We start from the raw sequence: 1117841 nt of genomic DNA on the forward strand, positions 1-1117841 counted from the left end.
AGAGTTCAGGGTGATGATGGTTTCTCGCTGGCTAAGTTGCATGGGTAGTCAGTTTCTTTCTTTTTTTTTTTTTTTTTTTTAAGATTTTTATTTATTCATGAGAGACACACAGAGAGAGGGGGGCAGAGACACAGGCAGAGGGAGAAGCAGGCTCCATGCAGGAAGTCTGATGTGGGACTCGATCCCGGGTCTCCAGGATCATGCCCTGGGCTGAAAGCCCCACTAAACCGCTGAGCCACTGGGGCTGCCCAGTCAGTTTCTAGTAGGAGGTGTAATGTACCTCTTTCCCTGTTGGTGTCTATAACTGAGGATTCTTTCCTCTTGTCTATTCACCTATTGGACTCTATAATTGCCTATTTCTTCCCCTAATTGCTATGGAATAGTAGGCTCCCCCTTCTCACCTCCTAACTCCACTTTAGTGAGGTTTCCCTTTTTTGATTTTCACAGAATTTATAGGGGCCTAATTTCTGACAGTGGACCTGAGAATGGGAAAAGGAGAAGATTAATGATGGGCACTTGGATGTATTTCACGTAGAACTGACTTTTAAACCAAGCAGGGATTAGATCAAAAGTCAACAAACCTTTTCTATAAAGGGCCAAGCAATAAATATTTTAGGCTTTGCAGGCCAAGTGGTCTATTTCACAGCTACTCAACTCTGCTATTGTAGTGCCAAGGCAGCCATAAACAAAAAGTAAACTAATGTGTGTGGCCGTGTTCCAAAAAGCTTTTTTTCACAGACATTGCAGTTAAATTTCACATAATTTTCATGTGACAAAGTATATTTTTCTTCATTTAATTCTTTTCAACCATTTAAAAATATAAAAGCCATTCTTAGCTCTTGGGCTATAAAAAAGCAGGCAGTAACCAGATTTGGCCTGCAGGCCACAGTTTGCAGACTCCTAGATTAGACTGTCATGGAACAGAAAGCAGAGAATCCTTGACAGCCCGTTAGGTTGCCTGAGCAACCTGGGCTTACCTGCCTGGAACATTTATCCCACTAAACCATGACTGCCTACTCACCTGCCTTTCTCCTCGAGTCGTATGCTATTTGGAACCAGCGAATGACTGCATGCAATTGTTCATTTGTTCACTCAACAACTTTTGCACCAGTTGTATATCAGGTATTGTGAGAGATACAAAGAGGAAGCATGGCAGATGTAATCCTTGCTCTCATAGAGTCTACAGTCTAGAAATTGGAATAAATATTAAGTAATCACATAAAGAAATGTAAATTTTTCAGAGTGATCATGCTGTAAAGGAAAATTAAAGGCTATTACAATAAAATATAACAGGGGAGCCTGATTTAGGTTGAAGGCACTAGAAGCCCTTAATAAGGAAGTATTACTTAAGCTGATTCTTTAAAGATGAGTAGGTTTTAACCAGGATGTGGCAAAAACTGGCCTGGGGCTCACCAATCTCATTTCCTCTTCCTGGACACACAGGAAAACTACTCCCCCCCCCCCCCCCGCCTTTGCTGTTAGGCTAGGGTCATGTGACGGTGATCGGGCCAGCGGGGTATGAGCAGACATGATATGGGCCATTTCCAGGCCTGGCCAGAGAAGCCCCCTGTGTCATCACGCCCACTTTCTTCTCTTTCCACAGCAGCTACAAAGGCCACATTGTGAATATGGGGGTGCCACCTGAAGAAGTGCCACCCTGACCTACATCAGACTGTGATGTGAACAATAAATAAACCTCAGGTATAGGCTCCAAGATGTTGGGGTTATTTGCTACCAAAGCAAAATCTTGCCTACCCTACTATTTCACAAGAGAATTGTTGGAGGGAGAGGGGTAGGGAAGAAAATTTTAGGAAGATGGAGATGCCAAGTCCTGAGGCAGGCAGAGTCTATGTACAGTACGGGTTGAGAGAAAGCCAGTGGGGCCATAATGCAGTGAGCAAGAGATGAGGTCAAGGAGGGAGGCAGAGACACAATCATGAAGTATGTATAGGCCTTATTCATATTTTTGAAGTTTTTCCTGTGTGAAGTCTGAAGCAATATAAACAGGAGAATGATATAACAGAATATTATTTTCAACAGTTAGTGTTTGGAGCCTAGGCTGGGGGAGCAAGAAGGGATACAGGAAGACCAGTTGGGAGGTTATCACTGTAGCATGGGCAAAAGATGACAGTGGGTGCAGTACATATGGTAAGAAATGGAATGTTTCTAGAGATGCATTTTGGACTTCATAAAGGATTGGATTTGCTGGGGGAAGAAAAAGGGGTTCCTGAAATGACACTAAGGTTTTTTGACATGAGCAACTAGATGGATAGAAGAGGATGGTGTTACCATTTAAAGAGAGAGGTGAGTTAAAGAAAGAGCACATATCAGAGTGAAGATCAAAAGTTTTATTTTGAGACATCCAATGCCAATATTAAGTAGCTATGTGTATATATGAGTCTAGAGCTCTGAAGAGAGGTCTAGGATAGAGACAAATTTAGGAATTGCTGGCAGATAGATGGTATTTGAGGCTAGAGATGTAAATAAGAATACCTGGGGCAAAAATGTATAGAAGGAAGAAAAGAAGAACCAAGGACTGAAGTCTAAGGAATTTCAACACTAAGATGTTGGAATAAGAAGGTAGAGCTGGAGTATAGGAGGAAAACATGCAGACTTTTGTGTCTTGGAAGCCAAAGTGTTTCAAGGAGGAGGGAGTGGTCAGCTGAATCACATGCTCCTAGAGGTCACATAAGATGAGGTCTGGAAAGATCCTATGAATTTGCCAACTTGGGGGCCATTCGTGACAATATCCAAAGTGGTTTGGTAGAGAAAATGGGAAGTGAAGGAGTATAAATAGTGTGAGTGGACATAATTTTCAAGGAGTTTTCCCCTAAAGAAAAATAGAGAAGAAAGGCCCTTGCTGGAGGAACCCAGGGAGGCTGTTTGTTGTTTTTTTTTTCCTATTTATTTTCAAAAAATGTTTAAATTGCCGAAGAGTTGGAAAAACAGTACCGTTTCCACATACCCTACATTTAGCTTCCTCTAATGTTAATGTTCCATACCACAGTTCAATCATTAACACTGAGAAATTAATGTTGATACAGTATTACTAAATATACTGTACAATTTTCACCACTTTTTCCATAAACAATGATTTAATTTTTTAATGATTGAAAAAGAATCAAAAGAAGAATATACTGTGACACATAAAAATTATGTGAAATTGTAATTTAAGTGTCCATAAATAAAGTTTTATTGGAACACAACCATGTCTTTCTCTGTGCCAGTATCTAATTTAGGATCCTACAGTAAGTACATGTAGTAGTCATGGCTCCTTAGTTTCCTTAAGTCCTTGGCAGTGCCTTAGTCTTTCCTTGTCTTTCATGACCTTAACTCTTTTGAAAAGCACTGGCCAAGCGTTTCAAAGAAAGCCCTCCAGTTTGGGTTTGTCTGATGTTTTGTTATGATTAAATTTGAAATTATGCATTTTTGGCAACAGAGGTGATGTGCTTGTTGCCCATTCATGATATCAGGGATACAAGAAGTTTATATTCTTATTACTTGTGATACTAAACCTTGAACACTTGGTTTCTCCTTAAACTTTCACCCACTAATTTTAGCCCCCATTGGCGGATCTCACCTATGGCAGTTATATGACTGGGATAGTCTATATCTGGTTAACTTTCTATTTGAGTGTCTTTTAAGATGAGAAATACTGGAACGTGTTTGGGTGCTTATGAGACAGGTGGACGGGGAGAGGTAGGAGAACCAAGGAATCTCTTCCTGAAAATTTCTCTGAAAATCTGGGTAGGGCTGGGGACCTGAACTTGCTGAAAGGTTTGCCTTTGAGCCTATGAGCAAAGGAGTTTCTTCATTGTAGCCAGAGAGAGGGAGGAGGGGCCAGAGTGGGCAGGGATTACTTTGTAGAGTTGATTTGGTCATCTCATCTCAGGATCCCCAGCTTCTAGAATAGGGCCAGAACTTTGAGATGTTTTTAAAAGATACTCAAGTGATTGTTAGGTAGAACCAATTTTGTAATGTACAACTCTAACACACAACCATTAGAGCAGAGGAAGATGAGAGCACGCTGGAGTTTTGAAACAACAGCACCTGTTCATAGTTGGTGATGATGACAGATAGGGTAGGAGGAAAAATGATAAGTCAGTGGTTGAACATACCAAATAAAATGGGTGGGAGGGGCTTAGCTGAGAGTGATAGAGAGGATGGCTTGGAATCCAAGGAGAAAAAGTTGTTGAAGGCACATGAAACAATGGATGATGGTCTGGATGTAGACGCTGGAATTAAGGAAAATAGCACTGTTCCTTCTAGTCCTGAGAGATGGACAAGCAACTGGGGGCAGACCTTTCTGTGAAGAGACTGGGAAAGGGAAGGTGCCAGGAGAACTTCAGTTTCAGCTAAGGCAAAGTGTAATAGAGAACAAAAAGCTTGAAAATATGTTTGTTCCTCTTACAAACTGCCTTTCACTGGGCTTGCTGGTTCCTGGTGCCAGAATGGGGCCCCCTGCTCACCCAGTTATCTTGTGAGCCTATGTCTATGGCACCATGCCGTGCCCTCCCTCATCCTTAGTGTGGGCAAAGGGTCGAAGCAAAGTCAGGGAAGACCTTACATGGTGTGAGCCTTTGGGGCTCAATCATCTCATTATTCATGCAGTGTAAGCAGGAAACTCCTCCCCTTTGGATTTATAAAATTTAGGAAATACCAGAGGCTTACCACATCTTGCCGCCCTCCAACTGACTCTATCAAAACACTCAGATATACACTCAGAGAAGAAAGAACTTCTTTCAAATAGTCAAAAGTGATATTATCAACACCTTGATTCTGTTTTGACCTGGTTGGACCCCTCTCTGTGTGGTAGAGATCCAGTAGATTTAAGGGGCTCACGGCAGGATACAGAGACCAACAGTTAGGAGGGTGTCAGGTTCATACTCTTGGAAGACACCCATCCACTGCTGAAGTTGACATATGGCCACTGTTCTCAAAAAGAATGTTGGGAAGGCACACATACCTTCAGTCCACAAAGAAGAAAATTCTATGAGGGGGCAGCAGCATTAAGGCAGTTTCGCACCCTACCTTCTGGTATCCCAGATACAAGCTTAGAAATCCTTGAATGTGGCAGACGTGGCGTGCTGGGTTGAGTTGGAAGATCTGGTCTGAGCTCTGGCTGTGTGGACCTGTGCCAAATGGTGCACAGTGGGAGAAACTTCAGAGGCGTGCACGTCACATACGTGTCCAGTGAAAAACAGTAAAGATATTTTCACTCCCTCTCTCCCTTCCTAGCCCCCCCCCTTGCTACTCTCAAAATCTGCTGGAAGCAACGAGAAAACAATGCAAAAACACAGAAAAAGCCCCATTTTTAATGAAACAAGGAAACTCTCAAAACCTCAAACCACAAACTATGAAGTTTGCCTGCCAAGTACTGTAAAATCTGTACTGAAATTGGTGAAATGCTGAGAGCCAACATACACTGCCTCCAGCCTTGAGCAGGAAACACCTTTTCTTAGATGCTAGTGTCACAGTCCCAAGGGACCAAATTACTGATCCTTGAATTAGAATGGGGTTTCTCAAAAGCAAGGGGCCTTGTATTACTTGGGGAACCGGAAATAAGTTTAGGTGGTACACGAATAGTCATTTAATTATATCAAATAACATAATGAAAAAGTAATTCATTTAGAGTTCTCCTTTACTTGTGATTACATCAAGAAGAAAGTCTTGGTTTGGTGCCAATAGTCTTTAATTTATTTCCAGTGTGTAGTAATTTCGCTTTCTAACCAGGAATATGTAGCCCTCAGACTCAGCTTCGAGCAGACAACTGTCTCTCGCTAAAACATACCATCATTATTTTGTGTTCATTGCATTTAATAGTTACTTCCTATTTATCACAAACACTACTGCTTTTCGTTTCTGATCGTTATATGCCTCCTTTTTAAATAAGTAAAAACTGGAATTGATTCAAAGAAGAACACTGATTATAATAGAGGTGATGTGCAGATGAAGCAAAAATTGTAGCAGTAGTACCCCAATAACTGAAATTTAAATCTGAGTAACAAGGTCTGAGGAGAAAGAGGCAGTGTTCTTGCAAAGGACCAGGATGTGGGGGATCCCTGGGTGTCTCAGCGGTTTGGTGCCTGCCTTCGGCCTGGGGCATGATCCTGGAGTCACAAGATTGGGTCTCACATCAGGCTCCCTGCATGGAGCCTGCTTCTCCCTCTGCCTGTGTCTCTGCCTCTCTCTCTGTGTGTCTCTCATGAGTAAATAAATAAAATCTTAAAAAAAAAAAAAAACAAACAAAGGACCGGGATGATAGCAAGGAGGGTCCATGCTAAGGAGAAACCAGGTGGATGCTCATTTTTTTCTATTGTCTGTGACCTGGCCTCTATGCCAAAGGAGTCTTCTGGAGATGATAATGTAAGGGATAGAGAGGTAATTGCTAGATTACAACCCAGAGAGCTTTAGACTGAGAGGTCCTTACTGAGGGCCTCAGTAACCTCTTCAGTGTCCAAACCTGAGAATCTAAGAGACATTCTTTCATGGAGAAGAAATTAACAGATTTGGAAACACACCAAAGAAAGCTGCCAAATGCCTCAAAATGCTTCTTTGATCCTTTCCATGTTATTCTTTAACAGAGAAGGCCCTGGGGTGCCTGGGTGACAGTCAGGTAAGCATCCAGCTCTTGGTTTCAGCTCAGGTCATGATCTCAGGGTCATGAGATGGATCACCACATCAGGCTCCTCACTTAGTGTAGAATCTCCTTCAAATTCTCTCTTTCTCCCTCTGCCCCTCCCCACAACATAAATTTTAAAATCTTAAAAAAAAAAAAAAAGAAAAGAATGCTCCATCGAGGTGGGGAAATTACAAAATTACAGGAAAAAATCACAAAGAGGAGACTCAGGGGTGCAAATAAAAAATTATATGGCAACAAAAGATGATGAAACTGAGTGTCAGAGATGCCTGGGTGGCTCAGTCAATTAAACGTCTGCCTTGGGCTCAGGTTTGTGATCACAGGGTCTTGGGATCGAGCCCCATGTCAGGCTCTGTGCTCAGCGAGGAGTCTACTCCTCTCTACTCCTTACCCCCTTGCACTCTCCCTCTAAATAAGTAAATAAATAAAATCTTTAAAAAAAAAAAAAAGAGGATCAACCAAAAATAGGATGAACATAAGTTTAAAAACCATAATGGAACAATATGGAAAATAATAAAGAAATATTAAAATTTGTAAAAATGCAATAGTTATGGAAAATAAACAATGGAGGCCCACTACATGAGTAGTTGGCATGCCTGAAGAAACACCCAGAACACAAAGAATATTAACTGAAATGAAGATTGAGTCAGCAGGTAGAAAGCATGCACTGTGTCAAGGTAAAATTTGTTCAGAGTGATCAATAATAAAATATTCCAGATTAAAAAAAATCAAAAGCCACGTCTAATATTAAATGACAATAAAGCAAGCTCTACATTAGAAGCATGACGATGTGATTCATGAATTTTATTTCTGCCAAGTTGTCCATTAAATATAAAGGTTATTGGCAGCCATTCTCGAACATGGAGGAACTCGGGGTTTCCACATTCTTGAAAAATGTCCTTTATTCTGATATCCAGTCAACCTAGGGATGAACCAAAAGAAATCAAGACGAGGATTGAGGATTCTTTTTTAAAATAATGAAGTTGAGTTTTGAACCATTTTAAATATGGAATTAAGACTAAACAGCTGTGGAATTCTTGGTTAAAGAACAAAATATAAATAAGTGCTTACACTTTAAATACAATTATATACCCAGCAAAAATTGGGAAGTGAGGGAAAAGTTGTGGTGGGAGGACCTGGAAAGATGTACATTTACTCATCTTTAACGGCAGGGAACTAATCACTGCAGCTTTTTTAAGCAAGCATGATTCCAACTGTTGGATGATTTTATGTTAGTTTTTCTTATCTTTAAAGGGGATATTGTAAGATTTTTTGTGGTGTGGAAACACTTAGCTCAAGTTCAGCAACTTTTGTTTTACTTCTGTTTCTTTTCCTACAAGATTAATTTTAATCTAAATTTTACTTGAGAGTAATTTGCAGGGGAATCTGGCTCCCTCAGTTGGTAGAGCGTGTGACTCTTAATCTCAGGGTTGTGAGTTGGAGATTATGCATATTGAGTGTAGAGATTACTTAAAAAATAAAATCTTTAAAAAAAAAAGTTATTTGCAAAGTCAAATCCCAGTGTTGCCTATTGATCTTTTTGTTCTGGTTCTATGCACAAGGACCTGTTGAAATGATGCATTCCAAATGTTGATGGCTGTTTCTGGTGAGATTTGGAGCATGTTTCTTAAAACTTCCCCTTTGTACTATTCTATGTTATTTTTATCAGAAAACACATCATATATAAAAATAACAGTCATTTTCTGAGTAGTGTGGTAGAACGATAAAATGGCCCCCATGACCTTTGTCCTGGGGTGTTGCTTCTGTGATTATGTCATACAGCAAAAGGACTTTACAGATGTCATTAAAGTTACTAATTAGTTGACTTTAAGACTAGGATGATCTGGGTGGGCCCAACCTAATCATATGAGCCCTTGAAAAGCTGAGACTTTTCTCTAGCTGGTAGCAAAAGTCACAGAGATTTGAAGGGTTTTAAAAAGGCTTCCGTGCAAGGGAGATATCCTGGTGCTGGCTTTAAAATGGAAAGTACCACATGGAAAAGCCCTGAGAGCAGCCTCTAGGAGCAAAGAGCAGCCCTTCTGTCAAAAAACAACAAGAAAACAAGGCCATCGGCCCTACTACAAGGACCTAAATTAAACCAATACCCTAAATGAACTAGGAAATAGGTTCTTTGCTGAAGCCCCCAGATGGGAGCCCCACCTGGCCTAGACCTCAATTTCAACTCTGTGAGATCCTAAGCAGGGACCCCATTTGATCTGGCAAGTTCTCACCTACACAATTGTGAGATACTAAGTGGATGTTGTTTTAAGCTGCTTAAGTTTGCAGCCATTGGTTACACAGCAATAGAAAACTTAAAAAGGTGGTGAACATTTTATTTCTCCACGCCAAACATACAGAATCAGAATCATCATCATCACTATCATCACTCTGCCTTTGCCATCCTCACCCTGTTGTGAGTCCTTACTACTTTATCTGCAGAGCACAGAACATCTCCAGAAGCTCCACATACTCTGTGAGAAAACGGACTATTTTGTGTAAAAGCTGGAAGACTCTAGTTTGGGGTCAGATGTTCATGGAGACTTTGAGTCAGATTATGCCTTTTGTACTAGTTGACTTTTTAAACCAACCAACCAACAAACCAACCAACCAACCAACCAACCAACCAACCAAACAAACAAACAAAAGGTTCTAAATGAATAAATAGGCAAGATAGAGCCAGAAAGCTAGGGATGAAGGGGAAAGGATGGGAATGTGTGAGAAGTGGATAGGACAGCAACATTATGGGGGGGGCTGAACAGATGTGGTGAGTGAAAATATTTTTTGCTCCATCTCCTCTTTCTCTCAAATCCTCATAAACAGTCATTTCATCTCTCTTAGATATTTCTTCTGGTGTCACCTCTATATCTTTAAGTAATTTGCTTTTATTACTATTGATTGATTTGTTTTATACCTTATCTGCTTTCCTCCTTACATGATAAATGAGGGTTTAATGCATTTTCACAAACACCCACTCTCCTCTTTATAAAGTTACATGACTTTATTTTTCTATAGGTTTCCTACGTTATTTTAATATACCTTTATCCCTTATTCCATCAACTAAGGGCAGTCATCTCCTGACTTCTCACAAAAAAAAAGGTGAAGGTAACAGCATCCCTATACTTCTCTTTTGTGTCTACCTCTCAATCTCTGCCATATGCAATTTTAAGGAAGAAAAGAATATTTACATTCTCTTCTTGATAACTAGCTCTCCCATTGATCATAAAAAATGAAAATCATTTATACAGCATTTACATTGTTGTGATTTTTTAAATATTATTTTCTGAAGAGGCAAAAATGTTTATGAAGATTGCTATTCCTGTCATGGTACAACTTTTTGTTCCTTTGGGTTTTCCATCTGTCTTTCCTTTAACATGCTGCATTTTTCTTTATTATTGCTCGTGTCCCCCTAGCTTCTTCATCCAATCAGGTATTCTGCTGAGTTTTTAAATATTCCCCTCTGAGGCCCACCGTCCTCCTGCTGTATAGCTGACTTGATGGGATTTCCCTTTTCCTGGGTCAGTTCCAAGATTTTCCAAGACTTATATCTTCCTACTTCTTAGATTATGTTTTTGTTTTGCTGTAGCACATTTTCACATATCTTCCTAAGAAATAGTATGTGAGAAGTCAGTTTCCTGAGCCCTATTTGTCCCAAAAGATCTTTATTCTGCACTCATACTTGGATGATAGTTTGGCTAAGTATGACATTATAGATTGAAAATCATTTTCCTATGGAATACTGAAGGCATTACACATTGCCTTCTAGTATCTGGGGCTGCCCATGAGATACCTGTTTGATTTTCATTCCTTTATAGATTAACTTTTTAGGGGGAAGTTTTCTGATTGTTGTCTTTAACTTTGATGTTTAAAATCAGACTATGTGACTAAGTGAATATTTTTTTCCAACTCTGTGTTTACCACTCAATGGGCCCTTTCTGTCTAAAGATGTATCGGCTTCAGTGCTGGAAAATTCTCCTGTTTTATTCCTTTACTGCTTCCTCTTCCTTGGTTTTCTCTGCTCTCTCTTTTGGAATCTGCTATTAAATGGGTATTGAACCTCCTGTATTTATTTTCTATGTCTTTTTTCTTATCTTTTAAAAAAAATCTCTTTTGGTTCTACTTTCAGAGAGAATATCATAATCTAACATTCACACTTTTTTACTGATTCTTTTATAACTGTAACAGGCATATTTTTAATTTATAAGAACTCATCTTGTTTGTCATAGCATTCTGTTCATCTCTTATGGATGATATAGCTTCCTGAGTCTTTCTGAATATATCAATTAGAGCTTTTTAGTTCGGTTTGCTTTGGTTTCGGTTCTCTTCCTCAAATAAATGTTCCTTCCAAGGTTGTTGTGTTTTCCCTGTTTACTTTCACTTTTTTCCCGTTTTATTGAGAAACAATTGACATACATCACTGCATAAGTTCAAGGCATACAGTGTGATGGTTTGATTTACATATCTTGTGAAATGATTATCATAGTAGGTTTGGCTAACATCCATTTTTTTCTGATTATTTTTGTTTCTCTCTTTTATTATAGGAATCTTTTCCTGAAGTATCTGGAGATTCTTCATTGTCCATTCTTAAATAAGAGTGAAGTCCAGGGGATCCCTGGATGGCTCAGCAGTTTAGTGCCTGCCTTCGGCCCAGAGCGTGATCTTGGGGTCCTGGGATCAAGTCCCACATTGGGCTCCCTGTGTGGAGCCTGCTTCTCTCTCTGCCTGTGTCTCTGCCTCTCTCTCTCTGGCTTGCATGAATAAATAAATAAAATCTTAAAAAAAAAAAAAAAGAGTGAAGTCCAGGGCACCTGAGTGGTATAGTCAGTTGAGCATTAGGTTCTTGGTTTCAGGTCATGATCTCGGGGTATTAAAATCAAGCCCCATGTCAGGCTCTGCACTCAGCATGGAGCTGGCTGGAGTTTCTCTCTGCTTCTTCCCTCTGCCCCTTCCCACTGTACATGTATGCTCTCTCTCTCTCTCTCTCTCTCTCTCTCAAATAAATAACTCTTAAAAAAAAAAAAAGTACTCCAAGAAGTTGATTAGTTCTGTGTGCTTGGATTTGTTGACTAGAAGGCTTCAAATGCCAGCAGTCCTCCTACTAGAATGTGCTGATCTTTTTTTTAGGAGTGGAATCTGACAGTACCATTCCTGGGTGATCGAGACCTTGTTTCAGGATAGGGGTGAGATGGGAAGGCCCAATTGTTCCATATTCAGACTTTCAATTAATTCCTCTGTTTTCAGCCCTGTATCTCGAATCCTCTGCCTTGTTTGATGTTGTTACATCCTGAGCTTCTCTGAGATTCAGTTAGGAAGCTCAGCCTCCTCCCACCTTATGTCCCTCCATATGTACCCTATGGGTGGTCCCTTGCTATTCCTTGGATTGTTGCACACCACTTGGGGAACCACAAATGTAGACCATGACTTTGGTTTTTCCCTGGCATCTCAAAGCTCCTGAATGCCAGAGCCAGGGCTTAAAACCACTTCTGATTGCAAAGCTGGGGTCCCTGTTGCTAACCATAGCATTCTAGAAACTGCATGCTTAAGGACTGATAAAGAGGGATGAGAAATTTGGGCTGATTTGCTGACAGACGTCATAGATTTGTGCACTATTCAGTGCTTATAGTGCGTGAGAATCATAGTCTTTCCCTCAAAGATTCAGACTCAAAATACTTACATTGGCTGGAGAGATTTAGTGGAGTAGCCCCTGAGAGGAGGTGGTGGGGGGCGGGGGTACACAACCTCATTCAAAGTGGCAGTCACTCATTCGCTGCTACCAGTTGCCACCACATAGGAACGCTGGCCAACCATAACCCAGTCTTCCAGTTTTCCAAGAAACATCAAAATGCATATTACTAAATAATATTAAGTAATGATTTTAAAGGTTGCCAAATAATTCAACTGTGACTGGAGGCCAGCTACAGCAACTAGTTTGCTGCCTCTAGACGTTGCTTGTGGGAGAGAAAACCTGACATGAGATTATAGAGGGAACGAGAGTAAAAGCCATCACAGAACCCCGCCAGCTGACCACAGAAGCCCATTTAAAACAAACCCAGGCAGTGTGTCTTCTTTGAGCCCAGACAGACACTCCAGAAGGTGGGTTTGGTGATCCTTTTCCGATTTTGTAACATTTGCAACCCTACTGCCTCTCTTAGATCCTAAACCAGCTCTTCTCTCTCCTTCTCTTAAGTAATTTTGCTCAAAGAAATCCTCTTTCTTTTGGATGACAGAGCCAATAGCACATCTAGAGGGCTCATGACTACTATGTACAGGTGTCAAAGAGAGCTGCGAAGGGCAGCCCCAGTGGCCCAGTGGTTTAACGCCACCTGCAGCCTGGGGTGTGATCCTGGAGACCTGGGATCGAGTCCCATGTCGGGCTTCCTGCATGGAGCCTGCTTTCTCCCTCTGCCCCCCCCTCTCTCTCTCTCTCTCTCTCTCTGAATTAATAAACAAAATCTTTAGAAAAAAAAAAAAGAGGGTTGCGAGGGAGGCTGAGACCAGAAACCTCAGGAATGGGGGTGCCTGGGTGGCTCAGGAAGCTGAGCATCTGACTGTTGATTTCATCTCAGGTCATGATCTCAGGATCTCGAGATTGAGCCCCGAGACTGAGCCCCATGTTGGGCTTCTCACTCAGCACATGAGGAGTCTACTTGAGATTCTCTCTCCCTCTGCCCCTCCCACTGCTTGCACTCTCTCTCTCTAAACAAACAAATAAAATATTTTAAAAGAAGAAAGAAAGAAAGAAAGAAAGAAAGAAAGAAAGAAAGAAAGAAAGATAGAAAGAAAGAAAGAAACCAACCCCAGGAGTGATTGTGTGGATGCTCTGCTTGGTTTGTATACTCTAGTGACAAGCGGTGGTTTTTAGCCAGAGGCCTGCCTGGAAACTGGGAAATGGACCAGAAACCATTTAACATCATTGAGCCTCAGCTTCTGCCTCTATTAAACTGAGATAATAAAAATAGCTGTTTGTACTTCAGAGTACTGTTCCGAGAATCAAATGAGATAATGTGCAAAGTGGTGGTATTGTGATTGTGAATCTTGCCTCTGTTGGAGAAATTAAACATGCATCCCAGGTGGGGGCAGGAAAGGAACCTCAGAAACATCCCAAGGTTACTCTGTGATGAAATTTCCAGTCATTTCAGAGTTGATGTCATCCCGTCTGATGCAATGGACTGCAGTTTATTTTATTTGACTAAACTTCTTTAAATAACAAGACACCTGAAATAACAACATACATTAGAAAAGAAAGTGAGCCTGTCATCGGATGTCCTTGGAATGCGCTGACTCCCATATCCAAATGATGATGTGCGAAGAGCATTTCTAGAACATGTGCGTCCTCCTTAGGTTTTTAAGAACTCTATGTGGTGGTCTCCTCCCAAAGAATCTCTTGTACCACTTAATAGTCTTTTGGGAAACTGACGGAAAATTGTGGTATTGTGACCACCCTGAGTTCTAAGCCAACCCAGCGATTAGGAGGCAGGGACTACTGAATTTCTTTTGGTTAGGAGATCATGACCAAGACTCAGTGTCTGCTCTGTCATTCAGTTTCATCATTGTTGTGGACATTTCATATTGAATGACACAAAAATTCGGGTACCAGCATGTTCACTGAAGCAATTTTCACAAGAGCAAACCATTTGAAAATGACTTACTTGCTTAACAGTAAGAGAATGGTTAAATAAAACTTGTGTTTATGATGAGGGGTTAGGCAGCTATTAAGAGGATGTTTGCCCAGTGGTTCCGACAGGGGGTGGGGGGGTGGGGGGGAGCGGTAACAGTGCAGATGTGGTTCTGCTGGACTGGTCCGGGGCGGGCTGAGAACATCCACTTCTGTCCAGTACAAGCCAGCTGAGGCCACACGGAAGTAAAGCAACACAGCTGTGCAGTGCCAGCAAGTATCTGCAGCCTCCAGAGAGGTGAGGTCTGCAGCTGTCAGGGAGGGTGCTTTTCACACCAGGCTGACACATCTGGAGCCTGCAAGGGGACATGGATGCCACAGAACCTATGTAATCTGCACACTGGCACCTGGGAACTCCCCCCAGAAGCCAGGCCTATACATTTTCTGAGAAGGCCGCATGCGGGGACACTGCTGCCAACAGTGATGTCATCTAGAGTAAAAGGAGCCAGGTCATCAGGATATGGAACGAAAAATCTAAGAGGCACTCAGCGGTGTGTATCGGTGGAAGTAGAGTTCTGTATGCTTATTCTAAGCTGTTATCTAACGCAAAGGAAAGTTGCAGTCACATCATTGCTGTTATTCTTGACCCTGGGACATGAAATTGGTTGGGGGGGCGGCATGTTATCACAAGTCCAAGTGAGTGAGTTGGATAAGCTCAACAGAAGACTGTTACCAGAGGAGCTAGAAAGCCTTTGAGAGGGAACATCCCAGGAGAAAAAGCATCTCATCCAGGCACAGAGAGATTTCTCTGATAAGAATGTTAGGATGTTGGAGAAATAGGGCTGTTCTGACATTAGTCTCCAGGCTGGGCCTCTGAGGCTTCTCCTGGCTCAGGCTCCAGTGATCTTCTCTTTGAATTCTGCAAAGTAGGGGATGATATGGAAGGACGGTTTTGCCAGAAACTTGAATATTGGGCTCTACGTAGACTGCTCTGGTGCCTCTCTAACAGTGAACTATCCATGGGAGGAGATCCCTGGGTGGCTCAGCAGTTTGGCGCCTGCCTTCAGCCCAGGGCATGATCCTGAAGTCCTGAGATCTAGTTCCGCATCAGGCTCCCTGCATGGAGCCTGCTTCTCCCTCTGCCTGTGTCTCTGCTTCTCTCTCTCTCTCTCTCTCTCTCTCTCTGTCTAATGAATAAATAAATAAAATCTTTTAAAAAATTTCTTAAAAAAAAAAAAGGACTATCCATGGGAGAAGGTAACCTCCCTCCCAAGTCATCCCAGACCACCAAACAAACTGGTCTGATATCATGGGTGGGGTCCAGGCCCAGGGCATCAGCAGAGCCCATGGTGCTTGGCTGGATAATTGTGGTGCTCAGCAGGCATGGGCTTTTAGGGGCGGGACCCCTAGAAGTCATGAGGGAAGGCGTCAACAGACCAAGGTCCCTAAATGAGAAGGTGGGGATGAAGAGCAGGAAAAGTGGTGACTCCCTCTTTGCCCACAATATATTGAGGCTTAAAAACTAAGGTTACATACAGATGGAGAAACTGAGGCATGGAGAGGTTAAATCACCTGCTCAAGGCATAGAGCTATAAAGTGACAGATTCCAGATTTGAACTTAAATCTTCTTGACTTCTACTTGGTTCTACTGGACCATGGGAGGATATTCCAGGGAATGTCTGAGGAACATCAGTAATCCAGTTGGATGGGGAAAAAAAAAACATCAGGGGAACAGCAATGGACAAAGCTGGAAAAACCTCTGGGACTGTATTGTGGAGGAGTTTGCACTAATTTGAGCAATAGTGGCACAGGGATGGGCCAAGTGTGGCCTACAGGCAGAAATCTGCTCACTGTCCATTTCTGGGCCACGAGTTAAGAACGATTCACAATTGATCTGATGAACCTTGAACCCCACTTAGGTGAAATGTTACCCTAGAGAAAATAATTCCATTCTTCTCATTGGTAGACTGATAACGATGAAATATTATTATTATTATTATTATTATATTTTGACCTCAATACAAATTATATTATTATTATATTTGACTTCAATTATTATTATTGAATTATTATATTATTATATTTTGACTTCAATACAAATTTGTGAAAATTTGTTATATGACTCTCTATATGATATTCTTGATTTTGCCTCTTGGCCTACAAAGCCTACAGTGTTTACTATCTGGCCCCTTACAGAAAAATGCTGCCAACCTCTGGCATAACCATTGCCTTAAAAAAGTCATGGAGTATAATTATTTTAGTACATACTCTATCACCAATAAAAGTTTGGGCATGCATGTCCTGTATGCATATATTATTTAATATTTATTGTGTCCTACATTACTAATGTATGCAAGCAGCCTGGTCAGGGCTATAACTATAGTTAGAGCTAGCAAGTAACTGCGTGAGTTTGAATCCCAGACCTGCCACTCACTAACTTTATGACGTTAGACAAATTTCCTACCCCTTGTGCCTCATTTCCTCCTCTGAAAGATGGGGACAAAAATAATACCTGTTTTATTGGATTGTTTCAAGAATCAAATCAGTGAATATATGTAAAGTGCTTGGAATAATCCCTGAAAATATCGTTAAAGGCTAACTAGGAGTTATTAACGACGGTACAAATATTGAGTTATAATTTGTGCACAGCAGATAAGAATTTAAAATAAGGGAATGGTAATAGAAATCCTAAACTTTTCCTCTGGCATGCTCATGCAATCGCTCCCATCACCCGTGGGGTGTGCACAGAACAGACCACGGGCGATTAGGGGCACGTGTGGCAGAGAGACTAATAATTAGGAGACAATTCATGGAGTCTCAGAGACAGCATGGCCTGACTTTGCAGCTGGCTGACATGGGAGCAGAGATACAGAGTGAGAGTGGCCCCGATCAAATGCATCTTGCAATATCCCCTTTATTTTTTATTTTTTACAGTTCTATTTCCAATTGTTGCTTTTCTTTATTTTCCCTTTGGCCCTGCTCATTTCTTTAAGACCTTGACTTTTATCACTTGACTAAATTCTCTCTTTTCTAGACTTAAGACTCTAAATCCCCTTTTAAGTCCGGTCTTGCCACCACCTAGGAAGCAATCCACACTAGCTTGGTGGGAAGTTTTCCCCTCCATTCAGCAGTTGTTCTTGCCAGGCAGCTTTCCTTGGCCAGGGTTACTTTACGGGGGTCATAAACTCGAATCTCACGCAGGCCTCCCCTCAGGAAGCTCATGGCAAGAGGAGACAGACGGGGGAACAAGCGTGTGCAGTGGTGACCTGGAGGTTCTGATAGGAGCCTAGTGGAGGTGAGGAGGGGTGAGCGGAGGTGTGTGGGTGCAGGCGAGGCCTGGAGAGGGCATGCCAGGCGACAGAGCCGCAAGAGCAAAACCCAAAGGGCACGACACAGCCCAGGAGGCACCAGGAACTGCCAGCGACCAGAGTCAGGAGGCCACAGGCCCGAGAGAGAGTCACACGCCAGGCCATGAGGATGCAGCAACCCCGCAGGAGCTGGGAAAGCCCAATGGCAGAGTAAAATAAGCTGCTTTTTAATAACATCCTGCAAAACAGACCCCACTTGTCAGGTCTTTCTGGTGCAGTCAACGTTGGTGGGCTTTAGAAAACAAAGCTGTTTTGTCTTAATTGTTCTTAAAGGCAGTATCAATGCCAACAAAGGCTACTTTGGATCATGAGCTAGTGAGCAATTAAATTGTGCTCCCCCTCAAAAGCTGAACCTAATAACCTTGACCTTACACTTACTTTCAAGGGATTTGGTCATCTGCTTTTTTTTTTTTTTTTCTTTTTTAAGATTTTATTTATTTATTCATGGGAGACAGAGAGGCAGAGACACAAGCAGAGGGAGAAGCAGGCTCCATGCAGGGAGCCCGATGTGGGACTCGATCCCCAGACCCCAGGTGACACCCTGAGCTAAAGGCAGACTGTCAACCCCTGAGCCACCCAGGTGCCCCAGTCATTTGCTTTTATCCTGGAAATGGAAATTTGTGGTTTCAGAACCTAATTTTTCACGGAGAGGTCACAGTGGGGGAGAAGGATACACTGCCCTTCCAGCGGGTCTCCTCCTTAGAGCCCTGCCCTCCCCTTCCCTGCCCTGCCCTCCCCTCCTCTCTCCGCTCCCCTCCCCTTCCTTCCCCTCTCCTCCCCTTTCTTCCCTTCTTCTCCCCTCCCCTCCCCTCTCCCCTCCCCTTCCCTCTTTCCTTTCCAGTCACTCATTTGTTCAAGGACTGGTCCGTCTGTGTTTCTGTGGACAAGCCTCTTTTTGAAAATGCTAGGTTGACCTCAACAACTAGGATTAAAGTGGCACTTGTCAGAAAAGAAGATAGTCTTGTACCCGGGAGAATGCAGCAGCCCCAAATGAGCCACGGCTCTGCCACACTGCAGATTTGGGGTTTGGGACATTTTTGGGTTTTGGTTTTTGGTCTTTAGAGTATTGCATGTTTCCTGAGGAAAACTGGAAAGTACAGAGAAGTAATAAAGAAATGGGGGAAAGCAACCTTCTCTCCAAATACGTGGGGGAAACCTCTGCTGTTTTGGGACACTTTTCTCCTAATATTTTTATCCTAGGTTTTTAATTCTTTTAAAAAAATTTTTTAAGATTTTTTTTTTTAAGTGATCTCTACACCCAGCATGGGACTCCAGCTCACAACCCTAAGATCAAGAGTCACACGCTCTATCGACTGAGTCCACCAGATGCCCCTCGGTTTTTTATTTTTAACATCCCTGGGAATCATACTAAGCACAAAAGTATATCCTGCCTTTTTTTTTTTAAGATTTTATTTATTTATTCATGAGAGACACAGAAAGAGAGAGAGAGAGAGAGAGAGAGGCAGAGACATAGGCAGGCTCCATGCAGGGAGCCTGATGTGGGACTCAATCCCAGGTCTCCAGGATCAGGCCCTGGGCTGAAGGCAGCGCTAAACTGCTGAGCCACCAGGCTGCCCTGTCCTGCCTTTTTTTATTGTAACGTTGTTATAAGCGTCCCCTCCATGTCAGTAAGATCTCTCGGTGAAGGGGACTCCTAATGGCTGTCCACAGTGTGGATACATATTAGCACCCTAATGAATCACCAGCTAATAAACTTTTGAGTTCTTTAGAATATTTTACAATTAGAAACAACATTGTGGTGAAGAGCCTTCTGCAAAAAAAGGGGGGGGGGATGTTCGTGCTTTATATGATTGCACTGGAATGGATTCAAAGATGTTTGAATTTTTTTTTTTTACCACTTTTAAAAGTCGTAAAACTATATAAAACATAATACATATTATTTAACCATTTGTCAGTGTGCTATTCAATGGCTTAATCTTTTTTAAAATATTTTATTTATTTATTAATGAGAGACACAGAGAGAGAGAGAGAGGCAGAGACATAGGCAGAGGGAGAAGTAGGCTCCATGCAAGAAGCCGGATGCGGAACTCGATCCCAGGACTCTGGGATCATGCCCAGAGTCAAAGGCAGGCACTCAACCACTGAGCCACCCAGGTGTCCCACAGTGGCTTAAATCTTTTCTATATCTGTACCCAAAACACTTCATCATCCTGGACACAAACTGTACCCATTCTATGGTACCCCCCTCGGCCCTCCCCCACCACTCGGACCCTCTATTCCATTTTCTATCTTTGTGAGTTTGTCTTCTGGGGGCTTCATATAAGTGGAATCATATGATAATCTCCCTTCTGTGACTGGCTTACTTCACTTAGGGTGAAGTTTTCAAGGGCCATCCCGTACATTTTCATTCTGTTCCTATTGGGGAGGGATGTTCCATTGCCCATAAATACCACACATTTCATTTATCCATTTATCTGTTGATAAGCATGTAGGCTGTTTCCCCCTTTGACAGTTGTGAGTAATACTCTTGTGCGTGTTAGTGTCTGGGCATCTGAGTGCCTGCTTTCAATTCTTTTATATACCTGGAAATAGATGATTCTATGTTTAACTTTTTGAGGAACCTCATACCATTTTATAGGGACCCAACTGGAAATTACTGATGAGGGACACCTGGGTGGCTCAATGGTTGAGCGTCTGCCTTGGTGTGATCCCGGGGTCCCGGGATCGAGTCCCGCATCGGGCTCCCTGCATGGAGCCTGCTTCTTCCTCTGCCTGTGTCTCTGCCTCTCTCTCTCTCTCTCTGTGTCTCCCATGAATAAATAAATAAAATCTTAAAAAAAAAAAAGTGAAACCAGTGCAAAAGGAGGGTCATGGTGAAATATAGACATGCTTTTAAACTTTAGGAAAATGATCAACAGATATATGAGTACCTTTTGTGCGCTTCATGCAGTATTCATCCTTCTGAGAAATACAAAGAAGTCTAGAGAAATTGTGATTTATTTTTTCACTCACTAATTCAAAAGCATTTACTTAGAAAGCACCATGCTAGGTAAAGCCCTGCTCTATGTTCTTTAAGTGCCATGTCAACTAAGCCAAGGGAATTGTTCAAGAAAAAAAAACAGGAGGCACATTCCACAGCTACAGAATATTAACTTTCAAATGACTAAACAGCAAGTAATAGGCATTTATAAACTAGAACAGTCCTTGATGGCCTCAGGTCTGGGCCTACAGAACTCCTCCAAAGGATGGAAGATTTTAGCTGGTGTGGTAGTTTCCTTTTGCTGTTGTAATCCGTTGCCATGTATTTTGTGGCTTAAAATGACACACATTTCTTATCTTACAGTTCCAGAAGTCAGAAGTCTGAGATCAGTCTTATGGGCTCAAATCAAGATGTTGGCAAAGCTCTGTTCCTTCCGGAGCCAATTAGGGCAAGTCTGTTTCCTTGTCCTTTCCAGATGCTAAACGCCATCTGCATTCCTTGGCCCACGGCCTCTTCCTCCAGCCTTCTAAAGACTGTCCCTCCAAGCTTTAATCCCATTGTTACATCTCATCTCTTCCCTCTGACCCTCCTGCCTCCCTCTTTAGAAGGACCTTGTGATTTACATTGGGCCTGCCTGGAAAAATCTGGGATAATCTCCCTATCTCAAGATTCCTTTTTTTTTTTTTTTTTTTTTTTTTTTACATAGAGAGAGAAGGAGAGAGAGGGAAAGAGAGGGGGACTGAGCAAGGAGAGGGGCAGAGGGAGAAGCAGACTCCCAGTGAGCGGGGAACCTGGTGCAGGACAGGTGGGACTCAATCCCAGGACCCCAGTGTCATGACCTGAGCTGAAAGCAGATGCCTAACTAGCTGAGCCACTCAGGCACCCGCCCCATCTCAAGATTCTTAATCTCATCTTCAAAGTCCCAGTCATGTTTGGGAATAACCTATTCACAGGTGACAGCAATTAGATCATGGACATCTTTGGGGGCCATTATTCAGCCTACCACAGCTGGGTAGGATTTGGAAAAGCAGGAAAGAGGGAAATTGTGCTAGAAAGAGCATATAAAGGGTATTTGTTAGTTTGACTACCAGCATGCAAACACCTTTTCATATTTGAGAAGAATTCCAAGATAAAATGTGAGACAAGCAACCCTCTTCCCATGAAAGAGGTACATAACCTAGGTGTGGCCCTTGTGATGCTCCCACTCACCAAAATTGCTTTGCTTTTACTAATTGTTCTTGGCCTTGCATGTAGGGACTTTCTAAGAAACAGCCACATGGAGCTTGTTACTGTGGTCACTTCGGGGACACTTAGGAACCAAATGCCCCTCATCACATCCTTATGAGGGGAAAATTTTCTTAGTCTCAATACCAGGGAAACCTGCAATCTTTTTGAGCATATGACCTACATTTGACTTATTGAGGTTGTGATTCCTATAATTCAACATCTCCCAGTTCTCAACATGGAACCCTGGTATTCTGTAAGATTGAGGCCAGATCTTACAGGTTTGACAGTGCCAATTAATCACCCCCTCTTCTCCTCAGTGTTGGAAACTGGGTTAAGGCAGACTTAAGTATCCCAGTGAAGTTCATGTTTGGTGTAGACCCATCATCCCCAACACAGGCTTTTGATTAACTTGGTTGGAGATACAGGTACATGTCTTTCATTCTTACAACCCTAAATCTTATGTGGGAACAACATAGGGGAGTCTTGATTGTGGGCCTGCTCTGAGCCCATTTACACCTCCACCACATTGGGGGTTGTGGCCTGCCTCGCTCTTACAGAATGAAGAGAGAAAGACCCAGAAAAGAGCAAGTCTCCAGATGTCCAGCTGTGAGCAAGCAAGAACAGAAGGAGAAGGAGAATATGGAGATGTCTCTTTGCCTCTTTGCCTCTATGTCTACTTAAGAACAGGATATCAGCAATGTGCATTTTTAAAAGAACAAAGTTTGTTTTAATATGGAAGAAATACGTGTTCCTGCCCTGGAGCCCTAGATGGTCTGCCTCCGGATCTTCCCACAGGTCACCATGAAAGCATTGCCTCACCCCCATCTCTTCACCCGGCTGTATCGCCTTCCCAGTACCAACCGCTCACCAGATGGTCTTGTTCATGTATCTATTTGCTTGTTTGCTGCTCATTTCCCCCCTTCTTGAATGAAAGTTCTGTGGGAACTGGGGTATTCCTTGTGATGGTCTTTGCTGAATGCCCAGTGCTTAGCACCGTCCCTGGCACACAATAGGGTTCATAGTGCATATTGTCGAGCAAGTGAGTGGTACTGTCTGGGTCAAGGCTCTAAACTGCTGCTTGCACCACAACTACTCAATTCCATGCTTCTCTCCTCCATCACCCATTCTGAGTCCCTCTCGTCCTCTCTATCACCCCAAACACCAACACTAACGTTCAGCCCTTAAGACAGGTCCTAACTGCTCTGTCTGCCTCAGTCTCTATCCCACTCTGCCACCAAGGGTTACTTCTGCTTCCGTATTCACAAGCCTTACCTCCACTGCCACCCCATGCAAATCAGCGTGCTGTAGAGCAGCGGAGAGGGGCATCCTCAGGCAGCTATGTTGGAACTGGAGGTGGGAGTAGGGAGGATGGGTGTGCAGATTGAAAGCAAAGCTCTGCTTTCTTACCCTAGCTTTGCTTTGTTCTATACTCACAATGTTTTGTTTTTTTTTTTTATAATCAAATGTTGGGAGGGGGTAGGCCTGAGATTTTGTGTTTATCAAGGAGGCTAGGGTGTGGTTTTCAAAGTTATGGGAGCTGTTGATTGCTCTGCCTCCTAAAGAGGTTGTGAAATCTCAGCCCTCTGCCCTGCCTTCACCCATGTGGGTCCTCCCTCTGGATCTGTGCTTAGGAAACTTGCTTCTCTTCATGGACCAGTTCAAAGGGCACTTCTGTGATGCCTGCCCACATATTTTTCTTCTACCTCAGCAGAGCTAACTGCCCACTCCCTAAGCTCCAGAGCACTCTGTCCACAGCTCTGACAGGTAATTATTTTGCACTTGTTCAAATTCCCTATCAGATTAGGTCGTCCTTGAGGGCAAGGCAGTTAGTATCTTACTTAGTCAGCTCCGGCCGCCATAACAAAATCCATGGACTTAGTGGCTTTAGCAACAGAATTTTATTTTCCCATAGTTCTGGAGGCTGGAGGTGGAGATCAGGGTGCCAACCTGTTCAGCTTTGGGTAGGAACTCTCTTCCTGGCTTGTGGTGTCCACCTTCTTGCTGTGTCTTTACATGGTAGAGAAAGAGAGAGAGAGAGCATGCTCTCTGGTATCTCTAAGGACACGAATCCCATCAGACCAGGGTTCTACCCCATGAGATCATCTAAACCTAATTTACTTTCCCAAATCCCCACCTTCAGTGTATGAATGGGGAGCGGGGGGAAGAGGCAAGGGAGTCTGTGCAAACATTTGGTCCATAATACTCAGGAAACATTTTAAAATAAAGAAAGAACCTATGCTTCCTTAGATTCCCCCTAAGGACAGAACTCATCCCAGAGCCCCGAGCAGGTGCAGTTCACAGGACCCACCTTTGAAAGTCAGGGACACAGATGGAGTCCAGCAATGGGCTATAATGTTGATATAAAGAGACCTTGCCACCTGGCCTCCCTGTCATAGGTTGAGAAAGTCAATCCCCAAAGAAATTCAGGGGCCTCGGCCAACATCTTACTCATCTGATTTGTGCCCAAAATCAAACTTTTTTTTTAAAGATTTTATTTATTTATTCATAGACACAGAGTGAGAGAGGCAGAGACACAGGCAGAGGGAGAAGTAGGCTCCGTGCAGGGAGCCCAATGTGGGACTCGATCCTGAGTCTCCAGGATCACACCCCAGTCTGCAGGCGGCGCCAAACCGCTGCGCTACCAGGGCTGCCCCCAGAATCAAACATTGCTTACAAAATCATCTTTGTCCATTCAAAAAAGATTTACTGTCACCTACTGTGGGCTTGCCCTCCAGAAGCCCCCAGCCAGTGGGGGAGACAGAGCCACAACCAGCCGCAGTCGTGCAGTATGGTCTGTGCTGTGAGACAGCCCATGGGGGAAGCCTCTAGCCCAGCCTGGGAATTGGAGGAGGTGTCTCACAGAGGGGACATCGGAATCGAGTCTCCAAGGACGAAGTGGGGTTAGGCAAGCAAAGGGCCAGAAGAAGATGTTCTAGGCAGAAGGCAAGCCGGAAGCCAGGCAGAGCAGGGGCCCTTTGGGAACAGCAAGTAATTACTGAGAATTCAGGGTATGTGCCAAGTCATGCTGTTCCCAGCTCTAGGGTGACACAAAGTGGAAAACAGAGACCCTGCCTTCAAGGAATTCACAGTGAAAGATACATGAAGGGGCGCCTGGGTGGCTCAGTTAAGCACCTGTCTTCGCCGGGGGTCATGATCCTGGGGTCCTGGGATCCAACCCGAGTCGGGCTCCCTGCTCAGCGGAGAGCCTGCCTCTCCTCTGCCCCTTCTCCTGCTCTTTCAGTCTCTCAAACAAATAAATAAAATCCTTTTTTAAAGAAAGATACATTAAAAGTGAAATAAATAACAACTCAGAGCATTACTCTCAGCCTCACCTCTTACCCGGGGGTAATTTTTTTTTTATTATTAATTTTTATTTATTTGTGATAGTCACAGAGAGAGAGAGAGAATGAGGCAGAGACACAGGCAGAGGGAGAAGCAGGCTCCATGCACCGGGAGCCCGACGTGGGATTCGATCCCGGGTCTCCAGGATCGCGCCCTGGGCCAAAGGCAGGCGCCAAACCGCTGCCCCACCCAGGGATCCCCAGGGGTAATTTTTTTTAAAGTAGGTGCCCCACCCGACATGGGGCTTGAACTCCCAACCCCAAGGTTAAGAGTCACAGGCTGTCCAGCCTGAGCCAGCCAGACGCCCCAGGAGAAAGATGGTCTGAATGTGCTTCTGAGCCCCCATGCCATTGCTCTGAGAATGCGCTTCCTCCCTTCTTGGGAGGCCTCTGGAAGTCCCGCAACCCCAGGGCCCTCCTCAGTCCATGAGGGCGTCCCGGAGGCTGTGTCTCCTGGGGACAAAGCCAGAGAGGCTGAGGAGCGGCTGTGTCCCCTCCTCACCGGGGCCGCAGGCAGGGACAGGGAAGGGGGGCCACCTTCCCCGGGAAGCCTCAGCGGGGGGTGCTTTGGCCACAGTGGGCGTCAGGCCCTGTGAAGGCAGGCAGGCAGACAGACAGACAGACCAGACAGACACAGGCATGTACACCCTCACACAGGGCCCCCAACCTAAGGCCGCCCGCGATCTGGGAACCAGCATCTTTCCGGGGGGATCGGCCCTGGAGCAAGGGCGCCCCTGTCGCCAGCTCCAGGATGACTGACCTCTGTCCGCGGGGCCCGAGAAGGAAAGGCCTCCTCTCCGGCGCATAAACGGCGGCCAGGTGGTCAGATACTCGGGGTCACCCGGTGACGGCCTGGTGTTGCCTGTGTTGGACATTGAGGGGACGGTCCATGTTCTCCGCCCCTCTCACCTCTCAAAACTGCTTCCCCCTCCGTGTGTCTGGTCCCCGGAGAGCCCTGAGGTTCCCCCCTACCCCATGCGGCCCAGTCCCTTCCTTGGGGCAGTGGCCCAGTCCCTTCCTTGGGGAGGTGGCCCAGTCCCTTCCTTGGGGAGGTGGCCCAGTCCCTTCCTTGGGGCAGTGGCTCAGTCCCTTCCTTGGGGCGGTGGCCCAGTCCCTTCCTTGGGGCGGTGGCCCAGTCCCTTCCTTGGGGCGGTGGCCCAGTCCCTTCCTTGGGGCGGTGGCCCAGTCCCTTCCTTGGGGCGGTGGCCCAGTCCCTTCCTTGGGGCTGTGGCCCAGTCCCTTCCTTGGGGAGGTGGCCCAGTCCCTTCCTTGGGGAGGTGGCCCAGTCCCTTCCTTGGGGCAGTGGCCCAGTCCCTTCCTTGGGGTGGTAGTGCACTTGGGCTGAGAAAGTCAGCGTCTCTGCGGTGAGGGAAGCCGTGCAACGTAGGAGCCAGGGACTGGGTGGGGGATGGGGGTGCAGAGAGAAGGGGCAACGAGGCCCCAGAGTGAAGAAAAGCAGAAAGGGTGCACAGCGAGGGGTCGTGAGGGCTGGGAGTCCCTGCTCCCCCTGCACCCCGCCGGCCTGTGGACGTGAGCACAACCTCCCTCTGCTTACGCGACTCTGGGCATAAGGCAAGCCTGTCCCTCTTCACTAGGAGGACCGAGCTATTTCTTGTCCGCACCAGGACATTTTAAGAACAATCGAGGTCACTAGTAATGATAATTGCTGTGGGACAATAGCCGTGACCTGAGATGGTGCCAGCAGACCCTCCCCGCAGCCCAGGACTACGGTGGTGGCGGACGTCAGTCCGTCCGGAGGAGCGGGCGGGCCGCCAGGAGGGTGCGTGGTCGGGGAGGTGTGGGGCCGGGAGCTGCGGACCCCACCAGGCCAGCTCCTCCTCCTGGCTCCCTGCCCATGAAAGCCCCTTGTTCCAGGCTTGTTCCAACCCGTATGGGGTTCCGGTGGAGAGAACCCCGAAGACTAGGACTTAGACTGGTCCCCACCCCAGCCGTGGATCTCAGTGAAGACCACTTACTCTGTGGGGCCCCCTGTTCTCAACCCAGGAAAGGCCAGGGGAAGGGAACCCGCTGAGCGGCAGCGATGCCGTCCCCTTGAGCTCTGCTCTTCCGTTGCAGGTGCCACCGCCTTCTGGGCTACCACCTGCCTGTGGCTGCTTTAAGGCCTCCCCTCCCCGGCTGCTTCGGCCACGAGCCTCCTCGCCTGAGCTGAGGACCACGGGGAGTCTCCGAGGGCTGGGCAGTGTCTCCTGTGCAGGCTCTGGGGGAGGCCAGTCCCAATTAGGAAACTAGGAGCCCCCAGCAGGAGCTTGTTGAAGGTAGGAAAGAGAGCCCATTGACGGCCATGGGGTGTGTGACCCAGCCCCCCGCCCCGGCCCCCCAGACTCCTCTAGTGCCATTTGAGGAATCACGCAGGTCAGCCCCCAGGACAAGTAGGAAGAGGCAGATGCCCAGGGCTCCTCGTAGAGCCAGGCTGCTTCTTCCATGCCGTTCTGGTCAGAACCCCAGGAAATGTGCAACCTGAGGGTGGTGACAGCCCTGTCACCCGGGGTCGCTTAGGTTGAGCTGTCAGGGGCTACCAAGAGTCAGATCCAGAGGCTGCCTCCTTAGGTGGAAATCCACCTGTACTCTGGCTTCTCGAAACACCCCTCCCCATCAGTCTTCCTCCACCCTTTGCCCTCCACAGGAGTGGGAGAGAGGTGTGGCCAATGCGGACTTTGCCACGGGAAGGGCGATTGCTTTAAGGAGTGTCGAGATGGGAAGATATATATAAAACACCAGCTTGGCAAGTTTCCAGTCCAACTGTCCATTCCCAGGGGACGCAGGCCTTTCCCCGAACCTTGAAATAACACAAAAAGCTCTGGCGACTAGGCAAACATCCTATAGCCTATCTGAGCAATTCGAAGGTTCACGTCCAGAGCAGAAGAGAGTGGGCATAGAGGGCAAACACACCCCGCTCCTGTCGTAAGAGCCCACTGTGAGTACAGACTCCTATTTCGCCCCGGAGGAGTGTCTGCAATAGCCACAGGGTGGAATGAAGGTCCCTGAGTGCCCTGAACCCATCCCTGGCTCCAGGCTCTTCTGCTTCAGCCAGGCTAAGTTGCCTAGGACACGCCATTCATTCAACCATCTCCTGCACTAGCACTTCAGGGCTTTTGGATGCCCATCAGTCACCCCTGCACCTCTGGTGCTCCATCCTCTGACCTCCTCATCCTAGGGACTGGCCATGTCCCCCAAATCAGACCCTAGACTCCAGGCAAACCAATACCTTACTCATTCCTGTCGCCACCTGCCTAGAGTCCCCTGCCCTTTCAAACTTCGCCTGTCCTTTAAGCCAGACTCTTCCTTGAGCCTTTCCTGAGCATTTCAGCCCCTTCTGATTTCGTTTGTCATCCATATGGCTAATCTAACAGTTGATCTTGATGAGGTTCGGGGCAGGCAGCCCCAAGGCGTGCCACTTTCTAATTTTTTTTTTAATTAAAAGTTCCTTAGGAAGCAACCAGTGTCAATAAGGCATTCTGACCTTCCTCTGTCCCCCTGAAAGCAGAAAATAAATTCTGCAGGTGAAGTGTACCCTCTGCATCTGAAGGGTAGAAGGCAGCCTTTCTCCCAGACACAGGGACTCCAGGGCCGAAAAGCCGTATCAACAAACCTAGTACTTCTGCAGTAATTTGCTGCACCAAACCCACACCCTTCACAATGTATCATTTGTGGTAAAGGTATAAAAGCTCCCTTGCTTTGGTCACTTATTTGGGTCTCATATCTTTGGGGCCCCAAGACATACACATGAAATTAAATTTGTTGGGTTGGTCTTTTTGCTGTTAATTCCTCTCTCATTGCAGGAGGTATCCCAGCCAAGAACCGGGAAGGGTAGAGAAAAATGTGTTTTTCCTTCCCTACCCCCCTGTGCAGAGGCATCGTCCGCTCTTGCACTAGCCTGTGGGTCTGATCTTCTCAGCCCTGGAGCACATAGGACAGAAACAGTCTTCTGCTTGTTCATATTCCGATGCCCCCTCCGTGGTTGCTCAGGCTAGTGCCAAACTCATGGTCAATGTTCAATCAATTCTTGTTAATGGTTTGGTATCCAGACTGAGCGAGTGGGAATGCTTTGGTTTCTTTTGGTTTTGCTGTGTGCTGGGCTCCTAACCTTTGCAAAATCGAGGACCTCCGCCTGCAACGAGTGGCAGCCTGAGTATTGCTGGACCGAAGAAGCACAAGGCAACAAGGGCTTTGGATGACTTGGCTTTTGTTCATCCTGACAAAGGCTACACACACGTGAGAAACAGTCATGCCTGTGTGTGCAGGAGAGGAAGAGAGGCCACGAGGCACTGGAGAATGTTTGCTACAGACCTGGTTCAGGAACCCTTTGCCATGACCTGGTAGCCAAGGACCCTGTGGCTTTGTGGTCCCCCAACTGGGAACCATGGGGGGATGCATTCAACACAATGCTTGCGAGTACCTAATCCAGGCGTCTTCTCTGTCTGCTGTCCAACCCTGATGTCGTTTAAGATAGTTTGTAAAATAAATGGATGAATACAACAGAAGAAGGGGTCAAGAGGAATTCATGTACTCATCATGATAGAATTAATGATATGTTAATAGTTGCTGGACGCATGGGGCGCTTTATTTGTTATGTATAATTTAACCCTCTTAGGATGCTATGAAGCATCATTATTCCCAGGCGGAAACTGTGAGCAGGGGTCATTGCAGAAATGGAGGAAGGAGCCAAGCTTTGCATCTGGGTTGATGAGGTGTGGAACAGCAACAACAGATGCACAAAGTGTGGTCTATCCATGCGATAGAATATTATTTAGTCATAAAAAGGAACAAATGGGCTGACCCACACAACAGTGTGGACAACTTCTGAAGTATTATGCTAAATGAAGGAAGGCAGACATAGAAGACCACATATTGTAAGACTCTATTTATGTATTTGTTTTATTTATTTATTTGAGAGAGAGCAGATGTGAGAAAGCACAAGCAAGAGGAGTGGAAAATGGAGAGGGAGAAGCAGGCTCCTCGCTAAGCAGGGAACCCGATGCCAGGTTCCATCCCAGGACCCTGGGATCATGACCTGAGCCAAAGGCAGACACCTAACCGACTAAGCCCCCCAGGCTCCTGAAGTATGACTGCTTATATGCAATGTCCAGAATAGGTAAATCCATAGAGAGAGAAAGCAGATTAGTGGTTGCCAGGAGCTGTAAGGAGCAGGGGACGCGAGGAGGAACTGCTTCATAGGTATGAGGTTTCCGCGTGGAGTGATGAAACATTCTGGAAGTAGAGCTAGTGGCCGCACACAACACCGTGTACACTGAATGCCCCCAAAGTGTACACTTTACAAGTGGCAAATTTTCTGTCATGTGCATTTTATCACAATTTACAGCAACAAGAGCAAAACCCACACAAAATAGCAAAAACAGCCCACATGAAGACCAGATCCCAGAGACAGGCTGGCCCTCCAAGAAGAGTACCTAGGAGCCATGGCCACACCTCACCTGTCACAGTCATCACCACTAAGAAATTAATCCACCTCTGGGAGTTGTGGCTGGGAAAAATGTTTCCTGCAGAGCATGGAGAGCCTGCCTGCTGGCTCTCAGGATCCTCATGGGACCCCAGTTTCTCATCTGGGTCCACCTTTCCCCAAAATACACCCTCTTATCTTTAGAATCTGGAATGATCACTACTTCTCACCACCTTGGTCCAAACCTCACATCTCAGTGTCCCCTTGCACGCAGGACACCATCCCTGCTCCCCAAGGTGACATCTTGCTGGCCTGAACCACCTGACCCAAGCCCACATCATGGGAATCTTACCCGATGCCTCTGGGAATAATGGGACAACTCAGAAGAATGACAGGGACTTCAGGTATTATTGTTGGCTGGAGGTGGGCATTTAGTTTGAGATAGGTGAGGTCTTCATCATGCCCTCAAGTGATACCGCACAAGGGACCTCCTGAACCCGTGGAGCCATATACACCCTTGAATATGAGGGAGTGAGACCCTCTTTCTGCTCCTCCTGCAGTCACCAAAGTCAGTGGTGGAGGAGTTTGTACAGCTGTCTGGGCTTTGGGCTTTCTCAGAAATGCCTAGAGACTGACCACACCGCAGTTCTCCAGAGAAGCTTGTCTGAACTTGGAATGCTCTACAGTCACGTCAGGCCACTGCTGAGGTGCGCAGGCCCCTGGTTTGCTTGAGGAATTGCTCCGAACTCCTCAACTGTCACAATTGCAGTTTACACCTTCAGCTTGGGGCTAGCTTGAATGACAGCTCGGCTCCCTTGTATCAACTCTCCTCCTTGCTCCATCCTGGGGAAGCCAGTCAGCCCCCTGGGAGGGGGTAGGTCAGCGACAGTCGAGAGGCCATTTGGTCAGGCTCGCACTGGGAAAACTGGGTAGATGACTGACTGACCCAGGGCACGCAACCCATGACGCACTCTCCAAGATTAACTCATACAATTTCTGGTTTCTGTGTCAGCTTTAAAATAAAAAAACAAAACACCTTAAATCTATAAAGGCAGAAAGTAGATTAGTGGTTGCCTAAGACTGTGGGTGGGGAGAAGAGCTGGGGCGAAATGGGGAGATGGGGAGTGTCTCCTAAATAGGTACGAGGGTGAGGAAAACGTCCTCAAGTTAATTGTGGTGATGGTTGCACAACTCTGTGACTATGCTAAAAAAAAAATCATTGAGTTGTGCACTTCAAATAGGCAACTTATATAAGTATATGAATTACATCTCAATAAAACTGCTTGAGACAAATAGCCTCATCTTTCCCAATTCCCAAAGACAATTCAACATTGACAATCCCCTCAAGACAGGTGTGTAGACGGATTTGCACACCATTACACGCATCTCTCTCTACTTAGCATTCAAGGACCAGTTAGAGCCACTCCTACCAAACGTTCTTAGTTATTCATCTGGTTCTTCTACCTTATACTGTGTCACTTGTACGCAGCAGCATTGTGCTACTACATGGTTAACAACCAGCTCTGTTGGGGGACAGAAAAAAAACCTCGGCCTTGGTCAAACTGCCGGATGGCTGAAGCAGAGTTGGGAAGTGCGTGGCAGGGCACTGGTAGGTAGCATTTCTACCAGATGGATGCTAATAACCAGAAACACATAAAGCAGCGTAAGATGGTTGGGAAGGGATGACTTTTGAGTGCGTATCACCTTTGAGTGTGTTTCCATCACCTTTGTGATGAATATTGTGTGTATACATTCATCTTTCATTTACTTCGTTGTGTCTATGACTTAATTTTAAATAATGGCTGTGTTTAACCACTAGCTCACAAAGTCCCTAAAAGTTTAATGATCAGCTCCTATCTCATCCTGGCCATGCCTGCCTTTTTACTGGAAAGACATCATTTCCTAGAAAGCAGCCTGGACACCCTCAAGAGCAGGGGCAGTGCCCATCTTGTTGATCATCGAATCATCCGCGGGGCTCGGTGGCTAGCACATATGAGGCTCACTTAGCACATGTTTGCTTGCTGACGGCAAGGCGCTGTCTTTGAACCACCGAGGCAGTTAAAGAGTGCTTGGCAAATCATAGGCTTCTGAACAGTGGGAAATAATGGAATAAGCAGAAAAATTAACGCTAAAAATTAATGCAAATAGGTCTTTGAGCTATTCATTTTAATAAGTTAAATAAAAGGGAAAGATGTCCGTTCTGTACCAGGCACTGAGCAAGGTCTCTGTGCATTGGCGAGGGTGACTAGGGGAAGATGAGACGAAAAAGGGCAGAAGGAATCTGCTTGCAGGAAGTAGTTTTAAAAGAATTAAGGCAAAGAAACCGGCCTACTTTTCTGGCCTACTAAAGAGAATAAAAAATTAAACGGGGAAGTGACATGGTGTTGGGTCAGTGTGTCCAAACTCTTTTTAACACATGGCCCTCACTGATAAGCATAAACATGTCCCCTTCTGCCCAGAGGTTGTGATCTGTCCCCCCCCACCCCCCCAGGAAATATAACCATTGCTTTTGGATGACAACCTCTCATATTCAGTCAGAACTCCTGGGTCTCCCCACCACCCCCCGGGGGATTTGCAATTATACTGATAAAAGAATAACATTTTGGGTCTGCTTGGGCTGTTTTTGCAATGACCCCTCTCCATGCTCACCCCCCCCCACACACAGGCTGAGAATCATGGGGTGACAGACAGCCCAGGGCTGGCAGGCAGCACACCTGGCTTCCAGGGCTGCAGCTGCCACCTGACCTGCTGTGCCGTCTTCACAGGTCACAGACCTGCCCTCCCCCCCAACCCTGCCCCCCCCCCCCCCCCCGGCCCCAGGTCTCTGTTTCCTCACCTCCAGCTCTCCCATCTTTAGCAAGAAAATTAGATGGTTCTAAAGTTTCTTCTCAGCTCTAACATTTCATGAGCCCAAGTTCACTTTTCATCCTGACCTAGATTTTAAAGATAATGCACTTAAAATATTACAAAATGTGAAAGTGATCAGTTATCTCCTCCGCTTGGCAGTGTCATCGCTGGAAGTGCACTGGTGGGCGTGGGGGGGGGTGGCTATTTTGGTGCCTGGATGCTCAGAAGAGGAGGAAGAGAGGGTGGAGAGATTACCAATTCGGTAACCTCCCCTCGACTTCTGAGGCCAAGTCGATGCTTGTCTTGAATGCCTGATCCAAATAGCTAAGAGTGTTAGAGAAGTGATAAAAATAGTTGCCACTTTCCTTTACTGACTGCCTACTAAGGGTGTGGACCTGACTCTGACTCGCAAAACAAGCTCTCAAAGTGTGCAGTATGATCCCCATTTTATAAGTGAGCAATGAAGTAATTTGCCCAGGCTTCCACAGCTTGACAGAACCAGATTCAAACTCGAATCCGATGCCAACCAACACTTGTCTTCCACTAGGCCAGTGGTTATAAAGTATGGTCCCCAGAGCAGCGGCAGCAGCAGCCCCTGGAAGTTTAGGAATGCAAAATCCCTGGTCTACTGGAATCAAGAAGTCTGGGGGTGCCCCCGCCCCAGAAAGCCCTCCAGGGGATTCTGATGTTCATTCACATTTGAGAATCCCTGTATGATGTTAGGCTGTCCCTTGCCAGTAGCTTGGGCAGGGTCACACCTGGTGATCCTCAGAAGGCCGACATTCCTGATGCCCTTACGATGATATGCCGGAGACATTTGAAACCATCCACTCCCTGCATAGGGGGTAATATCTTAACACTCGAGGGGTGTTCCAAATGCCACAGAAGTCATACAGTTGGCTTATTGAAGCATTCTTGAGTCAAGTCAAAGTAAGCTGCCAGAGATAGTTTTTCTAATTTAGTTTCCTGGCTCCAAAAAATTGATCAGCACTCCAGAATTCTGGGTGCTCTCTCAGAGAAGATGGATGGATTCCAGAAGGAGGTGTTGGGGTGAATTGAAATTTCCCTCACTAGAACCTCCATTTGTCTCATGTCTAGTAGAGGACTTGCCTCATTTATGTGCAGATCATAGGCTTAGAATTTTGCATGTCGATTCCTACGTGGAAGCCTTGCTCATATTTGCTGTCCCTCTCTCTGGGCCTGGGAACAGGAGACAAAAGGAAGGTGTCCTTGGGATTGGGAGTGTCCATGACTTACAGAGGGGCAGGGGCATCGCTGGGGGAATGTGGGGGGTCAGTGGCCTTTGGGCACAGCTTAGCGGAGTAGAGATGGACTCACAGGTGCATATGCAAGGAGTGTGGACCTGCGGAATGGGGGACGGGCTGGAAAATTTGTGCACCTGCTCCTGGGGAGGAGAAGGTGCTGTGGCCCCTGGTTCTTGATCTGGAGGATCTTGATCTTAAAGGATCTTGATCTTCAAGGAAGAACAACCAAACGTTCTGGTTTGGCTCCTGAAGACTGCCCGTGGGGAGTTGCTGCCAGGTACTAGAGGCTTTATCCATCGGCTCCAAGCCGACCCCAGCACAGGTGAAGTTACTGGAGAAAATCCTCACACCACAGAGGCTGGCTTCATTCCAAACTCCTGGTCTCAGACTGCAAATGGGCCATCAACACTACCTCTTCTCCTCTTGGCTTGCTTCACTCCACTACAAGTATTGTGCCTTTTCCTCCCACCTCCTCCCCGCTCTCCATCCCAGCTTCTGCTGCTGACCGAGCCCGCATGTTTGGTTGGGAAAATAGAAGCCAACAGATGGGAACTCCCTCCTTTTGCCACCATCAGATGTACACACCTTCCTACACCTACTTCTGCAACACGCTTCTCTTTCTTCTCTTACACTGGAACAAGTGTCTCTACTCCCTTCAAAGGCAAATCCCTCAACTCGTGGTCTGGATCCTACTCCTTCTTGCTTAACCCAGAAAATCACCACTATCTCTCTCTCTCTCTCTATCTCTATCTCTCTCTCCTTCCTCAGCAAATTTTCACTCTCCCCTGGATCATTGCTATCAACCTATAGATCTTCTCTGCTGTCTTTCATATGTATATAGAGAGTTGTAAAACTTTCATGTATAATAATAATATATACATGTTAAAATGAAACTCATCTGTAAACATGTATGTATACACACACCACACACATGTATGTTTATACGTGCACATCTATATAAAACTCATGACTATATATGAATGTTAAAGATAACAACAGGTACTCCCTTGACACTGCCTCCCACCCCATTTCTGTCTCTCTCCTCTCCTCCCTCCAATCTAGCTTCTGTTCCCACCACGCCACAGAGCTGTCGTTCTCAGCCTGGTGCATTTCTGTCCCCTGCAAGACATTCGGCAATGTCTAGAAACATTTTTGGTCATCACGACTCTGGGGAGGGGTCTGCTGACACCTGGCAGGTGGAGTCCAGGGATGTTGCTTAACAATCTACAGTGCAGGGATCCCTGGGTGGTGCAGTGGTTTAGCGCCTGTCTTTGGCCCAGGGCGCGATCCTGGAGACCCAGGATCGAATCCCACATCGGGCTCCCGGTGCATGGAGCCTGCATCTCCCTCTGCCTGTGTCTTTGCCTCTCTCTCTCTCTCTCTCTCTCTCTCTCTCTCTGTGACTATCATAAATAAATGAAAATTAAAAAAAAAAAAAAACAATCTACAGTGCACAGGACAGCCACCCACAAGCACAGAAGTATCTGACCACAAATGTCAGTAGGGCAGTCATTGGGACCCCTGCTATAGAGAGTGTTCTTGCCAAGGTTCCCAAAGCTCCCATGGTGCCAAGTCTGAGAACTTATTTTCCATGCTCAACACACCCAGCCTTTCTCTCTTGGATTCTGAGATGCTTCTCTCTCTTGGTTTTCCACCTATATTTTGGGGCATCCCTTTGCATGTTCTTCCTCTACCTGACTCAGTCCTGGGCTTTCTTCTTGTATTTCTCTTTTCTCTCTCTTCCTAATTGGCCCACCCAGTGGCTTCCTATCATTTGCACGCTGGCTTTGGAGCCACTCTGTCTGGTTTGGGTGCCAGCTCTCAGTTTTCCAGCTGTGTGACCATAGTAATGATTTCTTCTCAGTTACTTGGCAGCCTTAGTTTCTTCTTCAGTAAAATGGGAATAATTATAGCACTTAATGGAAATGTAATTACTCAATGAGGAAAACCAAGTAAATCTCATGACAAAGAGTTTAAATGCACATTAATTGTTATTATTGGTGTTTCTGACTCCATGACATAAAAATTGTGTGCCTTTTTACTTTTTACAAGAGAGCTCAAACACAGATAGTTAGTGAGAACTCAGCAGATCAAATCAAGACAGGGGTCAAGTCCAATCTAATTCCAAAGAAAACAAAAAAAAGAAACACAGTTTGAGCACGAGCTGTGTGCTTGGCACAGTATTCAGGCTAGGAATTCCTACTCCAGAGAGCTTATTTGCTGTGAGTACACAGGAAAGGAACTCAGAAGAGTACAAGGAAATGATAGCCAGCTTAAGATGGGTGCCCAATTACCAGAAGACAACGGTTTTCAAACAGGATTCCATGAAATCCATTCATCAAAGACGCTTCAGGTAGGAAGGTCCTCAAACTCTGGAATTCAAACCTCTGTATTTTTTTTATTGAAATATCATGGACACATAATGTATTCATTTTAGGCGTACAGCATAATGATTCAATATTCAAATTTCTATTTTGAGATATATATTTTTAAAAGATTTTATTTATTTATTCATGAGACACACAGAGAGAGAGGGGCAGAGACATAGGGAGAAGGAGAAGCAGGCTCCCTGCAGGGAGCCTGATGCAGGACTCGATCCCAGGATTCCAGGATCATGCCCTGAGCCGAAGGCAGACACTCAACCACTGAGCCACCCAGGCGTCCCTTGAGATATATTTTAAATTATTTTTTAATTATGATATTTTAGGGGATTTATTTATTTATTTTAAGTAATCTGTACCCTCAACGTGGGGCTTGAACTCATGACCCTGAGATCAAGAGTCACAAGCTCCACTGACTGAGTCAGCCAGGCACCCCTATTTCAAACTATTTTAAAATTGCAGTAAGAAGAATGCACTTACGAACAGGTTATGGGCTCAGTTTCAAGGCAGTACGTTAAGCTTCATTTCAGGTTGACAGATTTTCGTCCAGACTGTGAGGAAGTAAGTGTCTCCTTCCATCTCTATTTCATAGCAGAAAATCTTCATTCACCCAGCGAAGAGTTGCAAGAGGAGCTATTTTGTTTTGTTTAAACAGATTTTTTTGGAGATATAGTTCAGATACCATACAATTCACCCATTTAAAGTTTGAGTTGTTTTTTTTTTTTTTTTCAATAGTTACAATTTGCAACTGCTTATCTTAGCTTGGTCAGTCATATTCTCTCCAGATTGTACAAAGAAAATGCAATAGGGGTGCCTGATGCAATCGATAAAGTATCTGATTCTTGGTTTAGGCTCAGGTTGTTATCTAGGGTTGTGAGCACTGAGCATGGAGTCTGCATGTGATTCTCTCTCCCTCTCCCTCTGCCCTTCCCAATCGTGTTTTCTCTCTTGCTAAAATAAGTAAATCTTTAAAAGATATATAAAATGCAATAATAAAGTAAAATGAAGATGCTGTGAGGCGATGCCCATAAGTGTCCATAATATCAACTTTCAAATTTTTATGTTCAAACAACCAAAATATTTTCCTTTGGCTAACTTTCTAAGTGATTATATAAATTTGAATGAAGAAGGTTATTTCATACTAACTAAAACTCTTCATTTATCTGCTTTATATGTTGAGGATGTACATAGGAGTTCAATTGAAGAGATTCAATTTGACAAATATTGAAATGTGCCACGCAGCAGGCCCCATTCCAGGCTCTGGGATTCAGCCATGAACAAACAGACATCAGGCCCTGCTCTCACCAGGCTTAGATTCTAGAGCAGTAACTGGAGAGAAATAAACAGGAGGTTGCATCAGATGGTGAGTTGTGCTGGGAAAAACTAAAGCAGGCCACGAGAGGTCGGAGCTAAGCAAGCAAACAGGCCAGTGTGGTGCACGGTCTGACCATGTTTTTACATGAAATTTTGGTATTTTGCTCATCATGGATTTTTTTTTGCATTAATTTCTTTTGGTTACTGAGTTCTTTGGTGCCCTCTTAAATTTCACACCCTGGTTTCAGCACTGGAACAGGGTCTGGGTAAATGTGGTCACAGTCACAAGAGGGGCTAAGATGCCTCACTAAGTCTTCAGACTTCACTCTGTGGTCTTTGGAAAGGCCACTGGATGGTATTGAACAAATAGGTGATGCGACCAAAAAATACCACCTAGGGGCTATTGGTCTGGAAGCGGTGTGAAGAATGAGTGGAAATGACCAGAACGCGGATCTGCGGGTAAATTTATTGTGAATTATCTGGGGTGCTAGAGCAGTAGGCTGTGGCAGGAAGGCTGGTGGCCCCATGCCCTTCACGTGTCTTTGCCTGCCCCTAAACTGGCCCCAGAAGTCAAGCAACGGAACAGACACGATGAACGCCAGCTTCTTGCCTCTTTCTGTTTTTAATATGGTCGATTTGTGCAAAACAGGAAGTTCTGCTGTGACAATGGCATTATTCATTGCTGAGAAACGTACTTTTGAGAACACTAAAAACCAGGGGTCCCCTCTGAGGCGGTTCTGCCAAGCTTAGGAATCTGCCATTGGGTGGGCCCCTTCCTAACGGGGCCGAGATCCCTCCCTGCTGTGCCAGCAGCATGAGCTCAAGAGCTGCTCTGTTCCTAAGGCTGGGGACAAGGCTGCTTAGCCTTTCGGGAACTCCCAGCTGCATGGGGCCCAGGCCCTGCGGGGGAGAGGACCTGGCTGTGGGCCCACCAGGGCCTGTGGAGGCTGGGACATGTACAGGGAGGTCACAGGAAACCCTCCCCGCCCCAGGCTTTGGTCCTAGAGAAATGGTTCCATCCGAGGTAGCTGGCAGCTGCTGGCTGGGGGACTGAGAGGCCAGGTCATTCCTGGAGACCGAGGCAGACAGGAATGTGTGGTGGTTACCAAGCTGGAGACCCTTCAGCAGGAACCTCTCATCTCTGTTCAGTGGAATTGGAATTTCTGGCACGGATCCATCCTGGTGGAGTCACTGACTCCGACTTCTCTAGTCATTTCCCCAAAATGACATTTTTTACTGGGCCCTGACAATATTTCTTTTGGAGAGTAGTCTTTTGGCATCAGAGTCCAGTCTGAAAGCTGACTCTGTAGCTTCCCAGTGGAGTAACCTTGTGCAGGTTACCTGACCTCTCTGAGCCTCGCTTCCTTCATGGAGTTTATGTGATAAAACCCGGCAATCGAATCCCTGGTCTGCCACTTGATGTCTATTACCCGTGGCTTGGAACTTCAGTGTTTTCATCTCTGATATGGGAAAAACAGTAGTGCCTACTCCAGAGCATACTTGTCAGGATCAAATGCGATAGAACATGAGCACGGCATACAGGAAGAACTCAATAAATGGTTACAATGATTACTGGTATGGTTGGACATGGTAGCTATTATAACATAACTTTGGAATAAAGTGCAGTAAACATGGGAGCAAGATTCAACTTGCACTGGGCAGGGGAGGCAGTGAAGGGACGCCCGAGGAGCCGCTTGCGGAGGCTCCCGGGGCTCAGCCGCGCCGTGTGCACCTGTGCCTGCAGGAGTGTGTGGCCCAACTAGCGGAGAAACGCTTGACTAAGAGTTACCTGCCCGTTGCCTTTTGCCCTATAAACTGGTGTCCCCCTGAGCGTGAGGACCCGGGTGCAGGCTCCGTGCACCGTGGCGGACACCCGCCTGACCAAGGGAGAAGAACAATCACTAACTCTAAGTGATCATAAAGGCCCAGAACTTGACAGCCATTCTAGAAGACTTCTAAATGGTCTACATCCCATTGTCCCAGAAGGGAAGTTACCTGGATTTCCCCTGAGATAAACCGAAGTCCGTTGGGCTGGGCGCAGCTTGCTGACTTCTGTTCTCCTCCAGAACTAAAGATCACAGATATGACCAATACTTGTGGGAGGATTGATTACCGTTATCTATTGCTGACATTTCTCATTCTGGGATAGTATTTCAGGTCTCCATCCTTTCTAAATATTTTTCAACTTTTAATACTTCTTAGTTATCCCTTCTTATTTTTAGTCTTCTTTTTTCTCAATCAGTTGCTCTTTAAAAAAAAGTTGTTACACTTATTTCTGAGATTTTATTGGAATTGTTTATCCTAGTTTTCTACAAATCATTACTTCAATTGAGAGGCATCTAATTTCTAAAACATTGTTAACCTATTAAATATATTATGGGCAGGGTGGGGCCCTGTGCTGCACCCTAATGTCTAGTGGAGAATCAGGTAATCAAATAACTGTATGAACTTAGAGTTCCCTAAAGTGATTTGAAGGAAAAATCTGGCGGTTATGAGAACTTACAATAGAAGGTGGCCACTTGGGGTGGGGGCGGGGGTGGGGGCAGGGACACTTCTGGAGGAAGTGAAGGTTGCTGTGCCATCTGCCAATCTGCCGGTAAGGGAAGAGATTCAGTGTGCCCCTAGGTCACTCCCTGGACCTACAGGGGCTCTGACGCCTGGAGGTCTGCACACCTCGGCTCCCCTATTTTCTAGGGGGGGGCCACCTGGGCCACTCGGCCACCAGGCAGAAGACGCAGATTGCAATGCTCAGGCATCTCCCTCCCTGCATTCCCCCTCCCCCCCAAGAGGTCAAGCAACTGAGGTCAGAGTCGAAAGAGCACTTTGCAGGAAGGAGAAGCAGTAGGAGGCCCGAAAAGGCAGAAACCTGGCTGAAGACCAGGCCTGCAGGCCTGCACCGGAGGATGGGAATCCAAGTCCTTCCCCGCTGGCTGCCTCCGCGGACTCAGCAGACAGGGGCTTGCATTTTTCCTGCCTAACTGATATTTCCTGGGCTGATGGAAAAAGGAGCAAAGCGACGCTGAGGGGTGCTGGCCGCAGGCCCATGGCTGTAGGCCGATGGCTCGAGGTTTCTCCCCGAGGTCTCCGTGGAGCCAGAACAAAACATTGGTCTTTGTTCAGCTGCTGGAAGAAACCTCAATTCTAACCAGGCCCGGGTCGACTTTTGAGGACCCATCCCTCAGCCCCACCACTGACAGGGGCAGCCACTTCCGGAAGCTTCCTATCTAATTCAGGCTGGGAAAAGCATCTCAAATTTCTATTCCTATCACCCACTAGGTCCGTTCAATTGCCCTCCCTCAACATTGGAATAGTTGCAATGACCTGACATACAATAGTCACCTAGGTTTAATTTTTTTTTTTCAAGAGGGACTCATTTTTAGCTAAGCAATTACCAACAATAGCTCATTATACATCTAAATTCTTTCAACACAAGCAACCACTTCTCTTCCAAAGCATGCTCTGACGCTATCAGAATATTGTGCTGTTTCCCTCTCCTAGCAGTTTTGCTGGATTTCACCCACTGAAGAAACCAACTGTAAATATTTGACATTCCTTGTACCTCTGGAAGTCCCCACAGTCCAACCTTCTGGGGCTCTCCATTTCAGCTTTAAGCCTCAAGGAAAAATGGGAAGAAAAGGCCAGGGCGTGTTTCGGAACCCGAAACTGCTCCATAATAAGTGGTCACCCCTTGAGGGGTGAGGGGTAGGGGGTTGCCATAGTTTAGGTTTCTAATAAAGCTTTCTTAAAAAAAGAGTTTATTTATTTATTCATGAGAGACACAGAGAGAGGGACAGAGACACAGGCAGAGGGAGAAGCAGGCTCCCTGCGGAGAGCCCGTTGCAGGACTCGATCCCAGAACCCCGGGATCACAACCTGAGCCGAAGGCAGATGCTCAACCACTAGAACCACCCAGGAGCTGTCCCTCTAATAAAGCTTTTTGTACGTGTTTCATCAAATATAGACACATAAAATTTACAATTTTAGCCATTTATAAGTATGCAATTCGGTGGCATCGGGTTACCTGCACAGTGTCATGCGATCTTTAGCACTAACCATTTCCAGACTATTGTCATCATCCGAAACAAAAGCTCGGTGCCCATTAAGCAGTAGCTCCACATTCTCTCCTCCAGCCCCGGACACCACTCATCTATTCTCTGAATCTATGAACTTGACCCTTCTAAATATCTTACATAAGTGGAATCAAATAATATTTGTCCTTTGGTATCTGACTTCTCTCACTCGGCACAAGGTCTTCATGGTTCTTCCATGTTGTGGCTTGCATGGGCTTTCATCCTTGTTTACAGATCCCGCTGTGTGTATATATGCCACGTACTGTTTTATCCCTTCGTCTGTTGATGGACACTTGGGTTATTTGCATCTTTGGGCTAGTGTCTGATGAAGTTTTAACATGATACATGGGATCTGGCTCCTCTGTGACTTAGGACCCATGTAACAACTACTTTTTACTTCATTTCATTCTCTTGAAACAGGAGGTCAGTCAGAGCAACTTCAACATCCGGGCTCTGCAGGCAAAGCTGAGGCTAAGTATGGGGAAGGATGAGTGACTATGGTCACTATGGATCTTTGCAGAGCTACACTTGAGGGTCTGGCTGGCCAGAGATGGCATCCTTAGGTGGGTGAGATCACACAACGCCAGTCTCCTGATTCTACAATAAAAGAGAACTTTCATTTGTTCATTCGTTCAATTAACTAAATCCATTTGTTCTATTGTTCTCTCACTCATTCATTCATCCTGAGCTTCCAACCATAAGAGACACAGAGACCAGCAAATGGACACTGACAAAGCTCAAGGGTAAGGGCTTCGAGAGAAGTATGGCGTGCTGTGGGAGCCCGGAGGAGGCACCTCTCCTGTGCTTGGGAGCCAGGAAAGGCTGTTTGGAGGAAGTCACAACTGTGCCAAGTCACTAGGAAAGGGAAGAAGTTAGCCGGTGGAGCAGAGGATGGATGGAGTGAACCAGGCCTGGGAGGGGCACACAAGGGCCCAGAGATGAAAGGGAGGACCAGCAGCTGGCTTACGTGTGTGTGACTTGTGTTTTGAGGTGGAAGTACAGAGATTCGTGAGAGGCAGAGGTGGTGAAGCCACAGGTGCGGGCAGGGACTGTTTGATGAGGGAACTCGTGGTGTTTGGGCTTAATCTTGGGGCAAAAGAGAAGTCCTGATGGCTCTGAAGCAGGGGAAGAAAGCAGATCCTGTTCTACCTTTGAGGGAGCCAACATCTACTGAGCACTCTCCGAGGGCTGGGCTGGGAATCCTTGAGACAATGGATGCAGATGGGTGATGAGGTCAAGGGAGACTTGCCAAGTCCTCCAAGTGCCAGCGGCAGGAGGCAGACACAGACATCACTCTGTGACTTGGTGTGATCTGCGACACCCCCACCACCCCAGGTGCAGAAATGCAGAACCTAGGCCCTATTCCTTCTGGATCATAAATCTGCATCTGAACAGGATCCCCAGGTGGTTCCCAAGGGCACTGAGGTTCTGAGAAGCCCTAAAGTGATTCCCAAGGCTAAGTGCAGATTAGAACCTCCTGAGCTAACCTCCTGGATGAATTCCAGCAGAATTCCCGGGGCTGCCACTCAGGCAGCAGGATTTTTCCAAGGTGCCCCAAACCCCTTACACTATGCATCCCCCTTTCCAGGGAGGGCAGGCTAACTCTGCCGGAAGCCCCAGGCACCTCACCACCCCACCGGAGGCTCTGCAGCTTTAAGAACTGTTGCTGGCTGCCGCCCAGGAGGCTACAGGAGGCCACCCCACCATTGCACCATTGCAGGGCCTCGTGAGCACAGGCTGCAGGCTGCCGCAGTGCACGCCAGGCTGGCCCGGGCTTGCAGACCTGAACCCTGCTGATCGGCCAGTTGAGCTGGAGAAAGGGGATCTTTATGCCTCTTTGAGGGAAGTACACATTCTGCGAGGCCATGGAAACAAAGAGAGGAACTGTTTGTAGCCCTAGGACAGACAAACAGTAAGTCGGGAGGGCACAGGACACTGCACAGCCCCTCCCATGTCCCAGGACATCACACACACACACACACACACACACACACACACCCCTGCAGGCTCTGCAGAAGGGGGGCTGCCCAGGGGCTGTTCCCTGGGCTTCTTTCTCCAGGCAGCTGGGGGGAGGTGGTCCTGAAAGTCAGGGCTCAGCTCTCATCAGGTAGCATCCGATGACCCACCATCCCTCAGGTGTGGGTGGCCGTCCTCTTGAAGTCCACCTCACGGCCCTGAGTATACCAAGGTAGTGTGAAAACAGAGAAAGGAAAACCGAAACCCGTCTGCTGAACCGGCAGGCTTTGGGCCATGTGCTTGCCGGGGATGAGGCGAGGACGCCAATGGCCAGAATGACCGGGGATGGCCACAGGCCGTATGGCAGACACGGGGCGGTCGGCCTGCAAGCTTTCCCGGGTACCTGCAGGACCCAGGCCTGTGTGAGGAGGGAAATGTGGAGGGGAGGCAGCAGCTGGATCATCACCCCTACCCGGGGTGCGGGGGGGGGTGGGGGCAGGACCCACTTGGCACAGGTGGCTACAGTGGCGTGCTTCTGACCCGTGTGCCACCAAATGCTAAAGGCAAAGCCTTGCGACTTCTGGGCGTCTCTTCCCTCACGTTAGTTGGGCCTACCTGCCCCCTTCCTTCCTCCTGGACAGTCTAGAACTAGCTAGGACCCACCTTGCTTCCTGAGAACGTGTGCCAAAATTACCATGCGCTGGGGCGGGAAGCATGTTTGAGATTACATTGGCAGAAAGAAGAGGGTTGGCCTTGCTTGGCACGCAGAGGAGGGAAGCTACGTTGTGTCTTCAAGACAACTGGGCACAAACTAGAAGGAAGGGAAGGGGAGGTCCAAGAGTAGGGAGCAAAGAGAAAGATGAGGTGAAGATGAGGAAGAAGGAAGGGGAAGGGCCTGGGGTGAGTGGGGCAGGGTGGGGTGGGGTGGGGTGAGACAAAGCCTCCCTGTGACTTATCCATAGTGATGATGGAGCATTCAAAGGAGCAGATGTGACATCCGGCTGGCTGCGGGGCTAGATCCCAGAGATCAGTTGCTCGCCCCTGGGATGTTTTATATATTTATTAATTTGAGCATCCTGGGAAAATGGGGAGACTTCACCTGTACCTCCGAAAGATCTGAACACCAGGCTCACCTGGCAGTCCTCACTCCCACAAACGCATTTTGCCTTCCCCAGTCCCCCCACCACCCACCCACCCACCTGCCTGGCTCCCATGGGCTCTGCAAATTGCTGCTGCTCCTGGTCTTGATAATGATTCTCTTCTATTGAGCCTTCTATTGAGTGTGTGTGCGTGAGCCTATGTGTGTGTATGTGTGTGCGTGTGTGTGTGCATGCCAGGCACGCGGGTATGCTCTCTTTCAATGAATTTCAATTAATCTCTCCCCTTTTCCGTTGAGGATGACAGATGCACAAAACCAAACATACCCCTCTCCTTAGCAGATTCCACAGCCTTCCCAGGCGATCCGCCAAATTGCTAGATGGCATTTGCATTTAAGAAATGGAGTGCATTTTCTTATTTTGGTGTTCAGTATTTCCCGGCCTGCATGGAGGCGATATTTCACGTATGCCCCCATTTGAGAGCTTCTAAAGCATTTCTTAAACGTAAGTGAATTCATTTCCTCCTTCCAGCAGTTCCATGAGGTCCATAGTTTGGGTCCCTTTCCATGGGTTCCCTCGGAGAAAACCAACAGCAGAGAAACTAAATGACTTGCCTTGGTCCTGCAGTAATTTTGAAGAAACGTTGATTAGAGTAAGCCAAGTCCCTGATGCCACATGGAAGTGTAAAACGTTCTGCTTTGAAAAGCAGAGTGACTAAGGGCAGGGTCACCATCCGGGTGTGCCCCTGGTTAGGCCGCTCCATCGCTGGGCATCTACTGGATCTCGCTGTGCCTCCTTCTGTGAAATGGGGAGAGCAGCCCTTATCTAAGGAGCGTTGTGTGGATCAAGTGAGATAACATACGCCAAGTGTCTAGCACAATACCTGGTAGGCCGTCAGTCTTTAATAAATACTACTGTCAGTGCTATTATTTTCTGTACCTTTGGAAAACACTCCGTATATGAATTAGGGCAAACGTCGTAACAAGAAGACCCCAAAATACAGTGGCTCCCAAAGGAGAGAAGTGCATTTCTCTCTCACCTACTGGCCAGGAGGCAGATGGTCAGCGCAGGGCAGGTGAACGACTCTGCCCCACAGGGTCCCTCGAGAACCCGGTTTCTTGCACTGTGTTCCTTCCTCCCCATCCCCTAGGGTGTCTGCCTCTTGTGCCCAGTCGTAGCTGTTCGGCATTGCGTCTGCCTCCCGTTCCTGCCTGCAGGCAACCAGTCCCCTTCTTGATGACATAACTCAGGAGGGGTTCAGGCCCCTTCACCTGTATCCCTCATGGACCAGAACTCGGGCACACTTGGCTGCGAGTGGGTCTGGGAAGTGTAGCCTATAGCCAGGCCCACTTAGTACGCCCAACGAGAATGTAAGAATTCTCTTCCTGAACGGAAGGAAGGGAGGGTGGAAATTGCGAATAGTTCCCGGCCACAGGGCCATAGCACCACAGACGAGCACTTCGGACCTGTGCCTAAAGTGACTAGTGCCCGCTCAGGCTGCCAGTTTCTCAGTCCGGTGAGCTCTCCTTCCGACTGGATGCCTGACCTTCTCTTGCATTTCTTCTGTAGCAAAATCCAGGGCAGCCCTTGGCAGCAGCATGGGTATCTCCTGTCAGCTGGTCCTACTGACTGTCCATTGGGTTGGGCAGCCTGTCCCCTCACTGTCCAAACCTCCTAGCAAGGGTGGCATTGGCTCTGTTTATTTTTTTGTTTCTTCTGGATCTTTTGACAACTTCCCCAACATGCAATGTCAATCCCATGCTCCAGGGGTTGTCTCCAGAGAGTCACTACCCCTTGTGATCTTGAGTCCAGAGTGGCTGAGGAAGGAAAGCCACAGCTCTCCTTCCACTCCCTGGAGGCCATGCTCACATGTGTTGAAGAGGGAATCTTCTCCCCCCCCCCCCCCCATCGAAGATTACTTAGGAGCCCACAGGGACGTAATAAAGAAATAAGCCACATGTTTGGTGGGCGAATGGGCAGCCACATGGTCCTGCAGCTCTGTGGTCTTAGAGTTCAACATCCATGGTGTATACGTTCCTGAAAGCATTAAGTTAAATAACAAGCTGGCTCGAGGAAAGGAAGTGTAGCTCAATGTTCCATTCTTACCACTGCAAGTAGCTGAGCCTCGATGGGCCAAAAAAGGGAATACCCACGGTCTAGGGGGGAGCCTACTCCAGGGACAGGGAAGGTTCTTTGATGTATATTGCATAACAGATGAAGAAGGAAATTTGTATTTGTTGAGGGCCCACCACGCGCCAAGCACCTGTTCAAGGCGGAAGCCAGAGAGCTCTAAATAACAAAACAGGCACCTGATGGCGTTTACACTTTAGCAGGAGTGCTCTGCATTAACCATCTCATTTAAGCCTTATACATTCTGCAAAGCGTGCATTTTTCGTATTCTAAGCATGAGCTCAGAGAAGGAAATGGTAGGGATGGTTTTAACGCTGCACCTCCCTGATTCTAAAACTGCTCCTCTTTCCATTTTTGTTTCATCTGCCCCCAGACACTGGAGAAGTGACCTGACCCCCTGTACTAACACCTGAACCAGTGGCTGCTATTAACTCAGGGCTTGGCTTCACTTGACCATGGTGGTTGGGCTTTCGCTCTAGCCCACATCTCTCTCTCTTCCCTCTTGCCCACTTACCCTTCTGTGTGCACTCCTCCCACTCAACCATCCTGCTCCTTCCTGGGGCTCTGGCTACTGCTGGAGGAGTTGCCCACCACGTCATCTGGACCATTACAGTCCTGGGCTCCTAAGGCTGCCGGGAAGGCCCTCCCAGGTGTCCCTATACCCTCCCCTGTCCCACGGGAATTGGAATCCCAAAATTGTCCCACCAATTTTGTCATTGGTGTCTCCTCCTGGCTGTTCCTGTTCCATCAACCCCCATATGAACCTCCATTTCGTTTTCTGTCATTGTCATGACGGAGGACCCATTCTGTCCATGGGGAAAACTGAACCCAAGCAACCCTCTAGGTCCTCCCTGGTCGTCAGGCCCCCAGCATGTCCCCTACTCTGCTTCTCTGCTCCTCTCGCTGCAGGAAGGGGTATGCTCCTGCCCTCAGCCAACCTTCTCCGTGTGCAACAGGTGCCGTCCCATCTCCCCTGGAAGCTCCCTTCAGTCACTGTGCTCTCCTGTCTACCCACATTCTCATCTGTCTCTCCAGTCCAGATAGTCCTCTGTACTGGATCCCTTATTTCTGTCTAACTTCTCCCTTAGTTTCCCTTTCTCTCTCGCTTCACAGCCAGGCTTCTTCAAAGAGTCATCTACACTGGCTGTGGACACCGCCCACCTGCCCATTCAGTCCTCATTCAGTCCTCCATCCCCCACCGCAACCTGGTGTACGTCCCCGGGAGCACATGCTCAAGCTAATGTGACAGGCGGCCATTCCCCAGGTCCAGCTGGGGGTTCCCTTCCTGAGGTGACTCTTTCTTTCTAGAGCCTAGCTACTCTTGTACACACCCCCCTTAAAAATTTTTACTTATTTATTCATGAGACACAGAGAGAGAGACAGAGACATAGGCAGAGGGAGAAGCAGGCTCCATGCAGGAGCCCGATATAGGACTCGATCCCGAGACTCTGAGGGTCACGGCCTGAGCGGCAGATGCTCAACCACTGAGCCCCCAGGTGCCCCTGTGTCTGATTTGTTCATGGAAGCATGGTGTGGCCTCGACAACCAGCCCAGCCGCACGGGGTGGAGCAGACAGCCTGGCTGATTTCCCCCGAAGGAGCTAGGCAGAGGGGAGCACCACTGTCCCTCCTCCCTGCTGCCTCTTTCTCTGGGCTGTAAGAATACATGGTATTTTTGCATTTGCCCGGGGTTCTGTATTCTCCAGGGTTTCTGAATTTATTTAGTTACTGCATTCGGCCTGGGGGTGGTGGTTGGGTGGTTGGCAGTTCAGCAGGATTTAGGGCCTCGGGTGGGAAACAGGGTCTCCCCGGGGATAGCTGCTCCTTAACTCATGGTGGAGTGGACTTTCTGTGAACAGCGCCTTGGAGGAAGTGCTGGGAAGGTGCTGTTCCCCCTCCCCCCACAAGGTGCTGCCCCCAGGGCAGAGAGAGCTCAGGCCCCAGGATGGCTGTTTGCATCTTGCTGGGATTCCGCGCTTCACAGCAGCACATCGCCCCATTTTACAGCAGCCTTTGTTGTCTGCTGTGATGCGATTTTACCCACCGACCTTGAGCTTTCCTTGGTGCCCAGCCGGCTGGGAACAGCGGGAGTCTGCCTCTGGTCTTCGGTGATCACCACAGCTGGCTGTCCGGCTGTGTAGACCGAGACCGGTCCACTGGCCCAGACCCTGAGCCAAGGATGTCAGGAGCCTCGTCCCTGTCACCCGACGAGGGACCAGATGAGAAGGGAGAAGGGCTGAGATCAGATGCTTCACTGAACGAACAGAGCAGAGCAGGACCCGGGGTGATGGTGACACTCCCGACTGGTGACTTAGGCCAGAAAGATGTCTTAGGCCAGAAAGATGAACTTACTGGCCGCAAAGTCCCAGAAGGAGCTCTGTATTTAGCTTCCTTCCCAGGCCAGCCCCCTCCCCAGAAAGGGTCCCTGCATCTAGCCATTTCAGGCCGGAAAGATTGTTCTTTCCTAACAGTCATTCTAATTCCACACGAAGCTCTGATGGCCTCTCCGGGGTCAGGCGACTATGTGAGTCTGTTTGGGCTGCTGAAACAAAAACACCACAGTCCGGGTCGGGGGTGGTAGGGTAGGGGTAGTGGTGGTGGTGGTGGTTAAACAACCCCCATGTATTCCTCACAGTCCTGGAGGCTGGGAAACTCCAGGTCGAGGTGGGGGCAGATTTGGTGTCTGGATAGAGCCCACTCCCAGGCTTACGGGTGTATTCTCACCCCGTCCTCACAAGGCAGAAGGGGGAGGGAGCTCTGTGGGGTCTCTTCTGTGGAAAGCACGAAATCCGTTCCTGAGGGCTCCACCCTCATGACGTGATCACTTCCTAGAGACCCATCGCCTAAGACCATCACTCTGGGGGTTAGGATTCCAATATATGAATTTTGGAGCTAGGATTCCAATATTTGAGTTTGGGGGACAGATAAATAGTCCATTGCATTGACCACGCCCAAACCAACCAATGTGATCTCTCCATCCCCTGGTGGGGATAGAGTCTTTTGATTGGTCACCTGGGTGGGGGTGACTGACGGCCCCATCAGGGGAAGGACAGTCTTAAAAACGTCCAGACATATCTGAGTTTCTCGGGGCTGCCGCAATAAATCACTACGATTTGGTGGCTAAAAACAACAGAAATGTGTTATCTCACAGTCCTGCAGGGCAGAAGTTTGAAAGCAAGGTGTCAGCAGGGCCACATTCCCTGAGAAGGCTCTAGGGAATAATCCTTCCCAGCCTCCTCCAGTTTCTTTGGCCCCAGGCAGTCCTTGGTGTTGCTTGGTTTACAGCTTCTTCATCCCAGTCTCTGGCTCCACCATCCTGTGGCTTCTCCTTCTGTGTTCCTCTTATTCTGTGTCTTGTCCTCCTATGAAGATACTTGTCATTGAATTTAGGGCCCACTTGATTAACCCATACTGAACTCATCTTGAGATCCTTCACTTAATTACATCTGCAAAGACCCTTTTCCCAAATCAGTTCGCAGTCACAGGAGCTGGTAGTTAGGATTTAGATGTTATCTTTTGCCAGGGGGTATAATTCAGCTTCATCGTAGGGCAGAAAGAAAGTAATAGGTAGCCACTACTGTACCCCTTGATTGCTTAGCATATAAACAATTTGAATGCACCACCATACAAACATATTTTTCCCATACAAACAATTTCAGAAATGCACTAGCCCAACATGGTGCACGCTGCCCCCATGTAAGCAAGGCTGGCGAATGTGTATTCTTCTTGGTTGGACCTGGATGTTACTCTTAAGCGTCAGTCAGCTGACAGCCAAATGATTGAGTTCAACACCCCAGCATTTAAGATACTTGGAATAAAAAAATAAAAACCGCTTGGCATTTTTAGTAAAGGGAATCAGGGAAACAGCCCTCTGCGGTCACTTGTCCAATGTACTACAGAAGAGGATTGGCCAGAAGCCACGTCTTGGGAGATGGGAGTTCCTCAGTCATCTGGGGTGCCTGGGCTTCTGCCGTCTGGAAGACTCTCCCTTGCTCATTATCCTCCTTGAGTGGCATCAGAGAGAACGAGCCTTCTGGAAACTGTATACTCTCACAGGCCACTGTGTGCAGATCTGAGTCCAGAAGTCTGGGGCTGGCCCCAGCAGTTGAGCGATCTCATGCTGTGGTTTGCTAGACAGGGGTGTCTGGCACCAGTCATTTTGGCAGAATGGCTCTATAAACTTTGAGACAGTTGCTGGGCAGTTGGTTTTCTGATAACTCGGTGAGCAGGCAACCAGAGCTGGAGCCCAGTCAAGTCATGCTCTGGAATCTGGACCCTGTCCTCACCATGTCTGTCTGCTAATATCTCTGTGCTCTCCCCTCCCCTAACTTTCATTTAAACTGAAGCCATTTGGCCTCTGTCCTGGACAACACTGGGTAGTGGGGGAGAGGCAGGGCTCATCTGGCCACTTGCCCTCAGGCTCTTTCCCAGTGGATGGCGGTCTCCAGGGGAGTTGGGGAATGGCCACTTTGGCCAGTCTGGGAGGGCCCAGCAAGAGCTGCTGGAGGGGAACAAGCCCTCTCCAGGCTTCCTCTCTTATCTCCCACTGTGTTTTCCTTCTCCTGGTCTGTGCTGGCACCGACATTAGTCCCGGGCAAGGATCTGACTTCTGCAATCCTGAAAGATGATTTTCTGGTTCTCAGCTCAGTTGAATTACTGGCCACAGGCAGAAGGAGGATCTTGTGGCTCTATTTTCCCATTTCCCTGCTTTCTGAAAGGCCAGCTGAGATTATAGAACTAAAGACAGAAGAAGTAGCCATTGCACGCCATAACCTGACTGGTTTTTGTTTTAACAGATTCTTTGAATTTCCAAACTCATTGGGGATGTGGTTTGAATCCCCAGTCTCAACAGGAGAGAGTTTAGTGGCTTTGCTGCACTTAACAGATATTGCTAACTTCCTGGTCGGAGAGGGAGACTTCACGCTGCCCTGCTCCACCCCAACAGAGCCAATGCCACATATTAGAGCTTGTCACTTGCAAACCCCTGCTCCTGATACAAAATCCTATGCCACACAACACACTTTTGATCGCAACTGGATGTGTAGCTGTCTACGTAATGGGAATCAGGAATGGTTAGACCAAGACACTCAAATGATGGGATGAGAACTTTGTCTCTCTCTCTCTCTCTCTCTCTATCTCTCTCACCCTTCTCTCTGCCCCTCTGTGACTCCTCAGTCCTCTTTTCTGCTTTTCTCTCCCGTGGCTTCATTTTTAGTCTGATTTCATGGAGCTCTAGACTTGCCACACATTTACACGTGGCAATATTGCCCCTTGCTTGCTTGCTCCTACAGGACGTGGACAGCTCTGATGGGGCTAGCTTGGGACCTCTATTCATCCCCGTATTAACCACTGAGGCCAGACAAGTAGAGGTACCCTGATTAACTGTCCTGAGTCACATGCCCACTGGACAGCCCCTCTGGGTTCCTGGGAAAGGCAGTTTCTGAAAGGGAAAAAAAAATGCTTGAGAGGCAAAAGCAAATGTTCAGAAGTTAGGCCTCTGAGCAGTTTCTTGATCTGCATTTTCCCATTGGTCTGGAATATGATGACCTGCCCAGCTTTTGCCTGCACCCTCAGGGGATTTGACCTGTCTCCCGCATCCTCAACCATCACGGAGAGGCTTTTTATCCTTTATGGTAGTTTTTTGAAATTGCAAAATATATCATACATACATATAAGCCATATGTTCAGCTTAAAGAATAGTAAAACAAACACCTGCATCCCCACCTCCCAAGTTAAGAAATAGAACAGTGTGAGTTTCTTAGAAGCCGCTGAATGCTCCTCCCCAGTAAATACTCCCCTCTCCATCAGAGAGAACCTATACAGAATTCATCAGCCATGCTTTTGTTTATAGTTTTACACTACACACACACACACACACACGCACACACACACACATATCTCTAAGCAGATTTGGTCCTGCAGAGCATGCATGCCTATTTTAATGCTATATTTAAGAATATATTTTGTGACTTCTTTTATTCAACATCACATTTCTGAGATTCATTTATGTTGATGCAAATCACTGTAGTTCTTTTTTACTGCTCTGTGAAAGCAGTGGAAGTTTCCCACAGTGCATGTGTCTCTTCTATCCTTTCCAGTGTATACCTATGCCTGGGATTGCCAGTTTGAAGGGTACTCACACCCTCACATCTATGGGATGACGCTAATTTCCCCCCCTCGAAGTGATTGTAAGAATATATGCCTCTGCTAATTGTTAATGATAGTGTTTTGGTTGATCTCATTCTTGTCAACTCTGATTTTTGTCAGGCAAATGGGCATGGCCTGTGTCTCATTATGGTTGTGATTCGTGTGTATTTGCTTACCACTGATGTGGAGATTCTTTCTACGAACCATCTGCTTTTCCTCTTCTGTGAAATACCTGTGTGTTTCTCTTCCCTATTTTGTAATGGGCTGTTGGTATTTTAAAAATTTTTTTCTCATAAGAGCTCTTAATGGATTTATAGGATTATAATCCAATATCAGTTCTGTACGTTGAGACATCCACTTACGGTTTGGGATTGCCTTTGCGTTTTATTTACCGTGATGTGAACAGAAGCTATTCATTTTCATGAGAAATTTTCTTGCCCAAGATACCTTTACCAGGCTGAGGTCATAAAGATATTTTCCAATATTATCTTCTAAGAATTTCTTATTTTGTCTTTCATATTTGAAGAGTTAAATCTTTCATGTTTGAAGTATTTAATCTATCTAGATTTGATTTTCATGATTGCTCTAAGATGATGGGCTCCCAGTTTTACTTTTCCCCCCACTTATTTGCAATGTCTTCTCCATCAAAAATCAAGTTTCCATGTGTGAGTGGTTGGTTTTTTTACCTCCGAGCTCCAAAACTTTCCGTGTTGAATGCTAATTTTTCCCATAATCCATTTCAGATCAATAGTTTTACAAATATAATAAAAATCACTTACTAGAAAAATGAAATTTAAAAAGACACACAAAATCAAGGGCCCAAGTCTTTATTATTAGATTCAACAAACTTAAACTTACTCTTTCAGGTTGCTATCCAAGTTTCCAAATGCTTGCTGTTCATGTCTGTACAGATTATGGGCACGTGACAAATAGTTCAGAGACGACAAGCAATGTACTGACCACACTTTGAGTAGTGCTACTTTTCGACTCTACTGATACGTTTGTTATAACTGCTCTAATGTCACCTCAATCTCTTTTTTAATAAATTTTATTTATTTATTTACCAGAGAGAGAGAGTGTGAGTGGAGTGGTGGTGGTGGTGGGGAGCAGAGAGAGAGAGAGATTGAGAGAGAGAATGTGAGAGGAGTGGTGGGAGGCAGAAGGTGAGAGAGAGAGAGAGAGAGAATTTCAAGCAGCCTCTGCACTGAGTGGAGCCCAATGCAGGGTTCTATCCCACAATCCCAAGCCATGACCTGAGCCAAAACCAAGAGCTGGATGCCCAATCGACTGAGTACCCAGGTGCCTTTCACCCAATCAATCTTTTTTAAAAATGTGGAAAAATATACATAACTTAAAATTTATTGTCTTAACCATTTTTAAGTGTACAGTTCAGTGGCATTAAGCACATTCACTTACTATACAACCGTCAACACCACTCATCAGAACTTTTTCAAAATCCCGAACTGAACCTCTGTCCCCATTAAACAGTAACTCCCCAATCTCTCCCTCTTCCCACAGAGGAGATCACCACGCTACTTTTGTCTTTATTGATTCACTATCTCACGTCCCTCAGATAAGTGGAAGCATATGGTATTTGTGTCTGGCTTCCTTCATCAGCATACTGTTATCAAGGTTCATCCATGTAGCATGTGTCAGGATGTCCTTCCTTTTTGGAGTATTCCATGGAATGTGTATACCCCGTATTTTGTTTATCCATTCATCCATCAGTGAACATTAGGATTGCTTCCATCTGTTGTAGAATATTGTGAATATTCCACCTATTGTGGTGTTGTGAATAACGGTGTTTTGAATATGGGTGAACAAATGTCTGAGTTCTTGCTTTCCACTCTTTTGGGTACATACCCAGAAGTGGGATAGTAGTTTGATGTTTAATGATTTTAAGTAAATGTTATCCACCATTTTACATCTCCACCAGCAATACACAAGTGTTCTAGTTTCTCCACATCCTCGCCAACACTTGTTATTTTCTGTTTTTGTGTTTTGTTTTTAATAATAGTCATCCAAATGGGTGTGGTGTGAAGTGATATATTTTTTAAATGATGTATTTATTTATTTTAGAGAGAGAGAGTGGGGGTGGGGAGCAAAGGGACAGAGAGAATCTTAAGCAGACTTCACATCAAGCATGGAGCCCTACTCAGGGCCTGGTCCCATAACCTTGAGATCTTGGTTTTAACCTGAGCCAAAACCAAGAGTCGGACACTCAATTGACTGCACCACTTAGGTGCCCCTGAAGCGGTATTTTATTGTGGTTTTGCTTTGCATTTCTGTAATGATTAAGTGATTTGAACATATTTTCATGGACCTACTTGCCTCTTTGGAGAAATGTCTAATCAAGTCCTTTCTCATTATTTCATTGGGTTGAGGGTTTTTCTTTGTTTTGTTTTGTTTTTTTAGTTACTCTGTTTTTGCTGTTGAGTTATGGGAGTTCTTTCATTTAATCTTAATTGCTAAGGTTTTATAAGAAGTCTTGATATCTGTTTGAGGAAATGTACCCTGCCACCAAGCAGACATGTACTTGTCTGTTCTTTTTTTTTTTTTTTAAAGATTTTTATTTATTTATTCATGATAGTCACACAGAGAGAGACAGAGAGGCAGAGACACAGGCAGAGGGAGAAGCAGGCTCCATGCACCGGGAGCCCGACGTGGGATTCGATCCCGGGTCTCCAGGATCGCGCCCTGGGCCAAAGGCAGGCGCCAAACCGCTGCGCCACCCGGGGATCCCCTACTTGTCTGTTCTTTAAAAATGATTTGGCATGTCTTGGCCCTTTGCTCTTTCAAATAAACTTGGGAATCAGTTTGTTGGGTTTCTTTCTAAAAACCTTGTTTGGATTTTAACTGGGATTGCCTAGAATATAAACATCAATTTGGGGATAACTGATATATTTCCAATATTGAATCCTTCAGTCATGAGATCTGTCACTCCACTTATGTAGGCCTTTTAAAGTGTTTCTCAGTAAAGTTTTATGATTTTCTCCATAAGGGCTTTCACATGTTTTGTTAGATTTACTCCTGAGTGTTGGTATTTGCTCATCCTATTATATGTGGTATCTTTTTAAATTACATTTTCTAACAGCTACTTGATAAATAGAAATGCAATCAACTTTTTACATATTGCTTTTGTATCCAGAAAACTTCCTGAATTCTCATACCAATTTTAATAGTTTATTTGTAGATAATGTTAGGTTTTCCATCCAGACAATCATAAGACCTGCAAGGTTTTTTCCCCCCTTCCTTTCCAATCCTTATGCATTTCGATTTGCTTTTTTTTTTTTCCTTGTTCTACTATACTGGCCAGTATAATGTGGTGATAATGGGACTTCCTAGGCCTTGTAGTGCTTTCAACATTTCATCAGTAAGTATGGTATAGGTTTTTTTTAATTCTTTTTTCTTTTCTTGAGAAACAGAACCAATAGGAGATATATCTATATTATCTATTATGTCTTATATATAATATAGAAGAAATTGCTTAAAGGATCATGGAAGCAGAGAAGTCCCATAATCTGTTATCTGCAAAGCCAGAGACCCGAGAAAGCCAGTGGTGTACTTTCAGCCTCAGCTAGTCCAGCGGCCTGAGAACCAGGAGCACCAGTTGTGTAGGTCCTCATTAGAAGGCAGGAGAAGACCGATGTCTCAGCTCAAACTATCAGACAGAAGGCAAATGTCCCTTCCTCTGCCTTCTTGCTCTGTTCAGGCTCTCAAAGGATTGAGTGATGCCCACTCAAGGTGGGGAGGGCCATCTGCTTTACTCAGTCCACTGATTCAAATGCTAATCTCATCCCAAAACACCCTCATATACACACCAGAAATAATGTTTAGCCGGCTATCTGGGCACCCCATGACCCAGTCAAGTTGACAAAAAAAGTTAACTATCACAATATTGTTCTTGTTTTTGTTATTTATTATTTTTATTTTGCTGTTTGCTATTTGATACTATTCCCCTCCTCCTCCTCTTTTTAAACAATGCTTTAAAAATATAAAAACCGTTCTTAGTTCCCAGACTGTACAAAAGAATTTGCCAATCCCTGGTTTAGATTATCCCCCATCTCAATGAAGTTTTGCTGCTTCCTACAATAGAGTGATGCTCGTGTAATTTCTTAAAGTAAATATCTTTGGAAGCCCTGAGTCAGAGAGACAGCCACCACCCACCACGCTAATGTACACCACCCAGCGTGAAAACCACACTACCGTATCTCCACCCACCAGATCCAGTGTCTTCTCAAACTAGCACCAACCTGGACCACACCAAGTGCCTCTGACACTCAGGCATTGTGATTCAAAAGGTGTCGGTTAGACTCTGGCTCTCTCTTGCTGCCCTCTCCTGGCTGGCTCGTTGTTGAGAATTAGATGTGAGTCCTGGTGGAGTTCTTGTGGCTCATGATACCTCCAAGTCTGGTTGCTGGTGGTCCGTAGACTTGTCAAAACCTGTAGCCGTAAGTACTAGCAGGACTCTTAACACTGGTCGTGATGGCCAAGTGTATTATTTCTTGTAAATAGCAAGGTCCTAAGGCTTTTTGAGTGCAGGTATTATATAAAAGGAGGAGTTAGCATGTAGGGAATGTTTACAACAGGCCAAGCATGGTTAAACAAGAATTATTTCCCTTCATCCTTGTAACAGCCACATGAGCTCCATCTCTCTTGGCTGTTCAGCATTCCCTTTTACAGGTGATGAAATTGAGACCCAGAGAGATTACATAACCTGGCCAAGGTCCACAGGTAGTAGATAGTGGAGCTGGAGCTTGGGGTTCAGTCCGTACTGATCTAACTCTAAAAACCATATTCTTCACCTTCCGGACAAGGTTTTCAATCTTTGGTAGAGTCTCATCAGCAGGAATCCTATGGGGCCAGAAATTTGCCATTTCATCAAGCACTTGGGGATTCTGATGCAAGGGTCCTGAAGATCTATACTTTGAGAACACTGTCTCCCATAAATAGAAACTGAGCTTCTTCCAGCAGAAACATAGGACTATTTAACACCAGAAGCCTCATCCTAGGGTGGAAGACTATGCTGGGCCTACCTGCCTTCTTTGAATAGAGGAGGAGATTAGAAGAAGTGATAAAATATAAGGCATCTTATCTCTTCCTGTCCCTCTGGCTTCCCTACCCTACTCTCTGCCTAAGCCACAGAGAAGTGCTGCTCAGTCTCATTTACTAAAAGAGGTAGAACATTCCCCTTGGCTGACAAAGAGCCCTGAGCAAGTGTAAACTGGTTATACGATAATGCTCAAAATCTGAGGGGAAGCCTGGCTGCTCGGAGGAACAATTTCCCATCGTAATTGAAAAATACATACTGCACCACCCAGCAAAATCCCCTTTCCTTTCTTGAATAAGTCAGAGCCGGTGCTCAGGCTGTCAGATCTGGAACAGTTCATGGTTTGCAGGGCAGAGACAAAAGGAAAAACGCTTTGTTATAATCCAAACACAATGAATTTGCAATGAAACAAAGCAGCCTGGGCCACAACCATTCCTTGGCGCGCTTGGGCTTTCCAGCAGCAAATCTATGTTTGGCAAGGAATGGGATGGAAACTTCTCCCACCTGGTGGCCAGTGTTTCCTTGAACTTGTCTCTCTTGGCCCCTGGGTAGGGTTGGCTCTCATCCATGAAGCTGGGGTGTGGGGCACACGCCTGTGAGGGCCAGCCACTGGTTAGTGCCCAGCAAAGAAGAAACATAGCAGGAACAGAGCAAAATGATGCCAGGCAGTGTGCTGGGTGTTTGATATGATGGACTCTTCCCACAGCCCACAGAGGTGTTGGGGTTATATCTTCATTTGACAAATGAGTAAACTAAGGCACAAATACACAGGGTAACTTGCCCAAGACCACCCAGATAATAAGAAGTAGTGTCAGGAATCAAACCCCAGAGTCCTCGGCCCTTCCACACAGCCATGTGCACAGTAAAGGACCACTGTGTTCCATGTTTGTTCTTTAGGAAAGATCCTACACTTTCAGTCCAAACAGGCTCTGCTCGAGCCTTGATGAAAAGCCACTTGCCCTCAGGCCCAAGAGTAATGTAAATACAACAAGCCATCTCTTAAAAAAATGAGAATACATGTGTTAAGCCTTTCGCCCAGTGCCTGGTACTTCTTAAAATACGAGGCAGACCTCCAGGCATTGTGTTCCTGGCTGCAGGAGGTTCCCTTGGTCACCGGGTAACAAACATGTCTCAAGTGACTACAATGGATGGTGGAAATAGGAAGGAAAAAATAGCTTTGGCCTCAAGAAAATTAGAATCCAACTGGGGAATTAAAATCATTTCACATTTAGAAAAAGAAATAAGAATTTAGTAATGGCCTACTCATTTCTAGTCTGGATCTTACCAGCTCCTCAATAGGTAACCTTGGAGAAAATGCTTTTGCTGGGGCCTCATTGTCCTCAGTGGGGAATTAGAGACACTACCGGTTTTATTGTGAGGCTGGCACGCGTGGTTGAGTTTTAAATAAGCAGCACACAGGAGCCAAGGGGGAAGGAGGTAATAGCATTAGGTGAGCTTTCTTCAAGACCTAACGTTGGAACAGAGGTCTGAACGTGACGGGGGCTTTGGAACTCTAAAGAGGAAATCATGTTCCTGGTGCATTTTTCTCGCATGGTGGGAAACCCAACTCAAATCAGTTTAAACGGGAGTGGAATGCATTGACTCCCAGGCCCAAGAAAGTCCGAGGGGCAAAGAATCAGTTTGATCTAGGTGTTCTAAAGCCATCATGGCACCAGCTCCAGGTCCTGGCGGTGCTTTGGCTGTCCCCCTTCATGCATCAGCTTTGCTCATAGGCTGGCCTTGCTTATGACCATCGAATGGCTAGAGTCATCCAGGCCTCACATCTACAGCCCTTGCTGGACCTTCTGTTCCTCATTCAGAGGACCTCCCAAGGGACGTTCTGATTGGACCCACTGAGGCCACATGAACCCGTCCTGGCACGCAGGGGATAGAATTATGTGATTGGCTTGGTTCAGACCACAGCTCAGTCCCCAGCACCTTGGAGTAGAGCACTTTCTTAGAAGCCCATGAACCCTCAAGTGGAAAGTGGGTCCTCTTGGGGGTGGGGATGGGATTTGGCAGGGAGATGGCCACAATGCTTACAACAGGGGAAATACTTTTATAAAATAAAAAGGAATGAGTAGAGGCACCTGGGGGGGCTCAGTCTGTTAAATGTCTAACTCTTTTTTTGGGCTCAGGTCATGATCTTGGGGTCATGAGATGGAGCCCTGCATGGGGCTCTGTGCTCCGTGGGGAGTAGGCTTGAAGATTTTCTCCATCCGCTCCTCCTCTCTCTCTCTCTCAAGTGAATAAATAAATCTTAAAAGAAAACACAAAAAAAGGAACTAGTAAGCAGTGTGTGAGCACAAGCCCACTGTCTAGTTTGGAAGAGCGTTCTTGAGAGGGGGTGGTGAGAAAGGGCCGTGGAGGCCCCAGGAGGGGGGCATGCCAACCCCAGCCCCCTCCCCCGCCTGGTGTGAATCTGGGAGTTTCAGCATTTACCAGCATTTACCAGCATCTCAGCAAATTCAGGAAACACGCCTGTTTCCTTCTATTATAAAGGCCAACCCTTAATTCACTAAAAAGAGTATTTACTCCACTTTAAGACATTCAGTGGGGGGATTAGAGCCCACTAAGTGCTGGCTCTGGGCTGGAGGCTCTTCCTGCATGCCCCCCCCCCCAAATGCCCCAACCACCTTCTGTGACAGGAGGCATGACCCCATTTCACGAATGGGGAAGGAAAGGGAGGTGAAGTTGAGTCACTTGGTCAATAGGTAGGCAGAGGGAAGGTTGAGTCCCCAGGGCTGCTTGACTCCAAGAGCCCACAGCAGGGAACGGAGTTGGGATTTCCTTCAGTTCATGAGAACCTCACCATCCTGTGTGTCCCAGCAAGTGCCAGCTGATGACCCTGCTGCGCAGTGACTCCTGTTGTGGAGTGTGAGCTTGTTTGTCATGCCCGGGCACACTGATGACTGTGGGCGTCTGGAGGTGGGGACCCTGCTCATACCTGCCCCATCAGGACCAAGGCAGGAGGTCAGGCCCGGGAGAACCAGGGCTGGCTGAGCCTCCTGTCCCGGTCCTTGTCACCACCCACATCCTCATGGCTTCTTCTCCAGCAGCTCCAAGCGCTCTGCTCAGTGCTTGATGCTTGATATGTATTGTCTCCTCCACGGTCTCAAAGTTCTTTTGAGGCCGGTTACTGCCCCCATTTTATAGCTGGGCAAAGCAAGAAACGAGCAGGAGGGCTGAGGTCACAGGGAGTGGCCTGGCCCTGAGGGCTGTGTCTTCTCATGCCCATTTCCCAGATGGCACATTAACCCACCGCTCACACGCGGCTCTCGGATCTCACCTGAGTCAGGATTCACACTCATGCTCTACCTGTCTCCAGAGTCTGGGTTAAGGGCAGTGCTGTAAAGGGTGGCCTTGTATTTAGGGAAAACCTTCAGGGAAGCTATTTGGCTTCACGGATCTGCCTCTGAAGAGAGGGTCCCATGGGGGCCCAGAGAAGCTCGTGATCCACTTGGTTGGAATAAATACGAGTTCTTTCTTGGGTCCTCTGTGTCCCTGATGTCACCTTCCCTTTCCTCTACTCCCCACTTGTCCCGCCTTCCCTGGACATGTCATGGGAGACCCTGAACCAGCCCCGGGGGGAACCTTTTCCAAGGGGCTCCTTGTGCCTGGGGATTCACCTCTGCGGTGAGTGGGGCGCAAACTCCCTAGAGCCTCAGGCCCCGCCACCCCGAGAGGATGCAGGATGTGGTGCAGGGAGCCAGCCTGTTGTCCTTTAAGGCCACCTACAACAAACACACAGAAACTGGGAACGCCGAGGTCGGCATGAGCAGCCCTAGGTCTAACAGCAGCTGCGGAAGGTGACTGCAGAGAAGTGGATTTTGCCCCCCTCTCCTGATGTTCTGTTTTTAGCCTGTGTTTTTCAGAGCAAGTAGGTGCCATGGTGATAGGTGCCATAGAAATAGATGGAACACACCGCCTAGCGCAGGGCTGCCGAGCTGTTCCCATGGAAATGCACTGGGTGCTAGGGAGAGCCCGCGATTCTGCTGGGTGGCTGCTGAGCAGGACAGGACCCCCGGGGGGGGGGGGCGTCGCACCTGTCGTACCTGTCGCACCTGCCCCCTGCTCTGTCGGAGGGAAGGTGCCACGGTGGGTTGGCCCCAGGAAGCTCCTAACTTGCTCATTGTGACTGTCAAGATCTCTCCGAGGGCACCCGTGGGGCCTTCCTCCTGTGGAACTGTCGTTGGGGACTTCGGGGGCTCTGACCCTACACGGCCAGTGCTCCCCACCCTGCCACCAGGAGAGCGCTGTCCCCTGCACCGTCGCCAGTCTGCGAGATGTGCCACAGACCCTGGGTCCAAATACTCCTAAAGGAAATCTCAGAGAATCTCAACCAGAACTCAGACCAGAGAAGGGCACAGTCGAGTCTGAGAGTGTAGTTTCCAGCCCGTGAAAGCTCCGGCCCTATAGGCTGGGGCCCAGTCTCAGCTATTTCTGGATCCAGCCTTAATGGGGCTGGAAGACCCTTGGAAACAACTGCCCCAGCCACCCCCGAGCATTCGCACAACCGTCTCTGTACAGCTGTCGATAGCTACGTCTAAAAGAAATGGGTCCAAGCTTAGCTCATGTTTATTTGGGTTTAGATCCATTATGGGGTCTTCTGAAACGTGACCCATAGAGACATATGCCCTTTAAACCTGAATTATATTAGGCTTGGCATAAAAGGATTGTCTAAAGGGCATGTGTTGTTCTATCTGGCCCATAATCTCCACTTCTGGAATGGGGCTCTAGTCCTATATATATTCATTGTCATACAATTATGCTGGCAGGTGGCAGACTTTCTTCGGGGTAGGGCAAGTGTAATTCTGGACTAATGTACAGTCCTGAGACCAATAATTCCAAGAACTGACCAACTAAGAGTTGATGTTACTCTCAAAGAAACACACCCCCGCACATGCACTAACAAAGGAATTAAAAAAAAAAAAAAACGTTTAATAATCAATATGAACCACCATCAACTCACAAATTATTGGCTAAGTAGTTACAGATCATGAAAGCCATAGAATTGGAAGGCACTAAAGGAATGTCTTTCCCGGGGCACCTGGTGGCTCAGTTGGTTAAGCATCTGCCTTCAGCTCAGGTCATGGTCCCTGGGGCCTGGGATCGAGCTTTGCCTTGGGCTCCCCACTCAGCAGAGAGTCTGCTTCTCTCTCTGCCTCTGCCCCTACTTGGACTTGAGTGCTCTCGCTCTCTCTCAAATCAGTGAATAAAATCTTAAAAAAAAAAAAAAAAGTCTATCCTGGCAGGTCTGACATTTGACACAAAGGGACTGTGGCCCAAAGAGTCAAAGTGCTTTTCAGTTTGGTTCATTGTGTCTTATGTGTTGTGCCAGTGTAGGGCCGCTAGGCAAAGCCTTTCCCAGTGGTGGGAGTGCATGGAGCCCCCAGCACCCCTGCCCAGACCTGAAATGGGCTTGTGGGTCATGCCATCGGTTGGGCTGTGCAGGGGAAGGGTAGCTGGACATGAAAGTCACGATTTGCTTTATCCCGAGGCCTCACCTGTGGAACCACATGATAGCATTTTTACGGTTAACATCGTATGCTTAACCTCTATCTGGATTCATGTGTCCCATTTTGTGGCTACGGGAATCTGCTCCCGCAGGGCCTCGCGGCACCTCTGTAATAAATAAGCAGACACATGTGCCCCGGTTCTACAGCCCGAGCAAACTACACAATGGAAGGGCTTGCCTTGTTTGCCTGCAGCAATGTCAGACCTTGGAGTTTTGCCACCAGGTTGGATTGCTTTATTTAGCGAAGTAACTAAAAAGCAGATTGACTTTGAAGACGGAGGCTCTCAACCATTCTAGAACTCTCGAAGAATGGACATTCACAGCCACGTTTGGCAGAAGGAATTTTTTCTCTAAATTTCCACAGAGCTGTAAACTTAATGTTTGGCCCTGGGAAGCCAAACCTTTCCTCTTCCAAGATAAGCTCCTTTTCATGGAGCTGCAACAGGAAACCCTGAGTTAGGGCATACTTGATATTCAAGACACACACCGATGCTGGTGTCGCTTTTCACAGCAACGATTTAAAACTAAACATTGGATGTGAATGCATGTTAACAATCACGGTTTCTTTTGTTTAATTTAAATTTTGTGTTGTGGTACAAGAGACATAACATTTTACTGTTTTAACCAGCTTTTGGTGTACAGTTCAGTGGCGTTGAACACGTCTGTGTTGGTGTACAACTGTCACCACCCTCCATCTCCAGAGCTTTTCAACATCTCAAACTTACGATCTGTTCCTGCTACACACATGGCGCCCCTCCAAGAGCTGTTTGAGGTACAGCTTATAAGTGGAACCATACAGTATTTGGTCCCTGTGATAGGCTTATTTTACTTATCATAATGCCTTTTTTCCTTTAAGATGATTAATTGATTGATTGATTTGGGAGAGAAAGAGAGAGAGCATAAATGGGAGGGGAGAGGTAAGGAGAGAGGAGGGAGAGGGAGAGAGAATCCCAATAGATCCTGCACTGAGCATGGAGCCTGATGTAGGGCTGGCTCCCACACCCCCCGAGAACACGACCTGAGCTGAAACCAAGTTGGATGCTCCGTCGACTATGCCACCCAGGTGTCCCACTTATCATAATGTCTTTAAGCTTCCTCCATGTCACGGCATCTGTTAGAATTTCCTTCCTTTTGAAGGCTAAATAATATTCCATTGTGTGTATATGCCGCATTTGGTTTATTTACAAGTTAATTTTTCTACATTTGTTCCTTATCGGTTTAAAATTTTGAAACGATCCCGAAGTAACAGAAAAATTGCAAGGGTGGCACCAAAGGAAAAAAAAAATCCTCTTTTCCTTGGACTCTTTGGGAATAAATTATCCTGATATCCCATCATCTTCCAATATGTTCCTGTGTTTTTCCTACAAAGTCACTTCCCCGCCTCACCACAACACAACCGTCAAAACCGGGAAGCAGGTTTTGCCGATTATTGCAGTAGTGTCTTTTATCACAAAAAGATCCAGTTCAGAATCACTCTTGGATTTAGGTATGTCTGTTTAGTCTCCCTTCAGTCTGGGAGGACAGCTCCTCTGTCTCTCCTTGACTTTCATAACCTTGACACTTTTAAAGATCAGACCTTGTACAATGTCCCTCGGTTAAGGTCTAACATTTCCTCCTGATTGGGTTCAAGTCATGCATTATGGCAGGAATATCATAGTAGTGACACTGCATTCTTCTCCTTGCACCCACCCCCAGGGTCCTCCATTCTGATTTCTTCCTCTACTTTGATCATGTCATTAAGGCGGCATCTACTACGTGTCTTCACTATAAAACTAGTCTTTTCCTCTTTGTAATGGACAGCTATTTTATGGGGAGTTACTTTGCAACTGTGTAAATATCCCTCATCAACATTAATTACTTTTTATCTCCACGTGAACTTATGGGTTCCCATATAAGTTAGTGGGTTATATCCATTTCCATCGTTATTTAATTTAAAGCTCACATTGTCCCCAGTTTGACCACTGAGAGCTCTTTGATTCTGTGTTCTTCTTCCCATATGGCCCCCTCATTCTCTGAGCCACGCCCTCACTTTCCAACACAACAAGATGTTCTAGGCTCACCTTCTGATTTCCTGGCCCCAGTTGTGGAATCAACCATTTTTTCCAAGGAGTCTTGACTCATTTTAATGGAAGATGGTATTTAGAATCCAAGGTTTGGGCACCAGACGTGCACGTTCCTGTTGGAATGTTGCTGGTCCCAAGCAGAGCTCAGGAATATATGCTTCCCTGCATGTGCATGTGCACGCACGTGCACACGTGCACACACATACATGGATACATGCACACGTGGCACATGCCCGGCTGGCATTCTCCATCCTTATGAAGCATCCCTCCTTGCCCTGGTCAGGCGGTGACACCATAACCCCGGCCACCCTCCCTGAGGGTGTCCTCCTCCTCACTTGAGCTCTGATCCCTTGCTTTGGGCCACCATGGCCCCTGCCCTCCATCCCCCAACATAGACTCCTAGCTCACTCAGCTCTACCTACTGACATTAGGACTGAATTGTTTAGGAAGGGGAAGTAAAAGGGACCACCATTTGGTTGAAAATACTTGTTTTGTTAACAATCTTTTGCTTGTTGGGGGCCCTCATATCTGACTTATTAGATAAACAATACTAACCATGACTGCCAGCGTTTCCCCTAATCTTTTGCCTCTGTTATTGTAATAAAAAAAACTTTATGAAATATTTATTCAGTTAGGATGGCTTCTCCCTTGTGGCAACATCTATTTTGCAAATGTGCAGTTGTATTTAGGCTGTCACCAGCCACTCTCTTGGCAAATGTTGAGCAACTCCCACCACAAAAATTAATGAGTGAAGACGAGGTCTGTACACCTACTTATTCTGTTCTTCCATTATCAAGTTGTAGGACTGCGAGCAAGTGATCCAGGGGACATCTACAGAAACCAGAAATAGAGTTTTATTGTGAATTTGCCTATGCTTGCGAATAATTGAGATCTTCCTGGCTGGACTGTGAACATCAAGGGAATGGACTGGGTCTCCTCCTATTTTTGTGTACCCTTCAAGGTCAGGTGCTAAGCACAATCCTGCCGTGGCATGGGGCCCCCCCGTGCTTGTTAACCCACAGAACCATGAAGACTTGGCCATAAGGGCTGCCTGTTGGGTTTTATTCTCCTTGACCTCCACGACCACAAATGCTTCCTTGCAGTATTTGCTTCCCTTGGCTTCTGAGCCACATGGTTGCTCTCCTACCTCCCTGGCTCTCATTGCAGTCAGCTTTGTGCATGTCGTTCGCTCTGCCTACCTCCTCCAACAGTGCACGTGTACTGGGCCTTGTCCACGTGCCAGGCACTGTTGTAGGTACTAGATGTGCAAGAAGGAGTAAAGCAGGTCCGAAGTCCTTCCCAAGCAGAACTGAAGGGACACAGAAAGCCTTCCCCCTTGTGTGTGTGTGTGTGTGTGTGTGTGTGTGTGTGTGTGTGAGCTCAGATCCCTGTTTCGGAGGAGCAAGCAGTGCCAGTGCCCAGAAGGCTGTTGAGTACTGGCAGGTCCAAATCGGGCAAAGGAGTGGTTAAAACATCGTCTCTCTTTCAGGTTTCTTGTCTGGGAGGGAGACTTCCCTGAGGGACCCTCACCTGGCCTCCCCTGTCTTCTGCCCGCCTTCTACTTCACCTGCCCTGCAGTCCGGTACCCCACCTGCAGCCAGAACCTTCTTCATGAAAGGAGAGTCTTACAGGTCACTCCAGTGTGGACCACTCTCTCTGCTTGCTCTTGGATGGCCCAGCAGCTGGCTTCTCCAGGTCTGGCTCCCCCCCCCCACCCCTTATTCCAGCAGCGTCCCTTCCTGTGCCTCCCTGCGGCTGCTCAGCCGTCCCCAGGCCCGGAGCGCACGGCCCCACCGGCCCGGCCCCTATTCCCCGCGGCCAGGAGCGCTCAGCACACGGTGCTGGTGTCCGAGCTGCTGCAGACGGGCCCCCCCGCAGGGATGCTCCGTTGGGGCCCGGGGGGTGGGGGTAGGCACCTGTGCGCATGGCCCGGCTGCCTTGCCCCGCAGCAGGTGCAGAGTGGCCAGCAGGCACCGTTTCCGGGGTGCTGACCGCGCCCGGCCAGGAATTGTCCTGAAGTTGTCCCGGGTGTTAGCTCACCCCAGGCTCCCCGCAACGCAGGGAGGTGCGTATTGTTACCACAGCCCGTCTCTGGATGAGAAAGCAGCCACTGGGACGCCAGGGAGCCTCTGTTCATCATAGAGGCAGGTTAAGGACCCGGGCAGCCTGGCCCGGGCTCTGCACTGCAATGCCCGTTGAATGACAGGTGGAGGATGGTCTGCGTCTGGACGCCAGGCACCCCAGGCACCCAGGAAGCCACCCTGTTGCTATCCCCACGGTGTCCACACTCGTAGGCCTGCCGGACTTTTAAATGGGGCTGCGTCCTGCTTCAGTCACCTCGGTGTGCTAGCCTACCCCGGACAGCAGGGGCTAAGTAAATATTTCCCAAATGGAGGGAAAACTTGTGAAAGAAGTATAAGGAATGACTTTTTATTTATTATTATTATTTATTTTTTAGAGGGAGAGAAGGGGTGGGGGAGAGGGGCAGAAGGACAGGGAGAAGGAGAGAGAGGATCGTCGGCAGGCTTCAGGTCTGGCATGGAGTCTGATGCGGGGCTTGATCTCCTGACCCTGAGACTGTGACCTGAGATGACATCAAGAGTCAGACACTTGAGCACCTGGGTGGCTCCGTTGGTTCAGCGTCTGCCTTCGGCTCCAGTCATGATCTCGGGGTCCTGAGATCGAGCCCAGTGCGGGGCTCCCTGCTCAGATGGGAGTCTGCTCCTCCTCCTATCCTTCCCCTTGCTTGTGCTCTCTTTGTCTTCTCTTTCTCTTTCTCAAATAAATAAATTAAAAATAATCTTTGGGGATCCCTGGGTGACTCAGTGGTTCAGCGCCTGCCTTTGGCCCAGGATGCGATCCTGGAGTCCCGGGATCAAGTCCCATGTCGGGGTCCTGGCATGGAGCCTGCTTCTCCCTCCTCCTGTGTCTCTGCCTCTCTCTCTCTCTCTCTCTCTCTCTCTCTCTATGTCTATCATAACTAACTAACTAAATAAATAAATCTTTAAAAAATATTTAAAAATATAAATAATCTTTTTTAAAAAAGGAGTCAGGGGATCCCTGGGTGGCACAGCAGTTTAGCACCTGCCTTTGGCCCAGGGCGCGATCCTGGAGACCCGGGATCGAATCCCACATCGGGCTCCCGGTGCATGGAGCCTGCTTCTCCCTCTGCCTATGTCTCTGCCTCTCTCTCTCTCTCAATCTCTCTCTCTGTGTGTGACTATCATAAATAAATAAAAATTTAAAAAAATAAAAAATAAAAAAAGGAGTCAGATGCTTAACCTTCTGAGCCACCCAAGCACCCGAGGAATGACTTATTGTATCATAATGTTTTATTTCTTTTAAAAAAGGACCTGATCCTGGGGTTCCTGGGCAGCACAGTTGGTAGACTGTGCAACCCCGGGTCTCAAGGTTGTGAGTTCAAGCCCCACACAGGGTGTAGAGATTACTTAAAAAGGATCGGATTCTAACTTCCTTCTATACGTTTAAATTAAATGCTACTTCTACATCACATAATACTGGGCGCCTGGGTGGCTCAGTTAGCAGTTAAGCATCAGCTTTCAGCTCAGGTCATGACCCCAGGGTCCTGGAATCGAGTCCTGCTTGGGGCTCCCTGCTCGGCAAGGAGTCTGCTCCTCCCTCTCCCTCTGCCTGCCCTTCCCCCTACTTGTGCTCTTTTTCTGTCAAATAAATAAATAAATAACATCTTTTAAAAATAAATAAATAAATGATGGATTAATTATGTGATACATGTTGTCCCACTCGGAGGTGAAGAAAGGATAAATGAACAAGGGGTAGTAGAATGGGAGGTGGGCAGGGGGTTGGGGTGACTGGGTGATGGGCACTGAGGGGGGCACTTGACGGGATGAGCACTGGGTGATAGGCTATATGTTGCCAAATTGAACTCCAATAAAAAAGTAAAATAAATAAATAAAATAAAATAAAAAATAAAGGAAAGGATAAACAGCAGAAACTCCCTCTTCCACCAGGGCCCCCCATGGTATAACCCCAGAGGGCGCCATTCACATGAAATACATGCTGCTGCTCAGGGCCCCGTCCACCTAATTTCTCTCTCTACAGACACAACCGATACCATGCTCTTCTCCAACCTTCCAGAGACTGTCTGCACACATTTGCATGGATCATGGGTGTGTTATTCAACATAGACTATCTTTACCTTGCATCGTTCGTTTTACTCATTTTCCATTGCTCTTTTTAGGTCTTTGGGAGATTATCTAATATGACGTGTGTAGAGTAGCCTCATTCTTTTTAATAATTATGCAGTCTTTAGTTGTATGGTGTGGAGGTACCATAGTTTAGCGACTCTCCCGTTTAACCAGTCCTCTTCGTATGTAATCAACCTCTATTAGGTTGTTTCTAAATGGTTTCTATTACAAATGGTGCCGTGTGTGCTCCCATGATTCCGCCCCACTGTTTGAGAACATCTGGAGCTTTGCCTTCCTAGAACTGGATTACTTGGGTAAGGCTGAGAAATTACTTTCTAATGGTGGAATTTCAGTCATCTGTGACAGGCATAGCTGAGCTATTTTGACACTGAGCTTTGGGGTGTGTCAGATGCTTCTAAAGAGTTGATGGTCTGTCTATGGGCCCCTCTCTGGTAGATTCGAGGCTAGCAATGATATTTGTGGGCTTTGAGTTTGTTACTCTCTAAATTGAAAAGAGAATTCACAGTGGAAAGGTAGCTTCTTATAGGGCAACCAGTGCTCATTGATTAGATCCCTTACTTAGGGTAAGACCTCACTGGACATTGAGGCTCTTGGCCACTCACAGCCACTCAATGTTGAATTCACTGGAGGCCCTGGTGGAAAGCTTGAGAAACTTCAGTTTGTTTGGTCTACGTGTTTTGAACCCATGCTCTAGCATTGGGTTCAGTCTCCACAGAAACATATGGACTCAAGAACTCTGGCTCTGGAATCACCTTGTGGGGAAAAGGGGAAGGTCCCCTACTCTTCCTACTGAGGATATGATTCCCCGTTTTATTTTAAGATTTATTATTTATATTTTAGAGAGAGAGAGCCTGAGCAGGGTGCACAGAGGGAGAGGGAGAGGGAGAGAGAATCTGAAGCAGACTCTGCACTGAGCCTGGGGCTGATGTGAGGCTCAATCTCACGACCTGAGCCAAAATCAAGAGTTGGATGTTTAACTGACTACACCTCCCAGGTGCCCGAAGATGTGATTCCTATTAATACCAGAGGATGGAGGGATGGAGGGATGGATGGAGGGAGGGATGAAAGGATGGAGGGATGGAGGAATGGAGGGAGGGTCTGAGGGACAGAGGGATGAATGAACAGAGGGATGGATGGATGGAGGGATAGATGGATGGAGGATGGATGGATGGAGGGAGGGATGGATGGAGGGAGGGATGGTGGGAGGGATGAATACACAGATACATAGACATAGAGAGGTATATATCAGTCAAACAAGCATAAACTTAGACCTTGTTTGGGGGGTTGTGCTCTACCACTTACGAGGTATGGGATTTTAGGGAGTTTCTTGGATCTCCCCAAGACCCATTCCCTGCCCCTAATGGGGTTAACAATGTCTTCTTTTGGAGCAGTGGTGAGGAACCAATGATTGTAAACCAATGAGGGTAAAGGGTCTGGTGCAGTGCCCGGCACATAGTGGGTTCTCATATATGGTAACTGCTATTGGGTATGGTATGACTGGGCATTCTCTGGTTGGTGTATTGAGGGCACATCTGTGGCAATGAGCCAATGGGAATGTACTTCATGTTTGACTCCTGCTTTGAGGGGATGACTCTGTGAGGTAAGGGTTCTCAGCCTTCTTTCCCTCCCGACATGCACAGCGGGTGATATTCACATGCCCGGCACAATCCCAGTGTACATTTCACAGAGCAGGATTTCAAGCCACACTCATCTATCTCCAGGCCAGAAAAACAACATTGTTACAGGAATGACCTAGATCCCCTTGAATTTATATTTTTTAAAAAATAAATAAATAATAAAAGAAAGGAATAGCAATCACTCTCTGATTTTGGTGTTTTGGCTACAATTTATTTGCAAAACAGCACCCGACTTCCACCTGCTGCCTTATAGAGTAATAGTAATGAGGGGCAAGGGCTACCAGGTACCCTTTGGGGAGTAGGTTTGGGGTAAAATCCATTCCCTCCTACAAATAGGAAGTGAAGGCCATTATCAGAGGGGTCTGGCCACCGTCCCTGCATTATTCTGGAATGCTTCCCTCTTGGACCTTTGCTGAGGGCCTGGCTTGAGGCATTAGGCCTTCTGCTGGGACCTTGGGGGAGCCACCAATCGCCACTTCAGCTGGTGCCTCAGATGCTTGACCCAGAGTTCAGGCCCACCAGGTCCGGGAGGGCCCTCTCAGTCCAGCAGGAAAGCTCAGGCTTGACCTGCCAAAGCAGCTGCTTTAATACTCAGTATCTTCAACCGGGGGATGGACTCCAACCTCACCTGACCCTCCCGGCACACAACCACCTCAACCCTCTGGGACCAACTGTCCTCTCCTCTGTGTCCCCAAAGCACTTTCTTCTGTGGCTATCAAAGCACTCACAGTTGGTTTAAAATGCATCTCTGCCCCATCCAGGGGAGTATTTCTTCTGTTTGGTTTGTGAGAGTTTTTGTACAAGCTCAAATCCTTCATCAAAATGACTCTGGGGTTTGCATGGTTTTCTATCTATGAAGCTGGAGTTGAAGACATACATTGGTGGTTTGGAATTTCCTGGGGTTCTTCTCCAGATAGCAAGGGTTGTGGGAAATCCTGCTTATCCAGAACCTCTGCTGTGGACACTGCCTTTGAATCCTGCTTTCATCCCTTTCGCAGTCAGCTAGTCATTCGACAAACACTGAACTCCCACTTTTGTGCCAGGCACTGCGTTAGGCATCTGGTATACTGAGATGAAGAAGACGTGGGCTGTGCCTTGGAGGCCAACACAGTTTGACTGTCTAGCCCTAGATCCTTTTGTAGTTGGAGTATAGGTGGCATCCAGCGTTATATTCATTTCAGGTGTACAAATACCGATCTGACAATTCTATAGGTTCTTTTATCCCCCCCATTTCTTCATCTTCCGAGCCCTAGGTTCTGCTGACACATTGAGACCTCTTTCCAGAGCATGTTAACCTTCCAGATGAAGCTGCCAGCTATTTTACCAGCAGAAATGGGCTTATTTGGAAATAGCAGGGAATTGCAATTCAAGATAAGCAAGTTGTGGCAAAACCACAGACAAGTCCAGAGGCAGGTCCAAGGAACCAAGGAGAGATAAGAGCTCCCCTCCAGAAGGAAGGTGGGGACACTGGGAGGGCTGTTACAGAAACCAGAAAGTCCTTTGGGGTAAACCGGGAGTTAGAAGGACAGTGGCTCTTCATTGGCAGAGCCGTGACTGTCATTGACTGGGCTGTCTTGGGAGAGGACGAAACCTTCCTTCCTCCTGCAGGGGCAGCGAAATAGCTACAGGAGTGTGGCACTTGCAGGGTGTGGGGCTCCTATTGAGTCCGCCCAGCGGTGGGGTGTGAGAGCTCCTCCTGCTGGTCTCCCGACTCCATTTTAAACTACTCCATTTAAACTATACACTGAAAAAAACTCAAGGTTTCCTTTTATTTAATTTCCACGAGACATCAACAAACCGGATTCCTTTCTGAGTGTAATTTCCCGGACGCCACCTCTGTATTTAAAAATCTACGTCATTTGCGAATACCTTCTCCCATTCTGTAGGTTGTCTTTTAGTTTTGTTGACTGTATCCTTTGCTGTGCAAAAGCTTCTTATCTTGATGAAGTCCCAATAGTTCATTTTTGCTTTTGTTTCTCTTGCCTTCATGGATGGATCTTGCAAGAAGTTACTGTGGCCAAGTTCAAAAAGGGTGTCGCCTGGGTTCTCCTCTAGGATTTTGATGGAATCTTGTCTCACATTTAGATCTTTCATCCATTTTAAGTTTATCTTTGTGTCTGGTGTAAGAGAAGGGTCTAGTTTCATTCTTCTGCATGTGGATGTCCAATTTTCCCAGCACCATTTATTGAAGAGACTGTCCTTTTTCCAGTGGATAGTCTTTCCTGCTTTGTCGAATATTAGTTGACCATAGAGTTGAGGGTCCACTTCTGGATTCTCTATTCTGTTCCATTGATCTATGTGCCTGTTTTTGTGCCAGGACCACACTGTCTTGATGACCACAGCTTTGTAGTACAACCTGAAATCCGACAACCTACAGAATGGGAGAAGGTATTTGTAAATGACATATCAGATAAAGGACTAGTATCAAGATCTATAAAGAACTTATTAAACTCAACAGCAAAGCAACAAACAATCCAATCATGAAATGGGCAAAAGACATGAACAGAAATCTCACAGAGGAAGACATAGACATGGCCAACACGCACATGAGAAAATGCTCTGCATCACTTGCCATCAGGGAAATACAAATCAAAACCACAATGAGATACCACCTCACACCAGTGAGAATGGGGAAAATTAACAAGGCAGGAAACCACAAATGTTGGAGAGGATGCAGGGAAAGGGGAACCCTCCTGCACTGTTGGTGGGAATGTGAACTGATGCAGCCACTCTGGAAAACTGTGTGGAGGTTCCTCAAAGAGTTAAAAATAGACCTGGGGATCCCTGGGTGGCGCAGCGGTTTGGCGCCTGCCTTTGGCCCAGGGCGCGATCCTGGAGACCCGGGATCGAATCCCACGTCGGGCTCCCGGTGCATGGAGCCTGCTTCTCCCTCTGTCTGTGTCTCTGCGCCTCTCTCTCTCTCTGTGACTATCATAAATAAATAAAAATTTAAAAAAAATAATAAAAATAAAAAAAAATAAAATAAAAATAGACCTGCCCTACGACCCAGCTATTGCACTGTTGGGGATTTACCCCAAAGATTCAGATGCAATGAAACACCGGGACACCTGCACCCCAATGTTTATAGCAGCAATGTCCACCATAGCCAAACTGTGGAAGGACCCTCGGTGTCCATTGAAAGATGAGTGGATAAAGAAGATGTGGTCTAGGTATACAATGGAAGATTACTCAGCAAGAAACAACAAATACCCACCATTTGCTTTGACGTGGATGGAACTGGAGGGTATTATGCTGAGTGAAATAAGTCAATCAGAGAAGGACAAACATTATATGGTCTCATTCATTTGGGGAATATAAAAAATAGTGAAAGGGAATAAAGGGGAAAGGAGAGAAAAATGAGAGAAAATATGTGAGGGAGACAGAACATGAGAGACTCCTAACTCTGGGAAACGAACAAGGTTCTCGAGAACCGTCGAGAGCCCCCAAGGATGTGATAGGTTTTTCCTCTGGGGGAAAAGTGTCCCCAGATGGAAGGGGAGGAGGGTGGGGGGTGGGGGTGACTGAGTGATGGGCACTGAGGGGGGCACTTGATGGGATGAGCACTGGATGTTATGCTATATGTTGGCAAATTGAACTCCAATAAAAAGAAAACCATAAACAAAATAAAAATAAATAAAAATAAAAATCTACAGCATTTTTTCTTTTTTTTTTTTTTCCAGCATTTTTTTCATTTGCCGAAAATCTCTGTAAGGTGGTGTATTTGGAGTGGCAGCAGGTGGTGGTGGAGGTGATGGTGGTGGGATATAAAGAGGAAAACGTAAAATCCTGTTCCTTCTGGGCACTAAGTCTAAATAAAGACTTTGTCTTTATTAAAAGACTAAGTCTAAATAAAGAAGTCACACGTAGACAGAAAATCTGGCCTATTCCATTTGTGACGGCATGTGGCCTGCCATCATTGTTCATGGCCAGCCCAAGTCCTGTGCTCCGTGGTAAGCACTGGGATAGGCCCGAGACGAGGCCCTGATCTCCAGGTACTTGGGATCTCCCTGGGAAAGAGAGAGGAGAGTTCAGAGCTAATTAACATCAGGCCCAAGTCAGGGGCTCAGAGAACATTCTGGGGGCAAGGAGGCCCAGCCCCAGCTGGTGTGAGCCTACTGGCTGCTTCATGGAGGCAGAAGATCCCAGAAGTTCTGAGAAATGGAAGGTCTTCAGGAGGGAGGGAGGGAGGACATGCCAGGCCAGGGGAAGGGCATGAGCAAAGTTCTTGACGTGTTAGGAATTTCTCATGAGAAACTGAGTCATGAGGGGCGCCTGGGTGGCTCAGTCCGTTGAGCATCCAGCTCAAGTCATAATCTCAGGGTCATGGGATCGAGCCCTGCGTTGACGACATGCTTGGTGGTGAGTCCGCTTGAGATTCTCTCTCCCTCTGTCCCCCCCACCCCAAAATGAATTAAAAAAATATTTAAAGAGGAAGAAAGAAAGAAACTGAGACACAAAGGGAGAGGGAATGTGGTGTGGGGGCCAGAATGTGCTCCAAACAATGCCCCCTGGGGGCAGGACCGGGAAGGGCAGGAGGGGAGGAGGTAGGCACCTGGCACTGAATCTGCCACCTTTCGGGGAAGCCAGCTTCTCATCTGGTTCCCCTTCTTTCCTTCACCCTGGCCCATTGCAAGATGGCATGATGGCCTTCACATTCCACCTGCAGTCCTGCCTCCCCGTTGCCATGAGGACCTTGATTCTACACACAAAACCAAACATCAGAAATGTGTCCAACATGGCTGGGGTAAGTGGGGCCAAGATGTTTTTTAAAATTAAAAAAAAAAAAGTCCTTGGACATACCAGCTGTGTGGGGCCTGGGAACCCCTGGGATTTCTAGCTTCTGCTTGGGAAGCAAGAAGTAAGAGCGGGATGATTTTACTTCTGGTGGCTGCCTCATTTCCCGGGAGGAGGTCTGGCACTTGGGCCGGACTCAGGTGTGCAAACCCCATCAGACGGCTCCGGCACCCCCAGTTCCACGTGGTCACCGCAGCCCCACGGCGAGAACCGCCGAGAGCCCCCAAGGATGTGATAGGTTTTTCCTCTGGGGGAAAAGTGTCCCCAGATGACATTGCATTTGAATCTGGCTTTGATTCAGACCAGGTCCCCCCGGGTGCACCATCGCCTTGGTCTCTTCCCACGACGACACGAGACACTCAAGGCTCTGAAAGGTCCTGTGAGAGAAAACAGCCAGCAAAGTTGTCCCTGACCCGAGGCCCAGCATGATTTCACGACCAGAGAGACTGTTCTGGTAACTGGAACGGCCAAAGAGAAAGCCGGTAGCGGTTCAGAGAGCTGAGCGGGACAGCTTTCATCGTTGATCGGCCCGTGTGACTCTGGTGCCGTTTCTGGGCCATCGGGATCGTCTACTGTCGCAGAACAAAGCAGCCCCAGGCTCAGCAGCGTAAACCTTATTGTGCCATGAGGCTGGGCCTCGCGGGTGCTTCTTCTGCTTCGGGGGTGTCGTGTCTGCTGGGGCTGCAGCGTCGCGGGGGTCCTTCCTCGCCTGCGTGGCGCGGCCGGGCTGCACCAGCTTCCCTGTCGCCAGGGGCCTCTCCGGCTCTGGTGGCCGGAAGCCTTCACCCGCTCGGGACTCCAGGAGGTCAGGATGAGCCCGAAGGTGCGAGCACGTGTCGAACACCTGCCGGCGTCCTGCGGGCACAGCGACGCGTGGGGCCAAAGAGGAGTCGATGGGGAGCGGCCACGCGGGGCTGGGAACGCGCGTGGGGGGGACCCACCGGGGTGAGAGGCCGGCACCCCTCTGTCCCCGCAGCGCCCCGCAAACACCGGCTGAACCCCACTGCTCGCTGGAACTTGGTGTCGCTGGGAGAGCATTGCCCGGGGAGCCAGGGGTCCCCTCTCGGCTCCTTACAGGCCAGAGCCCCCGGTGAGCGGGGTGACTCCTTCGGCTCCTGTGAACTGGACAAAACAGGAGCCATCGGGGGGAGTGACGGCCCACCCGAGTTAGCCGCCGTCGTGGAATGTTCCACGGGGAAAGAAGCTCATTCTGCAGAGTGGCGGGAACACCCCAGTTTGGGACTATGTCTTCCAGGGCTTTGCATCAGATCAGGAACATTAAAGGGGCTTTTCTCCCCTCTCTCGGCATGAAGTCAAACAAGCAAACAAAATAAATAAATAAGTAAGTAAGTAAATAAATAAATAAATAAATAAATAAATAAATAAATAAGGAAAATGTTTCCGTGAGGTAAAAGGACTCAGGAGACTCACTTCATTTCTCTTCACAAAGAAAAAGCCTCCGTGACCTTAGCTGGAGCCGGAGAGGAATCTCCTCTCTGCACCCCCTCGCACACGCACCACCCCGTCCCAAAGCCACCTGCCGCAGAGGCCTCCCTGGGCGTGCTGCTCCTAATGGGGACAGCTCGGGGACTCTCCACCATCACAGTGGAGATGAACAAAACCAAAACACAGCGCCCTCTGAAGTACATTTAATTAAAAAAGAAACAAAGATGGTTTGTGCACATACCTCTCTGATTTGTGGTATTAAAAAATCCAATTTGCTCTCACAACAGGCTTTGGAGGAAAGAAAGGGGTGGCTAAGGAAAGCCAGGCGTCTGGGCCCCTGAATTCCCTTCCCCCTCCGTCCACATTATTTTGGGACACACGCTGGGCTTGCTCAAGATGTGCAGTCAGCCTGCTTGGGCTGTCCGGGACTGGCGGGTCCTCCAGTCTGTCCTCACTTTGGAAGTCTGTGACCTTGGCAGAGACACCGGGGTTTGGATGTCACGAGTCCCAGGCCGTGAGCTCAGAAGTGGGTCCTAGAATGTTCCCCGCAGGTGGTCGCTCTATTTATATCCTACCATCCCCGAGGAGGAAGGTGCCAGAGGGGGTGGAGGACCCACGCCAGGGAGGCCTGGTGCCCGCAGCCCCACAGTGACCCAAGAGGGACTCAGGGGTGCCCCCATCAGAAACTGAAATCCTGGCTGTGCCACACACCAGCTGTGCGAAGTCACTTCGTCCCTTTGAGCCTTGCTCGCCTCGTATAAAATACAACTGATTGACATCTACAGAGTACTCAGCGCGGACAGCCTGGCATGTAGCAAGCCCTCGAAATATTAGCGGACAGTGTCATCGTAGGAAAGGTACGTCCACATGTCGATACAGCAAATCGAGCATCTGGGAGAATTGTCACCAGGGCTATTTCTCCAAAACGGCATAATTACGTTTCTCTTTGGGAATGTCTTTTTAAAGCAAATAATCCTTTTAAAAAATGATGTTTCTTGTTTGTGTTTTTCCTCTGGTTACAGAATGATACCTATTTATTACATGAATTTTAGAGTGTTGAGAAAAACCCAAAAGAGAACATAAAAAACAACAACAAAACAGTCTTGTCACCAGGGATAACCATGATTCATATTTAGATGTATTTCCTCCTAGTTCTTTCTCTCACCAATTTTACAAAAAGGAGACCATGCCAAACACAGTGTTCTGTTACCTGGTGGTGTTCCTTTAACTGTATGTTAAAAACATCTTCCAACATCATTAGCTATTCCTTCCGTACCAAAATTTTAATTATCTATGCAGGATTCCACTGGATGAAGGTAACTCCAATCCCTAAGTCTGGTTTGCCTGTGTGTTTGGTGATTGACACATGGGGAGACACTTGGGGGTTCTCTTTGAGGTGGGTGTCATCACCACCGTCGCATCCAAGGGAGCACTAAGGCTGAGGGCCACACTGCTGGTCGGGGCAGGATCGGGATTCAAGCACAGGTTGGTTTACCTCTAAAGCCCAAGGGCGTCACCAAGAACCTCTCGCGCTGGCTGCAGAAGTACAGTCACGTCATGGCCCAGGCCAGGGACCTGTCTGCACAGCTTGCAGAAGAAAATAAAAACACTGGTATTAGCAACACCCACAGACAGCCACCACTGACACCACGCCTGTGTCCTCCCGGACTCACATCCCATAAAGGGCCCTACAGATGCTGCTCCTGCGGTAGCTCCCCAGTGAGCCCACCTTTCTCCCAGCTCAGCTCATGCCTTCTCTGCCTCTCCTCACCCACAGACTGACTGTTCCTAATGCCTCAGTGTCTCTCCATGGCTGCCCCTTAGCCTGGTACCAAGATCTTATGGGGCACCCAGTGGCTCAGCGGTTGAGCATCTGCCTTTGGCTCAGGGCGTGACCCCGGGGTCCTGGGATGGAGTCTCGCATCGGGCTCCCTGCAAGGAGCCTGCTTCTCCCCCTGCCTATGTCTCTGCCTCTCTCTGTGTCTCTCATGAATAAATAAAGTCTTTAAAAAAAAAAAATCTCAGGGTCGTGAGATCAAGCCCTGGGCAGGGAAGGGCCTTGTTCCAAAGGTTGGCTCGAACGGATTTCCAGTGTATTAACTTGGTCAGAGCCTGAGTGAGCAGCTCCAAGCATGGCAGCCGTCTAGGTAGTTCTCAGAGGGCCTCATGAAGGCTCAGGTTTGGGTCTTGGCTGAGAGTCAGGGCTCAGTGTGCCTGAATTGCTCAGTTTGTGACAAGTAGCTCAGATGGACCTGTGTTCTGTGACGACGCAGTCAGCACCAGCCGCCTTCCTCATAGAAAGGTGACCTCAGGACCACCCAAGGCAAAGTTGAACTGTCTTCTCGTGAATGGGTTGGGCCCAACACATCCATCTCTGCTGTCCTCCGAGCCTTCAGATGCCGGCCCAGGGGTAGGGATGCTGTTGGTGGTCAAGCGATAGAGGTTAGGTCTGTGCTCGGTGACCCAGCCTGTATCACAATGAACGCTAGCTCACAAATGCTGGCTTGCTTAGCCATCGGCACTGGGCGTTGGGCTAAGCATGTCCCACGGCCCAACTGGCAACCATGCCAGGTGTTCAAGATGCTGTGTTCTGAAGCTGTGCGACTCAGAATGGACTAGAAGTTAGAGGGTGTCCTGGGTTGTTCAGGTCTCGATTCCTTTTCTCCAGTACCATTGACAGCAAGCCCATGACTAAGAGTTTCTCTGGGAGAAAGAGACATAAACCACTCGACGTGTTCAACTTGGATGGGACCTACCAGGGCAAGACCCAAAGGAATTCATTTTCCTTTTCCATTTGCAGGATGGTTGGGAATCAAAGATCTTTCCAAACCTGACTAGGGGGATCCTGTGGTGTGTCAGCCAGGGGATGTCCCAGGGTTCTGGCGTTCTCTGATGACCAGTCTCGAGGCCGTCAGCAGCTGCAGTACATCCGGGCTTCCAGAGGGCTTCCAGGGGGGCTGTTCCATCCTGAGACCCAGGATGGGAACGGGTGGATTTCTCATTCTTGGAAGCATAGGCTTTCAGTGCAGTGACTTAGCAAACAGAGTCCCAACAAGCACAGAACATGCAGAGCCCATGGGGCTTCCTTCTCTTCTGCCCAGGGCTGGGCCTCCCCAGCAGCTTATATGTTTTGATTAAATATATTTCCATCTGCAGAAGGCTCCCAGTCCATCCTACCAGAAAGACAGATATTTAACGTGACTCTCTGAGACATTTTGAAGGCTGGTGGGACTTTGAAAACAGGAGCAAAGGCAAATGACACAACTAAACACCCCATGTGACGTCGTATTTGCAAGGTGCAGGTCCCCTGCTCCTCACAGCTCTGTCCCCGGAGGCCGGTTACCTGCAGCCAGCTGCAGTCAAGAAGCCGATGACCGTCCCCTGAGGTCTGCTGTGGCCTCACGCCACGTCATACGCCTGTGTCATTGCCCTCTCCTCCTCTCATCACGTGGGCATGTTACTGTCTCCCATGGTCACAAGAAGGAGGGTGAGGACAGGACAGTAAGATCGTTATTAGAAAGGGAGACCCCAGTCACAACGCTTTCATTCTAGTATATTGTTCTAATCGTTCTGTTTTTTAATTAGTTATTGCCATGAATCTCTTACTGTGCCTAATTTAGAAATTAAACTTTATCGTAGGAAAAAAAAAACTATATCGTAGGGAGGTACAGATAGGAGAAAACCTCATCTATAGAGGGTTTGGGGCTAGACGTGGTTTCACGTCCACCGGGGGTCTTGGAATGTATCTTGGTTAAAGCAATACTGTCTATTTTTTTCAAAGACGTGGGGTGATATTACAATGGAGAGACACACGAGGGTGCCCTAACTCGCTCACAGTGAGGCAGGGGTGTGTTAGGAACATTTAGAAGCATATTATCTGTTGTGTACTCTATTACTTTATGCCTTGATTTTAATTGAGCATTAAGGGAATGCAGTATTTTAATTATAACTCTGCCAATATCTTTGTCTAGAGGCCCATTGCCATTTTTGTCGCCTTTCAAGGAAAGCAGGATTACATTTTTCTCTCTTTCAGATGGAGTTGATGTAGTGTATTCTTGGTTACCAAAATACTCACAGTCTGGGGACTTTGACATGGTTAAATATTCGTGGTGTGTAAAAAAAAAAAAGCTTGATACATAACTGTACGATCTCAATTACATTAAAATGTTTATTTGTATTAGATACACACATGGGACCTAGAAGTCAAACTGTAAACTGCTTGTGATTATGGATGACTTTGTTCTTTGCTTCTTGTGTTTTTCAGTTTCCTTTTAGGCACATGTTAACTTTTAAAAAATAAATTAAAAAAAAAAAAACAAAAGAAAAGAAGAAAAGAAAAGAAACAAAAGAAAGAAGAAAGGAAGAAAGAAGAAAGAAAGGAAGAAAGGAAGAAGAAAAAGAAAGAAAGAGAGAAAGAAAGAAAGAAGAAAGAAAGAAAGAAAGAAAGAAAGAAAGAAAGAAAGAAAGAAAGAAAAAGAAAGAAAGAAAGAAAGAAGAAAGAAAGAAAGAAAGAAAGAAAGAAAGAAAGAAAGAAAGAAAGAAAGAAAGAAAGAAAGGAAGGAAGGAAGGAAGAAAGAAAGATCCTAAGAATAACTATTGCAGCCTGTTTGGTAGACACCAGAAAATTCTAGCCAGGCCAGCCACCCTTGAGCTACAAATCATAGAATTGAGTATTGCTTCAGTTTTTTTTTTTTTTTTTGAAAGCACTCGTATACGTTTAGCTATCAGAATGGCCTCATGATAGAGGAAGATTATTTCTAATATAGCAGTGAGGCATAAATGCCAAGGTCCATGGAATTCTATTCATTTGTTTCTTTGACATTAAATGTATTGGGCACCTACTACATGCCAGGCACGGACCCAGACCTTGGGAATAAAACGCTGCATGAGACCAGGTGCTGTTCTCAGAAGTTTGTGGTCATTCCTGAATGTGTATGTGCTCCTATGTGTTCACACACCCACACACGTGTGGTACATGTTGTCCAGCACGGTGGCATCCCCGTCCTGCCGCCAACTGCGGGGTGGGGAGGTGCTGCCGAAGAGGGCCCACTGCCTTGGGCAGCCCAGCAAACTCGAGCCCATTAGCTCTGGCTCAAAAAGCCCACCTGATTATAAATGAGGCCAAATGACATCATTGTTCAGGGACGACCTTGAATATTTTTAATTTTATAAAAATCACACTCAGGCGTCTGGGTGGCTGTCACTGGGGTGTCATCCAACTCTTGATTTCAGCTCAGGCCGTGATCTCAGGGTCCTGAGGTCGTGCCCCACATCTGGGCTCTGCGCACAGCAGGGAGTCTGCTTCTCTCTCTCCCTCTCCCTCTGCCCTTCCCCAAGCTAGCACTCTCTCTCTCTTTTTTCTCTCTCTCATTCTCTCTCTCTAAAAATAAATAAATCTTTTTTAAAAATCATGCTCAGACTTCAATAATTAAACTTCTGTTAGTGTTAGATTAGCTGCCACGCACCTCACAGCTGATGGAGCAGAGCCCTGGGTCACGCTCTGAGCTGACTGTCCTGGTGTGCTCCTGACATGAGAGGGCCCGGTCTTAGGTCGTGTCCAAAACACAGAAAAATCATGATTGCATTCATCGAAATCCTTAGTTCTTGCCTCTCTAAAAATTAAGTGGGAATGCTTTGTGCAATTACCAGTGCTAATTTTTTTTTAAGTGCATGTAGAGCTCATCAATTCCCACGAACTGGTCGTTCGATTTTGAATACTTTTTGGGGTTTTTAATTTATTTACCACCCCCCCCACACACACACACACTAATTTCAACACTGAACATAAGAGAGGGTTTGGAAGGTAAGCTTATTAACTGGGCACATTGCCATCACCACTAAATCGGGACTGGAAAGGTAAAAAAAAAAAAAAGGAGTGTGGTTGTTCCCCGAGGTTGGGTGTAGAATAGATTCTTGTGTGTGTGTGTGTTGGGCAGCAGAGGTGGGTGCAGGGTCTGGCCCCCACTCCCTTGAGGATGCTGCTGGGGCAGAGCCCTGCAAGTGACGGCCTCACAAGGGCTTACAACCAACACATATATTGCATATTGCATCTCAGAGAAAGGACAGTCCTTCTGTGGCTTGCGACCAGATCTAGACATGGGATCCATGAGGGTCTTTTGGTTCCAGTGAGGAGGAGGTCAGCTGCAAGCTAGTTGAGGGGCTCTTCTCTTTGCCCTGCACCGTCGTTGAGGAGCAGCATGTCTAATCCCACGCTGACGTGCACAGAAATTCAATCCATTTACTGGCAAAGGCTCCCAAAAGAGTGAAGGTGCAGCCTTCCCTGGGGCTCTCCACCTCTGTTTCTCCTCAGCAGAACAGGAGAAATAAGCACTAGACCTCCCTCTCGGGGCTGTGGTCGGTAATAAGAATAACAGCTATCATCCACTGAGTTTTACCCTGGGCCAGACATGTGCTAAAAGCTTTGGCACATTTCCTCTTATTAAATCCTTCCACTGACCCTACGAGGCAGCTATTATAACTTCCTTTAACATATGAGGAGACTGAGGCATGTAGGGTTAAGAAACTTGCCCAAGTCCACATAACCTAGCATGGGCAGATGTTGACTCCAAGGTCCACGATCAATAAAGGGTTGGATAAATCAGCATCTGAGTTTAAATGGTAGATCACAGTCCCGTCGGGCCAGTTAAAACAGCTCCTGCCTCCCCTGGCTCACACCTTCTCACAAGCCATGAGTCTTGATCTCGGTGGGGTTTTTTTTGTACTTTGAAGGAGGCATATGTGGTCTCGCTGCTGGCCCATCTGTCCCATGTTTGCCAAGCAGATCTCTCAATAGATGGTGGTGGGGTCCCCGTGGAAGACAGCGGGGTGAGGTCAGCCTGGAGAGGTCGCACCTCGTGGTCAGAGGCCCAAGACCCAGACAGAGCAGATTACAGTGACAGTGGTACAGAGAACAGCACTTGGGCAGAGCTACCGAGCCATCAAGCTGGGTCCCATTTTGGGCTGACTAATCCTTCGGCCAAGAATCTAACAGTACAGAACAACCTTAAAAATGAGCTCTCCTATGGGCTTGGATCAAAGTTCTTCAGTAGCAAAACTACCTTCAAAACTATAAGGCGTTGCTTTTTCACGTTTTTGTCTGTCAGGTTGCTCATTCGTTTGTTCCTTCTGCAGAGAGTATGGTTTATTTGGCATAGAAACCCACAGTGGTTCTGGGACCCATGCCTACGCACCTATGCACCTTTTAGGACACATGCATGTGTAGAGATGAAAGCTCCTGGCTCTATACACAGAGGGCCTCTTCCATAGTTGATCTCCTGGGTGGATATTTTTTTAAAATTTCTGTGATATTGTCTCCCCCACGAACATTCTAACCCAGGCTGACAGCTCTTCTATTCAGCACAAGGGTCACAAGGGAAGATGATAGATTAATTCCGCCAATTGCCCAAATTAAAAAAAAAAAAAGTGGCAAGTAAATTTACTGCAGACCCAGTGCATCCTAGCTTCATGAGAATGACCTGGGAGGGCATCCACAAAACCCCCCTAGGGTGCCTGTGCAAACTGTGTCTAGGTTTGAAGAGTGAGGCGTGGGGAAAGGTGGATTTATGACTGTCCGGGCAAGTCAATCCTGTCTATTAAGGAGTATCTTAATGGCATCTTTAATCCTCAAGAACAACAGACGTTTCGATGCTTACTAAATTAGGTAAGCAGATATAAGATTAATGCCAGTAAAAAAAAAAAAAAAGATTAATGCCAGTAAATGAGCATCACTCCATGCGCATAGTAATAGAGCCACTCAGTCATTTTTGAGAGGATGCTGGCTTGCCTTTGAGGTGCCTGGGGAATACGAGGAACACAAAGTTTATTTATAGTGACATCGTTGCTCTCATAATAAAATCATCACAAATGACGAGATCATCGTCTGCTCTGAATTCGACAAAGTTCTCTCTCCTCTCCTCTCTCTTTGGATGTTTATCACATCCTGTGAAATAGGTTACATTCCAGTCGTTTTTCTTGAAAAAATATTCTTCTTCTCTCCCCAACTGCCAACAACAATTCATGTCCGCTGTAGAAACATTAGAAAATATATGAATGTAAAGAGGCAGTGACGGGGATCCCTGGGTGGCGCAGCGGTTTGGCGCCTGCCTTTGGCCCAGGGCGCGATCCTGGAGAACCAGGATCGAGTCCCACGTCGGGCTCCCGGTGCATGGAGCCTGCTTCTCCCTCTGCCTGTGTCTCTGCCTCTCTCTCTCTCTGTGTGGCTATCATAAATAAATAAAAATTAAAAAAAAAAAAAAAAAAAGAGGCAGTGAAAACGACCAGAAGCCCATCACAGTGAACCATTATTGACAAACAGTTGGATATTTGCCCTTAAAACTCTTTTTCTTCAGTCTTAAACCTGTAAGACTGAAAAAATAATTTATATATTCTTTATATATATATATATCTTCCTTTTTAATATATTGTGAACATCCTTTCATGTCATTAATCTTCTACAGCATTCTTTTTAATCCTTGCATAGAATTCCATTCTACAAATGTCGCACTATTTTTATTAACACCCATTATTTGACACCATAAACAAGGCTTCGATGAACACCTTCTTACCACGTGGGAGTACGTCCCCACCATCCCTTTATTGGGGTAAAGCTCCTAGACGTGATTAGCTCATGCGGTAGAACATACAAATCTGAGGACAAATCCCCCTCCAGACAAATGTCCCAGTTTCCACTCCCACTGCAGGCACATGGAGGGCCCCTTCCTGCAGCCTTCCCCCCTCCACCTGGACGCCCCCATGCTCCACGCAGGTAAACTGAGGTCCAGAGCAATCAAGGGATGAGGCCAAGGTCACACAGCTACTTTGGGCTTTACCATAAGTGTCCAGATTCTAAGTCTGGAACCGTCCACCCATGACAGGAACCCCAACCCTGTCCCTTCACAGTGTCCCCAAGTACCTCAGGGACAAGCCGACGTCCTCTGGCCACATTCCTCGGCCTCCCTGTCATTTCGACCACGGCTGGGGGGAAGTTCCCAGTCACAGCCTGCCTTCACGGGGCACAGACATGCTCAGAGGTGACCTGGGTATGGACAGGGGCACGATGACATGTGACGGGCCCTGGGAAGCTGTGCTGCCCGGCTGGCACCAGATGGGCAACTACTGGGCCTGTCTCCCCCGTCCCCTGGGCTTCACCTGGCCCGGCCTCCGGGGTTCCCACAGGACAGCTGTCCCCCTGTCCCTCCACCGGAGGCCGCTCTTGTACTTACAGATGCCCTCCACCGCAGCGGGTGCATAAGTGCCCGGTCCCCCTGTCCTCTGGCCGGAGGAGGGACCCCTGGTTTCCTAGAGGGTCTCGGGCAAGACCAAGCTCCAGTTGCTTTGCGGTTGATTTGCTCACTCACGCATTCATTCTTCAGCGGCCTTTCTCCCTTTTTTCACACTTCCTCCACCTTCTGACTTCGTGTTCCTTGGCTCACTTCCCATGGAAACACCGGCCCCCAAGTCCTTGTCCCGGGGCCTTCTTCTGGGGAATCCCCCACCAGGGCAGTCCCACTGCCTCCCCTACATGGACATCCCTGTGTTAGTCCTCTGGCTCGCTACAACCCAGTAACCCCAGGGTGCTCTCCGAGAATACCATGCGAGTGCGGGCCTCTCGCACAACTGTCCAGGACGGGCCTTCCCCACGGAGTGCTGGGCTTCAGCAGGAAGGGGACCTGCTCCACCCAGAAGCCCTGCCGTGACACCCTGTGACCCCCAGGAGGTGACCCCCCGGACACCAAGGAAGGGAGGTGTGCAGCAGGTGCAGAGGGAGGGCAGAGGGGGCACGCAGGACCCCGCTCTCCCTTGGCCGGCTCTCCCCGTGTGGCAGAGACAACCTGGGCCCGTTCCGGGGAACGAACCGCAGTCTCTGCCTCGTCCCTCGGTCCCACTTCAGAAACAAAAGTAAATTAAAAACCAAACTGCTGTTTACATAAGCTTCTACTTAAAACACACGCTATTCTGCGACTTTTCAAGAAAAATAATGGGGCGCCTGGATGGCCCAGTCGGTTCAGCCTCCGACTATTGGTTTCAGCTCAGGTTGTGATCTCAGAGTCATGAGATCGAGCCCCGTGTTGGGCTCCCTGCTTAGTGCAGAGTCTGCTTCTCTCTCTCTCTCTCTCCCTCCTCTCCCTCTGCCCCTCCCCTTGCTCACTCTCTTTCTCTAAGAGAAAATGAATAATCTTCAAATCATTTGAGGCCACCGGCAAATCAGACACCTGGTCTGCAGAGACAAGCTGCTGAGAGCCGCCCTGTCACTGTCCCATGCCTGCTCAGTGCTGGTCGCCACCAGCTTGGCATCCCCATGCATGCAGCCACGAGCCCCCCGAAGAGATGGACAGCCCCCCAGGAGCCATGGCTCTGGCTGCCTTCCTGCAGGCCTCGGAGAAGGAGGTCTCCATGATTGTCAACCTGAGAGCCCTGAGTTTGTTTGAGAAGCTTGTCAAGGTGAGGCATGAGATGAGGATGGGCCGTCTCCCCAAAAGAGCAGAGAGTGGGGGATCCAGCGAGTGGGGAACTCCCGAAGCACCCGGCGCAGGGCTTCTCCTGCCTGTCCGGAACCTCTCTGGCATGAGCAGCATTATCCCCGTTTTATGGCTGAAGAGCTGAGTCTCTGCCAGGGCCAGGTGATTTCCCCGGGGGGGACGGGGAGCTCGGGTTTGAACCTGGGTCCTCCAGGCTCCAGAGCCCAGGGTCCTCCTGTGCACCCGCTCCCCTCCACGTGTGGCCTGCAGAGGACTCGGCAACCCAGGCCAGTTCTGGACGTCCCAGGTTGGAGGTGTGGTAGTCAGGAACGGAGACCGCAGTGTCCCCCTCCCCCTCCCCCCTGCCCCCCTTCCTGTACCCCGGGTCACATGGGCAGGAATGACCTACACTGCACAGGTCCCTGGAGCACACAGGGGGTGCGAGGGCCACGATGCCGCTGTCTGTGCACCAGAGTCAGTCCGGGGTCCACTGGGAGCCTCTGCTCGTCACCTCTCCTCCTTTCTGCAACTGTTGCTCAGGCATCAGCTGGGCGCTGGTGCTCTAACCTGCCCCCCGCTGCCGCTCTCTATGTCCTTGAAAATACATTCTTTAGAGACATATTTTTCCCTTTTAGCCCCGAAACAGGTTTGAACCCCCTATAAGGCATGCTCTGTAGCACCGTGACACTGTAAGGTCCCAGAAGGCTGTGTCTGAACAAACAGGCCGTTTCACACGGCACATGTGTACGGGGCACCTACCGTGTGCCAGGCACTGTCGGGGGCTGTGGCGATCCGCCGATGGATAAGACTGCCCGTCACACGGGCCCGAGCAGAGCCGTGAGGTGGAGCAGAGACCCTGGCAGGCTTGCGGAGAAGAGAACCCAGAAGGGAGCACAGAGAGGTCACAGAGGCCAGCCTGGAAGGGTCTCAAGGGACACGTGAGCAGCTGGGCTTTTGTTCCTGGGGTGGGGAGCCCTAGGAGGTCACTGAGCAGAGGAGGGCCACGTTCTAACTTCAGTTTTTAAGGCTCACCCAGGAACTGTAGGGACAAGGGTGGAAACTGGCCGGGTCACTGCAAGCAGGGTACAGAGTGGCCTGGTACCCCTGTGGCCCCCAGAGTTTTCAGCCACAGCTGGAGTAGAAGTTCTGGTTCACACTGACTGACGGAGCCCCATCACCAGCCAGTGTCTTTGGGGTATCTTCAAAGCTCTGCAAAACCACTCAGCCCAAAGTAAGGGGGAGAATGCCTCTGTGAGCCCCTCGACCAGGGGGGCACTGCCCTGCTGCCTCTTGTCCTTTGGAGACAGTTGCCCTGGGCCCCCGCTGCCCAGAGTGGTGACCTTGAAAGTGCCCAAAGCCTCCTCGTGGTTTTTCCTCACTTTGCACTCCTCCCACCTGCCCCCTGGGCCCATCTCCCAAGTACACCGCCTGATGCCCGAGTCTGGGTGTCAGACTCTGGCCTCGGGGGTCCCCAGATAGATGAATGGTACAGGTGGAGGCTTCGAGGCGGAGACAGGTCTGTCTATAGTTTGACGGTAGAGTCATGGGTCCGGGTGGACTGGAGGCAGGTGTGCGACCGGAGGTGAGGACGGCCCGGCCCGCAGTTGGGCAGGTGGCTGAGGGCGCAGCTGCCAGGGACCACTCGGGGAGATGCTGCGGGGAGCACTGTGGTGCCGTGGCCGCCAGTAAGGCAGCTCCCCAGGGTGTAATATGGAAAATCCACGTGCCTCGGCAACCTCACTTTTGGGTGTCTGCCCCCCAGAGGAATGGAAAGCAGGGGTCACAAAGGAGCTGGTCACAAAGGAGCAGATGCTGTAGGACCCCACTTACACAAGGGACCTAGAGCGACTAATATCATAGGGATGGAGAGAAGGAGGGCGGTTGCTGGGGGTCCTGGGCGGCTGGGGAGCTCGTGTTTGACGGGGACAGCAATTCAGTTCAGGAAGACGAGAAAGTTCTGGACATGGTCCCACAGCAAGGCTAGACCCTGTACACTTAGAAGGCCAAGAAAGTAAAATGTGCATTATGTGTTTTACCACGATTATAATTTTTTTAAAGATTTTATTTATTTATTCATGAGAGACACAGAGAGGCAGAGACACAGGCAGAGGGAGAAGTAGGCTCCTCACAGGGAGCCGGACAGGGGACTCGATCCCGGCTCCCCAAGGTCACACTCTGGGCCAAAGGTGGCACTAAACCCCTAGCCACCCAAGCTGCCCTCACGGTTATAATTTTTTAACAAGATTTTATTTATGTATTGGTGAGAGAGAGAGAACGAGCAAGAGGAGCGGCAGGGGGAGACGGGGAGGCAGACTGAGCAGGGAGCCCAATGCAGGCCTGACCCCAGGACCCTGAGACCGTGACCTAAGCCGAAGGCAGACGCTTCACCAACAGAGCTCCCCAGGAGCCCCTACAATTGTAATTTTTTTTAAAGATTTTATTTATTTATTTATTCATGAGAGACACACAGAGAGAGAGAGAGGCAGAGACACAGGCAGAGGGAGAAGCAGGCTCCATGCAGGGAGCCCGATGCGGGACTTGATCCCAGGACTCCAGGATCACGCTGTGGGCCGAAGGCAGGTGCTTAACTGCTGAGCCACCCAGGTGCCCCTACAATTGTAATTTTTGAAGATTTTTACAAAGGCGCGGGTCCGAGCCTCAGAGTGAGGCGTCTACCAGCCACCCAAGTGCAGACGTCAATAGACGGATGTGCACGTCCCGCTCAGGGGGGCCGTCTGGGCTGCAGGGGGGCGCGGAGAGCGGCTGGCATCCTGACGGCCTGTGGAGTCCAGGCACAGGCTGAGATCACCCAGGGGACAAGAGGCGGGAAAGGCCCCAGGCTGGCACCCAGGGGCGGGGGCGGAGGGGGCGAGCCAGCCAGGGAGGCCGAAAAGGAGCCGCTCGGAGGACGATGGCCAAGTCGTCATCGAGGAGGAGGGACAGGCCCCGTGCCAGCCGGGGCCAACAGGCCGGCAGTGTCTGGGGTGTTTTTAGCCGCGCCCCCGCTCGCCTGCCGGCCGGCCCAGGGGCTCCCACCGCACCCCCATGCCCCCGACTGGGGCTCACCCGGCGCCCGCCTCACCAGGTGGCATCTGCTCTGTTGGGTTTTGCAGAACTTCTGTTCCCTGTGGACAAAGAACGTGAAAGAGATTTGGCCTTTTAATGAAAATTATTTCAGTTCCTTTTATAACCAAAGGCTGCACAGGTTTAAAGAAGGAAGAGGGGATCCCTGGGTGGCGCAGCGGTTTGGCGCCTGCCTTTGGCCCAGGGCGCGATCCTGGAGACCCGGGATCGAATCCCACATCGGGCTCCCAGTGCATGGATCCTGCTTCTCCCTCTGCCTGTGTCTCTGCCTCTCCCTCTCTCTGTGTGACTATCATAAATTAAAAAAAAAAAAATTAAAAAAAAAAAAAAAAAGAAGGAAGAGCCTTAGTCACTTCTCCCCCATAGTCTCAGGCGTTAATGGACCAACTGCAGAAAGTGGTTGTAGCTCGGGGGCGGGGGCGGGCTCTCACCTCGCCCTGAGGGTCCTTAGCTGTGCCTCTTTCTCTCCGTGTGCCCCTGGGGGGGCGTGTTATGCTCCCATCCTGTCTGGCACCCCGGGGGCCCCTCTTAGGAGAATCCTCTACCCTCCAGCCAATGCCAAGGAAGCAAGAAAGCACCAGCCTTAACTGAGCACCTAGTACTTGCCCGGTCCCCGGCTCTGCTCAGCCCGTATCTCATCATTGCATCCACAGTAACCCTGGGACCAGGGTGGGGTTGGGGGGAGGTGAGCCCCACCTTGCAGAAGAGCACAGCTGAGGGAGTTTGGGCAGGCTTGTCCAAGGTCCACACAGCTGAGAATGTTGCTTCCCACCCAGGGTTGTTTGGCTGCACTCAGTCCGCTCGCAGGGTCACCTCTTCACATCATAGAAGGGGTCTGGGTCTTCCAGCTTCTTGGGACCACTCCACCTCCACTCCCACCCCTCGTCCCCCCTTGTCCCGTGGAAAATGTGCTCGGTGAGTATCCCTTGATGGACGGCCTGTCCTCTACCTGTCTTTCTCCCCTAGACATGGGGTGGGACTGGACAGGGAGGTTGGAAGGAGCCACCTTGGGGGCCCCTTAGGGTGTCTGACAATGACTCCGGCTACTGTACCCCCTGGGGGTTTGGGGGTAGCCCCCAAAGGGCTTGGGGCAACCATACGGTGAAGATGTGGGGAGAAGCAGGCATCATGAAACCACATTTATAGGACAAGCGGGTGGTTCTCACATAGACGGGGGGCTGACTGGGGCTGGGTTCACGTGAGGGGTGTGAGGGGCTGATGATGGACGTGCGACACCCCCTCTGGTCCACAGAGAGGCCTGGGGGGTCCTGCAGACCAGTGAGGCCATAGGTCCTGGGCTTGCCCTGTGGCCGGCCCTGTCAGCCACCGCAGGCTCTGCGTGGAGACCTCACAAGCATTCTACCCCCAAGTGCTACAAGGTGGATCCGTTCATGGACACCAAGTCACTTTTATTTTACTGGGGGATTTGTGAGCTTCCCACGCAGTCTACACTAACATGTACTATCATTGTCGTTGGAAAAGGTGCTATTTTTGAGAGTCCTGTCACTTTGGCCACCCCTCCAATACCGATTGCTGACTCAAAGTCCAGACTCTGGGGCCTCTCCACTGTTGTTTCTGGGACCTCCCTGAAGGTACGCGGGGCGGGGAGAGCAGATGAGAACTTGGGGTGGAAACTGGGGTCGTGGCACTGACCTCCATCCTTGGCTTTACCCAACACCCCTGGGCCTCAGTCTTCTTCTGTAAAGTGGGGTTAATGATGGTTCTTATCACGTAGAATTGTTGTGACAATGAAGTGAGAGCATGCATGTCCCGTGCTCAGCGGAGGGCCAGCTCCCCATCACCCTGGGTGCCACATGTCCCCCACACTCGTGATGGCAATCACCCAGAAGAGGCCTCTTTTCACGGGGTGTCATGGGCATGTACAAGCAGCATATCTGCTAGCCCCCCGATAGCGGTGACACTGACCCAGCTCCACCGCCACTCAGGGTCACCCACTATGCCAACTGCAGGGTGTACTCAGGACGGAGAGTAACCCAGTGTTCTGGCGTCAAGGGCTCGGCTTTCCCTGCCAAGTGTATTCTACGGGCAGGCGCTCCCCAGGAATGACCGTGATACTTTGCACAGAAGCTTTTGAAAAGCCAACATGAATTTCCAAAATGATGTGTCTAACCCTTTGCCTTCATTTTCAAGGTGCTCTGAAGACCCAGATCCCCGTATTGACCTTCCAAGGTGGGAGTCGTTCCGGCATTCCTCTGCAAAGATGGGGACCCCAAGCCCCCCAGTTGTGTGCATCCCATCCCAGCCTACCTGGGGAAGCATAGGGTACTGTTAACTTAGACGGCTCCAGAGACAGCAGAGCCGTGAGCCCAGGGGTCCTGATGGGCCGGGCCGCCGGGGTTCAAGTTGCACTGGGCACTTGGCAGAGGCTCTCCAGGCCTGGCACACCCAAGAGATGACAAGCCTTCCCGATAGATGGAGAAGATGGGAAAATCATAAAACCCCAAAACCAGCAGTTTCTCAAACTGGGTCAGGACCCTGAGAGAGCGGTGTGTCCTTTCAGCGGGAACAACCAGCCCATTTGCAAGGGAAGAGAGACAAACGCCGCGTCATACAGCCTCTGTCGTAATGGTGAGCACTCTCTCGGGAAACTTGTGCAAGGGTGTGTATTTTTTCACTGTGTGTTGTGATCAGATATTTTGAAAAATACGTCTTTATGGTATGTAGGGATGTACTGCAGGTCGTATCATTTTTAATACAGTGTTTTCAAACCGGTTTGACAACGTAATACCTTTTGCGTTGGAAACCAGTATGTGTGCACACACAAGCACATGCACACACAACCAAAACAGAAGATGTTAAAAACAATATTCACTCTTGCTATGTGCAATATATTCTGACATTTTCCATTCCAGTCCGTTGTATTCTAATTCTAGAGTGTTCTATTTTACTTTTCTGGAGATGCCAACCTGGCCTAGTAAATTTATTTCACAACCCACTAATGAGTGTCCAGTTAGAACTTAAAAACACTGCTTTAAGAGATTTGGAGGACATAGCTGTGCTGCAGCTCACAGCAGAATTTGATGAGCATAATGAGGACCTGAGTCACCAAGAAAAGTTCAATTGTGGATCCCATATGCTATTTAAAGCTGCAAAAACATGTGCGGTTCTTATTAGAGATGTTTATAGTCTCCAAATGGTTGACATATAAACAAAGCCCTGGATCTTCAGGGAGAAGCTAGAAAGTACTCTTGGGTGGGAGCCCCAGTGCCAGTTAACGCAGGTGCTGCTCTGTTCTCAGAGTGGAGGGAGGTGGGGCAGATCTGATCGTGGGGAGAGAGGCTCGTGCTGTCTTTGGAGATGATGCATTAACTCTTCCCAGGGAGCAGGCTTCCCAGGAGTCAATTACTTCCCACTGTAACTAAATGGAGCCTGCTGGCCTAAAAAAAAAAAAATCAATCCACCTTTATGAGGCATATAACTGAATTCTCCTGGGGGAAAGGTCCAGAGGTGATATTGTCCCTGAAGAACAGAGAACATATTGATCTCAATTGGAGGTCTTGTTCTAAACAGACTTTTCATCACCACTGATGTCGATCCAGGGGAGATTCAGGGTCAAGTCTCCTTCCTCCTGTTGACTCTGCTTCTTAGTGGTGGCCTTTTTCTGCCCTGGGCATGTAGCCTCAGGATTACATCCCAAAACCTACTCAGTGGCCTGATTCCAAGCATATATGAGGCCACCACATTCTGTGCAACCAGGGGGCAAAGCTAAGCATTCAGAGTTTAGATTTTTTTAAGACTTTTTTATTGTAGTAAAATATGCATAACATCAATTTTATCATTTCAGCCATTTTAAGTGTGCAGTTTGGTGGCATTAAGGCATTGCATTAATTAATTGCATGGTTGTGCAACCATCCCCACCATCCATCTCCAGAACTTTTTCATCTTCCCAAGTGGAAATTCTGTACCCATTAAACACTGACTCCCATTCCCCCTGACCTCAACCCCTGACACTCACCATTCTACTTCCTGTCCCTATGAACTGACTGCTCTAATACCTCATGTAAGTGAAATCATAGAGTATTTGTCCTACTGTGACTGGCTTATTTCAGTTAGCAAATTATCCTCAGGATCCACCCATATTGTGGCATATGTCAGCATTTCCGTCCTTTTTTAGGCTGAATAATATTCCCTTGTATGTGCATACCACATTTGGCCTCTTTGTTCACTGTCAGTGGACGCCAGGTTGCTTTTACCATTTGCCTATTATGAATAATGCTGCTATGAACAAGAGTGTACCAGTGTCTCTTTGAGACCTTGCTTTTGATTGTTTTGGGTGCATAGTTAGAGGTGGACTGCTGGATCAGGTGATAATTCTATTTCACATTTTTTGAGGAGCCTCCACACAGTTTTCCACAGCAAAGATTTTAAGGAATTCCATCATGGGGCATCTGGGTGGCTCAGTCAGTGAAGCCTCTGACTCTTGATTTTGGCTCAGGTCATGATCTCAGGGTCGTAAGATTGAGCCCTATTTTGGGCTCCGAGCTCAAGTATCCATGCTCAAGATTCTCTCTCTCCTCTCCCTCTGTCCCTTCTCCACCCCTCCTCTAAAATAAATACATCTTAAAAAAAAATAAGGAACTCCATTTTGGGGGGATTTAGAAGATAAGAAACTGCAATTTTCACTTTTTAAAACTGGATTATCAAGACAATATTCCTCCTAATAATGATAGCAGCCACAAATACTACCACTTACCAAGCACTGGGTAGGTACAAGTTTCTCTACAAAGCACCTCTTGTGAATTTTCTCCACTATATTATTAAACCCTCTTTAAAACCCTGTAAAGTAGTTAATGCAGGTATCATGTCCAAAGATGAGGTGCAGGGAGGTTCAACACTGTATGAGACAGGTCCTATTGTAGCAAATGGCAGTCCGAGAGGTTAAGCACTTGGCTAAGGCCAGGAGTGTGAGGGTCTGGACTCAAGCCTACACCATTTGATTCCTGATTCTGCAAGCTTACTGCCACCAGTCTATGCCTCTTGTCTAATCTCTCTCTTGCATTAGTTTCCTTTGTCTTCCAACTCTTTCTAAGTCTGTTTGTGCACATAAATGGAACAAGATCCTGGAAGAAGCCATCAGTGTACCAATAGCAACCACCGAGTAGACCTCTGGGTGCTGGCACCCACTGGCTAGTGGAGATCGGGGCCAGGATGCTGGCCGCATCCAGCATGTGACCCTAACCATCAGCCTTCCTAATCTCACAACTTCTGACTAATGAACTGCTAAAGATTCTGATGATACTTTTATTTTTATTTTCTTGAAAGGTTTTATTTATTTATTTTAGAGAGAGAGAGCACGAGGTGGGGGAGGGCAAAGGGAGAGGAAGAAAGAATCTCAAGCAGACTCTGTGCTGAGTGTGGTACCAGACATGGGGCTTGGATCTCATGACCCTGAGATCAGACCTGAGCTGAAATCAAGAGTTGGATGCTCAACCAAGCCACCCGGACACCCTAAGATTCTGATGGTATTTTTAAAAAGGATATGATAGACCAACCCCCAGCATAGGTCCTTGTCACTTATTCATAAATTCTGTAAGAACGAAGGGATCAAATACAGAATACAAGGATCTTCACACAAACACACAACTGACCCAACAAGGCAGCCGTCCTCTTCATGAGTCCCCTATGCCCTTGCTTTCTGGCAGATTCGACCATCTGGTGGCAATAGACCGCTCAGGAAGGGCTGCCGATGGCAATTACTACAACACCAGGAAAACGAACATCAAACACTTGGTTGACCCCATTGATGACCTTTTCCTTGCAACACAGAAAATTCCTGGAATCTCGTCAACTGGTAAGCAGGGAGCTGAGAATTCAATAAGAATGTGTCAACACTAACTGCCTTTTTATTGATAGGGGGATGTATGACAAGAAGGAGTTATATGGGGACCACGGTTTCTACTCCAGAGATGTTGTTTGTTTATTACGGCCGGTATAGACGATAAAGACACCGTCACGTAGAAATCTGACATTCCCACAAGCAAGGAAGGGAAATGACACGTAATAGAGTGTATTGTACTCGTCCAGCTCTAAACTATTAAAACTAAGAATAAGAGTGATAATAAAATTGGGGCATGGTATATTCTTTTGGCCGTACAGGACGAATGTACCGTGTCTACTGTGTTTCATCTTATGAGCGCATTAATTTTTAAGTATGACTTAAATACATGATTAGTGCAATATTTTGATTGTTGGGAACGTAATAATGTGACCATTTGCGTTTGTACAGAACTTCATTGTTTTCAAAGAGGTTTCACATCCATATATTGTTGAAGCCTCTTTACAGCCCTGGCAAGTAGAGAAGCAGATAGTGTCCAAAAATGAGGCCCAGGGAAGCTCCTTGAGGTCGCCTAGCCCATTAGTGTGGCTGGTCTAGAATTAGGAAGTCCGGACTCCCGGAACCCCTTCCGACATGCTTTTCGTGGAGTCATGTTGCCTTAATGAATTTCTAAAAGGCTTAAAGCAGCTCCCAGAACAGTGTTGCTCCCCTGAGGGTAGGCAAAGTCCTAGGTAATGAAGGCAAGTTTCTTGTTCTGTGTTTAATTGTTCTCTTCATTCAAACACTTCAGAGTGTTTCCCAGACTCATTAGTCACCTTTGGCTTTTGAGGCTTTGATGAGACAATAAAAGTCTTCCTGGCTGAGTAGAAAGTTTCTACAAAGTGCCTGGTCTTTCCCAGAAGAGGCCTTGGGTGTGGTACCCACGGCACACTTGGCTCCTACTTCCTGTCTCTGTGGGCTGGGCAGGCTGGGGACCTGGGGGCTGGAGGGAGGAATGGCCCTGGTGCAGGAGGAAGGGGTCTCCAAGCCCAAAGGGGCAGTCACGATTCAAAGGAGCTGCTCTCCTCCTGCTGAAGGTCCTCCTCATCTTTGCTGGTCCCCCTAAGGCTGCTCCCAAGAGCCTAAAGGAGTGGGTGGAGCTGGCTGTTTATGCCTTCAAACTGCCCTTTTGGTGGACCCCTAGAGACTTCTGGTACCCTCAGGCTGTGGTTCCCCACACCCACTGCCCAGCAGGGCCACCCCTGGTCTTTTCTCTCCTCTGCTCCATCCACACCCCATGCCTCGGTTTCCACAGGCAGCTGCCTTGTGGACACAGCACTGGCCTTCCACTCGGCACCCAGGGGCCCTCCCCTCTCGGAAGCCCCAGGAGTGCCACCAGGTGAGGACGACAAGGCCACAGGCAGGACTGAGGAGCAAACAAGACGAAATTCAGACAATTCGAAAGAGCGGAGACAGAGGTAGACAAGCAGCAGCTCTAGGCTTGTGGTCATTTCCCTCCATTCAGTCGGCTACTGTGGGCCTAGAAAATTATTCTGAGAGACATGCTCAGGATGGGGACCTGAGGTCCCTTGGCCGGTCAAACAGTCGGATTCTTTTGGCCACAGGCAGGTGTCCAGTGCTCAAGGTGGAGTAGCTCCAGCCCCCTCCCCACCCACAGCCACCTCGTGATGAATGCTGGCCTCATCGGGTGGGCTCCCTCCACACGTTCCAGGCCTTCGTAGAGACAGACACAGAAATAGCCGTGCAACCGTGCAGCAGGCTCGCCAGGCCTGGCCCTCAGGCCTTGAGGCACTCGGACCAGTACCTTGGTGAGTGGTTATCCTGGGGCAGCTGCCACGGTCCTGGAGGCAGGTTCAGGTGACATCTGACCTACAGACTCTTCCAGAAATACCTGGACACAGGACCAACAGCTGTTCTCTAGCACCACCTCAGACAGCAGCAGGCTGCAGGCTGGGTTAGATTTTTGTCACCTTGTTCCTGTGGACAAAAAAGTAAATTACAGAGTTGAGCTTAATGATCCGTACCAGTTCCCCGTCACACAGAAGAGGGTTCAGGGTCTTGCAGCCCTGGTCTGAGCAGGAGCCACTCAAGAGTTAAGACCACCACCCCACATCTCCCACAGGGATGGTCACAGCAGGATAGGGGGTGCTCCATCTGTGACTAGAGAGTGTGACTCAGTTGGGGACATGGCCCCACACTGCTGAGTTCCAAACTAAATTCTCTCGACGATCTGAAGGAGATGTACATCTCCTGGTTGTCTGAAAATGTAGCCAGAGTCAACCCTTTCCCCTCCCCGAGGCAACAAATTCCATGTTGAGGGGCTGCCCTGCCCCACAACCACTCCCATATTGGTCAGTCCTCAACACTGCCTGACGTGGTTCCGCTTCCCTTCAGGGGTCAGTGACGGGCAACGAGCTCAGGATGGGCAAAGTCAAGGGGGCTGTGAAGAGACACATGAAATGGAGATGTGATCACTTGCGACGTGGAGGCCGACTTTGCAGTCATCACCAGGTCCATCGGGCCTGGCTACCCAGGAGGAGGGCCCTGGAGGCCTGGAATCCATCCAGCCGGAGTCTCCTCTCCTCTGGGAGTGGGGGCTTCAGGGCACAAGAGCAAGAGGGGGACCTGGTTCTCAGCCTTTGGCCTCTCACTCAGTCATCCAACAAACATTGACTGTGTGCCAGGCATTGTTCTAGAATCCTGGTGTTAACATGGCAAGGGTCCTGCTCCACAAGGCTCTTGCGGGTTGTGGACAGACAAGGAGCTCTAAGAAAGAAGTACCCAGCTCATGCTAAATAGTGCTGAGAGCTATGGGTAGATGAGAGACAGGGAGAAGCAGGCCATTTTAGATTATGGTCAGGGAAGGCCTCTCTGAGGAGGGGTCATCCATGCTTTCCTCGGTTCCTCCCGCATGGTGGAAAGGAAGAGAACAATCTGGTAGATGTTTGGAGGAAGCAAAGACTTCCCACCTCTCCTCAAATTTACCTCTGCCCCAGGCTGCCCTCTCTCACCCCTCCCTAATAGGACTGATCTTTCTGTATCCGGGTCCTTCTAGGCCTTACCTCTCCTCCCTTGACAGCACCAAAAGTTTCAGTACTTTTGACAAATACTTAAAAAAGGCTTTCCCATTTCATCCTCAAAACGGAGCCTGGAGCTAAGCAGAAATCCCTGAGGGAATGAGTGTCAAAGTAGGAAAACCTGCAACTGATGAATTGAGTTCAAAACTCCGGGTGGTCCAGGTCACAGGGGGTTGCCACATGTTTGTGACCTTTACCCCCCATGAGTTCTATCCAGTCCACATCATGGATATCAGAGAAAAATCCCCTTGTGATTTAGGGGGTAGAGGGAAGAAACCATTTGAAAATACATCAGAACACTCTGTTCTTTTTATTTATGTATTCATGAGACACACAGAAGCAGAGACACAGGCAGAGGGAGAAGCAGGCTCCCCACGGGGAACCCGATGGTGGGACTCGATCCCAGGACCCCGGGATCATGCCCTGAGCTGAAGGCAGATGCTCAACCACTGAGCCACCCAGGCGTCCCCAGAACACTTCACTCTTGACAAGACCTGCCCTCAAGAGAAACCATTTTACCAGAGCCAAGCCTGCTGGGATTTTATCAGAGCCTAACCTGCCTGGGGGAAGGGAAATATCCAAACATATCCAAACATGGCAAACATGCCATGAACAGATGATAATATAAGAAGAGAAATGGAAATTCTAAGAAAAAAAGAAATGCCAGAAATCACCAGAAACAAAGAAACAGAAACATAGAATTCCTTTGACCGGTAGCCTGGACGCAGCTGAGAAAATCACCTCTGACCTTGCAGAGGGGATAATAGGATCATCTAAAACTAAAAAGCTAAGAGACAAAGACTGGATGAAACAGAATAGAATATCCAAGAATTGTGGAACAATTGCTAACATACATGTAGTGGGAATAACAGCAGGAGAAGAAAGGAAGAGAAGCAATATTTAAAGCAATAATGACTGAGGTTTTCCCCCCAGATCAATGTCAGACACCAGACCATAGATCCAGGAAGCTCAGAGAACACCCAGCCAGATAAATGAGTAGCAAAAGTAGGAATTACACCCAACTTCTCCTCAGAAACCACACAAGCAAGAAGAGTGGCATGACGTATATGAAGTGTTGACAGAAAAAACCCACCAACCTAGAATTCTGTGCCCTGTGAGATTATCCTTCAAAAGTGAAAGAGAAACAAAGAACTTCTCAGACAGACAGAAACGGAGGGTAATTTGTTGCTAGGAGACCTGCCTTGCAAGAAATGTTGAAAGAAATTCTTCAGGGAGAAGGAAAATTGCATAGGTCGGAAACTCAGATCTATACCAAGAACGGAGAATAAGTAAATGAAGGTAAAATAACTTTTGTTTTTCTTATTCTGAATTGATCTAACAGATAACATTTTGTTCTGAATAATAATAGCAACGACACATTGAGTCATGTTCATAAAAGAGGTGGTTCTTTAAAGATTTTATTTATTCATGAGAGACACAGAAAGAGAGAGCAGAGACACAGGTAGAGGGAAAAGCAGGCTCCCTGTGGGGAGCCCGATGTGGGACTTGATCCCAGGACCCCTGGGTCATGCCCGGAGCTGAAGGCAGATGCTCAATCACTGAGCCACCCAGGTGCCCCAAAAGAAGGTATTATTGATATGCTAAGAAAGAAGAGAAAATACAATCATATAAAGTGCTCAGTGAAAACCACAACAGGCAGAAAAAGAGTGGAAGACAAAAACAGAAAAAAAAAAAAAAAACTCCATCAACAAACAGAAAATAGTAACAAATGTGGCAGATATTGATCCACCATAATTGATCACTTAAATGTCAATGGCCTAAATACTCCAACTAAAAGGCAGAGGTTGTCAGGGTGGATCAGAAAACAAGATCCAGCTATAGTTGCCTGTAAGAAACCCACGTTAAAAATAAATATAGATTAAAAGTGAATGGATGGAGAAAAAATATACCAGGCTAACAAGAACTGAAAGAGAGCATCAGCAGCTATACTAATCTCAGAGCAGATTCTAGAGCAAGGAAAGTTTCCAGGGTCAAAGTTCCATAATGTAAAGGGGTCAAGTCTCCAAGAAGATGGAACAATTCTTTTTGTGTTTGTTTTTGAAGACACACAATTCTTTATTTTTTTTTAAGTTTTATTATTTAAGTAAGTAATCTCTACACCCAATGTGGTGCTTGAATTCACAACCCCAAGGTCAAGAGTCTCATTGCTTTTCTGACTGGGCCAGTCAGGCACCCCAAAGACATATCAATTTTGTTAAAAGATTTTATTTGTTCATTTATTTTTGAGAGAGGGAGTGTATGAGTGAGTGTGAGCAAGGGGAGGGAGGGGAAATCCCAAGCAGACTCTGCACCCAGCACGAAGCTCAATCCTGTGACGCTGGGACCACCACCCAAGTGGAAACCAAGAATTGGATATCCAACCAACTGGGGAGCCACCCAGGCGCCCCAAGATGTAAAATTCTTAATGTGTGGGTGCTCCTAAAACAGAGTGTCAAATATGTGAGACAAATAGAACTACAAGGAGAAATGGATGGATCCACTCTCATATCCATGGAGACTTTAATCACCATCTGTCAGACAGGGACAGATCCAGCAGGCAGAAAAATAGTAAGGGCTCAGGTCATGATCTCAGGGTGGTGAGATCGAGCCCCATGTCGGGCTCCTTGCTGGGCTCCCTCTCCCTCTCCCTCTATCCCTCCCCCTTGACCTCCCCACCCCCAGCCTGCATGGTCCTCACGTCCCACGTTTTGATATGTGCCTGTACTTGTGTGCCACACGCCTTTGTACACACAGCATGTTGGGATTTTTTTCTACCTGAAGTGCCCCACTCTCTACCTTTTCTCTGCTAAATCCTGCAAGGCTGTATTAAATGACCCCTTTTCTGTGAATTTTTCCCAAGCCAGGCCTCTCCTGAGTGCTCCCATCATCCTGTGAGCACCTCACTCTCTCCCCTGGTTGGGGGCTCTTTATTTTTTTTTCTTTTCTTTTCTTCTCTCTTTTTTTTTTTTTTTTTTTTGGCTCTGACACCTACAGTCCACCAGGTCCTTAATCAGTCCTCCTTCAGCCGAATGGAGCACTTGGGCAGGTTTCAGAGAAGAGCCAGTGACGTGGTGCCCAGCCTGGGGAATAGGCCCGTTGGGGCTAGCTGACAGAGAAGGCAGGAGGCCAGAGGCTGGCTTGGGGGCGCCCTCCACGCAGAGGCGATGCCACACAGCCAGTGAGCCCCTCGGAGGACCAGCTCCCAGGCAGCATGAGGGACCCAGGTCGGCCACGTGGGAGGGCCAGGCCTTAAGGTCAGAAGTCCTGAAACAGCTCCCCAGGGTTAGAGCCAATCTCCCTGATGGTGGGTCACTAACAGGACGTAACCCAGCCCGTGTGGAGCAGGGGTTCTCAAACCTTAACTTGAATCAGCATCACCCGGAGGCTTATGAACCCTCAATGTGGCCCCTGCCTTCCCCGCCGAGTTCCCCGCCGAGTTTCTGATGAGTCTGCACTGGAGCCCATCAATCTGTTTTTCTCACCAATTCCCAGGGGCCGCTGGTGCCACTGAGTGTGGGGCCCTTCTTGGAGACGAGTCCTGCTGCTTAGAGGCAGGGTGACGGACCCCATCACCTCTCCACTTCTATGATAGAATCTTTTTTTGTTGTAGGTGTTTCTAACTGGGGAGGCTATGCCTTGGCCTGTGCACGCTGTACATCCTAAACTCCTGTGAGGTCCACAGACCTTACCTAGCAAAGGCAGTTGGGTCCAGGAGCGCCTGGGGAAGGGGACTGGGATCAGGCCCTTCTGTCGTTGCTAAGGTAACATACCCAGCAGGCCACGCCCACGGGAGGAAGGTTCAAGGCTAGGGGCGCAGGCCCAGCATCACTGCTGCCCTTCCGCAGCCTCACCCTAGGGGAGCAGACTCTGCCACCAGAAGATGTTGGCCCTTTGGTGTGTGGATTATTTTAGGCTGATTATTTTTTTTTAAAAATCAAATAAACAAAAAACAGAAGGACTCCATGACTCTGCCATTCCCTTGGCCGCACCCACTGACGCGGGTTCCAGGCTCAAACCCTCTCTCCGGCCCTGGCTCCTCCCAGAGCCTAGAGCACCTTCTGGGGGAATTTCCCAGAGTCATTTGGATCCATTTGGATCGTGAGAAATTGGCATCAAAAGCCCTGACTTTATGTCTAAACCCCAGGCCCCAAATGACTTCCCCTGTGAGCTGCAGCTTTACCTGAGCTTCCCCTTCACCTGAGAGCAGGCAGGAGGTGACAGGGCTGCAAAGTCTGAGAAGAAACAGTGGAGGGAGCTGGGGTGTGTTGGCTGGAGCCCAGAAGAGTAGCCCCACTCCAGGCCTCACACCTGAAGGGGGGGAGGGAGAGGGACCACTGCCCTAGGCCACCTGACAGACCAAAGCTGCCTGAGGGGCAGGGGTCACAAGAGCAGACTGAGGTTCAGTGAAAAGAAGAGTTTGCCTTCTTCAAGGAGGAGGAGGAGGAGGATGTGGGCCCAGTCAGGCCCGGGGAGGGGTTCCCGTGCTGAGTCAGCCTGGGCCCCCCCACCCCTCAGCCACTCCTAACCAGTCCAAAAAATCAGCTTTCCTGCAACCTATGGCCTCACTTTCACAGTCTGGTCCCCCAAAGGTCTCGATTACTACTTGCAACACCAGGAACCAGGTCTTCCGTGTCTGCTTTTCCAACAACCAGCAGAGGGAAACACAGCGCTTGGTAAATTCTCGTGGAATGAATGAATAAGCGAACAAATGCATACATGAGTGGGTGGCTGGACGCAGGGCAGCAGTTTCCCAACTTCAAAGGCATGTGAATCACCTCTGGGGCATCTTAAATCACAGAGCGCAAAGCCCACCCAGGAGTCCTGACTCAGTAGGCTGGAGGTGAGCTGGACAAGAGCATCCCCGACGTGTTCTGGGTGACCACATTCTGAGACCCTGCATTAGAGGCTTGGTCTGGGGAGAAGGGAATGCAATCTAAGGGCGGGAAGGTTCCTGAGCACTGAGCCTGGACACAGCAGCTCAGATGGGCCGAGTGGTTGGGATGAATCCCCAGGCAGCCAGTCGCTGAGGCCCAGAGCCCATCCAGAGCCCTGTCTCTCCCTCGGCTTCTCTGTCTCTTTCTCCCTCCTGAAACCATGTTTCTCTCCAACACCTCTCTGGATTGATGTTATAGCCACTTTACAGATGAGGGAGCTGGGATTCCAGCAGGTGGTGGGGGCAGGGATGGTTTGCCCAACACACCCAGACCAGGGGGGCACTGGGACCTCTGACTCCATTCTCTGGGCTCTTTCCATGGCTCAGAGGTTTCCTGGTCCCTGGTGAATGCTAGAGTGCCACGGGGAGTGGGGGGGACTAGAGCGGCTCAAGTGACATTTTCAGAGGAAATGGTCTGCCCCCGTGGGGCCCAGAGGGCCTTCTGTGCTTTCTTTGCATTTCCTGGATCTGAATTGGAAACATTCACTCAGGGGGCTGCCTCACACATGATTCCTGATTCACGGACACAAAGGAATGAACCCGCCCAAACAAATGCACACAACCCAAGCGCTTACCCGCCAGGGATGGAAAATTCTCCTTTCAGGTTTCTACACAGTCCATCATAAATACATTAATAATGCATCACCCTTGTGAGGAAAAGAGAAGGGAACATTTTCAAAGCAAAAGTGTGTTGAGCCCCTGAGCCCCTCCTCTGGGCCAAGCTAGGTTTGCTGTGGGAGACGATGGGGGATCAGATCCAGGCCCTGGGTGGGGAGCTCAGGATCCACTGGGGTTGGGGCAGGACACAGGAAAGGATGGAAGTGTGCAGAGCAAGCTGCTGTAGGGACAGCGAACAGGCATTTAGCTCACCTCAAGGAAGGCTGCCTGGAGGAGGTGACTCTAAGCTGGGTCCTGGAGGGCAAGTAGGATGTAAGTAACCAGGTAACAAAGGGTGGGAAGGATCTTCCAGGCAGCAAGACTCACATAAGCAAAGGTGCAGGCATATGAAGCCATGCAGCATGCAGGAGGAAGAACTGCAATCGTCGTACTAGAATTCCACACGTCACTCACTGGGCATCCCTGAGCCCCGGAGCAATTCTGGGCAGAGTTGTGGCCTGGGCAGCCAGTGCGCCCTGATTGCTGAAGGGGTGAGGGATGTCCCTCATCTCTGCTCTGTAAGTTGCTTACAAGCAGGGCCTCCCATGTTGAGGGACAATTCTTAGGCATCTGATCTGATCATGACTGTGGAAGGTGTGGGTACCATGCTGAGGAGCCCGGGGAGGTGGCCACCAACATCTAGGGCACACTCTGCCCACTGTGGCTCTTTGCTGTGCCCAGGATGTTTGTCTGAGGGCAGAGCAAATGGCTGGAGAGCACTCCCCAGACTTTGTCAGGGGCTAAGAGCTGATTGATGACACTTTACAGGAGGGACTAAGGGTGGATGGATGGATGGATGGATGGATGGATGGATGGATGTATAGGTGGATGCATGGATGGATGGGTGGATGGATGGGTGGGTGGATGGATAGATGGATGGGTGGAGGGATGGGTGGATGGATGGATGGATGGATATGTGGATGGATAATGCAGAGAGACAGGAACATGGCTTTATCCTGGGTTCCCATTCTCTTCTAGCACTTCCATTCCACTCCACTTTCTTTCCTAGCCTTTTAAAATTGAGCTACATAGAATAAAGAGGTGCATACACCGTACGTGGACAATAGATGAGTTTTTACATATGTGCACATCCATGCAGCTACTGCCAAGATCATGCTGCAGTTCTAACTTCCGAGAAGGCCTCGTTCTCCAGTCCCACTTTGAAGAGCACCAGCACCTGCCCGTGATTATCAGCCTGCCATGCTCCCGCGTCAACCACGGAGACCACCCACACTCTCAGCCTCTAAGCCCAGAAGTCATCCGGGGCCTCTGTCCCTACTCACAACACACTGGACCCCAAGCCCTGGCCGCTCTGTCTCACTTCAGGCCTCTGTCCCTCCTCTCATGTCACACTGTCTCAGCCTGGGCTGGTGTCACAGCCTCCAGGTCCATTCTCTCCCTCTGCCGCCACCTCCACTTGCTGGGGTCTCCTTGAAGACCATGTGGTCATTCCGTGACTCCTGGAAATTTGCAGGTGGGCACCATTGGCCAGATTGCTCCCTGGGGCTCTTCGTAGAGGCTGAGTGCCAGCTCCCTGGGGCTCTTCCTACACTGCTGACTGGTCACTTGCAGCCTGACACCCCCAAGGCCCTCCCCAGGACCCCGAAGGATGGGAATGGTGCCAGCAGGCAGTGTGCTGGGAGGAAATGCTCCCGCACTAACTCCCGAGTCCCAGAAACATTCCCCTATAAAGGGAGGATATGACCCAAGAGAGGAAGAAATGGAAAATAAAACCCAGACAAAGGGCAGGAAATGGCATTGTGGGCAGGTGGGCAAAGAGATGCCAGGAAATGCCCTAGGGTGGCCCTCGAACCATGGCCCCCAGGGCATTATGGAAATGCAGGCTCTTGGGCCAGCTGGGGGTAGACAGTTCCCATGTGACCTTTGCCAGTACTTTCTGTGCTGTTCAGACAAGTTTTCAGCGAGTGCTCCTCACCGCCCCTGGCTTGGGGCTCATTCCTGCTCTTTTGTCACCTGTAGTCCTAGCTGCTCCTCCTCCGGAAAGTCTTACTTGAGCCATTCTGATAAACGAGGTTGGAGCCCCTGCTCTGCACTGTGATCCCCACGGACTGTGTCTGCCTCATCAGCCACCTAGACTGTGACCACCCCCCCCCCCCGCCCGGGGCAGGGACTGCGTCACATTCCCACCGCATCCCTGGTTCGGGGCCTGGCACACAGCAGGTGCTCAAGAAAACTTTGATGGGCAATGGAATGAATGAGCAAGGACCCGGGGAGGAAGGTGAGAGCCCTTCTCAGACCCGTCCTAACCTTCCTGTTGTAGAGTCCTTCGTCTCGGCACCGTCCCCCTCCTCTGCTGGTGGAGGAGGAGGGAGAGGATGCGCTTCACCTTGGCCCCTTGGACTCCATCCCCTCTCCTCGTGTCTTCACCTAAGACCCACCTTCCTCAGGGGGACCAGAACTTTTCAGCCAGAGAGACATGCATGGTGGATGAGTGGACAAGTGGTTCTTTGGGACCTTTCAGTGGGAGAGAGGAGGAGAATCAAATCACTTAAAAAAAACATAATAATAATAATCAGCAAGTATGTCAAATGAAACAAGCTTTGGGCTAAAGGCCAGGGGAGGGCACCCAGCCCTGCTAGTAACAACTCACCTCATTTCATGAGCACCTGCTGTGCGCCAAGGACCACACTGGGTGCTTTCCTTGCATTCTCTCATGTAATCCTTACAACAAGCCGCTCAGGGGGCATTATTACTATTATTATCATGGACATCCCCATTATACAGATGAGGATGCTGAGGCGTGAAGAGGCTGCCAGGAAAGACCCAAGTCAGATCTGTGTGATCCCAAACCCAGCCTCCTGGGCCCCGGGTCGGGCTGCATCTTCCCCCTGGCTCTGCTCCCTACAGATGCTCCCGTGTCCACACCGGGTGATGTCGAGAGGACGGCTGCAGCAGGCGTGTGGACAGGCCCATGGAGGCTGGGGGCTCAGGGGAGTGGGAGCCCTTCTGGCAGTCAGGCCACTGGCACATGATGGGAGCTGAGCAGGGACCAGGGTGCAGGGAGTAGCTCACGCTGGACCCGCAGAAGTGAATCTTCAGTGTTTTTAACAAACGCTAAATGTGGTTTTCTAAGAACCATATGTAGTTACAGGAGGGTGACTCCCAAAAGAAGCACCCCAAACTGTTCCAAGTTGCTGCTTCTGAGCAGTGGGTTTGGGGCAGATGAGGCCCGACGTGATGCAGGACTTTTGTGATGAGTCTCTCAGGGGCATTCGCATGGCTAAAGCAAAATTTTATTTTGCTCTAAAAAGAGAGAGAGAGAGATTGCGCCCAAACATGCCTCCCGCGCTCATAATCGTGTGTCTGTCTCTCTTTTTCCTCCCCCTCCACTACTTCTGACTCTGTCCTCAACTTTTTTCCAGGAAGAAAAAATGCTGGGCATCCTGGTGCACCACAGAGTTTGGAGCGGGGTCCCCAGCAACGTGGGCATGGAGGTGGACAGGCTGCCCTTCCACACCACCCACGCCCAGGTCATCCAGAGGCTGGTGGATGTCACCCAGTGCGTGTGACTGTGCACACAGTGGCCATGCCTGGACCCCGGGGCGGGGAGTTCCCTGAGGACCCCCGGTTTTCCCCCACGGCCTTGTGAAGAAGCACTGGCTCTGGGTGAGCCACGGCCGGGCCCCCGCAAGGCCCCTTCCTGGGACAGGTTAGTGCAGCTGATACGGACCAAGGTGAACATTTCTTTGGGGTTTCTGGTTTTTTCTTTTCTTCCTAAATTCCAAGAGGCCTTGATCTCCACCCTCCTCACCCTGGCGCCTTCAGGGCGCCCACATGGTTCTGCTCCGAGGGTTCTCTGACCAACCATTTGTGGGCACACCCGCAAAAAATATTGCTGGCCAGACAGACACAAGAGTAGGCATGACCAGGGCCGAGAATAATCCCCCAGGCTAATTAAGAAATGATAGAATGTTCAAATATGTAGTGTACATTTACAAAGCTCAGGACTTGACCACCACCATCAAAATATTTATACCTCTGAAATGCTCTTTTTCAAACAATGTTTTGTTTACTTGGGCCTTCAAACCTTACATTTATCACCATCACCTCCTGTCTGCCGCTCACCTCTGGTCACCCCCGTGGGTCCAGACACCCCTCCACCACAGAGCCAGACCCTACTCCTTGCTTCCTCCCCATGTGCTCAGACCCAGCCTGGAGCCGGCGGTTCTGGCCTCCCTGCCTGGGAGGGCAGCCAGGCTCCTGGAGCTGGGGGGTGGGTCGGGACCCTGTAGGGGCTCAGGTGGCTCCCAGGATCCTCTGGGACAGCTGTAGTCAGCTCACCCTTATCTCCTTTACCATCTTCCGCTGCACATTTCCCAAAAAATTAACAGCAGAGTCACTGACCACATCCCATTACACTCCCATGCTGCACCAGGACAGTGTCTTGTGCTAGTTCCCTGCTGAGTGATGGCTGACTCATCCAGATGGGGTAGTCCAGCTTCCCAGCTACAGCCCCAGACGCTTATTAGGCCTGCTTCATTTTATTTCCTCAAACACGTCTACTCCAGGGGCACCCCGGTGGCTCAGTCAGTAAAGTGTCTGCCTTCAGCTCAGGTCATGATCCGGGGTCCTGGAATCGAGTCCCACATGGGGCTCCCTGCTCAGCGAGGGTCCCGCTTCTCCCTCTCCCTCTGCTGCTCCCCCTGCTTGTGCTCTCTTGCTGTCTCTCGAATCAATAAATAAAATCTTAAAAAAACAAAAACAAAAACAAACATGTCTACTTCAGTTCTTGAAGGGGAATTAGTTGTAAAGCACGGAACACATGCTACTTTAAGTTGCCTACTCCACTGCAGAAGTTAAAGTTAAGTATCAGTAAGCAATCTGGGATTAATTTCCAGTGCTCCCTACACAGGGGCACAGCCTAGCCCCTGGCCGGAAATAGCTGGGGTGGGGACTGTCCAGACTTTCTCTTGTCATTCGGGCGAGGAGCCCCCACCTACAGGTCTGTGCTTCAGCTGGCGTGGGCTCAGGGCTGACATGCTCATGGCAAGATAAGCTCCCAGTCCGTCCATCTGCAACTTCTCACAGCTCCCCGAGCCCCTCCCGGCTCTCAGCTTCACGGGCCAGTCATCCTCCAAGGATATATTCGTCCCTGATTGGCGACTGCAGAGCTCCATGGAACGGGGGCCCTCTGAGAACGTCCCTGGCATTTCTGAAGTCTCCATGGCTAGGAGAGAGAAAACCTCACCTTGGTAAAGCTGCCATCACACTTCTGATTCATATTTTGGGGAAAGACGCTAATGGGCCTTTGGTTTTGCAATAGTAATAACAGAGCTCCGCTCTGGCCTGGAGCAGTTGAAGGCATGACTGTGTCATAGGTTATCTGCACTGTGGCTAGGAGGTTATGGGGAGATGATGAAGTTGTTTGGGAAAGAGCCTGAGACCCGGGGGGAGCCCAGAGAAGGCTGAGAATGAGGGTCCTAGCTCTGGAGTGAGGCATCTACACCCCCTGGCCCTGCAGGGAGGAAGGGGCAAGGATGCAAGAAAGCCAAGAGTAGACTCCTTAGCAGGGTCCAGCCCAGGGACCACTGGAGCGCTGGGTTCCACAATCTAGTTTTCATGTGTTTCTGTTCCACAGGATGATTCCGGGTCAAGCCTTTAGTAAAGTTCTGCTCACATTCGTCCCAGTCTCGGCAGTGTTTTGATGAAGAGCCTGTGTCGTCTGGGGCGGCATGGACAGCAGGGATAGCAGCCACTTCCAGAGTTGGCCGTAAATGCCCCAAGAGATTTTCTTTGTGCCGCTTCCCCTACCTGTGTGGATGGAAGGAGAAGACCTCAAGATGCTGGAATCTCTTGATGGAATGATCCTAAATCACTGCCATTACTTGGATGAAGACTTGGCAAAATGAGCAGCCTCTCATTGGACTTTGCATGAACAGGAGACAAATTGTTCTTGTTCGAAGGCACTGTGATCTGAGGGGGGTATATTCATGACTACGGTATAATGCAGCGTTGTCCAATACAAGCTTGGAAGGGTTAATACTGAGAAGGAGTCTAAGAAAACCGTCTTTAGATGCCAGTACCTGAAGGACCATGTGCCCCAGAGACACAGTTCATGTGCTCTAAAGGCCGGTGGGGAAACTGGTTCTGCTTTGTTGTTAGGAGTTAGGATTTTCTCCCCGATCCTGGAATGACTTCTCTTGGGTAGGAGCAAACTGGTGTCATTGGTGGTATTTGTTTGGAAACTGGACCATCATTTGGGGGTGGGGGTGGGGATATACCTGGGATAAGTTAGCGGAGAGAAAATTGGATCTCATGACCTCTATGGTACACTCCAGCACTGATGTCTAATGTCTGATCTAGCAGTGTCCTGAGAGTTGTTGAGTTAAAGCTGATGGAATTGAAATCCTACCATTTCTCCAGGTTATTAGGTACCATTGTGACCTCGGGGTGGGTGCCAGCCAACGCTGTTGTCTTGCTAGGTGAATTCCAGGAATGGAGGTGGCAGGGTCACCAGCTTCAAGAAGTAGGTTTTTCAGAAAAGCACTGAACCAAGTGGACTACCTTCTGGCTCGCTTGGTCATATCAGTCAGAGGAAAGCAGCAGATGGGGATGTATTCTGTGCTGAAAATTTCTCCCACTCTTGTCTGGCCAACCCACAGACCAGTGTATATAAACAGGAAGATGAGCCCTCCTCTTGCTAAGCAACACTGGTGAATAAGAAAGGAATCTAATGACTCTGTCACCTTCCTTCCAAACCAGATGGGCCGTTTCGTCCATCCATTCTCTCGGGGGAGAAAGGAGGTTTAATCCCCAGTGATGTCCTCATTTAGTCTGTTTGGAAGAAGGATCAATTCTTGCAGAATACTTCAGGACTCCGGAATCTGACCCAGGGAAGGATTAAGTAACCCAAACCAAATTTACGTTTTAACATGATGCAGTTGATCTTGAGCAATAAACATGTAGCCTGTCCCTGTCAAGAAGATGCTAAAACCTAAAAGGGCTGGTCAACGAATGTGACTCTCCCCAGACAAAGCCCAAGCAGAGAGGACAGCCCCAAGAGATGACTCCAACACGTCTTTCTAGTTTGGCAATCTTCCCTAACGAGGAAGGTGGAGGGTCTGATCAAGCCTTTTCTCATCGTGTGGAACAGGGACCTGGGAGGAGATAGGGCTCAGAGGGTGTGATAGTCTCCTGATCACAGGGCTGGGCTCTGTCCTCAAAAGGAAGGGGGCTGAATTAAGTCCCAGAGTGGATCTGCAACAATGAGCTAAAGAGCTAAAGATACTTGATTGAGTCTCAAGAGGAGGGAGAGAAAACCCAACTTCACTGGAGGGCTTCATTCTTTTTGGTTACTGCTGGGTAACCAAGGCCAAATACCCTAATTTCTCTGTTTGAGTTTTCCCTAAGAAAGCCAATCCCTGGAACTTCCTGACTCTGTTGGGTATTTCACAGAGCCCTCTAGATCCCCCTGGTGTTGAAAGACCCCCCTTCCCCATAAGGACTGCAGCACACTCCAGCTGTGGCTGGTTACTTTACTTTATTTGCAGACTCAAGTTTGCTACATAAATCCATTGCACAGTCCAACACACACATACTTGGCATAAAAGAGAGGACAATACAAAAATACAACTCTTGATAGGAAAAGAAACCACCCTCAGCTCATCCCAGTCCATCCCAATGGGGACACCCACGTTTAAGGTCAAAATAGGGGGAAATTTGGGATGAGGAGGCATGGAGGCCTCAACCAGTACCATTGCCCCACTCGGATTCTGAGCTGGGGCTGGGTAGACTTTCCTTGGCAGTGTGGCCATTTCGGCCACCTTCAGATCCGGTCACTTCCTTCTCCAGGAAGGGGAAGAGAAGCTCCTCGGGTTATGGTTGGCTCTCCATAAGGAGCTAGAGTAGGGCTACCCACTCAAAGCCAAAGCCGCTTCCCTGGGCACATCCAGCCTCTCGGTACTTCTCATTGGAGGGTAAGAGACTCTGGATAACTCTACCTTTTAGAGAAGGATGGGGGTAGAGGGGAAGAGAGATTCAAGAAGATGTTCCCCTTGGCCTTCCTTTCAGGAGATTCCAGAAATGTTCTGTGGACACCAGCTGGTATCTCCTGATCCCTGGCCCCTCCCAAGGCTCGAGTCCACCTAGCCCCTTGGGCATGGGTGGCTTGAATCCCAGAACTCGGAGGGAAGTCAGAGCTGGCCCCAGCCCGCCCACCAGGAAATCTGAAGGGCTAGCACTTTCCACAAAGGTGGACAGATCCTTGGAGCAACAGGAAGTTCTTCTGGTTGTTGGTATGTTCACCAGGGTGGAGGCTCAACGCCGTCAGGCACAAAGTTGTGGGAGAGATGAGCCCGCGCTGAGCCTTCCAGGACAGAACAAAAGATGGCAGTCAGTCCCCTGGGCTACAGGTGGCCCCACGGGCCCACTCTCACTCTCCAGGTGGTGAGGAGGGCCCCTGGCAGAGGGGCAGCGCTGGAGGACCAAGGAGGGAGGGCAAGCCCAGAGCCACCTCCTCTCCTTGTCCCAGGGGCTATTAAACCACTGGGGAGCTTAACCCCAGGCCTCTGAGCTGAGAGATGCTGGAGAACGTGTCTCTGTTCTGTTTTGCTGTATGTGAGAACACGGAGAGAATGCCACGCGCCCCTCTGAACCGGCTCGACACTCCACAGGGTGTGTGGCAGGGGACAGAGGCAGGAACTGGAGGGGGGGGGCAATGCTGCCAGCAGGCACATAACCCTCGCCTCAGTGTCATGGCACACAGCTGTCACGGAGACCCTGGCATTTTAACCATGAACACACTCACGTGCACACACGCATGTGCACACACACAGCGGCTTCCGTGTCCAGTGCTTCTGGGCAGATGGAAACGGAAAACTCATTAGACTGTGTGTTGGGAACTCCGTGAGACACGCTGGCTTTAGGCCTCTACCCTGAGCTTTCAGTACTGGCTGTTTAAAAGGCCCACAGGCATGGCCCCAGGGAGCCCCAGGGCGCCCCGGGATCTGTCTTCCATTAGTTCCCGGGCCTGGGGGATCCGCTCAACTCTCTCCTGGAGCTGGGCACGTCCTCTCCCGTCACTCCCTGCACTGTCCCCCCCACGCAGTGCCAGGGCCCGAACGCCTCCCCACCTCCCTTCCCATGCCACCCCCGCCGGTCAGCTTTCCGCAGAGGACTGGGGCCCACATGTTAACGACCGTACAGCCACATGTGTCACGTCCTCGGGAAGCTCCAGGGCGTCTGCACAGGCGTCATCCATGACGATGGCACTGGCAGGTCCCGGCAGGTGCGCACCCGGGTACCCGCTCCCATCTCCCGGTCCCCACCCTTCACGTCCTCACTCTGCACACGCACCCCTTCCCCAGCTTCTCCTGGAGAACCTCCCGGAGGTGACAGTTCACTGTCTTCGCCTCCCCAGAGGCCCAGCAACACCCGGGAGCCCACGGGGCCCACCCCGCGCCCCCGGGCTCAGCAAGCCGCAGCAGGCTCCCTGGGACCAGAGGGGTCTCGCCGCGGCCCAGGCCCACCATCCCCCGCAGCGGAAAGAGGCTCTGGCTCCCGGCCGAGCGGCGCGGGCGGTGCCAGCACAGGCCCCACGGGGCCCCCGACGGTGGGCCACCCCCCGGCTAGGCCAAGCCGCCCACGGGGGACCCCCCGACTCCGGGCGAGTTCGGGGTCTGGAAGGTCGAGTGGAGCCTGGCCAGCAGCTCGGGCTCATCGCTCTTCCCGGAGGCGTCGGGGGCGCCCAGCGGGTAGGCCTCCCCGGCCCGGCCGGGCCCGGCGCAGCTGAGGAAGGCCAGGCAGGCCCCGCGGAGGCGGCCCAGGTCCCGGTGCGTGGACTCGCTGACGAAGCAGTAGAGCACGGGGTCGGCCACGCAGTTGAAGCTGGTGAGAAGCAGGGAGAAGTGGTAGGCGTTGAAGACGGCCCTGGCGAACTGGCAGCTGGCCTCCCAGAGGCTGCGCACGAGCAGCAGCGCGTGGTAGGGCAGGAAGCAGGCCAGGAAGATGACCACGGTGCTGAGCACCAGCCGCTGGATCTGGTCCTTGCGGCTCTTCTGGGTGCCGTGGCTGCGGCGCACGGCGCGCAGGATGCCGCGGTAGGCGGCCAGCAGCAGGCCCAGCGGGAACAGGAAGCCCACCAGGAAGCGGTAGTAGTTGATGCCGCGCTGCCAGGGCTCCAGCGGGTAGTGCTCGAAGCAGACGCGGTGCCGGTCCTCGTCCTCCACCACCTCCTTGTGCATCAGGAAGTACACGCTGGTCAGCAGCTCCTTGGCCCAGATGAGCGCGCTCACGCCCGCGGCCGCCTTGAGGGTGCGGAACTGGTGGAAGCGGAACGGGTGGGCCACGGCCAGGTAGCGGTCGATGGAGATGCAGCAGAGGAAGCCCACGCTGATGTAGATGTTCTCGTAGAGGAGGATGCCGCACACCTGGCAGGACAGGTCCCCGTGCGACCAGTGGTCGTGCTGCAGCACGTACTGCAGCCAGAAGGGGAGCGAGCAGATGTAGAAGAGGTCGGCCAGCGTCAGGTTGCACAGGTACACGCCCAGCTCGTTCCGGGCCTTGATCTGCAGGTAGCCGAAGTAGAGCGACAGGCAGTTGGCCGGGAAGCCCACCACCAGCACCGCCACGTAGACCACCGGGGCCAGCGTCTGGTGGATGGTGTGGTCGATGGTGCACAGGGAGTTGTTCTCGGCGGTGGAGTTCCCCATCTTCGGGCCTCGGGGGCCTCCCCGCTCAGGGGCTCAGGGACCGGCCCGGGGCTCGACTGCCATCGTGTTCAGAGGCTGCGGCTGGAGCTGGGCAAAGGCTGGGCCTCCTCGGCGGTGGGTGACCAGCCCCTGAAAGGTAAAGGCAGGGGAGGCTCAGGATACGTAAGGGCAGCTACCATTATGTAGCACCTGCTGTGGGTCAGGTGCTGTTCTCAGGGTCTCCCTTAATTGAGAAGATGGACCAACGCCAACCCAGCTAGACTGTCCGGTTCACGGTCTTGGTCACACACTAAGACACTCAACCATGGTTTTTGCCTCCCTAACCCTCTTCCCCAGCTCCCCATCCCTTATTCATTTCCCCCGGTCTCTCAGGGCAGCGAGCAAGGCTGGGAGCTCTTGGGAGCACAGACTCCTCCCGGGCCCCCTCTCTCCACGCGACGCTCCAGGTAAGATCAATCTCAAGCCACACACACAGTGAGGGCCCCAGCCACTCTCCCTGCCACCACACTAGGCATCATTCACATTTTTCCTACTTGCTCCCAGGAACACTGAGGCCACAGTCCCTTCTGGGGGCCTTTCCAGACAGCCCCAAAGAGGCCCAACCTTGCCTTGTCCTGTGGTGCTCTGGCAAGACACAAAGACCGTGCTTCCCATGGGGCATTGCCTCGATTCCGGGGCGCTCCTCAGGAGGTGCCGCCTCACAACCTGTCCGTCGAATTGAGGACCCAAGGCGAGGTCCTCAGACACGAGCACCCGGCCGGGGTGAGCCCTGTCCAGGCTGTGCACATGGTTCCCCCTCTCTGAGTGCCACATCCTCGTCTGTGATGTGGGCGTGGAAACACCTGCCCTTGGGTCAGTGTCAGGGCCCCATAAAAGGATGGATGCCAAAGTCACAGCATTGTCTTGCTAGAGGCAAAGAGGCAGGGGAAGAGACGGTGGTCTTACACTCGTGAGAAGTTCACGTTGTCAAGAATTTAACAAAGAGAAGGCGCCTGCTATGTATACAGGTACGTCTGAACAAGACAAAATAAAGATTTCTGTTGTAAGTCCTCATTAGAAATTAGTCTATCAAAATGAAAGCCCTAAGCTACTTTTTTTTAAAGAGTTTTATTTATTTATGAGAGCGAGCAGGAGAGACAGAGAGAGAGAGAGAGAGTGCATGAGCAGGGGCAAGGGCAGAGGGAGAAGCAGACTCCCTGCTGAGCAGGGAGCCTGACCCGGGGCTCGACTCCAGGACCCCGGGATCACGACCTTAGCTCAAGGCAGCCGCCTAACCGCCTGAGCCACCCAGGCACCCCCTAAGCTACTCTATTGATTGAACCTTCTGGCTCCACTGAAAAATCTCACTGCATCTAAATCAGGACTTTTCAATTTTTCTATTTAAGAATCATCCTCCCAGCAGGCCTCATTAAACACTTTGCTCCCCCTGACCGCCTCCTTTCCATGAAATTTTAATGCCCTAGACACACGACACACCTGTTTACGTGCTGTGGCCCTTTGAAGGGTGACACATCATTGTAATAGCTAAGATTCTCCTCACCCCACCCACGAACCAACGTCACCCCCCTGCCTTCAGAATGTACAGTCTCCACGGTCGCAAATTCTGAATTCCAAGAGGCCGAGGCCACATGTGCCTCCAACAGTGTCTGGCTCTTCACGGGCACCCTCAAACACTTCTGGAATGAATGAGTGATTGCCACTTCCCCATTTGACAGGTGAGGAAACCAAGGTTGCCCAGAGCCAGACTGAGGGAGGAAGCATATGCATTAGAAATCAGGCCCGGGGCTCCCAGGTGGCTCAGCAGTTGAGCGTTTGCCTCTGGCTCAGGGAGTGATCCTGGGGTCCTGGGATCGAGTCCCACATCGGGTTCCCCACAAGAAGCCTGCTTCTCCCTCTGCCTGTGTCTCTGCCTCTTTCTCTGTGTGTCTCATGAATAAATAAAATCTTTAAGAGAAAAAATAAAGAAACCAGGTTTCCTTGCTCCAGGTCCAATCTCCCCCTGCCCCTGCCAGCCAGTTCCCCCACCTGAGACTCACTCCCAACCTCTCAGCCTCAAGAAGTAGAGGCCTCCCAGTGGGGCTCAGCTCTCCTCCTCCCCAGGACACAGCCTGGGGTCTCAGTGATGGTGGTGGGGGGGAGTGCTTCTTCTTGTTCTTAATTGTGGTTAAATCTATATAACAAAAAAAAAATCTATATAACATAAAATTCACCACATTAATCATTTTTAGGTGCCCAGGTCAGCGATGCAAAGGACCTTCAGACTTGTGCAACGAGCACCACTAGCCGCCTCCAGGACACTCCCTTCTTCCCAAACTGAAACTCCGTCCCATTTAAACACTAAGTCCCCATCCTCCTCTGCTCCCCAGTTCCTGGCACCCACCTCTCAACTCTCCATTTCTGGGAATCTGACTATTCTAGGGACCTTGTATAAGGGAAACAGTTCCAGGCTCGTCTTTTTGTGACAGGCTTATTCCACTTAGCGAAGAAATGTCCTCGAGATTCATTCATGTTGCAACATATCACAGAAGTTCCTTCCTTTCTAAGGCTCAATAAGATTCTATTGCAAGTATTTACCATATTTTGTTTTTCCATTCATTAGTCGATGGACACTTGAGTTGTTTCTACCCTACTTATTGACTATTGTGAATAATGCTGCTATGGACATGGAAGGTTGGTATCTATTTGCGTCCCTGCTTTCAGTTCTTTTGGGTAGATACCCAGAAGTGGAATAACTGGATCATATGGTAGTTCTATTTTTAATTTTTTGAGGAACTGCTATTCTGTTTTCCACAGCAGCTGCACCATTTTACATTCCCATCAACAGCGCACAAGGGCATTTTCTTGTTTTTTGGTTTTTTGCTTTTTGGGTTTGCTTATATGTTTTCATGGTGAGAGGAAGGGGAAAGGGGTGGCTGAGCCCCACAACCCCAAAACTCTGCAAGCAGCCCAGCGCATCAAACTTCGGCTGCACTCACCTTCCACTCACCACCCCTCCTATCCCTGCATCCCAAGCCCAACCCTGTGGGGCCAAACGGCTGGCTGGCTTCCATACGAGGAAGTAGAAGCCCACACAGGTCCCCGACAGTCCCCAGGAGCACCTGCCCAGGACAGCGCCTGTCTCTGCATTTATTTCAGGTGCTCTGCAGTCCAGATAAAGTCCACCCGCAAGATGATAAGATTCAGGGGATCGATCCCTGGGTGGCTCAGCGGTTTAGTGCCTGACTTCCGCCCAAGGTGTGATCCTGGAGACCTGGGATCGAGTCCCACATCGGGCTCCCTGCATGGAGCCTGCTTCTCCCTCTGCCTGTGTCTCTGCCTCTGTGTGTGTGTGTGTGTGTGTGTCTCATGAATAAATAAATAAAATCTTAAAAAAAGAAGAAGATAAGATCATTCATCAGCACAGACCCCCAGGTGCCAACAAAACAGGGCGAAGGGAGCCATCGCGGAAAAAAAAAAAACAGGTGCTCTCAGGTCTTAGGAATTCACTGAAAGTCACCAGGCTGAAGCCTATTGTTTACTAGCGGTGAGTGTACGTGGGGGGGGTGGGTGTTGCACCGTGGAACGTGGGGGTTGGGTGCCAGGGCAACAGCTTGTCCCTCTTTCCTAGGCCAGCAATAATCAAATTTGGGCAACCAAAGTCAAAAATAGTCAAGCCTGCAGGGCCAAGAAGAAACATTTACTATGTTTAGATTAAAGCACCTCCTACGTTTGCTTGTAGCAAGAAAAGAGGATTTGGGTGTTCCACAGCAGTGGTTTTCGAACTTGGGTGCTTCTGAGTCACCTGGAAGATTTGTTTAAAACAGATTATTGAGCCTCACCTTTAGAGTTTCCAAGTCAGTGGGTCTGGGGTGGGGCTGGGGAGTTTGCCTCACGCTCCTAGTGGCGTCGGGGCAGCTGGCCCACGGAGCCTGCGATTTGGCTCCTGGTAAGGGGCAGGGTAAGTGTCCAGATAACATGCATTCCCAAGCTGGGGAGCAGAGGTGCCTGAGAGGGAAACTGAAAACCTAGCAGAACCTTGTGGGCAGAGCCAGGATACAGCCCATGGAAGGTCAGTAACCTGCTTCAGTCTCTCGAGAAATAGTGACCAGAACTGTCAGGGTACTTATGCCTCATATTTGCCAAATCTTTTATGGTTTACAGAGCATTTCATGTCTGCCCTCCCCTGTCTTCCCAACAGCCCTGTTCTTTCCCCCATTTTAGGGATGAGGAAACCAAGGCCCAGAGAGATGGGGTGGCTTGCCCAAGAGTCCAGTTTCTCTGTTTCTCCCACCCTCAGGTAGCCTCCAATCTCATAGAACAGGAGCTATCACCTGAGACAGGGTACGGTGGTGCCGTGAGCATCCCTCACACTCACATTTAATGTTGGCTTGTACTTTTCACTCCACGCACATCCTCTGTGGGACAGCATGCCCCTGTGGTTTCAACCCCATCTGTACTCTGATGACTCCCAGCAGGTGGATAGTGGACATAACTAGCATCCTGCTGCCTCACTGGACCTGCTCAGTGAGCCCCGCCCCCATCTCTACCTGCCCACAGGTATGGCTTTTTTGAATGGCTTTTGGCTTCTTTCCTCATCTTCATCCAAAGCATCTAATTAATTACTCAGTTCTAGCATTCTCAATTCCTAAATTTTTCCCCAACAGTCTCTTCCTCTTCTGTTCCCTCACCAATGCTCTAGATTGGCTTGGTCAGGAATTCATCCTCAGAATCAGTACAATGGCCTCCTATGGGACTTTCTGGCTCCCTCTTACCGCCCTTTAAGCCATCCTCTAAAATGCAAATCTAATGTAATCATTCCTACTTCAAATCCTTCAAAGGCTCTCCAACCTTCCATCCACCCATCCACGCATCCACCCAACCATCCATCCATCCATCCATCCATCCATCCATCCACCCATTTATTCATTCACTTATCCATTCACACAACAGATACTTATTGAGTATCTGTTGCATGGAAGCCATTGATTGCGCTAGACAGTCACTTAGTGTAACTCAAGTTGCTTTTCCTCTCCTGGGACAGTGGTGAAGACAGGTGAAACCAGCTCCCGAGGAGAGCATGGGATTTTAAGGGAGTTCATAGGAGGTACCCTGACCCAGCCAGAAAAGCCTTCCTGAGCAGCCAGTTAGGCTAAGACAGAAGAAGGGGGAAGGGCTGCTCAAGCAGAGGGGGGTTTTTGTCTGTGGAAACAATGTGTGCAACAGGCTGAATATGAGAGAGGTAATTGGCACTTTTGGAGAACCGAGAGTAGCTTGGCATGACAGGGTCTAGGTAGAGTAGCTTGGCATGACAGGGTCTAGGTAGGAGGAAGCAGGGCCAGAGAGGAGACAAGAACCTGGAGAAACTGACTACTATTTAGAAGGGAGGTAGGGTCGGGGAGCCCAGTCAGGGACAAATCTGAGATGTTCCTCAGCACTTGATCCTGAGATCTCAAAAATTATTTATAGGTGGATGGAGAGGTGGAGAGGTAGGCAGGTGGGTGGGTGGGCAGACGGAGGGGCAGGTGGATGAGGGGGTAGATGGATAGATGAGTGAGTGAATGGACAGACAGATGGATGAATGGGTGAGTAGCTAGATGGGTGGCTTTGAGGTTGGGTGCTGGGACAGCAGGCATATCATTAATAGAAAAGTAAGAAAGAAGATTCATTGTGGCCTCCCCTCCAGCAGCCTGGCACCTGCTCTGGCCTCCGGAGCTGGTCAGAGACTCCAGCTTGATCACCCAGGTCTTTTTTTTTTTTTTTTTTAAGATTTTATTTATTCATTCATGAGAAACACAGAGAGAGAGAGAGAGGCAGAGGGAGAAGCAGGCTCCATGTGGGACTCGATCCTGGGTCTCCAGGATCATACCCTGGGCCAAAGGCAGACGCTAAACCGCTGAGCCACCCAGGGATCCCCAGATCACCCAGGTCTTATCATCACAGTCAGCCTCCCCTTCTACTGCTTCCCAAGGTACCCCCGGGTGGAAACTACGCCTTGCCAGGGGTGTCCTTTCTCAACCTGGTCCCCATAGGAAACCTGCTCCTCATAAATCAGGGGACACAGTGGGTGCAGAAGTGATATGTAAATGGAAAAACCCAGACAGAATGGCAGAGCCAAGCCACATCAGCAGAGAGCCTTCCGCTGGCCGGAGGCACTTGTGTGCACACGTTCTTTCCACACCACTCTCACCGGGGCTCATTTTACAGACAAAGAAACTGAGGCTCAGACAGGTGAACTGACCTGCATAGGACTCGAGTCATGATGGAGCAGGCCAGGTTTTGAACTCAGATGGGCCCAGGCTCTCTTCCGCGTCACGTTCTCGTTCCGTCTGTCACGATTACCACTGAGCGCGAGTGTCACCGTCCACCTCGGGGCTTCTCCGAGCCCCAGTCCTCAGATGCCCCACGAACGCCCCGGGCTGAGGCCTGCGCTGGCCCCTCCGCCAGCAGAACCCCGTGTGCACCTGGTCCTGCAGATGCCCAAGCAGTGGGGGTCGGGGCAGAGAACCGACACAAGGGCCCCCGCATCCCCCCACCACCCCGAGCCTCATCATCAGGCTGAGAAGCCAGAGGCTGTATATGCAAGACAGCCCAACACCTGAAAGTGAATCTGGATACAGACGCGCCTCAGCACCATCTCCTGGGACTCTAACCACCAGGAGAGATCAGTCCCGGAAGGAAGGAAGCGCCCCCTGGACACCAGGCCAGTGTCGTGCGTTCCTGCCAGAGGGCGGAGGCGCCTGCCGCTGGCACTGAGCGGCCGTGTAGACGGTGATCTCATCCCCGCGTCTGTTCCGAGGGCCGCTCGCACGCACTTACCCACGAGCCCGGGTTTCCTGCAGGCCCAGCTTCCCTGCCCCTCGGCGCCCTTCCCGACGCACGTGGTCAGAGCCTCACACTTACCTCCCTCTGGGACAGCCCTCCTTCCCCCACCTTGCTCCCAAATAAATATCCTCCCTCCAGCAACAATGGCAGGGAGACAGTGTCACCTTTACAACCCTCGTAACTGCCTCCAAGGTGGGTGGCCCCGAAGCCAGTGGGGCTGGCACTGCCGTTCCTTGCGCAGAACCCGGTGGCTCAGGTTCCCACAGTAAGCTGGGTGGATCCAAATCCCGAACCTGGCACCACAGCACGAGTTGGTTCCCTTTTCAGCTCTTGTGACCACAAGCCACCGTCAGAACCCACCTGACGTTGTAACCGAGCACGCACAGGCAGGGTGCACACGCAAGCACGCGGCCGGAGCAGCCGGAGAAACCAACTTCCCCGGAGCAGTACTCACCCTGCTACTTGCCGGGCACCCGGATCATCACTATTAGGTTTTCTAAAACGCGGATCGTTAGCTACTAAATGGGTTTGTCGACCCATTCATGAGTCATGCGCCTCCGTCTGAACACAGCTGGCACGATGCCCCGCCTGCTTAGCCTGCAGACCCCGGGAGGGCGGCCGGGAGGAGCAGGCAGGGAGCTGCAGCCCAGCGGACCTGGGGCTTCTCTGTCCACCCGGCTCTGCCCTCAAACCTCCAACAGCCGGGCTCCCCGCAGCCGCTCCGGGAGGCCTGGGGGAGGAGACTGGACCCACCTTGCGGGGACTGGCGGACGCCCTGCAGCCGGCCTGGGCTTCCCCTCGGAGATTTTCCATAGACCACACCTCCCAGCCCGGGCTTAGAAAACCCCAGCTGGAGGCTGCCCGTTGGAGCCGAGGGAGAATCATGTGAACTCCGATCTGTATCAGGCTGGGCGGTTGCCGAGGAACACTCCCCAGCCAGGGATGGGAGCGGGGGAGTGCTCCCTCCACGTATCCTCCTCCCACGGGGGGCAGGGCGACCCCTCGCCGGATGGGGAAGCCTGAGTCAGAGGCAGGAGGCCCGGGGAGTGGGGGGGGATGCTGGAGGAGCCCACCCACCAGACCACCTTGAACACCCACAGGACACCAGCAGAGGGGCTGCGGGATGTTGAACCCCTGCCCCTGGGGTCCCTGCTTGAGCCGTTCAGGCAGCTGGAATCTACTGTGGACACTGGCAGCAACGCCGGGCCACGGGCAAGGGCAGGGGAAGATGATTTACACTCGCGTCCCCAGACTGGTTCCGCCGCGGAGAACCAACATGTGGGTCAGTGGGTCACACCTCACCTAAGAAAATACCTGGGGAGCTTACACAAACGAATCCCGCTGCCCCGGCCCTACCTCACAGGAATTAAATCACACTTTCTGGAGGCCAGGTGCGAGCACCAATGTTTTTAAAAGGTCTCGGGACAACTCCAGCAGGCAGCCAGGTGGAGGAGCACTCGATGTGGTGGGAAGGCAAGCTGGATCCTGTTCTGCAGGCCAGCAGAGCCAGGGCCCCAGAGGAAGGTTCTGGGCTAGGAATCAGGCAAGCGTCAGTGTTTGGAAGCAGCGTGGCCCAGAGCAGGGAGCCAGCAGGGCTCAGGCCTCGTGGGGTCCTCCATCTCTCAGGACCACATATAGAACTTTCTCAGTGCAGCTGAATTGAAAGGACCCTGGAGGTTACCCAGCTCAGCTCCCTCGTTTTACGAGCGGGGAAAGTCAGACACACACACAGACACACGAGGGGGCAAAGGCCCTAGGCCGGGGCCTTAAGCTAAAGGATAGAGCTGCCGTTCTCGAAACGTGCTGCTGACTTCCGGCACTGGGCTAGGTTGGTAGAGCTTCCTCCCTTGGACATCATCTTCTCGGAAGCTGCTCAGGGGAGGACTGCCGGAGCCAGAGAGCAAACATCCGCCAGTCATGGGGGTCCCCAAGCAAGTGCAGGTGCTCGCCCCAATGGGTGATCTGTGGGACTCACCCTCTCCGGAGGGTGGATCACTCTAGTCTTTCGGGGCGACTATATCGGTAGGGGTCTCAGGAAAAAAAATCCCCTTCTGTGGGGCCTGGGCCCTCCAAGCAAATGCTTCTATGTCAGCTGCTACAAGGCTGCACCTCATGATGGCGTGCTAGTGCGTGTGTAGACGCACATGCTCCCCAGCCGTGGAAGGTGGCTGGCATTCCCTCCTGTCGCAGGAAGGAACGGGTGGGTGACGAGTTCCCGGTCAACTTACTAGTGAGTGTCTGGCGACTGGCGGATGCCTCTAGCTGTCTCGATGGGGTGGTCCAGCCTAACAGGGCACACAGGCACAGACTGGCCACACCCGCAGGAACCACTGACCACACTGCACACCCTCCACCCCCCAGGACCCCTGCCCCAGGAGCTGCTCCCCTCTGCAAGCCATATGGACTGCATCTCACCTGGAGTGGGGAGCCTTCCTCTCTGCAGGGCCGGAGAGCCCCTCTTCCTCCCTGGAGGAGTTTGCGACTGCAGGTGGAGGGCTGGTGCTTACTCTAGATCAACTCAAATCAGCTGAGCCCACATCCTCTAAGACACCCACTCAGTAAGAGAAAAAAGGAGCCCATGCTGTGCTCTACTTTGGTGCCAAAATTTTCTCTTTAACCTAAAACAAGAAAGAAGGACTAGGAACTGTAATGACACCATGCATGGAGCAGCGGCCTGAGGGGTCCTCGGGATCCCATGACTTCGACTCCCCCAAACCTCACGAAATAGACCTACAACTAAGTACAAAGTAATGAGTTTGTAATAAAAACATGGCCTCAAGAGAGGCCTCTCCACCCCCCGTCCCCGTTCACACTTCCTGTTCTCAAGCCCAGAGTGGCAGTATCTTGTAGCAGCCACTGAGCAGAGCAGGGAATTAAGTGAAAGGCAAGGTTGCCTGAGCTCTGGGGGCACGGTGACCTCACAGGGGCTGCCAGAGTCCACCTTGGTGGCCCCTTCCGTCCGGAAAAGACATAGGGCCAAAGCGGTGCCAGGCCTGCCACCTGTCCCTCTCTCAGCCCTCCAAAACAACAGCCAGGAAGCACTGTGGGGCCCCTAGTAGAATGGAAACCTCCAGAACGTCAGTCTGAGCCCTGGGGATCCCTGTCTGCCCCCAGCATAGACCTCTACTCCGAGGACCTTGGCTCTGAAGGGCTGGTGGACTTTTCTGAGCCACAGGACCATAGGCCACAAGGCTCTTGGGCACCCACTTGCTCCTACAAGTCCAGGCAACCTGAAAATCAGATGGAGGACTGTGGAGTCCACCCTGGGCTGGTGGCCCCATGCAAGACCTCCAGTACATGGCAGCAAACCCAAGGGCACGGGATGAAGGATAAGAGCACAGGCTCTGGGCCAGACTGCACAGGTCCAATGGCACTGTCTGGCTATGGCTACGTGACCTTGAGAGATGGCACAGCTGCTGACCAATGGCCTTCTATGAGAACCAAAGGAGATGAGGTCCCACAAGTGTCCAGCACCTAGTAGGTTCTTGGCATTAGTCAGGATACAGTGATTTACCCTAGAAAGAGTAAAGGGAGGGCAGGCCCTGGTGAGGTGTTTACTATGGTACGCTACCTCGTTCCCATGGCTACTCTACCAGTTTGGGGCTAGTTGGGGTAAAGACCTCGGAGGCTGCCCAAGGGCTCTAACAAGTACAAGAAGTATCTTATCATGAGCCATCTTTGACGGCAGGGACCTTCCTGACTTGTGTCTTGAAGGCCAGCCTTGGCCTTCCCCAGGCCTTCTTCGTTGGCATAGGCTTACGTCAGAGGAGCCCATGCAAGGTGCCATGTTGCTGCAGGTTCAAAGATGGCCACGTGTGAAGTCAAGGCGGCTTCAAGGACCAAGAAAAGAACCAGCAGAGAACCTCCCAGAGCGCCTGGCACCACAGCCCTGGTGGAGTCAGGGAAGAGGTGGGAACCACTTAGGATCAAGGAATGTAGTCATTGCCATTTGGGGAGCATGAGCTTAGCACTGGTATGAGCACCTTTCAGATGTTTCCTGTTTTAACTTTTGCACCCACCGTGTGAGGCACGGTTATGCCCGTCTTCTAGGTATAGGGAAATGGAGACTCAAGAGTGCTAGGAACCTGCCCGGGGTCCCCTCACTGGGAAAGAGCAGAGCTGTTTGACTCCAAAGACTCTCGACCATGGTATGAGTTTCGTGTTGCTGCTGGAGCAAGTTGCCACCAACCTAGTGTTGTAAGGACAACACAGATTCCTTGTCTTGTAGTCTAGTGGTCAGAAGTCTGACATTGGTGTCCCTGGGCTCAAATCAAAGTGTTGGCAGGTCTGCGTTCCTTCTGGAAGTTCTAGGGGAAAATCCGTTTCCTTCTTTTCTCCAGCTTCTAGAGGCTTCCAACATTCCTTGGCTTTCAGCCCCTTTCAACTCCCAAGACAGCAGTGATGGGTTGAGTCCCTGTCACGCTGTGACTCTGGCCTCTGCTTCCAGCCTCACATCTCCTCTGACTCTGATCCTGCTGCCCAACTCCACCACTTCTAAAGACCTCTGTGATCGTACCGGGTCCACCCAGATAACCCAGGACAGTCTCCTTATTTAAAGGTCAGCTGATTGGCAAGCTTGATTCTATCTGCTACTTAATTTCCCTTTGCCACATAAGGTGACATATTCACAGGCTCCGGGGAATATGACGTAGATGTCATTGGGGAGCATTACTCTGCCGACCATGCTGCCATGTGGCACTTATTAAAAACCCTATAGAGCAACCGCTTCCCAAATGTTGGTGTGAATTTCCCAGGAATCTTGTTTACGTGCAGATTGTGGCTCAGTAGGTCTGGGTGAGGCCTGAGCTTCTGCACTTCTAACAGGCCCCCAGGCCCCTGAGCCAGGCCTGTCTCTGTCTCTCCTGTAGGCCCATGTGCCCAGTACCTTGCTCCCTGAGGGTCTGGCATTAATAAGTGCTTGATAACTGGAAGTGGGGGCAGCTGGAGTGAGGGGCTGCGGGGTGGAGGAGGTAAGGAAGGAAGCAAATACCTGGGCATGGTCTCCCACCCCCACCCTGAATCCAGGACAAGGACTAACAGGAAGCAAGAAGGGAGTGCCATGGAACCAAAGCCATGTGGCCCAATCAGTAGAGCCACCTGTGAGGGGTGGTGAGTTTTGACAGAGCTTGTGGGCAGGGGTGGGCTTGGAGCTGGGCCCCGAGAGGGGAGGACAGGCAGGATGGGCAGCAGGTGGTGGAAGTGGGAAGAAGGAGAGAAGGCCCCAGCGGCCCTTGCTCTGAGGCCCAACATGGCCCACCCATTTGCTTGCCTCTTCTCCTTAATCTTTGAGGCCAAATCCCCCCTCCGTTCAGTGCTGCCCGCAAGTCTCCCAGATGAGCTTCAGGAAACCTGCATCCAGGCCCTGCCCTGGATTTGCTGAATCAGAGTCACTCAGGGATGAGGTCCAAGAGCCTGCACTTTGAGCGACTCCTTTGGGTTTTTCTGACCCACACCAAAGTCGAAGAACCACAGCCCAAATGCCACCTCCACCACCTATCCCTCCCTGGGTTCTTTTTGTCCTTCCTTGGCCAACTTGAGACTCTGAAAGATGAGGTCTGGGCGTTTCACCGCCGTGACTGCCAGGGAGCTGGGGCCAGGGCTCCTCCTACAGACACAGGTGCCCAGTGAGCTCCAAACAATAAGCAGGTGTGGACAAGAGGAGGCGGGGGGGGGGGGTGCGGGGGGGGGGGGTGCGGGGGGGCTTCCATACTTTGAGTTACCACTATGTGTGAGGTGCTGTGCCTCCCAGAGCCTTGATGTTGCCTCACAGCAACCCTCAAAGGTAAATATTATTATCCTGGCTTCACCACCAAAGAGACCAAGGGTCACAGGGCTGGCTCGTGGCAGCACTGCTATTCGAGTCAAGTCTAAATTAAGTATATTTTCATAATTACCAATCCAATGCATGGGAATCTGTATGATTATCTGATCGTGTCCATCCCCCCTTCTAGACAGTAAGCCCCATGAGGAAGGAGGAGCTCAGTCTGTTTTCAGGGAGGATGTGGTATGGCCCAAAATAAATGCACAACAAAAATGTGTTGAATGTTCGATTGAATAAATGAACCTAAAATCCATTCCTTTTCAGTAGCCCAGTGTGGCTGAAAGTGAAGTCAGGAGCTAATAGACTGGGGCAGACAGTCAGGCTCTGGGATAAGGCAACAGGAAGAGGGTTGGTTTTAACTCTGAGAATGTGGGTGGGTGACCATGTACGAAAACAGTACAGTGGAAACCTACGGCTGAAGAGAGAGACTTTGGTCTCTCTGAGAAGGTCTCCACTGTCTGGGACAGCCTTCCTGCTGGAGCCAAAGCATAAACTACAGACCTGAAGGTTGCCATAGTGACTCGCCGGGGCCTGCAGCCCTCTCTGGCCTCCTGCCTCCCCACCCACGGTACTCCAACCCATCAGCTAATAACCTAATAATGTAGGACAACAGTCACTCCAAACACCCAGGCAGCAACCCTCTTGAAAAACAGATTTCTCTAGAGAACTGAGAGCTGCATAGATGCTCGTTACACTCAGCCTGGGCCACCTGCTAAATCTACTTCTCTGAATCCAAATTACCCTCCTCCTGGCTTCTCCCTCCTGTTTTAAAGACAAGAGGTTGGCAGAACTGGTGATCGAAACCTCAGAGGTTCCGGGGAAACAGACACTAGAGAAGCCACAATACAGCAAGCCTGCCCTGTCAGCCTGGAATCAGGCCCAGGGAAGGGGATACTCACCAAAACAGGCTCTGTGATAAGGCCCAAGTGAGGGATATGTCCGGATCTCTGCTGGTCTTCTCTGCAAAGTTAAATTAATTTGTCACTGCGTCACCGAGAAAAAAAAAAAAGGCAAAAGCACAAGGGAAGGCTTTCAAGTTGTGGTAGAGTCAAGATAGTTGGAAATTATTTGATAGTTTTCTCATTAAAAGAAGGGGCCCAAGTCCCCTCCTCCTGAACCATGGTGGCCTCTGTTATTACTTTATCAATAGAATAAAGTGGAAGCCACATTATGCCAGTTTCTGAGTCCAAGTCTGAAGAGACTGGAAGCTCCCACTTCCCATCACTGGGGAGAGTTGCTCTTGAAACCTGGGTGCCATGCTGTGAGGAGGCCCAAGCAGCCTCATGGAGTGGCCCCATTGAGAGGAACAAAGAACCTGGCCAACAGTTGCAGCTGATGGCTAGGATCCGGGGCTTGTCACATGAGTGTGGGATCTGGGAAGAAGATCCTCTTGCCCTAGCTGGGCCCTACTGGCAGGTGGTGCAAAGGGCAGAGACATGCCGTCCCCACCAAACCCTGCCCAGATCGCACATTCCTGAGCAAAATAGATGAGTGCTGTTTTTTTTAAGTAACTGTCTTCAAAGTGGTTGGTTAAACAGCAGTAGATAACTGGAATGCAAGTATTCTTTTGCTTCAAAATCAGGAAAGGGCTTATCACGTGCTGGATTCATTCATACTGTTATTTTAATTTCTGTAACAACTTCGTGAGATGGGTATAAATAATTTGCATTTTTTTCCATGAGCTACTAAGGCTCAGAGAGGAAAGGTGGCTTGTTTGAGACGAGTCAGCTAGGAGGGATAAAATGTGTTTTCTGCTGATTGCTATTGGACAAGTCTTCTCTCCCTACAGTGTGCACTGTACCCCAAATGGGTACGACACAAGGGTAACAACGATATTTACAGCTTATAGCTAACGTTTAGGGGGAACCGCAAGGCTCTCAAGGCAAGATCTTCACTTGCATGATCTCACAAGCCTAGGAAGCAAGCTCCAGTATCATGCCCATTTCACAGAAAGTGACACCGAGGCTCAAAAAACAGAGTAACTGATTTGCTTACAGTGATAGGTGTAATAAGAGAAAAGGCTGAGCCTTTCCTGGACCGCCCTCATCTGGCTCTGGAATGGCTCTCAGCGGCAGAGGCCCGGATCTACTGCGCCCACACTGCTCCAGCGTGGCATCTTGCTAAGCACAAGAAGCTCACCTGTGTGCAAGGCGGGGTGGGGGTGGGGGCAAAACCAATCACAGCATCTCAGATTCGGACCATTGTTGCATCTCTTTTGTCCTCACACCGCTTCAGGTGGTGGCCGCAGCCAGTAGGTATTTCTGCACAGAGCCCTGGCCACAGGAAGCGACCTGCCTGCCCTGGGTCACACAGTCTCTGGTTCCGAGTCAGGGCTCCGTCCTCTAGCCCTCCTCCTAAACCCCAACCTCCTCCCTGTGCCATTTGGCCGCCGCATCGCTGTTCCCCAGCTCCTTCCCCCCATCCATCGCCGGCAGCCCTGCAGCGTCCCGACACCTGCCCTTCACGGAAGGCACGCGGCGCGGCTCTGGGAAAGGCAGGCCTGGCCACGCGAGTCTCTGGGCCACCTGTGCTGGCCCAGCTCCGGGAAACGAGGTGTTAGCTTCTGTGCGAGTGCGTGCACGCGCATGTGTGCTGGTGTGTAATTACCGGGTGGCCACGGAGGCAGCGACCGCGGGCAGACACACGCTAGCCCGGAGGGGCCGGGCCCGCGGGCGCTCGGCACAGACAGCGGGCGGGCCTGGCCGCAGCCCCTAGGCCCCGCGTCCGCTGGGCGCCCCCACCCCGCGCTCGCCGGGCCCGACCCCGCGCCCGCACCAGCCCCGCCCCGCGGTCCCTCCCGCACTAGCCCCGTCCCTACCCCGCCCCCGCGCTGGCCCCGCCCCCACCCCACGCGGTCCCCGCACTAGCCCCGCCCCCGCGCTAGCCCCGCCCTCCTCCCCGCCCCGCGGTCCCTCCCGCGCTGGCCCCGCCCCCACGGTCCCTCCCGCGCTAGCCCCGCCCCTACCCGCCCCCGCGCTGGCCCCGCCCCACCCACTTGGTCCCCCTCACTAGCCCCGCCCCCTCATTAGCCCCCCCTCCTCCCGGCCCACGCGGTCCCCTCCCGCACCAGCCCCGCCCCCACGGTCCCTCCCCGCGCTAGCCCCGCCCCCGTGTTAGCCCCGCCCTCCTCCCCGCCCCGCGGACCCTCCCGCGCTGGCCCCGCCCCCCCGTGTTAGCCCCGCCCTCGTCACCGCCCCCACGGTCCCTCCCGCGCTGGCCCCGCCCCCGCGTTAGCCCCGCCCTCCTCCCCGCCCCGCGGTCCCTCCCGCGCCGGCCCCGCCCCCACGGTCCCTCCCGCGCTAGCCCCGCCCCCGTGTTAGCCCCGCCCCCGTCACCGCCCCCGCGGTCCCTCCCGCATTGGCCCCGCCTCCCCCACCCCCGCGGTCCCCCCGCCCCCTCCCCGCCCCCGCGGTCCCCTCCCACCTTAGCCCCGCCCCGCGCACCTACACCTGGTTGGACCCACGGCCCGCGGCGCCGCCAGGAAGGCGCAGAAGTGGCCGCCGGTGCCGAGGCCCCAGGCCGCCGTCCGCCAGCGGAGCCCTGTGCTCTGGGGACCCCCACGGCCGTGGGGACAGGAAGAAGCCCGGCTGGGGGGGCACGTACCTGCGCGGTGGAGGGCCGGCAGCCGGTCGCAGTCACCCCACGCTTGGCCCGCGCCCCCGCCTGGGGCCGGCGCGCAGCAGGCAGGGTGGGCGCTGCGTCCTCCGGTTGCTGGCAGGGGCGGGGCGGGAGCGCCGGCGGGGCCGTTTCCTCCTCCTTGTGCCGCGATTTCCCCCATCTCCCCCACCCCCGGCCGGCACACCCAGCCCTGCCAGTCCCTGCCCTGCCCTGCCCTTCACTGACCGCAAGCCACAGGCCAGGCGCCTGCCAGGAAGAACCGCAGTCGCTCAGACCTGCCCCAGAGGCACAGCACCCCCACCCCCACCCCCACCCCCACCCCACCCCACCCCCGCCGCCACCGCGTCCCCAGCACAAGCTCCGGAGCCGCCACGTGTGGGCTCAGACTGGCCTTGGCCGCAAGAGGACGAGGGTCCCCCTCAGCCACACCCCTGGGTAGGCTGACAGGAGAGTCGGCGGAGCACCTGTCTCTGCTCCTCACCACAACCTGGGCGCCCGCGCATCTGCGGCTCGGGTGGACGCCCTGGGGGCTGCTGCCCTGGGCCTCCCTCCTCCCTGACCTCCACCTCCCCTGACCTCCGCTCCCGCCGCCCAGGAGTCTGCATTTAGGCTCCTGCGCCCAGGCTCCCTGCCCCGGTGCCTCCCAGCCTGGGTGCCCCGGGTCCCGGGTGGTGCGCACAACAGCAGGACGTCCTGCCCGGTTTGCTGAGAATTCAGGGAGGCCTGATGGCCCTCTGCGTGCCCTGCACCCCACACGCCCAGAGCAGTGACAGTAGCCAGGCTTGCCACTTGAGCACTTACTGTGTGCCAGGCACTGTGTGAAGCACTTAGTGGCACAAGGCTCATTTGATCCTCACCAATGGGTTGGGTACGTGCCGCCCATGGGGGGATGAGGCACAGAGAGGCCAAGGAACAAGCCCAAGGTCACACAGGTGATAGGTGGAGGCACAGAGACTCAAACCCAGGCAGGGGAGCCCAGAGCCAGCATCCGCCCCAGGCTACCCTTAGCTGCTCCTTGTGTGCTCTGCTCTTCCGCAGCTGCCTACCTGAATTCTAGCCCCCCCCCTGCCCCCATTCAAAAGCACTCCTGTCCCTGTCCCCTGCACTCCAGCCCCAGTCTTTAGAGCCTGCTCACGCTTTCTTGGCTCCCCCCAGTCTGTACCCTGCCAGCTAGGCCCCTTCCCAGCATCTCTGCACTGTGCACTGGGGTCACTGGCACACAGCATCCCTCTGCGGGACACTCAGTCCTGGCCCAGCGCCTAGTTCGGGGGAGGGGGGGAGGAGCACCCAGCTCCTGCTTGTGCAATGAGTGTCTGGGGAGGGTTGCTGCGGGCATGTGCAGAATCTTGTGCCATGGTCACCAAGACCACTGGGCCCAGGTTAGGATGGAGGGCAGCCAGAGAGCGGGCAGCGGAGGCAGAGAGAAATGGACGTCTCACCTTCTCCTAAGCCCTCTGGGTGACTCCAGGTCACCCATGTTGTGACTCAGCCCCTCAGTGAGTCTCTGGAGGGACATGGACAGTGGGCAAGATGCCCTGGCTGGGGAGGCCGGGGAGGCGGGGGAGCAAGCACCTCCCTGCCAGCTCTTCTCAGAGGCTGCATCAGCCCCTTGCGAGGGTCCTCATTTTGAAACCCCCCCTTCTTGCAAAATCTTCACAGATGGGAGTTTTCTGGATTGACTATTCATGCCATAAAAACGCACATCTGCTTCTTAAAGATCGCTACCCTGAGACTAGTTGTTAAGAGTTTGCCTTCAAAGGCCAGGGTGCCTAGTTTGAGTCCCAGCTCTGCTACCTGCAGCAGGGAGGGTGATCTTGGGTAAGTCCCTCCACCCCTCTGTACCGAGTTCTTCATGTGCGAAATGGGGGCACGGCTTCAAAAGGTGGTTGATTTCATGACTAAATCATGCAAAGCCTTCAGCTTGACACCTAGCAGGTGCTGGGTTCAAGGGAGGCTCGCTGTTACTGTCCCCTCTACAGACCCTCTTTATGAGTCTCTTACCGTGTCCCTAGCGCTTATGCCCGGTGTCTCTCTGAATTCGAACAAGGCGTTTTATCCTTTCCACTTTACAGATCAGGAAACTGAGGTTCGGCGAATTACCCGAGGCCACTCAATCCTGAGTGTCTGAACCAGGACCTGAATAGACTCCTAACTGAAGCTGCTTCTGACAACAATGATCCTCCTAGCTCCCCAGGAGAGAGGTGGGGTGTTGTAAAGCCTATCACCAATTGCCAAATCCAGGACCCCAGCTCCCGAGGGTACATACAGCGTATGCCGTTTAGACAGTTTATTACAAAGTGAATCCTGTCTGGGCTGCCGTGATGCACGATTCTTGGGGGGGGGGGCATACACACCGTAACTTATCAGATGGCGGCCCCCTCTCCCTGCCTTTTCTTAGCATTCGGGCTCCTTGCAGACCTCCAAACACAGATCCTTTTACAAGTGTCAATACTCTCCAATTAACATGAGCTCCGTTTGGATTCAGGCTCCACTTTTTAGAGATGAGAACAGCATGGCACCTCCCACTTGTTACTTAAAGATCCCAACTTGGCCTGTAGAATATAGGGTCGGCATCTCTGGCCGTGCTCCCCTCAAAAACATGCTCAAGGGCAGCCCGGGTGGCTCAGCGGTTTAGCACCACCTTCAGCCCAGGGCGTGATCCTAGAGACCTGGGATGGAGTCCCACGTCGGGCTCTCTGCATGGAGCCTGCTTCTCCCTCTGCCTGTGTCTCTGCCTCTCTCTCTCTCTCTCTCTCTCTCTGTGTGTGTGTGTCTGTCATGAATAAATAAATAAAATCTTAAAAAAAAGATGCTCGATTTAGAGAAGCAAAGAGAGGCATCGCATTGCCTACAATGTCACCTTTGGGCTAGACTTTGCTGTGTCTCTTGGTGTTACCCCATCGAGTCCTCGGCAGGGGCGGCAGGGTTCATTCTTTTGTAAATAAAAGCGGGCATTGGCCTTGCAAACAACAAACAGCTCACTAAGTTAAAATGAAGCATGTATTGTTTTCCAGAACGTTCCTGGTCCTAGGGAATGGCAAATTATGGCCCATGCTCATGAAATGCTGATTTGAGACATGGCACTAATAACCGGCTTTCTTGCCCATAGCAATCATCTCCCACAACGGGCTGGACTCCAGAGATGCGGGCAGAATGTCTCCATACCTGGCCCAGGTGACGTTTACGTCCACTGCTGCTTTTCTAGTCTCTCATGGGTTTTTGGTCTCAGCATCTGGATTCCCCTGTGTCTGGTTAGGGAAGCACCTGCAGGTGCTCAGAAATGGCAAAAGGATGAATGAAAGAGGTGATCGCACCCGGGCCGGAAGTGTGCTGAGGACTTGTTTTTATTTTATTTTATTTATTTATTCATGAGAGACAGAGAGAGAGAGAGGCAGAAACACAGGCAGAGGGAGAAGCAGGCTCTGTGCAGGGAGCCTGACATGGGACTCGATCCCGGGTCTCCAGGATCACATCCTGGGCTGAAGGTGGCGTCAAACCACAAAGCCACCCGGGCTGCCCCAGCTGAGGACTTTTTATCCATCCATCCCGATCCACCCTCCACCTGCCTCCATCCTGCTGCTTGGGTGGGATCCCCGCCTCCCTCGCCCCCAGGCTGGGCCAGTGGGAAGCACCCACTGAGGTCAGAGGAGGGCAAGAGAGGGGAGGGGAAGGGGTATTTATCCCCTGCCAGAGTCCCGTCAGGTTGGCTGCCTCCCATTAGCTCCTGCGGGAGTCCTGCCCTGCCCTTCGCTCTCCTTCCTCCCGCGTGGGCAGTGCGGCTGCCCTGAGACCCCGTCCTGCACCGGTTCCCTGAACCCTGCCCACCCCTCTGCAAAGCGTCCCTGTGTTCCCTGGGCTCGGCCACCGGGCTGGGCCTCTGCTTCCCGCCAGACCCTGACCGACCCCAGTGGGCGACCGGGGGCATCTCCACTGCACATGCTAAGGGAAGACTATGCACATGGTTTAGAATGTGCACAGACGATTGACTTTAAGAAATGACTGTTTTCCCAGTTTGTTCTAATTAGCACAGCTGGCCAGCCTCAGAGGAACTCTGCCTGGATCCCCTGAATAACAAGGTCCCTGCTTCTCACTCTGCTCTGGCGCCAGCCCCTCGTGGCCCCTGCTCAGTCCCTCTGCCTCTTGCAGATTTTCCTCGGTCCCGAGCTTCCTGTCACGGTGAGCCTCCTGGTTGCTCATTTTGGAGCATACGTCTCTCCTTTTGAGAAGCGCTTGCCACTGTGGAGTCAAGCGCCTCCCTGGACAGTTTCAAGCAGCAAGAAGTTGGTTGTTCTGAGAATTATCATTTCCTGGCATCAGCTACACTCTAGCAGGCTTGGGCCTGAACTGATTAATCAGACTGACCTGAGTAACACAGGGTTGTTTCCTCTCCCACTCATACCTCGGCTCTCAGACAGAGTGTGACTAATGTGGCCACCTGAAGGCAGGAAACTCTGAGACTGGTGGGGAGGGACCACAAGCCCAGATGAAGTGTGAGCACACACATCTGGCGAGCCGGGGAAACCCTGTTGTGTGCCTGGCCAGACCGCAGACTTCTGGAGCACCCCTTCAGGCTGAGCTTGCTCAGGCTCAGGCAGTCGGGAGTTGGGGGGAACATCTGAACGTCTGGGTTCAAATCCCAAACCCGTAGCTTTCTGGTTGGGAGAGCTCCGGCAAAGTTTTGCAGTCTCCCTGTGCCTGTTTTTCCTCATTTAAAAATGAGGGTACTAGTGAAGGTCTGTGTAAGAATGAAATATAAAAGTGCTCTCAAGAAACCAGAGGCCCAACCTAGCAGGTACAAAGAGAGCAGACTCTGCTGGGAAGGTACAAAAGGGGCTTGGCCGACCAAAATAGGGTGGGCCAGGCTGGGGCCGGCCTCTGCTTTGGGCCTCCTGCTTATGGATTGAATCTTGGCTGGGCCTTGGAACGTGACTTCTCGACTTGGCCTCTCCCAGGCTCTGTATCCTGGCAGGTAGACTGGAGGTGAGAGTGGTGTCAGGCCGTGTGGCCCCAAGGTTAGGAGGATGCACACGGTGGAGCCAGACTGCCCAGTGCAAATCTCAGCTCTGCTATTCTGCCGAACTATTTCATCTGTCAGTGTCTCACCTGCGCGGTGAGGCTGGTGACAGTGGCTCCCACCTACCTCAGAGTGGTGTGGAAGGTGCTCAGCACAGTGCCTGGCCCACAGTGAGTGTTCAGTAAATCTCAGTGGCCATTAATACACCTCCAGCCACAACACGCTCTGACCACCAGGACGGAACAACGGCAGCCAGAACGATGCCCATGTCCCAATCCCTGGGACCTGTGACTATGTTGCCTTTCATGGCAAAAGGGACTTGGCAGGGGCATCTGGTGGTTCAGTCCATTGAGCCTCTGGCTCTTGGTTTGGGCTCAGGTCATGGTCTCATGGGTCATGAGATCAAATCGTGTGTCTGGCTTTGCACTCAGCTTAAGGGGGGGTGGTCTGCTTGCGAGTCTCTCCCTCTGCCCCTCCCCATACTCTCAGCAGAGTATGCTTGCTCTCTCTCTCTCTCAAATAAATCAATCTTTAAAAAAATAAAAGAAAAAAGGAATGGGCCACCGGTATGGCTCCGTGGATTGGACTCCGGGTTTCGGCTCAGGTTGTGGTCTCGGGGTCCTGGGATTGAGCCCCTCGTCTGGCTCACTTCTCAGGGGGAGCCTGCTTATCCCACCCCCTGCTCTCTTTCTCTCTCTCAAATGAATAAATGGATCTTTAAAGAAAAACAACTACCAACAACAGGGATGATTCATTTAAGGATCTTGAGATGGGGAGAGAGTTCTGGATATTCCATGGGGGGAAAGACACAACCAGCAACAGTCGGCTTTGAAGATGGGAGCCAGCCACCAACCAGGAAAGGCAGCAGCCCCTAGACGCACAGAGGAAGTGAGGTGGGGTCTCCCCTGAGGCCTCCAAAGAAGCTCCACTGTGGCCGCGGCCCGAGGCCCATCCTGACCTCCAAAACCGTAAGACTAAGTTGCGTTGTTCTAAGCCCCTAAGCTCATAATTGGTGCAGCTGCACCGGGGCCTCACACAGCCGCCCAGCCCCCAGCCCACACCCCACACCTGCACCCTGGAAGGAGGGCCACGCCCATCAGTCCACAGGAGCTATTAAGCATCCATGGAGTCACCATACTGCTTGGGGTGGTGACCACATAGGACCATGGCACGGACCGTCCCGGGGGCACGGGGAGCACCAGGGATTGACTATCCCAGAGCAGGAGAGCTCGGCCTGGGCTCAGTGGGTTGAAAAACTCCTCCTGGAAAAGCCAGACCCTCGAGCAGGACCGGTGGAAGGTGTAGGGTTTGCGCAGATAGGAGGAGGAGGAAGGAAAGGCATCGCCGGAGGGGGCCCAGCAGGACCAATGTCAAGGAGGTCACCCCGTTATTCACATATCTGTTCAACACTGGGGCTCCAGGCCCCGTGGCCAGGGGTGGACACCTGGATAGAGAAGTGAGTGCCCCAGACCTGGTAGCGCTTCTTAGGAACTTATGGTTGGGATGGAAGCCAATACCCATGAGGTAAAGCACGACAACCCTTAGAGCAGAAGTACAGCTGGCTGAGGAGGCACATGGTGGGGGGCTTCCTAGAGGAAGTGGCCCTTCAGGGGCTGATAAGCAGAAGGCTTGTTCTGTATCACTTAGGCTCTGTATTCAGTAGGTGCTCGCTGGCAGGAGTGCAGCCATGTATTTCTTGTTTCCCATCCAACTCTCTCTTAACCTGTTTTACTGCACTGAGGAGAAGGTCTTAGCTGGGGGTTAGTGTGTCTCTACTTCCTAATTCTCGCTAATCTCCCTAAACTAGGGAGCTGCCTCAGGTGTGCCCTGCAGGCGACAGGTGCTTATGACCTGAGTTGAAAACCAACACTGCTTGGTTTTTCTTGATTTTATTTAACTGCCTTCAGTGGCAGAGGGTGCTAATGTGCCAGCTCAGCGAGTGGGACACAATTTCCTTTTAAAAATAAGTGTAGTTAAGTGTAACAGAACTATGAGTGGGTCGGGGGCTGGGAGGTGGGGGGCTCTCCTTCCTGCCCTGGAGCTGAGCACTGGGGTCCAGCTGAAGACAAACACGGCCACACTGAGTGCCCCCCTCCGCCCCCCGTGACTTCCACATCCTCATCTGCACCCGGACACACATCTGCAAACCCGGGTGGGCGAGCCCTGGGAGGCTGAGACTTCCCAAGAGCGTTCTCGGAGCGGGGGGTGGTGGGTGGGGGGTCGGGGGTGCTACAGAGACAGCGCCCAGGGGTCCATCTGCATGGGCAGGAGCATGTCGCACCCCCCCCCCCCCCCCGCTCCCTGCGCCTCTCAGGTGGGAAGGACAGAAGCCTGGAGAGGGGCAGAGACCACCAGGCAGAGGGAGCGGCCCGCACAGCCTCCACCTGTGCTGCGGGCCTGAGAGGGCGGGGGGGGGGGGGCATGCGGGGCAGGAGGCTCCCTGGGGGCTGTCGGAGGGTGGGGGCCAGGGGGGAGCTGGGCTCCCAGGGGGCTGTCAGGGGCAGGAGCCAAGGGAGCAGTGGGGGGAGCCGTTGTGAAGCCTCGGTGCCCATGTCGGGGTCTGGACAGCAGGGACACCCCAGGGCACCCTGCGCATTGCGCCCCCGAGGGGCCACCCAGGTGCCATCAGGGCCAGAGAGGAGAGATGACAGCAGTGAGAGGACACGACTGGGGGAGGCTGCACCATGGGGCATGGATGGTGGCCTCTCCCTGCTGCCCCCACGTAGTGGACGGGGAGGGGGCCCTGGTCCCCATCCCCTCTTCAGAATAGAAGTTCTCTTTGCCCTCAGGTAGGAGCCCCAGGGGTCACTCTGGGGTATCAGGGCTTGTACCCAAGGGACCAAAAATTTGATGGACTCTGCCCGGGAGCTGTGGGGCAGTCCAGGGGGAGATCTGACCATAGTGGTCCCAAGACATTAAGTTTCAAGTTTCTGTTCCCTGACTAGAGGTTCCCCAATAATCCAAAGTAAAAATAGTCAAGAGAAACGTTATGTATGTAATAAAATGGAACTTGGATGGCTGAGTTTTTGAAAGTGACCTAGGAGGGAAAGCCATGAGCATACCCTGATAAGAGCCATGAGTGGAGGAGGATGGGTGGGGAGGGCCACCCTGCAGGAGCCGAGCTGCCAGAGAACCTGATCAAGAGGAGGCAGTCAGGGCAGCCTTCCTGGAAGAGGTGACTTCTAAACTGAAACCTGCAGGGAACCGAGGAGGCCTGCTGGGGATCCTCCGGGGGACTGGTGTATGTGGCGCTGTGGATACAGACCGGGTCCTGCGCGTCCATGGTGGAGGCTGAAGAATTTCCCGGCAGTGCCGGGACATGTTGCTGGGGGGGGGGGCGCCCCGGGGGTGGGGCGCCCCCTGGATTCTGATGATTTAGGGCAGAAGGAGAGGCAGCTACTCCTGCTGGGGTGTGATGCAAGAGCGGGGCCAGCGCCCCCATGTGGGGCTCCAGCCCGGAGGGGCCGCGCGCTGAGTGGTAGGGATGGGGGGGCGGAGCCGGGGGCGCCCCCCCCACCCCCAGGAAGGTCTCCAGCCCGGACCTGGTCCTTGGACTCCGGTCCCCAGGGCTCTTCTCCGGGCCTCAGCGGCGGTGCCGCAGGGTCGGGCACGTCCCCCGGGGACCTGGATGCTGTAGGATCTCGGCGATCGCGGCCACCGCGGGGCCCCGGGCGGGGCAGCCCCCTGGCCTGCTGCGCCCCCCAACGGCACCCTGGTGCCCCACGCTCCGGGGGGGTCCCTGGGGCCCCGGGCACCATCCCTGTGACCGCGGAACGACAGGGACCTACTTGCCCGCGCTTCTCCGCCTGCGCTCCCCCGAGGCCTTAATCCCGGACTGGATTTTGAATTTTCCGCCGCAGGAGAGGTCGGGGGGCCGGCCCGGCTGAAGGTCAGGGGTCCCCTGGGCCGCCCGCCGCCGTGTCCCCGCCCGCAAGGCCCCGCTGCCCCCGCGCACTCACCTCTCCCGGGCCGGGGCGCAGGAGGCCGGGCGGCGGCCGAGCCGAGCGGGAGCGCGGGGGCGGCGGCGGGGGCGAGCCGGAGGCCGGGATCCCGGGGGTGGGAACCGCGCAGGGGCGGGACCCGGAGCGCAGGGGTGAGGGGCGGGGGGCGTGGCGCGGGCCCTGCGCACCTGCTCCAGCTGGGCGTCTGGGAGGGGGTAGGGGTGGAGGGTGGAGGGTGGAGGGTGGAGGGGGTGATGGTGGGGGCTCCAGGGGCGCGGGGAGGGGCGGCTTCCAGAAGCTGTGCCCCAGAGCCATTGTGCTCCTGGGGGGAGCACCGCGCGGCCCAGAGGTTCCTCTCTGCCCTTGGTTGGGGGTCCCCTGGGAGAGGGGATTGGGTGGGGGGCAGGTGGCTGGCGTTTTGCGTCTGCCCGGGCCCTGTGACCTCCCCCCTAAACTTCACCTCAGGAGGCTGGGCCAAAAAGCCAGAGCTTGGAAAGGGGAGGGCGGCTCTGAGTCCCGTCACATCCCCCGGCCCCCCACCTGCCTGACCTCCTGTTGCTCAGCGCCCCACCTTCCAGGGGCGGAGGTGATGGGCTGTCCTGGCCACTCTTGCCCTCTGCCTCCTGCAGTGGCACGAGGAGGGATGGGCCGGCGGAGAGCGGGCCCCAGGGGCAGTTTCCAGCCTCCTCCCTCACCTAGGAGCACAGTCACAGGCACCCACACTGGGGCAGGTGATCAGCGCTTCCCAGGTTCCCCCTCCTCCTTTGGTCACTTCTCAGTTGTTCTGTCTCTGCTTTGTAAACCCATCCCTGAAACGGGGTGCTTCCGGGGCTGCGCAGGGATGTGGCAAGCCAGGCGTTCTGCAGTCATCATTAAAACCTGACTTACGGGGGATCCCTGGGTGGCACAGCGGCTTAGCGCCTGCCTTTGGCCCAGGGCGCGATCCTGGAGACCCGGGATCGAGTCCCACGTCGGGCTCCCTGCATGGAGCCTGCTTCTCTCTCTGCCTGTGTCTCTGCCTCTCTCTCTCTCTCTCTGTGTGTGACTATCATAAATAAATAAAAATTTAAAAAAAAAACCTGACTTATGGGGGGATCCCTGGGTGGCTCAGCGGTTTAGCGCCTGCCTTTGGCCCAGGGCACTATCCTGGAGTCCGGGGATCGAGTCCTACGTCGGGCTCCCAGCATGGAGCCTGCTTCTCCCTCTGCCTGCGTCTCTGCCTCTCTATCATGAATAAATAAATAAATAAATAAATAAATCCTAAAAAAAAAGCCTGACTTATGTAAACCTGTGACTGATTACTGGACATTAAAAGCAAAGGCAATCAATACATAAAACTTGCCACTTCTTAATTATTTCACTGTTTCCTATACCCTTGAGGCTATTTACACCCACTCTATGGGGTGTGTGTGTGTGTGTGCGTGTGACAGGTGCTACTGCACATCCCTTCCCACCTCCCTGCTTCCTGACACCGTCGGCAGCTTGGAATCCACCCGGCAAGAGCATTTACGCCACAGAAATTGGCAAACATCATCAATCAAGGCTTGGTGTATGTTTTCTTTTTTTAAGATTTTATTTCTTTATGTGAGAGACGGAGAGAGACCACACAGCAGGCAGAGGGAGAAGCAGGCTCCCCGCTGAGCAGGGAGCCTGACCCCAGGATCATGACCTGAGCCGAAGGCAGGCTCTTAGCTGATGAGCCACCTGGGCGCCTCTGCTGTGTTTTCTTCAGTGTCTTGTATCTGGACATAAGAAAAGACGGAGAAAGCATTAAGAGTGGATTAAGGGATCCCTGGGTGGCTCGGCGTTTTGGCACCCGCCTTTGGCCCAGGGCACGATCCTGGAGTCCCGGGATCGAGTCCTGCGTCGGGCTCCCGGCATGGAGCCTGCTTCTCCCTCTGCCTGCGTCTCTGCCTCTCTCTCTCTCTCTCTCTCTCTCTATCATGAATAAATAAATAAATTTTTTTAAAAAAAGAGTATGGATTAAACTTAAACGTGTGCATTGCGCGCGTATTATGGCAGGTGTGAGGGTCTTTAGCGGTCACGACATGTGTGGCTGGAACTGAGGAAGTTTGCTCGTCCTGCCTTCAGAACTACGTGACCCAGCAGTCACCCGGTCATGCACAAAGGAGTGACGTTGTGACATGCATCTTTAGCCTGTCTCACTTTCATCTTACGGGTTAACGTAAATGGAGATATGAACCAGCATTCCCGCCGGAGCCACACTCACCCACGGCTTGCAAGCATATGTGGGCTATCAGTACGCAAGTTTGGCAAAAATCACCGAGAGCTTTCTAAGAGAAGCAATTGGCTGTATGGATTTTGCAGCAAAACGTATTACATATTTTATTATTTGTAAATTTTGTTACATATCTTGTATCAGCCAAATTTTTCATTTTTTAAAAAAAGTATTTTATTTATTCATGAGAGACACAGAGTGAGAGAGGCAGAGACACGGGCAGGGGGAAAAGCAGGCTCCATGCAGGGAGCCCGATGTGGGACTCGATCCTGGGGCCCCAGGATCACACCCTGGGCTGAAGGCAGCGCTAAACCTCTGAGCCACCAGGGCTGCCCACCAAACTTTTCATATATGTATACGTGTGTGTGTGTGTGTGTGTGTGTGTCTATATATACATGCGTGCTCTCCCCTTCTCCAGTTGACGGATAAACATTTGGCTGGATATTTAACCCTGGCTGGATGCTTCACAGGATTTGTCCTATGCTTTCTCATTTTCCCACTTCAGTGCTCTACCCGGGGTGAGCCCCTCTTGACCCAGAGATGATCCCAGGTCTCTTTCCAGGCCAGGCAGACCTCACCCCTGAGCTACGGGCAAGAATACCAGCTATCGGTTGCTTCCTCCCAGACACCAGGTCACACATCTCCCAGGCCAGTGCAGAGCAGGCCTGGAGCTCAGGAGGGGCATGATCTGGGATGCCCTGCTCAGCAGCAGGACCCTGTGGTACTGCCCAGGGGGGGACCAGAGCCTGGGGTTGGCTGTGAATGTCAGTGAGGTGTCCAAACTGGAACCAGCTGGCGAAGTCATGGATAAGATACAGGAAAGCAACATCGAATATTGTCTAGATATAAGGGGACAGGTAGGACAAGATGGGGGATACAGAGAGGCTTTGGTGGAGGGAGGATGGTGAGTGTTCAGAGTTGGAGGTGTTATTGGGACATCCAAGCTGGAAACACAGGTCAGCTCTGGAGGTTCCAAGGAGAGTCTGGGGCTGGAGATTTCTGGAGCCTTCTGGGAACAGATTGTAATTAAAATCGTGGATGTGGAGGATGTGTATGAGCTTGTCCAGGGTGAGAGGAGGGAGTGATCAGAGGGCTGGGTGCACCTCAAAGTGAGCCATGTAGAGAGGACAGAGTGCAAAAGGATGGGTGCCGCGAGTGTGGAGGTAGGCAGATGGGGGAATGGTTCAAAGTGAAAGGTCATCCGGGGTGAATGCCCGGAGAGGTGCCATGAAGGTGACGTTGTCTGAGGCAGGCAGCCAATTTGGCAAGCTGTGGCCAACCCCAGGGCCAGGTGTGTGTGAGACCTGGGATGAGAACAGCTGGCTGAGAATGGCTGACTAGGATAATGGGCGGCATGTGTGTGTGTGTGTGTGTGTGTGTGTGTGTGTGTGTGTGTATGCGCGCAAGTGCACGCACGTAAATTCCAGACACATTCTCAGTCCAGGATGTGACTTATAACGTGTAGGGTGCAGGGAGAGGAAGAGCCAAACCTGCATCACAGGCTTCCGGTTTTTGTGATTGTAGGACTGCTTATGGTTGGATGAGCTAGGGGAGCTAGAGGGGTGGGGGTGGGGATGGGGGAGGGTGGCCAGGCAGAGGAGTTGAGGCCTACAGGCCCAGGCGGGGGCATCAGGCAGCAAGTGCAACCTCAGGCCTCAACCTTGGGAGTGGTCAGTACTCAGCTAACCCTAGGGGGTGCGTGGAAGGGGAAGCCTCTAGGACCTAGCACCTCAGCTTTCTTTACACTCAAGTAATTAATATAGTGTATTAATTTCAGAGGTGATTCAGTGATTCAGAGGTGATTCAGTGATTCATCGGTTGTATAGAACACCCAGTGCTCATCCCATCATGTGCCCTGCTTCATGCCCATCCCCCCACTCTCCTCCACCCCCCCCTCCCCTCCAGTGACCCTCAGTGTTTCCTAGAGTTAGGAGTCTCATGGTTTGTCTCCCCCTTTGATCCATCTTGCTTTATTTCCCCTCCCTTATTTTCTTAAATTCCACCTGAGTGAAATCATGTCTTTCTCTTATTTCACTTAGCATCACACCTAGTTCTATCCATGTTGTTGCAAATGGTAAGATTTCATTTTTTTTGATGACTGAATCGTAATCCACACCTTAGCTTTCAATGAGTCTACAGAAAGCCTGAAGAGCTGGCAAGTGTGAGCTGCAGAGATGTTCCAGAGGGCAGAGAATCCTAGACAAAGTTCAAGGTGTAACTGGGCAGGTGTCAAATCCTGCCAAGGCCGCACAGGAGGAAGGCACGAGGTGGCCACTGCTCAGTTTGGCCCAGGTGTTGTGGGTGGTTTCTCCCGCTGAGCGGTCATGTGCCACAGACCGCAGAGCTTTGGAAAGGGCCAGTGAAGGGCCAGGAGTGGGGCTCTTACAGGTTGGTGAGGGAGGAAGGAGACACTGAGGGAGCAAGTAGAAAAAAAACCACTTGAAGGAAAATCTTGTCCCGTGTGGGTATGTACAGCCGGCCTCCCTCCGTCTGACTCAAGCCTCTGAGCTGAGGTCTTAAAGATCTAAATTCCAGATTTGGCCCTTCCTAGCTGAGCAGCCTTGGGAAAACCCAGAGGACTGGCGGGAGCTGAGATTCCGTCATGAGATGAATCCCACATCAAAATGGGACCCAACTCTTACTAATCGAAAATAAACCAAGTCTGGGAAAAAGCTGTTGTCTGGTAAGCACAGAAACCTTGCTTTGTCTCCTCTGACCTGGTAGCAAAGGGCGCTGTGGCTTTCGATGGCCGGGAGGGCGCCTGGAGAGCCCCTGACAGCCAGTCCAATGCCGCCAGCACCGGCCAGTGAGAAAAACCAGGACTCGATTCTATGCCTTTTCATTTTATTACAATCCTGTCCTTGTGTTCCAGAGTGAATGGCTATTAATACACAACCCAAAGCACACCTACCACCGATCTTGTTAATAGTCCCATTTCTTTCTCAGTATATGAAACCAAAAGAAAAAATAATCTTAAAAAAAAATCACCAGGTTTAGTACATCCCAGAAAGAGCACCTTTACTAAACAGAAAGACAAAACGTGTCAGGAACCCAACCAAATACACAAAGCAGCAGGTGAGATTCCTGATCGAAAAGACTCCCAATGGAACATAAATAGATTCCCCCTCGACGTACACGTATTTCACAGGAGCGTGTACATATATATGTAATATATTAAAAGAAATTTGGTTTCTACCACAAGAAGTTATTCAGAAATAATAAATCAACATCTGAGATCAGGGAAGGTGCACATTACGAACCAGGCGTGCACCCCCTCCTGCACACCTCCCCTCTGTACACTATGTACACTTGCTGGGAGAGGGCTGGGGCAGGCGCCTCTCTCTGCCCCGGCCCCTAGACCCAGCACATCCAGTGTTTGTAGAAAAGTGTGCCAGGGAGGGCAGGTGTCCATGTGGCCAAAGACCGAGGCCACCAGCCACCTGCCTGGAAGGCGTCCTTGGCCTTGGGGTGAAAGGGAATTGCTTGGGACCCCAGGAACGGCGTGGCAACGCTCCTGGTTTTCAGCAGCAACCCTAATTCTGGGTCGACCTGAGGTCCTTGAGCTATTTGTAGTTTGGCCAGTCTGGACTTCTCTTAGGATCAAATGGCTTTTAGGAAAAGGGTATGGAGTTTCCAGAGCCACTAGGGCTTGGCTATGTGAATGTGTGTTTGCACAAAAGCGTGCGCGCACACATGCACGTGCGTGCTTTAAGAGAGGTTGACAAGTTGCAAATGAGTGTTCTACAGGGACGTGCTCAATAGTGTCTACTTTGTAGTCGGTTTGGTCACTGTGTTCTGAGTGTCCCGAAGCTGAAGTGGATTGTTCAAAAGATAGCAGTTGCTGGAGGCTACAGATAGAGCACGCGCGCACACACCCGGGGGCGACATCCTCTTAGGGCTTGGCACAGTGTTTCCATCAACAAAACGAGCAGGAGAGGGGCCCAGGAGCCCGTCCTCATCCTCAAACCCTTTCCCGACACCACAGGCAGACAGAAGAAAAGGCCATCGTCATTGCAAGGTGAGTCAGTAGTTTTAAGGTTCGGGCGCCACGGGCCCAGACGAGTCACGAGTCACACGCAGCCGTACTCGTACCACACCGTCTGCTGGTCCCCTCCAGGCTCGGGGGACGCCGGCGTGCTCTTCAGGCTGCTCCCGCGACTCGAGTCCTCCGGGGCCCGGCCGGCGCGGGGAGCAGGGTCAGGAGACCTCCCCGGGCTCTTCGCGGGGAGCCCCGCGCCGTGGCCTTGCCTTGGGGCCCCGTCCCCCTCTGAGAGGCCGAGCACGCCCCGGACCGCGGTGATGGCGGCCACCTCCGCCGGGTTGGGGGGCGTCGGGGGTTTGGTCCTGGCGGCCGGGGCCGCGGCACCACTGCCACAGGAACTGCCCCCCACGGCGGCGATGGCCGGGGCCGTGGCGGACGGCGGCAGCGGGGCCAGCCTCTCCTCCTTCGGGGGAGCCAGGGAGAAGCGCCTCACGTCCGGGGCCCGGCTGCGGGGGGCCGAGCCCTGACCGGGGCTTCCGGTCTTTCCCACAAGTGGGGTCCGCTCCCGGGCCAGGCAGTGGGAGCTGGGGGCGGTGGGGCCTTGCAGGGCGTGGCTGCCGGGTTCTCTGCCCCCTGAGGGGTCGGGACTCCCCGGCTTCTGAGGGGCCTCCTGTTTGCAAGCCTCTGGCCCGCTGGCCCGGAGAAGGTCGGCGGAGGCCAGGCTGAAGGCCCGGCTCAGGGACCGGCTGGCGGGCGTGTGGGACGGCGGGGGCACGGTGGCCTGCCGGGGTCGGCCCAGGGACAGGCTCTGGGGGGGCTGGGCCTGTCTCGGGGGGACACCGGGCAGGACCTCGGCCTCGGCAGGTCTGAAGTTTGGCTTCACATACTGCCCGGGCTTCAGCAGCTTCCCCTCGGAGGTGCTGCTGGCCATCTTGACGGTAGGGCTCACAAAGCTGGTGGGCATCTTGGCCCCTTCTTTCCTGGCAGGGGGTCCTGGCTGGCCTCCAATGGCCGGGAGGTCGCTGGCCTTTCGGAAGTAGTCACTTAGCAGGTCATCCCGGCAACTGGGAGTGTCCTACAGGGAAGGGAGAAGGGGCGAGAGGTGGTGTGAGAGCCAGGCGGTGCTGGGGCAGCCTGCACCCCCCTGGACGGCCGCTGGGCTGTGCAGCTGGCCGAACTGCGGTTTCCTGCTCCTGCTTGGCCTCGTCCATGTATAATGCTACCCCACCATGCACCCCTGGTCAGGTATGTGGGTCACCGGTGGGGGACCCCAGGTGCCATGTGGCAGCCGCCTAACTCTGCAGACCTGGATACAGCAGACAGGGAGAGGACGTCCCTCAGAGCTCCCCCAGTCTATGGAGAGGTCGGGGCGGAAGGCCTGCCTCCCCGGCCCCCATCTGTTCTCACCCTCTCACCTGGCAGGGCGGGAGGAGGAAGCTACTGGTGGCACCAGACCTTCTCCCCCCAGTCAGCCCAGTGCACTCGTGCACACTCAAGGCTCTGTCCAGGCCACAGGGGAGGGGGAACAACAGAAGCTGGCCCAGAGAAGGTCGGTGGAGGCCAGGCTGAAGGCCCGGCTCAGGGACCGGCTGGCGGGCATGTGGGACTGCGGGGGCACAGTGGCCTGCCAGGGCCCTCACTGCCACTTGGACCATTCTCTGTCTGCGAGAGGCAGGCGGGGTGGGGGTGGGGGTCAGGGAGTGAGGTCCACAAAGGCCGACTCCCGAGGTGGGAAGTGGAGGGCAGAGGGGAGGAAAGAAGTGCATGGGACAGTCCAGCTGCCAGGCTGCTCCCCTCAAGTCACCACCCTGCTGGGCTTCCCCTGACCAGTGAGGCTGAGTCCTCCATCACCACCCTGCAGGCAAACAGCTGCCGAGGCCAAGGCAGGGGACGCCGCTTGGTCACCTTGGCCTCTGTCAGGACCTCAGCCTGGAGGAGCCAAGTGGTGGTTCCTCCTTAGGCTCATGGATGCTGCAAAACCAGGAAGGGAAATATGTTCCCATGGCAGGTGATGTGACCTGTCGTGGGGGCAGCAGAGCTCAGAAACCACCTGCACCTGCCCACAACTCCTGGTCCACGGAAGCATCTGGATGTTCAACCTGACAGAGACACAGTCTGCCATTTTAGGCTATTTGAAGCCACAGATTCCGGTTGAGGGAGCAGCGAGGCTGTGGTCATCAACACGGACAGCTTCCTGCATGCCAGGCACTGCATAACCACCAAAAAGCTAACACCTCCCTTAGTTTTCAAAGCAGGCCTCGCGAGGTTGAGGTTGGCCTAGAACAACCTTTAACAGGTAAGGAAGCTGAAGCCTCGGGGCTTCCACAGCTCACCCACGGCTGTCTGACTGGAGCTGCGGCCTGTACCACCCAGCTCCCTGATGGACATTCTTAATTCTTTGATATGCAGCCCCATGTGGCCACCCAGCAAGCCCATCCTGAGACACCCTGTTCCCTCAGGGAGTGCAGGCACAGGTGGGGCATGCTGTACCTTCCCTGGGGCTGCTCAGGGGAGGGGTCAGGTGCCTGGGGATGGCAGGCTGAGAGGTGCAGGTGGTGCTCCAGGGCCACACACACATCAGCTCCTAGCATGAACAGCCATAGATCCTTCTGGGCTTGTTTAGGCTGAGAAGGGATGGTTGCTGATATGGGGCATAAGTAAGGAAGGGTGACTACCAGGGACATGTCTGAGCTGAGCAGGGTCCCCTGAGAGCTGCAAAGGGAAAGGAAACTCACTGTGACAGGTACACAGAAAAGGGTCAAGAAGGAAAGCCTTCCAATCTCAGGTTTCCCTGCTTTCTGGGCCATCCTCATTTTTTCCACCACATCAGGGCTACCTGTGGGATGCCTAGACGCACGCCAACAGCCAGAGCATCATCTGGAAACCCTGTATGGATGCAGGCCCTCAGGGAGCCCCCCCCCATCATACCCAGCAAGTGCCACCGGCTAAGCCTGCGTGCAAATCACTGAGTGGCAAACCTCCCGAGAGCAGCAGGGCTTCTGCTGGGTTTCTCCAACTCCTGGTGCATAGAGTAAGTGCTTGCCAGACAGGAACAGAATGGGGGGGGGGGGGCGAGCAGGGACCATGTTCTTCAATTTCCTTTCAGGGCCGACCATAAGACTCAGCACTAGCAAGTATGTGGCAAAAATTTGCCAGTTAAGTGGTTTGCTTTGCTTTTGGAGAGCTGACCCTGTGCATGCTGCAGAGCACAGAGTAGGTGCTCAGTAAATACCCACCGAGCAAGACTGTGGGTTCCACCCTGGCCTACTACAGAGGAGCTAAAGAAAGTTCCACTGTTTATTTAAGCGGAATACCATGGAGGCATGGGAAGCATTAAAAATCCTTGAAAGATCTCCATTGCGAGATAGCCCAGTTATCTGTCCGGCCGCCCAACTGCTCACAAGACTGAAGCCAGGTGGAGTGTGTAAAAGATACACACAGCTCAGGAAGAGCTGCCCTGAGCCCTGGGAGGGGTTAGAGGAGGAAATCTGAATGTCCGTGACATCTGGGCTGCAGCTGCAGAGCACAGATCAGCCAACCATAGCTGGGGCTCAGTCTCGGGTTGCCATATCCTCTGTATGGCCTAGGAACTCAGAAAAGTCTTTACATTTTTAAATAGCTGGAATTTTTTTTTTAAAGAGCATTACGGGCCACACGAAAATTATATAAAATTCACAGGTCAACGTCCGTTAGCGAAGTTTTGTCAGCACGCAGCCATGCCCGTTCATTGCCAGGTGGGCTCAGGCTGTTCTTCCTGAAACGGCAGCGCTGAGCAGCTGTAGGAGAACATGGGGCCCGGAAGCCCTAAAACATACTGCCCCTTTACAGAGTTTGCCGAGCCTGCAGGTGAAGGCTTAGGGTAAGCAGTACTCAGGGCTCCACCCCAAGGGCCACCGTGAGACCCTGATGCTGCCAAGTGGGATGCCGGCTGGACCTTGAGAAGCTCCCCAGGGTGGCCACACACCATCCCCCCCTCCATGCTGGCGGCAACCTCCTACCTGCTCACCTCACAGACGGCGCCCACTGGCCCTGGGGTCGGGGGCTGGCTGCCAGCAGGCTAGTGGGGATCCTCCCCTACCCCCAGGCCAGGCCACTGCTGCCCCGTCCCTTTCTGTGACTTTGCTGCCAGGGTCTCTGCCCCCAGCCCCAAAGCGGGGAGGCGGCGGGGGAAGAGAGGGATGCTGTGTCCGAGCTCTGGGCCACTCACAGGGGTCGGGGAGCTCCGGTTGCTCTCCTCCAGGAACTCTTCCAGGGTGACCATCTCACTGCTCGGGGAGGCGGAGCAGTGCCGGGCCCCCGCGTGAAGCTGGGCTGTGCCTCTCTTCTGGACACTGTCCTGGGGGAGAGGCCCGTTCCGGGGTGGAGGGTACTCGTGGCGGCCGGGGGCACTGCGCCCCTGGGTGCTGGCATCCCGTGGCAGAGTGGCCGTGTCCCTGCTGGGGATCAGGTCTTCGCTGCTGAAGCTCTCGGACCTGCCGTGGAGCTGGTCGGAGGAACCTGGGGGGCACAGGGGTGGGGGTGGGGGAGAAACAGAGGAGCACACCTGAGTCTCCCTCCTCGGCTCATCTGCCTCCAGGGGGCTCTGTGCTCCTTGGGTTCAGCAAGAAGAGAGAGAACCCTGCCCGAGAACCTGGTGGGGATTCTGGTGTGAAGAACACTTTGGAAAGGGGCGCTCAGGGGGTCTAGTCAGTTAGGCACCTGACTCTTGATCTTGGGCTCAGCTCAGGTCTTGATCTCAGGGCCATGAGGTCAAGCTCTGCACTGGGCTCCACATTGAGTGTGGAGCCTACTTTAAAAAGCACTTTTTTGGGGGAGAGCTTTAGGATTTCAGTTTTGCAAGCATACATGCTTTCGTTCATTCGTTTATTTTTATTTAAATTCAATGAGCATATCGTATATTTCTAGTTTCAGGGGTACAGCCTAGTGATGCATCGGCTGCACACAACACCCAGGGCTCATCCCATCACGTGCCATCCTTCATGCCTGTCACCCAGTGACCCCATCCCCCACCTCCCCCACCTCCCAGCGACCCTCAGCTTGTTTCCTAGAGTTAAGAGTCTCTCATGGTTTGTTTCCCTCTAGTTTCATCTGTTTTATTTTTTTCCCTCCCTGCCTCTCTGCTCCTCTGTTTTGTTTCTTAAAGTCCACAAGAGAAATCATATGGTATTTGTCTTTCTCTTACTTTGCGGGCATAATACCCTCTAGTTCCATCCACATGGTTGCAAATAGCAAGACTCCATTTTTTGAAGGCTAAGTAATATTCCACTGTATATATAGACCACGTCCTTACTCCATCATCTGTCGATGGACATCTGGGCTTCTTCCATATTTTTGACTATTGTGGACATTGCTACTTAAACATTGGGGTATAGGTGCCCCTTTGGGTCACTACATCAGTATCTTTGGGGTAAATACCCAGTAGTGCAATTGCTGGGTCACAGGGTAGCTCTATTTTTAACTTTTCAAGGACGCTCCACACTGTTTTCCAGAGTGGCTGCACCACTTTGCATTCCCACCAGCAGTGTAAGAGGCTTCCTTCCCCACTCCATCCCTTTCTCAGTCTGGCATTTAAAAACAGAACAACTTCAGAAAGAAGTGTAAGCTTCTGGTGAAATTTAAATTGTTATCCAATATTAATTGCTATAAGGCCCTGCACACATTAGGTATCATCTATTCATTTATTAAAGATTTACTAAAAAAAAAAAAGATTTACTCAGCGCCTGTTACATGCTAGGGTTCTTCTAGGGGCTGGTCATGTGCATGTTAGCAGAAAAAAAAATCTGCGAAGTTTCTAGTCTTGGGACCACATATACATTCTTTTCAAATGCACAGAAATGTCTGCTAAGACAGAAGACACTATGCGCTATTAAAATATGGTCAAAACATGTAAAAGAATCAAAGTTATCTGACGGTGCTCTCTGACCAACATGGATGGAACTATGGTTACTACTCCCACTCTGAAGATCAAGTAGCTCAGATCTGGAGCAAGGGTGCCATGCCTAGAGGCCCTGGCTGGGCTCTGGGGGTAAAGGGATTCACTCAATCGCCTGGGTCTGCACCTGATACTGCATGATGCAGGCTGGAACTGCAAATGCGTGATGCGGTGGTGGAGCCCGTGACGATTACCGCTTTAACCACAAAAGTGACATGAGCCTAGAACCAAAGACCCTACTACAACGACAACTGCACGGAGGCCAAGGCTGACCCACCTTTGAGGTTAAGAGGTGAGCTGTCGCTGGACGCGTTCCGACTGGTCTCCAAGCTGTCTGGCCGGGACACTGAAAGGAAGCGACACTCAGCCTCAACGGCCAGGGGGTGGAGGGAGGGGGAATGCCTCGGACCACACCATCTGAGAAAAGCTGCGTAACAAAGCTGCTCTGTGCCAACAATGTTAAGGCAAATGTCCTCAGAAAGGATGGATTTCGGGGTTCTCCTTGTTCTCCCATCAGGAGCTCAAGCTCTGTCAACTTGAATGCGAGGCACAGCATCCAGTAGGCGACTCTATTGTTTTTACTGGGTCCAGGGCTAGGACTTAGAAGAAGCCTCACACTGAACCCTAGTACAGTAAGCAGACCAAAACCAAGGACGGCTCAAAGTAAGCCAACTGAGGCTGAGGTGGGAATGTCCATTCCTATTACTGCACAGAGCTTTCTAGAACACATGCAACCTGGTGAGGGTGGGAGCCAGGAAACAGCCATATCTACATGTGTATGTGTGCACGAGGGGGAGTGTGCCTGCACACTTCAGTGATGCACAGGCACGAGAGCTGGGACCCTCAGAGGAGACGGAGGGCTCGCTCTTCCCGGTCGCTCGTGGTCTGCCAGCCCCTTGCATCACCTGTCTCAAACCTACATCCACCCCCAAGCGAAAAATTGGCCAGTATAGTGACAAGGGCTGGAGAAACCAGCCCTGCCTGAGTCTGCGTGGGGCAGCTCTCAGGTTTTAGGGGGAACCCGGCTGCAGGAGGGGTGCTCCACCCCTTGCAGGCTGCCCCTTCAAGTCTGCAGGCTTGCTTCTCCTGGTCCACTCTCCCAGGAGCCCTGCCAGCCTGCTGCTCCGCACCAGCATCTGTCCTGCTGGACCATGAACCCCTGGGGGACGGGAACTGCATTTCTGTTATCCTTGCATCCCTCTCAGCCTGCAGCTGGTGTTGAGGGGAACCGTGTGGGGAACTGGAGATGTGCTAGGAGGTGCGCTGCTTACCCTCCCCCGGGGAGAGTTTTCTTCTGATTGGGTCTAGAGGGCGCCTGGTTCCCAAGTGCTGGTGTGCTCCGCAAATAGCAGGCATCTGGAAAACTCTTAATAGCAAAAGGGGTTTGGGGAGGAGCCAAATAAACACTTGGTGTTTGAGAAAAGTGTAAAAGAAGAGTCAGTCCTCTCTTTGAGAAGGGAAAAAATGACATAAAGAACGCACATCTCCCTTTAAAAAGGAATTAAGTTTCATTAAAAGAAAACTAACACAAATCAGTAAGACCTAAAATGCTTTTTTAAAATAATTTTGAGAGAGAGAGAGAGAGAGAGAGAGGGGAGAACACGAGCCAGGGGCAGAGGGAAAGGGAGAAGCAGACTCCCCAATGATCAGGGAGCTCAATGTGGGGCTCCATCCCAGGACCCCGAGGTCATGACCTGAACTGAAGGAGGACGCTCCACCGACCGAGCCACCCAGGGGTCCCCACCCCTCAATGCACTTTTGTTTATTTAGCTACTGCTTTTCCTTCTTTTTCCTGATAAGAGAAGCTCAAGGAGGGCACCTGGGATCCAGCCCCGTGCTGGGCTCCCTGCTCTGTGAGGAGAGCCCGCTTCTCCCTCTGCCTCTTGCTCCCCCGTGCTTATGCTCTTTTGCTTTCTCTGTCCAATAAATAAATAAAATCTTAAAAAAAAATCTCAAGGAATCAGAGTACTTAGGAAGAAAACCCCTCAGTGGTGAGCTGCTGGAGCGTCGCTCTGGCTCTCAAGGCGCCTTCACAAAGCACGGCAGCCAGCACCTTGGTGTGTTAACCCTCCACTCCCTGTGCACACACAAGGGCCCTGTGCATTAAACTCTTCTGTATTTTCTCAGAAGCGGCATGCCGGTTTCTGCATCACAAGATGCTTAAAACAATGACTAGGGTAGGGCGGGCACCTGGGAGGCTCAGCTGGTTAAACATCCGACTCTTGATTTCAGCTCAAGTCGTGATCTCAGGGCCATGAATTCAAGCCCTGAGTTGGGCTCTGTGCTCCGTAGGGAGCATGCTTGGGATTCTCTCCTGTCCCCTCTGCCCCTCCACCCCCACCACTTGTACTCTCACTAAAAGAAATCTTAAAAAAAAAAAAAAAAGACAGTGACTAGGGTAGGAGATAATGCTGGCACCTATGTTTCTCGTTGATTAGAAGTAAACAGAGCTCACTGTGAACTTTCTGAGTTTTAAGAATTATTCCCCCCCCTTTTAGGATTTTTGATTTTCAAAAATTATAAAAATCCAAAGCAGCTTTTAATGTTTGGGAAGGCTGGTGTAATGCAGTTTTCTTTCTGCAGAAACTCACAATATATCTAAGTCAGAGGACCAACTGCTTCTAAGCATTTCTAAGACCACATACAATTCTGAACAACTCTGGACCACCAAAATTCACGTAAGAACCGTGAGACACCTCCCCACACTCACTGCTCCCCGTGTGGGTCACCAGAATGTCCTGACAAACCTGAGGGGCACTTAAAAGCAGGGGAAGCTGTCGCCAATAGAAGTGGAACACTTCAGAGGTGGTGACTTCCCCGTCAGTGGAGGTATGCAAGCAGAAGTCACATGCCCAGGCCCCAGGGGAAGGCAGAAGGGAGCCTGGAGGGACTGTGGGCCCTCCCTCCCCACTCCAACACAACCACCACACTTTTGCCTGTTTCATATGTTGGACTTCCATACAGGACTGAGATCAGAAGAAAAGTCCTGTTGATGAAAACCAGGCACAAGGGCATTGAAGCCTGAGCACTCACCGTACTGCCTGTGGTTGAACTCAAACTCCAGGGATGGGTCACAGAGGCTGTCATCTGAATTATAGCCTATGGAGGAAGGAAGGTCACTGGTTATTTTTATTTTCTTTTTTAAAGATTTTATTTAAAAAAAAATAAAGATTTTATTTATTTATTCATGAGGGACACACACAGAGAGAGGCAGAGACATAGGCAGAGGGAGAAGCAGGCTCCCTGTCGGAAGCTTGATGTGGGACTCGATCCCAGGACCCTGGGATCATGCCCTGAGCCGCAGGCAGACGCTCTACCGCAGAGCCCCTCGGGTGCCCCTAGGTCACTGGTAATTAAGACGGGGCGCCTAGAACACTGTAACCAACTACAGACTCTTATGTAGGAAAAGCGTATGTTTATTTGTCCTCTGACATGGCAATCCTACTAGCAATCAACTCCAGGGATGCAGTGGCCGAAAAAGTCACCATGTGGCCATTTTCATTACCATGCAGCCATAAACGTAAAAAGACTGAGAAAAGTCTCCACGAGGCACAGCTAGGTGGGGAAAAAAACAAGGTGTGTATATTTTGTTTATTTACTTATGTTTTTGGTTTAAGGAGGCTCCATGGCTGGGGTGGAGCCCGATGTGGGGCTTGAACTCACGACCCTGAGGATCAAGACCTGAGCTAAGATCAAGAGATGAAATGCATAACCAGCTGAGCCACCGAGGCACCCCTATTTTGCTTATTTTTGCAGGAAGAAACAATGGGAGCAGAAGCAAGGAACGAAGAATAAAGGTCATGTACAGGGTGGTTTTGGAATGGTTTTGGAAGGGATCCAGGGAAAGATATCTACACCACATGGAGTACATACACATTTTCACCACAATTCCGATTTTTGAAATCTGTTTTGCATGTTAAAAAACATGGGGGTGGGATGCCTGGGTGGCTCAGCAGTTGAGTGTCTGCCTTCAGCCCAGGGCATGATCCTGGAGACCCAGGATCGAGTCCCGCATCATGTTCCCTACATGGAGCCTGCTTCTCCCTCTGCCTGTGTCCCTGCCCCTCTCTCTCTCTCTCTCTCTGTATCTCTCATAAATAAATAAAATCTTAAAAAAAAAAAAACACGGGGGTGATTTAAGAAGAAAAAGGTCTGAAAACGGAAACAAACCCTACTGTGTTCAACTGTCACCAGGATCGCACAGAGAGACACATTTATCTGCAGTGAATTTTGAATGTAAACCTGTCAGAGTGTCCTTAGTGAAATGTAATCTAAGGACTGAAAGAGCCGCAAAGAGAACATTGCTTGCTGAACTTACCGTTACTGGCAGCTCGGGCACACCTGCGTTTTAAACCCTGATGCACAGTTTCAAGAAAAAAATGTTTCGGGAGACAAGAGTTCCGTGTAAGGAAAGGACACCCAAAGAGGACATCGAAGAAGAAAAAAACATTTCTGTAACATTAAATCTGAATTGGAACTATTGACACAAACCAGGGACACAGAGGTGTCCTTATCTTCCTTTACTGGAAGGGTCTAAATGCAATGGCGACTCTGAGGGCCCAGATCTCATTTATTAAATTCAGCTCTAAAAGGAACTAGATTTGGGGCGCCTGGGTGGCTCAGTTGGTTACGCATCTGCCTTAAGCTCAGGTCGTGGTCCCGGGGTCCCACGTTGGGCTCCCTGCTCAGTGGAGACGGCGTCTCCCTCTCCCTCTCTCTGCTGTTCCCTCTGCTTGTGTGTTACCCATTAAATAAGTAAAATCTTAAAAAAAAAAAAAAAAGCATGTAAAATAAAAGGAACTAGATTTGCTTAAAGAAATGGCTGATTCTAAGGGGGTTTCCTTCTGCTTGAAGCTGGCTATGTGCCCCCCGAAGCTGAGAACAGGCTGGCAGGGAATCGCATGGCCGGGGGCTCCTGTGGTGACTGACCTTCCCGGGGGCTCCGCAGGTATAGGAACAGCCATGGTGTTCCTGGGCTTGGGCTCTGGTTTAGGGATAGGGTCTCGGCTGACACGGACCGTGGGTCTGTCTGAAGGATGGGACCCGGAGCCATGCAGTCCGCTGCAAGTCCAAGGGGAGGTGGAGGCTTCTGTGCCCGCAGCCCGGGAGGTGGGTGGGAAGGGGGACTGCCGACAATGGGGGCCCAGGGTGTGCCTGTCCCGGCCAGCACGTGGCACCCCCCCTCCCCCACTGCCCACCCCCCCAGCTGACCTCTAGCAGCAAGTGACTGCCGCTTCCAGGGCCTGGCCAGACATGGAGAAGCACCGCCAGGCAGCCCTGTGCTCATCACCCCACTTGTCCCCAGGGGTCACACGGCTAACCCAGTGTACTTCAGGGCAGGGCCCAGTACCCTCCGCCCTACACAGCCAGGTTCCAGGAGTCAAGTGGCTGGTGGCATGATGAAAACCATCACCCCTCCTGGTTCTCTCCAATTCCCAACACCCCCAAGGCCCCACTTCCCACGCAGTTGCTTCAGATATTTTCATGTTTCTAAATTATTATTATTCGGATATTTTCATGTTCTTAAGTTATTAACAGAACATCTTAATTTTTTAGCATTAAGCCTCATCTTCCCTTCTGTCTGTGTATTTTAGACACCTAAGTGCCTTTCTCTCAACCGTTCTCTTCTACGGCACCCTGGTCTTGCCTCACGGGGACGACCTCCTCACGGCTCCTGGGCTCCATCAACCACAGGCACAGAAAGTTCCCACCCCTGCGGAGCGCCCATCGACTCTGCGGCCCCACGCTGGGTTGGGTCCTTGCTGTTACAGGCTCCCCTCGGGGGTCCAGGGATCCCTGAACATCCCCCGGCTTCACTTGACAGGATCCACCTGAGCCATTCGGAGGGGAATTTCCTAGGCTTTCATACAGCTTGAAGGATGTTGAAATCTCCCATCTAACAGTGTGAGCACCCATGGCCACTGGCACCCTGGGAGGTGTTCGGTTTGTAAACCTTCCTCGAATCACTTGTTCTCAGCTACCCAGAGCCCTGCCTCCCACTCCATGGGGCAGCCCTCAGTTCCAACACTGTCACGCTTCCTCCCTAGAGAAAACGCCTCCACACTCCTGCTTCTAGTCCAGACTGCGGCTCACCTCCCTTCCGGAGCTACTTAGCGCCAGCAGCTCCTGAGTAGGGTGGTGAGGGCTGCCGGGCATTGGGCCTCCAGAGGGGGCAGCTGTCTGCCCTGCATCACCCAGCTGACAGGCAGGGGCTATGCCCACATGATGACAAAGCTAGTCTGCCTACAGCCTAAGTGCTCTGTGAGCCTGGGGTCTTCCCAGGCAGGACGCTGGGTGTGTAGCCCTCTAATTCCGCAGGCACCCACAACTCACCTTTGGTGCGGCCTGGGTGCCGGGAGAGGGGGGTGGAGCTGGAAGGGGTCGTAGTGATGGCTGAGGTCGAACAGGTCCGGGAGCTCAGCTCCAAGGGCCAGGGCTTCATGGCTGGGTCAGCGGAGGCATCCGTGCGGTCAAGGCTGCCTCTGTGCGGGGACCCTTGCTTTGGTTTTAGGTCCCCAGGACCTGGGGCAGAGAAGGACATTGAGAAATGGGGCTGGGCTACTGCACCGAAGCCTTGAAGCAAGGGCACTGGGGTGCAGGGACTGGAGGCATGGAAGCTGGGACGCTGTTTCAACAGGAGGGCCCTGGCTGCAGGCCAGTGAGCGAGGCCTCAAGAGGCCAGGTCAGAGGGCGAGCCCCAAAAGCCTCGGAAAAGATCAAGAGCTCCAGAGGACAAACCCACGGTTGCCAGGAGGCCAACGCACGAGCTTGGGGCACGCCTGTGGTGTAAGAGTGCCGAATGTAACTCAGATGCCCAATTTTATTTTTTTTTTTTATTTTTTATTTTTTTATTTATTTATTTTTTTTCAGATGCCCAATTTTAGAAGACCCTGGTGGCATCTGCCCTGGGTCACTCCAGGCCTGCAGCCACAGCCCCAAAGGTCCAGGACATCCGTGCATCCTGCCAACGGCCCTCTTAGGCTTTGAGAGAGGAGTTTATTGAGGCACCAACAATCATTTGTTTAAGAAGTCTTAGTCTCTGTAAGAGTGACTTTTACCTTGTATCTGGTGCTCTTCTGAAATCACTACACTTTCTACCAGGAACATACACCCTTGTTTAACAAAATCTATATAAAAATGTTTAAAAAACAAACAAAAAACCCTCCAACTACCTAGTGGCAGGACAAGGGATGGGCTCTGTGGATGGAAGACAAACATGAGAGCAGCTGGAGCTCCCGAGGGCACAAGGACAGTGCTGTTTTGCAGCACATCCCCCTCCAGGCACCCCTCACCAGGGACCGGAGCGTGCCCTCCCGCCACACCGACCCCGCCGGCAGCCTTAGCCATGCCACGTCTGGACTCACTGGGGAAGTTTTCAGTGCCCAAATCTTACAACCTGAAACACCAAGGCAAAATTTGGATTCTGAAAGATACCCTTGATGAGAAGCAAGACTCAAGTCTGGGGGGATGAGCAGGGAGAAGCATCCAACAGGTGTGGTTAAAACGGCGGGGGGCGGAGGTGGAGGGGAGCGACAGTTAGCACGGATGGCAGAGAATGGGGCGATTCTGATGGCATGCTGGCGACACAGGGACCCAGAGGACTGGGGTCCCTCAGGTGAAGCGCGTGACATCGACTCCGTGCCACATCGACCAACTTTAACAGCTTAACAGATATTTGTTCATATGGTTACCTTGCTTTTATGGTGGTAACTGGTTTTCCAGCGACAGCATGAGTAATAATCTTTCCCTTTAATTTAAGATAAATTTAAGTGGCAACGGTGAGTCACTTGAAGGGAGAAAACATAAGCGATCACACAGGTGATGGAAAGATGTGGCAAGACTCAGGAAGATGGCACAAGAAGGACAGCAGACAGGAGACAGCGCAGTAGCTAAAGGCCTCTATCGACCAGCACTCCACTCCCCCCGTTCTGGACGTGACGATGGTCTTTCTGTCCGCTATCGCATTCACCTCTGTGTCCAAGAGGTCAGAGAGCTACCGCACAGTCATAAAACTTCGTCTGGGCTGACCTCTGGCTCGGCAACATCGATCCAATTATACAAAATGCTTGAATGGAGCAATACATCCTTCTGGACACAGAGCATGTCTGAAAAATAGCCTTGTCAGCAAAAGCCAACAACTTGGTGCTCTGACAGAGGAGGAGGAAAGGGCAGCGGTTTTAAATTTAGCTGCTTAAAAATAAGTCTTAAAAAAAAAAACCAAACAGAAAGCAAAACAAAACAAAAAAAAAAACACCTCACTTGACAGAGGCCGTATATTTTAGGAAGCAAAGCGACAACCGACCAGTTCTGCTTTACACACGGGCACAACATAAGCCTGCAGGTGCGAGCGAGGGGAGGCAGCACATGGCCACTGCACTTACTGATTGGCACGGACATCCTGGCCCGAGGACCTGTGCATGGATGTCCCGAGGCTCCCCTACAACTGTGCTGTGCTGGAGAAATGGTCCAGGGGTGTGACAACTCATCTTCTCTTTTGAAATCAGAATCCACGCAGGCTACTTTAAACTTGGCTTGAAATTAGGATCAGGAGGTCCTAGGAGGGGTCCACTATAGGTCATCAGGCCTTTAGGTACTTTTTTTGTTTTTGTTTTTGTTTTTTTGGTTTGTTTGAATTTCAGAAATGAAGGAGGAGACATGATGAAAATGGTATGATAAAGGGAAAGGATTAGAAATCTCCAATTTCTGAAAAAGGGACAGGCTCGTTAGGAGAGGATGGGATGTCAGAGGAGGACCAGAACCGCAGGCGTTTAGAGAGAGTCGGGTGGGCCGTTGGAGACTTGTCTTTGTCCTTGCTTTTGCTTCTCAAAAAGGGACTCTTTTTGCGCTGAGCTGCTAAATTGTTATTCCCCGGATAACCCAAGAGAGGAAGGAAAAAAAACAAAACAACAAATAAATGAAATGAATAATAACAAACGATTCTAAATTAGCTAAATGTAGACAGGAGATCAGAGTCCCGTCCAACCCAGGAAAGATGGGAGCAATACCCTTGACAAGCCCAGAACCGGGACTCAGTGAATCATTTATGCTCTGACTCAACGTGATTAAGTCAGGGGCGTCTTAGTGTCAATGTGTTACTGGGCACGTGAGGAGAATTATGTGTCGCTCAGGGAGCCGATGGCTGAAATTTTTTCAATTTTGGTGTGTGTTAAATTATTAAGTAAGGATGTTTATTAATTTAGGACTTGGCTTCCCTTACTCATCCATTTTAATGACAGGCCCCGCCGGACGACCTGGTGCACACTCTGCTCCCGGTTCCTGTTCAAAGGCCCTGGAAACCCCTAATGGTATGTTTTTCTGGCCCAATGTCACAAGACGACGGTCTACTGAAGTACTCGTTGGTAATTCTCATCTAAAATGACCTCTGAAAATCATGAAAATACCTGTTTCTATACCTTCAAACCCCACGACACCAAGAGCCATTCCCTTCAAGATCTACGCAACCTGTACTCCAATCTTACCCATCGTGGCCTTGAAAATCAAGTCTCATCTGCTCTGACAACTTTCTGAACTCGACCTATAATACCAGAGCTGGGTTAACCATTTTTCTGATTTAGGATTAGAGCGGACACAGCAGTAATTGCTTATTTCTGCCTCCACAGCACCACCTGGCGGCCAGCGCTCAAGCCGCCGACTCAGGGACCCCAGGCTCTGCGGGTGGCGGGCAGGGGCGGTTTGCAGCTCTACCATTGATTACTCTGGCAAGTGTTTCACTTGGGCAAGCCTCCCCTTCTCTGCTCTGAGAAGGGGTGATTAATTGTGCCCACCTTGGGCGGTCATTAGGACCCCATGAGACAGGCACAGCAGGTCAATGAGCTAGAAGGGTGCCCAGCCCAGAAGCAGCACCGGGACATACACAGCTGCTGCGGCTGCAACAAAGAATTTTCCCCGACCCACTAGTTTGTCAAGTCTTTATTTCTTCTCCAAGTCTTCCTAGCTCATAGAGAGCAAGGGTAGGTAGTTAAGTCAATTTAAAGGATAATACAAATTGAGGGCATAACGGTCAACTTTAAATAGCTACTGTGAGCACCTGAGGGGAGCGAGCCCCCCTACATAGAAGCAAAGGCTCAGCTTCACCATCACCCAGCTGCACTTGAGCCTCTTACCTACTCTATCTCTGAAGAATGGGAATGCAAGCATTAGGCCCCAGTATGCGTGCACGCGCACGTTTTCTCCTCGGCATTTCAAAGTGATGCAACAGGACCTACTGAATGGCACCCCCAAAAGGCTCGTGCACATGTCACAGTCACCGGGCAGCTTGTCACCACTGGCCCTCAGCACCATAACATCAGCCCCCGGGGGCACAGGACTCTCAGGCATAACAGGCCTGGTCTTCAGAAAGTTCTAGTGTCCTTCACGACAATTTAAATTACTCAGGGTGCACGCTGGGCAGGTTGTGAGTAAATAACCCATTAAGAGATATTTAAAAAGTAAATCGGAAAATTTAACAATGTTTCTGGCAATTGCTGTGCCTAGCTGACTCTAAGGTACACATCCCTGCCCCCCACCCCCCCATTCCTTCACGTTTCTGAAATCAAGATGCAGCTTCGATGGTGTCTGACAGTCTTCGCTGGCCAGGTGGCATGGCCACAGCCAATCTACGGTGCTCCTATATTTCTTTTATGCCCCAACCTACGTCTTTATAAGAGCCGTCCAACCAGAGTATAAAGAAATCCCGAAGTGGTAAAGCCCTGCCTTCTTTAACTGCAGTGTCTTTCCTGCCAGTATAGAAATTATGCAGCATATCATGATAACCTCTCAGATTAGATGAAACACAGCATAAAAAAAACAGGAATCCATGTCAGAACCTCTGCAGCGCTTGCGTGCATGTAGGTCTGGACGCCAAGGCCCTACCACAGCCTATGTGATGAGTGACACTTTCATTCTAAAATAACAAAGCCGTCAAGGGACACAGCTGCGGCTGTGAATTCGTGTTTTCTCCTGGGTTAAGGTTGCTGACATGTGCAAGGAGGCACATGTGTGTATGCAGCGCACCCTCTTCAAGCTCCTACATGCTCCCGTGCACCTGTACACGTTATCTCTCATCCTCCCCTATCCAGGCACAGCCCTCCAGAGCAGCCCCTCTGTAGCCCAACTGCAGCCTGGCCGGCCGCTCCTACCTTTACCCATAGGCCCATTGAGGGCATCCCGATCTTCTGCACCGCTGCAGCTGGATGGGGTGGCCTCGGGGTTCTCTGGCTGCGATCTGAGGGCCTGAGGAGATGGCAGGGTCGGCTCTGGGGACTCCACCTGCCAGGGAGGGCTGTCTGCCGTTGACTTCAATCGTTCTCTGGAACCCTCTTTCTTTGGTTTGATGAGCTTGACTAAGGCTTTGGCGCCAATCCAGTGGTTTTTCCTAGTGAGAAGCAGATTGTTAGGACACAACCAATCCTTGTCACCCCTCCACCAGGCCACAGGGTGCCCTGACTGACATGAGCCGGGCTTTCCATCACAAGCCTGGCAGCCATTCATTCGGGGTTCAGAATGGTGCTCCTCACCATCACCAGGATCCCTGGACTTGGGGCCTAGTGATGGTGGAAGTGTGTACCGTGCAGAAATTCACCCTAGCCTCTGGGGGAGACAGGATGTCAAACATGGTGCAAACCTCAAACTCTTGATTATCCGTGCAAAACAAAGCTGCACTGTGCTAACCTCAGCTCTGTCTGTTGGCAATTTTTCTGTCAAAAATGCCATTTAAAAAAAAATTTTTTTAAAAGCCATTTTAGAACTGAGTCACAGACCTCCTCATCTTCTGCTCAAGTTATTAGTAAGTAGAATAAGTGGACATTCTTCAACCAGCCCTTGGTGTGGAGGAGTCTGGGAGAGTAGGCAAGAATGACTCATTTAAAGTAAAACCAGAGAGTTTTAAGAGTAAGCAACAGAGTTGCTGCTGACAGGAAATGGGAATTCTGATTTAACAAACAAACAAACATGGCTCAAACTAGCTGGTACCATGTTTACACAAATCACCGTCTCATCTGAGTCTTCATCTCTCTGCCAGAGCAAGGACTGAGGTTCAGGAGTTCCGTGGTTCCCCAGAGAACCTCAAAGGGTTTACAGGGACTCGACTTTGAGGCTGGGCTGGGGCGGCTGCTGGGGGCTCGGGGCTGGATGGGGGGTGTGGGGGGAAGCCCAGCGGCACATGGCCGGCAGTCCCCGGGGACCAAGCTGGGACCACCACCGAGGGCCTGGAGAAAGGAATGCATGTGGGAACCTGCCCTGGGGTCAGGGAGTCCAAAGGAATCCACGTGAGGCCCAGGGGTTCCCGTGTTGGAAGGACACGGGCGCACCAGCTTTCCCCGGAACAGGAATGTGATTTCCCACGTCCAGTTAAATCATGAGGCGGGGGCGCCTGGGTGGCTCCAGGGGTCGGGCATCTGCCTTTGACTCACGTCGTGATCCCGGGTTCCTGGGATCGAGTCCCACATCAGGCTCCCCACAGGAAGCCTGCTTCTCCCTCTGCCTGTGTCTCGCCTCTGTCTCTCATAAATAAATAAAATCTTAAAAAAAAAAAAAAATCTTGAGACAGACTCAGACACGACAACCCTGCTGTCTGGCTCCCAGGCTACAGACTCTCTGCCTCCTTGAAAGAGCCGTGCTAAAGTGAGCCCGTCTCCTCAGGGTCGCCCCTGTGTCCTCAGGGTCCCCCCGGTGTCCTCAGGGTCGCCCCTGTGTCCTCAGGGTCGGCTGGCATTTGCTGACCCTCACAGGACAGGCCACAGCACAGAGGCCAGGGCTGACAGTCATAGGACAGCCTCCACGGAGCAGGGCGCTGCTCTGGCCGGGAGCAGTTTCCACTCTGCTCACGACCACGGAAGCTCTCTGCTCTGGACTTAAACCACAGACACGTAAATGAACTCACTTCTTTGGAGCAGGATCATAGAACTTGTACTGATCCATGATTTTTTCTTCCAGTTTTTCCTTATGCCTCCGTAAGGCATTTAATTTGTCTCTGTGAAGAGAGCGGAAAGGAGGATGATCAATTGAGTTTTAAATTAGACCCGTACATTTACTCAGCAGCCCAGCCCTGGCGGGACCTTCTCTGGGATTCAGACGTCATCGTGCCCATGACCACCACTGTCGTGAAATGGGGTATGTGGACGGGAGCATCTGGCATGGGTCCGGGAAGCCCCAGTGCCTCAAGGGGTTCGTGTTAGAGCACTCAGGGTCCGGGTTCAAGTCAACTCAAGGGAGCAAGCCCCTAAACCACCGGAACACACTTCTGGAAGGACTTGCCAGCCAGGTCATGCAGTACATGGGGCATTTGGGGTTGGACACCGGGCTCATGTATTAACACCTTTGGTGAGGGGCAGATGTGCTCTCAGGGAGCGGGTCCCTTGAGGGGCAGCAAGGCTGAAAGAGTGACCTCTGACCTGAACCCACTCCGATGCTGGTTTCCGGTAACGCTTCCACAGGGGCAAACTCAAAAGCTTTTAGGGACCAGACAGAGAAGGTAAGGAGCACAGCGGGCCTGGAAAGAGCCAGGAGAGCGGTGGGGACTGAAGTGGTGGCAGCCTGCTGCCAGGCGGCCGCGTGAGGCCTGCAGGGCAAGTCTGCCAATTTGCCAGAGAAGCCAAACCCCTGGGCTATGCAGCAAAGCCTCCGGGAACCAGTTTACATTTTCAGAAATGCAGGAAGGGTCAAGATGCCCCCAGGCCTCTGCATTGCCCACAGGCCTCCACCCGCTGGGCTCTTCCTTTGAAGATGAGGCCTCTGAACCAGAGGCGAGGGCGGGGCTCCCCTACGCTGCGGCCGGAGAGCTCTCTGCACAACAGCACCTCCACGGAGACCAAGAGCCTGGTGAACCTCCAGGCCTGATCACAGAAGCCCACTCTGCTCCCAGCACCCCCGGCTTGATGTCTATGCTGCTCTCCTGTCCTCACCACCACGCCATGTGGCCTTTTTCTCCACGTGCTTCCATGGCTGTGTGGCCCCACGGATGCACACAAACTCACAGACAGCAGGCCTTGCAGCCGCTCAGGGGACCCAGAAGGGTGCTCTGCTCAGAGCAGGCCCTGGGACGCTTGCCAACTTCTGGCACCCGACAGACACTCTCGAATGCAAAACTGCCATCAAATCATCCCCCATGGGCACCAGGCCCCCACTCTCCCAGTGAGCACCTGCCCAACCCCTGCTGGCAGTTTTTACCAGCTGGTTACAGAGGGCCAACTTCAGCCAAGGGTCGGTTGTAAGCACCCCAAATTTACAGCGTGGTTTTCAATGTGAACCATCCTCCAGCAGGTGGTGAGCCAGCTCTACAGGAGCAGACAAAGCTCCTGACAATCACTATGTTGGAGAGGACGGCCAGTGGGCTGGCATCCACCGTGACCACATGCCCCTGCCGCATGTCTCCTCTTGCCCTCCCAATGCTGGCCAGCCACTCCCACTCGTGAGGCAGGACAGTCCCACCACCACAGCACAGGGTGGTAAAAATTACCCAGATCCAGGAGACGTATCTTGGACTATTGGACTTCTAAATCACGAGGCTTCCAGTACCCAGGGCTCTTCCTTCTGACCTCTGTTTCTAGCAGCCCTGGTGAATCCAAACCCACGAGCTGGGCACAGTTGAGCACCTGCCTCCCTCTCCAGCCACTTTCTCTTTGGACATTCCCTGCCGCTAGACCACTTCCGTCTCCCTTGGGTCCCTCCCCCACCCGCCTACCTTCTCCACATCCCATGTCAGCAACCAGAACTCCAACTCCTGCCACCTGTAGCTCAACAGCTGCCCAGCAGGGACACGCTCCCCACACATCCCACCACCCCTACACCAGTGCCTGGCTCCCAGGGAACGGGTTCTGTGCACCTCATGGGGCCCACACCAGAGCCGGTACTTCATCAGCACCAGCTGAGGTAGGTCAGCCACAGCATGCCAGTAACCCACTGTCCCGTGATCCAAGGGAACACAGACGGAGGCGAGAGCAAGACACCAGTTATAGCACCTGTTCTCAGCCTTCCATTGGAATTCTTCCCTGAGATACTTCTCATTGGCACGGTCCTATTTTTAAAAGTAAGCTTAATCCCAAAATCAGATTCCAAAGCTCCTGTTGGCGGGCACTGCCGGTGGAAAGCGAACAAAGACCAACCACCACACTCACACAAACCCAGAACTGTTCCAGAAGTCAAGAGAAGGATGTGCTGGTAAGATGGTCTATCCCCTTGCCCTTGGGACACCACCAGGCCCAGGGGCCAACCTCTGTCCAGAATGCCGCAGGTCCCAGCACGGGGCCCCTATGTCTACAGCCATCACCCCCACACACATCCTTACATGTACTGCTTCTGCTCCTCATGGTACTGCTCCTTATTCTCCATATTCTGCTCTAGAAGCATCTGGTTCTGCTGGCTCAGCAGCTGGATCTGGCTCAACAGGTGGTGGTTTTCTTCCTCCAAGTTGCCCTTGAGACGGGACAGCAGCTAAAACACAAATCAATGTTTCAAGCACCACGCGATCCCAAGATACCCCTGCTAAGAACCCAGCCACCAGGGGAAGGGCCACGCGCACACAGAGCACCTCTCCTCCACTGGTGAAAACCACCTGCAAGGACCCAGAGAGCCAATGGCCTCGGGGTTAGGGGACGAGTTCCCTCTGCGCCTACCCTGTCCATTCAGGCAGCCGCCAGCAATGCGTGGCCACCAAGCACATAAAAAGTGCCAAAATATCCAAGAGATTCTGAAGACTTCGTGATAACAAAGAAGAGACCGTGAACTATCTCAGTAAGGTTTTTTTTTTTTTTTTTTTGGGGGGGGGGGTACAGGTCAAAACGGTATTTTAGATAGGCTAGCTAAATAAAATAGATTAAAATGAAGCCCCCGTTTTTTCTTTTTTGACGTGGTTATTAGAAAACATCAACTTGTGTACATGGCCTGAGTTACATTTGTTGGGTAGCTCTGTTCTTGAACAGGGTTGGCACAGCTTTTCTGTGAAGGGCCCGACACTATGTATCTCGGGCTCCCCAGGCTGGATTGGGGGGGGGGGCTCTGTAGCAGGGAGGAGCCAAGATGACACATAAAAGACACACAGGCACGGGGGCACGGCTACATCCCAATAAAGCGCTCACGGACACGGACATTTAAATTCCCAATCATTTCCACTTGCCACAAACTATTCTTCTTTGGGTTTTTCCCAAGCATGAACACTGTAAAAGGCAGTCTTAGCTCATTGCTGTAGACACACAGGCAGCAGGCTGGGTCTGACTCGAGGGCCTGAGGACATCATCAGGCTGATGCAGCAGGAAGGCCCCAAGCCTAGGCTTCAGACAGCCTGAGTTCCCACCATGCGCCGAGGCTCCAGACTGAGGTCTCCTCGGAAATCCTACAGCACCTCACTGTGACACCAAAGCCTATGGTGGCTGAGGCTTCCTCTGCCCCAGTGTGCAGTCCCCACCTCCTCCAGACACCCTCTGTCCCAGCCCAGGGGGCTCCCCAAGCCTTGGATTCCTCTGCTGTGATGTCCCACAGGACCACCAGGAGTCCAAAGGAAAAGGCCTCTGAGAGGGTTTCTGAACAAACAGGAGGCAAGAGGGGCTGAGTCGGGGGGATGCTGCTATCCTTGGGACATCTTAGAGTGGGGAGGCACCATGCTGCTCTTCCCCACTCGATCTCATCAGTCCTGGGATCCACTCGTGATCTCATCTGAGATGGTTATACTTCGCAAAAAGGCAATTTCCAATAGCTCGGCCTCTCTGGAGACCGGGGGGCACTCACGGGTAAGCACCACCCGAGCTGCCCTGGGACCAGAGCCAGACCAGCCACTCGCGTGCGCCATTTCTCATGGATACTGAATCGCAAAGATGAAAGACAAGCGCAGACACGGACGAGAGGATGGAAATTCCCATGCACCTCCCGACCCTGCGGGAAGCAACAGCAGATGGAAAGGTGTCTTCTGGTACATCCCTGCCAGTCACGTGGCCTCTGCCGCCCTTTCAAACGCCTTGTCCCCTCTTGGCCCCTGTACTGCCCTCTACGTGGTCTTCGAGCACCAGCACCCACCACAAGCACCCCCTCCAACCCCCCAGGCCCAGGGGACTCGTCCATGTCCCGAGGCCTTACCTCGCAGTGATTGTCCAGCTTGGTCAGGGAGATATCCATGCTCTGGTGCTGCTCCTTCAGCTCATCAAACCGTGCCTGCCAGCGGTTCAGTTCCAGCTGTGAGTTGTTCAGAGAGGTCTTCAGCTCCTTGGTGTGCGCATGCAGCTCCTCGTACTCTCCCTTCAGCTGGTGGTGCAGGAAATTGACCCTGGGGGCAGAGGGCCACAGGTCAAGGGCTGAAGGGCACGCCAGGTTCCATCCCCACTGTGCAAACTTGCAGAAGACGGCAGCCTCTCTGCGCATCAGTGTTTTCATGTGTAAAATGAGAGAGTTGAACAGAATGAGCAGTTTCCAAACTGTGTTCTTCAGGGTTTTTTTTTTTTTTTTTAAGATTTTATCTATTCATGGGAGACCCAGAAAGAGAGGCAGACACACAGGCAGAGAGAGAAGCAGGCTCCCTGCAGGGAGCCCGATGCAACTCGATCCCAGGACCCCAGGGTGATGCCCTGAGCTGAAGCCAAAGGCAGACACTCAACCCCAGAGCCACCCAGGCCCCCGTGTTCTTTGGGGTTCTATGAGGCCCATGGGTGCCCCCACATTGGGCTGGGGGAGACAGAGTGGGTGGGCTCAGACACCTGCTCCAATAGACCATCACTGTTAAGCTCTCTTTTACACTTCAAAGCTTTGGCGTATGGTCATATGTATTTGGAAGAAAGAGTTCAGCTGCTATTTCTTTAAAAAAAAACAAAAACAAAAACAAAAAAACAAACAAAAAAACACTGAGCCAGAACATTTTTTTCTCTAAAATGCTGGATCTACGTCCAGCTCTTCTTCCCAATTCCAAGCTCCTTTCTAATTTCAGCTCATGAGATGAATAATGTACGAGACACCAGGGTATTATGGAAATCCGCTAAAATGATCATTGTAACCGTCATCCAATGGGGGCTTCTAAGGGGAAGATTTGTATCTGGAAGCTCCAATTCCTGGAGGCTCACAGACTTCATATGGACACAGATGTGTCTTGTTTGGCCCACACGCTTCTTTTCAGCGGGTCAGTGTGCCAACATTGAAAAACGTGAAGGTCTCACGCCAACATCCACATGTCCAGTTTCCCTTAAGAAAAAAGGCGTAAAATCAAAGAATGACCTGGAAAGCTCTGGGCCTGCCTCCTGGCCAACAACCCTCAGCTGCTGTGTCTTCTCTGTCTGGCCTTCCCGGTCACTGGAGGCCCCCCGAGGGTGTGCAAGGGTGCAGAGAGGAGGCAGCTTTGTATGGTTGTGCCTTTGTGAGGAGACCAGACCCAACTCACATCCTGACTCTGCCGTTAACTAGACGCACTGACTTTGAACACATTAGTTCCTCCCTAAGCCTATCGCCTTGTCTGTTTTTTTTTTTTTAAAAAAAGAAGTTGTGGGATGATAGTAGTACAACGGATTCTTGTATTCGAGGCAGTGAGGCTCTAAAGTCTCCGTGATCCCCAGATTGGCGGATACTGAACCAACCACGGCCTCTTGAGAAAACACAGGGTATAGGATCCTACAAGCTCTGGTTACATTTTAGTCAATGGCATCAAGATGTTCCTTATTTCATCAGGGCTTCTGTCTGAAGATATCTCTTGTACTGAGCTCAAGGCCCTAGCACCATAGCTGCAGCCTGAATGGAGCTTCCCTAACGTGTACTTCCTCCACAAAGCTGTTATTACACCAGAAGCTCCAGACCACATTACTGCGTTCCACATGGGGGCTATTTTAAATAGTGAAATTGTTAGGGCGCCTGGTGGGGGGGCCTCAGGTCATGATCCTGGGGTTCTGAGATGGAGCCCCATGTCCGGCTCCCTGCTCAGTGGGGAGTCTGCTTCTCTCCCTGCTCAGGTGCTCGTGCTCACTCTCTAATAAATAAAATCTGAAAAAAAAAAAAAAAAGTTAAAATAGTCACCAAAAAGCACAAAAATCTGTGTCATGCTTATTCGCAGTTCGAGAGCTGTAAGAAGGATGAGTGTCCTTGTCTGACCTCAGCTGGAGACTTGTGCTTTGTGTGAGTCAGGCATCAGGACACCCTGGGCACATGCATGAAAGCACCAGGACCATGGATTCGGGGGTGACAAGTCTCAGCAAGCAGGTGAAGTCACAAAAAGGGAATGCGTGAATGATGAGGGTGGACGGCATGTCCTTCCTGAGATGGCTGCATGGCCTACGTCAGAGGAAGCCCCTCACCAGATACAAGGCACCATCCTCGGTGTCACTTGGGTCCTTCCCAAGTGCCCGCCACCAGCTTGGGTCCCCTCTTTACTTGTGCCACACAGCTGTGAACGTGACAGGGTTTGTAAAACACACGACTGAGGAGACCCCGCTGACCTCCTCTGGGTGGGGCAGGTCAGTCTACAGGACATCCCGGTTGGCAGCTGCCACGCACTAGGTTGCGTGAGATCCCTGGTGCTCACCTGTCCAGTTCGCCCCGCAGTCGCTGGTTCTCACCCACAGCCATGGCGCCCGTCCTCTGCTCCTGCTGCAGAGCCTCCCGCTCAGTGTTCAAGACCTTCTCCAGCTCGTCTAGCTCCGCCTTACGTTTCAGCACCTCATCGTGCCTGTTGGAGAGAACACACCTGCTAGGAGCCTGTCTGGGGCCTCCTTTTCCTCCAGGTAACAAACCCCCCCCGAAGACTGTGAAGCCTCCTGTGCAAAATGGGGTTCCTCTGATGGCTTCTCTCTGCAGAACTGAGGGGGATGGGGCAGGGAACACGTGGGGCAAGAAGCAGGGCAGTGGGGAAACGGGAGGATGGTGGATGGGAGAGCTGTCTGGGCCAGGGGTCTCCCCGAGCCCAAGGTGTGGCCCTCTTCTTCCCACCCGATGGGTCTCCAAGGTCCCTTTGCTTCCCATGAAAGCAGCCCTTCCTCCCTGGGCCACCCGAGGGCACAGACTATGTTTTCTGCACCCAGAGCCCTTTGCCTCGGGAAGTATAAATCCGTCACTAGGTGGTTCACTAAGCACAGACGGATCTAAAAGAAACCACAAAATAAACAGCTGAATTCCTCTGCACAAAACAGCTAATCCCTCTTCACTGGGGCCGGGTAAGCCCTTGACCCTCCTGGCCCTGGGAACCAGGTCTTCTGCCCTTGCTGCAGGGACAGGGGTTTGCCTGGTGGTGGCCAGAGGCCAGGTCGCAGGTACACACGCCCCCTTCTCCGCACCCCCAACCACAGCCCCCCAGCCCCATTGGTCTCTCCCCCTCCCCCTGCAGCCCTGTCCCCGTGGTCACCACACAGCTGGCTCTAGAGGGCAGCAGAACACAGGAGGATGGACCCCTGACATGCCATGCGTGGCTGGGTCCTCCTGCCTGCTGGAATCATCCTCTCACAGGGGATGCAGGAGCTCCCTCGGGCCCAAGGCTGCAACTCAGGTATCGCCTTTCAATGGTCCCCACACAGGGAAATCCCTCTTCTCAGATCTCCTTCCCTGTTGGACTTGTTCACACTTAGGGGCAGGGTGTTCCCAAGTGCCCCACTTGCCCTCAGACCTCCACTCCTGCAGCCCCTCGTGCCATCTGACCAGAGCCAGGCCCTATCAGGGGGCCGAACTCGGGAACATGGTCAGGCAGGTGTCCATTGACACACTTTGGGGCAACCTTTTTTGTTTTTTTTTTTTTTTTTGCCACAGGACAAAGGTGGCCCCAGTGTGGACAAGTGTAAAGCTGGAGGGGGACGCCCTGTCTGGCTTCTCTGGTGGCAACAAGTCACCCAGGTTTGACAAATTAGAGCTCATGGGCAAATGCTTAGGGTTCCCCAAATCCTGCTTCCCTACTGTAACATCTTAGAAAAGCCCACTGATCCAGGATGAGTCACTACCCACCCAACTGCAGAACAGACCCAGTGCCTCTTGCTCACCAGTCAGTCCTGGCGACAAGGTGGGCACACCTTGAGAAACGAGCATCCCATTTAGGTGACAAATGAAAGGAATACGGAGCCATCACCCCTGTGTTTCAGGCACCTATACTCCCAAACCTACAGCCCTGCTGCAGATGGACCAAAGGGGCCCCTGGCCATCCAGCCGCCTGCCCAGGCAGTGAAAACTCCAGTACTACAGTAGTTCGGCCTGCTGTGCTGATGAGGAACCAGGCAAAGAGTGACCCCCCACCCCCAAGGCTCATCCCAATCCCACCTGCAGAAACCTTCCCTGGAAGGTCTATACAGATGCTGAGAATACCCAGAGATGCTTTCATGACCTGTAACAGGGCGTTAACGATAGGACCCAGAGGTGCCCGCTGAGTGGGGGGCATGGAGCCCGTTTCAGGGCTCAGTGAATGCTTTTTGCTACACCTCACTAGGGAACCAGGAGCACCCCTACCATGTGCAGACACAGCAGCACGCACACAGGACACGCTGACTCCGTGTCGCGTGAACCTAGGATGGGCTCTGGTGGGGAGGGGGGTGGGGGCGGGGAGGTAGAGACGGATACCCCAAGGCAGAGGATGCTGGTTTTGGGCCTCCGCAGCGCTGGAAGGAAGAGATCCGGGTGGATAAAGCAGGTCAAGGAGCCCAGACAGAGGCAAAAAGGAAGTCCTGGGTGAGCGAATAAATGAACTACTCTACCTCTGTGCCCTCAGCATCATCAGATGCCCTTACAAGGCTCTGCTGGCCCAGTGATCAAGACGAGTCGAGGGGATGCCAGAAGCAGGGAACCCGACAAGCACAGGACGTGGGGTTATCACCCCCTCGGATGCGGCATCTGCACCGTGTACTTGAGAGCCGCTCTGTAGGGACAGGGCTGCCCCGGGTCAGGATCAGAGGCACAGCGCCCCTCCCACCAGACTCCAGGTCCTGCCACAGGGGCAATTAGGGGCCCGTGGCAATCGGGAGCCTGCCAGGGCGGGAGCTCAGGTGACACGAGCTGACCCAACTCACACGACGCCCAGGAGCCTGGTTGGTTGAGAGCACAAACTTAGGACCTGTCCATTTCCATGCAGATGAATTAAAAAAAGAAAGGAAGGACTCCTGGGTGGCTCAGTGGTTGAGCATCTCCCTTTGGCTGAGGTTGTGATCCCTGAGTCCCAGGACTGAGTCCTACATCGGGCTCCCTGCGTGGAGCCGGCTTCTCCCTCTGCCTCTTTCTCTGTGTCTCTTATGAATAAATAAAATCTTTAAAAAAAAAAATTTTAATAAAAAAAGAAAGGCAGACAGGTACAGAGAGAGCATGGCTGAACCAGACATGGGGCTTCCACTACACCCTTCTGTGTGTCTCCTGTATGTTCAAAAGCTGCCCTAACTGAAGGCTGGGAAGCAGGCATCCCACACCCGCATGGGGAAAGAGGGCCCAGGAAGCCCACGCAGGTGTGTCACTGTCAACTGCAGGTGGGGTGGACAACCTCCATGTGCCTGGTCTAGAGAGGAGGGGCCAGCGGGGGGGATCTTAGGGAAGCAAGGACCCCCAAGGCCAGGCTTCCCTGAGCTGGGCCCAGCCGTGGCACCCCCTTCTCCACTTGAGGACCCGCCTTGCCTCTCAGTCCCCAGCACACACCTGTCGCGGAGCTCTCTGTGCTCCAGCTCCAGGTTGCGATGTAGCGTCTTCAGGCAGCTGTGCTGGCGGATAAGGGCCTCGTACTCCGTGGACTGGCGCTCGTGCAGCGCAGCCAGGTGCTCGTGGTCCTGCAGCAGGGCCTCGTAGGCAGCCGTCAGCTGCTCCTGCTGCCTCTGCAGGTTCTCGTGCTCACTCTCCTTGGCCGTCTGCTGGTTCTGGAGCAGCGTGTACTGTGCTGTGAGCGCAGCGCTCTGGGAGCTCAGAGTGGAGTTTTCCACCTGCCAAGAGGGAGGAGGTGCGGCCTTGCCACGGGCACGACCCTAGGGGGCCACAGGCCCCGTATCCCCACTCATGGTGACCACACCACAACCGGAGGCAGTCGCAACATTCCCAATGCTGGGACAGATCTCTCTGGACTTGAGGAACTGCTCTGAGGCCAGACTGGCACGACACCATCACCGGGGGCTCTGGTCCAGTGCCCTTGGGCGCCCTCTTTGACCACTTTTAAAACATCTGTTTTCTGGGATAAGTAGAAAATCCAGAACCACCTAGGAGGCCTGAAAGCTGCCACCAGCCAACCTCACCTAACTGATGTTTATACAACTGCCACCCAACGACACTCAGAATTGCCAGAAGATTCAACAGGGAGCACTGCCTAACTCAGTCTGGCACCAGGATGACCTATCCCCAAACCAGACAAGACACAACCACCGCCACCACCAAAACCCTGACCCAATATCCTATTCTGCTGTTTTAATAGAACATATCCCGACCTCTTTGCCAAACAGTTTCCTATTTATTGTCCTGACCCATGCTGCAGATCCTCAAACACTTGTCTCACCAACAGCACTAATGATGGATTAATTTATTTCCCCACCATCTGTGTCAACCACAAATAAAAACCGACATGTCCAAACAGGTGGCACAGAATACGAGTTTTGCTAGAAGTTCTCAACAGCCTGGCAGCCACATGGCACCCGACTCCCCTCGTGGAGATGAAAAATTCACATCAGTTTAAAAAAAAGGCTCAGCCAGGTGTTACGGTAAAGAAACCTGCTTAACTCTGTGGAGCTCAACTCACTTGAGCCTTGGATCTCCTTCCAAGGCATCCCCAGTAAAATCTCAATGGACTCTGCGAAACAGAGAATCCTGCAAGTCAAAGCAGAGACGCCAAGTGGCCAGCCCTGCAGCTGCACGCATGCTCAGTCATGCAAATGGCTATAAACCTTCACTACCTTCAAAGACCCGAGGCAGGGCTTCCGTGTTTATGAAACCACATATTACTGCACGCCCGGCGTCACGACGAAGAGCCAGCATCAGGTGCTGGTCCCTGGGAGACGCACCTGCAGCTTGGCCGTCTGGGTCTGCAGCGTGGTATTGTGCTCCTGCAGGAAGGCGCTCTGCTTCTGCAGCGTCAGGATCTGAGTGCTGAAGGCCACGTTCTGGGTCTCCAAATGCTGGAGCTGTTCCTTGAGCAGCTGCTTCTCAGCCTGCAGTGCCGCGTTCTAGGGGAAGCGGAAGCATGAGGGCCCCTCGCACACCTGCCTGGCCAAAGCTACCTGGCCCCAGGCCCGGGGCGTATCCAGAACCCTCAGGAGTTTGACGCCTTAGGAACTGAAGCCAGAGTCCACAGGGCAAGAGAAGTAACATGGTTCCCCTCTTGGAAAAGACACAACTGGGTGGGGCAGGAGAAGAGAACTAGTTTTTTCTGTTGTGTGCTTTCCAGACAGAAATGCATGTACGTGATGGGGACGCTGCTTCCAACCCGGAGCATCTGGGCGCAATGCCCAGGCAAGTTGGGGTTAACGCCGAGGCATCTCTTCTCTCTTTGATGCTTGCTTCTGCCCAACACCCCGAGGGTGCCTTTCTGTGAGGCTTCTCCCACGGCACAGGGAGTCCAAGCCCACGACCACCTCATCCTACAAGGTAGTGACAGCAGGTAGTCTCATGTCACATGAGACTGGGAGAGATTGTGTGAAATATGCCACCAACTCGGCCAGGGGCCAGGACACGTGGGGTGTAGCCCCGGGGCTGCCCCTCGCTAGCATGGGATGTGGGGTCAAATCTCCACTTTCTCATCTGTCAGATGGTGAAAACCATGACCATGTGTTCCACGAGGTTGTAGCCAGAGCCCAACAGTATCGAGGAGACTAGACGTGTGGTGAACTTCCTCTGTAAAGGGGCAGACAGGGTTTTGGGTTTGCCAGGCAGGTGGTCACCACTCCCACCATGTACCTCTGCCACCACCACCGCGTCGGAAGCCAGCCGCACACAGTATGCAAATAAAGGGGTATCTCTGGTCCAATAAAACTTCATTTACACAAAATCAGGTGGTGGACCACAGAGTACACAGCACTGTGGAACCAGAGGACTGGTGTACAAGCTATAGACCATGTCCAACAGGTGGGCAGACAGGGACTGGCCGTGGGGACCGGGGAGCACACCTCTACCCTCTGGGAAGGCTAACGGGATTGCAAACGAAAAGCAGCTCGTAGGACCTTGCCAGGACAACTCAAGAAGTATTCAACTAGAGAAGGAGCACCTGGGGGCTCCACTGGTTCAGCGTCTGCCTTGGGCTCGGGTCAGGATCCCAGGGTCCTGGGATGGATCCCCAGGTCAGGCTCCCTGCTCAGTGAGGAGCCTGCTTCTCCCTCACCCTCTCTCCCTCTCCGCCTACTTGTGCTCTCTTGCGCTCTGTCTCCCCGCCCTTCTCTCAAATAAAAGCTTAAAAAAAGAAAAGTATTCTACTAGATCTGGATCAATTTGAACAGATTCTGACGTCCTGCATCCTTCACAGTAAAAAGCCCATGAATGGGACCATCAACAGGGCGCACTCGCCCTCTCATTCTCTCTCTCTCTCAGCGACCGCAGCGGGGCAGCCCACTCACATTCCGCTCCAGCTCGATGGCCCGGTCCTTCACGCGGAGCAGCTCCATGGTGGCTTCTTTGTGGCTGGGCCCCCAGGGCTCCCTGCCCTGGTGAGCGGTGGTGACCGGAGTCTCCACAGGGTGTTTGAAGGAATTGTGTACGTGCTTCCCTTCCTCCTGGTTCTGCCTCAGCAGCTCACACTCAGTCTTCAGCTGCGGGTGTGGGAGCAGGACAGCACACTTGGGGCAGGGAGAGGCCAGCCCAGCGTGCTGTGTTCACGGCCAGTGGGCAGCCCTATCCTCCGTGCACCCCACGGCTCCCCGGCACTAGGTGAGCCACACACCTGGCCTTTGCTCTACAAGGAACATGCACAACTCATCCCGTGCTGCCCCTCTTTCCAGAAATCTGCCTCAGCCCCAGCTTCAGCCTCACAACCCTAGCAAGTCCTCACACCTCTGAGCCTCAGCTGCCCAATCCACAACATGGAGGTGAGCCTGGGGACCATGGACCAGGGGACGTCACAAAGGCCCATCTAGCTCTGGAGCTGCCTTGCTCAGATCTCTCATTCAATCCCACAGCCAGGAACTGCACCAAGGCCCCACCGCAGATGCCCGCAGGTGCCTGCAGGGGACATCCTTATGGGGGCCCATGCCTGTCCCACCCGAGCCCACGAGGCCCTAGGACTCTGCTTGGTCCTGCTGCTCACACTTTCACATGGGTTCTCATTCTCATGAGGGTCCCAGATCCTAACAGACTCAGCGCTGCTCTGATGTGGCCTCCTCTACCCCGGGGCCTCTGGTTCACTCAGATTCCATCCACCCTCGCTCGTAGGGTTCTGACGCCAGCACCGCCTCTCCACCCCGCACCCCACCCCACCCCAGAGCCCTGTGGATCAGCACATCTGCTCCAGGAATGGGCTTCCAGGCTGCTCCCCAGGCAAGAGGGAACCCCACTGCTGGGACTCGCAGCTTGCAGCTATAGGGGCCCGACCTTACCACCTGCAGTTCACTCTGGAGCTGGTGGTTCAGGCTGGCTTTCTCTTCCATCTGGGCTTCTAAGAACACAATCTTTTCTTCTTTCATGGCTAACGTTGTTTTTAATGCAGACTCATTTCTACCCTCCAAAATACTGAATTTCCTGAAAAAATAACAAATACACAACAGTGCTTACCTGTCTCTTCTGCCAACGAGCTCCCCACCTCCCAGCTGCCAACACCCGTCTCCTCCATTAAGCTGTTTTCCCCTTGTAATCCTGCAGCATTTGGCCCAGAAGAGCGATAGGGGCCGCAGCCCATCGCCCAGAGCCCTTTCCGGTGCTTCTCGTGTAGACACACCCTGCAAAGTAACCTCACGGCTGCAGTTTTACAGGCAGAGCCTCAGGGAGGGATGCTCACGGCCATTTTACAGGTGGGGAAACTGAGTCTCACAGAAAGGTTAAGCAATTGGCCCGAGATCTCAGTGCCAGCTAGGTAAGCGGTCAGGTCGGTGTGGCCTTTCAGGGAGTCGTGTGGATCTTGTCAGTTACAAGTCCAGTGGAAGTCCACGGTATTAGATTTCCTTGAGAAATGAGATCATTTTGGAAAGAACTGCAGGCAAAAGATCAACTTTAAGACCTAAAGGGCTGGGGTGGGGGTGAGAGGAAGGAAGAAGCGGGCAGAGCTCAGAGGGTTTGTGTGGCACAGAACCCAGCCTGTACAGATGGTGCCATAAGCAGATACAGGTCATCACAGCCGTTGTCACAACCCACCGGGTGTGCGGCATCAAGCATGAACCGAAAGTCGACTGTGGGCGTTGGTGGTGAGGTGTCAATGGAGGCATGTGGGGGCTAACACGTGCACTGCTCTAGTAGGGGACACGGATACTGATAATGGGGAGGCCATGCCTGGGGTGGGGGGCAGAGGGCATTCAGGAGCTCTCTCTACCTCACCCTTCATTTTGCCTTGAACTTAAACGTGCTCTAAAAAAATCTGTTTAAAAACAAATTAAGAAGCCTTTCCACTGGACACGAGAGAATCCTTTCACTCCTCTCTGGGAATCTCCAGGAAGAAGCCCGGTAACGTAAAGGACACCAGCCCCTGACAAGGACCGCGTGACAATGAGCCCCGAGTTGTGCAGAGTGAACCAAGCTCCGGAGCTGGGGGGTGGGGCTGGCAAGCAGCACAGGGCCTCAGGTCACAGCAGGGAGGTCCTCACGTGTCACCGTGGCTGCTCTCGTCCTGCAGCAGCAAATCCTTGTGGAGGCCGACCTTCTCCAGTCCCTGGCTCAATTTGTCCAGCTCGCTGCTCAGCTGTTGGCTCTTCAGCTTCTCCAGCACCAGGTCCTGCCAGGACAGGGAGTAGGACGGAGAGAGGACTTGTGAGGGACAGGAGCCCAGCAGGGAGGGGCCTGGCACAGGCCCTTATGGAGGCTGAGCAGCTGTCTTCCCAAGTCCCAGCTGACTCAGGTGTCCTGAGGGCAACACAGACTGTTCAACAGGGCCAGGGAGGGCCAGGGATGTCTTCCACAGGGAAGAGCGCAGACGTGCTTTCCCAGCCTCCCCGCACTGAGGCTGACCCCACTACAGGGCAACGCAGCCAGGACGGGGGTCTGAAACACCATTTATGTTAACCTTGATGTAGGGGGTTTGGACACTAATGTAGCTGCCTCTTCCGTGGATTGATGCAATTAAATACTACTTGCAAAGAATTTGGAACAGAAAAAAGTACAAAGAGAACAAAGATTTTTTTTTTTTTTTTTTGAGGACAAAGATTAAACCCTGGTTTTGGGGCCCCTGGGTGGCTCAGCGGTGGAGCGTTTGCCTTCGGCTCAGGTCGCGACCCCGGAGTCCTGGGATTGAGTTCTGCACTGGGCTCCCTGCAGGGAGCCTGCTTCTCCCTCTGCCTGGGCCACCTTCCTCTTATGTGTCTTGGTCACTCTCCAGGTAGGTACTGCTTACTGCCCAATGCCGCAGCTACTGGTACGTAAGCTGACCCCCCCACCCCCCACCCCCGCTGCCAAATCCTAAGGCCTCCGATGGCAGTGTGACACAGTGGGACTTGCCAAACATTCCACTGCTCCTCCTCCCAAATTTCCCAGCCACCCGGGGACGTGCCGCAGGTCACTTCCTGGCCGCCGTATGTAAGGGCCTGCGTGTGACCCCCCAGCTGTCTCTCTCCTGCCAGAGCAAACTGCCCAAACCCTGCGCTGAGGCGGGGAGCCGTTCATCAAAGCTGCTGAGTCACAGCACAGAGGGCAGGGCCCCCAGGAGTCACCTGGACTCTCGCGAGCGAGGGTGGGAGGGAGAAGCCACAGGGGAGAGGAGCCACTAGGATTCTGGGGTTGTCTGTGACTGCAGTGTAACCAATGTGACGCTTACAGGGGCTAGGATGAGGGGTCGCCCTGTGTTTTCTGTCCCTTCCCACAAGCATACTGACCGGCCTGCACAGAGTCTGCACAGACTTTTTGAACATGGATGCGACTCTGTGCTCACCAAATCTATTTCCTTTTCTTCCCTGACACACAACGAAACACATTTCCCCACCTCACCTGCAGCAGATGTAATTGTTGAGTGGGCTATGCACAGGGGAGCGGGGCCTCTCTCACTCTCGCTCATCTACCTGCGGAAGCCGGAGGGGCCAGCCGAAGACTCCGCCCTGGGGGGAGCCAAGCCACAGAAACCAGGTGCCCCCCTCGCTGCACAGAAGGCTGCCCTCAACAGCTCATTGGACTCCTACATGCGTGAGACCCGGCCTCTGTGCTGCGCCATTCAGATGTTCAAGTCATTTCTTTTTTTTTTTTTTAATTTTTTTTCTTTTTTTTTTTTTTTTTTTTCAAATCATTTCTGAAAGCAGTTTATTCACCTTAAAGTAGTGATCGAAGGCCCAGGTGACCCCATGTGATAAACACCGGAGAAGGAGCAGGACATGGACTCAGCAAGAGACTTTAAAATATTTATACCCTTGGATCCTGTAGTTTCACTTTGAGGAGTACAGCCTGAGAAAAGAGCTATGTGTGCGAGATGCCCCGTGTTATTTAAAACAATGGAAAAAGGGGGGGATACCTGGGTGGCTCAGTGGTTTAGCGCCACCTTTGGCCCAGGGCATGATCCTGGAGACCCGGGATCAAGCCCCACATCAGGCTCCCTGCATGGAGCCTGCTTCTCCCTCTGCCTGTCTCTGCCTCTCTGTCTCTCATGAATAAATAAAAAATCATGGAAAAAGGGGACACTCAGGTGGCTCAGAGGTTGAGCATCTGCCTTTGGCTCAGGGCATGACCTAGAGGTCTGGGATCAAGTCCCACATCAGGCTCCCCGCAGAGAGCCTACTTCTTCCTCTGCCTGTGTCTCCGCCTGTGTCTCTCATGAATAAATACATAAAATCTTATAAAAAACAACAAACTGGAAAACCGCCTCCAAAAAGGAATGGCAGTAAACCTATAGGATTAAATACCTCGCAGCCATTAGCAAGCCGAGGCTTAGAGCTTACTGACTGTAATGAGAAAAGGTATAAAAAGCAACACAGAGGAGGTCAGACTGCGGGAAGCAGGATGCTACATGTGGGCTCGATTTACAAACACACATCGGAAGGGATGGAATAAAACGAGCCGGACTACGAGTAGCACTAATCTTGGGGCGGCGAGACCATAAGAGGCAATCTCCCTTTGTTCCTTACACCTGCAGACACTGTCCCGTTTGGCACTGGGGAGGACATACTCAGGGTCACGTCTGTCACGCTCGTGCCACCTGGGGCAGATGCCCGCCTACCCCGCTGCCCTGGCCACCGCAGCTCACCTCTCTCAGGGCGGTCAGCGTTCTTGTGTGCACGGTGACCTGCTTGGTGAGGTCCCTGTTGTCCCTCTCCAGCTCCTTCAGCTTGCTGGCCGCGTCCCTGCAGCGGGCCAGCTCCTTGTCCAGCGCGCGGCTCTCCTTCTCTGCGGCAGACAGCCGGGCGGTGCTGTCGTCCAGGACCGCGTCCTTGAGCTCCACCTGCTGCCACAGCCGCTTCGCCTCCTTCTCCAGCAGCTTCTTGTCCTTCTCCAGCTGGGCTACCTCCTGCTCCAGGGCCTTCCGGTCCTCCTCCGACCTCACTAGCTGCTTGTTGGAGAGCCGCAGGGCCTCCAGGTCGCGCTGCAGGGCCTGGTGTTCGGCCTCCAGCTCCCGGAGCTCCTGCTCCAGGGCCCGGGCCTTCTGGCCACTGCTCTCCACCGTCTGCTGCAGTCGCACGTTCTCGGCACTCACGCCCTGGTAGCTGAGCTCCAGGCGCTCGGACTTCTTGCTTAGGGCTTTCAGCAGCTCCACGTTCTCCCTCAGCTCCTCCTTCTCCCGCTCGAGCTCCTGGTTCTCCCGCTCAATCTGAGCCATCTTGGCGCTGGTGAAGCGCATGGTCTCCACCATCCGGCGCAGTTCCAGGTTCTCCTCGTCCAGCTGCTTGTTGTCCCGCTCCAGACCCTCGAGCCGCACAGACACGTTCTGCAGAGTGTCCAGCGACTTCCTCAGCTTCCGGTTCTCCAGTGCCAGGCCCCGGCTCTCACGCTCCAGGGTGTCGACCTTCTCGGTGGCCGTCTTCAGGGAGGCCACCTTCTGGGCCAGCTTCTCGTTCTCCTTCTCCAGCCGGTGCAGCTCCTTCTCCAGCTCTTCCACCCGCTCCACCTTCTCCTTCACCTGCTCAAAGTCCTTCTGCAGCTGATGCTTCTCAAATTCCAGCTTGCTGAGCCTGCTGCTGGTCTCTGTCACTGTCTGGTGCAGCGCCTTGTTCTCTTTCTCGATGTCCTTTGCACGGGCCTCGCCGCTGACCTGTGCCCTCTCCCGTAATGACCACACCGTCTGGTTGAGGTGATCCTTTTCTTGCTCAAGATCCTTGATCTGCAGAGAAAGGCAAACGGGCATGACATGGCTATTGCACGGATGCAGTTCAGTGATCAGGGTCCAGGCTGGGAGGCTGAAGCACAGACCCCCTGGAAGAGCCCCACCCCCACCCTGGCACAGTCCCATTTCCCAGGGGCCCAGTATGGACATGAGATAAAGGGCCACTCACTGCGTGATTCAGAAACGTGACCCACAGCTCTCCCAGTGATTGAGAACAATGAAGGAGATTTCCCTGGTGCTTTTCACCCGATGACCTGGGCTCGCCCCCATGGCCTCCCCTTACACCTCTCTCCCCCAGCAGATGCTGCAGGTGATCTTCTCTCTGCCTGGAGCACTCCTCTTCCCCGCCCTACAGACCAGCTCTGCATGATGGTCCCTGCACTGAAGGTCAGCATCCCTGGCTCCTCCCGGTCCTGCAGGACTCAGGGTGACTGTCAGCTCTGTGACTCCAATATGCCCGGCACCCAGCAGGACGCTTTCCCTGGGCATCACCACCTTCTTCCCGCCCATAGCTTGGGGACAGCAGAGCAGGACAAGAGTGGTCTGGCTTCTGGCTGGCATTGCTGAGCCACTGGGACCACCCACTCTGGACTCCTTGTGGTGGTCAGCCACACAAAGCCCGGAGGCCGGCCAGGGCTCTCTGCTGAGACACCGTGGACACATGCGACTGGGCCAGCACCTGGTCATGCAGGGCTGTGCTGGATGCTGCAGGACATGGCAGCCTGCTGACCTCCGCCCACCTGCCATGAGTACTTTCTCCCTCCTCTTCCAAATCCTGACAGTCACACCAGGACTGCCGACATCCCTGAGAGGCCAAATCCGACCTCCGCTCCTCCATGGCCGGTTGAGAACTGCTGGTCTGAGGAGCAGCTCAGCCAGGTAAGTGGTAACCCGCGTATCAGCCCACAATTCCTGGGTAACGGCCCTAACTTGGGGCAGGAGCATCCGTCCTGGAGGCGCACCCACCTGCCTGGCTCTGTCAGCCTTCAGCGTCTCCATGTCACTCTGCAGCTGCTCCTTCTCCTTGATCAGCTCCTCGCTGAGGGTCTCTAAGTCCTGGTTGCTCTGCTTCTCTCTCTCCAGCTGGGTCTGTAACTTTTCAATCTGCAGAACCAAGAGGCCCAGCCCGGGCAGAGGTCAGTGTCACAAGGTGAACAACATTTTACAAAAACCCCCGAAAACCCTGTCAGCTTCACAGAATACGTGGGCAGGTCTCTTCTCGAGGAAACACCCAGGGGTGTTCCATAGCAACCTCAGCTCTTAGCCCACACTTGGCACCTCTGGCTCCAGGAGGAAGGGAAAGGCCTGGCACCAACCCTGCTCCTGATCCTCACCGCTGTACTCTCAAGCCCCACCTCGTCCCCCAGCCCCCAAGGTCTGGCGCCTCTAACTCAGGCCTTGTCTACCTGCCCAAAGGTCAGACCCCACACTCCAGGGGCTACCAGCCACCACCTGTGGCTGCCCTGCAGGGGCGTCACACTCACCCCTCTCCCACCCTGCCCTCTCCCTTCACGACAGCCGCCTCGGTTGGTGACGCTCCTATCCACCCAGCTGCTCATGGTGGTCCTCGGACACACCCCTCCTTCCTCTCTCCTCCTCCAGGTCCTGTCCTCTCTATGGCAGCTCTCTTTCATGGCTCAATGCCTGCCCCAGGCCAGACTACGTTGCTTCTTGCCTGGACACCTCCCAGGCTCCAAACACTCCTGCTGGGACCCACCAGCACCCATCCTTCCCAGACATGAACCGCCTAGTTCATTGTGCCTGACACCCTGAGAGCATGGGGACGTGGATTCCGACGATGCAGGCTGAGGGTAGGGCCTACCACTCGGCTCCCGGGCAATGGCTGTGTTGCTGTTTGCAGTGTGAGGGCTTCAGGGGAGCTGCTGTCCCTTCCTGCCAACGCCAAGCTCCTTATCACTGGGGATGGGAGTTGGGAGAGAGGCACGGGCTGGCATAAGAGGGATGAGGCTCCAGAGTCTGGTCCCTTGCTGCCAACGACAGGACCGCAAGCAAGTTTCTTTAATCCATGTGGGGCTCCATCAGCACGAAGTGCTCAGCACACACCTGGCAGGTGACCCTCCCTGAGGGTGTGTTGGCAGTTATTACCAACCATCACCAGGACGACTCTGGGCCAGAGGAGCTAAGTGATTTGCCCAGGGCCTTACAGTGACAAGTGGAGCCGGGGGCTCAGGAGGGGTGCCAGGCAGTGGACACACAGTGGGTAACCTCAGCCTGTTCTCGTGCACAGTCGGGGGGCCTGCGGTGTGTGCCCTGGGCCCCCCTGGCTTGCTCCCTGACCTGTTAATCTGTGACCCCCACTGCCCCTTCCCTCCCAGAGAAGCACATCTTATTCCAACCTTTGCGTTTCTCGCTGTTGCTGTTTCTAGTTTGAAGACACAATCTCCCCACCTCCCACCTCCCGCTGCTGGATGTCCATCGTCATCATTCCCCCGTTCTAGTTCTTTCGGCCCTGGAACTGGAGCCCTGACTGTTATCCATCCCTGAGGGTCTGCAGTTACCCTGGGGGAGCTCACTGGGCTCAGGAGTGAGCCAGCCGCAGCCCTGAGAGGGCTTTCCATCCTCCCTCAAGTACCTGGCTCAGAATGTGGGTGCCAGGGACCTTCCTCTCAGTCCTGGGGATGTATGCACCCCCAAAGGGTTGTCCTCCTCCCTCTGAAAATAAGGATTATTTACCTCTTGGCTCAGGATGTGAACCCTCATGACATCAACACAAAGTTATTGCATGAGAATGAGGCCGTTTCTCTAAGGTCTGTGGCAGTTTCATGAGTTAGGGGGCGGATATTCGCTTTGGGGGATGACCGTTCCCACAGACTCACAAACCCAAGCAAGCTTACAGCCTGGGCTATACCAGGGATGGTGAGAGAGCCAGGCTGGCCCAGCAGTCGGAGCCTCCAGGGCCCTGTGTCCTGGCTGGCCCCTGTCCTTGCCTTGCAGACACCTTCCTGAGTGGCAACCCCAGGCAGAACCTGCCCCTGTTCCGGGAACGTCAGTGTCAAAGCTGCGTCCCCTGTGGGGCTCAGCCAAGCTGCTGGGTCACCTATAGACTAAGAAATGCCAGCTGGTGGCCAAGACACAGCCCGCAGAGAGGAGAAGAGCAGAGTGAAGCAACCAAGGTCAGGGAAGGTAAATTCAAGGTGAGTCGAGGGGCTCCTGCCTCCAGCGTTGTGTGCCACGTGGTGTATGGAGCACACACAAGCACCCGCACGAGTCAGAGCAGAGGCAGCCAGACCTGGGCAGGCCGAATGGGACAGGCCGAAAGGCGTTCCAGCCGGCACCAGACACAGGATGGCTCTGGTCTGAGGAGACTACACATCCCCTCTACCAGGAATGCAGTGCCAAGACCTGCCTCCCATGGGCTGGGGCCGGGGAAGGCTGGCGTCCCCTCGGGGAGCCAATGCATGGAAGCAGGAGGGGCGGTGCTGAGCCACGGGGGCTCAGGAGGGGTGCCAGGCAGGGCGGTGCTCACTGCCAGGCCTGCCTGTGCAGAGGAGCAGCTGGGGTGGCCGCAGGGATGGGCAGGGGAAGTCCCAGTCATCCCCTCTGAGGCTGGCTGGGAGCCGGGCCAGCGAGGTCACACTGCAGCTTTGGATGGCAGACCATGGGGACCTGCAGAGTTGAAGGTTCTCATCTCTCTAAAGGTCAACGTGTTTTATCTTGGCTGAGGTCAGGCTGCCATTTATAGAGACATTTCCTGTGCTTCGACCGTGTGAATCTAAGGTCTCAAACCATCTAGACGCCTTCCATCTGCCATTCTGCATTTGGAGCTGGGGCTCCAGACGGGGTGTTTTCCACTCTCCTCTGGGAGACGACATGCTTCCTGGCACCTACCACACTGGCTGCAGGGCCCACAGTGCTTCAAAGGGACAAAAAGGGAGGGCCACAGAGCCTGGGAGCCCCAGGAGGGGACTGCGGAGAGCCTTTCACGGGGTCCATACCAAGCCCTGGCTCTTCCCCCTGCCAGCACAGCCTCAGTCGACGATGCCGGAAGGGCCTGTGGGCAGGACACACACCCAGACACCTGCAAGCGTCAGTCCTGCGTGGTTGCCGGCCAGCCCCAGCACTCCTGCGCTCTCCCCTCATTGGAATCCGGCAGCTGGCGTGTTCAGAGCCCACCACACAGCTGCGCTATACCAAAGCCCTGTGACCTACACGTGGAGGCCACCCCCAGATCTCCACAGCCCCTTCGAGCCCCTGAGACCGCACCCCCGGGATGTACAGGGGTCCTCATACCTACGGGACGATAACAGCAAGCCTCCGTGCGTCCTGCCAGAGGTCACAACCCACAGCCGTTCTGAAGGGCAAGTCCTTGCTCTCATCCCACTAACCAAGTGCAAGAAGTGAGTTCTGGCCTTGTTTTACCACCAGCAATGCCCTGAGCTGGTCTGCCAGCATCCCCTACACGCACACACACTTCCATCACTGCTTCCTCTCCCTGTGCCCCGTCCTGTGCTTTTTACCAGTCCTGTGTGTTTCTATGGAGCCTTTCCTGGGTGCCAGACCCTCTGCCTATGCTGAGTCCTATAACCCTCACCACCCCGTTAACCCCATTCTACAGATGAAGACAAGACACATGAGGTCAAGTCCCACTGGGGCCACACCCTCAAAGCACTGGTACAGGGACAAGCCAGGCTGTGCTCTCGTCTGTCTGTTACAACGGACCACGGCTGCGCCCGGCTGAACCTGCCGATGAGGGCCGGGGTTACCTTCTTGCTGAGCTGCTGATTCTCCTTCTCCAGCTCCCCGCTCTTCAGGCTGCTCTCCTCCAATGCCAGGGATGCGTCCCGCAGCCCCTGGATGGTGCTCTGGAGGCTCTGGTTCTCCTTCTCCAGCTTCAGGATGCGGCTGGAGGCACATTCGTTCAGCTCGAACACAAATGACTTCCTGGAGGCTAAAGCGCAAGATTGGGTCAGAGGCCGGTTTCCAGGAGCCTCTGCTTCCACTCTCCACCCCCAGCCTGGAAATGAGGCCACTGGCCCCCACACCCCACATCTGAGGGGCCCAATAGGGGCTCCCAGGGGCATCACCCCCTATTCATATGACGCTGCTGTGGTCAGCACCCCAGTGTCCCTCAGGCAGGTACGGTCCTGCTGGCTCTGCTGGGGTTGGTCAGGGGACCAAGTGCAACTAGAGAAGAAAGCAGGTCATGGCGAAGGAGCCAGTGCAGAAGGTACAGACTGCGGAGAACCATTCCTGCAAGCTGCTAACCAGACTGGGCAGCTCGAGGACCGCAGAGACCAACAGAGATGGCAAACAGGTGACCTGTGTTGCACCAGCTCTGGGAGGCTCAGCGGGAGGCGTGGGGTGATCGACTAGCTATGTCTGCCACGAGCAGCAGGTGGCCAGGGGGGTCTGTAGGCCCAGGACTGGCCATCCTTCAGGTGGACGTTCTGCAATCTCACAACCGTACTGCAGGAAAAAAAAAAACTGAAATGTATGTGTAAAATATGGTTTAAAATTCTAAGTGAGATGAAAATGTGAGCTAAAGATGGAGAAAGGCAGACGATCTCTGCTTCTAAACAGCTCAAACACAGGTGAAGAAGGGGGCAGGAGTCAGGAACGGGGGTTCTTGGCCCCTTCCTGCCTCAGCAGGTGAATGGCATTGGGTAACTCAAGGGGCTTTTTGGGAAAGAAAAAAGGAATGTATGTGAAAGCCCTTGGAAGGAGGAATCAGACTGGAGTGGGGGTGTGTGGGTGCCTGGGTGGCTCCATTGGTGAAGCGTCAGCCTTCAGCTCAGGGCATGATCCTGGGGTCCTGGGATCCAGCCCCTTGTCAGGCTCCCTGCTCAGCGGGGAGTCTGCTCCTCCCTCTGCCCCTCCCCTGTTTGTACACTGTCTCTCAAATAAATAAATAAAATCTTAAAAAAATAAAAAGAAAGGGATCAGAGTTGTCCTGTCCTCTGTCCCATCAGGAGCATACATGCTCAGCTCTGGGAGCCTGACCACACCATGTGGCCAAGGCAGCCTTCCCTGCCTGGTTCCTATTCGTTACACCAGGGGCTGGGTGGATGCACGGGCTGGCTCTCATAGCAAAGCACACGAAGCTAGAAACACAACATGCTGGGTTTCAATCCTCTGCATGACCCTAAGAACTAGAAGGCATCTGCATCCCACCGAGTTCTCCTCATCCACCAAGACGGCAGAACAGACCCAACAAACTCATGTCCAAACGACCCCAGGCAACAGCAGGCAGGCAGCAGTGGAGGTGGACAGGGCGTCCGTGGGGCTGACCACCCCGGCGCCAGCGTGCACACATGCTCGCAACATAGAAAAATGCATGGAGGGCTGTGTCTTGAAACTAGCCTGACCTCACACCCTGCTGACTCAGAGAGAACCTGTGGTCCCTCGGACAGGACCCTCTGCAGCATCCAGGGGAAAAAATAACATTTTTAAATTGTGGTGAAACACACAGAATATAAAATGCACCATTTCAATTAATTCCTGGTGTATAGCACTGTGGCATCAGATACATTCTCACTGTCCTACAGCTGCGCCTGCCCACCCACCTCCAGACTTTGTCATCACTCCAACTGAAGTTCTACATTCAGAAGCAGTGTGAAGGGGCCACGAGTCAAACAATGGAATTGATTCTAAGCCTTATTTCCTCTTCCGTGAAAGACGGTGCCTCAGAGACCATGATGAGGACACAACAGTGTATCACGAAAACCACTGATGGCTCCTTACCAAGTGCTATGCTCATTAGCACTCCCAGCTATCAGTCGTGGGATGGGTGCGTGTGTGCACATGTGTATGTGTGTGTGGGGGGGGAGGTTTTAATACAAGAAGAGGAAAGGTACCCTTTCGAGAGTGCCTGCGCCAGACACAGCATAATGCTTCACTAGCTCCTGTCACTGTATACCCACGGCAATTCTGTGAGGGGGGGCTTCGTCACCCCCGTTTTGCAGATAAGGAAACCGAGGCTTAAAGGAGGTCACCTGGCCAACTAGTTCTGACTCAAGAAGCTACCACCCCGGTACGCGCACAAGTACGGGTGGGCTCTGCTCCTGTTACACCACCGCTCAAACCAATGCCCCTTAGGTCCCGGCTGCGCACCAGGGGTTGGAAACACCGAGAGGAATCATATCCTTTGACCTGAAGGGCTCACATACGTCCTGAGGAGCGTGAACAGGCAGGCTCCAGGTGCCCACAGCCCTGCTCTCTCACTGGAACATGCACGGCCCGAACTGGCCCCGGGAAGCCCGCACCACCTCTCTGCTCCGCCAGGGGGCAGAGGTCCACCCCCGTGGGCCTGGACTCCCAGAGCAGGGAATCCGGATGACCCCTCCCAGACCCCAGCAGACCCCACCCAGACCCCACTGCAGACCCCAGCAGAGACCCCAGACCCCACCGCAGACCCCAGACCTCAACCACAGACCCCAGACCCCACCGCAGCACGACGCCTGGAACATGCACACAACTAACTTTTCACCCAGATTAACAGTTTACTGAACTGATCGTAGGTTCAGAGCCTGAGGAACCCTCCAGCTGCTTCCGGCAATCTTTCCCATTGAGCTCAGGGACATTTACTAGAATTGACCAGGCCACCCCAACCAGCTGAGGCCCTACCGACACCCTGTAAAGTTCTGAGCACACGTTCCCTGGCGCTATCAGGTGCATATGTACTATTTCTGAACAAAGGAACTGGCTTATTGTTTGCGCAGGGCTGGGGCTTCCTGCTGCAGCGCTAACTGCTGCCCCACCCACCCGCCCCGGCCAACACGTTTCTGGGTGCTGGGCAGTGGGGCCGCACAAGCATGGAGCACCAGGCGGGGGAGGAAGAGGCCCGGGGCCTGGGAGGAGCAGCCACTCAGCCATCCCCACCCAGAGAGGCAGAAAACACACTGCATCCATCTTGCCCAATTATGCAAATGAGCAGAGCAAATAATGCCCAGGGCACATTTATAGTGGAGATTAATGACCACTGGGGATGTCACCTGCCACACAGGGCTTTCAACCATCCACAGATAAGCCTAACACGTCCTCTGGGTGTCAGCAGGCTGTAATCTGGAAGCTCCGGGGACTGTCCATATGGGAAATGAGAAAGCTGGCAACACTTAATTTGCATTTTATGTCCTGACACCAAGGCAGCCAGACCCCTCGTGTCCTCCTTGGGCAGAACTGCAATGAAACCGTTCCAAACAGCACTTGAAGGAAATCCTATTTACTTGGGGCGAATGGAGAGGCTGACAGGGAGGATTCTGGGCCAAGCATTCAGCTCCCTGGATGAGGAAGAAGCTGCAGCCAGGCGGGCTCGAGACGCCCCGCACTACCCACCATCGGACAGGTCTGCGTTCTTGGACAGCTGCTCCAGCTCCCAGCCGAGATGGGCGGACTCGTTCATGCTCTGCTTCTGGGCGATCTCCAGGACCATATTTTCTTCCAGCAGCTCCTCAATCCGCTTCTTGTCTGTGTCCCGGTCCTGGTGCAGGGAGAGGGGAGGCATGAAATACCAGCCCTCACGTCCCACCCTCATTCTCCCCAGGATGAAGGGACGCCATGCATCTGCTCACTTCCAAAAAAAACAAAACAAAACAAACAAACAAACAAAAACAAAACAAAATTTAAAACACCCCATAGCTTCAAGGAAATGTCTCCAATGCAGGGCCAGCTGTGGGCATTACAGCCACACAAAGGTCACCTGCCCCGGTGACCTAGGTGACGGATGGAGCCCTGAGGTCTCTAACAGAAGGCCGTCAGGACAAAGTGCCGTACCGTGCAGAGCTTTAATGCAGGTACCATGAGGAAGGGCAGTTCTGTGGTCCCAGAGCAGGCCCAACACGTGCTGAGGCTCCCGGATCCCAGCTCACCCCGCACCGAGGCGGCCACCCTTCTTGGAACACACACACCCATACACTCGCCCTTACAGAGAAGCATGAGCACTCAAGTCCTGTCTCGTGGGCGCCAGGGGCTGCCCCCTCAGGCCCACTGGGCTCAGAAAATGCTCTCTCCTCAGCCCCCTGGGAGTGGCAGGGCAGACTCAGGGAGGCGGGGATGGCGGTGAAAGCCTGGAGAGGGGCCAGCGTACACCCCCAACCTGCGCCCACCCGCGTGTGACATGGTGACGAGGGCTGGCAATACCAGTTCCAGGTCGTGAAGCTTGGACTTCAGCTGCAGGTTCTCTTTCTCCAGCTCGTGAACTTTATCTCCCCGCGCCCGGGCCGCCGTCAGCTGTTCCTCCAGCATAGCCTTGGTCTCAATTAAGATGATGTTATCTTCTCTCAGCTCCTACTCGGCAAAGACACACACGAGAGCCGTCAGACTAAGGTACTGGGTTCATGCCTGGGGCTCGAGACCTAAAACATGCACTGTAGGGGTGAGGCCGCTAGGCTGGGGGGTGGGCAGGGTCTCCCCCTCACAACACCTTCCCCTTTCTTCTGCACCAGGCCACACGGACACTCTCTACTGAAATAAAAAAAATGCACACATCACGACATCTGAGTTCAGGTCTTCTGCAGGGAACACCTGCTCAGGTGCCACGTCCTAGCAAACTTCGTGGGAGAGGGGCCACTGGACTTACTTCTGCCCTGGGCAACAACAAGTTCAGCCCACTGACTTCACCTCTCCTTGACCTCCCCCACCCAGTTACGGGGGGCTCCTTGGTTTCTCCTCTCCCCGGGGCCCTTCCAGCACCACTGGGTACGTGGCGGGGGGACTGAGTTTCCCTGAACGCCTTCATGCGCACAAGCACGCACACAGGGGAATGTGTCTGCTTTTGTCCATAGCACAGTTCTTAAACACGATGGGGTAGTCCCTGCTTATCCACGACATTGCGTTTGCCCAGCATCAAAGCTCCCTGGTAGAGGGGAAGCCATGTGCTGCGTGGTCAGCGGTCACGGTTCTGATCAAAGGCTGGCGGCTGTCAAGGGCTGGGGACTCAGGATTACCCAGGTGCCCTCTCTCTGTGGAAACCCGCACACTGTCCAGCTGGCCCTGCTCTGGGTGCTCCCCACCCCTCCAGCAACCCCCGCCCCCACTTGTCCCTTAAGAGGGAGGCAGCAACGCTCCCTTCAGATGAAGAGACTCTCGTGGATAAATTAAGGAATAAGCCCAAAGTCACAAAGCTGGCCAGGGGTGAAGCTAGGGCTTGAATTCTGGCCGGAGAGCTGCAGATCTGCATTCTCTCCAATAGCCTAGGCTGCCTGCAACCCATCCCCGAGGGGCTCGAGTGGGGAAAGCACGGGAGTCAGAGCACAGGATGGGCTCTGAACCAGAAGGCGGCCTCCCTCTCCAGCCACTGCCCACACTCACATCCTGAGCTCCAGCAGGCCCACTGCCAGCACCCACCCCCCGTCCTGTCACTCCAGGCTACCCCCTTAGCCTCACAGCCAACTCCCATGCAGCCTTCAAAACCCAGCCTAAGTTGCTCTCTCTGAGAAATGCTTGCAAATCCCCTGTATCCTGCCCGTCGGGCCTGGACGCACCGAGGCAATGCAGCCTGCCTCCCCCAGACCGTGAGTTCACTTCCGCCTTTGTGGGCCTCAGACATGTGTTCAGTAACACCTGCCGGCTGAATCACGCCGTGGGGAGCAGGGAGCGGTCAGAGGGCACGTGACATGGGCTACAAAGGGCCCCGTGACTTCCAACAGGCAGGGACAGACAAGGTGTCCAGGGGTGAAGTACCGAGGGAACACGATGATTTCCAGCCACTACTGGGATCAGTCTTGATCTTGCGCCTACTAAGTACCAGGGAACAGAGGTACCCCGGGCTTGCCTCGTGTGTCCCATGGCCTCAGGACCAGGAAGCTGGGTCTGCAGGAAGCCAAGCCCAAGCTCCCATGGCAAAAGTCAAGGGCTCAGCTTGCGGCTCTGGGGAGCTGCCCCGCCAGCCACCCCCCTGCACACCCGACCTCAGCTGAACTGGGAAGCTATTTAAAGGCCTGACCCGGCCATGCAAACAGCTGAGGAGCCACATGTAGGCGGTCACAGGCCCGACGGCTGGTCCCCAGGGGCTCAGGGGCTGCCGCCACTACCCTGGCACAGACACCGGGAATGTGGGCCCATGGCTCCAGATCCCAGGCCTGCCAGTGCACTGTGAGCTGTGGGACGTGGAGCCAGTGTCCCTCGACAAAGGAGTCCTCCCTCCATATGACTGACACACCAAGGGGGCTGAACCAAGGTCCGATGTGCTGACCTGCGTGTGTACCCTGTGCACGGTGCCCAGGCCCGGAAGGCGGGCTGGCTGCCCCATCCCCACACTCTATACACACTGCTTGGTCCAGCACCTGCCAAGCATCTGTCTACCAAGCAGTGGGCAAGTCCTTGTCTCCACGGGGCCTCAGGACCCCAGCAAGCCCCTGACACCAGGGTGGGGGGCGGCAGGGTGAGGCAGGGGTGGGGGAGCAGGATGGAAAACACAACAGGCTCCTCCCCACTGTGCTCACACCATAGCACCCACCACATCAGGGTCAGGCATCTGCAGCACCAGGGAGCCAGCCCAGGAGTGTGCTCGGGATGGACACTGGGCCCTGCACCCCGAGCAGGCGACCTCCTGCTCCCTCGGTAAACACATCCCTTGGCTGACGTCCCCCACTGCTCGGCCAGCTCCACTACAGACCGCCAGGCTCCACATGATGCCTGCCAGTTTAAACCTCACCTGGCTCCAGGAGTGCAGGGGACTGACCTGCAGACCCCACTTCGGGTCGGCATGCTTGAACATCAGTCTGCACCCAGTTTCATCAGAGCTCAGAAACCATCAGGAAGGATGCCCAGGGGCTCAGGGGCTGGGCGTCTCTGCCTTCAGATCGGGTTGTGATCCCAGGGTTCCTGGGGTCGAGCCCCATGTCAGGCTCCCTGTTCAGGGGGGAGCCTGCTTCTCCCTCTGCTCCTCCCCCTGCTTGTGACTTCCCCTCCTCTTTCTCTCTCTCAAATAAATAAAAGCTTAAAAAAAAAAAAAGCCATTAAGAAATACAGAGAAACCCAAAGTGCCAGGTGGAAACAGAAGATGGAGGACCTTACTTGGTTCCCTGAGTCTGAACGCTCCCTGCTTAGGGCATGACGTCCAAACTCCCACACAAACTGGAGGCCCCCTGCCCTTCCACCATCAACCCTTCCTCCAATGCCCCTGTTCACCTCACCTGTACCTCCTCTGTGTCTGCAAGCCCCCCACCCCACCACCACCCTGATTTCCTTCCTCGTCACAGCTGAGGCCCTGCAGGCAGGCAGACAGGTTTCAAGGCCTGGTCTGCATGCATCCTGGCTGATGGGGTGCAGGGCCCGGTGTCCATCCCGAGCACACTCCTGGGCTGGCTACACAAGCTATGGATCAATCCTCTGCTTTCTCCTCTGAAAGAGATGAAAGGAACTGGCAGCAGCCCCTAAGGCTCAGGGGGCTACCAGGAGGTTCACATGGGGCCATGTGGTCGGACCCCCACCATTCCTGGCAGGTGAGGAAAGCTCCATAAATACGGTTATCACCACGCCTTTGGAAACCCTGCTGCGCAGCTCCCCTGGGCCAGGCCATGGCTTCACACATTTGGCCACCAGCTTCCTCAGATGCCTCGGCTCTGCAGGTGCCCCCGCAGCAGCCACGAAAACCGGGAACAGATGCAGGGAGCAACACGGATGCACGGAGCAACACGGATGCACAGAGCGACGTTCCAATAAACCTTCATATTCCCAAGAGTGGGAGGGGCCCGGGCTTCACCCCAGCGGCCTGCAGTCAGGCCATCCCCACACCACACAACGCACTCCAGGACTCAAGTCAGAGGCCAGTAGGGCAGCGACCTGACTTCCAGGGTGGGAAACAGGAGCACATGGCACCCCATGAGGAGCACTGCCAGGGGTGGGCAGGGGGCCTAGGGAATGGGAAGCAGGAGGGCCCGGGCCTACCCTCTCCTCATCTGGCCCCGTGGGACCAGAAGGGGGCTCAGGTGGGGCCAGAACAAAGCGTCTCTTGGGGAACCAGAGATGGCTGAGTACCAGACGAGGGGCCGAATGTGGACTGTATCCCAAGAATAATGCACAGGTGCCTGAGGGAGTCTGACAAGGGTCACTGTGACACCCGGACAGGGGATGTGGACAAGGACAGGTGGAGGCAGAATGGCCAGTTCAGAGCTCGTGGAAGGCAGCCCGTGCTAAGGCCCTGGGGTCAATGAGCGACAACGGCAACCCTCGGGCAGCGGCAAGGACAGGCTGGCTGTGGGGAAACCCCTGGGACTGGGCTGGGGGTGAGTTAGACTGATCACCAACCTAGCTCCTAACTAACTTGCCAACTGCCCACCCCACCCCTCACTGCACCACTGGTTCCCAAATCTCAGTAGAAGCAGCTCACTGGGAGCGAGCTCTAATGCACCCGAGGCCAGGGCACCCCTTCTACAGGTGGGGACAGGCCTCATGCAGCACCCACACCCACCACCCACCACCCAACACCCAGCCAGGGGTGTGGCAGCCAGCACTGTGCGCTGCTCCATCTCCACCTCTCAGATGATGTTTACTCCAGAGGCAGCACAGACCCGCCAGACCCTGCAGGTGCCTCAAGCATGCAGGGGCTCACCTCCATGCGGGCTTTGTAGAAATCCACATCATGCAGCCTCTCCCTGCAGCGCACCAGCTCCATCTCTAGCCTCTCCACACGGTTTGCCTTCTCCCTCAGCGAGTCCAGCTCGTCGCGATAGGCGCGAGCAGAGCGGGCGTCAGCAGCCAGCTGGGTGTTCTAGACAGCAGGAAAAGGCAGGGGGACCCAGCTTAGGGCACCTCTCCAGGGAGGGAAGAAGGGGCCAGGCCCTGCAGTGCATCTCCAGGACCTCCCAGGAGAAGCAGGTCTGGGGAGGGGTCCCACACAGCATCACCAAGTCACAGTGTCGCTCTGCACAGTCCCCAGGCCACCAGCTCTTGGGCAGTGTTGCTGCGAGCTTGACAGAGACAGGCCATTGCTGGAAGCTTCTGATGCTGCCTTCCCGAGGCTCTGGGCCACAGCTACTGGGGAGTCCCAGCCACCCCCACCACTGCCATCACAACCCCCTACCCTGGGCATATGCTCAGGTCTCCCGCTCACCTCCTGCTTAACTTTCTGCAGCTCCAGCACCAGCTGGTCCACCTCATGCCTGGTGTCCACAAGCTGCTCCGTCTTCTCCTCCCTGGGGGTGATTTGGAGGAACTATGGTGAGGGCTCCTCAGCCAGCAGCCCCAGCAGCCCCCCATACCTCGTGAGACCAAGCAGGGACAGGGGGAGGGGACTTCGGCGAGTGAGGAGGGCCGTCGGCACGTGGAGCCTGCAAAAATGTTCCTGACTCGAATTCTTTCCCATTTTTAACTTTGTAAAGCCCCCTCTTAAACCCCACCCACCAGACACCTTCCCCCTGAGGGTGCGGGGCAGGGAAGGAGGCCCTGCCACAGGTGCTTTCCCCACAGCTGGGCAGGCACCAAGGGGGAGGCAGGGAGGTGATGTTCACCTGCTGCAGGGAATGGGGGGGGCAGAGGTTCCCCTGATGGGGTGAGCCGCATCCCCCCTCCAGCATGTGGTCATTCCCGCCCCACATGGGACAAATGTGGACAGGAGGCCCCTTGTGGAGACCATCTGTGACCTGCACTGGCAGGAGCCTGGACCGTGACCCAGCTTGGGGCAGACCCTGCCGTCCGGCTGGCTGCACTGCCCAGAGGTACACGCCGCATGACCCAATCGTGTAGACACAGCATACGGAAGCAGACAGACAGCGGGGGCACGGAAGGACTCACAGCTCCTGCCTGACACGGCGCAGCCTGGCCTTGGTGTCGGCCAGCTCCACGGCCAGGTGCTGCTTGTCCTCGCTGGAGAGGCTGCTGGTGGGGCTGGGGGAGGACTCGGCGCTGCACGACCTGAGTGGGCTGGGAGGCTGCTGTGCCTGCAGGTAGTCCCGCTCCTGTGTCAGGTCCACGATGAGCTATGGTGGGCGGACAGGGGAGGAGAGGGGAGGCCGTGTCAGCACCCGGGCCCTGCAGGGACTGCGGCAACACCCTAGGGTACGGCAGGGCAGGGGACGGGATGAGAGAGGGGAGGGAAACTGCCAGGGAGGAGGACAAGGCACTGCAAGTGGTCAAGAGGACAGAAGTCATTCGGGGCAGGAGGGGCAGGGGGCAGCCAGGGGCACGGGCATGAGGGAGGGCCCCCTGGCTGGCGTTTCCAGGGCCTTCTCCACCCGTGCTGTCTGAGGCCACGCACCTCCGTGCACTCGTCCCGCTCATCCAGGAGTCTCCGGAGATGAAACACCATGTTCCTAGACAGGGCCTCTAGCTCCTCTGGGGCTACGTCCGGGAGCTCTAGCCACTGCAGGTCGAACACGTTCTCCTGGTTGTGGGTCACCTGCAGGCATGCGGCAAGAGCTGCAGAGGCCAGGGACCTCCCTTCTCCCTTCGCTACCCATTCCATGGATGGATGCCCCTGACCTTTCACCCCAGGCTCCCTGCCACGGGAGGGGGCACCCCAGGACTGCGAGCACTCCTGCTTCCAGCTCCCACCTGGAGGGGGCCGAGGTTTCTCCTTGGAGCCAGCAAGCACTCCTGACACACAGCAACTCCCCTAGCAGCCCTCGGATCCACTTCCACCACGAGGGAAGCAACCTCAAGGGCTCTGAGGGGCAGGGGTCGGACCACATGCTACCACTGCAAACTCGACCGTGAATATAGCACGTGTTCAGTCGGTCTTGTGTCACAGTGTTGGGCCATTTATTCTGGGGAGAAGTATTTCATAATCTAAAGCAGCCTTTAGGTAGTAAGCCCCTATGTCATCCCCACGGGCCACCAGAGATCATCGGTTTCCCATTTCCATCAAGTGGGAGCCGAGGCCCACAGCTAGGCTGGGCATGGGGCAGCCTCTCCGTGGATTCTTCCCACGTGACCTTCTCACCACTGCCCCATCCAGACCTTCCAAGGGGGCAGAGGGCCTACGGTGAGTGCCTGCTGCCTGCGTCTGGGAAGAGACGTGTTGGTGCACTCAGGGCCTCGACAGGGGACTGAATAAAAAAGAAACCGGAGTTACCCAGCCCAGTGAGGCACATCTGAAAAAAGTTCCTAGATTTTTCAGAGCAGTACAGGGATACAGAAAATAGTGAAACAGACACAAAAGACAGGGGCTCCAGCGTCTCCAAAGGCATCCACTTCCTTACCCCTGCCCGCCTCACAGAAGAAAAACAGATCCCTCGGATCAGGAAGGGTCAGGAGAAAGCTCATCCCGCCAACAGGGCGCCGCTTGGCCTGCCCCAGACTGAGGCCGGCAGAAGGCAGGCCTCTGCGGAGGGAGGGGGCACAGGGGCCCCATCATGCGCGCCTCAGTTGCCCAAGGAGCTTCTCATTACAGGCTTGTGCCCCCTCCTCCCCTGGGTCTGACCCAGAAGGCCTCTCCATGCACGTCTAGACCCATGCGTGTCCAAGCAGTAGCCACCTATTTCCCCCACTGCCAGCCACCAGAGGAGAGCCATGCAGGACTCCTTTTTGGCTACACATCTTCTTTCTCTGTTTCTCTCTTTTTTTTTTTTTTTTTTAATTTTTATTTATTTATTTATGATAGGCACACAGTGAGAGAGAGAGAGAGAGAGGCAGAGACACAGGCAGAGGGAGAAGCAGGCTCCATGCACCGGGAGCCCGACGTGGGATTCGATCCCGGATCTCCAGGATCGCGCCCTGGGCCAAAGGCAGGCGCTAAACCGCTGCGCCACCCAGGGATCCCTGTTTCTCTCCTTAGTATCTTACTCTCTGCACAGGAAAGACAGCGAGTAGAAAGAACAGACCCGTCTCAAGCACCCCCATCCCTGGAATAAACAGTTTTCAGAATACACAGACGTGCAAAGAAAATTATGAAGCGGGGTCATTCTGAGGCTCACAGCCCAGCCAGCCCCTGATATGGGATGTTGAGAATCTCTGCTGCGTGACTGACGTCCCTTGGCGGACGCCCTCAGACCCGCCGCGAGCTGTACCTATTTCCCGCTTCAAACCCTGGCTCAGAGCTCCTCAGTCAGCAGCTGCTGCCAGCATGGGGTGCTCAGCCTTCACCTGCCTTGGCCAGTTATACACCTGTTTGGGGGGCTCCTGCTCCTGTCTTTCCGTGTGTCTACCTCACCTGTCCAATTACCCTGAAGGCTGAACCGTGTCTCCTGAGGGTCCGGGAGAGGTCAGGGAATTTTCAGGTGGGCACTTGCCTCTACAGGCTCATTTTCCAGGGAAACCGCATCTGCCAAGGTCGACTGATGGCAGAGGGGCTGCTTGCCCTCCATGCAGGGCCCTCCTGACTGCACCCCGCAAGCAGGGTCTCTGGACACACCCCCCTGGGACTCGCTGGATTTTTAGCTTCCCCAGCGGTGGCTGCCTGTTTCTCTGGTGTCACTGACGGAAGTGGAGAACTCTCTATAAAGATCAACCATTCCCAGCAGGGTGACATTTGCCAGGATACGTTTTCAGGGTCTATAAATTGAATTCTGAGCCTAACCACGCTGACAGCTCTTAAAAATAGTCTGAGTCCATATTAGGCAAGAAGAGGAGACAAAAGACGACTTGATTGAGGGTTTAAAAAAAAAAAAAAAAAAAACCTTCCTTATTTTTACCCCGTTTTAGTTCGCTGATGGTTACCTTTCCAAATGGAATCAATCTGTCTGTGGTGTCTGAAGCCTAATGTTAGCAAGACCCTTAATGGGTGACACGTTTTTCTTAAGCTTTTCACTGGTGGAGAGCGCTCCCGTCCAGGTGGCCACGGGAGCCAGCAGCAGTCCACAGCCACACCCCCCAAAAGCCTCACACCTACCTCCTGTATATGGGCCACGATCCCAGCTTGGGTTTCAATGTCCAGTTGTTTGATCCTTTCGATAAATTCCTCTTTCCTCTCACACTGTGGAAGGTTGCGGGCATTAACAGAAGCACCACAAGAGGGCAACCCATGGCCCCCTCACTGAAGTACAGTCTCAAAATGAACTGTCCCTCCCACCCCCTCACTTGGCTTTACTTCCTTTCATAACCCAGCATGCTCCTGTCCTATCTGCCCTCACATGGAGGTTTCTCTAGACGTTGCTCGGACTACCTGAATCACTTGTGGCAGGGACTGGGTGATGTTTAAAAAGCTCATGCCAGACTGAACAGTGAGCAGGGTGGGGAGGGGTGAGTGGTATGGGAAGCCAAAATCTGCTCTGCAAATAAGTTCTCCTGGAGATTCCTAAGCAGGTAAAGCACAAGGCCACCTGGTCTAGGCCAGGGGCTGGCAAACTTCATCTGTAAAGGGACAGATGTATGTGTGGAGGGGGGAGTCTTAGAACTGGGCGGTCAAGTGGGCTCAGCTCTGCCACTGTGGCATGAACGTAGCCACTGTGCGTATGCAACGGAGTCAGCACAGCTGTGTGCACACAAAACGCCACTTAAAAAACCTGGTGGCAGGTCCATCTGGCCCACAGGCCACAGCTGACTGACGCATGCCCTAGATGCCCCTGTGCTGGGGACAGCGTGCTAACCACAGGGTTCCCACCCGCCCTCTGGCCCAAGGTGCCCAGTGCCAAAGTCTGTGGCCACCAGTGTCTCAGGAGCCCTGTGGCAGCTTCACTCCTCCCTCAGGATGGCTGAGAGCCGGCCCTCCCCCACCCTGGCCTGGCCTGGCCCCTACCTGGACGGCACAGCCCAGCACCAGCAGCAGCAGCTTCTTTATTTCCTCCATGCTCTTCCCTAAACCAAAAGAGCAACGTATGTAATGAAGCTCAACTGTTCATGAAATTTCACCAGCGATCTGTGTTTGCTGCAGGGCGAGGGGGCGAGTGGGGTGGGGGGGGGGAAACCTAGCCAGAAATAAAGTACTCTTTCCACCCAGCCACATCCGCCTAGGTGTACGCACTCCATCTGTTTTCTTTGGATGGGTTTATTCTTGAAACCAAATGGGAATTCTGTCCATAGCTATTTGTGGCACTTTTCCATGCCGAGAGCAGACATATCCTGTTGTGATAATGAATGAACCTCAGTACCAGCAGCCCTTTCTGGTGCATGGGAAGCACAAGGGGAGAGGATAATCCCCACGGGGAATACTGAGCCCTCCAAGAGGAGTCTGTACACAACTCTACCTTTCCACTGTGCAGAGCCCCACACAAACCCCCACCCCATCAGCCAGCTCCCCGTTGTCAACAGTTTGCATGTGAGCCCGCTGCCTCCCCCGTGTTCTCTGGCTCAGTTCTTGGCTGCAGTATTCTAAAGCAAATCCCAAACACGCACGTGTCATTTTTTTTAAAAAAAGATTTTATTCATTTGAGAAAAACCGAGAGCGAGAGAATGAGAGAGAGCGTGTGCCTGTGAGAGATCATGAGCAGGGGGAGGGGCAGAGAGAGAAGCAGACGCCCCGCTGAGCATGGAGCCCGATGCGGACCTCGATCCCAGGACTCCAAGACATGACCCATGCTGAAGGCCGATGCTGAACCGACTGACTGAGCCTCCCCGACACCCCTATGTATACCTCATTTTTGAAAGAATCATGTTGACTTTGGGCAAAGCCCACAAACGTATTCATCCAATCCCCTTCAAGAGGTTCTAGTTTTCGCTATTTTAATCTAAACAATGCTACACAGAACACCTCCGTGGCTAGTGATGCACATCCTTACTTTCTTCTTTAATGGCTCTCCAGAAAGGCTTTACCACTGGACTTTCTCACAACTGAAAAACAGCAGGTCCTAGTCCCCAATCTCCCACGCCTCCATCCTACTGCTCTCTCTCCGTTGTGCCAGGGAGGCCAGAAAATCTCATTTCACCGTTTTGCACCACATCTTTCCGATGATGCTGGAGGTTGAATGCATCTTCCAAGTGCCTGCCTCTTCAGTTTTAATCACGTAAACAGAGTCAGGTACTGGGTTCAGGACTGGCCTGGTCACCAGAAGCAGCGTGACCCTGACAGGCCAGACTGCCTCGCAGGCTTGGTTTCCATATCTACGGAATGGTTTCCGTGTCTTATGATGTGATGAACCGGGTGATGTGCAAGGTCACTTGCAGTTGACAATTCCACAGGAGGTCCTGTTCTATGTGGGGGAGAAGGGACGTGCCACAAACAGCGTGGTTTTCTTGACAGACTTACCAGCACCCACTCACCCTGCAAAAACGGCCCTATGTATCCCCAACAACTGCTGGGACGAACAAACTTGAGTCCCAAGAATTAGCATTGGGTTTCATTTCTAGTCTCTTGGGTGTAACGTCTATGGAGAGACACGCGATCCTGTTCTAGGATTTCTCAACTGACAAACAGCTCAAAACAGCTTTTCCCCAAGATCACAGTTGAGTCTCAGAAATGGGGGCTAAGCATCTGCTCAATCAAAACTGTAACCACCCCACCACCACTGAAGGTGGGCAGGAAGGGTTAAGGGGTGGGGCTGGCCTCAGGGACCCTCCAGAGCACAGATTCCACAGTCCTAGGATGAAGCTTTGGCACTGCCCGTCAGCACGCTATGGTCAAGCCCTTCTCCTTGCTGATAAGGTGCAGAACTAGATCAATGTGTGAAATGGAAAGCTTCTCAGACTTTTATGCATTTTTTTTTTTAACCAGAGGCCTTTTATTTGGCCTCAGAGGTTCTAACCCGGACATAAGTAAATCCATGACCACAATGACTAACTTCTGTATTAAAGTGGAACTGACAATCAATCCCGATTTTAGTTTTGATAACAAGGAAATGCCCACCTGCATATTGGAAGCCTGCAATCTGTCTCATGAAAATCTTTCCCTGGCCACAGAGCTGCATCCAGACCCTGAGAGCCCTCTCTCTGCTGTCCCCTAGGTCAGTCCCCAGACACCCAGCGACTGTCCTGTAAGCAGGGTGCACATAACAGGTGCAGATCCCCTGCCCCCAGCCATTGCCTGTGATGATTCACCTTCCTCAGGCCACGCTCCTGGTGGATACCCAGCAGGGAGCAGACACGCAGGAGGAACGCATCTGGAAGGTCTCAGGTGAGCCCAGACAGAAGCCAGAGTTCACCCGGTGAATCTTTACCGATTCACAGCCAAGGCCCCAAAGGTCCTAATTATATCATACTCTAGAATACTTTAAACTACTCCGATGATCCATGTTCCCAGCTCACGGCAGATTTAAAAAAAAAAAAAAAAAAAAAGCATCAAACTACCCATGAGAACAAGCACTGAACAGGCCCACCGCCAGTGGCAGGAGCACCAGCCAGTTACCTGACTGCAGGGAAGAGACCAGAAACCCCATGTAACCGCACACAAAGGGCTCCCAACGACATTCTGTGGCTGCTCGGTGAAAGAACAAAGGGTTCTGTTCCCTCAGCACCCAGCAGCCACACACAATGCCAACCGTGAGTCACTCTCCCGCTCACTCACTCACACCCATTAGAAAAGTATGGAATTCCTGTTTGCTACGTTTTAGAACAGAGTTGGGGCAAAGGTTTTAAAGGGAGAGAGTCTTAGAAAAATTTTCATGGGGAAAAGATTTTTTGAAACAACTTTTCGGTGGTGAACAGGGTACTAGGATGTTCACCTCTGCCCTCATTTTTTTTTTTTTTAAGATTTCACGTATTTGAGTGGGAGAAAGAGAGAGAGGGAGAGAAGCAGACTCCCCGCTGAGCAGGGAGCCTGACACGGGGCTCAATCTCAGGGCCGTGGTCATAACCTGAGCTGAACGCAGACGCTAAACCTATGGAGCTACCCAGGCGCCCGCCTCTGCCCCCCATTCAAATGAAGCGATGCTGTCTGCTCAGTCTCACCAGGCGAAGTGAATACAAACATTGGCTTACAACAACTGCATCCCGATGGTTTTATCACTACACAGATTCCTATGCTACTTTAAAAAATAAATAAAAACTAAAAAAAAAAAAAAAAAAAAAAGAAAAGAAAAAGAGCACAAATTCCCCAAGTTTCTCCTGGGAAGTGGATGCCCAGTTTGTCTCAAGATTTCATGAGCAAGGCAAAGAACGACTGCTATTTTCATACATCTGCCAGATTGTGGGTTTGGGATAGTATCAAAACAGACGAGAAGAGTCTGTCCTGGGTGCCTACCAGTAAGACTGGCTCAGTGACACCGTTAAGGAAGGCAAAGAAGAAAATAACCCTGGGACGCCTGGGTGGCTCAATGGTTGGACATCTGCCTTCGGCTCAGGTCGTGAGCCCAGAGATCGGGATCGAGACCTGCATCAGGCTACCGCAGTAAGCCTGCTTCTCCCTCTGCCTGTGTCTCTCTCTCATGAAAAAGAGAGAAGAAGAAGAAATAAACCATACAGATGGCTCCCTCCCAACTGCCTACTACATGCCAGGGGCTAGCAGAGGATGGAACCAGAGTCAACACCATCCGCTGGGCTCGGACCAAGACCACCAGCAGTTCTTAAAGAGCTGACATGCCCTGAAAACCCAGAGGAGGGACATGTAGTTCACAGTCAGGCCCATGCAAGGCTTCCTAAGGGAAGTAACCTCTGCCCTGAGACCCAAGGTTGAGGAGCTATGAGGGAGGAAGGTGAACCAGAGCTTTTCAGGCCCAGGGGTGACGGGGAGAGGAAGGAATGAGGAGCACGCACAAGGCCCAGGGGTAAGGGCACACACAGGGTGTCTATCAAATTCTAAATGTCTTGTGGTTAAGCTCACTAGGATGGGTTCCCAGGGTGAGGGATGGGGGCGGGTTCCCCAGCAGTGTGGATCTCTGTACTGAGTCACATGCAACCGAGGGGTGGGGGAGGGCTGAACACATCCAACACCCTCTGCACCTACCCACAAGCCGGGGGGATCCCAAGAGAGCCCAAGCTGATGGTCGAGCCTAACAAAAACCTTACTACCTGCTTCCTGAGGCCCTGACACAAAGAAAGTCACCCCAGTCTTTCCTTGCAGAGCCAGGGTGCACCTGCTGGTCGGAGCTACGTATAAGGCTTCCAGATGTTCCAAGCAATCAGATTCCAAGACAGAAGGACGAGTATCTGCTAACACGAGCGGTGGGGGTGCACAGACAGAAGCATAGCTTAACGGTCAGAGCACGCGAGCCTCTAACAGGGAGGCTGGACGTGGAGATCAGGGCTGGAGAATCCCCTTTCTAATCTTGTGTCTGGGGGACACATGGCTCATCAATCAGAACAGCTGCTCCCTGAGCCTGGAAGGAGGCCTTGGAACCCTTCTGAACATGGCAAATGACAGCCACTGCCCATCAACAGAAGTTGACCCATGAAACTGAACCCATCCTCCATGCCCCGAATGTCATCTCTGGGGTCCTTTCTGGCTCTACCCTGACTCTCTAAGATGCAGCCATCTGAATGTTCACACTTCCTGGTGTCTGGATACAGAAAATAAAGCTTGTCGTGAATAACCAGCCACCTAGGGATGAGGTGGGCATTCAGGCAAGGACGTGCCCACGGTTCCTTCTGAGACAGAGCTCCTCCTGCCCCCGCTGCACATCCTCTGCCTGGCGGAGGTCGGGAGGGAGGCACAGTGATTCCTTGTAAGACCAAAGTCGTGACGCACCCCCTTCCCTGTCTCGCCGACTCAGCTCTCCACAACCACAAGCCCAGGCCCTGCAAACCGCCTGCAAGGCTGAGGGTTTAACCCTCACGACCTGGAAAACGGGCCTATTCGAGCAGACACTGCCCTCCCCACAGGCCCCTCACAGAACATGCCACCGTTTGATTTAATCCCCAGGACAGTATCCTCTCCATGTTACAAACAAGAACAGGTCTGGACGGGCGCAGCTACAGAACTCGGAGCTGGTCCCTGCCTGCTTCACCCTGACTCCCTACCAATCCCTTCCCCCCAAAACTGCCATTATGAACAGGTACAGTTTTGCCCAGAGCAAGGCTCTCCCTCGTCTAGTGTCTGATCCCAGGGCGCCCAGCATGCAGGAGGTTAACTGGTCACGTTAACAGCTCACACTGGATCCGTGGGGGCGCCTGGGGGACTCTGAGGGTGAGCGTCTGCCTTCAGCTCAGGGCGTGATCCTCGGGTCCTGAGATCAAGTCCTGCTTTGGGCTCCCTGTTCATTGAGGAGCCCGCTTTTCCCTCTCCCCCTGCTTGTGCGCTCACGCACACTTTCTCTCTAAGAAACAAAATCTAAAACAAAACAAAAACAGCACATTGAATCCATGGTAGAAGAACACAGAGAACTTCCTTCCCTGCTGGAACGGAGACCACGTGTACGTGCGCACATATTTTCCCCTAACAATTCTCCGTGCTGCTCTCCCCTGCGTCTGTGCCAGAGTCAGTCTCCCAGCTATGCTCATCCCGGTTTCTTACATAAAACACACCCATTTCCTTGGAATGATCATGGGGCCGTCTCGTGAATATGAAAACAGCACTGCCCTGAGCACGACCGTGGGCACGTCTCCTCGATGTCAAATGACACCCGAGACTCACGCATGCGGGCCCAGCTCTGTGGGCCCCCTTCGCGGGCGCTGCTGAGGAACGGCATGGAGGGTGAGCTCCCGGTGGGGGGGCCCATGCGGACCCTCTACGTACCTGTCCCAGTCTGTGCGGTCTGAAGCACCTCCATGCCCCACCTCACCGTCGGAAGGGCGACCCTGTGAAAGCCTCATGTAGCTCTCTGATGCCCGGGATGCAGCCCCCACCGGGCATTAGCATAACCAGGCACCCCCTCCCCGATTTATCTAATTATTAAATAAATGTTTATCACGGGTGGACTCTGGTAGGCACGGAGTCACGTGTCCATGCGAAATGGGGCAGGGGCCTCCCAAGGGCACCCTGACCGGCAGCCCCCCGTCTCAGGGTCTGTCCACCATGCACATCAAGCCCGTCCCCACCGTGGATCCCCCAGCACCACCGAGTGCCCGGTGACGGAAGGCGGCTGCTCCCAGACGACGGACAACACTCTGAAGGCGCCCCACCGTGCCCCTGGACGGCATCGCCAACACAAAGGACTCCCGGCCCCCGGGCTGCCGGGGCCACAGCAGGTGGCCGCTGCCTGAGCTCCACACACAGACGACCAGAAAGGCAGCACCGGCCGCCCGAGTTCAGCCTGAGAGCCTGAGAGCCGGCGGCCAGGGCTGCAGAGGAGAGGCCGGCACAGGCGGGAGCCGGCGGGAGGGAGGGCCCCTGCCCCCCCCCCCGCCCCAGGCAGAAAACCCGGAGCCCCGGTCCCAGCGGTGACCACAGAGACCTCTCACAAACAACGTCTGGTCCGGCGTCCGCGGGTGGCCCCGGCCCCGGCCCCGGCCCCGGGGAGCAGTCCCGCAGGTGGCCATGGCGCGGGCAGAGCCGGGCAGCAGCGTGTGTACACAGCGTCGCTCACGGTCCACCGGACAAAGGCTGGTATCCAGGCACGGCCCTCGGGCTGCCCAGGAGGCCGGCGAGCGGCCGCGCCCGCCTGTGCCCGCCTCTGCCCGCCTGTGCCCGCCGCAGCAGAGAGCCGGCCTGCGGCTCCAGGGACCCCCAGCCGAGGCCCCGCAGCAGGGGCCGGACGGCGGCTTCCCTGAGCCCGGCCCCTCCAGGAGGGAACGCGGAGCATAAACGGGAGCAGAGGGCTGCGAGGGTGGCTTCCCTTCGTTCGCTTACCCCTCCCCTCTTCGTTTAAAGGACCTGAGATTTTCATAAACCCCCCAAAATAAACATACACGCGTACGAGACCAGACCAGACCAGAGTTGGGGAGAAATGAAACAATAAATAAGGTTTGGAGAAAGAAGGCAAGAATGTGCCATTAACTTAACCCCGGACGGCGGATGCTCGCCACCCGTTCGCTTGGTGAGCAGGGCAGCACCGCGGGGACGGCAGGGGAGGGAAGCCAGTCCCCGCGGTCTTTAGGAGAACGGTCTAGGGGCGACAAGACTGTTCCTAGTAAGCCGGACCCTGGGCTCTGTCCCCTGGCTGCCACAGCGGAGGTGAGCCAGCCATGGGCCCAGCAGCCTGGCACCAGCTCCCTGTCAGCAGAAGGCAGAGCTGTGCGGGGAGGACTACGAGGGTGGTTTCTGTGGGATCTGGAAAGCACTTCCACGGCGCCCCTGGCAGGATAGCCACCTAACGCTGAGAGGGTTAAGTGTCAAATCCCAAGGGTCTTGGGGAGGTAGCTTCACCTGCGACACAGCCTTACTTCCTCCCAGTGTACAGAGCATGAAGCCCGTCATGGGATTCCCAGGGCCGTCCCACCCCTCAGAGCCCCCACATCCCAGGACACCCTCCCTTCTGATGCACGGCCATGCACCTCCTCCAGGAAGTCTTCCCAGCCTGCCCACGCAGAGCTCATGGCACTCCATCAAGTGTGCTTACACCACTTCTCACCCTGGAACAGGTCTACCCGTCACCAACGCTGCCTCCCATGCACCCCTGCCCTGACTAGGACTTGGGGGGCTCCTTCCACATAGACAACCTATTTGTTTCCAGGGCCCTTGGGCCCAGCAGGTGGCAGGAGAAACACAAGCTGGAGAGGATTAGCAAGAGGCCATTGGGTCTCTTCCGCCGCGAGCTGGGAGGAAGGGTACGCACAGCACCCATGGACACAGACCCGCCAATGCCCCTAGGAGCCTGCTCTGTGCTAGAGGCCCTCCTGGAACCAGCAGGACAGAGGGGACATGGAAGACCTGGGGCCAGCGCGCTGGAACCACCCAGGCTATCCTCAGATGTCCAGCCGTGCTGAGACAGCCCTGTGCAGGGCACGGGCTCAGCCCCTCCCAGGGCCTGGGATCCCGCCGGGGCACCCAGATGCCCAACAGATGTGCTTCTCTCCTGTACGGCCACAGGCTGCGAGCCTCTGCATGAGCACCTTCTCTAAGGCTGGGTTTCCGCACCCGTGAGATGCCTTCCCTCCATTCTCACCATCTCACGTGGATCAGCCACGTACAAGTCAGAAAACCACCACTGCCCGTGGATACAATGCTCTCTTCCCGAGCGCCTGCTGAATGATTCACCGGAGAAATTAATCTGCTAACACCCTTGGCTTCCTGTCAGATGAATCTAGTCTTCTTTGTGTGGCACGGTGACAGGGCCCGGCAGCGCAGAGGCCGGGGAGCTGGTCTGGATCTGGTCCAAAACCATCCCCCGTTTTACGGATAAAGCCGACGTCATCTTGTCGTGGTTCTCATGACTTCTTCCAGAACAGACTCTGATAAACCATGGAAACGTGCTGAACGTGGATGTGCAGCTGGCAAGATGGCAGGGTGAGGGCAGCTTCCGAGCCACACACATAGCACTGGGTGGAGATCAACAGGTGGCACTGGGTGGAGATCGACTCTGGCTCGGCCCTGACCGCTGACCTTTGACCTTGGCATCTGCAGGAGCATGTGTTTAACACCTGTCGCGAGCGCCCACTTGAAGGACTGGGGAAGTGGGGACAGGAGAGCAAAGGGGACAAAGGTGGGTCTGCAGCATGTGTGCTTTATTTACTGAGCACCTACTACGTGCCAGGCACTGCTCTAGACACCCGGAAGACACTGGCAACAAAAAAGAGAAAAAACCCGAAGATTCTTGCCCTTGTGGAAGACTCCATCGTGTGTGGGCTGGGGGATAAGCCCTGCGACAGACATGAGAAAATAAACGATCAAAGATCTGGAGAGTGATACACACTGTGAACAAGGGGAAGGCGAAGCAGGACAGGACTGGGATCCTGAAGGGTGAGGGGCACACAGGTGGACACCCGGCAATGCCTACTAAGGGCAAGCCCAGCTGCGGGAGGCCAGTGCACGCAGGCCCCAGTGCCAGGGGACGGGGCAGTACAGCAGTTAAGAGGAACAGGGCCTGTACTGAGGACATGGGGACGGGAAAGGCCAGGGCAGATGGGGAAGAGGCCACTGTGGCAGGAAGAGGGAAGCCTGATGAACACATGTGGGTGACAGCAGATGACAAGACTCAGCCAAGGCGACACAAAGCGAAGAGCACCCTACAATACCCAGTCCTGAGGGCCACCAGCGTGAGGCTCTCCTGCCAATGGCCATCATACGAACATGATCAAGGGGCTCAGGGCTGGGTCCTAGGAGACCCCAGGCCAGGCTCCAAGATGTGGGGTCCACCCGATGAGGTCCCGGACAGACGCCCCTGACAACCCATGAGGACAGCTGCAAAACCGCAGGTGTACCACGAGACAGACACTGCGGAGAGGTGACTTCAGGTGCAAAAGAGGAGAGACAGGATGAAGAGTTGGGGCCAGGAGAGCCAGACACCAAGAAGAGGTTTTAACAATGACTTGAAGTCTCTGAAAGTTCTTCTTCACATTCATTGAGCATCCCTGAATCCCACCCAAGGCAGAAGAAAAGAGAACATCCTTTCGTCCCACGGGGTGGCGTGGGGTGGGGGGCAGGTTGGTTAGACACACAGAGAAGCTCTCGTAAGGGTAGGAGTTGTGACATCTCCCTTCCTTAGGTCGGAGGCAGGGGACAGCCCCCACATCCCAGGACACCCTCCTGGGGACAAACACTCAGTGTCTCAGGATCAGTGTCCCTGTGTGTGTGTGTGTCTGACGAGATGCCCTGCTGGGCTCTGTCCTGCCCCTGGCACATGGCTCCGTTGAGGTACATTTGCCAAAAAAAAATTTTTTTAATAAAAAAACCCCAAAACTGAAATGTTATAAATAACAGTACAATATCAATATCAGCCAAAGAGAGCACAGGCATGCTCCTAAGATGATATGTGGGGCAGAATTAGTTTAAAAAAAAAAAAAGAAGAAGAAGAAGAAGAAAGCAGCACCCCTCCCACCTCCCAAACCCACTTCTAGGCAACCACACAAAAAAGAAATCAACTTTGGTCTTTATTTAAAAAGAAACCGAAAGTGCTTCACTCATCTATGTTTTACAATTTAAAGCAGGAAACACTATCCCATAAATACATTTCTGCACCTTCTTGCCAGTGGGCCTGCTGACCTCCCCCCTGCTCAGGGGGTCCCGGGACCCCAGTCAGAGCCTACGCAAGCACGCACCCAGCTCCCACATCCAGGGCCGTGACCATGCAGGCCCTGCCCGGAGACCACCCCCCGCCCCCCGCATGCCCCTGGAGACCCCCGCCTGCCGACCCCCCGAGTCTCTTCCCAGCCTGTCCTTCAGAGCAGGAGATACCACCTTTCTGACTGATGTATACTGATCCTATCTGATGCCAGGACACCCCATGCACCTGTCAGAGCCTCAAAAACAGCTTCCCTGTGGTGTCCTAAGCCTGAATTGTGGTGAAGAGTGCATAGTTGTAGACACTTATGACAAAAAAAAAAAAAAAAAGCCACTACATCATATACCCAGGACAGGTGAATTTTAAGGTATGCACACTATACCTCAATAAAGCAATTTCAAAAAAAAAAAAAAGCAAAAGCAAAATCCAGTGTCCACATCTCTGCAGAGGCTTCTGCTCAGCACCAGACCCTGAGAGGAGACCTGTGTGCTCTGCGTATGGACAACCCCTCAGGCTCCATGTGGTTCAGAGGCTGGAACAGAGACTGCTGAGCAGGGAGGCAGGAGCCAGGGTTCCAGGGTGCAGCGGTAGCTGGCAAAGGGGCCTCCAGAGTATGGGCTTCCAGATGGCAGGGGGACATCATCAGGGAAGACCACAGGTACCCTCAGGAGGAGGGTGGGAAGTTATCCAGCACGACGGGGCAACAGGGTGGCTGGATGGGGCAGTGGGATGTGTGTAACGCCAGACTGGACCACATGCCACTGCCATTTCCATAGGTCAGAGGGTCGATGACTGGCCCAACCTGATTCGTCTGTGTGTGATACGGCCAGGGAGCTCGGGCTGCAGGGTCTACTTGCGGGCCATGTGACCGAGGGCTTGCCACCGAAGCCCTACGAGCCTCTGTGTTCTCACCTATCAATGGGCTGGCACGGTCACAGCCCAGGAGCATGCTCCCCTTTGTATGTGTTAACCATACATGACGCCCAGTGCAGGGCGGGCTCACCAGGGGCTCACACAGGAAGGCTCCACTGTTCCTGCTCCTCTGCAGGGGGGTGTCTCCGGGGCAGGCAGCACCTAGAACCATGCTTGAACCACCAACCTTCCACAGGCATCTCTCCCCCCATAAAACCAGCCCCCAGAATAAACCGGGTCAGGCAGCGTAACTCTGCTCAGCAAAGCAGATCCCCACCTTCCTGACGTTACCACAGAAATGGGAGAGGAGCCACTGCCCCCGGGGCCGGGGCCTGGGCTGGGGCCTGCGTGAGCGGCATCTGGGCATCCGCTACCTGGGGAACCATAAAATAAAGCCAGAGCCAGGGGAAGGCGAACATCAGGTTCCCCCTTACTAATGCACAGAGAGGGGAGCAGTGTTTGCTGCCAGGAGCCTCTAGGTGGGCCTGGGCAGCCTCTGCTAAGGCCATGAGTGACCACAGCCAGCTGCACTGGGGACCACGGGGAGACCCATGAAACCTAACGTCCTCTGGGCCCACAGAGAGAAAAGTAGATATGCCAGGCACCCAGCACCCAGCAGCATAGCCACCAGGAGTAAAGTGACCCAACGCTTGGCTACCCCGACCTCCAGCAGCTCCCAGGGCCATGGCACTAAAACACAGCTTCTCTGGAGAAACTTTCTAGGCCGGCCCCTCAGGGTACTCTCCCCAAAGCCTTGAGGCAGCTCTAGCTACTCTCATATGGACAGAAACAGGGGTGGCCAGATGCCCACGGGAACAGGGTATGAGATGCCACAGAGGAAGGCTTCAGTTCTTTCTGTAGAAGCCACTCCTGCATGGCGTCCCTCCTGCCTTCCTGGATCCTCACCGATCCTAGGCGGTCAGAGACCTGCACTCACCAGGTCTCCACTGGAACAAGGCCCAGCTGGCAAGCACACTGTGCCTGGGGCCTGTAGGCTGATGTCCATGAGTCACGGGCAGGGGTCAAGGCATACACATATGGCATCCCCCTCCTTAATCCACCCAGCAGGTGAGCTGGCAGGTAGGCATTAAGCTCTGATTTTCTGGAAGGTGCCCAGAAGGACATTTCTTTCAGTCTTTTCAAAGTCACACCGAGTGTGCAAGCCTAGGACTTGGAAGCCTTGCCCATCCGGGCTCCAGAGACCAGGAGAAGGCATAGAAACAGATCCAGGACGAGACATGGGGAAGAGATGGAGCACCGGGTGAATAAATGTGTAGCAGGATCCTCACAGAAGGGACAGGACTTCCCTCGGAAGAGTCTCACTTTCTTGCCAACAGGAACCACGTCCCACGGGGGTGTGGATTCAATGTTTACGAAGGAAAGACCCCGGAGCAAGTCCACCATACGACCGCCTCAGGCTCCTAAGCCAAAGGAGGCAGCAGCCAGGCCTGGCCTGCACTTGTATGCGGTGGCGGGGGAGGGGGGCTCTCTCCCGACTTTGCACCTCAGCGTGATAAACCACCCTTCAAGAATCTCACCCCAACAAGCCCGTGTTTTCACCGCACGGGCTCTGTGCTGGCGGCCAGAGCTGTGTGTCCAGCAGCTGCTCAGAGGCGCCGGCACTGCCCAGGCACGACAGGGGGCAGCTTCTACTCACCAGACAGTGGGTCTCTGCCAATCATCAAAACATTGGGCAAATTCATTACGATCAGCTGCTGGAGAACTTCCTACAGAAACAAAGGGGAAAAGGTACAGTTAAGAACAGGAAACAAAATGACAGGACAACTAAGAAAATTAGTTTATCAAGTCACTCGATGAACACATGGCCACTCAATGGTTACGTATGAAGATCCTATATAATAGAAAGGAATATTTAGGATACAAATACACATGAAAAGTCCAAGTTGATTATACTTCTGCCTCAATCACTAACAAGTGTAAATCACACCAGCCTCTGTACGGAGACCCTGGGGAAAAATGAGGATCTACTGCAAGCCAAGGCTAGAGGATTAGGGGTAAGGTTCTTTTTAAGAGACGTCTTTATTTTCATCATATGGTTTGCTGGTGCAGTTAAAAAAAAAAAAAAAAAAAAACTACAGAATAAAGATGAGAGAGATGCTACTGAGTCTTTGTAACCTGATGCTTCAGGATCCTGGCATTCAGCAGGTCTCAGATACGGAGCTGCAGAGGAGGAGCCTTCTCTCCTTTACAGCAGTGGCTCCCTAGGAGAGGGGATAAATCAAAGCTAATCCGCACCCGTGGGGGGAGGGGGCTGCGCGGAAATGAGCCGCCTTCTGGCCCTCACACCAAGGAGCTTTGAGAGAAGGCCCAGGCACCAGCCATCAGTCATGCCCCCGTGTCTGGGGCCTTTAACAAGCTTCCCCCCCCCCCGCACCCCCACCGCCCCGAGTGTGGGGGCTCCCAGGCGCCCACCCACCACTCCCGTTGCCCAGCACGCTTCTCAGGACCAGTCTGTTTTCTGCGCCCAGATGTGCCCTGTTATTCACAAACCAGAAGGTGTAAAAGTCTCATCTTACGGAAGACAAGGAAGGGGGCAGGTTTTCCTAAGTATTCTTGGTCTTACAAAAGTGGTCACTATAGAAGTTCTTCACCAACAAAGCTCCTCCTACATCTTTTTTTTTTTTTTTTAAAGATTGAGAGAGCGCACACGTGTGTGCACGTGAGCAGGACAGAGGAGCAAAGGGAGCAGACTCCTTGCTGAATGAGCCTGATGCGGGGCTGGATCCCAGGACCCTGAGACCATGACCTGAGCCACAGTCAGACACTTAACTGAGTCACCCAGGGGACCCTTCCTTACTCTTTTTTAAAAATTATTATTTTTTAAATATTTTATTTATTCATGAGACACACACACACACAGAGGCAGAGACACAGGCAGAGGGAGAAGCAGGCTCCCTGCAGGGAGCCCAATGCAGGACTTGATCCCAGGACCCTGGATGAGGCCCTGAGCCAAAGGCAGATGCTTAACCACTGAGCCACCCAGGCGTCTCTTTTACTCTTTTTATAAATGTTCCCAGTGAGACAGCTTTTTCCCAGCACAACATAAATATGAAGATCTCTGTATTCCATATCCTGCTAACCAGTGCTGATGAAGGGGACAATCAAACCATCCTCCAACCCCACAGGGCCCAGCTGAACAGCCCAGAGCAAAGTCCAAATCATCACATCAGACTGGCAGCCTTGGCAAGCATGCCTGGAGAGGCCAACCACCTTCAAAAAAATAATAATAATAAAATACATAAAATGATTTTAGTCCCCTCCTCAGTGTCTTTCTATGGCTCCTGTCCACCCCAGAAGGTGGAGGGGAGCGGATGCGGCCCCACACTCACTGGACTGTCTCCCCTCAATGCTGGCACATGTTTTTATTATCTGGGGTCACGGGTCACCACAACATTGAAGCTCAAGTTTTCTCAAACGCATCTTTGTCAGCGAATACCTGCGCTGGACAGAAGTGTGAGCCGCAGAGCAGCGTCAACCCTCCTTCAGGGCCTGAAAGAAGTCAGCACACAGACAACACAGTCTGTCACCTGCATGCTCCTGCCCAAGGAGTCCATGGTCCCACCCTGTGGCAAAAATACCCGTAAAGAGTAAAATCAGCAAAATCCACTTTCCAGCTGGCTCATCTGGCAAAAGGAAGGACTCCAGAGGAGCCCCATCCATCACGCAGTCCCTTCCCTGCCTCGACACTAAACTCGTGTGCTCAGCCTGGCTTCTGGGAGATTCCTGGTTATCATTGTCTAACGGGTTCCAGTCCCTTCTGAAGTCTTAGCTGGTTTCCCTCTGCCACCGTCTAGGCGCCTGGAGCACCAGCCCCATTATCAGGGTGCCTACAGTGTCTAGAAAGGAGACAGAATGTGGAATCATCCCCATGAGCTCTGCTGTCATACAAGGTGGTATTTTTATGTTTATGATTATCTCAGCAAAAGACCAGCTGGAATCACTGCTAGCAAATATTGCTAGAAAACCCACGTATTCTCCTCCCCAAACAGGATGTTTTACCCTAATCAGTACTTTTAATGTTCCCCCCCACAAGAAATATGTCACCTGTGTAATCAAGAAGTAATATTTTAGGAACAGACGATTTTTTAAAAAATGTGTTCCTTTCCAAAACATACTGTGGGCCTCCTAAGATCTAATCCTGTGGCCCAACGCGCTCCTGAGACATAAGCCATCTCCCTAAAGGACCACCAACTGCATTTCTAGCAAAAGCAGGCTCCGGGTATAAGCCGTGAGGACAGGGCTGTCCAGCAGAAAGACAATGAGAGACACATACTAATTTTCAGCATTCTAGCGGCCACCCTAAAAAGGCAAGAAAAAAAGGTGTGTGTGTGTGAAAATATTCGAATACATTAAGCCAACACACCCAAAATATTATCACTTTGCCAAATAATTAACATAAAATCACGAATGCGATATTTTACATTTTCTTCTATACTAAGTAAGATCTCTGGAATCCAGCAAGGAGACATTGACAGGCACAAGCCATCTCAATGCAGATGCTGAATCTCCACTGGGAACACCAGATCTGAAAAAAGTAGCTTCACACACACCCAAGTCGTCCCACACACACTTAGAAGTTCTCTAATGACCGAACCAAGTTATCAGTTTTTAAATTTCATTAAAATTTTACTTCCTCAGCCCCACTAGGCACATGTGGAGGCTCCAAGAGCCACCTGTGACTAGCAGCTGTCACACCCCCATCACAACAGTCACCCCCCAACGCCAATGACCAGGGCACTCGGCAGCGGCAGGCAGTCCCCAAGGACAGAAGAGAGAATACATCCCCTCGTCCCCCCCCCCTCGGGGTGGCAGGGCCTCCAAGGCGACAGGCCAGGCCCTCCATCTAGTGGGGACGTGAGGTGGTTGCTGACAAGGAGACCCTCCCGCCTGGGACACAGAACAGAAGGCCACTGTGCTGGCTGCAGCTGACGCTGGGCGGCTCAGCGGGCACCTGGTCACACCCTGGCCAGCAGCACGGTGGGGGCGGGGGGCGGGGCGGGCAGAGCCAGGATGGACAACACAAGCCCGGTGCTGTGTTCTGCGCAGCCCTCAAATTCACCAGCAAGCCCCCCTGGAGCCACCCAGGCCTTTGCTAAAAAAGCACAAGCAAAGGCCATGGTCACACCCTGAGGCAAGGACAAGGGACAAGTGCACCCACGAGCTTCCGTGCCACCCATCTTCCTGTGGCCTGATGGGCAGGAGGGCAGAGTCAGACTCAGGGTGCAGACTTCCCCAGAGATGCCCAGCCTTCTGCAGAACCTGTGGGGGGGAGGGGCGACAGAGTAAGGTTAAATAAGAGATCCAGGGTGGATTCTGTACCTCTTCCCTTCTCTTCCCCCTCTCCCCTCCGAGTCCATTATAGGGTCCCAATAGGCAATGCTGGGGAAACCCCAGATGTTCCTTTTCGATGCACTAACTGCATTCCGGGATCCATTCCCACTAACTGCTGTCAACAAACTGAAAGGAAAGTTCGAAGAATGAGAGAGAAGGAGGGTGGGGTCTATGGGTTCTCCACAACAGAGGCTACAGAGTGCTTTGTAATGTAAAGAGGGCAGAGAGCCTACCTGACACCAGCAGGGCTGCAAATTCAGAAGCTAAGATCTTATCAGAAGTCCTAGGTTCCTCCCAGGGCCACGTGGGCCCTTCTGCTGGGGGAGGGATGGGACCTGCCAGGACACTCTCCAGGGAGTGTCTGTCACCTGGGGGGGAGGGGCGGGGTTGCCGGAGTTGTCACCCCAGCTTGGGGGGAGGGGTATGGCAGAGCCTACACCTGTGTTTGCACATGGTGTCAACAGGCCTGGGCACTTGCCCTGGGACTCTAAGCTTCCTGACATCAGCAGCACCCTAAGGGAGACACAGGGCCCACAGCATGGCTCCAGAGGTCACGGGTGGGGAGAAGTCCTGAGAACACAACCAGCAAGCTGAGTAGAAGGAAAACGCTCCCTTCTGGTTAGAATCTTTTCCTGAAAATACAGATGTATTCGGTGGGGAAAAACATAGACCACAGGAGGGAGAGCCCCGCTGCAGGCCCCACAGGTGATGGGGCGATGCCAATGACACCAAGGGCAACAGAAGCTGCTGCTGAGCAGATCCCAGAGGTACCTGGTTATGTGCAAACACCACACTTGATCACGACTAAGTGGGTGGCCACAGTGGACCACCCTGCAGCACACAGGACCAGCACCCAGGGGCATGGCCTCTGCACCCATGACACCACACACTCCTCCTGCTGGTCTCTGAACCCATGGGGGGCCCCGGGCTGCAATTCGGGCCAGTGCCACAAGGTCACACTGCGACCTTGCCATCCCTCCTGTCAGCAGCCCTCCTCCGTCCTCCCTCCAACCCCAACTCCTCTCAGGGAACCTTTAAAGTTCCCTAAATGTCTGCATTTGGCAGGTATCAGCCAGGTTTCAGGATGAAAAGGTGTGGAAGACTCTTGTCACTGCCCTGTGGACAGGGCTGCCAGCTAGAGGTGGGGTGGGGGATCGGAGGCTTGAGCTGGTGCAGCAGTGCCTGGGAAGGACGCAGATGGACCCTCGCTGGGGCCTGGGGCCTCAGTCCACCTGGCCTGCCCTGGGGCCTGATGTGACCCCCGAGCTCCGGGGGCTTGGAAGTGAGGCTCAGTTTTGCCTTCTGTCCGGTCACGCCTTTGGTGAGGTGGGCCCTCCAATTCCATTTTGGCCAGTCCCCATTCAGGACTTATATAGGGTGCGCCCACCTGACCATGGCAGCTGAATGTCCTGGAAGACCCAAAATGAGCCCATGCTTTCTCCCAGGACCTCCCCTCTTGGTTTAGGAATGAGGGGGGACTCAGCTCAGGCCCCTTAAAGCCCTACACTTACCTCTGGGAATAAGTGCACATACCCCAAACTCTCAGTAAACCTAAAACAACCCCCCCCAAAACCTCAAAATACAAATAAAAGTACAACAGGGTATGTGACAGAGGGGGAGCACCTCAACACTGTGGCTACAAACAGACCAGGGGGATGGTTGGGTCCGGAGAGATCTGGTGCTTATCCTGGTTGGACCACAAAAGGTGCTTTGGAGGAGGATACACAATCATATGCACGGCCCCTGAGGATGTATTAGAAGAGGAAAAGAACCTTCAAGGAACATATACCAAAACAACAGCGCATTCTTCACTAGAGACACCAGATGAGAGCAAACCTCCCTCCCCTCCCCCGCCACCCTTTCTAAGGGTCTGTAACCCGCTCCTACCCCCTGGGATGATGGTATTTCAACCCCGTGCCATGCCAGCCACTGAGCTGTGAAATGACAGGTTCACGAAAATTATCTTTTCCTATGAGACAATTCCCCACATATCCAGGAGGAAAATCAAGTGCATTACCATTCTTTTAAAGCCCTGCCTCCCCCGCACCGCCCCCCCCCCCAATCAAACAGCACTCTGGCATCTCCCACCAGGAAATGCAAAGCCCCCCTCAGCTGGGAGGAGCAAATGCCAGCTAGGAAGGGGAGGGCAGGGCTGACTCACAGCATGGCCAAGCCCTGGGGATGGAGGGGGAGGCCCCTGTGGGGAGTGGTGGGCTCCAGAGGTCCTGGAAATCTAGGCTTAGGGGGCCCCAGCAAAGTTCTACCCATGGGCTGGGGCATGTAGAGGCCTCACTGAAGGGGCTCACAGTCCTGCCAGAGCCCATCCAGACCTCTGTGCCCCATCAAACAGAAAGGTCGTTTTCTCCCATGGTGGAAGAAATGCAAGGTCTCGGAGAAGTTTCAGGGTAGAAACGTGCGCGTGCGCATGTACACCGGGATTGTTGGATTAAGAACACAGATTTCAGGACACCTGGGTGGCTCAGGGGTTGAGTTTCTGCCTTCGGCCCAGGGCGTGATCCTGGGGGCCCAGGATCGAGTCCTGCATCAGCTCCCTGCACAGAGCCTGCTTCTCCCTCTGCCTGTGTCTCTGCCTCTCTCTCATGAGTAAATAAATAAAATCTTAAAAAGAGAGCGAGAACATAGGTTTCATGAAGACCCTGAATTATTTTTCTCCCTTCAAATGAAACTGAATTTTATGGCTTCATATTGTTCCCGGAAGACCAGATACATACATGCTGCCTTTAAAGGTCAAGTTTTCAGGCCCACAAGTGACCCTCCGTAGGAGTTTGAATAGGAGCTGATGACTGAGTAAATGAGGGGAAATCCCAGAAAAGGTAACACAACCACACAGAAGAGGCATCCTGGAGGTTACCAAGGAGATCACAATAGGCTGAGCAGCAAATGTGCCTTCCGCACAGCCAGAGAAACAGATAGCATCGACTTGGATCAGCCTCATCCCAGACTCCACACCGAGAATAGGAATAATGCACGGTATCGGCTTTGAGTGCACACCTAGCCCTCTCTAGGCCAGCAGTTCAGATATTCAGAAGACACCGTGAGTACGCGCTGGGAGCTGAGGACTGTCAGCCTGAATGGAAAGGCAGGGAAGTAGAAACCCCAGCCCAGAAGGGCAGGGGTCAGAGTAGCATAGCCAAACTCTGCCCAGGCAAGTCGGGAAGGCTTCCCAGAGGAGGTGGCTTCTGAGCTGGGCTATGCACAAGGCTTAAGAGTCCCAAGACAGACAAAGCCCAGGATGGGGTCAGTGCTAACTGTGGCCCTAAGTCAAGCCTTGGGTTCAGCTGTACTATGACGCCCTGCCGTTTCCACAGGGGCACGTTTTCTCCCCCACATCCCTCACCTCCACTATTGCCCCTCACAACCCTCTTCATCCTCCAAAGCTCACAGAAAACATCACCTCCTCCACACAGCTACCTCTGATGCCCTTGGCCACATCCGAGCTTCTTTCCTCTGAATTCTTCATGCCTTCTCCGCTCACATCTGCGGCCCTTCCACAAGTTGCCTGGTCAACTCAACTCCCCTCTCAGAAGTGGGGAAAAGCTATTTCCAGGGAGAGCTGATAAAATTAGACTCATCCAAAAATATTCCCCAAAAGTTATATTAAGATTTTTTTAAAAGGGGCGCCTGAGTGGCTCTGTTAGTTGTCTCTTTTTTTTCCCCTACATTTTTAAAAATTTAAATTCAATTTGCCAACATACAGTATAACACCCAGTGCTCATCCCATCAAATGTCTCTGGATCTCAGCTCAGATCTTAATCTCAGGGTCGTTTAAGCCCCACACCCAGCAGGAGTTGGTCTCCACACCCAGCCTGAAGCCAGCTTAAACACACACACACACACACACACACACACACACACACACACATACACACACACATACACAAAACTCTTTTTTTTTTTTTTTGGAAGAGGTGTCCTGTCTGTCATGCTAGCAGGGGAATGAAGCCCTGAAGACCATCTGCTTTGCTCCCCCACCAGGATGGACGTAACTCAACGATCTTTGCCAGGAATCCTGCAGATGTTAACAAAAGTTTAAGCGTTTCAGGATAACTGTGTGATGCTGGTAGGGATACGCCACACTCTCCAATTGTTAATGCCCAAATAGGATTGTTCTATGAGCAAACCAAGCAAAACAAGGTTAATTTAGAATTCATATGTTACAGAGGTGACTCAGACAGGAAAGGTATCCCTTGAACTCCCATGTTCCCAGGGCCTACTCTAGCACCTTCTAAGGGGCGTCTGAACCCCACAGCAAGAACACTGCCTGGGGGCGCATGGCACCAGCTAGGGATCACGCAGGCGAGATGCCACTGGGATCCCACAAGGCTGAGAGCCCACAGAGACAGAGACTGTGTCTCTGCCTCTCTGTGTCTCTCATGAATATATAAATAAGATCTTTATTAAAAAAAAAAAAAAAAACTGCCTGAAAGCCTGGCCTGGCCAAACACATACCTAACCACAGAGAGGGTCCCATCTCTTCCCTGCTCCCAACAGTCACGTGAAGTGGTCAGGAGAAGAATCACTAGAATGTCTGGTCTGGGGAAGCCACAGCACGGTGTTGGTAGGGGGTCCAGGTGGGGTCCAGAGCAAGGGCAAGGAACAGCAGTCTGGGTGGCGAGCTCTCCCTGGCACCACGCCCGCTCCCTGGTGGCCGCTGCCCCAAACTGGAGCTCTCCCCACGGGGGATGCTGGCCTCACACCTTCTGCCGTGGTTCGCAGTACTGACAGCCTGCTGCCCTCACCCTGACCACTCACGCCTTCCACCATCACCCCATCTGAGGTCAACAGGGACCGGACTCCCAGACACGCGCCACAGCCCACGCTCTGGGCTATCACCGCTGAGAGCACGAGTTGCTAACATAGCTGCTGGGTGGAGACCTAAGCCTGATGATTTACCCTCAGCCGCCTGTTCAAAGCCGGGCCCGTGGGGCACGAGCTTGCGGTTCCATCTGGACGCGGGGCTGTGGCTCCTGCTGCACCCCCCGATGGGGGCGGGGGCCCTGGCAAAACGAGTGGGTAATGAAGTGCTTTTATGTTAAGAGGCTGTCATGTAAAGCTGCTGATAGATTCAATCCATCTGTTCTGAGTCCTTTCAATTAATCCTGGGGTCCCTAGGGCCTGAAACCAGTTCGCACTCACACGAGCCCGAGGGCTGGGGCCGCCCTAACTAGGCCACGCCACATCTCAGGAACCAGCGCTACCCACCCGGGCCACCCGCGACAAATCTTCCTGCCCCCGAGCATTTTGGTGGCGGCCTGTCCTCATGGCTCTGTTCACAGAAACAAACTAAGACCAATTTTGGTTCACAGAAAAACAAAATATTTCCTTTGGGCTGATGGGGGGGGGGGGGGTGGAGACCCAGAGAGAGGAGCCCCTGGACACTCAATCACTGCTGTGTGGGCAAACCTACTTGCCATGTGACCTGAGGGCAAGCCACAGTCCCGCTCTGAGCCACACCCTCACCTCTAACAGGACTAGGACCATCTCTAAGGGATATTTGGCCCCTTCACAAGTTGGGGGAGGGGACCCAGGAAAGCAGACTGCGGGCGGGCACCGAGGGGCACAGCCCAGCTTCTCAAAGTTGCTGACTCAGGGCTGCCAACGTTGAAAATAGGCAAGTGCCCACAGGTCGCAGAACAACCCAGGGGAACCCCAACAGGGGCGGGTCTGGAGGATGCTCATGTGGCCCCACTAATGCCTGTCCCCTGCCCTTGAGGGCTGGTATGATGCTGAGGGTTGCTCTGTGGGAGGAGCTGTCTTATCTGATGCTGGGAAGTACCTATCCTGAGCCCCTGGACAAAAAAAAAAAAAAAAAAAAACCAAAAAGGTGGTGGGGTGGCCCCGGAAGCACGAGCAGGGCACTCGACTCAGCTCCTCTGAAAAGAATCTCTGCCCATAAATGGTGTTTTGGGAACCACTTCACATGGTAAGTACAAGGTTGTCGGTGGCAGCCAAAGCTAGGCTCCAGGGAGGAGCTCCTGCCTTGATGCCATCAGCAACCGTGGGGGCAGGGGGCCCGGATGGCCTGCCAGATGGATGGACACACAGCCTTGCTGATGGATCCCGGGCACAGCAGGGCATTAGGGAGACTAGCTTCTAAACTGGAAAGAGCCATCCGGGTTACATACAGGACAGGGAAACTGGGGCCCAGAAAGGCAATCACAGGCCCACAGCATCACATTGGGGTCTAGAAACCCAAGTCTCCTCTGACTCAGCCTTAGGGCTCTTTCTCCTACAGCAAGGAGCCCACTTCCATTCCTCCCTGTCAATGGGGGGCCTCCTACCCTCAGGACCCTGCTCCAGGAGGCTGCAGGGGAGGAAGGAGTGGGCCTGTGCTCACACACAATGCCCGGAGTGGCTCGGGTGGCCCTGTCCTCTCCTCCTGGTCAAGACAGCAGCACCAGTGCTTGCAGTGGACACAAGGAACCCCACTCCTCGGCAGGAAGGGATCTTATAGCCACTGGACAGTCCCCTTCCACAAGCTTCTTGGCAAAGTCAACGTTTCTGCGGACAGGCAGGCAAGCACGGGCATGGGGCTCCAGCCTGTACCACGCGCTGGCCAGAATGCAGCAGGCGGACGTGCACGTCCCCCAGGGGACCCCCCAGGCTACCCCCTGCACCCCCATCAGATGTGGGCCCCAGGCTGATTCCCTGGGCACACCCACAGAGCCGAGTGCAGGCAGCTTGCTGGGCAGGATGAACACAGGGTCTACACATCCACTGTGCCCCACTCTGTTCCACCCCATCCCACAGCCCAGGCAGAGAGGACGTGAGACACCTGAACTGAGCAATGCCAGAAGAGGCTAATCCAGAAAGGCTCCCAGGAAGAGGTGGCGCTGAGCTACCCAGGACAAGGAAGAGCAGGTGCCATCCAGGCACATGTGCACACACAGGGGCCACACTGGTGGTGGGGGGAAGGGGGAGGCAACAAAGCCAAAGGAAGAAGCAGAAAGCACCCCCCCACCTCGTGTGTCCCAATGTGGGGCCCCAGTGTCACTGCCCCCAGGGTGGAGCACCAGAACCCGCTCAGGGCGCCAAGGCCCTGCCTGCGCTCTGTGCAACTGTGGTGGCAGCAGCAGCTCCCAAGTCCCCAAACCCAGTCCCCCAGCAGCCTCTTGCTGCTGGGCCTCAGCTGCAGCCCCACCAGGGGATCAGCAGGCAGGTGGGCATCACCCTGACCTGTAGGAGAGGAGTATGGAGCAGGCATGGAGGGTGCTCCAGACACTGAGGGAGAACACATGGCTGCTCCTGGGTCAGCGGTCCCGGCCCAGCCCTGCTCTCCCCCTATAGGGGTCCCGGCCCAGCCCCGCTCTCCTCCTTCCAGGTCCTGGCCTAGCCCAGCTCTCGGAGGCACAAACACAGGCGGCCCGCAGACACTGGCAGCAAGCCTGTCATAGAAGCTACCTGGGTGTGGGGGTTTGCCCTGCAGGCCCTCAGGAATGGGGTCATCCTCCATACCCCCGTTCACCCCACATCCCTTTGCCTTCTCCATGGGCTCTGGCTCAGAACCAGGCAGGAGGGAGGACCAAAAGAGAACATCTGATCGTCCTTTCCTTGTTCTCCTTTCTCTCTTCCTTCATGTCTCTGGAGGAAAAGCACACTCCACGGCCTGTAGGGCAAAGGATGGCCAAGGTCAACCCCAAGGGCTGGCGGGTGCTGTGCTGAGAACTCTAAGGACACACATGGCTGGGGTTGGGGGTACATGGTGGATTAGCGATGCCTGCCTCGGGCGAGGAGAACAGAGAATGGCAAAGGCCTGAGAGAAGTTGGTCTGGTTCTATGCAAACGTGGAGGGAAGAGTAAACTCTTGGTAAGACTGTGCTACCACCTGCCTCCCCCTTCTTCTCCCTCCCTCCCCCTCCTTCCCCCCCCCAGCTCCCCTCCCTCCCCCCAGCCTCCCCTCCCTCCCCTGGGCTCTCCTTCCTTCCCCCTCCCTCCCCCAGGTCCCCCTCCAAAAGAGCTGCAGGTGAAACAGATGAGATGGCACAAGTTACCAAGAGGTGACGTCTGGCTCTAAGAGGAGGGATTTCTGTGACCCTGAGGAGAGATACCCACAGGGTGTGATACATGCTCCCTTTGCTGGGTCGAGAGTACCAGGACCTGTGCATTTGGAGGGGAATCGACTAGATAACTACCTAACTAGGTAGGATTTTGCTGTGAGAAAAGTAAAAGGGGAGAACGCACTTGCTCCTCATTCTAGTTCTGAATACAAATCCTCACATCAACGTTAGGTGACAGCAGAGGGGAAAGAGCAAGTATAGTCCCTCAGCAACAGCACGTCTAAAAACTGATCCTCAACTAGCAGTTGCCACGTGAGTCCGATCGGCAGAAGCATTCCCCACCGAACAGAGAAGCTACTGGGGAAGAACAACAGTGAAGAAACAGATGGTACAGGCAAACAAATCTCCTAAGAACTGGTCACTTCTAGTGACCACTGTTACGAGCGTTGACCACTGATGATCAGGCCTCATCTAGAGAGACCAAGAAAGTCTGGAAGGTTCTTTTTTCTTCTGTCACCAAAAATGTGCTCTATGGCAGGAAACTGGGGGAGGGCAGCTCAGGACACCGTTGAAAACGTGGGGAGGAGGAAGGTTAAGAAACGACAAGTTTGTAATGAGTAACGTTTCAGCAGGAAGTGAAAATCTCAACAGATGGTATCAACTTCGTGGCAGCTGGACCAAGGTTGGAGGTCGCTGGCCCCACTCGCCCCAAATACCTGAGGCCACATCCTCCCCATCCTACAGCACTCACACCCAATGCCATCCCATACCCAAATCCTTGTTGGAAAGAAGGACTTCCTCCTGGGGGCCCTGAGCCTGGCACAGTGTCCCCATCGTGGTCAGCCCAAGGCAACCAGGAACCTCAAGTTCTTGGGGTGCTTTAAGATGCTCATCTCTGAATCCTCTCTGCCCCACCCCAGGCCCCTGCACGTGCTGCCCACAGATGCTCACTAATCGCTGACTCAACCCAACCCACTGACCACAGGGAAGGAGGGTCTGGTGACAACAGAGGCCCTGGGGCCCCAGGCCACTGAACAAACCCACACCCTTCTTCCAGAGGGCAAGCCACACTCACTTGTGAACACGTCTGAGTGCCACAGGAGCCAGCCCTCCCAACCTGCAGGTGGTCGTTGTCCCCATCTCCCCTGGGGCTGGCTATTTGCCAATGCAAGATGGACCAGATCAACAAATGTCTCGGCTTGGTGGATACTGCAGTAAATGGGGGCAATGCTGCAGTAAATGAGCGTATCAGGGACATATCTACCAAGAAATGCTAGATGCTCCAAAGAGCAAGCAGCGGGCAAGGCAATCAGAATGAGGGAAAAGGAAAGTACAGACGGATAGCCAAGGAGGGCCCCCAGGGGTAGATCAGACATGAGGGGGGGGGATGGTGGGAGCCGGGTGGGCAGCCGCAGGAACAGCAGGCCGACAGCATCGCGGCCGGGACTTGCCATGCAGTCCTGCTGAGCACGGGGCGACATCCCACCAAGGCCTGAGGGGCACAGGGAACTCGCCAGACACGTGTGACCAGCCCAACGGCCCGGGCTCAGAGTCAGAATTGCCATGCTCCGTCAGAGATGTCTGCCCAACCCAGACCCAGTGGCATCGCTGCTGTCACCCAGGGTGGTAAGTGCTGTCACCTGCTTATGGCATAAAATGCTGTGGGGACACAAGGAAGGGGCCAGTCATTCTCTGTCACTCATCATAGAGCTGCGGCCTGGGCTTCCTCTGCTAGAGCCACCTCCTTCCCCGGCTCCGCTGTCAGGGGCCAAGCTGGCACTGGGGCTCATGGTGTGACCAGCCCAAGTGTGGATCCCAACCGCACAGGGACAGAAGCAAGGCCCTGCGAGCAGACCCACAGGGCCTTCATGGCCCTGAGCAGCCAAAGCCGGGGTGGAGGAGAACACAAAAAGCCCTTTTCTTTTTCTTTTAAAAACAAGATGGGGTAGCTTTCCTTCAGAGGCGGGGTACGGCGGGTGTGAGGACCACCAAAATCAAAGAGCCTCTGGGAGGAGGTGGAAAAGGCAAGGCATGCACACCCACCCCAGCCCTGGTCACACAGCAGGTCAGCTGCTCTGGCTTCCCTGGGGGCCCAGCTGAGAGCCCGCACTTCATGCGAATAAAGGCCCCGTCCCCAGCTGTTCCCAAGCCCAATCAGGTGGGAGGACAGTCCATGCCCGTCTAGCCATGCAGCAGGTGGCCTCTCTCCCAGCCCGAGCCCTGGGACAACGAGGCTCCTCTATGCACATCAGCTGAGCACCTACCACAGGAGCCCACACCAGGTGGGACAGGTGTGTGTGAAGAATGTGCAGTCTGGTCCACACGTGTTCACAGTAGCTCCTGTCGGTGGGGCAGGTGCCCGTTTTACGTCTGGCTTGTCGGGGGTGCACACGCCTCCCCCATGCAGCCATGGCCTTCTGGGCTTCGGACACTCACAGGCACCGTCTGGCTCTTAGGTCATGAGGAAGTTCACTACACCAGTGTTTACCGAGCCCAGGTCTACCCCAGGCGGGGCACGAGGCGTCAGGGGCATGGTGGTGCATGGTGGTGCAGACTCCTAGGGGAGCGGGGCGCTGATCAATCCCCCTCCCTCAGCGGGTGAGTGGACAGTCGGGCACAAGGGAGGCTCTACATAAATATTTCCCAAATGAACACAGACAAGAGAAGAAATGCTGGAAAGCCAGCTGTTGGTCATCACAGATCCCCTCTAAGCCAGGGCCACAGGCCCGAGGTAAGACAGTGGCAGCAGAGTAGGGTGCAGCACCGGCTCAGCTCACAGCCCAGGGACACCCTGAGCCCACAGACACAGGAAAGTCTTTTCTCCCAACAGTCCCTCGGCCATTGTCCTGGCCCAAGACCCAGGACAAGGCCAGATGTTGGGCAGGGAACGGAACGGCCCCAGGTGGGCAGGTGGCCACTCTGGCTGCAGCCCCATGCACACACAGGCACCACCTACGCGGCTCCCATCACACTCGCACAGCTACCCACCCCCCTGCACACAGTGACTCTCACCCTGTGTCTGAGATACCAGTCTCTGCTAGAAGACAGAGAAGTCAGGAGAAATAAGCCAGGCAAAAGCACCTGCCCCTGAGAAAGCAAGCCCGTCCTGTCTCACACTGTCCATCCCTGTGCCTTCTCTAGAGAGCGGAGGGGTGGCGATGGCTGCCAAGGGCCGGCAGCATCACTGGGAATGGGGCAGCTTCCTTCAACAGGCGCAGGTGGGTCCCAGGAATACCTGAATCCATGGCTGGGAGGTGACACCAGTGCTGAGGGTAGGCCGAGACTGAGACTGGAGCCCAGAACTTGTGGGGCTGCTGTGAAGATTAGAGCACCTGACGGTGCAGGGGACACCAAACAGCTGAATGACCATCAATGCTGATTAGTTCTGGGGCCTGCATGCCTCGTGTGAACTCCCCAAACTAGTGGGGTTCAGAGGGGTTAAGTGACACCCAGGTCACCTGTGTGGGACCCAACACCAGCGCCTAGGAGTCCAGATGCCAATTCAGGGTCCCACCGACCTTCTAGAACCCACCAGACTCACGGTGGGTCACTGGGCACCTTGCAGTTGTAGGAGCCTGGGGGGTGGTGTTACAGAATGTGGCCTTGAGAATGACAGTAACCTATGGGTGACAAAGACATGCAAACAGTGATGGACACAGGAGTCAAGACACTGAGAAGACAGGTCGACCACGAGAGCCCCCACCCCCAGCCCAGGGGCGAGGAGCCGGCACTGCCTTCCAGGAGGGCTTCCCAGAAGTGGCCCTCATCACTGCCAACTGACATTGCCCAGCCCCCAGGGCCATGCCTCACCGCAGGGGGGGGGCTGGAACCGCTTTCAAATAAAGGAAGTCGGGGCAAGTGGACAGGAGCTGGGGAGGAATCTGCCCCCAGAGACAGGAACTAGCACACGACCTCTGGCCTCATGGAAATGATGGTCTTGTTGGAAAGATACACACAAGTGGAAATGACCAGTGGGCAAGGCCACCTCTAACAAGCACCGAGACACAGGAAACAAGCGGTTAGGGAAGAACAGAGCCGCAATTGCTACAGCCAGCAGGCAATGTAGAAGAGGCAGGGTGGGGGGGCTTGGGGGGGCAAGAGAGAAGCAGAAGGGCTGTTCTGGAACAGCAGACCCCCCCACCTCCCCACGAACACAGAGCCATCACAGTCTCTGCGAAAACTAACTCGGGGGGTGGGAGGGTATGTGGGACCCAATAGGCAGGAACTGGGTTAATTATTCATCATCATCCTTGGCTCACAACACTCCTCTGTGGTCACACATGGCTCACTTTCATTCAGTTAGTCTTCCTAAGGTAATAACCACCTGCAAACCCACCACCCCAAGCACAGGCTACAACCCTGACGACCACCTATCCAACCAGATGGTGCCCCCGCCCCACCTCCTCCTCCTCCCATCCCAGATACCACCATCATCCCGCATCACAAGCGCATTTTCCCCTTGCTCTCTTTTATTACAGCTTTACTTCATCTCTAAATATTCCTAAAAAGCACATGTTGTTGCTTTTCACTTCTATTAAAAAAAAAAAAAAAAAAAAGGAAGACTGCTGTAATGTGACCTTTGGGAGCACAGGCTCTTTTTAGCTAATATTTATGACATTTCTAAAATCCATCAATATCACTGCCTGTTGCAATTAATTTGCTAGGACAGTTGGATAATATCCCACTGTGGGGCCACATCTCCGTACCCTCACCCACTCCCGTTCTGATGGGCATCTGGGTTGTTTCCAGGTTTCCACTGTCGTGAATAGAAGCACTGTGAACATTCTCATGCAAGTCTCCCAGAGTCCACATGGCAGTCCTCTCGGGTCTACACCTAGGCATACAACGCACTGGGCTGTAGGGTATGTGGATGCTAAACTTTTGGCATTCACGTCAGACTGTTTTCCAAAGTAACTACACCAACCTGTGCTCTCCCCAGGAGCGGCTGAGAAACAGAACAGCAAACATTTGCAAAACCTGAGAGCTTCCCAACTGCCTCCTGTTAGACGGGGAGCAAACACTGACCCAGCACTACCACCACCCACTTAGCGTGTGCAAGAGCCATGTCCTGACTCACCAGCCTGACTCTAAAACCCTGTGTTCCCACCCACGAAAGCCTCCCACTTGACAGGCCAAGTGCCACTGGAGGGAGAAGGCTGGAAGGGCAAGGATGACATCAGAGACACCTCAACAGGATCAAGTTAGAGGGCTGAAACACAGACGCCCCAGGCCAGTCTGTATGGGATCCTGCCTCTGGCCCTGGGTTGGAATGAGTGGCTGAGAGGTCTGACTGGTCTTAGGCAGCCACTGCTTCCTCATTTGGCCATCGCAGCATCCTTGACGCAAACCCGAGGGAGGCAGCAGCAGACAGGGCCACCAGCCCTGGCTCCTGGAGCTTGCCTCCTCCTCCTCCTCCTCCCTCCATCCCTACACCTGCCCTTATTCTTGGCTCCAGGGACAGGTGACAGTTGATGGCCTTCCATGGCCAGGTCAGGTCCCTACGCGGCTGCTTGGGCCTCCCACTGGAGGGCCTTGCTCCTATTTCCAGTGGCCCAGTTTGAAACCAACATACAAAAAGCTCAGCATTCCCCTGCCCTTTGGTAGTTTAATGAGTGGACAGAGGGTCGACCCTGCGAGCATAAAGTAGAAGCAGAGAGGTCTGGGTTGAATGTAAGTGTTACAGGACATCGGGACTGAGATGACAGTGAGATGGCTGAGGATTAGACAAGGCCACCGTGAGAGCATGCCTCCACACTGTGCCAAGGTCCTTAAGAGGACCCTCTCTGCTCCTGGGCTGCACCTGCCAGCTTCAGGGGCCATCGAGACACCAGCTGGGCCCTTGCCCCTCGTTGCTCCCTCACATTGGTTCAGTCTGCACCCACAGATGCTCAGTAAATATCTGCCCAATAAAGACAACGCTCACATCACTATTTAGACAAGAGCCTCTAAAAACCTTCGTAAAACGCTAGGGATAGAATTCTGGTCACCTCGGGGAGGCTGAATGTTTCGCCAGCTTTTCAGAAAACATTACGTGAAGCAGCACATCTGTTTCCACAAGCAGCCAGAGGAGCAAGGACACAAGAGCCAAATGCCAGCATGTGAGTCAGACACGCGTCTTGAAGCAGGTAGAGCAGTTTGGTAGAAAAGCAACCAAAAAAAATCACACGCAAGCCAAAAAGTTTCCAGAAGCATCCTTCCTATAGGCTTTTACAACAAGGTGATCGTGGAAATTTTCAAATAAAAGGAGATAACAGTACAATAAGCAAGCCATATGCACCCATCATTCCAAGAACAGGCTAGAGCTAGTGTGTGCATCATTTTTTTGTTGCTATAAATGTCATTTCATTTTATTCTTTTAAGATTTTATTTATTCATAAGAGACACAGAGAGCAGAGACAGGCAAAGGGAGAAGCAGTCTCCCTGTGGGGAATCCCCATGCAGCACTTGATCCCAGGACCAGGGATCACGCCCTGAGCTAAAGGCAGACACTGGACCACTAAGCTATTTTAAATGCAAACTCATTTGCATTTAAACGTCATTTTAATGCAAACTGCAGCGTCACGCCCCTCCAGCAGAATGCTTCTCTAAGGGACGCTGGCATTTTCTTACATAACCACAAGTACGATCTTTCAATTTTTTTCCTTTGTGCTTCTTAAAATGAAGCAGTCTGTATGTTTTTGGAGGCCAGCCGGGAAGTGGGAGAGAAGGTGGGGGATGGGGAGGGGAGGGCTGGGGTGGGGTGGGGCGGGAGTGGCTACAGAATTCATGCAGTGAGACTGGAGGAAGCTCCAGAGAAGGTTTCCTGTGTGCACACCCCAGATCTGTTCCTTGTGGGACTCCAACCCCTGGCCAAGGACTAAGTGAAACTGGGGCAGGGGTGGGGGTGCGGACACCAGACAGGGGTGTGGTAACATGGGGGGAGGGCACTAAAGGTGCAGGGGCCTTCTCTGTATGGAGTCTGAGTCCCCCCCCCCCCCCCCCCGCTGTACCCCGCCAATCCTAGGAAGGGGGCTGCGACCCACCAGACCAGACCTATCACATGTCACCGAAGGGGCTGCACAGAGGGGAGAAAACCCTGAGTCTCAAAAACACCAGCGCACAGGTGCTGGGGACACAGCAGGTGTGATGAAGCAGCTGGGCAAGTATGGAAACCATCTTCTAGGTTCAGGATTTCATCTTCTCTGCATTCCCCAATGCCCACAAAGTCACTCGCTCCCCCTGCCCCTGAATGAAGGTAGGTGCTTCAAAGCCCAACCCATCACCAAGAGGGCTGAAGGAGCAGCTTCGGCTTGTCCTGCCCCAGGCCAGCCCCGCTGTGTGTGTGTGTGTGTGTGTGTGTGTGTAGGGGGGTGGGGTAGGAGAAGTCTCCAGCTAGGATGGGCTCTTCCAAGTCCAGGCAGCAGGATGAGCACTGGGCTCAGGTTCAGCAGCCTTAGGTGCTAGTTCCAGATTCTCGGTCAACACAGAGCTAGTCTCTGGGCCTCCATGTCTTCACCTGTGAACCGGGGGGTGGGGGGGGGTTAACACCCACTGTCGTCCTCCTCCCCCCACCTCCGTGGCAGGCATCACTGCTGATGACAGACCACGTCCCACAGATCCAGGTCACAGCCTCTCAGTCCTCTTCCACACAGGACTCTGGGCTGCCACAAGGGCTCCCCCCCCCCCCAGCACCCAGGTGTGAAGCCATCAGCCACTCCCTGGCTGGCGGGCTTGGACTTCTAAGGACTCTGTAAACGTGATGGGCCCCACAACAGAGCACCCAGAGGGGACTATGCACAAAATAGGAACAAGTGATTCCCCACCACCACTACCACTGGAGTATTTGGACTCTGAAGTGCTCTCCCAGTTGAAGCCCTTACAAAACCATCTTGCCCGCAGCTCAGCCTCTGCCTCCACTGCTTGAAAGTACCTTCACCCCGAGCACCCTGATGGGGTGATGTTGGCTATCTATCCATCCTTCCCCAGGGCCCCCGCCCACGTCGATCCCCCCCCCCCCACACACACACCCTAAGGCATCCAGCAGTTGAGGGTGAGGGCAGAGAAGGAGCAGAGACACAGTCGCCAAGGTTAGGGAATAAAACCTCCTCTGACTTCAGCCTGGGGTGAAGCCCAAGTGGATGGTCCCCTTGGGGTCCTACAGAAAACCCACAGGGAGACCACAAGCCCTCCTAGACCCGAGGCATAGACTCGCCCACACCAGGCTTCAATCCTGATTTATCCCACTCAGGACACACGGCCCCTTCTGAAGAAGAGGAGGCAGCTGCTACGGCTTCAGGGCCTGCCCCTGACCCTCAAGCCACACTCATGAGGTCCCTGCCCTTCACCCTCCCGGGCTGGGGCTGTCTGCCCTCATCCCAGTCTCTCAAGCTACCAGCCACAGCCCGTAAGGTCAGGCTGAGGGCCGCTGAAGCACCCCAGGGTCTGGTTCCCATGCTTCACTGCACCTCCTTCTCAGCACCTGCCAGGCTCCTGAGCCCCCAGGGCTTTCCTGCCAAACCTCACAAGAAACTTCACAGCCCCCTTCTCAGCATCTGCTGCAGTCAGCCCAGAACAGGCAGGTGGGTGGGAAAGCTTGTCTCCCAAGGGGTCTGTTTACTACCCAGGCCTGCCGTTCTGGGGCGGGAGGTGAGGTGGGGGTGGGGGCGGGGCCCGCAGTGAAGGGCCCCAGGCTAGACGGGCTGTGCCCATCAAGCCCTTCCCCCAGGACGCCTAGGAAAGGGAAGGCTCTGCCGCATTCTGGGTGTGCACTCAAGTGTTAAGGAGCAAGAGAAAAAATGGGGGTGGGGGAAAGGCCAGGAGCCAGGGTCAACCGGCCTCCTCAAAGGTCCGCCGGTAACTTATTAAACTGCCCCATCCTTATTGGGAAGGATCCCCACGGAAGTATCCGTTTACTTTGCAAAACCAGTTCCCGCCGCTTAGAGACCGTGCTTGGTGAACAGCAGTGGGAAACCAGACACCCCTGGGAACAGCGCTGCCCTGGGGGGGACGAAGTGCAGGGAAGAGACACAAGCCCTCCTGCAGGTTATAAACCATTTTATTGTCAGCTGCGTGCTAGGACAGGGAGCGGGGCCACCAGGGGAGAGGATGTGCCACCGAAACACGATCACCTCCAACTAGAGCGAGATCCATTTTTCTCACAGTGAGACAGAAACAAGTTCATCGGTGTGTGTGACCTCTGCCAGCAACAGGTGACACTGAATCCCTGCAGAAAGGCAGCGTCCTCACATTCCACTACGAAGACCCGCGTGTGCCCTGGGTGAGGAATGGCCTTCTGAGAGCCCCACGGCGGGCCCTGCACACCAGGCATGCTGGGGGGCCGTCCTGAGAGCACCCCAGCTGGCCCATGGTGGGAGACTAAGGTCACACACTAAGGTCACACAATCAGCACATCAAAACCCACACGCCCAGGCTCCTCCAGATAATCTCAGAAGGGAAGACCCGACTCAGTGCTCGCCCGTGAAGGATGCACTAGCACGGAAGAGGGCAGCTCACTGCTCCTCGGCAACACCCCCAGGACTCCATCAGCTACATGCTCCTGCGTGTCTGGCTACTCCACTGGCTCATCGGGGTGCTGCTCACAAGCCACCCACCGGACGCCAGGCTCCCCTCCTCTCTGGCCACAGCCCATGTGGATCCAGGCCCACTGTGCCCTTGGCCACAAGAGAACCACAGGGGACACACAGGAGAACCCGGTGAAGCCTCAAACCCGCGGCACGGGGGTGGCTTTTAGGTCACTATCCACCCAGCACTGCACCGAAGGACCATACAGTCCCTACTCTCCGTTTCCTTTGTTTTCCTTCAAAGCAACTTCTGCCTGGGGGGTCGGTGAAGTCTGCCTTGGGCTCCAGGGTCCTGGGATGGAGCTCCGAGGTCAGCTCCCTGCTCAGCAGGGACTCTGCTTCTCCATATCCCTCCTCGTGCTAATAAAAATCTTTAAAAACACACACACAGGGGATCCCTGGGTGGCTCAGCGGTTTGGCATCTGCCTTTGGCCCAGGGCGCGGTCCTGGGGTCCCGCGATCGGGTCCCACATCGGGCTCCCGGCATGGCCCTGCTTCTCCTTCCTCCTGTGTCTCTGCCTCTCTCTATGTCTATCATAAATAAATAAGTCTTTAAAAAAATAATAAGAAATAAACACACACACACAAAACAAAGTGACTAAAATGTGAGCACTTAGCTCCTCAAGAGCCTCTTCTAATGAACCACACTGTTAAGCCCGGTACCCACAAATTCTTTAAAAAAAAAAAAAAAAAGATTTTATTTATTTGATGGAGACAGAGTGAGTGAGCACAAGCAGGAGGAGGGAGAAGCAGGCTCCCCACTGAGCAGGGAGTCTAATGCAGGAGGCCCCAAATTCTCCCTTTTTGACACAAAATGTCCACCAGGAGCACAGTTCTCCAGACAGGGATGTCCTTGAGGTTTAGATTTAGGTTCAGGGTCTGCGAGACTCCAAAGCACAGGAACTCCAAGCGAGAAGTGGTTGGCTGGCCAGGGTTTGTTTCATATGAAGGACTCCGGCTACTTCTAACAATCTGAAAACAAGAAGTCTACCAATGATTGTCATCCAACCAGAGTCCCCACAAGCCTTTCCCCATCTCTGCCAGAGGTGGCTGCGCTCCCTGGCACCCCGTCTCCGTCCAGCCTGTGACCCAGGCCACCTCCAGTTCTGGCAGACGGCAGTCTCTAGGCATGCTGGGAGCTGCCTGCAGCCTCACTCAGAAAGGGAGCCAGGGGTACTGGGTGGGAATTCACCAGGTGCCATGCCATGTCCCTGGCCCCAGGGGTAGGGATGAGGGGGGAGGGGGGTTGCTGGTGGGATCCACTCTTCCACGGCCCTCAGGACACCTGTGCTTGGAGGCAGGCCTTAGGTCACTGGCTGGTGGATGGCTTTGAAGCCAGAACCTGGCGTCCTTCGTGGGAAGTGCAGGGTGCACCCAACTAGGGTCTGGATGTTCTGGGGGCTTTTTAAAGATCTTATTTTATTCAGAGTTGGGGGGAGAGAGTGTATGCATGGGTCTGTGAGCAGGGGAGGGGCAAAGGGACAAGGAGAGCGAGAATCTAAAGCAGACTCCACGCTGAATGTGATGCCCCCAATAGGACTCCATCTCATGACTCTGAGATCATGACTGGGAGCCCAAAATCAAGAGCTGGAGGCTTAACCAAGACTGCACCACCCAGGCACCCCTGTTCCTGGGTTTTAATTTTTTTTTTTTTTAAGATTTTATTTATTAGAGACAGAGAAAGAGGCAGAGACACAGGCAGAGGGAGAAGCAGGCTCCATGCAGGGAGCCCAACGTGGGACTCGATCCCGGGTCTCCAGGATCATGCCCTAGGCTGAAGGCGGCGCTAAACCACTAAGCCACCGGGGCTGCCCTGTTCCCGGGTTTTAAAAGTCCCTTTCTGTTGTGGGGGCACAGGGCCTGCTGCTTGTGGCTCATCTGTGCCCACCTCTCTCATCACTTCCAAAACTGTCCACATGCATTTTTATTTCAGAGGCAACGCAGCACAGAGGAAAACTCCGCACCAAGACAACAAAGGCCTGGCTTCCGATTTCAGGTCTGACACTCCTGAGCCATCTGCGACCAACCCCAAGTAAACCACTTTGCAATAGAAATGAAGCCAAGGCCTCAACTCATCTGTAAAGCAGGGGTACTAATACCTGAACCATCCGCCTCGTACTTTTTATAGGTCTCCTGGTGATTATTGGCATGTTTGCTCTCACGATGACCCTACAATTTACGTAAACGCAGCCAGCTCACTCAGGCCAGAACCAACAGGATGAGTGTGTATTTGCACGGGCGTGGACACACGTCCTCATCACGGTCACATCTCGACTCCTCACCACTCTGGTGGCTGACAGTTTCTGTCGCAAAGGCCAAGCTGTCTACTGCCCATGCAGCCTGCATAGCCTGGTGCAGGCTTCCTACAATGCCCACGTCACGGTGCGGGATGGGACTATTCACATCCGAAGTGGTCCTCACCAGTTCCCTAGGCTGGCACCCCTCCCTCCTCGCATCCAGCACTGGGATGACCTGAGGGACCCAGGGGGTCGGTTCTGCCTCCTCGAGCACCTCAGGGGCCTTAGAACCACCTGCGGCACCTCTGCCAGAGAAGGCAACCACGGACCCAACGCCATGGTCTGGTCTGGGCATCTTCTACCATCAGATGCAATAACGACAGTGACTGCCAACACTTCGGTACTAAGTGCCAGGTGCTCTTCTGGGTATTTTAACTATATGGGCTTAATTATCCTCAGTCCAACCGTGTCGTGATTCCCATTTTACAAATGAGGTGAACTGAACCACAAAATAGCAGAGTGACAAGCCCAAGGTGACATCAGCTGTTGGTGCATTCACATCAAAATGGGCAGTCTCGGGTGTTTCTGTTAAAGATTTTATTTATTTGACAGAGAGCACGTGCATGCGCCAGTCAGCAGAGGGGAAGAAAGTCCGACGAGGGGCTTGATCCCATGACTCCAAAACCATGGCCTGAGCCAAAGGCAGACAGACAACCAACAGAGCTGCTCAGGCACCCCCAAAACAGGCAGCTTCTAAGGCGAGGGCTTGCGTCGGAAGGGACAATGAACCGTGGGGTTGCAAACATAAAATGTCCGTGCGAAGATCATTTAATTTGCTTAAGAAGTTTGCCATCAGGCTGTTCCCGCTCTGAACCTTGTGAAGGCGCTGCCTTGGCCTAGGTACTTTGCTGAACCCCTGCCCCCCCCCCCCGCCCCCAGTTCCCTCATCGCAGAACTTCTCAGGGGCACCAGGGAGAGTGCGGCGCACACAGTAGGCGCTCAGCAGAGGAAGGGTCTTCTGAGAGGTGGCCAGCCTGGAGCTGAGGAGTGACTGGGAGCAATGAACACCAGAGCACCCGGGGTTTTCTGCAAAAGCCTTTCAGTAGAGAAGGAGCAAAATGGGAACAGAGCCCCTGATCCTCTGGGATAACCCTTTTGGGTGGTTGAAGCCTAAAACGATATAATTACACCAAACCGGGAATAACACATTTGCCTAAGAACAGCCTCCAAGGTCTCTACCAGGACCATAAGTTTTCCAGGCTTATCTTTAGGGGCGGGACACTAGGAGTTCGGGTTCAATGGACCTGACTGATAAGGTCAAGCCCTGGAGGCTAAGGTCAAGCCCTGGAGGCTATGCCTGGTCTCCTGCCTGAACAGCATTCCTGAGCGCCCTATTGGGAACACCAGGTGGAGGAGCTGGTCCCCTGCTCTGGGATGCCTGGCCCACAGGCTAAAGTGACGTCTGCGGCTCCACGGTGTCCGCTCCCAGAAACCCACTCAGGCCAGGCCGACTGACAAAACCACCCTAGAATGGGGCACGCAGAGCAGAGCTCACCTCGTCTCCCCCCAGGTTCCAAAGTCAGACACACACGGAAAGGCCCAAGCCATCCTGCCCTGTCTTGTCAGGCTGCACAACAGCACCGAGAAGCAGTCTGGGCACGCTGGAGCCACCCCGGCAACTTTCCACGACCTCACGAGGATCCCTGGGGTGATGCTGGACCGAGAAACAAGGCCAGGAGGGAAATGGGTGCCGAGACCTCGGGGCCTGGACTCAGCAGCTGGCTACCTCCAAACCGCTGAACGGACGAGAAAGAAAATGACTCAATGGCCTCGTGTTTGGTCCCCCGTTGGCTACACAGGGGAGGCAGGCGGCCCAGGACCAGTGCTCCTCGGCCTGGCGGCTCATCACCACCACGTGGGTACAGGCACCTAAGGGCCTTCACGCGGTACTGGGACCCAAGCCCACGGGACCCGTAAGAGCCTGGTGCGGCACTCGGGGACGGGAGGGCCCATGTGCTCGTTCCAGGAGCTTTGGGCGTTCCAGAGTGAGAGCACTGGGCCGCTCCTCACTTCCCTCCTGGCTTTCCCGTTCAACCAGCCACTCCCCCAGCACGGCCTGTCTGGAAACACGCCTCTGCAAAGGCCTGCAGAGCCTCAGCACCACATAGGGACGTTCACCAGGTCCCGAGCTTGTCCCAACTCCGCCTCTGTGCCGCAACAGGATCAGAGTGAGGGGGCACCAGTCAATGGGCGTCCCCAGATCCCAGTCCCATCACTCAGGGACCGACGTGCAGCTGTGCCCACAGCCAAGCCCTTCTCCTGCTTCCCAGATCCTGACCCCAACCCCCTCCCTCTCCCCCACATAAAACCCTCTGCACAGCTTTCCAGAGCTTGGACACTGGCTGCCTCCAGCCCTGGGGCTCCCTGCACTCTGGGATCCAGGCAGGCCCCAGGCGGCACCTGCCCCCAAATGCCCCAGGCTAAGGTGTCTGTCACACTCGGCCATCGTGACTCTCAGTGCTGGCCCAGGACCCTTTCTGCGTGGCCCAAATCACAGCAACCTCCCGGAGCAGACTATGAGTCTGTCTGCTGCTCAGGACAGAACTCAGATACTCACAGTAAGCTCTCAACCCCATGTGTAAACAAGAAATACACACAGCACACTGTCAACCCCTTGGGCAGCACAGAAAATGACTAAAAAAGGCTCGAAACACCCTGACACATGACGTTCCAGCCAAATAAAGAATGAGATCTGTTCTCTCGGTGGGCCGTGCCCCAGAAGAATGCTTGGGGGGGTTGGGGGGAGGCTGACTCCTCCCCCTTGGGGCCCGTGTGAAGATGGGGTATTAATAACCCCCAGCTGTCCCCACGCGAGCCAGAGATTCCCTTCCCAGGGAAGAGCCGCAGGCTGGGAGGGAGAGAGGACAACGGGCCACTCTAATGTGCTGAGCTGGCAGGATGACAGGGAGACGTCGGCCTTCTCTCTTTTCACCTGAAGTTTTATTCTGATTACCGCCCTGTTCCATGGTAGCAGTAGGGGCAGAAAGGCAAGCATCCAGATACCTGGTCCTGTAGCACAGGTCAACATCTCCTTCATGGAGGGGGGAAAGGGGTGGACACGGAAAAAGTTCATTTCCAGATGGAAAAGGAACCTCTCCCCCGGCAATTGTTCGCCAGCCCAAGGCAGGATATCAGCCTGAACGTCAGACCAGCAACAGATCCAGGACAGATCGAGGAACACGGGCCTGTCCTCCACCTAGAGGAGGGTCTAATGAGCTCACATGAAGGCCTTGGCAGCTCACAGCTTCGAGGAGTGGGGCCTTTACAGCTTGGGGGGGGAGGGGGAGGTGGGGAGAAAACTCCTCCATCCACACTCTATCCAGGTCCAGACCCTGACATAGGAAGGGGAGGGGGGTTGTGTGCAGTCCCCTCCGCTATCAGATTCCCCCTCAGATCCTCCCTGACTTCTGGCGGTGGAGGGGGGGTGGGGGACGTCGTCACTGACCACTCTTCTAGACAGATGTGAGCCCAAATTCAAAGCTGGAGCCGCTGACCTAGACCCAAAAGACTTCAAGGGGAAAAGGAACTGGTTCTGTGTCTGACAATTTAATCCTGGTTTGATTTACACAAGAACTTCTAAAAAATCCTCATCTCCTAGGACTATCCATCATCTGCAGGAGTATCTTGGCTGCCCGGACTTGAGATTAATTGCTTTGATGTGGAAAAACCCCCACGCTCACTCCGGGTGGAAAGGTTATTCTTTTAAAACAAAGCAAAAAAAGGGGGGGGGGGATTAAAAAAAAAAAAAAAGACATAGTAAAAAAAGAAAAGAAATGCTGAAACTGACCCTGCTCTCCCAGCCACATGTGGACACTTAGGCACCTCTCGGGACAGACGCGGCTTTTAGGCTGGGGCCAGGATTTCAAGCTCTGGATGATTAACATCACCTACGTTTTTTTTTTTTTTTTTTTTTTTTAAGATTGTATTTATTTATTTATGAGAGAGACACAGAGAGGCAGAGACACAGGCAGAGGGAGAAGCAGGCTCCCTGCAGGGAGCCCCATGCGGGGATCGATGCCAGGACCCTGGGATCGCACCTTGAGCTGAAGGCAGATGCCCAACTGCTAAACCACCCAGGCGTCCCAACATCACAAACGTTCTTACTGGATGCGCTCTTCATTCCTTCAGAAGATATTTGAGACTGGCGTCCAGCGCACAGCCACACGTTCCACAAAAACCTTCCATTTCCCCCTTAATTTATGCTTTTAGCGTCTCCACCTCATTACTGTACTAGAGAAGGTGGGGACCCATGTAAGCCGGTGCAACACCCTGCGCATGCCCAGAGCTCTGTGCTAAGTGCAGGAATAATGCAAGCTGGCCTCTCCCAGCTATCAATGCTAAATAAAGCCCCTCCCCCGCCCCTGCAGAAACCCTGGGGGGCTGTGACGCCCACATTTCTCTCGCACATCCACCAGGCCAACCTCTTGGTGTTCTCACTGGCTGTTTCAAATCCTCACTGTCAGACCCTAGGAAATAACGCCCATAGCCACCCCCTGCAACATCCTCCTAAAGAGTGTCCCTGAGGCCAACTTCCAGGTACCGTATGCACAACCCCAACAGCTGGTCTCACTTTGCTATGGGGATTCCCAGAGCCCAAAGGACTTAAAAACACACCCAGAAGTCCCAAACAATACAGGGACGCTCCCAAAGCCCAGAGAAAGGAGAGGAAACATCCTATTTCCTATCTCTGGGTCACGGGTCACCCACCAGAACCAGAAGGTGGACATGGACCGGGAGCCTCCAGAAGGAAAGGGTATTAGGGTCAGTCCTTTTTTCGGGTAAAACTATGGTAGAAGACACAGCATAAAACCGCCTAAAATACACATTCACATTTACCGTCTCAACCAATCTCAAGGGTTGGGTGCAGTAGCGTTAAGTACGTTTCACACTGTTGTACCAAGCTCCAGGACTCTCCTCTTCACCTTACAGATTCAACCTCTACCCCCATCCCTACCACCCTGTTCCCCAGACCCTGGAACCACCACGCCACGTGCTATGTCCAGGAGTCTCACCACTCCACGTCCCTCACATAAGTGGTATCACACAGTATTGGTCTCTGTGACTGGCTTACTTCCCCAGCATAATGGCCTCCAGTTCATCACATCACAGCATGACCTACAACCTTGGCACTGGATCACCTCTTCCCACCACATAAACCCCAAACTCCCAAAAGGACCCAACCCAGTACCCTTTGGAGGTAGGGGGTGGTTATGAACATGGAACCCCCAGGTCCTGACCTTGACCTCCCTAGAGCAGAAGAGAAACCTCAGTCACAACTAGAGGAGGGAACTTTCACAGGAAGAAGGCGGCTCTGCTAGTGACAATTCTGATGACTTTCTGTTTAAAAAGTCATCAAAAAAAAAAGCTAAAGAGCTCATCAAAGTGACTCTGCCTTTAGAAATCATTTATCCTGAGCTTCCAAGATCAGACGAGATCAGGCGCGTTCAGGGTGGTATGGCAATGTCCACAATAGCCAAACCGTGGAAGGAGCCTCGGTGTCCATCGAAAGATGAATGGATAAAGAAGATGTGGTCTATATACGATGGAATATTCCTCAGCCATCAGAAACAACAAATACCCACCATTTGCTTCCACGTGGTTGGAACTGGAGGGTATTATGCTGGGTGAAATAAGTCACTAGGAGAAGGACAACATTATATGGTCTCATTCATTTGAGGAATATAAAAAATAGTGAAAGGGAATAAAGGGGAAAGGAGAGAAAATGAGTGAAAATATCAGTGAGGGAGACAGACCATGAGAGACACCTAATTCCGGGAAACAAACAAAGGGTAGTGGAAAGGGAGGTGGGTGAGGGGATGGGGTGACTGAGTAATGGGCTCTGAGGAGGGCACTTGACGGGATGAGCACTGGGTGATATGCTATATGTTGGCAAATTGAATTCAAATATATATATATATTTATTAAAAAAAAAAAAGCAATCAATTATCCCACTTTTGAGCTCCAGTGTCACTAAAGACCAGAGATTCCTTGCAGGCAACACACTACAGCAGAACAGTGGGGGACAGCCTGTTATGTATAACTGCCCCGGGCAGTTCTCAGGCTGGCTCTGGACCCTTGGATGGGCCAGGTGCACTGTTTCTTTCAGACATAGTTCTTGGGATCACACTAAGTGGTATGGTGGCCCACCAGCCAGCATTTATTGCCTCCTAGTCCCTGGGAGGGCAAAGGCTGCCAGTTCCTGCCCTGAGAAAAGCCTCTAAATAGGTGCAGGACCCAGAGAAGGCAGGTGGGAGCTGAAATGATGGGGATCAGGGTCAAAGAGGTGGAGCAAGGGAAGGTGCTCCGATGGGAGAAAGTGCCAAGACAAGACACAGGAGTATAGGGGAAGGGTGGACATGGGGGGAGCGAAGGTAGTGCTACAGCCTGGTAACAGGTGCAGTACACCCAGAGCAGCCCCAGTCCTGCAGCAGGCACCACGCTGGGCATTTCACATGCTGTCACACATCCTCTGACCTGGGAGGTCGATTATCCTCCCAGTCCCCCTTGGACAAAAGAGGAAACGGCTTGGAGGGGTCAGATCACTTGCCCCCGGGGAGGAACAACCCCCCTGCCTGCTGTCTGCAGAACCATGGAGAGGGCACTGTCCAGGCCCCCCCCCGCCCCCCCCCCACCCCCCGATACAGGCCAGGGGCAGACAAGGTCAAGGCGGCCTCACAGTTTACCTCTCAAAGGAAAAAATCAGGATGACAGGTGAAGCACATCAGATGTAAGCACCTCCTCCTCCCAGGTGACCTACACCCCAGTCCCCATCTGCTTCCCATAGAAAGCATAGGCAAGCTGTTTGGGTTTGACTGCCCCAGGTGGCTAAGGAGCCTGGACTTATCAGAAACCACCAGCTCAGGGGCCCCTGGGTGGCTCAGCAGTTGAGCGTCTGTCTTTGGCTCACGTCGTGATCCCAGGGTCCTGGGATCGAGTCCTGCATTAGGTTTCCCATGGGGAGCCTGCTTCTCCCTCTGCCTATGTCTCTGCCTCTATCTCTCCTGAATAAATAAATAAAAAAGGAAACCACTAGCTCTTTCTTTTGGCATCTCAACCTTGGAACATCCACAGCTGCAACTTAGTTTCCATGTGAAAAAAGCACAACCTTGTAAGTTCTAGTCTATAAAATTCCAACATCACACATTCTCACCGAAAAGGGGGGGAGGGGAGGGCATCTAGGAGACCAACTTAGTTAGCACAAGAAGTGCCGAAATGCCTTCATACTTTCTGGAAAACCGGAGCAGCCACGATTCCAAGCTGTACAGGGAGGTAGGTTGCTCTGACTGATGACGGGAGCAGGATGGGTAGCCTGTTCGGCTGCTGTGGTTTGGAAAGGAGGCATTCATTTTTAAAGTTTCAACATCATTAAACCTACACACTACAAAGCTCAGGGGAGCCAAGCTGGCTAGACAAAGTTGAAAACAATCAATGTAATTTCCACCCCCAGGGACGGAGCCTCCCCGGGACCTGACATATGGCATCTCCATCAGCAAAGTGCAACACCACATGAAAAGCAGACAAGGGGGCATGAAAGCAGCAGGGGACCCCTGTACAAGCTGAGCGGGATTCAAAGACACCAGCCACCCCACCACCACCACTACCACTACCACCACCCCCGCACTGCATCTCTGACCTCCTCAATGGTCCGCTCCTATGTCTGGGATATGTCAGGCACTCAAGGGACACAGAACCCATACAGCAAGGCCCTGTTCTCCAAGACTCATCTACGAAGGAGCAACCAGGGAGACTCAGTAGGGCCATTCTAGCCTCTCCGGTCCAGGCACAGTAAGTACAAGAACAAGTTCCCTGAATGCTGGGACTTACTTATCTTCTGAGTTACTTGCTCCAGAGTCACAGGTTCTGTTGTGGTGTATACTGTCTAACACATGCCGACAGCAGACATGCTTCCACGCTGGTGTGCGGATGAGACACAGAGACGCACAGCTTGCCTTTAAGACGTTTCACTGCTGGTGGCAGATAAAACCGTGAGATAACAGGTCTAAGGCGCTCAGTGCTCTGTAAGCACGTAGGAAACTTAAAAAAAAAACAAAAAACCATAAAGGAGAAACATGTGTAAGGGCAAGTCAAACACCTACGTGCATGCTTATGGGACTAATCCCAACATGTCACAGTGTACCTCATGGAGGGGAACCTTCATAATTCACCTGCTAATAAATCAACGCAGCAGGCCCAGAGAGGCGCATCTGCCCACAACCCCTCCACCCAGCCAGTGAGCAGCTCACCCTCACCCACCAGCATGGAACCTGAGCAAGGCCCTCATTCAACCTTCCTCAGGTCCTGAAGGTAGGCACTGTTAACATCCCCGTTTCAGGTAAAAAAAAAAAGACTCTGGGGAGATGAAGCTGCCCAAGGTCACAAAGGTGAGCGGTGAGCTTGAAGGAACTGCGTCTCCATCTGCCTCTGCAGAGGCTTGCAGCTGCTTTTCTTGCTCCATCCCCCCTGCTTGGCCCTTCCAGCTGCAGGATACAGACCAACTACAAAGTCGGCCTAGGAACATGAGCCATCACCAACAGGGCTCACCAACTCTCTTTTTTTTTTTTTCTTTTTAAGATTTTATTTATTTATTCATGAGAGATACTCAGCTCAGAAGCAGAGACTTAGGCAGAGGGAGAAGCAGGCTCCCTGCAGGGAGCCCCGATGTGGGCCTGGATCCTGGGACCCTGGGATCATGCCCTGAGCCGAAGGCAGACACTCTACCGCTGAGCCCCCAACGCATTCCAGGAAACCTGGCGTTACTTTGAGTGTCACAAAAACCTGTAACATGGCATTACTGGTTTGTTATATGTGAAGTCAAATGACGCGCCCTCAGTCACACCGTTAGTAACAATGACACTTGAGTTTCTAGACCCTCAAAAGAATTAAGTGACCCAACCTGAGGAAGCAGTGGAGCTTGCCCTCACTTCTGCCCCCACACTTCCAGCTCACCTTCCGGCCCTTACCCCCCACCCCCAGCTCTGAGGTGGCTCAACCACTTCCAGGGGGCGGTGGCTAAGCTCCTACCCCCAGCTGAGAAGCCAAACCTGCCTACTCCCCCCTCCAGAGCCAACGCCAGGCCCCGCCAGGTGGCACCCAAAGAAGTATAAAATTTTGGACAAAAGAGATCCCATTTCCATTCTCATTCATTTGGGGAATATAAATAATAGTGAAAGGGAATAGAAGGGAAGGGAGAAGAAATGGGTAGGAAATATCAGAAAGGGAGACAGAACATGAAGACTCCTAACTCTGGGAAACGAACTAGGGGTGGTGGAAGGGGAGGAGGGCAGGGGGTGGGGGTGAATGGGTGATGGGCACTGAGGGGGGCACTTGACGGATGAGCACTGGGTGTTATTCTGTATGTTGGCAAATTGAACACCAATAAAAAAAAATTTATTATTAAAAAAAAAAAAAAAAAAAGAGATCCCATTTTCAAGCTCAACTGATGAACTCTTGAACTGGGCCCGAAGTGGCCAGAGTTTTACAGGCAACTGCTCATAAAATTTCAACAGAGTGACAGGCAGTTGTATCCTAGGACAGTAAAGTTAATTAACACATATACCAGGAACTGTTCTGTTTGGAAGCCTCAATAAAATAATCAATGAGATAGTAATCAGAAGCAGCTCAACCAGTAAGCCCTTTTTTTTTTTCCCTCTCTTCCGTCCCTTATCTACATCATGTAATTACCCCTTCCTTCTTTCTCATAAAAGCTCGTTGCTTTCCCCCACACAAGTGGGAGACTTCCCTGGTTGCTCTCGAATGTGTACTCGCTGAGTTACAATTCTGAGACTCTGAGCACAGGAGACCTTGTTCCTCGTTCTCCTTTCGCGGTGGATAGAAGCAATGGGAGGCCTCCCCCCAAAGCTCTTCCCTCTGGAGCACAGCCCTATATTTAGAACACCCCCACCCCGCCGCATCCCCTTAACCTGTTGAGAAACCCAATCCCAAGCCAACAGAACCCTCGCAGGGTGCAGCCAGGAGCCCTTCCAAAACCTCTGCCTCCCCTCAAAACAATGGCCAACACACTCCGGATTGGGGGCCTCTTTGACGCCTCTGTCATCCTTGGTGAACCCACCAATGTAAGACAAGCACTTCCTCACCCTCCTCAGCACCAGAAAGATGGCTCAAGTCATGTCATAAAGGAAAGGACCAAGGCCCTGGGTGTGACGGCACAGTAGCAGAAAAACTCCACCTTTTCCAAAAAGAACAGTTGAATAACAAAAACTTATTAGTCCTGGAGGTGAGCCATGCGGGCGGCTTTACGGAGGGGCGAAGCCTGCCCGGGCAAGTTCTTCAGAGACTCCATCTGACAAAGTAGTTGTAACGTCCAACATGCTGATCTTGGCACTCAACACCAAAACCCAAAGCAGGGGAGAGACTTTTTTTTTTTTTTTCACTAAAAACTGGAGAAATCCATTTCCCTCCTTCTTGTCGCAAAGGAATGGTTCCCTCTTACCTCCTGCAACCCCACAGGTGCCTAGTGCACTACGAAATAAGTTTCTACCGTGGCTCACCCAGCAGTGCTGGGTTCCAGGCCCTTGAACATGCACAGCCCAGTTTTGAACCCACAATGAACACAAACTAACTGAAAAGGAGGCCAATTTGCTCCCCCTAAGACCAGCACGGCCCATCCTCAGCCTCTGGGCGCTTCGCAGTTGTGATTTAGCTCGTATTTTGCTCGAAGCACAAATGCAAACCACTTGCCGGACTGGGGGCTGGAGAGGACCTCCCCCCACGCCAACATCCACCCCCCAGGTCTCTTCGATGCTTGAACCTTCCCAGTAGGGCTGGTAAAAGGACGCCTCTGGAAAGCCACGGCCACACACTCAGAGAACCCTTGAACAGAAGGTAGAGAAGTCAACCCCTGGTGAAAGAACCTGCAAAACAAACGGGATTCTGGGGCAGCCCGGGGGGCTTGGCAGTTTAGCACTGCCTTTGGCCAGGGGTGTGATCCTGAAGACCCAGGATTGAGTCCCACATCGGGCTCCCTGCATGGAGCCTGCTTCTCCCTCTGCCTGTCTCTCTCTCTTTCTCTGTCTCATGTCTGTGTCTCTCATGAATAAATAAATAAAATCTTTAAAACAAACAAACAAAAAAGGAACGGGATTCTGGAGACACGTGCTGGTCAGAGGAAGGGGAGGAGCCGGACAAAGTTCGGATTTGCAGATGCAGAAGAGACCTGGGTGCGCCTAGGCCGTCCTGGGCACCTGGGTGCAGTGCTGCGTGCAAGGGCCGGGAGGGAAGGAGCGCCGCAGTGCAGCTTGCAGCTGGGGGACAGGAAGAAAAGCCCCAGCAATTCAAGGTCTGGACTCAAGGTCAACAGGAGGAGCCCACAGAGACCAGAAGGACAGTGTCGACACATGCTCTCCCCACCTCCTCAGTCTCGGTTGGTCGGTCTCTCTCTCTCTTCTCCTGGCCCTGAGCCTCCACCGGCCTGGCTGAGGTCCAGCTCCAGTAATTATATCAGACCCACCTTTCACCCTCCCCACCCTCCGCAATCAGCCCTCATTCTCTGCAGCCTGAGGCCAGCCACTCCTGTATCCCACCTGTGGCCTAACCCCGGAAGTGCTGGCTTCAGAAGTGTTGGCTTCAGAAGCGGCCTGAAGCAATCCAGCTCCTTCCTCTGGGGCTCCAGGCTGGTATGAAATCTAGTTTTCAACACAGGGCTGGGGGTGGGGGGGAAAGCCAGGAGCCCCTTGGGGAGCAGCACCCCAGCCTGGCCTACCATGTGAGGCTCCGGCCCAGGCCTCACCTCAGCCCAGCGGCAGTACGGATCCTGAGCAGCCCTGCCAACCTTCACAGGACATGGCTCTGCCCACATCAAGCTCTCTCCCTACACGATAGATTACAGAGAGCCTAGTTTTAAGAAAGACATTTCACCACACAGCTGACGACCAAGAAAGCCTCGGCTCTCTGGGGCTGTCCTCTGCCTTCCGACTTCCTCCACGAGCCTCACTTGCCTCATCTGCCAAACGGACACAGCAATTTCTTCCCCACGGTGCCAAGGCCTGGCTCGCAGGAGGCACCGCTGCCTTCTCTCAATCTTCTGATGGGGGCAAAAAGCTGAATCTCAAAGTCCCTGCTTGCTCTCAATATGCCTCGACAGCATTTCTTCTAGAAGCAAAAGGGAGAAAAAAAAACACCAAAGAAATCAAGTCCAACTGACACTTGGTCTCCCATTTTGCAGAAACAAAACCTGCCTCTGGAAAGGTCTGGGTAGGACTATGACCAGGCGTCCCCAGCTCGTCCCCAGCTCGGTTTGCTCCATCCCTGCTCAGCAGGACAGGGAAGGTCACAGGTCAGGAGCTAATGCCTTCTGTTTGGCATAAACAAAGGGAATTCTAGCGGCCCTGAGAGCTGCTGCCCTGCTGCAGCTCCCCCTCCACCTCACTCAGCCCCATCAGGTGGCCCTGAACCCCTCCCCCAAGCCCTGGTGGCAGCAGGGGGCAGATCTGCTGCAGACCCCCACCCCCCAGGCTCACCCCAGATGGAGTGCGCAACAAGTACAGTCCATGCTCCCACGTGGGCAACACCCCACAGGTGTCTGTGGGACTCCCCTCTGCCCCCGCCTTGGTCCAGGCCCCCAGGATCTGCCCTGACTCCCTACTCCTTCCTGACACCAATCCATTCTTGATGTGGGTGAGTGCCTGCATTTCCTTTCTTCAATTTTCTCCTTTTTAGAATGTTCCCGAAGACTCTTTGAGTGCTTCAGGATGAAGCGTCAATTCATCAGCATGGCATCCGCCCGGCTGGCACCTCATCGTCTTCCTCCTTCACCCATCACCCCCGGCAAAGACACCCGGGGCTAGCTTACGTCTCTACAGCTTTGCAGGTACTGTTCCTAGCCCCAGGACAGCCCCCCCAGGCACCCCAATTTGTGCCAGACCAGCTCCTAAGGCTCAGGGCAAGCATCACCCACTAGAGAGCTCCCCATGAGCTTCACCCTTCCCGGGTGTTAGAGCCTCTCTCCCACACCACCGGATGTGGCGTCGGGGCACGGAGGACGGCCTTAAGGACAAGGAAAAGAGCCAGGCAGCGCCTCGCAAGGGTCACCCACCTCTCTGGGCTCCCGGAGCTTCCCCATCCCACATTCCACCACAACCCTTAGAGACAACGAGGGCCAGGAAGGGAGATGAGGGAAAGAGGAAAGGAGGGGTCCGCAGACCACCGCCCCTCAGGCTCACTTCCAACAGCGTCTGGACGGTTCCCGTCGAACTGTACACGGACAGCTCACGGGCAAGCTCACGGGCAAGCTCCCGGGCCAGGCCCGCGGCAGAACGAGCGCTCCCACGGGGGACACGGGACGGGCCATCCCTGACGCCGGCCGCCCCGCCTCACCACCGAGCCGTCAAGCCCCACACCAGGGAGCTCGCCCAGACGCACCTCGGAACCTCAGCCCTTCAGCCCGCGGCGGGGCCAGGGAAGGCTCATCGTCCCGACAGGCGACGGGCACGACGGCAGCTCCGCGAGGAACGCACGGCCTGTGAGAAGGCAGTGCCCGCGCCGAGGGCCGGAGTCCTCGACCCTCACGCCCTCTGACCCGGGGCTTCCACAGCAGGCCCCGACCCCACGGAACCGGAAACGTCTGGTCAAAGGTTCGGGCACCCAGCACGGCGGTGGTGCTGACGATCCCCAGGCGGAGGGGACTCACGACCAACCATACCCAGAGCCACAGGACGGAGCGCCACGTGGACGCTAAAATTCCTGGCAGGAACGTTTAGCCACACGGGGAGCCGCTCCCTGCACCGCAAATGAAAAGAAAGCAGCTTCCGCTCAGCACCAGGGCCCTAACCCACACCGTGACGCCCGCGTGCACACAGACCAAAGATGGGCGGGTACCACGGCATCCCTCAGTGGGGAGGTAATGGTGCACTTCATCCTCCTTGTTTCTCCCAATCTTGTTTTTATGATAAAAATATTTTTGGGCAGCCAGGGCGGCTCAGCAGTTTGGCGCCGTCACCTTCGGCCCAGGGTGTGATTCTGGAGACCCGGGATCGAGTCCTGGAGACCCGGGATCAAGTCCCAGGTCGGGCTCCCTGCATGGAGCCTGCTTCTCCCTCTGCCTGTGTCTCTGTCTCTCTCTGTCTCTCATGAATAAATAAAATCTTTAAAAATATATATTATCTTTAACGTCCTCAGAATATAAACATAAGCTACAAAATCAAGAATATCCTCCCTCTCCACCCGTGAACTCTCACAGCCCTTCTCTATAAACCAAAGGTGGAGGGGCGCCTGGGAAGCTCAGTCAGTTGAGCGCCCAACTCTTGATTTCAGCTCAGGTCCTGATCTCGGGGTCGTGAGCTCGAGCCCCGTGTCTGGCTCTGCACTGAGCGAGGCATCTGCTCTTCTCTCTTTCTCTGTTTCTCTCCCTCTCCACCCCATCTCCTGCCCCTACCCATCTGCTCATGCTCTCACTATAAAATAAACCTTAAAGAATAAAAACAAAAAAATAAAAACAAAATTCTCCCCTGCGAACTTGATACACCATATAATTCATAAGGCAAATTCTGCTGTTGCTGCAGAAATGGCCAGTGCGGGCTCTTAAGTTCCCCCGAACCCTCTCCCTATCCATGAAAGCAGGTCATACCCACCCGGGGAGGCTTCGCTTTACACCCTACCAACCACACGAATGAGACAGAGTACATCGGCCACATTCCCACCAACCTATCAAATGTACATTTCCTTCTATTCTTACTTTTGACGAAAGTCGTTTCTCAACCCGAGTGCATGCATTTCCAGAGATAATTCTAATATTAACTAGTCGGCCCATGCTTATCTATAACAGCCACCACCGAAAATGGACAGATCTCAAAAACAGGCCAAGTGGGGAAAAGGTACAGGCAGTGTATGGAAGTTTTATCTAAAGGCACCACCCAGGGCCGCCGGGATGGCTCAGTGGCTTAGTGCCGCCTTCAGCCCAGGGCATGATCCTGGAGTCCCAGGATCAAGTCCCACATCAGGCTTCCTGCATGGATCCTGCTTCTCCCTCTGCCTCTCTCAAATAAATAAAATCTTTTTAAAAAAATAAAGGCACCACCCCAAACGACACATGGATATATGTCCACATACAGACACACGCACACGGACCAAGGATTTAACAACATGAACCAGATACTCACCAAGTTAACAATGGGGATTATCTCCAGGGACAGAGGGAGAGAGGGAGAGAGGGAGGGAGGGAGGGATAACTGGACACGCACGGTAGTGGTGTCCTGGGGGCTTTAATCAGAGGAATTTTATTTGCCGGTGGGGTGAGGGGGAGCCTAAAGTAGATATATGAATGCTAGTCACATGTTCATAGTTATTTCTGATATACAAGTTCATCAGAACCATCTGTACTACTTTTTTTTTTTTAAGATTTTACTTATTTATTCATAAGAGCCAGAGAGAGAGAGAGAGAGAGAGAGAGGCAGAGACACAGGTAGAGGGAGAAGCAGGCTCCATCCAGGGAACCTGATGCGGAACTCGATCCCAGGACCCGGGGATCATGCCCTGGGCCAAAGGCAGGCACCTTCGTTCTGCTATTTCTTCTGAGATACAAACAACATTCTGGTTGGTCCTGGCCTTCTGACCATGGCAAGAGACCAGAGCTCCTAAGAGCCACGTTCAAGGACCTCATAAAACAAAGCTTCCTGGAAATGACCAGTAAACCTCGGTGGTCTCTGGCCATTGCGTGACTATGGAAGCTGAGACCCACGAGGGCCCATCATCTTCTGGACAGATGGGAACCCAGGGGGCCCAGACAAGGAAGACAGACTATTCCCAATACATGATTAGTAAAGACAGGCGCTCAACCAGACTCTGCAAATTCCTCATGTAGGGTAAATTCTGCAGCTGGGTCCTTCCATCCACCTGCGGGTCCTGATTTCAAGACAGGGATCTATGTATACCTGACAACAAAGATCAACACACACTGAATTTATCCAGGTTGATGTTTGAAGTGCTTCCCACCAGCATAAAAGCCAAAGCAGCCTCAGTAACCTCCCATGACAAGCAGGCCAGGCCAGGGAATGGCAGTGGGACACCAACACACAAGCCCCAAAGAATAAACACTCATCAGCCACTGCTGTACCAGGGATTTCTGTTTATACTAGATGCACTTTCCCACCGGCCCCACTAGCTAACGAACACACATCTAATGTAAATACTCAAGAATTTGAGTATTTTAAAAATCATTCTATAAATCCAAAATGTAATTCAAAAAAAAAAAAAAAAGACAACGACTCAGATGAAAAAATACTTTGGCTGATGAGCAAGTAAAACAGGCATCATGAGCTGGCCAGCCAGGTGGCTTGAGGCAGAAAGCAGGTCTAGTCAAAGATTGCCTTTCCTCCAGGCCCCTCAGCAGATGTTGGGTCTGTGTAGGCCCCTCTGGGAGCTGCTTCCTCCACCTTGGACCATCAGCATTTTCTTGTGTAAAAGGCGTTGAGTAAACCAAGCATTCTCTTCTCTGCTTCCCTGTCCAGGACAGATGAGATGTCCCTTGTTGTAGGAGCCCTCTGTGGAGATCAGCTGAAGATGCCTCTTGCGGACATAGCTAGGAACACTGTTACCCTGGGTTCCTACAGGTGCACATGACAACCACCTGGAGGGCTTACGAGACATCCCGCCAGACCTCCCCAGCCCGTCTGGGGAAGGGCCTGATGGTCTGCACCTAACAACTTCCCAGGTGATGTTAATGCTGTAGGTCTGAGGACCACACTTTGAGAAGAAGCCCACTGACTCCCAAGCCTGCTAGAAAGATGGCAAGACCAACAGCTGGGGGGACTTCTGAAAATGCAGGTGCTAGCCCCCAACCCCAGAAAAGTCCAAGCAGCAGGTCAGGAGGCAGCCTGAGACCCTGGCGAACACACCAGGGGTCAGACTGAGTCTGGTCATGCTGGTTTTCGCCCACCTTCTACCTCCTGCCCTAGGAAGGATAAGGTCAAGGATCCTTGTCTCCACAGGTTTTCAGAGGCAAAACTTGAGCTTCCTTGAATAGTACAGACTTAACACACAAGAAGGAGGGTCCCCCATCCTTTCTAACTGCCCCTGCCCCACGGTGCCTCGGAAAAGGAGGGGACGGCCAGTGGGCAGAACCACTGCTTGGCAAACAAAACCCAAGGCTGGACTCTGTGAGCTCAAGTAGTCTACCAACATACCACAGGTAAGCAGGAGTCCCGCTCACTCGGGAGCAAGCTCTTGCCCTTCCAGGACACCACCGTCATAGAAAGAATGACATGTGTCTTGCTTCATCCTGAGCCCTCACAGCCTGGAGGGCTACGTTCAGAGGAGGACTTGGGCAGGACTCCTCCCAGAAAACTTTATTGAGTGACCTTTCATAATCATAACCAATTATGTTTACGCTTTAAAGTCAGGTAGAAGGGAGAAAGGCAGGATATGCAATTGTATATACGGCATGACCACAACAGTAAGAAACAAAAACTATTCATGCAAAAACTGGAAGGAAACAGTAAAAATGTTAATAGGGATTGTCTTCAGATGGTGGGATTGTGGGTGGTTCTTTTCTTCTTGCTACTTATTTTCCTAGCTATTTAGAAAGAGCATACATTACTTGTAAGACCAGGACTCCCATCTGTTTTACAATAAATTGGAAAGAAAACAAAAATATTCAGAGCTACCCACACGTAACCCATGTCAGCCCAGAGAGGAAGAGGCCCACTAGCTCTCTCCAGGGAGCAGGGGCGCCTGAGAACACAGCCAGCTCTGAAGCCTCTAGCTGGTGCCTGCAGCCACACCTGCTCCAGGCTGGGGCTTCAACGCGCACGGCAGCCCTGCCCTCAGGGTTAACAGTGCAACAGCAGCACAAGGATGCAGGGTCCTCCTCTCTCCCTGTGGGTCTTTCTGGGCCCTGAGAACAGACCTGTTCCTCTTTTCCTACCCCCACATCTCACCTTCTGGAATTCTACACAGAGTGGCAATCTGCCTCCACACTGACACGATGTCAAGTTCCCTTGGGCCAGCCCAGGTCTGGACTGTCAGGAGCTCCTGCTCGCCCCTAGGGTGTGACTTCTTGGGCCAGAGGACAGCCCCTGCGTGGCCAACAGCTTGCAGCAAGAGCCTGGCTGCTCTGTGCTGCTCGCAGAGAGCTCCTTCCACCTGGGAGTTTCATCGCTGTCACCAGGGAGAGGTTACCACCTCCCCAGCACACCTGGGGCCCAAGACACACCTGTCAAGCTCTCTCCACTGGCTCTGGCCAGCCTCTCAAGCCTGCTCTGAATTTCTGTATCTTTCCCGTTCATCTCCTCCCAAGTTTGGATTCATCTGAAACATGGTGAAACGGACCTTTACCTGAGCAACTGCACAACTCAGACCTTGATAGAACGAGAACAGGCCGGTCTTGTGCCTCCACGTCTCTGTCTACCTCTACACCCCTTCCCCTTCTCTCCTTCCCACGACCCTCAAAACATGGAAATTCCATCACCTACCAAGACTCCGCTCAGTGCCCCCTCCCCTCCAAGAAGCCTTCCCCACTCCTCTGTAGCCTGGATCAGGCATCTCTCGAGCAACCTGCACCATGCACTTCCCCAGGCACTTAGCACACAACATCAAAAGTACCTGCTCACCACAAACAGTGCCTATGGATAGGGCTCAAGCCCTGAGTGCATGCTGAACCACGGGCCCAGCCCCCAGATGGCCAGAACCAAGTTCACTGGCAGCCCCACAACCCTTGCTCAGCTTCCCCTGCCTGTGGCCATCCCCAGGGAAACCCTCACTGAGTATTCCCCGCTTGTCCACAGCATGCCCAAACCTGAGTGTGGCGCCCCTCGGACAGCAAAACAAACCCACTCAGCCCCACAGAGCTAGGGCACCCGCTCCTCAGCATGGTTGACATCTCTCTGGGGTGGATAAGAGGATGGGGCTGGATCTAAGCCTCCCAGGGACTGCTCAGAAAGTCCATGGTGCTGGGCCACTGATGGTCCACGCAGTGAGCACAGGTGGCTTGAAAAACTGGCCGTGTAGGGAAGCATCCCAGCAGAGCAAGCCTCCCTCACGCACCCCACTGTCCACTCTCACCCCCTCCATCTGCTAATTCATACAGAGTCAGAGGAAGGGCTCCTGCAGCAACCACAGCCAACAGGAGCTGGCCCAGCCTGTAGCACGTCATCTCGGCTGACCTCAGAACCAGCAACCACTGCATGAGGACAGAGAACGAGCCACGGCAGCCCAAGGGCTCCTCCCCATGCTGACAGGGACCTCACCTCCATGAAGAGGATCCCTAAACCCCAGCACCGAGACCAAGGTACACTCCAGGAAGCAGATGCTAGCAACAGGTCTCAGAGGCAGTCTGCCCAAGGAATCAGCGAAGCCCCAGCATGAATTCTGGAAAAGGTTTGTTCTTGGGCAGCGGTTCTCAAACTGTGTTCCCTGAAGTCCTGGGAACCTACAGAGATGCCCCAGTGGGAGAAGAGGTGCTGAGCAGAGAACACGGGGGCCCCCTAACCCTCAAGTCAATCAGAGTCACTAGAGATTCACCAGGGGTTTCAAGAAAAAATGTACAGGGGGAGAAAAGGTTTGCTGCTAAGGACTCTTTGGAGTACCTGGGTGGCTCATTCAGTGATGCATCTGCCTTCAGCTCAGGTCATGATCCGAGGGTCCTAGGACCAAGCCCCACATCGGGCTCCCTGCTCAGTGGGTAGCTTGCTTCTCCCTCTCCCGCTTCCCCTGCTTGTGCGCTCTGTTAAGTAAAATCTTTAAAAATGTTAAACAAAAAAACAAAAACAACCCAGAGCTCTGAGATAACACAGTTTAAATCCATTTCCCATTAACATCAACCTTCCCACCTTGCTGACCTTCCGAAGGCTGGTATGGGGATTTTAGCAGCCGTTCCCCATCAGGCCCCCTTGCACAGCCCATCACCTGTCTGCTGGTGAGACACAGGGAGCACCTGACAAGAGGACACACCGTAAACCCCAATGCTCCTATCCACAAGCTGGGGGCTTGAATACAACCTTTCTGTGGTCCCTTATCTCTCTCCATCCTTTCAGTTGCTCCTCAACAAAGACTCACTCAACTGTGGGTGAGACCCAGTCAGGGTGCCCCAAGTGGAGCCCGGTCCCGGTTCCAGAGCACTCTTGGGGCGGCGGCTGTGAATCAAGAACAGTCCCTGGGGTCCCCACCATACCAGGCACGATGCTTTGCACGCAGCACAAAGGACATTTCCCTGGACAAAATGATCCAACATCTGGCCCTTTCCACAGCGCAAAGAAAAAAGGATGCAAGTGAAAATACACCAAGCCTGAGCAAGCACATGTCTAACCATGAACACTGTTTCCTCTCGGCTTCCTGCGGGGAAACCGTTCAGGGACGATACCACCAGACGCAGAACAGAACTTCAGGGGAACAGAGTTCCCAGTCCTTACCTGGTAGTAGGTCTTGATATTTCTCACCAAGATGGTCAAGTTCTGAATGCGGAGGTTCACGTCGTTGTTTACGTGCTTGTTGATGCGCTGATTTGTTGGCCTGGGGTCTCTAGAAAAGAAAGAGGAGAATGGAAACTGCATATCCCAGCATTCTGCCACCCACCCGAGTTCCCAGCTGAGGGTGAGCTCCAGGCCACCCCCAGCCTCAGACACTACTGGCTCCTCTCGAGTCAAATCCTTATTACCCCATTGCCAAGCTGTGGACCTTAGGGGAGGCCCCATCACCTCCCTGCTCCCGCCCCCGCACCAACCCAGCACAGCCGTGAGTCAAAGTTATTTCCGTTCCTGCTAACAGCACCCATAAACCACCACCAGCCGTCGATGAAGACCCCAAAAGTTCTACCGAATAAAGACCAAAACAAGTTATGTTTCAAGATTAAAAACATTAAAAGCTGAACCAACCAAAACATATAAAATAATGAGGGGAAAAATATGGTACATTTCCTGACATAAAAAATTAAAATCATTCACGTTCCATCTCACTGGGGTCCCCACTCCTGAGATCAGATTGGTCCAGGGCTGGTGCTGCCTGTGACTGACATGTCGGGGACACAATTCTACCCTGAAAAACCAACAGCAGGAGTCTGTGATGTGACATGGTGTACCAGACACCCTCCGAGAAAGGCTAAGAGCAGAGATCTACATAATACATGTGGGAAACCCCCACGACGTCCTTTATTTTTCTAATCTCAGGCAAAAGTCAGGTCTGGTTGTGATGAAACTAGAAATCTGAATCAAGTGATTTGTATTTCCACTCACCTACCTCCCGGGACACTTCTCTAAATGATTCTTCTGGGAAGAGAATAGACCCAGTGGACCAGATTTGGCTTCACCTCCCCGTGTACCACCCCACGCTTTTCATAACAAAGCCCTCCCTCCTATGTCACTGTCTAATTCAAATGAGGGCCCTTTTCAGGGTTTTAGCTGTGGGGTCTCTAGGTGGCAAGGGGGCAGAGAGTCAGCCTCTTCCTCAGGGATCTGCCTTGCAAGGGGATGGGAGCACAGAAGGGGGTTTGGGGAGTTAAGGAAATTGACCTCAATGCCACACGGCTCATTCCAAAACCAATAATTAACACAACATCGACAAACAAAAATGTTTTTAAAACCCACAAGTAGAAATCATTTCAGACATCACTGAAACTACAATCTTTTTTTTTTTTTTTTAATAGGAACTGTTTAGAATTTGACCATTAACTGTTTGACATATACAGCAGGAGTCCCTGCCCTGTACACTGCGTGTATGCAAAGCCCTTTACCAATTCGGGGCAGTAATAGCCACAGATGTTATTCAATTAGCCTGGATCCCCTAAAATAATCACATGGGTACCTTGGGGCAACCAGGGAATCTCTTTTCAACCGTCATGTGACAACGTTTCTTATTGTCCCCACACAGTAATGGAGTCTGGCCAAGCCATTTGCACGTTATGTGTCTCTTGGAGCCATTCATTACTGAGAAAACAAAGGTTAACAGTTCAGTGGAAATTAATTTAGGAATAGAGGCAGCATTCAGCCTTTCAACCACAAGGGCACTTTTAGTCACAAAAATACACTTAACATTACAAATAATTTATCTTCAAGGCTCACTTCTCCTCTCTTCAGATACCTCAAGCGAGGAGAAGCAACTTCATTAAGCGACTCAAATACTTCTTAAAACAGAACTCAGAGCGTTTTCTGTTTTGTGTCTGTCGTCCCAGCTTGAAGTCAGAGGGCCCGGCCCACAGGCGGGAGGGTGGGGGGGGGACGCATGGTGCGCATTCACTGAGTGTGCAAAGGCACCACACACGCCCGGATGGGGACCCGCCCGGATGGGGACCAGCAAGGCTCTCAGACGACAGCGTGGAAGCCTCCGACCAGCTCTGCTTTTGTTCTCCAGGTTCAGCTCACTGAAACAGCACTCCACAAGAGCCTTGACATTTACCGTATGAGTAATTAGACTAATTATCACCATCATTAGTGTTCCATCCTTTAACTAAGGCTCTCAGGGTAGAGGTTATGAAGAAACAACTAGAAACAAAAGTCAACTGCGGTTAAGGAGGGCTCATCATCACTGTCCCAGCAAGGAGTAACCCCCACCCTTCTGTGCTCAAAAAAAAAAAAAAAAAAAAAAAAGTGGGGGGGTCAGAAGACACAGGACTGGCCAAGGTTCTCTGGGCCCCAGGGTGCTCAGCTGCAAAACGACTACAGGATCCTTCCAGCCCTAGGCTGTCATTTTAGAGGGCCAGATCTGCACTAGCAAACGTGGACCATACTTGGTCCTATGTCCCAGGAAGAGGACATCCTATCACCACTGCACAACTGCATGTCCCCAAAAGCCATCATTACAACAAGGATCTTTTTTGCATAATAGCCATAGAATACAAAAGTCCAAGAGTCCCCTATGGAGATGTCAGAGGACAGGAGAGAGACACTGGGTACAAGCTTCAAACAGCTCGTCCAACTCAGGAGAGTTCAGAGTCAGAGACTTCCAAAATTTAAAAATCAATCCAGAAATGATGTGTTGATATAGGGATGTCCACAATGTATCACGGGTTAATAAATAAGGATGCTAAAAGACAACAGTATGAGCCCACAACCATATAAAAATCCCTTAAGGAGTTTCTATCTATATACTATAGATGACATCCAGAAGACACTAGAATAATAGCATTGCCACTTTTACATGGTAAAATCATGGACAATTTTATCTGGCTCACTTTTCTTTCCCTATTTTTCTACAACCAACGTAAATTTTTGGTACAGTTTTTAAGAACTCAAAACCCCCACGAGTATCATACTCTGTAGTCAAAAGAGGAAATAACAAGTTCACAAAAATATTTTTTGCTCCAACACTTTCCCGCCAACACAAACTCATTCAACTAACAAGCACTTGCCCTCAGCTTTTATATATGCAGAACAGGACTAGAACTCCTCTTCCAACACACTGGGGGGGGGGGGTGGCGGGGAATTAAAAGCATTACTACAAATGCTTTTTAGAAACAGAAAACTCAGAATGCCTGGCTGGCTTGGTTGGTGGAGTGTGCAACTCTTGATCTTAGGGTTGTGAGTTCGACTCCCATGTTGGGTGTAGAGGTGGCTTAAAAAAAATTTCTTAAAAAAAGAAACAAACTTAGGAAACTCTCCCGTTTGACCAAAGGATATTTCCAACCCATAAATAATATATTATCTTGAATTTTGCAATGAGTACTAGGGGTAAAGTCTGAAGAAAGCAAATACGGCGAGACTTACTACAGGCCTTGCAAAGGCACAAGCTCTCAGGCCCAATCCCAAGTTCCCAACTGCACTCAACAGCCACTGCCTCAAGTCAGAAGGTGTCCGTTCTCAAAAGTACAGGTTCAGGCACGTGGGCACGCACGCTCACACACAAACACCCCTGCCCCCACTCCCAAGAATGATGGATGTTTGTCGGGCATTTTCTATAGGCATGATCTTATTTAATCCTCCCAAGTGTATAAAATACTATCCCCTTATTACAGACCTGGAAGTTGAGGCTTAGAGAGTTTAAGTAATTTGCCCAAGGGGGCAGAATGGAGAATGTGAACTTGACCGCCTGATGCTTTCAGAGTCCAAGCACTTAAATACTTTTTCTACAAGACAGTAAGAAACATGTCCAAAGTGAATGAGCAATCGTGTTCTCCCTTGGGCACCAGCAGATCACCCAGAAAGACTGCATTTACAGAGGAACTATTCAGCAGGTTCCCCCATGCACCGTGGTCCACACCATTCAATGCCTCTCACTGGGGAAATTCTCCTGGACCTGGGCCTCCCCTGAAAGCTGAGCCCACAGGGCTTTCCTGCTTCCAGGCACTGATGTCACCGGGAGGCCAGGGCCAAGAGACTACTACTGCAGCCTTCTTCGGTTGCCAGAGACAATGCCCAGGTGCAGCCACGTGACCTCTGCCGGCCTCCATATGGCTCTGAAGTGTTAGGTAACACGCCTCTTATCTGAGTTCCAGCAAGCCACTTGCCATACCTACGCAGCGTACTGCTCTTTACAATTTTCCCAGGTCCTACCAACTTGGAGAGAATTTATCAAAATAGGCCAATAGCACACAGAGCTACTGGCATAAGAGATAAACCAGAATACAGCCTTATTACTGACCTGCTAGCTAGCCCGACATTTCTCCATTTGGCGGAAAGGAACACAGAAGTTTACATGTAGTTAGATGGGGGCTTGAACTCAGGTCCCAGAGTCCAGGTATGCTCTGGTTCTCATTGAGAGAGAGCCGAGGTTAAGAACCATGCACTAAGCCAGGAGATTAAGAATGTGGGAGAAAGGAAGACTGGAAAAATTCTTACCGGACGCCTCAAGTCCTTTCTGGCTTAAGATAGTGTATTTGCAATTGACACTAGTACCTATTAAGTGGCAACCACCATGCTAATTGCCAACACATCATCCCATTTAATCCTCATAACCATCTCTTAAGGGAGGCACTTCCTATTTCACAGATGAGGAAACTAAATTGTTGAGTGGTGTGCCCAGTATCACTTGGCCAGTATGACACGGACCTAGAGTTCAAATCCAGGCTGGCTACCCAAGCTGTAAACACCAGGGCTAAATACACTTTGGTGGTGGTGGGGGGCGGGGGGGGTCCTTTTTAAAATTGAGATCATCTCTACATAGCGTGAAATGCATATATCTTGTTATAGCTATTTAAGTCCTGAAAAATTAAATGTACTCCAGTCAGTATACAGAACATTATCACCCCACCCAAGAAGTTCACCTGTGTCTCCTTTCCATACGATCCCTACCCACCTCCAGGAGCAAACAATGTTCTGATTTCTAGCCTATCACCTGGAACAGGGTTATTCCGATCACCCAATCAGTAAACTGTGTGCTGCTCATGCCCCTCACTCCTTCATTTCCTCCACCCACATGGCTTCCCCACTGTCCCTTCCTCTGTTCCTGACCCAGGCCAGAAGGCACCAGAAGCACGGCTTGAGGCTTTACGAGCTGCAAACTTCTCAGTTCCCACCTCTGGGATGATTATCTTGGCATATCACAGAGGAGAGAACATGTAAAACTTACAAGGGAAGTGGAGAAGCCCTTCACACTGAATTTAGCCAGGGCCAAGTGTGAACAAGTGATGAGCTGGCATTTCTCAAAGGAATGGTCCATCAGGCTTTCCTGATTTACAAGCAAGTGGTAAACGCTTCAGGAATTCCAAAGGTCAGGGAAGAAAGAGAAACAGTCCCAGGGCTTTTGTTCTCCCCTCCGCCTGGGTGTAAAAACTGAATGAAAAGGCTGGGTATACTGCTGTTTTTAATTAAACAGTCTTGGGTTTGGGTAAGGACACACCGGTCACTGCACCAATGGAATCCGGTCATTTTCGGGGTCCACCAAAATGGGGCAGGGGGGAGAAATTGCCAGGACTTAAATATGCTACTAGACAATCCCAGGAAAACTTTTTCATCAATGTTCTCAGACAAGTACTGCCGAATCTGGCAACGCATTTGTCTTTTTAGAATCTCATCAAACACAAGATTCAGAAGATGAGTTGTGCCTTTAAAAAACAAAACAAAACTGAAGTGTCTCTCCCACAACATGGCACCAAATGACTTATTAAAAGAAGCAATGTTCCCAGGAAATTTTTGAAACAGACCTTTTTGGGTAGATCTATTTAAACCACTTGCTGAATATGCCAAAGCTAAATAAATGCTCCTCCTCTGCGGGCCACAAAGCTGATCCTCATTAGCTAATGGGTTCGTGCTCAAGTACAACTTGCTTAGTTGCCAGTGAGTAGGTAAGCCCGAGGGGCTGATCCACAGAGAGTATTATTAGGACGTTTTATTTGGCTTCTAGTGCCTGGGAATCATACTGACACTCAGTTCCAATATGTTCCCTGCGCCTGAGTTAAAAACAGAAAGCAGAGGTAGGAGCCAACACCTACATGTGGCAGGCTGTCAATCAGACGCTGCAGAATTTAGCTAGAGGAAAGGATGTGGTCAAACATACATGCTAGTGAGTTTAACTTCCACCAAGACCCGTTTAAGCTCAGTACTACAAACACTACACAGCATTCGGACTCCCAAGGCTCTCTTAACACAGTGACTTTAAGCCTTAGGAAGGGCCTTAGGCAACTGCACTCGCCAGAGAGCAACAAAACGTATGATCAAGTGAAAAGAAGCTCAGAAACACAGGCATCCCAACTTACAGTGAAACTTTATAGTCACACGGATGCTCTGGGTACACCCCAAACACTTCCTGTAACCAGACTGTTACAGTTCCTTGCCCCCCAAAAGGGTTTTTTTGTTTTGTTTTGTTTTTTTTAACTTCCTTGCTCAAACTTCAAATATCTAAGCATGAAGTCGGTTGTCCTATCTACACCACGTGGAGGACAGTCAAGTCATTCAATTCCAAATTGCCTTAACCAAACAAGCTGCCAACCTGCTGTCCTGGAATTCTTCATACTCACAGGAAAGGGAAAAAAATCACCCTAATCTTGAGATGCCGGCGCCCCCCCCCCCTCCACTTGCAAAGAACCCTCTCTGTTTGAACACGTTCCCATTCTACAACCTTAAACTTTCCGAAGCATCGCTCTTTCCTTCTTCCCCGTAGATAACTTACATTTGCAACATGATTTGGTTCAAAAAGATGCCATCCGCTAAATCCATGTACATGGTCAGATTGTCCTGGTTGCCGCTTCCGAAGGAGCCAAAAGTTTTCACCTGCCGGGGAAACGGGGCGCGGAAAGGCAGGAAGTGAGCCCCGAGGGCACGGTCTTTAGGGCTCTCCATGGCAAAGGCGGGCAGGGCCGGTGCGGGAACAGGGGGTCACCCCCGCCCGCCAGCCCTTGCAGGGGCCTCTACCCCCCATCCTGCGCCAGGCAACAGACGCAAGACAGCAAGACGAAAACTTCCTCCCCACTTTTCTCCAGCGGCCCAAGGCGGAAAAAAAAAAAAAAGAGAGAGAGAGAGAGAGAGACTTTTCAATAAATTTCTCACGTCTCAAATCTACTGGAAGTGACTGCGCCGCCCCCCGCCTGTACCCATTCTCGCTCGGCCGCCACCCACCTGCTGGTCTGAGGTTCGGAAACTACACGAGTGTATTTTGGGGTAGGAGTCCCTTCCTTGAGTGGTCAAGCCCCGGGGGGTGGGGGTACCCCGACCCGGTCCGCGCGGGGGCCGCAGCCCAGCGCCCCGGCGCCAACAGGTGCACCCGCGGAGCCCCCGCCCGGCCCGGCCCGCAACGCGGCGAGGTCCCGCACCCGGCGCGCGGGCTCCCGAGCGGGAAACGCCTCCGGACCCCGGGGCCCGGACCCCGACCCCGGCCGGGAGCACTCGCTGAGTCCCCCGAGTCCCGGAGGCTCCCCGGGCCCGCGGGCGGGGGAGGTGGTGCGGCCACGGCGGGGGCACCAACAATGGGGCAGGGAGCTGGGCGCACTCACCCAGGTCACCAGCGGGCTCTGCAGGAAGAGCTCCATGAGCTCCGACACGGTCACGTCCATGCTGAGGCTGCGCCCGCCGGCTCCACGCCCGGTCCCCCGCGCCGCGGCACAAAGCGGCTCCGCCAGCGAGCGGGGCGCGGGGCTGCGGCAGCTCGCACCCGGGAGACAAAGGCGGGGCGCGAGCCCACGTTCCGCGGCTTCGGCGGCCCCGCGCCCCGCCCGGGGCTGGGGGAAGGGGAGGGCCCGGCGCTAGGGGAGGAACAATGCGGGCGCGGCCCCGCCCCTCGGCGGCCCTGGGCGGCTGGTGCGCCGCCTCGCGGTGCCGGGGCCGGGGCCGGGCGCTCGGGCGCGGGCGCGGGCGCGGCTGCGCGGGGCGCGGGGCGGGGGGGCTCCGCGCGGCCTCCCGGGCCCTCCCCGCGGGCCCCAGCACGTGGCCCTCCCCGCGCGTGCGCCTGCGGCGGACCCGAGCGCGCGGACCCCGGCCCCTCCGTGCCTCCCCGGGGCGGCGGAGCGCCGAGACTGGGGAGTCGCCCCCTGCCCACCGCTCGCTGGGGCGCCGCGCGGCCCGCGGCCCCGTCCCTCCCGGCCCCTCCCCACCCTCCCCGCGGCAGGTGCAGCCCCTCGGCCGCGCGGAGCCCCAGCCACCCGCCGCCGGGACAGGAGCGGAGCCCGCGCGCTTCTCGTGGGGGTGGCGGCCCCAGGGAGGAAACTTAGTGTTGGGTTCAGACCGTGGGAGCGCGACCTCTGGCGCCCCCCGCGCCACCTCCCGCCCTGCCTGCCTTCTGCAAGCTCCCCCGGGAGGCCAGAGCCCCGCCGCACCACCTGTGACCCCAACCCCCACTGCTGCTGCCACTTGGCGGTGGAGGAGCCAAATCCCGGACTCCAGGTTGGAGGACCTAGCAGCAGCTTAGTGGAGGGCGACAGGAGAAAGGACGGTGGCCCCACCTGGATGGGAAGCAGGCCCTGGCCCAGACCACCCTGCTGAGACAGCTGCGGTGACCCACGTTCCCGTCGCTCTCTGCCACTTCACCTTGGGCTGGTAATAATCTACTACGATCCAGTTCGTTGTTCAAAGCACTTCATGCGAATTAACGAAGGTCCTCACGAGCCAGCTGCCGCGGGATTGGCCTAAGTGCCTAGTGTACGGTAGGCAAGGCGCCTGGGTGGCTCAGTCGTGGGCATCCCACGCATGATCTCAGCTCAGGTCTTGCTGTCAAGATCGTGAGTTCGAGCCCCGCCACTGCCTCCGCCCTCCCCCCCGTTGAGCTCCACGCCTAGCGTGGAGCCTACTTAAAAAAAAAAAGGGGGGGGGGATCCCTGGGTGGTGCAGCGGTTTGGCGCCTGCCTTTGGCCCAGGGCGCGATCCTGGAGACCCGGGATCGAATCCCACGTCGGGCTCCCGGTGCATGGAGCCTGCTTCTCCCTCTGCCTGTGTCTCTGCCTCTCTCTCTCTCTCTCTCTGACTATCATGAATAAATAAATAAAATCTTTAAAAAAAAAATAAAGGATACCAGAGCAATAAACCTTTAAAAAAAAAAAAAAGTATGCAGTAGGCACTGAATGGTTGCGAGTTGTGGTGGTAGTAATTTGAAAGTTGGCTGTCAGGTATTGAGGCTGCGGCATCTGTCGGTGAAGTGTGGTATTGCAGCCGAGTTTCGCGTCTTGGCCTTGTGAGATGACACTGTGGCCCTGGGAGCCAGGTGGGAGATGAAGAGTCCTAAGGAGAAATGTGGAAGTCAGGGTAACTGGGGGAGGGAGGGGGTGGGACAGTGCGGAGGAACTGAGGTTTGTAGCTTAGTGGTTTTCTTACGCGCCAGGAATGCATTAATTCCCTAATTGCCCTTATTGTAAAATGGGTTGGAAAACAGGTGTGACTGGTATCCGTCCATCTTTGTGTAGAAGATCCTCGTTCTGCAAAACAGAGAATGTCTGTGAGACCAGAGTGTTTTTCGCGTTGACCTAAGCTGTTTCTGAGGCACAAGGAGGTAGGATCTCTAAAGTTATTCGATAAGCATACTATTTCACTTGGAGGAGCACAAGGGACTAGTGAATGCTTTCTGACAGTTGCAGTGGGACATTTCTCATCATGGTGAGAGAATTTGTCCCTGGGGATGTTGGCAGTCCCTGGGCCACAGCCAGTTCAGGAATTTCTGATGTTGGGATCAGTCATTGTCTGCACCGGTTCATGATCATGGATGTATCCATCATTCATTGCCTAGATCCTGTCTCACTCAGAACCAGCTCAGCATCCTTATTGCCTGAGTGGCAGGGGATCAGGTAAACTAGATGGTGCCCAGGTTACAGGGTTGAAAAAGCTTTGAAGGTCTGGATGACCTGGACGAGATACTTTCTAGGAGCCTCTTAATCCCTAAAAGTGGAATTATATTATTATATCCCCCTATATGACTACAATTTTGAGGGTCAAGGTGGTGCATGTAAAACAGTTTATAAAGATATTGATGACTATCTTCCTGATATTCTGCTGGGTTCTATCACTACTTTAACAAAAATTGTTTCCCCCATGCCTCCTTTGGGTTGGAGCATAAGCTTCAGGGAGCATACACGGAGCACCTCCTAACCACTGAGCAGAGTCCCTCCATTCTCGCCTCGATACCCCTCGGCTCTCACTCTGAGACCTAACCCTTTAATTTTTTTTCTCACTCATTTCTGCATAAAAAGTAATTTCTCTGCTTTATACTTTGCTTCATGGACAGAAGTATTTTAATTTTGTTCTTCATTCTGAAAAGGATTTTTCTCTTCCCCTCCTGGAAAATGCTGTCTAATGGCGTGTAAGCTAATGGCATATCTTGGTTACCTGATAGGAGCTGAGATTATTTGTACAACTTGGAGGTCAGGGGGAGAGGAATGGCTATTTGTTAACATGTCTCTGTATTCTATTTTTGTTAGAATGAGAGTATATTGCTTTCATGATTTAAAAATAATTCTTTTTTGTTTGGTCAAAGTAGATCTAATGTAAAACCACTTTAACCATTGCTTGTCTAGTTTAGAATTAGATACATTCGTATTGTTGTGCAGCCAGCACTGCCATTCATCCCCATCCCTCTTTTCCTTTTTGTATGTCTGAAACTGTATATCTATGAAGCCATCACTCTCTGTTCTCCCTCCCCAACCCCAGTCCCTGGCAACCCCCATTCTACTTCCTGACTTTATGATTTTGACCCTAATACGCTATTTGCCTTTTTCGTGACTGGCTTATTTCCCTTAATGTGGTGTCCTCAAGGTTCCCCCATGTTATACTACATTGCAGAATTTCTTTCCATTTTAAAGCTGAATGCTACTCCATTGTGTGTATATATCCCATTTTGATTATCCATTTATTAGTCGATAGACCCTTGGATTGCTTCTCTGCTTTAGCTATTGTGAATGATGCTGTTATTACCACTTGGAGACCCTGCTTTCAGTTCTTTTGAATGTATGCCCAGAAATGGGATTGCTGGATCCTATGGTAATGCTGTTTTTAGTTTTGAGGGGAGGCTCCCTCCTGTTTTCCAAAGCGGCAGTACCATTCTACATCCCAGCGGCAAAGCCAAAGGGTTCTGATTTCGCCACATCCTCCCCAAAACTTATTTTCCGTTTTTTTGATAGTAGCCATCCTAATGGGTGTGAATGACATCTCATTACAGTTTTGATTTGCATTTCCATGATGATTTGTGATGTCGAGCATCTTTTCGTGCCCTTACTGCCATTTGTATCTCCCCTTTGGAGAAATGTCTATTTTTGAATGTCTTTGGTTGTGGTTGCATTTAAGGAGTCCTCTATATATTCTGAACATGAATCCCTTACGCAGATAGGTGATTTGCAAATATCTTATAATTCCATGGGTTGCCTTTTTACACTCTAGAGAATGTCCCTTGACATATAAAGTTTTAAAAATTTTTTTGCAGAGTCCAACTTATTTTTTTCTTTTGTTGCCTGTGCCATCACATCCAAGAACTCGTTGCCGAATCCAATATCGTGATGCTTTTGTCCTATGTTTTCTTCTAAGTTTTTTTTTCTAAGATTTTATTTATTCATGAGAGACACAGAGAGGTGGAGACACAGGCAGAGGGAGAAGCAGGCTCCATGCAGGGAGCCAGACATGGGACTCAATCCCAGGTCTCCAGGATCATGCCCTGGGCTGAGGGCTGCGCTAAACCGCTGAGCCACCCGGGCTGCTCTCTTCTAAATTTTACTGTGTTAGGAACTTGATTCATTTTGAGTTAATGTTTGCATGTGGTCTTAGTTAAGGGTTCAATTTCATTCTTCTGCATGTGGGTAATCCAGTTTTTCTGACATCATTTGTTGAAAAGACCAGTCTTTCCCCATGAATGGTCATGGCACCATTTTGTCATTTTTATTAAAGGTCCATTGACCACATATGTAAGTGTTTATTTCTGGACTCTCCATTCCATTGGTCTGGACGTCTGCCTTTATGCCAATACCACAGTGTTTTGATTACTGTGACTTTATAGTAGGCTTTAAAATGTTCTTTTTCCAGTTTGAGATAAAATTGAACTACAGCAGTGTTAAAGGCATGCAGCTGTAAAATGATTGCCACAAGTAGTTAACAGCTATAATTTCATATGCAGTGTTAACTAGAATCACTATATAGTACATTTCTTAGTATTAATTAATAATTGTAAGTTTGTACCTTTGACTGCCTTCATCCAATTTTCCCTCCACTTCAGCCCCTGCCTCTGATAACCACATTTTCTCCAGTTCGTGTGGGGTTGGTTTGTGAAAATAAGTTAAATCATATGATTTTTGTCTTTTTCTGACTTATTTCACTTAGCATGATGCCCTCAAAGTCCATCCATGCTATTGCAAATGGCCACATTTAAGTCTTTTTTGTGACTGAATGGTATTCCACTGTATATGTGTACCACAAATTCTTTATCCATTCATCCATCGGTCGATGGCCACATAGCTTGTTTCCATGCGTAGGCTATTGTAGATAATGCTGCTGTGAACCTGGGTATGCAGATATTTTTTTTGAGCTACTGTTTTGGGTTTTTTTTATTTTTTATTTTTGGATAAATACCCAGAAGAGAAGTAGAGTTGCTGGATCATATGGTAGCTCTATTTTTTATTTCTTTGAGGAACCTCCATCCTGCTTTCTGTGGTGGCTCCACCAGTTTACATTCCCACCAACAGTGCACAAGGGTTCCCCTTTCTCCACATCTTTGCCAGCATTTGTTGTCTTTCATCTGTTTGGTCATTCTGACAGGTGTGAGGTAATGTGTCATTGTGGTTTTGATTTGCATTTCCCTAATGATTAGTGAAATTGAGTATCTGTTCATATACCTATTGGCCGTTCTTATGTCCTCTTTGGAAAAATATCTATTCAGGTCCTTTACCCATTTTTTATTGGATTATTTGTTCTATTGCTCTTGAGTTGTGTGAGTTTATTATATATGGTGAATATCAATCCCTTAACAGATACATGGTTTGCAGATATATTTTCCCATTCTATAGGTTGTCTTTTCATTTTGTTGATCATTTCTTTTGCTGTGCAGAAGCCCAGAAAAATTATTTAATTTGATGTAGTCCCTCTTGTTTTTTTTATAAATTTTTATTTATTTATGATAGTCACACAGAGAGAGAGAGTGAGAGGCAGAGACACAGGCAGAGGGAGAAGCAGGCTCCATGCACCGGGAGCCCCAGGTGGGATTCGATCCCGGGTCTCCAGGATCGCGCCCTGGGCCAAAGGTAGGCGCCAAACCGCTGCGCCACCCAGGGATCCCTAGTCCCTCTTGTTTATCTCTGATTTTGTCACTTGTGCTTTAGGTGTCCTATCAACAACAAAAAAAAACAAAAAACAAAAAACAAAACAAAACAAAAAAAACATTACCAAGACCCATGTAAAGGATCTTTCTTCCCATATTTTCTTCTAGGATTTTTATGGATTCTAGTCTTATATTTAAATTCTTAATCCATCTTAAGTTAAATTTTGTGAGCGGTGTAAGATGGGGTCTAGTTTCATTCTTTTACCTACAAATACCCAGTTTTCATGGCACAATTTACTGAAGAGGTAGTCTCTTCTCCATTGACTATTCTTGACTCCTTTGTGAAATATTAGCTGACTGTATATGCATGGGTTTATTTCTGGGGTCCCAGTTTTGTTCCTTTGGTCTATATGACGTTCTTTTTATGCCTATATAGTATTTTGATTACTATAGCTTTATAATATATAATATAGGTTAAAGTCAGGAAGTTATTGTGATGCCTCCTGCTTGCTTCGTTCTCATGATTGCTTTGGCTATTCAGGGTCTTTTGTGGTTCCATATAAAATTTACTGTAGGTATTTGCTTGTGGTTACCATAGGGATTACTTATAACAATTCATAACAGCCTACTTTAAGTTGCTAACAACTTAAGTTTGAAGGCATTCTAAAGCTCCACATTTCTACTGCCCTTCCCCATGTTTTATATTTTTGATGTCATATTTCACATATATGTTTGGTGTCATATTTCACATCTCTCTTTTTAAGATTTTATTTATTCACTCATGAGAGACACAGAGAGAGAGGCAGAGAAGCAGGTTCCATGCAGGGAGCCCGATGCGGGACTGGATCCCAGGACTCCAGGATCACGCCCTGAGCAGAAGGCAGGCGGTCAACCGCTGAGCCACCCAGGTGTCCTATATTTCACATCTTTTAATGTATATCCCTTTACTAATTATCATATAATTATTTTTGCTACTTTTGTTTTTTAACTTTCGCACTAGCTTTATGTGATTTATCTACTGGTTTTACTATATATTTACCTTTATCAGTGAGATTTCTACTGTCAAATGTTCTCTTGTTACAGCCAAAAAGTCCCTTCGACATATCTCCTAGGGCTGGTTTAGTGATGTTGAACTCCTTTAGCTTCTGTATGTCTAGAAAACTCTCTCTCTCCTTCAATTCTGAGTGATTATTTTTCAGGCAGCGTATTCTTGGTTGGAGTTGTGTCTTTTAGCACTCTTTTTAAATTAAGTTTTTTATTTTAATCCACGATAGTTAACATACAGTATTACATTAGTTTCAGGTCTACAATATAGTGATTCAGCAATTCTATACATTACTCAGTGTTCTTCAGGATAAGTGTGCTCTTATCCTCATTACCCATTTCCCCATCCCCCACCCCCACCTCCCTGCTGATGACCACCAGTTTATTCTCTATAGATAAGAGTCTGTTTCTTGGGCTGCTTGGGTGGCTCAGCAGTTGAGCATCTGCCTTTGGCTCAGGGTGTGATCCCAGGTCTGGTGATCAAGTCCCACACTGGGCTCCCTGCAAGAAGCCTGCTTCTCCCTCTGCCTGTGTCTCTGCCTCTCTCTCTCTCTCTCATGAATAAATAAATCTTTTTTTAAAAAAAGAATCTGTTTCTTGGTTTGTCTTTTTTTCCCCTTTGTTCATTTGTCTTGTTTCTTAAATTCCACATATGAGTGAAATCATACATTTGTCTATCTCTGACTGACTTCACTTAACATTATACTCTCTAGTTTCATCCGTGTTATTGCAAATGACAAAATTTCATTCCTTTTTACAGATGAATAATATTCCATTTTATATATACACACCATATCTTCTTCATCCATTCATCTATTGGTGGACATTTGGGTTGCTTCCATAATTTGGCTATTGTAAATAATGCTGCAATAAACATACGAGTTCATGTATTCTTTTGATTTAGTGTTTTTGTACTTTTTTGGGTAAATACCCAGTAGTGTGATTTCTGGATCTTGGTGTCATTCTATTTTTAACTTTTTGAGGAACCTTTGTACTGTCTTCTATAGTAGCTGCACGAGTTTGCATTTCCACCAGCAGTACACAAGGGTTCCTTTTTCTCCACGTCCTTGCCAGGACTTGTTGTTTCTTGTGTTTCTTATGTTAGCCATTCTGACTAGTGTGGGGTGATATCTCATTGTAGTTTTGATTTGCATTTCCCTGTTGATGAGTGCTGGTGAGTATTTTCATGTGTCTGTTGGCCATCTGTATTTCTTCTTTGGAGAAATGTCTGTTCATGTCTTTTGCACATTTTTTAATTGGATTATTTGGGGTTTTGGGTGTGTTGAGTTGTATAAATTCTTTATATTTTGGATATTAGCCATTTATCAGATATGTCATTTGCAAATATCTTCTCCCATTCAATAGGTTGCCTTTTAGTGTTCTTGTTTTGCTTTACAGAAGCTTTTTATTTTGATGTAGTCCCAGTAGTTTATTTTTGCTTTCATTTCCCTTGCCTGAGATGTATCTAGGAAAATGTTGCTATGGCTGATGTCAGAGAGATTACTGCCTTTGCTCTCTTCTAGGATTTTTATGGTTTAAAGTCTTACATTTAGATCTTTAATCCATTTCAAGTTTAAGTATAAATATAGTGTAAGAAACTGGTCCAGTTTCATTCTTTTGCATGTAACTGTCCAGTTTTCCCAAAATCTTTTGTTTTTTTTTTTTAAATATTTTATTTATTTTTCCATGAAAGACACACAGAGAGGTGGAGACACAGGCAGAGGAGGAGCAGGCTCCATGTAGGGAGCCTGAAGTGGGACTCAATCCCAGAACCCTGGGATCACTCCTTGAGCAGAAGGCAGATGCTCAACCCCTGAGCCCCCCGGGTGTCCCCCAAAACCATTTGTTGAAGAGTCCATCTTTTTTCCATTCTATGTTCTTTCTTCCTTTGTAAAAGATGAATTAACCATTTAATTGTGTGTTTATTTCTGGGTTTTCTATTCTGTTCCATTGATCAGTGTGTCAATTCCTATACCAGTAGCAGCACAGTGTTTTGATATTCCAGCTTTCTCATGTAACTTGGAGTCTGGAATTATAATACCTCCAGTTTTGTTTTGTTTTGTTTCAAGATTGCTTTGGCTGATTGGGGTCTTGGGTGGTTCCATACAAATTTTAGGATTGTTTGTTTTCATTCTGCAAAAAGTGCTGTTGGGAAAAAAAAGTGCTGTTGGTACTTTGATAGAGATTGCATTAAATATGTAGGTTGCTTTGGGTAGTATAGACATTTCAATAATATTTGTTTTTCCAATCAGTGAGCATGGGATGTCTTTCCTCTATTTTTGTGCTGTCTTCAATTTCTTTCATCACTGTTTTATAGTTTTCAGAGTACAGGTCTTTCACCTCTTTGGTTAAGTTTTTTTCCTAGGTGTTTTATTATTTTTGGTGCAGTGGTAAATGGGATTATTTCCTTAATTTCACTTTCTGTTGCTTCATTTTTAGTGTGTAGAAATGCAATAAATGTTTGTACATTAATTTTGTATCCTGCTACTGTACTGAATTTATGTTCTTGTAGATTTTTGATGGAGACTTTAGGGTTTTTTATATATGTCATCTGCAAGTAGTGAAAGTTTTACTTGTTCCTTAGCAATTTGAATGTTTTTGTCTCTTTGTCTTGTCTAATTCCAGTAGTATGTTGACCAAAGTTGGTGAACGCAGACATCCTTTTCTTGTTCCTGACCTTAGGGGAAAGTTCTCAGTTTTTCCCCATTGAGTATGATATTCACTGTGGGCTTTTTATATAAGGCTTTTATTCTATTGAGGTATGTTCCCTCTAGACCTACTTTGTTGTGAATTTTTATCATGAATGGGTGTTGTACTTTGTCAAATGCTTTTTGTGCATCTGTTGAAATGTTCATAGAGTTTATCTTACTGATGTACGGTATCACAATGATTGACTTGCAAAAATTGAACCACTCTTCTGTCCTGGATAAATCCCACTTGATAATGGTGAATTAATTTTTTTTTTTTTTTTTTTTTTTAGTGTATTGTTGGATTTGGTTTGTCAGTATTTTGTTGAGGGCTGTTGCTCTATGTCCATCAGAGGTATTGGCCTGTACTTCCTTTTTTTTTTTTTTTTTTTTTTTTGGTGGTACCTTTATCTGGTTTTAGTAACAGGATGATACCAGCCTCAGAATCAATTTGGAAGTTTTCCTTCCTCTCCTGTTTTTTGGGGTAGTTTGATTGGAATAGGTGTTAACTCTTCTATATATGTTTGGTAGAATTTGCCTGCAAAGCTGTCTGGCCCTGGGCTTTTGTTTGTTGGGCATTTTTTGATTACTGGTTCGATTTCATTGCTGGTAATTGGTCTGTTCAAATTATCTATTTCTTCCTGCTTTAGTTTTAGTAGGTTATGTATTTCTAGGAATTTATAAATTTTTTTCTAGGTTGTCCAGTTTCTTGGCATATAATTTTTTATAATATTGTAATACAGTTTTTATTTCTGTGGTGATGTTAATCCTTTTTTATCTGTGATTTGTTTCTTTGGGTAATTCTCTCTCTCTTTATATCTTTCTCTCTCTTTATGAGTGTGGCTAGAGGTTTATCAGTATTGTTGATCTTTTCAAAGGATCAGCTTCTGGTTTCATTGATCTGCTCTATTTTTTTAGTTTTTATATCATTTATATCTGCTCTAATCTATATTCCTTCCTTCTACTGGTTTAGGGTTTTGTTTGTTAAATCCGCCTGACCCAGTGTGTCACTTAAAGCCACCGTTTCCTTGTTGATCTTCTGTTTAGAGGATCTGCCCATTGACGTAAATGGGGTGTTAAAATCCCTTACTATTATAGTATTGCTATCAATTCATTTATGTTTGTTATTTTTTTAAAGATTTTATTTATTCATGAGAGACACACAGAGAGAGGCAGAGACACAGGCAGAAGGAGAAGCAGGCTCCATGCAGGGATCCCAACATGGGACTCAATCCTGGGACTCCAGGATCATGCCCTGGGCCAAAGGCAGGCGCTAAACCGCTGAGCCACCCAGGGATCCCCCATTTATGTTTGTTATTAATTGTTTTATATATTTGGGTGCTCCCATGTTGGATGTATGAATATTTCCAATTGTTAAATCTTGTTGGATTGTCCCTTTTATTATTATATAGTATGCTTTTTGTTTCTTTTTATAGGCTGTTTTTTTGGGGTGTTTTTTTTGCAGGGGGGCTGTTTTGAAGTCTATTTTATCCAGTGTAAGTATTGCTACCCCAGCTTTCTTTTGACATCCGTTTACATGATAAATGTTTCTCCATCCCCTCACTTTCAATCAGCAAGTGCCTTTAGGTCTGAAATGTGTCTCCTGTAGGCAGCATGTAGATGGGTTTTGGTTTTGTTTTTTTTTTTTTTTTAATCTACTCTGTAAACCTGTCTTTTAATTGGAGCATTTAGTCCATTTACATTCAATTAAGTATTGACATATATTTGCTGTCATTTTGATAGTTTTGTGGTTGTTTTTGTAATTGTTCTCTGATCCTTTATCTTCTGTCTTTCATGGTTGCTGGTTTTCTTTAATCTATGTGGATTCTCGTCTCTTTATTCCTTGCATATCAGTGGTTTTGGTTTGTGGTTACCACTAGGTTCATATATAATATCTTTTGCATATAGCAGTCTATATTAAGTTGGTCACTTAAATTCAAGCCCATTCTTTACTCCTCTCCCCACCTCCCACATATTAAGTATTATATTTTACAGTGAACCCTTGACTAACTTTTTACAGAAATACTTACTTTTACGACTTTTGTGTTTCATTCTTTTCTTGCTCTCATTTGTGGTCTTTCCACTCAAAGGGTTCCCTTTAACATTTCTTGTAGGGCTGGTTTAATGATCATGAACTCCTTTAGTTTATGTTTTTCTGAGAAGCATTCTCTTCGTATTTTGAATGATAGCCTTGCTGAATAGAGTATCTTAGCTGTAGATTTTTCCCTTTTAGCATCTTGAATACATCATGCCATTCTCTTCCAGCTTGCAAAGTATCTGCTTACAAATCTGCTGATAGCTGAATAGGGTTTCCCTTGTATGTAACTGTCTTCTTTTGCTGATTTAAAAGCTGGGGGAGGGAATCTCTGTGCCTCCCAGACCTGGATATCTGTTTCTTTCCTCAGATTCAGGAAGTTTTCAGCTATTAGTCTTCTGTTTTCTTCAAGATTTATTTATTTATTTATGGATAAAAGAGTTAGTAGAGGGATGGGCAAGGGGAGAGGGAGAGAGTCCCAAGCAGACCTCACGCTGAGCGTGGAGCCCGATGCAGGGCTCAGTCTCACAACCCTGAGATTACTACCTGGGCCAAAACCAAGAGTCAGACACTTATGCAACTATGCTACCCAAACACCCCATCAGATATTATTTCTCTAAGTAAATTTTTTGCCCGTTTTTCACTCTCTTATTCTGGGATCCCTATAATGCAAACGTTATTATGCTTGATGAGTTCCCTTAGGCTATCCTCAATTTGTGCAATTCTTTTTTTCTCATTTGCTCAGCTTGGTTACTTTTCATTACTTACAAGGCATTAATTTATCCCTCTGCTTCCTGTAACCTACTATCTGCTCCATCCAGTGTATTTTTAATTTCATTTATTATGTTCTTCATCTCTGATTGGTTCTTTTTTTAAGGGTCTCACTGATGTCCTCCACCTTTTTTTTTTTTTTTTTTTTTTTTTTTTAGAGATTTCTTTGAGAGTATGTGTGCATGGGAGGGGGAAGGACAGAGGGAGAGAAAAAATCTCATGCAAACTCCCTACTAAATGAGGAGCCCAGTATGGGGCTCAGTCTCAAACCCCCAAGATCATGACATGAGCCAAAAATCAAGAGTTGGAACTTTAACCAGCTGAGTTACCCAGGAGCCCCAGATGTCCTCTACTCTTTTTTCAAGTCCATAATCAGTTTAATTCTCTATCAGGCATATTACTTTTTTCAGTGTTATTTAGATCTCTTGCTGTGTTTTGGTCCTCCTTTCATTTGAGACATATTCCTCTGTCTCCTCACTTTGTCTAACTTCCTGTGCTAAGAAAGTCAGCTACATCTTTTTCTTTTTTATTTTATTTAATAAATTTATTTTTTATTGGTGTTCAATTTACCAACATACAGAATAACACCCAGTGCTCATCCCGTCAAGTGCCCCCCCCACCAGTGCCCGTCACCCATTCACCCCCACCCCCCGTCCTCCTCCCCTTCCACCATCCCTAGTTAGTTTCCCAGAGTTAGGAGTCTTTATGTTCTGTCTCCCTTTCTGATATTTCCCACACATTTCTTCTCCCTTCCCTTATATTTCCCTTTCACTATTATTTATATTCCCCAAATGAATGAGAACATATAATGTTTGTCCTTCTCCGATTGACTTACTTCACTCAGCATAATACCCTCCAGTTCCATCCACGTTGAAGCAAATGGTGGGTATTTGTGATTTCTAATGGCTGAGGAATATTCCATTGTATACATAAACCATAAAGTTGAGGGTCCACTTCTGGGTTCTCTATTTTGTGCCAGTACCACACTGTCTTGATGACCACAGCTTTGTAGTACAACCTGAAATCTGGCATTGTGATGCCCCCAGCTATGGTTTTCTTTTTTAAAATTCCCCTGGCTATTCGGGGTCTTTTCTGATTCCACACAAATCTTAAAATAATTTGTTCTAACTCTCTGAAGAAAGTCCATGGTATTTTGATAGGGATTGCATTAAACGTGTAAATTGCCCTGGGTAGCATTGACATTTTCACAATATTAATTCTGCCAATCCATGAGCATGGAATATTTTTCCATCTCTTTGTGTCTTCCTCAATTTCTTTCAGAAGTGTTCTATAGTTTTTAGGGTATAGATCCTTTACCTCTTTGGTTAGGTTTATTCCTAGGTATCTTATGCTTTTGGGTGCAATTGTAAATGGGATTGACTCCTTAATTTCTCTTTCTTCAGTCTCATCGTTAGTGTATAGAAATGCCACTGATTTCTGGGCATTGATTTTGTATCCTGCCACGCTACCAAATTGCTGTATGAGTTCTAGCAATCTTGGGGTGGAGACTTTTGGGTTTTCTATGTAGAGTATCATGTCATCAGCGAAGAGAGAGAGTTTGACTTCTTCTTTGCCAATTTGAATGCCTTTAATGTCTTTTTGTTGTCTGATTGCTGAGGCTAGGACTTCCAGTACTATGTTGAATAGCAGTGGTGAGAGTGGACATCCCTGTCTTGTTCCTGATCTTAGGAGAAAGGCTCCCAGTGCTTCCCCATTGAGAATGATATTTGCTGTGGGCTTTTCGTAGATGGCTTTTAAGATGGTAAGGAATGTTCCCTCTATCCCTACACTCTGAAGAGTTTTGATCAGGAATGGATGCTGTATTTTGTCAAATGCTTTCTCTGCATCTAATGAGAGGATCATATGGTTCTTGGTTTTTCCCTTGCTGATATGATGAATCACATTAATTGTTTTACGAGTGTTGAACCAGCCTTGTGTCCCGGGGATAAATCCTACTTGGTCATGGTGAATAATTTTCTTACTGTACTGTTGGATCCTATTGGCTAGTATCTTGTTGAGAATTTTTGCATCCATGTTCATCAGGGATATTGGTCTGTAATTCTCCTTTTTGATGGGGTCTTTGTCTGGTTTTGGAATTAAGGTGATGCTGGCCTCATAGAATGAATTTGGAAGTACTCCATCTCTTTCTATCTTTCCAAACAGCTTTAGTAGAATAGGCATGGTTTCTTCTTTAAACGTTTGATAGAATTCCCCTGGGAAGCCATCTGGCCCTGGACTTTTGTGTCTTGGGAGGTTTTTGATGACTGCTTCAATTTCCTCCCTGGTTATTGGCCTGTTCAGGTTTTCTATTTCTTCCTGTTCCAGTTTTGGTAGTTTGTGGCTTTCCAGGAATGCGTCCATTTCTTCTAGATTGCCTAATTTATTGGCGTATAGCTGTTCATAATATGTTTTTAAAATCGTTTGTATTTCCTTGGTGTTGGTAGTGATCTCTCCTTTCTCATTCATGATTTTATTAATTTGAGTCTTCTCTCTCTTCTTTTTAATAAGGCTGGCTAATGGTTTATCTATCTTATTAATTCTTTCAAAGAACCAACTCCTGGTTCTGTTTATCTGTTCCACAGTTCTTCTGGTCTCGATTTCGTTGAGTTCTGCTCGAATCTTTATTAACTCTCTTCTTCTGCTGGGTGTAGGATCTATTTGCTGTTTTTTCTCTAGCTCCTTTATGTGTAAGGTTAGCTTTTGTATTGGAGTTCTTTCCAGTTTTTGAATGGCTGCTTGTATTGCGTTGTATTTCCCCCTTAGGACTGCTTTTGCTGCATCCCGAAGATTTTGAATGGTTGTATCTTCATTCTCATTAGTTTCCATGAATCCTTTTAATTCTTCCTTAATTTCCTGGTTGACCCTTTCATCTTTTAGCAGGATGGTCCTTAACCTCCACGTGTTTGAGGTCCTTCCAAACTTCTTGTTGTGATTTAGTTTAGTTAGCAGGGCTCAGCCCGGCTCCTCGCGGGGCCCCTCCCCCTTGGAGGCCTCTTGTTTCTTTATTTCTTTTTCCCCGTCTTCCTACCTGGATAGAAGCGTGAACTCTTCTCACTGTAGCATTCCAGGTGTTCTCTCTTTAAATCTCAGGCCAAATTCATAGATTTTCAGGATAATTTGAAGGTTTTCTAGGTAATTTGGTGGGGACAGGTGACTTGGGGACCCTACTCTTTGGCCATCTTGCCCCTCCTCCATCTTTTTCTCTCTAAGATAATGGTCTTATGAAGAAGACATCCTGTATTGCCCTGCAGTGCAGTGTCCCCTATTCCCCAGGACCTGGTGCTTCAGGGAGTGTCTCCTATGTGTGCTACCTATGCTCTGCTTTTGAGTCCTGGCCTCTTTTCCCTTCAGTTAATTTATTTACAGAGGCTTCCTTTGCCCATTGTGGGTAGTGTTTGGTCCCCAACAAGGTGTTTTTGAGTACTTTGAATATATTATGCCACTCCCTTCTGGCCTGCTAAGCTTCTGCTGAAAAATCTGCATATAGTCTCATTGGGGTTCCTCTGCATGTAACAAGTTTTTTGTTTTTGATTTTGTTTTTGTTTTTTCTCTCTTGGTGCTTTCTGTATTCTTTCTTTGTTTATAACTTTTGACATTTTAATTACAATGTGTCTTGTAGGGCTCTTTGGGTTTGTCTTATTTGGAACTTTTTGGCTTCCTGGATCTGAATGTCTGTTTCCTTCCTGAAGTTAGAGACATTTTCAGCAAATTTTTTTTAAATAAGCTTTCTACCCCTTTTTCTTTCCTTCTGGGGCATCTGTTGTGTAAATGTTGGTCCTCTTGGTGTTGTCCCATAAGTCTCAGGCTGTCTTCATTTAAAAATTTTTTCTCAAAAAAAAAAAATAAATAAAAATAAAAAAAAATAAAAATTTTTTCTCTTTTAGCTGCTCCAATTCAGTGAGTTCTTCTGCCCAGTTTTCAAATTAACTGATGCTTTCTTCTCCTTCATCTATTTGGCTGTTGAACCTTTCTACAGACAGAGTTACATCTGGATAAGCTCATTTCAAATTGAAAATGTCATAATTTGAAAATGTATTTAATATACCTAACCTACCAAACATCATAACTTAGCCTACCCTACCTTGAATGTACTCAGAACATTTATAATGGCCTGTAGTTGGGCAATATGACTGATCATCCAACAGAGTATATTTTATAATAAAGTGTTTAATATCTTGTTTAATTTTTTTTAAAGATTCTATTTATTTATTCATGAGAGACACAGAGAGAGAGAGAGAGAGAGAGAGAGGCAGAGACACAGGCAGAGGGAGAAGCAGGCTCCATACAGGGAGCCCAACGTGGGTCTCGATCCCAGGTCTCCAGGATCACACCCTGGGCTGAAGACAGCACTAAACCACTGAGCCACCCAGGCTGACCTCTTGTGTAATTTTTTGATTACCATACTGGAAGTGAAAAACAGAATGGTTTTGTGGGTATAGAATTGTTATAAGTGTTTACCCTTGTGATTGTGTGGCTGATTGGAAACTGTGGCTTGCTGTCACTACCCTAGCATCACAAGAGAATATTGTATTACATATACTAGCCTGGGAAAAGATCAAAATTTAGAATTTGAATTATGATTTCTACCAAGTACATACCACTTTAATACCATTGCAAAGTCAAGAAATCAAAAGATGAATCATTGTAAGTCAGGAGCTTTCTTTTTTTCTTTTTTAAGATTTACTTATTTGAAAGAGAGAAGAAAGCAAGAGAGCATGAGCAGAAGGGGAGGGGCATCAGGAAAAGCAGGCCCTCCACTGAGCAGGGAGCCTGATGTAGGGCTCCATCCCAGGACCCTGAGGTCATGATGTGAGATGTGATTGTGAGCCAATCAGTTAAGCATCTGATTGAGCCACCCAAGTTCCAAGGAGCTTTCTGTAGTGTATTCTTCAGCTCTGTGACTTCTGTCTGGTACTGTCATATATTTTTTGTCTCTTTGTTTAATTCTCCCTGTTTTGTCCATTTTTCTCCCAAGTTTGGTGAACACCTTTACAACCATTGCTTTGAGCTCTTCATCAGGTAGATTTATTATTTCCATTTTATTAAGATTTCTCTTTTTTAAAAAAATTTTGTTTATTCATAGAGACACACACACACACAGAGGGGAAGAGACATAGGCAGAGAGAGAAGCAGGCTCCATACAGGAATCCTGACGTGGGACTCAATCCCGGGTCTCCAGGATCACACCCCAGGTTGCAGGCAGCACTAAACCGCTGCGCCACCAGGGCTGCCCCAAGATTTTTTTTCTTGAGGTTTTAATTTTGTTTATTCATTTGAAACGTATTACTCTGTTTCTCATTTTGCTTGGCTCTGTGCTGGTTCCTAGCTTTAGATGAAACAGCTACCTCTTCTTGAAGGAATGGTTCCTTGTAGGAGATAAACTTTGTCCTTCACCTCTGCCCTACCTCTTGGTTGCTTGTCAAACCTTTGTGATGATCCAAGCAGCATATTCCATTTTTATTTTTTTTAAGATTTTTAAAAAATTTTTTTCATGATAGACACAGAGATTGAGAGAAGGAGGGGCAGAGACACAGGCAGAGGAAGAAGCAGGCTCCATGCCAGGATCCCGGGACTCCAGGATTGTGGCCTGGGCCAAAGGCAGGCGCCAAACCGCTGAGCCACCTAGGGATCCCCCCAGCATATTCCATTTTTAATAGCTCCAAGCATTTGAGGGTGTGCCAATACTTAGTGTCCCAAAGGAGAAGATCTCAGTCAGCACCTAGATTTGAGCTGATTGGAAGCCAGACCCTCAAGGCAGTAGTTTTTAAACTATGTGAATACATGTATATAGTCCTATGGGGTCACAAGTGTAAGCCCTACTGCCCACCAGAAGTGAGCAATCTACAGGTGTCCCTCAGGTGGTAGTTGTGAAAATTGGGGCTCCAGCACGTGTGTAAGCTTCTTTCTAGGAGATACTGGCAAGCTGTAGTGAGGCACAGGGAGAGCTCCAAGATGGCCTCCCTCAGCCTACGTTTCCTGAAAGCCCCTCTGTAGCCCCTAGAATGTGCCGGACCTAGAGCCTGCCCCTCAGGCTGAAGCTCCAGGATGAGCAAATAGGCTTCTTTCACAGAAGGACTAGGGCTATTTTCAGCGTGTTATTGGTGCAGTGCCCTGGCGTGGTAGCCTGCCAACAGCTGTCTCTCTGATTGTTAACAATCCCAGGGATACCTCCAACCACCCACCCTCCACTTCCCATCTCCAGAACCAGTCAAGGGGCATTCCCTGGATGGCATCTGCAAAAACCAGATGACCAGATATAAAACCAGGCCTGATACTTGTAGGGAAGAGGTTCCCTCTGGAGCCCCTGGCATTCTAGAGTTTCTCAGAGGACAAGTGTGGACATGGTGCCTGTCCGCTGGAGCAAGGAAAGATAAGTGTCAAGATGGTACCAGTGCGGCGGGGGGGAGGGGAGACAAAGCCAGAAAGGGATAAAAGAGAAAGAAAAAATTGGCATTTGTCTGCTCTAGCAAGGCAGAGGTGGAGCACGAAAATGGCACCTGCTAGCATCTGTTCCTAGAAGGACCCTACCCCTCAGTCTGATGCTTTAAAATGATCAAATGAGCCTGCTTCACATAAAGTAGGGGTGCTTTTAAAATGGCTGCTTCTGTGCTATGCCCTGGGGCAAGTGAATCTACATGCGAGCCCTTGAAGAGCTGATTCTCCATTTGCCACAGCCCCACCATGCTTATGGGCTTCAGCCCCACTGATGTTTTGGGGGCTGGTCTCAAGTTCAGGTCTTAAACATTGAGGTTCCATCTGTGGGGTATGAACCCCTCAGCCCTTAGGGAGAACCTCAGGGGTTTGTGTTCCCTCCTGAGTATGGGTGGCTGCACCACCAGCTAGGGTATATGGCAGGATTGTGTCTCAGCCTTTCCTACCTGCTTCCATATGATTTCCTTCTCACAAGACCAATATGCAAAGTCCCTCCACTAGTTTTTAGGGGTGTATGTGTTTTTTTCCCATAGGAATTTATTTTATGTAGCTGTAGATTCAGTGTGTCTACGGGAGGAGGTGAATTCAAGATTTTCCTATATCACTTTTTTTTTTCCTGCTGATGGAATGTGTTACATGGTTGATTACTGAATTAAAAAAAAAAAAAAGATTACTGAGAGAGAGGGAGAGTGTGCCTGTACAGTGGGGAGGGGCAGGCAGAGAGGGAGAAAAGAATCCCAAATAGACTCTGTGCTGAGGGCTGAGCCAATGCAGGGCTGGATCTCAGAACCCCAAGATTACAACCTGAGCTGAAACCAAGGGTCGATGCTTAACAACTGCACCACCCAGACACTTCTGATTACTGATTTTAATCACCCTCACCTTTTTTAGTATATTGATCTGTTTTCTTATATGACTTAATTCATGTGATAATCCACTTGAAATGTCTATTTATTTGTTTGTAACCATGTCGCCATCCTTGACTGCCTCTTCTGTTTTTCCGGAACAGTTTGAGAAGGAATTGGCAATAATTCCAATTTAAATATTTGGTAAATGTACCTGTGAAGCCATCTGGTCCTAGGCTTTCTTCATTGGGAGATTTTTTTATTATTGATCCAATCTTATTAGTGCTTCATCTGTACAGATTTCCTGATTCAGTCTTCATGGGTTGTATGTTTCTAACAGTTTTTCCCTAATTTCTAGGTTGTCCAGTTTGTTGGCGTATAGTTTATAGTACATAGTAGCCTCTTAGGATCCTTTATGTATCTGTGGCATCAGTTGTAATGTCTCTTTTATTTATAATTCTGTTGATTTGGGTCCTCTCTCTGTTTTCCTCAGTTTAGCTAAAGGTTTATTAATTTTGTTTATCTTTTCAGAGAACCCTTAGGTTTATCATGTAGTAGGTTTTGGTATCTGGAAATACGAGTCCTCTAGTTTTGTTCTTTTTCAAAATTGTTTTGGCTAATCAGTGTCCCTTGAGATTTCTTGTGGCTTTTAGGATGAATTTCTCTATTTCTGCAAAAAATATCATTGAGATTTTGATAGGGATTGTACTGGGTAAATTCAGTAGATTGTTTTGGTTAATAATGACATTTTAACAATATTAAGTCTTCCAACACATGAACATGGGATGTGATTCCATTTATATATATCTTTAATTTCTTTCAGCAACCTTTTGTAGATGGCATCCTGCAAGTCTTTCACCTCTTCCATTAAGTTCATTCTTAAGTATTTTATTTTATTTTTTATTTTTTTATTTTTTTAAAGATTTATTTATTTATTCAGAGAGAGCGAGAGAGGCAGAGACACAGGCAGAAGGAGAAGCAGGCTCCATGCAGAAAGCCCGATGTGGGACTCGATCCCAGATCTCCAGGATCACACCCTGGGCTGCAGGCGGCACTAAACCGCTGCGCCACCAGGGCTGGCCTAAGTATTTTATTTTTTGATGTTACTGTAAATGCAATTCTTTTCTCATTTTCTTTTCTGATTATTCATTGTAAATAGATGGAACACAACTGATTTTCGTGTGTTAATTTTATATCTTATTACTTTATTGAATTTATTCTAAGTTTTATTCAGAATATTTAAGGTTTTCTACATTTAAGATCCTAACATCATTGGGCAGCCCCAGTGGCTCAGTGGTTTAGCGCCCCCTTCAGCCCAGGGCATGATCCTGGACACCTGGGATCCAGTCCCACGTCGGGCTCCCTGCATGGAGACTGCTTCTCCCTCTGCCTGTGTCTCTCTCTCTCTCTCTCCCTGTGTCTCTCATGAATAAAGAAATAAAATCTTTAAAAAAGAAAGATCCTAACATCTGCAAACAGATCATTTTACTTCTTCCCAACATGGAAAACATTTATTTCTTGTTTAATTGCTCTGGGTAGGTGTACTGTGTTGAATAGAGGTGGTGAAAATGGGCATCCTTCCCTTGTTCCTGATCTTAGAGGAAAAGCTTAAAAATATTTTTTAAAAGTCAAATGTGCGTAAGAAAATTTGATCTTTATAAGTTGAGTGGATATTTATGTATGCAGGGTTTGTCACGGATGTCCTTTAAATGGTCAGTTTTTAGTTGAATTCATTTAACTTTGTCATTTCACTTCATTTTTAATGGTTTAATTTAAATACAGCCTTTTAAGGAATATATCTCTGCAGAAATCAGTGTAAAGTAAGTAATGGAATATTTATATATAACAAAAGATGATATTCTATGATAGTTTTATATTCTGTCACAGGTCTGACATTTTGGAACATTCCTAAAATATTGAAATAGGTTAATATTACTGTCAAATGCAGGAACAGAATAAATGATTTGGAGTCCTTTGGAATGTAAAGCATAAGAGAGTATCTGGGCCAACCTACTCTTGATTAATCTGAGACCACCACTAGAGGGAAATTTCAATGAACTATTTTGAAGAAAATATTTTTAAGAGAACATGAGTTAGTACACTAAAACATGGCAATGCTGAAGTATAAATGTTTTATTGAAAACCAGGAAGCCTGAGTAAACTATATGTCAACCAATTTCTTTTTCCTTTGATTTTCTGTTAAAGGTATAGGTTGAACCATGTGAAAGTTTGTGAAAGTTTTGATATTTATCAAAATTTAACTACAAAAATGGCAACTTAATATGGTCCACCTTAAAAAAAAAAGAAATCTCTAATTCGTAGCAAATACTTAGTACTTACTCTGCTAGTCAGTTTTCTGAGCATTTTATGTTACTCAGTCCTTACCACAACCCTATGAAATTGGCACGGTCATTGTTCCTGTTTTACAGTTAGAAGACCACGTCCCTAATGGATGCATTTAATAAACATCAAGCCTCTGCTAAGGGCTAAGCATGATGAGCACTTTGAGTAAGATAGGAACCTTTTTTCAAGAGACAGTGAGAAGTGAACACAGGTAAACTTGAGTGTTTAGTATTTTTAAGAGCCATATATGGACCAATAAAAATATCATTTATTATGAGGCTGGGTTATTAAACATTGCAATATGCTTTTAGGCGATGAGAAAACCTTGCACGAGACCTTACTAGAAAATGCATGTGTTCAGAGCCAACAAGGATCTGAGTCCTGGCCCCACCACATCCCAGTGGCGTCCCATTAAGTCAGAGTCTTAACTTCTTTTAGCCCTGGTTTGCCTCTCTGCAAGGTGGGCTCCTACTCCTCCCTCACCTATGGCACAAGGATTAGGAGAGTGGAAAGTGTGTAGCATACTGAAAGCATTTGGTGGGAAGGGACTTTTTTTATTAGTCAAATGATTGCAGTACTTGCTAGTTTCCCAAGCATTCTCATTCGTACTGGGCCTAACTTTGCTGAGCATTGGCAGATTTGGGACTAAGAACCAGGGGTCCTGAATGAGTCTTCTGCTGTCTGTTTCTGATGACTTTGAAGACAGATTGCCACGTTGTGGAGCTGTGGGCCCACTCAGAACTCTGTGTTCATGGAGAACATGGTGAAGCCCAGCACATGGTCCCTGACCCTGGGAGTCCTCTAGTGCCCAGGAAGGACAGCACATGAATAAATCCCTTTCAGAGACATCTCGGAAAGCCCGCATAAGGTGTAGAAATAGTACTGAGGAGGCTGTGATTAACCAACCCTTCACTTTGCTGAGGGTGTATATTGGGCCAGAATTTTTAAGGATAAGAGTTTGTCTTCAGAGAGGTGGGTACACCATGTGCACAGGCCTTCGAAGGATTCACGGGTGACCTGACGTGTGCTGAGACACAGCGAAGGGGACAGGCGGGACCCACCCAGGCTGTGTGGGGCCTGATGGGCCCAGTCAAGGAGTTTAGACCTTAACTTGAGGAAAAGAGACATCCTCGAAAGGGCTGAAGCTGGATAGGACCTGACTAGGTCTGCATTTTAGGAAGATCATCTCTGTGCAACCACTAAGGATGGATTAAAGAGGCAGGAGAGGCTGGGAGATATGTCTGGACACTGGCAGTAATCCACATGAGGACAACTAGAGTCCAGACTAGAGCAGGGGAAGTGAGGAAGACGTTTGGTGATTGATTGAACGTGGAGGCGACAGGGGCGCAGCGGGGGGGGGGGGGGGGGGGGGAGGGCACTGAGCTGTGCCACCAACCCCTGAGCCTACCCACATGTTTCCCTCGTGGCCCCTTGCTGTGGACCAGTGGCCCTGGCATCACCCAGGAGCTTGGTAGAAATGCAGAATCTCAGCACTCCCCCAAGGTGTCTTTGAACTAAAATCTGCATTTTAAGGAGATCTGTAGTTGCTTCTTGTACACGTTGGAGTCTGGGAAGCATTGATTTCATTCACCCTTTCATGGCCAGCCGGCCTCTAGCCTGAGCCTCCACTTTGGCAAAGATGGATTCACTGCAAAGAGGCAGGATTGGAAGACCTGTCTGGCATCAGAGGTATGTGGGTAATAGAGGAGAAACAGCTTTGAGACGCACAGGACCACCCAGATGTCGCAGTGACTAGACCAACGCCACGTGTGTAGTGTGCTTGCTCCTGGAATGGTCTACGGGTGACACCACAGTTTATGGTCCACCACGTGAGTATGTATGCAACACAGACTGGCTGGTGTAGGGGATTTCTAAAAATCAACAGAAGGACTTCATCGTGCCACTGAGGAAGTTACCTCAGGACCTCCACTCCTATGGCCAAGCCAGAACGGGACAGAGCGTCATTAGGGCCTGTGGCAGGCTCTGACTGGTGTCCTGATTGCAGTTCTGAACACTATCTGTGATCAAGTGTTAAGACCTAAGCGAATGCCCCAAAATATGAGAGTACCTGTGTCCCACTGCCCGACCAACAGAGGGTGTCCAGCTTTTGAGTCTACAGTGTAATCATGAGAAATGCATCTCCCTGAATTTGCACTTCTCTAATTAGGGGTGACCTTGAGCATCACCACATCTGTTGGCCGCCTTGGGGTATCTCTGTGAAGTGTCTTTTCAAAAATCTTCTGTCCATTTTTTTTCCTACAAGATTTTTGGATGCCCAAAAATTTTTTTTCAGGTTTCTTGACCTAAATTAGGGATTTTTGCCCCTTTATCTGTGATGCTTGTTGCATATACTTTCTGCCAGTTTGTCGTTTCTTTGGACTTTATGATGCTTGTTTTTGCTATGAAAATGTGATGTATTGCTACATATTCACATTTATGATTATGGTGAAAGCCATTGATTGATTTTTTTTTTCAAATGCTAAACCAGCTTTGCATTCTTGGGATAAACCCCAGTTGGCCATGATTCTTTTTATGTGCCCTGCTTCTCAACTTGCTAGTAATTTGTTGCAAATAGTCACACCTATATTCTTGAGGGATATTGGTTAGTGGTGTTTTTTTTTTTTTTTTTTTTTGTACTCTTTTGGTGATTTTGGTATCGAGTAATGCTAACCTCCTAAAATGAAGAATATACTCCTTCTTGGGACACCTGGGTGGCTCAGTGGTTGAGTGTCTGCCTTTGGCTCAGGTCATGATCCTGGGGTCCTGGGATTGAGTCCCGCATGGGGATCCCTGCAGGGAGCCTGCTTCTCCCTCTGCCTGTGTCTCTGCCCCTCTCTGTGTCTCTCATGAATAAATAAAGTTCTTTAAAACAAAAAAAAAGTATGTTCCCTCTTCTATCCTACAAGAGTTTATGTGGAGTTGGCATTATGTTTTCTTAAATATTTGATACATTTTGCCCAAGACATCTAGGCCTGGAATTTTGATTACTGGAAGGCTTTTAAACTACAAATTTAATTTCCATAATAAATACAAACTATTCAGGTTATCAATTTCTTCTTGATTAAAGTTTGGTAGTTTGTCTCTTTTAAGGAATTTATCTGTTTCACCCAAATTGTCAAATTTATGACCATAAAGTTTTTCATACTAGTCTTTTATCCTTTTAACATTTGTTATGTCAACGTTGATGATGCTTCTTTCATTTTTGCTGTTTGCTATTTGTGTCTTCTCTATGTTTCCTTGGTCAGTTTATTTTCTTTTAATATTTTATTAATTTATTCATGAGAGAGACACAGAGAGAGAGGCAGAGACACAGGCAGAGGGAGAAGCAGGCTCCATGCAGGGAGCCCAACGTGGGACTCGATCCCCGGTCTCCAGGATCACATCCTGGGCTAAAGGTGGCGCTAAACCGCTGAGCCACCCGAGCTGCCCTCCTTGGTCAGTTTAGCTAGATGGTTATCAACTTCAGGGTTTTAAGATTTTATTTATTTATTTATTCATAAGAGACACAGAGGCAGAGACACGGGCAGAAGGCGAAGCAGGCTCCCTGTGGGGAACCCCATGGGGAACTCCATCCCAGGACCCCAGGATCACGCCCTGAGCCAAAGGCAGATGCTCAAATGCTGAGCCCCCCAGGTGCCCCTCAACACTGTTTTAAGAAAAAAATGTTATTGTTTTTCTATTAATTTCATTGATTTCTTCTCTTATTTCTGCTTGATTTGTGTCTAATTTTTCTCTAGTTTCTTAAAGTGGACGCTAGATTGTTTTGAGACTTTCTTATTTTTAAAAATAGCTGTATTTGGGTGTAATTATCATACCATACTGTTTGCTCCTTCAAAGTGTACAATTCAGTGTATTTACAGATCTTTGTAGTAACCACCACAATTTTAGAGATTTTAATCCCCTCAGAAAGAAACCCTGGACCCTTTAGCTACCTTTATCACCTACCTAATAAGCCTTTTATTAAAGTATTGTTAAAATACGTTACCTTAGTTTCAGGTGTATGACATAGTGAATGGAGAATTCTGTGGGTTAAGCTGTGCTCACCATTGTAAGGGGTAATTACCATCTGTCACCATACAGTGTGACTACAAAATTATTGACTATATTTTATGCTGTACTTTTTTCATCCCTGTGACTTACTGCTATGTAAATGGATATGGATTAGTACTCCTTAGTCTCCTTCACCTATTTTGCCCATCTCCCCAAAACCCTCCTGTCTCGCAGCCACCAATTCTCTGCATTTATGATTATTTCATTTTTTGTTTGGTTGCTTCTTTTTTAGATACCACATAAGAGTGATGGTCTATTGATATAGGAGAGCTGGGTTCTTTGTCTCACGGAGTTGAAGAATGAATCTTATGGGCAACAGAGAGTGAGCAAAGTAATAGTTTATTAAGCAAGGATACAGGGAAAGCACTCAGAGGTGAGAGAAGGCCCGACAGGGTTGCCATTGAGGGCTTTTTGGCTGGTCTGTTGTTGAGAGCCTCACAGGAAGCCCATGGCCTTGAGATTCCTGTGCTGTCTTGGTTTCTGCGGGGACTATTGATAACACCTTAATGACCTACTTCTTTGTGGTCTGGTGAGTTTCTGTGATTACTTAGTAGCCATTAAAGGGAGATCCTCCCTAACATTTTGGTGCTAGGGAGCCAGGTTTATTTTTCTCTGTTTTTATTGTCTTATCTCTGTTTTCTTGGGATGGGTAGGAATCTGACTCTGAGGCCTCTTAGTGTCCTTGGGGTTTATGGGAGCCCACAGATTTCTGGGAGCCTAACTCTGGGCCTTTCCCTTGTCTTTCCTGCCTGGCCCTGTGAGTCCCTAACTCATTCCTATATCAATATGGTTTTTTCCTCAATCTGACTTCACTTATCATGATACCCTCTAAGTCCATCCATGTTGTCACAAATGGGAAGATCTCCTTTGCTAATAAATATGATTCCATTCCATATATATAAAGAAGATATGATTATATATATATACATATATATATGTGTGTATATATATATATATATATATATATATATGATCAAGTGGGTGTGGTATATACATTCATCCATCAATGGACTCAGGTTGCTTCCATATCTTGGCTGTTTGTAAATAATGATCTAAATAATGATGCAGTAAGCCTAGGGGTACATGTATCTTTCTGAACTAGTATTTTCATCTATTTTTGGATAAATACCCAATAGTGGAATTATCAGATCATATGGTATCTCTATTTTTAATCTTTAGAGGAACTTCCGTGTAGTTTTCCACCATGGTTTCACCAGTTCGCATTCCCATCAACAGTTTATGAGCGTTCCCTTTTCTCCACATCCTCACCAGCACTTATTTCTTGTCTTTTTCCCACTAGCCATTCTGACAAGTGTGAACTGATAATCTCATTGCAGTTTCGATTTGCATTTTCCTGCTGATGAGTGGTGTGGAGCATCCTTTCATGTGTCTTTTGACCATCTGTTGTCTTCATATAAATTTTTGTTCAGGTTTCTGCCTATTTTTTAAAAATATTTTATTTACTTGTTAGAGTGAATGAGAGGGGAGAGAGAGAGAGAGAGAAGGAGTGGGGGAAGGGCAGAGGCAGAGGGAGAAGTAGACTCCCTGCTGAGCAGGGAGCCTGATGTGGGGCTGGATCCCAAGACCCCAGGTCATCCTGAGCCCAGGGCAGACATTTAACTGAGCCACCCAGACACCCCTCTCTGCCCATTTTTAAATCCAATTATTTGTATTTTTGGTGTTGAGTTGTAGAAGTTCTTTATGAATTTGCAGTTATCTATCAGTTGCATATCTTTGCAAGTATTTTCTCCTATTCAGTGAGTTGCCTTTTTGTTTTGTTGATGGATGGTTTCCTTCACTGTTCAAAAGCTTTTAATTTTGGTGTAGTCCCAAATGTTTATTTTTACTTTTATTTCCCTTGCCTAGGGTGTCCCATCTAGAAAAGTGCTGCTAAGGCTGATGTCAAAAAGATCACTGTCTATGTTTTCTTTAAGGAGTTTTATGGTTTCTGTGATCTCACTCATACATGGAATTTAAGAAAGAAAACAGATGAACATTGGGAGGGGGGGAAAGAGAAAAGAAAACAACAGAAGAGACTTTTTTTTAACCTTAGTTAACATACAGTGCAATATTGGTTTCAGGAGTAGAGTTCAGTGATTCTTCACTGACCTACAACACATAGTACTCATTATAACAAGTGTCGTCCTTAATACCCATCACCCATCTAGTCCATCCTCCACCTCCCTCCCTCCATCAACCTTTTTTTTTTTCTCTGTCATTATGAGTCTCTTATGGCTTATTTCCCTCTCTCCTTTTTTCTTTTCCTTCTTCCCATATGTTCATCTGTTTTCTTTCTTAATTTCCACATATGAGTGAGATCATATGGTATTTGTCTTTCTCTGACTTAATTCACTTAGAATAATACACTCTAGCTCCATCCATGTTGTTGCAAAATGGCAAGATTTAGTATTTTGATGGCCGAGTAATAGTCTATTGTGTGTGTGTGTGTGTGTGTGTGTGTGTGTGTGTGTGTATCACATCTTTATCCATCAGTCGATGGACACAGGCTCTCTTCATAGTTTGGCTGTTGTTGATAATGCTGCTATAAACATTGGAGTGCATGTGCCCCTTCAAATCTTTATTCTTTTACCCTTTGGATAAATACCTAACATTGCAATTGCTGAGCTATAGGGTACTTCTATTTTTAACTTCTTGAGAAACCAGACTTTTCCAGAGTGGCTACACCAGTTTGCATTCCCACCAACAGTACAAAAGGGTTCCCCTTTCTCCTCATCCTTGCCAGCACCTGTTGTTTCTTGTATTGTTAATTTTAGCCATTCTGACTTGTGTGAGGTGGGATCTCATTGTGCTTTGATTTGTATTTTCCTGATGAGTGATGGTAAGCATCTTTTCATGTGTCTGTTAGCTATCTGGATTTCTTCATTGGAAAAGTGTCTATTCATGTTTTCTGCCCATTTCTTCACTGAATTGTTTTTTGAGTGTTGAGTTCGATAAGTTCTTTATGGATTTTGGGTACTAACCCTTTATCAGATATGTCATATCTGATATCTTCTTCCATTCCATAGGCTGCCTTTTAGTTTCATTGATGGCTTCCTTTGCTGTGCAGAAACTTTTTACCTTGATGAAGTCCCAATAGTTCATTTTTGCTTTTGTTTCCCTTCTCTCCAGAGATATGTCTAGTAAGAAGTTGCTACCATCAAGGTCAAAGAGGTTATTGCCTGTGCTATCCTCTAGGATTTTGATGGTTTCCTATCTCACATTTACGTATCTCCTCCATTTTGAGTTTATTTTTGTGTATGGGGTAAGAAAGTGGTCCAGTTTCATTCTTCTGCGTGTTCCTGTCCAGCTTTCTCAACAGCATTTGTTGAAGAGACTTTCTTTTTTTTCCATTGGATATTCTTTCCTGCTTTGTGGAAGATTAGTTTTCCATAGAGTTGTGAGTCCATTTCTGGGTTCCCTATTCTGTTCCATTGATCTGTTTGTGCCTGTTTTTGTGTTGTTACCATACTGTCTTGATGATCACAACTTTGTCATATAGCATGATGCCTCCAGTTCTGTTTTGTTTTGTTTCAGAATTGATTTGGCTATTTGGAGTCTTTCATGGTTCCATCTAAATTTTAGGATTGTATGTTTTAGCTCTGAAAAATGCTGTGGTATTTTGATAGGGATTGCATGAAATATGTACATTGCTTTTGGTAGCATAGACATTTTAACAATGTTTTTCCAATCCATGAGCATGGAATGCTTCTCCATTTCTTTGTGTCCTCTTCAGATTCTTTAATAAATGTTCTATGGTTTTTGGAGTACAAATCTTTTACCTCTATAGTTAGGTTTATTCCTAAGTATCTTATTGTTTTTGGTGCACTGGCAAATAGGATAAATTCCTTGATTTCTTTTTCTGTTGCTTTGTTATTGGTTTATAGAAATGTAACACATTTCTACATACTGATTTTATATCCTGCAACTTTGCTAAATTCATGTATTCTGACAATTTTTGGGTGGAGTCTTTTGGGTTTTCTACATAGAATATCGTGTTGTCTGCAAATAGTGAAAGTTTGACTTCTTGCCAATTTGGTTACCTTTTCTTTCTTTTTGTCGTCTTATTGCTGAGCCTAGGTCTTCCAGTACTATGTTAAATAGTAATGGTAAAAGAGGATATCTTTGTCTTGTTCTTGAATATAGGGGAAAGGCTCTCATTTTTTCCCCATGGAGAATGATATTAGCAGTGGGTCTTTCATATATGGCCTTTATGATGCTGAGATATGTTCCCTACTTTGTTGAGGGTTTTTATCAAGAAAGGATGCTATATTTTGTGAAATGCTTTTTCTGCATCTATTGATAGGATCATTTGATTCTTATCCTTTCTTTTATTCATGTGGTGTGTCCATTCATTTTACAAATACTGAACCACTCCTGCAGCCCAGGAATAAATCCCTCTTGATCGTGGTGAATAATTCTTTTAAAGTACTGTTGAATTCAATTTGCTAGTATTTTGGGGCACCTGGGTGGTTCAGCAGTTGAGCGTCTGCCTTTGGCTCAGGTCGTGATCCTGGGGTCCTGGGATCAAGTCCTGTATCAGGCTCCTTAGAGGGAGCCTGCTTCTCCCTCTGCCTATGTCTCTGCCTCTGTGTGTGTGTGTCTGTGTGTGTGTCTGTGTCTGTGTCTCATGAATAAATAAAATCCTTTTTAAAAAATTTGCTAGTATTTTATTGAGAATTTTTGCATCCGTGTTCATCAAAGATATTGGTCTGTTAGTCTCTCAGGTTTTGGAATCAAAGTAATGCTGGCTTTAGAGAATGAGTTTGGAAGTTTTCTTTCCATTTCTTTTTTCTTTTCTTTTCTTTTTTGAACAGTTTGAGAAGAATAAGTATTAAGGTATTAACTTTCTTGCATCTGGTAGATCTAGGAGAGACAGGTAACCTAGATGGTTCCACTCAGACAAAAGAGAAGGGCTTTGTATTTCTGGGTTGTTTCCGAACACGAACAAGGAAGGCAGCGCCCCAGCTGTTGGCAGCCAGCTTTTAATCAGCGGGGAAGCAGAAGACAAACTTGCCAGAGGGAAAGGGCAGAGTAGGGAAGACTATAGAGAATTATGGAGAGTGTGAATAAACCATATTCTCTGCCAACCCTGCCATAAGCTCCTTCTTTATGAGATTAAAATATTTTTTATCTTTAAGAGTTTGAGTTATGGAGTCTTTTTCTGTTAGGATGATAATAACTATCTGAATTAATTCAGGAGGTCAGACCCTTATAACACTAAGAAAGTCAGATAATAGTAGATGGCTCACAAGCATGAATGATCAACTAAGGAAAAAAACTAGAGTCTTGAATCAGTACTTAATCTGCTATTCTTGCTACTTCACATCATCCAAATGTATTTTTCAAGAACTAGAAACTTACTTTCAAGAAATACAGTAACAAAAAAAATAAAAATTTTTTAAATTTTTATTTATTTATGATAGTCACAGAGAGAGAGAGAGAGAGAAGCAGAGACATAGGCAGAGGGAGAAGCAGGCTCCATGCACCGGGAGCCTGACGTGGTATTCGATCCCGGGTCTCCAGGATTGCGCCCTGGGCCAAAGGCAGGCGCCAAACCGCTGCGCCACCCAGGGATCCCTAAAAAATAAATTAAAAAAAAAGAAATACAGTGACAGTTTTCTGAAATATTGAAACCAGATAGGAAAAAGTCATAGCCTTTAAATAGAGGGTTGTGAATTGACTTAACAATCACACAAGATACAATGTAAAATTTATCGAGTGTGACTGAGTTTCTTATATGTGTTTTCTTACAATTTTTTGTCTACTTGGTGATTTTTAGTTTTTGTCTACCTGATGAGTGAATAAAGGTCTCTCAACATGGCCCAGAACTAAAAAACCAAAACAAACAACAATCTGGTAGGATTCCCCTGGGAGGTCAGCTAGCCCAGGACTTTTGTTTGCTGGGAGATTTTTGATTACTGGTTCAACTTCTTTGCTAATTATGGGTCTGTTCAAATTTTCTCTCTCTTCATGTTTCCACTTAAGTAGTTTGTAGGGTTCCAGGAATTTGTCCGTTTCCTCCAGGTTGCCCAGTTTGTTGGCATATAATTTTTCCATAGTATTCTCTTATAATTGTTTGTATTTCTGTAGTGCTAGTTGGGATCTCTTGTCTTTCATTCATGATTTTATCTATTCAAGTCCTTTCTCTTTTCTTTTTGAGAAGCCTGGCTGTAAGTTTGTCAATTTTATCCTTTTGAAGAATCACTCTTGTTTTGTTAATCTGTTCTATTGTGAGTTTTTTTATATATTGCTTATTTATTGTTTATAATCTTTATTATTTCCCTTGTTCTGCTGAATTTAGCCTTTATTTGCTATGCCTTTTCTAGCTCCTTCAGGTGTAAGGTTGGATTGTATATTTGAGACTTCTTGCTTCTTGAGGAAGACCTGTATTGATATATACTTCTCTCTTAGGACTGCCTTTGCTGCATCTTTAGACTGTTGTGTTCTTATTTGTATTTGCTTCTATGCATTTTTTAAATTTCTTCTTTGATTTCCTGGTTAACCCATTCATTTTTTAGTAGGATATTCTTTAACCTCCATGTATTTGAGGTCTTTCCAAATTTTTTCTTTTGGTTGACTTCAAGTCTCATAGCTATATGATCTGAAAATATGCACAGTATGATCTTGATCTTTTTGTGCTTGTTGAGGGCTGATTTGTAACACAGTATGTGATCTATGCTGGAAAATATACCATGTACGCTCAAAAAGAATATCTTGCTTTAGGATGAACTATTCTGAATATTCTGTTAAGTCCATCTGGTCTGTGTGTCATTGTTTCCTTGTTGATTTTTTACTTAGATGATCTGTCCATTGCTGTTGAGTAGGACATTAAAGTTCCCTACTATTATGACATAATTATTAATAAGTTTCTTTATGTTTATTATTAATTTATATATGTGGCTGCCCCCAAGTTGGCATAAATGTTTACAATTGTTAGATCTTCTTGATAAACTCCTTAATTATAACGCCCTACTTCATCTCTTGTTACAGTCTTTCTCTTAAAATAAGATAGAAGTATGATATAAGTATGACTTCTGGTATAAGTATGACTTATACTTCTGATATAAGTATGACTATTCCAGAGGGTTTTTTTTTTTTATGTCCCTTAGCATGATAGATGTTTCTCCATCCTCTCACTTTGAAACTACAGATGTCTTTAGGTCTAAAAATTGTCTCTTATAGGCAGCATATAGATGAATCTAGGTGTTTTGGGTTTTTTATCAATTCTGATACCCTTTGTCTTTTGATTGGAGCATTTAGTCCATTTACTCTCAGAATGATTATTGAAAGATATGAATTTAGTGCCATTGTGTTACCTGTAGAATTAGTGTTTCTGGTGATGTTCCTTGGTCCTTTCTAGTCTTGCTTTGTGTATTTTTTTCCCTCCACTCAAAGAGTCCCCTTAAAATTTCTTGTAGGGCTGGTTTAATGATAAAGTACTCCTTTAGTTTTTGTTTTGGAAACCCTTTCTGTCTCCTTCTATTATGAATGAGAACCTTGCTTGATAAAGAATTCTTGGCTGCAAGTATTTACCATTTAACATGTTGAATATTTCCTGCCTCTTTTTTCTGGCCTACCAAATTTCTGTGGACAGATCTGCTGTGAACCTGATGTGTCTTACCTTGTAGGTTATGGACATTTTCTCCCTTGGTATTTTTGGGATTCTTTCCTTGTCTGTATTTTGTGAATTTGACTATGCTATGCCTTGATGATGCCTTTTGTTGAATTTAATGGGAGTTCTCTCTGCTTCTTGGATCTTGATGTCTGTGTCCTTCCCCAGATGAGGGAAGTGTTCAGATATAATTTGTTCAAACAAACCTTCTTGTCCCTTTTTCTCTGTCTTCATCTTATGAGACTCCTATAACATGAGTGTTATTATGTTTTAATATGTTGCTGAGTACCCTAAATCTGCTTTTGTGGTACATTACTTTTCTTTCCATCATCTTTTTGGCTTCATTATTTTCCATAATTTTATCTTCTTTATCATTGACTCACTCCTCTGCTTCATCCATCCTGGGTTTTTTTTTAAGATTTTATTTATTTATTCATGAAAGACAGAGAAAGAGAGGCAGAGACACAGGCAGAGGGAGAAGCAGGCTCCATACAAGGAGCCCGATGTGGGACTCGATCCCGGGACTCCAGGATCACATCCTGGGCCAAAGGCAGGTGCTAAACCACCCAGGGATCTCCCCATCCTGGTTTTTATGGCCTCCATTTGGGATTGCATCTCAGTTATAGCATTTTTAATCTTGACCTGACTAGATTTTAGTTTTTATCTCTGCAGTAAAAGATATTGTAGTGTCTTCTATGTTTTTCTCAAGCCCAGGTAATATCCTTGTAATTGTTGTTTTAAATTCTAGTTCAGGCATCTTACTTCTATCTGTTTTGGTTACATTCCAAGTTGTGAGTTCTACCTCCTATTTTTTTGGAGTAAATTTCTCTATCTCGTCATTTTGTCTAGCGAAGAAAGGAAGAAAGAGGAAACAAACCTCCAAAAAACTAGATTCTGGATGTGTTTTGGCCTTGTTAAAAGAATCTAGATCTCCCCAAAATAAAAAGTAAACAAGGGGATCCCTGGGTGGCTCAGTGGTTTAGTGCCTGCCTTTGGCCCAGAGCGTGATCCTGGAGTCCCGGGATCGAGTCCCACGTCAGGCTCCTGGTATGGAAGCTGCTTCTCCCTCCTCCTGTGTCTCTGCCTCTCTCTCTCTCTCTCTCTGTGTCTATCATGAATGAATAAATAAATAAATAAATAAATCTTTAAAAAAGGTAAAATAAGTATATAAAAATAATTTTTCCATATTAAAATTTAAATTCAATTAACATTTTAGTATATTATTAGTTTCAGATGTAAAGTTTAGTAATTTATCAATTGCATATAACACCCAGTGCTGGGCAGCCCCGGTGGCACAGCGGTTTAGCACCGCCAGCAGCCCAGGGCGTGATCCTGGAGACCCTGGATTGAGTCCCACATCGGGCTCTCTGTATGATGCCTGCTTCTCCCTCTGCCTGTGTCTCTGCCTCTTTCTCTCTCTGTCTCTATGAATAAATAAAAAATCTTAAAAAAAAAAAACACCCAGTGCTCATTCCATCATGCCCCTCACCCAGTTACCCCATCCTCCCACCCACCTCCCATTCAGTGACCTTCAGTTTGTTTCCTAGAGTTAAGAGTGTCTTTTGGTTTGCCTCTCTGATTTTTGTCTTACTTTCTTTTTCTTTCCCTTCTCCTTTGATCCTCTGTCTTGTTTCCTAAATTCCATGTCAGTGAAATCATATAATTGCCTTTCTCTGATTGACTTATTTTGCTTAGTATAATACCCTTTAGTTCTATCCAAGTCATTGCAAATGGCAAGATTTCTTTTCTTTTCTTTTTTTTTTTTTTTTTTTTAAGTCTGAGTAATACTCCAGTTGAAGCTTTGCAGCACTCCATGATTAGTAGACCTGGCATGGGCAAGTTATTTGTGCCAGTCTTCTGGGGAAGAGATCTATTGCACTGACCCTTAGGTGGACTTAGCCTAGTAGATATGGGCCTCCAGTGCAAAGGGAGGCAGGGCTCTGTGTAAGCACCTCTGGCCTGCGCCACATGGTGTTGTTTTGCTGGCTCAAGGCTTCAGTGCCGATGCTTGCCCTGCTCTCTAGCTGCAGTTTTGCTTCACCAACTCCTCCACTCCTCCAGCACCACCAGCACCACCACCATTCAGTGAGCGCCGTTGCAGAAGATCCATCACTCTGATGTCCCCGGTTTCTGTTACAACTCTGTGTTCACCCTGCCTGTGTCCAAACGTTTTTATCTCAGGCATGTGACTAAGTTTCAAAATGCCAAATTTTAGGGACTCCCTTTGTGTGGACCCACACTGTTCCTCTGGGCAATACTTTCCCCAGGCTGTTGCCTTTCACCACCCTGTCCCAGGAAATCAGTTGCCATTTATGACAAAACAGAGCAGAAGGCCAGCACCAAGACTCCCTGTTCTCTGGTCCCCACTCCTGTGGTTGGCAGCAGTGCAGCACTTTGGTGCCACCTGCTCTTCTTGTGACCCAGGGGATCCCTAGACCATGCTGTCACACCTGGGATTCCTCCCCATTTCACTACCTGAGCACCTTCAGCCAGGCAAATCCCCAATGATAGCATACTTCTGAAAGTTCCAATTTGCACTCTCTTATAATACTTTGCAGTAGCCTCTGGAAGCAGGCTTCCTCTGGCCGCCTTATCCATAGCTGTGTCCCCCGCCCCAAGTCCACATCCACACCTCCTACCTTCCAAAAGGTGGTGGCCTTTCTACTTGTAGACTTGCAATTGATTTCTTGGGTGTTCAGAATGACTTGCTAACTATCTGGCTGTGTTTGAGGGATGAGCCAAGCGGAGGGTTCCCCTACTCCTTGGCCATCTTAACCCTTCAACTGTAAGAGACTCAATGATAGAGGACAAACTGAGGCTTGATGGAGGTAGATGGGGGAATGGGCTAGATGGGTGATGCATAACAAGGAGGGCACTTGTTATGAGTCCTGGATGTTGTACCTAAGTGACGAATCACTGAATTCTCCTGAAATCAGTATTGCACTGTGTGTTGAGTAACTAAAATTTAAGTAAAAATTTGAAGGAGTTTTATGGCTTCAATTCTCATATTTAGGTCTTTAATCCTTTTTTAGTCTATTTTTATGTAAGGTGTAAGAAAGTGGTCCAGTTTCATTCTTTTGCATGTAGTTGTCCCATTTTCCCAACACCATTTATTGAAAAGCCTGACTTTTCCTCGTATATTCTCCTGTCATTTGTGGTATATTAATTGAGCAGATGAGTATTGGTTTATTTTTGGCTTCGTCCTGTTCGGTCAATCTGTGTGTCTATTTATGCCAGTGTCATGCTGTTTTGATTACTGTAGCTTTGATGTGTATTGTGAAACCTGGGTTTGTGATACCTCCAGTGTTGCACCTTTCACTTAAGATGGCTTTTGTTATTTAGGATCTTATGTGGTTCCATACAATTTTTTTCCCATTTAAAACTTTTTATTTAAATTCAGTTAATTAACATATAATGTATTACAGGCTTCAGAGGTAGAGTTCAGTGATTCATCAGTTTTATGTAACTCCCAGGCTCATTATATCACATCCCCCCCTTAATGTCCATCACCCACTTACCCCATCCCCTCACCCTCCTCCCCTCTAACGATCCTCAGTTTGTTTCCTATGATTAAGAGTCTCTTGTGTTTTGTCTCCTTCTCTGAGCTCACCTTATTTTGTTTTGTTCCTCTCTTCACCTATGATCCATCTGTCTTGTTTCTTAAATTCCACGTGAGTGAGATCATGTAATTGTCTTTTTCCAATTATTTCGCTGAGCTTAATATCCTCTAGTTCCATCCATGTCATTGCAAATGGCAGGATTTCTTTTATCTTTTTTTTCTTCTCTTTTTTTTCTTTTTTTTTTTTTTTTTTTGGTTAGCTGAGTAACAGTCCAGTGTGTGTGTGTGTGTGTGTGTATGCACACACATGTGCATATATATTTTTTTCTTTTTTCATTCATCTGTTAATGGACATCTGAGTTCTTTCTATAGTTTGGGTATTGTGGACGTTGCTGCTATAAACATTGGGTTGCAGATGCTCCTTTGGATCTTTGGGGTAAATTTATATCTTTTGTGTATTTATATCTTTGGGGTAAATACCCAGTAGTCCACTTGTTGAGTCATAGGGTAGCTCTATTTTCAATTTTTTGAGGAACCTCCATACTGTCTTCCAAAGTGGCTGTACCACCTTGCATTCTTACCAGCAGTGTACGAGGGTTCCCCTTTCCCCACATCCTCACCAACATCTGTCACTTCTTGACTTGTTAATTTTAGCCATTCTGACTGGTGTGAGGCAGTATCTCATTGTGGTTCTGATTTGTATTTCCCTGATGCCAAGTGATGTTGAGCATTTTTTCATGTGTCTGTTGGCCATTTGTGTCATCTTTGGGGAATGTTTGTTCATGTCTTCTGCCCATTTCTTGACTGGATTATTTGTTCTTTAGGTGTTGAGTTTGAAAAGTTCTTTATAGGTTTTTTAATACTAGCCCTTTATCTGCTAAGACATTTGCAAATATCTTTTCCCATTTTGTCTCTATTGTCTTTAGGTTTTGTCAACTGTTTCCTTTGTGGTGCAAAAGCTTTTTATCTTGATGAAATCCCAATAGTTCTATTTTGCCTTTGTTTCATTTGCCTTTGGAGATGTGTCTGTTAAGAAGTTGCAGTGGCTAAGGCCACAAAGGCGCTGCCTGGGTTCTTCTCTAGGATTTTGAAGGATTCCTATCTTACATTTAGGTCTTTCATCCATTTTGAGTCTATTTTCGTGTATGGTGTGAGGAAATTGTCCAGTTTCATTCATCTGCATGTGGCTAAGTTTCCCAACACCATTTGTTGAAGAGTCGGTCTTTTTTCCATTGGATAGTCTTTCCTGTTTTGTTATAGATTAGTTGACCGTAGAGTTGAGGGTCCATTTTTGGGTTCTCTGTTCTGTTCCATTGATCCTGTGTGTGTTTTTGTCCCAGGACCGTACCGTCTTGATAACTACAGCTTTGTAATACAGCTTGAAGTCAGGCATTGTGATGCCACCAGCTTTGGTTTTCTTTTTCAACCTTCCTTTGACTATTTGGAGTCTTTTCTGGTTCTACTCATATAAATTTTAGTATTTGTTCTAGCTCTGTGAAATTTACTCTCGGTATTTTTGTAGAAATTGCATTAAATCTGTAGATTATGCACATTTTGAAAGTATTCTTCAAATCCACAAGCATGGTAAATCTTTCCATTTGTCCTCTTCAGTTTCTTTTATCAATGTTTTATAGTTTTGAGAGTACAGGTCTTTTACTTCCTTATTAAATTTATTCCTAGGTATTTAATTTTTTTTAGTATGATTATAAATAGAATTGTCATCTTAATTTTTCCTCCTACATCATTATTAGTGTGTGAAAATGCAACTGATTTCTTATATTTTGTATCCTGTAATTTTACTGAATTTATTAGTTTCAGTAGTTTTTTGATGGAGTCTTTAGGGTTTTCTATATATAGTATAATTGCCAATAGTGACAGTTTTACATTCTCCTTACCTTGCCTTTTATTCCTTGTCTGATTGCTAGGACTTCAAGTACTATATTAAATAAAAGTGGTTAGAGTTGGCATCCTTAGGGTGCCTGGGTGGCTCAGTTGGTTAAGTATCCAATTTTTGATTTCGGCTCAAGTCATGATCTCAGGGTTCTGAGATTGAGCCCCAAGTCGGGCTTGGCACTCATTGTGGAGTCTCTTTGTGCCTCTCTCTCTGCTCCTCCTGTGCTTACTTCCTCTCTCTTTCACTCCCTTGAATAAAGAAGTAAAATCTTAAAAAAAAAAAAAAATAGAGTTAGCATCCTTGTCTTGTTCCTGATCTTAGATTGAGTATGGTGTTAGCTGTGGGGTTGTCATATTTGGCCTTTATTATATTGAGGTAAGTTCCCTATAAATCCACTTTATTAAGAGTTTATATTATGAAGAGATGTTGAATTTTGTCAAGTGCTTTTTCTGCATTTATTGAGGTGATCGTACTGTTTTTATCCTTCATTTTGTAAGTATGATGTATTGCATTAATTGATCCCAGGGCCCCAGGGCCACAACCTGAGCTAAAGGCAGACACTTAACTGACTCAGCCACCCAGGTGCCCCCTTTCTCTTTTTTTTCTTGATGAGTCTGGCTAAAAGTTTGTCAATGTTTATCTTTTTAAAGAACCACCTCTTGAGCAGCCTGAGTGGCTCAGCAGTTTAGCACTGCCTTCAGCCCAGGGCGTGATCCTGGAGTCCCGGAATCGAGTCCCATGTCAGGCTCCCTGCATGGAGCCTGCTTCTCCCTCTGCCTGTGTCTCTGCCTCTCTCTCTGTTTCTCATGAATAAATAAATAAAATCTTTTAAAAATAAATAAATAAATAACCATCTCTTGATTTCATTGATCTTCTCTTTTGTTTTTTAGTCTTTATTTCACTCATTTCCTTTCTGGTCTTATTTCCTTCCTTCCACTAACTGTGGGTTTTGCTTGTTCTTCTTTTTCTGGTTCTTTTAGGTGTAAGCTTAGATTATTTATTTGAATTTTTTCTTGCTTTTTGTGTTAGACCTGTAATGCTATAAACTTCTCCCTTAAAACTGCTTTTCTTGCAACCTAGAAATTTTGGACCATTGTGTTTTCATTTTTACTAGTCTTCATGTGTTTTTTTTCTCTTTTCATCTTTATTTTGTTGGCCCATTGGTCGTTTGGTAGTGTATTGTTCAGTGTCCACGTTTGTGTTCTTTTCAGGACTTTTTCCTTGTAATTGATTTCTAATTTAAAACCATTGTGGTCAGAAAACAGGATATTATTTCAGTCTCCTTAAATTTGAGACTTATTTTGTGGCCTAACGTGATTTATCCAGAGAATGTTCCATGTGCACTTGAAACAATGCATATTCTGTTTTTGAATGAAATGTTTTATGTGTATCTGCTAAGTCTGTCTGACCCTAATGTGTGTTTCAGACACTCTTTCCTTACTGGTTTTCTATCTATATGATCTATCTCTTGATGTCAAAGAGTGTTAACTCCCCTGCTGTTCTTACATTACTGTCAATTTCTTCCTGTATTAATACTTCATTTATATGTTCAAGTTCTCACTTATTAGGTGCATAAGTGTTTATAATTGTTATGTTCTCCTGTTGGATTGATCCTTTATCATTATTTAATAATCTTGACTCTAAAAAAAAATAAAATAATCTTGACTCTAGTTATAGCTTTTGTTTTAAAGTTTATTTTATCTGATGTATTGCTACCCTGGCTTTTTTTCCTTCTATTTCCATTAGCGTGGAATATCTTTCCATCCCTTCACTTTCAGTCTTCACTTTTCAGTCTGTATTTGTCTTTAGGTCTGAAGTGAGTCCCTTTGAGGCAGTATATAGATGTGTCTTGTTTTGTTTTTATTCATTCAGTTAGCCTATATCTTTTCATTGGAGCTTTTTAGACCATTAAATTTAAGGTAATTACTGATGGGTTTGCATGGCCAGTTTATTTTAATGTTCTGTGTTTGTTTTTGTAGTACTTTTCTGTTTCTTTCTTCTCTTGCTCACTTTCTTAGTGCTGTGCTTCGATTCTGTTTTCTTTTTTTTTCTTTTGAATGCATGTATTAACAGATTTTTGGTTCGTGATTACCATGATGTTTATATATAACATCCTACATATCTAGCAGTACATATTAAGTTGATGGTCACATAAGTTCCAGTGCATTTGAAAAGAACTTCCCCCTCCCTACATTTTATGTATATATTGTCATATTTTACATCTTTTATTTTGTGAGTCCCCTTAACTAAGATTGAACTCTATTACCTTTATGTCTTTCACTCATGAATTTTTTTCCTTTCATAATTTTCTTTTAATCATGACCTTTTCTTTTTCACTTAAATCTCTTTAATATTTCTTTTTTCTTTTGTTTTTCTTTTCTTTCTTTAGGGTAGACTCCACACCCAATATGGGGCTTGAACTCATGGCCCTGATATTCAGAGTCACATGCTTTACCGACTGAGTCAGCCAGGCACCCCCCTTTACACATTTCTTATAAGGTTGGTTTAGTGATGATAAAAACCTCTTTAACTTTTCTTTGGGAAACTCTATTTCCCCTTCAATTCTGAATTATAACCTTGCCAGGAACCTTATTCTTGGTTATAGGTTTCTTGCTTTTAGCACTTTGAATATATCATGCTACTCCTTCTGGCCCATAAAGTTTCTTCTAAAAAATCAGCTCATAGCCTTATGGGGTTTTCCTGACATGTAACTAGTTGCTTTTGTCCTGATGATTTTAATATTCTGTCTTTATTTTTAATCTTTCACATTTTAATTGTTATATGCCTTGGTATGGACCTCTTGGGTTCATCTTAATTTGGGGCTCTCTGCATCTTGGACTTGATATCTCTTTTCTTCCTCAGGTTAGGGACATTTGTAGCTATTATTTCTTCAAGTAATTTTTTTGCTCTTTATTCTTTTTCTGGGATCCCTTACAGTGCAAATGTCAATATATCTGATATCCCAGAGTTCCCTTAACACCCTAATTTTTTTTTAAAGTTCTTTTTTCTTATTACTGTTCAACTTGGGTGCTTTCCATTATCTTGTCCTCCAGATTGCTGATCAATTCTTCTGTAACTTCTAATGTGCTCTTGATTTCCTCTAGTATATTCTTCATTTCCATTACTACATTCTTTAATTCTAATTCCTTTTTATGTTTTCTGCCTTTTCGTTGAAGTTTTCACGGAATTCATCCATTCTTTTCTCCAGTCCAGTCAGCATCTTTATAGCCATTACTGTGAATCAGGTAGATTGCTTAATTGTTTCATTTAGTTCTTTTTCTCATATTTCGTCTCATCCTTTCATTGGAGCATATTCTTCTGCATCCTCATTTTGACTTTCTGTGTTTATTTCTGTGACTCAGACAGAACAGCTACTTCACTTGAAGTAATGGCCTCGCATAGGGACATTCCCTGTGTAGACTGTGTGTGCCTTGTGGCGCTGGCTGGCTGGCACTGTAGCAGGTGTGGGGTAGGGGTCCCAGGACTCTGAGCTGGGGCAGCCTTGTTGGGATGGCTGTTGCTGAGGAGGGTGTGGGCCAGGGGTCTTGGGGGCACTCTGTGTAGCATGGGCCTTGGCAGGAAAGCTGGAGCTGAAGCAGGTATAGGCTGGAAAATTCTGGGCTGCTCCATGAGGCAGGTGCCCTGGTGAGTGATCTGGAGTGAAGTATGAGTCTGAGGTATCCCAGGGTGCTTTGTGCCTTGGTGAGATGACTGGAGCTGTAGAGAATACTGTTGTGAGGTGTGGTGTGGTGTGCACTGTGCTAGAGCCTCCCTGATGGAAAGACCAAGGCTGGTGTGGGCTAGGGGCCTAGAGCTTGCTCAGGTGGCAAACTAGCTAGGGTGCCCAGACCTTGCTCCTGCTGCACCATTCAGGTAAGGGGGGATTGTAAACAGTGGTGCTCTCATTAACCCCTCTGACCTAGAGAAAATTCCAGCAGGTTCCCCACCATTTGGTAGGCTAGTTCCTTTGTATTCTAGTTGTCCTTTTATACCATAACTTTTTTTCTGTGCCCCAAGACAGATTAGTCGGCTTCAAGTCCCTCACTATCCTTCCCCACTGTAGTTCAGAGTTTGGGATGGTGGGGTTCCATGTCATTACTGTGTCTGTCTCTCTATCTTTTGTTGTGCAGAAGCTGTTCAGTTAGCCCTCAGTTCTCCTTTAGGAGGAATTGCTCTGCATGTACATACAGATGTGGTGTGTCCATGGATGAGGTGAGCTTGGGGTCTCCCTATGTTGCCATCTTGGACCAGCCATCACTTCCTTATGCCCCCTGCCCCCTGCCCCCTAAGCAGCCACTAATCTACTATCTGTCTAGATTTGCCTATTCTGGACATTTCATATCAACAGGACTATATAGTACATAGTTTTTTGTTACAGGCTTGTTTCACTTAGCATAATGTTTTCAAAAACTTTATTCCTTATTCTGGTTGAATATTTTATTGTGTGGTCTTACCACTTTTTATTTGTGCACTCATCGGTTATTGGACATTGGGTTGTTTCCACCCATTGGCTTTTATGAATAATGTTCTTATAAACACTCATGTACAAGTTTTTGTACGGGCATATGTTTTCATTTCTCTAAGATATATGCCTAGGAATGGAATTGCCAGGTAATATGGTAACTATGCCTTTAATTTTAGGAGCTGCCAGACGGTTTTCCGAAGTGCATTATTTTATATTCCCGCCAGTTATATTTAAAGGTTATGATTTCTCTACATCCTCGCCAACACTTGTTATTATCAGACATTTTGATTCCAGCCATCCTAATGGGTATGAAGTATCACCTTGTTCTGGTTTTGATTTGCATTTCCCTGATGGCAGTGATGTACATAGCGTGTTTTCATGTGCGTATTGACCATTTGTGTATATCTTTTGGGTAAATGTCTATTCAGATCTTTTGCCATTTTATAGTTGGCTTATTTGTCATTTGTCTTTTCACTTTTGAGTAGCAAATGTTCTTTATATTTTTTAGATATAAATCTCTTATCAGGTGTATAATTTGAAAATATTTCTTCCCATTCCATGGGCTATCTTTTCACCCTCTCGACATTTTCGAAGTTCAAAACATGGGGCACTTGTGGCTCAGGTGGTTAAGAGTCTGTCTTCAGCTCAGGTCATGATCTCCAGGTGCTGGGATTGAGCCCCCTTTGGGCTCCCTCCTCATCAGGGAGCCTGCCTCTCCCTCTACCCCTCCCTCTGCTCGCTCGCTGTCTCTTTCGAATGAATTAAAAAATCTTTTTAAAAAATGAAGTACAAAATTTTAAATTTTTGGTCAAGTCTAATTTACCTAATTTTCTCTTTTGCTCATGTTCTTGGTTCATTGCCAAATCTAAGATCAAAAAAGACATACCCCTATATTTTCTTCTAAGAATTGAATAGTTTTAGCTCTTACACTTAAGGCTTTGCCAATATGAGCTGATTTTTGTATGAGGTAAGGATGCAATTTCGTTCTTTTGCATGTGGCTGTCTGTTGTTTCAGCACCATTTGTTGAAGACTATTTTCCCACTGTTGAGTGATCTTAGCTTGGCATCTGTCTGTATTACTCAGTTCTCCCGTGCAACAGAACCAGTTAGATGTGTGAATCTATAATCATATACATGTGTACATTTAATATATATGTTCATATATACACACACATATATTGATGTATCAAGAAAGGGAGAGGATGTGGGAGGAGGACTTAGTTTAAAGAATTGGCTCACAAAATTGTGGGGGCTGGCAAGTCCAGGTCTGCAGGGTTAGGCCAGCAGGCTCCAGAGCCAGGGATGAGGTGATGTTGCAGTTCTTGTCCAGAGATGGCAGAATTTCCTGTTCCTCCAGGCACCAGTTATTTTCTCTATGTCTTCAACTGATTGGATGAGGCTCACCCACCTTCTGGAAGGCAATCTGCCTTACTCCAAGTCCAGTGATTTAAATGTTAATCACATTTAAAACTGCTTTTACAGATATTGGGATGTTTGAAATCTGTGGGTCCCGTGGCCTAGCTAAGTTGGCACATAAAATTAACCTTCATAAGTCTACCACTTACCAACTCGATACCCAAACACATCTCCATAAAGCATACTCGATCTCCGAAAAAAAGACAATAACAAGGTTACGGTTCCACCTAACAAGATAACAGTTATCCTGCATACAACTGAAAATGCTCTGAACCCCCCCAACCCCTCCCCGGCCCCCACGCGAAGACAATGTGAGGTCTTTGTGTTATGTGACCTGTTGTACTTGAAATCCTACAACTGAAATACTCTGATGTAGTTAATAGCGCTTAAGTATATAAAGTCAGGACATCTTACCTTATATAATAAGGGGTGACAGAGAGAAAACAAAGGTATTTGAGACACATTCATGACAAAATAAAGACGATACACTCATAATTACAGTCCTCACTTTAGTAACTGATGACCAGGTCTAGCTGCTATTTCTAATGACCTCCCTCCACTGGCTGTTCCGCTGTTGCCTTTGCTCTCAGCAAGCACCTCAGGTGGTGAAGGCTCTTTACCTTCCTCAGTTGGGTGGTGTGGTTCAAACCTCCACTCCTGGAGGCTCTGGGCCATTGGAAGTCCTGCACGAGCTGGGTTATAGTTTTCCGTCCACTTTCATCCTAGGCCATGGTGACACTAAGAGACGCCCTAAGGGACCTCCTGTATGCCCTCTCCTCGATACACTCTGCTTCTGTCCCTTGTGGACAGTGGTGCAATGTCCAATTTCCCCTTGGTCGTCGGGCTCAGTCACCCCCGCCAGCACAGGACTCCGTTTTTGTCCGTCTGTTCGGGGGTGTGAGGAGTCCGGAGCGAACTGGGCAGCAGCCTTAACTTCCAGGTTAGTAAAGTCATCTTTGGGTCTCCAGGTAAAAGCATTTCTCCCTTTGGAACTAGGATGGGCAGAGGCTGGCGCAGCACCAGGTCTTGGGGACAGGAAGCGAGTGGGCCACGGGGGTGGTCGTGAGGGGCCCCGCTCCCGTTTCCAGCCCCGTGTGTGGAGCCGCGACGGTGGCTGTTGGAGAAGTCGGTGGCGGACACGCGGGCACAGACACACTTCGTACCTCAGTATCCGGTGCCTGTAGGGACCCGAGTCTGGTTGTGCAGACGCAGAAGCTGAGGGGCGGAGGGGAGGCGCTGAGGTGAGGGGGCCGCGGTAGGGAGACTGCTGCTGCCTCCCGCAGAGCGGCCTGGCCTGCGCCGGATGTGAGGCAGCTGCTTCCGCTCAGGCCTGAGGGGCTCGGGGGCGCCTGGGAGGCTCCGTCAGTGTCCGACTCCTGGGCCCAGCCCGGGGTCGACCCGGAGCTCGACCCGCCAGCTCGCGCCCTGGGCTCCCCCGGGACCCTCACGGACGTCCCGAGCCGCTCTCCAGGATCCTCTTCCTTCCCGGTGGTCTGTGCCTGCCAGGCGCCAGCTCAGGCGTCCACAGGCCGCGGCGTCCACACGCCAGAAATCGCAGGCCAAGACCTCGGCGGCGCAGGTGGGCGTCCTCCTGTGTCTTGACTTGTGCTTCTCTGTCCTGGTTGCTTGCTTGCTTTTTTTTTTTTTTTTCTTTTTTTTTTTTCTTGGTTCAGGTTTTTTAAATTTTTTTTTTTAATTTTTTTTTTATTTATTTATGATAGTCACAGAGAGAGAGAGAGAGAGAGAGAGAGAGAGGCAGAGACACAGGCAGAGGGACAAGCAGGCTCCATGCACCGGAAGCCCGACGTGGGATTCGATTCCGGGTCTCCAGGATCGCGCCCTGGGCCAAAGGCAGGCGCCAAACCGCTGCGCCACCCAGGGATCCCCTTGGTTCAGGTTTTTATTTAACTTCCAGCTGATCTAATTTCCTCCTCTTATGAGAACACTAGTTGGGGGCGTCTGGGGGGCTCAGTGGGTTAAACATCTGCCTCTGGCTCAGGTCATGATTCCGGGGTTTTGGGGTCGAGCCCGGCATCCCTCTGCCTCTGCCCTCCTCGACCTTGTCCGTGTGCGCACGTGTGCACACACACACACACTCTCTCTCTCTCAGATAAATAAATACAATCTTTTTTTTTTAAGATTTTATTTATTTATTCATGAGAGACACACACAGAGAGAGAGAGAGGCAGAGACACAGGCAGAGGGAAAAGCAGGCTCCATGCAGGGAGTCCCATGTGGGACTCAATCCCGGGCCCCCAGGATCACGCCCTGGGCCAAAGGCAGGTGCCAAACCACTGAGGGACCCAGGGATCCCTAAATAAATACAATCTTAAAAAAAAGAACACTAGGGGCAGCCCAGGTGGCTCAGCCCTTTAGCACCACCTTCCGCCCAGGGCCTGATCCTGGAGACCCGGAATCGAGTCCCACATGGGGCTCCCTGCATGGGGCCTGCTTCTCCCTCTGCCTGTGTCTCTGCCTCTCTCTTTCTCTCTGTGTCTCTCATGAAGAAATAAATAAAATATTAAAAAAAAAAAAAGAACACTAGTCATATTGACTTAGGGCTCACCCTGTGGACCTCATGCTAATTGAGTTACCTCTGAAAGACCCTGCCTCCAAATACACCACAGTCTGAGATTCGGGGGGTTAAGATTTCAGCACAGGAAGTTTGCAGGGGTGCCTGCAGCCAGCAACAGCACGCTTGTGGAGAATCACTTGCCGTAGATACACAGTTCTACTTCTGAACCCTCAGTTCAGTGACTGTACTTCTGTACACCGGCGCTCCACCGCCTTCATTACCCTTGCTCTCTAGTAAGCTTTGGAATTTGGAAATCTGTCCCATCCTACTTTATTTTTCTTTTCAAAGATTTAGAGGTCTTGAAATCCCATGTACGTTTTATTTATTTTTTACATTTTTTTTTAGACCCATGTACATTTTAGAAGTAGCTTTCCAACTTCTACAAAGAAGTCAGCTGGGGATTATGACAGAGATTGCATCAATAACTTTTTGTAAATCAGTCCGAAGAGCATTGCCATCTTCAATAATCCATTAGCATGGCATGTTTCTCTCTTTGTTTAGATCTTCTTTCTTTTTAGCAGGGTTGTTTTCAGGTACTGCTTTTGTTAAATTTCTTTTTAATTTTACATGTTATCAATTGTATTTTTTTTTTCATTTTTGAACTATTCCTTACAAGTCTATAGAAATACAAGTGACTTTTGTGTATTGGCCTTACATCCTGAAGCTTTGCTGGACCCATTTATTGGTTTTAACAGTTTTGTGGTAGATGCCTCAGTATTCATATGCAGTATCACATCCTATACAAAATGGTTTTACTTTATTTCTTTCCGATCTACATGCCTTTGTTTTCTTGCCCTGCTAGAACCTCCACTACAGCGTTAAATGGAAGTAACAAAAGCACGTAGTTTTGTATCTGCTCTTAGGTGGAAACCTCTATTCTTGCATCACTAAGTACAGTGTTAGCTGAAGGTTTTTTTGTAGATGCCCTTTGCCAGGTCGAGGAAGTTTCCTCTCTCTACAGTTTGAGTGTCTTTAACATGGGGAGTTGAGTTTTGTCAGATGCTCTTTCTGCATGTATTAAGGCGTTCGTGCAGTCTTGTATTTTCTTATTTCAACATGATGTGTCACGTTATTATACTGATGGATTTTCAGATATTTCACCAACCATGCTTTCCTAGGAGAAGCCCCACTTGGTCATGAGGTATAATTCTTTTTATTTGTTGCTGGGTTCATTTCTTAGTATTTTATTGAGAATGTTTTGACCACATGCATACGATAATGTTTCGTGGTTTTTCTTGTGATGACTTTGTCTGGAACTGGTATCACGGGATACTGGGCTTGTAGAATGAGTTGGGAAGTGACCCGTCTGATATTTTTTGGAAGAATTTGTGAAAATTGGAGAATTCAGTGCTGAAACCATTTCACCTAGGCTTTACTTTTTGGGTAGTTTTTTGGTCACTAACAGTCTCTACACTAGTTATTTGGATCTGTTCAAATTGTTCTTTTTTACTGAGATAGGATGACCTACAATATCATATTAGTTACAGGTGTGCAACATAAGGATATGTTTGTCCTGCAAAATCACCACAATAAGACTAGTTAACATTTGTCACCATACACAGTTCCAATTTTTTAATCTTGTGATGAGAACTTTTAGGATCTACTCTCTTAGCAACTTTCAAATATACTATATGACAGTATTACTAACTTTAGTCATCATGCTGTTCATTACATCCCCATAACTTATCTTTTTTTTTTTAAGATTTTATTTATTTATTCATGAGAGACACAGGCAGAAACATTGGCAGAGGGAGAAGCAGGCTCCCTGTGGGGAGCCCGATGATGCAGGACTCTCTCCTGGGACCGTGGGATCACGCCCTGAGCCAAAGGCAGACGCACAACCACTGAGCCACCCGGGCCTCCCACTTACTTATAACTGGAAGTTTGTACCTTTTTACCTCCTCTCATCCCCCTCCATACCCCATCTCTGGCAAACACCAGTGTGTTCTCTGTATCTATGAATTCAGTTTGTTTGTTTGGAGATTCCACGTGTGAGGTTGTGTGGGGTTTGTCTTTTCCTTACTTGTTTCACTTAGTGTAATGCCCCATCTATGTTATTGTAAATGGCAGGATTTCCCTTTTTTATGTCTGAATATTCCTTTGTCTGTATGTACCACATTTTCTTTATCTGTCCTTATACTGATAGACACTTAGGTAGCTTCTGTGTCTTGGCTAGTGTAAGGTAGGGCTGCCGTGATATGGGGGGTGTACGGTGTTTTAGATACTCAGAAATGAAAGTATTAGATCATATGATAGTTCTATTTGTAATTTTTTGAGGAAACTCCATACTTTTTTCGATGGTGACCTAAATTCACACCATCAGTGTACAAAGATTCCCTTTTCTCTACATCCTCACCAACACTAATTTTTGATAATGTCTCTTCTAACAGGCAGGAGGTAGGAATCTCCTTTTGGTTTTTATTTGCATTTCCAGGTGGTTAGTGATGTTGAGCACTTTTTCAAGGGCTTGTGGCAATCAGTACGTCTTTTTTGAAAAAGTGTCTATTCAGATCCTTGGTCTGCTTTTTAATTGGATTGTTTGGGGCTTTGTTTGGTATCATGTTGTAGGAGTTCTTTGTATATTTTGCATATGAATCCTCGGTTGGATGGGATTTGCAAATATTTTCTCCCGCTTGGTGTAGGTTGCCTTTTCATCAGTGGTTTCCTTTGCTGTGCAGAAGCATGTTAGTGTGATGTAGTCCCACTTGTTTATTTTTGCTTTTGTTGTCTTTCCTTTTGGTGTCAGACACAAAAAGTCCTCAAACTCATCTCAAGGAGCATACTGCCTATGTTTTCTTCAAACATGGTTTCAGGTATTTTGTTCAAGTCTTTAAGCCATTTAAGTTAATTTTTGTATAATACTGTAAGTTAGTGGTCCAGTTTCATTCTTTTGCATATGACTGTCCCAAATTTTCCAGCACCGCATATTGAAGAGACTCTCCTTTCCCACTGCATATTCTTGACCTCTGTTGTAAATTAATTGAGCTTGTATGTGTGGGTTTATTTATGGGCTCTCTGTTCTGTTGATCTGTGTTTCTGTTGTTAGGTCAATATCCTTCTGTTCTGATTATCATAGCTCTGTAATACAGTTTGAAACAGGAAATGTGATACCTTCGACTCTGTATTTCTTTCCCAGGATAGCTTTGGGTATTCAGGGTCTTTTGTATTTCCATACAAATTTTAGCTTTGTTTTTTCTGTTTCTGCAAAAAAGTGCCATTGGCATTTTGATAGGGATTGCGTTGAATCTGTGGATTGGTAGTATGGACATTTTAATAATTATTTCTTCCAATTTATGAGTACAGAGGACTTTCCCTTTTCTGTGTGTCTTCAATTTCTTTTTCACCAATGTCTTACAACTTTTAGTGTACAGGTTTTCACCTTCTTGGTTAAATTTATTTCTAGGTATTTTCTTTTTGGTACAGGTGGGAATGAGATGGTTTTCTTCATTTCCTTTTTTTTATTCTAGTTGACACAGAATATTATGTTAGCTGTAGGTATACAAATATTAGCTGTAGGTATACAAATATTAGCTGTAGGTATACAAACAATATTATGTTAGCTGTAGGTATATATATATATATATATATATATATATATATATATACACACAACAAAGTGATCACCGTGATAAATCTTGCTACCATCTGTCACCATAGGAGGTTGTTATATACCGCTCACTTGATTTTCAGTGCCAGACATTGTGTCTTAGTTATTTTATAACTGGAAGTTTGTACCTTGTAATCCCTGTTTCACAGGTTTGGACTTTGTTTATTCTTCTTTTGGTAGCTTTCATTTGTCTCAAGGTATTTTTTTTCCTCTTTGATTTCTTCATTGACCCATTAACGTGCTGTTTAGCCTCACAAGTTTGTGTTTTCCAGTTTTTTTCCTTGAATTGGTATCTGTTTTCATTCCATCATGGTCAGAAATTATGCTTAATATAACTTCAGTCTTCTCACATTTATTGAGAATTGTTGGCCTACCATGTGACCTCTCCTGGAGAAAGTTTCATGTGTGTTTGAAAAGGTATTCAAGTCTATTTAGTCTAAGGGCTCCTTCAAAGCCACTGTTTCCTTATTGATTTTTCTGTTGAACGTTCTATTCATTGATGTAAGTGGGGTATAAAGTCCCTACTCTTCTTGCATTACTGTCCAGTTCCCTTATTCTGTTTGTTAACGTTTGCTATATCTATTTAGGCGTTCCTGTGTTGGGTGCATGAAATCTTTACTATATTGTTGGATTGATTCCTTTATCATTACAGAATGACTCTGTTGTCTTTCGAGATGGTCTTTATTTTTTACAGCCTATTTTTTTCTTTTCTTTTCTTTTCTTTTCTTTTTTTTTTTTTTTGTTAAAGATTTTGTCAGAGTGAGCACAAGCAGGAGGAGCAGCAGAGGAAGAGGGAGAAGCAGGCTCCCCACGGAGCAAGCTGCCCAATGCAGGACTCAGTCCCAGGACCCTGGGATCATGACCTGAGCTGAAGGCAGATGCTTTACCAGCTCAGCCCCCCAGGAGTCCCTGAGTCTATTTTTTTTGATGTAAGTACTGCTAACCTGGCTTTTTTTTTTTTTTTTTCCACTTCCATTTGCTTGGATATTTTTCCATTCCTTCACTTTCGGTCTGCATTGGTCTTTAGGCCTGAAGTGAATCTCTAGTAGGCAGCATGCAGATGGGTACAGTTTTTGTGTTTGTTTTATCCATACCTTTAAAGTAACAATGACTAAAGTAACAATGTCTATTATTGGTTGACATTGTGGTGTTTTCTAGCTGTTTTTGTCATACTGCTTTGTTCCTTCTCTCATTCTCTTCTTTTATGATTTAATGACTTTCTTAGCATTATGCTTGGGTTCCTTTATCTGTTTTTTTGTGTACATGAGGTTTTGGATGTGTGGTTACCATAAGGTTCATACAGAACATCCTGCCTACGGAGCCGTCTGTTTTCAGCTGATGGTCACTTACATTTCAACACATTCTGAAAGCATTACACTTTTCCTCCTCTCCACGCCCTGTTTTATGTGTATGATGTCATATTGTCTGTTTTTTTACTGTGTAGATCCTTATCTGATTTTTATAGATTTAATTGATTTACTACTTTTGTCTTTTTAACCTTTATACTAGCCTTGTAACTGATTGATCTACTACCTTTGCTTCATGTTTGCTTTTTATGAGATCTTTTTTTTTCTTTTATAAATTTCTTCCATTGTGGCCTTTTCTTTTCCATTTATTTATTTATTTTTTTTTCTTTTTTTTTCTTTTCCATTTAAAGAAGTCCCTTTAACATTACTTGTAAGGCTGGCTTAGTCATGATGAATTTCTTTACCTTTTGTTTGTCTGAGGAACTCTTATTTCTCCAATTCTGTCTGATAACCTTGCCAGGTTGAATGTGCTTGGTTCTTGGTTTTCCCTTTGTCCTCTTGGAGTATATCATACTGCTCCCTTCTGGCATAGTTTCTGCTGAAAAATCAGTTGATAGCTTTATGGGGTTTCCCTTACATATAACTGGTTGCTTTTTCTCTTAACTATTCTTAAGCTTCTTTTATCTTCAATTTTTAACATTTTGATTATTTGTTTTATGTAGACCTCTGTGGGCTCGCCTTGTTTGGGTCTCTCTGTTTCCTGGGCCTGATGTCCTTTCTTCCCCCGGTTAGGGAAGTTTCCAGCCATTATTTCTTCAAATAAGTTTTCTGCCCCTTTCTCCTTTTTCTCGAACCCCTGTAATGTGAATGTTAGTATGCTTGATGTTTTCTTAGAGATTCCTTAACCTATCTTCATTTTTTTAACATTCTTTTTTCTTTTTGTTGTTCAGCTGGGATGATTTTCACTACCTTGTCTTCCAGATCACTGATCGGTTCTATATCCTCTTATCTGCTGTTGATTCTATTTTACATTTTCTGTCGAAGTTTTCACTGTGTTCACCTGTTGTTCACTGAAGTTCCTTGAGTATCCTTTTGATTTATTATCACTATTAACTTATGATTGTGTATCCTTATGATTATTACTTTTAATTATGAGGTGGATTGCTTATCTGTTTCATTTTTTTCCTGAGGTTTTTGTCTTGTTTGTTCACTTTGTTTTTGGGTTTTTTGGGGTTTTTTTTTTTTTTTTTTGGTTCACTTTGAACATATTCCTTTGTCTCTTCATTATGTATGTTCTCTTACTATTATGTATTAGGTAGGTCATTTACTTCCCCAGGTATTGAAGGACTAACTTTATGCAAGTGTCCTGTGGGGCCCAGTAGCACTCCCTGGTTGTCCAAGCCAGGTGCCCTCAAAGTGTCCACCGTGTGGGCTGTGAGCACCCTCCAGTTATGGGTGGGTCACAGTTGGTGCAGACTCCTGGTGTGTGGGGCTGTCACCCAGAGCGATCACTGTGAGGTCCCGTGCAGCTAGTACGGCATGGGTGCACTGGGGGGCAAACATGGTCTTGGCTTATCTGGCAGAGAGGCCCAGCCACCACTGTTGCAGGCGTGTTGCCCTGTGGGTAAGGGCACTTTGAAGGGCTCCAGGGCTGGCTGAGCCTGCCCATCACCTGGCAGGGAGCCCGAAGCCACATGGGAGGGGCTCCAGGCCCGTAGGGTGGGTTGGCAGATGACATCCTCAGGGGAACACCAGGGAGGCGGGAGCAGTGCTAGCCCAGTAGACATGGAGAAATGTGGGCTTCTAGGAGGAAGGTCAGTGCCCCCACCACCATCCCTAGAAAATGACGCCCACTGGTTCGTGCCTTAGCAGGGAACACTCCCACGGATGGATCCCCGCCCCTCTGCCAACGCCCCAAATTACTGAATGGATTTCTTTCACATGTAACCAGGGGCACTTTGCCAGCTGCTTCCTCTGTGCTGGGACCAGAGGGCGTGGCACGTGGGTTGGCCTTTGAGAGCAGTCTCCCTTCCCACTGCTCTTCCTGGGCAGGCCACCCCCTCTGTTCTCAAGCTAGGTGCCTTGGGGGCTCACTATCCTGGTGCAGGTCCCCGAGCAGTGGGGCCCAGACCACCTCCTGGTTCTTCAGGAGGAACCTCTGTGTCTGTACCTCTACATCCTTCATGTGACTTTCTCGAATCTCCTTAATTGGGTGTGATCTGTTCTGTGACCCTGGTCTTCCCACTCCCCCCCCCCCGCCCCCCGAGCTGCTGAAGGAGCTGAGCTCTTTATGCTCTGCCCTGCCTTGATCCTGAGCTCTAGTTCCTGATAGTTTGTCATTAGTGTGTAGAAATGCCAGTTTTTTTTCCAGAGTTTTTGTATATTGATTATATATTGATTTTTGTGTCCTGCATCTTTACTGAATTTGTTTACTACTTCTAACAGATTTTGGATAGAGCCTTTAGTTTTCTCTATGTAATATCCTGTCATCTGCAAATACTGAATTTTACTTAAGTGGATGCTTTTTAATTTCTTTTTGCCTAATTTTTTTGGCCAGGACTCCCATACTACACTGATAGTGTGTATAGTGGGAAGAGGCTATCCTTATCCCTGATTTTAGAGGAAAAACTTTGAGCATTTCACCATTGACCATGATGTTAGCCATGGGCTCAGGGAACTTGCCTAAGGCCTTAGTAGCAGAATGAGAATTCAGACCCTGGCCTTTCTGACCATGCTGTTGCTATAATACTGTGTCTATGTCCTCAACTTCTTACCAATTTCTACCAGGAAATCTACTCTCAGAATCCATTATCAATTAACACACATGGAGCAGATTGTGAAATTTCCTTTAGCCATTTTGGTTTATTTTATCCACCCCACCCCACCTCTACCATCCTTCTAGAATAGGTTCTCAAGAGGCTTCACCTGGGGCAAGGTGGATTTGGGTGAAAGGTTTTCATAAATAGCAATCCTTGGGCAGCCCGGTGGCTCAGTGGTTTAGCGCCGCCTTCAGTCCAGGGTGTGATCACGGAGACCGGGGATGGAGTCCCGCGTTGGGCTCCCTGCATGTAGCCTGCTTCCCCCTCTGCCTGCGTCTCTGCCTCTCTCTCTGAATAAATAAAATCTAGAAAAGAAAGAAAAAGAACGAAAGAACGAAAGAAAGAAAGAAAAGAGAGAGGGAGGGGAAGGAAGGAAGGAAGGAAGGAAGGAAGGAAGGAAGGAAGGAAGGAAGGAAGGAAGGAAGGAAGGAAGGAAGGAAAAGGAAAAGGAAGAAAAAGAAAAAGAAAAAAAGAAAAAGAAAGCAATCCTTTACATTTTCTACCTAAACGTTTTGAAAGCCACCCTGGCATTCTAAGAGCTGCATTTTTCTGGGCACTGACTTTTGACAGGACTCCCACCTCCTAGTGCAAACCCCAGAACCATCTCGGAGGTTGGTTAATGAACTGTGTTATTTCCTTATCTTCCTCTTGACTAATGCTTTACAATTTAGGATGAGAAAACCTGATGTAGCAATTTATGAATTATGGTAACATTAAAATTAATCTCTTTTCTGTAAGGCAACAAACATATTCCTATAGAAAGATTTTTAATACTAAAATGAAGTGCTATAATTTCCAACTAATTACATTTTTCAGGCTCTTCTCTTTATCATTCCTGAGAAAAGTATCAATTGATTCTATGTAGGAAATCCCTCTGCCCAACCTGTTTACTATCTACCTACGTTATCTACCTCTCGTCTGTGCTGTTATACTAAGCTACACAAGGAGAATCACGTAAATCTGGACCTGCCTCCTAGGACCTCACATTCCAGGAGATATACTGAGATGTAAAAGTCTAATAAGAGAATTAGATTTAATAAACGTCTGAGCCCAAAAGATGAGTGTTCTGTGGAATCTGTAGCTCATGGCTAGGTGCAATGATGAAAGGCAGGCATCTGTGTGAACTTACAGGTGAAGATCTAGGATCTAAAGACCCAGTAAGAGACATGGTTAATGAGTTAAAGGTAGTAGAGCCAGAGAAGAGACCAGGAAAGCATAAATAGAATTTTAGGAGTTGCTGAAATGACTCAATTATAGGATAATTCTGTGAACTTAGAATTGCCCCTCGTTGGTACTAGTAACCTAAGGTACAAGACAGGACAGAGTCTCAGACCCTCCCTTCAGAACCACAAAGAGGGAATCTTGTGGTCAAGAATGAGTCAAACTCTTGAGTCTGGCCAGGGCACCTGCAAGAAGCCATTCCCAGTCTGTGTATCGTGTGCACATTTCTCAATCTCTTCCTATGTTCACCCAGCAGATATTTTGGAGCCATCTGTGAGCTTGGTGTCATGCGAAATTCTGTGGAAACAAAGTTTTAAAGGACATAACCCCTTCCTCAAGGAAGGAAGAGCGTCAGGGGCACACATCTGAATGCTGGATGATGAATAGAGGTTATGAGCAGGCCAGGTGGGAGGGGGCAGGACACCCAAAGGGCCACGTAACAGGTGAAGGCAGTCTTTTAGGGCACAGCACCATAGGTCCGGATGTCATAGGGTGCCTGGGGTGGAGTTGAGGACACCCGCACCCAAGTGAGGCAGTGAAGAATACCAGTGTAAATGATAAAGAAGGGAGCCACTGAAGGCTACAAAGACACAATTTGTGGGTGGGTAACACTCACTATCCTCTCACACTTTGGCCTGAGACACTATGTGCTTGAAGATTTCTTACCCAAGTGTCAAGAAATAAGAGGATGGAAGAAGATTCACCAGTATGTAGAATGTGATAGACCAGAACAGTCTCTTTACAGCAGTGGGAGTGGAAGTTAAACCAAAACCCATTTAGCATCATGTTGAGAAATCTGTACTCCCTGGAGTCCACAGGAGACTTCACCCAGGACACTGAAAAGGTCAAGGAAATGTGTCTCTCCAACCAGAGCTATTTTAAGGACCAAGACATCTGACTCCAGTAGACAATTCTCTCTCAAGAGAGCCGTTCTATGTGTAGCTTCCTTTTGGAATTACCATTCTCAAGAACCAAGATGAAGAATTAAAACCAGAGGGAGGAATCAAACTGATTTACACTGGGTATCACAGGATACTATCACCCCACTTCCTCATGTTCTACCCATGTCCCTTCCCATAAAAGGTTTTTATAATTTTCTTGTTCAAAATGGATGTTAACAGGGCAGCCCTGGTGGTGCAGCAGTTTAGTGCCGCCTGCAGCCAGGTGTGACCCTGGAGACCTGGGATGGAATCCCACATCGGGCTTCCTGTATGGAGCCTGCTTCTCCCTCTGCCTGTGTCTCTGCCCCTCTCTCCCTCTGTCTCTATAAATAAATAAAATCTTAAAAAAAAAAAAAAAAAAAAAGGATGTTAACAGCCAAAAAACATAATCTTGGATATTGAGAATTTTGAAGGTCCTGAATTTTCCTCCCAAAGTGATTTTTAACAGTGCAGTTTCAACAGTTATTTACAGTAAATACTAGAACTCTGTTGAGAAACTGAAGTTTCCCACTTAAAAATATCTTCTAGTTTAAACTGCTTACTGTTCTAATCTTGTAAACTTTACAAAGACTACTGCTTTATATCAATTAAGAAAATAGGAATGTTCCATCCCATACCTCTCCTTCATTTCCAAATTCACAAAAATTAGCTTCCAGAGAAAATTATTTGCAGCATTTGAGTGCAGTCAGGGGGGAAAAAAACCGGCTTCAATTCTATCAAAAACACACCAGGGTAGCATTTCTGGACAAGACAGGACATCAAGGTGTTTCCTGCAGTTAATTGTAAGTCTGTCTTTTTCATAAGTTGTTGGGTAATCACATGAGAAATTTTTTTCATTTCCAACATTGCAAAATAAGCAAAAGAACCAATAGGTATCATTAATGGAAAATAACAATTGCTAACTATTCACATCATGGTATTCACATTCGCTATCAAGACAGGATCTGTTCAACAGCAGACTGAGTCAGGAGGACCTGTCAATTCCAATGTTGTCATCTTCCTAGCAGTTTACTGCTAAGTGTTCTCTCTGTGAAATGACAAGCTGTTTTAGACCTAGTTTCTGTTATAGCAAACTTGTGTTAATTTTCTGCTTCAGTAACTGTAATCACTATGAAAATGCAACTGTCCATCAGTGAAGGGTCATCTCTTACATATCGAGGGCCAATAGTTTTTTTTTTTAAATACTGGACCAGGATTTACAAAAGTACAGAATGCTTCTCCCCTGTACTTAAGAACCCTCAGGATACCAAGACAAGTAGTCTAAGAACCTAGCCAGAAAAACCAAACTGTATGGTTTAAGGCACAAAGGAAGACGTAATATAATTAAACTTAAGATCTTTCTTCTCTTTATTTGCAAGATAATTTGATTAACCTCAATTATTAATAGCCAGAATTTGGGACTCACAAGTAGCTCTATACTGTAGTGAAATACACTTAAACTCTCATAGTTAATTATGCACCTTAAATTTCTGTTAAAAAAATAATTAGCCAACAATAAAACTTGTTTCATGACTATAGCAAGTTTTCACTTTCTGGTTTTCTCCAGCTATTCAATATAACCTTGTTTTTGGTACCACAAGTTAGAATTTATGGAGGACTAAGCAAGAGAGAAGCAGGCACATAGTGCTTGTTAGACACTCAGTTAAAGTAGATGATACTTAAAATAGTATCCTTTCCTGGGGATGGATTTTTAAATTCACATTTGCAAACACATTATTCAGTTAAGTTCCAAAAGCTTATTAAAAAAAAAAAAAGTGAGGGTGTGTGACATTAAAGTATTTGTTTTCATTTCCCTAAAAGAATTTTAGCACACCTAAGACAATAAAAAGAACCTATTTAAAAGTACTGTTGTAACAAGGGAATAGCTGATGGTCCTTTGGCCAAGTATTTATTTAGGAACCACCACTTACAACTCCAGCTGGTATTCCAAAGGGAATAGTTTAAAAAAAAAAAAAAAAAAAGGAAACATACAACTAATACAATTTCTCTTACTCTTCACTTTTCTTTTTATTATTCAAAAGTCAAATGTTATTTTTAAATCATCCAGCCTCAATTTTGATTTAATGTACCGTCATTTTCCCAAGATATGAAATTTCAGAATCTCTTTGGAATACTAATTTCACGTTTCTAGTTTTAACAAAACTGTTGAAATTTTAAATTCCACTCTATTTCCCTGAATTCTCGAGACAGTTGCTGATGTAAATTTTAATATAAAATATTTAGTCACAAAATAGTATTGCTTTTGTATGCACATAGTTGTAAGATTACTTTGTTTTTGTCAATAAAAACTATACCATCTTTCATAAAACTCTAAACAAATTAAGAACTGTGATGTAGAACAAAAATTACACATGGTAAAACAGGTACCAGCACAACGTTAGGTTATATTACATCAAAAAAAGTTTTAATGGTCCCAAATATATATACTCAACAACTAAGCATACACTCAGGGGAGAAAAAAATCAAAAACAAAATGAAACAAAAAAAATTATGACACAAATGACCACATCTAGAATTCCACTCAATCTTTAATCAAGTAGGGACAGATCCCCACTTTAAAAAAAAAATCTGCAGTTTGAAGGGCAAAGGGAACAGATAAAAAAGAGGAAACTTTATATTCGCCCCTCCCCCAAAGAGGTTTTCCAAACCTGTTGTAGCTTGACTAAAATGTTCAGAATGTATGATTTTAAAGGCAGGTCTCTTTATACAAAGAAACTGCTGGCATTCTTAACTAGTGAAGAATTATGGCACAAAAGCCTATTCTTCTGAGTCTCAAACATGGTCCGAGAAAGCATATTCTGATTGTAGCAACTGACCAGTCAATCCAGAGTTCCACTTACAAAACCCCTGCCCTGTTGGCTTTTTGTTTCCATTTCCTTCCCTGAGAAAAGGGCAATGTGTGGTCCAGGCTGGAGAGCTCAAAGGCTTAAGTCTTTCCCCTAAATGTATAGTATCCCCTCCTCCTGCTCCTTTGAATTGGCACTTGATGAGCAGAAGTCAAGTGTGCGAGGCTGATCTGGATCAGTCCTTCACAAGAGACCACTGCTTTGTTGTGGATTTTGTAGGGGGGAGGGGTGGAGAACCAGTTTTCTCAACAGGTACTGATCACAGGCCGTTGCCACTATTAGGACTCAAACTTTGCTTTCTTTGACAATGGTAGCGTGTCTTCCTTGTCTTCATCCTCGTCATCATCTTCGTCGTCATCGGGATAATCTACCAGACCCACGAGGCCTCCCTGTTCAGAAAGAAGGTTAATTTCTCAAAAACTGTATTTTTAACACATATTTAAAATCTAGATAAAGGATACAGATCCCCCAACCCCGATATACTAAGTATGGTTATTTCCGGATGGTGAGATTATATGCGAGAGTCCCTGTATTTTTCCTGTATATTCCATAATAAAATTTAAAAAAATAAAATTTTGAGTTTATAAATTTAGCAAATGAGCCAGGAGATAAAACTTTTTCAATTTAGTAATTACTGTTTGTAAGACCTCATGCATTAGCAAAATCTTGAAAACTACAGCAGATAAGCAGGCCACTAGAAATGAGGGCCGACTGGCTGTTAGAAGTTAGGAAGGTGATTCGGCCTTGCCTCCTGGCACCCTTGCAGACCTCTGCCTTCGCCAGAAACCACTGCAGCTCTTCTGTGCGTGTGGCTCTGCAAAAACTCACCACCCCCCTCTGCCCTCAGCCTGCCCCTTCGTTGTAGCATTTCTTATATTCACTTCTTGGCCTTCAGAGGTTTCGTGCCCATGTCAAAGTAAAAGGAACTGTGTGTGCGGCAGTATATTCCTGGTCTAGAGCAACCAATCCCAAATGCCAGCCTGTTAACTGCTAGTCCAAAGGCAGCAAGCAGGACATGGCCAAAAGAACTGGTTTTTATTCCGAGATTGTCTTATCCACATTTTTGGTGTTAAAACTATGATCCTTTCTTATATGAAATGGTAATGATAGAGGATGGTTAATTCTGTTTTATAACTCTTCCTTGGCAAAATAGTGTTAGGAGTGTCCAGATATTGAGGTTTTCCCCTACACAAGTCTTTAGATGGGCTTTAATTAGGAAAGTTGGTAAGGAATAACTTTAAAATTTCTGTAAATGTTCTGACACAAATCTGAACCTGAGTTCTAAAATGCAAATAACCAAAATCATTCATTCAGCTTTTTGTGTTGGTCATAAAAACCTTTCAAAAATTGCTTCGGTTTTCCAGACATTCAGGTAAGTAGGGGGAGAATTATTCTCTCTCATTCACAAAGGTTAGATCAGTTCCAAGAGACCGTAACCAAAGGAAATCTCAGTCACAATTACTGTTGGGACCTGGTTAAATGTGATAGGCCCAGAAGTCAGACTGTACCTTGGTAGTAATAGCTGCCGTCTGAGATGTACTTTTAGGGACAGAGCCAGGAGAGCCTGGAGATCCTGGGGATCCCGGGGAGCCTGGCGAACCAGGCAGATTGGTTGAAGGTGACTGGCTGGTGAGAGAAGTCTTAGTTCCACTAGAGAGGGAAAGCTTGAAACTTGGGCTCTGCCGACCAGAAAGATTCGTTTTCAGAAGCACCTCTTTTTCCTCACTTTCTTTTACTAAAACGAAGAATAGTGTCAATAGTTATCACCCATCCTGCTCTTTTGTAAATCCCCCACCCCCACCCCACCATGAAGTGGCACTAAAACACAATGGACTAGCTTACTCCTTTGCTCTGGAGAAAAGCACAAGCTCAGTACAGAACTGAGAAGGAACAAAACCTTCAGTATTCAGTGTCCTTCCCCTTCCTGAAATAACGTATTTCTCCTGAGTCAAGTCAGGTTAAGAAAATTTGGTCCATATTTTCACCCACAGCTATTAATTCACATTCTAGAAAGCAGCAAAGTCTCTAAAATCTATGTCATGTCAAAGTAGATACTCCTCATTTTGTCAAGAAACACAGAATAAGCCTCGAGTGAGAAAGCCACCATTTTTTCCTTGCCCAGCTTTCAACATACATTTCTTCCTTTCCATGAATTTACTTATTGGATCCATAATATCATCATCATTTTTAGTTTTGTCAGATGGAGACACGACAGCTTCTCCATCTTCCATGTCATCTTCATCTGTGTTAAACCACATTTCCTCTTCATCTTCTAGTGTTCTGGCATCTCTTCGATATCTATGATTCCTCAAAATGGAACGCATACTAGGAATAAAGAGAAGAAAGTAAATAGACCTGGGGCACCCACGTGGCTCAGTCAGTTAAGCATCTGCCTTCAGCTCAGGTCATGATCTCAGAGTCGTAGGCTTGAGCCCTGCATGGCTCTCTGCTCAGCAGGGAGTCTGCTTCTCTCTCTCAAATAAAATCTTAAATAGATTTTGTCCAAAGATGGTCTTCAAGTGGTGCTCCAAATTAAATAGATCAAGGAGATTACAGATTTATATACAGAGAGGAGAATGAAAAAACAGACTTTTCACAGAACTAAAAAAACACTCCATCATATTTCATGTTAACTAGTAGAATCAAACTATTATGGAAACAGTACTGTTATGGAGCAGTTATTCAACTTATTAACATTAGAAACAAGTCCTAATTCATGGACTTTAAAATATCCCCTAAGGAAAAAAAAATACATATATCCCCTAAGTATATGAAGTCACATGATTCAAAGCAAATGCTATTTTTATTTTACTTTGAATATATGAAGCCCTGCTGCCACATACCTGTTGGGTTTTGCTTTTATCTAGCTTGATATATGCCTGAGGAGGAATCTAAAGATCCTACTAATACCACATGCGCCTTCAGGAAAACATTCACATTGGCTCAGAGAGAAAGCTACAACCACCCCCTCCCCCAGCCAAGCCAAATAATAGGAAACAAGCAAAAGAGGCACCACCATACAACTTGAATAGGTTTAAAAATATGGTAATTTACCTGTCAAGTTTGGGATTATCTTGCCTTTCTCTTTGTTGTTCAAATCTCAGTTTCAATCCTTTAAATGTCTGTACATAATCTACATCTTCCAGTGCTTTCCAGTAATTTTCGATTACATGAGCAGTTAATGATTTTATATCTTCCTATAGAAAAGAATTATAATGAAAAATACAATATGAAAAATGTTATTTTAACAAGATGGGAGGCTTAATTGTAGGGAATTCATAAACCTGCCCAAAGTAGTTTAACTTTTATTATTAGCCTATCTTAGAGATAAAACAATGAAAACAGGCATAACTAGCTACTCAGCAGTCTCCAATTTTTGATGTATCCCAGAGTTAACCATGGGCCTTCCTAAAATAAATGCCCAGGTCCCACCCCAGATAATTCTTACTCAGGTGAGGGTGAGTGTGGGGGTGGGACCAGCACACCACAGTAAGTGCTAGATGGACAGTGGTGAGAGTTGCACAACAGTGTGGATGTCCTTAATGCCGACGAATTGTACACTTAAAAAGGCAAATTTACAGGATAAATATTTTACCATAATTTAAGAAAAGCGTAATTCTGATACACACTGGTGGGAGAACCACAAGCCTACTACTATTAGTAAAGAATCGAGTCTGTTATGTAATTGTTCTTTAAAAATAAAGAGGGCAAAGTCCAAAGTCAGAAAACCTCAAAGTTAAAATAATACTCTGTCAGCTGTCATTCTACTTTCTTATAATGAGTTAAAGTACCATGACAGGATTAGATCAGTTTTCTTTCAAGCCATCCTACGAGGGATTCACAGCTGCCAAGAGAAGACTGTTTTGGTTTTCATTACTTTGAACTTAATTTCCCACAAGCCGCTTTTAAAATTTTTTTCAAACGTAATCAAGCCAAAAAATACCAATAACACATTCAGTATTCTCAGTTAAAACCAACACTCTAACAAATACAGAACCTACCACTCTAATAAATTCAAACATCTCTATAATGGCAGAGTTCATCAGATTGTAGCGGGATCCATTGTTGAGAAATGCTTTGACTACCGGTTCAAACAAAAAACTTTTCATTATGTAGCGGTTGTAAAACTCATCTTTTAATCCAATAATCTTTCTCTTAAAACGAAGAGCACCTGAAACACAGAGGCATTTATTGTTCAAATTACACACCACACTTCCATATTTCAGACTTATTAAAAAAATAAACCTGCTTAATAAATACAATTCTTCGTGCAGTGATATGTTACTGCTTCCAGAAGTATGAACCTAAAGATAAGGATTGCAAAGTATTGTCAGAAAAATGTATCCTAGAAGTAGCGTATGTCATTATAGAACACAAGTCTTGGAGAGCCAGAAAAATTCTGGAATTTACTAATGACCAAAATGTACTTTACATCTAAAGTAAGAGCTAAACTAGGGCTAACCAATGAATTTAACTTCATACTACTGAAGATGAGGAAAGTCTAAATAGATCCTTTTACACACACCTTAAAAACAATAGAAAAACCACTGTTTATTAGGGCAATCCACTGTATAATTTGATCGTTATTTTTGGACACTCTTAACTATTTTGCATTAGAGTTCTGGGTTTATGCCAGTTGGTTTGAGGATGTTTTGGGAGAACTACTATAAAAACCCACAAAACTGCATGACCCAAAACTTGCCTTCCCATGGTTTAGAAATAAATTTAGAGGATGTTGCGTTTAAAATGTGGTCCTCTATGCTTATTGCAGCGAGTATGCTTTTTAATTTTTTTTCCTGGTTTTCCTTTTTACAATTAATTAGGCTTTAACTTACAGATTAAAAAGGTATATTTACATCTTGAGGTATGGGGAGTTACTTAAGTCACCATTCGTCAAGATCCAAATATACTCAAACAGCTAGACAAAGCCCTCTTTACCTACATGGAGTTTGTCAGTAAGTTAATGCCCCACTTATTGTAAACAGTTCAAAAAAGCATACTCACTTCATGCAGTCACATCGTCTTCGGTTGGCAAGATTAAATATTGTGTTTGTATTTTGGTTTCTTTGGAGATCATGGAAGTGGCTCGTTAAATTGCCAATTGGTTATTAATCAAGTCCTTCATGAGCAGGTAGCCAGGCAACCATGCTGACACGGTTTCTGGGTGGGAAGGCAGAGGAGTAAAGCAGCTCAATGTTTCTTTAGTTGGCAGAAAAGAGGTCCACAAGTGAATGCCCAATTAGGTACAGTTGGCTATAAACTGCCTTAACAATGCAACTTATTTAAGAGTGTCTCTTTCTAAAAGGACACTCTGGGCAGGGAATTTCAAAATAATTTATAGAATAATAATTGCATTTTTTTAGAAATTGAAACTACTGAGTTATTTTCAAATACAGAAGCATGGTGAAATAAGACATTTTAAACATTAAGAGGCACCTGTGTGTTAAGTCAAAGCCTAACAAGGGTTTATCGTCCCAAAACAATGATTTCAGAGTTTGTTTCTTTTGTGATGGCACTTGACAAAGGAACTAGGGAGGCAGTTCCATTTGTAAGAATAAAAATCAATAGTTTAGAGCTCAGGCCACCTGTTAAATTTTTAGTAATTGAGGCAAGAGCTATTATTTTAAGAGGTGGTATTCCTAACTATGCAGGCTTCGTAGAGACTTGTGTCCTACCATAACACACACTAGCTGAACCCTGTGGGCTGCATGCAGTTCCTGGATAGTGAAGAGACTCCCTTCCTAGAATTCACTAAGGTATGCAGTGGCACCACTATCTCTTAACAGCAGTTCTGTCCAGAAACTTCTGGTGTCAGACAGAAGGTGGTTCTAATGGTCTTTGTTTCACTCCTCATTTCCATTTGCCCTCACTTATTTATATCCGGAACTGGGTTATTTCCACTCAAACCCTCCCCGCAAAAGAAACCTGCATCAGAAATAGCCAACCACTACTTGCTGTTGAATGAAAGTTGCTTTCAAAAATTTACCAGCGAGTTCTAGGAAGTCAAGTTGCTCAAAGGAAATTAAGAGAAAGCTTTTGGAATAGGTCACATTAGCAGAACCTTAGGACTTCCAATGTAAAGTGCACTCTGCTTCCCTTCTTATCTCTAACCTTCACATGCCAGGAATCTTTGGTGCTTCATTTCAACCATCTCTAAAACAAGTAATTCATCTTTACCTCACACAACATGAGATTTCATGTCACAAGTTGAGACTTTTTGCCTCATATGTAACTTACAATAGCTGAATAAAATTATCTACAATAAAAAAATTTTTATTTCATTCCTGTTGTAGATTTCTGTATTTTTAACAAAAGACCAGACAACATGAATCCTAAAAGGCCAAGGAAGTTAAGACTGTTAAAACTGGTATATGTATATATCTAACCTTAAATAGACCTAAATTTTGAAAGGATCGCTGGTCTCCCCTACAGATCTGATTGTCTTTAAATAGCATAAAAGCATTCTGATATGTTCTCTAAGTCCCCAAACTGTTTACATTTAACCATTCATCATCTGTTGTCCTTATAATAGGGCATCTAAATTAACTTATAAAACTCTCTAATATTCTCAGTGTAATCTTAGAAGACTGAAAATATCCTAAATCTCCCACTTAGCTTTTTTAGAAATCATTGATCAAAACCTCCTATTGTATGCTCTACAGCCAGTCCTAGAGTACTTGTTCCTAATGACTGGCATCTTCTTCCAGAAACTACTCATGTTCTCAATCTGGGAAGACAGCCACACTGTGAATCATTTGAGAAAGAGTCAGCATTTTCCAAACTGAGTTATCATTAAAACTAACAATAATAAAACATAACTAAAATTTTGCTAGCATGCTTAGTTTCCTATAATATATCCTTCCTTCTAATAAATCTCTTCCTAGTTCTCATTAAATTTTAAGAAAATTTCTTTAGAATACTGCAAGCCAAATAATGAGATGAACTGAACTGAAAGCCTTTTCCTTTCCTGACACTCTCCCACTGGACTAGTGTTCTATCTACACCAAACCATTATCATGCTACACTTTTCCCACATTTGTACATCAACTGTACCTTCAACCAAGAAGGTCACATTCTCCCAGGACCAAGCCACAACCCAATTTACTACCTCTCTTGTGAAATTTTCCTGCTCTGATTCATTCATGTAGAATAAACTATTTCCACTATGCTTCCAAACACCGCAATATAGCACTTTTGACATTTTCATTTTTACATGACTATCTCCTCCTAACAAAACTCAGAATCCCTTGACAGCTGAGTTTAGATCTTATTGCTCTGTGTTTTCCTTGTACCAGGTATCCAGCATCCTTCATCAAATAGAAGATCCCCCGATTGCAAAAAACTTTTTCTACTAAGGAAACCAAACAGAACTTTCAATCACAATGACATGTCATCAACTATAAGACTCACCTTGATTTGAGAGATGATAAATGCCTAAAATGCAGAGCTTAGAATTGATAGAATATGGTGTTTAATACATTTCTTGAAATAAAACTTTTTCATTTACTTAGTTTTTCATTCTGTCCTAACCTCCCTTTCCCACACTCGAACAAAACTTTCTGTATGTTAACACGAAAGAAATGTTTGAAATGTTTGGTACAAACACCCTCTAAACTTGGTCGAGGGGCTCTCATTTTTGCTGAAGTAGGTATATAAGGAAAACTGATGTTTAAAACCCCTTCTTTTGCAAGTGCTAAGTTCATGGATATATTAGTAGGGCATATCAATAATCCATTTATTTTTGCTGTCCTTAGCAGTGTAGGTTGATGCCACAAAGTGCTACCTGTTACCCTTTGGCTGAAAAAGATTACCAAGGTAACATCAACATTCTTGGACAATCGACAGAAAGTAACTGCACTAAATATCTGAAAGTTGGAAAGTGAAAATACACCATGACTACGTGTTTTCTCAGTCCATCCTGCAGTATGTACATTAGCCTGAAAAAACTAAGGCAATTAAAACTGTAACCTGATAGAAAGTTTAATGTTTTTAGAAGGAAAACTACTTCTAATACTATTTTAAAGATAAAATATTATAGAGCAAATCAACATCAGAAACATCCTTGTAAACAGTGTTTTTAAAATTTTAGGATATTTTAAAAAATCCATTAAATTAAAAAATTGCAAATGAGTTTAAAAATAGCAAAAATGGATACATATATATGTTCAGGCCTCTAATTAGTGAATGACTGTGATGCCTTCAAACCTACCACCAAAAAACAACCAAACTTACCTATAAAAACCAAAAGGCAGAAGTTATCAGCAGACATTATTTTACTGAGCCTCTAAAGTACCCCCCAAATTTGGTCAACTTACCACAGAAGGCTGGCTGCTACGTGATCAAGAATATTCTTAAATAACCTATTTCCAATTCTGAAACATGTTTTACTTCAACAAACTAGGGCCTTAAAAACACAGTTTTTAAATTATATATGAATTATATGAATATTATATATGAAATATATATAAAAATTATATAAATTTTTAAGTTACATATAAATTATATATGAAAAACACATATAATCAAGAATGACCTATCTGTTGCTCTAAATTAAGAGCAAACCTTTCCATTAAACATGGTTTACAAGTACACATTTTAGGCTTCATAGGCCACATATGGCCTCTGTAGTTTGTTGTTTTTAAACAACCCTTTAAAAAAAAAGAAAAAAAAAACTAAAAACCACTTTTCATCTTGCAGGTTGTACAAAAATAGAGCACAGGCTGGATCTGGACACTTACGTTTGGCACCTTTGCTCTAAAATATGTGAGATAAAATGTGTTATGGCAAATATATCTCAATAAAATGGAAAAAATATGTGTGCAATTAATGAATGGACCACCTATAGACATTTGTGCTGGGCATTCTGTAACTTCTCTGAATATGTTTTAGGAACTCAGTGCTATCTATCAGTTATAGATTTTCCAAATTACAAAAATGTTCTTCATGATTTAATGTCACAAGAATGCCTAATGTAATGAGGAAGGCGGTACTAAAAATATAACTGAGGTAAAATGATCTTAGGTGCCATTTTAATAATGGAATAGGATACTTATATTTTGTAGATACATATGCTAAGCCCTTTATTGTAGATGAAGAAAGATGCAAATGAGGAAAATTATCTCCAAATGTGGTGAAACTACATCATTGGTGGTGTCCTGTTAGAATCTAGGTCAACTGACTTGATGAAATCAGTGATCTTCTGAGGCAATAAAACCCAAAGGTACCAACAACATGATAATAGATAATAAATAATTCTACCAGAAGCAACACTTACATAATGCCAAGAAAGCATGCTTTGAGGCCATGAGAACTAGCACTCTCCGGAGAATGTCCTTATTAATAATGTAGTTCTTTATATGGTAGGTATGGTGCTCCACACAAAATGTTAACAATTCCAGTACAAGTGCCAACAACTGCGCAGTCTGAAAATCATCTAAAAACAAAACACAATTATATTTGATGACCAATATTCTTCTCCTTTCTAAATCTAAGTATCCAGGTTCCAACAAAGTAAAATCCTATCAACCCCAAATTTTAAAGTTAAAGAAAAGAGAAAGAGCACTGAATTCCTTCCGTGTGCCAAGATCTGCGCTTTACGTTTTCTTGACTCTATGAGAAATTAGTTTCAAAAAACCCAAGTCTGAATAGGAAGGCAGAGCTGGAACACCGATCTATTAGATCTGCTCTATTCTAAAGTGCAAGAATGCTCTACCATGTCTTAACACATCCCTCGTAAGATATGCACATAGCAACAGGAGATCCGGAAAGATCCCATGCGGTCTGGTGCAATTCCTCCCCTGCTCCTATGATTCCAGTGTTTTGTGGCTCCTTTATTACACAGGATGAACCCACACTGGATTATAATTATTGGCTTACCTTTCTTCCTCCCCAGGCAGCAAGCCTCTGGAAATATTTTACTTACTTTTTTCATTTCCCCCATTTAGTCCCTAAAGATTATAGCACAGTGCCTCCCATATAATGGGTTTTTAATAAATGTTTGGAGAACTTAAATATGTGTGTTTGGAAAGAAGCCTCAAGCTTTACCTAATATGAATACAGTAGATAGGAAAAATGAATATCATGTTTCCAAGACTTGATTCTAGAATTACAAAAAAGGATAAATTTAACATTTACTTTCTAAGTGGTGTTTTAAGTTATACCATACTGATAATTCATATGACAAACTAATATTCTTGAAATGTCAATAAGGGATTACCCACTGAAGACCCTAAAACTACTTTCTGAATTAAACACACATGTAAGCTAAAGCTATAAAATGCAGAAATAAGAATAATTCCTATCCTCGACACAAATAAAAAGTTTAATAGTAAGCAGCTTTGTTCTACACATCTGAAGTGCAAATAATTTAAAATTATTTTTTTCACAATTACTTCCTATTTAATGTATGTAAATACAAATATTACTTTTTAACAGAATTGTTTTTAAATTCTGAAAACAACAATCTCCTCTTTTACATTTTATCATCTCCAATTATAGCACTTTAAAGAAATTCTACCTTGAACACCTCTTTTGTTTTTGTTTTTTTTTTGAACACCTCTTTTGAAAATATATTACACCTCTGTGTAAACCAAATGAATGGCTCGGAATTTTTTTTTTTTTTTTAAGATTTATTTATTCATGAGAGACACACAGAGAAAGAGAGAGAGAGGCAGAGACATAGGCAGAGGGAGAAGCAGGCTCCCTGCAGGGAGCCTGATGCAGGACTTGATCCCAGAACCCTGGGATCATGACCTGAGCCGAAGGCAGATCATGACTCAACCACTGGGCCACCCAGACACCCCTGGCTTGAACTTTTAAATTTTAAAGACTATTACTTAACATCAATTTTGAGTTTCAGAATTCAAGAACAAAGAACCTCACTACTGACCAGCATTATCTTACCTTTGCTAGGTTTGTCTTCTGTTGTATTTGCCAGTAAGGGAGCAGTGAGGACATGCATACAGTGCTTGTAAAAGAAACCCAGAAATTCAGTCTTCTCTGTTTTCTAAGGATCAAAAATACTTCCATGAATTTTAACTGCATTGGTTCCTCCCAGCAATAAGCAACATAGTAGTATGAAAAAGAGAAAAAGGCCTGTGGCTTACATTGGCAGTAGCTAACATATTCTCTGGGTCAACTAAAGTTCGGAGCAGGCCCATAAGCTGGACTGCCCCTCCAAGTTCAGGGTCTGTGTCACAAATCATATGTTCTATAATGAGGTTGATGAGCAAAATATCCTGGTGAGAAAAAGGACACACAGTAAGGATCACTTATTATGAAAATGGAAAAGTGCACACTATGACATGTTACAGCATTATGCCTAGCTCTAGCTGGTTTGTTAACTGCAATCAAAATGAAATGACTAACTTCTTTCATAGGATATATAGCAGAGTTTCCCTAAAGTGTGGTACAGATTCATTTACACTAATACAAAAAAAGAATTTTTTTCTCTATTATCGTTAAGTCCCTTTGATTACAGCAAAAACAAAGTTAGTTTGGTGCTTAAAGATCTTTGTACTTCTTGATAACAAAATCTCCCTTCTGAAGAAAGCTAACGGGCCTTCAGCTTAAGAGAATATATAGCCAGAGTTTATAACATTGTTCTACTTGCGCTGCATTTCTACGAATTCCTTCTATTTATGGCAAATGAGATCTGTATCTGTTCTCCATTTATGGAAATGATAGCGTTTCCATTTAAAATAAATTTAGTTGGTACCCAAATGTGTGAAAATTGGGAGAAACAAGATTATGGTATTTAGATAGCACAGAGCACAGAGAACATATGTATTCTATAGATTCCAAATGTCACAGAAAATCGATTACTAGTTTTCCTGAGGCTCTATGACTGGTGTTCCCGGCCCAGGGAGTAACTACAAACAGAAAGGGATGCAGCAGGGAAATCTCTGCTCTTGTATGTACATGCAGTGGTAGGATGGACATAAAGACAGACACTGGAAATCAAAAGGCCTACTGCATGTGAGTGAAGTACATCAATGTATGTGCAACTAGTGGGTTCCAGGCCAAGCAAGAATAGCCTTTATTTTTAATTAATACAGGTATTTTGGTTTTCTGGATAAGACTACTTTATTAAAGAAAATGGTGACACAATATTCAACAGCTCAAACTTTTACTTTTCTACATTTAACCTTACACTACAATTTAAAAAGAACCTTAAATACAGAAGTTGCTGGACATTCCACTTCACTCTGACACACATTAAGATTTTTTTTGTACAAGATAGAAGATCTATCTTCTCACTTTGTAAAAATACGATAGGAATTCTGCATAATTTTTTTTTTCAAAGAGGACACCCCTGTCCCCTATTAATATGCATTTGAGGGCAAATATATCTGTTTATCCTTAAAAGTTACTTGTAAGATTTTGGGGGAAGGAGGAAAAAAAATGGTATCATTAGTTTAATTCTCTACAACTGAAAGGGAAGAGCACACACATTTGGGGCTGCCATGGACACGTGCCATGTCCTCCAAGAGCATCCTCCATATTATCAGGACAGAGACCCCCACGTACTTTAAAACTGATGTGTGTGTGTGTGTGTGTGTGTGTGAACAAGACAACAGCTTGTTCCTTATGGTTACAGGCAGTAAAGCAAGCACCCTAAATACTTTTCCAAGGGACTGTGCTTCATTTCTTCATTCTTCATGATTTTGAGAATCTATCCCTAGCAAAATTAATGTTTTCCTAAGGAAGTTACTTATAGTTCCACATATATAGAGGAATAATTTATTAAATGATTAAAACAAGACATTATCAAGTTAATGAGAGAATTAAGAAATGTTATCTCAAAAACTTAAGACATTTTACTTGAGCATTAACAACTGCTATAAGACACAATCTGTAAATGGAGATAGAAGCCAGTTTAGGGAAAAATAAGCCATTCGACATTCTGGCTACACTTTCCCCAAATATCAGCTATTTAAATCTTTAAAAATAAATAATAAATACAGTTATAGCTCCCCATGTATTAATACTTACTGTTAGTGCAAATAATATTTACCTTGTTGGTTATTTTTTGCTCTGTTAACTTCTTACTTACATCATCATTCTGTTGTGCCTCCTGCATGACAAACTCTCGTACCATGGATGGATTATATTCAACCAAGTATGAGAATATATCAGTAGCAGCACTTCGCACCTGTGTATCATCCATGCCCTGCAGATAAAAAGCACTTATTTCTCCCATAGTTATAAAAATATGGACCTTATAGATATGTAAATCCAAAATCTAACAAATTATAACAAAAACACTGCAACAAGAAAGATCAAGGAAATGTGGCATGTAAAACTTGTTTTATGGATAAAGTTATTTTCTTTTATTCCTGTTTACTTTTCTTCTTTAACATTTTAACAGGCTGCAAAGTTAATTTATTTTTAAAAACATGGAAAATTCATCTGAATATTCTTTCAGTAGCGTAAGGGCTCTCTAATACTAAATTTGTATAGCTTTTCTACTTTATGTAATACACAGCTAATATTAAATACTGGGTATAATCAAACACTTGGATGTTACATAAAAATAAATTTTTGTGGATTAAAAATATAATGGTAATTGGGAGCGCCTGGGCAGCTCATATGGTAAAGCATCTGCCTTTGGCTCAGGTTATGATGTGGAGTACCTGCACAGCAGGATGTCTACTTTCTCTCCCTCTGCCCCTCCCCCTGCTCCTGCTCTCCTGCTGTCTCTTAAATAAAATCTTAAAAAAGAAATTAAAATAATAATAATAATAATATATAATGGTAATTAAATATCATGAGAAACAAACTTACAAGGATGACTTCTAGAGCTGGTAATATGCCCATATTTGACAAAGTCTTGAAAAAAGCATCTCTGTTTTGAGGTTGTAGCGTTTGGGAAAACGCACAAAATTCTTTTAAAAAGTTAACCTAAAATAAGGAAAAGAACAAATGAATATAAAAGACCTGTCGTTTTAGCTCTATGCACCTTTCAGAAGTATCAAATTTCTTACCAATTCCTGTCTTTTTTCCTCATCTGTTGCTTCATCTGTTAGTTGTGCAAACAAATCTGTCAGAAATTTTTCATCTTCCTGTTAAATCAAAGGATAATTTTATGCTAATGGTAAGAATATATTAAAACATAATTTCAGATACTTTAGAAGATATAAATTGCACTAAACTGGAAAAAGGAAAGATGATACTGGCAAAGGTGTTTTTTAAAAGACAGAAGGAAAAACCAAACTATTAAAGAATAAACTGGCGATTTATACAAGATTATTCTTTGTATTTTGCCAAGACTTTTTCCTAAACCTATTTAAGGGCTACATTGTGGGTATTTTAGGCTTTGACCATACGGTCTCTACCACAACTATTCAACTCTGTTGTTACAGTAGGAAACAGCCAGACAATATGCAAATAAGTGTGACTATGTTCAAATAAAACTTTATAAAAATAGATAGGAGCCATAGTTTGCAAACCCCTCGTTTATAGAGTTTTAAAATCTTACTTTTAGAAGTTAAGGTTCTACCCACCTCTCAAAAGACGGTAAAAATTAAGATAAAGCTTCTTTCACATTTTAAAGACACAGAAAATGATTCAATTATTTAAAAAGCTAAATGCAGAGCTTTAAAAGAAACACTTATTATTTGAAGATATGCCATACAGACACACACAATATGCATTATTTTGAAAAAGATTAAAGAGGTACTCTCCTAGGATACTAATCTGGTTAAGTCAATACAGAACTTAGAACTTCAAATGTTATAACTGAGACAGTTAAGACATTTACCCAAAGACCAACTACAGGAGGTGGCAGACACCTTCCTATCTGTTCAATTTTTTTCCATTACTATTTTTAAGATTGTGTTATACTTTAATACCATACTATCTCAGCTAGTAATAGATTCAACACTAGTTCAGCCCTACAGATATGCCTAAGTCTAAATATATATATGTATATATAAATGTATGTTTATGTGTGTATGTAATCCCCCACTAGATTATAAACTCCATCTTCACTGTTGCAGGTACTTAGCAAATATTTTCTGTGATACTAAATTGGTTATTCCTACTTTTACTTTTTCTAAAATGTACAAATAAGCCATACCTCAAATGGCATGTAATTTCAAGATGATCCCAGATATAATATATCCCACCAACTGGAAATCAAAAGACTGAAAAAGAGTCTCTGAACTGCTGCATTTGGGGCTACAGAAGTTGAGAGAATAAAAATGTTTTTTAAAAAAAGAATTTTTAATAGTATTAAATACAGAGCAGTTAAAACTAAAGGGAGGGTATGACTGTGTACACAAGGGGGCTAAGAGTCTGCTTTAAATTCTATCTCAATCACCCATCGTCACAAATTTATAAAATTCTCTTTCCTTCATAGCAGCACTTTGGATATAAGTACCTGCATCAAGAGAAACAACTACAGTATTGACAGCCAGGATTCACAAAGCATAATATGGGGAAACAAAGACTTAACAACTTGAAATTATTCATATTTAATGAGTAAAGCTGGCATATAACAAGTATGATGACCAAGAAACCACACAAGTGACAAATCTCTGCATAACAAAATGAGAACCACGTGGAGCTTAAGGACCAGATGCACTCAGGACTATCCAAGGAAACCAGGAATCAAAAGTGGACCAGAACAGAGGCTCTACTAGGTAGCCAGTAAAAACTAGATGCTTCTCAAAGAATAGAAAGTACCAGAATCACCTCTCTCCTCCATTATCAATCATAATACACTGTATAGAGATCACTGTTGTCCTTACCAGACTGTATTGCCTATATTACTTATTTACATGTCAGTCTTAAATGAATGGGAACCACATCAAATTAGTCAAAATGAACAGGAATTATTCCTAGCTCCAGGACAACAGTATTGGTAAAACTGATTTTTCTATTTGAATTCATGGTTTTTCTAAGATGACAAAGGCAAGGACTCTGAAAATACAGCAATTTTCTAAAAAGGAACAGCCACACAAATTAAACTCACTGCTTTATTCATAACATGTCCTACCAAACAGCTCTGACATTTATTTGCCTCTTTTATTTAAATCGAGGTTTCAAATAATTACTTTATTTGTAGATCTGAGGTAAGGTCTTAAGTCTTTCCAAGTCATATCATCTGTTATTCTTCCAATATCATTAGCATCAAGAAATAAACAACATGAGGAGGTGAGGTGTGCAACTCACAAATCTTTGCACCATGCAAACTTCAAAGTTCCATTTCAGCTAGAACAGACTAATTCCTACACTATGGGATAATATACTGAGAGGTTTTCTAACTTTGGGAATGTTACAAATGCAGATCACTGGCCAGCTCTCACAGATTTTGATTGCTGTGTTTTGTGCAGAATCCAGGAAACTACACCCTAGGCAATTCTGATACAAGCACCCTTAAAACACCAGACCTGGGGATCCCTGGGTGGCTCGGCGGTTTGGCGCCTGCCTTTGGCCCAGGGCGCGATCCTGTAGTCCCGGGATCGAGTCCCGAGTCTCCCTCCTCCTGTGTCTCTGCCTATCATTCATAAATAAAATAAAATATGAATGAATGAATGAATGAATGAATGAATGAATCTAAGAAAAACAAAAACAAAAACACCAGACCTGAGAGACTGGGCATATTGTAGAAAGAAAATTTGGAGCTTAATATAGCAATTATTTATTTTCTTTAATATTTATTTATTTATTTATGAGACACAGAAAGGCAGAGACACAGGCAGAGGGAGAAATAGGCTCCCCACAAGGAGCCTGATGTGGGACTCAATGCTGGATCCCAGGATCACGCCCTGAGCTAAAGGAAGATGCTCAGTCGCTGAGTCACCCAGGCTCAGTAATATAGCAATTACTAAAAGATACTTTAAAATAATCCTCGGGGTGCCTGGGTGGTTCAGCTGGGTTAAGCCTCTGACTCTTGATTTGGGCTCAAGTCATGATCTCAGGGTTGTTGCATGCTGAGCGTGCAGCCTGCTTAAAAGTGTGCATGTGTGTGTGTCTCTCTCCCCCTCTACTCCTCCCCCCACCTCCACTTGCACACATGGGTGCTCCAAAATAATGCTCAAGAGTCTTGCACTGTGTTCATGCATGATCTTCTTTAATTTTCAGATGACTTACAGGGTTGATACTAATATCACCATCCTTCAGATCAGGAAGCTAAAGCTTCTTAAAAGGTTAAGAAAATTGCCCAAGTCACATAGCTATTAAATAACAAGAGCCATAGCTCCTTACTCACATCCAACTTCCCCATACTCTCATCTGGTACAAAAGCATGCCTTTTGGTAAGGAGACCTGCAACTATAATTTTCCAATATCTGCTGTATTCCCTTGACCCTAAAACTAAACCTTTAATATTAATGATCTGACAGTGCTACCAATTCTACAGATTTATATTCTGTATTTAATGACATACTTCTTGTCTCATTATACCTTTCTCTTTGAATCCACTCTATGCATAATTGACATATCAATATACCTAAAATTCTACATTCATTTGTTAAGAACATTCATTCCCTCTAATTTCTCCAAGCTAGACTTCTTTATCACATTTACGTTCCCTGCTGGAAACTTAACAACCTTCTGGTCCCACAGTAGTATATATTATAATCTCTTCTAATATCAACCAAAAACTTACCCTTAGACAGAAATCAAAACTCAATTTAGGTATTTAAAAGGAACAGAAATTCCTTCTGCTAAATCAGTTAACAGATTAACTGATTACTGCTAACAGTTAATGGGATCAAGAAGGTATCTTTGTAAGTAGGAAAAAGATGATCTAACTCACCTGTAACATACCAACAATTTCTACCTTATTGAAAAAGATAAAGGAGTGAAGTGTTGATAACATATTTTCTTCAAAGACCGAGGGAGTAGGTAGAACCATATCCTGGATATACTGAACTCGGTACGTCTGATGAATTTTTTGTTTCAGCTCAGGATCTGATATGGGAATCACTTCTTTAAACTTAGCTGTTTTTGTTAGAAATTCCCTGTGTTTTCGTGGTTGTGATAAAGCAGGATCGTATTCTAAGCATCCAATGACGTCCATTATACATTCCTCAGAGAACATAACTTCGAAAAGAGCAGTTCGATTCAAGAGGAAGATGCCTTTGATAATTTCATACAAGTGGTGAAGTCCTTCAATATTTTCCAAATCCTCACACACATGAAAAAGCTCTAAGAGCTTTTTTATATAACCCTCATTTTCCAGTGCTAGTGCAAGTTTTTCACGACGCAGGGGGGAAGGTAAAGATGATGCCACAAGTTCTGCAATTTCCTCAAGGCGACTTAATTCACAAGATGGCAATTCTAAACCTGGTGATGACATATCATCAAAACGTTCCTCTTCAGATTCATCTACAAGGTCCTGAGTGATGTCCACTGAAGGGTCCTTTCCTTGAACCTGTAACAAAATTTATGATAGCTGATAGAATATATAATCAAGCAAATCCAAATTATATTCTTAGATGAATACAAGAGATGTTATAAGAATCCGAGTATCTGTATTCTAGGACAGCCACCACCAAAACCCTTCAAAGTTGAAGTAAAATTCAAATAAACACCAAATATCATGTGATCACAGAAAATACATATAATTCTAAGTGACAAGAAAAACTTTTAACATCAATTCCAGAAAGCAAGGGCCAAATAACATGTACAAACTGACTTTGAACCAAAGTCACTGATGTTCTATGAATGGTGGCTGGTGGCCCAAAAATATGAATAAGAAAAACTGTGGGAAACAAGTGTACTCACACAAAAATGAAGCCATATAAAAAGTAACTGCAACATACATGTAGCAGAGTATACTACATTAGATCCCAAGACTATCTACTAAAAGTAACCAAACCATGGAAGTTTTCCTTTCTATTCAAACTCTTGATCCCTCCAGGAACCCTAAAAGTTTGTCATAAACCCCAACTTTATGTCGGTATAGAGGCTCTAATGATAAAAACATAATTTAGAAGTTTTTACGGATACATTTTGAGATAAAAGAATATTTTTACCCAAAGTAAAGGACTTATTTCGAAATAAAATGAGTTTTGCTATCTTGGCCCTATAATTTGAGACATCATCACTAAAATACGCTAAGTTAAATGGTTTATAAAGAAATGGAAAAATTAGACCTTATATGAAATGGCCAAGAAACTTAAATTGCTTAGCATGGTTAGAGACTTTTAATGGATACTGGAAGGGAAGAAGTCCTGGAATAGGTCTTGAAATATGCTGCAAGTTGATATCGTCTTGACCTTAACCCAGTGGGCAGTAACACTGAAAGGCAGCTAGGCACATTCACACACTGTACCCAGCTTGGTCTCAAGTTGGCTCTGGATTTGTTAACTACATAAACTCTCAATATAGCTTTAGATCCCTGGAACTCAGACTATGGCTTTACCTACAGAAATGTAGTAGCATTTGATTAAAAAGCCAAATGTAAAGGGACAAGAGCCCTTATTGTAATGAAAATGCTATCTTTTTGGGTTTATGTGCAAATATGAAGGCGAGGAAGGTAATCAAAAAGGCCTGTGGTTGGGCAGCCTGAGTGGCTCAGTGGTTTGGTGCCTGCCTTTGGCCCAGGGCATGATCCTGGAGACCTGGGATCGAGTCCCATATAGGTAGGGCTCCCTGCATGGAGCCTGCTTCTCCCTCTGCCTGTGTCTCTGCCTCTCTCTCTCTCTGTGTCTCTCATGAATAAATAAATAAAATCTTAAAAAAAATAAAAATAAAAAGGCCTGTGGTTAGGATTTTTCTTGCAATCTGATCTGTTCAGTGAATCACAGCGGAAATGCAATGATTTGACTGACAATGTTTTAGGAATGAAAACAAAAGAAAGGTACAACAAACTAGAAGAATCTTAAGACAAAGGATAAGTCTTAGCAGTCCGTCTGGACAAATATAAAGAAAATGAGAATGTGAAGGCCATGAAAGATCTAGAAGAAAAAATAGATACACACAGACCTAATAACTGTTATCAAGGAGGATACTAGAAAACAGAGAGACCTTTTGTTGTTTCTAGATCAAAAAATGAGTAGGGTTCAAGAAATAGACATGTAAGATCTCAAAGAATAAAATTTAATGAATTCCCTAGAATAAGCCAGGATCCAGAGATTGGTATGTACAGACAGAATCATAAAAGACTAGTAAAACATCTTACAAGTTGAAGGGTAAGATCAGAAAATAAGAGCCAATGTTTCCTAGAGGAGTTACTCTAGAGAAAGTATACAAGTACTACTACCCATGCCCCAAGTGTAAATGAAGAACTACAGACTAAGTGAAAGTATAATAAAGATTCAACAATTTACTAAAAAGAGCCAGGCACGATGGCAATGCACTGAGTCCAGGTCTGAGTTAAATATTGGCTTAACAGAAGATTCTGTCCAGGGTGGGAGTGTTAACTCAGAAAAGGGAAGGAGAACAATATCTATCTGAGCAATTGGTGCTTTTAGCATACCCAAGCTCTTCAATCTCCTCTCTCTATGGGAGAACTCCACAGGACAAAATCTAGAAGTAGGCTATGAAAACAAAGAACAAGTATGAAGAAAGAGGCATTCAGATATAAATTTCAGCCTTTCACATGCTTGCAGAAGGAAAGGGACAGTTCAATAGACAGGTTACTATATAAGAAACACATCTGAGTAGACTATCTAGCAGAAATAAATTCTACAGGGTAAGGAAACACTGTGCCCCAAGGACATGTAGCTTTTTAAGGCAGTGGCTCTTAAACTTCAGGGTTCATGAAAACAGCTAAAGCAGAAATTGACAAACTACAGCCAAACGTGGCCTGCCATCAATTTTCATAAGTATAATTTTACTGTAAGAGAGCCATGGCTATTTATGTGTTACATACGGCTACTTTCATATTACAACAGCAAAAATGAACAGCTGTTAAACTGTATGGGCCACAAGGCCTACAATATTTACTATTCTTGCCCTTTAGAGAGAAAATCTGACCTAGAGGGCTTGTTCAAATATAATACAAATACAATTACTGGGACCTACTCAAAGAAATTCTGACTCAGTAAATCCGGGATACAGTCCCCAGAATCTGCATTTGTCAGTTCCCAGGTTACACTGCTGGTCTGACGACCACACTTTGAAAACCAATGAATTAAAGAATCTGCTGAAGGGGGCACCTAGGCAGTTCAGTCATTTGAGGGTCTGACTCTTGGGTTTCAGCTTGGGTCGTGGGATTGGCCCTGAATCAGACTCCGAGCTCAGCAAGAAGTTGGTTTGAAATTCTCTCCCTCCGCCCCTCCCCCATCTCTCTAACATTCATATTCACTCTCAAATAAATCTTAAAAAAAAAAAAAAAAAAAGACAAAAAAAAAAAAAACTAAAGGAAGATTATTCTCTAATTAAAGTAAATGTGGGGATCCCTGAGTGGCGCAGCGGTTTGGTGCCTGCCTTTGGCCCAGGGCGCGATCCTGGAGACCCGGGATCGAATCCCACATCGGGCTCCCGGTGCATGGAGCCTGCTTCTCCCTCTGCCTGTGTCTCTGCGCCTCTCTCTCTCTCTGTGACTATCATAAATAAATAAAAATAAAAAAAATTTTAAAGTAAATGTGGAGATAGAGAAACTGTCCTTAGGATGCCATGGTTTAAATGAGTCTATAACAAGAGCCTATGGCTTCAGTATATGATAAATGCAAAATAGAATACATAATAAATGTATACGCCTAAGATACATGGAGATTATGTGGAGATTATGTCACTAGACTGAGGTACTAGTCACTAGGAAACTCCAGAATCAACTGAAAAAATGCAAGAGAAGTCTGAAGAGATAGTCAAGAGTCACAAGAAATTACTGAACATAGTGGTATATATGATCAGGTTGGCATTCTTAAAAAGATCATTTTAGCTATGGTAGGGATTTGGAAAGACCAGTCAAGATGAAAGCGATAAATCATGCAAGAAATGATGGTGGTTAGGCAACTAACAGTGATAGCAGTGAAAACAACAATATGTAAATGAATATAAGATTTATAACTAAAAAAAAAAAAAAAGATTTATAACTAAAGGAGTGAATGGATGTAAGTAATGAAGGAAGGATAAATATAACCCTCAAGTTTCTGATGACGTTTACTGAGATGAGGGAGATGGGAGAATGAACAGATCTAGAGGAGATTATGTTTGGTTCTGGACTACTAAATTTGAAATACCAGTGAGCACTTGTGAAGGAGCTCTCATAGGCAGCTGGATATAAAGCATGGAGTTTAGCAAAGGTCTTGGCTGGACAGTTTGGTGTCAATAAATTGCACTTTCCTATAAATCAAGCTTTTTACAGACAACAGTGAATTTAAGAGATCAGTATAAAATGCCATTTATTTAAAATCTTGGGCATTAGCAAAAAGCTCAGCAAAAAACAAAATACTTAGCATGTTGATTTCTAGTTTTTTAAAATTACCTGACATATTTTCTCCCAAATTTCATCACATCCAGCTTTTTCTTGAAAGCTAAGGGCCAAGTCATAATTTTCTGCTTCAGACCACACAATCAAAGTGTCCTTGAGAGAAAAGAAAAAGTCTGATTAACATCCATTGATTACTTCAAAGTATAAGGCAAATGAACAAAGCAATAAGGAACTGAGGACAGTACTGAGCAACACTGATATTGTAATTGCCAGTGCCTTTTCACACCTAGCTCTGTTCAATCTATAAAAAGAAAACAATATTTTCCTTAAGGAGAAGTTAACCAGTATATGAAAAGCACCACAAAGTGAGCAATCTAAATGTACTAAAAGATACAAACTAAACATTATATCAATCTTTTGCTTACATATTAGGTTATATTTTATGCTCTAATCAAATTGCCCAGAGAAAGTAGCATTTAATACCTAGGGGATGTCAAGAGAATATAATTAATAACCCTTTCTCTCATCTCTATTGTCAGCATTGGATGATCTTGACCAGAGACACACGAGGCCCATGAAATTATCGGCTAAATTTGTAATATGGGAAATTTTATCTGGATAGATTTTTGTTTTAAACTTTCACCAAAGTGCTGTGGTTCAAGAAGATGCTCCTACAACCCACAGCCCCTTCACTCCTATTCAGGCAGACTTTTGTTTAATGACAGTAAGTTTAATGAACAATTCAGGTTTTTGTTAAGATGTCATCTCTGCAAGACACTACACTTAAAATATTGACACCATTTTATATTCCCTATAGTATAGTCTGTATTCCTCAATAGTATAATTGTATAATCTACATAGTATAATAAAAGTCTGTATTCTACAATATATATAATATAGTAAAAATATTTATAGTCGAAGATATCCTTTCAAACTTATAGTAAATAAACACTATTTACTGTACTACAGTAAATAAGCACTATTTACTGCACTACAGCAAATATACACTATTACAGAGCCATTAACCATTTCAAAAAAGAGCCCTCTCACTGTAAGAGCTTTGTGAATCTTCTTATATATGAAATACTGAATGGTACTAGGGAGAGTTACACTTAAAAAGAAGGCTGGGGCACCTGGGTGGCTCAGTCAGTTAGGTGTCTGACTCTTGGTTTTGGCTCAGGACATGGTCTCAGGGTGGTGAGATTGAGCCCCTCTCTCATCAGGCTCTGGGCTCAGTGCAGAGTCTGCCAGAGATTCTTATTCCTCTTCCTTTGGCCCTCCTGGCTCATGAGCACCCACTCCTTCTCTAATAAATAATTCTTTTTTTAAAGGAGCCTAACATAACAGCTATCATGTAGCAGTTTTTCAGGCTGGTCCAAAGAGAAGAATTAGGAGAAGTGAGAGAAAGACATGAGTACAATATACAGAAAAAATAATTCAATCTAGTAAATAACTGAATGGAGCCAAGCAAAAGCTAGGTGAGCATTTACAGGGATGATAAATGTTCCTATATGAAGAAGGAAACAGGACTAGACCATCTTTAAGGTACCTTAAAAGATATGTTTACTTGGAGGCAGTTTCTAATACTTTTCACTATCAGAGATAAATCTTATTATACACAAACAGTCCCGGTTTTGTCTGCTAAACTGTATATTAATTCTTTTCAGTCAATTCTGTAACTGTCAATCACAAGGACCAGTAGTCTCTCTCTGAACTAAAGAGATGGCAGCCAGAAGTAAATAAATGATAATTTGATTTGGCTGCACAGCATTACTAATAAAATGAATCTACAACTTTCACTCAGGATTTTTAAAAAGACCTCAAAGACACTTTACTATTTTCTTGAATTTCTAGAGATCATAGAAACCAGGCAGACATCTGTTCCACAGTGAGTTAAGTAGCTGTTCAAACTCAAAATAATTTACATTAACATTGTAAGATCAACACACCGCAAATTAGTCCGCTGTGTAGACTCCCTAAGTCAGGGTCTTCATCTTTAAAATGGGTATCCTATAGTTATGAGAAATGGTGATAAAGACCCACGGAAACAAGCCTGAAACCAGTATCATATTAGTAACAAGACAGATTTAATACAACTGTAAGCAATCACTTTAGTGCAATGTAAATTCAGAATCATCTGCAGGCTTAAAATGGGGGCACAACTAGACCTATGTTCTTAATTGCCCATTTGACAAACTTAGAAGTTTGAAAATTTTTAGAAATTGCTGTTCTGTTTCCTTGGAAAAGTCTAATTTTCACCAAATCATCTTATTTATCATCCAACAACCTACAGCTTAAGACAGGGATTTTAAAACAGATGATCTTCTTTTTCTTCTGTCTTTACTCTTCCACTGACTTAAACCTCAAAACACAAATGTATATATTCACATATAGAATATCAAAGGCAAATACTCTAGTCTCCAGCCACTCCAATCAAACCTAACAGTTTTTTTAAGAACACTAAATGCAACAAAGTATTAGCAGACCATTAGACTATCAAAATATTTCATATTGTACCAAATGTTTTTTGGACAAATAATCACCATTAAATAGATTTAGAAGTTCTTATCAGCTTTCCTATACACTGTGTGACCTCAAGCAAGTCACAATCTTTAGGGATCGTCTAATGTACAAAATAAAGTAGACACTAACTTCTAGTAATAGTTTAATGGTCAATGATGAAGTTATAATTTTATTTATAGAGTAATATACTTATAAAGTAATATATACATATGAATGTGTTGGTAGCATTCTTGATTCTAAATTACTTTATATCTGTACCTTCAGGGCACTGAGGGATCTGATATTGTCTTCACTGACCTTGTACAGCACTCAGTAACTGTGTGTGTATGTGTTCTGAATAAATATACCTTCTGATGATAGTGCTAGTAGGTCTAGCAGGTAGATAAAGATTTACTCTCAGGTATCGCTTATTCACCCGAAGGGTACAAAGAAAGAGTGTACCAAACCTGAATGTTGCCTTAACAAACTGCATCATTATTATCGTGTTATTATAAGGTCCTATTCAGGCCAGGTAAGAAATCAGATTTTCCTACACCAGGCTGCTGTATAGGGACAGAAATGCCCCTTCTACACAAGCATCTACAATAGCAAAAGAAGTAATTTCTACCATTCTGTTGTGTTAATAGCTGATTATTTTATCAGCTGGTCATTTTTTTTTTCCTCTAGGTAGAAACAAAACTGTATTTAGTTTTAACTTTTGAGAATTAAGTCTTTGTTGTAAGAATATGTGGAACAAAACTTGGAGTGATTTTTTAAAATTTAAAATGATTGCTTTATACACTATAGAGATTGGCTGAAAGCATATTTTAGAATTAGGGTAGGAAAGTATGTTGTAACCTGTTTTGAACTTTTCACTGTAAGGGATTGATGGTAAATTTTCATTTAATCACCAAATTGAGAGGATAGTATACAAGGTAAAACACAACATTTTCAAAATTTTACCTGTTGTTTCTGATATGCAGTGTTAGGATTTATTTTGGACTCTAAAAGTAGAGAACCTAGGAAACAGAAAAACAAAACATTCCATTATGTCATTGCAAAGCAGCACAATTACGTTCCATCACATACACACACACTTCCTTTCCTGAACACTTGATACACATGTAACTTCAGTTAAGGAAATATTTTAAAAACAAGTTTAAATATAATAAAACTTGTAACCCAAGAAATGTTTATTTTATGCATATTTACTTTTAACAAGAAGGACACAATTATCTGAAGAGTAAAGGGCTAGATAGGAATAGAGTAAAGGGCTGGATAGGAATAGAAACCTAACAACTTATGAGCAGCATAAAGTATTGAAACAGCACAGCATGAAGCCCAATGATCTGGGTTTCAATCTCTGACATACATTATGACTTAGATCTAATCCATTGCCCCAGTACATCCCCACATTACACTTCACCTCAGAAAGTCTTACTTCAGAATTATCATATTTCATCTTCAAATGATCAATTTTTCTTATAGTAAACTAATTTTCATTTTTTCCCTGGCCATATAAGGCTCATCATACTACAAAATTAACTATTACTTTATAACAAAGAGCAAATTTTAAGACCACCTATATGCCTCTCCCCTCCGTAAGTTCCAGTTTATCCCCTATATACTATCTAAAGGCAAATTCTGGCCCAAAATGCTTAAGCAGCAGTCCATCTGAAATTTTCATTTCTTCTCCTATTACGTTTAACCATTACTTCCAATTCCAAATAGTGGCTAGGCAGCTGAGAAAAGGGTCCTTTTTAACATTTCCAGGTTTAATTAGTTTGCTTCTATGTTAAAATTCATCTACTAATCTTATGATACTGCCCCATTTAGTGATTTACTGACTGTTCACTTGTCTGTGCTCAGAACAGTGCTAAGTGATACTGAATACGGTAAAATACCAGCATTTACCAAGATGTGATGAGTTAATTTGCGAACACCCTGTACACACAAACAGCCTCCTGCTTCACTCGAATCTTCCTACTGTGTCCAGTACAGGTGAAGTTAACTCCAAATGTATTTCTTATTCTTTCTGTACTGAAAATAACTAAACAGTCTCCATATTTTTCCCACCTGTACCCAACACCCTATTTCTTTAGGTTCTCTTATTTATTTCGATTTCTGGCTCACTGAGGTTCAGACAAGTATTCTCAGATTCTAGAGGAAATCTGTTTTAATCTTCCTCCTCTTCTCCCTACTTTTGTCATATTATTAATTAAAATAAATTTCTGGTACTTCAATTTTCTTTATGTGCAATTACCAGATTTTTTATTTTGGTAATTATTAAGAGTTGTTTAGTGATGCATTCATAACAAGAAAAAGCAGCAAGCAAATGAACTTGATGTTGAGAGTCTCTCAAAAGTACTAAAAGTCTCCAACTATCTTTATAAATATTCTTCCAGGGGCAACCCTGGTGGTGCAGCAATTTAGCACCGCCTGCAGCCCAGGGTGTGATCCTGGAGACCCGGGATCGAGTCCCACGTCAGGCTCCCTACATGGAGCCTGCTTCTCCCTCTGCCTGTGTCTCTAAGAACAAATAATAAATAAATAAATAAACAAACAAACAAATAAATAAATAATAAAATCTTAAAAAATAAATATTCTTCCATTGTTTCTTGTAAATATAAGAACAAAAATCACAAACTATCATTTCTCAATGAAATGAGAGTATGTCAGGAACATTATGGATCAAATTTACTTTTTGTGGCATATAATTATACTCAAAATGTGGTTTCTAGGAGAAAATACATTCCAAAAAAATCTACTTTGAAATATATATCCTAAAAAACCATCGATTTCTAGAAAACTACATAATAGAATGAAACTGAATTACTTTGTAACATTCAGAAGATGTAAGAGGTCTAATGTCCTATAACTAAAGGGTGTGATCCTGGAGTCCCAGGATCGAGTCCCACATCAGGCTCCCTACATGCAGCCTGCTTCTCTTTCTGCCCACGTCTCTCCTCTCTCTCCTGAATAAATGAAATATTTTTTAAAAGAATAAATAAAATCTTAAAAAAAAAAAGAGGGGGATCCCTGGGTGCCTTAGCAGTTTAGCATCTGCCTTCAGCCCGGGGCATAATCCTGGAGTCCTGGGACTGAGTCCTGCATCAAGCTCCCTGCGTGTGACCTGCTTCTGTGCCTGTGTCTATGCCTCTCTCTCTCTGTGTATGTCTCTCATGAATAAATAAATAAAATCTTTAAAAAGAATGTAAAAAGACAATCCATGAAAATGGAAGAAAATATTTATAAATCATTTATCTGATAAGGAATTTATATACAGGAATCTGTATTTAAAAATGGGTTGGGGGGGGATCCCTGGGTGGTGCAGCGGTTTGGCGCCTGCCTTTGGCCCGGGGCGCGATCCTGGAGACCCGGGATCGAATCCCACGTTGGGCTCCCGGTGCATGGAGCCTGCTTCTCCCTCTGCCTGTGTCTCTGCCTCTCTCTCTCTCTCTCTCTCTGTATGACTATCGTAGATAAATTAAAAAAAAAAAAAATGGGTGGGGATCCCTGGGTGGCTCAGCAGTTTAGCGCCTGCCTTTGGCCCAGGGCATGATCCTGGAGTCCCGGGATCGAGTCCCGCGTCGGGCTCCGGCATGGAGCCTACTTCTCCCTCTGCTTGTGTCTCTGCCCCCCCCCCCATCATGAATAAATAAATAAATAAATAACTTTAAAAAATAAAATAAATAAAAATAAAAATAAAATAAAAACGAGCAATAGATCTGAATAGGTATTTCTCCAAAGAAGATATACAAATGGACAACAAACATATGAAAAGATGTTCAACATCATTAGCCCTTAAGGAAATGCAAATCAAAACCACAAATAAGGGGCACGCACCCAGGTGGCTTAGTGGTTGAGCGTTTTGCCTTCGGCTCAGGTTGTGACCCTGGAGTCCCAAGATCGAGTCCTACATCAGGCTCCCTGAGTGGAGCCTACTTCTCCCTCTGCCTGTGTCTCTGTCTCTCTCTCATGAATAAATAAAATCTTAAAAAAAAAAAAAACCCACATAAGATACCATTTAATACACCTACTGAGATGCCTATAATCAAAGACAGTGTTGCCAATTACAGTGTTGGTAACCACATGGAGAAACTGGAATCCTCATACATTTTGCTTGTAGGTAAAAAGGCATTCACTTTGTAAAAGTTTGGCAGTTACTCAATTGCTAGTAATTCTAGCAATTCCAAACCTAGGTTTATACCCAAGAGAAATGAAAACATGTTCATTCAAACATATGTACGTACAGAGTCTACGGCCATACCACCCTGAACGCGCCCGATCTCATCTGATCTCGGAAGCTAAGCAGGGTCGGGCCTGGTTAGTACTTGGATGGGAGACATATGTACGTACATGTCCTTAGCAGCCTATTTCATAATAGCAAAAAAATACAAATAATCCAAATGTCCAAAACCTAATGAATAAAATACTATTCAACTACACAGAGAAAAATACATGCTATAACATGGGTGAACCTTGAAAACATTTCATGTGAAAGAAGCCAGTCACAAGAAGTCTATATATGACTGACTTTATATGAAATGTACAGTGTGCAAATTAGAGAAAGATGTGTAGATTAGTGGTGGTTTAGGGAGGAAGGGCAGTGAATGGGGTAGTAATTGTTAACAGGTACATGATTCCTTTCAGAGAGAACAAAATATTCTAAAATTAGATTGTGGTGGGGTGCCTGGCTAGCTCAGGCAGTAGACCATGCAACTCTTGACCTTCGGGTTGTTAAGTTCAAGCCCCACGTTGGATGTAGAGATTACTTTAAAAATTAAAAAAAAAAAAATGTGGTGAGTTGCAAGATCCTGTGAATATGCTTAAAAAAAAAAAAAAAGAACTATATGCTTTGAATGGGTGAATTATACTGCATGTAAACCCTGTTTAAAAAGGTGTAAATAGGGGATCCCTGGGTAGCTCAGCGGTTAAGCGCCTGCCTTCAGCCCAGGGCATGATCGTGGAGTCCCTGGATCCAGACTCACATCGGGCTCCCTGCATGGAACCTGCTTCTCCCTCTGCCTGTATCTCTGCCTCTCTCTCTCTCTCTCTCCCCCCTACCCCCGTGTCTCTCATGAATAAATAAATAAAATCTTTAAAAAAAAAAAAAAAAAGGTGTTAAGTATTCATAGAGGCAAATACCACATAGAAATGTTAATGAACCAAATATGTGAATGCAACATATACGAATCTTACAAACATGAATGAAAGAAACCTCAGAGAAAAATATATACCATATAATTCTACTTACATAAAGTCAAAAAGTAGCAAAAACTAATCTATGGTGCTAGTAGGCAGGGAGAGATAGTGACTGTGAAGGGACATGAAGCAGGGTTCTAGAGTGTTGGTTATTTTGTGAAAATTCACCAAGATGAATAATTACCATTTGTGTAACTTTTTGACCCATTACACTTCAAAAGTTTTTTTAAAAAAGTTTAAGAGTAGGGGTTAAACATATGGCACAGAGCGGTGGAGTTATCATTTCAAATTGTGCTTCCAAGAAACACAGCTGTAACACTGTCAATTATAATTAAAAAAAGGAAAAAGGACAAGGCATCTAGGTGGCTCAGTCCGTTAAGCATCTGACTTGATCTCAGCTCAGGTCTTAATTTCAGGGTCATGAGTTCTAGCCCCAGGTTGGGCTCCACACTGGGTGTTGGGCACTTAAAAAAAAAGAAAAGAAAAAGAAAAAGAAAAAAAGGAAAGAAAAAACACACTTGACTTGGCTGTTACTAAAACAAAATGAAAATTTGCATTTGCTTCAAAACTGTCCATAAAGTTACAGGGTCAGGGTAATTAGAAAGGAAAAAGTCATAAACTGAAAGCTTGAAGTGATCCCTCCCAAAGCCCTAGCTAAAAGAGAAGAAGTATAGAACTGAATGCTTCTGGTATTGGCAACTTTTTCTTTACTGGACCATTCAAGATGTTAAAGTGAAGTATCTCTGCTGAAACACATCGCAGCCATATCCCATGGCTTTGGTTTAAGACATTACCCAGTCAAGTTTTATCATGCATTAACACAATCCTTTCTCCCAACAAGTTTACTTGTATCAGTTGCTATAGCTACAGTACTAGGAACAACAATTCCATTCTAGTAATATATGGGTATCTGGGGATGTAGAGTTCAACTGTAGGTGAGAGGCATTTATCATGGTAACAAAGACAACAGGGGAGAAATGAGGAAGATGATCCTTAGTAGCAGACCTTACCCAACATCATGGGAGGTAGAGATGGTTCTCATTAAGGAGAACACATGCTTTAGATATGGGACAGGTTCAGTTTATCTTAATACCTGCAGTTTATCTTAATACCTGAAGTACAGGTACACAACAGCCCCCACCCAAACTTATTTAAGAAACATACCCATCCTCTCCAATAAAACATCCCCCAGGAACAATTCACTCTCACCCTCTCCATGACACCTCCTCTTCACCAACTGACAAAGACACTCTATCACACAGACCAAAGAGACAAGCCTACACAGTAAACCCCAATATCAACACTTGAGAAAGGCCTTCCCACTTTCAACCTAAACACTTGGATAGGAAATAAGAGACACAAAGAAATATCAAGACACTGATCAAACTAAAGGGAATGATCAATACATGTAATTCACTTGGTCACTGCAGAATCTATTCAATCAGACCACTAGCAAAATCAACCATCTTCAGATGAACTAAAAAGTATTCCTGCACAAGTGCATGTAAGTCTGTTCCACAGAAGTTCTGATTGATAGGCCTACCAGTCCATATTTGCACAGGTATTTTTCAAAAAATAAAGAGGCTTTTGTTTACTAATAACAAGACTACAATCACCACAACTTTTGAGGAGGGTCATTTTATCTTTATCTATCAAGCTTTTAAAACATAGGCCTCAGGGACGCCTGGGTGGCTCAGTGGTTGAGCATCTGCCTTTGGCCCAGGGCGTGATCCTGAGTCACGGGATCGAGTCCCACATCAGGTTCCCTGCATGGAGCCTGCTCCTCCTTTCTGCCTATGTCTCTGCCTCTCTCTCTAATAAATAAATAAAATCTTTAAAAAAATAAAAATAAAAAAACAAAACATAGGCCTCTGGGCAGCCCGGGTGGCTCAGCGGTTTAGCACCGCCTTCAGCCCAAGGTGTGATCCTGGAGTCTCAGGATCAAGTCCCATGTCAGGCTCCCTGCATGGAGCCTGCTTCTCCTTCTGCCTGTGTCTCTGCCTCTCTCTCTCTCTGGGTCTCTCATGAATAAGTAAAATCTTAAAAAAATAAAACAAAACATTGTTTTGCCCTCTTTGATCCAACAGTTCTAGGAAATTAGACTACATCTTCACACAGTGCCAAGGATATGAACAAGTAAGTTACTAGCACTGTTTGTAATGGTAAAAATCTAGAAACAATCTCTATGGCAGCTGTTAATGTATGGGACCTCAGGGAGTCTGGAAAATCAAAACTGTTTTCATAGTATTACTACTAAGAAGCTGTTTGCCTTTTTCACCCTTATTTTTTCAGTGTCTACACTGTTACTGCAAAATTTTGAATGCATAAGATTAAGAATCCTTTTTAAAAAATTAAACCCAACATTAAAGAGATTTGTAAAATTGTAAAACAGTGACACCCTTCTCACTAAATTCTGACTTATCAAAAGCTTTTTGAAGGCTTAGTTTTAAATTGTAATGTGGCAAATACCAGTAGATACAACTCATATGAACAAAAGCTTTTGGGAATCCCCAATTGTAAGAGTATAAAGATATCCTGAGGAAAGTTTCAGAAATGCTACTCTAATGCCACCAGTGTACTATGTGAATATATACAGTAAAATACTATGCTACTCTTAGATGACACATCTGTGTATCCTGACATAAATAGATGCCCCAAGTATACAGACAAAAAGGAAGTCTGTACAGTCAGGAAATGGGCGAGCAATAGTATTGGAGGGAAAATGCCACTCAGAACATCACCAAGACATCACCAAGACAATTGCAAGTAGAAGCTGTCAAACATAGATAAGCAAGAAAGATGGACAATAAAAGATTTAGTACAAGTATACATGATTTTAGGTCATTAAAAATATTCCCTCTCTGCTTCACAACATCTTTGTTCTTCCATGTAAAATGAAATGTGAGAGCTTTTCTTGTATTCTGTTGCCAATCCCCAACACCTCTATCAAAACAAACACCTCCAGGGAGCAGGGTGATAAGTAGCTGGTAGCGTAGAGAGTGAAGTATCATTCCAGTAGTGTTTAAATCAGACAACTACAACTAGGGCCTGCAGCCTGGATCTAGCCAGCAGACAGCTTGAGTCGTAGTCTAACACACACACTCATATGATGAATTCATGCAAATATTTTTAAATAGCAAGACTGTACATTTTTAAAAATCTAGATTTCTGGCTGAGTGCTGGAAAAAAGGATCACAAAACTAAACTGTCCAATCAAATAATCAATCAGGAAGACTTAGGTTTAGAAAAAAAAATAATACCCCATAGGGATACTGTATTAACTAAAAATTCATATTAAAGTGGCTATCCAGACATCTACTACAAAATCAGCATTCATTATTTTTTCTTAGAGCGTAGACAAAATACCATTTCACAGGCATCATTGTGCTGTTGAAAAATACAAAAATTAGTAATGACAACAATGATCCAGAAACATTATATAACAAAAGCTTAAACAGGTTTATTACACTGCTTAAGAAAAACATTTTAGAAAAAAAAAGAAAAAGAAAAACATTTTAGCATACAATATTTAGGAAACATTCCAAGAAAACTGCTAAGATTTTGATACAGTGTTACCTAGCGAGAAATTTCACTTGTTCAGAAGATATCATTTCCTTTCACTGGAGAAATGAGATATAGAGTTTCTGTAACTTTTATGGTTTTATTTTCAGTATCAACCAACCAATCAGATTCAGGTAGGTAAAGAAACATAGGTCCTGGTCTTAGTTTAGATTTGGATAAAAACTTATGGATTTCAGAACTACTAAGTCCAGTTCTGTCACTCCACAGTAAGCAATTTAACATCTAAAGCATTGCTGGCATATACTCCGTATCAATGCTCAAAACTAAGGGCAGGAGCTTAGGTACTATGCTTCATTAGTAGGAAGAAAACATCATCAAAAATGAAATTAATGGAAGTTCAAAATATCATCTGGACAGGACACCAGTGTAGGCTTTAAACCTAGTGTGTGTTCCCAGTCCCTTTCTCCTGATTGTGGCTCAAGATTACATACAGCATTTAAAAACTGAAATGGGGCAGCCGGGGGGACTCAGCGGTTTAGCGCTGCCTTTGGCCTAGGGTGTGATTCTGGAAACCCGGGATCGAGTCCCATTTCGGGCTCCCTGCATGGAGCCTGCTTTCTCCCTCTGCCTCTCTGCCTGTGTGTGTGTGTGTGTGTGTGTGTGTCTGTCATGAATAAATAAAATCTTTAAAAAAAATAAAAAATAAATAAAAACAAATGAAGGTTCAGTGGAGGAGGAGGAAAGGGTAGCCTTATATTAAAAGGTCCAATACCTGCATCAGGCCTTTACTACACTCTGGCCCTACTACCTATACCCAGAGTGGCTGATGGACTTCAAACTGTGAGAAGTTACCACACACAAAGTGACAAACAGGGTTTGCTTACCTAGTAAGGCCTAATAATTTTTTACAAAATAGGTCTACATGAGAAGAAAAAAAAAAGAGTTTAAATGAATTGTTCAAAGTGAAGGATTTCTTGCAGTACTGACACTGAGCTCTTCTCAGTAGCTAAATCTGGAATGCTTACTGTATGCAATATTCTACAACGCTTACTAATTTATGAGAAAAAAAAATTGCTGATACTTATCTCTGTTCATTTCTTTCACCACAACAGCCCAAACAAAACAAAAAAGGCTTTCCACCTTAAGTGTTCTGACCTCCTTTTCTAATTATAGTGGAGGTGAGGCACTACTTACAACCAAGTTCTACAACAGGCAGAGAGGTACAAGATTCTGGTTTTTACCATTAGCTACTAGTGCTAACTTGAACAAAAACATTTCCCCGTGTCTCATTTTCTTCGTGCCTCAAATGACACTGAAAATTTAACCTTTTAAACTCCGAAAAAGGTAACTCAGATAATAGATAAAACTATTTTGAAATATAAAAATTACTTTATTCAACTTAAGGTAAAAATCAAAATATAAGAACACTATTCTTGATGCTTGGCAAGTAATCCAGAATAAAGAGCATGGATATGATTTTTCATGTTAAATAGACATCCTTCAGTGTGTGGAGAAATTCCAAAGTCTTTATCAATTCTAAAATTAGAAGGTGGAAATAGTAAAAACCATAATGCAGTAGACTGATTTAAATATAAAGTGAGAGGGCAAGTTAGGGATTACATTATTACCCTTAATGCAACTTAAAAGGTATAGCATAAACTGAAAGAAGAAAAAAAGTAAATTTTTTGTTTGTTTGTTAGATGGAACTTTGTTGGTACCTGGCTATGACAAAAACCTTAGAAATGCGGTAATCTATCTTCATTGGAGAAAAGGCTATGTTCCCACAATACCCTTTGCCAGTAGGAACCTACTGAACAAGGATAAAACCTAGAGAGCGGGCTCAGTAGCTTGGCAGGACCTCTCTCTCCTCCAGAGTAAAGTGGGCTACAGATTTGCCAAATCATTCAGTTCAGAAGGGAAAGGCATACTTACTCAGAAAGTTGTGCCCTGTTAACAAGGAGGCCACAAGTACTTCCATTCAGAAATTGCCTTCCTGATTTTCAGTTTAGTGTATAAGCACCTCTAACAAGATAAATGACTCATTTTATGGAAAATCAGAAATACTTTCCACTTTGCTCACCACAATAAAAAGAAAATTCTCAATTATCCCATAATGGAGAATGGGAAAAGCATACAATAATGGATGACCGAAACTAGCAATCTGTACAAAAACTCCCATGTAGCTTGGAGATAAACTATAGTTTTAAATATCTTTAGGCTAAAAATTCTTTTCATGTTCTTTGAAATAAACTTTGAGCTTTTAAGTATAAAGTAGCAAACACAAGTAGACAGCAGTAAGGGAGTTTACGCTATAAACAGTTAATGATAATAATAGTCTCAAGTCAAAGGCTGTCTGAGCCTCAGTTTCCCCATCTGCAAAATATGGCTAATAATAGTACCTATACCAGCAGATAACAAGTAGAGTCTCTGGCACATAGTAGGGACTGGATAAATTTTTATTATTCCTATTTAGAGTTTTCCTGTCAGAAGACAGTACTAATCATCAAACGAGATTATTTCTGACAATATTTCGTAAGTATGCTGCAATCTTCTAAGCCCACTCCTTTGATTTAGTTTTCCTTACATCTTAAATTAACAAGGACAAATCAGTTACGTTTATTTCAGCTTTCTTTCTCTTTCAATAAAAAATAAATAAAATAAAAATAAATAAAATAGATAAAACTTACGGCCTTTTTGTTTTTGCCATTCAACCTGTTTCATTGCAGGTTCCCAAAAATTCCCAAGGGAGGAAACGAGTTTAGGGGCTATTTTCCAAAGTGGTAACAATAAAAATGGGGAAAAAAAACAGATCCCAACACAAGTAGGTGGACAAGGATTCCCCAGGATAGTATGACATTGAAACGTAATGCTTAAAAATACTTTTTAAACAAAGGATCCATTCATAGAATGAGTCCAATTAAATATGTGATGTGACAGTTATACATGTTCTTTGAAGTTAGGAAATTTCAAAGAATTGGTCTCACATCTACACACACTTTCATCTGGAAGTTAACTGAACCTACAAAGCCCACGCTTTTCAACTCATTATGTAAAAAGTTTTCCAAACAGGCAAAGGAAAAGAGGATATGTGAGAGTAACTGGTGACTATGTGAGAGACACAAAAGCACACTAACACATTCAAACTTGTATTTTTAAGAGGCAAATAAATAGGCCTCAGAAAAATAAACTCAAGGTATTCAAAATCCTTTAAACGCCTCTAAAGGAAATAATTTCTAAGTTATTTTCAGCAGCCTTATGAAGTTAACCTGTGGGCAATATAGCTCTAAAGTACAATTTTTCAATTCAAATTGAAAATCAATGTCCCTAGAGTCTTTAATCACAGAGGGGTGAGTCTTGTTTGTTTTTCATGGAACGGAGAGTTCTGGGTTGAAAGTCCAATTAAAATTCCTTGAGACCCGCTGCAATAATTCAGATACAGAACAACTACAATCCTAATAAACTGAAGCGCCTAAAGTGAAATTACAGACTAATGTAACAAGACCGGTTTTCCACTTCAAAAGTAACAATTTGGAAATACTTTCACCTGATGTGGACATTTTAAGCGAAACTCCGAAATACGTCACAGAGGGAGGCGGCAAACACTGAACCTTGAAAAATGTGCAACACTCATTTTCAAACTAGGTCTCTGAAACTTGAGGGCCGTTTCAAAATAATGGGAACCACAAGCACTATGGCAGATACCAAAGGTTTCAAACTTATCTGCCAACTTCTCCCCACCTGTTAACTGAACCAAATTGTGATCACACATTTAAGCGGTCCAAAAAAAAAAAAAAAAAAAAAAACCCGCGAATAAAATGGTTCCACCCTTGCAAGACGCCTACACAAACTATACACAGAATTCTGCATTACTGGGGGGAAAAAAAAAAAGACAACACCAGGTAACACAAATCCATCTTCTTTCTCGAGGCAAAGAAGCATTTCTCTGCCATCCATGAACCGGAATTGCCAACCTGCTGCAACAGGATCAAAGAGATGTAGCAGAAAAATAGTTTAAAGGGGGGAGTGCGGGGGGAGGGGGGGGTGGCGGCACAGCAAGCACAACGTTCTCCAAAGAGTGACACCTAAGAACTTTCTTCGCTCCCAGAAAGTTTCACGCCTGCTTCACAGATGAGTGAACTAAGGCAGAAGATCGGATTAATCAGTGCCTTTCTCAAGGTCACTCTGGTGCAACAGAACGGCACCGTCCAGGCCGCCGATCTAGGCCCCCGCCCTCGGCACACGCCCGGGGGGCTCCGCTCCAACGAGCCGGGCTCCCCTCGTCACCCAAACGCTACCGGGCGCGGGGAAGAAAACGAGACCCTCCGAGCGCTGGCGGTGGCGGTGGCGGTGGCGGTGGCGCTGCAGCGAGCTCCGGGAGGACCCGGGCGCCGGCGGTCCGCCCTCCCCCGGGGCGGCGGCCGCCCCCTCCGACCTCGCAGGGAAGCCTCTGGCCCCCAACACCCAGCGATGTGGCCCGGGGCCGCCGGCGCCGGCGAGGGTCCCGCCGCCAGGGGCCTCGCTTACCGTCGCTCTCGGCCCTGACAAGCAGGGACATGCCCTTCAGCCGCTCCACGTAGCCGGACGACACATGCCCGGTGCCCCGGTCGTCCCACTGCCGGTCCTCGTTGAGCGTGTAGACCTTCACCCGCCGCCGGGTGTCGGTCATCGTGCCGCCCGCGGGCCGGGGCACAGGCCCCGCTGCAGTCGCCCAGGAACGGGGGCCGGCGCCGGCGGGAGGACGCCTGCAGGCGGGGCGCTCCCGGGCTCACTGCCGCCGCTGGCCGCCGCGGGGCCGCGGGGCCGCCCGCATGGCCCGCTCCCCGGCCCGAGCTCTGGGCCCCGGTGCTCCTCGCCTCCGACTCCCACTTCTGGGCGCTATTGTCCGCGCGCGGGGAGCCCGGCCGCCCCGAGAGGGGCGCGCAGCGCTTCGCAGCCTCCCGGGCCGATGCGGTAGGACCTCGGGGCGCCGCTCACTGCCCCGCCGCCGCCTCCGCCATGATCTCCGCGAAGCCGCTTCCCGCGCCGCCGCCGCCTCCTCAGGCCGCCGCCGCCATGTTTTCCTTCCTTCTACCTGGCCCTGCCGCGGCCGCCAGCGGCTCCGCGCTCCGCTCCCCGGCTTCAAACGTCCCAAGCCGAGGGGCACCTCCTCCTGCTGCAACTGCTACCGCTGCGCCGGAGCCTGCGAGAGCCCCCCCGGCGCGCGAGCGCTCCTGCCTCCTGGAAGTCCCTTTCCCCTCGCCGCTGCCGCCGCCTCTTCCGTCTTCCTCAGGGAGCCAAAGCCGCCGCCATCTTGGTTCGCCCCTCAATAGCGGCGCGCGGGGCCACCCAGGCAGCAGCTGCAGGGGCGGCCCGTTGGCCCCACCATTTAAAGAGACAGGAGCGAGGCCGGGAGCCTCGCTGCGGCGGAGGCCTCGGACGGAGGCGGGAGGCGGGCGCCGAGCTGCCGAGGTGGCGGGAGCGCAGGGAGCGGAGGAGGCGGAACGCTGGTCGCGCCGCTGACGGCCCGGGGCTCCCTCGCGCTCCCTGCACGCACTGTCGTGCGAGCGCGGGGCGGCGTGTGCGCCGTCGCGCCCTGTGTTCGTCATCAGCCCCGCTCGGGGACTCGGAAGGGGCGTGGAGCCCGCGTCCGGCCTCGGCGCGCCCGCCGGCCGCGCGCCCGGCGTCTCGGGGTGCGGGGGCCGCCGCGGCCTCGGCCTGTCGGGCTGCGGGCGCCGGGCCCCCCCGTCTCCCCCTCCACCGGCGTCCTGTGCCGCGCGCCGGGAGCGCACCGTCGGGGAGGCGCCGGAGCCCAGGCGATGTCAGGCGCCTTCCTCGGGGAGAAACGGAAAGGCTTCCGGGGACGGCCCCAGGTTTGCGCGGCGAGGGCGGCCGCCCGCCCGGGAGCCGCCGTGGGGCGCGTCTGCAGAGCGGACGGACGGACGGACGGACGGCCGCAGGCCCGGGGGCGCGGCTACACCCGCCCCGCCGCGCCCGCCCGCGCGCTCTCCCGCTCCTCCGTGTTGCAAAAGGAAAGCAAGACCCGAGGGACGCACGAAGCCCGGTCGCCGTGCGATGCTGTGCAGCCGCGCTGAGCAGTTCTCAACGGGAGCTGTGAGGGCCTGAAGATCCTCACAAAGGAATCGGACCCCCCCCCCCAGATTCTCACCCTCGTGCAAGCAAGAGCCGCCGTTTGGGGGCTTTCCCTGTGTCCACTAGACGTGACACGAGCCACGTGTAATTCAGAATTTTACAGTAGCCGCTCTCCGAGAAAGTACAAAGAAGCCGCTGAAATGTATCTTCATAATGTATTTTATTGGATGCGGTATCTTCAAAGTTTTAATCCTCAGTATGACGTCAATGATTTTTTTCCATTCCTTTTTTTTTTTTTTTTTTTTTTCCTTCGTACCTGAGTTCAAGACGCGATGTGTGTTTTGCCCCTCGGCGTTTTCCCCCTTAGCTTCTCCTTGGAAGCTAAATCTCCTTTGCAAATAACCTAATCTGTACTTAGAGTGTATTAAGCTTACAGTGGGAAAAGGATATTCGCATATTCAAGTTATTTTCTTCCAAAAGTATCCATTTTTAAAATGTAAAAGTTTAAAATTCAGTTCCTTATTCATTCGCACTAGCCCCATTTCAAGGGCTCAGTAAGCCCCTGTCTAGTGGCCACCATTATGGCAGGTCCAGGTGCTTGACATCACCAGGAATCTCCCATCAAACCTGCAAATGCATCTATCAGGAAGAGGCCCTGACAGCAACACCAGTACTGAGAAACGGGTTGCCCAGGATATGGGATTTTTCTGTTTTAAATCAGAAGTTGGGGCAGCCCGGGTGGCTCAGCGGTTTAGCGCCGCCTTCAGCCCAGGGCCTGATCTTGGAGACCCAGGATGGAGTCCCGTGTCGGGCTCCCTGCGTGGAGCCTGCTTCTCCCCCTCTGCCTGTGTCTCTGCCTCTCTCTCTCTCTCTGTGTGTCTCTCATGAATAAATAAATAAGATCTTTTAAAAAAAATTAAAAATAAATAAAAATAAGTAGATAAATCAGAAGTTGGGACAGTCCTCCCCCACTGACAAATACAAAGAGGTGCTTACAAAGAACAGTCGGAGACTTTCCTCTTTTGCCAACAAAAGGGGAAAATTATAAAAAATAAAGCTGTTGTCTAAAAAATAAAACACAGTAATGTCAAGCATCAGGGGGTGACAGCAATTTTGTCCACTTTTGATCCAGTAAGACATCATTAAATTTATTGTTCCTACTTACTTGAACCGCAAACCAAACATGAAATAATTTGTGGAAAAAAAATCAACTGGACTCACTCCTATCACTCTTATCTCCCTTCTAAAACTCTCTATAAAGCTGGTGGTGCTTTTTTTCCCTACTCAAAGTAAGAGAAAGAACTTGAGCCACTGAAAGAAAAAAAGCCACTCTCCCTTCTGAGGCCACCAGTGAAAATCAGATCTTGCCGTGATGGCAGGTATTGGTAGGAGGGGACCTGGGGAGTGGAGCACTATGAAACTTGGTGTCTACTCAGGAGGCAGGTGCTGCTCTGATGTATAGTGTGCTCCTTGAGTGGATTCCTTCAGAGCCAAGCCAACTTCCCAGGTAAGAACAACCACACACTTGAAAAAAGAGATCTAGAATGAACTATATCACAGTTCCTTGAAAAAGGCCTGTCACTCACCTTTGCACTTCTGTCTTGAAAAAGAAGATCCAGAGGATGCCTGGGTGGCTCAGCTGTTGCGTGTTGTCTGCCTTTGGCTCAGGGTGTGATCCCGGGTGCGGGAGTCAAGTCCTACATTGGACTCTCTGCCGGAAACCTGCTTCTCCCTCTGCCTGTGTCTCTGTGTCTCTCATGAATAAGTAAATAAAATCTTGGAAGGAAGGAAGGAATGAAGAAGGAAGGAAGGAAGGAAGGAAGGAAGGAAGGAAGGAAGGAAGGAAGGAAGGAAGGAAGGAAGGAAAAAAAAAAAAAAAAAAAAAAAGAAGAAGACTCAGCTCCTGAGACTGCTTTCTATCTAGGGGAGGGAAATCAGGTTGGGCCAGTATATGCTTTCCTTGTTCTCTGCCACAGCTGACAAGTCTCCTCTCTCACCCTTTTTTGAGATGGGTGTCAAAGATTGCTTAGTTGGTTGACATGCACACGTGGTTAATGAAGATTTGAAATGAGGTATCTGCAAGACAAGCTAGTCCACAGACATTTTCTAAGACTTCAGATAAAAATTTGAGTCATTTTCACTTTTGCCCCCACCTTTGTACTTGGCCCCTCCCCAAGGCCTACTAACTTTCTTCTCTTTCCTATCCCCTGATTTGATTCTGCCATTTTATTTCTTTGGTCATCATCTTAGGATTTGTTGTAACTGAAGTTCTCCGACTCAGTTACAGAAGGTGACTCCAGAAACTGGAGTCTGGTACTCTGAAATGGCAGGGCTCAGAGCCCTGCAAAGAACACAACCAGGCACTGGCAGAAAATAGCAGCATTAACATCAGCATTTATGTTAGTTTGCAGGGCCGTGAGGAACCCAGAGAGTCCCCTGCCTGTCTCCCAAGACCCCCCCCATGAAGGAATTCCCATGCACCCAGAAGTAAAACCAAGTGTTCCTGTAGGCCAGCCAAAGGAAGTCATTATAGCAATAAAGAGAAAGGGGAGATGGGTATTGGAATTATCCATGGGGAATTTCAACCTACACATGCTTTCTCAATTTCGTACTTCCCTCAGGGATGGGTACTTAAAATACACAGCCCCCATCAGCATCTCCCTAGGTGTCCAAGTAGCTCTAGCTCTGCATATTATTCAAGGGATGGCAAATGTGGCAGTCATGAGAACATGCCTCACTGACTTTTGTTTAAGATTTTATTTATTAGAGAAGGCATGGGTGGGGGGAGTGACAGAAGGAGAAGCAGACTCCCCACTGATGTAGGGCTCCATATAGGGCTCCATCCCAAGACCCTGAGATCTTGGCCTGAGCTGAAGTCAGACCCTTAACTGACTGAGCCACCAAGGCGCCCCCCTTTACAGACCTCATTTTCCAAGGAGCATAATTCACCTGAGCCCCGAGTTGCTACACTCTGAAATGCATCACTGCTTTTGTAAAGGACACCTGTCTGTCATAGGCTGCTCCCCTCCAAGGACAATGCAGCAGGATCCTAAGGCAGATAGTCCTGGGAAGCGTCTCTTCTATAGGCTGACTTTGGCTCAACAACCCCTTTACCAGCTTTGTCAAACCTTCCTTAGAGTGCCCTGCATTCTAGGATGCTTTCACCCAACCCTCTTTTCCTCTTTCTTCGCTCAGAGTTGGACTCATGCCTCTCCCAATCATTCTGGCTATTTCCTTTTATATAAGGGTTTCCTCCAGTAAATTCCTTATGTGCTTAATCTCAACTCGGTGTGTGCTCTTTGGAGAGCTCAGACTAGTGCTAAATTCAGCTCTAAGGTCCAGTAAATCTTCAAATGTAAAAAGAGCTAAATCTTGATTTATCCATAATATAAGATTTTAACTAGAAATGAGAAAACTAAAATTTACTTACAGCTACCCCTATGTTGAGGCCTGCTGAATTATATACTGAGAGCTAATATGTATGTTCTTAATGAATTTGATTTTTATGTTTCCTAAAGTTCTACAGAATAAGAACAATTTTTCTTATACAACTATCACTTTGTTCTTTCTCAGATTTTTCCTAATAATTCTGATTTCTCTCAAATATGAAAGGTTTGCAATACAAAAAGATATTCTTTTTTCAAATTTATATCTTTCTGAGTTTTGAGAAGGACTTCAGAATGAAAAGAACATGTACATCCTCCCTGCTCTCATCTGAGTAGACCAGATTCCTTTTAAATCATGTCAAATCTGGATTTTTTTTTTTAACTGTCTGACACTTAACTCATCCCCAAAGGGACTGAGTAATATCTTTGGTGACCAGATCACAAGGGTTTCCTATTTGTAGGGAGTGCTTTGTGGTAGATAATTTTTTTCAGATAATTTTTGGCATAGAATAAATAAGTATAATCTGAATGTAAAAATGCATCCACACATTCATTATTCCAAAACAAAAACAAAATTTGTTTTTCCACAATTTGATAACCAGAAAGCATATGTGGCCAAGGATGATGGTATCAACATGAAAGCATGAAATTTATTTAGCTATACCTAAATCAGAAATGAAATGCTTGTGACTTTGTTTTTGCCATTCCAAATATTCTAACCTTGTATTTGAGAATTAGATAGTTATACTTAAGTATAACCAAAAATTCTGTCCCTTACCCCTTTGGCCACAGCAAAAATTCTGTCCCTTACCCCTCGGCCACAGCAGTTAGGTCAGTTAGTACTTGACATAAGCCAGGACAATCAAAATGTTGCCTGGATTTTTCAGGCTATCACTGGGTGAAAACGTTCTTACCTCCTGACCATGACAGCTGGAAGGGTGTGGTATAGGACTGCCCACCCTTGGTGCTCCCTGCTGCCCTACCCCACCCCCAATGTGGGCAACTATGTCTGCATCAGGGAAAATAGCAGAACATTCTCTTGGGAGTCCAGTTATCTCCCAAACCAGACCAGTGCTGTTGGGGTTCTGAGGTCTGGTAAGAAGGGAAATGAACATGGGCCACCTAGATGGCTCAGTCAGTTAAACCTCCAATTCTTTTAGCTCAGATCATGATCTCAGGATGGTGAGTTGGGCTCTCTGCTTAGCAGGGAGCCTGCTGGAGATTCTCTCTCTCCCTCTCCCTCTGACCACTGCCCATTCTCTCTCTCTCTCTCTCTCTCTCTCTCTCTCTCTGTCTCTCTAAAAAAAAAAAAAAAAAATTAAAGCGAGATGAAGTTGTCCTTTCATCTATACCCTACCTTGGCCTCTGAAACTTAATCTTGTATTACTCGTCATGAATGCAAGCTCTTTCCTTAGAGTTCCATGAGTAAACATCATCTAACATGGTTTAAAAACTTACTCTCAAGGTCTTTGACATTTTTCCCCACTAAAAATAGAATCTCTGCCTCTTTCTTTTAAATCTGAGCTGGCCTTGATAACATGTTTGTAATCAATAAAATGAAGAAAAAGTGACACTGGAAGCTAGACAACATCTACCTGTTTGTTTGGTTTTGGTTAAGATTTATTTACTCATTGGAGAGAGAGAGAGAGAGAGATTGAGCAAGAGCATGAGCAGGAGAGGCAGAGGCAGAGGGAATCTCAGCCGACTCTGCTTTAAGTGCAGATTCTGATGTGGGGTTGGATCATTACCAGAGCTGAAGCCAAGAATCAGATGCGTGACCAACTGTTCCACTCAGGCACCCCAGCCTGGTTTTCTTAGAAGGCTTCCTGAGCCGCCAGGTAAGAAACTCAACACCCTTAACACCCTTATTAGGCCACATGTAGCTGCTCCTATAGACAGTTGATATTGAAAAGGCTCACAGCCTATAAATGTTTCATTGTAGACAAGGGGAACTCTTGGAGGACAGCAGCACAACCCTCCAACTGCAACTGTGCGACAACCTTCAAATGGGAACTGCCCAGCCAAGCCATTCCCCAATTCCTGATCTTATAAAACTGAGAGCAAAGTAAAATGGCTACTTTAAAACCACTCAACTTTGAGGTCATTTGTCACATAGTAACAGTAACTAGAACATAGGTTTGCTTGGGTCATTTGTTCTAACCTCAAAGAGATGTAGTCATTTTCCCAGGGTGGAATAGATGGTGATGTAAATAGTTTTGTATTTTAAACAAGTCTCCTCTGATAGGTTCCTTATCTCTCATAGAAAGAACTCTTAGGATTCCTGGGTGGCTCAGTGGCTTAGTGCCTGCCTTTGGCCCAGGGCGTGATCCTGGAGTCCCGGAATCAAGTCCCATGTCAGGCTCCCTCCATGCAGCCTGCTTCTCACTCTGCCTGTGTCTCTGCCTCTCACTGTGTGTGTGTCTCTCATGAATAAATAAAATCTTTAAAAAAAGAAAGAAGGAAGGACAGAAGAAAGAAAAAAAGAAAGGAAAGAAGAAAGAAAGAAAGAAAGAAAAGAAAGAAAGAAAGAAAGAAAGAAAGAAAGAAAGAAAGAAAGAAAGAAAGAAAGAAAACTCTTAATTAGATACAATGACTAGATAAAGTGGAATGTTGGGCACATTTGAGATCTCTAATAGCTGACTCTGGTTCTAAAATTTAATTTGGGAAATAGATAACAGATCTTAAATCAACCTTACAGGAACTGTATGGATATTTTGTAATACTGAAATTCCGTAGCTTTGGGTTTTGTTGTTGTTCCTTTTTTTTTTTTTTTTCTTTTTTTACATGTAGGTGGCCTTGCAATTTTTATTTCATTAAACTTAACGTTTACTTACATTATTATTTCTATCTGAAGTTGGATCAAAGTAGAAAACAATGGAAGGGGGAGAGGATGATAAAAAGTGGAGGTAGGACCTTCTCTCTATGGGTGATGCTGGAAACACTGTATTTTCTCCAAGAGGCGGTGAAAGGTCAGCATTAACTTTCTCAGGTTCTATGCAGGACCGATTGAAACCAGGATGGTGGGCTTGCAAGATGGGTGTGAGAAAGGAGAGAGAGAATGGAAGCATGGTTGAAGCTCAGGCGTATCCGAGAAAGCAGAGCCTGAGACGAAGACCTGGTAAGGAGTATCTTGGCTGGGGAATGGGAGCTTCTGGAGAAAAGCAAGGAAGAGGGGGTAGGAGGCAGAGAAGGAGGAGCAACCAATACAAAGAGAGAAGTGTTCCTCACCCCCAATGCCACTGCCGGATGTGAACTAGTCTCTGTTCCACGAGACCATTAACCTGGGAGGGGAAGAGGAAAGCATTTATCCCTAGCTCCCATGTCCTGCAGTCAAAAGTTTGCCCCTTACAGCATTACTTCCCCTGCACGTCTGGGCTGGGTGTGACGGGATGTGGGGCAGTTTCTCAGGACCCCCCAGCTGCTGCACCAGAGAAGCCCTGGGGAAGGAAGGGAGAAGCACCTGATACACAGCTGTGGTGAGGCCATTGGGTTGCACCCATGGGAATCCAGTCCAAAAATCTTGCTTTCACCTTTATTGACCATGTAAGTACTTAATATTCACTTTTTAAATATCAAGAGTTATTTTTAAAATACATTTTTATATATACACAGCTATGGTGAAACCTATAACTAACTATACATAATGGTAAGGATACCTATTTGTCTAAAACCCATTGGGTAGATTGAAGCTTTTCTGCTGAAAAATAACTCCCCCCCCCACCTCTGAAAATCAGAAAAAAACTTTTTATATTCTAAGAAATGGCTATTGTAAATGGGTTGGAAAGATGTTTTGGTCAGTGAGAATACTTACTTAGGCATATATTTAACCATCTGTATTATACCAACCAGATTCTGATTACGGGTGTAATTAGCTAATTCCTTTTTGAGCTATGAAGAAGTTTAAATCCACAGAGAGCAAAGCTCTCTATCCACAGCTTTATCCATAAAATAAATAATGGAATTTTGTATAACACATTTAATATTATTTAAATTGAGATCTGGGGTGCTGGTATTCACACAGATGAACTCTTGCCAGAAAATTTCATGATAAGAATGGGGATTTGGCAAGATAAGACTTTTGGTTTATAGCCACTCTAGGCCTTAGCTTGGCTTGCGGTTCAATGTGCTAGGTATTCTTCATCTGACTGCTTCCTCTGGATCTGTGGCCTGGGAACTGATCCCCAGAGAGTATTTCACCCAGGCTCTCTTGCCCCATGGCTTCTTTTATCTAGTTGGGCTCAGTCAATAGGAAGAATAGGAAGAATTGCATGAGATTGTTGGGGGTTGCAGAGAGATACGAGGAAAAAGTGATTGTGATATTTTTTCTTTTGTCCTCTTCTTTTCTCCTCGGTTCTGTCAGGGACAAGTAGTTTGATATGGCTGGAGTGCAGGGGTCTTTAGTGGAGCGAGATGGTGCTGGAATCGGTGAGGATCAAATCCTGAAGGCTTCTCTTTGTTTTGGACTTTATTTTGGAGGGCACAGGGATTCGAAGTAGGGGGTTGTGATGACTGGATTTGTGTTTTTTCAAGATCACTCTGGAAGCAATGTGGAGGACCAATTAGAGAGAGGTGATATCAAAGTAGGAGGGTCCCTTTGTAACTTAACAGCCCCAAATTAGGCAAGAAATGACAAATTATTGAATTAAAGCAGTTCCAGGGGATCCCTGGGTGGCTCAGTGGTTTAGCGCCTGCCTTTGGCCAGGGCATGATCCTGGAGTCCCGGGATCGAGTCCCACGTCGGGCTCCCGGCATGGAGCCTGCTTCTCCCTCCTCCTGTGTGTGTGTCTCTCTCTCTCTCTCTCTCACACAAATAAATAAATAAATCTTTAAAAAAAAAAATAAATAAAGCAGTTCCAGTGAGTAGAGAGGGGAAGGAATGGATTTCAAGTAATCTTACCCTTCCCATAGGGAAAGTATCAGTGGGATGCTGGAAGTCCATTACCCAGCAGTAATGAAGACCATCCCAGCTTGGAACTCAGAGAAGGTCAAGTAGGATCCTGTATTTTCATCCCCACCTGGCAGTAATGAGACAGCACTCCCTTCCCCTGGTGAAGTGGGGTCTGAAAAACCAGATAAAAAGAGGGTTTGGGCCCCTGGGTGGTTCAGTGGTTGAGCGTCTACCTTCAGCTCAGGGCGTGATCCTGGGGTCCTGGGATTGAGTCCTGCATTGGGCTCCCCAGAGGGAGCCTGCTTCTCCCTCTGCCTGTCTCTGCCTCTTTATCTGTGTCTCTCATGAATAAATAAATAAATCTTAAAAAAAAAGAGAGTCCAAGTAAGAGCCAGAGTTTCATAACATATTATGCAAAGTATCCTGATTTAGTTACAAAATATTGTCATATCAAGAACCAGGCAGAGCTCAAATTGAAGGAAAAAATACATCTAATAGATGCCAACATTGAGATGACAGAGATATTAGAATTATCTGACAGGGCACCTGGGTGGCTCAGTCAGTTAAGTGTCTGCCTCTAGCTCAGGTGATACCAGCGTCCAGAGATTTAGTCCCACATCAGGGCTCCTTGCTCAGGGGGAAGTCTGCTCCTCCCTCTCCCTCTACTCCTCCTCCCCTGCTCATGCGCTCACTGGAGCTCTCTCACTTTCTCTTTCAAATAAAATCTTTTAAAAAAGAGTTATCTGACAAAGATTATAAAGCAGTCATCATAAAAATGTTTCAACTAACAATGATGAATACACTTGAAACAAGTGAAAAAATAGTCTCAACAAAGAAGTAAAATACATAATGGAGATGAACCAATTAGAAATTTTTAGAAATAAAAAATATAGTGAAAAACTAAACTCAATGGATGAGCTCAGTATAAGCATCTAGGAAACAGTGACCTTGGAGACAGAACAATAGAAATGACTCAATCTGAACAACAAAGAAAAATAGGCTGGGGGCGGGGAATGAGCAGAGTCTCAGAGACCTGTGACCATCACAATGATCTAACATTCATGTTATTGGAGACCTAAAAGGAGAGTCAAAAGACAGGGAGTATTCAAGGAAACAGTGACCAAAAATTCCCCCCAGTATGGTAAAATACGTAAACCTGCAGATTCAGGAAGCTGAGGCTACTTCACACAGGGTAAACCTAAAGAAATCACACCATTTACATGAGAGTCAAGCTTCTGAAAACTACAAAGTTTTGAAAGCAGGGAGAGAGAAAGAACACCTAAAACGACAGGGGGAAAACAATTTGAAGGACAGCCAGTACATACAGAACAGCCACTAAAAAGCTTTACAAAGAGACACACTTAAAACACTATGGATCAATCAGAATAGAATTCTAAAAACTACTCAAGAAACCCCACAGAATAGCAGGAAAAGAAAGAAAACAGAACGGAGCACCAAAAAATGAAATAGCAGACTCAAGCGCCAGCACATCAACAATTATAAAATATAAATGGTCTAAATACACTAATTAAAAGACAGAGATTGGCAGAGTGGGTTAAAAATAGCCATACCATATGCATTTATAAGAATCTCCCTTTAAACATATCAGTGTAGACAGCTCAAGAGACAGGGAGAGAAAAAAACATTTGTTGTGCAAATGAACAAAAGAAAGCCACCATGGCCACAGATCGGGGAAAGGGAGACTCAGAACAAAGAGAATTTCCCGAGACAGTGACTTGATATAATAGGGTCAATCCATCAAGAAGACAGAAATCCTAAATGTGTATGCTCCAAACAACAGAGCTTCGAATGTGTGGCTAGAACTGAAAGAAATAAACACCACTGCGATTACAGCTGGAAACTTCAACACCCCTCTCAAAATTGATAGAACAACTGGACAGGAAATCAGCAAGGCTGTAGAAGAGCTCAACGACACCATCAACCCACAGGATCTAATTGACATGTATAGAATTTCATCCAACAAAGTGAAGTGCCCACCAAATGTATCTACGTAGACCATATCCTGGGCCCTGAAACAAACGTCAGTAAACGTAAAAGAATAGAAATCATACAGTGTGTGTTCTGCAATCATAATGGACTCAAGCTAGAAATCGATAGCGAAAAGAGAATAGGTATGTCTTCAGCAAATGGAGACAAACATTTATAAATAACCCAGGTATTAAAGAATAAGTCTCAAGGGAAATTTAAGAAATTGAACAGAGACAATAAAATACCTTATTTAATAACAATAAAAATGAACTGAATGAAATTTTTTAAATTTTTTAAATAAATAATAAATTTTTAAAATTTTTTTAATAATAAAAATAAATAAATTTTTTAAATTTTTAAATAATAAATTAATTAATTAATTAAATAAATAATAAAATAATAAATTATTTTTTAATAATAAAAAATTAAATTTTTTAAATAAATTATTAAATAAAATAATTTATTTTTTATTGGTGTTCAATTTGCCAACATACAGAATAACACCCAGTGCTCATCCCGTCAAGTGCCCCGCTCAGTGCCCGTCACCCATTCACCCCCACCCCCCACCCTCCTCCCCTTCCACCACCCCTAGTTCATTTCCCAGAGTTAGGAGTCTTTATGTTCTGTCTCCCTTTCTGATATTTCCTACCCATTTCTTCTCCCTTCCCTTCTATTCCCTTTCACTATTATTTATATTCCCCAAGAGCTGAATGAAAATTAAAATACAAATTTTCATAGCATGTTACAATGTATAGGACATGGCTAAGGCAGAGTGGAGGGGAAATTTATAGTTATGCATATCTTAGAAAAGAAGAAGTTTCTCACATCAATCATCTAACCTCTCACCTCAAGACCTAGCAAAAGAAGAACAAAATAAATCCACAGCATGTGGGAAAGAGGAAGGAATAGAGATTAGAGCCGAAATCAATAAAATTGAAAACAAAAATAATAGAGAAAAATCAATGAAAAAAGGGGCTGAATCTTTGAAAGGATCAGTTTAGTTGACAAACCTCTCAAAAGACTGACAAAGGAGGAAAAAAAAGACACAAATGATCAATATCAGGAATGAAATGGGATATCATTATAGACCCTGTGGGCATCCAAATGGTAGTAGGGAGTACTGTGAACAACTCTATATACATAAATCTGACAACTTAGATGAAGTAGACCAATTCCTTGAAAAACACTAACTACTGCAACTTACCCAGTATGAAATAGATCATTTGAATAGCTCTGTGATAGTTAACCCTATGTATGTGTAATTAAAAGTCTCCCCAAAAGAAATCTTCAGGCCCAGATGGTTTCACTGGAAACTTCCTGTCAAGATCCTTAACTCAATCACATCTTTTGTCATAAGATTATTCTTTTGTCGACTAAAGGGATATTTGTGGGTTCTGGGGATTAGGATGTGATCATTTCTTTTTTGGGAGCCACCATTCAGCCTTCTACATATAGCCACAGTAAGCAAGATTGTGTGGTGAAGGGACAAAGAGATTAATTGAAATATAGATGCAGAAAATAGACCCACACAAACATGTCCAACATATTGATATATTTTTTAAGTGGAAAAATAATTCAACGGAGGCGAGATACCCTTTTCAATAAATGATGCTGGAGCATTAGGACATGGAGACTGCTTCTCCCTCTGCCTGTGTCTCTGCCTCTCTCTCTCTGTCTCTCATGAATAAATAAAATCTTTTAAAAAAAGGATATCCATAGGGAAGAAGAAGAAGAAGAAGAAGAAGAAGAAGAAGAAGAAGAAGAAGAAGAGAAGAAGGAGACGGAAGTCGAAAAGAAAGAAAAAGAGAACTTTGATCTAATTTTGACATCTTACAAAAAATTAACTAAAAATGGATCTTGTCCTTAAATGTAAAATGTAAAGCAATAAAACTTTTAGCAAAAAAACATATGAAAAATTCCTTGGGAACTAGGAGAAAGAAAAAAATTCTTGGACTCAACACCAAAAACACAATCTGTAAGAAGGAAAAAAATATCAATAAATAGGACTTCATCAAAATTAGAAACTTCCTCTGTGACAGATCCTGGATAAAAAGATAAGGTACAGACTAGGAGAATTTATTTGCAAACCACAATATTGGACAAAAGATTTTTTTCTAAAGTATATAAGAACACTCAAAACAGAGAAACACACACACACACACACACACACACACAGAAACACTGCACAATCCAACACAGCATAATTTTAAAAATGACCAAAGATATGAGCAGACATTTCACCAAAGAGGATGTACAGATGGGAAATACATAGATGTTCGCCATCATTAGCCATTAGGAAAATGCACATCAAATCTACAATGTGCTGTCTCTATATACTTAATGGCTAAGATGAAAAAGTAGTGACAACACCAAACATTGGTAAGGAGGCAGAGAGATGGGACCACTCATATCACTGCTGGAAAGCATTTTGTTATTTTCTTAAAAAAATAAAAACTAATTATGAGCCAGCAATTGCACTCCTGGATGTTTATTGTAGAGAACTGAAAGCTTATATTCACAAGTCTTTATAGCAATTTCTTTGTAATAACCCCAAACTATAAACAACCCTGATATTCTTGTATGGGTCAATGGTTAACCAAACCATGGTCCATCCCTACCTTGGAACAGCATTTGCCAATAGAAAGCAGGGCAATGACCTGTATGAATAGCCAGAGAGCTATGCTGGGTGAAAAAAGCCAATCCCAAAGCTTGCATACTCTAGGATCTCATTTATGGAACATTCTTGAAATGATACAGAGGTTGAAATGGAGAACAGAATAGGGATTGCCAGGGGCTAAAGAAGTGGGTGCGAGGAGCTGTAGGGAAGTGGGTGTGGTTATAAAGGCGCAAGAGCAGGGATCTCTGTGGTGATGGAAATGTTGTGTATCTTGACTGCATCTGTGTTAGTATCCTGATTGCGATATTGTACTATATATAACTTGCAAGTCATTTCCTTGGAGGAAAGTGGGTTTGGGGTTACACAGGATCCTTCTCTATTATTTCTTACAGTGGCTTGTAGATCTGTAAGTCTCTCAAAATAAAAATTTTAATAAAAATGCTAGTAAGAGGCAAACAACCCATGTAACCACCGTATACAGTTGGCTACAGTTCGTTAACATGCTATTTTCGATCACCTGTTGTGACATTCTTGATCATCATTCCTCAAGCATTGCCCTCTGCCCTCTTACTGTCCCCTTGGGGAACTCCATCTGACTCTCTCTTACCAGCACTTCTAGATCTACCATATTTTCTGTATTTTCCATCATGTTGCGTCTCTAATCTAGTCTGACATTCTTTGCTTTTTAACCGGACTGCTTAGTTATAACAATCTGTGATCCAGTTAATGAACTCTCCCTTTTCCTAGGGTTATCTCCAAACTTGCTCCTTACTTAGACTTAGCTTGCACAAGGTTTCATAGCCTGTGCCTGATAACTTCAATGCCTGAAAGGCTTTGTAGTTGCTTCATTTGTTTTTCTACTTTCTCTTGCTCAGAGAGTCTGATTTGGGGCCGGGGTGGTTCCTGATATTCTTTGGCTACAGTTTGTGCACTGTATTTGAAAATTATTTGTAGGGGCGCCTGGGTGGCTCAGCTGGTGGAGCATCCAACTCTTGGTTTCAGCTCAGGTCAGGATCTCAGGGTCGTAAGAGCCCACGTTGTGCTCTGTGCTTAGTATGGAGTCTGTTTCAGATTCTCTATCCCTCTCCCTCCTTCCTTCTCTCTCTCTCTCTGAAATAAATAAATAAAATCTTCAAAAAATTATTTGTAGATATAACTTGAGGCCAAGGGATGCCTGGGTGGCTCAGTGATTGAGCGTCTGCCTTCAACTCAGGGTGTGATCCCAGAATCCTGGAATCGAGTCCTACATCAGGCTCCCCACAGGGAGTCTGCTTCTCCCTCTGCCTATGTCTCTGCCCCTCTCTCTGTGTCTCTCATGATTTTTTTTTTAATCTTTTAAAAAAATAATTTGAGGCCAAGAATGGAGGTACTTTAAGAAGAGCTGCATTTGCCTCTGTCAGGTTCCTCAGTTCCTACCAATTAAGAAGGACCTTAAAGGAAGTTTAGGGCTTTAGAAACACTTTGTCAAACAGAGTGACTTGAAAACTGGCTACAATCCTGTGAAGGATGTTCCACTTACAGTCCATCCTGTCCCTTGCGACTTCCTCCTAATGTTCTGGGCTTTGATTCTGTCCTTTTCCGAGGAATTGGTTTCTCTTCCCTTTGGCTTTATAATTTCTTACTCTATTATCATTGGTTATGCTATTAAGATTTTTTTTCTTAAAGATTTTTATTTATTTGTTCATTAGAGACACAGAGAGAGAGAGGCAGAGATACAGGCAGAGGGAGAAGCAGGCTCCCTGCAGGAGCCTGACGTGGGACTCGATCCCAGGACTCTGGAATCATGCCCTGAGCCGAAGGCAGATGCTCAACCACTGAGCCACCCAGGTGCCCCTGCCATTGAGATTTTTAAAAAATGTTTACTCACCAATTTTTAGTTGTTTTCACCATATAAATTAGCTTTCTGTGATAGGATAACATATGGTATCTTTTTATTTTTTAATTAATAGATACAACATTCTTAGTAGCTACCAAGTTCTACATAGTGAAACAATGTGATCTGAAGAAACAATGCACAATTGAAACCTCACTTGGTAAGATCTGGAAATATTACAATTTCTTGTCACGGATTAAATCATCTTTGAATCCAGAACATAATAGTCCTTTCTTAAGTACTATTTTAAAGCTTCTGTTATTAAGACAAATAAAGATAAGCAACAATGGGGAGCAGACAATTTTAAAGCAGCGGATGTCCTACAAACGCGTCTGAAAGTGCTCTGAGATAATGCATGAATTTCCTGGAGCCGCCACAACAAATCACTGCAAACTGGCTTAAAACAGAAATCCATCTCTTACAGGTCTGGAGGCCAGAAGTCCAAAATCAAGGTGTCAGCAGAGTGGTGCTCCTTCTAGAGGCACTAGGACAGGGAACCTGTTTCTTGCCCCTTCTAGCTTCTAGTGACCGGACCACTCCGCTCCCATCTCCGAGCCGGGGACACACTGCTTAGTCCCCTTCCATGTGGATCAAATCTCCCTTTGTTTCCTCTTACGAAGACACTTGTGATGGCACTTAAGTCTCATTCAGGTAACCCAGGGTAATCCCCCATCTCAAAATACTTAACTTCATTACATCACAGGTTCCAGGGATTAGGACATGGATATATATTTTTAAGGAACACCGTGGAGCCCACTATAGGTGATATGATACGAAATAAAATTAGGTATCATCTGTCTTGTAATAACATCTTCTTAGGATGAATAATAGTCATTTAAAAATTCATTTGAATATTGTTTTATCATTATTTCTGCCTGGCTAAATTGCAAGTGTTAAAAAGTCTCTCTCTCTGGGATGCCTGGGTAGCTCAATAGTTGAGCATTTGCCTTGAGCTCAGAGTGTGACCCCGGGGTCCTGGGATCGAGTTCCGCATCGGGCTCCCCGGAGGGAGCCTGCTTCTCCCTCTGCCTGTGTCTCTGCCTCTCTCTGTGTATCTCTCATGAATTACGAAATACAATCTTAAAAAAAAAAGTCTCAGGGCAGCCCAGGTGGCTCAGCGGTTTAGCACCTGCCTCGGCCCAGGGCGTGATCCTGGAGACCCGAGATCGAGTCCCACATCAGGCTCCCGGCATGGAGCCTGCTTCTCCCTCTGCCTGTGTCTCTGCCTCTCTCTCTCTCTCTCTCTCTGTGCATCTCTCAGGAATAAACAAATAAAATCTTTAAAAATTGTTTTAAAAGTCTCTATACATACTATATATGTGTATATATATATATATACACACATGCATAGACTCTATAATAATAATATAAATAAAATATAAAATAGTCATAAAGGATTTTAAGCATCTCAGAGAAAAGGGACTAGATTAGAATGGCTTACTATTTACATCACCAATACGCATTGTTTACTTAAATCTAATTTACTTCTTTTTTTTTTAAAGATTTTTATTTATTTATTCGACAGAGAGTGCACAAGCTGAGGGAGAGGCAGAGAGAGAATGGGAGAAACAGGTTCCCTTCTGAGCAGGGAGCCTGATGCGGAACTCGATCCCAGGACCCCAGGATCATGGCCTGAGCCGAAGGCAGATGCTTAACCATCTAAGCCAACTAGGTGCCCTAATTTACTTAAATTCTTACTGACAGTGGTTTTCATCATATTGAAACAATTACAGTCTTGGTGTACGCCCCTCTCCCAATCATTTAAAAGAGAAGACTATCTGAAAATGAAATGTAAAGTTTTAACATTAACTATAGATACTTTTTAAGTTTCAGGCAATTGATGCAAAGCATTCAGGTGATACCCTTCTGTAACTAAGGCAAGTGATGTTAAGCCCTGGGAAAAAGTCATACTTGAACTACATTCGATGCCAACTAAAGAGGACAAAGTTCAGTATACAAATTTTTACTGTAAGGATATCTTTCGGACTATTTATAATGAAAAAGGTGAAGTCTTTTTTTTTTTTTTTAGGAAAAAAGGATGTTAAATGCTAAACATCAGCAGACTGTAAGATCAAATAGAATATTGATGAACTGGAATTTGAATGCTAGCATTAACTGCTAAGATTGCATAGAATCCTGTCTCTATAAACACAATTTTTTATAAATATGGTTTGTTAAAATAGTGACATGTCTTTGAGCAGTCTAAATTACACAGCCACATTAGGCAAAGACCAATTCGCTGACCTACCTAAATGAGAAACCCAATAAACATATACAGGAGAAATGTGTTTGAAAGTTGTCATTGTATTAGTAGCATGTCTGTGAATGACAGGAATTTATGTTCAGCAACTGTTTGCATATTTGAAAAGGTTCATATTCGGTTTAATTTAAACAATTTTTAAATATTAAACTTTTTTTTTTTTTTTTTTACAGATCTTATTTATTTATTTTGGGAGAGAGAGAATGCATGAGGTAGGAGGAAGGGCAGAAGGGGGGAGAGAAACTCAAGCAGACTCCCCACTGAGCAAGGAGACTGACTCAGGGCTCAATCTCATGACCCTAAGATCATGGACTGAGCTAAAACCAAGAGTTGGACGCTTCACCGACTGAGCCACCCAGATGCCCCTAAATATTAATTTTAAATAGAATTTTTTTAAAAATCGGAGTCAACGCACAACTTACATTAGTTTCAGGTGTACAACATGGGGATTAGTCAAGTGCATATATTATGCTCTGCTCAACACAAGTGTAGCCACCATTTGTCACCAAGCAGCACTGTTACAATATCATTGACTATATATTCCCTGACCTGTGTCTTTTATTCTCATGACTTATTATTCCATAACTGGAAGTCTGTGTCTCCCATGTTTAATTTTAGATTTTGCATCTTGGAAGATTATTTGAAAATACTGTAACTTCTGAAGAGGAATTTATTTATTTATTTTTTAAATATTTTATTTATTTATTTGAGAAAGAGAGTGCACACATGTGGGCAGAGGGAGAAGGAGAAGCAGACTTTTCCCCCTGAGCAAGGAGCCTGATGCAGGGCTCGATCCCAGGATCTTGGGATCATGACCTGAGCCAAAGGCAGATGCTTAACTGACTGAGCCACTCAGGTGCCTGAAGGAATTTAAATTATATGTAAAGCATGGCATTCCTCCTAAAATTATTGTATTTCAAAGTTTCTAGGGATATGATGGTTCACAGGATAACTCTGTATTTAAAGGGATTTTCCCAATTTCATATGCTATGTGTTGTCTGCTGAAAAAGGATTGGTATTTTATTAATTTACAGTTTTTGTCAAATAGACTTGACAATATTTAAGAAACACTCTTAAGAATAAAAAATCTAATAAAAGCTGGTTACGGCAGGATTGAACCCCAGAAATCATAAATCCAAGCCTCTTGTTTTAGTGATGATTAAAATGATGTTGAAAGAGAACTGAGACTTGCCCGAGGTTCTCCTAGCTGGTGAGAGAGAAGATGAAGCTGGAAGCCTGAAGCTTGAAGGTGGGGCTCTGCACTCTGAATTCATTGTTCTTTCTACCATGGGAAGCTACTCATCAAAAAGGTGTATAACTTTTCTTCTTCAAGTAACAAATACAATACTTCTAAAGGAGCCCTCTTATTAAGAGCCTGTGGTAATACATTGAGGAGAGCTAACTATATTCTGTTATTTTTTTCTTCTTTTTTAAAAGATTTATTTGAGGGGGAGAGGGAGAGAGAGAGAGAGAAAGCGAGCGAGCACCTGAGTGGGAGGGGCAGAAGGAGAGGGAGAAAGAATCTCAAGCAGACTCTACGCCAAGTGCAGAGCTTGACATGGGGCTCGATCCCCAGCCCCGAGATTAGGATCTGAGCTGAAACCAAGAGTCTGGCGCTTAACCCACTAAGCCATCCATGTGCCTCTGTTACTTTTTTTTGAACCGTATTTATGTTTGTTTCCTAACAGGATATATAGAGGGAATGTCAAATATTTATTTTAAAGATTAAAAAAAGTTTGTCTCACTCTACCATACAATTTAGCAACAGATTTACTTTTTTATTTTATTTTTATTTATCTGGTTTTTTGGGAGAGTCAGGGCAATGGGGGAGGGAGACACAATTTTAAGCAGTCCCCACACCCAGCACAGAGCCCTGCATGGGGTCAATCTCACAACCCTGCGATTATAACCTGAGCTGAAATAGAGTTGGATTCTTAACTGACTGAGCCCCCAGGCGCCCCCAGATTTAGTTTTATAACAGAATATGGACCTGATAAAGACAGTTTTGCTACCGACTAGGTGTTTAATATTGGGATTCTACTTATACTAGATAATTTTAAAGCTAAAATGTCTTGAATAGTCCTGAAGAATACAGGATAAAATTGAAAAAAAAATCATAGGATTACAAGCAAGGAATAGTACTTGGATATCCTTTATCTTCTGTCTTCTTTAATTTCTAGACCTTTATTTCTCTGCGAAAAGAGAAAAAAGGAATAAAATAAAAATGGCACAGTTGAAAAAATACAGAATGCATCACGAATTTGCGTATCATCCTCATGCAGGGGCCATGCTAATCTACTCTGTAACGTTCCAATTTTAGTCTATGTGCTGCCAAAGCAAGCACTATCTTCTGTCTTTTATTTTTAAAGATTTTATTTCTTTATTTGAGAGAAAGAGTGAAGGAGGAGAGAGCACAAGCTGAGGGAGGGAGCATACTCCTGTCTGAGCAGGGAGCCAGATGAGGCTCATCCCAGGACCCCGGGATCATGGCCTGAGCCAAAGGCAGACACTTAAGTGACTGGGCCACCCAGGTGCCCCTCTTCTGTCTTTTTGACAGAGACTGGCAACTAATGAAACACATGTTAAAATATTCACAAGATAATTTGTATGACATGGTCAGGCCTGCTCTAGGTCAAATTGCAATGTGTCTTAGGTTTTCCTTATTCTTTTTTCATTCCTCTACCTTCCCTAAGCATCACCTTCTAAAACCCCTGATCACATCCAGTTACCAAAGAAGAGAGAGTAATTACATGGGCACTGTGTTTTCCTTACAAAAGCAAATAAAGCTGTGTGGAAATTGGGCATGTTATCTCTGAAATGCTAGCAACACTTGCTCCAGAACTGGAGACCCATTGAGAACAGGCTGACGACCCTTCTATAGAACACAGATTGCCAGAGCAACCTGAATGTTCGTGCCGTCCTTGGAGCTTTTTCTATAAGCAGTTAATCAATGTGTATACATACTGAAATTCCAATTTTATACTCATTTCAAAACGATTTCTCTCCTTAAGTGCCTTGGCACACATGGCTCCCTGTACTGTTCTCTGTTGCATTCCTCTCTGAGCCAGAAAATGAAGATGGCTCTCATTAGAGTGGGTACCCCTCTATGCCCTCCACCAGCTCCCCAGAATTTCAACATTATCTTTTTTAATTTGACAGCTTTTTGAAAATTTATAATGGAATTGACTTTTTGAGTTTTAGACCATTAAGTAATAGAACCAACATTAAAGGAGTGTTGGCTCTTTTTGATAAACTATATGTAATAATGCTTGGCAAAGAGCTGCATTCTCAGGGCCCAAGTGGCTCAGTGGTTGAGCGTTTGCCTTTGGCTCAGGGCGTGATCCCAGGGTCCTGGGATCGAGTCCTGCATCAGCTCCCCACAGGGAGCCTGCTTCTCCCTCTGCCTGTGTTTCTGCCTCTCTCTGTGTGTCTCTCATGAATAAATAAATAAACTCTAGGGATCCCTGGGTGGTGCAGCAGGTTAGCGCCTGCCTTTGGCCCAGGGTGCGATCCTGGAGACCCGGGATCGAATCCCACATCGGGCTCTCATTGCATGGAGCCTGCTTCTCCTTCTGCCTGTGTCTCTGCCTCTCTCTCTCTCTGACTACCATTAATAAATAAAAATTAAAAAATGTTTAAAAATAAATAAATAAACTCTAAAAAAAAAAAAGAGAGCTGCATTCTCAAAAGACATTCGAAATTCAGGATGTCTTCACATTCCTAAATGGAGGAGAAGGTGATAAAGAACAGAGATTCTGGTCCTCCACCATGGGACCACTCATGTTAGGTTAAAGTCTAGTAACCAACATGCTTCTGCTTTCTGCATACTTACCTCGTAAGTTCTTTACCAGGAGAACCTTTTAACCCTTGATTAGGGGTTATGAACTACTAATCTAAGGGTCAGATCCAGTTCACTGACCTATTTACATTTGCCTGCAGAGTTTAAAAATTGGGAAATTCTACATAAAAAGCTGGACTTCTGACTTCTCTTGAGGGATTGGGAAATCTGGTCACGTTGCTCTCATTTCCACGAAAGGACAATAGGTAGGTGACACATAGTAGAAAGCAGCTTTAGAGAGGGTGCACACACCTGTCAGGGTTCACTTGTCCTGTTCCTTATCAAGGCCTGGCCCTAGAAGCCCTGACGTTTCTAACTATTCTTAGAAGAAGCAGTAAGTACCTTGCAGTTAAGACATAACTCTGTGCAGATGAGCTAGCAAGTGAAGAGCAATTTGAAGATATTTTGCGGGGGTGGGGTGGGCTCCTGGGTGGCTCAGTCAGTTGGGCATCTGCCTTCAGCTCAGGTCATGACTCTGGGGTCCTGAATCAGCCCCATGTCAGGCTCCCTGCTCAGTGAGGAGCCTGCTTCTCCCTCTCCCTCTGCCTGGGGCTCCCCCTGCATGTGCTCTCTCTCTCTCTCTCTCTCTCTGTGAAATGAGCATATAAAAAATTATTAAAACAAACAAACATTTTGCAGGAAAATTAAGTTCCAGAAATTCAGCAGACTTCAAATGGATGAAAATTCTTCTAGGCTGTGTGATTTTTTTTTTTTAAATCACTTTTGAAGTTCCCTAATTCTTTTGCTTACCTAAATTCATTTTTCTTTTGCTAAGGATGTGAGAAAATCTAACTAAAACTAAAAATTGAATCAAAGTAATCCAAAATCCTTACCAAGGACTTTTTTTTCTTTTTAAAATGAGAAATAGGGGGTTCGCTGGGTGGCTCAGTGGTTTAGTGCCTGCCTTTGGCCCAGGGCATGGTCCTGGGGTCCTGGGATCGAGTCCCGCGTGGGGCTCCCTGCGTGGAGCCTGCATCTCCCTCTGCCTGTGTCTCTGCCTCTCTCTCTATGTCTATCATGAATAAATTTTTAAAAATGAGAAATAAGTTTTTTCTTTTTAATATTGAGTTGTGAACCAGGCAGACAGGTTTCTGATGGTAGAGTTCACTAGAAGCTATTATTTTCACTATGTAGCTGGCAATATCATCCATATAATTTTTTATTTTCTTGTTTTCTTTTTTTAAGATTTCATTATTTATTTATTTGAGAGAGAAAGAGTGTGAGCGAGCTAGAAGAAGAGCATGAGCGGGGGAGAGAAGAGGGAGAAGCAGGGAGCCCAATATGAGGCTCCATCCCAGCACCTCAGGATCATGACGGGAGCCCAAGGCAGCCACTTAACCAACGAAGCTACCCAAGTGCCTCTAATCTTTCATTTTTATTTTAAGCACATTTAGATTTTCAACTAACACTTGAATACAATGCACCAGCAGCTGCTATGGAACATGGAACAACTATTAATGCTCACCTGGTAAGATAATGAAAAAAATAACTAAGTTTTTAAAAAGTCGACCTTATACTCAATTGCAAGATTCTAGAGTAGACGGTAAACTGGTGGTACTTCCACTACGTCTCGCTCACACACCCCATTCAAAAATTCTCTATTAATTGTGGACCCAGAAAATTGCAATGCCTGTATGAAGTTTCCACGAGGGGGCGCCTCCAGGACACTTGACTGGGCAAAATGATATGCTTGGCCCTGAAAGGAACTGGAGTTTGTGACCTGTGCTCCAAAGTTATTTCTTCTCAACTCAGAAAAAGTGCAAGGAAGCTCATTTTCACCATATTTTTTTTCCTGTTGTTTAAGAAGGATTTGTAATATATAAAGGCATAAAAACTACAAGAAGTAGCTGTTGGAAATGGTGAGGCTAAGATGTGACATCATTGTATTGAGCATACAACCCAAAGGAATCAGCAAATTCACAGAACTAACTAGAAGATTTAATACAATGACTGCGAACAAGATAAATACAGCTATTAAGGTCACTCAAGGATTTCAGAACGGAAAACCTAAGATTATGTCTCCCTTACCTCATCTTTTAAACCTGGATACTAAACACACATCAGTTCCCGTTATGTGTGCTGGACACATTCCTGAAGGTTGCCACAAACAGAGTTTATGAAGACTGAATCATTGCTTCCTCTTTTTTTTTTTTTTTTTTAAGAGACGGGGGAGTGGGAGTGGGGCAGAGAGAGAAGGAGAGAGTCCTAAGCCAGCTCCACACACAGCATGGAGCGTGATGCTGGGCTGGATCTCCTAATCCTGAGATCCTGACCAGGGAGGAATCAAGAGTCAGGCACTTAACCGACTAAGCCATCCGGGGGTCCCCTGAATCACCACTTCTAGAGGAATCATAGGCATAGGTTCCTGTGAGCCTCCGGTTACATTTTCATCAATTGATCATAACCTTGTGTTAGTGTATGTTTCTATCGATTGATTTGCAGTTATGATTACATTTTAGTAAGTAGGCAAATTGGAAAATATAGACACTGCAAATAATAAGAATTGACTATAGAGACGCCTGGGGATCAATAGTTGAGCATCTGCCTTCGGCTCAGGGTGTGATCCTGGGGTCCTGGGATCAAGTCCCACATCAGGCTCCCCGCAGGGAACCTGCTTCTCCATCTGCCTGTGTCTCTGCCTGTGTCTTTCATTAATAAATAAAATCTTTAAAAAAATAAGAATAGACTATATATAAAATTATAAAACATCCACTTATGATTTTACAAAAATATGTACTTTTTTAAAAACTGCAGTATTTTCTTCAGCTTCTTGGTTGTTCCCCTTCTCATTCTCCTTCTTCTCCCCCACTACGTCCTTCCCTAGTTTACACCAGGGCCCATGGTAATTGATGTGGATGACTTAATTGATGTCATCCTGTCTTTTCCTTATGTTTAATCACATACAAAATAAACATACACTTGTAAACATATATTGTTTTACAAAACTAGAATGAAACACTCTTACCTCCGTCTTACGTTTCTTAATATCTCATGGAAATTCATCCAAGTTAGCCAGTATATCTCTACTTCAGCCTTTATAAAGGCTGTCTGATACTCCATGTTTTGGGGGATGTATCTATTTTCTTATTAACACACATTCACTTTGTTTTAATTCTGCTAACATAATGCTACAATAAAGTTCATAGAACATATATTCTTTTATTTCTATGGGCTGGGTCCCCAGGAAAGGGACTGCTGGCTGTTGTCAAATTATTTTCTAGAAAGTCTGATGCTAACATTTCTACCAGCAGTATCTGAGACTACTCCGACTGCATAGCCCTAAAAGGAATACATGCTGTATGTCTTCTTTACTTTTTGCCAGGCTGCTAATAAAAGGATCATTTGATTGTTATCTTAATTAGAATTTCCCTGAGTATCTTTAAATTTGAGCACTTTTTCATGTTTGTTGTCATTTGGATTTGCCTGTCTGTGAACAATCTACTTTTCCATTGGGCTGACTGATCCCTTTTTTTTTTTCTTTTTGTTGAAATGCAAGAGTTCTTTGTATATTCGAGATCATAAGTAATTTGTTCTCTGTTTTTAAGGTATTTTCTAAATTTTTTATTTTTTTAAATTGTTTAAATTCCAATTAGTTAACATACAGCGTAGTATTAGTTACAATGTAGTGACTTAATGTTTTCATACAATATCTAGCGCTCATCACAGCAAGTTTTGTCCCTAATCCCCATCACCTACCTGTTCAACCCACCCACCCTCACCCCTCTCCCCTCTGATAACCATCATGTTTCTTGGTTTGCCTCTATTTTATTCCCCCTTGGTTTGTTTGTTTTGTTTCTTAAATTACACATGAGTGAAATGATATGGTATTTGTCTTTTTCTGACTGTCTTATTTCACTTAGCATAATACTCTCTAGCTCCCTCTAAAGAATGAATGGCAAGGTTTCATTCTTTTTTATAACTGAGCAATATTCTATTATTATATATATATATATATATATATGCCTCTTTTTCTTTATCCATTCATCAGTAGATGGACACTTAGGCTGTTTTCATAACTTGACTATCGTAGATACTGATGCTATAAGCATTAGGTGCATATATCCCTTTGAATTAGTATATTTGTATTTTGGGGGTAAGTACTTCATAGTGCAATTGCTGGATTGTAACAGGGTAGTTCTATTTTTCACTTTTCTGAGGAAATCCATACTGTTTTCCAGAGTAGCTGCACCAGTTTGCATTCCTGCCAAAAGTGCACAAGTATTCTTTTTTTCTCTACATCCCTGCCAACACTTGCTGTTGCTTGTGTGTGTGTGTGTGTTTCTTACTATTTTTTTTAAAGTAGTCTCCACGTCCAACATGGAGCCCAATGCAGGGCTTGAATTCATGACCCTGAGATCAAGGTCTGAGCTGAGATAGAGTCTGATGCTTAACCGACTGAGCCCACCCAGGTGCCTCATCTTGTGTTGTTGATTTTAGCCGTTCTGACAGGTGTGAGGTGATATTGTGGTTTTGATTTGTACTTCCCTGATGATTCTAAATTTGTTATATATGTATATATAATATGTATATATATAGACTTTGATTATAGTATTTTTCCCAAAGCATGATTTTAATTTCTATGTATTCAAAATGCTCACCTTTTCTTTATAGCTCTCATATCCCCAGTTTGGTTTATTGTCTTTCCTGGCCCTAGAGTATACACATGGAATTTTATATTTTCTTTTTTTTTTAAAGATTTATTTATTTATTTATTTATTTATTTATGATAGACAGAGAGAGAGAGAGAGGCAGACACACAGGAGGAGGGAGAAGCAGACTCCATGCCAGGAGCCTGACGTGGGACTCGATCCCGGGACTCCAGGATCGCACCCTGCGCCAAAGGCAGGAGCTAAACCACTGAGCCACCCAGGGATCCCGGAATTTTATGTTTTCTTGAAAGATATTTATGCTTTAGTCCATATAGAACTTATTTTTGGAGATGGTGCTAGGAAGGCTAGTGAGTTTCATCCAGGAGGCTAGCCAGTTATGCCAGCACCATTTAATAAACAATCCACTATTTTCACCTATTTTAAATAATACCTTTATCAATATGAATTCTATTATATTTATACTAGGGACAATACATTTTACTGATATATTTGTCTATTCCTTTGATGGGTTAAAGGATTGACATTTTTTATTTTTTCCCAGTCAAGAACATGATATGTATTTCCTTTTGCTCAAATCTTAGTTTTTGGCTCTCAAAAAGGTTTTTATAAGTTTCTCTCATATAGATTCTAATCCTGTTACATTTACTTTCAAGTATTTAATAGTTTTTGTTGCTACTATGAATGGGAAAAATCCCCCCATTTCTATTCCTAGGAAAGTATTACTAAAATAGAGAACAGCTATTTTGTGCATTTAACTTACAAGCCACCTTATGAATTTCATGAATTTTATTGATTCTAATACATTTTTCTTATCAGAATCTCTTGGCCTTCCTGGTTATAAGGTAATATCAGCAACAAACAGATGGTTTTTATCTTTGCTTTTCCAGGGTCATATCAGGTCCCTCACTTCCTTGTCCTAGAGCTCCTGTTACAACTTCCAAGAATATGTGGAGCATTAGAGTAGTAGCAGGTAGTCCTGCTTTGTTCTTAATGGTTTTCATCATCTGACCCACGTCCACTGAATGTTTGGTTTGCTGAGAGTCAGGCAGGGAGGGCTTGCAATATTTTTTTTTGCCTTCACATGTACAGATCAACAATACACCCTGCCCCATTTCTCCACCCTAAATGAAAACCCATAACCTTTTTCCCTTTATAAACATGAAAGGGAAGGACATGTTTTAAGCACCCTCACTCAAGAACACAACAAGCCACCAGACTTTATGATACCTTAATGTCACGTTAGACCTAGTGGCTCAAGTACTTCCCTATCTGTGAATAGTTCCCAAACTGGCCCACCCTCTCCATAATATTACATATTGTGATAGTGGAAGACTTTTAAAAAAATATATTTTATTTATTTATTCATGAGAGACACAGAGAGAGAGAGGCAGAGACATAGGCAGCGGGAGAAGCAGGCTCCATGCAGGGAACCTGACCTGGGACTCTATCCCCGGTTCCAGGATCACACCCTGGGCTGAAGGTGGCGCTAAACCACTGAGCCACCCAGGCTGCCCCATGAGAGTGAAAGTCTTAAAGGCCTCCACCACAAATGGATCTTCTCCAAAAAGAACGAGGACACTTCAGCTCTCATATTGAACAGGTAACCTCAATTTGTCCCATCTTCCAGAAACACAGTCGTGGTAAAAATGTAAAGATGAAGCAAGGATGACAGCCAGCTCCCTGATTCCCTTTCCCTGCTGGCAAATAGATTTGATTAAACTTCCAAAGTCTCATGGGTACAAATATATCCTAATGATAGTCTGCCTTTGAAAAAGGGTGTCTGGAAGCTTTTCCCTACAAATAGGCTATTGCCCTAACTTTGGCTAAGTCACTGCTAGAAAGAATTTTCCCCACTTGGGGGAATCCCTCTGTTGCTCTCTAGGGATAGAGGAACTCACCTCATTGTTCAGGTGATTCTAGATATTCAATGAGTTTGTTCATTTACAAAAACTGCATGGTCCTTATCACTCTCTATCCCCTTAAATCAGAATGTGCCAAGGGTGCTCTTACACTTAAACCAGTCCACCTCTGAGGAACTCAACCTGACGTAGCCCAAGGTCTTGCCATGAACCTTTGGTCCTTTGATCCTCATTCTCTCAACATTGATTATCCCTTTATGAAATAATTACTGGCAAGCCAGTGAAGATTCCTTACTCTTGTTTGACCATAGAAAATTCAAAATCTGATCGCTTCTAATATTCTTAAATACTGCCAAGTCTTTATTCAATATTTATTGTTTATTTATTTTTAAATTGGTTTTATTATTTTTTTAATTTATTATTTCTATTTATTACCAGTAGTTCAAGTCTATTTTTCCCCCAGTCATCTCACCTCAGCCCTTTAGGTTGAAGATCTAGTCTTCTGGAAGAGATATCACCAAAAGACCAATGTTGAATCTAATCTTAGGACTAATACAGTTAACCCTTGAACAATGTAGGGGGTTAGGGGCAATGATCTTCTCTCCTGTCAGAAATCCATGGGGTACTTTTGATTCCCCAAAAAACTTAATGACTAATAGCCTACAGTTGACTGGAAGCCTCACTAATAACATAGTCAATTAACACATAATTTATATGTTATATGTATAATATTATATACTGTATAATCTTACAGTAAAGCAAGTTAGAGAAAAATCTTATTAAGAAAATCATAAGGAAGAGAAAATACATTTGCAATACTGTACTGTACAGTTTGAAAAAAATCCGTGTACTAGAGAAACTGCATAGTGCAAACCGATATTGTTCAAGGATCAATTGTACTGTCTTCCTAACCACCAACTTCTATAAACTCTAAGGAGTACAACTTTGGGTTCATTTTTCACAATTTGAAAAACACAAGGCTTGGGGCACCTGGGCGGGTTAGTTAGTAAAGTGTCTGCCTTCAGCTCAGGTCATGATCTCAGGGTCCTGGGATTGAGCTCCACATCAGGCTCCCTGCTCAGTGGGGAGTCTGCTTCTCTCTCTCCCTCTCCCCACTTGTGTTCTCTCTCAAATAAGTAAATAGATAGATAGATAGATAGATAGATAGATAGATAGATAGATAGATAGATCTTAAAAAAAAAAAAACAACAACCCATGACTCTTAATTGGAGATTGGGGAAATTCACCCCAACAGGAGACCTTAAACTGATACTCTTTTGATAATGACATGAGACAGACTACTTTCTCACTAGATTTGGAACAAGTAGATGACATCAGAGTGGGGTCAGCTTCTGCCCACAAGTCCCTCAGATTCTCCCACTTAGTCTCTTTCATATCTTTGTCATTCATTGTGTACTGTCCATTAGTTCCAGGACTTCCTTGAGTCATGCCTTTCCTTTCTGTTTCATTTTTTCTCTATTCTTCATCTACCTACAAACATTCAAGGCCTCTGGTTGCTGCACATTTCTCTCCATGTTGCATATGTTCCCTCAAACCTCCCTGATCTCCACATCATAAGCAAGAACATTTGAGATGCTAACCGAGAAAGTCATTGGATGGCAACCGTGGTCCTGACCCATTATCAAAGGACCTCTCTACACTATTTTCTCTGAATCCACTAGATGCGTTCCCATTGGCCTCAAGTCTTGGGTTGCTTCTTAATACAGCCTCTATTGCTTCTCTCCTCTGTTTTGTAATTATCTTCCCAACCAAATGCCTTGCTTCCAGAACCCTTTCTCAGCTCCGGACCACCATCAGACCTCAACAAATGGTTTAGCCAGTGCTCCAACGAGAGTGCCAACAAGGAACTGCTGACTCTGTGGACAGCTTCACTGAGCCTTGACCAAGACTCCACAGAGATTATTCTAACCCCTAAGAGTGTTCTACGATGAATGATGTCTATCTTGCGCAAGAGGGGGCACTGGCAAGGCCAGACATTGTTCCTCCAACTCCCCATTCTTTGTCTCATGATAGATTTGCTAAGATTAAAACTGTCCCGCAAACTAGCTAACCACAGAGAAAAACATTTCCTGTTCACATAACTGACTGAGACTTCTGCTTGAAAAACAACCCCAACTATAAATCACTCCATCTGCAACTTGTTTACTCCTCCCTATAAAAGTCTAAGGCAAAAACATCCTGCTGAGACACTCTGATCTTTGGATTTTGGATGTTCCACCCATTACCTGAAAAATGCCAATCTCCTTACCTGTCTAATTTTTGTCTTGGACATAAATTGCATGAAAAAGTGATCAAAACCATAGAACTAGTGCAAAACCAACAAATGGACCAAGAAACAAAAATAAATCCATGTTATGTGGAAATCTGATGTGTGATAAATAAGGCACCACAAAGGAATGGCAAAAAATAAAAAATGGTTTAATTGATGGTATTGGCCAAATTAGCTCACTCTATGGAGAAAAATAAAGAAAATAAAGTTAAATCCCTACCTTATATTAAAATTAAAAAAGGGGGGAGATGTCTCAAAAAGTTAAACTTATAAATCAAATTGAAGAAAATGTAGGAAAATATCTATGAACTAGAAATGGAGGGAAACTTTCTAACCCAGACTCAAACGGTGGATGAATTTGAGCACAACAAAGTGAAACAATTTTTTTTTTCTGATAAACAATGTACCTGTCGGCAAAATTAACAGAGACATGACAGACTGACTAGGGATTACATCAAGGAGTACTGATTGTAGACTCTCATCTGTAGACCATTATTGGGGAACAAATTCAGTGTAGTGATTGCAATGAGTATTAAAAAATAAAGTAGAATAGAATGGAAAATGTCAGATTATAGTATTAGGAAAATATACTTATCAAATTTTAAGTTACATAAATAAAATGTAAATTAAAATGTACATCATACACAGTGTGTATTGGTGGAGAATATTATATTTACATATATACATGTAATATATTAATACATAGTAACATAATCACATTTAATTACAAAAATTTAATATACAATTATACATTGTTATAATCAATATATGCTATGTTAACATATTATCTTTATATGTACTAATATGATATATATTATAGATAATGTATATATGTTTATTATAATGTTAAATATCTTCTTACTGTCAATTATGAGCAAAACAGTGAAAACCATTTGATATTTGCTCAAGCAAATCACAGAGAAAACAATGATACTCAACAGAAAACTGAGCAAAGTATACCAATAGGCAATGAATAGAGAGAGAAGCCTGATTGGCTAACAAGTATATGAAGAGATACTCAAATTTATTAGTAATCTGGCAGATACATTTTAAAACTATGTTTGCAGCAGAATGACAAAAATAAAAAAGATGGATGCTACTCAGTGTTAAGGTATATGGAAACTCTTGTAGTATTGATGAAAGTATAAACTGGTTAGGACATTCTAGAAATAATCATTTGGAGGTAGTTAATGGAATTAAGAACACAAATTCTCTTTGATTCAGCAGAGAAAAATCCATGTCTAGGTGTGTATATCTGGGAGTGGTATATATAAGGGCACCTCTGCCCTTAAGGCAGCATAAAATTAGAATGCTTGCTGTGGTGGTGTTTATGGATTGCAACATTGCAGCCAAATCTAGGTTCTATCATTAGGGGAATGGATACCTAGAATGTGGTAAATGCACATTTATAATATGAATGACTATGCAACAGTTAGAAGTAACAGAGTTGGTGTATACCAAACAAAATCTGGAGTGATAAAGGAAGACACAGAATGAGATCTGCAGCATAATACCATTCAAGTCAAATATATATATGCACACGTTGCATATTTTAACACTTAAAACTAGTTATCTTTAGGTAGTAGCAGTATGGATTTTTTCTCTTCTTTATTCTTTTCGGTATTTTTCAAGTTTTCCACAAGTTTATAGTTTTTAATAATGAGAACATATATAATAAATTTTACTATTAAAAGTCACCTATATGAAAAAATAGTCTTTCCAACAAATAGACATTTTTTCCAAAGAAGATATATAAATGGCCAATAAGCACACAAAACAATTCTCCACATTGTAGTCATTAGGCAAATGCAAATCAAAACTGCACTGAGATACTGTTTCACACACATTTGGATGTCAATAAAAAAGACAGACAATATAAAGTGTTGGCAAAGATGTGGAGAAATTGAAACCCTCTGCCCTGATCATGAGAATGCAAAAACAATGCAACCACTTTGAGAAACAGTAGGGCGCATCCTCAAAATGTTAAACCTAGAGGTCCTATATGACTGAGCACTACTATTCCAAGGCATCTATCCAAGAGAGATGAAAACATACGCCCACACAAACACTTGCATGTTCACAGCAGTATGATTTATGAGAGCCAAAGGGTCCAAACAACCCAAATGTCCATGAACTGATGAGTAGCTAAATAGAATGTGGTATATCTATATAATAAGATACTATCTAGCAGCAAAAAGGAATCAAGTACTGAGTCATACACGAGCTTAAAAGGCATTTTGTTAACTGAAAGAAGCAAGTCTCACAAGATCACCGACTGTATGGTTCGATTTATAGAAAATGCCCAGAAAAAGCAACTATGGAGACAGAAAGTAGATTATTGGCTGCCCAGGGCTGGGGGTACAGAATGAAGGATGACTCCTAACAGGTATGAGCTTCCTTCTGAGGTGATGACATATTCTAAAATCAGACTATGGTGATGGTTACCCAATTCTTTATGCTCTTTAGACATTGTGATGAGTGTCAGAGCATTCTGCTTATCCCTGTTTTCAGCAATAAGGCGCTGTAACCAAGAATCACCATAATTTTCCCATCATCAATGTCTCCAAATAAAATCTGCTCATCTAGAGGAAAAAAAACTATGAAAAATATCTTTCATAATATTTTTAAATATACTTGTCTCTGGGCAGCCCCCGTGGCTCAGTGGTTTAGCACCGCCTTCAGCCCAGGGCATGATCCTGGAGACCCGGGATCGAGTCCCACATCAGGCTTCCTGCATGGAGCCTGCTTCTCCCTCTGCCTGTGTCTCTGCCTGTGTGTGTGTGTGTGTGTGTGTGTGTGTGTGTCTCATGAATAAATAAATAAAATCTTTAAAAAAAAAACAGCTGTTTAAAAAAATAAATATACTTGTCTCATAAAATTAATACAAGCTGATTGTAAAATTTATGGAACATAACAAAATCAAACAGCTATTATTCTCAGTCAGAATATAATTGCTATTAATTTTCTGGTCTGTTTTCTCAGTTTTTATGTTTTATTTACTTTTTATTTTTTTAAACATTTTATTTATTTATTCATGAGAGACACATGGAGAGGGAGAAGCAAGCTCTCTGCAGGAAGCCGGATGTGGGACTTGATCCCAGGACTCCGGGATCATGACCTGAGCTGAAGGCAGATGTTCAACCACTGAGCCACCAAGGCATCCCTCAGTTTTTGTTTTAAATAAACGTTGTATCTTATATTTGGATTACATATAATGCAGTATTTTATATTATTTTCTTAACTCTGATTTAGAAACCTAGATCTGGGCACTAGATGTGCTTATTCCTGGATTATTACTGGTTCTGTGACCTCTCAGGGGGCAGAGGTGGGGGAGGGGACACACTAATCCATCCATTTGCACATACCTATATGTGCACATTTCCATGGCACGTCCTCACCTATAGTGGAGCTAGGTTCTAACTCCCATCGGTGAGAGGCTAATTGAAAGCTGCATTCAAGGAATGCCTCTGAGAGTTGAGCACAGGGCCCTTCCATTGGGCCTCCACACCTAATGGGGACATAGGTTCTAACTCCCTTATGTTAGAGGCTTGTCAGAAGCTGACTACAAGGAATGCTTGTTTCTCAGAGTTAAGTAGACCAACATGTCCCTCTGAGCCTCCACAGGTTCTTTTGATGTAGGTTCTAATGCCAGTAGATGAGAGGATAGTGGAAAGGTGCACTCAAGGAACTGTGGTGTCCCAGAGGCCCACCAGCGCCCTGGGAACGCTCCTCCACAGTTTGTGGGGAGACAGGTTTGAACTCCCTTCATCAAGAAGCTATCCTTCTAGGAGGATCTTAGCCTCAGCACTCAAGCCAGCTCATTTCCCTTATGCCCCATACACCTGCTGAGGAGGCCGGGTCTCACAGGCCTCTAGGAGAGGGAGGCCTAGTGGTGAGCATATTCAGGGAGAGCTTGGTCCTCAGAGGAAAGTAGCCTGATTTCCTTTGGCACGGCACCACTCCTGAGACACCTGTTCCCATTCTCTGAGGTGAGAAGCTAGCCACTAGGGGACACTCCAGGAAGGCCTAGATCCCCTACAGGTGCACAGCCCCTTCCAAAGCCCATTGAAACTGCCTGAGAAGCTGGCTTCTCCAGCCCTTCTTGGAGACAGCCCTTCTTGGTGGAAAGCTGCCCTCACTGGCCCCTTGGGTCCGGGGTTCAGGACAGCGAGTTCCTTTGGGTCTCTGACCTCAGGTGGGGCCAGGGCCTACCTCCCACCTGGGAGGGGCTCGCTGAAAGTTTCCCTCAAGGAATGGTAGTTCCTCAGCATTTAGGAGGTCCTGGGGTCATTTCACCTCCACAACCACTGTGGAGAGGCTGTGCCAACTCACCGCGGTGACAGATTCGTGGTCAGCTGCAGGCCAGGAAAGCTGCTTTCTCAGTGAGAAGTATCTGGCATCTCCCCTGCGCCTTCCCCACTGAGGGTGGAGCTAGCTGCTAACCTCCCTCAGCTGTGAGGGTGGGCATGCCGAAGGGTTCCCCCCAGGAGGGCCTGGTTCTGGGGGCCGGGGCAAGAAGGCGGAGGGGTAGGGTCCTCACCTCACTTGGCCCCACCAACTTACCTAGATAGCTTTCAAACCATCCTGAACACCTACGAATTTGACCTGAGATTTTTTTTTTTTTTAAGAATTGTTTTTGAAGATTTTATTTATTCATGAGAGAGAGAGAGAGAGGCAGAGACACAGGCAGAGGGAGAAGCCCTCAACCTGAGATTTAAAGAGAGAACAGCTGGAACGCCACAAAGAGAAGGGTTTTCGCTTCTAGCAAGGTAGGAAGGCGGAAAAAAATAAAATAAAAAAGAATCGAGTGGGGGAGGGGCCCCGCGAGGAGCCGGGCTAAGGGGGGCGGCAAGAGCCTTGGGGACAGGAAAGTCCAGCCCCAGAGAAGTGGGAACTTTAAGAATCTGCACCAAATTTTTCCCGGGTGATAAAGCGCTCAGCAGGAAGGGAGAGGCAGGGGAGCCTCCAGTCTCCCAGGGTCACTAACAGAGGAGGGGCGCCCCGGGGAGAGCGCACCGCACACCTCGGGCCGAGCATGGTGAAGGGCTGGAGCCGCACGGGTGGGGCCTTGGGGAGAAGCCGGGGGTCAGGCGGGGGCTCCAGGCGGAGGGGGCTGCACCTGCTGCCTTCGGGAGCTGCACCCCGGGAGCGCAATTCCAGCAGCTCAGGCCCCGGAGCCCAGGGCGCCGGGGGACACAGCCCAGATCCCCCCGGGACAGGCGGAGGTGGAGGCGGGTGGACACAGGACAGCGAGGACGCTCCTGCCCCCGGGCGCCCCAGAGCTGTGCAGGTCAGCGCCCCCCGACACCCCGGGAGCATCCAGGCCAGTGTGGACAGGGAGCTGCGGTGGTTACTGCGGGAGCTGACTCCAGGGCTGGAGAGCTGGCTGCCGCCAGTGGTGTTGTTCCTTCTGGTGACACCGTGTGCTTGGGATGGAGTGGGGCCATCAGGGAACAGGGGCCTCACGGGGTAACCAGCTCCCACTGAGCCCGGCACCCAGCGGGGGGTGGGGCATCCCCCCAGGTGCACACACCTGAGAGTCAGCACAGCAGCCCCTCCCCCAGACCAGTTGGAAGGACAGGGGAAGAGCAAGTTCTTGACCCAGCAGCGCTGGAAAGCTTCAGGACCAAGGGGAAACCGAGAAAACATAGTATATAGAACTAGAGGGTCCCCCCTTTAAAATTTTTTTTTCCTTTTTCCATTACAATTCATTTTTTATATCAGAGTAAAAATTTCAATTATTTTTTTCTCTTTTCTCACCTTAGCTACAATAAATGACCAGGTCTTCATTTTTAAGTTTCTTCCTTTTTCACTTTCATATTTCTATAATTACATGTCTTAGATATATTTTTCACTTCTGGATTCCCTTCAACATACTCAACTTAATTTTGGGAGACATACGAGATATGGGTTTTTTGTTTTGTGTTTTTGCTTTCTCTGCGTCGTTTTGTTCTACAATGGCAGAAGTTAATACCTTCTAAAACATGACCAGCGTGCACTCAGAACCAAGTGGAATACCATGCTGGTTCATTCTGTGAGATTATATTCTCTCTTCATTCCTATTCTGCTCCCCCTGCCTTTTCTCTCGTTTATGTTTTGGTGGTCAGTGTTGGGGCTTTCTATAAGTATCTCTGCTTTATATAAATTTTGGACTGAGCATCTTCTAACATACAGAACTTAATACACTCAGAACCAAGAGGATCACCCTCTAGGACCCCTCAGGTAGACTACATTCTCCTGCCACTACAACTTCTTCACCACCACCATCTCCAAGTCCCCCCCCCCTTTTTTTTCTTTTTTCTCTTTTTCCTCTTTTAGTTTTTTCTTCTTCTTTAGGATTTTTGGCCTTTCATTTTTTACTACTTTGTTTTAAAATTTTTCACTTTAGTGGTCCTTTTGTTTTATTTTCTTCTGATCTTCATTTTCATTTTCTCGTCTCTGACCTTGTCAGAATCATCTAGGGTGAAATTTACTTAGGTTGTGGTTGATATTCTTGACTCAGCCTGCTCATACAGCCACTCTGCACTGAACAAAATGTTACAGAATATGGATTACAGTTTGATGTCAGCCAATTCAGAAGCATGATTATAAAGCTACTGGTGGCTCTAGAAAAAGCATACAGGACTCTAGAGACTTCGTTCCTGCAGAATTTAGATCTAATCAAGTCAAAATTAAAAATAAATGAGATGCAATCCAAACTGGATGTCCTAATGGCTAGGGTTAATGAGGTGGAAGAAAGAGTGAGTGACATAGAAGACAAGCTGATGGTAAGGAAGGAAGCTGAGGAAAAAAAAGAGAAAAACAAGAGACCATTAGGAAAGGCTAAGGGAAATAAATGATAGCCTCAGAAAGAAGAATCTATGTATAATTGGGGTCCCAGAAGATGTCGAGAGGGAGAAAGGACCAGAAAGTATATTTCAACAAATCATAGCTGAGAGCTTCCCTAATTTGGGGAAGGAAATGCATTCAGATCCAGGAGATAGGCTCCCCCCGCCCCCGCAAAAAAAATCAACATAAACCATTCAACACCTCCACACTTAATAGTGAAACTTGCAAATTCCAAGACAAAGAGAAAATCCTTAAAGTAGCAAGAGACGAGATTCTTAACTTATACGGAAAAAAATATTAGATTAACACCAGACCTCTCCACAGAGACCTGGCAGGCCAGAAAGGGCTGGCATGATATATTCAGGGTACTAAATGAAAATAACATGCAGCCAAGAATATTTTATCCAGCAAGGCTGTCATTCAGAATGGAAGGAGAGATAAAGAGCTTCCAAGATAGGCAGAAACTGAAAGAATATGGGACCACCAAACCAGCTCTGCAAGAAATATTAATGGGGACTCTGTAAAAGAAAGAGGAATCCCAAGGAAATAATTCACAAAACAGGGACTGAATAGGTATTACGATGACATTAAATTCATATCTTTCAACAGCTACTCTGAACGTGAATGGGCTAAATGATCCCATCAAAAGACGCAGGGTTTCAGACTGGATAAAAAAGCAAGACCCATATATTTGCTGTCCACAAGAGACTAATTTTAGACCTAAGGACACCTCCAACCTGAAAATGAAAGGGTGGAGAACCATTTACCATTCAAATGGTCCTCAAAAGAAAGCTGGAGTAGCAATCCTCATATCAGATATTAAACTTTATCCCAAAGACTGTAGTAAGTGATGAAGAGGGACACTGTATCATACTTAAATGGTCTATCCAACAAGAAGACCTAACAATCATGAATATTTATGCCTTTAATGTGGGAGCTGCCAAGTATATCAATCAATAACCAAAGTAAAGAGATACTTAGATAATAATACACTAATAGTGGGAGACTTCAACATAGCAGTCTCTGCAAATGACAGATTTCTAAGCACAACATCACCAAAGAAACAAGGGCCTTGAAAGATACACTGGGTCAGATGGATTTCACAGATATATACAGAACATTCCATCCAAATGCAACTGAATACACATTCTTCTCAAGTGCATGTGGAACATTCTCCAGAATAGACCATATACTGGGTCACAAATCAGGTCTCAATTGATACCAAAATATTGGGATTGTCCCCTGCATAGTTTCAGACCACAATGCTTTGAAACTAGAACTCAATCACAAGAAGAAATTTGGAAGAAACTAAAACACATGGAGGTTAAAGGGCATCCTACTAAAAGATAAATGGGTCAACCAGGAAAACAGAGAAGAATTAAAAAGATCCCTTCATGAAGGGATCCCTGGGTGGCGCAGCGGTTTGGCGCCTGCCTTTGGCCCAGGGCGCGATCCTGGAGACCCGGGATCGAATCCCACGTCGGGCTCCCAGTGCATGGAGCCTGCTTCTCCCTCTGCCTGTGTCTCTGCCTCTCTCTCTCTCTCTCTGTGACTATCATAAATAAATAAAAATTTAAAAAAATTAAAAAAAAGATTCATGGAAACTAATGAAAATTAGGATACAACCATTCAAAATCTTTGGGATACAGCAAGAGTGGTCCTTAGAGGGAAATACATTGCAATACAAGCCTCCCTCAAAGAATTGGAAAAAAACTCAAATACACAAGCTAACCTCACTCCTAAAGGAACTGGAGAAAGAACAGCAAGTAAAACCTACACCAAGCAGAAGAAGAGAGATAATAAAGATTCAAGCAAAACTCAATGAAATGTAGACCAGAAGAACTGTAGAATAGATCAACAAAACCAGGAGTTTGTTCTTTGAAAGAATTAATAATATAGATAAACCATTAGCCAGCCTTATTAAAAAGAAAAAAGACTCAATAAAATCATGAATGACGGAGGAGAGATCACAACCAATACCAAGGAAAAATAAACACTTAAAGAAACATTATGAGCAGCTATATGCCAATAAATTAGGCAATCTAGAAGAAATGGATGCATTTCTGCAAAATCACAAATTACCAGAACTGGAACAGAAAGAAATAGAAACCTGAACATGTCAATAACCACAAGGAAATTGAAGCAGTCAGCAAAAACCTCCCAAGAAACAAAAGTCCAGGGCCAGATGGTCTCCCAGGAGAATTCTAAAAACACTTAGAGAAGAATACCTATTCTACTAAAGCTGTTCTGAAGGATAGAAAGTGAGGGATACTTCCAAACTCATTTTATGATGCCAGCATCACTTTGATTCCAAAACCAGACAAAGGCCCCATGAAGAAGGAGAATTATAGACCAATATCCCTGATGAACATGGATGCAAAAATTCTCAACAAGATACTTGCCAATAGGCTCCAACAGTACATTAAGAAGATTATTCACCATGACCAAATGGGATTTATCCCTGGGATGCAAGGTTGGTTCAACACTCGTAAAACAATCAATGTGGTAGATCACATCAACAAGAGAAAAAACAAGAACCATATGATCCTCTCATTAGATGCAGAGAAAGCATTTGACAAAATACCGCATCCATTCCTGATCAAAACTTTTCAGAGTGTGGAGATAGAACATTCCTCAGCATCTTAAAAGCCATCTGTGAGGGATGCCTGGGTGGCTCAGCAGTTGAACCTCTCTGCCTTTGGCCCAGGATGTGATCCTGGAGTCCCGGGACTGAGTTCCACATTGGGCTGCCTGCATGGAGTCTGCTTCTCTCTCTGCCTGTGTCTCTGCCTATCTCTCTGTGTCTCTCATGAATAAATAAATGTTTAAAAATCTTTAAAAATAATGAAAAAGAAAAAAGCCATCTGTGAAAAGCCCACAGCAAATATCATTCTCAATGGGGAAAAACTGAGAACCTTTCCCCTAAGATCAGGAGCACGACAGGGATGTCCACTCTCACCACTGCTATTCAACATAGTACTAGAAGTCTTAGCCTCAGCAATCAGACAACAAAAAGAAATAAAAGGCATTCAAATTGGCAAAGAAGAAGTTAAACTCTCCATCTTTGCAGATGACACGATACTGTATGTAGAAAACCCAAAAGACTCCACCCCAAGACTGCTAGAACTCATACAGCAATTCGGCAGTGTGGCAGGATACAAAATCAATGTCCAGAAGTCAGTGGCATTTCTATACACTAACGATGAGACTGAAGAAAGAGAAATTAAGGAGTCAATCCCATTTACCATTGCACCCAAAAGCATCAGATACCTAGGAATAAACCTAATCAAAGAATTAAAAGATCTATACCCTAAAAACTACAGAACACTTCTGAAAGAAATTGAGGAAGACACAAAGAGATGGAAAAATATTCCATGCTCATGGATTGGAAGAATATTGTGAAAATGTCTATGCTACCCAGGGCAATTTACATGTCCAATGCAATCCCTATCAAAATACCAGACTGTCTTCAGAGAGTTGGAACAAATAATCTTAAGATTTGTGTGGAATAAGAAAAGACCCCGAATAGCCAAGGGAATATTGAAAAAGAAAACCAGAGCCGGGGACATCACAATGCCAGATTTCAGGTTGTACTACAAAGCTGTGATCATCAAGACAGTGTGGTCCTGGTACAAAAACAGACATATAGATCAATGGAACAGAATAGAGAACCCAGAAATGGGCCCTCAACTCTATGGTCAACTAATATTTGACAAAGCAGGAAAGACCATCCACTGGAAAAAGGACAGTCCCTTCGATAAATGGTGCTGGGAAAATTGGACAGACATGTGCAGAAGAATGAAACTAGACCATTATCTTACACCAGACACAAAGATAAACTCAAAATAGATGAAAGATCTAAATGTGAGACAAGAATCCATCAAAATCCTAGAGGAGAACACAGGCAACACCCTTTTTGAACGAGGACACATCCACTTCTTCCAAGATACACCATTGAAGGCAAGAGAAACAGGCAAAAATGAACTACTGGGACATAATCAAGATAAAGAACTTCTGCACACCAAAAGACACAGTCAACAAAACTAAAAGATAACCTACAGAATGGGAGAAGTTATTTGCAAATGACATATCAGATAAAGGGCTAGTATCCAAGATCCATAAAGAACTTATTAAACTCAACACCCAGGAATCAAACAACCCAATCATGAAATGGGCAAAGGACATGAACAGAAATTTCACTAACAAAGACATACACATGGCCAACAAGCACGTGAGAAAATGCTCTGGATCACTTGCCATCAGGGAAATACAAATCAAAACCACAATGAGATACCACCTCACACCAGTGAGAATGGTGACAATTAACAAGACAGGAAACAACATATGTTGGAGAGGATGTGGAGAAAGGGGAACCCTCTTGCACTATTGGTGGGAATGTGAACTGGCACAGCCACTCTGGAAAACTGTGTAGAGATTCCTCAAAGACTTAAAGATAGAGCTACCCTACAACCCAGCAATTGCACTGCTGGGGATTTACCACAAAGATACAGATGTAGTAAAAGACTGAGACACCTGCACCCCAATGTTGATAGCAGCAATGTCCACAATAGCCAAAATGTGGGAGGAGCCTCAGTGTCCATCGAAAGATGAATGGATAAAGATGATGTGGTCTAGGTATACAATGGAATATTCCTCAGCCATCAGAAATGACAAATACCCACGATTTGCCTCGACGTGGATGGAACTGGAGGGTATTATGCTGAGTGAAGTAAGTCCATCGGAGAAGGACAAGCATTATATGGTTTCACTCATATGGGGAATATAAGAAATAGTGAAAGAGATTATAGGGGAAAGGAGGGAAAGTGAGTGGGAAAAATGAGAGAGGGTGACAAACCATGAGATACTTTTAACTCTGGGAAATGAACAAGGAGTAGTGGAAGGGGAGGTGGGTGAGGGGATAGGGTACTGGGTGACAGGCACTGAGGAGGGCACTTGACAGGATGAGCACTGGGTGTTATACTATATGTTGGCAAATCGAACTTCAACAAAAATAAATAGATATATATAAAAGGAAAATCAGGAAAATCAACATCTCTAAAAGCAGAGTTAGGCTTGCCAGTAGTAGAGGCAGGATAGTATATTGGAAACCCACCATAATTAAAGGGAAGTTTCGACCTACATGTTATTCTCTTTAAAATAAGAGACTTTCAGAAGTTTAATTCTTTTTTTTTAAAGATATTTATTTATTTATTTATTTATTCATTCATTCATTCATTCATGATAGAGAGAGAAGCAGAGACACAGGCAGAGGGAGAAGCAGGCTCCATGCAGGGAGCCTGATACGGAACTCGATCCTGGAACTCCAGGATCACACCCCAGGCCAAAGGCAGGCACTGAACCGCTGAGCCACCTAGGGATCCCCCAGAAGTTGAATTCTAAAACCATCCAGTTTCCAGTTTTATGAAATGTTCTGACTGGAAGTGAAATGGAATCCTCAAGGATGTTCTCATTTACATAGATGTATTCATTTGTCTAGGCCCGGCCTCTCAAGTTAATTAGAAGATTCGAGAAGTGTCACAGGGACTGACGAGAAAGTCACTTCCTAGATTGAGTACTTAAATATTTTTCTACATAAAGGCTTGAGAAATTTTCCAGTCTTTGAAGGGAGAAGTGTGACTCCACTTATGTAAAAAATAATCCCTTTCTGTTTTGGCCTGGCTGTGGGCTACACTGAGTGCTACTGTCACCTGGTGGTGTTTAGATGAATAACCACTTTTAGGAAGGGTGGGTACTCCACAGTTATCCACTCCCTAGTGACTTATTTCACTGGTCGGCGTACCAGGTCATTTGTTATTTGCTTGTGCATGTATATATGTATGTATGTAAGTATCTGTGTGTGTATTTCAATGAACACATGGTTGATTGATTTTTAAGTTTATTTATTTAAGTAATCTCTACACCCAAGGCGGGGCTCCAACTCAACACAGAGACATCAAGAGTCACATGCTTTTCCAACTGAGCCAGCCCAGGGCCCCTCAATGAACATATTATTTTCGAATACTTTAGACTTACAGAAAAGTTATACAGTTAGTACAGAGAGTTCCTGTATACTCACCTAGATTCACCTTCTCATTAACGTCTTACATTACCATGGTACATTTGTCACCTCCAAGAAGCCAACATTGAGGGGGTCCCTGAGTGGCTCAGCAGTTTAGCCCTGCCCTCAGCCCAGGGCGTGATCCTGGAGTTCTGGGATCGAGTCCCACATCGGCCTCCCTGCATGGGGCCTGCTTCTCCCTCTGCCTGTGTCTCTCCCTCTCTCTCTATGTCTCTCATGAATAAATAAATAAATTTTTTTAAAAAAGAAGCCAACATTGATATAGTACTAGTTATTAAACTCCAGACTATTTCTGGATTTTACTTTTGCACTAAAGTCCTTTACCTGTCCCAAAAGCCCTTCCAGGATACCAGATTCTATATAGCTACCATGATTCCTTAGTCTTCTCTAGTCTGTCAGTTTTTCAGTCTTTCCTTATTTTTCATGATCTTGATAGTTTTGAAGACTGTTGGTCGGATATTTTGTAGAATGTCCTTCAATTTGGGTTTGTCTGATAAATTTTTCACAATAGACTAGACTGCATTCTCTGACATTAATCTTGATGTTAACTAGCCAAGCTAGTACTTGCCAGGTTTCTCCCCCGAAAAGTGACTCTTTCGCCCTTTCATTACTCCATTCCTAAATTCAGCCTAACTTAAGGGGGAGAAGAGGATAAACTCCACTTCCTTCTTTTTAAGATTTTATGTATGTATGTTTGTATGTATGTATGTATGTATGTATTTATTTTTAAGATTTTATTTACTTATTCATGAGAGACACACACACACACAGAGGGACAGACACAAGCAGAGGGAGAAGCAGGCTCCCTCTAGGAAGTCCTATGTGGGACTTGGTCCCAGGACCCTGGGATCATGACCTGAGCCAAAGGTAGGCATTCAACCACTGAGCCACCCAGACATCCCTAGACTCCACTTCCTGAAGGGGAAGCATCCATATAAATGGTTTGAAATTCTTTTAAGGAAAATCTAACTCTTCTCCCACGTTTATTCATTCATGTATTTATATCAGCATGAACTTGTAGATATTTATTTTACACTTTGGGTTATAATCCAATGTAATCCTATTGGTTTTGTTCAAATTGCACCTTTTACCAGTGGGAGCTCTTTCAGGCTGGTTCTTGTCTCTTTGACATTCTACCTCCCTTTTGTTTTCTGAGTACTTCCTTTGCATATGTATTTTTCATTTAAAAAAACACTTTTATTTTTTATATATACTTTTTTATTGTTCAATTTGCCAACATACAGTATAACACCCAGTGCTCATCCTGTCAAGTGCCCTCCTCAGTGCCTGTCATCCAGTCACCCCATCCCCCCACCCGCCTCCCCTTCCACTTCCCCTTGTTCATTTCCCAGAGTTAGGAGTCTCTCATGGTTTGTCACCCTCTCTCATTTTTCCCACTCATTTTCCCTCCTTTCCCCTATAATCTCTTTCACTATTTCTTATATTCCCTGTATGAGTGAAACCATATAATGTTTGTCCTTCTCCGATGGACTTACTTCACTCAGCATAATACCCTCCAGTTCCCTCCACGTCGAAGCAAATGGTGGGTATTTGTCATTTCTGATGGCTGAGGAATATTCCATTGTATGCATAGACCACATCTTATTTATCCATTCATCTTTCGATGGACACTGAGGCTCCTTCCACAGTTTGGCTATTGTGGACATTGCTGCTATAAACATCGGGGTGCAGGTGTCCCGGCATTTCATTGCATCTGTATCTTTGTGGTAAATCCCCAGCAGTGCAATTGCTGGGTCGTAGGGCAGGTCGATTTTTAACTCTTTGAGGAACCTCCACATGGTTTTCCAGAGTGGCTATGCCAGTTCACATTCCCACCAACAGTGCAAGAGGGTTCCCCTTTCTCCACATCCTCTCCAACATATGTTGTTTTCTGTCTTGTTAATTGTCACCATTCTCACTGGTATGAGGTGAGAGGCATCTGGCTGGCTCAGTCAGGAGAGCATGTGACTCTTGTTCTCAGGGTCATGAGTTCAAGCCTCATGTTTGGCGTGGAGCCTACTTAAAAAAAAAGAAAGAAAAAAATACTTTTAGGAAGCAAGAAAACTATCTTTATAATTCCATCATCCCAACACAACCAGTTAGCATTTTAGTATTTTGTTGTTCACATTTTTGAAACATAGTTTTTATTTTATTATTTTTTTAAAGATTTTATTTATTCATGAGAGACACAGAGAGAGAAGCAGAGACATAGGCAGAGGGAGAAGCAGGCTCCCTGCATGGAGCGCGATGCGGGACTTGATCCCAGGACCTTGAGATCACATTCTGAGCTGAAGACAGATGCTCAACCACTGAGCCACCCATGTGCCCACATAACCTAAATTTCACTATACAGTCTAAACCCTCCAGCTCAGTGCTTCACGTAGAGAGGTGCAGTGTGTATTAACACCCAAGTGTGCACACACAGTATCTATCAGCAAAATGCAGGTATACCACTTCCCACTACTAAGGTATCAAAGTAAGTATCTTACATGTACCAACAAGATCAGTTATACCTTTGAATGTATCTAGTCTACGCCATCTATTATTTAGCTTCTTTTTCCTTACCTTATTGAGGTACATTTGACCAGTAAAAATCACATATATCTAAGGGGCATAATGTGACGGCTTGATCTGTGTTTAGCTTCCCATAGTGGGAGGACTTAATAAAGAATGAAACCATGATATTCAGTCTTAACAGAAATACTCTGCAATGCCTCTAAATCTAAACCAATGGTGTATATCCCAAATTTGGTTCTTTGGGGTATTTTTATTAAAGAGGAAGACGTTACTTTTCCGCAATTTTCAAGCTTTCTTCATACTGACTTTTTTTTTTTTAGGGACCAAATCATTAAATCATGCCCAACCTCCTGGCTGCCTGGTTTTACAGGTTCTCATACTCCCCGCTTCTCATAATGTCTAGTTTGTAGTAATGATTCAGAATAACAAACTCTACACTAACGCATACAAGACAGGTACGAAATATGGTTAACATCTGTTGTGTTTCTGCCGTGTTTGTGAGGCTGTTGGGTTCTCATACCCTTGTGATTGCTTCTCTTCTTTGGCAATGGAAGACTATGGGCCTTGCAGCAGGGCAGAGGATACACTTCTGGACCTGCCGCTTACTAGTTGTTTTGCCCTGGACAAGTATTTTTTAACCTTTCTGTGCCCATTTCTACAAGTGAGAAATTGAGTTCTCCTATATTGCAAGATTTTTAAGAGGATTCAATTGAGAAAGTACACGGGAAAGCTTTCATTTAGTCTAGTCTGTCATAGACAAGCATACAACCTTTATTTCTTCCCTATCACTTTCCAAACTCGACACTGATGCATTTGGACCTACTCCTTGCATTAATTTGTGTTTGATCTTCTTTCATTCCCCCATGTCAGAAGGTCCCTTCAGCAATCTCAGTTAGAAAACTACTCCTTAGGGGTGCCTGGATGGCTCACCAGTTAAGCATCCAACTTTTGGTTTTGGCTCAGGTCATGATCTCATGATTGTGGGGTTAAGCTTTGCATCGGGCTCTGTGCTCAGCAAGGAGACTGCTTAAGATTCTCTCCCCCTCCGTCCCTCCCCCCGGTCAGGCTCTTTCTCTCTCTCTCTCTGTCAAATAAATAAATAAATCTTAAAAAAAAATGAAAAAGAACTACTCTCTATCCTCTGGTCACTAAGAGGAAAATATGCAAGGGACTAAGATTATGTGACCTCAGTGGTTTTCAGTTTTATGTTTTTGGAACCCTCTGTTCAAATGAAATATCTCTTGGAATTGTGATGTATAAGTAAGACATTTTAAGAAGGTCATTTTATTAGCATTCCTTTATTTTATAAGTTCACATAGATCATTTTATAACACTTATTAGAATGACGTTCAGAACTGAATGTTCTGATGACACATATCAGAAATCCAGGGTTAGAGTTGACAGCTGCAAACTTATCAACCTCAGCATTTGATTCTGCCTCTTGTTTTGATTGCACAGAATCAGTACAGTTGTGATTCAAACAGAAAATAACTTAGCATCTTAACCACTGGCTCATATTTTGATAATAAATATAGGGCAATACACACCTAAAAACCATCTATGATACATCATCACATCCAACATGCTATGGTTGCACCTGTTATCACATAAGCTGACATCTCTCAGAGCATCATACATATGTAGCGACAGACCCTCTGGACAATTTTGTATGGTAAATTCACAGATGTAAATTTAAATACATAAATGCTAGTGCAGAACTACATCCTTCCTAGTCTGTGACACATTAGGGAAACATTAAATAGGCACAGAAATGACAAAGGAGGGCAGCCCGGGTGGCTCAGTGGTTTGGTGCCTGAGCCACACCTTCAGCACAGGGCATGATCCTGGAGATCCAGGATAGAGTTCCACATAGGGCTCCCTGCAGGGAGCCTGCTTCTTCCTCTGCCTGTGTCTCTGCCTCTCTCTCTCTCTGTGTGTCTCTCATGAATAAATAAATAATCGTAAAAAAAAGAAATGACAAAGGATTTAGACAGGGAACTGTACAGAATGAATTCCTCAGCAGCACAAGGAAGGGACTGATTAATATCTATCATGAGTACACTGACTGTTCTACCTTCATGCTCTGCTTGCTGCCAGCTACCCCTTCCTGGTTGCCTAAGATTCAGGAGAAATGCCCTTCTAATACTGCCTGAAAAAGGGCCTCCTCCTCCTCAGCTGCTTCTTCATCCTTTATCAGTAAGCCAGGGGCTGGGCCGGCCTGTGGCAGAGCAAGCTTCCTGCGAAGGGTTCCGTGGATGGCTGCAGCCAGGAATTGGTCTAGGTGAGCCTGATTCACATCTTTCTCAATTGCTCCTCTCTCTACCAGTTTCTGTAATAAAGGCTCCAACCTTAGCAGGTAAGCAGACAATTTATCTTCATCTCTCTGATGAGTGGTCAGATACTTGATCTGCAATTCCCTAGGATTCTCAATAACCCCAAACACGAGCCTGTTTGGGGTTATTGCTCAAGAGCCTGCAGGCATCAAGCAACTGTAACGAAAGGACTGTTTATCTTGAGGAAACAAATAACATCAAATGCTGGGCCTCTGAGGCTCTCTAGCCATGGCCTTCTTTTCTCTGCATCTGACACCGGCCATGTCTTCGTCATCTGAGGAGTATGAAGAAACTGCCGGGATTCGAATTCTTCTTCTCCTGGTTCTGGAGGCTCACTGCCTGAGAACACTCTCAGCTTTTTGTACAGGCTGAAGGGCTCCCTCTAATGCTTGTGTCAACATAGGGGTCTGTATTTCTGGGATCATGTTCTGGCCTAGGTCAAAAGGGTCGTTTCCATATCCAAGAGCTCTGGTCAACTCAACGTTGTGCCCTCTCCCTCTAAGAATCCGTTTAATCTGCTTAAAAACTCATTATCCAGGTCTGGCGGCTTAAAGATCACTCTCCAGACACCCCCTCGTCCGGTATCTCCTTAGGGACCAGAGAACGAGTAGTCTCTCCTCGGTGAGCCCGACCAGGGCTACGTTCCTGTTCTCGTCCCGCCGGAACAGCCTCCCGCGCAGTCCGTGCTCGCCCAAGTGCGCCAAAGCGGCCCGCAGAGCCTCCTCGCTTTCCGCCATGGCACAGGTCGGGGTGGGGAGCGGGATGCCCTCCGAGGGCGCACATCCGTCCCCCCGCGCCAGTCCTCAGCCTCGCGTCGTGGTGCCCCAAGCAGCGGATGCCGAGTCTAATCCGGCCGGGGCACAGGTGGCGCCGCGCCAGCCCCCAGGTGAGGTCCGGGTCGGAGGCCTGCGAGCGCCGGGCAGTCGGGTCAGCGGCGGGGGCCGGTGACCCCGCCCCCGCCAGGCCCCCCGGAGGGCGACCTCCGGGCCGTCTCCCCCTCGGCCGTGCAGTCGTCCGCGCCCGCGCCCCTCGCCGGCGCAGCGGGGGCCGGCCTCCCCGCACTCGGAGGGCGACCGGGGGGACGGCGGCCCGCGGCGAGGCGCCGGGCGAGGACGCGGAGCCGGACCGAGCAGCTCCGGGCAAGACGCCCGCGGCCTCCGCCCCGGTCCCCACCTGAGCCGGCCGGGCGCGCGCGCCGGGAGGAGACCCGGCGTCACGACGGGCGGAGCGCGCGGCTTCCGGCCCGAGCCGGAAGTCCCGACTGTGGCAGCATCCGGGACGGCGGGCGGGCGGGCCAAACGGGACAGGAAGGTGAGATCCGGGAGCTGCCGGTCTCCGCAGGCTCGGTGGGTGGCCGCTGCCCGGCCCCGGGCTCCCGGCGCTGCGAGGCGGAGAGGCCCGGGCCCGGCGCCGCCCGCGCGCCTCTGGTCGCGGCCGCGGGCGCTGCGGCGCGGCGGGGGGCGGGGCCGGCTGCCGGGGAGGCCCGCGGGGGGGCTGGGGAGCCTCCGGGCCCGGCCCGCTGACACGGCTCGGGGGGGCTCCGGCCGCCGCCACAGGGGCCGGGCCGCCGCGTGACTGGCGCGGTCACGCTGTGCTTGATCACAATTAGCTTGTGCTCCGGGCCGGCCGCGCTCCCGTGTCTCCCAGCCGGTGACCCCGGGGGTTTCTCTTAGGGTGGCTTTCTCTGAAATGCCCAAACCGCCCGATTATTCAGAACTGAGTGACTCTTTAACGCTTGCCGTGGGGACAGGAAGATTTTCGGGACCACTGTAAGTGTTTAAGAGTTGCGGTCTTACCGTGGGGGCTCCGACTTTGGTTTGACTTGCAGCATCGAGCGTTCACGTCCAAAACAGGACTGTTCAGTCAGAAACTACTGGGACTGTAGGAGCGAAGTCTTCTGAGGAAACCAGTTTAGTCCCAGTTCCTCACGGAAGGTGTGCTGGACCTGTTTCAGCCGGATGTTCGGTGATTGGTCTATTCTGTGGGATTCACATAGAAAGCACTGTCCATATATATATATATATATACTGAAACTTCACTTTTTCATAACTATTACCTAAAACAAGCTGTGAGTTGTTTACATTTCTTAGTAAATGTCGATTTAGTTATTTCCCAGCTTAAATGCATTAATGGGGACTAGTTGCCCTGACACCATTTACTACACCCTAACTTTTTTTTTTTTTTTTTTTTCTTAATGTGAAGGCACAGAGCATGGAGAATGATGAACTTCCGCCAGAGGATGGGATGGATTGGAGTGGGATTGTATTTGTTAGCAAGCGCAGGAGCGTTTTACTATGTTTTTGAAATCAATGAGACTTACAACAGGCTGGCCTTGGAACACATTCAGCAGCACCCGGAGGAGCCCCTTGAAGGAACCACATGGACACACTCCTTGAAAGCTCGCTTACTCTCCCTGCCTTTTTGGTTTTGGACAGTTATTTTTCTGATACCTTACTTACAGATGTTTTTGTTCCTTTATTCTTGTACGAGAGCTGACCCCAAAACAGTGGGCTACTGTATTATCCCCATATGCTTGGCAGTTATTTGCAATCGCCACCAGGCATTTGTCAAGGCTTCTAATCAGATCAGCAGACTACAACTGATTGACACGTAAAATCAGTCACCATTTTTTCATTACAGTTAAAAAACTGCCAGTACCATATGGAGCCCGATCACAAGACTGCAGTTTCTTTGCAGACCTCAGGAAGTTGTGGTGGGACAGCGGCTTTCTAAAAAGTGTGACTAGGGGGCTGTCTTTATCTGAATAATAATGAATTTTTAAGTGAAGCCCGAGATACAGTACTACAAAATCATGTTGATGACTTCAGATTTTGGAAGTAAAATCGTGTCTGTTATTTGCATTCTTTAGAAACTTGAATAAGTACCTGAACTCCTATTTTTATTCTACTGTGCAACATAGTGATGATTCAGAAATTTTTCCTATGGGGAAAAATGAATATGAACATTTCCATTGTGCTTAATGTAAAAAGGTCCAAACATGGTCATAAAATTTAAATTTTATACAATTACTTGGCTTGCTTTAAAATTCTTCAGGCTAAAACACCACATCAACCTGTTGTAACTAGGCCAACTATTTATGCTTGCTTACTGTCAGTTTGTGAGAAATTGGTATAAAATTATTGAGGTGATGGCTGTATTGATAAGCAAAGTTTGTGCTTCCTTTTGGTAATGCTACTGGCACTATCAGCATTATTAATGCTACTAGTTTTTTAAAAGATTACTTGGGAAGAAAGTAAATGTTTGAAAGTTGAGAAATCTTACACAGAGAAGATGGAAACGAGGTATTCAGTTAAAATATTTAGTCTGGTCCTTGTCAGATGTGAGACACTCCTCTAAAATATTACCAAGTCATCATCCTTCTGATTTTCTTTTCTGGCCTAAGGTCCAGTCTTCCGGTCTTCAGGCAACAGGTTAATTGCATAAAGATGTGATCATTGTACTTCTTCCTTTGCTTCTGTACTTACTACCTCATGTCTGGTACCAATACAATTAACTAAAACATGGAAATACCAGATTTTAGGATTTTTTTTTTTCTGGGTGAGATCAAGATGTATTTTTTATACAGTTAATGTCATTAACACCAAGGAAATGTTTTACACTGATGGATTTTAATAATAATCATAACCTTTTTTGGTGCTTATTCTTTCGGGTCCTGTTCTAAGAGGTTTACATGAATGAACTCCTTTAATCCTCTCAACAACCCTAAGAAACAATTATTATCCAGATTTTATAGATAAGGACACTGAGGTAGAGAAGTTAAGTAACTTGCCTGTTAAGGTCACACACCTGGTGAGCAGCAGAGCCAGAGGTATGACCAGGCATCTGATGCCTTTGTTCCTAACCACTGAGTTGTAGTGCTTCTCACAAATGACATATTTCAGGATATTGTCTGCCTAGCCATGCCAAAGAATGGAAATGGCATTACTTAAAGGTTTTTCTCAATTCATAGGAGCTATTGAAAATTGAAGTGTTTTAACAACCTCAGCATTTAAATCTGATTTGACTAGAATGGAAGGTTGAACATTTCACAGCAAGCTTTACTCGAAAGATGGAGCAGGTACCTTTGTAACTCAAAAGCAGCAAGATCAGGTCCTTCTCCAGGTAATCAATCTCACTTTCCCTTCACTTCTTCCAGAGGGCTAGAGACTGAAATGATCTATCTTTTGCTATAATACACTGAATCTCCAAAGTAGGCAGCAGTTTGAAATACCGTTTCTGTGAGGGTCAGATAACCAAATCACTTGGCATCTTTTGAGTACTTAACTAGTAGTATGCACATTGCAGGCACTGTGTTCTGAGTGATTTACATTTTTCAAAACAGGCCTGTGGGGAGGTTTGTGCTGCTGCTAGTGCGCCATTTTACAGAAGAGGAAGCACAGGAATTAGCTTGCCTGTAGTCACACAACAAGGACATGGAAGAGCCAGGATTTGAACCCATGTCTGGCTTCAGATCTCTAGCTCTATTACTCCATTATACTGCTTCTCAGGAAAAAAAAAAATAATAATTTGAGGAAAATCACTGAGCAGTTTTCTTGCTTGATTTGATTACTCTTGAGGCAGTGGTATTTTAAAAATGATTTAAGAGAATTATTTCAGTTTTTTCATTTCATAAATGCTTGATATAATGCAAGGTTTTTGAGTTTGTCATTTGTCTTATAAAGTAGTAATTCCTTTTTATTGAAGTGGACTTTTATCTTTTATACTTCAAATTCTAGCATTTTGAGATTTGCTAAGTAAGTGGTTGGTCCATTTCTAGTTTTCAAGACCAGATTGCTTTGGTAGTAAAAATATTAAAATAGGGGCTTCTGGGTGGCTCAGTCAGTTAAGCATCTGCTTTGGCTCAGGTCATGATCCCAGGGTCCTGGGATGGAGGCCCACATGATCCCAGGGTCCTGGGATGAAGCAGGCAGAGCAGGGAGCCTGCTTCTCACTCTCTACCACTTGTGTTCTCTTTCTCAAATAAATAAATTTTTTAAAAAAGAAGTAGAGTGGGAGTAATTCAGTATTTCCAAATAAAATTATTAGGTTTCAGATTGCAGGGTTAATCTAGCTCTGTTAGATTGAGGGGGAGATTAAGCTGGTGGAGAGGAGACCCGTGTATTATGTCAGGTTATTTATTTCAAATGCACATCATAGTACAATAAGCAGTGAGTACAGGATTAGATAAATGGCAAATACAGGAAATTCTTCAGGGATTTCAGAGAAAGGACAAGCATCCTAGTATCCATGCTAGTCAATAATATCTGCTTCTAGAAATGAGAAAAATAATTATGTACCCTAGTTGCTTAATAAGTCACCTTACTTGTAACCACATCTGAAATAAAGCCTGTTGTGTTTTTCATGGAAAATGCCCAGGATTGAGTCCTGCATCAGGCTCCCTGTGGGGAGGCTGCCTCTCCCTCTGCCTATGTCTCTGTCTCTCTGTGTCTCTCATGAATAAATAAATGCAATCTTAAAAAAAAAAAAAAAGTGCGAGGATAGAGAATAGGCAACTAAATTGGAGAAACATCTAATTCATGGAGTCACCATGTAACTTCTAGTTTTAAAGATGCCACCGTTTTTTTTTTTTTAATTTTTTTGGGGGCGGCACAGGAGAGGGAGAGACCTCAAGCTGCTGCCACAATGAGCCCAACATGGGGCCTGATCTCATGACCCTGAGATCATGACCTGAGCCAAAATCAAGAGTTGGACATTTAACCGACTGGTAGCATCTAAGGGTGCCACCTTAAGGTGGCCTGGGTAGCACCCTTAGATGCTACCAGATTTAAAGTAAAAAATATGATTTCCTAAGTTTAGAATTTTTGATTCTATTTCAAAGCTTTTATAATTAATAAAAAGCTTTTCTTTGGGGAATCATCAGATAAAGCACTCCTATGAGAGTAATTGCACACATATAATAATCAAACTGGTTTGTTCACAATGGGAAGTGTTATAGTCTTTATTATCTAGTGTTGATTTCCTTCTTGAGGACTTAATAATCTCAATCTCCAAAACACTGTTAGAAAGCTTACTATGATACCGCATGATTCACTTTTGGATCAAGCATGTGCCATCACTTTATAAATTCTCCAACATATTTGTAAAGTTCCATCAAGTTCTGGACCATGATTGGGAATCCTGCATTAGTATTTTTGTTTTGGCCTAAGACAGTGCATAGGTCTTGAACTAGAGCTGTATCATAGAATCATCCAAATGAAAAACAAAGCAAAACTCCTCACATAATGCCAAGGTCCCTTCCCAATTTTATCAATCTCTGGGAGGGGAGAAGAGGCCAATTGTGTTTTTAGAGCTCTTCACATGATTGCTTTGGAATCATTGGTTGAGAATCACTGGGCCATGGATTTTTATGTACCATAAAGATTGAACTGTTTGTCATCTCAGCTGTGTTTGTCTTTGGAGCAGCTTCAACAAATATTTTGCAGCAAGCTCACCCAGCTATTTGAATTGCAAATCTTTAGAGAGATGTCTGTATGTTTGTTTGTTTTTGAGGCTTAAATAGACTTTATTGTTACAAGCAGGGCCCTACAGAGTGGGACCTTATAAAGTGATATATGTGGTCCCAGGATATCACTATGGAGAAATAAAGATGTCGTGATTGTAGAAGAGGTCACTGTAATTGAAGGCCATGATCCTAGGAGGCTAGCTAAGAATTCAGCAGGTATGATTAGGACTAAGCATGGTCAAGTGACAAGGTGAAGGAGAGGACAGTCCCCTTCACTCCTGCTTCCTGTAGCTCTCCAAATGTGACAAGACCCAGCCCCATGGCAGGAGAAAACAAAGCAAGAGGTGAGTCCTCTGGTGATAGTCATGGTCCTGAGGTGTTCCTAGGGCAGCGTGGGATGATCTGGAGCACCGGAAGCTCCATGCTGGGCCTATCGGGCCCTCTAGTCTAGGAGCAGTGTCAGCGTGGACATGACCATACAGACAGCTAGCTGCCTGCCAGAGCCCAAGGTCAAGGAAAAGTGTGTTTTCTAGTTCTAGTTCCTCTCCTACAGATGATCTTTTTTTTTTTTTTCCCTACAGATGATCTTGAACATACTTCTATCAGGCTTTTTCCTTCCACTCTACCAGAACTGCTCTCTTGTAAAGAGGTCCCTGGTCACTTGTACCCAACTAAACCCAGTGGTCAAGGCTCAGTAGCCTCATTAGCCGTTTTTGATACCCTCCTTGAGACAGTTTCCTGAATTAGTTTCCAGACCAGTACTCCCCAGTAGGGCTTTAGTGATGATGGAAATGTTTGATATCTATCTGTACTGTCCAAATCAGTAGCCACTAGCTACATGAAATGAGCCCTTGAGATGCAGCTAGTGTGACTAAGGAACTGAATTTTAATTTTTAATTGGTTCAAATAGCCACATGCGGTTAGCAGCTACCAGATGTTACCCCACTTCTAGACACTCTCCTGGTTTGCCTTCTTCCTCACTAGCTTTTCCTGTCTCCTTTGCTGGTTCCTCTCTGTGGGCTGTGCCCAGCTTGTGAATGTTGACATACCCCAGTTCTCATTTCTATACCTACTCCCCTTGCTCATCCTATCCAGGTTCATGGCTTTAAGTGCCCATATTTATGTTACTATCTTGAGTCTCTCCTGAGCTCCAGACTTGGATATTCAACCACCTATTTGATATTTACTAAGATGTCTTGCCAGGAATCTGAGATTTAACCTGTCCTAAACCAAGCTCCTCATCTCTCTACCCACCAAAATCTGATCAAGGCCCCTTTAAGCTCTATCAGACAAGTGGCAAGGGATTCTTTTAAAATGTTACTCCTCTCAAAAATCCTCCTATTTGCTTCCCTTCTGAGAATAAAAGGCAAAGTTAACATGGCTTACAAAGTCCTGAATAAGTGGCCCTCGACAATTTTCGTTTTCTACCACTTTCCATCCCTCACTCCACTCTAGCCACTGATCTTCCTGCTGATTCTAGAACACGCCAGAAAAGCCTGTTTCAGGACTTCTACACTGCACGGACCTTCTGTTTGAGTGCTCAGCCCTGGCCTGCTTGATCACATCTTCAGACCTTTGTTCAGTTGTCAAGTTTCACGAGGCTGCCTCTGACCAGCTATTTTAAATTATCCTCCTTCCCTGTTTTTCTCCACAGCACTTACCATCATGTGACACTTTACACATTTTGTCAGAATCTAAACTCCAGGATGCCTGGGTGGCTCAGCGGTTGAGTGTCTGCCTTTGACTCAGGGTGTGACCTCGGGGTCCCGGGATTGAGTCTCACACTGGGCTCCCCACAGGGTGCCTGCTTCTCCCTCTACCTGTGTGTCCCATGAATAAATAAATAAAATCCTAAAAAAAAAAAAAAAAAAGAAGAATCTAAACTCCACGAGTGCAGCAATTTTGTCTATTCACTGTTGTACACCCCATGCCTAGGACAGTGCCTGGCACATAGGTGCTCATAATTAATTCTCCCATGAGTGATTCTTATTGCCACTGGATACCTCTTTCATTAGACTGCAAAACAATCTAGCTTGCTCTCCAGAGAGAATAAAGGTTAAAGATAACATTTTCTAAGTGCATAGTCTAATCTTTCACATGTTCAAGTTTAGTGGTTAAGCTTTCTCAGGTTTCAGCATGTAGTGATATATTTTGATTTAAATTAGATTTAAAATGATTTAAAATGAGTCCATTTATTTTTGCCAATGGTTGTGATGGTTGTCCTGGGATTTTCCTCATTCATGCAGAAAAATACATAAACCACATTCACAAACAAGTGGTGGTTACAGCCTTGAGCAATTCTCAAGTTACGATCTTTAAGATAAGTTTTCTAAACCCCTAACATATGCATCAAGTGTCATGCCAACCTCTTAGAGCTACAGCACACAACTGCAGTACTCTGGTGTTTAAGGCAATACTTTGGGCCTGTAAATCACTCATTTAAAGTGGTAACATGTTTTACAAGTTAGGGACACCTGAGTGGCTTCAGCAGTTGAGCATCTGCCTTTGGTTCGGGTCGTGAACCCGTGGTCGTGGGATCAAGTCCGCATTGGGCTCCCTGCATGGAGCCTGCTTCTCCCTCTGCCTCCCTCTTTGTGTCTCTCATGAATAAATAAAATTTTAAAAAGAAGACAAGTCTTTCCAGCATAATTTTGAGTATTGGAGTAAATTTGTTTTTCTTTTTGCATTGGAGTAAATTTCTATTTAAAACTGTACCCCGGAGGATCCCTGGATGGCTCACTGGTTTAGCGCCTGCCTTTGGCCCAGGGTGCGATCCTGGAGTCCCGGGATCGAGTCCCGCATCAAGCTTCCGGCATGGAGCCTGCTTATTCCTCTGCCTGTGTCTCTGCCTCTCTCTCTATATCATAAATAAATAAATAAATAAATAAATAAATAAATAAATCTTTAAAAAAAACCCACAAACATTAAAAAAATAAAATAAAAATAAAACTGTACCTCAATGGCCTCGCTGCTGCCCCAATGTGAGCTGCCACTTCTTAAAAAAAATTTAAATAGGGAACCCCGGGTGGCGCAGCGGTTTAGCGCCTGCCTTTGGCCCAGGGCGCGATCCTGGAGACCCGGGATCGAATCCCACGTCGGGCTCCCGGTGCATGGAGCCTGCTTCTCCCTCTGCCTATGTCTCTGCCTCTCTCTCTCTCTGTGTGTGTGACTATCATAAATAAATAAATAAAAATTTAAATAGAGGCTTACATTCTAGCATTCACTGTTTTCTGGGCCATGTCTTTAGGGCAATTCTGATCCTAAAGGTCACCTGAGAACTGGAATAGTTAGGGCAACACTGTTAAATTCATTTTATATTTTGAGAATAATGCACTGGGTAGAGGGCATTTTTTTCAAGGTGAAAGCTAGGCACATCAGTTTTAGAAACCCCTCCTCCCTTTTTTTTAAATGTTAGCTCAGTTTCTTAATCTCCTTAGAGGTCATGTTCTCCCTTTTTGACAGAGTAGTAGTCATATGGGAAATGTGGATTTCTTTTAAAAGATTATTTATTTGAGAGAGAGAGAGTATGCACACGCATAAGCCGGGGAGTGGGGGAGGGCAGAGGGAGAGGGAGAGAATTTCAAGCAGGCTCTGCACTAAGCGTGGAGCCCATGACCCTGAGATCATGGCCTGAGCCAAAATCAAGGAGTCGGCCGCTTACCAAAGAGCCACCCAGGCACCCCAGCTGTTTTTTGTGTTTCAGGTTTTTTTTGGAGAGGGAGAAGAAAAGAGAGAATCATAAGCAGGCTCCATGCCCAGCAAAGAGCCCAACCTGGGGCTCAGTCTCATGACCTAAGCCAAAATCCAGTCAGATGCTTAATTGATTGATCCATCCAAGCACTCCTGTTTTGATTTTTAAAGTCTAGATTAGCTAATTTTTGCCCTGAATTACTCACATGACAAATGTTTTAAACTATTCATTTGGCTGGTCTGCCCTTATTAAATGTAAAGCATGACTTTTTAAAATAAAAAATTGGGCCACCGGCCTGGCTCAGTCAGTAGAGCATGTGACTCTTGATCTCCGGGTCATGAGTTTGAGCCTCATGTTGAGTATACAGCTTAAAAAAAAAATGTTTAGATAGTTTCAGTAACTTTGCAGGAACAGTAACTTTTTCTGTATTTGTATAGAAAAATACAAAATATGCTTACTTTTTAAAAAGATTTTATTTGTCCATGAGAGACACACAGAGAGAGGAAGAGACATAGGCAGAGGAAGAAGCAGGCTCCCTATGGGAAGCTGGATGCAGGATTTGATCCCACGACCCCGGGATCATGACCTGAGCCAAAGGCAGATGCCCAACCATTGAGCCACCCAGGTGCTTCCAAAATATGTTAAATGCAAAGAGAACAAGAGTGTTCTTGTTCTCTCTTTAAGAATATCCCCCCTCTTATTCTCAACCCAACTCTCTGCTCAGCAGCAGTCTGGCTATCCTTTTAGATACCACATGTGTATCTATTCTCCAATAGTAGCATTCAACACACTAGTCTGTATCTTGCTAGTTTTCATTTAACATTATATTTTAGAGATTGGTCTCTAACACACAGAGCTATACTTTGGTCTTTTATCATGGCTGCACAAAATTATTGTATTAATCTTCTATTTTTACTTAATTAACTAAAGTCTTCTGTGAACGGACACTTAGGTTCTTTACAGTAGTAATACCTAGAATAAATGCTACAATGAATAGTGCTATAGAACTGTGCACATGTGTTCTGTTATCACTGGATAAATTTCTATAAGTGAAATTGCTCAAAGAACAGTACATCTAACATTTTGTACTGTACAAGAAGTGTCAATTTGACTTTCAAAGAGCTTATACCAAATCACACCATCAGTACTACATAACCCTCAAGTCCTTTCCAGCTCAATATTGCATCAAAACTTTTGATCTTTCAGTCTGAAAAGTAAAAAGTGGTATTCATTTTATTGAAGTAGCATCTTTTTTCATTTAAAAGCCATGTGTATTTTTCTTGTGATCTCCCTATCCCCTTCCTTTGTCCACTTCTATGGTCTGACTGATAAAAGGCAATAGTTCTTAGTCATTTGTGCTGAAAATACAAAATACCTTTTCCCTCTCTTTTTAAAGATTTTATTTATTTATTCATGAGAGACACACACACACACAGAGGGAGAGAGAGGCAGAGACACAGGCAGAGGGAGAAGCAAGCTGCATGCAGGGAGCCTGATGTGGGACTTGATCCGAGGTCTCCAGGATCATGCCCTGGGCTGAAGGTGGCACTAAACCGCTGAGCCACCCGGGCTGCCCCTTTTCCCTCTTTGTATTTCAACCTTATAGAATGTTCTGTTTTTCATTATGGTATAGTCATATTAACCAATCTCTTCTATTATGGTTTCTGGATTTAAAAAAAATCTTGCTTAGGAAACCTTCCTCACTCTGAGACTGTAAAAACTATTACTCCATTTTAATACTTTTGTGTTTTATTTTTTACATTAAAAATCTTGATTCTAGGGGCACCTGGGTGGCTCAAACATCTGCCTTTGGTTCAGGTCATGATCCCAGGGTCCTGGGGTGGAGCCCCTGCATCAGGCTCCTCACACAGTGGGGAGTCTGTTTCTCCCTCTCCCCCTCCTGTCTGCAACTCTCCCTGCTTGTGCTCTCAAATAAACAAAATCTTAAAAAAAAATACATATTATTTCTTAATGTAACCCAAAAGCACTTCAAGAAAAACCATTATGTTGCATATATCCATGTATTTCACACTCCACACTCCATGTCTCAAATTTTAAAAGATTACTGAACTAAGTCTAGTGTCAAGCTTATTTTTAGCTAGTATCGTGAGGCTGACTTTCCTTTACAAAAGTAAATTCAAAAGAAATTCAGATTAACTCTCCTGCTTACCTGTGGCTTATGTTTGTACCCTTAGAAGGCAGCAGATCAGAAAACCTGGCAAAGCATTTCTTCTATACTGGTCACATATGTAGCTCACTTATGAAGAAGACAGTATTAGAGTTAGAATCAGTATTAAAATTAAGGAAAAGATCAAACCTATAACCCAGACCTTAAAGCACTGGACCACAAGCTCAAATATCTTGAAGTTTCTTCTTTATAAACATATTTACTAAACAAAGAAGGGAACAATATTCAGGAGCAAAGTTCAGCTATTACTTCAAAAATAGGAATTTTTTTTTTAAAGATTTTATTTATTCCCCAGGATCACAACCTGAGCCAAAGGCAGACGCTCAACCACTAAGCCACCAAGGTACCCCAAAATATGAACTATTTTAGGGGCACCTGGCTGACTTAGATGATCATATGACTATTGATCTCAGGGCCATGAGTCTGAGCCCCACGTTGGGTGTGGAGGTTACTAAAAAAAAATAATAATAAACTTTTAAAAAAGAAAAAAATCTAAAAAAATATATATATGAACTATTTTAACAATGTTGGTAGGTTTTTTTTTAAGGATTGTATGAAGAAAACAATTATGTCAATAACTGAGTCAAAGTGCCAACATTAGAAACATTATCACAAACTAAACGAGGAAACTTCTATTTATAAAACTTTTCTAGTTGGTATTTTGATTACATAAGAGCACTTAGTGGAAGGCTGATGTAAAACAATACTTTAAAGATAAGAAAAGGTACCTAAGTTCAGTTTCCTCAATAGCATGTACTTTGTAAGCTATAGATTTCAGAATGTGTACCTGGGAAAGTACTATGGTAATCTTTTTTTTTTCTTTTGGTACTCTTTTAAAGGCTATGTGTACGACCCAGCTCTGCAAATGATTAGCTCAAATTCAGGGCCAACATCTATTTCAAGATTCAATTCACCTCGGAAATGAATCATATAATCTGTAAGGTTACTTCCAGCTCTAAAATTCTGTAACTATTTGCATTTCCTTAGGTACATGCCACTTGATTTCTTTGCGATCTAAATGAATCAGGAAACATGCACAGTAAATAATAAATGCCTTAGTCCCACCGACAAGCAGAAAAGGAAAACACATACGCATTTTAGAAATATATATGTATTTTAAAGGATTCAATAGTACTTCAGTAAACAAAATCAAAGCATAGATACAGGATGAGAATATCTTAAGTTATAGTCAATATCGATGGTTTAAAGACTTGTATTTGTGTTTATATACATAACATGCTTATATATATAACATGTTACAGCATAAAAGCACACCCAACTTTGTTCTCTTAAGGTAGAAGTTAAATACATATTTGTTGAGTGATATTATCTCTGGGTGTCTGTTTATTCGTTTGAGTGTGGGTTCCAGGTTTCCTTGGGTCTCTCTCAAGGGCTCATTTCCTTCTTCAGTACTTCTCTCTCTTCCTGTTTTCCTTCTTCTTACACAGAACTGCCATTCTCAAATTTAATATCCAATTTTCACCACTTGCTCATGTCACATGGCTCTTACTAAGATCTGACAAGTACTTTTAATAACAAGCAGAAGCCAAAAGATCACACAATTCAGTAGCTATTTAAAAAGTAGAAAACAATAAAAATTCAGTTGCCAACTTAGAGGATTTTATACATCATTGAGTGTTCTATTTTATTTCCATGGTCTGAAATTTCTCACTCAAGACAGATTAATTTCTAAACATTTATTTTATCTCTGCTGGAAAGAAACAATTTTTTCTTTGACAAACTATCCTAGGGGAATAAAACAAATGCTTTTCCAAACCAGAGCACAAGTCTTTCCTAATGTCAGTGTGTGATAATTCAGATATAGTAGCAGTCTTTAAAATTTCATAAAAGCTACTGTTAAGATGGTGGTTTGGGCCGTTTTGCAGATGGTCCATCTGAGTTAGTTCTGTTATCAATGTTATTTTCATCTTCTGCATCATCTTCATCATCACCTTTTAAAATAAACATTTGTTGTATGACAATATGTTCAGTAGCTCAAAGAAACAGATTGCTAAAATGGTTGATAATGAGACCATTTCACTTTTAAGGATTAATAAAATCATACATACATCAGATTCAAAGTGTATGGATAAAAAGATTTCAAGAATTTTGGTGTTTAAAATTTTAAGTATCGGGCAGCCCGGGTGGCTCAGCGGTTTAGCGCCGCCTTCAGCCCAGGGTGTGACCCTGGAGGCATGGGATTGAGTCCCACGTCAGGCTCCCTGCAAGGAGCCTGCTTCTCCCTCTGCTTGTGTCTCTGCCTCTCTTTCTCTCTGTGTCTCTCATGAATAAATAAATTTTTAAAATAATAATAATAAATAAATAAATAAAATCTTATGTATCACTTTTTTTTTGAGATGTAATTCACATACTACAAAATTCACTCTTTTAAAGTGTTCAATTTATTGATTTGTAGTATATTCCCTAGGTTCAGCACTGTCACCACTATGTAATTCTGGAACATTTTTATCATCCTAGAAAGAAATCCCACACCCATTAACAATCACTTCCCATTTCCCTTGGCAATCTGTAATCTACTTTCTATCTCCAGAGATTTGTCTATTCTGGATATTTCATATAAATGGAATCATAAGACATGTGGCCTTTTTGTCTGCCTTCCCTCACTCAACATGTTTTTGAGGCTCATTCACGTTGTATTGTTTATTGGCAGACACTCAGCCACTGAGCCATCCAGGTGCCCCCAACCTAAGCTTTATGAGGTCTTCATTTAATATACAAAAACATGTCCTCCAATACAAAGATACTACTGACCTGCCATTAATAGAATAGGTCATTTTTCTGATAAGTAATGATATTTTAAGAAATGGTTCTAGCTGGGGGCACCTGGGTGGCTCAGCTGGTTAACCGTCTGCCTTTGGCTCAGGTCATGATCTCTGGGTCCTGGGATCAGACCCTGCATCAGGCTCCCAGCTCTGCAGGGAGTCTACTTCTCTCTCTCCCTCTGCCTGCTTGTGCTCTCTCTCATTCCCTGTCAAAGAAATAAAATCTCTAAAAGAAAGAGAGAGAGAGAGAGAGAGAGAGAGAGGAGGAGGGAGGGAGGGAGGGAGGAAGAAAAATGGTTCTAGCTACACTCATCCTATTTCAATAACATTTTCAACAGAGAGAAGTAATTCTGGAGCCAAGAAATAGGATTTCACTTTTTTTTTTTTTTAAGATTTTATTTATTTATTCATGAGAGACACACAGAGAGAGAGAGAGAGAGAGAGAGAGGCAGAGACACAGGCAGAGGGAGAAGCAGGCTCCATGCAGGGGGAGTGTGGGACTGGATCTGGAGTCTCCAGGATCACGCCCTGGGCTGAAGGCAGCGCTAAACTGCTGAGCCACCAGGGCTGGCCAGGATTTCACTTTCAACCCATGTGGCAACACCCAATTAACAATTCATGGAACCAATGTATTCTCTGAACTCAGTGTAATGGTCTGAGTTCACATTATCTGGAACTATCAAGATGTAAACAAGATGGAATGAAAAAGGAAAGTATAGTACAGTTTAAGACCCTCTTTAGAGGAGTTAAGTCCTGACTCCAATAATTAATTCATAGGTTCTTCAGGTTGGGACAGAAAATGTACCTACCTCTTTTTCTATTCACTTAACTTTCATATTTCTCCTTCCAAATTGTACTTTCTAAAATGTGATCTGGGGGGAGACCCGGGTGGCTCAGCGGTTGAGTACCTGCCGTCGCTCAGGGCATGATCCCGGGGTCCTGGGATCGAGTTCCGCATCGGGCTCCCTGCAGGGAGCCTGCTTCTCCCTCTGCCTGTGTCTCTGCCTCTCTCTTGTGTCTCTCATGAATAAATAAATATAATCTCAAAAATAAAATAAAATGGGATATGGGAAACGAGTGCCTGGGAGTTAGAGGGGAGTTGATTCCTTCAACTGAAATCTTCAGAACCTATTGTGCGATGATGGTTGGCAGTCTAACTGGTCTGTAATTTCACCCCCGGTAATAACACTCGTTTTCATCCTTCAACACGCAGCTCAGAAGTCATGCCGTCTCTAAAACTCTAAAGCCTTCCTGGGTCCTCTTTTCAATAGTTGGAGGGCCCCGGGGTCATACTTCCAATCTGTAGTGAGTGTTCGCTTGTCTAACTCCCACCAGCCTGAGAGTTCCACAAAGAACTGCGTGGCATTCACCTCATTCTAACTCCAGAGCACAGCCCAGGGCCCGGCACAGAGGAGTAGGCATTTGGCACGTTTATTGTGATACAGATGGAAAGAGTCGCGAAAACGCTTAAGTAGGAGGAGACCAGATAATATGGCGGTTAAGTGCCGGCCAACGATATTTTTTTCTTTTTTTTTTTTTTTTTTACTTTTTAAAAACTTTTATTTATTCATGAGAGACGCAGAGCGAGACAGGCAGAGGGAGAAGCAGGCTCCGTGCAGGGAGCCCGACGTAGGCCTCGATCCCGGGTCTCCAGGGTCACGCCCTGGGCCGAAGGCGGCGCTAAACCGCTGAGCCATCCGCGCTGCCCTAGTGCCAACGACGTTTAGCTGGATTCCTCCTTCCCCGAGGCTCACTTTCCCCAGGCCGCCCCCTCCCCCGGGCCCCCTGCCCCGCCCCCCGCCGCTCCTGCACCTTCTCAGGGCTCACCGTCCATGGCCTCTTCCGCAGCCGCCGCCTCCCGGTTTTGCGCTTCCTGCTGTACCAAGGGGTCGAAAAGCTCGGCCACCAGCTCTCTCATCTGGGCTACGCCAGACAACAGGCCCTGGAAAGGGTCAGCGTCGGCCGGCGCCTCACAGGGCACCCGCAACAGCCGCTGCTGCCCATCCAGCCCGACGTACTCGCCCAGCAGCTCCATGACGACCGCAGGGCTTCCACAGCCAGCGACCGAGAAGCGCCACCCGGAAGCGGAAACCGGCGCGCGGCGTGCGCAGGCGCGCAGGCCGGAGGAGGGAGAGGAGTGACTTCCGTTTGCCGGGGTCGCTCCTCCCCCTTCCTTCGCTTCCCTCCTTCGGGATTGGCTCTTGGGACGGGGCCCCGCCTCCTCCGGCCCCGCCTCTCGCAGCCGCTTTTCCCGCCTCCGCCGGGCCGAGCGGCGGTCCCTCTGACAGTTGAGGATGGCTGGGGCGGAGGGGCCCGCGGGGCGACAGTCGGAACTGGAGCCCGTGGTGTCGTTGGTCGACGTTCTAGAGGAGGACGAGGAGCTGGAGAACGAGGCGTGCGCCGTACTGGGCGGCAGCGACTCCGAGAAGTGCTCCTACTCTCAGGTGGGCGCGCGGCCCGGGCCTCGGCTCCGCGGGCTCCCGCCGAACCCCGGTTGGCCGACCCGGCTCTCCCTCCTCCCGGTGGAGGTGCGGGGCCGCCGATGGTCGGAGGCGCTCCCTTCCCAGGCCCAGCTGCCCTGAAACCTCCGCCTCCCGGGCCCTCCTTCTCAGCCTGTGACCCGCAGGGCTCCCCTCCTCCCTCGGTCTTCCCCGGTCCGGCCCCTTAGGATTCTCCGGGCTTTGGCCCTGGGGCGCCTACTCTTTCCTTCCTCTCCCGTCTCTCCTTGGTGCCTCGGCTGCTGTGACCTCTCGGATCCCGACATCTTTGTTCTTACTTTTCCCATCCCGAGAGTGTTTATTTAGGAACCTAGTGGGAGAGCCGATCCAGAGTTAAAGGAGAGAGCTCTGGATTTGAAAATCCGCCCCCCCCCCTCGGCTGGGCTCCTTGACGCCTAATCCCCTACAATTTAGTTGGACAAGTGCTGGCTCGTGGCTTTCTTAGGTGAGACGAAGCAAGTACAGAGTCTCTGCAGCCTCCCCCCTCCCGCCATGGGAATAGACCGGAACCACGACAGCAGGTGGCACTGGCAAAGGAGGGGAGGGGAGGGGGGGGACTCGCTTGAAGGGTAAATTTGGCATTTGGAAGACGTTATGAATCAGGACTTGAGGGGGTGCCTGGTAGTGTTGGGTGACTCACGTTGTATTTCTAGGTACAAAAATGGAGCAAGGTGGGTAGAAGGAAACTACACAGGATGAGAATTGGTAGGAAGAATAAGGTTATGGGAGGAGGGGGTGCGGCGTGGAACATTGGGGGATGCGGTGAGAGACCTGGGGCCATTATGTGGTGCGGCCTGAGTTCATAATACTAGTTGTCATTGTTGGCCCGTGGAGCTTACCCTGCACAGGGGTTAGGTGGTTGAATTAGCTTGGTATCTACAGATAGTCCCAGATGTTGGTGGGTATTTTAAAAACCTTTGGTCACCACTACAACAACTTCTTTTCCTGCTTTCCTTTGAAGGGGGAAAAGTGTGTATAAGCCCTTCTTGAAATGTAGTTAGCTTTATGAAACGGACTTCCTAAAAATTCTCCTTTTATTGTAGGAAAATACGTGAAAATTGCACAAATCCTGTCTCTGGCTTGGGGAAAAAAGTGAACACATGCATGTACCTACCCCCTCTAGATTAAGAACATCATGGGCATCCCAGAAGCTTCTCTGTCTCCCTCCTCTCTAGAGGAGGGTAACCATTGTCAAGACTTCTAAAAGTTTTGCCTGTTTTTTCTCCCAACTTTTGATTTTGAAAGATTTTAAATCTACAGATAAGTTGAAAGAATATACGAACAGTTTTGCACCTCTCACATGTATTCACTTTTTGCCACACTTGTTTTATCGCTCTTCTCTATATAATACATATGTTTCCCCCTGAATCATTTGAAAATACACTGCAGACATCGGGGCATGCTAAATATTTCAGCATGCTTCTCCTGAAATCAAAAGGATTCTTTTAATGCATTGATTTCCTCTTTGGTGGAGTCACAAGTATGATATTGCTAACATAAACCTATACACATTCTCCTATATTTTCATGTCTTAAAATGTTGATGCAGGCCAGCTTATTCTTATTTTCAACTGGCTGGGAATTTTAAACTATCAATTTTAAGAAAAAAAAGATGAAAATAAGCACTAATATAGGACATACGTAATGATTTGAAACATGTGACAGTGTTTTGGCATTCTTGTGTAATTATTCTCTCTTTCCATTTTGGGGCTGTCTTTTAGGGCTCAGTAAAGAGACAAGCACTATATGCCTGTAGTACCTGCACCCCAGAGGGAGAAGAACCAGCAGGGATTTGCCTAGCTTGCAGTTATGAATGTCATGGAAGTCACAAACTATTTGAGCTATACACAAAAAGGTAAAGACAGTCAGAGATTGGTACTGAATGTCTTTTAAATGTTTTGATTCTTTCCCACCTGCACTTTTTTTCTTGTTTTTCCATATAAAGTAGTTGTGCACTGGTAAAATTTAATATAATCGTTTTCTATAACTGGAGAGAACAGTTTTTCCAGAGGGCCTTTTTAAATTTTATTTATTAAGATTTTATTCATTTATTCATGAGAGACACAGAGAGAGGCAGAGACATAGGCAGAGGGAGAAGCAGGCTCCCCATGGGGACCCCGATGCAGGAGTCCATCCCAGGACCCCAGGATCACACCCTGAGCCGAAGGCAGACACTCAACTGCTGAGCCCACCCAGGCATTCCTCCTCCAAAGGGCCTTTTAAAATATAATTATTGTACAAACTCAAAGTAGTCATCTTTCTCTGCCATTATTTTACTTTTGTGTATGTGTGTGATAATAAATATTTGTCTCTGCATGTTAATTTCCAGAATTATTAAATCTTTTATTGTTATGTGCTTGGAGAAGTTTCAAAGTGGATCCATGAACAGCAACCAAGGTCACTTTTTAGATCCTAGAAACGCATTGAAAGGGAAGGGGCTATGATAATGATTTAAAGAGTAACTCATTAGATTTAAAAGAAAAGTTTAAACTGGCTCTTCCTCATTTTTTTTTCCCAGAAACTTTCGTTGTGATTGTGGAAACAGCAAGTTTAAAAATTTGGAATGCAAATTATTTCCTGTAAGTAAGCACTGTAACTTAAAATGCATTGAAAATAGCTCAGGTTGATATTTGCCAGAGTGGATAAAAACCATACATTTCCGAAAAAAGAAGTTCTCATGCTTATTCTTTGCAAATAAGCAAGTCAGTATTAGACTGTATTCCATTTTTTATTTTGTTGGAAAACTAACCTATTCAGAGCCTACATTACAGATTGCAATTAATATGAAAGATTTTGGTAGGAATGTTCTTTAAAGTAACTCAGCCTTGATTATGTTGTCCTCATGGTTTAAGGCTTTTAAAGCAAAGGGTATGACCTTAAATACAATTAATAAAAAAAACTTGAAAATAATGAACGTGAGCTAGATGGACACGGGATTTTTTTCACTGCTTTTTGGATAATAAAAACTATACTTATAGTAACATTTATGGAAGTAATAGAAATTAAGTAGAAAGTAAGGGATTTTATATTGTTTGGTCATAATTGCTATTTCCCTCCTTTGAAAGTTATTTTTGGACAATTTCCTTGCCTGCTTTTTACTTTCTAGTAATGTGGGAGCTTTGGCTATCAAAGCTGGGCATTAAGAAGTATTTAGAAATTCTAGGTCAATGTTAGTTTATATAGGCCAATCATTAATAATTATAATACATTTTTATGAGCATTTCATTATTGATATATTTGGTTTCCCTCAATTACTACAAAGAAGGTACAAAAGATTAATTGTATTGATTCTCTGTATCCTGGAAAAAGTATCCTTTTAATAGGAGTGAATTCTTTTTCTTTGAAAGTTAAAGACCAACTTTTGGGGAGGAAGATATTTAGTGCAGAAATTTATTGAATGCATTAACTTCATGCAACATGACATTTACAACATTTATGATATTATATTCATATTACTTGTATCTTACTGTATTATACTGATAATATATTATAAGTGTAATATGTCATATATATGATATTTATATGAAAGTAATTTATACTTTCATGATACTTGAAATTATAGTTAAAATTAGACCATATTATATATTGAAATTAATTTCTTTCAGGACAAAGCAAAGATAAATTCTGGCAATAAGTACAATGACAACTTTTTTGGATTATATTGCATTTGTAAGAGACCTTATCCTGATCCTGATGATGAGGTAAGAGACTGGGAGGTTAATTGGAGGTTAATACCTTCAGTTTGCACTCCTCGTCCTGTTGTCCAGTCTGGATCTCTGTAGCTGTTCAGAGGGGATTTGGGGGATTGTGAAAGGATTCTAGGTTTATCCTTTCTTGGGAGTCTGGGCTGGAGCTGTAACTGGTACAGATCTCAACTATTCTTCTCACTCTACAGCATGAGAATGAAATACCAGACAGGACTTTTTCAAGGCCAGCACTTTCTTCCTTCTTCTTTCTTGTCGCCTGCCTGCTCCACTCCCCCAAACACTGTCCAGAAAATGACCTTCAACTTCTTGCTTCCCTAAAAGAATAGAAATGTGGTTTACAGACTGGATCCTCTAAAAAATTTCAATATATACAAAATTTTTTAAAATTTTAAATTAAAAAGAAAATATACACAGAATTTTATAAAAAGTTTTTCTTCTTCCTCACTCCACCTTCTTATTTCCTCGGTATAACCACTGTTAACACTTTTTTGGGGTATATGTTTTTACCCTATTTCTGTGCGCACATAAGTGGATGTGTGTTTCAATTTGTAATTTTAACAAAAGCGAAAATTCGGTATATTCAGTTCTACAACTTGCTTTTCTCACTTATGTATATCATAGACATCTGTCCATGCAAAACAGCACAAATCCACCTTATTCTGATTGCAACCAGTATTCTTAATGCGACACGCTGTAAGTTAGTTACCTAAACGTCCTGTAGCAGACTGATGGTGTCTCATTTCTGTATTGTAAAGAAAGCTGCAGTGAACATCCTTATACAGTAATATGACTGAGCATCTTCCTGCCGGTATTTATGGATACCTAGACATAAAACTGGTAAGACATAGGATATTTATATTTCAAATTGCAGTCATGTCTGTCAAAAGAGTTCAGTCACCAACAGTAGGTGATAGTGTATCTTTCCCCACATTCTTTGTCAGCCCTACATACTCGCAATCTTTTAAAATTTTGCCATCTTGATAGGTGAAGAGCAGTTATCTTTTAAAATTTTTCTCTCCCTGATCATAAGTGAGGTTATGGATCTTTCATGAGCTTATTGAACATTTGTAATTACCTATCTGAAATGTCCTTTCACATTCTTGGCGCATATTTTGACTGGCTTGGATTTTGTTTGTGTATTTACAGATTTGAAGGAGTGTTTTTATGCTTAGAGAAATTAACCTTCTGCCTTCTTCTTGCTTTCTAGTTGTCTTGGAACTGTAATTATTGAACCAAATTATATAGAGGAACAAGTTGAAGATACGCGTTTTTCCCCTTTGAGGAGTTATAATAGGGAAAAGACAGAACAGTGTTGGGATATTAATCCGTAGATGCGAAAGCCTGGGAATGAAAGGAAAACCAACCCAAAAACAGTCTATGCCCTTTGGAATCTCATATTCCTAGCATAATTTAATTACTTAATGATTTAACTAATTCAAGTGAGGGAAATTGCTGTCCATGTTATCAAAAGACTGTTAATAATATTCACTTTTCGGTTTCAGTGAAATGAAGGAGTTGACGAATATAGGGTTGCCACATTCTACATTGGTCAGTTCACCTTACCTTTCTGGGTCTTGGTTTACATATAAAATGAGAAGACATTACTTAAACAGTTTTGTAAGAGTTAGATGCCAAGTAACCGAAGTGAATGAGCTTTGATGGTTGTTTCCATAATTTTTTTTTTAAGATTTTATTTATTTATTCGTGAGAGATACAGAGAGAGAGGCAGAGACAGACAGAGGGAGAAGCAAGCTCCCTTCAGGGAGCCCAAGGTGGGACTCAATCCCAGGACCCCAGGATCACGACCTGAGCCAAAGGCAGACACTCAACCACTGAACCACCCAGCTGTCCCATGACGGTTGCTTCCAAAGTGCTCATCCCAATGTAACCCTTCTGCAACACCAGTTCCTGTAAAGTGAGCTTTTTTGGCCTTGTGACCTGCTCTTTCTCCCTGTCTTCTTGACTGTTGGCATGTGGATAGCAGTTTCACAGAATCAGTAGACAATTATTTAATATCTAGTTCTACTCTTGGGCAGATTTACTTGCATCCCAGAATTCATTGTATGTACTCCTTAACATACAAACTGCTTTTCCATGTTAGATTCCGGATGAGATGATCCAGTGTGTAGTCTGTGAAGACTGGTTTCATGGAAGGGTAAGGAAAGCTTTTACTTTTTAAGGCTATTGTCTTCATAGAAAGAGAAAAGTTCTTTTCTTTATGAATTGTGCTATATTTTACATTATAATTACTCTTCTAAAAATAAACTATGAAGATATGATCAGTGTTCTATTGCAATATTTGTTTATTAATTAATGAGTATTTTGGACACTTGGAGACCACAAGAAAAATACTCAGTTTTTTGTATTCACAGCATCTTGGTGCCACTCCTCCCGAGAGTGGGGATTTCCAGGAGATGGTATGCCAGGCTTGTATGAAGCGCTGCTCCTTCTTGTGGGCTTATGCTGCACAATTGGCAGGTAGGTGTCTCTATGGCATTGGTGTGCCACAGACTTGTGCTTGTGAAATTCCTACATTCAGTCCAGAATTTTTAGCCACTGTTTTTTTTTTTTTTAATTTAAATTCAGTTAATTTACATATAGTGTCTTATTCATGTCAAAGGGTAGTGATTCATCAGTCTTATATAACACCCAGTGCTCATCACATCATGTGCCCTCCTTAATGCCCATCACCCAGTTACCCCATCCTCCCCTCCAACAACCCTCGGTTTGTTTCCTATAATGGAGAGTCTTTTATGGGGCCTAAGTGGCTCAGTTGGTTAAGCAACTTCCTTTGGCTCAAGTTATGATGTCAGAGTCCTGGGATCGAGCCCCATGTCAGGCTCTCCACTCAGTCGGAGTCTCCCACTCCCTCTGTGCTCTGGTTCTCAAATAAATAAAATTAAAAAAAAAAGTCTTTTAGCAACTTTTTTTTTTTTTTTTTTAGATTGATTGATTGATTTGAGAGAGCACGAGCAGTGGGAGGGCAGAGAGAGAAGCAGACTCCGACACAGGGCTTTGTCCCAGGACACTGAGATCACAACGTGAGCCGAAGGCAGATTCCCAGGCACCCCTTAGCAACTGTTTTTATTTTTTTATTTTAATTTTTTTAGCAACTGTTTTTAATAGGACTCTGAGGTATAGAAAAAGTGTAAGATACACCACAAAGTGCTTCTAGATTGCTTGGGAAACTACCAAGAACAAATTTGTACTTAAGTAGCATGATAACAGAGGCTGGAGGAGACCAGAATTAGGGAAAAATGGAGGAGGCAGTTTTTGAATGGGACTTTGAAAGATAAATAGAACCAAAAGAAATGGTTCTTAAATGTAAGACATGTTATTGGTTGGGAAGGGTGGAGTAAAGTTTGTTATGTAGTGTTTTATTATACACTAAGGAATTGGCCCCAAACAACTAACTAATCAGCAATGAATGATCTTGCGGCAGTAAATAATTTAATTCAAATGCATTACTTAATTTATTTTTAGAGTGGCAGTTACTCATAGTATCTGCTGCTCTGCCCTCATGTCTTGCCCTTCTCACCTTTAAGGGAACATTTACCATATGAACTACAAACAACATAGCCATGCCTAAAATCTCACCCTACTCTTTGGTTGTGTCTCAAAATTCTTAAATTCATCGCACCTTCTTTCTGTTCATACTCTTTTCCATTACATCTCCCACTTTCCACTAGACCTGTATCTATTTCTTACTCATTGGGTTTTTTTTGATGGATCCTCCCCATCTCCCATCTCTTCGTTTACTTCCCTATCAACAGATGACCTAGTGTTCTGTTGAATTGAAATACCAATTGGAATAGCTCCCTTATCATTCTTCTTCTCTTTTTTAAAGATTTATTTATTTGTTTATTAGAGAGAGAGAGAAGGAGAGAGAGAGAGACAGAATGTGCCAGTGTGGGGAGGGACAGAGGGAGAGAATCCCAAGCAGACTCCCCTGCTGTGCACAGAGCCTGACTAGGGCTTCAGGACCCTGAGATCATGATCTGAACCGAAACCAAGAGTCAGAAGCTTAACCTGCTGAGCCACTCAGGTGCCTTTCTTGTCTTTTTGACAGTATTTCTGCCTCTATATCCATCCATTTTTATTTCTTGCTCTCATAGAGAAGCTGGTTGTTTTTCAAAACTACCCTACCACCTGTGTTTGCAGTTAAACTTCTCCCTGCTTCTTGCTTCTTGAGATACCCCACCTCCTTTTACCATCTGCAATGTTTTTTTTTCCTTTACATATAAAGTGCTTAAGTATTGATTGACATTTTGATTGATTATTTATTTATTTATTTATTTATTTATTTATTTTATGATAGTCACACAGAAAGAGAGAGAGAGAGAGAGGCAGAGACACAGGCAGAGGGAGAAGCAGGCTCCATGCACCGGGAGCCCGATGTGGGATTCGATTCTGGGTCTCCAGGATCACGCCCTGGGCCAAAGGCAGGCGCCAAACTGCTGCGCCACCCAGGGATCCCTGATTTTTTTTTAAGATTTATTTATTCATGAGAGACAGGGAGAGAGGCAGAGACATAGGCAGAGGGAGAAGCAGGCTCCTCAGAGGAAGCCCAATATGGGACTCCATCCTGGGACCCCGGGATCACAACACCTGAGCCAAAGAAAGACGCTCAACCACTGAGCCACCCAGGCGCCCCATATTCTGAAATATTTTTCAATCAGACTAAGTGATTTCACTGTTTAATAAATAGGTCTGTGGATATGTATGTTTCTTTTCATTGAACCCACAGTAACCAAAGTATCTGCAGAGGATGATGGGTTGGTGCTGAATGTTGATGGAATAGGTGATCAGGAAGTCCTCAAACCTGAAAATGGAGATCATCAAGATAGTACCCTCAAAGAGGATGTTCCAGAACATGGAAAGGATGCTGTCAAGGAAGTTAAAGCAGAACAGACTAGTGAACCCTGTACCAGCTCTAGTTCTGAATCTGATCTCCAGGTAACCAATGAAATAAGAGCCACAAAAGAAATAAAGCTTTAAGCAAATTAATTCTGTAAGCTCTGTAGCTTTGGATTTCAACTGTACCCTTTGTCTCAAGAAATTCCTCTCTACAATCTAAGCTAAGAAAACTGTTAAACTGTAAAAAAACATACTTCAAAACTTAATTTTATTTCAGACAGCATTTAAGAATCAACATCTCAACATGGAATCACAGTCTAGCTGCAAACTTCAGGAGCTTAATGCTAAGCAGTTTATAAAGAAAGACACTGCCACCTATTGGCCCGTGAACTGGCGTAGCAAGTTATGTACCTGCAAAGACTGCATGGTGAGTACCTCATCAGGGTCAATGTCACTGTGTTTATTATGGACCGATGCCTCAAATAAGGCCATCTGAAAAATATATTTATGAAAGTGATGCTAGGACTATTGAGAACAGTGAGATATTTTATTATTTTGTTTATTTATTTATTTTTAAAGATTTATTTATTTATGATAGACATAGAGAGAGAGAGAGAGAGAGAGAGAGAGAGAGAGAGAGGCAGAGACACAGGAGGAGGGAGAAGCAGGCTCCATGCCGGGAGCCTGACATGGGACTCGATCCCGGGACTCCAGGATCATGCCCTGGGCCAAAGGCAGGCGCTAAACCGCTGAGCCATCCAGGGATCCCGAGATATATTATATTAAGCAAATTTATGGAATGCTACTGGCAATCGCTTGTGGAAGTAATTAAGACTCATACAGTACTTTTTATTTACTTATCTTCATTTTAGTGGAAAATAGAAATTATCATTTTTATATCATAGAATTTACTTGGAAATAAAAATTGGGGGAAACCTGGGTGGCTCAGTGGTTGAGCATTTGCCTTTGGCCCAGGGCGTAATCCCGGGATCGAGTCCTACACCAGGCTCCTTGCAGGGAACCTGCTTCTCCCTCTGCCTGTGTCTCTGACTCTCTCTCTCTCTGTGTCCCTCATGAATAAATAAATAAAATAAAATTTAAAAAAGAAATGAAAATTGGCTGAAAGTTACAGTAAGTCAGTGGTTTTTAAGTAAAGATCTCTTAGACTATACAACACCTACTGGGAAGTTGAGGAGATTTCTAGAAGAGATTTGGGCAAAAAGAAGAAATCACTCCAATTCTGTACTAAGGTTCAGGTTTTCTGGAAGTTCATCTAAAAACATTAAATGACTTTTTAGTGATTCTCATGAAGTTGACCTCCCAAGAATGACATACAGTTCTAATGGGAAACTGGTTTTATTTTTTGAAGAAAATGTATGGCGAGCTAGATGTCCTGTTCCTGACAGATGAACATGACACAGTTCTGGCTTATGAAAACAAGGGCAAGGTCGACCAAGCAGCTGACAGGAGAGACCCTTTAATGGACACCCTTAACAGCATGGACAGAGTCCAGCAAGTGGAACTTATTTGTGGTAAATGCTGTTTGAACCAAAATTCATGAAGTACATAGTTTCCTTCACTCTTAAAATATGTATAAGGAGGACCACTAATACCTGTCATTTTTGTTTAATACAAAATTTAAAATCGGAAATGCAGAGTAGGCCTCAATTACACTTGCCTAATTGTAGTGTTGCTGGGTATTTAGCTGTTGTCAGCACTGAGTCCGAGTTCTGTACTAGGATAATTATTACATGCTTGAGAAACCTTAACATATGCTGTTTTGATTCATAGTAGATGTACAAGTAAAGAATAATAAGAAAATCAGTGTCTTTTCCATCCATTGAAATAGTTTTCACTGAACATTACAGGTCCTCTTTTCTGACGGTCCCTCAGGCTGCTCCAGGGAACCGCCAGAGGGGAAAAGCATCCCTAAGCCCTTCATTGCAGGCGTTTGCATATTTCCCCCAGCATACCCGACATATTTTAGTAATTTCCATCCCAGACAGATTTTAGTAATTTCCATCCCAGCCGGTCTCTACTTGGATGCCAACACCTCTGTGGCATTGATCATTTCTGTCTTTTATTTTTAACAATTTAATTTCCTTTGCCTGTATTAGACTAAAAGCTTTTCAAGGATAGAGGCTGCATCTGAAAGATTTTGTAGCCCTCAGGGTGCCTCATACATAATAGAAACTATTAAGTGAGTGAATGAGTTTTAAATTTAGTATTTGACAAGTTCAGGATTATTTCAACTATTAGAATTCCAGAGAGATAGGGGAGCCTGCTTCTCCCTTTCCCTCTGCCTTCCGCTCCCCCTGCTTGTGCTGTGTGTCAAATAAATACAATCTTTAAAAAAAAAAAAAATTTTCTTAGCTAATCTTTTTGGACCTGAGGATTTTTTTTTTCCTAAGAAGTAGAGTTCTAGATATCAAAGTGAAAGAACTTGGGAGAAATTAGGAGCAAGTTTCTATGCATGTTTCACTTAGAAAAAAATTTAAGGTATTAACAATACTCAAATGTTAGTGGGAAAGTACTTTGTTTTTTGTTTGTTTTGTTTTTTAGTACTTTGTTTCTAAAAGCAAATGACTTGCCTAAAGTCTACTCCCTTTTTTGTTGTTTTGATTTAGAATACAATGACTTGAAGACTGAACTCAAAGACTATCTCAAGAGATTTGCTGATGAAGGCACGGTATGTTAAGTTAAAGAACTTTAATCATATCCCTATATGTTTTAAATAAACTGTTTATTTTCTCGGATGAAGAAATGACGGTGCATCTTAAACTGGATGCTCAGGAGGTGAATGCGGGCAGAGCTAAAGGAAATCAGTGAGAGGTGGTGAAGGAATGGCCTGGCCACGCTGAAAGACCAGAGGGAAGGAGGGGTGAAGGGGCCACACGGGTCTGGAGAGAGTACATGTAGCTGAAGAGAAGGCCATCAGCCATCCTGACTCGGCCTATCCTAACCTTCAGGCAGAGATCCTTGGATGAAGAAGGAAAAATGACCAGGCAGGGAAAAGTTAATGCCAGACCCCTTTTTTGGATTATAGATTCTATAGTTGAGAATAAAAGAATTTCAAAACTGGGACTAAAACTTTTTTCTTGCTAGTAAGAGGATCTATACACTTTTAAGGGTGACACTGATTCTAAGATGTGTATATTTAAAATAGTGTTTCAGAGGTGCCTCGGTGACTCGGTTGGGCGTCTGCTTTCAGCTCAGGTCATGATCCCAGGGTCCTGGATCAAGCCCTGCATCCAGCTCCCTACTCAGTGAGGAGTCTCCTTCTCCCTCTCCCTGCTCATGTTCTCTCTTGCTCAAATAAACAAAATCTTTAAAAATTAAATTAAATAGTCTCCCTGAGGAGTTTACAGATACCTCCTGGCTCTTTACTATTCATACACTGGTGACAAAAAATTTTCTTTCTCTTTTGTTTTTTTTTAGATTTTATTTATTTATTCATGAGAGACACAGATACATAGGCAGAGGAAGAAACAGGCTCCCTGAGGAGGCAGGGGGACCCGAAGTGGGACTTGATCCCAGCACCCCAGGATCATGACCTGGGCCAAAGGCAGATGTTCAACCACTTAGCCACCCAGGCATCCCAACAAAAAGTGTTTCTGAAATACTTTTCTATCTTCCAAAGGCAGATATTAAACAAAATTTAACTTTTCTTTTCTTGGCCTAAAAGTATCCTTATAGTTGGTTTGCTCTCTGTGTTTAGACACAACTTAAGTCAGGCATGGGCCTAACAGCTGCTGAGGAAGTGTGCTGATACTTGCTGTCTTGGAAGGAGACTTGGCCAGCTCGCTTGAGGCCACTTTCTCCTTGCTCATAAATGTGGCAAGAACTTGGAGCTGCCTGGATGTCTGGACAGGGTCACAGCCCTGCCTTTCTGCAAAATGAGTTGTAAAGTCAGAAGTTTCCTAGTTGGTGTTCTCATGTTTTAGGGAATGCTCTTCACGGACCCTATGAACATCATCCTGCCTCTCAGCAGTTCTTAAACTACAGTTATTGCTGTTCCTCTGGTTAATGTAGACTCATGTTTCTCTTTTGCTAGAACTGAGAACATTCATGGGGTTCCTGGATGGCCTAGTCAGTTAAACATTTGATTCTTGATCTCAGGTCAGGTCCTAATATCTGGGTTGTGAGTTCAGGCCCCATATTGGGCTCCACACCAGGTGTGGAGCCTACTTTAAAAAAAAAAAAAAAAAAAAAAAAAGGAACTAAGAATGTTCACAGGTGTAACTATTTTAACCTTGGCACTATTTTTTTATATTGTAGTTGACATACAATGTTACATTTATTTCAGATGTTTATTAACCTCTGCACTATAAATAGAAATTTGAGGTCTTTCACATGTGCCAAAATATTTTTTTTTTATTGTTTGTTCCATGACATTACTAACTAGATCTTTACAAAAACAAATAAGAGCTTTCAGCTACAATCAAGTTAATCTGCTTTGGTTGTATTTGTCCACATAAGATAAAAAGTTCTAGATGTTCTCAGATGATGGACTGCCTTTTATTTTATGTTTGTGTTTGACTATAAAAGAACACTTAGAAACTACACAATTTCTTTTTTTTTTTTTTTTAATATTTTATTTACTTATTCATGAAAGACACAGAGAGAGAGAGAGACAGAGACAGAGAGAGAGAAGCAGGCTCCATGCCAGGAGCCCGATGTGGGACTTGATCCCAGGACTCCAGGATCATGCCCTGGGCCAAAGGCAGGCATTCAACCGCTGAGCCACCTAGGCATCCCAAAACTACACAATTTCTGAGACAAACCAAGAAAATGATTTATCATTGTTTATTCTTTAACATTTCTACTGTGCATGTTGGCTATGACCATTTGAGAGTCTAGAAGCTAAAAATTGCACCCTCTAATTTGCTTGCTCCCGTCTCCCAATATCCTTGTAGGTAAAATTCTTTTTTTTTTTTTTTAATGCCTTTCAGTGTTTAGTGTTGGTAATGCAGCATAGGGATAGATCCTTTGAGTTGGAATTTCTACATGTCCTGTATATTAGCATTTTTATAAGTGAATTCCCAAGCCATTTAGCAAATGTATTAGAGCTTTGAGCTTCCGTGTCTCGAGTGGATTAGCTACCTAGATCTTGAATCAGGGGTTCTGATTCCTCACTAGTTGACCAGCTGTCTCACTCTTGGTGCTTGCAAAACTGGTGTATCAGTTACTAGTCTGTGTCGTTCTTTCATTTAGAGGATTAATAAGTATCCTGTCATCCCAAGGAAGTTATCCAAGTAGGCATGGCTGTTTGTGTACTTTAGCCACACTTACCTTTGGGGAGTGAGAAGGAGAGTTTCAGTTAATACACAAGTATTTATCTACTTTCTTACCTTTCCCCCCTCTCTCCCTCTTGCTCACCTGTATTCCCTGGGCTTTCTTTTCCTCTTTTTCTTTCCCTCTGTTCCTTCATAACAGTAAGAATGTGTTACCTTTGTACTTAAAAAGTAAATGAACAACCTGTCTCTTTTGATGGACTTCAGGCAACAGGTAGGTCCCATCAGCTGGCTAGACACTCTTGTGAGCAGAGACTCCTTCCAGGGTGTCCCACTTCTTCATCCATATTACCCCACTTACTTTATTTTCTCATTTCTAGTATCTTATTTTGCTAATATCATAAACACCTTTGTATGATGTCCTAATAATCCTTTTTCCAAGGAAATGGAAGATAAATTTCTCTTTGCATAAAATGGATATTCCATTTCCTAAGAGTAACACTTCTTTATTTTTGGCCAGTTACTCTTTTTATGTAGCAAACATTTCTAATTTTGGACTCATGAAGAGGGCGACATTTTTGGTTCCTTTTTTCCAGTAAAGGAGAAAACACAAATCTCAAAGCAAAACAGACTCTGTTTTCTGTGGGCACTCACACGGAGCTGAAGGATCTTCCCAAGAGACAGCTGTGGTCACGAGAGAGGGCGCTGGTCTTGAGAGACCTTCAGGGTGCTCAGTTATATGCTGACTTTGCCACTTTCTCTTCAGCCAAAGGACTTACTATGGGCCAGGCCATGTTTTACAGGCATTAAATCTGATCTGATCTCTCAACAACCCTGTTAGTCAGATAGGTGCTGCTTTTACCTCATTTCATGTGAAGGGGCCAGAGTGGGTGATGGCACCCGTGATCAGCCCTGCTCTCCTCTTCCTCTTTACTGTGTGACTCTGACCAGGCCTGCGTCTGTGCACCTGGAGAGGCTCTCTATAAGATGGAGACAGTATAATCACAGATTAAAATAATTTTTTGTGTGTGGAAAGGACATTTATTTATCAAACTGTAAATCAGAAGGGGTAGGCAGGGTATAATAGGAGGAGCTGAGTGGTCACGTGTTAGGCATCTGTTCCTTCTCTCTGTCCTCCTGGGCCTGGATCCTGAGCTCCTCAGCTCAGGCCACCTTGGACCACAGGTAGGAGCCACCCACAGATACATCATTCGCTTTGAATAGGTGTTCATAGTTCTTCTGGATCTCCTTGGGGCTCAGCTTGAGACTTGGGGACTCTGCTGGGCCTCCTGGAGGCTGAGGCTGGACAGGTTGGAGGTAGCCACAGATTGGTGTCAAGCCCATCCTGGCTGCAAACTCCTGCCACAGGGCTCCATGCAAAGGCCGCGCCTACCACTGCACCCCCATCACGATGATCTGGGCCAGGTGTTTGGCCCTGGTGGCTGCTCTACCTCAGCATCACAGGCTCCGGCCTTCTGGCCCCGTGGCCCCAGCTCAAGGGTGGCCGGTGTGTCCAAGGTCAAGGGAGAGATCACATTAAAATAATTCATATCAGCAGTATTGTTCACCTTGTCTGTGACTATTATGACCAGTTATTGCCAACCTGTAATGCGTGCCCCTTTCCTAATCTGTGCTTCCCATCAACAGGTTGTTAAGAGAGAGGACATCCAGCAGTTCTTTGAAGAATTTCAGTCGAAAAAGAGAAGAAGAGTGGATGGGATGCAGTACTATTGTAGCTAGAGTGGGGGTTGGCGCCTTCTCAGCGCGGCCAACTCGAAGGCCATTTACTGTGCCAGGAATAAAAGAGGCGTATCTCACATCTGGTCCTGTTCCAGCCTCTCCCTAAAGAGGCCTCCCCTCCGACCTTGAGCTTCCTTTTCTCCCCAGTTCCAGTTAGCCACACGGTGTATGCCGATCTGACAACCAGCACCCTGACTCCGCCAAACACGGCTCATTCCTCAGACTGCAGGCCCGCCACCCGACTACCAAATAACCCCCAGGTTATTTGCTTAGAAGTTTGAAGAAGTTTGATTGGGTTTTGAGAAAGTAAACTAGTTTCTTTTCTAACGACTGGTTCTTTAACTCCTGACGTGTCCGCCCTGCCACAGAGCTGTTGTCTCCGGGACCTGCTGTGCGGGGCAGGCGGGGCACCCTTCCTGTCCGCAGAACCCTGCCCGGTGCCTTGGGTTGGAGCCTCCTCGGGCCTGGTCTGCCTCCTCCCACACCCCTGCTCTCTCGAGTGTGGTCACAGTGGGAGGCATCTCGAAACTTGCTTCTCCTGGGCCCAGCCTCGAGGAGAGCCCAGGCTGAGGGTTTTCTGGGCTGGTTGCCTGTCACAGGCAGGGAGGTTGGCCCATGGCAGGATCGAGGAAACCAACCTTTGTTACAATTTTTACTAATAAATTCAAAGTGAAATTTTCCTTCACAGTTCTCCTGGCACTAGAACATTAGGATTTCAGTACTGTAGTGCTCGCAGGGCTTCCTGGAGAAAATTCGCCCGTGTGCTAGTCCCTCATCTGCTGCTTAGAAAACAGACCGGGTACTACCCTGTGAAATCTTGGTGGTTTACGAAGTCCTCTGGATTTCTTTCTATTATCAGGGATATTCATAAGCGTATAGTAAAAACGGACCTATTTTGATATTGTTCTGTTATGAAAATGTTATTAGAACCCCAGTAAATTATTATTTTTCCCTTTAAATCTGTGTTGAAGAAAAAAGATCCTGGTTTAGCTTGTAGCGAGCAGGGCGGTGAGTGCCCTGTTCCGGAAGAGGCAGACTTGTGTAAGAGATTCCAGACTAGACCCCAGCTGCACAAATGATGAGCTTTATGTAAATAAATGTTCGTGTCCACAGCTGGTTCTCTAATGACCATGAAATCTGCTTTTGAAGAACCTTGTGGAATGTTGTATAAAACCCCATGTTTGAGGGGAAGTCTCCTTTCAGTTAGTAGGAAATCTCTCTACGGCCCTCAGTCTATGTGGACAACAGCTTTGCTAAACACAGCCCTCAGTTGCCCTCCGTGTGGAGCAACACGGTCTCTTGTGACAATAGATGACAAGCCTTCAGGTATGTGGCCCTAAGTACTGGAGGCATTGAGGCCATAAAGTACATTAATTTTCCTTCATGTGTCCAGTTGCAAATACCAATCCCTGGATGAGATGAATTTGGCCTAGAGAACCTCAAAGAAAATGGTCCAACCCCCAGTTTTCTGCATCAAGCCTCCTAATTCCAGATCCCCTTGTGTGATGTGTAGAGCTGGAAGGTCTTGTGGCCCAGGAGATGCTGGTGTGCCCTGAGCTGGCCGTGTAGACCCGTGAAGTTGCCAAGCTCAGGGCATCTGGGAGATCGTGAACAGTCAGCCCCAGCTTGGGAACTCCTTTCCAAGCCTGAGGAATTCCGCGGGCCCTCTGCAGGGTTGTGCCAGCACACAGCCATGGCTTGTAACTTACCGTCTTCACAGACATTTGCTCTAACTGCCATGAAGTTCCTGGCACCTGTGACAGGTCGGGGCCAAGTCTCAGAGGCCACGCGTTACTGCACAGCCCAACGTACGCATCACCCAGTGCAGAAGGGCTCTTTTAGAAAGGTACTGATCCTTCTTTTACATTAACCAGAAAACCTCTTTTTTTTTTCTTACCTATGTTCACAACTAGTTTTCTTATTGACCATAATGGACGGTCTCTTCTTGTAGAGACTGATTCTGGCCAACATGTGGCAGTTGAGATAAATGCATGTTTTATGCAAAACAAGAATACGATAGTTGCTTTTAAGGAATTCTGGCATTGTATGTGCATTTTTGTAGAATTGTTACTGGACTTACATACTTTAATCAGGTTTCTGTAAAATTTAAATAAAGCCAGTTCAACAAAATAGCAGCCTTACAGGTTGTTTGTATTCAATCTTGAAATGTGCGCAGCCTCCCTCTGCAGGTTATAAGAAAAAATGAATGTAACGTGAGTGTCATAGCAGCCATTCCCGCCCTGGGGTCCTGCTCAGGCAGGGACTTCTCTCCTGCTGTTCTAGGAGACGTGGCCCGATCTGAGGTCCGGCCGCAGGCTTCCTGGACTGCCCGGGCTTTACAACCTCCTCCTTATTTCAAAAGCAAACATGAAAACAACCCAAAAAGCCAATGTAGAGGCCCATGTTTGGCCTCTCCCCTGCTCTTGCTTCCATGGGAATTCTTCAGACCGGTGTGGTCATCACCATGGTGAGCCGAGCGCAGCTAAAGTGCTGTCTCCAGTCCTGAAGCTGCCACATGTCTGAAGACGCAGGATTATATAATCCTCAATGCCAGCAAAGCTGCAGTTCTCCTGCTCCCAGACCAAAGGACCCTAGTGGGGCGGAAGGAAATTGAGAGCAATCCAAGTACCGCAGGACCTTGGTGGTGACCTTGGTCAGCTCCCCAGTGAAGAGGAGTGTGGTCTGGGGAACGTGGGAAGTACAGCAAGCCAGCCCGGTTCCCAGAGGCCGGCGAGACTGTCTCCCAGTCAGGTCACCTTGAAGTGGCTGCTGGATGCAAGCCTTGGTCTGAGGAGGCATCTGGCATCTGGCACTGGGCCAAAGCCAGATGGACCTCACTTGCCCCCTGCCGAACCACGGGGTGTTAGATGTGTGTCCTCCGCTTACAATCCCAGGATCACTCAGTTGGAAGGGACCTGAGAAGTGCCCCAGTCTCACCTTCTGTCAGGACAGGAGGCCCTCATTCACGGATGTACCTCATAGGCGACCTGTGCTGCTCGTTGCCACTGGGTCCCAAGGTCTCCCATGCTTTGGGTGGCAGTGGCCCAAGGTGGCCTGGCAGTGGCCAGGTGGTCTCTGGCCTGCCACGCCTGCCACATGATCTGAGGGGCATTGACCACAGCGCTCTCAGCTGCTGGCATCTATCGTGTGGGCACTGCAGGGGGTCAACACCATGGAAGGTGAAGAGAAAGATTCGGTGATTTAGACATCGAGCCGCTGGGCTAAGCCTTTCCCAAGGCTTGTGCAACCAGCAGACCTTTCTACGTTCGCTTGTAGTGTCAGAGTGCTCACGGCCTCACATGGCACTCCTCCTCTTTCTCCCAGTCCTTGATGTATCTTCCTGGACAGAAAGGCTAGCTGCTGCTTCTGGATTTTTCCACTGGCTTCCCATCCAAATCTTTGGTGTTTCCCCAGGGATTGCTCTGGCTGGAGTTGGGAGAGCTGTTCCTGGCACTCTCGGGCACCTGTGCTGGTGGCTCCGCCCTGATTCCCCCAGCTGGAGACTCCCCCTTGGGTTTCCCCTCAGCCATCTTTCCTCCTGTAAGGGCTCCTGTGGCTCCTGCTCCCCCACTCGCATCTCAGCCCCCTGGCTTCCCTCTCTTGCCTCTGCCTCAGGCCTGAAGCCTCCTCAATACAGCTCACCTGTAATTAGATTGAAAAGTTTTACCACTGTGTTAGGGTTCTCTGGAGAAATATATCCTATGGGGTCTCTAGGTATGTATGTCTACATATGTGTGTGCATGTATTTATCTATATGAGATATATTATCCTATATATATCACAAGAAACTGGCTCACACAGGCTGAGAAGTCCCGCGATTTGCTGTCAGCTGCAGGCCCAGGAAAGCTGGTGTAGTTCCAGTCCAAGCCTTAAAACCCAGGAACCAAGGGGAGAGCTCATGGACTCTCCCAGTTCAGGAGAAGATCAGTGTTCCAGCTCCGTCAGACCAAGAGGACATTTTTTTCCTTCCTCCGCCCTTTTGTTCATATATATATATACACGGAGAGAGAGAGAGAGAGAGAGAGAGAGAGTCAGACACACAGGCAGAGGGAGAAGCAGGCTCCATGCCAGGAGCTCGATGCAGGACTTGATCCCGGAACTCCAGGACTATGCCCTGGCCCAAAGGCAGACGCTAAACCGCTGAGCCACCCAGGGATCCCCCTTTTGTTCTATTCCAAATCTCAACAGATGGGATCATACCCGCATCCCACCCTGGGGAGGGCCCGCTGCTGTACTCAGTTCCTCCATTCTAATGCTAACGTCATCTGGAAGCACCCTAGGAGCCCCCCAGATATCATGTTGGTCAGGCATCTGGGCACCTCTCGGCTGAGTCAAGTTGATGCAAAATTAACCGTCACGACAGCCAACCTGTCTAGCTTGTCTCACACCACCCCACGGCCCATCTGTGGAGTAATGGAGGCCCCCGGGGCCTGCGGGGTCCTGGGGGCTGTACCCTGGGATGAACGGAGGCCTGGGCTCTGCCTATTGTCACATTCGCTCTTGCCCCAGCTCTTCCCATTGTAAGAGGCCCACTGGGGGCTCCTCAGGTGTGTGGGGTAGCGGGTCCCTCAGGTCCTTCAGGAGGGCGCCCCCTAGTCTAGGCCTGGAGCTATGAGTAAAATGGAAGCAACTGGGAAAATGAGCCACTTTGGAAGCACAGATGCACCTTCTCCACAGGTTTATTTACTGCAGAGTCAAAGGTCCCTCATTTCATGACATCTCGGTGGGGGATGGAGAGATGTGAGGCGCTATTCACGATCTCACGTCGTCCTGGCATCAGGGCAGGCAGCAGGGAGCTACTTGGGAGTTCCTGGGTCTAATATCTGCCCTCCCCGCTAAGCCCTAAGTCGGTGAGCCAGGGACTGTCTTTCCAGCTCATTAGGAAAGTGCTGGAGCCTGGCCCGATGCCTGGCCCGACGCCTGGCCCATGGCAGGGCCCCACCATGGCGCACGCAGACTGGAAAGCTCGCAGGCGCCTGGCAGCGCTGAGCAGGGCCACGAGCTGGAAGCTTCTGCGAACGCCATCTCACTTGCCCCTCACGGTGGCCTTAAGAACATGAGTTCCTCCTCGTCCTGAGATGTGGGAACAGAGGCTCTGAGAAGTGGAGGCTCCCCGAGGGGTCCAAGACCCGGTATCAAAGGCAGGCCTGACCCCAGGCCCGCCCGGCCCACCGCTGCTTCCTGGGAGCAGGGGAGCCTCCGGGGAGAACCGCAGGGCGGAGCAGCTTCCCTCAGGCCAGCGTGCCACGTTTTGGTCCCAGGGCACGAGGGACACTGACGCTTTTCTTGTTTGGTTTTGGTAAAACGACTTAGACTCACGTGCCAGAATGGACTTGCTTCCTCCTTCCAGGAGGGCCCGGGGTTTGGGGTGCACAGGCCCTGGCCCCCCGCTAAGAGAGAAAGCGGCCTGGGGGGGGCAGAAGCTGCCACTCACCACCTTCCAGGAAGCGCTGAGAGAGCAGCATCCTTTCAGGGGGTGAGGCTCCCGTGAGGACCCGGGACGAGGGCAGCGGCTGGACAGACCCGTCCCCAGTTCACCCTGGCCGTTGAGCTCCGAGCCTTAAACCGGGGTCAGGATACTTAGGTGCCTCACCGGGTTGTGACAAGTGGGGGCCTGGCGCAGACGGTAACGGTTAGCGGTTAACCAGGTGGTAACCATCACTTAGCTGGCGAGGCAACAAGGTAAAGGAACAGAGACCGGCCCAAGGTAACTCGGTGGGGCGGCGCAGGCCCCAGGGCCCTTGCACGGATTCCATACAGTGAGTTGGTGTTTTATTTTATTGGTTTATTTGAGAGAGAGCACAAGCCGGCAGAGGGAGAGGGAGGAGCAGACTCCTTGCTGAATGGGAGGCTGACGTGGGGCTCAGTCCCGACCCTGAGATCGTAGCCTGAGCCAAGGGCAGACGCTTAACTGACTGAGCCGGCCAGGTGCACCTTGCTCAGTGTTTTTAGTAGAGGAAGCAGAGTCCACGACATAATCAGGGTAAAAGCACTTTGAAAACGAAAATGTGTGGGGCGCCTGGGTGGCTCAGGGCGTTGGGCATCTGACTCTTGATTTCCACTCAGGTCATGATCTCAGGGTGGTGAGATCCAGCCCTGCACTGGGCTCCGTGTGGAGTCTGCTTGGGGTCCTCTCTCTCTGTCCCCATGTCCCGCTGACTGTCTCACTCTCTAAAAGAAGAAAGAAAGAAAATGTGCTCCACCGAGTCCTTCAGCTCTTTGTCTCCAGCTCGGGGCCTGGCGTGCAGGCAGCACACAGTAAGTGCTTCTAAATGACCCAATGAGCACCCTACAGAGCGGGTGCGGCCTACACAGGCCTCCCCTCTCCAAGGGCGGCAGCTTTTGTCATACTGGGCGCTTGAGCCTTTGTAGCCCACAGCCCGACGAGACCTGGGGGACGTGTCTCCACAGCCCGTCACGGTATCCTGAGGGTGTTCGCACAGACAGTGCTGCGTGTTCCACGAGCATAACTCCGTCTACCTGGTGGGGAAGGGGAAGGGACTCATGGAAGACGGGGCTGAGGTGCTTGTCAACATGCCCTTGTCCTCAGGGCGCTGGAGGCTGCACGAAGTCCTACCACGATTAAGTGGGGGGGTCAATGGAGCTCGCGGCATGTGAGATCTGGGGACACAGGGTCTGTCGGAGTCCAGGGTGTCCAAGGAAGACCGCGATGTCTGCTAGTGACTTGGGAGTCCTGGTGGGACACTGTGGGGATCAAGCCTCCACCTTGCATGGCAGCCGGGGCTTTGAGTGGGCAAGAGTGTGGGAAGGACCCCAGGTCCTGGGGTGGCACAGGGTAGGCCTGGGAGGAACAGGGAGGTGCTGGGTTGGGTGCAGGCACTTGCTGGACATCGGAGAGGAGGTGCCATCTATGGGCCTGAAGTCCAGGGGTCAAGGCCGGGGGTAGATCTGTGAGTTCTCAGCACGCTTAGTTATGGCAGCCGTGGTGACGGATGAGCTCTTCCTCACGGACAGATGTAAGGAGTAGGAGAGAGGATGCCAGGGAATGCCAAGGGTGAAAGGAGGAGCCTGAAACAGGAAGCCAAGAGGCTGCCAAAGTGGTGAGAGCAGACCCAGGAGTCATGGCACAGAAGCTAGGGCTGTCATGGGGTCAATGTTGCCAAATCACATAAGGTATAAAGTGTCTGTTGAGATCTAGACAAGCTCTAAGCCAATCGAGGAAAGAGACAAAGAGATAAGATGGGTGGATTTCTGCCCCCCGGCCACCCCCTCATTCCTCATAAAGCTTATTTGGGTGATGTGGCTTTCTTTGTGGAGTTATGGGCTCCTGGGCCAGAGCCCCACGATGGGCCACTTAGCCACTGGCAGGCAACCCCCTGCAGGACAAGCAAGCAGGGTCGCCTACTGCTTGGCTGGCTGGCCCCATTGCCTGGGGACTTTTGAGAGTTTCTGCTCTCTTTGGGTAGCTGGTTCCTGAGAAAGGAAGGAGAGGAGAGGCGGGCCCGCAGGCAGAGCCTTGCCTGCCTGTTCCCTAACACCAACTCCCAGCAGTCAACAGTGCTCCCAAGTGCCCTCCACATGGGGAAAACGAGGTGGGTAGTGTCCACCCTAATTTATTGACCTGAGGGCGGCTGGGGACCAGGCCAGGTGTGGTGGGTCTGGGTAGCCCTGGGGTGGTGGGAAGTGGGGGCACTCTGGCCTCTCAGGAGTTTGGGTGCACCTATTGGAATATACAGAAATTAGTTCAGGCACAGAGGGTGAGGAAGTATTTATGGTACCTTCGAGAGAAGATTCTGGATACGCAGGATATTTGTGTAGCTGAAGAGTGTAGGGTGAAGGGTTTCAGGAGGAGTGTGCCCAAGGCAGCAGCTGCCCACGGTACCTCACAGCAGCCCTTGCTCTGCGAACGGGAACAAGAAGACTTTGGCTCAGGTGCCTTAGGATTATGAGGCCCCATCAAGGGCTCAAGGAGTAAACTGCTGTCGCCCCATTGAAGGATGAGGATCTTAGGGTTAGGTGCTTAGCTCTAGGTCCCTCAGGCCCGGACGTGCCCTGGTGGGCGCTCTGGTTCCTTCCTTGGGAACACAAGCCCTTCTTCCCTCGGGTTTTCCTGGCTTTGGCTTCCTCACTCCCTCTGAAGCCCAGCCACCATCCAGCAGATTCCCCAGGGTGGAGACATATGATGCTCGCCCCCAGATCCCGGGCTCTCCCGCACTGGGGAGACCTCAGAGGCGGGCAACCTCGCCCTGGCGTTGACACAAAGCCCAGGGCTGGCATCTGGGGAAATGCACACGGCTATGTGGGCCGGCCAGCTCCAGGGGGGTTCCAGAGACTGAATAAAAAGGGGTCCCTGGGCCAGAAATAGGCAGATGGAGGTCACTGAAAGGAAGCCCATGAAAGATCCCGATGTCATTATCAGTGTCACGCATAAGGCTGTGTTTGGAGCAGGGACAGTGCAAGGTTAGCAGGTGACGGACAGCAGAACCATGCCCCTTGCTTCCATCCTTTGTCAAAGGGAATGCCCTCCAAACCCTAATGAGCTGAGCAAATGTGACAGGGAGGGTCTGGGGACCCTGAGGGTCACTACTTGGGAAGTGGCACGTGACTGTCATCTGTACAGGATGAGCGAATAGTAGAAGTGACCAAATGTCTCAGTTCACATGCCTAGGGCCTGGGAAGGGGCGGGAGGATAGGTTCTGGTGACTGGGACGGGCCGCTGTCATCCGTGTTCCCTCGGGGATTCTAAGACGAGCCACCAGCTGGTGCTGAATGATCTCCGTACTCGGGCCGAAAGCAGCTGGGTTAGGAATGGGGTCTTTTGAGAACAAATTGTGCTGAGTTGGCCTCCTTTCCCATGCTGATGGGGTCAGCAGTCCTCGAGTGGGGGACATGCCCCAGCCAGGCTGCACCCGCCGTCACAAGCGGAGATGAAGAGCAGGGCAGCCGGGAGGACAGCGCCACTCTGCAGCATCCCAGTCAGCCCACAGCTCGGGCCCTGCACCCCTTCCTCCGCGCTGCCAGCCCAGAGCAGCTTCGGGCCCGGCCTCCCCGACCCTCTGAACAGCAGCCGTTGGGTTTTGAGGAGGGGTGGGATTGGTCCCCGATCTCGTGTGTGTAATTAGCTGGAAAAGGTAATACGTGGGCAGCCCTGGTGGCTCAGCGGTTTAGCGCCACCTTCAGCCCAGGGCGTGATCCTGTAGACCCAGGATCGAGTCCCACGTCGGGCTCCCTGCATGGAGCCTGCTTTTCCCTTTGCCTGTGTCTCTGCCTCTCTCTCTGTGTGAGTCTCTCATGAATAAATAAAATCTTTTTTTTTTTTTAAAAGGTAATACGTGCACATACCTTGAAAATTCAACCAGGACTTAAAGTGTGCAATTGAGCCCCCACCTGACGACGGTGCCCCTCGAGGCTGTCCTGGGGACGTCGCACGGTGCTTGCAGACATGTTCACGTCCCTGCGAGTGGGCTGCGGACCCCTTCTGTCTTCTCGAGTGGGAGCAGATTCATGCGCTCTTTTGTCCTTCACTTCTTTCACTTCCTGTATTCTGAAGGTCATATTCCCTGCTCCCTGAGCGCGTCCCCCCACCTGGCCTCCGGGTGCCCCACATGCTGCTTTCCTTCCACCTGCTGGGCTGCCCTGGCTGGAAACTCCCTCTAGCTGAACTGTAAAGGTTGGAGCTCCTCCAATTGATTCCTGGGCCTTCTTTGCATCTTAAACCTTCCCCCGAAGCCACGCTATCTACTCCCGAGGTGGACAGCTACCACCTAGCACCCCCACCCCCTTTGGACCCTCTCCTCTGAGCTCCTAGCTTGCACCCAACTGCCAAGCACACATGATCACCATTAAACTCTCATCTTCCTGCCGACCCGACTTCTCTTGCTCTCCCCCAAACCAGCGGGCGCTGCTGGTACCTGCAGTTGTCACAGGGTACTCAGGATCCTATCCAGAACCTTCCTCGTCTTCGGTCAGCCGTCTGGGCTCTTCTAGGGAGGGCTGCACCAGCCTCCTGCCTCACAACTCTGGCAGGGAAGCTTCCTGTTGCTGCTAAGGTCAAGATGCCCGATGTGCCTCTCACTCCCTGAAGCTTATTTCCTCAGTGCTCCGCATCTTCCTGGAAACCCTCCCCCGAAACTCCCTCCTCCCAGCCTTGCGGTTCTGGCTTTCCCCTGACCTGCACTTGAAAGGTCACTTCCACATTAAGTCTTCCCCATCCTGGGGCCAGTTAGATCCCCAGCCTTACCTCTGTAATAATCTAGTGTCTTTTATTCCTTGACACCCTAAAATTGTTGTGGGCAGGACTGTGTCTTGCTCATTACTGTCACCACAGGACTTGGCAGTGTCTGGCAGTTAGAAGTTACTTATTGAATAAGTCAATGTTTGTGAAACAAACGATTACCATGCCTGTGCCTGCTTGGGCCACCATCCTTTCTGGATTTGAGCCTAGGCTCTACCAACTTACTAGGTGTGTGACCTTGGAGAAGTTACTGGATGTCTCTGTGCTTTGGTTCCTGATCTGTAATAAAATGGCACTAATAATAGTATGTAATTCACAGGGGATTAAAGGAAATAATGTCGAATTCATTGATTAAAAAAAAAAAAGTGCCGGGATTGAATCTGGCATGTATTCCTCCTCCCATCCATTCCTGAGCCATGTCAAGCCAGTCTTCTCAGCCATGATAATCTCCTACTGCTCTATACTGCTTTGTTTCTGGGACAAAACTCCTTTCCATCGAGAGTCCAGAGTTTCTGAGAGTAGGTATCCTGTTGGCTCTGTCTGCTGGAAAGAGGAGATCGAGAGATATCCCTCAATGCACTGAGGAAAGGTTAAGGCCTGCCATGGCTAAGGAGGTGGCCTGAACCCACTATCCCAGGGGTCATCTGCGAGTACAGGAGTGAAAGTTGACTTACTCAATTTTCTTTTTTAGATTTTTAAGCAATTCACATACAAAAACGCCCTTAGATTTTATCTTGAGAGTCCACAGTCAAACCTAAGATGGTTACAAGATATAGTCAGTCACCTTAGTGAGACATGCAAGGGGAAATGCTAGAAGGGAACTTATTAGTGAAATGATTACAATATAAAATGACATTGATTGTATAGCAACTGAAAAAATGGAAACTAGAAAACTTCCTATTTCACATTTTTCAGAAACTTAGACTAGATCATGACTCTCTTACCCTTTCAAATAGTAAGTGAATGGACCCCGAGTTTGAAAGAGGAAAAAAGCTCAGATACTTGGGAGACCTGAGTCTTGGATGTATCTGGGTATCTTGCTGCTGGACCAATGCCTGGCACCTTCCAGGCTTGGGTCCAGGTGGGCAGAATGCTGGACTTCCTTTGGAGACCCCTGTGCAAATTAATTCTCTGCTAGAATTTGTAAACTGAAGTCTCTCAGAAGTGTCCTACTGAAATAATAGAAAAGAATCTGGAAAACTCCCAATTCTACCCTTAGTGGAGTACAATCGCCTCTAGAATTGAGGTCTGCATGCTATAGGGCTAAAACAAACTGTATCCAACTCAGCAGGTTCTATACAAGCCATTTATTTGAAATGCCAACTATGTGTAGGATAAAGTCAGTGCTACATGCTTATCAGTAACAGTAGAAAAATAGAACCAGTGGAAACCTTTGTACAACCGTAATGATACTCAAAAGAGAAATCTATCGTTTTACAATGCTTCACACAGACGAATTCAAGTTTGGAGGTACCTAAATAAAAATACTATATATTTCTTTAAAAAACACTATGTACAATTGAAGCGTAAACAAGTTTTACAAAGTACTGGTTATGCAGGTTGTAGAAAACACTTGCATAGGACATGAAATCAGTTTAAGAAAAATTTCTGAGCCTTTAGCATTGAAGGCACTTGACTTTATACCAGTAACAGCACAACCACAAGAAATGCAGTGTTGTAGAAGATACCACCTCTCTGAAGTACAGATGTGGTACATAAACAGCAAGTGGGGTTCAGGAATCTTTAGCTTTCAGCCACCCCATCTAAGAGCAGGATTCCATACCACCTGCCCATGGAACCCAGATACACAGTCACGTGTAGGTACACAATGAAGCTTCCAGAGCTTATCTTGTCTCTTAGAACCCACATAAACACACAAACACGAGAGGTTATTTTCAAGACACACACCTGCAAGTAATCTTTCTATAGGAACAGCCACAGCATTATAATATTCAGAATGTGGAAGAATGACACATGGTCTGAGGGTTTTCTAGAGGAAAAAAAAAAAAGATCTGAAGACTTGCCAATAAAACAAGTATATAACAGCTACTGCAATCTACAGGACAAAAAGACAACTTAACATTTCATAAAACATTGTTCATACAACAGTGTTAATGGAAAAGAGTAAAATATCTTTTAGTGTGTGATGATAACTCTTTTAGTAACGTTATGTGTAATGAGGTTTGAAAGTAAACCACTTAGTAGACAAAGTAAACCACTGCAGAACCGGGAATAGCACCCATCACTGCTGCTTTAATAGTAACTTTCAACTGAAAGTTGAAGGTCAACAAAATAATAATTAAAAAAAAAAAAAGAGTCAAATAAACATTTCCCTTTGAGTTCGTTCCTAAGGTAAAAACATGAATGCCTCAGAACTGGAAAACAAGTGTCTTACAAGTGTTTCATGAAACGCGTTTCCCCATGAATGGTGGATTACACATATGAAAATCCCTATTTTGCTGAGTAGTTACTGAGAAACATTCACCCTTCCCCTGTGGAGATTGGGACATGGCAATGTCAGCCGTGAGCTCCTGTGGCCCCTGCTGCCCCCCAGGCCCTGCAGCACCACCCACACATTCTCATGGACAAGGGCTGCCCGCTGGCGGAAGGTGAACAGCCAGTCAAAAGAAAACCCAATTAATAGGTGGCAATTGCAATAAAAAGTTATTGAGGACGCAAAACCAAGAATTAGGTAAAGTTTTACAGCTCTACAAAAAAGACTCAAATATAAAGATCTTGTTAAAAATCCTTAATATCCAACTGGTTCTGGAAATGCAGGGAGAGCTTAGGTCTAGGGGCGTGTGCCTAGAATGAGCTAATGGGGCACAGGCCATGGTGCGTGGGAATCTGAAACAGCTGCTTTTCACTGATAATTTTTGCCTTTCATGCTGCTATTTCTTTTTGAGCCACAGGGGACTTTGAACTTAGCCATCAAAATCACAAAACTAAAACCAAAAATGTAAGTAGAGGACCAACAGCTTCTTGAAGAAACATGGACCTTCTCTTCCCTCTCCAGGAGCTAAATGGTAGTTCTCTAAACCACGAAGGTGGTGATTGACTGACAGCCTGATTGTCTGCAGCCTTGAGAGGAGATCTGGTATTTTGAGATATAGTTCTCCTGAAATTTCTAAACCAAGGGAAATGCCAGGTCCTACAGCCTAAATTTTATATTATACATACACTTTTTTCCTAAGAGCAATCTTACCCAGACTTCACATTTATCTTAGTACAGCATTAACAGATTTTAATGCCAAGTAAGCAATACAGAAGATTGGAGAGGTGGGTTCCAAACCCAGAGGCACACAGCTAATCTACCCTAGCCACCACACTTCACAAGATATATTAGAAGTCCACTGACGCCTACCCTAGCACACACACACCTGCTTACCTTCTCCAAGTCACACCAGTCCACAATCCCACAGATTAAAGCAAGTTCCTCTCTGTACACAATTTAGTCAGATCAGCTACTACATTATTAAAAACAAACCTCATAAATTAAAGTAGGAACAGTGGTCACTTATTTTTATGTTTGGGGGATATGAAAGAATATTTAATAAGTTTTCAGGAAAATGAGTCTGTGACATCAAATAGCTCTTGTCTAACATTTTAAAAAATACAGGTCAGAGATGAGAATACTTTTTCCCACCCAATTTAGCTCTACTCACTCTTATTTGCAGTACCAGCACAGTACAGTCTGAATTCAGAAATTTAAAACTGCATCAATATAATTCATGTCAACACATGTATATAAATACACCTTAAAGAATATCATGGAATTAATTTTTGTTTCTGAAGAGAGATGGACTCAGATTGGCTTCAAAAGACACCATCATCTATAATAAAGAGTCAAACCTCCGAAAAATGAGAACAGAGTCCTATGTTTTTCTATCTTTTAAAAAAAAGGAGCCTCAGAGGCAATGCTAGCCGGCCTCCTAGGGGATGAATGTTCACTCTGGGAGGCATGGAGCTCAGCATACAACACTGCTGGCATCGCCAGACACGCTGGCAGCAGCTAACTAGGCAGGCAGCAGGACGCGGGGCAGCGGTTTGCCGGTGTAACCAGATGGATGTGGTCCCCGTCTTTGAGACTACCTACTGTTAGGATTTTTTAAAATGTCAGATTATTCCTGAGTGTATATCCACAGGGTAAAGTAGGAAAGACTGTTAAGAGAAACTACAGCTTCGGGAGAAATCAGAGTTGTTGACGCCCAATAGAAACCTATTTACTTAAAAGTGCATGTAATTCATTTATATGGTAGCTTGTATAAGGCTCCCTAGCCCTGCATAGTTTTAGAGTGAGTGTGATTCATAGTTATATATATATATATATATGTGTGTGTGTGTGTGTGTGTGTATATGTGTGTGTGTGTGTATATATGTATATATACACACATACGTAGAAAAGAGGCTCCCAGACATCCTTCACACAAAGGAATGTTCAGCAGGTCTCTTTTCTTCTAAGTGCTACGGCTGTGTGTGTATGTGTTTGTAAAAATACAAAGTGAATGCTCAAATAATGTTGAAGTGATTTAAAAACTCAAATACTAATATATTTACATTGGAGAGTAAGAAAAAAAAACAGTCCTTAGCTCACACATTGCCCTTCCAAGGGAGAGGATCTTACAAGATCCCATGTGCTCAGTGGTTCAGTAAAATCCTAAACCAGCGTCCCCAGTGGAGTTCAAGTAGGACATGTAGTGTTTCACTGGGAAAAAAAAAAGAAAGAAAGAAAGAAAAAGTTTCTTTTTCTTTTTTGGTGACAAAGCATTATGCATTCTACAACTTTTTAGGACACCAAAATTCAGACAAACTTTGAAAAACATTTAAAAGAAAACACAGGCTTACAAACACCAAAATGACATCCGTAAGACTGAAGCCCTTTTGGTTTTTTTTTTTTTTCCCACAGAGAGCAAGACAACTGAAGGCAGCAAGCAGTCATTTCCCATCTCAGCTGGAGAGTCGAAGCTCAGAACCAGAAATCCCGTCGGGCAACCTTTAAGTTACTTCGCTATTTCCACTGCCTTAGGATTCCAAGAAATCCAATGTCTTTGAAACCTCCTCTAGGGCTACGCTAATGCACATGACCAGCACCTGCAGTGATTCTGGCAGCGTCCACACTGTGAACAAAGCTACGGCGTTAGCCCGGGCACAAAAGGCTTTGCTCCTTTCGGTTCTTTACCGAACCAGAAAACTTCAGGATCCTGACTGGACTCTCTCGCTGGAGGAATGAAGACCAGCTCCCAAGACTTGTTAAGAAAAGAATGATATTAGATTTATGGAGACTGAGCAGGAAGATTTCTGAACTAAAACAATTACCGAAGAGAGAGGAGCATTTTGATGTGCTGTTCTTTGGAATTTCTATAATTAAAAAATAAGCACAGAACTATTTCATAAGAAAATACATCTCAGTGTGCAGTCCAATGCACGTGGAAACTGGTAGATGAAAGGTAAAATGCAAAAAAGTATGAAAATACGGTTCCTTTAAATGTGGCAATAAAGTTTGACATACTGATATAAAATCAATACAGGTAAAATAAATGTACAAGTGCAAAAAAATTCCATCATTTGTAAAGAGGGAAAAAAAAGTGCCAGCTTGCTTGCTCTTAAAAATGCTTCCCCACACAACTGTTCAAACACAAAATAGACAGATGCAGCATTCAAAAGAACCCTCGTAGCATGCCACGTCTCATAAACATGTATATACAAAAACTAGAATAAAATAATGTGAAACTGAGTTAGCTGGCATCAATAAACTGGTCTCTAAGTTGTCGGGTTACATCATAAAATGGGATGTTTCACATCTCAGGCACAGACGACTTGGAGGTTGCTCTCAGAGGGCAGACTTTTTGTAGAGGAAGTCTGGCTTGCTAGGTGACCTCCTTCCCCTGCTTATTGAATCTTCCCTTTCTAAATCAGTATTTTGCTGAGCTCCGCGGCCCAGGGACTCACTGTCCGCCAGTCTCCTACTGGATCTCTCTTCCGGAGCTTCAGAGCTGCATGCAGGATGTGAGGGTCTGTTGGGAGTCAGCCCAAAAGTCAAGTCAGTTTCTACTGCTGTTCGTCCCCTGACGTGGGCTGGACCATTGCCATTTTCGGGGGCCGCCAAAGGAAAGTCTGACCGCTGGGGAGGTTGTTCAACGACGTCAAGGTGGATAGACTCATTCTTTTGTCTGTGAAGGTGCCCATCAGGGGAAAGTGGATATTCTCTCCTACCTTCTTCCTGCTTTTTAGGAGAGGTCTGGCTAGGTAGGTAGGCTGACTTTAAGCCACTTGGTGATGCCTTATTGTGGCTATACAAATCGGGACCAAAATATCCACCTTGTGAAGGGGAAGGGGTGCGTCTGCCAGGAGCTGGAGTAGAAGGTCTGCATGCAGCATTTGAGAAGTCATAGAAATCCGGATATTCCTGCTGATTTTCTCGAGCATCTGCTTTTTGCTCTAGTGTGTGTTTCTTTCGAGACGTGTGTGTATGCCTCTGTGGAATACATGACAGATGCTGGGGAGGCCCTGGTCCTACTTCAGAAACTGATTGGCTTAATTCTGTGTCTACAGCCAGTTCTGGAAGCCTCCTGTCCTTGAGTGACAGTGTGGACACACCCATGGCGATGTCTGGCATTAGGTCATTTAGCACAGGTTGTGTACACTGCAAACAAGAGACAAGAGAAGGGAGGGTTAAAAGAAAAAGACCCACGACTCCCTCTTTGTAAAAATGATGTTCACCAATTTTGGTTCTTCATTATGAAAGTGATACATGCTTATTTTTAAGAATGGTAACACTATAGGGGCCACTGGGTGGCTCAGTATGTTAAGTGTCTGACTCCTGATTTTGGCTCAGGTGGTGATCTCAGGGTTGTGAGACTGAAACCCCTGTCAGGCTCCAAGGGCAGCCCAGAGCCTGCTTGTCTCTTCCTCTGCTCTGTTGCTTGCCCCCCTCCCTGCTTGCTCTTGTGCTCTCAAATAAATTAAAAAAAAAAAAAAAAAACTTAAAAAAGAAACAATAACAATATAGAAAACCATAAAGGTAAAAAAACAAAACAAAAACCCACTAATCTTCCCTATGAGATAGTCAATATTAACATTTTGAGGTATTTTTCTCATTTTTTCTCTGCTCATATATTAATTTTCATAAAATGTAGTGAATATTAAGCCTGTCAATAAGTTTTGAGATTACTATTTAAATTATAGCATAATATTCCACTGTATTGAGGAGTCATGGGTTATTTAGCCATTCTTCTTCCACTGTTGACATTAAAGTTGTTTCCAATTTCTTATTATTATAACCAATACTGTAATGGGGTGCCTGGCTGGCTCAGTTGGTGGAATGTGTGACTCTTGACCTTGAGATCCTGAGTTTGAGTCCCACGCTGAATGTAGAGATTACTTAAAAATCAAATCTTAAAAAAAAAAAAAAAAAAAGACTGCAATGAACTTACAAATAAATTACCTTTAAAGGGAATTTTATTTAAAATAAATAGTAGTAGAACTTTTGAAATTGTAAAATCGAGGGCAAGGCCAATAGGGTGGGAATTTGGCTTATCTAACATTATCAATCTCTGTTGTTTCTTCTTTTTTAGAGGGGAGACTGCAGGCAAAGTAGGTAGAAGGGTGTAAGGTAAGGAAGGATCATAATTTGTTCTGAAGTGTATACTAGTCCAGTTTCCAAATATTTTAATAAATATTCCCTGAAGTAATATATGTATCTTTTGTTTTTTTATTGAAGGCCACCCACAATGTATGTGACTGAGCAGGAAGACTTAAAAATCACTACTTTTCCCCAAAGGTATTATATAAACAGAAATTGAACCTCTAATACAATGCAAAATTGATCAAGGAATTCTTGCTTAATTTATTAGCTACTAACACTAGCTACTGCGGTTCCCAGTCAAATGAGTGCTCAGATGGAACAGCCTGCCAGAGGCAGACCCAGGCATGAGGACTGATTATCTGTCCATTTTCTGAACAGGAGTCTTCCCCACATTGCTCCTGACAGTATATACAGCTATAAATAACTTCCCTTTCCCGCCCCATCAAAGCATCTGATAGAAGAGTAGATTCTACAGAAGTTAGGGCAGATTCTAGACATGTGCTTGAATGGAGCATCACAAAACTGGTAAGATCCACTGGCACTGCCCTGTGTCACTACCCCTTCTGAGTACCTGCAATGAGCACTAAGACGAAGAAGGTACCAACTACTTCCAACACACATCCCATCTCTCCCCCTGGCTCTCGCTCTGGTCCACTATCCTTCTCTCTTTCCCTGCAGTCTAGGTTTTTAGCCTGTCAGTAACACTTCTGGGCACTGCCGAGTCCCAGTACGGCTCCTAGGGTCAGGGAAATTGCTTCTAATTTTCCATGAACATTTTATTTTAGGTAAATTAGCGAAGTGCTAACTTACCACTTGTTTCTCACATGCTACTGTTGCTGAGGTGGTGGTGGCGGCGGCAGCGGCCACTGTCTGTCTCCCTAGTCCTGTGGTGTTGGTGCAATCAGGTGCTGCTGCTTTAACACCTGGCAAGTAGACTGGAGGGGGACCAGCTTTAGGGGCTGTTCTGGAGTGAAACAGTGAATGATTACAGGGATAAGAGAATGAGCGTGAAGGGTGCTGGCTGGGAGGTCTTTGTTTCCAGCCTGCTTTGAGTTGGTTATGGATTGGGGTGGCTGGGGGGTGGTATGGAGGTGGTGGTGGGGGCAAGGGTGGATGGAAGGCCACAAAAGAGTCCAGATCTGTAAACATGGTTTCTGCAGGGGGGGTGCTGTTAACTCGACATCTCCCAGACTGTCTCATTGTCAAGAGTGGACTTTCGTCCCCGAAGCGTTCATCCGGAAAGAACTTGTGAGGATTCTAAGAAAGATTTAAACAAAGAAACAAATAAACAAAAAGGACATTTATTAGCAAATTTCCTAGATAGAAATTTACAGGCTGAGAGCGTTAAATGAGATCCTGCATTAAGTGTAGAGATTACTTAAAAATAAAATCTTGAAAAAAAAAAAAAGATGGCAATAAACATACATTTGGCAAGAGAAAAAGGCACAACATATTTCTCTAGGCCAGAAGCCCAAGGAAAATAACAGCACAAAAGGATACAGCAGAGTCTCTGTAGCCTAAGACAGAGCTATCAAGGAGAGCTGTTTAACTAAATATTCCAGCAAGCAGGTCAGTAATCCCTTGCAAGATTATGTGATAATGCAAAAGTAGGAAATAAAACTTAATTCAAATGTCTTTGCTGAGAAAATAAAATTAAATACCAAAGGAAAAAAAGGCATACAAGTGAGGATCTTCCTAGAATTTTCTGACAAAGCATCGCACTCTGTCTGAAATAAAACCTATAAAATACTAATCCTTACCTGTTTATTACATATCACTCAGTTTGATTAGTATTTTGATAAATACTATATAGTAATTAACTTATAAAACTTTTATACAATTTAAGATATCAAGTTAAGATACAATTTAGAATGGCGAAGACTTAAAAGAAAGGAATAGGAAACAAGACTCTATTTCAGGGATGGAAACCATGGTAAAAAATAAAAATCAAGAACGGCCTGCTGCCCTGCCTAGAAACACCACACTACATTCCTCTTTGAAAACTCAGGCTAAACAAGTCTGGAGTCAGTGGCAAAAAAAAAAAAAAAAAAAATGCAATCACTTAACCAGACAAAATTAAATTTTATTTTAGGCTCTGATTTAGCGGCTGTGAACAGACTACTTTACACGTTCTTTCTTCATTGCAAAACTGACGCTACTGCTCTTGTACTTGGTAAGAAATTAGGTTTTTTCCCCCTGCTTATTAAAAAAAAAAAATTCATTCCTTGATTCTCATGCCTACAGGATTTGTAACTTCATGCAAAAACATTTTTATTACATGGAGGAGGAGAGAGGAAGAAGAAGGGCACCTGGCAGATCTGTTAAGTCTGGTAGTAGGCCACAAACTGAAACCTAGAGACCCAATGAGGGACAGAGAGCAGTGGAGGGTCAGAATTTCCTACTTCTTCTTTCACCTTTGATGAGGATGCACGCTATTAACTTTTAGCAAGCCTATTAGGCACTGGAGACACAGTTGCTTACATACAGCACCTCTTATCTTCACAACATCCACTCTACTGGTGAGGAAACTGATATTCAGAGTGCTTATGTGGTTGGCCCTGGTTAACTAACTAATTGATAAGCAGCAGAGCCAAGATATAAGTTCAGCTCTCCCTCCAAAGTCTGTGTGCTCCATCTCCATCCACTCGACACACTGCCTCTACCTGGGAGGCGGTGGTTGGGAGTGGGGGTGGGGGTACAGAGGACGACTTCCAGGCTATCACAGACCCTCAAGGCAGTGAAAGGGCATGCGCTAAGAAACAGATGCACATGCTGTGAGGGCTCCTTAAGATGTCTGAACTACTGTCTGCACAATGATCAAGGCTCCCTATCACACATTGTCAAAAGCCATCCCACCTGTAAGAGCTCAGCAGCAGCGTCCGCAAGACCAAATTCTCTTAACACTCGAATCTGTATCTCATAGCTGACCGTGGCACCTTCTCCACAGTTGAGTGCGTAGGCTCTCTGCACCTGCTCAGTATGCCGTAGTTCCTGCAGACGCCTGACCATGTCTTTCATAATGAGGAGACGAGGAACTGAAAAAAGAAAAGGTTGGTAGGCAAAATATCTGAGCTGCATGAAAACCCACTCACTGAGCATGAGAAAGAAAGCATGTGTTCTGCTTAGAATCTTCTTAAATATTTGGTGATAGCCTTTTAATTTCCTGGAAACATAGTAACTTATATGCTGCCTAGAGAAGGGGGACCCTGAATGGAGTCTCGAAAAATGAGAGAAAACCAGTCAGGTAAAGTAGCATGAAGGCATGTGTCTCAAGCAGAAGGACCAGGCATATGTCAAACAGGCAGGTGACAGCATGGCATGAGTAGCTGGTACCACTAGTAGAACTTAGGGTTCAAAGGTACAAGCAGGAAGAGTATTAAGAGAAGGCGAGACAGATAGGTAGGAGCAGATCACAAATGACCCAGCATATCATAAGGAATTTACATCCTGGAGGTTGAACCAAGCCTGCGGCCTAGTTTGTAAATAAAGTTTTACTGGCACACAGCTACATCCACTCGTTCAGGCAGTGTCTGTGGCTGCTTCTGATGGCAGAGTTGAGTAGCTTCGATGGAGACTGCAGAGCCCACAAAGCCTAAAATATCTACCAAGTGGCCCTACCAGAAAATGTCTGCTGAGTCCTGGTGTAAAAGCCAGAGTGGGAGTAAGGTTAGAGGCAGGAAGAGCAGTTAGGAACCTAGACTAAGGCTGTAACAGGGGGCTGAGGAATAGGGGACACAGTCTACAAATATCTAAGAGACAAACTGACCAGACTGGCCACCGGCTCTTTTTTCTGGGGAAAGGCGAGCTACCACTTCCTGAGTGCTTACTCTGTGCCAGGCAAACTCCTAAGCATCTTACTCACAGTACTTCCTCAAATCTTCATAACAACCCTAGAAAGGAGATATATCCATTTTGTAGACAAGGAAATTAATGCTCTGGGAAGTTATCTTGTCAAAAGTCACACAAATAAAGTGGCAGAGCCAGAATATGAGCCCATGAGTCTTCTCCAAGAGGCTATATTGTCTTCTTTAGAGTGAGGTGGGCAAGGAAGAGAGAAGAATCAGAGAACACCAGAATAGGACCGGGTCTTGTTAAATAAGACAACAAAGCCAAGTCTTCTTGTGAACATCTCTGGGCTTTTTAGATTCAGTTCTAAGATTAAATTATGCTGCTATTCAATTGTATTAACTCAAGCTGATAAAAACCGGGCTAGTGACCATAGCTTCAATATCTGCACAAATCAGCTATTAGTGATATTTCTCTTCTGTTGTCCAATGTATACTTTAAATAAATGATTGTCAGTGTTTTGTCAGTAGTGGCCAAATCTGATAAGGCCAGCAACTGAACAGACATTAGTCCCAGAATAAAATATATGTGTTCAATTAAAAGTTGTTATTCTTCTATTTGTCCTTAATTGAAACAGACATTTATAAGCAGAAAATGAATGATACCATTTCTAATAATGCTATAATTTGCTGATCTTTTTGAATCTTCCAGTGGTAATTGGCAAGAGCTATAAATTTCTGACCCCCAGATCACTGCGGATTTTCTTACCTTAAAAACTAACACTAGAGCCCTTTGGTTAAAATCAACATTAACTGATGCTCAGAAATTTTTGGGTGTAACAATTATGTATCTCTATCTATGGTCACTTTTCTCAAAGTCAAGACATAAGCCTGTATGTACTACAACAGAATTCACAGAGCAGATCCTGGGAGGCTGAATGGATCTCTAGGAAACCAACAGTGATCACATTTGGGGGCACAAGCCTAGACTCAAATATACAAGTTTATAACTCTCCTCAAAGTGTCTTATGTGAGCAATGGTTTATGGATATGAAAAATCAGAATTCCTCTGAACTAGTGGTTCTCAACAGGAAGCGATTTTACCCCACACAGCATATTTAGCAATGTCTAGAAACAGAAAAATGTTTCCGAAAAGTTGTCATAAAGGATGTGTGTGCGTGTGTTTTTGCACACACATGCTACTGGCATCTAGTGAGTATAGGCCAGGGCTGCTGCTGAACTCTCTACAGTGTGCAGGACAGCCCCTTCAACAAAGAATTATGTCAAGATGGCATGGTTGAGAAACCCTGGGCTAACCAGAAAACCTGTACATACTTGTTACAGGAAAATAAAATATGAAACAAAAACCCTAGCTTATTAAGTATTAATTCTTTAATTAGAACAATGCATAATGGGTATTGGAAAGCAGAGAGAATTAGCACATGTAAAAAGGCTACAAAAATGATCAGATTAATCATTTAAATATAAATGCCTGACACAAAGCTACTGCCTCACCTGGAATTTCATTGGCTACGACTGAAGGAGGGCTTGACTGGTGACTGCTGATCTGCTGGTGGCTCATCATGTGACAGCACTGTGGTACAGCGGTATTGACCATGTAAAGTGTGTCTGGCACATTGGACATTCTAACCATTCGCAAACGCACAAGATCTGTTTGCTCAACCATCATCTCGTCCAGCACTGACTGAAATAACAATTCAGTATTAAGAGAATCCATCAACTCATCTCTGGAAATCATGTTTGGAGAAAGATTATAACCTTTATCATATAAAAAAGGAACTAGTTTATTGTTTTCAGTGTATGAAGCTTAAAATTAATAGTGAAAGGAGAAAGAACCCCTACTTCTTTAATTTTTAAAGAATCTTTCTGTATCATCTTTGAAAAGAAATAATCATCTTCTGGTTGTTTGCTTTTAATTAAAGTATTCAAAATTTGAAGGAAGGTATAAAATTATTCAGAAGTAAATTATACCTAAAGTTACTAGAAGGAAAACAATCTATACATGGGCTAAGTATCAGATCCAACATGAAATGGTCAAAACACAAAATACTGAAGATCAATTTTAAATTCAACAGACGTATATAAACCCAACTGTTTAGTTTCAGATGAATCTCAACAAACTGCAGAGTGGCCAAAATGATGTAATGTATAAACCTCTTCCACATTTTCTGAGGGCAATTACCTACTGATGTGTGGGTTCAGCTGTCGGGGAACAGGAAGTCCCAGGAGGACTATGTGATTAGCTCCCCTCTGCCACATTCTGAGACAGAGGAGAATGCAGGGTCATTTCTTACAGACCTTTGTTTACCATATACCACCTCTGCTAAAGGCCTCTGCTAGTTGCATGCTGTTAAGCACTGAACTTATTTCCAAAAAACCAGACCCAATCATTTAGTTTTTTTTCCTATTTTGGACTATTTATATTGTCAATCACTCAGTAAGAGGTAGATTATCCACCTAGCCAATAAAATTAACTTCTCACAAATCTTTTTACATAACTTAAGCTAGGAGGAGCTCTAAACATCAAAATGAGAAAAAAATTAAGGTAACTTCATTCTATATCCAAACACATTTTGCCTGTTAATTTGTTTCACAAAGCTTAAGGGTGATTTCTGACTTTCAAAGAGTTCCTCAAAAGTCCATCGCAAAGTTCTAATGGCCAAATATGGCTAATAAATATCACAGTATTCCATTTTTACATTACCACATTTTCTTGGAGTTCTTCATATTATGATACACAATTTACTTAATAAGCCTGAAATTTTCTCTTAGTTTTGTGCACTTATTCTAAAACTAAATAAAATTTCCAACAGTCAGCCACTACAGAAACACATTACAAGAAATCATGTCATTTCTTTAGTTTAATAAAGACAAAATGTGTGCAATCTTCTTTTAGAACATTTTTCCCATCCTGAAGATCACAATATACTGATAATAATTTCAGTTAAATTAATTTTTTTCCAAATTAACAATTTGCAATGCAACTAAGATGAGAAAAATGTAAAATGCAATTCAACATGACCTAAGTTATAAAAACATGCTTGATAATTAAACATTTCAGAAAAATATTCTCATGAGTAGTCACACTAGAGTTTATTTCACTTTTCCTATTATTGGATATTTAGGTGACTTCTATATACTTTTACAATACCACAATGAGTATCTTTGTGCTTATAGTTCATAAAATGTATTCCAATATCTTAAAATGGTTTTCATTACCTTTGCTTCCTCCACATAGGGAGAGAATAGTCGAGGACGAACATATATTCCAGCATTTTTTTGCCGTAACCAAGCATTGGACTTTCCACCTTCTGTTGTAGGAAGCATATCTGATGGAGGAGTACTAATCAAGCCTCTTTTCATCTTGAAAAAAAAATTTTTTTTAGATGAACTAATGATTTATGTAGACCTAGAATACTACTAAGATGAAAAATTACACCTATAAATCATGAAAACTTAGGAATATACACGAAATTTCAAAATACTCCAAATGTTTGAGATTATTTAAAAGACTCAGCAATAAAGAGGTACTACAATATACCACTTTTCTTTATATAGAGGAATGATGTTTTTATTTTTTTAAAGGTTTTTTTAAAAATTTTTATTTATTTATGATAGTCACACACACACACACACACACACAGAGAGGCAGAGACACAGGCAGAGGGAGGAGCAGGCTCCATGCACCGGGAGCCTGACGTGGGATTCGATTCTGGGTCTCCAGGATCACGCCCTGGGCCAAAGGTAGGCGCTAAACCGCTGCGCCACCCAGGGATCCCCAGGAATGATGTTTTTAAAACAAGAGCTATAGTAATTAAAAATATAATTAGTTGGATTAACTTTCAGAACTTTCAATGAAAACCAATTTCTACCTTTTTTTACTTACTCATCTAGAGGATTCCATACCCATTCCACCCCCCCCAAAACGAAACAAGGACATCTTCTTGGGCCTGTATCTACAATACAAGGATGCACGTGGTCTGCCTGGTGGTTAAGGGAAAGGAGCTCTTGGGGAGGCAGATTGGACACAAATAGCAAACTCCCCATTTAACAGGTGCATGACCATGGATATGTCCTTTTAGGCTAGACCTGACTTTAAAGGGCTCCCCGATGGCCCTGGAGATGGGACCCTGCATGACTAAATGTGGTGGCCCTGTTGTTTCCTCGTGTATGCTAGGAGAAAATAAATCAAATACCTACAGCTCATAAAGTGGTTGTGAGGATTAATGACAGTAATGCACAGTGCTTAGCACACACTAGGAGTGTTTTATGCTTAACAGCCATTATTAGCAAACTTTCACCAGGGACTTCTGTGTGAAGCACAGAATTAAGAATAGAGATATGTATTTTCTAAGTCTACTAAACAAAGTTCTAAATTATTTTTCTAAACCAAATTCAGGGTTCAATTTGGCTTGTGTCCCATGTTTTAAACAAAACCAAACATTGTAAAACAGGCAAAACAAAAACTAAACATTTTTTTTAAAGATTTTATTTATTTATTGAGACAGAGAGAGAGAGAGAGAGAAAGAGAGAGAGAGAGACAGGCAGAGGGAGAAGCAGGCTCCATGCAGAGAGCCTGACGTGGGACTCGATCCAGGGTCTCCAGGATCACGCCCTGGGCTGCAGGCGGCGCTAAACCGCTGCGCCACCGGGGCTGCCCTCAACGTTGTTTTGTGTCTGATATTATTCTTGTTAATTCTTCCATTAGTTAAAATTGTTTTTAACTAATAAAATACAGCATTAGATAGTATTAAAAGCAGAAAAGCTCATAACTCTAACCTACTCTAACTGTAATAACGCTGATATATTTCCTGTCAGTCTTGTTCAATGGATTTTTACATAACTGAATTCTAGAATACATAAAAACACATTAGTTTGTATTATTCTTTCTGAAATTATATTCTATCATTAGCATTTTTCATTGTTGCTATATTAGTCTTTATAATCATTGTTCAGGGCAGCAAAATATTCTGAGTAGTGTACTACAGTTTACTTTTATTTTTTCTGTTATTAAACATTCGAGCAGGTTTCAAATATTTAAGGATATGCTACTAATGTACCAGCTATACTTCTCCTATGGGATGGTAATATTATTTCAAAATATACTGACTTGGGGCGCCTGGGTGGCTCAGATGGTTAAGTGTCTGCCTTCGACTGAGGTCATGATCCCAGGGTCCTGGGATCAAACCCTATGTCAGGCTCCTGCTCGGCTTCTCCCTTTCCCTCTGCTCCCTCACCCAACTCTCTCTCACTCTGTCTTGTTCTATCTCAAATAAATAAATAAAATCTTGGAAAAAAAAGATAATTCCTACTAAAATAAAAACAGTGACTTAATAGGTGAAAAAAATGGTAACCTATGGTTTTACTTTGCCTTCTTTGGTGTGTGTGATTACTAGTGAGACTGAACACTTTTTTCTAATTAGAAATATAAATATTTAATTATTTTCTTCTAGTTTTCCCATGTTTCAATTTAATATTTAATTCTGCAATCTAATAGCGATTAATTTTGTGTGCAAGTGAAATGAGGTTTTAACTTTAAACAAATTCCCCCCTAACTCACCATCTAGTCCAGCAAAATGATTCACTGATTTCTGATAGATTATGATATGTTTAATTCTTATATATTAATGAGGAATTTTTTTTTAATGAGGATTTTTTTCTGGGCTATTTGGTCTTGTCTGTTTTGCTAGCATCACAGATCAGAATTTTTTTTTGTTTCTGTTTTTGTTTTTTAAAGCTCTAGGCCCAATGTGGGCCCTGAACTCACAAACCTGAGATCAAGAGTTACGTGCTTTACCAACTGAGCCAGACAGGCATCCCTAGAGTTTTTAAATTTTATTTATTTACTTATTTTTTATTATTATTATTATCATTATTATTATTATTATTCATGAGAGACCCACATAGAGAGAGAGAAGCAGAGACACAGGCAGAGGGAGAAGCACGCCCCATGCAGGGAGCCTAACGTGGGACTCCATCCCGGGTCTCCAGGATCACACCCCGGGCCGAAGGCAACGCTAAACCGCTGAGCCACCCAGGCTGCCCCATCCCTAGAGTTTTAAAATATATTTTAAATTCTGGAATAGTTATCCTTCCTTCATTATATTCGCTTTACAGAACTTAAAAAAAAATTCTTATCAAATAAATAAATGAATATGGAAGAGGGAGGGAGGAAAACCAAAAAACAAACTCTTAACAGAGAACAAAGTGAAGCTAACCAGACAGGAGGTAGAAGGGGGAGAGGGGAAACAAGTGATGGAGGTTAAGAAGGGCACTTGTTGTGATGAGCACCGGGTGTTGTATATAAGTGCTGAATCATGAAATTCCTCACCGGAAATGAATATTACACTGTATGATAACTAACAGGAATTTCAACAAAAACTTGGAAAGAAAATAAATAAAACAGTCGCATGCAATGAAAAAAAAAATTCTTATCAGTTTTTTTCCAGATGATTTTTATGTTTCTGAGCAGCTGAAAAAACTGTCTATAAGCATTGCAATAAAGTTATAGATCAATGTGTGAAGAAGTAATATTTATAATACTTATTTCTCACATCCATTAATTCAAGCAATTCTATTAGTTTAAGAAATTCACTTTAAAAAAGCTATGAAAGTAATATGATCAGCTCCATTAATTTTTAACTGAAATACGATCATAAGATTCAGTCATCCCTTTCACACTGAACCCTTCTCTTCTCCCTGATTTACTGCTGTGTTTGAGAAGTCTCCAGAGGTAATTTCTACCCTTTTCTTTGTGAACAGGATCTACTTGATCTACACTGATCCTCCTACACTATCTTTTGCAAAAGTAAGACGGCTCTACCCACTTAACTCTCATTCACCAAGCATTTATTTGTGCCATTGGCCAACATGAGGGACACAATATGGTACAAAACACACATCTGTCTCTGTTCTCATGGACTTTGTGGATTTACAATACTTTATTAGTAGAAATTACGTAAAATGATAAAAAAAAGAAGTCTTTACATTTTGGCGCATTTTCTTTTCATGAAAGAGATAAATGAACAAACGTACTTACCGCATCACTTAGGACTTCACTGTTTATAGGTAAGATATGTTCAATTCGCACAAAAGGTAAGAGAGAAGAAAGGATCTCTCTAAGCTCTTCGATGTCTAGGTCTCGTCTTTTTACGCCTCTTCTGTTTACACTATGGGCAGTGCCACTTAGTAAGTTTGGCTCTATGAGACAGAAAACGAAAAGTCTCCTACCAAATCCAAATTTTTACTTTTTCTCTAGTACACTTTTAGTAACATGCTTTATACTTAAGTGCATCTGCTTTAAAAAGGATTATAAATTACTTTTGTGTCTTAAGTTTTCTTAATAGAGATGTTCTTCTACAAAGATAAAGCATGTCAACAGTATAACTTTTTTTTTATTGTTTTGCACTAAAGAATAAGAAGAATTCTTTTCCACATACTAACACAAAGGAGAAAAGATGACAATCTATTAGAATCTAGTTTGACCAAGGGCTTTTTCTTAAGCTTTTACACTGCTGTGACCAGTTTTTAGTACAATTAAGGGCATTACATGGCAAATGCTATTTCCGGTAACTGTGGGTTATCAGGATACTGATTAGGCTACCATATGTTTACCAGCAATTTAATAAAATACTAATTACCTGGTATCTAAAGCAGCAAACTAAGGCACCTGGGTGGCTCAGTCAGTTGAGCATCTGCCTTCGGCTCAGGTCATGATCCCAGGGTCCTCAGATGGAGCCCCATATCGAGCTCCCTGCTCAGCGGGGAGTCTATGCTTCTCCATACCCTGCCACCCTCACTCCCCCTGCTTGTGCACTTTTGCTCTCTGTCTCAAATAAATAAAATCTTTTTTTTTTAAGTGAAATCTAATGTGCACTGTATTTAACTTTGATTTTTATGATAGTCTCCTAAATCTCCCTAATATGGGAATGTTACTGCATAAAAGTGAACACTTTGATCTCTGACACAAAATATATTCCCACTGTCCAGAGCAGAGAGTAAAGGTTTTCTTCATTAGGTATCAATGAAAGAAGATCTTAAGTATATATAAGCTTACAACATTGAGTGGAAAACAAAAATTACTAAAATTTTGGGAATCTTTAATCATATCTATAATCTAGTGGTTATATATTTTTTCTTTAAAAAGTAAGATCCTTATCATTCCCAAATATAAGTGCTGTATTTTTTGCAAACACTCTATAGGCAAACAAGTATTTCCCTTAAATCATGTGTAAATCCTATCAAATCTCTCATGGATAGAGAGATAAGAAATAATTGTTTTTGAGAAGCTAAGCTTCTTCTGGCATCATTCAATATAAAATTGTTGCAAGCATGTGGAAAAGGGTTTTTTTCCTTGCCTTGCTATGATTTGGCTTCATACTTATTATACAAAGCACTGCTTTTCGAAAAAAAATTTTTCCCCCCTTAAAATAGTGGCATCCTGTTTTCATACGAAATCTTACATAAAACTCCCAAGTAAGTAATGGGTAAGGGCAGAACCTTATACAGAAAGGAGGCTGAAAAGAGCTGCCTGGTATGCTCAGGTTCCTGCTCATTCCTGGAAGAGCCTTCTGCTCCAACCCCATCGGGAAACTACTATTTAAGGGAAATCTTATCAAGGATGCTCATTATCTGCTCATAAACATGGCATTTTATCATAACCAACCTTACACCAGTGAACAGGCCTATGGCCTACAATGATTATGCAGCATCATATACAATTAATTCTTGTTGTTGGAGGAATCCTGTTCTATAAAGTCACCGTCAACAATCAGCAAACACTTAACCACTGCTCCTAAGGGAAACACAGGGTGAGATTCCTATAAGCCTCTGGTTCCAGTTTTATTACCTGGTCAAGACAAAAACGTTGTTTTAGGTGTGTTTCTGTTTAAAGACACCTTATTACTATATATTGTTGATTTGCCCTCGCAGCCAACAAGCACTGCCACTCATATCTGAATGAAGCTGAATTTAACTCCTAGTTTCTCTGTGAAGGGACATCACAGCCTTCCTGTGCCTGGAAACACCATACAGCACTAGAAGTTATAATGGGAGGCCAGCTGGATCAGTGAGGTCACCAAAAACAACACCCACCCATAAAATATGAAAAACTTGGCACTGAATGGAATGAAAAGGACACTTGTTTGCAGTATGAGAAGTGAAATGAGAAGGCAGAGCGGCACCTTGTTCCACCCGAAGCTGGGAATACGTGCATCAGGGGACTCCAATGTTTTGTCACTCTGAGCATGTCTGTAGTTGACCATGAAAGTGTTGTGGGTACTGGTTTTGGGGTTATAAATAAATTTTAGCAGGTAGATGAATTTGCAAATACAGAGTCTGCAAGTAAAGACAGATGGTATATTGGCATTTCAAAAAGACCTAAATTAAAACTAGTGGCTTTAATATTCAACACAATTCTATTTTTTTTTAAGATTTTATTTATTTATTAGAGACACAGAAAGAGAGAGAGAGAGAGATTGGGAGAGAGAGGCAGAAACACAAACAGAGGGAGAAGTAGGCTCCATGCAGGGAGCCTGACGTGGGACTCGATCCTGGGTCCCCAGGATCACACTCCGGGCCGAAGGCAGGCGCTAAACTGCTGAGCCACTGGGGCTGCCCTTCAACACAATTCTTATCTGAGAATTACTAAAAGGCTTTTGCAGGCCATAGAGAAATAAATTAGTAGGAGAAATTAGAGGTTTTGAAAGTCAGATTTAGTTTGAAATTTTTATGTATTTTAAAACATGACAGGCAAACCCTATAAATGCACTAAAAATTTATCATTGACCTAAACACTTTTTTCAAAAGATTTTATTTATTTATTTGACAGAGAGATAAGCATAAACAGGAGGAGTAGCAGAGGGAAAGGGAGAAGCAGGCTCTCTGCTGAGCAAGGAGCCCAATGTGGGGCCCAATCCCTGAGTCAAAAGCTTAACCGACTTAGCCACCCAGGTGTCCCAACTTGAACACTTTATAAATAGGTGAACTTCATGGTATGAAAAGTATATCTAAAAAAGCCAACAAGAAATGACAGGCAACAGAAATCTCTATTTAATTTTTCTAGTTAAAATGTTTTGAAAGGAAATGTTTTGATTTGGATTTGCTATATAGAGGCATACAAACATTCTGAGGGAAGGAGCATGCGTGCGATGTTTCTACCTCTTCTGCAGTATCCCCAGTTGGAAGCCATCCAAAAGCATTATTTTTCCTTTACCTTCCACAAAAAAATTTCTTTTAAAGATTTTATTTATTTATTCATGAGACACACACACACACACACACACACACACACACACACACACACACACAGGCAGAAACACAGGCAGTGGGAGAAGCAGGCCCTGCAAGGAGCCTGATGCAGGACTGTATCCTAGACCCCAGGATCAGGCACTGAGTCAAAGGCAGACACTCAACCACTGAGCCACTCAGGTGTCCCTACCTTCCACAAAATTTAAAAATAAACAAGCATGCTTTTTGGGCCGGGGTAGGAGGTGGGGAGATCAGTCATACATTTTTTAATTGAGGTAAAGTTCGCATAAACCTCACCATTTTAGCCATTTTAAAGTATACAATTCAGTCAGTAGTTTTTAGTATATTTAAAATGTTATACACACATTACTATCTAATTCCTAAACATTTTCATCAGCAATATGCTTTTGTAATACTTTAATCATTAAATGAAAAATTTCACTCTAATACTTGTATAAATCAGTAAACATTTATTATTAGCACATAGATAATTCCTAAACATTGCCATCAGCAATATGCTTTTGTAATACTTTAATCATTAAATGAAAAATTTCACTCTAATACTTCTATAAATCAGTCAACATTTCTTATTAGCACATAGATAACATTAAAAGTACACTTTTAAAATTGTAAAATAAAAATTTCTGGTATATTTGTTTCTAATAAAGTATACCCTTCTCCACTAAAGGATTTTACAGATCATAAAAATTTCTATTTCCAGCAGGTAATAGTGGCTACTGTCAAGACTGACACATAGCATGTCTCTGAATAAAAAAAACTTACAGTATAAACTAATTTTGTAAGCTTACCTCTGTCAGCTATTCTTTTCATCAATTGATGCTCACCCCACTTAATCAGATATTTAAGGATATCTTGTTCACTTGCCTAGAATAAAAAATGATTTATATTCATTTTAGTGAAATTAGACAAATGGCAAATTTCATTAATGACTTCCTAGGTCATAATTTACACACAGTATGCAACTTACCACATTTCATGCTACACTGGCTGTTTGAAATGTTCCACTAAAGCTGAGGTCCACCAGCAGCAAACACACAACTGCTTTCCATGTGTTTTGTCCAGTAACTTACCTCTTGGCTCCAACTAAATTTTTTATTCTTGCTTTCATCTTTATGTTTTGTTTATCCTATTCTCTTCACCTATTTTAAACTTATTTTATTCTACTATATGGTCTCTATACAGCTGCCTTAAATTCTTCTTGGGATAGGAAGAGATGAATAGATGAAAGTAAATGTATATAGATACCAAGTGATTCTGTTGCAAGAACAGAAAATACAGATACAGAGACTTGTTTTGACAGAGAAACTACAATCTGCACAAGGTATGCTACTGACTGGTGAGGGCCCTTCAAGCAGTCTGTGAAATGGCAAGGTGCCCCTCAAATCTTTGTACTTTACTGAAAATCTTAGAGCAAATCTAGGCTGCAGTCCAAGGTTTTTACTTTCTAAATAGAAATGCAAAACTTTCTAAAGACAATAATCTGAGAGAACTGACAAATCCTAATCCCCATAATGCATGCAGTCTGGATCAGGACAATGAAACGAGGTTAATGAACACAGAGCCTAAATAAATAAAATCCAATTACGACATCATTTGTATTGCAATCAAAGCACAGATGCTACGTTGATTATTTAACTTGTCACTTAATTTTTTTTAAAGATTTTATTTATTTATTCATGACAGACACAAAGGGGTGGGGGGCAGAGACACAGGCAGAGGGAGAAGCAGGCTCCATGCAGGGAGCCCAATGTGACTCGATCCCGGGACTCCAGGATCACGCCCTGGGCCAAAGGCGGGCACTGAACCAATGAGCCACAGGGATCCCCACGTCACTGAATTTCTAACTGGGATGGAAGCATTTTATAATTTTCCTAGTATAAATATAAAGAAATAGGTAATGGCTCAGTGGGTTTATATTTTTATAACATTAAAACTGTTGTATAGTTTTCGGCATAAAATTCGTATAACAATGCCAAAAAAATTAAACTTGAACATATGTTACTTCAAAGTATTTTTTGCAATATTTTAAATCTATTGTTAGTTTAAGTTACCAAATTATATTGACATATAAGTCAATGACAGAAGAATTTGCTAAAAACTACTTCTGATTAAAAATAAGTAGTTCAAAACATTACTGTATTTTGGTAAAACACATATACTAAATTTTTATAAGCATTTGAGTAGTCAGAAATTGAATACTACTCTTACTTTGTGCTGAGTAAGCTACTGTCTATAGTCCAAGTACCTGATACTCCATCAAAAACAAGAAAGTGTGATAATGAATTGATGGAAGCCAAGAAAATCATTGTTGGGATATGCTTCTGACCTCGCCTACTGCCTCAACCCCATTGGTGTATAGTTGGTTGAGACCAGAACTTGTTCACAGTGCGGAGTTAGAGCAGCAAGTGCACAAAGGGCCAGAGAGCCAGAAGGCTTTTCCTGTACAAATCTGAAAAGGGCATACCTGGCTGGGCTGATCTCCCTAGATGGTAGAATAACAGAGTATAGATGGGTTTCCTGGTGAACACATGGATGACAATTACTTTGACAAGTATATATAAATGATTACCTGTAGGTAGTCAGACTGGATAGCAGTGAGCAGATGGTCTTTGCTGAGTTCATAAAAAACATCCGAAGTCATGACCTGGGAAAACTCCTCACAGAGGAAATGTAAAGCTTGTCGGTGTACCCATTTAGAGCCATATGGATGAGAGCTCCACTTGAGGATGGCAATTAAGGTATCTAATGAGATGCTCTCAGCAATGATATCCTCACAGCCTAAAAGAGAAGGCAAATACTTCTTAAAATTAATCATAAATATTCCTTATTGAACATTAGTATGTTAGATAATATATTTAAAAGTAGCAATAGTAAAAAAAAAGAACAAGGAGATAAATAAAATTTCAAGAGAAATTACCAAGACCTGGTAGGATGGGGTAACAACAGGTAACAATAGACTATGACATCTATAGGAAATCTGCTGTCCAGTAGAGACAAATCCATAGAAAGAGGCAGAGAATCCTCATAATTGTTTAAGAAAATCAGTATCTATGTGCAAATCCAACAACCTAAAGTAAGACACTACAGCAGAGAGGACTGGATCATAAGGGAAAGAAGAGAAGGGAAAACTGACACAGTTGTGGGAATTGGCCAGAGAATGGGTACGGATGACACCTGACGGATAGAGAATCCGTCTCTATCCGGATAGAGAAGACAAGTAGGCTATCTTCTTTGAACTAGGAGAATATATGTTCTAATAAAACAACAATTTGCATTGTTGATAGCTTAAACTCTCAGAATAGAGACAATATAGTTTTATGCTCATCTGAGATGAATTCTGGTGGATTTAAAAGAAATAAGTAGTTTAAGGAAAAGAACCAGGCTTCTGGAGAAAGTGATTATGACACTGTAAGGACTCAAAAAAGTGAAGATAACCTGAGGATAGTCAACTATTTTCCTTAGGAGAGATCATTTCAAAATATAAAGATAAAAAATGTAAAATCTGAGTGATAAAAACTGTGGAAGGGAAAATGATTGAAGTTGGACAGAAATTCTTTATAATTGTTTACAAGAAACCCTGATAATTTGGGGGAGAAAAGAGGCATTTACCACTAAAGAGGCTGCTCTCTAATGAGCTCACAGCTTTGAAAGATACAGCCAAAATAAAGAACATCAATGAACTCCAGAGACTTGCAAAGTTCAATGTTACTGTGAAACCATGAAAGGCAAAAAGTGAAAGGTAATGACTGATTACCCTTTTTTCAGGTGACATGAGATCATTAGCAGACAATACAGGGTACAAGAAGTCATGCTTCATTCTCTTTTCTGATACAGTACCAGATAACCAGACTATCATAAAGAATGGTGTAACCTGACTTCTGCAAAGCATTTAACAAAATACTTTATGAAGTCTCTAGAAGACAGGGATGCTGTCTTCACTGTATGTCTAGCACCTTCTTGCACATGGGAGGTGCTACATAAAAATTTGTTGAGTGTGCAAACGAGATCTTTGCAGATAAGATAAAGAGCAGTATATGGGTGACAGAACAGTGGTTACCGGAACCGTTTGCAAGTAGCACTGATTAACCTGGGGGATGGGAGTGGGGAGTCTCTGTTTTTGTGATATTAATTAAGAACTTGAATGAAGATGGGGAAAATATGCTTCAAAATCTCCAGATGATGGGCAGCTCCGGTGGCACAGTGGTTTAGCTCTGCCTGCAGCCCGGGGTGTGATCCTGGAGACCTGGGATCGAGTCCCACGTCAGGCTCCCTGCATAGAGCCTGGTTCTCCCTCTGCCTGTGTCTCTGTCTTTCTCTCTCTCTGTGTGTCTCTATGAATAAATAAATAAGTAAATCTTAAAATCTCCAGATGAGGGGATCCCTGGGTGGCTCAGCGGTTTAGGGCCTGCCTTCGGCCCAGGGCGTGACCGTGGAGTTCTAGGATCGAGTCCCACTTTGGGCTCCCTCCATGGAGCCTGCTTCTCCCTCTGCCTGTGTCTCTCATGAATAAATAAAATCTTTAAAAAAAAATCTTCAGATGATCTAAAACTGGGAAACACTGGATGACAGGATCAAAACCGGCTAAACAGATGGGTCAAAATGAAGGTGAAATAGAACCAGGAAAATTAGGAAGTTCTATATATTAGTGAAAGAAAATCAACGGCACAAAAGATGATGGGAGAGCTACCTCAGCCATAACCCATGCTGAATGGGTACAAACTGTGATATGGCTGCTGTAGAGCTGAAACAAGCTCAAGCTTTTATGATTAAAGCAGAGTCCTAATCAATGGTACAATGTCACACTGCTGTCATGTGAGGTGCTGTGTTCTGTTCCAGGCCCTATGTTTTAGATGGGGCACTGACAGATGCAGGATTTCTCAGAGGAGGGCAAAAGAACAGTAGAGAGTTTGAGAACTGTAACAGGAGAAGCGCTCTGAGCAACCAAGATTACTAGGCTTACGGAAGAGAAACCTGAGGGGAGACCATAGGCCGCTATCTTTAAATGTCTGACAGACCTTCATGAGGCAGAGGAGAAATGACAGACTTCCCTGCTGTTCCAAGGGCAGGTCCTGGATGTTAAATGGATGTTGGAAGAAGGGAGATATTGCCTCAATATTAAGAAATCTCTAACAATTAGATTGCTCTCCTCTTGTCCCCTCTGACAAAAAAAGAATAGAAAAATATAGGAGCAAAGGCTGGCTCATCACATATGAGATAGAGTACCAAGAACCCCTATGCTGGATATGGAGCTAACATTAGATAGCATCCAAGTTGCTTCTATCACAAAGATAAAATCATTTTTAGAAAAGTGGTGACAGAGTATCAATGAGAGAGTAACTTAATCTAAAGATTAAAGATTAATTGACTTAATCTCAATATTAACCTGAGATCCTGATAAGGACATGGAGACCACCACAATGGAATCTGCATGTAAACAACACCCAAAGAGGTGAGTATGTACTGATGAAGAGTGAGGAATATGGAAAAGCTGTAAGCTGCCCGCATGATCTTATGGTGAGCCTTGAATGCCAGTAGCCAGAGGAAGACTTGTCAGTCTGCTGCTTTAAAGGAGGCAGGGGAGGAGAATGAAGCAATATAATGGATATGTTTGGGCACGAAACACGTGAAGTTAGAGAAAAAGTGGTTATTCAAAAAGATGTATCACGATCCTACGAAACCAAGATATTGGCAGAGGGAAGAAAAGAGAATTAATAACAACATCATATATTTAAACTTCTGAGGTTTTCAAAGAAGTGAGATGTGATAAGAAAAAGTGGGCTTTGCAATCAACAGATCGAAATCCCACCTTGGCCTCTCAGAAGCAAAGTCATTTGCTTAAATCCTTAGCCTCTTTGAGCCTTAAGTGTTCTCATTTGTAAAGCTAAGTTTATACTCCTAAATCAGGGTTGTTATGAGATTTAAATGAGATGGTACCCTTGACATTCTTCATTTGTTCAAACATTCTGCAGTACCTACTTGCCAAGCACTATGAATACACTCTTTTTACTGCACACTTTCCTGGGTGATATTATCTCGCCCACATGGCCTTAATTCCCAAAGCATTCTCATGACTTGTAAGTCTGTATTACAGTTCTGGGGTGCCTCGCCATGTCGGAGGAGCATGCAACTCTTGATCTTGGGTTGTGAGTTCAAGCTCTACAAAAAAGTTTACATACAGTTCCAACCCAGAGCTCTCTCCTGACTCCCAGACTCAGTCCAACTTCCCATTGGAGTGTTCCATGGGGATGTTCTGCAGACCTCTTAAAGGCAAATCAATTCGTTTCCTCTGAGAAACCTAGTATCCCCCTCTGACTTCTTACCCCTGCTTCCTCCCAAAGCCAGCAATCTTAGTACTATTAGTGATTCCTTCTCTTGAAGCCCACATCCAATCACCATCATATGCTTTTCATTCTATTCTTAAATACATCCCCTCAAAAAAAAAAAAAAAATACATCCCCTCCACTGAAACTCTACCACCTCCCCATTTCAGAATCTGATACTTTCTAAACCCTGCATCACTGAAATAGCCTCAAAAAGTTCCCATCTTTCTCCCTTCCAATCTGTTCTCCATACTGTTGCCAGATGATCTTTTAAAATGTAAATTAGATTATATATGTAACAAATTATTCAATAGCTTGCAAATAACTTCAAGATAAAATCCAAACTACATATTCTTGATAGTCTGGTCATTGCCAACTTTTCCAGCCCCATTCCTGTTCATAGCAATCATTCATCACTTAGCATTTCCTAGAGTTCCAACAAACTGTCTCACCTCCAGGCCTTTGCATATGTTGTTCCATTTTTCTGAAATGCTCTTAATTCTCTTTATTAACTCATCCACTTTTTTTAGACTTAGCTTAGATGTTGCCTCTTTCAAAACCCTATCTTGATCTTGTTCCCCAAAAGCTGATGTCAGGTGTTCCTCCTACCTAAAAAAAAGCAGCCCTATTTCTCTATATATACAATAGCATTAAATTCTCATAGTATTTTATATTTCTGTAATATTTATCTGAATCCTCTACCAGACTAAGAGCTCTTTTGGGGTGGAGGCCCCCCACCTTGTCATTCTACAATGCCGGACATCTAGTAGCTAATCAATTAAAAACAAACATAATAGGGGGTCCCTGGGTGGCTCAGCAGTTGAGCGTCTGCCTCTGGCTCAGGGCGTGATCCTGGAGTCCCGGGATCAAGTCCCACATCAGGCTTCCTGCATGGAGCCTGCTTCTCCCTCTGCCTATGTCTCTGCCTCTCTGTCTTTCATGAATAAATAAATAAAATCTTTAAAAACAAACATAATAGCTAATACTTTTGAAACTTACTATGTGCCAAGTCTATACTTAACTTAGAATATTTAATTTCTGCACTCCTATTCAAAGAAGGTAGTTTTATTATTCCCATTTTACAGATGAGAAAACTAAGATTCACAAAGATTAATATACTTGCTCAAAGTCGTACAGCTAGGAAGAAGACAAGTTGTACTTAACTAAACATAGCCTTCCCCTCCTGCCAAAAAATTTCCCTCTTTTTTATGTCTCTAAGCTTAGGTCTTACCTGGATTAATGCTCCTTAGAACTTTTTCATTTATAACCACTCTTCTTATAAGCAGAAAAGCATCTTATAAATACCAAACATGGTGACATTAACTCACAAATGTGAAAGGAAGGCAATTAGGCAAAAAATTGGAATGCTGAAAGGTATGTTTTACTTTCATTTTTTTAAAGATTTTATTTATTTATTCAAGAGAGATACAGAGAGAGAGGCAGAGACACAAGCAAAGGGAGAAGCAAAGGCTCCCTGTAGGGAGCCTGATGTGGGACTCGATCCCAGGACCCTGGGATCACGACCTGAGCCAAAGGCAGAAGCTCAACCACGGAGTCACCCAGGTGTCCCTGAAAGGTATATTTTAAAAAGAAATTTATCTAATATCGTCAAATATAATATTTTCATATTACAGTAAAGGATTTCAATTAGTGGTAATTTGCACTTTGTCACGGTTATCAATACTGGAATGAAAATGTAAATACAGCAACAAGGCCAAAGGGGTGCTGGCAGAGAAAGGCCAGTAAGAAAGATGCAAAAAGGCTTCATGCAATGTCATTTCCTTGATAAATTTTGGACCAGTCTCGTTGGTCCAGAAACATTACCAGCACACTATCGAAGGTGGCTGACAAAGTCATACTAACCCAAACCCCACAAGACCAATGTATAAATCAAAAGGTCCACTTATGTGCAGTGCAACTATTTATTTAGTTCACTTCTAGTGAGCAGAATGCCATGTTTCAAACTATCTTGGGTCAAGAAATATTTGTTATTGCTTGCTTTTTTTTAAGTTTCTAATCTGTCATGGACCAATACTTTAGTGGAAACCAGTAAAAATGCTGCTTGAATACTGTGGCGATGTCAAATTGCCAAAAAGTTTCTATATGCTTACTCTCAGTAACTGTACTTCCCTCACTACAGACATACTTTGAGAAGCACTGCTCTGGCTAGACTTCCTTCTCTTTCTCTATGCCAGTTTCAGGATATATGAAGGTTAAGTTTATTTCCTCCCATTTGGTACTAATAAACTCTCAGAAGGACCTCTTTTTCCCTCTTCTGGTTTCTTATAGAGTTTACTGACTCCATAGATAAAACAGTATCTGTATTTCTTTAAAGACAACTAAATACACAATCAGAATGACTACTTTTTTTTATTTTTTAAATAGGCTCCATGCCCAGTGTGCAGCCCAATGCAGGCCCCGAACTCACAACCCTGAAATCAAGACCTGAGCTGAGACCACGAGTTGGATGTTTAACCCTGACAGGGCCGCCGAGGCACCCTACTTTTTCTTTTTCTTTTTTTTTTAAACTAGAAATAGGGCAACCCTGTCAGGACCCCTCTCACTCCTGAGAGCTTTCTCTGTATCTTTACTTAATAAACTTCTGTCCCTTTACTCACACACACAAAAATAAATAAATAAAAATAAAAATAAACTAGAAATATAGTGCTTAAGACTATTATCCAAATACGGCACAACACTGTACATATTCACCAACACCAGTCCTCCGATTCAACCCCTACCCATGTGCAGAGTACACATCCCCAGCCCAAGACTTTGGGACTGGCCATGAGATCTGCTTTGACCAATGAAACGTTAGTGGATATGATGTGAAAAAAAGCTTCAAAAGTACTTTTGGGAACTGGGCTTGCCCTCTTGCCTTCTCCACCACCATGGTAAGAAGATACTGTGTGTGGCTAGCTTGTTGATCCTAGGAGAAAAATAAGCAGTAGCAGAAACAGAGCCAGCCAGCTCTGCTAAACCACAGTGGCAATCAGGATAACCCCAGATGCTACAAACTTAAATTTGTAATTTTAGCTGACCTGGAGATTTGTAGGAAATACATGTTCATGTCATATACCACTGAGATTCCCCAGTTGTTTGTTACATAGCAGTGATTGACTAATACACCACATACATTTTTAGATGAACTCAAAAGCCTTTACCAGTTTCCTTGTAACAGAAAAATTCATCTGTAGGCAAGACATTGAATGGCTCAAAGGTGCTCATGCATTCTGCTCAGGTAGTAGATTTTCAATGATGCAGTTGTGAGATTGGCAGATGAAATATGAAGTTAACGTTTCATGATTTTTTTTTTGCTTCTGTGAAAACTACATTTTACAGATCCACTGCTTACTTGATTAATCCCTTCTTCTATTTTTTTTTACCAGAATATTTTCTTTCTGATACTTAATGTTGGCAAAAATGCCTCTTTTTAAAAATGTGAGCTAAACACTATGAATGATCAAGGCAGAGATATGAAGTACAACGTATTAATTTGACATTTAGTAATACAAATGATTGTTCATTTAGTAATACAAATGCTGCATGTTGAATAGGACCATTTTCTGTTTTTACTATTAACATTTTCCCCCCTTTATGTTCCTCTGATGACTATAAAATAAGCTTCAATATATACAGATTTCCTGAAAACAGTCAGGATTTGTCTTTTTTGCCACTCTCATACTCTCTCCACCAGCACTAGTGGGAAACTTTTTCACTAACTCAGGTCTATCAGGAAACATGTAATCAGCTTCTAGATTCAGAGTTTCATATTGGGGCTGAGGTAGGAAGAGGAAGAACATAGGCAAGGGGAAAGAAGTGAAGGGAACAGTGGAGGGTGATCACAGCTTGCTAAGCAACACACACTGTATAATAAGTTTAGAGGAAGGCTGGTCTTACAGCAGGCATGGTGGCTCTTCAGTGGCCTGTTAGAAATAGAAGACTTCAAGTGCAAGCAGGCTTGAGAAAAAAGTTTCTTTAATTCTTTCCAACTAACCTGTATGGAACTGATTCCAGTTCCCAAGGAAATGGAATCATGAAATGAGAGGGAACTGAGGACAGTGTAAAGAGCTTATAGGCTTTGAATTCGGGCAGTTATCTTACTAACTCTTGACTCTCCCTTAGAGTCCTGTGCAGGATCAGAGCACACCCTCTGTGAGTCTCATTTCCTCATACAGAGGATGAAATAATCCCATCAGAGTTCTAAGGATTATGTTAAATAACATCAGGGAGCCCGTGTGTCCATCGACACTACCGTTCTAGGCTAGAAATCTTCAATCAGCTTGCCAACTCCACCTCCTTTGACATATAGATAGAACTAGTCGATGCGTCCTACTGATTCTTCCTTCAAGATGCTCTTTGATTAGCCTCTTTATTTTCCATCCCCAGGAATGCAACCTCTGTCCAAATCCTTAGTACTTCACACATCAAACACTGAGAAGCTTCCTGCTGTCTACCTCCCTCAGTCTTCCAATCCATACAGAGCACACGGCAGAAAGGTTTTCCACCATCATCCCTGCATCTTCTCTATTTTAAACAGGCAACCAGAATTCCAGAGCCAAGGCAGAAAATGAGAGTCAGACATGTAAGAATTAGAAGACAAGTCAATCTGTGCTGCAGTGTTTTTAACTGCCAGTCCTTGGACTCTGCAACTTGTGAGTGCTGATTGGATAAATATTCCTCTCTGCTACTCCTCAGGAGGACCATTCTAAAGATTTTACAGAGCTCCTCAGAGCATCCTGGCAGGGTTAAAACCCTGGTGTCTCCAGCGGCAACCAGCCCAAGACCTTTCTCTCCTCCTCTATCTCATTCTCTCTAAGCCTACACTCCTGTACAAGGGCTTACTTAGCAGATAAGCTCATGCAAGCAAGCCTTTGTTTTAGGCAGCCTCAGCAGAGCTTGTGGGGCAATGGGAAGAGATACCCATACATGAGAGGAACAGAAGAGGCCCTAGAAAACAAGATTCTCCAGTGAGATTGTGGAACTAGCTCACTCACTGAAGAAACAGCAAAAAGGACTCCGATTGCTAATGGTAAGGGGGTGGAGGGGTGGGGGGTAAGTGACTCCTGCATGCAGCAGCATCACAATACTATGGATTCCCCTAAGTGAAGTATTAGTTTAGTAGTAGAGGAGGCACTTGAATGGAATGGGAACATTAGGAATTATAGGGACCTGAAATTGGTTGGCTTTAGCTAATTGCTTATCAAGTCGAGAAAAAAGGAAACAGGCTCCGGTTAGCCACCCCTCAATATAGGCATTCTGTCAAAGTCAGAAGACTTCTAGGTTGGTGTTTAAAACAATCCTTATTCCCTGCAGGTGCAGAACAGACTGTCAAAACTCAGGCTCCAGATTTAATTTTAAAGATACCAGACCTACAAAGACTTGAATGTAAAGCCTTGACAAATCTATGATCAAATCTGGGTCTGCATACAAATAGTTGGTGACAGAAATCTGGAATGGGGCTATTTGGATAGAAGAGCGAGGAATGTGAAACCCCAAGATTTGGTGAACTTTCTAGATTGGGAAACACAGCTCTCCTCATTCTTTGTAGAGGACAGTAGCCTCCTCCTGTCAGGAGACCCAACAGGTACCTGCAAAGACAGTGCTTGCCCTCTTCAAGGTCTGCCTCTGCCTCTGCTCACTAGCTCCAAACCAATAATCAGGATCTGATCACTCATGATCACAGTCTGAACAAGAAAGTACAGTCTCTGTTCTGGGAGGAAAGACTACACACACCCAAGAATTGCAAGACCTAGTGATATGTACTGGCAGGGTCTCTAAGACCTTTTGTGGGAGTGACTCTTGAGGGTGCTGGACAAGGGTGCTACTAGGTCTGTGGCAATACAACAAGAGCAGGAAGGTATTTGTCTGGAATCCAAGGGATTCACCAGGGCATCTTGTGTTGCTTCTCTGCCCAGTGATAACAGAGACTGAGCCACTATAGCAACCATGGATAAAGCAACTAAGAGCTTAGACACCTCTGGGATGAAAATCTGGGTTACCCTACCTGGCAGGCCACCCAGATCTGTTGAAATATTTGGCAAAGGATAATGAAAATCTAGGTTGGGGGATAGAAGAGGGAGATTGTGGTAATTTGTACTGTTCCAACTTGCTTAAGCCTAGAACCGCTTCCTACAATCTCCATTCCTACAGGGTTCCAAGCAAAGTTGGTCAAAAGAGAAATGTGTGAAACTGGGAGGGCAGAAGCAGCCAGTCACCATAACTAGATGTGGTGACAGGCAGTCACAGAGGCATCTGTGGATGCTAGCTTATCCTTGCTTTCCCTTGTTCCAAGTCTAGTTCTCCCTCCCACTTGCAGCCCTGGTGACAACACTGACCCCAGGCCACCACCAGATGCTTGGCTGAAGAGCCACAAACCAAAGAGCCACTCTCTCCCCTCCCCTGAACAGCCTCCTGTCAGTGGCTCAGTGTGCCTGGCTTCTCAGGGTGACTGGCTGGTAGCTCCTCTGCATTCTACTACTCTCCCATTCACATCTTCCCTTCCCTAGCTACCCCCACCCCCTGCCGTGTGTGAGGCTCAATTCCTAAAAGAATTCCCCTATACCATAAGTCATAGTTGTTCTGCTTCCCTAACTGAACTCAGCGATAGAGGTTGTTTTTATTTTTTTAAAGATTTTATTCATTCATGAGAGACGCATAGAGAGAGGCAGAGACACAGGCAGAGGGAGAAGCAGGCTCCCTGCGGGACTCAATCCCAGGACTCTGGGATCACGACCTGAGCCAAAGGCAGATGTTCAACCACTGAGCCACCTAGGCATCCCTGTTTCATTTCGTTTTTTTTTTTTTTTTTTTTAATTTAAAGATTTTATTTATTTATTTGAGAGAGAATGAGCTGGGAGAGGGGCAGAGGGACAGGGAAAAGCAGGAAGCCTAATGTGGGGCTTGATCCCAGGACTCAGATTATGACCCAAGCTGAAGGCAGCTGCTTAACCAACTGAGCCACCCAGGCACCCAAATGATAAAGTTTTGATGAAAATATCAATTATAGTCTCCAGTCAGCTGCAGCAGTGGGGACTGTGGCTAATTGCACCATCTTTCCTGAACTGAGTCTTTTGTAGAGGTGTGGCTGGTAATCACCTTGAAGGCTCTGTGATGAACTGGATCTAAATTATTGTTTTCTCCTCATTAATTTAAATCACATCAAATTGTTGATATTAAACCATTTTGACCTATGAAAATAACCTCAGATGATTAAATAATGTATTAATTTTCCACTGGTATGTAACAAATTACCACAACAGGTTAAAACAACTCATCTCCTGTTTTCTGTGGGTCAGGAATCTGGGCACAGGTCACACGGGCCCTCAGTCAGGGTCTCATCAGGCTGCAATCAGGTGTCAACTGGACTTGCCTTCTCATCTGAAGAACTGGGGAAGAATTTGTTTCCAAGCTCATTCAGGTTGACAGAAATCCTTTCCTTGTGCCCGCAGAAGGGCCCAGCATCCTGTGGCTGTGGGAGGGGGTGGTTCACACACAGCTCCTAGAGACTTCCTGAACTTCCTGTCCTGTGGTCTGCTCAACAACAGATAGCTTACTTCTTTAAAGCCGGCAAGGGAAGTCTCTAGAGCAAGTGTACTTTTAAGATGGAGTCTTCTCTAATGTAATGTAATTACGGGAATGACATCCCACCTCTGCCATACTGCACTGGTTAGAAATAAGACAGAAGCTGTGCTTACACTAAAGCAGAAGGGACTGCATGAAGGGTATAAATACCAGAAGATGGGGATCATTAGGCATCACCTTAGGGTCTCCTTGTCACAGTAAGTTTATGACCATTCCAGTAATACTGCTTCTGACATACCGGACAATCCTAATCATTTTAATCTGTCTTGAGTGTTCCTTTCTTTGATCTACTTCAGGTCTTTTCTCAGATCATATCTAATTTTACCACTTCTCTGAATAGGAGTAAGAAAAACTTCTATCAATATTTTAGGCAAAGGTGCATTATAATTTGGCCAAAAAAGAAAAAAGAAAAAGAGAGAGAGAGAGGCACTAACTGATAAGGGAGTCAAGAATACTCAATGGGGAAAAAACTGTTCGTTCAATAAATGGCACTGGGAAAACGAGATTTCCATATGCAAAGTCAAACTGGACTCTGTCTTACACCCCTCACAAAAACTAACTCAAAATGGATTAAGGACTTAAATGTAAGACCTGAAACATTAAACTCCTAGAAGAAAGATTAGGACTAAAGCTCCTTAATATGGGTCTTGGTAATGATTTTTTGGAAAGGATACCTAATGCACAAGCAACAACAACAAAAATAAACAAGTGGGACTGCATCAAACTAAAAAGCTTCTGCCTAGCCAAAGAAACATTTGATAAGATTAAAATACAGAATGAGAGAAAATATTTGCAAACCATGTATCAGATAGGGTGTTAATATCCAAAGCATATAAGGAACTCCTACAACTCAAAAGCAAGCAATCTGATTAAAAAGCAGGCACAAGACTTGAATATTTTCCAAAGAAGACCTACAGATGGCCAAAAGTGCATGAAAAGGTGCCCAGCATAACTCATCATCAGGAAAATGCAAATCAAAACCACGGTATACCACCTCACACTTGTCAGAATGGCTGTTAGCAAAAAACAAGAGATAACAAAAGCCAGCAAGGATGTAGAAACCTGGGTGCCCTGTTGGTGGGAAAACAAACTGGTACAGCCATGACAGACAGAGTATGGAGGTTCCTCACAAAATTAAAAACAGAATTACCGTATGATTCAGCAGTCTTACTTCTAGGTATGTATTCTGAGGATGATGAAATCACTACTTCAAAGAGATGTCTGCACTCCATTGTTCACTGCAGCATTATTAAAGATAGTCAAGATGTAGAAACAAATGAATGGCTGAAGTATGGTATATATACAATGGAATATTATTCAGCTATAAAAAAGAAGGAAATCCTGCTACTTGGAACAACATGGATGAACCCTAGAATATCATGCTAAGTGAAATAAGAAAGACAAATACTGTATGACCTCATTTACCTGTGGAATCTAAAAACGTCAAACTCACAGAGAGAGAACAGAACGGTGGTTTCCAGGGGCTGAGGGATGAAGAAATGGGGAGAGCCTTGTCAAAGGGTACAGACTTTCAGTTATATGATGAATAAGGCCCAGAGTGCTAATGTGCAGCATGGCGACTATAGTTAATATTGTACTGTATACTTGAAAGTTGCTTTGAGAGTACAGCTCCAGCATTCTCACCACCACCACTGCAAAATGTTAACTGTGTGATGGAAAGGAAGCATCAACCAACCTTACCAGTGGTGAACATTTCACTATATATATGTATAGTGAAATGTGTGTGTGTGTGTATATATACACACACACACGTATCAAATCATTACACTGTGCACGTTAAACTTAACACAATGCTATATGCCAATTACATCTCATTGAAGGGGGGGAGGGAGAAAAACAAAAAGAAATCTAGATTAAAATCTTATTTTCAGGGGCACCAGGGTGGCTTAGTTGGTTAAGCATCTGCCTGCAGCTCAGGTCATGATCCTGGAGTCTCAGGACTGAGCCCCACGTTGGGCTCTGTGCTCAGCGGGGAGCCTGCTTCTTCCTCTCCCTCTGCCCTTTCCCACTTGTGGTCTCTCTCTCTCTCATGGTCTCTCAAATAGTAAATAAAATCTTTAAAAAAAATTATTTTCAGTGCAAAAAAAAGAGGAAAAGTAAGTTGAATTTTTCTGGGTTTTATTTCTCATACTTTTTTGGCTAGTGTTCAGAATTCATTGTTCCTGTTGGTAGATACCAAAAATATCCTCTAAACATAAAATAGAGGCAGAGTCTTAAAGTGTAATATATTTATTTACACAGAAGGATATCTTCCAAGTTTCTATCTCTTTTAATAGTGTTACAAGTTCCTTGCAATCGTTAAATGCCAGAGGGCATTAGTAATATTATAGATCTATTCCAAATATCTTATGTTTTCTTTCAATATATTTTAAAAGTTATATACTTAGACTACCTCTGGATTGTCAGTGCCAATATAAAATCAATCACTGACCACAGAATCCAAGCAAATATTGGGAAGGAAATGAGAAGGTTCTCTGTTTTGAGAACATTACTCCCTTTTCTTTCTTTCTTTTTTTAATATTTTATTTATTCATAGAGACAGAGAGAGAGAGAGGCAGAGACACTGGCAGAGGGAGAAGCAGGCTCCATACAGGAAGCCTGACGTGGGACTCAATCCCGGGTCCCCAGGATCACACACCAGGCCACAGGCGACGCTAAACTGCTGCGCCACTGGGGCTGCCCCACTACTCCTTTTCCGATGGGAAAGAGGCAATCACAGATTCATGTTGCTTGTGTATGAAAATGTATCCGGAGCGCTTGAATTCTTTACTCTGATTCTTTTGCCAAGCTGTGTGAAAAGAAAGGACAGAGAGGAAGATAGGAAACAGGTTACTGTAGTAACTTGGTACATAAAGGAAGAGGCTAAAGGAAGAGGCTAACAGAAAGATTTCTCGAAGACATAAAAGGAAAAAGACAAGACTAAGAACTCTTGATACCTATTTGAATATATATTTATATTGTTTTAATGTTTACTTCATAAATTAATATTTGATATGGTATGTTCAATATTTAGGCTTAAGTGTTTTTTGGGATAAGTGAAAACAGCACGATGAAAGGGATGTCAGTTCTCTAAACACAGACACCCTACTTAAGCTTCTGCTATACTAGAAGCAGGGGGATTGAGTTCTGGAAGAGGACACCCAAACTCCTTGAAACTGAACACACATTCTGAGGTCATCTGACTAGAGATGTGGCATACTAACAGTCAGACTGACCAGAGACTCGACCCCAATTCCCGTTACTGTGCGATGTATGAAATTTCATCTGTTTCCTCATCTGAAAAAATGTTCCCTACTCCTCAAAAATCTCTTACTGTAATTAAGTTTCCTTGAGTACCATTATACTGGTATATTCTAATTCAGAAGCAAGCACAGGATCTGTGGGGACTTGGAGAGGGTAGGAGGAGAGGAGAGCAACTCAAAGATAATAAAGGGAACAGAGGGGATCCCCTGGGTGGCTCAGCCGTTTAGTGCCACCTTTGGTCCAGGGCCTGATCCTGGGGTCCCGGGATCAAGTCCCACATCGGACTCCCTGCATGGAGCCTGCTTCTCCCTCTGCCTGTGTCTCTGCCTTTCTCTCTCCCTGTGTCTCTCATGAATAAATAAATAAAATATTATAAATACATAAATACATACATACATATATACATACATACATAAATAAATGGAACCAAAATGCTGATGACCTGAAAGTACTGTTTACTTTCCACTCACACGTCACTTATTCAAATGTTAAATAAAAACAATTCTAGAGGCACCTGGGTGGCTCAGTTGGTTAAGTGTCCGACTTGATTTTGGCTCAGGTCATGATCTCAGGGTGCTATGCTAGGATCAAGCCCCATGTCTGGCTCCGCGCTCAGTGTAGTCTACTTGTCCCTTCCCTTCCCTCTGCTTGCACATTCTCTCTCTCTCTCTAAAATAAATAAAATCTTAAACATTCTAGTAGTCTCAGAACTGTGAAAAACTCAGAGGTTCACATACCTTTAACTAAAAAACAAAACCCACCCATCTATACCTATAGTTTGTTTACCATCCTTAAACCATTTTCCCACTGTGACACAATAGTAAGTTAGTATCCTTAATTCTGTTACAATAGGAAAACTCCAAAGGTTTTGGGATAGAGCCATGTTGATTTTCAGAAAACTTTTTGGTATTTACTGGTTAGTTATCTCTTAAATATAATTGTGTCTCCCTTCCAAACAATGTACATCACAGATGATCTCTTCTCATGGAGACCATTCTCTCTCTTCCCCCATGATGGGAATAAGTAAGCCCTGCAGTTCAAAAGACCAGGATTCAAGTTTTGGACTTCACATTTTCTAGCTGAAACCCCAGGTAACAATACATTCAAGCATCTGTTTACCTATAAAATGGAGAGAATACTTAGCACAGACAATGTGAGTTAGGAGCCTAGCAACAGTGCCTGGCAAAAAGCAGGTGCCCAAAAATTCTACTAAATAAATTAATAAATATAGCAAGAAACCTTAAAAACGAATTAGTAGTTTTTGATGAGTAATTTATAGACTGTATCTGCTTAAAGGATGTATGTATTTTAAAAAAATCCCACTATTTCTGGAACATTTCTCATGGTGTCTACATGTTGATTACCGTCTCAGCCAGAGATCTTTCAGAAAATGCACATGTAATCAGGCCATATTACTTGCTGTGCTCAGGATAAAGCCCAATGGCTCCACATGGTATATATACCAAGCTCTCTAATGCACAGCCCTACTGGTCTCTGGATCTTCGTTTCTCATCACACTTCTATTATCTCTGCCCCCCATCCCAACCCAAAGTGCCTGGCTCTTATTTATCTCTGGGCCTTTCTACCTGTTTTCCTTCTGCCTAACCTTTATCTCCAATCTTTAACTCCCATTCATTCTCCAGGTTTCAGCTTCTCTGGGAAGCTCCTGATATGGTTTCCCTTCCCTAAATTGAGGTCTGAGGCTCATCTTCCTGTGTGCTCCCCTACTACCTAGAGCATTGCTCTACACTTAATACTGTAACTGCCTATTGGTACTTAGCACTAGACGATCTTACTCATTACTTCAATCTCAGGTTCTGGCATACAGTAAGTACTAAATGGATAAAGTATAGGAGTGACAGAGCTAATTCTATAAAAAGGTCTATTTGAATCAACAGGTTATTTTCTTCATTCTCCTCTATAACATCCCATTTTCACCTTTATTTGCTGAAGATTCATGCAGCTACCATTCTCTCAGGTTTACAGACCTATTATCAGATTTATAACACTATATCCATCCATTTCTATTTAACTTAGTATCTCTAAAAATTTGACATCAAAACTTGTTTTAGAAGGAGGGGCTCCTACCAATGAAGACTTTAGATACTTAATATTTTTACTGCTTACATTTATATACAAAAAAACTATCAATCTGAAAGTTAAGATGATGCATTAGAGTAACAAGTTATTTAATCATAGGTTAGTTTAGAAATTCTTCTGAACCTCTTACAATTAGATACCAGCTTAAATATCAATAGGTTTAGAGAACCAATGTGATGCCCGTGTATCTTCTAAAAATATCTGAGTGAATCAGTCTCAAAATTCAGCATTGTTCTTCAATATAAGTTTCCATTAGGAAGAAACACAGACAGTGGAAACAGTATTAAAACCAACCCATTTTGGAAAAGGTCTAATGCCATTATGGTTGAAGAGGAATATGGTTAGAAACAAAGATGTGTAAGGGTGAAAACTGTTTTTGGGTTTTTGGCACAACTTTCAGATGTGTGGATATTTCACCTTCAAGTGCCATGACATGTAAAGCATATACAAGAAGTTTTATAGCCATGTTAATGGTACAAGGTATATAAAGTACAAGGTATATAAAAATGTTATAGTGAAGAGAACCAAAACAGAGCTCAAAGTCTTTTAATAAATCAAAGTCATTCCCTTCATAGAGATATATTTAGTGAGGCTAGCCCATGTTAATTTGTAATAGAAACTGTTTTTTTTTTTCACCTAAATATATGAAAAAATAGTTGGAGGCAAAACTTTTTGGTCAGTTACATACACTCCAAACTCAGACTCAGTCTTTAGGAGGTATTTATAGGGTGATACTATTTGTTAGCAGTATTTTTCACTGGAAAGAGACAAAAAGGTTCTTAAACACCTTTTGCATTTGTATTATCTCAATATCTAAACATTAGTATATCTTATATTTTTAGAAACAAAACATTAAAATAACCACACACATCGATATAATTTTTGCAAAGCTAGGTGTGAAAAAGGCAAGACAATAATAAGTATAGTGTGGTGCTATTTATGCTACAACAGAACAAGTTATGCATGTGAAATACACACACACATTCATATACATATAAAGTAGATGTGATCAGTAGAAGTAGCCTTGGGGAAGAAACAACATAAGTATTTGTTTCCACATCTCTATGATGGGAAGAACGATGGGAGCTATCATATGAGTTACTGTAAAGATTAAGTGGCAAATACCCACCATTTGCTTCAACGTGGATGGAACTGGAGGGTATTATGCTGAGTGAAGTAAGTCAGTCGGAGAAGGACAAACATTATATGTTCTCATTCATTTGGGGAATATAAATAATAGTGAAAGGGAAAAGAAGGGAAGGGGGAAGAAATGTGTGGGAAATATCAGAAAGGGAGACAGAACGTAAAGACTGCTAACTCTGGGAAACGAACTAGGGGTGGTAGAAGGGGAGGAGGGCGGGGGGTGGGAGTGAATGGGTGACGGGCACTGGGTGTTATTCTGTATGTTAGTAAATTGAACACCAATAAAAAAATAAAAAATAAAAAAAAATAAAATAAAATAAAAAAAAAAAAAAAAAAAAAGATTAAGTGGGGTATTCCACACAGTAATAGCTAAATAAGGTCATTATTAATCTATCTTAATTCTTGGAGTAACTTCTAGTTACTTCCAAAAACAGAAGGAGACAAACACCTGTGTCTGGTCAAAGTCCCTTCTATCCTAGACTTTTCAGGAGATAAGTGTAATATTTGGTGTTAAGGCAGAAACTTCCAACTCTGTATCTCAATACTGAGTTTGAAAAGCCAGGATATCTGTATAATGCTGAGGTTCTTCCATCTATCATTTTCCTTCCTTGATCATTAATGCCTTCCCCCAAATAACCTGCAGCTTGGATTGCCTTAGTTTGTTGTACTCCTTGGCAATAGAAGGTATAAGAGTAGTCAAAATTTGACTAAGGCAGAATCAGAAAAACAAAAATAAGTTGGGTCTTCAGGAAAAGGCCACAATTAGGCCACTTCTCTTAGGGTTTCAAAGAGAAAAAGGGACCATAATCAAATCAAAGTGGAATGGGAATTTATACCAAATAGCCTACTACCATGGGAAAGCTCTATGGGGCCATTTTTTATGGTTTTGTTTTGCCATCCAACGTTGAATGTTCTCTGCAATTGTAATCCTATGTATCACTGTTTAAATCAAGTCTGAATTTGGTAATTTTTTAGACTTTGGAAACTTGGAACCATGCTATCAGATGATGTGTCAATTCTTAACTTTAGAAATTGTTTGCCAAAGAATTAACGTAATTCAGTTAAAAAAAAAAGATTTATTTGAGAGTGAGAGAGAGCGTGAATACAAGTGGAGGGGAGATGGGGAGGGAGAAGCAGACTCTCTACTAAGCAGGAGCTGACCATGGCGGATCCCCGGACCCCAAGATCATGACCTGAGTCAAAGGCAGATGCTTAACAGACTGAGCTACCCAGGTACCCTGTAAATTCAGTTTTAAAAACATTTGTTAAGCCCCTCCCAGCTGCAAGTCAGGCATAGTGCTTGACGCCCACACTTCTATGAAGAGAAAGGAACAAAATCAAGTTGAGGAACCCAGGAGAATTTATATGGTGAGTATGTAGCAGAACCAGGTTTGGAGCACAGATCTAACCCCAGGCTTCGTATTTATAAAATACCATTAAGTTTGGATACCGTTCTTTATCTCTGAACCTGAGCAAATCTCCAAATTCCATGGGGCTGTTGTGAAGACGAAATAAAAAGACATATATGGGGTGCCCATCATGAAGCTAGTTTGAATGTTAGTGACATTCAAACATGGCTCCTTTTAATTCTCTTCTCCCTGGTATTGCATCTTGTATAGTAATGGTGTTCAAAAAATGCTAATCTGAAATCAAGTTTCTCTCTACTTCAGAATACACTGCAGATGCTTTCTGCTATCTTCATGGTGTCTAGAGTTCCATATACTCTTCAAATAATAAATGCTCAGCTCTTTCTTGTCCCTATGTTGTTCAGTTTTGTGTTCATATCCATAATGACCTGAATATAACATTTCATCTTTTGTCTGATTATGTTAATGTCTATACATTTCTAATTAAATCTCTCAGATCTTAACTATAACCAACATATGCTTTGTGCTGGGGAATAAAATCAAATCAAACCAAGCAAGTCTTTCTGTTTTATCATTTTCCTTGACTGTGGCATCCTTGGGATTTTAGTATGACAGAGAAAAGATTTGGCTTATTGTTGAGAAAACCTCCTAATTGTCCTTATATTAAACTTTATGGCTTCAAAAGATTAATAATAGCCTTGACTGGCTTCCAAGAATATGTTAAATTCAACTGATATTACATATCAATAGACAATAAAATAAAGAGTTGATAAGATTTTATTTGAAATTTTTAAATATTTATTTATTCATGAGAGAGAGAGAGGGGGGGGGGCAGAGGGAGAAGCAGGCTCCATGCAGGGAACCTGATGTGGGACTCAATCCTGGGACTCCAGGATCATGCCCTGAGCTGAAGGCAGGCGCTGAACTGCTGAGCCACCCAGGGATCCCCCTTTATTTGAAATTTAACTTAAAATTGAGTTCAGGGCAGCCCGAGTGGCTCAGCGGTTTGGCGCCGCCTTCAGCCCAGGGCCTGATCCTGGAGACCAGGGATCGAGTCCCTCGTCAGGCTCCCTGCATGGAGCCTGCTTCTCCCTCTGCCTGTGTCTCTGCTTCTCTCTCTCTGTCTCCTGAATAAATAAATAAAATCTTTAATAAAAAAAAAATTGAGTTCAATGGTACAGAATTACATACCATTTAGATCACTTCTAAACTTATTTTTAAAAATAAGGCTTCATATCTCCAAGATGGAAATGCAACTTATACAGTTAAATGTTTATTACGCACACCCCCTTTTAAAAAGAAAAAGTCATTCAGTTTTCCTAAGTATTAAGATAACTCAAAATATGTAACTCATTGAGTTCTAACACTGGAACTAATAACAGTGTATGTTAATTAAATTTAATTTAAATAAAACATTTTAAAAAATGTAACGGAGAGTCTACTAAGAGAGCAAAGCACTGTGCTAGGTTCTTGGGGTGATTCAGGATGATGAGGATTTTGACCTTGTCATTAGGGAATATATAATACACTAACTGACAGAGGAAATGAGACAGGTACATTGGTAATTACAAAATAAGTTATATGTAAGAACCTAAAAGAAAAGTAAAAGTAGTTTGCAGGAAGTGGAAAATGCTTTTAACTTGGAATACTAAGACAAAACAAAAGGAAGTAGCATGTAAATTTCGTCTTTAAGAGTAAGGTAGAACTGGGACATTTAGTGGTCAAAGGCAAAGATATTCTAAGACAAAAGCAAAGTGTGAGCAGAGGGTCAGAGGTGAAGAGTTTATAGTCTATATGAAAAATGGTTTAAATTCTAAAATAAAAAATGCAATATATTATTACACTTTAGAGCTCACCCATAATTTTGAGTAAAGACTTTCTTAAGTGCTAAGTGTCATTATGACTAGAGATGTATAATTTGAGAGTTGTTTGAATTATCATTCCTGAAACTGAGATTAATTCTTCATCTATGTTGTATAGTTAACTGAAATCTTCACTTAGTATTCTGATCTGTTGATAATGGTCTTTAACTTAGCTCCATTATTCTCTAGAAAGCATATTCAGACTAATTTGCTGAAAAGGAAACAATTACAGACAGAAGCAAAATGAACTGCCAAGTCAACTGAACTGAAACAGAAGATGAGTGTCAACACAAGGACAATGGAGAGGATGGGAAGAGGGACGAAGGGCTTAGTGAGTCTGGACAGTTAGTCTTTACTACTTTGCATTTGTTTCAAGTCACACACACTCTTGAAATCTGACCAAGTTGCTAGGGGAAAAATTAGGTCACTCACTGCTTTCAGTTGTTTCTGTTAGATTTTTTTAATTCAATAAAATATAATCACATGCACTATGACTAAAAATATGGGCAATGCATTAGAGTCTACTTTAGAACTAATGTTATATATAATTTTCATATTCCAAAGACTGAAAAGTACACATTTGATCAAGATGAAAAAATAAAATCTGCAGTTTAAAGTATACTACTGTAAAGTGTCCTAAATTGGAATATACATGTAGATACTGATGCTAATTCTGGGCTGTTTTGTTCTGAGGTCAATAATATTTATGACAAGGTAACAGAAGTTTTTTTTTTTTTTTTTTTAAGATTTTATTTTTTTGAGAGAAAGAGACAGGGAGAGAGCAAGAGCACGAGGGGGGTAGGGCAGAGGGAGAAGCAGACATGGGACCTGATCCCAGGAGATCATGACCTGAGCTGCAGGCAGACACTTAACTGACTGAGCCACCGAGGCGCCTGGAAACATAAGTTCATATGGTAGGCCCAAGAGTTGTTAAAATTCGTAAGAAAACCTGTAGTTCTCCTAAAGAGTGGATTTTTACTAAAAAAATTAGAAGTCAGGGATGCCTGGGTGGCTCAGTGGTTTAGCGCCTGCCTTTGGCCCAGGGCATGATCCTGGAGTCCTGGGATCAAGTCCCACATTGGGCTCATTGCATAGAGCCTGCTTCTCCCTCTGCCTGTGTCTCTTATGAATAAATAAATTAAGTCTTTAAAAAAAAATTAGGAATCAGTATATATTCTCATCATGGTACTCACATTTTCAGAGGTGTTTTTTACACAGTATAGTGCATGCTAAAATCATTATGAAAGTCAGTACTCAAAACACCTGGTCCTTCTTTTGAGGCTTTTCCAATCTAGCCATCTATTTTGGAATTTTATACACTGGTCTTTTTAATATAGGTACTGTTTTCAACCAGGCTTTCAAGCTGCAACTGCAGAAAACAACTCTAGCTGGCTTAAACAGAAAAGGAGTTTATCTGAAAGGATACTGTTAGCCCACAGTTGCTGAGAAAGTGAAGACCAGACTCAGAAAACAACAAAGAGCAGAGAAAGGCTGTAAGGTGAGGCTTACGTCAGGAAAAGAGCTTATCCTGGGTCCCTGGCCACACAGTTCCTGCTCGGTGTACAGATGGTGGATGCTGTCAGTGGAATCACTGCCACTGACCTCTCTCCTTTCCCACTAGATGTTGCTGCTTCCACCCTGCTTACAGAAAGAGTTCTCTACAGTCCCTGCTTTCCTGTCCTATCAGTTCCTAACTCAAAAAGCCTAGGTCATGTGCTTAAACATTAACCACTGAGAGGCTGAGAAACCAAGTATGTAACCTTTTGAGTTTTTATGCTGGGGGTTGGGCTCTGCCATCCAAAAAGACCTGTACAGTGAGGAATTTCTCAAAACTAGGAAGGTTGTAATGCTGATAGCCAAAAAAGTCAAATAACTGATACAAGAACCCTCATCTATTCAGGAGAGAATGGCCTACTCAATACAAAGCCCTCTGTTCTCTGGTTAAGTGTTCTGAAGCAGTCTGGGTGGTGACCTACTCAGGCCCCTGCCCCTCTCCTTGTCCCCCCTCCCCCTGTTTTTAAAACCTCTTAGCTGGGCCCACATTTGCCTCAAGTATTCCTGCCCAAGTGGTTCAGCACAAACCAGGCTCATGGCTGAGACTCTTGAATTGATGCTTCAATCACTAGTCTGCTATTTCATTCTTACAACTAGGTCACAGTGGCTTCCCACCTTCAGCCCTGGAAAATGGTTCTCATATTGCTCCCCTCTCTCAAAATGCCCACATTTCTGGGGTTGGGGTCAGAGGGGCTGGTATGAGTCACAACCTTATCATTCATAATCTCAAGAAAAGGCTAGTTATTCATCTCTGTGCCCCACCATACTCAGGTTGTCAGGGCAACCAAATGAGAAAGTAAAAGCCCTTTGTAACCTAAAATGATAAGCATGATCTTATTAGTTAACATTATTGATACATATGACAAATCCCCCAGTTCTTTAGGATTAAGGCCTATTCTATCTAGTTCTCTCTGGTTCTTCTGAGCACAGATGTCATTCATATCTTTATTGTATTAAAAATTATAATCAAAGCAGTATATGCTCATAATCTAAAAAGTACTGTAGCTAGTAGTAACAAAAAACTTATTCTAAAAACAAAACTCTCTCCTCTCTCTTTTCTACTCCCAGTCCTGCTCCTCAGAGGCAACTACTCTCAATTCTTAGTTGTTTCTTCTGGTATTCACCACTCTGTATTATAATTTTTATTAAATCAATATTCAGTGTCCTTATTTAAATACTGATTACTGCTGAGCCAAGCAGTGTACCAGAATCATATTTTCTTCCATGTGTAATTTTAAATTTTTCTCAGTTTTAATTTTTTTCTTTTCCCATTTGCTTCATTTTCTTAACTCTATTGTTAATTCTTTATAAAAGTATCATAAGATAAATGAAATCTCTTTCAATGCCCCTTGTCATTTAATGTTTCTGGAGTCTTTGGCCCTCCTGGTCCAGTCTAGACATGATGCCTACTACACCTATTATACAGCGAATACTAAGATTTCCCTTTCTTATTTTCTGTGTTTGATGCCATTTCCTGGATCTCAGATTTCATCAATTAGTGGAACACATCCTTAGTAACTTCCTCAGTAGGGCAGCAGGGGAGATCAGTTCTTTGAGGCAAGACTGAAAAAAATGCCTTTATCTAGCCTTACACTTGACTGACAGTTTGGCTAAATAGAATTTTGCGTTGAAAATAATTTTCTACCGGCTTTTTAAAGGCACTATGCCACTGTACTAGAGTGTTTTAGCTGGTGCTATTGAAAAGTTCAATACTATTTGGAGTCCTGTTTCTTTGTATGGAATCTAATTTTTTCCTTTCTGCAACATTTTAGAATCTTCTCTTTTTCCCTATGGCTCCCTAGGGGAAGGGATAAGCTCCTCCCCTCCCCTCCCCTCCCCTCCCCTCCCCTCCCCTCCCCTCCCCTCCCCTCCTCTCCTCTTCTCCTTTCTCTCTTCCTCTCTTCCTCTCTTCCTCTCTTTCTTTCTTTCTAGTAGAAGCCCAGCACGGAGCCCAACACATGGCTTGAACTCACAACCCCAAGAGCAAGATTCAGGCTGAGATCAAGAGTTGGAGGCTTAGCTGATTGAGCTACCCAGGCGCCCCAGGATGAAGCTTTTAATAAATTCCTTTAGCTTTAACAGTATTTCTTACATTACTCCTTAGATACTGCTGCTCTTCCATTTTCTCTGGTGTGTTTCTAAGACCACCATTTGTTAAATTGTTATATCTTCTGGACCAATACTATACTTTGCTGTCCATCTCTGTTGTTTTACTTTACAGATTTCTTCAATTATATCTTTCAATTCTTCTATTTTTCATTTCTGCTACCTTATTTCCAAGAGCTCCTATCTTTACTCTTACAGCATCCTACTTATATCTCATTGATGCAACAGCTCTCTAACTTAAGGGCATTTCTGCTTCTGCTGAAGTTCTCTTCTGCTTTCTTCAAGGTTTCTGCTAACACTTTGTTCTTTTTGTTCTGACCTCTGTCTCAATTTGGAAGCTTTTTTCAAAAGTCCAGTGAGCCTTAGATGGGTTTTCATATCTAAGAATGAAGCACTCAACTACTGTGTGGAAGCTCTGTTGCAAAAGCAGGACTGCTGACTATGGTTTTCTCTGTAGAAAAACTGGAAGGCAAACTGGTTTTGTCACCATGTAACTCCTGAGCATAAACTTCTTCATGGAACTCCACCATATCAGTCTCCACCAGTCTATATACCCTTGGGCTGTTCACTATTTCTAAAGTTTCAATTTTTTATCTTGTATCTGCCTGGCGTGAACGAGAGCAGAGGAAGAGGAAAGATTTTGCCATTTACTTTGTAAGTTTTCACATAAATTCAGATTTTAACCTTGTGCTTTACCCCACACCTCCACTCTCCTTCTTTGTAGCTATTTCCAGATTTGAAATCTCTCTAGTTCAATTTCTTTAGAAAATAAATCTCAAGGTTTCTTGTGTTTGGTTGCTATGGGCAGGGTTGGGGGGAAGGGGAGCAGTGGTAGAGAAGGGAATTAAAGGGGCAGGTTAGGATTTGCCACCTTGCACACGTGATACTGATGGAGGGACAGACAGGCTATTGAAACAAAATGGAAAAAGTAGTGACCCATACATACTGGGGAACTTTAAAAAAAAGCACACAACAGAGGAGAATATGGATTGTTAAATAGAGGGTATTCAGAAAACCAGCTCACTATACGGGGAAAACAAAATCTCATTCCTTTCTGACACCACCTATAAAGTTGAATTCCAGAGTGGAGGAAGGGGTTGATCCAGTCAGTATTCAGACTTATCAAATCTCTCTTTTCAGTTAATTTGCTTCACTTATTCCTTCTTTCCAGTGTACTAAGTACTGTGAACTGCCTCTCTTATCCTCAGTGGTTCCCTCTATAGGCTCTAGAGTTCTCCTCTGTGTTAAGCCAGTGATAAGTCCTTATCTACTTTCTGGCTTCTAAAAATTTCAGTATTTCTCCACTGTTGTTTTCTTCTTGGATATGTTTGTCCTTAAGGGTTTATATTTACTTTAGTTCTTTACTATACCATTAGGGCTTTGGAGGAGCCAGAAATAAACTTATATTTAATCTGCTATGTAGGAAATCAAATGAAATTAAAGCTTATCCTAAAATGCCAGGCCAGTAAGTTGAGGCCCCCCATTACCTATTGATTGACCTCCCTAATGTGACTGCCTACTTGTCTGAATAAAACGAATTCTCAGTGTAGGTCAGGAATCTGTCCTTTGATCCAAACCATTTTGGCTGTCTGCCTATTATCACTTCTTTTTACAATGCTCTTGAAACTATTAAATCACCTCTCCGTCTTGAAGGACATATTTAGTCTCAAGGTCCCCAGCCTCCCTTGACAGAATTTGTTTCCTTCTAAAACTTGGCTTTAACTTTGGAAGTTAAATCTGTTTAGGGATAAAAAGTAACCATCATTAATTCAGAATCATTTACTGAATGCCCACTATTCAGCATAGGGGACACAAAGATGAGAACAATAAGGTCCTAGCTTCACACTGCCCACCAGGCTAGTCTCACAGCATCTCTTAACTGGAAGTTAAGCCCTTGTCTGCATCATAGAACACAGATGATTTTAGTGATTATTTTCTTAATTCTCTCCAAAATGGTACATAACTATAACCATGCTGGATGCATCAGAGAGATGCTAATTCATTATATATAATAGATGCCTCAGAGTACTACAGGCTTAATCTACTTGTAGAACTCCTGCTGAGAAAAACCAAATAGCCAGATATTTACAATACTTTGATAAGTGGCATGTACCATCTCACTAGTGATAAAATTATAAGAAAGTTTTAAAATTAGTAATAACTTAGTAAAAATCTGTGAAATATGCTGAGTATTAAGTTTAATCAATAGAATTATAAAACTGAAATGTGTTCTGAAGACTATCATTTAGCAGCTAATATTTATTGAATGCTAACTTTGTATCAGGTGCCAGTCAGATCACTTAACATACATCATTTCCTTTAATTCTCACAATCCTACTTCAAGGGTTACTATTCTTATTTTATAGACAAAACAGAAGCTTAGAAAGGGTGATTTGCTCTGAGGTCAAGCACATTAAAAATTGGTAGTGAAGGATTCAAATCCAGTTTGTCTGGTTCCAGGGCCTGAACTGAGCTTCTAAACTTCATAGTATAAAATTCCTCTCCAAGTGACCGAATATTCTTCTTCCCAGAGAAATGGGGTAAAAATTATGCTGCAGGTATGGTCTGTTATAAACACTAATATGAACAGTATTATGGTCATGGGGGGAAACATAAGGCCTACATAAGGCCTACAATCAAAAATCAAAACACCAAATAACCTAAACTCTGTATTTTGAATAATGAAACAGAGAACCATGTGTATATTAAGGGAATATACATACAGTTTTTACAGTAACCAAAACTACGGTAATACAAGGAGTGTTGTTTTATATCTTTAAATGTACTCAAAAAATATAATTTCTAGCTAAATCATAAAAAAAATATTTAAACTCATGTAACATAAAAATAATTTTAGATCAAGTATTACCTAAGATCCAAGAGCAGGCTCACAATTTTACTTTTCATTTTAATTTTCATTACTTTCATTTCATTCAACAAAAACAACAAACTCCCAAAGAAGTGTATTAAGGGATGTTTTCCTGTTTTTTAAAAACAGGAAAAGTGTATACAATACACTTTGGTTTCTTAGTATTTAAACATGTCAAAAAACAAAGCCAATTTGAGAAAATAGATGTTATTACACCTTTTAGGGAACGTTGCAACCTTCAAACTTTCTGATGAATTTGGTTTTACAGAAATAAAATAGTGGTAGGTCAAGCTGCTAGGTTATTTTGATAACATTATTTTCCTATAGTCTGACATCAAAATAGACTACTATCATCAATGTAATGATTCTTGTTTTAAATAAAAATATTTTAACAACACTTTGTGGTAACAAAACTAAATTAGTACTATCACTAGAAATATCATGGTAAAATAAGATTTTATTTTTTTTAAGATTTTAAAAATTTATTTATTCATGAGAGACACACACACACAAAGAGAGAGAGAGAGAGAAAGAGAGAGAGAGACGCAGAGACACAGGCAGAGGGAGAAGCAGGCTCCATGCAGGGAGCCCTACGTGGGACTCGATCCCAGGTCCCCAGGATGAGGCCCCGCGCTGAAGGCGGCACTAAACCGCTGAGCCACCAGGGCTGCCCCTAAAATAAGATTTTAAAAGATCCTTTATGTAAACCTTTTCAACCTTTTCTACTCAGGTTTATCAATAACTTCTGTATAATTCCTCTCATGAAATTAATTATTGCAATTTAGCTGGGGCTTTTATTTCTCAAAGTCCTATTAATTTGTTGGTTGAGCCATACAACACACATTTTTATTTTCAAGTTAGAAAAATGTAGCTTTCATGATTCCTTATTTCATTAAATTCCTGTCTTTTGCCATAGACATTAACATTTTCTTTTAATTATATTTATTTTTTTAAAGATTTATTTATTCATGAGAGACAGAGAGAGAGAGGCAGAGACATAGGCAGAGGGAGAAGCAGGCTCCCCATAGGGAGCCCAAAAGTGGGACTTGATCCTGGATCCCGGGATTACACCCTGAACCGAAGGTAGATGCTCAACTGCTGAGCCACCCAGGCATCCCAACATTTTCTTTTAATTGGCAACTTCTAATGTTCTTTTAGGAAATACTCATTGGCTAAATTTCTTAAGTAATTTCATGTCATATAGCTTGTTTTCTTTTAACATATGGCCACAGAAAGCAAAGAGTGCATTCTTTCAAGACCACAAATTCCCTTTGCTCTGTGTGGAAGGTCTCTTTCCAGCTCTGATAAGTTAAGATTCTAATGTTTACCAATAGATACATAATTCTTTTGATGTTATCTTCATGTATTTATTTGCCTGTAGCCCCAGAAATGTGCTTTCATAACCTAAAAGTTTTAGTTTAGATTAAATAAAGAAGGCTCGAGTCTAGCACTGACCTTGCCTTACCCACTGGAGGCTGTTGGTTAATGTAAAATTAAGCTTGAAAAGAAGATACATAATGCCTAAAAATTTAAATCAGAAACTGCCTAATTCTTTGGTTCAAATAAACTTGTATCCAAATGTGACTATTTTCATTTTTGGAAGGAATTTTTATTCTCTTTCTAAACATTTAAACATCAGTAAGTTACAGAGTATAAAAATGACAACCTAAGTTATCCCAGGAGTCATAAAATCAAGAATAACCATGATATCTGGAAACGAGGCTAGTTCAAAGCTTGAGTGCAGACAGTGCAGGTGGTAGTTAGATATCCCATACCTACTGTCTTACATTAGAGAATTAAGAGTCTCTCATCTCATCTATTGCTCTTAGCAGTTTTGAATGCTTGGTTTTAGTACTAAATGAACACACATATTAATACTGACTTTCAATTGTTTCTCAGATTTCATAACTACAGATTCAAAATAACCTGGCACATCCCAAACAGCCAAATCATGGAACCTACTGGCTGTGTTTTGAATTTGGAAAACAATTATGTAATTCTAGGAATCAAAATTAAAAGCCAGAATTTCATACCTTGTGCAAGCATGTTAAATTCCAAGAACAGTGCTATGTGGTAAAGTTCCATGGCTTCTTCTGCCCTGGTCATGTTTGGCTTCCCTGCGACGAGAGCCTGAACCTCACTGAGACTCCCCACAGAGGGGCTACAGTGCAAGACGGAAAGGTCCACCATATCAGTATACATACAGTGTAATATAACTTTCGCATATTTTTTTGGTATAATAGACTCATCTAATATAATTCTTGTGGGAGTCCTCAAAGTTCGGTCCGTGATTTCTTCACCAGTCCGTATCCTCCTTTGTAATAAATTCCGAAAAAATGGGGACCGTGCTGAAATAATAGCCTTGTGAGCTTTGAGCTCTTCATCTAAACAGTTCTGATTTCCACCAAAAGCTTCAACCAGTTCAGAGTCTGAAGAAAAACTAAGGACAACATCATAATAACACATGTAATCAAAAAGTCCACGCATATCTACATCAAGGGAATTTGGTGTTCCAAATTCTTCACTAAGCTGAACGAGGATATCAACATTTTGAAACCTTGAGTCCTCCATTCCGAACTCTCCTGTATAAAGGTAGTGTAGCAAAGCAGAAAACATGGGCATGTCTATACCAGCTGTATTGATGTCCATAATGATCTCTGCCCCATACTCCGGTGAGGAAGAAAGCAGTGTTTTAAAAAACGGACACCTTGCTGCCAAAATGGCACGATGAACAGGAAAACAAGTTTCTTGAAATATTAAGTCTACATCAGTACAATACTTGTACTCATAAAGATCGGCCATATCTTTCTGCAATGTCCGAGCTTCTGGTCTAGCCAAACTGGCTTGTAGAGAAAGCTCCTTTAAGGCTGAAGTTCCCTCATATTCCTCCACTAAAGCATTAACATCTCTAACATCCCACCCAGAGAGGAGTTCTCGCATCTGCTTGGCATGATCGGCAGACCTATTAGATTTTCGACGCTTGATAAACTTCTTTTTGAGGGTGGCAAGGCCAGAGGTTCTCTTTTTTTTGTCTTGTGGTTTCTCATGGCCATGGTCAAGGCTATATAATTTTGATTCACAACCATAGCCTTGCTGAGAGTAGGATGATGTCCCTAAGAAGGAAATCAAACAAATGAAAATGTTTGTTCTCAACATTTATTTTCAACGTCACTTTAACACATATTTTATGCTAAAATTTTTATAAACAGACATTCCTGAACCATTCAAATAAAACTGACTTTTATTTCTATAAATTTCAAATAATTCCCTTCTATATTAAATAAGAAATAGAGACTGACAGTTTATTCTTTAGTTGACAAAATGCTTTTGGTTCTCTGGCTATCAAAAACCAGATACTAACAGATTTTAATCATGGATCTTTAGGAAATGAGAGTTAAGCAGATCTGTAAATTAAGAATACTATTTGTATATAATTGTGACTTTTTTTTTTAACTAGCAGTGGTTTGTACTAGAGAAAATAAATGGACCAGGACATAAGGATGTCCTGTATTTCACTATTTTTACACCAATGGAGACTGCCAGTTTTCCGAGGGCAATGGCAATTATGGTTAAGACACCGAAGAAAAGATCAATGGTGCTATAGCAGCTTGGTCAGAATAAAAATCATACAAGCCAGATTTACATTTGTTTCGGAAAAAATCTGGATGTTGCAGAATTATTATCTATAATAACTTTTTCACAGTTTCATCCAGAAAGGCCACTGAAAACAAATTCTATTTATAATATTCACAAAAGCAAGTGAAATTAGAAAAACGGAAACAGTTACCTATAAAAGTCTGTTGGGCTTGAGAATTTCCCCCTACCCTCGGGGAACATGAATGAGGATAGTTAGATGCATTAGCACCCATTTTCTTCAGTCACTCAGGCATTCCATCTGCTGGTTCTTCAGAGTGTAATCCCAGAGGCCTTTACGAACTTTCAACCCTGGATCCAGCAGCCTCTTTTCATCCATTTCTTGATATGAAACAAAAATAATTTTATTCATTTTTTCAAACGTATTTCAAATTACACAGTTAAAAAAAAAAAGCAGGCTACTGAAAACTGCTTTTATTTGCAAATGACAGGCTGTCAAATTCACATGTAAAAATTTCAGAAAATGTAAACAAATAGTTAAGCTTGAATTATGAATCAGTGTTAGCTGCAATTTTGAACCATAAAATGTACCAATTACATACTTTCTAAGGCAGGATAAAGTAACAAATCAGACTAATTTAAATATATAATTATGGAAAGAGTATTTCAAATTACAGGGAAAAGTATTTAGAGGACTAAAATTTTTTTCAATTTTTTTCTTACTTCTTAGAGGCAACTGCCAGTCATTATAATCTAACATTCTAAGCAATTTATATACATTAAAGAGGTTGATATTAGAGGTTATCCTCTTCGTGAACCCCTGAAATTAAAATATGGCTTTCTATTACCTGATATTAGACTTAACACAGACAAAGCAGTACCAGTTAAGAGACAATTTGAACAATTATAGAGTAAATTCCATACCATGGAACCTTAACTATCAGAACTACCAGCAAAAGATATATGCACAAAAACAAAACACTCTAAGATTAGAGAACAGGGTTAATAGGACATATATTGGTATTGGTATAGCATCAGGACATACAAAGTTTATCTGACTAAAAAGGATAATGGTTTTAAGAGAAAACACAATTCAAAATCTATTATTGGAATTATTATGAAACCAATCAGGACATAATCTAGTCTCAAAATGAAGGAAGAAATGATTTAACAAATAGAGTTAAACACACACAAGCAAAATCACAAAAAAATCTGCTAGAAACAGAAGTGTGTCAAGATTCTTGAAATTTTTAATCTCTGTTACTGATACAGCATAACCATAGGAATTCAAGTTTAAGAAAATCACTGTTAACATCTGTGCTTCCTTCAACTTTTCCACTATAAATATGAAAATTTAAGCATAGAATGATCTACCTATAGTGTTCAAGACTGGGAAACATTCTACAAAGTGGGTATTATGCAAAGTGGAGGTAAGTGTATGATCCAATCAAATCATACATTCACACAAACAAATTTCCTAGTTGAAATTCACCTACCTACCAAGGAAAACACAGCATGTCATTCAACTTTTTACTCTGGGTGCCTGCTACTGAAGTCAGAAAGGCTATGAGTAGACAGAGATGTGACAGTGCATTCTATAAGAAATAACCAGCAAGGAACCCAAAGAGTTTAATGTATTATTTTTGTAAACATTAAATTGTCAAAATTATTTCTTCTACCAAAGTCAGTTTTTTTTTTAAAGTCTGATGCTTAGTGTAAGTAAATACAGTTTTTTATTCTTAAATATTAGAAATGTAAAAAAAAAAAAGCTGCTTTTTGGGGTAATTTTGAACACTGTCAAAAAAATTTATCATTATAGTTAATATTGTCAATTCTTGTAAAACAGAAATTAAATCTGTCTGTGTTAATTTCAGTTCAAACTTAAACAGTAAGTCTAATAAATCTTAGTTTTCAAATTGAGCTTCTTAAAAGTTTTAAGGTTCTATCAGGTACGTTTAGTAGTTCTTTAGAAGAAACTAGGGTCCTGGAAGCCAAGTTTGTGGCTTCATTTACAAGTCAAATCCTTTTATCACTGAAAATTTGTAGTTAAAAACAGCACAGAGAATTCTTTCTCAAATTTATTTGAGATTAAGAAAATATATTAAGAAAATATTTTAAGAAATTAAGAAAAATGCAGAACAAAAAATTATGTAAAATAAAAGCCTTTTACTAAAATGAGAGAAAAAAGGATTAAAAAGATGAGCTTTGAACCTGGGTAAAAAGTGCTGGTAAAGTGTCCCTCCTATGGTAGGTCTCTTTTCATTTCCTTCTTTACTCCTTCTTAAAGTTACATTTATTTTGTTTGCTTTTTAATTCTTTTGGGTGGGGGGGGGGTGCAAACAGGGGGAAGGAGAAAGAATCTCCAACAGATTCCACACTGAGTGTGGAGCCTGACTTTGGGCTCCATCTCCCAACTCAGATCATGGCCTGAACTGAAATTGAGTAGGACACTTAACCAACTGAGCCAACCAGGTGGTTTGCTTTTTAATTTTTAAGGACTACAGAGTAAACTCACTAACATCGCACAAAATATGTGGCTGAAACAAACAAATATGGCGTCACGCTTCCAGATTAAGAATAATCAGTGTCTACAGTAATGGACAGAGTTCCTACTCTCACTTTGTCACACTGTGACAAAGTATGCACATACATCTAGAATTATTTTCGTCTGAGAATTCTGCAAGGTTTATAGGGACACAAAATGGTTACCCTGGTCTGTTTGAAATTTAAATCATGTCAAAAACACCTTTTTTCTTTTTTCTTTCTTCTTTTTTAAAAAAGCTCAATTTTATAAGTATAATTATAAATTCTAAAGCAACCATACAAAACATCATCAACCCCACTGGAGACATAAGACCATATAGCAAGCATTAGGGAAGTCATGAGCTGAGATAAGGATGTTTGGCTAACTGCCACTGTCATTAGCACCACAGGGACAGCTGGGGTCTCACTCTGGTGAGGTGACTTGAAACAAAAATGTTCTGGGGACTTTGGGACAGAGTCTCTTTCTAGCAGCTCCTAGTCATTGGGAATTCCCTTCAAGATGAACTGATTTGGACAACATGCATATTTCCTACTGGAGCTCTTATACTAAAATAAACATACGTCTTGGAAAGACTTAGTGGGAGAGATTTCTTAGGATTAGATATAACTCTTAAATCCACCTTGTGTCCCTAGTTTCAAATCTTGGAAGTAATCCTGACTGTACAGTTATACTACTAAAACCGTATTTCTCAAAATTCTCAGGGAACAATTTTATTTATTAAGTAACCAAACCCCTATACCATATGGAACATAGCGTTAAGCTATTTAGTTCTTAATCTAACCCACTGCCTTTAAATGCTGGAAATAAGTCACAGCTAAATCTCTCCAAGGATGTTTTCATTCTAGGCAAGCAACGTCGGTTTCTTATATAAATCAGGATGAAATCCAATCTTTGGATGATATGGCAGGGAAAGAAAGGAAAAGAGGGCTCAGGATGCAAATGGCCCTAGAAAGCTGATAAATGGTGATTTAGAATCACCATTCTATGAGAGATCCCTCTGTTAATATGACCAATCTCAATCAAATGATCTAACTGGCTTAAAACAAGTTTCAGTGATTATAGCAGATTCCCCCCCAAATGAGGGGGTGGGGGAGAAATGATACCAAAGGCAACAGAATTAACAATCCCATGGAAATATTTTTAGAAAAAACAAAACAAAATAAAACAAAACATCAACCTCTCTGCCTTTCAAAAAACCCTTAGACCAACATTTCCAAAGTTTACCCAAGGTCCGGAAAATGCAGGATTAAACAAAAACTGATAGGTCTCTTTACTCCAGAATGTTTTAGCATCTTTATTTATTTTTATTTTTTTTTTTTGTTTTAGCATCTTTAAAGTGCTAAGGTGTATTGTGAACCTCCAAGAGGAAGTATTTGGCATAATCTAAGGGAGCCCCTTTGCCCCACAGAGCATTAAAGGAATGTGCTTATATGATACACTTTGGAAAACCTTAATCTTTGCCATAAAAACACTTTTTATTGTTTTACTCAGTAGAGAGAACAATCGACATCAAGCGTCCTGGGATAGTGTAATCTTGTCACTAATGTATCACGTACACGGGATAAGTCACATTTAACTTCTATGAATCCTAAAACTGAGATGTATGGGTCTCAGCATCTGTAAAATAAAAAGTTGACATAGAGTTCCTAAAATTCAATGAAGTTGTATGACTTACTGGTTTGGAAAATGAGGATGGGGAAGGGAGTAATTTTTATATTAAATGTTAGTGTATAGGGGGTGGGGAGGCAATTGGATTTTGCGTTTTAAACACGTTTTCTTCCTAGACTGATTATTAACTATGGTTAATAGAAAGATAGGAATGTGGGGCACATATAAATATAAAAAACAATTCATAATGAAAGAGAAATGCAAACCTATGGTAATCCTTCAGCCCTGTCAAATCTAAGGTGATCACATAACATACCATCACACCAGGATGCTTGAGAGTGAAAAGGGGGTACAAATCAGACAAGATGCCAGAACATGATAGCCTGGGTCTAGTGGGGCCAAGTGGTTTGAATGGACACCCCTACAGACAAGTCTCACACTTCCAGAGCTAGAAATAAGGCAAAGTTTAAAAAGAAAAAAAATTCCTAAGTTAGAAGTGTAAGACTTTTTATGTCCACCTCATTCCCCAAGCATGTTTTACCCAATATAACAACTCATATTTATTGAAGTTTTATTCTTTAAAAAAAAAAATATATATATATATATATATATTTTTTTTTTTTTTTTATTCATGAGAGACAGAGAGAGAGAGAGGCAGAGACACAGGCAGAGGGAGAAGCAGGCTCCATGCAGGGAGCCCCATGTGGTACTTGACCCCGGGACTCCAGGATTACTCCCTGGGCCAAAGGTAGGTGCTAAACTACTGAGCCACCCAGGGATCCCCTTATTGGGATTTTAATACATGCCAGACTCTGTTCTTAGAGCTTCACATATACTAACATCTCCCAGTAACTTTTACTGATGAGGCTGAGAAGTTAGTAACTTGCCCAAGGTCTCAGAGATACTAAGTGAAAGAGCCAGGATTACTTTGTAAATCTTCAATTCTATCTTCTATCCTTGGATACATTTTAAGAACAAAACAAAAGGCAACTGTGAACAGTTAAGTGAGAAGCAGAGTCAGCAATAGACCCTTGCTGTTTGAAGATCTCTTCAAAATGGTGAGACCAGATTGGAAGGGAGTTCAGAAAGCCATGAACTAGGCTCATATGTGTCCTCTGGGGCCATCTAATACAGAGGCAGAGGATCTCCACCCAGCACCACAAACCTCAGTCATTCCAATAACAGAAAACAAGTGTTTATAGCAGCAACTTATTAAACAAAAGCAAAACTATGTTTCATTAAACACATTTATTAAGGCAGAGATGCCAGAGTTATGGAGCTGGAAAGGGCCTTCAATTTTCTTTTGGTCAACCTTGTTTTTGAAAGTGAACTATAACCTCACAGAATGAGAGAAAATATTTGCATGCTATATATTTGATAAGAGATTAATATCCAGAATGCATAGAGAATTCCTACAACTCAATACCCCCCCCCCAAAAAAAAAACCCAAAACAAACCCATTAAAAAATGGGAAAGGGTCTTAAATAGATATTTCGTCAAAGAAGATACATGGATCACCAAATAAGCACATGAAAACATATCACTAATTATTAGGGAAATGCAAATCATTAAACCACAATGAGATATCACCTCACTCCTATTAGGAGTGATATTTTATTGATATTATCAATAAAAAACAGAAGACAAGTGTTGGCAAGGAGAAATTGGAACTTTTGTGTATACTTCGTGAGAACAAACGTATGTTATGGAAATGGCCACTGTGAAAAACAGTTTGAAAAATTCCTCAAAAAATTAAATTGGATTTACCATATGATATAGCAGTTTCACTTCTGGCTATATACTCAAAAGAAATGAAAGCAGGGGACATGTCCACCCATGTTCATAGTAGCATTATGCTAAAATGTGGAAGCAACCCAAAAGTCCAACAACAAATGGATGAATAAGCAAAATGGGGTGTATATACATGGAATATTATTCAGCAGATGAATAAGCAAAGTGTAGTATGTACGTAAAATGGAGTATTATTCAGCCTTAAATTAAAGGAAATTCTGATCTAGGCTTCAACACAGAAGAACCTTGAGGACATTATGAGAAGTGAAGTAAGACAGTTACAAAATAACTAATATTCTATGATTCCTTTTATATAAGACACTCAGAGGGCAGCCCTGGTGGCTCGGCGGTTTAGCGCCGCCTTCAGTCCGGGGCGTGATCCTTCGGGCTCCCTACGTGAAGCCTGCTTCTCCCTCTGCCTGTGTGTCTCTGCCTCTCTTTCTCTCGGTGTCTCTTTATGAATAAATAAATAAAATCTTAAAAAAAAGAGACAGTAATCAAAATCATAGAGACATAAGCAGAATGATAGCTGTCAGGGGCTGGAAGGAGGGAGAGTGTAGGGAGTCAGTGTTTAATGGGTAGAGTTTCAGCTGGGAAAGATAAAAGAGCTTTGGAGATGGATGGTGGTGACAGTTATACAATACAAATATACGTGATACCACTGAACTGTACAGTTAAAATAGGATGGCAAATTTTATACATATATGTATTATACAGTCTACAATTTAAAAAAGAATTATAAACATTGCCATCAAAAAACTATTGTCATCAAAAAACATTCACTTTTGAAGTTTATGGTTAAGGTTCAAAACTGACTTATCTAAGGAAATTCCTTTTCCAGATAAAGTAAAACAGATTAATTATTACTATATTTCTCTTCAAGCATCAGAGAATTCATTTGAAAAAAAATTAGATAGGAAAAATCTTTTCATTTCAGGACTGTTTCACTGTATCAACCATTAATAAAATATACACAAATATTCCTAGGTCATGGCCAGTAGGCACATGAGAAAATGCTCCACATCACTTGTCATCAGGAAAATACAAATCAAAACCACAATGCAATATCACACAGTGAGAATGGCTAAATTTAACAAGACAGGAAACAACAAATGGCGAACATGTGGAGAAAGGGGAACCCTCTTACACTATTGGGAATGCAAACTGGTGCAGCCACTCTGGAAAACAGTGTGTGGGTTCCTCAAGAAGTCACAAATAGAGTTATCCTACAACCCAGCAACTGGACTATTTGGGGTATTTAAGCCAAAGATATAGATGTAGTGAAACGACAGGACATTCACACTCCAATGTTCATGGCAGCAATGTCTACAATAGCCAAACTGTGGAGGAGCCAAGATGTCCTTAGATGAATGGATAAAAAAGATACACACACACACACACATACACACACACTGGAATGTTACTCAGCCATCAGAAAGGATGAATACTTACCATTCATATCAACGTGGATGGAACTGGACAGTTATGCTGAGTGAGATAAGTCAATTGGAGAAAGACAATTATCATATGGTTTCACTCATATGTGGATTATAAGAAATAGTGAAAGGTGAAAGGGACCATAAGGGAAGGAAGGGAAACTGAGTGAGGAAAAATTAGAGAGGAAGACAAACTATGAGAGACTCCTGATTCTGGGAAACAAACAGAGGTTTGCTGAAGGGGAGGTGGGTGGGGGGATGGGGTAACTGGGTAACAAGGCATTAGGAGAGCACATGATGTCATAAGCACTGGATGTTACACTATATGCTTGCATATTGAATTTAAATTAAAAAAAGGAAAAAATATTTCAATGTCAAATGAAATAAACAATATTTCATAAAATTATATTTGCCAGAAATAATGTATTATACTTTAACTAACTTTTATATTTAGAAAATATTATTTGTGGGGATCCCTGGGTGGCTCAGTGGTTTAGCGCCTGGTTTTGGCCCAGGGCGCGATCCTGGAGTCCCAGGATCGAGTCCCACATCGGGCTCCCAGCATGGAGCCTGCTTCTCCCTCTGCCTGTATCTCTGCCTCTCTCTTTCTATGTCTATCATGAATAAATAAATAAAATCTTAAAAAAAAATAATAAAAAAATATTATTTGTATTTATTTACACATTTCTGATTTTAAATATCATACAAGTTTTCAAAAATATACCAAAGGTAATAGTATACTGAGCCCCCAAACCTGTATCACTCAGATCCCAGAATTATCAAAATTGTTTTGGCTTACATTTAAATCCTTAAATTTGATATGTAAAGTTTATTGCTAGAATTTAAATGTCTGTTATCAGCTTCTTATAGAAATAAAAATCTGACTAAATATATGTATGATTACAATTATCGTAACTATTAACTACTATAAGCCAACCATTCTTAAGCAGTGTGCCTGCATTAATCCTTTAATTTCTTCATTCATGTGAGGTGTGGGTCTATTATTATTTCCCCCTTGCATAAGGAAAAACTGGGAGGTTAGGAAAATGAGGCATGGAAGGCTTAGTTACTTCCTCAATGTCACAGAACTGGTAAGTTCCAGAAATGGGCTTGACATTCAGGCTTTTTATCTATGAACAATGTTATCTTTGCAAAAATTTCCCCCCAAACGTTTGAAGGAAAAATTTCCAGAGCAGACAAATATAGTTCCATTCCAGAAATGGGAAGTGAGTACACACCTGACAGTATTACTTTTGGCACTTAAAAGGATCTCTCATATAAAGCAAAAAAAATGACTTAACTGAAAGGGTAGCTTATAAAATCAGAGCAAAAGTGCCTTTCTGAATATTTACATTAGACTGCATGTTCTTTGATGGCAGGACAACACTTGTTTATGCCTGATCAACCATTCATCCACCCATCCAATTCTGAGCACCTGACATGTGCAAGGCACTTTGATAGGCCTGGGAATATAGCAGTGGTTATATATTGAGTAGGAGGATTCCTCATGAAATTAAAAGAAAGGCTACTATTTTGGCTTCCTAGTTTAGAGTCAGACCTTCAAGAATTAACAGGAGTGCACCAAGTAAAAAAGGAAAGGGCATTCAACGTAGATAAAAAAAAAGGATGAATAAGTGGGAGTAACTCCAGTCCCAGTCAGTGTCCCACCCCAGCCCCACACCTCAATTATCTGGCTAATACTGCAGCATAATTACATTTCCACTGAACTGTATGCTTCCCAACGGTATGTGCTCAGCAGCTTTATCTTTTTTACCATCTACCAAAGAACACAAAGATGATACATTTGACAAATAAATGTTAGCTATTATCACTAACATTGATAAATAATGTGTCTAAGGCCTTAAGGAGTATATATGTTAAAGTACATGGGTAGGAGTTGGATAAAAAAGCTTCAAATTCCACACTGAAGTGTTGAGTCTTTATTCAGAACACAATGGGGGAACTACTGGAACAAAGAAAAAAAATAGTAGGAAAGAAGCACACTTAGTATTTGTATTAAAAGACTACTAGATGGTCTGAAGGCAGAAGATACTCGATGCAGGAAGACTTATTAGAGGATTCTTGCTATAGTCCAGGAAAGAGTAAATAAGGACCTAGCCTTCCTAATCCCTAAAATGAGGACACTATCAACGTGCTTCACGTTAAGAATTAAATAAGATAATATGGACTGACAGTGGAAAGCAGAAGTAGCCCATCATAAGGGTTTTCATGACGGGCCTGGCCTGGTCTTGTGCCAGGTCTGACCTGGCCTGAATTCTCATTCTACATCTTAGAGATGTTGAGGTATCCTGAAATACTCAGTGTCTCGACATTTAAAGCTGAGGCCAATTCCTAGAAAGAGGTGGATAAAGGACCCATGTGGCTGCAGAGTGAAGATGTGAATAAGCCTCTTACTCTGTATCCTTTACTTCAGGGCTCACATTCAAAATGCTTCATCTAGGGATCCCTGAGTGGCTTAGCGGTTTAGCGCCTGCCTTTGGCCCAGGGCGTGATCCTGGAGTCCTGGGATCAAATCCCACATCAGGCTCCCTGCATGGAGCCTGCTTCTCCCTCTGCCTATGTCTCTGCCTCTCTCTGTGTCTCTCATGAATAAATAAAATCTTAAACAAACAAACAAACAAAATGCTTCATCTAGACCTAAAACCTCAGAATAAAAGCCTCCTGAAGTAATTGGTGGAAAAATGGGTAATAGGGCTGAAAAGGTTTGGAAGCCTGACTCTCAGCTCCTGGGCTTTTGCTTATTCCCCTTGTCTGTGCCTCTGGCAGTGGTGACTGAGACCTGATGGGGCAGCCTGAGCCAGAGTAGTAACATCCACAGCAACCAGAGCAGGAGCTGCGTGGCCCCAGCCATCCTTGACACCCAAGCCTTTGCTGCCTTCTCCTAGTAGCTATATCCCCAGACTGATGTACCTCTCAAAGGAATGGGAAAATTTTTCTCCAACAGCTAGGAACAAGGGCCTGTAACCCAAAGGTGGAAATGATTACGAGGCCCTCTAAGACAGATTACAGAACTGCCCAATCAACTGTATTATAAGATAATGGTGCAATTTGGTACTTTTGTGTTCATGACAGGGAGACTAGTTTTGAGCTAAGTATACAATATTTGGGTGAATAAATAAAATCACAATTTTAATCAGGGACAACTGTTTTTACTGTTGGCTTAATGGTGTATTAAAAAGCAGTCTGGGTAGTTCAGCGGTTTAGCGCCGCCTTTGGACCAGGGCGTGATCCTGGAGACCCAGGATTGAGTCCCACATCAGGCTCCCTGCACGGAGCCTGCTTCTCCCTCTGCCTGTGTCTCTGCCTCTCTGTGTGTGTGTGTCTCTCATGAATAAATAAATAAAATCTTAAAAAAAAAAATCTGAATCTAGATTTGAGTTTATAAAGGAAGTACACAGAGAAATAGAACTGAAACCAGACAATATATTTGAAGCAACTGAATTTAAAGAAAAACACGGAATTTCTCATAAATTCCATTCAAAGCCAATATCTCACATTTTCTGAAAACCAACTTATGAAAATTTTAAACAAACAAAAAATACAAGACGTATTTCTTGTTGATGAGTTTCTGTGGGCTCCAGCAGTAGGGCTGGAGAGATAGGAAAACATGCTGAGTGAGCCCGACAGTAAGCTATGGGACTTTGGCTCCACATGGAAAAAAGCAGAATACAGAACAAAACAGAAACGTGAGGCCAAATACTCAAAGGTATCCTCATCCAAGGCAGTCTTCTTAAAGGCATCAAATTCTAAAGTACTAGATCATCAAGGGAATAGTCACGTGAATGGTCCCACAAATTATTCAAGTTGTTATAAATTGGAAGATAATAACAGTTTATAAGTTAGAGAGAATTCTGTACTAAAATTTTATTTTTCCTCACACGGCTCAGACTAAGAGAGTACATATATATAGAAGAAAACCCTATTATTTTAAATTTTCAGTGAAAAGGGATAGCAAGCTATCTATAATGGGACATTAGCCTTAATGAGGGCCTCTCCATTCTGAACCTTACAGAAACTTTGTTGGCATGACGAATGAAGAGTGTTCCTCCTAAGTATCTTCCGAAGTCTATAGAAAGAATCTTGTATGGAGGTGGCAGTAGAAGAAGTGGGTTTGATGATGAACAAGTTTTGAGAAATGTCAGTTATGAAGGACCTTTAGCAGAGACACAAAAAAACGCCTCTTAGGTAAAACGAGAAGTAGAAAGTTAGACAAAACTCTTACTCTCATAATGTTTAGTAGAGACTTTCTTGGAACTGTGATAAAAATTTTTCCTATCTCTTTCCTCAACCCCATGGCTCATCCTGTGCCACCCGCTTGCTGTAATAGAAACACAGGAAGAGGATATTGCAGTCCAGATATATAAAACTGAAACATATATTCTAGGTCCAGTTTCTGCATGTTAAAACACTATTTCGCATTTGCTTAAGATATCTATACTAAAAAATTAAGATAATCCTTATTATAAAACATAGCACAAAACTGGTGAGGGGATAAATGGAAAGGAAAAAGGGAATGATCATGTCTCTACCTTGCATGACCGGGTGGTTAGCAATGCTATAAATGAAGAAGAAACACAGGACATGTAATTTATGGGTGAACTGGGAGTAATAAGGATAACAGGTTTGGGGTTCCAGAGAGACATACCAAGGAAGAAGTAATGCAAACAGAGCAGATGTAAAGGAAGAAGTCTGAAAACAAGAGCTTCCTAATACTAATATTTTCAACTCTAGAGGTAACACTCAAATACATACTACAATATGGCATTCTTTGGAGATTGGCAATTCATTTACTCCCTTTTTAAAAAAAGATTTGAGAGAGAAAGAGAATGTGTAGGGGAGAGGGGCAAAGGGAGAAGGAGAGAATCTCAAGCAGACTCCCCACTGAATGCAGAGCCTGATACAGCACTCTATCTCATGACCCTGAGATCATGACCCAAGCCAAAATCAAGAGTCGGATGTTAAACTGACTGAGCCACCCAGGCACTCCATAATTCATTTATTTCTGACTGGGGATATGATTTATAAAGGTCCTATCGATGTTCACAAAGATAGAGCATCTAAGAAGTGACAGGTTTTTTTTAAACTCTACACCCAATGTGGGGTTTCTACTCATACCCTCATGATCAAGAGTCACATGCTCTACCAACTGAGTCAGCCAGGTGCCCTGACACTGTTCATTTTTTGAGGCCTAAGGCCATTTTGGGCATAACAGCATTATTGCATAGTGCCTGGTGAAACAATGGTGATACTGAAGTTCTCTTCCAATCCTTAGCATGTCTGAGTCCATGTGTTCTCCTAATACTATCTGTGTAATAGTCATATATGCTATCACTAAGATATATTGGATATTTTTTAAAAAGATTTTATTTATTCATAGACACACAGAGAGAGAGAGATGGGCAGAGATACAGGCTTTAGAAGAAGCAGGCACCATGCAGGTAGCCTAACGTGGGACTCGATCCAGGGTCTCCAGGATCACACCCTGGGCTGCAGGCGGCGCTAAACTGCTGTGCCACCGGGGCTGCCTGATATACTGGATATTAAAACATTTTATTAACTAAGATTTTTAGACATCACTTCTTGAAACACATTCTCTTTATCAGTCTCATTTCTACCTTCTCTGAACAAAGATAATACCTTTCGGGTTCACTGTGCCAAGAAAATTATACCTTAGAGGAAGAGGATATGTCTTCCATGTGGTAATCATTATTGGAATGAATGTCTTGTCAGCAGTAATATTTTGCCAGCATCTTTCACCTCACAAATGAATAGATATATATTTTCTAGAATCATTAACAGAATATACAAATAAATTTCCCTAACATTTTTCCATCTTAAGTTTTCCCTTACTTTTCTTTCTAATAAGATATCTTAAACCTACCCATTTCTTTAGATGAGTACTAGATACCGGTTGAGATACACAGGTCTTCATTTGACTTCTGATTTCGTCTTTTTACATTTCCTGCCCCTACCTCAGGGCCTGCTATTCCCTATGCCTAGAAAACTTTCCCACAAAGTCCTCAAATGGTTCGTGTCCTCATTTTTTTTTTTTAATTTACTTATTCATGAGAAACACAGAGAGAGAGAGAGAGAGAGGGAGAGAGGCAGAGACACAGGCAGAGGGAAAAGCAGGCTCCATGCAGGGAGCCCGATGTGGGACTCAATCCCAGATCTCCAGAATCACGTCCTGGGCCAAAGGCAGGCACCAAACCACTGAGCCACCCAGGGATCCCCTCATGTCCTCATTTTATTCAGATCTTTGCTCAAGTGTCATGCCCTCAAAGAGACTTTCCCTAATCATCGTCTAAAAAATAACATGCCATCTCAGCCCATCATTCTCTATCCCCTTTCTTCAGCTTATTTTTCTCTACATCACTTTGCAGCACTTGAAACTATATACTTATTTTTTGCTAATAGCCTCACACTAAGCTCCAGGAAAGCCAGGATTTCATTTAGTCAACATTAAATTCTCAGCACATAGAACAATGCCTGACAAATATGAAGTATTGAGTTAAAAACTGCTGAATGAAATCAGTTTTTTAAAAATAAAAGACGTGTTTGTAATTATTCTTCAAGCTTTTCAATCCAAAAACTGTCTCTCAGATCCAATGGATATAATCTAAGCCTCATAGAAGACTGTGATTTAAAAACTGTACTAGTATTTGGGAGGGAAAACCCCCCAACATTTCCCCTGAATTACAGGATATATACACAGCCTTAAATATGACATTCTTGGGATGTTTCAAAATACACAATTATTTTAAAAACCCATACTTATTCCTCAAAAAATTAAACACAGAATTACCATATGATCTAGCAATTCCACTTCTGGCTATTAAAAAAATGAAAACAGGGACTCAAACAGCTATTTGTATACCCATCTTCACAGCAACATTATTCACAATAGCCAAAAGGTGGAGCCAAATTAACTGTCCATTGACAAATAATCGGATGAACAAAATGATACATAAGATACAATGGAATATTACTCAGCCTTTAAAAGGGAGGAAATTCTGATACCTGCTACAATATGCATAAACCTTGACATTATGTTAAGTAAAATAAGCCAGTCAACGAAGAACAAATTGTATGATCCTATTTTATTTATTTATTTTTAAAAATTTTATTTATTCGAGAGGGGGTTGGCAAAGACACAGGGAGAGGGAGAAGCAGGCTCCATGCAGGGAGCCCAATGTGGGACTTGATCCCGGGACCCCAGGATCCTGTCCTGGGCCAAAGGCAGGTGCTAAACTGCTGAGCCACCCAGGGATCCCTGATCCTATTTTATATGAGGTACTCAGAGTAGTCAAAATCATAGAGACAGAAGGTAGAATGGTGGTCACCAGGGGCTGAGGAGTTAGTATTTAATGGTTAGTTTCATTTGGGAAAGAAAAAAAGTTCTGGAGATTGATGGTGGTGATGTTGGCACAACAATGTGAATATACTTAAAGCCACAGAACTATACACTTAAAGCTAGTTAAAATGGTAAATATGTTACTTATATAATACATATATATATATATTAATTTATATGTATTTTTAACCATAATTTTTAAAAAGTCGAAAAATCTCCATTGAAACAAAAACAATGTCTTGCCTTTCCTTATATTCTTTTAATAACTATAGTGGGAGTATTTTATAAGAGGACCATACAGTTTACAAAGTGCTTTTCACACAGCAATTCATTTTATTCTCACATTACAGGATAGGCTTCATTCTCTGACTGATGAATGAGGCAGGGAAGGCAGAAAGGTGAAGTGACTTATCCAAAGTAAAATATATTGTAAAATGACAAAGCCAAAACTAGATCCTAGGCATTCTGATCTCTAACCTACTGTTTTTGTCTCAATAAGAAAGCATCTCAAGTCTTCAGTCCCGTATCAACCTTTCCAAGGAGAACAGCCATGTCTTCTTTAAGCTTCTCTATATCTACTGCATACAATTCTTGCTACTCAAGTCTTAAATTGTTAGTTTCTACTTTATCACTCAATGAAGGTTAAGGGACAATCTTAAATTAATTTCAGTGTTCTGCAGTGTTGGTGAACACTAAAAGTTTTTGGATTGTGGATTATACTCCATAAACATCAACCCTCCCTAGTGTCTATGCTTCTATTTTCAATCCTTCCTATTGTTTTTTTCTTCTTTGCAGAAGATACTTTTGCAACTTCTGTACTAAAGAAAAAAATTTATACAAGTAGAAGAGAATAGTAAAACAATCTCATTCCATCACCAAGTTTCAATAATTACCAATCTGTGGCAGTCTTGTATCACTATATCCCAACTCATTCTCTACGCAATCCCTCTGGATTATTTGAAACAAATTCCAGATAGCATATATTATTCCACTTGTAAATATATCTTTATACATCTCTAAGAGAAAAGATACAAGGACAACTGTAGTACCATTATTACATCTAAAGTAATGAATAGTAATTCCATAATATGAACTTCCCACTCAGTGTTCACATTTCTCCAACTAGGTTATTTCTTCTTAGTTTGACTCAGGATCCAAATAAGGTCTATACATTGTGACTGCATGACTATGTTTCTTAAATAGGTTCCTTCACTCACTCATTCTTTTTCCCCCTCTTGCCATTTTGTTGTTGTTGTTGTTGAAAAAAATCAGATTATCTAGAGTTTCCAGGTGTGGATTTTGCCAAATGCATCACCATGATATAGTTTAGTATGTTCCTCTGGATCTGTATTTACTGTAATTGATAGAACTAGTGACTTGATCAGATTCAGGATCATTTTTATACTTCTTAAAGCTTATTTTCTCAAGACTACTCCACAGGTGGTGGTGTGTAATTCCAACAATAGGTACAAAATGTCTACTTCTCTGTCTGTGATATTAACAATTACCAATGATCACCAACTAGGGTCATTAATTAATGAGGAGTTGCAACATGGTGATATTCTATCATCCCTTCTTTGTTCATTAGCTGGAAAACTTCTGAAAGAGAAATTAATCAACTATTCAGTTTTCTGATACATACTTTGTGTAGAAGAAGCAGAATAATCAATGATTCCTTACCTTTATTTACTAATTTTCAAAGCAATGAACTTCCCAGTATTTTCTAAAGATCATCAGCAGCAAGATTAAAGGAGATTTATGGATCTAAATATATTTGATGGGTTTCAATCCTTTGCAGTTATCCTTATTGAGGCTCAAATTATCCCATATTTGGACACTGGAAACTTATTCAAATTGCTTCCTGGGACCTTATGACACATCCTACTGGTCTCTTGTAGCTTCTTTGCTTTCTGGGGTTACATCTCATTCCAGACATATCTTTTATTTTCTTGCTTTAGACCTGGAATCAACCATCTCTTTATTATTAAAAAATATTTTACTTATTGGGATGCCTAGATGGCTAAGTTATTAAGCTTTGCTTTTGGCTCAGGGCCGAGGTTCCCTCGGGGCCTAAGGTTCAGGAATTGAGTCCTGTATTGGGCTCCCTGAGGGGAGCCTGCTTCTCCCTCTGCCTGTGTCTCTGCCTCTCTCTCTCTGTGTCTCTCATGAATAAATAAATAAAACTCTTAAAAAAAAAAAAGATTTTACTTATTTATTTGAGGAGCTAGCATGAGCTGGGGGAGGAGCAGAGGGACAGGGACAAGCAAGCTCCTTGCTGAGCAGGGAACCTGAGGCAGGGCTTGATCCCAGGACCTTGAGATCATGACATGACCTAAGCTCAAGGCAGATGCTTAACCAATTGAGTTGAGGCGCCCCTCAACCATCTCTTTAAAGAAGCTCTAATTTCTTTCAGTGGGAAATGGTATTTAGAAACCACAATCTGAGTGCTAGGGGAGCTAAGTGCCTTTTTAGTACATAGAGACAGGTAATTTTATGCACATATATCTATATAAGCACATACATAGATCCAAACATATATAGGAGTTTATATTGATGCTTCTAACTCAAATTCAGATTTATAAGACTTTTACTTAATCTCATCAATCTTTCTTCTGTTTCTCCTTTTTTACATGTCAAAGTTGCCTACACAACTGTTCATTGACTAATCAGCTGAGAATTAAAATGTCAGTACTATCTACCATCAACAATATGATAAAATCATTTTATGTTTATTTTTTGCAATTCTTTCTACCCTTAGGATACTATCCAACTCAAGATATCCTACAATTACCTACAAATGCATGTGAGTCACTTGAGTAGTTTATTCTTTTTTTTTTTTTTGAGTAGTTTAGTCTGTGTGATTATATCACTAACTAGAAGAACATTTGATAAGTTTTATGTTACTTTTGATTTTTAGGCATTTCATTTTTAATTTAACTATTACATAATTCTGTAAAATATTTAGTTGGGTTTAAAGTCAAAACCACAGGGGTGCCTGAGTAGCTCAATGGTTGAGCATCTGCCTTTGGCTAATTAAATACATTTGGCTTAGGTCGTGATCCTGGGATCCTGGGGTCCTAGGATTGAGTCCCTCATCAGGCTCCTGGTAGGGAACCTGCTTCTCCCTCTGTCTGTGTCTCTGCCTTTCTTTCTGTGTCACTCGTGAATAAATAAATCTTAAAAAAAAAAAAGTCAAAACCACAAAACACAATATATTCAAAGACTAGATGCTCTCCCTGTCTACTCTAACTCCCTGCTCCATAGGTAACTTCATTAATACTTTTTTCCACCCACAAATGTAAGAGTTCTAGGTCAGACTTGAAAACACTCTAAAAAAAACAGGTCCTTGCAACCTTCAAATTACTCTTGATGACCCTAATATTCCTCTGCCCATAATCTTGGGACCAGAGGCAGCCCCGGTGGCCCAGTGGTTTGGCGCTGCCTTCAGCCTGGGGTGTGATCCTGGAGAACCAGGATCGAGTCCCACATCAGGCTCCCTGCATGGAGCCTGCTTCTCGCCCTCTGCCTGTGTCTCTGCCTCTCTTTGTCTGTCATGAATAAATAAAATCTTTTAAAAAAATAATCTTGGGACCAGATGAGCATATAAAAGTCACCTTTACTAACACTTCCATACAATACCCCAAATTCCCTCTTTTTTGTCTACTATCCACTGGCTCTCTACTAGGAGCAATAATGAAATTATCTAGTAACTTCCTTCTCCTGTCTACTCCAGCATCTAATTTTATTTTATTCCTTTATCTTTTAAAAAATTTTATTTGAATTCAATTAATTAACATATATTATTAGTTTCAAAGGTAGAGATCAGTGATTCATCAGTCTTATATAATATCCAGTACTCATTACATCATGTGCCCTCCTTAATGTCCATCACCTAGTTACTCCGTCTCCCCACTCCTCTATCCTCCAGCAACCCTTGGTTTATTTCCTATGATTAAGAGTCTCTTATGGTTTGTCTCCTTCTCTGATTTTGTCTTGTTTTATTTTTTCCTCTTTCCTTATGATCTTCTGTTTTCCTTCTTAAATTCCACACATGAGTAAGATCACATAATTATCTTTCTCTGATCGACTTATTTCACTTAGCATAATAACCATAATACCCTCTAGTTCCATCTACATTATTGCAAATGGTAAGATTTCATTCTTTGATGGCGGAGTAGTATTCTATTTTGTGTGTGTATACACACACACACACACACACACCACTCCAGCATCTGATTTTATTTATTTTTAAAGATTTTATTTATTTATTCATGAGACACACACACACACACACACACACACAGAGGCAGGGACATAGGCAAAGGGAAAAGCAGGTTCCCCACGGGGAGCCCAAAGTGGGACTTGATCCCAGGATCACGACCTAAGCCAAAGGCAGACACTCAACCACTGAGCCACCCAGGTGCCCCAGCATCTAATTTTAAATAATATATTTTTTACTTACAGTTAAACCAATGAGGTAATCAGTGAGTTTATTCTACTTTTTACATATTCTCCCTACATTCTGGTTAAATAAACTTTATCAACAATTAAACTACTGAGTGTTACATACTATACTGTCTTTTGATCTTAGTTCCACCATTAACAAATTAAATATATTGAATGTCCATTACCAGTTTAAATGTATTATTCAGAATACAGGGTCATAATCTCTTATCAGGCAGAAATCTCTAGAGCTGGATATGTTCTTTAATTTAGACCTTTCTTCCTCTTTCTTAAGAAAGTAATGAGGTATGTGAATTATTTACTGTATAGTATGTAAACATGCCCAGTTAGTTTTAGCATAGTACCCCATAATCAAACAAATTAATATTTCACAGTATATTAAATATTTAAACTAATCTATGTTAATTTTATTTTTTAAAAAAGATTTATTTATTTATTCATTCAGAGAGAGCAAGAGAGAGGCAGAGGGAGAAGCAGGCCCCATGCTGGAAGCCTGATGTGGGACTCGATCCCGGGTCTCCAGGATCACACCCCAGGCTGCAGAAGGAGCTAAACCGCTGCGCCACCGGGGCTGCCCTCTATGTTAGTTTAGATCAGGTTTCATTGCCAAATGAATCCAGGTCATATCAGTGTTTGCCATCAAATGAGTCTCCCTAAAAAATGGTTTTCAGAACTTTTGGAAATTCAAATTATAAATAAAAGAGTGTGGACCTATAGTTAGTAGCTAACATGATCATCTATTAAAAATAGTTATTTTGGGAGTGCCTGGGTGGCTCAGTCAGTTGAACCTCTGCCTTCGGCATGGGTCATGAATCTAGGGTCCTGGAATCAATTCCAGCGTCAGGCTCCCTGCTCAGCAAGGAGTCTGCTTCTCCCTTTCCTGCTGCCCTCCCCCCCACAGCTCTTGTTCAGGCATGCAAGTTCTTTCTCTGGCTCTGCTCTTTCTCAGATAAATAAAATATTTTTTTAAAAAAATGATACTTCCCGGGCAGCCCTGGTGGCTCAGCGGTTTAGCGCCGCCTTTCAGCCCAGGGCGTGATCCTGGAGACCCGGGATTAAGTCCTGTGTCGGGCTCCCTGCATGGAGCCTGCTTCTCCCTCTGCCTGTGTCTCTCATGAATAAATAAATATTTTTTTTAAAATGGTACTTCCCCTAACCAACCATCACCTAAAAAGTCAAGTCAGAAAACATTTTTATTTTTATTAAATGAAAAATTTAATGACATACATATTAATTCAGGTGTTCAACATAGTGAGTTGACAATTCTGTACATTACCCAATGTTCACCATGGTAAGTGTAGTTACCATGAAGATATCTTTTAAAATGGCATTTTTCTATAAAATTCCAGGGTATTACTGTACATGGAGATTACGTGCTAGAGTTTTGCTTAGGAGAATCTTATTAAGCCCATGTGGGCTTTTTCTAATATAACCTATTGTAATTCAAAACAGCTGTCAGTTCCTGCTGATACTTTTATTTCCTATTAAAAATGCATTCTTAAAAGAATATAAAAGTACATCACATTCCACTAATCTATGCAACATTCTTTTAAGTGTAACCATTAAAAATTTTAAACTAGAAACTGAGAGAAAAAAATGCAGAGATGAGGAGATGAGCCTGGTTCTTAGAACTTTGGCTCTACTAGAGAGTCATAGTTTGACTTTGGGGGTGGGGGTATTTGAGTTTTGTTTTTTTTTAAATATTTTATTTATTTATTCATGAGAGACACAGAGAGAGAGAGAGAGAGAGAGAGAGAGAGAGAGGCAGAGACATAGGCAGAGGGAGAAGCAGGCTCTATGCAGGGAGCCCCACGTGGGACTCGATCCCAGAACTCCAGGATCACTCCCTGAGCCGAAGGCAGACACTTAACCGCTGAGCCATCCAGGTGTCCCAGTATTTGAGTTTTTGATAACAAAACAAAACTATATATTTAGTGTTCTCTTAGAATTTCTAGTTGTGAAATACTTTTTTTTTTTTTTTTAAGATTTTATTTATTTACTCATGAGAGACACAGAGAAAGTCAGAGACACAGGCAGAGGGAGAAGCAGGCTCCATGCAGGGAACCCAATGCAGGACTCGATCCTGGGTCCCCAGGATCACACCCTGGGCCAAAGGCGGCGCTAAACCACTGAGCCACCCGGGCTGCCCCCAGTTATGAAATACTTCTTAAATAAAATGGCTATTTTAAAAAAAATGGCTACTTTATAAATGTATATCTCACATGGTCTAAAATTTGTTATCTCTTAGCTGTTTAAGTGATTTAAAGATAATCTCTGAGGAGTCATGAACCACCTAGGAATAGTCACAATGGAAATCTCACAGATCATCATTCAATTAAGAATACTAAACCAGCCCCAGTGGCCCAGCGGTTTAGCACCCCTTTCAGCCTGGGGTGTGATCCTGGAGGCCCGGGATTGAGTCCCACGTCAGGCTCCCTGCATGGAGCCTGCTTCTCCCTCTGCCTGTGTCTCTGCCTCTCTCTCTCTCTCTCTCTCTCTCTCTCTCTCTCTCTGTGTGTTTGTCATGAATAAATAAATGAAATCTTAAAAAAAAAACAAACACTAAACCAGTAAAAGAATCATTAAAAGAGATATTCAATTATTAGAAATAATTTTTAAGCATAGCTACAGTAGCTTATCCATGGATTCACTTTCCAAAGCGTATCATCAGAAGGTAAACACCAGCTTAATGCTGCATCATAATGCCTATGTCCCTCACCTCACTTCATCTCATCACACAGGCATTTTTATCATCTCATATCATCACTAGGGTGAGTACAATAGAATAAGATATATCAAAGGAGGGAGGGACCACATTCACATAACTTTCATTACAGTATATTGTTAAAATTGTTCTATTATTGTTGTTGACCAGTTCTTGGCCTTTTGGCTAAGATCAAGTATATTATTGTTCATCTCTTAGTGTGCCTAATTTATAAATTAAATATCATCCCAGGTATGTATATATAAGAAAAAATTTAATATATGTATGGTTATATGTAGGGTTCTATCTACACTTTTAGGCATCCACCAAGGGTCTAGGAACATATCCCCTGTGGACAAGGGTGGGGATGGCTACTGTAACTACAAATTACTATGTTGAAGTTTAATTTATTTGACTCAAGCCAACAAATGGTGAAGTATACTGAGACAGGAATCTTAACTCTCCTTTCCCATCTTTCCTCTTCTGTTAGACTTCATTGTGGGAGCATGCGACAAAACTATGACTTTGTAATTAAGGCTATAATGAGATCTCTCTGTCGTAAGCTATTACTAACATTTGCTACAATTCATCTAGTTCTGCCACAAAGCTTTTTTTTTTTTTTTTTGCTTACCAGAAAATTCTCATGTAGTCTCAAGCAAGTAAGAAATATTTTGGGAAAGTCTGAAGACAAGAATAAGTAGGTCTTATGAACCATATTATGGAATTTTTCTTTAAAGAACAATTCACAAATAAATCCCAGATAAAACAGACCTGAATATGCTTTCAAAATACAGGGGAAAAATACATATATTATACTTCAAGTTAGTTCTGGCATTCAAGTCTCGGAAGGAAGGAAGGAAGGAAGGAAGGAAGGAAGGAAGGAAGGAAGGAAGGAAGGAAGGAAACTGCACAGTAACAACACAATTCATTATTGCTCCTTCCAGGGCTCTGACACTAGTAAGATTTTTCATAAATTTAAGGGACTGTGGTCAGAAGAAACTGTCAAACTTTTTATCTAAGTGAACATTTTTAGAAAATAATTAAGGGCAAGCAAAGAACACTTTGTATATCTAGTCTAATTGATTTCTCCATTTCTCTTTAAAGACAATGACATACCTCATGTTTATTTAAAAATTGTTTACAAAAACCCTTTTTCATGCTTCTATTTTATCCAAAAACTCATTGCTGAGTATCTATAATGTAGCAGATACTACGCTCCATCCAGTAGGCTTTGGCTCAAAGTAAACAGAGTTAAGTGCAGGAGTCAGACATATAAGCAAGTGATTACAGTACAGTGCAATAGAGCTCGAAGTGGGCCAAAGAAGTAAGGGAGTGAGTGTATGAGTGAGTACTGGGTAAAGGTCATATTTGAACCGGGTCCTGAAGCATAAACATGACTGTATCAATAAGGTGATTTTTGATGGCAAATAACTCCAAAGGAATGGCTTCAACATAAGGATTTTATCTGTCAGGTGACGAAATGCCATGGAAGGGAAAGCCCCAGGCTCCAGTACAAGTACAGTATGTGTCTAAAATGATGTTATCATGGACCTACGTGCATTCTCTCTGATCTACCATTCTCCAGGCATTTTTATCATCCCTTGCAGTCACAAGACAGCTGCCAGTGGCAACTGGGATCACGTATTCTCTTGTTCATATACAATAGGAGGAAAAAAGTCCTCGTCCCCAGAAATAAAAATGTCTCCTTCCCTTCAATCTGACTGGGACAAATAAGAGTTTACAGGGAAATGCCTTGAGCTGACTGGCTTGGAGTAATCAAAATCTACCCCTGGAGTAGGTGATGAATCATCTTCTCAGAGTTTCCTGGATGACAAAGAAAAAGAACTCCAAGCACTGGAATAAACACATGAAAAACACAAGCACAGGAAACAAGAAAGAGCTTAGTATGTCTGGAGTGATGGGAAATCTAAGGCTGGAGACAGTCTACAAACTCTTGTGAGTTTGGACTTTGTCCTATAAGCAGTGGGAAGTTTTAACAAGGTTTTTCTTAAGTAGGGAGATTACCTAACCCAATTGGGTTTTTTAGAAACATAAATGTGGTAGCAATATAGAGAATATAGAAGGAGAGGGAGAGTGGGAGAACAAACGGCAGAGAAGTGGTCAGTAGGATGTTCAATAGTTCACACTAATAAGAAAGTGACAACAGGACGGGGAAGAATTAAATAGCAAAAACAAGATGGCTTTGTAAACTATTGTATTTTATGTATCGATGTATAACACACACACACACACACACACACACACACACACACTGGAGGATAATTAAGCCCCAGACAGATTAAATGGCTTGCTTAAGATCAAACCTATAAACCATAGTCAGAATCTGAACAGAGATTTGATTTCCAGTACAATGTTCTTTTACTTAACTATACCTAAAAATTCCAACAATGCTCAAAAAACTTTCTTGAATCTGTAATGTAAAGGATGCTCTATGTATTGGATTAAAGTGATTCCTATTTATTCCAATCCTAACATACTGTTCACTACAAGGATTCACTATCAATTTACATAACAGTACATTATACGTTTTTGAAGTTCCTGTATTATTTGAGATAAGGATGTTAATGAAAACTCAATTTGTAATGTCAAATTTGCAGACTGTCAAAATTTTAAAAATTAAAAAAAAAAGGATACTAAAAACCACTGCAGTGTGCATTAAAAGAATTTTGAACTTGTTCTGCAAATAAACTAAGTACTAAATATTTGAAATGCATTATAAATCTGGAGTCAACAGGCAGCTGAAAAGTCACTTCTAAGTTATGTCTCCCTTTGAAACCTTGGCTTGGATTCTTTTTTTTTTTTTTAAGATTTTACTTATTCATGAGAGAGACAGAGACATAGGCAGAGGGAGAAACAGGCTCCCCTCAGGGACCCTGGGATCACAACCTGAGCCAAAAGCACTCAACCACTGAGCCACGCAAGTGCCCCTGAAATCTTGGATTCTGATAACCAACTTCCACTACCATCAACTTAAAAAGATGTTGCCTCACTTTTAAAGACACTTGTTTTAGAAAAAGTCACTTGCTTGTTCCTTTTTAGAGAAGTCTAAAAAAAAAAATAAAAAAAAAAAAGAGTAGAGAAGTCTGATTTTATTTTACTACTGTACCAAGACTGGGTTAACAGGAAAGACAGTTTAAAATAAAAATAAATGCATTTCTATTAAAAAATTATTCGCAATACAGTTTTTAGCTTATTGGGTTAAATCTTAAGTTTTCTGCTTCTGAATTCAATGAATAGCTGTAGGGAGCACCTGTGTGCCTGGAACTATGCTAGATGCTGGGAATACAGCTGTGAGCAAAATCATACTATAGTTATTCAGGCATATACTTGTATGATTATTTGATTAGTGTCAGTCCTCCCTGCTGAATTAACTGTAGTACTACTTTTCTTCAGCCAAAACATAACTGCAAATGTACACAGATGCCTAAAACATCAGCTGAGCATTAATGTTATTTTGCCAATGACAGCAGAATTTGCCCTGTCACTAGGCTAGAGACACTATCAGCACCCTTAACTGAGGTTTTTTTTTTCTTTCATTAAAACACACCTGCTAAAACATTTAGCAAACCAAGAAATATAAGGAAACTTTCAACATAATAAAGGAAAACTCACAACTATCATCATACTGAATGGTCAAAGACTGAAAATTTTTCCTCTAAGATCAGGACAAGACAAGGATGTATATTTTCACCACTTTATTCAATATAGTACTGGAAGTCCTAGTCAGAACAATTAGGCAAGAAAAAGAAATAAAAGGCATTCAAATCAGAAGGAAAAAGTAAAATTATCTTTGTTCAAAAAGACATTATACGTAGAAAATTTGAGATCATGTGTGTGATCACACCTGTTTGAATAAATGCTTTCAGTAAAGCTGCAGAAAACAAAATTAACACACAAAAATGAGCTATGTACATTAACAATCCAAAAAGGAAATTAAGAGATCAATCCTATTTATGATAGCATCAAAAAAAATAAAATACTGGGCATCCAGGGATCTAGTCCCGCATCAGGTTCCCTGCGTGGAGCCTGCCTCTCTCTCTGTGTCTCTCATGAATCAATAAATGAAATCTTAAAAAAAATAGATAAATAAGAAATAAAATACTTAGGAATAAACTCAACCAAGGAGATGAAAGACTTTTACACTGAAATCCATAAAATGTTGTGGGAAGAAATTAAAGATACAAGTAAATTGAAAGATATCTGGTGTTTAGGGACTATAAGATTTAATATGTCAACACTGCTCCAATCTATAGATTCAATACAATCCCTATTTAAAAAATCCCAATGGCATTAAAAAAAGTTGTTTTTTTTTTTTTTTTTTTTTTTTTTTTTGCAGAAATTGAAAAATGCATCCTGGAATTCATTTGGAATCTCAAAGGATCACAAACAGGCAAAACAATCTTGAATTAGAACAAGGTTGGAGGTCTCACACCTCCAGATTTCAAAAATTACTATAAAGCTACAGTAAGCAAAATAATGTGATACTGGCATAAAGACGGACTCACACACCAATAGAATAGAGTTCAGAAATAAACCCTTGCAGGGTATAATCAAGTCATTTTCAGTAAGGATACCAAAACCATTCAATGGAAAAAAGACAGTCTCTTCAACAAATGGTGCTGGGAAAAACTGGATATCTGCATGCAAAGACCTAAACGTAAGGGTTTTTTTCAGGAGAAAGCTTCATAACTTTGGGTTTGGCACACAATTTCTTGGATATAACACTAAAAACATAAGCAACAAAAAAGAACTATGTAAGCTAGACTTCATCAAAATTAAAAACTTGTGCTTCAAAGGACATTCAACAGAGTGAAAAGGTAATGCAAGGAATCACAGACAATATTTGCAAATCCTGTACCTGATAAGAGATTGATATCCAGAATATATAAAGAATTCCTACAACTCAACAACAAAAAAAGCAAACAACTACACTAAAAAATGGTAAAAGAACTTAATACATATTTCTCTTTTTTAGAAGTAGAAAACTTAATAAGACTATTACAATATGGCATGAGACATTAATGGTTGATGAGTATCTGAAGAACCTGAAAAATATGCGGCCATCAGTTACCAGAAATCAGATCCTTGAAGTATTTGTTTAATCATTTCATGTATTTGTGCAAGTCCTGGGCACAATGAAGTGAGCAAGACACACAACAGTCCAAACACTTCACGAATTTGTGTGTCATCTTTGTGCAGGGGCCATGCTAATCTTCTCTGTATCATTCCAATTTTAATCTATGTGCTGCCAAAACAAGCACAATAGATATTTCTCCAAAGAAGATATACAAAAAGCTGATAAGCACCAGAAGAGATCATTAAACATTAGAAAAATACAAATAAAAACTACAATGGGGGCATCTGGCTGGCTTTGTCAGTGGATCACTGGACTCTTGGTCATGAGTTCTGAGTTAGAGCCCCACGTTGTGTGTAGCAATTACTTAAAAAAAAAAAACCACAAATCTACAATGACAAACCACTTCATACCCATTAGGATTGCTATTATCAAAAGAACAGAAAACAAGTCTTGGTGAGAATATGGAGAAATTGGAGCCTGTGTGCATGGTGGGAATGTAAAATTAGGGGAGTATATACCCCAAAGAAATGAAAAGTATAGACTCAAACGGACATTTGAACACCCATATTCATGGCAACATTATCCTTGATAGCCAAAATGTAGAAGCAAACCAAGAATCCATTGACAGATAAACAAAAATGGATGTACATACATACCATGAAATAATATTCAGCCTTAAGATGAAGCAAATTCTGACAAATACAACACAAATGAACCTTAAAAACATCATGCCAGCCACAAAATGATAAATATGTATGATTCCACTTACATGAAGTACCTAGAGTACTCAAATTCATAGACAGGGATCCCTGGGTGGCGCAGCGGTTTGGCGCCTGCCTTTGGCCCAGGGCGCGATCCTGGAGACCCGGGATCGAATCCCACATCAGGCTCCCGGTGCATGGAGCCTGCTTCTCCCTCTGCCTGTTGTGTCTCTGCCTCTCTCTCTCTCTGTATGACTATCATAAATAAATAAAAAAATGTTAAAAAAAAAATTCATAGACAAAAAATATATAATGGTTGCCAGGGGTTAGGGGTATAGGTAAATGGGGTGTTAGTATTTAACAGGTGTAGAGTTTCAGGTGGGGAAAATAGAGTTCTGGGGATGGAAGGCGGCGATGGTTGAACGACAATGTAGATGTACTTAATGCCACAGAACTGTACACTTAAAACTGGTAATGTCAAATTTTATGTTTATGTATATTTTACCACAATAAAAACAAAAACAACAATTGCCATGGATCCCTCCTACTGACTATCCTAGTCCAGAGTCTCATCTCTTCATATTTAATTAACTACAACAGCTACTTAGTCATTGGTGGTTCGTTCCATTCTCTCCCTGATGGAACTCAATCTGTAGATCACTGACAGGTTCATCTTGCTGGTTTATCACACTAATATCTGGCTTCTAACCTTTCAAAGGCTCCCCATATCTCGCCCAAGAAGATGCAAATCCAAGTCTCCTCAATCTAGTAATCAAACTCTTCCACAGACAGATATCCTTCCAACTGTGTGATTTTTTCTTTTTAGCCTTTCAAATTCAGGTATCAGCTCATCCAAGTTTCCCTCCATTCCCCTCACCCAAAGCTAATCTCCACATCATACTCTCACTTTTCCCTCAGAGTAACTGCTCCAGCATCTCTGTAAATCTAAACCTTCATAGGCTAGCTCAAGTCCCAAGTGTTCAGGAAGTTCTTTAGACTCCTGAGGCCTCACTCATCTCCCTCTAACCAGAACACCTACAGCATTCTTTGTATTCAGAGAATGTAGAAGATTGTCTCCTACACTCATAAGGGTAAACCTTATCTTTCCTGAGGGCAAAGTCTATATATTATACTTCTTTCTGTTCTCCTCTAGCGACTAATATAATGTAAAACGCAAAGCAGATTTTCAATAATCACCAGGGTAACTGAACACAAGGTACAACTTTGATACGTGAATTTCATTGACTAGAACATGATCAGAATTAATTGACATTATTGCATTTCTGAAGGTTAATTTGTGACACACAACAAAGAAAACTGTTGTAATTCAAAAAGAAAATACATGAAAGGTAGGTGGTATAACCTAGCAAATGCAACAAAGGTGTTTTAAATCTTAAAATCAGAGTCTGATACAAAACTTGTTTAAATGCTGGTGTTGGGGCACAGAACAATAGAGCAGTTAAGGCTTTGTGGGACAGAATATTGACCTATGGATTTTACTGAATGCATGCAAGAATGAACCGTGCCTGTAATTGGGTGAAACTATAGTTACTGGCCTATGAAAATTCTAAATGAAATGTCAGTTTTATTAAATTCAGGTTAGGGAAAAAAATAAATCTCATCAGCTAACTTGTGGTAACTGAGGGTAGCTGTCAGAATCAGAGTGAGGCTCTCTCGTTTCTGCTTTCAACTTTACTGCACAAAGACCTAGGGACGGGCACTAGTACTGGTGGTGAAGAATGCAATCAACGAAGAATAAGAGGCTCGGGACTGGAGTGAAAAGAGTTCTCTAAAATGGGAACATAAGGCAGCCCGGGTGGCTCAGCGATCCCGGAGACCTGGGATCGAGTCCACCTCGGGCTCCCTGCATGGAGCCTGCTTCTCCCTCTGCCTGTGTCTCGGTCTCTCTCTCTCTCTCTCTCTGTGTGTGTCTCTCATGAATAAATAAATAGAATCTTAAAAAAATAATAAATAAATAAATAGGAACGTAGAGAAGCCCAAATAAATAAATAAATAAATAGGAACGTAGAGAAGCCCAGATCCTAGTTTTGGCCCAATCCTCGGCCAGTTGTAGGACCCACGGCTAGTCACTCATCTCCTTGGGCCTAATTTCTCGGCTCTAAAACAAGTCATACCAGATTTCTAAAGGTTCTCCTGACTCCAAAATTCCAAGACAAGTTTAATCAGAGCTTCTATTAACATGTATGGTTCTCGCTATTTCAGATCTTTCTCCCCCAGTTCCAGAAGAAAGTAATGTATTTCAACAATCTGAAAGAAATGGATGCTATTCAGAGACAAAAGATTCTGCTCGTTGAAAACAAAACAAAACAAAACAAAACACGAAGTACTTCTGTAAAAAATGCCCATTTCCTCATTACAGGAAGATGTTTTGGGCAGAGGGAACAGTTCTCTGGTAAAGATAACCAAGAGCGCTTCTGTAAATATGACCTAATCCAGAGTATTATCTGAGCTGGTGTGTGAAGAGGGTGCTACTGTAGTTCAAAGCAGAAGCAACACTCAGAGCTTCTCCAAAAAGACGGTGAGAAAGTTCCCATCCTCGGGGTAAGGCTGGTAAACAGCCGTGCGAAACGACAGGGCACTGGAAACGCACGCTCTTCGCCACTCGAGCACTCCCAGCTCACCGTCCTTTATCAAACACCAGGCATTGTCTTCCTCCCAACCTGTCAAAACGCGATTCCAGTTGGATCCCGGGCCAGTAACTTACCCGGACGGTCTAACTTCTGCCCCTCCCCGCAGCCGCCGTCCGCAGGCCCGCTCCCCCGCCTACTCCGGCCGGCCGCTCTCACGCCCACCCCGGGGCGGCAGCAGCCCCGCCGCCGGGTAAACACGCGCCCCAGTCTCGGGAGCGGTTTCCCGGCGTCCTGGGAGCGGCGGGTCCCGCCCCTTGGAGCCCGGAGCCGGCCGAGCCGCCGTCGCGGCCACCTCGGGCCGCTCTCCCCGCCCCAGGCGCCACACCTCGCGCCTCCGTCCCCGGGACGACGGCGCACAGCCCAGTCCGCCCCTGGGAGCGCGCGGGGACCGGTCAGTCCGCCGCCGCCTCAGCCGCCTCAGCCCCAGACGGACGACTGCCCCCTCCCCGCCCGCGGCCCGGCGCCCCCCGCGGCGGCCCAGCCCCAGCCCCAGCCCCAGCCCCAGCCCGGCGCCCCCACCTCCTCGGCACGGCCCCTTCCGTGCCGGGACTCCCGCCCCGCGCCGCGCCGGGCACAGCCGCGGCTCCCAGCCTCACAGACACCGAGGGACGCTCACCCCGGAGGCTCCTCCCGCCGCTGCTGCTGCTGCTGCCGCCGCTGCGACCGCGGCCGCCGCCCCCGCCGCCGCCACCAGCACCGCGGTCCGCACCGGCGCCAGCGCCCCCGGCCATCCTCCTCCTGCCGCCGCCGCCCTCTCCGCTCCTGTCAGTGGCTCAGGCTCCGGGGCTGCTCCAGGTTCCCCTCGCCGCCATTTTGACTCCTAGAGGGAGCAGGAGGGGCTCGGCTCGGCGCGGCCCTGGGGCGCCTGCGCGGCGCTGCGGAGCCGGCCCGAGCCCCCGCCCGCCCCCGCCAGTCGCCGCGCCTAGGGTCACGTGGGCCGGCGGCGCGCCCGCGGCCGCGCGCGCCCGGGCCGGGCCGGAGAGGCGGGCTCGCGCGCAGGGGAGCGGCCGGGCCCGAGTGCGCGCGCATTATTCCCTCTCGGCGCCGGGAGCGCGGCGCGGGACGCTCCGAGTTTGAAGCGCCGCGCGGCCCCCTGCCTACTCCGGGGAGTTGTGACACGTCACTCAAGGCATCAGAACGGAATTGTAATAACCGCGTTACTGGACGACCGGTTTTACCAATTCACGCTGCCGTTCGGCCGCCGGCGTCCTGATGGAGCGCGCGTCTTGCAGCGGAAAACTCCTTCCTGACGGTCTTGGCGCTTGGGTGACGACTGGGCGGTTTATCTTCACCTCTCTGGGGTACTTTTACAGACAGCGCCTTGCTCCTTGCTATAAGCCGATTTAAAACAACAACAACAACACCTCAAAAACACAGAAAAGTTTTCCTCCTCAAGATGCTTCCGTAAGCGAGGGACAAGAAATCGTGCAAGCGCACCGATCTCTGCCTGGCAGGACCCAAATCGCGCTTCCCTCCAGGCCCCGCGTCTGGGAGTTTGCGATCATTCCAGCCAACGCCGTAACCAAAACACCTTATATTTATGAAGCACCTCGTAGTACTTTAAAACACCGCTAAATACATGGCTTCGTTTGAACACCAAACCACCCTTTGAAGTAGCCGCGACGGGTATTACGGCTGTGGCCGGTTTACAGCTGAGACGTGGGCTAAGAAATACTCAGTCGTTTGCCCCGGGGCACACGCGCAGCATGAGGGAGTCGTCGTGGCAAGCCCAGACTAGAGCTCCAGACAGCCTGACCCTGGTCGCCAGGCGCATCACCCCTCACAGTTCTCAGGGAGGTCTTAGAGATACCTGATGTATTTGTTTATTTAAAATCCTTTTTAAAATATTTGCGTTTTTAATCTCTACCCATCCTCTGAGAAACAAGTTTTCCAAGTAACATTGAGTCTGTTGTTCTCAAACCACCTCTAAGCTGCAAAGAATAAGAGCAATTTCGAATTTTGTGATGTGTTTAATCATCTCTTGGTCCTTTATTATTTTATCCATTTCATGTGTGTTTGGAGAATTTAAGTTTTTTTTTTTTTTAAGATTTTATTTATCCATTCATGAGAGACACACAGAGGGAGAGAGAGAGAGAGGCAGAGACACAGGCAGAGGGAGGCAGGCTCCATGCAGGTGAGACTCGATCCCGGGTCCTTTATTATTTTATCCATTTCATGTGTGTTTGGAGAATTTAAGGTTTTTTTTTTTTTTTTTAAGATTTTATTTATCCATTCATGAGAGACACACAGAGGGAGAGAGAGAGAGAGGCAGAGACACAGGCAGAGGGAGAAGCAGGCTCCATGCAGGTGAGACTCGATCCCGGGTCCCCAGTATCAGGCCCTGGGCGGAAGGTGGAGATAAACCCCTGAGCCACCAGGGCTGCCCAAGTTGTTGTTGTTTCTGACATCCTTCAATGGATGGACTTTATCTCTGTGAATATCGTTGTTTTTCTCTGAACTTCCTTCAGATTTGTTATATCTTTTTTGTGCTCATACCATTCCCTCTTTACTTCCTTAAAAAGTTATTTCTTTCCAATCTGTATTACTCCATTTTACCCCATCACCCCATACATCTCCCCTCCCCCAATCCTTGAAGGTTCTGAGATTGTAGTATTCCCTTGTCCAAAATAGAATTCTCCTCTAGCCAGTAAGGGTCTCTTCAACTGAGCACATAGGTGTAGGCAGTGGACAAAATACATGGAAAACTGAGAAAATACAAGGGAAATAAGTCCGTCTAGTAGGACCAAACACTCTGGGGATCCCTGGGTGGCTCAGCAGTTTAGTGTCTGCCTTTGGCCCAGGGCACGATGGGGCTCCTGGAATGGAGCCTGCTTCTTCCTCCTCCTGTGTCTCTGCAAAAAACAAACAAACAAAAAAACCCAAAAAACCTCTGGATGCCACTTCCTATTAGCCACACTTTTATACTCATCATAAATGCATAATGGAACCTTATTTAAATTCAAGCCACCTATTGTCATTTTCCTGTTTTGCAAACAAAACAAAACCCATACCACTTTATTCCAACCTTTATCAAAAAATGTAAAAAGTGTTAAAAATGTGTAATCCTGAGCTTCAGATGCTGACCTCTAAATTCATAGCAAATGGGGAGAGAGGATCAGGATAGAATTTCAGAGTTCCTTCTACTCCAGTAAAAAAGAGAAGCCCCAGGCATGGTATAAGATTAGTAGAACACCAGGGTCCTATAGAGAATGAGACCTTCTTCTCTTCTGAGCTCAATCCCACCACCTCCCACCCTTCTCTTCAATGGAGAAGACTCATTTAAAATTACTGAAACTTGCATAGAAATCTGGTCCGTGGCAGGCAGCTAGCTGACCAAAGAGGCCTATGCCCTTGCTTCTTGGCAGGCAAAATGGGGGACAACTCAGCTTCCACCTCCTTACTACCCTCTTATTTGCTCTCTTCCTCAGAAACGTCATTGCTTACAGCAATAACCTGGTGCTACTGCATGAACTACATGGGACCAAAATTGGACTTCAGGCAGAAGGTTATAGGTGGTTGGAGCTGGAAGTCCACCCAACTGAGCATGAGTTGGCAGGACAACTTGAGGTTGGTCACAGGGACTGCAATCTTCTGGTGGTCATGATTCTGGGCCATGACTTCTATCACATCACACTTATCTTTGGCCCCTTCCGTGAGGCAAAGCATGGTCAAAGCCAGCACATGCCCCGTGTTACCCTCTTCATCACCAAAGAAACAATGGAGCGGGGACCTGCAGACCCTTGACATACGTGGCCTGGCTGGGTTGTCCTGACTTAAGAATGCTAAGGGGGGGGGGGCATATTGCAAGGTATTTTCTATCAGTTTATCTTTGTCTTAATCAGCTAAATAGTGCACTAACTGAAAGAGTTGTTACATGCAAACTAAAAATTCCATTGTCCATACCCTTCTTGATAATTCATTAAAATGTTAAATAAGATCAGTGCCCATCATTGACACTTTTTCACTTATTCCTGACCCTCCTTATTTGACTTTGGTTCTGTTTCCTAGACAAAAATTTAAAAACAATTAACAAAACCAACAACGATAGAAATCTAAAATTCCAGGATAATATCAGTTTTCTAAAAGCCTTTGATGTGGGAATCTATCAAAGGCTTTTTGTTTTTGTTTCTAAGGGATGGGGGGAAAAGAGAGAGAGAGAGAGAAAGAAAATGAATCTCAAGCAAGCTCTACACCCAGCATAGAGCAGAGGCAAGGGCTGGATCTCACCATCCTGAGATCATGATCTGAGGAGAAATTGAGAGTCAGATGCTTACCTGACTGAGCCACACAGGCACCCCTATCAGAGGCTTTTTGAAACACCAAGTAAGGTCTGCTGGTTCTACCTTGTCCTTCTGTCCATCTATACATTCAGAGAACTCTAGTAGACTAGTTGGGTATGATTCACCTTCACAGAACCCAAGCATAAGAGTACCATGATTTTTTTCCACTTTAATTCATCCACCTTTTAGTTTCTTATTATACCACTTAGCTACACTCTCAAGATGCTTAATTAACTCATTTTATACATCCTTCAGAATTTGTATGTGTCTAATTTTAGTTCCAATACATTTTTTTAAAACCTCCAATACCATGTGCAAGAACAGTGTCCATGCCCGGGCTAAAAAGTAAATGATTATTTGCCTTTGAGGAGTTTAAGAGTCTGAGTAGGAAGACAGACTGGGGGAAAAAGAAAGGCTAATACTAAGATAATATTCAGTAGTGGTTAACAGAATGGGTGCTAGAAACATGCAGATTTGGGTGGACATCTGACACAAACCAGGCCAATCAAAATCATTTCTGGAAATTTCTGCCAGACTATCCTAGAATATGTTTCCTCTTAATCTATTTCTCTGGGATTATGACTTTAGAGGACAATGTAGATTTTCTTCTTCAGCTCTGAGGAGAAAGTCAAGAGCAGTAGGAATGAAGACCACAAGAAGAAACAGCTTACTAGAGGGGAAGCCATGACATCATGTGAACTCTCCGGCATGGCTGTGCCCTACACCAATCCACCTCCGATTTTCTCATGTTTATGAGCCATTTAGTTACCCTTACTTCCTCCTTTTTAAAATCTTAAAATGGTTGGGAGTGGGTAAAAATAGTGGGATTCTGTCACTTGGCATCAAGAGTCCTGAATTTGTGTTCTGTTCCTCCTTCTGCTCCCTCCATCAACAAATGGTACCCCATCCACCTGGACACCTGTGCTGAAAACCTGAGTCATTCCTTGCATTAACTGTGTATTCTGTTTTCTGCTATTCCATTCTGTTCCATACTTTTTCTACCATACATAACAATTCACTGAAGCCCCTCCTAAGGCTTCTTTCTGGAATACAGTATGGAAGCTGTTTTCTGTTTGCTTGTTTTTTCAGATGGAGAAAGAGAGTGAACAAATGAGGGAAGGGACAAAGGAAAAGGGAGACAGAGAATCCTAACCAGGCTCCATGCTCTCATTGTGGAGCCAACATGGGGTTCAATCTCATAACCCTAAGATCACAACCTAAGTTGAAATCAAGAGTTGGATGCTTAACTGACTCAGCCGCTATCCAGGCACCTGAGGAATCTGAGTTTTTGAAATCATGATAAAAAGGAAAATTCTACTTCTTCTTATAGTTTGCTTATAATGATTTTGTTTGCAAGGGTTTTTATGAATCTCCTGGAGTCTAAAATATTAAGTGAAATAAAAACACACGTGTCAAAGTGCCCAGGAGAGTGACTGGTACCTTGAAAGTTGTAAAAGATTTCTTCCCTATCCTAGGAGGAAAGAAACATTCTTATCACCAGAGACAGAAAGTTCAAAGAGTAAAAGATTGGGGGAACTGTATACAAACAAATCTTGTTCAACTAAACCTTATCTTTCTAGTCATTTTATAATTAACTGCTCTAACTCAAGATACTTTGTCTTGTCCTATTTTCTCTATTTACTACTCGTTGTCCAGGTTAGTATGTGGGTGTTTGGCTCCAACCGCTTCTTTGGGTCTTCACATTCCTAAATCAGCTCCCATGTACATGTTTCATGTACATGAAAACTTTCTCTTGTTGATCTGTTTATTTGATTTAATTCTTAGTCCCAGCCAGAGATCCTAAGGAGGTAGAGGTAAAGTTTTGCCTACCCTACACATGAATGCAACTACACTTAAATATGAACTTCAGTTCAACAAAATACACAATAAGGAGAGTGAAAAGACAAGCCATCCAACAGGAAAAGAGATTTGCACTACATAAAAACAAAAAGGCTTATATCCAAAATATATAAAGAATTCCTCCAATTCAGTAAGAAAAAGGCATCCCAATAATAATAATTTTAAAAAGGACCAATAATTGGAACAAATGGTTATAGGAGACTGGTAAGATGATGGAAGAGTAGGGGCCCTCAATTCATCTGGTCCCACAGCCTTATCTAGATATCTTTCAAAACATCCTGAACACCTACAAATTCAACCTAAGATGTAAAGAGAGAACAGCTGAAATGCTACAGAGAGAAAAGTTTTTACTTCTAACAAGGTAGGAAGGTGAAAAAATTTTAAAAGAAATAAAGTGGGGGAGGGGAACCATGACTAGCAGGGCTAAAGTGGAATGGCAAAAGCCTCCAGGTCATGGAAACTCAGCCCTGGACAAGCGGTAACTTTAAAAATCCGTGCTTTGTCTGTGCCTCTCTCTGTGTCTCTCATGAATAAATAAATAAATCTAAAAAAAAAGGGGGGGGGGATGCCTGGGTGGCTTAGCGGTTGAGCATCTGCCTTTGGCTCAGGGCATGATCCCATAGTCCTGGGATTGAGTCCTGCATCAGGCTCCCTGTGAAGAGCCTGCTTCTCCCTCTGTCTATGTCTCTGCCTCACTCTGTGTCTCTCACGAATAAATAAATAAATTTTAAAAATACTCACCTGAGTTTTCCCTGATGGAAAAGTGCTTATCAGGGAAATCGGGCAGAATCACAAGAGGGGCCGTGAAGCATGAAGATTCCCAGAGACAGTATAAGACTGGAGCGCCGGGGAAAAAGTTCACTGCAAACCACGGACCGATCTCGGTAAAGAGCTGGAGCGCCACAGCCCTCCAGGACATTTGGGAGAAGCCTGCTGGTTACACAGGCCAGCCCCAAAGCTACCTTTACCCTAGAGCCCGGCGATGGACACAGTAGTCACCAGGAGCACAGGTCCAGCGGCACAGGGCCCTGGATCTGAAGGCGCTGAAGCGGACAAAGCCAGCTGTCTTCCGTTCCCCCTGGGACAGGTGGAAGCAGGGAGGGCACAGGAAAGCAAAAACTCTCCTGCTGCTGGGCGCCTGACAAGCTGTGCAGATCAGAGCACCCACACCTGCCCCCAGGAGCATCTAGGTCAGTGTAGACTGGGAGACTGTGGTTAGTTACTGGAGGGGAGCTCAAATCCAGAGCTACTGCCTATTTTTGTTTTTTCTCTTTGTTTCACCTTGCTCCTGGGAGGGGCAGAGACTCTAGGGAACAAAGGTTTCAAAGGATAAACAGTTCATACTGAGCCCAGCACCTGGCAATGGGTGGGGCATCTCTGCCCAGGCACAGACACCTGAGAATCAGTGCAGCAGACCCTACTCCCAGAAGAACTGCTCGAAGAACAAGGGAAAAAAAAGTTTACTGAACAAGCAGCAGTGGATAGCACCAGGACTGAGGGAAAATAGTATCTAGAACTGGAGGGTCTTTTTAACGACTCATTTTATATCAGGCTAAAAATGTCCAATATATTTTCTCATTTTCTACCTTAACTACAATATTTTACCAACTCTTCGTTTTTAAGTTTTTTCCCTTTTTGACTTTCATATTTCCACAATTACATGTCTTAGATATATAGATGTATTTTTCACTTCTGGATTCCCTTCAACATATTTGGTTTAATTTTGGTGGATATATGAGATATGGATTTTTGTTTTTTGTATTTTCTGTCTTGTTTTGTCTTACAATGATGGAAGTTAGTACCTTCTAACACATAACTGAAATACACCCAGAACCAAGCACCGTTCATTCATTCTGTGTTGGTTCATTCTGTGAGACTATATTCTCTCTTCCTTCCTATTTTGCCCCCATCTTTTATCTGGTTTATGTTTTTGTGGTCGATGTTGAGTCTTTATATAAGTATTGCTGGTTTATATAAATTTGGGATTGAGCATCTTCTAACGTATAGAACAAAATACCCTCAGAACCAGGAGAATCGTCCTCTAAGTTCCCTCAGAGGGAGACTACATTCTCTCTCCACTACCACTTCCTCACCACCATCATCCCTACCTTTTTTCTTTTCTTTTCTTCTTTGTTTTTGGTTTCTGGTTTTTTATTTTTATTACTTTGTTTTAAAATTTGTTTTACACTTTTGTGGTCCTTCTGTTTGATTTTGTTCTGTTCTGTTCTTTTTTTTTTTTTTTTTCTGGCCTCTTTGGAATCATCCAGGGTATATTTCACTTAGGTCTTGGTTGATATTTTTTAATCAGTTCACTCATATAGCCACTCTGCACTAGACAAAATGACTAGAAGGAAGAATTCACCACAAAAGAAAGAACCAGAAGCAATACTCTCTGCCACAGAGTTACAGAATGTGGATTTAAGTACAATGAGAAATTCAATTCAGCAGCACACTTATAAAGTTACTGTTGGCTTTGGAAAAAAAGTGTGAAGTACTCTAGAGACTTTGTTACTGCAGAATTGAGATCTAACCAGGCCAAAATTAAAAATACTTTAACTGAGATGCAATCCAAACTGGATGCTCTAACTGCTAGGGTTAATGAGGTGGAAGAGAGAGTGACTGACATAGAAGACAAGTTGATGGAAAGGAAGGAAGCTGAAAAAAAAATGAGAAAAACAATTAAGAACCCAGGAGGAGGGATCCCTGGGTGGCACAGCGGTTTGGCGCCTGCCTTTGGCCCAGGGTGCGATCCTGGAGACCCGGGATCGAATCCCACATCGGGCTCCCGGTGCATGGAGCCTACTTCTCCCTCTGCCTATGTCTCTGCCTCTCTCTCTCTCTCTCTCTGTGTGTGTGTGTGACTATCATAAATAAATAAATAAAGAAAGAAAGAAAGAAAGAAAGAAAGAAAGAAAGAAAGAAAGAAAGAACACAGGAGGAAAGGCTTAGGGAAATAAATGATAGCTTGAGAAGGAAGAATATATGTCTAGTTGGGATTCCAGAAAAGGCTGAGAGAGAGAGAGAGAGAGAGGACCACAAAATATATTTGAACAACTCATAGCTGAGAACTTCCCTAATCTGTGTAAGGAAACAGGCATATTTTCAGACCACAGTGCTTTGAAGCTAGAACTCAATCACAAGAAGAAATTTGGAAGAAACTCAAACACATGGAGGTTAAAGGTCATCCTACTAAAAGATAAATGGGTCATCAGGAAAACAGAGAAGAATTTTAAAAATTCATGGAAACTAATGAAAATGAAGATACAACCATTCAAAATCTTTGGGATACAGCAAAAGCAGCCCTAAGAGGGAAATACATCGCAATCCAAGCCTCCCTCAAAAACTTGGAAAAACTCAAATACACAAGCTAAACTCTCACCTAAAGGAACTGGAGAAAGAACAGCAAATAAAGCCTACACCAAGCAGAAGAAGAGACATAATAAACATTCGAGCAGAACTCAATGAAATAGAGACCAGAAGAAATGTAGAACAGATCAAGAAAACCAGGAGTTTGTTCTTTGAAAGAATGAATAAGATAGATAAACCACTAGCTAGACTTATTAAAAAGAAAAAAGACTCAATAAAATTATGAATGAAAGAGGAGAGATCACAACCAATACCAAGAAACACAAACAATTTTAAAAACCTATTATGAGCAACTATATGCCAACAAATTAGGCAATCTAGAAGAAATGGATGCATTTCTGGAAATCCACAAATGACCAAAACTGGAACAGGAAGACATAGAAAACCTGAACAGGCCAATAACCAGCAAGGAAGTTGAAGCAGTCATCAAAAACCTCCCAAGGCCCAGGGCCAGATGGCTTCCCAGGGGAATTCTATCAAACGTTGAAAGAAGAAATAATACCTATTCTACTAAAGCTGTTTCAAAGGATAGAAAGGGAGGGATACTTCCAAACTCGTTTTATTACCTTGATTCCAAAACAGACAAAGACCTCACCAAAAAGAATTATAGACCAATATCCCTGATGAAGATGGATGCAAAAATTCTCACCAAGATACTAGTCAACGGGATCCAACAATACATTAAGAGGATTATTCAGCATGACCAAGCAGGATTTATATCTGGGATGCAAGGGTGGTTCAACACTCATAAAACAACCAGTGATAGATCACATCAATAAGAGAAAAAACAAGAACCATATGATCCTCTCAATAGATGCAGAGAAAGTATTTGACAAAATACATCATCCATTCCTGATTAAAACTCTTCAAAGTACAGGGATAGAGGGAACATTCCTCAATATTTTAAAAGCCATTTATGAAAAGTCCATAGTGAATATCATTCTCAGTGGGGAAAAACTGAGAGCCTTTCCCCTAAGATCAGGAACGTGACAGGGACGTCCACTCTCACCACTGTTATTCAACATAGTACTAGAAGTCCTAGCCTCAGCAATCAGACAACAAAAAGAAATAAAAGACATTCAAATTGGCAAACAAGAAGTCAAACTCTCCACCTTTGCAGATGGTATGATACTGTATATAGAAAACTCAAAAGACTCCACCCCAAGAATGCTGAACTCATACAGCAATTTGGCAATGTCGCAGGATACAAATCAATGCACGGAAATCAGTAGCATTTCTATACACTAACAATGAGACTGAAGAAAGAGAAATTAAGGAGTCAATCCTATTTACAACTGCACCCAAAACCATAAGATACCTAAGAATAAACCTAACCAAAGAGGTAAAGGATCTATACCCTAAAAACTACAGAACACTTCTGAAAGAAATTGAGGAAGACATAAAGAGATGGAAAAACATTTCATGCTCATGGATTGGAAGAATTAATATTGTGAAAATGTCTATGCTACCCAGGGCAATGTACATGTTCAATGCAATCCCTATCAAAATACCATGGACATCCTTCACAGAGTTGGAACAAATAAGATTTGTATGATTCTATACAAATCTGAATAGCCAGAGGAATATTGAAAAAGAAAACCAATGCCAGTGGCATCACAATGCTGGAATTCAAGCTTGTATTACAAAGCTGTGATCATCAAGACAGTATGGTACTGGCACAAAAATAGACACATAGATCAATGGAACAGAATAGAAAGCCCAGAAATGGGTACTCAACTCTATGGCCAACTAATATTTGACAAAGCAGGAAAGAATATCCACTGGAAAAAGGACAGTATCTTCAATAAATTGTGTTGGGAAAATTGACTGTCACATGCAGAAGAATGAAACTGGAGCATTCTCTTACACCATACACAAAGATAAACTCAAAATGGTTGAAAGATCTAAATGTGAGACAAGAATCCATCAAAATCCTAGAGGAAAACACAGGCAACAACCTTTTTGAACTTGGCCACAGCAACTTCTTGCAAGATACATCTATGAAGGCAAGGGAAACAAAAGCAAAAATGAACTATTGTGACTTAATAAGATAAAAAGCTTCTGTACAGCAAAGGAAACAGTCAACAAAACTAAAAGACAATGTACAGAATGGGAGAAGGTATTTGCAAATGACATATCAGGTAAAGGGCTATTATCCAAGATCTATATAGATCTAAAATTCTTTTTAGAAAAAGAAAAAAAATTGGCTTGTTCTATGGCTCAGAAATTCTAACATTAGGTATATAGAGAAACTAAGCCCATGTACACAAGAGATATAATAGGAAGGTTCATAGCAGCATTGCTTATATGAGTCAAAAACTGATAGCAATTTAAATATCTATAAATAAGAGCAAGGATAAAGATGTAGTATATTCATGCATTACATGAAATTAAGCTATAAAAAAACAGATGAATCTTAAAAACATGATGTTAAGCCAAAGAAGCAAGATACAGAGGTGATCATACAAGATAATGCCATGTGTTTTTTTTTTTGCCATGTTTGTATTATTGTGTTCCATCCTAAGATATGCTTTTTTATTGTTTGTTTTTTACATTTTTTAATGTAAAAAAATAAAATTGATGACCTCTTAGCATTTAGGTCCTGATTTGGTTAAGGTATTTTCCTTTTTCTGAGTGAGATATTAAATAATAGCATCTTAAATTCTATAAAATTAAAAAAAAAAAAAAAGCAAAGCTTGGGGCACCTGGCTGGCTCATTTGGAAGAGTGGGTGATTCTTGACCTTGGGGTTGTGAATTCAAATCCCATGTTGGGTAAAGATTACTTAAATAAATCTAAAAATTTTTAAAATAAAACTTAGCATTGTGTTTAAAAAAGAACAGGTGAAGCTAAACCATTTGGTTTATAGATTATATAAACCCTAAATTATATGGAAAAGCAAGGATGAGTAATGGTAACAAAATCTCAAGTATTGAAGATGCCATGGAATATTCTGAAGGTCTAATTAGCAAGGTTGAGGCCAATCCTTAATCCTTTGGAAGGATATCTTTCCCTCACAAAACCTAGAGATGGAATTCACCTCAGTTTACTCAGCATCCTACCTCTAGGTGCATTCTCACACATTGTCATAATCTTACATCCATTTCCCACCTTCCTTTTTCTTCATAACTCCTCATTTTTCCCAATCAAGAGTTCTGAGTGGGATCAATCCCATGTTTTATACCTGGTTTCCTGATTTGAAATTTTCAGCAAAAACTATTCCCATGACTTTAAAGATCAGGTCAGAGGAGGATAATGTAACCCCATCAAGAACCAGGATGTGGTGAAACATTTGCTAGGGCTTCTGGAAGAGAAAATCTCTTCTTCCACAGGAGACGCTGGAAGAGTCTTCCCCTCTTCCATTGAATATGACTGAAAAACGGTGTGGCCCCAGGAGCTCTTTGCAACCATCTTGCTACCAAGGGAAGTCTGTCTAAGATAATAAGAAAAACTGACATCCTTGTGACATCATTAGAGATACTTAAAATCAGGCTTTACCTGAAACTAGTCCTACTTTTGGCCTTTGAGACTATCTGAGCCTAATTTTATTATTAGGTTTTCTGTAACATTCATTCAAAGTAATCTTGACTGATATATATATAATAATAGTTCTCTTAGAATGCTAAGATAGAGATGATGTTCATTTCATCTCTATCTTAGCATTCTAAGAGAACTATTATTATACCAACTTTGTCTGAGACTTTGCAACTAGCAAATTATAATGCTCAGGACTGACCTTCGGTCTTTTGGCTTCAACAGCCAAGGTCTTTCCACTCTAGCATAACAGAAATCCATTGAGAATTTTTGGGTATGGTTAGGAGAGGAAAAGGAATGTCAAATTTAAAAACAAAAAGGTGATAGAAAAAAATTTAAAAAGTTTTCATCACATGTAATTTTTTGCCAAAAAAATAGAGTAGTTCTTTCTCAGGGTTTTTTATAATAATGGATAGAGGCTTTTGTTGGCTCTCTCATTAGGGCTGTGCTGGCAATTCAAAAGTATGTTACTGATGCTACCAATTGCATAACTCTGTTTTCCCCACCTTTGTGACTCTTCTGCTTTTGTTGCTTGCTTATTTGAGTTTCTCTGTCTTTGAGGTCATGCAATGGTAAAGACAGACACAAATAGACCCAGAGGGATGCACTGCATTCTGCAAAGACCTTTGGTCCTTGAAAGCAATTAAATGTATTCTTCTAGAAAGAGAGAAGTCAAGATGTTTGGACCTGAGGTAGTGCAGTCTTAATTCATTATACAATTTTTTAGAACCTTAACACCCGTTTGTTTAGAGCATGAACATTTATAAAAATCACATTAAAAAGAAATCAGTGGGCGAGTGTGTCTTTCTTATTCATTATATACATAGAGCTCAAAAAAAAAAAAAACTGATCTCTAGGCGACAGCTCTAATTAGGTCCTTTTATACAACTGCAGCAGGAAGGTCCCATGTTGTATAGGTCGCTGAGAATATATTGAATCCAGGGCCCACTAAGCCCTTTATTGAAAATTGTAGAGGTTTGAGTTAACAGTGCTAGTCTTTTGTGACTTGGAAAAATTAAACTAAGGAAGGTTGTTTGAACCTATAATTTGAGAAGCTAAAAGTGCCACCTCCTGGGGTAGGGGTAGGCGGCAGGGAGCTTAATTGTGTTGTGGCTGAATTTGGAGTCAGATTTACCGACACTGTCAAAAGTAATTTAAAGTTTTGTCACAGAGGAAGACCTAAAATGTTTGATTCTCACATCAACAGCATTCTAGTCTAAACTTTTTAAGATTGGGATTAGTTCAGCCAGGGTTGTCTCTTATGGAGCTTGTTCTTCGCTTCTTTCAGCATTGTTTGTCACTTTTTTTTAATTAAAAAAGAGCAAAAAGGGGCGCCTGAGTGGCTCAGTGGTTAAACATCTGCCTTCAGCTCAGGTCGTGATCCTGAGGTCCTGGGATCAAGTCTCACATCAGGCTCCCTAGAGGGAGCCTACTTCTCCCTCTGCCTATGTCTCTGCCTCTCTCTGTGTGTCTCTCATGAATAAATAAAATCTTTTTTTTTTTTTTTTTGAGAAAAAAAAAGAGGGAACAACCTGGAGAAAAAGACTTGATTAATATAGTCCATTAAGACTCTCTTGGTTGCAAGTGATAGAAATCCAGCTCCTACTAGTTTAAGCCCGAAGTGGGATTCCTATAAAGAAAATAAAGAGTGGCCCAAAACATGAGGACGAGACACTCCTCCTGGCTTTAAGAACAGTAAGAACCAGGGATTTGAATATGGTCTGAATGTTCCTTCTGTCCCTTATCTCTGCTTCTTTCAGTGGCCTGCCTTCATTATTAACTCACCATGAAAGGGCTTTCTCCACAGGTAGGAAAAAACCCAAACAAATAGCACATGGCTCCTAAATTAAACCATGCATTGCATAAAGCAGTCTGAGTTCTAGCCTGCTGGTCCCAAGCATAACATCCTTGGAGAAGGGCTCTTTGGCCTGGTCTTTGTCAGGAACCCAGCTTTAAGCTAATCAACCAAGGCCAGGAAATGGGGCAAGGCTCTACTAAATCAGGTCTTTGGGATTCATTATGTAACCTAGTGTTTAAACTATATCTGGGGATTTAGGAGTCCCCCATACTTTTATGGGGGTCTTACAATGTCAAAATTATTTTCATTAAAAACAAATAAAAAATTACTTTTTAAATAATACTAAGATATTTGACTTTTTCACTCATTCTCTGAAGAGTATGCAGTGGAATTTTCCAGATGCTGCATGATATAGGCTATCAGAATAGATTGAATGCAAAAGCAGATGTGAGAAATCAGGTGGACTCATCTTCTGTTAAGTTGGACATTAAAGAGATTTTAGAAATTAAAAATATGCTATGCTTCTCACTATTGCCAATGCAAAATGAACTAGCCTTTTATAATTTCTTTTAAAAAAGGAAGAGGGTTTTATTGAAACCCAAGTGAGGATAGCTGCCTAGGATACATAATCTTCACACGTAAGAGAGAGCTCCAGAGGGATGCCTGGGTGGCTCAGCGGTTGAGCTTCTGCCTTTGACTCAGGACCTGATTCCGGGGTCCTGGGATCTAGTCCTGCATTGAGCTCCCCACAAGGAGCCTGCTTCTACCTCGCCTATGTTTCTGCCTCTCTCTCTCTGTGTCTCTCATGAATAAATAAAATCTTGAGAGAGAGAGAGAGAGAGATGGAGAGAGAATGATCCAGAGAAGGAATGTTTAATACAGGGTTATATATGTTTTTTGTTACATCAAGAGTTACAAGTCATCAGGATGAAGGACATTCCAGAAAATTATAAACTTTATCTTATGCTTTTAGTTTGTGCAAGGTTACAGGCTCTGAGAGTATGGGAATGGAACTTAGGGAGATTTTTACTCTTATCTTTAGTTTGAAATGTTTCTTTTAGGTTATTTGCTAACAAAGCAGATGTACAGTGTGTGCTTGGGCAGAAATAGAGCTCATGCTTTGAAGTCATTCTGACCCTGGTAAAAGTTAAAGTATAGCTTCCCTGGGGTCCCAGGAGCAGCGCCCACAAAATGCAAAAAGTTGAAAATGTTCCTTTACACTATTAAAAAAATTGCATTTCATAAAATGTTAGTTATATTACTATGTGATGGGTTTGTTACTGTTATTTTTTTTTAGATTTTATTTTATTTTATTTATTTATGATAGTCACGGAGAGAGAGAGAGAGAGGCAGAGACACAGGCAGAGGGAGAAGCAGGCTCCATGCACCAGGAGCCTGACGTGGGATTCGATCCCAGGTCTCCAGGACTGCGCCCTGGGCCAAAGGCAGGCGCCAAACCGCTGCGCCACCCAGGGATCCCCTTTTAGATTTTATTTTTAAGTAATCTCTACACCCAGTGTGGTCTTAAACTTACAACACTGAAGTCAAGAGTCCCATGCTCTACCAACTAAGCCAGCCAGGTAGGCACCCTGTTACTGTTATTTTTAAGTGATTATTTAAACATTTCTTAATTTTTTTTTTTTTAAATTTTTTATTTATTTATGATAGGCACACAGTGAGAGAGAGAGAGGCAGAGACACAGGCAGAGGGAGAAGCAGGCTCCATGCACCGGGAGCCTGACGTGGGATTCGATCCCGGGTCTCCAGGATCGCGCCCTGGGCCAAAGGCAGGCGCCAAACCGCTGCGCCACCCAGGGATCCCCCATTTCTTAATTTTTATTTCTAGTATGGTAAATATTAAAAGTTATAACCTACATAAATGAAAGCTCTTTAGAATAATTTTTAAGGTAATAATTTTTAAGGTAATCCTGAGCTCAGTAAGTTTGTGAATCATGAATGTATCCATGGAAACTTTAAGCCTCAATTTCTTTATCTGTAAATGGGGGTAATAACAATGCTTATCTCATAGGGATATTGGAGGATGAAAACAGTTAATTATAAAGTACTTAGAGCAGTGTTGTAGGAGGGTTAAATCATAATAATAATAGCCTCCACCACCTTGTGGGTGGGAGAGAGGCAGTTTTCAGAAGAGAGAGGCTCACAGACTATGTGAAATGTCAACAACATTGGAATCAAAATATAACCATTCAGAGAAATCATACAAAAGTATCAAGGATCCTGTGTTAAGGCACTACACAAAAAGAAGTGCAAGGGTGGAAATTTTCTCATTACTTGGGTTCTATATCTTGATTCAGTAATTTGAGTTTCTCTGACAATGATGTGATAGCTAAAGCTAAGTGTCAGGGTTCCAACTTTCCCCATGTGGCTTCCCTTTACATCTCCTTTGAGTATTTGCTGTCCCTAACCCTCAATTGGCCCTCCCTGTTAGTGATACACAGATTGAGTATGATGCACACTTGTAGGTGACACTCTAGGTGCCAAAGACAGCGGTTAGTCCTCTTGGCAATCCTGAATGGTAAACATAGATTTTTAAAATATTTTATTTATTTATTCATAGACAGAGAGAGAGGCAGAGGGAGAAGCAGGCTCCACGTAGGGAGCCCGACCTGGGACTCGATCCTGGGGCTCCAGGATCACACCCCGGGCTGCAGGCAGCACCAAACCGCTGAGCCACCGGGGCTACTCGAATGGTAAACATATTAACTCAATTTCACAAAGGAGGAATCAGAGGCTGAGAAGGAATGTGAGTGGCTCAATGTGATACAATTAAAAAGGAACAGGGCCAGGAATTAAACCTGGATTTGTCAGACCATGGAGTCCAACATCTTCCCAGTATCCCATCCCATTTGCTACTAAAGAGAGGGAAATAAATAGTCCTTCTATTTCACAGTTAGAGATGAAAGGCTTAATCACACCTTTCCTCTTTTCTTTTTTTAAAATTGAGATTTAATTTACATCATTGTATAAAATTAAGGTGTTCAGTGTGTTGATTTGATGCATTTATATACCGCAGTATGATCATCACCATAGCTTTAGCTAACACCTCTGTTGCATTGCATAATGATCGTTTCTTCCTTATGGTGAGACGTTTAGTCTTTTAGCAAATTTGAAGTGTGTAATGCAGTGTTGTTGACTATAATCACTGTGTTGTGCATTAGATCTCCAGAACTTACTCATCCTTTAGTCGCAAGCTTGTATCCTTTATCAGCATCTTCCCAATTTCCCTAGCCGCCAGCCCCTGGTAACCCCCATTTTACCCTCTGTTTCTATGAATTCAGCTCTTTTTAGATACCATGTGAGATAGCCTATGTTATCTGTCTTTCTCTGTCTGGCTTATCTCACTAAGCATAATGTTCTCCAGTTCCATCCAGGTAGCTGTGAATAGCAGGATTTCCTTCTTTCTCATGGCTGAATAATAATCCATTGTGTGTGTGTGTGTGTGTGTGTGTGTGTGTGTGTGTGTGTATCACCATCTCTATCCATTCATCCTTTGACAGGCACTTAGGTTGTCCATATTTCCATATTAAATAATGCTTCAATAATTGGGAGTGCAGATACCTCTTCAGATTCCTCTTTTCATTTCATTTGGGTAAATACCCAGAAGTAGGATTGCTGGATCATGTGGTAGTTGTATTTTAATTCCATGGTGGCTAAACCAATTTACATTCCCACCACCAGTGCACAAGGTTCCCTTTCTCCACATCCTCACCAACACTTATTTTCTTTTGTCTTCTCGATGATAGCTATTTTAATGGGTGTGAGGAGCTATCTCATTGTGGGTTTTTTTTTTGAGATTTTATTTTTAAGAATACTCAAAATGGGAGTCTAACACCTAGATGGAGTCATGTTTTACCAACTGAGCCAGCCAGGTGCCTCTCATTGTGGTTTTCATTTGCATTTCCCAGTAATTAGTGATGTTCAGCATCTTTTCATGTATCTTCGTCCTTTCTGATATATGCATTTAATGCCAAAAATTTCCCTCTGAGTACTGCTTCAGCTGTATCCCACAAAGTTTGGTGTGTTGCGTTTTAATTTTTATTCAGTTGTAAATATTTTCTAATTTCCCTTGTGGTTTCTTCTTTCACAATGGGTTACTTGGAAGTGTGTTGTTTAATTTTCAAACACTTAAGGATTTTTTTCAGGTACCTTTCTGGTTTTGATTTATAACTTAATTCCATTGTAGTCAAAGAATATACTGTGCCTGAATTCAATCCTCTTAACTTATTGTGACTTGTTTTATGGCATTGAATATGTTCTGTCTTGGAATATATTGTATGTACACTTGAAAAGAAGTGTGTGTTTGAGTATGGTTAAGTGGAGAGTTCTATAAATGTCAATTACTTCAATGTGATGGTGGTGATCACATTGTCTGTTTTATCAGCTATTGAGAGAGGATTTTTGAATTCTCTAACTATATTTTATTTACTTATTTGTTTGTTTATTCATTTATTAAAAGCAAACTCTATGTCTAATGTGGGGCTTGAACTCATGACCCCAAGATAAGAGTTGCATGCTCTGTCTACTGAGCCAGCCTGGTACCCCACCAACTATATTTTCAGCTTTGTTTATTTTTCCTTTTGGTTCCTTCAGTTTTTTCTTCAAATATTTTGAAATTTTGTTATTAATGCATACACATTTACATCCTCTTATGATCTGTTCTCCCTTAATCTGTGCTAATATTCCTTGTTCTGATATTTACTTTGTCTAACAGTATAGTCACTCCAGTTTTCTCTAATCACTATTTGCATGAGGGGCTTGATCCCAGGACCCTGGGATCATGACCCAAGCTGAAGGCAGACGCTGAACCAAGCCAGGTGCCCTATATCTTCATCTTTTAGACAATATATAGTTGGGTTTTTTAAAAAATCTAATCTGACAGCCTTTGCTTTTTATAACTTATATTTATTTGTGTTTAATATAAAGGTCTAAACATACATAACTTTTATAGTCATCAACCATGTGGTCCAGGCTCAGATATGTCAGTTGAGACCTAGAATTTGAAAAAAATTCAAAATTTCAAGTTTTCCATTTCAATTTTTCAGATATCCAAAAGGGGACTCATAGACTATAGCAATCCTTCTCAAAATTCTCCTTTTTTCCTTCTGTGTTACAAAGTGTAACTGTTCACACTCCTTTCTTTTCAACTCTTCAGAAGATTGCTCCCAACAGTATCTTCAAAAGAGTGTTTCTGACCCTCTTGGAGGGTGATAGAGGGAAAGAAATTGAGTAGGCAAAGCTAGAGTCCTCTTTGGTCCATAGAAGGAGAGAAACATCTGGGAGCAATTATACATTAATAGACTGCATCGGGTTGTGTTCTCCCGCAGTTAATCTTACGGCTGTAAAGAGATGACCAATGTTTAAATTCCCACCATGCATTCATTCCCTCTTTTCACAATCCAGTATGTCCCTTGCCTATTTAACAGCGTCTGCTGTGTGGGAGAGGGTATAATTCCTCTCAGTATTTAATCCTCCACTCTCTCCAGACAATGTCTTTAGTAAAGAAAGAAAAAGAGCACAGAGGTGTGAGCTTTCATTCATTCAACAAACTTTTACTGGGTACCCACTATGTGTAAAGTGCTTTTTGGAGTGCTTTCTGGTAAGCAAGTCAGACAGAACTCCTGCCATCACAACACTTACCTCCTAGCCAAAGAGATGTACAATGAACAAACAAAATGTGTAAGTTCAAATGGTGCTTACGGGCCATGAAGAAAGTCAAGCAGAGAAGGGGAAAGAGAACAGTTGGGAGTAAGGTTAGGGGTGTTTTTTGCAAGTAGTCCAGGGACTTAATGATTTAAGGTAGCGAGCTGTGAGAATGTGTTGGGGAGATTTTCCAGGGAGGGACCAGCAAGCAAGACAGAAGAAGCTAAATGGATTCAAGAGGCTAGTGCGGATTGGACATGAGCAATAAAGGAGAGAGTGGAGACAGGAAGATGAGGTTAGGGAAGTGGCCAGGTACTTTTATTTTTTTATTTGTTTTAAAGATTTTATTTATTCATGAGAGACACACAGAGAGGGGCAGAGACATAGGCAGAAGAAGAAGCAGGCCCCGTAAGGAGCCTGATGCGGGACTTGATCCCAGGATCCCAAGATCAAAGGCAGATGCCCAAACGCTGAGCCACCTAGGTGTCCCAGCCAGGTACTTTTATATGGGGCCTGAACTGTTCAGGGTAAGATTCTAGAGCAGAGCTGTCCAAGAGAAATGTGTGAATTCTATTTATAATTTTAAACCTTCTAGCAGCCATGTTAAAAGAACTAAAAAGAAATGGCTATAATTAATATTTATAGTGTATTTTAAACCAAATATATCTAAAATTGTATCACATCAAATATGTAATCAATATAAAAACTTTATTAATGATATATTTGCATTATTTTTTCTTACTAAATGCAGTGGACTGAATGCTTGCATTCCCCTCCCTCAGTTTCATATGTTGAAATCCTGACTCTTAATGAGATGATATTTGAAGGTGGGGCCTCTGGAAAGTGATTAGCTTATGAGGGTAGAGTCCTCATGAATGGGATCCATACCTTTATAGAAGAGATCCCAGAGAGTTCCCATCCCCTTTCTCCCCTGTGTAGACACGGTCTGACAGCTTTCCATGAACCAGGAAGTGAGCTTTCACCAGACACCAAATCTGCCTATGCCTTGATATTGGACTTCCCAGCCTCTAGGACCATAAGGAAAAAATGTTTGTTACTTAAGCCTCCCAGCCTGCAGTACTTTGTTATAACAGCCTGAACAGCCTAAGGCACCAAATTTTTGTACTTGGCAGTAACAGTCACAGTTCAATTTGGAAGCTAGTTTTCATCCAAAATACTTCCACTATATTTAGATTTCATAAAATGTATAGCTGAAAAAGTAGACTGAAATGCCCACAGTCTTACCAATATAGAAGTTCTCTAATAAATTAATCAGGTATAAAATTAAAATTAAGTAATATTCAAATTCAAATTCAATAATATGAAAAATTCTGTTCTTTAGTGGTATTTGCCACATTCCAAGGGCTCAGAAGGCACAGAAAGCTAGTAGATATTGTATAGCACATGTGGCTAGTGGGTATCAATTACTGCAATGATTTCTCACTCTATATATCTCCACAGAACAGCCAGGGCGATTGTCCCTGGTTAGAGCCCTTAGTGGCTTCCCATGACATTTAGTAAATCCCAATGGCTCAAGTGGGACATTCACTTTGAGGCAGATGAAAAGCTCCCATGTTTACCAATATTTCTTCCTTCCATTACAATGATAGTAAAGAAGTATAAGAGGAAATCAATCCATGAGTGAAAGTAGAGGTGGAAGAGCAGGGCTATATTAGCAAATCAAGTTTTGGTGAGCTTCTCTAAGATTGAAGGCAAATCAACAAAATTGATTGGTAAAGCAGAGAAGAAGGAGCCACAGCTTCAAGTACACAAGAAGCTGCAGGGGAAAAGAGAGATGCCTTCCATTTAAATGATCTCAGATACTTAAATGATTGGCTACAAAGACCTAGAGTGGGAAGAAAGGCACAAGTTCAAGGTAACTGATGGAAAACAGTGTGTAGGAGGTATGTGTGGATCAGCTGCTTCTCTTCTCTTCCCTCAACTTTGTGCATATTTTGGCAGTGTTTGTCCTAGGCAGTAGCTAGAGAACTCTTCTAAAGAAACCAAGTTATGTCCTGGGATGGCAGTAGTTAAAAGCCCAGAGTAGAACCTTATGCACTTGGGACACCTGGGTGGCTCAGTGGTTGAGTATTGGCCTTTGGCTTCGGGCATGAACCCAGAATCCCAGGGTCGAGTCCCACATCAGGGCCCGTGTAGAGCCTGCTTCTCCTTCTGCTTATGTCTCTGCCTCTCTCTCTCTCTCTCTCTCTCTCTGTGTGTCTCATGAATAAATAAATAAAATCTTAAAAAAAAAAAAAGGAAGCTTTAGCATGGGGGTGAGAGAGGAAGTCTTCCTGCCTGCCTGTTGAAGTAGTCAGCCTGCACATACAGATCACATAATCAGCATTTTCATTCTGGAAAGAGATTGGTGATAGAAAAGAACCCAAGTAATTCATCTGGCTCCTCATATTCAAAAACACAAAAGGAAAAAAAAACACAAAAGGACAACCAAGGGCCATAAGATAGTTGCACAAAACCAACAGAGCCAAAATGAAGAAGACTTCACCCTAGGAGAACAGAAATAGTTCAGGGAACAGTGGTGAACTTTTTAAAAAGTTAAAATTGGGCAGCCCCGGTGGCGCAGCGGTTTAGCGCCGCCTGCAGCCCAGGGCGTGATCTGGAGACCCTGGATGGAGTCCCACGTCCGGCTCTCTGCATGGAGCCTGCTTCTCCCTCTGCCTGTGTCTCTGCCTCTCTCTCTCTCTCTCTCTCTGCATCTCTATGAATAAATAAATAAAATCTTTAAAAAATAAAAAGTTAAAATTAATATTCTCAGAGAAATTTGAGGAGACAGTGCATCTATAAAATATAAATAGGAGACTCTTAAAAAATACCCCATATAGGGGTGCCTGGCTGGCTCAGTCAGAAGAGCATGTGACCCTTGATCTCAGGGTCATGAATTTGAGCCCCACAGTAGGTGGAGAGATTACTTAAAAACCCAAATAAGTAATAAGTATTGGAAATATAATTCTAAAATGGAAAACTCAACAGAAAGGCTAGAGAAAAAAGTCAAGGGAATTTCTCAGAATGTAGAGCAAGAGGACAAAAAGAAATATTGAAATGCAGAGATGACCCACAAAGAAGAGCCAACATACATCTAATAGGAGTTTCAGATTGAGAGTAGAGAAAAAGTAGATCTCCCAGAAAGGAAAGCTCCATGTCTTCAAATAGAAAGGTCTCACCCTGTGCTAATCCATTTGAATGATAGCCATATCTTGGAGAAACTTCACAAGTCCAAAGATAAAAGAGTCCTAAAAAGATTCCAAAAAGAAAAATAAATCAGAAGTTGAGAACAATATTGGCATCACACTTCTTATCAGTTACACTATATACTAGAACACAAGGGAATAATGCCTTTAAAATTTCTGGGGGACAATGAGTTTGAGCCTCGAATTTTATAGCCAGGCAAATTAGCATTTAAGTGAGGAGCAGACTAAAGTTGTCTTTTTTTACTTCCAAGGACTGAGGAAATTTATCACTTATAGATCACTCCTAAAAGAACTGTTTAAGGGTATACTACAGGAAAATGAAATAGGCATCTAAAAAAGAGGAAGATAATTAGGTTGAAGGAGTTGGGCAATCATAGGAAATCCTAGAATGCAATAGGCTTGAAAAGGAAATAGTGTGAAGAAATCAGATCTTCTTAGAGACTGAAACAGGTTTATTACAGTATTACATTTAAAAAACCTCAGTATATTCCATTTTTCCTTCCAGAGCTACAAGTGTAGTGATGCCACCTTCTCCACTAGGTCCACACTCTTATTTGATCCTGTCACGAATGTTTTTTTTTATATTATCAGTGCACTAGAGGTAATTCTTCTTTGGTTTTCAATGTTGGGAATTAAATTATAGACAAAAGTATGGAAAATGTAGCTAACATTAGAGAACAGAATATAAATGTTACAAACTCTGCCAATGAGAAGTAATGCTCGTTGAGAGGTACAAGTGCCGAGGACAGAAAGACAAAGGGAAGTTAAGTGAAGGGTGTTGAATCTTTTGCCTTACCGAGCAGAAAATTAAGACATACTGTGCGCGGGGTTGGAGGACTGGGCAGGGAGAACAGGGGAGAGGGCAGCTTGGGAAGGGTAAGACACTGAGCTCAGGTGCACAGGGATGAGGGCTAACGGGTGTGATCTGCAGGGAGGCGGGTGTCAAACGGCAGCAAACGAGTGTGAGGCTTGGGTTGAGCGGAAGGAGTGGGGACATGGGCGGAGCTTAGCATGTTTCTGAGCGGAAGGGGCGGGGCAAGGGGAAAAGATGAACAGGGGGGAGGGGAGGGATGCCCTTTGCATCCAGCGCGCCTGCGCAAACCAGATGTGTGGGAGCTCACGCCGTCCTGCCTTCCCTCGCTTGGCCTGGCGCGTGCGGTGTCGTCGGCCTCGCCTCGCCTCGGCGGCGCCCGCCTGTTGGTTCTTTGTCGGCTTCCCAGCTGCCGCGTGACCCCCCGGGCCTGCAGCCCCGCCGCCGCCTGGTCCACTTGCAGCCCCGCCGCCGCCGCCAGCGCCCCAAATAGTCCTTGGTGAGGGGAAGGCCCACGCTTCAGGGCGGCGCGGAGCGGGGTGCGGGCGGGCGAGGGGCGCCCCAACGGGCGGGGACCTGAGGGCCCGGGGCTCGTGTGGGGCGGGGGTGCCCGGGAGGCCGCCTCCCAGCGGCGCAGACGGTAAGGGCAGAGCCGTGGCCGCCCCGCCCCGCCCCGCCCGCCCGGCGCCTGCCGCCCCCGAATGCCCCTCAGCGGTGCGGACGCCCGTTACCTGCCCTCTCACCGGGGGACTCCTGGGCAGCCTCTGCGCTCCGGGGTTCCGAGGTCGGAGCTGTGGGGGAACCGTTAGAAGAGAGAGGCGCTGCCTTCCAAAGATCGAGGTTGGGTCGTCTGGAAAAGGAGGTCCTGCCCCCGAGGCTCTCCCTGAGGCGGCCTGAGGAGCACGGCGGGCGGCCCCGCTTCCTCAGGTGGACGCGGACGCGGTTGGGCCGCGAGTGGCCGGGCCGGTGAGCCGCACGCACCGACGTGTTTTCCGGTCTTCCCTCCCAGGACGGCACCGGCGGGCGGGCTCGAGGTGCTGTTTGTGACCTCCTCAGCGCCTACCCGCACGGTGGGTGGCAGATGCGAGGCCGTGGGGTGCCGCCCCGCCCATCCGGCGGCTGTCAGTGAGTAACCCTGCTTAGCGGGGGTGACGGCACGACCACTGTGGGGATCCGGCTTCATGACCGTGCGTGTCTGGTCCCTGTTTCGCACTTCTCTGGTACTGTGCCTTGCGTGAAGATGAGTGTGTATACCCACTTAAAAATGTTTAAATCAAGCCGAACCATTCATGCACGGTCTGTGATCACAGATTATTTTCTGAGCGTCCTGAAAGCTGATAAAGAATTTCAGGATGATGACCACGACCGTGGGAACAGCAGCGAGAGGGCAGACTGGGTGACGGAGATCCGGACATCAAGTGTATTTTATAGGAGTGAATGCATGTATCTTAGTGACACCAGCATTAGGAGGGTATGTATATAACGGTAAGGTAAGTTTATTTATTTATTTATTTTTTGGTAAGGTAAGTTTAGTTAAATGATTTTCTTTTTTAAAAAAGTTTATTTAGGGCAGCCCCCGTGGCTCAGGGATTTGACCCCGGCTCCGGCCCAGGGCGTGATCCTGGAGTCCTGGGATGGAGTCCACATCGGGCTCCCTGCATGGAACCTGCTTCTCCCTCTGCCTGTATCTCTGCCTCTCTCTCTCTCTCTCTCTCTGTGTGTGTCTCTCATGAATAAAGAAATAAAATCCTAAATAAGTAAGTAAATAAATAAATATTTATTTATTTGAGAGAGAGAGAGAGAATGAGCAGCGGGGAGGGGTAGAGGGAGAGAGAGAGAAGCAGACTCCCTGCTGACCAGGAAGTACAATTCAGGGCTGCCTCGCAGGAGGAGGAGATTATGACCTGAGCAGAAGGCAGATGCTTAACCAACTGAGCCATAGGGGGGTGGGGGGTGGCGGTGAGAGTTAAAAGAATCTTAACTAGTTTTATGTTCCATTAGTACTACCCCTTATTCTAATGAGATCCAGACTTTACTTTTCACTGTGAAAATACAAGTTTTTATTAATTTGCCTTCAATTTACCTGTACATTCTGGGATTTAGTCTCATTGTACTTTATTTGTACCTCTCATTGTTTATTGATTTTGTTATTCTAAATTGCCTTTCAAGTTTGAAGAATCACATACACCTTTGAATTTTATGTTATTCACTTTTTTTTTTAAAGTAGGCTTCATGCCCAGCATGGAGCCCAGTGCAGGGCTTGAACTCATGACCCTGAGATGAACACCTGAGATGAGATCAAGAGCTAGACGTTTAACCAGCTGAGCCGCCCAGGGGCCCCATACCTTTATTTGAATTTTGGTCACTTTGCCCATTATGGTGACTGTGGGCGACCGACCTAAACTCTGAACCTGTTTCCTTATCTATATAATGGGAACTTAAAATTACTCTCTTGAAGGGATGTTGTGGGGGAATAAAACACTGAACAAAGATAAAACACCCCCCAGCATAGTGCCTGAAACAGAGTAATCAATAGAAGTTATTGTTAAGAAATATGTGTATGTTAATATTCATTCATCAAGTATCATATTTATGTTATGTACCAAGTATTGTCAATGAACTGAAAATAGATCTCTGTCTTTATAGAGTGTAGAGGACTTGGATTCTGTTTACTTCAATATTGTATTTGCATTTTGAAATTTATGTTGGTGTGTTACGTTTCTCTAGAGAAACTGAGCCAATTGTGTATATTTATATATATATATATAGAGAGAGTGAGAGATTGACTGATTTTAAGGAATTGGCTTACAATTGTGGATGCTGGCAAGTTCAAAATCTAGGTAGAGGTCTCTGGCAGGCTGGAGACAGGAAAGAGTTGCAGTTTGAATCTGAAGTCAGTTAGCTGGTGGAATTAAACTCTCAGAAGAAGTCAGGGTTTTTCTTAAGACCTTCAATTGCTTGGATGTGGCTTACCCGCATCATGAGGGCAATCTGGATTAGTTAGAGTCTACTGATCTAAATGTTATTCCTGTCCAAAAATTACCTTCACAGATCTAGTATGGCATTTGACCAAATATCTGGGTATTGCAGCCTACCTAAGTTGACAGAATTAAACTGTCATGATGGAGTAAAATAAATTTTCAGAGGGAAACCATGAAAAGGATTTGATACCTCTAAAATTTAGAAGTATGAATACAGTGGGAAATTGAAATCTTATCCATTTAAGATTCACCTTCTCAGGACATGTGGGTGGCTTGGTTGGGCCTCCATTCTTTTTTTTTTTAATATTTTATTTATTTATTCATGAGAGACACAGAGAGAGAGAGAGAGGCAGAGACACAGGCAGAGGGAGAAGCAGGCTCCATGCAGGGAGCCGGGACGTGGGACTCGATCCCGGGTCTCCAGGATCACACCCTGGGCTGCAGGTGGCGCTAAACTGCTGCGCCACCAGGGTTGCCCTTGGGCTTCCATTCTTAATTTCAGCTTGGGTCGTGATCTCAGGGTTAGGAGAGTAAGCCCTGCATCAGGCTCTGCGCTCAGTGGGTTGTCTGCTTGGAATTCTCTCACTCCCTCTCTACCTCCTACCCATGCATATGTCCACACACTCTCTTGCTAAATAAATAAAATCTTAAAGAAACAAAAAGATTTACCTTCTTTGTTCACTGGTGGTAAGTCCACTCTTAGACCCTTTAAAGAACTCTGGCCCATCAGGACACAGACTTAATATTTTGGTTTCTTGTTCCACCAAGACCATGTTCTGCTGTCCATTTTGAACCTTTTTCTTCTCTGACTTGGATGACTTTGTGCTTAAGCTTCTGATGCCTGCCTCTATGTGTTCCAGCTAATGACAGGAAAATGGTTTATCTTTGTCTTGGTTAGGGAGGACTATTGAACTATAGGAGTCTTTACCGTAAAAAAGACTTTAGCACCTAATTTTCTGAACCATTTATTTGACATTTATCATTTTCATGGAATAATGCTGTGTTGGGAAGTGGTAGCTCATTTTGATGACTGAACTCTATTGCCCTATCATGTGACTTAAGTTTTAGCACATAAAGTTGTCACATTCAAAGTAAAGTTGATTCTTATTACTTGGGGTAGTTGTGTTTTATAAAGTTACCATGAACACTGAATTAGTGAATACTGAACCATTGCTCCTAGGAGAAATACCAGGTTACATTCCTGTGAGCCTCTGGTCAACATTTTTGTCAATCTATCAATATATAACCTTGTTTTATGTGTGTTTCTGTTAAAAGTTACCTTATTTAATATGTATTAATGGGACGCCTGGGTGATTCAGCGCCTGAGCATCTGCCTTCAGCTCGGGGCGTGGTCCCGGAGTCCCGGGATCGAGTCCCGCATTGGGCTCCCTGCATGGAGCCTGTTTCTCCCTCTGCCTGTGTCTCTGCCTTTTTCTGTCTGTGTCTCTCATGAATAGATAAATAAAATCTTTTTTAAAAACCCCCAAAAACCCAAAATGCTATTTGACCTCAACATTGCATGATTCAAAATTTTTTGTCACTCTGCATGTCTGTGAGTGATGTGAAAAGTGTTGCATTGGTTTTGGGTTTGAAAATAGTTTTAGTGAGTTTAGGAGTATTTGTAGACATAGTACCTACAAATAATGACGATTAAGTTTTATTCTTATTTTTAATGATTTTATTTATTTATTCATGAGAGACACACAGAGAGAGAGAGAGAGAGGCAGAGACACAGGCAGAGGGAGAAGCAGGCTCCATGCAGGAAGCCCAAAGTGGGACTTGATCCCGGGTCCCAAGGATCACACCCTGGGCTGAAGGCGGCACTAAACCGCTGAGCCACCTGGGCTGCCCAGGTTTTATTTTTAAATAAAACTTCTTTTGAGAAGAAGTAAGTGGAGAAACCTCATCCCCTGAGGTTGGATTTTTGAGAACTAACTTTAAAAATGTGAGTTTGACTTTGGGGAATAAATGAAATAGTGCAATTTTTGGCTTAAAATGATATTTAAAAGATATTTTATTTATTTATTCATGAGAGACACACAGAGAGAGAGGCAGAGACATAGGCAGAGGAGCAGGCTCCGCTCAGGGAGCCCAATGTGGGACTCCATCTCAGAACTCCAGGATCATGCTGTGAGCCAAAAGCAGAGCTTAACCACTGAGCCATCCAGGTGTCCCAAAATGAAGTTTTTTAAAACAAACTTTTATTTATTTACTTCTTAAAGATTTTATTTATTCATGAGAGACACAGAGAGAGGCAGAGACATAGGCAGAGGGAGAAGCAGGCTCCTTACAGGGAGCTAGTTGTGGGACTTGATCCCCAGACCTAGGATCATTCCCTGAGCTGAAAGCAGACACTCAACCACTCAGCCACCCAGGTGTCCCTAAAATGAGATTTGATAATGACCTGGTGAAACTGACAGAGGGAAACTACAAAACGATTGTAAAATATTTTGATAGTGGTATCATTGGTGGATTAGATAGAACTTTCACTATCCATTTCCCGGAGATGTACTTTATTGGCCTACGTTTGAAAAACAGTTACTCGTTAGTGGTTATATATATTGCCTATCTGTCTCATATTCACAGCCAGATTTAAAATTCCTTGAGGAAGGGTAAGGTATGATAATGTTTTTAATCCTTAGGTGTAGCATTGTGAATAAATAAAAATACTTGCTTTGATCAGAAGACTGAAATGACTCCCTCTTTGCTATAAACAGGTATTTATTGAGCTTCTATTATGTAGTCTATACATAGGAGTATGGATAGTTCCTATTCTGTTGTTTTTATAGCACATAGCTGAAAACTATGTGAGATTTGTTTTGTTTGTTTGTTTTTTAATATACCAATTGAGTGGTTAAGCTGCTGGTAAGACAAATAGGATTCATCTCACTTGCCAAATTCATCTTTTCTAGTAATGGCTCTCTGTAGTGCTGTGTTGAGGAAGATTATAAAAGAAATGGAATAACTTCAATCAGCAGTGTAAATAAAATATATCATCTATACTGATTCAGCATATCAATTTTTCTTTGATAACGTTTGGCAAAGAAATTCATAGAGATTGTAAATTAAGGTCTTTAAGGACTTAGAATTGCATAATTTATTAATTTTTAAGCGTAATGAACACAGTAAGTTTTAAGCATGGTGTATACACAGTATTTGTGGTAGATATTCTTAGATTCTTAAAAGAAAGGTTGATAATTATGAAATATTTCTATTTAGAAGGGTAAAGTGAGTTATTTTTCAATATAGAAAAACCATTTTCTGTAGAAAGTTCTATTTATTTTTAAAGTTCTGTTGCTATGGCAAATTGCTGAATTTGGGTAAATCACTTCTAGAATTCTGTTTCCTTTTCTGTAAAATGAACAGGTTGACCTAGACCAGTGATTTTTAACTTTCTTCTTTATTCGAATTGATATATCATTATTGAAATATTTTGCAATTTTCCATGTGAACAGGGCATTTTGATTTTTTAAAATAGTAACCCGGGATCCCTGGGTGGCGCAGTGGTTTGGCGCCTGCCTTTGGCCCAGGGCACCATCCTGGAGACCCGGGATCGAATCCCACGTCGGGCTCTGGGTGCATGGAGCCTGCTTCTCCCTCTGCCTGTGTCTCTGCCTCTCTCTCTCTCTGTGACTATAATAAATAAAATAAAAAAAAAATAAAATAAAATAGTAACCCGAGTTAGTAAGAATTAAACTTTGTAAATCAAGTATTAATGTATTTAAAAGTATTTAAGAATTAATAATTATATAAAATTGATCCTATTTACAATTCTTCATGAATAAACATGTATGCATAATATTATAATAGTTGGGTTGGCCCTACAGTGGGTAAAATGACTTCTCTAATGTCATCTATATTATGTTAGCCTTCATTTTCTCATGTTCATCACTACACTGTTGCCATCATACTTTTACTTGGCATCACTTAGACTTCCACTCGATTCTCCTCCATCAAGACCTTGCTTTCTTTTTTTTTTTTTTAACTTTTTCAGCCTTTCTACCTTATCCACTTTATTTAAATGTTCTATTGCCAATACCTTTAAATTATTTGCCCTTTTATTTTTTTTTTGTTTGTGTGCCCTCCAAAATACAAACCATGGGTAAATCGTAGTCCCTCAATTTTGGCTTGGGCAAGTGCTGCACAGGAGATCACAGAATCAGACTATTAGTGCTATTAGAAATCCATTGTCTCTAAACTCATAACCCTGCAGTGCTTCTTAAAACTCTTCTCTGTTTTTCTTTTGGTCAAAGTGGCTAATTTAAATCTCACGTATCTTGACTTTTTATTTTATTAGCTTTCTATTCAATCTTAGCGAACTATTTCATTTTCTTATTTATAGAGAAGTTGTAACTATTCCTTAGTTATTGCCCCCTATTTATAAATATAGTTGAATTCTACCCATCTTTCCTCTAGTGGTAGTAGAAGGAGAATTACCATTATAAGGCTGATCTGTTTGCCTATGCTGGGTCCTACATCTTTATCCTATGGGATACAAAGCTCTAGAAATTGTCTAAATTTGATTCCTCACTACTGATTCTATCTCATATAATTTAAGTATGCTCAGCTTCCAGTCTTTAAAAAAGAAGAAAAAGCCCTAAGATCCCCCTTTAATATAAGGATCCAAGTTTTTTGGTAGCTTTATTGTAATACTTGCTTTATTATGGTGGCCTGGAAGTGAAGCCAAAATATCCAGTTAGCCTGTAATTGAAAATTTATTTCTGCTTCTATCATTCCATTGATGCTGCTATCCAAAGTCATCAGTGGTTCTGTCACTAAATCTAGTAGATAGTTTTTAGTCCTTTTTTGCAGTAGTTGGTATTATTTATTCTGTTTTTGAAATATAGGCATACCTCAGAGATATTAAGGGTTTGATTCTAGACCATCACAATAAAATAAGCCAAATGAATTTTCTGATTTTCCAGCTCATAATGAAATTTATGTTTACACTTCACTGTAGTTTATTAAATGTTCAGTAGTATTACATCTTTAAAAACAATGCACATACCTTAATGTAAAAAATAATATTGCAAAAAAAAATCCTATAATCTCAGCTTTCAGCAAGTCAAAATCTTTTTGTTGGTGAGGAGGGTCTTACCTCAATGTGAATGGTTGCTGACCAGGGTGCTGGTACTTAAGTATGGAGTGGCTGTGGCAACTTCTAAAATAAGATAACAGTGAAGTTTGTCCCACTGATTGGCTCTTCTGTTCACAATTTCTCTGTAGCATGTGATGTTTTTTGATAGCATTATTCTCAAAATAGAATTTCTTTTGAAACTGGATTCATTCTTCTGTAATGCTGCCACTGCTTTATCAACTAAGTTTATGTAATATTCTAAACTTTTTGTTATCTTTTCAACAATCTTCACTGGGGTAGATTCCATCTTAAGAAGTCACTTTCTTTGCCTATCCATAAGCAGCAACTCTTCATTTTTTTAAAACTTTAATCATAAGATTGCAGGAATTCAGTCACATCTTCAGGCTCCACTTTTAATTCTAATTCTTTTGCTGTTTCCACCATATCTTCAGTTTCTTCCTCCACTGAAGTCTTGAACTCCTCAAAGTCATCAATAAGGGTTGGAATCCACTTCTTTCAAACTCCTGTGAATGTTGATATTTTGACCTTTTCCAATGAATCATGAATGTTCTTAATGGCAAAGAATAATGAATCCTTTCCAGGTTTTCAATTTATTTTTCCCAGATTCATCACAGGAATCATTGTCTGTGGCATCTGCAGCTTGTCATGTTATTAAGTAGTAAGACTTGAAACTCATAATTATTCCTTGACCCATGGACTGCAGAATGGATGTTATGTTAGCAGTTATGAAAACAACATTCATGTCCTTGTACACCTCCATCAGAGCTGTGGCTGACCAGTTGCATTGTCAATGAGCAGTAATATTGTGAAAGAAATTTTTTTTCCCTGAGCAGTAATTCCTAGCAATGTGCCTAAAATACTCAGAAAACCATGTTGTAAACAGATGTGCCTTCATCCACGCTTTGTTTATAAACACTGGCAGAGTTGGCCTGGGACAGAAAGCCAAGATATGGTTAAGTCTCTATTAATTATGCAGTAAGAGGGAATCAGAATAATGTGGTATACTCTGAAGGTAAGCTTAGCTCCAAGGGACTAGGAATTCTCAACTTACTGCTCACTGGTTCCCTTTAATGGTTTTCCAGATCTGCTGTCAAATTTTGATTCATGTACACAATGCGTTTTGATTATAGCTAAGTGTTCAAGCATACCTTGGAGATATTGTCTGTTTGTTTCCAAACCACTGCAATAAAGCAAGTCAAATTTTTTGGTTTCACAGTGCATGAAAAAGTTATGTTTATATTATAGTGTAGTCTCTTAAATGTGCCATTGCATTATGTCTAAAAATACAATGTATATACCTTAATTAAAAGATATGTTATTGCCAAAAATGTTAACAACTGGGGCCTTTGGGTGGTGCAGTTGGTTAAGCCTCCAGCTCTTGGTTTTGGCTCAGGTCATGATCTCAGGATTGTGAGATTGAGCTCTGCATCAGACTTTGCTCTCAGTGCAGAGTCTGGTTAAGACCCTCTTCTTCTGCCCCTACCTCTTGCACACTCACTCTCTCTCAAATAGATAAATAAATCTTTAAGAAAAATGCTTACCATCATTTGAGCTTTCAGTGAGTCAATCTTTTTGCTGGTGAAGGGTTTCGCTTCAATGGCTGCTGAAAGTTGGGGTGGCAGTGGCAACAGTGAAGTTTGCCTCATTGATAGGCTCTTTCTTTTACAAATCATTACTCTGTAGCATGCAGTGAGTAATAATATTTTGAAATATTACCAAGCAGTAGATCTCAATAGTGGGCTTAAAACATTCAGTAAACCATCTTGTAAACAAATGGGCTGTTATCCAGGCTTTGTTGATCCATTTATAGAATAGAGCATAGGCATGGTAGATTTAGAATAATTCTTAAATGCCCTGGGATTTTGAGAATGGTAAATGAACATTGGCTTCAACTTAAAGTCATCAGCTCCATTTGCCCCTAACAAGAGAAGAGCCATCCTGTGGTTTGAAGCCTTTTATTTTTTTTAAGAATTTTTTATTGGTGTTCAATTTACTAACATACAGAATAACCCCCAGTGCCCGTCACCCATTCACTCCCACCCCCGACCCTCCTCCCCTTCTACCACCCCTAGTTCGTTTCCCAGAGTTAGCAGTCTTTACGTTCTGTCTCCCTTTCTGATATTTCCCACACATTTCTTCTCCCTTCCCTTATATTCCCTTTCACTATTATTTATATTCCCCAAATGAATGAGAACATATAATGTTTGTCCTTCTCCGACTGACTTACTTCACTCAGCATAATACCCTCCAGTTCCATCCACGTTGAAGCAGATGGTGGGTATTTGTCATTTCTAATAGCTGAGTAATATTCCATTGTATACATAAACCACATCTTCTTTATCCATTCATCTTTCGTTGGACACCAAGGCTCCTTCCACAGTTTGGCTGTCGTGGCCATTGCTGCTATAAACATCGGGGTGCAGGTGTCCCGGCGTTTCACTGCATCTGTATCTTTGGGGTAAATCCCCAATAGTGCAATTGCTGGGTCGTAGGGCAAGTCTATTTTTAACTCTTTGAGGAACCTCCACACAGTTTTCCAGAGTGGCTGCACCAGTTCACATTCCCACCAACAGTGTAAGAGGGTTCCCTTTTCTCCGCATCCCCTCCAACATTTGTTGTTTCCTGCCTTATTAATTTGCCCCATTCTCACCAGTGTGAGGTGGTATCTCATTGTGGTTTTGATTTGTATTTCCCTGATGGCAAGTGATGCAGGGCATTTTCTCATATGCATGTTGGCCATGTCTATGTCTTCCTCTGTGAGATTTCTGTTCATGTCTTTTGCCCATTTCATGATTGGATTGTTTGTTTCTTTGGTGTTGAGTTTAATAAGTTCTTTATAGATCTTGGAAACTAGCCCTTTATCTGATATGTCATTTGCAAATATCTTCTCCCATTCTGTAGGTTGTCTTTGAGTTTTGTTGACTGTATCCTTTGCTGTGCAAAAGCTTCTTATCTTGATGAAGTCCCAATAGTTCATTTTTGCTTTTGTTTCTTTTGCCTTCGTGGATGTATCTTGCAAGAAGTTACTGTGGCCGAGTTCAAAAAGGGTGTTGCCTGTGTTCTTCTCTAGGATTTTGATGGAATCTTGTCTCACATTTAGATCTTTCATCCATTTTGAGTTTATCTTTGTGTATGGTGCAAGAGAGTGGTCTAGTTTCATTCTTCTGCATGTGGATGTCCAATTTTCCCAGCACCATTTATTGAAGAGACTGTCTTTCTTCCAATGGATAGTCTTTCCTCCTTTATCGAATATTAGTTGACCATAAAGTTCAGGGTCCACTTCTGGGTTCTCTATTCTGTTCCACTGATCTATGTGTCTGTTTTTGTGCCAGTACCACACTGTCTTGATTACCACAGCTTTGTAGTACAACCTGAAATCTGGCATTGTGATGCCCCCAGATATGGTTTTCTTTTTTAAAATTCCCCTGGCTATTCGGGGTCTTTTCTGATTCCACACAAATCTTAAAATAATTTGTTCTAACTCTCTGGAGAAAGTCCATGGTATTTTGATAGGGATTGCATTAAACGTGTATATTGCCCTGGGTAACATTGACATTTTCACAATATTAATTCTGCCAATCCATGAGCATGGAATATTTTTCCATCTCTTTGTGTCTTCCTCAATTTCTTTCAGAAGTGTTCTATAGTTTTGAGGGTATAGATCCTTTACATCTTTGGTTAGGTTTATTCCTAGGTATCTTATGCTTTTGGGTGCAATTGTAAATGGGATTGACTCCTTAATTTCTCTTTCTTCAGTCTCATTGTTAGTGTATAGAAATGCCACTGATTTCTGGGCATTGATTTTGTATCCTGCCACGCTACCGAATTGCTGTATGAGTTCTAGCAATCTTGGGGTGGAGACTTTTGGGTTTTCTATGTAGAGTATCATGTCATCGGCGAAGAGGGAGAGTTTGACTTCTTCTTTGCCAATTTGAATGCCTTTAATGTCTTTTTGTTGTCTGATTGCTGAGGCTAGGACTTCTAGTACTATGTTGAATAGCAGTGGTGAGAGTGGACATCCCTGTCTTGTTCCTGATTTTAGGGGAAAGGCTCCCAGTGCTTCCCCATTGAGAATGATATTTGCTGTGGGCTTTTCATAGATGGCTTTTAAGATGTCGAGGAATGTTCCCTCTATCCCTACACTCTGAAGAGTTTTGATCAGGAATGGATGCTGTATTTTGTCAAATGCTTTCTCTGCATCTAATGAGAGGATCATATGGTTCTTGGTTTTTCTCTTGCTGATATGATGAATCACATTGATTGTTTTACGGGTGTTGAACCAGCCTTGTGTCCCAGGGATAAATCCTACTTGGTCATGGTGAATAATTTTCTTAATGTACTGTTGGATCCTATTGGCTAGTATCTTGTTGAGAATTTTTGCATCCATGTTCATCAGGGATATTGGTCTGTAATTCTCCTTTTTGGTGGGGTCTTTGTCTGGTTTTGGAATTAAGGTGATGCTGGCCTCATAGAACGAATTTGGAAGTACTCCATCTCTTTCTATCTTTCCAAACAGCTTTAGGAGAATAGGTATGGTTTCTTCTTTAAACATTTGATAAAATTCCCCTGGGAAGCCATCTGGCCCTGGACTCTTGTGTCTTGGGAGGTTTTTGATGACTGTGAAGCCTTTTAAAACAAATGTTAGGGCAGCCCTGGTGGCGCAGCAGTTTGGCGCCGCCTGCAGCCCGGGGCGTGATCCTGGGGACCCTGGATCGAGTCCCACGTCGGGCTCTCTGCATGGAACCTGCTTTTCCCTCTGCCTGTGTCTCTGCCTCTCTCTCTCTGCATCTCTGTGAATAAATAAATAAATAAAATATTTTTAAAAATGTAAAAAAAACAAAAACAAAAAACAAATTTTAAATTCAAGTTAATGTATAGTTTTGGTTTCAGGAGTAGAGTTTAGTGATTCATCTCTTATATATTACCCAATGGTCATCCCAACAAGTGTCCTCCTTAATGCCCATCACCCATTTAGCCCATCCCCTACCTGCCTCCCATCCTGCAACCCTCAGTTTGCTCTCTAAGGTTAAGAGTCTCTTATGGTTTGCCTCCCTCTCTGTCTTTATTTTTCCTTTCCTTCCCCTATTTCATCTATTTTGTTTCTTTTTTTTTTAAAGATTTATTTATTTATTTATTCAGAGAGAGCGAAGAGAGAGGCAGAGAAGCAGGCTCCATGCAGGAAGCCCGACGTGGGACTCGATCCCGGGTCTCCAGGATCACACCCCGGGCTGCAGGCGGCGCTAAACTGCTGCGCCACTGGGGCTGCCCTCTGTTTTGTTTCTTAAATTCCACATATGAGTGTAATCATGTGATATTTGTCTTCCTCTGACTGACTTATTTCACCTAACATAATAACCTCTAGTTCCATCCACATTCTTGCAAATGGCAAGATTTCATTCTTTTTGAGGACTGAGTAATATTCCATGGTGTGTGTGTATGTATGTGTGTGTGTGTATATATATATATATATATACACACATCTTCTTTATCCATTTATCTTTTGATGGACATCTGGGCTCTTTTCATAGTTTGGCTATTGGAGACATTGCTGCTATAAACATTGGGGTACATATGCCCCTTCAGATCACTACATTTGTATCTTTGGGGTCAATACCTAGTAATGCAATTGCTGGGTCATAGGGTAGTTCTATTTTTAACTTTTGGAGGAACCTCCATGCTGTTTTCCAGAATGGCTGTACCAGTTTGCATTTCCCACCAACAGTGCAAAAGTTTCCCTTCTCCACGTCTTCACCAACATCTGTTGTTTCCTGAGCTGTTAACTTCAGTCATTCTGCCAGGTGTGACGTGGTATCTCATCATGATTTTGATGTGTATTTCTCTGATTATGTGTGATGTTCATCTTTTCATTTGTCTGTTAGTCATTTGTATGGCTTCTTTGGAGAAATGTTCATGTCTTCTGCCCATTTCTTAACTGGATTATTTATTTTTTCAGGTGTTAATTTTGATGAGTTCTTTATAGATCCTGGATACCTGCCCTTTATCCAATACATCATTTGCAAATATCTTCTCCCATTCAATTGGGTGCCTTTTAGTTTTTTTTATCATATGGGAAAAACAAAACTTTTTTGAATGACATTTAAAAAGAACTAAATGAGGGACGCCTGGGTGGCTCAGCAGTTGGGCATCTGCCTTTGGCTCAGGGCGTGATCCCAGAATCCTGGGATCGAGTCCCACATCAGGCTTCCTGCATGGAGCCTGCTTCTCTCTCCGCCTAGGTCTCTGCCTCTCTCTCTGTCTCAATAAATAAATAAATAAATAAAAATCTTTAAAAAAAAGAACTAAATGAATGAGAAGGAATATCATGCTTGTTGATGGAAAGATGATATTGTAAAGATATGTGTGATATCATAAAGAGATATATATTTAGATACTAAGATATAGACATTTGAATTCCTAATTGATAGTACAATCCCCGTTAAATTCTAAAAGGTGTGTGTGTTGAATTCAAAGATATTCTAAACTTTTCATGTAAGTGAAAAAGGCCAAGCATAGCCAAGAAGAGAATAAAGTAGAGTCACTTGTTTTCCCACATAAAACTTATAATAGACCTGTAGCTGTCAAGATAGTGGTTATTAGTGGAGAGATGAACAACAAAAAAATAAAACATTGGAGCAAATTGCAAAGCCTGGTATCAGACCCACTCATATATGGAAGCTTGATTTTTAACAAGGTTATACCACAGAGCATTGGCCACAAGGGCATTGTTAGATATTGTTGGATAAACCCCTTTATTATGATATACTGTTCTGCATTTCTTATTACGGTCTTTGGTTTAAAATCTAGTTTGTATAAGTATGGCCACTCTAGCTATCTTTTGATGTCCATTAACATAAATGCCTTCCCCCCCCCCTTTCAATCTGGAGGTGTCTTGAGTCTAAAATGAGTCTCTTGTAAGCAGCATATTGATGGGTCCTGTTTTTCACTTATTCTGATACCTCTTTGTCTTTTGACTGGAGCATTTAGTCCATTTCCATTTAGCATAATTATCGATAGACATGAATTTAGTGCCATTGTGTTACTTGTAAAGTCACTGCTTCTGTAGATCATCTCTATTCCATTCTAGGCTTTGCTGCTTTTGGTCTCTCTTTCCCACTCAGAGGGTCCTCTTTAATATTTATTGCAGGGATGGTTTAGTGTTCATGAACTCCTTTAGTTTTTGCTTGTCTTGGAAACTCTTTTTTATATCTCCTATTCTGAATGATAGCTTTGCTTGATATAGTATTCTTGCCTGCATAATTTTCCTATTCATCATGTTGAATATATCATGCCACTTTCTTCTGGCCTGTCAAGTTTCTGTAGACAGGTCTGCTGCTAAACTTATGTGTGTACCCTTGTAGGTTAAGGACCTTTTGTCCTAGGTGCTTTCAGGAGTCTCTCTTTATCTTTGTATTTTGCAGGTTTCACTATAGGTCTTGGTGTTGACCTCTTTTTGTTTATTTTGAGGAATATTCTCTTTGCATCTTGGACTTGAATGCCTGTCCTTTTCCAGATTAGGGAAGTTCTCAGATATAATTTGTTCAAATAAACCTTCTGCCCCTTTTTCCTGCTCTTCTTCTGGGACTCCTATGATATGGATATTAACATGCTTTGTAGAATCAGTGAATTCCTTAAGTCTATATTCGTGATCTAATAGTCTTCTTTCCCTCTTCAGCTTCATTATTTTCTATAATTTTATCTTCTGTATCCCTATTAAATTCTCTGCTTCTTCCATCCTTGTGATTACATCCAGTTGGTTTTGCATCTTGGTTTTTTAAATTTCAGCCTGACTAGTTCTTAGGTCTTTTATCTCTGCAGTCAGAGTTTCTCTGGTGTCTTCTGTGCTTCTTTCAAGCATAGCTAGTATTTTCATGACTGTTGTAAGTACTTGTTCAGATATATTGCTTATATCTATTTTGAGCAAATCCTTGGCTATGATTTCTTCTTGATCTTTCGTTTTGGAGAATTCCTCTGTCTCATCATTATGTCTAGGTTTCTGCCTTTTGTGTGTTTTGAAAGCTTATTAATGTTTCTTGCTCCTGAGAGTATACTGTGTCAGGAAGGGGTCATATACTGTCCATGGCCTGCTGCTTCAGGAAGTGTTTCTGATGTGTGCTGTGTGCACTCTGTTGTTGTGTTTTGGCTACTCTTTCCCACAGGTTAGTCCTCTGCAGAGTTCCTCCTTGCTTGCAGTAGGGAGTGTTTGGACCTTTCCCTAGGTGCACTTCGATTTGTTAAGGTAAGTCTGATTAAAACAAAACAAAACACCTGATCCAAGGAAAACGAAAAGGCAAGCAAAGAAAACTATAAGCCTGATATCAAAGAAAAAGGAAAAAGGAAAAAAGAAAAAAGAAAAAGAAGCCTGATTCAAAAAATGAGAAAAGGAAACCAATCAACAAACAAAACCAATAAGCCTGATTCCAGAGAAAAATAATACAACAAAATTAAACTTAATAAAATTTAAAAAAGAAAAAAGCCTGGTCATATTTCCACCAGAACTGAAGCTGAAATTTTGGAGCATTCTGTGATCAGTTGACTTAGTACATGCTGGGGGGCCTAGGTCATCTTGAGGGAGAGAGGCCTGCTGTGTTGGTTCAGCCTTTGTAAAGCCTTTGCCTTTGTAAAGATGCCCTGTGGGGTGCAGGGGGATGGGGTTTGTTGTAAGCAACTCCAGCCTCTCCTGGAGGCACTGTTTCTCTTTGAAGTCCAACTGTGCTTGTGGGCAGAGGGGTGGTGGAAGATGGTATTACCTTGCCCTTTTGTTCCCAGGGAGGGGAACTCACCTCAGCCACTGTTCAGGAGGCCCTCACAGTAAAGTGAACAATCACCTCTACTGTGTTCCAGGCTTTCATCAGATCCCTACTCTAAACCTGTCTGTGTCTGTTAAGTTTCTTTCCTTAAATTAAATGAACTAATGTCTGCTAGTTTCAGACTTTTCTTCTACAGCTTCCTCACCTCTCTCAGCCTATTTATAGGATTGAACAGGGTTAGGGCCTTGGTTTGGATTAGGTTTTGGCTTAAAGGAATGTTGTGGCTGGTTTTGATTTTTTAAAGATTTTATTTATTTGAGAGGAGAGAGCAGGAGTATGGAGGAGGGACAGTGGGAGAGGGAGAAGCAGACTCTCTACTGAGCAGGGAGCCCGATGTTGGGCTCTATCCCAGGACCCTGAGTTCATGACTTGAGTTGAAGGCAGCCACTTAACCAACTGAGCCACATAGGCACCCCTGGTTTGATGTTGTATCCAGACCACTAAAACTTTATCCATATCAGCAATAAGGCTGTTTTGTTTTCTCATTATTCATGTATTTATTGAAGTAGTGCTTTTAATTTCTTCAAAAACTTTTCCTTTTAATGCATAACTTTGCTAACTAGCACAAGAGGCCTAGCTTTGGTCTGTCTCAGCTTTTAACATACCTTCCACACTAAGCTTAATACTTTCTATCTTTTGGTATGAAGTAAGAGATGTGTGACTCTTCCTTTCTCTTAAACACTTAGAGCCTATTGTAGGGTTATCAAAATGGCCAAATTTAAGTATTGTTGTGTGTCAGAAAATAGGGAGGTACAAGGGGAGGAAGAAAATGAGGGGGGAACAGCCCATCAGTGGAACAGTCTATACACACACATTTATTGATTAAGTTTGGCATCTTATATGGGTATGGTTCATGGTATCCCCAAACAATTACAATAGAAACGTCAAAGATCACTGATCACAGACAATGACCATAACAAATGGCAATAACGTGGTACGCCTGGGTGGCTCAGTGGTTGAGTGTCTGCCTTTGGCTCAGGGCGTGATCCTGGAGTCCCAGGATCAAGTCCCACATCAGGCTTCCGGCATGGAGCCTGCTTCTCCCTCTGCCTATATCTCTGCCTCTTTCTCTCTGTGTCTCTCATGAATAAATAAATAAATAAATTAATTAATTAATTAAATAAATAAATAAAGTCTTTTTAAAAAACTGCATTAACAATGAAAAAGTGAAATAGGGATGCCTGGGTGCCTCAGTGGTTTGGCACCTGCCTTTGGCCCAGGGCATGATCCTGGAGTCCAGAGATCAAGTCCTGCATCGGGCTCCCTGCATGGAGCCTGCTTCTACCTCTGCCTGTGTCTCTGCTTCTCTCTCTCTCTCTCTGTGTCTCATGAATAAATAAAATCTTAAAAAAAGAAAAAGAAAAAGTGAAATATTGTGAGAATTACCAAAATGTGACAGAGATATGAAGTGAGCAAATCTATTGGAAAAACGATACTGATAGACTTGCTTGATGCAGGGTTGCTGCAAACTTCCCAATTTGTAAAAAAAACACGGTATCTGTGAAAGCATAATCTGAAGCACAGTAAAATGAGGTATGCCTGTAATATCTTCAGTGGTATCATATATATCACACTTTTTATTTACCTCCCATTATTTTGATTATTCTTTCTTTTTTTAAATTGAAATATAATTGACATATAACATTATATTAGTTTCAGGTGTACAACATAATGATTTGATACTTGGAAACACTGAAATCATCACCACAGTAAGTCTTGTTACCATCCATCACCATACAGAATCATAACATTTTTTTTTTCCTTATGACGGGAACTTTGAAGATCTGTTTTCTTAGCAACTTTCAGATATGCAGTACAATGTCATGGACTTTGGTCACCATGCTATATATTATATTTCCATGGCTATTTATAACTGGAATTTTGTACCTTTTTTTAAGATTTTATTTATTTATTTGAGACAGAGCATGCGTGAGTAATCACAAGAGAGCACAAGTGGTGGTGGGGAGGAACAGAGGGAAAGGGAGAAGCAGACTTTCTGCTGAGCAGGGAGCCTGATGCTGGGCTCAATCCCAGGACCCCATGATCATGACCTGAGCAGAAAGCATACACTTAACCAACTGAGTCACCTAGGCGCCCCTGGAATTTTGTATTTCTTGATCCTCTTCAGACATCCCTACAACCACAAATCTGTTTCCTGTATCTATGAATTTTGGTTTGTTTTGTTTCATTTGTTTTTGTAATCCACATATAAGTGAAATCAAACAGTATTTGGTTTTGTCTAACTTATTTCACTTAATAGCTTAAACCCTTAAAGTCCATCCATGTTGCACACAAATGGCAATATTTTATTGATTTTTAATGGCTGAATAGTATTTCATTGTATGTATTTATGTATATATACCATATCTCATATGCATATATACTTTATTTATTCATCTATCAATAGACACTTGGGATGTTTTCCTATCTTGGCTATTGTAAATAATGCTGCGTAGGGGTGCAAATTTATGATTGCATGTCTTGAAGTATTTACCTTTCCCTCAGATAAGTGCCCAAAAGTGGAATTCCTGGATTATATTGTAGTTCTATTTTTTTTAATTTATTTATAAATATTTTATTTATTTATTAGAGTATGAGTGCATGAGCAGGAGGTGGGGCAGAGGGAAAGGGAGGGAGAATCCCAAGCAGAATACCTACTGAACACAGAGCCCGATGTCAGCTCAGTCTCACAACCCTAAGATCATGACCTGAGCCAAAATCGAGTCAGGTGCTTACTTGATTGAGCCACCTAGGCACCCTGATAGTTCTATTTTTAACTTTTTAAGGAACCTCCGTGCTGTTTTCTGTAGTGGCTGTACCAATTTACACCCCGCCAATAGTGTGTGAGGGTTTCCTTTTCTCTACATCCTTGCCAACGCTTGTTATTTCTTATGTTTTTGATAATAGCCATTCCAACAGGTATGAGGTGATAGCTCATTGTGGCTGTAATTTGCTTCTCCCTGATGATTGGTGATGTTGAGAATCCTTTCATGTGCCTGTTGGCAATCTGTATGTCTTTTTTGGAAAAATTTTCATTCAGGTTCCCTACCCATTTTTAAATTGGATTGTTGTTGTATTGAGTTGTATGAGTTCTTTATATGCTTTTAATATTAACTTCTTATTGGATGTATTGTTTGCAGTTATCTTCTCCCATTCAGCAGGTAGGCTTTTCATTTTCTAGATGATTTGCTTTGTGCAGAGCTTTTTTAGTTTGATGTAGTCCCACTTGTTTGTGTTTGCTTTTGCTGACCTTGCCTTTGGAGCCATGTCCAAAAAGTCATCACCAAGACCAATGTTAAGGAGTTTTACTGCCTATGTTTACTTTACATAGGAGTTTTCTTTGTTTAGGAGTTTTATGATTTTAGGTCTTACATTAAAGTCCTTAATCCATTTTGAGTTAATTTTTGTGTATACTATAAGGTAGTGGTCTAGTTTCATTCTTTTGTGTGTGACAGTCCAGTTTTCCCAATACCATTTGTTGAAAAATCTCCTTTCTCCATTGTATATTCTTGCTTCCTTTGTCTTTAATTAATTGAGCACATATGCATGGATTTATTTCTGGGTTCTCTATTCTATTCCATTGATCTATGTGTTTATTCTTATGCTTATTACATAGTGTTTTGATTACCATAGCTTTGTAATAAAGTTTGAAATCAGGGAGCATGATGCCTCTAACTTTGTTATCCTTTCTCAGGATTGCTTTGGCTATTAGAGATCTCTTGTGTTTCCATCCAAATTTTGGGATTGTTCTATTTATGAAAGTGCCATTGGAATTGAGACAGCTTTGAAACTAGGTTGCTTTGGGTAATATGGACATTTGTATAATATAAGTTCTTCCCATTTATAGAAAAGGAATATCTTTCCATTTATTTGTGTCTTCATTTTTTTTCATCAATGTGTTACAGTTTTCAGTGTAAAGATCTTTTGCCTCCTTTGTTAAATTTATTCCTAGGTACTTATTTTTTTTGCGGTTATAAATGGGATTGTTCTTAATTTCTCTTCTGATAGTTCATTGTTAGTATATAAAAATGCAACAGATTTTGTATGTTGATTTTGTACCTTGTAACTTCACTGAATTTGTCTATTCTAACCATTTCTTGTGTGTGTATCTTCAGGGTTTTCTATACATAAAATCATTTGTCTGCAATTAGGAAGACTTTTACTTTTTCTTTTCAATTTTGAATGCCTCATTTTTTTTCCTTGCCTAATTGGTCTGGTTAGGACTTCCAATACTAAGTCAAATAAAAGTTTGATTATTCTGTTAGTCTTAGCCTCTCTTTCCTTCTGTTTAAAATTTATTCTATCTATATATTCTCATCCCTTTGGTGACTTAGTTACTATCTGTTAATTACTCCCAAATCAATTTTTCTTTTTTTTAAAGACTTATTTATTCATGAGAGACAGAGAGAGAGAGAGAGAGAGAGAGAGAGGCAGAGACACAGGCAGAGGGAGAAGCAGGCTCCATGCAGGGAGCCCGATGCGGGACTTGATTCTGGGACTCCAGGATCATGCCCTGGGCCAAAGGCAGGCGCTAAACCGCTGAGCCACCCAGGGATCCCCCCAAATCAATTTCTCTATCCTAGAACTTTCTTCTGAAATCCAGATAGTTATGTCTTTTGACCTAGCATTTTTCTTTTGGTTATTGCATAGATATTTCACATTAAAAATATCCAACCTGAAATCTTTCTCTCCTCTTCTTCCTGTATTCATTCATTCATTCATTCATTCATTCATTCATTCAGTATTTGAACACCTCATGTATACCACTGTTAGGTATTGGATATATAATAGGAATTAAATAAATAACATCATTGCCCTAACTCAGTTTAGAGGGGGAGACAGACAAACATGTAAACTTAAATATATAATCACAAATGAGATATGAAGAATAGCCAGGGGACCTAACAGAAGTTAGGGCAGGGGGAGTCATTGAAGATATGTTTGATGGAATGATAAATAATTTGAGACCTAAAAGATAAAGAGGTGGAGAGTGGAGGAGGAAGTTAAATTTTATACAGAAGGAACATCATGCAGGAAACACTGTGTAGCAAGATCTTGACATTTTATAGAACTTAAGAAAGCTATATAACCTAAAGTGTTTTGGTAAGAGGCAAAGTGTTGTGAGAAGGTGATATGGGGTAGGGGGGAGCCAAATCATAGATGGCCTTATAGATCATATTACAGATTTTAACATTTTTATTAAATGTACAAGAGAGCTATTTAAAGGGTTTTGAACACAAAAATGATAGGATCTGGTTTTAAGAATATAACACAAGTAATTTAAGCTTATTAAATATAATTAGAAGTTAATCATGTTTGCCTTGAAGCTCAAAAGCAAGATACCACGATTTCTCTTTTAGCTGCCTATACCAGAAATGAACATAAGAACTGTCCTTGAGGATCCCTGGGTGGCTCAGGGGTTTAGCGCCTGCTTTTGGCCCAGGGCACAATCCTGGAGTCCCAGGATCGAGTCCCATGTCGGGCTTCCTGCATGGAGCCTGCTTCTCCCTCCTCCTGTGTCTCTGCCTCTCTCTCTATGTCTATCATGAATAAAAAAAAAAAAAAAATATATATATATATAACTGTCCTTGATGGTCTTTTTCTTTTTCTTTCTTTTTTTTTTTAAGATTTTATTTATTTATTCATGAGAGACACAAAGAGGGACAGAGACACAGGCAGAGGGAGAAGCAGGCTCTATGCAGGGAGCCCAATGTGGGACTCCATCCGGGACTCTAGGATCATCCCCTGAGCCAAAGGAGATGCCCAACGGCTGAGCCATCAAGACGTCCTGATGGTCTTTTTCTTTACTATAGCCCTAATCTCATCATGTCTTATTGGATTTACATTTTTAACTTACCTTACATTGGCCACTTTCACCCAGTTCCACCTTCACCTCATAACATCTCTTAACTGTCCTCCTAACTGTGCTCTAGTTATATTCAAATACTATCCTACTAGTATGTGAGTTTTTAGATTGTCTCCAGCCTTGACACAGATAACTACCGTCCCTAGAATGCTTTCTCCCTCCTTCTACTCTTTACCTCTACAATTTCCAATTTGGTTTGGAAAATTACTCACTTCTGTTCCTCTCTCAAGTCTCAGATTTAACATGTCCTTTGGGAAACTTGTCCAGCTTCTGTTCCTATGATATCCTCAGCTTACTCTTAATATAGATGTACTCTGTTCAAGAACTTGTCTAATTCTGGTTTACTCTTTCTTATAGGTTGCAGTTCTTTGAAGTCTCATCCCAAATAAAGGGAGCTTCACCCATTTGCTTGATTCCCTTGTTTCCTCTGTGTTTCTCCTGTACCGCATTTCCTTTTTTGCTCTACCTTGGTTGATTCTGGGTTCTAGTTCCTATCTCCCTACTCCTGAGAGGGTGTCAAAAGCACCTCTTCCAGAATTGGCAAATGCAGGGGTTACCTCTCTTAATCTCCATATTTTGCAGTTTTTAATCTGGTAAGTCTTCAGAGTCTTCTACTTTCCTCAGTATCTTCAAACATGTTTAAAATATTTTGTTCCATTTGTCTACTTGCTCAGCAGAAATGTTGGTCTGACTTCACTATGTTGCCATTTCTAGAAGTAGAGGCTCTGGCATATGTTTTGCAGTATATAATCTTGTGATCTAATTTTCCAGATTTTGACATATTTATTAATCTGTTTTTTTCTTTTTCTCTTTTTTATTAATCTGTTTTTAAAACTATGGGTAAAGTAAGTGAAAAGTGCTCTCTAGGGACACCTGGGTAGCTCAGTGGTTGAGTGTCTGCCTTTGGCTCAGGGCATGATCCTGGGTTTGGGGATCGAGTCCCGAATCAGGGTCCCTGCAAGGAGCCTGCTTCTCCACCTGCCTGTGTCTCTGCCTCTTTCTGTGTGTCTCTCGTGAATAAATAAGTAAATCTTTTTTTTTTTAATGTGGAGATTTTTTTTTATTGGAGTTCAATTTGCCGACATTAAATAAGTAAATCTTAAAAAAAAAGTGCTCTCTCTATAAAAAATGGAGAATTCAAAATTCTCTAAATTTGTTTTTTTTTAAGTTTTAATTGAAGTATAACATAAAAATGTACAAGTCATTAGTATATGTCTCATGTATTTTACAAAGTTAATATAGCTGTGTAACCAGCACTCAGAGAAACAGATTACCAAGTTCCAAGAAGCCCTTTTTGTTCTCCCTTCCAATCATTAGGCTCCTAAAGATAACTCCTATCCTAACATCTAACAGCATAGATTAGTTTTTTTGTTTGAACTTTTTTTTTAAATTTTTATTTATTTATGATAGTCACAGAGAGAGAGAGAGAGAGAGAGAGGCAGAGACACAGGCAGAGGGAGAAGCAGGCTCCATGCACCGGGAGCCCGACGTGGGATTCGATCCTGGGTCTCAGGCAGGCGCTAAACTGCTGCGCCACCCAGGGATCCCTGTTTGTTTGAACTTTATGTGAATGAATAGTACAGAACATAATATATTACTCTGTCTTCATTAACTCAGTGTTATGTATGTGAAATTTATCCCATGTTGTCATTTAGGCCTTATCTAAATAGATTTACTGTAGGTGTAAGAAAATTAGATAAAGGTGGACTGCATACATATGTTCCAATTGCAAATAAATCTGCAGAAAAATTCACCTCAGTAGTCACAATAGATGGATGTTTTGGTAGTAGGGAATTCCAGGCTCAGTTTCAACATATACAAGGTGTGGGAAAAGGGTCTGGGATAATCTTCAGGGCGCTTTGGAGAGGAATTCCACTTAGCTGCTTAGCATGTCAGTCCCCTCCCCTCCCAATAGACTTTAAAGAAGCAGCTTTGTTGATACATAATTCACATACCATACAGTTGACTGGCATTGGCTTTTTGCTATAGCTGTAAACATGGTCACTGGGCCTAAAGAGACTGGGATTTTCTCCAGGTAGCTACTGACTTTTAGAGAGGATAGAGAGCTTCTACAATCACTGTTTGGCCCTAAATGTGACATACTCTGTCTCCCCCCCCCCCTTTTTAAGATTTTATTTATTTATTCATGAGAGACAGAGGGAGAGAGAGAGGCAGAGACATAGGCAGAGGAAGAAGCAGGCTCCATGCAGGAAGCCTGATGTGAGACTTGATCCTGGGACTCTAGGATCACGCCCTGAGTCTAAGGCAGATGCTCATCCACTGAGCCACCCAGGCGTCCCTCCCCTTTCTTTATCAGAGTCAGGTCACAGTAAAAATAAAAGCATAGAAATCTTCAAGTATAGAAATGATCAGGCTACCAAGTTTCACCAAATACTTGAGAAAAATCAATACCATGAAAAAGAATTACCAACTTTAAGAAGTCAAAAAACTAATACAGAAAAACTCAGTTAATATAGCAAGCAGAGAAAGATTTTAGAACAACTGTATTCTTACAGATTTGAGAATGTTGCTTTCTTACAGATTTGAGAATATTGCATCTTTGACTATGAAACAGATCTTGGATATTGTGATTGTTAAGATGAACAATACCTGGGCTAAATAGCAGAGTGACACAAAGTATAAAATAGTTGTAAGAGCAAGCTGTGAAATTCTTTGAGAACATAGAGGAAAGGTCAAGGGATTAGAAATGGTGAAAAAAAAAAAAAAGCACATGGAATATAGATTCAGGAATTCAGTATCTGTCTGATAGGAATTCCAGATAGAATAGAGAAAATGGAAGGGAGGAAAGAAAGGAATCAAAGAAGAAAATTTTCCCAGAGCTTGAAAGGACAAAATCTTCACACTACAACAATGCAACGAGTGCAAATAAGAATAAGTCATGAAAGGCCTACACCTAAATACATTATGGTGAAATCTGAGAAGACAAGGGATAAAGAGAAGTTTCTAAAAAGCTTTCAAACAGAAAAAAAAGGCATCTACAGAGAAATAATCAGTTGTCTTATTGTAACAGTCTTTGAAAGCAATGAAACAACATTTTTAAAGATAGGGAAAATTAGTTTTGAACTGATCAGAATATTGTACCTAGCTCCCAAATCACTTAAGTGGGAGGGAAAAATAAAGATTTTTAAAAAACGTACAAGGCCTCAAAGTTTACCACTCGGGGTATTTCAGTTGGGTTGTGGATTGTAGAAAATGATCCTTTCCTTTCTTGCTCATGCAAAGATCTTTTTTTAAGTTTCTAAATTAATTAAGGATACAGGTGATGTTATGAATGAGGTGATTGCACGGAGCAGAGCTGATGGAATATATCTTAGTGCATCATTTCATGGCCCTCAGATTCTTAATGGGATGTGCAGCTGTTGGAGATGATATTCAGGTAGAAAAAGGTTCTGTTGGATCTGGGAAAACTCAAGCCTTCCTGTGCATTTGCCCATTTATTCTTGAGGTTGAGGTTACCGTCAGAAATAATATATGTGCTTCCATCAGTGGGAACAAATACTTGGCTCTCTTGATTCTTAACCAAAAGATAGTATTACCAACATAAAATCTCCTCTGGGAAGAGGAAGCAGTGGTGTTCAATGTTCCTGAGCCTCTTATTTCATAGAAATTTTCTTTTTTCACAGCCCATCTAAATGTCCAGTAGACAAATGAAGAAATGTTCAGTGTTCAACTCATTAGTGACTAGAGAATTGCAAATTAAAAGAGAAACGTGCTACACAATTACTTGAATGACTTAAATTTTTAAAAACGTCTATATCCAGTAAGAAGCAAGGACATGGAGCAACAAGAGCAGATGGAAATATAATTGGTACAAACAGTTTAGTGTGTAGTAAAGATGAAAATGAGGCAGTCCTGTGACCAGAAATTTCACATTTAGGTATGTACCCAACTGAAATGTATCTACATTTGTCTAGGGAGACCTGAGTCATAATGTATATAGTGTTATTTATAATAGTTTCAAATTAAAATGACTCAAACACTTATCACCAAAAATTGAGAAGTAAGATTTTGGTATATTTGCACAATGAAACACAATATAGTAATGAAAATTAACAAAAGATAGTTGCATTCAACAACATGGAAGCATTTCAGAAACAGTGTTGAGGTATAAAGGCAAGACTGAAAAAAATATATACTTATATGCATTTATTTATGTGCATTTATTTAGGTAAGGTTAAAAATTAAGCAAAATGAAAATATCATGTTTAGAGATATATACTTAATGGGAGGGGTACAGGGTGATTAAAAAAATTGAACCTTTTAAAAAGTTATTACACAGTAACTGTATTATGTATTAGGATACACAGTACTCACCAAACTAGATTTTTTTCCTCTCATGTCTAAATATACACATAATGAGTCTTGAATACATTCTTTTTTTATAGAGAACATAGTGACAGGGATTCCATATTTAAACAAGGTAAAGAAGTATTTTCCTCCCATAGGCACAGGAAATCTCTAACAACTTGATTTTTCACCTCATTTCTATCACATCTTCTATTGGCTCCTTAATATCTTCTCTGAGAAAATGAATAAATACAAAAATAATATTTCACGGATTAGTATTGTATGTTCTATTTGAAACAGTGAGTGTGGATGAGTGGCAACCCAAATTTCTTGGGATACACTGAGAACTTTGTGTTGTATCACCCAATACTTACATCCTTGAAGATTGGAAGCACTGCATTATGGCCACCATTTCATCATTGGTGATAGGCTACAAAGAGTTTGGGCTAAATTAGCCCTCAGGATTGATATATATTATGGGAATAATTTTGAAGATTAGTAAAAGTATAAATGATATTGTGATAATTCCTTTATAATTTAGTTTTGACTTTATGTTCAAATATTTTTATTTAGTGACTAAATTTTCAATAAAATTCTGTTATTTAAAAATCACCCTTATGTCTCCTTACAAGGAGAAGCATGAAGGTAATTACTAAAAAAGTTAGGAAATTGTTACTTTTAAAGGGTGAGAAAGAGTTCTGATTCAAAAGGGCATTTTGCAGGCTTTTGTAGTGTTGGCAATATCCTATTTATGACCTGGATCATGATTACATGGGTGTTTGCTTGTGTAACAGTTCATTAAGCTGCACATTTATGTTTTACATACTTTCCTATATGTGTATTTTTTAAAAATATTTATTTATTTATTTATTTATTTATTTATTTATTTATTTATTTATTTATTTATTTGACAGGGTGTGCACAAGCAGGGGCAATGCCGGAAGGAGAAGGAGAAGCAGACTTCCCGCTGAGCAGGGAGCCCAGTGCAGGGCTCCGACCCAGGACCCTGAGATCATGACCTGAACTGAAGGCAGACACTTACTTAACTGACTTAGCAACCCAGGCGCCCCTGTATATGCATTTTTTTTCACAATACAGATGGCATTAAAGAACTTGGGAGGAAATAATTGCAGTTTATGTGTTTTATAAATATCTTTTTTTTTTTTTAAGATTTTATTTATTTATTCATGAGAGACACAGAGAGGGAGGGAGAGGGAGAAGCAGGCTCCATGCAGGGAGCCTGATGTAGGACTCAATCCCGGGACTGCAGGATCACGCCGTGAGCTGAAGGCAGGCACTAAACCGCTGAGCCACCCAGGGATCCCCTATAAATATCTTCTTAAAGATGACAATGTTAGAATGATCTTCTAGACCTTTGGTGAATTTGATTTATTAGAATTGGTTTCATTGAAGATAAAGAGATAGTATGGTTAGTATTTTTGAAATATTCTTTGAAGAAAAATATATAATAAGTAGCATACCAGTTTGTGGTTAGATACCTACATATCCAGTAGCAGAGAGAGACTTTGATTTTCCAGATAATGAGAAGCAGAATCTATTTCACATAGCAGGATTCAGTGTTTCTTGGACTAACCTAGGACTCAGTCATTAAATAGGGCTCTTTTCAGAAACTGGTCCTTACATTTGATGACTTTAGTTAATATTTTATTGAGAATAAACGTTAACAGTTCTTCATAATTAACATAGGAAATAAGATTCCCTTTTTTATTGAAGTGAGCCAAATGACATAGGCTTATTTCTAAGATTTTTACCTATAAGAATAATGTTGAGATAAAGACATTAAAGTATTGCTTAAGTATGCTTGCCATTTTTCTAGGTGAAATTACATTTCAGGAGCACAGTCATGTGAAGTATGCATGGATAAACTCTTCTAGGTAGGGACACCTGTCTGGCTCAGTTGATAGAGCATGTGACTCTTGATCCTAGGTTGTAAGTTCAGGCCCTGCGTTGGGTGTAGAGATCACTTAACAATAAAATCTAAAAGCAAAACAACAACTCTTCTGGGTAGACTTCAGAGAATCCTCAATTTTAGCATTTTCTTTAGAATCTTCTTTAGAAACAATTAAATTGAGCCAGTTTTTAAAAGCCACATTGTTATTAGAAATTCAAGAATTCTTTTTCTTGGAGGGCACTTGATAGCATAGATAACTATGTCTGGGTATTATATGTTGGCAAATTGAATTTAAATAAAATATTTTTAAAAAAAGAATTATTTTTCTTTTGGTTGTGTGATTGGCTAGTTTTTCCCTAGAAAATATTTATACTTTGCCTGGCTTTCCTCTCATTCCTCAGTTTTCTTTAAAGTTTCAATCCTTGGTCCTCTGCTCTTCTCTATGCATGCTATTTCACTTAGGGAGCTACTGTTAAACCTTTACTCTTTCAAAAAAACTTTAAATATTCATTTGAGAGAGAGAAAAGAGAGAAAGTGTGCATGAGCAAAAGGAGAGGTAAAGGGAGAAGCAGACTCCCCACTGAGCTGGGAGTCTAATGCGGGGCTCAGTCCCAAGACCAGAGATCATGCTGACTGAGCCACCTAGGCGCCTCTCAGCCATCACTTTTATGATCATCATTTCTAGGCTTTACCTCCCATTCAAACTCCAGTCCAATTTTTTTTTAGATTTCTTTGGGATGCGTAAATGTTCCATTCTACCATTACTTCAAGCTAAATGTCTTCTAAACAATTCTTATAACCCATGACTAATTTCTTTCAAACCCCCAGTTTCCACCAATAGTTCTATTCAATATGCTCAAGAGAGAAAGGCTGTTTGGCTATGAAATCTATTATCTCAGGGGCAGTCTGGGTGGCTCTGGTTTAGCGCTGCCTTCAGCCCAGGGCATGGCCCTGGAGACCTGGGATTGAGTCCCATGTTGGGTTCCCTGCATGGAGCCTGCTTCTCCCTCTGCCTGTGTCTCTGCCTCTCTCTCTCTCTCTCTGTCATGAATAAATAAATAAAATCTTTTAAAAAAATCTATTATCTCATTGATCATCAGTTTTGTTTAGCTTTTGCTAGCTAGGTAGTTATCTGCACTGAAGTTTCACACACACTGGAATAATAATAATAATAATGATACTTCATCATTAAGTACTTAATAAGTTACTTGTATTAACTCATTTTATCCTCATATCAATACAGATTGATGATTATTGCTTTATTCAGCTTCATTTTAAATTATATATGAGAAATAAGAGTTACAAACAAAAAAATGCAGTTTTGCTGCCCTTTGTATTTATCTATGTGATTACCTTTATAGTACTGTATTTCTTCTTGTGGATTTGAGTACTTTGTTTACTTTTCAAGGACTCTCTTTAATATTTCTGGGATGATTGCTAGTGGTGAATTCTTTAGGCTTTTGTTTATTTGTGAATATCTTCATTTCATCTTCATTTTTTTTGTAAAAAAGATTGTATTTATTTATGAGAGTGAGCACGAGCAGGGGGAGTGGCAGAGGAAAAAGGACAAGCAGACACACCATGGGGCTCAATCCCAGGACCTGAGCCAAAGTCAGACACTTTTTTAAAAAAGATTTTTTTTTTAAAGAAGGTTTCATCTTTTTTTTTTTTAATTTTATTTATTTATTCATGAGAGACACAGAGAGAGAGAGAGGCAGAGACACAGGCAGAGGGAGAAGTAGGCTCCATGCAGGGAGCCTGACGTGGGACTCGATCCCGGGTCTCCAGGATCGCACCCTAGGCTGAAGGCGGCGCTAAACCGCTGAGCCACCTGGGCTGCCCTAAAAAAGATTTTATTTACTTATTCATAAGAGACAACACAAAGGCAGAGACAGAGGCAGAGAGAGAAGCAGGGTCCCTGTGAAGAGTCTGATGGCGGCACTGTATCCAGAAGCCCAGGATCATGACCTGAGCTGAAGGCAGACACTCAACCACTGAGCCACCTAGGTGCCCCAATGTTAAATGCTTAACTGACTGAGCCACCCAGATTCTTCTTACCTTTATTTTAGAAGATAGATTTCCTGGACATAGAATTTTTGGTTGACAGGGTGTTTTTTTTTTTTTTTCTTTCAGTTTCCGGTATACATGGTTTCTGATGAGAAATCAGCTGTTAATGTTATTGAGGCCCACATATAAGTGAGCCTCTTGCTACTTTCAAAATTCTGTTTATCTTTGGCTTTTGACAGTTTGACTGTAATGTATATGTCTAGGTGTGGATCTCTCTGAATTTATCCCACTAGGCGTTTGTTGAATTTCTTGGATGGGTATTAATATTTTACATCCTATTTGGGAAATTTTCAGCCATTATTTCTTCAAATATTTCTGTATTTTTTTATTCTCTTTTTGAGACTTCCATTATCCATATGTTGGTATGCTCAATGACGTCCCACATTATCTCTGAGGCAGTGCTCAGTTGTTTAAATTCCTTTTTTTGTTTTTCCCCATAATGGGCACTCTGAACTGACCTTTATCAAGCTACCTGATGTTTTTCTTCTGTCTCTTGAAATCTTTTCCTGAGATTGTGTAGTGAATTTTTCATTTCAGTTATTTAAAAATTTTAATTAATTAACTAATTAATTTATCACATGTGAGCAGAGGGAGGGGCAGTGGGAAAGGGAGAGAAAAAAATCTGAACCAGACTCCTTGCTGAGTGTGGAACCTGATGAAGTGGTTGATCTTACAACCCTTAGATCAGGACCTGAGCCAGAACCAAGAGTCAGACCCTCAATTGACTGAGCCAGCCAAGCACCCATGTTACTGTCACTTTCAACTCCAAAATTTCTCTTTGGCTCTTTCAAAGTTTTCCTTTTTATTGCTATTTTCTAATTAGTGAGACATTGTTCTCATACTTTCCTTTAGTCCTTTACATGTGGTTTCCCTAGTTCATTGAATATACTTAAAAGTGCTGATTTAAGTCTTTGTCTAGACATTGGGCTTTCTCAGGGCCAGTTTCTATTGGTTGCTTTTTCTTTCTTGTGTATGGGTCATACAGTCTTGTTTCTTGACTTGTCTCATAGTTTTTTTGTTGTTGAAAATTAGACACTTAAAATAACGTAGTAACTGTGAATCAGGTTTTTCTTCTTTCCAGGGTTCATTTTTGTCATTGTTTGTTATAGCTTGTTTAGCTAATGCATTTTCTTAATTAAATATGTAAAGTCTGTATTCTTTGTTGTATGTGGCCACTAAAGTCTCTTGTTAGCTTAGTGGTTAGCTAATTATTGGATGGAGATCTAACTATTTGGAACTAATAAGTCTCCCAGTCTTTGCTGAAGATGTGTGTGTGTGTGTGTGTGTGTGTGTGTGTGTGTGTGTGTGTGTGTGTTGGGAGTATACCTTTAACTCTCAGCTGGGCAATTGAAAACTCTATCTTAGCCTTAACCTCCTATATAAGGTCTTATGATCAGCCAGAAATTAGAGATTAGGGCCTTCTCAGGTATTTCCTGATCATGTGCACACCTTTTAGTATATGCACAGCTCTATATGTGTGGATGGTCTTCTAGATTCTTAAGAGTAGGTTGGAGCTTTTCAAAGCCCCTATATCACTTCATTCTCCATCTTTTCCTTTTAAGCTTTTTGGATAGTCTATTATTTGCCCCAAATGCTATACACCCCCTCAGGCATCAGTGAAATTAAACAGTTGCCAGAGATTGTTTTTGCCAAGTACCTCAGGAAAAATCTTTCTGAGTTTGTATTTGGGCAAGCTCCAAGTCAGGTCAAATCCAGAAAACTTTGTAAGTGGGATCTTCCAGGAAACCATCAGGCAGCTAAAATAATGAGATTCCTCTTGAATTGGGCTTTGAAGAAACCCCAGGCTGATTCTGCCCCATCCAGTGGCTGCCATCTGCTAGTTTTCACTATAGTTGCAGTCTGTTAGTTTTCATGGCTGCCTCAGAGCAGGAGTGGAGAAGGGCCCTAAGTCAAGTTAAAATGCCACAAAGCTCTCTGTTCTTACCTAGACTCAGGGTTTTTTTGTTTGTTTTGTTTTTGTTTTTAAATACTGCCCAGATTGCTGCAAACCTTTTACTTTCCAGAGTTCAGAAAATGATTCTGACCATTTTTGCTAGTTTTCTTCTTGCTTCTATGGAGAAGAATTTTTTTTTTAAAGATTTTATTTATTTATTCATGATAGTCACACAGAGAGAGAAAGAGGCAGAGACACAGGCAGAGGGAGAAGCAGGCTCCATGCATGGAGCCCGACATGGGACTCGATCCCGGGTCTCCAGGATCACGCCCTGGGCCAAAGACAGGCACCAAACCACTGCGCCACCCAGGGATCCCTATGGAGAAGAATTTTTAGAAATTCTTACTCTGTCTTCAGAACTTCTTACTCCCTCTTTTCACCGACATCTTCTCTGTAACTATGGAGAACATAGCTGCTCTATTTTATATGATGTGGGTATATAGAAGCATAAGATACATATTTTTGTGTGCCATGAGAATCTTGTGATTTGGTCCTATCTACTGGATTGGGTTAAACGAGTTAGGTGGGATGTTGCCAGGCACAAGATTGAGTGTAACCAGAAGACTTTAGTTAGCCAAGGGAATTCAAGGTAAGGCATTGAGGATAGTGAAGCAGCAACATTATGGGGAAAGCCAAAATTGGTGCTTAGATTATAATATTGCACATAAATTTGGAAAGGCACATAAGTTTTACAAATAAACTTGGAAAGGTGGGCAGACATAGAAGAACATATCATGTAATTGGTAGAGCCTAATCACATAAGCAGGCCCAGTGATAAGTTTAAGTCTGAGACTTTGAGTAGTAGACTGGACTAGAGAGCTCTATGTACCTGATGTCCACTGCATGTTCTGGGGGGAAGTGTGGTACAGGTATTGTGGCTTATAGGAGTTGCAACAGGTTAATCACTCGTAGTTTGATTGTCAAGGCAAAACCATAACAAAGCATTGAATATTTTAGGATTTACTGAATTTTTTTGTCTATAAATGTTGAAGGGTTTTATTTATTTATTTATTTATTTATTTATTTATTTATTTTTAAAAAGATTTTATTTATTATTATTTTTTTAAATTTTATTTATTTATTCATGAGAGACACAGACAGAGAGGCAGAGACACAGGCAGAGGGAGAAGCAGGGCCCATGAAGGAAGCCTGACGTGGGACTCGATCCAGAAACTTCAGGATCACACCCTGAGCCAAAGGCAGGCACTTAACCGCTGAGCCACCCAGGCATCCCAGATTTTATTTATTTATTCATGAGACACACACACACACACACACACACAGAGAGAAAGAGAGAGAGAGGGGGCAGAGACACAAGCAGAGGGAGAAGCAGGCTCTATGCAGGGATCCTGATGTGGGACTCGATCCCAGGACTCCAGGATCACACCCTGGGCTGAAGGCAGGTGCTAAACCACTGAGCCACCCAGGGATCCCCCGTGAAGGGTTTTAGAGGAGAGGGAAATCAATAATAGGTGCAGTAGTCAGGAGAGTGTTCATGTAGGAGTGAAAGCTATTCTTTGTGTGTGTGTGTGTTTTTAAGATTTTATTTGTTTTGACAGCACAAGCAGGGGGAGTGGGAGAGGGAGAATCCTGATGTGCTCAATCCCAGAATCCTGGGATCATGGCCTGAACAGGGAGCTCCATGTGATGCTCAGTCCCAGGACCCTGGGATCATGACCTGCGCCAAAGGCAGATGCTTAACGAGTGAGCCACTTAGGTGCCCCAAAACTGCTCTTTGAATAACACGGTTTGGATAGTCAAGAAGTTAAATTGCATTGCGTACCTGCAGACATAAAGGTAGAAATGAATATGAAATGGAAAGTGCATGGGAACTCATTTTGAGTTACATCAAATTTCTTGGTGAAATAGTATTGGAGAATAAGAAAGTTTTTTTTAAATAAAGATTTTATTTATTTATGCATGAGGATATACAGAGAGGAGAGAGAGGCAGAGGGAGAAACAGGCTCCATGCAGGGAGCCTGACATGGGACTCAATCCCAGGTCTCCAGGATCAGGCCCTGGGCTGAAGGTGGCACTAAACCGCTGAGCCACCAGGCTGCCCCAAGAATAAGAAAATTTTAAAATAGGAAATTGTCCAGAACAGAATGATGAAAGGCTACTATGTGAAATGATTGCTGGGCCCTATTCAAATTAGACAACATGAATTAATGGTAGGTCTGTTCTATACAGTAATGTTTATGGTATTGTTTTCCTGTTCATGTCCTACAATTTTTGAGGAAAACAGAGGACTGATTTTATTATTAGACACTTAGTATGTGCCAAGCACCATGCTAAGCACTTTACATGTGTATTTAATCCTCACATCTGACCTTTTGAGGTAGTCATCGTCACCCAGTTTATAGATATAAGTAATTTAGTGTGTTAGTATGGCCCCTTTGTTTCCATGGAACCAAAATTTACCATAAGTAGTGGCAGTTTTATTGTGGGGGGCAATCCAGGTATTAGTTGGGGTCTTTCTTTGCAGTAGAGATCTGGTCAAATTGAATAAATTAGCTTTTCTTTGGTACTTACTTGTTCCTTTGTCATGTTTCTCATCATGCTTCTCTCAGACTCTACCCTGACATCTCTGACATGTTTTACCTCATATTATACTGAGCACAAAGCCCAGACTCTTCTTTTCACAAAATATCTACTTGCACCAAGACTTTTTCTTCTTAGCTAACTTTATTGAAGATTCAGGGGAGCATAGAAAAGTAAGATCAAGCATTGAACTGACATTTTTTTTTGGATAGACTTCTATTTTTCTGTCTCCACCTTTTTCTTCTCTTTTCCTTCCCTTTATCATGAATAACAGGAAAATTCCTTTTTTCCATGGCAGGATAGTTCTCCCCATACCCAAATCTATTAGACTTTCCTTTCCCAAGCATTTGTCAGAGTATTTAGACTAGAGTAATATAATTGACTTCCCAAAGGGAATTGTGGCTCCACTTTTTTTTTTAAGTTTTATTTATTCATGATAGACACACACACACAGAGGGGGGCAGAGACACAGGCAGAGGGAGAAGCAGGCTCCATGCAGGGAGCCCGATGTGGGACTCAATCCCGGGACTCCAGGATCACGCCCTGGGCCGAAGGCAGGCGCTTAAACCGCTGAGCCAACCAGGCTGCCCATGGCTCCACTTTTTAATATAAAATATAATATATTATATCATAATATGTTAATAGTTTGATATAATAATATAACAATATTTGCACAACTATAAGAAGATATGCAAATATATTAAGGAAATGTGTGCGAGTGTGTAGGAAACAGGAATCTTAGTTAATGGTTGTCTAGGAAAAGCTAAATTACTAGGCCTCAGGAAGAATGGGAACCATGACAAGCTGAGATAGAGCCTGGAATGAGATGGTCATTCATAATTCTTGGGAGTTTTAGGGGCCTTAGAAACAGAGTCTGTGGGTCTTTGTGTGGTATTCAGTCATTGACCTATCTCAGGGATCCCTACTTGCTTATGAATGTATCTGTGCTCTTCACTTGCTGTGATTAACTTGCTGATCTTTTAAACATTTTTATTTACCTTTCTGTGAGGGGGAATCTTTTTGGAAGGAATGTCTTAAATTCCTTTAGTAGAGGCTTTTCTGAGTAAGTATACCTAAGAAGCTGCTGTGTATCAGGCACGGTATTTGACAGATTTAGTACTTAGAGAAATTTAATATGCTCAGAGTTAAGCAGTGGCTGAGCAAGCATTTGAATGACAATTTATCTCAAAGGTTATATTCTTTTTATGTTCTTTTTTTAGGTTTGATTTGGGTATATAAATGACCCTATCCCCAAGGAGCAAACAATAAGTAGATGGTATAAGTATGTAGAATAAGTTAGCAGATAAATGCCATATGAATAGCACAGGGAGAGCATTCTGGGAGTTCAGCTGAAGGAGAATTATTTTCTGAATGGATGCTGAAGATTATGGCTAAAATAATCAATTGAACAGCAGAGTTAGGCTTCTAATATGTAGGGATGTACAGAAAAGAATTCCAGGCAAAGGGAATGACATGAATAAAGGCTTAATGATGAGAAGTCACAATGATCAATTTGAGTATTGGATAGGGTACTGAAATCTGTGGTACATACTACTTTAGGATGATTAATCTGGGAATAGCATGAAGGATAGATTAGAATAGAGTGAGATTAACATTAGGGGAACTACTAAGGAAGAAGTTTCAATGACTCAGATGTGAGATGAATTAAGAAGAAATGAATTAGTCTTTTGGTAAAAAAATATGACAAGAAAGAATTGAACTCAAGGATGATTCTAGAAGAGAAATGATATTACTTAAAGCCTGTATTAGCCTGATAATACTATAGAATACCATAGATTGGATGGCTTAAACAATGGGAATTTATTTCTCATAATTCTGGAAGCTGAGAAGTCAAAGATCAAGTTGCTAGCAATTTAGTTCCCTGGTGAGGGTGGCTGAAGATAGCTACCTTCTTACTGTGTCCTCACATGTGTGAGAGAAATAGGGTGAAAGAGAGCAAACTCTGGTCTACCTCTTCCTGTTCTTATAAGAACACTAACATTGTCGTAAGAGCCCCACCCTCATGGCTTCATCTAATCCTAATTACCTCCCAGAGGCTCCACTTCCCAATACCATCACATTGGGGGTTAGAGCTTTAACATGTGGATTTTGGGGGGGACACCATTCAGTCCATAGCAAAGCCTGATTATAGAGTATATGAATGAAGTATAATGGAAAATAAAATAATGTTGAGATTTCAAATCTAAGGGACAGTGAGAATAATGGCCCCCTTATGATAAATAAAATCTGGAAGAGGTATTGATGGGGGTAGAATAATAATGCCTGGTTTGTGTATTTTGAATTTAAGTTACTGGGCATCCCTGGGTGGCTCAGCAGTTTAGCGCCTGCCTTCTGCCCAGGGCGTGAGCCTGGAGTCCTGGGATCCAGTCCCACATTGGGCTCCCTGCATGGAGCCTGCTTCTCCCTCTGCCTGTGTCTCTGCCTCTCTCATTCTCTCTCTCTCTCTCATTAGTAAATAAAATTTTTAAAAAAAGAATTTAAGGTACTAATGGGACATCCAGATATAAATATCTATCAAATAGTTGAAAATATAAGCTTGAAACTAGCAGAGTGGCTGGGGAAAAAGAAAGATTTGAGAATATTCAATTAGTTGTAGTTGAAGCATGAGAGTAGATGATATATCTGAAGGAGGGAGAGATTTAGAGGAAAGATAAGAATTCTAAGGGTGATGCTTTGAGAAATGACTCCTATTTGGGGAGGGGGCTAGGATGTGAAAGATGAAGGAATCAATGGAGAAGTAGTCAGATTCTGCTTGGCCAAGATGGTATGAATTTATGAATTCAGTCTAAACTTATAGTAATGATAGATAAAACATGGCTGAGTTCAAAACAGGATAAATCCCAATTTATACTGGAAACAACTGAAATACAAATTTGTGAATAGGGTTGATGTCACAAGTCTGCTGGATTCCAGGCTGAAAGTAGGCATTTGTACTTTGCCTGCTCTTGCAGGGTAATGGGGGTTAAAGTGTTTCATGTAAGACAGGAACTAGAACTAAACTTACTACTTGAAGTCTCCTGCTTTTCCCAGCCCTGCTCCACCTCAGGAAAAGAGTCTGGAAAACCTGTTGGCTTCTGCTTGGGATACATAGAGCTTAGAGCACATTGTAAGTATAGAGATTCAGAAAGATATTGATACAGCCTTGGGACTTGGACTGAATCAAAGCTGCCCAATTACTTGTTGCTAGATTTGTGATATCTCTATTTAATAATCTTATCTGCTGGCATACAAGCTGGCTCAGTTCTGGCTGTCCAGGAAGTTATGTAGAAACAAAGTACATATTGCTTAGATACGAAGGGTTGAACACAGAGGAAAAGAGAAAGAAAAAAATAAGGGGTGCCTGGGTGGCTCAGGCAGTTGAGCATCTGCCTTCGGCTCAGATTATGATCCCAGAGTCCTGGGATCAAGCCCCACATTGGGCTCCCTGCTCAGAGCCCAGCCTGCTTCTTCTCCCTCTGCCTGCTGTTCATCCTGCTTGTGCTTTGTCTCTCTCTCTGTCAAATAAATAAATAAAATCTAAAAAAAAACAAACAAACAAAGCCTCTTACATAAGCTACATTGAAACAAAGATTCCACAAATAAATCTAATAGCAGGAAAATGGCCAAAAAATAATAAGAGGAATTCAATATAAATAAAATTGTTATTTATGGAGCAAGCTGTCAAAAACCTTAAAGCAAGTAAGTTTAGGATTAAATGAAGGACTAAAATTCATAGATAGGAAAAAATTATGAGCAAAAATCAAAGATACATGAAATGAGTACAGGTGGATATGACTAATACAATTAAATGTATGAAAATGAAAAAATTACATCACTGAAATTAAAATTTCAGTAGAGATGCACACCAGATTGGACACAAAGAGAATCAGTGAATTAAAAGATAATTCTGAGGAATTCACTCAGAATGCGCCATGAATGGTAAAAAAAAAATGAGGAATATGAACAAGCAATTAGGAGATATGGATAGAATGAGAGGTTATGAAACATCAAATAGAAGTTCCACAACAAGGGGGTGCCTGGGTGACTCGGTTGAGCATTCAGTTCTTGGTTTCAGCTCAGATCATGATCTTGGGGTCATGAGATTGAGCTCTGTATCAGGCTCCATGTTCAGTGGGGAGTCTACTTGAGGATTCTGTCCCTTTCCCTCTGCCCCTCGCCCTTCTCACTCAGTCTCTCTCTAAAATGGATAAATGAATCTTAAAAAAGAGGAAAAGTTCCACAACAAGAAAAAGGAAGAGGCATTAAATAAATATTTAAGAGAAATGGCAGACAGTTTTCCAGAATTAAAACATATCACGACTTTTCAGAAAGTGTACTCTCAATACCAAACAGGATAAAATATTTATGTGTTGACACTTCATAGTAGATCTGTAGAACATTGATGATCAAAATAATGTCTTAAATGCTACTGGGAGGGAAAAATGGATTATTTAATAAAAGGCAATTAGAGTGACAGTAAATTTCTCATCAATAGAGGATCCCAGAAAGCAATGAAATAATATCCTCAAAATATTGAGAGGAAAATGAATCTTTTACCCAGCTAAATACATATAAGAGTGTGGGTCAAAAGAGAAACATTTCAGTCTATGGAAATTCTCTAGCCACATACTTAAAAAAAATATATATACTTCAGTGCGGTGCCTGGGGGGCTTCGTCGGTTAAGCATATGATTCCTGATTTTGGTTTGGGTCATGATCTCAGGGACATGAGATTGAGCCCCTTGTTAGGCTCCGTGCTCAGCCTAGAGTCTGGTTGTCTCTCTCCCTGCTCTCTCTTTCTTAAATAAATAAATAAATAAATAAATAAATAAATAGATAAATCTTAGGAAAAAAAAGTGCTTCAGTAAGAAAGAAGAGTGAACTCAGAAATATGGCATGCAAAAAATAGTTGTGAGCATAGAAATTGATAAAATATATTGTTAAATATGTTGATGAAATGAGTAAGTTTTATTTTAATGAGTTCTTTTTTTAAAAATTGTATTTATTTATTAATGAGAAGCACAGAAAGGGAGAGAGAGGCAGAGACACAGGCAGAGGGAGAAGCAGGCTCCATGCAGGGAGCCCAACGTTAAGAAACTCTAAATAACAATAACAAAATGGGGGAATCATGTTCAATTGCAAAGATGATAGAAATATTGATAGTTTGAGTTTGTTAGAAAAATCGTTAGTTCTGCATTTCATTTTAAAATCTGAAAAAGTAATCGGTGAAAGACTAGAAGCAGATTCTATGAGCAGAGGGAAAAAGAATTTTTTTATTAAAGTCAGATGAGAGAAAAGGAGAAAACAGTCTCATGCATATATAAACAGTTGATTTATGATACAGTTGGCATGGGATTAGAATTTGTTAGGGAAGAATTTAATAAATAGTTCAGCATGATATTTATCCATATGGGAAAAGGTAGACCCTACCTCACAGTATACTTTCAAAACAAACTTAATTTGTAATAAACACTTAAATGTAAAAGCAAAACTTTAAAACTTTTAGAATGAAATATAGGAAAATCTTACAACCTTGGAGATAGGAAATAATTTCTTGAACTACAAAAGCACAAATTATAAAGAAAAACATTGATAGATTTGGCTAAATTTACATTTTAAAGCTTGTGTTCAATAAAGACTGTTTAAACAAACAAAAGGCAAGCAAGAGCCAGGGAGAATATCTGAGTTTTCAACTGGTATCATTTTTCATTAGCTTGAAGGACTTCTTTCAGTATTTCTTAGAGTACAAATCTGTTGCTGACAAATTCTTTTAATTCTCTTCTTTTCCTCTGTGCTCATTTTGTTTTTTTTTTTAAAGATTTTATTTATTTATTCATGAGAGACACAGAAAGAGAGAGAGAGGCAGAGACATAGGCAGAGGGAGAAGCAGGCTCTATGCAGGGAGCCCGCCGTGGGACTTGATCCCTGGTCTCCAGGATTACACCCTGGGTTGCAGGTGGCGCTAAACCCGCTGCACCACTGGGGCTGCCCCCTTTGTGCTCATTTTGAAGGATATTTCTGTTGGGTGTAGAATATTGCACTGACTGTACTTCTTCTTTTCGGTACTTTGAAGATGTGATCTTCTGATCTCCATAAATTCTGACTAGAAACCAGTGACTAATAGAATTTGATATTTTCCTGTATGTATTTGTCATTTTCTCTGGTTGCTTCCAAGATTTCCTTTTTATCTTTGGTTTTTGTCACTTGAAATCTGATGTACCTGGACATGATTTTCTTTGTATTTCTCCTGCTTAGATGTTTTCAAGACTTCTTGGATCTGTAAATTTTATTTTACCAAGTTGGGGATATTTTTCAGCCATTTTTTCTTATTAAAGATTTTATTTATTATTTGAGAGGGAGAGAGAGCAGGGAGGAGAGGCAGAGGGAGAAGCAGACTCCCTGTGCAGTAGGGAACAGGACAGGGGCTCCATCACAGGATCTGAGATAATGACCTGAGGTGAAGGCAGACACTTCACCAACTGAGCTATTCAGGTTCCCCTAGCCATTATTTCGTTAAGTGGTTTTTTTTTTCTTCTGCCTGTTCTCTCTATCCTTTTCTTTTATGACTAATATCACACATATGTTAGACATTTTGCTATTGACTCAAAGGTCCCAAGGCTCTCTTATTTTGCTCCATTTTTATCCTCTCTCTGTTTTTCATATTGGATAATTTCCAGAGATCTATATGTAAATTTACTGACTGTTTCATCTATTTTCTGTCATTAAGCCTGTATTTTTATGTTCTAAAATTTCCAGCTGGCTCTTTAAAAACAAAATAATCGAACAATTTTTTCTCTGCTGGCATTCCTATCTTTTCACTCATAAAGAACATATTTTCTTTTACCTCACAGAGCAGAATCACGTTTCCAGATCTTTGTTAATTTCAACTCTGCGTCTTGTTTTTTTCTGTTGTCTTTTTTTCTTGAGAAAAGATCCTATTACTTTATATATGTCAAATAACTTTGAATTGTATTCTGGACACTGTGAATGTTATGCTGTGAAGACTCTGTGTTTTGTTACTTTCCTCTATAAGTTGTTTTTTTGTTTTAATAGACAATTTAAATAGACTTAAACTATAAACTAACTCAGGTGGTAGTTTATTTTTATTTTTTATTTATTTTCAGGTGGTAGTTTAAATCTGAGTTTAGTTCTTTTATCCCTAGTTGCAGTGTTGTTTGCACACAGTCCTGTATGTATGTGTATGGTTCAGGGATAAGCTAGAGATTTGTACAGAGACAGATAATTTATATTTCCTTCTCTCTGGTTCTCTCTTTCTAGTGATTTGCTTTCTGTTTCCAGTAGATATGGTTGTTGTAAGTTATGTGTTTTAGTAATTCAGACCAAAAAAAAAATCTGTGAGCAAGCTATTGGAATTTTAACCACATTGTGTTGAACAAATTAATGCCATTATCCCTCAGGCTAAAAGTGATAAAGAATGGAAACCCATATTCTTGTGCCATTCACTTCTTCCAAGTGTTAACACCTCTCCAGAATCTACAGCTTTTGGTTAGTCCCCAGTTGCTTCAGGTAGATTTTGTTTTGTTTTTGTACTTTATTTAATTTATAGAAGTTATCTTTGAAAGGATGGGTCCAGGAGTCATTTATTTAGTCATAGTGGAAGTGGGACCTGGAGAGAGTATAGGTTGACACAATCATTTCAGTAAATAATTTGGCAATATCTAGTAAAAGTTGAAGTTGAGAATTTCCTAGAACAATTTTTGCACATATACACATGTATAGGAACGATCACTACAGTGGTTTTGGTAATAGGAAAAAATTGCAAATAACCCACATGTTCATCAATAAGATAGTAGGTAAATAAATTGTGGGATAGTTATAAAATGAAATGCGATACAGTAGTGAAGATGAGTAAGTTAGTGCTATAGGTGCCAACATGATTAAAGTAAAATGTGATGTTGAGTAAAAAGTGTATCAGAAAGATATGTATGGTATAATATTAATTATATGATGTTAAGCATGTGAAACAATATATATCGTGTCTGTAGTTACCCTATGCAAAATTTTACCCATTCCAAAATACCAGTCTTTTTCCACATTTCCTATCTCTTTTCCCTGGTTTATTAGTATTTTTTTCTTTTATGTAATTATCAGTATTTAATGTACTATGTTTTACTCATTTAACTATTTTGTTTGTCTTCTCCACCAGACAAGTAGCTCAATAAAGGCAGAAATTGGTGTTTATTTGTTCACTGTAGTATCCCCAGGCATAAATATATAATAGGTACTCAATAAGTATTTGCTGAATGAACAAATGAATAGTATAAATATATGACGGTTTGATTAACCACAAATTTAGATAAGTTTTATGGGGGTGTCTCATGAATCTAAAATGTTTTTTTAATTTATTTTTTATTTTTATTTTTAAATTATTTATTCATGAGAGACACACAGAGAGAGAGGCAGAGACATAGGCAGAAGGAGAAGCAGGCTCCATGCAGGGAGCCCGATGTGGGACTCCATCCCTGGACTCCAGGATCACACCCTGAGCTAAAGGCAGACGCTTAACCATTGAGCTACCCAGGCATTCCTGAAATGTTTTATTTCTTAAAAATAAAGTATTTAATGAAAATGCTGGAAAGAAAGACTTAAAATGCTGGAAAGAAAGGACAATTCATGGGAGTACTTTTAATTAGAGGTATAGTTTTAGAAGAGAAGGGCATGCACCTGGCAATGACTCCTTTTGCAATAGAATAAAAGAAAGAAAGGTTGACACATACATGGAGACAAAGAGAGGGAGAAGTTCATCTTTGTTTCTTTGAAGTAGTAATTTAGGCCATCTGTTGTAGTTGAGAAACTGGATAATGGATACAATCTGGGTTAGTGAATTAGCTCAATGGACATGTTAGAAGGTGGAGATTATAAGAGCCTAGGTTGTTATTTAGGGTATCAATTATATGGATGATTTCAGTCTTGAAGGGTTTGAAAGAGGACTAACCTTAATGGAATGGGTGCATTTGAATGGCTTGAATAGTAATGCTAACAAAAGCAAACACTCATATGTGCCAGAAATTATTCTGGATTCTCATGTCATTTAAAATGTGTCAGGGGGATGCCTGGGTGGCTCAGTGGTTGAGTGCCTGCCTTTGTCCCAGAGCGTGATCCTGGAGTCCAGGAATCGAGTCCCACATCAGGCTTCCTGCATGGAGCCTGCTTCTCCTTCTGCCTGTGTCTCTGCCTCTCTCTCTCTGTCTCTCATGAATAAATAAATAAAATCTTAAAAAAATTTAAAAAAAATGTGTCAGGGATTGTTCTAGATTTTTTATGTAAATTCATTTAATACTGACAACCACCTTGAGGTAGGGATATTATTATGAGCATTTTGTAGGTGAGGAAATTGAGACATAGAGAAGTTAACTTGCTCAAGGTCACACTGAGGCAGACCTGGGATTCAAACTTAATGCTACCTAACTCGAGTCCATACCCCTTAACAATATTATACTCTTTAAATGGGGTAGTAGGAGATTTAACTGATGTCAAACATCAAAATTAGTAAGCAGGCCATGGGAGTAGTTTCCAACACATGCTTTGTTGCTTTATTTCTGGTTATTCAAGATACCATTAAATTGTTTTTCCAATTACTGTCTGCTTTATCAAAGTCTCAAGCCTCCCCCAAATTTCTGAATAAATCATTGAACTTATTTATTAAAAATTTTTTTAAAAAGATTTTATTTACTTATTCATGTGAGACAGAGAGAGAGAGAGAGGCAGAGACACAGGCAGAGGGAGAAGCAGGCTCCATGCAGGGAGCCCGACGTGGGACTTGATCCTGGATCTCCAGGATCACGTCCTGGGCCGAAGATGGCGCTAAACCGCTGAGCCACCACGGCTGCCCTAAATTTAATTAAAAAAAAAAAAAGATTTATATATTTATTTATTAGAGAGAGAGGAGAGTGGAGATGTGAGGCAGAGGGAGATCAAGAGAGAGAATCCTAAGAAGACTCCCCTGATGAGTAAGGAGCTCATGTGGGGTCTTGATCTCAATACAGGAGCTGAAATCAAGAGTCAGATGCTCAACCAACGGAGTTACCAGGTGCCCCTGAGCTTTCTTTTAATCACACAGAATGTTTGACATCTTCAAAGCTTTATATTATATTCATGTTTTCTTTCAGAGTGATTCCAACTTTTTACCCCAAAATAACTCTTCACCATCTTTCTTTACATGACTATTTATCTTTGAAGAATGAACTTCTCTTCAGGATGTATTTTTGGGAATGAACAATGCCTGGTTAGCCAGACCAACCTGTCAATCAGTGAGGTGACATAGTCCAGTTGTGTATAAACCCTAAAGGTCTAAATCACTAAGATTTTATGAACATTTTTGCTAATATTATGAAGCTTGGCCACTTTGTGTATTATAATGGGCAGTTGCCTTGCTGTCTGAAGACTTTTTTTGGCTACTCAGAAACCTCTTTTCTTGATATGTGGCCACATAGTTTTTTAATTGTCACAGATTTATTTTGAATGTGTTTCACATATCATATAGAATTTATCGTTTCCCTAAAATAAGGATTATTCTTTATTTATTTTTTAAAGTTTTATTTATTTAAGTAATCTCTACACTCACCATGGGTCTTGAACCCAGGACTTCAGGATCAAGAGTCACATGCTCTTCCTGAGCCAGCCAAGCGTCCTAAAAATGAGGTGGAAAAACACTGATTTAGTCACCCACAGTTATTATTAAAGCTATTAAAAATTGTTGGTCAACTCTTACAGTATTATTTCCATAGCTTCTGTAAAATCAATCTGCTCAATAGCTTTCCCATAATTTAGGTTATTTGAATTAAGAGTGGCCATAACAGTTGGCAAATGTACAGTGCTTTAATTTTAAAAGGATTTTTGCATGGATGATACCATTTGATCTGCCCAATAACTCTTTAGTGGCACTCTTTAAGTGACAAAGCAGGGTTTTTTTTTTCTTTTGTTTTGTTTTTTTTTTTTTTCTCATTTTACAGATAAGAACCCGAGGCTGAGGGAGATTAAAAGATTGGTCTTAAAATGAGTAAGTAGTAGAACTGGATCCTGAAACTGTTTCTTCCGACTGCCAAGTGCAGGCTCAGAACGTCCCTCCACTCTAGTTGATTCTTTTAAGTATCTTCCTATTAATATGCATGATGCTCCTTTCCATTGGCTTCGTTGTTTTTTCAGCACAGGGGCTTCCTAACGTTCCTGTTTCCATCCTGGGTAGTTGAAAGGGAGCACACCTGGGTTCCTTCTGTCTCCAGTCTTTCGTTTTTCTTTCCTGTGGCCCTTCCAGCTTCACCATCCGTGGAAATCTCCTCCTTTCCCTAGCCCCAACTTCTAAAGTCTTCTCCCAGCCCCCAGGCAGTGGGACCTCCCATCCTAATCATCAGCAGGAGAGCCCATCAGAGAGGGGAGGCAGAGGGCATGGACCGCAGCACGCCGGGAAGCCATGCTGAGGGTTACTTCTGCATTTCCTTCCTCGCGGTCCTCAGGAGCGTCCTCGCCGCCCTCCGGCCCCGGCAGTCTCCAGCCCGCCCCGGATCCGCCTCCCCCTCCTTCCTCCCGAAGGTTGAGACCAAGCGTGGGACGCACCTGTGTCCCTCTCCGGTCGCCCCGTTGAGGCACACCGGGGGCTGCTCCCGGAGCAGGATTTACAGGCCCGGAGAACGCCAATGGGAGATCCAAATGGTCGGGGACTCCGGCACTTTAAGAGGCTTTTCTCTGGGAAACACCCGTCCCCTCCGAGCGTCTTATGAATGGAAATACTCCTCCCCCGGTCGAGCCCATTTTCCCATTTCACCAGGAGCCGCAGCTTGCTCTCTCCTTTCGGTCTCCCCGCCCACATCAACTCGGGCAGCTCCAGGAGGGGACGGACAGGAAGCCTTTGGCCGCCTATTAAATCCCACCCATTTCTCCGGGGGCGATTTCCTAACCTTCCGGGACCGAATTCTGCAATTTGATGTGCGTTTTGTCCGAATGGTAGCGACACGGGCCTAAGGGAGGGGGAAAGCGAGGGGGTGGGGGGTGGGGGGTATGCGCTCTTTTCCTCGCAACATCGCTGGCGGAGCGAGGGAGCTCACACGACACAGATTTTGGGGCAAAGCCTTTCCATCTGGACAGCACCATGTCCACCAAAGCGGAGCAGTGTAAGTAGCAGCCGGCCCGGCGTTCCGGCCCGGCCTCCGGCTGGGAGCTATTGCAGTTGCGGCGTTTGCGGCTGCCGGGAGACCTTGGCATCGTGCTGGTGCGGGGGTGGGGGCTGAGGTTGGGGCGGGTGGGGGGCGGGGGGCGGAAGAGAAGGTGGGGGAGGGTGGACGTTAATGGCAACGCGGCGCTGTCCCCGGTGCTGAAAAATAATGCGGTCTTCCTCGGGCTTGTGGTGGGGTTTCGTAGGGCTGAAAGACCCTGCGAAATGAAATTAAAATGGGGTCCTTCTCGGGAGAAAGAAGCCTCATATCTTTCAGATAAACATTTCAGTATCTCTTGTTGGAGTGGGGGAAGGGGGGGCAGCGGCAAATCAGGGGCGGGGAACCGTCAATGTAACCAGAGCCTGCCTGGCCTTCTGAGCATGCCCAGTTCTAGGTGCTGGAGCCATAGGGGAGTTTTGAGTCTGCAGTTTCCACTTCGGGCTGGAGAGGCCAGAAAGGAGAGAAGGGGGAGGGAGCCAGGAGTCAGGCAGAATTCTGGACCAGGGCGAGGAAATCAACTCCGAAATACCTGCACTAATGCAAAAACTAAGCACACTCTTAGGTTAAAAGCAAGAGTTGTTGCTTTGCGTTGAGGTGAAAGGGGCTCTGGGAAAATGATCTAATTATTTTTCCAAAGAGGTTTCCTTTGTAGGACAGCTCACACAAGCTAAAACAAATAGCAGGGGGATTTTAGTTGTCCTAGTAATGATTGACTGTGTGTTTGGTTGGAGGCAACCAGCTAACTCCTTGTGGACAGAGGAAGTTTCTGATATGCTTTCTATATAGCCTCTCTTATTGTAGTGCGCATTTGTAGGCCGTTGTTATGTACTTGGTAGGTTGATTAATGTGAAACCTTTTCCTGACTGCTCTTGAGGGATTCAGGAACTTGTGTTTGTAAATAAAAGATGTTTTTATTAAGCAATGAGTTTGAATTTTTAACAAACATGCCAGAACTTGTTCATCTAATTGACTCATTTCTTTCAAAGAAGTACACAGTTATGTTGAAAATGCTGTCCTGTCACTACTTAAAAGTCTTTGTAATTCTTCTTTGGAATGGCTGTTAAGGCCATTTTGTGAGACACCCAAAATAGTAGTCTCATTATTTTGGGGCAGTATGTTGTAAATGGTATGTATAAGGAGTGTGTCACTTATTCACCAGATAGATGCAATGAACTGAAGGCTCATAGAATTCCCAGACTGATAGTTCATTAGAGATAGTCTATGCCCACCTACCATTCAGTGCTTGTATTTCTTTACAATGTTATTTTTGGAATCTGGAACATCTGAGTTTGAATCCTAGTTCTGCCATTTACTATTTGACCTTGGGAAGATAATGGACTTCTCTAAACTTTATTTTCTCATCTGTAAACCTGTGGGTAATAGTGCAGATGGGGGGTTGTTGTGATTACAAGTGAGGGAATACATACAAAAGATTGAGTAGTGAGCCTAGCACATAGCAAGTATTCAATAAATCATAGTTATTTCCCTTTTAATAGTCCATCTCTTCTAAATAGAAAGTTCTTTTGTGATTTTTTGGGGCCTTTTTGGAAAATTAAATCTAAACCTCAAAGATAAATTTTGCTTCTACAGAGGCTTTCGAAAAAATTGAATGCATTATATTCTGAGTAATGGTAACATAGTTGGAATCAGTGTGAACTTCCCACTTGAGGATATCACACCCTTGAAGGTTTTATTATAGTATGTTGTTAAAAAACCACCACCTGTCATTTGATTTTATAGTTACCATTACGTAACTTCAGGTTGAAACCAGCGAGTATTTCTGCCTTCATTCTGTGTTTTCTCTTCCTTGTTATATTTTGAGATGCACTGAATGCTTTGTCTTATATCTTTCCTGGGCAGTTAATACCAGGATCGATAAAATCTACAAGTGGATTTGGTTGTGTAGTGCAGGTGGTTTGTAGTTAAGAAGCTATTTTATAATTGTTTATAAAACATTGTTTTTGCTCTGTAGATGATGGAAAGGACACCATATTTGAAACTAAAACATGTGGATTTGCATTTTGTATGCCCTTCTGATTAATTCTGAGACATCGGGCAATTAACTTAATACTTTTGTGCCTCAGAGTTTCCATCTATAAAGTAAGGAATAATAGTACCAGGTGTCTTTGTTTAATCCTAAATGTTGTAGAGGGCAAAGGTCGTAAATGTGAAAAGAATAACGGTGCTCTGAGTGTTTTTAGGTGTCTTTATTTAGAGTGAAGGGAAGTTAAGAATTTCTTTCTCTCTTACATGCATTAATATGAATGGATTGTCACTCTAGTGCACATATACCTGAAAATAGAGCAAACACAAGAAAAGCTGCATGGTGGTTGTTCATGAAGGGTGAATACTTTTTAATAAAAAGAAATTGCAGATCTGTGATCTTTTTTATTTGGACTTGTTAGGAATATGGTTAGGAGGAAGGAGAAAGAGAAGGGAAGGCCACGAGATTTTTCTCCTACTGGATGTGAAGACCACCAGAACGGGAGAGAACTAAAGAGTTCATTTATCCTCTGCGTTCAGGAGTATTATGCACAATACCACTCCCTGAGGACCAAAGGTGGAGAATTAGGTTTAATATAATGTCAAAATATTATTTCTGTTCTCTTCTTCCTGAGGCCTCTTGATGTAGGTAGAGGTTTCAGTGGTGCAGGAAGTGGACATAGTTTGGTTGAACCAGCAAGAGGAAGCACTTGCATTTCAACCCAAACAGATTACGTGATTTACCTTTGAAATGTAAAGTATCACAGATATGTGAAAAATGGTTTTCTTTTTATGTAGTGGTATTTTCTTGTATGAAATAAGTAATAATGATGAAAGGCTACTTTTAGCTAAGATATAGTTTGGAGCTGTTTTTATACATTCAGTCTGTTTCCTGTGTAATGTGCAGAACATCATAACAGAAGATGAAAGCTTCCTAGCAATTTCTTAGGTGATTGCACAGAGCTAAAACTTTTTTCCTCCAAATGTTCTTTTTCTTACAAAGTTCACTGTAGTGAAAATGTTTTTGTAGCTGATATGGAGTCTTAAATGATAAAAATAAGAAATTGTCATTCTTTTTTAGGGGGTTATAAGGAGTCCATCTCCTTTCCTTTCCTCTTGTCTCCTAAGAGTTAAAATTGAATAATCCCAAGTACTTTAGATGTGCTCTTTCACAAGAAGCTTGCTTTTAATAACAGCAGAAGTTAAGAGCTGGGGTTCTAGAATCTAGGTATGAATCCTGGCTCTGTTTCTTGCAATCTCTGTGGCCTTGGACAAGTTAACCTAAGCATCGACTACCTTATCTATAAAATGGGGATAGTCATAGTTGTAAAGATTAAATGAGGTGATCCACGAAAGTGCTTAGTACAGAATTCTGGCACATAAAGTGGAGTTAATAAATGTTAGCTATTAGTATCATCATTATCAAGTATAAAATCTTGTGCTTGCTGCTAAAATGAGGATAATTATAAATTTGGACATAGCCCCCCAGAGTGTAGCAGGAAAAAAAAGAGTAACCATGATATTACTTAAATGGGACATGGGCTATTGGACTATTTTTTATTCTCCTTTCCTCTTCTCTGAGTCTCCTCTATAGCAATAATCAGCCTAATCCATTTTTAGGTGGGAAGGAATCTCTGCACGGCAATTCCTTGACTTGGTATATCTAGCAAGGCACTGGCTAATCGCCTAAGCAGAACATTTCTAAAGCATGATTTACCTATCCATCAGCTTTTGTATTATGATGACAGTGTAGCAGCTGATAAACACAAATCACTTATGTAAATATCCATCAAAATGTTTGCCAAATTTAGAAATTAACCTCAAAGTTTGAATATAAGCTTAAAATAGCTAATTATAGAAATGCAAATAAATGTGATTTTTAATGTATTTATCCTACTCAACATTTTTATCTCAGTAACTAAAAATCTTTTTGATTGTATGAAGAAGAAACACTTTTAAGAGTAGAGATAATTAGCACTATAATTTTAAGTTGAACTTAGCCCTTTCCCATGCATCTTTAAAGGCCATGTTTAGAGAAATCAATAGAGTATTTAAAAACATGTTTATACACATTATATTACTATATAGACTATCATTATATTGCTAATATTATAATAGAAAAGCGCTTTGAATAGCTCTGCAAACTGCAGCCATTTAGAAATCTGGGCACAGCAACATTGCTAATTTCTTGTATAGGAAAACTAGTTTTATTCATATATGCAGAAATTGGAGTAGGCTATTAACTATATTTGTGGTAGCAAAAAGAGCACATGGTTTTAGCTCTTGTCTTACATAGTTTCTCTGCATCATTTGACAGTAGTTGCCACATTTTTTATTTAAACTTTCCTTTTCTTTCTTTTCTGGCTGTTCCTACTCAGATTTTTTTTCTTGGGCTACTTTCTTCTACTTATCCTTTATGAACAGAATTCTGCAATTAGTTGTCCCCTCCTGTTTTAATTGCACAGATTCCTGGTTTCATTCGCTTTTATGGTATCAGCTATTGCCTCTATGTGGATGGCACTCAAATACAGTTTTCTAGTCTCAACATGTCTCTTGAACAAAAGCCTCTCTCGCCATCTAGGTATCTTATAAGGCATCTCAAACCCAAACTCATCGTCTTCCCCACCAAGCTTGTACTCCTTTATGTATTACTCTTATTAATGAATAGCACCACTGTCCACTGAGTAGCACCACCACCTGCCCATTCACCCAAGTCAAAAAATTGAGTCTTCTTAAACTACTCCTACTGTCTGTTATTACTATTCAACAAATCACTAACACTTTTTGATTCTAGCCCATTCAACTAAATTGGTGCCCAACTCCTTAATCTACCTACATTGGATTTTTGTTTGTTTTTGTTTTTGTGTTTTTTTTGTTCCTCCAATGTACCATGTTCTTTTTGCCTGAAATGCTTTCTTTTCCTCCATGTCCTCTTCTTTGCCTTTCTTTAGTTCAATATTTAGCTTGGAAGCCCTGCCCGATTGCCAGTCTTCCCTCGTATGCCCCACTCATGTGCTCACACTGTATTGAATAATTTGTTTTCTGGTCAGGTGTACTCATTTATTTTGTGTATAGACTGTATTATGTTTGTTTCTGTGTCTCCAGTGTGCAAACACTATCATCTAATGCACATGTATGTGCAAAAGACTGTTTCTTGAAAGTAAAAAATGATTGAAGATGAATTAAATGTCTTTTATAAGGAAGGATTACAAAGCCAATTTTTGGATATCATTAATTTGAAGACATCACATTTTTGTTAATGTGAAGGTCTGCTTTAATATAATATGAACATAAACTGTATAGAATGCATGCTTTTCATTTTTTTTTTTTTTTTTTAAATTTTCATTTATTTATGATAGGCACAGAGAGAGAGAGAGAGAGAGAGAGAGAGGCAGAGACACAGGCAGAGGGAGAAGCAGGCTCCACGCACCGGGAGCCCGACATGGGATTCGATCCCAGGTCCCCAGGATCGCGCCCTGGGCCAAAGGCAGGCGCAAAACCGCTGCGCCACCCAGGGATCCCTTTTTTTTTTTTTTTTTAAATTTTCATTTATTTATGGAATGCATGCTTTTCAAATGGATTTACAAGTAAATAAAAATACTTAAAAAATATGTAAAACATTTGCCAAGATAAATTTTATGATATTTATATAACAAGTTACCCTTTTTTCTGAACATTGTGTTTTTATTTCTTATTAGCTAAAATTTTGTTACTATATTCAACATAATAATTATGATTCCTAATTTGTAGGCCATCTTAGCACGCAGCCAACTGTTTTTCTTATGAAAAAGTGACAGTACATTTGAAGTCAGGGACTCTTTATGCTGTAATTTGACGTGGATCTTTTGATAATACATCTGTTCAGGTTTTATGTATTGATTACTCAAGCAATAAGTAGGCTTTAAGTTGTATTTTCATTTTGTAGTGTTGTGTTACAAACTCGGATACATTCATTGCTTATATTCTGAAAAGATGTGGGTAGCTCTGTGTAAATGGGCATATATATTGGTTTAGAATTGAAATGTTTATTGCACCAAGAAGTACATTAAGCAGAATGTTTCCTTATCAATACACTTGCTTTCTGTAGTGTGGAAAGCTCAGCCATTTATTTTATTTAGAATTTTTAGCTTTTTTCAATTCATATGTTATATTTCTGTCTTGTTTTTCTCTTCTTTTGTGGTACCAAGCAATCTGTATTTCATCAACTTGTCCATTCATTTATTCAGCAAATATTTATTGGGTGTTTACAATGTTTCCGGCTCTGGAGGAGCTTACATTTAAGTACCCAGGGGCATCATACTTTGCTGAGCTGTAGATACTCTATTGTCAGCTTTCCATTGATATGCTTGTCTAGGTCCCTAAAACCAATAGGAAATTGAAGTGAATTTATCATTACTTATTCATAGAGAGCCAGTACTTGCTCCTTGTGACCTTATTGCTTTTTTTTTTCCCTATTGTAGGCTAAAAATTTTTTTAGAGATTGTTGTTAGAATCTGCCTTCCCCATTCAACGTTGTTCTTATTTTCCAGATTTTTCTGGTTATTCTTTTTCATTCTTCCAAGTTAATTTTATATTCAAATTATAGATCTCCATAAAAAGGTCTGATGGCATTTTTATAGGTATCACATTAAAATCAGGAACTAACTTACTTAGGGAGAACTAAAGTCTTTAGGATATTGAATCTTACTATCTAAGAACATGATATGTCTCCATTTGCTCACGTCTTTTGGTGCCTTTTCAGGGATGCTTTTAGAATTTTTTGTTAAAGCTTACTTTAGTATTTTCTTTTATCTTTTTCTATCGTAATTCGGGTCTGTCCTCCATCTTTTTACATGAAGGCCATTGATTTTTGTATGCCAATTTTATAACCTTCCTTTACTAAATTACTTTCTTTCTGTAGTGATTTACCATTTATTTTTTGGGTTTTCAAGATATATAATCTGTGAATAGGAAATACTTTTATCCTTTCTTTTCATCCAATTCTTATATATCATATTGCTTTCTCTTTTCTAATTGCATTGGTGAGTATCTCCAACACCATGTTAAATATGGCATAGAGAATGAGTATTCTTGTCTTATTTTTAATTTTAGTAGGAAAGCCTCAAGTATTTCTCTATTAAGTAAGGTATTATTTGGGGCTGAGGTAATATATTAAGGAAGTATCCATCAATTTCTTTGTTATTGAGTCTTAAAAAAACCTGACTGGTGCTGAATTTTCTGTATCTATGGAAACCATATGACTTCTCTTAATTTTATCAATATGCTGGATTTCGTCCTAATTTATTAATTTTTTTTTTTTTTTAAAGATTTTATTTATTTATTCATGATAGTCACAGAGAGAGAGAGAGGCAGAGACACAGGCAGAGGGAGAAGCAGGCTCCATGCACCGGGAGCCCGACGTGGGATTCGATCCCGGGTCTCCAGGATCGCGCCCTGGGCCAAAGGCAGGCGCCAAACCGCTGCGCCACCCAGGGATCCCCTAATTTATTAATTTTTACATTGATATTCATGAGTTAGATTGGTTCACAGGTTTTTTCTATCTTTCTATCATCTATCTATCTATCTATCTATCTATCTATCTATCTATCTATCTATCATCCACCTATCATCTATTTATGTAGGCAGTGGGGGTTGGGTGTAGATCTAGTCAGGACCTGAGAATAATGTTATTATTCACTGTGGAAAATGAGTTTGAAAGTTGTCCTTCTTTTTTATGCTTTGGAGTAATGAAAGTAACACTGAGGGTTATCTGATCCTTAAGTTTGCTTTAGTTCCCCTGTAAAACTGTCTGGTGTGGTGTACTTTTGTAGTGGAATTTTTTACTTCTTTCTGTATTTCTATGACCCTTGTTCTGTTTAGAATTTCTGTTTCTACTGGGGTCAATTTTGGTAAGTTTTATTTCTCTAAAACATAACTCATTTCATCTGAGTTTTCAAATTTGTATAGAATTATGCAAAAGAATTTTCATCAGATATTCAATTCAATCAGATATTTTCTCTATTTCCTTGTCATTGCTAATATTGTGCTTTTAATGCTGTATATTTGTGTTTTTTCTCTGCCCCATCCCCCCGCCCTGCCTGCTTCCAACCTCTCTTCTCTGGATAAAGTGAGTTAGCAGTTTGTACATTGTTAATTTCTTAAGGAACTAGATTTTGGATTTAGATATTGATTCTATTGTTTTTTGGTTTCTAAATTTCTGCCATTTATGATTAATTCTTTTTCTTGATTTCTTTGTTTTATTTTGGTGTTCTCTAGAAAGTTTTCGAGTTGGGTGTTAGTTTTAATATTTTTGATACAGGCATTTTATGCAATGTTTTTCTTTGATGCTTCCTTTAGCTCTAGCCTACATTCAGATAATGTCAGGTCTTTAGTATTATTGTCAAGAAATCATGCAGTTTAATTTTGTATTTTGACTTTGATCCAAGAGTTGTTCAAAAGTGGAAGGAAACTTAAAAAATTTTTTTGTTATTGATTTTTCTTTTTATTGTATTATAATCTGAGGATGACATTTGCATTATTTCTTTTCTTTGGAACTACTAAGGTTTTTTCTGTGGCCTAAGATTTTTGAGTTTTTGTGAGTGTTCTATGTGTGCTTGAAAAGAAGTTGTAATCTCTTTATCTGGGATTCAGAGTTTGATATAGATCTGTAAGATTTATCTTATTTATGTTGTTTAGGTCTTTTGTACCGTTATTAATTTTTTGTCTGCCTGATCTTGGATTGTGAGAGGTATGTTAAAGTCTATTATTAATGTGTTTTTGTCTATTTCTCCTTGCATCTCCTGTAGGTTGCTGCTTAATGAAGGCTATTGCTGTGTTATTGGGTACATAAATATTAATAACTGTAATATCTTCATTGTGAATCGTAGGCTTCAGCATTATAAAGTGTCCTTCTTTATATATTTTAATGCTTTAGGGTCTCAATTCCACCCTGTCAGATATCAAGATTATGAATCCTATTTCCTTTTTATTTGTGTTTGCCTAATATATCTTTTTCCATCCTTTTATTTTAACTCTTTTGAATCTCTTTGTTTTAGGTGTGTCTCTTGTATTCTGCATAGTGTTGGATTTTGCTTTATTAGCCAATCTGAAAATCCTTTTCTTTCAATAGGTGAGTTAAGCCCATTTACATCTATTGATATTATTAATATGTTTGGCCTCAGTTCTGTCACACTGTTTTATTTTTGTCTTTTGTATCTATGCTTTTGCATCATGTAATGGGTTTTATCTGCTTGTTTGTTTACTGGTTAACTTTTTACTAATACATTTATATACCATTAGTCCATTTTTTTGAGGGGGGTTACTTACTGGTTACCTACATTAAACAACACTGAAATTATCTGGTAACCTCTTCTCCTTTACTCCTTCCATCTCACGATCTGATCTAAAGCAATAGCCTTTTATTTCCAATTAATGTCTATTAGTCGTATTCATTTGCACTCCTTATTTCTCCACCCCTATTGTTGATAATTATACTATATCTACTATATTCTCTCCTTTATAGCCACAGTTTAGCTTTGTTCTACAGGTATATTTATATCCAGTGACCACCACTGATTCTTATGTTACTGTCTCTCAGTCTTTTCAATTGTCTGAATGTCCTTTTCTGATAGATTCTTTAGGAAGGGTTCACAGGACCAATGTACCCAAAAGTTTGGCAAGTTTATTGTAGTTTGCAGCTTTGTACTTGGAGATTGCTTTGGTTAGATATAAAATCCTTGACTCCTATTTCCCTACCTTGAGTATTTAAAATTTGTTAGACTGTTTTTTTGGGGGGAGGTGGGCATTAAGAATTGTTGAAAAGTCTGATGACAGTCTTACTTTCTTTCCCTTACAAGTACTTAAGCCTTTTTGCCTGATTGCCCAAAGGTTTTAAAATTTTCCTTTAAAATAGTTTTAACTAGGGCAGCCTGGGTGGCTCAGCGGTTTAGCGCTGCCTTCAGCCCAGGGCCTGATCCTGGAGACCCCGGATTGAGTCCTGCATCGGCTCCCTGCGTGGAGCCTGCTTCTCCCTCTGCCTGTGTCTCTGCATCTCTCTCTCTCTCTCTCTCTGTGTCTCTCATGAATAAATAAATAAAATCTTAAAAAAAAAAGTTTTAACTATAATATGATTCAGTGTTGGTCATGCTGAAATGCTGGTGTATCTTTTCAATATGTAATTTCAAGGTTTTTTTTTTTTTAAGTTTTAGGAAAGGAGTGCCTGGGTGACTCAGTTGGTTAAGCATCTGCTTTCTGCTCAGGTCATGATCCTGGGGTCCTGGGATTGAGTTCTACATTAGGCTCCTTGCTCAGCGGGGAGTCTGTTTTTCCCTTTGCCTCTACTGCTCCCCCTGCTTATGCTCTCTCTCTCTGTTAAATAAATAAATAAAACCTTTAAAAAAAGTAAATTTTAGGAAGGTGTTCTAGAATTATAGTTTTAGTATTTATTTTGTTCTATTGTTGGACATTCTCTGTGGTCCCTATCATGTTTTGTTTTGTTTTGTTTTTGTTTTTGTTTGCTTATCTTCTATATGGATCACTTTTTGGGGAATATTTTAAAAATTGCTTTCTTCATTTCTTTTGAGCTTCTTAAGAGTTACTCATGCATTTTTATTACTCTATATGTGAACCAGCCTATTCATGGTGATTCTGCATATATATAGAAATATATTTATTTAACCCTTAATTTGAAATGTCAAATATAAATTAAAAAGTAAAACTATTCAGTTCAATATCATATTTCTCATACCTTATTCATTATAAGCAAGTACAAGCATCTGACTATGTCATTACAGTCTTTTAGTGTACACGTGCCCATATACCTACATATTGGAATACATGTTATTTTGTTTTTGTTTTCATGGAAATAATTATATATAAAATATTCTCCAATTTTCAAGTGAATTTTGCCAAGTATATACAAGAGTGTAACCACTACCCTAACCAGTATAAAGAATAGTCCCCTTATCTTAAAAAGATAACTTGTGGGATCCCCGGGTGGCTCAGTGGTTTAGCGCCTGCCTTTGGCCCAGGGCACGATCCTGGAGTCCCGGGATCAAGTCCCACATCAGGCTCCCGGCATGGAGCCTGCTTCTCCCTCTGCCTGTGTCTCTGCCTCTCTCTCTCTCTCTGTCTATCATGAATAAATAAATAAAATTAAAAAAAAAGATAACTTGTGTGCCTTTGCTCTTTTTAAAATTATAGTTGACACACAATGTTACATTAGTTTCAGGGGTACAACATAGTGATTTGACAAGTTTATATGTTATGCTATGCTCCCCACAGGTGTCACTACCATCTATCACCATATAATGCTATTAAAGTGCCACTAACTATATTCCCCAAGCTGTACCTTTTAGTCTCTTCACTTATTCACACCATAAATGAAAACCTGTATCTTCTACTTCCCTTCACTCATGTTGCCCATCTCCCCCATTCCCTTTTCTTCTGGCAACCATCAGTTTGTTCTCTTTATCAATAGGTCTGTTTGTGATTTTTATTTGTTTATTCATTTGTTTTTATTTTAAAATTCCATATATTAATGAAATCATATGGCATTTTTCTTTTTCAGTTTAACTTATTTATCATAGTACCCTCTAGGTCCATCCATGTTGTCATAAATGGCAAGATCTCATCCTTTTATGTGGCTGAGTATTATTACATTACATATATATGTGTGTGTGTGTGTGTGTGTATATATATATATATATATGTATATGCATATCATCTTTGTCCATTCTATGGATACTTGGGCTTCTTCCATGTCTTGGCTATTATAAATAATGCTGCAAAAACATACGGGTGAATATATCTTTTCAAATTAGTGTTTGTTTTCTTTGGGTAAATACTTGTTGGTAGAATTACTGGATCGTATGGTATTTCTATTTTTGATATTTTGAGGAATTTCCAATTCTGTTTTCCACAGTGGTTGCACCAATTTACCTGCACCTTTTTTTTTTTTTTTTAAAGATTTTATTTATTTATTCATGAGAGACACAGAGAGAAAGGTAGAGACAGGCAGAGGGAACCTGATGCAGGATTAGATCCCAGGACTCTGGAATCATGCCCTGAGCCGAAGGCAGATGCTCATCCGCTGAGCCACACAGGAGTCCCTGCACCTTTGCTTTTGATCTCCTTCCTCTATGCTGGGTCTCAGACAGATGCTGATCGGGTTTCTGTTGCTGTAGTGTTGAGTTTTCAAGAATTTATATGAATGGAATAATTCAGAACATAGTCTTCTGTTTGACTTATTTAGCATAATGTTTTTGAGGTTAATTCATGTTATTCATTAATATTTTCCTCCTTTTTATTGCTCCATAATATTTCATGTATGCATATAATATTTGGATTGTTTTCAGTTTTTGGCTGTTACAAATAATGCTGCTAAAAGTACTTGCATATCTATTTCCATGTGTGCATATTTTTTTATTTCTCGAGAGTGAGTATCTAGGAGTAGAAATGCTTGACAGTATGGTCAGTGAATATTTAAAGTTTTAAGATACTGCCATATTACTTTTCAAAGTGGCTGTAACATTTTGCATTCTAACGAGCAATATAGGAGGGAGTTCTAGTTGTCCCACATCCTTACCAACATTTGATATTGATTTGGTATTAACTTTAGTTGTTCTAGTGGGTGTATGTAGTGGTATCTCATTAAGGTCTTCATTAGCATTTATCTGAGGACTACTAATCTCAAGCATCTTTTTGGTTTATTGGCCATTTCTATATTTTCTTATGGACATGTTTCTTTCAATCTTTTGTCACCTTTTATTAGATTTTTTGGTTTTCTCATTGAGTGTTTTTATATATTCTGTGTACAAGCTCTTTGTCTTGAAAATTTTTGCTTCCAGTCTGTGCCTTACCTTTGTGTGTTCTTAACTATGACTTTTGAGAAGCAAAACTTTCAAATCATGAAGTCCATTTTATCAATTTTTTTCTTTTGTTATTTTTAATGCTTTTGATATTCTGTTTAAGAAATATTGTCCTCTTCTAATGACACAAAGGTTTCCTCCTAGAAATATCGTCGTTTAATTTCTAACCTTTAGGTCTATGAACATTTTGAGTCAATTCTTCTGTTTGGAAAGAGGTAAGATTTGAGATTCATTATTTCCATATATAACATCCGGTTTTTCCAGCACCATTTGTTGTAAAAAAACTATCTTGTTTCCATTGAGTTAACTTGGTATCTTTGTTGAAAATCAACCAATTATATATGATTGTGTCTATCTCTAGACTTTATTCTGTTTATTCATTTATATGTCTATCCTTATGCCAGTGACATACTCTCTTTATTATTGCAAGTTTATAGCAAGGCTTGAAACCCAGTAGTATGTCTTCCAACTTTGTTCTTATTTTAAAAAATATTTTAATTATTTTAGGTCCTTTTCTTTCTATGGAAATTTAAAAACCAATGTGATTTTTTTTGAAAGAAACTTATTTGGATCTTTGGCCTAGATCAGTATTGGGAGGATTATTATTTTAGCAACTGGGTTTTCTGATCCTTGGAATGATTTGTATGTGCACTTATTTAGGCCTTGTTTAATTTCCCTTTCTAATGTCTTGCAATTATCACATCATTCATTAAATTTATTCCTTAGTATTTTTGTGGAGTTGTTTTCCAGATTTCATTTTCTAATTATTTGCTGTTAGTATAGAGAAATACAGTTAAGTTTTCTGTGTTGAGCTTATATTCTGCACTGCTGCAATGCTTGTTACTTATTAGCCTGATAACTTTTTTGTGAGGGGATTAGTTAAGGTTTTAAACACACATCATTATGTCATCTGTGAATAAAGAAAATTTTATATCTACCTTTCCAGTCTTTATGCCTTGTATTTCTTCTTATTGCCTTATTGCACTGGCCAGGACCTCCAGAACAATGTAAATGAAAGTTATGTGAGTATACATCTCTGCTTTATTATTCATGTTTAGGTAGAAAGCTTTGAGCCTTTCATGATATTAAACTAACCTTACATTCCTGAAATAAACCACATCTGGTTACTATGTATATCTTTAAAAAATGTTGTTGTATTCCCTTTGCTAATATTTTGTTAAAAGTTTTTCTATTTCATGATAGATATTGGTCTATGATCAATATGGGTCTTGTATCTTCGTCTGGTTTTGGTATCAGAATAAAATTGTCCTCATAAAATGAGTTGGGAAGGGTTCTCCTTTCCCATATTTTCTGAAAGAGTTTGTATAGAAGTGATACTCATTCTTCCTTAAATTTTTGATCAAATCCATGACTGAAGCCACTGGGCCTAAAGGCTGTTTTTCTTTCTTCTTTTTTTAGGAAGTTTCAAATTTTAAATTCAGTTTAATTGATTTGGAGGTGTTCAAGTTTTTTGTAACTGTTGTTTTAATTTCTTCTTTATACTTCTTTATGTCCCTCAGCGAATATATCCATTTTGTTCATTTGTCAGATTTGTCCAGTGGTCCATTTATTGGCATAAAGTTATTTGTAACCATCCTTTTATCCCTTTATCTTTTTAAAAAAATCTTACATTTCTGATATTGGCAATTTATATCTCTGTCTTTTTTCTTGACTTGTGTGGTTATAGGTTTATCAGTCTTTTCAAAGAACTAGCATTTGGCTTTATTTTGTCTAATGATTTTCTATTTTATTGATTTCTACACTTATCTATGCAGTGTCCTTCCTTTGGTTGCTTTGGATTTAATTTGCTCCTCTTTTTCTGTTTTTTTAGAGTGAAAGCTTGTATTATTGATTTGAGACCTTTCTGCTGTTCTGATGTAGGCACATAAAACCAGAGATTTCCTTGTATATCCTACTTTAGCTGCATTCCACAAATTATGATGGGTTGTATTTTCATAATTGTTCAATTCAAAATATTCTCTAATTAATATTGTAATTTTTCTGTGACCCCAAGTTTCTTTAGTATTGTGTTAATTTCCAAATTTTTGGGATTTTTCCTGGTTATTTTATTTATTGTTTTTGAGTTCTAACTTAATTCCATTTTTGTCAGAGAACATAATCTATATGATTTTAGTCTTTTGGCATTAATTGAGACTTGTTTTATGGTCCAAAATGTGGTCTATACTGTAAGTATTCCATATACTTGAGAAGAATGAGTGTTCTGCAATTTTTGAGTGATGTGTCCAAATATATGCTCTTGCTGTTTGTTTTCTGTCAGTTGATGATAAAAGCATATTGCAGTTTTTAACTATGATGATCAAATTGTCTATTTTTCCCTTTAAATCTGTTGATTCTTGCTTCATGTATTTTGAAGCTCTGTTATTGGGTTTGTACTTATTTATAATTTTATGTTTTCCTGCTGAATCTTTTGTTTTATTATTATGAAGTATCTTCGTTATTCTTGTTAATATATTTTGTTTTGAAATCTATTTGTCTGATGTTAATAATGCTACTTTAGCCTATTTTGTTTGCTGTTTATGTGGTGTATATTTCCCATTCCTTTTTTTTGCAATCTAAAAATTTTCCATTAGCTTCTGAAGTATTGTATTTTGCATTTTTAAGTAAAGATAAACCCTAGCAATTAGAATGCACATTCCCTGGGGGCACCTGGCCAGCTCAGTCGGTGGAGCATGTGACCATGTTACTCTTGATCTCCAAGTTAGTTGTAAGTTCAAGCCCCATGTTGGGGGTAGAGATTGCTTAAAAATAAAATCTTAAAAAAAAAAGTTTAGAATGTACATCTTTAATTTTTCACAGTTAACATACAGTTAGTTATGTACATTACTTAATATATAGAAATCTTGCAACCTTAGACGCTTACATCACTATTTTATAGTTATAATATGTAATACAAATACATACATCTATATACACATTATATACCGCACAAGGCAATGTTACCATTTTACTTTTAAAATTATATGGTTAAAAAGAAAGAAGAAAAAGAAAATACATTCTTTTGTATTTACCAAGAGATTTGCCATGTCTGGTGCTCTTCATTGTTTTCTGAATGTTCAGGTTTCTATTTGGTATCATTTCTCTTCAGCCCCCAAACTTCCTTTATCCTTTTTTGTGGTACAAGTTTGCTTGTGACCAAATTTCTTGGATTTCTTTTGTCTGAAAATGTCTTTATTTTGCCTTTATTCTTGAATAATATTTTTGCTGAAATTAGAATTCTGATTTGAGAGGTTTTTTTTTTAAGGTATTTTTAAATTCATGACAGTCACACAGAGAGAGAGGCAGGGACACAGGCCGAGGGAGAAGCAGGCTTCATGCGGGAGCCCGATGCGGGACTCAACCCGGGGTCTCCAGGATCACACCCTGGGCTGAAGGCGTCGTTAAATTGTTGGGCCACCAGGGCTGCCCCGAGAGTTTTTTTTTTGTTTTTTTTTTTAAGATTTTATTTATTCATGAGAGACACACAGAGAGAGGCAGAGACATAGGCAGAGGGAAAAGCAGGCTCCATGCAGGGAGCCCATGTGGCACTCGATCCTGGGAGCTCGGGATCATGTCCTGAGCCAAAGGCAGACGCCCAACTGCTGAGCCACCCAGGCGCCCGAGAGTTATTTTTTTTTTTTTCTTTCAGTACTGTAAAGATAATTTTCATCTGGCCTTCATGTTTCAGAGGGGAATTTAGCCATCAATCTCAATATGTCCATATTGTATATGTAATACATTGTTTTTCTCTTGCTGCTTTCAAGATACATTGTTTATCCTTGACTTTCAAGAGTTTGAATATCATATGGGTTTCTATTGGCCTGGGAAATCTTTGGCTGTTATTTCTTCATGTATTTTTTTTGCTCTATTTTTTGTTCTCTCCTTCCAATTACACATCCATAATTTTACTGTGTAGTGTTTATTATCTAATAGGTCTCTGAGGCTCTGTTCATCCCCCCCATCTTTTATTTTCTCTGTTCTTTAACCTTTAACCTTGCAGATCAACCTTGTTGATCTGTTTTCAAGTTCATGTACTCTCCTTTGTCATGTCCATTTAGCTGTTAAGTATATCCAGTGAATTTCTTTTATTTCAGAAATTCTATTTTTCAGTTCTAGGATTTCCATCTTGTTCTTTTTTTAAATTATTTTTATTTTCCTTCTGAGACTTCTTATTTCTCTGATGAGAGTTTAATGCATTAAAAACATGTTTTATTTTATTTCATTGAGGATAGTTTATAAAGCAGTCACATATACCTTGCCTGTTAGTTCCAGCATCTGTTTGATTTCATGATGGAACTAGACTGATTTTCTTTTCTTCTCAGAATGTGTTTCATTTTCTTGGTTCTTTGCATGTTGGATAATTTTGGATTGTATCCTGGACATTATAAATGTGCAGTTGTGGATACTTTGGATTCTGTCATTTTTCAGTGACGAATAGTTTTTTCTTTATTTTAGTGGGGCATATGCTTGGCTAGGCTTGGACTGCAGACATTGTTGCTTGTGCAGTAACTTCTTACTCTGTTCAGGTCTTTTGCCTTTAAGTAGGCTGCTTTGAATCGGCTCTGTATTTCTGTGGTTCAGGTGTCAGTCAGGGAAGGTGAGTATTTGGAATTTTCAGGTCCCCTGTCTAGCTCTTTTCTCTGGTGGGGCTCCCTCCCCTTGCTTCCCCAGGATTTAGGGTTTGCCAACATTCCTTCTCTGGGGTTCCTGGTCAGAAAAATTGTGGGTTTTCTATGTCTGCCTTCACCACTGTACATGCTGAGTGGACTGTGCTTAGCCCCAGGCTAAAAGCCATGGAGATGGGAACTTAACTACTTCACTGCCTGTCTTTTCTTCTTCTTGGTGGCTGGAAATCCCTAGCAGAGTCTTTTTGAGTCTGTCCTTTCTCCTGTACATTCAGGCAGGGTTTTTTTTTTTTTTTTGTTGTTGTTGTTGTTCCATTATGTCTAAGGTTTGTAGTTGTTTTCCGTGAAGAGGAAGAGGGATGGTTGGTAGAGGATTATTTATCATAACCAAGTCACTTCATTTCTTTTTAATTTTTAAGAGTCTCTCCTTTCCATGTCTTATTTTTTAAAGCATTATCCATTGTGTTTATTTATTATTATTATTTATTAATTTATTCCTGTGTTTCTACTGGTTTAATCTTCATTTAAAAAATTTCTTTTGGGGCAGCCTAGGTGGCTCAGTGGTTTAGTGCCACCTTCAGCCCAGGGCGTGATCTTGGAGACCCGGGATTGAGTCCCACATCAGGCTCCCTGCATGGAGCCTGCTTCTCCCTCTGCCTGTGTCTCTCTCTCTACTCTCTGTGTCTCTCATGAGTAAATAAATAAAATCTTAAAAAAAAATTTAAAAAATAAAAAATTTCTTTTGGCCATCTGGATGGCTTAGTCGGTCACTCATCTGACTCTTTTTGTTTTTCTTTCACTCATCTGACTCTTGATTTTGGCTCAGGTCATGATCTCAGGGGTGAGATTGAACCCTGTGATCTGCTCCCCACTCAGTGGGTAGTCTGCTTCTCTCCCTCTCTTTCCCTCTGCCTCTACCCCAGTTTGGGTGCACTCTCTCTCTAAAATAAATAAATAAATCTTAAAAACACATAAAAATCTTTTCTTATATTTCTAATTCTCTCCAGAGTTCTTTCACCTTTTTTCAAAATCTCTCTTTTTCTCTAATCACCTAATTTCATAGTGTTCAATAACACAGCTCAGTTTCCTTTAGCTTATTTTGAAATATTAGGTTATAGTTTTTATCTCTTTAGTGGATATGTCTCTGCTGCATATTCTCTCTTCCTATGATAAATTTGTATGGAATTTTTTTTTGCTCATTTTTTTTAAAGATTTTATTTATTTATTCATGACAGAGAGAGAGAGAGAGAGAGAGAGAGAGAGGCAGAGACACTGGCAGAGGAAGAAGCAGGCTCCCTGCAGGGAGCACACCTGGGACTCCATCCCAGGTCTTCAGGATCACACCCTGGGCTGAAGGTGGCACTAAACCAGGGCCACCGGGGCTGCCCCTGTTGCTCTTTTATTTTTTTAAGATAGATAGATAGATTTATTTATTTATTTATTTATTTATTTATTTATTTATTTATTCATTCATTCATTCATGATAGACATAGAGAGAGAGAGGCAGAGACACAGGCAGAGGGAGAAGCAGGCTCCATGCAGGGAGCCCAATGGTGGGACTCGATCCCAGGTCTTCAGGATTCCACCCTGGGCTGAAGGCGACGCTAAACCACTGAGCCACCTGGGCTGCCCATCATTTTTTAAGCAAAATGAGTTTTCGTATAACTTCAGGAGGGAGAGGAGGGATCAGGATAGCTTTAGCTTCTCTTCTTTTTTTGTTTTGTTTAGTTCTCTTTCATTTTGTTTTTGCAAAGTGATACAAAATATCCTCATGTACTTTCTGAGAACTGCTTTCCCATCCCCAGTTTTATTCAGATTTTCTCTTTGGCATCTAATATCCTTACAGTGTTCAGTTGGGATTCAGTTCCTTCTTTTGAGCTAGGGCTTTATCTTGAAGGTAGCCTTGGTTTGTTAGTTTTTAGAGCTGAGACTCTGTGCCATCTTCACTATCAGGTCTTATCATCTGAAAAACACTTTTCTTGCTTTGACTTTGATTTTCGGATTTGGCCACCACAGTTTCTAGTGAATATCTATCTGTACATAGTTTGGGAGTTCTCTTGTCCAGAGGACCATGAGAGATTCAAAGTTTTCCTTTTGGGTCTTCTAGCATGGATGCTGATACCATGTGGGCATGTAGCTGTCAGAATTGGTTCATGGGGCCACCTTGCCACTTAGTTTTGTTGTAGATATTGTCAGCCAGTCTGTGGGTTTGTCATCCTCATTGATCTGCCTGTTTTTAATGGAGAGGCTTGGGTAGATTTAAAAGAGGCACCATACTTTTCCCAGAATCCTCTTTTAACATACTTAATCTGACTTAAAAAAAAAAAAGATTTTATTTATTTAAGAGAGAGAGGGAATGAGAGTACACATGCAAGTAGGGGGAGGGTCAAAGGCAGAGGGAGAGAGAGAATCTTAAGCAGACTCCACGTTGAGTGTGGAGCCCGATGTGGGACTTGATCCCACAACTGTGAGATCATGACCTGAGATGAAATCAAGAATCAGACACTTAATTGACTGAGCCACTGAGGTGTTCTACCTGACTTTAAAAAAAAAAAAAAACAAAAACAAAACCCTATTTTCTGGTATTTAAAGATCTATTTCTTGAATAAATGACTGCTGCTTTTAGAACCAGACTGTGACTGTTAATCCATTCTCTATGCTTGTGTCAAAATGAAGTTTTGAGAGCCCCTTTACTCTTTGTTTTTTCTTGTTGCCATTAAGAGATGACCATAGCCTGTAAATAGGGGAGTGTCCAAATCAATGGCAGTATTGTGCTCTCCTTTCACCACGGGGTTTGTGCTTGCTCTTCAATTTTTTTTGAAATTAAATAATGCAGTGTTTATATATAGCCTATACACATTCAGGGGATAAAATGATAAAGAAAGCCAAGTTAGAAAAGTATTGACTCCTGTGATGAGTGAGGGCGATGAATTTAGAGCTGAATACAGGTAAGACACAGGGAGTGTACGGCCCTTTAATCTGAGAGATTGGTACACCAGTTTGTATTGTTAATTTGAAATCATATACACAATTCTATGCCCACTTTCATATCATGAAGGTAAGCCAAACAGAGTGTCTAGGACATAGTGTGGATTCAGTATCCTTGAGAGCCCTTACTGAGACATCACCGAGCAAGGTCAGGAGTGAGTCCAAGGATAGCAGGGCTCACCACAGTTGGAGCTTTTGGCAGCTATGGCAGTGTGTGCCAGGTACTGGACTTCTTTCAAAAATATGATGAGAGAGTGGGTTATTCTGTGTTTTTTACTTAAACTCAACATGATCTCTTCCTAGCTCTTAGAAGTAAGTCAAGGAAGAACACTTCTTTGGGAGTAAAAAGAGTGTCCTTAGCTGATTTAGGAGACTGGAAGTGAATATGAACTTTATTTACTCAAGAACAAATAAAATCTGGGCTACCATCACTCAACTATTCTGCTTGGGTTAAAAATCTAGTATATTGCTTTGGGACTCTTGGTGGTGACATCTTCCAACCATCTGTTTCTGGAACTACATACAGTATTTTCATACTGATTGCCCTCTGTGCTGATGCACAACTGGGTCTTTCCCAGGAGTAAGGATGTGTGGGAAATACATGTTTTTTGAAACCATGAATGTCTAAATCTGCTTTATTGTTGATTTATAGTTTGCATGAATATAGAATTCTACTTTGCGAATTTTTTTTCAGAGTTTTAAAGCATCATTATTTGTTTTGCTTCCAGTATTGCTTTTGAGAAGTCCAAAGCCATTCTGATTTCTGATGTACGTTGGAAAAATAAAATCTTTAAAAGCCTGTAGAATATTTCCTCTGCCATCAGTTGCCTTTTTCTGGAACTACTTTATTCTGATGTTGGACCTCCTGGATTGATCATTTTTCTCTTATTTTTGTCTCTTTCTGCTGTACTTTGGGAAAATTTTCTCAACTATAACTTCTAGCCCTACTGTTAGTTATTATGTATTTTCTACATTGTGTTTTTTAATTTATAAGAACTCTGTTTTATTCTGTTCTGTGATTTTTTTATAGCATGTCCACATTCATTCATGGGTAGAGCCTCTCATCGTTCTGATAGTAATAATAGTTTTTTTTTTTCCCTTCTTTGATGTGCCTGGGTGGCTCAGTTGGCTAAGTGTCTGCCTTCGGCTCAGGTCCTGATCCCAGGGTCTTGGGATCAAGCCCTTTATCTGGCTCCATGCTTATTAGCAGGGAGTCTCTCCTTCTCTTTCTCTGTCTCCTTCTGTTCCTCCCCCTGCTCATGCTCTCTATCTCTTTCTCAAATAAGTAAATAAATAAATCAATCTTTAAAAAAATAGTCTTAAAGCTTTTCTTCTTCTACACAGATTCTTTTTCTCCAAGTTGATTTTTTTGTTCCTTCTGGTCTGTCTTCCATGTTAGAGACTTTTTAAAGGTAGTTGACCATTCCTTGCTATCTGCTCATGGTTAAGAGTTGGGACTACAAAGCTAACCTGTGCATGTCAATGAGCCATTCATTGGGGGAATCCCTCATCTCACAGTCTATCTTTAGGTCTTTCCTCTTTGATTGGTCAGATTCACAGAAGGAAGGAGAAAAAAAAGAGGCTTCCATTCTCCAGCCTAAAGAGTAAGGATCTGGCTGCTAGGTATTGGGGGTCAGGAGTTGGTTTGGTTTTGTATTCTGTATTCACACTTCACATAGCCACCACATTTTCTTGGTTTAGATCAGTTACTCTGGTCTGACCATGTTTGATTTCTTCCATTCCAGAGACTGTCTGATGTATATTCTCTTTAGATAATACACCTCAGATCCACTGAGTTAGGGAGAGGTATCTCAGGGATGAGGTAGGGGAGAAAATGTAGGGACTCAAGTGCTTCTTTTTTTTTTTTTAAGCTTTTATTTACTTATTCATGAGAGACACAGAGAAGCAGAGACACAGGCAGAGGGAGAAGCAGGCTTCCTGTGGGGAGCCCAGTGTGGGACTCAATCCCAGGACCCTGGGATCACGCCCTGAGCTGAAGGCAGAGGCTCAACCAACCGAGTCCCCCCAAGTGCTTCTTCAATAACCTTCAGCCAATCCCTTTTTTTATAGCTCCCATTCCTGCCCCACACCTCTAGTACCTGGGCTATCTGGTACTGGCAATTCCATGCTTTTAGAGAATTCTGAGATGCATGTCATTGGTTCTCAGCTTTCCTTGCTGCTGGCCTGGGATTGTGCCAAGCCAATTGTTTACCTGTTGTCTTTTAGGCTTCCAGAATTATGTTGCTGGTTGCCTTCTTGCCTGTTGTCCCTTATCTTCTTGTCTTTTTTTTTTTTTTTTTAAACTTTATTTATTTATTTTTTTTTTATTTATGATAGTCACAGAGAGAGAGAGAGAGGCAGAGACACAGGCAGAGGGAGAAGCAGGCTCCATGCACCGGGAGCCCGACGTGGGATTCGATCCCGGGTCTCCAGGATCGCGCCCTGGGCCAAAGGCAGGCGCCAAACCGCTGCGCCACCCAGGGATCCCTATCTTCTTGTCTTTAAAAAAATCTTCTAGGGGCACGTTGGTGGTGTAGTTGGTTAAGTGTCCGACTCCTGGTTTTGGCTCAGTCATGATCTGAGTCATGAGATTGAGCTGTGTGTCGGGTTCTGTGCTTAGCATCAAGTCTGCCTCAGGATTCTCTCTCTCTCTCTCCTTCTGCCTCTCCCCCCTGTCCTTTCACTCATAAATAAATGAATCTTAAATAAATCCTTTTTTTTTTTTTAAGATTTATTTATTTATTCATTCAGAGAGAGCGAAGAGAGAGGCAGAGACACAGGCAGAGGGAGAAGCAGGCTCCCTGCAGGAAGCCCGATGTGGGACTCGATTCCGGGTCTCCAGGATCACACCCTGGACTGCAGGCGGCGCTAAACCACTGCGCCACCGGGGCTGCCCTTAAATAAATCCTTTTATTGTAGTTTGGTGGGGTTCTGGGTATTATGATTTGGATGATTGTGTTCACTTTGTGGTCTTGACCCAGAAACTTTCTCTTACTTTTTCATGCCCAGCATCTTCTCATTTTTATGTCCTAACTTCCGAATAATCTCTTCTGAGAAGCCTTTCCAAACCCCTATGTAAAGAAAGCATTCCTTGTCGCCACCTTTGTTCTCTATTGTAGTTCCTTGTGTGTTTCTTTTTTTCTTTTTATATGTTTCTTTATAGATGTGTAGAATAATTTTTTTTACCCTTCTGGTTTATCTTTCCCACTTTATCATAAGCATCATGAGGTCAAGGGCTGTAGTTGTCTCATGTACTGTTAGATCCCTCAGTATTTGGCACATCATTGACCCCCGCAATGAATATTTGCTGAGTGAGTGAAGGAACAAATTATTTATAGACTGCATGATTTTAAAAAATTGCTAATAAATTCTCCAGTTTTTCCATATGTAGAAAAAAGTACAGGGAGAATAAGATAACACCTACCTTATAGGCTTGTTGTGAGGCTTACAAGAGTTAAACGACTGAGATACTTAGAACAGTCCCTGGCACATAGTAAATACTAAAGAAATATTATAATTTTAAGAGTTTTTTTTTAAAAGTCTCTAAAGAGCTATGATTTTATATTTAATTGTCCTCATTTTTGGTCAAGTTAGAGAAAATGTTACATGATGGACTGAATTATTCTTGAGTATTGTGTCATATGTTCTGAGTCATAGCATGTCTAAATTTTTAACTCCTGATCGGTCATGAATTTCAGCTTGGACTTTAGCACTGTCATAGAATACAGTACTTTAAATAGGAAAGCAGGACCCCAGAAATTTCCCAGAATTTGTCCCACATAGCCAGATATTTACATTTTAAGACAATGGTGTCTATAATTCATCTTCTTATTTAGGCAATTCTGAGTTATCTGTATCTTCTTAGGCAGTATAATTTATTTTTAGTGCAATCATTCTCTTTTGAAATGGAGCCACATTGATTGGATAGATGGTTGATAATTCGAATGTGTCTTGAGTATTGTGCTTAGATATAGAAACTTAAAGTATGATTCATAGTCATCAGCCTCTGTATATCTCTGAAATTATTTAATTTCCACCAAATAGCTCCTCAGTTCCTGAAAAATCTGATTATAGAGAGCTCAGTACAGTTTAGCAATGAGAGATTATAACATTCTCTAGTTTTCATCTGCTAAGTCTATGTTTGGATTTATATTTCCTTGAACAAATCAGTAATACTCCTGTTCCTCCCCAACCTCATCCTTTCAGTTTCAAGTATAGTCTTCAGATATCTTGTCACACCAAAAGGAAGGTACAAGTTTGTGAGTACTTTTTGGATCGGTTGGGAGGTACTTAAAATTTGGCCTCTTAGGTTCTTCAATTTCAAAATCTTGCTCTGAGGAGGTTGCCCAATAAAGTTTTATAAACAAGCTTCTATAACCAAACTTGATTGCATTAGTATAAAAAAGAGCTCCATATTCCTTGTCAAACCATTGTTAATATCCAAGAAACACTCAATATGAAGAAACTTCACCATCTTTATCATTTTCCCTATCACACCATGAAATCTGACTTTCACAGTTCTTAGAACAAGCTCTCCTGACCAGTACTGCAATAGAAACTGGAACAGCAATATTCTCTTTTGACTCAAATAAATAGTTTTTCCCCTTTTCTTTACTACAAGTGCCCCATCTTTGGCAAATGAAATATTTCCATGTTAAAGTTTTTCTAGGTGGAAAAAAAAGACTCTTTCCAGTTAGCAGGTGGTTAGGTCTCACTAATTTGTACATGGAAGCATAGGATGATTTTATGTATCTATTTGTTTTTTTTAGAATGTGCTAAAAAATGAATGGTGGGCCACAACTAGTTCAGTTGTTTCTCTTTATAGGTGACATGTCAGAAAGTGGCTTTATCATTTGTCTCCTTTGTGATCTTGGGCAAGTTACTTAACCTCTCCGAGCCTTTGTTTTCTCATCAGTAATATGGGAATAATAATTTGTTATTTTCGTGTTTATGTCACAAAGTAAACACTCAGAATTTAGAATTATTATTGGGATTATTATGACTCATAGGATGAGGATTATATCTTTTTTATTGTTGATTTATCTACACCTCAAAGTGCTTGGCACATAGTGAGTGTTCAATCAAAATCTGATGAACAAGTGAGAATATTGATACCTTTTCCTTCTCTTCTGCTGCTTAACTTTTACATGATGTCTGAAGTTCTCTATAACTCCTGACATATTGTTTCTTACAAGTTAATTGCTCAAAAATGTAACTGAATAATGTATGTGGAAATGTAAATGGCTATACTGAATGTAATTGATGATGATAATGTAATGATATACAATGTAACGATGTTGATGGTGTTGGCATCACTTGCCAAAGAATGGGAACGTTCTTCGCTGATCTCCCCTGTCTGCGAAAGCCCAGGTAAAGTTTGCCACCTGGAACTAAAACTGATTGAAGTACATATATGTAAGTATATGAATATTTGGACAAATTAACAATGAGATTTGTGGCATCTTTTTGCTTTCAAGGGGAGATTTGATGGATTTAGCTCTCTAAATAGGCGTATCCTTTCCCATCACCCTTCGTTTGTATCTTTTATGATGTTTTGCTTTCAGCTGAAGAGGATGACCTTCCACAAAGAAGAAGGATCATTCTTTGATCAAGGATTTGTGAAGAACTCTGGTTTCTCACTAGATCTCCCAAATAATTGTTCTTCCCACATCTCCTAAAACTGGATTTCAGTACCAAATGCAGTAGTAGATTGTGTACAGACATATGGGTGTGTGTGTGTGTGTGTGTGTGTGTAGGAGGTTATGCTTGATTTTGTTGTTGGAAGATCACTGCTGTGTTTTCCTTACTCCACAGGTTATTCAATTTTAAGATTCAGAGTATTGGACTGGGAAAAGGAAAGGAGAAGGATCACACATGTAACTGCTAATTATAGTAGTGATTTATTGTCTACCATGTGCCAATCATTGTGCTATGTGGTTTATTTACATAATATTTAAAAATCCTTATAGTAACCCTGTGAGATAGATATCATTATCCCCATTTTATAGGTCAGGAAATAGAGGCTCAGAGAAATTCATTGCTTTACCTGAGTTCTCATAGTAAGTAGAAGAGCCTGAATTCAAATGACAGCTGGGTTTTAGTTTTAGTTGACCCTAATTTTCTATATGTTTTAAATTCTTGGTCCTTCCATCTTTCTATCTGTAAAATGGGACTTTTTTGTGTGTGAGAAGCTCCAATTGTTGGGGGTGAGGTAAGGAAGAGGGTTGAATTGACTCTTGTAGTAGCTACAGAAAATTACAGATATATAATGAAAGGAATAATGAGAGGCTTGGAGAAGCTGGGATATGGGGCAGAAATGGAATAAAGAGACCACAGGCCCATATTCTCTGTGTTCTTGAGCCTCCCTTAGGAGCCTGGTGAGTGCACACTGAAGTTGTGATACCAGAAGGGATTGAGGAAGGGATTGAGCATGCAATTTGTGAAATGTTCCTCAAAAATCTTATTTGGCTTCTGATATTAAGGGATTTATTAGTTAATTTTATTGGATGTGCTAGTAGTATTGTGATTGTAAGTGTCTTTTTAGTTGTAGATTATACTTAACAATTTATTAGTGAAATGATCTGATGAAAATAACAAATGTGATAGTGAAGTTTAGTGTTGGGTACATGGCTTCATTTTATTTTTCTCTCTACTTGTATGTATTTATAATTTTCATAGTAAAAAGTAAGCAAATAAAAAGATCAAAACCAAACCCTACCCCAAAAAACTCCATGTAAAAATAAAGGATAGACAGAAGTTAGATACTAATGAGGACTTTTAAATGTGATGGGCTAAATTTAGGCTCAGTGGACAGTAGACAAGACTCCAAATTCTGGTATTTTGGTATAGCCTTATCTTCCAACCAAAGTTCACTCTGGTTTTTTTTTTTTTTAAGATTTTATTTATTTATGAGAGAGAGAGAGAGAGAGAGAGGCAGAGACATAGGCAGAGGGAGAAGCAGGCTCCATGCAGGGAGCCTGACGTGGGACTGGATCCTGGGTCTCTAGGATCACACCCTGGGCTGAAGGCGGTGCTAAACCGCTGAGCCACCTGAGCTGTCCAAGTTCCCTCAGTTTGAATTCTTTTCCAGTATCAGAGATTCAAATTGTATCTTCAAATGAGGTAGCACAGGCAGCTCTGCCCTTGGGAATTCTCTGTGGTCCTTACACAGCAGAGGAAGGGATTCTAAATCATTCTGAATAGAATGGGTCCAGCTTTAGCTGTGTGTGTGCCTATAAGACGGGTATTTCACTTTCCTGCACCTAGAGGTACATAGTTGTAATCTTCAGGTGAGACTGACTCAGGGGATGAGGAGTATTAATAATATTCCTCGGTCCTGACTCTGTTCCTTGAGCTGGTCAGATGGAGTAGGGCACATATTGTCCCTTGACTATAAGGTCATGCCTGGTTTCTCATATGGTTAATTCTTTAGAGTGGGACTCTGCCCTTCTGACTCTTGGAATAGGTATTCTTTTGTTCTCTTTCTGTCTTTATAGACACAAGTCCATCCTCACTCCTTTAGTCAGCTTTCAACCAGACCTTCAAATGGCTAGTGGTGAAACTGGCGACTTTGGAAGAAAGTGATAGAGTAGTTCTTGTGATACAAATTGTCCTTCTTACAAGAAGTAGGAAGAAGGGTTGGAGGAAGTTAGTGTCATGGCCAAGATCCAAAACCAGTCTATGAAAGGAATAGAAGTTCTACACAGCTTTGTTATACCAAAAATCATATGATATGTGAATTCATTCATTCATTCATTCATTCTCATTCATCAGACATTTATTTAGAACCAGACACTTGTTAAATTCTGGATATGCAAAAATAAAACAGACAGTGTCTGATGTCAAGGACCTGATAGCATAGTGGAGGAGACAGTGAGTGAGTTAATGATTATAGCATTTGGTGGTAAGTGCTATGATAGACGGAAGCCCTGTGTGTTAGGAAAGCCTCAAGGAGATGCATCTTGTGGTAGGGTGAATTAGTTATCTACAGTGTAAGTGGTTGCAGCTGAATTTGAAGAATTATTAGGAGTTGGCCAAGCAGTCAAGTATGGATTTCATTCCTGTAGAGAGAATAGTGTACAAAATCACAGAAGGGTAAGAGCATTATGAATTGAGGTTTTTGCAAGTCATTATGACTGAACTGTGATACATATGGAAAAGACAGATGAAGCTTGACAGATGAGCAGGGATCTGTTCATGTTGGACTCTTCTAGCTAATTGTTTGGATTTCAACCAGCTGGAAATGAGGAAGATTTGCATTTTAGAAAGATCACTCTGGAAGATCATGTGAAAAAGGGACTATAAGGGTTCAGTTTGGATGTCAGAGCAATAATCTAGAAAAGAGATTTTGCAGTCCTTTAAGGTGATGTCAATGTAATTGGAGAAGAGAGTAGATTTTATTTAGAGATGATTTATAGGTAGAATCATATGGACCAATAAGTAGAATCTTCTGGGCCTGGGAGACACAAAAATGGTGAATTAATACATGCAAGGTGGTGAAGAAGGATGTCTGATTCCTTACTGATCATCTAATCAAGAGAAGAAATGAAAAAGGCACAGGTATATTTTTTTACTTTAACCATTGTGGTAAATATTTATAGTATTCCAAATTTGTGAAGTATGTCCAGGCCTATTTATTTATGTCTGTCATTTCTCAGTGAAAGCTTAGCTGAAAAGGAGATGAATAGTTTAAAAGGGAGCAATGACAGCAAATTCATAAAGTCTTACTCTTTATATAGTAGAAGAAGAAACCAATAAAAAATAAGATAGAATTAGGGTATATGCTTTCAAATCTAGAATGTTAATCACCAGCTTTTGTGAAGAATGGGGGAGAAGCATTTTTTAACTTCTCATTTGGCAAAACCAGAACAGAACAAATCAAAAACAAACAAGAACCCCTGAGGCTCAGAGATATTAAATGCTTTGCTTGAGGTCACACATAGTTGTATGTGGGAATTCACACTGCAACCCAGGGCTCTGTGCAGGACATTTTGATAGCTCCATGGCAGTTACCCAGAATGTGTAAGGGTCTAAGTCATGAAAGGGAAGGTGAGTGGCCTGTGTGAATAAAAAAATGAGTAAACTCTGCAAATGATAATGAAGAGTCTTTAAAATTTTTTGGACTTGATCAAGGGAAATGATTATTTGGAGTTCTATTGAGTGAGATGCAGGAGGAAAATAAATTGTGAAAAAATTTCTGCAGTATTTACATTTTATACAAACACATTTTATCTAGAAATGACTTAATTGTATAAATGACACTAGAATTTTAAAGAGCATTATAGGATATAACATAGTTGACATTTAAATTTTTAATCCATTTTAACCACTGTGTTAAGGTTGACCATCTGCTATGCACCTAAATGATACATACATAAAACAGTTTTATCCTCAAAGTTGTTTTTGTTGTTGTTGTTCTTTTTTTAGTATCCTCCACGTTCTTTAAGGTATTGTTAGGGTTACTAGGTTTGCAGACATGAAACTACTTTAGAACAATCTGGAGCAGTTTATTATCAGTGATAAATTTATATAATGAAGTGACAGAATTTTTAAGGTAGATAATGAGTGCTCTGAGCAGTCAGAAAAGGTAGTGGTGGATAAAAACTGGAGTCAAACAGAAGGCTTCATGAATGGTGTGACTCTGAAGATGGGCCTTGAAGGATTAAAGGGATTTGATTTTTCCAGGAAAAAATTGTGGGACCAGTAAAGTACACAAGTTCTGTTGTGTGTGTGTGTGTGTGTGTGTGTGTGTGTTTAAACACAAAACACATTTAGGTTAACATTTCATCTGTTCATTGCACTGTTCCTTAATGAAATACTAGAAACAACACTATTATCAAACAGTGAAATAGGGGCAGTATTAATATTTCATGCTATATTCATAAAATTAAATGTTATTAAGCTAGCAAAAGTAATTAAAGAACAGCAGGGCCTGGTGGAGAGGCCTTGCTTATGGCCAGTTAAACTATCAGGTCTACCGTTTACTAGCTTTGTGCCTTCACTTGAGTCAATTACTTTTGAGCTTTGGGTTATTCAATTTTAATTTTTTAAAAAATTTTTATTTATTTATGATAGTCACAAACAGAGAGAGAGAGAGGCAGAGACATAGGCAGAGGGAGAAGCAGGCTCCATGCACTGGGAGCCCAACGTGGGATTCGATCCCGGGTCTCCAGGATTGCGCCTTGGGCCAAAGGCAGGCGCCAAACCACTGCGCCACCCAGGGATCCCTGGTTATTCAATTTTAAATGGCAATGATAAAAATCACTCCAAAAAGTTATTGTGAAAATTAAAAAAAATGTGGATGGGGCACCTGATAAATAGCAGATGTTCAGTCAACATTGTTAATTATTATTCGTATGTATGCTACTGGTGTATAAAGAAAAAGAATCTTTCTGAAGAAAAGTCTCAGTTCCTATCAAAAGCTTTTTCTTTTAGAATTAATTTATTTTAGAGAGAGAGAGCACAAGCAGGAGAGGCAGAGGAAGAGAGAACCTCAAGCAGAATGCACTGAGTGCAGAGCCTAATGCAGGGCTTGATCTCACAACCTTGAGATCAGGACCTGAGCTAAAACCAAGAGTTGGATGCTTAACCAACTGTACCACCCAGGGGCCCCCCTATCAAAAAGCTTTAAAAATGAGTATTTCTTTGCTGACTCAGCAACTCTATGACTAAAAACGTATTCTGAGGAAATAGCTAAGGATGTGTGCACGTGTTTGAAAGGCTATTTCATGCAACGTTTACTAGAAGAGTGAAAATTAACTCCAAATCTTACACATAGATGATTGGTGAATAAAATTACAATTTTTTAGATAAATAAAATGTACTTCTATTAAAATGGTGATGTAGAAATATATTTCTGATATAGAAATAGAGGAAAGTAGATTCTATAACTATATACAGTCTAATCCCAATTTTGTAAATGTATATTTATTCAGAGAAAATTTCCTAGAAGGGTAATACATCAAAATGTTAACTATAGTTCTGAGTAGTGGATCTTTAGATAATTTATATTTTTTTCATTGGACTTACCTGAATTTTTGACTTTTATGGTAATAAGCATACATGGATACAAATTTAAAAATAAGAATGGGTCGTTATTCAAAATACTTAGTGACATAGGAAGATGCTTAAGATTTAAAGAAAAAATGATTTAAAACTGATATACAATCCCAATTTTGTTAAGGTATTTTTATATCTTATGCCTACAACGAATGACCAAGTTTTGCTTTTGTTGGCTCTTTCTCTCAACATGTAGTAAAGCTTCTAGGAAATGATGGGGATGGGATGTCGTGAAGCAGTAGAGCAGAGACTAGACTCGTGTATGCCTGGATAAAATTCATCACTTTCTCTGACTCCTTTTTGTGTTTTCTTTATTTTCACCACAACTTTAACAGTTGGCTTTCTTGGCTATTTTCATAAGGAAATAAAGTTTAACTTTTGGGAAAAGCCACTGTCCCCTCTCCCTTCCTTTCTTTCCTTTCATCCTTTTAGGACTCAGCAAATTCAGTGTCCACTGGGCACTTGTGGGTATATAATGCAGAACAAGAGATACAGTCCACTTGGGAGAGACAGTAAAACAGCACTCAAATAAGTATTAAAAATTGTGTGAGCTACTATGGAAGAAAAAAGAATAAGGTATTATGACAGTGCAAAATGAGAGTGGAGGAAAGGGAATTTGTTTAGATAGGAAGTCAGCAGAGACCTCCATAAGGAAGTGATATTTTAAGTCAGCTTTGAAGTAGGAATTAGTCAGATAAACATGAAGGGAAAAGCATTCTAGGAAGAGGAACAGGCACATATAAAGGTTTTTAGGCAAAAAAAAAATACCTTTGCCGGTTCAAAAAACTGGAGCAAGAACCAATGTGCCTGCCTCTTAAGGTATGACATGAACTTGGGAAGTAGGCAGGGGCCTGGTATAACGTATTAAGGATTTTGGGTTTTGTTCTGAGGACAATGGGCAGCCATTGTATGATTTGTATGAAATAGTTTGGATTTGTATGAAATAGTTTGTTTTAGAAAGATCTCTTTGGCTGCTCTGAGATGAAAGAACTGGAGAGAGGCAAGAGAAAACCAGGGAGATGAGTCAGGAGGCTTTCAGTTATCAGGAGATGATGGTTACCAGTAAAGATAGTGAAGATAAAGAAAAGACAGATTGGAGGTACACTGCTGGTAGCATTGACAGGACTTAGTGACAGGTTGGATTAAGGGTGTGAGGGAAAGGGAATAGGAGCTCTCAGGGATGATTTTCAGAATACTTCGTTGGAGTGACTTGGTAGATTGCATAGATGGTGGAGTGGGTTTGTGTGTGTGTGTGTGTGTGTGTGTGTGTGTGTGTGTGGAGTGGGTTTTTGGAGGGGTACAGGATGAGATAAGTGTTCAGTGTGGGACGTGTTTACCTTGCAATATCTGTAATATTACTAGGGAGATGTTGAATAGATGAGGTCTGTTAGTCAGAAGAGCTATCCTTCTGGGATAGAGCTAGACATTTAAGAATCACTGGCACTGATCATGCTGTAGGCACTATTGATGAATGGGACTGGCTGTAAGGAGAATATGGAGAGAGAGGAGCAGAGAATCCAGGGCTGAACCCTGAGGAATCCTGATATTAAACCTCAAGCAATGGGGGAGGTGGCTCTCTGTAAGGATGCAATGGAGCGGTGAGGGGGAAGACTAGGAGAATGTGGGGTCACTGGAAAACCACTGGTGGTGAGTGTCAAGGCGGAAGGGATTGGCCGTATAGAATGTGCTAAAAGTTCTAGTAAAACGATGCCTGGAAAGTGCTCGTTGGATTTGGTTACATGGAAGCTCCATATGATGGTGGGAGAAGGGGATTTAGTGCAGTGGTGGAGGTGGAAGACCAATTAGACTGAGTAGAAGAACTAGAAGTGATGGAGAGATAAGCGTGTACAGAACTTTTTATAATCTTAACTCTGAAGAGAGAGGCCAGTGCTGGAGGGAATGTCAAGTCAGGGGAGAGATTTTTTTGTTTCCTTTTAGCAAAGGACATTCTAGAGTTTATTTGAATGCTTATGGACATGACTTAGTAGGAGGGAGAGTACTAGTGATCCAACTGATGATGTTTGATTGGAGAAGGAAAGAAGGACATGGAAGTAAGTTTGGCTGTCTGCTCTGTGTTGAATTTGTGCTATGCTAGGTGGTTGGCACAGGGACTTAATATTCACAGTAGCCCCATGAAGTTGGTATGATTATCCCTGTTTTACAGATGAGGAAACGGGGTTAAGCAGAGGTAGAGTTAAAGTCTTAATCCAGAACTGTTTGATTTCAGAGCTTGGACTCTTAGCTCTGACTTACACTATTGGAGAATTTCCTCTATGGTGATATATTAGTTTTGCTAGGGCTGCAATCACAGGATCCCCAACAAACTAGGTGGCATGAACAACAAAAATTAATTTTCTCACCGTCCTGGAGGCCAGAAGTACGAGATCAAGGTGTCGGCAGGTTTGGTTTCTCCTGAGGCCTGTCTCCTTGGCTTGTAGATGGCCAGCTTTTCCCTGTCCTCACATGGCCTTTTCTTTGTGTACACATATCCCTGGTGTCTCTCCTGTATTCCTAATGTCCTCTTCTTTAAAGGGCACCAGTCAGACTGGATTAGAGCCTACTCTAAGGGTCTAATTTTTACTTAATCACCACTTTGAAGGCCTTATCTCCAAATACAGTCACATTTTGACAGTAAGTCTTCAACATACGATTTTGGGGGTGGGGAGCACAATACAATCTGTAACAGATGGCTTCTCATTTTCCTAAAAGTGTAAGGAAAAGAGTGGGTGTGGGGGAGTTTTGGAAAACGTGAAAAGGGATGAAACAGTGACTGAAGAAAGTAGAAAAGGAGCTTACTAGAGAAATGTAGTCTGAGGGTCAGTTGAACCTGGAGATTGTTTGCTTATATCTCAGTTATCTGAGTTTCTGCAGCAATATTCAGGTATATGGTTGGAGTAAAGAATAAGACCTCTGTGCTACAGTTAGGCTGCTGGTTGCTCACATGGGCTTAGCAACCAGCCAAATGACCATTTTTTTTGTGCACAAAGTTGAAAGATAAATGAGTTCTATTCACATCCTCAGCACAATTACAAAGTACTCTTATGTCAGGGACCTTTCTGGATGTTCCCCAATAGTTGAAAACATAAAAACTAAATAAATCTGTGACTGCTAAGATTTTGGTGCATTCACCAATGTAAGAATTAGCTTGAACATTTTTCCAAGCGGTTCTAGTTGTCTTTCATGATTACTCACCACTCTCTTTGTTCTTCTTTATCTACTCTTTCTTTCTTCCCTGTTTCCTTTCCTCACTCATCAGTTATTTATTGACCACCTCCTAGATGTCTGGCACTAGGGATAAAAAGGGTCAGCAATCTAGTGTGGGAGACAGAAATGTATATATGCAGTGAAAGGTATTATTAAAGTGATGATTTATTTGTTCATTTATCCTGCAAATATATGGAGTACCTTCCAAGTGCCAGGCAGTGTGTTAGGCTTGGGATAGAGACAGGAGTAAGATGGAGTTTCTGGCTTCAAGAAACTTGCAACCTGGTATAGAAAACATGAACAGGTAAGTAAACAAAGACAATGCAATGTGACATTTGAAAAATATTAGAAGGTCTCCAAGTAGGGAGTGATTCTTGTCTCTGCTATCCCTTGCATGTTTGGATACCTGTTTAGAGCAGGCATTGTTGCATTTTAACAAAAGGAACTTGGGAATGGATATTTATTCATTTCACATACAGTTTTAAATGCTTGTCATTGTTGTGTAGTGACACTTTTGTAGTCCTTAAATTATGAGCAACTGGTGAGTTTGGGATCTATGGCTTTTTTTCTTCACATGAGTTTATTGTCCACAGCCTTCACCATCAACACCTTTTTTAGGTGGTGAGTGATTAATGGTATTCCTGAAATACTTGACAGAAACCTGCTGAATATTAAAGCTGGAGACAAGTCACAGTAAAAAGCAGTACTGTGATAGTGGATGAGCAGAAAGCATACACTGCCTAGCACAGATCTCAAATATCTGGGACTTGGAACTATATGGGGATTCCCTGTCATATGATTTTTAAAATGGTGAATGGCATTGAGATAAGAAACACTGAGAAGAAAATGGTTTTTTTGTAAACTATGTAATTGAAACATTTTCAAGTATCCTTCCATTTTACCTTATCTCAGGAAAAAAGTTATTTACAACCAAATACTTTTGGGGTTCATTGAGACAATGGACATAAACTCGTCGTTGCTTTCTTCAGAGATTATGTGCTATAAATAAAACTCAAGGTATTATTATCAGCAATGTAGACTTATTTTTGTGGGAAAAATGCTAACCATATTATGGAAACAGTGCAGGTGGTAGGAGGGAGAAAAGGCAGATTTGATCAATGGTATATGTGGGATTTAGAATCAATGATTAAACTAATAACAGCTGAGAATTGCTTTGATATCATACAGTGAATCTGCATATTGACTTCATCTCAGAGTCATATTCTAGAGTATGTCACAGTGGCAAGAGCACTGGATGGGGACCAAGAGTATATGTTCTGATCTAGCTCTGCCATTGACTATCTATGTGCCTCATTTTCCCCATCTTTAAAATGAAATGGTTATAGGGAAAGGTCCCTAAGGTCCCTCCAGTTCTGATATTTAATCGTTCTGTGATTCTACGTCCCACGCCTATCAAAAGCATTTGACTTTTCTTAAGTTGCTTGCACCAGCATTTCAGTTAGAATGCATCCAGGAGCTTGTTTCCATGGGCTGTTGGGAACAGCAGGACCTTGCTTCTCCAGGACTTGATATGTCTTCTGTTAACTGCTGACAGTGAGCCATACCACCTAAAAGGCTCCCTTGGTAGCCGTAAAGATTGAAAGGACAAATGGACAGTATTGAGAGCTCTGTGGAAGAGGAGACGGTGATCATCATGGCCCCTTGGGATTTGCAAAGAGGAGTGACTAGAACTGGGCCATTCACTGCAGCCAGGTCAAAGGTCAGGTCAGGAATGTGGACAATGCTGATGACTCCAGGTAGGTCTAGGAGGGTAAACAAGCCCATTTAGTCCCTCCTGAGTCTTGAAGATCTGAGCAGCTGTGCTCAGAAAAGTTATTAGGAAGTCTCCTAATTTATGAAACTCATTAGAAGAAGATAAATGTGACATTCACTTTTTATATTTTAATTACCACCCAATCATTATATTCTTACTTAATACTCACCAAGTTATTCTCCTCTTAACATATTCTCACAGTTCAAGCATTCATTAAACATGCTACATGCTTTTATGATCATTGATTGAGTTAAAAATTTGGTTTTGACTGATGCCGCTGTGCAAGGGACTCCCTATATTTTAGGATTTTGGAGTGTTGTTGAAAGACCTTTGAGTTTTCTCCTTCGGTTTTAGTTCAGCAGTCTTAAATATAATTCTCTAGTGGCAGAGATTTATACCTATTATTATTGCTAATAATAAGCTAACTTGGAGGGTGATTATAAAATGATTTGGAGTACTGCCTTTCTTAGTGATAAAAAAAAGTAATGGATAATTTCTGAAAGGATATTAAGTCAGATAACTAAAAAAGTTTTGTGTCCTGAATATAATAATAAGAAATTAAAGGTCTTTTAAATGGTTTCTAATGGAATTCCAGTAAAAATTTCACATATTTTCCTTAAAATACTAATTAAATTCCTGTATCTAATCATTTAAAAAAACAAACTGTATACCTAATACATATTACAAGATGATTTTTCTTTTTTTTTTTTTTGCCTTTTTTTTTTTTTTTTTTTTTTTTTGCTTTTATCTAGTTGCTTCCAAGATCCGGTACTTACAGGAATATCATAACCGGGTTCTTCACAACATTTATCCTGTACCTTCAGGGACAGATATTGCAAACACCCTGAAATACTTTTCCCAGACCTTGTTAAGGTAAGCTTTAAAATATCCTCTACTTTGAAAGAATTATTAGATAGTACTGCTGAACTATTGATTGGGACCTAAACTTTTATTGAACTGAAAGTTTTGAAGGGCCTTCTGTTTTCTTGTGCTCTGCCAGAAGAGTCTGGACTCAAGTTCTCTGGGTGTATATAGCAGATCACATCATAGGCCTAACTGGAAAAAAAGAAGGGGTTGCCTGGCTATTGCCTGCTTTCCTCCATCTTACATCTTTCCAAAAGATTTGTACAGTGATAAAGGTTATATGTCTGACACTATTATAGAGTGGAATAGAAAGGAGAATTTACATTGCTAAAATTAAGAATAGGAGATGGTCTTAAATCAGAATTAAGTAGTGTTTTAGGTTCATCTGTAGTATTTCCTATTTCTTAAAGTATCATCTGTGGTAGAAACAATCTTCACCACTTCAGGCATTCAACATGCTTGGCAGTTGATGTGGACACTCTGTGAAGACAAGGAGAGGAAAACACATATTGGCTTGCTTTTACTGTGACTGAGACAGTAACCCAATTCTCATTAGGAAGAACAAGCAGACAGGGGAGCCACTCAGTTGTTTGGGAAAAAAACAGCCATGATGTGAGTGGAATGATTCCCTTTCCATTAAATTCTAAGGCTTGGTCTCTTCATTAGTTACCATGATCTTCTCACTCTGGATCTGATTTTGGAAACATACAAATTGACTTGCTACTGCTTCATTTAGCTGTGGAAGAGCCATATTTTTGTGAGATAGGAATTAGGGAAAGAACACTGGTGGGGAATGAGTGTGGTGTCCCTAGAGTTCCCAGCAGTCCATGGCTCAGCTATGGGCTGACTGAATGCTTTGCAGAAAGAAGCTTCATGCTCATCTTCTGTAGCACTGCTCTTTGTTCTTCTTATTCTTTGGAATATCTTGTCTTCTTTAGAACCTTTAGTGTCCCGTTTATTTTTTGTTTTTGTTTTAGATTTTATTTGTTTATTTGACGGAGAGCACAAGCAGGAGGAGCAGCTGGCAGAGGAAGAGGGAGAAGCAAGCTCCCTGCTGAGCAGAGAGCCTGAGCAGGCTCATCCCAGGACCTCAGGATTATGACCTGAGCCAAAGGCAGCCGCTTAACCAACTGAGCCACCCAAGCGCCCCATCCCTGTTCTCTTTTAAAGGGCTTCTGTTTATCATAGATTTCATACTTGCTCAGCAAGTTGAGAACCTTGTTAGGGGCAATTTCTCTTCTATTCAAATTGCAGGGGAAGCATTTGTTCAATTTTTATAGTGATAATCAGTTTAAGTTTATATAACAAGCATCTGATTTGTTTTTTTGAATTCTCCTTTTGTCTTTGAGGTCAGGGTTCTCAAAGGCAAGCACTTTCCTTGATTACAAATTCTTGGGGTTCTCAAAATGAGAACCGTTTTTCAATAGGAAGTAAATTTTGCATTCACTTTGTGAAGAAACTGACATTCTCATTGGCACTTTGAAGCCTACTGCTAAGTCTTCGTCATTGTGTCAGAAAGTTTGGAAATTTGGGATACTGAAGTCATGTTTGTAAGACATGTTTCCATTTTCTTGTGCAATGGATCATTAAAATATGATCATGGGTGATAACATTTTAATGGTAAAACTGCTGTTAAGATAGTTTGTTCAAGTAGCTGTTGGAGAAGATTCTGTGCAATTGAGCTGAGTCCATTTTCAAAGGAGACCACATCAGCAACTACTCCTAATGGTAATATTAACAAAATAGCTGCCATTATCATAGCAATATTATATGGTAATATCAGTAACTATAGGTGTCAAGCACTATTCTAAGAACTTTACATATTATCTTATTTAATCCCTTATAATAATTCTATGAGATGAGTGTAGTCTTATACTCATTTTACAAATAGTGAAACTAAAGCATAGAGTCATTTGACGAAGTGCTCAAAGTTGTTTTTCTAGTATGTGTTGGACCCTGGTGGTCCTAATCTACAGCACACACTCTCAATAATTACGGTACATTGCTTTTCCCTAGTATATTATCATGGTACAGAGACACTTCTTCTTCAGGTTTGGCCTTTGGGAATACCAGCATCCATTTTGAGTTTATAGCCTAGTTTAGGCTGTCCTTGAGACTAAGGGAGGAAAGGAAGTGCTTTTGTGCAAAGATTTGCCAACTTTTTGGGAGTTAAATTGAGCTGTACTTGAGGTGATGTGGATAGCATTTCAATTTCCAGGTGTTTTATCTTTCTCTCACTTAGCAATTTGTTGTGGATAGTAACAGGTCAGAGAAGAGTTGATAGCCTATAGGACACACTCACATGTAGTGGAAGAGGGAAAACATTAAGCAGCATAACATGTCATAAGTTGGATTTTAGTACTTACAGGTTCAACTCCTGGGCTGATTTAAATATGGCCCCAATGCAGTTTGTTTGTTTGTTTCTTTTTTTTTTTTTTTTCAATTTGTTTGAGAGGGAGCAAGAGCCAGAGAGATCATAGAGACAGGAGAAGCCGACTTGCCACTGAACAGGGAGCCTGACATGGGTCTTGATCCCAGGACTCTGAGATCATGACCTGAGCCAAAGGCAATCATTTAACTGACTGAGCCACCCAGGCTCCCCTCAATGCAGTTTCTTTCTTCTTTTTGCCTATCTTAGCATTAAAAACAGAAGCAACTCAAAACTCTTTTCAATTTCTTTTTTTTTTTTTTTTTTTTAGATTTTATTTATTTATCCATGAGAGAGAGAGAGAGAGAGAGAGGGAGAGAGAGAGGCAGAGACACAGGCAGAGGGAGAAGCAGGCTCCATGCAGGGAGCCTGACATGGGACTCGATCCCAGGTCTCCAGGATTACGCTCTGGGCCGAAGGCAGCGCTAAACCGCTGAGCCACCTGGGCTGCCCCTCTTTTGTTTACTGGAAATATAGATCTTAAAACTATTGCCCATGTATTTGACCAAGTTATGACCACTTTAACTGTTAGTATATATAACAATCATATTTATATTTCTTCATTTTGTTTACACTATTAGAAAGTTCAAGACAAATGAGATGGTCTAGGTATTTGGTGTTCAAGATTTTTGAAGTAAAATTTTCTACTTACTAACAAGATGGTTCCTTTTGCATTTTAGATGATTTTTACATTCAGAAACCTCTCACTTTCAGAATTCAGATTCTTGGAAAGAAACAAGAAGAAAGAATTGGAGATGAATTCTCACAGAGCAACCCTTTTTCTATTTGGATAGTCTCAAGGAAGTCAGAATTATTATTTTTATTAAAATCTGCAACCTCAAGTACTGGCAGCTTCATTTGAGTCAGGATTGCAATTTTTAGAGTAGTAGTCCTGTTTTTTTTATGCATGGCATGTAACTCTTACTGATTTCAGTAGAGTTTTGTACCTATTCCCAAAGGCAGAGATTAGCCTAGATGTTTAACTTCAATCAATTTAATCCATAGGAAAGGAGAAATTAAGTTACCATAATTGACTGTATCAGCATTGAATAGTCCACATATGTCCATTTAGCTCTTAATTAGACTCACATTAAAAAGTTCACGGGGAAAAGAAAAGTTCATGGGGGCCTCCTAAACTTTAGGTTAATAGAAGGCGAATCCTGTGCATTATTCATCTTACTAGCCCTTGAGCCTAGAGTGGAATTTGGTCCTTAGAAAGGATCAACTAATGTTTGTTGAACTGAGTTGTCTTTGGTGCAGATTTCGTCCATTGCAGCCATCCTTCTAGAGCATTTACTTCATCTAGCAGTGACCTGGGGTACCAGGTAACATTTTATCTGAGTGCTGGGCTGTACTTATTTTCATTTAGCAGGAGCCTAAATATGGGAACAGACATACACTTTACACACAACTTCAGAGTTTAGGTGTTTTTTTTTTTTCATTCAAAGTTTAGTTTTTAGTTTGCTTTAGTATTTAGAAGGACCTATGAAGATCATCTGCTTTAATTCTTTATTACTACAGAGGAGTCTGCCTATTTTACATTGGAAATATTCTGGGGCCATATTTTAAATCTAAGGTCTTCTTTAAGGATCTTGCATATTACCTGGCCCAACATTTAAAGGTTTCCAGTCTTCCTATGTATACAGTCTTTTAGAATTCCTTCCCCTAAATCTCTCTACTGGTGCCATTCAAGCTGCTAGCACATAAGATCTTTTTAAAAATCATTAAGTTTGGGGAAAGCTACTTTCCCTTAACTCTTTAGGAAACAACACTTTTGATATATTTTGAAAAGGGATTCTAGTCTCAGTTCAATAATTTTCATTGAATTATAATTTTTAATTGCTTAGGAAGAAAACCTAGACCGTATAATTATTGGTTTCAGGCCTACGGAGTCGCTTTAAAGCATAACATGGTCAAGTAAATTTTGTTTAGTGTAGAGATTCAACTCAAATGTAAAAATTCATAATCTTACAGAAAGTTTATTTGATGTATTAATTTTCTGTGCTATAAATGCCTCAGGGCAACTTCTCATCTTTCTTCGTACCCACAGGGGTCTTCTTCTCTTGGTTCCTCTTGATGTTGGAAGTAAATGTTTAATAAAGAGGATCTCAGGAGAGAGAAGGAAAGATGAAAAGTTGGTTGCTGGGTCAGACTCTTCTGAGCAGGGCATTCTGCATATTCTTTTTGGTTGGGTGTACAGACGTCTGGGGAAAAATTTTAGATGGGGTAGATGGTTTTATCATTCCCAAGTTAGACAGTTTGGTTGGGGAAATAAGGTTTTTTTTTTTTTCTGAATAAACTTCACAAAACATCATAAAATCACAATGCATTGTACATTGATTCATGAGCCCTTCTTTAGTTTTTCCACAAATGAAAACATTTCCTTACATTGAAACATGAATGGTAATATAAAACTGATTTCATGAATAACTCATCTTCAGCCATTTTTTTCTCAACTTCACTTATTAAATCTAGAGGCAGTGAGAGAGAAGTTTGACTGTTTCAATGCTGACATTCTCCCTCCCTGCATGTATAAACTTGTTGCTGCTATCATTTGGGAGCCCCACTTATAACAGGAAGGGAAAAATACCAAAACAGAGTCTCCAAAGTTGATTTGACTAGTGTCTGTTAAATTATGTCAAACTTTGGGACAATACTAAAGTATACTTGAAAAAAAAAAATAATGTGCTGTATTTCCCCCACCAAGGAAAAGTCTGATGACAGAACTGTATTTAATTTAAAGGACAGCATTAATATATGATATGTAGCTGCTTTTATTCTCTAAGGCAAAATGTCGTTTTTCTATCACTTCTATAAGATCCGCATCTTGTAACTTTGAAATGATGCTGGTAGTAGGCTAACTTAGGGCTGAAGTTTGGGAAATATTTCTGACTTATATCTGTTGTGATTCTAAAGGAATTTTCAGTGGGATAGAATCCTATAGGATTAAAACAGAGTTTTGGTGACTGGGCTTATCAAAAATATAACATTTAAAGGTGGTACTTTTAGGAATAATCAAGTTATATGAGGAAAGTATAAAGTCTGATGGAAAATCTGATGGTACTGGAATGTTGATATCCCATTGTGAAGTATAAACTTAAGTTAAATACATCACACACATACACAAAAGGTAAATCTAATCCCTTTAAAAGTAAAAAAAAATTACATTAAATCTTAAGTTATTTCTTGCTAAGAAGTATTACATAAGTATTCTGAAATTATCTTTATTATTATTAATTGTTTTTCCCTGGACATTGGGTAACAGAAGACAAAGGAAATTGAGGTAAATTAGGCACATGGAAAATTAAAAGCATGTAGTCATTTTCCTTACATTGTAACATATTTTGCACTAAGAGTAAATAGAAATAAATGTAAATTTGAAATAGCAAGCATGCTTGACACTAACCGATTCTTCACACCACTGTAAAATGGTAAATGCAATATCATTAACTAAGAACTTAGTAATGTTTGATGCACATAGAGTTAAGTATAAAACAAGGTTATTTTTATGGAATGGAACATTTATAAATTGTTACCTATTTTGATTATCATATAAGTATACTATATAAAAACATTTTTTAAGTGTAGCAGATACTATCATTATAACGTATAGCTGTTGTCTTTAATGATAAATAATATAACCTAACTTAAAAAAACCTAAATATCTGGCCAAGCAGTCATTTCTTCTATTTTTAAATTAACTTTTCTACTTTATCGCTTTTTACTAAAAGGTTTTCATTTAAAAAGGGAGGCTAAAAGAAAGCCAGTTTATATCTGGAGTTTATTTTTATTCCCATTAAACTTTTTTTTAACTTCCTAAATTATCTTTCCTGAGTTTTGTTGAATAATAACGTAAGTAGCAGCAGTAATACGTGAAATCTTATTGTATGATGTGCAGCTATATGACAGATACTGCTTGCCTAGTCTTTAGAATTTTGAAGGTAATTATTTAATAAACCACTGTTTATATTCAGAGAATAAAATGTTTCCTCCCCAACATGCAAAATTAAATAAAAACCCACACATAAATAACCATTATCATTAGTTCACAAACATATGCTATGGACCATCTACTATATATTATTTTATAGCTTTTCCAATGTAGTTTAGCTAACATTTTAGAAATATGTATTATTTCTAAATTCATATGCCTGTTTAAACTTCATTATCTCAAATGATACTGACAGAATGTCATGAAACAGTATCATAATATACATATAGACATTATTTTGATGCAATAAACATGTGATTTTTAAGACTTTCTTAATAAACACACATGTTTATTCTTTGCTAAAACATGTTTCTGCAAGTGCCATACCTATATTTTGCAGGTTTTTACTTACCTGATTAAGATAGTCTTGCTGAAAACTTCCTTTGCTTTGAAAGCTCGTTTTAATTAGTAATAAAAGCCCTAACTCATTAGACGAAGCCATTGGTTTTCCTTTGAGGAAACCTCTCCTTCACCAGATTTTAATAAGCTGTAAAACATGGGTTTGGCACTGAAACATGCATTTTTATATTTTTGCTCCTTACTAACCAGATAACACATGAGATGCAATGCAACTTCCACAAAAGAAACTCGCGTTATTGGTATCTGTGAGCACGAAGCTACGTGACCCATACTCGATTTGTAGACACTGCTGGTGTAGCAATTGCATCTTATGTGGGATGTATCTGGAGTTTTATTATTTGTTTTAGAGTGTCATTTCAATGTAATGTGCTGTTCTTTGTGTCTTTGTTGTCTCTTTTTTTTCCTTGTCCCCCCAACAGCATTTTGTCCCGCACAGGGAAGAAGGAAAACCAAGATGCCTCCAATTTGACAGTGCCCATGACCATGTGTCTTTTTCCTGTGCCATTCCCACTCACCCCATCTCTAAGACCGCAGGTCAGCTCCATCAACCCTACTGTTACTCGCTCCCTCCTTTACAGCGTCCTGCGAGATGCTCCCTCTGAACGCGGCCTGCAAAGTCGTGATGCTCACTTGTCAGACTACCCTTCTCTGGACTATCAAGGCCTCTACGTGACTTTGGTGACTCTCCTGGATCTAGTTCCTTTACTACAGCATGGCCAACATGGTGAGCACTTGATCATAAACCTTTGAGAACGTACATATATGTTTGTAGATGCTGGAGACTTGTTATTGTAATAAATTGCTTAAGAGGTCTTTGTGTGGCTAAAGCCTTGCTTACATGGAAATTTATTATGGCATTTCCCATCCTGTCATTTTTTTTTTTTTCCCCTCTTTTATGGCTAGAGGGATGTTATCCAGGTGGGCCTCCATTTGAGGGGAATGGGTTGGCGAGAGGAGTTAGGCTCTAATGTAAATTTACCGCTTTTCTCCTCATCTGCTTATCATGGAGATTCATGTTGAAATTATGACTTGAGAGCTAAGATTTAGAAACTTGCCCCTCATCCCCACTCCACGCCCACCATAAAATATAAGAAGTGGAGCCTGAAGAGCAGGTCAGATCCACAGACTAATTCTGTGATTTTTCGGAGCAAATCACAGAATCTCCCTGGGACTTACTTTTCTTGTCTTTTAAACCCAGGAGGTTCAGTAAGGAGAAATCTCTAAGAACTCTCCCAAATTTAACTAGCCACCGATAGTTATTACAGAATGTTGTTACAGAATTGGTACAGTGTATAGTGGTGCTATAAGCTGAATATGGTATCTGTTGTACAGTATTAGTGGTGCTTCATGACAAAAGCCTGAAAGCATGTTTCTTTTCTTAATGCTTTCCCTTTCTACAGTACATTTTAGTCAATGTAATTATCTTGCTTGCTTACCAGAATGGTTTATGGTTATAAACCCATAAAAAGGAGTACAATAATATCTCTTGCTTAATTATCTGGTATTATATGAGAATCAAATGGAAAACCATGCATTAAGAGAAGGCATTTTTGCAGAGGATGAATGTTTAAAACATCAGTTGTTTTAACTTTAAAGCACTGACAACTTGGACTCTATATGATACCAAAAATTCACTGTACAGAAAAATTGGGCATTTGGGAAGTGAGTGGGTTGTGAGGGTTCTTTTACTTTGTAGTTATGGCTTACTCTCTTAAGACAATGCCTAATGGTTTGTTTAGAAAAGTGTGTACCTCGTGAAAAAAATTTTTTAAAATCTACTTTCATAAAAATGATGAGATAATGATTATTGAATTTGTTCTTATATTTGCAGTTCTGTATTGTAGTGAATATTAAAAAATGTACAAATTTATAAATTTGCTGGTTGTATAATTTTGTAGTTGTTTAAGCCCTGGTTACTTTTATTGGGATCTCATCCCCCTCAGAACTTAAAGGAGACGACTCTTTGAACATAAGTGGCAGAGCTTACTGTGGCCATGGACTTGTTGGTATTTTTCCTTTGTGACAAATGGTCACTATAGACCTGCTTGGTCCTGGGTGTGTCACTGTGTGAAAGCCCCTTGATTAAGATAAAAGTATTTGGTTCAGTAACTCACAAGCCATTTAACTGTAATTAATATGTTAAATTATGACATTTTCGGGGGCGTGATTTATGTATTTACTTTTATAACAAAACTATTTTGCAACTTTACTCTTCACTGTTATCTGTACACCATGTTCTTGTTCTGCATGACAGAGCTTTGAAGAGGGGAAAAATTCACTAGACTATCCCTTAGAGGTTAAAAAGCTATGTGTCTTTCCAACATCAGAATCATTGAGGGGGCTTGAACACCGAATCCTGGGTCCTAAGCCAGAATTTAGGAATAAGAATCGTTGAGGGGTGTGTCCTGAGGATACAAATTTTTGATGAGTTCTCTGGGTGATTCTTTTCTATCTTGAATTTGAGAACCACTGTACTAGGGCTGGAGGCTGTGTCCTCACAGGGGGGCAGGGTAGTGGCGCTGGCCAAAGCTGCATTTGTGTCACAGTTAAGCTACAACTAGGCAATCCATTTTCTTCTCTGGGCCTTTGTTTCCTCATTTGAAAAATACGCCAGTTTGGCTCTCAGGCCCCTTTCAGCACTAATGTTCTATAGCAAGGCTATAATTTAGCTGGGGTGTCTTTTATGCATAGCCTCAGTTAATTCTCAGTAAAACACCTGTGGATTTTGTGTCTCAGCCACTTGAGCTCAAAGTTGACTGGCCCTTGCTTGCCAGGGTGCATTGTGGCCTCAATGCTCTCTTTGTCAGTTGATGTGCTTGTTGAGATGGCATGTTAATTCTAATGATAATCCAAAATCACATCAGGCATCAAAACTGCACTAAGAATGTAAATCTGATAAACAAAAAAATCTATTAATTCTCTTTCATAATGGGTAGGAAGATGATCAGTCTTCATTGTCCAGTCTTGACTGATAGCCCATATATTGGGAGGTCCAGAAATTTCAAAAGATATATTCAAGTATAATGGGATTTGGCATACATGCATTCTAAAGCTAAATAGTTACAGTTTTTTTAATGTCTTCTAATTTTACTCCTTATACAGGTAATAATAGTAACATTATTCATATTAATAATAATGGCTAATATTTGTGGAGCACACATGTGCTTTGTTAAGCACTCTATATTAATCTCATTTAAGCTTTCTAACAATCCATCTAGAAGTGAGGTAGGTACTGTTCCTATCCCCATTTAAAAATATTGGTGAAAAGATTATCATTAGGTGGCACATCCTTCCGTGAGAATTCATAACTAAATGCACAGGGTCATGTAGCATCAGTTTACAGCTTCTTTGCTTTGGTGTGTGTGGAATTGGCTGCTGTGCTGGAAGTCACACGTTACCTTGTTGCCCAAAACTCCAGATGTAGGAAGGTTGTGCTGTGGTAGATGGAGCAGAGATAGCCTGACTTCATATCCAGTCCTGCCCTTGACTTTTCTAAAACTTCCAGCGGGAAAATAATTTAATGGCTTTGTGCCACAGTTACCTTGTGTACAATGTAATGGAGTTAAGAATGTAGAGGATATTTCTGGATTCATGATCACATGGTAAGTGCTTTTAGTTTCTGAAACCCAGGAATGACATGAGTGCCAAGTATTATTGAAGATTGATAAAGGGTTGAGGAAAAGCTCATAAAATAGGTATTTATGTATTCACCAGCCATTTACTGAACAAACACTGTATATGCACTCTATTGAGTGTTATGTTTCAGAGCTCTAGTAGGAAGGGAGCAATAGTTGGTTATAATTTAAGCCAGTTCATAAGAACTTAAAATGTAGAATTAGCGTATTTTGTTAAATGGCAAAATATTCATTGATTACTTACTTTTGTTTTGTAGATCTTGGACAGTCGATATTTTATACAACTACATGTTTGCTACCCTTTCTCAATGATGATATTCTGAGTACTTTGCCCTACACGATGATATCAACATTAGCTACCTTTCCTCCATTTCTGCACAAGGATATTATTGAATATCTTAGCACATCTTTTCTACCAATGGCTATATGTAAGTTCAATCTTACCTAATACTGGATTATTTTAATGTATTGTATGAATGGAAATTGCTTTTGCTGTTTTAGGCTGTAGATTTTTAAGATTAAAATGGAATCACTTGCTGAATACAGGTGCTATGATTTAAATTGTCATTTCAGTATGATTATAATGGTGAGAATCAAAGAAATGAATGATGATTATACCTTGGAATTGTTTGATTGGAATAATTTGATCTTATAGAATAGGAAGAAAACATATGAAGGCACAGTCTATATTACCTACATAGAAATTATGGTATTTTTTGTCACTTAAGAAAAAAAGGTGGAGAGAGTGTTGACTCAGATACATAAATTGTTATCTTTTGCATCTCAAGGCAGAAGACTGTGTTGGGAAGAGGAGTGGACAAAGTTAGGATATACAAATCCTCATTTTAGCTCCATCTGTACATGTGCTTTGTGACGTTGGGCATCTCATATGGGTGACACCTCATATCCAGAATGGCGCTAGCAGTAGCTTCTTCTCCCAGGGATATTGCGATGATAAAAAGAGTCAAAATTTATGAACACACTTTGAAAAAAGCTAAAGCTTACAACCCTTGTGTAAGGTTCTGTTATAAATGTGGAGATAATTTGTATTCTATTTCACTTTTATTGACTTAATTCTGTAGGTTTTCTGGACATGAGCAAAGAGAAAAAACAGGTTGGGTTGTGGTTTTCATGATAAAAATCCTTCTGAAGTATTTTTTTTAAAGAAATGTATTATGGGGCAGCCCAGGTGGCTCAGCAGTTTAGCGTCGCCTTCAGCCCATGGTGTGATCCTGGGGTCCCGGGATCGAGTCCCATGTCAGGCTCCCCGCATGGAGCCTGCTTCTCCCTCTGCCTGTGTTTCTGCCTCTCTCTCTCTCTTTCTCTGTCTCTCATTAATAAATAAAAAAATAAAAAAAAGAAATGGATTATGAATTCATCCATGCTTCAGTGGATAACCTAAAAAGATTGTGGATTTAGGAGTCAAGCAGATCTAGATTCAGATCACAGCTCTGCTACCTAACTAGCTGTGTGGCCCTAGGCAAATTACTTAACCTTTCTTTTTCTTCCTTGTAAAAGGAGATTATTAATACTGGCTGCCTGGATTGTTGTGATACCTGAGATAATTTACCTGGAACATTGGTAAGGTGCTGGCTAGCACAGTGCCTGGTGTTCATTAAGTGTTAGTTTACTTTTCTCCTTCCCTTAACTCTTATTCCATTTAAATACTTTATTGGTCACATTCCATTCCTAGTGATCATTTTTCACCATTTTAATTTTATGTACTTCTGATCTTATTAAAGTCATTGCTATGAAATAGTAATTGGTAAACATATGTATCTTTAAGTTGCATTACTTATCTTACAGTTAAGCCAAATTTTAGCTCTGGAATTAAAATTTTCATGTCTTTTCAGCAAAGAGTCTGACTTGTGCCTAAATTATATAGTGATTCAAAAGAATTAGCAGACTGATTATATGGTTCAAGTAATAGAGTATTTGGATCATCTTTCTCTTTTTGTTCTTTGTAACCTGACAAGCACCTCGTTTATGAATACAATCTTAGGATTGTATAGTTGTGTTCATTGTTGAATTTAGGCATTGGAATTCTTGTTTTGTTTTTATTTATTTTTTTAAGAATTACAAGTGAGGTGCATCTTTGCTTTTTGGGTTTTTTTTTGAGGTGCATCTTTGTAATCATTAATCTAATTCATTGTACTCTCCTTCTTAGGAATAAGTTAATAATTAAGAGAGAGGTGTTGAATATATTAGGCCCCTGAAGTTAGGCTTCACACTGGTCCAGCATTGTGACAGCTAGCTATTTGTTCTTCATCCTTAATCTTCATTAATTTCTACTTAATTAGAAGCATAGACCTCAAAACATGCCTTATAGTCATATTAGAATCCTTATTTATTTAAATGTATGAGCCTTGGCCATAAGAGGAACAAAATAGTAAGTTGAGCTTACAAAATTAGTGTGAATTTTAATACTTATTAGTAGAGTGACTTGGTGCTCATTTAAATTATGAACAAGCTCTTTCTGTCTCTGGGATTTCATTGTTTTGCTGGCTGTAAAGGAGGGGTTTGGAAAACATGTTCCACCTCTAAAGTTATTTCTGGCTTACTAATTCTAGGTTAAATAACATCAATCTTATTTTATGTAAGAGGCACACATCTTCCTCTAACCCAGTTGTTGATCTAGTTCATTTATCTCGTCACTCTGGTTTTACTTTCTTGCTTCTGACTTCCACTTCTTGTCACTATTCCTGTGGGTTGACAAGTAGCCAATTTTTGTCACTTTTTTTTTTAAAGATTTTATTTATTTATTCATGAGTGACACACACAGAGAGAGAGGCAGAGATATAGGGAGAGTGAGAAGCAGGCTCCAGGAGGGAGCCTGATGTGGGATTCAATCCCAGGACTCCAGGATCACACCCTGAGCCGAAGGCAGACGCTTAATCTCTGAGACACCCAGGCATGCCTTTGTTACCTTTAAATCCTTGAAAGTATATGGTAGTAGTACCCTTTAAAGGCACATTCTATTAAATGATTCAGGTATTTCCTTTGTATTTGCTTTTTTATAAAGACACAGACCCAAAGAGAGAAGGGAGTGGGTTCACATAAAATTAATCACATAAAAATGAACTTACGTAAGAATATGTGTCTGTTGCCTGCATCTGTGTCATTTCTGTCTTTGGAAGTTGTTTCAGTGTCTCGAAATTCTGACCAAACTGTGAGAGGAGCATTTCACTTCTTCCAGAATATTTTTTTTCAGGACTGAGATGTTAGGATGAAGGATGTTGTATTTTCTGAGTATTTGATAAAGTCTTCATGACAAGAAGGTTTTTTTCTCTTTGAGATGGTCTTCACAAGGTCAAATGTAAAATGTGGACAGTTTTTCAGGTGTTAAATGTTTGTATCATTAAGAACCTAGAATATGAAGCTCTGAGCTCTAAAGTGGATCTAATGAAGTATTATAGCTCTTTCACTGTGAGGGCCATGCTTGTTTATCAGTTATGCCCTTCTTATCATTTTTGTCAATAAACCAAGTACTGTGCTTTTATTTTAAATAACTCTTTTTGAGGTGCTGTAGAGAAAACTGCAGTTTATTATAAAAATATCCTTTGATATAACCTTTTTTAAATTTCTTCCATAAGTAAGATATACTTTTATTCCAAGTGTGTGTATAGGCTTTGTTTATTAATATGTATACCTGCACACACACATATGTATATTTATATATATATATAAATGAAAGGATTACTAAGAATTGAAAAAGTCATTAGCATTTCACCATGGAAACCTCTCTTTTTCCAATAAAGAATTTGTGATTTGTGGACTAAATTGAAATATGGATGTTGGGAAGATGATATAGATGTTGGCAGAGAAGAGAAAAGCTGATTCCAAATGAACATTAATTGATGTTGGCTATGTATTTCAAAGATGATAATAAGCCTGAGCAATGATACCTGTAATATCTTGGAAGCCAAGACTGGGCAGTCCCATCCAACTTAAATTTCCTCAAAAAGTCACTTGCCCTTATGAAAAATAAAGGCTCATTCAGATCTTTGTACTGACTTCAAAGCAATTGTGTGGTTTAATCGAATACCTGGTTTTAGACCATTGGCTCTGGATCATTTTTGTTCCATTGCTACTACAGAGGATGCATGTGATGTTTCTATGATCTTCCAAAAACTAATAAATATATAAGAGAAAAAGACAGAACTCAACACATTGGTGACATTTTAATAGTCTTATATATATAAAATGTTTTATTAGCTAATGATCATTTTTATAAAGTAGGTCTTTTATACTCTAAGAGCTTTATTGTTCAATCGGTGGAAATGTTTCAGAATAGAAATAGAAGAACTGAATTATTTAGTCCTTTGACTATTAGATCTCTTAACCTCATCAAACTTTAGTTTCCTTAGCTGTAGAATTGTGAATAATTTTGATCTCCTCTGCTTCTACTCCATGTTTGTTGTGAGTGATGATCATGAGATAACATACAGGAATGGCCTTTGAGTATTTTATCATGTTAGACAAATGTGTAACAGACCAAACCCATATACCTATGACAGACATGTCAAATCTCATTACAATTAATTCCAATATTCTGCTCAAATTTACATATTGCCCTGAAGTTTTATTATCTTAAATATTGCTTGAGAAAAGGGCCCAGCCTCTGGGGCTTGGGATTTAACACCCCTAGACTTTGTTGTGTAATAAACAATAATGGCTATAATAGGCTTTGATCTCATAGAATCTGACAAATTCTGTGATTCTGGACTCAGACTTATAACCCTGAGATCAAGAGTTGCATGCTCTACTGGCTTTCCTCTCTTACTGTAGTCCTTCTTCCAAGTGGTTATATGATTCTTCCTCACTCTCTTTAGATCTCAGCTCAAGTGTCTCATTTTTCAAGATGCCTTTCCTTACCCTCAAGGTAAAAGAGGACCTTCCATTACTCTGCCTATTCCCTTGCCCTGCTTTCTGTTTCTTCATGGGTATTTGTTTACCTTTTCCGCTAGAACGACACTGTCTATAGAACTTTCCATAGTGATAGAAATGTCTTATAAAATTCCATGCTGTCTAATACACTAGCCACAAATGACAACTGAGCACTTAAAATGTATCTAATGAGACTGAAGAACTGACTTTTTAATTTAATTGAAGTTTAATTAATTTAAGTTTAAATAGCCACAAGGCTGCCATATTAGATGGCACAGCTTGAACATTTAAGCTCCATAAAGACAAAGGCTTGCCTGGCTTATTTACGGCTGTGTCTCAAGGGGTAGAGAAATACCTAGTACATAGAAGGTATGGAAAAAATACTCTGAATTTTTAAATGAATTTTGAATGAATAGCCACTAGAGCATTGGCTATAAAATCAAGTGACTTGGGCTCAAGTCCTAATAGTTAAGTTGGTGCTCTTAATACAAATAGTCTGGTTTCTCTTTATATAGTGGATTTCCCCATTATTTATTTATTTAAGTTTTATTTATTTGTTTGAGAGAGAAGTGTGTGAGCAGTGGGAGCAGGTGGAAGGGAGAGGGAGAGAGAGAGAATCTTAAGCAGGTCCATCCCAAGCTCTATCCTCGACACGGCTGGATCTCACAACCCTGAGGTCATGATCTGAGTCAAATCAAGAGTCAGGCACATAACCTACTGAGCTACAACCCAGGCACCCCTACTTATTTATTTATTTATTTATTTATTTATTTATTTATTTATTTATTTTGGTGAGAATCCTATAAGAGATGCATAGGCATGATAGTACACTTGGAATGATAAAAATGCAGGAACAGATTAAGGAATTGTTATTGCTCATAGAGGAAAGGGATGCTGATATGGTGATTATGGTGGTGCTAGGAGGATCAGGAAATAGGTCTTCAGACTTGTAATTGTATTCCCCGAGCACAATATTAAATGTAAAATTTTCTCATTTTGATTAATTCTCTTCTTCCTTTCTTTGTATGTAGCTTTGGCTTTATATACCCTCATGGGGACGAACTGCACATCTGTTTACATCATGCCTTTTTATGAAGATTTAATAAATGATGTGTGCCTGTGCACGTTTATTAATTAGAATTGCGTGATTTTACTCAGTCTGTTAGAAGGCTAAGCAACTGCAAGACACTGTCTGTTTATAGAGGTACTGGAGCCAGTTTCCTGGGGCTTGAGCCAGGGGAATGCTTTTGGCTTTGTGGTTGACCACACTTGAGGGAGAGCATGGATTTGTAGGGGTAAAAGGGACAGCCAAAGGTCAGTGAGCCATTTGGGCTATTCTCCAAATAGACTTCACCTAAATCATCAAGACATTTTGGGCATCTCTCCCATTTTTAAAAGCCTCCAGGCACAGGGATTCTCAGTCTCCCTTTATAGTAGTTTTTATTTTTTTAAGAAACATTATTATTAAAAAGTTTCAGTGAATTTCAACAAAGGTTACAAACACTTGTCCCAAGAGGAATATATATATATATATATATATATATATATATATATATATACATACACACACACACACTTAAATTAAGTGTGTATTAAATTAAATTAAAATTACTTAAATTCATGTAATTATTTTTCCTTGAGTATGTCAGAGATAAGACTTTCCTCCTCCTTAAACAAAGGGCACAGGGAGGGGCACACAGTTCTTCCATACCCGGACACCTTGTTGAATTTTTTTTTTCTTATTTCCTGTCCCTCTCGTAATGCTCCTCCCACGAGGCTCAGGGCCCACCTGCATCAGAACCACTTGATATGCTTATCAAACATCTACCTTTTCTGCTTCCAAACTGATGGAGTTAGACTCTAGATATGGGCCCCAGAGCTCCTGGCTAAAGTCTGAGAGCAACCGCATCTTGTTCTTTAGAATTCGACTCAGAGTTCTCTTTCCTTGATTAATCACACTTGATCAACTTTACCATCTAAGAGCATTGACATGATCTGCACATCTTTGTATAATTATCAATACTCATTTATATTGCACAGCCAAACTAGCCCAGCTGCAAGTGATTAATAAAAGCAGATTCAGGTAAATGGAACCTAATGATCTGTTTTATTTGCTTGCCTATTTCTGTAAAGCTGTTGTAAAGGTCACCATCCATTGTGGTGCTCAAAGTCTTTTATGTAAAGAAAAGAATAGAATCACGTTAAATTTTCTTTGTTTTCTCTATTATATGACAAATCTCATATTAGTGTTTTAATGGTTCTCTCATACATGTGTTTTATTACAAGTTGCCTTATTCTTTATGGATGGAGGTGAGATTATTTCCATATATTGTACTTTAATGTAAAATAAAATAAGGCAGATTTGTGGGTCATCTGCTTTTTTTGCTGTTGCCCACATTAGTGGTTTTCTCCAGTGCGTGTAGGAAATTGAGAGTTGGCTGATTGAGGGTGTCCTGCTCACTCTACATCATTCTATTCATGCTTTCTTGACAATTTGCCACGTAAGCCTAACCATAAGGAGAGGTTTATCCTACTTCTGCAATTATCCCTGAGAAAAGGAATTCATTTTATATCTGAGTCCTTTGAAAGTTTCTCCTGTATGAGCCCTCTCTCAATTACTGGTTAGAATAATAAAGTACTCTTTGGAGACAGCAACTCTCTGGAGTATTATCTTGAATGACCTCCATCGGTGCTAGTTTTGAATGCTTATTAGAGTTACCTGATATGCCACTGAAAATGAGAGAGAAAGAAATGTAATGAAGTGTTGGATGTCATCGTAAACAAGCCACTTAAAGATGTCTTAAAAGCAGGATATAAGTGGTTGTCATGTGGAGACCATGGATACATGATTTTTGAAGAAACCAGCTTGCTTTGTGACTGAATACTTGTGCCACGGGATAAAATGTTCAGTGACAGTGTTATTCACAGATTCAAAAAGTGCTTTCTTTCAAACAACTTGGTTGGATGTGAAGATGGTAAGCTCTCAAAAGCTAAGAAAATTATTCTTACGGTAATGGAGATGCTGCTGATGAGTTACATGTGAAGGTTTGAATAAAATTGTTTCATGATATGTGGGAGTTGAAAATAATTTTTAAATTAATATATAGTTTTTTATAATATGCAATTTGGAATTAGTGTGTGTGACTGAATTCATAAGGTCCCCACATTGTTTCATCTGCATCTCTGAAAGTTAGCATATTCAAGTTGGGTTCAAAATAAATAAACCTTTTATTTTTTTTCTTTTATTGGGATAACCTTCAACATGCCTTTATACTTGGGTTTGTGGAAAATTTTGTTTTCTTAAATTTCTTTTCCACTTAGATATAAACATCCTGGGAGCAGAAATCACATCTAAGTGCCTCTCTGATAAAGCCATTACATCATGCTCTGGCACTATTTCTGCTCCTTGTAGATTCTTACAAAATGTTTGCTGTTGATAACAGTCATGGCATTTGAATGCTAGGACATATTTTGTGGTTTTATTTGTGCAAAACATCCTTTGAATTGCTCGAGGCTTTTTTTTTAAGTGCTTTCTTTGCTCTCCTGCTGTATGCAAAATAAGAATTATATATAGATAAATTGAATCTAATGAAATAATGTTTTGTTTCAGTGGGATCCTCAAGGAGAGAAGGTGTTCCTGCTCATGTTAATCTGTCTGCATCATCTATGTTAATGATTGCAATGCAATACACATCCAACCCAGGTCAGTGGAAATTTGATTGGCTTGGTAATTTAAAAAACAATTTTTAAAAAAGATTTTATTTATTTATTCATGAGAGACACAGAGAGAGAGAGGGGCAGAGACACAGGCAGAGGGGGACACAGGCTCCATGCAGCGAGCCTGATGTGGGATTCAATCCCAATCCCGGGACTCCAGGATCTCACCCTGGGCCGAAGGCAGGCGCTAAACCGCTGAGCCACCCAGGGATCCCTAAAAAACAATTGTTAAACAAGATAGGAAATAAGTAGAAATTCTCATGTAAGAAGAGCTCTTCTTGGTAGATAGATAACTTGAGATGTGTCCTAAGACAGACGTTTGAGTTAAAATAACTTTCTCTGACCTGTTGCTATTAGCAGTAATCTTGTTGACTAGTATTTTTAGTATATTTGGGGACACAATTTTAGGACATTGACTAGAAATTGAATACAAGTATATAGGAGTAAGTTAAATTAGGAATATAAAAAAAATCACTGGGATTGTAATGACTATTAATATTTTGTGAATATGCTGTTCTAATGCCATACAAGTATCCTTGAGCATAAATCTTTTCCTATGTTTCTGATTATTTCCTTAGAATAAATTCATAAAAGAGGGATTAATGAATTAAGGGACTTGAAAAAATTTTAGTAGTCTCACTAATTATATGTGAGAGTCCATTGTAACCTGTCATTGAGTATTGTAAAATTTGTATTCTGGTAGACTGTTGAAGAATAATATCTTGTTTTGACTTGTATTTCTTTGATGAGTAGTGATGTTGGACAGGTTTCGCTTCCTTTCATCATATAACTATAGATGAACTTTGGGAAACTGACCTAAAAAGGCCTACTGTTGGCATCACATGCTAGTATGTGAACTCAGTTTTAATTTTCATTTATTGTTTATTTGAAAAGTGAACAAATTTGGTGGCACTGTTTTCAACCTTCAACATAATTGCATAATAAATAATAATTAAGTTTTTGATGTAAGATAAGGAAAAAATGTATCATTAAAAGAATTGTTTATATATTTGAGAGAGAGAAAGGGGGGAGGGGCAGAGGGAGAGAGAATCTCAAGCACGCTCCATGGAGCCTGATGCAGAGCTCGATCCCACAACCCTGAGACTGTGACCTGAGCTGAAACCAAGAGTCTGATACTTAACCAACAGACCCACACAGGCACCCCAGAAAAAAATATTTCATTTTTAAATCTTAATGCTTCTTTGTTTGGAGTGTTACCCTTTAAATATGAGTGCCTTAAAAAAATAAATATGAGATGTCATGAGTAATTGAATCATTATATGAGTAATTAAAATGTATAATTTTTTGGAAGTTTTATCTCATATGTCACTCTGGCTAGAGAGCCCTCAAAATGTCATTTATATTTATTATACATTATATTTCAAAAACATACTTTATTTGGAGTCTAGTAAGTTGAAGTCTCCTCCTGAGGCTTGGTCCTGATAAGTTGGGAGGCAGTAAAGAGGGGGCCTAAAATCCTGTGCTTTGAGGTTAAAGGTCTGTGGGCTCATATCTGAGCTCACCAGTAAATTGCCAGTTAGTGTTAACCTTGCACAAGTTGTTGAACTTCCCTAAGATCAAGTTTCCTCATTTCTAAAATGGTGCCTTAAAATGTGGTAAGCATTTGATGAGTTCAGTGTATGTGAAGTGCTTACCTCGCACAGTGACAGGTGCATTGTAAATGCTCAATGAAGAGCCACGCACATTGCTACAATCTACCCTTTTCTTTCTGGAGTTGAATGTTTTGCTGGGAAGCCACTATGATCAGATTGTATTACTTCTGTTATTTCCAAATCTGTATCTTCATCTGTTCATGGGGAATGTGTGTGGCCAACTATTCCATTCTAAAAATTATACTTGGGACCCAAAACTAGTCTTGTGTTGGAGAAACTGCTAAAAGTGAAGCTATATCCACCAGGGGACCCTCAGGGACCTAGTGATAGGGCGGCATCATTTTGTTGTTGGAATTTTTATTGGGGGAGACAGCAGATGGCAGTTTGGTTCTTGTATATAGTCCATGGTGTATCGAGGACAGAGCATAGACCTCATTCAACTGAGTAAGTCCTTTGTTCATGCTCTGAACTAGACATTGTGAAAACCATCGAGAGATATAAGATATGGTGCTTGCTGTGGAGCTTATGTCTAATTGGAAATATTAGGCATATTCACATAAATCATTTATTTATAATGTAAGGTAGTATGTGAAAAGTATAAAATAAATATTATAGATAGTATTAATTCATCAGAGGGAGAGAACTCTGTGGATTGAAATGACCAGGAAAGGCTTCATGCCACTTGAGCCAAGTATGAGTCTTAAAATATGGATACAGTTTTGATTAATAGAGTAAGTGGGGCAATCTGGGAGGGCAAGCAGTTTAAACAAAGGGATTCTCCAGGTCCGTTCATGGGGTAGTCAGGGGACTACTGTGCATTGGATTCATGTGACATACGTATGGAGAAAGAGTGGTCTGGAACATCTGTACTTGAGAACTCACTGATGACTTAAGAACAAAATTCCAGTTCTAGATGGCTATTTATATATTCAGTAAATATCACTGAATATCTCGTCTATGCCAGACACCAGAAACATCATGGTTAGCAAAACAGAACTGACCTCTGCCCCTGCCTTCTGAAGCTTATATGGTAGTGATGGGAAAAGGCATTAGTTAAATAATTATAAAAGTAAATGTAAAGGAACACTGGGGGTGCTCAGTCAGTTAAGTGTCCGACTCTTGATTTCAGCTCAGATCATGATCTCAGGGTTATGAGATTGAACCTGGTGTTAGGCTCTGAATTGGGAGTGGAGTCTGTTTCAGATTCTTTCTCTCCTCTGCCTCTCTCTCCCCCTCTCTCTCTCTAAAAAAAAAAAAAAAAAAAAAAGCAAATGTAAAGTTTCAGCTGTGACAAGCACTTGGAAAGATGTATTTTGCGCAAAAAGACCCTATAAAAGGGGATTTTTCTTTTACTGAAGAGGTCAGAGAGGGCTTCTCTGGGCAAGTAACCTTTTGTTTGAGGACTGAAGGCTGATGAGCATTAACAAGGCCTACAAAGGGCAGGGGACTCAGATGGAAGATTTTTCTGTGTCAGGAGGGAGCTGTCAAGCTGAGAGATTGGTTGAGCTGGAGCGTAGAGTGAGGGCTGCCTCAAGAGAAGTGAGACTGGGAAAGTCTGTGGGCCAGAACCTGCAGGATGTGTGGACTCTGTTTGGGAGCTTGTGTTTGTTTATCCGAGTCTAATGGGAAGGCACTGGAGAACTTAGGGGTGGTTGTGCGGATGTCACTTTGACTGTAGTTGAGAGTGGATTAAAAATGAACCCAAGTGGATGTAGATCTATGAGGAGCCATTGCATTTGTCTTGGCATGTCAAAAAGGTAGAGGCAATTGAGCCTAAGAAAAGTATTTAGAAAGTAAAATTGATGGGATTTGGTGAAATATCAGGTAGGGTGCCTTTATGGCTTGCAAAACTGAATGAATTGGTGCTTCTAGGAATTGAGAAAGGAGACGCTGGAAGAATACCAGGTTTCTGAGGGAAGGTTACATGACTTTGGACATCACGTTTGACATATTTCTGAGGCACTTAAGAGGAGATGGTATTCCTTGGTCTAATACAATGTTACATGTCAATTTTATCTCAGTGAAAGGGGAAAAAAACCCTCACGTAATCTCAGTAATAATTCTGTGTGTCCAAAACACAAAAATGCAAATAAATTGGCTTCCTTAAAAAAAAAAAAAGGCAATGGTAATTAGGAAGTTGTATTGTGAGCCTGGAACTCAGTATAGAGCTCTGGACTAGAGGTAGTGAAATAGAACCTACATGTAAGTGTCCAGTGGCCTTTATGAAAGTGCATATAGATGGTAACTAAAGTTGTGTATGAGTGTGAGATTGCGTAGGAGAGAGCATAGAATGAAAAGTGGAGTGGGCTTATGATCAGGCTTTCAAGAATTCCACTCCAGTGAAAGAGGATGAGCTTGCCAAAAAGGTGGAGAGGTTATAAAACTGTTAGATGAGTTTGGGTGACTAGCACAAGTTTTCAACTACAAGAACATTCGTTGTTTACTTTGTTTACACAGTAGGAAGTCTTGCCGAGAGTGCCACAGTATTGGGGCCTGAGATGGTGCCTTTGTGTTTCTCCTGGACTTTCCCTCAGGTTTGCAAGGTGGCTGCCACAGTGGGGATCATTTTATTCTTACACAGTCACATCTGCAAACAAGTAACAGGATCAATCAGGGTAATTAGAGAAAGGTCTCCTCTAGTGCCTCTTTTATCACAGAGAAAAAATATTTGAGAACGCCTTCCCTCCCCCCCCCCCCCCATGTCCCAGCAAATTCTCTCTTATGTCTTACTGGTCAGAACTGAGTCATGTGGCCATCTCTTGCTGCGAAGGACTTTGAGCAAGTATCTTGCTTTGTAGTCTGTGCATTGGGGGATGGATCAGGAAGAAAGGGTTATTGGTAGCAGCTGAGTAGCAACAGCATTGTCTGCCACGGTTATAGGAGAGGGTTAGTCATTCAGTCAAGGGAAGAGTGTTTTGGAAAGGAGACAGGTCAGCAGCACTGAATGCTGCTGAAGGTCAAGTAAGAAGTAGATTACAGTATGTCTGTTGAATTGAATGACACAGAGGTCATTGGTGACTAAAGTGATACCTGCTTCAGGGCTATGACAGGGTTGGATGACAGATTCAGGAAGATATAAAACAGGTATCTAACTAGGTGGAGGTGTCCTTTTTTTCCCAAGCGTGGGCAAATTAATGAAGCTTACTGTTTCATAGCTTCTAAGAATTCCTCAACGAGACAGACTTGGTGCCTGAGTGATGAAATACAAGTTTATCCATCAGTCTGTCACTTGCCTGGGCAAGATAGGGAACTAAGCTAAATAAGTTTTCTCACTGCAACATGGCAGTTGTGAGATAATACGTTTAAGGTTCTTAGCACAATACCCGACACATAATGAACACTCAGTGAATGTGAGCTTTTATTATGATCCTATTGGACAATTTTTTTGTCCTATATAGTTCTTGATTACACTGATGTAAGTTTATGTTATATAATTATTATTACTAGGGACTGTCCCTAATAATTCTTTTGTTAACAAGATGAAGAATTGTCAATTCTGTACATTACTCAATGCTTGTGATAAGTGGGGTTACCACTGTCACCGTATGATATTATTACCATATTATTGACTGTATTCCCTATGCTTCACTTCTCACTTCCATGACTTATTTATTTTATAACTGGAAGTTTCTGCCTCTTAATCCACTTCACTTGCTTTGCTCATCCTTTACCCTCCTCCCCTCTGACATCCACCAGTTTGTTCTCTGTATTTATGAGTCTGTTTTTGTTTGTTTGTTTTGTTTTTAGATTCCACATGTAAGTGAAATCATATGGTATTTGTCTTTCCCTGTCTGACTTATTTCACTTGGTGTAATATCCTCTGGGTCCATCCATGTTGTCACAAAGATTGCATTCTTTTTTTTAAAGATTTATTTATTTATTATATTCATCAGAGAGAGAGAGAGAGAGAGAGAAAGAGAGGCAGAGACACAGGCAGAGGGAGAAGCAGGCTCCACGCAGGGAGCCTGACATGGGACTTGATCCCAGATCTCGATCCCAGGTCTCCAGGATCAAACCCTGGGCTGAAGGCGGCGCTAAACCACTGAGCCAGTCGGGCTGCCCAATTGCATTCTTTTTGATGGCTGAGTAATATTCCACTGTATATTGTATATATTCCACTGTATATATATTGTATACCACATTTTCTTTATCCATTCAGCTATTAATAGACTTAGCTTAGATTGCTTCCATACCTTGGCTATTGTAATAACTGTTGCAATAAACATAGGATTGCATATATCTTTTCAAATTAGTGCTTTTGTTTTCTTTGGGTAAATATCCACTAGTGGAGTTACTGGATCATAAGATATTTACTATTTTTAATTTTAATTTTTATTTTATTTTATTTTTTTTTAAATTTTATTTATTTATTTATTTATTTATGATAGTCACAGAGAGGGAGAGAGAGGCAGAGACACAGGCAGAGGGAGAAGCAGGCTCCATGCACCGGGAGCCCGATGTGGGATTCGATCCCGGGTCTCCAGGATCGCGCCCTGGGCCAAAGGCAGGCGCTAAACCGCTGCGCCACCCAGGGATCCCTATTTTTAATTTTTAAAGGAACTTCCATACTGTTTTTCACAGAAGGTGTACCAGTTTACATTCTCACCCACAGTATACAAGTGTTCCTTTTTTTTCTATGTTCTTAACAACACCTGTCATTTCCTATCTTTTTGACACTAGCCATTCTGACTGGTGTGAGGTCGTATCTCATTGTGATTTTGATTTGCATTTCCCTGATGATTAGTGATGTTGAGCATCTTTTCATGTGTCTGTTGGCCATCTGTATGTTTGTTCAAGTCCTCTGCCCATATTTAATCAGATTTTTTTTGTATTGGAGTGTGTAAATTCTTTATATGTTTCAGATATTAGCCTCTTATCAGATATATTACTTGCAAATATCTTCTTCCATTTGGTAGGTTGCCTTTTTATTTTGTTGATGGTTTCCTTTGCTGTGCAGAAGCTTTTTATTTTGGTGTGGTCCAATAATTTTTACTTTTGTTTTCCTCCTTTGAGGAGACATATCCATAAACACGTGGGTGAGACCCATGTCCAAGAGATTACTGCTTGTGTTTTTTTTAGAAGTTTTATGGTTTTAGATCTCACATGTAGGTCTTTAATCCATTTTGAGTTTATTCTTATGTATGGGTAAGATAATGGTCCAGTTTCATTCTTCTGGAAATAGGTAACTTCTAGTTTAATGATTAGATGAAAAGTCATACTAATATATTTTATTACGTCTCAAAGGATATTTTATCTGACATTTACAATTTGTGTTCAAATTCTATTTTCTTCCTTACAGTGTATCATTGTCAATTATTGGAATGCCTCATGAAATATAAGCAAGAAGTCTGGAAAGTAAGTTTTAGGCCAAATTTAACTCATAGCCACAAACTCAATTTATATAACAGAATAAGAATATTTGGCCTATTCAAACAGGCCAAATTTATTGATGTCTTATTATTTTAGTATGGCAGAACCTGAAATTCTTTCCTTCCTGGTTAACTTATTTAAAGCAGAAATGATACTTGAAGAATGCAGTGGCCTGACAGAAAAAAAATAATTGGATGGCTCTATTCTTAGAATTTAGCAAATACTATATTACATGGCAATTTTATTTCATTTGAAATGTTGCTCAAGAACCTGTCTTTTTTCAAATAGGAGATGTGAATTGTTAAGAAATGGGTTTTAGGAAAATATTTGAAAAATGCAGTGTTTGGCAAACTGATTCATTCTATTCTAAAATCTTCCTTTAACATTTCCCAAGTAGAGAAGAATTTGTTAAAAGACAATGTAATTTTGATCTTTACCTGGAAGGGAGGGGAGGTGCTTATTTATAGGACCCATAAGCAAATAAAAAAATAATGTTTTCATATGGTCTCATCTGAGAAGCATACCTGGATGATGAGATACCAGGGAAATGAACCACCCAGCCCTTCTGTTAGAATTTGCATTGCTTTGGTAATATTGAATGAGCTGTTCTCATCTTTATTTGATGATGCTAAATCAAAGTACACTTCCTGTTTCCTATAGGATCTTTTGTATGTGATAGCCTATGGGCCTTCACAAGTGAAACCTCCAGCTGTGCAAATGCTGTTCCATTACTGGCCCAATTTAAAGCCTCCTGGGGCAATAAGTGAATACAGGGGCTTGCAGTACACAGGTAAGAAGGGAATAACCCTGTCATGCCCCATTTTATTTCTCTTATGCCACATTTACCTCACCTACTTATTTTTTAAAATCTTGCTGGATTATGTGCCTTTAGACATTGTCATAAACCCTTTCTGAAACTGGGTGGTATAAAATACATGAATGAAAATTGGTTTCAAAAGCCTCTATGACATCATAGCAAATTGCTCAAATCTCAGTGTCACTCATCTGGACTGGGGTCCTGACTGTGGCTAACCTTAATCAGAGGTGTGAGCTGTATATATGGTCTCATTTATTTGGGGAATATAAAAATTAGTGAAAGGGAATAAAGGGGAAAGGAGAGAAAATGAGTGAAAATATCAGTGAGGATGACAGAATATAAGAGACTCCTAACTCTGGGAAACGAACAAGGGGTAGGGGAAAGGGAGGTGGGTGGGGTGACTGGATGACAGGCACTGAGGGGGGCACTTGATGGGAAGAGCACTGGGTGATATGCTATATGTTGGCAAATTGAACTCCAATAAAAAAAATAAATAAAAAATAAAAGTATTAATCCAAAAAAAAAAAAAAGAGGTGTGAACTGTGAGTGTTGTTGCAGATTTGCCCACCATTTGGTAAAATCCCAACTGGCTAATTCTGCTCGAATAAGACTTGCATATTCCACATTTCCAGTTCATAAGCTAAATAAAAATTAAGTGACCTTGTGAGCCTAGTTGGGCAGGAAGAGTCAACAATTGGTGAATATTTGTATAACTAATAACCAATAAGTAGATGTTGAATTTGAATGTAAAGACCTATACTTACCAAAAAACAAACAAGCGTCAGGTCCTATGTGTTGTTTATGTTTACATATTGTAAAATCAAAGAAGGAGCCTATGGCTAACAGAGTTTCTGATGATAACCCTGACTACCCTCTCTCTTCACTACCTCTGCAGATTTTTATGAAAATAGGGGAGGTGGATATTTTGGCAAAGTTAGCTTTTATTCTGGTTATTGTGAGATTGTATACTGATGCTCTGAGAATCTCCTTCTTTCTTGGTATTACTTGTCTTTTCAAACGTGATTTGAGGTGGTTCTAAGGGGATTTAATTTAATTCAGGTGTCTCATTTATGTTCCTGATTAAAGCCAAATGTTAGAAATAATAACACCTGTTTTTTGGGCTTTGCATGTCTTTGGTGGGTTTTTTCTAAATTCAGAATAAATAATACTGGCTTTAGTAGTAGCAATAATGTTAATTAAAACAATGAAGGTAAATAGTAAATACCTTTTTAAAAAATGGAAATTGGTATCATTGGCGCTTTAAATCATGGATAGTAGAGAATGTTTAAGAGTTGCTAAGTGGATAATTTGTAAAAACAGGAAAAAAGTTGGAAGCATTAATAAAACAGATGAAAGGACTGAAATATTCAACTTCTTCTCAGGAAATCCCTGAATAAGCACTTACGTGATATATGAATGGGGAACTGGTATCAAATGAAATTTATTTACTTGATAAATATCTGAAGAGTGGCTATTATGTGCCAGGCACTATTTCTTGATGATGTAAGTACCAACTCAGAACCAGACCCCATGGAGCTTAGTGCAGTCTGGATATGGAAAATGATTTGCTTATTCAACAAATATTTATGAGGTGCCTTCTACGCCAGGTGTTAGTTTAGGCACTGACTAGTAAACGATGAAAAAAGCAGACTAAAATCACTAATATTTTGGTGTGTACATTCCAGTTTTCTGGGAAAGACCAGGAAACCACTATAGTATAGTAAGTGCTAAGATAGAGCAAATATAGAGAGCTGTGGAAATATGCAACAGGGGCCTCTGACCTTACCCTGATGGTGGGCAGGTTTGGGGAGGGTTAAATTGTCAAGGAACATTCTTGAGTGAGTGACAGATAAGCTGATAGCTGAAAGATAATGCATACTCTAGGTGTCAAAGGGAGAGTGATTCATGAGTGGATGAAATGTAGATTTGAGGCAGAAGGAAACAGCATGGGTTCAGACTTGGGGGTCAGAGACAGCATGATCCTATGTAGGAGCTGGAACAGGTTATGTGCAGTCAGACAATGGAATGACAGGAGGAGAGCTGCTAGCGATAAGCAGGAAGCCTTGTAGGGCCTGTGAAGGGCTTGGGATTTTATCCTAACAGCAAAGGGAAACCACAGACAGGTTTAAAATGGAGAAGCCATACGATAAGCTTTGACTGTTCAGAGTAGCCCAGAAGCCTTACAAACTGACAATAGCTTCCATTTACTCCCATGCCTGTACCCACTGAGAAGAGCCAGTGAAACCCATCTCCCCAGAATAGCTCAGTCTGTGCCTACTAAGATCAGAGTGACTCTTTCATCTTCTCTGGGCTCATCTGAACAAGATGTCTCTGTCTACCGGCCTCTGTCCTTCAGTCCATTCCTGTGATCATACCTCCACCCACTTCCATTCTTCCCACAGGGTGCTATTATGTGTGTGCTACCTGCCAGGCACTGTCCAAGGCCCTGGGGAAGCACCTCTCTGGGAGCCCCCGTTCTAGTGGGCTGTGGCATTCTGTGTAGGAAACAAGAGATCATGGAAAAAAATTAATCGTTCCAGCTTATATGTTACTATTTATCTAGCAGTTGTTTGTCAGGCATTGTTCTAGTTGCTTCTGTCTCACTTAATATTATAGCCTTCTCCCAACTGAACACAATTATGGACCAAGCATCATACTGGGTTTCATAGACATTTTCTCAATTAATCCTCACAAAAATCTTGAGAGGTAGATTTTCTTATTTCAGTGTTAACAAGTGATGAGCGATACACAGAGTTTGAATGACATCCCTAAATTCATACAGAGAAGAAAGGAGCACAGGTTGAATTCGAACTTGGATTATCTTCATTGAAAATTCACATTTTACTGTCCTAACAGTATGACATTACTTCTATCAATTCAGTCCTTTAATTAAACTTTAGCTGGAACATTAGAAATTTTTGACAACATTTGCTACAATGAAAGATGCACTGAGGAGTATCCTCAGTATTTAGATGGCACTTCAACTCTATACATTATTCTTAATAGTAAAAATTATATGAGTATAGAATTTTATGGGCTTGGAAACAAAAATAAAATACTTTGTTAAGGACCAGCAACTTTTGTATGCTTTCTGAGTGATTTATTTCTTTTTTAAAAAGTACAAGTAATTTTTTAAAAGGAAACTTTGCTTTTAGAAAAATTATAGAAATATATAAGAAGGAAAAAATACTATTGCCCAGAAATCACTGGTGTTAATATTTTGGTATATTTTTCTCTAGTTTTTTTTGGTGCATATTTTAAAACAAAATAGAGATCATATTGTATATAATTATACAAGATTTCCTTCCCAAGCTTGTGTTGTGACATTTTAAAAATACAGAAAAGTTTAAAGATTAACTTTATGAGCATACTTATAGCTCATATAGATTTAGATTTAATATATTATTAGTATTTAATAGATTATTAAATATATATAGATTTAATAGATTAAATAATTATTTTATTATAATAGATTTAATAATTATTAGTAATTAACCATTAGTTTAACTGTACATTTATGTATATATAAATTGTTTATTGCCTTTTAAGGATAGTAACAGGAATAATTATAGCTCCTATGAAGAAGATCAAATAGTGAAGATTTGGTAATCTACAGTGTTTACCTCTTTTGCTATTTATGAAGAACAAAGACTGCTTCATTTATTTGGTCATTAAGTGTGAATCTTAGAGATGCAAAAATTATAGGAAATTTCTTGGCAATGGAAATAGCTATTATGTTGTTCTATAAAGCTCAGCTTCTGTGGGGAAAAATAAATTATTTAGCCTTTTTTTTTTTTTTTTGTGATGGTGTCTCAACTAGTAAATAATTTAGATCAGCACCAGTTGTTGTACAGTTTCCATCTGAACTGTGAAACAAAAGATGTGGCACAAGATACACATTTCCAAGACAGAGTTTGTTGGAAACATGATAAAGAATAACTAAAGATAAGCACTACAAGGTTAGACTTTAGTCTACGCTACCAGATATCTAACTTGACATAGTACTGTTGGATTCTTGAGTTGTATACAAGTGCAAGAAGGTCCACCTTTTATGTTGTCACTTCTCTATTGTTGACTTCTTATTTATCTTTTTGTTATTTTATCTCCATGACTTTTAAAAGGTGTTTTAAACCTTTTATATTTGTACAACATATGTGGAAAACCACATAAATTATAAGTGTAATGGGAACATTGCCCACCATGTCTACCACCATGATTACCTTCTCTTTCTATCCCAAGGGTAATTACTAAATTGACCTCCAACATGAAAGATTAGTTTTGCTTATTTTTGAATTGTATATAAATGGAATCATACATTATTTATGTGTGTGTATGTGCATGCGCGTGAGTATGATTTGTCTATGGGTTGAGCATAACTATGTTTCATTCATTTTTATTGCTATATACTACAAAATGAATGTACTATGGGTATATGTATTGATTTTACTATTAATGGATATTTGGGTTGTTCCTGCCTTTTGGCTATTACAAGTAATGCTGCTGTGAATATCCTTCTACATATCTTTTGGCGCACACATGCACACATTTCTGTTAGATATATATGCCTAGGGTGGGATTACTGAATCAGAGGGTATGCATATATCTAATTTTTTTTCTTCACACTCTCCTCTGCATATATCCAATTTTATTTGAGATAGTTTTCCAAGATGTGTTGTACTAATTTATATTCCCATTACCATGTATGTAAGTTCTTTTTGTCTATATTCCAAAAAGTGATACTTTTGGGTGATACTTTATTTTATTTGTTTTCAAAATTTTAGTCATTTTTGAGTGTATGTAGAAGTATCTTACCATGATTATAATTTGCATTTACCTGATTATTAATGACATTGAACAATTTTTCACGTTTATTGACTATTTGGAAGTCCTCTTTACATAATCTTTGTCAGTTACAGATGTTATAAAATATCTTTTCTTATTTTTTTACTCTATCAATGGCTTTTGATTAGCTGAAATTCTTATTTTAATGTAATCAAATTAGCAATCTTTTTTATATCCTAAGAAAATTTTTCCCTTATACCAAAGTTATGATATTGTTATCTTCTAGAATATTTGTTTTTTTACCCTTTAAATTTAGATGTATCTGAAATTTATTTTTCTGAATGGTGTGAGGTGTAAGGGTCAATTTTTTTTTCTCTATGGATAGTAGACTCAGCATCATTTATTTAAAAACTTGTCCTTTTTTTACTGCTCTGTAGTACTGTTTTTGTCATAAATCAAGTGTCTATTTAGGGATGGTTCTTTCTCTGGATTCTTTATTTAGTTTAATTGGTGTATTTTTCCTTTTCTCAAAATCACACTGTCTGAATTAATGTAGTTTAATAATAAAACTTTATATTCTTCAGTACAAGTCTTTCTATCTTGTATTGTTTTCATTGTCTACTCCTGCTTTCTCTTCTTCCCTTTCTTTCTCCTTCTCCTGATTTTCTTCTTTCTCTTTTAAGGTTATTCCAAGCTATTTGCAAAGTTAAAGAGTCTGTTAAGTTAAACACACGCAAACACTCACCTAAACTATTAGGATTTTGACTGAGAATGCTGTGAATCTATAGATCAGTTTTGGGAAATGACACCTTTATAATATTAAATCTTCTAATTCATGTGCTAGAAGTATATCTCATTTTTTAGGCTCCCTTAATGCTGTTTTATAGGTTTTTTTTGTGTGTAGATGGCTTGCCTATATCTCACATAGTATATTCCTACCTGTTTATTTTTTTGATGTTATTGTCAATGATATATCTTTAAAAAATTACATTTTCTAACTCTTCATTGCTAGTATGTAGACATGCAATTAATTCTTGTATATTGGTCTTGTATCCAGCAACCTTGTTACATCACTTTTTAATTCTAATAATTTATTGAAGTTTTAAGAAAGTGTACATATGTACAATTATATTATTGCTGAATAATAGTTTTTCTCCTTTTCAATCCTTAAGTCTTTTATGTCTGTTGACTTATTGCACTGGCTAAAAATCTTCTGTGCTATGCTGAGTTTTAACTTCCCTCTTGACTCATTTAGGAGGATAATGATTAATTTCTAAACATATGAGGATTTTCCTTGTGAAGTTTTGTACTGATTTATAGCTGATGCCTCTGTGGCCAGACAACATACTTTGTATTATTTCATTCCTTTAACACTTTTCACACTTTGTTTAGAGCTGAGCCTATGGTCATTTTGTAAAGTTCCGTGTACTTAAAAAAAATCACTTGTATTTGGCAGTCTTTAGATACTGTGTTCTATATATGTCAAATAAATAAAATTTAATTGTGTAGCTCAGATCTTCTATATCTTTATTATACTTTTGTCTTTTTCTTCTATTAGTTACCAAGAATAGAATTTAAAATCTATGAATGTGGATTTGTGTATTCCTGCTTGTAGTTCTATCAGTATTTGCTGTATAAATTTGAAGGCTGCATTATTAGGTGCATACAAATTTAGAATGCAACATCTTTCTGGTGAATTGAAACTTTATGCATGTCTTTATCTCTAGTAATGCTTATTTGTGTTAAAATCTACTTTGTCTTAGACTAATATAGCTATGCCAGCTCTTATGAGTGTTTGCATAGTATAATTTTCCACCTTTTATTTTCAACTATTTTATAGTCTTATATTTCATGTGTATCTTGTAAGAAGCATACAGTTCTATATTTTAAACTCAATTTTCATGATTTTTGCCTTATGTTTGAAGCACTTCAAACATATATATATATATATTTTCTTTAATTTTTATTTATTTATGATAGTCACACACAGAGAGAGAGAGAGAGAGAGGCAGAGACACAGGCAGAGGGAGGAGCAGGCCCCATGCACCGGGAGCCCGACGTGGGATTCAATCCCGGGTCTCCAGGATCGCGCCCTGGGCCAAAGACAGGCGCCAAACCACTGCGCCACCCAGGGATCCCCAAACATATATATTTTTATATATTATATTATCATATATAATATCATATATTATATATATTTTATATTTATATGTTTTATGTAATTACTGGCATATTTGATTTTAAATCTGCCATTTTCTATTTGCTTTTTATTTCTCCTGCCTCTTTTGTGTTCTCTTTATTTCTTCTCCTTTTTGCCTCTTTTGTACTGATTGAGCATATTTAAATATTCTTTCTTTGTCTTATTGAGTTACTCAGTCTTCTGTACTCTCTTAATCATTACCCTAGAGATTATACCATGCATTCATGACTTGTCGGTGTCTTCTATAAATTAGTACTTTTACCCTTTCCTATAAAATGATAGAAGATTTTAACTTTTTTTTTGCTCCTCCAAACTTCCATGCTATGCTTTTGTGCTCTATTTTTTACAGTTTTAAAACATGTAATTATTATTGTTCTTTGCAGTCAATATTCAATTTTTTTTCTGTTTTTTTTTCTTTTTATATTCCTAAGCTCCCATCAGCTGTATTTATTTTTCCTTAATAATGAGCTTTCCATATTTCCTTTAGTGCCCTTCTACTGGGAATAAATTTTCTCAGTGTTTGAAAATATCTTTATTTTGACTTGATTTTTAAAAAAAAATATTTTATTTATGAGAAACATAGAGGCAGAGATGCAGGCAGAGGGAGAAACAGACTCCTTGCAGGGAGCCTGATGTGGGGCTCGATCCCCAGGCCCGGGATCTGCGATCATGCCCTGAGCCAAAGGCAGACGCTTAGCTGCTGCGCCACCCAGGCATCCCTTGACTTGATTTTTTTTAAAGCTATTTTCTCAGTATATGAGATTTATGGCAGTAATTTTCTTTTCACACATTGAAGGTATTTCATGATCTTTTCATTTTCATTGTTTCTATTAAAAAGTCAGCTATCACTGTTGCCCTTTTGAAGGTAAATTGCCTTTTTTATTTTGAAATTTGTCTTTATTTTTTTTTTCTATTTGGTTAGCATTATTTATTTATCTGAGAGAAAGAGCACAGAGGGAGAAGAGAAAGGGAGAAGCAGACTCTCTGTGAGCAGAGAACCTAATATGGGGGCTCGATCATAGGACCATGAGACCATGACCCAAGTGGAAGGCAGATGCTTAACCGATTGAGCCACCCAGGCACCCCTGTTTAGCTGAAATTTTAAAAATATCTTTTTCTAGTTTTATTGAGAAATAATTGACATATATCACTGTATAAGTTTAAGGCATACAGCATGATGATTTGATCTACATAAATTGCAATTCTTGTGATAGCTTCAGGTAATATCCATTATCTCATATAGATACAATATAAAGAAAAGATAGAAGAAAGGAGAAAAGAGAAAGTTTCTCCTTGTGATGAGGATGCTTAACAACTTTCTTGTATATCGTATGGCGATGTTAACTGTAGTCATCAAGTTGTACATCACATCCCTGGTACTTATTTGTCTTATAACTTATTTCCTCCAACAGTTCCCCCTACCCTCATCTTCTTCTTCCTCTGGTAACTACATCTGATTTCTTTTTCTATGAGGTGTTTTTTGAAAGTAAGATCACAGTATTTGTCTTTATCTGACCTATTTCACTTGGCATAATGCCTTCAAGATCCATTCATGTTGTTGCAAGTGATAGGATTTCCTCATTTTTCATGGCTAAATAATATTCCATTGCATACATTTATTCCATTGCATGTATGTACTTCTTTATTCATTCATCCATGTTGTACACTTAAGTTATTTCCATGTCTTGGCTGTTATAACTAATGCTGCAGTAAACATGGAGGGTGCAGATATTTTTAAAAAATATTTTATTTATGTATTAGAGTGAGAGAGAGAGATCGTGCACGCAACCTGGGGGGAGTGGCAGAGGCAGAGGAAGAAGCCGATTCCCCAGTGAGCAGGGAGCCTGAGGCGGGCTTCATCCCAGGATGCCATGGTTGTGACCTAAGCCAAAGGCAGACACTTAACTAACTGAGTCACCCAGGTGCCCCTGGGGGATGCAGATATCTTTTTGAGTTAATGTTTTCATTTCCTTTGGATATATTCTCAGAGGTGGTATTGCTGGATCTTATCGTAGTTTTATTTTTAATTTTTTGAGGCTGCTCCATATTGTTTTCCTTAGTGACTGTGCCAATTTACAATCCTACCAGCAGTGCACAAGTAATACATTTTCTCTGCATCCACACTAGCATTTGTTATCTCTTGTTTGTTTGATTATGGCCATTCTAACAGGTATGGGATGATATCTCACCATGATTTTATTTTATTATTTTATTTTTTTTAGTTTGCATTTCCCCAATGACTAGATGTTGAACATTGTTTCATGTGCCTGTTGGCCTTTTATATATCTGCTTTTAAAAAATGTCTATTCAGCTATTCAAGTTCTTTGCCCATTTTTTAAATTGGGTTATTCTTGTTTTTGGTATAGAGTTCTATGAGTTCTTTATATATTTTGGATATTAATCTCTTATCAGATATACAGTTTGCAAATATTTTTTTTCATTCTATAGATTGTCTTTTTATTTTGTTGTTTCTTTTGCTGTATAGAAGCTTTTTAGTTTGATATATTGTCCCACTTGTTTGTTTGTTTATTTATTTATTTATTTATTTATTTTTTAATTTATTTTTTATTGGTGTTCAATTTACTAACATACAGAATAACCCCCAGTGCCCGTCACTCCCACCCCCCGCCCTCCTCCCCTTCCACCACCCCTAGTTCGTTTCCCAGAGTTAGCAGTCTTTACGTTCTGTCTCCCTTTCTGATATTTCCCACACATTTCTTCCCCCTTCCCTTATATTCCCTTTCACTATTATTTATATTCCCCAAATGAATGAGAACATATAATGTTTGTCCTTCTCCGACTGACTTACTTCACTCAGCATGATACCCTCCAGTTCCATCCACGTTGAAGCAAATGGTGGGTATTTGTCATTTCTAATAGCTGAGTAATATTCCATTGTATACATAAACCACATCTTCTCTATCCATTCATCTTTCGTTGGACACCGAGGCTCCTTCCACAGTTTGGCTGTCGTGGCCATTGCTGCTATAAACATCGTGTCCCACTTGTTTATTTTTGATTTTGTTGTTTTATGTGTTGGATCCAAAAAATCCTTACCAGGACCCATTTTAAGGAACTTTATTCCTATGTCTTCTTCTAAGAGTTTCACAGTTTCAGATCTTACATTTAAGTCCTTAATCCACTTGAGTTAATTTTTGTGAGTGGGCTAAGATAGTGGTTCAGGTTCATTCTTTTACATATGAATATTAAACTATATCAGTACGATTTGTTGAAGAAACTATCCTTTTTCCATTGAGGTATTCTTGGCTTCCTTATCAAATATTTACTTGGCTGTATACGTTTCTGTTTTTTCTTGGCTTTTGATTGTGTTTCATTGCTCTATTTGTCTGTTTCTGTGCAGTACCATACTGTTTTGGTTACTATAACTTTATAGTTAGTGTAGTTTGAAATCAGAGAGCGTGATGCAGGGATCCCTGGGTGGCTCAGTGGTTTGGCTCCTGCCTTTGGCCCAGGGCATAATCCTGGAGTCCTGGGATCCAGTCTCACATCAGGCTCCTTGCATGGAGCCTGCTTCTCCCTCTCCCTGTGTCCCTACGCCCCGCCCCGTGTCTCTCATGAATGAATGAATAAAATCTTAAAAAAAAAAGAGAGAGAGAGAGTAGGATGCCTTCTGTTTTGTTCTCCTTTCTTATTTCCATATACATTTTAGAAGTGTTTTTTCTACTTCTGTAGCAAATGCCTTTGGGATCCTGATAGGGGTTGCATTGAATCTCATAGATGGCTTTTGGTAGTATTGACATTTTAATAGTATTAATTCTCCTAGTCTTTGAACATGCAATACCTTTCTATTTATTTGTATCTTTGATTTCTTTCATTAATGTCTTAACAGTTTTCAGAGTAGAGATTTTTCACCTCTCTGGTTAAATTTATTCCTAAGTATTTTATTGTTTTTGATGTTATTGTAGATGGGATCAATTTTTAAATTTCTTTTTCAGAGAATTAATTGTTAGTGTATAGAAATGCTACTGATTTTTGTATGTTAATTTTGTATCCTGCAACTTTATTGAATTCATTGCTTAGATGTAACAGATTTTTGGTTAAGTTTTTAGGATTTTCTATATAGAATCATGTCATTGGCAAATAGAGATGATTTTACCTCTTCCTCTCCAGTTCTGATACCTTTTATTTTCTTGCTTGATTGCTCTCTTAGGACTTCCAGTACTGTGTTGAATAGGAGTGGTTAGAATAGGCACTCTTGTCTTGTTCCTGATCTTAGAGGAAAGATTTTCAACCTTTGATTGTTGAGTATATGTTAACTATGGGCTTGTCATAGTGGCCTTTAGTATGTTGAGATGTGTTCCTTTTATGCCTAGTTTGAGTTTTTATCATGAATAGATGTTGAATTTTGTCAAGAGCTTTTTCTGTCTATTGAAATGATCATATGATAATTTCACTCTATTAAGGTGATGTATTATGTTAATTGATTTGCATATGTTGAGTGATTTTTGTATCCCAGGGATAAATCCCACTTAATCATAGTGAATAATACTTTTATGTGCTGCTGAATTTGGCTTGCTAGTATTATACTGATAATTTTTGCATCTATATTATTCAGGGATATTGGCCTGTAATTTTCTAATAGTGTCTTTTTCTGGTTTTGGTTTCAGGATAATGCTGGCCTCATAAAATGAGTTTGAGAGTATTCTAACCTCTTTGATTTTTTTGGAAGTGTTTGAGAAGGATTGTTGTTTCCTTCTTTAAATTTTTGGGAAAAGTCATCAGTGAAGGTATTTGGTTCTGGGCTTTTGTTTATTAGGAGGTTTTTGATTACCGATTCATCTCCTTACTCATAATCAGTCTATTCAGATTTTCTATTTCTTTCTGATTCGGTCTTGGTAAATTGTATGTTTCTACAAATTACTCCATTTCTTCAGGGTTGTCCAGTTTGTTGGCATATGGCTGTTCACAGTAGCCTCTTATAATCCTTTCTATTTCTGTGGCATCAGTTGTAAGGTCTCCTTTTTCGCTTATAATTTTATTGATTTGGGTCTTCTCCCTATTTTTATTGGTTAGTATAGATAAAGATTTGCCAATTTTGTTTATCTTTTCAAAGAACCAACTCTTAGTTTGGTTAATTATTTTATTGTTTTTCGGTTCTTTATTTCACTTATTTCTGCTCTACTCTTAATTATTTTCTTTCTTCCTGACTTTGGGCTCAGTCTGTTCCTTTTTTAGTTCCTTATAGTATGGAGGTAGGTTGTTTATTTGGGATTTTTCTTCTTAATGTAGGCATTTATTGCTATGAACTTTCCCTCTTAGAATTGCTTTTACCACATCCCATAGGTGTGCTTCCATTTTTGTATGTCTCAGGAAACGTTTTTATTTCCTCTTTAATTTCTTCTGTGGTCAATTGATTGTTCAAGAGAGTGTTGTTGAATTTCTGTGTGTTTGTGAATTTTTTAGTTTTCTTCTTGTTATTGATTTCTAGTTTCATGCCATTGTGGTTAGAGGAGATATGTGGTATGATTTCAGTCTTCTTCAATTTGCTAAGACTTGTTTTGTGGCTTATTTGTATATGTGTGACCTTTAAACATGGTCTCTCTTAGAAAATGTTCCATGTGTGCTTGAGACAAATGTGTATTATACTGTTGTTGGATAGGATGTTCTGTATATGCTTATCACGTTCATTTGGTCTGTAGTGTTCAAATCTGCTGTTTCTTTATTGATTTTGCCTGGGTGATCTACCCATTGCTGAGAGACCAAATGAACATGATAAGCATGTACAAAACATTCTATCCAACAACAGTATAATACACATGTGGGAAGCCCAATGTGGGACTCAATACTGTAATTCCGGGATCACGCCCTGAGCCAAAGGCAGACGCTCAACTCAACCGCTGAGCCACCCAGATGTCCCTGGCTCCTTTATTTCCTTGTGGTTTGTTTCAGCACCCTTTTTGTTGAAAAGTTTATCCTCTGACCTGTATTGGTCTCTTGGTCATAGATATGTGAGCGTATTTCTAGACTGTATTTTGTTTCATTGATCTGAATACCAGTACAAACTATCTTAAATACTTTCACTGTATAGTCTTAAAGTCAGATAGTGCAAGTGTCTGGCTGTTTTTCTTTGCCTATTTTAGGTCTAGTGCATTTCTATATAAATTTCAGTATTGGGCTTCATTTCTACAGAAAATAATTCTTCTGGGATTTGATCTGGATTGTGTTAAATCTATAATTCCATTTGGAAATGATTAACATTGTAAAACTATTTTTAAATTTTTTTAAACTATTTTTTTCTAATCCATGAATATGATACATCTCTTCATTGTATAGATCTTTTAAAATTTTCTCTCAACAGAGTTCTGTAGTTTTCAGTATAGAGTTTTTATGTCTTTTGTTAAATTAGTTCCTAGATATTTGGGGTTTTTTTGATACTGTTGTAAATGGTATTATTTAAAAATTTACTTTCCAATTGTTTATTGACAGTATGGAGAAATTCAGTTGATTTTTGTGTATTCATATTTATCTCATGATTTTGCTAAATTTAGTTGTTAGTTCTAGTAGTTGGTTGATTCATTGGATTTGCTATATAAACGATGGTGCCATCTGTAGATAAAGACAAATTTGCTTCTTCCTTTCCAATTTTCATACCATTTATTGATGTTTGTGTGTTTCATTGCCTAGGATTTTTCACAACAATGCTGAATAGAAGTTGTAAGAATGGTCACCTTTGCTTTGTTTCTAATTTTATGGAATATTTCACCATTAAGTGGTTTTAGCATTAGGATTTTGTGAATATCCTTTCTGGTCAGTTTGAAGAAGTTTCAGTTTCATTTCCAGTTGACTGAGAGCTTTTATCCCAAGTAGATGTTAAATTTTTACAAATATTTGGATAAACTAAAACAACAGACAAAAAAAAAATAGAAGTTATGTATTTCTAGTAAGAAGTTACTAGGGCTGAGGTCAAAGAGATTGCTGACAGTGTTCATCTCTAGGATTTGATGTTTTTCTGTCTCACGTTTAAGTCTTTCATCCATTTTGAATTTATTTTTGTGTTGGTGTAAGAAAGTGGTCCAGTTTCATTTTTCTGCATGTTGCTGTCCAGTTTTCCCAATACTATTTGTTAAGGAGATTGTCTTTTTTCCATTGGATATTCTTTCCTGCTTTGTCAAGGATTAGTTGATCAAATAGTTGTGGGTCCATTTCTGGGTTTTCTATTCTGTTCCATTGATCTATGTGTCTATTTTTATGCCAGTACTATATTGTCTTGATGAATGCAGCTCTGTAATACAGGTTGAAGTCTGGAATAGTGATGCCTCCAGCTTTGCTTTTCTTTTTCACAATTGCTTTGGCTATTTGTGGTCTTTTCTGGTTCCATACAAATTTTAGGATTATTTGTTGTAGCTCTGTGAAAAATGCTGGTGGTATTTATCCATTTTAGGTTTACAGTTTCCTGTAAAGCTCTACATTAGCTATATCTTACAAATTTTTATTTATTGTGTTTTTACTATCATTCATTTAAAAGTATTTAAACATTTTTAGTACTGGATCTTCTTTTGCCTATGTTATTTAGAATGCTGTTTAATTTCCAAATATTTGGGTTCTAGTAATTTTTTGTTTTGATTTCTACTGTTATTCACTATAATCAGTGAATTTCTTTTAATACTTAAAGTATGTCATGCTGTTGTTTCTGATAATGAAACAAATTATCAGACAGAAATTTGACACCATTCTTATGATTTTATTCCTAAGTGTAATATGATATTTTTATCTGCCTCTTTTAAAGATTTTCTCCTTATTTTTGGTATTTAATAGTAGTAATATAATATGATCTACATAAGTGTAATGGTCTTGTATTTATTTATTTTGCTTGAAGTTTGTCAAGTTTCTTGAATCTGTGGTTTCATGTTCTTCATCATTGGAAAAATTTTGAGTGTTAGTCTTTCCAGGTATTTATTCTCTCCCTTTCTTTTTCTTCTCTCATCTTGGTATTTTTTAAAAAGTTGTTTTTGTTTCAAAGGTCTTAGGTACTCCATCCACCCTTATGATTTTTGGGGGGAGAAAAGTTTATCTGTGCTTTAGTTGGGTTTATATTAACCTGTCTTCAAGTTTAATAATCCTTTCTTCTGCTCTGCCCAATATTTTTTAAAAAGTCTATTAAATTACACACACACACACACACATTTTGTTTGTTTGGTTGATTTTGCTTTTCTCATCTCTCTTTCTGGAATTCCAGTGAAACATATAGTAGAACTTCTTCCGTGTTGCCTATAAATAATTTTTGTATTCTCCTCCTCCATTTTGTCTTTCTGTGCTTCATCCTGAATCTTTTTCCAACTTCTCTTACTATTCACTAATTCTTTAGCTTCTCAATTGTATTCTTAGTTTTGTTATTTATGTTTTTAAGTTCTAGAATTTCAGTTTAGTGCTGTAAAAAAGAAATCCCAATTCCTTGATTATATATCCTAACTTGTCTTTTACTTTATAGAACATATTAAGCATGGTTATTTCATTATTTTATTTTTTATTATTTTTTAAAAGATTTTATTTATTTATTTATGAGAATGCACAGAGAGGAGAGAGAGAGAAAGAGAGAGAGAGAGGCGCAGAGACACAGGCAGAGGGAGAAGCAGGCTCCATGCAGGGAGCCTGACGTGGGACTGGATCCTGGGTCTCCAGGATCAGGCCCTGGGCTGAAGGCAGTGGTAAACCGCTGAGCCACCCGGGCTGTCCCATAGTTATCTTAAAGTTTGTTTCTGATAATTCAATTTTCTGAATCTCTAGAAATTCTGATTTTATTGCCATTTTCTTAATTACTTGTATGTATATATATATTTATATTACGTGCAAGACAATATATAGAAAAACTATGGAGCTAATTTGAAGCTTAGAAAGTTACATTTCTTCAAATAAGGTTTGCTTTTGCCTCTGAAAATTTTGAGGTTATGGACATTAGCAATCCAGGTCACCTTAATGCAGCTCAAAACAAAGACTCATGATCCATTCTTAAGATGATTTGAGGCTGGTCTTCAGTCCCTTTGAGGGTTGGCCTAATTCTGGTCCCCTTTACTCTATGGTATGGCCTTTTGGGACCTCTGCTCATATCCTAGGGAGATTTTTAGGTCTCCCATTCCTTGGTTGTCCCCAAATTTCAATTTTTGCTTCCCTACTTCAAAGAGTTTGTTGAAATCTGCTCATCTTGTGGAATTGGCAGATAGAGAAATAGGCAGAGGAGGAAGCATGGCCTCAAATACCAGTTTCACTTTTTGATGATTCATTCTTTTTTTGGATCATGGACCCATAATTCTCCCATAAAGTTCCCTGTTTTCTTTGTTTGGTTGGTTTTGGTTGGTTGGTTTTGCTTTTAATCTTGTCCAGCTTTCTAACTGTTCTCAGTAGGACAATCAGCTTGAATTGATTTGTCTGTCATTTTTGGGGAAATAGAATCTAAACTCATTTTCTGTAATATTTTCAAGAGTGGAATGTAGGTCGTATATTTTTTGAGTTCAGCATATATAAAAATATCTATTTCTTTACACACACAAACAAACTGTTTCACTGTGAAAAATATGTAAATACTGCTTCATTGTTTTCTGGCATTTAGAATTAATAGAAGGCAAATCATAGACCACTGTGATTTGTCTGTTACAGAATATCTTTCTGGTTCTTAATTCTTGGAGATTTATGTATTAAAAACACTTTTCTTCAACACATATATTTTTACAGCTTTATTTATTTGAGAGAGAGAAAGAGAGAGAGAGAATGAGTGAAAGGGGCAGAGAGAATGGGAGAATCTCAAGCAGACTTCACACTGAGCAAGGATATCCTGAGATTATGATGTGAGCTGAAGCCAAGTGTCAGAGGCTCAACTGACTGTGCCACCCAAGCACCCTTTTCTTAAATATTTTTTATATATGAGTATTTTTTAATTGACTTTTGCCTATAACATTAGGAATGCTTTCAATCTGGAAATTCAGGTCCTTTCTCAGTCTTTTTAAGGAAATTTCTCTTTAGTGAAATTTTAAATTATTGCTTTCTTCAAATAGTTTTGGTATGTTTCTCAGGAATACCATAATTCATTGGTCAGATTTTTGTTTCTGTGCTGTGTAGCTATTCTAACCACTATTTTCCATATATTTATCTTCTATATTCTTAGCCTCTCAGATTGATTTACTACATAACTTACTTGACTTTTCCCCCAAATCAGTTCTGTTTGTTGCTTTGAATTCAGGTTTCTAATTTTGCTCTTTTATTTTTAGTTTAATTATACTTATCATATCTTTTGTCCAAATTCATTTTTATCTCATTCTGTTAGCTTCCCATCTTACCATGAATTTCTGTGACTTTCTACTCCTGTTTTTATAGAAGCCACGTGATCTTGCATCGAGTCGCAGATACTACAATACCTTCCTAAAATATTTTGATTCATAGACTAGATAGTTTTCAGACATATTTTCTCTCAGGTGTCAACATGATATTTTCTTTTATTTGAAGTATACATTGGTTGGTCCTTCTTTTTTTTTCTTTTTAAAATCAATTTTGCTGGTTCTGTTAGTGGCCAAGTGAGTCTGTACTGTGCCCCATGGTGTGCTGTTTTGGCCCATGTTACAGCCAGGTGAGCCTGAACCAGACTGAAGTCCCATCAGTGGGGATCATCTTGTGCCTGGCTTTCATCTCTTCACCCTGAGGGTGCAGAGACCTGAGCCAGGCAAGTAGTATTGGGGCTCTGAGACCAGATACACATGTGTCTTCACCTAAGCCAACCTCATCCATGTTAATGAGGAGGCTGTGGCCAGTCGACTGGACCACTGGCCACCCCTGCATTATCAACTAGATTGTTTGTGTGGTCTGATTGCTATGTTCATTCCATGTATGTGCAAAGACTTGAGCCAGGCTGCATGGGTTCCATCCTAGCTCCAACATGATCTTGCTGTGTGACCTTGTCCAGTTACTTACGCTCTCTGTGCTGGATCTTAGATGTTTGAGGATATGGCCATGGACTTAACTCTGGAAGAGTGGCAGAAGCTTGATTCTGCATTGAGGACTGCCTTTAGGGATGTGATGCTAGAGAAAGATAGAAACCTCACATCAGTGGGATGCCCTGTTTCCATGTCCAATGTGATTTTCAAATTGGAGCCAGGAGAAGAGCTGTGGATGGTGGGGGAGGGAACACTACCTCCAGCCTGTCTAGGAGATGTTTGGGAAATTGGTAATCAAATAGAAATACACCAAGAATATAAAGAGAGACTTTTGAATCAAGTGAATTGCATCTATGATAAAACACCTACTGAACAGAAAGGGTATGGACACAAAGCATTTACAAACATATTTCATCTCTTCTCATTTGCGAAGATATTTATTCCATCAAGACAAAAACTCCATGAGCATGTTTTAGGTGGAAGGAATTTGAAAGATAACTTAGATTTACTTGATTTAGAAGAAAAACACCTTATGAATTTAATGGGGATGAAAAATCATTCAGTTATAGTTAATTTCAAATCAAGCATGAAAATATTCATACAGGTAAGAAAATTTATGAATGTGGGAATGTGTAATTAATTGGATGCCAGAATGTCCACCCTGAAGAGAATCCCTGTGGATATAATGAGTGTGGGGAAAGTACTGATTAATCATCCTTTACTAGACACAGGAGATCTCATACGAGTGAGAGACACTATGAATGCAAATTCTGCCAGGAAGCCTTTAGTAGAAAAACATACCTCATTATACACCAGTGAATTCAAACTAGAGAGAAATTCTGTGAAAGTGGAAATGCTTTCAGTAGTAGTTCTTATCTTATTCAGCATGAAAAAAATGCATACTGGTAGTACATACTATAATGTAATGAATGTGGGAAGCTATCCAGTCTGTGGTAAGTTGTAACAGTAGACCTAACAGACCAAGACATCATTATTCCATATAAACTTTAAATTAAGATTAGTTTGACAGGAAGAATTCTGAATTTTTTTTCTCTTCTGAACTGGTATCAGGATACCTTTATGTTGGAAATGACACAACATAAAAACTGACTTAACAAAAGAAAGTTTATTGGTACATATCATAAGAAAGTCCAGGATAACTACTTAAAAGGAAGAAAAAGAGAATTTGACATTTTGAGAAAGTCTAAATATTGAGTCTTCTGATCCATGAACATGACATATCTAACCATTTATTTAGGCCTTGTTTAATTTCTCTCAGCAATATTTGCTAGTTTTCAGTGTGTAGGCCTTATAGATATTTTGTTAAAGGTATTCTTAAATCCTTTATCAGTTTGGATGCTATTGTAAACAGTATTTACAAATTTAATATTCTATTTGTTCATTGCTATTACATAAACATGTAATTGTTTTGTATTTTGATTTTATATGCAGCAATCTTGCTAAACTCATTTATTAGTTTTTGTAGCTTATTTGTAAGTTTCTTAAGATTTTCTGTGTACATGATTATACTCTCTTGCAAATAAAATTTTTTCTTCTTCCTTCCTAATTTGTACATTCTCCTAACTTGCCTCCCTGCTACCTTTCCTCCCTTCCTGCCTCCCTCTCTCCCTTCTTTTCTTCTTTCCCACCTATCCTCCTCCTTCTTTCTTTTTCTCATTGCACTGGCTTATTTCTTCAGTTCAATGTTGAATAGAAGTGCTACAAGTGAGTATGTTTGTTTTCTCCCCCCAGTCTCTAGGGGGCATGTATTTGGACTTTTAGCATTAAATCTGATACTGGTTGTAGGCTTTTTACAGGTGCTTTTTATTAGAGTAAGGAAGTTCCTGTCTATTTTTAGTTTACTGAGAGTTTTAATCAGAGTTTTATACTGCACAAATGTCAGTTTTGGTCAAATACATTTTCTTCTATTGAGATGATCACATGACTTTGTCTTTTATTTTGTTAATATGGTAAATTACATTCATTTACTTTGCATTGTGAATCCAACCTTATATTACCTGGGATAAGTTCCACATTGTCAGCTATATTATGTTGCCAGATTCAGTTTGCTAGTTTTTGTTAAATTTTCTGACTCCTACATTTATGAGGGACATTAATCTAGTTTTCTTTAATTATAATTGTCATCTTGTTTTGTTTACAGAGTAATGTGGCCTCATAAAATGAGTTGGGAAGAATTTCCTCATGTTCTGTTTTCTGAAAGAGTTTTTGTAAAATTTGTATTATTTATTCCTTAAATAGTTTATAGAATTCACTGGTGAGTCTATCTGGACTTGAAGTTTTCTCTGTAGGAAGATTTCACATTATCAATTCAATTTAATGTTATGGGGCATTTAGGTTTTCTACTTTTTATTCAGTCATATTTATAATCTGTTTTTTGAGGAATAAATAGTTTATGCATTTTGTTCAACTTGCCAAACTTTTGGCATATCTGTAGGATCTGTGGGGATGTCCTCCTACCTTTCACTTTTGAAAGGTAGGTAATTTGTTTGGTAATTTGTTTTTCTCTCTCTCTGTCTCTCTATTTTTGGTATTGGTAATTTGGTATTGGTAATTTGTTTTTCTCTCTCTCTGTCTCTCTTTTTTTTAAAATCAGACCAGACAGGGGGCTTATCATTTTTATTGAACTTTTCAAAGAATCAGCACTTGGTTTTATGATTTTCTCTACTGGTTTTTTTATTTCTAGTTTCATTGATTACTGCTTCTACCTTTATTATTACTTCTATTAATATTGAGTTTAACTTCTTCTTTTTCTGTCTTACTAAGATAGAAGCATAAATTGATTATTTTGGACCTTTTATATGATCTAGTTTAAGAATTTAAAACAATAAATTTACTTTTAGGTATTGTTTTAGTTTCATCCTACAAATTGGTATGCTATGATTTCACTGTATTTCAATATAGGGTATTTTCTAATATTCTTTATGATTTTTCTTTTTATTTATGGATTGTTTAGAAGTGTGTTTTTTTTTTTAATTTTCATTTATTTATGGTAGGCACACAGTGAGAGAGAGAGAGGCAGAGACACAGGCAGAGGGAGAAGCAGGCTCCATGCACCGGGAGCCTGATGTGGGATTCGATCCCGGGTCTCCAGGATCGCACCCTGGGCCAAAGGCAGGCGCCAAACTGCTGCGCCACCCAGGGATCCCAGAAACGTGTTTGTTTAAGAGTACAAATACTTGATGATTTTACAGTTATCTTTTTATTTATTTCTAGTTTAATTTCATTGTACTCAGAAAATTTACTCTATGATTTCATTCTATCTAAATTTTTGAACTTTATTTTATTGACCAGAATATTGACTCAATACTGAGAGAAGATTGTTGAAATTTACAACAATAATCATGGGCTTATTTCTCTTTAAGTTCTGTCAGTTTGGCTTCATTTAATTTGAAACTTTATCATTAGATGCCCACATATTCATGATTGTTATGTCATTTTGATGAATTGATTCATCATGAAATATCCCTCTTTATTACTGGTAATATTCTTTGTTCTGGAGCCTATTTGTCTGATATTTATATAGACACTGCAACTTTTTTGTAGTTAGCATTATATTAGTGTGGTGTAACTTTTTCTCTATTCACTCTTTTAAAAATTTTTTATTGGGCAGCCTGGGTGGCTCAGCAGTTTAGTGCCACCTTCAGCCCAGGGTGTGATCCTGGAGACCCGGGATCGAATCCCACGTTGGGCTCCCTGCATGGGGCCTGCTTCTCCCTCTGCCTGTGTTCCTGCCTCTTTCTCTCTCTGTGTCTCTCATGAATAAATAAATAAAATCTTAAAAAAATTGTTTTTAAATGATTTGAGTAATCGTTATACTCAATGTGGGGATCAAGTTCACGTGCTTTTCTGACTGAGCTAGCCAGGTGCCCTTCTATCTGTTTACTTTTAACTTATCTATCTTTATATTTCAATTGTGTTTCTCCCAGGCATATTTTTTTTTGAAAAAGTTCAATCCTTTTTTGACAATCTCTGCCTTTTAGACCATTTACATGCCATGTAATTATTGTTTAGGCTATTTAGATTTAATGTAATTACAGATATGGTTGGGCTTAAGTCTGTCATCTTACAGTTATTTTCTATTTGTCCCATCTAGGTTCCTTTTCTTTTTAATATCTTGTCTTCTTTTTGGTTAAATGTTTTTAGTATTCCATTTTACCTCTGTACTGAATTATTAGCTATATCATTTTTAAGAAGAATTACTCTAAAGTTTATAATATGTACCTTTAACTTCACAGTCTACCTTCAAATAATATTATACTAGTTTACATGTAATGAAAGAACCCTATGCACTTTTATCTACTCCCATCCTTTTTGTTCTTCTTATCAAATATTTAGTTCTGTAATTATTACTCTCACAATACATGGCTGTAATTATGTGAAACAGTAAATAATCTTTTAACAACATGCAGATACAGGTAGAAAGTCTTTTGTATTTGCCACTTGTAGAACTCTTTATGTCTTTTCATAGGTCTAGCTTCTATCTGGTATAATTTTCCTTCAGGCTTTCTTTAACATTTCTTGTTGTGGAGCTCAGCTGGCAGTGAATTCTCTTATCTTGTATTTGTCTTCAGATAGTCTTTATTTCATATTCATTTATGAAGGATATTTTCACTGGGTATAGAATTCTAGGTTGACAGTTTTTTTCTTTCAGCCTTTTAAAGATGTCGTTCCATTGTCTTCTGGCTTGCATTGTTTCTGGCGAGAAATCAGCGATCATTCTTATCTTTGTTCCCCTGTAAGTAATGTGTCTTTTTTTCCTGGCTGCTTTTAAGATTTTTCTCTTTATTGTGGCTTTACATTAATTTAATTATAAAGAGTTTTGCTGTGATTTTCTTTGCTCTTATTTTGCTTAAGATTCATTGAGCTTCTTAGATCTGTGGGGTTATAGTTTTTGCCAAGTTTGAAAAATTTTGGTCATTGTTTCTTCAAATATCTCCCTCCTCCCCACTTTTGCTCCTTTTGGACTTTTAAGCAGAAGTACTTTATACTGCCCAATATTTTCCCACAGCTCACTGAAGTTCTGTTTATTTTTCTTCCAATGCTTCAGTTTCAGTAGTTTCTTTGGTTATGTCTTCTAATTCACTGATTTTTTTCCCTGTGTATTGTTTAATCTGCCATTAAGCCCATTCAGTGATGTTTCCATGTTCTATATTGTATTTTTAATTTTAGAAATTCCATTTGGTTCTTTTATTATATCTTTCATCTCTATCCTCATTGTGTTCTGTTTTCTTTTGAATATGTTTATAATAGCTGTTTTTAAGTCCTTGCTTGCTAACCACCTTGTCTCTATGATTTCTGGGTTTATTTCTATTGGTCAGTTTTTTTCCCCAGTTAATGGTAACATTTCTTTCCTTTTTCAAATATCAAATAATTTTTTACTGGATGTTGGACTTCATGAGTATTACGTTATTGAGTATCTGGATTTTGTTGTCTTCCATTATTATGTTTCAAGAGGTTTGTTTTGGCTGTCAAGTTACTGGTGGATCACCTTGACCCTTCTAGGGCTTGTTCTTATGCTTTGTTAGGGTGAGCCTGGAATAGCTTTTTTCCTAATGTTATTTTAGCCCTACTGCTAAGGTATAATTTCCTAGAGTCTCTACTGAATGCCTCAGGTTTCCACTGAGTTCCCTTCACTCTGGGTGGAGCTTGAATATCTCCCAGACCTGTATGAAATGTAGGAGTTATTCTACCTACAGACCCCCTATAGTTGTTCTCTATGCAGCCTATGGAGTTTTGTCGTACACATGTTCTGCTTATTATAAAGCCAAAGCCCTAAAAGGATTCTTACTCAGATTTCTGGAGCTCTTTCTTTGCATAACTCCCTCTTCTTTGCTATACTACCCAGCAAATATAAATCCACTTGCCTCTTTAAACTCTAGTTTTTGTCCCCTCAATTCAATGAAACCACCTTACTGTGCTTCTCTTTCTTCCATATCTGGGAAGAAACTGCTACCAGGACGAAAGCCAGGGTGATGGTAGGGCTGACTTTATTGTTTTTCTTGTCTCAAGGATGATTGTCCTACAGTACCTGTAGTCCAATTTCTGAAAACAGTTGTTTTGTATATATTTTCCAGTTTTCTACTTGTTTACGATGGGATGGCAAGTCTAATACCAGTTACAATTACTCTGTTATGGTTGGAAACGTATTTCTTGTCTGCTATGTTTTTATATTATATATTTTTTCTTTTTATTTTCAAATGAAGGGAGCTCTATCATGACTATATTTGCCATATAGTAAGATATGTAGATTGATCCTATATCAGAATCAATTGTAATTCTTTTCCCAATTACAAATACCTGTTCTCTACCTTTAAAGATTTTGATTCAGCAGATTTAACATGAGTTTCAGGTATCTTATTTTTGAAACTTGACAAGTGAATTTTGATACACAAGAAAAGCTAAGAATCCCTGTTCTGGTAAGTGTAAATCTAGTATGACTTTGGTAAACTAAATGAGGTATCCCACAATTTATTTTTAATTCAGTGACACCGTAAAAATGAAATAAAATACTATAGGAATAGGACCTCCTGGATATCCCCACTATCTACGTATAAAGCATTAATTTCTGGCAAAGCATGAGTCTTCAGGGCCCTGATCAAGTACTATGGCTATGGTACATTCTTATTTCCTTATACCTTTGCCATAGCAGTTGTTATATATTTTGAATATTACTTCTATCTCAATGTCAAGACTTCTTAATGTTTATAAAGTAGTCTGCAAATATTCTCATAATATAGGAATTCATTAATGGCTAGCAGATTTTATCTTATGTACCAACTCTGTTTTATTAATGGTAACTTTCTGGAGCTCTGTGTTGAGAATGATTCCTAAACCAGTTCTGGACTCAGCAGGAAGGTATGATCTTATGGATTAGTAGTATCTGTCAGGACTTTGGGATTGAAGGAATGAGACCTGTCCTGTGTATTTGCAACTCCTATACTGGTTAAAGGCAGTCTTTTTTTCTAGGTTTCTCTAATTATACTTATCACTACTCTCTATATTCATCTTGACTTTTCCACATGTAGAAAACATTTTATAGTTATAGAATGCCTATATTCAAATTATTTCTTCATTTATCCATCCTTATTTATTTATTCTTTCTTTCTCTCCAAAAATATAATCAGTATGATGCTGTGTTTTTAGAGTAATGGTTTTTGGTCTGTACTTCTTATCTTCTTTCAAATAAATCAATCCATTGTGTATTTTTTAAAGCCAGTGGCTCTGTTGACCTTCTTTTCCTATATTTCAAGCACATAATCTTATACTTGGTCTAACCACAGACTAGAAGATTTGAAGTTGGAACACCCCTGGACAAAAAACTTTATACGGTCTGGAGTATTATTAATAAACATTTTTGAATTGTAATGGGATAGATAACTAAGTAAGAATATCATCTCATCTACAAATTCTTGTATATTAGGCCAATCATAATCCTATATGTAAGATCTAAATATGGCAATTTAGAAACAGTGCCCTATTTCTAAACATGTAATTTTATTGCATTTTAAATGATGGAGTATTGTTAGCTAAGTGCTTTGGACTACTGAATCATCTAGATGATGATAATTACTTGTTGCGACTTTCATTCTGATCTATCCCAGATCGCTTGGTTCTTATATCCTCCTTCTCTGTGCATACTGTGTTAAGGAGTGGGTATTAGCAAACTAGCAGGGGTTAGTCTGTGAGTCACAGTCTGTGGTGTGTGAGAGATATATTTCATTTTGGGCAAGAAACTCATCTTTCCACTCTCCACATTTGATGGGAATGGGGTGGGACATGGAATAGTGGAGGTTGACTTACCATTCATTTCAATTATTATCAGTTTGAAACACTTCTGGTGCCAGAAATTGAGGATGTACAGCTTAGTATGTACTAAAATGAAAAGTGCGATGTTGAGAACCAAGAGATAGAGGTTCTAGTCTTAGCTTGTCATTTACTAACTCTGTGACCCTAGTGGGCTACTTAGCCTTTTTAACTTTCATTTATTCATATATGAAATGAGGTTAATAATCTGCTGTACCTATTCTACAGAGTTGTTGGCAGGATGAAGTGAAACCATAGAGGTAAAAACCTTGGAGAACTTATTAATGATATATCATTGTGAGGTAATATTATGGTACTGTGTATGCCACCTTATACTAGCTTGTCTCTCCCCATGGGAAAATAGATGGAGTTGTGATATCTTTGTTCAAGTTTTAAATTTGTCATAGATTTTAAAAATGTTTATTTTAGGAAGCCTCTCGATGACGGTTCTACTTAGGAAGAAGAAACCTAGTGTAATATCTACTATGCTTTTACTAGGGCACCAATAACTTAAATAAGAAGTATTTATCATCTATACTTTGCTTTACAGCTTGGAATCCTATCCACTGCCAGCACATTGAATGCCACAATGCAATTAACAAGCCAGCTGTGAAGGTACTGTTTTATTAGACCTGGTGCCATATTGTATTGTCAGTGGTCAGATTATCAAGAGCAAATTGCTAAATGAAATGGAGTAGGTTCCATCCTTCTCTGTAAAGCAGAGAGGCCAGTGCTCTATAGTACACTCATGCACCTCCAGGTTCAATCTGACTGTACTTGGTGGATTGGTTCAGGATGGGGCAATGAATAGTGGTGACTGGATGTTTGGCGACGAGTTCATGGTCAAGTGCTGTGTAGCAATGAGTAATTATCAGAATAATCCTGGTGAAACACTTACATAGTCCTTACTTGGCTTCTATCTGAGTTAATAAACTCAGGGAGATGTACTTTGCCCCAGTTTCACTAATTTCAAATTATTAGTGTCTGGTGTATAACTGCGAATCCAAGAGTCCTACGACACAAATAGATAAAATTGTTAAGTCTTGACTCAGATCACAGATATGTTTAGTCAAAACGACTGAGAGGTAGTTGGGCAGCAAACACATGGAAAGGTATGTTAGAGGTAAGGGAACCGTGGTTTAGAATGGCCAAGACACTTACCTAAGCCAGAACCGGGTACCTTGGCTCTCAGCCTTGTTCTTTTTCTACTACCACAAATTCCCCTGTTTTGTTATAACCCTGAATCTTTGAATTTAAATGTTAAGAAAAATAATCACACCTTTTAACCAAATTATTTATGGTATATTTGTTGGATACAATACTTGGCTGAAGAGATTGTGTCTGAGTTTGCAAGGATTAACTTTTATATTATGAAGAGTGGGAGTTAGGTCAAGTCATTAGAGTTCACAGATACTTTTTAGGACCTAGTATCCTGGGGGTTTACCTCCCTTCTTCTATAGACAGGAAGACTGTAAAGATTACCAAATAATAGAAACATAATAGTATCATTTTATAGAAACAGAGGAGAAAAGTTAAAATGAGATATAAAAAATATAAATGGAATGAAAAGAAATGTAAATGGACCCCAAAATGTGTTTCATATACCAGAAATGTCAGGAATGCCAATAATAACATTGTCATCTAGATGTATCTTACTAACATTGTCATCCAGATATATCTTCTGGCAGAGGACGTTCTTGTATTATTATGCTTGATCTCTGGTTTTGATAAAGGCAAATTGAATGAATTTATGTTGAGGAAGAGCAAGTGAGGGTAAACTACCAATGGTGGTATAGTCTCACCCATTCTATTATGAGTACTCCTCTGAACTTCCACAGACATTTGGGATTCAAAGGTACTTTTCTTTGGTCTGAGGACATTTTGAGCTAAATACCTGTGAGTTCATGTATTATTTATAGAATTCAGCTTAATTCTTTGGGTGATGAGAATTGCGTAGCTTCCTCACTTTAGTTTCTTTATCTGTTTCCTCTTCCTGCTTGTGTTAAAATGCCCTCTTTTGGTTCACTCAGACGTCAACAGAAAGGAGGTCTTTTTGTCTGATTTTTCCACTTATTTTTTCCTTGACCTTATGTCATACTGCATTCTCAGGAGTTCTCTGACTTCATTATTAGTAAATGATTTTTGGTTTTCCACTCACAGAAGTCATCATGAATTAGATTTTCTCCCTCTCTTCTACACAAACAGCTTAGTCCACCCCTCTGGCCCAGCTTTGCTTTGCCTACAGGCTGTTCCCCATAGCTAGTCATGCAGGACAGGCAAAACCATCCTACCTTTGTCCCATTTTTAGGTGAGGTGAAATTCACATAACATAAATTCAATCAATTTTTACAAATTATTATTATTATTTAAATTCAATTAGTCAACATATAGTACATCCTTTGTTTCAGATGTATAGTTCAGAGATTTATCCATTACATACAACACCCAGTGTTCATCACATCGCTTGCCCTTCTTAATGCCCATCACCCAGCTACCCCATCCTCCATATCCCCCCTCAAAGTGAATCATTCATTGGCATTTAGCACATTCACAATGCTGTGCACTATCATCTTTATCTAGTTCCTAAACATTTTTATCACTCACCCCCCCTGCCCCCAATTTTACTTTCTGAACTCCAGTGTTCCTAAAGAATTTTCTTTTGTATTTTTACTCTGCTTCCCTGGGAAGGTAACATTTTTGTTAGTGCCTCTTGTGCTGGGGCTGTTTTTGCATGACACCAGGTCTGGCTCAGTATTGTTTTTTCATTGCAATATGAACACTCCCCAAACCCATGTATATATGACTATGTGACATATAGGTCGAGGGTATCCAACATCTAGATACTTAGGGAAGAATATTAAATGAAAAGGAAGTCATCCTTTATAGTATGATGCCAATTTAATTTAAAAATCACATAGATGTATATTTATATTCATATTCATAGTGGAAAAACAACCAGTAAAGCTCATCAGAATGTTATTAGTGATTACATTGAGAAGGCAGGTTAATGAGTTATTTAAATTTTCCTCTTTTCTCCATTTTCCTGAGCCTCTACATTGGGCCTAATTGTATTTTAAATGGAAAATAACTATTTTTTAATGCAGCAGTCAGATATGAACATATTAATGTGTATGTAAACTGACCTGTTCAGACTGTCCACAAATGGGTCTTATGAATGTAGGAGTTTTTCCTTTTGAACAGAATGAAAAAATGTCTTTACCTGACAAGAGTATCAATGACTCATTGGAAATGAAAGTGAAGTAAGTATATTGAAGAACAGGTCTACACTGGGTACATGGTAAAGACTCAGGGAAAATGAATTTATCCTCACAATATGCATATTATCTCCGTATTCATGAGTTTTAGCACTAGGCAGTGATGATTTGCCAAATGGAAATGTATTATCTATTTTTGTTGCAATACACTGCAAAAACATACTTTTTTTCCCCAAGATTTTATTTATGTATTTGAGAGAGAGAGACTGAGACAGAGAATGCAAGAGCAGGAGGGGCAGAGGGAGAGAGAGAAGTGGGCTCCCTGCTTAGGGACTCAATCTCAGGACCCTGGGACCATGACCCAAGCTGAAGGTAGATGCTTAACTGACTGAACTACCCAGATGCCCCCCAAATGTACTTTTTAGGCAAGAGCCAAGAGGTGTGACAGTATTCAAAATGAAAATATGTTACTTAAGAGTTCATTATATCACACTCTGCTTTTGGTTTTACTTGGTTTTGTTTGCAGATCACTTTATAAAATACTTTATAGCCCAGATAATTATATAAACGAGAGTTAGCAAACTATGGCCCACAGCCGAATCTGGCCTGCTAACTGTTTTGTAAATAAAGTTTCTTTTTTTTTTTTTTGTAAATAAGTTTCATTGGAGCACATTTGTTTGTGTATTGTCTATGGCTGCTTTCATGCTACAACAGCAGAGTTGAGTAGTTGTGACAGATAATGTATGGTCCCTAAAGCCTGAACTATTTACTCTCTTGTCATTTATGGAAAGTTTGCTAACCCTTCATTTAACACACCAAAAAGTAATTATTCATTGCATCAAAGGAGGTGTGAAACTTATGAAAATTTTCACACTGGCCCTCTAGCATGAAGGAATATATAATTTACAGATTTTGATGATATAACAATTGAAATTTAGGAATTCCAACTCTTGGTTTCCCAGTCATTGTGCTCACTTCAGCAGCCATACATTAAAATTGGAATGATCTAGAGAAAATCTGCTTGGCCCCTGCACAAAGATGATACACAAAACTCTTCAGGTTTTAATTTTAAATGACAGGCTGCTTGGGTTATAAATTTGGTTCATTTTTCCTCCCTAATCAGTAAAAACAACCAAAGAAAAGGCAGAACAGAATTCCAGAAGGATCTGTGTCATAGGCATATTAACTATACAGTCAGCTATAGCATGGATTATTTCTTGTAGGACAGGAACAAAATTAAAAATGACTTTGGTAAGTCATAGAAATTAAACCTGATGTAAAGTACAAAGTTCAGCTAGTTGTGTTCACTTGATTTTAAACATCCAGGTATTTGAAATACCCTGATTCAACAGTAAAACAAACGCTTTTCATCTGTGTCATTAAGCTCATGGAAACTCAGCCATATATAATGCAAAACTGAACAGGGCACAGCAGGGTTAAACGAACTACAGGTTATGCATGGAAGGATAAAAACACCTAAAAGTGCGACATTGGATGGTTGATATAGAACTTCGCTTCAGAGTAAGAAAAGCAAATTGCTCAGTGTTAGGCCACACATGAAATTTTTTGAATGAAACTTCTAAGAAGCAAAATTCTCCACTGCCAGAATTTTGGTATCAGTTGTGATTTTTAAATTTTAATATATTTTCCTTTTCCGAAAGAGAGATTGCTGTGTTTCCCACTTTCTTTTCTTTTCTTTTCTTTTTTAATAAGTATTTTTTTTTTTTTTTAATTCAGAGAGAGAGAGAGACTGAGGGGCAGAGACACAGGCAGAGGGAGAAGCGGGCTCCATGCAGGGAGCCTGACGCGGGGCTCTATCCTGGGTCTCCAGGATCAGACCCCGGGCTGCAGGCGGCGCTAAACCGCTGCTCCACCGGGGCTGCCCTGTTTCCCATTTTCAAGCAGGAATGAATGCACCCGTAACATAGAGGCAATTCCAGCCACCACTGAACAAGATTTTTCCTCCTTGTGGAATGAGGGTGGATTTGTTGACACTAGTTGTTACTTAATTGCAGATAACAGGAGAAATGAAATCCCACAGTAGGTGGATTTAAATCTCCAGTGTGGACTCATCAGCCAGTGCAGGAAAAGCATCTATAGGTTAAGTGGGTTTTACTAAAAATATTTATTCTATTTGCTTTTGAAAATCCGTCACAATTGAAACCTTTGCATTCACAATATGGGGGGTGTAATAAACAGCAAAGGAAAGTTCATTCTGCCTTTTCCTGTGTTTCAGATGTGTATAGACCCTTCCCTGTCAGTGGCTCTGGGGGATAAACCACCCCCATTGTATCTCTGTGAAGAATGCAGCCAGAGGATCGCAGGGTAGGTATAAGTATACTCCAAGAAAAGGAAATAGAGCAACAAGGGAAGATAAGAAAAATCAGTTGGACTTAAATTGGCCACATTACTCCCATTTCCCACTAGTCTCTTTGTTTTTTAAAGGTTCATTTGTCAGATATTTGATATATAGCAAACTTTCATTTGAGAGATTTCAGCTTTGAAAAATTGCAATATTTCTCCCCGTGCAATAAGAGAAAGCAATTCCATGTAATAAAGCAGCCCCAATTTTCAAGTGACCCTGTTAAAAGCCACAGAGAAAAATAAAAGAAAATCGTGGCTTTCAAACATGACATACAATTCAAATGGGTTCTCTTTGCTTGTTAGTTCTGCAGACTCACACTTAGCGTTGTACAAATCATGCTGTACTTTGGTTTGCTTAATTAGCATCTGGAAAGTATCATTTTTAAAGCTAACTGAATATGATGAAATGCCTATAATTTATAATTTCGCTGAAATCCATTAGACATTTAAAAAGTTTATTATGACAGTGCTCTTAATTACATTTACTTTCTAGTGAAGCCTTCTAGCAATAGCATGCAGCTTATGAACATTCATGTGGAAGGGTAATGTTGCAAGGAAGCTAAAAAATGAATTTTGTTTTTCTTTATAGGGACCACAGTGAATGGTTGATTGATGTTCTTCTGCCACAAGGTATGGTTTACTTCAGAAAGGATGAGTAAGAAGTAATCATGACTAATGGCATGGTTGGTTTGTCTCCTTTTATACTGTATTATTTGTATTATTTTACAAAGACAGTAATCAAAGTATTATATGCTATGAAGAGTCATTGATACGAAACATTATATCAATGTCGTGTTTATAGCCACACATTTAATAATAAAGGAAGAGGTATAATCTCAACCTAAGTTAAGAGTAGATGTTGGAATTAGGATTCCATATGATAAAAGCCTTGCTGAATTATGTCTTGAGAGATATTCTGTGTAGATAACAGGCATTGCCAATATTTGCTGTGCCAGGTCAGAAAGAGAATAGAGAATGTGAATGGAAAGAATACTGAATAATAGGTCTTTCTCCTACCACTATTATTAGCTCTGTGTTTTGGGGGAAAGTCATTTAATGGCTCTGAGACTCAGTCTCCCAGTGAAACGGGGATAAAGTATACGTGACTCATCTCAGTGGAAAGATGGGATGTGTGATTCTCGCTGTTTGTTAGCATTCTGAAAGCCAAGTCTGATAAGTTGGCAGGTCCCAGACAGAGCATTCCTTTACACCTCTGTATGCAGGCATTGCAGCCACTTAAGTGGAGGCTGAAGTGACTGGGGGAAGTATTGAGGAAAGCAGAGGAAAGATGAAAGGTGGAAAAAGCTGGGGATACACTGAGCACAGATCAAGCCCATAGGAGGAACCTGATACATGATTTCAGCGGTAGATAATAAAAGACTTTCTGTGAAAGGCCATATTTAAAAAGAAAAGTAAAGACCTTATGTTAACTAAATTCTGTGAACATTAGAAAAAAACTTAAGGCCATTTTCCTGATTACACGATTTCTTTATAGTCTTTTAATATTAGGTAGTTTCAACTTTAGAAATAAATTAGTTCAGTGAGTGCTCTCCATTTGTAAAATGGATCAGTAATGTTGGCCTCTACATCCTTCAAAAAGGCATTTTGAAAATTTGTATAAAGATATCTGTGAAATGATTTGGGCATGTATGGGTAAAAGTAAATTTTCCCCCCTTAAATTAGGCTACCCAAACCTTATAATTTAAGGTTTGGTCAGGATCCAAACTATCCAATATTTTTAAATATTGGATATGTTGCTGAATTCTGGTCACCTTCTCCAGATGATACTCATCTTTGGAAGAAAATTTATAATGACTTCTAATTATTTATCTGGAGATGTGACACTAACTTCAGGTTAAGACAAACTCTGGATATCAAACTGGCAAATAACCTTTAATTATACAAAACCAGTTTTAAAAACTGAGTTATAAATTTTTTTGACTTGGCATCCACTAATTCATAATTTCCAGACAGTTTGGGAGACATTTACCTTTGATCTTTTAAAAAAATTACAACCTAGACTATACTATAAGTAATGCTCTAGTTCATTTTTTGAACACTTAATATTTCAGGGGGAGTGTTAACATATTCTTGGAAAAATTATTTTCAGGTACTCTCATGCATTATTTTTCATGGAAATAATTGATATGCCCACTGAAAAGAGTTTGTATCCATTTGTTAAGGTCAATCCCGAAGTAGACAGTAGTTTGACATTCTTACTCCAACTGGCCAGTCCGTGGGTTTGAAAATTACTTTCTCTGAAATGAGCATGCAGCTGGTTTTACACTAGTTAAGGACTGATATAAATCAATAGTTCAAGTCTGAGTAATCCAAGTTAGTAAGTTTTTTCTACAGTTTTGAAATAGCAAATCATCTCCATGGTGAAGCTCTAAATATATCACATCAACTCGGTGTCATGTGTAATGGAAGAGCAGTAAATGGGGAATGTAGAGACATTATCTCTAGATCTGTCTTTATCATTGATAGCTTATGTGATGCTGAAGAAGTCATGCAAATCTTGATTTTGTTCTGTCAAATGAGATGAGATTAATGTTATTTTAATTTGATGATGACATGATCTGAATTCTAAGTCATGTCCGAAGAGGTTGAATTTCTTGTAAGAACAGGTGAAGTTATTTGTAGCATGCAGGAGTTCCTGACCTCATTAAACACAGGTAGATGACAATTAATAAGATAAGAGAGAAGCTGTTTGGGCCTATTCTAGATATTGTGTTACTAAGCTTGTTTTTACTCCCTTTTGTGGCTGCCCTTATATAAAATGGGCTGTCTTTCTTTGTTGATATGTTGTGTACTTTCCCCCTTACAGCTGAAATATCTGCTATATGTCAGAAGAAGGTAAGAGCAAACTATCTGTGTAGTGGGGCATGATTTGCTGTGTGTATGTAAATTCATTCATTGACATCTGCCTCATTTCTGCCTCCTGGTTTCCCAGTATGTACATGTCACTGTATTTGCAGAGGGGGAAAAGAAATAACTTAGCATGTAAGATCGCTGTGTCCCAATGGTGTGTTTCCATTTCTGCTTTTGCTCACCCATCTTATATGCACAGTGTTTTGATAAGTAATTGGAAATAAAAACATATGTGTAACTCTAATTACAAAAAGCTTTGAATGACCCTGCAGAACCTGCAACTTAACTTTGGAAAAGGATGTATCTTGTATGCTCAAAGTCTTTCTTGTTTTGAAGTGGAATGCAAATAGTCCAATATATGTGTGTCAAACATACCCAGCTGACTGTTTGAAAATATTCATTTATATGTAAGCTGAATGATACCTCTAGTTAAAGATTTTACCTTCAGATTTCCTTTACCCATTTTTCATAACAATTTCCCTAAGCTATTTCCATCCTCTTTTCTTGTTCTAGTTGAAAAGTACAAGACAAGGTAGTGTGGTGTCATACAAAGAACTCTGGCTTAGTTGGTTGAGACACTTGATTGCTGGCCAGCTCTGTCCCCATCTACCTGTGAGGCCATGTACAAGTCATTTAAACTTTTTAGGACTTGGTCATGAATGAGCACCTTTAGAGGGCTATTTCAGTTATCTATTGTCATATAATAATCCTAAAAAGTCGTGGTTTGTAATGGCAGATATTTATTTGCTCACAGATCTGTGGTCAACTAGACAGTGCTCAACTAGGCAGTGCTTTTTATAAACTACTCCAGGCTCACTCATGTGCCTGTAGTCAACTGGTGGGTAGTCAGGGGATTGGCTGGTCCCAAATGACTTCACTCCTACATCTAGGGCCACAGCTGGGGCAGCTAGGAGGCTTGGGATGACAGGGGTGGCACCCTCCAGGGGGCAAGGCTGGATTTGTTCACAAGGCAGCAGTGTTCTGAGTGAATGAGAGAGTAAGTTGCAAGGCCTTTGAAACTAAAGCTCCGAAGTCACATTGCATCATGGCAATTCTGTGGCATTCTGCCGGTCAAAGCAAGTCCCAAGGGCAGCCCAGATTCAAGGAGAGAAGCAATAGACTTCTCCCCTTTAGAGAAGGAGTGACAAGAATTCTGTGGTCATATTTAATCTACCATAATCCACCCTCTGGACATAATCACTTACATTTCTCATATGTAAAATACTTCCACCACCTTACAAAATCTCCTAAAATCTTAAATCCATTTATGGCTTCAATTCATCATCTTGTGATCTGCATATGGTCTAGTTCCTGATGAAACTCCTTGGGTGCAAATTCTCTTGATCCAGAGACCTGTGAATTAAAAAGGCAAGATATCTGCCCCCTTCACCCCCTACACATGATGATGAGACAGGGACAGCATAACAGCATTGAACCTCCGTTCAGAAGTGGAAGTACATCACTGTCAGCAGATTTATAACAGTTCCAGCCACGAACATGTCAACAGTTCTTCCATCTCCAGGGACGGCAGATGTCCTTGACTAGGATCTGGTTTTACTTCCTGGGCGTTGTTCCCTAATCCGTTGCTGGTCTCCTGAATTCTTTGCTCTACTCTTAGGCATCTTTCTTTTCCAAGAAGAAATGGTACATGTTGCAGCTGAGAGACTCCCTTTGCTTGTCCCCTTCATGCCATCCCACAGACTTCCATTCATATTGAACTGTATCTGCCCCCTTTATTTTAAATTGGTGGTGCTTTTGCTAGTAAGACTTTCTGTAAAACTCTGGATTTTTAGTAAATCTCATTGAAATTCAGTGCCCCCAAAGCACATCCATAATTCTTTTGGGGGCAGTCTTTTCTATACTTCGGGCATTTTGGTCTGCCCTTAAAATTATTAGAAGCCCTGTTCTAGCTGAAAGGCTCAATGAGGCATTACCTTATATCCTTCTGAAGTTTTAACAAAGGATCATGCAGCCAGTCAGCATACGTTTGATTTGATTTTTATTCTGAGGCTATTTTCCTACTTTGAGAATCTTTTATAAATCAGAGAGACAAGGGTAAGGAACAGTTTTATATTTTAAACTGCATGTCCTGGCTCTGGTTATATGCCTAACATATTTGGCATCCAGAGTGAATAATTTTTTTAACACTGCCCTCCTTTTTACAACAAAACTATTTTTAATAATAAGCTTCAAATTAGCACATTTTTATTACTTATCCTTTATTAAATATGATATTGTATATTTGGAGAGCATTCATTAAGTTCATAATAGTTCAGAATTGCTTGAGCTTGCTTTGGGTACAGTTGTGTCTCCCTCTTGTGGAGGACAGATTCTGACATTTGAATAGTAGGTTTGAAATAGGAATCAAGATGGTAAAGGTAAAGAGACAGACTTCGATTTGTTTCCATTCTGTCATTCTATGAGACACATTGGAGTTACTTTTTTATGTTTAAAATTCAAAGCAGTGAAACTGAGTAGCTGGGGAAACCATGCTCAGCTGAATCTGAATCTAAGGGAAGTCTCTTTAGTTTGCTTTTGAAATGAATGCATATAGGTGAGTCCACCTGGGTTGAGGAAGACTGTGGCTTGGAAATACATTATTAAAACTTTTGTTTTAATTGTTTTGTTTTAATTGTTAAAACAATTGTTTAGAACTTGAATCAACTAAAGGTTATTTTGGGGCAAAGTATTTTATTGCTGATATTACTTAGAACTGATGGCAATGGTGAGAAAGCAGGTTGACTCTTTGTTGATATTTCTGATGCTAGAATATGCAGTAAATCCAGATAACAGCATAAAAAATCACTCAAAATGTGGCAGCATAAGATGACAGCCATTTAATTATGTTCCTTGATTCTGTTGGTTAGAGATTTGGACGGGGCACAGTCCATAACCCGTTTCTGCTTGGTGATATTTAAGGCCTCATCTGGGGACACTTGAGTAACTGGGGACTGGGATTATGTAGAGGCTTCCAAGATCATTGTTTGGGCTCTGGGTGGGGATGACTTGAAGGCTGGGCTTAGCCAGTGACATTGACAAGAAACTTACACAGTGCCTCTCCACATGTCTTGACCATGGCAGAGTTCTGAGTATCCCAATAAGGAACCATCTGAGGAGAGAACATTTCAAGAGGGCCAGTGAAAGCTGCAGGTCTTTTGAAATCTGGCCTCAGGAGTCATATAGATATCACATCTGCCATATTCTCTTGGTTGAAGCAGCCAGGAGCTCATCTAGATTCAAGGCAAATGGATGCATACCTAAGGATGCCAACCCAAAGGGCCTCGTCTGCAACTGGACTTGATTTAAATGACAAGACCTTAAACCTCTAGCCAAGAATTTGCATGTGGGAAGAATGTAAATAGTTTGGGACCAGAGATAGGATAGTTAATCTCAGGCCTTAAACTTCAGGACTTTATTATAGTGAATAACTACCCACTAAACCCATATCCTTATCCTCTTGTTTATAGAATAGTGGGAATCCCAGAGGAACAAAGGCTAATTATAACCAAGAAGAAAAAATTAAGCACTAAGAATGTGCTCTGATATATACCACACTGCTAGTAGTGTGATATTGGTTTGGTTGGGGAGCAGAAGCCCTAAGCCAATAAAGATTCATGTCCTTCCAGAATAAAAGTTAGCATATGAGAAAGAAAAGACACAGCAGGGAAAAATATACCACTTGGAGAAGGCATGACTGACTTGGATGCTCACAAGACTTGGACCTCAGCTGCGGAAGAAACACAACTGTATTTTAACAAATAAATTTTAAAAACGTATTAATAGAAAGCAAGATTATAGGGATGCCTGGGTGGGTCAGTGGTTGAACATCTGCCTTTGGCTCACGGCATGATCCTGGGGTCCTGGGATCGAGTCCCGCATCGGGCTCCCCACAGGGAGCCTGCTTCTCCCTCTGCCTGTATCTCTGCCTCTCTCTCTGTGTCTCTCAAGAATAAATAAATACAATCTTAAAAAAAAAAAAAAAGAACAAGATTACAGAAACTTTAGCCTTGCTTTTATAATTTGTTGGCCCGAGTCCTATGTAGAGAATGAGATATCCCCACACTAGTACACGGAGCCTCATGCTAAAATCGAAGTGAAACAAACCTTACTTTGAAATAGTCATTTGGATAGCCAGTTCAATATGTTGTCAGTGGTTTGAGTTAGGTTTTATGCTTGCTTCGTTCTTCTATCTCCTCAAGAGATCTGTCATGGAGGGATCTCAGATCTTTACTGAGCTCTGCGTTGTCATGGCTTAGGGTAGGACATCCCCTAGAGAAGGTATTCACATCTTTATAAGCTCTATTGAAAGACTGAAAAGCTCTCAGGACACAAGATATTGAGTATGTGGTGTGGCATTTCTAACAGGCCCGGGACACATATTTTTATGGAGGTCAGGAACATTTCCTGACAGCTCCTTAGATGACTTCATATGCATGGTGCACCTCTTTCCTCTGCCTCCTGTCAGGGCAGCTCTGACAGCAGCACCCCCTGGACTCTGAATTCTCTCCGCACCCCTACTTTTCTCATTGGCATCTCTTCCTTTGTGGATTCCTTGCCTGTAGTTGATGTCAGGTGATTCTATGAATGGTTCTTGCTGTGTTTTGCCATGTTCCCGTGGTGTCAGTCAACATATTTGACATATTCTTTGGGTCTCAAGGGAAAGAGTGCTGGTGGGAGTGGGCAGGCAGCCTGCTTTGGGCCATCAGCTCAGGGCAGCATGCCCCCCTGCCTGTCACACAGCAAGGACAGAAGAGCTGCACTGGAAAACTGCTCTTTCAGTGGTGGATTTGGTAATTTTGAAAGTTTAATCTGACGGTTAAAACTGTTCCTTTCCTATTCTGATGTGCTGTGATGCACTCTCTCTGGACCAGAGTTTCAGGCTTTTTTTTCTACCTTTCTGCTGAGGATTCAGAATCCAGAAAGCACCCTACCTCCCACTCCCACCCCATGACTGAGATAACTTTACAGAGGGCTTTCAAACATGGTTCCACTCATATCTATGATGTTTCTGCCACTCACACTAATAGAGACTACTTATCTTTATTTTTAACTATGCCTGAAATCTAACCTATTAGAGATGACCTGTCTTGTAGGATCTTTAGGAAACTTGCGGCCTCTTCTGCTGGCTTCTTAGCTCTCCATTCTGATGTTCTGATTCCTAGCCAAATTTACTTCATTGATCAGTTTTAGTTGATTCCCCCTTCCCGATTTTTTTTGCCTCTAGAACTGCAGTTCTCACGTAAGAAGAGCGGTTGTCACCTGCTTTTCAGCAGGGTGCTGTGGCCGTCACGGAAACAGGCCGGTTCGGTACTGCAAAAGATGCCACTCGAATCATCATAGCAATGAGGTGGGGGCCGCCTCAGAGACCCACCTATATCAGACCTCCCCTCCACCAATCAACACTCGGGAATGTGGCGCTGAGGAGCTTGTTTGCGCAGTGGAGGCTGTGATCAGGTAACAGGCAGCTTGTTTGGTTGGCCCGCCCCAAAACACTGCCTTAGCTTTGAGTCCCCCTTTGTACCCTGAGATGGTGCCCTCAACCAGCCTAGCCTCCCACCTTCCATGATGCAGTGACATTTTCATTCATTCATTCATTCAACCAATATTTTTAATGGTATGCCAGGCATGTGTTAGGCACTTGGGAGATAGGAGAGAACAGAATGTAGTCTCTGCCTTCAGGTTACCCCTGCAGGGACTATAAAAACAGAAGCACAGAACTGTGATCCACTATGGTAAGCACTTTGGGAACACAGAGCCGAGGGTGTTGGGGGAATGAAGCACAGGCGCCCATCAGAGTGATGGGTGGAAAGAGCCTGAGCCCAACCTGCACACAGTGAAGTACAGGAAAAATCTAGGTAATTTGGTACTGGGGTAAACCAGCAGCTCTGCAGTAAGCCAGGAGTCCGGTCCTATAGACTGCTGCTGGCTTTCTGTCCTATCACGTGACAGTAAAAGGAGCTTTGGAAATGATAACTTCCAGACTTGTTCTCTTTTTGTACAATATTCACGGAGTCAGGATTTTTAAAAATTAAAGAAATAGTATTAGAATGTTTTACAGATAGGGACTCTTTTCTGTTGTGTCTCTTATTCCATTGGTTAATACATGTAGAAATACAATAAATGTTTGTCAAATGAAATATTACAGAAATTTTAGAAGTCAAAAAAATCATACTGCTATCATTATGGTCAGTTTTACACGTTCTTCTAGTTGTATTCAAATATATTTCTTATTTATGTAACTCTAATCACAGTGTATCCACAGTTCTTTTTGATAAAACCTTATGCCATTAGCTCTTTTTCCATGTCATTGTATAGTTTCCATATTTACCATTTTTAGCAGAAACACAATTGTCATCTAGTTTATTTCCTTCCACCTTTAGATTTCTAGATTTCTTCCATTCTTCGCTATTATAAATTACTCTGATAGATATTTTTATGAATAGTGCTGTTTTTGTGTTTTTTATTTTCTTATGGTAGATGACAGATACGGTTGGCTGGGTCAAAGGGTATGAATATTTTGATGGCTGTTGATACATTACCAAACTGATTTTCAGAATGTGTGTATGAATTTATAATGCCAACAGCACTGTATGAAATGGCTAGTTTTTGATACACCCTTGCCAACATTGGGTTTAATTTTTTGATTAAAAAATATTTTAAAAACATTTTATGTATTTGAGAGAGAGAGTAAGCATGGAAGGAGAGGGGCAGAGAGAAGAGCAGACTCCCTGCTGAGCAGGGAGTCCTGCCAAGGGCTCCATCTTAGGACCCTGAGCTCATGACCTGATCCATGTCGTATGCTTAACCGGCTGAGCCACCCAGATGTCCCCAACATTTGGTTTTGTTTTTAAAAATTATGACTTGTTTAGCAGATTGAAAAAGGAGTCTTTATTGTTCATTTTCAGATCTCTGAATATTAGATATTGAATATTGTTCTATTGGGGTACAAATTCCTCGGTCTCTCCTTGTATCATGCATTTGATGTCCACATAATTTCATTTAGTTACAGGGGAAGTATTGACATCTAGTGGGATGGTTGGTAAATTGGAAGCCAGAACGCAGCCGTTCTGCTTGATTCCAATTGATTGGAGAAAGCAGTCTCTTTGTGTCTCAGTTTGTTCATTTTTGAAATGGGGATGGAGTTCAAGGAAGGAAGCAAAATTAGGCCTATGGGAGGAACTCCTGCCATTTGAAAGGAGAGCCATCAGGAATGTTTGAGTCGGTACTTAGGAAATAGTTACTCTGAATAGGTCATAACCTAGAATGTGTTTTTCTGGAGTCTGACTTGACATTGCTTGTCTTCGGCAGCTTGTTGAAAGAAGCCGAGTTCCATGCTGAGCAGCGCGAATATGAACTGAACCGCCGTAGGCAGCTGGGCCTTTCATCTTCCCACCATTCCCTGGATAACACTGACTTTGACAACAAGGATGACGATAAACACGACCAGAGGCTTCTCAGTCAATTTGGGATATGGTTTTTAGTAAGAAAATACCTTAACTATTCTCTGCTCTTTATTTCTCACAACATTGCACCAGTGAGGAGTATTTTTTTTAAAGAAGGAAACAGTAAATAATGAAAAGTTAACATGAGCAGTGGGACTCTATTCTGGGACAACTCTGGGTGGTGCAGTAGATTTCCCTGGGGAAGCCTTTTAAAGAATAGCAATGCCCAGATCCCACCCCAGAATCTTGGGAACTTTTTAAAAAAGCTCCCTGATTGATTCTAGTGAATAGCCAGGTGTCAAAACCAGTGGACCAGACCCTGGACTGTTCGAAATGCACCTTTGACAGAAAACAATTGGGAAAGTTGCTAGGGTATGTTGTAAGATCGTGGAGTCAATGTAATGTACAGATGTTTCACATCCCATCTATATACACGACATTTTTCTTGAAAATTCAGTCTCTGTGGCACTCTGAATAAGCATTTGTGACAAGTCTGCATACAGCGAGAAAAATTAGAGCTGTATTGACACGAATTCGATAGTTTTTGACTTATTCAATAGCAACATTCATCCAGTAAAGATCAAACATTCTGCTCCCAAATTCCACGTAAACTGAACCTGCCAGTTGTGTAGAGAAGCAGACTTTTGTTTTTGCCCATCGAAGACATAGAGTAAGTCTCCATATCTCTTTCATGTTTTTACATGTTTACCCAAAAAAGTCGTGCTTTGTTTTGTCTTGCCAAATGGATATTTAATTGTTAATTTCACATGTGTTGCTCCTAGAACTTATTATCTAATGACATACTGACTGCTATTATGAACTCTTTGAAAGCAAGGGTAGCATTTTGTTTATTTTGTACATTCCTGACCCCTACTATAGTGGTTAATAAAAGATTATTGCAGAATGCATAATGAATAACTGATGAGCTGGGTTTTTTTAAAAGCCAATTTATAATGCAATGAATTAGGAGGCTTTAAGCTTTCAGAATTATTACTGATAGAAAACTCTTAGCTAAATCTGATAACTTTAGAATGGGAATGTAGGTAGATTATTTTTTCATTGACGATATTTATGAAATTTTACTTTGCAGACTTTTAAAAAAGCATTTATCTAGTGTAGGTTACAAAATAGAATTCTTGTAGGGGAAAAGTCCTATTGAAAGGTATAATCTCGAGAGGAAATTATTGTTGCAGTCTGTCTCTCCTGTGAAGAATGCAGTTTCTAGGTTAACCGACCCTCCATCGTTTATAAAACTGCCTATTCCAAATGGATTATTGAGAACTTTTTTCCCTTTTAAACGAATATGTAATAATTATGTAAAGATCGATGGATGCTGAAGCAGAGTCCAATCTGTCCATTTGCAGGTGAGCCTCTGCACGCCTAGTGAGAACACGCCTACAGAAAGCTTGGCCAGGCTGGTGGCCATGGTGTTTCAGTGGTTTCACTCCACAGCATATATGATGGATGACGAAGTTGGAAGTTTGGTGGAAAAATTGAAGCCTCAGTTTGTCACCAAGTGGTTGAAGACAGTGTGTGATGTTCGCTTTGATGTCATGGTCATGTGCCTTCTTCCCAAACCAATGGAATTCGCCAGGGTAAGTGGAGGCCCTCAGCTTGGACCTTGTTGAAGAGGATTTGGGGGAAGCACTGCCCAGCTTAGCATGTTATCAGTGTCTGTGGAAGGCAAGTGTCTCTCCTTATTTTAGTTGATACAGCTGAACGAGGTTAGTTGAGCAGCTACATTTTAGGTGATGTGCTGCTTTGATGTTGGTTTGGGATGGGGAAGAATGGCAAGATGAAGGTGTGAAGTATCTTTAAGAATTTAAGGGAGGATTCTTCCTTGATGTTGTTGAATTTTTTAAAAATTAAGTAATGGAAAAAAAAGTTTCTAAGTCTGTTAGAGCTCAGTCCTTTCCTGGTCAACTGTCTGTGGAAAGATTTACATTTGACTAGCAGCAATTTCTGCGTTTTCACATGTATTCCTAGAGATGAATGGTAGAAATCCCTGCCCTTCCATTTGGGATTTTAAAAATGGCATAAGAAGTACTGAATTACTCCTTTTTCTCTGGCTTACAGGACAAGTTTCTCTGAGCTCATTCTTTTGCTTCTGTCTCAGTGGATTATAGGCTCCATATTTACAGCTAGTAAGACCCTATATTTTTCAAATCCAATATGATTTGTGTCTAATCTAGCAAGGTGGATGTCCAGAATCAGTTTTTGGCAGGAATATGTGAAATTTTTTCAAGGTATTTTCTGAATTTTATTTTATTTGTGATTTTTGGTTTGCTTTCAATGAGATATTGAGGCATTTTTTTCAGTCTGATTAAGACATTTCAGGAAAAGAATCAGACGTAGACCATCTAAGGGAGTAGCTTTTATACGATTTCTAGGACACAGCAGTTATGTGTATTTATCAAGATACACTTCTTTCTTCTTTGGTGCCACCTACTGACTCACATATAAAATTGGATTTTTACACAATGAAAATTCCTTATTTCGTGATATTCTTTGATTGTGTTGATATGTTTTCTATTATTTCTTTTGATATAGTAAAGGATTGGTCTGATCTGATTTTGGAAGATAAGAGGAAATAGTTATATTGGGAGGAAAAGTTTTCCCCTTCTAAAATGGATCAAGTGGGTGAGGGCCTGCTTATTAACCAGCAACAAGACCTAGTCAGGAGAGAAAAGACAAAATTTATTTACACTTATGTTCAGTACTCAGTGCATCACTGAATACTCAGTAATGGGTAACTCCCTCAGGAGCCAGAGATAAAAGGTGTGTTTGGGGGATTGGGGCGGGAATGAGAAGATATGGAAAGTTCTCTTGGGCCTTTTGGTGCTAGTGGCACTGGGTGGGCAGTCTGTCTCCATAGGAATTGAATTCACAGGCAATTCCCTTTAATGGAGATGATATTTTCCAGAAGCTCTGCCTTAGACAAGGCAAGTTGGGGTCAGGTTTCTTTCTGTATCTTCTTTAGCTCAAGTGTTTTCATTAAAATAATCTTTATACCAAGTTTGGGGGTCTGAGTGGTTCCCCACATTTCTCTCCCATCTGTAACTTTAGGAGAAGTTTCATGCAAAAAGAAAGCAAGGTCGATTGCTGTGAATTTGGGTTAGGGACTTCCAGGTGAGAGATCTGCAAAGGAGGAAGAGGGCATAGATTAGGACAAGGAAACAAACAAACAAAAAAACTAAAGTTAATGGTGTGAGTAGACTATAAACCTATTTCTGAGACCAGAGAGCAGTCAGTCAAGATTTGTAGATGTTCGACTTTAGATGATGGGGTACGGACATTCAATATCTCAGTCATGATTCTTCCCTGGAGCAGAGCATGTCAGATGTGGGTGTTTGGTGAGCCTCCTGACTGGCCTTGGCTGTTGCCCTAGTAAAAAGTCCTTTGAAGTTCTTAGTAAGTTGTCTTGCTGTAGCTTGCAAGGCTTTGGGACAAGACAACATAGAGTCTCAGTAAGGATTTGGGCAGTCAGGTTTTAATTTTCAGTGACACCAAGTCAGCAGGGTAGAAGAAAAATTGGAAAAATTAGTTACTGACACAATGTATAAGACAAAGACATATGATTTCACTCATATGTGGAATTTAAGAAACAAAACAGATGAATGTAGGGGAAGGGAAGGAAAAATAAAATAAGATGAAATCAGAGCAGGAGACAAGCCATAAGAGACTCTTAACTCTAGGATGCAAACTGAGGGTTGCTGGAGGGGATGGGGTAACTGAGTGATGGACTTTAAGGAAGGCACGTGATGGAAGGAGCACTGGGTGTTGTATGCAACTAAGAATCACTAAATTCTACCTTTGAAACTATTATTATGTTGTATGTTGATTCAATTGAATTTAAATAAAAAATTAAAAAAATATGCAAGACAGCAGTGTTCAGTTTATGAAGAGGTGAAAAATAACTCAAAAACAATGAACAAGGGGATGCCTGGGTGGCTCAGCAGTTGAACATCTGCCTTTGGCTCAGAGTGTGATCCCAGTCCCAGGATTGAGTCCTGCATCGGGCTCCGTGCAGAGAGCCTGCTTCTCCCTCTGCCTGTCTCTGCCTCTCTCTGTGTATCTCTCATGAATAAATAAATAAAATCTTTAAAACAAATAAACAACGAGCTGGACTATAATCTGATAACTCAAGGGTGGGTTATAGTTGTCCATTGAAATATAAAATCTCTCTCTCTGGGCAGCCCCGGTGGCGCAGCGGTTTGGCGCTGCCTGGTATGATCCTGGTGACCTAGGATCGAGTCCCACGTCGGGCTCCCTGCATGGAGCCTGCTTTCCCTCTCCCTCTGCCTGTGTCTCTGCCTCTCTCTCTGTGTCTATGAATAAATAAATAAAATCTTAAAAAAAAAATCTCTCTCTAATCACCCCCATTTTGATCAAAGATAATCAAAAGTAAGATTAAGATAAAGTAAGAAACTAGACTAGTATCCTTAAATAAGCCTAATTATTTATGTAAATGCAGCAAGAATGGTAATTAACCAAATAGACCTTTTTAATGTTTTCTTTGCTGGAATTTTTATGGAGAATCTCAGATTGGGTTTTATATACCTCTAGAGGCTAGGACGCCAAGCCAGTAACTTGTCATCATGCTTCATCTACAGTACCTGTAGATTTGGGTAAATTTCTCTCTTTTTGAGATCACCTAAATATTCTAAGCTTCCTTTGCTGGCCAGAGAGTGACAATTTTTTTGTTTGCTTGAAGGCTGGGATTCCCATAAGCCAGGTACCAGGCTGGTTCTTCCAAGAGGGCTTTGCAAGCATTGGCTCTTCATGTCAACCATAGTTCCTTAAAACTGCTAGTCATATCTGATTCTATGCACATCCTTCTAAAATATGACACTCCAGTCAAAGCCTTGGTGATATAACCAGTTTTTCCAATTAAGTTCTATTACAAGGAGAATAGATTTCTTACACTCATTATGAGTGTCTGAATTCTGGAGGGATCACACGCGGGGAGAAAAAAGACAAGTGTTTCATTGTTTACAAAGATGTAATCTACTAAATTGTTGTGAATTATAGATAGCATAAAACAAACCTTATATCCAGAAAATAGAACAGTAAAGAGCCAGTAATGCTCCAAACTAAAAAAACATAAAAATGATCATAGTTTTTCTTTAGGTCATTCAGCCCAATGTAATTAATTTTCAGCCCACTTGGTCTTAGGTTAACAGTTGTATGAACCCATCAGCTTTTCCACCAGAATTGTGGAATCCTTTCTCAGGCCAGTGGTGTGCGATGCCATAGTCCTTTCCATGGCTTTGCAGAGACAGTCCTTTTTGCTGAAGTCAAAGCATTGTCTAGTGGCTTTGTAAGAGCTAGTGTCAATTGCAAGAGCTTTCAGGAAAGCATCAGAATAAGGCAGCCCAGGTGGCTCAGCGGTTTAGCGCCACCTTCAGCCCAGGGTGCGATCCTGGAGTCCCACGTCAGGCTCCCTGCATGGAGCCTGTTTCTCCCTCTGCCTGTGTCTCTGCCTCTCTGTGTCTTTCATGAGTAAATAAATAAAATCTTTAAAAAATAAAAAAGCATCAGAATGAAACAGTAACAATCTGTAAATGATCAAAGATTTAAAATGGCTGTAATCAAAGAACTGATGAGAGTAACTGGAATTATGATCACATTATGCTGTTGTCTGATACCGGGCAAAGCAGCATGAGGATGTGTCATGAATAGGAAGGGCATTGCCAAATTTCTAGAAATTTCATAGAATTCCTGAAATATTTGTATTAAAAACATTTACCTATACAAATATAAGCTAGGGAAGGTTAAGCATCTCTTTGTATTTAATGATATTTTTCATGCAATTCAACATCAAGTAAACCTAGTTAGTTTAACATATTTTTTAAAATAGAAAATTAAAAATCCTTTGGGATTTTTCTAGAGGACCTGTCAGAAATCTCAAATTCAGTTTGAGATCATGACTTTATTTAGGATTTGATTTTGGGAAGGCAAAATATAAAAAGTTGTAAAAAATTTTAAAAGGTTTAAACACTTGATTAACCAGGATCACAGGGTCACTGTGAAATAATAGTCATCCATTTAACCAAAATGACAATAAAGATTTCAAAAGCAAATATAGCTTGTGACATGATTATAAAAAAATTAGTTCTTTTTCTTTTTAATTGAGAAGACGTGGTTCTCTTAAATAATTGAGGACATGATAAAGATGACATAAAACACAGGAAATTTTGGTAAGGCACAGAATCTTTGTTTCCTAGATACATTACTGAAAAGGTAAAGAAAAACCCTTTTGTAATTTCTTATTAAGACCAGACCAGTAACCCAAGAAACATTGTCATTTTTAGAGAAAGAAAACCAAATTCAAGTTTTGTACTGGTACACTATTAATATTAAAGCTCATTTAAAAAACCTTATAATAAATACATTCAATCTTAGTTTGACTGCTAAGAGAGAGTTTCTCTCCCTCTCTTTCACCCCTACCCTCTGTTTCATCCTTTTGTAACTTTTTATTTCCATTCAGGTTTTTGTCTTTCACTTTACTCTTTTTTATTCCGGAAAGCCTCACACAACCTCCAAACAATGACGTTAGGGCAGAATTCTCTTTTTGTCCTTACCAAAAACACATCATAACATTCCTTGAATACTTTTCATACAGAGTTATTTTCTCCACTCTTGTTATATCTAATAGTTTCATTTATATATATTGATTATACTTTTCAACACTTAGTAACCCTACTTTTCAGAGAAAACCAGGAGGTAGACAGATTGTGAGTTGCCAGTCACCTACCAGCATTTTGTAGCATATTGGCAAATTTTATGAATAAACTACCTATAACTTCTAGAGCTATGCTTCATATAATTTCATATAATTTCTCAGTATGGCAAAAAGAACATATTTACTAACAGATTGAAATATCTTTAGTCTCTCTCTTGAAATAAGAATCCAAAAGTAGATGAACTTATATTTAATAATTAATGTTTCAGTGTCACTGGTCCTAGAAGGTTTGGGGGTTGAATTTGTCTATTAGGTTTTGATTGGAACAAATAATAAATTCTCCAGGTAACTTGGAGCTTTTATGAGCAGGCATTTCAAGGCAGGAGGGGTGTGGGAGGTGAGCAGCATTGTGTGTGCAGTGTCTGAAGTGTTGGGCAGGTCCAGGTGGAGGCCTGAGTGGAGACAAGGGCTCAGAGGAGTGGGCCTGAGGAAGAGGCCTGAGATGGTTACTGGTTGCTACTGAAGTGTTTCTTTAGTGCAGGAAGCCTCTTTTCCAATGTACTGATTTTTTATAGTATCTGCAGGTATCTTGAGATGATAGGGGAGGTTTTGGGATTGGTAAGAAGCATGGGTGGGCTTTGGTATACTTCTAGAACCACAATTATGTTTTCACGAAGATCCAATTAGTAAGGCAAGGACAGTTAGTTTTAATTCTCCAAAGCATGAGATGACAGTCTTGATAATAACATTAATTAGGGAGCTGGCCTGTCTGCTCAACTGCATTTGTTTGAATTCTTTATATCAATGAGAGAAGATTTCCAGCTAAGGGGGAAAACAGAAGATTCCTATGTTCTAAGGCGTATAGATTTAGAGTAGTGGACCTTTGTAGTGTTTTTATAAATTATTTGACAAAGGCTTGATGTTTTCATTCCCTCTGAGTACATCATCCACTTTAGCCCAATTAAATTTTGGAGGGAAGGCTTCTATAATAGCTCCTATCAGGTTCTGAAATGGGCCTCCAACTGGGTCATTCAGAGGAGGAGGTGGCAGAGGGGAGTTCACCGTGCGGGCAGATTTTAATTTTTGTTTTAAATCTGATTTCCCTTCTAGAATTCTGCTGCGGGAGTCTTTTAGGCTGGCTATGATCTTTTTTGTGTCTTGTCAAATTGTCTTGTCAATTTGAACCCCGCATGTTGGTAATGGAACATTTGTTTAGGGGGAGAACTTTCTAAAAATCCTTTTAAATGTTAACAACTTTTCCAAATCAAAGAATCCATTGTCTGGCTATTGATAGTGTAGGAGCACCAAGGATATACTTGTTCCAAAATACGACTCAAAACCAGTAGGCCTTTATGTGGCTCAACCATAAATTACATGGTCATCAATAATTATAAGGAACCTCAGCAAGGATACTTAGCACCCTGTCAATATTATCAGTGCTCTTCTGAGTCTATGGAACTAATGACAACAGTGACAATCCCAGAAATGTAGTTACTTCCTGAAAATATCCAGCCAGTCATCTTTTTTTTTTTAAGATTTTATTTATTTATTCACCAGAGAGAGAGAGAGAGAGAGAGAGAGAGAGAGAGAAAGATGCAGAGACACAGGCAGAGGGAGAAGCAGGCTCCATGTTGGAAGCCCAATGTGGGACCTGATCCAGGATCTCCAGGATCACACCCTGGGTTGAAGGTGGCGCTAAACCGCTGAGCCACCCGGGCTGCCCTCCAGCCAGTCATCTAGGATTTTGGACAATATGATACCAAGTAGATATTTGAGCTTTAAATGGAATTGATTTAATTGTTTTGAATACCCTAGAATTCTAGGTGTAATAATTAAACATTTAAAATTGGACTTATTTAAAATAAGGTAGTTTCCCACAAATTTTGTGTTACATGGTAAAGATTCAGGACAAGTTGAGCCTTTGTTACTTTGATATGTTTAATAAAAATATAAGTTCTTCATCTAAAATTGGAATTATAAACAGAACCCAAATTTGTGATTCAATTTTTTCTGCACTAGAAAGTTAATATACTACCTTAATTAATAAAAATTTGTCTTTTTTGTTCATAAATTTGACCTCCTTAGAGCATTTTTAAGGAAAAAATTGTGGTACAATGTGCAGCATAGGGAAACAGTGCTCTCTGCCACTGTATTTTTCCTAATGAAAAATATTCAATGCAAAGTGTACAGTAGTAGAAATCTATATTCCTCTGAAACACAGGTATAACTGAATATATTTGTAAGGGGTTTGTCAAGCTTTAGAAATAATAATTCTCCAATAGTATGCTTATCCTGTTAGGAATAAATCTTTAGAATTTTAATTAATGTGTGATCTGGAAAGGCTGCAGTAGAATAGTTCAAATTCAGTATATTTGTAATTATGGTCTCTTTTTTGTAACTAATGGATCCTGGTGGTTTACAGGCTCTTACAAATCTTACTCTGCAGCTACTTGGCCCAGGATTCAGGTGTAATGGATTGTAGGCTTTCTTTGTACCCATTTCCTTTAGGAAGTCCTTAGAGTGTAATCTTAACTGGTGCATTTTGCTCTTTTCCCCTGTGGCTGTGGAAAGGTTGGTGGATACTGGGATAAATCCTGCAGCACAGTGACTCAGTTGAAGGAAGGTCTCAACCGAATCCTCTGCCTGATACCCTACAATGTGATCACTCAATCTGTGTGGGAGTGTATTATGCCCGAGTGGCTGGAAGCCATCAGAACAGAAGTCCCAGATAACCAGTTAAAAGAATTCAGGGAAGTATTAAGGTGGGTAAGTAGTTTAATGAAGTCACCGTAATTATAATGATGTCTGACATTTGTATGTTTGTTAAGCATGTAATGTGTGCCAGGCGCTGTTAAGCATTTTATATAATCTTGTTTACTTTTTAACAACCCTGTAGAGAAATTTGAAGGTGCAAAATGAAGTAGTTGCTATAAATTGTGCTAAGATGACTTGTAATTGTTCAAAAAAGGTTTTGTTCTTGTGGAATAATACATACACCATGTTATTTGCTTATTTTCAAATATAATTATGATTTGGATAAAGTGGGGAACGTGCAAAGGGAAAATGTTCTTAGATGCTGGGGAGCAACTCTAATTCCTTAGAAATGTAGTTCCTTCTGTTGAGCCTAGAATGAGTATGAAAGCTAATGTTATTAACAACAGCATGAAGTCTTCATATCTATTCTAATGATATAAACTATTATAGTAAAATGAAACATGATGATAACATTCAGAACACAGACCAGTTGAAAATGTTTGGCTCCCCCAAATAAGATATAGTTAAAAATGCAACAGTAGACTCTGATACATGCCCATTGGTCATTTACTTCTGTTGCTCTGCTTTCTAGCAAAATGTTTGACATTGAGCTCTGTCCTCTACCTTTTTCATTGGAAGAAATGTTTGGCTTTATTAGTTGTCGGTTCACAGGATACCCTTCCTCTGTGCAGGAGCAAGCTTTACTGTGGCTTCATGTAAGTAAATGACACTTTTAATCATTTGGGGCAATAGTTCTTAGCCTGGGAACTTGAGATCCCTGGGGAGAGGAGCGGGAAGTTATTGCAAAGAGTCCATAAATTCCATGTTTGCTGAGGACTGTCTATAGGCTAATAATTCATTGCACAGATGAATAACCATATTTCAAATATATGTGCCTATAGTTATGTTTAATAAAACACAGATTTATGCAGTGCTATTTCTGAATTCGTAATAGCTTTGATCCTTATGTATTTTTCCATGAAAAGATTCTAAAAGTATAGTAGCTATCTTGTCGGATTCTGATAAATCTTTTCATATTAAATAGGTCCTTTACATGGAAAGGTTGAGAGCTATTGATATAGGGAGTAGCTCCTGCTGTTCCCTCAGCCTGGAATAAATACCTTTCTCTCTGGTCTGCATTTGTAATCCAGTTTATTCTTTTTTTTTTTTTTTTAAGGGTTTTTTTTTTTTTAAGGTTTTATTTATTTATTCATGAGAGATACACAGAGAGGGGCAGAGACACAGGTAGAGGGAAAAACAGGCTCCTCGCAGGGAGCCCGATGTGGGACTCGATCCCGAGACCAGGATCACACCCTGAGCCAAAGGCAGACTCTCAACTGCTGAGCCACCCAGGCGTCCCTCCAGTTTATTCTTAAAGCCCAACTCAAAAATTATCTCATCTATGAAATTTATTATTGCTTCACACCCCCATTTTCCCTTCAGAATTCATTATTCCTTCCCCCCAGTATTCATACAAGCTCTTTGTGCAGATGTTATTCTGTCAATATTTAGTTCATTTTTGTCTCTTCTGATTACAAATGCCTGGAGTGCAGGGACCAGGCAGGCCTTTTTCATGTTTGAATTCATGCCTTCCTTCATCTTTTCCTCTCAGCATCTGACACATGCCTTGTATTTATTTAGTGAATGTACCTAAACATTTATTAAATTGAGTCGAATGCCTGACGAAAAGTTTGGTCAGTTTCAAAAAAGGAGGATAGAGTCAATGTTTAGATGAACTGTGAGCATCGTTACATTGCTAAAGCACAGAGGGATGTGATACCAAAAGCTTTTCAAATTGTGAAGATGCCTTTCTGGGTTCTAAACTGAGAAACAGTTTTTTTTTTTTTTTTTCCAACTGACAAAGAGTAAAGGGGCGGTTTTTAAAATAGTTATCTTTTGGATACTTTGCATACCTGGGTAGAACTCAGTAAGACAATTTCTCATTTTAGAAAAGCCAGTCCTTCTACAGATGGCTAGGTGTTGTTACTCAGTTACACACCCTTTAGGCTGAGTTATGTAGGGGTGAGCAGACAGGGCTGTAAACCTCTGTCCTCACCATGGCTAGAACAATGACAGCTACATGTTTTATGGACAGGACTTTCCCATAGTGCTGGTTTGAAGACAGGGTGCTGCAGTTGAACGAGGTTTTAAACCACTGGTCTAACTATTTGGGGAATAGAGCAAACAGTATAGTGATAGGAATTGATTCATTTAATGTGGAGACATTTATAGAGTTCCTCTGTGGAGGCACCGTAATTGGCAGTGGGATGAAAATGGGATAAGAAATAGTCCTTTCTTCATACTTCCTTTTTTCAAGGAGCTCACAGTGGGAGAGATAGTATCAAACAATCAACTATAATGAAAAGCGACAATTGCTCTACTAAATGTATTTACAGAGTTCTAAGGAAGCAGAGAAGAGAGATGGATTAATTCTGTCTGAAGGAAGGCGCATCTATTTCTAAAAATTCATTACAGATAGAGAGTAACTTGATTTTGGCAGGATACCTGAACTTGTATCAGCAAAATCAGCCAGGGCAGTCAGATCAGAGGGGGGGATGGACTAAAAGAGGATTGCATGCAGGTTACACTATTCCAAAAGGAAGGTGTTGAACTAAGGCACTATTCTATGGAACGGAGGAGATACTTAGAAGTTTTAGTAGGAATCACATGGTGATTTATGGGATGTGGAGAGCGGGAAAGATGGTAGGTTCAATAATTACTTTATCTTTTAGTATGAAAAATTGAGGGTGGCTGATAGAATATACATAAGGTTAAGCATCCTTATGTTTAATCATATACTTTGGGGAAAATGTTAAATGCAGGGTTGGTGGGGTTTTTTTGGTTTTGTTTGTTTTGAGTTTTAAAGTTTGTATTTTGAGGGGGGGATATATGCCTTTTTTTCCCCAGGTGTTATCGGAGTTAGACATCATGGTTCCACTTCAACTATTGATAAGTATGTTTTCTGATGGAGTTAATTCTGTTAAAGAACTGGCAAATCAAAGAAAATCAAGAGTCAGTGAACTGGCAGGGAACCTTGCAGCTCGAAGGGTAATTATTGCTACAACTGTTTTTGTCTTGTTAAGATTTTGTCAATTCTACCAGTTCTAAAAGTAATACCATAGTAAACTTCTCTGAAAATACATTTTCATCCCATCTCACTCTGTTAATATTTTAAACACATTAAATCATAGAAAACATTGATCTAAGATATGTTTTGTATACTATGTGGTCAATAAATTATTGAATTTTTTCTCCTGCACATAACTATTAGCTATCTCTTACCCTTGATGAAAGCAAAAAGAGTAGCTTTGAGATATTATTTGGTCTTCTGGTGAATAAGAATTCTTTGCCAGCTGCTAGGCAGATGAGTGCTTCACTTTGGGGATCAGAAGTTAGGATGTTTTGAGATGTGATCATTTGATGGTGACTGTAAGTGATGTTTCACTATGGACTAAGTGAGCCCATATTTTGGGACCTATTTGTGCCTTGTGAATGAAAAAAGTCAACATAGTCTAGTCCAAAGTGTAGAAAAACTATTGGGAATTTTTGATAATTTTTCTGTGGAGCACCTGATAGAACTTCTGTTGATGTGCTGACATTCCCAGATCAGGATCAGTTCTGGAAAGGTTCAAAGGTTCAATCAAGTGACTGTAGGCAGGAACTATTCTCAACTTTCCCTTGTCAGGTTCTCCAAACCATTTTTCCTACTGTCATTCCTACTTGATATCTAGGAATTAGGAAATACATACATCAGAATCATGGGCTCATGGTTTGCATCCATTGCTTTCTTTTGATTTTAATCATTCTTTCCTCATCTGCCTCATAGGAACCAGCTGGGAAACATTTATATTTTGTTTCTTTCTTCTGTAATCTTTAATGTTCTATGACTTAGTTGGTGCCTTATACTGTGCAATGTATTCACAATGAACAGTATCACAGAATTGTGTGAGCCAGTTGGAGAAGTCATTATCCTCATATTACAAATACATAATCTGAGGTTCAATGGGCTGAAGTGATTTGCCATAGGTAACACTGTCAATATCCAGGTATTCTGATTCTTGATGGGGTACTTTTTTTTTTTTTTTTTTTTTTTAACTTCAGTACGGTGCACAGGCACTTGCTGGTAGTTAGAGAGATCTTTAAGAGAGAAACATCTGATTTCAGAGTGATATACAGTACAGGTATGTCAGTCTGCATCTTGCTACAGAATTTATCCCAGATAGTTCAAATGAGGAGACTTTCATAGAGACTCAGCCTGTAGAGTTTTGGGGAAGGCAGTAAGGGTTGTTGAGGCACATAACTGCCAGTAACAGCTCAGCAGGAAGCCATTATACCCCCAGGGCTGAAAGAACAAGGAAAAGAGTTCTAGCCCATTGAGAACTGAAATTTTAAGGAAGGGCTGACTGGAAGAGAGATGGAGAGACTGCTAAAGATGTAACCTCAAATCAGGCGAGGAGTGGGACATATACTTCTGCCTCTCTCTCCTTCAGCTGTAGAGTTTCTGCTGGTACCTCCCATTGACTGAATCTACTTAGAAGCCAGTCAGCAAGAATGCTGGGGGACACTCTGTTCTTGGCATCCTTGAGCATAGGGCAAGGCAGAGGTGGGCAGTGAGGGTCTTGGGTTAGGTAAATGGACAATGACCAGTACAACAGGTTTGACATATATTATTTTTCCACGGTAGTTAATAATTTAATATCCAGATGCCATTCTTCTTTAACCAGTCACATTAAACTGAGATTTTGTGCTTATCATTCCTAAAGCTGATCTTGTAATAGTTTATTTTTGTAAGGTCTTATTTTTCAGACTATAGTTTTAGGTAGATGCAGATGATTTAGTTTAATTGGAAATGTGGATGGTGTGAACAATATAATGGCAAAGACAGCTACTTTAATTCTTCAGGGTGCTGATGTTTCACTCACCTGACAGTCACAAAGTTCGGATGGTTTTATTTCCTTTTTTTTTAGACATGTGCCCTGGCATCAGTGATTTTGTTTCTTATTTTTATATTTTGAGAAGATCCATACTATTTGGAGGTATTAATGCTATTGACTAAGGAAGGAAATCAGTGTGACAGCTGGGAGTACCTTCCATGAGTCCCCAGATATTTTATCTAGCCATTTTGGCTTCTGTGAGTTCACTTATGGGTATTGATGTTCTTTCTTCTAGGTGAGTGTTGCCTCTGATCCTGGCCGACGAGTTCAGCACAATATGCTGAGTCCATTTCATAGTCCTTTCCAGAGTCCATTTCGGAGTCCTATGCGTAGTCCATTTCGTAGCCCTTTCAAGAATTTTGGACACCCAGGCGGAAGGACTATTGACTTTGATTGTGAAGATGATGAAATGAATCTAAATTGTTTCATCCTCATGTTTGATCTTCTCCTGAAGCAGGTAGCTGAAGCATGAGCTTCCTTTAGTTCAGAGGTGAAGAGTAAGGGAATGTGTTGGACATCTTCATACTTACTGAAATGATGCAACATCACTCAAGACATTTTGTAAACTCCTTTCAGGATTCCCTAAAGAGTCTGAAAAATACTCTATGAATATCTGCAATGATGTTCACATATGAGAATGGATATGAGTTTTAGAAACATTCTAGCATCATTAGAATTGGTTCTGTTAAACAAATTTGGTGAACTGAGTAATGCTGTTGTTGGGAAGAGCAAGATACAACTCTATAGTTGTAGGCTGATTTAAATATATTCCATAAATTGATTTTTGAAGGTAATTGAAGAAGAGAAGTATAAAAGTCTTTGATTAGGAGAACATTTCATCTTAACTTTTTATTCCAAAATAATTAAGACTTATCAATTGCAATAATAGTTGCAATTAGAAAAGTTGCAATAATAGTACAAAGAATTCCTAAATATTCCTCCCTCAGATTGTCCAGATATTGACAGTTATCATATTTCTTTCTCCCCCTCTCTCAATCTGTATATGTATGTATGAGTTATAGAATTTTTAAAATAAATATTTAAGGATAAGTTGCAAATATGATGCCCTTTTGTCCTTAAACACTTCAGAATGTATTTCCTAAAAAATAAGGACATTCTCTTATATAATCAAGTACAAAATCAAGAAATCAATAAAAACCAAGAAATTAATATTGTTATAATACTATTATCTGACTCACAGAAGTTAATCATTTTAAAAATTGACATAATAATTATATTTTTATAGTAAAGGAAAAAAATGTTTTTGATCTAGAACACAGTCTAGTCTCACTCATTGCAAATATTTGTCCTGTCTCATTTCTCTTCTTCAATCCAGAGCAGGTCTTAAGTCTTTGTTCATCTTTTATGTTTTTGACATTTTTGAAGAGTACAGTCCAGTTATTTTGTAGAACATCTCTCAATTTGAGTTTGTCTGATGTTACGAATTTATTTGGGTTGAGCATTTTTTGGCAGTAATGCCACTAGTATGATGTTATATCGTTTTCAGTACATCATATCAAGAGGCACATGACATGATAATGTTGCCTTTCTGGTGATGATAACTTGGTTAAGGTGATTTTCTACCAGATTTCTGTACTCCAGAGTCACTATTTCCCCCTTTGTAATTAATAAGTAACTTGCAGGCTGAGATTTCCTGTTTCTCATTAGACTTTCACCTACTAGTTTTAGCATCCAGGGCTGATTCCTACCTGGATCAGTTGTTATGATGATGGTAACCAAATGATAATTTTCTAATTTCATTATCTTTTATATTAACTGGCACTCTACTGAAGAAACAGTTTCCCTTCTCTCCCACTTCTATATTTGCTCATCTTCTTATACCTGCATGTACTCATGAATTCTTATTTTATTCAGTGAGTTAAAGTCTGTTACTATGATTATTTTTATTTTGATGCTCATATGGTCCCATATTTGACCAGTGGGAATCCTTTCAGGTCAGTCAGCTCCTGTGTTCTTTTGACATATTCCTCATCATTCTTTGAACACTTCCTTAATTTTTGGCATGACAAGATGTTCCAGGCTCATTTTCTATTTTCCTAGCCCCAACCTTGAAATCAGCCATTTCTCCAAGGAGCCCTGGTTCCTCTTAGTGGATAATGGATAACGGTATTTAGAAACTAAGATCTGGACGCTAGGTGAAGAGTAGCATTTTTAAAATGTGTAAAATTTCACAGAGTGATAAGTTTAAAAAACAACTCTCTTTTAAATGTTCTGCGTGATTTTAAAAATAATTCCCATTGCTTGTCTTGTGTTTATATTCTTTTTAAAAGAGTCTGTGGAAAGCAATAGATATTCATAGTCTATAATCCTTATCTTTAAATAACTTAATATTTTTGTCAGTTAGTAAAAATTATCCTCAATTAGTATGCCAATGGTATATTGGACAAAGGACCAAATTCCTTCTTCTTTCTTCTTTTCTTTTCTCTTTGTTTCTTTCTTTTCTTTTCTTTTTTTTTTTTTTTTGCCTTCATTTTGATGTCTTTCAGATGGAGTTGCAAGATGATGGGATCACGATGGGTTTAGAGCACAGCTTATCAAAGGACATTATTTCCATTATAAACAATGTCTTCCAAGCCCCCTGGGGGGGCTCCCACACCTGCCAGAAGGAAGAAAAAGCAATTGAGTGTAACTTATGTCAGTCTAGTATTCTCTGCTATCAGCTTGCTTGTGAACTCCTGGAGAGACTGGCTCCTAAAGAAGAAAGCCGGCTGGTGGTAAGAAGTCAAAGAAATGAGGTGTCCCATGTCTGATAGTGATAATGACTATAGCAGCTGGTGTAATGGGGTCTTCCTCCAATATCATCTTATGCTCCATGCTGGGTCATATGTGAGACTGTTAAAAAGAAAGTTTTCCTATTTCTTCCACCAACTAATGCTCCTGGAAAGGGATATGAGCTGGAGCTACATTATACAGAATTCTTGAGTCTTGAGTTACGGTTGTATTTACCGTAACTCAAGTGCATCCAGTCATATAATTTTCATAAATACAAAGCATTACTGGTAATCTTGAAATAACTTTTATTATAAAGTTCAGTAACAATGAATATTACAAAGTATACATATCAAATACTAAGTAGATTGGATACAGATATCAAGAATTCCTAGGTAATACTGGTCTGTAAAACCCATGGACTTTATCAACAACCAATAAAGACTTCATTTCATTTTCTGCTTTCCTAGAAAGTGGTTTCAATAGAGAACAACTAATAATATGCCACACATTAGCTACTCCATACTTTATCCTCTGTTTAGCCAGTTTTCATTTAAGACACATATACATATCACCAAAATACTCTCACACCATTAAAAGTAGGTGAATCTGAATTATTTGGTCATGTGTTTACTATCTTCTCTATTTCTTCCTTTCCCTTAATATTTAATATAAATAGAAAGTGACTTCTTTTTTTATTTTTTTAAAGATTTTATTTGAGAGAGAGAGAGAGAGAGAGGGAGAGAGAGCGAGTAAGCATGAGCCAGGGAGGAAGGGCAGAGGAAGAGGGAGAAGTAGACTCCCTGCTAAGTGTAGAGCACTATGCAAGACTCCATTCCATGACCTGGAGATCATGACCTGAGCTGACATTAGCTGCTTAACTGACTAAACCACCTGGCACCTCAAAAGTAGAAAGTGACTTCTTAAAAACTTTTTTTGAGGTATAACATACATGCAGTAAAGTGTTTCTTCAGTTTTTAAATACCTTTCTGCCTACTAAACTTGTTTGTCCTGTGTGTTGCAAAATAACATCCCTGTACTATGGTCTTTCAGCATTGTCGTTGGGTACTTAAGTAAAAAACATAGTCCTACATGATATAAAAACAAATCAAAATCAAGAAACTTAGTCTAATCACGGAGACATTTAATTAAATGAAAAACCATTAGAGTAAAGAGCAAGCTGGGAGAGTTCTGAATAAGGGAGCTATGGGGGCAGAGGAGGGAGAGCAGATTCAGCTTTGAGGTGTGATAGGGAGGAGAGAGCTCCTGGGCTCATATTGGGAGGAGTTTCATTAATGAAATGAAGACACTAGGGGAGAGGCACTTTTGAGACCCAGAAAACTCTGTTTAAGTGATACAGAGGAAAGCAGGAGATGACATACATATTCAGGAAACTGCAAGCACTTCAGTGTTCCTAGACAGCAGGATGGGAACATAGTGAAGGCTGAGTCAAGCAGGACAGACGCAGTCTTATTTTCACATTCATTAAGGGCTCAGTCTGCTAGACTCAGAAGTTTGGGTTTTGTCTTGGTGAATGAGGGAATCCTGAAGAATTTAATTGAGGTGGTGATATAATTTGATGAATTTGAGCAAAGAGGGTTTGGGGGATTTGGACCCTGGGGACAGGCATCTAGTTAGGTTAATGTGGTCTGAAAAAGGGAGGAAAAGAAGTCTGAAATAAAGCAATGGTGGTGAGGATAAGAGAAGGGGCAGACCGGGTGGATTTTTAGGAAAGACAATCAGCAGCCCTTGGTGTTTAGCTGGTGTTGAGGTATGGAAAAGTTGAGGGCAAACCTATGTTTTCTGGCTTGGGAGCTGATGACCTTGCCATTTATAGAAGATTATTACAGTAGTAAAAGTGATTTTGGGCCAGGAGCGGGTATGATGCAGGCACAGTCAGACATAGCAGGTTGAGATGCCTTTTAGATATTCAGGTGGGGTCTTCATGCCCTGTCAGGTATGTGGATCTGGTTTTTAGAAGGAAGGTTAGAAGTAGGTAAAAGTTTGGAGCTGCCAGCATATTGTGCTGGGATGTGTGGAATGAAGAAAGAGCCATACCTAGCACCTAGGAAGTATCAGCTCTTGAGAGGGCAAACAGGGAAAGCGAAGACTAGAAATAAATTGAGAAGAGGCCAGACACAGGAAAAACCGAAGGAAAGCAAGCCCTCCAAAACCAAGGTAGGAGGCAATTTAGAAAAGGTAGAAATAGCTGATCACATCAGGGGAAGAGAGGAAAAATACAGGACTGAAATGTGCCCCGGGGTTCCTGAGATGGGGGAATCCTCTGTGCCCTTGGGGATTGGGAGTAACCCTGGGTTCCGGTGGGATGTGGTTTAAGAGCAGAATCAGCTTTTGATGTGGCTGCGTCCAGTAAAGACTTATGTTTCAGGGAGAGAATGAGAGAGTGAAGAGGTTGGAGGCAGATGCCCTGACCCGTGCCCTGTCTCCAGCAGGCTTTCTGTTTTGTGTTCATTTTCTCAGCACTATCTGGGAAACAGGGAAGAGTAAGTATAAGTATAGAAAAACCGAGCCATCCAAACAACCTCCCACCTGCATGATGCTTTGGACACTTGTCATGTGCTGAAAATAACACATTTGGAGGTGAAGCTGAAGGATTCTGTTCTCTCTCAAAGGTTTATGGGAGAGATGTTCATCAATAGAAGGCGGCTGTGCCTTAGAACACATGGTCTCCACTGTGTGGGTCAGCCCCCTTCACCCTTTAGTTCTCTTCCTGGGACAAGCAGGGGGACAAGAGGGTGAGGATGTGGCGGAGGGGACAGCAGGAGTCTTAAGTTCACCAGTCCCTGCGACATGGGAGGATGATTCTGAACCCATGGGTTATCGAAGAGTCAGTACACAGCAGGGAACTCTTGACCATATCGAATTTGATGAAACTCAGTTCATTATTTGATTTAGTGCCTTGCTCATGGGTAACCTAGGGACAGGGTCGGGCTTAGCAAAAACTGTGAAGTTGGCAGAGATATTCTTCAGGGCTCTCCCAGCCACTGTGCTTCTGGCACTTCATCATTCTTGAGCTGGCTGTCAAACAGTTCTTGGAAAAAATGTGTACTGGTTCAATTAGCTCAGAGTATGATTTTAAAAGAGGATATTTAAAGTGGGACTTGAAGGAAAGAAAAAGCTGGAATAGGAGCTTAACTGGAGATGGATATTTTAAGTGGCAGCCATAACTAGTGCTCTCTTTCTCTCTCTTAAAAAATCTTCCCAATTTCAGCAATTTCTGCAGCTGATTTTATACCTGACATGTATTGTCTATAAATGTATCATGTCAAGTATAGTCACATTGTTGTGCAACTAATCTCCAGAACTTTTTCATCTTGCAAAACCGGAATGCTAACAAGATCTTCCTGTTCCCCACTCCCCTGAGCCCCTGGACACCTCCATTCTACTCTCTGTGCCTCTGAATCTGAATCCCATAGAGACTTCATATATCTGGAATCATGCAATAATTGTCCTTTTTACAACTGGCTTATTTCACTTAGCACCATGTCCTAAAGGTTCATTCACACTGTAGCAGGTTTCAGGCTTCCTTTTTAAGGCTGACTGATGTCTCACTGCCTGTATATAACACATTTTGTCTGTTCATCTGTTGATGGACATTGCTGTGAATTCCATATTATTCCTTGCTAATTAAGTACTGTTGCTGAATAAAATATGCATGGATTGGAATCACTTTGTGAGTGGGACATGATCATAGGAAAAGCAGGCCTACACTGATTTAATCATGTTTTTGAGACGTTTCCATATTTATTTCAAGGTAATGAAAATGTTTTAGTAACAGCTAATCCAAATTCCCTTTAATTATTGTGGAAATAAGCTCACATACCTTCAGAGGCAGGTACCTTTGCCTTTGGTGCTCAGCACAGGGCTGGGACACACCAGGTCCTTGATGGATGGATCCTTTATGGATCTGAGGAAACCCATTCTTTACACCCCCAACAGGCTGCTTACCTGGCTGTTTGTCATATTTGTTTCAGGAGCCCACAGACAGTCTTGAGGATAGCCTCCTTTCTTCCAGACCAGACTTCATTATAGGCCCTGAAGGTGAGGAGGAGGAGAATCCAGCAACCAAGCATGGGGAGAACCCAGGCAACTGCACTGAGCCCATGGAACATGCTGGTAAGTCGACTCTGGCATATCCTAGATAGCACAGTTCTGACGTTCAGAACCCTGGTTTTTTAGATTACTGTCAACATGGGCAAGTTCAGGCTTGGCATTCCTAGTAGAGACTGGTGCAAATGAACCATTTCCCCTCAGATTGTGAAATAAACAGGTAGATCCGAGATGTGCTTCTTGTAGAGCAGAGGTCACTGAGCTTCTTTCTGGTGGCAGTTGCTTCTTATCAGTAGAATCCTGCCATGTTTAGCACCTTCCTACCTACTTACAGCGTATCATCTTCTCATTGAGAAGTAGCTATGAACCAAGGCTAAACAACTGAACAGAGGGTGCTGGCACTCTCGACAGCCACTTAGGGCATTTGGCCAAGGCAGGGTGTTTTGGGATAGAGCCGATGGAACTTAAGTTTCTGAGTTCCAGGGGCTTGACTAGGTCTCTGGACAGGCTCACTGTGTACAGCTGCATGACTTGTGCCCTGAGGTTGGTTGGCTTCACTCAGAGTTGGAGGAAGGATGGCTTCTTTCCACAGTGCTTACAGTCTCTGTGTGGGCTAGTTGGGGACTACAAAATGGCAGTCAGGCTGGCTTGGAATCCTATTCTAGCTCTTCATGGTCTAAAGGAGTTTTGGGAGTTTCAGACATGGCCCCCATATGCCTTTGGGAAAGCTTGATTTCTGGATCTTGATTTCTGGGGAATCACTTGGGGAATTTGTACAGGACCTTGAGTAAATAAGACTTGTTTTTTTAATCTTCCTGTTTCTACCATCCTGAACCAAGTGGTCCACCCCTAGAATTAGAGTTTGGGAATCATGGGCTTTCCAGCACTCCTTCCGTGAACAGCAAACATCATTAAGTGACTATCGTGTGGGATCTGTTACAGCCCTGGGGGTGTCTCATTCAGATCAAGGTCTGATTAAGATGTTAGTCTCATTAGTGTGAAATGCTTGGTCAGATCTGCTTCTGCATGAATTGTACAAATGATTAGTTGGATATGAATATCTCGGATCACTCTCTTTAGAACTATTGAAATCTAGAAATTGAAAGAACACCTGGGATGACTGACTTCATTGGTTTTCAGCATGTCCTTGGAATTGTACATGCTCTGTGTTGTTTCCTTTGGACCTTCCCTTCTTAGGGTGGCAAGTGGTGGGAAGGCATGGGCAAGTAATAACGAACAGCCCAGGCTGCCCACCCTGTTTCACTCCGAGTGCTCTAACTTGCTCTCTTTCATATGTTGCAGTTTTGAGTGAGTTTCTTTAAACAGAGTATTCCATAGAAAAAACTTTGAAATCTGCTGATCTAATTCAGCCTTCTCACCTTGCAGATAAGGGAAATATATCCCAGGTGGATTAAATGTGCCCATGGTCATGTAGCTTGTATTTCTCATTCCTAATTTACGCTTTATGCTTACATGCTGCCCAGGCTATAATGGAGAACAGGATCATCTGAGGAGTTGAAACAAAAATAAAATGAATGAGGTCCACCCACCACCCCCAATTCTGAGTATATCTGGGAGAAGATATGGAAATTGGAAATCCAAATATTGAACAACTAGTTAGTGGCAAGATTGAGACAAGAATCCGGGTGTCTTGGTTTACTTAGAATTAATGACTTTCTGAGACCTGGGCCTAGGGCTTATTTCTATCAGGCATTAATGCCTAAAGGAAGCAAGGATTTCACTTATAATCCAATAACCTGTACTCTTTATATACAAATATATTTTTCAGATCTCAGATGGCACACAAATCAATTAACTGCCACTTTGATTTATTTGTAACATTTTATATGAACAGTGGTGAAAATTAAGCAATTTCTTTTTATAAATTAGTCTTTTCCTTGCTTAAATGTTTGTTCTATTCGTCTCCTTCAAACACTACTTTGGGCTCCTGTCACTGCTTCCAGGCTATTTTCCTGCTTTTATGCTCTGCTATCTTACAGGGTCACAGTTATAAATTGTCTCCTCAGGGAAGCCTCCCTTAATTTTCCTTTGAAACCAGCCTTGCCTGCTACTCTGAGCCCAATACTGCTTCTGTTCTGTGGGCCTTCAGGCTGTGGTCTCGAGCACCTCTGTCAGAGCAAATGTGTTCTATCTGCATGTGTTCTGTGATTCTTTCTTCCTTTGAGAGTATTTCCTGTTTCTGCATTTTGTGGCCTGGTGCCTGTTTCTTATAACAGTCAGATATATCCTCCACTAAAAATACTCTTTAAAACTCTCACACTAGAAAAAATAGATTTGAGGGCTGGTGACATATATTTGAAATACATTAAAGTGGAAGCTCACCAATGAACTGTTCAGTATATATGCCAAGAGAGTTTGACTCCTGTTGTCTCTAGTTCCAGTAATTTTTTTTGGCAAAAAATTGCCAAAACTTAGAATGGTGATTTAAAAATGTTTTACACTAGCTTCTACATATGGCTAACTTGTGAATTCTTTTCTCTAGCGTGCCTCATGTACCATATACTGCCATCCTACCTGTAGGGGCGAAGGTATTAGAGAGACTCACAAGAAGATTAAAGCCATGAGTAGTTGTTCTGATTAAACTATGCCTAACTTTTTTAAGACGCTCCCTTTGGCATGAGTCCATGGGATAAATTCCTCCTTAGGTGCTAATGCAACTCTAATACCTCTCTTTAATACCTTCTTATCTCCCTTTCAATAAGGAAGGCATACCTGGCCAGGTGCCAGGCCCCTGGTAGCAGCAGAACTTGCTGCCCATGGGGCCAGGCTGGGGTTGCTTTAGGGAGCTGAGGATGTTTCACTATATTGTGAGCTACATGGAAGCTGAGATCCCTGTATATAGAAGGTTTCCTGCAATGGCATCATAGAAGGAGTATATGCCACCTTGGAGAGCAAATAAAAACATGACACAAAATACCTTTTAACATTTGTATATTTATTTTCACTCCTCTTGGTTTTATGGTCGTGATCAGGTCATGAGTGGTGGGGAAAAGGAGGAGCTATGCTAACCTTTGTGTAATTATTTCTTCACAGCAATAAAGAATGACACTGAGAGAAAGTTTTGCTACCAACAGCTTCCAGTAACTTTGAGGCTAATATACACCATTTTCCAGGTATATTTTTTGAGATATTTAAGTGTTTGGTGTGGTGACATTGCTATTTTAGATAACTCAGTAGTAACCCCGTGGTTCTTTGCATAGGAAATGGCGAAGTTTGAAGAGCCAGACATTCTTTTTAATATGCTCAATTGCCTGAAGATTCTCTGTCTACATGGAGAGTGTTTATACATTGCTAGAAAAGACCACCCTCAATTTTTAGCCTACATTCAGGATCATATGTTGATTGCAAGGTAGGTCTTCCTAACAGTTTTTTGTTGCTGTTGTTTAAATTTTAGGCTTTAGCTGTGAAAATCAAAGTTAGGACAAGATTTACAAACTCATTTGGCTCATTTCTCTTAGCCAGGAGAGCCTAATCACTTATGGGAATGACTTACACATAAACATTAGACTCAGTAAAAGAAATAAGTCAACATGAGGAATAATAATTTTCTTTGCTAGGTACTATAGAAATATAAAAGGGAAAATAAGGACTATTTGGTAATCAGTTGTTGGACAGCTTAAGAGTATAGTGTCCCGTAGAAAAATGTCAAAGGCATTAAGTCACTATTTACCTAGTATTATCTAGTACAATGTTAATACCAAAGACTTATTCAATTTCTTGCTTGAAATGGAACTGCTTGTGGACATCAAAAAATCTCTCTACATATCATCTAATAAACTATCTTTAGAGATTGTTGAAGCATTTTGAGAAAAATAATAAAATATTGCCCAGGCTTTATGTAGAGTTTTTCTTCCACAAAGCTTAAAATAACTGTTACGGTCTTCCTGGAAGTAAGTCAGAAAAATACTATCCTTGTTTAAATGTAAGAGAATGAGATAATAAGAAAAAAGAAAATGTTGGCTTAGGTTAACTTGGTGACAAAACCACTTTGAGGCTCTCTCTGTCTTTACTCATTTTATTCATTCATTCATTCATTCATTCATTCAACAAATATTGGGGGCTTGCTATATATGTTATTATTCTATGTACTTTGGGAATTTACAATCTAATTTGGAAGGGGGTGAATGTTATTTATACAAAAGGTGACCACATAATTTATTCTTCCTATTGGTCTACTTTTGAGAGTGAAAGAGGGATGATCTTCATAATGACCTCAAACAATTAGTATAATGTAGACCAAGATCTTGGATAAACTAAGATATATGGTCACCCTGTGTTTATGTGAGTCACTGTCAATCTGAAATATGTGTGATGGATGACTGTTTTGTATAGTTCAGAGGTAGGAGAGGTCTGGATGATTAGAAAAAGGCTCAGGAGCAGATAGGATTTGAATGGGCATTGAGAGAACGATAAAATTTTAACAGGTAGAGATTTGAGATGGGCAGGACATTTTGTGGAAAGTGGGAATGTTAAGAGTAAAGATGGCAGAGTTAGAATGAAGGAATTAGAAGTGAGTAGGGCATACTTAGGTGATACCAAGGTTTTGTTTTTGCTGTGTGATATGGTTTTAGGTGAGTAATGGAAAACGAAGCTGGAGAAGTAGGTTGGGACCCTAGTGTAAAGGGTCTCAAAGATAAGGGTTTCACTTGATGATGTTTGGAGATCTATGGATATCTTAAAACAATGAACAGGGTCAGAGTTGTACTTTAGTAACAGGAGTATGGAGAAAAAGAGACCTTTAAGGGAATGCAAAGAGCATGTTGCAGTGGCTTTGGGAATGTCAAGATGTAACATAGAACATTCTTCTGTAAAGTTTATTAGAAAAGGAAGGGAGAGAGATCAGATATTTAGAGGGGGGAAAAGGAGTGGATGTTAAGGATTTTTAGGATAGAGATCTGAAACTATGTATGGTCAATGCAAAGGATCAGAGGAAAGGGAAGAGTGAGTAGAGCCAGGCCCTGGAAGGCTAGAATATGTGATCAAGAACAAAAGATGAGTAGAAAAGAGGAGGGATGCTCTTTCCTTTGAAAGGAGATATATTTTAAAGAAAAGAGAAATAAAGTGTCAGGGGGAGCTCATTACTGAACCTTAAGGGTAGTGGGTGCTGATGTCTTTAGTGAAAGGGAGGAGGATAGGGATTGGGTTGGGAGCTCAAGGAACATGAGAAAAAGTATAGTTCATGAAGGAAAGCAATAAGGTGTCAACAAAAAATAGTCTAAGAATGGCCAGCTTCAGGGTGAAACTGAACTTAGCTAGCACTAGTTTGTGGTTGCCCAAGTTAGTAGGAATTAGTAGGACCAAGTTAATTTCAGGGTCTGGGAATGGATGAGAAAAGGGGGCAGTGTGGATTTATTCAGGAGTAGGGAGTTGTGATTGGATTATGTTGGAAGTCAGGGGGATGAGGAATTTTGGAGTGAGGAAATAGTTAACTCTGAGATCCAGTCTAAGGTGGGAGGCAAATGAAATCAGAAAAGGATTGATGTTTGGGAGAAGAGTATGGAAAAGAGGGAAAAGAAGTCTTAGTATCAGGAATACTTTGGATGGGAACACTGTTCAGCCCAGTACAGAAGCATAGAATGGGAAAAGTGAAGAGTCTCCAGAAGTTTCCTCATGATAAAATGGGAATTCTACAGGTGAAATGGGAGGAGCTGGTGGAAGGGTAGACCTGGCTGACCTGGATTTGGGGAAGAGTAGGACTGATCTGAACAGATGGATGAGTAAGTCTAAGCAAAAGCCATAAAGGAGTAGGGTTGGGAGTTAGGCAGAAGCTCTGTTCATTCTGTGGGAGTGGGAATACTAAATAGGCCAACTTTTATTGTTAAAGCAGCCTCTACAGGGAACACCAGGGTGGCTCACTTGGTTGAGTGTCTGACTCTTGATTTTGGCTCAGGTCATGATCCTCAGGATCCTGAGATCAAGCCCCACATCAGGCTCTTAACTGAGCATGGAGTCTGCTTGAGATTCTCTCTCTGTGTCCCTCTGTCCCACCCGTTGCCTCCCTAAACAAACAAACAAACAAACAAACAAACAAACAAACACAGCCTCTATAGGACATTTATCCAGGCCAAGTGGATTGCCAGTGCTGTGGGATCTCTGCCTCAGCCTTTGGGTACATATCCCAGTTTTTTCCTCAAAGTACCACCCTGACACAAAAGCTATGATGAGCAATGAAGGGACCTGGGGAAGGAAGCTATTTTCCTGGTTTCAAACAAGGCTGCTCTAGAAAATTGGGAAAGCCATATGGGACTGGTGAAACCCAGGCTTTTTTGTTACTGGGATAGTTTTCTAGCAATGCTGCATATGGTTTGCTTCCTTCAACTACTTTGATCAGCTTGGGTTTTGTGTTCACTCTTATGATATAGGAAGGGGTCTTGACTGACAGCCTTGCCAGTTGGTGGAGAGGCTGTTCTTAATAAAAATAGACTTGTTCTTTGCTAGAATAAGAGAAAAAGGCTGCTGGTCAGGCAAACCCAACAAAGCTTTCCAGATGTTCACAGTAAGAAAATTTTTTTAAAAATCACTTTTCACTCATCATCTTAACAGAACTAATATCAATTTTGTATCGCTCATTTATATACCTGAATATCTAATATCTAATTTTTATTTTTTATGTTAAGATATAGTATTAAATGGTGTTTGCACCATTGTTACATAAGAGTAATTTCTTTAAAAAAATGAACAGAACAGAGATTTAGGAAAGGTTTGTCAGAGGACTATAGTCTTGTGGATGAGAGTAATTTCACCAAAAGCATCTCTCACAGCTGCCTGTTAGCAACATTTCCCTTAAACTGAGATAATTGTGTTTGTTTTCTAGAAAGGTTATCATAACTGTAACCACTTTGCTTCTCGCTTCCTCAGCCTGTGGAGAGTCGTCAAATCTGAGTTCTCCCAACTTTCTTCATTGGCAGTCCCTCTGCTTCTCCATGCTTTGTCACTTCCTCATGGTGCTGACATCTTCTGGACAATCATAAATGGCAATTTCAACAGCAAAGACTGGAAGATGAGGTTTGAAGCAGGTACCTCTGTTATGAGCTTAAAAATTCTCTGGGGGGTCACAAGGTAAACCAGATGTCCAGTCATGACATCTCTTGTTGACCCTCCTTTCTCCTTCTTTCTTTCTAGAACTTTTAAAAAATTTTGTTTGTTTATTTATTTATTTAGAGAGAGGGAGAGTACACATGCAAGTGGGGAGGTGGGAGAGAGAGAATCTCAAGCCCACTCTGCATTGAGTATGGAGCTTGATGTGGTGTTCTATCTCATGACCCTGAAATCCTGACCTGAGCCAAAATCAAGAGTTGGACGCTCAACAGATTGAGCCACCCAGGTGCCCCTTCCCTTTCTTTTTAAAGAGTATTGCCTTCCTTGCTAGTGTCCTTTGGTGGTTCTACTTTAACTGAGTTTCCTTTATACTCGTATTTTGCAGAGTGACCCTCAGGTAGGATGACCCTGTTTAGGTTTGCCTAGGATAGTCCTAGTTTATGCTTGTTGTCCAATTGTATTTATTAATTGTATGCTTATTTATTCTCAAATGATCCTGGCTTGATTGAGAAATTATACAGTCATCATAATACATGATATTATGCAGTCTATATAATATATAATATGACATGATACAATAGGTGACTTGCATCAAAGTAACTGGGAATGTTTGTTAAACACTCGCCATTTCTAGACCTACTGAATTAGAATCTGGGTGGCTCAGTCCATTAAATGTCTGCCTTCTGCTCAGGTCCTGATCTCAGGTCCTGGAATCAAGCCCAAGTCAGGCTCTGCTCTGTGGGGAGTCTGCTTCTCTCTCTCAAATACATAAATGAAAATCTTTAAAAAAAAAAAAAAAGATTCTTAGGGGGTAAGGCCAGGAATCTACGTCTTTAACAAGGTCTCCAGATAATTGAGTTCAAGTTTGAGAATCTCTGCTGTTATACCTTTTCCACTGAAGCATCAGGGATCAAATCTGGGCCAGTGATGGGTATAATTTCCTGGTGCTTAGAATTGCAAGTTCTCAGAGGAACATGGTGAGGAAGGAACCTGGACGTGTCCTCTTAGCCTCACATCTGCTGCCTTCACTGTCACCCCAATCTGCTAGTATTCCCATTCTTGGGAGCAGCAAAGAGGGCCCGCATGCCATGGTGTACCTTATCAAAATGGCTCTGTGTATTTCCATGTCTCCAAAATTTGGCAAAGAAATGGAAGTTCCATTAGGTGAGTTAACTATTATGCATTCCATAATATCTGGCCCCCTCAAAGAGTTCTTACTTTTTGATGCCCTGAGAATCCCTGGGGCTGATTTATATGATAACATTAGCTGTTGTAGAGAATTAGAGTAATAACATTTCCTAGCCTTGGGGACACCTGGTATTGGCAACATTTTACAGGTATTTAAATACAAGTAAAGCAAATAAATATTTATGCTCTTTCATTCCAATTTAATAATTATATTATTCTGAATCACAGCTCTGATTATGCTGTTTTTCTATTCAAAAAAACCTATGGAATGAATAAAGTTCAAAATAAAGTACTTACACGGACAATCAAAACATCTTCTGGTCTGTGTTTATAGCCTCATTTCCTGCTCTTTCTGACACCCTGTTGCAACTTCTCCATTGCTTCCTGCTTCCCTCACCTTTTTCTTGGCCACTCTACTCTCTGTCTGACATCCTCTTCTCTTCAAGGTCCATTCAAATGCCACCTCCATTGGATCTACCTTCACATGCCACCAGTGAGTTCCACCTTTTCAGTTCCCCCGGTGGAAAGTGATTTCTTTGTCCCTTGGTCTCCCTAGCATTTTATTTATACCCCATTAGTAGTATCTATAGCTTTTTATATTACATTTCAGTTATAGCCATACCTGTCTTATTTCTTTAGTCAACTTTTACACCAAGACTTGGGAGTGATTCATAGGTTGCTCAGGTTGTAACAGAGTGCCATAAAATGGGGGGCTCAAACAACAGACATTTATTTCACACAGTTCTGGAGGCTGGGAAGTCCAAGATCATGGTGCCAGGAACATATGGTTACTCTCTTCTCTGTGTCCCCACATAGCAGAGAGAAAGTTAGAGAGCTCAGATTCCCATCCTCTTCTTAAAAGAATACAAAGTCCAGCACGGGGGGTCTTACCTTCATGAGATCATTTAAACCTAATTATCTCCCAAAGACCCCACCTCTGAATGCCATCACATTTGGGGGTTAGTGCTTCAACATAAGGATTTTGGTGGCAGGAGGAGAAGAAACACAAACACTGAGTCCTTAACAATTCATTTTTCTATTTACTTCCATCCTCCAAGTAACTGGGATAGTTTCTTAGTTTTATATGTGTGTGTGTGTGTACATCTTTTTAAGTATATATTTTAAATATATATATATGTATATATCTAGAAAAATGTATTTTTTTTAAATAAGGGAACTGGCAAATTTACTGAATAAATATTACATGTACTAGGCACTATGGAACCAATAAAAAGAAGTATTTAATTGATGAAACCAAATATAAACATGGAGGAGGTTAAGAAACTAAAGATATAATTCAAGAGCACAAAAAATAAAACATGTCCTGTAGCTACATATGAACATACAAATGCCTTATGTGAACAAACAGGTTGTAAACAAATAGTATTTTTTCAGGAGCTCATGGGACCAAAAGGCCACTCTAGGTCAGAGTAGACTTTACAGAACAGATAGAATTTTACCAGCAGGTTCTTTAAGGATGGTAAGAACATCAATAAGCAGAGAGAAACAGAAAGAATATTCCAGGCTACTGGAATAGCTTAAGTAAAGTACTAAAATGTTTTGTTTTCATGGCACTAGATTACTTCCCTAGCTACTTTAACGTTTTATAAAGCCATGTTTTAAGAGTACCTGGAATCACTTAACAGATTTGCAGAATAATTGGAAATCCATCTCTGACTGCCTTACAGAGTTGGGTAGGGGATGGGGAAATAGGGGATGGGGATTAATGAGCGCACCTAGCATGATGAGCACTGAGTAATGTATGGAATTGTTGAATCGCTGTATTATACACCTGAATCTAATATAACATTGAGTGTTAACTATACTGGAATTAAAATAAGAAACTTAATTAGGGACATCTGGGTGGTTCAGTTGGCTAAGCATCTGCCTTTGGCTCAGGTCATGCTTCCGAGTCCTGGGATTGACTCCTGCATTGTCTCCTTGCTCAGTGGAGTCTGCTTCTCCCTCCTCCCTTCCCTCTGCTTGTTCCCTCTCCCCCCACCTTATCGTCTCTCAAATAAAATCTTAAAAAAATACTTAATTAAAAAAAAAGAAATCTATTAAGTAAGCATGCATATATTGTGTATAAGGGCAGCCCTGGTGGCTCAGCAGTTTAGTACAGCCTTAAGTCCAGAGTGTGATCCTGGAGGCCTAGGATCGAGTCCTGCGTCGGGCTCCCTGCATGGAGCCTGCTTCTCCCTCGCCTGTGTTTCTCCCTCCCTCCCTCCCCGCCTCTGTCTCTCATGAATAAATAAAATCTTAAAAACAAACAAACAAACAAACATGTGACTGCTATAGCCCTAGGAAGTCTGTTTATCATTTCACATCATCATACACTAAGAATGTAGCAAGGGGTCCAGAATCCAAAGTCAGCCTAGTGGGTACCTCCTGTCTTCCTGTGTGGTCCACAGAAGGGCCCTGGAATGGACAAAGACATGAGCATGGAGGCATTTTGAATATTTTGAAATGTAGTTTGAATTAAGTAATGAGGAGGACCATTAAAAAAAAAAAAAAAAAAGACAAGTCACAGCTAAATCAAGGCTGCCCAGCAGAAAAGTACTGCAGTAAGTAGAAACATTTTCTGTTGAACAGATGAAATGGGACATTCAAGAAGGTGGCATTAGAATTTCCTTTTGGTTTTTCAAAACAGGGTGTGGGGAGCCCCAGCGATAACTTTTTCTCTGTGGGTTAAGTTCTTGTCTAAATAAGTGTCAATTTTTTTTGTCCTCTGCCTTTTACATTGCAGTGGAAAAAGTGGCTGTGATTTGTAGATTTTTGGACATTCACTCAGTGACCAAAAACCACCTGCTGAAGTATTCCTTGGCACATGCCTTCTGCTGCTTTCTCACAGCTGTGGAAGATGTCAACCCAGCAGTGGCTACCAGGGCCGGTCTCCTGCTTGACACCATAAAGAGGCCAGCATTGCAGGTGATGTCCCTCAGATGTGTGTTATCTGCTCTGTGGATGGTGCTCTGCTCTACTAAACACATACAGTACTAATGATGATGACAGCAAGAACAGTGGGAATTTTTAAATGGAGAAAAACATCCCAGATCCACACCTTATTAACAGATCTCTTGTTTTTATTTCTCACTGCTCTTTTCAGTCTTTGTCCATATAGTGATACCACTTTTGACAGATACAATACTTCTATAACTTTTTTTGTGTGGCAGATTTTTTAACTAGGCTGATTTATCTTCTACTATTTAGCTAGCTCCTGGGCTGGGAGCTCTTGTCATTAGAACCTAGATACTAAGAGAAATCATCTCCACAATGAATTATAGTATAAATCAAAGCAAGACCTGAGAAGGCAAATATGCCTACCAAAAGGAAAGTCAAAGGAGCGTGAAATATGAGACCTGGAGAGAGTCGTATATTTATTTTATTTGGTGCCTTTATTTTATAATTGAAGAAACCAGATCTCGAGATAATGTGAGCCTTCAAAGGACACAAAGTGAATTAGTGGAAGAACCAAGACTAGGACTTCCAACTTTCTAGTCTCCTGCCTTCCCACAATGGCATCTTGTTTATTACTATATCATTGTAATTAAAGCTAATAATAATGGCAAGAGCTAAAATTGGCCAAATAGGTATTGTCTTTCCAGGATAGTGTATTAAGTTTCTCATTATCCATTGTCTCATTTAATTCCCACAATAATCTTGTGGGTTCCCATTTTACAGATGGAGAAGCTGAAGGTTGGAAGAGGTAGGTAACTTTTTCAAAGTCACGTGGCTAGTATGTGGCAGAGCAAACTCAGGTTCTGAGTTATAATAATGTCCATGTTCTTAACTGTATCTGTGTCTATACACTGCTTCCAATCCAGTATAAGCGCTCTTCCTGTAAAAGAGACCGAGAAGAAAGTGCAGGATCTGAGAAATTAGGTGGTTATGCTGACTGTGGACCCACACTCCCTCTTATAAAAATTCCCACTTATCTTCTGTATACTCCTTCTCTGTTGGTCTTAAGATTAGGTAGTTGTGTGTCCCACCCCTGCCCAGGACCTGTAATGTAGAAAGCACTCAATAGGTGAGAATGGCATGAATTAATAGAATTTCCTGGATGAATTATGGATTTTAAATTTCATTCAGTTAGAAAAAAAATGAGAATGGTAAGCAGGCTCATATACTGGAAAAATGGATGCTCAATCCAATCAAACTTGATTTTTTGAGACTGTGTATCACTAACATTCCAAGAAGACAAAATGAGTTTACTTTCTTTTAGAACCATGGCATTTAGCATTGAAGAGGAATTAGAAAACTGTATTGTATATTCTAAAATGTAGCTTTGGAAGCATGCTTCTTTTAATAGAAACTATAGACATTGAAAAAAGAAACATGAGTTTGAGAGCATTTGGATTAAGTGGTTATTAATGAATGCATTTGAAAACCAGTAACATACATTTAGTTTAGATTCCTGAACTAAGAGTCAAGAGATATTCTATAATTAGAATAAGTTCCTCTTCTGCACTTTATTTCTACCAAACTTGTAATAAAAGATTTCATTTGGATTATTCTACATGATATGTGTGAATTGTGGTGGTTGCCTTGTTTCACTGACTCTGCATAGTGTATTTAATTCCTTTGAAATAACTTAGACGTTTACATCTGACTTAACCTTTCTTCCCCCCCGCACCCACCCCAGGGCCTGTGTCTCTGTCTTGATTTCCAGTTTGATACTGTGGTTAAAGATCGACCCACAATACTGAGCAAGCTTTTACTCTTGCATTTTCTTAAGCAAGATATTCCTGCCTTGAGCTGGGAGTTCTTTGTCAACAGATTTGAGACACTTTCTTTGGAAGCTCAGCTACATTTGGATTGTAACAAAGAATTTCCTTTTCCTACAAGTAAGCAAAATAAAGAACTTGGTTTAAACAGTCACAGTTCCTCTTCTATCTGCTCGCTAGGCAGACCATACTATGTATGTAGCTTAATTTCCCATTCTGGAGGATGCCTTGACTTCATGAACTCAGTTTTTCAAGTATTTATTGAGTAACTGTAGTAATCCATAATAGATGAACTAGTTTCTGGCATTGCAAAAGTGAAACTCTGCTCATTTCCTTGAGGACCTCTGATAACCATTTTTGACTGTATATTTCTTAAATTTAACTCAGTTGTCATGTTTACAGTGTTTGTGAGCAATTTTGTGAGATAAATTTGCACCTTGTAAATTCACTTTTGCATGCTTATTAATAAGTTGGTTACCTACAGCTCTAAATAGATGGGAAGAATTGTCCACTCAACTATCTAATGATAATAAAAATTAGACAATGTAATCTTATGGTCTAAGTGGAAAAATCATAGACAATGGTCATGATAGGTAATAGTGATGACTTTTTATGTAAGATTCACTATAAAGAGAGATGAATGATTCATGTGTCCATGAAAGAGGTTAATCTTGAAAATACACAAAGAGGGATTGTTTTAAACTAGTTGTGCTGCATGACCCATTAAAGAAAATAACATCTAATTCCTTTTGCAAAGCTATCACTGCTGTAAGGACTAATGTCGCTAACCTCAGTGATGCAGCACTGTGGAAGATCAAGAGGGCTCGTTTTGCGAGGAACCGTCAGAAGAGTGTGCGTTCTCTGAGAGACAGCGTGAAGGGGCCTGTGGAATCCAAGAGGGCACTCTCTCTTCCTGAGACCTTGACCTCCAAAATTCGTTGAGTATCTTCTTCCATCCTTCCTTTAAATCTGTTTAATGTCTTTCTGAGGCTGACTTGTCTTGTTGAGTGTTCATAGAGAGTAGCATGTTTAGCAAACTAAGCTCCTTTAATAGGTTTGGGCTTCAGATTCCCTAGAGGGTCACCCCCAAGAATGTCAGTGTCCTGGGGGGCTTTTACCAGTTTGTGGGTGAAGCAAAGCCCTGGTCCAGCAGTAGATTGTTTTGAAATGCAGAAGGCAGCATATCCACTGACCTGGCCAGAAACATAGAAGCAGCATCTGCTCCTGAGTCCTAGGACATAAGTGTAGGTACTACCAGCCTTGTAACCTAAGAGCTTCCTGAAAAAGATTTGGGACAGGTCAGACCCATGGCAGCTGAGGAGGTAGAGTGGAAATTTGGAGTGGATTTGCTTTTCATATATGATGGAGACAGCCAAACAAGCTCCCAGACAAACCAAAAATAATGGTTGCTTTTGAAAAGGAAAAACCAGCTGAGAAGAAGTTGAATTTCTGTGCAGCTCCACCAGATAATTTATAAATAAAAAAAAGCTTCATCGGCAGCTTAAAAAAAAAAAAAGACCATGTATACTTGTTTTCTAAAGGTCTTTCTTTATATTGTGCTTTGAAAGAAAACAAAAATTTCCCTAAATTACCAGATGACTAAATGAACTCTAATGATTAGCAGTGGCTCATGAGTGACAAATAAAAATTCATAACTAAATAACCATATTAGTGAATGAGTATATTTAAATATGTTACTAACTTGTAAACTTTATCAAGTGATTTAATTTTTAAATAACTTCTATGAAATTCATTACACAAAACCATAAAACATATTTCTTATCCTGTCAGAAGTGGAAAGGTTTGCTTTTCTCATTGGCATTGTATTAGAAGACAACCTTATATAACATAATCATTTTTAATCGCAAATATGATTTGATTTTTTTTATTACATTTTTCTCTATTTTATGACAAGCTATAAAAATGTGGTATTGTGAACTTTGGAAGAAGTCAGTGAAAGCCCTTCAGCAATCAATAACTCAGTTTATCAGGGAGCAGAGATTATAGTAGGTGGCCATTTAAGAATAACCTGTGGTAGTCCTATGCCCCAGGGAAGACCGAATCAGATCCTCGAAGCCAATATCTAGATTAAATAAATTATAATTTCTATGAATTTCCCAGTTCTCTTATAACTTAACCAGCCACTTTGGGATATAAGGTTAACTTCCTGTTCTTTTCTTGTTAATTGATTCACATAACAATTTTGAAGACTAAGAATTTAAGTAACACTGAAAGGTGTTCCTGAGATTCACAGAAAAACACAAAGCTTTTGTGATGCAAACATCTTTTGTGAGATGTTAATTACAAATAGGAAAACTAAACTTAAAACATGCCCCTACTATCCAGTGAGTTAGCACTGAGTGTATTTTCTAGGCTCAAGTTGTTTTTAATGCTTATTTAAATAGAGTTGTTGTTGATTTTTAAGCTATGAGGTTGACCAGGCATGAGCAGTCTGCTCCAGCTCTCGGTGGGACACCTGAACAGACACCAGGTGGGTACTTCTGACGTGGAAGGGCTGTATGCAAGTGTCTATCCCAGGTGGACAAGGTAAAGAATGCAGTGTCTCTAACTGGACCGGAGTGCTATATTTAGAATTTGCAAACTTGAAGGGTCTTACCCCAGATGCTCAAGCATTTGAGCCCCTGACATAGCAGTTCTTTCTATCTTAACATGGGCAGATGTCTTTTGATCCCATTAACTTTTGGTCCAGTAAGAGGTATTACGTTAACTGAATATGCACTTTTCCCCAGAGAGCCAGTATGACCAGAACTATACATAGTACTTATATTTGTATGTGTATTTGTACATACAAATATTGTATTCATATATATCCGCTATAGGAAAAACATACATTTCATTGACATTTTAAAAGGCTATATATTTGAGCCACCATCATTCACTCATCCCTGTAGCCATTCTTGATTCTTTGCAACTCTACATGCATTTCTGTCTCTCAGAGAAAGGAGGATTTTGATTGTTTGGAGAACCCAAGGATCATGTTTGACTTGGTACAGTGTAACTACCATTCGATATTCCATGAAAGATTGTAGTTTATCATGAAGGATCTTAAGGATCGAAGGGATACTGGCAAGACTATTACAGGCTGAATGTTATCTATGCAAATGGTGCCACAGTGCACTGGGAAGATTGTGAAGGGTCTGAATAGCTGCTCATTTGTCAAAAACAAACTTGGTAACTACCACCTGCATGTCATGCTATAGAAAGAACATTCGGTTTTTCATCTAAAAATAGTTTTAAGGTAAACTTTTCAGAATGGCCTGAGAAGGAGGCCTTTAGGATCAAGTATGCTAAATGTTATAAACCTGATGCCAGAAAGAGAGGCAATTAGGGATGAGGGTGATGGGAAGAGAGAGCCCCAAAGATGATGAATGCTGACAGCAGGTGTTGGCCAGAGTGTATTTTCTCCTTTAAAATTGTTGACAAAGAAGGATTAGCAAATCCCTGGCCTGATCTCCCTACCTTGTTTTCTGTATCAGTCGGGCTTCAAATGTACTGGGATTAAAAAAAAGAGAGTAAAAGTAAGGTCTTCTGATCCTGAGCTCTGCCACAACGCAGAATCCATGTAGTTCCCCTTCAGTGAGATCATTTGGAGATGCATCGTAAGCAATTTCATAAATTATCTTTATTTTACCCCATCTTTCTGTTTTAAGGCTTAGTTGAATTAATTATTCAATTAAAGCCTTTAATTATTATTATTACCCATTTTCACAATCCAAAAGAGCCCTCTCACATCTCTGTGGGAAAATGTATTCATATGTTTCCTGAAGTTAAAAAAAAAAAAGCCTTTGGGCCTCTTAATTGTCCCACCAAATGTGACCAGATGGAAATGGGGCAGATAACAGCGTTATTTATATTAAAATATAAAGCTAAAGCTTCTAGAAAGATAATTTACACACCACCGCTCTAATAAAACCTTGCTTAGATTTGGAAACAACTGGCTTAGCTTCTAAGGCCATTTCAAACTAGTTTCTTATTTTTGTAATGTTATTTACTAGACAGTAAATTTTTTAACTTGGGAACAAAGACATGTCAGGATAATCATGAGATCATAGAGGATGGTTTAAGATAGTAATTACGTGGAAGCTGAAGAACCCGATACTCACCAAACATATTTTTATTTGGTTTAAGTCTTCTCTGGACAGGACCTCTTATTGGTTGGGCCTGGAATAAAGCCTGTTCCCTCTAGTTACACAGCAGGAGTTCATTTTAACAGCTGTTTAGGCTGAGCTTTTTTGGCATTGGACTTACAACTACTGGCTTTCTGATCGTAGCTTTTACATATTACCTACAAGAAATTTTGCATCAGAAGCACACTTATCTAAAGATATATTCCACAAGGCTAGTGAAGAGCTGCATTCCTTTATGATTTGCATGAGTAAAATCAAAGACCTTTGCTCATGTGAATGAGATTCATAGGAAATTACAGCTGGAATATTAGAGATATGTTAACGTTATCATTTTACAGAAGAGGAAACTGAAGTTCCTAACAAGAAACATGTTTGACAAAGTTGTTGGTGGTAGATCTGGGTCTCAAGCCCAAGCATCTTGATTTCTCATGCAAGGCATGCATGGTAAATGCCAATAAGAGCTCAGTATTTTTCTTTAATCCTGATTGGTGAAATATACAGTTTCACCTGCTAATCTGAAGTTGGTATTATAGTTACTTATAAGGTGTATTTCCACTGATTCTGTGAAAACGAGGAATTATCTTTGGTGATTCAGAATAATAATTATTGATTAATAATCAATAGGTTATTGATTATACCTAATCAATAGGTTATTGGTTATTAATAACAATAGTCTGTGTTGAATATTAATTTAGTATAATATAACAGTTTTGATAGGTTTTCATAGCACAACACTGAAAGACTGGTATCCACTCCATGTGGTCACAGGGAATTCAATTATATCTTGTTCCTCAGCCCCTGAAATGAATAAATAATGGTAGGTATATAGTAATGATAATAACAACACTTGATGTATGTGTAGTACCTCTTTATCTCTTAAGAGTGTTTTTAATACAAATAATCTAATTCTGATTTCACAATGACTCTGGATATATGTAGAGTATTATTATGATTTTTTTTGTTTTACATATGGACAGGAAAACTGAGGTCCTGAGGGATTAATTAATTCTACTAAGATAACTTGAGATCATATATAACTGACTAGCTGCTGACTAAAGCTTGGGTCTAGAAGACTTGATTTGCTTTCTTTCCACTATAATTACCTCTTGATGCCTTGGTATTAGGGCGTTCCTGTCCTGTGGCACATGAAGACACCAGTCTGGTTTTAGAGCTAATGTGGGCAGTCATGTCTGCTACAGTGTGCTTAAAGATCATGAGCGTCCACACCAAGAGACCTTCCCATTTAGGACCTACAGATTGGTCTAGAAGTGTCCTACTCCCTAAAACAACATGGATACTCTCAGTTCCAGCTTGAAGAGAAATCTTGAGAAGGTCTCTTGGTCTGAATTTGTATGGGCCTTTCTCATATGGGCCTCTCCTGCCCCCTTCCTGCCCACCCCCTGTCTCCACCCTGCTCCTGTTAGTGTCCCAGCATAAAACTCCAAATTACTTCTCTTTGGGCTCTCTCTTTCTTTCTAGAGGTGATCAACAACTCACATCTTTAGTAACTTGCAAAATACCTATTGATCATGAAGATTCAATAACTCAGAACAGTTATTTTTTTAAATTAAATTCAATTAGCCAACATGTAGTACATCATCAGTTTCAGATATAGTGTTTAATAATAATTTTAATAGGAATGCCCTTGTTTGAAATAATAGTTTGGGAAATGGCAATTTCTATTGAACAGATATTTATTGGGCACCTTTGATACTAGGAAATATAAAGAATGCAAAAATACCTTGGAAATCTCTATATTCTCAACTTGATATAGTCAAGGAAGGCAGATAAAGCGTGAACATGAGTAAACTCATCTTGTGTGAATGTGACAGTGCTATGGGATGGTTCACATCAGGCACAGTGGGAAGAGAGCTGGGGGCAACGGGGACAGTCTTGTAGAGAGGTGGTTTTCCAGCCAGGCCTTGACTGGTGGAGGATGTAAAGGAATGTTTGTGGGATAGGAAGAGGCAAAGGCAAGGATGAGGAGCATGGGACAATATGGAGTTAGTCACTGGCCACAGCTTTGCAGCCCTTCTACTGTGTGTGCACACAACAGAACTGCTGTGAGTGGAGCTTTAAATTGGATTAATGGGTTAGGGAGATCAGTGAGGTGGTGTAATTAGAGCTAGCAACATAATGCAAATTCATTTATGGTGCTTGTTCATTGGTTTCTCTGCAACAAATGCAGAGTAAGCTCATGGAAGTGGTGTTTCCTCCCTCTACCTAATTTGCATTTGTTGGTTTAACAGAGGGCTTGGTGTGAGTCAGCTTACACAGATGAATATTCCCCATTTCCTTGCTGTTTGGGGACTTCATCAGTTTTTCTCATATATAGAAGTAATATTTATCTGAGATGTTTATTTGAATCCAGTGTACTTAGACACTTAATAAGCACCTAGTATATATGTCAGACACTGCCCCGTATTCTGTGAGGGATATAAAAATGAATAAAACATGGCAAGTCACCTTCAAGGAGCCTTTGGTCTCCTTGGGGAAATTGGTAAATGAGTAAATTGAGAGTTCTGCCTTGCAATTTGCCACATGTTAGGAAATGGTAAAGGCAATTTTCCTCTGTTCTTCTCTCTCTCATCCTCCCTCTTTTCTTGTCTTTGGTGATTTATAGAATTTAGAGATCACACCCAATTCCTGAGAGGAGGGTGGGAATGTGTAGTAAGAATGGCTTCTGAGGACCGAATTCACAGGTTGAGATTGGCTAGGGGTGTGGGTGCGGGGAGAATAGATCACCCTAAGCAAAGACACAAAGGTGGAAAAGTGTTGGCTATTGTTCTGAGATCTATGAGTAGCCCAGCTTGTAAGAACGTTGAGCATTTGGGGTGGAATAATAAGAGATAAGTCTGGAAAAGCAGATCCTGATCCTGCCTGGTTTCAAATCATCAAAGAAATAAAATCATATTACACTTTGGAGCTTCAATCAGTTGTGCCACTTTGTAGACAGATTGTGATGGACCTGGTCCATGATAAAGTTACAGTAGGAATAACTGCTTCATGATTCTAAAAATGCTTACATTTTTCTTTAGAGAAATGATAAAATCAAAAATTTTAACAAGTTAAATATCTATGGTTACATATAGGAATTTCATAGACTAGAATTCAAAAATGTTTTAAATGTCCTATCTTAGAGACAATACCGTAGGCATTAAGTTTTAAAATGGAAATTTCATACCCTTTGTAGATAACTAAAGCAGTAATACTGTCTTTATGAATAAAGAAAATTCTGGCTTTTCTAAGCTAATTTTTTCTTAGTTGATTAAGGAAACTTTCCTTTATGAAGAGTATACCAGTGACAAACTTATGCTATTTTAAAGAAAGATAATAGATAAGGCATAGACTTGCAAAGCCCTCAATTAGATGAGTATATTTTTGGAATGAAGATTTTTTTCACTTAATGCAAAAGGCTTTATCCACTAGTTCTTTTTTTTTTCTTCACTACATTTAATGGTTTGTTAAAGATCATTCATTATTGCCTGTTCAGAGAAAGCAAAGAGCAGCAAACTTAAAGCTAAAACACGGAAGATCAGCAAAGACGTACTTCAAATGAAAATAGGACACTTATGAAGTTGGTACTTAATCGTTAGGAAAATATGATTTGATGGGAAAAGTTAGGTTGCACATTTTATCTTAATTTACTATTTTTTTTTTTTTGAGGAGGGGTGCAGCAGAAAGAAAGAGAGGGAGAGAGAATCTCAAGTAGGCTCCATGCTTAGTGCAGAGCCTGCTGCAGGACTCAATCTTAGGACCTTGAGATCATGACCTGAATCAAAATCAAGAGTCAGAAGCTTAATTGACTGAGCCCCCTCAGGGGCCTCAGGCTGCACACTTTTTAAATGAATGTCTACTTGCAACGAGAAAAAGAATTTTGAAATATTAATATTTAGAGATGAAGTCTAATGACTTATTTTCTAGACCAGAGCTAGGATAGAATCAAATAAGGAGCCAGTGTCTTAGTGTTGGGCCTTGTGTGGGAGCTCCCTGGATTCTCAGGGCTATAAAACAAAGGGGTAGCTCCTTCCCCTACAGCTCCATAGCTCCATTTTTAACAGAGACTTTGGAGTCTAGCCAGTCTGAACTTGGAGGGGACTGAGCCAGGCAGTGCTACAGGGTCTCTTAAACCTTACCCCCCCAGAACTGAAACAAATGGAGGAGTGAAGCTATATTCTAATAGCCATCCTTGCTGCTGTAATAACATTGAATCCTGCAGGGAGCCTGCATTCTCACACTTGTCACATTCTTGGCCCAAGCTCGCCCAAAGCAATAACTCCTTCTAGTTGTAAAGTAAATATTCTGTAGGAGAAAGAAATCAAGATTAAATATTTCTCAGTGCTGGAAAGATAGTTCTCTAAACTTTTTCTATTTTATTTTAGGGGGATTTACATTAGTAGTGCATTTGGTCTGATCTTTTATTCCAAACATTTAATTATAGTACATAGCAATGCTTCACACTTCTGGCCTTTTGGTGAATGAAATAGGGTGTTCCACAAAAATTGACTTTTTATCCTGGTGGCTGATGTGTGCCTCATGGAATGAGGGTATTAACAATTTACTGATCACTGTCATTGATGCCTGTAGAACGCTGTAATAAACAAGTCCTTAAGATTTATTTGAATGATTTTGGATAAAAGCTTCCCTAACATACATCACCCACATTTACTTTTCATACACAGACCCTAGGAGACAGAAAATGTTAATGTCCTAGGGTCATATTGAAGTTTATCAGATGGTTTCCTCTAAATGGGAGGCTCTTAGATTTAATTGATTTTGTTGCTTTTCACCCACTATCAATGGTCCCTTCTCAGTAGATCACTTTTGAGCCAGATGGACATTATTCTGAGCACCTGAGGGAAAACTAGACAACCAAGCTTGTTACCTCACATGTAGTTCTAGACTAGTAAATTCTGAATTTACATTACCTTCATTTTTTTAACATTACCTTCATGCCACTGCTCCAGAGAAAAGTGTTTGACCTTGAGACAGTTAATTCCCACAGTCTCCAGAAGCATTTCTTCTATCCTACTTCCCTTGGCTGTGTCCTGAAAGATTGAGATTTTGCTAAATTAGTTGAGGAGTTAATGGATATAAATTACCACCTATTTCCTTTTTGTGTCTTTTTGCCATAATTATATGATATTATATGATATATGATATAAACATGGTTTGGTTTAGGATGGTTCATAACCAAAGCCTGTCGTTTAGCAGAAATTTTCCTTGCAGGGTAGGAGATGAGAACTGTGGTGGGTGTCACCTAAGCCTCCCAGCAAAAACCTTATTTTCAGTCTAGAAATTCTGATGTTGTTTGTCAAAGAAGGGATAAGAATGCAAAGCGTATTTTGAATAAGTCCCCAAGCATAGAGAAGAGCAAATCTCATTCTTCCTTCACCAAAAGTCCTCAACTAAACCAGATCAGGAGAGTGAGAAAAACAAGCGGAGATAGGGTATAATTTCTGACTTTGACCAATAACAGAGAGAAAGTCAAAGTCAGGGAGATTCTCAGATACAATTATTTGTTAAGAGTGAGTCCAGTGCTAAGGTATTTTTTTCTTTTCATGTAAACTTTCAGCTCACCTTCATGTGGTGTTTTTCTGTTTTTAAAAGCTCATGCTTCTTTCTTCCTGTCTGACCCCTCCCTTATGTGTTTCTCATTTCATCCAGCAGGGCTTATAATTTGCTATTTATAATTTTGACTATATTCTTCAGAGAGTACCCACTGCTAATATCTCAGGATTTGGAAAAGAAAACTTTTTCCCCCCCACCAGCTGATTTATGAACATAACTGAATTGAGATAATAATTTAAGCAAAATAGCTCAGTGGATGCTTTTGTTCTCAGTGGATTTCAGAATATTATTTTTGTGGTTATTTTTATGTACTTATTTTACAAAGCTGGAGGAGAAACTTCTCTTTATCACTGAGGATAAAACTTTGCCAAGATATTTTAAAAATCACTAAATACAAAGTTTATTTAGATATTTTTCTTGCCATTTGAAGAGAACCTTGCTATATATAGTGCCTTATTTCTATTTCTATTCCCTTATTACCCCCAAATTGCTTGGTTGTTGTTGAACACAATAACTTCCATCCCTGGACTTTGCTTAGTAGAACATATTTTGCCTTTAAGTTTGTCCAGAACACAACCTTTAAATATTCAGTGGAAGCAGAAGGAAGGATGCTGTATCCATAGGTGAGATTTTAGTGTGAACTTAACTTTATTGTGAGGGAGCCACCCACTGATGGCCTTTGTTGTACTGACAGGACAACAATCTCCTGAGAATGACAACACCATCAAGGACTTGCTCCCAGAAGATGCTGGGATTGACCACCAGACAGTTCACCAGCTGATTACAGTGCTCATGAAGTTCATGGCGAAGGACGAGAGCAGTGCCGAATCAGACATCAGCAGTGCGAAGGCCTTCAACACAGTCAAGCGGCACCTGTATGTCTTACTCGGCTATGACCAACAGGAAGGTTGCTTCATGATTGCACCACAAAAAATGCGCCTGTCAACTTGCTTTAATGCATTTATTGCTGGAATTGCCCAAGTAAGTGTAAGCTTTCAGGAGTCATACCATTAGGGTTTTAGTAGAAACAAATTATTAAATTCCATTTAGCCAACATTGGTTCTGTGTAGAGGTTTGTGCAAGTTACTTTATTAGGCAGGGGTATGTGGAAGGGAGTATAAGATGAATAAGACTAACAGGAATTGTTTTTAGGGGGGGCAGTGAGAGTAGAGTATACCTTACACATGAAATTTACCATTTTAACCATTTTAAAGTATATAATTCAGTGACATTTTTTTTTCCAGTGGCATTAACTAGAGTCACATTATTATGTAACTGGAACCACTGTCCATCTCCAGAATTTTTTCCTTATCCTGAACTGAAACTCTATCCACTAAACAACAGGGGAGTGTAGAATTGTTGTGTATGGTTTTTTAAAAAAAATCTTTTATCCTTTTTGGCTTCAAATGGAGAGTTGAGTTAATCATACAACTTATTTTGTGTTACATTATCATCATTGGCTTTTTCTAGGTTTGTCTGCTACTCCTAATGGCTGTATTTTATACTATGGTGTACATTTGCCATGCTTTAACTATCCATTCTCCCAGGGATGAACACCCATATTGCTTGCTCCCAACTACTTACCACTCCAGACAGCTCAGCAATGAATATTTTGCACATGCACCTAATCCACCACGGAATTCCTTTGACATATGTATGCAAGAGCAGAATTAATGGATTATTTTTTCTGTATACCTAACTTGACCAGTGCTACAAATCTCACTCTCCAGAATGGCTGCAGCAGTCTGCAAAGGGTGTAGAACTTGAGGCTGGAGAGAAATTGATATGAATTTCAACTCTGCCACTGTTATTATCTGTTGTGGCCTTAGGCATCCTCTGCTTCTTTGCCCATGGGTTACAGTTTTTGTTTTGAAAGATTAGAGATAACATATTGCAGAGCATTTAATCAGTGCCTGTTTCATGATAGGAGCTATAATAGTAACTGTTATAAATTTGCTCAGATAGATTATAATATAATGAACACAGATAAGTAAAGTAGGAGCAATATGTACATAGTTGTCTTTTGTCAATGCTGGTGACTAGATGGATCACCACTAATACTCAGTTGTTTGTGATGTGTGAAGAGAGGATGCACCATTTCAGATACTGAACGCTGTCTTCCTCCTTTCTTCCCTCACTTTGCTCTTTCTATATTTAAATTATGCATATTTGTTTAATAAAGTAAAATATTAAATACAAATCTCCACGAAACCCATGACAAAATAAGTAACTAACATTTTGGTGCATATTGCTGGCTACAAATTTATTACTTTCATATTTACATATATACATGTATATGTGTATGCACAGATTTTCTACAGTAAGGGGATCATATTATATGTATTGATAAATATATGTAACCTTTTTTTAAGCCTAAAATTGATTATGAAGTTGATATCATGTAAATAAATTTGCATCATATCCCAGTGAATGGCTACATAGTATTCTATTGTCATACAAATACTCTTTCACTTAACTCATCTCGTATTGTTGAACATGGAGGTTATTTTGAATGGGGAGGTTATTTTTGATCCGGGGTGACTATAAGGCTAGATATCTTTATGTATCCATTTTGGAATAGTTGTCTGACTTTTTCCTTAGGATATATACATTTAAAGGCAGGCTATGTACTTTTCCTTCCTTCTGAGTAGATATTGCTAAATTGCTTTCCTGAAATTAGCAGTATGTGTTGAGTAATCCTCTTGCCAGTGGCATCTAAGAATGCCCATTTCCCACAGTGTTTACCAATGGTAGGTGTTTTCATTGATTCTAATATAATTCTAGTTAATAGCTTCAAAGGACACTTGAATAGATAAAGTTTTATTTTCAGTAGCTAATGCAGTAGATACATGAAGTAAGTAGTTAAGTGGATTGAAATTATTTTAATTTATAAGTTTTTTTTAAATTTCTACCTTTGTGGTAACTGGCCATTATGTTAACATTCTGTGAGGTGCCTTTTCAGTATTTTGCCTGTTGTTTGATGGTTCAGATTTTCCTTTTGGCTTCTGGGTGTTCTCTATAGTTTTTCTTCAATTCTTAATATTTTTCCTGTTTCAGGTAATGGACTATAACATTAACTTAGGAAAACACCTTCTCCCTCTGGTGGTTCAGGTGCTCAAATACTGCTCTTGTCCTCAACTGCGCCATTATTTCCAGCAGCCTCCTCGTTGTTCTCTCTGGTCCCTAAAACCTCATATCCGGCAGATGTGGTTGAAGGCCTTGCTTGTCATCCTTTACAAGGTAAGTTGCTATGGTCAGTCTTTTGTAGGGTGAACTTTATTCTCTTAGAGAGGAGAACACTTAAGGGATCTAAATGGAGAATTTTGTAGGATAGAAATTTGACCTCCAGGGGACAAACCATGATGTGTACAATTAGCGTTGAGAAGTAAAGGATCATTGGAATGCAAACAGCAGTAGAGACCATGTCAATGTACGTGCTACAAGTGTTTGAAACAAACAAAAATGATGAGGCGTAAGAGATTGTGATCCACAATCCACACTCAGCATCTCTTATTTTATCTATGTGTAAATCATTCTGTCAGAAAGCAAGGAAAATATTTAAAATTGTATTCATACACCAAGCGTTTATGCCAGATAATTTTCTTGAGAGAAATTGTAACTGTGAACTGGCATGCCTTGCCGTCTGTGGTTTGGTGCAAGAGTAAGGGAATACAGTCCCTTGTCAAAATAAGGCCCTGATAAAAATTTCTGGTTTTGCTTTTCTGTATATTTCTTTTTAACTCCAAGAAGTACTAAGAAAAGTATCTAGCAAGATCATGTGGAAAAACTTACCCTTCAAAATAACCATTTATATTTTTCTCCCTCCATTTTATTGAGCAGTATCCATATCGAGACTGTGATATCAGCAAGGTCCTGCTGCATCTGATTCACATCACAGTCAATACACTCAATGCACAGTATCATAGCTGCAAGCCACATGCCACGGCAGGACCTTTGTACAGTGACAACAGTAACATAAGCAGATACAGCGAAAAAGAAAAAGGTACTTTACATATCTCAATTCTATCCCAAACTTAGCTTGTATATGTAGTACATTTCTGGATAATGTTTTTATTAGGAGATAGTGGAGCACCCGCAGATATCATTCTGAAATCAAAAAAATCACCTACTACTTCATTAATATTCCAACTTTCTCATGTATGTCTCTGCTTTAATTTTTTAAATGAGCATTCAAGAGAAATAGTTGATATGCTTCTGAAGCCCATTTCATGAGAAATGTTTTGTAAAAAAAAAAAATTGCTGTTTGGTTAAGGAGCCTTTGTAAGCCTTGCCCTATGTGTTGGAAGCATCTTGTTTTGGGCCGTGAAGTAAATCTTGGTACTCGGTGGAGCCATGATCTTGTCTCTAGTTTGCTTCTGAACTTTGTGCTCACAGATTTGAATGGAATTTAAATTTGCTGAAATGTTTCTTCCTATCCTCCTTGTTTAATAAGAAAATGGTTTAAGGCAACAATAATGAAATTTTTTTCTGCATAGGTTTAAATTATTTCTAGTATCAACACCTTTTATATTGATAGCTTTTCTGCAAAGGAGGCAGTCAAATGAAACTTTAGATAGAGTAAAATCCCAACCAGGATTTTTTCGGGTGAGAACTGTCTTTAGTATAAGTCACAAGGTGTCTAGACTCTTATAAAAGGTGGCATCATCTAATCTAATCCTGGGAGAAAGCCAAGCACCCCATGACCCTTTGTGGTTTAGTAGATTCTGACTTGGTAGGACTGCTCTAGAAATAACCTCACTAGGATGGATCGAAGCTAGTGTTCATTTATTGCTAAAAGATCCAAGAATCTAGGTTGGCCACAGACAGAACTGTGAGAATGAAGTTCTTTAAGTTCTGGTGCAATTCAGAACTTTCCTGAAGAATATCTTGTCTACCAGCTTAGGTCCCAGTTTCTGGAAAATTGGATAGAGTGCATCAAAGTATAGCTGTCCTCAATCCAGGCTCAGTGTTTGGACCAATCTCAGAAAAGCCTCTCTGAAGGGGAGGAGCCATCTCCAAGTCCTTCCATCTCTCATTTAGGACATTTGAGAATTATTTCAAAATCATGTAATGGAAGTCACACAACCACTTCCTTGAAAAACTGTATTTTTCAAAAGGGAATATATTTTTTAAAGGATATAAAGAAATAAAACAGATTATAGTGTTGCATCTTCCCAGGAACATGGGAACTTGATAGGCTTTGTCATCTTTGCAGAAGTTCACCAGGAGTTTTGTATCATTTTGATCATTAACACTCATTTTTTTTATTTGACTAAAGATTAGTATGATTATTTTATCTATCATCTGCTGCTTCAAATTTTACTTAGTTGTAGAGTCTTGTGTTTGAGGACAGGATTAGTCCTTAAAATTTGGCTCTCTTCTTATACAACTCCCTGAATACTCAAGAAATCTTAGTCATAATCACACACACCTGAGCCTCATTTTATCATATAGATAGATATAAAATAGGCCAAATACTATGGCTTCATGATATTCATCTTGAATTCCATTTATTGTGGTATGAAGTGCATTTTTGTAGCTTTTTTAATTCTACTTTGTACCAAATTTTGGCCTTTCCAAAGGATGAAAGAAGAAATATTATTAAGTGAACTCTATGGGTTGCAACATAGCAACCCTTTCCTCATTAATGTATTTATGACTTTACCTTTGGTTTAAAAGTGGCCAAATAGAGATAAAAGAGTACACAGAAATAATTTTGCTAGGCACTCTAAGTGACAGATTTGTCTACAGAGCCTCAGTATCGTCAAAGAGTCTCTAGGATGCATAATAGTTACATGTGGCAAACTCCACAGAGAAGGGTCTGACTTTAATATGGGGGAATGTTATTTTTTGTTTTCTTTTTCCTTTGTTTACTTTTTCAGTCCATAATCATTTGTGGAGCTTTTGAAATGACCAGTGGCTTTTCTAAGCTTTTCTGTGTGTTGTGTGTTTCATTACCAAGTGTAGAGTACAGTATTTTGCATTCACAAAGTATAAGGTGCATGTACTGTTAGGCTGTGTCTATGCCAGTTCTCACATCCCAGGAAGGCTTATATATTTTTGGAAAGGGCGAGATCTACTCATTTTGTTCAATTTTCTTTTGCCAAATTAGTCTGAAATTCACTCAAAGCAGGCATGTTCAGAGATTCTCAAAATGTCAGAGATTCTCAAAATGTGTGTGTGTTATCTGATTTTAAGAGCAGTGGAAAAATTTCCCCATGAAGGCCCTATTGGAATATTGACATGCCTCTCTTGAAAATGCTGCCAGTTGTCACATGGAAAACGAGAGGCAACCTTGTAACAGGTTGCTCAATCAACATTTGGATAATTTGACATCTGAATGAAATACCAATGGCCAGAACTTGAGCTGGTGTAGCGATTAGCCCAGACTTGTTCCCTCATGCTTTCATTGAAATGCTTGTGTAGACACAGCCTAAGAGAGAGTAACCTCCCAAGTGTAATTTTGACTTTCTCTCCCCAATTAGAAGAAGATAGTGTTTTTGATGAATCTGATATTCATGATACACCTACTGGACCCTGCAATAAAGAGTCTCAAACTTTTTTTGCAAGATTGAAAAGGATAGGCGGCAGCAAAATGGTGAAATATCAGCCGGTTGAGATGAATGTTCAGAGAAGTATGAATTTTTTCCTCTTAGTAATTTTATGCAGAAATGTTGTACTCTACCGTTTGTTTGGGGTGAAATCTTAATTTTATTATGTTACTACACATTTTAATACTGTTGATTTTATATATATGTATGCACAAACAGTATATATATATCCACACTTATATATATACGTGACTTGACAGATACATCATTAACGTCATGATCGTCTTAGAGGGCCATTGCTTGATTTGATTTGTTGCAAAATGTTTGCTTCTCTTCCACACGAATTGAATACAGTTTCCCAGATCTGCCTCAGCCCAAAAGCGATCCCCTCTCCTGTGCACAAATGAATAGAGCTGAGGAATTATCCTGAAGTCTTATTTTGGAAATAAGATCTTAAACTGCCATTTCGGGTTCTCTCATTCCAGAGTTTTCTGGTTTTTGCAATTAGAATGAAACTACAAAACTTGGCCAGAAAGTCAGTTTTACCTCCTGTTGGAGCTGGGATTGTGATTATGATTTATGCCAGTTGTATGCCCAAGTATGAGGGGAAAAGAGTGGTGGCATCTCCAAGTAAAATAGTACTAGCTCTTTCTGTTTTAATCAGGTGAAATAGAATTGGCCGAATATAGAGAAACGGGTGCATTACAAGACAGCATTCTACACTGTGTGAGAGAAGAAAGCATTCAGAAAAAAAAGCTGCGCTCTTTAAAACAAAAATCTCTTGATATAGGGAATGCAGACTCCCTCTTGTTTACATTAGACGAGCACCGGAGGAAGTCCTGCATAGACCGGTGCGACATAGATAAGCCTCCTGCCCATGCTGCTTATGTCATGCAAAGGCATGACCATGGTCGCCCCAGGCAGAATTCGGCTACGAGGCCTGACGACACTGAAGGCCCCGAGAACCCAGCAATGGAAAGCTTCCAAGAGACTCGCAGGCCTGTCATACCCGAAGTTAGGTTAAACTGCATGGAGACGTTTGAGGTCAAAGTAGATTCTCCTCTTAAACCTGCTCCGAAAGAGGATTTAGACCTGATAGATTTGTCCTCTGACTCAACATCTGGACCTGAAAAGTGCTCGGTGCTGTCCACGTCCGACAGCGACTCTCTTGTGTTCGAGCCTCTTCCCCCTCTCCGCATTGTAGAGAGCGACGAGGAAGAGGAGACCATGGACCAGGGAAATGATGGTGCCTCCGGTCAAAACGCTGCCTCCTCCCCTTCCGCCCCCAGCCCCCACTCTGTCCTCAGCCTCAGCACAGCCCCGCTCGTGCAAGTAAGTGTGGAGGATTGTTCCAAAGACTTCTCTTCCAAGGACTCAGGAAATAACCAGTCAGCAGGTGCCACGGACTCTGAAGAACTTTCGAAGCCGGAGGAGCCACAGGACCTTTCCTGTGGCAGCCCACTCACGCTCAAACAAAAGCGAGACCTCCTTCAGAAGTCCTATGCTCTCCCTGAGGTGTCCCTGGACGACAACCCCGAGCCCAGCATCGGGGAGGAGAAGCCCGGTGAGCTGATGCCAAGTTCAGGGACGAAAACCGTCCTTCTCAAAGTCCCCGAGGATACCGAGAACCCAACAGAAAGTGAGAAGCCCGACACCAGTGCCGAGTCGGACACAGAGCAGAATCCTGAGAGGAAGGCAGAAGAGGAGGGAGCTGAGGAATCTGAATTCAAGATCCAGATTGTTCCCAGGCAGAGGAAACAGAGGAAGATCGCTGTCAGTGCCATCCAGAGAGAGTACCTAGACATCTCCTTCAACATTCTAGACAAGCTGGGAGAGCAGAAAGATCCAGGTAAGCTCGTCTCTATTCTTCCTCCCAGCCCGACATGCAGGTTTGTGCATCTTTCTCATCCAGGTCTCAGCACCGGGTATGCATCAAACTCTCAATCTTATAATGTCAGACAGTGACATTATAATTGCTTTGGAGTCACTCTGAATCCTTCCTGCTTCCCAAAGCATGTTGGATTCAGATGTGATTCTACTGGCTCCATGAATGTTTCTGAATCGTTGTTTCTAAACTTTATCGTCCATTCTTGACCATCCTTGGCACTAAGAGGAAGTGGTTAATTCATAGCAAGATATCTCAGATATCATCTCAGCCTTCCTCAAATTGCAAAAGTCATCAATTTGAATTCTTTCTGCCTTCTTTGTTTTCTCATGCTTTAGCAAGCTTTGATACGTAGTCCAAAGAAGGAACAAACATGAACAGTTAAAATAAAGCACAGAGTGCTTAGAATGGTTAAGAATGGAATATAATCATGTAGGGTCCACAGTGGATCACATACTCTAACCAAATGTCAGCAGTCTGGTGGACATTGTGTGTGTTCAGGAACTGAAAACCCCACTTGCAACCTACCCCCTCATTCACGGGCACCACTTGATGGTGAAGTTGTTATGGCACGTGGATTTCCTGCCTCAGGGGTCATTTCTTGCCTCTCCTTGGAGGCACTGTTTTTAAGAAAGATAATTTGAAAAAAGCAGCAAGCTCATGGTGTACTTCATCCTAAAGCAGTCTTTTGTAGTATTACCATAATGCTGATTGCAACACTTCATGTCTCAGCTCTGATCTTAAAAAAAAAAAAAAAAAAAGAATGTGACTCTTTAGAAAAAATGAAATTGGCCAGGAATGATCATTGTAATAGATTCATAACTTGTGGACCGCTGAGAACTGTCAAAGATCTTGGAGATTTATAGTGTAAAATCTATCCTTTTCTGTAAGAGGAGACGGACGCTCTGAGGAAGTAACGTGCCTGGGTCCCACGGATAGGGAGTAGCTGTACCAGGACTATTGTCCTGATTCTAGTCCTTCCTCTCCCACTGCTCCACACAAAAGCAACTCCTAAGACAAGGGATTCAGATCTTTGATTTGCCCCGGCATTCCCTGAGAGTTCCAGCTGTTCACTACCTCCCAGAGCAGAGCTGTGTACCTCAAAGGTGCTCTGTAAAAATCTGTTGAATGAACGTTAGTATATTTGGAAAGGGTTATGCTCCAGCCAGGCAGGTGGAAGAATAAGAGCCTGTAATAATAGAGTTTAAGAAGATTTCTAGGGAAACTGGGATACCTTCTTATTGTTTGGACCCAGGAAAATTGCTACATATAGATGGAAAAAAGCATTGACCTACAGACTATAGAGGTCTATAGAGTGGATATTTAAGAAACCATGTAAGTCTATAGAGTCTGTGTGTGTGATATATCGGTTGTAGTGTGTGAGTGTGTGTGTGTGTTGCCTCCTTTATCCATCCTATATCAGATTGTTTCCCAGGCTACCAGGGAGGAGATTGGTTTCATATTAATATGCCTGTTACCAGGACAAGAAGAAAGCATCTAATAATTATGATAATATGTTTTTTAAATATGTATATGTGATACTGTCATAATAGTTTTATATCTGTGTAGTGTCCTACCTGCCACAGACACACTGATCTGTCCTCCCTCCCTTACTGGGTACTGGAAGGATGCCTAGGCTCAGAGTAAGACACAGGCTTCCCTAGACCTTCTTGCCTCTGTCAGTTGCAGTAGAGGGAGGCCCAGATATCTACAGCTTCTAGTCCTTCCAAACTCAGAGCCTTGCCACTCACTGCTGATTGCCTTGAGCTACCAGGTCTGATTGCATCATGCACTTTCTCTCTGTTTGTATCAGACTCAGGTCACTTTTCTAATTTCCATAAGGCGCTACACATCTCCTGTTCTGAACTTTTGTCTTACCTTATGCTAGCTACTGAAACCCTTCCTCCATCCTTCATGAGCAAAGTCCCTATATGCTCTCTCATCTGACTACTCTCTTCACACCCTAGTCTAGAGGAAACCCGACTCTGCCCCCAAGGACACTGCTTCCCTCACTACCCCTGGGCTTGGGTGAGAGGTCAGCACCTTCCTTGCTTACAGCTGCCCCTTTCAGACCATTCCTACCTTGTCTCAAAAAAACCCAAAACAAACAAACAAACAAACAAACAAAACCAACTCTGAACCTCATCTTACTGACCCTTGATTTTTTTTTTTTTTTTTTTTTTTTTTTGAAAATCGGGTGACAATTTGACCCCTGTCTCTTTTTTCACTCTTGTCTAAACTGTTTCTGGCTAAATTCTTATTGATTCCAATATTAGAGTAGATGACCCTTCTGATGCTCTGGTTTCTCAGTTCCTTGAATTCATCTTCTATAGTGATTTTGTTTTTATCCTACTCCCTAGCTCAGCTGTTTGTTCTCATGTTCATAACACAGACCTTGTTTTTACTAACAACTGCAGCCTTTCTACAGTGTCATTCTCATGCCTCCTGTCCTCTGAGTTCCATTTCCTCTCTCTCTGGACAACCCTGTGTTGGTCCTACTATCTTTCATGTCCCTCCCCTACTTGATGTCTTCTGTCCTCCTTACTCAGGTCAATCAGTATAGCTCTCCGTCCCTGAACCCTCTCTGTCCTTCACTTTTTCAGACTCTTACTTAAACACAATCCTTGTCATATCCATCTTTCCATCTACCAACACCCGTACCTATCCAATGAGTGTGACTGGAGAAAAACACATAATATTGACTAGGTCTCATTTTAAGTTCATGGCCATAGATCTCAATGAGGCCTTAAAATACCTGTCAATCATATATTTCCCTGGGTAAAATCACGTTTCCATTCTCCCAAGTGACTATTTCATGGTGAATTGTCTTTCCAAACTCTATAGACTTTCAATTGTCTTTCCAAACTTAAATCTTCCTATTTGACGTAATCAGAAGAACTTTCCACAGCTTCCTACCACCTCATTTGCCTGCCTTCCAGCATCTGTACTTGTACACCTGGCCTTTGTGGCAGGGTCTGGTTTTACTGGTTAAAGCCAGCCTTTCCACATGTGAACAAGATTCCATTTCTCTTACCTACTCAAGAATATTGGCCTGGAAATTCTCTTTTTTCTCCCCCCACCCAAACCTTAGTTTTTTCTTCCTAAGATATTCTTTTTTCCCCCCTAAGATATTCTTTTTATTTTTTCCCCTAAGATATTCTTGACTAGGATATACGAACATAATCTTTTTTCTTTTTTTTTTTTAATTTATTTTTTATTGGTGTTCAATTTACAAACATACAGAATAACACCCAGTGCCCGTCACCCATTCACTCCCACCCCCCGCCCTCCTCCCCTTCTACCACCCCTAGTTCGTTTCCCAGAGTTAGCAGTCTTTATGTTCTGTCTCCCTTTCTGATATTTCCCACACATTTCTTCTCCCTTCCCTTATATTCCCTTTCACTATTATTTATATTCCCCAAATGAATGAGAACATATAATGTTTGTCCTTCTCCGACTGACTTACTTCACTCAGCATAATACCCTCCAGTTCCATCCACGTTGAAGCAAATGGTGGGTATTTGTCATTTCTAATAGCTGAGTAATATTCCATTGTATACATAAACCACATCTTCTTTATCCATTCATCTTTCGTTGGACACCGAGGCTCCTTCCACAGTTTGGCTATCGTGGCCATTGCTGCTAGAAACATCGGGGTGCAGGTGTCCCGGCGTTTCATTGCATTTGTATCTTTGGGGTAAATCCCCAACAGTGCAATTGCTGGGTCGTAGGGCAGGTATATTTTTAACTGTTTGAGGAACCTCCACACAGTTTTCCAGAGTGGCTGCACCAGTTCACATTCCCACCAACAGTGTAAGAGGGTTCCCTTTTCTCCGCATCCTCTCCAACATTTGTTGTTTCCTGCCTTGTTAATTTTCCCCATTCTCACTGGTGTGAGGTGGTATCTCATTGTAGTTTTGATTTGTATTTCCCTGATGGCAAGTGATGCAGAACATTTTCTCATATGCATGTTGGCCATGTCTATGTCTTCCTCTGTGAGATTTCTGTTCATGTCTTTTGCCCATTTCATGATTGGATTGTTTGTTTCTTTGGTGTTGAGTTTAATAAGTTCTTTATAGATCTTGGAAACTAGCCCTTTATCTGATATGTCATTTGCAAATATCTTCTCCCATTCTGTAGGTTGTCTTTGAGTTTTGTTGACTGTATCCTTTGCTGTGCAAAAGCTTCTTATCTTGATGAAGTCCCAATAGTTCATTTTTGCTTTTGTTTCTTTTGCCTTCGTGGATGTATCTTGCAAGAAGTTACTATGGCCGAGTTCAAAAAGGGTGTTGCCTGTGTTCTTCTCTAGGATTTTGATGGAATCTTGTCTCACATTTAGATCTTTCATCCATTTTGAGTTTATCTTTGTGTATGGTGCAAGAGAGTGGTCTAGTTTCATTCTTCTGCATGTGGATGTCCAATTTTCCCAGCACCATTTATTGAAGAGACTGTCTTTCTTCCAATGGATAGTCTTTCCTCCTTTATCGAATATTAGTTGACCATAAAGTTCAGGGTCCACTTCTGGATTCTCTATTCTGTTCCACTGATCTATGTGTCTGTTTTTGTGCCAGTACCACACTGTCTTGATGACCACAGCTTTGTAGTACAACCTGAAATCTGGCATTGTGATGCCCCCAGATATGGTTTTCTTTTTTAAAATTCCCCTGGCTATTCGGGGTCTTTTCTGATTCCACACAAATCTTAAAATAATTTGTTCTAACTCTCTGAAGAAAGTCCATGGTATTTTGATAGGGATTTCATTAAAAGTGTAATTTGCCCTGGGTAACATTGACATTTTCACAATATTAATTCTGCCAATCCATGAGCATGGAATATTTTTCCATCTCTTTGTGTCTTCCTCAATTTCTTTCAGAAGTGTTCTATAGTTTTGAGGGTATAGATCCTTTACATCTTTGGTTAGGTTTATTCCTAGGTATCTTATGCTTTTGGGTGCAATTGTAAATGGGATTGACTCCTTAATTTCTCTTTCTTCAGTCTCATTGTTAGTGTATAGAAATGCCACTGACTTCTGGGCATTGATTTTGTATCCTGCCACGCTACCGAATTGATGTATGAGTTCTAGCAATCTTGGGGTGGAGACTTTTGGGTTTTCTATGTAGAGTATCATGTCATTGGCGAAGAGGGAGAGTTTGACTTCTTCTTTGCCAATTTGAATGCCTTTAATGTCTTTTTGTTGTCTGATTGCTGAGGCTAGGACTTCCAGTACTATGTTGAACAGCAGTGGTGAGAGTGGACATCCCTGTCTTGTTCCTGATCTTAGGGGAAAGGCTCCTAGTGCTTCCCCATTGAGAATGATATTTGCTGTGGGCTTTCATTGATGGCTTTTAAGATGTCGAGGAATGTTCCCTCTATCCCTATACTCTGAAGAGTTTTGATCAGGAATGGATGCTGTATTTTGTCAAATGCTTTCTCTGCATCCAATGAGAGGATCATATGGTTCTTGGTTTTTCTCTTGCTGATATGATGAATCACATTGATTGTTTTACGGGTGTTGAACCAGCCTTGTGTCCCAGGGATAAATCCTACTTGGTCATGGTGAATAATTTTCTTAATGTACTGTTGGATCCTATTGGCCAGTATCTTGTTGAGAATTTTTGCATCCATGTTCATCAGGGATATTGGTCTGTAATTCTCCTTTTTGGTGGGGTCTTTGTCTGGCTTTGGAATTAAGGTGATGCTGGCTTCATAGAACGAATTTGGAAGTACTCCATCTCTTTCTATCTTTCCAAACAGCTTTAGGAGAATAGGTATGATTTCTTCTTTAAACGTTTGATAAAATTCCCCTGGGAAGCCATCTGGCCCTGGACTCTTGTGTCTTGGGAGGTTTTTGATGACTGCTTCAATTTCCTCCCTGGTTATTGGCCTGTTCAGGTTTTCTATTTCTTCCTGTTCCAGTTTTGGTAGTTTGTGGCTTTCCAGGAATGCATCCATTTCTTCTAGATTGCCTAATTTATTGGCGTATAGCTGTTCATAATATGTTTTTAAAATCGTTTGTATTTCCTTGGTGTTGGTAGTGATCTCTCCTTTCTCATTCATGATTTTATTAATTTGAGTCTTCTCTCTCTTCTTTTTAATAAGGCTGGCTAATGGTTTATCTATCTTATTAATTCTTTCAAAGAACCAACTCCTGGTTCTGTTGATCTGTTCCACAGTTCTTCTGGTCTCGATTTCGTTGAGTTCTGCTCGAATCTTTATTAACTCCCTTCTTCTCTTGGGTGTAGGATCTATTTGCTGTTTTTTCTCTAGCTCCTTTATGTGTAAGGTTAGCTTTTGTATTTGAGTTCTTTCCAGTTTTTGAATGGATGCTTGTATTGCGATGTATTTCCCCCTTAGGACTGCTTTTGCTGCATCCCAAAGATTTTGAACGGTTGTATCTTCATTCTCATTAGTTTCCATGAATCTTTTTAATTCTTCCTTAATTTCCTGGTTGACCCTTTTATCTTTTAGCAGGATGGTCCTTAACCTCCACGTGTTTGAGGTCCTTCCAAACTTCTTGTTGTGATTTAGTTCTAATTTCAAGGCATTATGGTCTGAGAATATGCAGGGGACGATCCCAATCTTTTGGTATCGGTTCAGACCCGATTTGTGACCCAGTATGTGGTCTATTCTGGAGAAAGTTCCATGTGCGCTTGAGAAGAATGTGTATTCAGTTGAGTTTGGATGTAAAGTTCTGTAGATATCTGTGAAATCCATCTGGTCCAGTGTATCATTTAAAGCTCTCGTTTCTTTGGAGATGTTGTGCTTAGAAGACCTATCGAGTATAGAAAGAGCTAGATTGAAGTCACCAAGTATAAGTGTATTATTATCTAAGTATTTCTTCACTTTGGTTAATAATTGATTTATATATTTGGCAGCTCCCACATTCGGAGCATATATATTGAGGATTGTTAAGTCCTCTTGTTGAATAGATCCTTTAAGTATGATATAGTGTCCCTCTTCATCTCTCACTACAGTCTTTGGGGTAAATTTTAGTTTATCTGATATAAGGATGGCTACCCCTGCTTTCTTTTGAGGACCATTCGAATGGTAAATGGTTCTCCAACCTTTTATTTTCAGGCTGTAGGTGTCCTTCTGTCTAAAATGAGTCTCTTGTAGACAGCAAATAGATGGGTCCTGCTTTTTTATCCAGTCTGAAACCCTGCGCCTTTTGATGGGGTCATTAAGCCCGTTCACATTCAGAGTTACTATTGAGAGATATGAGTTTAGTGTCATCATGATATCTATTCAGTCCTTCTTTTTGTGGACTGTTCCACTGAACTTCTTCTTAAAGGGGAATTTTAAGAGTCCCCCTTAAAATTTCTTGCAGAGCTGGTTTGGAGGTCACATATTCTTTTAGTTGCTGCCTGTCTTGGAAGCTCTTTATCTCTCCTTCCATTTTGAATGAGAGCCTTGCTGGATAAAGTATTCTTGGTTGCATGTTCTTCTCATTTAGGACCCTGAATATATCCTGCCAGCCCTTTCTGGCCTGCCAGGTCTCTGTGGAGAGGTCTGCTGTTACCCTAATACTCCTCCCCATAAAAGTCAGGGATTTCTTGTCTCTTGCTGCTTTAAGGATCTTCTCCTTATCTTTGGAATTTGCAAGCTTCACAATTAAATGTCGAGGTGTTGAACGGTTTTTATTGATTTTAGGGGGGGATCTCTCTATTTCCTGGATCTGAATGCCTGTTTCCCTTCCCAGATTAGGAAAGTTTTCAGCTAGAATTTGTTCAAATACATATTCTGGCCCTCTGTCCCTTTCGGCGCCCTCGGGAACCCCAATTAAACGTAGGTTTTTCTTCCTCAGGCTGTCGTTTATTTCCCTTAATCTATCTTCATGGTCTTTTAATTGTTTGTCTCTTTTTTCCTCAGTTTCCCTCTTTGCTATCAACTTGTCTTCTATGTCACTCACTCGTTCTTCCACCTCGTTAACCCTCGTCGTTAGGACTTCTAGTTTGGATTGCATCTCATTCAATTGATTTTTAATTTCTGCCTGATTAGCTCTAAATTCTGCAGTCATGAAGTCTCTTGAGTCCTTTATACTTTTTTCTAGAGCCACCAGTAGCTGTATAATAGTGCTTCTGAATTGGCTTTCTGACATTGAATTGTAATCCAGATTTTGTAACTCTGTGGGAGAGAGGACTGTTTCTGATTCTTTCTTTTGAGGTGAGGTTTTCCTTCTAGTCATTTTGCTCAGTGCAGAGTGGCCAAAAGCAAGTTGTATTGGGAAAAAGAGAAAAAGAGAGGAGAGAAAGAAGGAAAGAAAAGAGAAAGAGAAAAAAAAGGGAAGAGAAAAAAAAACGAAAGAAAAAAAAAGAAAAAGAGAAAGAAAAAGAAAGGAGAAAAAAAAGGGGGGGTGGGGGAAGGAAACAAATCAAAAAGCAAAACAAAACAAAACAAAAAAAAACAAAAAAAAAAAACCAAAAAAAAAAAAAAAAAAAAAAAAAGAACCACAGGGGAGTATCTACTGATTCTGTGTTCTTTAAGTCCCTTGGCTTCTCCTGGAAGTTGTCAGTCTAGCTGGTGTTCTGGGGGAGGGGCCTGTTGTGCTGATTTTCAGGTGTTAGCAGTTGGGGGAGCTGCTGTGCCCCTGCCTGGTGCAGGGCTCAGTGGGGGTTGTTTGCCCCGTGAGGCCGCAGGAGGAACAGCCCCAGTGGCGGGGCAGCTCTGGAAACCTGGATTCAGCTCCGGAGCTCTCCTTCTGCAGGGCCTGGAGGCTCCGGGGCGGGGCCGCTGATCTGCTCAGCTCGGGGCAGGAGCGTCCTCGCTGTCCTGGGCCCTCCCGGCCTCTGCCTGTCCCGGGGGAGGCGGGATCCTGGGCTGTGTCCCGGCGCCCTGTGCTCCGGAGCCTGCGCTGGTGGATTCGCGCTCCCGGGCCGCGCAGCCCCCTCCGCGGAGCCGCCGCCCGAGCCCCTCCGAGCTGCTCCTGGAACCGCGCAGGCCCCTCTGCACGGAGCCTCTTCCTCTGCCCGAGCCCGGCCGAGCTGCTCCCGGGGCCGCGCAGCCCCCTCCGCGGAGCCGCCGCCCGAGCCCCCCGAGCTGCTCCGGGTCCCCCCCGTGCGCGCTGCAGCCCTTAGGGAGCTCGGCGCACTCTCCTGGGCGTGGAGTTGCTGTTACTGTCCCGGGGAGCCCTAGGGCATCCCCTCCCTCCTGGGTCCTGCTCCAACTCCCCGCGAGCCCCTTTCCGCCCGGGAAGGTCGGTGCAGCTCCTGCGTCTCCGGGACGGGGCTCTCCTGTCCTGGGGACACTCGCCCCGGCCTCAGCCCGGCTCCTCGCGGGGCCCCTCCCCCTTGGAGGCCTTTGTTTCTTTATTTCTTTTCCCCCCGTCTTCCTACCTTGATAGAAGCGCGAACTCTTCTCACTGTTGCATTCCAGCTGGTCTCTCTTTAAATCTCAGGCCGAATTCATAGATTTTCAGGATGATTTGAAGGTTTTCTAGGTAGTTTGGTGGAGACAGGTGATTTGGAGACCCTACTCCTCCGCCACCTTGCTCCTCCCCTCATAATCTTTTTTCTTTTTTAAAAAAAGCGCCCTTGATCTGAGTTCTCCCAGTTATTATCTCATTTTGTTCCTCCCCTTTTAGCAAAACGTTTTAAAAAATTGCCTATATAATCATTATCTCTAATTTTCTCCCATTCTATTCTTTCTAAAAAGAATTCATTCCTATGAAGCTTTCCTCCCTAGTGGCTCACCCAAATGTCACTTGTCGAGGTGACCAGTGACCTCCAGTGGTCAGTTCTTAGCTCTTACCTCCCACTTTGGTTGGCTTCTTGGACACCATAATTTCTCGGTTTTCTGCTTGTTCAGTGGTCCCTACTTCTCAATCTCTTTGGCTGGTTCCTCCTTTTCTCTCTAATGAGGGAGTGTCCTACAGTCTGAGTCCTCTGACTCCACTCGCTCTTTGGGTGATCTCATCTACTTTATGATTTTACATACTGTCTGAATGCTGAGGCAACTCACTCAGTTGCCTATTGCTGGAACAATACAGTGTAACAAATAAGCATAAAATCTTAGCAACATATAATAATAAGTAATAAGTATTTATTTAATTGGACACTGTGGATTGGCTAATCTAGGCTGAGCTGGGCCAGGTGGCCAGTTTCTTCCTGGAACCTTTGAAGCCTGGGAATATCTTCTCATGGTGATGGCAGAGACACAAAAGGGCAAGTCTAAATGCACAGGCACTTTTCAAGCCTTTGGTCATGTGATGCCTACAAACATTCCATCAGCCAAAACAAAGTCAAGAGGGAACCCAAAGTCAAGAGGAAATATACCCTGCCTCTTATGAAGGAGGAACTTCTAAATCACATGGCAAAGGGCATGCATTCAGGGAGAAGTAAAGAATTGGAGCTGTATCTCTCAAGTTTTACATGGGATGTACTCATAATAAAAAATTATCTATTGGTTATCTGAAATTAAATTTTAACTGGGGATCTTCTATTTTGTCTGGTCACCTTAATTTGCCTTCAAAATATATCCAGAATCTGGTCCCCTGCTTTCACTCTGCTCTGAGCCCCCACACCTCTCACTTGGGTTAGTGGCTATAGCCTCCTAACTGGTCCCCTGCCTTTTACCCTAATTGCCTTCATACCTTCCCAACACAGCAGTTAGAGTGATCCTTTAAAACGTGAGATTATACCATTCTTCTGATTAAAACTCCCCCCATTGGCTCCGCATTTCTTTAATAGTAAAAGCTCAGGTCCTTTATATTTCTGGAGTGCTATGTGCGGTCTCGATTCTCATTAGCTCTCTGACTTCATTTTGTACTGCTCTCACCACACTGCTTCTACCAGCTACAGTGGCCGCCTGCCATTTTCTGAGCGGTCCCCACATAATCCACCCAAGGGCCTTTACACTGGCTGCTCGTTCAGCCTGAAACTGTCTTCCCCACATGTCTGCCTGGCTCCATCTCTCACTTCTGTTGATCCTTTGATCAAACACCAGGTTCTCAGTGAGGCCTGAACCCCACCCCACCTTTCCACCCTTGTCTGGCATCTTGGAATCTCTTCTTCTCTGTTTCTTTTCTACAGAGAATTACTCTTATATGATTTTAATTTTATGTATATTATTGTCTGTCTCTCCCCACTGAAATGAAAGTTCCCAAAGGCAAGGTTTCTTGCCTAGTTTGTTCAAGTGCCTAGAAGAGTTTGGCAGATGTTTGATGAATGAATGAATGGTTGTGGCATTTTCTACACATCACTATAAAAAAATGAGTGAAAATAATTTAAGCTAAGTATATAGGTCTACTCCAGTGTTTGTTGTCTTAAACTGTATACAAATGAAAGGCTTTGTGAAATGATTTAGGATTGAACAAAAATTGTCTGGCTTGTGGAACCTTTGTATACAAGCAATTATTACCAGCTACCTTATAGTAATGACATTTCTTTAAAATTAAAGATACAGCAAAGATTTCAGTAAGCATAGCAAAACTCTAAAAGTCTCAATGATCTTTCAAAAAATTCTTGAAAGTGAGCTTTAAGCTTTCTCATTCTACAATATTGGGGGGATTATTATGCCCTAGGAGCAGCATACGAAACAGAGGCAGATGAGGGTGAAGAGAGGTGATTGTGCATGTTTTTATTTATTTAATTTTAATTTTTAATTTTTTTGGACTGTGTGTATTTTGAACTAGTGGTTTGGGGGAATACCTTAGAGAAAAGTAATAGCCTAACCACTAATATCTTAGTGACTAAGGTAATTTAAAACAGGTCATTATTTTGCATTTACTCAAGAGGTTTCAGGAAACAGTTATACTTTTTTTTTTCATCAAGAAATTATTAACCTGGCAACCATATTTATTTATTCAGAAAGACCTCTCAAAACTGGATGTTCCAGCATCAGTGCGTGAAAACTTTCCTCTCAGGCTCTCACCTAGGATCAGTTTTATTTCCCAACAAATTTAGTGTTCATCCAAGAGAATAGCATCTGCATACTTCAGTTATATGTATGTATGAATGTATGGTGACTTGCTCTGTGACAAGAAAAAAATTGGTGATATAAAAAGAATGAGACAGAATAGTCTTGAAGCATGAGAACTTGAAGCCATTAGGAGGGGCATCCTCAAATCATAGCATGGACCATTCATGGAAGTCTGTAGGGTAACAGGCTGCTCATTCTGTTCAGTATATAGTGTTGCTTAAGATGGCAAGGAAGTTTGTAAAGAATTGAGGGGCTTTGCTATGATAAGCCATTAAACTCTTCAAAAGTTATAAAGGGTAATCTTTACCTAGAATAGCGTGCAACAGCTTGTTTCCCATTACTGATAGATTAGTAAGACAATAGTATATGCGGAAAATATTTCCTCTTAGATACATTTGTTAAATGGAAGGAGCCAGTGATATAGTCTGTTTCTTGCCTACCTAATAAAATAGAAAATCTATTTATACCAAGTTGGATACAGTCCCTGCTCTTATATTACTTATGGTTTAGCAAAGGTTCTACACAACTAAATAGACAATTACATTATAGTGTGTTAAGTTTGGGGAAGGTTAAGGACAGGGTGTTTGGGATTACATAAGAGTATCACATGACCCATTTTGGGGTGTTTTTTGGGAGAACAGGGTTCCTTGAAGACCTTTTGGAGGAGGAACTGTCTGTATAATTGAGATGTAATTAATGAGTAACAAATTACCAGAAAGAAGTGGAGTGGTGGAATGATGTTAGGTGGCATGAACTGTAAGCATCTTTAGGTAATAGATGAAAAGAAATTCAGTTCTGGAAGGGTGATGTGACCTGCTCAAGGATATGCACTGGGGGCACGATGAGCTTTAGCTTTGTAACTGTGCTTTTGTTAATCTCTGAGAGGCATATATACATATGGAAGCACCTCTCCATGGGAATTTTGAAACATATATATACATTTCCATTAAAGTAATTAGTAGTACCAGAACACATAGAATGATTTGAATGGATAATTAGACAAGAAGGAAAAGATGGAAAAGGTTCTTGAACTTGCTTTTAATCAATGTTCTGAGCTTTAAATAATATTTCTGTTTGTAGATCCCTCTACTAAAGGACTTTCAACTTTGGAAATGCCACGAGAATCCTCATCTGCCCCCACATTAGAAGCAGGTGTGCCAGAAACAAGCAGCCATTCCTCAATATCAAGTAAGATTTCCTTTGGTGATCATTTCACCTGTACATTGATTTTGGAACAATATTTGCTACACCGTTTTCAATTTTCAGACACCTGGTGTTGGTGTTTTTTCTTTATACACATTGTGTTAGCGTCCTAGGTGATGCTCTGCTGTAAGATCTTAGAGATCCTGATGCAAGGGCTCAGTTTTGTCAACCTCTCACATGTTTAATATAAATCAGTACCATTACTGATTGGCCAAGAATCCTAATTTGTTAAGGGGTAATCACTGAATCTCATAATTCAATAAAATAAGAATTGTACATGACTAGCCTAAGCATAAGGCATGGAACTAGTTTAGGGACAAGTGAAAAGCATTGTTCATGACAGAAGTTTACATTGAACACCTTTGTTTAATTTGAATCACTTCCATCATTGACAGAATTTTATCTAGGTTATCATAAAATAAATGTAACAGATAGATCATGATCCCAGAGACATGATTGAATCTTAGCCCTTCTGGATCTGAAAATAAAAATGACATGAAATTCTACAGGATCTGTGGGAGGGAACTATTTTGAAACTGCCTGCTGTAGTTGGGTCCTAGACTTTGTCCTTGAGGAGTGTGAGTTCCATTGAGGTGAAGGTAAGGGTGTCCACCTGGCTCAATGGAGTCCATTGAGAGACTGTAGCATAGGAGGTTCTCAGCAGGAGTCAGAGATACAGGGCTCCTGCAAGCCCTTGTCACATGCTGGTCTACCTTGTGCTCCATTTGGACATTGCGTGAGGAGCTAGTTAATTTGTATTTGACCGTCTTTTGAAATGAAGATGATCCTAAAAACCATATAAAAGAGCTTAACTTAAATGCTGGACTGGTAGTATGGAAAAACATCGTCATCTTCATGATTCATTCATTCATGCATTCATTCATTCAGCAACTATTTATTGTCTGCTGGGTGCTTGCTGCTGGGGATTAAAAGTGAATAAATAAGAGATACCCCTTGTTCAAGGAGTTCATAGTCATAATAGTAATAATATAGCTTCCATTTATTTGACACTTACCATGTGCTGGGCACTGTGCCAAATGGTTATACACATGGTTATCTTAGTCCTGATATCAGCCCTGCATGGCAAATATTATTGACCCCATTTTATAGACTAGGAAACAAAGGTCAGAGAGGCTAGATGACTCACCTACCTAAAGTCAGATAGCTACTGAGTGATAGAGACAGGGATTGATGGCAGTTCTGTTTGATTTGCAAGTCCATGCTCTCTTTTGGTATCACACACTGCCCTGGAATAACTCAAAATCACTTATAATAGAGATTATAGAAATTCTAAGAAAATATTTTCAAGTGACTGTTACTTGCCCTTTTGGTAGCAAAGAAGGACAGGTAGTTCTGAATTTAATTATTCTTTTATCATTAAAATCTGTTTAATAATATGATAGAACACCTATTTTTGAGCCTGAATACTAGAATCATGAAAATACATTTTCTTCTCCTAATTTACATGAATCTCTCCCCCCCCACACACACACAAGACGAAGGTAGTGAATTCTTTTTTTTTTTTAAGATTTACTTATTTATTCATGAGACACACACACAGAGAGAGAGAGAGAGAGAGAGAGAGAGAGAGAGGCAGAGACATAGGTGGAGGGAGAAGCAGGCTCCCCACAGGGAGCCTGATCTGGGACTCGATCCTGGATCCCAGGATCATGCCCTGAGCCGAAGGCAGAGGCTCAACCACTGAGCCACCCAGGTATCCCACGATAGTGAATTCTAATTAGAATTCCAAGTTGGGTATAATTTGAGATAGGATGACTAAGTCAGCTCAACTTCAGTGCTAGTTAAATGTGTCATGAAATAAGTGTATCCCGTGTCTCACGATCCTAGAGTCATGACTGTCTCTAGCTTTTCTGTAGTCGGCAGAATTCATCATTAGATTTCCACCTTCTTCCTCTTCTCCATTAAAAGCATGTATTGGATGGCTATTGGTGGTGTGTTCTTGGAGGCGTCATGCCAGGCACCTCACACACTGAGCTAAACACCAAGGGTTTTTACTCTCAGGGAATTCTGCTGTCTTTACACACAACTGAGAATCAGAGAAATCATGAAATCACCAGAGGTCTTAAATCCTCCTTTGAGCATGCCCATTTTTAAATTGGTTGAGTCTTCTAAAAAATTTCAGCTTTTGCATTTTACCTGAAGTTCCACGTTTCAAATGAGTCATAATATTGTAAATTTTACCAATCAACAAGATTCAAAGATTTTCTGTGTTGGTTTGCATAGTCATTTTTGTGGATTTAGTTGATGTGGACTCCAAGACACAAGAATTCCCATCACACTCCCCTCTTTGGATCAGTTTGCTAGCTGATCATTTTGTAGCTAACCATGTCGTGACTACCATGAATCAAACAGCATGCTAATTACATTAAAAATGTTATAATTGATTTCACATCTCACCAAGTTGTGGTCTTGGTACGGTGATTGTGAAACCTATGTATAACATTTAAGGCTTTCCAGGAGCCATACAGTCATCCCAGTTTCTACCATCCCCTGATAGGGCATGTACGTAAGAAGTTGAAATCATCCTCCTAAAAGAAAGAGAATAACCATAACCACATGCTCTCCAATGTCCAGGAATATGGGATCATGTAGAAAAGGCACAGCAGCGAATTCTCTGCTTTTCTTAGTGGGCTGGTAGCAGGCACTAATGGGACCACTGGTAGAGGAATAGGAGGATAGGAGGCAGGTTGCTTTTTTACTCAACAGTCTACTGGCAGAAGTGATTTTTTAAAATTCTGGTTTCTGGTTTGGAAATGCTCATAACTTGACATTTCATTGGTGGGATATTTGTCAATGCTTAATTGCAGGATAAAAATGTTACCACTACTCTCTAAAACAAAGATTTATACTAGAACACACTTGATGGACTGTGATTCAATTCACATCTTCCCAAACAGTAGACAGAGGCTCATATGGAAATTGAAAGTGGTATTGACTTTGGAGTCAGCATGTTTTGATTCTGTGGCTACTTCATTTGCTAGTTGGTTCCCAAGTAAAATAATATCATTTGGTTCAGTTTCTCTCTCAAAAAATTGGGGTTGATATGTCATTTTACTCCAAAATATATACGTACACACACACACACACACACACCACACACACACACACAGACATGGGGACATTTTGGTGGGGATATAATGGAGCCTGAAACCATGGATTCACAAGCACCATTAAAAACAATTAAGCTATAAATTCAAAATAGTATTATCTGCCTTAAATTCTTTTTGGAACAACATAAAATATATCAATAAAAAGTAAATGAAAGTAATCATACTGTTGTAACTGGAGCAGATATTGACAGGATACAGATAAATACTCATAGGCACTGTTTCATTCTTTAGTAAAGGAAGAAAGGCACCCAGAACAGCAGTGTGCCTTAGTTTTTCCTTTGGATGGGAGCATACAATTTATCAAACAACTACAAATAGCCAATGAAGGTTCAGTTAAGATTCTATATGGATTTGTAGAGCCTTTGTGTGCATTGGAAATTTATTCCCCCCAGTAATCATGTCCTAATTTCCTCCATATAGCTCAGTATAGGCAGATGAAAAGGGGATCCCTGGGAGCTCTGACAATGAGCCAGTTAATGAAGCGACAGCTGGAACATCAGTCTAGCGCCCCCCATAACATCAGCAGCTGGGACACTGGTGGGTCAAGCTTTTTCTCTTGTTTTACCTCTCACATTAGCTACTGCCACTTTCTTTGTGTCCTCCCTGCTCTCGTGTGAAGGATTAGGTTTTCTCTTATGTTCTTTGGTTCAAGTAATTAAAAAAAAAAACAAAACCCTAAGGTAATGAGTAAGTCTACATAAACTTTCCAAGTGTTCTAGAGCCGTTTGTCCATTTAGGCTGGTGCAACTCTTTCTCCTCTAAGACCCAGATCTTAGATACTAGGTCATCTATCTGGGGGACGAGTGACGTGAATGCATAAAGGAGTGACTGGAACTATGATTTCACAATGCAAATTACCAAAACAAAATTGCTGGATTTATCAATATTCTCTGTTTTGTGATGTACCCCAAAATAAGGGCCTCATAATAGTATATACTTATAATAACAAATGTAGCTTATCGACACCATAGTCTACTGGTAGGTTTGGGAATATGAGTTGTGTGTTTTAGTTGGCAGGGTCACCAGGTTGCAGTCGCACACCCTCATGCTCATATGGTGGAACTGCATCTAACCTCAATTTTAAAGTAAGACTTGATTGCCATGACATGTCTATTTTAAACATGATCACTGTGCATCTTCTGAGCTTTGTTACCACGTGCTGCACACATACTACTTTTCAAGCCAGTAGTACTGCCACAGTCTTGCTCTTTTGAGTGCCTGCCATTTGTGGGTCTTCTTTTTTTCTTTTTTAATTAAATGGGTCATTTGAGTTACAAGATTACAGATGTAGAAGCACTTTGCAACATGCATGCACTATGCAAATATCACGGTTTGTTCCTGTGATATGCTCTGGGGGCCAACACTTGTTTGTATCAGACTAGTTTAATCTCTTGGTTAGTACACTCTGGCTGTTGTTATATGAGATTATTATTTTAATTTTAATATCTTTCAATATGACCAGGAATGATAATATCCACAAAACCAAAATATTGACAGACATATTTTTCTAAAACCATAATATTTATACACATTTTATCTTATCTCCCCCACCCCAACCACCCAATTGTTCTTCCAAAAAAGGAGAGCTAGATATTTAAGTTCCACACAGCATACCCAATCCTACATTTGGCAGATAGTTTCAACTCTCTGGCCTTTATAAGGGTTCTTAACATTTTGAAGGTTTCGTGTTTTATCTTTCTTTGGTGATAAGGGGTAGTGAATCATGTTATGGCTGAAAGCCAACAGCAAGAGAGTCAAGGAGAAAGACAGGATAACCCACCTCAATAGCCTACTGGATCTGGATGGAGTCTTTCCATCCACACCAAAGAGGACTGACTCTATTTCTCTCTTTACTGATGAAGCTATGTGAGGAAGTGAAAATAGGAGCCTTTGGTTAGTTCTCTGGTAATTAAATGCCTCCCTTTTGTCAGGTTGACCTGGGACTCTGAAGATTATTTTACCATGCTTCTATTTTCTGTGGCAAGTAGTTCAGTCGAAGCCAACCATTTCAGATTCAGATTACCATTGCAACCTAGTTTGACTGACTTAGTAGATTTATAAGAAGGCAAATAGATCTCAATTTCCAATCCAAATCTTAATCTAAAAACAGAATCTACATGATGCCAAATAACCCATTTAACTGAATTTTTCACATTCAACCAAACTTCAGTCTCGCTCATATCACCCTGGTTTCTCACTTAATACTTGCCATTTACATGCTGTCTGAATTTCTTTCACCCATTTTCCTGGGCTTGTTTTCCATTCTCCAAGTTGGTTCTCTAGTCACCAAGCCCTACTAGAGCTTCATCTCAATAGTCTTGTTTTCATTAGTGCCACAAAAAGTTTTCCCTAGATCTAAGACCACAGGAGGGTTGATGTAGGCATAGGTCAGTGTTAGGTGGCATGCCACTTTATACCACATGTATCGATTCAGTGACTCACTGGTCTCCAAAGGGACAAAACTAATCATGTAGACACCGCAAGAAGCAGTCTAAAACACGAGTTAGGATTGAGTCACCTCAGCATGCACCTGCTTGCTCGCTGAATACCTGCCTCTTCTCCATCCTTGTACATCTAATGGCTGCTCTTAGTCTCATCTTTCATAGGAAACAAATGTTCCAGAAGCCCTACTCCTCTGTGTCTTCCCCTGTCCCTCATCCCTGTTCCTCAGCCCTCAGTGAGATACCTGCCATTTCCTTGCTACCAGTTCCACATGTTTTCTGTATGACCTTTCTGGCCATTGCCCCAAAGATTGCTTATGTATTTACTGATTTGCATAAAACATTTATTTCATGGCTTTGACATTAACCTTTCAGTTTTTTCATTTCATATCAAGAGATAATGGTATTTGAGTTTTTTCAGTGGGGAGAATCCAGACTTTTTTTTTTCTTTTTTGGATCGTTTTAGATGCTCTCCTGCTTTTAATTGCATTTCATATACCTGAATGGCAGGTTTTTAGTGAAACCCCAGTCAACCCTACCCTAAAATCTAGGATGTTCCCTACATATATTAATAATCAGTAATAACAGTGACCCCAAAAATGGCCCCAAGAGATTATTGGTTAAATTCTTTGTATTGTGAATTGTGCTAAATTGACTGCATTGAAGACTGAAATGCTCTATTTATCCACAGAACAGATACAGCCTGGGAAACGCCAGTGCAATGTGCCAATGTGCCTAAACCCTGACCTGGAGGGACAGCCATTGAGAATGAGAGGTTAGTTGAGTCGTGAATCTCAGTCTGTGCGAGCTGAAAGACACTGTATTTGTCGATCACCCGGTCACCCGGCAGGTGCTGAAATCTCTTCTTCAGCAGCTCCATGAAGTGAATCCAACTTCTGCTCAAACACTCCCAGGGACTGGGAATGCATGACATCTCATTTTTGAACGTTATTGACAGAAAGTTCTTCTTTACAGTGACTTTCTAACTATTGGGGCCACATAAAATGAGTCTAGTCTCTCACATAATTTTTTAGACACTTGAAAATAGCCACACATTACTTATTCTTTCAATCTTCTTTAGACCACATGTCCCTAGGTCCTTTGGTATTCCTCTTATTACAGATCAGCCATCCATATTATTGGGTATCTTCTCTCAACATGGTCCAGCTTAATTGTGTTCATCCTAGAATGTTGAGATCATAGTTGAGTAACTTCTTTGAAATATGAAACCTGAAATTGCAGAAAATATACACGTGGCATTATGGTGCTGATAGGAGTAAGCTGAGAATAAATCTGTGCCAAGATCATCAGAATATGTATTTTCAAAATTCATCTCATAGCTAGTTAATAATTACTTCTATTCTTTTTTAATTCAGAAAGCAGGTTAATTTATCATTTGTAAATAACAAAAAAAAAAAGAAAAGAAAAGAAAAAAAAGCCGTAAAACAAAAAATGAACTATGACTGCATCTCTTAGCTACTTCCCTAAATCAAGCAGACCTATTATTTAGGACCATATCACTCTTCTTATTTTCCTTAGGAATGAGGATATCTTTATCTTCAGCTTTTGCTGACATATATTGGGCAATGAGTAGCAGTTTAACTCCTGTATCTGATAGACTCTTCTCACTTCTGGGCCTAGGAAAAGCTTTTATGAACAAAGTCAGGGTGGTCAAACAACTTTGGTGCTTATCCACGATCCAGTGACTAAGTTCGTAGCAGCAAAAATGGAATAAGGTAATGGGAACAAAAACAATCTTTTTCCCAATAAACTGAAGAAGTCCACTGATGCAGCTGAGGGACTGATGGGTGTTTACATGCCTTGAACAGACCAGCACCTTTACAATGCCTCCTATCTCTAAAATTCCCAAAGGAGCTTCAATCAAAATCTCCAGCTTTGGAGTTGGACTTTGGAAGAGGTCTCCTCTTTATTTAAGTTCCTAAGAACCTTCCATTTCTTTTATTTTTTTAAAGATCTTATTAATTTACTTAAGCACAAGTGAGAGAGAGAACACAGAGGGAGAGGGAGAAGCAGACTCCCCACTGAACAGGAAGCCCAACTTGGGGCTTGATCCCAGAACCCCGAGGTTACATACAACCCAAGCCAAAGGCAGATGCTTAACCAATTGAGCCCCCAGAACCTTCCATTTCTGTTCCTAGTTCCATACAGAGTACACTTTAGGTAGTGGTGCCATTAGAAGTGTTGCCCACAACTGGGGGACAATGGGACTGCCTTTAATCTTGCAGACTTAGTTATAATTCAGCATAACAAAAGGTAGCTGAGGTCCATGGCTTCCTTTGCATTTCCCACCTTCTTCTTCTACCTTACTCTGCTCTCAAATTATTAGCAATTTTCAGAAATCCAATGATTTAGCTAATTTTGCTATATGGGCAGCACCCAATAACTTTTATAGATGACCGCTATTAATATTGGATGACACATTTTGGGTTGTCACTTGAATAAACAGCTTCATAGTGGTATTATTGTCAAAAATACCTGTTTCTTGGCATTTGTATTGAGTAATTATTGGCTTGAAACCACCCAAATGACTTTGTTTCCATCCCTTTTCTTGACTTGAATTGTGAATTCTATTTAATAGTAATTGGTCATAGTCTTCTGAGAGACAACTCAGAGAGTTTTTTTTTTCTTTTAATTTCTTATTTCTAGGAAGACTGTAAACATATCACCATCTTATGGGCTGAATTTTTCTATCATTAGTGTAGGCATTTTGGCATCTAAATAGACATGGTCTGTCAATGTTTGAGAAACAGAATATTAGATTTAAACTTTCTATGTTTTGGTTTCTTGAAGCAACTTCATGCTGTTTACCTTAGTGTTTAATAATCAGTCATCTCCCTTTATCTTGGCTTAGTTCTTGGCTTTTCTATTATTAATTAATTCATAGTTATGCTTGTAATAAATACTGTTGGTTCCACTCAAAGCACCATCTTGACGAAACAATTGGAGATTCTTGTTAGTGATGCGCTGGGGTACAGGTAGAAGAGAGTGTTAGAAATAGCTGATAAATATTGTAGTAAAATTTAGATACCAATTTGGGATGTTTGGAAGTGACATAAAGATATTTTTAGATATGTTCCTTTGCTGTTGGAGTCTGCAGGTCTCCTGTTTCTCATAAAAAACACTTTGTAGACTTTGATCAGGCAAGGGAGTGTACAGTCTGGCAGCATCTTGATACCTTAAAGGCTTCAATACCATTTTTTTTTCCTCCCTCACACTGAAACAGATTGCCTACTTTGCTAGGTTCCTAAAATTTTTGTTACTTCTTTTAAAAGCCAGTTCTCCAAATCATTATCTTTCTCCTATTTAAGAACAGATCATATCTCCTATTTAAGAACAGATCATTTGTTTTGTTTTTCAGCACTAAATTACCAGTTCCTTGATGAGAAACAGACTCTTTAATGACCATTGAGTTTTTCTACCTTCTTTCCCGTTTGGAAAACTCTGAGTCCCAGTTACTGCTCTGTAGAACATGGTATTATCCTGGATTGTCCCTCTGGGACTTTTCTTGGAGTATCTCATGTCTACCATTCCTGGAGAATCTATCTGGCACTGGTGATTTTTTTAATAGAGAACAGTCAGATTTACTCATCGCTAGAGCATATGCCAAGGTTCCTGCCTTTGATGTTTCTGAAGGCATCAAAACCCCGAGTTTTAAACTCTGTGATTTTGATTGGCTAAAGTCCCTGGATGGTTCCTTCAAAACACTTAATCTTTTGTTCATAAATATTTTCAGTTTGAAAAAATGAAGGCTTTTGCTTTGGGGCTTATGATATTTCTAAAGTAAAAAGTTGTTCTGATATTTCTTAGCTCAAATCCTTCCCCTTGCTTAAGTGAGTTCTGGGACCTTATTCTTCTCAAATTAGCAGCATTTTCGGGTTGATATGCATTTGTGATTTTAGAAACATAGATAGTAAGGGCAGCTTCTATGTATACCTAGCAAATTCAAGTTGTGAACTTATTTAAGGGTGCTCTTGAATAGATTCCCCCCCTTTCCACTTTTGTCTTTGTCTCCTGTTGGCACACTGAACCCTTTCTGATTTTTTCAAAGTCAAGAAGCAAAGGGAGAGAGAGGTAAGAGTCTAGCTCTTAAAATCACACAAACAGAAACAAATAGCCATCTTTCTTGAATTCATTTTACCTTTGAGGGTTTTTCACAATGCAGTTTATTTGATCATAGCACATCCCATGAGTGTGATCTTGGGAGGATTTGTAAGAGGAGGATGGGCCTTTGCCTGGCCCCCAGGAAGAGACCTTTACTCACCTGATGTCTCCTTGCTGCTTATCCAGGCGCCACGAAATCCAGCCTGCTGTCAGCACCCAGCATTGTCAGTATGTTTGTGCCAGCACCCGAGGAATTCACAGATGAGCAGCCGACGGTGATGACAGACAAGTAAGCTCACACTCTTCACCAGATTTATAGAATTTGAGTTTGTGCACCACGCTTGTAAGAAAGTATCAGAGGAGGTGTGTTATGCTTTAAGTCATAACTTGTTTGTCAAGTGGCTGTCTCCCTAAGCATTGGTGTGCATTTGTTATAAGCTAAGCGTAGGTGTGCATTTGTTACTTTAGAAACATGGTATCATTGTACACTCAGGTTTTATTTATACCAAAGCATGCTCCCTTTTCAGTTTGGACAAATGCAAATCCTATCCACTTACTGATTATTAGAAGCTTCAGATTGGTAGGATGAGACTAAGTTTGAGATTTGATTCTTAGTCCCATCCTGCCAGCAGAATCCTTTCTCTGCACCTCAGACCGGTTATAGCACCTCGCAGTTTGGCAGCCTTTGGTATCCCCAGATTTCATACAGGATAAGGTCCAAATGCCTTTGCTTATGACAAAAGGCCCTCTAGATTTGTGGAGGTATGGCCTTACCACTCTTCACCAGGAGGTCTTGCCCCAGCCCCCTCACCTTCTCCAGAGTATGCCTGAGGTGTTCTCTGTTCTGTGGCTTCATAGGTACCCTTCTCTCTGTTCTTCCTCTGCCTGGTGAGCTCCTTTTCATGCTTCAGGACCCAGCTTAAAGCACACAGCAGAATTAGTCATATATCCTCCTAGTTTCCATAGTAGTTACTATACCATTCTGTTCTACCGCTTACCATGCATTTTAATTGTTTCATTGTTCATAAATACAGGTTCTTCAACAGATTGTGAGTTCCATAGGGACTGGGACCCTTTCTTCTGACTTTTACACTCTAAGCTCCCTATACATTGCCTGGCACACAAACGCTTATTTAATGAGTATGGTGAAGAATAAGACTTGCAGGATTTCAAGTTTGGAGAGATCCCTTTGGGCTGGGGAGACTTCCTGGTATCCCAAGCGCTGGGTAGGCTTGTGATAAAGGGAGAAGAGTATGAGGTGCAAAGGGCTGGTGCCACAGTCATTTCTAAAGAAGTGACTTGCCCACCTTGGAGGGCTACCTTGGAAAGTCCACACAGGGAGCCCCTAGCTGTGTGGGGGAGGCTCTTCTTGTCTCCTCCTTGAGTACAACCTCCCCATTTTGTGTTCTCCTCCAAGTCCCAATCTTTGTGTGTGTCCCATTCCCCCCCCCCTTTTTTTTTGTTATAGATGTGAATTCTACATTTTTTAAAAAGGCCAATTTGTCAGGGATTCCATATATAGAGTTTGTATTTAGGAAGTTTCCAGACGGAAAGTTCTCAATAGTGCTCTTCGCTCCAATCCACTCACTATTCCCAGTAGACTTTCCCTTCACTTTGTAAAGTTGTCTGAAGGGCTTTGGCTGAGATGAATTAAATTGAACCTATACTTGAAAAAAAAATAAATTGAACCTATATTTGATAATGTAAAGAGCAGTGTTGGAAGTTAGGTTCAGGTGCCATTGTGTTTTTATGTATTACACTCAGTAGGCATGGCGAGTACATAAGACTGATCCAAGTGAGTGGTAGAGAAGAGACTGTGATCCAGACTCCCCAGGCTTTCTTGTTCTCTTGGCTTAACTACCCCATCTCTCACCCACAAATAGGACATTTTTCAATCTAAGAGCGTAGGAAGGTTTCCATTTGTGTCCAGACATTTTTCATGTTTAATTTCAACAAATGAAAAAAATATCTGTTACTGACTATCCCGAGCAATAATTTTACAAGCATAAAATCCCTCAATCAGAAGCTTCAAACTGTTAGTTCAACTGGCGCTTGCTGTAAAAGGGAACAATAATTCATGTACATATAGGCCAGACACTTGTGAATTGAATGTTTTCAGTGACTTAAAGAACCTTCCTGATCTCTGTCATGTGTGCTGTTTCTGTGTTTAGGGTAAGGGTGGCATTGGAGTCAACTGTTTATTGTGAAAGTGGGACCACTGACCTCCTTTGGGGACTTTTTCAAGACTCACAAAAAATAGCTGTATATACTTTGTTATATCTTGAAACCATTGTTGACTTTCGTGTACATCATTCCTCTGTTTTCTTTGCAGATGCCATGACTGTGGGGCCATTCTTGAAGAATATGATGAGGAAACCCTTGGGCTTGCCATTGTGGTTCTCTCCACATTCATTCACTTAAGCCCAGATCTGGCAGCCCCGCTGTTGCTGGATATAATGCAATCTGTGGGAAGGTTAATATCACTTCAGTTTTGTTTGGAAAGAAGGAGCCTAATTCCATCTATATCTTGAAATAGAAACTATCAGTTCAAAAGTAAAACATTCAGTAACCTTATAGATGTTTGATAATTTGTGGGATGGATCAACCTAGACTAATTTTAAAATTGAATGGAGCAAACTTTTAAAAAAGATTTTATTTATTTGAGAGAGAGAGAAATTAAGTGTGCATGAGCAGAGGGGAGTGGCAGAGGGAGAGGGAGAAGCAGACTCCACCCTAAACAGGGACCCAGATGCAGGGCTCAATCCCAGGACCCTGACTGAGATCATGACCCAAGCCAAAGCTAGACACTTAATGGACTAAGCCATTCAGGGCCCCTGGACCAAGCTTTTGATTGAATTTCCCAGCCGTGTTGGGTCATGAGCCACAATGTCACAGTGTCAGAATGAAGCTAGAGAAAATTACACTAAGAAAACTCCACTGTTTATTGGTGTTAGTTACTACTTGGGCTACTGTGTGGGGCATAAGTACTCAGAACTGTGCACAGTTCATAGTTAGACAGTTTACAAGGTTTAGATATTATTATTTATAAGATTTAGATAGTATTATCTCTTTATGTGTTTTAAGATGGGTTCTCTAGGCGTCCTGCAATCATGAGGCATTGTCATGGGAGGGGGAGATGGAGTATAGTTTTACACTTTTGGCTCAGAAAATAGAAGGCTGCACATATTTTGGGAACAGGGCTTCTACCTCAACTGAGGGGAGATTAAACTAAGATACTTTGAGAATCTTCACATTAGGAAGGTTCCATTTAGTGGATAGGACATTAGAAAGAGAGTGATGTATATTTCATGGGTATATGTATAACTCAAATTCAGTAACAAATTGTAGTCCTAGTGTGAACAATTTATAGGAGAGGATCAGACTGAATTCCACATGAATGTCCTGAGTTTCCAGTCTTGATTAAGAGTCGTAATAAGTAGTGTGAGTGGTAAGTGCTGTAGAAGCTAAGGATGGAAACAGTTTCTTTGGGAAGATCTCCATGGAGGAGGTAGGGGAAAAAAAAACAAAACAAAACAAAACAGAATTCTGCAAATTCCTGGCATTTGACAGAGGGAAAGATAATGAATTGTAATGGAGCTAAAAGTTGATCTTTTTTTTTTTTAAAGAAGAAATGCTGATTTCCAATTTAGTCAAACAGGAAAGCATTAAATGGTTAGATGGTATAACTATTCCACCTGTAATACCTAGAAATAGCCGGTGTGCAGTGATGAACAGTGGGTGATGAAGAGATAAGAAAAGAAGAATTATTTCATTTAAGTCCTTGATTTTAACCTAATCATAGCAATCAATCGTGGAATAAAAGTATCAGCTTGTAGAATTGAGAGTTTTTATTATCAATACTTTTCAGATTTCAGATTTAGAATAGATAAAATTATTGGTTAGATCTGTACCATCTCCTTAAAAGAACTGATCTAAGTTGTAGCCGCCATATAGAGGGGTTTTATTTTGTTTTTGTCTAACATCAGTGAGAATAAATAAATGTTCAAGCATTGCCCGCTGTCAGGATGAAAAGATGTGAGCTTTGAAGATAAGTAAAGGCAAAAGGCTTTGAAGAGAAGTAAAGGCAAAACAGTAGCAGATATATTTTTACCTGCTTACGTATACATATATTTAAATCCCTATCTCATTTGGCTAGACTGGTAAGAGATGGGGGTGTGAGGGGGGCATTTAAAGTAGCCATCAGTAGCCTGATCACCAAACCTACCAGGAAATGGATTCAGCAATCAAATGATTCAGGACTTTCTTGCATGCCATAATTCCAGATGAGGTCATGTGGACTTATGAACACTTAAGTTTATTTGTTAGTCCCACAGGAGCTATTTCTAGGGCATTCTAAGCATATGTAATCTCAGCATTTATCACCCAAGACTTTTGTGATTGTGTAGTTTGCTCTCTACTTAGATCCCTCTTAAAATTTACTCATCCCTTTTTGCAGATAGAGCCATCAAGATTGCATTTGCTGCACCCTTAATGACTATCTATGTCATTTGCCAATGTTTATTGATTGATTGTAGTGTCATTAACCAAAGCAACTGGGAATGGTATCTCGTGTTAGTGGTTGCTGGTCCCTCCAGTCCTCTCCAAATGCCTTCCTGGCCAGGCACACTCTTGTGGTCTTAAGTAAATGAACATGAGCATTCTCCTTATTTGTTTCTTCAATGGCTTACTGATCAAGACAAGTTTTTCTAACCCCACTGATTTAGCAGGTTTAGACATTCTCTTTCTTAATACATATAGAATATTTCCATGTGGATGAGCCATATAATTATTAAAAATTACATGTTATATGTTGATTACTTGATACATTTCTCAGTATGTCATTTCAGTTCATTGACAGAGTAGTTGACAAATACCCCTATTACCTTATTTTACTGTCTTACAGAGGCTTTTGCAGTTTGTGGTTACATTTCAAAGGTGAAATACAAAGAAATGAATTTTGAGTTGAGTTCAAATATAAAGAGATGGACTGGGTCAAGTGCTATTCTGCTGACTAACTTGGCTGCAGCGGCCAGTTTGTAAATTTGGCCTGGTGATAGAGGAAACTAGCTTAACTGTATGTGTCTCCGTTGAAACACCTGATTTGATGCAGAAAGCAGATCTCAGGAACTGGGCTAGGTTGAACGCCGGAGGCTGACCACCAAGTGGGCCCCCTGTCCCTAACCAGGGAATTTGTCAATGGTTTTCCTTGTGTCCCCATCTGAGCTGGGACCACAGTGGGTCCTGCTGCAATACTCATGCATTTCTTCCTGAAAACTGAATATATTCATATAACTCTGTTTACTTTCTCCTAGGTTGGCATCCAGCACTACTTTTTCTAATCAAGCAGAAAGGTAAGGTCCTAAAGTGGGTCCAAATGTCACTTTCTTTTTGTCCTCTGTGTATATCTGTCCTGTTTCTAAAACACCAGTGTGTGTACCTAGAAGGAATGTCTTTAGGTTCAGTTGCAGCTCCAGAGAACATTTCCGGTCATTCATTAATTCATGCGTGCATTCAGTCATTTTATTTTTAATCTTTTTATGCATTCACTCATTTTAGTCAACAAATATTTATTTTAGGGACACCTGGGTGGCTCAGCGGTTGGGCACTTGCCTTCGGCTCAGGTCATGATCCTGGGATCCGGGATTGAGCCCTGCATTGGGCTCCCTGCGAGGAGCCCGCTTCTCCCTCTGCCTATGTGTCTGCCCCTTCACTCTCTCTCTGTGTCTCTCATGAATAAATAAATAAATAAATACTTAAACAACAACAACAAAATACTTATTTTAGACCTGCTTTGTAGCAGGCAATAGGCTGAGTACATAGGTTTCAATTAGGGGCAAAAGTGACATGATTCCTGCCCTATGGGAACCTATAGTCTGTCTGGGAGGCAAACACAGATAAAATATTTGCACAAATTTGTCATTGTAAACAGTGCTTAGTGCTATGGACACAAGTATAGAGAGACTGTAAAATTCATTTATTTAGCGAGTATTTATAGAGTGACCACTAGGAACTGAGGATACTAGTTAACAAAACAGCAAGTCGTGGCTCTCCTGAGCTTATGTTCTGGCTGGGGAGGCAGACAATAAGCAAATTAACAGAAAAACTGATAATGTAATTTAATATCATTCAGAACTAAACGCTATAAAAAATAATCAGTTAAGTCCAGGAGATACAGAACAAATGGAGATGATATTCTGGGTGTAATAATGGTCACGGACAGCCTCTCTGAGAAGGTGGTTTTTGAACAAAACCTGAAAAGGGAGGAGAGAAATCTATGTGGCAATTTATAGAAAGAATGTTCCAGGCAGAAGAAACAGCAAATGCAAAGTAAGGAAAGTGCCCAGGATATTTGGGGAGCCAGAGACTAAGGCAGGCCGGAGCAGAGTGAGCAGAGTAAAAGGTAGGAGAAGAGCGGACAAGGGGAGGGCAAGGCATTCCAGGTAGGGCCCGGGAGGTCATTGTAAGGAGTTGGGCTTTTACTGAGGTAAGCAGGGAGTGAGGAGCAACATGACTTCACTTCTGTTTTGCCAAGAACCCTCGGCTTTTGTGTTGAAAGTAGGTCATGCAGGAAAACAGGTCAGGGGTAGAAGCAGGGAAGCCGGTGTGAAGACCATTTCAGTGGTAGGTGCAAGATAATAAAGACTTGGTTTAAGGTAGTGAGAAGTGGTCTCATTAAGGATACATTCAGGAAATATTTTTAAAGTTGAGCCAACAGAATTTGCTGTTGGTTGGATGTTGGGTTTGAGAGAAAGAAGGCAGGAATGATTCCCAGTTTTGTCCAGACAGCTGGGTAGATGGCTGCTGGGCCATTTACTGAGATGGGCAAGCCCAGCTGAGAGATGGCAGGTCTGATGTTGCCTGGGCATTAGGAGGAAGGGGGAAGGATAGAAGGGCTTCCCTGAAGAAGTGGTGTTTACACTAAGATCTGAAAGAAATGAGTTGGGTTTAACTATGCAAATAGCTATGGAAAAAGCATATCCCAGGTCTTGAGGTGGTAAGGACATTGTATAGGAGTAACTATAAAAAAGCCAGTGTGGCTAGAGCCCAGAGATGTGAGATTGGCTTTCCTGATTATACAGGGCCTATAAATTATATGAAATATTTTGGGTTTTTCTAGCAGCATTGGGAAGCTGCTGAAGGATTTTTAAGCAGCAAGAGGTGTGTGTGTGTAGCATGTACAAAAGTTACTTTAGCTGCAGTGGGGAGAGGGGACCAGAGGACGGCAGGAATGTGTACTGGATGGGACTTTGGACACATTGATCTCTCTGCTTTAATTTTCTCATTTATAAAAGAGAGATACTATCTATAGCCTTCTTGTGCCTCAGAGGGTACTTGCTGTGAGGTCCAAGTGATTAAGTATATGTGAAGCTTAACTGTAGCAGCTCCTGCAAACATAAGATGGTGCTATTGTTACTGTACTTCTGTAACTTTTGGTTTTAGGAATATTTGCTCTTCCTTTTCATGCTTATTTATAGAGGTTTTTTTTTTTTACTTTTTCCCCTAATATTTTATTCTAAAAATTAAATATACTGCAAAATTTGAAGAACATTATAGTGAACACTTACATACCTATCACCTAGATTCTACAGCAAACATTTTACTGCTTTATCATCTATCCATCCTTCTAGCTTTCCATCCATCCATTTTAGTTTCGGTTGCATTTCAAAGTAAATTTCAGATATTAACATACTTCATATATTCTTTGGCCAAGTTATCATTAACTAAAGTTTGACTTTGTTTTAGGCTTTTTTTCTTTTGATGCAAAATTTCCATGCTAGAGAGTTCACTTATTTTATGTGTACTGTACATTCACTGTTTTTTTGACAAATGCATACCCTGGCATGACCTAAATCCCTGTCAAGATACAGAGCATTACCGTCGCCCTCAGAAGGTTCCTTTGTGTATCTTCCTCAGCTCCACCCACATAAGCAAATGATAGCCTGATTTTTTTTCTACCATAGAACTTTATATAAGTGAAATGATACTGAAATTTGTCCATGTTGTTGCGTATTATCAATAGTTTGTTTCCTTTTTAGAGCTGAGTACTATCCCATAGTTTGTTTCTTTATTCTCCTCTTGATGGACATTTGCATTGTGTCCAGTTTGTGGCTATTATAGATAAAGCTGTTATGACCATTCTTATACAAGCCTATTTGTAAACCAAGTTTTTTTTTTTATTTTATTTCTGTTAGATAAATAGCTAGGAATGAAATTGTGGCATAAGAGGATAGTGTGTGTTTGATTTTGTAAGTCACTGTCAGAACTTCTCTTTAAAGTGGTTGTGCTATTTTATATTCCCACCAATAATGTATGAGACTTTGGTTGTTTGACATCCTTGTCAAAATTTGGTGGTGTTGGGTCTTTTAAATTTTAACCATTCTGATGAGTATCACATGATAGTTTGCATTTCCCTGATAGAATAATGCTGTTGAGTCTTTTTTCAGTGCTCTTGAAGACCCTCTATAAATCTTTTGTGAAGTGTGTGTTCAAATCTTTCACACATTTTTAACTGGGTTGAGTTGCAGGATTTCTTTATATAGCCTGAATACCACCCTTTATTAAATATATTAAATATTTTCACCCAGTCTGAGGCTTATCTGTTCCTTTTATTAATATATATTTTGATGAGATGTTTTTAGTTTAGATGAAATCTAATGTTTAAAAATTTTGTTTAAAGATTTTATTTCTTCAAGAGAGAGAGAATGAGAGAGAGAAGACCTGAGCTTGAGGTTGTGGGGAAGGGTAGAAGGAGAGGGAGAAGCAGACTCCCCACTGAGCAGAGAGCCCACAGGGGCTCAATCCCAGGACCCTGGGATCATGACCTGAGCCCAAAGCAGATGCTTAACCAACTGAGCCACCCAGGTGCCCCATAATGTTTTAAAATTTTTAAATAATTTATGACTATTTCTTTTTTTTTCTTTTTTTTTTTTAATTTATGACTATTTCTTACTGTTGTCATTGCCCATCCTCAAATCAAGAAGATATTCTCCAGTGTTTTCTCTAAAAGTTTATATTTAGCACTTATGTGATCCATCTCAAATTAATTTTTATGTATAATGGTGTGAGGATAGGGATTGAAATTCCTTTTTATCCATGTATAAACCCAGTTTTTGCAGCACCGTTAAAAAAAATAATAACTTTCTCTTTCTCCACTGATCACTTTGTTTTCTCTTAAAATTAAATATAGTAAGTATTAGGGTCGATCTATTTCCAGACTCTATCCTGTTTCATTAATGCTTGAGTTGGCACCACACACTTTCTTGAATATTGTAGCTATATAATAAGTCTTGAAGTCCGAGAGTATGAATCTTCCAACTCTGCTCATTTTTGCCAAGAAAGTTGATTTGCATATTCTAGATTTACCAAATTTTCGTATACATTTTAGAATAAACTTCTCAGTTTGGGGACAAAAAGCCTGTTGGGATTGTACTGAGACTATAAATTAATTTGGTGATAACTAACAACATAAAAATACTGAATCTGTCAATTCATGAATATGGTATACTTATTTCATTCAGTCTTTTTTGTTTCTTTCAGCAGGGTTTTGTGGTTTTTAGTGTAGAGATCTTACACATCTTTTGTTAAATTTATTTCCAAGAATTTTGGGTGTTTCAATGCCAATGTAAATGGAATTTTTTAAAAAAATCATTTTCTAACTTTCTGCTGCTAGTTTATAAACATTAACATGTAATAAGCTGGGTTCACTTACTAGTTGTAGTAGATGCTTTTAAAGATTTCTTAGGATCTAAAAGCATTTGTATGTTAAAAAATGTCATTTCTGTAAATTGTGACAGTTTCTCTTCTCTTTGATTTTTATGCCTTTTATTTATTTTTTATTGTCCTATTGCAATGGCTAGAACCTCCAGTACAATAATAAAGAAGTCAGTGAGCCTCCTTGCCTTATTCTTGCATTTACAGAAAAGCCTTTAGTTTCACCATTAGCTATGTTTGCTGTAGGTGTCCATAGGGGCTCTCTACTGGATTGAGGACTTCTCTTTTGTTTCTAATTTCCTGAGAGTATGTATCATGAACAGATATTAATTAAATTTGTCAGATGAGTTTTCTATATCTGTTGAAATAACTGTATGGTTTTTGCCCTTTATTATTTAATATATTCAATTCCATTGATGAAATTTTGAATATTAAGTAAGTCCTTCATACATTTCTGGGATAAACTATTTGGTAATGAACCATCATCCTTTTTATCTGTAGTTGGATTCAATGTCCATAAGGACTACTGATTTGTATTGTTTTGTTTTCATTTCTTTTTTGTTCCTTCTTGCTTTGGTTTTATTTGTTTTTTTTTGTAATGATTTTATCTGATGTTAGTTTTAGGGCTATGCTAGCCTCATAAAATAGGGTGGGAAGAGTTTCCTACTTCCCTAATTTTTGAAAGAGTTTCTGTGAGTTTGGTGTCATTGCTGCATGACCTACAAGTTTGAATCAGCATTTCAGGGTAGACACAGCATAATTACACGGTTTAGGTAAGAAGGACTTTCTGCCACTTACCTATTTGGGTGCTTTGATTTCTACTTTCTTCCTCTGTTAATTTACCCCCTAATCACCTCTGGGAATGTCCTTCCTGATACTTAGGCCTCAGGAGTGCATAATCATCTCTTGGCTCCCTTTTTTGATGGGTAGAGGTGGTGTGCAATGTAAGGGGAATTGCACAGATCAAGAAAAGTTCTCCTATCTCTCAATAGCTATGAACATCTCTCTGCCTGCATTTCCTCTCAGATCAGCTTTCCATGAGCTAATGACACTATCTAGGAGTATCTTGCTAATAATTTCATCATGGTTTTCATCCTGAACTCTGCCATGTTCTGGACTTGAAGCCTTTGTAGGCTACCTTTTCTTTCTGGGCCTCAGAAGCCTCAGCTGTATGTACTTTGGGGTGGCTGGAATTAGTTAGACTGGAACCACTCTGACATTTCCTGGTTCTCTCTTTCTAGAAACTTATTGTTAACAGGGATTCTGTGGAACTACAGTATTTCATCTTACTAATGCAAATGACAGTGAGGTCTTCTGTAAGAGAATTAATGTGTAAATACTCTAAATAAGGAGGTACAGAAATATGTAAATTCATGCTGGGTGCTCCCTGAGTCCCTGTCTTTTCTCTCTCCCTATTCAACCCCAGCATGATGGTTCCTGGCAACGCTGCAGGGGTGGCCAAGCAGTTCCTCCGCTGCATCTTCCATCAGCTGGCACCCAATGGCATCTTCCCGCAGCTGTTCCAGAGCACTATCAAAGGTAATTCCTCCACAGGGAATCCAGACACCACAAATGTGCCCAGTCGCTGAAACCTGAGCACTACTAAATCTGATTGTTGACTTTCCAGATGGGACTTTTTTACGGACCTTAGCCACATCTCTGATGGACTTCAATGAACTGAGCTCTATTGCTGCTCTCAGTCAGCTCTTGGAGGTAGGCCTAACTTGATGACCCACCCCTCCCGAAATCGTGCCTAAGAAATTAATTCAGTCCTTTAATTTAAAAGTTAAATTTGAGTTAAATATTAAAATGTCAAGTTAATCTTAAATAACTTAAAGGGTTAAAGTTAATTAAAAATAAAAATTGCCAATGCATGGAAGAGTGTCAGCTGGACATTGCTGTTTTGTGTGGATTTACTCTCTATTTAAAGTTTCTAGACACCCTCAACTCAGGAGTGGGTGGGCAGCTGTAAAGCACACTCATCCCCATACAACATTCAGGCCTTCAGAATGTGCAGTGGGTAGAGCAGTGTACAGTGTATCAAGAGACTTGGATTCAAGTCTCAGCTTCCCTGCTTCTTTGTTGCATCATGAGGTTTGGATTCAAATCCTATTTCTTTGCTCAGTCATAGGACTTGAAGTCAATTCTCACCTCCATTGCTTGTTCACTGTATCACAATGCTTGGGTTCATGTGTCCAGTCCTCTGCTTATTATGATTAGCTTTCTCAGTTAGCTTGGAGGGTTGGCAGATGACCCTAGAGACTTTGCTGCTTCTGTAGTTATTATGCTCAGGCTTTGGCCAGCAGAGTTTCCAGCAGGAATCATTTATTGTATCTTCTTAGCACCCTAACTGCAAATCCTTAAAAGATGTTTCTTATTTCTCACTCACATTTCATCTTCTCTCACTGAATTAAAGTCAACAGTTTTCCCCAAGTTTCTATGAATTTGTCATTTCTTCTCTGTGTTCCTCCTGCCTATTACAATGAATAGCCCATATAGTAGGCACACAACACGTGTTTAAGCCGTGCATATATGATTTTTAGAGCTGATCTTTGACAAATAGCTGTCTGAATCCCCACATTGTTTCAGCAGTTGATTGCCTATGCTTTTGTGTTTTTAGGGTCTAAATAACAAAAAGAATTTACCAGCAGGGGGTGCTATGATACGCTGTTTGGAAAACATTGCTACCTTCATGGAAGCTTTGCCCATGGATTCTCCTAGCAGCCTCTGGACCACAATCAGCAACCAGTTTCAGACATTTTTTGCCAAGCTGCCTTGTGTTTTGCCTCTGAAGGTAAGCTGAGTCCAGGATTTCATTTTCAATTATGATCTTAGAGTTTGCCATCTGCTTATAGAGATTTAATGTTTCATAAAGTGCTATGCAGAATCTCTGTTAGCCACCAAATGCAGACTGTGATGTAGATTGTGCTCTCCAAATGTACAAGCTTACAGCAATCTGCCATAGGCATTTTGACATAGTCATTTCATGTTTCCAGTTGATTTTTAGACATCTAAGATATTAGTAGATTATGTTCATATACAAATTTTTCTCAAGAGATGAGTGGAACTACAGTATAAGTAAATAAGTAAGTGTGTAAGTAAATATATATATAGTTTTACCTAAAAGGAGACTGGACATACAATGTAAAGCTAAGTTTCAGAGAACTATCTAAAGAGAAATGATTGATTGTGTTTGTGAATGAAGTACTTGCAGGACCAAGATGATATTATATTTCTGTTTGGCTACTTTACCATCCCCCCACACACCCCCCACTCCCGTAGCCACCATACCCTCCTCCAAGAATACACACAAATTACCTAGCTATGAATCTGATAACCTAAGGATCATTTTCAACATGAGCCCATTAAGTGTAGAAGCAGAACTCTAAACTGTACAAGCTGGGAGAGACTTATAAAAACCATCCCTTTGATGGTGGCAGTGTGAGCATTAGAACTCAAGTCTCTTGACTCCTGTCCAGTGTCCTCTTCAATAACTGATGCCTAGAGTCCTTCTAAAGCAGGGGTGAATTGAAGGCATTCAATCTCCTACTAGGGAGAAAGGAGGTGGGTGGTCGTGGCCATTTCTAGGTCCCTGAACCTTATTTGTTCTATAAGCTTTTTGTGCTTTATACATACCACAGAAATATTTAACTCACAATAAAATAAATCACTTGTTGATCTGACCAGTGAAGTTACATGTTGGCAGTACCATTTCTGAAACAAGTATCACTTGTATGGAAAGTGTTTTATAAAGACAAACCAACCCTGACAATGCCTTTTTCCAAATTAGTAGATTTGGAATATATAGCCCCAAAATAGGGTCTGTAAGGATAATTCAGAGGCCTATAGCTGTGTGCTGTGTGCTGTTTTCTCTGATTTTAAAAGTTAGTATGAGAAGTGGGAATACTGAGATCTTGACCATCTCTCACAGCCCATGATCCTGTCTGCTCACAAATCTGGAGTTGCTGAATAAATCTAAGCAAAGAGAGTTAGCATTGTACTTTGAGACCATGTGTGCATATAGATACTGTAAATGCACATGTAGGAAGTCAAGTGATGCATTTTAACATGGTCCCATAGAATCTCTCCAGGACCAAGAGCCATATAGGGCTAGTCCTTGCTTAAGGTCACAGAATTGAAGAGAAGGGATGGGTCAGGCATGGCAAATGCAGATGCCTGTAAGTTGATGCTATAATAAAAATATTTAACTTCATCCCTGACCAGTTGGAACTATTGCCACCTGCAAACAACTGGTAAGCCTAATTTGTGACAGTCAGCCCTGCCCATAGGGACCCTGACTGCAAGGGTATTGAGTGGAGTAAGATAAGATAATACAGAGAACTGAGACCCTTGAGAAATGGAAAGCACCAGTCCCTCTAACAAGTCCAGCTGCTGCAGCATACCAGCCAGTTGTCACATGGGAATGCCGGCCTACTGTTGTTGGTCTTCCCATGGTTTTGAAGAGGATATTTCCTGATTTTTAAAACACCATGGTGACCTGATGAACAGCTAGTCTTCAGCTTCTGGTTTAAAGTAATGTAAATGTCACATGAACTCCGGTTGGTATTTAGCAAAGTAAACCAATAATATTGGAACTAGGCCAATAGTTCCCTTAGAAGGGACCAGTAAAACACTTTCAGAATTTATGTAAAAACTCTCCCTCTAGATCAGATCTGGGTACTGCCTTTGATCATATTCTGTTTTGTTTTTAATATCTGGGGAAAATATTAAGCTGTTAAAAAGCCTTCTGTAGTTTGATCTTATCAGTTCAGAGAAGTGGTTCTCAATCTTCAGGGTGTATCAGTGTTCCTGCAGGGCTTGCTAAAAAGCAGATATCCTGGGCCTTATTCTAAGAGTTTCTGATTCACTGGCACTGGGGGGGGGGGGGGGGGGGGGGGGGGGGGAGTACAGCCTGAGGATTTACATTCTGACAAATTTCTAAGTAATTCAAAGTGCTGCTGGTTCAGGGGGTTATACTTGGGGAACCACTGGCTTAGTTTGTTCCCTTCTACTAAAGGTTAGTATGGTATACAGCTGCAGGGATTGTAACCTACTAATGTGATATGTTTACAATGTGAAATAATATTGCTTATTTTTGTTGTAACACCCCGCCCCCAAGTAAACTCAATTTAAAAAGTACATTTGATGTGGAATCTTGCCAAAATACAACTCTAATAGATTTGGGAAGCATAGTTTTTTTCTTGTAGAAATTTTCCTGCTTTTTTGCAGGTTTTTATCATGTCTTTTAGTAGCAGAGGAAGGGCAGATGAAACTGGTTCTTATTTGGATTAATAAGCCTAATGGTTTCAAATACATCTGAGTAGTTTTTTTTTCCCCAATATGACCCTTGACAAATTAGTCTATCTCTTTAGAGTTAGACACATTTGATATCTACCTACCCATCTATCAGTCTGTCCATTCATCCATCCATCCATCATCCATCCATCCATCTGTTCAATTCTTTATCCAACTCACTCTCTGATTTACTTTTAAAAATATATCTTTGAGAAATAGTTTAGGAGCTATGCTTAATTATTTAGCTGTTTAATATTATTTAATTAATGGTTTGATTAAGTTTTTTAAACCTGAGAATGATTTTTTTTTCAACATGAATATATGGCATAGAAAACTGTAAGGAGGCAGCAGCATTTGAGATTTTTTCCCCCTAAAATAAATGCTTATAAAAAAATACATGAAGCAAAAGATATATTAAAGAAGGGTACTGACTTTTACTTTTTTCATATTTGTTCACAGTGTTCTTTAGATTCCAGTTTGAGAATTATGATTTGCCTCTTGAAGATACCCTCTACCAATGCCACAAGGGTATGTATTATATGTTTCAGTAAAACAGCCCACTGGTTATTCAATTATTTTTTAACCTAAAAAGACAGGTATATTAATAATTTTGAAGTAGTTATTGCATACTGAATGTTTCACTTTCAAACATGGTGAAAGTGTCTAGTATAAAGAGTTCTAGTATGTCACAATATCATTTTTTATAATTGGCCCTCTTAGTTCTGGGCTATGGCCAACAGTCTGCCCTCCACACTGTGATCTAGGTGATCCTTCCAAACACAGATCTTACTGCCTTGATTCCTTGCTTAAACATCTTTGATCCCATCTCATTTCTTTTAGGATAGTGTCCAAATTTCTTAATGTGGCATTCAAGAAGGGACTTCATTAATTTGCCAGCCTACCTTTCTAATTTCAGCTTCAGCTCCTTGTCCCATCCCCCATGCCTCCTGCCTACTTTCAGAACCATCATCATTATCATCAAAACAACAACCACTGTTTGTTGAGCACTTACCATATGGCAGGCATCATGCTAACTCTTTTATGTTTATAATCTTATTTAATTTCATACTTCCTTGCCTTGGCTTCAGCCATTTCCTCTGCCTGAAATGCTTTATTCTCTCGCTGATGAGGTGAACTCCTTCTCATTCTTCAAGATGAGAATCTGAATCCCATTTAAATTAAAAAAGTGAATTGGAATTCTCTGTAGCAACTTTCTCCCATATCAGATCCCACAGTACTTGATAGAGCTCTCTATGCCAACACTTACATTGTATGAAAGTCTCCCCAGTGAGACTGTGAGCTTCATGAAGTCCACACTGTGTCTCCTTCACTGTGTATTCCTGGGCTGCATTATATACAATGTTTCTGGGCTGAATTATATAGAATGATGCAGTAGTTTGCATAGCAATGGCTATAACTACTAGTTAATATACCAAGAAGCCACATCCCCTGTAACTTTATACCTTGACTGTGCTTTCATAAACTAGTAGTTTGTGCAGGAAAAGTTGCAAAGAGATCATTTGGTCTAATCTGATCATTTATAGATAAAGAAACAGGCTCAAAGAGAGGAATTGGATTGGCCAAGGTTATATAGCTGGTTAGTAGAAGGTTTGAGACTTGAACCTAGATCCTTTGATTCCAAGTTCCTTGATTTTTCTGGTATACTCTACCGGCCCATCACTAGCTGCTTTGCTGGATTAAAAAAAAACAAGGTTTCTTATTTAGGTTTGAATTCAGATTTTTTTTCTTTTCTTTTTTTTTTTTTTGGTGAATAAAGATGCGTTATATATCAACTGGAGATATAGTCCTGTTGCCGTTCATCTATTATCCGTATTTCAGGGCAACAACATTTATACAGAGCAAAGAATACTGAATCAACAGTACTATTCTGAAGGGTTCCTCTAAGATTTTCTATATGGAAAGTGCTATACGGGTTTCTGTAGGGAATATAAACAAATAAAGGGCATAATTCCTATCCTCCGGCATGACTAACATGTAACAAATACATTTTTATATCAATAAGGAAAAAGGATCTAAAAAATTCTCGTATCCTTTGATTTAGTTATTCCTTTTCTGGGAATCTCTTCTAAATGAGAAAAATGAAAATGTAAATTTCACACAAAACATGTTTATTGGAATGTTATTTATAATAAAATAATAATTAAATAAAACTTTTATAATCCAGACCACTAGGACTATGGAGGTTGAGAAGTAGTGGAAATCATGGCATGAAAATCTTTTGGAGCCCCGTTAAAATTCTGTCTTCCCTAAAGAGCAGTTCTACCTCTGGAAAATTGCCCTGGAATTTGGATTTGAATTCCATTCAATAGCTGTATGGCCTTAGGCGAGCTGCTTGCCTACTTAAGCCTCAGCTGCAGAATAGGGACACCAGAGTTCCAGAGTTCTGATGCAGATCACGACTAACAGTGACGGAGGGCTCACTGCTGCCAACCTACATTACCTCCCCAATTTCTGACAGCAACACTAATGAGGTGGAGACCACGATTATCCTTATTTTACAGAGGAGAGAACTAAGTCCAGAACTAAATCACTTATTCCAGGTCACAGAGAGCTGGAGTTTGAAAATAATTGTGTGAGATTCTATACTTTGTGTCATTAACTATTATAACATACTGTCCCTCTGGGATTGTCATAAGAAATTTGAGCAATATAAATTATGTAAAAGCACCTAACTGCCTGATACTTAGTAGGTTCTCAATAAATGTTTCTAAATGACTTTAGAGAGCAGATGGATCTTAAACTGACCCTTTATGGGTGGGATTCAGATGGAGACACCAAAACTGTGCCTTCCTGATAAACACTGGCAAGAAGCTGGGTCGTGATGAGTTTTATCTAAGCTAATAGTGCTTTGTACTTACATGCACGGTGCTTTGTGCTACTTAACCAAGATGACAGATTTCAAAGGAGCTGGAGGGGTGAGCCCATAGATGCCTACAGATTCTGAGATATAGAATGGAAAATCATAATACAAACCTCACAGAGTCTTGGTTGCTGGGGTGGACATGAAGACAGTGTTGGAGTTGATAAGGTTTATAAATGATGCCACCTGGGAAAATGGATTTCCTTTTCTAACAATAAAATGATTAAATCATACTCTTTCAGGCATTGATTGAAGGTACAGTTCTGTTCTTGTTACATCAACAGAGTGGCTCCAGTAGCCACCTGGCTACAGATTTTAAATAAAGGAACAATCCCATTAGTTAAAGTATCAGAAGACTTTAATACTTTTTTTTTAATTATTTATTTATGATAGTCACAGAGAGAGAGAGAGAGAGGCAGAGACACAGGCAGAGGGAGAAGCAGGCTCCATGCACCGAGAGCCCGATGTGGGATTCGATCCCGGGTCTTCAGGATCGCACCCTGGGCCAAAGGCAGGCGCTAACCTGCTGCGCCACCCAGGGATCCCCCCCCCTTTTTTTTTTTTTTAAATGAAAGAATCCGCAGTTGATTTTCTTTGGCCCCAATCTCATTGCAGAGTCTGCTGGAGCCATTTTCAAAACTGCTCAGCTTTGTAATTCAGAATGCCGTCTTCACTCTGGCCTACCTAGTGGAGGTGTGTGGTCTGTGTTACCGAGCTTTCACAAAGGTAAGCCCGCCTACGTGTTTGTTCTCTGGGAAACTGAAAACTGGCAGGGACATTCTTTCTAACCAGTGTCAATGCTTGTTACATTAATTGCTTCAATATAGTTAAACATGAGCAATTCTACTGAAGTCTAATAATTACCCCTGGAAGGAAACATCTTGTGCCAATATATACAAACTGTATCTTAAATATACACATTTGGAGAAATGAGGGTCCTGTGGTTTAGAAGAGAAGAGATAACTGTAAATGAAATGAGCCAGTGGCCTTAATGACCTCTTATGGTCCCTTTCAAGTTCACCATCCCATGTTTAGTGGGCAAGCCATCACAGTATGTCTTTGCTATACCCAAAGTAGAAAAAGTATCAGCTTGTCATTTGTAAAATCCTGTGGAGTGCTCCTTAATTCTCATCACTTGTCTGTCTCCCCACTTCTGGATTCTTAGCCTCTGAGATTATAATCTCATCTTTTGTCATCTTGCCCTTTATAATGGTTTCTGTATTGCATCATCTTTAGTCTCCCCTGGCCTGCTACAGAGGAAGTGGAAAAGTACTGCTTACCCAGTGCACCCAGTAGCTTCGGTGAAACTGGGAGACCCTCCCAACGGAGAGGCAGGGCCCACGGGGAGCGTCTCTGTCCTTAAGAACAATGTGCAGTGTTACTCTTCCAATTTCCAAATGTTCCAAGTTTATTTTCAGTGGCGTCTCTGTTTCTGTTGTTCTCTCTTGAACCTTCAGAATATTCCTTTATTCATATTGTCCACTTCTAAAAGCCTTTTGTTTTCCCCATTAAGAAAATAATTTTTTTTTTAATTTATTTATTCAGAGAGAGAGAGAGACTGAGAGGCAGAGACACAGGCAGAGGGAGAAGCGGGCTCCATGCAGGGAGCCCGACGCGGGACTCAATCCTGGGTCTCCAGGATCAGACCCCGGGCTGCAGGCGGCGCTAAACCGCTGCGCCACCGGGGGTGCCCAGAAAATAATTTTATATCAAGGCTTTCACTCTATTTAAAACACCCTCGTCTTTTTTTCTTACCGTCTTCCATCCTTTCTGCCATGTTAAGTGTCCCATGATAATCTTCTATTTAGTCTTTATGATTACAAACTGTTACTTTGCCTGGAACAATATGTTTTCTCACTATCCAAATAATCAGCATTTTTTTCTTCTTTCAAATCTTTCCTGAAAAATAAATTCTTCCCTTTTTTTTGGTCAGTTAAAACAATAGATCTGTAGGACACAGTACCAGATACAATGTAAAGACATACAAATACAAAGAAAACAAATCATTTTATTTATTAATTTTCTTGATGATTGGTTTGTTTAAATGATACATTTTTTTAGGGTAAGGGCCATAATGATGAATTTGTGCTTTCTGTGCTGTGTACTGCAGAGATTAATTACAGAGGACCTTCACTATTTTGAAGTCAAGATATTCTTAGGTTTGAACATTCATTATATATTACATGCTTTCCAAACCAGTCATCACTCTAGTGGCCTCCTGCTTCCTGTTGTCATCTGCCCATTCCCAGGTGTTGAACTTGAAATGTTTCTTGTAGAAAGCTTCAGTTTTAGGGGGTTCCCACCTTCCTTATCAATAATAGGAAGCTATTGGAAACAGCTTAAGAAAGAATAGTGTCTAAGTGAGCCTTCTCCCTTATTCAATCAAGAGAAAAGGCATGGAAAGGCAGGGGCTTTGGAGACTTCTCTTTTTGGCAATCTGGGAGTCTAGATAATTGAAAACTGTCCCACTTAGCATGATAGAAATGCTAGATAAAATATAATGAATGTGATTTTAAATGTGTAGGTAATTTTTTAAGAATGAAAAGGGCAAAATTGTGGAGGAGATTGAGAACCAGAGTGGTAAGCATATAAGGTGAGTGCAGTCACTGTCGTCATACAACATTATTAAAATATTATGGACTATATTCTCAATGTAGTACTTTTCATCTCTGTGAATTATCAATTTCATAACTAGGATTTTGCATCTTTCAATTTCCTTTATCTATTCCTTGTGTCCCCTCACCCTTCTCCCCTTCTCCCCTCTGGCAACCACCAGTTTGTTCTCTCTATTTAAGAGTCTGTTTTTTTATTGTTTTGTTTTTCAGACTCCCCATATAAGTGAAATTATGTGGTACTTTCTTTCTCTGTCTGACTTATTTCACTTAGCTTAATACCCTCTAGGTCTGTCTGTATTGTCTCAAATGGCAAGATTTCATTCTTTTTCATGGCTGAGTAATATTCCAGCAGATGCACATGTATGACATGTGTGCACACACACATACTACATCTTCTTTATCCACTTATCTATCAGTAGACACTTGGATTACTCCATATCTTGCCTAGTATAGATAATACTTCAGTAAACATAAAGGTACATATGTCTTTTTGAATTAGTGTTTTTGTTTTCTTTGGTAAATACCCAGTAGTGGAATTACTGGATCATATGATATTTCTATTTTTAGGGATGCCTGGGTGGCTCAGTGGTTGAATATCTGCCTTCGGCTCAGGTCATGATCCCGAGGTCCTGGGATCAAGTCCCACATCAGGCTCCCCTTGGGGAGCCTGCTTCTCCCTCTGCCTATGTCTCTGCCTCTGTCTCTGTGTCTCTCATGAATAAATAAATAAAATCTTTAAAAAATTAAATTAAATTAAAATATAAAACACATGTAAAGACATTGTGGTATGAAGGAAAAAGAGTTTAAAAATATACCAGGCAAATACTAATTAAAAGAAAGTTGAAATCAGTAAACAGAATTTAAGTTAAAAAGTATTATTATAGGGCAGCCCGGGTGGCTCAGCAGTTTAGTGCTGCCTTCAGCCCAGGGCCAGATCCTGGAGACCCAGGATCGAGTCCCATGTCAGGCTCCCTGCATGGAGCCTGCTTCTCCCTCTGCCTCTCTCTCTCTCTTTCTCTCTCTCTCTCTGTCTCTCATGAATAAATAAATAAAATCTTTAAAAAAAAGTATTATAAAGAAGGTTACCCTCTGTTGATAAAAGGAACAATTCACTTGGAAAATGTGACAATTCTAAAACTTGTAGAGTTAATAATACAGCCTCATATAAACCAAAAATGAATAGAATTACAAAGAGAAGTTGCCAAATTCATACTCCTAATGGGAGATTTTGACACATCTCTTTCAGTAATTGATAGGTCAAGTAGATAAAAAATGAATAAAACTTACTAGTTTTGAACAATAAATGAGCAGATTGAATCCAATAGACATATAAAGAATCTAAAATCCACCAGTTTGAGAATATATTTAAGAAAAAGCATATACATAACACTTATAAATGTAGACCAGGTAATGGGCCACAAGTAAAGTCTTTTATTTTATTTTATCTTATTTTATTTTTAAGTAGGTTCCAAGCCCAGTGTGGAGCCCAGTATGGGACTTGAACTCAAGACCTGAGCTGAGATCAAGTGTCAGATGCTTGACTGACTGAGCCACCCAGGAATCCCAGGCCACAAATAAAGTCTTAACACATACACTGGGGAATACTCATTTCAGAGAGATCAAGTTCTTTAATCACAATGCAGTTAAATTATAAATCAATAACAAAATCATAACCACATAATAGGTGTTCAAGGGTGACCTAAAGAAAGGCTCCACATTGAAGAGGACACCACTCACATCTTAGACATACTACATTTTATATGAGTATTGAGGCAGGTGTAGAGATTTGGGGCCTCCTGGTTAAATCCTAGAGCAGCTGGGATAGGCACCCCCTACATGAAGTCACACCAGCTCAGTGGCCCTTAAACACACGAACAGCATATATGCACACATTCCTGGCACACATGTGCAGGCGGCTGTGCCCTGTCTTAGCTACCACCTAGGGGCCTGAGATTCTTCTCTTGACAGTCCCCTCTGCTCAGATGTCTAAATCCTGACTCCCTGCCAGATTCTGACCCTGACCCAGTCACTTTGCAGGAATGGGGTGTGTGTGGAATGTATTCCTGTGTAGTGCTGAGGATATATGTGAGTGGGCAACAGGGCATGTGCACAAACACATCCAGGGTTAATGTGCACAGGTTTGCAGCTATGTGTTTTTTTTTTAATTTTTTTATTTATTTATGACAGTCACACACAGAGAGAGAGAGAGAGAGAGAGAGAGGCAGAGACACAGGCAGAGGGAGAAGCAGGCTCCATACACCGGGAGCCCGATGTGGGATTCGATCCCGGGTCTCCAGATCGTGTCCTGGGCCAAAGGCAGGCGCCAAACCGCTGCGCCACCCAGGGATCCCTGCAGCTATGTGTTAATGTGATGTATGTTTGTGTTGTGTGTGTGTCCTTTTTCAAATTTATACAAAAGTACTGAATGGATTAATGGTGTCTAGGACCTGATATAGTTGGAAATTTGAAATATGCTTTTAAATGATTCATCAAAGGAGATAAGAGAATTTAGAAAAATATTTAGAACTACACAAATATGAAAATACTACATTCTAAAATTTAAGATATATAGCCACAGAGCTATTTAGAGGAAAATGTATGGTTTTAAATACTTCTGTTGGAAAAAAAAGAGAAATGAAATGAGCTAACAAGTCAGGGTGAAATAAATGTAATAAAGTAACCATCAGAGGATTTAAAGGAAGGAAATAATAAAGATAAGAGCAGGAATTAATGAAATGGAAAACATAGCCACAGTGGAGCATCATTACAACCAGAAGAAGGCTCTTGGGTTAGACTAATAAAAGACAAAACTTTAGCATGACTGATCAAGAGAAGCAGAGAAAAAAGGCACAGATAAAGAGTATCAGTGGTGAAAAAGGGAATGTAACTGCAGACATAATAGAGATTTTGAAACAACTCTATGCTAGTGAATTTGAAATCTTGCACAATAGGGACAGTTTTCTAGAAAAATGTAACGTATGACAACCAGGAAAAAAAGATGACTAGACCTAAAGGATTAAAAAAATGGAATCCATAATTAAAAACTGTTCAGTTATAAAGATAAGTTCTATTAAACAGTGAAGGAACAGATTGAGCTCGACTTTGTGCAAACTAATACAAAGAATCTAAAGAAGGGAATGCTTCCAACATCTTTTATGAACGCAGTAGCATCTTGTTATCAACCAGACAAGGGCAGTGGGAAAAGGAAAAATCACAGGCCAATTCTACTTCAAAGGTATAAAAATTCTGAATGAATAATAGCAAATTAATGTGTTAAAAATAAAGCCTTGGGGCACCTGGTGGCTCAGTCACTTAAGTGTCTGCCTTTGGCGCAGGTCATCATCTCAGGGTCCTGGGATCAGGCCCCGCATTGGGCTCCCTGCTGAGTGGGGAGTCTGCTTATCCCTCTCCCTCTGCCTCTCTCTCTGCATGTGTCCCCCACTCCTCTCAAATACATACATACATACATACATACATACATACATAAAACCTTAAAAAAAAATAAAGCCTTATGGCCCAGTGAGGATTTTCTTGAAATCTAAGAATGGTTTAAATATTAGAACATTGATTTATGTCATCATGTTAGCGGGTTAAAGGTGAAAAATTTGTATCATACGGCAGATAAAAGAGAAGCATTCTATCCCATTTGGGATGACTTTTGTTAAACTAGGAAAAGATGGGAACTTCCTTAACTTATTATGGTGCCTACCAGAAATCTCTAGGAAACATTATACTTAATGGTGAAATGCCAACGGGGTCCCTTAAAAATAGTAATAAGTAAGGCAAGAATGCCCATTATCACTGTTCTATTCATTATGATCCAGGAGCGCCTACTCAGTTCAGTAAGATAGGAAAAACACCATCAAAGGTATAAGGATTGGAAAGGAAAAATAAAACTCTCACTTTCGATAGATGATGTGATTACAGAGGAACCAAAGAAAATCTACTTGTAGACACTTCTTTATAACTTTTGTGAGAGAGCTCGGCAAGGATGCTCACTACAAATGAATACTCATCCACCTTTAATATTCAGCTACGAATTATTATAAAGTGTACTTTAAAAATGTCACCTATAGTGTCAACAAAGAATAAATCTAACAAAAATGTGCAAGAACTTTATGGAGATAAGCAGAAAGTCTTATTTGACAATGTTAAATAAATGGAGACAGTTCTCATGTTTGTGGATGAGAACCCAGCATAATAAGGACAGCTAATTCTCACCAAATAACCCATAAATTTAGTATAATTTTAATAAAAATTTTACACTTCTCTCCTGATAATAATAGGCTAGATCATTTGTACCTATCTTTCCACTTAAAAAGTGAAAAAAGAAGTGAACAAAATAATTTCTGAACATTTAAGTGCATCAAAATGCCAACCCAGGTATAGATGAATCACCAGGCTAAGATCTGGGAGACCACAGAAGTGCAGAGATGTGATTGAGAGGTTGAGCTGCAATTCTGAAAGATCCAGGAGGTGAACAGAGTTAATGCAGGACCTACCAGGAGCAGGGACTCAGTCTGATACTGTACCCCTGCCAGCCCGCCCCACCCTGTTTGTCAGGACCACAAAGTGAAGATAATCCAGAGGTAAAATTGCCCTCACATGGATCAAGCTCAATTTCAGACCCTTCAGTGGCCCAAGATAAGATATTACAAGGCTTGTGTGTTTAACCCTGGACCAGACTAGTGCCTTCAGGGACCTGGTGAAAATCGAACAGAGAGCTTTTTGGATGAAGAGAACATTTCAAGCCTCAAATAATTTCTAGAAATATATTTTTTTAAAGATTTTATTTATTTATTCATGAGAGACACAGAGAGAGAGAGAGAGAGAGAGTCAGAGACACGGGCAGAGGGAGAATCAGGCTCCCTGCAGGGAGCCTGACGTGGGACTTGATCCTGGCTCTCCAGGATCATGCCCTGGGCCGAAGGCAAACACTAAACCCCTGAGCCACCCGGGGATCCCCTAGAAATAATTTTTTAAGAAAGCATTCAGCACGCAAAGATAATCAGACATTCAAGGAGGCAGTATACCATGAATAAAAATAAAGAGAAAGAAAATGGATGCAGATCCATAGGGTCTCCATTTACTTGGTTATGATCAGGGAAGGACACACATTCTAAGCTACTTGTGATGTGCTGCTGCTCTTTGACCTGGGCATTCAGTCGATACAAATCCATTTTATCTGCACATTTATGTTTTATGTACGTTTCTTCATGTGTATTGTAGTTGGCGATAAAAAAAACTTTGAAAATGATCTCATGTTCTATTAATGGGAGAACAGATCAATGAACTTTGGCATGTTCATATAATAAAATGTTATTAAGCCGTTTAGTTGAAAGAACTAGAGCTACATGTATCAATAGGGACTAATTTTAAAAAATATAATGTAGTGAGAAATGAAAAGTTGCAGAAAGAGATGCACAGAATGGTACTGTTATAGAAAGTTAAAAAGACACGCAAAAATAATATTATGCCTTGTGACGAAGGCATGTATATATAGTAAAAATATACACGAAATAATAAGAACCAGATTCCAAATAGTGGCAACCTCTAGGAAGGGAGAAAGAAAAGAGAGCACCATATGCCTCAACTGTTTCTGTGATTTTTTTTTTTTTTTTTTTTGAGAGAGAACGAGCACATGTGCAGGAGTTGAGGGGGAGGACAGAGGAAGGAGAGAATTTTAAACAGGCTTCACACCCAGCATGGGGCTCAATCTCACCACCCTGAGATCCTGACCTGAGCAGAAACCAAGAATCAGACACTTAACCAACTTAGCCACCCAGATGCCCCTCTGATCTTTTATTTATTGTGAAAAATATTAAGTAAAGCAAAATGTTATGATTTGACACTTTGGGTGGTAGTGCACAGTATATTCCATCTCTAGTTTTCTGCCTGCTTAAGCGCCCATTTGAAAAGTAAGTTCTTTAGAGAGGATGTGAGACAGCTGTTTCTCTCAAATCATTTTCTTTTGGAAAAAAATGCCCTTCGATTTGTTTAATTTCTGCATTTCTTGGAACTTACCATTTCCTGTAAATAAGGACCAAATCTATTGGTTTCGGCATTTAAGAGATATCCTGTCTTTTTCTTATCTGTGAATTATGTTTTCTCAGTCCTTCAGTAAACTCATTACACACAAAAAAATGCCTTTTAAATTATTTCTTTTTAGTTTTAATTTTACTTCTTAAGGACCGTTCATTATGCATTTTCAAATACTGTGTTTCATTTCCAGTCTATGGAACTTTTGGAAGTTCTTTTGACATAGATCTATTCTAACCGAGTTTTTAGACATAGCTTAAAACTTCTCTTTTGTTCTGTTTAGGAGCGGGATAAATTCTACTTGTCTCGTGGTGTTGTTCTGGAACTCCTGCAGGCCCTGAAGCTCAAGTCCCCTTTACCAGATACAAACCTCCTCCTGCTTGTCCAGGTGGGCTTATGTGTGTTGTACTTTCCATGAGATCCACTATGTTTGGAAAGATTAAGGAAGGTGTGGGGATATTGCACAAATCAAATAACTCTGCCCAGAAATGAGAAATAATCTATCTTATATGAGCCATAATCAAAGCAATATTATGCACTCAGCACTTGCACTGGCTAAACCAGATGAAAAAGGAGCATTTATTTTGTTCCTATGGTGGAACTAGTTCTGTGAGGGGCTAAAAGAAGAATGGAATAGTAATTTCTGTCCTCAAGAAATATACATCTGGGTAGGTCAGAGGGCAGATCATTAACAGCTACTAGAACTGGAATGGGATTAATGAAGCCACAAATAAGGGACCAGGCTAAGATCTGGATGCAGAATTACCTACATATGGATGGGTTGTCAGATCTCTGTGAAGCAGAAATGAAGCTGAGGGTGGGCCCAACCATATATAGTCAAGTGGCAGGACGTGTGTAGTCCGACCGGGGTAGCCAGTGGATGTGAAAAGCACCAGCACCCATAGGAGTCCTGAGGCAGAGGGACTGGAATGCATACAAGGCAGGTTCTGGAGAACTTACAGTGTCAATGCTTTTGGCTGTAGGGTTACTGATGAGGGACCAAAGACCTCCATCCCTGGCATTCTTAGCTCAGCAACTTAGACAAGTGTGCAGGTTTTTTATCACATGAGACAGGCTTTGACAGGTGAGAGAGATATATATAAACAAAATCCTGGGGGGAGTTTAGAACAGGAGGCATCCCATCTCTTATGATGTGAACTCAGGGAAAACTTTATGAAGGAGGTAGCATTTGAGCTGGGCCACAAAAGACTGGTGGATGCAGGCAAAAGTCTTTCTGTGAGGTTGGGTTTTAGCAATGGGGGGAGACTTCAAGAGGAAGGTGGAATAAACTTAGGGATGATCACCTAAGGATAGAGTTGAGAAAAGCAGGCTGGCTGTGCTAGAGACATCAGCATTGGGTAGACTGGGATCCCACCTCACACTCCAAGGGCTGAGGCTAGACTTAAAGACGTGGCCATGAGCTACAGCTGAGACCAGGTTGTCTGTCATTCAGACTGCCTTTGCGCAAAGTGCGCAGGAAATGAGTCATAGCTGTTGTATTTCTTCCTGATGAGTGGTAAGACCAGTCCCAGAGTCTGGGCCTACAAGGTTGGTCAAATGACCAGGGGAAAATAGGAGCTTGAGATCAAGGAACTAGATAAGTGACCCTGGATCTTAGGTACTATGGGTGCCATTTGGAAAGATGAGGGAGGAGACCTTATAAGCACCTGTTATTATGCTGGGTGCTTTCCATCCTCCTCGCATTTAATCCTTATAACCATGGGATGTATTAGTTCGTATCGCAGATGAGAGACTGAGGCTATCAGTGGGGGTTCAGTGACTTGCCGAAGACCACGTAGCTGACATAAGTGGTGTCCACCTCTGCCACAGTCTACTCAGTGTGGAGCCCTGCCTAGTCAGGTTCCCAGCATCACTTGCCCCTCTTACCTTCTCAACTCCTAGCTGTTGCACTGCTCTCCCCTCTCTCCACACAAATGCAGTCTTCTGGCCTCTGGCTGACAAAAGGAATTTTGCTCAAACTCTGCTTTTTAATCAGATCACTTCCTGTACCGAAAGCCCACACTGACCTGAACAACGAGGTCTTCCATCACCTGGCCATACTGGCCATTGGCCAATAGCCATATTGACTATTCAATACTATCTCTCACTACAAATAGTTACAGACTACCTACCTCGGGCTAGGTTTGAGGAGATACGGTGATGTAAGACATTAACCCTATCCCGATAGTATGCTAACCACTACACCGGAAGTGTACCTAGTATGTAGAATACTAGAGCAGAGGGAGTGGCCAGCTCAGCCTGGGAGATGGAAGAAGGCTCAGTAAGCCAGTAGGAGCCCTGACCTGGCCCAGGTGCTGGGGAAGTGAATAAGCCATTGCCCTTTCCTTCCAGGAGTTTATTCTGCAGTAGGTGAAGTTGACATGTAAAGAGACATTTCCAGTACAGTGAAGTGGGTACAATACGGTACCCACTGAGTAAGGAAGTGGTTGTGGAAGACGGACTGTGTGGACTTTGAAGTATGTGCAGAAATTTAGGAGTTTACCCAGGAGACAACGAGGAACAACAGCTGTCATTTAGCCTTTAATATTCACTACTGGTCTCCCTCCTCCACCACCATATACTACTAGTCCTTAGAACCAGAATTGAATGTTCCTCAAAGGCATGAAACTTAATGAGAAGTTGGTGTGCTTTCAGTGAGCCATGGGCTAGTCTTCCGGGGTGCACTGAAGCCCTCTGAGAGCAGTGATTGCTGGCCAGTGCCAGCAGTGAATGTCAGGCATGATGCAGTCAGAACGAAAGGCCTTGCGTTGTGCCAGAATGCTAGATAGCCCAAGAGGAAGACAAGAAAAATCACAGCCAGGAAATACCTGTGTTCCTTTTTTTAAAGATTTTATTTATTTATTCATGACAGACAGAGAGAGAGAGAGGCAGAGACACAGGCAGAGGGAGAAGCAGGCTCCATGCAGGGAGTCCGATGTGGGACTTGATCCCTGGTCTCCCGGATCACATCCCAAGCAGAAGGCGGCGCTAAACCGCTGAGCCACCAGGGCTGCCCAATACCTGTGTTCCTAAGGAGGGGCTGACTCTGAATCTCTTCCATTGGCCAGCCTCTCCTACTTAAGCTTCAGCAGCTTCACTTTAGAAAAAAAGAATTTATTTATTTGAGAGAGAGAGCACAAGTGGGAGGGAGGGACAGAGGATGAGGGAGAAGCAGGCTCACCACTGAGCAGTGAGCCTGATGTGGGGCTTGATCCAGGATCCTGAGATCATGACCTGAGCCAAAGGCAGACACTTAACCTATGGAACCACTCAGGCACCCCAGTTTCACTGCCTTTGAGTATAAGCAACTTTGACACCAACTGACCATAAGGATTAATGGTATTCACGCTGGTTTGGAGAAGAGGGCAGGTGAACTGGGCTTAGGGATTTAAGCTAGCAGGTTGACAGTGTCTGGGAGTAACTTGCTTCCGATGGTGTTCCGGATGGGGACCTGCCACCTCAAAACAGCGTAGGTTTCCAGGCCCTACAGGTGCTTTCCTGCCTCCATGTTCCCTTAATTGCCCTCAGTCATGAATGGAGCTGATCTCTGTGGCTGATCTTCTTGGGGTCTAGCACCCCATGCAGTGTCTGCTGCCAGGGGTTGGTTTTCTGTGAAGTCAACCATAATAAGCACTTGTCACAAGACAGCAAAAGAACACTGACAGTTTAAATTGCCCGGTACTTAAGGAAACCATGAAAACAGTGATTATTGCATCACCACTAGGTGAATAAATAACAAAAACAAATTAGCTTTAGGAATAAAGAAGCCAAAAAAAGTAAGTTGTTCTGAGTATGGTTTTTTGGATTCTCATATACCATTTCAAATAAATACCATTTTCATCTTTTTAGAACAAGTATGCATTTGTCATTGAATCATTAAATTTTAAGAATCAAGTTGTAAGATTATTTAGGTTGGAGAGATATTTCGGAGACACTTAGAGGTCATGTCCATGAGAACCGACTTTATGAATAATATTTCAGTCTCCCCAATTAGAAAATGGTAAACATTACGCCATTTTGAAGTAATATATTTTTGTTCTCCGTACTCTTAGAATAAACTGTTTTCATTGCTGAGAGAAATAAAAATTAAGCACACTTAAAAAACCTGAGGTAGTTTCTTTATATTCCCAATGGTTTCTGGCTAAGCCATGGAGAGAGGTCCTCCCTGGGGCTCCTCATGGGCTGAGGGAAAGGGATCTTTCATCTCTCTTCATGAATAGGACATCTTTCTACAGATTTTTCCTAGTTCCTTTTCTCTTGCCCTTGGCTGAAGTATTCCTGCAGGGTTTTCTGGAAGATATCGGAGGTGATAGCCTGTTGTCTGGTAGCTTCTCTTAGGCCAGAGAATCTAGTCTGGAGTCCGAGAGAAGCTTTCCTCTTTACTGATGGACATCAGCTCCTGGTACCTGGAGGACCAGTCTCACAGTATGGACAGATAACATGTCTGGGGCTGACAATGCCTTCCTCCATAGGTATCAGTGATCATCATCTGATGGCAGTGGGAGTGGCTTTGTTTAACTCAAGATACAACTTGGAAACGGGAAGGAAAGCATTGGTTGGAAGGAAAAAATGCCCCAGTGATCTGTCATGAATGACACTGGTTCCTTTAGAGACAAGAGAGTCAGTTGCTCAGACCTTGGATTTACCCTTCATTCTTTCCTCCCACAGGGACCAGGAGGGTACTTCCGTTAGTACTTCTCTAATCCCGTACTAGGTAGATGAGTTTATGGACATGGAGCTGTTGCTAGTCTTCTTATAGATAGAGACCTCTGTTGTTTGCCAAATACTCTGCCCTTAAAGAACAATGGAACATTTTCCCAAGGGATGTGGGGCCACCCAAGTTTTAAATGTTTCTTTTTTTTTTTTTTTTTTTTTTTAATGTTTCAAGGTAGGATAGGTACCAATTGTTTTTTTTTTAATTCCTAGAAATTCTTTCTGGAGGCCTGGTATCATGGGAAATTTCCCACCTATTCACTGTGGTCATCTAGCTGTGACTCCTAATACTTGTTTCAACTTTCTTATCAAGTCTTAGACATGCAAATGGATTCTTTACTTTTTAAAGAAATGTGGCTTTGAGATAGGAAAGAATTTGCTAAATTGAAAAAGTAAAAAGGTCCATTCTTCAGAATCTAGGTTGTCAACCATTAGGACATAGCTCTTCTGCACTTTGGACAGATGCCCTATGTTTTTTTAATTCAGACATGTGGACATTTTTGCTTTCACCCACAACATCTTCTCTTCTGATGGCCTGCTGTAATATCTTATATGTGATAGGTTATTGTAAGTGTTCTCTAGTTGGATTAGAGCAGAGTCTTCATAATAGAGATAACTCACTAAGAGCCTCTGTGAAAGCTATAGAAGCTCAAATCAAAACAAATTTCCTCAGCTCCTATTATGTGTCAAGAGTAGACTTTCTGCTAATTTGCATCTGGTACTCCCACTGTGTGGGATACACCTGTACAGTCAAGTGTGAGAAACCATGTGGGTGAAAGATTCTCTTTTAAAGATAGGTGAGTGGTGGGCTGGAGGACAAAGAAATAGCTGTTGTCTTTAAGTTAAAGATACTATTGACGTGGGGCTATTATTATTAGTTGAGTTAGTAATAATCTGATCACTCTCTGGATGAAAGATGGAGATATTATTTTGAGTCTCACTTTGATAATGAAATTAGTAATGACACATAATGGATGTCGTGTTTCTTTTGTATTCTTTTGTGTTCATGCGGGAGTGCGTGTTTCATTAGACATATTTCTGTCTCAAAGTATAGAATTCTTCTTTCTGCAATAAACATCCTTTCTCTGGTTTTAGTTATATCTTTATATTGTGAGCAGTTCTATAAAATCATAATGGGGTTTTGCAGTTTATGGTTGGCAGCTGTGTAAAAAGACAAAAGTATTTATTGAGGTTTTAATTGTATATATTATGTAAAAATTACACTAGATTTATGTATTTTTATTTAAGAAAAAAAATTTTTTTTTAATTTTAAATAAACTCCATACCACATACGGGTCTTGAACTCACAACCTTGAGATCAAGAGTTGCATGCTCTATCAGCTGAGCCAGCCAGACACCTTCTAAATTAAACTGGATTTAAATGCATGTATTTGATAAAAATCAAATAATACATAATTTTAGAGGCCCTATCTACTTTGATACACCAGAGACTCTGTGGTACTTCCATAAATGTTGGGGTGGATTTTTTTATTAATTCTGACTTCTAAAAGTTACCACAAATCAGACATTTTAATTTGGCCTCACATAATTGACATTAGTAAGCTGACAACCGACTTCCATTATGCTGCTCATTTGGCTTTTCTGAGTATGGCAGGTGAGGAGGACTTCTGCTGAAAGGAGAGACATTGAAGTTTTGCTTCTCCACAGATCTTCTGTTGCTCTCAAGGACACAGCCAGGCTGTGCAAGCACACACGAGGGGGCCATACAAAAGCACATGCTGTGCTCTGACACCACCGCAGAGCATCCCTGCTGCCTGGGCTTCCCTCCCCTCACACTTACATACACTTCTGTCTACCCCTTGGCTCTCGGCTCTCATTTCTGCTGTAAAGAAAGTAATTAAAGTGTTGGTATCCTGGCAGAGGTTTTGAAACTTAGTTATGAGTAGTTTGTCGAGATTGCAGACTCAGATAGCTTTTGAAAATACATTTTATGGGAAAACATGCAGTATCTGCCAGGAGATTGGGACTGTTTCTTCTTTTGGCCCTGTACTTCTAGCCAATATTTTACTTTTTTACTGAAAGGTTCTGGTCAAAGTTATAGGCTCTCTCTTAAAAAAAAAAAATCCTGATTTATTTATTTTTTTCTTATATTAGGAATAAGTCCAAGTTGGAGGGCTGCATGAGCATTTCTGAATAAAATAATGGAACATTTTAGGATTTCCTGGATGCTACTAGCTGGTACTTTCTTTGCCAGATTCAGAGTTAATGGCCAAATAGATCCTTCAGTTTTCTGTAACTGTATTTGAGGCAAATGGAAATGATTGTGTGAGAATGGAGAATGGAGATATGGAACTACACCTGCCTCGAGGCTTTCAGAGACAACTGTGCTTGCTGTCCTCTGGCCTGCAGCTCAGTTCTGCAATGAAATACTCCTCCTGGAGCACCACACTTGAAGAGCAGCTCTTGAGCAAAAAGTCTCAGGGTGCCCTCAGAAGGTCTTTGGCTGAAATCTCTGCGTTGTTAGCCAGAACCTGCCCCTATTAATAATGCTCTAATTCTGAGCCCTGATTAGCCTGACAATATGCTGGTTTGTATTCTTCATCAGGCTCCCTTGAGCTTTTCTCTATGATCTGAACCCATATTACTTTTCCCCGGTCTGCCAGGGTCCTGACTTACCTTACACGACTCATCATCGTGACCTACCTAACTTTTCTGTGCTCTTCTAGTGTGAGAGTGGAATGAGGTAGGAGGAGGAGTTGTCAGTGTCAAAGCTTCTTTCAGAGCCACTGAACTATGCAGAAAAGCAGCTCTGGATCCCAGACTAGTTGGGGCCACTGGCCAGGGGCCAGGGAAGAGAAATTAAGCAGGACCTAATAGCTCACAGCGAACTCTGCAGACTTCATGTTTAAATTTTTCCTGAAACTATTAGTATATAGTTGGGTATTGCATGAAGTGGGAAACACTTATAAAATCTGTAATGAAGCAAATTAAATAGTAACCTGGCAAATCCATCCCCCATCATGATCTTGTCGTAACTGTGATTAATTGATTCTTTCACAAAGTTTTGCTGAGCCCCTCGATGATGTCAGGCAGGAAGCTAGTGCTGGGGGTCAGGTGCATGGAGTCTGTGCCCTCAGAAAGCTTGTAGCAGGTTGCAAAATAGACTCCTAGGTTACTGCAGTCTCATGTCGTGACTATCCAGTGGAAGCGTGTCAAGAGGCAAGGACGGGAGTGGGGGTCGTTATCAGCACAGAGGGGAGGTGTGGGTGAAGTGAGAGAGGGAAGACCAGAAGCTGAGGGTCCTCAGATGGGGAAAAAACAGGTAGATTACTTACAATGAATTTGATTGTTTTTCTGTTTTCGTCTTAAATGTATAATGTAATGATGAAGTCTGGAAAAATCTATGTGAATTCAGGAACTGTCGAGAAGCACTAAAGAATAAACAGAATAACTTCAGAATAAGTCTGACAGCATTGCCGTCTTTCCCCTTTGACTGAGTGCACCATTTCACTGCCATGTAGCTGTCTGGGTAAAAGTAAGAATCTGTGTGTCAATCTCAATTCTACAATTCTGAATTTCTGATAGGAACCAGCTGTTGTGATTAGCAAGTCCCACATATCCAGGGCAGATTGTCACAAGAGTAAACACTAATGCATTTAAGCCAAGTTAATAAAACTATAAATAACTTATTACTGTCCAAGTGCTCTTAAAAGTAATTATGCTTTCAATTTCTTATTAGTTTATTTGTGCAGATGCTGGAACCAAACTAGCGGAGTCAACAATCCTGAGCAAGCAGATGATTGCTTCTGTACCTGGAGTAAGTCCTGGCTGAATTAACTATCTGTGTTTTATATTTCTTCTCATTTCCCCATTTAGTAAAGAGGCATTTCTGGTCTGTGTCCTGGTTCACTCTTGATAAACACTGTAAAACTGAGAACATATTAACATTAAAAAAAAAAAAGAAAGAAAGAAAGAAAGAAAGCACTAGTGAAAATTTAAGTTAATCCCAGTCCCTGGAAACTTTTAATTCCAGGAGACATCAGTAAAACTGAAGCAGCCAGTTAAAGGAAGGAAAGAAATTACCAGACATACAAAATACATTTGATTACAATTCAATTTTTCCAGAATCAATTTTCTTTTACTGGCTCCCATTAACCAACTCAATTTAACCACTGCCAGAAAGAAATAAGCATTATGATACTTTGGTTTTCTTTGTAATATTTCCTCTGAAAATTAAAAAAAAATTCCCATTATTATGAACCAGTGAACTATTTGGTAAAATAGGTTAAGATTTTCACTGACAGAGCTAACAATGAGAAACCACCATAACATTGAGAGTAAGTTGACTGCAACGAAACTCAAGAAACTGTAGAGATATTTATTGTTAGTTGAAAAAAAAGTATTTAAGTTTTAAATTATTTAAATTATTTAAATTTTCAGTAGGGAAATTTTTAAAGAAAAAGGATCACCTATAATCCCTCTGCCACTTTCATTGCTACTGTGTATGTGTGTGTATGTATATATATATTCCTACAAAGACAATCCTCATGTTTATTTTGAATTATATCCTTGGCATAAATTCCTTAGAAAGTAGGAATGTCTTAATGCTATGTACTCTCCTATTGTTTTCTAAAAGAGTTTTTATTAATTTACATTTATAAGTATACCAGTTTTATTTACAATGTTAAACATTATTTTATTAAAATACTAGTTATTTAATTTTTTTTGATATGGAAAAATTTTATGACAGAGAAATAATAATCACAACACAGAGATAGTTTTGTTGCCACCATACTAATATATTTTCTTTCACTTTTTCTCTGCATATTTTTTTAAACCTAATTAAATTATAATATAGATGCAGCTTTGGTTTCATATATCCCAAGCATTATCTCCAAAGTTTGATGGCTCACGTCTTGTGAATGCACCATAGAATAGTGCTTAAGTGGATGTGGGTTAGACTCACAGCAGCATCTGAGGTCTGCCATTTACTAGCTGTGTGATCAGGAAAGTTATTTAACCTATAATTCTTTGATTTGTATTATCTATAGAATGGGATATAATAGGGCCCAATGTCTAGTTTGGGGATTGAATGAGATAATGCACAGAAAGCATATTAACATGATGCCAGATATATAGTAAATGCTAAGTAAACATTACCTATTATATATATTAACATTAATTATTTTGTGATATTTTTGTTAATTTCAATATTTTGCAGTAATAACTAATATGTGAGAAACATCTTTGTGCTTAAGTCTTCATCTATCTTTGAGACTATAATAAATTTTTGGGAGTAGAATTACTAGACTATGTTTTTTTAAAGAGATCTTAATAGTAGTTAGGGTGATAGAAGATGCCATGAGATGAATTTCCAGCCACCTAACACACAGAAAATTGACTGTTTGCTCATATTAAGTTTAAATGGGTATCCTGATTAGTAGAAGGAGGAGGACTCCCATATGAAAGTTTGGGGATCAGGTTCCTTCTGTCATGTGCAGTCCTCTGCAATCTGCATGTAGGTGGGAAAGAGAAGAGAATATTGTACATGGAAGGTTTTCATGAGCCAGGTCTGAATGATGCATATTTCTTCTACTCACACTCATTGGCTAGAACTGTCATATGGCCACTCCTGACTGCAAGAGATGGTGGGAAATTTGGTCTAGTTGCATGGGAGGGAAGAAGAGAAGCAGTTCTATAAGGACTTAGCCAGTCTGCTGCACACTCACTAGTTTCCTTATTAATTCTTTAAAACTCAGTATTTGCCACCTACATGATAGCTTAAAAATAATATACCTAATAAATAAGAATTTTGTTGAAATCATTAAGTAAAAGACAAACATTCCTATAACAGAAAAGCAAAAAGTTAGAGGATCCATATACAGAATCTTTTCCAGTGCCCAGTAAGCCATTCAGACAAAATATGCCTTTTACCGTCACTAACAATTGGTGAACTATAAATTAATACAAAGTATTATAATATTTAAAAACATAAAAATTGAAATCAGCTAGCAAATCAGCAGATCTTTCTTAATGATTAAACTTATTGATGATGTAAAACAAGCATTCTTTTAAGCTGCTAGTGGTAGTGAAAAATGGTACCCCCTTGCCAAAGAACAATTTGAGAATTTATTTCTAGTACTGTGTTTGAGAAAATAATTTAATAATAAATATAAATAAAATAAAATACTTTAATATACACATAAAGAATATATTTATTAAAGTAGCATTTAAAATAGTAAAAATATGAAAATAAAATTAAGATCTAACATTAGCATGTTGTTTTTAATTTTTTACTTTTTAAAAGATTTTATTTATTTATTTATTAGGGAGTGAGAGAGCACAAGCAGGGGGGAGGAACAGAAGGAGAAACAATCTCCCTGCTAAGAAGGGAGCCTGACTTGGGACTCAATTTCAGGACCCTGGAATCATGACCTGAGCTGAAGGCAGACACTTAGCTGACTGAGCCACCGAGGCACCCTAGCATATTGTTTTTTAAAAACTCTTTTGAGTATAGTGGACATTTGAATTACTTTCACATCTTGGCTACTATACATAATGCTGCGATAAACATAGGGGTGCGTATATCTTTTAGAATTAGTGTTTTTGTTTTCTTTGGATAAATACCTAGTAGTAGAATTTTTGGATCACTCTGTGTTTCTATTTTTAATTTTTTTGAGGAATCTCTATACTGTTTCTGCAGTGGCTGCACCAGTTTACATCCCCATCAACACTGTACAAGAGTTCCTTTTGCTCCACATCCTTGCCAACACTTGTTATTTCTTTTTTTTTTTTTTTTTTTTTTTTTAACACTTGTTATTTCTTATCTTTTTTTATTTTAGCTATTCTGACAGGTGTGGGGTGGATATCTCATTGCGGATTTGTTTTGGTTTTTTGTTTCTTTTTTTAAAGATCATTGTGATTTTGATTTGCATTTCCCTGGTAATGAGTGATGTTGAGCATCTTTTCATCTGTCTGTTGGCCATCTGTATGTCTTCTTTGGAGAAATGTCTTTTTAGATATTCTGCCCATTTTTTAATCAGATTTTTTTGGTGTTGATTAATATTAGTGTATTGTTTAAATAAAGTAAGTTACCTCCATAAAATAGATTATTTTGTGGCTACCAAATCAAGTTTCCAAAGAGTAATTAGTTGGAAAATGCTTATGAAGGATTTAATTTTAAAGCAGGCTAGAAAAATGATCTCAGCCTTATAAAAATTACGTGTATATGTGTATATTATATGCGTTCAAAAATGTTGGAAACAAATATTGATAGTGACTGTCTCACTGATGGAAGACAGGAACTAGGACAGTGATTTTTCTCTCTTTTGTTAATTTCTATTTTCCAAATTGAAAATGTGTCACTTTTACAATCTCAAAAACATAACTTTGAAATGAGATATGAGTTTCAAGGAAGAATTGGGTATGAGTCACTTCCATTCATGTTTTTACGTTTAGATCGCTTTTCAGCACCTTAGCATCAGTTTCCCTATTGAAATGAATATGGGCATTCTGAAACAAGTGGAGCTTGACTCTTTATGTTTTTTGCTTTTTTATTTTTTTTTATTTTTTATTTTATTTTTATTTTATTTTTTATTTATTTATTTATTTTTTTTTGTTTTTTGCTTTTTTAAAAAACAACACACCTAAGGTTATGCCTATGTTTTTGCAAAGTAAAAAAGAAAAAAAAGGTGGGTGGGGAGATTGGAAATGATATGCTTCGTTTTATAAGGGTAGATGGCTAAGATGATCCTGCACTTGAAGGCTTTTATTAGATATAGATGCTGTCTCTGGAGCCAAAGTAACTGGATATTAGTAAATTCATCGCTCTCATTTTTTTGAAAGTTAAAGTGAAAAGACAAATATTGAATAATGCACCTAGTAATTATTTTCCTTGACATTTGCCTCACTGAAATGGTATAAAATATTGCCTATGAAAGAAACAAATCCCTTTGAAGAAATTAAAGAACAGAGTGTATGCTCCTATTTGCATGACATGTGAAAGGTCAGAGAAAATGAAATAAATAGGGGGGAAATCCTTTCTTGCACTAAAGGATTAATATTCCAAAAGCAGGAACACAATAACCTTTTATAATTCCTTCACTTGATTTAAATTAAAAGAAGAAAACCTTAGAACATACAAAATGCTTGGAAAACACCCTGACAGAACTGCCAATGACCTTATTTTACTGTTTGTTATCCTGTCAGAGGAACTGACAGGCGTAACATTCTAGAGGAGATAGAAGGTGATATAGTTCAGGGCTGTGCAGATTTACATGAATATGGGAAAATGAGAGCCACTGGGTGAGCTAGTTAAGTCTATAATGTTCCAGATTTTCCAAAAGAAAGCTAAGAAAGGCCTTAGCATAGTATTCAGATGGCTTCAAAGATGACGGCCTGCTTTTGATCCACATTATACACAGCCTGATGTGTGGGTTCTCTCATACAGCTTTGATGGAGCAGCCTGTCTGTTCATTTGCCTTTTCTTTGCTTATAATCCTAAATTCACTGCATTGCCCTGGGCGGGCTTATGCCATTTAATAACGGGAGATGCAAGTATGCTTTCTTTTCCTTGAAAACTTCCCAAACATGCTGCTGGTGTGTGGGGAAGATGATCATTTCTTTTCTCTCTCTCTTTATCCGTGGCAGGAACACAGCAATCATACATTTATCTATTTAATAGTACGCCTACTGTGTATAAGGAGCTAAATGATAAATGACTTGAATATAAGAATTTGGGGCTCTTTCAGTACATGTGATGTTTGTTTATATCCTGTTCTTCTTCGATGGGAAAAGATTCAAGCTTCTGGTGTTGGAATTAGGTGGCACATATTTGATGTGTACCTAAGGACTCCCCAGAGGGATAAGGGTTACTCTAGTTGTAGGGTGATTCATGTCTTAAACTCTCTGATCCGAATGGCTTTACAGAGGTTTGATCTCTGTATCCAGTCCAGTTGAAGAACAAGCACACAAAAACCAGTTAGATCACCCAGTGGAGAAAAAGCAGGTTAACGCTGTCTACCCTAGGCTGTCCCTGTGTCTTAGCTCTCCACCTCCAGCCTTTCATCAGTTTTTGTCCAAGCGGTAGGCAGTTAGTCACAGACTGTGGAGAGGAATGGAGTGAGTCAGAACCCCAGAAACTGACACAACTCATTAGTAAACCGTGTGAAGTCAGAACGAGACAGTGACTGCAGGCAGGGCCACAGTGAAAGGCCATGACTTGGGAGGGCACCCCCAGCGCTATCCTTGTGTTTCAGTGTGGGACGGCTGCGATGGAGTGTGTGCGGCAGTACATCAACGAAGTGCTGGACTTCATGGCAGACATGCACACGCTCACCAAACTGAAGGTAAGAGGGCTTCCAAAGCTCGTCTCTGAACAAGACACGTTCAGAGATGTGTCTAGAGAGATGTTTAGAGAACTAAGCAGACCGGATGGGATTTATTATTCCCTGGGGCAGCAGCTGGGGTGCTGTCTAACCAGCCTGGACCCTTGGGAGTCTGGAGCACTGAGTTTCCAGCCTGTGCAGACAGGGAAAAGAAAGAAAGGATGTTTACATGGCAGGAGTTATGTGCATAGCTTTAATTCTACCATTTATTTGGTTCTCATGATGCCTCAGTTTTACAGATTTAGAAACTGAGGCCCAGGATGATACGGTAATTTGCTCAAGGTGGCTGTACGGATAATGGGTGGAGTCAGGGTTGACCTAAAACTGTAGTGGCTCCCCAGTCATTCTCTTTTCACTATGACACTTAGTGTCACTTAACTACCTTGAGCCTCAGTTTGCAAGAAAAGCCTAAAATCTACCTTTGTCGAAGGTTATGAGGTTTGACGTGGCATTGTGCATGTGAAGAGACTTTTGTGAACCATAACACATTATGCAAACATTAGCCTTTCATGGTGATCTGCATCAAAGCTCTCTTCTTCAAGGAAATAATTAAAGACAAGGGTTAGAACAAAATCTGATTTGCATATGGACAAAATCCCAGTGAAGTTGTTGAGCTCCTTGACTGATTGCTTTGCAGGGTGGGGCGAATTGCTGATACAAGTCAACTTCCCTGCCTGAAGTCAACTAGGGAACTAAAAGATTGATAGTCTCAGAGATCTGGGGAAGGCCCCAGACAGAGGGCAGAAGGAAATCCAAACATGGTCCAAGCAGCAGCAGATTGCAAGCTGGCGGTAAATGATGCCTTTTTGATAAACAGGATCTAGTTGTCTCAGAAGGTCATCAGCTACAAATGCAGTTCCTCTATCTCCCAACTACATTTCCAGGCTCTGCTCGGATGATCCAGATCTTTCTTGGAATAGGGATAGATTTCCAAATGCTAGGTGGAAAGTAGACCCAGAATGTAAACTGCTGACTTCTTGCAGTATCTGAACCCAATTGTTCCTAAGCAAAATCCCCTGGCCCTTGACCATGCACTGGTTACTAACTGCTGAGTCTGGTTGCCCACGCTCAAATGACATTAATATCAAGTATAAAGAAGAGGAAAAAAAAAAGTATAAAGAAGAGGAAGCATTGTTACCTAAACATTTAAGCTAGTTTTATAGTCACTTTCAAAATACAGAGAACACAATAAGAAGAATCCATGATGATCAAAAGGTTGGGGACTAGAGGTATAATTCAACACTCTAATTTGACATAGATTAGGAGGCAGATCAGAGAGGGCAAATGGCTTAACTAAAGCCATATGACTAATTAGGGAGGAACTGGGGCTGGAACATAGGTCTCAATTTCCAGTTCAGTGGTCTTTCCACTAAGCTACACTGAGGAAAGGAGTTTTTCTGCATTAACTCAACAAATATATATTGAGCACCTATAATATCCCTGGTGTTGTTCTAGACATGTAGGGATGCAAAAGTGAGCAAAAAGACACGGTAGCTGTGCTCATTTAATTTATAGTCTGGTAGTGGGGGCCAATTTTAATGAAAATTTCATACAAGATAAAGTAAAAGTGTGACTTTCATAATTGCTATGAAGAAGGGTAAAACAGTAGTACAGGAACTTCCCATAGGATGACATGACCTAGCCAGGGAAGTCAAAGAAGGCTTCCTGGAGGAAGTGACACTTGAGCTAAAATCTGGGTTATATGCTTGGGAGCATGGTAGAAGGTGAGGGAATGACAGCCTGATCTTTTTTTTAAAGAGTGACCTGGAAGGTTTTCAGATATTCTGCCAAAGTCATGAGATACCATTTGCTTTTGCAGAGCCACATGAAGACATGTTCCCAGCCTCTGCATGAAGATACCTTTGGTGGACATCTCAAAGTTGGCCTGGCTCAGATTGCAGCCATGGAAATCTCACGGGGCAACCACAGAGATAACAAAGCTGTGATTCGCTATCTGCCTTGGCTCTATCATCCCCCTTCTGCAATGCAGCAAGGGTAAGGTCCTTATTAGTTCAGCAGCAAGGGCTAGAAGACGTATCAAAGATTTATGGAAGTGGGATGTGATTAGTTGGGAAGACTGGAACCGAGCCTCATCTTCATCCTTGCTGACCTGGCAGCACTTTTGGACACAAGCGCTTCCTGATATGCTGCCAATGAAAGGAACTTGCCTTCACACAAAAACCTCAGCCATATCCTGGTGGATGGTGAAAACTTGGAGCTTAGAAGTGCCATTTTAACTCTTAATTTGAACTAGTTAAACACATACATAGCTTCTGCCTTCAAAGAGCATGTCGGATTGCAGCTGAAACAAAACCCGTAGCAGAGAGGAGATGATGTGGTGGAGACACAAGGGAGAGGGGTGCTGGGCTGGTTTCAGGCTGCCATTTTGCATGATCAGCTTCCTGGCTGGAGGGGAGGCTGACAGTCGGGGTGAGGAGGGCAGGAAGGCAGCAGGAAGAAATGACAAGAAGGCTGGAAAATGGGTGGCTGTGTGTTAGGTGCCCATCTCTATTCCTTCCCCTCTAGTGGGGATGTCAAACCTTCCAATGAGAAAAAAGGAAAGAATTTAGAAAAAGAAGCCTGTCGGAAGGGCAGCCAGGTTGGTGGAAGATGATTTTTAATTCCATATCACCAGAAGCTGCTCTTTTCTCAAGCAGCTAAGGTCCGGGATCAGAGCCGGAAACCAGAAAAACAGATACATCACTTTGTTGGCACTCTGTCACCTTGGTGTTTTATTGTATGTAATTGTCCATAAAACCACACTTTTAATGCCCTCCGTCAATAAGCAGTTGGTGAGCACCCAACAAAACAGAAACCATAAAATCACCTCTAACACTTCCTTCTACCTCCCAGGCCAAAAGAATTCATCGAGTGTGTCTCCCGCATCCGTCTTCTGTCCTGGCTTCTCTTGGGCTCCCTCACTCATAATGCAGTGTGTCCAAATGCCTCCTCTCCGTGCCTGCCCATACCTCTGGATGCAGGCTCTCATATTGCAGACCATCTTATTGTTATTCTGATTGGATTTCCAGAGCAATCAAAGGTAAGTGATTTCTGCAAGCTGAAGACCATAGGCATCGAAATTGCTAATGGAAACCCTTATCAGCCAATTTTGTTTCTTCTGAAAAGAAAATGCATCTTATCACTTGCCCTCCTGTGGATGTTAGGAAAGCAGCTTTGTGCTAATGCCTTATTTAAAATTGTTTAAATTCCTACACTATCTTTGCTTCCCCCTTAAATTGTCTTTCAGTTTACTTTTATGAAGATCAAGTATGGAGGCAAGCAAGAATTAACTTCCTGGGCATTTCTGTCTCAAAATAATGAAGAGAAATAAGAGGCTAGCAATATAATAAAAATCCTATGATCAGTTTTTGGAACCCAATATGAGTTTGAGGCAAATTTTCGCTATCATTTTTCATGTGCTATCTATTCAGCTCACATCTCTAGAGATAGATATATAAAGATACAAAATGAAAATAAGTCCAATTGGGAACTCACTAATCTGCACACTAGAGTGACCTACACAGAGGAACTTTGTAAATTGTAGAGACAGATGATGTGCTTAAGGGGATAAAGTAAACCCCAGGCGGGGGTTTTGCAGTCATGAGCCTGCAAAGCAAAGCAGACACACTGTACTAATCAGTTCAGAGAAGTCAAGCATGCTTCTTTGAAAGCTTAGGCCAGTTCCAGGAAGTCATGGTGGGTTTGGGAACAGCTGGGACATAGGCCAGAGCAAGCCAACTCTGTGATAAGCTAGAGCACCATCCAAATGGCCTGAATGATGTTTACAGAAGGAATCAGGCAGTCAGTTCCCAGTATTGCAGGCCAGATGTGTATTTGATTCCTAACAATAGTACTTTGTAATTTGTGACCTTGAAAAAGTCATTCAACCTCTCTGATCTCCAGTCTTTTTGTGTGTAAAATAGATGAGGAGATGGTTTGAAAATTATGGAAGTGATCTTTGAAAAGTCTTTATTTAGCTCGGTGTCTGGGGCATTGTTGTTGCTCACTCAGTCGGGGCTTACCCTGGTAGGAATACTGTCTTTGCTGCTGCCATTTCTCCTACTTGTAGTCGTGTGATTGAGAAGTGCTGGCAGTGAGTTCAGATGCACCATCTTATTCCTCCTGACGACAGGAGGGTCCTATTATCCCCATGTTACAGACAAGGAAATACCTGAAGGTGGTAAAATGGTTATCCTTCCTAATCTAGTTTAGAGAGGAGAATATCAGCGTCATTAAGGGACAAAGGGGTGGGTAGATGTGTTCTGAAACCAAGATGCCTTCTCTTTGAAAAGATGCTCATTTTTCTCTGAACGCAAGCCCACTGACCAAGTGAAAAGCAGGTTGTCTTCAGGTGGTAAATCACGAGTTTAACTTCTAGATCACTTCCTCTGCCTCAGATCACTGGAGGTAGACATGCTTTGGCTGTGCTGCTCAGGAGGCCAAGGCCCTGTGGGGCAGGCCCTGTGGAGCACTGCAGCCCGCCGAGAGGTAACGGCTCCTGTCTCCTCCTTTTCAGACCTCCGTGCTCCACATGTGCTCTCTCTTCCACGCATTTATCTTTGCTCAGCTCTGGACCGTATATTGCGAACAAAGTGCCGTAGCTACAAACATCCAAAGTCAGAATGAATTCAGCTTCACAGCGATACTTACCGCGCTAGAGTTTTGGAGCAGGGTAACGCCCAGCATCCTCCAGCTGATGGCCCATAACAAAGTGGTGAGTCCACGAATAAGTTTCTCCTTGTGGCTAAAAGGCGTGACCTACATCCAGTCCTCCCATTACCTGTTCTTTAAGGATCTCAATTGTAATATACCAATGGATGGGGGATTTTTCTGTTATAAACTGGATGTTCTGCTTGCATAATAATTTTGATGGAAATACAAAGCAAGCAAGTCAATTTAGTAAAAACAACTTTTGTTCACTCTCTTTAGTGCCAAAGAAAATTTATATGAAACTTCTACCTCTAAGAGCTGTTTCACACCTTAAAGTCAGGAGATTTTGGATTCCAAGACAATTTGGAAAAACCCCAGCCAATTGGGTCATCCTTTTGTGGTATTTAAGAGCAGATCAACCACATATGTTCATTCCACTCAGGGCTCAAAATCTGGAAAGAGTTTCCCCTCTTTGAGTTGCCCTGGGAGGACTTAAGCCCCTCAATCTTCAAATCCAGTTCAGTTTTAACTTGGATGGCTCACCAAGAAAGGGGCTGCCCTAAATCTTGCTGGAAAATACCTGGAGTATTGTTAGCATGAGCCCACATCATTGAGCAAGCTTGGATTACTCCTATGAAGTTAAGAGTGGAGGATATGTGGAGATGTGACAAGGAAGTTCTTTGATTCAGTTTGCTACTTTGGAGGATTCTCAGCTGGGAAAGCAGGAGTTAGTATCTTGGTTGTGGGGGCTTTATCAATCGAATTCTCATCTGTGAGGGACAGGAGTTCTGGAAGAGTGTATTGTAATGATGATTCCTCTATGCCCAGAAACCCAACGATGCACTGTCCACAAAAGGCATCCCGGAAATGACTTTTGATTGATTGATAATAGTCTAAGAAACATTTTCTCTCAGCTCTAATTGGAAAGGGGATTATATATTTCCTTCAGTGAAGCACTTCCTTGTCTTTGGGGAAGCAAATGTTATAAGGCAATTCTGTATGGAGAGAGGTTATTTTAGTTCAATTTAAAGGAAATTTATGTGACAGTTTTAGGGTGCACACACGGTTCTGAGATAAACATTTCCCAGATCATAGAGTCTGAGACTGAAGAAGAACTTAGAGAGCAAGCATTCTGTTCTGTAATTTTACAGGCAATGAAACTGGGACCTTAACTAGAGATTTGGTGTCTTTCTACTGTCATTAGTTTTTAGACACCATTAATACCTCTCTTCCAAATCTCTTGGTATGCAAAGGTTAGAAAATGAATCTGTTACAAATGAATTTTGTACAAATAATGCTAGTAATGAGTTTGGATGAGTTTTATCCTGAAAAACTTATTAAACTATATATGCCAGTCTGATAAAATCCTCTTGGAGTGTTCAAAATCCATCCTTAGGAATTTATTTTATTTTATTTTATTTATTTATTCATGAGAGACACAAAGAGAGAGGCAGAGACATAGGCAGAGGGAGAAGCAGGCTCCCCGCGGGGAGCCCCATGAGGGACTCCATCCTAGGATCCTGGGATCATGACCTGAGCCAAAGACAGACACTCAACCACTGAGCCACCCAGGTGCCCCCAGCCTTAGGAATTTCTGATGAGGAGCATCCTCTGCATTGTATTTTGAACCATCATCAACGTGGCTGCCTTGTTCTATAGAGAACAAAGCCACAAAGACAGGTGTGTAATAAGTGAACAGCCACTCCAGGCGAAGAAACTGGAGAAAGGGTCAAGATGGAGAAAAGAACCTACAGCCAAATTCTGTAGTTGGAAGGAGTGAAGCAAAAGGCATGTATCCTCTGGTAGGAATTGCATGCAGATGAGTGAGATTAATCCCTGAATTCCACTGGCAGCCCTGAGTCAGATAAAGAGGGCACAACTGATTGTAAAACCTCTGGAGCTCCTTAAAGCCAGGTTCTAGTTGAAATTCTAGAGGTTTCAAGGCTTCCGGATCACTGGGAGTGGAACTGATTTTCGTATTTGTTGTTTCAGATGGTAGAAATGGTGTGTCTCCATGTGATTAGTTTAATGGAGGCATTGCAAGAATGCAATTCAACAATTTTTGTCAAGGTAGGAAAATCTTATGATTTTTATAGACTGTTTCTTGCTGCTAAAAACAAATGTGGATTTACTTTGAATGTATCTTTGACGAGGAAAACAAAACTGATTTAATTTTGACTATCAGATTTGGGGACTGGAGAGTTCAGGCTCACATAACAACCCTTCCCCAAATGGTTATCATGTTATTTTTGCTCTTGCTCTACCACTGTGACTGACTCTAGCTGGATTAAAGATGTTGGACTGTGATTGCATGTTAACACAATTAATGAAAATATTACTGGAGAACGTTGATCTGAAAATGACCTTATAGTCCTATAAATTGGTTGGTGGCACCTCACCTTACAAGATATCCAGAAAACCAAGGAAAATAATCTTTCATTGTTTGATTTTGTAGCTAGAACTTTTTTCTAAGGTAAATTAATTTCATTTCCAATATTACTACTCTAAATCACTGTTTAGTGTATGAAAGTTTAAGTATTTGTCATCTGTCCAAGGACATCAGAGACATACTAGTGTGATAAATTTAGAGTAAAGAACTTAATTTCTCATTCTTTTTTTTTTCTTCCCCTCTTCTTCCTTTTCTTCTATCCTTCCACCTCTCCGTCTTACTGATCATTAGTTAAAGATCTTTAATTTTAGGCATCCTACAAATTGTGTACTGGTATCTCATCATGCTTTAAAGTTTCATTTCCTTGTTGACAGATGACATTAAACATCTTTTCATATGCTCATTTGCCATCCATGTATCTGCTTGGTAAAGTATCTGTTAAAATTATTTGCCCTTTTTTTTTTATTGGGATGGATCTTTTTCTCTTTTAATTGAATTTTAAGGCAGAAGTCCTTTATCAGATATGAGATTTGCAAAGATTTTCTCTGCAGTTGTCTTTTCATTATCTTAACAGTGTCTTGTGAAGAGCAGAAGGTCTTAATTTTGATGAAGTACCATTTATCAAATTTTTCTTTAAAGGATCATGCTTTAATGTTGTATTTTTAAAAATCTTTGCCTAACCCAAGGAAAATTGAGATTCTTAACAATATTGAGTCTTCCAATCCATGAACACACTATATCTCTATATATTTTTTAAAAGCTTTGATTAACTTCTTCCAGCAATATCATGTAGATTCCATATGTAGGACTAGCATAGTTTTGTCAAATTTATCCCTACGTATATCATAGTTTTATGGTATTATAAGTGGTATGGACTTTTTATACTTAAATTTTTTATTGTTTGTTGGTAGTATTTAGAAATACAACTGATTTTATATTGACCTTTTACCCTGCAAACTGTTAAACTCATTTATTAGTGTTAGTTTTTTTTTTGTAGATTTCATCAGCTTTTCTGTATAGACAGTTGTGTCATGTGTAAATAAAGGCAGTTTAATTTCTTCTTTTCCAGTCTTTATGCCTTTTATTTCTTTTTCTTATTGTATTGCTCTGGCTAGATCCTGTAGTCCAAGTTGAATAGAAGTCATGAGAGTGGGAAACCTTGCCTTGTTCCTAATCTTAGGAAGAAAGCATCCATCTTTGCTCATTAAATGTTAGCTGCCATAGGTACTCTTTGTCAAACTGATCAAGGTTCCCTTCTATTCCTGGTCTGCTACAAATTTTTGTCAGGAATAAACCGTAGAACTTTTCAGATACTTTTCCTACATTTATTAAGATGGTTATTTGACTATTCTTTTTGACTGTTAACAAGGTAAACTTTATGGATTGATTTTTGCATGTTAAACTAATCTTGTGTTCCTGAGACAGACCATACTTGGTTGTGCTGTGTATTATTTATCCTTTTTATATCTTGTGGAATTCTATTTGCTAACGTTTTAAAATAATTTTTTGCATTGATGTTCACGAGGAATGTTGGGCTGTAAATCTCTTGGCTTGTGATAACTATTTTTGGTTTTGGTATCAGGGTAATGATGGCCTCAGAATGATTTGGGAAGTATTCCTTCCTTTTCTGCTTCTTGAAAAAGTTTGTGTAGATATGGTGGGTTTTTTTCCCCCCCTTAAATATTTGATAGAACTCACCAGTAGAACTGCCTGGGCTTGAAATTTTCTTTGCAGAAGAGTTTTAAATTACAGATTCAATTGCTTCAATAGCTATAGGGCTATTTAAGTTATCTGTTTATTCTTGAGTAATCTTTAGGATACTGTATGTCTTTCAAAGAATTTATCCATTTCATCAAGGTAGTCAATTTTATTGGCAGAATATACTTTTAATATCTGTAGGATCAGTAGTATGCCACCTCTGTAATTCCTGACATTGGTGATTTGTGACTTTTCTTTTTTCCCCCTGGTCAGTCTGTATAGAGGCGTATCAATTTTAGTCAGTTTTTGATTAAAAAACAACAATAACCAGCTTTTGGGTTGTTTTCATTGATTTTCTCTCTGCATTTTATTTCATTGATTTCTGTTTATTCTTTCTTTTGATTACTTTAGATTTAATTCACTCTTGTCTATTATAAATAGTATATTTTTTTGTCTATCATAAATTTACCTCTAAGCCCTGGTTTAGCAGTATCCCACAATTCGATATATTGTGTTCTCATTTATATTCAGTTCAAAATACTTGGGATCCCTGGGTGGCGCAGCGGTTTGGCGCCTGCCTTTGGCCCAGGGCGCGATCCTGGAGACCCGGGATCGAATCCCACGTCGGGCTCCCGGTGCATGGAGCCTGCTTCTCCCTCTGCCTGTGTCTCTGCCTCTCTCTCTCTATCTGTGTGTGACTATCATAAATAAATAAAAATTTAAAAAAAAATACTTTCTAACTTCCCTTTTGCTTTCTATTTTAACTCATTTTCAGTTATTTAGAAATATGTTATTTATTTTCCAAATATTTGGGGATTTTCTATTATGGATTTTTAGTTCCATTTGTGGTCAGAGAACATACTGTATATAATTTTGGTTATTTTAAATTGAGATTTGTTTTATGGCCCAGAACATAGTCTATCTTGGTAAGTGCTCTGTGTGCACTGGAAAAGAATATCCCTTCTGCTTTTTGGGGGGGTAGTTTCCTATGCTGCCAGGTTCTAGCTTATTAGTAGTGTTGTTCAAGTCTTCTGTGTCCTTCCTTCTGTCTACTTATTGTATCAATTATTGAGAAAGGGGTATTGAAATATCTCCATAACTGACTGTGGATTTGTTTATTCATTTTTTTCAGGTTTACCAGTGTTTGCTTCATGTATTATGAATCTCTGTTATTTGGTGCATAAATGTTTAAGATTAGTATGTCTTCTTAATAAAAGGGATTCTGAAGTGGCTGTCTTCATTCTCAGGAATCATCTGAGGAATCAAAGTGAACAGTACTTTGACATTAATAAAGGCAGTCTAGTTTTCTTTTGACTACTGTTAGGATGGTCTATTTTTTAACATCATTTTACCTTTTAACCTCTTTGTGTCTTTATGTTTATAGTCTATTTCTTAAAGGCAGCAGATAGCTAGATGTTGCATTTCTTTTAAATCCAGTCTGACAGTCCCTTCCTTTTAATTGGGAGTCTTTAAACCGTCTTCATTTAATGTGTTTTGTGCCATTGTTGGGCCTAAATCTATCACTTTGCAATTTGTTTTCTATATTTCCCATCTGTTTTATATCTTTTATTCTTTTTTTTTTTTCCTTTTGCCTTCTGTTGGATTGAGTTTTTGACGATTACATTTTGGCTGTAATCTCCTCTTCCTTTTCTAGTTTCTTTTTCTTTCTTTTTTTTTTTTAAGATTTATTTATTTATTTATTTGAGAGAGCAGAGGGAGAAAGAGAGAACACAAGTGAGGGAGGAGGGGCAGAGGCAGAGGGAGAAAGAAAAGCAGGCTCCCTGCTAAATAGAGAGTGTGATGTGGGGCTTGATCCCAGGACCCTGAGATCATGACCCAAGCCAAATGCAGACACTTAACCAACTGAGCCACCCAGGTGTCCCTCCAATTGATTGATTTTTATTCTCATTATAGGTCATCTTTTCCTGCTTTTTTGCATGCCTGGTAATTTTTTATTACATTCTTGAGATTTTGAAGTTGACTTTCTTGGGTACTGGATATTTTTGTATCCCTATAAATATTTTTGGGCTGTATTCTATGATACAGTTAAATTATTTAGAAGGATTTTTTTCCTTTTGAGACTTGCTTTTAAGCCTTGTCAGGTGATCAGAGCTGCATTTTGTCTAGAGCTAATATTTCTTTACTACTAAGGTAATAGCCTTCTGAGTATTCTGCTTGATATTCTGTTAAAGAACTTAAATTAAAAAAGGAAAAAAAGAATTGTCCACTCTAACTAGTTTGTGGAGACACAAATTATTGCTGGCACTGTGTGATCACCACTCATCTTTTTGGGTTGTTTTGTCTTCAGCCTTGGGTGGTTTCCTCACATGCGTGCACTGGTCAGTAGTTAGCTGAAGATTCAAGGGGGACCCGTTATGGATCTTTCTGTGCAGCCCTCTCACCTCCAGTACTCTCTGCCTGACAAACTACACACCTCGGTCTCTCTAGACTCCCAGCTCCTTTTCCTCAACACAGGGAAACAGTCTCTGCCCAGGTCCTGGAAGCTTTCTAGGCAGTGAGCTAGGATAACTGTAGGGCTTGCCTTGTTTCCTCTCCCTCAGGGATCACTGTGCTGCACTGCTGATGCCCACGGTCTGAAAATCATTATTTCATATACTCCATATGGAATTTTAGTTGTTCCAGGCAGGAGGGTAAATCTGGTCTTTGTTATTCTATCTTTCCTGAAAGAGAGAATTTCACACCTAATTTTAGTTTTGAGAGCTGGAACAAGCATGGAGTGAAATGAATGCAGTCTAACTGGGCAGAAAGTCTTTAATTTTTTCCTGTAGCATAAACCAAGATAAGAGGAAAGGTATCAATTTTACTTTGGTGAAAAACAACCCATTTTTTTTAATATACATCAGTTTTCTGGATATCATTTCTAGAGAGGAAAAAAACCCCAACCAACTTTATTATAACATTACAGAACCCAGAATAAATTACATCTAATTCTTACTGACAGCTTTGTAGGAGCCACTAGCAAAAGAGAACTGAAATAAATGTTATTCAATAAGTCAAATTAGCATTCCTGAAATAGGATGACTGCTGGCTTATATAATGCTATCAATAATAATGAGATTTAACTTGAAGACTTGAAGTTATGAGATTCATAAATCACAAATCTGAAGGTCCTTTGCAGTTATATTTTAGAATGACATGTCACATGTTTCATAAATGGGCTAATAGCAAAAACCCTTCTAAAACCAACCTCACTATTCCTCTTGATTGCCTCATACAGGCCTTTAGCCCCAAGAATAGCACTGGGAAAGGTATCCTCCCAGGGTCAGAGTACTTAGTGCTTCCTGCCTCCTACTCTGCTTGGTCCCTCAGGATCTTAACAGGAGGTTAGTTTGGGTCTTTCCTAAATACCAAGAGGCATACAGGTCTGCTCCATATTAAATAGATTAGAAGTCAACAAAAGAAGTTTGTAGGCATTAGGGCCCTTAGAGGGTTTTTTTTTGTTTTGTTTTGTTTTTTTCTGTACAGACTGGAGAAGAAGTGGTTAGACTAGCTTACTTTTTCTCAATCAGAATGTTTACATGAGCCGGTCTTGCTAATGGCCAGAGAACATAGCCTTAACTGTCACTGATCTTTGTAATCCCACAGTTTGTTAATAAGGGTTGGTGGTTGGAGGAGGCAGAGAGAAAATGTCATTTCCTGATTTTTTTTTTAATTTTTTACATTTTCTGATATTTTGACTTTTAGTCCAGTTATATCATCTGGTACACACCATATGCTGTTCCAAACACAACATTCATGCTAGAGACAGTATTACATGGCTACATGACTCCAGGATGAGCACTGTGTTGAGGAACCAACATCAGTGGAAATCAAATTAGCAAATTGTATGTCTCAGCAGAATGTTCAAAGCAAAACAGCAGCCAGATTGGACCTTGGGAACAAAAACATAGAGAGAAATGTAATTTCTCAATTCACTAAGTTTTGTGTGTGTCTATGTGTGTGTGCTTGTGTGAATGTGTTGATGAGTTAAATGAACCTGCAGCCCGTGGCCATGACTAGTGAACAGAGAGGTCATTGGTACACTGTCCCCTCATCCCAGCAGCCCTCCTGCTAGTTCTTTCATTTCCTTCATGGCACAGCTCCTCCCGTTTGCCTAAGCTAGAAGCCTCAGCTTCTGCTTTGACCTTTTCCTCACTCCAAAGAGGGTCCTCAGACCCTCCCAGATTGTGTCTGCAGGCACCAACCACCCTTTTCCCTCTCCAAAGCCACCCCTGATCTTACCTGGACCATCGAGGCAGCCTCTACTCAAGCCTCAGCCTCCATTCTCCACATCCTTCCTCACCCTACCTTGCAGATTGCTGCCACTATGATTTGTTTGAAGCACATTTCGGCTCACAGTGAACAGGGCTCCCCTCTTCAGAACTTCTATTGGATTTGGAAATAAATCCAAATCCCCTAATGTGGCAACCCAGATCATCATGGGTGGATGGCGAGGGGCCTCACCTCTGCTTTTCTAAACTTGTTTTTCATGACCCTCTCCTGAGAGCCCATACTTCAGTATCACCTGAACCCCTACCACCTCCTCACCCCTTGGCACACTGCCACTTTGCTTCCTGAAGTGTGCCCTTGTATTCATTTGCTAGGGCTGCCCTGACAGTCATGCCCTACTAGTTAGTACCACAAACTAGGCAGCTGAAACGGAAACTTCTTATCCCACAGTTCTGGAAACCAGAAGTCCGTGACTGTGGCTAAGGGGTCAGCAGAGTTGTTCCTTCTGAGGGCTGTGAGGGAGAATCTGTTCCATCCTTCCCCCCTAACTTCTGGGGGTTGGTTGGCAATATTTGACGTTCTTTGGCTTGTAGACCCCTACCTGCATCTTTACCTTGTGCTTTCCCTGTGGGCATATCTGTGTCCTAATTTTCCCCTTTTTATAAGAGCATCAGCCATATTGGATTAGGAGCCCACCCCACCCTACCGTAAAATGACCTCATTTTAACTAATTACATCTGTATTGATCCCTCTTCCAAATAAGGTCACCTTCTAAAGCAGCGTGGGTAGGGACTACGGTGTCTATTTTGAGGGGGCACAATTGAGCCATGACAGCTGTACTCCTCTATTGAACAGGAGCAGAGGGTTGGAAGGAATACAGTGAAGAGGTATGATGCATGTTAGTGTATTAAAGATCTGAGCAGTGCTGTAATAAGGAACCTAGCATTTCCCAACTTGTTGGACCAGCGTCCCACCCCCATTTAAACCCACCAAACTGGAGTGCTGTGGAACAGACTCTGGAAAACACTATTTTGTCCCCAACTTCTGGATTTATGAGATGTTATGTTCTAGAAGGTAGAACCATGGCTGAGAGACCAGAGCAGGGAGAGGAGAGCTGCTGATGGACGGACACCTTGTGACCTCCAAGGAAGGGCACAGCAGAGAGGCAGCAGAAGGGCAAGGCTCCCCACATGCCCACAGTTTGAGCGCCTTGCTCTCTGGCCCGAGCAGGGCCCCTCCACTCGCCTGTGTGTGACAGTACTGTTCAGACCTCTGGCCCGTCTCTCTTGCTGTGTCCCACCTTCCAGATCACAGCCAGGCTCCTTCAGGGCTTGCTTTTTTCTGTCCCTGAAGCATCTCAGCCACTTCCCTGTGATATTTTCTTAACAATAGAGTCACCATCCTACTCAGAGACTCAATTTTAGAGATCCTGTGGAGGAAATTCTGTTTCAAGAAAGTGAGGATTTAATTAAATAAATACACATTTAATTTCCCGTGTGTGGTAGCTTTCAAGAGACAATCAGTCATTTACTGTAAAGTGTGTGTTTCAAGCACTCATGGGGGCACTTATTAACCTCCCAATGCCACCTTCTCAGCGGGATTTGGCCTCAGAAAGATGTTTTTCCGATAATGGATCACTCCGCAGCAGGGTCCCATCCTTTTGTGATGTTAAAGGGGTTCTGTGTGCCCTGCTTTCCTGAGCAGTAAGCGACGCTTATGGGGGTGGGGATGGAGAACGCTAATAACAAGGCTTCTGTGTTTCTCCACACAGCTGATACCTATGTGGTTGCCAATGATTCAGTCAAATATCAAGGTAAGTTGTCCCTGGGTGGACTGGAAGCTGAATTACCTCCAGAGAAGGTCATAACATTCACAGGGTTCAGTGGTGCTCCACTAACTATTGGAGAAAGGTGAAGTCACCCTGCTCCTGGCCTCAGGGGGCTGATCAAGCAGGAGTCTCTGTGGGCCCAGGAAGAGGCTGCAGGCCCAGGTGACAGCAGAAGCCATGGTCGTATTATTCACTGTCGATGAGGGTGTGGGTGGAGGGGCATCTGAGTCTGAGCAAGGCTCAGAATACAGGCCTGGCCACTAAAATAGGCTTTTTGTGGGGCACCTGGCTGGCTCAGTCGGATAGATTTTGCAACTCGATCTCAGGGTTGTGAGTTCAAGCCCCACGTTGGGTGTAGAGATTACTTAAAATAAATGTAATAAATAAACTCTAAAGAAAGACCAAAATGGACTTTTTGTGACAGGAAGAATTCTATTAAGAAAGGCTAACATTGAACGAATGACCCAACCGAGCCAGAAGGGAAGGGACCTGCTCCCTCGTTCCACATGTCATTCTTTTACTGTGAAAACCATTCCTTCTTCCAGATTGTCCCTCCTCCATCCCACCCCTCCCCTGCCCCAGCTTTAGGGAAATCTGTGGCCAACAGGGCTCACCACCCAGCTTCTTCATGTGCATAAACATGAGAACAGAGAGACTGTGATCATGATTAAAATGTAATGAGTGACTCTCATGTGCCCACTTCTGTCTTAAACCCTCCATTAGCTCACATATCCGTAATAAAACAAAAACCCCATGAAGTATGACTTTCCCCAGTTTGCCCATAAGAAAATCCAAACACAGACTGAAAAACCTCATTCCCAGAATTGTCCCCAGAGGAGCTAGGGTCTGAACCCGGGGCGCTGGCAGCGGAGCACAGGCCTGTGTGGTGACCGGCTCCAGGAGGACAGGAGTATATGTCAGCCCACACACGGCGTGCCAGCTCCAGATTCCCGCTGCACTGAACGAGTCAAGATGGGAGTGGCATTACTCAGACAGATCTGGGCCTTTAGAGTCACGGTTCCTTGCCTGTGTCACCGGCCCCACACACAGCTGAGTTCTGCCTGCGGAAGAAGCCCAGGCTGGCACTCCCTGGGTGGACCGGGAACATTTGAAGGCAAGAAACTAAACTTAGCTATCTCACCCTTCCTTAACAGCACTTATCTGCGGGACTCCAGCTTCGCCTCCAGGCCATTCAGAACAACGTGAACCATCACAGCCTAAGGACGCCCCCAGGCTCGGCCCCGAGCAGCGCCGGCCTGGCAGCCCTCCGCAAGTGGCTGCAGTGCACTCAGTTCAAAATGGCCCAGGTGGAGATCCAGTCCTCAGATGCGGCCTCCCAATTTTATCCTCTATGAGTGGACTCCTCGGCTCTCAGTGTCAACACTCTGGTTTAGCAATAATGGGTTTCAAAACAAAAACAATTTGATCCAAGCAGGTTGGGGAACATATTGGTACTGTACATTCTCTTTCTAGTTTAGTAAAAAGACGTGCAAAGGCCGGAGAGGGCCAAAATGAAGCTTTCTTGCTACACATATTTCTGATGACTCCTTGGGCTATCTGATTAAGTGTTTCCTTACATTATTTTTTAAAAACCAAATCATTTTTCTTTAACTAACTTCTATTTTTTTTAAGAAAAAAAAAATAGACTGGTGGGTACTCACAGAAAAGTTGTATAAGTCCCCCTGTTGCTATTTTTGATGATAGAGAATAAATAGGGTTTTTGAAACCTTTGTAGTGTTTTTTCTTAAAATCCACTCTTGGCAATGCAATAAAAAAAAACCCGTCACCATAAGCCAGTGACACTTGACTGAAGCTTTTTGTCATTATCCTGGGAAAAAGTGGCAGCTTGCAAGGACCATTACAAAGTGCACTTAGAAATTAGGTGGTTAAACTGTGCCAATTGTTTTCTTTGTTTTATAATATCATTTTCCAAAACTGTCCAGTAAGTTTTATTATTTTTAAAACTAATTTTTCAACTCATTAGTTCTAGGCTGTACTTTTCTTGTAAGCTTTATGATAACCACTTTAGTTTTGTGAATAATAAATTTTATTCTTTTGTTAACACTTGTATACAATTCAATTTAAAACTGTAGATTGCATACTGGACCAGACGATTCCCCACGCTGGCACAGAGCACTGCACCCGGAGTTATGTTTCATAAAATGGAATTTTAATAGTGTAAGAGCACCAAGATTTATCAGCACTTCTACTTAGCATTTGACTGTGCATTCACAAATGATATTTCTCTTCTCTATCCCTGTAATGCACTGACTACAAGAAGACTTACTATACATTTAAGCTGTATATTGACATGCTATTAAATGCATTTTTTATTATCTCTGTGAGCCTGGGGTTTTTTAAAATCAGTTTATACCTTTCTTGTAAACTTTGAAAACTTCTAACTTCCCTTAAAACTAAAGTCTAGTTATCGAGAAGAAAGGCCTTTCTTTCAGGTCACTTGGTAAGAGAAGTACACAATTTATCTGAAGTTGTTCTCCAGGAAGGAACTCGAGGGCACAAGGCTATTTATTTATTTATTTATTTATGTTGGTTATTATTAAGAGGTCTCTCTTTTCTGCTGGGAATTCTGATACCTTCATGCTTCTCAGGGAGAAGCAAGTCCTCCTGTGTTTAACTGTTTCACATGAGTTCTAGAAAAACAGGATGGCACAGCTTCATCCCTGCCTGCGGGGAACGTGTTGGTCCCTAGATTAAGAAGAGAGAAGTGATCGTTTTGCCTATTTTATGAAGGAGTGCTTCTGAAAGGCCTCCACAAGTTAGAGTGCTCCCAGTTGTGCTTGCTTAGGCCTCCAAGAACTTTCTGTCTCATACCAATCCCACGTGTACACTGTGACAGCTCTGAGGTTGTGTCCTGTCTCCGGATCCCCAGGGCCTGGCACGCAGCACTCATTTCATTAGAGTCTATTGAGTGGGATGGATTTGATTAAGAAAGCAGGTCTTTCTTGAGCTCCCCAGTAGACTTAGCAAGGGCTGAACTGTGACATTTTCTTTCTGTGGAGCGATTCCTGGAGGGGGTGGTAACAGAAACGAGGGTCTGGCTGACACGCCCGTGGTGGCTCAATGGCAGCCAGGCTCTTTGCTGGGCTTGGGTCCAAGTCCACCCTGCTGCAGGCAGCCCCGTCCTACCAGGAGGCAAGGTCCAGAGTCCTCCACAGGCTCTTCTCCAACCCCTGTTCTTTCAATGGACAGCTGTCTCAGTTTCTCTTTGTATTTGCATTCTCCTTCTGGAGAGGAGCCCTCAACTCAGTCCTCTTGACTGGGCTCCTGTCTAAAGCTTCCTACTCTCTGGAATGTTTCTTTCACCCCAGTCACAATCTATCTGGGGTCTTGCCCGCCCCTCCCCCCCGGGCAGGTCTTCCTCCTTGCCCCCGAGAACCGTGACCTGCTTTCCTGCCAACCTGACCCAAATACTGTCCCTGCTGGGACCCCGCTCTTCACTGGTTTATAGAGACTAGTAAGCAGCTTCTCTGGCCTACACTGCCCTCAGGCCCATCCCCCAGTGTCCTCATCTTCTTCTAGCCTTAATGTCAACTGCCCTCCCCCAACCCCCAGCAAGTCAGACTCAGCCTCTTAGAAGAAAAGAGTTAGGAAGACAGGGGACAGATGGAAGTTGAGCAAGATTGACCCTAAGGATTAAGAGGAGAAGCCAATCATCTAGATCAGGGGTCAGCCCACTGCCTGTTTTTGTAAGGCTTTATCAGATCACAGCCACACCCACCATGTACATATGGTCTGTGATGCTTTTGCTATAAGGGCAAAGTTAAAGAGCTGGGACAGAGACACATGGCTCTGAAAGCCTAAAATATTTACCATCTGGGCCTTTATAGAAAAAGTCTGCTGAACCTAGCCTGTCTGAAGGCCACGGAGAGAAAGCGCGTCTAACCCTTGCATAGATATAGCTTCCTGCCACCTCCAGGCTTTTGAAATTTTGTTACTAATATTTCCTCATCTGTAAAATGGGGACAATGACACATTCTACTTCGTAGGGTTGTTGAGATGATAAAAGAATGCAAGGAAAGACAGCAATGCCTGCCACATGGTAAGCACTCAATGAAAGTTATGACTTCCTATTCTTTTTCTCATGTTAAAGCCTAGGGAAGGAAAGCTACTTGTCCAACGTCACATGGCTAGTAAGAGGCAGAGCTGGAACTTGACCACTGGCTGTCTAACCTCAACGGCCGTGCTCCCAACCACTGCCATTGTTGGTTCCTACCACAGCCCAGCCCCATGTGGCAGCCTGACAGCCAAGCAGAGGGCACAGAGATTCCAAGAAATTTTTACCTGATCGAGACTTGGCTAATACTGATCATTGGCTTGGAGAAGAGCTAAGGCATAGACTCAGTGTTCCCTATCCCTGTGGAATCCTACTGGCTTTGTAGTGTGAGCAGAACATTCAAAGATGCCCAAGGGTAGACGGAGCCAAAATCTGCAAATGCACAGACTCCATGATTGTTGGCAAGGGACCTGCCTCTTACTAGTTGGGTGACCTTGGACAAGTTATTAAGCCTTTAAGGACCTCTATTTTTCCTTCTGTGAATGGAGCTATCTACCCATCTCCCGGGGGTGATGGAAAGTTCATGTGAGTGGAGGTCTGTGATGGCACTTGGGAGGCTTGCCAGAATCTGTGGACCACCAGGAAGACCCGTACCACCTTAGGAAGACTGCTCGAGGGGACGGCTCCCATCTGCAGACTCACCTGTTTTTTTCTTCAGCTAGTTCCTCAGAAGCAAGACCTGCAAGGCCACGAGAGCCAAACGTGATCATTATTCAAGGATGTCCGGTCTCCACTGTGCATCCTGTCTTTGCAAGCGGGTCATTCTGCCTCTCATCAGGATGTTCTCAGCCAATCTCTTCTGAGGTCTCATCCTGAGGTCAAGTGCTTGCAGCAACTGCCCCATTTCCAGACTACAGCAGGCCAAATGAGGATTGGATCGGATTGGAGAAGACAGGTTTATCTACCAAGACTCTTTCCTGAGCTGGGGTTGAAGGCCTCTGGTGGTAACTGGACAATGCAGATCATTTCATATACTTCTTGAGTAGAATTAATTTGCAAATATGTATATCGGGCAGACTGAGTGTTTTAACAGTAATATGAGTGGTTGGAACTCAGTGGAATGGTACCAGACCCCATTTTCATGAGAGTTGATCCCTTTAGGAGTTGACTGAAGTCTTATTCATAAAACGTTGGCCACTCCACTCCACTGATGGGAGCAACAAGCAGAAAGTCTCTTGAATAGAGTTTGAGAGAAACCCCAAGATCCATCATGTATTGAGTGTCTACTAGGTACTGAGCACTTTACATATATTACCTTTTCTTCTCTTAGCGCTGCTACACTGTGATTGCCATTTTGCTGGTCAAGTAACTGAGGCCCAGAGGTTACAGGACTTCTCCAAGGTCATACAGCTGGCTGTGATAGTGTTAGAACTCAGTAAAGGTTAATGTCTCTTCCCTTTATCTGGTTTTGGGCTCTTTTGGCTAACATGTGCCAAGCATGGAGTAGAGAAGTCTGAGGGCTTTCTTGGGAGCAGCTCCACCTTGGTGTTCCTATTTGCTGATCATTTATCATAAATTTTCATCAAGCCAGCATCAGCTTCATCTGACAAGAGCTTTTCCCCCTTTGCTTTGGGAATTCATTTATTTGAAAAAGAAATTATAGCTCTCACATTAAATCACATTTAGTTTCCTTTTGATATAATAGTTTTATGGAAAATAATAAAAATTTCTGAATTGAAGAGTATGATGATGAACCCTTAGGTTGGGGGCCTGTGGAGAGTCCACTCAGACACTTGCCCCAGTTACTTACAATCCTAGCTGCCATGTAGGAGGGCTTACTACATGTCAGGCACTTTAGATATGGCATCTCATCTAATCCTCACAAAATGATGTGAGGAAGGCCCATCCGTTATCAACCCCATATTACAGATGAGAAAACTGAAGCTCAGAGAGACAGTGCTTGCAGCTATCACTGAGTAAAAAGGTAGAACAAAATTTGAATCCAGCTCCATCTGCCTCCAAAGTCCTGGTTCTTTCTAATACATAGTCGGATAGTTAGTGCCAGGTCACCATTCACTGGACCCAGAGGTAGAATAACGTAGAAAAGTCACCATCTGGCAGCCTCCTGGTTGAACTTGGCCTGCAGCATGTTCTGCTTGATGAGCTTCAACTTTTCATTTCACCTTTTGGTTTGAAATCTCTTTGATGGAGTGCATGGGCCCCGGTTTTATATGGGTCCCACTACTGGCCTCTGTCTCCTAACAGGAAGACCCCAAAAGCTTCTCAGCAAAATCCTGTTGTCTCTAGGTTGATTTGCAAGGCCTGGCTTGCTTCTTCACACTTAGCCTGTGCTGCCCTGTCACCTGTGAGTTGGCCACCCAGTTACAACCGACCTCTCATTTTATGGGCTCCCTCTGCAAGCCTGTGGCAAAGGAGGACTTGGGGCTGATCTTCAGGCCCTCTTGGCCTTGTTCCCCCGGCATCATTTCTCTGCCCCCACCTGCACGGCCACTGGCTGGGGCGCTATCCGCCCCCCCACGGGCCCATGCATCTGTTTGACCTCCTTTCAGGTTGGGGCAGGTCGCCCCAGTCAACCACCCTCCCAGTTCCCCGACCTCAGAGAACCGGAGGTCAGCCGGTGGTGCCTGGTGAGCCCCTGGAGCCGGCTCTCCCCTGGAGGGTACACGGGACATTGGCCGAAACCTCGGATTTGGTAGAACAAAGAGCTGGCTTTTTAATTATGTGGCCCAGACAGCTCCCCCCCCCAGCAGACGGATGGAGAGGGGAGCCTCCCAGGGCTGCCTGGCGGACGCCCTGATTTCCGCTCCTTCAAGTGGCCACTTGGAAGAGAAAGGAGCCAGTGAGCAATCAAGCGTGAAGGACGAAACCCGGCAGGTGAGGACAATCAGGCCGGAGCCGGGGTGCTCTGCAGAGGGAGTCTCCAGACAGCAGGGCGGACCAGCAGCTCCAGACAGCAGGGCGGACCCAGTGCTCCCTGCCGGGCCGAGGGCTCAGACGCAGACGCAGACGCAGACGCCAGGCGGCCCGCTGGGCTGGAGACCGACCGCAGCCCCGTCCTCCGAGCCCTTGACCTGGCCAAGCCTCGGTGTCGTCAATAGCAAAAACGGAGATGGTAACTCCCCTCTTCCAGCCTTTTCTGTAAAGAGTAAGGGAGCCAGTGTCTGGTCCCCGGCAGAGAGGGAGTCGGAAACAAGGGTGACAGCTAACCCTCCAGGGGTGCCCGCTGCTCCTCGGACGCCCGCGGTGCTGAAACCAGTTCGCAGTGGGAATGGGGCTCCAGGTCTGGGTGCGGCCGTGCCCAAGCTGCGGTGCTGCTCCTGAGGACTCCAGGCTCCCTCCACGTGCCTCTGGATGAGCGACCGGGACATCCTCCCGACGGCAGGTTCTGTCGTCATCTGGACTTCACATGGTACGAACACATCCTTGCTTTTGTAACGGGGATAACATTTGGAAAATAATAAACGGGTATGTTCTTTCTTCTTCTCCAGGAGACCACATCCCCCAGTCTAGCTGCATGGACGGCGTGGGCCAGGAGGAGGGTCAGATGTAGAGAAAGTTCTGGTCAGATGGGATGAGGAAGCAGAGAGCCCGTCTCTTCTGGACCCGACTGGATCATTGGCAAAAGAAAAAGGGAGACCCGTGTAGGGCTGGGCTCAGAGGCCAGGCGGACATGTGTGTACCTTCTCTCACGGGGGCCGGGGTGTTGTCTACATCCCCGGTGAACGTGCATACACCTCAGGAAAAGTGCCCGCAGCCATGGGCGGCCTCGGTGGGGCAGGTGGCCACGGACAGGAGCCTGCACCCGGCTGCCTGCATGAGGATGCAGATTCCGGAGTCCCCTGACTGGGGCTCAGAGCAGAAACCTGGGCCGAGCCCATGGTCAGGAGAAGAGATTGCTGCGGTCCCGACACTCACCTCTAGAGCCATGGGGGCAGCCCGCTTGCCCTCTTGAGACTAGAAGGGCCCAGACACAGCCCTGCAGTCGCCTGTTGGGGAAGCAGCGCAGCCTGGCCCCCAGACCTGCCAGGCCCTCAACTGCTCCATCTGAGTTTGGCTCCCTCTGCACCAGAGACCCCAGACACCTGCTTGGGGGGCGGCCTGGGTGCCTTCTAGAGGGGAGCTGGCCTAGAAAGATGGCTCAAAGACTGAGCATCCATCCAGGAGACAGGGTCATCCCAAAGACACTAGTTAAACAAGGAGAGGCCTGAATGCCATCAATTTGCAAATCCAGGTTTTTCTACTTGTCCCACCCCCACCCCCAGTGAGGGGGGGGGGACTCTGAAGAGTTATGTGCAATAAAGTGCTCTATGTTTTCTTTATGCTGTGTGTATGGTGTTAAATTCATAACCTGCAATGACTCAATTAATTAATTCTACAAATATTTCTTGTGTCAGGAAATGTTTGAGGGGCTGGAGATTTGGCAATGACCAAGACCAAAGGCCAGAGTGGGGCCCTGTTCAGGTACCTCCCATTCTAATGGGAGAAGAAAGACAGTAGATGCACATGTGTCCTGGGGTGAGAAGTTCCATATGGAGATGAACTAAGGCAGTGGAAGAGACAATGGCTAGGTGGCCCGAGAAAGCCACAAGGTGATCGCTGGGGAAAGGATGACTGTAAGGATATCAGTTGGCACATGAGGGGCCACAGGAAGGCCAGGGTGGCCGAGCAGAGGAGTGGGAGACAGCACAAGGGGTCAGGGGTTGGGGCAGAGAGAGAAGCAGGGGCCAGGTCAGGAAGAGCCTTGTGAGCCAGGGGAATGAGTGTGGCTTTTATGACAATCGCAGAAGTCATGGGCAGGTCTTAAGCCCATGTATGACCTGACTTGTATTTTGTAGAGATAGTGGGGACAGCAGAGGTAGAAATGGGGCTGAGACCAGGGCTCTCCCTGTAGTCCAGGCAGGAGGTGGTGGTGGCTTCAACTGGAGTCGGAGAGGCTGAGTTAAGCTGGTGGACTCCAGAGATTTGGAGATGGAGATGTAGACCTTGCTGCTGTACTGGCCACTGGTCCAAGGCACCGAGACCTAAAGCATGACCGTCAGCATTCGTGCTGAGAAGCAGTGGTGGCCGATGAAGCCATGGGTGGAGGTGAGGAAGATGGTGTGTCGCAGGGTGGTGGAGGGGGAGCTAGGAGTCATGCTAGGCTGCGACGAGACACCTGTTTGCAGGAAGTGAGCCGCCGGAGACCCCCAAGTGTGGAGATGAGTAGGGAAGTTGAGGCTGGACATACACACTTGGAGTCAGATATACATGAGGGGATTTGCAGCCCTGGGCCTGGGTGAGCAGCCCTGGGCCGGGACAGTGTGGGAGACAGAGGAGGGAGATTGCTCGAGGCAGAGTCCAGGCACCATGGGTGCCGAGGCCTGGCAGAGGGGAGCCAAACCAGCCGTGGTGCCCAGCTGGCTTCTCTCACCACCCACGCTGATTGCAGCAGGGCCATTTGTCATCACCGGGCTGTGAACACAAATGTGGGCTCTGAAAACCTCTGTATGTATTCCCATAATCTGAACAGGCTTGTCACACTCTTTTGTTGAAGTTTGGCACAAAAGGTGAAATAGAAAATTAAGTTCCCGTAAAGAACATGAGAGCCCTGGAGAATATGTTCTGTTTCAAAGGTTAAGGGCAAACCTCCAGGCAAAAGTCAGCGGCATTTAAGCTAGCCTCACCTGGAATTTCATAGAACAAGCGCCCCATACACCAGCTCTTCCTCAGCCCTGCTCTTGGAAGACAGCTTCGGAAGCGCCTCACTGCTGGCTCTGTGCGGTTGGCTATGTTGTCACCACCCTGAGGACCCCTCCGTGTTCCTGGGCAGGGATTGCCCTTCCTCGGGCTGGGCTCCCTGCTGGGCTGCACTCCCATGTGAGCAGAGTATCTGTCAGCCTGCAAGGCCACCATCAGAAAGCCTCTCTCTTAGGAGCAGGGCCTTGCCTTTCTAGGAATCCCTGTTCAGAAAGTCGTGATCCCTGTGTGCCAGAGAGTCTGGAAAGGAGGACACTTGTTTTTAAATTAAGAGGTGTAGGGTGGAGATGCAAGGAGCAGCGTAGGGAAGTTCCCAGTTGCTTCTAGCTTTAATGGTAGAGACAGCAAGTCACCTCGGAACAGATCTTGGCTCTAGGAGGAATTCCTGAGCGTCCTTAGCCGTGAGTTAGGTAGATGCTCCATGCCTTGGGGAAAGGATGTCTGTCTTGGCAAAGAAAGGATGATGCTTTCACTCAAGAAGTTCTTGCAAGAAGAGAAATGAAGCCTGGGCCGCATTCCTTTTAGGGTTCACCATTGGAAGAAGCTCTCTGTTGGCCTGAGTTGGCCCATGGCTGAGGTTAATCGACAGGAAAGGACCCCTGAGGACACTTGCTGGAAGAAATAGGAGTGTGGCATGGGGGCAGCAGCACGGTCCTGAAGCCGGGGACTTGTGGCGAGGGAATGACTCTGAGTGACCAACCATTGTAGCTACAGAGAAGCCATTCCAGGAAGACTCTTTGGAGGCCAGATAGAAGGATGATCTGGCGATGCTGGGGTCATTCCAGTCCCTTCCATGTGCACATTCTAGGGAGGGAGCTGGCCAGGGCTTATCATGCCCATTTTATAGCAGTGAAAACCAAGGCTCTCAGAAGGGAAGGCACTTAGCAGATGTCAGATCCATGAATCTTTGCCTCCAGCTTCCAGGGATGGGGGAAGGGTGAGTGTCCCATTTGCTTCTCATGTGCGGGTTAAATAATTGGATGTAAATCAAGATGGAAAGGACCATTTCAAATCTGAGGGCCTGTCTGGTTTGGAAAAGCCTAGAACTTATAGCCACAAGGAACTGGATCTGAATATCACCTCTGCCCCATACTGCTTTTTTGACCCTTAGTAAGTCGCTTAATCCTTTTGAACCTCAGTTTACTTACCTGTAAAATGGGGACAATCTAGGTGCCTCCTAGGCTTTCAGAGTGAGTGGAAAGAGGTAATGTATAGAGGCTCTGGGGAACTGACCCCGGGTGTTCTCCAACTCCACACTGGTGTCACTGTCCGTGTGCCCATCTTGAGTCCAATCACTACCACCAAACTGGCTTCTGTAGGGCAGGGTCCTATCTTGTTTCTCTGAATCCCCAAGACACCACAGGGTCAACGCCTAGGGTATGAGTGGACTCAGGCTCTCAAGGGGCTGGTGGGTTCAGATGCCAGAGGAGAAAGCAAGTGGAAGCCTCCCTAGAAGAGGGTAGAAGTCAGGGCAACACGTGCAGGGCTGTAGTCACCCCGAGAAGGCGAAGTCTCCCTGGCTCTGCGCATGTGTGGCTTACGCCCCATGTGTTCAAGGAAGATGCAGCCTCTGAGAGACAGCAGATAAGATGAGGCCACACAGGACTAGGATGGAGGAGTCACAGCAGTGCCTGGAGCCGGGGCTGGGGGGCACTGTTGGAGCCAGGGATGGAGAGCCTGCAGTCAAGTGGTGTCAAGGAATTTGGTACTTTCCTCAGAGCTGGGCAGGGGATGGTGGGGCGGGGAGTGAGTGGTCCAGCGGGGTGAGTCACCAGCTAGGTGGGCCGGTGAGTCTGCCCAAAGCCGAGGCCCCCACTTGGAAGTGCAGCTGCTTACCCTTCCTCAAGGGACCACCTTCTGGGCCCCACATAGCGCTGGTGGGATGCAGGGTGCGGGGGCAGGAAGGAGGAGGAGCCTTTCCCTCTTGCCCTGGGGCCAGGGGCCTTGACTGCAGCACAGAGACACCAGCCCAGCCCACCGAATCTCAGGCCTCCGCCTTGGCAACAGCAGGCCGGGGGGGGGGGGTGGGGGGGGACCCAGAGGCAGGTATGAGGCTGGTGGGTGGCTGGACCGGATATGGTTGACCCGAGCTGAGCTGGGAAGTGGCCCCTAGCAGGGGCCAACAGCTCCCAGGGCCCCTCCGGCCCTTCCCCAGGCTGGTTCTGCTCTGTTCCGGGGTACCCGCGGGGGTCCGAGCCTCCCGGTCACACTCTGGCCTCCTGCCCTGGGCGCCTCAGGGCTCGGCGGTGGCTGCAGTCAGGCGAGAGTGCACAGGAGTGGGGTCGGGGCCCGAGGCATCCCTCCGGATCCTCACCGGCCTCCCAGGGAGGACCCACGTAGGTGGCCAGTGGGCAGAGGAGCTCTCTGGGGCCTGATGGCATTGCAGCCTTTTAGTAATGACAACAGTGGCCTTAAGAGCAGTGATGGCTGCCACCCACTGTACGCAGGGACGTGTCAAGTTTGGGCACGTGGCCACTTACGGAATCTCGGGTTGGCGGTGGGCACTACTGGCTCTCGGAGAGAAGCTCCATGGCTCCCCCACTGCCTGGGCCTGCCCCAGAGGCCTGCCCGGAGCGGCTGGCCCCAGGGCTAGGGGCCGGGGTGGGGACCCCACAGGGCCCTCCTAGCTGCTGCCCCCCGGGGAACCCAGGCGAGGGCGGCAGCACCCAGCACCACCCAACCAAGGGGAATGGTCTGGGCAGGGGCCGCCTCAGTCACATCCTTTGCCTGCTGCCAAAGATCCCTATCTGTGCTCAGCCGCCAACCCCACCGCCTTCCTGACGGCGTGCCCGTAGGAGTGCCCTTGCCCGTCACACTCCACCTCTGACCCGGCTCCTCACCCCTCCACCGGGAACGCTGATGCTGCAGAGGCCCTGCTTTCTTCACTGCTGCTGGCCCATCGGACAGGGACCTCCCAGAAGCGCTGGGAAGGAGTCCGCCCTCACAGGCTGCTCACCCTCCACTCCATCCAGGGGGCCGGGGACCCCGGGACCAGCCTGCGCCCTTCGGGCTCCCTCTGCTTACGGCTGCTCTGGGGAGGGGTGCTGCGGACCGACTCTGGGGGAGAGGGGCTGGAGTCTGGCCAGAGGGAGGACACAGCGGAGGCCACAGGCCTGACCTATCTCCCCTCCAGCCTGGCCCGATTCCTAGCAAATCAGGGAAACTGGCCTGTCCTGTTTGCCTGGCGCTTCTCTGGTTTTAGCCCTGGAAGAGCCACGTTTTAGGTAAACCTCCCAGTCCTGGCAAACTGGGACAGTTGGTCACCCTCTTCTCAATGGAGTCAAGGATCAAGATAGCTGGGTCGGGGGAGAGGGGCAGGATTGGGTACCTTAGAGTCCCCATAGACGCCGGCCTTGCGGTAGTAGGAGAAAACTGAACGGAAATAAGGCAGGCGAGTCACCTAGCCCGGCCCTGGGTTTGTAGCAGGGCCTCAGGGCAGGAGCACCCCCCACACTCAGCACCCTCCCTCCTTCCCACGCCCCCCACCGCCCAGGACCAGCCCCCACCCCAGAAGACAACCAACCATCATCTTTATAAGTACATTTTTATTGAAAATAAAAAAGGCATGGTACTTCCGTCCTTGTAAGTAGCGTCCATGGCCCCCCAGTGCTGGCGGTCCTGCTCCGGCCACAGCAGCGGCTCGCTGGTGGACAAGACGCACAGACTTGACATCCGCCCCTGGAGTCGGGACTCCTAGAGACAAGAGGCCTCTTCCTGCGTGCACCTGGCGCACCGTCGGGAAGGCAGGCCTCAGGGTATTCACATTCATGCATTAGACAGCGCACGCGACCCGGGTGTCGAGGTCGGCCTTTGTACGGAGCCAGAGAGTACGGGAACTTTGTATAGATATAGATATCTCTTTAAATATATATATATATATATAACTATATATAATATATAGGTCTATATTTTTTACAGCTATTAGTCTTCCAAAACTTGCTTTAGAAGCTTCTAAGGAACACCTAAAAACTCTGGGAGATCCTATATGCCATTCTAAGCTGGGCTCAACTAGGAGACAGTTAAAAAATATCTATTTGAGAAAACGCAGAGAAGAAATGTGCATTTCGTTCTCAGCTTCAAAGTCTGGGCAAGTCTGAGGATTGGTCTGTGTCGAGGGACTGCAGATACATTCCTTAAATGAAAGTTCTGAGCTCAAATGCCAGGCTGTGGGGTTTTTTTTTTAGGGACACTTTTTGTCACTGAAGCCAAAAATCCGGTGAAGTTCTCTTGCAGCACGTGGGAGAGTTTCCAAATGGCCAGTTCTAGGATTGGTGGGTTGAATTCTCATGTGGGTATTTTTTCTTTTTTTAAACTGGGTTCTTCTCTTGGTTTCACTAACTGAGCAAGAGGCTTTACACACCCAATTTGGGGGAACTTACGCACAAATGTTTGCTTTTCCCAGAGCCTTGGCTGTGGCCCCAGGGAAGGGGATGCTGGCCCCAGAGCGTGGTGGGTGGTCGTCAAGGTTCCTCATGGGGAGCCTTGCCAGGGCCTGAAGGATTTGGCCAATTGTAAAACCTCCTAGGTTGAAGCCTGGGTCAGGGAAGGTGGGGCCAGTGGGATTGTGCAAAGCTGGCCTGTGCCCTGCTTCCCTGGATGTCTCTCCAGGCTGGCTGTCCACTGCTCCATGACCCCTTAGACCAGGTTCTCCCTTTTCCCCCTCACTTCTGAGCCTGGGGTGGCCTGTGCACAGGGCGGGGGTCCTGCTTGGGTATCTGTTCAGGAAACGGCTGGGGACTCAGCGTGAGGGAAGGCGCCTTGCTGCAGACCTGCACCCTCTAGCCTCTTGTCACTGGCTCTGCATCCCTCTGGGAAGTGGAAGGCATGGACGGAGAGGACCACAGAGCACTCACCGGCTTGGGGCAATGGCCAAGGTCACGGTGGCACAGTGTCACGCTAAGGTAGGCAAGGAAAGCAAAATCCAAACTCAAACCCCAAACAGGTCCTCGCACAGAAGGAGAACTGGAAAGAAAGACCCTTTCTGCGAGGGTGTGGGCCTGGGCCTATCCTCAGCCTCCTCCTGCTGACCTTGGGGAGAGGACCTGGGTTGGAGTCACAGCAACTCACCTTCTCCCCTCTGCTCTCTGAAACACAACGGAACACAGGCAACTCCAGGGGCCCAAGGGCTCCAGGACAATGGATTTCCAAGGTCTGGGCTCACATGGGGACTCGTGTGCTGTCAGGCTTACCTGTATGGGCAAGTCTCACCATGGCCCAAATGCCCTCCTGGGAACTACACTGGTGGCCTGGGCGGCAGGCAGGGTCCACCTAGCTAAGTCCCCACGCGGGGAGGGTAGAGCCGTTAAATGTGTCTGGTTCCTTCTGAGCAACTGGATGGGACGTGAGGGAACCCTCGGGTGGGGAATGTCCTCCCAATCCACCGGGGGAGGCCAAGCCACAGGCCACAGTCTCCACGGGGCTAGTGACATGCCCACGGGGCCGGGGGCCACCTGGGATTCCCAGGCCTGGAGAGGCCTCACCTTCCATCCTCCTTCCTTCCCTTTGTCCACCAAGCCTTCTGGAGGTTTCGGCACTTTCAGAACACAGGACCTCGGGAAGAGACATTCGAGAGAACACCAGTGCCTGGTGGGTGAGGGGAGGCCGAGGGAACTCGAGAGGGGGGCTGAGTACCCGGCCAGGGCCTCAGGGGGTCGTAGGGGTGACCCAGTGCCAGGCCGGGTCAGCCTAGCCCAGAGTGCCCACGGTGGGCTTGGCACAAGGGTGGCCTCCGCCGGGGGAAGGCAGGGCCTGGCTCACACCGAGGCATCAGCTCCGATGAGGATCAGGTGTGGGAATGAGTCTGAGGACAGGCAGAGGGGCCTCTGTCCTTCCTGGCGCCTCGGCCTGGTGTTCGGGGAGTTGTTTGGCCCCTGGAAGGTCAGACACTAGGTCTGGGTGTAAGAGCCCCTCTGCGTGCTCAGTCAGGAGGGGGCTTTGCAGGCTGGGCTCACAGCCCTCCGTGGCAGGGGGTCAGGAGTCAAGAGCCAGGGGTCGGGGTGTGGTGGGAACGGGTGGGAGACAGTCACAGAGGGGGTGACAGACAGATGGGTGGGAAGCACCTTTGGAAGGGGACATCTCATGGCTGTGCCGACGGCTTCCGTGGGGATACAAGGTGAATGGAGAAGCGGACGGGCTTGCTGGGGAGGAGGAGAGGTTTTCCAGCTGGGGAGGGATCCCCGGATCACCTTTCTCTTGGCTAAAGTGGGAGGCCTCCCCAGCCCAGCAGACAGATTCCCTGGCTTCGTCAGAGCGTGGCTGGGAGATGGTAAATCAAATACAAGCCAGGAAAGAGACGGGCAACCTGGGGCAAGGCTGGGGAGAGGATGGTGTCTTCTTCAGAAGTCCCAGACAAGCCCGGTCTCAGCTCCTGTCACCTGCTCTCCCGTGTTCACTAAAGCCACCAATGTGCCCCTCTGACCAGCAGGTCCAGAGTCTGCAGACTCACACCACGGCGCTGTTCACGTCGGCCCCTTTGTTGCTCGGCGAGGAGGTCATGGGATACTCAGCAACACTGGTGCCGTTCTCTTCTTTTCTCAGTGGTTTCCTGGGAGGGGAGGCAGGGACATCCATTAATGACCAGTGACTGGGGTGGGGGTATCGTGTCCTTCCAGTGAGCCCACCGGGTTCTGTTCCAGGTTAGCATCCTTGGGCTGCTGGCCCTCTTTGGGGCCAATAGGACACTGGAGGTGGTCTCAATGAGGGTGACCACGTAAAGTGTCATACACACCAGGGCACGGTTGAGGGCGAAACAGGGGAGCTTTTAATAATGAAGCAGGGACAACAGGCATGGATTGGGACTATTCTGGACAAATGAGAATGGAGAACGTATGGTCAGCCTAGTAGGACATGTAGTCAGGCTTTGCTCTCTTTGATTATGAGCAAGCAGATGTGAGGATGAATATTTGGGGGTGAAAAGAGGAGAGGTGCCAGAGATTGGATTTTGCAGCCCCCTCTGTGTGATCAGAGGTAAGTGGAAAACGTGATGAAGAAGATGGCGGAGGAGGTGATGCTGGTGGCAGTGATGGGGTTTGAGGTGGTGGGAATAGTAATGTGGGTGGAGGTGGTGACGGTGGTGGCTATGGTAACGACAGTGGTGACAATAGTGGTGGCTGTGGTTGTGTTGATGGTGGTGGTTATGGTAATGGTGCAGCTGATGCTGGCATTAGTCACGGTGGTGGTGGTGTTGGGTTGACGGTGGCAGAGGTGGTGGTAGTAAAGTTTCAAACTAAAGGAGTGCACCCTAGTGGTTTTCGAACACTTGATGTTGGGCCACTTGAAGCTCATTCCAGACTTGAGAGTCTGGTGCCTATGGGATAGAGTCTTAGGTGAATTAGTTTAGGGGAGGCAGGGTCTGCAGGGTGGTTGTTAGCAGTTTCACGGGTGGGATTCTCAGGCCCATTCGGAGGCGACACCCTGAGATCATAGCTATTAACTCTTCCCGTTTTTCTTGCAGCAGAATTAGCTCACGAAACAGAGAGAAACTGTGTGCTCTCAGTTTCTCTGAGACCGAGTGAGCAAAGTGTGCTCACTCGGGGTGTCAGGCTCAGCCATGGTGGCTTCTAGAAATGTGAGATGCAAACCAGCACTTCCTCCTGCGGTGCATCACGCTTTGTGCAAAGCACTCTCTGTTACAGATTTTCTTGTCCCCTCTCCCAATGGTCCCCTGGAGAAGCTAGGCCTGCGGTTAAGGGATTCATCTCATGGAGAAACTGAGGCTTAGGGAGAGCGGTGACTTGCCCAAGGTCCCTGAGCTGGTTGGTGTCTGGGCCTGGACTGCTACCTGCTCCTACCATATCCTTGCCCAGACAGCTTTTCATGAAGTCAGCATCCCCCAGCAAGGGTTGTCCCCTGGCTCGGGGTCTGGATCCTATCACCTCCCACCACCCTCCTCCTGGAGAGTTCCAAAAGTTTTGCTTTAACCCAGCACATCCCCCAAACCCTATTTATGGAGATACTCACAGACACTTCCCAGAGGCCCCGGGTTGGTAGGGGTCAGACAGTTGCCTTGTTTGTTATGGGCTCGTGGAAACCAGCCTTTGTCCCTGGGTCTCCTTCCTCGCTCCCCTCTGCCCACCTACCTCTTCCCAGGGGCTTCGAGCAGTTCTGACTTTGCTGGGTGGGTTTCATCTCCGACTCTGAGTTTGCAAGGTCTGGGAAATTGGGGAGGGGGTGCGTTTTCTTATAGGGAGAGCCCACGCTGATGGGCTCCAGCCAGAATCCTACATTTGTCATCAATATTCGAGGGGGAGGGTGGGCATCAGAAATAGGAGTCCAGGAACCACGAATGGGAATAACCTCGGAGCCCAAACCCACACGGCTTTCTCCCTAATAAATGTTCAGTCTTGGGCCAGGTCTGAAAGATCAACTGGAGCAGGCAGGTCTGGGTCAGGGGAGATAACGCTGAAGAGCCTTCCAGAAGGGATACTGGAGAGATGAAGAAAGGGGCCTGGAACCCCATGGAAATGGGCAAAGCATGGAGGGCACAGAGTTTCCACCTCTTTAGGGTGAGGGGAGGATATCAGCGGGATTTCTTCTGCGGGAGAAGAGGTGACATTTCCACGGCCAGCCTGCTGGCTAGGAGAGCCTTCTGTAGTCCCCGGGGCCTTGGAGGGAAACGCTGGCACAGAGGGCCTGGCAGGAAGCAAGCCTGGCTGGAGGGACACTGAGGACAAGGCAAGGGGACAGCCCCAGGGCCTTGTCAATGGTCCTAGCCAGCTTCCCAGGCAGGACAGGACGGGGGTGGGGTGGGGCAGGGGCTCCACCCAGCAGAGTGGCACCTGTGGCTGGCACAGCCTCCCCCCCCCCCCACCGCCGGGAGCATTCCTAGAGCCTGGGCACGGCAAGGGGAGAGGGGGACGCTATCTCGAAGGTTCTCCTGAGAAATGGACTTGGTCTGCTTGCCTCCTCCACCAGAGCTGAGGCCCCGACCACTCTACTCTCTGGGCTGCTGCCCCAGCCCACTCCCCAAGCCCTCCTGGGATTCACGGAGGCCCAGTGGAATCTGGGGTTTTATCTACAGCGGGAGATGGCTCCACCTGGCCCCTCCCTGCGCTGTCCTTCCACTAGCAGGGCACTTCAGGGGGACGCTGCCCAAGGGCTGCGAGGTCACGGCTCAGTAAACCCAGGCCCCACCACGTCGAGCTGTGTGATCTTGGGCAAGCCACTTAACCCGTCTATGCCTCAGTCTCCTGACCGGTCAAATGGGTACCATAAGGGTGTCCGTCCCATAGGCTTGTTGAGAGGAGGAGGGACGTTAATGCAGGTCGGCACTCAGACGAGCACCTGGCATAGAGGAAGTGCTCCGGAAGTGTCTGTTAGCTCCGGTACTGCTGCCGGAGGGGTGGCAGCAAGGCGCGGGCCTGGGCACGCTCCACTGCCGTCTGCACAGACGTCCTACCTACTGTGTACCCGTGGGGCTCCGGAAATGCCAGAGAGGCTCGCTGGGACCCAGCGTGGCTCCGCGGCGCTCTGAGCCAGCCTGGGCCATCCCGCTAAAGCAAAGAAAGGCATCTGCACCCTGGTGCAGGAAGGGATGGCCACAGACGACTCCCTACAAGGCCTGGTTCCTAAAACCAAGAGAAAGGGAAGTGAGCTTTTCCTTGGCCGCGTCTGGGGTTCCTGCCTGCAGGTGGTGGCTTCTCCACCTGGGACCCCTGTGCCCTGGCCCAGGGCTGGTCAGCAGTGGACCCTCCGCGTTCTTTGCATGGAGCCCTGGGCCTGCAGCTCCGGGGGCGTGTGCACCAGCCACAGCCTCTGCAGGAGCAGCCTTTGCCGGCGTGGCAGGCCTGGGTGGGGGCAGGCTCCAGGCACCCCTCTTGGGTCCCACTGACAATGATCTGACCAGTCCCCCCCTTATCCTGTTGCTCTGCTGTGGGAGCTGGAGGTAGGGACAGCTCTGAGGAGCTTGAGAAGGGAGGGCTGCTGGCTCGCTTCTTGCCTCCTGTGCCCCACGGAAGGGTCTGTTTTCAGCAAAGTTCAGAGGCCTCGGACTCCCCCTTCCAAAAGCATTCATCCTCCCCTCCACCCGCACCCCAGAACACACACTCATGCAAATACACCCCACTCACACAGACACACACACACACACACACACACACACACGAGTGCCCATACACTCTCGCCCATAGCCACCCCCTCACACACACACACACACACACACACACACACACACACATCCACCCACAATGAGCTGCCTTTGTGGCCTGCAGAGGTCTCCAAACCTGGGTCAGAAGCCAGGAAAAGCCCGTGTGAGCCACCAAGGGTGTCGCTGACCGTGAGAAGCAGCAGACTCCTTTCTAACCCGGCGCCACTTCCTCCCTCACCTGGGGGAAGGTGAGCCAGGGATGCAGCTGACGAGCATCCTCGCGCTCCAGCTGAGCCCACTGTTGGACCACCTCCCTAGGGTGTCCTTGTTCAGGCATCTCTGGCTGAGCAAGCCGAAGGCTGGCGTCCGTGAGTCTCATGGGCTTCTGCTCGCCCCTGGGACCCAGCCAGCAGGGCCAGGCGTTTGGATCTCATTCCGAGTGCAGCGGGGAGCCATCGGAGGCCTCCTTAAATCAGGGATTCCTGTCTAAGCCCTGGCCCTGCCCCACATCCTCCACCTAGCCTGTCTACAGAGATGAGTTCAGTGAGGGATGGAGCTTCCTGGTGACAAAAGGGCCCCCCCAAAAGCAGGACCCGTCTGGGTCTCCCAGCCATTGGGACTGAGCATGCCCACAATGGGCCTGTCTGTCTGTCAATGACTGGCCTGCGGTGCCAAGTGGCTCCACTGCTCGAGGCATGCCAGGCAGACAAAGCCGCTCACCCCTGCCTGCCTCCTACCACCAGGATGGCATTCCATCTCCCACTACAGCAGGTGGGTGCCTTGTCGGGGGCAGGGCAGGGGGGATAAATGCGCCCAAATAAGCATCTCAGCCCAAGGCAGATGGGGACACACAGAGCCCTTGCCCCTTCTGGGCCCAATCTCTTCTCAGAGGGAGGACTGTGGCGGGGGATAATCAAGAGATACTGTGGCATGTGGGACTCAAAAGAAGCCTGTGTGTTGACCCCCCACTGAGGAAAAGCAAGCCCTGGACTGCCTGGGCCCCGGGGAAAAGGGCACCGGTGCTGAAATTGGAAGACTGAGGCTTGATCCTACAGCAAAGCACAAGAATCCAGCCGAGGTCCCGAAGGAAGGAAGATGGTCCCGGAGCAGCCACGGCCATGTGTCGGTGCTCGGGGCCCGGCCAAAGGCGGTCCCTCCTCGGAGCACCCCAGCTTTGACCTGGCTCCCGGTACAGTTAGACGCGGTGCTTTCCACTTGCAGCGGGGAGGTTGGATTTGGCGCCTGGGGGCGCGGTGTTGTTACAGGAACGGAGGGGGACAGCAGGGAAAAGTGACAGATGGGAGCGGCTGCGTCTCAAGTGTCTGCATCGGGCCCCACCTGGCCCAGGAGGTTTTGGTGCAGAGACAGCTCCAGTCTCAAGACCCCAGGGATCCCAGGCACACTCAAGGTGACTGTCTCGCTCCTGGAAGCTCAGCGAGAGGTGGCTGGGTGCGGGGCTCCACTCCCGTCCTCAGCCCCCGGGCCCCAGCGGTCTCGTCCTCCTCCCGCCCAGCTCTGATCCCGACTGTGCAGGTCGGCGGGAGGCCGGGGGCGAGGGCTGGGCTGGTGGCCTGCGCGCTGGGCAGGAGGAGGCGGCAGCAGATGGCGGGGCCCGAGGGTGTCACCCGGGCGGGAGGGAGGCCGGGTCACTCGGGGCGCAGGTGGGGGGCCGCTGAGTCACTGAGCACGCACGCAGTCCAGCTTGAGCCCAGCAAGAAGGCGGAGGAGCCTAGGGCTCGGAGGGAGAGCAGAGGGTGGAGGACGCCCCAACTGGGACAGGCCAGGCATCGAGAACCGGGCACATGCCACCCGAAAAGCAGATTTTACTTCACTCACCCGGAGGGAGAGAAAACACCGAGTTTACCAAAAATCTCAGTAGAGTTTGCTAATTTATTTTTTTGTTTTTATTTTTTTTTAATTTTTATTTATTTATTTATTTATTTGAGTTTGCTAATTTAAAAGGTAGGATCTGGGGGCGCCTGGGTGGCTCAGTCAGCTAAGCACCCAATTCCTGATTTCGGCTCAAGTCATGATCTCAGGGTCGTGGGATCGAGACCCGTGTCGGGCTCTGGGCTCAGCTCAGAGTCTGCTTGAGAGTCTCCCTCTCTCTCTCTCTCTGGCCCTCTGCCCCTCCCCTCTCTGCGCAGGTATGTGCTGTCACTTTTTAATCAAATAAATAGATGAATAAATAAATAAAAAGTAGAATCTGGCAAGTCTGTGTAAACAAGCCTCCATTCAAGCCACAGAAAGTCATGGACTAGTGACTACGTGCTGGACACAGTCAGGGAGAGGGACGAGGAAGGCGAGATGGCCACCCCCCCTTCGCATGTTTGTGCAAGTGTGCACGCAGTCCCTGACACACACGCGGGGGCACATGCACCTGTAGACACCAACATCAACCTGCCTAGAGCAGAAAGCAGAGACGGGAATCAGGCAAAGTGACAGCTCCAGGGCTTGGGCTGGGGAGAAGGATCCAAACCAGCCCAGGAAGCCCATCAGAGGAGGCGGCGCTTGGCCTGGGGCTTGAGTGAGGAGCAGGAAGGGCTCAGCTGGCAGTGCTCAGCCGGAGGCAGCTCCCTGCGAGCTCCAGAGCACCCAGGAGGGCTGGGGACCTCTGTGACCTGAGCCGCTCTCCTCCCCAGCCAGGACTCGGTTTCCTCCCACGACCTTGGAGGCTCATTTTGGCTCCGACCCCACAGGAAACTCATTTCCACCCCTCGGTGGCCTTCCATGGCCCCAGGCCACCCGGTCTTCTCTACCTGCCACACTCTGTAAGAACCGACCCTTCCTGGCCACCGCCCCTCGCCCAAAGCTCCAAAGAGAAAGTCAATTCTGGAAAGAACATTAACTTCCCTGGCTGACTGCTGTGGAGTCTGTGATTCAAGAGAGATCTTGAAAAAAATCCCCACCACAGCATCAGGCTGGAGAGAGAAACGGAAGAGGGGAGAGGGAGGGCGGGAGGGCCGAGTGTGCAAGTTCCCGGGGACGGGGACAGAGCCACCTGCCGCTTCCAGAGGCACTGCTGACTCCAGGGGAGCACGTCCATCACCTACGAGGGGGCTCCGCAGCAGACAGGACGCGGTCCCGCTAAGGTGGACGCGAGTCAGCGCCCCCCCCCCCCCCGGGGACACCTGTAGGCAGGGGTGGGGACGGGGCGGCGCTCTGTCCGATCTTGGCACGTCAACAGGTAATGTGCGAAATGGAAAGAGAATTCTCATAAGGGCACAGTCCTCGCTTAGAGCGTGGAGGGAGGACGGGGACAGCTGACACCCGAAGTGGTTGTCTCTCAAGGGTGTGACTGGGGGGGCGGGGGGCCTTTCAGGGGGCTTCTGCTTTTCTCACTAGGCTTGTGGCACGTTTCAAGCTATGTGCATGCATTACCTCAATAACCATTAAAAAAGGCAGTGGTGGGTGCACAAAACCCTAAGCTTTCTCTCTGATCATAAAGCTGCATCAGGAAGGCCGAGCACTCCTGAGCCTTGGGGTGGGAGGAGCACCCCGACCCCTTCTCCTTCTCCCTTCCAGCACCCTGGTCCTCCCCCTCCTTCACAGCACTCACACTTTTTAAAAGCATTTATTTATTTATTTGTGTAACAGCTTGCTTTCTTCTTTCTTTCTTTCTTTCTTTCTTTCTTTCTTTCTTTCTTTTTTCAAAAAGATTTTATTTATTTATTCATGAGAGACACAGAGAGAGAGAGGCAGAGACACAGGCAGAGGGAGAACCAGGCTCCACGCAGGGAGCCCGACGTGGGACTCGATCCCGGGTCTCCAGGATCACGCCCTGGACTGAAGGCAGTGCTAAAGCGCTGGGCCACCTGGGCTGCCCCCTTTTTTTTCTTTAAAAGATTTTTTTTTTTTTTTTGAGAGAGTGAGAGAGACATGAGCTGGGTGGGGGTGGGGGGTAAGAAGGGGGAGAAGGAGAAGCAGACTCCCCGCTCAGCATGGGGCTTGATCCCAGGACCCTGAGATCACACCCTGAGCCAAAGGCAGATGCTCAACCACTGAGCCACCCCGGTGTTCCAAGCACCTCATTTATTAACTTGCTTGTGTGTGTGTGTGTGTGTGTGTGTGTGTGTGTGTATTTAATCCACATCCCCCCTCGTGAGGGGGCAGAAGCTCACCTCGTGTATCTCTACATCCCTGCCGTCTAGTCTCATCCCCAGCACACAGTAGGTGCTCAGTATCTGTAGAGCAAGCTGGGGAGCCCCAGGGCACACACGCGCACATACACACATGTGCACCTGAGCCCACCCCCAGGGAGCAGCACGCTTGCTCACTGTCTGCAGTTAATGGTGTGCGGGACCGGCCACACTGGTGGCCACACCGTTCTGTAGCCTCTTCCGTCTGTCAGCCAATACCCTTAAATCAGAATGAGGCGGCCGTCAAATGGCTTAATTGGCAAATCGATGGCAGAAGGTGAAGGCCTGGGCTGCGGACAGCTGGAGGAGGAAAGGTGTGCTTCGTGGGCCGGGGGTGTGGGGGCGACTCGAGGCAGGGGCCCCCAAGGGGATGGGGATGCGTCCTCTCTCTGCAGCACAGGTGTTCTCCGCACCAACGGTGTGGCTGTCAGAGAAGCTGAAGACACCACCCTGGGACGGTACCCCCGTAAGAGTCCAGGGGCCTGGGAACTTCCTTCCCCTGGCCGGCTAGGGGTCTGAGGCCTGGCCCTCCTACCTGGGCGCTGGGCACCTTGCACCCTGGAGCTTTGTCTCGGTGACTGTCACGGATCATTGTTGTTTGAGGTCCCCATCCCATCCTGGACCAACGGCTTCTTTCATTGTGTCTGCTTACAACTTATTTCTGCTTGATAGTCCCTTCGGCTACTCCCCTTCAGAGGGTGGAACACCCTCTCCTCCCCCCATGAGGTGGGTACCCCGTGGGCAGAGACGGTGCCCAAAGCACCCAGGATAGGAGCCCCTGTGCCAAGCAGGGCCCCACCGCCTGGCCTAGACTTTGGCAGGCACTTCCGTCTGCAGGGATGCCTCTGAGCAGTGAAATGCCCTAGGTATTCCCCTACAGGTAAGGGAAACAGGCCAGGGAGGGCAGCGACACCTGCTGAGCTGGGGGGGGGGGCAGCTGGGAATGGGGCACAGAGCTCTGGACTCCCAGTCCTGGGTTCTTGGAACAACTCCAGGCTGTCTGGTGCCATGTGCATGCCAGGCCTGGGGGTGGGGAGGAGCCCTGGGTGGAAGCACAGGGTGCAGAGCACACAAGGGCTCTGGGGCTCCATCACCCTGCAGCTGTGAATAAAGAAGCTGCTGAGAGTGTCTGAGGGGTGTAATCGGTTAAGTATGACTCTTGGTTTTGGCTCAGGTCATGATCTCAGGGTCCTGGCCACTGCTCACCTCGGGGTCTGCTTGCTACTCTCTCCCTCTTTGCTCCACACCCATCCCTGCCCTTCTCACCCTCCCCCCATGTAAATAAATAAATCTTAAAAAAAAAGAAAGAAGTTGCTCACAGCAAGCTCAAGGCAAGGAGGCCACTGAAATGCAAGCTGTGTGGGCTCCCGGGCTGGGGACCCTGCAGAGGTTGGGGTCATTGGCAGGGGACCTGGGGGCCACTGCATGCGCCAGTCACAATGTGAGCGGCTCCCCTCCTCAGGCCCTTGGTCTGATTAACTCCCTCCCGCTTCCTAGAAACCTCTTGGGGCCCTGGGTCTGGGGGAGGTGCTCCTCCTTGGGCTCCTCCCCTTGGAGCCCCTCACCCCCGAGCACCATATCATCTAGCACAGAGTTGGGACTCTGGATGCATTTTTTGACTCAGGCTGCAGTTCGATTCACTGAGTCTGTGAGTCCAAAGTGCTAATGAGACCCCATCTCCCACCAAGGTCAGGCCCGGTGGGGGCTCTGCGGGGTGCCGCTCTGCACCTGCTCCCGTCTCCTCCCACTCCTGCAGAAGCTGTGGGCCCTGTGGCCTGCACCCCAGATGCCAAACCAACCTGGGATCTCCAGAACCACCTTCCTACCCCAGCTGATTCTAGAACCATCCACCCGGTGAGCTGGCTCCCAAAGGCTGTGTGGGGGCCCTTCACAAAGATCTCTCGGAAATCCTCCCCCAGGACTCCAGGCTGTGAGAGTTAAAAAAAGACCCGGGTTCATCACTGAATTTTCCTTTTAATGGTTTTACAGTGACATGAAATGCTTTTGTTTCCTGAGAGAAGAGGCATGTTTCAAATGAATTATTAACCAAAAAGAATTGGCCGTGAGCAAGACATCCTCCGTTGACTCCGGAGAAAAATGCAGACAGACAGCTGGCTTGCATGGTGCTATCTCTTACAGCCCCCAGCAGAGGTCAGCCTGGGCAACAGGAGGGGGCATCGGCTCTCCCACCAGCTGTAGCCCGGCCTGCTGCCCATTCGTCCCCCAAGGGGTTGAGCCTCCCACACAGGCCTCCTTCCAGGCCGGTTCTGGGGTGCCGGCCTCTATTTCTGACTCTGCTGGACCCTGAACGGAGCCCCCTCTGGTCACGGACTGTCCGCCCTGGGGGCTGAGATGCCCTTGCTGGATTATGAGGTCTGGAGGAGCAGAGGGCTGGGCCTTCTTCCCAGGCCCCAAGGCTTGCGGAGGACAGTGTGGACCATGGTGCTGTCGCAGCGCAGGGACTGTGCTGGTCTCTATTTCTGCGGCCACCCACCCATTCCGTCCTGTCCTCTCTCCCTGCCCTGTGTCCCGGGAGGCTGACGCCTTCCGCTGCATGTCTTGGGCTCCCCTGTTCCTTGGGTTTGGCCAATGACATGCACCCTCAGGAGGACTAGGGAGGGTGGAGAGAGGTTGGGGTGTTTCTCCCCTTCCTTTCTTGTTTAGGGGTTCATCTCCATCTGTTCCAATCAAGCTCCTGCGAAGCGGCCCCTCTTTTGAGTCTCAGGCTCTCTAGGTTTTCTAGTTCCTGTGGCACGATTTCCTCCCCGTGTCCTGTTCCTAGGGGTGCTGACCGCCCCCCCTTATAGTCCTGGAGGACTTCACGAGCCCCATTTACATCCAGGACCTGCCCACACCCCTGGAAGGGATCAACTGAGCCTTGTGGCTTGAGTTCCGTGTGTTTCTGGGTCACTGACAGACCCAGGAACCAAGAGCTCAGAGCCTGAGGAAGAGGACAGAGGGCAGCCAGGAGGCCCCTCGGGCTGCTCTGAGGGGAAGTGAGGGGGCGCCCCCACACGCCTTCCTGGAAGAGCCCCAGCTCCGCTAAAACAAAGCTGGCGACACTTCAGGTCTTCTTGTTTTTGGACACTGTCTGTCAGCCTTGGAGCCTGCGAGCAAGGGGTGCAGGGGGCTCTTGGCCGGGAGGTAGATCCCCAGGGCTTGGCCTCTCTGCGTGGAGCTGCTGTACCCGGGCCCTGTCCCCCTCGTGTCCTGCCGCCGAGCCACCAGGACACTCCCAGGCTGTTGCCTTATCTGGCCCTTCACCCTCCATGCCTGAACGCGCATTCGTTGTAGGACTTTTAACTCAGTATTTTACTTTTCCTGCTTTTGAATTATTAAAGTGAAGCCCAAAAGAACAACAGATTAAAAGGCTAAAGTGAAATAGTTGAGCTGTTACAATTGTTCTTAATATATATCCCCTAACTTGGGGCCTTCAGGAATTTTCAAAAACTTTATTAGAAATCGATGAACAATGCTTAGGACCCTTAGGGGTTTCGCAACATTTTTGTCTTTTGCCTCTGTCCTCCAAGGAAGGAGGGGTGTTGGTGAGGGGGTGCTTTCTGGAGGCTGGGAAGCCTGGAGGTCAGGGCCTGCTGCTCTGTAACTCTGGGGGGCTGCCATCCACAACATGGCAAGACTGAGGGCCCCAGACACTACCTGAACCTCCTCAGACCCCAGTGCTAGCCACACTCCGCTGCAGCCCCCAGCTCAGCATGGGGGGGGGGGGCGGTGACTGGTGATCACTTTTGTATTTTTTGTTTTTTGTTTTTTAAATTTTATTTATGATAGTCACACAGAGAGAGAGAGAGGCAGAGACACAGGCAGAGGGAGAAGCAGGCTCCATGCAGGGAGCCCGATGTGGGATTCGATCCCGAGTCTCCAGGATCGCGCCCTTGGGCCAAAGGCAGGCGCTAAACCATTGCGCCACCCAGGGATCCCTGGTGATCACTTTTGAAAGGTAAAGGAGTTGGTAGGTACAGAAAGGACAGCAGTGTCTGTGAAAGCCAGTCTGCTGTTGGCATAATTAAGGACTCCCCTGGAGCATTCCCATTCTTTCCTCCCATTTTACAAGTAGGGAAACTGAGGGCTAAAGAGGTTAAAGCGCTTTCTTCCTGGTCACACGGTTTGAACTGGTATTTAGATCTGACCCCAAAGCCCCGGTTCCTACTCCAAACCAGCGTGGGCCCTCCTGGTGGCTCCATCCAGTGGCACCCTGCAAGGATCATGTCCATACTCCCAGGTGCCTTAGTGAGCTCCTGATGGCAGGCTGTGACTTCCAGGTAGGGATACTATTCACACACACACACACACACACACACACACACACTCACTGCCCTGGACCCAACACATAACTGGCGCTCATTCACTGCTTGGCTGAAGGAAGATGGGCATTCACTGTACATCCTTCCTGCTTGTTAAATGCTTAACAATTTTTATGGTTTCAAAAAACACGATGGGGGTGGGCGGAGCGGCCCCAGCCCAGGCGGAGCCCCGTCGGGGCTCAGAGCCCAGCGAGCACTCACCTTTTGATGGCTTTATAGCAAATGATGACAAGCACAGTGAGAAACACCAGGGAGGCGCAACATACCGCGATGATGATCACCAGCCCCGACCACCAGCTTTCCTCAGTGGGGCACGAGGTAGAGTTGGGGGCTGAAAGACACAGGAAGAGGCTGAGTCTCCCCCGGAGGAGCAGGTGTCGGCTGCGTCGGAGGTGGACCGTGGCGGGTGACACGGCAGTGTCCTCACCATCATCCGGCCCCCGGGATGGAGGCTCCTGACCTGGGCCGCTGTCCCCACCCCCACCCCAGCGGCAGGTGACGTCATGCCTGGCCCCCCGCCAGACACGTGCTCTGAGCAGGGGTTAACGCTGAGGCCCGGGCCATCCATCCTCCCTTGGCATGAGCTAACTGACAGCAGGGTCAGGTTTAATTTCCCATGAAAAATAACAGAACATCTCATTCTCTCAGTTGAGGCATTAGATCCACTTCCTCCGAGGGTGGGGGTGGGGAGCAGGGTGCACAGGGCACGCTCCAGGAGGGAGGACAGAAAGGGAGGCCCATCAATGTCAGTTTGGTAAGCCAAGAGGCAGCCTGTCTCCCTGCTTGGATCCGGCCCATGTGGGGAGTACCTACAGCCGTCTCAACTGGCCGAAACCCGGCAGAGTCTGTCGCTGACACAGCACCTGAGCTGTGCCACAGGGCCCCTTTGTCATTACTTGATCCAAGGAAGGGGTACCCGGGGTGAACCTGTCCCCCCCCCCACACTTGGCACCAGCTGTGCGGGGCAGACCGCAGCACAGGGTGGACGAGGCCCGCTGCAAAGCTGGTTCACTCTTCTGAGAACCGTGGAGACATCACACAGCCTCATCCCAGAGGCCCTGAAAGGTCCAGACACAGCTGGAAAGGAGCGCCCCGAATTGCAAAAGAAATAGGAGGGGTGGAGGGGAGAAAAGAGAGAAAGAAGGGAGAAGAGGGAGGGAGCGGAGGAGAGAGGGGGGCAGGGAGGGACAGACGGATGGACAGATATACAGACACTACTAGCTTTGGGCAAGTCTTCAAGACCTGTGGCTTTATGTAAAGGGATCAAAACTATGCCCTAGACTCTGTGTCCACTTAATAATCGATACTTTCAGGGGTGCCACAGAACATGGGGAGTAAGTGAATGGTTTCCCGGGGATACCACAGATGCTTTCGTCTCTACCGTCATTCTCAGAATTGACTCCTCACGGTGTAAACCGCACACGGTGATTCTTAACCCTCTGAAGTGTCCAGTGTGATCCGCTTTGACAAATGAGTTCACCTGCCTAAGCCACACCTCTGTCATGACATAGAATATTCCCACCACCCCAGGAAGTTGCCCTGTGTCAATCCCTGCGCTGCAGGCAAACACTATTCTGCTCTCTAAAATCAAAGATTAGGGGATCCCTGGGTGGCGCAGCGGTTTCGCGCCTGCTTTTGGCCCAGGGCACGATCCTGGAGTCCCGGGATCGAGTCCCACGTCGGGCTCCTGGCATGGGGCCTGCTTCTCCCTCTGCCTGTGACTCTGCCTCTCTCTCTCTCTATGTCTATCATAAATAAATAAAAATAAATCTTTAAAAATAAAATAAAATCAAAGATTAGATTTGCCTGTTCTTGAAAGTCCGAACATGGAATCATGCAGTATGTTATATCTTTGCTCCCTTTATTTAGCAAGATGTTTTTGAGATTTATCCACGTTATCGCAAATTTCAGAAGTTCCTTCTTTTTATTGCTGAGTGTGGTATTCCATTATATGAAGAAACCACAATTTGTTTATCCGTTCACCTGTTGTGGGTGGACTCCTGGGCTGTTTCCAGGTTTTGACTTTTGTGAATAGACCTGCTAGAAGCATCTGCAAACATGGTCTAGATCTTTTTTTTTTTTTTTTAAGATTTTTATTTATTTATTCATGAGAGACAGAGAGAGAGGAGAGAGGCAGAGACACAGGCAGAGGGAGAAGCAGGCTCCATGCAGGGAGCCCGATGTGGGACTCGATCCCGGGACCCCAGGATCACGCCCTGGGCCGAAGGCAGCTCAACCGCTGAGCCACCCAGGGCTCCCCTAGACCTGTCTTCATGTTTTTCCTGGATAAACATCTGGGCTCGCTGGGCCCTATGGTGTGTGTGTGAGTAACTTTATAAGAGGCTGCCTGTTTGTTTCCCCAAGTGCCTTTTCTCTTGTATATGCCTGCCGGGAACAATTAAAGAGGAGTAAGCAGAGCAGGGTAGTTCCAAGTTACCAAATTGTTATCAGATTGTGGTGTTGTTGCAGCTGGGTGGGGAGACCCAGCAAGCCACTAAGTGCTCTTTGCAGGGAGCAGGTGCTAAAGCCCCTTTAACAAATGTCAGGTCCCCAGATCTGGGGCTCAGATCACCACACAACCAAGCTGGTTCAGAAATGCTTCCTGAGACACCAGGACAGGGATGTCACCGAGCCACATGGCTGCTCTCAGCCAGGGCCGGGTCAGGCCATTAAGAACTCCAACACTGAAAAGATACAGAATATGAAATTCAAGATAGGAATAAACTCTAAAATAAGGGAAAGGAGATCCAAGAGGATTCTCATTTTTCCCATGATGAATTTCTTCAGTGGTTTTTTTGTTTTGTTTTGTTTTTGTGAAATATCAAACGCAAACCTCCGAGAAGCCTGGCTCTCCTACCCCAGTTCCACATTTTGGTGTATCCCAAATGTCCCAAATTTGGCTTGGCTGAGTCTTCCTGGGGTGACCCAGCACAGATTCAGGCCCCATTTTCCCTCCAATGGTCAGTGCATGATAGTCAGGAGTGCAACCAGATACAGGGGGATCCCAACCCCAAAGGGCTTGCCTCCTTGTTTTTGCCACAAAGGGAAGCAATTTTGGCTTCTGTCAATTGTACCTCAGGCTGTAACACCTCCGGGCCAAGTCCCAAGGGCCATGCCTGCAGCCCAAGGGGACCCTCACACCTGTCCACAGGGGACCCACAGGGGGCCGGGGCTCACAGCAGCTGTGGGCAGCCCTTCTCCAGAGGGTCCCTGGAAATAAGGGGAGGGGGGCTGTCTTTGGTTGTCACAGTAAGTGAGCCCAGGAGCTCCAGAAAACAACAGGGGCCTGGATATTCCTACAAGATTGAACTGTCCCTCCAAAAAAAAGCCACTGAGGCCCTCGTTGAGAAATACCATCAACGGGAAACAGAAGGGTTGATCCGAAACCGCCTTTGGTATCTGACACCAAATTTCAGAGTGTCTCTTTTGAGGTTCTTTACGTTCATTGGTAATGAGGTGGGGATCTCCTTCTTGCTTACTCGTCCCAAACACAATCGACATAGAAAGCAGGGGGACTGGTTTGAGAGGGTCCTTCTGCGTCGGGCCCCTGATATTATTCAGCAGCGTGCTGCCCAGCACATGCATGTGAGGAAGCTGAAGCTACTCCAGGCAAGAAGCTAACACATGAGCAAAGAGAGAGGTATTTTGTGAATCTAGCCTGGGGGTATAAATCTTGGATTTTGCCAAGAAAACGGCTCTTGTGTTCAAACAATGCATTCTTATGTCTCCTAGCTCCAGTCATTCTTTTTACATTAAGAAGCATCAGGAACTGTTGGAGCTGGAGGAAGCCTGAGAAGTATCATTTCAGCAAAAGGACACACACGGACACCCAGGATCAAGAAGCAACTTTTCCCAGGGGCCAGCGATCGGGACACCAAGCTTTGGGCTTCAGGCCAGGTCTGCTCCTGCCTGAACTTCCTTCCTACTGGTGTGGCCAGGACTCCTTTGCAGATGTGATAAGCTTAGCATGTGAGCAGCCTGATGGTGCACATTTGAGAAGATAGCATCATGAAGGTGCTCATTCATTCATTCATTCATTCATCCACCAGGCATTTGCTGAGCACCTGCCATGCTCTAGCATCATGCTAGGAGCTGGGAGTGCAAAGATGGATTTGCTAGAAACCATGCCCTTACCAGGTCTGGTACCAGCTGCCCACAGATCATCACAGGGCTGGCTGAGACCTGGTCACCTTTGCTCAAGGGGCCAGCAGGCTCCAAGAGGAGATGAGACATGCAGATTTGCTAACGTGCGAGGTGCAGGTCATTTGTGGCTTGAGGAGAGGAGGCCATTTGGTGCGAAGGATCAAGGAAGAGGGTGATGTCCATGAGAGGCAGATGGTCAGGCAGGGAAGGCTGAGACAAGCCGGGTGTGAAGTCCAGACATGAGACTGCCGGGGCTCCGCTCCCTCTGGCACAGCCCCTTGTTTGTGGCCAAGATTCTGCAAACACTGACAGAAAGGCAGGAGCTGTCCTGACCTCTAGGGGTTGCAGCCCCCTCTCTCCCTGTCTCTACTCAATAAAGCTCTGTCTACTGTATTCATTAAACACTCCTGACGTCTATAAAGATGATAAAAGTAACAACCACAGAGCTCGGCGTAGAACCACCTGGGCTCAGTTTTGCTTTATCAAAGGAGCTGCTTTCTTTCTAATCAAGAAATGTATCATTTAAACTTATATTTGGGGGGTGCCCAGGTGGCTCAGTTGGTTGGGTGTCCAACCCTTGGTTTCGCCTCAGGTAGTGTGATCTCAGGGTTGTGGGATCCAGAACCGAGTCGGGCTCTATGCTCAGCTCAGAGTCTGCTTGAGACTCTCTCTCTTCCTCTGTCTCTTCCCTAGCTTGCATTCTCTCTTTAAAACAAATACAGCAAAAAATAAATAAATAAAAATTACAAATAAATAATAAAAATAAATAAATAAATAAATACAGCTTAAAAAAAAAAACTCCTCATATTAGAGACTTCTTCCAGCCAAGATACAGTAACAGGGACAGATTTGTTCCCCCCCCAAAAAAACACACATCTGAAACATCTACAAAATATACCAAATACATACGACAATGGTTTTCAAAATAGCAGACATCAAGGCAACAGAAGGCACTGATCTCTGAAGTACAAGAAACGAAGAAGGGGAGTTCGGGCTGCCCCAGATCACTGCCCGAGAGTTTGCAAAGAGCGGTCCTGGAAGGGAGAAGCCAGCAGGATCCAGACATCTGCGTGAAGTTGGGGAGCTGGAACTGGGAGTCCAGGGAGTGAGCACGATGGATATGGTCTCCCCCCAGGGTACTTCCAGAAGAGGGGAGGAAGCCAACAGCCTACAAAGAAATCTACCAAGGAATATATAATGGCACGAGTGGCAAATGCTAGAAAGAGATGAAAAGGAGGTCATCTTGTGGAAGTGTCTAGAAAAGAAGCAGCTGTGAATGTGCCCATCTGAACGGTATCAAGGAGCCTGAGCAGACCAACGAGACTCCAGTGCCCCAGGGGAGCCTGTGAGGTCAGGCAGGAGCCCCCAACCCCAGTGCTCCCGCTGACCAGCACCTTCCCTGTATCGCTCTCAGGTATTGGTGACCATCAGATGAGACAGCAGGGGCAGGGTTCTTGAGGGTCCCAGGAGTAGCAACCATCATCACCTGCTGGGCACTGATTCCAAGGCACGCGACTGGTCATGGCAGTGCAGAGCCCACTGAAATCCCCTTTTGTAAGTGGGGAAACTGAGACCACACAGTCAGCAGAACAATCACGATTCGAACCCAAGTGTGCTTGCGACAGCATTCATGGTCAACTCAACATGCTTACGTGTGATCAGGAACCTGCCACTTCCATCTCCTTGCCTGCCAGCTCTACACAGGAGGTGCCTGACGGGCAGCGGGGTACGCAGTGGGGCAGGAATGAATCAGAGGGGCAGCCAGCAGGGGAGAAACAATTCGGGTTTGCAAGATATTTTTCAATGGTTCCTAGAAGAAGGGAGTTATAGCCTTGTCCTTTTTTTTTCTTAAGATTTTAATTTATTTATTGGACAGAGAGAGAGAGAGGGGGGGGGAGAGGGAGAGAGAGAACAAGCCGGGGAAGGGGTAGAGGGAGAGGGAGAAGCAGACTCCCCTTGGAGCAGGGGGCCTGAGGAAGGGCTCGATCCCACGACCCTGGGATCATGATCTGAGCTGAAGGCAGATGCCTAACCTACTGAGCCACCCAGGCGCACCCCCCCGTCCTTTGTTTTAACATGATTTTATCCGTTGTGATGGAGACTATGGATTTATCCATGGTTTGGCCTTTTGACCCTGAGTGGCCACCCTGAGTGGCCAACCACTCGCGTCCTGCGGCTCCTCATTTCTCGAGCGCAGCCTGAGCGCCAGGCACTGCCGGTGACACCGTGGGTGTTCACTCGGCCCCAGGGGAATCATTTTAGACTTCTCTCCCAACTTTCCAAGTCTTTGATGACTCACGCCAAGGTTGCCTGTGCTGTTTCCCGACTGACTCGAGAGCTGAAATGGCAGCACACTGAGTCGGCCTTGACTGAGCGGGCGGGAGGCCGGTCAGCCTGCAGCCCCCCTGCACTGCTAGCTCCCCGCAGTCACGCTCCGGCCCATCAATGGGTCACAGCCACCGAGCACAGGTGCGCAGAGGGCCCCCTGAGCTGCCACCAGCTTCCCTCAAGAGGCTGATGCCCATGAATGCGCTCCCCAACCAGAGGACACGTTCACCCCATACTGGGGTCCCCCGTTGGGAGCTGGCCCAGGGCTCGTGACACCGCCAGGGACTTGCCACTGTTGTGTGTCGGGCACCACACAGGAGTCACGCGGCCCCGCTCTCAGGGATGGCCTCCTGGCACAGCTGGCCCTTAGGGTGTAGGGGAGCCCCTTTTCTGTGCCGGGCCCTCCCACCCACAGGAAGGGTCTAGAAGACACCACCCAGCCATCTGGGCAAAGTGCGCCCCGGGTTACCAAAAGTCTGAAGAGCATTTTGGAGCCATTCAACTCTCGGCCCCCGCCTCAGCCTGTTCGCCCAACACGAGGATGGGGTGGGGTCCAGGAGCTCTGCTGACACGTTCGTGTGGGGACACAACCTGTCTCCTGTGGTCAAAGGAGGGGTCTGGGGCGCAGAGAAGCAGACTCGTCCTCACATCTCTGCCCTGCCTTACATCCGGCCCCCGGAACCAGAGGGCACGCGGCTCCCACAAGCTCCTTCATGGCTGATGGCCCGTTCCCTGCCTCTGCCTCGGTGTCCCCAGCCCCACTGCGGAAGGAGGGGGTGTGGGGGCGCCTCCGTCCCCGTGTCCCACCCCCACACAGAGCCCATTGTTCCTGGCACACAAGGGGCCGACTCAGCTCACTGCCATCCATTCCCGGGCACAGGGCATCCACGGGGAGGCCTGTGCCAGGGCCGTCCACCCTCCCCCGTGGGCCAGCTCGGGGGTGGGGCCGCGCGCTCATCTCCCACCCAAGGTGCCAGGGCGTGTGGCCAGCCTTCACAGCCACAAGTGCAAGATCAGACCTTGACACCATGCAAACCTCTGGAACAAGCCCCTACATATAGAGAGAAAAGTCTCCTTTGGCACCTGTGCCCGATAAAAGCAGTGAGCATGTGCGCTTCAGCTCCAGGGGGTGGCTTTCGCCCCTTCTCTGCTAATAGGAGTCTGGCTCAGGCTTTGAGGATGGGATAGAACCCCCCTGTGATACGTCTTTCCAATCCCCCCACCCCCACGGCCAGAGGTTCCCGTGTCCCCCCATCCGCCACAGGCTCAGGCTTTGGAAAGGCGTGTCCACCCAGGAGGTGGGTTTTCAGTGGTGTCAGCCAGGTCTGGTCGTTCCAGTCCTTCTGACCCTAACTGATTCAGACATGGGCACATCATGCAGATCAGGCCAATGACATGAGGAAAAGCCTGCTGGCAGCTTCCAGAACTGTCTCCTTGCTGTTAAGGGAGAAGCAGGGAAATAGGAAGGCCTCTTTTCCTCGTGGACACCACCATGTCCTTTTTTACCCCTAAACAAAGTAGCTTTGGGGGGCTGAGGGTGCTGGGGTGCAGAGTGGGTGGGTTACAATGTGAACTAGGGCAGCCACGGTGCTTCAAGGGGCAACAGGTGAGCAAAGGGGGTTCATCACACAGGTGCCTGGAGGAAGAGCCAAAGCAAAGGTCCTGAGGTCAGCAGGGATGTGGCAGGTCTGAGGAGCAGCAAAGAGGCCCTTGTGACCGGGATGAAGCAGGCAAGAGAAGGACAGGAGAGATGAGAAAACCTTAAGCTTTTACACTGAGAAATGAGGTGTCATTGGAGAAGGGGTGGTCAGGTCTGACTTCACATTGACTGAATGGCTCTATGTTTAGAGTAGACGTGTGTGTGTGTGGTGTGTGTGTGTGGCGCAGGGTGGGGGAGTGTGTAGGAAGCTGGAGGGTCACTGCCAATAGTCTAAGATGAACAGGATTGTGGCTCAGATGGGGCTCAGCAGTGGAGGTGTGGATAAAGGGTGGATTCTGGATACATCTGGAAGGTCAAGTTCACGGAAGTGTGGATGTGTGTGCATGTAGATGTGTGGGCGGGTGCTGGGTGTGACCCAGGAGAGGGGATGGGCCCCATGCACAGGTGGGCGCCCCAGTATGTAGGAAAGGTGAGAGAGGAGTGTATGGGTGGGTGACAGAGCGGGCTCAGGGGTCGCTTCCTTCCTTCCAATGGTTTCTGTTGTCTCGGCGAAGCAGGAAGCAGGGTCAGCAGCTGAGCGAGGATGGGACAGGTGTCCAGGGTGGTGGGGTGGGCAGGGACCCTAAAGTGAGTCCGGTCCAGGGCCAGCCGCTTCACCCCACACGCCTTCACCCCATGCCTGGGACTGCAGGGTCAGGCTGGCTTTCCCCAGGCTGTGTGAAGGGAGGGTGGCCTGGGGCTGAGGGTGCTGAGGGTGTGCCTGGGGGGTGAATGCAGTGCCGGACCAGGACCGGCAGACAGTTCGTGAAGGTGCCCAACGTCCTGGGGCAGGTGGTAGAGCTGGGATCTGAACCCAGACATCTGGCTCCAGGGCCAACCTGCAACCCCCACCCAGAAACAAGCAAGCAAATCCAGGCCCAAAGATACACCTTGGACAAAATGAGACAGGAGGGTCCCATGGAGGGAGGGAGGCTGTGCATGGAAAGGGGACCTCGGTGTTACCTGGGCATCGGGGAAGCCTCTTTGAGGAGGTGGTATTTAGGCTGAGCCCTACAGGGTGGGGGAGAGGGGGCCGCCCTATGGAAAGGTCCTATGTGGGTTGGTCTAGGTCAGCAGGGGAAGGAGGGGGGCCACAGGCAGGGGGCACCCAAGCCTCTCTGCTGCCCCCCAGGACCCCAGTGTCCGGGACCTCCCTGCTGAAGCCCTGGGGAGGGGCTCCATGCCCTTCCATCTGTGACTCCCAGCCTGTTGCCCGAACTCCACAGGACACTCACTTCTCTGATTTATTTATTTCTGCCTGGCGTCCTGGGCACGGAGCCCAGCGTGGTGGCGGTGTGGCTGCTTATCATCAAGGACACTGTTCTCAGGCCCGGCTCCTGAGGGGGGCATTAAAAAAAAAAACAACCCAATACATTATTAATAATTGTCTCCATCATCCCCGTGCCTAATTAGGAAAGGAAAATTATGAATTGGGTTTCAGTCTCCATGGTGGGGGCAGCCACGGCTTTTCCTGATGCAAGGGAAAGATCTGGGCGGAGGCCCGGGCAGGAGCTGAGAACAGCAGGCCGCTGCCTGGTGCAATTAATTATGCTTCTGGTGGCCACTGCAGAACACGCCTCCCCTTGTTCCTCGCCCAAACAGCCCTCTTTGTGAGGCTCCTGAAGGCCAGGACTTGTTAGTCAACAGCACTCCTCGCTTTATGTAGCTGCAATCCATCCTTTCTCTGTTCCTTGCCCCGGGGACCCTCCCCGGACGCCCTGAGCCTTCTGTTGCCACCCAGGGCTGCAGATGCCCCGCTGCCCAGAAGGTCCCCACTTGGCAGCTTCAGAATGGCACAGAAGTGACGGGATGATGCCACAGGGGGAAGGCCCTGGGTGACCACTTGAGCCCACCCTCGTGGCCCTGACAACTCCTCATTCCCGTGCTAATCCATTCCCTCGCTCGTGTCTGCTAAGAGCCTGCTACTCTGTGCCGTGCACGCCCCGTGCCAGGTCCTGGGGATGGGAGGGTCAGCGAAACAGAAAGGGGCCTGCCCTCATGATGCTCAGGTCCACTAGAGAATGGACACAAATTCAGGAACCCCCAGACCGATGCCTGCTGATTCCGGTCTCCCTGAGACACTCGGTTGCCCACATGCCTTAGGTTCAAACAGCGGGAAACCAAAAAGCAAAAAACAATAATGCCCTGAACATGGTTGATCGAGAATAATGAGCCTGTCTTTACTTGTGAGACGCTCATGACCTTGGGGTGGGAAAATGCTCCCAAGAGAATATATTAAATGCTCAGCAGAGCCCCAGTTACCTAGTTGATACTGAACAGATGTTGAATTGCTTTCTTCCCTCCCACCCAGCGAGTAATACATGATGGGGTCTCATGAATGCCCCCTCTGATAGAATCTGCTCCGTCTACACAGTTGTAATCATGTTGAAGAGGGGTTCACGATCACCTTGGACCAATGGTTGACAAACCCTGATCCCTAGGCCAAATGTGGCCCACCACCTGTTTTTGGAAATAAAGTTTTATTGGAAAACCCACTTGTTCACATATGGTCGTGACTGCTTTCTGGCTGCATCAGCCAAGCTGAATAACTGCAACAGAGACAGTATGGCCCTGCAAGGCCTGAACTGTTTACCATCTGGCCTTTGACAGAAAGAATTTGCCGGGACACCCGGGTGGCTCAGTGGTTGAGGGTCTGCCTTCGGCTCAGGGTCGTGATCCCAGGGTCTCGGGATTGAGTCCTGCACAGGCTCCTCTCAGGGAGCCTGCTTCTCCCTCTGCCTGTGTCCCTTCTTCTCTTTCTGTGTGGCTCATGAATAAATAAATAAAATCTTAAAAAAAAAAAAAAAAAGGTTTGTCTATCCCTACCTAACTTGGGGTGGTCTTAACCTGAGACTGTTTGACAAACTTAGGAGAGTGATCCAAGAGCATCCTGAAATTATAGCCCCAATTTTCATTTTGCTAGTAACCATTCCACTCTTATATTATTTCTTGGAAGGGTGCTTCACTCCAAATGTTACACCAATACCTTGATGGGAGGTCTCTAGGCATGGGGCTCAGGCTCTGTCTGGCCTGTGAATTTTAACAATGACAGTGTGATGACACGGCGAAAGCGCAGAGGACTGACCGGAGTTTGGATATTGCCCTGCGCGTATCACATGTGCGAAGTGACCCTGGATGGTGCACTGAAACGATACAAGCTCCTCAACCCTTCCCTGGAAGATTGGGGTTCAGCCATGGAGGGGCTCAGCCATGATAACGTGTCAAGTATCATCCTGGCAGTCACCACAACAATGTGTTCAGTGGTTCTCCCAACAGCAGAAGCAACGACATTTGGGTAGATTTAGGACTAACATCCCTAAGAACTGTCTACACCCTTTAACTGTCCAACAATGGAACAGGCTGGTTTCTAAGGCAGGTACAGCCCGCCACTTTGGCGGCAGCCTCCAAGGCTCTTTCTGGCTCCCAATCTGATGACAAGCTTACCCTTGGCTTAGCTGTGAGGAAGGACAGGCAGTTCCATCCCATCCCTCATCCTGCAGTTTCAAGCACACGGGAGAGCCACTGGCCCCTCCTTCCTCCTCTCGATCCCCCTCAGTACATCTTGGGGTCTTTTTGTTTGTTTGGCACTCAAACATCAGCTTCTGCAGCCACCCGCCTCTGTCTTGGCTATGGAGGTGAGCACTAGAAGGTATGGTCCTCTCCACCTGTGCTGGGGTACAGGGGATATGAAGCCACATTACGACCTTCTCAGGCACCTAGAGCCCTTCTTGGGAAGACTGCCTCAGGCTGCTGGAGTGGATACACATGCAGTGGGGAGCCTGGAAATTTATTCCCCTACACCTAGGAGAGTCCTTGACCAGTGACCGACAGCAGCTAGGCTGGACAGTCTAGCCCCCTGCTGCCAGCTGGGACCACTGGTAGGACATAAGGAATCCTCCAGAATCCCCCCACAGGATGGGGCCCAGGCCTCCTGGATGCTCACTTGGCTTTCTCTTCTTCCCAGTCCCACCTCTTGTGTTGCCTTCCAGTCTCCCCTGGGTACAGTTCCTTTAAGAATTCTTGTCTCTGGCTCTGAGAACAGGTGCCATGTCAGTGACCCCAGACATCAGGTCACCAAACGTGAAAGGTCCTGGCCTGCCTTCCCAAGCATCAGATAGATGACATTACATCCCAATGAGATTCATGGGAGCTTTCTATGTTCCAGATTCCTTCCCAGAATCACCCTTTGCTAGTTCTCTAGACAAAGCCTAAGTCTTGTTTAAAGGTCCCTGTTGGCATGAGCTAAGAATGATCTTGGTCCAGGTGTTACAAAGGGCTGGTGACACAGCTGAGAAAACCCAGTACTGTTTAGTTGCTCTTTGTTAAAAAAAAAAAAAAAAAAAAAAAAAGGAATGTCTGAAATGTCTGTGGCTTTGGGATAAAACCACAGTAGTATTAAAGAGGGGAAAAAAAACCACCCATGCCAATGGTTCATGGCTGCACTCTGATATTATATATATAACATGTGACTACTTAAACTTAAATGAATTAAAACAAAATTAATTTTAAAAAATCCAATAGCCGCACGTGGCTAATGGCTACCACACCGGACAGCACAGACATAGATCATTTCCATGATCTCAGGAAGTTTCTTGGATGGCACTGGTCCAGGGTGATGAGAGGTGAGATGCTCTGCTTCCCTTTCCAAAAGGGCAGCAAGAGCAGTTTCGTGCCCCTCTGAAAGGGAAGGAAGAATCACATAAGTGCTGACACAGCTGTTTCCAAAGCACTTCCTTCTCACATTCTCTTTAAGATTTATTTAGTTGAGGGGAGGGAGGAGAGGGAGAGGGAGATTCTCAAGCAGGTTCTGCACCGAGCACGGAGTGCGGAGCCTGACACAGGGCTCGATCTCACAACCCTAAGATCATGACCTGAGCCAAGACCAAGTGTCGGACACTCAACCAATTGCACCTCCCAGGCGCCCCTCTTGTTATATTCTTTTATTCTCATATCTTCTCCTGCAGAAATAGGCTGCTAGGCAGGGATTATTAATACCACTTCATAGGTAAGAATGCTGAGGATTCCTAAGGGCCAAAGAGGCAAAGTTGCGGAGCTGCTAAGAAAGTGACAGAGCTTCCGAAGCCACTGCTGGGAGGGTCCCCAAGCGTGGGGTGCAGATTCTAAGGCCATGCTTGGCACGCAGGCTCACTCGTTTAATAACCCCAAAGCTTGGGGAGTAGACGGACACTTCTTGAGGTGCTAACAGAGCAGGAGGCCGGGCCTGGTCGCCCCTCTGTGATGAGTGTGCGGCACTGCGGTGAAACAGGCCCAGCCTGCGGCCCAGACACCCCACGATCGCACTATCCCTGGACAACTTCTGGGACACTGGCCTGTCCAAGGGATGGGCCTGAAGGTCCTGACTGACAGCAAGCTCCTTCCCGGGATTTTTTTCCTTGTCTTTCTGCACAAGCGGCTCACTCCAAGGAGCCACCTAACATGGCATCTGGCACTGTCCCGGAAACCCTTTGGACTTTTGCAAGCGCTTCATCAGTCTGGACCTCAAATGGCCATCTGCCCAACCCGAGTGCCAGCCTCGGCCCAGAGGCACTCCTGACCTCCTGGGCTGGATGGTTCCTGGGCGGGCAGGAGCCCTGGGCACCGTGGGGGGTTTAGCAGCATTCCTGGCTTCTACCCACTAGATGCCAGTAGCTCCCCTCTCCCTACTGCGATGCCCAAATGTTCCCCAGGGAACAAAAGCTCCCAGTTGAAAACTGGGGGCCTGGCAGGTGTCCAGGGCTCTTCCCTGGCTCCTACTCTTGGTGCAGAGCCGGATGCCTCCCACGGGGCCACGGCCGGCAGCGCAGACCTGACTCAGCCTCCCAGGGTGCACCTCGCCGAGCCCAGGCAGCGATGCGAGGAGTCGAACTTGATGGCTTTCCAGCTGGAACCTGGGATCCAGAGCCAGTTGCCTCCACGATGACCTCCCGCTACTCAGAGGCTCCACAGCGGAACTGCCCATAACAGAGTCCAAAAGAGTCGAACGCCTTATTTTCCAAGGCATCCATAATTCTCTCTGCCAACACAGGAGACAATGTGCCTTTGCCACCCACAGGCCAGTTCATTCTAGATCTGAGAACAAGGAGCCCATTTACTCTGCGGAGGGGCAGGGGGCAGGCCATCATCTCTTCCAGGAAATGGTGGCCTTTGGCCTGGGTGGCTGGCAAGGGCGACACAGCAACTTGCAAGCTGGGAAGAGGCGCTGCTCTTTTGTCTTGTTTGCTCTGGTGGAAGAAGGGACCATACGCCAGAGGCTGTTCCTCCCTGACCCGCAGAACTTCATCGTCTTTCCCAGGGGGAGGGCCCAGCCATAGGGGTCCTTCTCAAAGGCCACTGGAAGCCACCTCTGCCTAACTGGAGGAATGATCCTACCCTCTTTCCTCCTTTCCCTTGATAAATGGAAAGCACTTTGGAGCATGGCTTCTCTGACCCGGCCCAAATCCGAGCGTGGGATACCAAATGTCATGAAGCATTAAGTCCCATAATGCGAGCCTGGAACACCTTGCTGTCGTAAAAAGATGCTATGATTGCCACCTACACAATCGTGCCGCTGTCACCCTTGTTCGTGCAAAATGCCAAACCTCTGGCCTGGGCCTGCCAGACTCCTCCTTTCTTTTAAAGACTTTATTTATTTATTTGAGAGAGAGAGAGAGCAAGAGCACAGGCAGGGGGAGGGGGAGAAGCAGACTTCCTGCTAAGCAGGGAATCTGACACAGGGCTTGATCCCCAGACCCTGGAATCAGGGCCTGAGCCAAAGGCAGATGCTTAACCCACTGAGCCACCCAGGTGCCCCATGCCAGGCTCCTTCTGGGCCTTCAAACTAGTATTTACTATTTGTCATCTGCTGGCAGACAAGCCATTGCCTGAGGTTTCAGAAAATTCTCTGGAGGAATATCTTTATATTTTCAAAATATTTCAAGCAGCTTAGTAAGAATATAATGGTCTTGACAGCAGCCCCCTTGCTGAGCACTTGTTCAGCCGCACGGCATGCATGCATACCACCCGAGTCAAGTCTCCTGATCCATCGGGAGATGGGAGTGTCACTGTCCCCATTTACAGAAGTGGGGACAGACTCTGTGAGCAGAAAAGTCAACAGAGAACCCAGCATTCCAGGACAATCTGATGCCAAAGTCCATCTTTCTACCACATTCCATTACTGATCTGATAAAGACCAGATTTTTTTTTTCTGGCACAGCACCTTGATCCAGCTGGAAGAACAGATTCTCACATTGCCTGCAGATGCTATGACCTCTGACCTCCACGACGGTGTCCCTAGCCAAACTCTCAGCCTCCTTCAGCCCTTTACTCGCTCCTCTTGAGGGCAGAGGGCACGACTTGATGAAAGAGTTGAGGCAAAGACCTAGGAGCACAAAATTTGCTTCATGCCCACCTTGGACCCATGAGTGATGAGAAAGGGGAGTAAAATTCCCCACACAAGAGAAATTAGGGAGTAATTTTTTCTGTATCACATACAGGATGAATTCTCCCCTCCTTGGATTCCTTATAGTCACGAGCTCCCTGGACACACTGTTCTCAAATCCAATGGACATGGAGCATCTTAAGAACCCCGCTGCTGCTTCCTGCTCTTTATTTTTCCTGACAGCTGGCCAGACAGGTCACCATAATCCACCGTCCCATCATCTTCCTTTGACAGGGACATTAATGGGGCCTTGGGGGTGAGGACCGCCTCACACAGACAGGGTGAAGCCTCAAAAGCTCTTCTGATGCAGACATTCCCCAATTCTGAGGAATCTTCTGAACTGTAAAATATGATCGATAACCCCGAGGGTTCTCAAGACATCCAGAAACTGGTCAGTGAAGGGAAAGGAGGCCCAGGGGTTAGCTCAGGTACCCAGTTCCCCTCCAGAGAGGCCAGCACTACCCTAACCAATTGCTGATGTATCCTTTGAGAGTGTTTTTTTTATATATTCCAAGTGAGAGCCCCTCTAATGCCCCCCCACCCCTAAATTCATATGTTAAAACCTAACCCCTACAGTGATGAGGATGTGGGGTCTTTGAGAGGTGATGAGTTCATGAGGGTGGAGCTCTCACCAACGGGATTAGTGACCTCATAAAGAGACCTCCGAGCGATCTCGCCCCTTCTGCCGTAGGAGGATGCCATAATAAGATATCGTCTATGAACCAGGAGAGGCACCCTCACCAGACACCAAACCTGCCTGTGCCTTGATCGTGGACTTCCTGGCCTCCAGATCTGTGACAATTAAATTGCTGTTGTTTATAAGCCCCCCAGTCTACGATATTTTGTTATAGCAACCCTCCTAGACTAAGACCAGCACCCCACCCCTCCACACACACACCCACACCAGGGAGGCTGTCATTACTGACCTAGAATATATATTCCACTTAGTATATTTTGGCAAAGCTTTCACATTGGTATGAATTGAGCTGCTTTTTTTCCCCCCTTTTCTTTCTTTTCTATTTCTTTTCTATTTCTTTTCTTTTCTTTTTTTTTTTTTTTTTTTTAAGAGCTGAATGGAATGCCACTGTATGGCTGTTCCATGATTTATCTAGCTAGTTCAGGAGACGCTGTTTTTCAAATGCAAGGAGCTCAACCTTTTATTTGTCACTTCTAAACCCCAAAGGTAGTCTGCTGTTGCCCAAAGTAGTTTGGTAGCAAAACCTGAGCTGCAAGGAAGGGAGGCTTTCTATGTTCTTGATGTGAGATGATGGTCTCAATGTGACCCCCACACATGTCGCTGCAGAAACATCACTGGGTGCTGGGCTGCTGGCAGTGTTAATCCGTAGATGTATGTGACACTGCTTTTCTAGAATCTGAAGCATTCCGATTTCTCAAACACACCTAGCTCCAAGTTTCTGGTGGGCATGGGGCTTTTCTAGTACTTCTGTTGAATGGAGGTGAGGTAAACCAGAGGTGATGGGGTCCTGGAACCAAATGTATCCTTGGGCCAACTCAGCATCCCTCCTACCCGCCCGCCCCCCTGCCCCACAGCCAATCTGCAGTGATGAGAACCAGGCATTTGCTGAAGGTATCCTGGGGGCAACGCAAGGACAGGACCACCAAGCAAACCAGAGAACAGAAACCGTCTCCAGGCACCCTGTCCCCCTCCCCTGCCTCCAAAGGCCACCCTCCTCGCTCCTCCCCTCCCTGACCCGACACTGCCCCAGACTCTCCCTGTCACCTTGAGGAACTCCCCTCTGAGTTGGCTCAGCCTTCCCCTTCAACAGCATTTCAAGATGCTGATTTTTTAAAAGAGAATACAGAAGTCAGGATTTTCAAAATGTGGAGTATCTTTGATGGTTAAATATTGTTTCTTTCTTTTCTTTTCAAACCCTGGTTGCGGTCCCGGCCCACTGGTGCGGTATCCACTCTGGTTGCCGTTCCCCTACGTCTCGGGCGGGCTGGGGGCAGTGACCCGGGTAAGGGATCAGCTTTAATCTATCTCTTGGGGAATAAAGGAGGAAAAGGAAGCTGTCATCTAGAAAAATGGGAAGAAGAGCGCATGCAGTGTTCTTAGGTCCTGAGATTGTGGTTGGCCTTGACCTGGCCTACCTTAGCTTCTTCCCGGAAGGTGGTGGGGGCAAAGGTCCTGCAGCTGCAGTCCCCGGGCCCCCACCTCTGTCTATACTCTTTCTCCAGAAGATCTCTTCAGTCCCCTGGCTTCAAAGACCAGCCAGATGCCAACAGCTCCCATATTTAGAGTGTCAGCTCTAGCACCTCCCCCGAGCTGCTGATTTGTAGATTCAACTATGACTCAGTGTCTCCACCTGGATGGTCCGCAGGCTGCCCCGAACGGAACTCCTTGCTTTTCCCTCCCAGTCACCCATTTACCCCGTGGCTTGACTCAGAGATGAGGGGTCCTTCCAGACAACCTCTCACATGGACCCCTCTGTCCAAGCAAACGTGTCCCGTCCGTTAGGCCTTCAGATTTGGTCCTGGCCCTGTCCCTTTGTCCACCACCTTCACTCCCACCCCTGGCAAGAGCATCCTGGCTGTGCTCTCCCTGCCCCCAACCCACACTCAGCACCATTGGCACCATCACTGCCAGAAGGTTCTCTGTACAATGTAAGTCAGATCATATTATATTCCTGCTCGATCCCCTTCACCAGTTTCTTACCAAATGTAGAATAGAATCCCATCTTTTCACCACAGTCTTTGCTAAACTTCACTCCCCATTTTGGCCGGTTCAAACCCTTGTAGGGAAGAATCTAGAAACTTTCCAGGCAGTGACACAACTGCTAGGGGCCAGCACTCAGTGGGATAACTTCCAAAGGGAGGATGGATAAGTTGTGGGATGTGTGTTAGAGAGAGAGACAGAGAGAGAGAGAGGCAAAAAAAAAAAAAAAAAAAAAAAAAAGCAAGCAAGAAAAGGAATTAGTTGTCTTACTTAGTGGCTATACCTCGGAGGCCCCAGCACTTGATAAACATCAGCCGCCAGCGCCTGGGCTCTCACTCCTGCTGGGTGTCCCGGAAAGAGGAGCCGGCTGGGTGCACACGTCAGAGCCAGCTAATCCCACAAGGCTTTAAGTGGCCCGGCAGAAAGCATCTTAGGGTTGAGTAAGGAGATAAACTGCTTTGCTGGTTATAAGGCCCAGAATGTTCTCAGAGATGAGACTGAAATCCTTTGTGTATTTCTGCCGGAATGCAGGGTTCCAGCCCGGAGGTGGTGGGGGCAGGGGCAGGGAGCAGCTGGGCTCTGCAAACCAAAACCAGCCACGGCCCAGCCCGACCCAACCTCCCCCTCCACAGGGTGCCTTTCTGGCTCTCCAGGGCACTTCAGGGGCGTTGGGCTCTGGCTTGGGGGGAGCATGATGAGTTCAGCGGCAATGGGGCAAGGAGGGAATAAAAGGAACGAGATGGGGGAGAAGTTGACATCTCAAAAGGAGGAAGATGAAATTTGGTAGGTCTTTATAGTGATGGATGGTGCCGCAGCAGAGCCAAGAAATTTAGAGCACCTGGTACAGGATCGAGCTGGATGGAGGCTCTCCTCACATCTAAGAGGGGTGTGCAGTAGTTGCTTGTTGGCCCCCCAACCCTGCAGGCCCCTGGTGCAGTCAGTGGTCAAGGATTCACTGATATGGAGGCATCAACAGCTGCCCCGCACCTCAAGGCTTCCTCATTGGAGCTGTTCACAATCCAGCACTCCCTATGGGTTCTCCTGAAGGTAGCTTCCAACGGAAGTCATACCCTTACTGGGCTCCTTCCCCTTTGCTGGCTGCTCCCCTCACTTCCCTGCCACTTCCTCCTGAAAGCAGTCCTTCTGTGATAACACACGCCTGAACCCCTGCCTCAGGCTCTGCTTCCAGGGCACCCAATCTAAGACAGGATGACTAAGGAAAATCAAGAAAAACATGAAGTCTGTAGAGATGTAGCCCAACAAAGTACCTGATCTCATAAGACTACGTGTGAAAGTTGAATTTATGTATCAACATTCAAAAGCATTGAGTAGAACAAGAGCCCTGGTGACAGACACCAAAAGCCCTGTCCTTCAGCCAACCAGAATGTCAACAGCTATGACTGGAGCCCTTGGGTCAGTTTAACACACCCAAATTTATTGAGTATTCTGTGAGCAAGACACCATGCGGTAGGCTCCAATGGGGTGGATGCAGGGATGGAGTGGACCCATTTTCTGACTCCCAGGGGCCTGCAAGTTAGTGGGTCCTCAAAGATGACTCGCCATTCAGCGAGGCAAAGCACAAGCCCTCTGAGGACTGGCCCAGGTCTTAGATATTTTGCTTCTTGGTTGTTGGCAAGGTGTTTCATAAATGCTTTAAAAATTAATGTGGGGGGCAGCCCTGGTGGCGCAGCGGTTTAGTGCCGCCTTCAGCCCAGGGCATGATCCTGGAGACCCGGGATCGAGTCCCATGTCAGGCTCCCTGCATGGAGCTGGCTTCTCCCTCTGCCTGTGTCTCTGCCTCTCTCTCTCTCTGTGTGTCTCTCATGAATAAACAAATAAAATCTTTAAAAAAAATAAAAAATAAAAATTAATGTGGACTAGTCCAACGACATCATACGAGAGTCAAACAGAATCATCCAGAGAAACAGTAACTGTCTTCCACAGTAGCCAAGTGGGTCCCTGAGTTTTCCAAAAATGGAAAGAATCTGTTCTCCTCCAGATATCAGGTTAGGGTTTGCAAGCTGGCTGGTTCGAAACAAGGCTTAATGGCTAAGCAGATTCTCAGCAGGATTGCAATCTGTACAAAGGGGAGGGACTTCACTGTGTAAAATGGTCCCTTGCGGGACATTCATCATCCTGGCCCTTGCCCACAAAGTGTAGGTAGCACTCACCTCCCCAGTCACTACAGCAACAAAAAATGAATACCCCCACATTTCCAAATGTACTCTAGGGACACAGGTAGGATAAAAGTCAGCTCAAGGTGAGAGAGGGAAAGAGTGTGTGGACCAGACTGACGCCATCTCGAACAGTGCAACAAACCCACCATGATGACAGCTCTGCGACCTGAAGTCTTCTTGAGTGCAGCACCCCCCTCATCCCCCTCATCCCTTCCTTTTGTTTCCCTGCCAGCGTGTGTGGTGTGCATGTGTGTTGGATGCAGGAGATTCATCTGACTTTGGCAAAGTGCGAACCTGAAGTACGACGGAAGGCATCAGAGGGGAGGAAGGGGAGGAGTTAAAACACTCTCAGTGTATTCAAGGTAGCTTTGCATTTCCAGCACAGAGTTTAGAACCTCCTAAACTCAGTCATTCTGCTGGTGGAAGTGGATGGAGTAAGAAGGGAAGCAGCCGCTCTGACCCCCAGCAGCCCAACACGCCAACTGCAGCCCCATTCATAATCTCAACGTCCACACGCCAGGGAGGGGAACCCTTCCGGAAGAACAGCAACCAAGAAGGGCTTGGTGTCATCACCCTGCCCTGAGGTGGGCGGAGGCCCCAGCATGAACACACTGGCAGCTTCCCACACAGGCTGGTCCAAGACACCTTGAGCTTCTACTGAATTCCTTCTCCAGAGGCTGAAGGGCAAAGGGCAGCAGAGATGCCACTGCCAGGTCACAGCCAGTCTTGATAGACTGCAGGAAGGCCCATGCTGGAGGACAGACCCCATCCCCATTTGCAACCTAACCATATTTAGAGAGAGAAATGGGACAGAGAGGCAACCTATATGAGTCCCCATAAATTGATCTGTGAAGGGAAAGAAAACAAGGCCAATGTCCTGGCGCCATCTTAGAAAGAGATGGTTGCCACAGCCAGGACCCAAAGAGACACACAAATGTGCAGTGGAACCAGCCTCCTTCCCATCTCTGTGAGGTTAATAGTCTTCAAGCCCCACCTAGGTTGCTTAACTCAGCTGCTCACCTTCAGCTATTCTATCCAAACTCCTTGGGCCACCCACCCAGAGACCCCTCCACTCCCATTACCCTCCCTGGTACCCTATACTCCTAAAAGGGATAATAACAGTTTCCCAAAAGGCCTTGGACCTTCCCGATGCCCCACCTTTGCTCAGGCCATTCCTTTCCCCTGGAGCACCTCTTTCATCCACCTTTATATCCTTCCCTGCATCTGCTCTTTGAAATCCCAACTGCTCTCTGAGACAGTTCAATGCCACCTCCTCCAAGCAGTCATCCCTGATGGCTCAGGGCTCGCTGTCTCTATGCTCTTGCAGCACTTTGCCTCCGATGCACTCTGTGCTGGATGAGAACGTCTCATTCCCCCTCCCCTGACTGGTGAGCTCAGCCAGGGCCTGGAGGAGTTCTTACTCATCTCTGGGTTACACGAGCCAGACAGAGCCCAGGACGGAGGAGGTGCTCAGTCCACGCTAGCTGGGTAAATCAGCGTCCTTGCTCAGCAGATGATCCCAGGGCCACAAAGCTCTTGGCAGACATTGGTTGGCATCAACTCATCATCTTCGGACCTCCTCCCTTCGACTCCTTCCTTTCCTTCTCTATCCTCCTCCATCCCTGCTGGCTCCCCACTGTCCCAGCCCAGGCCCCTATCTTCTATCACCTGGACAACTGCTGTAGCTTCCTAACTAGTCTTCCCCACAATCCTCTTGCTCCTCCAACCCATCCTCCTCTTGGCCAGCAATGACTGTCTTATTTTTTTTTAAAGATTTTATTTATTTATTCATAGAGACACGGGGGGTGGGGGGGAGAGACACAGGCAGAGGGAGAAGCAGGCTCCATGCAGGGAGCCCAACGTGGGACTCGTTCCCAGGTCTCCAGGATCCCATCCCCGGCTGCAGGCGGCGCTAAACTGCTGCGCCACCGGGGCTGCCCCAATGACTGTCTAAAAAAAAAAAAAAAAAATCCATGACTCAAGCTGTTTCAATGGTTTCCCATGGCTTTAGGGATATATATCATATCAACTTTCCACAGTACAGATATGATTTATAAGGCCCTGCATGATTTTGGTACTACCCTCCTCATGCTGCTTCTGGATTGCTGTGCCCAGCATAGCTGTCCCACCACAGGGCCTTTGTACATGCTGTACCTTCTCCACGGAATGCTGTCCCCCGTCTGCACAAGGCTCCTCCTTCAAGTATCAGGCAGCCTGAAAGGTCACTCCGTCCAAGGCGGAGCCCTCCTGTGGCCCCACTTCTGCCTAGAACCACTGGTACAGCTCACATCCCAGCTCCTGCCACAGCATCTGGCCCAGAAGAAATGTTCAGTAGGTGTTTGCTGAATGAAGAGTGCATGAGTGAGAGACTGATCCTCTTGAACACCTGCAACGGCCTCCCTCTGGGCATCCTGATTTTAGCTTCATTTGCTTCTTAACTAACAAAGTTAGAAGAGTTTTGTGTTGTGAACTTTTTCTTTTTTCTGTTTTTTTTTTTAGTAGGCTCCACACCCAGCGTGAAGCCTGATGCAGGCTTGAACTCACGACCCTGAGATCAAGACCTGAGCTGAGATCAAGAGTTGAACGCTGAACCGACTGAGCCACCCAGGTGCCCCTGTGTTGTGATTTTTTTTTTTTTAGCCGAAACCAAGAATGGCTGCTTGCTTCTGAGCATATGTAGCCTCTTTATTGTTATGTTCATTTTTCAGCATTGACTTACTTTAGAGAAACCTTCCCTATGTGTCTTACAGACTTTGACTCTCTTCCAGTAGCCACAGAAAAAAACCTCCCGTGACGGTCCCTCCACGATGGGCCTCTGCCCTAGGCCAGCTTTGGGAACACCAGTACTGGGGGGCCGGGGGGCAGATGTGGAGCAGATCCAGGCTGCACAGCCAGATCCCAGCACTCAGGACAGCGATGAAGGACTCTGGGCTTCCCACCTGGAAGGACCAGGTGGCGGATTTCCCTCCCCAACCCATCAGATGCAGAGCTCATTTCTCCTTTTAATTAGACCAACACCAGGCCACTTGCGAGGCCACCTCATCAGAACCCTGTGGGAATCAGAGTTGTCACAGAGGGTCTGGGACATGAACCAAATGGCTCTGTCCTAGCTCCGGGACAACCCCAGCCCCACCATCCCTGGGGCCGCTCCAGGGAAGACGCCACCATTGCTGCTGGCTTTGGAACCACCACAGGGTCCCACCATCCCTCTCCGCTCCTCGTCCTGGCACCCCACAACACTGCCCTTCGGAACCTGGCTTATTCAGACGTGCCCTGGGCTCCCACCTGGAGTCTGGCCGGTTTCACCACCCAGTTGGTGCCATCTGCTCCAGGGGCCATCGCCTCTCACCTGGCTCGCCACAATCGGCTCCCAACCGGTCTCCCTGCTTCTGCACCGATCCCCAGGGGCTGGTCTACACGACAGCCAGAGCGATCCCATCAGGAACAAGTCCCCTGATGCCCCCTCCTCTATACCCTGCTTGGCCACACGGGCCCCTGGCTGCTCCTCAACCTCCCCCGGCCTGTCCCTGACCCCAGCCCAGCTCTGCTCTCCACCCGGAACAGTCTCCCAGGTGCCAGCCAGCTTTGCTCCCTCACCGACCACGAGCCTTTGCTCCAAGGCCGCGCTGCCTTCAGGCTGCCGCCCGGCCCACCCCACTTGCTCCACTTCACTCCCCACACCCCCAGCACCTGCTGTTCCTAGCACACGATGCAGCTCCCAGGAGCATCCTGCTCACTTCCCTCTGATGTCCCCCCTGCCGAGATGTCCGCTCTGCATCCCTTTGTTCCATGGTGTATCCCAAACTCCTAGAACGGAGGGATGCTCCAGAGATGTCTGAATGAACCAAGGGCTGCCTGCCCTGCCATGGCTCTCCCAGCTGCACTCAGCGTCCTAGGAACTCTGCCTCTGACCCGCCAGCCGCACACACGCCTGTGCAATGCACGCTTCCCGGGGGCCCTTGGTTGCTCCCAGCCACGTGCAGCCAGCTCCCCTTCGTTCCTCAGGGCTTCCCCACCCTGGGAGGCCAGCTGTACCTCTCCCCGCCTTCCAGGCCCACAGTGAGCTCTGCCTCCTTCCTGGGGCCCCCCTCGAGGATACCAGTGTATATCCCCACCTGCCTTCCCACAGTCCCTAAGCGGGAGCCACCCACCCGTCCCAGCTCTAAGTACCTCCCCTTCACTCTCCACTCTGGAGGCACAGGTGAGTGGATCAGGAGGGTGGACACCAGTGCCTGGTTACTAACCCTGTGAACTCTGGCCAGCCCTCAGCTGCCTCCCTCCTCCCAGGTCAGGTCTCTGGTTGTCCTCTTTCCCTCTTTCTCAGGATCCTCTTCCTCTGGAACCTCGGGCTTGTCTTCCCCACCCTCTGGTGGCTTTGGCATCATCGCTATCACTGCCGACTACCCACCCCACCCCCGGCTTACATCCAGCTCAGGCCTCTGCCCTCAACTCCAGACCCACCAGCTGACCGCCCCCTCATCGCATGTCACGTCCAACACCATGTGACAAAACCTTGAACTTCTGAGCGCTTGGAGCACTCTCCCTGTGTGTCCTGTTTCCACAAGAGCATCGGATCAGACACTGTTGTCTGGGAGTCCTCCTTGGTGCTCTCCCCTGACAGGGGTTGGCCACTGAGTCCAGAAGGTTCTCTAGCCCACGACCCCCTTGCTCACACCTGCCACCTGGCCCAGACCACCATTCTCTCCCCTGGTCCACCACCCTCTCCTGCTGTCTGCCTTCTGCCTCCTGCCACGTAGCCCCTAACCAGGGCTGTCTGACCACAACGTAGCTGGTAGCTCTCCACGCAGACCCTCCAACGCTCTGCCCTGCCTGGGGTTCAAGTCCAGGACTCGTGCATGCTGTGCCTCGCCCGTGCTCCTCTGGCTCAGCTCTCGTGCTGCTCGTGCACTTGCAGTCCTGGGAAGGACAGACGCTCTGTGGCCTCCAGCCCTTAGCCCCTGCCGTACTTCCTGCCAGGAGCATGCCCCCTCCCCACTTGCACTCCCAGCCCTCACCCAGAGAATCTTTCCCCCTCAGCTCCCCATCGCCTCCTGCAGGGCACCTGCCCTGGGTCAGACACTCTCCACTCAGCTGACTGGGGACTCCTGGTGCTGTTTAGTCCGCTGTTCCTGTGTCCTGCCTCTCCCAGCTGTCCACATGCATCCCAAACTCCACATGAGAAAAACCAGAACCCCGACCTTCCCCCGTGAGCCTTCCCTGTGGGTTGTCCCCGCCCTACCCACTGTGAAGTCCTTGGCCTCTGACCCCAATGGAGAGATCTACACATATTTTTGAATGAGTAAATGTCTGTGAATGGTTTACGGCTCTTTAAATATATAAACCAGGAATCCCAATGATAGGAGAACACTCGCACGAGAGCTGATGTGCTTCCTTGAGTGGGAAAGAGGGGTGGGGACTCTCGGAAGGTGTCGATCCATCTGGGTCTGACCAGGAGTGTGAGGTCACCCACGGCAATCCCAGTGGAATAAGGGGACAGCGCCCGTGGCCTGTAGCTGGTGTCCTGTCAGGGCTCACTGGCTCGGCTGCCAACTGCTGGGGAAGTGGATGCCCCACTCCCCCTGGGACCAGCACTGTGACCCCAGCCCCTTCGGCCCGCAGGTCGGGTGACTCTCGGGTGCTGTCCTCCACCATTTCCCAGAGCTCCCCACAGGCATTACTGGCTTGACGTCATGCCTTGCCCTGTCTCCCACACCCACTTCTTGTTGGTGTTTTCTGAGGTCAACTCCCAAATAGCCACCTGTACCTGAAGTCTTATCTCAGTATCCATTTCTGGAGCCCAAACAGTCATGGGCCCAGATGCCCCCTGGGAAATGGCAGGCTCAAAACTATTAGACCTTCCTTGCCCCCTTGCTCATGGAGAGCTTATAGCCTGTCTTCCCTGTAAGTCATGCATTTATTCAAACACTCAGCATGCACCTTCTGCGTGTCTCCGAGCTGTCTCTGGGGACAAAGATCAATCAGTAGTCCTAGTCCTTAGGGATCAGATCAGAAACTTAATAGGACAGACCAGCTGCTTCGTCCCAGGCACAAGCAGGGCATCCTATATGAATTCGGCAATAATGTGAAATTGCTAACATTGACAGGCTGATCACCCTGGGCGGGCACTGTTCTAAGCACAAGCCTGTCTGACCCACTCTACAGCTCCAGGAGGGAAATGAGGTCCAGAGTTATGGGGTGCCAGAACCAGCTCTTGATCCCAATGCAACAGGCAGGGGCCTTTCAGCCAGGATCATGTTCCCCACCATGCACCGTCCCTTTCCGCCATGGGAGCCACCTTCTCCGAGCACCTGCCCTGGGCGGCAGGCTGAGCCTGCACGCGATGTCCGGATTCCTCCACACAGCCACACTGAGGGAAGAGGCTTCATCCCCGCTAGGTGGAAACTGAGGCTCGCACTGCCTAAGAACACCCAGGTTTATGTGAAATGTCCCAAATAGGGACCACGAGAGGGGATGTCTTAGGACGTATGGGGTTTCCTTTTGGGATGATGAAAATGCTCTGCGATTAGGTCAGGGAGTGACAGTTGTGTGACATTGTGAAGGTATTAGAACCAGCACTGAACTGTATACTTCAAAAAGGTGAACTTTATACTATATGGATTTAGAGCACCCAGGAAGTAGACGTCAGGGCTGGGTGTGTGCTCCGGCCAACATGCATGTTTCCCCGTCTCCAACTCTGGGCTGAGTCCAGACGCCTCCCCAGATTCTGGATTCTTGGAGGGTCAGGGTCCTGACTCTGGGTACTTCCCTGTGCTCGTGGTGGCACCGGGATGTCACTCACTGGCGTGCAAGTCTCACTGGCCTTTCGGCCTCAAGTGCACACAGCTGTTCATCTTCTTGCAGCACAGACCCCTTCCTGCCTCGCGCCTCCAGTGACAGCCGAGGGTCTCAACCTTGATTCGGCAAGAATCATCTTCCTGCAGGGTAGGCCTGAGTATGGGTCATCTTTAAAAGTCCCAGGTGATGCCAACACTTCCCAGCAGCCAGAGCTCAGGCATCCACGTAGAGGCCCGGGGCTGTGTACAATTCATCTCTGCAGCCCCGGAACCTGCCAAGGCACAACCTCTTGGCACATGTTTGCTCAGTAAATCAACAAATAAAGGTTGGTTGAGCAAATTAGAGTCTACATAAATGTGTAATCTTTTATTTGCCGGATACAAGCAAATAAATGGCAGACTAACAATTCCATTTATTCAATTGGGAAAAGAAAATTCAGTACTTAAAAAAATAAATAAAATCACTTAAAAGAAAGAGCCAACAACTGCTAGAGCATTCAAGTCCAGAGACAAAAGTTATGCTCACGCACGCACTGTGCTTGGTATGGAGTACAAGGCGAGGCAGAGCCAGCCCATTTTGTGGATGGGGGAGCTGAGGCCAATTTGGATGAGAGATTTGCTCGAGCCAGGATTACGTGGATGAGAGACCCTGGGTACTGAGAGTGGGGAGTGTACCACATGCTAGGCAAGCCCTCACGTACTCTTTCTACTCCCACACCCACCCCCCCTTCAGAGGACAGCATCATCCTTCGCCTTTGGCAGACGAGCAATCGGAAGTTCAGACAGGTGCTGTGACCGGTGCACAGCTGCCAAGGGCCAGAGCCGGGCCCAGACCTCAGGTTCTCCTGCAAGGAGCTCAAAGATGACAGGATGGAAACTGTCCTACAAATGATGAACGTCTACTACCCCAAGGTCCAAACCATAGTGACAGTGAAGACCAGCTACACCAATGCAGCCCCTGAAGCCGGGAACGGGCAAAGCGACACGGCTCCTGTTTGATGCCTAGAGTCCCTCCTCGGGTCTCACCTTGGCCAGGACAGTGCCATGGCAGTCACGCACTTCCCTAAGGAGCCCGATGCCCTACAGAGAAGGCCGGTCCCGGGGTCGGCCTTACCCCCTGCACTCATCCTCAGCTTTAGAGGCCTGTAAGGGTCTCCTCCTCTGCTGGTCCCAAACTCCTCACAATCTGGAAGAAAATCTAGTTGGCTTCGGTGATGCAATGAAGTGTTGCTAAACTTTGGATTTCTAAAGCCCCAGAGGTTGTGTCCTTAAAATAGCAGCTGCTCAAACTGCCGGACATCAGAGCGTCTGCAGACCCCTTCACGGCACCATCCGAGTCGGCCTGACCACCCCACTGGTGAGATCACCAGCATCCTGAGGACCAAGGAGAAGAGCAGTGTGGGTGACATCTCATGGATTCTCTGCTCCTTTATCCCCCAAAACCCAGTGGCATCCCTGCCTCCCGACCCTCCCCTACAACCACAGCCACCACTGAGTCCCATCACCCTGCCTCCAAAACCATCTTAAATCGGACAGGGGTCTGACACCGTCACCTCTCCCTTGTCCCCAACCAGGCCACACCACTGGCTCCCCCACCACCATCTGTGGCCTGGACTGAAGTGACAGCCTCTTGACTGGGGAACTGGTCTCTGTAATGTGTAAATGAGGCCACACCACACCTCTGCTCCAAACTGTCCAGAGGCTTCTAGGTGCACTTGAGATCAAACCAACCCCCCTCCCTAGCCTCAGGGATTCTGCATGGTCTGGGTGCTGCCTCCCTCTGGGCCTCGCCTCCTCCTGCCTTCCTTTACCCAGCAGCCAGAAGCCACCCTGGCTCTTCACACACCCCAAGCGCCGCCCTGCATGCATTCGCTGTTCCCTTACCTGAGAATCTTCCTCGCCTGGGTTCTCCTGCCCTGACTACTTCACTTCTATCAGCTTTCACTGAAATATCACCTCCTGTCCTCAGACCATGCAATCTAAGTGATCACCGAGATCACAGGATTCTAACGACCTCTGTAGTAACGCGTTTCTATCTTTGATGTTTTTGATTTATTTTCTCTCCCAGCGCCCCCTGCCCCGCCGGAGCACACACGTGGTAAAATGTAAACTCCATGATTGCAGGGGTCCTTCTGTCAAGTTCACCGCTGCATCCCAGAACCTAGCACAGGGCCTGTCCATAGCAGATAGTCAAAATTATTTGCAAAAGACACGGATTAGAAGCTACTGAGGACCTGTGATATGCCAGGCACGGAATAAGGAACTTTGCTCTATCTAGCAAAGGATCCAGGCATTAATCGATCAGTTAATTAATGAATTGCTAATGATCAGATTTGATATTTAAAGGGTTGGATGATTGCTATAAGGGAAAAAGATAGTAAAGATAGTGCAAAGAGTGTGTGCGTGAAGATCGAGGGTGGTGTGCTTTTCAAATGTAGGCAAATTCTCTGACACTCCTCTATCAAGAGGTGGGAGCTGGGCCCCACTCCCTAAATGTGAGCAGCTTTGGTCACTCGATTCCAAGGAACAAATGCAGTAGAAGCGGTGTTACATGATGCCCTCAGCTATGTTCCACCTGCTTCTTGGGCTTGGCACGCAGCCACCATGCTTACGCTGCGGGGAAGCCCAAGCCACAGGGAGTCATCTCGTGTGCTTGGTGGACACAGTCGGCTGGGGACCCAACCAACAGCCAGCACCAACCATCAGAGGCGAGCAGGGAAGCCTTCAAGGTGGATCCAGGCCCAGCCAACTGATTGCAAAGGCAGGAAAGACTGCAAGGAAGAGCCTCTTGGTGGAACCTGTCAAGCCCACACCCACGAGTGCACCCATGCGTTACTAACCACTAACTTTTGCAGTGATTCATTCCTTACCCGTAGATAGAACTAGGAATGGTGTGACCTCCGTGGGAGTCAGGGAGGGTTTTCCTGGAGGATATTCGAAGCGTGAGTTAAAGTCAACTATTTTGAGGGGGAGCCTGGCACCCAGGAGGGCTCATAAGTGTGAAGGCTCTGAGATGGGAAGGAGCACAGGCCATTCAAGGAAAGGAGGGGAGAGCCCTGACGCTGTCTGTCCGCAGTGGAGGGGCAGAGGCAGGCAAAGGATGCAGCAGGAAGCAGGAATGACCACCCCTTCTTACCAGCTGGGTAGCCTGGGCCAAGTAACTCACCCTTTCTGAGCCCCAGGCTCCCCATAGAAATTGCAGATCATACCACTTACTACAGAGGCGTGTTTAAGGATTAAATGAGCTGAGGAAAGCAAAACTTCCACCTCAGTACTGGGAACTAATAGCATTTTCCTTCCAGCGTTCTGGGTGAGTGAAAAAAAAAAAAAAAAGCATTCTAGAACTTCCACAGCCCCATTTGTTTCTGTGTTAAAACCTGGCCCTTGGCACATGGGATGGGGAGCCAGGTGACCCCATCCCAGCTCTACCACTGCTGTGTGACCTTTGGGAAATCACTTAACCCCTTTCCTGGCTTTTCTAAGAATAAAACAAATGCAAAAATAAAATCTCGATCAGTGACTTGACTCTGTAAAGACAGGCACTATGGAAATGCAGGCTCACGCCTCTGTTCTGCTACAGCTATTTTGGGACCAATCAGCCTCAGAAGCAGGTCTCATGGAGGGGTGTGCATGCTTTTCCCGGAGGGCTGGTACATGTCTCCTTCCACGGAGAAGGAGCCGTGTCTGAGTCACACGCAGGGACGAGTGGGCATCTCTGACATTTACCAAGTGAGCCCAGGTCCTGAGCGCTGCAGGCTGTCGTGGGCTTTCTCCTGGGGCCCTTGAGGGTGCCTTTGCTTTGCCTTTGCCAGGATTCACCCCTGCCCACACCTGCCAGAAATACCTGGGCCTGGGGGCCCCGATTTGACTGTAAGCCTGGCGAGGGAGGCCCCAGAAGGGTCCCGGGGTGGTGGTGGGGTACTCTCTGCAAACCTCCTGTTTCTGCTAAAAACCTAGGAGAGCCTACAAATCCTTAAAGAGCCAACTTGATCCTCAAGTTTCTAACCTGATGCTCCTTTGTCAGCAGACAGGGGCCAGCACCGTGTTTAAGTCACTCCCAAACTAGAGGCCAGGGACCTTTTATTATCACTACTGTTACTGTGGATTGTGAATATTATTTATTAGGGGCCATTTATTGCATGTGGCTTGGGCTCTGGGTTCTGCACTGTGTTAACTTTGTGGCACTGAATCCCCCCGGATCCCTCATACATGCAGCCGGTGTTATCATTAGCCCCATTTTTACAGATGCAGAAATTGAGGTTCCCAAGCAGTTAAGGATACCTTGACCAAATCACTTAGCTAGTGAGCAAGATTTGCCACCAGCTCAGGAGGGCAGGAGAGCCCAGCTGGGAGGCACTGGGGAGCCACAGGGTTTTGCAAACATGTCGTTTCTGCCACATGCAGCCTGTGTCATCTCCAGTCTTCCCAGCAATCCCTTCTCCAGTGGGTACCACCAGCCCCACTATACAGATGAGAGAACTGAGGCCCTAAAAGGGAATGTGATGTGCCCAGCGTCACAGAGCTAGGAGTGGAAGGGCCGGGTCTGCCTCTAGAGTCCCCTGACCTGATTGTCATTCGCTAGGACACTGGTTCTCAAAGTGTGTACCCCTCGCCAGCAGCTGCAGCTGAGAATGTGTGAGAAATGCAAATCGTCAGGCTCCACCCAGACCTACTGAAGCAAGAATTCAGGGGATCGGGTCCAGCAACCTGTGTTGAAACAAGCCCTCCACGGGATTGTGACCGCGCTCACATTTGAGAACCCCTGGTCATGTGTCTCCCGACGGCCCACAGCTTGCACAGGTTTACAAAGTGCAGATGACACTTCATTTTAAGTGCCAAGGGTTGTGGGCAGAGCTTGAGAAACAAAGAGCAGAGAGTGGAGATGCTCTTCCAAGCTCCCTCCCAGTGGCAGATGGGACTCAGGCACGGCTGTCTCGCTACACTTCCCAGGGGGGCTGGGAGGAACGGCCCGGACCCACCCCCACCCCCCAGGAACACATCGCGGAGCTGCCCCTGTGAGCCATGAGTTCCAGCTGGAAACTGGGGTGCCAGTGTCCCTGAAAGTCTCATGACACAACAAAACAAAACAAACACACCAAAACCAAATAAATCAACACCCCAAAACCACCCTCGCCTTTGCCAGAAGAAGAGTGGCCCAGCCAAAAGGAGACCCACTGTCCTGGTGAGGCTGCAGGACGCTCAGCACTGGGCAAAACATGACAAGTTGGGTACCTCGAGCAGCAGCGTGCTGTTTGGAGGCGGAGGGAGGCCTGCCCGCCTGGCCATGTGGAGAACACCCAACAATTTCTAAGGGTCACTTTTATGGGAGGCCATACAGGTCTGCATAAAGATGCACAGAGCTTTCTCTCCTCTTTTCTTCCTCTATCCTAGACCCAAGAGGGAAAGCCTTGAGCCTGGAACCTTCCACAACAGGCTAGAACTTTGAAGCATTGTTTGGTGTTTGCTGCATTTGTTTTTATGGTCACCGTCTACTAGGCAGATGATACCGGTTCTTCACTGACAGTAGTTCTATAGTTTTCTTTGGAAATAAATTTGTATACACGCAAAGGTGAGTCTATTTAAAGAAGCCCACACTCCGGCAGACGGACACTCCTTCAGCAGGGAGACTTCCGCTTGATCCTTGGGCTCCAAACTCTGAGCTTTGCTTCAGCTGCTCCCTCTCTTCCACCTGCCGGCCAGCCTCCCTCTGCTCCAGCCCGTCCAGCATCTACTGGAGAGTTCTTTCACGCCTTCCCAGGTCCTCCCCTCCAGCCCCCGCTGGGGAGGACACGTCCCTGTGCACCTCTGTGTGCCTCCAGCGTGCCCGAGGCAGACGCTGGGCACACACTGGCCAGCAAAGGAGAGGCCCTTGTGAGCAGAAGGGGTGCAAAGCACATCCATGGAACAAATGGGCAAAAGGCTGACACGCACCTAGAAACAGCATCTCCGGAAAGATGGCAGGAAAGGACACTCTTGCAAACTCCCTCTGCAAACTGAAGTTCATGAGGGCTCCCCCTCTCTTGCTCAGTGCTGATTCCTAGCCCTTGGCACAGTGCGCGGCACCTGCCGAGCTCTGTGCACACCTTCTGAATGAAGTGACCACAGGGGGGTTTCACTGCACCAAAGCCCAGTGCCCGCTGGGGGGTGGGGGGCTAGTTCTTTGGGGACTGTAGAACACTCTGAGGTTGTGGATGTGGCTCTATCTCTTTCTGATATTTATTGGGTACTGCTCGTGTGCAGGGGTGAGGCTGAGCTCAAGCAGGATGGAAAGAATATACAAAATCTTTTCTCTGCCACTGGTTTAATCTGCCTCCCATGTCTGCAGGTAGGTCACAGCTGAGGGCGGCATCCTCTGTCCTATCCCTGCCCAGTGTCCACGTCCTCATCCTTGAGCTATCGCTGCTCCATCCGGCTCTTCCCTTGGAGAGCCACCTCTCCTCCTCTGACCTCCCTCCATGTGGGCCAAGGCCAAAGGGGGTCATGTGGCCCAGGCCTGACCAATCAGCTTCTTCCCTCCCGTAGGCCGCCACCACCACTGATCCAAGGACAGACATGTGACCCAAGCTGGTCCAGTTAAAGTCAGCCCCAGGACTTTGGCTGAGAGATCCAGAAAGGGAAGCTCCCTTTGTGGGAAGATTACTGACAGTAAGGGTGATGGAGTCCTGGAGCCTGGAGCCCCAGGGACCACGCCAGCCTGAGAGAAGAGGCAACCCAGGAGAAACCAGAAGAGAGAGAGGCAGAGACAGAAATCCAGTATCACCATCATACGAGGTCTGCTGCTGGGAAATCCTGACACATGAGCCAAGGAACTAACATCTCTCGCCCTGGTTTTAGCACGGCTTCAGCCACTTCAAGAGGCGTTTCTGCTCCGTGTAACTGAAGAAGCCCTGCCATAGGGTCAAGCCCCAGAAGCGCTCAGCCCCAAAGCCCAACAGGAGGCTTCTGTCCCCTCACCAGAGGCACTCCCTGCCCGCTTCCCCTTCTCCGTAGCACCCAGCCTGGCGCCAGGCCCTCGTGGGTGGTCTGACACTGAGTTCTCCGCTCAACTCCAGTCTGGCATCTCAGCCCAAGCCCATTCTCCACATTGTCAGGGAAGTTGATCTTTCTGAAGAAGACAATACAGAATCATGCCAGTTCCCCCGCTTAACGCCTCTGCGGGCTTGCAGCTATCCGTAGCAGATTCCTAAAGCATGGGGTGCTTGTCCCTGCAGTCAAGTGAGCTGATTGCAGATGGCACATGGACTCTGCACGCTAACACACTGAGACAGAACAAGAAACTTGGGCCCCCTTGGGTTCTCTCACGAGCCTTCTGATTTCTTTATAGAGAAAAATCTCCACGTGGTCCCACGAGGGCTCTGACAACGGTCTACCACTGGCTTCTATCCCTTTTAACAAAAAGAGGGGAAGCCTTGAGCCTGGAACCCTCTACAACAAGCTAGAGCTTTGAGACATTGTTTGGTGTTTGCTGCATTTGTTTTTATGGTCACCTTCTACTATGCAAATGATACCCGTTCTTCACTGACAGTAGTTCTATAAAGTTTTCTTTGGAAATGAATTTGTATAAACACAAAGGTGAGTCTATTTAAAGAAAAACCAAGGCAAAGAACAGGATGTGTTTGGATATGGGTGAATCACGTTTGGCAAACAGATTCACAGGATGAAAAGGTGATAGCTCGGCACACGAGGCCCCTCACAGTCCGCCCCTTGATCACTCCTTCAAACCCACTGAGGGGCTTGTGACTCCCATGATGAGTCTCACAAAGTCATACCTCCGAGCCTCCGCCCATGCCGTTCCTTCTGCCTGATGTCCTTTTCTCATACCCTTCTCATCAACCTAGAATAATCCTACTTATTCCTTCTGGGCCAGATGAATGGTACTGTTTTCTGTGGCCCAAGTACTCAAAGGTCTCGAGACCACCTGTGCTATCTCGGGCCACTTTTTTGCCAGTTGCGGACACTAAGGCCTTCCCTTCGAGACAGAGAGATCCCAGAAGACCAGAATGGTCTTTCCTCTCCACGTGTGGTGCAGAAGCTCAGTTAGCACAGGTTGTAGAAGGGACTCCCACTGGGGGGATATGGGCCCATCAGATGCAAGCACACCTGCAGACAGCACAAGCCCAGAGCCCAAACAGAGGGAAGGGGAAGATTTCTAAAGAAAGGGAGTGATCTCCAGAGGCAGGTGCCTGGGGCTGGGCCCCATGGCACAGCCTGGGGATTCCCTCAGGAGAGAGGAGGAGGTGAGCATCCCGGGCTACAGGGTCCTGCAGAGGCCAGGAGCAGAGGGCCGGGTAGGCCAAGCTTCTTGACTTTAACTTGCCTTTGGATCATCTTTGAACTTATCATGCCAATTCCTAAGCCACACTTTAAAAGAAATGGCTCCTGTGACACTGAGGGCCACACTCAGAGAAGCACAGGGCCACAGGTGTCAGCGACAAATGGAGACAGGTAAGGGCCCTACAGACAAAGTGCAGAAATGCATCTGAATGGCAAAGATCCTCCAGAACATTGCATCACTGTCTGGACCCCGAGAGCCTGAAGACACAGTCTACCAGAGAATGAGCATTGTCAGCGTTATTTAAAATATGCCCAAAATAATTCAAAGGAGAGGTGTTTAATGAGATAGATCCACGCACTACCACAGGCAGCGTACAGGCCGAACCCGGAGGGACCCATCCAAGATACAGGATCTCTTGTTCAGAGAGACCTTCTCCACTCGCAATTGTCAGCATGCGGCAACTTAACCCCTCCGAGTCAGGAGTCAGGAGGAGGCCATTTCTGGCCAAAGAAACCCTCCTTTGTTCGAATGACCAGGCAATCAAATTGCTCATAGATGAAATCAAGGCAGACCAGTGAGAGGGAGGTTTCGAGCAGAACTCGCTGCAAATGGATGTGAGGCATCTGCATGAGTTCACTCCCAGAGCCTCCAAGTTGGGTCAGGTCATTACCAACCGCCTTCCTCAGGCGTGAGTTAAAATAGAGAAGTGAAAGCATGTGCACGCGTGGGGTCTTTAAGACCAGTCCGCTGGCTGCTCCCCCTCCCCTTCCAAGCTCTGGCCTTCAGAACCATCCAGGCCGAGTCACTCATCAAATGGAGATTGACTTTTATCTGATTAACCGATGGAGAAACATCCTCCTCCATCTCGCAGGAACATTCTGTGGGAAAGGCGTTTTGCAGTCTGCAGGGAAAGTTGGGCCTTGGCTTCCCTCCTGCTCGGCCAGTGGAAAAATACAAAGGAAGCGAGGCTGTCCTCTGCTCTGCTCCCGGGTCCTTCCCGGGCTCAGAAAACACAAAGAGAACCCCGCGACAAAGCAAACCCCAGAGACGGAGCGAGCCTTTCCTTACCTGGGGCTGAGAGGAGTCTGGGAGGCGGTGGGGGTGGCGGCGGCGGGGGCAGCAAGGGAGGGGGTCGGCACTGGCAGATGTGTGGACAGCTGTCGGCCACCTTGGAGCAGGACTTCTGCGGCTCACCGTGCGTCACCTGCAGAAATGGGTGCAGGTGCGCAAGAGATGACAGTGAGGCCACTGGAGCAGAAACAGGCCCACCCACCCCGACACACCCAGCCAGGCTGCAACTGTGGGTCCTGCCCCCCAGACCCTTGAGGGAGGAAGGCAGGAGTCGGGGTGGCTCAAAGGGGAATAATGGTGTGCGAGGCTGGCCTAGCAGGTTTAGAGACCCACGTCTTATCCCCAGCTCTACCAGGGACCTGCTATGAGACGGCGGCAAGTGACTTGGCTTTTAAGAGGGAGACGGGGCAAGAGGAGTGGCTGCCCAAGGTTCCCACGCCCAGGTGGCGACAGGATGCCTATTCTGACTCCTCTGTAACCTGAATCAGCCATTCCTGCAGGCCTCATGGCTACAGCGCAAGGCCAAGCACTCCCCTCCTCTCCGCCCACAGCTCCCGAAAGCCTTCCTGGTCACAGGGCCAAGGCACCCCCAACCTGAGGGAGGAAGCTTGCCCAGCCAGGCTAAGTGAGCAAAGGTGGCCCAAGTGGTCTTGTGGGAAACACACCCGACCGCACCGTCCACATCCTCCCAATAATCCCTGGGCGCTTGCCCACAGCTCCGGAGCTCACGTGGCCATGAGGCCGTGCTTGAGAGGCCCCTGGCAACATTTCCAGCCCCACCTCACCCATGCTCTTAGCTTCTTTTTTTTTTTTTTTAAGATTTTATTTATTTATTTATTTATTTATTTATTTATTTATTTATTTATTCATTCATTTGAGAGAGAGCGCGCACAAGTTGGGTGCAGAGGGAGAAGCAGGCTCCCTGCTGAGCGGGGAGCTTGATTCAGGACTGGATCCCAGAACCCTGAGATCATGTCCTGAGCCAAAGGCAGACACTTAGCTGACTGAGCCACAAGGAGGCCATGCTCTCAGCTTCTGTTCTGCCCTCAACGCCCTCCTTCCAGGCCCTGGACCCCGGCCACAGCACCCCTCCTTTGCATATGCTTCTCCAGTATCCCACAACATTCTCCTCACACCCTTCTCTGACTTCTTCTATTACTGGCTACAAGCTCCTCAGGGAAGCATCTCTGAGCAGCTCAGATCTCCCTTTATAGGCTCTCCTGGCACCCGTGTGTACTCTGTGGGGCAAAAATCGACATTTGGGTGATTATCTCTTTCCTACCTGTCTTCACCATTGGATCAGAAGCTCTATGGAGGAAGGCGCCCCGCCTTTTTTTTTTTTTTTCTCTCACTAAGAGAATGCCTGGCATCCAATAAATATTTGGTGAATGAATGAATATTAAAACCTGGCCCAGAATCCATGCCTCTTGACTCCCAATCTGGTGTTTTTTTTCGACACCAGTCTTTAGTCCTTCACCTGTAAATAAGGATGGGGCTATGCTTGACCAGCAGTTCCCAACCCTGACCACACATGAGAATCTCCCAGGCAGCTTAAAAAATACTCATGCTTGATCCTTTCCCAAGACCAATTAAATCAGAATTTCTGCAGGTGGAGCTGGGCATGGCTATTTTGTTTCATTTTCCCAGGTTAGACTTCTGCTGTACAGCCAGTGTGAGCACTGCTGGTTTAGATGAACCACCAGCACCCCTCCCGAGGGCAGAGCGCCCTAACCCATGAGCCTAGGGTTGTGTGCCTGTCCCAGGGACCAAGCGGATTTAAAGGCATGAAGGAAAGAGTTGGTGGGCATCACCAACCTCAGTGAAGTCCCTAGTAACTTCTCTGGCTCATCTCCGGGGAGTAGAAACCCAGAATCCCAGTTTCTCCGCAACCAGCTACCTGTGGCCTGCCGGGAAGGGCATTCCATAGACTGCCTTTGGAGGTCAAGGCAGCCCTTCCACCTCAAGTGTCCTGGGCCGGCAGAGAGTGCCCCTGGGGCTCCAATGCAAACAGGCTGGGTGATGACCACTGGGTGATGGCGGCTGGAGGTGGGCTGATTTACAGCCTTATCTTAATTTCTAGGAGACCAAGAAGCTGCTGCTCACCACCTTTTAGTGTTCTTAGAGGGCCTTGGACTGTGTTTCAAACTCCAAAGGTGATCTCATCTCCCATTGGGAAGAGCAGATCCTTGGATGGTGAGCCTCTGCTAGTTAGTTACCGGGGATGCCTAACTCCCTACATGGCAGAGGCACCCCCACTGGCTTCTCACCAAGGCACCTGTCAGCTCTCCCGTGCTCATCGAGCCTCCCTCCTCTTGGTTCCGACCTTCTGAGACCTTGGGGGTTGCTCGAAGGCTCCATTCTGCCAATGCCGGCCTCTAAGTCTCTTCTCTGCTGGACTCTACCAGTATGTAAACATCGCGCAATGCCACCGCCAAAACAAGGAGTCCTCCACTCTCCGAGGGGCAATTTATGCGAGAGTTCATGAGGAGCACATCTGCTTAACCTGGCCCAACACGATGACCCATTTTTGTGAGAGGGTACAAGGGCGCAGATGTGTACAAGAGTTTAATGTGACAAAATTAGCTGCAGGGAAGCCGGGGCCAAGTTTCAAGGCTGAAGGGGGAGGCATGACAACAAAGGAGCACATGGCATTTAAACATATCTATGGTTCCTTGGTCTCTCGGAAAATGGCCCCAGTGAAATGGGAGCAAACACAACTGCTTAGCCAATGGCCCTCACAAAAGTGTCCAGTTTGGGGTGTCTGAACTTCTCTCTGAGCGGCAGGCCCCACTTGGGGCTGTTCACCGGAGTTTGGTCCAGCGCAAGCCTGTGGCCACTGAGCCGCTCTTAACTGACAGTAGGTTACACTGACCTTTATCTACTTGCCAACTTCCCGAACCCCATGTTCCGCACTCCCATCCTTCCCATTAGATCCACCTGCCCAGGGCTGCTGCTTCACCTTGTAATCTCTGGGTGGCGCTCTGCTCACTGTTTCGTAATGTCTGTTCCCCACACTGAGCCAGGGAGCCTCTTGGGGCAGGCAGGTGGGTAGGCCTGTGTTTCCTTAGTCCTATCAGGTGCGCCTTCCTGAGCCCTGCTAGGCGTCAGCCATGGGAACGGGGTTCTGGTTTCCTGGCAAGGATAACTGAGAGAGGCAAGTGGTATCATGGAGGCTTACAGGGGGACAGGGGGAGGCCAGGCCCTGAGAGGCTAAGTCATGTACCAAGATTTCACAGGGCCCTGCATTCAGTTGGTACATAATGAAAAGCTGTGTTGGGGGATGGTCTGCCCATCAGTGGAGAAACACAGGATCTATTCTGCTCCCCAACTCTGGGTCCACTTGGGGGTTCTGTGGAGGGTAGTGTTGTATTTAGACCAGTAGTGGGGAGACCTCAGCATTGAAAGCTTGTCTCAACACCTGGCTTGCTTGGTTTGCATCTTGGGGAGTCCCACAAGGAGAAGGAACTTTCCCTGAAGCCACCAGCTCTTGGCTGGACGTGGCTAAGCAGGAGCAGAGGCTTAGAGAGGTCGATGACTTGCCGAAGGCCCACAGAACCAAAGGTGGCATCATTACTTCCCGCGACCGCTTTTGTTCTAGTCCTGCTGTCCCCTGCCTTCCTGTCCCTGCTCTGTAGCATCTCCCTGGCACCAGGATCTTGTCAATGCTGCAATCATGGAGAGGGGGCTGAGGCACAGGTAAGTCTCGCAGTCACCCTGCTGCTCCATGGCCATCAGTTCCCACTCACTCCTGGCCAGTCCACCCAACTTTCTGGTTCAGGGGATGTTACCTCCCTGCATCCATCAATTTCTCCCCATTCCCACCACCACCATCCTAAACCAGGATGCCATCCTTTCTCCCACTGGGCAGCAGCAGCCTCTCACACAGAACCACGAGATAAAATATAGGACACCTTGTTAAATTTTAGACTGAACAACAATTTTTAGTGTAAGTATATCCCAAATATTGGATGGGCTATACTTACACTAAAGCATGAGCTGTTTATTTGAAAGTCAATTTTAACTGCCCTGTATTTTTACCTGCTAGATCTGGCAACCTTCCCCTCCCTAGCGTCTTTGCCCCTTGCCTCACTCCCACCTCCCCCAATCCGTCTTTTCCCTGGGCCTAGACCGAGATTTCGAAAATGCCAGCCTGAGTCTGAGTCATTTCTTGCTTAAAACCTTCCATGGCTCCCATAGGCCTCAGGATCAAGTCCAGGATGTAAGGCACAATGTTAGTGGTTTATAACAGTGGCCTTATCTGGGACTTTCCGCCTCCGTGGTTCTTCCAATGCCCCATTCGCTCCTGTGGACACTTCATTTATGCTGACCATACTCCTGTCTTGTCCTTGTCTATGCTTCAGCCAAAGCACTACATCTGTGAGGCTTCTCGGACTCTTCCACAAGATCTCTCCCCAAGCCATCTGCTCCTGTTGAGTTCTCTTACCTATAATTACTTAATTATCTCTCCAGCATCAGACTGTCGGTGCCATGAGGGCAGGGACCACTAGGTCCTCTGCACTTAACACAGGGCCTGGCAAACAGCAGGTGACCAATAAACGCCACTGACAAGATAACCCAAGCTGTAGTGACTGATCATAGGAGGAGTTCAGCATTGCTGGTGGCTCCTCTTCAGCACAGAGACCTATAGGCCGGGGTCAGAGCCTGTCTCCCTAGAGGAAGTCCACAAAGATGACGGCTCCTGGTATCTTTTATGGAGACAGGCCAGCACCACAGTAACTTGATGAGACACACTCCTGTCACACCTAATAAATTTGCCAGCCTGTCATCCTCTTTGCTTGCAAAAAAAAGGAATCATCTGGAAATGAACTTACAAGAACCCCAAATCACAAAAGCTTAGAATCTCAATTCTAGACATATTAAAGAAGAAAAGGGAAAGGCTAAGGAATGCCCCCACCAACCTTGCGGCAATTTAAATGTCACCTGACTTTAATGATTACGTTTCTTATCCTCTGGGCAGCAGCCAGAGGCTTCAGGCTGATTCCAAGGTGGGAACCTGGTGCTTTGCTGGGAGGGGTGGGGGTGGGGGGCGGGGGGGGGGGGGACCTGACCACAGGTCTCTTGCTTCACCAATTATCCTATTAATTACAGCTCTTTGCAAATGTTGGTCTCACTCTTGCAAATGTTTACAACTTGGGGGAGTCTTCTGGCAAAATGCTTATGAAAGCACAGAGAGCTCCGAGTTCTTTCTCTATATTCAAGAAATTCCTAGGATGTGACAGATTTCAGTCTCTCCGCTTAGAGGGAAATACATGGCTTCATGCACTTGTAGCTTTCTCTACTCACGTTGGTTCCACTGGATTCAGCTCTTTTGCTTAAAAACCAGACCCATCCATTCGAGAGCCCCTCTGCCCTTGGCTTTCTCAGTGTCTTATCATTTGTAGATTAATTTTTCCAGAGCCTCCTGCCAACATTTTGCCCATTTTACTTGTCTGGAGGACTCCTTTTCTAATTGATTTTCACGAAAATTGATTTGTATTGAGTAACAGCATCTGAAACACACACACACACACACACACACACACTTGGGTAAGCACTGCCTGGCTGAAGGACATTGTTAAAAAACTGAGCTGCTTTCATGACATTATTTCTTTTGGTGGCGACGGTGGGGAGGTAGCGGGTCAGCTGTTTGAATCCTGCTAGTCCATACCACAGAATTTCAGCCTTGGAGGCTGACAACAGCATCACGCTGCTCCCTAAGAGTGTTAGGGAAAACTGTAAACAGATGAATATAAAAATGAAGTGAACTTGTGCTCGCTTCAGCAGCACATATACGAAAAATGAAGTGAACTTAACATTTGAGGCTCAACAAAAACTTGCACAAGGGAAGCTGGTCCCAAGCCGCCCAAGTGTTTAGAAGTGACAAAATCTGGAATCCTGAGGAGGCACAGCTGAGTTTAATAACTGCCGTTTCACACATTAAACAAAGCTGTCAATTACGGAAGGAAAACAATCGTGAGGGAGACAGAGGCAAGCCAGGGATGAGAGCTGAGGATGAAGCCGGGCGCTGGGGCTGGGAGTGGGGACTCCTGGCTGACCCACCCACTCAACCGACATCCTGCTTCCAGCATGAGAGCTCCCGGTGCTCCCGGATGGTCACCCCAGTCACCATCGGAACATCAGAGCAGGACGCAGGACGGACAGCTGGTTCCCAGCGGGGCCCCATCGTCTGGGGCAGCTCAAGGACTCAGCAGACCGGCAAGTGGTCTCATCCTACCCCCCCTTCTTTGGTGTATCACTCCCTACTCAGGGCAACCATGCGAAAGATCCCCAACGCCCACCCCCTTGGCAAATGCCACCAGAAGAACGCAAAGCCGCAAAACCCCCAGAGTTGGGGATTTCAATGCTCAAAACAGTAAAAATGTCCTCCAGTGCCTGCGGAACCGCTGAAAATTCAAAAATGTCCAACAGACTGTGTAGTGATCAAGAGAGTACCTGGCCACCCAGATGGAAGAGCAGCGTGACAATTACTCCATAGATAATGGCAGCCACAGCCACCACTAGTATTCATAATGGTCCAGGCGCTACACTAAGCAATCTTTACTCCCTTGGGGGGCTTAACGACAGCACTGTGAGGACCGAGAAACCAGGGCCCAGAGAGGCATTGCCTGAAGCCCTGAGCCGGTGAGGGGTAGAGCTGGGGCTCAAGATGCAAAGCTGACACCAAAGTCCACTTCACCACTCCATGGCACCACTGATCATGGACATTCTAGGAGGTGCCAGGGGCCATGCTGTCTGACCCTCTCTCTGACCCTAACAGAAGTAACCCCAATTGGTGGCCCCCTGGCCTGTGCCCCGGGGTCTCCCCGGCTCCAGCCCCAGGCAGTCCTTACAGATGGACGATTTCTTCCTACCTCCCCACGAGTGGCCACCATGCACCATCTGTCCACGTCCCCAACTCCACTGCCTGCAGGAAGCACAGCCCTAGGTATGGTAAGTCCAGTTTGAGAACACCAAGTGGAAGTTTACTAGTGATGCTGGTGGCAAATAAAGAATGTTATCCTTCTTGGGATCATTTTCTTTTTAAGTTTGTAAAAGCTCTAAGGTTTCTTTCCCCCCATTTCTGCAACAGAATGTTATTACCAAGACGGCACTGTTCCAAGGCCCTGTCCTGTAGGCCGTAGCAGGCCAGGGCTGAGCTTTACCTTGGACTTTTCCCGCCTCTTTTCAGGGCCCAGTATTGGGGGAGGGGGTGCCTAGGGATAGTGGGAGGGCATGCACCTTTTCTTTGGTAAACTCTCCCCAGGAGCAATCAGAGGGGCGGCTGCAGGAAGCCAGGGTCGTGGGAGTGAAGGGCACCCCTCCCCCAGGTCCTGCCCCGGAGGAGATCCTCCAGCCGTGAAGTCAGCCCACACCGCCCCGCCGCCGCTCACCTGCACGAAGCCCCAGAGCGGGTGGAGCGCGCAGTGCAGCAGCAGTGAAGGCCAGCAGCAGCCACGGCGCAGCACCAAGTCCCGGAGAAGCATCTCGGCCCGTGGCACCAGCGCTCCCGGGGCGAACTGTCAGGGGAGCAAAGCCCGGGTGAGGCGGGCGCCGCGCGGGCACCATCGCCGGCGCGAGCACCCGCACACGCAGCAGTCGGAGGTGGGCCGGCACGCCCCGCACCCTGGGGCACCCTCGTAAATCCAGCTGCCCCTTCAATCCAGCTTGCACACTGGCTGACCCTTCGGGCACATTCACAGAAGCCATGCATCCCAGAACACTCAACCCTGGTGCACACCCCCCAGAACCTTATGTGTATACCTCGGCCCCGTGCACACCCCCAGAATCCTGCGTGCACATTTTGGTTCCGTGCACACCTCCAGAAACAGCCAGGCACTCTTCACCGAGCCCGGTGCATTTCTCCCAGAAACCTCCCCAGTCATGCACAACTCACTCCTACGGTGAGCACACTTCAAACCCGGGGCGGGCACCTCTCACCCTGCCTGCACACCCACAGGAACGGCCGTGCACACCCCCCGGCTCCCGCCCGCACGCTCGCGGACCCTGCATGCACGGCCCCGGGAAACCACACGCTGCGTGCACCCTCTCTGCCCCGCCGGCCCTCACTGCGCGCACTGCAACATGGGCACCTCCGTGCGCACCCCGGTTGCCCTCGCGCGCTCTCCCCGGCCTCCCGCTCCGGGGCGCGAGCCTCCCCCCGGTCTCCGTCCCCGCCCGCGCCTCTCCAGGGCCTCACGCCACCTTGCCTGGCGGCGGCCCCGCCGCTCCTCGGCGCGGGGAAGGGAGGTCCACGCTCCCCCCGCGGCGGACTGCTCCCGAGCCGCCGGACGGCCCCCATTTAAAGCCAGCCGCCTCCCCGGTCCCCCGCCCTCTAGGCGGGGCCTCGGTCCTCACCCTGGCGGCTGCGCGGGCGCCCGGGGGCTTCACACGCCGGGAGGAGCGCCGGGAGGAGCGCCGGGCACCGGAGCAAAAGTTTGCGCGCGGCTGGGGCCTCGCGGGCTGCCCAGCGGGGGCCGGGAGCTGTGCGCCCGCACGGGGCGCGGGGCGCGGGGCGCAGGGCGCGGCGGCTCGCGGAGGCTCCCGGCCGCGCCCGGGGCCCGGGCGGGGGGGCGGCCGAGCCGGGGGGGGCCGGGGGGCGGGGAAAGTCTCCTCCGAGCCGCCCGGAGCCGGCGGCGCGAGCCTCCCCGGGTCCCCGCCCTTCCCGGTGGCGCCGCGCGGCTGCCCGGGGCGCGGGGGTGCCCGAGCTCCCCTCTCCGGCCGCGCTGGCCCGCGAGAGGCGCTGCCCCGGGGCGCCCGCTGGGGCAGCAGGGCTGCGGGCGGAGGCGAAATAAATAATGCACGAAAAAGGAAAACAGACGTGAGCCCCGCCGGAGCCTCGCCCGCCTCCCGCCCCGGGCTGCGCTCCCGCCCGCGCTCCCCGCCGCCGCCGCCAGCGCCGCTGCAGTGATTCCTCGTCTCCATCTAGCGAGGCTATTGTGTACTGGGCGCTTAATAATTTATTTATTCACCCGCGAGGAAGAAGACTCCCGGCTCCCGGGGGACTTGCTCCGGGCCTGCCCTGCCCCCAGGTTCTCCGCGGCGGCGGGAAGGGGGCCGGGACCGACTCGAGGAGACCCCTTTCTGCGCTCGGGGCGCGCGGACTGCCTCCCCTCCCCCGCCCATGCGGACCGGCAGGCTCCCCTGGGTGCCGGGGCGGGAAGGTGCGAGGCGCCCCACCCGGGGCGAGGGCCCTTGCCGTCCCTCCTGACTCCCAGCACGGGGACCTCTCCGACCACTCGCTGCGTCTTGGAGGGAGTTGCCCGTGGCCCCGGGGAGGACCTCTCCCTCTCCCCTCTCCGACTCCTCTGTTGGACGCAAGATTATCAACAAGTCGTCGAGAAGTGGCCTGTCACGTTTCTTTGAAACCCGCTGCCCCCGGCCTCCCAGCCCGCAGCGCAGGTGCGCGCAGCTGCCCTGGATGGAAGCGCTTGGGAAGCGCTTGGACTGGTGGACTGGCCTTCCAGAAGGCCCCCAAGGCATGGGCAATCCTATTTTTAGGTTGAGCGAGGGAAGGAACCAGGAGCCCCCGGACCAGGAGTGGAGAGTCAGACACCGTAGCTAATTTCCTAAAGAAACATTTATTTAGTCCTGTTCTCAGTGTCTGTGGGCACCCAGGTCACCCCACATAAACGCACACTCTAAGTATGAATTACCCTGCAGAACAGTTTGCAGACCGGTTTCCTAGGGACCTCTCTCCTGCAGAGTGCTGCCCCAAGACTGTTGTTCTCTATGTCAACTCTTGGGCAGAGACGTGGAGATAGGGGCACCGGGGTGGCTCAGTGGTTGAGTGTCTGCCTTTGGCTCAGGTGGTGATCCCCGGGTCCTGGGATTGAGTCCAGAATCAGGCTCCCCTGGAAGGAGCCTGCTTCTCCCTCTAACTATGTCTCTGCCTCTGTGTGTCTCTTGTAAATAAATAGATAGATAAATAAATAAATAAATAAATAAATAAATAAATAAATAAATAAAATCTTTTTAAAAAAGAGATGTGGTGATACTTGTTCATTCATTCATTCATTCATTCATTCCATGCATAGTATCCGTGAGCACCTACTAAGGGCCAGACAGAGCATTTGAGGCTGGGTATACAACAGAGGACAAGTGAAATGTTGGTGCTGCCTGCAGGGGCCAGCATGGAGGGAGGACGCATGGGAAGAAAATGCTGGAGATGGGACTCCCCGGGGGAATTTTTTTTACCACTAGCTTGAAGCAGTTGAATGAGTCACAAAATTGAGCCACTGTTTTGTCAGCTGAGGTCAAAATAACACTGATTATTGTAATGCCTTTCTACTTAAGCAAGTCAGGGTATTTAGTTCAGTTCACGATATCAATCTTTCCATGTGGCGACACCTGTCATGTTTCTATATGGAGCTCTTTACCACTTAAAAAATGTCCTCGGGATTCCTGGGTAGCTCGGTGGTTAAGCACCCGACTCTTGATTTCAGTTCAGGTCGTATCAGGGTGGTGAGAACAAGGTCTGAGTTGGGCTCCCCACTCCATGGGGAGTCTGCTTGAGATCCTTTCTCTCCCTCTGCCCCTCCCCATTCTCTTTTTCTCTTAAAAATTTTTTTTTCTTAAAGATTTTACTTATTTATTTATGAGAGACACACAGAGAGAGATAGGGACATAGGCAGAGGGAGAAACAGGCTCCCTGTGGGGAGACTCGATCCCAGGACCCCAGAATCACAACCTGAGCCCAAGGCAGATGCTCAACCATTGAGCCATCCAGGTGCCCTCCAAAAGATCTTTTTTTTTTTTTTAAAAAGATCTTTTTTAAAAATGTTCTTTATATCACATTTTAACGCAATTCTCACAACTCTGTGAGCCAAAAGTAATTGCTCCACTTGACAGGTTGGGAGACCTGAGGAACTTGCCCAGGATCACACAGCTGCTCACCTGGGATTCAGAGGTACTGACCCCCAGACAGCCGTTCACGTCTTTGGGAGGACCTACGCAGATTTTATATGTTGAAAAGCCTGCATTAAACATTCTGGCCTTCAGTACTCCTGTACTGGATCCAATCTGTGTACCTCTGGAGTGTCACCTGGTCCCATAGCCTCCTGGCCCTCCTAACAAAGTGGAATGTCACAGCATTATGGTGAAGACTAGGCTCTGTCATGGGCCCCCTCAAGCCCTGGCAGGACGGTGGGAGGCTGTGGCTCCTCCCACCCTTTCTGGACTCAGATGGCCACCCACACCACAGGACCTGGGATCTGCTTACAGGGGGCCAGGTAACTCTACTCAGATATGCAGGGGAGTTAAACCTCGGAGTAAATTTTGACCAATGAAAGACGAGAGGACATACCTGGTATCTGGATCATAGTGGTCCCATCTGGCCTTATGGGCTATAGGCATGACAAAGCAACTGGCAGTGTTTCCTTCTGAAGACATGGCCTCCTCAAAAGTGCACAACCTTGTGTTTCCTTCCCACCTGGCCTGCTTCCCTCCCCTTTCCCCCTTATTTTTGTCACCCTCAATAAAATGTCAATGGGCAAGCATTATTGCTTCATGCTCTGTGTCCCCATGAACTACAGACAAGTGATACCACAAGTGGCTCCAAGAAGCAGATTTTCAGGATGGGATGTGGGAGCTGGGTTTCCTGTCTCTCTAAAAGCAATAGGGGCCCCATTACTCATGAAAACCAGGGTCATACATGGCATATAGGAATATTACGATTTCTAAAGCTTCCCCCATGGCTACTTGGAATGAGAGGCAAGTAGAAGGCAAGACTTTGGGAGGTCATGTGGCTGCCACACATGATCAGTGTGAGGGAGATGATCAGGATAATGATAAGGATTGTGGGGTTTGATGGCTTCTGACAGTACTGGAGGTTTTCTGGAGAGACAAGGACAGGTTCATGGAAACCATTGGCCAACTGAAGGCATGCTTGTGAACTCTTTAAGGTCACTCTTAGCTCTTGACAGCCACAACACAGACTGTGCTGAAAATCAGGCTGGATCTGGTTGTATGGTGGCAGAGCTGAAAAGCAAAACTCAGCTTGCAGCCACACGGGACATGTCCTATGTCCACGTCAGGACTCTGATAGGGAAAAAGTTGGATCCTGTGATCTGGAATAGAGACATTTGGGTGACAAGCCCTGAAAATCTTGGACCTACAAAAGTCCCTAAATCTGTTGGCTGGTAGAAGAACCTCTTTCCTTCTTTGTCAGAATAAAGCAGCTCCTCTTGGCCTAGAGAGCAAGCAATGACCTAATTTGTAGCAGGTGCCTTGCAACATGGTGCTTGTTCTCATGACAATAGCCTATGGGAAATAAGGTGAGATGCCAGAACTTCTTTGGCACACAATTAAAAAAGGAACAGAAGGCACAGAGAGCTGGGAATATTAGAATCATCAGACCCAAGAGCCTACCAGTTGGCTATGTTTCCTGGGATGGCCCTGAGGGCATTCCCTTTATTGTGCCAGAAAGAAAAGCCCTGGTGGGAGTAGGGGAAGCACCAACATCTTTGAGAAGCTCAGTGGTGGCAATCCTCTGAAGGCCGTGTCTGGGACAAGGTGGCGACATAGATTCACTAGTACCAAAAGCTAGCTGGTCTACTTTGTCACAAGAGGCAAAGGGGATGCAATTACCCAGTGGAAAGCAAAGCTGGAGTGGCAATTAGGGTGCCTTGAGCCATAGGTGTCTATGTCAATGGCTAGTAGGTCATGGTGTCGCTAGGGATGAGATCGATAGAGAGCTGACAAGGTTATTGTTCGATGTGTATGAATTTTCTTTAAAATAATCAAAAGCGTTAGAGCAAAAAGATGACATCAGCTACTGCAGTGGAAAATTATCTGAGTTTTTTTCACGAGGCAGAGCCCATTGATTGAAAGGGAGGCTGGGTTCCTCTGAAGGGCATGCAATGCCAATGAGTCCTAAGATCAGTCACCACCAGTGGTGATTTGACTTGTGAAAGGTATGGTACATGGAGGACCAGGCTCCAACAGGTCCAGAAGGAACTGGTAAATTATCTAAACAGGTGCCCTAGATCCTCCTCTCACCCACTTCTATTTAAGTTCTTCTTCCATAATTTGTATCTAGAATCTCAAAGGGGGCTTTCATATGCCAGTCTGCTAGAGGAAGAAAAGGACCAGTTTCTCATCTACACACAGGTCAACACACTCTGTTGGTGCTCATTGGAAATAGCACTGTTGCATTACATCCCCTTTCCAGGGTGGAAGGAGAGGGGGCCGGAAGTTCAGATATACATCTGGATCCTACACTGGGGTAAGTGTTTATGATTAAGGAAAGAATGAGAGAAATCCAAGGGCATAGAGCGCAGGTAAACAATAAAGGCATAAACGCATGGGAGTAGACACAAGGGGTATGGATGTGTCTGCCCTATATTAATACTCACCAGAGAGTATTATTACCAAGGAGGCTCTCGGCAATTAGTTGGACAGGATGACACATGCTGTGGAGGTCAACCAGCCTCTCTCTCTGGCCAGCCTAGTGTTTCCCAAATGACGACATGGTCTGCTGAAGGTTCAGCCATGGTATCACCTTGGAGACAGTGGCTTGCTGGGTTGGGGCATTATTCTCCTGGATGAAATGTGAGTCTGTAGACGTGCCTCCAATACCTAGAACATAGAAATTTGGGAGCTGGAGTAAGATTGGCCCCTCTGAGCCCAACTACCACTCTGTGCTTCTATTCCTGCACTGAACACAGTAAGGGTTCCACTAGACCAGAAGCTGTAACTACTACAAAGCACCTTGGGCTCCTCGCACCTGTAGGCAGCAGTCAGAGAGGGGTTGCTGTACTGGTAGGCTGGTTGTCTTTGATTGTCATGAGGATCTAAGCTTGTGGTTACATGGTGGGCACAAGGGCAGAGTTTGACCAGTGCTATGGACTGATTCCAAATTCATATCTTGAAGCCCCATCCTCCATATGACTATATTTGGAGATACGGCTTTTGGGAGAAAATTAAGTTTAAATGAGAACATAAGGATGGGGCCCTAATCCAATAGGATTCATGTCCTTATAAGAAGAGGAAATCAGAGGGTGCAAACGCTCTCTCTTTCTCTCTCTTGCCCTGTTCAGAGGAAAGGCCATGTGAGGATAAGGCAGCTGTCTACAAGTGAGGAAGAGAGCTCTTGCCAGAAACCAACTCTGCTGGACCTGTATCTTGGGACTTCCGGCCTTCAGAACTGTGAGAAAATTAATTTCTGTTCTTTAAGCTACCCAGACTCTGATCTTTTGTTTCGGCAGCCCAAGCTGGTACTTACTGAGGTTTCTCTACTCAGAGATGACCATCAGGGAAGAACACCAGACCAGCTGAAGAGTTGTCCATAGACATCTGAAATGGGAAGTGTGGATGGGGGGAGATGATGAATGTCAATTATGGCCCTAAGACCAGCTCCAGCAGTGGGACTATAGCTTGGTTTGCTAATCCTTTGTGTCTTTAAGGACATTACAATTAACCACTTCAAAACTTGAACTTGTACCTTCACTCTCAGACTGATGGCATTTTGTTCTCAGGTTAGATCCAAGTATCATAGGAATATATGAGCAACTCCAAATAACACGAGGAGCAGACTGTATCGGATCCTGTTTATATAGTATTTGCTTGGCTCCACCTGTCTCATCATGCTGCTCAGTGGAGAAGGTGGCCATTGCTACCAATGGCCCATGTCCTAACACCCTCTATGTCAGCCTCCCTCAAGGTAGAGCTGAGCTGCAGTATGGCCTCCACCATGCTCACCTGGCCGGGGGTGGGGGTGGGGGGCAGCAGCGGTGGAGGCCAAGCCCAGCCTGACCAGACTCATGGAGGTTTCACTCCTACCTCCAGTCCTATACTCAGATGAAGCTCCACACAGTGAGGAGTGGGACCTGATGCCCCCAGCAGCCGTCAGGAGACACCCAGGCACACGACCTACACATGTGGTAGAGTTAACTTCCTGTGGTATGACTTTGATCAATGAGAGACAAGGGTCTGGAAAAACCTGGTAGATAATCTACCTCCCTTTCCCCGTCCCTGGTTCCATATGGCCCACTCAAATTTATCTTGTATGACTGAGCAGTTGGCTGTATTCCCTGGCAAAGCTGTGGCCGGCTGAGTGAACACAGCTCATTCGATCTCCTTTCCTTCCCTCCCTGCCTGCCTGCCTGCCTGCTTCACTGTTTCTGACTTGGGGTGACACCCCCCCCAAATGTATTATTATATACTCTTTGCTTCAATCCCTTCTTTTTGGGGTACCTAGGCCTAGGTCTCTGGAAGTTGTGGCCGCATGTATCAAATGAAGCAGCATGCCGTGGCAATCAGGATATTTTCTACCTGGAACATCTATAGAACTGCAGGGAATTAGAAAGGGTGGTTCCTTAAACAAGCAAATGAGTTTCCTCAGGTCACTGTTCTCCTACAAATATAGGCACATTCTAGGTGGGAAGGGCCTGGTGGCAGCCAACGGCACCAGCTCTGGAGTCAGACTGCCTGATTCTCTGTAGCCGTCTGATCTTTGAAGGATTCCCTAACTTTTATTTGTCTATTATTATTATTACTATTTTTTAAAAGTAGATTCCATACCCAGCATGGAACCCAATGTGGGGATGAACTCACAACCCTGAGATCAAGACCTAAGCTGAATCCAAGAGCTAGACCCACTTAACCCACTGAGCCACCCAGATGCCCCTTAGAGTATTTCCTAACTCTTAAAGCTCACTCTTTTCCCTTGTCTTTTAGGAATTATAATATCATTCAGATATACAGTTGACCCTTGAGCACCAGGAGGGTTAAGGGTGCCAACCCCTATGCAGCCAAAAATCCCCAAAACTTAACTTCTAATAACCCACTGTGGACCAGAAGCCTTACCAATAACATAAACTGTCAATTAGCATATACTTCATGTGTTATATGCTCTATGCATTATATTCTTACAATGACGTAAGCTAGAGCAAAGCTACAGTACTGTATTTATTGAAAAAAATCCGTGTGTAGGTGGGTCCATGCAGTTCAAACCATGTTGTCCAAGGGTCAACTCTAATTAGCTTGCAGGGCTCTTGGAAGAATTAACTGAGATAATTCATAGAAACACTGAGCCTGGCACATAGTAACTGCTCAGAAAAGGCCATCTCTAATTATTTTGAAGGATAGAGGGGCAAAGATGCTGCCCCATTGCCAAGAGTGCTCATTGACATCAGGGATCTTTTTTTGAGTAAAACACAAAGAAAGCAAAGGAAATGCTTTACGAGTACTCATTACCGAACATGAAATCATGCAGGCTAATTATGTTTTGAAAAGCTGCAGATAAACACACAATTATTGAAAAAAGACATTGGGATTGTCCAAATTATTCATTACTTCAGCTTGAATTAAATATGTAATTGTCAGGGTCAGGTTTTATGGGTCAGCTGTGACTCTGTCCAGAAAGGATGTTTTCCTGATTGACCACTGGGGGAGGGGGAAACCCAGTCTCTCCTAGACTTTGTCCAAGACCTCACTGGGCCTTCTGAGGTTGGTCCCACGCCCTACCCAGTCACTTCGTAGCTGAGCAAGATTTATTATTCGGGCTAGGTGGGCAGATTTGCCTTGCCCCAAACTCTGAGTGAACTCAGTTTGAATTCCCCAAGAATATTTTTGTCCAAATCCCTTAAAGCCAGTTGTTTGGACATGGAGGAGAGTTAGAAAGAAGCCCAGATTTTAAACTTTGAAAACCACCTGCATCTCCTCTCCCTTGTCATCTTTTCTTAAACCCTAAGAAAGGACTAAATTTTTGGAAAAAATTATCGAGATTAGAGATGCTTGGAAGCACAGCCTGCGCTGGTGCCATTTCCCTGTGTCAACAGAGGTTCTAAACTGAGAGGACTCAAGATAACATCTGACTGGAATGGTTTGGTGGGCGTCCCCTTTGGTCAGGCTGGTCAAATCGAAATGCCAGCCCAGCCAGGAAAGCTGACTCCATCTCTTCAATTCAGCTGAGCACCAACCTATGCTGGGCTGTGCAGGAGCCAACAGAATGAAGGAGAGAGGTCCTATTGTCCAAGGTCTCACGTTGTGTTAGAGGGAGGAGGAATATACATGTCATCTAACTACAAGTAGGGGGAATCTCTCCTGCCTGCTTAAAACTCCCTAGAAGAGTCCCTAACACAGCACCTAACCACCCCTAGCCCCTGGCTCTTCCTGCAACCCACCCCCACTCTTTCACCCCTGTGTACTTTGTCTTTGCAGCTCCCTGGGACCCACTCTGCTGTTTCACATCTCCCTGCCCTGCTCACCACGCTGTTTTGTCTCCCCAGAACCCCTCCCCTCTGGTCTGCTTGGCTAATATCCACACCATCACCTCTGTCTCCCTTCTCTCCGTCTTATGTATCCCTCCATCATGGGACCCATCCTACTGGACTCTATTAGGACACATGCAATCAGGGATGGGCTTCATGGAAAGAACTCTGACTTTGGTGTCACTTGAATCTGGATCAAATCTGGAAAGTTCCCTTAACCTCGCTGAGCCTCAGCTTCCCTGACTCTAAAGCAAGGATGCTGCTCTGGCCTTGCTGGGCTGTAGCGGGGAATCCTAGAAATAAAGTATGTAAAGCTTTGGTCCCAGGCTGCTGTGGGCAGGCCTCACAGGAACCCCATCTAGCTGAGGCTGTCTCCTCTCCTCATTCTGTGCACTGTCGGGGGCAGGGGCTCTGTTCTAGTCATCTTTGAGTTCACAGCATGCCACATGTCAAAGGAACTCCATTAATATTTGAGAGTAACAAAAATATATATATATTTGAGAGTAACTGCACAAACCATGTGCCCCTGGGCCTCACGGGAAGGGTCCCCCCTCACTTCTGGAGCCTTACCTTCTCATTTCTCCTTTGTCCTCCCTTCCTCCGGCTTTGCTATTTCTCAAGCCTTCAGCTCTAAGCTGCTCCAGGGCCTTGGCCTGGCTGTTCCTGCAGCCTGGAATACTCTTTCCCCACATCAGCAGGGCCCACCCCTTTCAAGTCTTTGCTCACATGTCACTTTTTTAACAAGACCCACTATGACCACCCTGCGTAAAATTTTATCCCATGCCTGCTGGCTCTACTCGTTCCCCTTCCTTATTTTTTCTCCCTAGGAGTCACTGCTGCTTCTTTTTTTTAATTTTTATTTTTTTAAGGATTTTATTTATTTATTCATGAGAGACACAGAGAGAGAGAGAGAGGCAGAGACACAGGCAGAGAGAAACAGGCTCCATGCAGGGAGCCCGACATGGGACTCGATCCCGGGTTTCCAGGATCAGGCCCTGGGCTGAAGGCAGGCGCTAAACTGCTGAGCCACCAGGGCTGCCCCTTTGGAGACAGTTCTAAGGCTCATTCTGTTTGATGTCCAGGGGGTCCCCAGGGGATGAGGCCCCATCACCCACAGAGTGACTGTCTCGGTTAACAGCTTAACCAGCTCCTCCCTCATTCTGGGCTCACCTCCCAAACCGATCACCTGTGTGAGTCCTTCATCCCATGCTCTGCTTTGGCGGGAACCCCAATTAAGAAATGGCGAGTGACCTCTGGCCTGGTACATATTTGTTGAGTGAGTGAGTGAATGAAAGAGAAACGATTTACAAAGTTTTATATTTTGGGTCTTGTCTTAGGATGAAATATTTGGGTGACTTTTCATCACGGGGAGAGCTTGCTGAAACTCTGCTTCTGGGTGTTTACACTAGGATTTTCACTGAGTGGCTTCTGACCGGAAACCTGTCTGTCTTTGAGCTTTGTAGATTTTTCAGGGAATGAGGATTTTGCCATTTACTTTAGTCAGAAATGTCAGAAGCCGTCCGGGGAGCTAGAGGAGCTCCTGCTAACACCTGAGCTGACCAGCCCAGCACTCAGCTCCTCGTTGTAACTTTTCTAAGAGCATGCCTACCTCACAGAATGGTGTAAGGGGATTGATTTGGGGGATAGTCCCTGAAATGTGGTTGAGGGTTGAGAGAATCTGTGCCTCTTCGGGCACTCATCCAACACGAATGCAGATGATGTGCCAGGTTTGGGTACTGGACATCAGAATTGCCCAAGACAGAGTCCTTGTCTTCCCTCCAGGAGCCCCAGGCCGGTGGGGAGGTAGAGGTGATGGCAGACGTGGTACGGGAAGACCTGTGCTGGAGGGAAGCGTAGGCTGCAGATTTGCAGACTTGTGCATCAGTGTCTCGGTACAATTCTACTTTCTGCTTCAGATTCACCAACCCTGTGTTCTGCACACATTTGCTGTTTACGTCTCCTTGCCTTTGCAAGAGTAGTTTCCTCTGTCTGGAAGCTTTCCCTCTGCCTTCCTGGCAAAATCCTCCTCACCCTTCAGATCCCAGCTGATGTCACTTTGCCCAAGGAACATCCCCTCCCCTGTGTCAACTCCCACTGAGCTCACCCATCCTCTGTGCTGTCTGTAGTCTGCATTATAAGGGTCTGTAGAGCTGCCCTTTTACCTCTTGGGTGAGTAATGAGTAACAGGGAGGGTTATGATTTAGGAGGAAAACATACTGACTCTGGAATCAAACAGAGCTGGGTTGGAATCTCAGGACTGTTGTTTCCTGGCTATGTTCTCAGGCCTGGCTGGTGGGAGAGGGGAGAGAACAAGACACGAGGCTGTAGAAGGGAAGGGCTCTAACCGTAGTGGGACTTGTGAGCCCTGCTGAGACATTTGGGATTCATTCTGGGGGCAGTGGGAAGCACGGAATGGTTTTAAAGCAAGAGAATGGCGCTGTGCATATGCATGCAACATTGGGAAGAGGGACATGGGTATGGGATGGGCAGATGGAAGGCAGGCAAGCCAAGGGTGGGCTGAGAGCCTACACCTAGAGTCACCAGTCTGACATTTGAATAGCAGCTTTTGCCTAGCTGTATGATCCTGGGCAATCATCTACAATCTCTGAGCCTCATTTTCCTCATCTGTAAAATGGGAAGAATAATATTTCTTCTTTGCTTGGGAAGATCACAAGAGACTATTATATAAGGGAATGGGTTTCATCAACTCTAAAGTGCCATGCAAGGCTTAAAACTGATCAATAGTCAGAAGAGGCTTAAACATGATAGAAGTTTGTTTCTGGTAAAAGGATGTCTGGAGCCAATATGCTGCCCCACAGAACAGGGTCCAGGCTTTCTCTAGCTGGTTGATCTGCCATTTTCAGCACATAGATTTCTTTTTACCTCATGGTCTAGTGTGGTTGCTCAAACTCCAACCATCAGATTCACATTCCGGCCAGCAGGAAAAAGGCAGAGAAAAAGAAGAAGGGTATTCTCCTCCATTTGAGAGCACCTTCCGGAAATATCAAAAGAGACTTCTTATATCCTACTGACCTGGACATAATCACATGATCACACCTAGCTGTAAGGGAAGCTGGAAAACATATTTCTTTTTTACAGCAGCCACATGCCCAGCTAAAAATCAGAAATTCCCTTATGAATGATTAACAAACATTTTAATATTGGGGAACAACTAGACAAAGAACAATTTCACATCTTTTTAATGATTTGCACGATAGAGTTTGATAAGCTAGATTTCTCAGAAGCGGAATATGCATCACCCACAGGACATTGAACAAGAAGCAGCAACCCCAGAAGTAATGTTGCAGGAAGGATGCTTAATTATGTTACATAAGAGGCTCAAAGGCAGGGCACCTGGGTGACTTAGTGGTTGAGTGTCTGCCTTCAGCTCAGGTCATGATCCCGGGGTCCTGGGATCAAGTCTCGCATCAGGCTCCCTGCAAGGAGCCTACTTCTCCCTCTGCCTATGTCTCTGTCTCTGACTCTCACGAATACATAAATAAATAATCTAAAAAATATAAAAAAGAAAGACAGAAGTTCAAAGTTTTCCCTTTCCTCCCATGATGTGGGCCCTTTTTGGGGTCATATTCCAAGCAGAAAGAGACATTTACCTCCTTAGGGGAGGCTTGAGAAGCCCCCTTGCATTGATATAATCATGATGAACACTATAGAGAACAACAGCCTCAGGCCAGGGAGGCAGGGGGCTGAGTGCCCCATGGCAGCAGCTGGCCAGGTGGACAGTTGGTAGAGAAGCAAACCTTTCCTACAAATGACCGATGAAGACTGAGCTTTAAGAGTGGGAAAGAGGACTCTAAACAAGAGGCAGCCAGCCCATGCAGATGGCGTAGGGCCAGACTACCTAGACTGCACAGGGATGTGTCCTCGGAAGACCAGATCCCTGCTCAGCCCCTCTGCACTTCCTTTATGAGTGGAGCAGGGAACTGCAACCAGCTACCACTGGACCTCCTCTAGCACCCATGGTTCATACTTAACTGAAGATAGAGACTATTTTGAAAGAGCCCAGAGTAAATCATTCTTTCAGGCACTTTTATCCTTAGATCCTTAGAATGCATGCATGCTACCAAGGTATTAGAATCAAGCTGCTGGTACCAAGTGCAGGTAAACCAGGCAATAAAAATGACATGTTGGTTGTTTACTAAGTGCCAGGCTCTGTTCTGAAGACCTAACAATATTTCTTCCTTATATCCTCATGGCAATCTTACTAATTTTTTCGAAGTAACAACATTTAATGCTAGAAATGCAATGAAAGAAGCACTTAAACATCTTTGATGGTGGTGGGGCATTTGATACAGCTTCTGGAGAAAGCAATTTGATAATACCATTCAGCTTCTGGACATTTTCTAAAATTAGAATTATTTCAGAAACCTTAACGTATTGGTTTAAGCCAAAAGGGGAATCTATTGACTCAAAGAAATAAAAACCCTCCGGGTGTGGTTGGCTCCTGGGTTAAAATGAGGACTCTCTCCACTCCTCACCTCTGCTTTCCTCTACATCATGTATGCTTTCTCCATGGGGAGACTCACTGTTTTCACATACAGGTGTCCCCCCATATCCCAAAGCAGATCGTTCGTCCCGAGGAAACCTTTTGGAAACTGAAAAGTGATGGATCTGTTGCTTTCTGGAAGTCCTAACATTTCAACATGTTTTTGATGCATGAAGGACCATCCTGGGGACATCACATAGCAATTTGTGTGGTATAAGACTCGTGTCAGGCCGGAGCCATTTGTCATCTGGTAAACGTTCTGGAGGTAGAAAGTCCAGGATCATAGTACCAGCGTGGTCAGCTTCTGAGAGCTCTCTTCAGGGTTACAGACTTCTCATTATAGTCCATGCGGGGGACGGGGGGAGAGTCGTCATTACAACCTCATGTAGGGGGAAGATCCCTTCTTCCCTACCTTAGAAGGTAGCTACTGCTGTTGTCACCATTTTATGAACAAGGAAACAGGTGAAGAATGGTGAGTCAGTATCCATGATTCCACCCCTCATTGCGCCCATACCCGCTGCCCTGGAACTTTGGCACTGCCCTCCCTCTCTGAGTCTCGGCCCCTGGGCCCTGCTCTGGATGCTCTCTTTGCTGGAGAGTGTGCTGCAAGCTGAAGCTTAGAGGGCGCTACGTAACGGGGTCTGCTTGCTTTAGTTTCTCTCCCTATGGCTATGTGAAGAACATGCCCTGCCCAGCCTGCTGCAAGGTGGAAGACCTGTGGAGTGGAGGCAAGTTGCTCAAGCCATTCCAGCTGAGGCCATCCTTGCTTCAGCCAAAATCCAATAACCTCAGGCCTGTGGGCGAGCCCAGCCAAGATCAACAAAGCTCCTTCATGGATCTACAGATCTACAGCTGCCTGCAAGCCCACCTAGATCCGCAAAGCCTGGTCCAGATCAAGGAGTCCCATAGATTCAGGAGCTAAACAAATACTTTGCAGTGTCCGCCACTGAAGTTGAGTGGCCTTCTTATAATGGTAGATAGCAGGTACAAGAGATGACGTAACTTCCCAACTAATCACCGGAACGGCCATCAGTTGAACCCAGGTAGTTTGACTGAGGACCTTACGCTCTGAGATACTGTTCTATGCCAGTTGTCGGCAGACTATGGCCAGATCCAGTCCTCCACCTGTTTTGTGCAGCCTGTGTGCTAAGAATGGTTATTACAGAGGAATATTTTCAATTAGTGTGATGATAGGTAACGTTACCTTTGAACCCCAATTGAACAAACGCTATCCCGTAAAAGGAATTCCATCCTTCTCCTGAATAGACCTAAATTACAAAATACGGTATTTAATTCTTATACTTTGTATTCCATCAGTAATAATTTGTGAAAATGTGTTTCCTCTTACTAAGTAAATATCTATATTACATCCTTGATGTTAACCTCTTGGCCTGCAAAGCCCAAAATATTTACTACCTGGTTCTTTACAAAACGAGTTTCTTGACTCCTGTTCTGTATGATAGTTTGGCAGTGATGTTTGATCTTTGAATTTGGTCCTCAAGAAACAGAAGGAAGCACACTGTTAATAGCACAAAAGGCTCTCCTAGGGCTTCTAATCCAAACTCAGAAACAGAATCAGACTCTGGGTCTCTGGTCTCCTCGCCCTGAGCTCTCCTACTGCTCTCTAGAGAAGCCAATGACAAGAGTTGCATTTGTTTACAGGCCTCCACCTCTCCAGCTGGAACGTTCCTGGGACTCACAGGCTTCTCCAGGCCTCCCACTCTGGCCCTCCCTCCCAAGGGTTCACACTCACTCACGTGGCATGGATGATTCACTCTTTCTCCAGCTCCGCCCTGAGCCATCTAACATGAATTTGTGCTGTGTGCCTCTGTGATAATTAAAAAATTTGAGCATTTAAGACGATTTTTACTGGGGACGATGGAGAAATTCTCTCCCGAAGAGTTTCACAATCTGGCCTTATTACAAAGGAGAAGTAGAATGGGAGAATTGAAGAGAAAACTCATTTCTTCCCTGAGTGTGTTAATGAGCTAAGCCACAGGAGGCCATGTGTAAGTCAGGCTGCGAGCGGCCGTAAATTAAATTTATTATGCGCCAAGGGATTCTAATAAACATTACTTAAAAATAGCAACAGACAGTCATTTGTATTATGTCATGTGACCTGGTTATGGCGACACTTTTGTGCCTTTGCTATTAATCAGAGTTACTTTGAGAGGCAGTTGGTAAATTCTTTTAGAGCTACTGGCGCCTTCCACTTAATTAAGATTGTTCTGGAAAAGAGCAGAGTGAGTCAAAAATAGTCATAGTGTATATCATTGCACCCTGGAGGCCCTCGTTGCTCATTAGGTGATGCTTGTTACGCTTTCAAGAAGGATAAACCTGAAAGAAAATGTCATTGTCCTTAATAAAAATCCTAGACCCTGGAAGGTTAATATGGGAGAAGGCAGTTGCTTGAGGCAGGGGGGGCTGTTGCTTAGCCTTGCTGGGAGCAAGTAGCGCCGGTTTGGGAGGGGAGCCATGTCAATAGCCAATGCCACCCTACTCCAACCCCTGGGGGTGCTGCTTGCCCCTTGCTCCTCTAGGCCCAGTACAAACAAGGGCTTTGCCCTCATACTTTGGAACATGGGATGGAATATTCTAGCAATGCCCAGAATTATCTTTGGAACATCCCAAATAGGATCTCGTCACTCCCTCATTAAAACTCTCAGAGTCTGCTACTGTCTATGATCTAGCCCTTACTCTTCCTGCTTTATTCGCCTTCCCTCCTTCCTCCCAACCTCTGCCACCACCACCCCCGTCTCTCTCCACATCCACCACTGCCTGGAGAGGCAGATGCACTCTGAGCTTAAGACCTTGGGATCCAGGGGATCCCTGGGTGGCTCAGCGGTTTGGCGCCTGCCTTCGGTCCTGGGCGTGATCCTGGAGTCCCGGGATCAAGTCCCACGTCAGGCTCCCTGCATGGAGCCTGCTTCTCCCTCTGCCTGTGTCTCCGCCTCTCTCTCTCTCTCTCTCTCTCTCTCTCTCTCTCTCTCTGTCTCTCATGAATAAATAAATAAAATCTTAAAAAAAAAAAAAAAGACCTTGGGATTCAGAGTCCTATTGACCTGCATTTGAACTGTAGTTGTGCCATTTACTAGCTGGATAACCATGGTAGAGCTACTTAACCCTTACCTACATTTTTTCGCCTATGAAATGGGGTTAGTTATGCATATGGACACAAAGTTGTAATGAATATTACATAAAATAATCCATGGAGGACTGGGCATTTGGAAGAACTCTCTGAAAGGGTTCAAACAACAACTAAGAGCTTGAGAAGTAGTGCCTTGACAATGCTGTTCCCTTGTATTTCTCTCAAGCCCTTCCCTTGGCCTCAACCAACCTCACCCATTGCTTTGCATCACTAAAGACTTTTCATCCTCTGTACTTCTCAGCTCAAATATAAATTATCTGAGAAGACTTCCCAGGCCCCTGTCTGATTTAGAGACCCCTCTTCTGGGCTCCTATCACATCCTGAATCACCAGGTCCTTGCCTGGGACACTAGGTCAGTACCCCAATCTTCCATTCCTCTGTCTACTGCCGTGCATGAGGCTGAGGTCTTTCAGGGCTGACATCATGTCTGCTTTTCCTTTGAGTCCCAGAGCCTGGTGCAGACCAAATGCTTAAAAAGTGTCTGATGAATGGGAAAAGCAGCAGAGAACATTCTAAATTTAGAAAATGGGACCTACAAGGATATGAGGTGAACTGACTGTCTTGGTTTGGGTTCCCCTGAAAGCAGAGTCGGGGGACTTGGGCATAAACTTGGGGAAGGGGATAATGATAAACCTGCTTTGGCCTGCTGGACTGGCCCCAAGGACAGATCCTACAAGCCACACTCAGTATCCAGGTATTAGAATGCACCTGGATGCCATATGGGCCAGTGTCCATGCCTAAGAGAATTCAGCTTGGTGGATGGACCTGGGAAATTGACAACTCAGTTCTGAAAGGCACGTTGGATAAGATCCCAAGTGTTCTGTTAATGATGGTTATACCATCTAGAGTAGGGGTCTCAGGGCCTCCACCAAAGGAACTGGTTTTCTAGGACCAGGTCCTACTCCCCAAACTCATGTAGAGATCAGTCATATAAATATAAATATAATCTTATTTACCCATGTAAAACAAGTTAACAACACTTATAAAGTTGGTTTCCCTTCCATATAAAGAGAATGGTAACAGTTACTCTGTAGGATTGTCATATGGATCAAATAAGCATATAAAGAGCCTGGCACACAGTGGGTGTTTAATGAAGGGTGACACTTAGGCTCATAAGATCTCTCTCTCACAAGAAGCTCTTTCTGATAATGTCATCTGGAGTTGGTTGCCCCTTCTCTGTGCCCTCAATATCTTGGGCTTACCTCTCAACTGCACGTTATTGCAATATCTGCTCATCCCAGATTCCCCTGCTAGCTTGTGAATCCTTCAAAGTAGGGACAGCTTGTGTTCGTTACTGTGTCCCTGGCTCACAGTAGATCCCCAATGCACATCCATTGCACTCAACAGAAGCAGCCCTTCTCTGTGAAGCCAGCAACAGTTATACAGTCTGTACAACTTATTACCCTTTGTGGCATGTAGGAGGAAGTTGCAATGCTCCAGGAACTCCCCCAGGCAGCAAACCTGGGGTCCCCTGTGCCGCTAGTCCTGTAGAACCATAATTGAAGCTCATGCTGCATTAAGCATTACTTGTATCAGGCCTTGTGGAAGTGCAATTGCACTCTGCCTATAATATGCCACTGACATTCCATTTTTATGGCATCAATGTCTCATTATGACTCACTGCTTCTGCCACAAGATTGTAAAGATTGTAAATACCTGGTATATGCAGGAGGCTTTTCTCCCCATGTGGCACTCGCTTATCTGAAATCATTCCCAATCCTCTCCCCCACTTCTAACTCACATACATGAATGACTCCTGGTCCACTGTTCTTTTCAATGAACTTGGGAGACAGACATCAGTGATGGTTAAGATGATAAACAAGATGAGGAAGACTAAAGCTAATGAACTGAGGGATTATTATTTGCTCTAGACACTATGCATGTTATTCTGTTTAATCTTTATCACCCCAGAGGTAGGTGTCGCTGTTCTCATTTAGCAGAAGAGGACTCTGGGGATTTAGGGAAATGATGGACTTGCCTAAGGTCATAGGAAAGCCCAGTCTTGCTGACTCTTTGCCTAGGGCTTCTTTCAGCTGATTGTTCATGGTGCTCAGATGTCTCTGACCCCATGGACAAGTGCACATATCTGACCCAACCAGTCACATCAAAGTGTTAGGGTTCATGAAGCTCTTAGCAGTGCTATTTTTAAAAGGAATGTGACCATCTTTGATAAGAGTGGATACATATGGCAGGTGGGGTAACCCGGGTTATCTGGAGGGAATGAGAGCTGACCCACACGAGAATGGTAATGAAAGATGTCACTTGTTGAGGACCAGTTGGAGCCAAAGCATATGCTGAGCAACTGGCCTATATCATCTCTTCTCAGTCCTCACAGCCATCCTGGGGGGGGGGGGGGGAGTTATTATTCCCATTTTACAGATGAAATAACTAAGGTCCAGAGATATTGATTAATTTGCAGCTGCCCAATGGGCCTGCTAATCCTTATCCCTAGGCCTAGATTTTTCTTCTGCCTCCTTCCCTGCTTGATTGATTCCTGGTCCCACAGATCAAAAGTGGAGGAGATGTGATTTGATTCCCTGTGTGTTGAATAATTAAGAAAAAAAAAGAACTAAATAGGAATAGACCCAGAGATACCCAGATGTTAGAATTAGCAGACAAATACATTAGAGAATCTATTATAAATATTTTCAAAGACTAAAAGGAAAAGATGGTCTGATTTAGTAAACAGAGGAGAAATCTCAGCAGACATGGAAATGAAAGAAACATATGAATGTTTTAGAACTGAAAAATACAGTTGGAAGTGATATGACACATTCATATTCACTCATCAGATCAGAGTCAGTGAGCTTGAAGTCAGCCCACAAAAATTATCCTATTTGAAAAACAAAGGGGAAAAATTTTAGACAAATGAACAGTACCTCAATGACCTCTGAGCCAGTATCAATTAAGGTAACAAACATCTATGTAGAGTTCCAGAAGGCATGGAGAGAGAAACTAAGGCAGAAAAGTATTTGAAGAAATTAATAGTTGAAAATTCCCAAATTTGATGAAAAACATGAATTAACAGATGCAAGAAGTGCAGCAAGCCTCTGAAAACCACACCTAGAAACATCTTAGTCAAACTTTTGACAATCAAAGACACATTACACACAGAGGAACAACAAAAATCAAGGCTGACTTCTCATTAGAAACAATGGAGACCTAAAGGAAAATGGAATAAGATCCTTAAGGAAGAGAAAGAAAAAAAGTGTCAACATAGAACTCTGTATCTTTCCAAAAGACGGATGAACTGAAAGTAATTGAAAGCAGGGACTCAAATAGATATTTGTATACTCATGTTCACAGCAGCATTATTCATAATAGCCAAAAGGTGGAAAAAACCCAAGTGTCCATTAGGAATGAATGGAGGCACACAATGTGCTATATCCAGACAATGGAATATATTATTCAGCCTTAAAAAGGAATGAAGTACTATACCTGCTATGACAAAGATGATCTTTGAAAATACATGCTAAGTAAAATAAGGCATACAGAAAAAGACAAATACTGTACAGCTTCACTTACATGAGGTACCTAGACTAGGTAAATTCAGAGACAGAAAGTAAACTGGGGAAACTGGCAGACCATGGAAGAAATAGGCAATTATTGCTTAATGGTTACACTTTTTATTTGGGGTGATGAGAAAGTTCTAGAAATAGTGGTGATAGTTGCACAACGTTGTGGATGTAATTAATGCCACTGAATTGTACACTCAAAATGGCCAAAATGGAAAGTTCTATGTTTTTAATTATTGATCAGAGTTTTAAAAATCAATACTGTAATAGACCAAAAAACACTGTACACTTTAAATGGGTGAGTCCTGTGATATGTGAATTAAATATCAATAAAATTGTTTTTTTAAAAAAGGGGAAAATAAAGATATTTTCAGATAAATGAAAGCTGAGAAAGTTTGTCACCACCAGACCTGTGCTACAAGAAATACTAGAGGAAGTTCTTCAGGCTGAATGGAAATGAATCTACAGGAAAACTTGGATCTGAAGATAGGGATGTGAGCATCAGAAATGACAGAGAGGTAGGGGTGCCTGGGAGGTGCAGTTTGTTGAGTGGCTGACTCTTGGCTTCAGCTTCTGTCATGATCTCAGGGTCACGGGATCAGCACAGAGTCTACTTAAGAATCTTTCTCCCTCTGCCCCTCCCCCCAGCTGTCTCTCTCTCAAATAAATAAATAAAATATTAAAAGAAATAAGATGTAGGCAAATATAATATACTAGCTTTTACTTCTGTTAATTTTTTAAAAGACGTATCACAGTGGAGTCCCTGGTTAACTCAGTCAGTTAAATGTCTGCCTTCAGCTCAGGTCATGATCTTAGAGTCCTAGGATTGAGTCTATGTTGGACTTTCTGCTCTGCAAGGGAGTCTGCTTCTCCCTCTGCCCATCCCTCTCCTGTGCTCGTGCACTCTCTCTCAAATAAATAAAATCTTTTTTTTTTTTTTTATAAAAAAGACACATCACAATTTAGGCAAAAATAATATCTTTGTAATATCAAGTTTATCTATGTCAAAGTATATGGCAATAATATAAAAGAAAAGTAAATATAAGTGGACTCTTGTAATGATTTTAAATTTGAGAAATGTGAAGAGTGAAAGATGAAGTGATGGAATATTGATTCTAAGTGGATTGCGGTAAGTAAAAATTGAATATTAGAATTCACAGAATGGCCATTAACAATAAAGACAAGAAGGATAGCTAAAAATGCAGTAGAAGAATTAAAAGAGAATGTCAATAAATAAAATCAACGCAAAAGAAAGCAGTACAAGAGAAACAGAAAAGTAAAAAACTGTTGAGATAAACAGAAAAAGTAGCAAAATCATAGGCTTAGACTCAACCATAACAAAAATTATACTAAATGTAAATGGATCAGACACTTGAATTAAAAAGCAGAGATTGTCAGGCTGGGCAGAGCAGTAAGCCCCAACTACATGCTATCTATAAGAAATTCACTTTAACTATAGAAACATAGGTTAAAAGTTAAAGGAATGGAAAATATGCACCTCATAGATGTTAATCTAAGGAAAGTTGATACATAACTATCTTAATATTAGACAAAATAAATTTCAGAGCAAAGCACATTATTTGGGAGAAAGAGCGACATTTCATAATGATAAAGTGGGCTATACAACAGAAAGATAGAGCAATCATAAATGTGCTAGCACATGGTGGCTGCATAATGCATAAAGCCAGTACGGAGAACTAAATGGAGAAGTGTTGTATCTGCAGAGTTGGATATTTTAACATGTGTTTCTCAGTAACTGGTAATACAACCAGATGCCAATCTGTGGCACTGGGGGACCTGGGGGATGTCTAAGTGCTGCCCCTTCAGATGAGCAGGGGATGAGTAAACCATTATCATGGTTTAGTGGTACCAGGCACTGGGTACCAGGTACTGGGTACCAGGTACTGGGTCAGGGTCAGCCCATTGAATTCTCCCCGAGATCCTGCTAGTTCATGTGTTCTTCCCTCATAATTAATAGTGTCCCACTTCCACTTGAGGAAACTGTACCTAGTAGAAACAAGGCAACTGCACCCCATTGTACAGCCAGGGAGAAATAGAGACCTGATAGGAACTTAGATCTATCCCTTATCTCCTATTCTTTCTACCTCCTGTGATGTTCTGGGGACCCTGGACCCACAACACTCACTTATCTTCAAAGCTCTAATCATGGCCCCCAGTGATGGCCAGGCAGGGACTTACTAAAGATTTTATAAGTAGAAGCCCAGAAACATTAAGTAAGGAATAACTGCAGGACACAGGGTATTCAAATTTATCAGGATAGCCATCACATTCTTGGGCTGCACCCCAGGCCCCTTCCCCAAAGGGGTCAGAAAGAAACCCTGCTGATGCTGAGGAGGTCAAGGTGAATGGCCTGCTTAGCCTTCCTTTTCAAAGGAACTGCTTCTCCCCTTTATCTTTTGTTTTCTTCAATGATTTGATCCAGTAACATTATGCACCCAGCACTAAGAAACCCAGTTTGGGAAATAAAGGGAAAAAAGGAAGTGATATTCCTTATCTTCCCCCATATTGTCCCCTGCCCTGCTCCTTACTGGTCTCCAATGCATGCCTATTTTTTATTTTAATCTGAATTCTGGATATTTTTATTAAGAATCATCTGTGCAGATAATGAAGAAAGAACTTACAGTCCCACCACCAGAGACCAAAGAAATTAGAACAACGTGCAGAATATGAAGCCAGCAGAGGAATATCTTTCCTGCTCACTCTTTCCTGGATATACGCTTCCCCTCGTACACTTGCATACATTCCTATGCACACTCACTCACCCACTTGTTTACACGCAGGCTTCCACTCCCGTTGGCATATGCACAGATGTGTGCACACACACAGGCATGTACACGCACACACAAACATACACCCATGCTCACAAGCTCATTCACACATACATGGAAATACAACCAGGGTTTATCCGAGCTTCAGGGAAACTGTGGGTTAACTTGACTTGTACTCCTGAGTAGTTTTTGATCATGTTTTCCCCAGCAGGAAAATCATGAATTATTTATTGAATTATTCAATAATTAATAAAAGTCATCACAAAAAGCTCAGCTGAGATAGAACCCTGTAAATAATTCCTCACTGTTGTTGGTATGTGTTTGTGTTTGTCTGTGTGTATGTCAGAAGGGAAGAGGCGACAATTTAAACAAAGCCTTTGATTCTAAATTAGCTTTAAAATATGCTGCTTTAGGGCCCTGACTCAGTTTACTGACTTTTTGTTTCTTCACGCTGTCGCAGCTGCCGGGAAAGGAAAAACCACAAACTTGCTCCCTCTGCAAGCTTTGCTCCTGGCTTCACTCCTGATGGGCTGTGTGGCCATTGTTTCACTGAGATTTACCTTGGAGACTCTTTAAATATGCCACGAAAGGGCAATCTGTATAAGAGAAAAGACAAATAGCTAATAAGCTTATGAAAACAGGGTTCATTCCAACATGAATCAAAGGAATGGAAAAGCTCTAAGCACAATAACGAAATACTCCTCTTCCCTATCAAATTAGGAAGGATTTTTTTTTTTTTTAAATGACATGCCAGCATTCTGGAATGGTGCATGGGGATAAAAACCCTCTTTCAGGTTGTTGGGGTGGCAAGAGCTGGATCAACTGTTTGGGGAAAGCAAGTTCACAATATGCTTCTGGTGTCATTTTAACATGTTCCTGTGTCTCCATCCACATCCCCTGGGAGGACTCAGTTCTGAGAAACTAGTGCATGCAATATGAAATGTCTTCGTGTGCAAGGATATTCACCCAGCCGAGGCTAGTGATCCGCAACCTGGCTGCTCATCCTAGCCTCTGGGTGTCCTGGTTCCTCCACCCCAGATCCTCCCACCCTCCTCCAGGCTGAGTCAACAATGTCACACTTGCCCTCTGCCCCACGTATTTTCCCCGGTTCTCTCGCTCAGTGGGTGGACTTGCCTCACCCAGCAATCAAGGAGACACAAACGCCATCACCACCTTGCCCTCTGAGCAGCCCAGCTGTGCTCACTGGACCCAATCTCTTTACCTGCCCGCCAGTGACCGCAAAGCAAGGGCCCCTGTCGTGTGCTGGGTCCCCTGCCCTCTCACCTGTCCAGGACTTTGCGAGCATCGCCAAGCTTTAAAATGTCCCCCTCTGACCTCACATCCCCTCCAGGGGACACCCATTTCTCTGTTCCTCTTCAGGGGTAGAAAGTTCTGAAAAGCTTGATTGACCCAGGCCCTGAAGTCAAGTGTCTGACGCCACCAAGTCAGGCACGTTGCGTGCCAAACGCTGTTTGTTTTTAATGAGGAGAAATTCACACAACCTAAAATCTACTTTTTCAAGTGAAAAATTTGGAGCTATTTAGCTGACTTCCAATATTGCACCACAACCTAGTTCTAAAGCATTTTTCTCACCCCACATAAAGCCCCAAACTCATAAAGCAGTCACTCTCCCTCCTGCCCTCTCCCCAGCTCCAGGCAGCCACCAGTCTGCTCTCTCCACGGACTGGCCCATTTCGAGTATTTCATATAAGTAGAATCATACCATATGTGACCTTTGGTGCCTGATCTTTTCCAGTCAGTTTCCAAAGTTCATGGCGTTGTAGCAGGCACCCGTATTTCACCCCTTTTTTGGCTAATTAATGTTCTATGTATGGATAGACCACAGTTTCTTTACCCATTTATCCATCTGTGGACATCCGGGCTGTCTCCACCTTTTAGCTGTCATGACTAGTGCTGCTATGAACATGTGTGTATTTGGGTTTTTTTAAAGGTGTATTTATTTCCTTTAGAGAAAGAATGTGTGTGTCAGAGGAGGAGCAGAGGGAGAAAGAGTCCCAAGCCGACTCCCTGTGAACCTGACTCAGCTCCATCTCATGACCCTGAGGTCATGACCTGAGCTGAAATCAGGAGTCTGTAGCTAACTGCCCAGGTGCAGAGAACATGTGTGTATTCACGCTTGCTAGAGTCTCGTTTGCATCCTTTCTGGCGTAAACCTAAGAATGGAGCTGCTGGGTCACATGGAATTCTCTGTTAACCTTCTGAGGCTCCGCAAAACTATTTTTCTGCAGCAGCTACATCGTTTTACGTTCCCACCAGCAATGCACCAGAGTTCCCATTTCTCCAAATCCTCAGGCACACTTGGGGTGACCTCTTACACGTGGTCTAGTTAATCCCTCCAGGAACCCAGTGAGGTCGGCAGCGTGGCAATGACCATCCGACGGAGCAGGGAGGGTAAACTTGCTCACGTCATCCAGCAGGGAGCTGCAGATGCCCACGCAGGCCAGGTCACTTCCCCAGGCTCTGTGGCACCACCCGCCCGCCTGGGGCCCCAAGAAGCCCGCATTACCAGCCCCTTGCGCAGTTTTATCATAACCTTCCAGGCTGCCTTTTCTTTGAGACCTCTGCTTCCAGCTGGCTGGTAAACCCCATGCTGGGGGCAGTAGGGAGGGGGGGCCCTTAGGAACACCCCCAGGTGTGAGTGCATGGCATGGGGTGAGGTGGGAGTTGCTGGCTGGGGCTGGGCCCCCAAGAGTGGAGGAGGGAAGGCCAGCGGCCTGGACTTGGTGTCTGAACGTAGTGGGTTCCAGTCCAGGCTTTGCCACCGCCAGCCGTGTGACCGTGAGCAAGTGCTTTGGACTCACTGAGCTGCGGTAGTGACGGCTCTCCAGTGTGTGCCAGGGACCCTTCTATGCCCTTTATGTCCAAGGGCTCATCTAGTCCTCCCGCCAGCAGGGCCATGGCTGTGATTACTCACCCTTGCTGACAGGGAAACTGAGGCATGGATGGGGGGAGTGGGAAGCCAGACTGAAAATGAGCTGTCAGGACTCTAAGGCTGGCCTCTTGACCACCACCTCGGTACACAGCAGGCACTCAGAAGGTGCTCCAGAGCTGCAAAGGCGGGAGCCAGCACATGAGGGTGGCACTGTGACACTCAGAGGCAGTGGGCAGGGCAGCAGCTTCCCCCCAGCACCTGCTGCAGGCAGGGCTGTGGGGAGGTGGTGACAGCAAGGCAGTTCCTGACTCAGCCACCGTGCAGCCTGTGTGGGAACCCCGGGATGGGGGGGCTCTCAACCCCGTCGAGTGCCCACGGGGGTGGGGCTGTCATGTGGCTGCTCTCTGAGCGCTGCTGATCCAGGGAGCTCACAGAGCTGCCATCCTCACCGGGGCTCGTCAGCATTGGTGTGTGTGTGTGGGGGGGGATGCTTCGTGGGGTCTGAGAGTAGCTCTGTTGGCTTCACACAGGAGCCAACTGACCATCAGGTCATCCCCAGTGAGCAATTTCTGCTGCTTCTTGCATACCTGCTGGGACAGGAGTCTCACTACTGGTTCCACTTGGGGTCAGCCCTGGCGTTTAGTTCTTTCTTGAATTGAGACAGGTTTCCTCTCGTGACTTGTCTCTATCGGATTCAGTTCTGCCCTGGGGAGCCATCCACCTTTTGATTGATTGATTGATTGATTAATTGATTGATTTTAGCAGGCTCCATGCCCAGCATGGAGCCAATTGGGGCTTGAACTCAGTACCCTGAGATCGAGACCTGACCTGAGACCAAGAGTCGGAGCCTCAACTGACTGAGCCACCCAGGCACCCTTTTATTATTATTATTTTTAACTGCAGGGAAGGAGGGTAGCATAGAGGGGAGGGCAGGTCTGCCATTCAAATCTCGCCTCCCTTCCTTACCAGAACTCTGATTTCGGGCCACATCAGAGCCTCTGATTGGTCATCTGTAAAATGAGAGTAAATAGGACTCCCCTTGAGTTTGCTGTGAGGGTCCAATGAGAAGAAGAAGAGCCCCAAGTGCAGGGCTGGGCACGTGGTAGGTGCTCAGTGAGCAGTAACTGTTAACTCAAATTAATTCTAATTTCTAATTTCTTTTCCCACATAACCATCCCCTAAAGTACTTACAGTTCTCAAGTGCCCCCCAAACCTCTGTCCCGGGTTAAATACCTTCCCTCGACATTCCTGGTTTCCAAAGCCTCCCGTGGGGTGCTTGTGAGCGCCCCTGTGTGATGCGTACACAGTGTAAGCGCCTCAGTCCTGCCCTGGGCACTCCGCCGGGTGTGAAGCTCCAGGCACTTCCCTCTTGCACGCCAGGCCTGCACCTGCTTCTACCCACTTTGTTTTGTTTAGTATTTAGCATGGCCTCGGGCTCTGAAAGCGAATTTCATTTCCTTGCAGAAATGACAGCTGGCAGGCCTCTGGAATGCCTTTCTGCTTTGAATTGGATGATACAGAACTCTGAGAAGGGACTCTATCAGCCTCGGAAAGCCGCCCCTGGCTCAGGGGGCATGGCCTGGATCCTTGGCTTGGGTCCTTCCTGGAAGATCATGTTGGGGGGGGGGCGGGGTTAGCTCTAAGTCCTGATGGCTTTCCAAATTCCCCACTCCGGCACTGGGGCACTGGGCTGTTTGCACTCGGGCTGTAAACTGGAAGATGCCACATAGGATTTTAAGTACGTCCTGATACTGAGTCGCGTCCCTAAAAGGCCTGGTTGGGGAAATCCGTCAGTCGGGGAACCGAGCTTGCCTTCCTGCTGACAGTTACAAACTTTGTCACTTTGTCAAGTCAGCTCACCCTCCTGAGCCTCCCTTTTCTTGTCTGGGAAAGGGGAAGAATGATACTTCGCCATAGGGATCCCCAAAGGGCTCCAAGGAGAAAAGCACATGAAAGCGTGTCCCGCAGCAAATATGCATTATGCTGACATTCCTGCTGCCCTGGGTCATGTTCTCTGGGGGGGTTGGGCAGTCTTCAGTGGCCATGGCCCACGTGGCAGGCTGACCAGAGGTGAGCTGGGGCCAAGGCTTCCTGCTGGGGACATGTGTCAAGATGCTACCTGAGGCCCGTTGTTGCTGCTTGCATCAGAGCTTCAGGAGCGGGGGCCAGTGGGGTGATTACAGATGACAGAAAGCTTCCTGGTGGTTCCAGCAGGTGGGTCTGTCCCCCATCAGATGTCACACTGGGCTTTCTCTGGTCTTGTCAATGGTGCTTCCCTGGCCTTGGGATTTTGTTGGTCATGTAACAGAGATGGATTTCAGGGACCAGGAAGTATTGATTAGATCACATCTCTAAATTACTCTGCTGTTTTCTCCCAAACATTAATGATCATTTTCCAAGAAGGCCCTTGCCAACAGTGAGCTTTTCACTTAGAGACCAGGTCCCGTTCAGAGGCCTGACCATGGTGGTGCTCAGGAAATGCTGCTGGATGCATAAATAGATGGATGAGAGAGAGAGGGCGGGAGGGAGGGAGGGAAAGAGGGAGAGAGAGAATGATGGATGGAAAGAGAGGTGGATGGATGGATGGACGGATGGATGGAGAAGGCCATACTTTCCCTGTGCCTGAGTCTCCAGAAGTAGGCACCGCTCTTTGAGGCCTCAGTCATTATCTTAGCACCTGCTTCCGGGGCATCTACCATGTGCTGGGTAATTGGGGCACAACAATCAAGGAGATACCACTTCTGCCTTCAAGAAGCTTCCAGTTCTATGGAGAAGAGGTCTGTTAGGTTCAAGTATAGATGAGGGTACAGGGTACACAGCCCCAGGGTTGCTCATGGGAGGCACCAGTGCGGCCAGAAGAGAGCCAGGGAAGGCATCCTGGAGGAAGGGGGATCATCTGAACCTCACACAGCACACACTCAAAAACAGACCTTCGTTGTAACCTCTATATTTCTTATTTTTTAAGTGTTTATTTATTTATTCATGAGAGATACAGGGAGAGAGAGAGAGGCAGAGACACAGGCAGAGGGAGAAGCAGTCTCCATGCAGGGAGCCCGACGTGGGACTCGATCCCGGGTCTCCAGGATCAGGCCCTGGGCTGAAGGTGGCACTAAACTGCTGAGCCACCCAGGCTGCCCTCTTTTTTGTTTATTTCTATGAGTTTTATAAAGACCTTTGAAATCTCATGCTTTGATAGCTCCAGAGTTCCTAGGGAATAAACTTGGACTACTGTCCAGGGGAGCACACTGGACTGGTCCCCGCTGTGCCACTGAGTTGCCGGGTGCCCTCGAGTAGGAGGCTCTCCCAGCATGGGCCTCAGCTTTCTCATCTGTAAAATGGCCCAGTGAACCCTCAATTCTTCTCTACTCCGAGAGTCACACTGCAGGGCCAGGCTGATCATTCAACACCAGGCCTGCCCCAGAGTTGCCCCTGGTCTCTGTCTCCCTGTAGGGCTTCCCTTGGAGTCACACGGGGCCTCTCCAGTCATGCAGTCCTCATGGTGCCTCCGTGGCCTGGGGCCCGGGGCTCTGTGGCTGCTGGGCCAAGCCAAGGTGACAAAAGGCCCATTTCCTCCAATTACCTCCTGGCGGTGCTGAGATGGTAAAATGCTGCTGTGTGCAGTCAGTCAGGAAGAGCACTGGGCAGGGAGTCCACATGTAGGGGACATGTTGACAGTGCTTTGATCCTCCAGAAAACTTCTACACATTTCTCATATCCAGACCAGACATCACCTCCCCTGGGAAGCCTTCCAGGATCACTTCTTGTCCACTCACCTTGCCACCCCTGGCAGGGCCTCCATGTTCTCCTCTGCTCAGGTTGACTTCCAGCCTGGCCCTTTCACTCTCCGTGTGATCGCAGCCTCGTGGGGAGCTGGGGCCATTTCTTCTTCTGCCGTGGGTGCCCGCAGTCTGGACTGAAGACTGGAATCTAACAGAGGCTTGGTAAGCCTTTGTTGAAAGAACAAATGACCAAACGATTAGATGAATTAAATAATGATTCCCATGATTTCTAAACAGAAATCCCTCCCTTCTCTGAGCCTTCTCATGTCTTGGACTGGGTGGTCTGAGATCTCTTTCAGGTTTAAGGCTTTGTAATTTGATCTAAACTTGCCCACCTGGGATATCTCCATCCCCTGGGCTTCCCTTACACACACACACACACACACACACACACACACACACACATACACACACCTCACCCGCCTGACACTTGGCCTCTTTGGCGTCTTGGGTTTGATGGGTGACTCTTTTCATGACTATGTTCCTTATTTGACAGATGGCAGGGTGGGTGTGGGCTCCCCAGGAAGCCATCAGCTCTCCCTAGGGGGAGCACCTTTTCCTCATGTTCTCTCTTCCTTGGCTCTGTGTATCATACCCCAGGCCTTGGGATGGGTTCCAGTATGGCCCATGGTATATGACAGGGGTTGTGAAGGGGGCAGTCACCAAGAGTTCAAAAAAATACAATCCGGGGAGGCTTCTGGAGGAGGCAGCATTTGAGATGGGCCTTGAGGCAGGGAGACTATGCAGCCGCAGCACCCTCCCTGGGCTGGGGGACACCTTGACCGGAGCTGCAGTTTGGGAAGACAAATCTGGCACCATACTGACGGTTAAACTGGGGGTGGAGTGAGTCTGGTGGTGGAAGAAATAGCTGGGGGCAGTTGCAGGGGTTCCTTTGAAGCCGCGAGTGGGGGGTGAGCTTGTTTCCCTCATTGTGTGTGTAACAGCACATCTTGCCAGGACCTGTTGACTCAACACCTCCTGCTGAGCTGAAGGTTGACAGGTGGGACCCTGGGCTCAGAGTCCTCTCCCTTTCTGGGGAGGCCCAGCCTATTTAAGCAGACAGGCGGGCGGGTGGTGCTGTGGCTCCGGGGACGTTGGACGGTGCCAAGGCCGGTGGCTGCCAAGCTGCAGAGCGTGTCTCCCGGACCGAGGACTTCATGCCAACATGCTGTGCCCCGACCCCGGATCCTGGGCTCCAGGCTGGGACGTCCTCCTCACTCCCATCTCTCTGGCTGCTTGTCATCTTTGGGGAAACAGAATGACTTTATGATCCCAATGCCATGTGGGCCACGGAGGGGGCGTCTCTGGAACTCTCTCTCAGACTGGATCTGCAGCCAGGCAGCCTTGGTCCAGAAGCCATTCCCAATGAAAGAAGAAATCCTAACCCAGCCTCTTGGACTCCCCCAGGCCCCAGGGGTTTGGAGAAGTTGGAGGGCCAGTTATTATGGGGGGTCATCGCCCACAGAACACTCCCCAAGGGTGTGCAGGTGACACCTACCTATGACAGCCTGAACTTCACCGTCCTGCCCCTTCCCCGCCCTTCCCCCCTTCCCCTCTGTAATAACTTACTTTACTAGATTTCCCACTCCTTCTCTATTTTAACCCAAATACGAATGAGATCAGCTCAAACTTGCTTGCTTCTGCTGCAGAGTGGGGCCTCTGCTGGGCTCTGCCTGGCACTGCTGCCCGTTACCCCCTCACGGCCATCCCGGTGCCTGGCAGAGGAGGTGAAGCTTGCAACAGTGAAGTGACTCACCTGGGGCCTGGTGACCTTGACATCGAGAGCTGGGGCCTGAACCCAGAGCCCATGACTTGTCCAACCACATCCCTGCTATTCTCTCCCACGTTTCCACTCTAGGAACTAACGCCAAACTGCTGAGCCCTTCTTCAGAGGAGAACAAAGCTACATTTTTTTTTTTGAGTAGTCACTCTCCTGCTCCAGAACCTTCCATAGCTCCCCGGTGCCTTGATAATTAAGTGTGAAGTCCCCAGCTGGCCTTTTGGAGCCTCCCAAGAAGGTGCACCCTGTCCATAAACAGACCTGGGTTCCTGCCCCACCAGCCATGCCCTGTGTGCTCTGTCTTGGTACAAATGCCCCTCCCTCCATGACGCCTTCAGAACCACCCTGGACCGAGATTCCCCATCTCCGAATCCTTCGTGAGTACTGTTCACATGCCACCGAGAGTAAAGGTCTTGCTAAGCACCTATCATGACCTTCTGTGTGATTCCTCTGAGGCCCACGGGACACAGACAAGTAAGCAGGGCAGAGGGTGAAAGCAGTGAGCCTGAGCTGACCCATCTTGGCCCCAAACACTGTAGGATTGTGTCCCACAGAGCCAGCCTTTGCCCGGCCTGCCCTCCCAGCTCTCATCCTACTCCTCTGAGCTTGGGTTCAGACCTGGCTCTCTCACCTGGCCTGGTCTTTGCCTGGGCACCTTGTACCAGGCACCAGCCACTGTGTTTTCCTTGTACAATTGCCATTTCATGTTCATAACAAGCCCAACAAGTGTCTCATTTTGCAGATGAGGAAACTGAGGGCAAGATGGCGATTTGACTTGTCCAATGTGATCTCCCCAAAAGTTCATGGCTCGAAAGACAGAACAAAGACTTATTCATTCATTCATTCATTCATTCATTCAACCAATATTTACTGAGTGCCTAGTGTTTGCTGAGCCAAAATGGTCCCTATTGTCCTGAAACGAGGCTCCAGAGCCTGAGCCTGGACCCCCACAGGAGCTCAAGGCTCCTGAGGCTAGGAGACACAGGAGCCATGTGTCTCCTTGGACCTGACTGGCTTCTTCCCCTGAAATATGGAGATTCATGTTATCTCCCTGTGTTTCAGGCACTCAATCCATCATGCTTTCTGGCATTCAGGGCCGCCAGTGGCTTGGGCTGAAATCCGACGGAGTTATGCTTCCTCCCATTTAATCTTTAAAATGAGAGCCGAAGGGCTGTTGATCACTTTCATGAGCTGCAGGAGATGATGGGAGCCTGATGGGGCTGTAATTTCCCAACCCCTGTCTTCTCTCCTGTCCTGCAAATTGATGGGACAAGGCTGTTTACCTCCAGGGACTGCACTCTGTCATCCCAGCCATGCGTCCTCTGTCGGCTTCCATTTGATTTGCTCTTCGGCTTCTCGAGTTGGAGCCTGTGGGGGCAGGAGCAGAGGCAAGAGATGTCTACTGGTCCATGCAGAAGCCAGCTGGTGCCCATGGCCTGGCCAAGAGCTTCCACTTGTGTGGGCATCACTGAAGCAGTGGTTGGGGGGCAACCAGAGATCAACTCTGCTGGCATCCCGTGGCCAGACTTTCTGAGGGTGGTGCTGGAGTCTGGGAGGGAGAGTTAAGGGATCCCTCAGTCCAGAATCTGTTCCCCATGTTGCTGGAGGAGGGGAGAGAATGAAACAAGATCATGGTGGGTTTATTATGAGTCACATGCTGTGCGAGACCCTTTACAGACTCCATCTCATTTAACCCCCGCAACAGTTGTATGAAGGAGACACCCTTGGCCCAATTTATAGACATGAAAACTGAGACTCACCGAGGTCGAATGCCTTGCCAGAGTCCTACATGGTGGCAGGGCTGCGATTTAGGCCCAGAGCTGAGATTCAGGCCATGATTGTTCCCTGTATGGCTTAGGAGGTCCAATAGGGCTTGAACCACACCTATCAAAGTCATAAAAGACTGATATACAAACCAGAAAGTGAGGTGATTGGTTTGCAGCATGGATATGACTTCTTGGTGTCTGGAATATTCCTGGGCATCATAGCTGAGTTAGTTATTCCCTGGTTTTCTGTACGCACAAAAGCAGAGGAAGCAAACTTATGCAATCTTGGGGGATATTTCACTGAGGCCACAGGAAAGTCTAGTAACGTCTTCCAAATCTGCGCATGGCTCCTGAGTGGGGGAGGTAGGTGGTGGCTTCCACCAGCTGCTAGAGAAACAGATAAATCTTCCCTATTTGGCTTCCCTTTCTTTCTTGCTCTCAATGCCTTTTGGACTATCATCTTGGTTATCTATTGTTTTGTAATAAAACAACCCCAAACTCAGTGACATGAAATACCCACCTTTTCTTTTCTTCTTCTTCTTCTTCTTCTTCTTCTTCTTCTTCTTCTTCTTCTTCTTCTTCTCTTATACACGAATATCGTGAGTCAAGAACTCACCAGCTCCCCCTCAAGAGGCCTCATTTAAACAGGGCAGAGGGGATGGTTGTCTCCATGATGTCTTCGTAGGGAACCTCACTGGGGAATGCCCAGAGGCTGCAGATGCCTGGGGGTTGGCATCATCTGGAAGCTTCTTTACTCACACCTGTGGTACTTACCCTGGCTAAGATGCCTATTTGGACCTCTCTCTTTCCATGTGGTCTCGGAGATTCACCACATGGTAGCACCACCAGAGCTTCAAGCATCAGGACAGTCAGATTACTAATTAATACTAGCTCTGGGCGAGAAAAGCAGGAGTTTTTGCATACGAGGCAGAGTCAGACTCAGAAGTCACACGGCCGCACTTCTGTCCTGCTCAACTGGTGGAAGGGGTTGCGAGTCCACCCAGATTCAAGGCGAGATGATGCAGGCCCACCTCTTGAAAAGAAGAATGTTGGAGAATTTGCAGGCATGTTTCAAGAACTACCGTAGCCACCTGCGTCGTGTGTACCCTTCTTTCTTCAGAAAGCCACAGCTGAATTAATCCATATGTGGCTTTCTTTTTCAAGCTCTGGCTTCACTTTCTCAAGATGATAAGTTCATAAAAAGTAGCAGTTTTCAAGCACTTACTTTGGGCTAACAGCTATGCCAACTACTTCAGGTGAGGAATATCCCCATTTTACAGATGGGAAACCAAGGCTTCCAGCAGGCCAAGAGGTTGCCCCAGTCACCCAGAGAGGAAGCCTCAGAGGAAAGATCCACACCCTGAGTTCCTTGTCTGCAGATCCTCACACCCCCACAAGACCACCTGTGAGCACACTTGGCCCAGTTTGACTGGCAGGACCTGGTTGCTTCCCACCAAGGAAGAAATCTTCTGGTATCACTCAGGACCTCTATATCTACTGCACATGGGTCCCTCCTTGCCCTCACTCTCAGAGAGGGAAATCTTACCTCCGTGTTCCCAGGGACACCTAGTGTTCCTCTTGTTCTGGCCAGGGCTGGTATATATTTGGCGGTTTACTGGATGCTTTCTCTATAAAAATGCTTTATGAAGCTACAGTAATTAAAATTGGGAGCAAGCCAAATTTATGTCCAGCTGGGAAATGGGTAAACTATGACATGACCATACAACAAAATATTGATTATACAATGAAATATTATTATACAACAATAAGAAGGAATGAATGACCTCCTGGACGAGCCTCACATGCATCATGGTGAGTGAGAGAAGCCAGACCCAAAGGGCTGCAGACCATTTGATTCCATTTATATGACATTCTGGAAAAGGCAAAACCCCAGTGACCAAACACATCTGGACCTTGGGGAGGACTAGGAGTTGACACAAAAGCTCACGATAGATATAATGGAATATTATTCAGCCTTGAAAAGAAAGGAAATCTGATAAATGCTACAGCATGGACACACTTGGACGACATTACAGGAAGGGAGATAAGCCAGTCAAAAAAGAGAAATTCTGTATAATCTCATTTGTATGAAGTTGAAGGAGTAAATTCATAGAAATGGAAAACAGAATGACAATGGCTCAGGCTGGCCAGGGGTGAAAGAGTTGCTGTTTAATGGGTCCAGAGTTCCAGTTTTGCAAGGTACAAGATATAAAAGTCCTGGTGATCCACTGGGCAACAAGGTGAATATACTTAACTTTACACTTAAAAATGGTTAAGCTGGGATCCCTGGGTGGCGCAGCGGTTTGGCGCCTGCCTTTGGCCCAGGGCGCGATCCTGGAGACCTGGGATCGAATCCCACATCGGGCTCCCGGTGCATGGAGCCTGCTTCTCCCTCTGCCTGTGTCTCTGCCTCTCTCTCTCTATCTGTGTGTGACTATCATAAATAAATAAAAATTTAAAAAAAATGGTTAAGCTAAAAAAAAAAAAAAAGGTTAAGCTGTAAAGAGTACACTTATCACAATGGGCACCGAGTAACATATAGAATTGTCCAATCACTATGTTGTACTCCTGAAGCTAATATACCCCTGTATGTTACCTATTGTGAAATTAAAATTTTAAAAACTTAATAAAAAATGATTAAGATGGTACGTTTCATATTATGCAGCTTTTTAAAACCACAATTTAAAATTCAAAAAATAAATTTAATAAAAGGCATGATAGACTTTTTTTTTGAAGTGATGAGACTGTTGTATATCTTGATTATGGTGGTGATTTCCTGACTGTATGTGTGTGTTAAACTCACCAAACTGGACACTAAAAAGGGAGAACTTTACTGTATGTGAGTTATATCTGAGTAAATCTGACTTCAAAACAAAAACAAAACGTGGTCCTGGCATAAAAATAGCCCAGGGGCACCTGGGTGGCTCAGTCAGTTGAGTGTCTGCCTTTGGCTCAGGTCATGATCCTGGGGTCCTGGGTTGACTCCTGCATCAGCTCCCTTGCTCAATGGGGAGACTGCTTCTCCCTCTCGCCCTGCTCCTCCCCTGTGTTCATGCTTTCTCTCTCACTCTCTTTCTCTCAAATGAATAAATAAAATCTTTAAAAAAAAAAAAAAAGAAACAGTCCATTGAACCAATCAGCATGTATTTCTTGAGAATTTACTGTGTACTGAGCACCATTCTAGGCCTGGTGGTATGGAGGCAACTGCGATGGGGTTTATACTTTTGTGAGAATGTGATACAATGTAATGATTAGATAGATTCCTGGAGTAGAAGGGATAGTTCAGAAATAGATGGAGATTATCTCTATATATTCATATCTACATGGAAATGTGTGCATATATACAAATTTAATAAAGGATAAAAATGACATTTCAAATTATAGAGGAAAATTAATTATTCAATGATTTCTAATTTTATACTATGTCCCCAAATAAATTCCATATAAAAATTGAAATGTAAAACAAAATCTAGATGTTGAAAATGTAGAAACCATAGAGAAAATAGAAGTATCTCTGTAATTTTGGCCTGGGGAAGAGCTTTCTAAGCCTGAAACCAAAGGCAAATGAATGAAAGAAAAGATTAATAGGTCTGACCACATGTAAATTGAAAAGCCTGACACCAAAAATGCTATAAATAAAACTAAATGTCAAAGCACAATGAGAAAATATTCTTTGCAGTGTGTATTGTAGAGTAAGGATTAATAACCTTAATGCAAAAAGTAGTGTTATGAATTGATAAGAAAAAGGCAAATATTGTCATAAAAAAGGGCAAAGGACATAAAATCTGACATTTTCATTATTTTAGCTTTATATTTCAATGATTCATAAAACAAGCAATAAACATGGTGGCCAAAAACATAAGAAATGTATTCAAATCACTGAGAATCAAAGAAATGCAAAAGAAGACAGGCAAGAAATTTTTGAGGTCAAAGCTTTAAATGATAACATTCAGTGTTGCAAAACTTTGAGGACTAGATGTTCCCATGCTCTGCTAGCAGTAACTTATAGTGTACGTTGATACACTTATACACTATAAGCTTTCTGAAAGATGATGGAATAGCAAAAGCCTTTAGACCCTTATTTATTTAGAGTTTATCAATTCCATCCCCCTCCCCCATCTCTGCTCTATAATACAAACTATGTTTTCCAGACACCTTGTTGGCTTGCAGTTGGCCAATGGGTGGAACCTGGAAGGCATGAAGAGAAGATACAGGACTGTCTTTTGGTGTCCAGCTGAGGTCTGTATCCCTCCAGAAGCAACCGTGTGGTTTGCACCCCCTGGTGTAGCACCAGCTGGTGGTATGCACATCAGGCCCATGGTGATCTGACAGAAAGTAGCTGTGGGCCACCCTTTCAGGAGTCTGGGCCCCCCAGTATGGAGTCATGGGTTGATCTGTGGCCCCCCAAAAGATATGTTGAAGTTGTAACTCTTCAAACAGCAGAGTATGAATGTATTTGGAGGTAGCATCACCGCAGGGGAATTAGCTAAGACAAGGTCATATTGGAGCAGTGTAAATCCTTAATCCAATACGACTGGTGTCATTACAAGAAAAGGAGAAGGGACACAGAGACGCATCAAGGAGACAACCATGGGATGACAGAGGCCGAGATTGGAGTGATGCTGCCACCAGCCAAGGATGCCAAGGATTACCTGCAACCATCAGAATCTAGGAGAGAGGCATACGTGGAACGGATTCTCCCTTTGAACCACCGAGAAGGAATCAACTCTTGATTTTTCACTTCTGGCATCCAGAACTGGGAGATACAGGTCTTTTGTCTCAATCTCCCTGTTGGTGACACTTTGTCAGGGCTGCCCTAAGAAACTCTACCTTCAATGACACTGGTTAAATAACTGAGAGTATCGTCCCAGAGGGGAAACCAGTGCAATGATTAAAATACAAAATCACAAGGTGGAAGAATTAGTAATGATAGGACAAGATGTTCCAGATGTGTTAAATTAAAACAAAATTTTACATAACTTGAGCCTGTTTTTGTAAATTAACAGCGACAACCAAAATGTGTGCGTGGTAAATGACAATCTGTAAAGTAGTACACTAATACAATAACATCAGTTACACACTGGGGGTGGAGGTGGCAGGCAGCATTGTGAGTGGCTTTAAAATAAAAGCCTTTCTTTATCTTGGCTTCTTTCTTTTTTTTTTTTTTTTTTTTTTATCTTGGTTTCTAAATATCCTACAATGAGATGCGTCTCACTGTTGAATAAGAAAATGAAGGCTTTAAAAAGAAGTGTTTTCTGTTCCAGCATTTCCTCTGACCCGGGCAAGGGACTCAAAGCAGGGAGTCCCACACTTAATGTTCTATGGGGAAACTGAGGCCCACAGTGGGGGTGGGAATGGGGGGCAGGGAAAGGCATTTCCTTCCGAGGCCACATCCAGGCCACATCGAGAGTTGAAAGAGCACTTATTCCTGGAGGGGTGGGGGGGACATTTCTTCCTCTCCTTGAAACTGAGCTCCTTCCAGGACATCCAGAGACCCAACGGAGTGAATGCGTGCTTCGATGATAAATTATCAAAGATGTCATGTGGAGAAACCAAATAAATCTCTCAGCTATTTTTAGCACCCTCAGTTTCCATCACTAACTCTACAGACAGAACCTGAGGCAGCTTCCCTAGGAGGCTATTTTGCCATTTACTTAGAAATTTGTTTTTCATTTATTTTAAATTTTTATTACAAAATTTCCAAATGCTTAAGAGTAGAGGGGACGGTGGCCTACTGAGCTTTAACCGCCAACAAAATTCAGCCAGACTAGTTGTCTCTCCACCTCTTATTTTAAAGGAATTGGCAAACTTTAGGTCATGTGGCCCATAAATACTCCTATTTGCACCTCAAAAAAAGAGGGGGGCAGGGGACATTTTCTTATAACTTCAGTACCGTTAACACATCTAACAACATGAAATATATTTAATTAATATGGCCTGGTATTGGGATATCTGGGTGGTTCAGTGGTTGAGCGTCCGCCTTTGGCTCAGGTTGTGATCCCAATTATCCTGGGATCGAGTCCCGCATTGTGGTTCCAGCGAGGAGTGTGCTTCTCCCTCTGCCTGTGTCTCTGCCTCTCTCTGTGTCTCTCATGAATAAATAAATAAAATCTTAAAAATATATATATGGCCTGGTATTTGGCTCCCAATCAGTGTCTCTGGGGCCTTTTGGGGGTTCCCTACAATCCCAGCACAGAGGAAGTACCCACTGTAGGGATGCTTCAAAACCTCCAGCACTAAACAGATGGTCGTGTGATACAAGGAGGTGGTGTTTCCCAAATCTCTGGAACTTTTATCCTGCTTCCATTGCTCCTTCCCTGGCAAGGGGCAGGGTGATGGTGCTGCTTGCTGTTGGAGAGAGAACAGGTACAAGATGGAAACACAGCAGAACTCAGTGGAAAGAAGACTTCAAAAGAAGACTGATCTGGCTCTGCTGTGTGACCTTGAGCATGTTACTTAACCTCTCTGTGTGTCAATTTCTGCTTCTGCCAAGTGCAGAAAATGATCCGAGCCTGTGATCTGCCTGTTTGTCCTCAGAGCCATTGGCTGCCCTTCCTGTCTGGGTCTATAGGGCAGCAGCTTGAGGACGGCCCAGGGGAAGGATGGGAAGAATCAAGGTTCTTGATAACGTTGTGGGGCTACTGAATCAACTGCCCACCCCTGGACAAACGTGTTACAGCTCAGTGAGCGGAATAGGGGTTTGACATCTGGAAGTGGCACTGTTTCCACAGAAGGGTGGTACCTGGCTTTATCAGTCTGGAGTAATTTTTTTAATTGGAGACTTCTAAAAAGAAAGAAAGAAAGAAAGAAAGAAAGAAAGAAAGAAAGAAAGAAAGAAAGAAAGAAAGAAAGAAGGAAGGAAGGAAGGAAGGAAGGAAGGAAGGAAGGAAGGAAGGAAGGAAAGAAAGAAAGAAAGAAAGAAAGAAAGAAAGAAAGAAAGAAAGAAAGAGAGAGAAATCCCAGGCAGTTAGTTGAGAAAGACTGAACTTCCACAAGAACCAAGTATATCCATATTTAGACACGCTTTTGAGAGAGTTTACTTGAGTGTGATTATGTAGCAAGTTAGAAAGTAATAATCAGATGCAAAGTCATAATCAGAAGATGAATCTATTGTCACCACGAATTCCTTAACCGGAGTTCATTAGCCCAGTCACGTGTTCATCCTAGGAGTATTTATTGAGCACCAGCTGTGTAACAGACACCGTGCTAGTCACTGGAAAGTACAAAGATCATAGGGTGGGGAGACAGATGTGTAACTGGCCAATCCTGCCAGGGGGTGATGAGCACTGGGAGTGGTGATCACATGTCCTGAGTTGCTTGGGACAATCTCATCTTATGCCTGTTCTGGAATTAATCATTCATAGTGGCCCTCTATTACTGTCAAGTGTGTCCTGGGTTGGTTGCTAATTATGTGATTCCCCTAATAATGAGAGAAGTATGAACAAAGTCCAGTAACAAAAAAGAACATGGTGATGCTTCTACATCATCCTGGTGTCATGTTGTTGCTTTGACTCCATCCTGGTCCAGGTGGCCCAGGCACGCAGCAGTGACGCCACTTGTCTACGGACACAGACTTCTTCATGGCATTTCTTCCTTCCTTCCCCCTTCTCCCCCTCCCTCCGTCCCTCCCTTCCTCCTTCTTTCCTTCCCTCCCGTCCTTCTCCTCTCCCTCCTCCTTTTTCTTCCTTGTCATCATTGTCGTTTTCTTTTGATCAAATTTATACCTTGCACACAAAGAGTCAAATGTTGTATTTCATTGAAGGTGATATAGATGGTAAATTACCCCCAAACTTTGCAGCTCCAAGCAACTATGCATGATCTCCCACTGTTTCTGCATTTTGGGAATCTAGGAGTGGCTTAGCTGGGTGGTTCTGGCTCAGGGTCCATCTGGAGGTTGCAGGAAAGCTGTCAGGCAGAGCTGTGGTCACCTGAGGGCCTGTCATGGGGCTGGGGATCCATTGCTGAGATGGGTCTCTCCCATGGCTGTTGACAGAAGACCTTAGTTCTCTGCTGGCTCGGTTCCTTGTCCTAGGAGTCTCTCCTCAGGGCTGCTGAGTGTCCTCATGACACAGCAGCTGGCTTCCCCCAGGGCTTGCGACGACGCAAGAAAGAAAGAGCAAGGGAGAAGCTGCAATATCTTCTATGACTCAGTCTTGAAAGACACATGCCAGCAGTTGTGTGGCTACTTTACGCAGACAGACCCTGATGCAAGGTAGGAGTGGGGAACACCAAGAAATAGGAATCGTGGAGCCATCTTGGGGACTGGTTAGACCAGGAGGCAAGCACCCTGAGCCTTGCGTCTCTAATAGTCTAACTGGCCATACACTGAATGGACAGCTCACTAGCCACATTGTTCTACATTGGGAGTCATTCTTCAGAATCCTGGAGGCTTTCCTTCATTAGTCCCGGTTTCCATTGCTGCTGTTGGGAATTCCGCCAACATTTGGATTTTTCCATCCTTCTCTCTCTCTCTTTAAAGATGTATCTATTTATTAACTGCAAGAGAGGGAAGGAGTAGAGGGAGAGGGACAAGCAGACGCCCTGCTGAGCACAGAGCCTGACGCGGGACTTGATCTCATGACCGTGAGATCATGACCTGAGCAGAAATCAGGAGTCAAGCAGTTAACCGGCCAAGCGACCCAGGCACCCTCATCCTTTACTCTCTTTTCACCTCTTCTCTTTGCCCCCTGCATCCTGAAACTTCACCAGCACGGGTGGGATCTTGGCATGCGTTTACTCCTGCCCCGTTGTCATGGGCACTCCGCAGACCCTGTCGGTTCAGACCCCATGTATCTCACTTCTTCCTTGTTCCACTGTCTCTCCTTTCATTTTCTCTGGCCCCTCTTCCTCTCTTATCATTTGGTTATTGGAACTTGAATCTTCTCATTTTTAATTTCTTTGCCTTTTTCTCTACTTTCTGGGAGATCTTGGCGCCTGGTTTAGGGGTGGGATGGTGTAAGAACAGTAGCACCATCTAGGCACTAGACACTATCCTAAGCACATCATATATATTCATTCACTGCATCCTTACATCACCCCATGGGGAAGTGGGGTCACAAAAGAACAAAGGAGGCTAACTCTCATCGGGTGACGCAGCTAGAGCGGAGTGATGCTGGTACTAGAACCCAGACAGTATGGCCCTAAAGCCCACACTTGTGGTCTCAGCCACCCCGACATCCTGCCAAGTAGTGTGGTCCATATGGAAAAATGGGGGAGACGCAAGCCCTCCAGGGACCACAATGTCCTTACAAATGGGATATTGTTTTAACCTGTAGCCTCCTTATAAACAGCATTTTGAAGACAAATATAAGCACAGAGATATCCTCATGAGCTTGCAGGTGACTAACGGGTCTCCCAAACAAAAGGTGAATGTTTGCTTCCTGTGTATACCTACAGATGGGGAGACATCAAATTCACCCATGGGTGCCTTTGTCGCAGGTGTGCTCCAGGCAACACCACCTCCAGCTACTCTATAAGGCATGCAGGGGTTTGAGGGTGGCTGTCCTGCAGAGGCAATATTGATTGCATCTTTAGCAGCGGGGACCATATCCTCTCTATCTCTAGCACCTAGGAGAGCGCCTGACACATAGTAGGTGCCCCATCAGTATTTGTTGAATGCGGAGATTAATGCTGACCCCTCTCCTACCTCTCTTCTTTCTCCCGGTGGTCCCATAACCAGGCTGACTACCCTCCACCTCTCCCACTCTCTCTTGGAGTACAAACAAGCCCACCTGACTGGATTCTATCCCATTCCTTGGTTTCTGATCCTTACAGGCCAGCCCTCTGTTTCTGGCTCCAGCTTGCCTCTTGAACACAGTGATGAAGTCAGCTTTCCTGACTGTGGACTCACCCTTTAGATCCTCCTGATTCTGGCTGCACTTGGGCAGGGTTCGCCCTAGGTCTTATGTTAGCATACAGACTGAGCCACTGTAACAAGGTGTCCCCAAAGAAGGTGGCTCACATAGATAGAGGTTTCTTTCTTTCTTGAATCAACGTCTAAATGTGGGCAGGTGTGGTAAATGATGGACCCATCTTATCACCCCTTTCTAGATCTCTTTCTTTGCCACATGTCTTTATATTTTCCCCATTAGAGGTACCAGGCACTTCCCTGTACCGTCGTGTAAGGCTCAATGATTTAACTTGCCAGAGCCAGTGGCATGTGGGTGGCAGTGGAAATGTTCTGGCTAAAGTAGGCTATGAGAAGGCTTCCATGCTTCTGCTTGCCTCTCTTGTTCTGCTTTCTGTCATGAGAAGAACAATCCCCAGCTAACCAAGGAAGACGAGAGAAAGTGGAGCCCACTCAGACTCAAACAGAAACTCGGCCACCCAGCTGAGCCCAGACAGGTCTCAGGCAGCCTCCAGACACGTGAGTGAATTACATGTTGGTGGTTGTGGGCCACGCAGACTCTGTGCTTATTACAGTGAAGGCCCAGAATGGGCATGCAGCTGTGCTTCATGAAGTGGTTCATGGGCCCGTGTTAATGGTCAACTCTGCTATCCTAACTTGTGACTCTCATCTGTGTCTGTGGCAGCTGCTCCAGCCAAGGGGAGGAAAAAACCAAAGATGAGAGGGGTGTGTGGCTTGACTTTAGGGAACTGACCTCGAAGCTGTACATAGCATTGCTGCTCATTAGCTCATAGGACTAAGCCCAGTCACATGGCCCTGCTGAGAGCCTGGGGAATATGGACTTGCTGTGGGCTGATTTATGTTCCCCTAAATCGATATATAGATGTCTTAACCTCAGAATGTGAGTGCTTTTGGAGTTAGGGTCTTTAGAGAGATAATTAAGTTAAAATGAGGTCATATGGGTAGGTCCTAAGCCAATATGACTGCCATTAGGACATAGACACACACCGAGGAAAGACCACGTGAGGACGCGGGAAGATGGCCATCTACAAGCCACAGAGGCAAGTTGCCTCTCCTTCCACATCTTCCCAAGTCCCCAGACATCTATGCATGGGCTAAGAGGAGTGTGGGTGAGGTGTGGTCAGGCCAGTGCCATCTAAGCCAGAGGCTTTGCTCTATTCCCGGACTTCCCACACTCTTTGACTTCTGCTACAATGTAGTATTTTTCTTAAGATTCTATTTATTTATTCATGAGAGACACATAGAGGCAGAGACATAGGCAGAGGGAGAAACAGCCTCCTTGCATGGACTCAATCCCAGGACCCCAGGATCACGACGTGAACCAAAGGCAGATAGATGCTCAACCACTGAGCTACTCAGGTGTCCCCAATGTAGGTATTCTTAACCGCCTCTGTGTGTGGACCACTACATAGAACATGGTGGAGCCTTTGGACCTCTTCACAGAGTAATGTTTGTAAGTGCATCTGATAAAATACAGAGAATTTTTTTAAAATGAAATTAGAATAAACTTACCAAAATATTGTAAAAACCAATCTTGTGACATAGTACTATGTGTTTTTCTTTTCCAATGCTTTAATCCTAAGATTGGGCAAAGGTATTCTGTTTCTTTCTTTTTTTTTTTAACAATTAGCTTTTTTAAAAAATTTTTTATTTATTTATGATAGTCAAACAGAGAGAGAGAGAGGCAGAGACATAGGCAGAGGGAGAAGCAGGCTCCATGCACCGGGAGCCCGACGTGGGATTCGATCCCAGGTCTCCAGGATCGCACCCTGGGCCAAAGGCAGGCGCTAAACCACTGCACCACCTAGGGATCCCAAAGGTATTCTGTTTCTATACATATTTCATAATGGTCATAATATCAAAGTAGTGGTGAGCATAAATATTTTGAGATATCTGTGACAACCATAATATGGCACAAAAATATCTGCAATTATTCGTAGTTTCAAAGTACTACTAACATTACTGAGGTTTGTTGCCTGTGATATAATTTTTCTCATTTAAGTCCACGGGCTCCCCCAGATTCCATCTACACATCACTTGGGGGTCCGTAGACCCAGATTGAGAACTCCTGCTTATTACTGGGTTGATTGCTAGAAGAAGCTGAGCCCTGGATTTTACAGCCCGCCTGCTGTCCCCCACTCCTGAGCATCTGGAAGAGGGTGAGCAGCTATTGCAGTCATCTGGCAAGCCTCGACATGTGGCCTGCGACCGATAATTACTTGTTCATCCATGCATCCATGCACATATGCATGGATCCCTTCCGGCATTTGCTCAACAAATGTTTATAGACATTTTTTCTGGGTTCTGGGTTGGTATCTCAAGGGGTTTCCAGGCGGATGGAAGAGAAACACACAAGTGAACGACAATGTAATATTAATGCTAACAGGAGGTATGAACAAAGAGAGGCAGACACAAAGTTGGGGGCAGAGAGGCATCCCAGATAGAGGGAATGTCGTGAGTGGCATCCTAAAGGTGAGAAAGCGCCCGGTAGGTCTGAGAAACAGTGTGGTGGTGTGGGTCACGTTTGGGAATATGGATTTCATTAGCCACTGAGGTCTCCAGACAAGACAATGCATGATCAACTCTGCAGAGACAGGGATATGGCTTGGAAAGGGCAAAGATTGGAGGCAGGAAGGCCAGTTAGGAATTTTTGGAACAAGCCCAGCATGAGGTGATGATGAGACCTGAGATCAGGTACTGGCCAGTGGCCATGGAAAGAGAAGGTGCATAAGAGAACTTTCTTAAGTGGGACAGACTGGAACTGGTGACCAACAGGGTGGGGGTGGAGGGCTCCTGGCTCTCTGAATTGGGACCTGGGAGCCTACTCATGCATTAACCCAGAATGGGGGGCATGGGGACAGAACGGGGAATGGAAGGAGATCGTGAGTTTGATCTTGAGTTTGCTAAGTCATTCAAGTTCCTGTAGCACATCATGGTGGTCTTGTCAGACAGGAAGTGGCCTCCATGGAGTGGAAGGGTGGACGTCATTCCTGTTTGAGTCCTCTTTGCTCAGGAAAAGAGAAAAAGCAACAGGACCCATCCCAGATACGCCTCTCAGTGTGCATGGGAGTCACTTCAAGAGTTTGTTGGGAAAGACGTTGAGTGTGAGCCGGTCTTGAGTGTGAGGGGCAGAGGAGGGTATAGTTCAGCTGTGGGTTAGAGGGCAGAGCTGGTCAAGCAGAAGGTACTAGTTTCCTACAACTATTGTGACAAAGTATCACAGACTGGTGGCCTTAACAACATAAATGTATGGACTCAAGGTTCTGGAGGCCAAAAGTCCAAACTCAAGATGCTGGATAGGTTGGTTCCATTCCCCTTGTGGAATGTCTTCTCCTTCCTGTGTCTTCCCTCTGTACCTGTCTCTGTCCAAAGTTTTCCTTTCCATAAGGATGATTAGCCCACCCCAGTGACCTCCTTTTACCTTATTTGTCTATAAAGACTCCTCTCCAAATAAGATCACATTCTGAGGTCCTGGGATTTAGCACTTTAACATGTGAATTCTGGGGCATACACAAATCACCCTCTAACACACTGTGGGAAGCCAGTGCAGAAGAAAGATCCAGAGATCCTGTGAGAGCACAGGGGACACCGGCCTCAGGGTGTGTAAGAGAACCATCAGGGCAGAGAAGAAGTCTGTTGGAACATATCCCCAGGGCTGAGCATGATCAGGTGGACAGTGTGGCAGGTGGGAGCCGTGAAAGGCATTTGAGCAGGGGAGAAGTCACTCATTCTGGGCTTTGGGAAGACCCCATGAGGAGAAGGGGGCAGAGGTGTGACCACTGTGAGCTATCACCCTTCCAGGCAGCAATGAAGTCTCAGACCGAGCCTTCTGGTACATCTTGCCTGGAACAAGGATACAAATAGATCTGCCATGGCAGGGACATGAGTGTGCCCGGAGAAGTCCCCTAGGACCACTCACTCTTCAGAAGAGGCAGGAATCCCAGGGATTAGAGGGAGCTGCGGCCCTGGGTTGAGTCAGCACTAACACCTGGGATGTGAGGCTCTGAAATGGCTCGCTTGATTTCCTGACCCAAAGCCCCTGCAAAACCAGAAAATTAAAGGCAAATCATTTAGAAACAGTTCAGTTAACTCTTGGGGATTAATGTCAGCCTTGCCCTCTGGAAGCCAAGCCGGGGCCATGGTGGCAATGAGTGACGCATCGTCTCGGTTTTCTGGAAGCAGAGAGCAGCAGAACGGGGCTCCTTCCGGGGCCTTGGGCTGCTGCCTGGTGTCCTTTCCAGGCCTTCCTCAGAGGGTCACTGGTTCTGTGTTGCTGTGGGTTAAGGAGCGTGTCCTTTGGGATTGGCACACTCTGCTGCGCCTGGGGAGGGAGGCGTACGGACCCAGCGAGGGAGGAGGCCCATCTGCTGGACTCGACACTTCCTCATGAGCAAGAGCTTTTCTGGCTTGGGTTTCAGGGTGGCACCCATGTAGGACAGACGTTAGAGTCCAAAGCTGACCACCAAGAAAGAACTCTTGAGACGGCTTTGGTGCAGCAAGGTGGTTTTATTGAAGTAGGGGACGGGATGGGTGGGCAGAAAGAGCTGCACTGGGGTCATGAGGAGTGGCCCATCCTGTACTTTCAAGTAGGGAGAGGGTCAGGGAGAGCGGAACCCTCCCAGGGATTTTGGCAACAAGGTTCTCAGGATCCCAAGGGGGCTAGCTTTTGTTGGGAAAGGGCATTTATTAAGTAAACCCTCAATCACGAGATCCTCCAGATGTAGATCGGTGGGTCATATGCTTGGAGGGTGATTGCCAACATGAATCTTGGGAAGGGAGGAGGGGGAGGGAATTGAGATAAAGGAAGTTTCCAAAGGAATTTTTTTTTTTTAAGATTTTACTTGTTTATTCATGAGAGACACACAGAGAGAGACAGAGACACAGGCAGAGGGTGAAGCAGGCTCCATGCAGGGAGCCCGATGCGGGACTCGATCCCAGGACCCCGGGGTCACGTCTTGAGCTGAAGGCAGATGCTCAACGACCGAGCCACCCAGGGCCCCCCCAAAGGAATCTTTATATGCTGAAGGAGACTTACAGGGTCCTGGGGGTCGGGCTAAGACTGCCTCATGCCCTTAACAAAGTATCAGCATCCAGGCAGTTGAGTCCCTAGAGGAAGGTCACTCTGCCTGCTTCAAGGACTTGTCAGCGGGCTGTAGGTAGTGAGGAAACGTAATAATTTTCCTTTTGCCTTTGCTTCCCACATCAGCACTGCCAATCCGTTCTCTTTGGGTCTCTGCGGTTCTGCCCCTGTCCCTGCATCCTGCCGCCTGTTCCTGTCTGTCCTCCCTTTGCATTAAGTTCGCCCTCACTCTGTGTGCCTCTGGGCTCTCTGTGTGCCCCAGCCCTCCTTATGTCTGCTCTTGGGGGGCCTGTCTGCCTCTCCCTTCATCTCCGAGCCCTTGTCTCTGTGTCCCTGTTGGCCTCTGAATCTCTCTGTCAGCATATCTCAAAGTGCCAGGTTTTCCTGGGCTGGTCTTTGGTGGCTGCAGCGGGCGGTGGTGACAGAAGCTGGGAACCCCTGCTGTGAATCCTGGACATTCACACCTACATTTGCTTGTCAACAGCACCAACCGGCCTGCAGAAAACCACCTCTCTCGTCCCTGTTTTACTCCGTGCTTTCCACCTGACTGGTTTGACTACAAGGGTCAATTCATCCCCCACAGACACCTGCTAACATCCTGCGGAATAATCTTAGAGTTCTGCTCTATGTCTTGGCCCTGCTCCCTGTTTGTCTACCCAGCTCTCCTCTCTCTCTCTCTCTCTCTCTCTCTCTCTCTCTCTCCTCTCTCTGTGTCCCTGAGTCTCCGTCTCTCCCTTCCTGAGTCCTAGCCCTCCCGGTAATGATGTGTCTGTCTGTCTGTGTTGGCAAGCCAGGAATGAACACTGAAGGAGGAACTGGTGTCTTCTTAATTAAGAGAGTTATTAAGTACTGGCTTTGGAAAAACCTGGTTTTGATAGAACAGAATGGGATGAAAACCTAAACTCAATATTGCTTATTTTGCCCCCTGAAATAACAGAGTCCTATTCAGACAATCACTTGGCGACAGGAAGGTCAAAGGAGAAAAAGTAACTCCTTGAGGCAACTCAAGGGTGGGCTATGATTCCTTTAAAGCAGAAGAGCGGCAAGCTTCCCCCCCACCCCATTACCAAATGCCACCTTTGCCTGGGGCCTTTTTTTTTTTTTTGCCTGGGGCCTTTGCAGCAAGCAGCGTCCTGCCCCAGCTCTAGCACCTTTTCATTTTGATAAAGACCTCACTGTCTTTTTACCAACTTACTACTTGAAATGATAATATAGCCTGCGTTTGGTGTTTCAAGGCTGTGATCTATTTTCCTAGTGGTTCAGTTTTAAAAAAAAAAGAAGGTTTAGTTTTTCCTAAAAAAAAAAAAACCCCAAAAAACAAACAAACAAAAAAAACGGAGGGCCCAGGGAGGTTTTCTCCCTTTCTCCTCTTGCTGACTTGAGTTCTCTGTCTCTCTCTGTCTCTCTCTTTACTGCTTTGTCCTGGGACAGCCTTGGCCTGAGGTCCCAGGAGGGTGGGGGCTCCTTGGCCTTTCCCAGGAGCTGGGGTGCTGGGGGGATGGGGAGCAAATGGTGAGCTTTGTGGATCAGACTGAGGTGCAGTGAGGGCGCTTTTCCAGCAGCAGAAGCCGGGAGCCAGAGGGTCACCAAGCCGCAGATGCTGGGGGTGCTTCCAAGTCCTGGGTGGCAGGTGCAGGCGGTGGGGGGGTGGTGCGAGGCCAGCCTGCTGCAGGACTGGGGCATGTGCCTGAGCCCCACTGGCTTCCCGGGCACTGCCAGAGATCAGCCCGGGCCACCCACACGCCGAGGACTGACACGAAGTAACTACACGGAGGAGAGGAGGGGGACCTGGGCTTTTGAAAGCGCATCACTACTGTTTCTTCCTGTCCCCACTTTTTCTCCCTGTCTCTCCCGTCCACATGCCCTGTGACTCCTCTCCTTAGCTCGGGCCTGCGGCCTCCTTCCTCTCTCTTGGCCTCTTGAGCAAGCTGTTACCAGTTTCTGCTCTCCGAGGGGGTCCTAAGAGGAAGGCCTGGCGTGTGCCCAATGCTTCAGACCTGAAATGTCATCAAGAACTTTTACACTTGCTGTACAGAGAGAGCAGCCCGGTTTCCATTTCATGGATGAGAAAACCCAGAGAGGGTGAGTGACTTGCCCAACATCACACAGGAAATAAGTGAAACTCAAGTCAGCCAGGGAAGTCCACCTTTCGACCATCCCGTGACTCCCATGGCCTCCTCTGGAGGTTGTGGGGGGGTGCTTTTTCCAGGGACACACCATTTCCCTCACCCTCCTTCTGGCTCTGGCCCTCTTTGCTGTGTGGCTCTGGGCAGGACAGCACCACAGGTGACACCAGAGCCCCTCGGGCTTCGCAGGCTCACCCTGCCCGGGTCGGTGACCCCCACACTGTGTTGGAGGCTGGGCACCTCGGCCCTGGCAGGTCTTTTGCTGATCTGTCTTCTTTTCTCCCAACCTCGACTCTGTTGTGCCAGGAGGAGCTGCAAAGAAGGAGCTGGCCCTGATACAAATGATTTTGGCTTCTGGAACACTGACCATCAGCAATGTTGGCAGCAGGTGAATTTCCAGTCCTGTCTTACATAAGGAAACACCAAGTTCATATTTTTAAACATACCAGAAAACTGTTCCTCAACTGTGACCTGCCATCATGAGGGGCAAAATGAGGACACATGGTGGAGTGAGAGGGGCTGACGAGGAGGGGGCTCAAGGTGGACCTACTAGTAGCAACGGTCCCGAGCGTCTGCGAAGAGCTGGCTCTGTACCAGGCCCGTAGCCATTCCATCTCACTAAATCCCCCCAGGAGCCCTGGAGGCAAGGCCTGCCGGTCCTGATCTGGAGAAGAGGAATCTGAGGCTTATATCCCAAGGTCCCCAAAGCTCCCAAACCAGGAAGGTCAGACTGCAAGCCCCGTTCACCTACCATGAAGTGAGTCTCCCCTGGGAGAGGAGGCATGCTGTTGAAGCAGTGACTTGGTTGCTGTGGAATTGGTAACAAAGCTCAGACAAGTGCTGGACGCAAGGCCTTTGGTCTCAGGCACTGGAAGATTTGGAGCATCCTCAGGCCAGTGGTGTGGCCAGAGAGTAGGCTGCTGCTGTGCACATTGTCTAGAAGGAGCCCAGAGTTTCCCTGGGGCTCCAGCAGGGATCTGGAAAGTGCTCGCCTGCAAAGGGGAATTATCTGACCGGTACCTTCAGTGCCCATCAAGAAGAGTCTAGATAAACAAATCATAGATCAGCAACTAACAAGATCTACAGAGCTCTCTGAGACTTACGAGGGGAGAAGTCCAAAATCCAGCAGCCTGTGGTTAAATGTGGAGTGAACTGCAGAATGGAAAAATCACTTGTGTTAAAAGATCCCCCAATACAAAGCCTAATGTTTCCATGGGTAGTTTTAAGTGTGTGTCCATGCCTGTTAAGAGGCCCCCCCAAATTGCCGATGGGCCTGGGCTCCCTTTGGGGGAAGGACTGGAATGAAGGGGGCAGAGGGTGATGGGGAGGGGCAGGGATGGGTGGGTGGGGGAAGCTGGGATTTCTCTGTAGTGCTTGAATGACTTACAGCAAAAAATATAATCATGTGCTTCTTGAGCAAAAATAAAGGCATTAAGAAAATCAAAAGAAAAGGGCAAAGCTGCTTTGTGGATAATAAATATATAGGATGGCAGCTTGGTTTGATGGATCAATTCATTCGTTCACTCAGCCAATAAACATTAAAGAATATGTGTCCTCTGGGACAGGCCCTGTGCTAGGGGCTGGGGCTGCAGGGATGACAGACGGAGCCTGTGTCCCCAAGGAGCTTAGGATCCAATGAGGAAGGTCTATGGCAAACCCAGAGTGACAACCAGGATGATAAAGTCATTCCAGGAGCTGCGATTGCCCAGGGGATCACGTCATCTGGCTGGTCCACAAGTATCATGAAATTGTTGTCAAGAGGGTAATATTTAGGTGGGGCTCTCCAGGAAGACCAGGAGCCAGGGAGAAGGTTCCTGACAGAAAGGACAGTGTGAACAAAAGCTGCACAGCAGGGGAGCCCAGAGCCACGCTCTGGTGGGCTGTCACTAGTCTTCCCACACATCTCCCTTCCTCCTGGAGCCAACATAGCTGGGTGACTATGTCCACCATGAAGACACCCAGATTCTAGAGCACCTCTGTCCTCTCGGCCACACAATCTCTCTGATCCTGTTTCTTGTCTGGAAAAGGATTGGGGGTGGGTAGGGGTGTGGGGGGGTGGTGATAATCCCTGTCCTGCCAAGTTTCTAGGATCATCATGAGGACAGGTGGGCTAATGATTGAAAAAGCATTTCAAAAACCAAAATGCACCAAAGACTTGGATTCTAGTCTTGCTTTTAGAGTCGGAGCCATGCACCCATACAGAAAAATTAAAAACAGAAAAAAAAGGACCTGTATTTCTCCCTCTCTTATCCCCAGGCCTCCAACAACCTCAGGTAGACAAGGCCTTCTGAGACCAGCCATCAGACTGAGAAGTTAGGGGCAGGGTGGGGAGGGGTCATGGGGGTAGGGCAAGGGAAGAGATGGCCACATCACAGCGATGGGCTATGAAGACAGTTGTCCTTTCCAGCAGGTTTGTGGTGGGGCCTGGCCAGGCTCAGGCCCAGCTATGAAGTCACCAAATAGGATTTTCTTTGCTCTCAGACTTGGCTGTTTTCCATTTTCTTAACATCTTGCCAAGGAAAATAGCTCTTGGGAAGATTCTTCACCCTTTCTATCCTGCAGAGGAGTGATCTGGCCTTTCTCTTGGTAGTATCCAGGGGCCACCAGGTTAATATGGTCACGGTCACCTCAAGCCCTCTGTAGCCTGGGATGTGAGTGAAAGTGGCGCTTAGAGCTGTCAGAGCCTTGACAGGCTCCTGAAAGAAGCCCTCCTTGACTTTCCCAGGGATCAGGACAGTGAGGTGAAGGGAGGCAGCTGTCAGTAGTGAGTAGATGAGACTGTATTTACTGGGGATAGTGGTAGGGGCTTCCAGGGCTCTGCTGATCTTGCACAGCTTAGATCATTGTGGATTTCCTAGGGCCAAGGAGTGGTCCCTGAGACCTGTAAATGACATCATTGTCCCAGACAGAATGTCAACAATGGTCTGCAACGGGACTGTCATGTTTGAGTGTGTTGTCCCTCATCTGCAACACTGGCCTGAGAAACCCAGGTTTGTAATTTGTTGAGCAAAAATCAGAAGGCAATCTAGGGAAGGATATGGTAACCTAGAGCCTTGCCTGCTGTATCCAGCTCATGGAACAGGTGACAGCGTGGATGGTAGGAAATTGGGGTGAAACCTGGACACCTGGGATCCTAGCTTACAGTCTGCAGGGGTGGAGGGAATCACACATCTCATGAAACAGGATGGATTCTGTGAGAGCAAGTGTGTTCGAGAGCCCTGAGGCTATGCTTAGGTTTGATGATTTGCTGGAAGGACTAGCAGGACTCAGAGAGCTATTGTACTCACGGTTATGGTTTATAACAGTGAAAAGACACAGGTTAGAATCAGCAAGGGGTGAAGATGCATGAGGCGCAGTCCTGGAGACACCGTGCACCAGCCTCTATGTGCCTTTCCCAGGGGATCACAGATTACAGACTGACTGATTTGTGTGGCAATGATGTGTGACAGCCAGAGAAGCTCACCTGAGTCTCAGTATCCAGGTCAGCATGTAGGCATGGCTGTCCACACCGTGGCTGACCTTACTGGGTCTCCAGCTCCTCCAGAGATCAGACTGATGCATGTGGCCCAAAGCTCCCCACCCCCACCCTCTCCCATTATAAGTCTTATTGTTTGTGTGGACTATCTGGCATGGCCCAAAGACACTCCAGTCAGGACGAATAGTCCAAGGACTTAGTTTCTCTCAGACTCCTCTTTGGAATCTGCAGGGTGTGGACAACCCAGTCTTGCTGGGACAGTCCTTTATGCACAGTAGGATTGACATAGAACTCAGAGAGTCTGAGTCTTTCCCCTGCTGGGTCAGATCAGACGAGGAGAGGAAGCAGGAGAGTGCCTGGCTTGGCTGGCATGAAGCCCTCAGGGTCATGACTGTCAGGAGAAAGTGGCTACATTACACTGATGGAGGACCAAAGCCATCTATTCAAGGAAGAACCCCCCACTTGGTCCCCCCAGTGTTCTTATGAAGAATTTATATAAGATGAGGGACAACCCGGAAGGGCTGAGGTGGATGGCAGGGCTGTCATCTGGGGTCCCTGGCACAGCCACTGGTCTCATGTGATGACCTCCAGCACAGAGACCCCCAGCCAGAGACAAAACAAGCTGGAGCAGCTCCTCAGGCAGCTAAGAGTGGCAGAAGGAATGGGGGGGGGGTGTTTTTTTTTTAAAGATTTTTTTTTAATTTTTGTTTATTTATGATAGTCACACACAGAGAGAGAGAGAGAGAGAGAGAGAGAGGCAGAGACATAGGCAGAGGGAGAAGCAGGCTCCATGCACTGGGAGCCCGACGTGGGGTTCGATCCCGGGTCTCCAGGATCGCGCCCTGGGCCAAAGGCAGGCACTAAACTGCTGCACCACCCAGGGATCCCCGGGGGGGGGGGGTGTTTAACAAAGGTACAGAGGGTATGTCTCTTATTTTTAAGTGTCCCCTCTTCTTGTTGCTAAGGTCACAGTTCAGAAGTTAAAATAAGACTTTGTCTCTTCCTGAGATAGTAGATGGCAGTGGGGAAGACGGGTACCCTCGGAAGAAACCTGGAGCCCTGCTCCAGAAACCTGGAACCAGATCTGTTGATTCCAGCAGGTCATGGCAGAGGAGCTGACCAGATGGGCTGGTCTCCAGAAGACAGAACCGGAACAAGGGAGTACAACCAGAAGGAAGGTTTTAGCTCACATACAAAAGAATTTGCTAACGACCAGAACTTCCAGAAGCAGGCAGGAACCACTTGGGTGGCAATAAGCTCCCTGTCATTGGAGGGATTCTTGCTCTGAGAGGGAGAAAAAACTAAGATGACCCATTCCCTACTCTCTCCCGTGGTGACCTCTTCCAGACCTGGGCATTAACCACCTTTTATAGTTCAAATTTCCCCCATTTAAAATTCCAGCCCAGACCACTCTCCTTAGCTCTAGCACCACGTCAGTCTTCTCCACTGAATGTCCAGTATGCGGAATACATCCGGCACACAGTGTTCAGTAAGTATTTTTAAACAATTAGATGAATGTCAGCACCCCCATCATCTCCACCCCCCCCCCATTCTTTTCTCCTTTTGGGTTATTTAATCAGCACTTCAGGCATATAACCTTCATGCAAGCTACAGTCCCTTGAATCTTATGGCAGCCATGCCAGCTCCACTCTTGACCTCCTGGGTCATGACTGGCAGGAGAAAGTGGCTACATTACACTGATGGAGGACCAAAGCCATCTATTCAAGGAAGAACACCACCCAGCTGCCAGGACCCCCAGAAGCATAAGTCAGACATTCTATGTTGCTTTCCCTGTCCAGCGCCCTGTCACTGTGTATGCCCTGCCTCCTGCGGCTGCCTCCTCCGAGATGGAGTTACTGGGGCCAGTGCTTGCATCTGCTTCATCATTGCTCACCCAATGTCCAGCCTCAGCACTGGCACAGAACAGGTGCTCAGAGCCCAAGCACTGCACCAAACTGCCATGTTCCCAGCTCCGATCTCAGCCTCAGTAGGCTGGGGCTGCCCGTCCCTCCTCATGGCTTCTTCCAGTAGAGCATGTGTGAAATTAATGGACCAGCTCTTCCCGGGCTAGGAAATCTATTTCACTTTAATGAAATCCAATTAATGCCTTCAGTGCGGAGCCCTGGGCCCTCCTAGGCTAAAGATGTTGAATGAGGGGCCGCCTCTTCCTGTAACCCAGATGTGCCTTCTCGCCTTCATCTCCCTTCCAGGAACAGCTCTGCCAGCAATGATTTCTCAGTCTCTTTCATCTCCAAATGCACATCTGTTGTCCACATATCCCTGTCTCAGGGATCTTTGAGTGTCACTCTGCGGAATAAATGAAGAGGGTACTCTTTCACGCCACCTACTCAGCCACATGCCCATCCTTCAACTTACTCATACTCTTATTTGCCCACACACACATCTACTCAGCCACCCATCTAATTGGAAACTTATTCATTCACCCATCTGCTCCCTCCACTTATCCATCCACTCATCATCCTACCTATCCATCCCCCCATCCGTCCATGCAAACACACCAAATACTCATCTCCTTGAGTGTCTACTTTATCTTAAGTTCTTTGCCTGGCGCTAGGTAAATAAAGTTGAACAAGATTCAGTTACTCCCCTGGAAAGGCTAGCAAGCAACTTCTAGCAACTTTTCCACTAACTGCTAGCTAGCAACTTTTTCAGGTTTAATAAGAGAAAACCAACACAGTGCTGTGGTTAAGAAAAGTATGAGTTCGGGGTTCCTGGGTGGCTCATTCAGGTGAGTGTCCAGTTCTTGGTTTCAGCTCAGGTCACGATCTCAGGGTCGTGGTATTGGGCCCTGAGTCAGGCTCCCCACTCAGCGGGGAGTCTGCTTGTCTCTGGCTCCCTCTGCCCCTCTACCCTGCTTTCTCTTTCAGAGGAAACAAAAATAAAATAAAAAAATAAAAAAGAAGAGCACGGGTTCTTGTGCTAGAAAATTTGGAGTAAAATACCAGGTCAAGTACTCAGTAGCTCAAGAACATGAACAAATTGCTAAAGTTCTTTATGTTTCGATTTTCTCATTGCAATGAGAAATGGAATTGTGGCATGTATTAAGTGATCAACAAGTGATCAATAATACTATTATTTAATGTTGTTGCTCTGATCATTATGGTCTATTCCCTCATATATTAATCACAAGATGTGATTACTTATGCATTTAATGATTAATTTACACATTCAATGAGTATTTATTATCCTCTGCATATTCCAGCCTGCGCTAAGCTCTGCATACTTCAGAAGTTTAGAATTTTATTGTATAGACAAGGCAGGCACCCCTGGAAATAATAACACCATAATAACAACCACATGAATGGTTGTAATAATAAAGACAGCTTAACAGCTGTCAAAGGCTTACCATGTAGGCATTGTTCCGAGTATTTTCTGTATATGAACTCATTTCAAATTCATAACAGCTCTGAAGCAGGTCCCAACATGCTCCCCATTTTACAGAGGAGAAGATCAGGACCAGAAGAGATTAAATGTCTCATCCAGTGTCTTATGGTTGGTGAGTGGAGGACGTGGGATTTGAGCCATCATAATAAAGGGGGCTTAACCGGAATAGGGCCTTGGAGTGTTTGTTCTTGAGGCTCAGCCAGAGCCGCTGAATCAAAACCACTGGGTGCAGGGCCCAGGAATCTGCATTTTGAGCATGAGTTACCCCCTCTTTAAAGCTTGAAAATTCCTGCTCTGATGTTGGAAGTAGAAGCCCGCCCTCAACTTCACCACTTACTCCCTGTGTGATGCTTAGCCCCTCTGGGGCTCCGTTTCCCCTTTAGGAAGTGGGGATTGGTACTATTGCCTCTTGACCTATAGCTTAACAAGGTGATCAGAAACATGAGTGCAAGAGTGTGGAGGAAGGGGAGGAATACAATGTTTGGGGGCCAGGTTCTGGGATGCCCTGCAGGTGGAGGGACGTGCAGATGGTAGAAGGGAGGCCAAAGACCAGTGTGGACGCTTCAGAGTCTGAGGATCCCTTGGGAGCTTTGTGTTAGATTCATTAGGATCCTTCTGAGTTTCTAGGCTTTTGAGGTATCTGTTAAAACAGGTCCTTCCTCACCAGGGACACGCCTGACGGCTTGGTTCTTGGAAGCTTCTTCCAGGACCAATCAGGGTGAGTGGCAGAGTGTGCTTGCAATCTGAGGGGAGGTCGTGGCACGTGCCACCCTCGAGCCCACGTGGCATCTGTGGCTGGTCCCCACACATTCCTAGGAAAGCTCTCTCAGCCCTTCCAGCTTTGCAGGCAGCAGACAGGGTGGTTTCAGGACGCAGCACCTGCTTCTGCTGGGTGAGTGACGGGGTCGCCCCGGAAAGGGGGCTCTCTCGGGTAGGCATGACCGGGGGTCACAGTAACAGCTGAGAGATGAAAACTCATCCATCAGTATGCCTGTCACCATGACTGTCACCATGAGCAAACACTCCTGGTGGCCCGTTCATTGACTTTTTGATGCAGACTGCATCACCTTAGGGAGTGAGGGTGGCATCTGGCAGGAATCTGGCCCAGCAACAGTGCCCACGTCACGGCATCCTGAAGTTTGGATCAGTCTGCATTTGGTCAGGAAAACAGCTACTGCCAAGTGGCTCGGGAACAGGGCTGCAGTGGAGGAGGGGAGTTTTGCAGAGCCTGGGGAGAGCTGGGGCCTCTGGAGGCTCTGGTGACACAGTCACCAAACCTCAGCCCAAAGGCCCCAGAGCAGGGGAGCGACTAGGTGTGGGGGTCCCCACAGACAGTGCTCATGAGGTGGTCAGAGAAGCCCTGCATCTAAGGGAGTGGTTGGCCCCAACCTCCACGGCCTCCCAAGAGTAACTGTACCTCCCAGTTGCAAGAGAGCTGGTGACACTGGCAAGCCCCAACCAGAAGCTGCCTCAGTTCTCTGGGCTGTAGGAACAGCACCAGGCTGGCAGCTTAACCAAAAGAAATGTATTGTCCCACAGTCTTGGAGGCCAGAAGTCCAAGATCAAGGTGTCGACGATGGGGCTGGTTCCTTCTGAGGCTGGGGTGAGGGGGTGGGAGTGAAGAACACGCTCCAGGCCTCTCCCCGAGCTGCTGGGGGTTTGCAGGCAATCTCTGGCATCCTTGGCTGTAGAAGCATCACCTCGATCCCTGTCTTTGTCTTCACGATGTGTTCTCCCTGAGTGCATGTCTGTGCCCAAATGTCCCCTTTTTAGAAGGTCATATTGGATTGGGGCCTCCCCTGGTCCAGCATGACCTCATCCTAAGTAATTACATCTGTAAGCCCTCTAATCCCACATAAGGTCACCTTCTGAGATATTGGGGGTTAGGACTTCAACATACAGGTTTGGGGGGAGGGACACAATTTAACCCATGACAGAGAGGAATCTGGGAAACATAGTTCCCAGCCTTAGAGGAATGTGGTAAGAAGATGAGGACGGCCTCACCCACAGAAAGCCGGCAGGGATGCTTCCCCACCCATTCATCCCTTCATGAAACGTTCACTGAGCACCTACCACATGCCAGGCTCTGTTTGGTATTGGAGACCCAGGGGTGAGTTAGGCCTTTCCCCTGTGTTTGTCCTGGGCATGAGTTGACAAGCAAATCGAGAAATTATGATTTTTGACAGAATGCTCACGGGAGGACCAGAGGAAGCCCAGCCCGCCCACTTGGAGACTTGAGGATGAGTTTTGCAAAAGAGGAGGTGGAGCTCAGTGGGGGGTCAGGAGGGGCAGTGAAGTGAGGAAGGCATTCCAGCTGGAGCCACCAACCCGTCCCAGCAGGCACAGAGAGAGGGGCCAGGGAGGAGCAGCGCCTGAAGGCAGGGTGCCAGAGCTCCTTGGATCCCAGGCAGAGGACTGGGGCGGGGGGTGGGGGGGGGCATGGGTACGCGTGCACTCCCACCACCAATCCTGGACTGCTTCCCCATCTCCTCAGGTTAAATATGGGCCAGCCGGGGTGGAAGCAGTGTGAAGGAGGTGGCAGGCAAGTGCAGATGGCCAGGATGAGTCACTTATGCTCCTTAGGGGGCTTTGATCACGCAGAAGCGCTGCTCCTTCGACTTTGTGATATATTTAGAGCCAGCCCCTTCCGCCTCCATGTCTGCAAACTCTGTCCTGCCACCCGAGAGTGGGGACTCTGCCTTCCTCGTCGTGGGTCCCCCATAGCTGGTCTGGCACCTGGCCTGGCAAATTGCGGGCTCAGAAATGTTGAACACAACAGCAAAGTGGTTTATTTGACTGTTGCCACCCACCTGGCTGCTGCCAGCAGAGGGCTTATGCCAACGTGTTTGTGTTCAGCAGCCCTCATAAATGTTTTTGGATCTTGATCTCTTATATTTGCACAACTTGAATAAACAAGTTTATACCCATTACCTTATTTCACGTCTGGACAACAGGCAGGGCGGGGAGGAGGTGGTTCTCTCTCTGGTGTGGATGAGGGTGATGAGTCTGCTGAGAAGTTCCTCATCTGAAACAGGTGCGGTGCAGGACTCTGGGGGGAGGTAGCCAGGTGTCCTGTGCTCTGGGGTCAGAGCTGGGGGACAGGCAGGTGGAGGTGGGGGAGAAGCCACGTGTCTGGGTGGCTGGTGCTTTTTGGCTTTTTGATGAATGGCTTAGTCATAAACAGAATCTGAGCCAGAGGCAGGAAGGGAAATGCGCAGTGGCTACAGAGGCCATGGCAGGAGCTCAGGAGAAAAATCCAGGTGGCTCCGATCTTGGAGGAAGCAGTGTGGATGTACGGGTGTGGTGGAGAGCTGGGGGGATGCTCAGGGTAGATGGACCGGGCAGTTCTGGAACACAGAACAGACAAGACTTCCTAGAGGTTGACAATAGGGTGGGAGGGGGCACAGAGATGACCCCGAAGTCTGGCCTGAGCACCTGGATGACCCCGAGGTCTGGCCTGAGCTCACATTTACTGCATGGGGAGGGGCTGGTTAGAGATCTGGAGGGTGCACGGAGGGTTTCATTCTGGATATGCCAAGTCTGAGACCCAAGCCCAGCTTCCTGGTATGACACAAGGTTTCTGTGCAGGGCGGATCCACACGCATTTCTAGGAACGCGGTGGGGCTGGAAACATAGCCTGGGGAATTCCTTTAAGGAAAGAAACAAAATCCTGAATAGAAAATTCGATATGATTATATATGCACTTATTTGGCTGACAAATATTACAAAGGGAAAAGGCTCCGTACAAGTGAGGAAGGGAAGCCCGGGCTCCTGAGAGCCCCGCCCGCGCTCTCCTGCTCCTCCAAGCTTTGCTCAAGCTGTCCCTCTGTCTTCTCTTCCTCCCTGGTGTCTCCTACTCTTCCTTTAAGACCCAGCCTGGATGTCCTGGCCCCCAGCTGCCTTCCCCCACCCTCAGGCCGAGTGACTGCCTCTTCTCTGACCCCAGGGCCAGCTGCCCCGTCCTCTTGAGATTGTGAGCTCCTCAAAGGGGGCAGGGCTGCATTCCCCTCCAGGCCATGGCACACGTAGATGACACTTAATCGGGGCTATCTGACTGATAATTAATCATCAGTTTTTTAGTGAATGGATGGTTAATTCAAGAGCTCATGCTCTAGGGGATTTGGCAAAACCAAACTTTCCATAGGCAAAGAGCAAGCAAAGGATTCCAGTATTTTAAAGTTCATTAAAACAAACATTTCCTGGGGCACCTGGAGGCTCAGAGCCTTAAGGGTCTGACTCTTGATTTTGGCTCAGGTCGTGAGATAGAGCCCCAGCTGGGCTCTGGGCTCCTTGATGGGTATGGAGCTGGTTTAAGATTCTCTCTCCCTCTGCCCCTCTCCCCCCAAGAACCCCCCCCAAAAAAAACCCCATTTCCTGTGCGTGCTTGTGTAGAGAGTCTGAGAGGGCTCTGTACTTTTCAGAAGGGCTCCAACCCGAATCATCTCGCCTGATCCTTCCAGGAGCTCTGGAGGGAAGATGGGACTTGTTCCAACCCCAGAACCCTTTGGTTTGGATTCAGGGTCATAAGGGGTTTTTGTCGGTGCCACGTGGCGGGGGTGGGTGTCTAGCAGGAAGGAGGAGGAGTGATGGTGCAAAGGCCACGGGACACCTGCAGTACAGGGAGAGACCTGTCCTTGCTCTCAGGAGGCTCACACTCCATTCAGAGCGGCGGAGAAGAGGGGAGTAACTAAGCTGCACTCAGGGAAAGAGCGGAGCCCTGGCACTCTGTGTGTCCTCAGGCCCCTGGAGGGCTCTGGGGTAGGAGCAGCAACGGCTGGGGGATTGACCTCAGGGCCACCAGGGAGGGTGGCAGGCTCTGCCCATGGAAACGGCGAAGGCCGGAAGACAGAGTGCCAGCCCGGAACCCCTTCTCTGCACATTAGGATTAGGCAGGAATTGTTCCCACTGAAATTCCCCCATCCTAACAGGCCAGCCTAAGCCCCCTTCTCCATGCAGCCTTCCTGGGTTCCCTCTGCTGGCAGAACCCGTGCTTCCTGTAACCCCCGGGGCATGATACCTCTGCCTGTCTTATGGTGGAGTCCATGGGGCCACCGCATCGCTTCCATGTCATTCTCTAAGCTCTAGAGGGATGTGACCTGTGTAACTCAGCACCTCTTCACCTGCACCTCCAGTAACAGAGACGGTTGACATTTGTAGAGCTCGGTGACCCTTATCAGCTGCTTCTCATAGATCTTCTAACCACGGGAGCCCTGACATCCCTGCTGCAGCCAGGCTCTGAGATCAGTCTTGGGTTAAACCTTATCTCCAGGGCTCACAGGGCAGCAGCCTTGCACTGGTTACTGAGCCTCCCCCAGAGCCTGGTCTCCTGGTCTGTAGTAGGGGTGTCACGCCCCCACCCCCAGGACTGGCTGGCCACCAGCGCTAACCATTATCATATAGGAACTGGCCTCAGAGTGGGTGGTAATCAATGTGTATTCAATCAATGGCTGACGGATGTGCAAAAATGTGCCTTGCCCTTGAGCAAACTTTTTTTGCATCTGGAAGGAGGCGGGTGTCAGGGGAAACTTGATGATGTTAATTGGAAGTCAGGTGGTGCTAAACTGCTAGGCTGGAGGAGGCAGCCACAAAGCCATCCGCCTTCTTGTTTAAAGTGAGTTATAATTCCCCAGGGAATGAGGAACCAGGCAGTTTGCTCCAGCAGAGAAAGGGAAGCCGAGCACCCCTACCTCCGGTGCCCCGTTGTGTCCCCAGGCTAATTAGTACTAGGACAGGGACATAGGCAGGCCCTCGAGGGGGTCCAGGAGGAGCCTCGGGAGAGGAGGGACCCAGGCCAGACTGCAGCATCCAGAGGAGGTCCCAGCAGATGCCGCTGAGAGCACTGGCCACCCCTCCCCCCTGGTCACCGGTGACCAGCGTGGACTCAGCGGAAGTTCACTGAGCGATTCCCTTCCACAGAATGACTGATCACCTGTCCTTCGGGGCTACTTGCCTGCATGGGGGGGGGGGGGGGCGGGGAGGTGTGCTCAGTGCGCAGGAATAGAGACCTAATGGGGTAATTCTATGCAGGGTAGAAAGCATCTGGCAGCCACGATCCAGCCCACTCTGCCTTTTCCTGGCTCTGTGACCTCGAGGCAACACTGGAGCCTCAGTTTCCCCAAATCTGGCTGGAGGGGGTGGAATTTGCTCTGCCCTACTCAAACCTTAAAAAAAAAAAAAAAAAGGTGCTTCTGGACCAGGGCGTTTCACCTCTTCCCGGCCCCTCGGGGATTCATTTGCATTCTTGGAATAAAATTGTTGACTGTACTTCATGCTCAGTCGCACATTTAAATGCTTCTGTGAGGTTATTTTGGAGAAGTAACTCTCTGGAATGTTGGCAGGGCAGGCACCCCCGCCTCCCCTTGGAGAGGCAATCAGCCCCCTGCCGAGGCTGGAGGCGACTCGGGGCGAGCATCCTGGCCCCGGGGAGGCGCTGTCCAATGAGAACCTCACCCCAGGGGCTGTCTCGAGGCTGTTGGGAAATGTCTCATTTTTATATGTAAATAAATCATTTCCAGAGATTGCTCTGATCGCAGCAGGCTGCTGCTAAAATGTTTTAAGTGGGTCCTTTGCCACTGTAAACTTTGTTAAGCATTATTATCATGTTTGGTTCTGTTTTCCTCTGCCGAGCCCTCTGCTCCCAGCATTCTAGCCCCTTCTGTCATTGTATCCTGGTTGCATACCTCTGGGGACAGAGAGCTTACTACCTTAAGGACACCCATTCCAGGGTAGGACAGCACTGACTGCTGGAAAAGTCTCAGTGAGCTGGAATTGGAGCTGTCTTCTTATCGTTGGTCACTGCTACCCTCTTGAGCCAGGCCTTGCTCTGGCCTCATAGAACCAGCTTGCGCCCTCTTCCTCGGCTACCTCCTCCCTGTGCCGGACCAGTGCTCTGACCTCCTTGCCACAGCCCATAAAATCCTGATCACCTGGCCCCTTGCTCACCCTTATCTGCTCTCCCCCTTACTATGCTCCAAAGCTGCCGGCATCTGTTCCTCCAAGACACAGAGCACTGTCCCACGCTGGGGCCTTTGCATCTGCTACTCCCTCTGCCAGGATGCTCCTTTCTTGAGTTTCCTTCTCAAGGTTCTCAGCTCAATGTCACTTCCTCAAAGATGCCCTCTCCCTGGCAGTCTTCGCTAAAGTGTCCCCTAACCCTCTCACATTTTCCCGTGCGGTTTCCCACCGGACTACCCTATAAGGCAGGACAGTATATACTTATTTCCGTGTTGCTGTCTGCCCAGTTTGAATGTGAGCCCCCTGGGGATAGGTCTGTGTCTTGTTCTTGCTGTAATCCCAGGTCCAGCACACAGTGGATGCCTAATAAATGCTCATTCTGAGAGTGTGATGCTCACTTCCTCGGAGTCGCCTTGCTGCTGGTTCCTCAATGGCCACTGGCAAAACGCAGGATGGGGAGGCTCCCCTTCCTTTTCTCTGGATATGCTTCCTTCTGCATCAAGAAGGCCCAAACTCACTTAGCAGCAGCAGCTGGTCCCCAAACACAATCTTACAGCAAGCTCAGTCTACAGAACAGATAAACAGGGAAGTGGTCTGCCTGAAGCAGTGTCCCCTTCGTATGATGCTTGGCCCCCCTGGCTCCCCGTGCGGACCCTCGGGCACCTGCAGTGATGTGTCTGTCCATACTCACGCCCCCTCGGTCTGGCGTCAGCTCCTCCTTTCCCTCAGGTCCCGGCCTCGCCCATTCTCAGGCAGAGATTCCATCCACCAGGCCTAGCTCATCAGCTGGTGCCACACCCCGGTCACAGGGTTTGGGCTCCAGAAGGACACGTGACCCCTGCTGGTTTGGAGTCTGGCCTTGGAAGTTTTCCTAGAAGCACTGAATAGGAAGTCTGCTCTTTGTGCTGGGGTCACTGGGCTGCTTGAGTGCGAGCCAGGATCTGTGGGCATCCTCAGGGGAGAGCCTTCCTGAAAACAAAGCAAACCAGAGGATTGCAGACTCGAGAGATGGAGAGAAAGTAGGCGAGTGCTCATGATTGTCTGGACTCCTGGATCTGGCTGTACCTGCAACCGTGCACTTTACAGTTACCGAAGCCGACAGATTTCCTCCTCTGCTTACGCCTGTTTGAGCTGGGCTTTTTCTCACTCGTAACTCAGAGAATCCTGACTTTGGCTTTGGGGCCACGCACGTGGCTCCATGTCATCCTTAAAGTCAGCCAGGACGCATTCCATGCTTTGTCTTCCACTGGCTTATTTGCGTGGGCAGTAATGATAGCAACAACACCTCTCTCTTCTCAAGTGCTTTTCAGCTTTCACTGTTTCCAGGAGAACACCATGGAAAAATTACTCTGTTTTTGTCTTGCAGATGAGGAAACTGAGTTCAGGAGCTTGAGGGCATTGCACAAAGTCACCTGACTACACGACAGAAATGCCTCTGCAAAGGTTTTCAGGATTTATGACACCTACGACAGAGGTGGATTAATGCTTTATTGATTGATTGATTGATTGGCTCGTATCTGGTCTTTGGGCTTTTAAAGATCATTATTTTAATTACATAAGGAGCTTACATAAATTGGTAAACAAAACAACTGAACTATCCTCTGGCAGATGAGTGAGAATAGGGAATTCACAAAAGAAACAATCCAGGAAGTAAATAAAAAGTGGAAAAAATACTCAGGCTTACTAGTAATCTAAGACACCCAAATCAAAACAAGATACTAGGTTTCTTATCTTTAAAATACGCAAAGAGGGACACCCTGGGGCTCAGCAGTTGAGTGTCTGCCTTCGGCTTAGGCTTAGGATGTGATCCTGGGGTCCCAGGATCAAGTCCCACATGGGGCTCCCTGCATGGAGCCTGCTTCTCCCTCTGCCTGTGTCGCTGCCTCTCTCTCTCTCTTTGTCTCCCATGAATAAATAAATAAATCTTTTTTAAAAATGTGCAAAGATTAAAACAAAAACAAACACTGAATGCTGTCCTGGATATAGGAAGTTCTTCCGTGATGATTGTTTTGAAAGGAATTTGGCAAAAGCATGTTTAAAACAGAGGCTGGCAAATATTTTCTGAAAAGGGCCGGATAGTAAATATTTTTAGCTCATGGAACCATATGGTCTCTGTTGCAACTACTCAATCCCCTGTCGTAGTTCAAAAGCAGCCATAGACGGTGTATAAATTAATGAGCAAGGCTGTGTTCTGATATACCTTTATTAGTAGGAACAGGTGACAGGCTGGATTTACCCCTCAGGTCATGGTTTGCTCATCCCCTAGTTGTAAACATGTATTATTAAGCAATTATTAAAATGATGATTATACAAAAAATGTAGAATGTAAAGCTAAATGGAAAATTCCTGGCTACCCAGTTATATGCCCCAATACATATAATCATAGCCATGCAGAGAAACCTAGGGGGAAAAATCTTAGAAAAAGAAAATATACCTGAGTTAGTTAGCTATGGTGGCATAAAATATCCCCATTTTAGGAGTTTGAAATAACCATTATTATTTCTCCTCAGGCTATGCGTATGTTGTCTGGGCTGTTCTGTTGGCTGATTTCTGGACAAGTGTCTGGGGATTCTCTGCTGCACAGGGTCACCTATGTGCCTGTGCCATGCAGGCCGGAGGGTGCTGAGAATGGTCTGAGAGGTAGCCAAAGCACCCAAGACCTCTTGAGGTCTAGGGTCAGAGCTGACACTGTCACATCCACCACAGCCTATTTGGAAGCAAGTCACAGGCCAGTGCAGAGTTGCACTCCTAGGGCGTGGACAGGATGGGGTTGGTAGAGAGTTGACCGAAGCACCAAAATGCTACTTGGGAGGGAAAGACACCAGCCTTCTCCGATGCCAAGCTGAGTCAGAGGCTGCCTCGGAAGTCCCGGAGCCCTGTTGCTTCTGGATCCTTATTGGCAGGTTCCCACTCCACTGATACTGCCAGGAGGCCATGATCTGCAACTCTCAGAGCAGAGAGCAGAAGGGACTCGGTGCCTGCGGTGGCATTCTTAAACAGAGGAGCACAGAGTGTGAGCACCACCCCTGCCACCACCGGCGTGCTGAGGGGAAGATGGGAGGAAGGGAGAACCCAAAGCAAGAACTCTAGAATCTTCCTCTGATGGATCTAAAGCTTCTGTGCAACTGAGCAAACAGCTCATTCCAGGTGCTTGGCTGCTCCCTCCATTTCATTTTGGAAAAGCTTTCCCACTGGGGCGTCTGGGTGGAGCTGTTGATTGAGCGTTGGGCTCGGCTTTGGCTCAGGTTGTGATCTCAGCTCATGATCTCAGGGTCACGAGATTGTGTCCCAAGTTGGGCTCTGTGCTCAGCAGGGGAGTCTGCTTGAGATTCCCCCTCTCCATCTGCCTCGGCCTATCCTCACCGCACTTTCTCTCTCTCTCAAATAAATAAATAAATCTTTGAAAAAAATCTTTCCCATTAAAACCACACAAGTTCTGTATCATTCTATCGATGGCGAGCCGCATTCTAGAATGCCAGCCCCATAAAAGCAGAGACTAGGTCTGTGGTGCTGGAGCCACCAGAGCCAGTGCTCCCTGACCTGGTCCAGTCCCTCATTTCCTGCTTCTTTGTGCTTGGATCATTCCCTCCTGATGTCTGCCTCTTAAGCCTAATGTGGTGAGCTGTGTCCAACTCTTACCATCTTACAAAACAGAGTGCTCTTTGAAATTCAGACCCTGTCTACGTAGATCCTGAAAGCCCCCGAGTGTTTAGCCATGGTCTTCCCCTGGGACAGAATCCAGCCCAGCTCCTCCAACAGCCCTACAGCATCCTCAGCAGTTGGCAGGTGTTGGTGACCTTTTGCACATCAGCTCCTGTACCGAGTGCTTGTCCCTCGTCGTCTCATTCAAGCCTCACAGCAGCCCAAGGAGGGAGATATAAATGCACCTCCTTGTTTTTGTAAATGGATTTCATTTTTTTAGAGTGGTTTTGGGTTTACAGAAAATTGAGGAACTAGTGCAGAGATTTCCCATATGCCTCCCTCACACACACTGTGTCCCCTATTATTAACATCTTGTGGTACATTTGCTGACATTGGTGAGCCAGCTTTGATATGTTACTATGAACTAGAATCTGTAGTTGATATTGGGGTTCGCTCTGTCGTACATTGTATGGGTTTTGACAAGTGTATGGTATCACGTATCCACCATTACGGTATCATACAGAATAGTTTTACTGACCTAAAACACCCCCTCCCTGTTTAGTTTTGTAAGAAACCACCAAACTGTCTTCCAAGGTGTTTGGCATTCACACCGGCAATAAATGAGAGTTCCTCTGCATCCTTGCCAGCATTTGATGTTGTCAGATTTTGATGGTCCTGATTCGAGCTATTCTGAGAAGTGCATGATGGTATCTCATTTTATTTTTTTATTTTTATTTTTTAAAGATTTTATTTATTTATTCATAGAGACACAGATAGAGAGAGAGAGAGAGAGAGAGAGGCAGAGACACACAGGCAGAGGGAGAAGCAGGCTCCATGCAGGGAGCCCAACGTGGGACTCCATCCCGGGCCCCCAGGATCATGCCCTGGGCTGCAGGCGGCGCTAAACTGCTGCACCACTGGGGCTGCCCTGGTATCTCATTTTAATTTGCATTTCCCTGATGACACATGATGTAAACATCTCTTCACATACTTATTTACTACCTTGTATATCTTCTTTGGAAAGATGTCTGCTCAGACCTTTTGTTCATTTTTAGAATTGGGTTGTTTGTTTTCTTACTGCTGTGTTTTAAGTGTTCTTTATATATAATGGATATAAGTCCTTTATCAGAAACATGTTTTGTAAAAAAATTAAAAAAAAAAAAGAAACATGTTTTGTGAATATTTTCTTCCCATCTGTAGCTTGTGTGTTTGTTCTCTCCACTGTTATTTTCACAGAGAGGTTTTTAATTTAATTTTATTTAAAAAAATTTTTTTTTTATTTATGATAGTCACAGAGAGAGAGAGAGGCAGAGACATAGGCAGAGGGAGAAGCAGGCTCCATGCACCAGGAGCCCGATGTGGGATTCGATCCCGGGTCTCCAGGATCGCGCCCTAGGCCAAAGGCAGGCGCCAAACCGCTGCGCCACCCAGGAATCTCAGGTTTTTAATTTTAATGAAGTCCAATTTACTAGTTCTTTTTTCTTTCATGGATTGTGCTTTTGGTGTTGAATTTAAATCTCACGACCTGAGTGAAGGCAGACGCTCAATCACAGAGCCACCCAGGTGCCTCTAGTTTTGTGTTTGATATTAAGTCATGATCCTTTTTTTTTTAAAAAAGATTTTATTTATTTATTCATGAGAGACAGAGAGAGAGAGGCAGAGACACAGGCAGAGGGAGAAGCAGGCTCCCTGCAGGGAGCCCGATGTGGGACTTGATCCTGGGTTTCCAGGATCACGCCCTGGGCTGAAGGCAGGTGCTAAACCATTGAGCCACCCAGGGATCCCCTCATGATCCATTTTGAGTTAGTGTCTACAGAAAGTGTAAGGTCAGTGTCCAGACCTTTTTTTTTTTTTCTCATGTGGATGTCCAGTTGTCCTGGAGCCATTTGTTAAAAAGCTTATCCTTTCCCCATTGTATTGCCGCTGCTCCTTTGAAGAACAGGTGACTATACATGTGGGTCTATTTCTGGGATCCTTATGCTGTTCCTCTGATCTATTTTTTCACCAGGATCACACCATCTTGATTGTTGTAGATTTACTGTAAGTCTCAATGTTGGGTAATATCAGTTCTCCGACTTTTTTCTTCTGGAGGGTGTTGTTGGCTCTTCTTGGTCTTTTATCTTTCTGAATAAACCTTAGAACCAGTTTATTGATATCTGCAAGATAACCTGTTGCCATAATGATTGGGATTACATTGAATCTATTGATCAAGCTGGCCAAATATACCTTGTTACAAATGTAACCACAAAGGCCTAGAGAGGCAAATGGACTTGCTTATGGTCAATGGAATTAAAATTCATATTTCGGGATGCCTGAGTGTCTCAGTGGTTGAGCCTCTGCCTTGGAATTGAGTCCTGCATAGGGCTCCCTGCAGGGAGCCTGCTTCTCCCTCTGTCTGTGTCTCTGCCTCCCCCTCTGTGTCTCTCATGAATAAATAAATACAATCTTTAAAAAATTAATAGATAAATAAAATTCATATTTCATTGATTCTGACAGACACATTGTATCATCTGTGAAATGGGCATGCACTTTACAGTTGATGCTGACAGTTGATAGTCATCGTAGAGTTGGCATTGCCCACATTCGCACACAAGAATTTGCAGAATGTGGGTAGTGGCTTAGGAAAAAAATCCCAGAGACAACAGCAGAGCACTTCTTTAAGAAATGTTGCATTGTCGGTGCTCCTGATGGCCCAGAGGTGGTACAATGTGGACAAACAGGGTGTGATGACCTGGAGGCGAGAGTGAGATCTGAGTGCGAAGGGAATACCTTAATACCTTAATTGACTTACTTTGCTTACATTTTCCTTTTAATGCATGTACAAGAGTGATACATTATTTTTAAAAATCCTCCAGGTGCCTGGTGGCTCGGTCAGTTAAACAGGTTTTGGCTCTTGGTTTTGGCTCAGGTCATGATCTGAGGGCCCTGAGATTGAGCACATATGTGGCTCTGAGCTCAGCGGGGGAATCTGCTTGTCCCTCTCCCTCTGCCCCTCCCCTTACTCTTGTATGCTCTCTAGTTCTAAGATAAATAAAATCTTTTTAAAAAAGTCTTAAAAAAAAAAAAAAAAGATTCTCCCTCTCCCCTTGCCCCACCTCACCCCTGTACTCTTTTTCTAAATATGTATACAAATAAAAAAATAAAATAAAATAAAATAAAATAAAATAAAATACCCTCTGGGTCTAAATAAATCTAAAACAGTTTTTAAGATAAATATGGAATTAAAAAGTTTTTTTAAAAGATTTTATTTATTTATTCATGAGAGACACAGAGAAAGAAGCAGAGACACAGGCAGAGGAAGAAGCTGACTCTGATGTAGGGCTCGACCCCAGGACTCTGGGATCATGACCTGAGCCAAAGGCAGACGCTCAACCACTGAGCCACCCAAAGGGTCCCTGGGATTAAAAAGTTTAAAGTGACAGGAAAGTGTCACTGGTTTTTATTTTTTTTATTTTTTTATTTTTTTTTTTGTGTCACTGGTTTTTAAAATTTTATTTTATTTATTTATGTTTAAAATTTTTATTTATTCATTTGAGAGAGAGAGAGAGAGAAAGCACAAGGAGAGGGAAAGGCAGAGGGAGAAGCCGGTTCCCCGCTAAGCAGAGAGCTTGACATGGGCTTGATCCCAGGAACCTGGGATCATGACCTAAGCTGAGGCCAGATGCTTAACTGACTGAGCCAGCAGGCGCCCCTGAAGTGTCACTGTTTAAGGGTCTCATTTGTGCTACTGTTATGGCAGAGGTTTACTCTTAGTGGGAAATAGAAACAATAGCGCATCTCCAAGTTGATGTTCCTAGGTAGTATGATGCACAGTAACGGTTGCATCGCCAGCATCCTGGGAGAAATCCCAGCATGTGTGAAAGTGGTCACAGGTTTGAGAAAGGGGACATTAGCAAAGTCATGGGCAGGGCTAAGGGAAATCTATAAGGGATAGGGCAGTGTCTCAGGGCTGACAGCACCTGGGAGCTATCGTCACCTCTAGGCCTGAGGGGCAAGGATTGCGAGAGGTTACCAAAGCCTGGGTGGAGGCTGTGGGAGAGAGCAGCCTGGCTGGCCCCGCAGTCTTTGGTAGGGAAAGAGCCAGGGAATAAACACCCCAACCTCACTCCCTGGTACCCCGATCCTGTGCATGCACCTACCTTTGCGGGGAAACCACTGAGAAGCAGTGATCACCCTCCCAGGACACAGAACAGCCTGGAGAGTGGGGGTGGCTTTGGGGAGGGCTAGTGGCAAGCATCCCGCTGACCGGAGGGCCAGCATGCAGTCTGCCGCTTCTGCTCCACCACCCCTGCTCCTGACCACAGTGCTCCGCACTTAGGCTCCGTGGGCAGAGGCCGCTGACCAGGTGGATGGGTTACTTCGAGCTCCCCCACTGTCGTGGAGGCTCGCTAGTCCTCACCCTCCGTGGGCTGTGGCCGGGTCCTGCCCCCCACTCCCCTCTCCCCGCCCAGCACCTGATTTGCCATGCAGGACTCTGTGGGCGACACGAACTTCTGCTTCTGGGCTGAAACTTGGCTCAGAAACTGTGGACGTCAACTCCCAGGCCCGATGATGGACAGCACGGACTCGGATCGCAGTGTGTTTATAGCTTATAAGGGTGAGTTGTGCGTATTTCCAACTTGGCCCCAACACCTGCTTCCCCAGTTGGCTTGTCAGGCAGGGCCTACTCTGATTTAGAGCTCTAGATCTGGCAACTTGGGTTTTGAGTTGAACCCCTTTGTTTGCCAAATCTGCCCGAGACTTGGGATCAAAGGATCTGTGCGCGTCAGAGCTGGATCACCAACCAGGGCTCCCGCTCTCTGCACAGACGGGGATCCTGGAGAAGAGGGAGGGTGCTGGCCCCAGGCCACAGCACCTGGTGGGGTGACAGAGAATCTGGGGACTGGAGTCTGTTGCCTGCCTTCAAGGCTTAGCTTGGCCGTTAGCTGTGGGATCTTGGATAAGTCCCCTAACCTTCCCGTCCTGTTTCCCACTCTGCAAAATGGGGGTGAGCATAACTCCTGTCTCACTGGGTGACTGTAAGAATTGAGTGAGCTAGGAGCCAGGCAGGCTGAGCACTTCTGAGGAGTGCTGGTTCACGTCCACAGGCCCTGTGAGCTAGCTCAGAGTGGGCCCTCAGTGTTTGCTGAATGACTGAATGAGGGAAAGGAGCTTCATAGACTGAGGTGTGGAGGAAATGCTACTCATTATGTTAATTATGCTCTGTAATGGGGCCAGGTTCCTGCAAAGCAATGAATCCCATCAACCCCATCCGTGGGCTAGAGTCCCCAAGATGAATGTCCTGTTTGTTCTCCTTAGCAGCAAATCCAGATGTTTCACTTATAGATTTATTTATTTTTAAAGATTTTGTTTATTTATTCATGAGAGACACAGAGAAAGAGGCAGAGACACAGACAGAGAGAGAAGCAAGCTCCACACAGGGAGCCTGAGATGCGGGACTCGATCCCAGGACCCCGGGATCACAGCCTGAGCCCAAGGCCGACGCTCAACCACTGAGCCACCTGGGTGCTCCAACTCTTAGTATTTAAAGGAGATAATGACAGTTTCAGCAAGAATCTCCCCTCCCCCCCTTAGCTGTCAGGTGCTGCCCTGAGCAACCGCTCAGCCTGGATGCGTGATGCCGGCCTGGCAGCCCAGGCAGTCACGAGGCCCTGGGTCACGGCCACGGCCAGGAGGAAGCAGTCGATGCACAGAATGAGTCCCCTGGGGTTCCCGGGTGTGTGTGGGTTGGATGGAGCCCAGAGGAAGCTCCGTTCTGCAGCTCGGAGGCCCATAGACGCGCCTCGGCTCCCGGGTTGCAGACAGGGGCCAGCCAGGAGAGGCCACGTGGCCCTTTCAGTGTTAGATAGAGTCTGTCGAGGACCCTGGCAGTGGTCATGACCTCTGTATCAGCCATCGGGGAGCTGCTGCATGTTCTCAGAGGTGAGTGGTTCTGCCAGTGTGAACATAGCCGCTGGACATGGCCTCGGAGGCCACTCGTCCCAGTTACTTTATGGAGAAAGGGGCAGAGGCCCAGAGAGGGGTCGGTTTTGCCATGTGACACGGCAGGTCACCCTAGAACTCAGGCCCTGGTTTCCTGATTCAGGGCTTTTATATTGTCGTCAATCATATTAGGGAACAGTTTTCAGGATGCTGGGTGTGGCATGTCCGTGGAATAGCCAGGATGCTCTCAGCACACAGCACGGCTCTCTCATACTCTAGTCTAAAGAGATAGCAGTGCCTAGAGTCGTGCAGTGCATAGCCTGTGCAACCGTACGCAGCAGCCCTTGCTGGAACTCATGTGAAATAGACTCTCCAGATGGTGGCAAGGGCATGTCCAGAAGTGATCCATATGCAGTGTAGATGTTCCCATCATTCTTTTTAGTTGGTGTCTTTCTTAAAGAACGAGGATATGCCCTGTTAGACAAGTCTGGAATGTCCTTTTGAGGCCACCTCATCCACTTTGTTTGTTTGTTTGTTTGTTTACTACTACATAAATAAGGAAACTAAGGCTGAGAGAGAAGGGACTTGTCCATAATCATGCAATGAGTCAGTCCCAGTTATGCTTCACGGCCTGCTCTGCTGGCCCCTCTGTGGCCCTGGAGTTTCAGTGAACCTTGCCCTTGGCTTCACTCATTCCCGAGCCACCTGTGCTCCCTGCACTCACTCCCGCCTCCTCGCCTGCTCCTCTCCTGTCCACCCTGCCTGCCACTGCAGAGGACACTGTCCCTGAGACCGGACACCTACCATTAGTCTGGCTCCTCTTGTCAGCCCTTTCCCTGGCCCATTGCTCCACGTTCACCTCCCCATGGGGCTGTCTTGGGGCTCTGGTCACCAAGGCACAAGGCTTCCAAAACAGTCTCTGCACAACTCCCATCCCATCACCCACTGCTGCTGCCTTCTCTCCAGCCCTGTCCAAATATCAGCCTTTTGCAGGCCTCTGTCCCTTTCCCTACACACCCTCTCTTCCTGGAACATCGTCTTGCCTCCTCAAAGACCCAGCTCAAATGCCCTCTTCTTCGAGCGCCATTCCCTAAACCCTGGAAGCACAAAGAATTTATTTTTTTCCACTGTCCCAGGGCAGCATCAGCAGGACACAAGTCTACGCATCAGACCGAGTTCTCTGCATGGTTGTGCTAACTGCACCCCAGGACATTCTAGAAATCCTGATGTTTGTACAGGAATAACTTGACCTCTGCTCTGGGCCATAGCTGGTAACAGTTGCCTTGCTGGGCACCTCACAGAGGGTGACAGCAGCCAGCGTGTGCCACGTCCCACTGCGGGCTCGCAGCTTTCCAGGCAGGCGTAACAGTTTCCGCGTCCGCCTCCTGCCAGATGGCACTCCCTGGTGCGGCAGGTGTCATGGTGCGTGGGGAGAGCTCTGGGCCAGGGCCGAGGGTCGGGACACCTTTTCCCCCCACCAGGATTCCGTGTTGAGATGCCTGCGAGGAGAGAGGGATTTGCCTGCTCCGAACCTTCTCCCTCCGACTCTGCAGGGGCGGCCCTGAGTTATGCTTATTAACAAGCTCCCAGGGGATCTGATTTGCAGGCTGGCATTTGGAAACTTCTAAACAGTCATTCCCACAGGGCTTAGCATCCATTATCATCATCATAGCTCTACGAAGCAGGTGACTGGTATCGCACCTGCTCGCAGGGGGGTAAGGCAAGGCTCCGAGACAGGAGATGACAGGCTCAGGACGCACGCGGGCCTCTCCCTCCGGCCCCTGGGCTCCTGCACCTCCCAAAACGCGGAGGCCTGACTTTTCAGTGCTCAGCTGATCAATGAGGGGGGAAAGTGGGGAACACTGAGCATTCTGCACTCTTACTGCCCCTGGGAGTGGAGCCAGGCCATTTGAACCGGGAAGCTGTGGTTGGCGATGCCTTGGGCCACCTGGTGGCGACTCTGGGAATTGCAAGCAGGTACCCAGGACACCCCCGCTCTCCGCCCCCAACCATCCCCCCCACCTGCAGCCATCCCTGCACCTCCAGGCGGCAAAGGCCCCTCCATTCATTATGGTGATGGGATGGTGCGACAGAGGCACCAATACCCATTTGAGGGGTTTGCTCCTTTTGATTCCGGTTTAGAAATCTAGAGTCTCTGAGTTGGGTCTGGCTTGGCTCCAAGGAAGTTAGGGCTCGGTTTCAGCCTCAGTTTCCCTGCTCATCAGTGAAGAAGAGGCTGGTTGAGATCTCTGGGGAATCTTCTGAGCTCTAAAAAGTCTTCTGCATTATTACTAGGGACAACTGGTGACGGGTTGATAGGGCTCACATAATTCTTTTTCAAGACTGGACGTCAGGATTTGGGGGGAGCGATCCCAGATTCCTTGGGCTGGATACGGGCTTTGTGGGCCTCACGGGGACAGAAACAGGACAAGGATGAAACGTGCTCGGTTCTCCTCCTGGACTCTTGTGTTCACCAGGCATTTTTCGAAGATGCTCAAATTAAAGCATAATTGAAAAATGGGGCTGTAAGTGCAGGAGCAGGGGTGGCGGGGCCCAGGGCTGCTGACTTAATCAGGCGGCCTAATGTCGTTGCAGGCCGTGAGGCCGCAGGAGAGGACCCTTCCCCGACACGAGGACACTTTCCAGCTGACAGGGCTTCTCTTCTTCTGCTTTTCACAGCAATCAAATGCCGCTGGGGTCCTTTCTCCGTCCCAGAGAATTCCCTGGAGTGAGATAAGCCTATGGAAGAAGACGGGCTTTCTCTTCTTTCTTCTAAAAGCCTCAAGAGAAGGGAAAAGGTGCATCCTCGTGGGACCTGGGGAGAGGGGAGGTTTTATCCTCAATAGGACTTTGCGTGAGGGGCCCCAAGACAGGCCCTCCCCGGCCCTGGAGATGGGGTCGCTCACGTGGGGCGCCCCCCTCTCTCTCTTCTTTCCTGATTCTGTTCACCCCTCTTTCTGCCTTCCCCTCCCTTTACCAAAAGCAGGCACTGTCCAGACCCACGAAGCCAGTCGGGGTGGTGGGGCTGCTGGGGGCTCGCCTTCCCCCAAATGCTGAGGTCCTTCAGCTCTGGCCCCCGCCTTTTGCCTCATTTTAATTTGGGGAAATTCGACTAATAGGAAAATGAGAATATCACATGCCTCACCACTCTGAATGAACCACTGTTAATACGGGACATTTTGGCATTTTTGCTTTCAGACTTTTTTTAAGAAAAGCCCTCTTCCTCCTCCCCCTCCTCCTTCTCCTCCTCCCCCCCCCCTCCTTTTTCTTTTTCTTCACCTCCTCCTCCTCCTCTTCTTCTTCCTTCCTAAAAACGATACATGCGGGCAGCCTGGGTGGCTCAGCGGTTTAGCGCCGCCTTTAGCCCAGGGAGTGATCCTGGAGACCCCGGATCAAGTCCCACATCAGGCTCCCTGCATGGAGCCTGTTTCTCCCTCTGCCCCTGTCTCAGCCTCTCTCTCTCTCTCTCTCTCATGAATAAGTAAATAAAATCTTAAAAAAAAAAAAAAACAAAACAACGATACATGCTTGGGACACCTGAGTGGCTCAGTCGGTTAAGCGTCTGCTTTCGACTCAGCTCATGATGTTGGGGTCCTGGGATGGAGCCCCCTGCTCAGCAGGCAGTCTGCTTCTCCCGTTCCCTCTGCCCTGCCACACCCTCCCCACTTGTGCTCTCTCTGTCTCTCAGATACATAAATATTTTTTTTTAAATGATGATACATGCTCATTTTAAGAATAAAGATGAAACCACTGCCACCACCTATTGCCACTACCCACAACTGGCCGCTGCTACCATTTTGGCATATTGGCTCTCTCAGCCCTCTTGCTCCATGTATGTCAAAGAAGTGAAACAGTATATGCATATACCATCCTTTAAAAAACTAGAACATTCCAGGGGCACTTGGGTGTCTCAGTGGTTAGCATCTGCCTTTGGCTCAGGTCGTGATCCCGGGGTCCTGGAATCGAGTCCCACATGGGGCTCCCCACAGGGAACCTGCTTCTCCCTCTGCTTATGTCTCTGCCTCTCTCTGTGTGTCTCTCATGAATAGACAAAATCTTTAAAAAAAAAAAAAAAAGAAAAGAAAACAGAACATTCCAGATACAGTTAGAATTCCCTTCATCCACCCCCACCTTTAATTCCAGAGACACCCCCTCCCCCCAGCCGCTGCCCACTGTTGGCAGTTTGTCGTGGGTTCTCTGAGTCTATTTTAAATGTATTTACATATAATTTTGAATTCATTGAAAACACATGGCATCGTTTGTGCTTTATTACTTGTCCTCAGCTGGCTTTGCTCTCTGCTTGAACTGTATTCCTTTAGCTTATTCTGTCTCTTCCTCCCCCTCCTGCCTGCCCACCTTCCACCTTTCCTGTCTCTCTCCCCCATCCCCCCAGCCCTCTCCCTTCTTCCATCAGGGCCTGTCCATTCCCTGGCTTTTGTGACTGCCCCTGAGCCATGAACAGGACCATCAGCCCAGACCCACCTCTGAGCCCCCCCATCTAGTGCACTCGCTCTACCCACTCAGAAAGCCTTCCCCAACCACCCTCCTCTCACCCACCTCTGGCTTTGTATTAATCTTTTGTGCTTATCCCCTTCTAGCCTGCGCTCACCACATTTTGAGGCAATTGTGGGGCTTTATTGTTGATCTCCCCTGCGGGCTGTGATCACCTCTGTTCCTGGCGCCCAGCCCAGGAGCGCTCAGTGTGTTCATGCACACGAATTAAGTTCCTTCAGTTGAGTCACTTACAGACCCAGTCTGGCCTTCACAGCTCCCGGGGCAGAGTGCTCGCCACCTAGGATCAGGAACGATGAACCAGAGGACACCGTCACTGAGACCCGCGTGGCTCCCTGCAGCAGTCCGAGACCTCTGGCAGGGGTGCACTGCCCGCCTGGCACATGTCATGTGGCGGCGGTGGACAGGGTGGGGGTTCTGGGGTGGTGGGTTGAGCTGTGTCTCTGAAGAAGGTATGTTAAGCTCTCACCCTCAGTACTGGTGAACGTGACCCTATTCGCCAACAAGGTGTTTGCAGATGTGATCAAGTTCAGACCAGGTCATCCCGGGTGAGGGCGGGCTTTAAGTCCAATTCCTGATGTCTTTATGAAAAAGGAGAGGGAGCTCTGGATACAGAAACATGGCAGAGGCATAGGGAGAAGGCCACGTGAAGACGGAGGCAGGTGATATGGCCACAAGGGAAGGGACACCCGGGATATCTGGAGGGCCCCAGAAGCTAGGAGATGGCAAGGAAGGATTGTCCTCCAGAGCTTTCAGGAGCAGTGAGGCCCTGCTGCTACCTTGATGCTGGACATCTGGGCTCCAGAATGGTGAGAGAATACATTTCTGTGGTTTTGGAGCGCGCAGATGGTGGTTCCTCGTCAGAGGGTCCTACGGACACTAAGACTGCTCGTCACACAGCAAAAACTAACTGATACACTCACAGATGCATTAAGTGATCATCATGCAACCTTATGAGAGCTGGTGAGGCTGTACCAATGAGACCAGAACCCCGGCTCCTGCTCCTCCCGTGCAGATGCCCAGCTTGGCGTGGCTGTGGGCCTGGGGCCACGTAACGGAGCAGGAGATGAAAAGATGCTTGCAGCTGCCAGGCCAAGGCTTCAAAATGTGAGTGTTGTCTACCGGTTTTCCTTTTCCCTTCCACTGCCGAGGCTCTAGGGTTGGGGGCAGCCAGCTAAGGCCTGTGGGCCACAGGGGGTCTGTAGGACAGTTTTTGCCTGACCCACAAGCTAAGAATGGGTTTTGCATTTTTTAAAAAAATATTTGTAAAATAAATAAATAAATAAATAAATAAATAAATAAATAAATATTTGTTTGTTTCTTTAATCTCTACACCCAACGTGGGACTCGAACTCACAACCACGAGATCAAGAGTCACATGCACCTCTCTGACTGCGCCAGACTGGCTTTATATTTTTAAAGGGTTGTAAAGAAGAAGGGGGGGGTGGACCAGGAAGGAGAGGAAGAGGAAGAAGAAAAAGGAGAAGAAGACAATGTCTAAGTGACAGATATTCTCAAAGCCTAAAATATTTATCATCTGGCCCCTTACAGAAAAAGTTACAGACTCCTGCCCCAGACTCCTGGTGGAACCCCAGGATGGAAAGAGTCAGAATCCTTTAACAACCTGATGGGGAAAAGACCAGGAATGTCCACCATGGATATTACACAAAAGAGTGAGATATAGATTTATGGTTTACATAACAAAATTATATTATGTAACATATATGACATGATATACTAATGTAAGATGTATAATAACATAATATAATAGAACAATTTGGGGGCCTAATTGTCACTGCAGTTTAGCCTTGCCTAACTATTACAAAGTGAGAGTTTCTTTCTTTCTTTTTTTTTTTTTATTTTAAAGATTTTATTTGAGAGAATCATGAGCAGGGGGGAAAGGTAGGGGAAGAAGCAGACTCCCCGCTGGGCAGGGAGCCCGATGAGAACTTGATCCCAGAACCCTGAGATCCTGACCTGAGCTGAAGGCAGATGCTTAACCGACTGAGCCACCCCGGCGCCCCAAAGTGAGACCTTCACTTTGATTTCTGGGATAGAGATTCTTATTCTTACTTCCTAGACCTGAAAGCCAAGATGGGGGCAGAACTGGTGTCCATCCTGCTACAAGTGAATCCTGGGGCTCCAGCCTGGAGAGGGGAGGATGTAGAAGAATTAGAGACAAACCTGGTCCCGATGACATGGTCTGAATTCTGGAGCCAGCCATACCTGCAGCTGACCTTCCTCGCTACTTCTCAGCCTACAGGAGCCAGTAAATTTCTCCTTGTATTTAGACAGATTGACACTGTTTCTATTCCACACAACCAGAAGATTCCTAACCTGCTTTGGTATTCTTAGAGCAACAGCGTTACAATTGCTGTCATTCCTTGGGAAAAAGAATGAACTCATTTCGCCAACTCTGGTGCTTTAAGTAGCTCGTAGCTACAATGAACTGATGACACACCTTCCAAGGAGTAGAGTTTCACAGGGGCATTTAAAGACTCCGCCCGAGCAACTGTTCTGGAAGTACAAGTCCGGCTTCAGGTCAGGGAGCCCGGAATTGGGGTACCAGGTAAGGGCCTGTCTTTATGTAACTGATTAAAAAAGAAAAAAAACCGAGGAGCTCATTTACACACTGGCCTGGACTGGTCCTGTGGTCCCGAGGTCACACACAGTGTGCTATCATCTGCCTACAAATACACACACGATGGGAGGAGTTGGAGACTGTGTCTACACCCAGCAGCCTGGAGTTGCCCGGACCATCTCTGGAAGGACAGCTGCCCCCAGAGAAGGGACCCGGGAAGCTGGAGCAGGGGAGGGGTGCATGTCGCTTTTTACTCTTTGTTCTTTTGCATCTTTGGGGGAATGGGGCTGGGGAGAACGTGTGTGTGTGTGTGTGTGTGTGTGTGTGTGTATGTGTGTGTGTGTGTGTGACTCCCCTTGGTCATGGGCGCCGACTGAGGCTCCAGAGCCAGGCAGGCCCAGGGACTGGGATCTGAAGCTCACCCTTTGGACCACATGTGCCATGAATAATCCACCCAGGCGTGGACTGGTGCCTCCCTCCTTTCTCACGCATCTTTACTCATGATGGTGTCTGCCCTGCCGGGGTCGGGGAGACCAGGGCTTCTCACCAAATCAGAGAAGCCGCAGGAAGGACAAACGTCCTTAGTAAAGGAGCTGGAGACACCTGCTGCAAGTCCTAGCACAAGACAGACATGCCCTACAACCCAGCAGGGCCTCTGTGATGTGTTCCCAGCTCGCCAGTGACCCCTGTTTGGACAGATGGGGCTGCCCTTGGCTTTCACCTCTGGCGTCCAGAGAGCACCTGCTCTGAAGCTGTTGTAAAAGAGGTGCCTACAGGACTCTAGGGGGAGGTGTGGGTTCCATAGTCCCTGCATCTCCGGGATCCTGAGCCCCAGTGGGCTCCTTTCCCGTCTATACCTGGGAGGACAGTGGAGGCCGCCTGGCTCCTGGATTGGGGGACCCAGAGGGCCAGGCTGGCAGGTGAGTGCTGGGTTCCTGACACACCCTAATGGGGCCACGGGAGGAAGCCAAGTAGCCAAGTCCTCAGAGCAGGCACTTTATAGGAGGCAGGGTGTGCGGGGAGGGGGCACAGGGCCCGGCTTCCCTGCCTGCTCTCCCCTCCTGTCCTGTACTCCGTACTCTTGTCCTGGGTGCTGGTGTCTCACCCCACTTGCCAGCCAGAGGGGGGGCCAGCTCCCTTCCCGGCTCAGAGCCCACCCCTTTCCCGAAGGCCAGGCCTCCTTTCTCTCCCCCTCGGGGGGCTGACACCCTGCTGGCAGCCCCAATATGTTGCAGAGACTCATGAGGGCTCTTGCAGAATGACCTCTACTCCTTGCCTACCCTTGAACTTGAAATCCTACACAGGCCAGGCTGGAGGCAGGTAACAGTGAAAACCCCACTGGGGGTGGAGGGGGCAGGGGTGGCGGCCCTTCGGCGGGGCCTTCCCATGCTGCCTCTTCTCCAACAGGGGATGCCTCAGGAGAACCACTGCCTCAGGCCCAGACCGTCAGGGCATCAGATGGCACTGGGCCTGTCTGGGCACCAGGAGCGGTGAGCTGACCCGCAAGCCGCCCACCCTCCGCGCCAGGGGAGTGCCAGGGTGCACAGTACGTGCTCCGTGAGTCTGAGCCGCTGTTACGAACCAGCAGTTCATGGGGAGTCAGCACCCACTTCTGCGTCCCCCGTGGGGTCTGACAGGCCAGCTCTGAGCCCTGAGTCAAGCCCATGCCTTACTCTGGGGAGGAAGGGCTCTGCCCCAGCGGCCTAGTGACCGCAGGCTGGGTCTCTCTCTCCACCTCGAAGGTATCCTCACCTGTAGGACGAGGGGTTGGGAGGAATGTTCTCTAAGACACACTCAGTCGGGATGTCGGGGTGGCTCAGCGGTTGAGCATCTGCCTTTGGCTCGGGGCGTGGTCCTGGAGTTCCCGGATAGAGTCCCACGTCGGGCTCCCTGCATGGAGCCTGCTTCTCCCTCTGCCTGTCTCTGCCTCTCTCTCTCTCTCTGTGTCTCTCATGAATGAATAAATAAAATATTTTAAAAAAAGACACGCTCAGTCCAGAAAAGGCATTGTCATCACCATGGTGGTACTGGCATCCCAGACTGCGTGCACCTGAGAATTTACCATGGAAAGACACCGCCCACCCCCCACCCCCTGGGAATCTGGGTGCCAGCTGTTTTGCCACCTGTCAAGTTCCTCCGCCCTAGTGGCGAGGCCCTATTTCTGCCTTAAATACTTGAAAACACTGAGGTCCCAGGTGGGGCTGGGTCAGCAGGATTTGCTCTTGATTTAACTTGATTTAACTTGCTTCTCCAGGGGGTCCAGGGCCATGGAGGGCTGGGGACAGAAGCAGAGTAAGGGCAGGACCCGGGATTTTGCTGGGGCCGCTGTAGGAGGCGACCCTCCCTGGCCTCCGAGGGAGAGAGTGGAGAGAGCAGACCACCGCAGAACAAAACTCTGGTGGGAGCCCGGGCTGTGGGAGCTCCAAAGTGTTCACCAATCCTGGGCTATTGGCGCTTCTGGAAGGCTTGTTGAAGGGGCCGGGGCTGGACGGATGAGCAGGAGTTTGCCAGAAAGTGGAGCGGGTGTAGCTCCAGGTGGAGGGCATGATACGGAGAGTGTGGACTCCAGGGCCCTGGCCATGTCACCCCGGACGGCTTCAGGGAAGTGCGTGGACTGCGTGCGGGCCGTCGGGGAGTCCGGCTGGCCCACCTGCTCCCAGGCCCCAGCTCCAAGCCTCCCTCTGCTCCGGAATCTGTGCACCACCTCCCAGCCGGAGCAGCCGGAGCCCTCCCCGCCTGGCCTCGCACTACTGTCCCCTGCTCAGCGCTCTGCTGTCCTGGCCTGATTCCTGGCCCTGCAGCTCTGACGGGGCGCTCGCTCTCTGAAGCCACCCTCCACGTGGCCCCAGGTGACCTCCCTGGTGGCGTCCCTCGCTGGTGAAGTGCCCCTCAAGGGCCCCGCATCACCTCTGGGATACAACTGAGGGACTCGCAGGTGTGTGGCGGGTGGGGGGACCCTGATGCTCCAGGGGGAGTAGGAGCCAGCACTGGGAGGCTCCCAGGGGAGCCCTCACCTGGACCCGAGGCGACCTGGGACCACTGGTGGCGAAGTCACCCGGCACCTCCACGCTTCCTCAGCAGCATTGGCCACGCCTGGTCACTCCTCCGAACTGAATACCTTCCTCCCCGGGACTCCGAGGCACCACGGGGCTCTCCTGGCGTTCGCTCCTCATCATCCCCTTCCTCCTCCTCGCCCTCACATTGTCTGCCCCCAGCCCCTCTCGTCCCTTGTCCCCTGGGCAAATGTCCTCTGTTCTCTTAGGTCCCGTACCTGCCCGCCTGCCATCCGCCAGCCACAGGGCCAGGAGAACAGCAAGGTGGTGTAGGATGCCCTGCGTGCGGCCCGGCTCTGCTGGGGGCGAGGACACCACAGCACAGACCCTCCAACCCCCCCTCTCCCGGGGCCACACCGCAGCCACTCCCAGAGTAGCTGTCCCCCGCAGCACGCAGCTGCCCGCCTGCCTGCGCGCCAGGCCTGGTACCCGACGGCCGGCCACCGCCCTGTGTGCCGAGCCTGCCCCAACGGTTCAGCCTCTTGCCCGCCTTGCTTCTGGAGGCCTCCCCCAGAGCCTGGTACCCCCCGACCCCCACCCCGGCCCTGCCTGGCGCATGCGGCCTCTGGCTTCTAGAGAGTGACGCTAACACTTTCTTTCAGTGGCATTGGCCTCTCTGGGTCGCCACTCGTCACCTTTATAAATCCAGACAGACAGCACCCTCACCGAGTTCCAGGCCTGGCGTACCTGCCCACCACAGACCCCCTGGTTCGAGCTCTCCCTGAGAACCAAGCTCCTATTTCCAACGGCCTGTGTGCACGTCTAACCCCCATGTCTTCCTACAAACTTAGTTCTTTTTTTTTAAATATTTTATTTATTTATTCATGAGACACACACACACACACACACAGAGGCAGAGGGAGAAGCAGGCTCCATGCAGGGAGCCCGACGTGGGACTCGATCCCGGGTCTCCAGGATCAGGCCCTGGATTGAAGGCAGTGCTAACCCGCTGAGCCACCCTGGCTGCCCTACGAACTCAGTTCTTCCGCCACCTTCCTGTTCTCGGGAAGCAGCCTCGCCGTCGGGCTGGCTGCTCAGGTCAGGAGTCTAGGGGTGACCTGTGATTTGGCCCTCCTCCGTCTTGGAAGCCCCACACTCGTAGCTGCCTCGGGGGCTGGCTCTCTCGAGGACCTTCCTGCTCCCACGTCTGGCTCCACCTGAACATTCAGCTCTCAGTGTGACGGCCTCTCCCCAGAAAGGCCTTGGCCGACCCGTCCCATCCCGGGGCCCCGGTTTGTCTCCTTTGCGGGGCCATCGCTGCCTGAAGCTCCAGGGTGTCTCTGTATGAGGACTGGGCTGGGCCGTCCTGGGCTCCTGCGGTGGCCCAGCGTCCCCAAGAAGAGCAGGGCTCCAGGGGGATTGGCTGGGTGGCAGCGGGAAAGACCTGGGGGGCACTCAGGACTGGGAGCCCAGGCTCCAGGAGCAGGGCAGAGAGCTGCAAGACAGAGACCGGGGACGTGCCACAGAGTCCCCAGGCCGGTCCAGCCCTCTGCGCCCCGGTCTCTGCTGTCTTTGACACCAGCACCCACTTCCTGGGGCCACAGCTTCCCGTACCACTGGGTACTCACCCTTCTGGAAGTGGACCCTCTTTTTAAACCTGAATACATACACTTGGAAAGGGAAGCATCATCACCCCTGACATCAGTGGAGTCCTGTGTGGGACAAGGTCAGAGGCCCACGGGCTCCTGGGTGGGACCCACCCCCTCTTCACTGTGTGGGGTCTCTGGTCTGCCCTGCCTGCCTTCAGCATCCAGCCTGGGGTCCTGAGAGCCCAGCATCCTCCACCCCAGGTCTCAGGAAGCCCTGAGACCAACACCTCCAGGAGACCCTAGATCCCACAGTTTAAAGAGGTTCGAGTGTCCCCTGCTGGCAGCTGGCGCCCCTGCACGTCAGGGAGACCACGGTCACCCCGCGGCCCCTGCCCTCGCCCGCCCCTTCTCATGCCCCTCCCTTCCCCCCTGGGGTCCCTCAAATGCGCTAGACGTTCACATCTCCCCTCCAGGAATGCTTCTCCCCGCAGGCCTCCCCCGCTCTCCTCCCACTGATGCATCTGATCCACCCCAGTCATCTCCAAGACTATGAAGCACCACTTCCTCCAAGAAGCCGCCCTTGGTTTCACCCAGGGAAGCTGATCACACCTGCTTCCCGTGCCCACTGTCCCTGTGAAAACTCCGTCACAGCTGCTGTCGTGTTGTAATGTCCTTGTCCGTCCGGGAGCCTTTCCCTGTAGAGATGGTGTCTCTGGCCCCCGGGACACAGCTCCAAGATCTGTGGAGCAGAGGCTCACATGCGGAAATGTTTGAGGGTTGAGTGATTTCACTGTCAATCGTATGTGCTCATCAAGAAAAAACTTCCAAGAAAATGTAAGATGATAAACTAAAAAAGTGAAATCCCCTTTAACCCTCTCCCATCCTACAACCTTTCCTAAATCTCCACTGTTAATCAGCTTGGGGGCCCTTCCTCCCAGACTTTCCCCAAGCAGTCCTTTTTACTTTATCTTGTTTCCTTTCTTTTTATTGTTTTTGACATAAACGAGGTCACACTAGACACCTAACTTTGACTTTTTTTTTTTTTCATGAAGCAACCCATCTTGAGGTCCAGCTAAGTCAGCCCCTGCAGGCTCCTGACGTCCTTTCTAGTGGCTACAGACCGTTCTGGGCTACCTGTGTGCATCTCAAGTCTTTGTCTTTTTGTCTTTGTTTTTGTTTGTTCCTTTGCAACTGCAAACATGTTCTGCAAACATCCTCAGGCACAGGTCTTTGGGCCCCTGGGCACCCCCATTCCTGCAGAATTGACTCTTGGAAGTGGAATGGCTGATCCCAGGGCAGACTTCTTTCACATTTTAATAGATGCTGCCAAAATACTCTCTAAGAAGTCCATACCAAATTAGACTCCTACCAACAGTCCTTGAGGGTCTCTATCCCTTCACATGCGTGACAGCACTGGGTGTTACTAGATAATTCTGACATGCCTGGTGGTCTCAACCTTCAAATACAGCTGGAATCGGGCTAAAATGGGTATTTAGGGCAGCCTCAGAAGAAAGGAGTCTGGCAAGGGAGCATGGTAGGAACGTGAGCCTCCAGCCTCGCCCCTGTAGCGGGCTGCCCCACTCCTTCCCCTTGACCAGGGAGGGAAAGCTCCACCTCCACCCCCCCTCCACCCCCACCCCAAGCCCTGCTGAGCCCTTGACCCTGGATCCAGGGCCCAGGCCCTGGGGGCAGCGGGGCTCCTGGGCCAACCAGAGCCCCCCAGAGAGGCTTCAGAAGCTGGTTTGTCTTTAGGAAGCAGCAGCTCTGTCCTGTTCTGGAGGAAGAGGAGTGTGCTTGGGAGAGGCGAGGAGGGAATACAAAACGAAGTATATGTCGTGCAAGAACCACAGGTTTGGGAACATAAATGTGCTTTCTGGGGTGTTTAGAACAGTTCACTGAGCCCATGGAGGGGGTGCTGCTGGAGCATGCAGGGGAGTCGCCTCTTACTCCACCCTTGCCCCAGACCGGGAGGACCCTGTTTAGAGAATGAAACTTGGAAATAGCTTGTCATTTGTATTGTCTAAAAAGATGGACAAGGGGCGACCGGGCAGTGCCAACATTCAGACAGTGCTCTTCACCTCAGACTCAGAGATCTTCCCGGCCAGCACCCTCTGAAGTAGGGGAGGTGGGGGGGCAGTGTGCCCACAGCCGCCCCGGGGTCACTTTCGCAGACTTTAATCTTCTAGGAGCTCCGAGATGGCCTCTAGGGTTGCCTGGCTTGCCTTCCTTCTAGCTTTGATTCTAAAGGGCCTTATACAAGGCCCTTAAAATGCCTTATACAAGGCCCTTAAAATGCCTCCTGGAAGACCAAGGTAAGGAAGAGGAGAGGGTGGCCCTGGCAGGGTCAGCAGCGGGGGGAGCCCCCTGGGGACTCTTATTGGTGACCCAGGCACCTGTGGTCTTGCAAATGCATGTGCAAGCAGGTCAAGGGAGGGAGAGTTACAAGCTGCAAGCTCACTGGAGACAGCCAAGGGCCGAGCAAGGCTTGGATAAGACGAAAATGACTGGTGCGGATACACAGGCCCCCGTGTCCACGTGGCATCCCAGTTTCCTGCCTGCTTCCATTTTTCCATTCAGGTGTTGGTTCTTCCATTGTACCAGGTGCTATTCCCATTTATCGATGAGGCAGCTGTGCCCAGCATTGGGCAGGGGGTGCCTCCTTTGGAACTGTAGGCTGTCTTTGTCAGACCAATTCCTTTGCTTCCCTGAGGACTCAGGTCAAGGGCAACAGCCTCCAGAAGCCAACCCTGGGGCTCCCACCCTTAGCCCTTCTGCTTGCTTCTCAGCTAACATGCTAAGGCACGTGGCGTCATCACATCAGGACTACCGCCGTCTCCTCCATGAGGCAGGGGCTGTGTCTGATGGGTCCCCTCGGCCCTCCTCTCACCCAGCGGGTGCTGAGCAGATGTTTGTGGACAGATGGATGGGAGTGTGGGTTGACCTGGAGCCCAATCCTGAAGCCCAGTGTGAACCACCTGCTTGACAGAGATCACAGGGTTTCCAAGGATTCCACATCCACTCAGGAAGAGGAGGATGGATAACCCTGGGGATGGGGTGTGGAGACAAGGGAGGAGAATGAGCAGGGGCTCTGGAGTACCTTCAGGGTGCTGGGATGGGGAAGGGGCTCTGGTCAGAGATCCTTTTTCCCCCCTTAATTTTATTTGTTTATTCATGAGAGACCCAGAGAGGCAGAGACACAGGCAGAGGGAGAAGCAGGCTCCCTGCATGGAGCCCCATGCGGGACTCGATCCCAGGACCCTGGGGTCAGGCCCTGAGCCCAAGGCAGACGCCCAACCGCTGAGCCACCCGGGGGCCGTGGTCAGGGTTCCTGACCGGCAGGAGCTCGGGCTGCAGGCCTGGGAGGCCAGGAAGGTTGAGATAGATTGAAAGGCTCCTTCCCTGGGAAACACGGGGGACCCTGAGGAATTCCCCGCGCGCCCTCTTGTGGCCGTTTGAGGCCAAGGACAATTCTGCCTTTTTCTCTGAGCGAGCCAAGGGCTGGCAAGACCCGGTGGGAGCTCTGGCCCCAGTCAGGACTTTGTCCCGACAGACCACTAACTCCCCAGGTAGCCTGGGCAATCTCACCTCAGTTTCTTCATCTGATAATAAGGGGACCTGTGAAATGAATGGCTCTCGCAAGTGGAAATGCAGACCACAGGTGAGTGGGGTGGGCAGGTGGGGGTGGGAAGCACTCCCGCTTGTCGCGTTGGCCTCCTCTAAGGATTGGGCAGCTGGGTGCTGCCCGACACTGGAGGATGCTGAAGCTCAGAGAGATCAAGTGACCTGTCCTTGGTCACTCAGCGGGTACGTGTCAGCTCTGGAACCTGAAGCCAGGTCAGTGACTCCAAAGTGTGTCCCCTCCTCTGACTTCCTATTGTTTTTCAGGGTCTCTAAGATCCCCACCACCTCTGCGGTGGCTCGGGGGCGGTGGGGGGGTTGCTGCTGGAGAGAAAACACTCCCAGGAGCCATGAGATCCTTGCAGGCGGCCTAGACAGGAAGGAAGGAGTCAGCTGACAGGCATATGGCCAAGAGTGACCCCATCTATAAAATGTAGCCTTTCAAGGGGAATAGGTCACCTCTCAATTAGCCATCAAAACAATGTTCTCCTGGCCAGCTGCCTAAGCAGGAGCAGGAGGCTGACCCCAGAGCTCAGCATTTATCCAGGGCCTCATGCTGCCTCAGTTTACCTGGCACACCTGCCTCTCAGGGGTCAGGTTGAGGCGATGGGGCCCTTGTGGGGTGATTTGGGCATATCTGAGAAGTTCATAAATGTTGCTCTCACTTGTTTCTTGGGCTGACACATCTCTATAGGGCTAGTTCTAGGGAAGAAGCAATGAGAAGAAATAAGGAGCCTCCCAACTCAGACGGGCCTGGATTCAGATCTCAGGCCTGTTCCTAGCTGAGTGAACCTTGAGCACATCATTGTGTGCCTCCGTTTCCTCTGTGAAATGGGGTCACTCAGAGGAGCCCCATAATACGGTTGGAGGATTTGGACAGTGAGCTTGAGCCCCCGTGTGTCTCTTTGCAACATAAAAAGTGCTGGCCAGTGCTTACCAGTCTCAGAGAGCATCTCCCAGTCTCCTGATGGGGGCGTTGGGCAGGAGCTCCTCAGGGCTGGCAAGGGTAGGGCCTGGTGGGAATGAGGAGGGTAGGACGATGCTGTGGCAGGTGCCTGTCTGCCTTGCCCCAGGGTATTCCCCATGGGAGTTAGAAGCCTGTCCCACAATTGAAGTTTTATACTTTTTCTTTTGGACCAGACTTTGGACATTCCCTCCAAGTGAGATGATAATTTAACAGAATTGAAGGGAGAGGGGGAAAGAGTGACTCTCCAATGTTCACTTGTGTCGTCCTGGGAACTGTTCATTAATATTTATTTATTAATTCTTAAAGATTTTGCTTGTTTATTTTATTTTATATTTTATTTTATTTTATTTTATTTTATTTTATTTTATTTTATTTTATCTTTTTGCTTGTTTATTTTAGAGAGAGAGCCAGAACACATAAGCTGGGTGAGGGGCACACGGAGAGGGAGAGAGAATCTCAAGCCGACTCTGCACTGAGCGTGGAGCCTGACCTGGGGCTCGATCCCATGACCATGACCTGAGCTGAAACCAAGAGTCAGATGCTTAACCGACTGAGCGACCCAGGTGCCCTTGTTCATTAATATTTAAATTAACATTATATCCAGGGCAAAGATTGGCAAACTTTTCTATGTGTGTGGAGGGGAACAAAGAGCCCAGTTAGGAGGCTCGGCAACCATCCAGGTGAGGTGAGAGATGGTGCATGACGGGCCCAGGGTAGAGCCGAGGAGCTGGGGAGAAGAGGTCGGATTCTCGAGGTAGTTGGCAAGCAGAGCCCAGAGGGTGCGCCGATGGGTGAGCACGAGAGGGGGTCAGGGATGACTCCGAGGTCTGGCCTGAGCACCTGAAAAGATAGAGCTGCCATTATTGAGATGGAAAAGCTGTGGGAGGAACAGACCTAGGGAGAAAATCCGGAGCTCAGTTTGGGGAGAGGACCTTGAAGATCTCTGGGGAGAGGGCTAAGGAGCTGCTGGAAAGGACCCTGGAGTTTCGGGGAGAGAGAGATCCAGGCAGGAGCCTGAAACAGGAATAATCAGTTCAGAACTGGTCCTGAAGGCTCATGAGATCCACGGGGTTTCCTGGGCAGTGGGCGCAGAAAAGGAGAGAAGGGGCACCCGATCCCGGAGCTGTGGCTCAAGACCCAGCCCCAGGCTTCCCTGGACACATGCTGAACTCACAACTGGTGCCTTGCTTCCTGCTCTGGACAGGAGGACAGGATTCGCTGGAACTTGCCCGAAAGCCCACATCTGACACTTCTTACCTCTCTCCTCTACCTGCCCTCTCCCCCACTAGAATCCCCTCCACTCCATCCCAACAGAGCCAAAGCCACCCCACTCATCCTTTAGCCTGTGGAGCTGGGGCCCTGTTTCCATCACCCTTATCATCCAGAAGTGCTGGTCCTCATTCAGAGTCTGACTGAACTGTCACTGCCAGCCCCTCACAGACTCCTTTGAACTTGAAACTAGATGTGATCAAGCCCTTGGGCACTATTTGGAGTTCTCTCTCTCCCTCCACCACCCCTTGGCAGATCTTATAGCCTGGTCCGACCCAAGTCTTTCTCCATGGTCCCAGCAAGCCGGCAGGGTAAATAGAATTGCCCCCATCTTACAGATGAGAAAAGTGAGGTCCAGAAGGGAAATTATTTGTCCAGATTAGCAGAGGCAGGACAGGAATATAGTTGCCTCTTTTTTTGTTGTTTTTGTTTTTTTAAAGATTTTATTTATTTATTCATGAGAGACACAGAGAGAGAGAGAGAGAGAGAGAGGCAGAGACGCAGGCAGAGGGAGAAGCAGGCTCCCTGCAGGGAGCCAGACATGGGACTCGATCCCAGGATCCCTGGATCATACCCTGGGCCGAACGAAGGTAGATGCTCAACTGCTGAGCCACCCAGGGGTCCCATGGCTGCCTGACTCTTAAGATGTACGCATTACCTCTGCTTCCAGGTGACGAATGTGCTCCAGGGAGTACGTACCACGTGCCAAGCACTGGAAGGCCATCCAAGGGGGTGATGTTCGACGATGTTGACCTGTGGAGTTGAGCCTCTCTGCTCAGCTGGAGGTGAGGGGGCTCCTGAGTTCACTGTAGTGACTCTTCTGACCTGACCAGCACCATGTGGGGGAGCCCGGGAATCGCTGATTGTGCAAATGTCCCTCTCTTGGCAAGACTTTATTCAGATAATTTTTTAAATGTGTGTTTTGGACTGGATTTGGGCTACAGAGAGAATTGCGATCGGAGATCAGGAAATAAAAATTAGATGACAAAAGGTTGCTCCCTGTATCTTACCAAACTGGGACAGGTGATCCAGGGAGTGGGTGGAGGCCGGGCTGTGAGGCCAGAGGGGACAAATCAGAAGCCCTGCCTTCTCTGTGTGATTGGCAACCGGAGCCCCCAAGATAGCTTAGAAACCAATCGGTCATTTTGCTCCATGTGCTGGTTTGTTCGACAAGCATTTATTATGTGCCTCCTGCCTGCAAAAATACACGGAGGATTCAGCCCTTCTTCCTGACTTCATCTGGCCCTTCCCTGTGGTGCCCTCTCCTCTCCAGCATCCTAAACTTCTCACTGCCTCCATTCTCCAAAATTCTCCATTCTCTGGTCTTGGTTTGCTGAACTGAATCAGTGAGCTCTGGTCTGGGAAGTGGGAGGAGCACTTGAGGACTTGGAGGAGTCACTTTTCATTCTCTAGGACTCTGTTCCCTTGATTGAAATCCCAGGGGTTATCAGAAGGCCAAGCTTTGCACCCCTGGCTTTGCAGCCTGTGAGCGGGGAGCTGGACACAGGGACCCCTGGCACCAGCCAGCCCATCTCCATCCACGCCCACGGAAGACATGACTAGCTGATCAGGCCATTCTAACTGCTGAGTCCCTGGAGCCTCGGAATCTTTCCACAGGGCACCTGCCAGCCATCACCAATCAAACCTGAGTTGGCAGTTGAGATTAAACGGACTTTTCATTCCTGGCTGAGCCCTGGGTGAGGTGAAGAGATAGACCAGAAAGGCTCCTGAAGAGAGAGTCCAGGTGATGGACCTGCGGCCTGGTAGCCGGGACCACGGGGGAGGCGGTGGTTCATGGGGGTGGCCCGAGAGGGGCACGAAGGCACGACTGCTGTGTCATTCTGGCCACATCAGCCCCTCTTTATGGGTGAGACGTGCCCAGGCTGGGGCGCCCTGGGCAGCTGTGGACACAGCGCAGAGGGGAAGAGCTGGGGCAAGGTCACTGACTCCAAGCCAGGCATTGTGCTAGTCTTTGTCACAGATGATTTCTCTTAATCCTCATTGTCCACCCCGCCGGCGAGCTACGATTAGCTCCGCCTTAAAGATGGTCACACTGATGCTTGTCTCTGTCACTGCAGCTGGGCTGTGGCGGGGGTGCGGGTAGTGGTGCAGGGACAGGCCAGCTGAGCTGTGACTTCCTCGGGGCATCATGAGGTCTCCAGCCATGCCGGTGCTCAGCCTTGGTTGTGAGGGGAGGTCACCAGGGCAGAGGAAGCCCCCGGCCTGGCAGCCAAAGGAATTTATTTCACCCCAACGCCTCCCATTCCAAGAGAGTGGAAAGCCTGTCTGTCCTGATTACAGCTGACAGCTTGCCTCGGCAGGTCTTTGATAGAAACACTCTCATTACGTAAGGGGGTTACATAAGTCATCTTGTGATGTCATGCGTCCACAAAGTGCTGGCCCAGCCTCTGTGCCTCTGCGGTGGCATTCGTGTGTTTCCTGCGTTGAGGTGGTCAGACTTAACTCTCCAGGGCCGGGAGGGGCACATCTGGGTCTCTGGGTTACCAATGCCCCCAGGAGGGAGTTAGGGCCAGCCCGTTGGTTAAAAGGGTCTTTAGGGAGCGGTATCATACGATGGTCACCACCAAGCGTCTGGGCCTGGCTGCCCACATCCCATTCCTGGCACTGCCATTTACTGACCGGAGGACCTTGGGCCAATTTTCTCATCCATTGAACAAGTGGCTTAGTACATATTACATACGTTGATCGAGTGGTGAGTGCAGGCCAGGGCTGAGCTCTGAGCTCTCTGCTATTGTGACCAGGTGGCCAGCTGCAGGACAGAGCTGCCATCGTAGTCCTGCTTCCACCTGGCTCTTGGGTGAATCGGCTCCCCAGTCTGGGCCTCGTTTACTTCACGTCTAAAGTGAGAAGATGGCCCATCTTTTGGAACAGAACTCTCTACAGAGGTGTGGAAAGGTAAAGTTTCCTTTCAAAGTTATTTTTGGTGATTGCAAATGTTGCGTTCTAAAAACCGCACTAATAAACACACTCAAATGAGTCAGAGCTCGCAAGCCAACACACTAGGCTGGCGACTGGTGTGGTAAGCTGGGCAGTTACTGGTTAACACCTCAGGGGACTAGATAATGAAGCTTCTTGGGTGGATGGTTTTGACTGGATGATGATCTGAGCTTGTATGGTAGATTTAAAAAGTGATCATTTTAGCTGTTTATGTCTTTCAAGTCGAGATTTCTTTCTTTCTTTCTTTCTTTCTTTCTTTCTTTCTTTCTTTCTTTCTTTCTTTCTTTCTTTCTTTCTTTCTTTCTGATTTTATTTATTCATGAGAGACAGAGAGAGAGAGAGAGAGGCAGAGACACAGGCAGAGGGAGAAGCAGGCTCCATGCAGGGAACCCGACGTGGGATTCGATCCCGGGTCTCCAGGATCATGCCCTGGGCCAAAGGTGGCGCTAAACTGCTGAGCCACCCAGGGATCCCTAACTTGAGATTTCTATAGGTTCTGGAACCAAAGCAAAAAAATGGCTGGTGGCAGACCGTAATCCGCAGCCCCTGATTTCAAAGTTGTAGGTCATCTTCAGCATCTTCCTCATCTGAATCTGCTGTCTGCAAAATCAGCGGGAAGCATGCATTTGCCTGCGTAAAATAGATCCGACCTCCTAGCCTGTCGCTGTCACTGTTTTATGTATTGGGCACCCATACGAGGCTGTTTAACGGGCTTCTCTGCGTAAACGCAGTTTGAAAGCCCACTGCCCCAGATGACATACCGCGTCCCTTCTGGCTGGGTCGGTGCATGTCATTGTCGACTGTCCCCTCTCACTTTTGGGCACAATCAGCAGCTGTGTTGGCTAAATTCTAGAAGTGGGTTACATCAGATGACAACCAGAGATTCCGGATGGGTGGCCCCTGGTAGTTTGTGTGGGAAACCCAGGAAAGTTAGGGTGTTCCTCTCAGTGGTTTGAGACAGGCACTCATGACAGCAGAGGACCAGGAAGGACTCTCAAGGGCAAGCCAGCACCACTCACTTGCCTTTAACAGATACTTGGGTGTCCCTCTCTGGGGCAGGGAGATGCCTTAGAGTCCCAAAGGAGCACAGAGGATTTGTTGTCAAGTGCAGCCACAGCGATCACAAGGGTCCTTGAGTAAGTCCTGCTCTGTGCCAAGGCCATTCTAGTCCATGGAGATACAGCGATGAATGAGAGCGGTTGTGCCCTGTTCTCATGGAGCTCACCCGGGTGGAGGTGGGTGGGGCAAATGGTAAACAAACAAATAAACAAATGCAGGAAGCAGTTGTTTCCAGTCGGCAGGATAAATTCTATTCAGTGGAATGGGCAAAATATTTAATTCATGAAACATTTAGTGAGAAACTATTCTGTGCAGGGCCCATTTGGGGGTCAGATTACCAGAGGCTTTCTGTGTTAAGCCAAGGAGGATCGACTTCATTTTGAATCTATATACACAGGGATGGGAGAGGGTGTCTTTGGCAATGCTGGAAGTTGGTGGAAGGCTTCTTGGAGGAGGGGATGTTTGAGCTGGGCCTTGAAGAATGCCAAGAGGACAGTGCTGGCTAAGTAGTGCTGAGCTGGGTGGCTTGTCTTTGGGCGTGTTACCAAATGTACACAGGGAAAAGAGTCCCACCCCGTCCAGATGCAGGGCCACATGAGAGAAGTGCTGTGAAAGGAAGTCTCCCTAGAACAAGGCAGAGTCAGTATTATGGATGTCTTCCATCTGTCCGTATGACCTACCAGAGAAACCCAGAGGAGCTTCCCCAGCCTGGGTCGCAGGCCTCCGGAGGCCCAGGTGTGGCCAGGTCACGGTAGGGCCACGGATCTGGACCTCAGGCCGCAGTTCTTCACGGCTGCCTTCTTTCCCCTCGACTGATGTCAAAGAGCTGCAGCTTCTGTACTCCTAAAGCAGGTGTCAAGAGTCACAGTCTGACAGAGGACAGAAGAGACGAACCCAGGACTTTCATATAAAATCTGGTTTTCGATGCCGTCAAACCCAACAGCCCAGGACTTAATCAGTGCCTGGTCCCGGGTAGGCGCTCAGGGAAGCAGTGCGCGGTGGGACTGACACGGGCTGTGCACGCAGCTTCAAGTTCAGTTCTGCCACTTGCTGGCTGCGAGGCCTTGGGAAAGCAGCTCCGCCTCCCATTCCTGCTGAGTAAATGGCAACGGTAAATGACGCATTGAGCTGTCATGGAGTCAGGCGGGATCGCCCACGTGTAACCATTGATTGCAGCTCTTGGCACTTATGAGATGCCCCCCAAGTATCCACTTCCTTCCAACTCTTCGTCCCTTCCATCCTTCCCTCCTCTCTCCCTCCGTCCCTCCCTCCTTCCTCAGCAAGTGGGAAGAACACATGGGTAGAACAGCCCATACTGAGAGCTATGGAATGATTTTTTTTAAGCTATGGACTTGGACCCCACAGAGCTCCCCGACCTTGGGGGTTGGCTATTGTGTGAGCAGCGAGGGGATGACGTCACCAGCAGGAAAGGCCAGGTAGGCTGCAGCACACGAGCTGACACAGAGAATGCAGGAGGCCGCGGTGGGAACGGGCTGGGATGGGGCCAGTGCCCCGGCAGAGGATGACACAGAACGTGGTTAAGTGGGCCAGCGCTGGGTTATGGAGGAATCGGAACACTGGCCGAGCTGTGCACCCTGGCCCCCAAGCAGCGGGCAGCAGGGAGCCCAACCTGGTGACCTTGCGCAGCCCTGTGTAAGGGCTGGTTTGGAGCAAAAAGGATGTTTCCTGCCCCTACCAGTCAGGCTGGGCTAGGTTCTGCTGCGGAGATAACCCCCAAACCTCAGGGGCTGAAAGCCACAGCAATTTAGCTGTCACACTGCTGCAGAGAGGAGTCGCTGTCCAGGGGCCTGTGATGGCCGATGGTCCGGGATGCTCCAGCCCAAGGACACCTCCGTGTCAGCCTGTGCTTCCCCAGCACCCCCAACGAGGAATACCACAGTGGATCCTAAATGCTTAGACTGAGTTACAGCTCATGGGTGCAGGGCCCTCTCCTCCAAAGCCTTCGTTCTGCTGTAGGGACCCTCAGGCCACAGAGGGAGGTGGCTTGAGACCAGGCCACTGTGTGCTGGCAGCAGCTGCCTATTAGCCAGCAGGAGGAGCTGGGACCATCCTCCTGGGTGAGTCCCCTGGGCCTGCCCAGCTCCTGCTCCCATGACCTCAGAGGGGAGTCCTTGGGATTTTAGATGGTGGCATGGAGGTGTGGTTGGGGTACAGGCCACCAACTGTTCAGCTGACCGGCGGACAGGAGAAGACGGTGGCAGAGGAGGGTGGGAGGGAAGGGAATGGCCGAGGAAGGGAAGGACAGGGAAGAGGAGGCCGAGCATCAGGAGGAAGGCAGGACGTGCGGGCCACCAGCGGCTGGCACGGAGGCCGCGCCCATCAGCATTCCCCAGGCAGCCCCCCTCCGCCCTCCGCCGGCGGCCTCACCTTCCCTCCGGCCAGTCAGTGGGCAGGGCCAGCGGCCGGCTCGGGGCTCCCTTGCTCACTCAGAGCGGCCCGCTTGCGGCCCCGCCGGCGTTGGCACGGTGACAGTAGCCAAGTGTGCAAACTTGTGCCATTGTCCCCAGGCCAGGGGGAGCCATGGAGACTGGCTAATATGACACAGGAAAATGTTTGCTGATGGCAATTCTATGGGCTTTGTCCACCTCTTTCTCCATCATGACGACTCGATTTAAGTCCCTAACTGTTTGACTACAAATGCAAGGGGACCGTGCAACGCCAGCCTTTTGTCCGGCCGCGCTGAATGGGCAATTCAGGCTTTGTGCAGCTCAATTGAGGAAGCAAACATAAAGACAAGATTCCTGAGAGCTCCGGCTCCCTTCCCATGGATATCCCAGCACCTCGTTAGAGTCCCTCCCCGGCTACCTTGCCCGGACACCAGCGTGCTTGCTGCCTGCCCTCCCAGGCTGGCCAGTGCCCGGTGCCTCGGGTGGGGGCCGGGGACAGGGAGAGAGGGACAGACTGAGACCGGGACAGAGAGGGGGAGAGAGAGGGAGAGACATTCAACACTCAAGGACAGAGGGGAAGGCAGCCCGCCCCGGCTTACCCCGTCCGATTGTCTGTCTGCACTGGAGCATGGCAGCTGTAGGCCTGGAGTCTTTGGGGGAGGTATGCAAACCCCACTCTTCTGGGCTCAGCCCCTCCTCACTCCTGGACTTTTTAAACACACACACACACACATACACACACACACATACACACACGCGCGCGCGCGCACACGCACACACACACACACACACACACACACACACTGCCCCCTCAAGAAACCAGGGAACCGAGGTCAAGGGGAGGAGGGGCTGAAGGGTAGAAATTTACCGGGAAATGATTGCATTTGGGAGCTGTCTTTTTTGTGACGGTCCCCATGGTGACAATTTGTGACGGCAAAGAATGTGGGAACGGGGCGCTGCCGCCTGATTGGGATGCTTTGTATCTGGAGAGGCGCTCCTGATTGGCCTGAGGGGCCCCCCAGCTCCGGGGACTCGTCCTCCATCCAGCCCACTCGAGGGCTGCACGACCGCTTCCAGCCGGACGCACGGAGCTCGCCGGCCACGCCGGGCCTGGCCCAGGTCTGCGGCGGGGAACCTGCCAGGCCACGTCGGCGGCGGGGCCCGGGGCCGGCCTGCACCCCCGGTCAGTGTGGAGGTCGGGCGGCTCCAGCCAGCTGGGTGGGGGCGTGGGGCGGGCTGGGGCCTGGGGGAGGGGCGAGGTGCCTCGGGTGGTGGCCCAGGAGGCATGAAATCGCTGCAGATGCTTCTACGGGGGAGTCCCGTTGCCCGCAGTCTGAGATCAGCCCGCCAGGCAGGCCGAGGCTTGAGTGCCAGACAGGGGTCCTGCCTGTCCTGCGTGAGCGCTGGGGGTGGAGCGTGGGGACTGGCGGGGGGGGGGGGGGGGTGATAGCAGGGCTGGGGGCGGGGGTGGGAGGAGGAGGGCACCGCCAGGGAGAGAGGGGGCTTGGCCTTGCTTGAAAGTGGAGTGGTCGCCCCGGCTCAGAAAATAAAAACCTTGCTGGCAAGTGGTGCACGTTGGCAGCGTGGTGTGTGGGAGCCACGGTGGGCTGGGCCCGCGGAGCCTTGCGCTCGGGCCCCAGCAATGCCACTTGTAGCTGGGCCGCTTTGGGCAAGTCGCCCAGCCTCTCTGAGCATGGGCTGCAAGTAAAGGGCAACGGACTCAGGCCGACTGCTGCTTGCCTGTGCCCTCGCAGATGCTGAGGAAACCCTCAGCGGCCTGAACCGGTGGCCTGCCACCCAGGACTCCGTTTCGGGGTCAAGGGCTCCCGGGGCCGGAGCCACTGTTTGCAGCCCCGCAGCCCGTGGGGAGGGCTGGGTGCGGGTGCTCGCAGGGACCGCCAACGACCTGCGTGTCCCCGCCCCCAGGTCAGCTCTGTGCCCTTCCCCGGAGCTGCCAGCCACCAGCAGAGCCCGCCCTCTTCATGGAAAGCCCCATGCAGTGGTCCCCTGGTGATGGCATCCGACAGTGACGTGAAGATGCTGCTGAACTTTGTGAACCTGGCGTCCAGCGACATCAAGGCAGCCCTGGACAAGTCTGCGCCCTGCCGCCGCTCAGTGGATCACCGCAAGTACCTACAGAAGCAGCTTAAACGCTTCTCCCAGAAGTACTCCCGGCTTCCTCGGGGCCTCCCCGGCAGAGGGGCCGAGCCTCACCTGAAAAGGGGAGCTGAGGACCGGCCCGGGAGGCTGCCCCTCGGTTCTGGCCACGATTCCAGTACCGGTGAGGGTGGGGGCTGCAAGGAGAAAGCTCTGGGGAACCCCTACAGGGAGGAATGTCTCTCTAAGGAGCAGACCCTACAGAGGCAGAACCCAGAAGCTGCCAGGCCTGGCCAGGTGCCCATGAGGAAAAGACAGCTGCCTGCTTCCTTCTGGGAAGAGCCTCGGCCCACCCACAGCTACCCCCTGGGGCTGGAGGGGGGGCTGGGCCCCAGGGAGGGACCTCCCTATGAGAGTAAGAAACACTGCAAAGGCTTGGAGCCCTTGGATCCTGAGACGGCCCCGGTGCCCACATCCCCAAGGGCACCGGCTGAAAAGGAGCCACTCAAGATGTCTGGGGTCTCCCTGGTGGGCCGAGTCAATGCCTGGAGCTGCTGCCCCTTCCAGTACCATGGACAGCCCGTCTACGCAGGTCCTCCAGGGGCCTTGCCTCAGAGCCCGGTCCCCGGCCTGGGCCTGTGGAGGAAAAGCCCCGCTTCCCCCGGGGAGCTGGCCCACTTCTGCAAGCACGTGGATGGGCCAGGGCAGAAAGTGTACAGACCCGTGGTTCTGAAGCCCATCCCGACCAAGCCCGCTGTGCCCCCGCCCATCTTCAATGTCTTCGGCTACCTCTAGCCTGGCTGGCAGGGCCTCGGCTCCCACCTCTGGCCCGCGGGGGTGTTGGGGAGCCCCCCGGGAGCGCTCCATGTGCAGAGCCAGCTGAGCAGTGGTGTGGTCTCTCGGGACCCTTCCTTTGTGTGTGGGTGGGAGGGGGAGGACGCGGCTGGGGCAGCCTCTGCAGCCTTGGGAGCTGTGGGGCTGGGCTCTGCTGGCCTCTCTACCCGACCAGACCAGAGTCCCACTGTCCTTGTGCGGGTCTTGGGCAGTGGGGCTTTGCCCTGGTCTGCCAGCCACTCCAGAAGCCAGAGGTACACATCTGTTCATCTGCCACCCACTGTGTAAGCCACTATCTCAGTTCTGTTCTTTCTGGGTTTTTTGGTAAATATTAAGAAAGTTAAAAGAATAAAGACATTTCTTTTGCAGTTTCCACATCTTGGATGTCATGAAGTTGGATAGTCCCCAGGCTAAGAAATGCTGGCTGGGCCCAGGCAGAGGGCAGCTGAGGGAGGCAGCTGGCTGTGGGGGAGGCCAGGGATGGCCCTGAGACCTCAGAGAATGGGCACTGTGGGCCAGGGGAGGATGCTCGGCTTGCCCGTGTCCGAGAGCAGAGGGTGGCAGAGGCCTGAACGTCCCGAAGGTCCCAAGTGTTCTCGAGACTAGGGAGGCTGGTACCAGGGGAGGCGGAGCTGTAGTCTCAACGGGATGTGGTACAGACCCTTCCTCTTGGGGCCTCCTTGTCCCACCTGCAGCATGAGGGGCGGGACGAGAGTGGTCCCCCTCTCTGTGCCTTCCACTCTGATTATGGCCTCAGAGAAGAGGCTAGGCCTAGGCAGTCATGCCCAACCCTGGGCAGAGGGAAAATCAAGACAAATTGGAGCTTGGCCCCTTGTGGACAAACCAGAAAAAAAATCTCTAGCTAAGTCAGATTTCTGGCTAACCTGCTGATAGCTCTCTTCTTGGGCCTGGTGCAGTGCCTGGCTCACACCGGTGTTCCATCAATGAGTGATGAGGGCCTCTGTCTGAGACAATGTACAGAGGGGCTGCAGGTGGCAGGGAGTCACCCTGGGGTTTGCCCAGATGCTGCCCAACAGGCACAGCCGTTGGAGAGGTGTGAGCCTCCACACCGGCCTGGGATTTGTTCTGCTTTGTGCAGATGTGGCTCCATGGATGGGAGCACACAGACTTGCCAGGGGTGCCAAGCTGCTTGTGTCATCCAAGCCCGGTTCTCCCCTGGCTGGGGACTACAGGGCCCAACTTAGCAGCATAATGTTGGAAAGTTAATCTCCCTCTGTGCCTTGGTGTCCCCGTCGGTACAGTGGAGGACTAGGTGAGCAACTGCAAACAGATGCGCCTACCAGTTCTGCACCCAAGTCAAATACCTTCAACTAATTGCAGGCTGTCTCCTTCCGGGGCCAGACATGGCCTCAGAATCCTTCCTAACACAAGGTTCCATGGCTGGTGATTGTTTAAGGGTCCTCCCCCTGCCCCCCACCTGTTTTTACTCTAGGATTCCTGCAGATTGGAGCATCTTCATGCGAGGGCAGGTTGCTCACTGGGAAGCCAGTGGATTTCTGGCAGTTTCTGTCTGATGGTCTTGGAGGACTTGAGAGCCATGGAAGCCAGGTGGCATGGGCAGTGTTGTTCAGAGTAATTATCTAGCACACAGGACCCTCCCCATCAGGCTGCTCTGGTCTGCTACCTCCTCTCCCCCTGCATATCACAAAGGCCCCTCCAGATCCATTCCACTGAGGCCCAGCCCCTCCACCCTGTACAGGAGGGTGTTAAAAGCTCCAAGCAAGGCGTTGCCACCTACCAGCTGTGTGACCTTGGGCAAGTTACTTTAAACCTCTCTGTGCCAAAATTTTCCCATCAGAAAAATGTGGTCGAAAATGGACCTTCACAGGTGGTTGTGGGGATGATGTGTGCACCTGGCACTCTGAGGGCTACACACCTGACAGAGCCGCACCGACCAAAAGTCGCCTCTCCTAGTTATCTGGCCACCTAACTGTACTCCCTGGAGGACCCGAGCTCTGGGAGGCATGTTTTCTCATAGGGCTGCCCAAGTGCACCATGCCTGGGTCCCTTCACCCCCTCCTGGGCTCCTTTCCCAGGGGACACCTAGTGATGCATGAATTCAAACACAGGGAAGCTTCATCCGGAAGCGGAAATCTTTACTAAGAAGCAGCTGGACAGCATGACTCCCCAGGAAGAAGCAAGTTGGGGAAAAACACATCTAGGAAAGCTGTGATTTGGGGCACCTCGGTGGCTCAGCGGTTGAGCGTCTGCCTTTGGCTCAGGGCGTGATCCTGGTTCCAGGATCGAGTCCCACATCGGGCTCCCTGCAGGGAGCCTATTTCTCCCTCTGCCTATGTCTCTGCCTCACTCTCTGTGTCTCTCATGAATAAAATCTTAAAAAAAAAAAAAAAAAAGCTGTGGTTAAAAAGAAAAAAGCAGCTGCAGTAGTAGCCGCAGATGACTCTGACCCAAAAATGAGTCAGGCAGGCTCAAAGGGAAACAGACAAAGTAACCCATCTCCTAGCCTCAGATCTCCAGCACTGTGCTCTTGCCCGTGAAATGGAACCACTTCCAGGATTTTGAGTGTTTGGTGATGCTGTTGAGACTACCCTGAGGCCAAAGTTTGGGGGTTGGGGGAAGGGGTTTCTGCAGAGGGTCAAGACTGCCCTGTGGGGAGCGGTGGTGGTCCACAAATGCAACCACCAGCACAGCCTGAGCACCGACCAATCAGAACTGACCCTGGAGAGCAGCTCGCCCCCTCCCTTCCAGGCCAGGCATTAACCCTTCAGCTTCTGGGTTGTGGGGAGGGGGGGGGGCCCTGGACCTGAGAAGGCCAAGGGTGGGAAAGACGCTTGAGGAGGAGGGGCCTTGACCAGTGCCTGTGACCTACAGTGTGGACCAGCATCAGTATTCTGAGAACCCAGCGCGATGCTGGTGCATCCCAGCCCTGGGTACCCCACATCCTACATTCAGTGGTGCTAATGAATGCAGAGACTGAGCCTTCCTGCCCCACCCCTCCCACCTACCTTCTCAACTTCCTCTCCTCCAGGGGGGCACCTCCCTCAGACTGGATTCGTCCTCCCCCCCACCTCCTGCCCCCAGTGGCCACAGCCAGTTAATACTGGTACAGGTGACCTGAGGAATGCTATAGTGCCCCATACCCAGCCCCAGTGCACCCACGCATCTTTCTTCTCTGGTTCATCGTGGACGGCCGACCGCTTCCCCACCACCTGAGAATAAAGGCTCTCCCTCCAGCTGCCAGATGAGCAAGGACAATTTTCTGACAGGGTTTTCCACTGACTGCACTGAGCCCTCTCTGGCCACGTCCCCGGGGCCCCTTGGTAGAACATCTCCAGGGTGGAGGTTTCTGTGGGGAATTCTTGAGGATCTCTTGCAGCAAGGCCACATGGGACCCTGGCCCAGCACTGTCGGGTTAAACCCCAGGGATTTGCGATGTGTGTCCAGGCAAGTCCTCTCCCTTCTTTGGGCCTATTTTCCCATCAGGACCATGAAGGAGTGGGCAAGATGCACTGGGTTCCTCTGATCTGTGGCTGGAAGTGCTGCTTGGCAGACTTTTCCTCCTCATGAAGACACTAGATCTTATTGGTTCCATGGAAAGCCAGTGTGTAGGGGTTGGCAAGGCTGCTGGGGACCGCACGATGGGGAAGCTGAGGCCCCAGAGAAGCATGCCAAGGGCAGAGCCGGGCCTCCAAGCTGTGCTCCCCCACCAGGCAGCTGCTTACTTTGCCAAACCCAGAAACGGACATTGATCGCACCTAAGACTCTTCCAGAATCTGGGGCGGGGCAGGTGCAGGCTCTAGGCAAGGTCACCTCTCCCGTGTCACCGCAGACTGGCCTGGACTCCCATGGCTTTCATCACGCTTCTTTCGGAGGGAATGCTGATGAGTCACTGCAGCTTCATGGAAACGGTTCAGCGGCCTCAGTGCCAGGCCACAGAGCCCAAGAAGGTGCTACGACCATGCCCGTTTGAACCATGGGCTGGCAGCTCCAGAAAATGCCTGGTGCGTCCCACAGAGCCACACGAGGACCCACAGAGGCAAAAGAGGGGACAGGACCCCATGTCCCCGGTTTGATGCCTTTGCAGGAGTTGACGGCGGCCTCTGCTCCAGTGCCGTGGCTCACGGTGGTCAGCATTTAGATTTTTTTTCCTTCCTCATATCTCAACTTCTGTAGCAAAACAAGGGTGGGCAGGACCTGAAGACAGAGTGCCAGGAAGCATGTGTGTGCGAGGCAACCCCAGGTGTCAGGAGACTTGTAGACACCAGGCCCTGTTTGGGATGGAGCTCCGGTTTCCATGGTGATTGAAGCAGGAGCGAGAAAGCAACCCCAGCGGCCAGGCTCCCGGGGCAGGAAGCTGCCCCTCTCCTTGAGCTGCAAGCTCTGTTCTGGCTTTCAGAAGCCCAAAGGGGATACGTCTAGGGGTCTGTGCACCCTATCCCAGAACCGGCCCCATGCCCGCTGCCACCAGGAGCGAGGCCGAGGACCCCAGGCCCTGGGCTGGGGTGGGGGGTCTGATGAGAGGGACTTTGCTGGGCAAGGTGTCATCCGTGTAACATTTATTGTACCTATGGTGAACCTCCCACCTATCCCCATCAGACCACATCCCCGGGAAGAAAGCTCAGAAGTCACGTGGAGAGTTTTATGGAGCACAGGCGGAGGGGACTGGGACAGCCCGGCAGCCGGGTTGAACTGGAAAGGCAAACTCATCCCTGAAAGCGTTGGGGTCGGGGCTTCCCTGCTGGCTCCCACCCTCCCCAGGCCACCCCAAGGTCTGCCCTGCCCCCTCTCCCAGCCCCAGGAATGGAGGCTCTGCTGTTCCCAATGGCAGAGAAGGTCTGGGATCCACTCAGCAGTTTGAAAACAAACACGGTTTTTCTCCTACTGGACACATTCTGTTCTCTGGTCCGGGCAAAGCTCTGGCCCAGAGACCCGGCGAGGTCACGGCAGCTGCCCCAGCTGGACAGGGAGGCAGCCCACAGGCTCGGTCTGTCCCCAGGTCCCCCTGGATTTGGGGACACTGCCGTCCTGAGGCTTTAGTGAAACAGTCTGAGGAGCCGCTCCTCCACAAAGCCTTGGCTACTGAGTGTTCTCGTACTTCAGGTACCTAATCAGCCTGCCCGGGAGCGGCAATAGGTCTAGGAGTTTTATGCGGTGCTTCCCGACAGCCTTTCTCACTTGCAGCCGGCACAGGTGAGCCAGAGGTCTGGGAAGTTCTGGGGAGAGAAAGAGAAATCCTGATGTGTTATTTGCAACCAGCAAAGAGTTTGCACCTGTGCCCGCTGGCAGGCAGGAGACACCCAGTCAATGTGACCTAAGACGAGGCTGCTTGTGGAGGGGCGGTGGTGGGCAGCACCTGGGTGGCTCAGGCAGTTAAGCATCCAAATCTTGATCTCAGGTCAGGTCTTGATCTCAGGGTCATGAGTTCAAGCCCTGCATTGGGCTCCACGCTGGGCATGCAGCCTATTTTAAAAAAGAGAGGGAGGGGTGCTTGGACGTCCCCCTCCCCGGGCTCTGTAATCCCAGCCTCTGCCAACTGAAAAGATCTGGCAAAGCGGCTTCCTCCTTGTAGCCCCTCATTGATCTGCACAGCCCAAGGAAGTAGATGGGGCAGGTACAAACCCATTTCACAGGTGAGGACCTAGTGAAGCCCACACCCGGAACCGGAGCTGCCATGCCCCTCTTCTTGTGCTCCTTCCTCTATATACACAGCCCGGACGGCCAACACAGCCTTAGCAAAGGGGTCAGACAGTTCCACCTGTTAAGTGCCCCCATAAATGGAATTAAGCCCTGAGCTCTGGTGGTGCAGAGAGGCCAGGGTGTGGGCAGGGATGGGGAACACCTCCCCACACATCCCAAGATCCCACTGGGCTGCCTCCCCCCAGAAGCCCTCCTGGGATACCTCATACAGTAGAGTTTTCTCATCTCAGGGGGAGGAGGTGTGGTAGGAACAAGGATTGATGTGTCTAGTAATAGGGTAATTTATTTCAGCCTTGGGCTCAGGGTCTAGCACGGGGGGGTGTTTGTTGAATCAACACCATTCATTCACTCAACACACACACATGTTGATCCTTTCACTGCCTGGCCCCGTGTTAGGCCAGAGATACAGAGATGCCTACCCAGGACTTTGGGGAAGGCTTTTACACCAGATGGTGCCACCTGAACAGGGTCTTGACAGGTGGGCAGGTGTTTGCCAGGTGAAGAAGGGAGGCAGGGGCATTCTGAGCAGGGCAAGTGGCTATGCCACGCCAACGAGCCCTTGGCTAATCTGGAAGATTGGGATGCGGAGGGAATGTGGAAGCAATGGCAGGTGGCTGCAGTGCCACCCAGCTGCATTTCTCACTGCTTGGTCTTGCTTAGGACAGACCTCCCATTTGGGAAGCTCAGTCCCTTTCTCAGCCCAAGTGAAGACTAAGCTGGAGAGGAGGAAGGCCAAAGGCCACTGCGGAGCAAAGGGTCATGGAGAGAGCAACCAGTTACTCATGAATGTGGTGAATGTTCACCAAGCCTCTCGGGCTATGCCCCGGGTGAGTGGGCAAGTCCCCACCACCCTCCCCCATCGCGGCCTCAATAACTTTATCAAAGGTCTAACTCAAATGCTTCCCAGGCATTTGTGCAAATGAGAAATCCTATAGTAGGTTTGGGTTCTATGGGGCACAGGGATCAAGGAGGAAGGTGGCAAGTCAGAGTTGGGGCACTGGGGCATGGGCACCTGGATAGTCAGGGGACAGGCAACAGGGTGGCACAGACCCATCTTGGGACAGCAGCAGTGGTGACATAATAGAAACTTGCTGTGGGTCAGTCTCTTGGCTCCATGATTGACAAACACTTGGTCAGAGATGGGCCTCTGCCCCTCAGAGTGTGAGAAACCCTTCGGGTAAATGGATCTCCTCTGGGCAGATGCTTATTTCTCAGTACCAGTGGCAGCACCCAGTTTGATTACTTCCGACACTTTACCTGCCCAGGTGAGCTCCGGAATGCCCAAGAGGGGTTCTCGGCCTGACTCGGCCAGGCTGCCCCATCGACACCACTGTGGATGGTCATCCAGCAAGCCCCTGGCTCCAGAGGTCTGCCTCTCGGCCTAGTGCTGCTCCCGGTGTGTGGTCTGGGGAGCAGCAGCTCGGACACCACCTGGGAGCGTGCTGAAATGCAGACTCTCAGGCCCTGCCCCAGGCCTGCTATATCAGAGTCTGCATTTTTAACAAAATGCCCAGGTGCTCTGTATGCACTTTCCAGTTTGAAATGCCTGAGACCACCATCTCTCCTCTACCCGGTCTCACTACCTCTCAGTGACCCACAGACATAGGCAACTTACTTCAAAAGTCCCAACACCCCTCAGCGAGCTGGAGCCGTTTAAAACACCTGGAAAGATTTGGCAGAGAGACTCCAGGGTTGGTCAAACCTAGGTTCAAATCCCAGCTCTGCCACTAAATAGCAGTGAGACCTTGTCTCCCATGACATCATCTCTTGGAGGGTCAGGCTTCTCATTTACAGCAGTGTCATGGAGACACCGTATGCGACACGTGGCACAGAGCTTGGCACGCAGTAGGTGTTCATCAAATGCTAGTAGGCGGCACGTACTGTGAGTCCTGGGCCTGAATCAGGCAGGGGGACCTGCCAGGAGCAACAGCAACTGCCCCTACCTGCCTTCTCCTTGATGACGGCCCAGTCCTCGAAGCTCTCGATGTGTTCCTTCAGCCGCGAGCACAGCTGCACGTTGCCCACATAGTCCAGGAGGATGTCGATGATGGGCCCTGCCCAGCGGCTCACTTCCGGGGTGGACAGGATCTCGCAGAACTGGAAGAGATCACGCATTGGTGCTGGGGCTCCCTGGACCAAAGGCAATGCCTTGGGGGGGGGGGCTCGTCTGTCCGGGAACCTGAGGCCCGGGAGGGGAGGGGAGGGATCCGAGGACCGAGGACTGGGCACACTCATGGCAGGATCCAGTTCTACAGACGCACTACCCCCCCCCCCATCCACATAGCCTCTGCTGCCGAAAGTGGGAGGTGGGCAGCTTGACCATCATCTCTCCAAGCCTCAACTTCCTGTTCTAGAAAATGGGAATATGACATCTGGAGGGTGGTTCTCTCTCTCTCTTTTTTTTTTTCTTCAAATGAGAATTAAGGTAATATATGAACATATAAACCCCTTTGCACGCAACAAATGGCCCCTAAATGATTCCCATTAGCTATTACAGATCCGACCTGTGAAGTCCTCAGCACGGGCAGGTCCGGCCTCTGGGTGGCCCTGCACCTCATGGGACCTTAGCCAATCTGCCCTCACCTCCATCCCTATCCCGGTCATCTTTCAGCGGCATATTCCAGGTGCAGGTTTGCCGCGGGTGACGCACCCCCGCGTCTTACACCTTATACGTTCCCCGTTACTCCTCTGCCTCACTGTCAGTTCCTGACATTCCCCACCACGGGGCGGCCCCAAAAAGGACGCAATGGGTCCTCGAGCCACTAAGTTCTGCTGCCTCTAAGGCACGCTAGCCATGCGGTTCGGCGGCCTGCAGGTGCGCCCGCTCCGAGGGCGCTGGGCCGGGGCGGGGTGGGGGGGTGGTGGTGGTGGGCATGAGCCCCGCATCCCCATCGCCCTCCATCCCCCTCCCCTTCCATCCCCGTCCCCCTCTCCCCATCCCTCTCCATCCCCCATCCCCCTCCATCCCCCTCCGCTATCCCCCTCCATCCCCATCCCCTCCCCCATCCCCCTCCATCCCTCTCCATCCCCTTTCATCCCTCCATCCCCCATCCCCCTCCATCCCCCATCCCTCCATCCCCCATCCCCTCCCCGTCCCCCTCCATCCCCCATCCCCCCATCCCCTCCCCGTCCCCCTGCCCCGCCCCGCCCGGCCCCGCCCCGCGCACCTGGACCTCGGCGGGCTCCTTGTCGGCGGCGGGCGCGTCGCTGAAGCGGCTGGAGCGCGGCGGCGCGGGCGGGTGCGGGCCGGAGCCGAAGCGGCAGGAGAAGCAGGGCTCGCCGTCGCAGCCGAGGTCCATGAGGAACTTGAGCAGCGACAGGTACTTCATGGCGAACATGATGGTGGCGGGGAAGGCGGTGGGGTGCGCGGCGATGCGGGCGTCGAGGTCGGCGCCGTGGTCCAGCAGCAGCCGCACGGTGCGCAGGCAGCCCAGGCGGATGGCCACGAGCAGCGGGCTGATGAGGTCGCGGTTGGGGTCGGCGCCGGCCCGCAGCAGCAGCTCGGTGGCGGGCACGTTGTTGTTGACCACGGCGAAGTAGAGCGCCGAGCTGCGGCGGTCCTCGTACAGGCGCGCGCGCTCGGGGGCCAGCGGCGCGTTCACGTCGAAGCGCGCGCCCAGCAGGGCCTGCAGCACCGCGTCGTGGTTGCGCTCGGCCGCCAGGTGCAGCGGGCTGACCCCGCTCCTGCGCACGCGCGTGCGGCTGGTCACCGGGAGCAGCATCTGCACGATCCTGCGGGCGGGGCGATCAGATCAGGGAAACTGAGGCCCCGGGAGCTCCAGCCGCCTTCCCCAAGTCACGCCGCCCGCCCGCAGGGGCTGCAGCTGGGCCCAACCCTCCTTGCGAGCCTCCGAGCCTCCTCCGTGGCCTCCGTGGCCTCCGGGGTCCTAGTTCTGCGGTACTTCGGCGGGACTGGACTGTGGGTGCGAGAATTTCGGGGCCACCTAACTTCAGGCTAAGGAGTGTTGCCTGTTCCCAGCTCAGTGATATGGAGGAATTGACTGGAAGGCCCACACACCCAGTGCAGGAGGCAGCGGGGCCGTGGTGATGTTCGCAGGTAGAAGTTTGGCACCTGCCCTGCCTAAGCGGAGTAGGGGTGGGGGAGCTGGCCATGTGCCAGGAGACACCTCCAGGGTGGAGGGAGCTGGCCATGTGCCAGGAGACACCTCCAGGGTGGGGGGAGCTGGCCATGTGCCAGGAGACACCTCCAGGGTGGAGGGAGCTCCCCATGTGCCAGGAGACACCTCCAGGGTGGGGGGAGCTGGCTATGTGCCAGGAGATACCTCCAGGGTGGAGGGAGCTCCCCATGTGCCAGGAGACACCTCCAGGGTGGGGGGAGCTGGCCATGTGCCAGGAGACACCTCCGGGGTGGAGGGAGCTGGCTATGTGCCAGGAGACACCTCCAGGGTGGAGGAAGCTCCCCATGTGCCAGGAGACACCTCCAGGGGTGGGGGGAGCTGGCTATGTGCCAGGAGATACCTCCAGGATGGAGGGAGCTCCCCATGTGCCAGGAGACACCTCCAGGGTGGGGGGAGCTCCCTATGTGCCAGCAGACACCTCCAGGGTGGAGGGAGCTCCCCATGTGCCAGGAGACACCTCCAGGGTGGAGGAAGCTCCCCATGTGCCAGGAGACACCTCCAGGGTGGAGGGAGCTCCCCATGTGCCAGGAGACACCTCCAGGGTGGAGGGAGCTCCCCATGTGCCAGGAGACACCTCCAGGGTGGAGGGAGCTCCCCATGTGCCAGGAGACACCTCCAGGGTAGAGGGAGCTCCCCATGTGCCAGGAGACACCTCCAGGGTGGAGGGAGCTCCCCATGTGCCAGGAGATACCTCCAGGGTGGAGGGAGCTCCCCATGTGCCAGGAGACACCTCCAGGGTGGAGGGAGCTCCCCATGTGCCAGGAGACACCTCCAGGGTGGAGGGAGCTCCCCATGTGCCAGGAGACACCTCCAGGGTGGAGGGAGCTCCCCATGTGCCAGGAGACACCTCCAGGGTGGGGGGAGCTCACCATGTGCCAGGAGACACCTCCAGGGTGGGGGGAGCTCACTATGTGCCAGGAGACATGTAAAGGATTTACAAACACATTTAAGCTTAATCTTTTCAACAACCAGGAAGTATGTCTCATCATTCCCATTGTGCAGATGAGAAGCTCAAGGCTCAGAGAAGTCGAGGGACTTGTCCAGGCCATGTATCGAGAGAGGCAAACCAAGAAATGTGCCCTCCTCCTACTCCAGGGCTGTGCTGTCCCTCATCTCTGTGGAGCTGCCCAGTCCGGGGAGATAGGAAGGCGCCGATGTATCCGACCCCAACCACTCCTGCTCTAGGCCCCAGGCAGCCCTAGGTGACCACGAAGTGCCCTCCCTTCTCCTGTGAGTCTTGACGCCTCTTTCCCTGAAGGCCGATTCGAGCCTCCCCCAGGCTCTCTGCCTTGCCTATGGCCCGGGGAGGCTTGAGCAGCCACTCCTGAGGCTGGAGATGCCTGCAGGCCCTGGCTCTGCGCTCCTGCTCTCAGCACTTGATCCACATTAATCTGTCATGTCCTCCCAGTAGCCCTATGAGGTAGTATTGCGCTGTCCTCGTTTACAGATGAGAAAACATGGGGCCCAGAGACGGTATGTGACTTGTAGGAGGACCGGTAAGTGATGGAGCGAGGGTTTAAACCTCGGCAGCCCGATTCCCCAAGCCACACTCTCAACCACTGTCCTACGTGACAGTTAGGATGACAGCTGAAATGTCACAGGGTTTTGCATTGTAACGCGTTGACTTGCCTGCCCCTTTTAACCTTCCCTGCAGCCCTGTGGGGTGGCCGGAGCAGCTCTGTGGCCTTCCTTTTAACAGACGTTGACTCAGAGAGAGGAAGCAACTCATCAGAGGTAGTAAGCAATTTTAGGGGGCCAGTTCCAGGGGCTCTTAACACCTTGTCTTTGCTCTCTTGCCTTAGACCCCTGCCACTGACGTGACTCCAAACCCTAATCCATCCAATCCTTGCTGACAGGTGACCTTGTGGCCCCATGCAGGCTCAAAGGAGGTGGCCATGGTGGGGCAAGCAGGTGCCACTGGGGCCTGTTCCCACGCCTCTCTGCCTCCTGGCATGCTGGCTTCGCGGCTTCCTGGAAATCTTATGCCAGTGACCTCCTGCTAGGATCTCAGTGGAAAGTCTTATTATTGTTAGTGACGCTATGTTTGCCTAAAATCTGCCTCTAAAACCTCAAAAGGAAATTCACACACCCAGGGGGGCTAATTGCCTCCTAATTTCTATTTGTGCAGACACAGGAGGCCTGACCCCGCTCTGTAGAGGTGCTGGTCAAAGGCAGGGCTGGGGCCTCACCCTGGACCACAGCCATCGCCAACAAATGCTCCCTAACAGCCGTGGCATGCCCGAGCTCTGGAAAGAACAGCGAAAGAGAGACTGCCCTGGGGCTGCTGGCCAGAGGGGCCTGGTATCCCTGGCAGGTCACAACCGGCCTCCAGAGATCCCTTGCCCAACCAGGGCAAAGTGGCACGAATGTGGGAACATGACTGGATGCTGCCTACAGGTCCCAGAAGCATCATCCTACTAACGCAGGAAAATCATCCCATTGTGCGTGTCTGTAGGATTTTCCCAACCTGGAAGTAAATGTGCCCTGCGGGACAGGATCTGGAGATCAGTCCGTGCAGCCCTCGCATTTTCTAGGGGGGTGAAACTGAGGCCCAGCATGGGGTGGGGAAGAGAGTGAGGTTGGATTGGAGGTGGTTGGCAAAGCGAGGGCAGGGTGTAGGTGTTCAGAACCTACGTGCAGGGCCGGGCCTTTCTGTGATGTTCCACTACCCTGGCCCCAGGGAGGGACCGTGTTGGCCGCCCTGCCACAAATCATCACTTTTTTCCCCAGCCCTTGATGTGGGATGGAAGGTTGGAGGAGGAGAGGGTGACCCCATGAGAAGGGCTGGAGCCTCCCTTACTCCTCCCACCGGCAGGTCCTAGGCCCACAGCACTCAAAGTGTCCCTCATGAAGAGAAACGAAGGTGCCCACTGCCCAGGGGGACCGTTGGTGCCTGCCAGGCTCCCTGCTCCCCCCCGCCCTTCCCCAGCACAAGGGCCACACCTACCCCCAGACCAGAGCAGGCCCAGCGCAGGGCTCTTCCAGGGAGGCCTCAAGCAGCAGCTGGGCAGGTGACCCTGGCCCCTGCCTTGTGTTTGGGACACACCGGTAACTGAAGCCAACTTTCCCTGTCCCAGGCAGCCTCACTCTCTTTTCTCTAGGCCCCAGGTCCCTACCCAGGATCCTGATTTCCTCAAGGCTGTAGCCCTGGCTCCAGTGTCCTGCCTGCACTCAGCCCAGTGAGAAGGACTAGAGCAGAGCGCTTTGAGTCAAAGGACACTGCTGTCCTGAGCAGTGTGGGGCCCTGCATGGGGCCGCGGACCTGGGTACACCACCAGCAGTGTCTCTCAGTGCTGAGCCATCTGAGGCATGTCACTCGACCTCTCTGAACCACATCTGTAACAGAGGGGTCGTTATCACAAGAGTGATGATGATGGTGGTGGTGGTGGTGGCCACCCTTTAGGGAGTCCCTGTGAATTGCTGCGAGTACTCCCTGCTCCTGAATAATATTGCTGAGCGTTTACTCTGTGCCAGGCACCAAAGTGCTTTACACGTTTACCTCATTTATCCTGGAAAGGACCCTGTGAGCTAAGTATTTTATCTCATTCACTCTTCCTAATAGCCCAGCAGCGTGGGGCGGCCTGGCCCAGGTTACAAAATACAATTTAATGATACCTTTCGCCGAGGCTGCTTTTGAGGATAAAATGAGGTCACGCTGTTGGGCACATGGTAGGCACCCAATATGCGGTGGCTGTCGGTGTCTTGACCACCACTGTGACTGCAGCGCGCTTCCCCTGCTACACCAGACATGCAGGCGTTCTGGGTCACAAGGTCATGGTGGCGTGACTTTTGTCAGCACTGGGTGGAAATTCCATTGCAGACTAGACCTTCACAAGGGAACCAGTCACCCACAGATGGCTCGGTTGCCAAAATCACTGTGTTCAGCCTGCCATGCACATGTGTGTGTGCATGTGTGTGCATGTGTGTGTGTATGTGAGAGAGAGAGAGAGAGAGAGAGAGAGAGAGAGAGAGAGAGACTACCTCTTCTCTGAGCCTGGGTGATGCTCCTGCTGGAGCCAGAAAAGGCTCTACCGTGGAGAATCTGCCTGAGGGCCTTCCCAGGGCTATAGTGGGACTCTTGCCCATGAGGGATCCTTCTAAGGGGAAGTGTGCAGCTTTTCCCAGAGGTCCTAGGAGCTGGAGCAAGGGAGGAGCTTCTCCGTGAAGGAGGAAGAGCCCAAACAGCAGAACTGGGTGCCCTGCTGCATGAACAGGTGCGCCGAGGGCTCTCTGGGCCTTCAGAGACTGGAACCTCGCCAAGGCTGCAAACCGCCAGCTTCGTCACAGCTCAGGACGGCTCAGGGAGGCCCCACAGTGCGGACTCCTGGGCTCTGCCAACCGGAGCCTGATTCAGCAGGTCTGGGGAGGGGGCCCAGGAGGTGTTGCAGGTGACCCGTGTGCCCCCCTTGGGAAACTTGGATGCAGACCTTCATCATTTTCCTCCAGAAGATACAGGCAGTAAACCAGTTTCCTTTGCAGGATGGGCATGGGTAAAGGGTCCTGTGCCCACAATTCCCCCTCTGATTCTCTTGGAGGCCTCAAGCTTTGAGCCTCAGGTTCCCTTTCAGCCAATGGGGAGACTAACTAGCTCGTGAATGTGCTTTGTAAACTGCGTTTTAACTTACTGTGTTTACTGTTCTTTCTTCTCCCTTTCTCCAAAACAAGTGTTAAAGTGGCTTGCAAAGGTGATATAAATTAGAAGTAAAAGAAAAACTATAGTGGAAAACTAGGACGTCAGAAATGAGGCCCAAAAGGCCGGTCAGTCTCTGTTACATGCCAGGCACAAAACAGACTCTAAGATCCTGGTTCTCTATGGGGCTGCCTGGTGAAATCATCTGGGCAGCTTTTAGAGACCCTGAAACCCCAAAACCCCAGCCCCAGCCCAGACTGCTTACATCAGAATCTCTGAAGATGAGTAAGGGCCAAACATTAAGAGTTTTAGAGCCTCTGGCAGTGGTGGTGGGGCTTCCAGTGTGTAGCCAAGACTAAGAATCCCTGGTCTTGGTGCTATTCTAAATTTAGTTGAAAGGAGTCATGGGGCATGTGGTCTTGTCCAACACAGTTTCTTAACAAATCTATGCTTGATGTTGGGTTTTAATCTCATACTGTGCCTTTGCTAAACTGGAAATGAAGTACAAGGTAAGGTGTGCCTTGGAGGTGACTTGGGTGTCCTCTAGGCTCCCTTCTCAGCCATGCCCGAATGTCACACCCTCTGGTTAAATGTGCTGTAGCGATGGCACCATCTGGTGAACCCTGAGACCAACTGCTGGGCGCTGCTTTCCACGCCCTAGACAGGCAGGGTGTTTTGGCAGGTGGCGGAGTGTGGAACGCCTATGGAATGTCACATCAAATCCCCGAGCAGCCTATGGGAGGTCAGCGTGGACAGGGCCATTAGTGCCACATGCCCGAGGAGTGAAGTGCCCAGGGCTTGCCTGGCCATGGGCCTTGCCAGGTGGCAGGAGCTGCTGCGAACCCGGCTTTAATCCTTTGTTGGGCAGCCCTCAAAAGTGCAGGCCTGGCCCCTCTCACCCTCTCAGTCTTGGGGAGCAAAGGGAAGTGGGGCCTGGGAATGGAAGGTGAACGACCAGGGAAATCATGTTGAGAGTCATGAATCCAAAGAAGATTTGGAGGAACACAAACTGTCCAGAGAGAACCAGCCTAGCTCCCTGGCCAAGCTTAGGCACACCCAGTGCTCCTTCAGCGTACCCTCCCGCTGGGGCCAGACTGCTAACTTCAGGGGCCATGTGAGGCATCCGGGTGTGACCGAAGGATGCCAAGGGACAGTGCCAGCTCTGCCACTCTGTGGCAAGCCACTTCCCATTTCTCTCCTCTGCAAAATCAGGGCCTGTATTACGTCAGTGATTCCCCCGAAGGTGTGGATGGCTGTATCTGCGTGGCTCAGGGAGCTCTTCACAGGTAGAGGCTTAGGCCCCCTCCCTCCTGGAGATTCTGGTTTAGTGGTTCTGGGATGCGTCATTTAACAAATAGCCCAGAAAGATGGTGCTGTACAGGCAAGTGTGGGGTTCCAGGGACCCTGGAGACTTCAAGGGCCAGCCTCTTCCCTCTCCTTCATTCTTTGGATCTCTCCCTCTGGGTCATGCCTGAGATAAACCACGTCTGCTGACTGATGCTGGATCTTTCTGGGGCTGAAGAGAAAGAATCCATCTTGCCCAGCACCACTGCCTGACGTGGTGCTTTCTTCCCTCTATTGGCTGAATGGAAAAATGAGGGAACGTGCTCTTCCTACCTAGGAGAGCGTGAGCGCACCGACCTGCGGGGTACCTGCTGTGTGCCGGGCAGTCTGCGGGGTGCTTTACTTCCATTCCTTAGCCGTATATATCCACTTCGCTAACAGTCCTAACAACAACCCCATGAGGCAGGTGTAACTGTCCCCCATTTTGCAGAAGGAGAAACTGAGGCTCAGAAGGGTTTAAGCAATGTGACCAATGGCTTCAAACCAGGGGAAATTCAAACCCAGGTCCGTGTGCCTTGCAGCCTCCTGCTCTAGGGTTCAGGGAAGGCGGGGTCTCCTCTGTGCATGTAACCTCGGGGAGGGCTTGTGGGCAGGGCATCTTGGGTTGGCCATACGTGCAGACAGCCTGCAGAGCGGGGCCTGAGGTTCCGGGGGGTCTTTCTCTTTGTCTCCATTCCTCTCTGCGGGATGCCACTCTCACCCCTATTTCCATCTGCCTTATTAGCAAACACAGCCAACACCCCCTAACGTGTACAATCTGTGTTCTTCCCTCTTCTCTCTACCTGATGGCAGGTAGATGGGCAGGTGTTGCCCAGACTGTGTCATCTGGGGTGCGCTGGATGGAGTTTTATGTGAAAAGCTTTCCTTATTAATCGTAAATTGGCAATTGTGGCGATTTAACCGTGTGATGAATGTTTCCTTTTGAAACCAAATTCATTTTATGTAAACATATCTTCAAAAGAAAACACCCAGCGGTGAATGTATAGGTGCCTAAAATCAGGAATGAGGTCTGTGAGTGGTCAAAGTCTGGAAAGCACTGGTGGAGTGGCTGTTACAGAGCCCTGTCATCCTTCAAGAGCAGCTGGGGTTCTGCGTCCTTCAGGGAGTCCTCTCTGAGCCCACCAGCTAGTGGCGATGCTGGGGTATGCTTAACAACCAGCTCTTCGGGAGCAAAGGGGACCCTGATATGTTGCACTCACCAATTTCCGTGGCGTGAATACTCTCGCTATGGCCAGCATCAGGCTGCCCTGGTGAACAGTCGGCTCCCGTGAGCTGGGACGAGCCAGCTCCAGCACACCTCTGCTGCCAGGCCCCACTAGTCTCTCTCCTCTAGGACTGCCACAGAGCTCAGCTCTTCACGCTCTTTCATGTCATGAGTTCATGTGCCTGTGTCTCTGTCTCCCTCCCTGCCACCAGATCGCCCCCCCGAGATTTAAGCTTCTTTTGTTTTGCTCAAAGTGCCCAGCACATAGTAAGTGCTCAGTAAAGGCTATCTAGCTATTATCATTGGCACTATTTGTGTTATTGTATGGTTGGTACTATTCCTAATATTCTATGTATCCCCTGCATGCTAGCTAATTGCCTGAGTGGTTATCTTTGCATCCCCCCAAAGAAATAGCTGCTAGTCCAGACTCCTTTCTGGCCCCCCTGAGTGCAGTTCCTGTAGATGTGACATTTGTAGCAGGTGAGCTCTTGCCGTCTACAAGATGTGGGACCTTGGGCAAGTCACTCACCTCTCTGTGTCTTAGCTTTCTCATTTGAAGGGATGAAGAGAATAGTATCTACCTCCAAAGACTTGTTAAAAGGCTTGTTAACAGTAGAGTGGTCAAGAGGGCGAAGGAAGTTAAGAATGTAACGTGCTCTAGCTTGCCACCTGCTGGAGAGTCTCCTCCTTTCTACCTGGAAGGTGCCCCTCACCACTCCTGGGCCTCCCTGTGGGAGGGACGCTTGCAGCAACCCCCCCACCCCGGCCGCACCAGCAGTGTAGGTGTGGCGGGGAGCCACGGAGCACAGGTGGCGGCGCCCGGGCTGACCTGTAGTTGCCCTTCTTGGAGGCGATGTGCAGCGGGAGCAAGCCGTCTTTGTTGGCCTTGTTGGCGTCGGCCCCTTGCGAGAGTAGAAACTCCACCACGTCCTCGTGTTCATTCTTGCAAGCCTCGTAGAGGGCCGACGCACTGTCACTGGCTTGCGTGTTGATGTCAGCACCTGGCCAAGGAGAGGCAGATCAAGGAGTGAGTGCGGCGGTCCCGTCCAGCACTGTGCCAACCACGGTGATGCATCGGATCGCGTAAGAACCACTCCTGTCTGCAACAGCGAGACCCAGGGGGTCTCAGTAAATGCTGCCATTCACTGAGCACTTACTATGTGCCAAGCCAGCACCATGCTTTACGTGGTGCTCTCTCTTTGAGTCCACAGGAGAGTTCATGCAGGGATCCCTGGGTGGCTCAGTGGTTTGACACCTGCCTTGGGCCCAGGGCATGATCCTGGGGTCCTGGGAGTGGGTCCTACATTGGGCTCCTTGCAGGGAGCCTGCTTCTCCCTCTGCCTGTGTCTCTCTGTGTCTCTCATGAATAAATAAATAAAATCTTTTAAAAAAACAAAACAAAAACAGAGTTCATGCATTGGTCACAACTCTTGTCTGCGTGTGGCGGACAAGGACACAGAAGTACAGGCGACCTGCACAACTTGCCCCAGACCACCCAGCTCATAAGTGCAGGGCCAAAACTTGAACCTAGATGGCCTGACAGCAGAGGCCCCTGCAGATGGTCTGATGGCAGAGGCTATGATGCTCTTCACCCTTGCTCTCCACGTCAAAGTGATCCGGGGCCTGTCCTGAGGAAGCCCCTGGGCTCTAGGAGCACACAGAGCCCCCTAATAAGGAAGGAAAGGCCCCCAAAACTTTATTAATAGGGATTTGTTCTTCTCTGCCTTCCATGGCAAGGAGTAAGAGAGGGATTGCTTCGGGTCTCCTCCGCAGAGGAGAGCATGAGAGCATGCTGGGAGGTAAGGAATCGACCGGGGACACCCTCCATCAGCCTCGTCTCCTACATCTTCTCCATCTCCTGCTGGTAAGGGAGAGACCCATGGGTTTCTCTGCAAAAAGAGGTACGGTCTCTTCACCAGTCCCTCCTTCTTCTGGAAGGAGATAGAGCTGAGACAGTACCGAAGCGTCAGTAAGAGCTGAGATCACAAAGCATCTTTAACCACAGCTCCGCTCCGCCTGGGCTTTCTGCTTATCTGGTAGCTTTCAATTTTGGTAACTGGCTTCTGGTCTAGTGGAAAGTGCACACAGGCTTTTGCAAGAAACAAGAACTAGTTGAAGTTTCTGTTTCAGGGCTTACAAGCCCTGTGGTCCTCGGGTGGCCCTCAGGGGCCGCAGTTTTCCCATCTGTTGACCTGGAAAAAATAGTACCTTACTTCGAGGAGTAAATAAGATAAAATATGCAAATATCTGCTGTGGGCTGGATGCTTGTGTCCCCTGAAAATCCATATGTTGAAAGCGAATCCCCAGTGCAATGGTGTAAGGAGGTGGGTGCGAAGGTTATGAGGGTGGAGGTGCCATCTGAATGGGATTAATGCCCTTATGAAAGAGACCCCCAAGGGCTGCTTAGCCCCCTTTCACCATGTGAAGACCCAGCGAGAAGGTGGCTGTCTATGAACCAGAGATGGGCTCTCACCAGGCAACAAATCTGCTGGCACCTTGATCTTGGACTTCCCAGCCTCTGGAACTGTAAGGAATAACCATGTGCGGTCTCTAAGCCGCCCAGTGCGCGGTGCTCTGTGACAGCAGCACGAACAGACCAAGACCATCTCCTGCACGGTGCCTGGCATAGAGAAGGTGCTCAGCAAATGCCAGTTCTCCAGGATGGGGGGAGCGGGGCGCAGAGGCTGGCTCTGCTCTCCACCCTGAGGGAAAGTCAGCCACCAGGTCCAAGCTCTTGAGGTCAGGCTCCCTGGAAGCCTGGACCCCACCAGCAAAGCCACCCGCTCTCCCAAGAAAAATATTTGGGTTTGAAAAGGGACTCAGCCCACAGAGGGAGCAGACCTTGACTCAGACTGTCGGCAGGAGAGCCGGACAGATGTTCGGAGCTGGCCCGTGCCCCTTGCTGGCTGAGCATCCTGCCCTCTGCCAACCCTCCTTGCCTGGGCTCCCAGGACCCTGCCTCTGCCCCTTTGTTCTCAAGCTGGTCAGTCCAGATGTGTCCCCGGCTGCTAGGAAGTGCCCTGGGTTTGTTTTCCCATCTGTTAAGGCACGTGCTGAGTAAATGGATGTTTATTCAAGCGGAGTCCCCCGGTGGTGGTTCTCGAGGCCTGCGGTGGACACAAGAAGCATGCAGCCTCGAGTCGGATGCTGTGGTCGCAGTCTAGGCTCTGACTGTGACCGATCGTTTAACCTTTCTGAGCCTCAGTCTCCTCATCTCCCGAATGGGATGAGGACACCCCCCCCCCAACCTCATACAGCTATGGAGAAAATCCCATTGGCTTAGTCCATGTTCATGCTCAACACAGTGTCTGGCACACAGTAGGTCCTCAACAAATCCCTTAAACTCAGCCGGACGGTCTGGTTTACCCCTGGCCTCTCTGTGGCTAGAGAGGGAGGCTCACTCCCCATGGATAGAGAAAGAAGAAATCCAAGGTGTTCTTGGGGAAGAACAGAATAATGATGCTCTTTAGCCAGAAGAATGTCTGCCATTGTCACGGGGTCTCTGCAATGCAGGCAGTAGTATTTTATTTTCTCCCATTAAGTGACTAAGATGTTTTCCCCAGGCAAAGAGTGCCAAGATCCGGGTTCAGATCCCAACTCTTCCGCTACTTCACTGTGTGACCTTGGACAAATCACTTTCCCATCCCCGGTCCCTGGTTTCGTCACCTGTAAAATGAGGAGGGTGACCTAAACGTTGCCTGAGGTTCCTTCTGGCCTTAAAGTGTGACATGGTGGAAGGAGAAGTGTCAGGAGCCTAAGAGTCTGGCTTGTTCCACCACTAATTTGCTACGTGACTGTAAATAAGTCACTTCCCCTTTCTAGGCCTCAGATTCCTCATTTGTAAAATGAGGATGTTGGGCTAGATTAGAGGAGGCAAAAACATATGGCACGTGTGCCACTCCCCCCTCCACCCCAGGTTTGTGCCTAATTGCAGGCGTCGCTGGTGGATCTCAGCACGTCTCCCACTGAGCCTAGACGCAGCCTCTGAATCCTCACCCCAGCGCTCCCAGGAGATACTATCACTCGATCAGAGTATGTCCGCAAGGCGACACCTAAACTTGCCTCCCCTGAGACCTCTGTGCCCCTTCCACTCTGCTACATGACCCAGGGACCCTTAGCACTCACCGTACTTGGCCAGGAAGCGTAGGGCGTCCAGCTGCCCACTCTGGGCAGCCACGAACAAGGGGGTGATGCCGTAGGCATTCTTGGATTCTACTTTGGCGCCTCTGCTCACCAGGATCTCCATGACCTCCAGGTCGTTGCGAGAAACAGACTCGTGCAGAGCTGTCCAGCCTCGGTTGCAGCGGTGGTTGGTGTCCGCGTTGTACTGCACCAGGATCCTCACTGCCTCCACGTTCTTGCGCTCACAGGCTGTGCCCGGGGAGAACCCAGATGGTCAGCGGGGCCCTGGCAGGACCTGGGCGGCCGAGACTTCGTTCCTTTATTTGGCCGTTCCCCCATTCATCCACCAGCCACTCATTCAACAAATCCCCACTGGGTCCAGACTGAGGTCCAGTCCCTGCATTTTACCTGGGATATACACCTAAAATAATAGTAATCCTAATAGCAGTAATTGCCGAGGTATATAGCACTGATTGTGGGCCAGGCACTCTGTTCCAAGCACCTTACGTGACCAACTAACAGAATTCTCCCAATCACCCTTAAAGGATGTAGTGTTATTATCCCTTTTCGCAGAGGAGGAAAATGAGGCAGAGAGAAGTTAAGTGACTCGCCCAAGGTCACACAGCTAGTGTCAGAACAGGGATTGAAGCTCAGGCACTCGGGCCCAGAGTCCTTGTCCCTTGGGAGATTCCAGGGCATCCCTAACTCGTTTCCCTCTGCAGCGCTTCCTGCTTTAGTTCTTCACGTTGCCAGCATCAGAAGAGGAGGAGTGTGGTCATACTCCTGCTCAAAACCCTTCCCCAAAGCCCCCTCACTTAAACTGAAGTCAGGTATGTCTTCTGAGGACAGCTCATCAAGTCTTCTCAACCTGCTCAGACCTCCCTGTTAAGCTCATCGCTTTCGAGAACCTGCTCTGGTCCAGGGTTATCACCAGGGAGGCTGGGCTCTTGTCCAGATGAACCACTTCTTTGGGTTGATCAGGGGTGACTGCGAGAAGGGACCCCAGCAAAGCTCCCTACCCCCCTCGAAGTAGCGGTTTCCTTGTCTGCGAGCCAGAGATCACGAGACCTTCCTGAGAGGACCCTGTGGGAGCACCGGGTGCGTGGGACGCTCTAGCATGGTGCTTGGCACATGGGAGGAGTGCGTGCAACACCAGGGCCAAAGCTGTGGCTGAGCATTGCCCAGTGTTCTGGGAGCTCTCTCTGGGACACCTGCGTCTCCAGGCGATGGCTCTGGTGCCCAGGCAGATGTGGCTTCAAGAGACACTTCCACCACGGGTGTGCAGCAGACCCAGCTACCGGGTTCCTGCTTCCCATGGAATATTCCAGGTCCTGGATACTAGGCACCTGGGAAATGGGGGCTTTCTGTCGGTTTTCAAAGTGTAAAGGTCCTATCATCTTTGTAAGCCCCAAGGCCAATTGCTTAAGCATGTAGGCGTGATCCGAATGCTTTATAATGTCATAGTTCAGAATGTGCTGTTGGCAACTCGCTCCCTGAGCTTAAATCCTGGGTCTGCCCCTTGCTGGAATATGTGAAATCCTGGGTGCCCCGTTTCGTGTCTCTGTAAAATGGGGATACTTCCTATGTAGTGCCTGTCTCATATGTAGTTGGATATTAGAGTTAAGTTAAAGAACAGTGCCTGGCACATAATAAAAACTCCGTAAATGCCGGCTATTACGATTATTCAGATTTTGACTCTGGGCACTTGCTAGAGATGCCAATGTCCTTGCATGATATATTGAATGAGCAAGGGGTTTCTAGGTTTTTTTAAACATCCCAGAGGTACACATTTTCTTTCATACCTCTTTGCTTCTGCCTCTGCTGTTCCCTCTGCTCGTCCAGCTGATAACTGCCTCCTGTTCCAGCTCAGCTCAGGCATCCCCTTTTGTGGGGGCTCACCCCTAGTGTTAGAGCCCTCCCCCATGCTCCCAGGTGCGTCATGCCAAGCTCTTTGCTGCCATTAGCTGGCTGTTATGTTGTCTATGTGTCTGTGTGCACTGGACTGGGAGAGCGCATGGGCACCAATCATATCTTTTTGTTTCTGGGCCCTCGGCGCTCCTCAGTGGGCCTGGCTCATGGGAGGACTTGGGAAGTATGGCCAGAACAGGTGCATGAAGGAACGACTCAATTATACAAGTTACATGCCTGAACAAGACTGCCCCTTCAGAGGAGACCCCTGGTTGGGATGGGGGGAGCAAGTGCTCCCTACTCTCTGGGCCCTTCCCCAGGGAAGCCCACCCTGGCGGGCTCACCTTTGTAGAGCGGTGTCTCTCGGGACTTGTTGGAGATGTCAGGCTCAGCCCCAGCCTGGAGCAGAGATTGGAGGCAGTCCAGGTGTCCCCTGCACGTCGCCAGGTAAAGGGCTGTTTCCTCCTGCAAAGTGCGCTGGTCAATGACTGCCGGGTATGCTGGGGAGAACAGATGGGAAGTTCACAAAGGGGGAAGATACCCCCTCCTCCTGTCCAATTCCAATGACAGACCTGTGTAGCATCCACCAAAATTTACCATCCATCCTCTTGGCCCTGGATTCAGTCGCTTTCACAGGATTGTTTCAGCTTCCCAGTCGTATTAACTCAGCTCAGATTCCGCCTCCTCCGGGAAGCCTTCCCTGGTGGAGGCCCCTCCCTCTGTGAATGACCCTGTCCTTCCCTCACACCCCCAGCAGCCATGGCCAGAAGGTCTCTCTCATACATCTGTGCCTGCCCTAGCGTGTGGTGGGCTATCTGTGGTTCATGCTGCTTCAGGACAGAGCAGAGGTAGCTCCTGTCCGCAGGTGCTACCCTTCCACATCTGGCTTGGGGGAAGCCAAAGCTCAGAGAGGAGGCATGATTTGCCCAGGTTCCCACAGCTGGGGCGGGGTGGGGATGGCCTTGGCGGGGCATAGGCACAGCTGTGGTGTTTTCCACACCAGATCAGCCCCCGGAACATTCTGGAACAAGCTGGCAGTGGGTCTCCCAAAAGAGTGAGCCCTCCCTCATTCCTTTTCTAGGAATTAGGCTCTCCTGTCCCAAGAGGCCTAGAGAGGTGACAGCAGGGTGGGTGGGGACAAGTCACTTCCTTCTCCCAGCTTGGGGTGATATAATCTTGCCTTGTACCCCGCCCTCTAAGAATTTGAGGGGCAAAGAACACAAAGCTCCAGAAGGAAGGAGTTGCTGCCCTCTGAGTCCTGTCCTGCCCCTCACTGCACCTGCCTGCCGCCTCACCTTGCTGCAGGGTCTTCAGGCAGCTCAGCTGGCCGTAGTAGGCCGCCTCGTGCAGCGGCAGCCAGCCTTCCTTGTTGGGCTCTGCAAGATTCTTCCCCGACTTGATCATGGCCTTCAAGGCCTCTTCATCACCTTCCTTGATGGCCTTCAGCACAGGGTCCACAGGCCTGTGACAGCAAGTGGCAGGTCACTCCTCAGGACCGAAGCAGGGCAGAGGTGGGGCGGGCCAGCCTCTCTCCCAGAGGGGAAGCAGGGCTACAGGTGGCCCCGGGGGCGATGCTAGCTGTGGGACCACGTGGTCCTGCTTGTCCCTGCTGGTCTGGAACAGGTGCACAGCCCCCCGCGGCCAGTGTCCTCCTCAATAAGGAAAATAATCCTTCCTAACCCATGTGGGTGTACCCTGGAATTCAGCCCCAACCTTGGCCTTGACCTTGGCCCCTCCAGCTTATCCGTCCATCAGCTATCCATCACTGCTTCCTCAGGCCTGTCAGCCTCAGCCTGCAGGCCCAGGTCAGCCTCTAGCTGCCTCTGATCATAAGGCCTCCTGTAACCTCTGGCCTGTACATGTCCTTGAATGGCTACTTGACTGCTGTCTCCCCACTGGACTGTGAGTTCCAAGAAGACGGGAACAGTGTCTTTATTTCTTTATTTTCTTTCATCTCTCATGATTTCACTCTTAGGGCCCAGCTCAGTGTCTGGTCCATAATAGGTGCTCAATAAATATTTGTTGAAAGAGAGAGAGACAGAGAGAGAGAGAAGAAAGAAGAAAGAAAAGAAAGAAAGAAAGAAGAAAGAAAGAAGAAAGAAAAGAAAGAAAGAAATAAGAAAAGAAAGAAAGAAAGAAAGAAAGAAGAGAAAGGAAAGAAAGAAAGAAAGAAAGAAAAAGAAAGAAAGAAAAGAAAAGAAAAGAAAAGAAAAGAAAAGAAAAGAAAAGAAAAGAAAAGAAAAGAAAAGAAAAGAAAAGAAATCATGGGCGAGAGGGAAAAATTCAGAACCTAGGATCCCCAGCAATTATTTCCACGCCTTCATTCCTTCTATTTCTAAAAAGATGGCCTCTCTCCTATTAGCATTTTGCTTGTTTCTTTGGGAGTTTTGAAAAATATCTTGCTCAAAACCTTCTTTGCAATAGCCTCCTTTGAGCATTTGGAGGACACACTGGCCTTTAAAAGCCACCGTGCGGGCCCTGATCCAGCCTTGCCAGTGTTCAGTGCCCCTGTGAACTCCCATGGACCAGGGGTACTTTCATGCCTTTAGCTCCAAGCGGGCACTCTGCAGGGAAAGACTGCAAGAAATGGGGTGAAACACGGCAAGCTCACTCACTTCCACAGATGGAAACTGAGGGTCTCTTTTAGATAGAGCTCCTCGGTGGCCAAAAGAGAATTAGGGAACCCCTCGGTCCCTGCGGCTTTCATCTTCACCCCTAGATGCTTTAGCTGCTGAAGGACTTACATACTTGAAGGATTAATAAAAATTGAATTCAGTTTAAAACTTCTGAATATCAAAAATAAATAAATAAATAAATAAATAAATAAAATAAATAAATAAATAAATAAAAAACTTCTGAATATTGAAAAGATTTCGGGGCTCATGTGAATGATAGCTTCTTTGCTACTTTGTTCATTCATGCACTGAGCTGCCTCCCCCGCCCCCCCCCATCCTTGAATCAGTGAGGACCAGGACTGCTGTCGTTCCCAGATCTACTCCTGGCGAATGTGCTGCATGAGTGGTCCCATTTCCCAGATGGAGAAGGTGAGGCTGGAGCAGGTGTCGCTCCCGGGGCTCTCACCCACGTCAGGGGCCAGGATAGGCTCGGAGGGTTTGTCAGGCCAGCCCCTTTACCCTCCCAGCTGCTTCCTCTGTTGTGAGCGGCACTTCCGCCTGACTCTCAGCCTCTCTGGTTATTAATAGCTTCAGAGCACAGAGGCTGGTTAAGTTACAGACCCGCGAGCACCATGGGTAACTACCAGATAAGCCCTGAAGTCCCCATCAACGCCCTCACTACCACCTTGATGAGCTCTTCTCCCGAGCGGCCAGAGCAGCCCCCGCTGGTGTCAGGAAAAGCCCCAGTGGGGTAGGTATCCCGTCTCCCCCAGAAGGTCTCCTGTGGGACCCCCGCTGAAGTGGAAGAGAGGAGGGCTGGACTGAGGGGTGCGCGGGGTCACAAGAACACTCCCAGGACCTGCCGCCCAGCCTGGGTCTGGTCCAGCTGTGGCACAATGACCCTGAAGCTCTCGGGCGCACCCGGGGCCGCTGCTCCCTGAGTTCAGCCAAAGCCCCGCCCCGAGGGCTGGGGAGGCTGCCGGGGGTGTCAGACCCTTGGAGACCAAGCAGCCGGACGGGACCCGGGAGGCCACTCTGTCCCCTGCGACCCTGTTTCACGGACAGGGGAGATTTAGAGACGGACAGCGATTCACAGGCAGCCACACAGGAGGGGGCAGCGGCGCAGAGACCAGAGCCTGGGGTCCCCCTTTTCAGACCCTCAGAATTTTACCCCCAGCACCAAGGAAGTGGGGGTGACAAGGTTTGAAAAGAGCTGGGAAGAGACGCAAAGCACTGGCCAGTTGCCTCCTTCTCTCTCTAACATAACTGGAGCAAGGAGATGGGGGTTCCTGAAGAGGGGGCCCCTCTTTTTGCTTTTAGCTGCTTTTGGAGTCCATATGGGGGAGCCGGGAAGGGCAAGCACAGATCTCTTTTCCAAGGACGCACCTAGCCCAGCACCCTCGGGCGAGGCAAACAGAACCCCTCCTGCAGCTTGGATTAATTCTGGATTTTACCACCTGGCGTGGAGCAAATAAAAGCAATGAGGCAAAACAAAACCCATGGGTGTGAGCGTTGTGGATATGCCCCGTATCCCCGAGGTGACGCACGGGGGGAAACTGAGATACAGGGAAGGCATGGCTGACTCATCAGCTTCAGCCCCGAGCCCCTCTGGGCCTCTGCGATCCCGGGGCCGTCTCCCCGGGGGGCTGCTCCGTCACCTGGGACCCACTCCGGGGCATGGAGGGGTTAATCACAGACCTTGAGGAACTGAGTCTGTGAGCGCTGAGCCCAGCTCAGCAGGAGCAGCTGGGGCTCAAGGGGACACACCTGGGAGGTCCCTCCAGAACGCCCCCCTTCCTGGGCCCTGCGTGCCTGCGTCCCACTCCCCGCCCCCCACAAACCCTAGTTGGAAGGGTGAACTTGGAAGGTCTCGGGGGGCCGGGCCGGGGGGTCACTTACGCCAGCTGGGAGTTCTTGTATTTCTGCATGACCCCTTGGAACAGCCCCTTGGGGCCCGAGGCGGGTGGGTTCTCGGGAGGCACCGTCGACCTGGAGGGTGCAGGGCAGGAGTGAAAGAGGGAAAAATACTCTGCATATGAGAAGCGGGTCATGGCCGGAGGCAGGATCGGGGATGGAGGGCTAGGAAGGGAGACCAGACAGACACAGGGCTCAGAACCAAAGCAGATGGCCGGGTCCTCTCTGTGTGCTGGACACAGCTGCTGTGTCTCCGGATTATTTTTGGCCCTTGGAGGAAGCCCTGGGAGATTTAAATGACCATATAAGACAACAATGAGGTTAACCTCATCCCCACCCCCAGGCCCCCTCCCCAGCCAACCACGCGGGAGGCAGATACGAAGCAAGGTGACATTCTTCACCCGGGAGGATGTGAGAAGGGGTCAGCAGCAGGTCCCTGGATGAAAGGGGTTTAAAGGGGTTTAGCGTCCGGCCGGCCAGGCTGGGTCCCAACGGGGATGGACAAGAGGTTCTTGGAGGTTGTGGGGGGACAGGGGAGCATAGCTGGGAAGCCAAACCAGGTCTGTACTCCCACCTCCACCTGGCTGGGTCCTCGTCAGAGGGGCCTGCAGTCCCAGAGGCAGGAACTGTAACAGTTCAGAAGTTAGAGCACAAGGCCGTCACGGCCAGAACGAGGAATCAGGATGACACGGGTTCAAATCTGAACTCTGGCACTTTCTGGCCACGTGACATCAGACAGGTTGAACTTTTCTGGGCTTTAGTTCCCTGCATGGCCCAGGGTAGGAAGACTGAAGAGGCTGGAGCCAGTGAGCTTAGCTGGGGTCTGGGCACAGGGGTGCGCAGCGCGTGTCCACCATTGACTGGATCGTTGTTTTGCTTCTGTGACCCTGTTTCCCACCCCCTTGGGCTGTGGTAAGGATGGGAGGGGGTGAAAAGAGGTGTGGTGGTCACTCTACGTATCAGACTGATGAGGGTGGCCGTGCAGATGGGACCACACTTCTGGCAGCTCGGGCCCTGGTGCCTTGGACACCCCTGCGGGCCTGCTGTCCTGGTGTCCTGTGCCCCTCCTGCCCTGTGGAATGGAGGAGGACATTGCTACTGGGGACCAGCGCCCTGGCGCTGCTTGGAGGGGCCAGAACCTGCAGGTTTTGTGGCTATGCTCAGCGAGGCCGAGTCGTGGGGAAGGGCTGAGTGGGCAGAGAGCAGGAAAGAACACCGACTGCTTTGCTTCAGCCACCTGGGGGCAGGGGGACCGCCAGGTCACCATCCTTGGCATCGTGTCCTTGCCTTCCTCTGTCCCCCTCTCCGTCCCCTGCCGCTAGCCACCGCCTCCTGAGCACCATGAGCCTGAACATGCCCTGCATGGGCTCATTTATTAGTCCTCTGGAGTGGGTGCCGGTGTCCCTGCCCTCTATAGATGGGGGACACTGAGGCCCCACGAGGTGGGTGGCCACGCTGGGCTCACATGGAGCTGCAGCTGGGAAGGGAGCAGAGCAGAGCACACTCTTGTCGGTCTGCAGAGCTCCTGATGCTGTCCCCTCCTCCACGGGCCTGGGGTCCTCCTGCCTCCTGGTCCTCTTTCTGGCTTATCGAAGGCCTCCTCTCCGGCAGGCCCTGCACCTGTGAACAGGCCCCTGCCCTGCTTTGTGCCTCAGTTTCTCCCTTTGCAGGGCGAGGAGATAGGACGGGGGGGGAGGGTTTCATCACTGCTGCTGTCACCGTGGAGCCTTTGTTGAAATGAGCTCACGCGAGAACTTTGCGTGTCAAACAGATTTAAGAGACCACATCCTGGGAAGGGGGTGCAAAGCCTGGCCCCAGTGAGGCCCCACTCCTCCACCCGGAAAGGGGAGCATGCTCAGGGTGGTGGAAGGCAGCCTGGGGCCAGGCTCAGCTCGCAGTCCCCACCCCGTGGTCTCGACAAAGCTCTGGGTCTCAGTCCTCACAGGACCCTGGGGTCCCGGCCGCCCACACCATGGCCCATGTGTGTGGCCTCCTGTCACTTACTCTTTTTAGGATATTACTAGCAAGGTGATAAACACCGATAAAAGCCCACCCCACTACCCTAAAACCAGGACTATCTCTGAGGGTAAAATAACAACAGCAAGACCAGGCCAGTGAGGCTGGTAGGGGTGGCAGCCAAGGTGCGGGGATGTCCCTCCCGACTGTGCAGGGCATCGCCTCACTTGCATGCTGCCCAGCAGCTGGATGGAGGCAGGGGTTGTATTGTTCCGGCTTCCCAGAGGTGGAAGCAGACACCGAATTGCCCTATGCTAGCGCCTGAGATGCAAATCAGTAGGACACTTTGGTTGATCCCCAAGATGTCTGAGGCCAACAGCCAGCCATAGGGCCACCAGGGAAGGGGGGAAGAGAACAGGAGCTCCCCTGAGAGCCCTGCAGTTGGTGGTGAACTTGGCATTAGGGGCAGCCAGGGCGGGTGCCCAGAGCAGCCCTAGTGCCGAGCCTGGGCCTGGAGGGGGAGCTAGTCCGGTCCAGGCTGCAGACCCCACTTCCCCTCATCCCCCCAGCCCGAGCAGGGGATTCCCAGCAGAGAAAACCACCACGGCTGAGTCATCAGAGGTGAGAAGAACCTGGCAGGATGTGGGCACAGGTCATGCCCTGGAAGAGGCCCAGGTAGGGCCCTTGTCCTTCATGTGGGCAGGCAGATCGAGGGGGTCAGGGGTGCATCACCGTCACCCAGCTCCCCACAGCCCTGTCCTGGAGTCCCGCTGGCCCCTACTTCAGATGTGGGTCAGGCTCGGTGAACGTGGGGAGTCCCCTCATTTCTCAGTGAGCTGCTGGCCCCTGGAAGGACAGACATTACATGGGGCTGGACCTGGCCGAAGATGGGAGGCAAGCGGGTCTCTCTCTCTCTCTTTTTCTTTTTTAAATATTTTATTTATTTATTTATGAGAGACACAGAGGGAGAAGCAGGCTCCCTGTTGGGAGCTCAATGCAGGACTCGATCCCAGGACCCCGGGATCATGCCCTGAGCCCAAGGCAGACGCTCCACCACTGAGCCCCCCAGGCGTCCCAAGCAAGCCTCTTAATGGGGGATGAGAGCTAAGGGACACGAGTCTACCTCACGCTCGCCACCCTCTATTTGTCCTCTCCTCCGGTCCTCACACTAAGCCTATGTCAATACGGGTGACAGAGGACAGTGCCCGCCACGCAGCAGGCGCTGGATACATTCAAATAAATGAAACAGAACAAACAAAAGCCTTCGAAAGGGTAACATCCCAGCTGGTAATCTTGGTGTTGTGGGGTGCCGTGGCAGGACGTCAAATTCCAGGAGAAGCAGCCCCCAGCCCTCCTGGGTAAAGAGAGGGAGAGCTCACATGGTCTAGCCACCTCCACCCCCATTCCCACCGGTCTCTGAAATCAGCCTCCTACCCACGGGCCAATCCATTCTTTCTGGGGCAGCCAGAGAGGAGTCCCATGTAGAGGAGAACGTGAATTCCAAACTGCAGCAACTTCTGCTTCCCACCCATTGCCGAGATTTGTTGAGTGCTTGCTCTGTGTCCAGCCTTGTGACACGGGCACATGGCACAAAGCATCTCATTTCCTCCTCTGTGAGTCCACTTAGTGAAGGAGAGTTAATCCGGCTCCCTTTTGCAGAAGAGAAAACTGAGGCTCAGAGGTTTGCTTCCTCTAGCTCGCGTAGCGAACTCCTGTTCATCCTGCAAAGCCCACCTGCTCCACTAAGCGAGTCGATCCTCTCTGTGTCCCTCTGAAACTGAAGGCAGGCCTCCCTGCTGCGCCCTTCCTGCTGGGTCATTATGTACATCTGGGACCCCGTTAGACTGCAAATTTGGGGAGGGGAGGGGTGAGGCCTGGTTCACATCCAGGTTATGAGAAGGCAGTGGGCACATCGGAAGAGCACGCTAGGTATGGGTGGCTTAATGTGAATTATTTGCAGCTGTGCACTCACCAACCCAAACAAGTTCCTACTTTGTGCTTTCTTCCTTTGTCTTCTTAGTTATATAACTTTAAAAAAATTCAGAAGTTTAAAGACTGGGAAGACCCAGCTTCCTGGGCCCACTCTGGCTGGTCCATCAACGTACCCTTGGGCTCCCTGTTTCATGACTGCAAAACCCTACTTCTCCTTGGGATGGGAAGCTGGGTCTGCCTTTCAGGGAGCCCTCAGTGTGAGGCCAAGCCTTGTTTCATCCCTTACATTGTGGTAGGAGAGAAGCAAATTGGAAGAAATGGCTTTAAAAGGGCACGTTCTGTTTTCTCCGGGTCGCTGATGGGGCTTTCATTTCTAGGATCCCCAAGGCTTGGTTGACCTTTATGTCCACAGCTGCCATTTTGGTCACGAGATGATAACAATAAGTTGTATTTGTAGAGCATTTTATTGGTTTCAAAAATGCATCTCTTTGCCTAAAAACATTTCTCGGGCACCTACAATGATCCAGGCTCTTTGCCAAGCACTGAGGTTGCAAAAGTGAGCAACATGTGCTCTCTGTCCCCGAAGAGGTCATATAGTATAGTTGGGGACAGTCTCAGGAGGCCAGATAATGCCTCCCTTAGAGTGGCATGAAGGCTTGCCCACGAAACAGGCGGTCATGAGGTGGGCATTCCGGGGGCTCAGGGAGGAGGTGGGGGGAGGCCGATTCAAGCCGTGGGAGGTGAGGAAGGCGCCAACATTTTACTTGCTTTGCAGAACAACACTGCAAGCTGGGCTAGGCAAGGTTTCATCGTGGAGATAAGCCTGCGGTGCTCAGCAAGGCTCAGTAACTTGCCGAGGTCACACAGCCAGTAGGTGACAGTGGAAGGATTCGAACCTCCAAGCCCACTTCTCTTTCCACTCTACTCTGCTGCCTCTTCATTCACTTTATTCACTCATTATTCGCTCACAGACAGCGATTTGATGATGTCTGTGGGGGGCGAGTGCTGTGTGCTAGACAGGAGGCTTCACAGGAAGGAAGATGGGTGAGGCCCTGTCCTCATGGTTAGAACAAATACATAGAAACTTCAAGTAGCAGTCAGGGTGATGAAGGAAACGTCGAGAGCAAGGAAGGGGGCGACCTGCGTGACCTGGGAGGGTGCTCAGGCGGGATTTGCTGAGGAGGTGGTTTTCAATCCGCGACAGTGCTGGGGACATGTGTGATGTCGTGTTCCTAAACCTTGCTCCGGGTCTCTGGATGGAAACAAAGGATCCTACTGGGTCCTGTACTTTCTGAAAGGCCGTGACTGGGAATGTGAGCACGAGCTGGAGTGTCTCTTGTCCCCGGGGACCCTGAAGGTCTGTGGGTACGAGGAGGCTGCAATGAGACCCAAACCCCACTTCAAAGTGGAGGAGGATGGAGAAGAGGCATTTGCAGTATGGGCAGAGCTGGGTACGTGCCTGAACCTGGCTCTGTTCCTGGCCCTGCTGAGTTAGCGGGTGTGTAAGACGGGTACAGAATGTCCTCGTGGGACGCCTGGGTGGCTCAGTGGTTGAGCATCTGCCTTTAGCTCAGGGCATGATCCCGGGGTCCTGGGATCGAGTCCTGCATCGGGCTCCCCACAAGGAGCCTGCTTCTCCCTCTGCCGGTGTCTCTGTCTCTCTCTCTGTGTCTCTCGTGAATAAATAAACAAAAGCTAAAAAACAAAAATGTCCTCGTTTCGTGGCTTCTGTAAGGATTAACTGAATGGCTGTGTGCTGGCCACATGGGAAACACTCAGGGTGCATCTGGGGGAGGAAGGATTGGCTTCCCCAGCAGGACCCAAGCCCTTCTTCCAGAGACAGAAGGGAAGGACTGAATCTGGGAGGTTTTAGCTCCCATCCACTGTGAGCGGATGCAGGCTGAACCCTGTCCCCTACATTACTTGTGCTTGGAATTTAGGTGAGGATTGCATGACCCTGGGTAAGTCATTTCCCTTCTCTGTGAGCCTTTTTCTCAGGAGGCTGGATCAGCGTTTGTGTCCCATGGTGGGTCTCTGCTTCCTTACCCACCGGAGGAAGGAGGAGATCAGGACCCGGACCCCATGAGCCAACTCAGTGCTAACGTTTTTGAGTGTCCCCAGAACTCCGCAGAAAGCTCCCACACTAAGGAGAAGGCTGCAGATGCCCCGGGGGTGGGGGGATGCCCTTCTTTCTATCTGATCCCCTCCTGAGAAAGAGGAACTTGTGGTCTGGCGTGGGCTGAACCAGCCGGAACAGGAACCAGGGCCTCCCAGAGCACCGGCCACGAAGAGTCCTTGCTCTGAGTCCTCGCTTCTGTTTCTCAGGCTGGGTTCCAGAATGGGACCCCCTTGGGGCCAACTCCATAATCTGGATTCTTCCTACTTCCTCCAGCCGCCCGAGGAGGCCGCCTGCCTTCCCCTTTAGAAGGGGCTCCTCAGGGATGCCTCGGTGGCTCAGTGGTTGAGCATCTGCCTTCGACTCATGTTATGATCCTGGGGCCCTGGGATCGAGTCCTGTATCGGGCTCCCCATGGGGAGCCTGCTTCTCCCTCTGCCTGTGTCTCTGCCTCTCTCTGTGTGTGTCTCATGAATAAATAAATAAAATCTTAAAAAAAAAATAAAAGGAAGGGGCTCCTCAGTGTGGGGCATTCCAGATATTTGCCTCATCTGCCTGGCAGAGGAGGTCGAGCCTTAGTGACAGCCAAAGTCACTTGGGGAGCGCCTGGTGGTTATCATCAGGGGACAGGGCTGGGATGCACCACCACCCACTTCATCCCTGCCAGCTGGGACTGGACATTGGAGATGGTCTATCTCTTGTTGCCAGGAAAGCTTAAGAGACTTGCCCAAGGCCTCAAAGCAATCAGCTGGCTGCTGGAGACAATGAGATTTTTTTTTTTTTTTTTTTAAGCAGCCCCCAGTGCCCAACCAAGAGCTGGAACTCACAACCCCAAGAACCTCACACTCCGCTGGCTGAGTCAGCCAGGTACCCCTGGAGACAATGAGATTTGAGGCATGTTCCATGGCCACACAACACCATCATTTCAGCAATGCCCACCCCTTAGCCCACCCACCCCCACATACATACCTGACTTGGACTTAGCGCTGAACAAAAGCATTTTTAAATTTATATATTTCCTTTCTAAGAGCACGTTAAGATCCAATGCATAATGGCCTCTCTGGCTTCCACCTCCTACAAAGGAGGTACCCTCTGGATCTGTGCTGTCTAGTGTGGTAGCCACTGGCCACGTGTGGCTAGAGAGCCGTTGGGATGCACCTAGTCTGAATTGAGATGTTCTGCGAGTGCAAGATACACACTGGCTTCCAAAGACTTGATTTGACAAAAAGAACATAAAATCCTCATTCATAATTTTTATATTGATGACACGCGGAAAATGAGAATAGTTGAGACCTAAATTACTTTCACCTGTTGGTCTTTACTTTTTAGTGTGGCTGTTAGGATATTCAAACTTGCACATATGGAACTCCAGGTATGGCTCGCATCCTATCTTTAGGGGCGCAACACAGGGCTGCCCTAGGTGGTCCTGCCACTGGGAGGATGAGGTCATGCTGAGACAGGGGAGCCAGAGCAAGGAGGTAGGGTGGCTTGCCTGGGCAGATGTCACCTGCTTCTCAGACATGTTTTCCCAGGGAGGCTGCTAGATAGGATTGAGAGCTCTGCTTGGACTCAGAACATCAGCTCCACCGCATTCGAACATAAAGCCAGTGGTACAAAGCAAAGCCGTGGGCGATGCAACCCGATTGTTTCCATCTCTGCAACACCATCTACTAGCTGTGCGATTTGGGACTAGCTCCTAGCCCTGAGCTTTTGTTTCCTTGTCTACAAAATGGGAATATAGCATAGAGGTTCCTGGAAGGTCTTCGAGAGGGTTAAACAAGATGAAGCGAGTAGAGCACCTACCGCGGTGTTTGGCCCACCAAAGCTCAGATGGTTTGGATAAGAAATGTAAGTCATTAAGGTGTAAACATGCACCCTTACAGACCAGGAGACTCTGGTCTTGGATGAGCAGTGTTCAGGATCTACATCTCACAGGTGTCCTAGCTGGCCTCTCCTTGCTCACCTGGTCCATGGGTAGAAATGGGCAGGTTGGCGGTTGACACATGTGGACGCAGTGGCCTCAGCTGTGGTCGGGCCCCAAGTCTTGTCAGCCAGGCTCTGCTCAATGGCCATCTGGACCAGCTCATCCTCGCTCAGGCTGCTATACAGGCTGTATTCCTCATGCCCAATGGCACGCTGCCTGCCCCGAGCACTGATCTCTGTGGTCATCCTCTTCTGCCTCCCACCTCGGCCACCAGAAGAGGCACTCCGTGGGGGTGGGAGGGTGGGGGGCGAGGAAGCGGCAAATCAGAAGGCCCTGCGAGGAGACCAAAACCATCTTGGTCACTGACAGTTTTGTAAGGGAGTTAGGTTTACCATCAGGGAAGGCTGTGCTTTCCTCTGGCAAGCTCACAATCAATTTTTATCCATTCATTTTTGTCATTTGATCCATCCAAATACCTATTTATCTACACATCTATCCATCCACTCATCTACTCATCAATCCATACTCATCTCTCTCACCCTCCATCCAGTTATTCACCCATCTGTCCGTTTAATCATTCTCCCTTGTGTCCATCTGTCTACCCATCCACTCAATCACCCATCCACATTTGTCCATTTATCCAATGACCTGATCATCCATCCATCCAACCCCTGATCTATCTGCCCATTTACCTGTCCATTTATCCATCCACCCTCCCATCCATCCACTCATACCTCTAACCACCCAACTAACCATCTGCTCATCCACCATTCCTTTTGCCATTCCAGATAGCTTGTCTACACATGTGTTCACGCTTCATTAACTGAGAGATTACCTACTGAACACCTACTATGCGTCAGGCACTCCTCTAAACACTGGTGATACAATAATGATGCCAAAGGACAAAAATCCCATGTCTTCGTGGCGCTTACACAACAATGCTTACATTCCTTTCTCCAGTTATCCAGCAACGTCCTATTCTAGCGTTTCTCCTCATCTCTGTGCTGTGCTAGGGCTAAGAATGTTAGAGATAAATCAGACACGAGCCAGCCGCTTCAGTTTGCACGATCTACTTAAAATCAATTGTTAAAGTAATTTGCCATGTTAATAATGCCAAAGACTCCCTTCTTTAAAAAAAATTTGCCTCAGGGAGAAATGAACTTTGGTTGAATCCGCTGATTTTAGGAAATGAGGTAAACTCAACTAAGCCTGGTTTTTGTTTTGACTGGCTGACACGCACTGTGACTGTAGGTCAATGGTTCTTAGCCCTAGCAGGACATTAGAACCACATGAGGCCATTAAAAAAATACCCAAAATACCAGTGCTATAATTTGGTTTGTTTGGCAAATTTTCACTCCCCATTCCTTGGAGGCAGGGTATCCTCCACTCCCTTTCCTGTTGAGATTGGGCTTAGCCATGTGACTTTCTCTGGCCAGTGAAGGTTGGGGGCACGATAAAGCAGCCCCCTGATATGTGCTTGTGCAGTGAGGCTTGCTCTTCTGCATCGCCAGGAGAAGAGCTCCCCACTGGAACCACTGGGCCTCAGAGTGAACCGACCTGGGGCAGCCTGAGCCCAACCTGCACAGAGGAGCCCCACCTGGCAGACCGTGCAAGCTGAAGCCTACGTCAGCACCCCCACAGTGACCCGCAGACCCAAATCATGACAATAAATGCTTATTTGGGGGTGCTTTGCTACACAGTACCCTTGTGGCTCTAGTTAACCTGTGCCCAAAACGCTAGGCCAGGCACTTCACAGAGGATACCCAAATGGCCGACAACCAAATGTGAGGATGCTTGACTTTTTAACCGTTTAAGAGGACACTCCAATTAAGATCCCAATATGACACCACTGTGTGTCCACTCAACAGATTGGTTCAAGTGGAGGGGCACCTGCGTGGCTCAGCCAGCTGAGCGTCTGACTCCGATTTCGGCTCAGGTCATGGTCTCGGGATCCTGAGATCGAGCCCCAAGTCTGGCTCCTGGCTGGGCGTAGAGCCTGCTTGAGATTCTCTCTCACCCTCTCCTTCTGACCCTGCCTCCATTTGTACTTGCTCTCGGGGGGGAAAAAAAGAAAAAAAAAAAAAAAAAGAATGGCTCAAGTGGAAAAGACAAGGAATAGCAAGTGTTGGGGAGGATGTGAAACAACTGGAAGACTCACTACCACTGGTAGGAATGTCAAATGGTACAACCACCTTGGAAAATCGATGGCATTTGCTAGAGCTGAAGAAACACTTCCCGTGACCCTAAAGTTCCACTCAACCCCGTGGCCAAGAGAACCATGTACATGTATTCACCATAAGATGAGTTCAAAAATATTTCATAGCAGTGCTATTCATAATAAAACCACGTGGAAACTACCCACATGTCTATCAACATTTGAATGGATTCCTACATTGTGGTATAGTCACATGACAGATAGTATGCACCAGGGAAACAGACAAACCAGCACTGCTCACAGGATGCATCTCACACACCAGAGTGAGCAAAAGAAGGCGGGTAATAAGGAGCATACACACATGATTCAATTCATATAAAGTTCCAGAACAGGCAGGTGAAGCTAAGGGGGTAGGAGTCAGACCTTAGGTGGTTGCTAACTGGGAGGGGACATGAGGGAGACTTCTGGGGAGCCAGTCATGCTGTATTTCTTGATCTAAGTGGTTACATGATTGGTTGGCTCCCTTTGTAAGGTTGCTCCCAAATCATACATGGTTAGGTATGATTTGTACACTCCTCCACGAGCGCTTTATACTGCAATAACACACCTATTTAAGAAGTAGGAGCGCCTGGCTGGCTCAGTCAGTAGAGCAAGTGACTCTTGATCTCGGGGTTGTGAGTTCAAGCCCCACATTCAGTGTGGAGCCTACTTAGAGATAATAATTTAAAAATTAAAAATAATAATTAAAAACTACATAAAATAGATTCTAAAGGGCATTGGTGCTTGGACCCGCTCTCAGACCAATGAAGTCAGAGTCTCTGGGAGTGTGGCCCAGCCTACTACAGCTCTTTGAAAAGCTCCGCAGGTGCCTGGAAACCACCACTTTGAGGAGGATCAATCATAAAGCAGGAGTAGAGGTGGGACACCTGTTGTGTGGGGATGGGGCAAGGGGCAGGACCTGACACCTGGCTAAGTTCTTGGTGGATACTCTTTTAATTCTGGTAACAGCCCTAAGAGCGGCAACTCTTGCTCCATAAGGCACCAGCCGAGTTATTATTAAGCAGATCTGGGCTTTCCAAACACGGCCAGAGGAGGCTGCAGGTCTGAAGACAGCGGATCAGCAGCATGGGGTGTCTGGGACTGGTGATTCTGTGCCCTGCCTGTGCCCAGGCTGGCTCAGGCCTGAACTTCCTCCTGCCCCCCTCAGCGGAGGCCTCCATGCGATGTCCCAGCCCCATCCAACCTCCGTCCCCTCTGTGCCCCACACCGCAGACCTTACCAAGCCCCTCCTCTGCCTGCGCCCATTGTCTGGACCCGCCGGCCCTTTGAATCTGGTTCTCACTCTCGCTTCACCCTCTGCCCCAGCACACCTGATCTTCCAGGTAAGGCGAAGACACACCTTTCCCCCAACCCACCTGGAGCTCCCACCTCAGTGCCCTTGCTTGTCCTATGCCAGCCTGTCTCCTTCCTTTCGACACTCTCAGAATCCCTTCTCATTCCCCAATGCCCAGAGCAAGTTCATCCTCTTCCAGAACATCTTCCAAGAAGTGTTCTGCTGCTACAACTTCTCCCTCTGGGCTGTGGTCAGTAGTTCATATGTGCACTTGACCCTGGGTCCTCTTCCTAAGGCGTAGGGAGGCGAACGCCTGGTTAAAGTTTACCGCACGCCCTGGATCCCCCACCCAACAGCCAAAGACAGTGGAACCTGGCTTTGTTCAGGCAAGACTGTGTCCTCTCCCATGGACGAATCATGATTGTTCCAAACCCATTGGAACAATCTCACCCCTTTGGTCAGTGACTAGTTTAGGGTGGTTATATAACCTAGTTTTGTCCAAAAGGCACATAAAGAAAATTCTGCTGGGGCCTCCTAGAAACAACTGTCCTTTTCCTAATAAAAGAGAACAGTGAAGAAAATAAGTCCTTGCCTACGCCCCTGCTTTGTACTTGGAGGACTTGATGCTTGGCGCAGAGGAACAGTGCTGGTACAATGAGTCTGACAGAGTGAATGGTAGGTCCTCGGAGTCTTTCACGGTATTGTTGATCTGCTGAACCAGAGCTGGTCCACTGACCCTGGCCTGCTTGTTAGGCAGAGACTGAAGATCCTTCTGGTTTAAGCCAGTATTAGTTGGGTTTTCTGACATATGTGGTCAAAATCATCTTAACACATGATTCTCAGGTCTGGTCAAGAATCTTGAGAGCATATCATGTCTATCAGAAGTGCTGGTGTCCAGTGCCTGGCCTGGCATTATGGTGCCCCCATCTGAGTACATCTGTTCCAGGCCAGGGGGTGGGGGGCAAAAGGGGAAGAGCACTGGAGAGAGGCAGAGACCTGGGTTATAGTGTCCACGTTGATGCTAGAGTGCTGTGTGACCTTGGTCAAGTCCATACCCCTCTCTGGGCCTCAGTTGTCCCATTGCAAAAAGAGATTTGGGGTTTCCAAGTGCTCTTCTAGTTCTTTAGCTTCTGTAACTCAGTGAGACATTTGGTTTATCTTTGTGCTATAAAACCTCAAACTCTCTGTTCCCGAGGGCCCTATAGCCACCCTAACAGGTCTACCACATGCAGAGAACTTAGCGTTAGTCATGGGAGAATAAGGAACCAGGTGGGAGTAGAAGGATCTCAGATCTAGGTGTCAGGAGCCCAAGGTCTAGTTTCAATTTGCAACTTACTAGCTACGTGACCTAGGTTAAATCTTTTCCCCTTATTGGGCCTTAGTTCCTTTATCAGTAAAAATGGGAATGAGACAACCCACATGACCAGGTTGCAGAAGCCATATGTGCCCTGAGGCAGTGGCTGGGTAGGAGGTAAAGCAAGCATTTGACAGGAACCCCTCCTGCCCCTCACCCCCAGGAAGCCATTGGCCCTGCAGGCTGGCATGGGCTGATCAGGGGCATAAGGACAGCACTGGCTACCTTGCCCCTTCCCTGACCAGATGCCTGTGGGAGGTAACAGTCAATCTCCTACAATTCCAGACTCAGCAGGCCCTGCCCCACGGGTCTGAGGGCATCCAGAGACTTTCCTGCTTGTCAGTCATTTCATGGCACGGCCCTGACAACAGCTCTAGAAGGTAGGATTGTTTTCTGTTGAATTGACATTAATTCTTCTACACCTCCGCTCCTTCTGAGAGGACCTGATGCCCCTATGTGATTGCTCCCATTTTACAGAGGAGGCAGTTAGGGTTCGAGGAGGGGAAGGGAAAGGTTTGCACATGGACAGAGAGCTGGAAAGCTGGGATTTGGAACCCCAGGGCTCCTTCTGGGAATTCCAGGAAAACAATCCAAGCAACTGGCCCACACCTGGGCTCTGAGCGGGCAGGGGTACCATTGCCATCCTCAGCCAGCCCGGCCACCTGGCCTTCACCTGTGCACTGAGTCCCCATTGAGTCCTACCCAGAGGAAGGTGCACACAGACAGGTGAGGGAGGGAGATGACCTTAGAGAGACCTTGAGGGAGAGGGTCTCTGCCTTGGAGAGGGCGAATTATCCCTCCCTGCTGTGAGACCAGGCATCTCTTGCTTTTCCCACTGAGATCCTCGGCCACTGAGGGTGAGGGTCCTTGGGTGAGTTGTGAATCTTTAGCTCCCACATGTGCAAAATGGAGACACCAGTAAGTAGAATCAAGGACTCAGGTGTGCCCAGGGTGAGCTCCAGGTCCGACCAGTTGTATGTGATACGAGGGGCCTCCCCATCACTGGGCCAGTACACTCACAGGCGGGCACACCTGCCAGGGACACAGGGGCCCAACTCTTGTGGAGGTGGCTGGGGCTGTCTGGTCACAGCCCAAGGGGCAGTTCTAAAGCAGCCTGTGGGGTCAGCTTGACCAAGTTCAAGTCCCAGCTTTGCGGGTTATTCACTCTGTGATCTGGAGAATCTCAGATTGTCCATCTATGAAATGGACATAGTGAGGTTGCCTTTGTCATGTCAGAGGGAGGGGCGGTATCCTGGGCGATGCCCTGTCCTTCCTTTGGCCTCAGTTCCCTCCTCTGCACGCTCTGCACGCTGCCCAGCTTGATTTCTGAGGCCTCTGCCTGGGGCTGGGCCACCTTCTAGGCCAGAGTCCTGGAGAGAGGCCAGCAGTCCCTAGGGACCCTTTAGGAGGCTGAATGGGATAAAAAAGAAAAATAGTCCTTTCCCAGAGAAAGCAGGAGGCCGGTGGCTGTGCCCAGGCAAGCGGGGGGCCTGCAGAGGGAGCAGAGTTCAAGGGCAGCCAGTCCAAGGCCCGCTTGGAATGGGGAGACCAGGGCCACCCCTAGGGCCTCTGGGGGCTCCACCCTTACCTCCTTTGCAGTGTCCCAAGCATTGACTCCAGTGAATCGTCCCCCCAGGGGGCCTCTGTAAAATGGGACAACAGTGACTGTGACAGTTCCTTGAGTTAGCTCGGGCGAAGCACACAGAGCAGTACTGGGTCTATCCAGAGTCAATGCTCCTTTAAGCTGGGCCTCAGTTTCTACATCTGTGAAATGGCCATAGGAAACATGGGCCCTTTGAGGGCTGTGCCGAGGATTAGCACTGGAAAAGTGGTCCTTCCTCCCCCCTATTGCCTGGTTCCTTCCCTCCCCACGAGTCCTGGCCAGCTGACAGCCAGGGTCTGCCTGGAAGACGGCAGTGGGGCCAGGCTCCTGTGCATGGATGGGGTGGGGTCTCTAGGGCTCTCTGGGGGCTGTAGGGGGACGAGTGGCTCCCAGAATGTCTTATGGGAAAACTGATGGTGGGGGCATGGCTGGGAGGGCATGGAGGAGGCAAGGAGGAGAAGTGACGGCCATCCTCCGGCACACCGGGCTCCCCCTTAGCCAGGGACCTGGGTCGAGACAGTGAGCCTGGACGAGCCCCTTCCTGTCCTCAGGCTGTGTGTGGACGGAGCGCTGCTCATCTGCTTTCCCATCCCTCTTGCCTGTCACCTGGCTAGTCATTCTTCCAGATGCAGTTCCAGCATCTCCTCCACCAGGAAGCCTCCTTGATCTGATGTCTGAGGCCTGCTCTGGGCCTATCCCCCCCCCCCCCCACAGAATCCAGAAACTTCTAAGTTGCAGGACTGTGTCACAATCCGTGTCATGAGCCCAGGATACAACCCAAGGCCCCTTACACAGTAGATGTATATTAAATGCTGAATGAATGAATGAGTGAATGAGTGAGCAAATGAATGAATGTCAAACCTTGGAAGCACAGCTGTTATGGAGAAGATCACCATGCCGGGCAGGTGGTGTAGCTCTGGTGTCCCACTGGCTGGGTCTGACCCTGGCTCTGCCCCCTACCGGCTGTGCCTCACTTGGCGCATCTGTAAAATGGGGACGGGAAGATAACGCAGCCCGCGGGACTGTCGCCAGCTGAATGAGGTGACACATTCACAGTGGAGAACAGCCCTCGGCACGTGGCCAGTGGCCCATGACAGTCAGCTAATGTCATGCAACGGCTCTCAAGATACGGTGATTCTCTGCTCTGAGTTACCTCTGCTGGGACCATCCTTGGACCTCGCTCCCAGCCTCCCAGCCTCCCAGCCTCCCAGCCTCCCAGCCTCCCAGCCTCCCAGCCTCCCAGCCGGCGGTTTCCCAGGAGGCTCCCTCCTCACGGGTTTGGATTCCCCTACATTCTCCTCCGATTCTCCTACGTTCTCCTCCGTTTGAAAAGAGAGGCAACAACAGCAAGCTGGCCTTCTCTTGCCGGCTGGGCTCAGGAGGTGAAGCCGTGGCTGGGGGTCCCCAGCCTGTCCTGGGGGGGTGCCCTGGGACCCCGCAGACCCCTCTGAGCAGGGGCCAGGAATGGGGTCAGGGCTGGGAGGGAAGGAGGGAGTGAAGGAGGGGGAGGGTGGGAGGGGTCTCCAGGTGTTCCCCAAAGCAGCCTGGGTGCAGGATGGCTTCTGCCCCCTAATGCCACACCTCTGCTCCCCGGGGCCTCCCTCCCCCTCCTCTCTTCCTGCTCACGCCTCCTGCTGTCCTAGGGGCTTGGAAGGAGTGACAACCCATCCGTGCACTGTCCTGGTCTGGATTAGTCCCGGGCTTGAATTATACGTGGTGGGGGGGCCGCCTACGAATGATAGTAGTGGGTGTTCAGTGACACTTAGTTCATTTACCAGCTCCAGGCATGCGGTAGGTGCCACGGAAGTACTCCAGGTAGGGTCCACGTGGGTCTCTCAGGTGTGGGAGGGGAGCGTGGACCATTCAGCTTAGCTCTTACATGATGCACTGCCGTTCGGACCCATCTATCACCATAGGTCCCAATGGGTGTTTGCCGAACACCACACACCGCCGCCTTCCCTCGTGAAGCATTTATGGTCTCACATGCGTTGTTAGTTTGAGGCACGAGACAAATCTTCGGTAGGGGTTTTGGTCCCATTCTACAGATGAGGAAACTGAGCCATACCAGGGGAGAACTGACAAGGAGGAGACTAGGGGCTGCCTCTCTGACTTGATCCCCGTCCTCACACCATGTAACCGACAGCAGAGTCCTGGGCTGGTTCTGTGGGTCTGAGGAAGGGCCCGAGTCCCACTGAAGGCTTGACCCTCCTCCTCGCAAAGTCCAGTACGTTTCTGTCAAAACTTCTCTCTCGGATCTGCCGTTCCCCCAGGCTGCAGAGGGGCCTTAGAAAATCTATGGAAACACGTCTAGCTGGAGGGCTCGTGGCTGTGAACCATTTAAAATGTTCTCTCCCCTTCCTGGGTCTTACTGTTTTAAGATCCCAACCATAAAAACATCTGGCACTTGTGGTCTTTTTCCTGCACTGCACCATTTGACCCTCTCAGTACTGGCGGGGCTGGGGTAGGACTCTTCCCATTGTGCAGATGGAAAGACTGAGTTGCAATTGGCTTGGTGGGTTGAGAACGGGCCTCGGGCCTCTGCCGGTTTTCATCAGACCCTCTGACGCGCATATTCAGGGCAGTGGCCAGGGGTCACTTACTCCGGAGAAGAGGTGAGCAGCCTCCGGGAGATGGGGAGTGGAATCCAGACCACCTTGCTTGGGCCCCAGGGGGGGCTCAGGTCAAAGCCCCAGGGTAGGTTTTTGCAGTGGGCAGTGCTGGCAGGCCCGCAGCTGCTGGGAGTCTGGCCCTTTTGTTCAGGCTCTAAAGATTCGAAGAAGCCCCTCCCAGCTCTGCTAATCCCAGACCGTTTGATGCCTGCTTACAAGCTCCTGGCTTCCCTCAGGCCAGGACTTTCAGGCTTCCCAGGTTGGGCCAGGATTGCTGGAAGTTACTGAGGGCAACTGCTCCAAGCAGCAGTCCTCAGCCACCCCCCACCCCCCAATACAGGCACTCTCCCCATTGTATGGAGGGGAACCTGAGGCCCCAGGGAGGTGTCTGGACTGGCTCAGGGTCACCTAGTTGGGAGGTGAGGACGGAGATTTGAACCTGTCCAAAGCTGGCTGTGCTCCCCCTCGGCCCATGCCCCCGGACTCTGCACATGGGATGGGTTGGGGGCGCCTGGGACTGCATCTGTAGTGGAGGTGAGTACCCCCTGCTGACCTGAATCTCTGAATCGTGCATCGCTCCAGGGACCCTGGCAGCGAGTCTCTAGGTAGTTGATGTGTTGGCATCACTGAAGGAGCCACCCAAAACAGGAGGAGAGAGGGTGAGGAGGAGGGAGGTAGGAAAAACAAGGGGAAAAAATCTTTCTTCTGTTTTTTTTTTTTTTTTTTAATGTGGAAAAACACTCTTTCCCAGGGAGACACGTCAATCCCACGCAGGCCCAAAGGTCTGCGATCTGAGGCAGTGCCTTGAGCAGCTGCTCCGAGAGGCATCAACAAATACTTCTATTTTATTGCTTTGGGCCCCAAGTGATTGAAACTCCAGGTCTGGGTGCCTCAGCCTCCCAAATGGAGGGTTCTCACCTCCTGCCCAGCCCGCCCCTCCACGCCCCTCCTGACCCTCTCTCCCTGTCCTTCCCCTGCTGTTAGCCAGGCCCATCAACGGGGCTCGGGGCTCAGCCACATACAGGTTGAGGTGCCGGATTCCAGGTCCCAGTTTCTGCCTAGGGCTTGCTGAATGCCAGGGGGTCATCTGTGGGGGCAGCCTGGGGGATGTGTAAGGAGGGGCAGGGCGTCTGGTGCAGGTCTGAGCCTCCACTCCCTTCCCTGGGCACCAGGACAGGTGGGTTCTGGAAGCTCCAGCTCCAGGCTGCAAAGTGGGAAGGTTTAGCAGGACAGAAGAGTCCTTCCGGCCTGGCTCCTCTCACCTGGGCCCAACCTCAGGACTGGCTGGAAATCTCTGAATTGGGATCACACCAACAGCTTTCTCTTTTCTGTTTTTTCCCCCTGTCTCCTGCCTTGATTTCCATCTTTTTCTCCTCCCTCTTTTTCCAACCCTCTCCTTTGTGTCCCTTTCTTTAAAAAAATCAGGCAAATTAGGAGTCAGTTCACTTTTATATCAACACCACTTCTCCAGAACATTTCCCTTAGCTGCAGCACTTGTAAGGGCCTCACTGATATTCCCGGACATTAACTGATATTTGGACATTAATTAGTCCAAAGAAGGGGTTAAGGATAATAAGAAAAACCAGGCCTGTGACCACCACCTCCTCTGGGCAGCCTGACCCCCCTGCAGCTCAGACGTGGGAGGACATTGGGCGGGTCCAGAGATATTTTTGTGCCTCCTTTGGGAAAACTCTCTTGGATGGATCTAGCCTGTCCACAATATGCGGGGACCTTATGATACCCTGACTGTGCCAGGGACAGGTCTGTTTACTGCTGGGCTGGGCCCCAAGGGGGCCATGGCCTTGAGTGTGGACGCTGGAGGCCAAGAGGCCAGGATCTGATCCCCAACTCCCAACACCTCCTAGCTGTCTGGCTCCAGGCAAGACCCTGAACCTCTCAGAAACTCAGTTTTCACATCTGGAAAGTGGGAGTAACGATCACGGCTAACTCAGGATGCCCTTGAGAAGAGTCCACGAGAGCAACCGCCTGAAGCACGGGGCCAGTGCCTGCCTCACAGTCACTGCCCGATGAATGCTCACGGGGACTGATGGCCACGTTATGAATTGTAAGGTCCCCGGGGGCAGAGTATCCCAGGACTCACAGCCGGGTCTGTTTGTGCAAGAGTGGATGATGCAAACAAGAACAGCGCCAGGCGGGGGCCGCTGCCAGCTCCCGGGGGAGGCCGAGCTGTAAACAGGCCTGCCACCAGCTGTCGGGACCCATCCAACTGTTTTGGAAGTGACTGGAGCATCTGCCGCTGGCTGCTGGCTGTGCTCTGCCCCCGGCCTCCGCTGCAGAGGGCAGGGAGTGTGGTTGCTCTGCTGGCCCCAGCTGCCTCTGCCTGTGCCCTGGGGCTCTCTCCACCCCTGTCTCACACCCCAGCTTTCCCTTATGTGAGGAGAGCTGTGCTGTCCTTCCTGCACGGCGGGGGTGGGGGGTGGGGGTGGGATGGGGGGCTTGGCCTCCCCACGCCTCATGTCTCCATCCTTTGTCTGGTTCTCTTCCCCCACCCCCTTCCAGGCCATTCCCCTGGTTTCCGAGGAGCCACCTGAAGTCAGATCCCACCTGCACCCCCTTTGCTCAAAAACAATCCAAAATTGTTCCATCCTCTTGCCTGGCCTGGTGGGAGCTGCATCTCCCTCTGGCTTCCCTCCTCTCCCTGCCAGTTTTGCCCCCACTTCTCAGCCTCATGACCCTTTGTTATAGCCACTGTGCATTTTCCACTGTCACCCCAGATCCACCCTGACTTGCTGACTTTTGCCCAAGCTGCCCTTCCACCTGGAGGGCCCTTTCTCTGCCACTCCGCCTGGGGACATCCACCCAGCTTTTCAAAAGCTATCTCCTCCCTGGATATGTCCTCATGGACTCTCTGTCTCTCTGTCTCTCTGTCTCTGTCTCTCTCTCACACACACACACACACGCACGCACACATGCACATGCACACACACGCACACATGCGCACAGGGGCTGGTCTCCCATCCGGGCCCTCCCGAAGCGCATTGTTGCATAACATTGTCTCTCACTCTTTACATTGTGTCACAGTCTCTGCAGACTAATTTCCTCCCCTGAACCCCAAACAGTTGCAGGTACAGCTCACCACGCACCTGGCTGCTCTCGCCCCACAAAACTGTGCACGCAGACGCACTCCAGAAACGCCGCAGCACATTGATGCCCACGTGCATAAACCTAGCTCCCTATTCACCTGACCTAAGAGCCTTCCTGAAACTCACCTGTCCCCCTCAGATACTGCCCAAGGCCCACGGAACCCACAAGAGCTCCACTGCTAAACCCGTCCCGTTTCCATGTTTAGAAGTGCACAGCGGGTGATATTCTGAGGCGAGCGTCCTCCAGGAGAATGCATAAGTGCGTGCGTACCGGCTGATTCTCTGTCCCCCCCAGGTCCAAAGTGTCCCCCCAGCATGCTTCATAACCCAAGAGACAGGAGAGACAGAGAGAGAGAGAGAGAGAGAGAGAGGTGCAAGCAAGTAGTCTTGACGATAAGGAGTCACAGACAAGCAGTGCAGTGGTTAAGTCCCAGCCAAACAATCTTTCTCGAAGTCCGTGGAAGAAGGTTGAAAGCATGCATTACCTGTTAGGCTCTGAAACAGGGGCACACAGTTCAGGGGTACTAAAAAGGGTTTTCTTGAGGGTGTCTGAACTCAGAACATGCTCCCTGAGTTTTCCTTCTGCCCTGGCCCTGAGGCTCCTGGCTCCTCTGCCAGGCAGTTCTGAAATGCTTTCCTTTGAAGCAGGGAGTTTATTTCGGGCCCACCGCATGACCCGCGATGGCAAGCCAAACTATAAGATGTTGTGCATCTCGAATGTCCTGTTTGGAGATCGCCCGGGGGAGGCCGCCCGCCGCCCGCAGCCCCTCCACGGTGCGTCAATTAGGGACCTCGCGGCAGAGAGCATCTCGGAGCACGGCCCTCACGTGACGTCCTCATCCGTGATCCTTGACACGGAGGCCATATATGGGTATGTTTCTGGAACTCCCCGGGAGGGAGCGAGAGAGGAGAGAGATGGGAGGGAGAGAGACACAGAGAGGGGGAGGGAGGGTGGGCCGCCGGAGCTGGGAGCCCAGGAGACAGAGCGGGGGATGCTGGGGCGCAGGAGAAGCAGGGTGCGAAGAGGTGATGGAGAGGGAGAAGGAAGGGCAGAGGTGCAGGAGGGGCGGGCGTCGGGCATGCCTGCGAGAGGAGAGAAGAGATCATGGGGGAAAAGAGGGCAGCAACGGGAGAGGGACCCTGGGATTATCCCGGGATGGAAAGGGGAGCGTGGGAACGCAGAGACAGAAGAGGGAGGCCAGGGGAAGGTGGGGGGGGGCAGGGAGGCAGGGGATGGACAGGAGGAGAGGGAAGGAGCCAGAGGGGAGCGTGTCTGGGTTGAGGGTAAGCAGCTTGGGCAGACCCCGGCTGAGTGTGCCCCCCCCCCCCAGAGCCTGCTTGGAGGTTCAGGGATGCCAGGGATGCCAGGGTGGGGCTGCGCTGCAAAAGGCAAGGCGACAGATAAGCAGACAGACAAACCAGCACGTGCACAAGCCCTGGCAGCCGCACCGGCGGAGGGAAGCCTTCCTCCAGGGCCAGGGAAGAAAGCCCCTGTTTCCGGAATAGATCGAATGGCACAAAATGTCACCACGGGGCACAGACAACACCCGCAGACACACTCACTGGGCATCCAGGATGCTCCTGGCACGCTGCCAGACACTTGCAGCCCCACAGGCTGGGGTGAGGGAGGGGGCTGGGAATGCCACCTGGTCTGTTCTTCCAAATGGAAAATAATTTCCATTTTAAAAGCCCATTCCCCGTGGAGGGTATTGGGTTTATGATCCCATAGCGTGATTTCTTATCAAGTCCAACTCGGGAGAGCCTTGGGATGCCTTTACAGCCTCTTGGAATATTCCACCTAGAAATAAATCTCAGTGAAGGCAGGGTACCCTGGGTTCTGGTGGAGGTTCTGGACGTCTGACCTGGTGCTGGGGACTGGAGGACACGATCAGTCCCGAGCTGTCTCGGGAGAGAGTTACTTGCTCTGGCACCTGCCAACTTATGCATCATCCCAGCTGCCCCACCCCCCAGGCTGCTGAGGTTGGTGGCCCCTCAAGGTTAGCTCATGCTCAGCCCCTGCCAGACCCCTGTGCCATGGTGAGGGTGTGAGAGAAGGGCAATGAGGGGCCACCCAGTTCTTTCTACCATTTGGGGATTTTCCTCGGCGGTTAGAGGTTCCAGTGGATCCCGTGGAGTGCATCCCTGTGGTCCTGCTGTTTCATGGGCTCCCCGCCGGGGGTGGGGCACAGGTCCCTCTGCTCTCTATCCAGACCCCCTCTCCAGACTTGGCCTGGGAGGGGTGGGCAGTGGGCAGGCACAGCATCCCTTCTCAGGTGGCCCCTTGCCTTACCTCTCCCTCCCAATCCAGACAAACCTCTTATGGTCGAGAGAGCTAGAGAAACTCACAGTCCAAATCCCGTTGCCTTATGCCTTCAATCAGTTTTTGAACATCAAGAGCCTAAATTGTGGGTAGAGAGTCACAGGGAATAGAAAGTGCATTGGGTGTGGCCAGCAGGGGCAGGGGCTGGCCAGGCACGCTTCCACGAATAAATGGCATCACTGCTCGGTGGGGGGATGGGGTAGCTGGGTGACGGGCATTAAGGAGGGCACGTGATGTGATGAGCACTGGGTGCTGAAAGCAATGGATGAATCACTGACCTCTACCTCTGAAACTAATGATACACTAGAGGTTAACTAATCAAATTTAAATAAAAATACATTCTTAAAAAAATGGCATCATTTTTCTGTACCCACACAACCTTCCTGGCAGGTGCTGTCATCACCCCCATTTCACAGATGCGGAGACTGAGGCTCAGGGGGTTGGGGAACTTGTTCGTAATCTCATGATGTATAAGAGACGGTTTAGGTCTGAACCGCAACTGCCTGATACAGAAAGCGGTGCCTTTAGCCACAGCCACCCACCGCCCCCGGCCACCCTGCCCCGTGTAACGGGGAATCCGCATGTTGGAGCAGAACAAGGAACTAACTCCACAACGTTACGGAGGTAGGTTGGTGAACATTTGCTTTTACCCTGATCCTGACTCATCCCAGCTGAGAGGCTTGATGCTGTGGTCAAAGTCCACAAAGCCCAAGCCAAAGACAGGTTGGCCTGTCTGTTGACACCACAGGCTGCTTCTCTGCGGAACAAACAGCCTGGGCTGACGCGACAGCTCCTGCCTGGAGCTGCGTAGTGGAATCCTATTAAACCTGCATCTGCTGGAGTCTACCCTGGAGATTCTTTACTACTATTATTATTATTTTCATTTTTTAGAGAGGAGACAGAGAGAGTGGGGGGAGGGATGGAGGGGGGAGAGAGAGAGAATCTTAAGCAGACTCCCTCTGAGTGCAGAGCCTGGCACGGGGTTCAATCCCACGACCCTGAGATCGTGACCTGAACCGAAATCAAGACTCAGATACTTAACGGGCTGAGCCACCCAGGCGCCCCTCTACCCCAGACATTCTTATGAATTCATCTGAGTCAAGGCCTGAACACTACTGATTTCTTAAAACTTTTTATTAGAGCATTACATACACAGAAAAAGTGTACCTATGTGTACAGCTCAGTCGAATTTTGCAAACGGAACACACACACACACACACACACACACACACACACACACACGGCCTATCCCTTCCAGGCTTCTCTCCTTGTTTATTTTAATCTGAATTCCCATAAATAGAGGTATGTGTACGTGTGTATGCTCGCGGGCATGCACACACGTGTGCGCATACATGTGATGGGGAGGCCGCTCATAGAGCCCTACACCTAGCAGGGCCCAGAGAGGACGCCAATGCCAGCACATTTCCCTATGACAATGACACCTCTTCCAGGAAGGAGAGAAAGAGAGAGTGGGGAGAGGAGGAGTCAGCTAAGTAGGGAGGAGGGAGCTGAGATGTGGGTCAGTGCCAAGTCCTGGGACAGCTCTGACCCAGCGATGGAATATCACCTGCTAAAATAAACACCCCCGTGGCCTTGGCATCCTGGCCCTCTGCCCTGGCTGCCTCTTGATATTAGTTTATTTTGGTTTCAAGAGATGAGGAACAGACAAGAGTCCAGTTCTCAACCTGGACAGCATCCTAAATGGGAGGGGTGGACAAAGGGCAGAGAGCGGTGGGGGGGGGGGTGAGGTGGGGGGGCCCACGGAGGCCAAGTCCCGGGAGGGAAGAAGGCAGATCTATGGAAAGGGAAGGAAGGGACCAAGGAGAACGCAGAGCCACATCCAACTTCTCTTCCTTTCTTTTTTTTTTTTTTTTTCTCTTCCTTTCTTTAAAGTGGGCACCGTGTCCTCTGATGTGTGGCAGGTTGTACTTTCCTCTGGACCAATCCGGATCCCCTCACCCTCCCAGGTACATGGGCTCCAGGGAGAGAAGACAGGCCACCTTCCCATTTCTAAAGAGTGGCGTCGGGACAGAGCCCTTACCCCTCAGGAGAAAGGGGCAGGCCAGCCTCATGCCCTATCAACACCCTACACATAGGGGTGACACCCACTAGGATGAGGGCCCCGAGGGACCAGTCAGCGGCTGCCTGGTTCAGCCCTATTCTCTCCAATGCCCCAAATGCATGTAAGGGGAGGAATCGTGGGATCTTACAAGGGTTCCCATCAAAACGAGCGGATCTGTGGTACAAGTCCAGGCCTGGGACACGGTGCTCCTGAAGCCGGCTGGGGCCTTCCTGAGTCACAACTGATCCTTCACACGAGAGTGGTCAGGACAGAAAGAAACGGCAGGACCATGGGCTCAGCCAGCCTCACCGCTCCCTGCTCTAAACCCCTCGTGCAAACCAGCGACCATCCCCGGCTGGCGGCGCTGAGCTACTCCTGCTCCGAAGTGCAGAGTAAGGGGATCCCTGGGTGGCTCAGTGGTTTACCACTGCCTTCGGCCCAGGGCGTGATCCTGGAGTCCCGGGATCGAGTCCCATATCAGGCTCCCTGCATGGAGCCTGCTTCTCCTTCTGCCTGTGTCTCTGCCTCTCTCTCTCTCTCTCTCTCTTTCTGTGTGTGTGTGTGTCTAATAAATAAATAAATAGAATCTTTAAAAAAAAAGAAGTGCAGAGTAAGGCCATCTTGCACCCTCCTGGCTTTCAGCTCCTGGGAAAGACCCATCGGCTGCAGAAACCCCGGAGTCCAGGACCATCGAGGTGAGGGTTCTGACTTTCTCCAGTGGATGTCTTGACCCCCAGAGGGTGTCCCGGGCCTGGTAGGAGAGGGTCGGTCCCAAATGGCTGGGATCTGCTTGGCCAACCTTGTGCAGATGGTATCTTCCTTGTTGGGAGATGCCACCCACATGCAATCCCAGTTAGCACCACACCATCCTGTCTCTAGCATGGGAACCAGTACCAGATAATCCCCGCCTATTCCTCACCTGCTGCGGGATCCTGGCCACAGCCCCACACCTCACTGAATCTGTTTCATCTTCTGAGAAAAATGAGAGAGATGACTCCACTTTCCAATGGCTATTAGGGGGTGAGATGAGATCCGGGGCTCAAAGAGCTCACCTGAGGCTCAGGACTCAGGAGATGATGAGTCCTTAGGACTTCTTCCTCTGTACCTGCTACCTGCAGGGGGCTGTGTGGGAGGCGAGGGCATTTCCCATGGCCAGATGAGCTCAGGCAGCCGGTGGGCCTCATTGGGCTGACCCATCCCAGAGGCTGCTGGCCCTATTAGCTGGTCAGGTCACGTGGCCCCCTCCAGAGCCTGGTCTCACTGGGCCTGAGTCGCCCTTGGGAACTCAGAAACAAAGGTAAACCTGAGTGAGCTGCTGGGAGCAGGTGTTTTGTGAACATCACTGTATCCATAGCAGGGCTGGGAGCTTCCTATCGCCCTTTGGTAGGAGAGAAAGGACTCTCCCAAACAAGACCAGCACGCAGACCCTACCACCCATCCTCCTTCCCAGGGATGAGCCACTGGCTGTGTTGGGCGTCATATGCCCTGCTGGCCGCAGCAGCTCCTGGCTGCCCCCTCATCATCTGGCCAGAGCTGAGGCCAGATCTCAGACCCATTCCTTCTATAACTGCAGTGAAGAGGGTAAGGCAAATGCCTCTCAAATGCAGTCCCTGGTGCCGCCACTCTGGAGGCAGAGCTCACGGGGAGTGCGGTGGCTGCTGCACACATGCAGCTGTTACTGATTTGGCTGCTGAAGGGCAGTGGCCTGCTCCCAGGCGTCGGTTTCACCCCGGCCCTGCTCCCTGGGGAATCCAAAGTGGCCAGTGATGTGACATTACAGGGGTGTCAGCCAGCCCCGCTGCTCTGGGGATGTTCCTGGGTTTGCTGTGAGGAGGAGGGCAGGGCTGGTGGGTGTGACGGGTGTGAGCTGGTGGGCAGGGGGTGGACCTGGTGTCCCGCTGCACGGCTGCCCCTGAGGGAAGAGCCAGCATCCCACTGTCACAGGTGGGGGCTCAGAACCCTCCTGGGACTTACCCAAACTCGGTGACGGTGACACCTCCACCTGCTGGCCCCTGTCCCACACAGAACTGAAAGAGAAGAGCAAAGAATGTTGGAACAGGAAGGTCCTAGAAGTTCCTCTGCTCCAGCACCCTTTTCCTGAGGCTAGGAAACCAGAGCTGGAGAGCCATAGGAGCTGCCAAGGCTTTGAGGAGACCACAGCTTCCAGAAACCCACTCCCGGCTTCCGCACACCTCCCTCCCAAGCTGACAGTGGGATCTTAGCGGTTGACGGTCACGTTGTGCTGCAGACACTAGCACCCAAGTTGTTGGGCAAATGGGCAGGAACCCGGCCACAGCAGAGGGAGACGAGCCCGGAAGGCAGGCTGGGCCTCCTCATGAGCACATTTAAGCTGCCTGCTGCCCCCTGGAGAATCCCAGAAATGCTCGGGTAGGAGGATGTGGTTTATAATAGACCACAAGCCCCAGTGAACAGCCAGTGGCTTCAAGCACGGGCAGTCTGGGTGTCTGTGTCATTGCGCCTTGTTGTTCCCACTCCAAGGGGTCAGGCTGGGGCCACTCCCAGCACAGAACCACTTGTAAGGTGACTGCCCTAGATCTCCCGGCAGAGCCCAGTGGCCGAGATCCAGACTCTGAAGTCGTCCGCCAGCTCCACCCTTGCTGGCTGTGTGGCCTTGGACAGCTTACTTAAGCTCTCTGCGCCTTGGCTTCCTGATTTATAAAATGAAGGAAAAATGACGGTACAGATATCTTTTTCTTTTTCTTTTTTTACGATTTTATTTATTTATTCATGAGAGACACAAACAGAGAGAGAGAGAGAGAGGCAGAGACACAGGCAGAGGGAGAAGCAGGCTTTCTGCGGGGAGCCTGATGTGGGACTCGATCCTGGGTCTCCAGGATCATGCCCTGGGCCGAAAGCAGATGTTCAACCACTGAGCCACCCAGGTGCCCTTCAGTACCCAAATCTCATAAGAAAGTATATCTTTCTTAGAAGAAGACTTATAAATGTTAGTGGTTGTTATTAATTTAAACTTCCTTGTAGAGACAGAGGGGATGGCGGTTGGCTGGAAACAGTGCTTCCTAACTGGGGACAATTTCCTCCCAGGGGACATTTGCTAATTCTTGGAGACATTTTTGGTAGCCACAGTTGAAGGGGCATTGCTACTGGCATCTAGCAGGTAGAGGCCAGGGATGCTTCTAAACATCCTACAAAGCATAAACATTCAAACAAAGAAACAAGCACCCTACACAGCACAGAACAGTCACCCCAATGTAGAGTTAACAGTCCAAATGTCCAGGACGCCTGGGTGGCTCGGTGGCTGAGCGTCTGCCTTCAGCTCAGGGCTTGATCCTGGAGTCCTGGGATGGAGTCCTACTCCTACATTGGACTCCCCCCAGGGAGGCTGTTTCTCCCTCTGCCTGGGTCTCTGCCTCTCTCTGTGTGTCTCTCATGAATAAATAAAATCTTTAAAAAAAAAAGAAAACAGTCCAAATGTCCACGGAGCTGTGATGGAGAAAGCCTGATGGAAAAAAAGCCAGTGGGTCTGCACTGAGCAGATGAGGGGAAGAGGAAGGGGGCCCCCCTTCGTTCCTGGGGGTGGCTTTGGATTTCAGGAATAGCTGCCATCAAGAGGGTCGGGGGCTTGGATTTCAAATGCCTTTGACTGTTATAGGAATGGTGCATTAAACGGGCTCGTAAACCAGCCCTGAAGATCACCAGCAGAGGGAAATGCAGTTGCAGCTTGAGTAAAGCAAAAGGAACAGCCCTGGTGATCATGATGAGGTTGGAGTTTCTCCATTTAGCAGGAAAGGGGGAACCCTAGGTGGGTCTCAGCTCTGCCAGCCAGACTCCTGCTGGCGGCTGGTGCCAGCAGACACACGCACGCAGGTGTGCCAACGATGCTCAGCTCACAGGCATGCTACACCCACAGAGCTCACATTCTTTAAGTGAAGAAAAGAGGTGTGCTTAATCCACCCGCTGGCACCACAGTTGGTAAATGAACTAGTCCTGTAAAAATATTAATTAACTGTTGAACTCTCCTGTTTTCTAAAAATACGGTCCATATCTTTGTTGGTGTGTGTGCGTGTGTATGTGTGGGGCGAGAGGCACCCGACACAGTGAAAAGAGCTCAGACCTAGCCACCAGCATGCTGGGCTTGGCTCTTCTGGAAAGTTCTGTGTGACCCTACACAAATCGTTCCCCTCTCTGGAACCCTAATGGGAGAAAAGGTGCTGTTAAGCTACAGGCCCCTCCCAACTCTGGACGGTCTGTGAAACCAGAATGGGCAGCGACAAGTCGGTGCACCCATGTTATCTTTGTTCTCTGGGATCAAGATTTCTACTTGTCACTTGGAATTCAAATCAAGCCTACATTCGGATTTTCAAAACAGGAATAAAAACCGGGATAAGAATGATTTTGGAAGGTCTCTGAGTCCTGGGATTCCTCTCGTCGCACGTAATTTCCAATGACGGCTGTTGGCCGGAGTTTAGTTAATGTGTTTGCTGCTGGTCTTTGCACAAAGGCACATTCCCACTCATGCACACTCACGGTGTTGGACGTGACCCCGCCCCCAGATCCCCTGGGGACCCCTGGCTTGAGCAGACCCTGGGAAGGAGGGTGTGAGTTGTCGCACACCCTGGTTGGGGGGTGACCGTCCCCATTTCACAGCTAAGTAGGTGGAGGCTCAGAGACTTTAAGACACATTCCCACAGTCACTCAGTACAGGGTTCAGATTTTCAAAATTCCTCTCTCTCTCTCTCTCTCTCTCTCTCTCCCTTTGTCCCCTACTTCCTGGTTTCCCTGGCACCCCTGATGCCGGCCAGCATCGGCCCCAAACTGCACTGTCATAGCTCCTGGCCTGGCCCCTGCAGAGCGTGTGACCAGGCACACCCCACGGCCGCCGGGGTGGGGGCGGCCTCAGCTACAGGGCACCGCCAGCGCTGGCCGCCTGGGCCCGGAGCCGACTTCTCTGTTGACGCAGGGCCTGCTCTGTGGCCCCTGCAGGCGGCCAGCTGGCCCTTCCCTCGGGGCCCCTGGGCCTATATTTAACGGCAGAGCCTGGCCCGACAGGATCGGGTGTCTTGTGCTTTGCGCCCCAGCAGAGAATCTTCTGCGGGCTACGGTGCCCACGGCCGGCCGGGCTCCTCTGGCCGGCTCCCCCTGGGAGAAAGGCAGATCCCGAAGGATCTAAACAGGCCCCAGTTCATGCCTGTTGCTCGGTTGTCTTGATGGGGCCTCTGAGGCCCCAGTGACCAGCCTCGCACACCTTCCTCGGCCGCTCTCCTCGATCGATGCCCTCAGCCTCGCCCCACCTGTTGGCACACTCGGGCCCCTGGACCCTCTCGGATTGAACGCCCGTTGGCTGGGGGCAGAGCAGGAGTGCGGGCGATGCGGGTGGTGCTCTGGAGGCCCCGCTGAGCGTCATGCACACGAGGCAGCCGATTTCCCCTTCTCCCAGCAGGCCCTTCTCACTTGTCCCTTGGGAGTCATTACTAGAACCTTCTTCCGGGGGCAGAAGGCTGACATGAGTGACTCACCAAGAAAGCCTAGGACAGTGGCTGCCCAAGGCAAGTGCTTAGTAACTGTGACTCCTATTTCCATCCTCAAGGCACAAATTAAATGCCACAAGCCCTACTAAGAGCCAGAAGCAGGGTCAGCTGCTGGGATGTACAAGCCCTACCTGTTGGGAGGCACAGACTCAAAGACGGGGCAGGGGGTGGAGAGGAGGAGTGGGGGGAAGAGGCCGGGCAAGGAGGAGAGGTAGAAGGATGAGTGGGGTCAGGGAGAAGCAGTGGGGGAGGGGGAGGGGCAGGGAGGAGGAGTGAGGGGAAAGATGGGATCAGGGAGGAGGGATGGGGCCAGGAGGAGGGGTAGGAAGAGGGATGGATCAAGGAAGAGGAGTGGAAGAGGAATGGGGGCAGGGAGGAGAGGTGAGAGGAGGCATGCATCAGGGAGGAAGGGTGGGAAGAGGGGTGGATCAGGGAGGAGGGATGGGGCAAGGAGGAAGGATGGGAAGAGGGATGGATCAGGGAGGAAGAGTGGGAAGAAGGATGGATCAGGGAAGAAGAGTGGAGGAGGGGTGGGGCAGGGAGGAGGGGTAGGAAGAGGGATGGATCAGGGAGGAAGGATGAGGCCAGGAGGAGGGGTGGGAGGAGGGATGGATCAGGGAGGAGGGATGGGAAGAAGGATGGATCAGGGAGGAAGAGTGGGAAGAGGGATGGATCAGGGAGGAGGGATGGGAAGAGGGATGGATCAGGGAAGAAGAGTGGAGGAGGGGTGGGGCAGGGAAGAGGGGTGGGAAGAGGGATGGATCAGGGAAGAAGGGTGGGAAGAGGGGTGGATCAGGGAGGAGGGATGGGGCAGGGAAGAGGGGTGGGAGGAGGGATGGATCAAGGAGGAGGAGTGGAGGAGGGGTGGGGCAGGGAGGAGGGGGTAAGGGAGGCCTTCCAACAAAGGCCATGCCTCTTGTCCTGACTCTTGGCAGATGAAGCGTATGCAGTGCCCAGGTGGGTGCCCGGCACCCAGGCGGAGGGGACCACTTGAGCCAAGGCCTGTGGCACTGAAGCCCGTGGCCAGCTTGGCCACCACGGGAGACGGAAATGGCCACAGTGCGGACTGTGGGAGAGGGCGAGCGTGGGCTCGAGGCGTTGGCAGGGCTGGAGCAGGAGAGCTTTGTGAGTCATGCCAAGGGCTTGGACTGTATGGGGGGCAGGGGAGAGACAAGTGGAAGTGGGGGTTTGGGGTTTTGTTTTGTTTTGTTCTGCCTACAAAAGACAGACCTTTCCCGCTGGCTCATGTATCAGCCCGAGGTCAGCGCACAGGCTGGCGGGCGGCTCAGTGCCCCGGCTCCCAGGTCGCCAGCTGCTCCTTAAAGCCTGTCACTGTCGGTCCGCACGTTGGAGGCAGGGTTGCCATGGGTTCCAGAATTCTGTGGGCTGGGAAGACCAAGATCCAGATGCCGGCCGCCCCACATCTAGGGGGCCCCCACTTCTAGCTCGTGGAGGGGTGCTTTTTCGTTTTACCCTCACTTGGCAAGAGCAGGTCGGGGAAGCGGTGCAGAATGAGTGTCTTTCCTTTCATTTCTACAGCCCAGTACAAGGCAATGGGGGATGGGGGGGTGGGGGCTGAGAAAGGAGGGAGGGGGAGGGATGCAGGGAGTGAGAGAGGGAGAGATGGGGGGACAGGGAGCCAGCTGTCTTTGTTGGGAAATATCTGGGTACAAGTGTGGGGTGGAAGTGACTCCAGCCTTCGGACCTTCGGAGAAGGGAGGGGAGGAGGAGGAGGAGGAGGGGGAGGAGGGGGAGGAGGAGGAAGGGGACCTCTGCAGGACAGAGTGGAGAATTAGGGTGGAGGCAGGAGGGCCACAGGAACAGGTGGTGTGCAGGACCAGCCTGCACAGGTGCCCCTCCACCCGCCTGCACTTCCCAGGAGGGCCAGCTGGGCTCCCGGAGGGACGGTGCTGGGTCTGCTGGGGGCAGGGTCCAGTCAGGTGGAGATGGCAGGGGGCTTGGACGGTGGGAGAGCACGGGCCCCACAGTTGGTAGAAATCTCAGGGGAGGGTTTGGATGCAAGGGTCCCGAGCATCCCATGAGCTTGGAGCCAGTCACGGCCACGCCATGCAGCTGAGAGGCCCCGCGGACATCTGGCCACATGTGCTCGGCCTCCACTCTGCGCCTCTTGCCGGACTCTTAACAGAGCTTCTTGAGGGAGGATTGGGGCCCGTGTGTGGTATCTGTGACTCTGTCCCTGTCCCTGCCCATCTTGGCAAGGAGTGGCCTCTGAAAACATCATCAAGGGGACAAAGCCCAAGGGAGATTAAGAAACCCTAGTTGCCTTTTCTAGACTGAGCTGGCTTCCTCGGTTGCGGTCAGGTCTGCTCTGCCTCCTGTGCCCAGCTCCGTGCCCGGCAGGCTGGCAGCTCTGCCCAAGCGTCCTTGCCCTCTGGCTTTTGACTGAGTCCAGCCAGTGGGAGGCCACGTGGGCAGGACAAGAGACAGAGCGCAGGGTAATCATTTCTCCAGCCCACCCCCCGCCCCCCCGCTTGGCACCACGGTTCTGACAGGGACTCCATCCTGTCCCTGCAGGATGCGGCACCTGTCGAGCTGGACTCCGGGTGCCTTGCTCTGTCCTGGTGTCCTTGACGCTGCACACACCTCACCAGTGGATTCCTTCTCTTTACTTTTTTTTTTTTTCCCTTCTCTTTACTTATCTTACACTTGTGCCTGCGGAGTTTTGCAGTTGGGGTCATCAGCTTCCCTTTGAGTTTCACATAAGCAACAAATACTTTTATTTTTATTTTTTATTTATTTATTTATTTATTTATTTTTTTAATTTATTTTTTATTGGTGTTCAATTTACTAACATACAGAATAACACCCAGTGCCCGTCACCCATTCACTCCCAACAAATACTTTTAGCAGGAGTATGTCCTAAATGCGGCGTGGGACACACTTACGCTACACAATTCCTTGCTGTTTATCAGAAATTCGTATCGAGCTGTATGTACATCTTGTCTTTTTCTTTCCAAAAAATCCTACTTGTAGGGCCCCCTGATTGGTACACTAACATGTCCCTCAGGTCAAGGGGGCATTTCTAGCCCCCCAACTAGAGGAATAAGTGAGTCTGCACCCCTTAGACCCTACCATGCAGAGACGGGACTAGGGGCTGCTTCTTTGTCAAGTTGGGGCAGTGGGAGGCTGCCCTGGGGACCAGAATGTAGCCTAAAGATGAGATCGACCCAGACATCTCCCCACTTGCTGGCATCAGCCCCTAAAACATCCTCAGGAGCACAGAGAGGCATCCAGGTCCTTGCTCCCAAGAGCAGGTCCTGGCCATTAGCAGTGACACAGCCCGATTCTCAGCAACTTTGAGGTCACAGCAGAGCCCCAAGGAGGTTGGCAACCGGGACAAGGACATTTGGAGGGAGAGAAGCCGTTAGAAAGACCTGGAGTCCTCCTGCAAACTGTCGAGTGGGTTTGGAATCAGGATTTGAACGCCCTTTCTGTGATTCTGGGCCTCAGCTCCCTAGAAATTAAATTAAGGACTTGCTCATGGCCCTCAGACAGCGAAAGACAGGGTCAGGGCCCACCTCCCAGGCCTAGCCTCTCGTCCTCTGAATTAGTCAATAGTTGTTGCCGTAACATATCCCAAAACACACAAAGGCTCACACACAATAGTGTGTTCCCTGCTCTTGAAAATCCACACGCAGCCGCTACTCTTCATCGACATGCGGCTCTCTGCCCAGAGGTGGTTCAGGGACCCAGGGACCCACAGACCCGTGTCTGCAGGTGGCCCGGCCACCACGCGTCCCCGCCGCATGCGCACTGAGATGCAAGCAGAGATGGCATGAAAAGTGACACATGGAACATTCTACCCCTGGACCTGGAAGTGTCAGACACTCCTCCTCACGTGCTGTCCTCTAGCCCTCGGTCCCCGGCCTCTTGTCACTTCAGCCGGGCTGGGAAATGTTTTCTGGCTCTGTTCCCAGGAGGAAGGGGAAACAGTTTCTGTGATAGCCAGCGGCCTCGGCCCCCCACTTCCTGGCCCCGGGAAACCATACAACTGACAACACCAGGGTGGGGGGGCTGCAGGGAGGCCCCAGGAGAAGGTAGCCCCAAAGAAATGAGGCCGTGGTTCTTCCTTTGGATCCCCCTGGTGCCAACTAGGTTTCGAGTTTACACGGTGTATGTGGGGAGGGAGGGCACAAAACCTGGCCGGGGGCAGGGGGGGAAGGGGAGCAAAACAGAAAAGGAGGGTCAAGGCGTGTATGGAGTGGCCAGAGAGGGGGGCCCAAGCAGGGTACCCACCGTGTCTGCAACCTCCGCCAGTTTACAAGGGCCATTTCCACTCAAGTGGCCCCTGGACGGGACAGGCAGTGGTCGGCTCCCAACCTGCAGCCTTGTCCATCACCTGCACCCTGGTCCCCTGGCTCCCAGACATGGTGTGGCCAAGGGGTGAGCACTTGACTCGGAGTCCGCTGACCCAGGTAGGCTGCTTCCTGGCTCGTGGCCTTGGGCAAGAACGTCATCTCTTCTGAGTCCAGTCTATGTTCTGTTTTCACTTAATGACACTCCCGGGGCACCCACTGAACATGTGGCCTTGAGTGTGCTGGACTCTGAGGACACCGCTGAGCCCCCCCACCCCACCCCCATGGCTCACAGGTACTTAACAGCTCCGTGCTGTGGCTGCTTTTTAGGAAAACAGGTGGGTGGGGTCTGAAAAGTAGATAGAACTGCTTGGAGGGCAAGTTGTGTTCCTCTGCAACAGAGCATCTCACCAGAGCCTTGCCTGCGGCTGGGACGGCGTGCATTCCAGCCAGGTCCCCGTGTTGGAGGCGCCCCAGATTCCGCCGGGAACATGGGTGTGCTCACCGCCTCTCTGCTGAGATTCTGGCTAGGGGAGATAGCTGGGTGCCTCCGTATATTGCCTGGTGCAAAATGAAAATGCAAGCCCTGTGTTCAGAGTCATCAAGATTGCAAGGCAGCAACAGCAGAGCACGAGACTAAGCATCCTTGAGCGTGGGCTCCTGCGCGCCTGCACCTCCGTGACATGTTGCTGCAAAAAAGCATTTGTAAACTGTGAAGTACGGGGTAGGAGAGGCTCCTGAGGGGAGCAGGAGTCTCAATGAGCACGTGGATTAGTGGCACCCGCCCTAAGTCCGAGCCCCGAGTCCTGGCCCCACTCTGGGGTCAGACTGTCTGTCCTCAAAAATGGCCAGCTGGTCCTCCGACCTTGGCCAAGGCCCAGCCACCCTGTTCCCGGGTCAGAGGGGTTGGCAGCCTCAGGGCTGGGAGGCACAGGCTGTCTGAGAACTGCGGGCTGCGTTCGTGATGCCCGAGGACGCCCGGTACTGGGAAGGCCTCTCAAGGCCTGGGGACCCGCTGCCCAGCCCCGCACCAGCCCCTGCCCCGGGAAAGCGCTGCTCAAATGAGGTGCCTCTGTGCATCCAGAAGCTCCCAGGGCCCCAGCGTGCTCAGCGGGGCTCATGGATGGCCCTCCTCGGAAGCCCCCGGGATTTCATCTGGAAACGCTCTCCAGGCTTTGGGATGCCTGGAATTGGTAGGTTGAATGACGGCCTTGAAACCCACACTGACCTTCCTCCTCATGCCTGGGAGGTCCTGAATGCCCCTCAATCCAGCCTCAAATTCGTATGATGTTTCCTGTCCAGTCCAGAGGTTCCGTAGTTCAGAAGTTGGGGTTCTCGGCATCTCCCAGGGCTGAACTCAAGGCCCAGGCTCTTGTCTGGCGCGGCTGGGGAAGAACCTGCTTCCAGGGTTGTTCAGGTTGCTGGCAGAGTCGGTTCCTGGAAACCACAGGACTGAGGTCCCATCTGCTTGTCACCTGTTGGCCCGGGACTTCTCCGGGCTCCCTGGTCTTTGCTCCATGACCCCTCCATCTCAGCCAGTGAGGACCTCCCTCACTTTGAATCTGTCTCCTACGGCAAATCTCTCGGGATCTTCCTCTAGGGGCCCGAGAAGCTTTCCAGGGCTCCTGTGATTAGATGGGATCCCCTGAGGAGCCTCCCCTGTCTCAAGGGCCACCGATCATAGTCTTAGTTACGTCTGCAAAATTACGAGGGGGTACCCCATCATAGTCACAGTCCCAGCACTGGGCTGTGGGCCCAGAGCACCATCTGGTCTCCCCCTTCCCTCCCCACCTACCCCCTTTCTTCCTTGCTTTCAGGTCGTGGCACTGTCCTGGCCGCCACCTCCTCCTCTCTCGCTGCTGCTCCTGCTTGGTCTCCTGCACCATGTTCCCCTTCCTCCACCACCGTCAGCACTTTTATGAACATCAAGACTCCCTTAAAAAAAAAGATACGCCCCAGACGGGGACACTCAGTATCCCCATTCCAAGGCAGCTCGTGGCACAGAGGCTTAGGGCCTTGACTCCCAAGCTCAGCAAATGGAGTCACTGCCCTGGGGTCAGGTAACCCCCTGGGGGGACTTTGGAAAGCACTGGGTCTTGTCCACAGGGAGGGTCAGCTCTGATGGCTGGGGGTGAAGATGGGGTGGGTGACCCAAACAGGCTGGCGCCTTTTTCCAGCTTGGCTGTAGCGCATTCAAGAGAGGGCCTGGCCTTCACCAGAAATGGCTGTGGCCCCGAGTAGCACAGAGGCCAGATGTGGGAGTGGCCGGGCCCCAGGCAGAGTGACAGTAGTGGCAGCTGGTGTTTGAGCACCTTCTACGTGCTAAGCTTGTGTGTCTACCGGCTTATTTAGTTCCCACAAGTACCTATGAGGTCGGTACCATTGGTAACCCCATTTTACAGAGGCTCAGCGAAGTTAAGGGACTTGCCCAAGGTCACGCGTAGAGCAGAGCTGGGGCCTTCCTTCAGGCTCCTGACAACCGGCTCCATCTGTCCTCCAATGTTGTTAACGTGGTTGTAAGAGCCAAGGGACTGTGTGGGGAGCGGCTGAAGCAGGACCAAAGGAAGGACGCTGTGGGGCACACATGTGTGCATTCTGCATAAGGAAGAGCGGATGTTCTGGTGGTCAGAGTGGCCCAGAGGTGGACAGGGCTACCTTGGGAGGGGATGAGCTGCTTGTCGTCAGATAGATGCAAGTGAGGAGGCCACTCTCTTTTTGAGGCCCTGATAATAACAGACCCTGTACCAAGTGCCTTCCACTCAGCCATCTTCAGACCCTAATAGCTGTGTCACTTAGGTACTGCTGTCCCCACTTGTAGATGAGGAAACCAAGGCTCCAGGACATTAAGTGACTCCCTGAGGGCTCTGCAGGTGGTTAGTGGGGAGCTCTACTTATACCCACAGGTCTCCTGAGTGCCTGCCGGGTGTCCAGTACTACTCCTCTAGAGCCTGAGGCTCCAGCGGGGACACTTTCCCACCAGTCCTAGCCCCCATGGACATCACACTCCAGGACAGACGATCCAGAGTAATGAGAACTAAAATCGAACTTACCAAGAGTGAGGGGGAGACCAGAGGTCCACCGGAGTCAGGGTTGTTCGACACAGTCAGGGAAGGTCACTGTGAGATGGTGGCACCTGAGCTAGATCTGAAAGGCAAGGAGGAGAAAGCACTCTCAAGGGCTAGGAGATCAGCGCTCTGGGCAGAGAGAACCACAGGTGCAAAGGCCCTGGGGTGAGTCCAATGTGGGAGGAATGGCCACAGGGGACCATTTAGGACCTGGTCAGCCAAGGTTTGAAGTTTATTTGTAGTTGTTGGAGGATTTTTTTTTTTTTTAAATATTTATTGGGCAGCCCTGGTGGCCCAGCGGATTAGCACCTGCCTTCAGCCCAGGGCATGATCCTGGAGACCTGGGATCAAGTCCCAGATCAGGCTCCCCCCTTGGAGCCTGCTTCTCCCTCTGCCTATGTCTCTGCCTCTCTCTGTGTCTCTCAGAGCTAAATAAAAATCCTTTAAAAGAAAAAAAAATATTTATTTTAGAGAGTGTGTGTGGGTGGGGAGAGGCACAGAGGGAGAGAGGGGCACTTAAGCAGACTCTGCTGAGCGTGGAGCCTGACGCAGGGCTTGATCCTGAGATCATGACCTGAGCCGAAACCAAGAGCCAGATGCTTAACCAACTGCACCACCCAGGTGACCCTGGAGGACTTTAAAGCAGTGGTAGCTTTAAACCAACCCGTAGCAGCTGGAGAGCCACCTGTTAAATCCTCAGGACTCTTGCAAGCAGGACCGTTAACTATTCGCAGCTTAAAATCAGCGGTGGAGGGAGTAGTTTACACCATGGAAATTGGCAAGCAAATGTCCAGCTTTGCCCCCTGGGAGGCTCAGAGTTAAACTTTTGCCTGCATAGCGCTGGTTTGGAGCAGAGAAATGGGGAGGTTAGGTTTGCCTTTGGAGGGGCGCCCTCTACTGGGTGGAGAATGGCCTGCAGGGGACAGAGCCCCGGGATGGCCTGCAAGGAAGGCCTGTGTGTCCATCCACGTTGGAGAGAGGAGGGTGTGGACCAGGGTGGGCCAGCGGATGGGTTCAAATGATTCTGGAGGCAGATCCGATAAGCCTTGCTGACAGGACCCTCATCACCGAAGCTCAGAGCAGGGAGATGGCCCGGCCAGTGGCGCTCCAGGGACGTGGAGGTGTGACTGGATCCGGGTCTGCGGGCCCCAGGCCTACTCCGTCCCCTGCGCCTCAGTGTTTCCCTGCGTTGCCATGAAGATTCTTGCTGGGGGCTGAGAGGACAAGCTAAGGACATCCCTGGCTGCCCGGCAGAGCCAGGTGCCTGAGGCCAAGCAGCCCCTCCCCACACCTCTTCTCGGGAGGGCGGTTCCTCCAAGATGCTGCAGGTGGGAGTGAGGGGAGCCGGGTGTCAGCATCACAGACATTGGAAGGTCCAGCCTCCCCTGGGTACCCAGGGGCCACGGCCAGGGTCTGCGTCCTCCCTCCTCAGAGGGCCCAGCCTTCAGAGAGCTGCCCCAGAGACGGTGTCAGGGGGGTCCCAGGACCTGCTGGGGGTGACCGACCCACTCAGGGACCTGGGTTCTGCCCTGGTGCTGGGCAAGCAGGAGGGCGGAAGCCGGGCTGGGGGCCTCAGAGGAGGAGCCGTCATAGCACTGCTTCCTGGGCCCTGGGCTACTCTGTTTTTTTCTCTCCTCAGTACCTCGGGTGGGAGGCCGGGGATAGGAATACATCTCGGAGACCCTGTCTCAGTAGGGGAGTGGGACACTGAGCAGAGCCAGGTCTTAGCAAAATTCAGGCAAAACCAATAGGCCACGCTTGTCTTCCTTGCTCCACCCCTACAGCCACGCAGGTTCACGCACACTCCACAGCTTCCCTGAAGCCACTTTGCCAGCCAACCCCGGCCCCAAGGCTCTTAGAAAAGACTCCTGTGCTAGGGGGTCGCCACCATTGTCACAACCTGGAGGCAGTGAGAAGGGAAGGACAGGAGCCAAACTAAGGCTGATTGAACACCTACTATGTGCTGTGCAGGCACTGTGCTGCTTGCTGTTCTCAGAGTTACGGTCATAGAAAAATTTCCCCTCACCTCCTACCCCTAAAATAAGCCCTAAAAATCTTATCTATACCCTCCTAGACTTTCTTCCATGCACACACACATAGGTTGTTTTGACAAAAATGAGATGATGCCAACTGTTCGATGTAGATGATGTCATTTCATTCTAGGTACTATAATTATCTCCACTTTACATTTATTTTTTTTAAAGATTGTATTTATTTATTTATTCATGAGAGACAGAGAGAGAGAGAGAGAGAGAGGCAGAGACACAGGCAGAGGGAGAAGCAGGCTCCATGCAGGGAGCCCGACGTGGGACTCGATCCCAGGTCTCCAGGATCACGCCCTGGGCCGAAGGTGGTGCTAAACTGCTGAGCCACCCGGGCTGCCCTTATTTATTTATTTATTTTTAAAGATTTTATTTATTTATTTTGAGAGTGAGGGCACAACGGTGGAGGAGGGGAGAGTCAAGGAAGAGAGAGAGAGAGAATCTCAAGCAGACTCCATGCTAAGCGTGGAGCCCAAGGTGGGGCTCAATCTCAGGACCCTGAGATCATGATCTGAGCTGAAATCAAGAGTCAGATGCTCAACCCCAAGGCGACTCTGCACTTTACATTTAAACCAGAGGCTCCGAGAGGTTGTGTGCTTTTCCTAAGGCCACACAGGTGGTAGCCCTGCTTGGCTGCACAGCCTCAGTCTGCATCCTGAGCATCACCCATGCACGGCTGGGCAAGGGCTGGTCTTGTCCCTACTGGGGGCATTTGGGGCTATAGGGCAGGCAGGGTTGGAATTCTGGGCGGGAGGCCTGATCTGGCCATCCCTTTGGCTGCCCTGGGAGACTCAAGCCCTGGGGTCAAATTCCAGCCGCAGGAGTCCTTGTTAAGGCCTTAAAAATGGGGTTCTATTGCCATTTAACTGTGGTTCTGCCCATAATGCGCACCCCCAGTCCCAAGGTCGTCAGCTATCTGTACAGACAGCCTTGTCTTGGATTTTCCTCCCTACAGCACAGGGGAGAGAGGAGGTGTGTGTGGGGGGTCCCTGCCTTTCTCCACCTTGATCCTCTTTTCTGGTTTAAAGTTCCTTGCAGCACCATGAATCTGCCCCTAATCAGGGAACAGTGGGGTCTGCAGCCTGTGGGTGAGCGTAGAGGTGGGGAGGAGAAGAGGAAGAGCCAGAGCCCAGCAGAGGCTGAGGCAGGCTGGGGGTGGAGTTAACTAACAGGTGCTGGAATCTCGAGACATGAGTTCAAATTGTCGCCGAGCGCCTACGCACGGGCCGCGCTCAGAAGAGCCCACCCCTGGTTTTGTGTTCCACCGCTGCTGTCTTGAAGTTCTTACTTTTTTAAAATAAGGAGCCCGTCCCTTTCAGGTCGCACTAGGCTCCATGAATCATGTAGCCAGCCCTGCCACCAGGTATTAGCCATGAGCCTGGGCAAGTTCCTTTGCCTCAGAGACCTCAGTGTTGGCCTCTGCAAAATGGAGCCATACTGCTAGTGCCTTGGATGATCTTTTTTTTTTTTTTTTTTTTTTTAGATTTTATTTACTTATTCATGAGGGACACAGAGAGAGAGGCAGAGACACAGGCAGAGGGAGAAGCAGGCTCCATGCAGGGAGCCCGATGTGGGACTCGATCCCAGGACCCTAGGATCACGATCCGAGCCCAAGGCAGATGCTCAACCACTAAGCCACCCAGGTGCCCCCTTGGAGGATCTTTCTGAGAAGTGAGAGGCTCCCAGCAAAGCACCAGGCAGCGGTAAATCCATGATAGTTTTCACTCCCTGGTCATCATGGCAGAGTCGCTCTTTGGGGCCTGACAGGGAGAGAGGTTTCCAGAGCCCCGGCAGTCTGTCTCCCAGCCTCGTGTGGGTGTGGGACATTTGAGGCCAAAAATAAAATCCTTACGGGAAGCAAATTGTTCCATCAAACCCACAACCCCCTGCCTGTGGCCATCTTTGGTCAAGTAGTTTAGAGCCTTAAGTGAGCGGTCCTAAGGGTTTCTGAGCTGGGGGAGAGATGAGGTGGCCAGGCAGCTCCTGCATCTGCTTAGGGCCAGGGGAGGGCAATTGTCACCCTCACAAGTGAAGGCATGGCGCCCAGAGAGAGTTAATGGGGTCCCGTCCCTCTGGGAGCAGCCCCCCTCGCCCCATGTCCTGGCTTGGGGGATCCCCACTGGATCGGTATCCAAGTCCCAGCAACCCAACCTCCCAGACTCTCTGGAGTCCTGCCTTCCTAGCTCAGCAATTTCCCAACAGCGAGGTGGTGGGCAGGTGTCTCTTGGGCCTCAGTTTCCCCACTGTGAAAGAACAGCTCGGGCCTCGTGGCATGCCACATGACATTAGGCCCTGCACGGAAAGCCTTAGGAGTGTCCTGACAGATGTTAGTCTCACCTCCACTGAGCCCGGAGTTGCCTCCAGAACGCCCATCTGACCGTGCCCCTCCTTCCTTCAGCTGTTTGTCGTCTTCAGGATAAAGTCCAAGCTCCCTGGGCTTCCCTGAGCCTCTGTGAGCCAAGCACCTGCTCAGCACCCATTTCCCAGCCTCCCGCCATCCACCGCCTGGGGTTTGCTCTGGGCAACTTCCAGCCCCCAGGGCAGCACCTAAGATGTGACTGTCGGTCAAGCCAGGGGGCGGGCACATGACCAGGCTCAGCCAACTGGCTGCCTTCTCTAAGGCCCGGATTCTTGGGGGTAGGGAAGCTGGTTCTGCTGACTCTCCGGGCAAGCCCAGACCCCAGACCTCTGTGCCTATGACCAGGATTTCCCCTGCGTGAAGCCAAGGCCAGAACCAGGCCCCGCTCACCTTCGTCTCTCCGTTGATGCTCATCAGAAGTTTGAGAGGCTCTAGAACCATGGACAACAGACAGACACAGCTCCCTTGAGACCTGCTCGGGGACTCCTGGGCCGGCGGGGCCTGTGTGCCGCTGCATCGGCCCCAATCCCTGCCCCTACCCGGTGCCCTTTCACCTATGACCCCAGCCCCTGTCCAGACTCCTCCCTCCTCCTTTGCCCTCACCCTGGTCCCTCTCTGCCCCAGCCTTCTTCCCAGTGAAACCCCTGCCTCAAGCAATGACTCCCCAGGCTGCCCTCTGTAGGGCCCTGACTGAATGGGGGCCTTTCTGGGGGGGGAGCCTGGACAGCTTATAGTTGGGGCATCAGGGGGTGGGCAGCTCCCCCAAATGCCACAGACCCAGCAGGGGATGGGGCCGAGCCATAAGGCAAGGGCAGGTCCCAAGTTGAGGACCTGAAGCTTCCTTCACCTTGCTCTGCCCCCTGCCCTGGGCCGGATATGGTTCTAGCCATGGGCTGAGCTGAGCCTTTATGGGTTGCTGGGTGTCCTAGCTGGGGAAGGGCATGCGCTGCAGCCACCCACAATCAGGTAGAAGGAGGCAAAAGGGACAGTCCTGGGACATGCCAGTGGGATGTGGGCAGCCCACACAGTGGGGACCTCTACCAGGGCACCTGGGTGGCTCAGTTGGTCAAGTGTCTGCTTTTGATTCAGGTCAGGATCCTGGGGTCCTGGGATCAAGTCCCCTGTTAGGCTCCCAGCTCATCAGGGAGTTCACTTCTCCCTCTCCCTCTGCCCCCACACCCCACTCAAGTGCTCCCCCCCTCAAATGAATAAATAAAATCTTAAAAAAAAAGCTCCCTACCTTGCCTATAGTTGACCAGCCTGAAAGAAAGGTCAAAAATAGCCTGAGTCTCCCCTAGGGTCATTGATGCCTTTGCCCCTTGTCCTTGGGAACTGAACCAGGGAGGCCAGGGATAGGCCACAGAGAGGTGGCCCTCCACCCGCAGACAGATCCTGTAATGGACACGTCACAAGGACGGAGGCCAGGATTATGAGGTCACAGCCCAGGGGTAGCTTTGTGCTCCTGGAGCCACTAGTGAGTGCAGTGGGGCCCCTGCTCCTTCCCCGTGCTCGTGTCCCCAGGTCTGATGCTCGGACCCAGAGCTGACCGTGCAGCCCCTCCCTCCTCTCTCTGCTCTGTCCCTGTGCTGGTCTAGCAGGTGGCCAATGCATGGCAGGCCTAGGGAGACTTTCCTCTCCTTTGGGCCATAACTGGGAACCAGACGTAGGCAAGCGGTCCGGGCGCTCTTTGCCAGGCTGTGCGGAATCCAGCCGTTAGGTAGGCAACCTTCCAGCCGGACCACGAGCTCATTCAAAGCGTCTGTCTCGGCCCCCACGCAGCTTTGCCGAGCTCTGCACACGCGAGTATGTGATGCTGCTGAATGCACGAATGGGTGGAGGCCGGGGCTAGGACAGGGACGAAGCTCTCCTCCCCACGAGCGCTGCTTTCGGAGCCAGCCCCCAGCCCTGGCCCTGGGACGGTCTCCGGAACACTATTGGAAATCACCTGTTGGAAGTCCTGGGCGTCTTGGCGCCCCCAGGACTTGTGGTGATGGGGTCGTCCCAGTTACAGGGTGGCCAGCGCAATAACGCCACTACAACAAAGGCAAATCCGGCCTCTCCAGGGCTGGGGCCGTAGCTCAAAGACCCCAGACATTGGCCTCAGTGAGCCTCAAGTCCATATCCAGTCCTGCTGTATGTCCCTGAGCTGGTCACCAGCCCCCTCTGAGCCTCTGTTTCCTTTTCCATGAAGTGGGGATGTGACCTGGCTTCCGGGGGACAACTGCGGAGATCAGGAGAGAAACTGTCACCCTGCCGGTTGCCACTGCTGTCCCTCCTCTTCCCACCTGGCCCACGTGGGCCTTGTCCTGCAGCGGGACGACGGTGGTGAGGGGCGACGCCGTGGCCATGGACACCAACAAGGGGGCTGGCCCCAGCGCTACCGGCGACAAAGACAGGGACCTGCAGATGCTGTTACAGGAACTCTGGCGGCTCCAGGCAAAGTACGAGACGAGCCAGGCCCCGCTGTGCCCCTGCGCCAGGCCCAGTACCACCCACAGTGGGCTAAGGGGCTGGAACGGAGCAAACGCACCTGGGGGCCAGGCAGGGAGGGGACGACGAGGGGGCGATCCCTGGACATAAACAGGAGGGACAGCGGTGGGGAGGGCAGTGGGCGGCTGGGCTCCTGCCCCTCGAGCTCGGACCCTGTGGGCTTAGTCTCCTGTCACGGAGGCAGGCCTGCCGGTGGCCCTCCCCTGCACCTGTCAGCTCAGCCCCTCTAAAGTCAACCCGCGAGGCTGTCCCCCCTCCACCCCTGGGTCCTCACCCCTCAGGCAGCCTGTCAACTTCAGGCTCCCCGTGAAAGCCTGAATCAGATACAAAAGGCTGTGTCTCTGAGCAATTTTATGGAGAAAAGGTCCAACTCTGCCATCAGATTCTAGTAGGGCTTCCGACCCCACTGAGGCTTAGCACCGTGGTGTGCAGGGTCCACATGGTATTTGTGGAGCAAGATGGGTTTTCCCGGCCTTCTCCAGGACCGAGTGGGTACAGTCCAGTGGGGCCCGAGAGGCAGAGAGGCCTGCCTTGGGGTGCTGAGCAGTCACCCCCCACTTCCCTGGAGGCTCAGCCAGCCGGCCAGGGCGGGTCCTGCTCTGCCTTGGTCCTTGACCGCTGCCCTTGACTGAACTCAGAACAGGTGGCCCAGCGGGGACTCAGCTTGCTCGGGGGCTGGCCTGGGCCTGCACGGCTGGGCAGCAGCACACAGTCGTCCCCCCTCCGGGGGTGCTGGGCCCCCCCACCTCGGATCGAGGGCTCACTATGTCCTGGGCGCCCTGTGCATGGTCTGGGCCAGCCTGAGAGGGAGGGGCTCTCCTTACTGTCCTTACAGACCCAAGCACAGGGGTGAGGCCTCTGGCCAGGTCCCACCCGAAGGGCTGAACTCCACCCTCCCCGTGCCCCTTCCTCATGGCCTGACGATGGCAGCTCTTCCTTCGAACTGTGGCTCAGTTTACTCGGCAGGAAATGGGGTGGAGAGGCTTAGGTCAGCGGTCCACGGCCGGGGGTGAGGGTTAGAGGCCCGGCCAGCGCAGGTCTGCACAGGAGATCCACAGAGAGTGGCCTTGCAAGAGGTCACGGCCTGGGAGCCCCCAAACCACGTTCCTGGGTCTGCCTCTTGCTGTCACGAGATGTCTCTGCAGGCAGAGGAGGCTGGAGAGAGAGGTGGAGAAGCACAAGCTTTTTGAAGACTACCTGATGAAGGTCCTTGAGAAAATCCCCAAGGGTACGTATGGCCCTTCCTCTCCGCTGCCGCTCCAGCCTTGGGACCAGAGTGAGCCCAGACTCCGTCTGCAGAATGAAGACCCACGGAGGCCGATGCCGCGGGGGTTTGAGGGGCACAGGTGCTGAGCGAGCCACCAGCGCTGCCGGGGGGGGGCCTGTGGCGAGTTCCCCAGGTCCCGGTTTCCTGCTCTGTGACTAGGGGAGCAGCACCTGTTGTGCGGGTCGGACGAACTCATCCTTCATAAGTCCGTGCTGTGGATCACGACCCACTGAGTGCAAGCCACGATTGCTATGATTTTGCGTGTCCTTGGTTTTGTTTTTTGTTTTGCCGTTATCGACAAAAATTGCACGGACACCAGAAATGGGCTTTGTGTTTTGTTTTATCTTGATTAGTCCCGGAGCCTGCTGTTGTCAGTGCCAGAAACTTGTTAGGAAAGGGCAGGGGAACAAATATTATTTTTTTAAATATTTTATTTATTTATTCATGAGAGACACAGAGAGAGAGAGAGGCCGAGACTCAGGCAGAGAAGACGCAGGGAGCCCGACGTGGGACTCGATTCCGGGTCCCCAGGATCACACCCTGGACTGAAAGCGGCGCTAAACCGCTGAGCCACCCGGGCTGCCCACAAATATTATTTTTATTATCATTATCTCAACATCATCAACAATAACTATTCCTGCTTATTAACTATTTACTTTGTGGCTAAGCTCTTCAGTAAATATTTTTTTACCCCTTTGTATGAGCTTCTGAGCCTTGTGTTATCCAGGCTCAGAGGGGCTAAGGAACTTGCCCCAAATGCCCAGCCAGGAAGTGGTGGCGCTGGGTCTGACTCTGGTCTGACTTCAGAGCCGCTGTGACAAGTGCTATGGAGATGAGAGCCCCCAAAACTCTGTCCTGAAGCTCAGGAAGGCTTCATGGAAGAGGCGGCCTCTCCTGGGGCGCAAGTGAGTTCAGCGAAGGGGAATGGCATTGCGGGCGCAGGGAACAGCACACATGTAGGCCGGAGCCACAGCCCTGCGTGGTGAACTGAGGGATGGCGAGTTCCAGTGGGGCACCAGGGCCTGGCAGGGGTGCTGGGAGATTTGATTAACATCAGGAAGCTTTGAGCACCAAGCCAAGGAGGGGTGAAGGTTCCGGGTCAGCATGGGGCTTGAAGCAGACTCGGCACTCAGGGCTGCTTCTAAGGCAACCTCATAGTACGGGGCAGGGGGCTTCCTAATTTGGCAATTCAACCCTGCTCAACCCATCCAGGATGGGTTTCCTCCAAAGCTGGGGACCCTGCCGCTCACGACAGCAATAATTCCTGTTGCGGGCTCCCGCGGTTAGCACTTTCTCCTTGGGGACCGTGTCACTGGACATCCTGGCTCTAGAATCTGGGTTCTCCGCTGCCAGGTGGCCTTTCTCTTGAAGAGGCAGGAGGTGGTGATGGTGCTGAACAGCCGCGGACGGGTCCTGCTGTCCTGGGGTAAGGCCTGCATGGGTTGCCTGGCACCTCTCAACTGTGGGCTCCAGCTGGAATTTCAGGACATAGGTCCCATCCACGTTGTGGGCATCACCCCTGCAGGGGGCAGGTGAGGGCTGGGCTGTCTGTCACCACCCATCCCGCCATGGCCCTGTCTCCACAGGTCACTACGAAGGGGAGGAGCCAGATGAGGCGCTGGTGGGGACCATGGTGGAGCATTACGAGAAGCTCTTCATAGTCAGCCAGGACGTCCAGAAGCATCTGGAGGCCCTGTCCGAGATGAAACAGGTCATCTGCCAGAGGCTGGAGTCTCTAGAGGAGAGCCACAGGGCTCTTATCCCGGTAACAGCTCTCCGAAGCCTGGTCCCTTGCCCTGAGGCCATAGAACTGGAGACAGAGGGTGGCCCGTCCCTCTGCACCCCGGGGAGGCCTTGGAGCAGCGGTGGGCTGCTGAGAGGGTCTGGGTGGGGCTGAGAGGTGACACTCCAGAGCCTTGTCCTGTTTCCTTTCCCTGTCTGCTGGCTGGCTCGGGGTTTCTCCAGAAGCTTAGCTTGTTTCAAAGGCGTTCTTGGTGGTAGAAAAGCCCCGAGTCCTAGATTCAAACAGACCAGTTCGCGTTCCATTTCGGTCTCCAGCTGCATGATCCTGCGCAAGTGTGGACCCTCTCTGAGCCTCGGTTTCCCTATCTGTCACATGGCAATGCAACCTAGTTAGTAGGTGGCCATGAGCACTGAACACCAGCTGTACCAAGTAGGTGCCCTGAAGTCCCCCCTCTCTCCTTTTTGGTTAATCTTAAAATAAATAGAACTTTTGCCAGGAGGCCTGGGCATTCCAGCCAGGAGAAACTGCCCAGGCAGAGGCCTGGCAGGATGACCCTGCGTGTTGCGACTGGGGCCTGGGACCACCACGGAGGGGAAGGGGACCTGGAGAGGCAGGCTGAGGGTGGCTGGATTCTTGCCAAGGGCCATTTCGTGATGTTTGCGGCGAGTCTCTGCCCCCTGGTGGCCGCACTGAACACCTACAGCACTTTGCACCTGTCTTCCTTGGGAGACCCGGACCCTTTAGGGTTGGGCAGGGCAGGGTGAGATGCACTTTACCTGCTTTTTTGCCTCATTTAAATCTCACCCCAGGGAAGCCTGGGTGGCTCAGCGGTTGAGCGTCTGCCTTTGGCTCAGGGCCTGATCCTGGGGACCCGGAATCGAGTCCTGCGTCGGGCTCCCTGCATGGAGCCTGCTTCTCCCTCTGCCTGTGTCTCTGCTTCTCTCTTGTCTCTCATGAATAAATAAATAAAATCTTTAAGATAAATAAATAAATAGATAGATGATAGATAGATAGATAGATAGATAGATAGATAGATAGATAGATAGATAGATAAATCTATCTCACCCCAGCACCTGAAGATAAGTGCTTCAATTCTTAGGGCTGAGACAAGGGGAGACGAGGGGAGCATTCGTTGGATCCCATCTTTATTTAAAATGTTAATATTTTGTCCCTCATGGAATTTTTGTATTAACTATGAGTCTTTAAAAACTATGATTTTTCTATTCATTGGAGAGAGAGAGCGAGAGAGAGCACAAGCAGGGGCAGAGGCAGAGGGAGGAGCAGACTCCCTGCTGAGGAGGGGGCCCAACATGGGGCTTGGTCCCAGGACCGCAGGATCATGACCTGAGCCGAAGGCAGATACTTTACCAACCCAGCCACCCAGGCGACCCTAACTTTGATTTTCTTAAATAAATGTTGGATTAAAATATGATTTATCTTAATTTATCTTCGTTTTAAACATAAGCTGGGTTTTCGATACCACCTTAAATTTCGCATCTTAGACGCAGTTGCACTCTTCTTCCCACTTTCCAGGGGAGGAGACTGAGACGAGGAGGAGTGAGGACACCTGTGTATGTCCCATGTCCAAACCCACCCCACAGGGCCTCACTGGGGTTGCAGCCAGCACAGCCCAGTGCAGAGCAGGCTGAGCCATGGGAGGCCACCCACAGCCTTGCTCGCTGGTACCCTCCGGGCAGCCCCCCAAGGCCACAAGGGGGGAGACCCTTGAATCTGGTTATGGGAGGAAAGGAGGGTCTGGGGGAGCGAGTCAACATGCAAACCCCAGTCAGCCTGGATGCCTTGTCGGGTATTTCCTGATGCCTTGAACAGTTGGAAGATCCAGAACTTCCCCTCTGCCCACGCTCACCATGGCTCAGACCTCCCCAGGGCAGTGAGCACCTGGGTGGGGGCGGCGGGACCAGGCCCAGGGCAGATGTCCCAGCTGTGCCCGGGTGACCCAACCTCTCCCATCGCAGAGCCTCAAGATCCAACTGTGTCAGCTGCAGAAGCGGTGTCACCACCAGCAGAAGCAGTGGCTGCAACTGGAACACCGTGTCACCTCCCAGAAAGACATGGGCAGCTACAGTGTGAGTCCAGTCTGCGGGATGGGGGTGGGGCAGGGCTGGGGGCTGCTGTCTCCTCTAGAAGCATCACCCCCACCACACGCAGATCACACACCCCGCTTGCCTCGCCCTGGTGACTGCTTTGAAGGGGCTTCTCTAAGATGGGGCAGAGATTACAGTTAGGAAATCTGAAGGCACAGAGAGTTTAGAGCCAAGCTCTGCCAAGAACCAGAGCTGGGATCCCCCGGCCCAGTCCCAGAGCCTGGCGTATGCTGGGTGCTCACCCAGTCCTCCTGTGGTTAATGATAGGACAGTGGCATTTAAGTGAGTGGTTATTATGCACCATCGCCAGTAATGGTTAAGTCTCTGTGCTCATCACCCGGCAGAGCTTAGCCCAGGGCCTACCCTGGGATAGGCACCCCTCAACGTGGGTGGGTTCTTACCTGTTATCTATTTCACAGATGAGAAAAGTAATGTTCACAAAGGGGAAGTCATGGCCAAAGTTCATGACCAGGGGCCAGGATTTCTGGGCTTAAACTCTCCAGCTGCTCCTTCCTGGCCTTCGGAATGGGAACAAGTTACCCTCTGGCCCCTGGGTCCTCACTTAAACCAGAGCCTGTGCCCTCCCAGCCCCAGGGGCTGCTGGGAAGACACCAGGGCCAAGGCCAGGGGTGCACTCCACCGGGACAGAATGTGGGCAGCAAATGCAAGGCCCTCTCAGTCCCCGTGTGATCCTAATTTGGAAGACAAGGGGGTTGGGGTCTACATGTTGCCGACCTCCAGCCAAGGGGCTTAGAGACAGAGTGGATTGGCCACTGTTTATAGAGCCCCTTCTGGATCTTTCTCTTCAAGATGGGAAGCAAGGCCGCCACCACTGAACACAGCCCTGAAGACCTGAAGTCTAGGCCTCCAGTGCTGCCCAGAGTGAGGGGCTCCGGGTTCCTCCATGACCCTTCCCAGCCCCTGCCCCAGGTGTGGACCACAGGTGTCTCCAGCCAGGAGGACCCCCTGGGAAGGTCATTCAATGTCCCTCATGGCTGGGAAGAATGCTCAGGCCCTGACCTGGGAGGGACTCATCCAAGGCCCTTGGGGCGGGGTGGGGGGAGAGCACAGACTGGGATGAGAAGGTGGCTTCTCCTGCCTGAGCAAGCTGGGGGTGAGGGGGATGCTGGGAGAGGACCAGAACCTCCTCTTCCTCCTCCTCCTCTTCCTGCTCCTCTTCTTCTTCCTCTTGCAGAACCAGCTGCTCAACTACGTGCAAATGGCCATCGACAGCATGGTCCGGCAGTGTTCCCCTTCTGCCCGCAGCACGCCCAGGACCATGGGCCTCTTCTCTAAGCTCGACCTGATTCAGGTGAGGACTCCCTGCCGCCCCAGGCTGGCCTCCAACCTCGGCCTATCCTGGGGCTCAGCTCATGGTGCATTCGCATTCAGCCCCCAGGAGCCAGTCCCTCCATGGCTACACGGGCTCCTGGGGCAGTAGCTCTTGAGGTCTCTATTAGTCACTCAACAAACTTGTAGTGAGCTCTCATCTGGTGGAGGATCAAAGGGAGGTGCAAAGGAACTGCTGCCCAGCCTGGCCTTTCTCTGTGGCCACACCCTGCACATCACACACATGGACATTCGTGCACTCTCTGTACACCTAACAATACATGTGAAGCACCTGCAGACAAACATACTGAGATGCCACGGGGATGGCCCCACATTTACACTCCCATGTGTGCTCTGGGAGGCCGCAGTTCTGTGACTGAGGGAGCCTCTCTCTTGCAGGGTCCTCAGTTGAAGGCTCAGACTCTCGGTTGAGTTCCCTGGGCTTCCCCGTCTCACCGCCCCCCAGGACCAGGCCCCCACCTGCCCTGTATCGATGCTTTGGTACAGGGGACATGTTGTCACACTGGCTTCCACTGACCACAGAGCATGTCTTTCTTTTCTTTTTAATAATGTCTTTACTTGGATACAATCCACATGCCATACCATTTTCCCTTTTATTTTTTATTTTTATTTTTTTCATTTTCCCTTTTAAAGCATAAACCTCCACGTTTGCGTTTTTGGTTCAGTCAGAACCCGGCAACCATCACTACTACCCAGAACATTTCTTCACCCCAAAAAGGTACATTCTGCATCTGGTTTCTCTCACTTGGCATAATGTTTTCAAGGTCGATCCATGTCATAGTATGAATCAATACTTCATTCCCTTTGGGGGCTGGATAATATTCCACTGTATGGAAACACCACATTTCCTTTATCCATGAGTTGATGGACGTTTGGGTTGTTTGGGGGTGTTTGGCTATTGTGAGTAATGCTGCTGTGATGTTTGTGCCCAGGTTTTAGTGTGGACATAGGAGTTCAGTGGTCTTGGCTAGACACCCAGGAGTAGAATTGCTGAATCGTATGGTAACTGTATATTAAACATGTTGAGGAACTGCCAAACTGTTTTCCAGAGTGGCTGCACGATTTCACAATCCCATGATGAAGTGAGGGTTCCAGTTTCTCTACATCCTGTCCACGCGGGGTATCATCCGTCTTTTGTAATTCAGCCATCCTAGGAAGTGTGAGGTTATATCTCACTGTGATTTCGCTTTGCATTTCCCTGGTGACTAATGTTGTTGAGCATCTTTTTTTTTTTTTTTTTTTTTTTTTTTTTTTTTTTTTTTTTTTTTTTTTAGTTGAGCATCTTTTATGTGCTGATTGGTTATTTGTATCTCTTCTTTGAAGAAATGTCTGTTCAAATCCTTTGCTCATTTTTAAATTGGATTATTTGGGTTTTTTTAATTGTTGAGTGCTAAGATATATTCTAGATAGAAATATTATCAGATATATGTGTTTGCAAATATTTCCTCCCTTTCTGTGGGTTGTCCTTTCATTTGGTGCCCTTTGCAGAACAAGAGGTTTTAATTTCGATGAAATCCAGTTGGGCTGTTTTATCCTTTGGCTACTTGTCTTTAGGCATTGCATCTAAGAAACCATTGCAAAAGCTATAATCCAAAGTCGTGAAGCTATACGCCTAAGTTTTCTAATAAGAAATTTATAGTTCTTGCTTCAATATTTAGGTTTACAATCCATCTTAACTTGTTTGTGGTATGGGATAGGGGTTGGATTTCATTCTTTTGCATAAAGATACTCAGTTGACCCCATACCAACTGCTGAAAAAAAACTATCCTTTATCCCTTGAATTATCTCTGCTGCCTTGTCTAAAATTAATTGACTGCCAATGTGAAGGTAGATTTCTGGACTCTTAATTCTATTGCATAGGTCTAAATGTTTATCCTATGCCAATACCACACTGTCTTGATTACTGGAGCCTTGTAGTAAATCTTGAAATTGGGAGATGTGAGTCCTCCAACTTTGTTCTTTTTTTTTTTTTTTTTTTTTTTTTGAGGTGGTTCAACTCTTCTATTAAGGTATGTTTGCATCATAAGCAGAAGCTCAGTGGCTGGGTGGGTTTCAGGCATGGTGTGACCCAGGCTCACTGGCTGGCCTGGGACTCATCCTCTCCATACTCTGCTGTTGGTGGACTTCAATATTGGCTTCACATTCTAGGTCTCAATTTGCTCTCCTTACTTGACACAGGCTCAGTGTTGATGTTCAAACACAGGATGTTCGGTTCCTCTGGAACACGCGGGGCTGTGTCCCTGCCCCAGGGTTGTCATAGCAACAGCCAACAGTCAGCAAGCCTGCATCTCTGTTGAGAAGGACTTCTCACGAGCTCTCAGACAGCACCAGGGCTGCTCCGCGGCATGGTTCCAGGGACACCATTCACATCGTTGGCATCCCCTGGGGCACAACTCATGTTATTCATATTCACATTGTGATATGAATGATGTAGTTTTCAATAGGGGCACATTTGTCTAAGTAGTCACAGTGCATTAATTTCATCTTCCTCCCAAGAAAAGGGAAGAAATTACACGGTGATGTCAAGGGGTGCCCTGGGTCTCCTGCAACAATCACGCAACTAAGACGTATTGAGTCGCTCAGCATTGTGCTAGGTAAAGAGTCAGAGATGGAAGGTCCTTATGAAAAGAATGTCTCTCAGAGAGGGAAGCTGAGGGCAGTCAGGGTGGGCTTCCTGGAGGAAGCAGTGAAAAGAGGCAAGCAACCACATTCAGGAAACCACACCAGAACTTGGACTCCGCCATCCAGCTTGGCCACCCGTGGGCTGTGCTGCTCCAGGTAAGTCGCTTAACCTCACTGAGCTTCAATTTGCCCATTGGCCAAGTGTCACTGATACCATACCCTTTGCAGGATGCTTGTGAAAGTTAACCAAGGTGTAGGTCACCTCTGATGGTGCTTTGGTCCTTGGGAAGGGGTGTCAAAGCACCAGCAGGTGAGAGAGATCTCGTTTTCCTCCCAGGAATTTATGTTGGACAAAATGGAGACAATAAGATTTATCTCACTGCTCATGGAACCCAGAGTATGCTGGTCAGGGGACAGTCTCAAGGACCCCAGAAGATACCCCAGATCCTTCGGGAAATGCCCAAGGGATCAAGACTCAGTTCCCAGAACCCCTTTTCCAGGCACCCAGACTTCAGACTGCTCCAGCCTGCACTGACCCAGCTAGTGGCCATGCAAGCCCTGCCAGCATCATGACCATCTTCTTACCTGTCCAACCTTCTTTTCTCATCACAGCACCCCCAAGTGGGCAGGAGTCAGCCTTGGGGGTGGGGGTGGGTGCTGTTCCCTGTCCTGAGGGATTAGTAGGCATGGAGGCTGGGAATGAGGAAGGGGTGTGTGTGTGTGGGGGGGGGGGGGGTGTTCCCCGGTTGGACCCAGCAGCCAGGTGGGAGGTCTACTCCTGGGGGCTAAGGTCACATGCTCACAGTGATCAGTGGGTCTAAGAAGAGTTGTAGATAGATGCCCAGATTTTAGGGATATCCAAATCACAGACACTCTCATACAGAGCCACCCAGGGCCGTAGGATGCATGGGAGCTGGCCTTGCCCACAGCAGCCTGGGGAGCACAGTAGATGGGGGACTGAATTTTCTGCTCGGGGTATCTCATCACTGGTTCTCAGAAGCTGAATACCGAGTCAGATCTGCTGCCTTCCTGAGAGTCCCAGAGCTGCCTAAAGTGAATGCTGCTCTCAGGTAGACGTTGGCCAGGCAAAGCCCTTCCCCAGGCTGGTTTTGCCACCTGTAGGATTGGGTGAGAGAGTGTCTAAGGGAGTCCCCTCCCCAGTCTGCATTTTTAGGTCAGTGTCAGAAGGGCTGGGTCTGCATGGAAGGCACTGGTTTGGTTTTACTGTGTCACTGGTGTAAAATCCTCCTAGCAGCACCTGCAGCCCTGGAAAGAAGTTAGCTCTGGAAGTCTGCGTTGGTTTATCGGTTTGGGTAAAAGGGGCCAGTTACGAGCAACTGATGAGCTGCCACAGTGGTCAGCAAATTGACTTTCAAAGAAGAGTTTCAGAAAAGATGCTGCTATGCAGTCAACAAACACAGAAGGTCTCTGTTTCTCAGGGGTTGCTGGGAGAGGGGTCAGGAAGCTCTGAGGGAGGGAAGGTGGGAGCTTGAATGGGTTGTAGCTGCCAAGTCAATCAGGGAAGCTACGTACGTATAATAAGACTGAGTGTGGCCAGGTCTCTACGTGCAGCTTCACCAAAGGAGAGCCGAGGAGGGACCATTGCTTTGAGTTCTGACCTCACAAGCCTTTGGAGCAAAGTGAACGTCTCAGGTCGGGCTCCAGTCAGGTTTGAGAAGGCCAAGGTGGTGGGACGGCTCTGAAGGTCAAGCGAACACAATGGGGAGGGTCTTCCAGTTTGGCCAGAGCATGAAGAGCCTGACTGGTGGTCTGAGAAGGTGGACTGTAGACCCCTCATGGGGTCCATGGACCGGGCTCCAAGGTTGGGGCTTGGGTCTGGAGGCCACATGTAGGGGTGTCTTGGTCCACTCGGGCTGCTATCCCAGAAGCCCGTAGACCAGGGCTTCACACCACAGACATTTACTTCTCATACTTATGGAGACTGGAAGTCCCAGACCAAGGCACTGGTGGGTTGGTTGCATGGCGAGGGCCCACTCCCTGTTCTCAGATGGCCGTATTCTTGTGTCTTCACGTGGTGGCAGGGTCGAGGCGCTCTACGGGGTCTTTCTTATCAGGGCACTAATCCCACTCATGGGGGCTCCACCTGCAGGACCTACTTACCTCCCAAAGGCTCCACCTCCTAACACACCAGAGGTTGGGATTTCATCACGTGGATTTGGGATGGGAGGACTCGAGTACTCAGTCCCTCGCAGGGAGGCTCCCACCTTCTTAACCTTTCCCGGTTCTCCCTCTGCCACGACAGTCTGCTCACCAAAGAGATCTAAGGCATCCCATCAATCCCCTGTGATGCGGGCATGTGCTAGGTCAATGGTTCTTCGATTCCAACATTCATTGGGAAGACTTGCGAAAACACAGAGCGTGGCCCTACTCCAGGTGCTTCTGATCGAACAACCTGGGGTCTTAGAGGCCTGAGGATTTGCATTTCTAATGTGATTCCCAAGAGATGCTGATGCTGTAGGTGCTGGGATCACTTTGGGAACTGCTGCTTTGGAGGAATAGCAAATCCCAAATGCCTAAGCCAGCTCTGCTCCTCCCCCTGACTGGACTTCAGTGTCCCATCTGCATGACAAGACTGGACCTGGCAGCATGGGAGCACCATCCCCACCCTGTCTAACCTCCCGGGTGGCAGGGGACATATACCTTTTTATAGGCCCAGGGCATGGTTCTCTGGCTTCCTGGCTGTTCCAGGTGTGAGGACACCTGGGGTGGGGGGGCTGTTGTCCTCCTGCCCCCTGCCATCCGCACGCTGGGCACTGGGTGTGCATTTGGAGGTCTACTTCAGGTATTTTGTCACACTCCTCAGGGAGGGAAGAGGATGATCAGAACAGGTGCCTGGGGTGGCAGTGGCCTGGCCATCAATCTACATTTGCAATGGGCAGCCAGGTCTTTCAGGAGCTCCCAGCCTCCACTGAGAGGGGCTTGGGTCATGAAATAGACGGATAGGGTGCTGGGCTTGGCGATGCTGCTGCAGGCAGGTACTAGAACGCCGGGGTTTATCCTTTCTGGTCTTTGTGGTCAAACAGAAAGCTATCTCAGCCCCAACCCTGTACCTTTAAAGTGCTTTTTCTTGGGTTTCATGTTAGCTGGAGAAAGGCCTTCAAGTGCATTTGGAGAAAAAAGCAGGGGTCAGGTACCTGATGAAATGTCATCTCATCTGATTGCCCGATCAGATCCTGAGACCCCAAGACCCCAAGACACCAGGTGGTCCAGGGCTTGGACACTTTGTGACACAGTGAGCTCATTACCTGCCAACGGATTCCAGCTTTAAGTAACTTCAAGTGTGAGAAAAATTCTTCCTCCACACCATCCTGGGAAAGTTGGTTTATTGGCAAATGGTTGGTGCTGAAAAGCTTGGACATTTGGTGGGAAAATAAAATTACGTCCTCTTTCTAGACTATACACAGTGGGACGTTCCAGTTCCTTTGAGTGGTTGCTTTCCAACTTCCACATCATTGAAACTACTACGACAGTCGCTAACCACGGAGATGCCTGGAACCTATTCTGGAAAGTGCTGGTTCTGAGGTGGGGCCCAGAAATTTGCATTCTTAGCCAGGCAGTTGCTATGGCAGTTCCAGGTGGTTCCAGGCAGGAACTGGGCAGTTCCAATGAGATGGCTCTCCCAGCATAGGGTGAGAAATACCGGGTATGCAAATGCCCAAAAAGAAGAAAACCTGGTCTGTGTCGCCCTGCTCTTCGGTCAGGAAGCACTTTGGAAGCATGAAAGCCACAAAATTTTTTTTCTTATCCCTCCAGAATCAAGGGGTTCTTAGGGGTACGTTCCCTCCATAGCAGAGCTCACTGATGATAAACCCGTGGCGGGGGGTGGGGGGTGCCAGGGGGGATCATGTTTTAAGCCTCTGATTATGTCATAACCTACTAATATCCTATTGGCCAAAGCAATTCACATGGCCAACCCATCATCAAGAGATGGAGAGGAAGGCAGCCTGGGTGGCTCAGTGGTTTAGCGCCGCCTTCAGTCCAGGGCATGACCCTGGAGACCTGGGATCAAGTCCCGCATTGGGCTCCCTGCACGGAGCCTGCTTCTCCCTCTGCCCGTGTCTCTGCCTCTCTCTCTCCATCTCTCTCTCTGTCTCTCATGAAGAAATAAAACCTTAAAAAAAAAAGAGAGAGAGAGAGAGAGAGAGAGAGAGAGATGCCCACCAAGAGCCTCCGGCAAGTGCGTGGAAGTGGACACCACCGCGGGACAGTGAAAACTTGGGACCCCTGATTCAATCTGCTGCACTAGGTGGCTATTAACACCTGCCTCCTCCCGAGGATCATGATCCTCTCACCGATAAGCACTGGTTTAGTGCATATCCTTCCACTCTTTTATATAATTTTTCAAATTCCAATATAATTTTTTTAAAGCTTTTATTTATTTATTCATGAAAGACACAGAGAGAAAGAGGCAGAGACACAGGCAGAGGGAGAAGCAGGCTTACTACGGGGAGCCTGATGTGGGACTTGATTCCAGGACACTGGGGTCACACCCTGAGCCCAAGGCAGACGCTCAACCGCTGAGCCCCCCACTTTGGTGTATCCCTACACTTTGGTGTATTCTCTGGAGTTTCTGCAGTGAGCATGGTGCACTTTTATAACTGGAAAAAGAAAGCTTTATTGAAAAGTTGGGAAGATTAATTGGAAACTAACTCTTCTTGGCATCTCACAGATCCTCCCTTTGGTGTCCCTGAGAAAAAGGCTACCTGCCAATTTATTCACCTGCAGGACCATCTTCAGGACTGAAGCCAATGTTCTCAGCCCCCTGACTATTGCCTTTCGTCCGCGTTTGAGGACTCTGGCTCTGAATTAGTTTCCACTGGTCTCTAGCCTTAGTTTTCTGGCTCCATGTTACAGAAGGGGAGGCTGCAGCTCCGCGGTTAAGTGGCTGGCCCAAGGCGACACAGCCGCTCAGTGGAGGAGCGGGGACATTAGCCCCAGTCCACGGGCTCCAAATGGAGCTGCCACCTAGAAGATGAACGAGTTTTCATTCTCCTTCAGCAAGTAGTAAGAAGGTAAGAATCATGAGTCGGAAAGCCGGTCCGAGAGGAACATGTCCTCAAAGTCCTTCTGGGAGGGACAGGGTTTTTCTAAGACAACCGAAATGAATACTTTAACTCAGAGAGGTGCAGTAACTGGCTCCAGGTCACACAGCAAACAAGTGGCGGAACCCAAGCCTGGCTGACCTCAAAGCTAGGGCACTTTTCCTAACTCAAGTTTCTAGAACTTTCCCCCAAATTCCTCTAACGGCAGAGGAGAGTGAACCCACACTTTGGGGAACCTGGTGCTCAGGCCTGAGGGGAACAGAGCAGCTATGCACTTTTGTTTCATCTGAAAAATTTTTAAAAGCTGATTCGCATTGTGTTTCATAATATGTTATTCATATATATATAATCATGTTTTCTACCTACAAAATATCTTTGAGGACAGCAGATGCTCCAGGGAGCTGTTCTGTGTGTCTGCTGTCCTTCCAGTTCTGGCTGATGGAGCTCTGGGAGGGGAGGGGCCGGGAGAGTGGGGGAGCCAGCACTTACCCCATACCACCTCCATTATCTGTAAGCACAGGCTCCCCAGAGGCCTAAGGAGTTTCCAGGGATCACAGAGCCCTGAACTTTTCCATTTTTCATGTCCTGGGAGATGGGATTCATGGGATTTGTTCGGGCACCGAGCTCTGCTAACAGCCCGTGCTGTCTCCTGCCGGCTCTCCCACCTGTCCCCTGGGCCAGCAGACCTCGCGACACCCTGGACCCTCCCTCCTGCCATTCTACACCCAGCCCGCCACCAGGTTCTGTCCATACGGCCTTCTCCCGACACTGCACACTTCCCTGCTCTATGGGCCCTGTCCTAGTCCCTGCACGCTCGTCTCCGGCCCGGAGGACCACAGCAGCACCTGCCACGAGCCCCCTGCTCAGTGTACTGTGGTCACCTGGTCCCTGCCCTCTGGGACCTTACCCAAGGCAGGCACACAGGAGGAGTCATGCCCTGTGATCAAGGGTGGGCCGGGAGTCATGAAGTGCTGAGAAAGAGACTAATGCTGGGGGCAGGGAAGAGGACAAATGACACCTCCTCCAACCCATCCTTTAGATTTCAGCTCAAAACTCACCTCCAGACAAGGCCAGAGCCCTCAGTTACCTGCTCCCACCATACGCTATCCTCTTTCTTTCCAGCACTTGCCAGAGTTTGCAATTAGACATTGTCTTGTGTGGCTAAAGCAATAGAGAAGACGGTGGGGTGGAAGCCCCACTGGGCCTCCAACGGGGGTCTGAGGAAGTGATGGGGGGGTCACCCACACGGTTCCCCAGAGATACAAGTATCATTAATCTCATTTCATAGAAAAGTGAACTGTGGCTAAGAGCAAGAGAAGCTGTATTAGTCATCAGAGGCTGCGTAACAAGTCACCCCCAAACTCTGCTGAAGATAATGAACATTTATTACCTCCTTATTATTCCTGGGGTCAAGCATCTGGGCGGGGTTGGGTCCTCTGGCTCCAGGTCTCTCCACTAAGCTTCAGTCCAGCTGTCAGCCAGACCTGTGGCTTCGTCTGAAGGCTTGACCAGAAGAGACTCAGCTTCCAGGCTCATGCAAGTAGCCATTGGGAAAAGTTCCTCACAGGCTGTGGGACTGGGGGCCTGAGCTCTTCACTGGCTGCTGGCTGTTGGACCACCAGGTGGCCGATGACAGAGAAGGGGGAGCAAGCAGGACAGAAGCCACAGTCCTACTCTCAGAGGTGGCAACTGGCCACTGAAGTCGAGCCCACGCTTGAGGGGAGAGGGTCACAGTGGTGTGAACACAAGAGGCAGGTTGCTGGAGGCCGTTAGAGGCTGCCTCTCACAGAGGTCACAGACCTGCCACAGGTCTCCTAACTAGGACACGTCCAGGAGGTGGGCTCTCTGCCCCCTCCGAGGATGGTGAGGACAGGGCTGGGACCAGCAGCGCCCACCAAGCCCAGGGCCCCCACCCTGCCCTGGCCTCAGCTTCCTGTGAACCATACCCACTGCTTTCTCCTCCCATGGAAGCAGGGAGCCCTTCCCACCCAGCCCCCCGAGGCTGCGGGGGTACAACACTTGCTGTCTGAGCTGAAGACATGTTAGCTTTCAGAGCCCAGGCCTGGGGAAGCACACGGTGGGCAGCTGGCTGGAAACCTGGCCCATCTACTCCTCTCCGGGGGCTGCAGGCCGTGTTTAATCTGAACAGTGAGCAGAGACTTGGGGGAACCCAGCCTCACAAAAGGATTTCTCTTCTAGATTTCCTTGTCTCACATTTGGGAAGGCAGACCAGCCCGTCGTGGGACTGGCTCCCTGGAACCCTCCTTCAGGGTCCAAGAGAGGCCACATGCTTTTTGTGGTCTAACTCGAGTTAGCTCTCACCGTGGGTCCCCTCTCCCCGGGCTGCCTGGTGGAAAGTTAAATCTCGAACATTTGCGGGGTTCCCTCTCCATCCTCCGCCAACCCTTTGGCGGTTGTGTGGTCCTGCGCAACTGGTTCAGTGCAGAGTCATTGGTGGTGACGTCCCCGTGAGAATGGAGGCTGAGTGAGGGCAGCAAGTTTTGTCATTTTTGTGCACAGATGTGCATAGTCGGTGCCAGTCACGCATCTGCCTGTCAGATGTGCAGTAAATTTTTGCTGAGTGTTGAATGAATGGCCTTGGGTCCTGCACCCTCCCTTGCCCCCGACCTAACATACACAGTGCTTTGAAGGAGGGCACAGAAAGGATCTTTGCCAGGTCGGGATCCTGTGTTCCCTTGGGCGGTGCCAACAGGTGACAGGAGAGTGAAGAGCGCCCCTTGTTCTGGACACCTGTTTCCACCGCTTCCCAGATTCCAGAATGTTCTCTCCCTATTCAGTCAGACCTGCCTACCCATTCTCAACTCTCCCAACTTTCATTGTTTTTCTTAGAAATGCCTTTTCTGAAAAATAAATGGTTCCTCCTCATTCCTGCCCCTGGGAGTGGGAACCAGGGCAACCCACTACCTCCAGGGCTGGCCGGCAACTCCCAGGGGACAGGCGTGGGGGAGGGGACGGGACTAAGTCCAGCTCTGATATTTCCTGATCTCCCCCATTAGGGAAACAACACACAGGTTTGCACCTCAAGCTTTCCAGCTCAAAGTTACAGGCTCTGCACGATAACGATGGGGTGGCACCAGCCCGGAGGGCAGCGTTGGGTTGTGCAAGGAAGTAAAGCACTTGACAGGTCGCCCGGCGTCCTGGTCTCCCCTGCACAGCGCTGGGGCCGGGGCTCACGGGGCAGGGAGAGTGTGGTCAGTGTAAAGAGCAGCAGAAAGATGGGCTTCTGCCACCAGCTCCTGGCGGCACGGTGTAGTCACCTGGGGTCCCAGCTTTGTCTCACTGATCTAGCAGAAGGCAGACACCCCCCCCCCCCCCCTTGCAGGTGCACAGGCACAAACAGCCTTGGAACTCCTCCCTGCCACGTGCGAGTTCTTACCTTGTCCCCCTCAGGCTCCATCCCACAAGGATGAATGAGACTCAGGCCCCTGCAAAGCCCACATATTTTGGGTACTTCCTGGATACCAGGCACAGTGTCAAGTGCTTTTCAGGGTCAGCTCATTGAGTCTTTGCAACCGACCTTTGAGGTAGGTACCAACACCCCCACTTTACAAACAAGGAAACAGAGGCACAAGGAGGTGTGGCTTGCTCAAAAGCTATTACATGGGAATCATGACACAAATACTCTTGATGCCACTGCCCACACCTGTAATTATCATGTCCTACTGCCCCGGCCAAGTCACAGCCACAAGGGAACAGCACCATAGAAGGACAGGGACAGGGGTTCCATGGGGCAGGCCCTGAAAGGACTGTTCACATTTTCAACTCAGACCCCACCTGAAAACCAGCTAGACTCTTTCTTCCTTGGAGAGCTTAGATGGGTTAGGAATCAGGAGATTATAGTTTTCCCTGCTCATTCCAGCTGCAGTAAAGGATAGAGTCCATTACGCATATATGGAGATTCTGGGTAAGATTTTTTGTTTGTTTGTTTAAAAGACACACTACTAAAAATATTTTTTAAGTATTTTTTTAAATTGCTCCAATTGTCCAACCTTCTCAATAAGAGGGGAATCAGAGGCCCAGAGAGGGCCTGGAAGTCGTCTGAGGCCATGCAGCAGTGAGTGGCAGAGTCTAGAGCCGGTCTGGAGCCCAGTGTTCCCTGGGAATTCCAGCCCGACGCTCCTTCCAAACTTGGGATACCAGCTTAGCTTGGAGCTGCTGTGGCCTGGGGAGGGGAGCAAAGTGGACCAAGGGTTCGAGGTCTAGTATGGTTCAACACAGGGCTCCTAGAAGCCTCAGCCCACTCGGGGTCCTCCTCCCGGAGGCCCTCAATGCCTCAGCTGTGAGCTTGATCAGGGCTAAGCCTGTGCCCTCCCTTTCCCAGCAAAGACTTGTCACCCGCTCTCCGTGGAAGTACACCTGGCTCAGGTATTCCCACACAGAGTGAAGCCCAGCACAGCTTTCAGCAAGCACCGGACGAGGAGTCAAAAGTCTGGGGAACCAGCCTGGCTAGGCCACTTTGTCGCTGAGCAGCACTGGGCTGCTTCTCTTACCTCTCTGACTCCCTTGGCTATAAAAAAAACAAGGAGCAGAGCAAGCAAACAGGGGCGTGGTGGTACACACCCTCATCATCACATGCATGGTTCCTCAGCAGAATGAGTTTGGAACCAGCTCCAAAGTCAGGCTGCCTGGGATCGAATCCCACTGTATGGTGGGCGAATTTGGGCAAGTACCTTAAATGTCTCTGTGCCTCAGTTTCCTCATCTGTAAAACAAGGATCATAGGGATGATAATAAGGCAACCTATCCCTGTAAATTAGTTGTCAGAACATTAAGTAGGATGATACAGGTTGAGAGTTGAGGACAGCGCCCAGTACACAGTGAGTGTTCAATAAAAACTCATCTTTGTTGTTCTTGTTCCTCGAGCCACGATTAAAGCCTAAATTCTCCACCTAGTAAATGATGTGCACTTGGAAGACACAGATGTTTGTTTATCCAAGAGTCAAGCCTGGTGCCTGGGGCAGGACAGTGAGCATGGGAATGGGCAATTGCTTAACACACGGACCTGGGAGTTTTGACACCTGTAAATTGATGCATGCAATGCACTGGAGCACCCCCTTCCCCAGAAAC

At 45.6% G+C, this 1117841-nt stretch overlaps 12 protein-coding genes, 10 long non-coding RNA genes, 3 other non-coding genes and 1 pseudogene across 117 annotated transcripts; 11 read left to right on the forward strand and 15 right to left on the reverse strand.

The window, feature by feature from the left end:
* Positions 1 to 59282: 59282 nt before the first annotated feature.
* On the reverse strand, positions 59283 to 62665 carry LOC140639551 (uncharacterized). The gene is made up of 3 exons (XR_012036215.1): positions 62434 to 62665; positions 61617 to 61751; positions 59283 to 61063 (listed from the first exon to the last, which is right to left on the reverse strand). It is a non-coding gene; the product is annotated as an uncharacterized lncRNA (long non-coding RNA).
* A 9757-nt stretch (positions 62666 to 72422) lies between these two features.
* On the reverse strand, positions 72423 to 80871 carry LOC140640395 (uncharacterized). Its single transcript, XR_012037115.1, has 3 exons — positions 80702 to 80871; positions 79945 to 80036; positions 72423 to 74580 (listed from the first exon to the last, which is right to left on the reverse strand). It is a non-coding gene; the product is annotated as an uncharacterized lncRNA (long non-coding RNA).
* Positions 80872 to 113936: 33065 nt separating this feature from the next.
* On the reverse strand, positions 113937 to 142423 carry GPR68 (G protein-coupled receptor 68). Of its 18 annotated transcripts, none has more exons than XM_072839695.1 (4): positions 133350 to 133537; positions 130646 to 130706; positions 123342 to 123570; positions 113937 to 117253 (listed from the first exon to the last, which is right to left on the reverse strand). In XM_072839695.1, the coding sequence occupies exon 4, from the start codon at positions 117122 to 117124 to the stop codon at positions 116042 to 116044; it is 1083 nt and encodes a 360-aa protein (XP_072695796.1). In that variant the 5' UTR covers positions 117125 to 117253; positions 123342 to 123570; positions 130646 to 130706; positions 133350 to 133537; the 3' UTR covers positions 113937 to 116041. The 18 variants fall into 18 exon arrangements, with proteins under 18 accessions (XP_072695796.1, XP_072695794.1, XP_072695803.1 ...); XM_072839693.1 differs by lacking the exon at positions 133350 to 133537 and adding an exon at positions 131742 to 131893; XM_072839702.1 differs by lacking the exons at positions 123342 to 123570; positions 133350 to 133537 and adding an exon at positions 142338 to 142372.
* A 5127-nt stretch (positions 142424 to 147550) lies between these two features.
* On the reverse strand, positions 147551 to 268623 carry CCDC88C (coiled-coil domain containing 88C). Of its 5 annotated transcripts, none has more exons than XM_072839714.1 (30): positions 268417 to 268623; positions 267597 to 267697; positions 260972 to 261080; positions 217045 to 217114; positions 204308 to 204366; positions 203462 to 203545; positions 200891 to 201031; positions 200428 to 200612; positions 199748 to 199829; positions 199247 to 199405; positions 194833 to 194979; positions 194029 to 194173; positions 190461 to 190645; positions 186703 to 186840; positions 184663 to 185733; positions 182087 to 182214; positions 180890 to 181031; positions 179915 to 180106; positions 178370 to 178531; positions 177027 to 177304; positions 173956 to 174099; positions 171537 to 171723; positions 169756 to 169901; positions 167353 to 167442; positions 165611 to 165846; positions 160806 to 160994; positions 157506 to 157571; positions 154750 to 154818; positions 152748 to 153037; positions 147551 to 149615 (listed from the first exon to the last, which is right to left on the reverse strand). In XM_072839714.1, exons 1-30 carry the CDS (start codon positions 268474 to 268476, stop codon positions 148629 to 148631), a joined length of 6042 nt encoding a protein of 2013 aa, XP_072695815.1. In that variant the 5' UTR covers positions 268477 to 268623; the 3' UTR covers positions 147551 to 148628. The 5 variants fall into 5 exon arrangements, with proteins under 5 accessions (XP_072695815.1, XP_072695811.1, XP_072695812.1 ...); XM_072839710.1 differs by having other exon boundaries at positions 180893 to 181031; positions 268417 to 268614; XM_072839711.1 differs by having other exon boundaries at positions 165617 to 165846; positions 268417 to 268614.
* A 59464-nt stretch (positions 268624 to 328087) lies between these two features.
* PPP4R3A (protein phosphatase 4 regulatory subunit 3A) lies at positions 328088 to 366872 on the reverse strand. Of its 2 annotated transcripts, none has more exons than XM_072839716.1 (15): positions 366635 to 366872; positions 354347 to 354402; positions 350936 to 351034; positions 346316 to 346933; positions 342537 to 342614; positions 342337 to 342453; positions 341606 to 341722; positions 339657 to 339788; positions 339454 to 339556; positions 337826 to 337984; positions 332553 to 332722; positions 331606 to 331748; positions 330686 to 330876; positions 330060 to 330286; positions 328088 to 328940 (listed from the first exon to the last, which is right to left on the reverse strand). In XM_072839716.1, exons 1-15 carry the CDS (start codon positions 366774 to 366776, stop codon positions 328830 to 328832), a joined length of 2463 nt encoding a protein of 820 aa, XP_072695817.1. In that variant the 5' UTR covers positions 366777 to 366872; the 3' UTR covers positions 328088 to 328829. The 2 variants fall into 2 exon arrangements, with proteins under 2 accessions (XP_072695817.1, XP_072695816.1); XM_072839715.1 differs by having other exon boundaries at positions 341567 to 341722.
* Positions 366873 to 387429: 20557 nt separating this feature from the next.
* On the reverse strand, positions 387430 to 387536 carry LOC140640680 (U6 spliceosomal RNA). Its single transcript, XR_012037324.1, has one exon. It is a non-coding gene; the product is annotated as a U6 spliceosomal RNA (small nuclear RNA).
* Positions 387537 to 411891: 24355 nt separating this feature from the next.
* On the reverse strand, positions 411892 to 432799 carry GON7 (GON7 subunit of KEOPS complex). 4 transcript variants are annotated; one of them, XR_012037119.1, is made up of 5 exons: positions 432499 to 432774; positions 427871 to 427957; positions 423671 to 423860; positions 417343 to 417525; positions 411892 to 412712 (listed from the first exon to the last, which is right to left on the reverse strand). XR_012037119.1 is itself a non-coding variant. In XM_072839723.1 (2 exons), exons 1-2 carry the CDS (start codon positions 432704 to 432706, stop codon positions 429746 to 429748), a joined length of 303 nt encoding a protein of 100 aa, XP_072695824.1. In that variant the 5' UTR covers positions 432707 to 432799; the 3' UTR covers positions 428984 to 429745. The 4 variants fall into 4 exon arrangements, 1 of the variants encoding a protein (XP_072695824.1); XR_012037118.1 differs by lacking the exon at positions 423671 to 423860; XR_012037120.1 differs by lacking the exons at positions 411892 to 412712; positions 417343 to 417525; positions 423671 to 423860; positions 427871 to 427957 and adding an exon at positions 428984 to 429840 and having other exon boundaries at positions 432484 to 432642.
* Positions 416409 to 419207, forward strand: LYSET (lysosomal enzyme trafficking factor). Of its 5 annotated transcripts, none has more exons than XM_072839722.1 (2): positions 416409 to 416432; positions 417749 to 419207. In XM_072839722.1, the coding sequence occupies exon 2, from the start codon at positions 417765 to 417767 to the stop codon at positions 418158 to 418160; it is 396 nt and encodes a 131-aa protein (XP_072695823.1). In that variant the 5' UTR covers positions 416409 to 416432; positions 417749 to 417764; the 3' UTR covers positions 418161 to 419207. The 5 variants fall into 5 exon arrangements, with proteins under 5 accessions (XP_072695823.1, XP_072695820.1, XP_072695821.1 ...); XM_072839719.1 differs by lacking the exon at positions 416409 to 416432 and adding an exon at positions 416772 to 416857; XM_072839720.1 differs by lacking the exon at positions 416409 to 416432 and adding an exon at positions 416808 to 416892.
* A 2-nt stretch (positions 432800 to 432801) lies between the features above and the next one.
* UBR7 (ubiquitin protein ligase E3 component n-recognin 7) lies at positions 432802 to 450836 on the forward strand. The gene is made up of 11 exons (XM_072839717.1): positions 432802 to 433115; positions 434890 to 435023; positions 435687 to 435747; positions 436774 to 436869; positions 438977 to 439030; positions 439248 to 439353; positions 441623 to 441831; positions 442010 to 442159; positions 443102 to 443264; positions 444360 to 444421; positions 448614 to 450836. The coding sequence occupies exons 1-11, from the start codon at positions 432966 to 432968 to the stop codon at positions 448704 to 448706; spliced, it is 1278 nt and encodes a 425-aa protein (XP_072695818.1). The 5' UTR covers positions 432802 to 432965; the 3' UTR covers positions 448707 to 450836.
* On the reverse strand, positions 447930 to 448412 carry LOC140640624 (mitochondrial import inner membrane translocase subunit TIM16 pseudogene; annotated as a pseudogene).
* Positions 450837 to 460193: 9357 nt separating the features above from the next.
* On the reverse strand, positions 460194 to 570195 carry BTBD7 (BTB domain containing 7). 16 transcript variants are annotated; one of them, XM_072839743.1, is made up of 14 exons: positions 569958 to 570192; positions 569525 to 569709; positions 568377 to 568445; positions 566083 to 566222; positions 514518 to 514705; positions 512764 to 513843; positions 483131 to 483339; positions 481350 to 481425; positions 477332 to 477492; positions 473512 to 473655; positions 471787 to 471976; positions 469343 to 469521; positions 467297 to 467743; positions 460194 to 465544 (listed from the first exon to the last, which is right to left on the reverse strand). In XM_072839743.1, exons 5-14 carry the CDS (start codon positions 514597 to 514599, stop codon positions 464732 to 464734), a joined length of 3381 nt encoding a protein of 1126 aa, XP_072695844.1. In that variant the 5' UTR covers positions 514600 to 514705; positions 566083 to 566222; positions 568377 to 568445; positions 569525 to 569709; positions 569958 to 570192; the 3' UTR covers positions 460194 to 464731. The 16 variants fall into 16 exon arrangements, 15 of the variants coding, with proteins under 15 accessions (XP_072695844.1, XP_072695839.1, XP_072695842.1 ...); XM_072839738.1 differs by having other exon boundaries at positions 569946 to 570192; XM_072839741.1 differs by lacking the exon at positions 569525 to 569709.
* Positions 541423 to 541529, reverse strand: LOC140640828 (U6 spliceosomal RNA). Its single transcript, XR_012037448.1, has one exon. It is a non-coding gene; the product is annotated as a U6 spliceosomal RNA (small nuclear RNA).
* On the forward strand, positions 545686 to 552978 carry LOC140640404 (uncharacterized). Of its 3 annotated transcripts, XR_012037123.1 has the most exons (4): positions 545690 to 546831; positions 546916 to 547004; positions 548126 to 548264; positions 550067 to 552978. It is a non-coding gene; the product is annotated as an uncharacterized lncRNA (long non-coding RNA). The 3 variants fall into 3 exon arrangements; XR_012037121.1 differs by lacking the exon at positions 550067 to 552978 and having other exon boundaries at positions 545691 to 546831; positions 548126 to 548634; XR_012037122.1 differs by lacking the exons at positions 546916 to 547004; positions 550067 to 552978 and having other exon boundaries at positions 545686 to 546831; positions 548126 to 548634.
* LOC140640409 (uncharacterized) lies at positions 569526 to 599184 on the forward strand. 13 transcript variants are annotated; one of them, XR_012037128.1, is made up of 5 exons: positions 569526 to 569713; positions 570224 to 570685; positions 587754 to 587809; positions 595611 to 595864; positions 597189 to 599184. It is a non-coding gene; the product is annotated as an uncharacterized lncRNA (long non-coding RNA). The 13 variants fall into 13 exon arrangements; XR_012037135.1 differs by having other exon boundaries at positions 569538 to 569713; positions 570525 to 570685; positions 597189 to 599183; XR_012037129.1 differs by lacking the exon at positions 569526 to 569713 and adding an exon at positions 592324 to 592559 and having other exon boundaries at positions 569906 to 570704; positions 597189 to 599182.
* On the reverse strand, positions 575467 to 616714 carry LOC140640410 (uncharacterized). 2 transcript variants are annotated; one of them, XR_012037138.1, is made up of 3 exons: positions 616322 to 616712; positions 615333 to 615398; positions 575467 to 575828 (listed from the first exon to the last, which is right to left on the reverse strand). It is a non-coding gene; the product is annotated as an uncharacterized lncRNA (long non-coding RNA). The 2 variants fall into 2 exon arrangements; XR_012037139.1 differs by lacking the exon at positions 575467 to 575828 and adding an exon at positions 581591 to 582083 and having other exon boundaries at positions 616322 to 616714.
* Positions 616267 to 855498, forward strand: UNC79 (unc-79 homolog, NALCN channel complex subunit). Of its 12 annotated transcripts, none has more exons than XM_072839735.1 (52): positions 616267 to 616690; positions 654146 to 654266; positions 661456 to 661760; positions 664929 to 665099; positions 673169 to 673261; positions 680188 to 680243; positions 680919 to 681048; positions 707312 to 707376; positions 712213 to 712301; positions 712930 to 712970; positions 715168 to 715196; positions 720436 to 720665; positions 722520 to 722691; positions 724018 to 724248; positions 731910 to 732100; positions 732685 to 732808; positions 735000 to 735140; positions 737262 to 737483; positions 739534 to 739761; positions 743752 to 743893; positions 746882 to 746961; positions 747049 to 747197; positions 750707 to 750864; positions 754821 to 755002; positions 756717 to 756918; positions 757556 to 757735; positions 759224 to 759289; positions 767212 to 767498; positions 769575 to 769757; positions 770358 to 770520; positions 773003 to 773152; positions 773733 to 774917; positions 787950 to 788057; positions 791624 to 791740; positions 794336 to 794419; positions 797953 to 798055; positions 800099 to 800239; positions 803079 to 803117; positions 808904 to 809016; positions 809105 to 809190; positions 810098 to 810271; positions 813232 to 813300; positions 816269 to 816379; positions 824591 to 824695; positions 832721 to 832798; positions 838239 to 838328; positions 840187 to 840362; positions 841221 to 841407; positions 842884 to 843081; positions 845010 to 845087; positions 853106 to 853147; positions 854317 to 855498. In XM_072839735.1, exons 3-52 carry the CDS (start codon positions 661514 to 661516, stop codon positions 854515 to 854517), a joined length of 7887 nt encoding a protein of 2628 aa, XP_072695836.1. In that variant the 5' UTR covers positions 616267 to 616690; positions 654146 to 654266; positions 661456 to 661513; the 3' UTR covers positions 854518 to 855498. The 12 variants fall into 12 exon arrangements, with proteins under 12 accessions (XP_072695836.1, XP_072695828.1, XP_072695835.1 ...); XM_072839727.1 differs by lacking the exon at positions 616267 to 616690 and adding an exon at positions 616747 to 616875; XM_072839734.1 differs by lacking the exon at positions 616267 to 616690 and adding an exon at positions 616747 to 616875 and having other exon boundaries at positions 661615 to 661760.
* On the forward strand, positions 710945 to 711050 carry LOC140640707 (U6 spliceosomal RNA). The gene has a single exon (XR_012037349.1). It is a non-coding gene; the product is annotated as a U6 spliceosomal RNA (small nuclear RNA).
* A 10963-nt stretch (positions 855499 to 866461) lies between the features above and the next one.
* PRIMA1 (proline rich membrane anchor 1) lies at positions 866462 to 926517 on the reverse strand. 3 transcript variants are annotated; one of them, XR_012037140.1, is made up of 6 exons: positions 926263 to 926396; positions 925452 to 925577; positions 918058 to 918193; positions 881681 to 881810; positions 872332 to 872500; positions 866462 to 869478 (listed from the first exon to the last, which is right to left on the reverse strand). XR_012037140.1 is itself a non-coding variant. In XM_072839756.1 (5 exons), exons 2-5 carry the CDS (start codon positions 925542 to 925544, stop codon positions 869376 to 869378), a joined length of 462 nt encoding a protein of 153 aa, XP_072695857.1. In that variant the 5' UTR covers positions 925545 to 925577; positions 926416 to 926517; the 3' UTR covers positions 866462 to 869375. The 3 variants fall into 3 exon arrangements, 2 of the variants coding, with proteins under 2 accessions (XP_072695857.1, XP_072695856.1); XM_072839756.1 differs by lacking the exons at positions 872332 to 872500; positions 926263 to 926396 and adding an exon at positions 926416 to 926517; XM_072839755.1 differs by lacking the exon at positions 872332 to 872500.
* A 55542-nt stretch (positions 926518 to 982059) lies between these two features.
* On the reverse strand, positions 982060 to 991161 carry LOC140639552 (uncharacterized). 2 transcript variants are annotated; one of them, XR_012036217.1, is made up of 3 exons: positions 991016 to 991157; positions 986330 to 986745; positions 982060 to 982300 (listed from the first exon to the last, which is right to left on the reverse strand). It is a non-coding gene; the product is annotated as an uncharacterized lncRNA (long non-coding RNA). The 2 variants fall into 2 exon arrangements; XR_012036216.1 differs by having other exon boundaries at positions 982061 to 982300; positions 991044 to 991161.
* A 23921-nt stretch (positions 991162 to 1015082) lies between these two features.
* LOC140640414 (uncharacterized) lies at positions 1015083 to 1018435 on the forward strand. The gene is made up of 3 exons (XR_012037141.1): positions 1015083 to 1015249; positions 1016576 to 1016739; positions 1018116 to 1018435. It is a non-coding gene; the product is annotated as an uncharacterized lncRNA (long non-coding RNA).
* A 609-nt stretch (positions 1018436 to 1019044) lies between these two features.
* FAM181A (family with sequence similarity 181 member A) lies at positions 1019045 to 1027178 on the forward strand. 3 transcript variants are annotated; one of them, XM_072839761.1, is made up of 3 exons: positions 1019045 to 1019189; positions 1020208 to 1020361; positions 1025797 to 1027178. In XM_072839761.1, the coding sequence occupies exons 2-3, from the start codon at positions 1020317 to 1020319 to the stop codon at positions 1026760 to 1026762; spliced, it is 1011 nt and encodes a 336-aa protein (XP_072695862.1). In that variant the 5' UTR covers positions 1019045 to 1019189; positions 1020208 to 1020316; the 3' UTR covers positions 1026763 to 1027178. The 3 variants fall into 3 exon arrangements, with proteins under 3 accessions (XP_072695862.1, XP_072695864.1, XP_072695863.1); XM_072839763.1 differs by lacking the exons at positions 1019045 to 1019189; positions 1020208 to 1020361 and adding an exon at positions 1020778 to 1021539; XM_072839762.1 differs by lacking the exons at positions 1019045 to 1019189; positions 1020208 to 1020361 and adding an exon at positions 1023727 to 1025053.
* Positions 1027179 to 1031322: 4144 nt separating this feature from the next.
* Positions 1031323 to 1075286, reverse strand: ASB2 (ankyrin repeat and SOCS box containing 2). Of its 3 annotated transcripts, XM_072839759.1 has the most exons (11): positions 1074928 to 1075275; positions 1069591 to 1069712; positions 1062324 to 1062617; positions 1054342 to 1054431; positions 1051123 to 1051289; positions 1050172 to 1050327; positions 1047923 to 1048168; positions 1044627 to 1044798; positions 1035648 to 1036212; positions 1034424 to 1034577; positions 1031323 to 1031996 (listed from the first exon to the last, which is right to left on the reverse strand). In XM_072839759.1, exons 3-11 carry the CDS (start codon positions 1062527 to 1062529, stop codon positions 1031860 to 1031862), a joined length of 1893 nt encoding a protein of 630 aa, XP_072695860.1. In that variant the 5' UTR covers positions 1062530 to 1062617; positions 1069591 to 1069712; positions 1074928 to 1075275; the 3' UTR covers positions 1031323 to 1031859. The 3 variants fall into 3 exon arrangements, with proteins under 3 accessions (XP_072695860.1, XP_072695861.1, XP_072695858.1); XM_072839760.1 differs by lacking the exon at positions 1069591 to 1069712 and having other exon boundaries at positions 1034428 to 1034577; positions 1074928 to 1075286; XM_072839757.1 differs by lacking the exon at positions 1069591 to 1069712 and having other exon boundaries at positions 1074928 to 1075286.
* LOC140640416 (uncharacterized) lies at positions 1052782 to 1053938 on the forward strand. The gene is made up of 2 exons (XR_012037143.1): positions 1052782 to 1053193; positions 1053763 to 1053938. It is a non-coding gene; the product is annotated as an uncharacterized lncRNA (long non-coding RNA).
* LOC140640415 (uncharacterized) lies at positions 1074813 to 1079424 on the forward strand. The gene is made up of 3 exons (XR_012037142.1): positions 1074813 to 1075313; positions 1077153 to 1077386; positions 1078656 to 1079424. It is a non-coding gene; the product is annotated as an uncharacterized lncRNA (long non-coding RNA).
* Positions 1079425 to 1087131: 7707 nt separating this feature from the next.
* On the reverse strand, positions 1087132 to 1097520 carry LOC140640420 (uncharacterized). 9 transcript variants are annotated; one of them, XR_012037152.1, is made up of 9 exons: positions 1097354 to 1097520; positions 1096504 to 1096544; positions 1096092 to 1096204; positions 1095043 to 1095514; positions 1091698 to 1091791; positions 1091076 to 1091242; positions 1090443 to 1090582; positions 1089876 to 1090084; positions 1087132 to 1089336 (listed from the first exon to the last, which is right to left on the reverse strand). It is a non-coding gene; the product is annotated as an uncharacterized lncRNA (long non-coding RNA). The 9 variants fall into 9 exon arrangements; XR_012037153.1 differs by lacking the exon at positions 1091076 to 1091242 and having other exon boundaries at positions 1097354 to 1097519; XR_012037149.1 differs by lacking the exon at positions 1095043 to 1095514 and having other exon boundaries at positions 1097354 to 1097509.
* A 51-nt stretch (positions 1097521 to 1097571) lies between these two features.
* On the forward strand, positions 1097572 to 1113013 carry CCDC197 (coiled-coil domain containing 197). Of its 8 annotated transcripts, none has more exons than XR_012037144.1 (9): positions 1097572 to 1097916; positions 1098305 to 1098554; positions 1099749 to 1099831; positions 1101457 to 1101635; positions 1103591 to 1103701; positions 1104530 to 1104649; positions 1104915 to 1105031; positions 1107248 to 1107847; positions 1110883 to 1110974. XR_012037144.1 is itself a non-coding variant. In XM_072839770.1 (9 exons), exons 2-9 carry the CDS (start codon positions 1098460 to 1098462, stop codon positions 1110978 to 1110980), a joined length of 888 nt encoding a protein of 295 aa, XP_072695871.1. In that variant the 5' UTR covers positions 1097572 to 1097916; positions 1098305 to 1098459; the 3' UTR covers positions 1110981 to 1111517. The 8 variants fall into 8 exon arrangements, 7 of the variants coding, with proteins under 7 accessions (XP_072695871.1, XP_072695875.1, XP_072695874.1 ...); XM_072839770.1 differs by lacking the exon at positions 1107248 to 1107847 and adding an exon at positions 1105703 to 1105787 and having other exon boundaries at positions 1110883 to 1111517; XM_072839774.1 differs by lacking the exons at positions 1107248 to 1107847; positions 1110883 to 1110974 and adding an exon at positions 1112567 to 1113013.
* Positions 1113014 to 1117841: the final 4828 nt, after the last annotated feature.

Source organism: Canis lupus, chromosome 9, assembly GCF_048164855.1.
Source record: "Canis lupus baileyi chromosome 9, mCanLup2.hap1, whole genome shotgun sequence".
Lineage (NCBI taxonomy): Eukaryota > Metazoa > Chordata > Mammalia > Carnivora > Canidae > Canis > Canis lupus.

Excerpts from the sequence above, each read along its gene's own strand:
- LYSET (XM_072839718.1), top strand. The coding sequence starts at position 417,236 with ATGCCCAAACCGCCCGATTATTCAGAACTGAGTGACTCTTTAACGCTT. Across the intron at positions 417,316-417,748 it reads GGAAGATTTTCGGGACCACT|GCACAGAGCATGGAGAATGA; the intron begins GTAAGTGTTTAA and ends CTTAATGTGAAG.
- CCDC197 (XM_072839768.1), top strand. The coding sequence starts at position 1,098,460 with ATGGACACCAACAAGGGGGCTGGCCCCAGCGCTACCGGCGACAAAGAC. Across the intron at positions 1,099,832-1,101,456 it reads CCTTGAGAAAATCCCCAAGG|GTCACTACGAAGGGGAGGAG; the intron begins GTACGTATGGCC and ends CTGTCTCCACAG. Across the intron at positions 1,104,650-1,104,914 it reads CTTCCCAGCCCCTGCCCCAG|AACCAGCTGCTCAACTACGT; the intron begins GTGTGGACCACA and ends TTCCTCTTGCAG.
- UNC79 (XM_072839724.1), top strand. The coding sequence starts at position 653,229 with ATGGACAGTATTGAGAGCTCTGTGGAAGAGGAGACGGTGATCATCATG. Across the intron at positions 791,741-794,335 it reads CATCAGCAGCTGGGACACTG|AACAGATACAGCCTGGGAAA; the intron begins GTGGGTCAAGCT and ends ATTTATCCACAG. Across the intron at positions 838,329-840,186 it reads ACACGCTCACCAAACTGAAG|AGCCACATGAAGACATGTTC; the intron begins GTAAGAGGGCTT and ends TTGCTTTTGCAG.
- GPR68 (XM_072839707.1), bottom strand. The coding sequence starts at position 117,124 with ATGGGGAACTCCACCGCCGAGAACAACTCCCTGTGCACCATCGACCAC.
- PPP4R3A (XM_072839715.1), bottom strand. The coding sequence starts at position 366,776 with ATGACCGACACCCGGCGGCGGGTGAAGGTCTACACGCTCAACGAGGAC. Across the intron at positions 339,789-341,566 it reads AGCAAAAAATAACCAACAAG|GATATTTTGCTCATCAACCT; the intron begins GTAAATATTATT and ends TTTTCTCACCAG. Across the intron at positions 337,985-339,453 it reads AGAAGACAAACCTAGCAAAG|ATGATTTTCAGACTGCGCAG; the intron begins GTAAGATAATGC and ends TTTTGTTTTTAG.
- FAM181A (XM_072839761.1), top strand. The coding sequence starts at position 1,020,317 with ATGGCCCATCTTTTGGAACAGAACTCTCTACAGAGGTGTGGAAAG. Across the intron at positions 1,020,362-1,025,796 it reads CTCTACAGAGGTGTGGAAAG|GTCAGCTCTGTGCCCTTCCC; the intron begins GTAAAGTTTCCT and ends CCCCGCCCCCAG.
- ASB2 (XM_072839757.1), bottom strand. The coding sequence starts at position 1,062,529 with ATGACCACAGAGATCAGTGCTCGGGGCAGGCAGCGTGCCATTGGGCAT. Across the intron at positions 1,051,290-1,054,341 it reads TACAAGAACTCCCAGCTGGC|GCCTGTGGACCCTGTGCTGA; the intron begins GTAAGTGACCCC and ends TTGCTGTCACAG. Across the intron at positions 1,031,997-1,034,423 it reads CGTCATCAAGGAGAAGGCAG|AACTTCCCAGACCTCTGGCT; the intron begins GTAGGGGCAGTT and ends TTCTCTCCCCAG.
- GON7 (XM_072839723.1), bottom strand. The coding sequence starts at position 432,706 with ATGGAGCTGCTGGGCGAGTACGTCGGGCTGGATGGGCAGCAGCGGCTG. Across the intron at positions 429,841-432,498 it reads TGCGGAAGAGGCCATGGACG|GTGATGATGAAGATGATGCA; the intron begins GTGAGCCCTGAG and ends TTATTTTAAAAG.
- CCDC88C (XM_072839714.1), bottom strand. The coding sequence starts at position 268,476 with ATGGACGTGACCGTGTCGGAGCTCATGGAGCTCTTCCTGCAGAGCCCG. Across the intron at positions 200,613-200,890 it reads AGCGGGACGAGTGCACGGAG|CTCATCGTGGACCTGACACA; the intron begins GTGCGTGGCCTC and ends CGCCCACCATAG. Across the intron at positions 182,215-184,662 it reads CGCTGACCGCCCTGAGAGAG|GACCTGGTGCTGGAGAAGCT; the intron begins GTGAGCTGCGGT and ends CTGTCCTGGCAG.
- UBR7 (XM_072839717.1), top strand. The coding sequence starts at position 432,966 with ATGGCTGGGGCGGAGGGGCCCGCGGGGCGACAGTCGGAACTGGAGCCC. Across the intron at positions 435,748-436,773 it reads TGGAATGCAAATTATTTCCT|GACAAAGCAAAGATAAATTC; the intron begins GTAAGTAAGCAC and ends AATTTCTTTCAG. Across the intron at positions 442,160-443,101 it reads GTACCTGCAAAGACTGCATG|AAAATGTATGGCGAGCTAGA; the intron begins GTGAGTACCTCA and ends TATTTTTTGAAG.
- BTBD7 (XM_072839749.1), bottom strand. The coding sequence starts at position 514,599 with ATGGGTGCTAATGCATCTAACTATCCTCATTCATGTTCCCCGAGGGTA. Across the intron at positions 481,426-483,130 it reads TCCAGTCTGACTACCTACAG|GCAAGTGAACAAGATATCCT; the intron begins GTAATCATTTAT and ends TTTTTATTCTAG. Across the intron at positions 471,977-473,511 it reads CCTATGTGGAGGAAGCAAAG|TCAGTGCTGGACGAGATGAT; the intron begins GTAATGAAAACC and ends TTGTTATTTCAG.
- PRIMA1 (XM_072839756.1), bottom strand. The coding sequence starts at position 925,544 with ATGCTTCTCCGGGACTTGGTGCTGCGCCGTGGCTGCTGCTGGCCTTCA. Across the intron at positions 881,811-918,057 it reads CAGACTCCTCTCAGCCCCAG|CCCCCAACTCTACCTCGTGC; the intron begins GTAAGGAAAGGC and ends TGTGTCTTTCAG. Across the intron at positions 869,479-881,680 it reads TGCTATAAAGCCATCAAAAG|GAAACCACTGAGAAAAGAAG; the intron begins GTGAGTGCTCGC and ends CTCCCCTCCCAG.